Genomic DNA, 890,625 nt, shown 5'->3' with positions numbered 1-890,625 from the left:
GTACAACTATTACATATCCATAAAAATTAAAAGTAAAAAACTTTAAAGAAATTTTAAAAGAATAAAATACATAGGGATAAGGGTAACAAAAACATCTCACATTCATGGATCAAAAGATTTAATTATTAAGATTTATTATTAAGATGGGAATATTCCCCAAATTGGTCAACCATAAACCCACTGTAAGTTGAAAATATTGTAAGTCAAAAATGTGTTTAATATATCTAACCTATGAAACATCATATCTTAGACTGGCCAATCTTAAAAATGCTCAAAAATGCTCAGAACACTTACATTACCCTACAGCTGGAAAAAAATCACCTAACACAAAGCCTATTTTATAATAAAGGGTTGAATGTCTCATATAACTTATTGAATATTACACTGAAAGTGAAAAGCAGAATGGTTATATTAGCACTCAAAGTATGGTTTCTACTGAATGTGTATTACTTGTGCACCATCATGAAGATGAAAAATTGTAAGTCGAACCATCATAAGTTGGGGATCATCTGTATTTCAATTTCTACCAAATTTCTACAATAGAATAAAAACTTAAATTTTATTTACTTGCTGGTTAATTATAACCACATTCAGGAGACACAATTTGGCTTCAAACACAAAATGTGGACCAAAGACGAAAATAGCACTTAACAAAAAAGGGTGTTCAAATGGCCAATAAATGTATGAACAGATGAGTCATCAGGGAAATGCAAATTAAAAACATAATACAACACCACTATCCACCCACCAGAAAGGCTAAAATGAAAACAGAAAATGCTAAAGATTCACAAGAATGTAGAACAGCTGGAATTCTCATTACACTGTTAATGAGAATGAGAAATGGTAGAACCATTTTAGAAAACTGTTTCATAGTATCTACCAAAATTGAACATATGCATATCCTATACCCCAGCAATATTCCTGGATATCTACCCAACAGAATGCATGCATATATTCACCAGAAGAAATATGAAGTGTTTGTAGCAGCAAGCAGTAGCTATAAAGTGGAAACAGTCACACAATGGATAAGTAATCCAAAATCTACCACCAGCAGAATGGATACATAAATTGTGGTATATTTGCACAAAGAGAATGAACTATAAAACTACACTAAAAAATATTGAAGAATCTCACAAGTATGTTGAGAGAAAAAAGCGAGACACAAACAAAATTCAAAAACAATCAAAATTAATGTACAGTATTTACAGTCAGGTGAGTGAACTGGCAGGGAAGGGTCTAGTGACTGGAATGGGCTTCTAGGATGCTGTTTCTTAATATACAATTTTAAAAAAAAATCTGGTTACAGGTTAATGAGTATGTTCACTTTGTGAAAAATCCATTGAACTTTTGACTTATTGTGTACTTTTTTTTAGCTGTTTGCTATACTTCAATAAAAAGTTTTACAATAAAAAGAAATAAAGTATGTGACATCCTTGCCTAATCTCTTACATGCTTTATTAAGTAATGCTTATTTATATAAGAAACAATTCTTCAACCCCACTGGATCCAAGGCATTTTAGGAACATAGGTATGAGTAAAACAGATTTTCTTCAAGTTGCTTGCATCGGGGCCATGGGTAGAGAAACGTAAGCAATGGAAATGCTGTGTCTCTTGCGGCACAATTTTATCATACTCTCTGTGTTTGGAGATCAAAGAAATTAATTTAAAACTATCAAAAAATTATATACATACAACCCATAAAAATGTTTAGTCTACTATTTTCATAATTGTTCAGACAAGTCAGCTATTGAAAAGGTAGCCTTTGTTCAAGAGGGATTTTGTGTTTTTTTTTTTTAAGGGGGATCCATGTTAACACATTTGATAAATTTTTATCTTAATGCGCCTTTCTGGAATACCAGTCTGACCTCAATCTGAACAAAGCCTAAGTTGATGTTGTTTGCAGGAGGTAGCTTGGTCATTTTCTCAGCCTGTATGTTTATTATTGAATGTTAATCAGATTCATCATTAAAGATTTCATCTGCTACACAAATGCATAATTGGCTATGTCTGAGTGGTCACCTTTTGTCTTGAGCAGATTGCTAAAACTGCATTAAGCATCATTAGACCAAAATGATGACCTTATTAATTTGCTCTTTACTTGTTTTCCAACAGATTAGGCCTTATTATTATGCAAACACCCTATAAAGAATCGTCTTAGAAAAGGCTCACGAATTTCTTTAGTTCATAACAGGCTTTTACGCTGAAGGATGCATGAAATAATTGCCAATCATGTTTATTACACTATTTCCTTTTGTGACTATCATAGAGCACCATTCAGAAGCTGTAAGCTAAAAGTAGTGCAAAAGTGAGAATTCTGTAAATTAGGCATTGCTCTTCTACCTTGACCTATTTTATCATCCTTATTTATCGATGAAATAGTATGGAGGAAAAAAAGATTAAATATACTGCTTAAACTTACATGTTAGTTTTCTCTTAAAATGAATCAATGAGTTAGAGATAAGAAGATATCAAAGTATGATTTTAAACATATATTTATTAAATCCACCTTCTCACTGTAACATACTTTTCTTAAAATCACATTTGCTGAGTTTCTTCATATATGACCTACAGAATTTTATTTGTAAAATACTCAACTAAGGTTTAAATATCCCAAAAGAATGATATGTAATGACATCTTTCTTGTTCTACTTCATTGCTGTTATGATTAGGTGAATTTTATGGAAATGAAATGTATGAAATTGGCTGTCATTTGTGATCTGACAATTTCAGCATAATCAGTTTAAGCAGGATGTGCTTCATACTGATCTGCAGAGTATCTTTGGTAATCTGTCTGCTCCTGGAGTTGAGACTTGGCCACAGATGAAGTTATTGCAGCCTTAGAATGAAATCCTCACCCATAAAGGGTTCAGGTGAACTTAGCTCTATAATCTGGTTTAAGAGTTTTGAGTAGACAGATTTAGATGGTTATCTTTCATATTTCCTGACCACTGAGTTGTTGGGAAGGATGTTTATGATTTTATATTTTATCAAGGCACTGAATCCTCTCAAATTTATACATTACATCCTACACTAGGGATGAGTTATTATCAAGCATTTTATAAATAAATTACTTATTATAGGCTGTAAAACCTATTTCGATAGTATATATTTAAGAGTGAAAATATTTACTCTTTAATGGCAATATTTTCATAGTATATGAACCAAACTTTTCTACAGCACTATAAAACAGAACTGGCTTATAGAGTAGGTAGGTGAGTTTTAGTCTACATGGATTTAGTTACTGAAGTGCCAAAAGAATGTTATGAGTTGACAGATGGTACAATATTAAATTCAATAAAATCCCATTTATTTACAAAAGATGGCAAATATCGGTGGATATAGCTTAAATAAAACACTGCTCCAATAAAGCTGATCAATTGGCTGGTTTGTTTCAATGCCAGATTTTTTCCTTGACTCCAGAATACTCCTTTCCAGCCACCTTGACTGTCTTGCCTTTCCCGTTTAGGACTTATCTCCTTTGTGCCTTCCCTTAACCTTGTGGCTACATTCATTCCTTACTTTTCTGATTGTGCTTCCCTGGGCTAGAGTGCAGTGGCCTCACCATAGCTCACTGCAACCTCAGACTCCTGGGTTTAATCAATCCGCCTGCCTCAGCCTCACAGGTAGCTGGGTAGCTCAGGCATGTCACCATGCTTGGCTAAGTTTTCCATTTTCCTTTTTCTTTTCTTTTTTTTTTCCAAGAGACAAGGTCTCACTATGTTGGTTGCTCAGGCTGGTCTCGAACTCCTGGCCTCAAGTGATCTTCCTGCCTCCATCTCCCAGAGTGCTAGGCTGAGAGGCAAGAGTCACTTCACATTGCCATTTTCTCTGCTTTTTAAAATATTTTTTCCTAAGTAACTATCAGGTGTAAGTGGAAATGTATATGTACTGTGTATACAGTGTATTCGTATAATTTGAATTGGTCCTAACACTCAATAGTGTAATTTCGTCCAAAAGCAAAAACTCCCAATGTAATACTTAGCAGCCAATTGGTTGGTGTTAAAAGAGTCTGATCTTTTAAAATCTAATTTTCAGTGGGCCAGCACCCTTTTTTTCTGATGTCAAAGTGGAATTAATAAATTCTACTTCTACCTAACTCATAGAGATGGCATAATTAAATATCGTCAGTGTGCTCTGAACTCTAAGCATGTGTGACTGTACACTTTAAAGCAGATATAAAATATGTGTTCAAGTTATAGGTGACCCAGAGGTAGCTTACTTACCTACAGAAAAAGGAAATTTCTTTGCAAAGCACTTACTTCTCTGGCTTGCTAAAGGCACTCTGATGGCACTAAATTCACATTTGTTTTAGGCAGTAAGATTCACAAGAAGAACAGAACTAGTAAGAATACAAGAAAAGAGAAAGAACTTAATTATAGGCAGCATCTAACAAACCAAGTGACCACCAGGCATTTGAATATGAGTAACACTAGGCATCACCGAAGTAATCAGAACTTTTATCAGGATGTGGAAATAAGGCACAAGATGTGCCTATTGCTCAATAATAAGTTTACCTATGTGAAACTGCCAAAATTTGCCCTTTTTAACTATAAAAATAGCAACTTCATATAGTTCAGCCTAATAGTGTTAATGCATTAATTTCCATAGCGAGGTTCTTATTAAGAGCTGTTTTGCTGTTCCAGTGAGGCAGAGGAGCAGGTTAAATGACTTGCCCAGTAAGACAGTCAAGACTGTACTCACATTTTGTTTGTTTTTTACTAACAGCTTTACTATCAACCCATCATGTTATTTTCACGATCAGTGTATTGCTTTATATTTTATGTTATCTAAATCATCTCAGAACGCAGTGGATCTTAACTCATGGCCTGTACTTGTACTATTTAGTTAATATTCTTCTTGGGGATTAGCAAGAATACTGGATTAGGAATTTAAAAACCTGGGCACTAGTCTTAGCTTTACCACTGTAATTCCCTTAAAATCTAGATAAGAACAGCATGTGGAAGACTAATTCCTCTACCCAAGATTCCTGTGAATCCGGATGGTGGAATTGGTATGTTTTCTTCTTTACTGTGAAGTCCAAGCGTATGCCTCGGTTGAATTTATTCAGCTATGAATTATTTCTTCTTCTTTCAGATGCTGTCCCTGTCTCACATTGTGCTAACCCAGACACAGAATTGGACCCCATTCCTAAATATTAAAATAAAAAAAAAAAGAGGAAGAAAAAGGAGAAGAAAAGGAAGAAGAGAATAAAAAGAATGAAGAAAAAGAATCCTACTTAAGGAGTTTATGTATATAAATTATGTATATGTATATAAATACATAAATTACAGGGTTTGCTGCAGGTTTAGAAAGATTTACACTGAAATAATATATACATCAAATATTAAATATTTCATATTTCTACTCTTTAAAGGTATTTCAGTGACCCCAAAGATCGATAACAATTCTTTTCCTTCCTCTCTCTCTTCTATTTTTTCCTTCCATACTGTCCTTATTCCCAAATTCTTTTTATTTTTTTTTTTGAGACAGAATGTCGCTTTGTTGCCCGGGCTAGAGTGAGTGCCATGGTGTCAGCCTAGCTCACAGCAACCTCAAACTCCTGGGCTTAAGCGATCCTCCTGCCTCAGCCTCCCGAGTAGCTGGGACTACAGGCATGCGCCACCATGCCCGGCTAATTTTTTCTATATATATTTTTAGTTGGGCAGATCATCTTTCTATTTTTAGTAGAGACGGGGTCTCGCTCTTGCTCAGGCTGGTCTCGAACTCCTGAGCTTAAATGATCCACCCGCCTCGGCCTCCCAGAGGGCTAAGATTACAGGCGTGAGCCACCGTGCCCGGCCTATTCCCAAATTCTTGTTCCTTTCTAATGTGGAGCAGTTTAGCTATGTCTTGCTTGTCTCCAACTACCTATGTTCTCAGAATCTCATTTGTTTAGTCCCTAGTGTCCATCAAAACTTAAGTATTGCTTCTAAGCAAAAGTTGCCTCCCTAATGGAAAAGAAATTCTTCTCTTGACAACAAAAAATTGATTTTGTTACTCTGCTACAACAGGATAAATTTGGGCAAATTGCTGATACTCTCTAAACCTTAATTTCTTCATCTGTAAATTAGACGTGTTCTACCTATTTTGCTTGTGTCTCAAAGTAATAAGCATAAAATTACGTATATATGAAAATGTCATGTAAACTGTAAAGTTTTGTGCACATTCAGACTGTTCATGTGGGAGACAGCATGGTATTGATGTAACACTGGGTTTCAATGGAAAAGGATATATGCTTACTCTGCACTATTTAATTTCTTCCTCAAAACAATAGTGAACAGTCATTACTCAAAATTTACATATGAAGAAACTGAGACACAGAAATGCCCAGTACTGTGCCCAGTGTCAGTCAACAGGGCCAGGATTTAACTCTAATTGCCTACAAAGCCTGTGGATCTGTTTATGTGTTTGTTTTTCACTATGTCTCACTGCCAGATTTGAGTTACTAGGTGTACATTCTTTGACAAGCCATTTAATTTATTAGAATTCAGGTTTTTAAAAAAATTTGTAAATCAGAAATACTACCTGTGCTGCCGACCTCATAAGGATTTTCAAAAATTGAATGAAGCACTTTGAAAATACGAAGAACCATCTCAATTTAATTAGTATTACTTCACTGAGAAAAAAGTAGAGCAAACAAAGTAAAAACAGATACCTATGTTTAAGTGAAGAAAATGTAGCATTCAAATGAAGAAAATTGAGATTTTTTTTTTTTTGAGGGCAAAATAATTTATGAGCTAAGTAATTCAACCTTTCATTCAATAGACTGACTTTGCAGAATGGCTGTCAGATGTCCCTGCCCATGAGATTGTGCAACTGTACTTTCCGCACAACTCTCTTATGAGAAACAAATCATAAGAAATCAAAATTCCCAGATAGCATTGAATCAAGAGAGTCAGCACTAGCTTATGTTCTGGACAGCACAGATTCACCTCAATGCCCTAAATTATCTATATTAATGATCCCGAGTCATTAAGAAATACTAAGAGAGGTTGAGTATAGTCAACTTACTAAGTCAGGACAGTGTGATACATCATAAATATGTATATCAAAAACATTTAAAGCACAAATTTTGGAAGGTTTTAAATACCAACATTTATATACTCAAGAATCATTTTTTTTTTTTTTTTTTGAGATAGAGTCTCACTCTGTTGCCCTGAGTAGAGTGCCCTAGCGTCAGCCTCGCTCACAGCAACCTCAAACTCCGGGGCTTAAGCAATGCTTCTGCCTCAGCCTCCTGAGTAGCTGGGACTACAGGCATGTGCCACCATGCCCAGCTAATTTTTTCTATATATTTTCAGCTGTCCAGATAATTTCTTTCTATTTTTAGTAGAGATGGGGTCTTGCTCTTGCTCAGGCTGGTCTCGAACTCCTGACCTTGAGCGATCCTCCTGCCTTGGCCTCCCAGAGTGCTAGGATTACAGGCGTTAGCCACCACTCCCGGCCAAGAATTCTACTTTTGAGGGGCTAGAACCAATTAGGTAAGATTTCGCTACAGTTATTTTCTTTTTGAAATGGTATAATTTTTTTGCCTTTTAAGAAGCTTGGAGCTTTTCCAAATTTAGAGAAGTATGATAACAAACTAAATGGATTAAAGTCATTGATATAACAAATGCTTACAATCATTGATGATACACATTGTATATTCCAAACATGAATGGTATAATTTTAGTCAACATTCAAAATTCTAGCAAGGCCTTTTAACTTTAAATCCATTATGGTTAGATATTATCGATTTGTTTGGGATTTCTAGATAAGCAGATGAGTACTAAACAAATCTTTAAACCATAAATATATGTGCAATTTTTCCTGGATTATATTCTAACTGAAACACTTTATAGAAGAGTGTGCATATGCTTTTTATTAGCTAATGTATACACAGTTGTATTTTGGGGCTACCATTTGGCTTGGGATAAGAGGCATGGTAGATTTAATCTGAACAGTTTCTTTGAGGGGAATAGGTGATGAGCCTCTTAGCCAGAGTCCCCAGCTTACTCATTGAGAGGTGATATTTGACTCAGCCACCACAGTCTCTGCTCATTCGGTACAGGGTGGCACTGGTCCTGGAAGCTTTCAGTTCTAAACATATAGTCTGAGTGGGAACACACGTGGAGGTGGGGGGAATGAACCCAGTTGTTACAGCCTTTGCCCTGATGATTATCGAATGCATTCTATTTTAAATGAAAAGCACAATAGCATCTCTTTTAAGCCAAATTATTAATTATAGATTAGCATTCAGAAAAGTAAACAAATCCGGCCGGGCGCGGTGGCTCACGCCTGTAATCCTAGCTCTGGGAGGCCGAGGCGGGTGGATCGCTCGAGGTCAGGAGTTCGAGACCAGCCTGAGCAAGAGTGAGACCCCGTCTCTACCAAAAATAGAAAGAAATTATCTGGCCAACTAAAAATATATATACAAAAAAATTAGCCGGGCATGGTGGCTCATGCCTGTAGTCCCAGCTACTCGGGAGGCTGAGGCAGTAGGATCGCTTAAGCCCGGGAGTCTGAGGTTGCTGTGAGCTAGGCTGATGCCACGGCACTCACTCTAGCCCGGGCAACAAAGTGAGACTCTGTCTCAAAAAAAAAAAAAAAAAAAAAAAAAAGAAAAGTAAACAAATCCAAACCTTAAGTGTATGAATTGTTACTAAGTACCTCTGTGTAAATACCACCCGGGCCAAGACTTAGAATATTGCCAACATCCTAGAAGTCACATTAAGTCACTCCTGCCCTACCTTCTCCCCAAAGGTACCACTTTTCTAACTATAAAACATAGATTTGTCTTGCTTTTTAAAAACTTTTTGTAAATGGAATGATTCAGTATGTACTCTGCTGTGCCTGGCTTTTCCAAGATTATGTTTGTGAGGTTTATTCATGTTGCTGCATAAATCAGTATTTTATCCACTTTTTCTTTTAGTATTCTAATATGTGAATATACCACAATTACTTATCAGTTCTGCTTTTGATGGATACCTATATTGTTTACAGTTTTTGACTGTTAAAATTATCCAGTTACAACCATTCTTATATCTCTTGGTGTAAATATGTATTTCTATTAACTATTTAAATAGGTACAAATTGCTGGATTGTAGGATATATGTGTATATATGTTCAGCTTCAGTGGATACAGCCAATTTCCCAAAGTGATTGTATCTATTTACATTCCCATCAGTAGTGAATTAGAGCTCCAGCTGCTCCACATCCTCATCCATGCTTGGCATTGTCAATCTTTTAATTTTAGCCATTTCTGGTGGGGATGTAGTGGTATGAGACTTGTGGTTTTAACTTGTATTTCTATGATAAATAGTGAGGTTGAGCAGCTTTCCATGGTTTATTGGCCATTTGATATCCTCATTTGGGAAGTATTCATTCAAATCTCTATTCCTCCCACCCCACTGCCCTGTAAAATAAGGTTGTCTGTTTTATGGATTTGTAGGAGTTCTTTATATCATCTGGCTACTAGCTTTTTCACAGTTATTTGTGTTACGCATATATTTTCCCATTATATGGCTCAACTTTTCATTCTATTACTGGTGTCTTTTAATGAACAGTCTTAATTTTAACATAGTACAACTTATCAATTTCTTCCTCTATATTTAGTGCTTTTTTGGATTCCGTGTAAGAAATCTCTCTACCCAATGTCATAAAGATAGTCTCTTATATTATTTGATTTATTGTTTTACCACTTGCATTTAAATGTTAAGTCCACCTATAGTTGCTTTTGTGTATGGCTTGAGGTCCATAGAAAATCCAGTTGTCCCAGCACCATTTATTGAAAAGCCTGTCATTTTACCAATACTCTGTTATTTCCACCTTTGTCACAGATCAAGTATCCATGTATTAATTAATCTATTTCTAGACTCTCTATTATCTTCCATTAGTCCATTTTTCTCTCATGCCAATACTACATGGTCTTAATTATTGCTGCTTTATAATAGTTCTTGATTACTGGCAAAGGAAATCTTCCAACTTTGTTATTCCTCTTCAGGATTATCTTGGCTATATTTTAGCCCTTTGTACTTCCATACAAATTTAATAACTAGCTCTGAAATTTCCAGAGAAAGAAGGAAAGAGAGAGAGAAGGAAAGAAAAGAGGGAGGGATAAAGAGAGGGAGAGGTGTGAGATTTTTAACTGGGTTTGCATTGACATTATAAGTAACTACAGTACACATTTTAGTCTTCTAATCCATGAACATGTTATATTCCACCCCCCCACACTCCACCTTGTGTCTTGTTAACTTTTTCCCCATGTTCCATTTGGAGATATTGCAGATCTTTTGTTAAATTTATTGCTAGGTATATTTTAATACTATCGCAAATGGTATCATTTTTAATTTTTTAGTTTTGTTTGTTGCTGGTAAACAGAAATATAATTATTTTCTTATATTGACCTTGTATCCAGTGACTTTACTAAATTTATTTATTAAACCTAATAGTTTAGATATAGATGCCTTTGGATTTTCTACAGGTATAATTATGTTGTTTATGAATAATGACAGCTTTATTTCTTAATTTGTAATTCTTAGAGGGGTGTTTTAAAAATCTCCCACAGAGACTGTGGATTTGTTTTTTCTCCTTTTGGTTCTGTTACTTTTGCTTAACATATTTTATGGCCCAAGTGGGAATATATTGCTCTGCTGTGGGAGGAAAGAGTTTATTCACCAAAGAGATGCAGGACCCAGGTAATATGCACCAGCAGAAATCTGTGTAAGATGCCCTGAGAGTGACTCATAAGAACACTGGACTAGAGGGTAGGTGTAATATTAGGCTGAATGATAAGAATTTATTGATGAGAGGACATTTATCCTGAAAGCTTGGAAAAAAATATGGCCCTCATTGAAGTGGAGGTGCTAGAACTGCTTTGACAGAACAATGACAAAGGGATTAAAAGACTGAGTAGTGACATCCACTTCTGGCCATGATGAAGTAACAGGGCTGGATTTACCTCAGCTTAACCTACTACGAAACCAGACAAAATCTATGAAAAAAATGGTTTTCAGATAACAGACAAAAAGGCAGAACAGGATAGTGATTCCTGAGAGAAGAAAAACAAACAAGATGAGCCCTATGATTGCTCAAAGCAGAGTGTGGGCAGTAGCCCTCAAACAGGCCGTGACAGTCTCTCCGAGTTGGGGAGCCATAATTGAGCATTTGGAGATGCCGAGGCAGCTGGAATCAACAGAGCAGAGCTCTAGGGAGGAGACAGCAGCACGCAGAGAGGGCTCTGGAATCACGTGAGGGTTCCTCTTGCGCCTGCAGCTGAGTACTGATCAACACCTGTGAGTGATGGAATTAACTAAAGCTAGGGACAGAAAACTGGAAAGGATCAGGTGAAAAAATTCAAAGAACTCACACACATCTGAAAATAGTTCACATTCCCAATAGCTAGAGTTAAGAAGCATCATAATAGATGGGATACCAAGGACAATACCAAGAAGGGTATTGCCAAAGTAGAAGGGCCGATTTAGCCCTAGTACAAAGGCTTCTCTAGTCCCGTCTAACAAAGCAAGCCTCCAGGTGATCCAGTTGTTCCCTAGTAACTTACTTGCATGGCTCCCCACCCCTCAAAAAGACAGATGCACCCCCACACAATTTAAAGGACCACAAAATATCCAGCATGCAACAACATAAATTTCACAAAGAATAGCATCCAATAAAAAATTACTAGTTATGCAAACAGGAAGCAGGAGAAAAAAAATCAACCAATATAAACAGATGCAGAAATGACCAGGATGGAAAAGAAGTGGAAAAATATTTGAAGAAGTAATTGCCAGATTATATCCAATTTTTTTAACCATAAATTTCTGGTTTTGTGCTCTTATTTACTTGATGTTTTATTTATTCTAATTTACTGATGCTTATTTTTGTTTAGGCATGTCTACATTTTTACCTAATTAAAAATCTTAAAGTTAAACACCTGGGTATATTTGTTGATAATTCAGGAGATTTACCCATTATCATTAGACCAACAATATTAAATTTGCCTTTCTTATCAAAAATCATACAAACACAGATCATTTTGTCTTTGGCTGGGTTTATAGTTTTACAAACTTTGTGTCAAACTTTGACACCTTAAGAACATAAACATGTCCAATAAAACCCAGGCAAAAAAATGTATGCTGACAATTTGAAAACTTTTTTTTATTCTTACTTTACCAATAATACTTTTTAAAAAATAACTCAGCTTATTTACCAAAGATTACTAAATTCCCAGTAATCACAAATTAAATGTAAATGGTCTAAACATGTTAATTAGAAAGCAGAGATGGTAAAATTGAACTTAAAAAACAAAAGACCTAAATGTATATATCATCTCTAAGAATCTGACTTTAGAGATAAAGACACAAGTAGTTTAAAAGTAAAAAGTAGAGAGGAATGGTGTCATTCCAGTAGGAGCAACCTGGCGTTGCTCTGCCCCACAGAAAACCAGTAACAAATATCCAGTGCCAAGATTATCACCAGCAATATTTCAGAATTCAAATCTGAGGCTGAGACAATTCCCAGGGCCACAGAGAAGTGAAAACTCTGAGCAGATGGTATAAGAAACAAATGTCTCTACCTGTGACATCCCTTTTGCCAGGCACTGCACAGGGAAATTCACCTTGGACTCATGGTTTCTATACTAGAAAAAGTGAGATTGAAGTAGACAGCCAGCTTCCTCACCATCTTGGGTGTTTTTTCCCCCCTGGAAAACCATTCCTGCCTCAACCCATAGGAAGCATCATAATGGAGAAAAACCCCTGAGGGCAGCTAGAGACGGAGGAGGTGAAACTAGAAACCCTAGCCTGTGAAACTTGGCTGTCTCAGCAAAAGAAGACACCAAATCAGAGTGGGTGTTCAGCAGCACCATGCTGTAGGAGGTGCCCTATATGGTTCTTCTGGGCATGAACCCCTAGTGGGACTTCCCAGACAGCTGGGGTATCCCCTTTGGGACTTCCCAGCCATCCGGGATGGGCAGTGCTCCAAATGCTTGTGAAAGCCAAGACAACTGTGGACTTGAGGCACCATCTAGTGCTGAAAGGGAGGCAGCAATCAAAGATTAAGGAGATTGATTCAACAAGCAACTTCAAAGAAGTTCTAAGCACACATACCAATTGGACCAAGGTCCAATATTGCTGGGATAGTAACGTCAAACCTTGATGCTAATTCACATGTAGGTTGAGATGGATTCACTTCTACTACAGCTTTCCGATCATTATTCACATTGGTCTCAGGTTGCCCACGTGGTTCATTTTCAAGATTAGAATCACCAGAACAGAACTTCTCAAATCATCGATGTAATGTGTGTTCATTAGCCACATTCTTCACAAACACTTGATTGATATTTTGAGCTCGCTGTGCTGCATTGGTTCCACAACGAAACTCATATTAAAAAATAACTCGAAATTTTTGACTTATCCATGGTTTCACAGAAATTGCTTTAAAAAAATTTGAAAGATAATCACAAGCCAAAATATGCATTTGAAAGACTGAGGATGTACCTTCACAATAAAACAAAAAGTGTCAAAGTGGAATATCAGAGATACCAACTGTCAAACTTAGCACTTAAGGAAACTGGACATTTAATACTTAATAACCTATCAATGCAATGGAATATTACTCCGCAATAAAAAGAAATAAAGAACTGATAAATGCTACAACACAGATGTCCCTTGGAAACATTATGCTAAGTGGGAAAAGCCAGTCACAAAAGACCACATAGTGCATGAATCCATTGACATGAAATGTCAAGAATAGGTAAATCCCTAAAGACAGAGAGTGGTTATTGCCTAGGGCTAGGAGGACTTGTATGTCAAGACTACGAAATACTGATGAAAGAAATCAAAGACAATGTAAATAAACAGTGAGACATATGTTCATGAACAGAAAGACTCACCATAGTAAAGATGTCAATTCTCTCCAAATTGATATATAGGTTTAATGTGATTTCTATCAAAATTCCACCAAGAGTTTTTGTAGACATAGACAAGATTCTTCTAGAATAGGGTAAGGCAAAGAACTAGAATAGCTGTAACAATCCTGACAGAAGAATAAAGTGGGAGAATCACTGTCCCTTGTGTTAAGACTTACTACACAACTATAATAATCAAGGCCTTGTGATTTTGCTGGAGAGATAGACACAAAGATCCACGAAACAGAATGGTGAATTCAGAAATATACCCACAGAAATATATTCAGCTGATTTTTGACAAGATGCAATAGCAATTTGTTTTTTTCTTTAGCGACTAAAGTACACTTTTTAAAAAAAATTTCAGATTATGGAGGTACAAATGCTTTAGTCACACAAATTGGCTTTGCACCACCTGAATCAAAGCTACAAGCATGCCCATCCCCCAGACAGCAGTACCGCACCCATCAGGTGTAAATTTATCCATTCCCTCCTCCCCCCACACCTGCCCAATCCCCAATGAATGTTACTTCCATTTTTTTTTTTTGAGCTAGGGTCTCACTCTGTTGCCTGGGCTAGATAGAATGCAGGGGCATCGTCATAGCTCACTGCAACCTCAAACTCCTGGGCTCAAGCGATCCTCCTGCCTCAGCCTTCCTAGGAGCTAGGACAACAGGTGTGCACCACCATGTCCAGCTAATTTTTTTATTTAATTTTCATAGAGATGGGGTCTTGCTCTTGCTCAGGCTGGTCTCGAACTCCTGGCCTCAAGCAATGTGTCCCCCCTCAGCCTCCCAAAGTGCTAAGATTACAGGCGTGAGCCACCATGCCTGGCCTGCAATAGCAATTTGATGGAGGAAAGATACTCTCTTCAACAAATGATGTGTAGCAGTTGGACATTCATAGGCAAAAAATGAACCTTGAACTAAACCTCATACATATGGATCACGGACTTAAATGTAAAATATAAAGCTATAAAACTTTAAGGGAAAAACGTAGGAGAAAATTTAGGATCCAGAGCTAGACAGAGTTCTTTAACACCAAAAGCACGATTTATAAATTGATGAATTGTTTCTTGATTGAAATCAAAATAAAACTTTCGTTCTCTGAAAGCCCACATGAAGAGGATGAAATGATTAGCTACAGAAAAATATTGCAAACCACGTAACTTACAAAGGCCTGATATATAAAGAACTCTCAAAACGCAAGTTTTTAAAAATTGAACAATTCAATTAGAAAATGGGAAAAAGACATGAGGAGACATGTCACTAAAAAAGATATACCAATGGCAAATAAGTACATGAAAATATGTTCACTATCACCAGCCATCAGGGAAATGCAAATTAAAACCACAATGAAATATCACTACAAACCTATGAAAATGAATAAAATATAAAATAGTGATAATACCAAACGCTGGCAAGAATGCAAAGGAACTGAATCTATCATGCATTGAAGGAGAGAATGTAACATGGTACAGCCACTCTGGCAATTTCTTAAACACGTGCTTGCCAGGCAACCCAACAATTGCATTCTTGGGCTTTATCTCAGAGAAATGATAACGTATGCCCACTCGAAAATTATACACAATTGTTCACAACAGCTTTACTTGTAATAGCCTCAAACTGAAAACAACCAAAATATTCTATAATAGGTGAGAGTTTAAACGAGTGGCACGTCCATCCTATGGAATACTACTCAACAATAAAGAGGAATGAACTATTGATATGCACACAACTTGGATGGATCTCAATGGCATAAGCCAAGTGGAAAAAAGCCAATCTCAAAAGGTCATATACTTTGGTTGATTTTAAATGTCAGCTTGACCGAATTAAAGGATACTCAGCTGTGAAACATTATTTATTCTCGATGCTTCAGTAGGCGCTGAGCCTCCCTTTTGCCAGAAGGGAAACCCAGCTGGTTTGGCTTGTTGATTAGACTGATTGGGCTGCCCCACGTGCGTCAGTGAGGGTGTTCCCAGGGGAAATTGCACTGACCGTGGGTACGGATCTGCCTTTCCCTTACACAATGCTTTGCCAAAACTGCCATCTGTGAACTTACAGAATGCTGGATCCACCATCCTCTTGTTCCACACAGCATTGCTTCTGACCAAGGAACTCACTCCCCAAGGAAAGAAGTGTGGCCACGGGCTTCTGCTCAGGAATTCACTGGTCTTACCATGTTCCCCAGCATCCTGAAGCAGCTTGCTTGAAAAACCAATAGAATGGCCTCTGAAGACACACTTACAGTGCCAGCTAGGTGACAGTACCGTGCAGAGCTGGCGAAAGGTTCTCCAAAAGCCTGTGTGTTTTCTAAATGGTCCAATATAGGGTTCTGTTTCTCCCATTGGCAGGATTCACGGACCCAGCAATCATGGGGTGAAAATGGAAGTGGCACCACTCACTGTTACCCCTAGCGGTCCACTGGCAACATTTTTGCTTCTTGTTGCCAAGACTTCATGCTCTGCTGGCCTGGAGCTCTGAGTTCCAGAGGCAGGAACGCCTCCCTCGGGAGACACAGTAACTCCGTTGAACTGGAGGCTGCTCATGCCCCCGAGTCAGCAGGCCGAGCGGGGAGCGTCCGTGTTCATTCTGCACTGCTGGAAAGGAATACCTGAGGCGGGGAGAGTCATAAAGAAAGGACGTCTATTTGGCTCACGGTTCTGCAGGCTGTCCAAGCACGGTGCCCGCGTCTGCTCCTGGTGAGGGTCTCACGGAGATTCCGGTCAAGGCAGAAGGCGAAGGGGAACAGGTGTGTCACATAGTGAGAGGGGAAGCAAAGTGGGGGGGGGGGTCGCCACGTTCTTTAAACAACCAGCTCTCACGAGAACTGACAGAGTGAGAGCTTCCCCATTGCCCCGGGGCGGCACCAAGCCCTTTGCGAGGGATCCGCCCCCGCGACCCCAACACCCCACACGCAGCGCCACCCCCGGCGCGGGAGACTGGATTTCGGCCTCGTGGGGAGGGTGCTCCGTGGCCGGTGCGTGCTCGGCGCGGGCTTCGGAAATTGGAAGAAAAGGCGAGTGGCAGCAGGCGGGTGAGACTTGCTCCTTATCGTGGACGGGGAGGGGATACGGCGGCAGGGCAAAGAGTGGCCGAGAACATGGTGAGAGCTTGTAGGTGGCTCTGAACAGTCGTGCGACATGCATGGGAAAGCGCGACCACGCGGGTTCACGCAGGAGATAACTAACACCTCGGTTCCACGAGGGTGGTGACTCGTCCCTCCCCGGAAGGCCGGCTAGAGGGGGGCGCGTGGGCAGGAAAAACACTGCCACAGTCATGGCAGTTTGGCCTAAGAAACCTGTTGCCTACACAAATGCATTTTCCCTGACAAACACGAGATTTGGAGGGGTCAGACATCCGAACTGTATCAGGGAGTGATGGTGCTGGCTGGGGCGATTGACCAGGACTACTGAGGGGAAATCTGATTACTGCTCTGCCACGGAGGTAAGGAGGAGTCCGTCTGGAATACAGGCGATCCTTTAGAGTATCTCTTAGTATTACCATGCCCCGTGATTAAGGTCGGGGGAACTCACAAAAAACTCAATCCAGGCAGGAGTACAAACCGTTCAGACCCTTCAGGAATGAAGGTTTGAGTCACTCATCACATCAGGAGAAGGACCAGCAGCTGAGGTGCTTGCTGCAGGCAAAGGGAGTATTGAGCAGGTAGAAGAAGATAGTTATAACACCAGCTAAGGCCACGTGACCAGTTACAGCTACGAAAGCTGTGTTTACTCACTGTTAAGGATGTTTGTGCATATACGGATTAAGCACGTATCTTTGGTCTTTTTCCCCTCTCCCTTGCGTTGATGCATTGAGGTGTTTTGAGTTTATGTAAGTATTTATGGTTAATTTCATATCATAGTATTTAAGTTATGAGATATCAGGAGAGGAGTGAACATTGCTCTAGGGCTCTACCTTCTGGGGGAGGAATTAGCGTGCTCTTTGTTGTTCACAGGGTAGTTGCATCGTGCTAGGCAGAGCTATGACCTCGTTACCATCTTTATTTGGACATTAAACATAGTTTAAGGAGATACATGTAGGTGCCAAGTTGACAAGGGGTAGACTTGTGATGGTTGGTTTTGAGTGTCAGCTTGACTGGATTAAGGGATACCCCGAGAGCTGGCAAAGTATTATTCTCAATGCTTCACTAGGCACTGAGCCTACTCTGCCTCTTCTGCCAAAAGGGAAACCCAGGTGGTTTTGCTTTTAATTAGAATAATTGGGCTGCCCCAGGTGTGTCTGGGAGGGGAGCTCCAGAGGAGATTGACAGGTGAGTTGGTGAACTAAGTGAGAAAGATCCATCCTTAATGTGGGCAGGCACCATCCTATTGGCTGGGAGCCTGGATGGAACAAAAAGTTGGAGGACTACAGTGAATTCGCTCTTTCTTCTGGAGCCAAGACACCCTTAGACATCAGAACTCCAGCTTGTCTGGCCACTGGGCTCCTGGATTCACACCAGTGGCTCCCTGGGCTCTTGGGCCTTTCAACCTGGGAGTTGCACCATTAATTTCCTTGGTTCTGAGGCCTTCACACTTAGACTGAGCCATGCTACCAGCTCCCCAGTTCTCCAGCTTGCAGAAAGCCTGTTATGGGACTTCTCAACCTCATAATGAAGTGAGCCAATACCCCTAGTAAATCCCTTTCCATCTCCCTCTATATATCCTATCAGTTCTGTCTCTCTGGAGAACCTTGACTAAAATGCATACTATGTGATTCCGAGATACAACTAACACTCTTCAAATGGCAAAATTGTAGAGATAGAAAACAGCTGTGGTCTCCAGAGGATAGAAATGGTGTCGGGGAAGGGGCAGCACTAGGGAGATCTTCACAGCGAGGGAATAGTTCTGCATCTTTTTTGTGGTGGTGGTTACATGAATCTACACGTGTGATAAAATGACACACACTTTATATCAATGTGAGTTTTCTGGTTTTGGTATTGCACTATAATTACAGGAGGTGTAACTGACTGGGGAAACCAGAAAGGCAGGGACCTTTGTGTACTATGTTTGCAACTTTCTATGAATCTCTATCTTTTAAAAGGTTTAATAAATTCAATCAATGTAATCTATTTATAGACTTAAACAGAAACAATCATATCTCAACAGATGTAGAAAAAGCATTTGGAAAATCGACCATCCATTTACTCTTATTAACTGACAAATAATTGCACATATTCATGGGGTACACAGTGATATCTTGATTACATAATATGTACGGGGATCAGATCAGGGTGATTAGTATATCATCTCAAATATTTATTTCTTTGTGTTGGGAACATTCAATATCCTCCTTCTACCTATTTGAAACTATTATGTTGTTGTTAACTACAGTCATCTTACAGTGGTATAGAACTCCAGAACTTATTCCTCCTGTCTAGCTGTAATTTTGTATCCTTTATCGCTACAGTTACAAACCCTCAGGCTACAGCCTGCCAGGAACCAGGCGACACAGCAGGAGGTGAGCAAGCGAAGCCCCAGCTGTACCCACAGCTGCTCCCCATTGAGCTTGCATCACCGCCTGAGCCCTGCTCCTGTCAGATCAGCGGAGGCATCAGACCCTCATAGGAGCTCGAACCCCACTGCAAACTGTGCACATGAGGGATCCAGGTTGTGTGCTTCCATGAGAATCCAATGCCTGATGATCTGAGGTGCAGCCGAGGTGGCACCCCCCCATCCCCTCCCCCTCAGCCCCTGTCTTCCAAGAAACCAGTCCCAGTGTCAAAAAGGTTGGGGACTCCTTCAACAGATCTCTCTCTATCCTTCCCTTCCCTCTACCCTTCCCACCCTTTAGTATCCTCTGTTTTGTGTATTGCTTCTATGAGATCAACTTTTTTTAGCTTCCACATATGAGTGGGAACATGTGATGTTTAACTTTCTGTTCCTGGTTTGTTTCACTGAACATTATGTCCTCCAGTTCCATTCATGTTGCTGCAAATGACAGAATTTCATTCTTTTTAATGGCTGAATAGTATTCCACAGTGTATAGACACCACATTTTCTTTATCCATTCATCTGTTGTTGGACACCTGGGTTGATTCCATATCTTGGCTGTTGCAAATAGTGCTGCAATAAACACGGGGGTGCAGATGTCTCTTTGATATAATGGTTTCCTTTCCTTTGGATAAATTCCCAGTAGTGGGATTGCTGGATCATGTGGTAGTTCTATTTTTAGTTTTCCAAGGCACCTCTATACTGTTTCCCATGGTGACTATACTCATTTGTATTCCCATCAACAGTGCACGAGTTCCCTTTTCCCTGCATCCTTGCTAGCATTTGTTATTTTTTGTCTTTTTGATAATAGCCATCCTATCTAGGGTGAGATGAGAGCCCATTGTGGTTTTGATTTGAATTTCCCTGATGACTGGTGATATTCAGCATTTTTCTTTCACATACCTTTCTGCAGGAGCTGGGGTGCCTCAGGGCTGTCACTCAGGCCCTGGGTACAAGCACGTAGGTGCTCTGCTAGCCCAGGAGCATGTCAGCTGCTCAGAGGCTTAAGGGCTTCTTCTACTTGGCAAAGGGCGTGCAGTAGTTTGGCTGGCTCAAGGGTGGGTTTGCCTGGGAGGGACTGCCAGACCATTTGGCTGGAAGTGAGGGCAGCAGGAGCCGATTTCCCCGCTATGAAGGATTAGCATCACAGTTGGCTCCACACTGCCGGGGTTGTGGCATTTAGCCACGGGGTGTGGGCTGGGTAGAATGAAGATGGAGGAGCCTCAGTTCTGGAGAAGTGCAGTGGCTACTGGCCCCTGGAGGAGGCCACACTCCAGACGTGGCTCTGGTCTCAAGATGGCACCATGCTTGAGTCACCTGGCTTGCCGGGGGTAAGTGGGGGGTTGGGAGCCTATACCTTGTGCCCCTAACATGGGGCAAGGCAGTTGCATGAATTTCCAGCAGCTTTGCAAACTGGCAGACTGTGGGATTCTCCTGTTGTGAGGATTGTCGGTGTTTGCAATGTGGTCTGGTGGGGATCTTCTGTTCATCTAATGTCCCCCACTCCCTACAAGGGGGGATGGTTGGGCTGCAGAAGCCAGGTGCCTCACACTGCGCTCTTGAATGTCTGATCACCACAGGTGTGTCCACTCCCATGCTTCCCTCTAGCACTCTCCTTTGATCCTCCAGTCAAATTTTAGCCGTTTATTTGTTTCCTTCATCCTTTCTTGTGGGGGAAACAAATACCAGGCGTCTGGTCAGCCATCTTGCTCCCAAGCTAAGAGGTTCTTTACAACTAGGTCACTGCCTCCTTTTCAGCCCTAGGTGGTACCTTAAACCCAGGTTCACCTCAACTCTAGTAAACAGTCAGAACGCTGCCCCTCTTGGATGGCGGAGGTCCCAAAGGGGGTATCCCAGCAGTGTGGGAAGGCTGGCTAGGGGTTTGTGCCCAGGGGCCCTATGGGACAAACCTCCCGCAGCATCTGATTTGATGTCTGCTTTGGCTGAGTCACAGAACAGGATTTCTAGGGCTGGGGATGGTAGTCCTGTCTCCCTCTTTGTCTCTGCTTGTCCTCAGGGGTGTTTCTCCCTTTAGGTACCCTCAATGCTTCCTGTGGGTTAAGGCAGGAACAGGTCTCCTGTCAGGGAATCCAAGATGGTGGGGAAGCTTGTTGTCCACTTTGATCTCACTTTTCCAAATATAGAAACAATGAGTTGGGGGAAATTTTTCCATGTACTTGGTCCTGGGCAGAATGGACAGAGGGTGTTGCTGATGTGGAAGTCTTATTCTCTTACCATCTGCTTGGAGTTCTTTCACTTCTCGGTGGCCCTGGGAACTGTCTTATCTTCATATTGACTTCTGAAATATTTCTGATGATAATATTGGTCCTGTGTATTTGTTTTTTTGGTTTTCTGTGTGTGTGTGGGAGGTGAAGCCAGCTTGCTTCTATACTGCCATTTTGGAACCAGAAATTCCATCCATTGACTTTCAGCAAATAAGCTGAAAAAAGACCTCTATGAAAAACCTATAGCCACCAACATGCTTAATTATGGTGAAAGATTAAATACTTTCCCCTAATATCAGAAACAAGAATATCTTCTGTTGTCACTTCTATTTAACACTGTACTAGAAGCCCTAGCCAGTGCAATAAGGGAAGAAAAAAAAGTAAAGACATACAAATTGGAAAGTAATAAATAAAACTTATTCACAGATAACATCACGTATGTAGAAAATCCTAAAGAATCTACAAAAACTACTAGAAATAATCAGTGTGTTTATCAAGGTTTTGGGATAAAAGATTAACGTACAAAAATAAATTATATTTTTACATAGTATCTCTTTTAGTGTTGGTCTGCAGGTGATGAATTCTTTCAATGTTTAATTGTCTAAAAATATTCTTTCATATTCATTTTTGGAGGATATTTTCACTGACTGCAGAATTCTAGGTTGGAGTTATTTAACCACTTAGAAAATAAGAATCTATTGTCTTCTGACTTCCATTATTTTCAATGAAATATCACGTGTCCTTTCTTTCCTCTGGCTGCTTTTAAGATTTTTCTCTTTGTCTTTGGTTTTCAGCACTATGTTGTTCTTAGTGTACTTTTTTTGTGTTTATTGTTCCTGGGTTATTTAGCGTTTCTTGAATATGTGGCTTGATATTTTTTTGTGAGTTTTGGAAAATTCTCAGGCACTATCTCTTCAAATGTTGCTTCTGGCCTGTTCTTCCTCTCTTCCGCTCTCCTTCTAGGACTCCAAAATGAGTCTCAGAACCTTTGTACCCAACATATTGCATGTTCTCTGGAAGAAACTGACTCTCAAAGTACCCTTGTCTCTCTGTATTAATATTTTTAGACAATTATTCCATAAATGTGTTGCGTATCATGAAGAAAATAATTCCTTCCTTCCTTAAGGTGGGCACCAAAGTTTCTGAATACATTTCAAAGAATATGTATAGTATTTCTTTATTTGATTTTTGCCTGCTTGTGAATTAAATACTTTTGCTTTACCAGAAAAAAGCATCAGTCTCAAATACTGTTTTGGTACTTAAACTGTATTTTAAAAGCATTAACATCTATTCACCCACACTTATGGAAAAAGTCTGTATCCTTCATTTATTACTAACAGCCATGGATATATGGTTGTGGATGCATATTTCTGTTTCGGCTTTTGTTTGAGCAGCTTCCAAAACATCATCCTATAGGTTTTTGGAATCTGTGCCAAGTTCAGCTCAGATTAAATTTCTTTGTTAGAATTGCTTTTTGAAGCATCTGGATCAGAAATCATATACTTCTGCTGCATAGCAAGGAGACGTTTGGAAATCATCAGAGACATCATAGTAGAGGATGAATAGTATTGTGTGTTTTTTCTCAGGGTAGGTAAAGGCTACAACAAAAAATAATTAAGAATTTAGAAAATACTGGGTTGATTTTAAAACATTTTAAGCAGCTGATAGCTTACTTTCAAAATGATACCATTCTGCATACTGTTCCTAAAACTACCATGGAATATTTCTGAGTAAAAGTAGAGATTTTCTTCTACCTATTTTCAACACACATACACATACACACATGTACATTAACAAGGTATGGAAGATTAAAATTTTTTAGCTTAACATAATTTTACTTTTTTCCCCGAAATTTAAAGCAGAGACCTAAATGATCCTTTATATCATTTCAACAGATAACATCCATTTGAGTAAAGATAGGTTTGATTTGTATTTCATTGGACAACAATAAACTGTCTACTCTCCTAAAGAGAAAGACCCATATTTAAAAAAAAAATCCAGGGAAAAACCTTCAGTTTCTAATATAGTACATTGTGTCCTATTCTTAAGTGGGCCGGAATTTCAAAATGAATCTCAGAACTTTTGTACCTGTGAAATAAACCTAAACCTATGGTTTTTAGTCTCTCCAATGATTCCCAACATGATTGATGGGTTTTGGAGAGATCATTTGATTATCTCATATATAGCCATGAGAAGGTACATTTAGATTGTGGTCTGGTAATCCAAATGATTTAGTGGATAAGCTCCAGACTGTGGAACCAAAAGAAAAGAATTCTTTTTTCTGGTCGGAGAGTGACCTTTGTCATGCTCCCTTATGTGTTATTCTTAAGTTTAGAAATAACTTTCTCCTCTATGTTCACTTCAAAAGGATGGTGTGAGCCTATGAAATCATCATAGTACTTTACCACCTAAATGTACCTTCTCATGGCTGTATGTGAGATAATCAAATGACCTCTCCAAAACCCATCAATCATGAAATCATACATTGACCATTTCGGTGCTACTTAAAATGTCTGTAGTTCATATTTTTATGAATCAGATCCTTCATGTTGGTAGAACTGTTTTTCCAAAATCTCTAATACATGTTTATTTTTCCTCATCTCATTAGAAAGAAGATATGAGTGGAAAGGTGGACAGATTCTTCAAACAGTAAGAAAATGCACTTTTGCTTCTTTATGGCCTACCTTATCTCTGCGTGAAAGACACAGCTAAAATGTAATGTCTGAAATATACGTAGCAATGAAGTTTTTATTGATTGATATAAATATGTATGGCTTTGTTCGGCTGAATACTGCTGGTAGGAGTTACTGGCGTATGTAATACATTATCTTATTACACTGATTTTATGGAAGCTGATCCTGATGGGACAGTGGAAGGAGAGCTTACTCCAGCGTTCTGGAAAAGCAATTAATCCTACTGCTTATGTAGCAACCATGTCTTGGATTGCACTGGGGTGCTGGCACCGCTTCTCCTTTTATTAAAACAAAAATGCAGCTGCTGACCAGAAGTGCAGCTCTACAAGTGGGGCTTTCATCATGTTGGTAAGAGATTCATATCCAGGGTTGACATCATTTCAGTTATGGCCTTTTCATTATTAAAGTTTGGAATTTCAAGTTTGTTTATTAAAGATTTAAAGCTACAGGTTAAATCACCAAATTGAAATCCACTTATATCCCCATACTATGATAAGTGGATAACGTGTGCTGGAAAATGTATTTTTCAGATTTTACCACCAGATGAATTATTTTAATTGTGAAATGAATTGTATTAGAAAGAAACTGACATTTATTCTTTTTTTCCTGAATCTTCAGCATTTCTTCTTTATAAGTAACTCTCGCATCCCTTGGTTTCTAGTAAGTGCATTTAACAAACGTTTGAGAGCTGTTGACTATTAAGTGTTAGTAAAAAAAAATAGTGGCCAGGACTTTTACTTAGCCCTCGTGGCAACTTTACTGTGTGCTTCATCTGTTTCTCATCAGTCTTTAAAATTGATAATTCCTTGAGACACATGGCATTCACCAATGTTTACAGAGATTTTTAACTCTCAGCATAGACTTATGCTCAACGGCTCTCTTAATTTGTAAACCAGTCTTTTTCATGGTGTTGCATCGTGTATTACAAAAACAAAAATTAGAGTGATTTTTATTTAGGGTTTAACGTAAATTCTATTTAATAGAAGTAAATAGCAGAAGTAACATTGTATAGTTTACGAAGGTACTTTTATAAAGGCATTAATGAAACAAAATTCATATCTTAACATTTCTATTGTTTTGGGTTTTTGGCATTTTAACTCTTGCTTTCCCATTAAATTGTAGTCTATTTGGCTTTGCTTTTGATGTCTATAAAAATAACTGATAAAGACTGTCAAATATATATACAATGGCTTTTACTTTCACACCATGCATTCTGCACATGTATAAGTAGGTAATAATTGAGTTTTGTTATTTGTTTTGTTAAGATGAAAATAACATTTTGAAAAAACTGCAGTAATGGTTGTAACATCACTCTGACATCTTTTCTTTAAAGACTATTTAAATTGTTCGGTTACATAATGCAGGAGGTAGAGTGTAAGTAAATCCAAAAAGTTCACCGTTCTTAAAATGAAAATGTTTTTTTGCTGTATTCTGATACCCAACTGTCTGAAACCAGTGAAGTATCCTCCAATTCAATTCAGTTCAATTCTGACACCAACTACCCTGAGTTAGCGTCCAACTGCACAGGTTTAGGACAGAGTCCTTCACTGTCCCCACTTCAGCTACAAATCACAAGTTTTGTGTGTTACCTAGACACCTACACTTCTGCCCAGCCAACTACAAATGGGAGCTTCCCACAACCCCTTCATGTTTGATTGTTCACCAGAATGACTCACAGAACTGGGGAAAGACTGGACTTAAAATTACTGTTTATCATGAAGGATACAAATAAGTAGATGAAGAGATACTTAGAATAAGATCTGGAAGGGTCCCATGCACAGGAGTTTCTGACCCCGTGGAGTCAGGGTGTGACCCAGTACACTGATAAGTTCACCAGCCAGGAAGCTCCCCTGAGCCTTGGTGTCATTACATAGGCATGATCGATTAAATCATTGACCACCTGATTGAACTCTCTAGCTCCTCCCCTCTCTGAAGGTTAGGTGGGTCCAAAACTCCAGCCTTTCAATCATGCACTCATTTTTTCTGATGACCAACACTCATCCTAAAGCTATCTAGGAGCCCTGCCTTAGCTTAACAAAGACAATCCTATGGCTCAAGAAATTCCATGGGTTTTTGTCTATGACAGGAACCTGGGACAAAGGTCAGATATATATGTATTTTTATTACATCACAGTTGCTTATTGTAATGATTACAAATACTCATTGTCATGGGGAAAAATGAAGAGATATTTAGAGAGGTAATTCTGATGGAATTTCACATGGAGTGGTAATCAGTAAGTTAATGAGTCAAACTTGCATAAGTCTCTTGTGGGCATTGCAATTTTTTTCTTTCCACATTTAAAGTAAGCTTAAAGACCCATAATAACTAGTTACTTATTTGATAACAGAATCCTAAAAATAATGTTCTGATTCCATTTTGGATTTTTTTAAAAACTTAGACTTCACAAAGAAAATACCAAACACCGTTTAGGGTACTTGAAATATGCAGTTTCTACCCACTAAAAACTGTTGTTATTAGCCAACTTGTATTTATGGTATCTATGTCACTGCAATTTGCTAACACAAAGATCAATTTATTTTTTAAGCCACATGTTAGTGCCAGAAATTCAAATCTTCAGCATTAATGGAAAGTCAGCATGAATGCCTATTCTCAAACTGCCTATTTATAATATAGTTCAAATTATAGAATAAAATTTTCTCTAAAATATTTTGATGTTCAAATGATAGCATAATATGATTGCATGATATATATCACATAACCAGATTTGTTTACCTTTTGTTGATAGTGCTCCAATTGGCATAATAGATTTCCTTATGTATAATGAAGGAATGACATGGTTCAAATCTTACAGTTACAGAAATTGAGCAACCACGCTGTTTTTATTATTATGAGGGAGGGTAAGAATTGAATTTACTTTTCCTACTAAGTTCTAGGTCTGTATCAATAACTATACGAGATGTACTTCTCCCAAAATAATCAGAAGTCTCAAAGTTACATAATCTAAGAATGGCTGAGCATTGAGATTGGGGTAAAAATGCTAACACCACCATAATAAGAAATCAAGAATGATTTTTTAAAAATTCTCTTTTATTAACAACCACAGTCTTCCAACGGAATTGGCAAATGCGGCAAAATAAATTTTCAAGAAATTAATAAAATTAAATATTTCAACTGGAAAATGTGACATGTTGAAATTATTGCTGTGTTTTGGGATAATGTAGACCAACCATTAGAAGAAAGGATCAGTGATTTTAGCAGGGAAAAATCAATTTAAGATAAGCTAAAAAATCTTTAGTTTTCTAGATTTCTTTTAAAGCAGTAAGATAGGAACAAAATATACTTATTATTTATATATAAAACTCTCTAAATCATTAACTATATAAAATTATAATTTAATTTTACTTATACAATTCTTAAATAATTTTTGTAAGTATGTTATATATTGTGATTTTGTGTGCATATATATGTGCTTGGATATATATGTACTTGGGATGTGTGTGTTTATTTGCATGTGTGCATTAATAGCTGGTGTGTATTTTGCTATCTCTTGGGAGTGGGAAGAGAAAGAAAAAGTAAAGTTCAGGGGGTAACAAAATGAAAGAGAAATGAGACTCTCAATAAGTCGTAAGTCGAAAAGGCAGGCAAACTTATCTAATAAATTGGACTATGGGGGTAAAACATACAGCCAGATTTTTTTTTAATGTATTAACATTGCTGGAATTTCACAATCAGGTATTTATTGAGTATATACTATTTGCTTAGCACTACGCTAATAAGGCAATGTAAAATTCAACAGATGACCAAATCAACATACCTAAGAAACTAGGGATATAAATTATATGATACTGATATGGAATGAGTTAGCGCTTCAAAGGAGGTAGAATTTGCAAGTTTTAAACAAAAAGCATGTCAATTCCTTCCTAGAGATTCATACAATCATTCCTAAAATCAGGTCTTCCTTGTTTCTGTTCGGAAATTATAACTGCTTTGCTAAACAGCATGGTGTACCACAACTCTTTATAGAAAAGCAGGTTTTGATGCTATAAAATCACTGTTTTAAGGTTTTCTAGGATGTAGGTGGTAAAGATTTAAAGCCATATTTTTGCAAACCTTCCTGTTACTGTTCCAAGAGCCAGACAAAGTTGTCTTGATTCAAAGCCTGGTACTAGGTTAGGGGTTGTCCTTTCTCTTTTGTCCCTACCCTTTGTGCATTAGATAAAAGAAAAAATATTAACAGAAGGAATCTACAGAATTCCTTAAATTATCATTGAGGATAAATTTATAAGAAATAATTTTCTCATGTTATGTCAGTACTACTAAAATCATTTCAGAAAACATCAAAATTTGATATTGAAGACTTTAAAATTAACATCCATTTGTGAATGCCACTGTGACTAGCATTGCATACATCAAGATTGTTTTTACAATAGAGAAGTCATTTGTGGTCAGTGGGGTATAAAATGTGGCTTTAGATGCCAAAGTGTAATGAAATTAAATTTATGTCACTCGATTTTTGCTTTCTTTTCTATGAACTAATCATGAATCTACCATGTCACTTGAGTTTGCTTAACAGCTGGTGTTGATGAAAAGATACTGGTCCTAATATATAGTAAGGATGGTTATAATAAACTCAGTACAATATGCTGAAAATTTTTATGAGTCAATTCATAATGTACATGTGAACTTGTCAAAAAACATCAATACTTTAGTGAACAATAAAATTGGGGGATTCTGAGATCAGAGTTTTTAGATTATTCAGTTTTTTTTTTTTTTTAGTTTTAGAGCTCTGTTTTCTGAATTTTATCATTTGTTTTTAAGTTTTTTAAAAGTAGCTATTTAAAAATTATATGTGGATTACATTTGCATATTGTTAGGTAGCTATTTTGCCCCATTAGATTAGTAAACAAATCTGATAGCTTATAGATGTTAAGAAAAATTGGATATGATGATATTAATTGGCTGTTAACTAATGTCGTACAACGTTGCTAAATGACAGTCCATCTGTCAAATTAACATCATGACATCCTACTTGTTATTTTAATATGTTAGGAAGATGAAGTGTGTTTTTTAGATATGTTTTACATTTGTACTAAGCAATGGAAAGTACAATATATTATGTGCCTGTGCCCTGAGGACAGTTTTTAACAAAAATAATTGAAGGTAATAAATCTTACCCCCATTCCCTCTGCGTTGCCCCCTCCCCAGTGCACCTTCGATATTATTGTATCTCCTACACCATAGCTAGCCTTCTAGATAGTGCCAAAGGCTGAGGACTATTTGTGTGCATTATAGATCAAAGCTCACAATACCTGCCACAAGTTTGCTTTGCCCTGGAACATTGATTTAATAAACACTCTCTATGATCACTTTTAAGATTTGATTCCCTGCGCTCTTGAATGATGCTGCTATTGAACATAAGACGAGTTTTTCAAATAATTAGGAACATCTACAAGCTAATAAATCTCTCCTACAGTTTTAATTTGATTGTATACTAGGTAGGTGTTTTGCTTAAGAGAGTATGTGGGGGCGGGTGCATGATTTATAATGTGTTTGGGTTTTTTGTTTAAATTGTCATAGGCAGCCGTGGTAAAATTCGGTGCAGAGAAATGATGCAATTAACATTTGATATACAACTTATTATTATCTTTAATCATGCCTTGATCTTGCCAACATCCCCCAATGTGAATTTTTAACGTTTTGAAGATGATTCATTTTGAGACATATTAGTCTAACAACTATGTTCCTCATAGTGCTTTGTTCTCATGTCAAAATATACAGCCTAGTTGATTATTATACAATGTCTTTGTGAAAATGATTGTAGGGTTTCATAGCTTTTGTGTAACATTATCCAGAGTATTTTCAGTGTATGTTTAAATGTGACAATATATTATGAAAAGCAAATTTTTTAAACTATTTAAATGGAATACTTTTCAGCAAGAATAATGATGTGAATGTAAACTAATCCGATATATATGAGTGTAGCCCAGGCTTGCAATATTGGTTTATCCATTAATTTTCTTAGCCCAGGTGTTTGTTTAGTGGGAAGTCATCTCACGACGTGATGATAGATGTATTTCACTCAGAGCCGGTTGTATAAGCTCTTGCACTTGTCATGCTCAAAATTGTTTGGTTCGGAACCATTACCTATAAAGCTAAAAAAATCAATTTCAGGAAAAATTATTCCTGATCTTTCAGTAGAAGAAATGCTTTCTAAAAGCTTTCAATGAACAAATGAGATCATTTTTTAAAACCTAGGTAGAAATGAATTTTATTCATTATTTTATCATAACATTCCTATGGAATCATTTTAGGCCAGATTTTTGTTTCTAAAATGGGAATCTTTACTGACTTTTACACTTAAAAAATAATACATTTTTTTATAAAAATGAGGCAATATAAAAATCTCAGAAGTGGAAATTCTACCTATAATCTCACCTCTCAGAGAAAACCTTCTTAACACTCAGCTGTACATGCCTCCGGGATTATTTTTACAAAATACTTTTATAACTTAATTATACTTATATATAGTACTGTGCAAACTGCCTTTTTTCACTTAATAGATATCTTTTCATGTCAATATATAGATCTTGATAATTTTTAATAATGACATAGTTTTCTGGTTGTAGTTAAACCACATAGAAGTAAAGATGAATTTTTTTAATGAATTTCTCTATTGATGGGCATTTAGGTTATTTACAGTTTGGAACTATTTTAAACAACATTGCATTTGTTTGATTTCCTTGGAGTAAATTCCTAAAATTCAAATTATTGGATTTAAGTGTTGAGATATTTTTAAATTTCATGTGTCTTGCCAAATTGCTTTTTGAGAGAGTTGTGCCAATTGATATGCAAATTTACAGTGTATGAGAGTACGCCACATCCTCACTCCGCCGTGCATAATGTTTCTACTATTTGCGAGCTAGATAAAAGAAAAATTACAGTTTATTGGGTTTATTTTATTTTATTTTTTTTTTTGAGACAGAGTCTCACTCTGTTGCCTGTGCTAGTGCCATTATGTCAGCCTAGCTCACAGCAACCTCAAACTCCCGGGCTTAAGGGATCATCCCGCCTCAGCCTCCCAAGTAGCTGGATCTACAGGCACGCACCACCACACCTGGCTAATTTTATTTTTTTGTAGAGCCAGGTCTCCTTTCTTGCTCAGGCTGGTCTCAAATTCCTGACCTCAAGCTCTCCTCCTGCCTCATCATCCCAGAGTGCTAGGATTACAGGTACAAGCTACCATGCTCAGCCAGTTTCTAGCTTTAATGAATGCTAATAAAAGTCTTCTTCACTCAAGATTATGAAAATGATATATCTTATTTTCTTCTTTTGCTTTGATATTTCTATTTGGTTTTATTCATTTTTAATATATAATTAACATACAATAAATTGTGTATATTTAAAGCATATAATCTGACAAGTTTTGACATATTTATAACCCAAGAAACCGTCAACATAATCAAAATAATGAACACATCCATCACCTCAAAAAGTTGTCTCAGGCCTCTTTGTAGGCCCTCCCTCCACCTTTCGACCCCCCCAACCTTTCACCCCTGTCCCTAAATAGCCACTGATGAGATTTCTGTCATTGGAGATGAGTTTGCATTTTCTTGAATTTTATATGAATGGAATTATACAGTCATATAGTATGTATTCTTTTTTGTCTGGCTTTCATACAGCATAATTATTCTGAAATTTAATCCATGTTGTTGCACATAAGAGTAGTTCATTCCCTTTTATTGCTGGGTACTATTCCAATGTATTGATATGCCAAATTTTACTCACGTGTTAGTGGACATTTGGGTTATTTTCAGTTTTGGGTTATTACAAATAAAGTTACTATGAACATTCATGTACAAGTCTTTGTATGGACATATACTTTCATTTCTCTTGGCTAAATTTCTCTAGGTGTGAAATGGCTAGATCATGTAGTAGGTGTATATTTAACTTTTTGAGAAATTATCAAACTGTTTTTCAAAGTGATTGTACCATTTTACATTCCCACCAATCAGCAAGATACAAAATTTTAACTGCTCCCACATTTTTGTCAGTACTTGGGATGGTCAGTCTTTTTAGCCCTCTAGTGGGTATGTATTGACATTTTATAATGATTTTAATTTGCATTTCCCTAATGACTAATGATACTAAACATCGTTTCTTGTGTTTATATACCATCCATATGTCTTGTTTGGTGGAGCATCTGTTGAAATCTTGTGCCCATTTTTAAAATTGTTTGTTTTTTGTTATTGAGTTTTGAGTGTTCTTTATATATTCTGGATTCAAGTCCTTTATCAGATATATGCTTTGCAAATATTTTCTTCCAGTTTGTGACTAGTCTTTTTATTCTCTTAATAGTGACTTTCAAAGAACAGAGACTTTTGATTTTAATGATGTCAAATTTGTCAATTTTTATTTTATGGATCATGCTTTTGACATCATATCTAAAATCTTTGCCTAACCTTAGGTTACAGTGATTTTTCTCCTATATTTTCTTCTGGAAGCTTTATATTTTAAGGTACACTTTGGGATAATTTTTGTATATGGTATGAGGTATGGATCCAAGTTTATTTTTTTTTTTTTGTATCCAGTTATTCCAGACACACTTGCTAAAATTAGTATCTTCTGTCCACTGGATTGCCTTTGCACCTTTGTCAAGAATAAGTTGTCCGTATATGCGTAGGTCTATTTTTGGACTCCATATTAGATATTAAAGTTGGGATATTAAATTTAGTGGGTGAAGAAAGGGGTCGCAGGTGTCTTAGGTCAAGGGAACATCAAGGGAAAAGAAAGAGCTTAAAGTTAAAAGTAGAGACTAGTTGGGGAAGGAAGGTAGAAGATGGATGGAAACCACATCTTTTAGGGTATTGTATGAGGAATTTGGTCTTCCTCCTGCAGGTGATGAGAAGCTATCAAAGGGTGGTAAGTAAAGAAGTGACATGACCAGATGGGTGTTTTAGAGAGATCACTCTGGCTGTAGCGTGAAAGGTGAAGGAGGGACAAGACTGGGGACAGGAGGACCAGTATAAAAGCTATTGTAGAAGCCCAGGTAAGAAATGAGAAGAGCCTGAACTAAATCAGTAGCAGTGATAATAGAGATACATTTTAGAGATTAAATGAAAGACTTGCTGATTTCATAGTTGATTTAGTGTAAGAAAGACGGTGAGGGTAGAAGAGGAAATTGCGATGTGATGACTCCTATACATTCATTCAGCCATTTGATTCGAGACAATTCTTAAAGATCTTCTGTAAGTCAGGTGCCCTACTGGGTGTTACAGATCCAGTGGTGAGCAAAACAGACGTGATTCCTACCCTCATGAAGCTAACAGGCACTGGGACATTGCCTGTACCTTGTCACGTACATGAACAGACATTATGCAAATAATTTCATAAACATGGTATGTAAATATTGTGATGACTGCTATGAAGGGAAGGAACAGAGCTCTCTGAAAGAGGAGAGCAAGAACTAGTTTAGATTAGGAAATGAGGAAACGCCTGTCTTAGGGCCAGTTTAGGTGAGACCAGGATAGGAGGTGGCAAGGCAAATACGTGACAGGGAGAAATAGTCTAGGTAGAGGGAGCAGTGTGTTTGAAGTCCCTGAGATAATAAAGAGCTGAGTGTGTTCAAGAAATCAAAAGGAAGCCTGACTAGCCTGAGTAGCCTCCCAGCTACTCAGGAGGCTGAGGCAGGAGGATCCCTTGAGCCCAGGAGTTTGAGGCTGCAGTGAGCTGTGATGCCACCACAGCACTCTGGGGGCAACAGAGCGAGCCTGTCTTGAAACAAAAACAAAATCAAAAAAAGGAAGCCAGAGATGCGGGAGCTCACTGAGCAACTGGGGAGAATATAGTAAAACAAGGTTAGAGAGGTCACTGGGGACCAGATTATAGAAGGTATCACTGACCTTATTAAGGATTATAAATTTCCTTCTAAGAGCCATGGGAAGCAACTGAAGGGTTTTAGACTGAGAATATCAGGATTAGATTTGGATTTTGAAAGATTGATGTGGTTGCGATACGGAGAATGGATTAGATTTGTGGGTGATGACAGTGGAAACATGAAAAACTCCTGCAGTACTCTGGGTAAGGAACTATGGTGAAAAAAAAAAAAAAAGCTTGGATTAGGGGTGATGTCAGAGTAGCTGTATAAACGTGAATAGTGTCAGGTCTATTTTGCAAGTAGAATTAACATACCTGAGTGGTAAAGAAAATGTGGGGGGAAAGGGATATTGAATTGGAGTTCTTTGGTTGCAAGTTGTAAAGATCAACTCTGGATGACTTAAACAAAAGGAATTTTAAGAATAAGGATATTGAAGAACTCAAAAGGTTAGAGAACTAGGCTTAGAAAAGACAGGAGTCGTTTGGTAGTTTCATTGGGCTGCTACCACTGGAATAAAAAGTCCTACTGATTTTTTTCCCTGCCTCCCTCCACTTATGACTCAAGTGGGAGGGAGGGAGGACAATGTGAAGGAAGGAAAGAAGTTTAATATTGAGTTCGGTGGTGAGGAAAGTACTGTCTAGACTTAGAAGTCACTGGAAAGCTGAACTTAATAGTTTTGATAGTAAGAGAACTAAAGGAAAGTACCAGAAAAGGCTCTGCCAGCTAACTGAGCTTAAGCCATGTGGTTGGCTTTTGATATACCAAGACAATAAGAGTAGAAGATCATCTTATAGATGGAACATACTGCATCTGGGGGCCCCACCAGTTTTCATAGAGGGAGGAAAAGGTACCTTGAATTATTGTCCTCAAGACTGTACAAAATATAGTGGAGAAAATCCTTACCTCCTCGAAAAGTTAGGGTGCTGTTAGGAAGGGAGGTCGAATTTGGGGTAGCCAAGCAGATGTCAGATGACCACCAGAGAGATGGGGTCAAGGATGGCTCCCTTCCTCCAGCAATAGATTTCTCAGACTTTAAACCCACAAATGTTTGGTAAACCCTCTTCAAGAGTTAAAAGTCCACATGGCAGAAACATAAAAGACATCTTCGCTCAGGACACTGAGCTCTTTGCAGACTTTCTAGCTTAAAAAAATTAAATTGTCAGGGGGCACCCTTCTACAAATGACAAAGAAGCAAATTTGGGAAGAGAGAAACTGAAGTCCCCAGGGCATAATAATGGATTTGGGGCCAAGTACTTCTAACCATCTGCACTGATAGACGTTCTTAACCCAATTATAGACGGGAAAACATCTTTTAGTTCTATTATCAAAACTATTAATTTCAAATTCCCTGTGATCTCTAAGTCTAGACAGTATTTTCCTGTTCTCTGCCCTACTGAACTAGATATTAAATTTCTTTCCTTCCTACACAGTGTCCTTCCTTCCCTCCCTTTTCTTCCTTCTCTGATGTTAGTAAACAGTACTATGGAATTTGAGGTCTGAGCTATCTAGTATTTCTTAAAGGTATGTCATTAAAAGGGATAACTTTTAGACCTAGAGACCTGCCATCTGCAACCAAACATCTAGAGATCGTGCATCAGATATTCCACTTAGCATGAAGGGGGAATGGAAGTGGTACTCCAATCAAATGCCCAGCTGTTAGGAGTTCTAAAGAACACATTCAGTGTGGAAAATCCTTGAGTCTTTTTTTTTTTTTTTTTTTGTAGACAGAGTCTCACTCTGTTGCTCAGGCTAGAGTGCCATGGCGTCAGCCTAGCTCACAGCAACCTCAAACTCCTGGGCTCAGGTGATCCTTCCGCCTCAGCCTCCCGAGTAGCTGGGACTACAGGCATGTGCCACCATGCCCGGCTAATTTTTTCTATATATATTTTTAGTTGTCCATATAATTTCTATTTTTAGTAGAGATGGGGTCTCGCTCTTGTTCAGGCTGGTCTCAAACTCTTGACCTTGAGCGATCCATCTGCCTTGGCCTCCCAGAGTGCTAGGATTACAGGCGTGAGCCACCATGCCCGGCCCTTGGAGTCTTTAAAAAATTAAAATTGGTCTCTAAGTGATGGTTACATCTTCGATCCTCTTTGAAGACACAGCACTACTGTCTAGACACAGCTCTAGAAGGACTATTCATAAACATGAACCTGGGTAAATGGGAACTACTCTAATAAACTGAGGTCTTTTAGCAAATATCTTGGGGACAGAACTAATGTGGAAAGACTTACCTTTCCTAGTTAGGGGACTATGATTTTTTAATCTCCTATCCCATAGTCGCCTATCAACACTTGGAAGCCACTTCAGATGCCTCCTTAAGATTGCAGCTTCCCTTTCCTACCTACGGATGGGGTCTGAACCATGCTTCAGCTTGCCCTGTTCACGTACGAGTACTGATCCTTGCCCCTAACTGTGCCTCAGTCTGCCTGCTGCTGTAGCAAATTCTGATCTAAATTAATCCCATCGTTTGTGCATTTTTTGTCATTGTTGTTGTTTTACAATTACCTTTTTCTGACCCCGCCATTTGCTTCATCTTACTGCTACCCCAATTTGTTTACATCATAAAGAAACTAATCTGGTGTCTGTCAGTATTTGTAAGCAGGTCTAACAGTGAAGCCTACACTGCTTGATAATTTCCCATTGGTTTTGAAGATCATCATTGCAATTACATCAATGAACACTTTTTTAAGGACATAATGCCTGAAATGTAATATGATAGGCACTGGGGAGAAGAATGATACGAAGAAAAGTCATAATTCTTGCCCTCAAATAGCTTATTGTCTAGTGAGGGAGAGGAAAATACAAACAATTAGAAACAACGTAAATTTAAATAATAAAACAAGCCCAAGAAACACATAATTTTACAGAGAGAGAAGTGGCCAGATGAGGATAGGGAAGACTTCATGAAGGAGTTGGAATAAAAAATATTAGTAATGCTGCTTGTGGTTGGCTCACGCCTGTAATCCTAGCACTCTGGAAGGCCAAGGCGGGAGGATCACTTGAGGTCAGGAGTTCAAGAACAGCCTGAGCAAGGGTTAGACCCCCATCTCTACTAAAAATAGAAAAATTAGCTGGGCATGGTGGCACATGCCTGTAGTCCCAGCTACTCAGGAGGCTGAGGCAGGAGGATCGCTTGAGCCCTGGAGTTTGATATTGCAGTGAGCTATGGTGATGCCACTGCATTCTACCTGGGGTGACAGAGCGAGACTCTATCTCAAAAAAAAATAAAAAAATTAGTAAGAGCAAATGTTTATATAGTATCATGTATCAGGTACAGCTACTGTTCTAAGAGCTTTACATACATTCATTTTTTAAGGTAGTTATAGGATTTTAGTATATAACTATAGAGGGAAGATCATAAGTCAAAGCACAAAAGCCTAACTTTTCAATTCTTTCTCATCTCTAAAAAGAGAGGGTGGGACTAGTATTATCTCATTCTCATATTGACCAGAAAAGCCTCTAAATTAGACCAATTAGAGAAGCCAGAATGTGGCTGAATAGAGATACCCAGAAACAAGATCTTTTGCTGTGTTTATTCTCTGGGGCTACAAAAAGCTAGATCAGCTATTTTACCCACCTATAATTGCTGACCTATACTTACTTTTATGTCTTACATGTAAATCTCAACAAGTAGTAAGAGATTTTTCCGCATTCAAACAAGCTAAGTATTTTGAGGCTGTGTTGCCACAGACACAAGGTGGAAGTACAAGAGAAAGGAGGGGCTACTTTCCCAAGCCATGAACACAGAAAAAAGCCCTAAGCCCTTGGGTAGTGGCAACACGAAGCAATTTAGTATTTCACCACGGAGTGCAAGAACAGAATCTCCATTTGTACACGTAGAAAAGACAAGACATTTAGACAATTTGTCTAATGCTACCTAAAGCATTGGTATTAAACAATGGATTAAACCTAATTTGGCTAATCTATTTGATCAGATGCAGTTAGAATAACCTTTAAGGTAGCTAAATAAAAGCAGGAGGTAGAATGTATAGCTCTGTTAATTGTGGTTAATTTTGAACTACTATATCCTGCCGGTAACCAAGCAAGCTGTCATTTTAAGACCAGAGCCAGCCCTTCCATTTACAGTGCTGTGAATCCCTGAAGCACATAAATTAAAGCTGCCCACTTACGGAGACCTCTTTGGGACCACTTATATGAAAAGACTAACAGGGTTAAATTTTAAAAAATTAAATCCAAAAAGATTTCCCAGAAGTCATGTATAAACCTTCATTAGGTACATTTTCCATTTTGAATTCTTGTGGATGGGAGCCAATAGGTTGGTGAAGCCAGCATCACATACGGCAATACACTCAGTACTTAAATGCTTAGTATTTGACTCTTGCATATTTTTGGCTGGCTATAAAGCAGCATCTTTTAAGCCAAGTGAGAATAATGAAACAGAGAAAGCTTTTGTAGGTAAAGACACGGGTTTTTTGTTTTATTTTTTTGAGACAGGGTCTCACTCTGTCGCCCAGGCTGGAGTGCAGTAGCTTCATCATAGCTCACTGCGGCATCAAACTCCTGGGCTCAAGCAACCCTTCTGCCTCAGCCTCCCAAGTAGCTGGGACTATAAGGACACCAATTTTAATAACATACTAGAATCATGCGGTGCTTTGACACCTATCCTCAATTTTTTATTGCATGAGAAGAAAATGTATTTATTTTCAGTTTTGGAGGAAAATACACACACACACACACACACACACACACTGTGTCTGTGCATTCTTTTGTTTTTAAGTGTTCATACCTAAGCAGTTTTGCAAAGAGAGTACATACTTACGATAGCTAAAAAGACAGTGCAGAAAAATAGTAACGCAAATTGGAGTGAACAGAAGCCTCCTGTGGCTTCTTTCCATGTTGCTCTGAGAAAGTGGTACACATATCATGCCCTTGAAAGGGTGATGAATTGAGCAAATTGTCTTCTGATAAAATTCCGAATTTCAATGTAATCATGCTGGGGCAGAGGAAGCTTCACATCAGCAGTCACGTTGCAGACCCAGCAAGTAGGACAGAAACTTGGACATTTCCTTAGAGACCCAGGAGAGACGGCAAACAAGGGATAAAGACAAGGATGCGTGTCTGTGGTTTTGATGCTACCTGCCCCTGGTCAGCCCTTATCTGTGTTCCTCCTCACTGGTTACATTAAAAGGAAAAATTTGATACCATTGGAACACAAAATCCTCAAGACTTTCATAAATGCAGACTTTATAAATGGAGGTGGAGATTTCAGAGCAATGACAGGAGTTTTAATAAAGGAAAACAGAATACCAAACCAGAAATTTTAAAGTCGAGGAAGTGCTCAGCGTTGATGAAAGGTATGGGTGTGGAGATTTAAGGAACTGATTTCCCATGGAGAGGCTTAGAGCCTCTGGAAGCATTCTTTCCCTAGCATTCATGTTGAATACTATTCCATTTTTTTCCTTTCTTGAAATTCCCGGCACAATTTCTGATTTGGAGATTGGGACTAATTACATTCTCTTGTTCATTGCAATTAGAAAACTTTCTTTTAAACACAAAACTTATGTTTATCCAGAATAACTATATTCTTGCTATGAACCAACTTGCTGTCATTAGGTTTAAATCAAAATGTATCTATGAGTCATATAACTGTAGTTCAAATAGAAATTCTATGACTAAAATTTAATTTCTCAAAAGATGATGATGCCAATCAGTTCTCAGCTCCTAGAATTCAAGAAATAGAAAATTCACTAGATCTGGCTACAGCTCACTGGAAAACGCTTGTGGATTTTGATTGATTTTCTTTTCCTTACTTTTACGCTTGCCCAGGGCGAGGCAGGCAATGTGATGTAGAAAGAAGAGAAAATAAGTCAGAGAAATGTGGGTTCTCATCCCAAATTTGTCACTTTCTATCCAAGTGACACTATGCAAATTATTTAACCTTACTGAGCCTCAGTTTTGAAGTTCATATAATGGGGATAATATTAACTAATCTGCATTCCTCTTAGGCTAATCATGAGAATCAAAAAAAATAATGTTATTGAAAGTTCTGTGTAAAGAATAAGGAAATGTCCACCTGAAAAGGATTACTCTCATGTAGAAAGGTATGGGTGACTATTTAAATAGTTACTGCCAGAATTTTAAAACATAAATCTGATAGTGCTGTTTTCCTATTTGTTAATCTCCAATGACTGCTTGTCTACTCTCGGATAAGTTTGAAACACTTTATCAAGGCACAAAAAAAAAAAGAACCTTCAGCAAATGTTACAGTTTATCTTTCACCATTCCCTACACATTCATCAGCCACCTTGACCTTCTTAATGTTTTGCAAGCAAACCACACTCTTTCATGCTGCCCTTCTCTGCTCATGCCATTCCCGCTGCCTGTTAGATAAATTCTCTTTGCCCATCAAGACCTAAATGGACTAGAGAGTCGTGGCTCAGAGTGGTTGGAGTAAAGCAGAGGTGTGTTCAGATGACTGCTCTGTTTCTGGTTAGCTAATGGGGCACTGGGCAAATTGGTTTATTTCTCTGTATCTCAGTTTCTTTATCTGAAAAATGGGAAGTATATCTAGCCCATAGGATTGTTGTAAAAATTATATGAAATAAGTAAAGAGAATATTATGATGTCTGATAATAGGAAGTGGTCAATAAATGGTAACTAATTATTTTTCTTACTACATTTATATGTCTCCTTTTCTATGAAACCTTTTCTGATGCCCTCAGGCAGAGCTGTTCTTTTAGCTGCATAGCACTTTTTGCATGCTCTAATAGCACTGTGGGAACATGTCATACATAGCATTTGAAATGGCACACCTACTCTGTTATTGATTGATTGACAATCTTTTTATTACAAGTTATAATAACATCAGAAAAGTGTCTCATCATAAATGTACATTATAATGGATAATTATAAAATGAAACTCATGTGACCACCTGTGCTGGCTCATTTTATTTCAAATTGATTAACCTGGGAACTGTGTTTCCAGGATCCCCTTCTGGGTATAGCTCTGGTTTAGAGTTGGCCAAAAGAGTGGCTTGGGAGAGATTTGGGCTGCAGAGGTGAAGCCACAGCCACACTCTCTGAAGGTGGGTGTGGCAGGCGTGGAGACAGAGAGATGCTGAGATCCCACAGGTTCGGGCTTGTCCTTGCTTTTCTCTGCTCCCCATGCATCTCTGATTCCCAACAGCAGTCCCAGGCTTGTGACCAGATGTTTCCTGCAGACCCATGGAGCCAACAGCTTCCCGTCGACTTCTCCACTAGTTACTGCTTTGCAGTCCCCTTTGGGCAGCTGGACATGTCTGGTTTCTCAGCTCGATAAGTTGGAGAGTCTGCTGGTCCTCCAACTTCCTCTAGAAGAACCTCACTTCCCTAGCTCCTTCCATAATCATTTAAGGTCTCATTCCTACAATAAACCCCATATCCTGTAGCCCAAAGTCGTTCTGCTTCCCTGGTCGAGCTATACTAAACACACCATTACCCAGGTCAGGAAATAGAATATCACTGGTACCACAGAAGTCCTCATTTGTCACTTCCTGACCACACTGCTCCCCTTTCTCCCAGAAGAAACCGTGATCTGACTTTGATGGTAATCACTCTGTTGCTTTTCCCTATATTTTATCACGTCTATATGTATGCTTTCCTAAAAGATATTTATCTGGTTTTGAACTTGATATAAATGGAATTATAGTACATTTATCTTTTATACCATGCTTCTTTCACTCAACATTAAGGTTTTTTGGGGGAGGGGTTGACTGATAAAAGTTAATATCTTTAATTTATAAAGCCTTTATGTGTGTGTTTTCTTTTTAGCTCTATGGAGGTATAATTGACATACCAAGAGCACATAGTTAATGCACATATCTCGACGAGTTTGGACATATGCATACACCTGTGATATCAACATTGACTTTTTAAGATTCATTCACGTTGCTATGTGTACCCCTAGCTTTGCTGACTCTCATAGTACACCACAATTTATATGTTCTGTGCTTTTAAAATTGTTTATGTATCTCTCTTCTCCATTTGATTAACAGGAACCACGTCTTGTCTTTGCCTGCTCCTCCTGCTTTACCTGTTCAGCCCAGCAACCAACGCAGTGCTTACCCCTCTCAGCTAGGATCTCAACACTGAGTTACTGTCCTGCTGTGTTTCTGTAGTGATCCTTTCCTTCCTCCCATGCAACAACTATTTCAAGTCTTTTCCATCATCCGTAAACCTTCAGCTCTCTCACCTCCTCCTCACTCTCAGCAGATAGCTTCTCTAATCTCTCAGGAAAAAATAAATGTTACCAGATATGAATGCCTTTGGCTTATGTGCTACCAAACCTAAACACCTGCCAGCACCCAAATCTGTAGTTCTCTTGTTCTCTCTTATTAAAATGCAAAGATGCCTTTCCTAGTATCCAAGATTAATTGTTTTACATGTACAGTGGATTTCATTCCTGCCTACTTCTCAGAACCTTTATTGATCATCTTCCCTCTTTTCTTTATATTTAACTATTCCTTTTAGAATTTAAACTTGCTGAAGTCCCTTCTATGTTAAGAATATGTCCAACAGCTATAGCTATGTCTTCAGCTACCGCACTCTTTGTCTCTCGGTCAAACTTTGTGGAAGAGTGATCTAATTCAATCTTTCTCTTTCTACAACTTCTACTTCTTCTCGGCCCACTGCAATCTAAGTTCTTTCTGACCCATCCCCTATAACTAAAGTAAAAACTCTTGTAATTAACTTCTATTTAGCCAGCAAAACACAAGTTAACAGATACTCTCCGTTGACTCTATAAAACATACTGACCAGTGTCTGCAGCACACTGAACGCTTGTAGCTAATATGCTACTGCCTCATTCACACGTGGAGTTTGTTCTCACTAGATAGTTAAAGACTTACGAAGAGTCAGTTGTGTCTATTCAATCTGTTTATGCCGGGTATGCTTGTTACTATAATTGCAAAATCAATTATTTTGTAAATCATTATTATTACATAAAAGGTAAATAGGAAAAATGGTGTTTCTGTGAAAATTAAGTTGAATGCTTTGGAAAGATTCAAAAAAGGAAAATGGCTTTAAATTTTTCTATCGAATTGAGGTGAGCAAGAGAACATGGGGGAATCATAAGTTCCTAGGATTCTGCACTCAAATTGCTTCACGAACACCTTTAAATTCTTGATCTACCTTAAATAAACCAAAGCAGGGAATTATAGACAAAATAGTTATGGATATGATTTATGTGCGAAAACTGAGGCTGAATTTAACAAACAGATCAGACTCACAGATTTAGGCACTATATCAAAAGATTGGCAAATAAATGTATGATTATATTTAGGTTAAAATAAGACCTTAAAGAATGTAAATTTTAGGCAGGGCATGGTGGCTCACGCCTGTAATCCTAGCACTCTGGGAGGCTGAGGCGGGTAGATTGCTCGAGGTCAGGAGTTTGAGACCAGCCTGAGCAAGAGCGAGACCCCGTCTCTACTAAAAATAGAAAGAAATTATCGGGCCAACTAAAATATATATATAGAAAAAATTAGCCGGGCACGGTGGCGCATGCCTGTAGTCCCAGCTACTGGGGAGGCTCAGGCAGTAGTATCGCTTAAGCCCAGGAGTTTGAGGTTGCTGTGAGCTAGGCTGATGCCACAGCACTCACTCTAGCCTGGGCAACATAGCGAGACTGTCTCAAAAAAAAAAAAAAAAAAAGAATGTAAATTTTAAAAAATGATTCCCCAATTAAGTCACTTTTTCAATGATCTGACCCATTGATTAATTCCCAAGTACCACTCACAGCACATTAAATAAGAGGGTTCCCGTTGTACTCTTGCCTGGATCATCTGTAACTTATATTCTCTAAATTCTCTAAATACTTCTTAATTCTCTAAGTACTTTTTAATTCCAACATTACTTGACATCTTGGCAACATTTGGCGCTATGGGCAGATGTCTTTTGAAATGCTCTCTTCTTTGATCTCCGTGCCATCATACTCTCCTGATAATCTTCCCTCCTCTCTGGCTTACTCTTCAGTTTCTTTGTGGTCATCTTTTCTTCTCCCCAGCTCTTAAATATTAGTGTATATCAGGAGTCTGTCCCCAGCCTTGTGTTCTTTTCACTGTGCACACTCACCTTAAGTGATCTGATTCATTTCTCTTGCTGATGACTCAAGAACTGTTTCAAGTCCCATCCTTGTCCTGAGACACAGACTTGGATATCCAGTCACCTACTTAACATCTCTACTTGGGTACTCTGCCGGCGCCTCAACCATAGCATATCCTGAACTGTACTAACCTCCTCTCCCCCACTGGATGACGAGAGCTCCTTCTCCAGTGTCTCCAGCTCCATGAAAGGCACCATCACACCCCTCATTCCCAAACTAGCAACCTGATAATCATCCTTAACTCTTCCCTGTCCCTTATCTCTGACATCTAATACATCTTCAAGTCCTGTTGCTTCTACCTCCCAAACTTTTCTCAGATCCATATACTTCTCTCCATCTCTACTGCCATCACCCCCTCCTAGATTTTAAAAATTATTTATTCATTTATTTTTGAGATCTTTCTCTCTGTCACCTGGTCTAGACTGTGGTGGCATCACCATAGCTCACTGCAACCTAAAACTCCTGGGCTCAAGCAATCCTACTGCCTCAGCTTCTAGAGTAGCTGGGACTACAAGTGCGCACTACCATGCCTGGCTAATGTTTTATTTTTTGTAGAAATGAGGTCTCACTATGTTGTTCAGGCTGGTCTTGAACTCTTGGTCTCAAGCAATCCTCCCATCTTAGCCTCCCAACGTGCTGGGATTATAGACATGAGCCATTGTGCCTGGCCCTCTTCTAGATTTTTGCAATAACCTACTAAACAGTTTTCCTGCCTCCAGTCTCTTCTCTCCAAACCAATCTGCAGCCAGAGTTGCATATGCATTCTTTCCTGTATGTGTAACTGAAGTAGTCTGAACTCCTTGATGTGGCTTAGTAGCCCTTGAATGGTCTGGCCTCTGCCAGTCTTCTGCTGTTCTTCCATGCGCTCTAGCCATACTGAACTTCTTCCAGTTCGTGCGACATCATGCTCCCTTGCCCGCAAGCTTTTATACCTGATATTCCCTCTACCCGGAGTATTCCTATTTGACTTTTAAATCTCAGCTTTAAATCATTTCCTCAGGAAAGTTTACCCTAATCCATAGGCTAGCTTAATTCTCTCTGAAATACGTTCCCATTACACCTCCCTTTGCTGCAGTTACTTGTTCAGTGTAAGTCTCTTTAATGTTTGTCTTTCAAGCTGAATGAAGTGGTCATGTCTGTCCCATTCACTGCTGGGTCCCCAGCCCACTGCCTGTCAAGTAGGAGGGACTCACTAAATACTTGTCCAGCAAATGAATGAAAGAACAAATTGGCAATAGTTAGCACTCAATAGCTATTCATTGTGAATGATCAGTCTCAAAAACAAATAACACCACATCTTGCTGTCCAGAGGAGAGTTGCCCCCTACAAGCTCATTGCCATAGAGAATGTTATCTGAAATTCTGGAATTCTTTTTGGAATTGTCTTCAGAACATGTGATAGGTTCTCCTAAATACTCTAGATGTAGTGGCAAATACTCACACTTTGAGACTGGATTTTATTTTGGAAGCAGCAAAATCATTCGGAGCCAAAATGGGTGATAAAGCTGGGTAATAGTATCAGAGGTGAAAAATTATGTGTGACTATAAATTAATGAGTCTGACTTTCCTGTATGGCTCATGAACTAGATCATAAGGCAATTTCAATAGAGAAGTTCCAAGAAATGTTTTGATCTATGGCAGGATTGTTACAGTGTTTGTATAGCTTCCCAGGGGAACTCCTTTGCAGGGAGCACTGCTCATTTAGATGTAATACAGTCAGAAATTAAAAAAAAAAAACCCAAAACTCTTGTTTCCTTTAGACATACTTTCTATGTACATATGAGCTATTCTCAAAGCTTCAGGAAGAACATAAAAGAGTAGATAGAGCCCAGAAATTAGAAGCAAATGTTACTTATCATTATTTGCAAAGCACTTAAAAATTAATCATCACCATAATTTGGCCACATATCACCACAAAGCAAAGTTACTTTAGCCCACCTACTTCAAATACTTCTCCCAACAAAAATGGTATGAAATATGGAATACTCTTTTGCCAACTAAGATAGTCCTCCAGGGTACCAGCCACTGTGAGGTCAGGCTGGCTCAGTTTATTGAAGTTCATGAGAGAGTGCAAGTTTCAATGCACAGATGGTCCTTTGGACTCTGGCCACACATCTCAAAATATGTATTAATGGTTACAAGGGAAATCAAGGGCAAGAACAGAACTACAGAAATAAATCTATTAAGAGCAGCAATAGTTGATCTCATTTAGATCTCCCACTATGTGCTGGAAATTGCTAAGCTAAGCACTTAATATGTACGTGTTTATTTTTCATTTCAGAAACCAAAGGTAAGAGAAGTTCATTGATTTTCCCATTATCATACAGGTAGCAACTGGGCAAGCTAGACTGAGAACTCATGGTCTACGTGATTCCAAAGTCCCTGTTCTTTCCTCTTCACAGTATGTAATGATCTGGAACCAGGCCATCCTCATCTGCCAAGCTGGGACATTTTGGATCCCACCCCTATTACTGTAATTCTCTTTGTGTTCTCTCCTTTCACAAATATCTCAGTCTTCTTTCTGGCAGCTTTACCTCCTTCCAAATGAGCATAAGAGTTTTTTGTTGAATATGTTTTTCTCAGCTTTTTACTATTAGAATGTTGAGCGTCTTCTGGCTGTGTTCCCAACTTTGCTGGAAGAACTATGCCTACCTTCTAACTCCACTGTCCCAAAAGTTGTTACTGCCTGTCCTCCTCGGATGACCTGCTTTGTAGAACTTGCTATGATCTTTGCCTCTTGTAGACTAGCAGGGGACCAAGCCTTCCCTATGGGGAATTTTTTTCTGCCACTTGATAATCGAGTGTGATATGGGAAGGGGAGGGGGTTGATGGAGCATTTCTAGTTACTAAATGTGACATCTATATCTTGTCCAAGTAGACTCCAACTTGAGTCTGGACCTTGCTACCAGTCTCTGTTTTTCACCCAGGGAATGCACTGGATGGTATAACATTGTTGTCATGTCCCCATTTTGATTGTGCCATTATGCAGATGCAACCAAATTCAGTTACTGCTTTTAACTTGGTACCCTTGATGAGATTCTTGGAGAGAAGCAATATTTGTCTTGTGTACACAGATTGACATGTTACCTCTGACTTCAGGCTTGATACTAGCAAAAAGACTAGGATGCAAGAGCCTTTAGTGCCCAGTGATAGGCAAGCATGCAACTAAAAATTAGAGAAGAATTAGTAGAGCTTTGTTTTGTAAAACTCAGCAATACATTCAAATATACACAAAACTGTAAACCCCCTTTTTTCCTACCTATTTACAAGCTAGGACACTTGTCTTCTTGTGCATCTCTTATGTATATTCCTAATGGACTTCACAGAGTTTATTTTAAGGTCACTATAAATTTGTGTGTGTGTGTGTGTGTGTGTGTGTGTGTGTGTGTGTGTGTTGGAGACAGAGTCTTGCTATGTTGCCCAGGCTGGAGTGCAGTGACATCATAACTCACTGCAGCCTTGAACTCCTGGGCTCAAGTGATCTTCCTGCCTCAGCCTCCTGAGTAGCTGCGACTACAGGTGTGTGCCACCATGCCTGGCCAATTTTTCTATTTTTTGTTGAGACAGAGTCTTGCTATTTTGCCCAGGTTGGTCTTAAACCCCTGGCCTCAAGTGATCCTCCCTCCTCAACATCCCAAAGTGCTAGGATTGCACGTGTGAGCCACCACACCTGGCCTCACCATAAATTTTGACTCTTCATGTATCCCTCACCATTCATCACAATTTATTTATTTATTTATTATAAGCATCTCTTAAGTCACCTCTGTTCATAGAGCTCTTTTCTGGGCCCCAAAGTGATATAGATTCCTATAAACTATGTTCGCTATTTTCAAAGAGCCTCTTAGATTGTTATGGGAAGATTAAACACATGAAAAAAAATGTTGCCTAAGAGAAATACTTCCAAGGATATAAGCAACAATCAGAAAGAAAACAATCAAAGAGAAGAGTTAATAATAGAGACCTTCAATTGCTATTTTAGCAGATCTCTCCATCCATGTATTATTACCCAACATCTTGCTCAGAGTAGCCTACAGTGTTATTAGTCTGCTAACACTAATTTTCCATGGATCCTGGAAAGTAATTTAGCAGCAAAGATAATTATTCACCCCAAATAGACTAGGGAAATAAATCACGACAGGTATCATGACAATTATAGAAATGATATTTAGATGTCTGGACTCCTAGTTATTTATTAAAGTTGATTTCTAGGGAGGTTTAGCTACCTGTTTCTTTGTTACCTGTTAGTATACATATTTCTTCCATCTGTAAAGCTTTCAGTGTCGAAAATAAATTCCAGGATGTGATGATTCATGATCAAAGAGCTAAGGATTACCAAGAAAGAAACCAAAGAAGAGAAACATGCACAAAATGTTGAAGAAAGCTAGCAATGATTTTCACAATTGTTTTACTCTAGATATTGTTTTTCACACTTTTAGCCATAATTCACAGTAAGAAATACATTTTATCTCAAGACTCAAAGTAGTTACCTTCACTCTGCGTAATGTGCCTTTGCTGCTACATCTATTTTATTTTTAGAATTGGGTCAGGACCCAATAAATGGGTCAAAATCTGTAGTTTGAAAATCTCTGCTTTAAATTGTCTATGGCTAAAAAAAAAAAAATTACAAGTTAATAATGACATAGGCTAGTCCAAGCCAACTTTAGAAAGAAAGATATTTAACATGATCTTTTTTTTTCCTTACTGACAAATGGGTAATTTTTAAAAACAGAAACCTAGTGTGCCTGATTAATATTTTACTGTAAGACTCATCCGGAAATGTAGAACATTTTGTTTGCCATCTATGAATCATACAAGAAACATCTTTTCTGATTTTTATACCCATTTTTTAAATAAAGGAAATGATACAAATGGTATTCTAATTCCATTAAAAAAAACTTTTCGAAAGATGGAAGTGAAATGTGCTCAACATTGCATATTTTTAGGATGCTGAAGGGTTTTTACTTAGGTTGCCTGCTCTTACTTCAATGTAATAGTCCAAAAGCAAAGATGTATTTGTTGTTGTTGTTTTAAATCAACTAGTGTGAATTTTAACCAGCAGATTTCTGCGTTCTCAAATAAATCCCTTGTATCAAATTCATCTGTTCCCTTTTTTTTATGGTCTATCACAAGTGGGTTGCAGCTGGCTGCCTCACAAACTAGAATTTGGATCCTATTAACAGCTCCAGTGAAAGATTTCTCTCCAGTATCTGGGCTTCTTTGTTGCTATACACACTGAACATGGCTCTAGCACAATTACTTAAAGCATCCTCAATTAGAAATTGCAAGATAGCTGTCATCAAACGTATGTAATGTGGACCAGCCCAGGATCTGGCAGAATTCATATGTGCAACAGATTAAATACCTACATTGTTTTCTCATCTTGAAGCAAATATGTTGCTTTTATAGCTAATGGAAAAATCAGAAGCATTTCCATTATCTTCGTTTTAAAAACACACGTACTACAAAGCAAATCTCAAAGTAAAATGTATGTTTTTAAAATATCATATTTAGGAAGTGAATAAAATAGCTTTATTTTCATCAGAGTGAAACTTTAGCATCACTTTTAAGACATGAAATATAAAGATCATGAGGGATTGATAGCTTTTGAATAAGTAGCACAGTTGCTAAGCATAATGAATTTTACCGTCTGGAAAGCCCATTTAAAAGTCACTCTACTTCTACGCAGCATTGTGTCATATAGTAGAAAATGCACTAGGAGGTATAGAAGGCCCGGGCTTTGGTCTTTGCTCAACCATTAACTGATAGTGTAACTTCAGGTGATTCTATTAACCTTTGTAGGCCTGGATTTCCTAATTTTAAAAATGAAGGTGTTGAACCACATGGTTTCTAAATTCTATAGTATGTTGGGAATAGTTACACTTCAGATAGTTATTTAGCATATGAATGTTAACAATCATTATCCACTCTTTTCCTTCCACATTAATTACTGGGTTCCTAGCATCATACAGGTAGGAAGTAAAGCAGTATCTTTGTTTGGTTGCCAGAAACTTTAAAAATCATTAAAAAACACATCTGACCCCTCTTAGAAACTAATAGAAATGAGGTTTCTAAAAGTCTATTCTGGTTATTTAGGCAAAGCTTGTGATTACCAAAAGAATAAATCACATAGAAAAACACATTCATGAAGACTGAAGACAATATGATATCTTATGATACAACAGGTGTTCATCCAATTATATCAATGAAAAAAAGGCAATGTGTTTTTATACAATTGAATTGAGCAAAAATTATGAATATTAGGGTTATGAGAGAAGGAATGGTGACCATCTGGAGCTAAGAAGTTTCTTCTTCCTGTAATCACAGTGATGACATCATTTGTTAAGCGGCAGAACACAGTAAAGCATTTATCTTTCATTCCACAAGGTGGTGTGTTTTGTGTATAAACTAGTTGGGGTGGTATTTTTACTCTGAGTCTAATGATGTGCGTTTTAAATGGTTTTCTTATTTTTGCCTTGTTTGTACATCATTTAGACTCCTGCCTCTGGGTCTAACAAATTGCCTGATGTCAATGCAGATACATGTACTTGCTCCCAAATTGGTAACATGTGCCAAGATTTTCTGTGTTGCCCTCAATAAACACACTTCTGGGGATATTCTTCACCCTGATCCCAATGAGAAGTCCAAATGTGTTCCCTTTCAGCAATAAGATCAGCCTCCCCTGTGGTTTTTCCCTCTAGGACTATGGCTTAAAAAATTAAATACACTTTAGAGAAATAATGTGATCTCTTATCTGTAAATATTAATATTACATGCATAAATAAAGGACTTAATGACATTTGTGAAATAATGTTAGAAGTTATTTGAAACAAAATTTGAACTATTGGCAATAAAGATCACCAATTTTAACCTAAGGGTCTACCTAGAGCCTCCAAATACCCAAGTTCTGTCTTTTCCACTCTTCCATAATAACTTCAACTGAGCCCCATCTCAAATACTGACTCTTGAATAATTAGTTTCAAGGAATCCAGGTTAAAGGTGTTTGATTTCTGGTTCTTTGTTTGTCTCCTAGATCTTTGTTTCAGATACATCTGTAAGCTGTGCACTAGTACACTGGCCAATTCTCCATTCATTCATTCATTCTCTCACTTATTGTTAAATATGTATTGAGTGCTTTCATTGTTGCAGGCATTGTGTTAAGCAATGAGGAAGCAGAAATGGAATGAACTCTCCCTTAAGAGTAATGTTAATGACAGCATTAAACCCAATATTCCTCATAGTAAGTGAAACAATAACTTTTTATTTTAAAAAATCCCTTATTCCTAATGATTTTCTCTATTATTTTCTATTACCAATTAGAAGTTATTGTTTCCTTTGTTTTCTGCTGTCCTGTCTTTAATGTAGTTTAAGCTAAGAGTTATTTATGGTTTAAACACCACATCTTGCAAGAAAAAAAAAAAAAAGATCTCTAAATGCATTTAAACGTTTTGTGAGTTTTAGTGGCTCCTAATTGTTATTCCATTCTAATTTTTAGATTAAAATAAATTTATATTCTCATTGTATACTTGGGTTCTAGAATGTTGGAAAAATGGAGGGAAATGGTCTCTATCAGCAGGTCTTTGGGGAATGGAATTTGAATGTTATTTATTTGGAAAGGATTACAATTGGTATGAGCTCAGAGGTCAGCAGGCAGAACACACTACAAAAGCAAATATCATTATTAATAGGACACATAATGGAGGGTTTATCTGTGTTTAAACAGAAATGAGTAGTTGCTTTCCACTCCAGGAGGGGTTGGTTGTCTTGTTAAAGAGGATCCCAGCTCAAAAGCAAAGCAAAACCCGTGATCAAATGGTTTCTTGAACTAGAGGATTAGCTCAGGTGTTTACCTTTGACAGTCTTTCTACTCAGGGCATAAAAAATGGCATGTTAAACTGGAAAAACATTTTGTGTACTGAGAAAATGATAGTATTAAGTGGTAAGGTAATTCTTATTCAAACTGAAAATGTCTCTTTTTCTTTTACTCAAATTGAGTCATCAGAACTTTCAGTTAAGCCAAAAAAAGGAAGAAAGAATAAAATACTCGGAAGTAAAACATGCCCATACTTACACAATTTCAAGTTAGAAGTGGTTGGTTAATTATCTTTATTAAGTTGCTATCCACTGCAGTGCTTAGGATTTTAAATTTCTAAAGTGCTGAACAAATATTAATGAATTGATTCTTACAACACTCTTTAAAATGTGGTAGTGTTGTCACTGTGATTTCTAAGAGAGAAATTTCAAATCATTTCCGTGAGGGTACACTGGGCAGGAGTGTAGCAAGTTTAAGATACCCTTAAGTAAGTGAGTCCTGTTCTGGAGGTAAAGTATGCACATCTGCAACAATTAGGGAATAATTCAAGACTGGACATGATTACATGTCAAAATAGACAATAAGTGATCAGAGAAGAGAGGTAGAAAACTAGATCTGCAGACAATATTAGAGCAAAGGGCTATTTTGCTTCTTAAGGAATGGGAAGCATAATAGACTATGACTTTCTTACACCCTAACTGCCTCAGTACTATAGTTACTTTGAGACAAGGGAAGGTAATCATTCTTCCTTAGCAACCTCTGAACACATGTGTAACATACGATCCTTGCACTCAAAGACAGTAACTTTGGCATCTAAGATGGCTGCAATCCTGCTTGTCAACTTTTCCTAAAACAAGAGACAGTAAAAATCAGGCATTCCCTAGGATCTGATCTTAAAAATTAGAGAAATGTCTGGAAATTTGGAAAAAAATAAGAGTTGGGGCAAACATTGTGCAGTTTCCCACATGAGTTCCCCCTTCCCTGCATTTTTTTAAATAAATTAACTCATTCATGAGATTTCCAAATGCATTCTTTTGACATATGGTTAGAGTGTAAACATACTGGATTTTTTTCAGGGAAAGAAGTAACCTGATTGATTCAAACAGTACCTCAGAATTTATTCAGTCATGTCAAAAGTCACAACTTCTTTTTATCACTTTGGATTCACAAAATTGCATCCGAGGAAGATATATGCTCGAGTGTGATTGCTCCCAGACATGCATTTTTCTCCCATCAAGGCTCTGAAGCAATACCCAAAAGCCAGCTAGTACTTGTGTGGGTTGTGGTGGCACTGATCCAGGGTGATTTCCCATTGCATGTCGTGCCAAACCTGTGAAACCATCAGGATCTATCCTGACACCAGTCATTTTCTCTCTGGCATCTAAACTTTGGATTCTTCTGTTGATATCCCTGTTCTCCAAGTTTAACCAGCTGTCGTGCATTGCTTTTTTGAGGTGAGGGCAGGAGTGATGAGCAGGTGAGTATGGGAGTGAACATGTGAAAGATCAAAAGCATGTGAAAAATTGCTAAAGAATAGAAGAGTTCTAATACCAGAGACAATGCTATTCTTACATTTTGAAATGAGCAATGCAAAAGGCAAAGTACACTGGAATGAAGCTGAGGACTGCCAAGGATTATGTCCCCCCCACGCCCACATGTCACCACGCTACTCGGCAGCAGGAGACACTGTTGCACTGTGCTCTTTTCCCAAAGTGAGGATGAAATCAGAGATCATCTGTTTGTGAATGTGGGGAAACGAACCCATTTTTATTGCGAGGATTTAATGTGATGTTGATGGTAAGTGACATGATCACTGCAAACAGATGCCACATGCAGTCTCATTGATTGATGTGCAAATCTCTGACAGCAGAAGCCCAGGTGGTCAGTTTGCCTTCAAGGTTGTCTTACTGACGTCTAGTCAGGAAAGGATCTTCTTCGTTTCAAATGTTGGAACATGAATCACACTGACAGAGGAATAAAGGGTTCTTCTCTCGGGCTGTCCAATCCAAAGGATGAGCAAAAGGGGGAAGTTCACTACAGATGAAACCCAGGAACTCCAAAATGCCCCTTAACAAATACTCATCTTTAAATGGAGAAAATGTTCACCCAATCGTTCACTAGGGCCTGTTTTCTTGCTGAAAGCAACATTTTATTATCTTTTTAGACAGTTGCTCTTACCTTGAGAGTGTCTGCCATCCTTCTAGATCTATGTGGGACAATTTTGGTGAATTTGGGATTTAGTGGAATGAGGGATTATGACCCCTCATGCTTTTGTGTGAGTTTAGATGCTGTCATTGCACAACGAGAAAAAAGAAAAAATGACTTTACCATGTGTAGTAAAAGAGGGACTGACTTAAATTAGAAAACCTCTCAGGAAGCAGCCAGAAGAGACTTTCCAACTGAACTAAGTTGGGAGACATGTGCAGCTTGGTTTTAATTGGTACAGTCTGATTAAGCAAATCAATAGAATGAAGTATTTATAAACTCTAGAGTGAGTGGTATTCTTTAGACTCTCAAGGAAGTATATATTAAGTTAGACACTAATCATATGTGATTTTATAAGGAAAAGCACTTGGCAACAACGTGAGAAATGATGGCATTGGGTAACGTGATATAGTGAAAAGGAATCTGAACCCAAAGCCTATACATACTTCATTCCAATGGGAGATTCTAATTCTATTTTCTGGCCTGGTTTTTGATTGATTGGCTCATATGATGTTGGTTTTAATATTTGTTAGAGATTTTCTTCTACTATAAAAGCAATACATATTTTTCATTAAAAATTTGCATAAGAGGCCGGGCGCGGTGGCTCATGCCTGTAATCCTAGCACTCTGGGAGGCCAAGGCGGGTGGATCGCTCGAGGTCAGGAGTTCGAGACCAGCCTGAGCAAGAGTGAGACCCCGTCTCTACCAAAAATAGAAAGAAATGATTTGGACAGCTAAAAATATATATAGAAAAAATTAGCCGGGCATGGTGGCACATGCCTGTAGTCCCAGCTACTCGGGAGGCTGAGGCAGGAGGATCGCTTAAGCCCAGGAGTTTGAGGTTGCTGTGAGCTAGGCTGACGCCATGGCACTCACTCTAGCCCAGGCAACAAAGTGAGACTCTGTCTCAAAAAAAAAAAAAAAAAAAAAAACTTGGATAAGAAAAACCATATTTTTACTACCCAAAGACAACCATTATATTTCTCTATGTGCAGGTTTTTAATTTTTTAAAAAACATACCATATATGCAATTTATATTCTGTTTCTTAAACTTCACACTGTATCACATCAGCTATGTTTTGTGTTAAGGTCTTAATTTTCTTTTATTAGTACAGAGATAATTATCAAATGAATACACTGTGGTATTCTTAATTATTCCCTCATTGATACTTACCACTTTCTTGCCATAATAAGTACTGTTGCAATGAACATTTCTCTGCAAAGCTGTGTCACTAGATCTTGGTTTATATTTATGTAATTGGCTCCCAGGCATAGACGTATTCGGCTAAACTATAAAAACTTTTTCAAGGCTTCTGCGAGAAATCCTGGAATTGTTTTCCAGAATGGTTGTTTCAGTTTACACTCTCTCTAGCAGAGTGTGATAGTGTTCATTTCATGGCTCATTCAGATGGCTGATTTTTGAAACTCTCTTGAGATTTCCTGAGGCTCAGTGGAATCTGGAAGGAGGTGGTTGCTGTTTGACTCTTTCCTTAACCCCCCCTTAATCCTTTTGTGTCCCCTTTTCTTCATTATGCGATGAATTACAAAATACCTCACAAAAGTGTTATGTGGAAAAAAAACCGCAAAAATAAATGGAAAATCATTCATAATTTTAAAATACTTCTTAAGTACCTGCCATATATGGGATTATGTTATATACAAAGTTTTAAAAATTGGGAACACCTAATAAATTTTTACTTTCACCAGATGATAGTAGTCTAGGGCAGGGGTCCCCAACCTATGGTGAGTTGTATAATTATTTCATTATATATTACAAGGTAATAATAATAGAAATAAAGTGCACAATAAATGCAATGCACTTGAATCATCCCAAAACCACACCTCCCCTCCCCAATCCTTGGAAAAATTGTCTTCTATGAAAATGGTCTCTGGTGCCAAAAAGGCTGGGGACTGGCTGATCTAGGGGACGAGAGGATAAAAAACTTTGGTTAGGAATTAGGAGACCCATTCTCTATCTGGCTGTTTCACTAACTTGCTAGGTGACCTTGGGCAAATTACTTAAGGAGGGTGTTAGATTTAACCAGATCATCTCTAAAGTGCTTCTGATTCTAAGCATCCTTGATGGTATTGGAACTATATTTTCAGAAAGGAATGACTCTTCTAACTCCTCCTCCTTCCAAAATCCAAATGGATAACACCTGTAATATTTATTTCCCAAAACTTTCAGTGAGTTCAAATCTGTATAGCCATACTGGGGGAACTTTTTTGTTTCTATCCAGATTTACTTTAAAGAAATATCATGATGAGAGCATAACCTTTGCATGATCCTTTTGTCAGTTAAACAAAAACAGATGAAAGTTCTAACAAAGAATCCTTTAAAAATATAAATATACTGCAGAATATGCCAAATTATACCCTAAGCCTTGTAGTGTAATGGTCACTGGTTTCAGTGGGAATTTCACACAAATCTTTGAAATCAAAATGTAAGGCTTGTAATTACAGCACAAAAAATATCCTACTCTAAACAGATAGCATCACTTTATCTAGGCTGCAATTAACACTTTGTTTATTTCACTTTTGTGTATACTCTAAAATATGGTCTTAGGAGGAAAAAAAATCATATATTATTTCCTAGCAGGATTTTCTTACGAAATATTTAGTTAGATGTGTTTTTTAAAGTAACAGCTTTATTGAGATATAATTCACAAGCCATATAATTCACCCTTTTAAAGTGTATAATTCAGTGGCTTTTTAGCATATTCAGAGTTGTACAGCCATGACCATAGACGTGTGTTAAAATGAAAATGTCTGGACAATATACCTAGTGCTTGCTTCTGTTTATTGGATTTAGTGTTATATATAGATTTTTTTTTCATTCAAGACTTTGTAAGAATTTAAGCCATTCAGAGTTAATAAAATAAGTGGATATATTTTATGGGCCTATTTTCAGTTCAGCTTGAAATCTATCATCTACCAAATCTTACTTGGAAATATTTTCTTTACATAAAAAAAATTACAAGTGTGTGTTGATTTTATAATATGATGAAAGATGAGTAAGTTGCTTGCAAGAGTTCATATGTTTCTGAATTTATTTTAAATATTTGTTATTTAAAATTTTGGCTTTCCTCTCTTGACTTATAATTCCAATGGATGATTAAAAAAATACGTCATGCCCAGAGAAAAATACATGAAGGTGATAGAGAAATAGTAATTGTCTCTTTAAGCCATGAAAAAAAACAAAACTGCTTATGTCTTGAGAAAGCATAGGTATGATTCAAAGTGAAAAGTAATAATCATTGAGATATTTATATTTCATCCTAAGTATTTCAGAAGATCAGTTATGAAGGCGTTAACTAGATTTTTCTACTTAAGGCTTTGCTTCACAATAAGATCGCTAGTAATTTCTCTTAACTATTTTATAAACAAGCTTAAGCAACTTACTACTGTACTGAATGACTTTCTAGTAATATGTACTAATATAAAAGCATATTACCATTGCAAGTTTAAATAAAACCTTTTCTCCTTTACACTCAGTAAGCTTTCCAAGAAGCCATCTCAGTTGTCTTAGAAATTGAATGGGTTGTCATAAATTATTCTCCTATTATTCAACTTGAGAAATTAGAACTCATTTTACAGATGAAAAATTTGAAGTAAACCTCTTACTAGACAGGTTAAAAAAAAAGGGGGGGAAGGCTAGTAGTCTTGCTAGGATCTTAGAACAGACGTGAATGATAAGAACCTCTACTGGGTCTGTAAAAATTACTTGAGATGACCTTGAATCAGTCATTTAACCCTTACACCACCTCATTTATCTCATCTGCTAGATGAGAGCAAAGAGTGTTTTAGTTACATGGTTGCTTATGATAACCAAAAGTAGTTGTATAACATCAAGTAATTGTATTTAATATAATATTCTATCACTGGGAAAGACATCACCAAACTATCAAATAATATTTTTAATATAACCTATACATTTTCTGTGGTATCTTTATCTATATTTGGGAAGCTAGTTGGGCTGTGAATGTAAAATACACTGAAACACTATGAAGGTAAAAATAAGCTAATGGGGATTATATAGTTTTAGAGACATTATGCACGTTGATTTTTGTTACTTTGTTGTTCAGGGAACGTTGAGATACATGAGAAGCAAACTTAGCTTAAGGAAAGTAAAATGACTCATAATGAGACATCAGAAAAGTTCAGAAAAAAATATACGACAGTTAGCAGAGATCAAATACTTAGAGAAAACAAACATGGAAATAAGTTAGAGACTGACAATGGTAGGCATAACTTTCATTTTTGTAAAATTGGTTGGTTATTTCTGGAAATGTTCTGTGTTTTATAATGCAGTTTATATTTTAGTTGGGTGCTAATTACTGAGGCAGCATTGTCTTCTAGAAAAAGACTGATGCCCTCTGCTGTCATCTTGTTTCCTTCTGCTTGCTGTCAAAACAAGAGAGGGCAAAATCAGGCATGGTGGCTGAGTCCAGGCACATTGGGTGGCCAAGGAGGGAGGATTGCTTGAGGCCAGGAGTTCAAGATCAGCCTGGGTAACATAGTGAGACCATGTCTCTTCAAAAAATAAAAAAAGTAGATGGTCAGCTGGGCGTGGTGGTGAGTGCCTGTAGTCCCAGCTACTCAGGAGGCTGAGATGGGAGGATTGATTGAGCCCAGGAGTTTGAGGCTGCTGTGAGCTACGATCATGCCACTGCATTCCAGCCTGGGCAACAGAGTGAGACCCTGTCTCTTAAAAAAAAAAAAAAAAAAAAGGAAAAGAAAGAAAGAGCAAACCCCATGACATAGTAGCCAGGGAGTAATACTGTGAAATTCTGGCATCAGCACCCACATGGGCCAAGTCCTGTCTATGTGTGACTCTTTTACAACTTCACTCAATTTCCCTCTGAAGTGAGTTTGCATCATCATTCAAGTACACAAACATAATTCTTTTTAAAAAGATTCCTGTCGTAATACCATCTCATAGAAATGTGTGCGCCATTGAAATTTGGGTAAACTCGTATGAGGTGGAGGCATCTTCTACATGAGATTTCTCTTGAAGTGAAACAAAAATGTGTTCCTTTGGTGAGCAAGAGAAACCTCAGCCAACAAATTCTTTCGGAACTAGTGAGCACCTTCTTACTCAGTGAAGCAGCTTGAAAGATTATGTAAAATGTATGCTGACCAGACAGGCCTAGAATTGTTATTTTTTTTGTCATTTTATCAAAGCATATGGGAAATTCCGGCTGTAGATGGCAGTATCACACTAAGGCATCTTTTCAGCAGCCTCCCATGGCCAAGCTGTGAGATGCTAAAAGCTCTTTGGTGCCTGGAAGACTACAGTTCATTCACTAAAAAACAGCCACAGTTTTTCTTTGTTAGAGGTGAAAACATTTCTTGATTCTCCAAGCGTCCATTTCTAAAGTCACTATGATCAGACCTACCCTCAAAGCTCTGGGCATGTTCCTCTAGTCGTGGGGTTTGGGGAGACTATGTGTAGAGCTTCTGAAAATACCAATTGTGGGGCCTTTGAAAACAGAATTGTCAGCATTTCACATTAATAGACCTTTTATTTGTTTGCTTTTCTTCCTGATTTATAGACAGCACTCCATTATGGAGGCAGTATATCTTCATTTAAATAGCTTTCAGGTTATTTATGACTGGCAATGACTTTGAGGCTGGGGTGTTTTACTTTATTTTTATTAACAGGTTTATTCTGGTGCTAGTGATAACATTGGAGCTTAAAATAAACACAATTGAACAGAGTTCTCTGGATGATTGGAATAATCAGAGTTAATTGCATGACAGATCCAAATTTTTCTATTTTCATTTCCAGCTACATTCTAACTAAAATTTATAACAAAACAAAATAATAAGTACTCAATAAATGATGAAAACTCACTCTGTGACACACACTGTGTCAAGGCTCTTTTATGTCTTGTTTAACTCTTGCTACAACCCCGCAATTATTCTTATTTTGCACCTAAAGAAACAAGGACAGAGAGATTCAGTGACTTGCCCAAGACCTCACAGCTCATAGTGCTGGAGCCAGGCTGAGATGCAGGGTTTTTATGATAATAGCAGTTCCTTCAGAGCCATATCAGCCATTTCTCTGAGGGAAAAGAGACCTTAAAGACTGGATGTGACTTGCAAGCACTTGGAATGGATGGTGGGTGATTCTGAAAATTTCTGTTTCTTCATTCAGTATGCATTTACTAAGTTTTTAGCATGTACCAGGCCCAGGGTAGGAACTGATGGAACACTAACATAGTCTGTAGTGGGGAAACCAGCACACAAATAATTATACCCCAGTATATTCTGTCCCTGCATTTAGTACCTCGTATACCATGGTAACACAGGGGCCCAGAGAAGGCAAAGTTTACCTGGGGTGAAAGGGAAAGAGCCTTCCTGAAGGGCTGGAGGAAGAGCATTCCAAACAGAGAGGCAGTATTAACCAAGCACAGCACGGTATGCGCCTTCCATAGCCCAGTGCAAAATCTAGAAAATAATTTCACTGAGTTCAAAAAGAAGTGTCAGACTCATTATTTTCTTAAAATCTGGTAGTCTAAAGAGTATTGTTAACATAATAATGCTAAATCTCAAGGTCACTTACAGGGCAAACTTGACCATCAAATATATGGTGAGGAATCTGGGAGGGGAAAAAAAACATAAGAAAATTAACATTTATTGAATAGCCACTCATATTAACATTTCTCATTAATTCTGTGATATTAATATTAATGCATCTGTTCTCTGATAAGTCTTTAAAAATTAAGGAACTTAAGCAACTAGGAAAGGGCAGTGTCAGAGCTGGGACCTGGTGACTTATAGTATCTGCTCTTTCTTTCCTCATCGTACCCAAAAGTTGAGCACCTCAAAGTCTATGTGCTGGGACGTGCTTATGCACTTTACCCTTCAGAAAGTGCCTCACACTGTGACTCAGGTGGTTTACTTTTATAAATCACAAATCCATTCCCATTGCCAATGCCTCATCATCTTACACATTGATCAAAAATTAACCTCCTAATCCCCTCTAGCCTCAGTCTTAGCACTATCAATTCACTTCTTTTCCTAAAACAGAACTATAATCATATCATTTTTCCAAACAAAAATTTTCATGCCTTCTAGTTGCCTTCATAATAAAGCTCAAACTCTTTAGCCTTGTACTGTTCTGAAGACTAATTTCTTAGCCCTGTCTTCTCTCTCTCTCTCTCTCTCTCTCACACACACACACACACACACCCCTTTCTTTTATCATGACTGTAGTCACACTGGATTACTTACTGTTGCCTGAATATAGTATGTTCTCTTTCTCTAAAATGTATTTCACATCTTTTTCTGACAAGATCTGACAAAATCCAATTAATCTTTCAAGGCCTAGTTTAAATGTCACATCCTCTGTGAAACCTTGCCCTATCTGCTTGGGTTAAATTAATACTTCCTCATTTATATTCCTACAACACTATTCCTACCTTCATTAATGTGCTTATTTTGTGTTACAGTTGGTTGTGTCTATATATGCCTGTTAGATTGTGTTGTCATACTCACCTTAGAGTGTGAAAGCCACTAGCAATTCTTCATAAACCAAAGTAGTAGACACTCAAAGTGTTTATTGAATGGATAAAGCTCAGTTATCTGAATTCACATAGGCATTATAAATAATGAATTAGGAAGGGAAAAATGAGATTACGAATTATGACAGGCCTGCTGATTGTAGTGAAATGCAGCTCTCTCAGCAAGAGGAAGACAGAAAGCCATATGAAACCTAAATGACTAAAAATACCAGCTTGGGATTATTTACTATGAAGTCAAATGTTCTGCTTATTCCAGTGGACCTTGAGGTGACATTGTTGCTGTACAATATAGCCGATACCAACAGTAATGGTCCAATATCACTATAAGAGTGTTTACAATTTGTACAGAGTGTGTGCATTCTTATGCATGGTGGCATAAGGACAGATATATATTATAAATCAGTGGAATAGAATTGAGACTACAGAAATAAATCCATGTGTTTATAGTCAACTCATTTTTGATAAGGGTGCCAACACCATTAAGTGGGGAGAAAATAATTTTTTCAACTAATAGTGCTGGGACAACTGAATATCCACATGCAAGAGAATGAAGTGGGTCCCCACCTCACAACATGTATAGAAATTAACTCAAAATGTAACAAAGACCTAAATGAAGGGGGTAAAGCCATAAAACTCTTAGAAGGAAACTTAAGTGTCAATCTTTATGACCTTGGATCTGGCAATAAGTTCCTAGATATGATACCAAAAGCACAAGCCAAAAGAAAAAATAGATAAATTGGACTTCATCGAAGTTTACAACTTTGTACATCAAAGGACACTATCAAGAAAGTGAAAGGCAACCTGAAGAAAGGGAGATACTTGCAAATCACATATCTGATCAGGTCTAATATCCAGAATGTATTTTTAAAATATTACCATTCGATGATGACAACAAAAAACAATGCAATTAAACAATGGGCAAAGGACCTAAATATGCTAGTATGGCACCAATTCTTGAAAAGAAAAAAAAAAAGGACTTAAATAGGCAATGGCCAAGAAGCATATGAAGAACTATTCAACATTATTTGTCACTAGGGAAATGCAAAGCAAAACCACAGTGAAATACCACTTCACACTCACTCGGATGGCTGTAATAAAAAACATGGAAGACACAATTGGTGGTGAGGATGTGGAGAAACTGGAACTCTTATGCATTGCTGCTGGGAATGTTAAATGGCGCGGGTGCTGGGGAAAGCAATTTGGTAGTTCCCCAGAAAGTTATAGAATTACCATATGACCCAGCACTTCCATTCCTGAGTTCCTACCCAGAAGAACTGAAAACATGTATTCATATAAAAAATAGTACACAATATTCTAGCACCATTATTCATAATAGCCAAAAGGTAAAAACAACCCAAATGCCAATCAACTGATGAGTGGATTTAGCAAATATTAACATTTTGCTATATTGGCTTCAGTGAACTTAGTGTGTGTGAATCTGTCTTGTTTATTTTTATATTTGTTTTTACATATTTGAATCCATAAACAATATATAATATTTTATGTGGTTTTTAAATTTTATATCCATCCTACTGTATTTTGTTTTTTTACTCAATATTTTAAATATATTGTAAAATTTGTGATGTAATTTTAAGACATTAAAAGACTTTCACAAATGTCTGCTAACATGGTCTCCTTCCCCTTAGTGCCCTGCTATCTTCAGGGCTATCCTGTTTATTTCAGCAGCTGAAAATTCTAATAATCAAGGTAATATATAACATAAAAGATAGTTCAAAAATATACTCAAAGTACCTTCTAAGTATTTTTCTGTTGTCACTAGGGTTGCAGAATTTAAGCTCTAAGACACAAAGCATTTGAAGAAAATCATGATAAAAGTTACAGTAAGTACTCAAGAATCTTTGTTTAATTATATTTCAATTTCTGGAGAACATTGGCCATATACATAATTCAAGCATTTTATCAAAATTAACATTATTGAGCAATGCACATACATTCAAAATATTTAAACGGTTTGGGAGTAAAACTACGTCGATAGCCACATAAAGTCAAAAGTATAGGCTAGATTATAACCATGTTTAGTGTCTACACACAACCCCATATGTTTGTATCTTTAAACCAGAACTTGCAACAGTTGTATTCTCAGACCAGTCCTTAGCCTTCAACCATATTTGCTTGAGAAACTAGTTTTATTGGGGGTGAGCTTCAGTTTTTGATAGTTTTATACATCCTTCAAGTACCCCCACGTCCTGCCCCAGTCTAGCTAATTTTCATAACCTGTATACTTGACAACGGCCTCCTCTCCTTTGACTCAGGGTGGACATTTGTCTAGGCCTGGAGTGTCATGCATGTCCCTATCCTCTCCTTCCCTCTCCTCCTCTCTCCCTTCTTTGTGTTACTTTGTCAGTTACAAGGACTCAAAGATGGACTCACTAGATGTTTGGCTCCCAATGCTATCCTCTGGCACCTGAGCCATTAGGTTGGCAATTCATTTATCCATCTTTCTAGCTAAATGTTTCTCATGATCTCACTCGTAACATTATTTTCCTGGGTGGTATTTTTCATTGTTGATCTTTATGCTTAAATGTACATTCTTATTTTTCTCTGTGAATCACTATATCAACATAGGTGTGGTTGGTTAGATAGACACAGGAGATGCGTGAGCTAAATCTGAACCTGTAGAAACATTCTATTTTCAGTGCTTATAGTAATGATTTGTAGGTTTGTAGTATTTCTTTCTGGCTTCTTTTCATGATGGGTATGGGTCTGAAAGTAAAAAAACTGGACATAGATAGAAGTTGGTAGGGGAATGCTTAGATCAAGACATCTAAAGTAAAGGTTTGCTTTTGAATAACAAAAATGCACACGAAACACATAAAAGAAAACAAAGATTACTTCTCAAAGATGGTTCTCAGGTAGAATTAGTCACTATAACTTTGTAATACCTTCCAAAGTGTGCTTCCTCTTTGAACTTATAATTGAAATGAAACCTGGGTTAATTAGCATGTAGCTTCTTGCCTCAGAGATCAACCCCTTTCAAAACCCCATGGAGAAGTCAATTTCAATGTCAATCTTGGGTGTTGGAAACTTCTTTTGGCTTTAAAATGCTTTAAAGTATCCAACCTCCCAGATCTACAGAAAAATAGATGTTTGTTAAGCAACTTTTCTGCTTGTTTTCACTTCATTTTCATTTTTAGTTTTCATAGAGATAATAGTTCCTAGTAATAATTGTTTCCAGTGAAAAGAAGTTTAAGGCAAATTGAAAATATTTTTTGAATGAGCTCAAGCAATTACAATTTATATAGAATACAATACTGTTCGTTCTGTATTCCCTTACTCATAAGTGATATTGTTTGATCATTGTTAACATGTTAGGTACAAGATCAATGATTTCTGCTTGATAATACCTTATGCTTTAAAGTGTATTTAGTGTTTGTTTATCATCTGGTTTTAATGTGGTAGAGTCATAATACATAAAAGAGAATATTCACTAGGCCCATCTTTTGGGTTACGCCCATTAACACAAAAGTTGTAATGTTTTCTAAAATGCCTTCGTGTAATTACCAGTTACGCTGAACTTTTCACAAGTTGCATCAATAGCGAGTCACTTCAATAAAAATCCACCCGTATGTACAGTAGAACAAAAGAAGTGGGCAAAAGCAGTTTCAGCCTCTAGACAGATGTAGGATTTTCAAAAGGTACAAAGAAATAACCTTGTGTTAACTTCCCATCCTGTAGAAGAGCTGTAAGAAGAATACTAAATAATCTTGTCCCATGTAAACATTAATAGAAAACTAATGTTTCAGCAGGTGTGCATGTTGCTTTTTACATTGAATACAGTAATCTTTTGATCATGTCTCTGTAAAGGTTTGCTTTCCCAGATAAGCTATGGCTTCTCTTAAAGGCATAGCTTCTCTTTCTGGAAATTTCTTGACATCCTTACTAGTTTTTGTTTAAAAAAAAAATTCTATAAAAGTGATTTAGAAAGTAATTGTCGGCCATTGTGAGAATATTTGTTTTGCTTTTAGAATTTCTCCTATTTAAACTAACTAACATCTGTTAATAACTATGTCATAAGCTAATATGAAGCTTTATAATAGAATTATACTTGCAAGCTCATGCTATATTAGCTTCACTAATCAACAAGTATTTATAGTATGCCCACTGCATAGCCAAGACTGGGCTATGTATTGTGTTACATAAATATTGAGAAGAGGTAGTTCCTGCAAGGAGCTTATAGTCTTGCTGAGTGAAGGACATTAGCATCTATTATTAATATTAATAATATGCTAAGTGTAGAATTAAAGATGGGCATGACACCAAAGTAACAGGTAAATTGTCAACAATTGGAAAAGTCATTTTTAAAAAAACAATTAAAGTGATGGTATATTACTGTGTTTTGAAGGTATCATCGCTACCAAATGTTTTAACAGTTTCACCTTTTTCCAGGTTTTGTCAGTAATAGCCTAAGGACAAATTTTTCCATCCCTAATGCTAATGCTTTAATTCAAACATGCACCACAGTTTGCCTTCCAGCCAGGCTTCCTGCCTCTCTCTTGCCTTCTCTTACCTCTGTCATCCACACTGCATCCAGAACAATCTGCCTGATACTTTCTGCTAAAACTCTTCCGTGGCTCTTCATTATGAAACGAATAAAACCCAAGCTTTTTAATATGCACCTAAAACCTTTGGACCCCCATTGCCCAACCTTATTTTTGGCATCTCTGCATCTAGATTTTTATGCTTTAGTAATACTGGATTTAAAAAAAAAAAAACTGTTACACACAACATGCTGTTTCATACCTTTGATGTCTGTTTTCCTCGTTATGTTCCCTCTACTAGGGTAGCACTTCCTGTGAATCTTTGCATGGCTAATTCTTACTCATCTTTTAGGACCAGGAATCATTTTCCTCTGAGGTTTTAGGTTGAACTTAAAAAGTCCCTTTTGGTCAGGCACAGTGGCTCATGCCGGTAATCCCAGCACTTTGGGAGGCCAAGGTGGGAGGATGGCTTGAGGCTAGGAGTTCAAGACCAGCCTGGGCAACACAGTGAGACCCTGTCTCTACAAAAAAATTAAAAATTAGCAGGGTGTGGTGGCATGCACCTGTAGTCCTAGCTGTTCGGGAGGCCGAACCAGGATCCCTTGAGCCTGGGAGTTGAGGTTGCAGTGAGCTGTGATCGCACCACTGCACTCCAGTCTAGGTAACAGAACGAGACCCTGTCTCTCCCTCACACACACAAAGTCCTTTTCTCTGTGATCCCATAAAAATATCTGCAAATCTCTATTCAGTATATTATATTGAAATTATTTATGTAATAGAGAGGACAAGTCTTCATTTTTTTATCAGTGAACCTGAACAGAATACATATATATTTGTAGGTCTTTTGTAGTAAACACAATAGTTCAGTAGGTGTTGTTTTCCTGTTTATAGCTTTACTACTTTTTAGCTGAGTGACCTTGGGCAAGTCACCCCTTTGAAAGAATTTTTTTATCTTTAAAAAAAAAGGTAATAATATCTAACATTTATTAGGCATCTGCTGTGTCACAAGCATTCTTCTAAATACTTTGCACGTGCACAGAATACTTGAATGTTTATAGCAGCACCGTTTATAAGTGCCAAACACGGAAAGAAAGGATGATCTGAGAGACCAAAATAGATGCCCCTTTATCAACTAAGACTGACCTTAACATTAAGGAAACAGAGTTACCTGAGGGTTGAGGGTTCAGGGCCTGGCTAGCACAGCAAATTTCTAAATTCTCACAGCTGAAATCCCTGACAATAGAAGTATCGACTCTGATTTACTGCCCAGACCACTAAAACTCTGGACAGAGGACCGGCCTTAGCCTTACAAACATTCTTTTCTTTATTATTTTTTTATTTCAGCATATTGTGGGGGTACAAAAGTTTAGGTTATGTATATTTCCCTCCCCCCCCCAATCAGAGCTGCAGGCATGTCCATCCTCTAGACAGTGTGCATCACACTCGTTATGTATGTATACACCCATCCCCTCCTCACCCCTCACATCTGCCCGACACCCGATTAATGTTATTCCTAAATGTGCTCTTAGGTGATGATCAGTGAAACCAATTTGATGGTGAGTACATGTGGTGCTTATTTTTCCATTCTTGGGATACTTCACTTAGTAGAATGGGTTCCAGCTTTATCCAGGAAAATACAAGAGGTGCTATATCACCATTGTTTCTTATAGCTGAGTAGTACTCCATGGTATACATATACCACATTTTATTAATCCACTCATGTATTGATGGGCACTTGGGTTGTTTCCACATCTTTGCAATTATGAATTGTGCTGCTATAAACATTCAGGTGCAGGTGTCTTTTTTTTATAGAATGTCTTTTGTTCTTTTGGGTAGATGCCCAATAATGGGATTGCTGGATCAAATGGTAGGTCTGCTTGTATCTCTTTCAGGTATTTCCATATTGCTTTCCACAGAGGTTGCACTAGTTTGCAGTCCCACCAGCAGTGTGTGAGTGTTCCTATCTCTCCGCATCCACGCCAACATTTATTGTTTGGGGACTTTTTGATGAAGGCCATTCTCATTGGAGATAAGTGATATCTCATTGTGGTTTTGATTTGCATTTCCCTGATGATTAGAGATATTGAGCATTTTTTCATGTTTGTTGGCCATTCTTCTGTCTTCTTTTGAAAAATTTCTATTCATGTCCTTTGCCCACTTTTTGATAGGATTGTTTGATTTTTTTCTTGCTGATTTTCCTGAGTTCTAAATAGATTCTAGTTATCAGCCCTTTATCGGATGTGTAGCATGCAAAAATTTTTTCCCATTCTGTAGGTTGTCTTTTTGCTCTCGTGACAGTTTCTTTGGCTGTGTAGAAGCTTTTTAATTTAATCAGGTCCCATTTATTTATTTTTATTGTTGCTGTGATTGCCTTTGGGGTCAAATCACCTCTCACAAAAATCAAACCACGGTGGATAACAGACTTAAACTTAAGGTGTGAAACTATTAGAATTCTAGAAGAAAATGTGGAAAAAACTCTTATAGACATTGGCCTAGGCAAATAATTTATGAAGAAGACCACAAACATTCTTTTCTAATAAGCAACTGCAAAACCTTAAGCCAGTTTCAGCCAGTTTATAGAGGCTGCGCACAAACTGTCTTTATGTTGTGTAGTTCACCTTCTGATGTAAAAAGTCAAATTCTACCTCATTTTAATGTTAAAACCCCACCCCAAAGTGAACATGGGATTTATGTTCCATATATGTTTACCCATTGCACAGGTGCTCAGCTCCCCTCATAAATATGTATAACTTTCCCCCCAGATCTGCTGAATATGTATGATGGCCCTACAAGGTATAAAACCCAACCTGGTCCTTCCCCTCTTCAAAGAGAGAGCACCTTCGGCCCATGCCAGAGACTACGTCTTCCCAGTTTACAAACCAGTATTGCCAGTAAATCTGTCTTTTCTCCTATTTAGCCATCCTGATAATCTTTTGAATGACGCAAGTATGATGTCCTTCAATTGGTGAATGGATAAACTGTGCTATATCAACACAATGGGAAAAAAAAGAGCCAGTGGGTATTTGGAAAATCTCTGTACCTTCCACTTAATCTTGCTGTGAACCTAAAACTGCTCTGAAAAATCAACTGTTCAAAAAAAAAAAAGAGCTATCAAGCCACCGCAAGACTTGGAGGCATGTTAAGTATATATTGCTAAGTGAGGGAAGCCAGCTGAAAAGGTCGTATATACTGTATGATTGCCACTATAATCCATCAGGAAAGGCAAAACTGTGCGACAGTAAAAAGATCATTGGTTTCAGGGAGAGGAGGAAGGGATGAATAGGTGGGGCACAGGAATTTTGTTACAATACTGCACTGGTAAATGCATGGCATTATGCATTCGTCAAAACCCAGAGAACTGTACAGCACAGAGAAAAAACACTAATGCAAACTATGGACTTCGGGTAATAACTTATCAATATTGGTTCACCAGTGGTAACAAATGTGCCCCACTAATGCAAGAGGTTAATAACAGGAGAAACTTCGTGCATGTGAAGCCGGGGCGGTGGTAGCGGTGGTATATGGAATTCTGCACAATTTTTCTGTAAACCTAACCCTGATGCTGTGCTGCCTCTCAAATATTATTATAATAGTCTAATAGTCTCTGTGTCCTCCCTAGAGGTGAATTTTGTCACAAAAATCTTCCCATTTACATTGTATGTGTCTCAAACTACATATGCTTTAATCAAAATGGGTTTATTCTATTTGGAACCAAAAAAAAAAAAAGTGTTACAAAGCAAATACATACCTGTCATGCAAGTGAGGACTTTCAGGATTGGCACCTATAAATAACCTGCTTGCCTCCTTAAGATGCATGTGTGTAAGGATAGAAGCACGTGCACACTGAATGTACTTACACATTTGCTGCAATCGGTGTAAGAAACCAATGAAAAATGTGATTGTCATTTACAAGTTGGAGCATGCAGTTCATTATTGTCTAGTTCATTACTTCTTAAATAAGAAACACCAGAATTATATCTTCTTCTGAAGAACTATGGCATGTGTAATAGCCAGAGCCATTTTAAAAAATCCTAAATTGAGATCACCAGCTTAGTGGAAATAGGGAGATATGAGCTCCAAATGCTCTGACTTTGGTAGGGTTAGGTAAAAAAATAGAGATTTCATTTTAGTGCTGGTTTTTAACATTTAATTTCCTTTTATAAAAGTAGTTTGACCTTTGTGGAACACGGGAAATGTAAAGGGACTGAAAGAAAGACCGAGGGTTTCTCTCCCACCATTCCAGAACCTTCTTCACCATAGGTCCTTAGACCAGACCACCTGCTTTAATATTACTCAACTATATTCAGATGGATGGGCTTCTATCTTGTCACAGCAAACATGCTAAATGAATCTCCTGCACTTGAGACATACAGGATAATGTTGTCCTTAGCAGCTATATACTTGGCATAATACGGCCTGTTTACCTAACAGCTTGCTGTGTGCTTAGTATGTGAAGTTCCTTTTCATGGCTGTTTGTTTCTGTTGGACTGTATGTGTTAAAAATAATATAAGGTCAAATTCCATAGGAAAGCATGGTTGTGATTGAATTTCCAGTCCTAAAGTCTGGACCTACGCCAGTAGGATCTGGGAATGTGGCAAGGATAGTATGTCTTGCGCTGCAGCACTCAAAAGTGACTACTTAGGTTGATTAACTGGTGGTGAGGATTGGGTTGGAAAGGTATTTCAAGCAGACTAATTAGCAAGCAGTCAGATGTGACAGAAGAGCAGGTAAAATATGTACCATCTCTCTGGAAGGAGCTGAAAGAATGCACTGGGAAAAAAAATGGAAATAAGTAAGATATGTGCTAGAGCCATAGTACAAAAAGTTAGTTTCATGGCATGCCTTGCGCTGTTGAAAAATAGAAGAGTTCTTAAAATGATCGGAGTTAGATGCAAAAAGTCCAAACCCTAAATGTGAGTATTTAGCCACTTAATTGGAGGCAATTAATATAGGTAATGTTGACTTCAAGCTCATTTTATTTATTTTTTATTGATATATTCAAGTTTATTACTGCACAGTTTTCCTAAGTAGACTCATAAAGCATGAAATCTGTCTTTAAAAACAAAAGGTATTTGCTGTCCCCCAAAATACATCAGTCTAAATTTGATCAGTTTTCTGTCTTTCTAATTTCCTTTGTAAAATACCCAGCAAAACCCATGTATTCATGCTGATACTTTTGGAGTTAATGTTATTGTGCAATCTGGCCCAAGAATATCACCCTGAAAAAATGGATTGTGGTTTTGAATGTGATTATGATTGTGAAGATGGTGACTTCTCTTATGTGGTTCAAACAAGGACCGTTTTAACCATCCCCTCAATTTTTACCTGTGGGATTTTGGTTCTGACTTAGGGTTCTATTCCAGACCACTTTCTTTCAGTCTCCTTCCGGGAATGCCTCTCTTGCCTTTTAGTCTAATGAAATCCTATTCATCTTTCAAGGTATAGATTAAAAATGCTCTCCTACAGAAAATCTTCTCCATTCCCCATTCCCTACCCTCCAACCTTCCCCAAAAGAATCATTCCCCCACTCCATGGTTCCACAGGACCTGGTACTACTTCTATTAACAATACTTGTCACATTATATCACAGTTAGCATGTATTTATCCTTCTCTCAAATTACTTGCAAGTTGCTGGAGGGCAGGAACTATCTTCTTTAACCTAGAACACCCACTCTCCATGTTCAAGAAATTAGCACCAGGTCTTACACATGGTTGGCACTTAAATGTTTTTTTTGAAACCAAAGGATCTTCAACATAGAGATTATTTTTCCTATGGGGGAAGGGCGGCATATTTTCCAAAACATTCTCCTGCTTTGTTATTGAATGAGGCTTCCTGTTAGCCCACATTCTCCACAATGTGGATATGAGCTTTTCCCCTTTATATCTTCATACCTGTTAATCAATTTTTCTCATTATGAGATTGGACATGTTACTTTGAATCTATTTATTTATTCAGAAAGTATGTGCTGACCGTCTACTAACTATGGCCTTGTTGAAATTTTCATCAACATGAACCCTTTTTCCTAAAATGCTGGTAAACATTAATCTCCACTATTATCATCATTTGTGTAGCATTTTACAACTTTCAAAGCACTTTCACAACCACCGTGTCATCAGCTCTTTCCCAAATGTCGGAAGCAGATTTTATTACGTCAGTTTTTAACACATTTCTTAGATTCCCATCTCAGTTTACTGCAGAATGTTTAACCATGATGAATCATAAAATATAAGATCTCAAAGGGAGTTTAAAGATGATGGAGTCCTGCCCCTTCCTCTTGCAGATAATTAAACTGGGATGGTCTCATCTTACAGATGAATAAAATAAGATCTGGACAGAGGAGGTGACTTCTCTGTCACATATTCTTAATGGCAAAGTCTAAACTGGAATCTGTTTTCTGAGTCGTAGTTCAATGTTCTAGCCATATGGCCTTTAGGACAAAAATCATCCGCATTTTTGAGAAATTCTATTTATTTATTTTTTGGAAGAGTCAGTTCTGACACTGTTTTGCAAATCTCTTTGTTCTTGTTACAGACTTCTTCCTAATTTCTATCCTCTTTTTCTTTGTCTGCTTTCACCATCTGAAGTGGAACTTATGTACACCTAACACCATGCCTGACAACTTTTTCTATGCAATTTTTTCTCTCTGGTAGATTTTATCTATTTAGCTTGCTAACATTCATTTTTTTCAAATCTTTTATTTTTGAGATAGAGTCTCGCTCTGTCACCCAGGCTAGAATCCCATGGTGTCATCATAGCTCACTGCAACCTCAAACGCCTGGGCTCAAGTGATCCTCCTGCCTCAGCCTCCCAAGTAGCTGGGACTACAGGTGCACAGCATCATGTCTGTCTGATTTTTCTATTTTTTATAGAGTCACGGTCTCGCTCTTGCTTGGGCTGGTCTTGAACTCATGGCCTCAAGTAGTTCTCCCTCCTTGACCTCTCAAAATGCTAGGATTACAGGCATGAGCCATAGTGACCAGCCCCAATCTTCTAATTTCTTACCCATTAGCTCTTGTTTTCAATATTCAGACAGTTAGTTGGATAGTTTTACAGCATTTACCCAGAGGTCTGAGGAGAGACCCGGGTAACGTGATTATGTGGCCTCCATTGCCAGTAGTACTCCTTCCCTGAGAACTCAGAGAATTTTAAACTGCAATGAATTCTTAGAGATATTTGGTCTAACTCCATCGTTTCTCCAGTGAAAAGAAACTTCCTAAAGTTATATATCCTGGATCCAAATCCAGGATTCTAACCATAGTCTCTCTACCACATTGTACTGCTTATTGCCTGGAAATAAGAAAAGATTTCTGAACAAAAGCAAGGGCGCTGGCTGAGTACAGAGAAGGGAAACCAAAGAGTTTTTGCCAATGAGATCCTCAAACTTGATATGCCGAACTGGTCAAAAGTTTAAAAAATTTGAGAATTCTTTTTATAAAAATTGACCTTAATTTGCAACTAAACCTAGAGAAGTCTTCTGAAGAGCCCAGCAAACCTTATCGCACTCTTCCAATTTATCAAATTATTAAAAATATAATTTTTTTCTTAAGGTAAATGAGCTTTATGTGGCAATTTTCTCGTCCTTTATGCCATTTTATCTCTAAATACAAGCCCTATTATTCTTTTCATGGAACATTATAGGGAAATACTGATAGTGCCTGAGCTGAAACTTAACTGAACTTAAACATGGTACGTGAACCCTTTATAATTTATTAACAAGATTTGAGCATAGAGCCTGATTTTTTTGTAAAATTTGGTTCTGTGAGACATAGTCTTTTGCATTGATTTAGGATACCTAGATGCAGACTGAAACTTTCCAGACTTGAGAGTGTTCACAGTTTCGTAGCTTAGTTGTAAATCATCTTTCATTTAGAAGATTTAAAGACAGACTAAAGACCTAAATCTTTTCAGTCACCTTCCTAACTAGGAAAAGCCTCTAGATGAGCCTTATTATGGGTTTTTCCTAATGGATTAGAACAAACAGTTTGATAATGTTCAAATAGAACAAATACTATCACAAGGAAAACAACATTTTCCTCCCAGAGCTAAATGTAAAATTAGGTGTCATTATAGGGCATTTGGAAGATGTTTGAAAGCGTCTAGCCTGAGCAGGCCAAACCGCCCGACCGTAATGGGCAGCAAATCAAAACCAGAGTGGTAGGCTTGTTGTTCCCATATTTGTTTTGCTTCATTCTGCTTGATTATTTTGGCAAAGCCAAGCTGAAACAGCAATGCTCTGAAGTTCTGTAAATCTAAGCTTTTAATTAGGTAAAAGACTCTTTTTGCAGCCCGTGTCGAGTGCTCATTTTGTGCTTGGAATGCTTTATTCCGTACTTTGGTATGTTTTGGAAAGAGCTGTGGCACTCTGAGCCGAGTCCCTTCAGGAGTCACGAAAACCCACCATGGATCTGGCCCGAGTTTTATCTGTTTGGATGTTGCACTGTAGGTGCCCGATGCATTTGGACATCTCTGGAATTTTCTGCCTATTTGCATGTTAAACACTGAATTTTGCTTAAGGTGAACTCTGATTGAAACTCTTCTATTTAAAAATGACTTTTAAATTTAAACATATTTTTAAATTAATATTACCTATAAATGGTAGATTTTTCTCAGAAGAACTTTCTACTTTTCTGCTAGTATTTTCTCAAATGTCTCACTGCTTTGCACATGTTTTTATGTCTGTGGTTTTCAACTGAAAAATGGAACATAGGAGAAAAGCAGTTATCCAATGATGATACAAGACTGGCTTTTTTTTTTTTAAGTAAAAACAAGTTTTATGGTCTTTAAATTGATATTTTTCATTTGGATAAAGCAGTCTTGAAATAATATTCTCATATACTAGGACTTTAGAAAGGTCAGAGTCTGCCTTATAAAGAATTCATTTAAACAATGTAAGGTTTGAGAGGGAAATCTTGATTAGAATCAACTAGGACAAGTATATGTATGGAAACATAAGTCACTTTCAACATTTTTTGGTGCAGTTATAGGAAATCCCTAAACCAGTTTCCTTCTGAAATAGGAAATATATTGTTTATAAATTAGTAACCACAGTTAGAGGATATTTGCTTTCAATTAGAATTGAGTCTGCTTTTTGCCTGGAATATAACATTCATCTACATTATATAAAAAGTAGCTGCTCTTATGAAAATAAATCCAAGAGTATGTATGTCAATACTCAGATATTAAGAATGTCTTGCAGACAAAAATTACCACCCATAGATGATCTTATCACACTTATTCTTGTGAAACAGGTGTCTGAGCTGATTCGGGAGCTTTGGTTTTATTTTTGTCAGTGTTTAATTTCCTGCCATGCAGATGCACTTAGTGTTACGAGATTTATGTGATTAAGTGTGCAAAATGACAAACAAGGTTGTCTGGTGCCCATCTTCCCTATTTAGTCAACTAATCACCTTGGATCCTGGGCTCTGTCAATGAGCGAGTCCTTTACACCACACCGGTAAGCCGCATTTATCAATCTAAAGATTTGATCTGCACGTGACCGCATTAGTTAGAGGCGAGGTCTCAGATCAAAGTTACAGTCTGGATGTCATGGTATAATCCCAGGTTGGAAGTAGCTTCCTCGGTTAACTAAGCATCTTTCCTCCTGGTTATGTTGACACTGCAATCCTGCACATGTCCTTCAGCTTAGGTGGGAATCACAACAGTGTTGCCAAGGTTTGAAGCCTCCAGGGAGATACACTGGTCAACACTGTATCTTCTCATAGCAATGAGGTTGCTTGGAATCTAGAATCATTTTTTTCTTGGAAGCAGAGAGTATTCGTGGTGAAGGCGTGAAGCTTGTACAAAATCATCCTGACTCCAGGACTGTAGTTCGTGCATCTTTCACTTGTCCTTTACTTGACACACTTGAGGGATTTGAGGTGATTAATAGCTCTCTCTCCTCCAGGTGATGACTGCCTCCCCGAAGGTACTATCATCTTAGCGTATTAGTGGCAGTAATGACTGGGATTTACGCAACACTGTCTTAAGGAAGATTGCAAAGTATTTTATGCTTATCATCTCCTCCCTTGGAGGTACAGGTCAGAATTGTTATTTAGAGGATGCTGGTGGGGAAACTGAAGCTCTGCATTGAGGGGACTTGTCCTAGGTCTCGCAGGTACACAGTGGCCTGAGCAAGGCATAGGTCCCTGTCTCCTGATGGCTCAGCCACTATTTCTTTGATCAGATCGCTGTTTCCTCTTCATTTTTCACAGTGAGTAGGAACCATTGGCTTTCACGTTTTACCCCAAGCATCGCAACAACAAAATCTCCCAGCATTGTGAAAATACGTTTGTGTACTAGCTTGAATTTGTATTACAGCATATGAGTCTCTGCATATGGTGTGACATATCTTTTTAACAAACAGGTGTGTGACAGGATGACCTAAGTCTGAGTCCTCAAAGGTGAGGCGTAGGAGCTGTTGCGCTTTGTTTGTACAGTGTGCCCGGATACACAGGTTGCGTGTTGTGACTGTGACTAGGTAGTGCTAGAGATGGTGTGAGACTCCTTTTTATCTGGAGTTTCAGTTTCTCTTGTTTTCAATTTGCATAGCATCCTTTCCTTCACCAGCCCTCGTTCCAAACCTCACCATTCATATGTGACTGTGGGAATTGACTAAACTCTTTTGTAATTCTATAGAACTCCTTAAACAAAACAGATTATGCCTTTGGTGCTTTGCGTACACCATGCCCTCTAACACCCAATTCCTTTTAGCACCATCAGCCCTAGTTGGAGAGCCTTTCTTGTGGTAAAAACACAATCTGATGAAGACAAGAATTCAATTTGACTCACATTTGGCTTGAAAATACGTTGTTGAGGAAGGATACTTAAGCATATTTTAAAACATAGCTATTTCTCACTTTGAATTGATTATTTAACATGTTCTTTATAAAGAGAAGGGAAACTTAGACGCATTGAGCATTAATTTTGTACCAGTCAGTCTTACATGTTTTCATAAATCTGTCTTATCCAAACCTTATAAAAACTGCAAGATGAATGTTCTTCCCTCCCTAACCATTTGAAGAGAGGAGAAAATTGAGTCAGAGAGGCGAAGTAACTTGAACAAGTTCCTTAGTAATAAACTAATACATAGCAGAGCCTAACCTGGAGCCCTAGTGTGTCTCAGAGTTATTAGCCACACGACACCTAGAGAGGCCTTGGGTCACTTTAATCGCCATTAATGAGTATCATGGAAATACCAGAGCTTACTTAAGGGGGAAGCTTCACTGTATAGAGAGCCATGCCCATGCAGATATTAAATACAAACACAAAAGAAATCTTTCCCAGTCCTATAGCTTGTGACATTTGAGAAAACCTTCTCACAAAGACCCCACTTTCAAAGTAACTGTAGTGGCCGGGCACAGTGGCTCACACCTGTAATCCTAGCACTCTGGGAGGCTGAGGCAGGAGGATTGCTGGGAGCTAGGCTGATGCCACAGCACTCTACCCCAGGCAACAGAGTGAGACTCTGTCTTAAAAAAAAAAAAAAAAGTAAAATGAAATAAAAGTAACTATACTGTTTTAAAATCTGAGATAACAGTGAGGAAATCTGAAGAAAAATGTGTGTCCTAGGCTCACTGGCTTGGCAGAATCAAACACCTTTTGGATTCAAATTTTGTAGGGGAGTGAATTATAGGAGAATCTGGTGCTTTTAGTCAACATTTCAGCATTTGGGTAGAGTAAAAACAAATATTATCTGGAAAACGGAAAATTTCTATTGGCCATTTTGCTTTTTTTTTTTTTTTTTTTTTTGAGACAGAGTCTTACTCTGTCACCCCAGGTAGAGTGCAGTGTTGTCATAGCTCACTGCAACCTCAAACTCCTGGGCTCAAGGGATGCTGAGAAGCTGGGACTATAGGCGCACACCACCACGCCTAGGTAATTTTTCTTTTCTCTCTCTCTCTCTCTGTTTTTTTTTTTTTTTTTTTTTTTTTAGTAGAGACAGGGTCTCACTCTTGCTCAGGCTGGTCTCGAGCTCCTGACCTCAAGCAGTCCTCCCACCTCACCCTTCCAGAGTGCCAGGATTACAGGCTTGTGCCTGGTCCCATTTTGCATTTCTAAGCACTAACAATTTTAGACAGAACTCTTCTCTCTAGACGCTGTGGATGGATAAAAGAAACGTTCCCCTTTCTAACGGGATCTAAGCATGGACTGGGGGTGCTAGGGAATAGATTACTTCCAACTCTTAGCATCAGTGGATTTAAATTTTGTAAACATTAAATTACCTTGTAATTGTGCCTCAAAACAGCTTCAGAAAAACTGTAAGTCTGAAAAACTTGTAGCAATCAGGCCCAATACAGACTCAAACCAAAAAACAGCACTAGGACACTGGGTACCTGGAGGTGAAGAAGCGGTCCAGGAGGTGAGAGGAGACATAAGTTCTACCTCATAAGCATTTCTGCACAGGCTCCAGTGACACAACCATCCGTGTGACTCTGAAAATAACTTCTGAACTGTAGGCAGGCTGTAGATTGATTGCCTATGCCTGGCTGATGTTTTTCTGAATATTTAATCCTAACAGGGAAGCCATTCATATTCTCAACGGTAGAGGTCCTCAGTACCACAGTTCTCAGCTAAGATGCTGAAAAATGCTCCCACCCCTGGATTATTTGGCATTTATGGTTGCTTATGGAATTTAAGTCACTTTATGGGCCCGATTGTCTATTTTTATGTCATTAATAAACAAAAAAATTACAGTCCTCATTGTCTGAACTTGGCTTAAAATTTCACAATCTTTTTTAACAGCTGAAATAATGTGTCAAAAATGAGTTGACTCAACAATGGAATTATGTGAAAAAAATATAAAAACCATTCTCTTTAAATTTGGGAATAAAAAGACCATGGGAAAATGTTTAAAGATTTCTTGTGATGGAAGAAAACAATGATTTTTTTGTGGGGATGAGGGATCAGTTCTGGTTTTCTGAAAACTGCCAGTTTACTCATTGTCTATTGTATTTAGGAGGACAGAGCTACAAGATACTTCGGGCATTTCTTTTTTTTTTTTCTTTTTGTTTTTTGCTTTTGTTCCAGGGATTTTTATTTGAATTTTCTGCCTATAAACTCAATTCACTAAGAACTTCATCGATTCCCTCTTTTCACCAAAATTTGACATTGACCTTAACTCCTCCCAATTCTTTTTTTTTTTTTTTTGAGACAGAGTCTCACTTTGTTGCCTGGGCTAGAGTGAGTGCCGTGGCGTCAGCCTAGCTCACAGCAACCTCACACTCCTGGGCTCAAGCGATCCTTCTGCCTCAGCCTCCCGAGTAGCTGGGACTACAGGCATGCGCCACCATGCCCGGCTAATTTTTTCTATATATATTTTTAGTTGTCCAGATAATTTCTTTCTATATTTTTTTAGTAGAGACGGGGTTTCGCGCAGGCTGGTCTCGAACTCCTGACCTCGAGCGATCCACCCACCTCAGCCTCCCAGAGGGCTAGGATTACAGGCGCGAGCCACCTCGCCCAGCCAACTCCTCCCAATTCTTTACGCTCCTTATAGCAAGCATTGAATCATATCAATTCTACCTCCTATATATTGCTTGTTTGGGACATTGCCCATCCTTCTAGCCCCCACTACCCCAGCTTGGAACCTTAACTTGATCATTATAATTCTCTTCTAACCAGTCTTCCTATTTCCAGTTTAATGTTTCTCTAAGCCATTTGCAAAACCACCTTTCTATAATGCCGTCCCTCTCCTTGATGCTTTCAGTGGTTTGCCATCACCATGGAGTAAAGCACGCATTTCTTAGCGCAGCCTAACAGTTCCTTTGTAACCCTGCCCCTAACCACCTCTCCAGCTTATTGCTGCCTTATCCCTTTACCACAGCCCTCAAATCTATGTTCCAACCACACACTGAACTGAGCGACTGAGAGTTCCTCAAATGTGTCAAACTGTTCCAACCTTTCTGTCTTTGAGTTGCTGCTTGTTCTCTCTAATACCATCATTCTTTCTTCTCTCACTCCTGGTTTACCTGACAAACACTTAACTTTTCCTTTAAGATCCAGGCCAGGTATCTTCTGCCTTGCCAAACCTTTCCTGAACCCCAGGCAGGGCTAACCATTACCTTCTCTGTGCCAATATTCTACTGTATATATTATTCTACTATTGTACTCCCATATTATACTAGTTATTCCTTCTGCTAGACCAGTGGTTCTCAGTGGTGGCAGGAGGTGTGAAAAGAGGTACAATTTGCCTATCAGGACAATTGGCAACGTCTGGATCAATGTCTGGATACATTTTTGATTGTTAAATCAGTGGGGTGGTAGTGGTGCTACCTGCATCTATTGGGTAGAGGTCAGAGATGCTGCTAACCACCCTATAATGCCCAGGACAACCTCTTACAACAAAGAATTATCCAGTCAAAAATGTCAGTAGTACCAAGGTTGAGAAACTCTGTGCCAGACTCTGAATTTGTGGGTTTTGTTTTTTGTTTTTTTAAACTTTGGCTTCTTAGGACCTAGAGCAATGTCAAGCAAGAATTAGGCACTAAATAAATACTGCTTGAATGAGTGAAAAATGCCATAGGATTCTCTGAAGGAAATCCATTCAAGGATAGAAAAATAAGATTCTTGGGGAAATATCCAGAGCCCAAATTCAATCACATTCAAAAATGTAACTTGAAATTTATTTTAAAATATCCCTAGTAATGCATAGAGAGATTAGATTAAAATTGTAATCTAATTATATGCCTACTTCTCCTCCCCAAAAGTCATAAGATGTCAGAAAACATAACATTTAAAAACAAGGAAAAGTCCATCAGATTAGATATTTTGAAGAACCCCTGAAAGTATTTTGAAGAACCCCTGAAAGAAAACATAGGGAATGGAAGGAAGGAAACAATCAAAGAAATAATAGAAGACAAATTGCCAGATCTAAAGGAAGATAGACACCTTCAGATTAAAAGGACCCATATCACAAATTTACATCAGAATACCAAGGATAAAGAGAGGAAAAAACAATTTACAAACGAATATATATTACATTGGCATTTTATGTATCATTAGTAAGACTAGATACCAAAATTATATTGAGATGAAATAATATCTCAACATAATGAGAGAAAGTTATTTTAAAGCTAAAATCTTATTGCCAGGCAAATTAACAAATACTGGGGCAAAATTAAGACATTTTAGACATAGTAAGACTTGGAAGCCTAACCACAAACTTTGTCTTTAGAGAATTACCGAAAGATAAAACTTCCCAACCTCTTCTCTCCAAAAAAAAAAAGGAATTCAGAGGAATATAAGAAATATAAGAGACAAATAATGGGCAAAGAAACAAAACCTAAAATAAATCTAATGATGCTCATGCAAAACTAAAAATAATTTAAAACCTCGAACTAAAATACTAGATGATTTCAACATGGGAGAATAAAGATGAGAGTAGAAGTAAGTGAATGAATGCTTGCTAAGACTCTCTTGTGTTAGGGGCAGGAGGTCTGTGGATATATACACAAATGATTAAAAAGAGAAAAATAAAAATTTAAAAGTGAATGTTAAAAATGTAAGAGTAACCACTAGAAAAATGGAATATACAGTTTCCAAGACAATAAAGGGGAAAAGAAGAACTAAATCAATCCAACAAAATGAAATAAGAAAAAAACCAAGAAGTCATAGTAAATAGAAAACATATAAAATTAGGCAGTAAGATTAAGTCAAAATATACTAATAGTCAAAATAAATGTAAATAGCTTAAATTCTTCAATTAAAGGAGAGAAAATCCAATTGGACTTTTCAAAAATCTTATCGTATGTTATTGATATAATATACTGAGGAAAATTTTTAAGTGAAGAAATGGAAAAATATATCCCATATAAATGCTTAAAAAAGAAAGCAGATATAGCAATATTAATTTCAGATAATATATTTCAGTCTAAAAGCAAGAAAAGTAACAAAGATTTTTCATTCTAATAAAAAGTACAATCCAGCAAAAAGAAATAAGAATTTTGAACTTTTATGAACTAAAACATAGCTTTGAAATATATAATATTAAGTAAAAACTGAGAAATACAAGAAGAAATCAACAAATCCACAATTAGAGGGGGAGATTCTAACAGCCATCTCTCAAAAATCAGATGATTAAGTACACACAGAAAGAATTAGAGGATTTAAATTAACAGTCAAGCAAGCCTCATCTAAATAATGCACATATACCCACCAAAGACAGAGTACATTTATTTTCAAAAAGCCTTGGAAAAATCTCAAAGTTTAGTCATGTATTAAATTACAAGGGTATTTTTTTAAAATACCAGAAAAACATAAATCTTACATGACATGAATCTCTGATCACAATTCAATAAAATTAGTGATTAGTAATTAATAGTTAAAGGATAACCGCCCCCCCCAAATCTCTCTACAAGGAAAAAATAATTAAACATCCTTAATGTTATTGTATCAAATTACAAACTACTTATAAATGGAAACCAACTAAAGCACAATATATCAAAATTTAGTAAATGTAAACAAAGTGATATTTGAGAAAACTGTAGAGCATTATTATAAAATAAGATTTTAGAAAGATTAAAAATGACTTAATTAAGCATTTAAGAGAACAAGGAAAAAATAAAGTCCCAAAAGGAGGAATGAATTGATCAGGATGAAAATGTAAATAAATGGAAAAATAAAACTAGTAGAACCAATGAATAAAATCAAATACCAGGTTTTTTTTTAAAAAAAAGACCAATAAAATATGCAAGGTTCTTGCAAATCTGACCAAAACCAAAGCAAAAATAAATACATTTAAAGTTGTGTCTACATACCAATAAATTTGGAAATCCAAATGAAATGGAAGGCCTTCTAGAGAAACATAATGAAATATATTCCATTATTCCAATATATTCCATTCCAGTATAATATATAAAAAATAATAAAGGAAATTTAAGAGTGGAAAGAAGTCTTCCTCTAAGAAGGAATAAAGCCCAGTATTGTACAGAAGAATTCTACAAAACCTTAAGGAATAACTTTGTCTTTTGATAAATAAAATACTCTAAAACATAGAGAGTGAGCTAAAGCTTTCTAACTCAGCCTCATAGGCAGAAACCAAATCTAGACAGGAGTCTACACATAGACATAGGTCAATATCATTTATGAAAGATTCATAAATTTAAAATATTCACAAATCAAATCCAGTGATGTATTAAAAGATAAATTCATTATGTCCAGCTAGGTTATGTACCAGGAATGGAAAGATGATTTAATATTCTATAAATTAACCAATTAACAGGGAGAAAAAGATAACCTCAACAGACACACCTCTAAAAAAAATTTAATAAAACTCAGTACCGATTCCTCATTAAGTAAACAAAAACAACCATTTTTAGTAAATTAGGAATAGAAGTAAACTTCCTTAACTTGATAAAGTTTATCTATCAGAAATCTATAGCAAACATACAAGCATTTCCTCCAAAATATTGAACAAGATAGGATGCCCAGTATAACCACTCTTTAATGTTATACTGAAAGCCAATGTGATATGAAAAGGAAAAGAAATGAGAATAAATACTGGAAACAAAAATAGTGTCATTGTTTGTAGACCATGTGATAGTCTAATTAGAAAAATAAACAGCTCTAAGAACTAATAAGAGAATTTTGCAAAGTAACTAAAGATCAATGTAGAAAAAACAATAGAATTCTTATATCCCAGAAGTTACATGAGCTAAATTCCTAAGAAAAAACCTAACAAGAAATGTGTATGACCTATATGAAGTAAACGACTGAACTTCAGTGAAAGTCATAAAAGAATCAATAGAGATAAATGCCATGTTTTGGGGATTGGAAGAAGCATTGTAAAGATGTCAGTTTTCCTCAAATTACTCACAAATTTAATGCAGTCTCAATCAAAATCCCAGTATTTCCATGGAAATTGACAAACTGATTCTCAATTATTTATTGAAAAGAAACTGAATATAAGACCATAAGGGAACTACTTGATAAAGAACAATGAGGGGGAAATTGCCTTACCATATCTGAAACCTTTCTATAAAACTATGATAAATTAAAACATTGTTTAAAAGAATAGAAATCATACAATGTCATAAAATGGAATTAAACTAGAAAGCAGTAACAGAAAGATAGCTAGAAAATACCAAAACATTGGAGATTAAATAACATACTTTTAAATAACACATGGATCAAAGAAGAAACCTCAAGAGAAATTTTAAAATATTTTGAACTAAATGAAAATGAAAACACAACTTATCAAAATTTGTGGAATGTAGCAAAAGTAATGCTTAGAGGGAAATTTATAACATTGAATGCATATATTACAAAAGAAAAAAGATCTAAAATCAATCATGTAAGCTTCCACCTTAAGAAATTAGAAAAAGGAGAGCAAATTAAGAAGAAAAAAATAATAAAAACTAGAGCAGAAACCAATGAAATTGAAAACAGGAAATCCATAGAGAAAACCAATGAAACCAGAAGCTGGTTCTTTGAAAAGATCAATAAAACTGATAAGCCTCTGTCTGAGCTAACCAAGAAAAAGAAAGGACACAAATTACTAATATCAGAAATGAAAGAGGAGACATCACTACAGATCCTGTGGACTTTATAAGGATAATAAAATAATAGTATAAACAATTCTATGCCTACAAATTTGATAATGTAGATGAAATGGACCAATTCCTTCAAAGACACAATCTTCCAAAACTCACATAAGAAATAGACAATCTGAATAGGCCTATATCTGTTAAAGAAATTGAATCAATAACTAATGACCTTCCAGAACAGAAAGCACCAGGCCCAACTGGGTACAGGGGTGAATTTTACCAAATATTTATTTTCAGAAGATAAAAGCAGAGGTTACTTCCTAACTTATTCTAAGTAAGAAGACCATCATTACCTTAATACCAACACCATGCAAAGACTTTACAAGGAAAGAAAACTACAGACTAATATCATTTATAAACACAGAAGCACAAATCATCAACAAAATACTAGCAAATTGAATCCAGATATATATAAGAAGAATTATACACCATGACCAGTGGGATTTATCTCAGGTATGCAAAGCTGGTTCATCATCAAAAATCAATTAATATAATCCACCACATCAAAAGAAAGCTAAAGAAGAAAAATCACATAATCGTATAAACAGATGCAGAAAAAGCATTTGACAAAATATAACACCCATTAATGGTAAAAACTCCTAGTAAATTAGGAATAGAGGGAAACTTCTTTAACTTAATGAAGAATATCTGCAAAAACCTACAGATAACATCATATTTAATGGAGAGAAATTCAAAGCTTTCCCACGAAGATTGGGAACAAGCCAAGAGTGTCCTCCCACACCACTGCTTTTTAACATCAGACTGGAAGTCCTATTTAATGCAATAAGACAAGAAAAGGAAATAAAAGGTATACAGACTGGGAAGGAAGAAATAAACATGTCTTTGCAGATGGCATGGTCAGCTATGTAGAAAATCTGAAAGAATCACCAACAATACCTACCTGGCACTACCAAGGGATTATAGCAGGGTTGCAGGATATAAGGTTAATATACAAAAGTCAGTTGCTTTCCAATATACCAGCAATGAACAAGTGGAATTTGAGATGAAAAGCACAATACCATTCACATTAGCACCCCCCAAAATGGAATACTTAAGTATAAATTAACAAAATATTTACAAGAACTACAAAATGCTAATGAAAGAAATCAAAGAACTAAATAAATAGATATTCCGTGTTTATGGATAGGAAGATCAATATTGTTAAGATGTCAATTCTTTGCAACATGATTTATAGATTCAATGCAATCCTAATCAAAATCTCAGCAATTTGTTTTATGAATATCTACAAACTGATTATAAAGTTTGTATGGAGAGGCAAAAGACCCAGAAATAGCCAACACAGCATTGGAGAACAACAAAGTTGGAGAACTGACACTACCTGATTTCAAGACTTACTACAAAGCTATAGTAATCAAGACAGTGTGGTATTGGTGAAAGAACAGACAAATAGAGCAGTGGAACAGAATAGAGAACCCAGAAATAGACCCACATAAATATAGTCAACTGACCTTTGACAAAGAAGTCAAGGCAATACAATAGAAAAAAATATATTTTCAACAAATGGTGCTAGCATAGCTGGACGTCCACATGTGGAAAAATTAATCTAAATACAGACTTTACACCCTTCACAAAAATTAACTCAAGATTTATCATAGACCTAAATGATGTAAAACACAAAACGATAAAACTCCTGGAAGATAATATAGGAGAAAATCTAGATGACCTTGGGTTTGGCAATGACTGTTTTGTGGTTGTTGTTTTTGTTTTGTTTTTGCTAAAGATTTCACTGGTGGTGAAGCAATGAAATTTTAAATATGACACCCAAAGCATGATCTATGAAAGAAAGAACTGATAATCTGGACTCCGATAAAGTTAAACTTTTCTTCTCTGTGAAAGATTATCAAGAGAAAAAAGGCAAGCCACAGACTGGGAGAAAGTATTTGCACAAGACATACCTGATAAAGGACTATTATCCAAACTCTACAAAGAACTCCTGAAACTCAGGAATAAGAAAACAACCAGATTTTTTAAATCGGCCAAAGACCTTAATAGACACCTCACCAAAGAAGATATACAGGTGGCAAGTAAGCATATAAAAAATGCTCCACATAATGTGTCATCAGGGCTATGCAAGTTAAAACAATGAGATACCACTACACACTTATTAGAATGGCCAAAGTTTAGAACACTCATAATACCAAATGCTGGTGAAGTTGCAGAGCAATAGGAACTCTTACTCATTGCTGGTGAGGATGCAAAATTGTACAGCCACTTTGGAAGATGGTTTGGTAACTTCTTACAAATCTAAACAAACTCTTACTATGTGATCCAGCAATTGCTTGTTGGTATTTACCCAAATGACCTGAAAACTTATGTCCACACAAAAACCTACACACAGATATTTATAGCAGTTTTATTCAAATTCCTCAAAACTTGGAAGTGACCATGATGTCCTATAGTAGGTGAATAAATAAACTGTGGTGCATCCATACAATGAAATGCTCTTCAGTGCTGAAAGAAAAAGTGAGCTATCAAGCCACGAAAAGTTATGGAAGAAGCTGATCTGCATATTTACTAAGTGAAAGAAGCCAGTTTAAAAAGGCTATACACTACAAGTATACCGTGACGATATTGTGGGTGTGGTTCCAAACCACTGCAATAAAGCAAATGTTGCAATAAAGCAAGTCATGTGAATTTTCTGACTTCCCAGTGCATACACAAGTTATGTTTGCACTATACTGTAGCCTAGTAAGTGTGCAATAACATTATGTCTAAAAAATGGGCATACCTTTATTATACTTTATTGTGAAAAAATGCTAACAGTCCATCTGAACCTTGAGCAAGTCTTAATTTTTTTTGCTGGTGGAGGGTCTTGCCTCAATGTTGACAGCTGCTGACTGATCAGATTGGTAGGTGCTGAGCATTAGGTTGGCTGCAGCAATTATTTAAAGTAAGACAACAGTGAAGTTTGCCACATTGATTGACTTTCTTTCATGAAAGATTTCTCTGTACCATGTGATGCTGTTTGTGATAGCATTTTACCCACTGTACAGCTACTGTCAAAACTGGAGTCAGTCTTCTCAAATCCTGCTGCTGCTTTATCAACTAAGTTTGTGTAATACTCTAAATCCTGTGTTGCCATTTCAACAGCGTTCACAACATCTTCACCAAGAGTAGTTTCCATCTCAAGAAACCACTTTCTGTGCTCATCCTTATGAAGCAGCTTCTCATCTGTTCAAGTTTTATCATGAGATTGCAGCAATTCAGTCACATCTTCAGGCTCCACTTCTAGCTCTCTTGCTAGTTCCATCACCTCTGCAGTTACTTCCTCCACTTAGGTCTTGAACCCCTCAAAGTCATCTATGACATTTGGCATCAACTTCTTCCAAACTCCTATTAATGTTGATATTTTGACCTCCTCCCAGGAATCATGGATGTTCTAAAAAGCATCTAGAATGGTGAATCCTTTCCAGAAGGTTTTCAATTTACTTCATTCAGATCCATCAGAGGAATCACTATCTACAGCAACTATAGCCTTACAAAATGTATTTCTTAAATATTACGGCTTGAGAGTGAAAATTACTTCTTGATCCTTGGACTGCAGAATGGATATGGTTTTAGCAGACATGAAAATAATGTTAATCTCCTTGTATATCTCCATCAGAGCTCTTGGGTGACTGGGTGCATTGTCAATGAGCAGTAGTATTTTGAAAGAAATCTTTTTTTCTAAGCTGTAGGTCTCAATAGTGGGTTTAATATATTGAGTAAACCATTCTGTAAACAGATGTGCTGTCATCTAGGCTTTGTTGTTCCATTTCTAAAGTGTAGGCAGAGTAAATTTAGTATAATTCTTAAGGGCCTGAGGGTTTTCAACATGGTAAATGATCGTTGGTTTCAACTTAAAGTCATCAGCTGCATTAGCCTCTAACAAGAGTCAGCCTGTCCTTTGAAGCTTTGAAGCCAGGCCTTGACTTCTCTCTAGCCATGAAAGTCCTAAATGGCATCTTCCTCCAGTAGAAGGCCGTTTCGTCTACACTGAAAATGTATTACTTAGTGTAGCCACCTCCATCAGTTGTCTTAGCTAGATCTTCTGAATAACTTACTACAGCTTCTACATCAGCACTTGCTGCCTCACCTTGCACATTTATGTTATGAAGATGGCTTTTTTCTTTAAACCTCATGAACCAGCCTCTGGTAGCTTCAAACTTTTTTTCTGAAGCTTCCTCACCTCTCTCAGCCTTTATGGAATTGAAGAGAGAGACAGGACCTTGCTCTGGATCAGGCTTTGGCTTAAGGGAATGTTGTGGCTGGTTCCATCCTCTATGCAGACCACTAAAACTTTCTGCCTATCAGCAATAAGGCTGTTTGGCTTTCTTATTATTCATGTATTCACTGGAGTAGCACTTTTAATTTCCTTGAAGAACGTTTCCTTTGCATTCACAACTTGGCTGTTTGGTGGAAGGGGCCTAGATTTTGGCCTGTCTCGGCTTTTGACCTGCCTTCCTCACTAAGCTTAATCATTTCTAGCTTTTGATTTAAAATGAGAGACATGTAACTTTTTCTTCCACTTGAACACTTAAAGGCCATTGTAGGGTTATTAATTGGCCTAATGTCAATAATGTTGTGTGTCAAGGAATAGGGAGGCCTGAGGAGAGAGATGGGGGAATGGCCGGGCAGTGGAGCAGTTGGAACACTCGCAGTATTTATCCATTCCGTTTGCCGTCTTACATGGGTGTAGTTCATGGCACCCCAAAACAACTGCGATAGTAACATCAAAGATTGCTGATCACAGGTCACCACAACAGATATGATAATGAAAAAGTTTGAAGTATCGTGAGAATTACCAAGATGTAACACAGAGACATGCAGTGAGCACATGATGTTGGAAAAATGGTGGCGACAGACTCGCTCGATGCAGGATTGCCACAAACCTTAAATTTGTAAAAAGAACAGTATCTGCAGAGTGCAGTAAAGTGAAGTGCAATAAAACAAAGTATGCCTGTATATGATTTCAACTCTGTGACATTCTGGAAAAGGCAAAGTATGGAGAGAGTAAACAGATCAGTGGTTGCCAGGAGTTGAGGAGGAGGGAGGGAGGAAGGAATGGATGGAGCACAGGGGACTCTTAGGGCAGCAAAACTACTCTGCATGACACTATAATGGTGGATATATGTCCTTATAAATTTGTCCAAATGTACAACACCAAGAGTAAACACTAATGTAAACTATAGATTTGGGGTGATAATTGATAGGCTTATCAGTTGTAATGAATGTACCCCGCCAGTGGGGATGTTAAATAACCTTTTGAAAGGTATTTTAAATGCCCACTCTCATTGACCTATTACTTCCATTTCTTGGGTTTTATCCTAGATAAATACTTACACTTGTATATGTTGACATATCTATGAAGATGTTTAGTGCAGCATTGTTTATAATAGCAAAAAACAGAAGAGAAATAATGTTAATATTCATGGAGCTGACTAGACTATGATTCTATGGATTCATGGAGTACAATCCCATTTATGAACAAAATTTAAAAAGAAAAATATATATATCCATTTATATAATATATAAGAAAAATGGTCAGAAAGGATATACCAAACTAAGAGTAGTTTCATCTTAGGGAGTGGAATTGGGGATAGAGATAGGAAGGAAGTACTTCTAATTTTTATGCTGTCTACTTAGGCATTTTTTTAATACTTGAAGAATATATTTCTTATATAATTCAAAATTTGCATAGGTATTTGAAATTATACCCTTATTACGAAAGCAACATGTGTTTTTTAAAGAAAATTCAGAGAATGAAAATAGGAAAATAAAAAATTAGTCTGTAAGCCCAGAAACAGTGACTATTAACATTTTGATGCACAGATGGTCTCAACCAACTTACAATGCTTGGACTTAAAGGCTTTTCCATCTTTACGATGGTGCAAAAGAAATACCCGTTTAGTAGAAATTATACCTCAAAGTTTTAACTCTTCCCAGGCTGGTGAGAATGCGGTGCAATACTCTCTCAGGATACTGGCCAGCGGGTGAGCTGCAGTTCCCAGCCAGCCACGCGGTCACTTGGATAAACAGCCGGGTACAACCATTCTGTTTTCCGCTTTCAATATAGTATTCAGTAAATTACATGAGACATTCAATACTTCATTATAAAATAGGCTTTGTGTTAGATGATTTTGCCCAACTATAGGCTAAAGTAAGGTTCTGAGCACATTTAAGGTAGTCTAGGCTAAGTTATGATGTTCTGCAGGTTTGGTATATTAAATGCATTTTCAACTTACGATATTTTCAACTTATGATGGATTTATCAGGGCATAACCACATCGTGAGTCAAGGAGCATCTGTATAGCCTGCCAAATTTTTCTCATATGTATGCATTTTTTAAATAAACATGGTATTAAATATTGTGACTGTCTTCCCTAACATAAGAATATTTGTGTACAACATCCTTTTACAAAAGACATAGCTTCCTTCATTTGCTCAATATGTATTAGAGATACAATTGTGAGTAAAAGTCTAATGTGTTTAACCAATCCCCTGTTGATGTACTTTTAGGTTTTTCCCAACATTTCACTATTTAGAATCAGTGTTGAAATATCTCTGTACCTAGATTCTTAACTGTGATTATTTCTTGAGACTAGATTTCTAAGTTGCTAGGATTGTTATTACTGGATCAGAGGCAATAGAAAGCCCTTCTGAAAACTGCTATTTAATATCCACTAGCAGTGTACAAGAGTACCAGTTTCCTAGTACTCTGACCAACACTAGATATTAGAACTTTCTAAAATTTGAATTTGATAAATAAAATCTGGCATTTTGTTTATATTTATCATTCTTTGATTATGAATAAAGTTCAAATTAGGGACATTAACCCTTTGACAGCACGTTGCAAATACACACAAACTTTTTAGTCCCCAAACCATAAGTTGAGGTTACATTTGATTGTCTTTAGAGATCTCTGTAAGATTAGTTGCTTACAAATGCTATTAAGCATGTATTTTATATTTTGTGTGTGTGTATGAAATACATCACTATACATACCAAAAATAACATTCCCATTTTGGCTTGTGATTGAGTCACATATGTCCCTGTAGAAAGATAGATTTCAATAGTTTAATGATGTTTTAAAAATTAAAATGTTTTCTGGAAAACTCCATTCTTTGGGTGAACGCTTTTTTCTATGAGAGATTAAAAATCTGCTTTAGAGTTTTACATGGATTAAGTTTTAAATTAAGATAGAAGAATAACAATATGAATCAATTTGATCAAAGAAAAAGTGTCACTAATTATTTAAACAAGACACTTACAACAGGGATTTAAAGGCAAAGAAGCGGATTTCCCTTGCATGTGGATCAAATCAGAAGTATCCCATAATTGACTCTTTACAAGACCTTGCTTTAGTATAATGGACTAGATATTAAAGCTCTAAGTATTTAAAGCTAGTTTCCGTCTTTCTCTAAATGGAGGCCTGCCACTAAGAGCTCTTTTACAAGTCTGACACATTAGCTGCATCACGAGGAAATACACGAGCTCTGCTTCTATGGTCCGGAATTCCAAGTGCTTTCAATAGTTAAATGGTGTGAAATGGGTAACATTGAACCTATGAGAAGCAATGAGCGTCTTAAAAAATAAATTCCAGATGGGAAGGGATATAGATACTGTAATGGTTCTTTTCAATGAATTAATTCCAAAAAGAGCTCATATTTTTCCTGTATTTTAGCCAACTTATTTGTGCATAACTTTGGGGGGGAAAAAAAACTATAATTTTTCCTCCTTCTATTATTTAACCTTTTTGGGAAACAAAGGGGGTTTTGTAAACTGTTACTGTCAGATTAAGCACAGAAGTGGAATAAGAAGAGTTATATAAGGAGTATTTTATAACTTTCTTACAGCAGGAATGTCAAAAGGGTCCAGTTAAGACCACAGATCTTCCTTAAAGTGCTATATTAGGCAAAATAACCTCTTCATCCTTTAGTACTCCCACTGCAGAATGGAGTTTCTGGTACCTACCACTATGGGATATGATTCAGGGACAACATCATGTGTTTTAATGCAGCCAAATGTTTTGATGTCGCAGCATCTTTAGAAGCTCACATATGAAGTAACTCTGAAGAAGCATTATAGTGTAGTGAAAAGGGTTCTAATGTTTGACTAGATGTGGATTCAAACACCCAGTCTGCCACTTAGTAAATGTATCACTGGCTCAGGTTACTAAATCTCTCAAGGCCTCAGTTTATAAAGCAAGGATAATAGTCCTATTTTTAAGAATATTAAGAGGATGACACAATTCAACGTTTGGAAAAGCCGTAAGCAGGGTGGTTAACTTGTAGGCCACCCCTCCCCCCGCCAAAATCATAGCTGTTATTAGTTATAGTAAATGCTTGTTGAATTAAGTTTCTTGTAACTTTTCTTCCCAATAATCAAAATACAGTGTTAGATTAAGTGGTACCAAAAAAGAAGTCCTATTCTGACACCCAAACACTGGCTGCCTTTCTCCTGTACGAAATACAGAATACTGGGAAATACACATCTGCTTCTACCGTCCAGTGTAACAAATGAGCTGCAGCCAGAGCGCCGCCCTCCGAGTGGGCCTCCGAAGTTCTGGCTTCGTGTCTTACCAGCACAACCGCACCCACCAGCGGCTCCCAGGCCCCGCAGTGTCCCAGCAGAGCGAGAGTCCCATCGGCCAGTATGAAGGGGGACTCACTCTGCGACTGCCGCCACTGCTCCATTTGGCAGTAACTTCTCGTAAGTGAAAGGTGCTGGAAGAGACAGGATGGCAATCTGGCTCTGACTCTAGTTAAAATTCTCTATGTTTTCATTACCAACTCCATTTTTATGGTTTAGGTCTTGGCTATAGTAAACTCCAGATTGAATAGACGCCTCAAATATACATCTGAGACCAGCGTTTAGCCTTAAATAGCAGTCAAGTTGCCTGCAGATGCATTTTTTTTTTTTTTTGAAATGGAGCATAGAAAGGGTTTTTAAAAAAAAATGTCAGGCGTCAAGCAGCCTCACAAATCATTTTTATGTGGCTTCCTGGACCTTTGTTTTTAGCAAATCCCTTAACGGGGGATTGACTCATTTGTGTATTTCTTCAAAGGAAGGATTTTGCAGGTAGCTCTTCATGAGGCCTGCCGCCTTCTAGGATTTGGGAGAAAGAGTTTTAAAAGAGGAGATATGTTTATTTTTGAGAAGTCATTGTTTGGTACCTGCAGCCATTAGCCCAGTAACTGAACTGCGGGCAATCTCTGGAGGAAAAGTATCTGTCTGTGCACTCCTGTAACTCAGCCCTGAGCTCCCAGGACTGAGCTGGAGGCAGAACTGGGATGTTTCAGGATCTCATTAGCACTATTAATAAATGGACTTGGTTCCATTTAACCTAAGAACCGACTGTGTCTTGTTTTGTAAGTAAGAATTCTAGCGTACTGATGTCTACTTGGAAAACAAAGCCATTTAACATTATGAATTTTTTTTGTCCCTTTGTGCTGTGCTTTTGAAATAAAAACATATATGTAATTTAGATGGCGTGTGCCTCTAACTAAGTTAAAACATAAGCAAATCTACTTAGCCAAAAAACCAAATTTATTCTCATTTTATTAGGCAGGTGGTGTACATATTAGATGATTTCCCTCTCGGGTTTTACATTTATTTCATGTGTTTTTCTCCAAAGAACAGGAGTTATTCTGTCAAAAGTGGGGAGGTGAAACCTCGGTTAAGGGGATACTGCAAATTCTACCCTTTCAGCAGAAGTAATTTATAGTTTCATAATATTCCAGAGTTTCTCTTTGTCTTTTACATGACAATTTATGACCAAGGTATTTTCATGTTTCCCTTACTCCTTGCTACAAGCCTGAACAAATAAACTGTGTGCACACAGGGCGTGTTTCTCGTGCTATTTTCCAGGTATCGTTTTTTTTTTTTCCCCTTGACCTCACGTGACATAAGCTGAATTCTGCATTGCATTATTTTAATCCAGAAGGCACATAATGTGAAACTTAACTGGTGAGAATGAGTTTTTGTGTTATTTTGTCTGAAACTATGCCTTAAGGTAATCCAACTGATAAAAACCAATATTGGAAATATAGAAGAAAAGTTTTTGGCTGCCCAGAGAAAGATATATATCTTCGATATGTCTAAAGAATGACTTTTTTCAGACATTTGGCCTTGGGTTTAAAAAAAAAATGTATTATGACATGTACAAAACTGTGTAAAAATAATGTAGCACACACCTCTCTACCTACTGCTTAACTTAAGAAATTAAACATTAGCAATAAAATCAAAGCCCTGTGTGTGCCGCCCTCCCTGGTTCTATCCTCCTTTCAACCCCCTAGATGAGGGAATCTGGTGTTTATCATTTCCAGGTGTTTTTGTATATTTTGCCATATATATATGTGTCTTTAAACAATGTACAGTATTTATATCCATTTTTTAAAAACATTATGTAAATGTTATTATATGGGTGTATTCTTATGAATCTTGCTTTTTTTTCTCTCAACAGTTTGTGTGTGAGATCTATTCACATTGACGTATTATTATAGCTCTGACTTGTTAATTTTCACTGCTGTATGGTATTCCATTGCACAGTTATACCATCATCTATTTACAAACTTCCTGTGAATGGGCAGTTAGCCTATCTACTATCTGTAGCTTAACTTTGCCACTGCGAGCATTCTTGTGCATATCTTTTTGTGCACATATACAGGCATATCTGAACATATCCCAAAAATGGAACTGATGGGTCATAGCATAAATGCATAATCACTTTTTCTATTATCAATTTATTTTCCAAAATGGTTGAGCCACGTTCCACTCCCACCAGCAGGTTTGCTTCGTCTCACTAACACCGAGCATTATAAGACTTTTTAATTTTTGTTAATCTGATGGATGTCAAATATCTCATTTCCCCATTTACTTAGTTTGGTTCAGTATTTTTTTATTTATTAACCACTCTTGTTTCATCTTCTGTGAAATATTAATTGATATCTTTCATCCCTTTTGGGAGTATTATTTGTTTTTCATACAGATCTGTAGAAATTTTTTGTATATCCCGAGCACTTACCCTTTGTTGGTTCTATATATTTCAAACAGCTTCTTCTAGTCTGTCTTGTCTTTTCATTTTTTTTATGGCATGTCATTTGATAAACTGAAGTTGAAACTTTTAAAGTGGCCAAATGTATTAATCCTTTTCGTTTTAGTTTATGCTTTTTATGTATCAATAGCTTTATAGTACCAGGTATCAAAATATTTGACTTTTGGTGGAACAAATTTCCCCATCTGTTTTTTTTTTTCCTCAAAATTATGCCCTTGGATTTTGAAAGTATGCTTATTCCTGTCTTTTCTAATAGTATGACTTTGCTTTGAATATCAGTTTCTGCCTATATGATGATTTCCACAAATAGGCTGAATATAACTCTTCGGAGTTCATACTGTGACAGACCCCTCTGTCCTGTCTCTCTGGTTCCCTGTCCTCATCGCCAGGACAGCCTGTCTCCTGCCCTCTCTGATTTTCAGAGAAGTGTAAAAAAGTCTGGTCATCTCTATATAGATTGCTGAATAAATGGTCAGTAGCTCTATAAAGAGCCAAGAATCATAAGCTCTTAAAATTGTAATGCTAAAAGGAATCAAAGAGATCATTGACTGAAAGAAACTCCTTTATAAATGGTAGGAGGATAACGGAAATTTTAAATCAAATTTCACTAAGCAATAAAAAAAAAGTAACCCATGATCAAATACAAAGAGTATATGCTTTAGGTTCAGGCATTTCTTCTTACTAGCTACATTATTCAACCTCTCTAAACTTCAGTTTCCTCATCTATAAAATTATCTGACAAGGTGTTTGTGAGTATTAAATGTTAAATATCCAGCATGATGCCTGAAATGTAGTGGGTGCTTAATGTCATTCTCCCCTCATCCACCTCCTAACCCTTGCCCATAATGGTAACCACAATGCTATGGGAATATAGTCCTAGGAGATTTGAGAAAGCATCCCTGAGGGAGGTAATGTATCAGCTGAAACTTGCATAGCATTTAGGGGTAGGGAATGGCCAAGGAACAGTCTAGGTGCCAGGAACAACATGTGTTTGGAAGCAGTTCACAAAGTCTAGGTTACTGTATGTAGGCCAGGTATCTTTTGGTAATCAATAAAGAAAAGGATTCCAGAGGCTTCTCTGCAAGGTTGTATACTGTGGTCATGAGTTAGAACAAAGAGATTGTCCCTCTTAATAACTTTTGGACTCGAGTTTGTTGTTAAGCGTCTCAGTTGGTTGTGGGTGTTAGAGCAAAGATGGTATAGAGCAGTGGATCGCCAAGTGTGGTCCACGGACCTCTGGGAGTTCTTAAGATCCTTCAGGGGGTCCAAAGGGACAAAACTATTTTCTTAATAGTCCTAAGATGTTATTTGCCTTTTGCACTGGGTTGTCATTTGTGCTGATGGTTGAAAAGCAATGTTGCTAAAATTGAACTGTAGTAGTATTGTTGCATTCTTCACCACCCTGCACTCACAGTAAAAACAAAACAACAAATAAAAATAGCCAGTTTCATTTGAGACTATCCTAGATGAAGAAGTAACATTTATTTTTTTTTAAATCTCAACTCTTGGTGCAGGACTTTTTAATGGTCAGTGTGACAAAATGGGAAGCACACCCGGCACTTCCACTGCATATACTGAAAGACAGTGGCCATCTCAGGGAAATGGCTGTGGAATTGCTTGAGTTGCAAGCTGAATTAGCAGCTTTTTTCATGGCACTTTGTTTTTACTTGAAAAATGACGGACAAGTTTTGGTTACTCAGATTTGGCAGACATTTTCTTAGGAATAAAAAAAAGGGAGCCTGTCACTCTGACAGCTAATACAGCGTTGTTGCCAACGGTAAAATTCCAGCTTCCAGGCACAAGTAGAATTTTGGAAAAGTTTAAGACATTTTTGATCACTTCAATGGTGATATTAACAAACATCACAAATATTAACAAATGTAGTTTTTTAATATTTTATAATGAAATGTGTCGACATTTGGAAGATCTGCTTAACCAGTATTTTCTAAATTATCAATGATGTTACAAAATCATTCATGGGTAAATAATCCACTTAAAGTGCATGAGAGTCCAATGATTTTAATGTAAAGGAACAAAAAAGTTCATTAATAAGGTTTCAGAGTCTACATTGCAACTAATCTTTAAGGAACTACCGATATTTTTAAAGGAACTTGTCGATTTTTTTCACATAGCATCAAAAAATTAGCCACAATTATCTCCAAAGGCTACTTAAAACACTTCCTCTTTTTTCAACTACATGTGTGTATGTGCCTGATTTTTCTTCATATTCTTCAACCAAAGCAACATTTCACAACAAATTAAATGCAGAAAGAGACATAGGAATCCCCCTGTCTTCTACCAAGCCAGATGTTAAAGAGATTTGCAAAAATAATAGATAATACCCATCACTGCTTTTCTTGCTATTTTTGTTTTAGAAAATAGTTTTTAAAAATAAATATTATTTTGTTAACATGTAACAGGCTTACATTTTTTCAATGAATTAATAGGTATATGTTTAAATTTTTTCTCAATTTTAGTTTCTAATATGGTAAATACTGACAGATATAACTCTCATACATAAAGAACTTCAATAATTTTTAAGAATAAAGGGTCCTGAGACCAAAAAGTTTGATAACTGCTGGTATAAAGAGAAAAGAAAGTTTGTGGTCTAAAGGAGATGGTAAAAGAATTAGGAATAATGAAATCAGAATCAGACGTGAGTGGAAGATGGTAGGCTTCCATGCTGTGGATTCGTATGGTTGATGGACTGTGTTGAATCAGAGCAGGACTATGATGCATTAAAAGGTAGCACAGTGTAGTAAAAAAAAAAAAAATCACTGGAGTCCGAACTGAATTCTCCTTCTAATTCTACATTAAGCAATGGTTACTTCAAGTTGAGTAACTAGAAGTCATTTCCTTTTAGAGTTGCCAGACTTGGCAAATAAAAATACAGGATGCTCTGTTAAATTTGAATTTCAGATAAACAGCAGATTATTAGTTAGTACAAGTTTGTCCAGAATATTGCATGGGATTCAAATTTAACTGGGTGCCCTATATTTTATCTGGCAGTGCTATTTCCTTTCCCAGGTCTTAATTTTCACATAAGTATAATGAAGGTGTAGGCTAAATTCCTATATATCTACCCTTGTACTGATGCTGGTCTATGATGATAAAAAGGGAAAAATTACGAAAATATAGTTTTTGTATGTACATGTTAATATAAAGCTGCAATGGTCCTTTATTGAGAAGGACTATTATTTATTTTGAGGTCATTCTTCCTATCTCTTTGCATTATAATATCCCTTCTTTCATGAGATGAGAAGTGTTTTTCTAATGTCCTTTTTGGCAAAATTTATAATTAATCCTTAACATTATTTTGAGATTGCACTTGTGTGTAAAATCTAAAAGACTGGAAACCACTGCACGGGATGGTATTTAAGTCTTCCCCCAGCTTTCACATTCTGTGGATTTCGCCTTTGCAAGTCAGGGGACATGAGAGACACAGAACTCCTTCACTTGACATCCTGCGCGCTTCTAACATAATGTCTTTTCTAGAACACTTTTCCTCTATGTAATACAGAGAGAATAGCTTGCTCTTCTCTCCCACACTGTTAGTTACCAGGAGAGTAAATGAAGTCATGTCTGGAAAGTGCCCCAAGCTCTTCAGAGAAGGACGTAGAAGGGGAGGGAGGTGCCATTGCCCTGAATTTGGAGCAATAGTTGAGTTTTTAGGATGAACTGAAAAGCTGAGAGTATGTTTAAAGTATTGTTTTTGATTTGCACATCTTCAGTTTGATCCTTAACAACATGTTTGCTATGATTCCAGGAATTTTGTGATCTTAGTTCAGTGTTGACATTTTACATCCTTCCCAGGACTCTAAGTACTCTTTAAGGAATGTGTGGTTAATGTAGTAGAGAGAAAAATCCAAAGTCACACTGCATCTAAGAGCCAGAAAGTCCAGCCTTTTTATTGGCTTCCAATACTGGCCTTAAATAAACATGACTCGTTTTTCTGGAAACACCTGTCAACTTAAAACACGCAAAGACAAAGCCAGAATCTTCGAGGCTCACTGAATTGCTAAGTCAGACATCATTCTATTCTTCCAAAGGTTGTAATTGTTTGTTTCTTTTTCCACACAGTTTCTTAGACTAGCCTTTCACCAAAAATAAAAGCTAAATATGATGCATCATGAGGAGAGAATTCTTGATCCAAAGCCCCAGAGATTACCTGACTTGATTATTCCACATATTCTGTATTCTCAACCAAAATAGACTTCTTTTGAAAGAGAATCCAATTTCCAATGGGTTTAACCTAGAAAAACAGCAAAAAGCTAATAAAAGCTCGGAGGCTGGTCCAAGGAAAGCACTGTGGCTGCTACACGTTTGGAGTCCTGGTCTAGTGGAGAGGGTTGGAATAGCTGCCAACTCCTCTAGTGAATTTGCTGTTCTCTCGGTTGCGGGATGGGGCACCTGGTAGACTCCTAGTAAATTTTTGACCAGGAATAAATTATCATTGATTGCTCTCCTATATTGCCAAAACTTGGCCTAATTGAGATGGTGGAGTTGGTAACAGACTCAGTCTTTGAAAAGAAAGACAGTGTGGATGTGGAGACAACTTACTCTCCAGCTTCTACCCACTCACCCTTCACCACCCTAGTTAGGATTGTGTCCCTATTTTGTGGGATATCTGCGAGCAAAGTTTCTTCAGAGAAACATAGTTTAAATGCCTGGAGTAATGCCTACCCCTCTCGTATCCATTCTCTACCACAGTATCCTATACCAAGCGTTTTCAGGTATTTTACCCAAGAGGTAAAACAAACCTGCAGTCACTATTCAACCCGAGTTGATTCTTCTGGTATCAGTAGCTGGATAACCTCAGCAAACATCAGATGGCCTTTCCTTGTTTCCCCCATATTTATCAGATCTCTGAATCCGGTGCGCTGTTTAAGTTCTATTGTCAAGTTTAGCCCTCATATCTATATTATATGGTAGATTTTCTTTCTATATATATTGCGTAGTCCAGTCAGGAATTTCTTCTTTTGTTCCTGCTGGGTTTCAAAACCTACCTTGTTTTCCTCACTTAGGTAGAAGACAAGAAGCTCATACAAATGTGGGTGTCAAAACAATTTAAATGAGAGGGTTTAGGGGGCTGGATTTAGGGCTTAGAGTGTCCCAATACTTCCCCGAGTTCCAGGTTTCTTAGAAAAAATGATTACATATCCTCTAGGTGAGAAGTTCTATCTAGGAAAGAATTATAAAGCAAACAATTATGTAACACCATTATCTCCAAGGAGGGAAGTAGAAATTAAGTACAAAACAGTAAATGTTGCTATGTAACAAGTCTCATGGAGGCTCAGATTGAGGCCACCATGAAATGTCTCACTTCTAGCATACTATACACGTGGGACCCTAACATCAGCTAGTGGCTTTGGAGGGCAAATGCCAAACAGAGAAGTTTTTGTGTGAGATGAACTCAGCCTGTTGGGTTATGGTGGGCCTGAGCCACGGAGGAAGCCAGGTGATTCCAAACCAACTCCCAAATCAGCTTTGGAGAACTTGCCTCTCTGCTGCCAGGGTAAGTCTACGAGATCTCTCCCCTGGACCATAGAACATAGAGACCATCATGATCATTAAAAAAAAAAAACAAAACCCAAAACTCATTTACTGAGGGCCTACCATGTGCCAGTAATTTATGCACATGTTATCCTATTCTTAAAACAACTCTGCAAATTAAGGTATTATTATCCTCATTTTAGAGGTAAAGAAACTTTGCTTAAGAGAAATTAAGGGATTTATTCAAGTTTGTGAGAGAATTGGAATTTAAAACCAGTCCCTGTAGACTTAGAAGTCTTCTAGTCTAAACTGGTCCTCTTTATACAAAGAGGGCCATTGAATTCCAGAGAAGGGAAGTGGACTTTCCAAGACCATGTTGTTGGTAAGTAGAAAAGCTGGACTTAGAACCCAGCTGGATGATGCTTTTTTCTATCATGTTTGGATTCTCCATGATCTGAGGACACCAATTCCTGGACCATAAAGCAAGCTTCCGTAAATCTAAAAGGATAAAACTAATACAAAGTTTCTTCTCTTACCACAATGAAATGAAGTTAGAAATCAATAACACAAAGAAATTTGGGAAACTCACAAGTATGGGGAAATTCACACACTCCTAAATAACCAATGGCCAAAGAAGAAATCAAAAGGGAAATTAGAAAATACCTTGAGATGAATGAAAATGAAGACACAGCACACCAAAACTTATAGGATGCAGCTAGAGTAATGTTTAGTGGAAAATTTATAGCTGTACATGCCTATATTTTTAAAAACCCTCAAGTTCATAAGCTAACCTTCCACTTTAAGACATTGGAAAAAGAAGAGCAAACCTTACACAAATGGAAGGAAAGAAATAGATAAGAGCAAAATTCTTTAAATAAAAAAGAAAAATAACAGAAAATTAATGAAACGAAAAACTAGTTTTTTAAAAAGGTCAAAATTAGCAAAACTTTGGCTAGATTGACCAAGGGAAAAAGAGAAGATTCAAATTGTAAGAATCAGAAATGAAAGAAAGGATTATAAAGGAAACTATAAACAATTTTATGCCACTAAATTAGGTAACTTAAATGGAAAAATTCCTAGAAACACACAAATTGCCAAAACTGACTCAAGAAGAGGTAGACAATCTGAATAAACCTGTAATAAGTAGAGACTGGATTAGTAATCAAAAAACTACCCACAAAGAAAAGCCCAGAGCCAGATGCCTTCACTGGTGAATTCTACCAAACATATGAAGAAAAATTAATATCAAGTATTCCAAAAATAGAAGGTGAAAGAAAAATCTATCTCTATTTGCTGATGACATGATCTATGTAGAAAAATCGAAGAAATCCACTAAGAAATTATTAGAACTAATAAATGAGTTCAGCAAAGTTTCAGGACATGTGTAATCAAAATACAAAAATCAATTATATTTCTATATACTGGCAACAAACAACTTGAAAATAAAATTTAAAAAACAATTCTATCTACAGTAGCATCAAAAAGAATTCACACTGAAGGAATGAATTAACAAAAGAATTACAAAATTTATACTCTGAACACTACAAAAAGTTATTAAAGAAATTTTAAAAGATCTAAATAAATGGAAAAACATCTCATGTTCATGGGCCAGAAGACATATTGCTAAGATGACAATACTCCCCAAATTGATCTACAAATGTGACAAAATTCCTATCAGAATCCCAGCTGGCTTCTTGGTAGAAATTGACAAACTGATTCTAAAATTTATATGGAAAGTTAATGGACCCTGAAATAGCCAAAACAATCTTGAAAAAGTAGAACAAAGTTGAAGAACTCACACTTCCCAATTCTAAAACTTATTACAAAGCAACATTAACCAAGATAGTGTTGTATTGGCATAAGGATAGACATATACATCAATGGAATAGAATTGAAAGCCTACTACCCATGTCAACTAATTTTCAATAAGGTTGTCAGGACTGTGCAATGGGGAAATAATTGTGTTTTCAACAAATGGTGATGGGACAACTAAATAGCCACATGCAAAAGAATGAAGTTGGGCCCTCACCTCATTTTAATATAAAAAAAAATAAAATGGCTCAAAGACCTAAAGGTAAGAGCTAAAACTATAAAACTCTTAGAAGAAAGCCTAGGGGTAAGTCTTTATGACCTCAAATCTGGCAGTGGGTTCATAGATATGACACCAAAAGCACATGCCACCAAAGAAAAAATAGGTAAATTGGACATCATCGACATCATCAAAATTAAAAACCTTTATGCTTCAAAGGACACTATCAAGAAGGTGAAAAGATAACCCACAGAATGGGAAAATATACTTGAAATCATATTTCTGATTAGGGACTTATATCTAGAATATATAAAGAACTCTTACAACTTAATAAAAAGATAATTTTTAAATGTTGCCCATTGATCTGCATAGACATCTTTATAAAGAAGATATACAAATGGCCAATAAGCACATGAAAAGATGCTCCACATCATTACTCATCAGGGAAATGCAAATCAAAATCACAATGAGACAACTTTATACTCATTAGGATGGCTAGAATCAAAAAAGTCAGATAGGCCAGGTGGTATGGCTCATGCCTGTAACCCTAGCTCTCTGGGAGGCCGAGGTGGGAGGATCATTTGAGGTCAGGAGTTCAATATCAGCCTGAGCAAGAGTGAGACCCCGTCTGTACTGAAAATAGAAAAAATTAGCCAGGCATAGTGGTGTGTGCCTGTAGTCCCAGCTACTCGGGAGGCTGAGGCAGGAGAATCTCTTGAACCCAGGAGTTTGAGGTTGCTGTGAGCTACGCTGATGCCATGGCACTCTAGCTCAGGTGACAGAGCGAGACTCCATCTCAAAAAATAAATAAATAAATAAAAGTCAGATGATAACAAGTATTGGTTGTTGAAGATGTGGATAAATTGGAACCCTCATACACTGCTGGTGGGAATGTAAAATGGTGCAAACTGTCTGGAAGTTCCTCAAATGATTACCATAGTTAACATAGGGCCCAGCAATTTCATTCCTAGGTAAATACTCAAGAGAGATGAAAACATATGTCCACACAAAAACTTTGTACTTGAATATCTGTAACAATATTATTCATAATAGCCAAAAGGTAGAAACAACCCAAATGTCCATTAGCTGATTAACGTTTAAACAAAAGTAGTATGTGCATACAATGGAATATTATTTGGGCAGAAAAAGGATGAAGTAGTGTTACATAGTACTACATGGATGAACCAGGAAACATTATAATAAGTGAAAAAAGCCAGTCACAAAAGACTTCATGTTGTATGTTTGCATTTATATGTAATGTCCAAAACTGACAAATTTATAGAAACAGGAAGCAGATTAGTGGTTGCCTAGGGCTAGGAAGTGTGAGGGATAAGAGATCATAGCTAAAGGGTTTATTTTTGAAGTGATGAAAATGTTCTAAAATTTATTTTGATGGTGGTTGCACAACTCTGTTAAAAATCCCTGAGTTGTACCCTTTAAATGGGTAAATTGTATGGTATGTGAGTTATATCTCAATAAAGCTGCTTAAAAAACATCAGTGATAGGAAGTGTTATGATTAATTACTGCTGTTATTACAAAGCTAAACAAGGAAGCATCAAATAAAAGTTCTCCAAAGCTTTAAAAAAGAAGAGAGAGAGAGGGAGAGAGAGAAGGAAGCTTAAATCTAAGGGAAAAATTAAGTGGGGTACAAATCTGAAAGCTCAATCAAGATTGGCTGAAATCAAATCACCTACCATAGGTTCTCATCCCATGTGTTGGGGTCTTCCTGTATATCACAAGGACTTCCTTTGTCAGTTTCAAGTCTTGTGTTTCTTCACATGTCTAAAATTTTTGACCAAGAGTTGAAGAGTTTAATTAGCAATAACAATGAGAGAAGGAAAGAGAATGCCTTCTCTGTGTAGAGGTCGGGGGTAGACAGGGTGGTTAAAAGCCACAAAGGTTTACTGAGCGCCTACTATGTGTTTTTGTACTAGGCTTTGTAGGGAAGACAAAGATGATTGACATACGATATCCTTGCTCTTGAGGAGCTTGCAGACTCTTGGGGAAATTCAATGCAGTAAGTGAACAAGCTGATTCGGCTGGAGAGATGGAGGGAGAAGACAAGACTGTCTACCCTAAAGTTTCCTGGCAAGTTTACACGTTTTACAAGGTTAAAAAAAAAATTGAAAAATACTGGCCCAACTGGTTACACTCACTACACTGCGTAACAGATGACTCTTCTTCACTTCTCTGGTCAGGTCAGTCTGAACTTTTAGAGATTAGACTCTCCAGCAAGTGCAAAAATCTGTCTACACTATGTGGCTTCTCCTTACCCTCTCCCTTTTTTCTTCCCCTAGTGTTGAGCTCCCACATCTACGTGCAGAGCTCAGAGCAGAGATCCTCCCCACCTTGATGCTGTCCAGCCCTGTCTCCTAGGACAATCACAGTCTTCCCCTGGGAGCCCCAAATGGGCCACTTGTTACACATGAGGTTTCTGTTGCTTTTCTTTTTTTTTTAATAGAGGCAGTAATGTTCTGGATGACTCTGTGGCTAACTCTGGTCTGACCCTGCACTCCAGTGGTTTTATTAGCTGTGTGTTTGGCTCTGGGATCCTCTCCCTAGCTATTGTCGTTACTGAGACTATTTGTGTCTCCAGCGAATCTCTACTAAATCCCTGGCTGTTATCTGGCCTGGGTATGTGTGTCTACGGGGCGAGTGCATTCTTGTCTGAAGTATGTCCTGACTGTCTGTGATAGCAGCCATTGCCGCCCTAACTTTACTAGGTACTCAGATTGATATGATTAAGATTAATGAGGCCTCCTCTCAGTCGTGAACCTATTCAAGGATAAACTTGTAAATCCAGTGGGTTCTGAAGATGACTAGTTACTACTTACCTTTCAACCTTTCAAGGATTTAGTTTATAGCTACTTTTCCCTCTGACAATATCATTAGAAAGATGTCATGAAAGACATTGCTTCTGCAGCCCACAGATGATTATTCATAAGAAGTAGGCTTTTATGAATACTAATTCATAAATTATATTTATGTGTATGTGCAGATTCTATTCATGAATGGTGCTTCAATAAAGTCCTTGCCACGAAGGCAAGACAAGCACATACCCCAATTGAAAATTGTACCGTTCTCATGATTACTATGACAAAATTCTTCCTGAATTTTCTTGAAAATGATCACCTATTATAGATGACCACATGAGTTTGTCTGCAAGAAATAGACATGAAAATTACACTAATGTAAAGATAAAGTTGGGAAAGATGTAAGGATTCTGATTTTATAGTAGCTCCCCTATTACTACATATCTGGTCATTCCTGAGAGCTAAGTTTTCCAGGGAGCTGGGTGCTTTCCATTTAACTTAAACTTTTCCACCAGTTTAACCAATGTAATTTCCCTGGCTTCTTAAACAGTTCTAAGTTCATCTTTATTTAATGACTCAGAGCCATCCTATAAATGTGAAGGCAGCATGACAGTGGAAAGAACACAGACTCTGAAGTCAGCAGACCTGCGTTTGAATATTGGCTCCCCATTAATAGCTACAGGACCCTGGGCAACGTTCTTAAAGGTTTTGATCTCCAGTTTCTCATCTGTAAAATGGGAGCACTAGAATCAAACTTCACAGTCTTGATTTGAGGATCATGTGATATTAATAGAATGAACAAATTATAAACAAAAGCAGAAATGCTGAGTTTTTAAAATCATTGCATTTAGCACAGAGCCTGACACTTAAAGTAGGCACTGTTGAAATGTTAGCAGTAATTAGTATTAGCATCACTTAATAATGTGAAGGGTTTATTCGCTTTTATGCTTTTATTCTTATATCTGCTTTCTAATGTGGTTTTCTGTCTTACTCTCGAGCTGTCATCTGTCTCTTGTCACTGTCATCAGTGGCTTGCTCACAGAAGCCCTCCTCTCATCTTTCAGTGTGCTCTTTTCTAATCAGCTCTAGGCTTAGAAACCAGAAAACCATGACTTAGAATTCTGTGTAGAAGAAGAGCAGCCAAGTTCTCTGTGAGGGTTTTAGACTACCCGTGTGAGTACAAGGCATCATCGCATACTCGGGGCTCATACTTTGCAACATACGTCTTGGTTATTCAGAGATCTTTTTGGAAAACAGTGTGGTGCAGTAGAAAGAACAAAGAGTATCGGAGACAGACAGACCAGATCTAAATCTTAACTCCTCTACTCAGCCGTGTGGCCTTGGGCAAGTTAATTGATCTCTTTGAATCTCAGGTTAGGTAGAGAAAATAAGACCTATATCACAGAATTATATTTATTAAATGAAAAAAATATGTATAAAGTATATAGTGGAGTCTTAGACACATAGCAGGTGATACATAAAGCTTCATTCTCTCTCTTTACCCTGCATTTTTCCTTTCTTCCTGCGTTTTAGCAGTGTTTCTAGATAGATTGAGCTGCTGACTGGCTCAAGTGAGATATATGGGCTCATGGGATAAATTATGGAAGATGAATTAGGGAAGGAGTAGCGGTGAAACCGTAGAATATTGAGGCCATGAGAAGCTGAGCGAGGGAGTATGGCTGTAATTTCCCACCCACAAAAGAAAGAGAAAAGAAAAATTCCAAGATGAGAGAACAGTTTTGTGAAGGTCACAGCATAAAAAGTCATTAACACAAGCGTTGCCGCGATATATGCAGTTGCAAGTGTGCGTCATCCCTCATCAGGCACTTTTCTGGGCTGTTTGTCTCGTCTGCCAATTTTCAACATCAAAATCTTGACTATAGCTGTGAGCTGGAATCCACTTGGTTCGAGTGTCGTTAATAGTTAAAAGATTTTTGTCTGTTTGAACTTGAGACTTTATGAAGTCTTTTAAAAGAATCTGACTAATCCTTTTAAAGGATCAACTAAATGGATAATGACTAAATGTATATTATATGATGAAATGTGTATTGCAGAATAATTATATTTTATCAAATAGTTAATTTAAGCATAAATCTATGAACACAACTATAATCATCAATAATACGGTTCTGAGATTAAACACCAATCATTTTCCACTAAGGAACTGGTGGGCTGTCTCGCTCATGGTCCTGTTCTTAGTGCGTTGTCTACCGACCTTCTGGGTCCAGCGCTATCTTATATTCCTACTGGTCTACCTTGTCCAAATGCTTTTTAACTAGTTGCAGAAAATTCCCTGCTTCTCTGTCTGCAGTTGCTCAGAGTTTGGTCTTTAAAGGCAGTCCTTTTGAACTGTATTTCTATAACACTAGCAAAACTGTTCCCCATCTGCTCCTGAACGGAACCATTTAAAGCTGTAACATACAAAGGTTCACTTTCTTTCATTGTGTTCCCTGAACAATGCATGCCACAGCCACCCCTCTTGGTCTTGCACGGTTTTGATATCCTTGCTCTCGCTCACTTTTTTTAGGAAGAGAACAGTTTCTAGGTTGGAACAACCTGGAAAAGTCTTCTCTACTGTGCAGAATAGACGATAGTTCTTGGATCACGTCATACCTTCCTTTGTGACTATAGAAAACTGGAGTTTTATTGTTTAATTATTTCATGCCCAGATTTATGTGGGCATCAGCTCGGCAAATTTTACTGAGTTATAAAACAGTTTGGCTGCTTCCTTTTTTAAAATGCTGTTTTACTCTATTTTTCAAATTAAATTCTGATCGTAGACTGAAAGGTTTTATAAGAATCTCTGAAGAAAAGAAAATTACTAAAGCTAAAGTTAGAGAACATATAAAAGAAAGAGGAATTAAGTTAGAAAATTCAATTTAATTCCGTTTTAAAGCTCACATACTCATTTGAGCCTCACTTGTACTAATTCCAAGTTACTTTCTGGAGTTCTTAGTGATAAAGAAAAGGGATAAATTTTCTTGAGATAGTCATTTTTTAAAAGGTATAAAATCAGTGTTTGAGATTAAGAACCCATAAAGTATTAAGGACTCCGCCCTCACCACCATCCCTTCTAGTTCGATGAAATCTATGAAATATGAAAAGAACATCAAACTTAGTATCAGGACATGGTTCAAGCCTGGCTTTTCATTTACTACCTCCATGACCTTGGCCAAGTCTCTGAACCTCTCTGAGCCACAGTCTGTAAAATGAAGATAAACCTACCTTATAGGAATGCTCTGATTAAATTATGAAACAACTATAAAGCACTGTGCAAATACAATTTCATTTTGAAGTCATCAATTTCCATTCTTCTCTCCCGTGGGTTCACTCGTGTGCCTCCCAGAGCCTCTCAGTCCCTTCCCTGCCTGTCGCTGCGAGGCAGAAGAGCCCTGCCGTCACCCAGTCCTGGCGTGTGTCACCTCATTTAATCTTCGAAGCAGTCCTGGGAGGCAGGTACTTTGAGGACTTGAATCCAGGCCATCTAACTCAAAAGTCTGCATGCTTGAAGCCATGCTGATTTGAGGTGACTTTCAGGCAGCCATCAATACCTATCACTTTGCTGCCCTGAAGGAAAAGGCTTTTTACAGAGATTTTCCTTTGAGGAGGATGCAAGCTCACCACTGGCCAAAAGCCAAATCTAAGGGAGCCCCGGGGCCTCGGGAATGGTTCCCTTCTGCAGTCATGGGAGGATTCCCAGGAAGCTGGGGGCTGGCTCTAGAAGCAACATAGCTCCGTGCAGTGCCTCTCAGGGCCACTTGGAAGGTTTGAGGCTGGCGGGGCCTGGCCAGCAGTCCAGGGCAGTGACGGAGAGCTTGGAAACCAGTGAGGCTTCCACAGCCTGGGCTCTGCAGCCAGCTCAGCCCTGACCCTAGACATCTGCAGATGGGCCTGTATCTGGGCGGCCTTTTCTGGTCAGGCCGGAGGGAGGCTTGGGGACGTCTAGAAGGGAACCAGAGGTCCCAAAGTAAAGAAAGCCGGACAGGAAGTTTCCCAGCGCAGCAGGGGCCAGCAGCAAAGAGCAGAAAGCGCTGCCCCCACCAGCACTTGATGTTCTACGAAGTGCAAGATTGTGTCAGCATTTCCATTTTAAACCCCTAATTTCATAGGTTTACAGCTCAAGTCATAAAAATTCACTCTGGGCTGAAGTTTGGCATCCAGTCTCTTAGCTTTTTTTAAGCTATGTGCTCAAAAAATAGAGACATTTCTAGTTTCAGACATTTTGGGGGCTTCTATAAACACCCCGAAAGCGTCCTTTGGTAAAAATGGGTTTTTAAACTGTTAGTCTGTGATGCAGCAAAGGCCTGTCTCTGTGAATTTGCAGAAAATGTGTTTTGAGAAGTAATATCGTTCCACCAAAAGTATGGATTCCCTACACACTGAACTAGGGCAGTGAAAATGAGCAGAATCTAATGTTATTGTGTATTCAGAGCAACGTGTCATGTGACCCTCACCGCTACTCACCACTAGGGCCTGGAGCGGTTCTCGCCCTAAAAGACATTTGAATTTCCAACTGCTTTGTAGAGGGTTGGAGTCAGGAATTGATTCAGGTTTTTACAGGTTCTGTGACCTTGACTAATATGTATTTAAAGCTCCATTTCCTTTGCTTATAAAGTGGGGATAATTATACTTTCCTTGCAAGTGTGGTGTAAACAGAAAAGATCATAGATCTCAACACAACCTGACATGTAATGGATTGACCTTTATTGGTAGCAACTTAAAGGTAACTCGGAGAAGTGAAGGTAACCTCTAGTGGCCAGTAGTGGAAAGTCCCCGAACATTTTTACTCATTCCATACTTCTTCTGATACTTGTCATTGGCCACTGAGGCTGGAAAAGACATTCAAAGTATTAGCTGAGTTGAAAATTCTCAGGGGGAAGCTCCCAAGAGTGATGTTAAAAATCTCAATGTTGGAGAAATCAGACAAGTGACAATGAGCTAATGATTCTACAGGTACGGCAAGGGTCCCGAGAGCAGTGAGAGCTTGAATCAGATTCCTTAGGCCAGGTAATTGATACTCAGGCAACTTGACGGCTTACACCAGTCAGCCTGGTCTGTGGGAAGTTCAAAGAGCCTGGTCTTCTCCAGTGCTGGAGCTTTGACAACCTCTGGAAGAGAAGTGAGGACAGTAGCTTGGGCTGATGTCCCAGCCGAAGGAAGGGAGGAGCAGGAGCATGGCAGCCACCGTATGGGACCTCCCCATCCTTGAGCAAGAGGCTGGCCCTGGTTCCCAAACAGGGAGTGAAGGTTTATCTCAGGGGAGTGAGAAAATATCTGGCTGCAGTGCCTGGTTTGGGAGCAAGGAGAGAAATCCATGGCTCTGAGCCCAACCCCAAGCCACCAACATGATTCTCATCTCTGGAAACAAGGGTTCTGTAAACAAAGGGATTTTCAGAAACATCTTCATAAATAGAGGTATCACTGAAATGCCTGTGGAATATTTAGGGGTCAGTCAAGCCTGAGGTTTAACTTTCACTTTTTAAATGTCATCAGCAAGCGGCAGATCTCCCAACGGTTAACAATTTTACCTGCTGCTGTCCAAGCCTTTAATCCACTGAAAATTCCCTTCCAAAGGGAGTCAACAAGGCAAACTAAAAGCGTTTGATGAATCTCAGCTGATCAGAGAGAAGTTAGGTTCCTATTAAAGCCATTACGTTTCTAAACCCTTAGTACTACTTTGTTCTTCATGTTTTAAAATTATACATTCAAAGGAATACGCATAAAGCATATGCTAACTAGGCAAAAGGATAAGACAAACACTTAAGTACCCAAAGAAAAAAGCATCACCCACACCAATTCTCCTCCCTCTACCCTGGCGGTTACTCTACCCTGAATGGCGTCTTTATTACTCCTTTTCTTTAACATGTAGCTAACTTACGTAAGCACATGTCCCTCAACTATATTGTTCAGTCTTTTGAGCTTCATAAAAATGCCATCATACTGTGTGTATGCTGCAACTTCTTTCATTCACCATGTTTGCAGTATTCACTCATGTTGACGTGTATGGATATAATTCACTTATTTTCACTGCTATATAATATTCCATTGTTTGACTATACTAAAATTTATTTAACCATTGTCCCCTTGATAGACATTTGGATTGATTCCATTGTTTTGCTATTGCAGACAATACTGCTTTGAACATTACCTGAGGAGCATGGCACGAATTTCTCTAGGGATTTCTTTGTGCTGGATGATAGAGTTTGTACATCTTCAACTTCCCAGATAATGCCAAATTTTTTTCCAAATACTTGCCACATCCACCAGCAGTGTGTATTTGTTTCAGTTGCTCTATATCCTTTTGAATTCATTATTTTATTTGACATTTTAAGTTTTGGCAATCTAGTAAATGTGAAATGGTAACTCTTGGTGATTTTAGTTTGCATTTCCCTGATTTGTAGGGAAATTGGGCATTTTTTCATATGTTTATCAGTCATTCCTATTTGTTCTTTTGTGAAGTTATATATTCAAGTCTTTGGCCCAATTTTTTTTTTTTAAAAGGTGGAGTCTCACTGTGTTGCCCAGGCAGGAGTACAGTGGCTATTCACAGTCTCAGTCACAGTGCACTGCAGCCTCGAACTCTTGGGCTCAGATCCTCCTGCCTCAGTCTCCCAAGTAGCTGGGTCTACAGGCATGCACCACTGCATCCAGCTTTTGCCTAGTTTTCTATGGATTTGTGTTTTTCTTGTTAATTTGTAGAGATTCTTTATATATGCTATACCTTTTTCAGTTAATGTGTTACAAATATATTACTAACTTGTCTTTTCATTTATGCTGACGTTTGATAACGAGAAGTTTTAATATAGTTGGTTATTACTATCTTCATTCTTTTCTCACATAATTGTTTCTCACAGGAGGAAGAATGAGCTGGGATTTAGTTCACCCTCAGTGAGTGGCTCCCCTAGTCCCTCCTGGATATAGCGTTGGCTGGGAGGAATCTGGAGTTGATTCAGTTTATTTTACACATTTTTTTTTTCAAAGTAGGAGTCTGTCTCTAGAGGCTCCCAAAAAGTACAGGCTTTTGTTGATAACTTTCACCTGTTCTAGGGGAATTCTGCTTAGTGTCAAACAACCATCAGAGTCTCAAAAAGGTTTTTTATTCCAGAGAGTCAGTAAGAAATTGTAAAAAGAAATCCTTCCCCTTACGTAGGGTTCATGGTGGTGTGGTAATACGGAGCTGAACAAACCTAGTGTCTAAACCAAATTCAAATCCTTATCCACTATGTAAGTTCTCAGACCCTCAGTCTCTTTGTCTGTTAAATGAAGATAATTGTACCTGCCTTATGCCCTTGTGAGAATCAGTAAGATGGTACACCAAGTGCCTCCGTGGCACACGGCTCTCAGCAAACGTCTGTTCCCTTCGCCTTTGGAAGGGTGGTCCTTCAACAGCAGTCGGCCCACTCAGTCCGTCTGTGATCTCTGCCACGAACCTTCCTTCCACGCTCTCCCAACTTGCGTCTGCACATTTGGCCTCTGTGAAGGCTGCAGTAGAGAAACAGTTGTTGGCCAGGCCTTCTGATTCTTTTCTTTAAATACTCAGGAATATTAGCACCATCTGCTAAACCATTCCAACTCAACTCACCACATTCCATGTCAAATGCAAAGCCAGTATTTGTTTTTACAAGCACAAAATCTTAGGGAGGATAACTTAAGGACAAAGTACAATTAGACACTCTGATTTTCATTTTGTTAATTGCAAAGTTGCCCACACAAATGCCCCCTAGACTTTCATATTCTCTACCACCACCACCCGCCCCTGGTCACGCAGCACCCACACACACATCCTCCTGCACGGGCATTTCTTAGTTACCATAACCAGCTCAGTAGCAGCTATGATCAGAATGAAGTAGGAGACAGCTGCAGTGGTGTTTTGATTCAAAGCCTCCAGTTCTGGCTTTACTACTCTTTATTGCAGAATTTAAGAAATTTTTTAAGGCCTTTCCCCCTTGGTCAATTTTTCATCAAAAGGCCCTGGCTAGCACCGAGATACATGATCTTGGTAAAGTCATTAGACGCCATAGCATCTTTCTTTCTTTAGCCAAATTTATTTTCCAGTAAATATACCAATTCAGGATCTCAAATGTTCTTTGTAAGCTGTTCATGCCTTCATTTTACAATCTTTCCTACTTGGTCAGTTGTACGGCTTCATTCATCAGTTTCTCATTCTGAATTCCTTTAAACAAATTCTTCATTCATTCAATCAGCAAATGGTGAGAGTTTTACTTTCAAAAATGTGTGCTCTTAAATGTACTATTGCCGAAGCTATTGTTACAGTGTTCAGCAACTCATAGCCCATTGATCTGTGTTTGTGTCATTGGTGTGCATATTGCTTTTGTTGTATATACATATATTCAGATACTTCTATCTCATTCTCCTTTCATTAATATAAAAGCCCTCCCCGACATGGTGATGTTCCGTGTTTCTGTTTACCTATAATGAACTGCAACATTATCCCACTTGGCAGCACCTGACACCGCTTTGTAACACAGTTGTGATTTTACTTGTCTCTCTCCTTCTAGATTGTAAGTGCAAGCCACCTGTCCGCCTTTCAAAGACCGCTTTTTCTGGTGTCCTTGAGGAAAAGGAGTTTTGTTTCCAGGGCGCAGTCCCGAACTGTCTGCACCAGGGTCAGGAGGGGGCTACGCTGCTTTTATTTCCCCCCACCCTTAGTTGCCTTCAGCGCCGCTTACACGAGGCTGCTGTGGATGGTTTATTTTTATGGGAGTCGTAGAAGGACTAACGGCACGAAGGAGCAAACAACTCAGAAGCAAGCGTGAGATACAGCTGTCCTCAGTGCCCAGGGCCTCCCCATGACAGTTTTTCCTAGAAAGAAACAGTCATTCCCTTGGCTTTGGCTGACTGCTGCCTTCGTAGGCCCTCTCTCCTCCCCAGCCGTTCCTCGTGTGTCTGTGTCTATCTCTGTCTCGTGGGGTCAGCCCACCTCTTTTGGTGACTCTCTGCCGAAGCTCAAGTCCCTGCACTGGATTCCACAAAGAAACTCGGCTCTTTCTTTGTCTACCAGGCCGTGCCTTTCTCAGCCAAAAAATGTTTTCATAAACAATAATGTTACCTACCCTGAAAATCAGTTTTGCAACTTCCCTAGAGTAGGAGTGTTTGCCATCGGTTTTTGTTTGAAATACCTTTTTTTTTTCCTCACCACTACAAATGGAGGGACCATATCTTATTTCACATCATTCATAGTGACTTGCACATGAAAGGTTCTAATTTTGCTGTTCCACTCTCTTGGTCTTGTTTAACAAAAACACTTGCATTTCAGTCGTATGTGAAAAGGAGAGGGAGGAAAAGGAAGGAGACAGCATTGACTTGAGGTTCCCGGCTTACATGGTCAGGTGGTTGGTAAATCGTCAACCTTTGCTTAGGGCACACAGGAGAAGGAGCAATTTTTCTTTTGTGGGGAAGGAGTTCAATTTTGAGCATGTCAAGCTTGAGGTATCTACAGGACATCAGATAACAATATCCAGAAGGCAGTAGGAATACAGATGTTGGTATTCAAGGCAGAAGTGATTTCTTTCTTGACTTGGGTGTCACTAGTGTGTAGGGTACTGTACCGGTTAAGCTGTAAGAGAAATCACTCAGAATGCCAAGGAGAAGAAAAAAAAAAAAACAATGGTGCAAGATAAGATGATGGATTCAGAAGTCAGTGACTAAACGGTACTCCTGGAGATTATAGAACGAATGGGAACAGATACAATAATCAAATATATAATAAGAGAAAATATAATAAAATAGTAGAAGAATTTCAATAAAAGAGTCAAGACAAGGTCTACTATCATTATGCTTATTTGTCATGGTGTTAATATAAGTTCTATCAAATAAAAAGAAAGAAAGGAAGGAAGGAAGCAGGGAGGTTGAAATATCAATATATCCTTGCTTGGGTGAGGCAAAGTCATAAAATGTAACCAAAATGTGTGTACCCTCATAATATCCTGAAATAAAAATTTAAAAAAATTAAACTGACTTCCTTTTGTAAAAATAAATAAATAAATAAAGTGCCGTTATTTGTTAAAAAAAAAAAAAAAAGGAAATATTGATACAGTTGTGCACAGCATAATGAAATTTTGGTCAATAATAGACTGCATATATGACGACAGTGGTCCCATAAGATTATAATGGTGCCAAATAATTCCTATCACCTGGTGACATGGTAGCCGTCCTAATGTGGTATTGCAACACGTTATTGCTGTGTTTGTGGTGATGCTGGTGTACACAAACCTGCGATGCCAGTCGTATAAAAATGTACTTACTACATACAACTATGTGCAGTATATAATACTTGATAATAAATGGCTATACTACTGGTTTATATATTTCCTATACTTTTTATTATTTTAGAGTATACCCCTTATTAAAAAATTTTCTTATTAAAAAAAATTAACTGTATAACAGCCTTAGGCAGGAAGGAGATAACAACTCCTTGCATGTTATTGCCTCTGATGACCTTCCTGTGAGATGAGATGTACAGGTGGAGGCCGTGATATTGATGATCCTGACCTTGTGTAGGCCAAGGCTAATGTGTGTGTTTGTGTCTTTAACACAAACAGAAAAGTAAAAAAAAAAAAGTTTTAAATAGGAAAAATCTTATAAGGACATAAAGAAAATTTGTTTGTACAGCTGTACAATGTGTTTGTATTTTAAGCTGAGAGTTACTACAAAAGAGTCAAAAAGTTAAAAATTTTTTTAAAATTAAAACATTTATAAAGTAAAAATGTTACAGTAAACTAAGGGTAATTTATTATTGAAAAAAGAGGCTGGGCTCAGTGGCTCACACCTGTAATCCTAGCACTTTGGGAGACCAAGGCAGGAGGATCCCTTGAGCCCAGGAGTTCGAGGCTACAGTGAGCTATGATGATGCCACTGCACTCTAGCCCACGCAACAGAGCAAGATCCTGTCTCAAAAAAGAAAAAGAGGTTTTTTTTTTATAAATTTAGTGTAGCCTAAGTGTACAATGTTCATAAAATCTACAGTAGTGTAGAGGTAATGTCCTAGGCCTTGAAATTCACTCGCTGGCTCATCCAGAGCAATTTCCAGTCCTGCAAGATCCATTCATGGTATACAGATGTACCATTTTTAATCTTTTATGTTGTACTTTGTGCCCTTTCTATGTTTAGGTACAATAATACTTATCACTGTATTACATGCTGTACAGGTTTGTATCCTAGGAGCAATGGGCTATACCATATAGCCCAGGTGTGCCGTAGGCCATACCACCTAGGTCTGTGTAATTACACTCCATAATGTTCCCATGATACGTTTCTCAGAACATAGCCCATCATTAAAATGACACATGACTAGTTAACAAATACAATTACCTGACAAGAAAATATAGAAGAATTAAATAAAAACTACTAAACCCAAGAGAGTAATAGTAGTCATTTACAAACTAAAAGCTGTTTTCCTACCACATCTCAAGAACACTTAGAAAATATAATGGAGAAGTATTAAATAAATACCATGCACAGTAAAAGCAAATAAGGAGAGAGCTAAGTTTGGAGATGCAGGGGAAGGAAGTTCAGGGAATTCCTTTCATATGGTCCATGTTATGAGTGGTAATTACACCCCGCATTTTTGCTATTACTGCACATGTGCGACTTCTGAGTTCCCAGTTAAACAGCAAACTCCTAGACTATAGGATCATGTCCTCCCTTCTGTTGCTCATATGTAATCTACCAGAGAGCTATGCACAGAGGAAAAGAGTTGAAACTGTCTGATTTATCCTGTTTTTGTGCATTTTTCTCAATTGAACTAAAACTGTAAATGGAGACTTAACAAAAGGAAATAATTACTTTGTGAACTAATGAGAAAATATACCTATTTTGATATACAGAAAATATCCCTATTTTCTCTCCCCCAACCTGAGGACTCACAGTTCCACTAGACAAGATTCAGTGTTCACAACCCTGTTAAATTTCTTTGCATCAACTAAGCACATTTTATAAAAAGACTTTTCAGAAGTGAATCTGCTAGAACCAGCATTCTCAAACAGATTAGGGTCAAAGGAAAGAGAAAGCAAACTCTTTCAAACCAGAGTTTCTCCTCTCCTGTCCTTTTTCTCTCTTCATCGTTTGGCTGGCTGATTATCTGGCACAAGAAGACAGTATATCTGTAAATCAAGGATGATGTATAAAGAATCATTTGCTAACTTAAGACTATTCTAAACTACCGGTGTCTTTTTTCTCTTGGTTGTCTCAGCCTAGATCCCTGTTTCACTTAAAATAGAGCCACTTAAGAAGTAAAAGTGCTTATAGAAATTCAGACAGTATATTGGCATGCATTGTGGATGTATTTGCATTGCCCTGATAACTACTGAAGTTGAGCACCTTTTCATAGAAGACTTCTGATTTTGGCAATATTGTGACTTAGATAATCTGCAAATGCTGCTGCTCAAAAAACTCTGGAAAGATGATAGCAATTTTCACCTAAATACATAGCTAAGCTTGCAGGAAAGTGAGATAAGTCCTTAGTTGTGCCAAAAATGTATGAACTAAAAGTGTTGTAAATTTAAGCTGGTGCTAGGTCTACCTGGAGTTAGAGAACCTGTATCACTAATCAGGGGACTTAAATTTTTTCTGCTTAATTATTTAAGGATTGTCTTTATTAAATAAACTTTTTCTAGTAAACTGTTTTGAAGTGTAACATGCATTCAAAAATGTGTTCAAATCATAGTTGGACAGCCTGCTGTGAACACATTCATGTAACTTGTACCCATACCAAGAAACAGACTTTTGCCGGCATACCAGAGGCATTCCTTGTGACCTACCCAGTCACTACTCATCCCTCCAAGGGAAACCTCTATTGCAACTTCCAACAGCATCAAATTAATTTTGCCTGTTTGGCCTTTGAATAATGAAAACATGTGGTTTGTACTCACTTAATCCTGGCTTCTTTTGCTTACCATTATGTTTGCAAGATTTAGCTATGCTTTTGCATTTCATTGCAATCATCCATTGCTGTATAAAAGCCCAGTGTGTGAATATACCACACTTTATTTATCCTTTCTACTGCAGATGAACATTTGTGTTGTTCCCATATTTGGATTTTAATGAATAATGCACTGTTAGCATTATATACACACCTTTTTAAAAAGCACATATGTATGCATTTCTTTTAAATATATACCCAAAAGGGAAATTGCTTGGCCATAGGATATGTTCCCATGTTCCTACTACACATAGTTGTAGGATACTGATAAATGGTTTAGTAGATACTCCCAAACAATTTTCCAAAGTGGTGGTACCAATTTACATTCCCACTGGCTATGTATGAAAGTTCCACCAACTCTGGGTATTATCTTTCTCATTTTAGCTATTCTGGTGGTAGTAGAGTAGTATTGTATTGCAGTCATAATTTGCATTTTCCTGATGACTGCTGAAGTTGAACATCTTTTCATGTTTCTTGGCAAGTTGAGTATTCTCTTTTGCAAGTAGCCTATACAAGTGTTTTGCCTATTTTTCTATTGAGTTGTCCACCTTTTTCTTATTGATTTATAGAAGTTTTCTATGCATTCTGGATTTGAGTCCATATATGCATAAAAATATCTTCAATATGTTCTATTCTGTACTTGGCTTTTTATGGTCTTAGTGTTATCTTTTGATAAATGTAAGATTTTAATTCAATATAGACCAGTCTATCAGTTTCTACCATTATGGATAATGCTTTTTGGATCCTCTTTAAGAAATCTCTGCTTAGCCCGAGGTCATGAAGATATTCTTTCATGTTTTCTTTTAAACACTTTGTTTTATGGTTCATATTTAGGTCACAATCAATCTAGAATTTATTTTTTGTGTATGGTGTGAGTCAGGGATCAAACTTCATTTTGTTTCATGGATGTCCAATTGACCCAGCACCGTCCTTTCCACTGAAATGCCACCTTTTTCATAATGTAAGTATCATAAATGTGTGAGTCTGTTTCTGGACTCCCTATTCTGTTGAATGGCCCATTTGCCTACCTTTGCACCAGCCTTACCTGCTATAGCTTTATGATAGGTCTTCTTATAGTGTAAGTCCTCTAGTTTTATTCTTCTTCAAGATTACCAGGGGCTTGAGCTTTAGCTGACATATGAGGACAGGAGAGTAGAGGATTTGGTTGATCCTGAGACTTACAAATAGCTAAAAGCCCCCAAAACTCCCACTCGGAACAAGGCAAAGAAATTTTGTCCTCCATTGGGTTTAGGGTATAAATTTCTACTTTCTGCATAGTCTAACAATCCCCACGCTGGAAATCAACATAAAAGGGTAATCTTCAAAAGCAGACAAAACTGTTCTGAAAAGATCTGCCAGGAGATAAAACCTGGCTTAGGATGAGTTTTCACAAAATTGTTAAAACAATGGAAGAAAAAAAATCTGTTGTGAAATACCAGTAGACCCAATAAATAGCAGAATTAGATCAGTCACCTCCCCACCCCAGAACCTCAGATAATAGAATTATTATATAGAGCTTACTTTAAAATATGCTTAAGATAATTAAATACATAAAAATAAGAGATTGTGAACATCAGAAAAAGCAATATTCTTTTTAAAGACTAAGCTGACTTGAAAAGGAATCAAATAGAATTTCAAGGAATGAAAACCTTGAAGTTGAAAGTATTCGCCGATTCCATGAAAGTGGAAAGTCTTAGTTAAATAAATGACTGATTTTAACCATAGAAGCACAAACATGACCCCTGATTAATTGTCCTTTTCTGCTCTGGCCTCAAGCAACTTTCCATTTTTGGTTGTGACACATTTAATACCAGCAGACACGGAATCAGCAGGAAATGTTCTGAACGGGTTGGACATCCCTCTCAACCCATTCCCGAGGTATTTGTCTGTCTTAAATGTTAAATGTGGCCTTTTTAGTGAAATACCACCAAGAAGGTAATGCTCAAAAATGACCCAGCAAAATAGAAATACAGAGGGAGCTTCCAGTGGCTAAGCAGTTAGCATTGGAGGGATTTTTTTAATGCCACCTAAGCAAAATGAGCCCCATCTGGTCTTGTTCAGGCTTCGGCTGTGCTGCAGGCAGCTGACATAATTCTCCATATTCAATTTCAACACTTTCCCCAGTGTGCATAGTGGAACTAGCACAGGTTTTGGCGTCAAATCTGAATTTAAATTCTGGTTCCACCCCTTAATGCTGTAACTGGCCCAGAGTTGGTGCTCAGTCCCTAAGACCTTCCTTCCCCTCCCACTTCCAGAACCCTTAACAAAGGCTCAGGGCCCACAGTGGCTACGCTTCTACCCATCTGAGTCCTCAGGACCCTCATGAAACATTTAGTAGTAATAATAGCTACTGTTTACAATCGCTCATGCCAGTTATTGGACTGTGTGTTTTATATAGATTACTTCGTTTCAATTCTCACAATGACCCTGAGATATATACATATATAATGTTCCCCCTTTTTTTAAAATAAAGAAACTGAGACCTTTTTTTTTTTTTTTTTTTTTTTTTGCCCCAGATCACATGCTAAATGGTGCCAGAAATTTGAACCCGGGTCTGTTCTAGGTTCTTTCCGTAACACTAAGTTGCCTGACTTGTGGCTTAATATAGTACTTTCTAAATTCAACTTCCCTCTGAAAAGACAATTCATTTTCATTAAATCTGAAACACTGGCAAGTAAACAAAAGGGGCCTGGCTGACTTTCTCCTCGACGGCTCTGTGGTCTCCTGACAGCCACGTTTCTGTCGCAGGTCTGCCTGCGCCCTTGCTGCCCGCTCTTATGTAAACTCCTCATCCGGGGCAGGCTTTATTGGTGCCGCCTTCAAAGCCAAGGCGGCCATCCGAGAGGATAGAAGAAACCAGCAAAGCATGGGATTCGGGTGAGCCATCCCAGGTACAGCTGTGTTTTTCTGCACCAGCACATTTGTGGAGCAAATTTGGTCTTCTCATACCGGCAGTTAATGAGCACAAGCGCAGTTCAGTTCTTTGTGTAAACAGGGGCGAGAGAGCATGTGTCTGAATATAATTCCGACTGCATCAAGGTCATTTTAGAGCTGGTGGAGCTCTATTTGTCTTAGGAAATCTCGAAAACTTTTATAGGGAATTCGGAAAATATTTTCGGCCAGCAGGAAAGATAAAATCCCTGCACACAAAGTGCAGGCATGGGCCCAGAGACTGAACAGACAGACTGCTGTAAAACCCCTGTTTAATAAGGCATTAAAATGCCATCGACCTGGACACATTTAAAAAAAAAAAAAAAAAGGAGCTATGAAAACAAATACCATTCAAGTAATTAGGATCTTATGCCTGAGGCCAGCCTTGATGCCAAGCAGGGACTTCCCTGCAGGAATTGGAGCGAGCCTGATCCCCAAAAAGAGGAATCAGCCAGGACAAAGGCCCTGGTTTTCCCAGCCCCCTCCACCGCCTGCCTCTCGATGCTGAAGGCAGCACGTTTGAAATAGTTTCCCTCTCGACATCTTGGGTGACTTCCTGGTCCAGTAGCTCAAGTGGGGGTCCCGTGCCCCTGGGGGTGATTGACCTGCTTGCAGGAGGGTCCTTAAGGGTGGGCCCTTGTACCTTTCTGCTCCATGAAGGACAAGGAGGCAGTTGAAGGCCTACTCTATTGGGTAAATCTGTGCCAAATTGGAGTGAAGGCTGGCGAGGGAACATTTGTTTATGAATGTAGCCGTGAGGGGGAAAAAAGCTGTCTTTTCACTTGCTCCTGCAAACACGGAAGCTGCTGCAGAGCTATTTCCTGCCACCATGGCTTCTGAAGGGTTGACGGCCAGGTGCGCGGCAGCACATTTCATTACTGCCACCCTCCCTGCCCCAGCATCCCCCGGAGTAGTTTCTGAGGGCTCAGCCCCAGAAATTTGAAAAATAAAGAACTTGTCCCAATTTTATTATTTCGGGAATGATTATTTGTTTGTTTGGGGGTGGGGTACCAGTATTGTACAGGGTTGAAGATTAGCAGATCTAATTAGCTTTCACAAAATGGAATTTTCAATCAGATTGTGTCTCTGGTTGGTACAATTTGAGAGGACTTTTTATTTTGTGCCTTTTCATTCTCTTTTCTTAAAAAAATTCTCTTACGAATTTGTGTCAGTGATCAGTAACTTTTCTTAAGGAAACCTGTAGAGACATTTGTGACTATATCTGGACATGATTCTCACATTTTATTTCTTCTTCCTCTTGTACATTTCCTTTTCTTCCAAGAGATTGTAATCACCAGCAAAATGTGAAAACGAAGAGAGAGTAGAGAAAGGGAGAGAGAAATAGAAAGAGAGGTGGGGAAAAAAGAATGAAAGAAACATAATTAAAGCCCCTGCGTTTTTCTGGGGTTAATTTGAATCGAAGCAGTTGGTTTCGTTTTGCAATACAAAAGAAAAATTCAGGCCTTAGGGCCTACGACTTTCATTAAATTCAGCTTTGGTGAGTTCTAATAATACAGTGGTTTATTAAAGGCGTGAAAAATGTCATTGCGGAGGCCTTCCCTAAACAGCGCCTCACCTCTTGGGTATGACTCATGCTTCCTCCAGGGCCGCCTGAGCTGTAAAGTTGGGGGCAGGATATTTGAGGTCCAGTGAACCGGCTCCTTGAATCTCTCTTGCCGTTTGGCTGGGATCACGTCCCAATTAGCAACCTCGCCATGCAGAGCAGTAGCTGCACAGCAAAAGTACAGAGAGCGTCTGGGTGCTCAGGGCTGTTGTAAGTGATTAGTCCGAAGGAGTAGCGCAAAACTTAGAACCTCGTCCCCGGCAGGAGTCTGCTGGAGGAAATGAAAGGATCAACAACACAGAGGAGCACTGTGGCCGATTGTTCCCGGCCACAGCCACAGGCTTTTTTGTGTGTGCCGGAAATTGACCTCATCAAACACGGAGGATGCGGGCGGGCGAGGATGCTGGTAAGGCAGGTGATCATGCTCAGTCATCCACCTCTTACGGTGCAGGAGACTGGGCCGTACCTTGCCAGTCATCCCTCCTGCTCAGTCTATAAAAAGCAGTGGGTTTTTTTTTTTTCCATGAAAATGCAGAAATGAGCATGGACTGGTCCTAATTGGACCCACAGGAAGCTCACTAGTTGCAATCCTTTTCGTTTCTTACTGTTTTCATTCAGAAGCATCTCATTTGGCCTGCGAACCAAGCCTCAGAGGTTGGCAACACAGATATTACTCATCCCTTTTTATAACGGAGGAAATTGAGGCCAAGAAAGACGGAGGGACTTGCCCAAGGCCTCCAACGAGATAGTAACAAAGCTGGGACTTTTCTTTCAACAATAGATTTATTCCCTGCGTTACTTAGTTTGGCAGCTGACTCTGAATGAGGGAGCAGAGACCCAGGCTTGTTGCTTCCTGGAGGTGGGCAGATGGCTGCTCCACTGGAGGCACACCCTTTCTGAAATGTGCTTGAATGTCGTCCTGCCTCCTTGGACGAGCCCTAAACCCCTGGAAGTGTGAGGTGCTCAGAGGGCTGGAGGGACCAGGCAGGATTCTCCCCAGCTTCGCCCTCCTGCCACCACCCCTTGGCACTGACTCCGCACTGCACATAGGTCTAGGCTTTGGCATCTGGTAGACGAGGCTTAATTGGGAGACAGCAGAAGCAATACAGTCAATAGAATTTTCCAGAAAAAAAAAAATGTCTCTCGTCTTTTAAGCATCTGAAATGAAATGTGTGCAGACAAGCATCCCATGGTGGGGGAAGGGGAGCAACTGGAACTGAGCACACACTTTATCTGTATTATCTCATTTAATCTTTCCCATGACCTTGGTCGACAGGCAATATTTTATTATCCCTAATTAGCGTGTTGAGGAGATGGGCTCACAGAGACCAGGCACCCATCTAATAAGTGGTGGAGCTCCAAGTTCGTTCTCCTTCCCCTACCGGCCCTGGCCTCTCCACCCAAGGCTCTGGGATACCGTCTCCGGGAGGATCATGTAGAGCCCAGAGCATCGATGGTGTGGCAGAGGTCCCAGCCTGTGCGCAGTGTCACCTCATGGTGACTTCCTTATCACTCTGTAGCCTCCATGGTTTTTTGATCTCACCTCCATTCAGCAAAAAACTAGAAAGTACAAACTACCAATATATTATTTATAAACTGATTAGCAAATTATATTAAATACATACGTACTACCGTACTAATATAGACATTAGATATTTTAAAAGGACGAGATTAAAATGAATAGGAAAAGAAGTTCTGGCATCTCCTTCTCTTCCTTTATGGTGGAGAGTTCTGCCGTAGGTTCAGACAGAGCCCTGCCATAGCTACGAAATTCACCATTGCAGACGTTATTCATGGCATCACAATTCTTGAATGCTGCAAGGGAGAGGAGGAGCTGCGTGGAAGAAGGAAAGGGAGGTTCAAAAACAGGGCACGTGACACAGCCAGCATGTGACAGCTCTGGGACTTGGGCCACATCTCCTGACCCCCTAGTCCCAAGCTCCTTTACCTGCTCTACATTGATATAAAAAGAAACCAAAAGTTCAATTTCTTGGGCCAGAAGATTACATTTTAGCGTCCAGTGTGACGAGCTGAATGCCTGAGCCTCCCATGCTGTGTCTGGAGTAAGTTCATGTCCATCAGCTGCCCTGGGGAGACATCCATTGGCCTTCCAGTCTGGGCCACAGAGCGTGTGTGCCAGGCCACCGGCACATGTGGTCTGGGGAGAAGGAAAGCTGTGCTGCGCTGCATTTGATGCTATTAAAAGCAGCTTACATAGTTTCCATCATTCCTAACGGAGCCGCGTCATTTCACAGACCCAGCCCTTGCTACAGGCACCCTAGGTAGGAATTCTGGATGTTAAAGAAAAATGACTCCCAAACAAGTCTCTTCCAGATCATCCCAAGGAAGTGTATTGTGACCAGGGGTTGGAAAGGCAGGGAAGGAACAGCCTAGCTCTGCTACCCAAGCCAAGTGGCACTTGGGGCCATCCTCAAAACACTTTATTTTTTCTTCCCAAAACATTTTAAACAGTTGTTTTAGAGACAACTGAATGATTTACTAATTCTACTGGCGTGGACCAAGCTGACTCATCTACACGGAGATGGGGAGGCCTAATGCTAGGACAGCCCCCCATCTCTGTGCATTGGAGGGCAACAGGTAGCCCAAGCTCATGGCCCAGCTGTGGTGGGTGGAGGCGATTGTAAATTTTCATCCTCTAAAAGGGTAACCCTCTGCCATTTTGTATCCTTCAAGTCATAAAATTATTTTTAAACATGTTTGTTTGTTTTGTTAATGAATTCACAGTCACCTAAAATACAAATCTGTTGGGTTCAGAACCCACAGAGGAAAGGGAACAAGGAGAGACAGGTGACAGAATGCACAGGGATGATAATGGTGATAGTGGTGGCCTTAGCAGCATCTTAAAGGAAGAGCAAAGGGCTTGGGTTAGAGAGAGCTGGATTTGAAGCCGGTTCTGACCCTCAGCCCACAGCCTTGAGCAAGTCTCTTCATCTCGTTGAACCTCAGTTTCCTCCTCCGTGAGGCAGTGGTGGTCACACCTCTGCAACCAAGTTGTTGGGAGGATTAAATATATATTAGAGTACCGAGCCCAATGCCTGATGGCTGATTAGTAACAAACTAAATGTAAAATTTATTTTTCTTTTCTCATTTTGCACATGGGAAAACTGAAGTTCAGAGAGTTCAGATTCAACCTTCATTTTCTGAATCTGAACTCCAAGCGGCGCCACCCACCAAAGCAGGCAGGAAGGAGGGTGGGAACCAGCATTTGCTGAACGTCTGTTCAGTACTAGAACATCAGGGACCAAGGACGTGCCAGGCCCTTCCACATAGGTGTTTTAATCTTCACAATCCCAAGAAGCAGATGTCATGAAGCATTATTATCTGCATTTCACTGACTAGACACAGAAGTGATATCTTTGCTTAATGGCACAAACCAGAAGGTGTCGGGAACCCGGGATTTCCGGCTCAAGGTGCAGAGTTGGTGGCACTAACCTACAGGGGCCGGAATACTACTTCAGCGACTCAGCGTTCGCCCCGGGGGCGGGGGGCGGGAGAGCTCAGGAGTGTGCAATCCAGCACCTGTTCTTGGTATAAGGGTAGAAAAGAAGTGGCAGCAAGGCAGCTACTGTGACGGGAAGCGGCTCAGAGAACACCTGGCCGGTCTCCATCAGGCCTGAGCTGGAGGATCCTCTGCAGCACCGGCCAGCTCACCCGCCACGACCCTGTGGCGATGGGCCTCCTTGTTTTCGCTCAGCCCCAAATTTGCAGCCTGGGACTCGCATGCCCGGCCTGGGAAAGGGAGAGACACACAAAGCTGCCTTGCGCCCTCAGGATGAGCAGTCTCAGACAGCTCTTCCTAAAAGGACAAAGCAGGACTGCTGAGAAGTCTCTGAAAGGAGCCTCGCTTTGCCCCGTCGTAAAACAGGAGTGGTACTTTCCACCTTCCTGTTAGAGTGATGCTCTCTCAGTGCCACAGATTAGGCACCAAATTGTATCTGGAGAAGTCTCTCAGTCTCTTAGACCCAAAACCAGAGGCTTGAATCAGTGTATGCTGAGGAACCAGCCTAGCTCGATAGCGCCTCTGCAGGCAGGTTGGCAAGTGGCTCACCTGCTGCCCCACGGCCCAAATGGCACCTGCCAGGGTTGGGAGAGAGGTCGGCTGTGAAGGGGTGAAGGACCCAGCAGTGTCGTTTGCTGACTGTGTGTCCTATGCCAGGCCCTGCACGAGGTGTTTTGTATAGGGAGCCATGTTTGGGGGCTTCTTGGTCCTGGTTTGGTTTGGTTTGGTTTGGTGGTTGTCTTCTTAAGAGAGAGGTGGGCCAGTCCCATCTAAGAAGTCCTTTCATAGGAAGGTTTGAAGGAGGAGACAACTTGGAATCTTTGAAGGAGAAAGAGGGGTTGGCGCCTGGCGGTCCGACGCTGGGAACAGCCCTGACCGAGTGGTCCCGGGCCCACCTGCCGCGAGGCAGCAGCGGGATGACGACGAGAGCTGTCAGTGCGAGCATCGCACTTTGGGTACGGCCTTACCGGGGCAGGAGGGCGCTCAGGTAGCCTGCGACCCTGCAGACAAGCTGTAGAAGTGTCCCGCTTCCTCACTACGTGCATGGTGGCAGCCAGAGCAGAGGACAGGTCACACAGAGGTGACAGCGGGGTTACTAATGACGGCAGCACTCCCATCCTGAGCAGCCTCAGGTCTGCTGCCTGGGCGGTGGCCTGGGTCCACCTGTCTGAGCAACCCGCACCCCATGAGCGACTCTAGTGCCCGGGAGGGCCCCTCGTAGCAGCCCCAAACTCCACGGCCTCACCCAGCTCACACTAGGGAGTGGGCAGCCCAGACCCAAGGATCTGCCACCACGGCAGACACTGCCGGGCCTGACGGAGGAAAGGAAACGCGCAGACAGGACAGAGCTTCAGGAGGCAGAGTCCGCGTGATTCGGTGAGTGAGTGGGGTGGGCAGGTGGGCAATAGCAGGCATCGGCACCGAAGTCCGGGTTCCTAGATGCCAGTGGGTGGTGCCGTTTGCCAAACAGAGGATGTAAGGGAGGCCTGGAGGTGGGTTCTGTGCTCTGGTTTAAACAGGGTGAGCTGGAGGTCCCGACATCCCTAAGCAGAGATGTCCAGGAGACGGTGTCCAGACGGGGAAGTGCAGTTAGACTTGAGGTTCGTCAGCACGTGTTGGCGAGAGAAGCTGTGGGAACAGACGGCATGGCCTGGGGAGAGACCTAGTGAGCAGGGAGGATGCCGAAGTCCCAGACCTTGAACAACGGCAGCGTTAAAGGCCTGGGCAAAGGAAGGGTGTCAGGAAAGGACGGACAGCGAGTCGGGAGGACACAAACAGGGCAGGGTGGCCCAGGAGACGGTCTTTGTCCATTTGACCTGCCTTCGGCGCTAACCACTTCCTGCAGTTGCTGCCATTAGCACTGGGGCAGTTGCTTTGTAGCCTTTCTTATGCTTTTTATCTTTAGTCTTTTTCTTTCTTTTCACTTCTACAATCACATCTTATTTTTTTTTCTTTAATGAAATCTTTCAATTATAGAAGTAATACATTTTCATTGTAAAGAGTTAAAACAGAGACGTATGAAGGAACCAATATAAACAGTTTCTTCTCAATCATCTCTGTGCCGCTAACACACACACACACACACACACACACACACATACACACAGGTTTGTTTTTTGTTTTGTATTGCACACAAATGGGAGACCATATATCAGAAAAGTTTTTTCACATATTTCATGGAGATATATATTTCATTCTCTTGTTATTTAATGCTATTTAATCTGTAGTTTGGCTACATCAATCTTTTTTTTTTATCAAGTGTTCTTGAGATCATAGTCTGTATTGTGATCCTCTTTTTTCACTTAATTTTAAATGTATTCCCATGTCATTAAAGGCACTTTGTAAACATAATTTCAGTGACTGCATCGTATTCCAGAGTGTAATTTACCAATTTACTTTCTACCCATTTGGGGCTATTAAAAGTAATATCACAATGAACATTATAGAGCATGAAACTATGTCCACATTTCTGGTTATTTTCTTTAGGATATGAACACTTGGAATCTTTGTCCATGCTGCCAGATTGCTTTTTTCAGAAAAATTATAACAATCTGTACTCTCAGCAGCAATGACTCAGAGAGGCTCCCAACATCTTTTCTTGAACATTTACTAAACTGTTAGACAAAAGTGATGTGTTCTTACTTCAGTCGGCATTTTAGCTTATCCGTGGTGCTAGTTTTGTCCAGGTTAATAATTATCTGTTTGCAATTCCTCTTCTAAGAATTACCTGAACCTGCGTCCGCTGCTCTAGTTTTCTAAAGTTAGCCTTCCTCCCTCACCGCCAGTCCGGCCCAGCCCTGAGCCCTCCTGCTCCGGATGTTTATTCCCCACCCTTGTCTCCACAGTGGTCCTCTCCCTCCTGGTCCTGCTCACAAGCCTTTCCCATCCCCTCTGTCCCCTCCGCAGCGGGTCTGTCTCATGGCTCCTGCACCTTGCTCAGCGTTCCCCAAGTGCCCGCACTGCAGAACAGAACAGCCAAACATGAGCCCAGAATGTCCAAGAAGGCTGTCAGGGTCTGTCACGGGCTGGGGGTCCGTGCTGACAGGCCAGGAGACACAGCAGGGGCTCTTGCTGCCCTGACCCGGGCCCAGGGAAGGGTGAGGTGCCACTGTCGGGACCTAACCTACTGGGACTTTGCACGACCCTCTCCGCTACCCGATATCCCCCCTCTCCTCTTACCCTGACTCGGGCTTTAACTTTCACAAATGATACAATGTGCTGGTTTGGGGTTTCTGCAGGAGAATTTCGGTGCTCCTTGGGGCACGGGGGCCTGCTTGCCCTCGTTAGAGAAGAGGGGCCCTAGACACTCTGCAGACGCTGCCAGGCCACGGTAATACGCAGGGGCCGTTTGGGCTGTGGCACGTAAACCTGGCTCTTCTTAGTGAGACTTCACAGAAATCCCACTGGAGACTTCCCTGCCCCTGCCCTGTCTACTTTCCTTCATAATGATAAATGGCTGAAAAGAAAACTATCTAATCTCCAAACCGCTTGCTTTTTTTCTATTCTTTCTTCAAGGAGAGAAGGAAGAACACAGTCACATAAACCAGAGTCCTTCATCGCCTGCTTCTCAGGAGACAGTTCCTTCTCTTTTCATCCCAGGACTGTTTCTGATCTGTGATGGGTTCGCATTGAAAGCTCCAGCCCGGCCCTCTCTAATCAGCTGCGACAGCCGCTGCGGTCGCTTGGGTTGCCCATCGAAATTGAATTGATTACCTGGCCCCCTTGCCGTTTTGTTCGGCACACAATTGCTTAATAGCTGTCACCTTGGCTTTGAGTCCCGGCCGGCTTCAGGCTGACTGGTTCCCATTACTCAGGATGGCCAGTGCAAGTTCATCACCTCTACAGGATGTCCCTGATTGATTCCGTATGCCTTGGAGACCTGTAATATATTTGCATAGGGGGGAGAGAGGGGTGTCTGGGGGACGGAATAGAAATCCCTGGGCCGCGGGAGCTGCCAGGTTTCACTGCGGGGCTTGCCGTATTTGAATCATTACCAGGACTTCTTGTCAGGAGTCTGGCCTCTGCTGACATAGCTGCTAATGAATTTGTAAATTTTTAAAAAATACAAAACAACCCAGCCTGTTCTAACCTTTGCTGTCGCCACCTGCCACCTGGGTGGGGGAGGCAAGCAGCAAGGGCGCTGTTCCGGCCTGAGCTTGTGCTGGTCTTTGAAATGACAGTCCCTCCCCACCCCACCCCTGCCCCTGCCCGCTGAGCACTGAGCGGGAGAGCCAAGGCTGGGAGGGAGACATCTTTCAAGTGAAATCCCTTGCACTGGGAACTACTTCAATTAGACAGCAGGGGGAATGTTAACATGCCCTCCGGCCTTTTAAGTGGGTTTTAATTTTATGTTGTAAGATAAGACACTGCAAGGCCGGCTGCTGCTCCTCCAGCAGGCTCCATTAGTGGGGCCAGCCGAGGCCTCTTGACCCCCTGAGGCCCAGCCCAGGCTGGAAGTTGGTTTGGTTTTTTAACAATTTGTCAGTCTGACCCAGCTTCTCCTTTCCTCTCCCTTTTGTGATTCCAGGCTCTTCTATCGTTGAGGGCCATGGGGCGGCTGGTGGAGCTGCTGCTGAGAGGCCCAGCCCGGCTTCCCCACAGTGGCCGGGCCCTGCGCTGGGGAGCAGAGCCCCAGAGGCTGCCGGCCCATGGCCACGCAGCTGAACGTTAATCGGCTTTTGTCCCTTCTCAGGCAGGGCACAGCAGAAGCAGACCCTTTTCATGTGGCAGGTTTCTGGCCCGATGATGTATGACCTGTTGGCGCTACTGAATGGTGCCCTTTGTTCCAGGATATCCCATGTGCCCCCTTTTTATTGAGCTGTTGATTCAGAGGGGCAGGAAAGTTCCACAAATCCCACTACAGGCCTGGCTTTAGCCATGCCCCGATGGGGAAGCCAAGGGACCTCATGTTTCCCAGAAAGCGGGTAGGAAGCTGTGGGCTGCCTCAAGGCAAAATGCCCCTTAAGAAGCAGCTTGCTTTACCTCGGATTCAGCTGTGTGTCTGGAGAGAGCTGGGAACATACATCTAGCCCCAGCCCTCTGCCTGGGTTCTAGAAGGTGCGGAGTATCCCATAGGTGTAGTCTTTGCCCAGAAGGAAAAGAACAGAGCAGGTATGAGTTAGGAAGAGCCCCCCTTCCCTGTCCCCTGAGCCAAGCTCAGTTAAGTTTTTCTCTGTGACCAACAGGCCCGAGGTGGGAGCCAACAGCTAAGGGAGGAAGGAGCCGGCCTCCTGTTCTGCTGGAAGAAGGCCAGCCAGAGAGCAGACCTAGAGCCTAGAGCCACAGGGGGAACGGCTCTGGGGAAACGGGAGACAAGGTTGACTTTTTACCCAGCAGGAAATCTCATCTCAGCCCTGACAAGGACAAAGATTCAAGGGCACTTCACTTGCCTTCTCTTCTGCTGGTTTCCCAGACCAGCCTGCAGTGGAGATGGCACATGAGGGTGAGTGGCTTTGGGGAGGGAGCCACGAGGGGTGGGGGCAAGTTGCAAGGTGTCCTGAGGAGGGAGAGAACCAACGGCATCTTCCCAGACCTGCCCCTCGTCCAATCTCGTGGGGCGAACCTGGGCTGGATATCATCTCCTTTTTTTTCCTCTCACCTTCTGGCCAAGCTTCAAGGATCTGGCAAAGTAGTGGGCAAGTGGGGGCCTTGCCAGGCCTTGACTTACCCTCTGTGGGGTGACTGTGGTGAAGAGCTCACACGTCTGACCACTCCAGGAAGCCCCAGGCACTGACTTGAACCTGCCATTCAGCTCCTTTTCCGGAGCAGTTGCACAGATCCCCCCAGGAATTTCCTACTTACGAGACCATTTCCCCCAAATTGCTAGGTTGTGTGTTGACTGCTAAACGGTGACAGATTCTTGCTTACTGCCTGCTGCCCTTCTGGGATCTCTGCGGGCCCTGGAATCCAGACCCAGATCCTGGGAGTCGCATGAGATCGAAGGTACAGTTACTCCATCGGTCCTAAATTCCTTCACTCTGGGTTCAGAGGCTTCATGGTACAAATGCTCAGAGGCACTGAGGGCCTCACCTGGCACTTGAGAAAAAATGCCAGCAACAGGGAGGCAGACACCATCGCTGAGCCAAGAAAGGACAAGTCAGGAATAAAGAGCATCCACACGCTTCACAGTTGTAAAATGGCTTTATGTTCCGATATGTAAAATAAAATGTCCGTGCTATATAACAAAACACTTGACGTTCCATATCGCCTGTTAGCTAATGTGTTTTCTAAAAAAAGCTTTATCTGTAGTGTGTGTTTGTTCATATATATATATATGTTCCATCTAAACCATTTTTAGTCTTTAACATCAAACATGTAATAAAAATTTAAATAGATGTCTTTCCAAATACCTCCAACGTTCATTTTTATTAAGTTTATTCATTTGTAAAAAGCAAAGCTGAGTTTGACGTGTGGCCCGCATTTGTGAGATATATATATATATATTTATTTATTTATATAATATATAAATAGCTATTCGGCATGCAAAGAGTTTAGTGATTTCCCAAATTTGACTTAGAGTTCAACACACCAGTTACACCGAAGGTCTGGTGACATTCAACAATAAAGAGCAGGGCTGAGGACGTGTGAGGGCGCTTCCCTGGAGAATTATCTTTGCTCCTCTGAGCTCACTGGCTGAACTTACTGGAAGAAATGCATCTTTCAATTCTGTTTATTTCTGTTGGGCTTTCTTGCTGCAGACAGAGGTGTGGATTTTCTGGGAGCAGGCCCCGGAGATGCCCGCATCGGCTCCAACGTGGTCTCCTGGGGACTCATGTTTTATAATTGCCAGTCAGAGAAGACAGATGGTGCCTGAGAGGCTACATCTTGTGCACCAGAGTAAGAGACTGCATGTTGGGGACCTCGGGGGAAGGGCTTTGTACCTTATGACAAAACCTGAATGACAAAGATGCTATTGGTTACATTTTCCCTCCCCTTAAATGAAAAAAAAAAAAAAAAACTTTTAGCACATGATCCTTTCTGCACATCAGCCCTCAGCCCTCTGAGCTCCAGGAATCAATTTCTAGGCCGCTGAGCAGCCAGCTCTACTCTCGAAGCCCACTCTGGGGCTGAGCTGAGCCCGCCTCTCAGGTACTCTCACAGAATCCGTGGAAGCCAAAGGGGTGGGCCTCCTGCCACCAAAACAAGATTCTCAGCTCCCCTTGTAAACAGAAGGCCAGGGGCTCTAAGCTATGTGCAGAGCCCTCCCACCCTAGCAGTGAGACTCTCTCCTGTGGGAGGGACCTTACCACCTGGCCCCTGAGTAAATCCAATATTATAAAAAACCTCTAAATACCTCATATGAACTCTCCACTCCCATCCCCACCCATGGGCATCCCAAGAGATGTCAGATAACAATGAACCCAGGTCCTGCAGCCAAAAATCACTTCTCAGATCATTGTTTGTGGGTTTTTTTCCTTGTCGAGGCCTCAGTTGTACGTCAGAAGATAGATGCTCTCCAAATACACGCACACGTACACACACTCCCCCTCTGAAATACCTTCCTGTGTTTCTTGGTAGTGCAGGCCACCCACAGAGGTTAACACTGGAGCAACATGGTCCCGGGGCTGTCGAGGAGACGTGGAAGTCATCCATCAGTCCAGTTCTCTACCGTCCCCATTCCTGAATGATACTGTAAGGACGACTCTCGGGACAAGGAGAAGGTTTGAGAGTAGAGAAACTCATTGGCAGCATTCAGGTGTGGCGAGGGTGGCTTCCTCTCACACACTGGGGGGAGGCCACGCTCTCTTGGGAACGAGGTGGCCGGCCCCCGCTCTCGGACCTGAGATTGAGAGAGCTGATTGTAGACACTGAAGTGGGTGTTTCCTGGGGGCTGGGAGCTCTGAGCAGAGAGGGTGGGCAGCCGAGGCATCATGGTGGTGGCAGTGAAGTGAGTGGGAAAGGGCTGGTAAGGCACAGTCTCCATGGTCTGGACGCTGTAGCTGGTGTACGGTGCGACTGAAGTCCACATGTTACAGCTCAGGGGAGGCGGCGGCAAGTCATCCACCCCAGACACCCCGGCGATCTCAGGCCCTGAACCTGAGTACATGCAGGCTTCTCTTGGGGTCACCTCACTGCAATAGGAGGGGCTCAGCATCTGTTGGTCGTAGGGAGGGGGAGAACGGAAATAGTGATCCTCCCCCACTGAAGAGGGAGCTTCCAGATAGGATCGCTTGCAGGGTAAGTCCAGGTGGCGGGCACTGTCTGCTGAAAGACAAATATCAGGAAGAGCTATTTCCACCAGCCCAGAGCACCCTGCTGGATGCCAGGACAGCCTGCCCTTGTCACTCAGCACCCGCCCTTGCGTCAAGTTACCATGGTATTCCCAGAGCCATTTTAATCAGCTACAGCTTTTATAGGGTGGCAGCAGCCAAAAAGTGGTCAGATTATGGACCCTACTCAAGGGCTGTGGGGGACACCACGTCGCTGGACACTGAGTGCAGTGCTTAGCCAGGCAGTGCATGGCTTTGATCCTTTGCCAGCCTGACTCTTGGCATAGGAAGAGTGCAGTGGCATTCTCAGGCTAGGCTGGCCCTGGCCACGGGAAGTAGAGGCTGGTGCCAGGCCAATCCAGGCCCAAAGGCCACATCTGTCTGAATGAGCCAAAAAAGTAAGGCCATGAGGTTTCTGCCTCAATCCTCAGCTCCCCGGAAGGCCTCAGTAAGCCAAAGCTACTCATAGGCATGGTTCTGTTGTTCTTAGAAGAGGAAGCAACCCTACATGTGTTTTATTACACAGATTCCAACATAACTGTCTGCAAAATTACGACATGGAGCTGGTAGTAAGTGAAAAAGGTGACATACTTTTCAGGCTGAGCTGATATGCTGGGGAAAGATGACATCAGATGCCACAAATCATGTGTGTGTGTCTTTCAACATCCTCAACCCTGAGGGCTTAACTGTCTTGATTGACACAACCTCCCCTGGGGCCAGGACTGCTCTAGGCCTGAGGGCTCGGGGAGTGGCCCACTCGGCCAATTTAAGAACACTCACTCGAGGCTCATCTTGGCCTCCTGTTTTCTCTAGGGATCTACTCTGGTGGCTCTGTGTCCACACAGGGCTTGAGCAGAGGGTCTGGCTGAGTTTGGAGGCATGTGCCCTGCTGGGGGACCTGCCCCTCTCCATATTTTCTCCAAACCTCCCTGTACCAAGTTCTTGGTCTTGGCAAGTGACCAGTCACTCTGGGTCAGGAGGGAACAAACTTTTTCAGCCAAGGGTCAAATAGTAAATATTTAAGACTTTGTGAGCCACGCTACATACTTTTGTCCCATGAAAGCAGCCCTAGATAATATGTAAGTAAGTAAATGAGTATGGCTGTGTTCCAACTTTATGGAGGCAGACTAAGATTTGGATTTCATATAATGTTCACATTCACATATCATGAAATAATCTTCTTGATTTTTTCAACCGTTTTAAAATATCAAAACCATTTTGTACATGTGGCAGGTAGAATTTGGTCCAAGGGCCACAGTTTGTGGATCCCTGCTCTAGGCCATCGAGTTCTAGCAGCACTGGTGCAGGGGTCAGTTGGAGCTCTGCCTGGCTAGTCCCTGGGAACAAGACTGAGAGAACATTCTGGATTGCAAGCAAAAGTCCCTAGAGTCATTCCCAAGGGAATTCCAGTGGTCTGGTAAGGTTTTCTGGTGGAATAACACTAATCATCCCAATTCTATCCATGGAAAAAGCCAGACCTGGTACCAGAGCACAGATGTTACGTTTCCCAGTGCAGGGTTTTCCCTCACAAAGAAGCCCGGCACAGACAAAGTTCTGGGGCCTGTCTTCCCGGCCCCCTATCTGCATCCACAAGAGCTCAACACTTAAGCAGCCTTTGCAGACCCTGGTAGGATGAGGTAGAGAGCCCTGTACACAGGACTGTCTGTTCTGGAATGGCAGTTGCTTTGATAAATGACAGCCCCAATCCAAAAACCTCTGGATTGTGAAGCTTCAGTGTCCTCCTGTGCCGTTTTAAGTAGAACCCTGTCTGGGGACAACAAGGCCATAAGCTGTAAGGATGCCAAAGGCTGCACATCCCGGAACTGGAAAAGATGGCCCTGTGTCCAGCCATGGTCCCTAACCCTTCAGGCCCTCTTAAGCACCCAGATATAAGCGTGTGTGGCGGGAGGACCTCACCCCTCCTCTGACCCTCCAGGGCTCATAAACCAGGAAAGAGCTACCTCGTCTTTTCAGGCAGTGATAGAAGAGGCTTGAGTCCCTCTGGGTGGGGAAGGTGCTGAGGGGCAGGTCCTGCGGCTCAGCCAGCTGTGCGTGCGCCCCGTTCTCGTGCTGGTAGTGCTGGAGCGCCTGGTGAGCGCCGAGTAGGGGGCCGACGTCTGGGGTGGCTGAGAGCTGGGGGGAGACGAGTCTCTGCCTCATGATGCTTTTGGAAATCACAGGGTATTCCTTGCTGAAGGGGCAGGGAGGACAGGCAAAGAGACAAGATCCTTTGAGGGTTATGGAGTCCACATGCCTGAACCCAGTCTGCCTATCCCGCCCCCAGGCAGCCCCACCTCTGCAGCCGGGCGACGCGCAGGTCACTGTCATCACTGCCGCGAAATCCCTTGGCGAAAGGGTTATTCTCAATTTTCAGCTGTGTGATCTGTTAGAAGAGGACACATGGTAGAGTCACGGGCAAGAGAGCGGGCCACTGGCCCTCCTCCCCGACCTCAACATAGAGCCGTGGCAGAGTCTGGGACAGTGGCTTTGCCATTCCATCTGGCTTGGCCTGGGCTCTGATCCATTCCACTTGCTCTGCTCTGACCCTTTCTGCAGCTCTGCAGCCCACTGCCTGGCTTCAGTCCCGCATCAGTCTCTCTGGGGACCTGTAAGCGGTTAAGGGAGCTTCCTCTGCATGCTGCCCCTGTCTGTGCAACTGCCACTCTTCTGCCTAAAATCCCCCATAGCCCTGCCCCAGGGACCCCCGCCTACGTCACCAGTCCCAGTGCATCTAATATCAAAAGCAGCACATGGGCAAGGCAGGGGAGAGCAGCCATTGGTGATGAGGGGGCTGGGACCTCCCAGGGCACAGCAACAGTGTCTGGGCTCCTCTGCCCACTTCCTACCCCTCTGTCTGCAGGCCCAGAATCCTACCTTTGGATGCACCAGGAGAAAGAAGATTGTAGAACAAAAGGGCCTAACACTCAAACCCCAAGGCAGGCTCCATGCTCCCCATTTTCACAGCGTCAGAACAGTGACCACAATTATTTTGTACCAGAGATGTACATGTCTAGTGTCCTTTTCTGCTCATCATTCAATTTGCTCCCTGCTCTGAGGGACACTGCAGGTTCCTGAGGCCCCTGCACTGGGCCTGCCTCAGCCTTGCTGCGTCTTGGGCTTCACTTCCTGCCTCTCTGCAGCGGCAGCAGGAATGCCGCCTGGTGTTAGTGGAGGGGGCTATGGCCGTACCTTGTGATTCTGGTAGGAAGTCACAGAGATGAAGGAGGTCTCTGGGAACACGTGAGTACAGAAAGCTGTGTTTTTGGAGCCAAAAGCATTGTTCTCATCAGCCTTAACAATGTGTAGCCGTGGCTGGTACTTGTGCATGGAGTTGAGGATGATCTGGAAGAGAAAGGTCTCATTTAGGTCCCCACCCTCAAGCCCCAGGTCCTTGACCTTGTTCATTCTCCTAAAAAGCCCAGGATCCAGGGCCTGACTACCAGGACTTGAACCCAAAAAGATGCTAAAGCTCCCAAGTGAAGAACCAGGCCCTTGAGCCCCAAACTCAGCCCTCACTTAGCCTCCCTGCTCCGATACTAATGCCTGGCCCCAGGTGTTACGATATGTCCGATTGTTTCACTGTGGTAAGGGGGAACTCGGGTTAAGCCCTGAACAGCGTAAAAGCCCTACCACATGTACCCACTATTAAATTGGAAATACTCAATCAACACCCCTGTGCATATATAGTAAAACTCAGTAGAAAGTAAGTAGGGGGGAGGAGGGGACAGGTAAATTTCACACCTAATGGGTACAGTGTACACTAACTGGGTGATGGGCACACATGTAACTGACTCAAACTGCACAAAAGCAAATCATGTAACCAAAACATTTATACCTCCATAGAATTCTGAAATAAAAAATAAATAAAAGCCCTCAGTGAACTCAGCACAGTGCAGTAGGTGGAATTCTGAGTTGTCAGCAAAAGTCCAGGGTGTTGCCAATTCCCTGTGTGACCTCAGGCAAGTTACTCGACTTCTCTGAGCCTCAGTTTTCATATTTGTAAAATGAGATCCTGACACATAACATACCTCCTTCAGGGGACCTCTCCAGGATGACCTCTTCACACCCCCCTCACGTGTGACCTGCCTTCCCCAGACATGCCAGCTGTGAGCCCTCGGCTGCCTCACCTCAAATTTGCCCTCAACAAAAGCAGCTTCACAGCCCAGGGCTCTGCCGGATGGGGACGAGGGAGGAGAATGAGGAAACGCCCCACTCTATTATTCATTCTTGCGTTTCGGTGTTCACAGAGGGATGCTGGAGACAGCGAAATGCATGGCACCCTCAGGCCTGCCCAAGGCAAAGCTGCCAGGCTAGAAGGAGTCCACTGTGGGCTAGAGTTCAAGATGCCAAGACAGACAAGAGACCAGCAAAGTTCCTAAAACAATGCCATGGCTGGCGGAGGCAGGTCACCCCGGCTGGACAAAGCTTAGCAAGGAGCCCCCAGAGTCACTCACAGTAGTTGCTGCTCCAAACTTGCCTCATTTGGCTGCGCCCCACAGTAGCAGCTGCATCATGTGCCCTTAAAGTGTATTTTTTATCGTTGACATTTGCCAGACACCCTCCAATTGGAGGCAGGACCAGGAATTTGGGGCATTTTATCAGCGCTGTGACTTTTGTTAACCCTTTGGTTTCTGTCCTGGCTGGGCCTCAGGTCCCATTCCCCCTCAGAAGTGCCCCTTCCTTGGGCTGGCCCTCCTGGCTCCGCCCTTCCAGGTTCCCAGGGACCAGACCTGGCCCTGAAGCTTATAGTGAAAGGTTTAACCCTTTGGTGACCAAGAGAAAGGCCAGAGTCAGGCTCTTCCATGAGTCTTAGTTTAGGAAGACTCCGTTCTCATCATGCCCTGGGGGACAGGGAGCCCAGAGAGCAGGCTCAGCTGAGGAAGGGGGTGGGCTGGGAGCTGGCCTGTGGGCTCTGGCCTTCCCTGGGCTCTTTCATTTGGCCAGGTGGCTCCATCCAGCAAGAACCAGCCTTTCTGCCTCCTGCACTTGCCATTCCCTGTCACACCCCCTCCCTCCCTCCCTTAGCGACAAACCTTGGGACCTTCTTGGGGCAGGTATGGAACTTCCCAGACCCCAAACCACATCCTGTAGCTGGGGACCCATTGCCCAAATGGGGGTCTGCCCAATGAGAAACTCAAGAGAGACCGAAGGACACGAATCCTACCTTGGGATTCACAGTGTGTGTCCCTTTTCCAGGAGATCCAGGAGCCTGGGAACATTCCATGGTGAGAGGAGCTACTGGGTCTTGGAGAACACTCCACAGTCCCTTTATGTTACTCTGTCATCCTGCACTATTCACAGAGATGCAGGAGCCCACAAAAGACCGAAGTTGCCCAAAGATCCAGTGATTTAATACCTGGGAGGTAGCCTAGATGTCTCCAGAAATGCCTGGAGCTGTACCTATGCACTTTGCATATACTGTTCCCTCTACATCTTGATCTTCCTTTCCCGTTCTCTCTCACCTTCTAGGCCTATCATCTCTTCCCAGAAGACCCGATGCTTCCTGGAAGCCTTCCCAGATACTAGGGCCCGCTCTGAACTGCCTGTTCTGAAACTTCCTCCTCGTACATTATCTACTTGGCTTTTATGCTGCTTCCTAATGGATTCCAGTTTCTTCTTGTCCCTGATGGGGACTGAAGTTAAACTATAAACTCCTCAGGAGAAAGGGCCATATCTTTTATTCCTTTCATACCTCCAGGCTCCTTTGCCCCAAAACAGGATTTAGTAAGTACGGGGCTGGGTCACAGGAGTGGGAAGATTTGGGCTGTGACAACAAACGTTCTGTGGGAATGTAGGCAGGTCCCCTCCCCTCTTTGGTCTTTACCTTCTTACTAGAGACAAGAGAATCTCTAAGGCATTTTTCAGGTCATAAACTGTGATTGAGCATGTATGGGGACAGTCCTTCTGTGAGCTCCCACCATGCAGGACCAACCCCTGGTCCCTCAGGCTCTCCTAGGGTGGCAGCACAAAGGGGGAGGACAAGGACAGTAGACTGACAGAACCTGAGACACAGGCCATAGGCACCACTGCCGCAGGGAGGCTGTGCAGGACCCTGGGACAAAAGGCAGCATCCACCCTGCTCCTGTGACACCTGGGCAGTCACCACAGTCCTGGTCTGGTCACAGCCCTGGGCAGCATCGTCAACTCCCCTACTCACTGCCACCCACCTTCAGATCCACTCAGTGCCCAATCTTGTGACTATCTATGAAACAAAAGCCTCTCCGTTCCCTCCCCACACCCCTGGTTCAGGGCGCCTGCTGTCTGTGGCCGGGCTGCTGGGACAGCCTGCTCCCTGACTCCATCTTCTTCTCCTCCACCCTCACCTCCTACACATACTGCCCAGAACCTTCTGGGACATCCAAGAGGACTGTACATTACTTGAGAGCCAGGCCTCTTCTATTTCCTCTTCTTGCCCCCATCCCCCACCACTCCTTAATGCCCCCTCTGATTATTCCCTCTTACCCTTTGAAATAAAGGCCAAACTCCTTAGCCCATCAGACAAAGCCCCTGATGCCTGGGGTGGAGAGACGGGCCAACACACCTTCTAGGAGAGAGAACCAGACAGGCTGGCAGGGAGACCTAAGAGGAAGGAAACTGCCAGACCTACAAGGGGTGGGTAGGAGCCACTAGGGGAGTGCAAGCCCATCCACAGGGAGGTCAAAAAGGGTCCAGAAGCCTCTATGATCTCTGTTCACCAGCTGTAAGTCCTGAGCAAGCTCTTCTCCAGCCACCGGGGGTCCCATCTGTATGTCAAGTGGGGCCTTTGAGTACATGGTCCTGAATACCCCTCCCACCTCAGATAGTCCGGAACCTGGACAGGTGTGTGGGAGAAAGTCCCACCCCTTGAACCAATGCAAGTCAAGTATAAATTTGAGCCTCAGTCCCATCAGCCGAGAGAAACCAACTCAGTGACTCACACACCTGGCTTTGCTCGGAAGTTCCTCAGGCACCACATTAAACTGCTTTGCCAGAGTTTCACATTTATATTTGTTGCAGAGGATGTTGGGCCAAATGGGCCAGCCACGTCAACAACCCCGCTACATGACTGGTTCCATCATCATCATTGTTTTACAGAAATGGGATTCATTATGTTCTGGCCACAATTCAGAAGGCTGTTCTATTTTAACAACTGCAATAGCGCCAAACATCCATCTCCTCAAGAGATCACCATAGCGTGCTTGGCCAATGAGGCCCAGATTTATCTATGTTAGAATCGCAGAACATTAGGGCATGGAGAGGCAGAGCACTGAGATCATTCCGGTCCAACCTCCTAATTTTACAGATGAGGAACAGAAGGCTTATAGTGGGAACGTGACTTGCCCAAGGACACACAGCTGCTTGGAGACAGAGTCTTGAGCAGAATCCAGATGGCCTTTCAGAGAGCACACACTGCTTTCAACAATAAGCTCGGTAACTAATGAGAAGGTGTCACCCAAACACTGCAAGGGACGTGGATCACCAGGCCCTATTGTCCATCGCAGAACACACACAGCTGGATTGTAGCCATACAACATTGTGTCTAATGTCCATTTTGTCATATATTAAAATCACATTTACCCTGCATCATAACTTTACTAAGACTACTCCATCATCCTTCTTACCTGCCCCTACCCCCAAGACCTGCAAAGAGGTTAGAATAGAGATAGGATCTGTAGCTCAAAAACAAAAGAAGAGAAGAAAACTGAGACCTGCAGAGGTTGAGTAACTGGTCAAAGGAAAATTCAAACTGCAACTGAGTCAGGCAGCCCATCAGCCCTCTCAAGGGGCCTTAGCCAGATGGGTCTTAGGCCTCACTCCCAGGGCAGCAACCCTGGGGTGGTACCATAGGGTCCCAAGACCTTCTTGCCTTTTCTCACAGCAACAGAAATAATAGCTAATATTTTCTAAGCATATCCTACGTGCCAGGCCCTGTGCTAGGTATTTTGCATACATCATATATTTAATCTTTACAATATCCTTATAAAGTAGGCATTACTATTGTCCTCATTTTAATAGAGGGTCAGGGAGATGAAGGCATTTCCCCAACATAAGACAGCCAATTTGAGGCAGAGCCAGAATTGGTACTAATTTCCAAGCCTGAGCTCTTACCTTTACCTGGCTGGGGAGGGCGGGGCCTGTTCTGGAGTTCTGTGGAGCATCTGTATCTCCCAAGGCACCTGGCAAGGGCTTGGCACATTGTCAGGGCTCAGAAAATGTGAGAGGAAAAGTGGGAGATAAATAGCTCTGGGTCCCCACTGTCAAGTTAACAGCATAAGCTTGCAGGGGGACATCAGCCCCTGGCAGAGGAAGTATCTTTGCTGTCTAATTGTCACCCCCTAACTTTAGTGAGTTCACTCACTTACCATCCACCAGCACCCACTGGTTTGCCAGACATGGTGCTAGGCACTAGGATGCGTGTATGGTGCTTGAAAACCTCATGGTTTACTATCTAGTGAAGTCACACAGTCACCCCAAAATCAAGCAAAAACAAGTGGTAAGAAAACATAGTTGAAGAAAGATTGCATTTATAACAGTAACAAGCAAGGCAACAAACCTAACAAGAAACGTGAAGAGCCTCATGAAGGAAACTTCCATACACTTGGACAAAAAAAAAGACTTCAGCAAAGAGAAAAACATTCCTATCAATGTTCCCCAAGTAAATATATAATATAAAGCAATTCCAATCAGAATACAAATAAGTTTCTTTTTGAACACCACAAACTGATTCTAAAGTTCATGTGAAGAAATAGATAAGACTCGCCAAGAAAACTCTGAAAAAGAAGATCCAGGCAGACTCGCCCCTGGCAAACATTAAAACCTATTATTCAGTCTCAACATTAAGGGACTGGCACAGGAATAGGCACAAATTCATACAGGGATTTAGTGTACAGAAATAAGGCATCCCAAACTATGGGAAGAAAGAAGACTATTCAATTACTGGTGTTGGGACAACTGGATAGCTCTCCAAAAAAAAAAAAAAACACAGTTGGATTCACACCTTGTATCAAATGCCAGGATAAATTCCAAAAGGATCAATGGTTTAAATGTAAAAATAAATCCACAAAATACTAGAAAAATATAGAAGAAAATCCCTTTATAAGGAGTGGATTCAGGCTTTCAATACCCCCAAACCCAGAATACGTATAGAAAATGCTAATTCATTCAAAAGCATCCATGTGGGAATATCACAATAGGCAAAATCAAATGGCAGAGGACAAACTGGGAAAACATGTGCAAGTCATACTGCAGATAGGAGCTAAATCCTAATTTACAAAAGCTTCTAGTAATTGGTGAGATATCTAAAATCTAAGACAGAAATGAGCAAAAGATAACATCAGTGAGGAAACACAAAAAGATGCCTACCCTCACTCATAATAAAGGAAATGCAAATTAAAACTAAAACTGATATCTATTTTTCACCTATCAAATTGTTAAAAATCAGAAAGTTTGCTCTCCCACCCTTATTGGTAAGGCTGTAGCAACGGTGAGACTATATATTCAGCACGACTCCCAGGAAGGGCAACTTGGCAATATTTTCAAAATCCCCTCTGAACAGGCCATTTAGTGCACAGATATACTTGGCATAGTGTAAAATGTACTGAACAACAAAAAATAGGAAAACACCTAATTCCTTCAATAAGAGCTGGCTACGTAATTTATGTAACAATTACGTGATAAAATTCTATGCAGCTATGAAAAAAACAGGGATGGGGAAGCTCTCTATGAATGATCTCCAAGATATACTAAGTTTACAAAGCAAAGTGCAAACAACGTTCTTACAGTATGATACCTTTTGTGTATAAAAGAGGGGATGTGAGATTGTGTATTCTGCCTTATGTGCAAAAAGAAATGCTGAAATGAAATGAGTCACACTGGTTTCCTGTCGTGGGGGCTGAGAGAGAACCTGGGTGGATGAACAAGTAGAGGGAAATTTTGCATTATAGCCATTTTTATTTATTTGGTGATTTCTTTTTAAAACCACGTGAATGTATTTCAATATTCATAAATAAATTTTAAAAATGCAAATAAGTATAAAATCATAATTTTGGCAAGCATTAGGATGAAAAGGCACATAGTGCTCTGAGAGCATAGAATGGGGACCTTGAACTTTCTCCCTGAAGAAGCTGCATGTGAGCCTGGACTCCAAAGCTCAGGAGTCACTAACTAGGTGCAGAGGGTGGGAAGATCATCCCAGGCCTGGGGGATAGGTGAGATTCAGGTGCTGGCACCGTTTGTGAAACCCAGCACACTGAGGGGACTGTGCACATGCTGCTCTGTGGCTGAGGAGCTGCCATGCAAACCCCAAGTCTGGGGCTAGCTCACTCAGTCTCCCCAACAAGACTATGTCAGGAATCCTGAACTGGCCCTTCCTCCTCAGCAATCTGGGAGTCCTAGGATACAAAGGTGGTGAAAACAGCTACCCTCCTACTCTCTCTCTCACACACACACATGCACATGCACACATGACCCACTGCAGCCATCGCCTCCCTGCCTCCCAATCAAGAGAAAAGACAGACCCACGTGCCAGCCATCTCTGTCCTGCCACAGGATACGGGCCCTACCTGCCCCAGTGAGGCCCTCCTCGACTTCCTGAAGCCCAGGTATTGCTAGAAGCTTATTTGAAGAGGAGGATAGGAAGAAAGGGAGTGGGAAGCAGCCTCTCTTTCCATCACATGGTTGGGTGGCAAGCAGGAGGGGATGGTATGATGGGCAGGCAGCTTTGGTAGCCAGCAGAGCAGCAGAGTGGAGCTCAATGTGGGCTTCTGGAGGCAGCCCGGCCCGGCCTCAGCTCTCAGGATCCTTTCTGCCCCGCTGCCTGTTGTACCTCACTGGCCTTGGGCTCACTCCCAGACCCCAGTGGTCATACCCTGAACCTACCCTCCAAGGTCCAGACTGGAAAACTCCCTGTGGGTTTTTGCCACAAGACCAGGAAATCCCTCACAACAAAAACCCACAAGGAGTTTTCTAGTCAGACACAGTCCTATCTTTAGGAGGTTCTGACCATGTGGTCTGGGGGGTTCCTGTTACAGGGTCTCACCTACCACATGTAACACGCTTCCAGGCCCAAGCCCTCACCTGGACCCTTCTCCTGGGTCCTCAGACAATAGAGAAAAGCAGACTTCATGGAGGGAGGGAGTCTTGGACAATACAGAAACTAATAAAACACTGTTACCCCAAAACGCCTGCTCTATAGCCTCACAACCAGGGCTCTCTTCTCCTTGAGGCCTTTTTGCATGGGGAGACACACAGCCTCTCAAACACCCATTCACCTCCTGGGATGAGGAAATGGGGTGACTTGGACTCAAGGATCTCCAAGCTAGAAGGACACTGAGCCCACCTGGCAGACCTCAAGATGATACCACAACCACTCTAACTGGCTCCTAACTCACCACGCTGGCAGCAATCCCAGCTCACACCTGGGCCTGGCCCCTGTCCCAAGGAGAGAGCCCAGCCCCTTGGGCAGGGGCAGTGGGGGAAGGCTGCCAACGAGAGGCAGCTGCTAAAGCTGCTGGGCTACTGTGAGGATCCCCAGGAAAAGCCCTAAGTCCACTTGGCTGGAGAAAAGTTCCTTGAGGCCTGGAAGCTTTTAGGGAAAACTGAAAATTTAGAAGCGAGTTGTGCAGAAGGAAGGGCTTGTTTGGGGCAAGTTCACAGTGCAAAATGTCTGTTTCCCAGGCTCCTGCACTGAAAAGCCAAGAAGGGTGACCTCTTCACCCTTCAGTGGGAGCTCACCACTCCCGGTGGTGCAGGCCAAGGGGCAGAAAGTCAAGATCCAAATGAGCTCCTTCGCCCGGGTATGTTCCTCCACAGCCCTGGTCTGCTGGCCAAAGGCTGCTCCCTCTTCAGTGATGCTTCACCAGATAGGTGAAGACATGGCAGCTAGAGCCCTGGGTATAGAAAGGAAAGTGGAGAAGCCAAGAAAGTGCTGGACCAGGGAGAGAAGGCATGGGTCCAAGCACCTGCTCATACTCCCAGCCCAAGACAATCACCTGAGCCCTGCCGCCCCTACAGAGAGTGTTGTAGCCAATAAACTGCAAGTACTGGGTAGGGGTGAGAACGAACGGAAAAGAAGGAAGACTCTCTGCATCCCATTCCTCTCGGGAGAAAGCTGAGTTCATATGAGCAGTATCCCTATTGCCAAGGAGAGCTAAGACAGGCAAGGCAAGTGGAGCCAGGGCCACCCCCAGTGTCATGAGCCCATTAAATATCCTGACGGGTCCAGATTTAAGACTAGAGGCAATGTTATCACAGACCCCTCACAGACCCAGTTATAGCCACCAAAGCAGTAAGCCAGGCTGGGAAAACCTACCGCTGGCCTGTGGAGGCCCTCTCTCTCTCTCCTGCTTCCTAAGAAAGGTCAAGCTTTTCCTCCCTTCACTCCCTCCCCCTTCCACTTTCCGCAGGGGTCAGGGAGGTGGAAGAGTCCTCTGAGGTGTCCCTGCAGCTGGGAACCATGTAAGCTGGTGCATCCAGAATCCTCTGTACAGCTTTGATCCCTAAGTATTTCTGGCCACCCAAAGATGCAGCTCCTGCCAAGCTCCATACTCACCCCCCATGGGGTCTGCAAATGTGTACAATTGTGGACGGAGACCATGCCTGTGGGTTAGGTTCCTGCCCTCCCAACACAGAGGTCCTCCCTCTCCTTTTGAGGCTGGTGCCACAGCCTGGCCAAGCAGAGGTTGGGTAGGAGTTGACTGGGAGCAAAGTCTTGGCCAGGATGATCCAGAAGGCTCCTCTGCCTGTCCTGCTCTGACAGGTCGGGACTTGGCTAGCCCTTGCCACTGGGCATCTGCCTGCCCTGCATGGGAAATCCAGTATAGGGACTTGCAAGACAGATAAGTCAGGAGTTGGTTTATAGATCACCAATGACTTAGAAGAGCACCAAACAGACTCTGAGAAATTAAAATGAGGAGCTGCTTACCAGTCACAAACCAATCGATCACAAATGAAGCATTGCTGGCATTTTCCATAAGGAACTACACTTCAGAGAATCCTGATTTGCACACAGCTCCCCAGAAATAGAACTTGGGCATAAAAGAGGGATGTACCCACACGTGCCCACCCAGAGCATCCACACCTACTCTAGCAGCCCCTGCCCTGCACTTCCACAGTAACCACAGGCAGCCTAGAGGGGTGGGGCTTGTACCCTGGCAGATAGTCCCAGGTCCCCAGGCTTCTGTTTGCTACACACTTGAGCTAAAAGTTTCCACATAAAAATCTCCTATTTGTGGGCCTGCCAGGGCCAGATGGGGAAAGAATGAGCTTGGGCAGCCTGGATGGGACGTCAGCAGCAGCATCCCTGGGGCTTCAGAATCTCTTTGGAGAGCCAGATCCCAGGCCAGGCCGGAGCTAACACATGAGCCAGGGCAAAGCCCTCCTTTCCAGAGGGTGGGTGGCTGTCAGGCCAGACAGACAGTACTCACCAAAGAGGAGCTTCAGAATTCATCAGTTCTCAAAAAAGTTTACTTGTCTTGTGTCATGCTTCAGCAAGGTCAGATTTGGGAAAACTGAAGCTGAGAGATGTGGCCCATCGTCGTCATCGTATTTATTTAGAGCCTCCCATGTGCAAGGTGCTTCCTGTATATTCTCTCATTTAAGTCTCATAACCACAAAAGGTACATATATGGTCATCTTCGCTTTCTAGACAAGGCAACTACGCCTCAAAAAAACTAAGACCCTCGCCCAGCCAGTCAGTGGCGGGGGAAGGACGCACAGCTGTCTGCAGGAGGCCTGTGCTCCTTCTACACACCGGCCAGGCAAGTGCCAAAGCCGAGAGCTGGATCGCAAGGGTGCTCTCTCCCCATCCCCCTCCCCGCCCCCCAAGGCCAGGCAGTCCCCATTCTTACATGGCCAAAAGGGTCTAGGTGGTTGTTTGTCAGCTTCAGCTTCTGGAAAGAGACCAGCTGCCGCATCCAGTGTGCCCCTGTGGCAGGAGAATCTGGGTGGACATACAGCCTGCCTGGCATGGCCGGCTCAGCCTTCCCTGCCACCATCCTGCCAACAGAGCAGACAGAGCAGTTGAGCACCCTGGGGTCTGGTGAAACCATATTCCCTGTCCCCTGTGAGAGCAAACCCCCATTGACCAGATGGAAAAATAGCTGCAGGTCCCACCACACCGTCAATTTAGGACTTCCAGGGTAGGAGTGAGGGACAGAGGAGAGAGTGCTGAAGAGGAGAGAAAGCAATTCCGAACCTTTTTTATTTTACTGCAGTAGAAGGAGAAAGGGAGGTTTCAGGAAAATGTGATCATTTATTTCAAAGACTGGAGCTAATCACAGACACTGTGGGGAGATTTAGGCCTCTGTGTATGTGTTCTATTAATGATCTTTAAATGCTATAAATTATACTATTTGGAGGGAATGTCTCAGAGGACCTAGACAACTCTCAAATTGCTTGCCCCAAAAGCAATGGTAAGAAATTAATTGGTGGCTGTCCCCTTAGCCAGAGCTTGCTCTGAGTTCTAATCTAGCCCAGGGAGAGAGAATAGAAACATGGCACTTATCAGGACCTTGCCACCAAATCCTGCCCCCTCAGCCCAATCTCTGCCTACTCCACTGCCCACCTACCACAGAGTCCAGCGTCCTGGCCAGCTGCTCTCTCGAGTGCTGCTCTGATCTCTGGGGGCAGACGGGGTGCTAAGGAGTTGGCCTCATGACAGCATTTATTTACCTGGCCCTGGTTTGGTTTGTGCCTCAGCAGCCTCACTCAGGCTGGACGGTGGATACACAGCTTAAGAGGGAAGCATGCGGATAAACATGAGAAAGCCCACCACAGACCACGTGATAGTCCTAGCTATTAATGTCCCCCAAAACAACTATTCCCACACTCTTCCCCAGGGAGGCACTGACAGAGTCTGAATCTGCCTGGTGTCAGCAATTTGTCCATCACTTGGTGACAGCACATTCACCAAGTCCTGGTTGTCCAGACTATGGAGAGAGGATGCATGATTGAAATCCACCAAACACCCAAACACTACAGCTGGTTTCCAGCCCCAGCACCCCTGAGGCGGGTATGTAGACATTCACTGAGCCTCTTCAGCCTGTGAAGAGCAGTTGAGGGAAGGAGGGTGATGCCACAAGGGTCCCAGGCCTCTTACCATTTGTTGTCACAGAACTTGTAGCGATGGTCATCCGCAGGGACGATGTCAATCAGTAGGATGTACTTGGTCTTGGGGTTCATGCCTGTGACTTTCACCTTGTAGCTGGGGAACATCCTCCTGGGGGAGCCAGGGGGCGAGGAGGAGCAGGGACAGAGGACCGGGAGAGACGGCACAGTGAGCGAGGCGGCTAAGGCCTTTAACACGCACTGCCCTGTGAGTGAGCAACCTTGGCCCTGGCGTGGCTGTATGACTTGCATGACTCGTTCTCCCCTCTGCCCCTGCTGCACAGAGGGTTGCACTAGCTGCAGCCATCAGTCTGTGTCTAGGAAGAGAGTTTGTTTACATGGTTTGCCAAATTCACATCCCCTCTCCCCAACAATCCCCTAAGATTTGGGTCTACAGGCTGGGGGCAGCTGAAGCACAGAGACCCCGGGCAGGATTGTGGGAGCTGCAACCCCAACCTGGCTGCTTTAATTTCCCTCCTGTCCTTTGCCAGCCCAGACACTACTGAACTTATGGGGTGCAACTATAGGGGGCCAGAGCAGATGACCTGGAAACCCCTGGCAGCTGCTTCCATAAACGATGAGACGCCTCCCCTGGGTTGTGTCTCTGTGGAAACCCTCTGGCCTTAAAACAACTCACAGGAAAACAGGAGACTGCTATTGAAAACCTTGCTAGGTTTGGATCCTTTCGGTGTGTTTAGCAGGGATTTTTCTCCCTGTGAATGTCTCCCCTGGGCCTATGCACCCTAACTGGGTATCGGGGAAGGTCGGTCCAGGAGCCTCGTGGATGAGAGAGCGCATAGGTTCTGAAACCACCCTGCCATGCTCCGCAGCTTGTCCCCACAACTGACAAGCTGTGAGGACTTGGGCAACTTGCTGGAATCTCTCTGTGCCTTGGTTTCCTTATCTCTAAAACAGGGATAATATTACTACCTCATAGATTGCTGTGTGGATTAAATGAGTTAATTTACAACTATTACTACTGACTCCTGCTGCATTCCACCCTCCACAAATCAGACCTACTTCTGTGAAAATGGATTCACCAAAAAGCAGATGTTTTCCACTTCTTACAGCCTATGCTGAGGCTGTCCAGGACCCTGAGGCTCAGCGGACATTCTAGAGAAGGGCTTCCCCAGACCCCTCAGCACATACACACATAGAACAGCACGTACCCAGACCTGCTGGGGCACAGCTCCCTCCCCTGGTCACCGAGTCTCTGACACTGGGCTTCCCCAGGTTGAGGGGTGAACAGAACCTTCCTCACAATCCTCAATACCCCCTGCCCCCACTCGGCTGATCTTCCACAAAGGTGCTCCCCAAGAGAGGCAGGGCCAACCCTAACTGAAGACAGGGCGATGGGAACCTGGCCCCGAGCTGTAGCGCTGCCCAGCCAGTCCACTCTAGGAAAACCGTGAGGTGGTCCTCTGCCTCTCACTAACTCCAGACAGCATGCGACCCTCACAAGAAGCTGTCCTAGACAGCTCAAACAGACGATTAGAGTCCCTACTTTGTCAACAGGGGCACCAGCTTACCTGGACGAGGCAGGGCTTCCAGAAGGGATCAAGCCTTCACAAGCTGACAGACCCTACAGTAAAGCCCAGGCCAGGCCCCTGGGGCTGAGGGTGCAATTCCACACTGGCCCAGCCCCCAGCTCAGCCCAGCCTGTGCCCCTCTCTTGCTGGAGGCGGCCAAGGAGAGCACTGCAGGGCGGGACGTGGGGTGTTGCCTCCGGTGTTGCCTCCGGTGTGCCCAGGGGCACGCTGTGCGAGTGCGCATGTGTGGATGTGTGCGTGCCTGGAGGGAGGAGGGAAGTTCTAGCTGCAAGTCTAGGGACTTATAAACCGTGTGGAAGAATTTGTCTCAGATGTCAATTGAAAGCATTTTCAAATGTCCACCCTACCCCCTCTCCAGGAATGGGGGAAGTGAGGGGGCTCAGGAACCCAATCCTCCCTTCTGCTTACCAGCCCTCCTGTCGGGCCTGGGGGCACAGCTGGAGCCTGCACCACCCTTTCCTGGCCCTGCCTCTCTCCTGGTGGACCTATAGCTGAAGGGGGAGGGTGGCAGCTGCCTTACCCCCCCACTCTCTGGGGGAAGGCCAAGAATCCTGTCCCCTCCAGACCACCATTTTGTAACTGCCACAGAAACAGCCACAAAATGGGGCAGCCTTGGCCATGCTTGGGCTGGCCTGGCACCAGTGGCCTGCACTCAGCCTGTTTCTCCTGTAATCATTCCAGGTGGCAACAGCAGAGGGCACCCATGGCTCCTCTCCAGGACCAGCATCCACGCAGGGGGCGAGGAGCAAATGGCTCACTGCCACTTTGCCAGTCTTCATAGCCTAGGCAGAGAGGGGGCTGCAGGGCCTCTGACCCTCCCCTTCTATTCCCTACTAGCTTCATCGCAGCAGCTCAGGCGGCCAGGCTGACACTGACTAAGTGCTCTCTAGAAGGCCACTGAGGAGTCCTGTGCTCTGCCTCCCAAGGCACAGAACCGCTGTCCTGTGATCTGGCCCCTCACAGACGCTGACCACAGACCAGATTCCTGACTGACAGCAGCCTCCGCAGGCAGGGGAGCAGGGGAGTATCTCCTAGCCTGCCTCCCCTGCCCACCAGTTCCCCTCTTCCTAGGACAGCAGCCCTCAGCAGCCAGGAGGGTAGGCGAGATGTCACATCTGAATGGGGAGTGCTGAGTCCTCTGCTCTGGCTGAACTGGCCACTGGCCGGGCTCGGGAAGTTCCAGTGCCTTCATGGAAGCAGATGTCTAGGTCTCTGGCAGGGTCCAGTTCGGGGACTGCTTCTGGGCCATGCAAAGCAAACTCTGGCACTATCATTTCCCCACCCAGGTGGCTCCACAAGGATGAAGGGTCCACCCAGGGCAGGGCAGGGCTGAGTGGGAAGGTGAGGCGCACCTCTGCCCAGGCTGAGGGGAGAATTCAAGTCCCTATGCCCATCTGCCACCGGGTTCCTGAGGGGACTAACGTTCAAGCCTAGAGGCCCAGCTAGGGGATAATTAACCCGCTTGGCATGACTCGGGTGACAGAGGGCAGACTGGGTTTCGGGGCCATGGCTTCCTCTGGGCTCTACCTCTCCAATGAAACGTGAAATGATGGAGTGAGAGATGAATTGTTTCTGTGATTTATGACATAAAAATGTACCTGAAAACCAACACCCTATGGGGGAAAGCAATGCCTGGGAATGAGGGGGGAGCCAAGAAGGGGCTGCCTGTGTCCCACACAGGCCCTGCCACCAGCATGTGAAAGCCCCACTCCCCATCCCTGGCACCCTGGGTGCCCGCCTCCTACACGCTCTCTCCCTGCTCCCCCCCAGCCCTCTGGCCCCACCCTCCCCCTGCTCCTCTCCCTGAGCCCCTCTGCACCCTTTCCACAAGCCCCTCTCCCTGCTCCCGCAGTTCCCCACATACCCCTGGGGTTCCTATTCCCCCAGACAGATGGGGCACCCCCCCCAACTTGACTGAAAACGGCTCCGCCAAGGGAATAAACAAGCAGCCTGCTCCGACACACCGCAGAGAGGAGATGAAAGCCCCGGGGTTTCTCCTCTGATCATGAAACAGGCTCTGAAAGGGTGCGGGGCTGGAGCCTTTATCTACTTCATACTCGGAAATGGTTTTAGAATGAACTGCTAAGATAAGCTTCCTTAGACGGTTCTCCGTTTCAGAGGCTTGTGGGTGTGGGGCAAGGGTTTCAGGGCATTTTGATTTTGGCAATAAACCGATAAAAGTGAACTTACTGCTGAGACAGGGCAGGCAAGTTATAGCTGGGCTCAGAGAGCCGTGGAGCTCCCGGCCAAAGTGGTTGCCAAATTCAAGGCGCTGACTTACTCGGGGCACCACATCCCGGGGACAGGGACAGGATGGAGCAGAGAAGAGCAGCAGAGAAGAGATTCTGCCGCCAGAATCTCTCTGCCTGTCAGGGCCCCCGAACGCTAACCCGATGGCAGCCCCGAATTCCTTGTGGGTCCTGGGGACTCCAGGAGCAGCTATAAGTGCCTTCCCTTAAGTGCAAGAGAAAACCCAATTGAAGTGCTCAGAAGTCCAGAGAGTGGTTTCACAGGGGCAAGACGGTGGTGACTGGGAAGGTCACAAGAGGGATTCTGGGGGCTGATAATGTTCTGTTTCTTTTTCTGGATTTAGGCTACATGGGTCTGTTCATTTCGTGCAAGTCTATAGGCCTGACACTCATGATTTGTGCACTCTTCTGCAGGAATGTTCCACTTTAATAAAAATTTATGCCAAAAATTATGTATGTGTATACACATATACACACACCTTGGAGCCCCAAATCTGAAAAGAATGGGCCACAGGAAAGGGCAGGCAACCACTGAAAACCACACCCGTCTTTCTATCCCTAACGTGCAAGGGTCTTCAGGAAGAATCCCGGGTGTGCTGGCAAGAGGCCAGGGCCCAGCAAGGTTAGGGGTGGAGGGTGCTGGTGCTGCCTTTACTGAGACCAAACCAAATGATTTCTGAGAGCAATGACAAAGCCACTAAAGTGATTTCTACTTCTGACACACATACGCATGCACACAACGTTTTCTAATTCACCCAAAGCATTTTTAAGAAATATTTTCCCTGACGGGAGGGGCAGGGGTGAGGGTGTGTGGAATGGATGCTGCTTTGGAAGGCCAGTTGGTTCTCTTAGATTTTTTTTTTTAAGGCACTTCCTTCTGATAGACTTTTGCTTTCAGAAAATACTTTAAAAAGAGATCAAAGCACTCTCTCCCCAACCCACTTTCCCAGTGTCTTCAACCCTTACTTCTCTTATCATCCACGCCACTGGGCTCTGACGCTCTGTATACAGAGCGAGGGCAATTGGCTTTGAAGCCCCGGATTAAACTGGGCCAAATCCTTGCCTCAGAATAACAAACAATACAGGTTCAACAGGAGTTCTCATCGGTAGTTCATTTTTCAAACGCAAATTCACTGTCACTAACACAAGCAACATTGAACTCAACAGGCTATGAAGTCTGATAGTGGAGATTTATCTGGTGGCAAAACCATGACCTAGGAGTAGGGCAGTTAGACAGTTAGGAAATTTTCGTTTTTAGGAGGTTTATATTTAAATTTTTGTGGAGCTCACTTTTATCTATGTTTGGGAGAGAATGCAGTTTCTCACACGTACCAAGGGACTTGAGGAGGCCAAGAGAGGGGTCTGCTCTCTGCAGTTATCAGCATGAACCTTCTGGCTGCAGGGGCCTGAAGGGACAGAGACTGGCTGGGGAGGGGTTTGGCCCCCAATTTATACCCGACAGCAGGGATTCTTGAGTATTCAGAAATTGGAGCCTCACGCCGTGGTTGGCATGTTGCTCACCAGATCAAACTGTTTGCCAATTCAAAGTCACTATCCAATGAAGGGGATTCTTTTCTCCTTTACCTACAGACTTTCAAGGATGCAAAGAGCCAAAGCAGAAGACTTGTGATCCAAGTACTCAAACCTCAAACTGGACTGAGAACACACTGGCTAGCTACCCTTCTTCTCCAGGGCCCACTCCTGCCCAAACAGATGGCAGTTATCATGTCCCTAACCAGCCAGGACCACCAGGACAAAGCAACAACCCATACTGAACAGGGCCCTATTAAAAAAAAAGCAATCAAGGGAATTTCTTAAAGTTGGGGTTTTGTTTTGGGAGTAGGGTGCATCATCTGCTTGGCTTGTGTAGACCTGGCAGTTGCCTAACTTCCCTTCTCTGGGGTGTGGTGTATGTTCTCTCAGTTGTCCAGCTCTAGCAGTCTAGGAATCCACGATTCAACCAAGGTTCAAAAAAAAGGTCCAGACTGTTGAGAAATGGAAGTGTCCCAGGACGGGTTCCAGTAGAGACACACAGTTTGGGGAGCAGGGAGAGTCACAGGACAGGATGTTGAAGGGCCACAAGCTCAAGCAAAGTAAACTGCATCCAGAGGCCACCCTCGTGAGGGAAGTGATGAGGGAAGGGAGGGAGACACAGTGATCCGAGCAATAAAAGTGGTCTCTGAAAACGGTGGGCAGCTACTCAGGAGGAAATGGGGTGTGTGAGAACTGGGGGCTTACGGGTTTGGGGGAGATGAGGCAAGTGACTTTCTTAAGGACTAGATCTGGTGCAAGTACAACTTTCTGCCAGAGAAATGAAAGGCTATCATGAATCCATAATTGGCCAACATCATCACAGCCATTTTAAAATTATTATCATTCCCTAAGGCCCATTCCCTAAGCTTCTACTGGAATCAGGCACAAACACCTGCCTGAAGCTGGTCACCTCTTGAAGAGTGTGTGTATGTGTTGGGGAGGAGGAGGATGGAGGACCAACGCGGAGGCAGGAAACCCCACTAAGGATAACCACAAAATGCCTTTTGTTTAAAATGGCAGAGGCCAGGCATGCCCAGAGAACATACTGGCCATTTATTTTCCACAGACAAGGTTATTCTTGCTGCCTAAAAATGGAAGTTCTGGATCTTTTTCTTCTTTCCTTCTCTCCACCCCAGCAGGGACAAGAAATAAACCTCCCTTTCACACCTGTAATCCACTTGACAATTTACCAAGCCCCACCCAGTCACATGATGTCCTGGCTTGAGTCTCACAGTAACTGGGTAAGGAAGGCCAGCAGGCAGGTCTATAGTCACCATTTACCTGACACTACTGAGTTACAGGGAGGTTTACTGACCACTTGCCCAAGTGCCCTCAGCTAGGAAGAGGAAGAGCTTATGACACCTGGCCCCCATTGTCTTCAGTGACCACTCCCCTGCCCCATCCTCTGCCAACTCCCCAATGCATCCTCCTTCCCCGTCTCCATCCCTCAAATGCACAGAACTCAGGCTCTAAAATCAAACTGCTTCTTCCCCCGGATAAAGGCCCTAGGTACTGATGAGAGACCTGCCCAACTAAGACATGAGGGTGGCTAAATGCCCAGACCTCACCCTCAAAAAAATAACAGAAGGTTTACAAGGCCTGCCAGTGAGCAGACATGGGAAGGACCACAGTACCCCTACACTGCACATAGCAAACCCCCAGCTTTTTGTTTCCTTTGAATAGCCTGTCATTCCCTAAGCTGTTTGGTAAGTAGAGCTGAGTTCTCTAAAGAGTAGAGGAAAACGCTGAGTGGATGCTAGACGTTTCTGAAATTATTATTAATATTACCAGCTAGCATTTCTTATGTGCTTACATGTGCCAAGAGCTATGCTAGGTGCTTTACATACAACTGCACGAAGCAGATCTGTTCTTTTATACATGGAGCGAGGAGGGGGCAGAGACCCTTAAGTACCTGGTCTGACGGTTACACAGACAGAAGTAGCTGACTTAGAACTGGACCCTCCCCACCCCCCCCTCCCCAGTCTGACTCCAAATCCCTGGCCCTTGATGCTTCACCACCTTCTTCCTCTGAAATTCCAATTAGGGGCCACAGCCATGCAAAGGGACATTTTCAGACCTAACTTGTCCCTGGGGACCAAAATCAAGGGTGTGTATATGGAGGAGGCAGAGTAGGTGGGGAGGTGGTTCCTAAACCTGAACTTTCCAGTGTCTCTGTCTACAGCAATCCCTCTTCACCTGATAACTACTTTTTGCCATTCCTGCCCCACCCCAGACATGCTGCCCCAGCAAATCTCTCAGTCATCCCCCGGCTGCGTCTTCCTCCTCTCATCCTCTCCTCCCTGTTCTCTCCCACAGACACCAGCGCATTTTAAAGATGTTTCCACTTTATAAATCATCTCTCTCTGGCAGCCACCCCAGAGCTGCTCCCCGAACAAGACATACACACAGCCCAACGGTGGTGCCTTCCTGTGCCAAAGACCAGGCTGGAAACAGAGAAGCAGTACCCCTGGGGTGAGAGACTTGCGGTTTCAGCTACTCCTTAAAAGTTATGGAAATTGAATAGTATGGTCCCCTTCCCTTTCCCCATCTGCTGAGGGGCTTCTTTCGCTCAAATGAAGCAATCCGGAGAGAAACCCCACTGGTCCCCAATGGGAGGAAGACAAGCAGCCCCCAGGGGGTCAAAAGTGCTGGAGTTGGGACTTTGAGCAATGTGATCCTTCTTTGCGTTTCATTTGCATAGCACTGCCCCTCCCCCCAATCCTTCCCTGTCGGCGCCCTTGCTGGGGTAGCCCTAGGCAGAGGCAGGCTTCCCGTCCCAGTCCTAGGCAGCAGTGAGATGTGGCCCTGAGGCCCAAGTGGCAGAAGGGACTCCTACAGGCCCCCAGGCTGGGACCTAGGGGACTTCTAAGGGAGACCCCTGGAGATGCTCACTGCTCCCACCCGCCATCCCCAGAAGTAAATCTCCAGTGCTGACCTGCCCGCCTTGGTGATGATCATCTCGGTGCCCGCCTCATGGAACTTCTTCCAGAGCTCCTTCTCATGCAGCCCCACCTTGATATTCTCGATGGTCTGGGGATAGAAGGGAGGAGGACTCATGTGTGCCTGGCCCACGGCTCCCATGTGGAGCCCAAGGAAAGAACGCAGACCTGAAGAACTGCGCACACACAGCCAGCCTGGGAGCCCATGACTCAAGATTTTGTTTCACAAAATTATTGCAAACTATTGGTGAATTTTTAAAAAAATTAATCAGCGGCTAAAACTCCTTCGGGGCTGCACCTAAAGATGGGCCCGCAGAAGACACATATATTAACTGGCCCAGGGTAGACAACACTCCTGTACACACATAAACACGTCTGTAGCCAGCCATAGGCTTGCAGACAGACACACAGACACAGGGAGAGGCGCGCACGCACTCTCGGCCAGATGCGCACCGCAGACAGAGCACACAGATCGACACAGGCCAGATTCCGTTCATTGTGATCCTCTGGTTATCACGGTGAAGCCTGTCGGCGACGTCCCCATGGCGTTGGAGCCCCCGCAGCGGCTCCCCTGCGCACCCCAGCCGGGTTGGCTCTTCCCGCCTGGTCCCAGGCTTTCTCCATCCCACCCTGCACCCCCTTCTCGGAGTCGTGGGAGCTGTACACTTGGCCTGGGCTCACTGCGCTGCCCCAGGAGTCTCTCTCTCAGGCGAGCTGGTTCCAGAGTAGCCCTGAGGGCTCAAAGTGAAGAAGGGCCTGAACGGCAGAGTGAGCCCTGCCCAGCGGACAACAGGCAGACAGTCCCAGACGCTGCCAGGTCCCCCTGAAAGCTAGTCCTGCCCACAACTGGACAGAATGACGGACACCGGCGGCCCTGCAGACAGACCGACGCCCAACCTTTAGCCGACGGCTGGCGCAGCCCTACCTGCTCAGCTGCAGCGGCGACGTCGGCGCCCGGGCCCGAGGGGCTGCCGAGCGCGGCTCCGCTGAGGCCCGGAGCGGCCAGCGCGGGCTCGGGGGCGTTGGCTGCGCTGGCCTCGCTGAGCGCTGGGCCCGGGGCCCGGAAGGCCTCCTCGCTCTCCGACAGGCCCTTATCCTGCAGCATCTCCTGCGGGCACAACACACGCGGAGTCACTCGCCCAGGTCCAGTCTCGCCAAAGGCCCCAAGGCCCTCTCCAGCCCAGCCCGGGCTTCGTGCGGGGTGGCGGCCTCCCCAGTGCACGTGGACCCCGCCCCCTCCCGAGCTGGGGGAGGGAGCGTGCGAGGAGGGCAGGACCCTCGCCCCCACCCTCGGGGCACCGGACCTGGGAGGGTCTGCGTGCGTTCAGTGTCTGCCTGCCCCCGTGTGGGGCTGCGGGGATGAGTAGGTCTGGGGGAAGGACCGCCTCTCAGCGTTGCCCGCAGCTGCACCCCGAGTCCCTCCCTCCTGCTGGGTTCCAATGGAGCCTGAGGCCTGGGTCTTCTTGGCTGTCCCAGAATAACGGGTCCACTCTTGGCCCAGGGCACCCAAGACACTTCCTGGGCAGGCAAGAGAGCAGAGCCAGGCCAGGAGGGCAGGGCCCAGGCTCCTGAAACTCCACACCTGTTTGCAGTGAGGACCTAGCGCTAGGCGCCCGTGAGGCTGCTACTCACCCATTTGCCCTCACCCATCCGCTCAGACGGCACTCAGGTAGAGACTTTCTGAACCAAGGGCTTTCACTCTGACACAGTCCCACTCCACAGATACCCTCTTCCCACGCTGGCACAAATATCCTCACACCCAGACACAGCACCGAGCAGCCCGCTAGCGCCACTCCCATCCAGCCCCTGAACTTGGCCAGGAGCCTCCCTAGCCCTGCCCTCACATTCACACCCGCTGGCTCCTCCACTCACACGTTAGCTCCAAAGGGCTCTATTTTGGGCCAAAGGACCCAGACCCTTCCCAGCTGAAGACCAGGCCCGTAGGGTGGGTCCAGTTCAAAGGAAGAGCCTAGCCCTGCTTCAGGGCACAGCTATATTCCCCCAAGTGTCTGGGCCTATTCACTGGTCTACCCGTGTCTGCTCCCCGCCGGCACACAGCTGGTCCTGGGATAGCAGGATGAGAGCCCAGCCTGCAAGGAGCATCCCTCAGCCTGTCCAGCGTCCCTCAGGGGTACAGCCCAGCACTCTCTCTGCTTCCCCTTTCCACCTCCCCGCTCTTCCCCATTTTTCTGGATCTGGGCAAGTTCTGGTGGAGCTTTCTGTCTGTCTGATTGCCTCTCTGGTGGCCGAATGTTCCACCTTTCTCCTACTACCTTCTTGCTGTTCTCCCTGGATCTCCCTGAGCATCCCAAGGCTCAGGCCCCTCGCCCACCCCATTCAGTGGCCTCCTCACGCCGGTTTAGACTTTGGCTCCCAGGGTCTCACAAAGTAAACAAGCCAAGTGCAACCGAGGAGATAAAAAGGGGCCGGGGCCAGTCTGGGTTGGGAAAAACCCATAAAGATAAGGCTGAGCCTAGTGGTCTTGGGCCACAGCCTGCAGGGAGCAAGGCTCGCAGGGCATGGCCAGCGCCAGCACCCTCTTCAGGCCACGTGCAGTTCGGCCGAACCTCGGAAACCCAGGAGCCCCCAAACAAGGAACGCTGCCTAACTAGGGTAGTTGCTCGCTGGGGCCAAGCCTCTGGGGCCGACTGTCTCTGGGGCCCAACCGGGCTGAGTACCGGCGAGCGGCCGGTCCCAGGTGTGGGGCCAGAAGGAGGGGCCGTCTCGCGCGTTGCCCGCCTGACCACTGGGTCCTCTGCTGGGCACTCGTCACATCCACAGCGGTGCAACGGAACCCTCCGGCTCGCGCTCCTCGCTCGTAGTCCTGTCCCGTGCGGAGCTCGTCCGTGGCTCGTGTCCACTGACGCCGGTCCCGCAGCTCAGACTGGCGACCGGGCCTGCGCGGTGCTCTCCTTCCCTTCTTCGGGGTTTACCTCTTCCTTTTCTCTCGGCCACGCAGCCACATCCTGACCTCGCGACAGCTTACCCTCTCGGGAGCTCCTCGCCAATTTCCTTTTTTCCCGCCCGGCTGGCCCGAAGCGGCGGTTCCCGAGGTCCCCGGCTCACTCGGACGCCTGCAGGGCCGGGTCCCGCACTCTGCCGAGGCCCGCAGCCCGCGCTCCTCCGTCCTTCATTCACGTCGACTCCTCCGCGGGCGCCGCACGCCGCTCCTCGCCCGCTGCGTTGCGATTGGGTTCATAGCTTTCAGCTGCCTCGTTTTCCAAGGAGGACAGCACTTTTCTTTTCACTTTTAGGTTACTGGTGATATTTCTCTTGCATTGGGGGAATTGTTAATATTTCGTACTAGTTTTAATATTTTAATTATTTCTACTATCAGAATAGTATTCTGGTCAGTTCGGTAACATTAAGAATATTTATCCGATCACATGAATTATTACTACTTTTTACCTTTAATACTATATGGTTAAAGTACTGGCTTGATTCGTTACTTAATCATTATTAAATATGTTGTTGCTTTCCTGTCACTCCTCCATCAGTCCAGGGCCTCCTATTACCAATATCTAGGTAATTATATATAATGTTCCAATAGGTCCTGTTAATCTATCGTTATTTTTAATTTTTGCTCCGTATCTCTAAAACGTTTTTTGCTAGCCCTTCATTCTGTTTATACTTCGTCACACTGTGTTAATACCTTGTTGTTTACCATAACTTAATATAACTGTTCTCCAAATTCATGTTAATTTTTCACATTATACTTCTTGTTATCTTACCATAATTTGTTTTGTTAGAATTGTTTATAACACTTCAGGTATTATTCTTCATCACATCGCAACAATATCTTGTTACTTTGTCATTATTTGTAATGTTACAGATCTTAATTTGCTAGTTATTTTTCATCACTTCATTACTTCTTGTTAGTTTGTCATACTTTCTAATATTGCTGTAGCTCTTAATACTCTGATTATTTTTCATCACATTGGTACAATACTTCTTATTACTCAACCATTATTTATAATGTTGTGACTATTAATACCTTGGTCATAAATTGTCTTATTACTCCAGCAATTCTTGTTACTGTGTCCTTATTTATATTACTATTGCTCTTAAAATTTTAGTTAATATTTGTTTTAATAGTTCAGTATAGTATCAATAATACATTCTATGATAGTATTCTGTCACTACTACTAATAGTATTTTCCTTAATAATAATTTTCATTGTTTACTTTTTTCCTACAGTTTCCTACAGCTTAGTAATCTGTTACACTATTATATGTTAAACTATTGCTGTTGGTTTTAATACAATAGTTCTTACATTGTTCCTATATTTGCAGTCATTTTGTCTTCAATCCTTTTAAAATTATGATTCCTATTTTCACTTGATTCTGAAAGTGACATTTTAAGTCCAAGTGTTATATCAGTTATGCCGCTCAGCCCTGTTTCTTTGATAATTGCTTATGTTCTGATAATTTTTATCTTCGATAATTATTTACATATAACGTTCCTTCCTTTCATTTTAACAAGTCTGTTGCATCAAAGACTCTGAAGTCCGGTATTATGATCACTCACATTTCTACATCGATTTTCGCCACCAGTACCCAGGCCCTCTTCCTGGGCCTTTCACGTCCTACAAGCACCAATTTCAAGGCCACCGCTTTGCCTGTCACGACTTAACCTTGTTCCTTTGGTGCTGGTGCTGTCGTTTCTATGTTCTTGGTTTCCTGGACCCAATTCATCGCGTTACTCTGAGAGGAGAGCTCGAGCCCCAACCCCTGGGTGTCGGCCGAGACAGCCGCCGGACCTGCGGCACTTACACGCAGCAGAGCCACCTTCCTTGCAAGCTTGCCTGCCCCCGAGGTTCTTACCCCGGTTGCGTTATTCATCTCTTTCCAGCTCATCTTCCTCGACCCTGCAGCCTAATCATGGGCCCCCTTGGCCTCTGTCCCGCACATCGCCATCCCGCTGGAACCGACACTCACCCTAACTGCGCTGCCGCATGCGGAGGCGCCAACTGCCCAAGTTCCACCGCAGGCTCGGGTCTGAGGAGCACGGGCGTGGGACCGCCGGGGCTCCGACTCCAAGCCGCTGGGTCAGGGTCCCGCTGCCTGCCGTGCCCTCGGGGCCGGACACATCCCGGCTCTGGAGCGGTCCCTTGATCTCCAAGGCTGCACTTTGGGGCCTCAGCTCCCTCCTCCTCCCTCCCTCCCTCCTTCCAGGGCTCCCCCCCCCCACCACCCGCGCTGACGTCGCTGCTGTCAATCAGTCCGCGCCCGCTGCCCCCCAGGGAGGGAGGCTCCAAGGTCCCCAGGCTCCGCGGCCCCCAGGACGCTGAGCCCCGAGTGAGTCGCCTGCTCCTCCACCGCGTAGCCCAGTGTCCTCCCCGCGGCCCTCGGGACCCGCCGGCCGGGTAGGGGCTAGGAGCCCCGCATGGTTTAGATTAGAGAGGCGGGAAGAGAGGACGAGCGGCTGGGCCGCGCCGCACAGCTCTCAGTCCAGACTTGCCAACGAGGACGGTTTGCTCGGCCCCGCGGTGCCCGCAGCCTGCGGCGCTCCATGGCCGGGCCTGGCTCCCACCGGGGCCCACTTCCAGGCAGTGGCCTCCACTGACCCCCAGGCCGCTGGCTCCCCACCTGCACACACACACCCCTCTGAGACCCACTCCCAGCCGTGCACATATTTATTTGTGAGCCCATTTTCCGGGGTCGCAGGCACACATGCGTCTCACCGGCCCACACTCCGTTTAGCGACCATGCCCACCACACGTCCTCACACCTACAGGCTCCGGGACGGTCCGGGAGACCCGGACAGGGCCTTGTCTGGGCACGGACCCTCTGCTCACCCGCCCTTCCTCGTCCTGGTCCAAGGCGCAGCGTGAGCTGGCCACGGCCAGGCGCCCCTCGGACGGCTGCGGAGGTCACGGGTAAAGGCAGGCCCTGCACGGGCAGGGAGGAAGCCCAGTGGCTGGGCATGGAGTGGCGGCGGCGGCGGCGGGGAGGTGCTGGGCCTGGTCTCAGCTCAGGCCTTGATGGAGCCCAGGAAGAGCTCGAAGGTGCCAGGCTTGGCAGAGCCTCTTGCAGAAACTGCGGCCTAGGGCCAGGACTCTGCCGCCGGCAGTTCCTGGAGATCCTGAAGTGCTGAAGAGGAAGCCCAGTGTCTGCCCTAGTCTAGGAAGGGGAGACTGGGGAGCATCCCGCTCCTAGCCAGCCGGGCCTCAGCCTCCGCGCCTCGGAAAGGGAGGCTCTCTGCCGCCTAGACCTGCCTTCCTAGTCTCTGACTCCCTCTGTCTCCACTTACCTCTATGTCTCTATGTCTGTCTGCACCTCCCCACAGGACCCTGCAGCTCCACAGCATGTGGACCTCAGTCTGTGCCCCAGCCTGTCACACACCCAGAATCCTGGGGCAAAGATAGGTTTGCCCACCCATCCTCAAAGGTCCCAGAATCCTCTGTCAATAAGGACTCCCAGATTAGCCCCTCAGTTCTTAGCAAGGGCTGCATCCCTCCCTCCAATGGTGTCCCCAACCTCTCCAATCAGCCTTTGTTCCTTTCCAGATTCTGACCTCAAAATCAGATTGAAGACAACAGGACAGGAAAACTCCTTTCCTGGATGGTCTGTCCCTTTTCTAATGCTAGGGAATGGAAAGCCAGCATCAGTGCCTCCCTCACCACCGCCCGCTCCCAGCCCCCAACTCAAAGGAGAAAGCAAAACACCAACTTGGAAAAGCGAGTTGCTGCTGCTCTCAGGAGCCTGCAACCCAGCTCAAGAATCCCTATCACCCCCAGCAGCACCAGATCCCACAGCCCCATCTTCCCTTCATGACTCCTCTCATAGAGTCCCAAACCAGGGAGGGGAAGTAAGATCTAAGAGGGGTAGAGAAGCTTAATCCTCCCCCAATCCTGCCTTCTCCTGGAGTGGAGAAAGGGAAGTTTCACTGTTTCAGGAGATGCCTGGGGAGTCATGTTTCCTGTGTTAGGGAGACCTGGATGACATGCCTCAGCTTCTGCTCCCAAGCTCCCTCCCATGCCCTCTCCAGCAGCCTGTAGGGAAATCCCTTGCAAATAAATAGGATACAGACCAACCAACCAACTACCCGGTGGAATGGTGAGCAGGAAGGGCAGTGAATCACCAGGTACTATGGGAAGACTAGAGTTAGGTCAGACTCTGGAAAGATCTGTTGACAGTCATTAAAGGAAGTTCATAATGAGACTACATAGTGTAGCTCTTTTAAAAAACTAGACTGGAGACTTCCTATAAGTGCAAGCCTTTCTGGAGACTCATGGGAGACAGTCTAAATCAGCATCAACTGGCCCATGATGATGTGGAAAAGTGAGATACGGAAGGGACAGGTAAGGCTTTGACAATGAAAAGGAAGGGGCAAACCGGCCAGCAAGCGAGTAAGAGAGAAGTTATACACATGCATTCCCCATTACTACACTGGAATACCTCATGTCACTGATTCTAAGACACACATTTCTCACCTTTTGACATTTCTGAAATCAGGATGCATCTTATAGTCAATGGTTTAATTAGCAGTGTCATAGTTTAATTAGCACTGTTTTTTCTTCTTAGTGGTATATAAAATAAGAGTAGCCTATAACTGATGAAGTATAGTATTTGCTAAGAGCCTGTAGAGAAAAGAAAAAGATCAATTTTTTTCCCCTCCACAACTGCTTTGAGGAGTTCAAAGTACAAAAACCCTCCTCAACCAGCCAACTAAATAATTGACTGTAACCAAGTATCTATCACTCTGATTTGGGTTGACTTAGGGAAAAGTGCTCAGGTTTGGTGTCAGGCTCTGGTTTTGAAACCTGGCTCTGACTCTTGACTCACCATTTCGCAACTGTGTGACCTTGGGCAAGTCCCTTAACACTCACATAATATGGGATAATCACACCAATCTATTAGCTTATTGTAAGGATTACCTAAGTTAATGCATGTAAATGCCTGGCATGCGGTGGGTGGTTCATCAGGGTTAGTTCCCAAGTATTTTTAAAATTTATCTTACTCCCCTCACCTCGCTTTCCAGAATGGCTGTGGTGGTTTATAACCAAAATTAGCTAATAAAAATACAAATTAGGATCAAGGAAAAAGGAGAAAGCATATATGCTATCGCTAAGTGCTGACAAAGTTGTTAAAATCTGCAGCAGGGCAAAATAGTGGTTCTCCATTTCAAAAATGTAGACACAGTAACTCTGGTGAACAGTGGAAAAGCAAACTTTGTCCTGGCCCTAAATTTTAAAGTAGTTTCTCATGTAAATTTCTATGATTTTATCTGTACAGTGTTTTGCCATTTACAACGTGATGTCACAGCCTGTTTCATTTGATGCTACATTAACTCCATTTTGCCTCTATTTTATGGATTTATTCATCCAAAGAAATACGTATCAAGTGCTTACTATGTGCCGGACACATAAACAGGAGGAAAGTCCAATTAACCATGCTATTAGTTAGCCAACTGATTGCCTAACTAGCTACTAACTGCAAATTCATTAACGAATGACCTGCAAACTAACTAATTAATCACCTAAATAATCCATCCCACGGGGAGCAGGGGCCACAGGATAAGCTGAGGAAGCCAGTCAGCACAGTCAGGTGGTGTGCCCAGAGCCTAAGGTGGATCTGGTTGAGGATGACTACTTGAGCTGGCACCATAGTGTAGTAAAAAGCAATTACATTAAAAAAAAAACTAGGTTTTTGGAGCACTTGATAAATACCAATGCCAAGACCCAACCCAGATCAACTGAGTCAGAATCTCTGAGAGTAGAGCCAAAACTGGGCACGGTGGCCTGAGTACAGTCCCAGCTACTTGGGATGCTGTGGCTGGAGGATCGCTTGAGCCCAGGAGTTCCAGGCAAGGCTGGGAACCACTGCTCTATGCCAATCACAGAAATCCTGTTCCCTGCTCTCCTAGTCTCCCTTGTAGCTAGGGATGGTCATGTCATCCAGTGTTGGCCAATGATGAGACCTAAGCAGAAGACTAGAGGGGAGGAAGGTTGTGGCAAATATTTTGCTTTCTTGATAAAGGGAAAGACACAGTCTTCCTTTCCCCTGTGGATAAGATCCATGGGGTTCCTCTAGAGATCTTTAGGCAAGAAGGATGAAAGCCAGTATACTAAGGATATAAGAGCAAAAGACTAGAAAGAGCCTGGGTTCCTTATGCATCACTGACCAGGTAAACCAGCACCAGCCTGCTTCTTGTAATGCGAATGAAATAAACCCTGTTTCTTTTCATCATTGTTAGTCTGGATCTCTGTTACTTACAGACAAATATATTCCTGAGACATGTGTAAAGGTCCCAGCTCAGTGCTAAGTGACTACTGCATAAGGAAAGATACATATTGGAGTGTCTATTTGTCCTGGTGTATATATACATGCCTTCCCATCCAAATCCAGGAAGCAAAACCCCTCCCCACTTCCTTCCCAGCTATGTTATTCTGTGAATGCTATAGTCTTAGGCTTGGGATCCTGATTAAGCCTCCACAAGGGAAAGGATGGATGAGGCAGCAGGGAATTTACCTGTCCCCTGTAGCTTTCTTTTTGTCACCCAGTAGCCCCAAATCACAGTTCCAGATTCCTCAGCTCACATCCCATTGGGATTAGCGAGCTCAGGACAGCTGGGGTGAGGGCAGGAACTTGAGCTCATTCCAGGAGGTTGGAGGGTTGAGTACAGGGGATTGGGTAGAGGTGGCAGCTGCTGCTGCTGCAGGTGCTTCCCTCACACCACAGATGCAGGTCTGCTCACCTGACCTCTCACCCTGGCCTCCCAGGCCTTCTCCCACCTGGGAGGACTAGGGAACTTCCAGTTAGAAGGAATTGAGGACTGGGCTGCCCTGATCCCTGACCTGGGTGAGGCAGGCTGGTCTGAGCCCCTGTGGGACTAACGGCAGAGATGGTGATTCACCAATAGCACAGGTGGATCCCTCCTATAACCCTCACTGGAGACACTACAGAGGTAAAGAATGAATTTTCAAATCTGGGATTTGCATAGCCTGAGCAATCCAGACCTTCTGATCAAGAGCCCTCATTTGTAGGTGGGTTCTCTGAAGAAGGTCAGCTCCTCGCTCCACTCTATTATTACACTACATGCTCCTGAACTGCCACCTCCTTCCAGTTCCTCCAGTAAGACTTCTCTAAAATATACGCTTATTTTTTACTACCTGTCTGAGGAAGGTTTATCTGCTAGGGTTGTGTCAGATGAAAAAAAAATTCCTAAGTCAGAGAAATTATTTAATTATCCAATATCCTCCCTTTTTTCTTCCTCCCTTCCATTCTTCCTAAGCATGAATAATCCAAAATTGGCTTTAAATTTGACTCTTCAGGGATATTTTGGAAAGAGGGCTTAAACAAATTAGAACTCAAGAATGGGCTATCAGTAAGTGGGATATCAGAAAGCCCTTGGAATTTTACGTTGAAAAACCTGAATTCAGTTTGTCAGCAGACTGTTTATAGAGGGACCTAGAGCATGATCAGTTTTAAGGCTCTGTTTCCTCATCTATAAATGAATTTAATAACAGCCATCTCATAGGGTGGTAGAAAGGAAGAAGTGATGTCACATAGATAAAAGTGCTTTGAGGGCTCACAATAATAGCCAGCATTTATTGAGCACCTACAATGTGCCCAGCAGGATTCTAAGAACTTTATGTGCATTATCTCATTTCAGCCTTACCACCTTATCAGGTGGGTACTATCATAAACCCAGTTTTACAGATGAAGAAATGGGGGTCAGATAATTTGCCCCAGGTCACACAACCAGGAAATGAAATCAGGCTTTGAAGTCAATTAGTCTGCATCTTCAGTGCCTATGCTTTTAAAGATTTTATTTGTTAAACAGTGATAACAGAGAGAACATAATGCCTGACACATAGTAACACTCAAGTAATAGTATCATTATTATAAATAGAACTTGCCCAAGATCTCACAGAAAGAAAAGAGGTCATTGGACCTGTAGGACCCTAGAGCCCAAGATCACCTATTAGCTATTACTCTTGCTTATGTTATAAAAAATAAGATACCCAGCCAGAGACCAAAGATTTAATCATCTTTCTCTCCAGATTTCCAAAAGAACGACACCTCCAGCTTCCCTCATGGTCCCAAGAACACCCAAGAACACATGCTCTGTCTCCTGCTGACCCCCACCAAGCTAACCACTGGAAGAAAGTCAGCAGAACTCATGGGGGTGGGCTGTTCATTCACCAGGACATATGGTTGAAGGATGGAAAAGCATTGTACACACAGATGCTACTGTAAGCTTTTCATGTGCAAAGATGGTGTTGAGGCCCCTTTTCAGCTGAGAACATGGCATTGGCCAAAAAAGGCAAATTCTTCACTAAATCAAACAGAAATGAAGATAAGGAAAAATGTGCTTTCATCTGGAATAAAATTCTCTATAACAGGCCACTGCAGAAAAAGCCTTCTGCTCCCGCTGTACATCCCATATACTTGGGCACAAGTCCACCACCCCAGAAGTAATCCAGCTCTGGATGTGAAGGGAGACACTGTAAGGTTCGTATAGAAGACTCAGAACACTATTCTGTCTCCTTCCTGGAGTCTGATTTGTTATTATGTCGGCACCAAACACAAAGCCAAATGACTCATGGTAACAATGCTGAATGTTTGCCAAATGAAACTCCAACAACAGGCATGTCTTGGTGCCTTTCATTCCTTCTCCATATCACAGGGCCCTTCTCTCAGCTTGTACCAGCTCAAGCCTCTTTTCCACTCACAGTCCCAAGAAGCTGTGTCCTGGAGTTTCCCGGGTGCCCACCATCCCATCCCACCAATGCCCTCCTCTTACTGCTGCCCTCTTCCTCAAACATCCCTCAACAGCCTCGGGCCCACTCACCTACAGCTGCTTTCTGTGCTTCAGTCATGGATTTTTCAATCCCCAACTCTAAGGGGCAGGCACAGTAGAAAAGGAAATTGAAGGAGGCTTGATGTAGGCGTCAGTGGGAAAATCTGGAAGAAATTGGAGAAGGGATCTTACTGCTCAGTGATCAAAACCTTTCTCTAGCAGATTTCATGAAGAGAGATGCTGAGCGGAAGGCCTAGGAGAGATTATTTCTTGCCTCCAAGATCCATAAGCTCCCTCCTCCTAATGTTTGGGAAGTGCCTTCTAACATCTAGCTTCAAGCCCACTTGCTGCAGTTGGTTCTTTCTCTAAGGATCCACAGGCATGCTGGGGCTCTGTTAACAGGTCAGACCTCCACAGTAAGAGTTTCCATTCCCTCATTCGGTCCCCAAAGCTGGTGGGGTGGGGGGTGTGCAGCTGTCCAAAGAGAGCTGTGCCCTGGAGCTATGCCAACAGTGGCACCAAACAGGGTGCAGACCCGTCTGTCCGTTCCTAGGAGGCAGGCTCAGGGCTGTGGCTCCTTCAGGAGATTCAACAGACCCTAGAACGGGAGGACAGGAAGGAGTTCCTAGGCCCCACCCCCACACGTCCTTACATTTTCTGACGTTTCTCCTTTGAACATGTTCCTTTATTTATTGGGCCTCATTTAACCTCAGCCATGTCCTCCTGGGATCATTTATTTGGTAACTGTCACTCAGCCTGCTCTGGCATTAACCTCATAATCCTATTGATTTCCTCCAAGCTAGCTGGAGGTTTTCCCGTCTTCTTGCTGGGCCGGTTAAGGACTAAGTCTCGGTTCTGGTCATTACCGAGGAAGACGCCCCAGACTGGTAAAGTCTGCGCAAAGGGCTGTCTGGAGGTTCCTCATTCCCACTTTGGTCCTTTCCAGCCTGTGGGAGATACATACGTGAGGCCGCCTCAGTTGCTCAAGTGTGAGGTAAGGTGGCACCCGCCGCCACCACCAGGAGCTCCCTGGGTGGCTACTGAGGCTGTCCTTCAGCGCAAAGGGCCTCCGTTTCACCAATCACAGCGCCGATCAGCCTGGAACCCCGCCCCCTCCACCATCTTGGATCCTGGAGCGCCAAGGGGCCCAATCACTGAGGGGGAATCGGCTGAGGGTGGGGCCAAGGTCCAGGCTGGCGCCCACGTGGCCACCGGGCCTGCGCCTTCCCGCCACCTGCAGCCAGCAGCCTGGCCCCTGTCGAGTTGCAGCTGCAGTTCCCAGACACCAGCCCAGTCCGTCGCCAGGGGATTAGTGTCCGTCTGTTGGTTGGGACAGCCTCAGTGGGGGTTGTCCCAGCCCAGACAAGGGCCTCCACTTCGCCCTTTCCCAGGACCACCCCCCCCCCAGAGTCCAGCATGGGCAGAGGGGATTGTTTTGGGGGGTCTGACTGCCTGGGGTGCTGATCTCTCCCAGAGCTGAGGTGTGGGGTGACCGGAGTCCCCCTCCCTGCCAAGCCTGAGCCACATGTGCTGGGAAGTTCATTTCCCCTTGTTTTGCAGAACGGGCTCCGGGATTGACCCCGGGAGTGACCCCAGTGTCAGGAGGCATTAATGATCTCCATACGGGCAATAAACAGGCAGACCGGCTGGCTTGGTGTGGAGGTGCCCTGGAATGGGGCCGCCTTATTAGCCTCACATTCGCTCGTGGGTAGAGGCTTAATTAGGGAGGGCTCCCTCATCCATCTCCCCCTCCCCCAAGCATCCTTGAGCTCCATGGGAACTGAAGTCTTCTGACTGGTTCCTCTGTTCCTCATGGGCTTACTCAAGAAGCACCCTCTTCAGACGTCAGCTCAGCCTTTTGCCCACCTCTAACAGGACTTCTGACGCAGTTCTGATAAAGTCTATCTTGTTTTTAAAAGCCTCCAGAGGCCAAATATACAAGCATTCCGAGTCAGCTCACTTTTTTGTCTGCCAGGCCCAGGAAGAAGGTCTTCTTCTTCTTTAACTTAAATCCCTCCTAATCGTTTGAATTTGAGCCCGTTGGGCCTTATTTTTTCCCAAAGAGCAAAGGGAGATAGCTGGTTACAAACATTTGCCCCCAGTCTTTAGCAACTGCCTAGATGATGACAAAGTACAATCCAATTTCTGACAACTCCCTCCAAATCCATTTGCGTCAGGGAGGTTATTTGTACTAAATGTGGGCTTTAATCTCTTTGGGCATCAGTTTCCTTATCTGTACAGCTCATTTAACAGTCACCAAATGCTGCATGCTAGGCACAGGGCTAAGCACCAGGGGAAAACAGCTGAGGAAAACTCAGGTCCTACCTTAAGGGAGCTCCTAGTCTAGTGGAAGAGACAGGCTCACAAACAAATGCAGTAATGAAACATGTTCAGGGCTAGAATCTAAGTCTATACTGAGTGTGAAGGGAGTACAAAAGAGAGATTAAGAATCCAGGATAAGTTAGTTAATCTCTCTTTTGTACTCCCTTCACACTCAGTATAGACTTAGATTCTAGCCCTGAACATGTTTCATTACTGCATTCTGTTTGTGAGCCTGTCTCTTCCACTAGGACTAGGAGCTCCCTTAAGGTAGGACCTGAGTTTTCCTCAGCTGTTTTCCCTGGTGCTTAGCCCTGTGCCTAGCATGCAGCATTTGGTGACTGTTAAATGAGCTGTTACAGATAAGGAAACTGATGCCCAAAGAGATTAAAGCCCACATTTAGTACAAATAACCTCCCCTGACGCAAATGGATTTGGAGGGAGTTGTCAGAAAATTGGATTGTACTTTGTCATCATCTAGGCAGTTGCTAAAGACTGGGGGCAAATGTTTGTAACCAGCTATCTCCCTTTGCTCTTTGGGAAAAAATAAGGCCCAACGGGCTCAAATTCAAACGATTAGGAGGGATTTAAGTTAAAGAAGAAGAAGACCTTCTTCCTGGGCCCTGGCAGACAAAAAAGTGAGCTGACTCGGAATGCTTGTATATTTGGCCTCTGGAGGCTTTTAAAAAACAAGATAGATTTTATCAGGACTGAGTTACAGTTTAGTGGGACTGTAGTGAAAGGATTCTGCTCTCCCCTAGCCAAGACCATGCGACCCTAGTTAGCCCATTCAGATGTTCTCTTCCCAGAAGTCTAATCTTGAGCATAATGGCAGAAAGAATGAAGGGATAGAAGTTGCATCCTCCTCTTTGGGTCTTAGCTTCCTTACCTGTACAGTTCGTTCAAGATTCAACAAACACTCCATGGTAGGTAGCATTCTTCTACTACATTCTCCAGTCTTCATGCTACAAGGAAGCCATTCACTTGCACCCACTGCTTAGCTCTCCAGAGCTGCTCTGGCCTTCGTTATTTCTGAGCCTGGCTCTTCAGCCTTTCCTTCTAAAAAATCCCTTCTCTGGTGAAGCCAGCCAAGTTCATTTCCATAGCTTTGACAACAGAACCCTATCTGGTCATGATGACATTAAGTGAGAGAAGAGGCAGTGGTTGTAGGTGGAGATAAGTTTGATTTTAGTGATGATAAAACTAAATTTGGAAATACAGAGTCTGGAGATCACAATTTGGGACACATAAGTACACGGTGGGGGTTCATATTGGTAGTTGACAAGGCCACTGAGGGAGAATTCATAGAAAGAGAAAAGAAGAACAAGAATAGAATCTGGAGGGTGTGGAAAAGAAGAAAGGAAATAAGCAAAGAGACCCAAGAAGAATCAGTTAAAAGACTGGCCAAGAGACAGTGCAGTCCTGGCAGAAAAAGGAGAACTTTTTAGAAGCAAGGGAGAGGTCAGCAGTGTAAAACACTGGCAAGAGTGTCAAGGAGGATTAGGGGAGGAGGCAGTTAGAGTCACTGGGGACATTAGGAAGAGCTGGTTAAGGGGAGGGAAGATTATAATTCATCTCCTTCCCAGACTGTTGGAGGATCAAATGAGCTGGCTAGTGTGAATTGGGAGGAACCATCAAGTAGGAGAGGTTCACACTCTTCCATGAGCTTCTGGAAAAAGCCATAATGCTGGCCTACTGTCCCCATCTTTCCCTCTCATGGGCAGTGACTGAAACTTGCCATAAAGTCCCCACCCACCACTGGTGTCCTCACCTGCCCAGAGGGCCTGTCTTGGGGAGCTCTGTCTCAGACTCACTCAGGAGCCTGAGGGCCCAGGAGAGAGGCTGAAGACAACCCTGCCATCATCCTGGATTCCTGCAGTGGATGGCCCTCAATAGCCTGCCCTCCTTATTCTGTTGTCACTAACATCTCAACTCATCATCTGACATTAAAGCCCTCCAAGATTTAACACCAAACCTGTTTCCACTCCAGTGTCACGGCCCCTCCACAGGAACTAAAGTCTCCTTCACACAGCTCCCTCACAATGGCCTTCACAGTCCTTTTAATGCATCTTTATTCACACAGCACCCCTTTGATTTCTCTTCTTTGATTTCCTGTCTACATATACACTTCACAGTTTATGAAGCATTTTCACATACCTGAGCTCATAACAACAGATGTACATAGTATCATTATGTCCATTTTGCAAATAAAGAAACTAAGACTTAGGGAAGTTAAGGGACTTACCCAAAGCTGTTCCACTGGGAGGGGGCCTCTTCAGACTTCTGCAGTCCAATGGCTTCCAAATGCCAGGCCTAGAATCATGACGCTTAGTACAATTGTTTCCTCCTGTCAGCATGGGGCAGGCTGTTGACCACATATACTTTGGCCCAGAGGGATTTGGGGGCAGTATGATGCAGTGATTAAGAGCTTGGCCACTGGATCCATACATCTTGGGTATTACCTTGGGCATCCTAATTAGCTTCTCACGTCCTCAGTTTATCTGTAAAATGAGCAAACTAATACTCATTTGCTTCATGAGGTCATTAAATATTTGGAAAACATTTAGAACACTACATAGTAAATAAATTTACTTGAAAGCAAGTCACCAAACCTAGTGATTTAGGCAAAATGGACTTGATTAAAAAAGATTAGACCCAATCACTGATTGTGTATGGTATTATCACTTCTTCAGAGTAAAATGCTCTCATTGGAGAGAATCTGGCAATTACAACAAGGTGCAAAGGAAACAATAGAGTTAACCGCTGCCAACATTTTGCTAGAGTGATGCAGCAATATGGTGGAATAGGAAATAGATTCTAGCTTTCATACCCTCACAGATGGGTATGAAACAGGATGAACAGGAATACCGCTGTAGGAACCCAAGAGTCCCATGGAGAGACTCTAGCACTCTGTTCAAATAAAAAATCTGGGAATAGATGCATTGAAGAACATAAGAAGAATGGTTTCACTTTACCCACATCACCCCTCCCTCAAGGCAGCATAGCTCAGTGCCAAAGCCCACAGTTTCTTCCATAGGGAATAGTAAAAGTGGAATGAGTGTCCGGTACCCCCAGCCTCACAGGTCATTACCCAAGAGGCTCATATCTGCCTCCCCCACCCAGATCACTGAGGGGATCACATGACTAAATAGCCTAGGGGGATCTAGGAGCAACCATACAGATCTCAGAAACCAGCTGCAGATCCTAATAACTGGCTCAAGACTTCACCAAGAGGCTTGCCTGCAAATCCCATGGGATTTCTCACCTTTAGCACCCACCAGTTGGATGACTTGCACCCCTAGCACTCTGCATGCGCTCCTGAGATGGTGCATGTGAGACTCCTCAGATGGCATTGGTGCATTCCTAAGACAGTGCACATGAGCCTCCACAGAGAGTGAGTGCAAGCCACCACAAAGGGGCACATGCAGATTCCCACAGATAGCACATGGATATCAGCAGCTGGCTTGACTTGCAGGATGGGGAGAAGGTGCACAACCTTGAAGACTTCGAGGCACTTCCCTGAGGAAAATAAATGGAAGGCCCTTAGCACTCAACCTGACTTTACAAGATCAAGAAAAGGCACACAATCCTAAGATTTACCTCCCAAGAGAGAACAAGAGAAATGGAGCAGGGCATTCATAGAAAAGGCCTGAGAGACCTCCAAAATCTCTAGCTGGGTTGTGTCTTTCTCTTCCAAAGCCAATGAGTAAAGACTGCTGGAGGACACTGCTTCTTTAGTTAAGAAGACAGCAATGCAAGACTTCAAGGAGTATAAGGAATCAAGAAAACATGATACTACCAAAAGAACAAAATAAAGCTTCAGTGGATGACCCCCAAGAAATGGAGACCTATGAATCTCCTGACAAATAATTCAAAATAAGTACCTTAAAGAAGCTCACCAAGCTACAGGAGAACACAGATAGACTACTAAACAAAATCAGGAAAATAACACATGAACAAGATGAGAAGTTCAACAAAAATATAATAATCATAAAAAGAACCAAACAGAAATTCTGGAGAATTTCTGAAGAATACAATGACTGGCCTTAATAATTTAATGAAGAGCTTCAACAGCAGACTTGATCAAGGAGAAGAAAGAAGCAAACTCAAAGACAGATCATTTGAAATTATCCAGTCAGAGAAGCAAAAAGAAAAAATAATGAAAAAGTGAAGAAATCCTTTGTGACTTATATGACACCATGAAACAAAACAACGTATGCACTATGGAAGTCCTAGAAGGACCAGAGAAAAAGAAGGAGTCAGAAAACTTATTAAAAGTAATAATGACAGAAAACTATCCAAATATGGGGGAGGAAATGAACATCCAGGTCTGTGATAACTAAAGAACCCCAAATATGCTGAACACAAAGATATCATCATCTAGACACATTATAATCAAATTGTCAAACTTAAAGACAGAGAATTTTGAAAGCAGCAAAAGAAAGGTGACTTACCACATACAAGGGAACCCTCATAAGACTATCAATAGGTTTCTCAGCAGAAATCTTGCAACCCAGGAGAGAGTGAGATGATATATTCAAAGTGCTGAAAGAAAAAAAAAAAAACCCTGCCAACCAATAAAACTTTACCTGGCATAGTAAAGCATTTTACCAGGGGGAGGAGAAAAAGGGGAGATGTTAGTCAAGGAGTACAAAGTTTCAGTTCTGCAAGATGAATAAGGTCTGGAGATTTAATGTATAGCATGATGACTGTAGCTAACAATACTGTACTGTATATACTTGAAATTTGTTAAGAGGGTAGATCCTAAGTTTTCTCACTGCCCCCCCCACACAAAAGGTAGCTATGTGAGATGATGGATATATTAATTAGCTTTTTGCAATGATTATTTCATAATGTATAGGTATATCAAATCATCAATTTGTATACCTTAAATATGTACAATAAAAAAAATAAAATGATACTATAAAAATAAATACTTTTTAAAAGAACACATGGGTAGGAAAAAAGGCATACATTAATTCTATTGAGAAAACATGGCTTTTTTAATCATTTACATCATCAGAAATAATTGAAATTATTATGCTCTAAAAATATTTGCCAGATTCTCTTCTTCTCTTTACCTTTAAAAAATATTTTTTAAATTATGAAAACAGATCTAGAAAAGTCAGCCATTAAATTTTCAGATGAGAGTCTGAAGGGTTGATTAACCATTGAGCATTCTTTGTGTGTATTTAAGCATTGGTGTCCAGTTTTTATAATGTTTCGGGGTTTTCTTTTTTCTTTCTGATTAATGCTTAGTCCATTCCTTGCACTCTTGCCCCTTTGTAAGAGCAAAAGTTGAAACAACCTAAATGTCATGTAATTTATGGGGTACTTAAATCAATTATAGCCATTTGCCAAACTGAATGTATGGAGTGATCCAAGTTTTGTAGAAAATTAATTGTACCTCAGGAGGGATCCACTGCAAGGTGGGACTGGTAGTTCTACCAGTGTGGGATTGTGGGTATTCTATTTTGGCTTATATTTTTCTTTGGCTCATTTGTAAATTTTTCTATGAGTACATATTGCTATTTTAATAAGAAAAATAGAAACAGGAACAATAATGATAAACAATAGCTAACATTAAACACCATATAGTGTGCTAAATACTTGACATAAATTCCCCTGCTGAATGAAGCAACATAATGTAGACACTATTATCTACTTTGTAAAATAAACTTTTAATTTTAGAATAGATTTTTGGAAAAGTTGCAAAGATAGTACAAAGACTTGTCATATACCTCATACCCACTGTCTCACATTTTCTTAACATCTGACATTATTAATAACATGATGTATTTTTCACAACTGAAGTCCATACTTCTTTCAGACTGCTTAGGTTTTACCTAATGTTCTTTATCTGTTCCAGGATCCCACCCAGGAGACCACATTACATTTAGTTGCCATGCCTCCTTAGGCTCCTCTTGGCTGTGACAATTTCTCAGACTTTTCTTGTTTTTGATGACCTTGACAGTTTTTATTTTTTTAATTTCAGAACATTACAGGGATACAAGTGTTTTGGTTACATGAATTGCTTTTGTACAGTTTGAATCAAAGTTGTGTGTCCATCAGCCTTGACAGCTTTAAGGGGTGCTGATCAGGTATTTTGCGGAATGTCCCTCAGTTGAGTTTGTTTGACATTTTTCTCATGATTACACTGGGGTTATGTTAGGCAGGGACCAAATCTTCAGGGTGGTTCCTAGGCGCAGAGAAGCTGGGGGGGGGAGGAATTAGAGGAAGGGGCTGCATGAAAACACAGAACACCTGACAATCATGTATAGCAATCACCTGGTAACATCCCATGCCACCTGTAAGCCCTCCCACAAACCAGGCCAATAAAAGGAAACCACCAGGGAGTCCTTAATGTCTTTCTCCACTCGTGGAGGCTGACCCGTTCCTCTCTGGAACGTACTCTCACTTTGTATAGCTCCTTTCTTTCTGCAATAAAAGCTGTTTGTGTGGAATTGCTTCCTGTCTGTGGTTGTTCTGTCACACTGGCCCTGCTTGTGAATTTTCCAAGCAAGGGGCCAAAGAAGCAGGACAACAGTCTGCCAAGAGGCCACACCTGACAGGTTATAGGTTTTTGGGAGGAAGGCCATAGAAGTGAAGTGTCATTCTCATCATTTCAAAGGTACATGGTACGTGGTACGTGGTACGTGGTATGACTTATCACTAATGATGCTGACCTTGATCACCTGGCAGAGGTAGTGTTTGCCAGGTTCACACTGTGAAGTTGTTCCTCCCCACAACTTCCACACTGTGGTAATTGGAAGGAAATCACTCTGCACAGCCCACACTTCCTGAGTGGGGAGTCAAAATCTACCTCCTTGAGGACGTAGTATCTACGTAAATATTGGGAATCCTCACAGATTTGCCTATTCTCTCCTATTTATTTATTTACTCAATCATTTATTTATATCAGTATAACCACATGGATATTATTGTATACTTTGAGTTATAATCTAATACTGTGTTATTTATTTTATTGCTTAAATTGTTTCAGTTTTGGCCATTAGGATCTCTTTCAGCAGGCTCCTGTGTCCCTTTGTCATATCATCATTATTATGCACCTTTTACAGGTGAAAAAACTGAAGTGGAGAGAAGTTGAATAACAGCCCCAGGGCCACACTGCTAATAAATGAGGTCTGTTTCTAACTTCTGAGCAGCAAATGTGACCAGTACACTGCACTGCGTCCTCAAAAAAAAAAAAAAAAAAAAAATCACACACATACACCTATGTGTATATGTGTGTGGTTTTAGGACTTAGGAGTTTGAAACTTTTCTAATTTATCTTAATCTGTAACCTTGGGATGTGGTTTTCTTTTCCTGCCCCTGTGTGTGTACATCTAGTTTGTTCCCACAAATCCTTGTTGTTAGATATTTCACTCATTCCAATAAAAGTTTTATTTTTGGGCATTTCTGTTATTCCAAATGTTTGCTAATTTATACCACACAGAGATGATTAGCTACAAAAGAATTTGAAATTAAAAACTAGATTTTAGGCCGGGTGCAGTGGCTCACGCCTGTAATCTTAGCCCTCTGGGAGGCCAAGGCGGATGGATCGCTAGAGGTCAGGAGTTCGAGACCAGCCTGAGCGAGACCTCGTCTCTACTAAAAATAGAAATAAAAATTATCTGGACAACTAAAAATATATACAGAAAAAATTAGCCGGGCATGGTGGCGCATGCCTGTAGTCCCAGCTACTCGGGAGGCTGAGGCAGTAGGATCGTTTTAGCCCAGGAGTTTGAGGTGGCTCTGAGCTAGGCTGACGCCACGGCACTCACTCTAGCCCGGGCAACAGAGTGAGACTCTGTCTCAAAAAAAAAAAAAAAAAAAAAAACAGTAGATTTTAAACACCTTCAAAAGATGGACAGAAATGCTTAAAGACATCTAAAGGCTGCAAAACCACCTGACAAGGAACTGAAAATGTGCATACTTTCTAAACAGCAGCTGTGGGCATTAGTTTTCATCACTTCACAAGGCCAAGCTGCGCACCAGCCTGCTCTTGGCCAAGCACACGAGACACCTGCTCCAGCCGTCGTTCCCTGTGCGAAACTCCCCGGATACGGCCTGGGTGCTCTTCCAGACCCGTGTACACCTCCCGCTCCCTCCGTCGGAGAGCTCCGGAAGAAAGCAAGCAGCACCCTCAAATGTAAGGCGCCACCTGCCACCCAGCATCACTGTGCCGGCCACTCCGTTTCTGTGCCCCAGTGGCGGGTCACTGTACCTAGACAGTGAGGGCTCCCATGGCTACACACTCCATTCTCTGGACCCAGATCTACCCTCCCCCGACCCGCCAGCCCACCCAGGAAGCTCCCCCTCCTCTATCTGCCCTCACCCTCACAACCCTGTGAGGTGGGTGAGCAACCTGTGCCCGATGCACAGAGGAGGAAACTGAGGCACGGAGGTTAAAACGACCAAGTCAGAAGCAGAATCAGACAGAAGGAGAACCCAGGCTTCTCTCTCCAGTGCTCCTTCCCGCCTTCCTGCTGCGTCGGGTCTCTGCTCTGGTCTCCTCCATGGGCGATACCGACTCAAGACCTTGCCTGCCTCTCGCCAGACTTGGGGTGGTAGCTGGGCGCCTCTTCAGAGGCAGTTGTCTCCTTGCATTTGCCAACGAAAGAGGAAGCAGCAGAAAGCTGAGGCTTCCAAGCTTCTCCCTTCTGACAACAGCATCAGGCCAGGACCAAAGTAGGTACAAGGAAAAACCAAGGCCAGGGCTGACACCCTGGGGTCCACAGGTACAGAGAGCCGAGAGCAGGGTTTCTCAGACTTGACGCTACTGATGTTGGGGCCTGGTGATCCCGTGTGGAGGGGCTGTCCTGTGCATGGCAGGGTATTTAGCAGCACCCCTGGCCTCTACCCCAGGTTGTGAAAACCAAAAATGTCTCCAAACATCGCCAAATGTCCCTTGAGGGTTACAGTTGCATCTGTTTAGAATCATTAGCTTAGAATTTTCAGGACCGTGTCTGCCTTATTAGCATTCTTTTCCAGAAATACAATTTATTCAATATGTAACTATAACTTGTATAACTTTAAGGGACTTTTCACATCTACTGATTCACAAATTCTTTATCAGGCATGATGTCCTGATTGGGGATTTTAAAATATGATCCCAGAGCATGTGCACAAAGAGAGGACAGTTATCTGCTTCTGGGGGAAGGAGACCGGCTAAGGCCTGACTCTTGCCCTCTGCCCAAAGGCCTGGGGATGCGCCCAGCCCACCTGAGGAAGGGGTCTAGCTGCTGACCCTGAGGTGCCAGGTGACCTCTGAGACGCAGACCTTCTCTCAACCTTGTCTCCCCGCTGCCAGCCGCATCTTCCTGGTTCCTTCCTGCCCATGAAAACAAAATGGCTGCCTGCAAGAGGCGAGTGCCATGGTGGCCGCGTCTCCCCATGGCCTGAATGAGCAGAAGACAGAATTTCCCTCCACACACCCTCACACCCGCCATTCTCAGCATGGGGAACGTGTTCAACAGGGTCACTGCTAGGCCAGTTTGCCCAAGTTGCAGAACCGCTTAATAAACCTTTACCTTCTGAAAGACGGTGGTATTCCGGGAGGAGGGCTGTTTCCTGTTTTTCCCAGAATGGATTCAAAGTCAGGAGCTTCTCCTGAGGGGGAAAGATTTAACTGGCCTGGGCAACGGGTGCTGGCAGCTGGAGTGTGAGGCTCTAGGAACGGGGAGAATGGAGGAGTTGATGGACTCTTGCTGGCCAGAGGCAGGTGGAGAGACAAGTGACCGTCCTCACGCCCCTCTAGTTCAAAGTCTTCTGCTTAGCTTTGCACAGCGGTTCCCACCTAGAACTGAGGTGGAGATCCAGCCAAGCACTTTCTGACTCAGTAGGTCAAACAGACCTCTCTGCATGCAAGATGCATACCCTTTCATTCTTTAAGATCTTTTTTTTTTTTTTTTGAGCTGTTTTAGGCTGACAGCAACATTGAGAGGGAGGTACACAGATTTCCCAAATGCCCCCTCCCCCCACATGTTCGTTATCAACATCCCCCACCAGAGGGGTACACTTGTTATATTCATATCCCAATTTTATTGAAGCAGAGGCTAGAGTATTTAGGGTCAATGGTGTCACAAATTTTTTTTCTTTTTAATCAACTTTATAGCAGTATACTTTACATACAATAAATTGTATCCACTTAAAGTGTCAGTTGGATAAGTTCTGCCATGAGTTTAGCCGTGATCACCACAATCAAGATACAGAATGCTTCCGTGATTCCAAGAGTCCCCTCCTGTCCCTTTGCTGTCAATCCCCACTTGCCCCCTCCGCAGCCCCTGGCAACCTCTGGTCTTCTTCCCGTCCCTGTAATTTGCATGTTGTAGACGTACATGTAAACAGAATCATATAGTATGTATTCTTTTATGTTTTGCTTCTTTCATTCAGCATAACGATTTTGCAATTCATCCATACTGCTGGGTAGATCAGTCTTTCAATTGCTGAGTGGTATTCCAGTGTATGGATACACCACATTCACTTGTTGATGAGCATTTGGCTTGTTCCCAGGTTTGGGCTGTTATGCATAAAGCCTCTGTAAACATTCAGGTGCAAGTCTTTGTGTGGACGTATGTTTTCACTTCTCACAGAATTTTCTAGCACTGGGATACAGGTGCCCAGAAGTGGGGACTTCAGGAAAACTCCTCCCTCATCCAAGTAAGTCAATAAAAATTTATGATGACTGTGATGTGCCAGGCCTGTGCTACAGGCTCAGAAAGCCAGGACAAAGAGGGTGCTGGGCTGGGCATGGTGGCTCACACCTGTAATCCTAGCACTCTGGGAGGCTGAGGTGGGAGGATCGCTTGAGCTCAGGAGTTCAAGACCAGCCTGAGCAAGACTGAGACCCTCATCTCTACTAAAAATAGAAAAATTAGCTGGGCATCTTGGCTCGGCCTGTAGTCCCGGCTACTCCAGTGGTTGAGGCAGGAGGATCCCTTGAGCCCAGGAGTTTGAGGTTGCAGTGAGCTATGATGACGCCACTACACTCTAGCTGGGGTGACAGAGCCAGACTCTGTCTCAAAAAAAAAGAGTGCTCTCATGACGTTGCAGTGAGCACAGCAGAGGGGCCTTCTGTAGAGGGGCCGGCCCAGCCAAGGGACCAGGAGGGTGTCAAAATCTTCAGGCCACGCTCCACCAAGAAGGCCTCATTTTGAATGCAGTTGTGTGAGGGAAAGATTTTAATAGCTCAAAGAAGAAGACTTTTTAACTAAATTATCATATTTGTTTCCACTTAACACCAAGGTAAATTTCCCTGAGAGATGGGAGTTTCCACTGGGAAGAGAGAGAAACGTGAACCTGCGGATAGAACTTTCCACCTGCGGATAGAACTTTCCAGGGAGAGGGAGCCCAGGCAAGCCTCTGGTCAAATGGAGGGAAAGGTGCATTCGTTTCCTAAGGCTGCCAGAACAAATTGTCACAACCTTCATGGCTTAAAGCAACAGAAATTTCTTCTCTCATAGTTCTGCAGACCAGAGTTTGCAATCAAGGTGCCAGCAGAGCCACATTCCTGCAGGCTCCAGGGGAGAGTCCTTCCTTCCCTTCCAGCTTCTGGTGGCGCCTGGAGGTCTTCAGCTTGTGGCAGCATCACTCTCGTCTCTGCCCCAGTCGTCCCATGGCCTTCTCCCCTGTGTGTCTGCTTCTGTGTCCTTTCTCCTATAAGAACACGAGTCATTAAGTTTTGGCCCATCCTAAATCCAGGGTGATGTTATCCTGAGGTCCTTACCTAATTGCATCTGCAAAGACCCTATTTCCAAATAAGGTCACATTCACAGGTACCAAGGGTTAGGACTTGGACATATCTTTTAGGGAGGACACAGTTCAACCTACTACAGAAGATGAACTACCATGAGTATGAAAAAACTCTGGTCCAGAAGTTCATAGTAATAAAAGCCAATATTGTTAAGAGTTTCCTGTGTGCCAGGATCCACCCTGAACCCTAGACGTAGATCATCCCACTTAATGCTCTGAGCAGTTCAGAGGGAGTATGATCATTAGTTCCAATTTGACAAAGTAGGAAACTGTGGCACCAGGAGCTTCATTAACGTGTCCAAGTTTACGTAACTAATAAGCAGGCCAACTGCAGAACCACCATGTCATCTGACCTGCAGCAGGTGTTGAAGAGAAGTACATTCCAGTGCAGGCTTTACCCCAAATGTTCTTGGAAACCTTGGACATCTTTCTCCTTTCAGGGTCTGGAGTTGGGGGTCAGGGTGTAAGAGGTGGGAGGGAACTCTCAGAGCCCAGGCCTGGGGGCAGCCATTGAGGCAGAAGGACTGGAGTGCCGGGCAGGGCCCAAAATAGAATCTTGGGGGCAGAAGATGAGCAATACTTCAGTTCTGAAAGATGAGTCTCAAGAGTAGGGCAGGAACCCTGGAACTCAAGGAGCTGCAGGACTGAGGGTGCTTGGGGTGAGGCCAGCCTGCCACTGTATCTGTCTAGGGCAGAGGTTTGCCCTGCCTGGGAGCTAGGCTGGGCCAGGCCCCCACCTTCATGGCCTGGTATGAGAATGGGCCATAGAAAGTAAACATCTGACAGCACCACGAAGGAGCACCCCGGTCCAGTCGCTCCTCCCTCCTCCCACCTGGAGGATTTATTCTTTTCTCCCCGTTCTTTCTTAGTCAATCAATCTACTTCCTTCAAGTAAGTAATTCTGAAACCTACCCATTACCCAGATCAGCCCAAGAAAAGCCGAGGCCAGTGATTGAGCAACCCCTTCCCCAGTGTGTAGACGGATTATTCCACAATGGTGTGTGAGCAGTCTAGAAAAGCAGCCAGCACAGATTTATTAGTTCAATATTGGATCATATAAAAACCAATATTTATTGATCACTTTTGTACTAGGCACCAAGCTGAGTGGTTTTGTGCATTGTTGTTTTAATCCACAGCTACTCAGTGAGGTGGGATTATTATATCTATTTCAAAGAAATTAAGGCTAAAACAAGTTAAGGTCTATGTGACTACAAAGTGTCCACTCTTATATCCATACATCGATGGTTCTCAAAATATGGTCCCTGGACCAGAGGCCTCAGCATCACCTGAGAACTTACTAGAAATGCAAGTGCCCAGTCCTCACCCAGACCTACTGAATCTGAAACTCTCTGGGCAGTGTTCACCCTCTAGGTGGTTGTAATGCATGCTCAAGGTTGAAAACCACTGTCCTGCACTCTCCTACCCACTCAAAGAGCAAGGCAGGCCAAAGTTAACTTCACTTTCTTTTGTGTCCAGGCTGGCAGATGAAAGAAATACCATCTACCTGGAGTTCAGTAAAGGCTTTCACCAAGTTCTCATGAAATCTTTGTGGACAGCATAGAAAAATGTGGAGAAAACCAGTGAAAAGGGACACAGGAGACACCATGACAATTCCAGGGGCACAAATAGGACCCATGGCAGTTGGACAGTCAAACCCTGAGAGTGTCAATTAACAGGTCAATGAAAATCTTGCGGGAGGTCTCTACTGAGGAGCCACAGGGTTCTGCCCAGTTTGACCTTCTATGGTGTGGAAGATAGCATGGTATCAGCTCAGTAGGTGTAGAAGCAAATGTGCAGGATAACAGAATGGGGAACCAAAATGATGTGACTGATGGGAAACAGACGTAAATATGGCCACCACATATGGTAATGCTGGCTTTTCACTGCCCAGGTGCACCTGTCAGGGTTGAGGGACTAAGTGGGGCTAAAATCCAACCTGCACTCCACTCATTTCCACCCAGAAGAATGGGAGCCTTTTTTTAATGTTCACATTGGAGATATTTTATGGATTTGCAACAGTGCTGACCCACCACTTTTTAAAAATTATGGTAAAATATATGTAACATACAATTTTCCATTATATCCATTTTTAAGAGCCCAGTTCAGTGTTGTAAGTACATTCACATTGTGTATCCATCACCACTATCAATTCCAAAACCTTCTCATCACCCCAAACAGAAACTCTATACCTACTAAGCAGTAACTCCCCATTTCCCTCTCTTCCCAGCCCCTGGTAACCCCTCATCTACTTTCTGTTTCTATGAATTTGCCTATTGTGGACATAGCAGCTAAGTGGAATCATACAATGGTTGTCCCTTTGTGTCTAGCTTATTTTACTTAGCATAATATTTTCAAATTAAACCCATATTGTAGCATGCATTAAAACTTCATTCCTTTTTATGGCTAAATAGTATTTCACTGTTTGTATATACCACATTTTGTTTGTCCATTCATCTATTGATGGACACTTGGGTTATATCCACCTTTTATCTATTGTGAATAATGCTGCAATGAACATTGGTATACAAGTGTCTGGTTGAGTCCCCATTTTCAATTCTTTTGGGTATATGCCTAGGAGTAGAATTGCTGGATGATATGGTTAATTCTATGTTTACCTTTTTGAGGAACCACCAAACTGTTTTCTGCAGCAGCTGCACCATTTTTACATTCCCAACAAAATTTACAAAAGTTCCAATTTCTCTACATCCTTGCCAACACTTGTTTGGGGTTTGGGATTTTTGTTTTTTTGTTTTTTTTTTATTCTAGCCATCCAAGTGGGTGTGAACTGGTATTGCATTGTGGCTTTGATTTGCATCTCCCTGATGACTAATGATCTTGAGCATCTTTTCATGTTCTTACTGGTAACTTGTATATCTTCTTTTGAAAAATGTCTATTCAACATCCTTTGCCCATTTCGATATTGGGTTATTTGTCTTTTTGTTGCTGAGTTGTAAAAGTTATTTATATATTTTTTATATTAGACCCTTATCAGATAAATCATTTGGAAATATTTTTTTCCATTCTGTGGGTTGTCTTTTCACTTTCTTGATAATGTCTTTGATGCACAAAAGTATTTAATTTTGTGAAGTTCAACTTACCTATTTTTTCTTTTGTCACCTATACTTTTGGAGTCATATTTAAGAAACCATTGCCAAATTCAAAGTCATGATGATTTCCCCCTATAATTTCTTCTAAGAGTTTTATAGCTTTCGCTCCTAAGTTTAGGCCTTTGATCCATTTGGGGTTAATTTTTGTATACTGTATAAAGTAAGGGTTCAGTTTCATTCTTTTGCATGTGGCTATCCAGTTTTTCCAGCACGATTTGTTGAAAAGACTGTCCTTTCCCCATTGAATGATGTTGGCACACTTGCCAAAAATCAAACCTTGTTTGGATTATTGATTTAGTATGGCAGCTGGATTCAATGACCGTGGAAACCCTTTCAACCATGGAGAAGAACTGATAAAGGATCTTTGCCGAGAGTGTGGCCAGCTCTGCCTCCCGAGCCATCCTCTCTGTAACAGCTGCTGCAAGGGGTGCTGGGAATGATATGGCTGTCAACAGGAATCTACTTTTTCAAGTGATAATTTAACTCAGCACTTTAAAGGGAGGCTGGATGATGTTCTAGGAAGAGCTGACACACCTGGGTTTGAATCTCAGTTGTGTCTCTAACTCTACGGCCCCAGAAAATTACCTTATCTCTCCCAGCTGCAATTTACTAATCTGTACAATGGGAAAATTATGCCAACTATAGCTGGCCATATGCAATTTGTCTGCCCCTTCCCTGCTCTGGCAGCATTACTCCCCACAGCTCTGTCCCACCTCCTTGCTGCAGGGGTGTGCACATGACCTGGCCTTGCCAATTAGGGTTGCCTTTCTCCTGTCCCCTGAGTAGACAGAGAACCCTCATGGGAGCAAATCAGTCTCCTCAGTTAGTTTGCTGTATGCACAGAGAGTGGGCCTCTTTCTTCTCCTGGATTGAGGGCTCAAGGCCTAGGCTCCTTGGGCATCTTTCCTGCTGTGTTGGGAGAATGTGCCTAAGAGCTGAGCCAATGCAGAGGGAAGTCAGCTGGAGCTAACGAGAGACAGTCCAGACTTACTTGACTCCCTGGATCCAGCTATGCCTAAAGTCCACTCCTGCTTTTGTCAGTTACGTGGAACAATAAGTTCCCTTTTTGTCTTAAGCTAATTTCGGTTGGGCTTCTGTTAGGAGGAACTAAAAGGGCCCTGACCAGTATATCTTTCTGCAGGACAGCTGTGTGGATTGAAAGCGATCATATTGTGAAGTACCTGGCACTCAGTAGGCATTCTGAGAGAGACCAGCAAACCTGGTTTTCCAGTGTAACCATAACTGACAATAGTGGTGGATGGGAATGGGTTGTTTGCACGGGTGTATGAGGGATGTGGGCATATAATCCCAGGGGAGCAATCAGAGCATTTCCTGGGATTGTTCTAAAGAGAACAGCAAAGCCATTTCCTTTCCTCTGGAGCCACTAAGCTGGATTTGTTTTGTGTGTGTGTGCTGTTTTTTTTTTGTTTGTTTTGTGTGCCATGATTTGGATTCAAACCGAGGTTGCTGCAGGCACAAGGCAGAGTACTAACCACTCTATGATCATGGCCACTAAGCTGGATTTCTGTACAACCCACAGCTGGCTGCAGCCAAGCTCCCTGCCACATGAAGAATCCCATCTGCGGGTGGGAGAGAATGACACTAACACAGAGAGAAGAAATGAGAGAGGCAGAGAGTGAGGGAGCCTGGACTTGTGTCTCTGTCCACACCCACCCCTGCATTCTGAAGGCCAGCTGCCCTCTCCCCTGCACTTCCAGGTCCCATGTGAGCCAATGAACTGCCCTTTTTCTTCCCCTTGAACTGAGTCTCTGTCCTTGAGACTGGAGGATTCCTGATGAATGTGTCCAGAGGCCAGCTGAGGTGAAACCACAAAAGACCCACTGGGTCGGCTGGACAGCTGGGACGGTGTGTCCCTCATTCCTGGCATGAGGAAAGGCCAACATCCTTTCCTGACAAGCAGTTCTCACATCTGGGTGTCTGAAGCAGACTGAGACCTGGCAGGGGACAAACAGGGCTGATGCAGGGCACTGACACACTTGAACACCCCGTCCAATTGCTACCCTTCAGATCCTTTCACTAAGCTATTGCATTGCCAACAAACAGTATCCTATCCAGTAGGTAGACCTGTCGCAATGATCACACAGCTATCAAACTTGTTTGCCCCACCCCTTGCCTAGTTTAAGGGAAGAGGCCTGGTTCCCCTTCTCTGCTCATCTGGTGAGGATGAAAGTATGAGTGGTTTGGGCTGAGCCTGCACAGAAGACTTGACATGTGGGGAAACCCCCCAGGCAGGGGGCCTTGGTGACACTCAGTCTACTTCCCTGTGGCCTTGGTGACACTCGGTCCACCTCCATGTGGACTCACCACGTTCCACCCTATGTTCCCAGCACAGTGCCCTACATTTCTTCATTCATGTGTTATTCAACAAGGATTTATTGAGCACCTGGGAGGCATTGCTCTGGGAGCAATGATAAAACTGAACAAAACAAAGCTCACATCCTAGTGACAGGAAACAATAAACAAAATAAGTAAAATAGTCATAACATGGCAGATATTAACAACAAAAACAAAACAGAGGACAGGAGGAAGGGAATGGTGAGGGTGAAAATGGGTCCCTATGTTATATCAGAGAGCCAAGTACGGCCTCTCCAAGAAAGGAGCGGGGGACCAAGGAGCAGTGTGCTTGTCATGTTCAAGAAATGGCAAAGAAGTGCTAACGGGAAGGTAAAATGGTTCAGCCTCTTTGCGAAACAGTTTGGTGGTGCCTCAAAGACAGAGTTCCACTCCTAGGCATATATCCAAGAGAAATAAAAACATATGTTCACACAAAGACTTGTACATGAATGTTCACAGCAGCATTATTCATAATAGACAAAAAGTGGAAACAACTAATGATGGGTAAATAAAATGTGGTATATCCATATAATGGAATATTATTCGGGCATAACGGGGACTACAGTACTGATCCATGCAGCAACATGGATAAGCCTGGGAAACTTTAAGCTAAGTTTAAGAAGCTCGACACAAAAACACACATTGTGTGAGTCCATTGATACAAAGTGTCCAGAATAGGCAAATCCATAGAGATAGAAAGTAGATGGTTGTCAAGGGCTGGGGGCAGGGGCAGTGACTGCTAATGGCTCAGGGTTTCTTTTGCAGGTGACAAAAGCGTTCTGGAATTAGATAGTGATGATTGTTGCACAACCTTGTGAATATACTAAAAACCACTGAATTATACACTTTTAAAAAGTGAATTTTATGGTATGCAAATATGTCACTTTTTAAAGCGAAAGAAAAAACAGCAAGGTGTCCAGAGCCTCTGAGAAATCAAAGAGGTGAACCCAGCACATAATAGTATAGTCCTTGCTCAAGCAAACATGGTTAACCCCTTCGTGGCCTCCGCCTCTTGACCCTAAGGAAGACACCTCTGGCTCCCTAAGGAGTGAGAACCAGGAAGGGCAGCGCCCTCTGGGCATGGAGAGTTCTGGTGTCTGAACAGGTGGGGACTTTCACTCCAATCCCTCCTATTTCAGGAGAAAGACCAGTGAGCCGTGGGAGAAGGGGACACCTAAACCAAGGAAAAGACTGGTGACCTACTAGGAACAATCCCAAGCTTCCTGTTCCCCTTCCCTGGGCCAACCTTTCACTTTTCCCCCCACGTAGAATCTGCCCTGGGCCAGAGGAGGCAGTGCCTTTGTGAGAAGGGGGAAGGGACTCCTGAGCCTCCAAAACGGTGTCCCTAGGACCCGGGCCAGAGTTGGGTCCCCACCACCCTGATCGAAGCAGCAAGCATGGCACCTGGAAAGGGAACATGCTAATTAAGTCAGACGGGCCCCTTGCCCAGCAAGGCCCCAAGAGAGCCCTGGGACAGGCGAGTTTTCACCAGTGACAGGAGGGTGAGGAAGGTTTAGAACACATGACACTGTCTAGGGGACAGGTGCCTGGGGAGTCCTGGGAATTCAGGAGGTCAGTGTGCAGGGCTGGGGAGGGGTCAGTGTGCCTGGAGGAGGCTTCACACTGAGAAGGGAAGCCACTTACCCAAGGTGACCCAGCTGGAGTAGCTGAGCCAGTCTGACCCCACTATCTAAGCTTTTTCTATTTTGTCCCTTCTGGAAAACTGAGTCAGGGAAAGAACTGAAAACGCCCCGAGCAGGGAGCACAGATAGCCACTGAGTTCCCAGGCTCATCACAGCTTTTGACTCCACTGATTGTTAACCCGGTAGCGCTGGCTGAGGAAATGGCCACGGTTGGTAGGGAAGGCATGGGGTAGTGATAGGACCTCCAGAGAGGGCGTGACCAGGACCATGACCAGGCTCAGGAAAGGCTGGACTAGCCCTGGGCCGTGCCCCCACCAGTGTGGTCAGATAAGCTATGGGTTTTGGACTTGGGGCTCCAAGGAGGCCCTCTAAGGAGCAAGTTCCTTGCCTCCCCATCCCAGCCTGGGCCCTCAGTGTCTCCCAGCCACCTCTGCCCATCCTGGACCTGCCCTCAGGGCCTTCCTCACAGAGCTGCTAACCCTGAATAGAGATCACAACTTATCCTAAGCTGGGGATGGTGCCACCTGCCCCCACAACTCCAATATCTGCCCCTGGGCCCTTGGAATGCTCCCTCAGGGGCATTTCAGGTCACTTCTTCCAAGAAGTCTTCCTCATCTTCTTGCAACATTCTTGTATATGCACTGAGTATCCCCTCTATGCTAGGAGCCTGACCCCAGCCCATATCTCTGAGCCACTGGGCCAGTGCCAGCAGAGAGGAATATACGAGGACTTTGGGAGCCTAGGATTGGAGGGAGGAGGGGCTGGATGGGGCATGATGGAGAGGACATTTGGGCCTGAGCTTTGGAAACTAATGAGGAATTTAGGACGACAGGTGAGGAGGGGCATAGGGACATTCCAGGCAGAAGGACCATGGGGTGTGCTGCCCTGTTTGGGAGATGGACAGCTCAAAGCCCTTTATTCCCACCTCCCCAAGGACTTGCCATGTTCTAGCCCATAGTTTTTTTTTGTTTGTTTGTTTTTTGTTTTTTGGTTTTTTTTTTGAGAATGAGTCTTGCTCTGTTGCCTGGGTCTGGAGTGCAGTGGCGTCATCATAGCTCACTGCAACCTCAAACTCTTGGGTTCAAGCGATCCTCCTGCCTCAGCCTCTAGAGTAGCTGGGACTACAGGTGCACGCCACCATGCCTGGCTAATATTTTTCTTTTCTTTCTCTTCTCTCTTTTTTCTTCCTTCCTTCCGGACGGGGTCTTGCTGCTGTGTTGCTTATGCTGGTCTTTAGCGATCCTCCTGCCTTGGCCTCCCAAAGTGCTGGGATTGTGGAGGCGTGAGCCACCACACCCGGCCTCTAGCCAGCACTCTGCTATGGCGACCTGAGAGAGAGGACGAGATACGCTTCCTTGGGACCCCAAAGAGCCCTGGGAGTAGGGAGATCTGGGGGAGTGCTGGATGGAACAGATAGGAACCGTCCCAGGTTCCGCTCCTACTCCTGGGTCAGCTGCCCTATGTGAGGGATCAGAGGACACAGAACAACGCCCATCCCCCCACTCTGGGTGGCAATCAGGGCAGAATGGGTAGATGAGTCTATTTCAGAAATGAGGAAACTTGAGGTTCAAGGCGTCAAAGCTACAGAGCTAAAGGTGCAGCTGGTCTCCCTGGCTGCACAGTTCATGTTCTTACTCATTTCCCTCAGCGCTACTGCCTAGCAGCAGGACCTAGCCAGAAATGACAGTGGCGGGCCGCAGCCCCAGAGGTGGCAGCCCGCAGGCTGGGAACCCTGACCTGGAGCAGGAGGGCGAGGGGCTTCAGGCCTCAACCCAAGCCCCGACTCCAGGTCTGGACGACTCCAGATCCCCACCTAGTGGTAGGACGGAGCCACTGCTCGCACAGCCCGGGCAGCCCACGGGCGACCTTAATCCAGCCAGGTCACCAGCAACCCACCCTCCAGCAAGAACACCGCCTCCCGGGGCCCGGGCTCCCCGCGAGGGGGAGGCGGCGCATGAGCGCGCGTGCGCACCGAGGGCCGCCGGCCTCTGGTTTCTCCGCTGCAGCCTTGTCGCCGGGGGTCGCTGCTCAGCCTCACACCTCACACGCAGGGTCCTCGCATGACCCCCTAATCTAAACCCCCAGGTTTTGGCCAGAATCCTAGGGCTCAGGGACTTGGCAGCCTGTCAACCCAGAAAGCAGGGTCCCGTTGGCCTGCGCCTGGCCTAAGGGCAGGAGGGGTCACCCTTCTCTGGCGGGCTCAACCCTGCTGGGATTTGCCCCATTCCAGATGGCCCCCGGGCCCCCATCCTCAGGCTCCCTGAGGCTCCTCCAAAGGAGCAGGGCCTCCTCAGGAAGGGCAGGAAACCAGCATTCACTGTGCCAGTCTCTGCCAGGCCTGTTGTAAACAGCATGTCCTCTGATCCTCACACAAACCATGAGTGCATCTCCACTGTGAGGAAGTGATGGAGGAGGAGCAAAGTAACCTGCCCAAGGTGACTCGTTGACTGCTAACACAAAATGACATGCTGGGCACCTAACCCAAAAGGGGAGAAGGCCCAGGGGAAGCTCTCTGGAGAAGGAGCCAATGGGCCAAGTTTAGGAGGAAGGCAGGAAGAGCCAGGGACCAGGGGAGAGGGGATTGTGAGGAGGCCCTGAGACAAGGTCAGCAGGATTAACCTGGGGGTGGGCAGTGGGGGTGCATGCCGAGGTTGACCCCAAGAGCAAGGGAAGCCTTTGGGGGGCTTTGAGCAGGGCAATGACCTTATCTCAGCTGCATTTCAGGAAGGCCTCTGTGTGTGGGAAAGACTGGAGGGCAAACATGCTAGGAGGTTCCCCAAGGGTCCCAGATAGGCAGGCTTGCCCTGGCCTTTGGAGGCCGGAAGGCACCAGACTCCTGAGGGAACACAGAATCACCACGCACAGTGGGAGAGCAGGGTTTGAGGGCTGAGAGTGCCTGTCTGTGGATGGCCTGGAACCTTCTCCTCCGGAGGCAAGTCCTTAGGCAAGACACGTGCACTCCCTGGGCTTCAGTTCCTCAGGAGAGAGAGGAGGCCCCATTGTCTGGGACCCTCGGCCCTCAGGAGCTCTCTGCATTGGACTCCAAGTGGGCTTGGAGCAGGGGCTTTGGGGTCCAGGGCCTGGGCAGAGGTATCCTGGACGGGCCAGATATGGGCCCTGCTTCTGGAGGGTGCACTTCATTCATTCATTCATTCAGTAAATCCTTTTTACATTCCTGCCATGTGTTAAGTACTTTTAGGTCTGGGGACCTATGTGAGCAAAGCAAACACCAGTGCTCTGTCCCCCTTGAGGGAGCCAATGGTCCTGTAGGAGAGAGACATTAAACATATATATCTCCTCCCAAGAGAAAACATGGCAGTGCACAGGGGTGGGTGGGAAAGGGGTAAGCCCCAGCAAACTGGGGACAGAGCCCCAGAGCCTCAAAGAGGCTGGGGAGCTGGTTTTCACCATGGAAAACCACCCACACCAAGCATCTTCATGTGCACCTGGCTCCAAGTGTTTGTGTGTGTGTGTGTGTGTGTCTGTGTGGTAGGTGCATGTGTATATATCTATTTGTGTGTCTGCATTTCTCTGTATGTACATATGTCTCTGTGTGTCTGGGTGTACATGTCTGCGTGTGTTTGTGTGTGTGCCTGTCTGCTTGTATGCGGTTGTTAAGTGAGTATGCCTGGGGGGGGGCGTTCTGTCGATGTGTATATTTGTGTGTCTGTGTGGGTGTTGGCATGCCTGAGTACAGCTTCTATGTGCATGCAGGTGTATATGTTGGGGACATCTGTGTGTAGGTATCTGTGGGGGCGGCAGGGTGACCTACTGACCGGCTCAGAACTGAGGGGCTTCCCAGAACTCAGGCTATCAGTACTGAACCCAGAACTGTCGTGGGCGGTTGTGGGAGAGCCAAGCCTGGAAATGTGCCAGGCCCTCTGAGAAGGAAGTAAGACGCAAAGTTGGAGCAGGATGAAGGAACCGACCAGACAGTCCCGAGCTAAATAAAAACCGGTCCCAGGACAGCCCGCCACAGGGCTGGGCCCTGGCCAGGGGACTCTGAGGCCCAGAGGCTGTGGAGCAGGAACTCTCAGGGCTCAGGTGAAGAGCACAGGCTTGGGGCGGCCAGACCTTGGGGTGACCCTGTGGTCTGCTTCTTAGCAGCTCTATGACCTTGAGCGGGTCTAAGCCTTGGTTTTCTCCTCTGTTTAATGGAAATGATCGTACCAACTGCCCAGTGCTGAGAATGACATGAGAAACGTGCGTGTGTGTTTAGCACGCGGTAGGTGTTCCACAGGTCCTCTTGCCAGCCTCCGGTGGGAGCACCATGGGGTTCAAGGACATCCTGTTCTCTTTGGGAGGGAAATAAATAATGAGAGTGAACATGAGCTGCCCTGTCACTGTCTCTGGTAATCCTTTCAAGCCCCTGTTACTGTTTTACACGCGACAAGCCCCTGCCCCCACCAGGGGTCCCGGCAGGCCTGGCTGGGCTGATGTGCAGCCTCAAGGCCACCCTCTCCCTGGCCTCCTGGACCTGGGCCCTGAGGCAGGCTGCTTCTCCCACGGACACACCTCCTGGCCAGGACATCCGGACACTCCCCCAGCCCCTTTGCCCTCTCCCAGCTACAAGGCTGACTGTCACCCATCATCACTTCATCAGCTTATGTTTCCAAGGGCCAGGCCATGGGATTGCAAAAGAACTCTGTCGTTTATGTATTGGATGGCCTTGGGCACCTCACTTAATTTCTCTGAACCTCGATGTCATCATCTGTGAAATGGTGACTTGTAATCTCTACCCCACCAGTGAGGGTTCAGCAAAAGTGTTTGGAAGCCTTAAAGCCTTCCACACAGGTACCCCAGATCTGGGGGACACCCTTAAATATGGATGCCTGAATGTTCTCCATTGGTATCCCTTTCTCTCTTTGAGGAGAAGTCACAAGTAGTCAACAAACTGTGGTGCTAGGTGCCAAAGGCATCCCCCAACCCACCAGTCTGTGCTCTGCAAAAGCAGCCTGGTCTGCGGTGGAAGGCAAAGCGGTGAGAACCGCGTCCCACAGGGAGTGGAGGCAGCTGCAGCCTGCCATTCCCAGGAGGCTTTCAGGACCTAGAATGCAGTTTCCTAACTGGGAGTTCATCCAGGCCACCAGCCCTGCCCCACCCCAAGAATCTTAGCAACAACGGCCAAGGTCCCCAAGGTCTGTGAAGGACTCCGCCCATCTCTCAGGCTCAGGTGCCTCAAGCATTAAATGGGAACATAGTCCTTGGCTCTTGTCTGAAGCAGTTGAGGCTGGGGGTCACTGGAAACTGGGCCAAGGTCAACTGGTCATTCATAGATCAATTTGATTGTAGTCCAAACTACTTATTTTGTAGATGAGGATTCTGGGGCCCAGAGAATAAAGTCATATTGTCCAGTGTCTCACAGTTAGAGTCAGAGTTTGACCTTGTACCTATCTCCTGTCTAGTTTTCCTACCAAGTGGCTGCTTCAGCCCTAGATGGACATGGAGATAATTATTAAATTGCCAAGACTTTGGTCCTATCCTCTGTTATACTGTACTTTGAAGGGGGAAAGAGCTGAGCTGAGAGCCTAGTGCAGGAAAGACACCTGGCTGGGGCCACATAACAAGCTAGTGACTGTGTGGGAGTGGAAATGATCCTAGACTGGTGTTAACTGGGCTGCTTTCTAGAGGTGTGCTCTCAGACAAGGTGTGTAGGATTAATCTCCGAGGTTGCCAGAGCTCATCTGGGGACATTAAGGATTCAAAACCCACCCCTTACCCCTGCTCCAACTCTGGCATTCCCCGGCCACCCGACACACAGACAAACACACTCCCCCCATTCAATCAAACCTGACCCCAAACCTTGGTGGCTTTTAATCCAAGGGAGAGATTGTCAGGCTGACCCCCGATCCTCCCATTCCCCACCACCTCCCGCTGGGATAACACAGACCCAAAGCCTCTGGCACCCGGGCGTATGGAGTCAGGATCTTAGGTGAGCAGCTTCACAAGGCCCATCCTGCACGCCCCGCCCTTGACCCTGAAGACCCGGCGAGGGAGGTGAGGACCCGCAGGTAGCAGCGGAGGCGGACCTTTCGGTGGGAGGAGCACTGGATCCTGGCCGACTCCAGAGCGGTCTCAACTTTCCACCCCCACCGTCGAGGGGGCCCCCAGGCTCCCGCTGGCCAGAGCTGTTCATGGATCCCATCCCTGCCATAGCTCCGCTTCTGAGAGGCCCGGAAGACTGGAGGAAGGTGGCCTCCCTGCCCCGAGAGGGATCGCGAGGGCCCCAGCCCAGCCAGACACACAGAAGACGACGGGCCGGTGTTTGCAACTGGGCCTCTCAGGTCGGGGAGTTGACACTGCAGGGCAGCCCCAAGGAAAAGGGGAGGCGGCCCCATTCATGTGTTCGCAGCCCCGGTCCGGAACCCCTCGGTCCTCGGCTGCCTTGGCCGGTCTCTGGGCCTGGATCTACGTCAGCCCGTGGTTCCGTCTCTGTGCCCATCTCACCGGGGGTCCCTCTGTCCAGCTCCGGCTCTAGCCCAGGGTGCGCGGTCCGGCCACAGCCGGCCCCTGGCCTGGAGCGCCATCTCGTGGGCATTTGGGGAGTTGCCGCGGCCCGCGGACTGAGCGGGCTCCAGGTTCGCTCCCGGCGCCAAGAGGAGGGACAGGGAAAACAGGGGTGGCCTCCGGCTCTGGAAATCCGGTGCTTCCGGAGTGGGTTCAAGGTCCTGGGACCCATCAAATGAGGTGGAGCAGAAAAGGAACTCCAAGGGCAAAACAGTCTCAGGCGTGGTCGAACAGAGGCACCGAAACATTTTTAGTGAGGGGTGACCAGCCTCCACTCCTGAAGGCGCTCCCGGGAGAGTGCCCAGAGAGGACCCGGGGCTCCGACTCCCTCCCCTTTGCCCACGGGACTCCCCTCCGCCGCCGCCCAGTCCAGAGAGCACGGAGCGCTCCGACTTTTTCGGGACCCTGCTTGCCGGCTGGTGCCCCGAACTTTGGGGTCAAGGACGGCGCAGGAGGGAGAGGAAGCAGGATTGGAGTTTGAGTCCTTCCCAAAGCGGAGGAAGGCAGGCTCAGAGTTTAAATCAAGGTCTCCTTGAGGCTCTGTCCCTCTAGGGGCCGTCCCACAGCCAGGAAGTGGGGGGTCGGGGCCTCCAGCCCGGTAGTTCTGCGGAGGCGTCCTGGGGAGCGCAAGGCCGATCGCGCCCCTCCCGTCCCCGGGAATGCCCCGCGCCGGAGCTGGCGGTGCGCTGGTGAGGTGCCCCCGGGCTCCGCGCCCTTCGGCAGGGCAGGAGCGGCCGCTCCGGCTCGAGATCGCAGCAGCGGAGGAGTGGGGGCAGGAATGGCTTGAGGGCTCGGAAGACTCTGATTAACGGGGGAGGAAACGCGGTCCCTTAGCTCTCAGGATGCGTGCTGTTTAGCCGCCAGGGGTCTCACAGAGTCCCCGCACTCACACCCTCGCTTCGGAATCCTTCCGTGAATTACCTTCACAAGCCCACAGCGACACGCATGATTTCCTCTCAGACCTTACACTCCCAACACACGAGGTCCCACGGCAACATTCTAGGTCACCAACAGGCCTCAGCGACCCCTTAATCCCCATCTCGCCCACACACGCCCTCCTCACAGGCCCGAGTGCCGGCAGCCTTGCCGTCCAGGGCCCCTGGTGCCAGGCCCTGAAGGGTTAAGGAGGCCTTGGGGCACTGGAGCAGCGGGTACGCGGGGCGCCTGGGCTAATTGGCGACCCCGGGGACAATGAGGGCTGGGAGGCCAGAGAGGCGGGTGGCTTAATTGGGCCTGGGAGTGGCCTGGCCTTTGTCTGGGACAAGGCCCAGCCGCCGCCGCAGGTTCCCGAAGCCGCACTGAGGCTCCCAGCTGGGGCCCAGCGCAGCACCGGGTGGGCGACTCCGGGCGGGGACGTGTGCGGCAGGAGGCTGCGGCGGGGGCGCGGGGAATCGCTAGGCCCTGGGGTACCACCTCACCCCACCCGTGTTGTTGCAGCAACGACGCGCCCAGAATGCAGCTGCGACGAGGCCGCCCGGCCAGTCCTTCGCAGCCACCTTCCTCCGGTTCGCGTCTCTGCCCGCGGCCCCAGGTCGGTGCTGCCCCCTGGTGTCGGCAGCCCCGTCCGCAGGCGGCCGCGGGCCCGCAGCCAACTCCAACTCTCCCTCCTAGTAATGCTGAAAGTGAGAGGCCGAAAGAAGCGAACGCACCCCTGCTCTTCGAATTTCAGAGGCGTTTTAGCCCGAAGCGAATTGAATAAACACACTGCCCACGAGGGATTCTATTCGAGCTAGGAAAGGGGCTTACCTGTCCCGCCCGGTTCCTGGACTGCCCCTTCCTCGTCCCGCCCGCAGGTCTGAGGCAGAGAAGCCGGAACCCACCCTCCCGGGGTTGGAACGTGGTTTTCTGCGCCCTCCCGCTCACGCACGGGCCGATGCCCCCTACCCCCTCCAGCCGAATTCAGCGTCCTGCGGACAGCGCCCTCCTGGGAGAGGAGGACACAGTTCTCTTTCCTTATAAATGTGTCGGCCCACGAAGGCGTCCTGGGCGTTTGGAGGCCCAACTGTCAATTCCACTTCCACCTTCACTCCTCTACCTCACCATCCCTAGTGTCCCTGTTGAGTTGGAAGCCAGCACCCCCATTCCACCCTACCCCCCAGCCCCCACCCCGTGCAGTGCCCAAAATGGGCAGCCTGCCTGGCCAGGGCGTCAAGGATCCTTAAGGCTCAAAGAATAGAGACTTGGGACCGAAGTGGAGTGATCGGTAACTGACAGACCCATGGTTGAAGGGGTGACCGCCCGTATCCCACGCCTTCACCACTCCCATTGCTAAGATTTGGGGCTGAAGACACATGCTACCTGGGTGAGGAGAAGGAGAGAAGCTGGCGCCCTCAGGAGCTCACCGGATGGGGTGGGTGGCAGCTGTCCTTGCAGGAGTAGGTGGCAGGGAAAGGACCAGCTCAATGGAGTCTGACTCAGCGGGACCCCCAGAGAGACCCCGGCCATTATTATGCAGGGGAAACTGAGGCAGGAAAGGGAACAGCTCATTGAACTACACTCTCCACACTCCCAAGAAGGATTTAGGAAGAACTTTTAGGCCAGATTTTGCCACTCTAGTCAACAGTCCTGACACGGAGAAAATGTTTCTCTAGGAGGTTCAGGAGGCAGAGGGATGGGAAAGAATTCTAGGGTCAGAGGTATTTGGGGAAAGGGTACGGCCAAGTCCCTCCTCGGAAGGGAGAAGGGGCAGGGAGCACCCACCCAGAAGGGGATGCATTTCCACTACGGCGCCCCCAAAAGGGAGTCGGGAGTCCACGGCGCTCGGCCGCGCTTCTCCTGCTCCAGTATGCAGGCACGAGGCGTGGAGCGGCGGGAGCGGCAGACAGCGCCGAGTGGCCAGCAGAGGGAGCCCGGCCCCGGCTGGGGACGCGGGGGACGCGAGGGTCGCGGGGGACGCGGAGGGCGCGAGGCGGCGCGGCGCCTCCTGGCCCAGCCCGTGCCCCGCGCCGGCGCCGCCCGGCCTCGCGGCTCAGCCCGAGGCCCCAGCCGTGCTGTCGCCCCCGGGGTGCAGCTGCGGCTGAGCGAGGGGCGCCCGACCTTTTGTCCCCGCCGCTGGTCCCTCTTTGCGCGCTTGCAGCGCCCCAGCCCCGCGCGGCCCACAGAGCGCACAGCGCCGTTCACTTCGCATTGTAGCGTTTTATTGTTTTCTCGCGTTTTTGTCGTTTCGTTCTCGCTCCGAAGCGAAAAGTGAAAACCTGAGGTGGAGCCCGCGGGCCCGGCGAGCAAAGCCCGGGCGGAGGGGCCGAGGGGCCGGCGGGGCGGGTGGGGGCTGCTCCCTTCTCCCGCAGCCAAGAGCCCCCCAGCCCTGTACAATATAGATGCTCATGTAAAATGAAAAAAAATTAAATGCTATGAGTTAATCTCTAAATATATGTACACAGCAATGTACACCTTTGAATAAATTAATACCAATTTGCATATTCTGGGAACCTTAAAGCTTATTTACACAAATTACCATTTATTTCATAAATATCTTTTTTTCCCTGGGGACTCAAGGCAGAAGCGCCACTCCCTCCGCTAACCCGGGGGTGAGAGGGGTGCCCGTCTCTTGGGGGAAGAGGTGGGATGACTAAAAGGACAGGTGTCCCCCAGCTCAAGTCTACACTGACTTCAGACTTCACTGGCTCCTGCATCCTCCACCCCAGTTTCTCACGCGGTCCAGCCCCAAGGCCAAGGGCTCTAGGACACCCTTCGAAGCCCCCACCCCTGACCCCTGCACCTTCTGGCTTCTGAAGGGACCGCTGGGCCGGAGATAAGGCCTCTCCCACTGCGCTGGAAGACCGGAGAGACCCCCTCCGACGCCACACCTTCATGTTGGAGCAGATCTGGACCGAGTCCAGGGGCTCCAAAGCGACTGTGTTCCCGGCAGCCTGATTCTTGTTGAGACCCAGGGAAGTGTCCCAGGCCCGACCTTGCCAGATGAAGCTCTATTCTGGCTGCTGCAGCCCACTTTTGCTCCTTTATTTAAATAAATACCCATTCTGTGCTGTACACGTCCCAAGCAGCAGGGGCAGGCAGCCCGGGAGGCCTGCATGGCAGCGGAGCAGCTGGGCAGCCCCTCACTTGGGCGACTCCCGGCCGGGGGAGAGGGCTCGCTGGCTCTCCAGCCCACTCACCAGTCTCTGGATGCTCTGCAGTTCACTAGCCGCCTCCTTGACTGAGCCGCTGGGTGACAGGGCACCACGGGACGGGGCCCCCACTTTGCGGAGAGCCAGCTCGGGCAGGGGGCTGGGCTCCCGGCTGTTGCTCCCTGCAGCCTTGGAGCCCTCGGATGCCAGCCCGGTGGCGAGGAGGCTAGTGCTAGGCGGGATGGTGACCGGGATCTGGTAGGGGCTGAAGCGCAGGCGGGGCCGGGCACTGCCCAGGAAGGGGCTCCGGGATAGGGAGCCAGCCGCTGCAGCAGCCGCAGCCGCAGCACTGGTGGCCGGCAAAGCAGAGGCGGCTGCGGCCGCTGCTGCCATGTAGGTGTAGGGGTAGGGGAAGAGGCCTCCGAAAGTGGGCATTGGGATTCCCTGGAAGAAACAGAACGAGACAAGGGTTAGACGTCCTGCCTGAGATATTTCTGAGGGTGCTCTGCGTGCTGGGGGTGGTGCTATAACCAGTATTCCTGCCCTGCTGCTTTAGGGATATAAAACCAGAGCTCACGTAACTATGACTATAGGCAGCACAGGTAGGCATGAGCCATGGCCAAACCCAGTTAGAAGAAGGAGATTATTTCAGGCTATGATGCAGAGGCCTGGTGCCATCAAGCTCTGTGCTGGGTATTACAGTAGGGGTAAGGGGAAGGACATTCCAGGTGGCTGAACTAGCATAGGCAAAGGCCTGGGGGGAGGAAACCAGGCAGGCATAGGGCCAGGTGGCAGGCAGGCAGCTCTGGCTGTCTTGGGAGGTTCTGCTCATTTAGAGCAGTGCCCTCCCCATCCCTCCTGTCTGCAGGCTCCAAAGGGCTGAGGGAGCACAGACAGGGGGAGGAGCTTTGGAAAGTCCCCTTCTGCCTGCTCACCTGCCCAGGGGTCTGCTGCCTGGGCCAGGAGAAGGGCACAGGTGCCAACCAGTTCAGAAAACTAGCCTGAGTGTTCTACAGAGAACTCCTGGCGTGAGCACCTCAGTGGCAGCTGAAGAAGGAATGCAAAGTCTTTGCCTGTGGAGAGCACAGCAGCCAGGAACCCTGGACAGACACCGCCTGAGTTCATGAGGCCTGAGTTTGGGATTATCTGACCTTTGAGATAATGGCTCACTCCCCAGAGTGTGGGCATGGGGAGGAGGGCAGGGGGCTGACTGTTCTGGGCTCCCGGGAAGCCTCAGGCCTGGCTTAAGCAGGGAAAAGGAAAGAGGCAGCTGAGTCAGTGAGAAAATACCCTTCCTGAGAGGGTCGAGCCCTGCTGGACATTTCAGACCCAGCATCTCAGGTTGGGAGGAAGAAAGGAGGTGACAGATGTCTCAGGATTTGGCTTTACCTGAGGGCTGGGACAGGGCTGCACTGGTCTGGGAACTTAACCACCAGTACTTGTACCAACTGATGCCTCCTGAGTGCTGGGTACTCTCACTCTGGCTGTGCACCTGCTGACCAGGCTGTGCCTAGAAGCTCTGACTTCCCCATGACCTCTATGACACCCACCTTCATCAGCAGAGTTTGTGTGGGGAGGAGGCATTCACATACACACAGAAACAAGGGTGCAGATTAAACCTCCAAGGCCCTGAATGCCATTCTCCAGAGCCTTCCCCTGCAGAGAGCCCTAGATATGTGATGCTGGTACCTCAAACACGCCATACACAGACATTGAGCTCCGTGCAAAACTTATTTCAGAACCGCCCCCCCAACTTTAAAAATATTTGCTTCTGAACCAAAGTAGCTTTCTCAGACCTGAACTCCTATTTTCCTTCCCTTGAGATAAGATCTTAAGGGTTCAATTTGCCAGAAACCTCAGAGGGAAGAAAATGAAGAGATTCCAAATCTTTCCACAGGGAATATTCCACCCAAGCAACCAAAGAGACCGCTCTCCCCATCAGATCTCCTTAGTGTGCCGCCGGCCACATTTTCATAAACTCTCCCGTGGGAGCTCAGAATTTTAACCAGGGCCTGGGGAACTGAGCCCCCCCTTCCCTGAGATGTGGTTGGGGGAGTTGGGGAACTCAAGTGGGGGGAAAGACCAGTCTTGTCCTCTGCCAGGGCAGAGGACTTTGTACAGGGCCTGAACCGGCCCGAGACATCTGGGAGGTGGGTCATTTTGGTGGTCAGTTGTCCAGAAAACAATGCACAATTTCCTTCTCCCTTTATCCAGCCGCCCTAGCCTTTCAGGACTGACAGGGAACCAAGGGTCTTTTCTCCTAAAAAATTTTTCCTGAGGCCAGGAAAGCGGACTTCGCAAAAGCCAAGGGGAGGCCCTGGTCTGTCAGAGTCAGAAGAGCATTGATGGGTGCCTCACTCCTCGCTGGGGTTATGGAGAATGAAACAGGCCCAGAGAGGGTCAGGGACTTGCCCAAGGTCACACAGGCGTCAGAAGCAGTGCCCTGACCAGACCCTGGACCTTAGTTTCTCAGAGCCGAGGTGTCACCCAAGCGTCCATCAGGCCTCCCCTTTACGGAGTTCTTGCCTGCTGGAGACTCGGAGCACCTCTGGCCCCCTCAAGCCCTCTGCTGGCCTCAGCCGCCCAGCTCGCTGCTCTTCCTCCCTCTGTGCTGCCACCAGATCACTGGCCTTACCTGAGATGCCAGCATGTGCTGGGAGAGGTGGAATGGGAAGGGCGCGGCGGTGCTTGCTGCGCTGGCCGCGGGACCCAGCCCGCTAGCGTCCAGCCCCGCGGTGGTCCCAGGCCCTCCGCCTCCGCCATTGCCACCGCCGCCTGCCACCGAGGCCAGCAGGTGACCCATGCCCATAGCAGAGAAGGCGCCGGGACCCATGGCAAACTGTCCTGGGTGCAGGAAGAGCGGCTGGCCGGCTCCTAGTGGCCCAAAGAACTGCTGCCCGTGCAGGTGGCTGGAGAAGGCCAGGCTGGGCAGGTGTCCGGTGCCCAAGGGGGACGCACTGTCTGTCTGCACCACCAGCGGCGCCAGGCCAGGCTCCTTTCCCTCGCCCGCCTCTTTGCGCCCCTCGTCCTTCCGCCGGCCGTCGGAGCGCTCCTTCTCCAGGCTCCGCAGGCCGAACGGGCCATCCCCGCCGCTCTCAGCCGGCTCCTTGCCCCTTTCCGGACTGCGCCGCTCCCGGGAGCGCTCAGGTTCGGTCAAGCGAGGGGGGCTGGCGCTGTCCGGAGCCGGGCTGCGGCCCAGCGCCGGCCCGGAGCGCTCCTCGCTCAGTCGCTCCGGCTCCGGGTCGCTGTCCGCGGCGCACGACTTTTCCTCGGCTGCGGGGAGAGAAGGCGCGCGAGGTTACAGCGGCCCGGCGGAGACGGACGCGACGCCCTCTCGGGCCCGGGGAGACTTGAAAAGACTCCAGGGGAGGCGAGTCGGAGGAGCGTCTAGAGCAAGGGGCAGCCGCAGGTCACCTAATCCAAGACCCACAGTGGAAGGAATCGAGCCCTGGAGAGGAAACCTTACTATCACAGAGTCCCCAGCGCCCGAGGGGCCAAGCTCGGAGTCCAGAGGACCGTCTGGCTACCAGGGGCCACCCTCACAGGAAAGACCCGGGTTGGAAGCCCCATCCCAGACACATCATTGGCGCTTCCTCCTAGGCCTTTAAGATTAGCGGGACGCTGAGCAAAAGGCCAGTCCGGTGCCCTGAGGAGACATTCTCCTGCTCCCTCTCCCCACTCCCGTCCGACCCCCGACCCTCACCTCGGGCTCTGTGCAGGCGCAGGGGACTGGGCGCCGCGCCCGGGGAGGGCGGTGGTTCCCGCGCGGGGGGAGGGTCGCAAGATGAGGCGTCCGACTCGGCGCCGTCGCGCTCGGGCTTGCAGTGCTCCTCGTACAGGCGCAGAGACGGCAGCGTCAGCTGCTTCCTGGGGACGAGCGGAGGGAGCGAGTCAGCGAGGAACGCGCCCCTCCTGCTTCCTGCCCCCGCGGGCGCCCGCCTTGGGGCCGTCCTGCTCCCTCCTCACCTTTTCTCCCGCCGGCCGTTCCCGGTGTCCCGGAAGCCCTTGGCAAAGGGATTGTTGTCGATCTTCAGCTGCGTGATCTGCGGACACCGAGGGGGCGGTGCTAGGTCAGGCCGTGTCTCTTCCAGCCTGGCCGGGGGCATCCCGAGGTCAACGGCTGCCGGCCGCAGAGGGGAGACCCGCGGAGTGTCCTCTTGGTACCCGCCCGCCTGGGATAGGGCGCCCCGAGGTGAGGCCGGCGGGCGGGCCTCGAAGAAAGTGACAAGGTCTCTCGTCCTCCAAAGACTTCATTCCAGGAATAATCCCTCAACACACCGGCCCTAGACTGTGCTCGCAGAGTGGAAATCGGCCCAAGCATGCACACGGGCCAGCGCGGTGACGCAAGTTAAACGACTGCGCACCTGAGCAGGCGCGCACGGCGACAGCAGCGCACGCGTTAAATCCGCAGGTACACACAGATTCACCGGCCCGTGCACACGCAAGAATACACAGAACGAACAAGTGCCCACAGAACCAAACGAATTCACGCGCTTCCACAAGAATCCAAGTCTCCCCAAATGGAGCAGCAAAGCCAGGCGTATGCGTCGATTCACAAGACTGAACAACCGGCACCAACACTCGTGCCCTCTCATTCGCCCGACAGTGGTCACTGGGCACAGGCCTAGTGGCGGTGTTGCTCTGCCCCTCTAGAACGAGGGTGTAAAAAGGCAGCAAGCAGAAAACGCCCTTTAACTTGAGGGAACATTCTCTAAGCACCTTCCAAGGGGTCCAGGGCCTGGACTGACCCAGAACAGTAAGCAGCCAGGGCTGCTTGAGGAGCTGTGTCACCTGTCCCACCCTCTGGCTCCCCCCAGGAAAGTGAAAACTGGGCCCCCGGTTCCAAGCATCGCGAACGCTTGGGCAGATTGCCTCAGGCGCCCTCTCTTCATTTAAATTCCCATTCCTGAGCCAAGAAATAAACGAATAAAATGTAAAAATGTCAGCGCGGGCCTGGAGTCTCTGCTAATTGCTAAGCAAACATCTCCACCCGAACGAGCGCCCAGCTGTTCGCGCGCCCCCAGGGAGCTTGTGTGTACGTGTCCTGGGCTCGAAAGGGAGGCTGGAGGATGTCTGTGGGCGCTGCGAGTAACTCGGTGCCCGGGAGTGGCAGTGAGCGCGGGGAGCGGGTTGGGGGCTGCGGGGGCGGGGGTGAGTGGCGGGTTGGAGCGTGCACTGGTTGAGGGGCTTCGTGCAGGGGCTGGGCCCACCACCCACCCCACGCACCTTGTCATTCTGGTAGGCAGTGACAGCGATGAAGTCGGTCTCTGGGAACACGTAGGTGCGGAAGGTGCTGTACGGCAGCTTCAGGATGTCGTTGGCTCGCACGATGTGGAAGCGCGGCTGGTACTTGTGCATGGAGTTCAGGATGGTCTGCGGGAGGTCGGGGGTCAGCCAGAGCTTTTCTCCCTCTGGGGACCCGACCTCTTCCTCTCCATTTCTTTGTCTCTCTCTTGGTTCTGCCCCTTCCCCATTTTCCCGTTTCTTTGCTCTTTTCTCGCGTGTATTTCTTTTTCTTCAATATTTTTCTCCACAGCTTCTCTCCCTTTCTCTCTCCGCTTAAAATTTTTTTCCTCCAGTTGGACACAAATAAAACAAAGCAACGCAAAATAGAACAAAACCCTACAACTCCACTCTTACCCTCTCTTCCTGGTCCCATTGCTAAGCCCCCTACTAAGCTCACTGTAAGAAGATTCCAACCCTGGGGTGGGGAGGCGGGTCCACCGACTTCGCTACCTCAGAATGGGCAGTTCCTTTTGCCCCATGGACCCCCCATTCACTGCGGACTTGCTCAGGCAGGAATGGAGAGAACCCCCAAACCCTGTCCTAGTTGGGCATCTTCCTGTGGGAGGAGGGAAAGGACTCAGGGAGCCTGGGGCAGGGGTGCGGGTTGAACTTTTAAATCCCCTAGTCTTGGAGGAAGTCTGGGGACATGGGACTTGGGGAAGGGTGAGGGCCAAGCTGAGGTCGTGGACAGGTCTTCTAAGCTCAGTACCACAGGCTAAGAGCAGGGTGACCTCCCTGGGACAAGCACTACACACACAGTCCCAGCCTCACCTGCCTCCTGCTTGACCCCAGGAGGGGCCCTCAAAGGCCCGACTGGAACCGAGACTGTGAGCAGCCTGAAGCGTGCCACCCAGCCGCCATTCCCCAGGCTTGCAGGGCAGAGCCCTGGGGCCCAGGCCCAGGATGCACAGGCCACAGGGCAGTGAAGGGGCAGGGACACTCTGGGGGTTTGGCCAGCGCTCTCTGCTGGGGAATCCTCCCGTGGCTCTGCTCCCCAGCTGCGTGCTGGGTGCTGCGATCTCCATCCCCATCCACACCCCAGCCCACACTCACGAAGCCATGCTTGTCAGAGATGTTGTTGGTCAGCTTCAGCTTATGGAAGGCCACAGGCTTGGCCATCCACTGCTCCCCTGTGGCCGGGCTGTCTGGGTGGATGTACATGCGTTTGGGCATCTCCGGGTCGGCCTTGCCTGCCACCATCCAGCGAGAGTTGTGGAACTTATAGCGGCAATCATCAGCGGCCACAATGTCCATCAGCAGGATGTACTTGGCCTTCTTGTCCAGGCCGCTGACTCGCACCTTGAACGGGGGGAACATTCTCCTGGGAGGGAAGGAAGGGGGAGACACCATTGGGACTCGGCTCTTCTAGGTCCGCGGACCCCTCTTCTCCGTTCTATCTCCCCCCTCGCCACCGCTCACCACTGCCTGGAGTTCCGGTCGTTTCCTGTTGTTTCCCTGTTGTCGCCTGCTCTGCCCTCTTATCACTGCCCGGGAGACCCCACCTGTGGTTGCTGCTCCCGGGAGATCCCATTTCTGCCTGTCAGACCGTCTGGTGTACGGCTTCCCTTCCGTCCTGTGCTCAGAGCCGGACACCCTCTTTCTCCCTGATCTGAGATGAAAGCCGAAGCCCAGGAAAGAAATCTAGGCCCTCTAGAAATACACTCGTTTCTCCTGAATCTCCTCGAAATTCGTTCAGAGTATAACACCCACTTGGGACCCAAGCGCTCAGAAATAAATTTGGAGGGTGTTCGTTTTGGGAACTGGGTTACAGCGCCTAATCAGGGACCCTGATCCTGCACTTCGGGGGAAGAGGGTGAGCCTGAGGCCTGCATTCTCAGTGGCTGAGTCGTGGGGTGGCGGGGCTGGGGACTGTGGCTTTCTTCTGGCTTTAAGGCCTGGGGCGGCGGATGTGTCCAGAGCTCCGAGCTCTGCGGCCGGGGACACTATCCCCGGCTGGGTCAGGCGGCAGGCTGTCGGCTGACCAGGTGCTTGCTGTTGGGAACCGAGCAACCCGACAGCGGGTAGCGGGCCGCGGATCCCACTATGGGCTCCGGGGGCGGAGCACACCCCAGACTCTCCCAAGACGCTGCATTTCCCCGGAGTTCGGAGACGGACCCGGAGGCAGAAGAGCGAGACTGCCAGGGCCAAGCCGCGGGGCCTCCACGGCTTTGGGACTTGGATCGGTTGTGGCTATTCGTTAGGAGCATGTTTTCGTTTTATTTCATTCGGGGGATTTTGGTGTTTTCGTTTTAAAAGAAATTCGCTCCGGTGCCAAACGAGAAAAATCAACTTGGTTATCTGTGGGAGCAAAGCGTGGCGCCGGGGCCAGAGCCGGGAGCCGGGAGCTGGGAGCCGAGAGCTACGGGCTCGGCGCTGGTCGCTGCTGTCCGGTCCCCAGACGCCCTCCCGCCCGTGGCCCGCCAGCCGCCGGCCGCCCTACCTCCCGGACTTGGTGATGACCATCTCCGTGCCCAGTTTGTGGAACTGGTCCCACAGCTCCTTGGCCTCCAGCGTCACCTTGGGGTCGTCCTCCACCTCGTCCTCAGGCTCCAGGCTCTTAAGCGAGCGCAGATGCGCGGCGGGCGGGTGCGGGCCCAGTGCCGAGACGTGCAGCCCCGCCTCGGCCGCTGCCGCGGCCGCTGCTGCTGCGGCCGCCGCCCCGGCCAGACTCGGGTCGGGCAGCGGCTTGGCCAGGGCGCCCGGCGGCAGCGCGAGTGCCGGGAAGAACGAGGGCTGCGCCGCCGCCAGGAAGGCGGACATGGGGAAGTCGGCGGGCCGTGGCGCGTGGAACGGATGGTAAGCCATGGCGCTGGCCGCCAGCGCCGGCTCTCTCATCGGGACATCCGGCCCAGGCACCCGGGGGCCGGGGCCGGGGGCGCGCGGCTCGGACCCCCGGCCCGGGCGGCGGCGCGCGCGGAGGACGGACGACCGGCGCGGCGGGCGCGGCAGCTGCTCCTCCCGGCTCCCTGTCCCGCGCACCGCAAGGGGCGCGGGGCTGTGTGCGCGGGGGCGGCGGGGGCTCTGCGCGGGGCTGGGCTGGGCTGGGCTGGCCGGCTCCGGCGCCGGGGACCACGCGCGACTGGTTAGATCTTGTCGTGATCTCTGGAAAACTGTGACTATCTCACATGTCCTGCCCTGCTCGGATCCCCTGCGCTAACGAGCCAGGCCCCCCTTGATTGCTGATTTTACGCTTTTTGGACCAATTGTGGGTCTCCGGGGGCGGAGTTTTGACAGCTCAGGCCAAGCTCCGGCCGGGAGGGGGGGGCCGGGGAGAAGGTGTCGGAAGCCTCAGCAGTAAGAAAACATGTCAACAGAATAAAATATTAACCAATGACGGACCGGCGGGCCCCGAGACCCCTCCCCCTGCCCCGGCCCCCACCTCGCCGCCCGCGCCCGCGCCTCCCTGCTCCCGGACTGGAAAGCGCGGAGGGCCGACCTGACCCGCCGTCAGGGCCCGAGGCGAGGGGTACCCGGGTCCCAGGGCACTGGGGAAGGGCCCCCAGCCGCACGCCAGCCCCAAGTGCAAAGCATTGACACGGCCCGGAGAGGAGAGGGAGCACCCTCCTTCTCCCGCTCCTGGAGGCCCAGCAGCTCTGGCCCGCGCCCCAGCCTGGCCTCCGACCCGGCTCCCAGTCGCGGCGCCGCCTGGGGTCCCGGCGCTCCGGAAGAAGGCTGCAGGCTCCGTAAAGCGAGGCCAGTGGGCGGGCGAATCGGGAGGCTCGGGTGGCCGAGGTCCGGGAGCGGAACCCAGGTGGCGGGAGCTGGTGAGTGGAGCCATGGCAGAGCCCCGCTGGGCCTGGCACGGGCGGGAGCGGGACGCGGCGGCCTTGCGCTCAGGAAACGCGGGGAACCCCCAGGCCCGCGCCTCTTCTCGCAGGAAGACTCCGAAGGAACCTGGAATTCCCAGCAGGCCCTGGACTCAGCCCTGAGCTCGCTGGCGGCGGGGAGAGCGGGTCGTGGGGACTGGGAAGGTGAGCGCACCTTCTGCTGAGCACAGGCGGCACTGTGCGGGCGGATCCCGGACCCCGATTCTGCACCCGCGACTGAACGAATTTTCGCCGTATGCGGTACTGGAGACGCAAGTCTCCCTTTTCCTGAACATCGGCATCCTTTCTCTGCTCTCCTAGTCACTTTTCTAGAGTTTGTTTCCATCTCTTGGAAGCGCACGTCTCCCGAGTTCAGGAGTGCTGAGTAACACGTGCGGGAGTCGTGGTGTCTGCACGCACCTGTGGTTGACCCCTGCCTCCGTGATCATTCTTAGTCTTCAGTCTTCCAGCAGCCCCAGTATTTTTTCTCCATGGTGCGTGTTTGTGTGTGTGTGTGTTTCCTGCCCAGTATGGTGCCCTCTGTGTGCAGCAAGAGCTGTAACTCTAGGTATGCAAAGGGAGAGTGGAACGACCACGCACCTGTCTCAAATCTGGCTAGGCGCGGCCCCTCAGGCCCTGCTGGTCGTGTTCCAAGGACAAGACGGAGCATGCATGCACTAGCCACGGGTGACATTCCCACTCGTACAACAAATGCAAGTGTGGGTGAGTTTGGCCCGCACGGGCTCTATGCCCGCATAGTGGGCACATACATCCCACATCCAACAGTGACCTAGGCAGGTGCCCGCCCGCTGCGCACACCCAGTGGCAGGGCACCTCGCAGCTCAACGCTTAGAGGTGGTTAGTAGAGGCTGGATCGCTCCTGGCAGTGCGGGTTTGAGACCGGCAGAAGTATTTTGGCCTCCACGACCTTTTTTTCTACTTTGCAGAGCCAACCCCAAGGCTTCCAAAAACTCCTCATCGCGGCGCACATGTTGGCGCTACCCCCACAGGGTTTTCTCCACGACCTCGCTCTTGGCTAGGTCACTTCTCTCTTAGTACCTCTTCTCTGCCTAGAACGAATCTTTGGCTCCGCGTTGCGCAGTCTACTCAGCTGGGGCAGGGTCCATTGCAGTTTTGCACAGGCAAAGACTTGCCAGCTCCACCTTAGGCGAGATGTGGCCCCTTGGGGTGGGACCCGTGTGGACACGTTTGCGCTGTCGGTGAAATGACCAGGTAATAGCCAGGGGAGTTTTCCTTAGCCCAGAATCCAGGGCCTGGGAATCTGTGAATATATTTACGAAATCGTGTTATGTGTAGACACGTACTTTCGTACTTCTAAGAATGTGTGTACATCTAAGCGAGTGCATTTTAGACATTTTCGTGGGGAGAGTCCGTAGGTGGTCCAGGGGTCAAAGGCCTGGAGAGTTTGCAACACGCAGACCTGGGTTATTTGCCCAAGAAACCCAGCGGCGACGGTGCAACAGCTATATTTGGGGACCGCAATCCTACCTACAGAGCCACCGACATGCCCTCTGGCTTTCTCAGACTCTTTCCCAGTTGGGATCCCACCACCTGCCCCGCCCCTCCGTCCCGCAACACCCTGAAGTCTTGCTGTAGACGCTGTTGGATTCTGTGTCGCCCCCCGCCCCCTGCGCCCCCGCTTCCAGTCCCAGCCCAACTCTCCAGTTAGGAATATCCTTGGCTCAGGGAAAACTGGCGCTAGGGAGGCCTGGACGGCCCTGGAGCGGCGCCGTGCAGCCCACAGCTCCCGCTCGGCCCCTCCCCCTCCTGGGTTTACCCTCCTTCCCCTTCCCAGGAACAGGCGCCCCTGGGGGAGTCCCCCCGGCCGAGTGTGCGTGTTTCTTTAAGAGGCCCCGGGGGGCGCCTCCCAGGCCGCCCGGGGCTGGAGGGGGAGGGCAAGGGCGGGGGCGGCTGGCGCCAGGCGGCCGAGGCTCCACAACAAAGCTCCGGCCCCTGTCACTTCGCATCGGCCGGGCCCCGCAGACGGGCGGGGGACGCGCGCTCAGCCGCCCCTCCCTCTCCCAGGCGGGCCCGGGCCGGGGCGTCGGGCGGGCGCGGCCTCCGGACCTCAGGCCCTCGCGCGCGTCAGTGCGCTCCGCGCTTCCCGCAACAACGAAATCGGGCGGGGCAGCCTGGGCCGGGTGGGGCCGCGGTCCTGAGCCCCACTGGGCTACCCGTCCGTCCTCTGGCCCGTAACCTCTCTCAGGGTCAAGGGACACTGTTGGGACCTTCCCCGGGTTGAACTCAAAGGGGATCCCCGCCGTTGTCTTCGTCTGTGTGACTGGGAATGGATTTGCGTGGGCCCGCGCGGAGTGGATGGCAGGAACGCTCGGGCATGTGTGGCCATGTGGCAGAGGGGACGGACGTGCTTCCGAGTAACGGGGCGCTGGCATAAGACTGGCATTAAGCGCTCGGTAGCATATGAATGTGCCCAGGCTAAGCTCGGTGACGTGTGTGGCCCCTTGCGTATGACCAGCGGTGTGGGTGCCACTGGGCGCCTCCGTGCCCGTCTGGACGTGCAGTGCGTGTGCGTGAATGAAGACCCTCCCGCGGACGGCGTTGCTTCCCATCGCGGCTTCCCTGCCGGACCCGTACCTCCCGGAGCCTTGGCGCCAGCCAGCCCGGTTTAGCGGCCGGGCCAGGCTCCCCCGCGGTCCCAGGTCTGGCTGGGGTGGGGGCCGCGGCCTTGGTGACCCCAGCCCGCAGCGGCCGGGTCTGTCCCGGCCACTTAAACAAATTGCGGCTGACAGGCGCGCAGTCTCTCTGGAGCCGCTGCCCGCCCGTCGCCTCTCTCCAGTCCCAATTATCCCGCGCAGGGTCGGGCCAACGGGTTGGGATGGGGCGGGGGACGTGGGGAGAGCAGGCAGCCCAGCTTCTTCCTGGTCGCGGTGTGGCCCCGGCCTTATGCCAGGATAGGCGGCGGGGCCACTTCCTACAGTTAGGCCCGGGGAAGTGCCTCCGCAGCCACCGCCTGTGTGGCCCTGTCCCTCGTCTTCTAGGCTGATGCGAGGGCGAGGCCCAGCCTGGCTGCTATGGGCCTGGACAGATCCGGCCCTGCTTTGCACCTGAGGGCGAGATCACAAGGCCGAGAACCAAGGCCACGTCCCCGCCGGATTCTGGGTGACTTCCCCAGAGTTTGGGGGATCCCGTAACCCTGGGGGCTCCAGACTACTCACTGCTCTAGGGCCGCGGTCCCACGGATCGCGGCTGTGCGCTTGGAACACCGCGGTCGGCAGAAGTGACGTGCGCGTCTGTGAACTTGCATGTGCGGACGTGCGTGAGTGTGAAATCATGGGTGCGGGTGTTTGGGATCACGGGAGCGGGAACAGGGCACTCTGCCGAGTGGTTTGAGAGAGGGGGTAAAGCGCAGGAAGGACCCCTAGGACGGGCCCACCTGCGACAGAGGGGCGGGGCTGGCCCTCCGGCGCGCTCAGCTGGCTCTTGATTCGCTTTCAGAAGCTCTTATGCAAGGAGGTGAGGGGAGAGGGCAGGATTCCCTGGAGCAGTTTGGGGGTAGCGCTCTAGCTGCACCCCCTCCACCGCCTGATGCCCTGTTAAGGAGCTACCTGGCCTGTCCCGTTGGCCTCAGTGCCTCCAACCACCTTTTCGCCTTCTTGACCTGCACTTTCCCCTTTACCTGTTTGGGCTCTGTCGCTCCTCCAGGCAGGACATGCTCCTCTCTCCTCACCTCCCCACCCCCCTTTTCCAGATGAGGACTCTGAAGCCCAGAGGTGCAATTTACCCAAGAGCACACAGGTGTTGGTGACAGAGCTCAGATGGGACCCTGGGACTTTAAAACAGAGCATGCCCAAATCCACTCCTTAGAAGGTGGTGATGCCATGGCTGCCGAGCTACCTACTCCTGCTCATACAGCAAGGCAATACTGAGACTCCAGGGCCTCCACCCTTGTCTGGGCTCCTGCTTTGAATGAATGCAAGGCACACAGGATGCTGTCTCCCTTTGCCCTAGAGCTTCCAGTTCCAGGTCTGCAGGAGGAGGCTGCTCTCCCAGTTCCACAGGGATGAGGGAGCAGCTGCAGAGTTAGTCGGGCCCAGGCTGGAAGCCTGAGGGAGTGAGGCACAGGGGAGTGGGATCAGAGTCCTGGACTGTGTGGGGGCACAGAAGGTCAGCTCAGATTCAGGCCCCTCTAAGAGAACTGGCTGAGGCAGGAAGCAGCAAGGTGCAGACAGGGGTCAGCTGACTAGCTGTGTGACTTCATGACCTTGGGCAAGCCCTGTCCTTCTCTGGGGCTCAGGCTTGTCATCTGCAAAAAACGAGTATCTCCCAGTGCTCTTAGGTACCTTCTAGTTTAGAGAGTCTCTGATCTGTGAAAATAAAAAAATTACTACTGAGAAATCATCTCCAATTCCAGACTAGGGGCCGCCTGGCCTGAGCTGTGCCTGTTTACAGAGGAGCTGGCCCTGCTGTTGGTGCTTGTGTGCCTGAATGTGCCTTGGGACCACTGGGCCTTTTCTCCAATCAATCCTAGACAGTACCCTCGCTCCTCCAGTTGCCACCCCCACTCCTGCCAGCCTCTTTCCAGATCATTAAGATATTTTTCCTCCATCAAATTGATAGGGAGTCCATAGTAATTTGTCCATTGAATAGGTAGTGCTGAGGATCAAGGAGGTCACATGGCTCCTCAAGGTCACCTGGTCTGGCCACAATTAGATTCATGTTCTGATGACCTCCTAGGTGATGCCATCATGAGGTCTGCTGGGGCTGAGGGTGAGGCAGAGATCGCCCTGGATGTTATCTGTAGAGGACAGGATGCTGGCTGCTCTGGGGGCCAGTGGACAGTAAGGTCCCCCACCCTGGGGCCCAGCTCTCACTTCCAGCTGATTACAGACTATGGCAGGGTCTATAACCTCTCCAATTAGCCGGGGGCCAGGCCCAAGGCCTTTCTGATAACCTGTGCTCCAGTGGCAGCCGCCATGGGGCCAGCTTATCTGGCCTCTCTTATCCTCACCCTTCCCCCACATACTCAGAGTTGGCCTGACTGCTCGAGCAGATGAATAACCAGATTGTCCTGCAAGCTCAGCCGACAAGTCCAGCCCTACACCCACCACTTTCCCTGACTGGAGGAGGCCACAGCTGTTTTGCCCCCACTGGAGGGGAAGGGCTGGGCCACAGAGGACTCCTGACTCTAAGCTGCCAGCCAGTTCCCTGCATGGCTGACAGAGCTCCTGGCGGCAAGGTCTTTGCCCCATCCACGTGCCCTAGGGTGGGTTCAGAGGGGCTCGTGCGTCCTAGAGCTCCTAGAGCTTCTGGACCCATCCCCAGGGTGCCAGGCCATGGGCAGCAGGCACAGGCAGCCTGGTGGCACTCTCCTCCCTGTCCCCTTTTGACTGAAACACTGTTGTAGCTGGGGCGTGGGGGTGGTGCCAGCCCATCAATGTCTCCAATCTGCGAAATGGGGAAAAGTTGCAGCTTCCTCAGCAGCCCCCACTGGCCAAGCCCGGGCCTCCTTATGTGCCCAGCATGCCTCACTCGGATGTGACTTCTCACCGTGCAGGTGCCCAGGCAGGAGGGACTGTCTCCTGAGCTTACAGAGCCTAGTGTGATTCAGGCCCCCTTCTCCCAACATGCCCAACTGACCTGGTGGAGAGAACTGAAAATTAAGTCTCTTCTCAGTGCCAGGGGAGGGGTGTGTGTGAAGGGGGCAGGGGCCCCAGCTCCGGCCGATGGTTGATTGGAAATCCTGCTTGTCTGTGAACTCAACTCTTCTATGGCTGTTCCATTAAACTTCACCCCAAACCACACATGGCTCAGTGGGTTTTCTTCAATCGCCCAAGGCCTCCCTGGGGTCTCTGGAATGTGTGGGCCGGGGAAGAGGGTGACTAGCATTAGCATTAGTCTCCTGCCTGCTCAACACACCTTTTTGCTCCCCCTGCTCCTGTCTCCTTGTTGTTATTCACTTTAGGTCCAGAATTGGGAGGGGAGGAAAACAAAATCAGGAACTTGTCATCGGAGGTTCTAGCCAGGTTTCATGAATACCCACCTTCACCTGACTGCTGTCCCATCTTCTGAGTTTGAAAAGAGAGGCAACTACAAGGTGTCCCAAAGATGAGGCCAGAGGCTCTGCCAAGCACTCCTCCCCACAGCAACCCACCAGCAGCACGTGGCGAGGGCCTGACTGGCCTCGACTGCCACACCAGGAGGGTCTGAGCCTGAGGTGCCCCGACACACGCCTCTGGTAACGGGCAAGGAGCTTGGAGAATGGACTTAAATCAGGCCCCACCCAGATGCCAGAGCAGAAGTTCTTCCCATTCCTACCCTCCACAGATCTCCCCCCACTGCAAGTTGCACGAGGAGCAGTGCTGGGAGCCCAGCAATGAGGCCCACAGGACTCTGCTCAGCATTTGGAGAGGACCCTGACCCCAGCGACTCAAGGATAGACACCAACTGCAGCGTGATTTATTAGACAAGACGTGCACTTTCGACAGGGCCTCAGTAACCAATTTCCTTCACTGAACAGTACAGGACCGGGGTAAAAGGGCTTAAAGATAAGAAAAATTCTTCCCATGAGCCGATGGGGAAGGAAGGGAGGAAGGGGAGGTATCTCCTTCTCTTCTCCTTCCCTAATACTCTGGGCCTCAGTTCACCCCATGCTGGAGCAGGGCTGACCAAGGGAAGCTGGGGGCAGTGTGTGTCACAGCCAGAGGAGGCTGGGGCTGAGACCGTCCACGCAGGGTCAAATGCTCTGCTGGACCATCCACCCTCTCCCCACCCGAGATATGGTCACTGTTCCAGGCCCCTGTGGGTATGTTAAAAAATACAAAAGCGGATCCAATGCAGGATGTCATGTGCAAACAGAGAAGGGACTGAGCTTCTGCAGTCTCTCTTGGCCACAGCCCCCACTGACAGGCGCGGCAGGGGTCAGGTACACGAAGGTGCTTTGGAGAAGGGTCTCTTCTCAATCCAGGTAGGATGGGTGGCTGCTGTCACTAAGCTTAGGGAAGGTGGTTGATGAAAGAGGAAACTGAAGGGTAGGACCAGAGGGGGGCTTCTCCCCTCCTCCAGCAGGCGAGCGGGCTGGCCAGCCAGAAGCAGGTTGCTGGTACCTACGGGAAGCCAGTAGGGAAGAGGCTGAGGGGCTGACTCTCGTTGGTGGGAAGTGGAGATCGGTAGCCATCGAAGTTTCTTGGGATGCTGCCACTGGTGGAACCGGAGCTGTTACTCAGAGTCTCGATGCTTCCCTCTCGCTGAAGTTCTGCAAGACAGAGGAGCGGCCAGGCATGGTCAGAATGGGGCATGTGGGGGGGGGGGGTCGGGGCACACCCTGGGCCAGGCACCATTCTGGGTCCACTGACATCCTTCTGCAGGGAGATCCCCACCTGTTCCCCAGATGGGCAGGCGGCAGCTCAGGTCACAGGGAGGTTCAGCCAGAGGAGGGAGAAGCCCCCCTGGCTGGCAGATTCCAGTTTTAGACCATGGTCTTTGCCTCATTGTGGGGAAGCCCTTTAGGCTAGAAGTATGGCCACTCCGATGACCTGTGTGGACGGCACTGCTCTTCGCAGGGCACGAGCCCACACCGGCACACGCACTCATGCTCAGCCAGCATGCTCCCCAAGTCCACGGGTGAGGCGGAGGGCACAAGCCAGGACATAGGAAGGACCACAGCCTCCCAGCCTGACCTGTCCCCACCTCTGCTTTCCTGCCCCGCCTGGCCCTGGAGCTTCCACCCCGGCTGTGCGATCACTTGCTCACTCATCCACACCCACACCGTCCGCCTGCTGGCCAGGCCTCCGCTCATCTCTGGCACCTCCTGGAAAGTGTCCTGTTTCCCTGTAGGAGGGAATGCTTGGTTTGAGAGGGGCCTGCTCCAAGGGAGAAAGGGTCCCGGTTTGCCTGGTTTGCCCGGGGTGACTCCTTTCTCCCTTCCTCTCAGCCCCCAAGTGTCCCAGGTGTCCCTCAGATGTACATGCTCAGAGTCAACCTGTAAGACAGGCAGGGAGGCTCCCGCCCTCCCTCCTCCCCTCGCCTGGCCCCTGCACAGCCATGCTGCCAGCCTGGCTGTGGCAACTTGGCCCTCTCACTCAGCTGTGGGCACCTTAACTGCCCACCATCTCTTGACCCAAGACAGGTTCTGGGGTAGGTGGGGTGGGAATAGAACTCCCTGCTGTTGAATACAAAGAAGAAATTACTTCTTGACTTTTTGAAGGTGGCCAGTTCCTACTGCCTTTCAGTCCCTTGCAGTGTGTTCTGAAATGTGGCACACACATACTCAGGCAGTCTCTGGGGTCTGTCACAAGCCAAGATGTGGCAACCTATCCTTCTCCAAGGCACACCTGCCAGTGACTGGGGGCATTTGGCCTGTCCACCTCAGGAGTGCAGGACCTCAAGGCAGTCACTTGGAACAGCAAGGTGTGCTCAAATACTACACTTATCTGGTCTGGCTTGAGACCTTGCTCCCAGGCCCCCTGCCACAACACGCACAGCACAGCTGGCTTTGGTTAGGGAGGGAAGGGGTCATGGGCGTCACCAGCCAGCCAGGAAGTAACCACTGGCCCTCGCACCCTGCAGGCCACCCCAAAGCACTGAGGCTGCAGAATGGAGGGGGCAAAGGAAACCACCTGGGCCCGGGTGTGAGGGGCCCTCAGGACACTTCAGCCAAGTCTGGGGCCCAGGCCTGGGCTGGATGGGGACACTGGGACACCAGAACCTCTCAGCAGTTTGCGGGCTGTGGAAGGAGGCGGCTGTGGACATACGCTGAGGGCCTGGCTATGGTCCCTGATCTCCAAGAGACGCGGGCTGCCCTGCTGGGCCTCTACCGGGGAAAGAGTTATCTGGATATGGATAGAAAACAAGGCAGGTGGCTCCTGGGTGGAATCTCTTTTTTCCTGCTCATTCTTCGATCTCACCCTAATTTGGGGGTACAGACCATTATGCCACGAGAGGAAGAGGATGGGAAAGCAAAGAGCAGACCCTGGGAATTCTATATGGAAGCTTCAGACTCCAAGGGGGCTTCCTCCACTCCCCTCTTTCTCCATACGCAAGTCAAGGAGTGTGCGGGCGGGCAGTCGCTGAGGCCCCATCCGGTTGGGTTTGGAGGCCCTTGCCCTCATGCACGGCCGTCCCGGCACTAGGGGGCGCTGACAGCAGGACCAGGAGGGCAGGGAGCACCAGCAGAGCACCAGCAGTAGCAAGAGAAGCAGGGGCTTCCTGAGGATCTGCACACCAGGTCCAAGGAAGAAAGCCCCAGATGAAGGAGCAGGAAAGACCACCAGGATGGGGGAAGATCAGCCCCTTCTCAGAGCTGAGGGACAGCCCCAACAGCCTTGATGCAAAATGCCAACACGTCCACCTTTCCAGGGAAGCCGAGAAAACCAGAGCCTGGGACCAAGCACGGTACCCCCACTGCCCTGGGGGCAGGACCCCAGTAACACCCCCAGCAGCCTCAGTGACCCCGCCACCTAAGTCTGAGTGGACACACCCCATCCCAGCATGTGACAGTGCGGGGCTGGTTGCCCAGGGCCTTACTGGATGAGCTTGCTGCTCCTCGGGGCCAGGTGAGCCTGAGCTGCCTTGCTCCCACTTTCTCTTCACCGCTTAGGCCCAGGGAAGATGTAAGCGGGTAGGCTTCTCCCGCACCCCACATCCCAGGGTAACCCAGGCCCTGCGGGGTTTCTCTGTTGGCTGCCATTGCCCTGGCTAGGCCTGTACTGTGCACTTGGGTCCCCTGCCCTGCAAACCCACTCCAAAGCCCAAGTGGTCTATCTACAGCACAAACCTCATCTTGCTTTCCTTCTGCTTAAAAACCTCCCACGACTCCTAACAGTCCCAAAGATAGAGTGTGAACTCCCCAGCACTACAAAATGGCCTTCCGTGACCTGCCCCCCAGACCCCACCTCACTAGTGTCACCCACTATTATGTCTGAGGAACCAAAGTAACCAGCTGTGCGGTTCTGGACCCCCCTCCTCTCCAGGCTGCTTTAGGCCTCTGGGCCTGTGCTCACAGACCTTCCTCTGACTGAGAGCCCTTCCGGCTCTCTGGGCCCCAGAACACCTGCTCATCTTCCAAAGCTTAGCACAAATGGCCACTCCACAGCGGGCCTGTCCTGTTCCCTGGCAGAGCTGGCCGGGCCTCATCGTGCTCCGTGCTGACTCCTAGACTAGGCCCTCCAACCCGCCCATGTGTGTCTCCCCGTGCAGGTGGAGAGCCCCTCAGGGGCGGGTTCTGTGCCTTATATCTCTGTGTCCCCAGTGGCAATCACAGGGCCTGGAAAATTGCTAGTGCGCCAAACACATTTCTGAAATGAATGAATGACGTGGCAAGGGGAGGTGGGGGCCCATTCCTCAGCATGGACTAACAGTGAAAGAACCAGGGGCCTGGCTGGCCCTGGCACAGTCTCCTGGGCACTTTTCTACATGGTTCTCTCACACCCTTTCTCTTCTTCCCACTGCGGACAGACTGAGCGTGGGGGCGCAGAGTGGAGGAGCTGCACGCAGATTCCCCTCCAGTCATCCCGGCCGCCCAGCCCTAGGAGCAAGCGGCAAATGGAAACGTGTGGCCTTACCTTCCTCCATCCCGAATGCATGCTTTGTTACTGTTGGGTTGCTCACGGACGCTGGGCTGTTGGCATTGTTTTTTTTTTCCTTTTTTTTTCCCTTTTGAAAAGAAAAGCATTGAGGAATCTTTTTGGAAAAGATATGGACAACGATTGAGAAGTACACTGATCTCTGCAAGCAGGTGGAGAGGGTGTCGGGAGGCACAGGTATCACACTGGGCGGAGGGGAAGCTTGCAGTGGAGCTCTGCAGTCAACGAGGACAGTGACATGCGTGTGTAGGGGCTGGGGACTGGTCAGTCTTGGGGGTCCCAGAGATGGAACTGCTGTGACAGTGCCAGGACCCCCTTCAGCATGGGGGTGGGGGCAGAGGAGTCACACATTGAGCATGAAGAACAGCTCTGGGAAGGGAGAGACCAGGACCCAGGGCCCATGCGGTGCCAGACGGGGCCCCATGCGGGTGGGCTGCTGGACGAGGAAGAGGAGAGGGAGGCAGGCTGCACAGTTTCCAGGGCCACCTCTGGACCTTTTGACTCACTGGCCCAGCTTCTGGCTGCTGTCTCCTTCCCCCACCCCAAGACCCCAGGCCGAGGCAGCTCTCCAGCAGCTGAGGTGGGCTGTAAGGGAAAGCCCACCAGAGACCTGCCAGGGCCCAGGAGAGAGTGCTGGGGGCTCTGCGACAGGGAGCAAGGGAAGCATCCCCAGCAGCACCCGCCCCCCGGGTGTGGCAATTCTGGTTGATGGGGAAAGGTTACTCTAAAACAGCTGCTCCCCAGGCCCCCAAGTAGGGTAGGGGGCGAGAAGTGGCTCCCAGGTTATCAGCTGGACTCAAACATAAGACAATCTCATTGTGACCTCACACTCTCCAAGGACTTGGTACCCCTGGGTGGCAGGTGCTGTATCCCTGTCTTGCAGATGGGAAAACCAAGGGAGTATAAGAAGCCACCAGCCCTGGGTTATGCACCACCCAAGACAACTGGCACTGGTGCAGGCCACAGGATGTTGACAGCTCCAGGCGTCACTAACACTGGTCCCCACACCCAGCCCGGCTGTGTCCACCCATTCACCATGGGCTCTTTCTGGAAAAGGGGCCTGTTGCCGTCAGCTGCCCCTCTGTGCCATGGGCCAGGATGGGCAGGCTGCAGGGGGACAACAGACTGAGAAGCAACTAAAAGGGCAGCACCTCAGCTCTCATGAAATGAGTGAGGGATGAGAAAGCCCGATCCTCATGTTGCCCCCACTCCACATGGAGCTTGTCAAAATCCAAAGGTGTGAGAGCCGGTGAGGAAGGGCGGCTGGCCTTGTTAAGGACAAGCCAGCCAGTTACCTGAGGGTATGCTGAGGGAGACATGGGGAGGGGTGGCTCTCCATCTGAGAGGAGGACAGGCACAGCCACACCTTGCCCTGAGCTGGGGGGTGCAGAAGGAGCTGCCCCTCACCCCACAGTGGCATGCTCTGCTCCCTGGAGCTATGGGTAGAGCATTCCCAGGGAGGGGGTGAAAACTAAGTGAGATGAGGGGAGATCTGGGGAAGCCCAAGTGGGTGGGGGACCCCAGCAGAGGGTCAGAAATGGAGTCTTCCAGCTTGGTGTCTCTAGCTTGCTTCCAGGCTGGGTGGCAGGGGGTATGTGTGGCCAATCAGAAGCCCTGAGAGAAGCTCCTTTGGCTCTGGTAGGTGGGGCACTGTCGGGAGCCCAAGTCTCAGGGACACAGAGGCCTGTTTCTGGGACCTGAGAGGGTCAGTGAGGGCAGTGCTGTGTTTGTGGGAAGACGGTGCCTGGGGCCCCTGGCTCAGCCTCTGGGCAGCCCTGGCTCTTCCACTTCCACAAAGGAGCAGCGTCTACGGCTCAGTACCTGAGCATCACGACAGATGCTGCTCGCTGAAGGAACAGCCAGAGCACTGTGATCGGGCCCTGGCTGCAGCCACCCCGTCCCCAGCTAACAACCTAAGCTGCCTGCTGGGTACAGGATGAGACCTCAGGGCGCAGTCTGACCCCACACCACGGCTCTGCCCACCTGCGCAGTGAGAAGGGCGAATGTTTCCCCAGCTTCAGAGAAGGCAAAGGGGCGCCAGCCCAGGTTAGGGGAGGCAGTTTAGGGAAGTGGTTAGAGCACAGGCTCTGGCTACCTGCTACCTGAGAGACTATGGGCGTGTCACTCAAATCTCTTGCCTCACATTCCCAAACATGAGAATAACAGTGTGTGTTTCATAGCCGGGTTGTAAGAATGAAATTAAATAATGCATATAGAGTGCATCACAAACTGCTTGACGCTTCCAGTCAGCAAATGTGAGTTATGATTGTTGCAATCAGATTAGTCATTGTGATCATCCACAGGACGTCAGGGGCCCTGTCCAGCCTCCCTCCCCAGCAGGTGTCTCTGCCATCCAGGACCCCACTTGCTTGGCCTCCACTAGAGCTTGAGAAGGATTCTTTTCTTTTTTTTAATCAAGAAATGGCCCAGGGAGGAAGATGGCAGATGTGTGTTTACAGCTTTTCATTTCCCTTCTTGCCTCCTTGCAAATACTCTCTTCCAAGATGGAAAATAAATTTCCAACCCTGTTGACATGCATTGATTTTTCCCTCCTGCATCCCCCTCCCAGTTCTCCCACATTAGCAGGAACTGTGGTTAAGACCCCTGCCTGGGTTGGGCTTGGTGATAGCCCAGGGGAGCGGACGGCCACACAGCCCTATCTTGCCCAGTGTCTGGCTCAGAGGAGGTCTGCAACAAACAGAAACAGCTTCAGTTCCCTTCTGCTTGAGGACTCCTGGGTGGGGAGTGAGGGGTGTGTGTGTGTGTTGGGTGGGGGAGTCCTCTCCTTAAGAGTCAGGGATTTTCAGCATTTTCTCTTGAAGGGTTATATGGGAAGGAGACCAGGGACACAGGACTGCTATGAGTTCAACAAATTGACTCAAATGGGGTCTTCCCCAAGCAATCAACTTTGTCAGCAAGGGGCCTGCAGACCAGCTATGCAAAATGGGCCTCAGCGCTGGGAGGGTTTGGATGCATTTTGTGGGGCTAAGCACAGTTGGCAGCTTCCTGCAGCTGGCACCTGGAAAGATGGTTCAGATGCCAACTAGGAGGTGGCCCTGGCAGACGTGGCTAGGGGCTGCTTGTCTTACACCACTCCTGGGCCTGGAAACTATTGCTCTCTCTTCCAGAGTGAGGCTGAGGAGGTGGGGGAGCGGGGCTGCTCAGTGAGACATAGACTGAGTTGGCTGAGATTGCCTCTAAAACCCTGACAGCTCTGTTGGAGACCACACTCTGGGCAGGAGCCAGCCTCAGCCCCCAGGGCACTTTTTAGGAGGTGAAAAGTGCAGCAGTTAAAGGCGGCAGCTATGGGGAGGCCTCACTTCCCAGGCACTCAGCACACCCACCTCCCAGGCGCCGGCTCCCCTGCACCTTCCCTCTCCCTCCCCTCCAGCAAGTGTGGGGCTCCTCCCCCTTGGGCACCTCCCTCAGGCTTCAGACACCAGCAGAGCAGGGGGCCTCCTTGCCGACCAGCAGCCAGAGTGGGAGGAGGGGGGCTGGGCCTGGGGGAGCCAGAGAAGGGAGTCCCCTTTCTCCTCCAGCAGGGGTTCTGTTCCCTTCCCAAGCAGGAGGGAGGAGGGCAGCCGTCTGAGCTGAGGGGCTGAGGATGAAAAGGCTCTTCCTCCTCCTGATAATAGGCATCCTGGTTTGGGCTGCTGGGACCGGGGAGCAGATGAAAGCAGGGCTAACTCTGGCCTGCTGTTATCTCTGGGGCTTAACACCTAAGTTTGAGCAGACCCCTGGCCGGCTGCCGCCACATACCCTGGTGCCTCAGCACACGCGGCCTGCATTCCTGAGAGCTCTCGCCTTCAGCCTGAGTGCTGAGGCCTGGGGCAGCCACCGGCCTAGCTTGTGTTCATGACTCCTGCAGGTACTGAGACCCAGAATGTTGCTGCAGGAGGCGTCTGCGCTCAGCGCCAAACACTGGCGGCAAATCTCTGGTGCTCCTGGTGCAGGGTGCCCGGAGCTGCTGCCCTCGGCCACCGGGCCTATGCATGGGTGCCCAACAGCCTCAGCAGGGCTGGCAGGGAGACCTGAGACGCTCCTGAGCATCCACCGCCCCTAGAAGGCGAAGTCCTGACCAACACCCGGAAACGGCTGAGGAGACTGAGAGGACTCAGGAGGGAGGGCCTCTCGCGGAGTCCTGTCCCATGGTCACCATGCCTGTCTCTGGGCTAGAGCCGACTGTGCACACGTGTGGATGGTGCGCGCAGGCAGGGCACTGGAGTTTTAAGCAGAGCTTGTGGCCCAACCAGGCTCCTCTTCCCAGCCTGTGAACTGCTGGAGAGCAATGGCGTTACGTAGGGTTTGAGCCAGAGGGTGCGCTGGCCAGCCTGGGGGCTGGGGTCTTTCCCACCAGAGAGGCTGCCACACCTCACTCCCAGGAAACCCACGCTACCCAGTCCTCCCTTGATCTTGGCTTCAAAGCAGGATCACCCACCCAGGCCACCTTGGCTGGAACCCCACGTCTGGCGGCCCTCTCAGAGCCCACTACATTAGTGTAACTTTAAATCCTGACCAAGGCAGAGTACATCCTGTCACACATAATATGCACAGGGACAGAAAAGGCTGAGCTGACCCAGTTCATGTGTCCCTTGTTTGAGGTATTCGGTAACTCGGGCTGGAGCCATGCCTATGGCCAGCCAGGGGTGGGAGAAGCCAGAGGAGGACTGTGGTAGGAGGCAGAGACTGTGCTCTGGCCCCAGTTCTGTCACAGACGTGCCGAATAACCTAGGCAAGTGACTTCACTTCTCTTCCGCCTCAGCATCTGTCGAACAGGAGGGGAGGGTCTGCTCTGGTGACCTCGCTGGGTGTGTGAGGCTCTAATGAGAAACGGACGCGAAGGGGCTTCAAGACATAGAACCCGCATCAAACACGCATAAGAGACCTCTGGCATCTTCGGTAGGCAGAGGCCCCTGGAGAAGCACTCCTCACCCGGAGGGGCTGAAATGCCCTTTGTAGCTGCAGGTCCACAGCACCACGCAGGGGGCAGAGCCTTGGCAGATGCCATTTAAGGTTGACTCAGAGCTTTGCGGCACAGCGGACGTGCCTTGGGTGATGGAGAGCACCGGCCAGGTGCTGCCACACGACCTCTTTGTGTGGGGGTGCTTGGAGGGGCCGGGAGGAGTCTCGGGCACTGGCAAGCAGGCCTACCCTGCACAGCTATGAAGAGGAGACGGGCCTTGGAAACTCTCCTTGGCACCAGGTGCCTGGCAGCTGGCCTGGACCTGCCTGTCTCCTGAAGCCCAGCCAGGAGGCTTGGGAGACCCCACCCCAGCTCCCAGGCAGGAGTCTTCCCGAGCTACCCTCCAGATAGCACAGTGGCTTGCAGACCACAGGACAGTCGCTGTTCTTTGAATGCTGCTGGCCTGTCGGCTGGAGTCACATCTGGTTCTCATTCAAATGTCCAAACGTAATTAAATTCTCTACGACGCAGCGGAAGAGTTTGGAAAGATGTGGCTTTCCTCCTTTTCCATCAAGGTTAAGAAATCTCAGTCCCTCATTCCAGAGGCCTCCTGCCTGCTGCTAGTCTGTCCTATCTGCAAAGGCCAAGGCCTGTGCTCTTATCTGTTCTCGAGAGCTTATGGGGCTGGGGCCAACATGGGACATGAAGAGCCCCCAGCTGTTCCATGTGCCCACCTGAAGGATTAACAGCAGAGGCCAGAGCTGCGGCTGGCTGCTGAGTAAGTCCATACACTGGCGGCTGGCGGGGCGGGGAGGTGAGTGCCCCACTCCTCCGGAAACTGTCTCCCCCAGCTCTGAGGAGACAGCCACTGTGCCCAGGCTCACTTCAGTGACACAACAGTGTCCTTCCACTGATGAGATATAGGGATGTCTTTGTAACACCCTGCTGACGGAATCCCCTTGTTGCAACTTGTCATAACAGGAAGCACTTCAGAGTTATGATTCTGGAGTCTTTGGGGCAAGGAGCCCCTGTGCCCTGGCCTGGCCCTACAGCACCTCTTACCTCTCACCCTGGGGCCTCAGGTGCCCTCCCCCATACATGAAGGAGGAGAGGCATGAGAAACACTGGAGGGATCAGTCTAACAGACAAGGCCAAGAGTGGCATCTGAGCCCTCTTGAGGAATCCACAGACCTCCGAGTCTCACAGGATTGCTTGTCACTTCTGGCCTGTACGGGCTCTGAGCAGGTTAAGGGACAGCAGGGTCCAAGGTGCAGTCCTCTGTGAGAGGGAGGGTGTCCTGCTCCACTGAAAGGAGACCCCTAACCCCAGACCTCAGTGCCTCTCTTCCTGCCCAGGACTTCCCCATATCCAAGCAGAATGTTCCCTAGATGGGCTGCTTTTCCCACCTTCCCTCCCGCCTGAGTATCTTCAGTTTACGGCTTCTTTTTACTCAGGGATTTATGACTTCCATGGTAATGGGTTCCATTCTACTTTCTCTATGCCTATTTTTCTAATCATTGTGATACAGGGTTTTTGAGAGTTTCTTAATAAGTAGGGGTATTTTTCTTTTGAAACAAACTTTCCTGTAAGTTAGTGACTTATTAGGGGTGTGGATGCTCCCCAGGGACAAATGGGGGTCGAGGAGGGGATGACCAGGGCAGGGGTAGGAGAGAATCTTCTAGATTAAATAGTGCTGTGCTGAGGTCCCTTTAAGACTCTTGGCCAGCTCCTGTGTTAGAGTCCCACATGCTGCTCATAAACATTCCTACCAGAAAGCTAGAACCACATACAGGCACACAGGCGTTTGTGTGCCAAAGAATGCTCGCCCTGGGGACAGGCACATACACACACAACTTGGTGTGAACCAACCTACCCCAATATCATTGACCTGGCTCTAAAGAAGAATAGTTTTTTTGCATTTGTTTCCAAATGATAAACTTGACCTTAGTAATAGATTTAATTTCTTGGTGGCGTTTAGCGTCAGGTCCCCGTGTCTGGGAGCCTTTACATCAGTGATTAAGGATTTAAGGAGCCTACCCCAGTTGTCGGTCCAGTTGTCCTAGGCCAAGCCTAGCAGAAGGAATCGTGTTGCCCCCTTCAGGGTCCCAGCCTGTGCTCTCAGGCCCACGCTCCGTGGCTGGGACAGCCCCACAGTCTCAGTTAACTGCGGCGGTGCTGCTGCCTGTCCAGATGCAAAAGGCTGGGCTGATGCCGGGCTTGTCTTTGTGCTGTGTTCACAGACTGGCTGCTGGTGCCGGGGCTCTATTCATTATTCAATTCAGCCAGCTCAGACAAGCCTTTCCATTTGCTCCTCCAGGAGGAATAACAAATCTAGAAATGCAATTCCACTTTGGTATATTAAGATATTGATTTGCCTGTCGGGTGGAAGTGCATTTGTTCTGTCAGTCCTCCCCTGGGTAAGAAGGGGTTAACCAAATGTTTATCACAAGGCTGGCTTCAGAGTTGAAAGTAATGTGATCAGTAATGAATTTTGTGTTACATTAGGTTGTATAAATGGACAGACAAGCGCAGACAACAAGTGGCCAGGAGTCGGGGCTAATCTAATGATGTAAAAATAGAGACAGCACCAATTATACTAGGGGCCAGCTCCAGGCTCCTGCAGGGACTGCAAATGAATAGGTACAAATCAAATTACTCACTAATAGACGCACTACAAGAGGGGCAGTCAATGGTAAATGCATTAGAGCCTAGTGACCTCTCTGCTCTGCACAGCAGAGTCCGAAAATTTGACTTCCATCTTCAAAGTGGGGGGCAGGGAGTGGTGTTCTCAAAGAAACTCTTGATGGGTGAAGGATGGCGACTGCTCCCCGTCCCAAACCAGTCCCTTGCCAAAGGGACCTCCCGTCTGAGCTGACCTCTTGCCCTCACTCCAGTGCCTCCTGAGCCTGGGCACCCTCTTGAGGGATGAGGAGGGCAGTGGGACAAAGCCTTCCATGAGGGCAAGGACGGAAAGTTACATACCACAACACTTCACAGCCATGTGTCTCTCAGGGGTGAAGTTTTTTACTGCTACGTCAAGGGCTGTGTCTGTATTGAAAATAAAATATTTCTTTAAAGAGGATCACAAAATGGACCTTTAAGAGAGCAACAAGAACTGAGATCAAAGTGAATAGACATCAAAATCTGGTTTGACCACTGAGAGCTTTGCAGGGGGTGTTCATGGTCTGTTCCAAGGCACAGCACATCTAGGCATTTACAGATTTCTCACTGGCCCAAACTGATATCATCTTTCACTCTATGCCTCCTCCCCAGACCAGCCAACTGAGATCCTAAACTCCTGTCTGCTGCCCAGGGCTGGGGGTAGGGAAGGATGTGGACAGAAAGCCAGTATCTTGGGTAGCTCCTCAGGTTCCTTCCTCCTCTCAGCTTCCATGGATTTAGAAACCAGGCCTGAAGTTCAAAGCTTGCCTGGCGGTGTGGCTGGGCTGCTTAGAGAGGGATCATGGAGACGCTCTCAGATGCACTAACTGCATGCTCATATTCAGCTCTCAGTAGCTTGGGGATGAGTAAAGTATGAAAGCAAAGAAACTCAGGCCTTCCAAGGACCCAGCCCATGCCTGGATGGAGGTGTGGGCCTGGCAGGCTTAGCCCACACTACCCCAACCACCCCCAAGGCCAGCACCAAAGTGGAGGTGACATGCTGGTGCTGGCCAACTGGAGACAATGGGAACATTCCAGTAAAATGAACATGGGGGGCACAGAATAGAAAAGTCATCATGAACAAATGAAGCAACTGGATGGTGATTCTCCCCAAACTCAATTAAGCACACAGAAGGGCGGAGCTGCCAGCAGTCGAACTACACTAAATAAACACACGTGGGGGGAGCTAGGGGAGGGCTGTGAAGCCTGATGCTGGGGGATTCTGCCAGCAAATTAAAAAATATCTTATGCAGTGGGCCTGCAGGTCCCTGGGGGCGGGGGGCGGGGTAAGAGGAGTGGACAGGAAGAAAGAACCAAAAGTCAGAGGTCAGAAAGCTGCTTCTGGCATGGGTACTCCAAGATACCTCCTTCTCTTAAAATCAGTCAGATCGGTTTGGCTTGGCCTTCTTGGTACAGCGCTTTCTATTGCTTCTCAGAGCGGAGGCTCTGGCCTCCCAAAGGGTCAGAGGGTCATTTCCAACTTTCCTTTTCTGTTAGTGAATGTGTCTTTCTCTCTTACCAGCCCCCGTGCCTAGGGGGTAGTGTGCAGACCTCAGACCATCTTCTGAGAAGGCAGGGGGCAGAGGCAGGGGCAGAGGGGAAAGGTGGGCATTTAACCATCCATGACCATGCTCAACTTTGTTCAGATCTCATACCTCACAGAAAGGTCGATGGTTAAAGGTGAATACCCTGGCAGAGAGGAACAGAGAGAAATCCTCCCTTTTGTTAACCATTTACCTGCGTTAACGCGAGGGCCCTTGTGCTGGGGGTCCAGCAGCCCTCCCCCAGCCCATTTGTCCAAGACTGCACATTTTCCACAGTAACTCTTGCTTCCATGTTGGGGCAACACCTGGAAAGGGGACTCTGAAGGGTCACCAATGAGGTCACACTGGCACTTCCTCCTTGTTGATAGGAATCAGTGTGCCTTGGTGAAGGAGTTGAAAGTAGACTTTAGGCAACTAAAAAATGTGCAGAGGAACTTCTCAGCCCTAAACTCCCATCACAGCTCTGGCTGGGCCTCCCTCACCTTAGGGAAGAGGAAGGGGGCGTGCTGAGGACAGGGAGAGGGGAGGGGTGAGGGGGTGGGGGGAGAGGGAGAGAGAATGGGAGACAGGAAACAATCCACCTAGAATCAGATTTGAGATCTGGCCAGAAACTAACAAGTGTGTCTTTTAAGCACGATAATTATTCCCATTGCTTCAGCTGGCTTTCATTTACCTCTCAGAGGCCACAAAAACCCATCCAGTCATTCAACAAACATTAACTGAGGCTCAGCTTAGCTCTTGTCCCAGTGCTGGATGCTAGGCAGGGAGAGGGCTGGTAGTTAGAGGTAACAAAGATGAATCAGACTCGGTCCAAGGAACCGGAACTGGGTCAAGACACTCGTGGCAGCATGGGTGAGGGAGGGGCTGAAGCACCACCAGAGCTGGCCCTTCCCCTTGTGGGATACAGAAGGGAACTGGCCATTGCTAGTTTATGGAAAAGGCAACATACACTACTTGCTCAGCACCAATTGTCCAGTGAGTAGGTGGTGCAGAAACTGAGAGAGAGAGAGAGAGAGAGAGAGAGAGAGAGAGAGAGAGAGAGAGAGAGAGATAATGTGTATATTTGGCTGCATGGTCAGGGAAAGCGTCACAAAGGAGGGGAGATTTGAGCTTGGTCTAAAAAGACGACTGGGCAGAGAGGGAGGGCAGTGGTCACTTGAGGGCAGACCAACATGCTGGTAGAGCCAGGTGAACGGGGCATGTGCCGGGGAGGCTGGAATCATATGTTTGCCCAAAGGTGGTGACATTTGAACAGGGGGTTATTGTGGAAGGCGAGGGGGAGATCGCGCTGGGGAGGAAGGTGGGGAAGGCTGGTAAGAGACCTGCAACATCATGGCAACGAGCCTGGGTGGTCACGTGTGGGCCCTCGGCACTTTCTGAGCAGGGAAGTGAGACAACAGTCAAAGCAGGCCCTGAAAGTGAGAGCCCCCTCCCTCTACTGGGATCCCCTCTTATTTTGAATCAAGGGTGGGAATAATTGATACTACTCCCACCCTTCTGACCAGTGAGAGTGGCAGAATTGTAAGAACTGGAAACTCTTCTCAGTATCTTCTTTTAATCCCACGTCTTTTAGTTACGGTCTCGCCTCAAGTCTTTCATTTCCTCCTTTGTTAACGGGAGAGAGGACCGTCTGCCTGACAGCACTGTGACAATTAGAGGACATTACGTGTTGAGCAGAGTCGGAAGCCTATGAGCCCCTGGGAGGTGTGGCCATGGCTGTAGCTGAGAGGAGTCAATGAGGTGGTACACAGCGTAGCTCAGTGGCCAGGACATCACAGGTACAGCGGGCAAACGTTTACTACACTTACTGGTTTCCCTCTCCCACTGTGTTAGAGAGGAAGAAATTGAACCCTGAGAGACAAAGGCACTTGTCTAGGATCACAGGTTTCCCCATTTCTTGACAGGACTTCCAAATCCCAGCAGAAAGGAAAAACAAACATTCTTCCCAATGGCAGTAGCTTGGTGCTGGGAACTGAAAGGACTCTCACATTTGGCCTTTCTTCCCAGTGGAAAATAGCTAGGAATAGGCAATCTGACACTGAACTGAGACACAAATAGCAACACCAACAATGCCACCCCTGCCACAGCCACCCACTATCCCACAGTCTCACTGGTAGCAGCTGCTCCCTCCCACCCTGAGCAGGGAGGCTTGTGACCTGCCCGTGGGACAGGACTCTACAGGGTGGCCCTGTGCCTTTAGGGGCTTACTATCTTCTCCCACCCTCGGCAATTAGTTTTATCTTCATATCCTGGAAAGACCACACCCTGTGGGCAGGGGAGCTATCCTGACCTCTACTTGCTCCAGCCCTGTAGGAATCTGAGGATTGGAGCCAGAAGGGAACAGACCCACAGCTCCCTGATGTACTGTGGAAGAAACTGTTATAGCAGACGCCTGCAGAGAGCTTGCCTGCTGCAAACACAGAAAGAGCACGCTGGGCCACTGAGGAGATCACTGAGAGAAGACACTAAGAGCATTTTTTTTTTTTTTTTTTTTGAGACATGGTCTCATTCTGTCACCCAGACTGGAGTGCAGAGGTGTCATCATAGCTCACTGCAACCTCAAACTCCTGTCCTCAAGTGATGCTCTCGCCTCAGCCTCCCAAAGTGCTAGCATTACAGGCATGAACCACTGTACCTGGCCAAAGCACTTTTATAAATGCAGTAGAAGGAGGAAAAATCAAGGCCCAATTAGGGGAAGCAGAGCAAAGGACTTAGGTGCCTGGCTAAGTTGCTCGGATGACTGTTTGCTGAGGAAACTGGCATTGCAGGGAGAGGGGCAATTTTAGGAGCAGTAGGCAATGAGGGATGTTAACCAGAGAAGCCCAAAGTCTTAGACAAGAGAGCCAGACCAAGCCAGAGCTATGCCTTACAGAAGTAAGAAAGTGCAGTTAGATGAATCGCCCTCACCCGGCTTGAGAAGGGGGCATGGGACCCAGGAAGTTGGAGAGGTAAGACTTGGGAAAAAATAAGAGACTAAAGGCTGGGTCTCCTGGGCTGCCACATTGGGCATCCTGGAAAGGATATTCTCACTCTTAGAAGACCTAGGCCGTGAGGCATTTTTATTCACAGAAGCTGTAGGAAGAGTAGAGGAGACTCCAGGGAAAGAACAAAGCAGCTTGGTTGCTGTACGTGGCAGGGAATGTGACCCGTGGGGCTAAAAGCCTGTACACTGGGCTGTGAAAGCAGGATCTTCAGGCTGTAAGGCCTGGAGGTTTGCTTAGGAACCGGGTGGCTAACCCCGGACCCATGGACGAGGCTCACCTGGAGTCAGAAAATCTCAGGGTTGGGAAAGGGACTTGACAGGCCACACAATATACATGTGAGTGTCACTTCTCCAGCTTTCAGGGGTGACACTGCCAGTTCCTATTTCCAAGGCCTTGCAAGAAATTAGGTTCCCAGGATGCATCTGTCTACCCTTGGGGCTGGGCTGGGTAAAGTTCTCTTCTCTGAGTTGTAGGTTTTTCATCTGTCTGATGCAGAAAATTCTAACAACTGCCACATCTTCTGACATGTCGGCAAAGTCCAATGTGATCAACTAGTTTTTACAGTGAACTCTGCGAAGTCAATTATCTGCTTTGAAGATAGGGTTGACCAGAGAGTTTGGATGTCTAAAAGATAAGAGAATTAATCTAATGTGCTGGTGCCTGCAATTATTGTCACCTGATCACCTGGCACCCTGTGATGGGAGAGTGCTAATATGGCCCCTACTGGAAACGCAGCCTCAGTTCCCAGCCCTCAGTACTGGGACAAGCAGGTCTTTCAAGGTCCACTGGAAGAGCTAATTCTAGTGGTAGGATGGCGGTCCAACACAGAGTTATTTGGCATAGGGTATATGTCTGATCAATGCCCGTAATAATAATAGCTCACATGTATTAAGAGCTTAATTTCTACAGTCCTAAACTGAAAGATGTTATTAGCACACATACACACACATAAATAGTGCTTTTAGGTCATCTTTTGCAAAACACAGGGCAATCAACAGATATTTGTTAATTAACTTACTAAAACCTTCCTATGATCTTTTAAAAACTGTGTCTAATGTTCAAAGCGTACTTTTCTACTATGAAAGAAAAAGAAAGGCGCAGCCCTTTCGATAAGTAAAAGTAGCTTCTGACAGAAATCTCTGGAAGAGCTTTAGTTGAAAATAATCTTAAAGTCTTTTCTGCTGAGTAATTAATATATAAACAGGAAAACCCAGATGATTTAGCAGCATAAGCTAGAGGGCTGGTTTTTAAACTGTAGATTGCAATTCACCAATGTATTACGAAATCAGTTTAGTGGGCCACAACTGCATTTTAAAAAAATGAAATAAAACAAAGTACTAGAATGCACTGCCTATGATAGTGTTCTATGAAGGGTTGCATGTTTGGGTGAACTAGGTCAGGAATTAAAATATTTATATGAGGGAAGGTAAGAGGCAAAGATTGAGCCCACAGAGTGATCCCCACGAATAACTGCTTCAATACTAGAACAGAGACTGTTAAAGAGCCGGTAGACAGGCAAAGATGAAGCCTCATTCCTCCCAAACAGCTACTGTGTTTGAAAAGCAGACTCGAACGGTGAGCCCAGGGCTGCAGAAAGCCACAGCAATGGGGAAGAGACAGTCCCTGTGGACCTTAAGAGCTGACTTAGTGAGCTCTTAAGAGTCAAAAGCAGCGAAAGGAGGCTTCCCGAAACAAAGATGTGTGAGTAATACTTTAAACAGGGATCATGACCTATGCATAAGGCCTGGGCTTTTGATATCAGACAGGAAAGAGCACAAAAAGGAAAGACAAAGTTTAGCTAAATAGTGTCTGAAAGAGTTAAAGTCTAAAGAGAAAATGTACTTAATGTGTACCCAGGTGTTTATTAAAAAAACCTTTTTTTTTTGTATTAAGTTATATCTTTACCTAGACACAAAACAGTTGGAATAAGTCAATGTTTTGTTTATTTTAAAGACTCTATTTTTCTAGAAAAGGCAATATTGAAAGGAATGTCTGCTAAGCAGGAATTAGTCAAGTTATTTTGAGGGGGCAGCAGAGAGAGGAGGGGGCTTTGGAAGGCAGCATTCCAGGCACAAGGAGAAGTACGCGCGGAGCCTGGCGGGCAGAGGGACCCTCTGGGGAGTTCAGCTTGGCGGGAGCTCACCCTGGGCAGCAAGAGATGAGTCTGGGGAGAGGGCAGCGGCCGGTCACGAAGGGCTTTGTACACACTAGACGGGGTGAACCCAGGAGGAGGAAAGGGCTGAGGGAGAGAAGTTCAGTATTTGGACATGTGGATATGTCAGTAGGTAACTGGGTAGATGGTTCTGGAGATCAGGGCAGAAAGCCAGCTTGGAAGTCTTTCAGAAACCATCCATTTGTGGATGGTAACTGAAGCCACGGTAGCAGAGGCTGCCGTGTACAGAGGGAGAAGAGACGAGGGCTAAGGCAAGGCCTCGAGAAATGCACGGAAGGAGGCAGAAGAAAGCCCAGAGAAGGGCCTGAGGAGTGGCCAGAGGCGGAAGAAAAACCAGGAGTGTGGTGAAACAGGAGCACAAGGACAGCACTCCAGCCACGCAGGGAGTGGCTGCAGGGCCATTTGAGGTACCCAAATGTCCAGTCTGGGGAGGACAGTTGTGGCGGGGCAGGCTGGTGGCAGGGACTGCTCTCCTCTGTGACAGGAGGAGAGGGGAAAGTCGATGCAGGGATGCTCAGCATGTGGGTAGCAGGAAGTCGAGAGATTTCTTGAAGAATGCCCCAGATTTTCTCACTGAGAGTGACAGATGAGACGGTGGGGAAAGAGACATGAGGAGAACAGGGAAGTCTGGAACAGTACCCATGAAGAAGGAAAGGGACTGATTTCAAGATGACAGAGAGATCACAGGCACCGTACTAAATAAACAGCAACAACAGGACAAACACAAACTCCTAGAGGACCAGAGATCTAGAGAATGGAAACAGGCCAGAAGCCATAGCGGCAAGGAGGGGCTGCCTCAGAACTGCCGACACGCGGGCTGAACGCAGACGACTTTCTCTGATTACTGCGCACCTACTATGTGTCAGACACTGCTCTGGGTGCTGGTTTCTGCTGCCACAGATGAGTGTGAACTGAGAATGGGAGAAGGGGGCACCAGGGAAATAACAGAGCCTAGTTTGGTAGAGACAAGAGACCATAAATTTGCAGAGGCACAGTCTGAACAACTTGTGATTTCTCTCCGGCAACCCAGGTGTGTGAGAGCAGGGTTGGACTGACCTTGAATTGGAGTTTTGCTGAATGGACAATGGAAGGTTCACAGAGGCAAGGGGCATAAGGATATTGGCAGGAAAGCAATTTAGCCAGTTATTTTAGAGCTGGACTTGCAAATCACATAAGTGATCTAATTAGACTGGTGAGCGGCCAACACAGAAGACAGAGTTAACACCTGCCCTACAGGGTGACCATGACTCAAAGTAGACCTGTTAGACTTTCACACGCATAAGGATCTTGTGAAAACGCAGACCCCGCTTGAGTAGGGCTGGGTGGGGCCTGAGACTCTGCATTTCTAACAGCACCTAGGTAATGAAGCTGCTGCTGCTCTGAAGACCACTCTTTTTTAAAAATGACTTACTTTTTAATTGCTAAATAAAAATTGTATGTATTTATCATGTACCACATGTTTTGAAATATGTGTACATTGCGAGATGGCTAAATTGAGCTAATTAACATGTATTACCTCACATACTTACCCTTTTTTTGGTGTTAAGAACATTTAAAATCTACTCTTAGTGATTTTCAAGACTATAACACACTGTTATTAACTATAGTTCCCATGTTGTACGACAGATCTCTTGAACTTACTCCTCTTGTCTAACTGAAACTTTATATTCTTTGACCAATGGCTATCCTCCCACACCCGCAGACCACTCTGAATAGTAAGGTTTAAAAGGTTTGGTTTTATCCTGTGGGGAGCTGATTTGCCCCACAGTGCAGCTCCCCAGCCAGGTGCTGGAACTAGCAGACTGTTCCATCTGCAGGACTTCTGCTAACTGACGCCGTGGTGATAGGTTGAAATGGGCCATAATAGGAGTTTTTACATTACAGAAATCCACAAATCAGGGCTTTCCTTATTCCCTTTGGAGAGCTGGTTGCTAAACATCTACCAACACCACTAGCCAAACCTATGTATCAGTGAGGCGTGCTAGACAGTGGGCTTCGGTGTTAGGGGTAATGAGAGCAAGTTTTGAGTTGGCCTCTGAGCTTTGTTCATACTTTGATAAAGTGGCCATCAGTCCCGATTGTGCTATCGCATGAGGTGGCTGCTGGAAGGCACTAAAAGAATTGACTTATCTCTGGTGCATCGAGTACCTAACAGAGGCAAACACTCGATGTCACCTGTTTGTCCTAGGAGACGCCTAGAGAAGCAGGGTTGTAGGAAGAAAGAGAGGGACTGAGAGGTTGCCATAGGCAAAGGTGACTTGCTGGAAATTCTCACCCGCATTGCGCTGTATTTCCCCGGCTACCTCTGGGTAGCAGGCTGCCCTTGGCATGGGTGTACTCGGCTGCCCTTTCAAGGCCCTGGGCTACACAGGCTGATACTTTACCTCTAGCTGGAAAATGTGAAAACTGATTCTCAACAACAGAAAAGGAAATGGGTTAACTCCACTATATCTTCTCTACTTACTAGCCTTTAAAATGGAGGTAGAATTTTTTTTTTAAATTAAATATACATCTAATAAGCTCTAAGAAAACTAATTGAATCCCTTTTGGTGACAGTTTGGGGAAAATAAAATCTCTCCACTAAAAAAAGGGAGTCTCCTATTTTCTGACCTGTGGGTCATGCAGTTTTAATTTCCTCTTTCCTTCTTTTTTTATTCCTTTTAATTTCATGAACCTGCTTAAGGCCACAAAGACTTTCCTGAATCCCTCAGCTGTCTGGCAGATGAATCGCTGCCAGTTTTGCTCAGGTTACTGTCTGTGCCAGGCTGAAGTTCCATGACGCTGACTGATGCGCCTTCAACTCTGCTTGTCAGACGATGCTCCAAGGGGCTCTGGAGAAGGTGGCTGGAGAGGAGAGCTGACCCAGGGGCTCCTCTAGCCCTCAGAAGAGGGAAGCTCCCGGGGAGTGAGCCTAGTGACACCAGGCTCTGGTTTGTGTGAGCCGAGGCTGGCTGGGGCCCCGGAGATGCAGGGTTAAGGCTGTGCACGGGCAAGGTTCAGAAGAGGGAAGCTTCCCTCCCCAAGGCCAGCTTCCAAGGAAACGTGGGTCCAGCCCCAGTAAATGGCAGAGCTGCTCCTCATCTCTGGGTCCGGGTGGGAGAACACAGCATGAGGACATGTTATGCATGAGTCGGGGGGTTCATGCCGAGCGTGGCGTGGCGGTGTGATGTGTCTGTGTGTGTGTGTACACGCTGCTGTGGGGCATGGCCTGTAGCAGCTTCTCGTCTCCTCTCTTTCCGGGGAAGAAGGGGCTGTACAAGGGGCTGGTCCTCAGAGGCGCCTGTCTCCTGTGGCCTGATAAGGCACTCCTCTACCTCTAGCCACCCATCCATTCCATCCTGTTCGTGTGCAGTTATCACACAAGCACTACGGGCAGGCGGCACAGCTAGGGCTGTGGAGATGGATGTCGCTGTGCCCTGAGTGCGGGGACAGAGGCATTGGCAGGGGTTGGGGCAGCAGAGAGGGAAACGCCTGTCAATCCCAAACGTCAGAAGACCTGGAGGAGCCACTAAGCAGGAAGACTGATAATGTCAGGCCCTTCAAACTCTGCCCCAAATGCTCTGACTCTAAATCTTGCTGGTCCTGATTAGAACCTGCCCCAGGGTGTTAAGTTTCTCCTCACTGGGATCCTCTTCTCAGGTAGGCCGTGGAGCAGGGATGCAGCCGTCTACAGCCAAGAATAACAGTCTCGAGAGGGCTCAGGCAAGCGAGAGAGGGAAGGCCCCCGGCAAGGGTCTCCTCGAGCCAATAAAAAGTTCCTACTGCCCTCAGAAAGCTGGAAAGAGGCCTGCTGGGGCAGTCTGTGTCAGACACAAAAGCAGGGCTGGAGGAGTCAGCAACAGCACAGATATCTAGAATGAAGGAGTGCTGTGGGAGAAAGGAGAGGCAGGCCGTACTGAGTTGCATGGGCATGGAGGACTGTGGTCTTTGCCGGATGCGTGTTTGTGTGTGCGCGTGTGGACACACGCTTGCCTAGGGCCGGGCTCACTCATCATCTCAGGACGTCTCCTGACTGCTCGATGGATGCAGGAAGCCAGCCAGACCCCAGCTGCTGGGCTCACTCGGAGGCAAGAGTCAGGGAAAAGACGGCACGGGGAAAGCTGCCGGGCTGAAACCAGCCTGGCCTGCTCCGTGCTGGTTCCCGCCCAGGTTGGCTGGCAGCCCCCCTGGCACCTGCCAACCCATAACGCCTCAAGCGTGACTGAGGAAGGTGTGCCGCCTCAGGACTGAGTGCCTGAGCACTGCTGGAAACCCTGGGGACTCCCTTCCCCAAGGGAGTAGGGTGTCCCTCTGGGAGCCACTGACACACTGTTTATCACGGCATTTCTGTGTGTGTTATTCCTCTGGGAACTCCCTTTACACAGGGTTTCCCAACATCAGAGGCAACGGACAGCAATCAGAGTGCTAACTACAGAACGAATGGTAAAAACAAACACACACCGTCTTCCTGCCAAAAAAGCTCTACACCATCAGGTGCCCGGCGTAACCCAGTCAGGCTGCAAGTCTGAAGACATCTTTACCTGTTCCAGATCCCACGACGTCCCGGCTCGGGGACTCGGCCATGGCGTCAGCAAGCCGCTCCCGGAGGCCCTCCTCGGTGTGCTCCATGGATGACATGTGCCGCAGCCCGAAGCCCTCAGGCCAGCTCCCGCACACCTCCAGCAGGGTCACGCTGCGGTCAAAGGTACCTGCGGCACACATGGGACATCTGGCATTGAGCCTATGCCTTCAGAGAGCAGGTTGCTCTTTATGTCTATGCACCGCTAACTGCCTCCATGCTCAGGGTGCATTTTAGCCCTTCTACAGGGTGGACGGACACCATGAAACAGGATGTGTCGCACAGAACAAAACAGCTCATACCAGTGGATCAGAGTGTAGACCTCCAGAGAATGACTTCCATGACATTAAGGCTAGTGGTTTTAAAATTGTTTCTGAGGAGCTACAGGGTTCCTCTGGTCTTCAGGGACTGCTTCAAGAACTGGGACAAGGGAAAGGAACCCCCTTTCCAGATTCAACCAAAACATCTCTACTTTCCTCTGATACAATGGGATTCCACTCCAAATTTCATTTAAAGAAGGGGTTACACAGCCTAATTTTTTTTAAAAAAAGCTTTCTAAACCATTATATTCTATAACCTATACCCAACCTCCTTACTTTACAGTTGAAGCTCAGAGAAGTTATGGCCCAAGATTAAACGGCAAGTTTATGGCTGACTCGGTCCAAGAACTCAGATTTTCTGATGCCTCTGTCTAAAACCTGTTCTACCCCACCGCAGTCTCCCAGCTGCCCAAGGACATTTGCACAACTAGGACACTATTTTGGGGATACCAGCAATAGAGTTGGGTGATAGCATCTTCAGCAAGAATCTCTCCTTAAGCTAAAGCTACTCCCCAATTCCAAAAAGTACATGGTGTTCTGTTGAATGCCAAGATTAGATTTTACATGCAAGATCACTTCAAAGTCCAAATTTAAATTATTCTACTTTATTATACAGCAAGTCTTCTGTGAAAGCTTACTTCATCCACTCTCTCTTGGAAGGGGATTATAGTCATGCTCTGTTGCTTTAAGCACATACTATTTCCCCAGCGATTAGGTAACCAAATCCACTGCGTTTATTGGGCTTGGTTCCTGCCAGCACCAGGAAGATGGGGAAAAAATGCAAATGCCAACGCTTCCCAGAGTTAAAAGTACACGAAACACACACTCTTTATCAGGCCTTGCTTCTCTTCTTTGATCAGCCGTCAGAAACTATCTTCCCTAGGCAGTCGGGCCTGGGCAGTGTCAGCACACACTCCCTGCCAATGACAGGTGGTAATAGAGAGGGTGCGAGCCCCAGCCCCGGCAGGTGGCCCTGCCTCTGATAATGGCCAAAGCATCGAGGTGATAACCGTTAGTAAACACCCTGACAGCCGGTGACTCCATACATCAGCAAAGAGGGCCAGATAATCCTGAACTTTCCCGGCCAGACAAAGGCTCTTGGCCAGCCTGCTGAGATTTATATGTGTGGCAAGGGTCACTACTGGCTCCCAAATTTCATCAGCCAAGTTTGACTTTGATTTATCTCTTACCTAATTGTAGGGTGGATTCCTGGCACTGGGAGACCGGGCAGCATCTATAAATGCGTCTCTCTAAAAAGAAGCCTACCTTGGGAGGGGGTTGCTTGGGATCAGCTTGTCAGGAGTGGGGAGTTGCCCTGTAACACCTTCTCTCTCCATCATGTAGGCTCAGGATGTAGGTCTAGGGAGCCAGGTGCTGGGAACTGGGGGTGGGGTGCTGAGTGTCACCTGAGCCTCCCAGGGCCTGAACTGTGTTAGGGTCATGCACTAGCAGTGCCAAGCCCAGAGCCAACACTCAACCAACACTGGCAACAACTCCCAGTGCCCAGCTGGGGCTGCTGACATAAACTGAGCTTTTGATTCTACTGCCTACTCCCTGGGTTATGCTAGGCAAGTTCCTCTATCTCCTTTTTCCATCTCTGAAGTGGAACTAATAACTCTTTGCCTGTCTCACAGGAGTGAAGAGATTGAGCGAGGTGCCGCCAGGAGTCTGTGCTTCTCTCTAGTGCTTCCCAGTCTTACTTGACAAGATCAAGAGCTACAGCATCATTGTTTTTCTGAAGGGCCTGCCTGGGACACACATGCTTAATGATTTCAGAAGAGGGGATGACAAGAAAACGTGGGCCCTCCCTCTCCCCGTACATTCAGCTTTCTTATAGACAGAGACGTTTCAGAGCCTGGAAAACTGGAAAGGGAATGACCATTTGTTTTCTCACTTCACAAGAGCAGAGTGCCTGCCTCTAGACAGGAGCTCAGTTAGTGTTTGTCCACAGTGTGTTTAGAGGTCAGGGTGGGGGAGCTGACAGCAGTGCCAAGGGGAATAGTAGAAGCCATATCAGGAAGGAAACCAAAAAAATCCAAAAAATGTTCAGGTAAGAGGGTGGGCCCAGTCCATAACAGATGGTAAAGGCCATAGGACTTTTTTAAGGGGCAAAGTAACAGTATATAGGAGAAAAGAATCATGAGCTCATGTTACAGTGGAGAATGGAAATGGACCTGGACTTAAACGTGGACTCTAACACATATTAGCTGTATGACTCTGGGCATGAGTCTCTGATTCCTCATCCATAAAAATGCAAAACGACACAACCACACAGGGCTGTTGTGAGGATTGCATTAGATAAATGTAAAAGTGCCTGGCATATAATGAATATTCTGCACATAACAGGTGTGGTCATGTATATGTTAATAACAACAAATATGTATACCTTTCTACCACTTGAGACTTTTTTTTGAGACAGGGTCTCGCTCTGTCACTCAGGCTGGAGTGCAGTGGCACCATCATAGTTCACTGTAGCCTTGAACTTCTGGGCTCAAGGGATCCTTCCACCTCAGCCTCTCAAGTAGCTGGGATTACAGGTGCGAGCCGCCATGCCTGGCATACATTTTGACTATGACAATGATCCTGAGAGGTAGCACACAGGTACTACCCCAATTAATGGAGGAGGAACTAGAAGCTCAGAAAGGTTAAGTTTCACGTTCAAAGTCTCTGAGTGACAGATCTGGAAGAAGGGCTCCTAATTCTTAGCTCACACGCTGCTTCCCTTAGCAGCCTCTATGGTAGGATAACCATTATACGTAGAAATCACTCACTTTCTTAACTTGTTTTGAGAACTCCTGTCACCTTCAAACAATGCCTTTTAAAAATCTTTTCCACTCTCAACAAGCCCAAGTTCCTTGGGGTGTCATGGTAATGACGATGAGTCACCTTGTCTACTGGATAGCTCACAAGAAGAAAAAAATTGATAGGTCTGTTCTCTCCTAGTGTGGGCATGGGCAGGAAGTCATGGGTAGGAGGTGGGAGATACCAAAAGTGTTTAGCAAAGAAGCACATGATCATTTCCACTGTTTTGAAAATTCACAGAGAGGATACAATCAGTGGTCCTGCTTATCCTGCTAAGAGTCCCAGCAGAGCCGCTGCGATACCCGCTTTCTGTCCTCCCCTTCCGCTCCTGGCAGCCTCTTTGCTGAGAACAGCAAGGGAGCTCCTGGAGTCTCCTGGTCCTGGAGTGAGAGCAGGGCTGCAGGTGTGTGTTTCAGCAGGCACTGGGGTGAAGAGGACAAGCCCTTGGAGGGTGAGGTCACCTCTGGGCTCTTAGGAAACTGCACATCTTGTCAGTGCTGACGGCACCACTATCATTCATCTGGCCAGCCCAGAGACACTCCATCAGATGCGCTGGCCCTTCGAGTCCCATTACGGGGGAAAGGGTCAGTTTCCAGGAGGGAGAAGATGCTCACTTAGTGCAGGCTGTTTGCAAAGCACAAAATACACATGCTTAGCAACAAAGATCTTTTGCTAAAGCAGTGCTCTGCTATTTACAAAGCCCTCTCACATTTATCATTTCAGTTAACTCACACATTCATCAAATATTGATTAGAGCCCACCATGATATGAGTCAAGCACTGTAGTCAGGTACAGAGTGAACCCAAAATAAATAAATAAAAAGAGAGCTCATGGCCCTTTACAGAACTCTGGGAAGCAGCCATTATCACCATTTTACAGATTTATATCGTACTGAGTTGGAGAGACATGAGGCAACTGGCTCTAAATGTACTAGTCTTTCCATGATGCCTCCGGGGAACCCTTTTCTTCAGGGCTGCCTCCTACCCTGCTATTTGCTGAATACCGTTGTCCAAGAATGAGGACAAGTCTTACTGCTCAATGAAACCTTGAGCAACTACCCAGATATAATGAATGCCCTGACACAAACTCTGATGGTATAAACGGTTCTTTACCTTCCTGGGTGAAGTTGATGAAAGCTATGCACTTACCAAAAGAATGTGTGCTTGTGCACACAAAATTATGCAAGCCATTGCAGGGTGTTTATGGATGGCTCTGAAGGCTGACCATGGACCCCAGGTGAATTAGATCATTCCTACGGTCTTATTGTCATACTGCCTTATCTACATTGTTCCCGTGATCTGTTTTTCCATCTAGTTTAGAAGCTCCTGAGGGCACAAATTCCTTCGTAATGGAAATAAGCACAGGACTTTGCACATCGTGCTTGCTTAAAACAGGTTCTTGTATTGTAACCATTTGAGAAATTTGACAGTCACTTTGGAGTCAACGCCCTTTGGTTGGGGTACCAAAGTCTGAACATCTAGGCCCAGGGTAGGCAGAAAGTGGAGTTAAAATTTAAAAAGAGGAAGGAAGAGGATGATAAATAAGCATAAAACAATGTCACAATTTTACTCTACTGTCTTTAGTGTACTTATTTTATGTGGGGATTCTGGAAACTGGAAAACAAAACAATCTGGCTGGGATGGCACAGAGAGCTGGTCTCATACAGGCGAGCTTCCTGAATCCTGCTTCCTAGCTTGGCACCCGTGTTATACTCTCTCCTCAGAGGAGAAATGGGTCAGGTTCTTGGGTTTCACAAACCCAATAAAGGCATGCTGTGACAGCTGGTAAGCCGGCAGCTCCCAGAGAGGCTCGGGGACACGTGCCCTGCCTCTGTATCCCACTGTTCCAGGGGTAAGGACGCCCGGGGTGGAGGTGGAGTGGGGCAGGTAGGATGCTCCTCTCAGCTGATAGTGTCTAATCGCACCCTTGCTATTTAAGAGACCGTGGCACAGCCTCCGCTCTGCATCAGTTAGATTCAGAACAGGGTTTGGACTTTGCTGAGAGCCTGTTGATCAGATTTCTAGCCACCAGGGAGACCAGATATTGAAAGCAAAACCTGCATTAAACAATGCTTTTCAAGGCATAAGCCCTTCTGGATGAGAGCTCGGGATAATAATGATGTCTGAAATATCTAAGAAATGATCCCAGGCATGATGAAGGCAGCCATTGAAGAGCCTCCTTGCCTAGCTCACCAAAGTGCTCACCAAACTGAGTTTCAGACTGCTGCTGTGGGGCACACTCCTTTCTCCACACTATAGGTTGACTCATATAAGCACAGGCTGAGGACATTAGCTTTACTTGGTGTGATGGTCAATTTTACGTGTCAATTTGACTGGGCTAAGAGATGCCTAGCTAGCAGGTAAAACATTTCTGGGTGTGTCTGTGAGGGTGTTTCTGGAAGAGATTAGCACTGACATAGTAGACTGAGTAAAGAAGATCCACCCTTACCAATATGGGAGGGCATCGTTCCATTGAGAACCCAAACAGATAAAAAAGGCAGAGGAAGGGAAAATTCATTCTCTCTGAGCTGGGACATCCACCCTCTCCTTCCCCTGGACACGGGTGTCCTGGTTCTCAGGCCTTTGGCTTTCCCCAGGACTTACAGCATTAGCTCCCTTGGTGAGCAGGTCTTCAGACCCAGTCTGAACTATGCCACCAGCCTTCCCAGTTCTCCAGCTTGCAGCGGCAGGCAGTGGGACTTCTTGACCTTCAAAATCACGTGAGCCAATTCCCATAATAAACCTCATATCTATACACCTCCCTATCTCCTATTGGTTGTGTTTCTCTGGAGAACCCTGACCAATATCCTTGACTGCCAGCTGTGTCCACAGGTATATTTTATTATGTCAGTCTGCAACAAGTCATGACCAACAGGTTGGTTCTCTGTGGGAAGGCAGGTAGGGTGCGAGGATACGAGGACCCTCTGTGTCCCTCTCAATCATTTAGGTGGGTTCCCAAGGTAGCGGCAATCCCACATCCATAGATAGACGTGGTACAGAGCAAAGGGGTCTGGACTCCAGCAATCTTTTATGACACACTATCTAAGGCTCACCAAACTTGTGACACTCAGTGAACCATCTTTGTCCCATATGCATCCATTTGGCTGTGAGGTTTGGGTTTGGGGCATTTAGGCTATTTTGAAAAGATTTACTACTCATGTTTGGAAGTGAACTGAGCAAAGAGGAAAGCCACCAGCACAGCAAAGAAATGCCTCAGCTAATTTTGACAATGAGACCACTTTCCTAATTATAATATATGAACATAATGTGTACCTTAAAGGTTAGAATATAGATTACAAATCAAGACATCAAGGTTACAAGTGGAATTTACCCATTAACTTTCTGGTTACTCTGGGCAAGTCATCAATCCCCTCTGGGTCTTGATTTCCCCACTTACCACATGGAAAATAAATGAATGACTCCTGTTTAAGGGGTTCACATTGGCACTAATAGTTTCAATGTAATTAACAATAATACAGTAACAGAGTAATGGTAAATGATGTTTGAGGTATCATAGGATAAAAGCTACCAATTTCATTTTCTGTGAAGCTGATAACATAATCAGCAGTTATATCATAATTATTCTTACCTAATTAGAGGCACATGGTAAGCAGAAAACCTGGGTTCAACCATGCCAACTCCTGCTACCTTCTCACTGTATGACTTTGGGAAAGTCATTCCCCCTCTTTGGACCTTGGTTTTCTTACCTACTGCAGTGGGTTGAATGGTCATCCCCCCACCACCCCCGAAAGGAGATATGTCCAGCTGGAGCCTCAGAATGTGGTCTTAGTTGGAACTAGGGTCTTTACAGACGTAACTACGGATCTCAAACTGAGATCATACTAGATTTAGGATGGGTCCTAAATCCACTGACTAGTGTCCTTAAAATAGAAAAAAGAGGGAAGAAGGCCATGTGAAGACAGAGAGACGGGGCAAGGGACGCCAGGAGGCACCAGAAGCTGGAAGAGGCAGGGAAGGATAGCACGACCCTGTTGATGCCCTGATTTTGAATTGCTGGCCTCTAGCAATATGAGAGAATAAATTTGTTGTTTTAAGTCACCAAGTTCATGGTAACTTGTTACAGCAGCCCTAGGAGAATAATACACCTATAAAACAGGGAAAATGATATTTGTCATCCAGGGCTGTCGTGAGCATCAGATCAGATAGTCATGAAAGAGCATATTAAACAAAAGTTATGGGAGGCCATGGTTTTGAACTGACCTCCTGCACTGGCCCCGACAGATCAGAGCAAACCAAAATGGAGTCACTTATGCTAAATGCCACAGAATCAAACTGAAAGCTTAAGGAAGCAGACAAATCCCAAAACAGACCAGTTTTTTCCGAAAACCAGGAGATTCTGGTCTATCTGAGTCAGTGTAATAAGGAAGCCCTCTCAACCCTCACTTTAACCTTTACAACAAAAGTAACCTGAAGTAACCTGATGTTAACCAACTTTTTTCCCCCCTATTGTTCTATTTCCTCATTCTCATGTTATAAAACCCACTGTTCTGCAATTGCCCAGTGGGGGCTCTCATTCTGTTTTGTAGAATGGAGGCTGTCTGGATTCATGAATCACCAATAAAAACCAAACAGATCTATAACTAAATTTGTTATAATTTTGTTTTTTGACAAGTGCCTTGTAAAACTGCACAAGGCCATTCAAACATAGAAGATTACCCCAGGGCTCTGTGAGCAGCTCTTCTTAGGGGCAGTGGGATTCTATGAAAGGCGAAGAGAGTGACTGAGGAAACCTGGGTCAGAGGACAAGCAGCCAGAGGAGCACACTGGGGTGGGCAACGCCATCATTAAGGGTATTGGTTATGTGTCAATTACATAGGAAAGGGCCTTGGATGGGGGAATCAAAGCAGATAGGTGGGTAGGTGCACCCCACTTCTCTGAGGATGCCTGCAGGGGGCACAGGAGAGTAGGGGAAGTGCCCTCATACACCCCAATAATCTCCCCACATCCGAGTGTGGAGATAGGACTTTTTAGCTCCCTAAATTATTTAATAAACAAACAGAATCATACTCAACATGGGTAAGGATGGAACGAGGTAGACTGTTGCTGGTGGGAATATCATTGGTATGAGTTATCTGAAGGGCAATGTGGCAATATGTATTAAGAGTTAAAACATGCCCAACTCCTGACCTAAGGATGCCACTTCCAGAAATCTAGCCCAGGTAAATAATCTAGGAAGCAACACACCTTCATGCATACGATGCTCAGTGCCACATTAACACGGCCTTACAATAAGGCATTCGTTAAGTAAATTATACTTCATTCTTGCAATAGAATATTAGGCAGTCATGAAAAATGCCATTTATAATGGGAAATTCTTTAAGATACAATGTTAAATAAAAAAACAAGACAGAAGTATATAGTTAGTATTACAGAACAGTATAAAAGCAGCATGGAAAAACACTCTAAAAGATTCATGACACAATGTTGACCATGGTTGCCTCTTGGTAGTTGGGTTATAGGGGACTCCTATTTTATACCCTTCCATATGTTTCCCACAGTTTTGTAATCAGCAAAAAAATAAAACAAAACAAAACAAAACAAAATAAGAAAAAAAAGGAAAAGTTACAGGAGGAAAATATGCTTCCTGGAAGAAGCACTCTCTCGGGGACCTGGATGGCAGCCCCCAGGAAGCACGTGAGGGACGGCCTGACCTCACCGAGCAGCCTCCCTGTGCTCAGTCTTGACTCAGCTGGGGGCAGGCGGGCCTGCAGCTCCATGGCCCATGTTTGACACTTCGCCCAGTGGCCACGGCTGGCTGCATGCAATGTTGACTCATCCCTGTGTACATATGACATATTTCTTTTTAATTCATATCAGGAATGTGCACCAACTTGTGTGTGAAAAATGGCAGAAACAGTTCCACCTCTGTACAAATTTCATATATCAGATCGAAAGGGCTACAAGAACTCTGAAAGGAGTCAGTTTTAAAATCAAGTCCCTTCTATCTGTTACCTTTGTCCCCTCCTCCCCCGACTACCCTTTGGATAAACAGGACACAGTTTCCTAGGAAATATCTTTTCATGATTGTCAAGGAACGTCTGAGCCCGTCACACATCATGAGGTCACTGAGCAGGACTCCTGCCCTTTGCCTGTGAGCCCAAGAGATCAGTCATCACTGCAGGTCCCAGTGAGAAGAATTTCGACCAGCTCCATCCTCAGACGAGACCTGGAGGTACTTCAGGGAACAAGAGAGCTTTCCCAGTCAGGTTGACGCTGGCATTTCCTAGACTAGATTCCAGAGACCATTTACGCCTCTACTTTAAACCTGGAACAGTCATGAGTTCTACTCCTCCAAGTGGGAAGAGAAGAATCATCTTATAGCTAGACTGCAATGAAAATATTTCCTTCAGGATGCTTTGGCCTGCTTCTGTGGGTGGAGAGAAAATGTACACACAGCACTCTGTTATAGGATTTTTACGGCAAGGCTCAGAACACACTGCAAGACACACTGTATCCTCGGAAACCTAACAACTCCTTGGATGGAAAAACTTCATGGAACTGTATCTCTCAAGACAGCAAGCATACAAACTGGTTTTCTAAGACAGTCCTGACTCCAAACAATTAGGTCTGTGGTCAGATCAGATATCAGGTAAGAACTAACATCTGTGGAGTGTCCACTTTGCACCAGGCATAGCTAGCCACTTTATACACGCTACTTCATTTAAATCATCCCACCAACTCCATGACGTTGATGCTATTATCTCCATTTCACAGATTAAGAAACTGAAGCAGAGAGAAATAAAATTTTTGCTCAAGATGACAATATCAAGGGTAAAGTCAGGATTCTGATTCTAGGTTCATTTGGCTCCAAAGCCTGTACTTTCCCCACTAACACCCATGCTGAATTCTGATTTTGAAAATATGGCTGCAGTACCAGCAAGGGGGTTTTCAGCTCAGCCTTCTTATTCCAGAATTTTAAAGTGGTTCTTGCAGTTGGGCAGCGGGGGTTAGGGCAAGCAACCCAAGCAAAATCCTCTGATTTCTCTGCTCCACAAACAAGTCAAATGCGAGGCTCTCAACTGAGGAGAACTTTGTTGAAGTCTGAAACTTGAGGCCAAGAAGTCTTCTGTTTTTATTAATCAAAGAAGATGTTCCAAAAACCATCAGATTTATCACAACTGGATTTCAGATGTGAAACCCAGTATACACACAGACATGAATGGCTTGTCCTTTGGATTATTTTTGACCTTTTACTCTCCTCTCGGAGGATCTGCATTTCCTCAGAGTGAGACCTTTTTCTTCCCAGCTGGCTGGAGTGTCTGGAGGCCCCAGCTTGGCGGGCCCGGGCCCTGCCGGCCTCAGGGATTTCACAGGCCTGGGAGGGATCCCCCAAATTGGCTCCTATTTGGAGCCAGGGTGCTGTTTGCTCCTCTAAGCCCCTGAGGTAGTGACCTGGGGAGAGGAAGGGAAGAGTCTGCCTGCCCTGCAGGGGAGGGTTCTCACATGCCTGCTGGTATGGGAGGAGCCCAGTTTGAAGCCTGAACAGTTTTCGGCTTTGTTATTTTGGCAGTCGTCTAACTCTGTGGGCTTTAAAATGGTGCTACCAGCTTGGGCAACAGACACTTCTGTTTGTAGTATGTGGTCAGCCTTCCACCTCCCTCAGCCACCTAAACCCACCAGCTCTCACTGCAAGGGACAAACCCGCACCAGACCTTCAGCTGCAGGGGCCTTGGGGTGAAGAGCTGGGCTTGGCTGCCATTCTGACCTGGGGCACAGTACGTTACAGGGACCCGACCTTCCAGGCTCACACTGACGCTGTTCAGCAAAGACTCAGCCTAAGAAGAGCAAGATGAGAAGCAGCACTGTTTGCACAATGGAGGCCTCGCTCTGGCGCAGCTGGGGATGGTTTCCAACAGCCTTGAGGCAGGCAGAAGACATTCCGTGATGCAGGATGGCTGAGCACAAGTGGAAGGCATGGACGGTCCTCACCCAAGGGCAGTGAGTAGGGTCCACTGCAACAGGAGCTCTCTTCTGAATGCCTCACATACTTCCACATAGTTATTTCATGTTGGTGGTGGGATCACAGTAATTTTTACATAGGCAGGACAGAGGCTGTCAACTCCATTTTCTAGATGAGGACGATGAGGCTCAGGGTGGTTAAATGACTTGGCTCAGTCACTTTAGTTTCTCATCTTACAGGGTACTTGTGGAAGCATCTGTGAAGGTCTCAGGGAACAAAACAACACATGACAGAAGTATTGACAGAAGTATTGGGGCCGCCTGCGGTGGGCGCAGGAGTGGAACCATGGTGTGGACTGGTGACTGACCTGGCTGAAAACTTGACCTGTCCCTGACTTTCAGCCTCACTGCCCGGTCTTGCAGCCTGTGGGGGTGAGGTAGGGCTCAGCTTGATATCACTCGAATTGATCAAGAAAGGTATGTTCAGGGCTTGGTCCACACCTTAAACAGTAGGGTGCCTGGGAACTGTCATTCCCTGCCTTGACATGTCAGAGTATTTGCTCAACCTTGGCTGGTCACACTGACTCAGCAGCTCAGGCATGGAAACCAGGGAGGATGTAGGGAAAAGTTGAGAAGCCGCAGGAACACACAGGGTGAGCAGTGGGGCGTAGAAATCTCAACAATGACAATAATCCCTTACACTGCACACTGCTTTACCCTTTACAAGGTGCTTTCACAGGCGTTTGCTCCCTTAATCCTCACAGCACCCCTAGAGAGGAAGACAAGGCAACTGTCACTAGTTACGCATTTCATAGTGAGGACACAGTGCGGGGAAGTTCAGTGAGGGGCAGAGCTGGACCAGGGAAGCCCACCTTGTGCTACTCAAAGTGCGGTCTGCCCACCAGCCCCCACAGCACGTGGAAGCAGCATAGAAAGGCCTCCGCCAGAATCTGCATTTTATTACTGGGCCCTTGCCCCACAAGTCCCCAGGGGATTTATGTGACATTAATGTTGAGAATCACTGCTTACGGTGCACTCCCTCCCTCACCCTGTGCTGTCCCCCAAGGCATTTTTTAGCTGTTGGTCCCATAGAGTTTATCTGGGTCTATCTACTCTTAAACACAAGGAACTGGAGGCCCAGGCAGGGGATGTGACTTGGCCCGCCCCTGACAGAGCGGAGGGGACAGAACCTTGGTCTTGCATATCAGTCTAGGGTCCATTACACCTGGCTTGTTTACCCAGCTGACATTCAACCAGCATTTCCCTTTCCTTCCTCTCCCTCCCCACCCCATGAGTTCAGTCCTCAAACTGCCAGTCCCTTGGCCTCTCCCCTCAGTTCCCGCCTTGTGTTAAGTGCTAACACAAGTTCCAGGGACTGGGGTTAACACTTCATTAAGGCAAACGAGAGAAATTCCTGCCTCCAGCAAGCAGCCCAGGAGCCAAGCAGGCCTGCGGTGGCACTGGGCCTTCTCCGCACAGCTGCAGAGGGGCAGGGCAAGGCTTGGGGTCGTCTCTGCCCTTTCCCCTTGCAGGCCTCACTGCCTAGAGGACAGGGGTGGGGAATCTATGCCTGCCTGAAGAGAAGGCTCTGCTTAGGCCTCGTAAAACGCCCACTTCATTAGTAAGTGCGAAAAATGTCCAAATAACTGTGTTAATCTGGTTATAATTTCCCCCCAACCCACTGGTCTCATTGTGTGCCAAGTTTGGCACCAATGGGTAAAGAGATTCCTGGGCCATGGCTGGAGCTTGGGGCCAGGATCCCCCCTCCTTTCCCTCCACTTCTCCTCCACTGAGGCCAGCCAGGATGTTATTCATTTCCCTAGCAGAGAAGCAAGTTCAAAAGGGCCAGTGGGGCCTCCTCCTACCCCTTTCTTGTGTAAGAAATGCCAATTCCTCCCATGAGGAGGAAGCAACATATTTTGTTTCTGCTATACTCAGGAAAGGAGCAGATTTATAGAGTCAGCCCAGAGTGTGTGTGTGCACAGAAACCTATCTTGTCATCTTTGGACCTAAGGTACATAATGGATTAGAGGAAGATTGGATTCATCCATAAGAAGTCCATAAGGAGGGGGGAAAAGGCCAAGGAATCAAGGGGCTCCTAGGAGGGGCCTGGAGACCTCATGTTACTATGTCAGACAGACATGGACCTGTCATGTAACCTTGAGTTAGGGGCAAAAGCTGAACGAAGGAATTAATTTCTCACTGTGTTTCATTTTTTAGAGATGCCTTTAGGGTTGGAAAGCTACTCGAATAGCTTCCTCATATCCCTCAGACTGCAAAAAAAAAAAAACCTAAATAAGTAAAAGCAGTGATTGTTGTGGAATTACCAAATAACTCAATGACCTTGCAAATTCACCAGAACTTTCCTGGGCAAGGCATTAGTCCTTTCTAGGCCTCCCTAGAGGCCTCCAAAGAGGGTTATAATCCTCTGAGGTAAGAGGTGGCTTTCCTGTTCTCAAGATCCCAAAGGGGTGGTAGTGGACGAACCATCCCCTCTCCTCCCACAGCCACCCACACCCCATGCCCCTGCCCACCCTCAAGGCACAGCAGCTCCTTGGAGCCTTTGGCTCCAGCTCCAAGCTCTTCTCTTCATTTAGCACCTTATTTTCTTACTTTTAAAACCACTGTGTGATGGGAAGCGGGGCAGATCCCTTGCAGAGATGAGGCGGGTATAGGGCCGCTGAGGACCCTGTGGGTGGAAAGAGCACTGGGGAGAGTGGGGCACCGAGAGCTAACTCCAGCTCTGGGATGTCCTTGCCATGTGACCTTGTGCAAATCACTTAACCTCCCAGAACTTCCATTTTCTCCATTGTAAAAGAGCAATAATAATGCTAGTATGTATAAGTCTCAAAATCATGCTAAGATTCGAATGATAACATATGTGACAGGAGCTTCAAGGCTCTAATGTGGAATCTAAATGTAGAGTACTGATTTCCTCCCAGAAGCCAGCTGCCCTTAGGTTGGTGCTTTCACCACCTCACACCAGATACTTGGAGACGTAAGGATAATGCCCAAACTATTTGGCTTCTTGGAGAGGTGAAATGTCCACATAGTTCAGGACTCAGCTAAACTGGGAATGGGACGTCACCAACAATTCTTTTCTTTAGTTTTAATACTGCACAAGATACTCAACTGCTGTCTTCCAGGATCAAACCGAGCTCACCCTGATATTATTCTGATGTCCCAAAGATATCTAAGGAACAAGAAAGCCCCCAGCACAGATTTTGCCACATGGGTACCCAATAAATGTTTATTGAATGAATGGAAGAAAGAATACACCCTCACTATGTTTTGATCTGAAGTATGTCTCGTGGATCTCAAGGGGAGCTCATAAGACATTCCTCAGTCACCCTCCAACCTTCCAGCAGCACCGCCCATCCCTAAATCTTTCCTTCTAAAATAATTCCAAGTTGTGGCAAATGATAGGATCTCCTCCTTCTTAAAGACTGAATATTCCTGGGCTCAACTGATCTTCCTGCCTCAGCCTCCCAAATAGCTAAGACTACTGGCACATGCCACCACACCTGGCTAATTTTTAAATTTTTTGTTGGTCTCAGACTCCTGGGATCAAGTGATCCTCCTGCTTGGCCTCCCAAAGTGCTGGGATTATAGGCTTAAGCCACTGCACCCAGCCTGCAATATTTAAATAAGTACAATTTATGTTTCCATTTTCCCTGGAAAGACAATGTTCCAAGCCAATTATTTAGGAAAGATTATTTATCTTGACTATTCCTTAATAAGTGACAATGTTTGAATTCCACAAATTTGCAATTTCACACAGGGGCACAGGCCCTCTCAACCACTTCTATGCCTAATACCTTTGGTAGAGACAAAGGCCTTATTTATAAAATTACTCCTGAGAATAGATGTATTAGGCATACTTCATGAATTTCACTGCTGGGGACACTGAGCAGTGTTAGGTCTTAAATATATAAACAAGTAGAACCAGCTCTCTTCCATGGCAATAACCCAAAAATGTCTTCTTTGTCTACATATGGTACCTCTTCCACAATTCTTTAATAGTCAGCTTTTAAACATATGGTGGTTTTTTAGAAATGTTGGATTACATTCAGGTTCATTATTACACAAAATGGAGTGGGCAATCAGACTGTCTACACCAGGGGGCAGTGAGGGGTTCCAGTCCAAATGCTTTCAGAGAAGAAGAGTTGGACCAGTTATCTAAGTGCAGAACTTCCACTGGATTCCTGAATACTCAGCTGCTCAGAAACCCTCTTTAGGTCAGCGGGTTAGAATTTCCAACCCCACACATCTGAGGGATTCATGACACCGTCCCACCAGGAGCAGTGGCTCAAAACCGGGGATTCTGAAGAACCTTAGGTCAGAATGTTCTGGGTGTAGCGTGGGAGAGTGGGAGTGCGATTTGTGTAGTCAGAAAGAACCTCCAGGTCACTATAAACAACCTCTGGTCTGGAGCATCATTCCCAGACTTCCCTAATGAGAAGAATCACCTGGAATGCTCACTCAGCTAATAGATTCTCAGGTCCTTCTGGATATTCCAATGCAGTGGTTCTGGGATAAGGTTGGATTCTTATTCAGGGATTTTGGGAACCATTGCTCTAGAGCAGCAGGTCCTCAAATCCAGTCTTAAGAATCTCTGCCCAAGATTGAAAAAGCGCATGTCTGTCCTCCCATGATCATGGCAGCTTAGGTAAAACAACGTGGTCTCTTGTGGTAACCCAGATGCTATAAAGGAAAGCTGACTTCCATCAGGAAATTGCTGACTGCTCCTATCCTTAGTTTTTTTTCCTCTCTAACTATCACAAGACTCTCCCAAGATCTTGTTTTACTCCATCTGCAACTCAAATTTCGGTGCTCAGAAGCCCTCAGCCCTCTTCTCTTCTTTCTCTGTACATTTTCCTTGGGGGAGCTCATCCCTTCCAATTGTTACCAACACCATTTACATACTACTGACTACCAAAACCACACCTCTAATTCAGTTCTCTACTGGGCTCCAAATCCGTTTGTGTAAGACCAAACACCCTCACCTGCATCTCCAGCTCACCATCTCCAAAGCAAGCGCATTACCTTACTTCTCCAACACCTGCTCGTCCTTCGTCTATCCCTACCTAAGTGAACGGCAACACTGTCTTCTCAGCTACCCCAGCTAGACTCCTCCCTTTCCTTCCCCCTATATCCAGCTGATCAGTCAGGCTCGTGGATTTTACTTCCTAAGCCCCCTTGAATCTGCCCCTACTCTTTATAGACCCCAGGCTTAGGCTCTTATCAGTTCTCATTGGGATTATTCCAACAATCTTTACACTGGTCTTCCTGCCTATTTTTACAGTGCAAATCTGAGCATTTTACTCATCTGTCCTCAGGATTAAGCCCAATCTTCTTAGCACAACTGTCTATCATCTGGCCCCACCTGCTCTCCAGACTCTGCACACCATGCCCCACCTTGAGCCTTGGTCCCCCGTGCCTCTGCATCTGCTGCTCCCCCTGTCTCCAATGTTCTCCCCTGGTTAAGTTCTATTCATCCTGGGGACTGAGGTCAGCTGGAAGTCTACCACTCCCCTTCTGGGTCTGACTTAGGCCTTCCAACAGGCCTCTCAACACCTTAGGCTTACCTTCTCTTAGTACCATAGTGTGATCAATTAAACAACACACACAGTGGTGTCTACTATGCTCCAGCCACTATGCTGAGGGCTGGGAATTTTGGCAAAGGAGACAGATTACAAACAAGAGCAATAACATCTTTTCTGGCCTATCCTCTCCACTAGATAGACTATAAGTTCCTGAAGGCAAACATTTGCCTTTTTTGTTATTTGTTTGTTTGTTTGTTTTTTAGATCTCTGTGTCCCCAATGCATAGCATAGTGCCTCAGTTCCTGGCACCTAGCAGGAAGAAGGCAGGAAGAAATCAAGGTTGTTTAACCTGGGAAAAAGAGTAAGAAGCTGTAGTTTCACTGTTCCAGTATTTGAAGAGTGATTTTATGGAAAAGGGAATGGATTATTTTTTGTGGCCCCAAGGGACAAAACAGGACATGGAGGGAGAAGACAAGTGATCTGGCAAATTTCAGACCAACATGAGAAGAGGCACCAAGTGACACAAAAAGCTTCCTCTGCAGACTCAAGGCTCATCCTAAGCGTGAGTTCCTCTGAGAAGCCTTCCTGGGGTCACCTGGGCGGGGAATCGGTCCCACTACTGCCTCCCCACAGCACCTGTCAACCTTGTATGTGTGCATAGGGGATTGCGGTGAAGTGATTTGCTTTCATGTCTTCTCCTCAGCTTAGCACCGAGCATTTTATCGTATTTTCCTATTTGCAAAGCCTAACAGAAGCAACATAGGAAATGGTTAAGGGCTCAGGCTTCAGGGCCCCTGCTCTGTCATGCAGTAGTTGCATGACCGTGGGCAAATTATTTACCTCTCTTGGCTCAATTTATACATCTATAAAATGAGAATAATAAAATATACTAATGCTTAAATGAATGTGCTCAGCACACTGCCTGATACACAGCAAATGCTTAAATGCGCTACCCTCCCCCTGACCCTTGAAGACTTTGTTTCAGAAAGAAGCCGAGGCAGACAGAGGCTCTATATAGGACCCAGAGGCCAGGACTTTAGACATCTCATATAGTATTCCTTTCAGGCATTTAAAAAGTTTTCTCTCGATTTTTCAATCACACTAAAATGACCTGACAATAAAAGGAAGTACTTTCTTCTCCAAAGGAATACAAATGCTCTTTGTGAATGGCGTCACCTCCTCCACAGGAATGATCTTCCAGGCAGGAGCGAAGCTCTGAGCTCTCAGGGCTCCTCATTCTCACCACTGAACTCTGCAGACCTTCTGAATCAGTCCCTTGACTTCAACAAGGACTCTAGCACCTACACACCACTGTCACCTCAACCACTCCTGCCAAATGCATAACCCAAACCACACCCTTGGCCTTGAAATTCACCAACCTCCACACACCAATGACTTTCACCTTCACTCCAGCAAGTCACCTGCCTGGATCTTGACATTGTCTGCAATTGGCATTTCTACTATTTTAAGCTTAAAATCCCACATTTTCATCATGAAACTTCCTACTCCTGACTTCCTTATTCTTACTAGTAATGCTCCTTGACCTCATTGAGCCTCCAGCCCCCAGAGGCCTCACTATTATCCCAACCCCCTGGCTTCCTCCTGGTGACACTTCTTCACCACCCATCCCAGTGTTTAGGGCTCACGGGTCCGCTAACACCTCCCCGAGTCCTCCCCCCGCCCCCATCACTGCTCCTCCTGGTCTATTTCTCCCCTGCTTTGCCAGGCCCATCCAGGGGGATCCCTCCAACCACCTAATTCCTCTCTCCTGTTCTTAGGCTGCTGAGCTGTGCTGGAGAAAGTCCCATACTCGTGTCAACTGGCACCATGACAAATTTATCAGCCAGGCCCTCCCTGCCTCTCAACCTTTCGTTAGTTAGTTCTTTCTTTTTCCATTGGTTCCTGGTAGTTCCCTTCTGTATTTCCCCCTCTCCTCAGCTCCCTAAACCTGTCACAACTCTCCTCATTCTCAGCAGATGACCTGCCAACTAACTGCCTTTGGGATTTCCTTTCTAGTTCTTTCTTTTAAAGATTCAGAAGTCTACGCATCTTAAAAGTGACCCAGTGTAGGAATGACAAGCATAAAACACAGCCCCTGAAGAATCGCCCAGCCAGCCATTCAGGCATAGCAGAAGCAGAGTCTCCTCTGATGAGGGAGAGCGGGAGTGGGAGCATTGGTTGGAACAAGACAACAGCTCTTCCGTCTCTAGTTTCCCACTGAATACATTCTGGAGAGATTTTGATTTTGCCCTTGTCACTTCTATTCTTCATCAGCTAGCTGGTGCTGTGTGAGGCTGAGGGGCATCCTAAGGCGGAAGAAGATGATTACAGCAGGTAAGCCCCTGCCCCAGGCAGATGGTTTATAATCCAGGTTACCCTGTGTCTCCTCCAAAAGAGAAGGGACAGAGCAGCAATTTTTCCTGAGAGATCTGTCTCTGTGTGTGTCTTTCAGAGTCATCCAGTAACCAGAAAATATCCATCCATGGTGGCAAACAAGGGGCTAGATGGCATCTCAACTCTTTGCCATGGCTACCAAGCTCCTTGATGACCTGAGTTTTGCCCCCTGCTCCAGGGTCACCTCTCCCCACTCCCTTCCTGTGGGTGAGACCGAACAAGCCTCAGCTCCTCCAATATGCTGTGCTGCCTTTCACCTCTGGCCTGGGTATCTTTGCCTTTCTCATTTCTTGATTGTAGCTTAAATAGAACTTCTGGAAAGCGTTCCCTGATCCTCCCCTAGATTAGGTCAGGTGCTCCTGCAGCTACCCTATCGGCACATAACACACTCCAAGGTTATTGCTGGTCTGCCTGTTTCCTCTTCTAGAATACAAGCCCCACAAGAGGAGAGATGTCATCTGCCTTATTCTCTATGGTATCCTTAAAACTTAGGACCCACTTTCTTTAATGTCTCTGTATTGGTCCCAAAGAATCAAGGATCTTAGATTCTTAGATGTCAACAGGACACTAGAATCAGTGCACAGAGGGAAAAAACTCCCAATGAAGATGAAGCTGGGCCTGAGAGGGAATCAATCTTGACAAGGAGACCCAGAGTCAACTGCTGCAGGTTTCGTGATGCAATGGCTCAGCCCTCCCCGCAGGGTCTGGGATGAAGAGGCCCTGTCTCTGACAAAGGAGAACCAACTGGTAGGGGGTTGCCCCTTTAAGACCAAGGGGATTTAATATCAAAGAACAATTCAGGCAGGTGAACTCAGTTTCCTCTAAGCACAGAGGGCCCATACGTTCCACCTCCGTGAGGCCTCTCTCAGACTCAGCTGCAGCGCCGTCTTGGATTGCGGCTTTGTGCTCGTCCAGCTGCGGCCCCGGCCTGCTCTCCAGGCTCCTGGCCCTAGTCTTCCTGCTCTCTGATCTTACTGCTGACTCTTGTCCTAGCCCACCTAGGGCCTTCTTGCCAACCACATTTCATCAGGCCAACTATACCCAAGCCTATATCCAGCCAGGCCCCCATCCTGTTGGAACAACCTGACTTCACCAACCAGGCACCAAACAAAGCTCGGACCCTGTGGAAGGAGGCGAAAGGGAGGAGGCCGTCCACACAGAGTGTGTCCCCATGGTGGCTGCAGGGCTGAACCGAGCAAAGACGCTGACACAGATTCGCTTCTCTCTTTCCAGGCAAAATGCCCAACTGGCACTGTTTTTAGAGGAATTAAGCTGCTTTTGACTTAGACAGAGGATAATCACAAGTTCCTAGAGGATAATATTGAGAAGGGAATCTGTCAGGAGAGACATCTGATCACGCTCAGACGTGGTAGGGGAATGGCAGGGGCTGCCATCCTGCCATCTAGTTGTTTGGCACAAACCTGTGCATATACTTCCTCCACTGGTGCTGCTCTACCAGGGCTACACACCAATTAGTGAACTTTTCAAATACATGGGGGTGCAGGCCCATCTCCGACCATGATCAGAATTTCTAGGGCATAAGATCGGGGCCTGGGCATCTGTATCTTTAAAAAGCTCACCAGGTGATTCTGAGGCACTTCTTGCTGCTATAAACCGTGACCAGATCTCTGCTGCTGTCCAGGGCAGTGTGTCCACCTGGGGCCCTGCCACATAGCAGGACGCAGACCTACATACATCCCTCCATTCAGAGCCTAGGCCAACGTGCTTATGAAGGACCACGGCAGAGAGGACTGATAGAGCCATTTGGTGCCAACCCTCCATGAATTGACCCTCTTTGGTGGCCTGGTAGGCTGGGAAAATAGGTTAATGTAGCTAAGAAGTTACTTTCTCACTTCCCTTTCAGAGAAATCTCTTCATACAGTGCATGATGGAAACCTATAGCCTGTCACTGCGTTTATGTCTATAGTGTGGGGTTCATCTCTGGATATGCAGCACTGTAGGAGGTGACCAACACATGCCTGCTGAGTGAACGAGCCCCTGAGGCCACCTTCATGCTGGGGCTCTCTCTACCCACGCAAGTAGCCGGCCCAGTGAGGAAGGAGGGAAGAGGTGACTTGGCAGTCAGGAGAGTCCTCCACAGCCCTACTGCCCCACACCCTGAGAATCAAGGAGACAACATTCTTAAGGACCAAGCCCTAAACCACTGTCCTAAGTTCATGATTTCATCAAGGTCAATTGTCTATCTACATCTGATGATCACTTTTCTGTCAATTGCTGCTATAAAGCTGTGGCCTAGGAATGCTCTTAGACACCTATATTCCTTAAGACTAAAATGCCGTATCATTTCCATTCAAGAATTATTATCCAAATCATCCCTGAAAGAGAATGTGTCCTATTGTATCCTATTACTGGCTGCTTGGTTTAAGATATTTTTGCTATCACAGAGAATAGATCAAATGATCACTGCTTCCCTGAACCCATCTTTGGGAGCTGAATCTCACGCTATGCAGGCAGTGTGATAACCATAGTTGGGACTTGGGATTGAATGTGTTTTTCAGCTGCAACTTTGAATGAAGTGTGTTTTTATGGTTTTGGTTTTGTTTTTTTTTTTTTCCATGCTGGCCTCCTAAAGGAAGGAGTATGATCTGTGGAAGGAGCACTGGACTTGGAGTCAGAAGACCCGGATCCATCACCAACTAGCTGATGTCGCTACATGAAGACTTCACCTCTGTAAGCTTCCGTGTTCTTCTATGTATAATGGGGATAATGATATCTGCCTTCCGACTTTCAGGGTTGTTGAAATAAAATAGAAAGGGCACACACACTTGCTCTCTGTAAATTCTAAAGCGATGTTTTGGGGAATACTGCCTGCCCGGCAGTCCTCTCCTGTGGTGGCTGGTCTCTCGCCCTCATCCCCTAGACCCTGGGATGGAGCTGATGTCCTTCCTGCTCCTCACAGATGCAGATTTTTCCTCATTGCATGACTCTCGTGTCCTGAGATTATACCGCCCACTACCCCTTCTTGCTACAGCCCCATTCCTGTGCCCACCTCCAGCCCCTCAGCCTGATCACACTCCTTACTCCTTAGCAATTATAGCCCCTGGTTCACTGCCACTCCTTAAGTGTCACAGCACTAAACCTGTCATAAGTCACATGCATGATCCTCCCAACAACCTCACTGCTCTTGTTCTGGCCCTCCTCACTCCAGGTGTTCCTGTCCTTCACCTCTGCCACTCACTGCCATGGCCATTCCTCTCACAAAATTACCAATAACTGCAAACTTTGTCCCAGTCTCATTCTCAACTACCCCACTATGACCACCACCTCCTTCTTCTCTGGTCTTCAGCCTCCAGGACCCAACTCCAATCAGCCTTCAGCCTTGCCGGGGGCCACGATCCATCCATCCTGCCTGCTTTTCATGGCCCCTCCCCACACATTCAATTGTTACACTCAATCCCTTGCACATACTCACAACTTCTGCATCCCTCTTTCCCCCTGCCATCCTTTCCTGCTGAAACCACCTCCTCGTTAAATCCAACTCTCTGTCCACTCCCTGTCCCCATGCAACTACTCATAGCTGGAAAAAAAGATACACCATGCTAACTGGTCTCACCTTAAAGTCATGGTCAATAACTTCAAATGAACCTTCAATGCTGCCCTGTAACCATATTTTCTGAGTCCATTCACTCTTTTACTCTCCTAGATGATTACTTCATAGTTTCTCCTCAATCCTCAAACTTCCAATACCTTCTCCACCATTCTCACATTCAACTGAGGTCTTAGATTACTACTTCATCAAGAAAACAAACAATTAGAAGAGGATTTAAGGTCCCATCACTGTACCCACAAACCCATCTGCATCTGGGTACACACCATCTCCCTTCCTTCCACCAATCCCTCCATCTATGCACTAGACTCCACCCCTTGCCATAATTACGCTAGGGTTTCATTTTAAAAAAAAGAAAAGACTCTCTTGACCCTGTTTCCTCCTCTGGTTACAGCCCCATTTCTCCTCTTCCCTTAATCAAACTCCTTGAAAGAGATGTCTGGACTTGCTGTCTACAATTGCTTTCCTCCCTTTCTACCTTTGAACCCACTCCAGTCAGGTTCTGCCCCTGCCTCTCTACTGAAACTGCTCTTCCAAAGTTAATGACCTCCACATTATTAAATCCCACGGTCATGTCTCAGTTACCATCTGACCTCATCCATCAGCAGGTCAGGTGTGCATATGACACAGCTGATTCCTCTCTTTACTTGGCTTTTAAGACAACACACTCACCTGGTTTTCCTCCCATCTTTCTGGTTGCTACTTCTCAGTCTCTTTTACTGACTGCTCTTCTATTCCTCTCAGTCCTTAAATGGTGAGATTCCCAATTTACATGCAAAGTCTTAGTCTGGTCAAGAAAGGATTAGAATGCCAAGGGAAGTCCTAGTCTGAGCTCCACTGGGCCCTGCCCTCCCATTTCCCACCGTATCCTTACCCCCGGGATCCAAAGTGAGCCAGTGCCTGGGGCTCTCACTCACTGAAACAAAATCCTTTCTTCATTGGCTCTTCAGGTATGACTTGGGGATGAAGGACAGGTGGACGCTGGGGGGAGTAAAACAGACCAAGGGCAAGGGGCAACTGCCACGGTCAGAATCTGTGTTCAGGCTAAGAGCTGCGGAAGATGCCTGCCAACCACGAACTACCGCAACCTCCGCAGAACCACCTTCTCAGGAGGGCACATGTCACTGGTTGAGTGACAGAGTCCAACAGAACGTAAGAAAGTGGGAGAATCAGATGGGTTTTCACAATTTTTTTTCCTGAAACCAAGATGTTAAATTTTGGTTCACTGAGAAATGGGGTAGGAAGAGGGATGTGACTGCCACAGAGGAGAGAAACAAGGGTTCATTTTTATTTATTTTTCCTTTGGTAGGGGCACCAGACAGCCTTCCCATATGAGGACTGATAAGGATTTGCCTTGGGACGCCGAAAAAAATAACTCCCAGTGTCACAGGGGAAAATGTATTCTTCCTGGGAAATGGAAAAGGCATTAGTCAGGGTGAGGACAGAAGGAGCTACTATTCCCACACAGGCCTGGTTTGCCAGACCGATGGTGACGGGAGGCCTCCTATCCCTGGGATGGGCCTTCCCTTTCTGGGCTGGATTTAGCCTGACTCACAGCTCCAAAAGCCTCTACCTCCACTCAGCAAACAATGCCAGAAAAACATCTGCTACCCCTAACCTTCCACTTCCCAAAAGAAATGATTAAAAAGTTAAAGAAACACTTCCATATGGAAGAATCCAGTCCCAACAGGTCACCACAAAGATACTTCAAACACAATAAAACAGGAAGAGCTAAAAAAAGCAGAGAAGTTCACAGAACCCACACAATCTTTTATATAAGAGAAAAAAAAGCTACTCTGGGTAACTTTACACAGTTCAGAACACCATTTGGCAGTTAAGTATGTCCTTAATCTGCTCAATTTGCTTATTATAGTAAAGGTTTAGAAGAATTTGAGAGTGGTGGCCAAAAATACTGCAATAATCTCTACTCCTAAAGTAAACTTACAAAGTGAATTAACTTCTTCAAATGAAATATTTCAAAGTTGAAAGTGTTCATTCCCCTCCCCTCTTCCGCCCCTGAGAGAGACTGGCCACAGGGAAGACATGGTTATTTAAAATCAGAACCACTTGAGTGGATTTATGGTTATTCATGCAACAAACATTTATTGGGCACCTAAAATAGGCTGGGCCCTGTACTAGTCACTGAGATACAACATTAAGGGTGACATCCAACCTCCCTGTGAGGTGCTTACAGCACAGAAGGGATACTGCAGTTCCTAAGTCACAACTCAGACCTAACGATCAGGGAGAGGCAGCACAGACAGATCTGGCTGTTAAGTCTCTGTCCTCCCATAGCTGTGCAATAGCAGACAAGATACTTTGCCTCTCTGAGCCCTGGTTTCCTCAACTATAAAATGGACATAAAGCTATCTTCCTTGCAGGGTTGGTATAAGGGTTAATGGAAGTATTCATAGGCACACCACAAATTGCTGATACCAGGAAGACTTTCTCTGTCTTTAAAGCTTTGTGAAATGCTGGGAGGTTTCAACTAAGAAACTTGTGGACATTTTAAGGCCAGAGGAGAGGGAGTGGACAAAAAAATGACCTTTAAAGAGTGAGAGCAAAAAGAAAAAGGAAAAAATAACAACAATAAAAACAATCCAACCAATATTCAGTTCAGGTGTACTAGAAATAGCCATTTTCTTTGGAGAGTAACAGAAACAGAGGCAGTTCACCCAGAGTTTGGCCAAAGGCTGAGGGAAGCCCATCAGGAGGTTGGCACGGGGAGCACTTTGCTGCTCCAAGGGGAAGACCCAGGGCTGAGGGCTGCGGGCTGAGCTGAGCCCCCCATCCAGGAGGCTGCAAGCTGACTTCTTTGGCTACCTCCCTTGGGCCTTAAATTGCTTCCTGAGGTGAGGACCCCAGCTAATGGTTTATTTACAACAGGAAGAAGCAATTACCTTGGAGAACACTGAGTCACACACACCCCCATTAGCCAGGATGCCCAGCACTCTGCACCAATAACCCCCCAAAGACACAGGAACCTGCAACTGCCTCCATTTACAGACATCACTGGGGCTCCCAGCGCTATTCCACTCAGGTGAGGCAAGTCTAAATAAAGCATAAGAAGGGGAGCTGGGGCAGTAATGCCAGGGTCTGAGTTCACAAAGTATAAAGTTCTGCTGCTGCCTTGTTTCTGTAACCTTAGGCAAGACCCTTGTCCTCCCTGGGCAAAATGACATGATAAATTCATGCCCCCAAATCTAGCTTCCTCAAAGAATGTTGTCAGTAACATTAAAACAATCAAACAAAAAATGGATACAGAAAATCCTGGTAGATGAACGGAATGGCGCACTAGGACAAAATACAAAGGGCCGTGACTGTGGGGAAGCCAGGCTTGGAATGAACACAATGCATCTTCCAAGCTAGAAAGTCAGATTACCTGTTATGTAAAAGTTGGCAAGGCACTTCCAGCATTGCTGGGCTCAGGGCGAGCATAGGTGGGTAAGGTTTCTAGAAAGACCCATACAGAAATAGGAGGAAAGCTCAAAGCTCTCTATCGGAGGACGCTGACAAAGACAATGGGAAAGAAGCCTAAGAGAATGCAGGCTGTCTGTTCTGATATTTAATATCCAAGAACTAAAGGCAGGAGAGGTGCAAAAAGCTTAATAGTATTTGAAGTTCAAATTAAAGTGTTCAAAGCCCCGTTATAGAGCAGGGTAATGTATGCAATGACATCTGGGAGTGTAATCAGCAGAGCACTTTCAAGAGCTGCCAAAGCAAACAACCAAATAACAAATCCACTTTACAGATCATCAATCCGGTCCTGGACTTGCCAAGGTAAATAGTAAAAGGCTGAAGTTTGCTTTGCAAACCAGGGAGCTGAGAGTTTAGCAAGGCCTTGATCCAGAGCAGCGCCACTGGGGCAGGGCCTCGGGAGCTTCAGTGCGCAAGGAGAGCCAACAAGGCCTAGATCTGAAGGAGTCCGGAGAGAGGGCCAGCAGAGAGGGCTCCCTGGGGTGGGCCTCTGAAGACAGCCTTCAACCCGGCAGGCGGCCACAGCTGCCAGGCTGGGTGGTGCCCTCTCCGGTGCCCACTCTCCAGCTCAGACTCTGGTGCTTGGTGTTCCTGGCCACACTGGCAATTGTGCATTTCTGACAAGAAAATATAACCAAAAGCCGCTTTTTCTCTCTTTCTTCCAGTCTCTGTGAAAGGCAATTCATTCCCAAAGCTGGAAAGGCATTTGTCAGAGATGTCAGTCAGCATCCATGGGAGAAGGTGCAGTCCTGGGGAATGGACGCTCTCCAGCAAAACCAGACTCCCAGGGCCCCGGACTCCCTGCTGCTTCTGCGTCAGAGGCAGCCCTAGAGGAGCAACGGCCGAGGGGCACATCGGAGTCTTTGCTGAGAGCCTTATAACTGGAAAAAAGGGCCAGACCCAGCAGACAGAAAACAGCAGTTTCGGGTGAGAGGGGAAGAAGAGCCAGTCCTGAAAAATTAGGCGCCTTGACTAAGGACATATTGTAAATCAGCCCTGGAGAGCAGGACTCAGCACGTCAGGCCAGAGGGAAATGTCCTCCTTCCCCACCCCTGGGAAGCAATTGCTGCTTTGAATTTACAGAGCACACACAGGCCTTGGGACTTTAGTGGAAGCAGACTTGACTAGAATGAGGCTCCCTAAAGGGAAGTTTGCCCGTGTCAACTTGGTGAGAAAAAGAAATGGGCTGAAAATGATGCAAGGCTAAAAGTGGGGGCAGTGATGTGCCTGGGGAGGAACTCTCCAGCCTGCTCCAGGCGCCCCTGGGATAACAACAGTGCCAGGGCGGCTAGAGCTTTATTGGTGACTGAGGTCCTGGCTAGATAGAGGTCCAGGTTCTCTCCACCCAGAGAACAACTCAGTAGCAGTAGAGGTCTAAGCCTCAGGGTACAGGGCCAAGGCCCCAAAATGGGTCAGGTGTTTGCTGGGCAATAAGAATTGCTGTTATAATGAACTATCCCTGTGACATTTATTTTTGCCCCCAAAACTCAATATTTTTTGTGGCTTCTTTTTCTTCTTATGACCTGCTATGTGTAAGGCATTGGCTCAATGATTGATTACATTATTATTCTTACAATACAACTGTAACATAGGTTGTATCAGCCCATTTTATAGATAAGGAAATTGAGGCTTAGAGAAGTTATGTCACTAGTCCAAGGTCATCCAATTCACCTCTGTCTTTTTCCGTGACTTCTAAGGAATGAAACATTGGTCCCTACATCCTCCTTCTTTCAACAGCTTTTAAGGGTGATGGCTTTGACATGACCTGGAAAGCTCTTTGCTGATGCTCCTACTGTATCATGATCATCTGTTTACACATCTGTCTCCCTTGCTCGACTGTGAACACCTGGAGGGCTGGGATTGTGTCTGACTACCTTTCTGAATCTCTAGGGCCTCTACTGGGGGCTCACCGAATCGTATGTTGAATCAATATAAATGAATAAGTGAACTGGTGAACACACCCATGGATGCTGACTCATCTATCAATTAGGGAAACAAAGGACCAGAAAGGTTCAAGAATTGGATAAAGCTGTGGGCAAAACAGGGCTGCTTGGGCTCAGGATGGCAGCAAGGGCTGGCATACATCGTGCGGTATGCACGGGACTGGCAAGGGTTGGGGCACCAGAGTGTGGGCTCAGGGAAGGGGGTGCTATTGGTGACGATGAGGCAAAGGCCTGCCTGCCTCACAGAGTGTCTCATTTTGTCCTGGGCCTGGCTCGAGGTCATGAACAGCTATTTCCAGATAAAGACTGGCGCCCTCTGATGATGACAGGCAGAGATCAGCCGCTGGGCACAAACTCCTCCAAAGATGGAGCTTTTCCAAGACCAACAGCCATGGCAGAGGTGGCAGACAAGGTCTGCGGGGCCAGCTGCTCCCTGTGCGGCACTGCACTTGCTCCTCACACAGGCTTCCCCTGCGACCCATCTTCCAATGAAGGTTTACAAATGGGCTTGAGGTGGCTTCAGGGAGATAGGAGGGTCCCTGGAAAAGCACTTTGATGGGGTCTATGGCAAAGGGCTATGGAGCCACGAGGCTGCAGCAGTGTCGGTTTGGGGAGGGCAGTATTTTAGAAAGGGTGCTAAACCTGGAGTCAAGAAACCAGGATATAGTCCTGGCTCTGCCTCTGACTTGCAGCATGACTTCTCTGAGCCTTAGCTGCCCCCACTTTAAGATGGGGATAATAATTCCTACTTCACAGGATAGTGTGGGGATTAATAGAGGTAATGAATTTGAAAGAACTCTGTAAAAACTGTAAGTCTCTTCACATGAGATTTCTTTTTCTGCTGTCAGATTGAGCTATTTGACATAAATCTGACCAATGAACTATTTGCCCCTGACAAACATGGTGAGCAGGGGCTCCCAAGGGAAGGAAGATGAGCTCTAGGATGGTGAAGGGACAGGAGAGGGGATGATGTAGTGAGAGCAGGAAGTTCAAGGCCTAGAGGAGTCCTTAATTGAAAGCTGGATATACCTTAGGCCCACTGTCCTAGTGAGACTCTATTTTAGGAGGGTCACCAGGCAGTATCTGTTCTAAGAATGCCTTCTTCTCGAGCCCTAGGAAACACAAAAGAGAACCCATCTGGGTGCTCCTCCACAGAGCCTTTCCGGAGAGAGGAGGCCTGTGGCCCAGCTCCAGAGCCAGGCAGGCTGGGTGGCAACTCTCTGCACTTTGAGGCAGCCTCGCCCTGCTCACGGGAGGTCGGGACCCACATGCCAAACCAGACACACATATGGAGAAGATTAGCCCAAACATGCAAAAGAGGCAGACCAGCACAGGATGATACATGGAAAAGGCCAGCTTGGTACAAACCAAAAAGAGTACACCACCCAAACCCATCATGGGCTCAATTATGGGCAGATAAAGCTCTCGTCGGCCCCACTGATGGGCTCAGGACTCAGCAGGGTAGTCACTTTGGGCCGACAAGCACACCTGCCATTTGCTGAGTACACACTGACAAGTCCACACTGGACTGAAATGATATGAAAATGTGTTCTTTGTTCAAGGGTTCTCTTCACAAGAATTCTCCTTTCACTTTCCCTCACCTCTAGGAGTGGGATGTAAGAAGGGTTATATTATTTGGACCTTTTTCTTGAGGTTAAAGTTTCCTTAAACCAGTTTGGGCTTATACCAGGTGACCTCCTCCTCTGCCAAGGTAGGCAGCCAGGGGACTCTAGAATAAAGCGATAGGGGCACTTGGCTGTTTTCCAACACTTTCTCCACTCCCAAAGAAATTTCAGAAGCTCTGGTGTTCATACCCTGTCAGAAACTGATTGGGAAAATAGAATGTCTTGGAATGAAACAAGGCAACAGGGTTTGCCACATGCCTCTTAGAAGCACAAATTCTCTGACGATCAGCAGGGACCTTGGGAAATTAGTTAGCCAAAGAGCCTACCTCTCACTCCCAGCCCCCATCATCTCTATCTGCTGACTCTGCAAGTGAGAAAACTGAAGCCCAGGGAAAGTAATTTGTCCTAGGTCATGCCATGAGCAGAGCGACGGTGCTGCAATTAGAACTCGGGTCTCCTCCCTCCCAGGCCAGCCAGTGCTGCCTGAATCCTCTGTGCGTTTTAGGTGTCCCCTGTGTGCTCACTGGCATGTGTTGCTGAGGGACGACCAGATAGGCTGGCAGACTCCGGGGGGGCTGTGGCTGTGGAGGTGGGAGAAGCTATCAGGTCTATAGGGAGTGAGTGTGAATCTCAGCTTCATCATCAACTTAGCCAGCTGGCCACACACTCACATGTTGGCCTCTTCCCTAGAAACTTCCACTGAGAGGGACAGCTTGCTGCCCAGTGAATTAAGGCCTGCATTTGGGGGCCCAGGACAATTCAGGAGTTAATACTGGGGAAAGGAAGGAACTACTCCCAGCCCTCCTCCCAGCCTATGAAAAGAAACTAGAAGTTTTAAGGACGTTCTTCATTGAATTGAAGGCTTTTCAACTTGGAAGAGACCTCAGGGCATCTAGACTAAATTCTGTACTGCAATAATTTGTTTACTCGTCAATTTCTCCAACACAATAATAAATTCTATTAGGGCAGGGGCCGTGTCTTACTCACTTTTGTATTTCCAGTGCCTAACAGTGTCTGATAAAAGGAAATTCTCAATAATTGCTCATTAAACAAATACTCTGAACTTGATAATCTGGGATGGCTTCCTGGAAGAGTTAGCATTTGAGCTGGGTCTTGCATAAACATAAACAAGGGTAGCTAAGTCGTGCGGGTAAGCACAGAGGAAGAGGAGAGGATGAACGTAAGGCGCATGAAACCCTTTTGCTCCCCTGCCTCAGTATCACCCAGAAGACCTATTCCCACAGGCAGCTCCTACTCCTGTCCCCTCACTATTGTTCTCTTTCAAAGTTTTTTGTTATTTCTGATTAGAAAAGTAATGTATGGGCCAGTCATTGTGGCTCATCCTGTAACCACAGTGCTTTGAGAGGCTGAGGCGGGAAGATCACTCGAGTTTGAGGCTGCAGTGAGCTATGACTGCACCACTGCACCCCAGCCTGATTGTCTCTAAAAAAGAAAAAAAAAAAAAGAGAAAAAGAAAAGTAACATATGGACCAAATGTTTGTGTCATCCCAAAATTTATATGTTGAAACCCTAAGTCCTGGTATTTGGTATTTGAAGGTGGGGTCTTTGGGAGGTAATTAGGCCACCAGGGTGGAGTCCTCACTATGGGATTAGTGGCCTTATAAAAAGAGAGCTTGCTTCCTCACTCTTTGCCATGGACTGACGCACAGCAAGAAGATGGCCATCTGCAAACCAGGAAGTGGGCCCTCACCAGACACCAGATTTACTGGCACCTTGATCTTAGACTCCTAGCCTCCAACTGGCATCTTGATCTTGGACTTCTAGCCTCCAGGACTGTGAGAAATAAATTTCTGTTGTTTAAGCCACCCAGTCTATGGTATCATGTTATAGCAGCCTGAATTAACAAAGACAACGATAAGTATAAAATATTTTAACTATACAAAACCAGGCAAAAGAGTGAGAATTCCCTGTTTCTTCCTTTTGTAATTTACTTCCCCCACTATTAACTGAGTTTAATGCTTATACAAGCACGTAGGGTTTGTATAAGCATTAAACGCATAATGTGGGATCATATTATACTCATTGCTTTCCATCTGCTTTTTAATTTTTTAATTTTTATTTTTTCAGGCACTAACACTGGATACCTGCTTTCTTAAAACTTAAAAATGTTTCTAAATGTTCCAGCTACATGTTATTCTATGATATGTACATACCAACATTTAGTAGTATTCTGTGGATCAACAATTGGATAATTTCTTTATTTCCTTTGCTATTAAACAGTGCTTTTACCTATACCTTAATACTCTCACCTTTATTTTTGTAGGATAAATTCCTAGAAGATAAATTGCTGGGTCAAAAAGAAACTATTAATGTATAATAGTTACTACTAAATTGCCTTCCAAAAAGGGTACACCAATTTACAGCCCCATCCATCACTAGAGTGTGAACATCTACTGCAAACCTTAAATAAAGTCATACCTACTACCAACCTGCTATGAACTAAATGTTACCTTTGTAAGAGTTATTCAGTCATATCTGCTTCATGTTCTATTTGCTCCCTCATCCATATGTACCACATACCTGTCATCTCACTCTCAATACAGTCTCAACACACTTCCATAAAACCATGAACGCTTACATTTATTATATTAATTTGTAAATGTCTGCTTGACTCTGTAGTCCCATTGCCTCTACATACAGAGCTTGAGCTGCCTAAAGGGAGAGATGGTGCCAATCCATCATCTCACATTCTTTCTCCCCATCCTTTCCCAAGGAAACACCTAGTCCAGACATCCCTTCTGTGCTGAAGATCTATAGATCCAACTGTGGATTCGACATCTTGACATTCCTACTGGAGACCTAATGTGGCCCAGCCTCCTTCTCCATATGACTGGCAACTCTTAGTGAATAAGTAAAGTGAATAAAATAAGTCAGAAAACTGGGGACCATCCTTAACCTCTCATCCTCTTCCATCCACCTGTATCAATTCCATTGCAAAGTCCTACTGAATCTACTGCCTGAATAACATTCATAACTGTCTACTTCTATTTGCTACTGATGCCAGCCTAATCCATTCATTCATCTTCTACTCGACTTTTGTAATAGTCTCCTGTCTTCCACACTGTAGCCAGAATGATCTTTTAAAACTTAAATATGATCACGTCACCCTCTTCCGAAAACATGCTTCCCATTGCTTTTAGGATAAGACTAAAATCAATGTGAGCAGCAAGACCTCACAGCCTCACCCATACTAGTCTCCTCTCAGGGGCTCAGCTCCAGCCACACAGGCCCTCTTTCTTGATCATTTCTTTCACCTCCTCCATGCCTGCACCCTTGGCTGATTTAACATACCCATCAGAGCTTAACTGGAATGTGACATCCTTAGAGAAACTCTCCCTGAACACCCTTTTCAGATGCTCTCATACCACATAGAATTTTTCTTTCACAATACATCACACGATTTATAAGTATGTTTATTTGTGAGATTATCGTCTTTTCTCTTCCCTAGACCATTAACTTCACAAGCTCTATGGTGTCTAAGCAGAGTGCATTCAATAGTATACACAGTAGCATTTAGTAGATATGTGATGGTTGCTGAACAAATGAATGGCGAGTGCACAGTCATGTGTGACAGTATGATTTTTCATTCTTCTTTCTGCCAAGGCTTCCTTACTGTACATTTTAGCCAGGTTTAATCTGGACACAGATATTATGAGTTTTTAGTGAGAGGCATGCTGCTTGACGGGGTCCCAGGTGACAGTCCTTAGGGACCTGCCTATTCTGTTTATTCTGCACAAGGACCAGGAGAAATGGAGACACTCTTTTCAAAAACACCTCCTTAAAAGAGGCCTTGCTTTGTGGAGTTGGCCCATCTCTCTCCTGCTAGTCACAGTCAGGCTTGCTACTCCTGGAATCCAGCCAGCCATTCTTTGAAAAGGATCCCTTGTCACTTTAAGATTTTAGTCCCTTGCTTGGGCCATATATCAATGCTCCCTGATGCAGTGGCTATGCTGTCTGTCGTTCAAATTTGTCCAATTAGACACAGCCCCATGGGGTGGAATTCAGTGTGAAATGTGCCTGCCACGGACCAAGAATGAACTGGTGTGGAAAGCCCTCAGGGAGAGCCAACACCAGCCTTCTCGGGATGGGCTCGGCGCCCTCTGGGTGGTGCCCACCTCCCTGAGGCAGAGCGCCACCCTTCCAAACCTGTGAGCCCTAAGAACTGTCCGGGGCAGGGCAGGGCTGCCCCGAGTACGTGTGAGGCAGGGCGGAGGCTGAGAGTCAGCCCCCACAGATATGAAAAGGTCAGGATGCTGTTGTGTGGTTGGTAGCTACTTGTAATAATCTCCACCAGCCACACAAACAAGATTCTGCCACTCCCCAAACGCGACTGCAATAGAGCCTGTGGCTTGCGTGTGGTTCCCGGGGACACAGAGTCAAACATTGAAAAGCCTCCACTCAGTTGGTGGTGGGGGGAGCAGAGGGGAGCCACGGCAAGCTGTTCAGGATGGGACTGCAGTGGAAATGATTTTAAGATAATAATTTTTAGTATCTTTAACAAAAAAGTCTGCTTTGCAATAACTCTCTAACTTATTTTTTAAATGTTTTTTTTTCTCTTCAAGCAGTTCACACTTTTCTTCTAAAACTCTTGAAAATCTTAGATAAAATTGTATATAAAATATAGGTACGTATACTGGCACACATACTTGGGGCAGCTGCCTTGAACAGCTATCAGGCCTCACAGGGGTTGAACGGGTGACCCTCTGCCTCAGTTTAACCCCAGTTCTAGTATCCTCTTTGTGGCCAACTCCCCTATCAGCTGTGGGCTTCAGTTTCATCAACGTGTGCAAGGAAAGCAGTTGTGTCCCTTTCATCTCCAGTTCATTCACTGACCTAAACAATTATTGAGTGCTTAGCATGTGTCTGGCACTGGGGACACAGAGAAACAGAAAGGCAGAGTCTCTGCCTCCAGAGTCCTCAGCCTGACGGGAACAGAGTCCCGCAACGCCCTCCGTGCTTAGTGACCCAGCGGAGGCTTACAGGAGCACCCTGAGAGCACAGAGGAGGGTGGCCCAGCTGAAGACGAGTGAGGACCCCAGCTGGAAGCTGGGGTGACATGATGAAAAGACCCCAAACATCTCACAGACACTATCAGTTCTTGTCTTGTCTCCCACCCAACCTTTGACAACAAGCTATCATTTTCCTCCAGAAAGAATATACAAACAAGAAGGGAAGAGATGTCTGGGAAAGAGAAGAAACAAAGAACCAACGAACGCACACAGGGACCGGGGGCCACGGATAAGCGAGGGCTGCCTCTTCTGCGGGACAGCTTCCCAGCCACGGAGCACTGCGGACGCACGGTCTCTGAATCCCCGGAGGGAAGGGGTGCCTATTAAGGAAACAGGGACCCACCTTTTGACTGAGACGCCATATGGAGGAAGGAACTTGGTCACCAATTCCCTACCCAAATTCTCCTCCTCGACACACTCTCAGGTTTATAATTTTGAGAGCAACTAAAGTATTTCTCGAAGTACTTTTACATTATTGACGAATTTTCTCTTTCAAACTAATCCTCCCAGGTAGAAAGGGTTGGTATCATTGCTTCATTTTACAAATTAGAAAACTAAACCCTAAGGCAGTTCAGAGCCACTCCTGTGATTATACAACTGTCTCGGGAGGGTTAAAGCTGAGACTAGAACACAGGGCTAGACCCCCTTATGCCAATTTCTTGCTACACTACTTATTTCCATGTTGTAGCTGAGTGCTTGACATAAATTCATATTTAACTAGTGAGATTTAAGAGGAAAAGAATAATCAAAATGGGTTATAAATGAGTCCTTCCCCCTGGGGAAGTTTGGGCTCTAGACAAAAGTCTTCTCATCTTTGAAAGACTCCCCTTTGTGAAATGAACAATCTGGCCCGTGGTCATCAGCTAAGACTGCCGGTTACAGTGAATTTCCCCATGTGATGCTGAATCCATGTGACCATTCTACTTTTTCTTTCTTTTTTTTAAAAACCAACTGCTTAGCAGCTCAATCAAACTAATTGTGGTGCTTTCAAAAGGCATCAAAATAGCCACAAGTCTCCCTAGAAAAAGGGAAAGTGCCTTGTTTTCAGGAAAAAATGTAAAGTCCTCACCCTAGGGTACTCAAACAGATATTTATTCCATGACAAATCTCCCCTTTCTCCCAGAGTGCCCCCCTCCTTTTTTTTAAGAGAGGCTTAAAAATATCAACACCAATGAGACTGTACTTTCAGCTTATTTCTGGCCAAATTTTATTTTCAGCCTCGAGTAACTGGGAGTTCTTTATGGTCAAGGACAAAAAAAAAAAAAAAAAAAAAAAAAAAAACCCAAGAGGTTGGAAAAACTTCATTAAAAAACCAACTAACACAACTCACTTGTTTGAAACAAAATGGAGACAGGAGAAAGGGAGAAAAAAGGAAAGAAGAGCAGGAGGGAGAGGGAGGCCATGTTCTTGGCTGTGCCTCAGGCCTGAAGAAATGTCACAGCCGAACAGTGGCTGAGTTACAATCTCACTCCTTAGAGGACCATGGAAGGCTTGGGGGAATGGGTGTGACCCCAGTAGGCAACACTGATCTTCACCAAGAGTGATGAAAGACAAGAATTCTTTCTGTTCTTTTTCTTTCTTTTTTTTTTTCTTTTTTTTGAGACAGTCTTGCTCTGTCACCCGGGCTAGAGTGCTGTCATGATAGTTCACTGTAACCTCAAACTCCTAGGCTCAAGCAATCCTCCTGCCTCAGCCTCCTGAGTAGCTGGGACTACAGATGAGCACCACTACACAGGCTAAGTTTTTAAAAAAATATTTTGTAGAGATGGGGTCTCACTATTGCTTAGGCTGGTCTTGAACTCCTAGATTCAAGCGACCCTGCCAGCCTCCCAAAGTGCTAGGATTATAGGTGTGAGCCACCGTGCCCGGCCTCTGTTCTTAAAAACTGCTCAGGTTTGACAACGCCCCCAAAACAGTCTCCTAGAGACTAGCATCTTCCCTCTGAGTGAGTCCCTTGCATTTGAGTGAGCTTTGCAGTTAGCAACTTGCCTTTACACAGGAGCTCATTCTTGCCTCACAATAATAACCTGAAGAAATAGTAGGGTAGGTGTTATCATCCACATTTTGCTGATGAAGAAGAGAGATCAAACAACTTGCCCAAGATCATACAGACTGCAAGGACTAAAATCCAGCCCTCCACAGTTCTTTGCACTATTCTCTCTTGTCTCCCAGCCAAAGCAGGGGCCAGAATGGAGAGCACTGGGGCAGTCTGATTCTCAGAGTCTCCAGCAGCCACAAGGTCAATCTGCTGGTCAGTCCTCCTAGGGCTTGCTTCAGTGTGAGGAATTCCTGATGATAAGGACCAAATGCCAGCCTAAGTGCCAGTCAACAGAGCAAGGCTTCCTGAAGGTGAAGGAACAAGGGCTCAGGAGCCTAGTGGCCTGCAGGGCTGTCCAGATGGCCCACTGGAGGAAAGCCCTCCTGGATTACACCACCTCCTACCACCCTAGGCCAAACGCCTCTTCCCAGGCTCATCAGCCGCTCACCATCGCTGTTTTTGCTCATGCATTTCCTCGTGGCCCAGGACTACAACCAAGCTCTTTGAAAACAGAGGTCATGAACTTCCCTGAGAAACCAGAGGATGAACAGGAGACGGGAGGTGGGGTAGGAGGAGTCTGAGTCCATCTCTCAGTCAAATATAATAAGCATCTTTCTTCTTTTGCTACTGCTCTGTCCTTCCTTGGGTTAAAAAGGTGCAAGCATTTTATTTCATGCCACATCTATTCAGAGGATTGGATGTTAGAGGGAAACTGAGAGCCTACCTTAAACAAATGAAAAGGGAAGTTGGAGATCTATTTTTAGTTATGTTTGTAAAGTTCATTGGAAAAAAATGATAGGAGGCCAAACGACACTAGATTAAGGATTCAGAAGACATGAGTTCTAGTCTCAGCTGTATTATGTATTAACTGTATGATATGGATAATCTTGAATTCTCTAGGCCTCTTTTTAAAAAATCTATACAGTGACCTAATAGTAATAATCCCAGCCTATATCACACCATGCTTTAAGGATCATCTGAGATAATGTACATGAAAGCCCTTTGTAAAACATTACACATATGTGATATGTTATTATCATGACCAAAGAGCTGATTATACATGTTTCAGGCAGACTGAAGAAACCCTCTTTGCCACGTAAGAAAATATATGAAACATACGTCCAAAGCAAATATTAGAAAAAGTCTAATTGTACCCTCTGGGTCCTGTCATTAACGTAGGTAAATATTTTGTGACTTAAGCAGAAGAGAAATGGGCTGGAAAACTTTGTGGTTAAATATATTCTTTCACTGATATTTCCTAACTGAGAGTCCAAGGGACGAGTAAGGAACCCAAGTCTTTTGGTTCACAGCGCAGCTGTCTAGGAATACACCATCTGATGAAGAAGGAAAAACTGGGCTTTGGAGTAAAAGAGACCTGAGTTTCAATTCTGCTAAAAATGTTCTCATAATAAATGCATAAAAAAATACACTGCTCTCTGAAAAATTGTGCATTTATAAAGAAAAAGAAATTTAAAATCTGCCTTCAAAGATACAAACTACTTTTCATTCAAATGCCATTATAGTTATTTAGTCTGACTAAAGGATAAAAAAGATACAGTACTGAACGAAGGAGAAACAAGAAATTATTTTAGACAATGTCAAAATGACAAGCCATCAAAGAACTGTGGTCTATTTAGGAAAAAAAATCCCTTGAACAGACCTAGATAGCCTGGCAAACTTTCGAACTTAATCTTGTGATATACTGTAAAAACAAAAGCCCTCTATAGCATATCAAGCAAATTTATAAGAATATGATCAATATACTTGACATATTATTTAATTATAATCTTCAGTGACAGAGACAATATGAAAATCTAGCATCAACATTCTGACAGTGGAATAAATAAATAGATACAATTATTCCTCATACTAATCCCAGCAGAATTGTAAATTATCAAGCCAGACTGTACATCTGAGTTCTAAGATTTCCTTAATATGATAGAGTTTGATGTAGGGGGTGTCATATCGCCAATATTATGCCTTTTTATTAGAATAAAAAGCTCTCTGAGGATCTGAAGTTCAAGTGGTTAGAACGACCCTGGGTTCTCTATGCACTGCTAGCACTCCCTGACCCAGGCTGACTGCTAGGATGTGCACACGGAGAACCGTGGGGAGGGTGTGGGCCTGGGGCTGAGGAGAAGCAGGAGTTGAGAATAACCGGGGATTCTCCAAACCTTGGAATCAGAGACTGAGAGATGGAAGGGCTTTAGAAATCCTCACCTAACCCTTACCCAGCATTGGACGGGGCAGAGAAATGAGGATCAGAGAAGAGGATGGAGTTGCTCAAGGTCACATGGCTTCCTGGCAGAACCAGGTCAAAACCCAAGTTTCACGATGTGCAGTACAAAGCTCCTTCTATGTCACTACAGAGCAAAAGCAATTGCTGAGGTGGTCAGCTAGAACACAGCCAATATAACTGTGGCTATTATCATACCAAAAAGAAGGAATGCATTCTCCAGCAAGGGCCAAGAGAAATTATAGTTAACATTTAACATTATGGGACCAACTTCAAAGACACTCCAGCTGGACTCTAATAATGGGAGATGAAACTGCTAACACGAGCAGAAAGTTGCAGGTGGACAATGCTGGCTGGAAATAGCACGCACTGTCAGAGCAGAAGTGCTCTCAGAAACCCCACCATCAGGCTGCTGCCTCCCTGAAGGGTGGGGAGAAATATGGGAAATAACCTTTAGTCCATTTGCAGTTCAACATTATTAAGCTGTGCATCCCTTGTTAATGCGCCAGGACACTTAGAAATGTCCACATTTGCCAACTGGGGGCAGGGTGGAAGGGCTGCTGATGACAATGGGGGAGGGAGATGGTGTTGTCCAGGTGGGCTTCAACAAAGATTATATTTGGTTATAACAGGAAAGGAAGGGAGGAGAGGAGATGGCTGCTGCTTAGTTGTCACCAAGGAGTGCAGACAGGACACTGTAGGTTCTGGAGCCTGAGAAGAGAGGTTCCAATTCAGTTAATTCTGGAAGCTCTATTTCTGCCTAGGTAAAATTCGCCCTTAAAAACTCTGGCCACAGCCTATTTCTTACATGAAGGACTGACTCCAACGCACAGAGACAGTCCCGCATCCTTGTTCAGTGTGTTCCAGTCACTTTTAGCCAGGGCCCCAACGTCTGCTGCGATGGTGGAAGGAGAGGGGCAGAGGAGCAGAGGGTCAGGGACAGACCTTGAGCAGCAGAGGCAGCCTCTGGCCCTGCTTTCTGCATGTCCTGGAACACCTGGAGCACAAATACTGGCCTTGCTGTCCCTCTGTTCCTGGTTCAACACGTCAGGCCTGCCAGAACAGCGTCAGTCAGGGCATTCTGTCAAGCTCAGCCTTCACCAGGGTTCTCTGTCCAAGTCTGCCCTTAGGTGGGATGAGGGGAGGGGAGTCCACATCAGGCTCCCTGCGGCAGGACTCTCAGCTGGCTCTGACACTGTGTCTCTGCTCTAATAGACCAGGTAGGACTAGGCTTCTGTCCTATCCCTGAGGACCAGTCTCCCAAGCTGTGCACTAGATCCCTGCTTTCATCAGCTTCAGTTCTCTAGGAACAACTGTGTCTCACCTACCCTGCCTACTACTACTCTCCCACCCCACCCAAAGGAGTCTTGCTGGATGCTCAAAGTGCGATTGAGGCCCCACTGCCAGTTGCCCCTAATGCTGGCATTACCCCACTGGCCCAGATCTCTACTCAGGGCCCCTCCTAGAGGGACCATCACTCCACTATCAACAAAGGCCTCCATGTTGCCAGGAGCTGCCCTTCCCTGGTCCACGGCCTGAACACCAGGAACTGTCTGGTTCATGGGCCTCACTCTCAGCACAGGCCCACAGAGCTGGTGTTTGACAAAGGCTTTTTGCAGACAGGAGCAATAACAACACTATCAGTAGATGAAAGAATAAAAGCACATGACCTCTCGTTTAGGAAATGTTGCCTTTACATTGCTTTAGTCTATGATACCATACATTGTTGCTCTGGGTGGGGTCTGGAGAAGAGTCCCCTCTCTCACCAGCTCTACTGCTCTGTCCTGGGCTAGTGACGATGGCAGGAAGATGTGGAGCAGAGGCCTTTTAAAAGCCTGGCAATGAAATGCACAAATCAATCAAATACCTGGGGGAAAACAGCTAAATACAGTATAATGGCTATAATATATAAATATATTAAATTTAGAGAGACAACATTACTCTTTTTTTGTTTTTGGATTAAGCCAAAAAGCATGAACACTACTCTTTAGAACCATAAAATTTTTAAGAAAACAAAGCAGTGAATGTGTATGCTACACCTATCTCAGAAGTGTATGAGTCTCCCAAACTCTGATGGTGTCATCAGGGTGTGAAATGAAAGGAACTCTGGATCACACAGCAGCAGTTTCTCAAAAGGACTGGCGGTGGGTGGCTGGAGTTAGCTTCTTGCACAAATCAATCAAATACATGAGGGATTCCTTAGAGGGAAAACAGCCAAACATAATTTAAGTTGAAACTGTTAATTTAATAAACCTAAATGGCAGGAATCGTTGTCCATTGCCCTGAGGAATCCAGCACAGCACACATAGTCGCGCACATCAGCCTGCGTAGATGCAGGACTGAGAAGGGGACACACCACACAGAGGGCGTGGGTTTCCTTGGTGAAGAACACGCCTCTTCATTCTATTGATTTTCTCCTTCCCCTCTCCTCTCTCCCTCCTTTCTTCCTTTCATCAGACACAAATTATGCGATATATACAAATTATAAAATCACATCTTCTGTTGCTCTTAGAATGACATCTTAGGCTTTCCTTCAAAAATATATCTCCCATTAGGCACATGTTTACTAAGCACCTGCTATATATTAGACACTGTTCTGGGCACTGGAGAATTACAAATGGAAAGGCAAAGTTCTTGCCCTCAAGAAGTTCAGTGCAACAGAGAGGCAGATAGGTAGACAATGGGACACCAGCCATGGGCCCCTCTGGGCTTAGCAAGGAGAGAAGGAGAAAGCTGTGCAAAGGTGTGGCTCCTTGAGGCAAACCTTGGAGGAGAAGCAGGTGGCGTGTGGAAGCAGATGGAAGGGAAGAGCAGATGAGGTGAGGGGGATGGAAGGGGACATCTTAGGGACGAGTAGGAGCAAAGGCATGGGGGCATGAGACAGGGGTCATTTGGCCCAGTCAGAATCCAGGACCCACATGGGGGAGCATTGAGGGGTGAGGCTGCAGAGTCCTCAAAGCCAGGGAGGACACAGCACGACACCATGGAGTTCACTGGTTCTGCCACTAACGAGTGACGTTGTTCTGCTTCTTCCTCGGGCTTCTTTGCCCTCTGGGAAGCAGAGGGGAGAGCAACAGCACCAAGGCTGAGGGGTAGGTCTGAGGCTGTTCCACAGGCCCTCCTGCGCCTCAGAACAGGAACCGCACGCCGCGGGAATGCTTGGGGAGAGGAGTCAAGGCGTTTTCCAGGCAAACTCTTCCTGAGATGGGCGAAGAGGAGTCCCAGCATCAGACAAATGCAGTTACTGCTAATGGCATTCAAATCTGGAATTCCCTCTGGTGGCTGAAATCAACATTTCTCACAAAGGAGACCTGGACAAGTATGATCTGTAAAGAGCATTATCCACTCCCTGTGCACAATTTATTGGGCCAGAACATCAAGTTAGCAAGCCGAAATAATTAAACATTAGGCCAGCTGTTTTAGGCAATTAGGTAACATTTTTCATTTAGGAGACCACACAACAGAGAGGAGAGAATCTGGAGATAAGACCTGTGTTTTGATTTACTAAGTCTCTGGTGCAGATAAAGCTCAGCTCTTTGGAACCCTTCAGGCAATTACTATTTCAGGCTTGGCAAGAACTTGAGTCTGAAAGTAACTCTTGGGCTTGTCTTGGCAAGACTCAAAGTCACTGTAGTTGTAAGGTTGTCCCAGGGAGAAGGGAAAGTCAGTGGCAAGAGGAAGCCAGGAGCCGTAGAGCCATTAGGAGGGCTGTTGTTGCAGGCTCGGAGCTCAAAAGGTGCCAAATTCAGTCCTCCCACAACATGTTCTTAGAGAGGGAATGTGGTCAGACGGTGAAGGCCCAGGCCTGCTAGTCGGGATTCTGTGGTTCCCTTGCTGGCATCTGTTCTTGTCAGTTCTGTGGGCACTGCTTACACTCCCTGCCTTAGTATCTTTTCCTGTAACAGAAGATGACTGCGAGCTCTTATGTTTGGGGGAGCAAAGGAAAGAGGTGTGACTGGCAGGTTGCTAAATGGTGCTGGCTTCGTACAAAAGGGGGAGAAGGGGATATGGACATCAGAAGACCAGAACTTTAATCTTCCTGCCATGAACTGACAAAGTGACTCCGCAAGTCAATTCCCCTGTGTGGGCCTCGTGTTCCATAGCATTAAACGGGGGAGTTGGACTAGGCTAGATGATCTCTAAGGCCCCTTCTAGTTCTGACATTCTACTATTCTAAGATGCCAAAGACGATAAATTGTTAGGCTGCAGGCAAGTAAGATTTTCTTTGAATGGAAAAGAGAAACAGCCTGTGTGCTGCCAGCTGACTTCCCCCACAAGGCTCTGGAGCCAGCACTAAGTATGGGGCCGGGAGAGCGGGGCCGTCCGAGGAGACAGCGGGCCCGCGTGTGGTCACTGGCTCTGCTGTATTGAAACATCTCTTGCTTGAGCTCTTCCACTTAATTGGGAGCTTGCCTTTCCAGTTGTGTATTTTTATCCTGTGCCCTGGAACCCAAACCATTAGGTTTGTAGCCAAAGGCTGCTTCTTGTTTAATCGTTAACTGCCTCAGCACTGCGGAGCTCCACCACAGCCGGAAAGTCCTCATCCAGATGCTGCACCTCTTCAGCAAGCAGGACTCGAGGGAGGATGCTGAGCTGGACTGGAGTCCAAGTTCTGTCCTCCAACTTTGGAAATAAATCCCCTACATTGTCTGGCCCACACAAATCCCAGTTCAGCCAGGCCTCTCCTGTGGGGTTATTCTGGTAACAAAATGCTTGAGATCAGCAATTCTTTTCTACTCTTACCCACTCTCAGAGAGGAGCCAACTGGGCTATTCCTTAGGCTCCACTTTCTGTGTCTGAAATGTGGTTGAAAACTAATATTCCAGATGTTTCCTCATATTTTAAGTGGAACCACAGATTAAGCTTCCTATAGGAAGGCAGTATGGCACAGTGGAAGGAGGACGGTCTTTGGAGTCCGACAGGCGTTTAAATTGTGGCTCCACCCTTTATAGCTTGAAAAAGTATTGATTCTTTGAACCTTGGCTTCCTTTCCTAGTGAAATAACAGCATATGCTTTTTCTACCTGGCAGTAACCTCTAAGAATCCAAAGCCTGTCTGTTTTGCTCATCACTATGTAATCTAAACCTAACAAAGAGTAGGTTTCTCAATTAATGCTACTGAGTTGGTGACTTGAAACCTCACAGGATTTTGAGATCAATCAGATTAAAGATGGGAAGTGTCTAACCTTGTATTTGGCACTTGGAAAGTGTTTATTCACTAATCTGTAGTGCTTCAAGACACATTTCTACCTGAGTGAAGTGGATGCTCAAAGAGGAATCCAAGTCCTTGGTTATGCCCATTTAAGTTATGATGAGGCCGTCTTATGGGGGAAAGGACAGGCATTTAGAAAGATCTTTGATTTGGGGGTATTTTCCAACAGAATCAGTACTGACCCTGAAGCTAATGCTGAAGCTGACTCTCTGGCAATAGAAAAAGAAGCCAATCAGATACAAAGCCACTGATGTCACCGATGGTGGTAGGAGGTCCCTCAGTAATACCAATGGCTTCCTGGCCTTAGGGTCTTCCAAGGAGATTCACAAAACTAGACCCAGGCATGGAAATCAGATTCTCGAGGGCCCCTGGTACACTAGACTATTGTTCCAGGACAGAAGCAACTCAGATCAAAATGGTGAGTGGGATTTTCCTTGCATTGGCCACAATACATATGTTTGTTCAAGAAAAAAAAGTTGGAGCAAGATGACATGAACGTCTGTTGCTAAAGAAAAGCCTGTTTGTGCCAGCCACAGTGGCAAGATTGTTCAGGGAGTTCATCCTGAAAGTCCAATTACTCCAACAGCATGGCCAAGGTCAGTGTCAATTTGCGGTGTGCCAACCACTCCAGCCACCTCAGTACCAGATGGGAATTACACAGGGTATCTGCCTTTTGGGAGAACTGGCATCCTCTAGACCTGTTAGCCCATCCAGGCTGACAGCACCTTTCTCCTCGCTCCCTTCCACTTCCTTGGCAGACCTGTCTAATAGATGCCTCTACAGATAGCAAATAACCACAACATGCAGAATCCTCTCTTTATTGAGAGTTGGATCCACTGTTACCTAGGGGGTGAATCAGAGAGAATGCTGTGACTTGGCAAAGGGCTAGCACCTCTTAATGAAGACCTAGGGCCCACACTTTAGGAGCAAGAGATCAAAAGTTTCTCTCCTCCTGCTTTGCCTCTAACAGCTCACCCAGAACACACAAGAATCTACAGAAGTACAGGCCTGATGAGGCTGGGATGGGGAAGTCACCTAGTTACCTTACACTTGACTTAAAAATGTATCTTTTCAACACAGGAAGCCAAGTTTCCTTCTGCCCTATATTTTAGGGTGATTTAAGAGCAACAAATTATCTCATAAGTTTTCCAAGCAGCCTAGAAATTAGTCCACACTAATTTCTCCAAATAGTGAATAACATCTCCTAATATGGATTTAGAAAACAAATATCCAAATTTTTCATAAACCGAACAGCCTGAATAGAGATCTCAACTTTGGAGTGTGCTGTGACGGCTGTAACTCCATCAACTGCAGCAAGATCCAAGCTTGGAGCGGTGCCACCACATGGAATCTCTCGTCTCTGATGAGGTTAGTTACAAAATTTTCCAAAAGAAAGTTGATTTTTAAATCAGTATCTTAAGGTAAATCTATATGTGCTGATATGGAAAGCAAGTTAGGCTCTCTGTATATTATGATCTCAAATAAGAAAAAAAGGAGCGATACACATATATCATATTTATATATACTTGCACAGTATATGTGAACATAATAATAAAAAAAATAGCGCTTACATAGCATTTACTCCCAAGCAGTATTTTTTATGGGGTGGGTGGCAGTATTTTAAGTGTCCTGCACATATTAACTCATAGAATTCTCCCAAGAACCCTAGGATGAAGGTATACTATTTTATGCATGAAGAAACTGAGGCACAGAGAGATGAAATAACTTGCCCAAGGTGACACAGTTATTAAGAAACAGAGCTGGGATCTGAAGTTGAAGTGGACTGCTCCAGGGTCTAAGTCCTTACCTCCTGAGCTAAACTGCCACTAATGTCGTAGAAGAGCCTCACAAGCTTATTTTATTTTATTTTATTTATTTATTTTTAAGTAACAGGGTCTCACTTTGTTGCCTGGGCTAGAGTACAGTGATGTGATCACAGTTTACTGCAGCCTCGAACTCCTGCGCTCAAGCAATTCTCTTGCCTCAGCCTCCCAAGTAGCTGGGACTACAGATGTGTACCACCATGCCCAGCTAATTTTTTAATTTTTTTTTAGAACTGGGGTCTTGCTATGTTGTCCAGGCTGGTATTGAACTCCTGGGCTCAAGGTGTCCTCCTGTCTCAGCCTCCCAAAGCACATTTAAGCCATTTAGAACATAATCTGCCCTCTTCTGCATCCTACCTGCCTTCCAGTTCCCTCCTCCTACATACACAGGCAAACAGGATTCATAGTCCTTTTTCTACTACAGTTTTTACCACTCTAATGATTATACATCAGTCTCTAGAACTAGACTGGGGGCTCTTGGGGGCAGGGCCCAGAGGCCTGTTCCTCCTCTAATTTTTGGTTCACAGCTTGGCTCAATATCTGGGCTCCGGGGGAAATATTAGTTTCCGAGAGATGATTCATATGCAGGCTAGAGACTTGAGAGTTCTTTAGATGGTCTCATTTCAGATTATGCAAAAGATTCTTCACAATAGGGGTTAGTGGGCCAAAGAGATGGAAGCCCATATGCATAAAAGAATAGCAGGGAGAAAGGGTTGGAAAGATGGAAGCTAGAGGAAGGAAGAGATATGACCTCCTTGATCCATTCACCCAGAAAACTCAGGGCAATTGCCACTGATTCATTAACCTCTAAATTCTTACATGTATTATTAAATATTATTAACCATATGGAAGACAATGACTAATTCCTGCCACATGGCTGGATATGGCTTCCTTATTAAGGAAACATAAGGTGGTAGCCCAAATGCTATAGTTCTTTTTTTATCTTATTTGTTTTCTTTCTTGCACAATGCTGTAATTTTTAAAAGGAAAACTGATTTAAGCATAAGCCTTTCCCTTAATTTTACACATTCATCTTTAACCACATTTGCTAGCCTTTGTGGCTTCTTTAAACAAATCGCTGCTTGACTTCATGGGCTTCCTCTCACAAAGGTGTGCTATTCATGGGAGGCTCCTGGCCTCCCTCTTGTTGTGCTGTCCTTCCCCCTCAAGCCAAAACCCATGAACAGGCCACTACCTTTCCACAGTGGCTATTCCACAGTCCCAGTGCACCTGGGGTCATCTCTCCAGCTCTAGACTTGGCTGAGAGCGCTTTACGTATGTGTGTGTTTTCCTTGGGAAGGAGAATGTACTTCAGGAAAGGAGGCAACAGCTGAGATGGAATCTGTTCTTTTTCAGGGAAAACAAACAAATGAAAATATTCTTTCATGCTATGATGAAGCTGGAAAGCAGGAGGCACGCGAGGCAGGGAAGTCTCAGGGTCACACCGCCATGCCCAAACCTCTCTGAGGTCCACTTCGGGTCCATAGTTATGCCCCTTTAAGTGGTTCCCTGCTTCCTGTTCTGCAAAAGGCGATTTGGGGAGCAATGCAATACCGTTTAGAGCTCAAGCGTGCCCACATCAGTTCCCTCAACAAATTGACACTACCTCTCCACTCGTTATCCTGGAAGCAATGCGGAGGGGAAAAGGAGACTCTGGGTATCTCTTCCATCTTGAAAATTTTGAGAGATGTTTGCACATCAGTAGAGAATTATCTAATTCCTTTATAAGCATCCTCACACAGGCTAAGGTTCTTTTTTTCCTATCACTAGACCAAAGGAGCATTACTCATTACTCCTTGTGGGGGAAAAAAAAATTAACCCTTGTTTGGGTCAAGAGTCATGGACTCCAGAAGGAAAGAGGATTCCATGCTGAAAACGCTCCAGGGATGGGACAGACAGGTCCTCAGAGTCTCTGCTGGGGCAGACCACATGGCTGCACAGAGGAGACACATATAATCTTCTCCCAACCTACTTACACTTCGGTACGTAAACTTTATAAGTATAATGTTGGCAGATTCCAGTGCATAAAAAAGTAGCTCAAAAAACTCAAACCATAAATAATGCCAAGTAATAAAGAAGGTGAATGTTTCTGTTATTAGATTCTTTCATTGTATAAATCTGTTTAATAAGCTGGCTAGGAATCACTGATAGAAAACAGACTTAGTATGGTGTTACAGACCAATCCCTTCTAAAAGGCCAGTATGGGAACTCATGCCAAGTTATATTTTTCTGTTCTTAACCAATGCAACTTAAAATGTAATTGTTGTTTCCTTGCTCAAAAATGGAAAATGTCTTATGAGGCTGTGTTTGGCAGGGGAAGGCATGCTTGGTGTCACAGGGCGCTCCCTCCCGCCTTCCCTTAACCACCTCTCCCTTCCCCTTGCTCTCTGCAGACTCATCCTTTCAAGGCACTTTACATATTTATAGAGCACGCTGCCTTTTGTCTTACTCACTGAGAGGGGCAGGGGTCTGTGTATGACTCCCGCTTTTTTTAGAGTGCTATTTCTCAACATTTACACGCATGTGTTTAGAAAAATCCCTCCAAATATCCTCCTTTGACTCGAGATCCATGTCAACCACTTTGGCTAGAGAAATCCAGTGAACACTAGAGGGGGCGGTGAGGGGGATGTGATGGGATGGAGGCGGAACGGAATGGAGGTCTCTGGGGTCACATTCATCCTCCAACACTAGGGTTTCTAAGGCTTGTTGATGTTTTTCTGGGGTTGGTTACTATCATCATGATGGGCTGTAAAATGAAATGCTATAAACTAGCTGAAGGCTTGAGTAGAAATATTTGCCAAATGGCATAAACAACAACACCGGGAGTCTCCACACACTCAGCCACGCTCACAGGGCTTGGCCAGTTGTGCCCACACTGCTGTTTACAGCACTGTGATGCATAAACTCCATCGCCTGGCTACTCTAGTTTCTGACCCGAATTCCCAGGTCCCTTTTTAGGAAGCCCACACACATCTCTCTCACAAGAGTTTGCTAAATAGATAAAACAAATGGTAATTGGATGAAACAGATTATCTATCTGCTCAATTTAATTAGTGCTTGGAAAACTTGAGTCTCGATATTATTTAGAGTTCCTCATATAACATCGTGCTACATCTGCAACCACGTATCAGATGTTTTGCTATGCATTTTACATAGGTCAGATGGAAGTGTCTAATTGAAGATATTATAAAAAATTAAAAGTTTGAACTAAATGCTTTTATTCTGATTATTTTCTTGAGTTGGCCATAAAGTCCTTACTCAGGAATGTGACCCCTTCTAGAACACTTGGGAAAAAGTAATTCAATATAGAGCACTGGGACATGAAATTAGTTAGAGGCCTCTCTACAGTTTCTCAGATTTATGTAGTTCCCTTTATTTCTGAATATTAATTTATTTTGGCAAAATCCCATCGAGGAAGATCAGGATCATTCCTATTTTACACAGATAGATACCAAACATAGGTGGTGACATTTAAAAGGGACCGCTTACATGTTGGCTAGAGGCTAATGAATATTATTCAACACTCACAGCTGTGGTAAATGCAGTGGGAGAAAGAAAGGCTGGGTTAGGCTCTTTCCCAATACTGCGCTGAAAGAACTCGAGTAAAACTCTAGTGAACTCTAGTATAAGTAGTGGAGGGAATGGGAAAAACTACAAGTGGTATTCTTTGTCCCCCAAAAAGTAAAGTAAAACCTGGCAGAAAAGTTTCCTTCTGGGGAGCAGTCCCAGAGGAGGCCTGCAGCTGGGGTGGGCTGCGGTGCACTCCTGGTCACAGTGGGCGTGGAAACCCACGCTCTGCAAGTGCCAGCTCAAGCCTAGCACTGTCCCTCCATTTCTCATTCTGTGGCCTGTGGAGAAGGAAGTAAAAGAAAACCACAAGGACTCAGTGGGAATGACTCTGATCAACACTGATAGACCTTTGACAGAATCACGGAAGCTGGGGAAACTGGCCCAGAGGCTCTAATGCCAAAGTGGCCAAGAGACCCCGAGCTGCTCCTAGGAAGATGTGATGCCGGGAAAATCAACAGTTAGAAATAATCATTTCACTTAAGCCTGGGGAAAACTCCAAAGTTCCATTAAGGAATGACTAATAATAGGGATTAAAAGGTAATAGTATCTATGGACTTACTTTCAAAGAAATGTTTTAACAAAAAGAGCTTAATGAATTATATTTAAAAATTAATATTTGGTGATAGTATCTTTGTTCCACTTCTTAAGGTGAATTTTGTTTTCATTTAAAGACAAAGTCTGCTATTCTCTAATTAGTACATTTAAGCCTGAAGTCTGGGTAACAAGTAGTTACAACCAAACCACCAGTATAGTGCCAAAGTACTTTAATTGTAAGCAAAGTGTCCATAAGGAAATAAAAACAGCACATCCAACAATAGAAAGTTCCACGTATACGTTAACTTCATGTGATCTTTACAAGTCAGCTGCAGAGATTCTGAGGGCCGTACCAAGATCACACAGCTGCTAAGAAGTGACACCAGGACCAGGACTCAGGTGTACCACATTTTTTATACACCACTGCTTTTCCACATACAGGATTTGGGGCTTTGTTTGAAAACTGGGTATTTGGGGCTCCCTATATGAGAAGTCACCCAGAACTCTGGTTTAGGGCATTAAGGTAGACTCGGGGGATAAGCCTCAGGGCCAAATTCAGTGAAACAAGGAGGAAGCACAGATGATGCCAAGGATTACCTCTTGTTTCTGTTGCACAATGACCTTCCACCAGAGGATCAAGACAGGGAAAATAACAACAAACACAGCCATCATTCTCAATCACCTTCTACGAGCTAGCAACTCTTCTAAGCACACGTTACCTCATTTGATCCTTACCACAATTCAGTGTGTAAGGTATTATGGATGTTTAACAGATGAGGAGAGGGTTTAAGGAACTTGCTCAAGTTTACACAGTAAAGTGGCAAACAATGGATTTGAACCCAGGTTTGTCAATCTTTCGAAGACTGTGCTCTTTCTAGAACATCAGCCTTTTCTTCCAACTGGGCTCGGCGCCGCTTTTGGCTCACTGCCTCACTTGGCAGGGTGAGTGGTGCTCTGCTGCATTCGCATTCCTCACACTATTCTGAGTAGAAAGGAAACTGTGAACCCAACTGAGCAGCTGAATCACAGGTTCAATTGAGTATTGATTATCCACTGGGGTCATCTGGCAACCCAACAGATGTTTCTCCATTCATTGACTAAGGCCAGTATTCCATCTTCAGGGGAATGGGGCCCTACAAAAATGGTAATCCTCCTAAGAAAGGTCACATCTACCTGCTACTTTTATCCCAATATGAATAAAAACTTTAAAAAAAGATCGGGAAGGAAAATAGAATTCAAGGGTATGAGGCAACTGGAAGAGACATGTTGGAAGTTCAATATGCTATGGAAGTGACCACCTGTGTCAGGTAAATTGAGGCATGTACAGAGTTCTATGAAAGTCCAGAGGAGATGGAACTAACCCTCCCCCCCCACCACCACCACTGTCTTCCTTTTCTTCCTTTCGGGGGGAAATATAGTCAGATAAGGCTTCCTAGACAGGGTGACGTGTCAAGTCTTACAGTGTGAGTGGGAATGGAAAAAATGAGAGTGAGAAGGGCATTCTAGGCATCAAATAGTACGACTAACATGGGTAACTACAAGAGATCTGGTGACACGGAAACAAAATTCAGGGCAGCAAGTTGTCAGAGCTGTGGATATAGAGGCAGGCAGATGCCGGGCCAAGAAAAGGCTTTGTAGACCATGCTAAGAAGCTTGCTTTTCTACTGCAGGCAAATGGAGCCTCTGAAAGATTTTAGTCAGGGAAGTGACATGGCCAAAGCACCAGTGTCACGGGACAGATAAGTGGAAGCTGAAGTGAAGGCAGAAGACCAGATAATTATGACAGTGAGGCCTTGAGTTAGGTAGTGGTAATAGGAATGAAAAGGAGAAAGGACAGATTTGAGAACTACTTAGAGGGAAAAAAATCAGTAGGAATTGGTGATTTCTTTGTGTGGAAAGCGAGAGAGAAGGAGGCAGCCGTGAGGATGACTCCCACGTGTCTAGTTTTGTCGACAGGGTGGATGGAGGCATTGCCAGTTCAGATAGGGATTCAGAAAAGAACACACTGGGATTGCTGGGGGTGGAGGAAGGTTAGAATGGGTTAGATGCCTACTCTCCATCCATCCATCCAACAAATACTACTGAACACCTACTAGGCGTCAGGCTCAGAAATTGGTGGAGTCACAGAGATGACTTTTCAGCCTCTGCTTTCCAGGAGCTTACAATCCAGGAGGAGGTCAGAAATGTTAGCAGAAAACTACAGCACAGTGTGAAAAGTGCCCAATACAGACGGAACGAAAGGGGATGGGGAGACACCAATTCTGCCTCAAGCCATGCAGAGCCAGAAATAGGCATTGGAGGAGAGGGTGCACACTGACATGTACCTGTGTCCTCTTCCTGTGGGCTGGTCGCTCCCCACTGTTCCCACTCCCCTAAAAAGAAGTCAAGGGCAGTAATGAGAAATGACAGCAGGAGGAGAAAGCGCCAAAGTACAATTAACAACAGGTGGTAAGTCTGTCAGTTCAGATCACCATCCTGGAAGTTGAGCAGAGAAGGAGTGGAATCTAGACCGGTGCTCAAACTCTATTAAACCTACAGCACTAATTGCTCAGTGAAGCCGACGTGTTCCTGCTCACTCACTGGATGTTTCTCTGACAGTTCAGAAGTTCCAGGCTGCTGCTGTGTCTCCAAACGTAAGTGCTTCTTTACATTTTTTCCCCACTCTCACAGATGAGGGACTAATTTTTCTCGTTTTAGGCAGCTCAGAAGATGCCCACAGACTGGGCCTTCTGCAGCAGTATGTAGCTCTGGCTCCCCATAAATCCTCTTCATTTTGTCTCAGTAAGATGGCATTCAAATATTATCTGAAAAATCAATACTATCCCCAGCTGTGCTGTATCAGCAGAGCCACTCAGTGCCCAGGACGATGGCTGCAGTGTTCGATGATCCATCTCGGAGGTCCCACCACCTGGCAAGGCCTTGCCCTCGAGGGCCAGTCTGAAAGGTGGGGTAGAGAGCTCATCACAAGTTGGGCTGCCTCAACTATCCTTTGCTTTGAATATCCTAGAACCACAGATGGCACTGGAAGGGGCCTTACAGATGGTCTTCTCTCTTGAAGCCCTAATTTTATGAAAAAGAAACTTAAGTGATCTAGACTCTAGATCCCCTATGGCCAGAACTGTTCCATGTCACTGCCTTTGTCTACAAAGTTTGAACTACTACAGGATTCTCTTAGATAAAAACACATGCAGGAGCCGTAGCTGATGCTATAAATGAAGGACCAGATAAAGTAAGGTTGTCTTTTCTCTCAAAGCTGAAATAAATACATGAATTCTAGAATCCTGTCACTTACCAATGTAACAAACTCCTTACGTCTTAGTTTTCTTAGCAATAAAGTGAGAGTGATAATGATACGGACCTTTCGAGTCTGTTTTGAGGATTAAATAAGATACCCTAGCGCTCTAGGTAAGGAGACTATCTAATATTAGTATAAGAAAACTCTGTACCTTAATTTCCAGTTTTTAATTCATAACAAAGAAGAAGTCCATTCCTCAAGAATCTAAAAATGACCATAGTAAGAAAGCAGAAAAATTTGCATTTCATTATTGGAATGGTGTGGTTAGCGTGTTGAAGATTCTATTAGATGGTACCAATTTTCACATTAAGTGGACATGAGTTATTGCTGAATACTTGAAGCTCTCTCTGGAGAATAAGACATCATAGCCACATAAATGGCATAGTCAGATCCCATGGTGTATTCTGATGTGACATTAAGAGACAAGATGGGAAAAGTCAAGTAATACACCAGAGAGAACAAGAGAAGCCTGGGAGTGGGGGAGGGGAAATTCTGGCTCTTTCTTCTGGCAGGGCGAGAGTGGGATGAGGAAGTGGTAATGTGCTGGCTATATGTGCAGAGAATCCCAAGTTTTCCTGACACCGGCTGACAGAACTAGCCTCTCCCCAGCCAGACACTGGGTCCTGGCTGATGGGAATAAGAGCCTAAAGAGGCCTATTCATTTAATTCCAGAGATGATCTGACTTCTTTTTCATCTATATGAAAATATGCATAGATTTGTGAGGGGGGTGGAAAGGGTACAGATTTTTCACACTGTAAAGAAATTATTTCTTTCTGCTGAAAGGTGAAGTTGTAATCCCATTCAGAGGTTACCAAACTTGGGACCACAGGCCTTCAAGAGATCCATGAATAGAATTCAGGTGGTCTGTGAACTTGGATGGGGGAAAAAAAAAATCACACCTGTATTTTTGCTAACTTCTAGCTCAAATTTAGCACTTACATCAATTATGAATGTAGCCAAAAAACAGTTGTTGGCAGTACCTGTGACTGTTGCCAATAGAAACCAGTATTTTCATTGCACATTACTATTGTTGCAATTTACACCAGGGATTGGGAAACTTTTTCTGAAAGGGGCCAGATGGCAAATTTTTAGCCTTTGAGGGCATATGATCTCTACCCAATTTTGCTGTTGCAGCATGAAAGCAGACATGCACAATACGTAAATGATTGAGTATGGCTGTGTTCGAATAAAACTTTATTTACAAAAACAGTCTGTGGATTGTAGTTTGCTGACCCCCGGTGTACACACATTATGACTTCGAAATTATAGTAGTGATTAGTTCTATTATTTAATATGCTAAAAACAGGTACATATATTACTATAGCATAAATGTGTGGGCATTTAAAATATTTTAATAATTATGTTCCTACACATTTTATTTTATTCATTTGAAAATATTCCAAGAAAGGGTCCATAGGCTTTACCAGATTGCCAAGAGCCAGTGGCACAAAGATTAAGGTGTCTTGTCATAGATAACATCATAGATAACATCATAGAAAATGTGCTTGTTTACAAATGACTCCTGGGCAGAGGCTATAAGATAGAGGGAAGAGGAAAGCTGAAGAAACAAAATCAGAGTGGTAGAAAACATTGTCAACTAAAGCTAAATCAGATATGAAATAAAAACCTCTCTGGACTTTCCATGGCAGTTGACAGGAGGAAAGGAATTCTTTTCCCTATTTTCAGCAACTGTACAGAGTTCTGCATTTTGTACATTTTTTCTCTTGTAGCTTAAGAGCACTCACTCTTCTCAGCTTGCCTTCTGTGTCATTACTTCTTGCTGCCACGCAGTTTTCCAGAGTTTACAATGAAACCTTTTACTTAAGCACAATAGGTTTAAGTAGCCCAAATTAAAACTTGCCTCATTGGCTGGACACAGTGGCTCATTCCTGTAATCCCAGCACTCTGAGAGGCTGAGGCTCGAGGATTGCTTGAGCTCAGGAGTTAGAGACCAGCCTGACCAAGGGTGAGATCCATCTGTCTCTACTAAAAATAGAAAAAAAACGAGCTGGGTGAGGTGGTGCGTGTCTGTTGTCCCAGCTATTCAGAAGGCTGAGGCAGGAGGATCACTTGAGCCCAGGAGTTTGAGGTTGCAGTGAGCTATGATGATGCCATTGCACTCTACCTGGGGTGACAGAGGGAGACTCTGTCTCAAAGAAAACAACAACAACAACAAAAACAAACAAGCAAAAAAACCAAACCAAAAACAAAAACAAAACTTGCCTTACTGATGCTTTCCGTCCCCAAATGTCACCTGAATAATGCCTTCTTTGGGAGCAAGTTTTCTCTTTAGAAACCTGAAGTTGAAGGGGTCAGGGGAGTTACAGGGGAGGAGGGTGGGCAGGGGACACAGGCTTCTCTGTGCCTGATCAAGGTCAAAGCTCTACAAAAATATCCTTAGGGTCTTGGGACAGTAAAACCAACTGGGACTACATGTGACAAGTGACATCTTTCTCATAGAAGACTGGCTGTTTTGTCCTTTACATATAAGCTGTGTTTACTTCTAATAATGTAACAGCAAAATATAATGTGAGTAGAAAGCACCTTCTGCTTAGTATTGTACTAAACAGCTCTGGGTTACATTTACAATTTTAATAAACTGATTTGTCAAAACTGTCAGAATCAAGGGAGATCATCTGGATACCAGATGAACAAAAATATCTGTAATTATAAGTTGTCCGTTTTTCTCTTTCATCTTCTATATATGTATCTGTGAGCAGCCACATATTTTCATGCACATACATACACATAAATTTTAAATCATTTTTAAAAACCTGTCATAATAGAATTCAGGAAAATAGAAAATACAGTTCTCCTGGGATAGCAGTGGGACTAGAAAGTTTAGCTGCACTCCCCATCTCAGGACCAACATCCTTTTGTTGAACTATGCTGTCAGAGCCAAAACATTTCAGTTGCATTACCACCTGCATTTTTCCTAATCCCTGCTGATCAGTCACTTGCTGTGTAACCACAGGCAAGTAACTAAACCTCTCTGGCTCTGTGATAGCTGTGTGTGAAACAAACATTTTGATACATGTTAATTGCCCCACAGAAATAGCACAAGTATTAATGAGATTCTTTTGATAAAGAACCCCAAGCCGTCTAAAGAATGCTATGAAATTGCCATGTGTTGTCATGAATTAATGCAAATATCTTACCCCAAGTTTACTCAGAATCCTATCTTTGCAATGTAAGTTTCAAATTATGACATGTGACTACTTTCAACTAGAAGGCCACCCTCCTTCGTTTGAGGGCACTGAACTGTGTTGCCAGAGAAGGGTGAGAGGCGTGAGTGGAAAGATGGAAGATGCAGCCTGAGCCACAGAAACTGAAGCAGCGTGGGTGCCCCCTTATAGGACTGGGGACATCCCCTCTGGGGCCTGCATTTTGGCTCCATTTTGGAAGTAGCTTGGAAAGGCAGTGGGCCTTTTCAATGATTTTTTTCATCATTATTCTCAGGATAGAGAATTTGAGCTAGAGAATCCACTCACATGGAGAATGGGGATGCTGAACAGAGCCCATGTTCACACGGACACAAAGATCAGGGCATGTGGGAGAGTTTCATTTTATTTCACTTTTATTTTAAGATTGATAAGGACTTCAGTCTCTAGATGAGGCTAGCTGGGGATGAGGCTTTGGTGGGGAGGTATAGGGAGATAGTTGATTTTTAAGCCTGACATTCTAAATGACCCCTGATGGGTTAAGGGCTGCAGCGAGTGTCTCTGTGGCAATTTTCCAGCCCTGCTACACACCAGGCATAAAGTGTGCTGGGAAGTACAATTTACTGGAGTATTTTGCTGATGTCCAGGGCTGTGTCTTTGGTGAGTGAGAAGAATCTGTCAATCTAAGTAAGACTTGTGTCCTTTTCAAAGCAGAAATGGATACAGATATAGAATGATGATGGTGAAAATGACCTTAGAAACCTGCTAGGATAGGCTCCTTAACTTTCTGGGGAAGAAAGCTAAGGTCCGGAGATGGCTAGTGACTTACTGAAGGCTCCACAGTGAGCTACTGATGAAACTGAAAGGGGGACCCAAGTTAGTCACTTGACTGCTAGCCCATTTTGCTGTGACAAAATGCTGACCAATGGCCCTTTGATACTATTCTCTCTGTACAATTTAGAAAGCATTTTTTAAGGGATGAAATCCCTTAATAGAAGAAAAACATTTCACTTCAGAGAAAAGTAGAATGTGCTACTAACAATGGATAAAATCAAAAACATTTTGGAGAGCCTGGCCATTGGGCAGAAGTTATTCTCAGAGTGAACACAAACATCTGTACTTTTTCTAGATTCCCTAATTCCACCCTCTTTGCCAGAGTCAGCTCGCCTTATTGTAACTCTGCCTGTCAACCACTGGGGACCCACATCACACCGACCTCCTTTCTAGCAAGGACACCTGGGCTTGGCTTTCTCTGTAGCCACTCTCCTTTGCTTATTCCCACAGGGGTCTAGGTCCCTGCCGACTGCTGCTTTAATCATTTGTTAATTTGCTTAAACATCTGGTCAAATTTTGGAAATAATCTGAACAGGAAGGTTTATGCTAACTTCTCTGGGATGTTGAGAGTTTCCACATGCCCTTCTCTGCGCCCCCCATACACACCCCACCCGCTAGACCTCTAGACAGTCCAAGCCAATAAAGTCAAGGAATATGACTTTGGCTCCTATCTCTCTCAGTTGTTCTTTAGGTTCCTTAAACTTAGTATGTTCCAGAGTAAACATATCTTCTCTCCTCCACCCCCACCCTCTTTCTCTATGAACGGTGCTGCTTTCTACTCAGCTGTGAAGCCAGAACTTGAGTGTCATTGTAGACTGCCACCTCTTCATTACATTCCGGATCCCATACACCATCGACCCTCACATTCCGGACCACCTCCCCATTCCCACTACCACTGCCTTACTCCAGGCATCCTTCACTGCTCACTTAGACTAATTCAGTTAGTACCTGATGATTTTCCTGGATCCAGCCTCACCCCACTTCAATCCATTTTCCAGACTGTAGTCAAAGTGGTGTTTCTGAAACACATCTGATCATATTACCTTGATTAAAATTCCAGGGGGCTCCCCAAAGCCTTCAGGCTCTCTACCATGGTACCCAATATCTCATCTCCTACAACTCCAAGCATAAGATGCCCTATATCCTTGACCTCCTGGAATAAATGAAGTTCCCTGTCTGTGCTCTGTCCTCTCTTATCTATGGACTTTGTACATGTAGTTCCTTCTTCACTGCTGCCTGGCTAATTCCAACTTGTTCTTCAAGCCTTGGTTTAGTCAATGTCTCCAGGAAGCCACCTCTGGCACATGGTTGGTGCTTAAAAAATTTCTATTGAATAAATGAATACACCAAATAAAATGGTAGAAACATGTTCTAGTAAATACGTTTTTCCCTACAGAAATAGTAATAACTGCAGAAGAAAGAATACAGGCTAGGGACTGAGAACTTTGGCTGGAGATGATGTCAATATCATGTCTTGGGCAGAAGTGGCCTATTTCAGGTAACTTTGTCAGAAGCATCTTTTTCAAAAGGGAAATAGAATCCTAAAGAATAGTCTCTCCACAGAGGACCTGAAGTTTGGAACAATAATATTACTGCCTGCCTTGGAACCACCGGGTTCCATTAAACCCATTTGATGAGTCTTGGAACCATCAAATCGTAGTGATCATGTTATTTGCTTTCACTGATTTTACCAGCAACTGTCTCATCAAATTTTCATTAGGCTAACTCAAGGTAACCACTAGGAACTTGGAGAACACAAATGACCTCTGGGTAGAGGCTGTTTAACCTAATTGGCAGAATGAGGGAGTAGGGAGGCAGACATTTGTCTCACATGGTGAGGATATACATTTAGATTCTATGACCCTAAGAAGAAAATTTGGGAATATTTTTCTAAATATCACTGACAAAACAAAACTCAATTTCACAGAAGAAAAAGACACTTTTCATGCCCCTTTTGGGCTGATTCAGGAGCTGTCTGTGCAACTGTTACATTGGAAATTGTGATGATCTACAGAAATTTCAAATGGCAACAACAGACATCTCAACAAGACTAGTCTTTTGACTTGAGTGGTATCAGAAATAGGCTTCGCCATAACGAGGTAAAGAATTGAATACAAGAACCTTCATCTGGAAGGCACTGCCTTGGTTCTTGGTGGCAGCAATTTCACAGCAAAGGAGCTTCCTCCACAGAGACAGAGAGACAGCTACTCATCTGATAAAACCCTCTCAGCCTGTCCTTTGCCTTGGAGATAATGCTGGACATTGTTAGTCTCAGAGATAGGGGTTCTCTGCCCATTCTTCCCCCATCTCAGGAGCCAGACTGCTCTTTGGCAGAAGGCTCCAACGCCAACACCTCCTTGTGCCATCACCTGCTCCTTATAGACCATTTCACTAGAGAATGAAGTTTTAGGAAGGAAGAGACGCGTTGCTGAGTAGGCTACCTAGTAATCCAGTACAATCATTCAAGATGTTGTAACCCACTTAAAGGGAGTTCCCTGTCTAGACTGCCATTCCCAGGCAGCTTATTAGGGAGCATATACCCGAGCGTTCAGAGACAAGCCTTTGGGAAGCACATTCCCCTATCAAGACTTCATCACCCAGCAGGGGCTATTTAGAAGGTGATTCTCAGGTTGTTTCCTTCATAAAGTGACACCAAAATGTTCCTGGCAGCCATGGTGTTAAGTAGTGATGTCATCAAAGCCTTTGGTCTTCTGGGTGGAGGCAGTCTTTGTTTTCTGAATTACTAAGGTGCTGCATGTTTAACTGACCTGTCATACTGACAGCACCACAGGAGCAGACGGTACTGATCTAGGGGCAAAGACTTCGAAAGTAAGCAATGAACCAGAAGTCTCAAGAGAATCTAATCTGCCTTATGATGTTCAGAAAAGACTGATCTCATTCCAAAGACCAGCATCAAATACAGGCTAAATTCCAGCAACTGGGATTGGATGGAGCCTGCCTTATTGTGTTTAAGTGACAATACTGTTTTGAGAATCCTGACAAAGGGACAGGAGAATGGAACAGAAGAGTACCCAATGGGCTAAGGCACTTCTGCCACCCAGACTGGGCCTGAGAGTCAACTATGTTAACAACTCAAGGCCTTTCAAAGCCAGTTTGCCCAGCAACACCTGAAGCAGTGTATTAAAATAGCACTAGACAAAAGCTCTATTTCTTATTCCTCCTCAGGCTTCCTGAACTCATACAACCAGTGTGGAATTTTTTAATAACAAAAGGAATTCCAAATACCATGCTGTGGCTAGCATAACTCTGCTTGTTCCTTGTATGGCTTAATCAAATGTTTAAAGATACTTAGGATGGGTGATTCTTCCCAGGCTGGTGGGAAGTTCCTTGACCCTCAAATAAAGACGTAAAGGACCTGTGAGTGGGGGACATCACAGTACTACTACCTACCTGCCTGTGGGCCCAGAATAAAAACATAAGATACTACATTTCAAGTCTCTTTTCAAATATGCTAAATAACTTCACTATGAGTTTAACTGTAGTAGTACTTGCGATCTCTTCTAGACATTTATTGTCTTTTAAAATAACAACTTATTTTGGAGACTGGAAGATACACCAATGAAATGCTCTAATGTATTACTGAACTATATTTAACTACAGATCAACAACCTACTTTGCAGCAAAACGAGTTGCTACTCCCAGTAGATCTCTTGAATCTGCATGTAATGGAATTTAAGCATATGACCATATGCAGTTTCTCTATCACCCACCCCAGTCTTCTCTCATTCATATTTGACCACTGTTGATCCCTGGTCACATGGCAACTGCATGAGGGTTGTGACTTACATCTTAGAAATGCCTAGGTCCATACAGCTATCCCTCCTAAGTGACAGAATAAGACCTTTCTCTGCCTTCCTCTACAGGAATTCTCTGGGCCCTAGTAATCTCATCTCAGAAATGAACCAGGTTAAATGAGCAGTTCTTAATTTTTTCTCCATCTCAACATATCTGAGAGATATGTGGCTCTCCCATTAGTAAGAGTGGGAATGATTTTTAAATTGGGATGAGGAATGTTAAGAAAGAAGTTATCAGAATTTCTTGGATTAGAGGGGCAGGAGGGTTTTCCTCACCTATAAGTGAGATTTCCAACCTACAAGATTTCTAGTCTCCCTTCTAAATATGAAACTATGACTATCTCCACACCCATCCCCTAATTTTCCCTCCGTTTGTTCCCCAGTGAGGTTGGGGCCACATCTCTTTCAAAATTACATCAGTACAGTAACAATTTTTGCTAAGATATTGGTGGTCTCTCAGCCTGCTCACAGAATGTGGGTTCATATAAACTCTTCTGGTTGCCAAATTTCAGCAATAATTAGCATTTATACTTAGAGAAATCTTTATCAAAAATTTTATATATACCAAATAATGTATTTGCAAGAATAACCACCCCTCCCCCCTAAATAACCTTTTTCTGGCTTATATGAACATTGGTTGTTGCTTAAGTGTATATGATTTAAATGGAGATTTTTAAAGTTGAAGGGTTTAATTTTGCAAATATTCTGTATGTATTGATGAAAAACAAACATCCCAGGTAGATTTTTAAAAATGAAATTCACATACGTTGTTACTTGGATGACTCTCTGTAAGTGATAGTTTGCAAGGGTCTGGTAACTTGTTCTTCAAGTACAAATACTGGGTGCAAGAATAGGGGGGCCTCTGTATTCTCCCAACCTGGCCTTACCTACCTGATCCCTAAGCATACGGGACCTATCATTTCTTTTAAAATCAAACTAGGGGACTGTCTTTTCTCTTAATTCTCTGCAAAAATACCTGGGGGGGAAAAAAAGAAAGAAAAATACAAGAACTTCTGTGAGAACATTCAGTGGGAAGGGAGAAAAGTGGGGGTGGGGTGGGCTTGGAACTCATCTAAAGAAAACATTGGGGTGATCCTAGAATCCTATCCCCTGTAGGGGTGGGTGGGTGCCAAATTCTGCATTTCTCCTAAATGATCCCAGCAGCTGCAGCACGTTATATGTGGCAACTCTTCTAGGATCTCAAAGGGTTTTCAAAGTCATGCTGGCAGCTGCCTCCTGTCGCCCCACTCTATAATGATTGAACCTCTTGTTCCTTTTATAGAGTTGTTCTCTCCTAATAAAACACTAAATGCTGGTCTGAGCAACTGTTCCAGGATCACTAGATGCAATCCTCCCTCCTCGTTCCTCCTCACCGTACATGCCTTATATTTTCTATCACAACAGACCCCTGTGTAGACTGTTCTGTCACTGACTTCCGGCAGCAGAGGTATGCACACAGGCTTGAAAGTGTGCACATACAAACATCACGCAAGCACTATCAACCCCATTTCAACTGAACCTGAGCTCGACATCCATTTCTAGCTATTTTAAGAGCTGCTACTTTAAAACTGGGCAACCATCCTAAACACATGAAAGCATACGCGAAGCACAAACTGTCATAAATGAAGAACCGCAATTCATTGTGTCAGGAGTCTACAGAGGTGATACCTTCAAGCTGTTTGTCAGAATAAAAAGCTGTGACTTGTCAGCTTTTGGATGGGAAGCACTGCAAAACAAGGCATTCCCTCCCTCTGCCTGGAAAATATGAACCACATTTTAAAGGTGTGAACTCTTTCCAAACTTGAAAATGCAAATGGAAGCAACACCATACCAATCCAGGAATCAGCTACAAAAGGGTTCCGAGCTCATCTCAAATCCCACTATCCTCCCCAGTCGTAATCTGAGAGCTACAGAAAGAAGGCTCAATTCCCTTCCCCACATCAAGTACAGTAACATTTAAAAGCGGCCTTTATTTTTAAGGTTTCATGCCTACTTTATGTATAATTTATTTTTTTTATATTTCCATTTAAGACTGTGAGCTTCTCAAGAGTGGGAGCCTGGGTTATTCAGCCTTTTTTTTTTTTTTTTAAATCACCAAGAGCTAGCCAAGTGCTTGGTAGGTTGTAGTTCTTCATCAAATGCTCACTGAATAAACAAGTGAAACTTTAAAAACAAAATAGACTTGGCTTGTGGGTGCTTGGCTAAAATAGGCAAACTGTAAAAGTACCTTGACTACATTTATTCCCAAGATTTTGAAGGCTTTTTGCTGGTCCTTTAATGAGGAATTCCTATGTTCCTGAAATAATTCCATTTAAGTAATGGCCATTTGACTATGAAGGAAAAAACAGAAAGAAGCTTTAGGCTCTAATGGGTAGTAAGCAAATTAGAGGCACCAAAATTCTCTGTGCAGCTTTTCTTTATCTTAAGATCTCTCTAAGAGTATAAATTAAAATGCTGTAATTGGTGATCTAATATTTTAGCTCACATTAGTTTATTTTTTTTACTAAGTGCTAAGCACTTTATTTAAACTGATTTATTTTTCTATTGTGAACATTTAAAAATATATATAACCAGAGAGGAGCCCCATATACCCAGCACTAGCTTTAACAATTATCAATTAATTCATGGCCACACTTACTTCATCCATATACATTTGTTTTTAACTTAACGTTTTGTGACAATCAGACTTTTGCCTAGTGCTCCCCAATTAGATTATAATTACTACCAACTTCTTAGTTTTGAGAAACCTCCCACCCAGAAGGTGGAAGTTTTGAGCCAAAATAAGACATCTGATGTGGGTGCAGCTGCTTAAAATATGTCTTCATTAAAGTCAGATGAAGGAGATAAGCTCAGACTCGACCTCCAAAGGAACACAGTCAAAGTTTGCATTTTTTCTTTTAAGTATAAAAGTAGAACTCTTTCCACTACCACACTCCCTCCTGTGCTCCCTTCACTAACCGGAGTAAACATCCTAGTTTCTGAACAATTTAGTGAAGAGAGTGTCCCTAGACCTTTTGGTCATTAGCACTCACTTCAGTTTCCCAGTTTTTTTGCTCACCCTTTGAAGGAACCTGAAGGCAAGGACAGAGGGCAAAATAAACACTCAAACAAATTGATTCTAAGGAACAGACTTTTATACCTCTTTTCGTTTTTATGTCTTACGATGGTGCAAAAATGTTACTTACTCCCTAAACAGTTATTAGTCTCTGTAATGTAACATAGCAGATACCGTCTAAATCCTTTTAGCCTTCTCCCCCTTACTGGAAAGATCATCATTTTTTTTTTTATTTCAAAGTGGATTTAATAAAGAAAAGGAGTGCTGTTAAAGCAATACGTGAGGCTTTGACATTAAGCAGTGCAACCCTGCGGAGTCGGCAAGAACAGGGTCTCTAATCTCCAGTGATTTATAGAGGCTCTTCCTTCATCTCTGTACTTGGGGAGGGCCAAAAAGTTTAGAGACAGCCTGGCGTCCCTCTTACTCCACACCACTAACTCCTGCTGGCCAGTCTGCCTGCTAAAACTTTTAACTCTTTAGCTGCTGCTTGACAGCACAACCATTAAAGCCAGTTTATTTGCTTTTAGATGACAGAGTGGTTTCATATTGCAGTAATGTACGTGGAGGTAAACATCTATGTCTGATGTTGAGAAATTATAAGCAAAGAGCAAAAAGGAAGCTAAAAATCAAATCGAGGTCATTTGGAGACGTTTGGGAATGGTCAGAATAGAAGTCCCTTTCCATGGGTGAGTGAGAATCTACTGGGTCAGCACCCCCACCCCACCCCCACCACTTCGGGTGAGCCAGCTGAGTCATGGTGGCACATTCTCTCCCAAGTAATGCTTCGGACTTGGAAATATAACTCAAGGTCAAAGTCAAAGTTCCAGAATATGATTAGTAGGATCATACAACAATAAAAGTCTGAAACAAGTTGTTCTAATAAGTGAACTAAGGGGTGGGAAGGAAGGTGAGCTTGTACTGGGCCCTGCCCAGGAGGAAATGTGCATAGGTAGGGCTTGTGTGGTCCTTCCAGAATGGGACTGGCAATTTTAAACATTTTATTGGTTGATAGATAAATACTATGAGCATGTTTTTCATCCTACCCCCATATCCTCCAAAACCCAAATTTCTGTTCCAAGGCTCCCTTTAATACCAAGGTACCTACAAAACACCAGACCCCATCTGAGCCTAACCAGGATTTGGTGGTTCTCAGTACAGCACTTTCCCCCAGGGCTGGATACAATGCCTGTTGAGAGTATTGGCACGTGGGTGGTAGCTCCCTTCTAGGCATTTCTGCATTAAAAACTGTCAGGAAAAAACTTGGGTCCTCTGGTTGGTCATATTTTGTGGTTTCTGCAGATTTGGCTCCAGTCTCTATCAGTCAGACAAGGAAGCACTCCTCCTAAGCCACAGGGAATGAAGGAGAACTTAACCTTAGTCACGATCTTGGGCTGAACTTCATCTTTTAAAAGATCAGAGCACCACATTTGCTAACAAGGACTGATGGGATCTAAAGGAGAAAGTGCATGCTGATCTAAAGCTGGGGCAGTCTACAGCAGAGATGGCCCCGGGACAAAGCCCTTGTACTTGATAACCTTGGGACCTTGCTGCCTGGTCCACTCCTGACAGAGAAAGATACAGAGCCCTGCTTTAAGAGGCCTTCTGGAATCAAGCACACAGGTCAAGGAGTAAGACTGACAAAGATCAATACTGCATACTTCAGGGCTGGCAGATGGCAAGTCAAGGTCACAAAAATCACAACTGATAATAGCAACAGCAAGCAGTGAAAGACCTTATACTTTCCCTTTCCACAGCCCATGTAATGTCTTTGATTCAGAAGCTGGTTAAGAGCCTCATATGATGGAGGGGTTAGGGAAGGAACTGAGGTAGAGACGGGAAGGAACTGAGGTAGGGACAGGAAGAGACTTGCTCAAGAGCACACAGCCAGCTGGTGAGAAAGTTAGCATGAGGGCCCAGAGCTTCTGGCTCAGTGCATTACAGCTTGATGAAGAATAATAGTGGTTACAAGCTAGAGCTGTAGAGATATCAGACCCAAGTTCGAGTCCTGGTTCTTCCACATCTGTGGGCTCCTTGACAAGTTATTTAATCTCTTCAAGTTTCAGTTTACTGTTCTTAAAATAGGACTAATAATTGTACCTATCTAATGCTATGAAGATTACATGAGAGAATGAACAAAAAAAGCACTTAGAACAGTACCTGCCACATAGCTTGTACTGAACAAATGTTAATATTCTATTGCTGTTGTTATCACTGTTTTTTCTTCAGAAAATCAGGTGCTGGTCCCACTCAAGGGAAAGGAATAACAAGTGCACTCTTTTGGAGCAGCATGTGGCCCGCAAGCTGACTCCAGGCTGCTCTGAACCAATGCAGGATGGCAGACAGTTTTCCCCATCACAGCCCCCTGCCATATGCTTCCTTATTTCTGCTGCAGCATATACCACGGTTAGCTGTAATTTATCTCTAGACAGAGCTCTTTAGGAGTAAAGAGCGTGGCATTCTCCTAGTGGCCTATAAACATTTACTGAATGAGTAAGTGAATGAATGTATTTAAAGGGCCTAGAAAGCATTCTCTTTCTTCACTCTGGCCAGGATTTCTGCTGTTAGTGTCATTTGTCTAAATATGCTGCCTTCTCACTCTGGTAAGCCCAGGGCAGAGTTTAGAGACCAAACATATTTACAGTCCAACCTTCTCTGAAGGTGACACTCTCAAGGAGTCCCTGGGTTGCCCTGGTAGATGCCTTCACAAGGGTGTGAAGTGAGTATTTAACTGGCCCCTCCTAACAGCATTCCCACAGACCCTGGCACTCTGTTAGCACTCTCTGTTCGTGTGAAAATCCCTTTCTGTCATGTTACTTTTTGGTCCTGCACCAAGCAGCAACATGCTAACGTGAGAAAATCTGGAGAAACCCCTTCTAGGTCCAGTTGTCGGTGGCCTCCAGGGTCATAAACACCATGTGACATTCCTATCCTGCTGCCCGTTTACCGGGATCCCACTACCTGGAGCCCTTTCCACATGCCGGATTTGACCAGCACACGAGTGGGAAGCGACGTAACACAAATCCAGCAACTGCTGCTTTATCTGGTCATGATAACTTTCAAATGCAGATTCAGAGAATTTAGAAGCAAGGGGAAATGTATCACACTCCCCAGTAGTCAGGCTTACCAAGGGCCAGTTGCAAGGACCTACCCTTTGAACACTGCAAAGCAATCCCAGAGGAAGGTGTGTGTAGTTAAGCTACTTGTAGCAGTCTGTTGACTCACACCCACACACTGGGAACTCTTTGCAGAAAACTTCCTGCCCGTTGTTTCCTTTATAAAATGTTTCTGGTCAATGAGTAAAAAAGGTGTCACGATATTGACAGCCAAAGCCTGGTGCTGAGTTTAGGTCTGAGGTTTCACAAGGCAAACGCCAATATTCACTTAATTTTTTCTTTAAAGACAAGCTTCCCAAGTCTTGAAAATCAAAAAGCAATTGGTAGAGCTCTAGAATTTAGAGGACCAAAGATGATTCACCTAAAATAGGAACCAGAAATGGGAAGGAAGACGTAAAAAACAGGAGTCTCTGCTGTAGGCTCTTTACTTTTGGGAAACTGCAGATCCCCAGCTCCTAGCTCCTGGTCTCTTGTCTCCTGGATAAACATGCCTTATCGGCCACCCACAGTACTTCAGTTAGTAAAAGAGCTTAGGAATGTAAATCACACTGGAGTGAAGTGTGATCCTAATTTGCACTTAATCAAAGCCAATTAGAGGTACATTATTTACACAAAGCCCATGCATCTCAATTATGCCTAGTACAGCCCAAGACAGTTTTGAGTCCAGACCTTAATTCTGCTTAATTAGAGAAGTAAACATTTTCACTGAGTCAATCCTCTAGTCTAGTCTAGAGCCCACGGGTAACCCAAACCAAGCATGCAGAGCTTTTCACTTTAGGGCCAAGAAAGTGTAACTGACACCTGTTGAAAATCTGCAGAAAACAAAAGTATTCAGACCTGGGGGCTACTCTAGGTTGGAGAAGTAGCACTCAGTTCTCTTTCGTACACATATATTAGCACCTACTCTGCCCCGCACTAAATATTATATTTGTTTTCTCTTCCTTTTCTGCATTTTAACAAGAAAGAAAACACATCCTAGGAGGATGAGCAAATTTTCATTTCTCTGGTTCATGTCTCTGGTCTACCAAGGTGGAGGCAGTTTCAGGGCAGCTGATTTGAATCACTAGGGGGCAGGAGAGGCCCCGAGGTCAGCTGCAGTCCGTAGGCCAAGAGACAGCAGCACAGTCCGAAAAGAGACTGAGGACAGGAATTTGGGGCCACAAAGCTTTCAGAAGCGTATAGACTAATAGGTAAGAAAGGGCCTTGATGACAACTGCCTGAGAATTTCACTCACCCATCCATTCAACAAATAGGTGATAGGTGCTAGGGAAGCTTCTGTGCCCTTTTGAGGTGGCCTCAGGTCTGTGCATGCCCTGCCATGCCTGGGCAAATCTCTCCACTTCCTGGTGAGTGGGGCTCTTCCAGCAGACACTGACAGCTCTGCTGAGGATTCTTTCTCTTTACCTTTGCAACACTTGGTGTGGCTTTAGGGGAACAAATGAATGCCCATGTAGGTTAAAAAGCCAGTTAGAGTAAAGCCTGAACAGCAGGAGAAAGAGCCAAAAAAAAAAAAAAAAAAAAAGAGCAGAGAAAAGAAATGCAGCCATGGACTGCATGCTAATTGCAAGGAGCCCAGAAGCAGCAGCAGAGGTCAACAAGTCTTTAGGTCATAATACCAAAGGTATAATTAAAGCTGCCCAAGTGAGTGAGTTCAAGTTCTAACTGCTTAAAAATCAATTTACCTCTTCAACCTCATTTTGCTACAAATCTCCTCTAAATTCACTTGGCCATCCCTTTGTCACATCTGCCTCCTCCCAAGGAGAGGCGGGGAGAATGAAACAAATCTAAAGTGCCTGGCACCGAGTGGGTGCTTGGTAAATGTCTGGTGGATTAAGTGTAGGAAACCAAGACTCACTGAATTCATTGGTACTTTTCCAGCACAAATGGTCACAATTGTATTAAAACATAAATAAAATGGTAAGATCTCTGGAGGAACTAGGCAGCACCACTGAATGTCCTGGGTGCCCAGTTGTTTTCGATACCTAAAAGAGCAACGTGGAGCAAAATAACCATCACAACTTCTACTGTTACAACATTACAACATCATAGTATTATTTAAATATACGATGCCATAGGCTGCTTGGTTTTTCATTTTAAAGAGGGAAAATCACAGTAAAAAATGTATGTATAGATTTCCATTTGTTAAAGCTCATTTAATTACACATTTGAGATCTGTGCATTTCACTGGATGAAAATTACATCAATTAAAACATGTTTAAAATCCACATTTTAGATAAAAGGATGACATAATTTGACCAACTCATTAAACTAGGGTAGAAATGAAAATAGTGTCCAAGTCTCTCAAAATGAGGTATAGAGACTTTTGGAAGGTTGGTCCACAATACCCTGTGTTTTGGGGCTTTTTTCTTTTTCATTCAGCCCAGCTCCTCTATTTTTTTAAGGACCAACCCAAACATAACTTTCTATAACTTGGCCATTCAACATGTCCTTGGAGCCTCCCTCGCTGGCACAGGAAGTCACATATGTCTAAGAGTAAACCAGCTAAACAACTTTACTTCCCAGAATATTTTGCCTTTGAACTTTTCAGCACAATAAAAATGAACTGGGTTCTCTGTCCTTGAATATTATCCAAATGTCCTGCCCACTTGTTCCAACCATCCAACTCTTAAAAGTTACCAGTCTAGACACTTGGGGAGAACCTCTCACCAGAGGCCCAATTCTCCCCACCTCATTCGGCTCCCAACCCAGGCTCAGGAAAGCCTTCTCATTGGTAAGGTATTCCCAAAGAAGCAATAAGGAAATTTCACATTTATGAGGTTTGCTTTTTCTTAGACACAAATTTTATTTCAAACCTGAGACCAATTAGGGAGAAAAATAACAAATGCATGTATGAATGTGTTCACTGAAAAACTGTCCCAAATAATTCCTATGTTCTTTAAAAGGACTTTCTCACATATTAATTCACTTGATCTCATTAGATATTCACAAAAATTCAAGAGGCAGGTACAGAGTTGCTAACTGGTTTGAATGTGTTGTAGTTATCAATGAGGTCTTCTGAATCCAAATTCAATGTTCTTTTCATTAAATGGAACAGCCTAAATTGAAATAGCTGTTTAGGAAAAAAGTTCTTGAACATCTATTATGTGTACAACATTCTTATAAAAAAGGAAGTAACAGAGAAGAAAGTGAAAACAAAGAATTTATTATGAAAACAAATAATTTTTTAAACAATAGAGAAATGGAGAAAGCTATTCTAAGTATGATGCAAACCTCAGAAACTATTAAAATTTCTGATAAATTTAAACATATAAAATTTTAAAATTTATCTCAAAAATTATCACAAATATGTTAAAAGATATTGAGAAACTTAGAAAACTATGTATCACATATGAGATAAATATTAATAGAAAGCTAATTTGCTTAATATATAGAAAGCTTCAAATCAATGAGAATAAATAAGATAAAAAAACCAATATAAAAATAGGCAAAGAACATGAACAGAGAAAGAAAGAAATATGGTACTTAAATATGTGAAAAGATGCTCAATGCTAGTCTAAGAGAAATGCAAATTGAAACTACAATGAAATAACACATTAATCTACCTGATTGGCAAAGATCAAAAAATCTGATTTACTGTATTGGCAAGATGTAGAGAAAGAAGTGTTCTCAGATATTGCTGGTGGGAGTGTAAGTCAGTATAGCGACTATGATAGAAAAATTGACATTAAATAATAAAATTACAAAAGATTCCCAGGTAACCTACCCTTTGACCTGGGAATTCTACTTCTAGGAATTAATTGTAAAGATAAAATTACATAAATGCCCAAAGATGTAAGATATTTACTTTAGCACTGTTTATACTGATATTGTGTATAATGCACTGTTTTACAGTGACAAAAGATTGAAAACCATCCATATGTCCAACAACAGGGGTTGCTATGTAAATTATGGAAAATTATGTTATTTCTGAAAATAATAGGGAAATTTTAGAAGTTCTAAAAAAGGAAAATTCTCCAAGATACATTGACATATGAAAAGAATGTGCACAGTAGGGAGTCCTTTTGATGTAAAGAAAAAAAGAGGGAAAAAAAAAAGGACAACAAAACAAAAAGCCAGGCCTGGTGGTATACACCTGTAGTCCCAGCTACTAAAGAGCCTGAGGCAGGAGGATCTCTTGGGCCCAGGAATTCCAGATCAGCCTGGGTTACACAGTGAGGCCCTACCTCAAAAAAGAAGAGAAAAAGAAAAAAATTAAAAAAGGAAAAAGGATGCACAGATATCTTTGGAATGATACACAGGAAACTGGTAACAGTGATTACCACAGACTGGAGGATAGGAGTAGGTGTCTTTTCACTATATACCATTTTGTGTCTAGTTTTCTTTTTTTTAACCACATGGTATGCAGCGTCTATTTAAAAAGCTGAGATACCATAAGAATACAGCAGGCCAATTAGTTGGGAGTTGCTGGGGAATGCTTTCAAACTGTTGAGGGTCCATATATGTCCACATGGGATCATTTGTGCTGCCCAAATGAGCAGGCATGTGTGACAAGAACCAGCAGAACCCTTAGCTCTGGCTAACTGTTTAAGCACTAATAAGGATATACTTGGGGGGGCCACTTCTTGCTGGGCACGCACACATACACACACACACCAGTACCAACTTTTCATGTGAATACACCCTTTGTTTCAAGTTAAAAGAAGTTTTTACATCCCTTATTTAATCAAATATGTTCAACCACATTCCCAGATAGGTACTGTTATTTCTTCCTTGTATACAGATCGGTACACTGAAACTCAGAAAACTTAAACTACTTACCCGAGATGCAAAATGTTTAAGTGGCAGAGTTGTGTGACTCAAACCTGGATCCTGATGCCAGATTAGATATTCTTTCTACCAGGTCAACTACCTCACATTCCTTTCCAAAGACAAATCTTATGACTCCTCCCCAAGGCTGGATTCAGTGGCTCCAACAAGCCTCTTGGACTTTAAGAAATTATAACTGCCTTCGAGGTGGCCTATTGTTGATCCTATGTATGTATCTATAACAAAGACAATTGCAAGTGGTTGGAACTTGCTCAGAATCCTGCTTCTTTCTGCAATGTGTATCTTTCTTCAAAAGTAAAAAGAGCACTGAACCAGGAGTAGGGAGATAAAGTTACCAGTCCCAGCCCTACCCTAACGTGCTAGGTACCTCTGGCATACTTCCTCTCTCTGGGGATCAGGGTCCCAAGTATAAAGGGGGCTTGGACTACACTAGAGGATTTCTTGAGTTGTGCTGACAGTAGGGAGAGAATTACTCAAGAGACTAACATTTAACTAAAGGAATGTACTCATTGCTCAGGAGCCAAGCTAAACAAAGAGTTAACCTAGAGAGGGACATGGAGAGGGAGAGTGAGCTGAAGGAGGCTTCGCAAAACTTGAACTGCCACAGTCATCCTGGAGCAGCCAAGCCCAGTTTGGCCTGTGGTTATCTGCCTGGTTTTTTGTTTTGTTTTTTTTTTAAAACTCAAGCAGAAGGACCAGTGCCACCTCACCATGGAGGCCCGATGGCTTGGCCCACTATTTTAAACATGGTTTGTGGCCTACACCAGGATGGACAGAACAACTCCGTGTCCTCCAGGGATTAAGACTGAATATAACATATGCTTATCCCAATGGCAGTGATGGGGACTAATGAATAGACATTGGGCCACATCACAATTAGGCCCATAGTTTTTCTAACAATGTCCTCTGCTAAGGCCCCAGGGGAAAGTTTGCAAAATGCATACAGTGGCTTGTGAATCTCCTAGCCACCACAGGCTAGGCAGAATAGAATAACCATTCAAGAATAATCCAAATAATAAGGAATGGGATGGAACTCCCTGTCTGCTCACACACCTGTCCAAAAAGGGAATCACTGACTTGAGGAAGAGAAAAGAAATAAGAAGAAATAAGCAAGAGCTTTTATTCTATTAGGTATTTCAGTCCTAAGTAGCTTTAAAAAAACAACAACAGATTTATTGAGATATAATTCACCTATCATACAATTCACCCATTTAAAGCATACAATTCAATGGCTTTTTGTGTATTCACAGAATTGTGTGTGAATACACAATCTATTTTAGAAGATTTTGATTACTCTGAAAAGAAACCACCCTGTACCCCTTTGCCATCACCTCTCAAACTCCCTATACCCCCAGCCATAGGCAACCACTAATCTACTGTCTCTACAGATTTGCCTATTCTGGACATTTCATATAAATGGAATCATACTGGCTGGTTCTTCCAATCCCAAATGTTCTCAAGGTTCATCTATGCTTTAGCATGTATAAGAACTTCATTCCTTTTTATGAAAAAATATTCCATTGTATGCACATACCACATTGTGTTTATCCATTAATATGTTGATGAACATTAGATCGTTTCCATCTTTTGGCTACTGTGAATAATACTACAATGAAGACTGGCATATAAGCATTTGTTCTTGTTCCTGCTTTCAATTCTTTTGTGTATATTCATTCATCAGTTGACAGACATTTGTTTGCACTTTTTGACTATTATGAGTAATGCTGCTATGCAAATTCATGTACAAGTTTTTGCGTGGACATGTTCACATTGTTTTTGGGTATATACCTATGTGTGGAATTGCTGGATAATATGGTAATTAAGTTTTACCACTCGAGAAATTACCAGATAGTTTGCCAAAGGAGCTGCACCATTTTACATTCCTGCCAGTAGTATACGAGGGTTACAACTTCTCCACATCATTATCAACACTCGTTATTATCTATGTTTTTGATTACAGCCATCCTATTGAGTGCTGAGTACTATCTCACTGTGGTTTTGAGTTGGACATCCCTAATGGTTAATGATGTTGAGAATATTTTCATGTGATTATTGGCCATTTGTATATCTTCTTTGGAGAACTGTCTATTCAGATCTTTTGCCCATTTTTAATTGGGTTATTTGTCCTTATAATATTGAATTGCAGTGGCTTTTTCATATATTTTAGATACAAGTCCTTTATCAGATATGTGATTTGCAAAATTTTTCTCCCATCCTGTGGGTTGTCTTTACTTTCCAGATGTCATCCTTAGAAGCCCAAAGTTTTCCATTTTAATTATGTCCAGTAGTTTATCTATTTTTCTTTTGTTGTTTGTGCTTTTGGTGTCAATATCTAAGAAACCATTGTCTAATGAATCTTCACAAAGATTTACACCTATGTTTTCTTCTAAGAGTTCTGTAGATTTACCTCTTACATTTAGGTCTTTGATCCGTTTTGAGTCAATTTTTGTGTATGGTATGAGGTAGGATAGAACATCATTCTTTTGCATATGGATATTCAGTTGCCTCATCACCATTTGTTGAAAAGACTATCCTTTCCCCATAGAATTGTCTTAGCACCCACGTTGAAAAATCAATTAACTGTGAGGGTTTATTTTCAGAATCTCAATTTTACTTCATTGTGCTGTATGTTTATTCTTATAACAGTACCACACTATCTTGATTATTGTGGCTTAGCAGTAAATTTTGAAATTGAGAAGTTGAGGCCTCCAACTTTGTTCAAGACTTTTGGCTTTTCTGTATCACTTGAATTTATATATAAATTTTAGGATCAGCTTGTCAATTTCGGTAAAGAAGTCAGCTGGGATTTTGATAGGGATTATGTTGAATCTACAGATCAGCTTGGGAAGCACTGCCATCTTAACAATTTTGTCTTCTGGTCTATGAGTATGGGATACCTTTCCATTTATTTAGGTCTTCTGTAATTTCTCCCAATGTTTTGTAGTTTTTGGAGTATAAACTTTGCACTTCTTTTATTATACTTATTACTATTTTATTCTTTTTGATGCTATTTTAAATGGAATTGTTTTCTAATTTCATTTTTGGCTTGCTCATTGTTATTGTACAGAAATATTAATACAACTGATTTTTGTATACTGATATTATATCCTGCAACCTTGCAGAATGCCTTTTAAAAGGTTTTGTATCTAGGGCTATCAAAAAACAATTAAATAGTATAGTGGCATTGCACTGTATCAATTTAGCTAATCTGGAACTATGATTCTGAGAATACTCATCCCTGTATAATTATTAGTTCGGCTGACTATAAGAAAAATTTCTGTGAGATTTGGAAGGTGGAAGTGCAACAGCAATCATTATGCTCTGAAGGTTAAAAGTAGAGCACGTGGTGCTGTTGTAGCTTGTGCATACTGTTGCTGATGTGCTTGCCAACCTGCCAGGCCTATACAACCCCCAGCTTTCACAAGATATTCTCCCTCATATTCTCCGAATTCTAGGCCAGGTGCATGTGCACCTCTGTAGCGAAGAGTGCCAGCTCCTTCTGGAGCTCAGTCAACCATTTTATCAGGGCTAAAGGCACTAAGAAACACACATGGGCTCCAGTTTGTTCTTTCTCTCTGCTGCTTCACATCGAGCTTTCTTCCCGGCCTCAGCCCTGCTCTACATTCAGGAGAGTGAAAGGCAAAAGACTATTTCAACACCTCCCACAACACATAAGGTCATGTATAGGTCAATCCTTTATTCTATACACTTCCACTCAAGACCTATGTTATTTATGTTATTATAAATGGCATTATTTTATAAATTTCAATTTAAGATTATCTGTTGATAGCATATAGACATCCAATTGTTTTTGTTTTGTTTTGTTTTTTGAGACAGGGTCTCAGACTGTTGCCCAGGCTAGAGTGCAGTGGTGCAATCATAGCTCACTGTAACCTCAAACTCCTGGGCTCAAGCAATCCTCCTGCCTCAGCCTCCCAGAGTGCCAGGATTACAGGAGTGAGCCATTGTGCCGTCTGAAAACAGAATTTCAAAGAGATGTTTGCACACCCATGTTCACTGCAGCATTATTCACAATAGTCAAAGAGATGGAGGCAACCTAAATGTCCACTGATGGATGGATGGATGGATTAAAACAATGTGGTGTGTAAGGGTGTGTGTGTGTAGCGGAATATTATTCAGCCTTAAAAAAGAAGGAAATTCTGCCATATGCTACAGCATGGATGAACCTTGAGGATACTATGCTAAGTGAAATCAGTCAGTCACAAAAAGATAAATATGACATGATTCCACTTATATACAGTAGTTAAAGTAGTCAAACTCATAGAAACACAAAGTAGAATGTGATTACCAGGGGCGGGGTGGAAGGAGGGAATTGGAAGTTGTTTAATGGGTAAAGAGTTCCAATTTTGTATGATGAAAACGTTCTAGGGATGTGTTGTATAATAATATACAGATGCACTACTATACTGTATACTTAAGAATGGTTAAGATGGTAAACTTTGTTATGTGTTTTTATACCACAATAAAAAAAATAATTTCAATCTGATAAAGGGAAAGCAAAAGAAAATTTAAAAATGTGGTAGTGATGGGGGTTGGTGGTGTTGATACAAAAAGAGAAGTGACTATATATTAATAATTCTGCCTTCCCAACTGGATCAAGGAATATACGTTAAAGATAGATACTATGTCTTATTCTTTTTCAAGTCTGAGTAGTAAAGAGAATTCTTAGTTATTAGAAAATACCAGATGAATAAATGAATGAATAACAAATGAAAACAGGCAAGGGTGGAAGAAGCAGAGGAACAAGCAGTCCCTGAGATCAAATATGACTAAGGATACTGAACCTTCAATGAATGACAGTACATCTGTGGCCTGAATGACATCTACGAGTGAGTAACAGTTTCTCTCCAGGCATAAAATGTAGGACGTGATATAAAATATTCAAGGGATACATGACCCACTTTTTTTTTTTTTTGGAAGGGGTATGGGTTTTCAGCGTGCTTTGAGCACACGAAGACCTATATAGGACAGGTTCTTGGACATGGAGGAGAATAAAACAAAGGACAGTGGAGTCTTTTATCCTATGGTCATGTTTCAGGTCAAACAGTCCTTTCTTACATAGCCCTTCTTGGCTTTGCTCTGGAAAATTCCATGTTTCATCTCCTTGTCACCTCCCTCCTTGAGTTCTGAATCAGACGGTAAGCCTAAGGCATCTCTTGCTTCTTGCCAAGGATCACACCTTTTGCAAACACCTTTTATTCACTCAGTCACTCACTCACCTACCAACTATAGCAAAGTGTTAGAAATTCAAAGCTGGATAAGACATGGTCCAACAATGCAGCTGTTGGTAAGGAGCCTGATTATTTCTACGGGACCAGTGCATTACTTATTTCCAAAGAAATATAAGCCTTGACATCACTACTTAACATCTTTTAAGTTACCAACCACTGGGGCAATTTAAAAATTAACTTTCCTATCCTAATAGAAAGAGGACAAGAAGAAAAAAAACCTTGCTTTTGGAGTTCTGGCTCTATAAAGAAAACATGGAGGGTCCCCTTTTGAAAGTATTTCTCGCCAGAGATAGTTCATCTTCGGCAACACATGAGTGTGCGTGTATGAGGCCACTGTTTATTCTGGACTTTCTGCAATTTACAAATTGAAACAAATAATGGTGGAGACATTTGCAACTATGGAAAAAGGGTGTTTACAAAGTGGGAGAAAACAGACTAAATAGGCTTAGATTATATAAAATTTCTAACACGCCATGGGATGGACTCTACACCAACAGAAGGCGCAAAGGGCTATGAGTCATACTTATTGTGGCAATTAGATACTTTTAAAGATTTCCTAAATATGTCCATTTTAGAAGACAGTATCTACATGTAAGGTCATCTTGGTAAGCCCTAAAGACACTAGACAGGAAAATTTTCCTAGGCCTCTTGTTTCATCTCTCCACTCTTAGATACTGCTTCTCAGATACCACGTCTTAGTTTAGTGTTAAATCATTCAAGCCCAAGGTGCTTCTCACACTTTCCTTTGGAAACTAATTTCCCTTTCCCAAACCTTTCCTCAAATGCAATTGTTCAGGCTGAATTTTCTTGTGAGGAGCATGTAAGAAAGATCATCCTTTTAACAGCTATACATCAGCTATTTTCTTTGTCCACTAATGGCTCTGTGTGTGTGTGTGTGTGTGTGTGTGTGTGTGTGTGTGTTTATCTGTCTGTCTCATGTTAAAAAATTTGTTCTGTCATTGGTGTCTAATATTTTTTTTTTAAGTTTTTTGTCTTCTTCACCTATTGCACAGTTTCTTTTTAGCACTGAATGTTTTAATCTAGTACTTGGGAAGTACCTAACTCCTCAATACTAGAGCACAAATTAGGTCAAATTCTAAGCCACAAGCTTATATTTGCTAATTTGATTGTTACAGAAGTGTTCACGGGAAAATCATAAAATTACTTGTTAATGATCAAAAGAAGTGTGCCTAGGCTGGGCTTGAAGGCTCACACCTGTAATCCCAGCACTTTGGGAGGCTGAAGTGGAAGGATCATTTGCAGCCAGGAGTTTGAGACCAGCTTGGGCAACACAGCAAGAAACCATCTCTACAAAAAATATTTTTAAAAAATCAGCCAGGTGTGGTGTAGTAGCCCTAGCTACTTGGGGGGGCTGAGATGGGATCCCTGGAGGCCAAGAGTTCAAGGTTACAGTGAGCTATGATCACACCACTGCACTCCAGCCTGGGCGACAGAGTGAGACACTGTCTCTGGGGCGGGGGGGAAAGCGTGCCTAGAATAGGTATCATTTTAATGAAAGTAAGGTCGAGTTTCCCCCATGTAAACTAACCCTAACAAAGACATTTGTCTTTTATATGGGAGCAGAAGAGAGAATAACCATTCCCCAGTTCACTTCACAAGAGAAGGTGTAAGTTCACAGGTGCTTATTACAAAAATGGAGAGTTAAAGATTTTTTAGGATAAAGGTAAAGACAATGGTCATCTCATCTTTCTTACAGACAGCTCAGGACAGCACCACACACCCAAACACTGGCAAATATACTACCTGATGGAAAACAAGAATGATGATTTTATACAGTAAGATCCTCAAGTTCATTTCTTTATCAAGTGAGCTTGCTTCACTAAGTCTGGGCATGAATTGACAACCCTTATCCAAAGCCAACAAGATTGTGGACACCAGCCCCACAGAACCAGGAATTTGGTCTAGAGTATTTTCCAAGGGAAATGTTGATTAATTTTTTTCATGTTTGTACAAGAAGGAAAAGAATAGAAAAATTATTGAATATCTATTTTGTATCAGGTACTATGCACTGCCTCATTTAATCCTCAAACTATACCAGTGAGGTAACTAATGTTATGTAACCCATACAAGGCTACACAGCTAATAATAATGATAAAAAAAAAAAAAACAGTGGGATTAAATTCAGGATTGTCTGCCTCCAAAGATCATATTCTTCTTTCTACAAGGCAGTTTCTTTCTATCATACTTCTAATGTCCCTTTCATATTCTTAAAATCTGAACCATAATATACTGCTTAGCTCTCTTTTTGGTTCAGATTTTTAAAACTATTTTAAAATGAAATATTACAGATACAGCTGAAATCTGTGCACCCTTTCCCAGTCCCATTTCTCCTGCATTCGCAATATTAGACTATTCTTATTCTTCTGTAATCTATTTTTTTTCTCTCAACATATTTTTAAGATTTACCTGTGTCACTATATAAAGGTTTATTTCATTCATGTTTACTGCTATACAATGAATATATCATAATTTTTTAACTCATTCTTTTGTTCATCAATAATAAACAGTATTGAACGAGTCTTCTTCTATACACAAGTCAGAATTTTCTCTGGATTACATACCTAGAGGTGGAACCACAGGATCCTAGAAGTAACAATGATGACTAAGCACTTTATATATACATTAACTCATCTAATCTTCACAATAACCTTATGAGAATTCACTCATTATACCCATTTTACAGATGGGGAATAACCTGGCTCTAGAATTTATGCAACTTTACTAGACATTGAAAATTATACTCCAATTATAGCAATTTCACTTCTACCAACAGTGTATGAGTATCCACATCCTTGCGAACACTTATGGTCAGAGTTTTAAATTTCTGCTATTGTAATATGACGTACTAAATCCTCCCATGTGGACAACCATTTGCCCCAGCAAAATTTATTGAACATCTTTAGCACTGATTTGTCCTATATCAACTTTCCACATATATGTGGATTATGTTCCACTGTCTTTCTCTGTAACAATGGTATTGTTAATTTCTGTCATAATTATTACAGCTTTATAATACATTTTAATATCTGGTAGGACAGAAATTAAATGGGATTCAAATGAAATTCACAGTTGGTCTGTTTTCTTAAAAATTGTTCTTTGCTGGCTTTGACGCTTTGATCTTCCACATGAAGTTCAACATCACCTTGAAAAATTCTATGGAGAGAAAACATGTCATGGGTATTCTCTGATCAATCCTTCAGATCCACTTTCCACTCTTCACTTTGCTCTATATCAGCTAATGAGAGCCAGTGGCAGGAGAACAAAGGGCAAAAGGAGAAACAGGTCAAAGTATTTTTCCCCTTGGCTCCCTCACCCTTGTGTCCAGGTTAGTAGTAGCTGTTCCTCTTCTGAAGGCCTTTTGGGTGGGTAAAGCTACAACACAGTCTAGGTTCTGATAACTGCTTTACCCCATTGCAGCTTCAGGCCCAAGGGCTCTAAAGTTGTTTTGCTTTTGCTAGCTTAGCGTGCTCCACCTTCCCCTGCCAGTTTCTTGGTTTCCCTAAGCTTTGTCCAAACCTTTGTGAACAGGTTCTTTATTAACTCTCTTCAATAAACACTTTTGTGTGTGCCATTGGTTTCCTGCCAGGACTCCGAATAATTCAAAACTTATTATAGTTTTCACTGGAATTTCATTTAATTTCCAGATTAATTTGGGGATAATTGAAAACTTTAAAATACTAAGTCTTCCTATCTATGAACATGTTATATCCATTTATGTGGATCTTCTTTCATTCCTTCAACTTTGCTTTATCCATTTCTTATAAAGATTTTATATGTGCTTTCTAAGGATTATTTCTACTTTCTTCATGCTTTTGATTATTATTGCAAATAGGATCTTTTTTTCTAATTGGTTATTGGTGACATGTAGGAACACCATCAATTTCTATATCCAGCAACCTTGAATGATTTTATTAATTCTAATAGTTTGTTGATTCTCTTGGATTTTCTATGTAGCAAATAATATTGCCTACAAATAAGGTCAGCTGTCTCTTTCTTTCCAATTCTTATACTTCTTATCCGTTGTTCTTATTTCATTGCATTGGCTAGTACTTCCTGTATAATGTTGCATAGAAATGGTTTTCATGGACATCTTGTCTCATTTCTCTTAGCTTTCTCTTCACTAAGTAACACAACCCTAAATCCTAAAGTTCTGCCTCCCAGCTTCCATTTTTCTTTAAATAATTATATGCAAATCAAAATGCTCAGGAGTCACGCTGGCCAAAAAATTCACATTACTACTATGAGCCCTGGAGAGAATGACATAACATTCTGATACAGAAATGAGAAGTCTTGATAATCTCCATCTTCAGTGAAACAGCCTTATGTGAGTTGTGAGCTTTGGCTTGGGTATAGCTAATTTAAGCAATAAGGCTCAACCAATTCCCGTATATGCAATCATCAATTTGTATACAAGAAATCGTGGAGATGGTCACATCAAACACCACATGATTTACCATTTTAGCTTTTGAAACTGGGGGAAAAACTTGCAGAAAAGAAATAAACAGCTCTTTTTTTTTAAATGAATGTAATAACAGAAGAGTAATGAGGTTGGAAAACAGATGTGGACAAAAGGAAAGCTCATGCTACAGTGTGGCCCACACAATCTGGAAAGGAATGATAAAAAAAACTTTACAAGCTGTTTTGAGCCTTGAATTAAAAGGAGTAATCAAGCAAGTCTGACTTATAAAGGGTCAGGGGGTAGCATCCTGCAGCAGAGAATAAACAGAACTCCTTTTACTTAACTGTCCCCTGCCCAGCTAAGTCTGGGAAGGAGGATTTCCCTGGGTAGCAGGCTCTCTGGACATATTCTTGATTCAGTGTTTAATAATTGCCATCTAACCTCCTTTCCCTGCCCACCCACTCCCCAGGGAGGTACTTCCCTAATGGGTTGGCCCTTTTTAGTCTGGTTTTAGTCTCTGGCTCTTTAGATTGTGACGGGGGCACCTCAGTCTATTTCTATGACTTCCGGGCAAAATGTGTCAAATTAGATAAATGTGTTTGATGCTGGTTTGGGAGGGCACTCAGTCTCTAAATAATTTCTTCCCATACCCTTTTCACCATGTCTGCCTCCTAGAGTCAATCAGAATGTGTATAATAAAACAATTCCAACGAACCCTTCCCTACAGAGTTGTTACTGTTTTTCAACAGTAACAGTACACATATAGTGCACTGCACCATCAAGAGGTAAATACAGCACATTGGTAGAAGGAACATAAACCCTGATCCTGTTTCCAAGGAGATTAACCACACAAAGATCATTTTCTTCTGCTCCTATGGGCATTGTTATTAATGGTGTTTTATGGCAGAATTGTCAGACATTCATCAGTTTACTAAACTACGTTAGTCTATACAAAGTGTCTCTCAAAGTGGTGCTGTGAGAAAGCAGTCTGCTGCAGTTGTCTGACTCGGCCTCTGAAAGCTTTCAAACTCAACTACTGAAGTCCAGCCAGCATCTAATTTTACCCGTGAGTTCCAGGAGAGAGTAAAGCTGGTGGGAAGATTACAGAGTTCCCTGAAGCTCTGACCTACAACAGGAAGAGAGTTGTCAACCTTCATGTCTCTCACCCTAAATCCCAAGGAAAACAACAGTGGCAGGGCGTTTTATAACACGTTCTCATTGTAAAATTGCATATTTCAGAAACATCATGCCAGCTCCCTCATTTTCCGTAGACCTCGTGTCAGTATAAACAGATGACCTTAAAATGAATATTTTTATTTAAGCTTTTCAATTCCAATTTGTCTAATGTATTTGGGTTTCTCTGGGTTTTCGTGTAAAACTGTGGAAATCTGTTTTCAAATTGGCTAATGCCTCTACACATTGAACTCAGATCACTGAATTAATGTCCTGGGAATTTCTGGTAATGTTAGTGTGAAATACCACAGTGATTTCAGAGTTTCGGGGGCATTTTGAGCTTTCTGTAAACAGTGTAGAAATAGAGCTTTGAAGTTAAGTCTTGGCTCTGGTATTTAGTAACTGTTTAAACCTTGGGCAAGTTACTTAACTTCCCCAATATTTATCTGTAAATTGGGTGTAATAATATTCACCTTAATACCTGTCTTAAAGGGCTGTTGTGAGGATTAATGACAATCTACCTTAGGCAACCTGTCCAGTGCTTACCTCACACAGCAGTTCAATAAATAGTGGCTATTATCATTATTACCAAGTCAGTCCAAAGTGATAGAAAGCACATCCGTGGTCCTATTTGTAAAATGCCACAAAGTGACATGACTTAGGGCAAAAGATGACCTCAAGTGCCCTAAAAGCATTAGAGGATCTGCCAACAGGAGAGCAGAAATGATAACAAGTGTCTGATGTCTAGGGAGATCAACAATATGATTGCCCTGAGCCAGTAATGAACAACTGCCCACTCTAAGGCTGGTGCCCTAGAACCAGAACATGAGCCTCTTCTTGGAAGTACCTTGGTAGAACGGGGAAAAAAACACAAGAGAACCAGCTCCCATGGCTGGAAAACTTAAATGGCTTCATTAAAATTCTTACGCTGACAAGTTGCTTTCTGGAGTAGCAGTTCATATGGTAGCCAGTGATCTAAGAATGGACCACAAGCTAGACAACTTCAGCTTCTCTTGCGTTAAATAGATCATCTGATGATGTTCTCAACCCCTATGGATAGGAACTGGCAATTACTGTGCTATTAAAGTCAGAGCTGGACTCTAATAAGAAAGAACAAAGCACAAACCATACTGGAACACTGGCCATAACTCTGGGTCATTATCTGGCTGAATTTCAGTGTTCTCAAATTCTCTGTGCCCTCAAGAAGAAAAAAGATCAACACAGATTAGTTTTGTGAGCTCTGCTTACTCTCCTCAGGCTCTTTCAAAATAAAAAAAAAAAAGTAAATAGAAGTAAAGATCATACTAACTACTATTTACCAAGCATCTACAAAGTACCAGATACTATTGCTAAACTATTCCCATATCGCTCTTCTGCCTACTAGAAGGAAACATTTTAGAAGGGGCTTAGATACTGAAAAGCTTCTTTAGTGTCCAATAGAAAATAACAAGTTTACTTCTGGCATGCAAACAAGCTGTTTAGGAGAGAAGGGCAGTGATACTTAGACCCTCGGGTTTAAGAAAGAAACTCACTCATCTTTTAATCAGAAACAAAACAAGAATCCCCAAGAGCTCAAGGCTCACTGCAACATCTGTCCGTTTAGAATGGATTAATAAAATTAAGAGGGACAGTAAAATCTTATCTTGGGGGAATTACAAATACAAATCCATATGCTAGAATAGGATGGAATAGTTAATTGTCAATATTTAGCTTGTGTTCTGTGGTTCTTCCACTGAGTGAACCTGGCTTCCCAAATAAACTACAGAAGTATATACCAGTCCCAGTTATATCAGATGAGTCTGCTAAAATTTATTATCAATAATTCCATTCTTTAGAAAATCATGGAATAAGTAATGAACATCATCTACTTAATCCATTTTGTACTATGATCAAGGGAACAAATCTAACATTTATTAAGCACCTATTTTGTCCCACGCACTCTACATGTTATTTCATTTAATTCACACAATGACCCCATGAAGTAAGTATGATTATTCACATTTTACAGAGGCTCAGAGAGTGAAGTAACTTGTCTCAGGTCAACAGGTAGTAAGGAAGTGGCAGACCCACAATTCAAACCCAGAGAAGCCTGCCTCTAAAATCTGTGCTCTTTTGACCACACCATGCAGCCTCCTTGGAACTATGCTACACATTGTGGTGGATATCTGGAGGCAAGAAGTTACAACTCCTTTCACCAATGAGTTTAAGGTCTGAGAGGAAAGATAATAAAGATATATAAATAAAGACAACAAGGCAACCTAAGTGCCACATGAGGGCAGTGATTATTAAAGGCAAAGACATTCAGAGAAAAAGAAAATTTCTGATTGAAATGATCAGAAAAGGCTGCAAGAAAGAGTGGTATTTGGTCTAAACCTTGAAAGGTTAAGTAGGAATTCTACAGGTGGTGAACCAGGAGTGTATGAAGGAACACTGACAAAAGGGGGGCTCTTCAGAGGAAGGCGACAGTGTGCACAAAAATGTGAAGGTGGGAAGGAAAACGGCATGTTCAAGAGATGATGCATAATTACATTTGGCATGAACAGAGAGTTCATCTAAGAAACAAGTGGGAGATAAGAAAGAAAAGACTAGCTTGAACAAAAGTCAAAATGGGAAAAGAAACTTCTCTTTATTGGATATGAGGCATTGTGCTTGTGTCATCTCATTAATACTTGCAAGACCCGTTTGAGGTGGTTTGTCATTTACATGTGTATAGATGAAGAAAGGGGCTAAAATGCAGGCCACACACTTATTGCAGAGAAGAATCATATTCTCAATTATTTGACTAATCCCAAATTCCATATTCCTCCCACTACACAATGTTACTGTAAATAAGACAATAATGAATTTGGATTTCTACTATATTATTTAAAGGCGTAACCCATCGATAAAGTATTTGAGGAGAAAAAGATTTTAACATGATCAAAGTATTTGCTTTTTTGGGATAAAGACTAACCTCTCTTGGGGCCACTGAAGTATTCTATTCAAAGGAAGGTGACTTGGTAGAAAGTGTTCTTGCAGAAATGACTGAAGACATGGTTTGAATGCCAGAGTTTTGTACTTTATATTAGCCATGTGATTTTAGAGTTTCTTTCCCTAAGCCTTATCAGTAAGATGGGTATGACAATGTCTATCTCACAGGTTTAGATTTAGAAGGAAATAATGTAGGTGGAAATGCTTTTAAGTATAAAATATAATGTATTTTTTAAAATCTAAAAATCTTGATTTTGGTAGAGAAATACCTCAAGGCGAACCTGAGTTCAGCCTCCAGAATTGCTCAGAGACATACTTATGTGCAGTACTAAGGTCCTCCCTTTACTTGTAGGTTGCTCATACAACATCTGCAGGGGCCGGGGTTGAGGCCTGTGGAGATCACTTAGGGTTCTTGTGCTGTGATATACAAAGACCCTCAAGTTCCTTTTGAGATGGTTATTTTTGTGTGGCTCTGTCTCCAGTTTACCTCTATCCCACTTCCTCTCTGGTGCCACGACTCCACGGTTTCAAAGGTAAGAAGTAGCAATCAACCTTGGGCACACAGCACTCCATGGACAAGGGCATCTAAACAAAAACCAAACAAACTAAAAAGCAACTACCTCTTGACTTGAAGGTGGAAGGCTTGATGACACCATGTAGTGTGGTCCAGGTCAGGGTCGTTTTGAAGGTAAACACAGCACTTTTGTGTTAAAAAGGAAGCTCCAGTTACATGAAGCTATTGGCTCATTTATGTTATGACTACCAGTAGAGGCTGACGGGGGTGGGAAACATACACTAACTGTGAAAGGTAAAAAAACAAAGTTGGAAAATAAAATTATGACTTGGAGTTTCAGAAAATAACTTCTCGGTTTGACCAGACTCGATTTTCAGGGGAAAAGGGATAGTGCAGGATCTCCCATCTCTAAAGTCCAGGAGCAAATCTGCGTACAGTAGCTTGGCAAGAAAACCATCAGCTCCACACTCCTTAAAGTCAAACCCTTTCCACTTATTATTTTATTAGGTATCACTGAATTTCTAAACAAATTGCCAGGACTTTACCACAAACAGCTTAGAGAAAAGCAAGCTGTGGTGAGGTTTCTTCCCATCTACATCAGGAACCCGTTAGTCCCCAAACTCTACACACAGTGTGGTCAAATGAAAAAGAGTACATAAAAGGCTTCCAAAGAATGAGAATTCTGATGAAAAAGCTTCACTCCCCATAGACACAGCATTAGGCCAACTGCCTGGAGAGAGGTACAGAGCCGAGTCTACTACGATTTCAGGGCTCCCACTGACTGCACAAGGTGTGAGGATGTGCCTACTGCGGTTCCAGAGAAGGATGGAAAGACTTATGGGTACAGATGCTTTTCAAAAGTCCCTGTCTCATTGATAGTTACCACAGTTTCCTGGGATACTTTTCAGACACTGTCAAATTAAGAAGAAATGTAGGAAAGTATAATGTGGGAACTATAGAAGGTGTATTCTGGAGGTTATAAGGGAAAGAAACTTGAGCAAACTAAGCACTCTTCTTACCTTGTGGGGCGACTTCTTGAACTTTAGTTCTGCTCTTTGGAAAATTAGGAACAGGATTAGCGGGGAATGACATTTTTGACAAGCACCAAAGGAAAAACTTTGATATTTTCATCCAACTCTGGGGTAGAGATGTTGGTGGAGAATCTGTTCCAATCTCTGGTAGCTCCAAAAAGAGCAACATGTGAAACTTCAATAAGTCATTGTGCTTTTTCTGTGACAATTACAGCTCTTTGAAAATCTGCCTTAGTGCCTTCAGAGCAAATTGAGATTAATGAAACCAAAGTCCCAAAGAGGAAAGTACCAGAAAAAAGAAAGTAGGATGACACAATAGGGCTGTTTCAATGTAACCAGGCAATATCAGAATTAAAAATTTTAAGAGGGAAAAGCTAAAATGTTCTCACTGAAGTTGGGATGAATTTATAGTTGATTTTTCTAGGTAAATAATGGTTTTATTGTTGTTGTATTGTTGTTGGTAAGTAAGAAAGCCCTTCCCAGCAATGATATACTATACTTATTGGCCATTTAAAGCAGTATAAATTTTCTAATCTTAAACTTGATAAAATATTTTAGGAAAACAGGAAAACCGACTTAACGCTAGGGCAAAGAGAGATAAGAGCTCAAAGGAAAAGACAACTGAAGCACCAACTAAAAATTACTTTTTACTTTCTAAATCAGTGAGCCTTGTATTAAGCAAAGCAATGTGCTTGTCATGGTTGTTTAAGCACCCTGGAAGTAAGTCGTCTTTACATCACAAGCATTCTGTGAGGCCTAAAGGGACACTGCTGTGGGTGAGGCAGTAGCAGCCCAGCAGGGTTAAATCTCTTCAAGCTTTTAAATAAAAAACAAACATCCACTTAACTTTTATAGGGGATTGTTCTCTAATAATACCTAAGGAAGGAGGCTGGCTCTCTTGAATTTTTTCCTCAGGGTTGTCTCCACGCTGACTAAGGCACAAGGTCCAAACCAGAGTTTTAAATAGGGTCCCAGTGGGCCTAATGTAGAAGAAAGGCTGAAGGATTTAGGTCTTAGGGGTATAATCCTAAGGCTCTTTCTCCTCCAGTTTTCCTTTTATATGTAAATTAGCCTATTCAGTTAGCAAGTTAGGCTAGCAAGATATAAGGGGAATCACTTTATCTTCCTGAGTCTCCGTTTTCCCACATGTAAATGGTGGAGACTGAACTATATAATAAATGCTTAATCATCTCTAACATTTCTTTCAACTAACATTATAAAACAACGATGAAAAAGCAAAACAAAACTAAAACAAACAAACAACACACCTCTGAGCCTCTGCTCTTCACCTGGAATCTGAGGCCAGGACTCCGTGCAGCAGTAGCTGGGAGGTACAATCCTGGGTCTGACAGTCTACTATGACACAGCTGAGATACCATATGCCCTAGGGGCGCATTCCGGGGGTGACTGCTCATGCAGCAACTATAGAGATAACAGTAGTAGTAATAATAACAACACAAATGACAGTACCATGCTAATAATACTATTATTAATTATTACAGATAACATTATTGAGCCCTCATCACAGGCCAGGCACTGTCATTGTTAAATATATTTATTCAATCAATCCTCATAACAACTCTATGAAGTAAACACTGGTTGTCTCCATTTTGCAAATGAAGAAACTGAAACTGAGACACAGGGCAGTTAGGCAGGTAGCAGGAGCAAATGGCACCACAACAGATCAGTGTTTAGCCTTCTAGAGCAAAAATCTAAGGGAGAGAGGGCCCCCAAACAATGCAGCTGGCCCCTAAGGACAGGATAGAGCTTCTCAGACAGAGGCTTAGCCTGGTGAGGTGGAAGCCAGCAGGTTTAGCAGACTGACAACTGAGAGACATGGAGTCCATGATTGGTTCCACCACCACAGCTGAAGGCAGGTCAATTTCCTCGTCTATAAGATGAGGGCAGGGGATGAGATAACCTTTAAATCCCTTTTCTCCTCTGATACTCTACATGAGGAACCATGTTCCATAAGGACTCAGCAACTGTTTAATTCCCAGGCTTTTTTTTTTTTTTTTAAGTTCTTCATTTCTATTTTAAAAAATTGCATGTTCCCGTGGCCCTGGAATGCCTGCCTCCGGCCCCTCTGGAGCCCTGGGTTATGTGAAAACAGCCGTGCCAAGCTGGCCGATGGGCGGGGCTGAGTCTTCCTGGCTGGCTTGTGACATGTTCCTGACGTACTGTGTGGTCAAGGAGCTGGAACTCGGGGGGCTGAACAAGGGCCAAGCCTTGCACTTCAGCTTCCTGACCTGGCAGCCATTCAGAGAGACCCTGCTAAGTGCTATTTCCTAAATACACTCTCTTTTCATAACAATCTTACCACATTGCTTTCCTTTACAAGCGCTCTTAAAAAAGGGAACTGGACTCCTTCTGGTTAATCTACACAGACTACATTTGGAAACCATCAGAAACTGAATTCTAAACAAAACGTTATTAATGTGTTGTAATCTGCCCTCTATGTTGCAGATGAAAAGAAAATGTTTTATAGTTTCAGAGCATACGTTTTAATTGCCTTTTAAGAGTGCATATACTTTTAGTACTTTGTGTTATAAAACTGTAGTATCTGTTTCTTGATAACTGTTGAGTGATCTCAGCTATTTTTATTAGTTTTTTTCTTTATCCTTTTCTCCCTTTTTCTTCTAAACTGCCACCCATGTAAAGTTCCTTTAGATCAAGCTTGATATAAAGCTCACATATTTGGGATCTTCATTATAAATAGCTTCTTTACAACCTCCACCTCACTATAAAACACTTGTTCCTGAAAATGAGTTCTGTAAACAAAGATGGAGTGGGTGGCTTTGTCTAATAATCCACTATAGCTGGGAACCTAGCAGTCTAGCCTTTTCCCAGTTGCTATTGCTTTTTTATGAGGGCCAGATGACCTGCAGAGAGCTGATGCTCTTGCTACTTTTCTCAACTGTACAGCCCTGTCCCAAGAGACTAACATATCAGTCATCAACCCAGAGGTTTCAAGGGAAGAGTCTCAGATGGACCAGGATCCAGTCTTTTTTTTCAGTAAGGAATCCCAAATTCATTAGAATCAGGCCTAGAGTTAACTGACTCTCCACCAGCTTGTCACCAGGTTGACAAATCCCGGAAGGCCAAAACACTAGGCTGAGGCCCCCAATGTCTCATCTTCCAATTGGGCAAGCAGTGCTCAACTCTTATACCAGTGATACAAGACTGACTCATAGGAAATGAAATGACCTTTCTGAGTTAAGGGTTTTGAGGCAGGGCCAGGGGGATGAGGGTGTTGGGCCATCTGAATTCTTGGCTAGGAGTAAGTAGTAGAATTGGACATTGGTCTTCTGAGTGGTCCTTAGTATTAAGTACCCCCACTGATATGAAGTATCAAAATGGCAGCCACAAATCTTAAAACCTTTCTGAGATTATGCAATGTAGGATAATGTTCAAAAGCCAGATTCATAGGCTCCTTGGACCAGAAGGACCCCATAGAAATTATCTGGTTTATCAGTTTCAGGTAAGGAAACTGACGCCAAGATTGCCAGTAACTTGCCCAAAGTCTCATAGTCATAAGTATCCAGAGCTCAGCTTAGAAGCCTAGTCTCTAGTTCGCAATACTGGCTCTTACCACACTAACATACAGCATGTACATCACTTAGTAAAGGAGGCATCACTTAAACGAATGTGTTTTAGTTGTCCGAAAATGGGAGACTGTGCCCTTTAATTTCGGTTTCTTTCTAGAGATAATCATCTTCCTTATCTCAAACATTAACTCAAATGCTTCTTATGATGTCTCCAGTGCTTCCCTAATGCCTTCATGACTCACTGGATATTATGGCTTGATACAGTACAGAGCAGTGATCAGTTACAACCTTAGCTTCTAAAGCAATTTTTTTAAAAATGAAAAACAAGCCTTTGTCTTAGTCCTTTTTCCATCTCACACAATATATTGAGAATTTTTCTAACAGCTTAGGCTCTATTTTCACAATATGTCAGAATTTACATTGTATGAAGGAGCGGTTGTTAAAAAATCTCCTTCTTACATTTAAAATGACCAGAATTTGTATCTTAAATTAGCTTTTCTTCCCAATCCCTCCCTTTAATAATCTTTCACCTCATATATGTGCTGAGGAGGATGAATGAACTAGGAACACTGAGGCCTTATGTTTATCAAACTGCATACAGACAATTATTAAGGCCCTACTGGGCCTAGGGGATGAACTTTCATCAAACGAACCCAAGGAAAAGGGCCTGGTTTTTTACACTTTCCTTATAGAAAAGCAGAGTCATTTCATAACCTTCGCTATTTTCTACAATGGCTGCTATTATTCAGTACCTTGTTTTTTGATCCTCTTCAAGACTGCCTCATTCAATTACTGATTTATAACCTTTGGGGCAGGTGATATTTTAGTACCCTAAGAAATCATCTCAAAAGAAAGTTTTAAAAGCATTAAATGTGATTGGGTCACCACAGTTTTGTATTCCATGGATCTGCTAACTAGATACAGAAAGTCTTTCTCAGCCTGAGCACCATAGCGAGCCCACATCTCTACAAAAAATACAAAACTTAGCCGGGCGTGGTGGTGCATGCCTGTAGTCCCAGCTACTTGGGAGGCTGAGGCAGGAGGATCAGCTTGAGCCCAGGAGTTTAAGGTTGCTATGAGCTATGATCATGCCACTGCACTCAAAAAAACCCCCCCAAAACCCCCCAAAAAACAACAAAAAGGAAAAGAAAAGAAAAAGAAAAAAAAGAAAGAAAAGAAGATAAAAAAGAAAAGAAAGGAAAAAGAAGAAAGTCTTTCTACCTTTTTGACAGATAACAGATTAAGGGGTAGTAATTATAAAAATACTGGGCATAGAGCAGCTACCTAAACATGCTTGGAAATAACTCCTGCTACCGTTTTATAAACACTTCTAATGAACTCTCTTCTAAGATTCTTGAAACGACATGAAAAAAAAGTGTTTTCCCTTAGTCCAGTTAAGAGAAAACTCTGCCATTCCATATTTTGTATTAAGTGGTGCTCCTAAAACAAACTGGTTCTTCAGCCAGAGACACATTCTATTTGGGATACCCAGAGTCCATCTCTGCTGCTGAGATTTCTCTCCTGAAGATTTCAGCAATATATAAAAATATATATAGAAAAAATTAGCTGGGCATGGTGGCACATGCTTGTAGTCCCAGCTACTCAGGAGGCTGAGGCAGGAGGATCGCTTGAGCCCAGGAGTTTGAGGTTGCTGTGAGCCAGGCTAACGCCACGGCACTCTAGCCCAGGCAACAGAGTGAGACTGTCTCAAAAAAAAAAAATGATTTCAGCAATATAGTTTTTGGGTGTATTTCATGACCTTTTGTGCTAGCAAATAAACCTTTGGAGGATTAAAATTAACTTTTCTCATCCTAGTTTAAGGAGTGCTCTGTTCTGGGAACATCAGAAAAAGGCATGGGCCTAAGCCAAATACCCAGTCTAGGAGTGCTGATATTGCTTTCAAATGTCTTATTTTAAAAACAAATTTTTGCAGGAGTAGTAGTAGAAGTAGGGAAAGAATATATACTAATCTAAAAAAAGGTCTTCTCTTTAAGATTAAAGAAGAAAGAAGTTTTATGTTACAAGTATTTGAGAGTATACTATTTCTTTAAGCTACTCCAAGTGATTTGAAATGTAAAAGGTGAAGAAGTGCTTCAAATTTCTTGACCTTTAGATCTAAAGCAGTCACTCATCTTGTCCTATGTATCCTAATATGGACTAAATAGAATATTCAATGAAGTTCTGGTATCACATGTGTTGGGAGCCTTAAATTCAGGCTATCAGGATTGGTCATCTGCCATGAAGTAGGCTAGATAAATTCCCACAATGACAGACTCCCAGAATGACCATTCAGGACTGAGGTCACTGCTACTTCCTCCCTGCTGAGGAGGCACAAACCAGGCAAATTCTCACCACGCGGCCTTTGCCCTCTGATCTTATATCTTACCCCTCCTCCCGAGGTCCTAGGGTCTCTGGGAATTCATGCCAGGCTGGGGCTTAGACCCTCAACTGCCAGTATCTTTATGAGTTGTTTTCTTTGAAAGGTCCTGGGAAATAGGCTGCAATCATTGTAGGAATGGTCATTTAGATGTCCCCTTTTTTTTTTTAAAGTAGTATCAGCCACAACTCACAAATCTATTCCTTTACCCAGAGACAAGGAACATAGAAAGAAATTATGTTAAAACATCCAATCCAATTCAGAAGCAAATCAAACCTTTAAGTGCTTCAGTCTTCAGAAGGACTCAAATAGGGTACTGTCTATAAAGAAGATGGGATCAGAAGAAGTTCCCTTGGCAGCTTTTATGGGGAAAAGATTCCAGAAGTGCTCAGAAAGGCAGAAGGCTATCCAAAAGAAGCTAATTCAAAAGAGATTTCCAAGTCAACATCCAAACCAAAGAGATGTGGAAAAATTCAGAGAAGCATCCTAACAAAACATCCCAACAAAGTACCCTAACTCCTTTTTGTAAACCCACAACTGGTAGAAGCAAAGTTCCAATGTGACAGCCCTTTAAAGTAGCAAGTTGCAACCACAAGTGTGGTTGCTCTTCCAACATTATTTTCTTTGGGAAAATTACATGGGTGGGTAGGGAAGCAAACCCAAGAGGGCTGCAATTTACAAGTTCTGAGGCCTGGATGGTAAGATGTATGGAACATAGAAGGCGGGACTGATAGTAGGTAGGAGAAATCTAACCTGAGTGCACAAAGGGGCGAGGAGCTCCAGCCACTCATCAGGTAGAGTATGCTGCTCCATATTTGTAAAACTGCTCAATAAAATTTTACTGCCAAGGAAAAAGGAGAAACATCTGCTCCAGTCAAGAGCAGCTGTGGTAAGCAATAAAGCAGTTGGCACATGGTCAATGCTGCTCTTGCTGGTAGGTGGTATTGTGGTCACCAGTAATTACTTTGGAGAATTTCATGGAGTCAAGGATAACTAAATGGACAAAGAACATTTTATTTTACTTTCTATCTTTAGCTCAGGAGCAAAAATTGTGACATGTTGTACAGAATTCAGAAGCCCAATGAATCCATATTTTTCATGACAGAACTTTTTACCTCAAAGACCAGAAATACTTAAATGTAACTATTTCAAACAATATGTGCTTGACAAGTGACTTCTCCACTCATTATTTCTGATTGAATAGTTCCTGTAGATTGGATTAGTTTTTATGTGTTTTCCTTTTGAAAGATGTATTATAAAATACTATAAAGAAAATGTGAAAATTATATTTAGCAAATCAATAAATGATTCAGGGTTTTAAAAACCTCATCTTCATCAAATTCATATGATATCTGCAAAGTTAAATAACTCTACATTGAGTGAGATTTGGAGTATAAATAAAAATCTGTTCAATGTATTCAGTTGTGATAATTTTTCATGGAATGATGAATGTCAGAAAGTAACAGTGAAATTAATATATACTATACTTAAAAAATTAAACACTTGGGAAATAACCTTTTGAGCCACTGGAAAATGACAAAGTCCAAGACATTTCAATCAAGTTAATTTCAGTACCAACGCAATGCATTTTTCCCACCAGAAACTATATGAAAAAACAAATTAAACAAAATGGGTCTCGAAATGATGGGATAACATCAGGCTAAAGAAAACTTCATGATTGCTTGTCAATTACATTATTCCACACACAAACACTCAAAGGCAAAACTAGCCACATTCATTTTAAATCATGTCAAGGCTGAATGGTTGATATTGTATTAAAACAAATGCATGACTTGCATCTTAAAAAAGGAAAGAAAAATCTCTTGACAACCAAGAGAGCTAACCTGCAGCAACTGGTATAATTCAGGTACACAGGCTCCAATGAGACCATGCCTGGTAAGCCATGTCCAAAATGTTATTGGATATGCTATCCCTAGCCTACTTCCTGAACACTGGGGCTTCTAAAACACTTTTGGATAGTTTTGGAAGCAGAAGGAGAGACCTGGGGGAATAATTTCACCCTACTTTAAAGCTATTCTTGACTTGACCATCTTCTGAATGCCACCTTAGACAGATCAGTTCTAGGGTCATGATGTTTACAGGGCTCTCCCAGGACAGAAAGAAAAGAATTCTTGTCAGTATGTGAGGCAGGCCAAATCTGGATGTTGGCCAGAATTCTAAGAGTCAGCCCTCTCAATCACTGTGGAACCTTGGGTGTATCACTTGAACCCTCAGAGTTTTAGTTTTCTCACGTCAGAGGAGGGGGCCTTCCAGTTTTAACCTTACACTCAGTATACGAAAAATTAAGCCTGGTATGGTGGCACATACCTGTAGTCCCAGCGACTCAAGAGGCTGAGGCAGAAGGATTGCTTGAGCCCATGAGTTTGAGGCCAACCTGGGCAACATAGCAAGATCCTATCTCTAAAAAATAAAAATAAAAAAAAAATGCCTCCTAAAATTATAGTCTATTACACCACATTTAGAAAGACAAATAGTGAAATCACAAACCACTATGCAACTATAGCTAAATGTTTTTCAAAAAGGTGCTCCTTCCCTGTAAAACCCATTTTTTAAATAATAAAATGTAGACTAAATGAAGTATGTGAGATTTAGGCAATTTTAAAACTAAAGTAAAACAATCCTCTGAATTTTACCTACAGTTATTCTTTTATCACACATATTTTTGTTAACTTCTAGTCACCCTGTTTCCAAACTCCTATCTTTGCTCATGTTATTTCCTTAGATCAAATGGACTTCCCTTATTTTTTCTAATCTATTGAAAACCTACTTCTTTGTCTTGTAAAGACACTATCTTCTAAAGAATTGGCAAAATAAATCCTGATATGTCTAATGATGGAATAGTATGCATCCATTAACAACGACATTGTAAACTTGTATTTATTGACATACTAAGATGTTCACAATATAGTGCTATGTAAAAAGCAAAAGAAAACACTCATGACAGCAGAAGCAAGACTTATTACTTAATGGTAAGTAAGCTCAATGTGATTTCATTTTACAAAAAAATAGTGTGTGCGTATGTAAATGCATAAAAGAATCTTATAAATACTATAATGTTAGTTGTGGTTAACTCTAGGTAATGAAATTATGGGTGACTTTAATTTCCTTCTTTGTGTCCCTATTTTTTTCTTAGTTTTCTTGTAATAAATATATATTACTTGAGAAAAAAACAGAGGCTTAAAATGGTTTTAAATTGGCATACTATTTTTTAAAGCTCAATTAGCATGTTAAAACTCATCCCTCAGCTACATAAAATAGTTAGAAGTTATTATGTTTCCTGAAGTCTCTAGGAGTCACTTCCTTCATAATAGATGTTTCAGGCAGCAAACTGTACTATATGAAAGCACTTAGGTGAGTGAAAGTCCCGAAGGCATGATAATAGTGCTCACTCTAGATTCAGTCAAACAGCACTCTCTTCTAAGTCTTCCTAAATTGTCTCTATATCTTCTTGAGATTCACTCGTGAGGTTCCTCAAAAAAATTAAAAATAAAACTACTATTAATATATGATCCAGCAATCCCACTTCTGGGTATATAACCAAAGGAATTAAAATCTGGATCTTGAAGAGGTATCTGCACTCCCATGTTCACTGTAGCATTATTCACAGCAGTCAAGACATGGCAGCAACCTAAATGTCCACCAGTGGATGAATGCATACAGAAAATGTGGTATGTGTATATATCATATTAATAGAATATTATTCAGCCTTAAATAAGAAAGCAAGCTTGCCAGGGTAGAAGGAAATTTTTGGAGGTGATGGATATATTTATGGAATAGACTGTGGTGTATACTTACCTCCAAACTCGTAAGTTATATACAATAAATGTGTACAGCTTTTTATATATTAATCATACCACAATAAAATGTTTTATTTAAGGATTCTATTTGGAAGGAATTGGTATAAACTCATGAAGGCAGTAAAGAAAGCAATAATCTTTAGAGAACTGTGCTCAACTATGATCACTATCCCTTCAACTCAACACTGGCTCAGAAAAAGTAGAATAAATCTATCTAGGCAAAGAGAGGCTCTGAACTTGAATTCCCCTTAGCTTCCTAAATTCCAAGCTCTTTGCATCTCATGAGATTTTACCTATAGGTTATGCTACAGCTTTTTGCAAATTTGCAATGAGTGATTTCCTTTTAATTGGAGAAAGGATCTAGGCATCACAGGCTGGTTAGTAAGGAATCTCTTGTCATGTCTAAAGCATCTAATATGAACAGAGAGGGCTAGAGCCGGGGCCTACCAACATTAACCAAATATGAATTTGGTCTAAAATACACTTGCTAGTTCCTCAAAAACCACTATAAATATCTTTATGTGTTTTAAGGTAAAGTAATTTGTCAAAGGGCTAACCAACACGTATCTAAAGGTCTCTTTTGCATCAGTTTCTGATATTGATACTATCTTCCTCATGTTCTTGGATTCTTTACCTTGAATAACAAGAGCCATTTCTGGTCCTGGATATGCTTAACACTATTCCCTTTAATAAACAACAAACAAACTAACTGAATCTTAGTCCACTACTGTGAAAGCTCTTAGGTTTCTCAGAAAAATTAAACATTTATTCAACAAACTTTTTTCTATTTGTTAAATACTGTTAGTAGGGGAAAAAGTACAATTTTTTAAGTGGTTTTACCTCTGAACTATTATTTTACTAGGCTTATTTACTTTGACTTCTCTTCCATCATCAGCACAAGCAGTTGGCTAAGTTGTTGTGTATGTTTTAAATCATAGGATGAACAAGTGGAAGACAACAGAACCAAAGGGAGATGAAGGTAATGGGTGGTCAAACAGGCCTACTCACCAGCTTTGCCACTTGCTAGGCTACATACCAATCTATAAATTAGTAGTAATAAAAAATTCCTCATTGACTTCTGCAATCACACTCAAATATTCAAGCCTCTAATATTAAATCAACTGATTTGGTGTGCCTACCGTACTGAGAGCCCCCAAAGAAAGTCTAATTGAATTATAACTGCTGGTTGGATTCTTATGAAGGGTAAGTGATGGGGAGTGAGAATTGAGGGGGAGTAAGCAGAAGGTTTCGCAGGGCAAGAATCATTTCATGCCCAAACAAAGGAAAATTCCCAAGTAAGGGCGGCATATTGAAATCTAATCAAATGCCTAAACTATTTTTGCCTTTGACTTCATCAAAATCATTTTAAGAATAACAACCCTTGGTACCTTTTAAGAATGCTTCTTTCAGTGGGGAAGGTTTTAGTTAAGATATATTTCAGTGTGTTGGAGTTTAATTTTTTTTTTAATGGGCCCTTTAGTCACAGGGCTCAAAGATATAGGTAAATGGATATGTTCTAGTGAATAAGATAAAATCTGTTTGAAACTTTTTGGAGTACGATATGCTAAACCTGTTAAGTCTTAAATAAGCATCAGCTACAACTTGTTCCTTTTTAATATCATCATCTAGTGAAAAGAATATGGACTTTGGAGTCAGAGGAACCTGGATTCAAAGCCTCTCCATACCACTTATCTTTTCTTAGGCTCAGTTTTCTTATCTGTGAAATAAAAATACTATTCTCCCTGGCAGGATAGTTGTAAGGATACAAAATTATGTACATAAAGTGCTTATCAGAGTAGGCATTTAATAAACCAGTAGCTCCTGCTGTGATCATTGTTGCTGTTGCTTTGAGGTGGCACGGCAGATCTGAAAGATCCACAGATGCTTTTTACCTTTTCCAAAATACCTGTTACCAGGAGAAAGTAACTGCCCAAACAGAAAACCCCAATCAAAATATTTTTATCACACACATATTTAACATTCAAGTATAAGACTTTTAGGGCTGTGAACTTCCAACACAACAGTTATGCCTTCACATACCTGAGTGTTCTTTTTAAAAAAAATATATTCACATTTAAAAGGTCAAGTTGTAAAGCCATTTGATTAAAATAGTAATAAAAGAGTAAACATTAACTCAGAATTTCTCCTTTGGTCTTTACTATTCCAAGTGGTATCACCTCCAGAATAAGTTGCACCTTAAGATATTTTAGGATTATCTTGATTAAAATCTTTAAGTTCTTAATTTTAAGTAGGAAAAAGCTAATCTCTGAAAGCCAAGTTTAATACTTTTAGTATGATCTAGATCTTAACAGTTGTGTGTTATCCTCTGCTACTCCTAAAACATTAACACATTGAAACATGATCACCCAGAGTAAATGAAGTCCCCTTTTTATATTCATTTTAGAGCCACTGATGCAATGCAAATATTTAACATCAGAAAGGAAGAATTACTTATCATTAGACAACCAAATTTCCAAAAGCATCTTAAGTTATAGGAAGCTTTCCCAAAGATTTCAGAGCTATCTGCTAGAAGCTTAGCAAACTGAATACAAAACACCAAAATCAAAAACACCAAAAGTCTGAAAATCTGTAAAGCTATAGTCATTATTTTAAACCTAGGTTTTCCTCTTGGATATATAACTATCTTTGATGATACTGCCATTGAATCTAAGATCTCCTCTTCAAATTCAACATGCACAGAATTTGTTTTAACCCAAGCTAAATAAAAATGTTGTTGTCAATTAACTCCCACTATCTACACTATGGTAACCTGCATTTTATTCTCGTTGTTTTTGCACTTCAGAAATGAGCTCACTAGATCAGCACCTGTTCTTCCTTTAAGCACTGTAAATCCCAACCTACCTGGCACACCTAAGAAAAACCGGCACAAAGATATGCTATATTGCTTTATTGCTAAAACTACCCACTAATAAATTTAAAAGTCTTAGGTATTCAAGTATTGAGACTTCTATTTGCTTGTCTGGACTATCTGTAATATCCATTTCGATTTTTGCTATTTCTAGCCACGAAGCCATCACAGGAGGTTGGCCTTAGGGCCCTGAGAGGAAATCTGGCTTCTACCTCTGGGACACACATTTCAGTGCTTATGTCTGACTGACCCTGCCAATTGCCTCTCCCAGAAGCCATAAGCCCGGCTTACAATAACAGAGTATATCAAAGAGGACAGGAAGGAAAACAAGACAGTGACAGGGTCAGCGGAGGATAAGAATATGGTGAAGATACCCTGTGGAAACTGGGAAACGGAGAGCCATATAGTAATGGTAGCAAATGTGTTTCTCAGAAAAGGCAACGTCATAAAGGCATAAGACCTGCCAAAGCCAGCTCTGTACTACCATAAAATCACTGTTAGAAGTCACTGAGAGCTGATTGTCTCATTATGGAATTGATCAAGAAGAAATACTCTTGTTCACATGAATTTATTGTAACTCATATGTTTAAACCAACCTAGGATGATAATCATCCTTAACTTTATCTTCTCCAATATAAAAATTATCCATGTAAAGTAATTCTCTTCACCATAACCATCCAATTCAGGAATAGTGGTTATCCATTAGATTTAAGCTTCCCACCTCCATGAAAAAATATGCCTAATCCATTCTGCATTATGATCATAAAGTTGGCAAATTTAAAAGGAATATAGAGTAGTACAGAAAAGTAGTTAAGAGCTGGGGGTCTATAGTCAGTATGGGTTTGAATCTTGACTCTCACACTTACAGGCTGTGAGGTTTTTGGGGAAGTTACCTAGTTTCTCCGAGTCTCTATTTTCTTAGAGAATTATATTGAGGATTCAATGTCCTGAAATGTGGTAAAATTTCAATATATGTTAACCTATTATTACTTAAGACAGTTATGTAAAAAAGAAGAACTTTTTAATAGCTTTTTCTTACTTTGCCAAATAAAATCCATTCTCTTAGGCCTGACATCCTAAGCCCCCTACACACAGGCTCAATCTACTTTTTCAGCCCTTTCTTTTGTTACTTCTCTTCATATCTATTATACTATCCAACTTTCCTGCCTCAAATTTTCCCCTTGTTTGTGCTATTCCCTCGGCATAAAATCACCTTTAGAGCCACCTTTAAAGATTCAATCCTACCTTTCCTCAAAGTCAGCTAAATCATAACTTCTCCAAAAAGCCTTTCTTTACCTTCTCCATCACCCCTCCACTAAATTACTCAAAATATTTTGTAACCTTTTGACAACTGACTACTTTAGACCATCTCTTATAGCCGTTTGTATATAGAGTATCTAGCACAGGGCTTTGTCCATATTAGCACTTAATAAATATTGTTAAAGCAATAAATAAATAACAATTATTATCTCTCTCCAACATAAGATCTAGAAAAGTAGCAACTTGCCTTTGCCCTCCCACTTCCCTATGGAACACCACGTAAATGCCACTGTCTCCTTAACTTTACAGGACGGGAGAGAGAAGTTACCAGGAATCCCAACTATGATAGTTGGCAATATTCTTTTTGCACCCAAGGAGTTAAACTGAGTCCTGGGGAGATAAAAATCTCTGGTTTTATTGTTTAGTGAGGCTGCCTGACAAACGAAGATCCAGCTGCAATTGTAACATTCCAAGCTCATAAGGCGCCAAGTTTTACTAACTATAATTTAACTGGTCCAACTGCTGCAGTCCAAATTCTTGTGTGGATAATCAGCCTTTGTTTGAGTATGTTCAAAAACAGCGCAGGCTAGTATTAGCCTCTGGGTATGTCATGTGAGCTGATTACCCTGTGGCTCCCAGTAGCAGAAACTCAGAGACAAGAGGAGGATTATTTTCCTGGTATTACTGATAGGCTAACATATAATCAGTCTGTTTCCCCAAGTCTCCACATCTCTTTCATAGCCTCCCCTAGCCTTTTTTATCCTTGTCTTTCTTTCTCCTTCTCCTCCTCCTCCTTCTTCTTCTTCTCTTTTCTTTTTTTTAACAATTCAGAAGTCTTCTCTCCAAGTTCAAACAAAGTTTAAAGGTGAAAAGGTCAAGAAAGCTTCATGGCTGTGGCTGTTCAGAAAGAGGTAGGAATAACTGGGGTCTCTAGCTCAGCATCTACTAAAGGCTCAAGAATCTCATATTTCACTGTACTTCTATAGTACACAGTTGCCTTGACACAATCTGTCTGGAATGAAATTAAGCCCTGGTTAATAAATTTTAACATAATAGAATAATAACTGCACCTGCCAAACAATCACATTCATACATAAGCAACTCGAGTGGCTCATGCATTTGTCAAAAAATCCAAATTCTCAAAATTGTATGTTTTAATAGAAGGCTATTCATTTGAGGTCTTCCCAGCCTCAAGATATTGGCTATAACTAGACAAGGATTCTGGAAACTCTGCTCATACTCTGTCCTTCAGCCTTTACCTGGCCATTCTCAACCAGCCAAATGGGTCAACACATTTAAAGTGCTTAGGACACAGCCTGGTTGAGAGAAAATGCTCCACAGTATTTGCTATTATTTCTTTTTTGTTTTTGGAGAAATCCTGAGTCAGAGGTATAGGTCTAACAGTCAGTGGGAAATGCTGGCTGGGAAAGGCCAGAGCTCAGGAAAGGCTGGAAAGATTAGCTATTGGTACCTGGGTTGGTGAAATGCTGCAAACTAGGGAACTGAAGTGAGAGCTCTAAACTGGTCTGGTACTTGAGGTGTTAATCTGCTCCCAGTAGCTCTTGCATTGCTAGAGGGAAGCCCACCAAAGGAGAAGGAAAATCCTCTCTCTGGGAGGGAGATCTGTTGATTTTGCAATTAACAACAGCAAAGGAACACATTGTGAAATTTTTCCTGGAAGGCTCAGAATTAATCCTATGTAACAGTTTAGTATTGAATCTGCAAGGTCTTAGCTGACATGACAGGTGGGAATCAGAGCACTTCAGACCTGGCTCCAGTCAGAGAGAGGGACAGGGGGGACCAAGAAAAGCTGTTCTAGGCCAAAATTCCAAATTGCTGAGCAGTGGTGCAGTAATCTAGGATTTGAGAGAGGAGAGGAAGAAACAAAGAGGGAACTGTATGCTAGTACTGAATGGGAAATGTTTATTAATACAAAGTAAGCTGTTATGGTTGCAGGTTTTTTACCCCCTCTGCACTCTTGCTCCATGTATTATGGGACAGAGGAAGAAGGTTTCTATTGTGAATTTCTAAAACTTTTAATAGTCAAGTGTTTAGACTAGTACTAGTCTTCGATACCAATGAATTATGCCTTCTACTAGCTTAAATTATGCTGCAATTTAGAACTATTTTTTTCATCCTTGATGTGGGTACTAAGTGATAAAAAAACCTAATAGCAATAATATCAATCCACATTCATTAGAATTATGGAATGCCACAGTTGGAGGTACTCTTACAGAAAGCTCAAATAGGTGTCTCATGCCTATAGTCCCAGCTATTTAGGAAGCTGAAGCAGGAGTATTGCTTGAGCCCAGGAGCTGGAGGTTGCAGTGAGCTATGACAACATCACTGTACTCTCGCCAGGGCAATAGAGCAAGACCCTGCCTCACCAAAAAAAAAAAAAGGCTCAAATAAACTAGACCAGAAAAATGCCTCAGAGGCCAGAACTGAATTCAGACAGGGATTGTCCCTGTATCCCTCATTAACCAAAGCATCTCCACTTATATCTGTTTTACATATTGGTGTTCGGCACAAAATTATGTTAGAAAAAAGATTCACTACTAGGGAAGAGGATTTAGAAGAAAGGTTTGAAAGCCAAACAGCTAGCCCCATCCTTTTATTTTCAAGTAAAAGAAACATGGGGCAAGAAGGTTGTGACTTATCCAAGGTCCCTCAGTGAGTCAGAACCAGGATTAAGCCAAGAATCCCTTGCCAGCCTTCTGGTTCAGTGTACACTTCATCTCCAAACCAAGTCTGCATGCTCCATCCTTTAGGGAAGCCCTCTATTTACAGTGCTTTGATCCGAAGACTGCGACTTAAAAAGAAGCACTTTTCAGAAATATTTAACTAGCACAATAAGTCAAATTAACAATCATTTTTAGATCTGGATAATGAAGCAAGACAAGCTTGGTCGATGGCCATCTTTAGTTGTAAAATCACTCCTGCAAAAGCCATTAACCACAAAGTGTTCTGGGCAGCTCAGATTTTACTACAAAACCTGTAAAAGCCTGGGGTCAAAACTCTTCCCTGGGGCTCAAAGGTGTGAAGCTTCCGAAATGAAACTTCTACATTCATAACCTTCCCCATCAGCTCTAATCTTTACCACCTCCTTTTCCATTATCCCTCAAAGAGTGTTGCTAGATAATATGGAGAGGGGAAAAAAAAGAAGTATTTTTAGCCCCTTCTTAAGTGGTAACAAAGTTTATCACACTCCTACTCAAATTAGTCACACAGGTTAGTCCCAAGGGAGAGCAGTCTAGCTACAGATCATTGAAAAGGAATGACTTCTTGGAGGCCTAAAACAAACACTTAGGTACATGGTTCCATCTGGAAATACAGTCAAAGAGAAGCAAATTCCATTAAATTCCCAACTGACACAGGCAACATAATTTTGTATCTTACAATACTAGCTCAAGACTAGCTACAGTGGTCTGCTAAATAGATACATGACTCTAAAATAACAGTAGTTATTTTAATACTGGTGATAGTAATAATTATTATCTCTAATACACATAGTCACAAGGGCTGAAGAGGCCAACAAAGCAGCCATGGAGAAGAGAGATTAATGGAGACTAAAATAGGACTTACAAAGAATTTTCCACCATTTGATTCTTTTTCCTCTTAAGAAAGAAGACATTGGTTCTGGATCCTCAGGAGAAAACTCAGAGACTTAGGGTCTTTTAGGATTTTCTTTATTCACAAGAGGGTTTTCAGGGTAGGACTAGAACATGGACCATGAAAAAGGTTATATTTGAAGGGTCTGCCGAACTGCCATGAATAAAACAAAGATTCCTATCTGAGACTGTTTCTCTGTACATGAAAGAAAACAACCTTCCAAACTGCCAGATAATGATTTTGAGGAAGATTATTCCCCACCTTTTTTTTGTTTTTGCCAAAATGTATCTAATTATAAAACATTCTAGTCAGTATCTATAGTTATAATATTAATACATACAAAACACATGCCTACCCAAAATTAATTGCTTCTAAACTATCTCAGAAACAAAGCACACTATACACAAATAACACATAGCCACTAGCTTTGTGGAATGTTTTTAAACCTGCTTTCTCATTTTTTTGAAGGTAGGATTCCTTAATGCCCGGCATGGTTTTTCTATCATGGAATTAGAACTCAAGAAAGGCATGGGTTAGAAACAGCATTGCCACTTCATGAGTTGTATGACCTTGAGCAAATACGTGAAATTTATAAAACCTGCTTCTTACTTGTAAAGTGGGGATAAAAAAAATATAACCTCTATCAGCGTTTTTGCTTATTAATTGCAGTGTTTCTGGTGGGTATGTAACGGTGGGTCAGGGAGAGCCGTTCTACTTGAAATTTTTAGGGAACAGTTAGGTAACTTGATAGATAGTTTCTATATTAACACAAATTATATATATAATACATAATATATAAAGATAATATAATATATAAACATATATTAGCATATAATACATAAGCATAATATAATATCAATACTTATTTTGATAAAACCCTAGCTTCAAGAAAATTTTAAGCTGGTAACAGACAAGGTTGTGGCAAAAGTGATAAAGGCATAAACATCTCTCTATTGTTAGAGCTACTTAAATGCAGAAGCACAAGAATGTGGTTCACCAGTATGGACTGGGGTTGCCTAGAAGAAAAATTATCATATTTAGACAAAGAAAATTGGTCTTTGTTATGGTTTGAAAACTCCTTTCAAAACATGTTGAAATTTAATTGCCACTGTGTGTCAGCCTGTCCTCTGAAGCTTTGAAGCTAGACAATGACTTCTCTCTAGCTATGAAAGTCCTAGATAGCATTTTCTTCCAGTAGAAGGCTGTTTTCATCTACATTGAAAATCCGTTGTTTAGTGTAGTCACCTTCATCAATTACCTTAGCCAGATCTTCTGGATAACTTGCTGTAGCTTCTACATCAGCACCTGCTGCTTCACCTTACACTTTTATGTTATGGAGATGGCTTCTTTTCTTAAACCTCATGGACCAACCAACCTCTGCTAGCTTCCAACTTTTCTTCTGCAGCTTCCTCACCTCTCTCAGCCTTCACAGAATTAAAGAGAATTGGAACCTTGCTCTGAATTAGGCTTTGCCTTAAGGGAATGTTGTGGCTGGTTTGATCTTCTCTCCCGACCACTAAAACTTTCCCTGTATCAGCAATAAGGCTGTTTTGCTTTCTTATCATTTATGTGCTCACTGGAGTTGCACTTTGAATTCCCTTCAAGAACTTTTCCTTTACATTCGCAACTTGGCTATTTGGTGCAAGCAGCTTAGTTTTCTGCCTGTCATGGCTTTCAACATGCCTTCCTCACTAAGCTTACTCATTTCTAGCTTTTGATTTAAAGGGAGAGACTCTTTCTTCCACTTGAACACTTAAAGGCCATTGTAGGGTTATTAATTGGCCCAATTTCAATATTGTTGCATCTCAGGGAATGGGGAGGCCTCAGGAGAGGAAGAAAGATGGGAGAACTGCCGGACAATGGAGCAGTCAGGATATATAGGATTAAATTTGCTGTTTTTGATGGACATGGCTCATGAGGCCCTGAAACAATTACAACAGTAACATCAAAGATCACTGATCACCATAACAGATATAATAATAATGAAAACGTTTGAAATATTGCCAGAATTACCAAAATGTGATCCAGAGACACTAAGTGAGAACATGCTGTCAGAAAAATGGCGCTGAAAGACTTGCTCAATTTGGGGTTGCCAAAAACTTTCAATTTGTAAAAAATGTGGTATCTGTGAAGCACAATAAAGCAAAGCGCAACAAAATGAGGTGTGTCTGTACTTTAGTGCTTTTAAATCCTTTTAAAATACACTATATCCATGTGTCCTTTGTACCTTAAACACTACTATAAATTATGGTTTCCTGTTAAGGCAGCTTTTCTGATTATAGATTTCAATGTGTCTATAGGCTCCTTCATAATTTCTCAATACAACTGGGCTTAAAATAATTTTAAAGCAAAATAATAAAGGATGTTTCTATCACTGAACTGTTCAAGGCTTCACTTAAGGGCCAGGTACTGCTGGCTTCTACTGGGCCTTGTGGGTGAAGAACATGCAGGCATGTGTGTACAGGAAGAGGCATCTGAGTAAAACAAGAGGCAAAGCCCTTCAGGGTTGGAGATCTGAAAGGAGAGTCTCCAGGTGGGAAGGGACTCTATGGCTACACTTGTGGCTAGGCTGGTGCACTTTATTTCCCTGGGGATTCACTCTCAAGTAATAGGAAAAGTGCTGTTAACATCACTACATCACTGAGTCTTCCCTTTAGCGAGGCTCACGTAATTGCAAATCTCCCTTTCTATGTTTGGCCTTATTGCAAATTTTACATAAAACCAAGGAGAGAACAAAAGAAAACTGTTACAGAAAATGCAAATACCACAAAAAGTTATGTTGCCCAAGTATAGGTGTCTGATTCTAAAAATTGCTCTTCAGAATAGCAAGAACTTTCCTGAGTTCAGGCTAGAGTATTCTAAATTGATAGACTGGTGTAACTCGACTGAAGAAATGCCCAATTTCTTCTTTCTTGGCTTCCCGCCTGACTCTCAGCCATGTGGCCTTGGGACACATAAGGTCTCCACAGGACACAGGAATGGCTCTACTGTCTGCTTGCTCATCTCACTTTATTCTGGGCAAACATGAATTCCTCCCCAAAGCCAAAGAAAGCCCTTTTCTGTTTCAAATCTCCTACAGTCCCTAGGGTTCCTTTGTCCTTAATTGTAATTTCTGGTCTTAGGGACATGTTTAGTTTATAATAGCATTAGTGATTAATGTCCACCCACAGAGGCCAAACGAATTATCTTAATCTGGGGTTCAGGGATGGATTTTAGAGGGGTCCTGAAATCCCTGAAAACATGTGTGTGTATAAGTGTCTGCACATTTTTTTCTGAAGAGGACTCATAAATTTCATTAGCTTCTCACCCTCTAGAAAAGTCTGTGAGAACTCCTTCAGATCAGTCCATTCCTAGACAAGAAAACGGTATCAACTCATTCTGGCTAAGAGTGTAACATTAGCCTACTTGTGGAGTAACCACAACCCACAGGAAAGGGGCATTTGCACCCAGATAAAACACCTCATGCACCCCCTACCTGGTACCCCTCTCCCAGTTTTCATCAGCCCTTCCCCTGAGGGTCCCATCAGGAAAACCTACCAGAGCATATTTTATTGTATGAGTATTCTAGTTACCTGGATTTCTGGTCCTCAGGACTAGAAGCAACACATTAAAAAGGAAAGGGCTATTATAGGATATAGGCAGGGGCACTGAGAGCAGTAAGAAGAAAAGTGATCTCTCTAAACCTCAGTTCCCTCATATGTAAGTGTGATACAATAACAGCTATCTCATAGGGTTGCTGAGGATTAAAAGAGATATCCCATGTAGAGTTATGTGTATCTGGCACATATTAGGTAAACAATAGAAGGTTTCTCTCTGTCTAAGAGATAAGGTTGTCAGCCTTGATGGCCAAAATTTTTTTAAAAATACACGAAATACATGAGTAATAGAGCTATTTTGCATCTGAGCAAAGAATATGACATTAAAAAAAACCCAACCTTTAAAATCTAAGACCTAGTAAATACTGGATGTGTATAACAACGAATCATTCAGTACAATTCAACAGTAAGAACTGAATGCCTATTATGGGCTAGGCTGTGTCCTAGACCAAAATGTATTTAATACATATTGTTTTAAGAAGTAAGCAAGCATGAAATCCACTTGAGAAAATCTCTGTTAAAACATTTTACAAAATTATCTGAACACTTTCTTCTCTAACTATGCAAAAAAGAAAAACTATTAATATAATTTAAATGCTTCACATATTGCCAATCTTTTTTGACAAGTTGAAGGTACCTGAAAAGTATGTATCACAGAACAAATATTTCCTGGATTCTCTGTAGAGGATTTTGGACATAACAACAAGAATATGATAGACAAGACTATTGTGATCAGCAGGCATTTTAGGAATCATGTTATATTTCCGAATATACAGCAATATCAAATCAGAATAGCATGTGATGAGGAGAAAAGTAAACCTTAATTTATAAAAGCATAATCACACACTGTATTCTGTAGCTGAGAATAATATGAATTGTCTCTATAGTACTATACATAAAGAAAATAGGTCTTTCGCATAATCACAAATAATTAAGCCTTCCCTATCTTGGTCATACCTGTTTAAAATAGGAATAAATATCCTCTTCATCACTATACTAGATCACTAAGGTTTTATGTAGAAAAAAAAGCTGGGAGAGTAAACTTACTACACAGGCATCAAATACATGCACAACCAAGAGTTTCTGCATTGCAGGGATAATATGCTCTGGGCTTACTACTGCTTCTTCATCCAGAGAGATTTAAGGATCTGGTTTCGATTAGATGCTTTAAGCTGGTAAAACTACATCCATAAAGACACAGTTATAGAAGAACTTAAAACTAAGATAATTAAGATGCTAAGGAAACTGATGAATGCCGTTCCTTTTCCTTCTCCTCTTTTGACCCCCATTTGCTATCCATTTGAAAGAAGAAAAAAGCCTTATGATCTTGTGAATTAAGCAATGACAGCACAATTAAATAACTAATCTACAGGAATCTTGACAAACTGGGCACTGATACTGTGAATCTTTGGAGAGGAAGTGTATAAGTTCATGACCTTTGACACAGTACCCACTGGCTAAAACCAACACAAGCGTAAAAGGTAAATTTCAGGAGTAATTGGAATTAGATCAGAGCTGGGAATTCAGAAGGCCACTTATTAAGTAGAAAAGGGTAACCATTATATTTAGCACATAATCTGTGTTCTTCCAAGGTTGTTAGGAATACAAAAGCAGGCAAGGTCAGGAAAGAATAAAAGAGAGATTAGTCTTATTTCTGTAAAAAAAAAAAATGTCAGAGCAAAATTTGCATGTCCACAAGGGTAGACTTGCTACTAGTGATTGGTTTCATGCTATATAATTGCTGACAGATCTCTTGTGGCCATTTGAGACCAAAATTTATTTGGACTAACTTCTGGCATCTCAACAAACATCTGTAAGTGGTAGCTACGGATATCAGCATGGAATGACTTGAGTTCAATTCTAATGTTTCTCTCTCTGTGCATTTATAAAACCAAAGGCAAGATAATAGAAGAATGGGTTCCAAATATTCTAGATTTGCATTGTTCAATAGGGTAGCCACCAGCAACATGCGGCTATTAAGCACTTGAAATATGGCTAGTCTGAATTGAACTGTCCTCTAAATATAAAATATACAGCTGATTTTAAAGACTTGGCATGAAAAAATGTAACATTCCATTAATAACTTTTATATTAAATATTGAAATAATATTTTAGATATATAATGTTAAATGAAACATATTCTTAGAATTAATTTCACATGTTAGTTTTTATAGACCAAGAAACTGAAGTACAGAGATGATTAGGAATATGCCCAAGGTCACAGTGATAAGCAGCAGTAGAAGCTAAGATTCAAATCCCAACTGACCAACTGACTCCAGAGATATATGAAACACTGCAAAGTATTCAAAACCCTATACTTTGTAGTCTAACTTACTTTTTCAAACCATATCTCCTTCTGCTGTCCTTGTCACACTCTGTCCTACAGGCAAACCAAACCACCTGATCGTCCCCATATATGTACACCCTGTTATCTGAGAGCACTGTTCTCCCTACCTAGAATGACTTTCCTCTCTTTTTTCCATGTAATAAAACTCAGCTCTTGACCGGGCACGGTGGCTCAGGCCTGTAATCCTAGCACTCTGGGAGGCCAAGGCAGGGAGGATCGTTTGAGCTCAGGAGTTCGAGACCAGCCAGAGCAAGAGCGAGACCCCATCTCTACTAAAAAAAATAGAAAGAAATTATAAGGACAACTAAAAATATATACAGAAAAAAAAAAACATTAGCCAGGCATGGTGGCACATGCCTGTAGTCCCAGCTACTCAGGAGGCTGAGGCAGAAGGATTGCTTGAGCACAGGAGTTTGAGGTTGCTGCACGCTAGGCTGACGCCACAGCACTCTAGCCTGGGCAACAGAGTGAGACTCTGTCTCAAAAAAAAAAAACAAAAAACAAAAACTCGGCTCTTCGATGAAGGCTTTCCTGACGTTCAAGAGAAAATTGATTTACCTCTCCTCTGAATGCCCCCACTACTTCACCTGTACATTGATATTACCTTATAGTCATACATGTACTTAATCTGTTTTCCTGCTAACAAGAACTTTGCTTTGTACATCTTTACATCATCTATGGTACCAAGCACAGAGGTGTACATAAGAGGTATTCAAAATTTCTTTTATAAATGAAGGAGGAAATAAAGAAATAGGATAAAAATTAAAACTTTTCTATTATCAAGCACAGGAGGAAAGATGGATTATCAAATTAATATAAAGCAAATGGTTTTCTAGTCTCAATTACAGGTAGTTGAAAGGAATTGAAGAATGACAATTTCACTCTCACTCATCCCCTCTATTCAAACCGAAGCTCATGAAACTTAGCAGACATCCTTCAGACATGATCACATCACAGTTAGGTTCTAGTTATGTTGCCTGGTTGACATCTGCAGGCACAACTATCCACACCACAGGGAACCCACGTTTAGGAAATCAGCTGTTTTGAAAACACTTGAGCTGAGTCTTTCATTACATGGCCAACTTATCAAAAGCCCTCAAAGATGCCATCATAAATTGTTCCATATGGTGTTCTAAGAAATCATGATATTCTTCCTTTCAAGTGTATCCTAATTGCTAGTTTTAAATTTTTCAAAACTTTGCCTCATGAAAAGATACCTTGCAGTCCTTTATAATGACTCATGGTTAAGGACATCTTTTAGCTAGATATTGGCAGGTGGTATGTAAAAATGCATGACCATGAGGAGAGACAGTATCCAAGGGCAGACAAGAGAATGACTAGGTCAGACAGTTTGCAAGCCCTCTAGACCTGATTAGAGGTGCCCCAACTATTTAAATGTTTTGAATATTTACAAAAAATAGCTCTGCATCCTGTCACATATTGAAAGTAAAATTAATACTTGTAGGAAATGCATTCCACAATTACCAACTGCAGTTGTAGTTAAAGAAAGGGAGGTACTGCATTGGTGTTCTTCAAATTTGGAGAATTAAACTAGTGAATCTGGAAACAACCAAACTGGGAAAGTTCGCCTAGTGTGGGTGGATACTGTAATATCTGTGAAGGGAACCTAACAGGCTAACTGCTACACAGCTAGCAAACTACAATCCCCATCTTTCAGAAAGAGAGCACACATGAAAGCAAAGGAAATCCCAAGCACAGAGCCACAGCAGATGATTTTATTCAAGGCAGCTGACCGAGGCAAAAGGGAACTTCAAAGCCCAACAGGCAGAGGAATTAACCTGGAGTTGCAGAGTGGCCATGGCCCACCTTGACCAAGACCACTGGTGACTGAACGACAATAAAAACATTCCCACTCACCACATGACATAAATCACCAAATCATCAACAAAACAGAACAAATTAACCATGTTAACTTACTAGGAAGCTATAGAGACATGAGGCAGGAGTCTGAAATTTCACAGAAAGATGTATCAGGGGAAATCCAGGAAACATCTGTACCTCAGGCAAAGTACAGCTGAACAATTGTGAAAAGAGCAATGCTACTGCTCTTTTTCTTTTTAAATTGACTTACAGAATTTCAGACTAGAAGGTAGCCTGGAAACCATCTATCTCAACTCTCCCATTTTACAGAGAAAACTGAGGCCTAGAGAAAGGAAGGACCATGCCAAGACCGTATTAGTTAGTCAAGCCTAGATTTCTTGATTTTAGAGTGTAAAAGAAAACATTGAAATTGAAATTTGTGATGTGACAAGCCTAGGGATGCCCCTTCTTTCAAATGTTCATGCTAAGGCCTTATTTTTATAATTTCGTTATAGCTCTCCACCATTCTTCCATATCTTGGTTTATTGATTTTATTCTACCACTATATGTTATCTATACTTGTATCTATATCAGCATGACTAACAAATTGCCTAAAATCAAGCACTGTGAACATTTAGTGTTCAAAGAGAGAGATTGTATATACACTTAGCAGCAGGCATTTGCATTCTTAATAGTAATGGTATAACATCAGCCCCTGATGTTACCAAGCACTTAACTATGAGCCAGGCACTGTGCTACAATGTATTATCTTATTTAACTCCCAACAAATTTATGAGGCAAATTATAATTTTCATTTTATAAATGAGGAAACTGAGGCAGAGGGAGGTAAATCCACTTGCCAGTGATATAGTTAGCTTTCTCTGTAACTCCAGGGTTTATACTTTTCACCATTATACTTTCCTGTAGCCCATATTCTTGTGGTTTTTCCTTTACATCATATAGTTTCCTGTAGTTTTCTTTATTCAGTGCCTTGCAGAGGACCCTAAATACAGGCATGTTTAAGCCTTTTTTATGATCTTGGCTGGGGTAACATCCCAACAGCAGTGCAGCAGCAGCAGCTTTAGGAAAGGTGCCCAGCTCTAAGAAAGTCGAAGGTAAACAGGCTTGGGCCTTCCCAAGAATCCATGTCAGAGTGTGTTCCAGAGGTGTACTGACTTTTTTTTTTTTCCAACCTTGATAATCAGATTTATCCCTTAATAGCTAAAATCATGCCTCTGCTGGTGACAAGAAGTTAAGAATCTTAAATCTCTAAAGGACAGATGATAACCCAGTACTATCAACTGGGTTTGGAAAGAGGAGGCTGTGAAAATGGCCTTAAGTGTCTGATAGGAGATTTTTCTCAGGCAGCTTGAAAACACTCTGGAGGGTGATAATGATAAAAGCCAATTCTCAGTAGGTAGAGCTTAAAGGGAAGGAAGCCTCTCTCTAACATTAGGAGGAAGTATTCTTAGATCTCCTTTAAAAAGAGCCAGGCAAACTACTGTTTCAATGCCCTGAGAAGGGAAAGTGACATAGATACTTCCAAACACTGGGATTTTTCTATGATCTACACTTTGTAGATGCAATATGGACATTTTTTTCACAGGAGGTCTCTCTTGGTTAGACTGAGTTCTTGAATCACACCAAGACTTGGATAATTTGGCCACCATATTTTTTCTTCCATTCTTACCAGTAGCTTCCTTTTGGGTATTCTGTTGTCACTGGGCACAGGTATTAAGAACTGTCTTTGGCACCATAGGAGAGAGGTCAATGTAGTGCCATTTAATTACTTCATTTCAATTTCACTACCCTGTTCTTTTAGTAAAGAGAATTCCATGTAGGATGGATATCCATCTCCTTTAATTCTAAAATTTGAAGTTTTAAGTTACTAGTTAGGAATTCAGTTACCTTGTTGAATCTCAAGATGAAATAATGGAACCAAAGCAGAAAACATAGCATTAATTCTGTGCTTTAACTCTTGAAATGTATTTTATAATAGTAGAGAAAATCCCAGGATATCATGAAATAGTCAAAAAATTGTATTCATGTGTAGAAAGGTATTTGCCTCTTTTGTATACCTATTAGCCATTAAATAAAACTCTAAAGTGTGGCTAAGGTAGAAAACAGGAGCTTTGCATATGACATTCTCCAAATAGATTCTGAGGACTCCATCAAATGAGAAAACTGTAGTTTTAAGGATGCACCAGGATTTTTCTCTAAAATGTTCTCAGAACAGCAGACTTATTCCTGGTTAGACCCTCTTTCTTGAGCTACCCATCTCCCCCCCCCCCCCCCATAACTTGTTTTGTTTTTCCTGCCCCCAACAGGATGGGAAGAAAACGTCCTTAAAAGACCTTTCCTTTTTTATATTACACAATCTCATCTCTGGAATTCAAGTCTTAGTACTGCTCAGCCCAAATAAGAAGTGCTTGTCACCAGGAAAGCGGCCATCTAAACAAGCAGCAGCTGGATGAGAAAAGAGGGCATGTCAGCCCAGAGTAGCAGAGAGGGTTTCTCACGGCAGCTATTTGCAAACCTCCAAGGAGCTACAGAGGCTGCCCATTAAAACCCTGTTAAAACACTTCTGATGTTGTCAGCAGCAGAAAGCTGAAATAGCACAGTGATCACTGAGATGCTATCTGCCTCAAGCAATTCAGTGGTACTGTCAATACTATGAGCAAGAAGGTACAAGATAAGCAACAATCTAATTTCTACATCAAAATTTCATAAACTCCCTGAGCTGGCAGCACCAGTAATGTGGGCACACACAGACAAGTCAATGGGTCACCTCGGAGACAGAAAGACCTTTATGTTGAGATCTGCCCCCAAAGTCCTAAACCTGAACACTGCATGACTCCCCAAACTCCCTAGGAAATATGCCCAGAAAGAAACTACTGGGATGTTCCTCTCCAGGGCTTCGCTGGGCACCACTTGAGGCACTGGATTTCTGGATAGAGGATAGAGTTCTTTCTCAGAGGTTGTATGTTCGGAAGACAACCTGCTCCACCATCATCTACCCACCTTCCTCCCCCATGAGAAGAGTCAACTCTTATTGACAAGACTACAGAACCTGCTTGCTTTGGCACTTCACTACTCTGTTTCAGATTTCCTATAGAAATCTTAGTGACAGAGCTCAGAATCCTAATTCTAGAGAGCCATCCATTATCAGCAAATAGAAAATGAGGAAGATCCAACTTTTTTGGATTCAAGTGACACTCCTTATGTTGAAAACAACAGGAAACACAGGTTAATTCTAATATTTTACTTAGAAGCACAGATCCTGGTATCATCCCATTTGGTAGCTCTAACATAGGGGAATAAGTAGGATGACTATTATCCAAACTGGTACACTTTTGAGGGTAAAATAAGCATCAAAGATAATTAAACTGGCACAAGAAGTGAAACTGGAACCTAGGCAAATTTGGATCTATGGTAACCCTAGCTAAGTCTCTGTCCTCATAGCAGATTGAGACTTCAGAAGTAACATGACAATACGAAATGAGTAAGTGGTTATTTTATCACAAAACTAAACAGCAGGATGGAATGGAGATGTTAAGCACATCACCTGGATGTCTTGCTTGCCTAAAGAACAAATATCAGCTATTTGAATCATTGTGTTCAGTCAGACAACTGCACAAACCTGGCCTTGATTCTCCTTAGTAAGAGGAAGGAAGTTATTACCAAAATAATTATAATGCAGTTAGAACTACCCATTGCATCTTTACACACAGGATTGTAGGACAGCTAAGAACACATTTCCATGAAATTTAACTTATACCAAGAGCATGCATGTCTCAGCGTCCTTTTCTCTGGCTCTAAGAACAGAGAGACACTGGAGTTTGGAGATATATATATATATATATATATATTTTTTTTTTTTTTTTTGAGACAGGCTCTTGCTCTGTTGCCTGGGCTAGAGGGCAGTGGCATCACCATAGCTCACTGTAACCTCAAACTCCTGGGCTCCAGTGATCCTCCTATCTCAGCCTCCCATCTCAGCCTCCTGAGTAGCTGGGACTACAGGCATGCATCACCATGGCTGGCTAATTTTTCTATTGTTTGTAGAGATGGGGTCTCTCTCTTGCTCAGGCTGGTCTTAAACTCCTGGCCTCAAGCGGTTCTCCCACCTTGGCCTCCCAAAGTGTTAGGATTAAAGGTGTGAGCCACAGTGCCTGGCCCCTATTTTCCATTTTAATAGAAGAATTTAAGGTAATCCCAACAATTTAAGGAGAATTCAGACTTCAATCTTTCAGCTGGAGAAAGGAACATTACCTAACCTTCTGGATGCTACTAATCACTGTGATAATGAACTCACAGCAGACCAGGAATGGGGCAGTAAGGAGGGAACATCAGGCTGAGAAAGTCAGTGAAGCCAGTCCCGTGAGGAGCATGTAATGAGGTGTCCAATTTAATTTCTCATGACCCAACATTTAGCATTTCTTCCTTTAACCACATCAGTTCTCCTTGTTCTGGTTGGATACTATAATTAAATTGTAAACACAGCAATATTAAATGGAAATCTACTTGGAAAAGACTGGATAATCCCAAGAATTCTGGTGGTAACTAATCCACTAAATTATCAGTGACCAATTACAGCAGTACTCATTCAGATGCATGAAGACCTCTCAGAGGAACAATAAAGTCTGCCACCAAGACTGTTTTAGAGAAGTCCGATACTTTTCTTGCATAGTTTATGTTGTGCTGGGCACTAGGAATTTTTTTTTAAATCACTTTCAGGGAGGAAAAAAGGAAGGCTTGGAGGAGTAGAGGCAAAACAGTGTAGGATGCTACATGGTCAAGAATAATATTTCTCAAACAAATCAAGTGAGAGGAATCTGCCTAATGATATCAGGTCTGGAAACCCTAACGGGATAAAAATGTAGACTTCTGGAGTGTGTCTAGGTCCTGGGAATATGCCCTTCATTTATTTGCCCACTCCTTTAATAGCTCCAAAAAACCAAGGCAGGGGGTGGGGAGTGAGGGAACATTTCTGTTCTTAGTTCCTGTTTATCTTTTTCAAGAAAGGTTTCCTATAATTTACATTGCTGGGGCAAGCCAAATGAAGCCACAATGATTTTTGGACTGCAACATGCCTACCAAATACTTCCAAACCATTGTAAGGACTGGAAATCATCCAGGTGGGAAAAGAATCTATTCTTTTCAGGAATCTAGATTTTCACTACCATAAAAAGTGACAGACACTATAAAACTAGTGCTAACCTAGTGAACTATGATGATGCCACTATAGTCTACCCCAGCTCACAGAGAGAGACCTTGTCTCAAGCAAACAAAAACCAAAAACTAGTGGTAACATTAAACTACATATGGTAGGCAAATGACTTTTCCAGATTGATGACCTGAAGTTTAGATAATCTACATGAAAGTATTCAGATTCATGCAAATGCACATTTAAATTCTATATCTTCATGGAACAGTATATTTGAAAATCGTCTCACTTCATATTAATAAAATCAGCAAATACTTATTGAATTGCCATACGATGATACATACTATAATCCTACATGTGTTTTAATTTGGTATGTCTTTTTTGAGCTGTTAAGTGTTTTTACTTTAAACTTTTGTTTTTGGTAGAGTCAACTGCTGAAGAAAAAAGCTTCCCCTTCAATACCTTGTATACTTGAGTTAAGGAAAATCTGACGAAATGGTGATATAAATCCCAATAGGAACATCTGTGTTATAAAGAAACTCATATCAACACCACCCTAAACCCACTCATCTGTCTCAGGCCATGCTGAACTTCTGGACATCCCATGATACACTAAGGAATATCCCTGCTAGCCTAGGGTTTAATCATAGGAAATGGGAATAGAAAATTCACGTTGTACTGCCTAATCAGTGCTATACCTCCAAAGGAAGGGATATGGCTATCAGAGGAATTATTATGGAATAAAGTATACAGTCAGTAAAATATTCAGCCAAGGGTTCTGAAATATCAGAGATTTACTACAGGGGAAACCAACCTATATATATATTTTAATATGCCAAAAAAGTGGACTTACATATTATACTCTGAAAAGCACAGAGAGCCCACTAAGACAAAGGTTTACAAATCTGGCTGCACACTGGAATCATCTGGAGTGTTTGAAAAATACTGACGCCTGTATTCAACCTCAACTGCTCTGAGTATGGCCTGGGAATAGGAATTTTTTAAAGGTCTCTAAGGAATTCTAATGTGTAGTCAAGGTTGAGAACTACTGCACCAAGAGATGTGCACTTTTAATGGAGCCTGGATATCATGAATGGAGGCATTAGCAAATTACGGAGGCAAATGTGGAAAAGATGGAAATTGGGAGAGGTTAATGTTAACCTTCCACATTTCTTTTAATTCTAATAATTTTAGTTTGAGCTCAAATAGCTTAAAGAACACGTAAAAATATGTTCCTCTGTATTTTAGAGTCAGTGCATAATGGATGTTGTAGTTTCCCACTCTGTGGAGATGTTTGCATGCAGGTGTTTGAAAATTTATATTTAAATGCTGCCTGTATTTCTCAAGTAATAATATCAACAGAATTAATATAGATCTAGAGGGAGTTCAGGAATCATCTAGTTGTATGCTTCACAAAATGTGAAACTGAAGAACAGAGAGGTGAAGTGTCAAAAGGACAGAGAGCTAGTTAGTAACAGAGACAAATAAAAACTCAACCAGATCCTTCATCCAGAACAAGAAGAATCAGCTAAGCAAGTTCTTTTCTTTTGTACTATGACGCCAGTCACTACTGAAATATTTTCTCTAACGAATGAGTTTCAAAAGAGATTTGTTTCTCAAAAGAGTTAAAACATAAGACACAGGTGAAATGTAATCTTGTCCTCCATTCTCAGGAAGCGAGCTCCCAGAATTGAAAGGAATTAGATTAAGCCAAGGAGTAGATTAGGGAAAAGTATAATAATAGACAGTATGTGAAATTAATACTGGCTAGTTATATTTCCTGCTTATCTGCTCGAGTTATCAAAAGAGATCCCGATTAGTTCTATCTAGTGGGTGTAAGAGTGTGCAGGCTATATTTCTTTTTCTTGAAGGTAAACCAAAGCATTAAATATATGAAAGTGGTAAATCTTCTGAGATGAAATCAACAACAAGCTTGTTATTACCAGGTACTGGTTAGCACTTGTGTAGTACACTCTTAGCTAGTCCATGCTCTTTTGAATAGTTAGCTTTCAGTATTTTCCAGAAAGGCCACTGGCTTGTGGACCTGTTATTTCCAAAGAGCAGTCCATCAAAATATTCAGTGACCTTTGAAACTAGCCATGGAAGGAATCTTGGGAGGTCAGGTACAGTCTCTAGCCCACTGTGAAATCAAGCAATCACATGTAGCCACCATTTGTGCCTTTCACTTTAGGAGACATTCAGTTGCCGTAATTCCTCATTCGTCTCCCCTTTGCACTGCATTACTAAAGACCTTTCTCTGCTACCTTGGGACAATTATATAAAGGCAGAAGGCAGGGTTTAATATCTCACTCAATTCTTCCCTGCCTGCCTCCCTTATAAGCACATGCTGGGAGCTGTGACTTGGTATTCATGATGTACTAAACCACATTCAGAAAATTCAAAATACATGAGTTCTAATCTAGTCTCTGCCATTAAATGTGTATCTGTCCATATGTACATTCATCATTCAATGTCTTTCACCACTTTCAAAAACAACTGTAATTTTTTGTCAAAAATATGCAAATATAAGACAAAGACAGTTAAAGGTCAGGAAGAGAGAAGAGCTACAATGAAAGGAATGGGAAAAGGAGATATTAAATAGCAACTTGAGATAGGATGATTATAGCACTACTTTTGCTTTAAATTTCCTGTCAATTAAACAAATAATAACATTCTCTTCAAGTTTTACTTTTCTCATGTGGAAAATACACCGATACCAATTTAACAAGGAAAGGAAACTAACACTTATGCGCTAAATAGAGTGCTAAGTTCTGAGGAATACAGAAAAAGTATGACATGAGTCCTGCCTCAAAGAAGTTAACTATCTGGTTGAGATTCAATAGTAAAACATAAAGGCATTTGTATATAATATAATAAAAGAGATATTAACCAAATAAGGGAAAGGCTTTTGAAAGGAAGGACTTGAATATTACATAGATATAGGCAAATTTTCCGAAGGGAGCCCATACAAACAAAGCTAAGCAAATGCTACTGCCTAAGAATGGGACATCCACAAAGGCCAGTTCATTTTCTGGTGTGATTTCTAAGAGATGCTCAGAAATGGAAATTGGAAAGTAGCACCACTGAGTGTAATAATTGCCTTGGTTAGAGTTAAGGCTGGCATAATCTCATGGCCTAAAGGCAAAAATGAAGACACCTTAGGGTAACTCTACTATCTTAAATACACAAACATTTTATCTATATATTTTATATGTATATATTTTTATTTATACACATTTTACTATATTATTTATATATTCAAATATGTATATACAAAACTTTATTCTTTACCTTTTCTTTTGCTAATACAGCAGAATTTAGGTAGCTCTTTAAAGATATAGACATATCATTTTCTATAGTCAAGGAATTTATGGTTTATTACATATATCATCTTATTTTAAAACTATCTGAGCTTCAAAAGAGAATATCCTTCCAGTGGAACAGATATTTTCACAGGTATGCTTTTTGTATAATCTTTAAGGAGCAAAAAGTTGAGGATATAAATCTGTGAAGTCTAGAATATTCCTACTGAGTTTTACAAATGACAGAAAACAATAGTGTACCAGTTCTTTCTAACATTAGTTGCTTTGTTCCTCCTCATGGCCTCATAGAAAAGATTATTTGCAACTCTTCACATCCTTATAAAATATTCAGACTCTTCAATGAAACGAGTTTCCCACATTGTGGAAACACCCACACAGCAAACTGCAACAGTGAATGAAACGGATTATAGTCAGATCTTTGACAATATTAACTTTATGCTAAGGTCCTGCTCTGCTGGGCAGCTTTCTCTCCTAATCTATGCCTGAAAACTTTTACCCAGTCAACATACTCTGGACCTTCGATAAGCTGTTGAGTGGTTATTTGACTTATAACATTTCATGTGTGGGAACAGACTGGTGTAAGTACAATGATGGTTCCCTGGCTGAAATGTCAGAGGCATTTCTTGATGGAGAAATGACCTGGATGCAAAACTAAAATCCTCAATGTAATGATGCATATTTCCTACCAGACCAATGCACATCTGTAAAACCACCCTCAGGAGAGCTTGTCTGCCTTTCTCAGTCACCTCTGTTGTTGTGGATAGTGCTCTTTTCAGCCAATAGCTCTTACATGGAACAACACTCACTTTAAATCAGCTTTCAAACAGCTACTCATCCAAGGGAGGCCAACTCAAAAGGGCTCCAACTGGCAGCTAGAGACATGATGAAAGAAGGAAAAAGGGATACAGTGGGAGAATGGCTCTCAAAGAGGCAGGAAAGTCTCTGGATGTCCATGTTTGAAAAGTCCTGTGGGTCGCAAGTACGGTCAGTAAAGAAGCACAATCCTTTGGTAGCCAACTGGATTATGATCTGAACTAACCAGACGATGATTACTGATTATGGAGTGGGGGAAAGGCAAGAGGGGCTGGTCCCAGCACTTCTTTTGGATAACTTTAATGTCATTCCATTTCTTCTGAACAAATGAGAATGCCTTCAAATGCTACTCTCTACAACTGATTTCTCTCGCCTTTTCTCCTGTTCTCCACCCAGAGCTGGGATCCTAGCTCAGGGAGGCTCCAGCTCATCTCATCATCTCTGTGGGTATGGGTTAAGTTTGTCTTGATCGAATTGGAGATAGAATCATTTGTTTTGCTGAATGAGGTTTACACATTATTTCATTTCCCCATGACAACCTATACCTACCTACAAAAAAAGAAAATGCTTGTCAAAAGAGTTCTGTATTTTTTGTTTTCATTTTTTTTTTTTTTTGCAGCACTCCTGGCCATGAGATGGGATGAGAGTGTGCTAGTAGCTGAAAAAGTTCCTTTGCTCTCTTCCCTCATTCAAGTATGTTATCATCAGGGTTATGGAAATTCTTTGTGATTCTATTTAGTAGCTACCCCTGAAATTACCTCTGCCAAGAAGTTCGCTATTATTGCCACCGCACAGGCTGTGCTTAGCACCTGATCACAAAGCAATTTCAGCGACAGGTCCTGGATGAGAACTTAGTGAATCTGAGGCTTTTACTGATAATATGTTACACTTAAGCACCAGGTATGAATTGGGGAAGAAAATCAGAATCCATACTTCTTAATTCTGGGTCTATCTTTCAAGCCTTGACTCTAATATTCACTCCTTTAAGAATTCTAGATATCATTTGATAAATTATAAAGGTAAATTTCTAAATGGTTCCAAAAGAAGTCTGCATTCAGAGTTAATAAGTTAATAATAATTTTCTATATCAGAAAAACTACAGGTTTCCTTATTCTACAACAGGATCAAATCCACCAGGTTACTTCACTTCCCAGGAGGTAAGTTACTCCTCTCCATGACAGGATGACATTAACTTCCACCACAGTGATGAGGTGAACACCTATCAGGTCAGTGGGTTCCAACAATTGTGATGAGATACAGATAATTTTTCACCTTCCTCCTTTTCTATACTTCTGTAAAATCTGACACAGTCCCTCTGTAACTGATGGAATCAACTCCAAAATCTGGTGAATTTCATGTCTAATTAAAGCACTCTCCAAAACTTTCCTGCATGGGTTGAAGGCGGACCACATCGAACTAGATTTCTGTTCAGCCTCTTTAAGAAGTAGTGGCAGCAGCTCTCTTACAAAATGGTCCAGGGAAGCCACCTAAAAGGGTGGGTGATCTTCATAAATGGACAGGAAACAGAAAAGACGAATATTGGGCGGATGACGGATCCCTTAACTGGCCTTCAAGATACAAGCTGTTCTATTAAACATAGGGCCATTATGCTGGCTGGCCATCCACTTTAAACCCCAGAGTGATTAAAATGCTGGCAGGAAATGAAAGCTCTCTATTGAAGGTCCTTCCCTGAGGTCCTAATTTCAAACCAAATTTTACAGCACCGCACAGGAACAAAGGAAGCCCAGTCTTCCAAGTCTTCTTTTTGTCACTTTGGACAAAGACACCCCCTCATACTCCTCAAAGAACAATGGCCTCTGTAGAGCCACAGCCACGCCAAGAATGGGCACAAACCATACAGAAACACATTTTAAAAATACATTTTACACTGCCCTTGACATTTCGGATAAATAGAAACCACTGCACTGAAATTCCAAATATTTCATCTTTTCCCTCCTCCCCTTGCCTTTATAATGAGAATTTTCCTATTCTCCCAATCTACTTGATCTTTGACATTTTGGCCTCTGTGAATGGAGGACACAGTAGAGTAGTCAAATAAATTAATTATTCAGATAATTGCATTTTATTAAAATAATCACTGTAACCGAGATAATCACATGATTCTCACCAACAGAAGACAGCAAGGATGCCTACAAATCTTTTTTAATTGAAACAACTGTGGAGTCATTCCTACTCCACAGTCCACTCTAAGCAAGCCAGGGAAAATACATTATCAGAACGAGATTTTTTTTTTTTCTTCACTAGCTGTTGTTTCGGGGTGGCCTTTTTTTTCTTCTTTTTCAGCAAAAACAGCTTTTATGTTTTTACTGAACCACTTCAGATTCACTCTTCCACACAGTGGATGTTTACTTGGATTTGGCAGGCTGAGAACAGCTGGTTGTTTCCTAACAAATGGAACATGAGACCATATGTTTCAACATTTAAGCAATTTTGAACTAGAGGTATAATTCTGAGTGTCCTTTGTTGAAACTGTACATTAAATACCCAAAGGATCTGGGCTATACAAGAGATACAGCCTTTTTTTTAAGCACTTTTCCCTTAGCAACAAAACCACTCCACACCACTTATATCATAGACTTATATGGCAAGTTTGCAGAGAGCACTGTGAGCTGACGACGGCCCTGCTTCAGGGGCAGCTGTATTTTAAACAGGAAAAGACAGCTAAGCAGACCTTTTCCTTGTAATTCTGTTTGGGAACAAAATGTGTCTGAGGCTTTCTTTGGGGAGTATCAACAACATGGATACCTGCTTTGCTCATAGAAGGATGGATCTAGTAGATTTACAAAAGGGAGTTTCCCATATTAGCATTTAAGATGACCATGTGCTTTGTTTCCCCCTCTTTCTTTTTAGAGCATCATCAAATTCAGCTGGGCTAATGAGAGTCAAGTCAGTCAAGTTGAGGGTAAGCAATATCCAAAACAGAAGAAAAACCCTCAGTTCTTTAATGAAACAACTATCACATTTCTTTCATTTGGTGCTTCAATATTATTCATTAATAATGTTAGAAAATGAAACTATGGATTTGAAGTCAGCCTGAGTCAGAGCATTTGCAAGCCTCTAGTAGAACACCAAGAAGAAAATTCTCGTCCCTGAAGAGTCCAGCTTTTGAAAAATGCAATACAGTGAAAAGTCAAATACATGTAAATAGGTAATATAATAACTAAAATACCAAACACAGGGAAGTAGAATAGGAAGCCACTGGCCTCTAGGAAGTTCCCACCCCAAATGTAGATTTGAAATAGTAAGTAGAATTTAATAAATTTTATATGCCACTTTCTAAAAGATTAAATGAGAGTCATTTATTAAGACATAATAAGTGAAAGGTATATGATCAATATTACCTCCTAAGTTTTTTATTTTCTCCAGGTTCTTACATGGAAGTAAGACTAACAGTAATTTTTCTCCTCTAATTCCATTTAAGTGCAAGGATCTTACTGAGAATTTGTTGCAAAGCCAATGCCTTTGGCCATGTTACTAACAAGATTTCAGCAAAAACAAAAAATATATTCCCCCCACCGCTTCTCACCAAGCAAGACACAAATACCTATGTACACCATTCCTTAGTTCAAATCTCACAACTCTAAGAAAACTTTTAAAAATGGACCTTCTGCCCGCATAATTTCCTGGGGCCATGTGAGAGGGCAGATTTTCTCCTCCTCTGGATTCTGGTGCAACATATGGACTGCTTGGGGTGGGTGTGAAGGGGCAGTTATATTCATACTTTTAACATGCTGACCACTGTACACGGAAATATGTATAAAAACGTTCACTGCAGTTTTGTTTGTAAAAGCAAGAAGTTTTAAACAACATCTGCAGGGAAGCCATTAAAGAGATTATTATGCCTCCACACGACAGAATACCACGAGAAGGGGCTGGGCGATTAGGAGCCAGAGCACCTTGGTTTGAGTCTTGTTGTGGCATTTACTGTCTTTGTAAACTTGGACATATTTGTGACCTTTCTTTAACTTAGTTTTTCCATCTGTCAAAGAAGAATAACAGTACCAATATCTTAATGTTATGATGAAGAGTAAATGAATTAATACATGCCTACCTCTAGAAATGTTAGGCATTATTAACAGGCAGACAGTAAGGAGGATAAAGTAGATCTATAAGTACAACAAGTACTGACAGGGAAACAATGTATACTGGTGAGAAAAAAACATAGGCTAAAGAACATTTGATATAGCAGTATGAGGAACAGGGAAGAAAATCTGGAATTTCTGTTCTTTATGCATGCAGCCAATAAAAGTTTAAGGAACATCTCTGCTATCCTTGAAACACTACAAGAGTTTATATGCAGAGAACTTCAAAAAGGTGCTAAGAACAAATAATACTGTGTTTTCAAATAAATGGGTACTCAAAAAATATACTCCTTTTGTAGCTTACATGTCACTTGTTGCCCTAATGCCTCTAAGGCAAAATTATTTTGGATCAATACAGAAATCTTTAAAAAAAATCCAACCTGATAGTATCAAAGTAAAAACTGGTACATTAATAAGGGAACCCCCCAATTTTCAATTTACTAATATAAAAATACAGTTTTAGTTAATGTTATAGTTACTCACAGTGCCACAAAGGAACTGTTGTAATATATATATATGTATCTATATACACAAAACAAGTTAAATACGTTCTTACGTATTATAAAACACAAAGAAAGTTATTCCCAGAACTACAGAATCATCTAGACAGCTCTGATTGAGAATATGGGGAACACGGCAGACAGGAACAAAGAATGCCTCAGGCTGCCCTGCGCATATCAGCTGTTCATGTGTCTGGTCATACTCCAGTTTATGTGTCATGGTGTACACCACCAGTGTTAATGTGTCAATGACTAAAACTCAGTTTAAGATCCTATTTCAAAGGCAATGATTCCATTGTGTTTACTCAAGCTTTTGCCAAGATCATGACTTACACATCTAAATTTGTGTGGGATTCACTCATTCATTCATTTATCCAACAAACGTTTATTAATAATAAATGTCTATAGCTAGAGTGCTAAAAAAAGAGGGGCCTACACAAACTTTTACTGACTAAAACTTGTGTTCTCCAGATAAATGAAAAAAAAATAAAGAAGTAAAAGAAAACTAGAATTTAGGAATATGTTAACTGCTCATCTCAGTTGACTCTTTAGGTGGAAAAAAAGTTCAAATTCTACTGGTCTGATGGGTACAGATCCCTAAAAGAGCTCAGGGAAAATGAATTATCTTCCTAATTAAACAGAAAGGCTACCTTTTTTATTGCATTTGCCTTACCTTCTGCTCCTGAAACAGTTCACACCCTAAGAATACAAAGACTATTCAGGTATTCAGTACCTAGGTACACTCCACACCTCCTACAAAGCTTAGGAAACTTTAAATTAGCCATTTTAAGACTAAACAGAGTGGGAAAAGCATGCTGGTCAAGGGTCTTAAGAACATAAAAGAAGCACATTCTCTGATGAGTAGCCCTTTCTCCTGCCCCGCTTCACTCTAGACCAATGGCAGGGTTAGGAGGCACTACAGCATGTGGTAACAATCACAAAGACCAATTTGTTCTGAGTATGTCAAGGTCAATGACATTATGGCTGAGGAGACTGTCTTGAGTCCTGGAAGTCTGCAATAGTTCCTGAATGTCACACAGGATCACCTATGGTGTTTGTTTGCCATTTCCTTCACAGTAGCTCTCTCAACAGCTATCTTTCTGGTAGAATTAGAAGTATGCAGAAATGAAAATACCTCATTCTGGTGGTCTTCTGTTGGTCAACAAATAAATGCTACTGATGTTGACAATGTGGGAGGCCCACCAGGAAGTCCAGCTGGATATGTTGAAATATAACAATTTTTCCTAAAACATATTTTATCAGGAAACTGGTCTCTGGCTGTATCCAACTTAGGATATACTCTGTCTGTTCTGGCTCTAGAAGACAGAAAAAGAGGAAAGAAATAATACCTGTTTTTCTGTTTCATTTTTTTTGTTGTTGTTTTTTCCTTTCAGTTTTAACCTTTTATTGACAGGTAGAAAAGAGAAAAATAATACTTCTTGCATTTCCTAGACAAATAGGTTCCAAAGAAAGTCACTTTTTAATAAGAGAAAGAATCTTGCAAATTTGCCTCTATTTTAACAGTAGGCTTGGAAGATAAACAAAATGGGGTAATCCACTGCATACTTATTAGTACTTGCTACTTAATTTCTTCTCATTGTGGACCAATAGTTACCCTTTGATTTCAGGTGGAATCATCCTTCCTTAATTTTTATCCTAGTACTCTTTAATTTTTCATCAAATTTTTCTAAATGTTTAATAAGTTCCAAAGCATTTTTTCATTCTCAGCCAAGGTAAACACTGAGAAATTAATGGAAATGAGACTTAAAGAAAAATACCCTGGTGCTGTGTTTTTAACAGCAATTATATTCTAGAAATATTTAATGAAAGGGCTATAAATTCTGTTTTTAAGAAAGTTACAACGATGAAGCAACAACAAATTTTGTTATTTTTAACATGGGTATTTCAGTTTAAAAAGATTCCACTCAATGTTTCCCAAATTCAATTTTTCACATAATGCTCAGTCTAATATGAATGTGGGAAAAAAAGACAAATCCAAACATAGAATATTATTTTCAAAAAATAGTGAACTAAATGTAAAGGTCCCGTAAAATGTGATATCTAGATTTTTCTGAACTCGTTCACATGACCTTCATTCTATTTATAGAAATGCAGCAATTCCCATTTGAATATAGAGCAATACCTTGTAGGAGAATTTGGTTTAGCATAAATAAACTTGAGAAAAGTGTTGACTTAAAAATAAAACACTGGAAGAGGAGGGAGGGCTTTCCCCCCTCTGTGAAAATTTCCGGAAAAGTTGTAAACAAAGGCAGGTTTGGCTCAGAGACTGAGTGACTCTAGTGAGCTGAGGAGGATGAAGAGTATATCAAACCTCCCAGAGTGAGGAAATGTTTGTAAAACAGTTAGTAAATCACAGGCAGCTAGGGTCACCATGCTGAACAACCCGGGGACACGCTGCCAAAATCCCAGCTGTGTAAGAAGGGGGCCGGGCACTGCTTCACAGCTTGAACCCCATTTTGAAGGATCTCTTGGTTCCATTCTCTGCCCTTTCCCTCTGTCACTTCAGAGCTCTGATGGCTACACGATTAATTAGCTCTGGGCCACAGGGCAGTGCTGACTATTCCTATTGAGTGCCAAGGTGAGGGTACTAGCACAACTGAAAACATTCTCTGCTGAGTGATACTGATTGAGCCTTTGGTCCTAGGGACAAGGCTGAAAGTTCCAGCTGGGAAGAAAGAATCACACTCAACCTGAAATTAAAAAAAAAAGTTACAAAGACGAACAGAAGGCAAAATATGTAACTGTAAGTTTCCACAACTTTTGAAATATCTTTTCAAGTGTTTTTTGATCACTATTCTCCTTCCTAACTCTTCTATGGTACATCTGTTATTCTTTTTCTGATTTTACGGCAATGGAAATGTGGAAACTGTTAAGATCTTCATAAACTGTCTTCTTTTGTGTCCCTCTTATCCCCCAGAAGTCAGGAAGATAAAAACAAAATAAAATAAAAATAGTAATGAAGAACCGCTCAGGGAGAGATAAGGGAGGATGCACTTTGGAAGACTCCTCCTGTCAACTACTCTAGGCAGAAAGTTCTTCCAGACTAGACTTAGACTTAGTTCTATTAATTATTCTTCTTTAGTCTCCAAAAATAAATTTTTAAAAACTGCATATTCTTTCTCTACAACAAACTCTGCCCATACAGAGAATGTTAGTATGCCCTTAAACCAGGGTATAGAAGAGGGATAATTAATGGCTTAAAAAGTTTTTTAAAATGAGAAGTATGGTAATAGACGAAAATGTATATTTTTAAAAATATTAAATGAAAAGAAGGTAGAATAGACCAAAGCATGTACCCACTAACTACAACCAGCACAGACCAAAGATAGACACAGTAAGGCACTTACATTAAAAAAAAAAGAAGAAGAAAAGAAAAAGAAGTCTTGAAATTGTGAGGGAAAAAATTCTTCCCATTCAGATCTAGGAGCTACTGAAAATATAAAATTTTAAAAAAAGATTTTTTTGAATACAGAGTAAGAAAACTTCTCCAGCAACCATATAAAATGTAATATTAGTCCTAATGCACAACTGAGGAAGATCACTTTAGTCACAATGCCGATACTGTAAATATACACCTGTTTAGAGAAAATTCTGCACCTTGATTACCTAAATTGAAATAGGACAGATACGTGAAGGGATTCTTTACTGTTGAAAAGCTATTGACTTAATCTATGAGCTATTCAGGCTATTTATTTCTACCACTGATTCATTACTTTTTTTCTTTTGAAAACTCAGACCATCTGAGAGTAACAAAACCCGTGCTTTTGAGTTACTTTTCTGGGTTGGTGTTGAGTCAGACACACTCTCAGCTCATCTCTCATATTCTTATGATAATGGAAGGCTAATGGTGATGCCATATAATTCTCAGTTTTTCTTTTTAAAAATTAACTTGGCCTATCCAGAGATTGAACAAGATTTTGGGCTTGATGGTATGATATTCCAACCAATGGAGTAATTAGCCCAGAAGAAAAACAAGGAAAATCAGAAGGAAAGTAAACTAAACAATTAAAAAATCAAATAAATAATTTTTAAAAAAGAGCAAATGAAGAGGGGGAGGAGAAGGAAAGTAAACTCTTTGTCGGGAGCTTTAATAAATGCTTTGAGTAATGCTTCAAGGCAGTTGAGAAAAGCATGGACTTTGGAACCAGATCCAGGATCAAAATCCTGACCCCAACCTATTAGCTGTGTTAGATTGTGCAAAACATTTCAGATATCATCAGTTTCCTCATCTGCAAAATGGGGATAAAAATCACTACCTACTAGGAGTGTTGACAGAACAAAATGTGATACTTCTGAAAGTACCTGGAATAATGTCTGGTACTAAAAATTGTTAGCTTCCTTTCCCCCTCATTGGAAAGTATACAAAGCCTTTTTCTTTAAAAGTCCATAGATTTTTCAGATGGAAGAAGGAATGTACTCCATGAAGTGAGCCACACTACTCTCTCTCACCATTAACCATAACCTGAGCAAACTCTCTGGGGCTTCAAGTCTCTCACCTCCTCTAGCACCACATTTGTTACAGGCTAAGTCAACAGGACTCCTTTGAGCCTCAAAGAAGAGAGTATATCCCTCAAAATAAGTGGACATGACTCAAACTTTGGATATTTAGCTATTTAAACATGTTGCTCACAGCTCATGTTCCCAGCTTGAGGAATTCCTCTTGGATCCTTTCTCTCGTGGCAATGGATGGTTTCCACATTACATTCTTTGCCCCCTTATTCAGCTGGCAAGCCAGATAAAATCAAAACAAATTCGGAACAAACACACACAAATACATACACTTCAGCGTCCTTGTGAGTCAGACAAGTGGATGATTAATATGGAATGGGAGTACGATTAGCACTGGTAGCCCTCCTCACTCTGACTTTGCAGCTAGTAGATACCTGGAGATGTCAGGTAGTCTGCATTTGAAAAGAAATTGCTGTCACTGTTTGATTTTAGATTTGGGTTAAAATTTATTTATTTAAACACTAAGCTCTTAATGTTTTCTAAAAGCAAGATCTCATAATTTTTATCAAACTAAAAGACAACTGAATAAGAACATAATTTTTCTTACTATTTGTCCTCTTTTGTTCTGTCTGGTGAATAGGTAAACAGTACTTTCCGAGTAAGAATTAAAGACAAACACCCATCCTGGTAAAAATGACTTAGAGCTGCTAACTTGGCTTTAAAAGCCTATATAAGGATTTTTAAAATTTCTAACGGACATTCTTGGGCTGAGGCAGGAAAGGGGAAAGGTACCCCATCAAAAAAGGGCATTTTCTAATTCTATTTGGAATTTCAGTATAGTAGAAGACTCAGACAGGTAAATTGTACCTGGCCCTATTGGTGTGACAAAGAAATAAAACCCAAATATTGGCTGAAACAGAAGACAGATAACAGTAAAAAGATATTAACGTAATAAGTGAGCCAGCCAGCCACACAACTGAGGATATCTTACCACCACCGTCACTGACAATTGAAAGCAATACGCTCCAGTCCTAAAGTCACCCAAATAGGCATATCTGGGAGGTTGCAAAGCATTAGGATCCAGGAGGCTAATATTCCATACCAGCTCTGCCATTTATTTATTAATACTATATGGCCTTGGGAAAGTTGAGGATATTTTCTGAAGCTCAAGTCCCTCCATTATGAAATGAAGATGACAATTTCTCTTTCAGGAAGTTGCTATGGCTATAAAATAATAAATGTCATGATGCTTTGTCAATAATAAGTGCCACATTGATGTTAGTTGTTACTATTATCAAACAACATACTCACCAATAAGGTGAGAATAATAGGCTAAGCAACTAATTTTATTGATCTAATTCTCATTCACTTAGATCACTTTGACTGCCTCAGATATCTTAAGCCAGCTGCCTTGGGACTTAAATAAAAATTTTTATCACTAAGTCAACAGTAAGTTCTAAGTTGGTTTTTTGCTTTTGTGTTTTTTTGTTTATTTGTTTTAAAGAGAGGTTAAGAAATGGAGGAGTGTAACTTCAAACTGGCTTAAACAGGATGCTGTAGTTAGCTTTGTTCAATTTTTCCCAAGCATGTTTCTATTTAAAATTATCTTTTTGCATTATTCTGGAAGAGAGGGTAACTTATCTCATCCAAAATTGGTGTTTTCAATTTCCTTATATAACAAGGCTTGAATGTTGTGGAGGAAGTAGGCAAAAAGGAAAGAACCAAGAAAGATCAAAAAGCAAGAGACCTATAACCTGTAAGGTTAAGAGGTTATGACCCTAGGGCCCTGAAGTAAGGTGGATGTCTAGAAAGATATTTTCAGGTAGTTTTAAGAAAACTAACTTTCGGGGCTTTTTGAAAAAAGATAGAGATAGGATCTAATGCTGAATACACTTACAAAGATCATAGGGATCCTATCAAAATTAAGCTGTCACTGCTGTTTGAGAAGGGAACTATAGTATTAGTAATTCATTATCCTTTGAGTTCACTGTTTAAAATTAACACTTGTCCTCCCTGAAAGTATTTACTGAATAACTTATTCATCACAGCTATTATCCCAGTCCTAAACCTTTCACAAGGTGCAGTCAGGCCACAAATTAGAAGGAAAAAAATAAATGATTAGATAATCACAATGAATCACACATACCTAAACAATGATGTCAATCACATTCTCAATTTGGTTGTGATAGGTACTATTTGCCTTTAAATTAGGGAGGGAAGTTGCTGTCAGTATGATGTCAAGTTGTCATTAATATAACACCACACACTGGGTTCCTACCTCTGTTTTCTAATGTTTGACAGGGAAATAGTTGTAGCTGTGGCAGTGTGAAGAGGAAAGAGTAAGGCTGGCTGGTGGCCATATACATTCTATACAAGAGAACAGATAAAAATATGCATTTTGTGGTTATACATGGTATACAGACAGCTAAAAAGGAGAGGATATGGAAGGAAAAAATATCTTCCTGGTATATCCCATCAAGAACACGAATGTATTATGGATTGGGAAAGGTTAAAAAATGTAAAAATAAGATACAAGAACTGCTTTATCTAAGTTCAGGAAGGACAGACTCTACTGGATACTTTTTTCCAAGAAAGAGAAAATGTTTGTTTCAGTTATACACTTCTAGTAATCAGAGTATGGTAAGACATATTAAAAGTTTTGGAGCTTGTAAACATATATTAAAGGCATTAGTCATCAGAGAACAATCAGTGATTTCTAAAGATCATTATCTTAAAAGCTTTAGAAACATGTACCTCTCAAACTTCCAGTTACGTTAAACCAATCTGCATCAATCTAAGGAAACATTTAAACTCTCAGCGTCAGGAAATCACACCACTAGTTCTTAAGTTCTAAGCATACCTCTAAGCCTCCGTCTTATTTTTACACTTAAAGTTGGTAGATAAATGCTAGGAAAGTGTTTGAGACAAATTGAACACTGTATTCAAATTAAATAGATTAACTAAAGTAAATGCACAGAAACTAAAAAAGAGGTAACATAATAGAAGATGGTAGGAACAGCAATGACAACTTGTCAGAACCATCTTTGCCTACACTCACTCTCCTGCAAAACATAATCTATTATGTAAATTAAGGTCACAAAAAGGGCCCTCGTCCCAAAATTTTTTTAGCATAAAATGGTTGCAGCTATTATAGAAGAAAATACTTAAATGAATGAATGATTCAAAAAAATCAGCATTTCCTGTACTTTAATGGCACATGAGCAAACATCCACTGGGTACTCACATGCGCCAGACTCAGTGGCTGTGAACATAAATAAGGTCCAGTTTTTTTGCCCTCCAAAAGCTTAAAATCTAGTATACTGTACTACGTAGATAAACGGGATAGACTACCAGAGCCAACACCTTACACGCTCATCTTATTACTAATCCATAGAAATATTTGACCAAAACAAAATCTAGAAATCATTAGAATTTCTATTAAAGTGTTCATGCTTGAGCAACACTTGTTTTCATACCATAGAGCCACAGAACAAAGTAAAGTGGGTAGTAAATACAAGTATGGAGCAAATGAGAGTATATCAGGGATCAGCAGATAGGTCTGATAATTCAGATCTCCTGCAGGTCTTTATCCAGTGTGGCCTGGTGCTATTCTTTCTCAGTGTCGGGTCCTCTGTAAGTATGCAGTTGGAAGATGCATACCTGATTGAGGGGTCCACAGCATCCTCCAGCTGCACATTCTACCTTTCTGATCTCCACAACTCTGGCAAGAAGATGAAAGCAAGTATCTGAGATGATCATTACAATTCCTTCTAGTTTTGACATTCTGTGAGTAAAGCTAAAATGTTTGTTTCAGGCAGATCATTACAAAAAGGAAAATGCAGCACCTAGATTCGATGTTAAACAAGCACATTCTCTAAGACAATGTTGCAATTTTGGCAAAAGAGCCTAATTTATGTCTCCTTATGGATTCCAATATCATGAGCTCATCCTACACCTATAAATGTATTCATTACGTAAGCTTTCCTTTAAGCGAGCATAAAGCTAGAGAGAAGGAAAGTGCTGCATGCCATTCAATTTGGCTTCAGCAGAACTCTTCATTACTAGGAAGAGGCTGCCCATTTCTAGAAAATGAGAACAAATTTCTTATCATCACTGTGGTGTCTTTTATTTTACTATGTCACTCCTGGAAGAGTTTGAAAGTCATACACTCTCCACCTTTGCCTCTTGAAGTATCAACAGGTTGCAAAAATAATACTTTGCCTCATGGTATGCAACCTTAAGATGAACCCAGGGAAATGGTATTCGTTATTTTGTTGGATATATTAGATGTGCAATAATGATGTATTATAAAGCAAATCAAATTAAAAATGAACCCTATCCCTTGCATAAAATTCTGGGAGTGAGCCAACACCACAATTATTATCTTCTCTAGCATTGAATGTTCTACATAAGTGTTTGGAAGATATAAGTAAACAGGACATAAATCTGAGATTGGTTCTTCAATCTGTCTACAAATAACCATGACATTCTATATAAACTATACTTTAGAGCATATATGCTTTCTGTTTAAGCAGTTAAGAAGTGTATTAGACACTATGATAAACAGAAAAAACAGAGCGTGAATACCGATAAATGCAAGCCTTCCGTCTCGGAAAGTCTTCACTTATTTGATTAAGTTAGGTGAAAAACAGAGCAGTCATGCTTGTAGCCTTTCTTCCTTTTTCCTTTCCTCTCCTCTTTTCATTTCTAATGCAAATCGGAAGTCTATGTGGAGCAGTCTGGCTAGCCCCAGTCTAACCTCCCCATCTGGAAGGGGACTAACCAGCCTTGGGGCTACTTCCAACCCTTCCCAGCTGTTGGGTTGGGGTTTTTTGTTTTTGTGGGCTTGAGAAAGCATATTTATATAAATGATTGCCATATCCTTTGCCAGCTGTTGACCCTGTTCTTGTCCCAGTTGGGGCATGGTTTTCATTTTTAGCGGCCACAGACTGGAACTGACCCTGATAGAGTTAGCACGCTATGCAAACAGCTTTACGCGCTATTGCTGTGACAGTTCAGACAATGGATGCACAGTGTAATCCAAGGGACCGGTGTTTCCCTTTGGGCAAATGTCACAGAATCCAGAGTTGGAAGTATCAGTTGAAAAAATAAATTCTGAGATTCACTGTGTGATGGAATAGCTTCTATTCAGTAGTTCAGACTATACTGATTTCAGCTAGGGTCAGAGCAAGAATTTATCAGCAACAACAAATGAGACCTGTATGAACATGAAAAGTTCTCTAGACAGATCTGCAGAGGCAACTGTTGTCTCTATAGTTAGACGAGAGGTAAAAAGAAGCCTATATATATTTGATGTCAATGTCCATAAATTTTTAAAATTTAGATCCTTATACCTTAGCAGAAAAAAAGATAAAAATCAGTTTGGGCTTTTGATCATTCTTGTAAGCCTACAATCATTCCTAAAGATAGCCAATCAGATTGTTCCTTCTGCACATTGCCAACCAGAATAACTCTATGTTTAATCTGTGGTTAGTAGTCACAATGAACTAGAAAGTTTAGAAATAAGTCCCAGCTACTCAAGAGGCTGAGTCGGGAGGATCGCTTTGAGACCAGGATTTCAAGTCCAGCCTGGGCAACATGGCAAGAACCCATCTGAAAAAAGAAACAGACTTAGGGAGAGTATAGTTGTGAGGAGGGAGACCCATAGTGATTGAAGGGAAGGGTATAAGTATACAATTAAGGATGACTTATCCAGGACAACTAATATTTCATCTGCAGTTAAATGGGAATAAAAGAATAAACAGCAAATCTTTAAAACTTTCATATATTTTATCAAGTCCTTCTGGCTATAAGCACAAATGGCATATGTGAAGAATAAAGAAATTTAATTAAATATTAATCGATTGTTAATGCTTAAAGTGATAAATTTACCTAAACTGAAGATTTATAACATTTGATAATTTACAGAACCAGTAAGTCACTGCAACATATTATTAGAGAGACTGATTGTAAAAGGGAAAGTAGCATGAGAGTTTGTCAAAAAGAAGGCCTCTATTAGGCTCTCTCCCAGCCTGCAGGCTGGCTGGCTATGGCAGATGGAGACTGCCATACATAACTGTAATTAAAATGTGAACCCCATCTTAGAGGTCAGAATAGAACAGTTGACAAATAGGGGAGCTGGGAGATGGAAAGTGAAGATATTTCCTGACATAGGCATTTTCAGTCTTTGAAAAATAATCCAAAAGGAAATTTAGTCTATGAATCTAAGAGTTACATACTTATTATATCTTTAAAACCCCTCAGAAGCTTGAGGTCTGGAATTGCTTTAAAGGCAGCTCAGAATTTCAGTCAGCTTGCACTTGAAATGAAAATATCAAGTGCTGGGGGGAATTAACTGATGGGATCTTTGAAGCCTCTGTGAACTCTGGTTAACAAATGACAAAATCTGTGAAATTACAAGGCAATGTTTTCTTTCTCTGACTCGTGTTTGCAACAGTGAGGAAAAGATGATGAAGCCATTTCTTGCTCACGGCCGAACCTGACTTAAAATTTGACATCATTAATGCAAACTAACAGCACGATCTGCAGATAGGCTTTTCTGGTAATCAAAATAAAACTAGATTTTTAAAAATTCATTATTATATCCCCTGTCATTAAGTTTGATAATTGACATGTTGGGGTTTATTTCTCCCATCTTATTTTGTATGACCTATTCTTTCCTGTCTTTTATGTACTGATAGTTTTCTATTATAAATTTTTTCTCTACATGTTTGGAAACTATAGATTATATTTATATTACTGGTTTACCCTTAATTTTTTTTTTTTTTTTTTTTTTGAGACAGTCTCACTTTGTTGCCCAGGCTGGAGTGCCGTGGCGTCAGCCTAGCTCACAGCAACCTCAAACTCCTGGGCTCAAGCGATCCTCCTGCCTCAGCCTCCCGAGTAGCTGGCACTACAGGCATGTGCCACCATGCCTGGCTAATTTTTTCTGTATATATTTTTAGTTGCCCAGATAATTTATTTCTATTTTTAGTAGAGATGGAGTCTCACTCAGGCTGGTCTCGAACTCCTGACCTCGAGCGATCCACCCACCTCGGCCTCCCAGAGGGCTAGGATTACAGGCGTGAGCCACCCGCGCCCGGCCTTACCCTTAAATTTTTATATCATACTTTAACTATAAACTTCCCTAGGTTACTCAATATCTCAATATTTGTCCTATATATGCTTTAATTGCCACTGAACATCCCCATATCTTCCTTGTCATTATTTTCTGCGGTTTTAGTTCCATATAAGTAAATTATAATATGAAAGGTATTTCTATTCTATTATTATTATAACATCCAAAGTTAATTACCAAGATAATTCTGTATCTTGCATACCACTCCTACACTCTACATTTACATTTTCTTAGTGAAGCACATCTTGAACACATTGACTGCCGTGCAAGTTGTATTTAACTCACGCTAGTTTTGAGCCCGGGGCCTCATGAAGCATATGTAACTCACATGTCAGAACTATCAGAACTGTCCCCACTATCTTCACTAGGATGGTACTCCTCTGAGTCATCACTAAATAGATCAACATCTTTATCATTCATGTCCAAAACTTCGTTCACTATTTCCTCCAACAATTCTTTACACTCATTTTCTCTAGGCATTTTCTCTTGAGAATGAAAAATGCAAAATAAACTTATGTGATGATCACAGCTCTGGTCATAGAAGCTATACTAAAGTGGAACTGGTGGCTAGGTGGGAAGGTCCATAGCATGCCTGAGTGCTGTGAAACCTCTGCTCATTGTTTTCTCTGTCCAATGGGCATGTCTCCCCCACCTCTTGTTGCCCTGCTCCTGCCGACTGGCCCAAGCACGCTACACATGCTGGACTGTATTCTCCGATTACCATAACTTCCCACTGCATATTTCCCCTTGAATGTTTGCCTGGCAGCTCTTTGAACGAAATCCATATGATAGCATGCAGGGATGTGACACTGTTGCACATACTTAGGGGGTATGATTTGGAGGTAGTCATGCAGAACCACCCAAGGTCCACGCCAGACACAACTAAGTACCCGCAGAATGACAAAAAACTCAATTTTCAGAAACAAATTCATTAAGTATATCAAGAGTCACATACAACTCACATGTGCAGTATAAAAATTGATTGCAAGACACAAACACAATAAGAATAACAAATTTTTCATTAAATTAGAAAGGATCGTTTTGTTTTAGAAGTTTTTATTCTATTTTCATAATAAAACACTGTGGCCCCAAGGAAAAACTTTCTTTTCTAGAGTGGCAGTCAAGATTTTCTTTTTGAAGGAGAGCATGACAGTGGTAAACTCTTGGTACTGTGTAAGTATTGAATTTTAGCTGGGTATAGAATTGTAAGTTAAGAATTATTTTTGCTTAGCACTTTGGTGTATTACTCCATTGCCTTCTGGGATCTGTTGTCACCAATGAGAAGTCTATCATCAACCTAATTTTCATACTTATGTAGGTACTACGTCTTTTCTCTCTGTTAGCTTTTTAAAAATCAATGGTCTCCAACCCTGCTACAAATTATATAGATGCAAATTTATTTTTATCTATTCTGCTCAACACTTAAGGTATACTTTCAATTTTAGGACTAAATCTCCTTAATTCTGGAAAAGTCCAAGTAATTATTATGTGAACATCACTTCTGATTATTTTGGAACTCTTATTAGATATATTTTGACATTTCTAAGCTCTATGTTTTTTAACTATTCTTTTACATTTTTATACCTCTGCAATTCTTCCTGAGTAAACTATTATCCAAATATACACTCTAAAATTATTAAGTTTTAAATGTCAATGTCTTCATTATTTTATTGCTAATATTTTTAAGTGATTCTTTCTCATGTTCACTTGTTCTTATCTTGTTTCATGTCTACTGGCTTTTGTTTTATAAAGCCATTCCTTTGTCCTTTTGAGGATCTTAAATATAAAGTTTTTTTTTTTTTTCAAATTGCTTTATTGTTTCCTTTCATCTGAGTGAATTCATTTCCTACTTGTTTTCTAGTCTGTCTTTCTTGGTATTAAAGTATAACTTTATTTTATGGATTTTGACATCAGACTTGTAGGCTCATCTTAAGTGGGAATGACACTGAACTTACTTCACTGTCGCTACGAGTGTACCACTTCCTGTCTTGGAGTTTAATGGTTGCCTCCATAGAAGCCCTAGAACTCCAGTCCAGAATTTGGTCTTATATTGGGCAGTTAAGGAATACCGGGGAAAGTCCAAACCAGAAAATGAGTCAGTGAATACCTTAGCTCAGCTCCTAAAGCCATCTTTTTCTTTGCATCTCTACAGGTATGCGGTTTCACCCAGGCCACAGCTCTCAGCAGCAGTCAGCCACAGCAGCTTTCTTTTGTGTCCTTTTGAAGATACTACTTGGCCCCAGATGGGGCATTTATAGTCCTTAAAACCCTGTAGAAGCCAACTCTCAGCCACTTGAACTATCTTTCAGACACTATGTCCCATGGTCTGCACCTCTCAGCCCCTTGCATTTCTGTTGTAGTTTTGGTCCATGGAGATATTTATCTTATTTTTGAGCTTTGCTATGTCTTTTAAATTTTTTATTTTTTCAATAGTTTATCACTGGTATGTATTTGGCAAGGTATGAACATCATCTTTACTGAAAGAGTTCCCTGCAACAAAACTCTCTTTAAGTCATTCATCTTTTGATTTTCCACTAAGCCAAAAAGGTCTTATTATGGCTACCCCAAATATATATAGGAGCCATGCTGAGTGTTTTTTTCTTTTTTTTTTTTTGAGACAGAGTCTCACTTTGTTGCCTTGGCCAGAGTGAGTGCTGTGGCGTCAGCCTAGCTCACAGCAACCTCAAACTCCTGGGCTTAAGCGATCCTACTGCCTCAGCCTCCCGAGTAGCTGGGACTATAGGCATGTGCCACCATGCCCGGCTCATTTTTTCTATATGTATTTTAGTTGGCCAGATTATTTCTTTCTATTTTTAGTAGAGACGGGGGTCTCACTCTTGCTTAGGCTGGTCTCGAACTCCTGACCTCGAGCGATCCACCTGCCTCGGCCTCCCAGAGTGCTAGGATTACAGGCGTGAGCCACTGCGCCTGGGCTGAGTGTTTTTAATACTAATTTCTTATAATTTAAAATTATAATTTATTTCTTACAATTATTTAAGTAGTGGGTGAAAAAACACTCAAAATATATTTTCTCAAATGATCAAAACATGTGAAAAATATTCAACATCAAAGAAATGTAAATTTAAAGCAAAAGTTCTCCCTTTTGCATACTGAGTTGGCAAACAAAGAATGACGATATTCATATTGGAGAGAATATGGGGAAATCATTTTCTTACATTGTAAACAGGAGTATAATTCTGATAACGATTTTGGAAACTAATTTGGCAACAGATAACAAAACCCTAATAAAAAGCATACCTATTGGTCTAGCAACTCTACTTCTAAAAATTTATCGTGAGGAAATAATAAAATATTTGTGCCAAAATGTACAAAAAATTAAATGTTTATAAAAGCAAAAAGAACACAACAAAACCAACAACAGCAAAACAAACAAAGCAAAGAAACAAACAAAACATTCATTAAAAAGAGACCAGTCATTTAATTGGTGCTAATTGATTAACACTTATGTGCACATATGGAAGTAACTTTCATCAGGTGTCAGGCAGGTGGCGGGGGGAGGGGCTGGGTAAATTCACACCTAACAGATGCAGTGTACGCTGTCTGGGGGATGGGCACGTTTGTAGCTCTGACTCAGGCGGTGCAAAGGCAACATATGTAACGAAAGCTTTTCTACCCCCATAATATTCTGAAATTAAAAAAAAAAAAAAAAGAGACCAGTTAAATAAATCACAAAATAGTACACAGTCACTTACAAATACACACCTATACACATAAGAGCAGTGAAAGGTGATACTAAAATGTTATTTTTAGAAGTATGTTAATGGATGACCTACATTTTCTTTTTTTGGTATAGTTATATTTTAAAAATTTTTATTGCTGCAGGCCAATGAATATATCTTTGTGAACAGTAGAAATTAAGCAAGGATGAGGGGAATAATTCTCTTAAATTCACAGAAGGCAAAAGAAGGGAGATAATATGAGCTTCAACCAATCCCTCTACTGACTGTCAATAAATGCAAATATGTCCTCATCCACCTTTGGCTATTTCTTCCTATTACCTAAACCTAAGTTCTCTTTACTTCTTCTCAAGGCCTCCTACCCAAGCTCCTCTAGCATGCTCAGGATCTTCCTCCATCAGGCATCCATTCTCTCCCCTATTTCTAATTCACCCTTCAGTTATGCATTCTGCCCTTCAGATGATAAATATGCTCAAGTATTTTAAATAACAACAAAAAATCCTTTCTTGAAAATGACACCAAGGAAGAGACATCCCATGGCTCTATTTTCACACCTCCAGTCATTTGCATTCACTCCATAATTTGTGGTAACATGGCTTTCTTCTTTACTGCTATATTAAAACTGCTCTTGCTAAGGCCTGTAATGACTTGCTAATTGCTAAATCCAATGGATACTTCTGTCCTTACCTTCCAGGATCACTGTACTATTCTACATTCAATAACATTGCTGATTGAAACTCACTCCCCTAAGACTTCTGGTGGCACCGCCCTTTTTGGGTTCTCTTCTTGCTTCTCTGGCAGCTCCTTCTGAACAAATTATCCTTTGCAGGTTTGTGGTGATTTTTCAGGGCGCTACCTTTGACCCACAATTTTTCTCATGCTACACACTTTCCCTTTCAGCTTTTATGCTTGTATGTTGATAATTCCCAAATTTTTACGTAGGGCCAGGTGATCCACCCTTAGTCATCTTATGGGTACTTCAAAGGCAACATTCCTAAAACTAAAAGTACTGAGTTCTCCATTAAACTGCTTCTCTTACATTCTCTGTTCCATTTAATTAGCACAGACAGAAACCTAGGATTCATATCAAATTCCTCCCTGAAAAAATCAAACAACCCTATCAAAAAGTGGGCAAAGGACATGAACAGAAACTTTTCAAAAGAAGATAGATTAACGGCCAATAAACATATGAAAACATGCTCAGCATCTCTAATCATCAGGGAAATGCAAATCAAAACCACAATGAGATATCACTTAACTCCAGTGAGAATGCCCTTTATCAAAAAGTCCCAAAACAATAAATGTTGGCATAGATGCGGAGAGATAGGAACACTCATACACTGTTGGTGGGACTGCAAACTAGTGCAACCTCTGTGGAAAGCAATATGGAGATACCTTAAAGGGCTATAAGTAGAACTACCATTTAATCCAGCAATCCCATTACTGGGCATCTACCCAAAGGAAAAAAAGACATTCTATAAAAAAGACATCTGCATGCAAATGTTTACAGCAGCAGAATTCACAATTGCAAAGATGTGGAAACAACCCAAGTGCCCATCAACACATGAATGGATTAATAAAATGTGGTATATGTATACCATGGAGTTCTATTCAGCCACAAAAAACAGTGGTGATCTAGCACCTCTTGTATTGTCCTGGATAGAGCTGGAGCCCATTCTACTAAGTGAAGTACCCCAAGAATGGAAAAACAAGCACCACATGTACTCACCATCAAATTGGTATTAACTGATCAACACATATGTGCACATACAGTAGTAACATTCATTGGGTGTCGGGCAGGTGGGAGGGGCGGAGGAGGGGATGGGTATGTTAACACCTAACGGGTGCAGAATGCACCGTCTGGGGGATGGACATGCCTGAAGCTCTGACTCGGGTGAGGCAAAGGCCATTTATGTAACCTAAACATTTGTACTCCTGTAATATGCTGAAATTAAAAAAAAAAAATTCTTCCCCTTTCTCCTCATGCCTGATATCCAATCATCATGCCTGATGATTTTTACTTGTATTAATAGATATTTCTCAACTTTCTATTCCTCTCCTTTCTTCTCCTTTCAATTCCATTTACCCCTGCCCTAGGTCAGGTCAACACTTTAAGGTCTCCCTGACTCCAGTCTTAACATTTCTTCAAATCTGCTCTCTACAGCTACCAAATTGCATTTAAAATTCAAGCCTATGTTGCCTCTCTTCTGCTTAAAACCCTTTTCCATTCCTTACAGGATAAAGCCCAAGCTCCTCAACTAACATATATACTTTTCCAGATTCATCTCTTACGACTTCCTGCTAGGACTTTATCTTATGGCAAAGTCAACTCCCTTATGAGCTCTTTAATATACCATGCCTCTTCTTTCCTCTATATCTTCACTTATGCTTATATTCTCTACTCAGATTGCTGCTGATCTTCTCCTGGTGTTACTTCTCTAGAAAGCTTTCCTTAAATATTCTGGACCTTCTTCAACTCCAAGAATGTAAAAAGGCTTAGCAACAAAGACCACACCCTTTGAAATGTGCTGCTGTTTATAGTATAATATGATTTGAAATCCAGTTGATTTTTAATCTATATCTTGTCATAAGTTTAATATATTTAAAATTTTTAAGTATACACTTTACTTTCCTCTCCTTCTTTTTATCCATTAAGCTCAACACTGCTCTCTGAGAAGTCTGCAGTGAGGACTTTTCCTTGCTTGTTGTACCTTGCCCCATGGCGTACTCATAACATGCTTATGCACAAGCTAAGAACTACCAAGGCTATAAGAGAGAAAGAAAGCAAATCACCAATAACAATAAAGTTTTTTGAAGGTAAGTAAAATCTCCTTCTAGTAATCTATTATCAAATGAGCCAAGATTTAAGGGAAACAAGTTTGGTACAAAAGACCTAAAATCCACTTAGCTCCTAGGCTTGTGGTCTATACCAGAATATAAAATAGGAATTGAGTGGAAACTTTCTTGTGTGGAAATTCCACAGAGAACATTCGTTACAAGCAGTCTCTATCATTAAATGGCTTTCAAAGATAACTGATGAAACTACATCATAATAGGTGATACTTTTTGCTGAAGGGTAGAGAGAAATACGTTTCAGATGTCAGGGTACCAACTAAATAGGTCCTTAAAGTTAAACAACAACAACAACAACAACAACAACAACAACAAAATTTGCTAATTTAAAAGTTGCAGACTGTTCAATAGCAAGAATAGCAAGGAAAGAGACTATCTCAGGGAGAACACATCCCTGAAATACTAACATTCTGCCATGTGTTGGTTATTTGGTATATAAATATGCAGGAAGATCCCTCAAACATTCAAAAGTACAGAAAATATTAGCTGCATGTGTACATTGGAAGATGGATGTTAAAGACAGGATTTTTAAAAAAAATTTTAGAGTAAGTTAACATTGCTTTGTGGACTAGGATAGGAGCTAGAAAAAGATCTGGATAGAAAAAAATATCTTAATGACAAATTTAAATAAATAAAATTCAGATCAGGAAGGAGAAATTCTTCTAAAATTGGGCAAGATTAATTTGGCATGTTATACAAATAGGAGGAAATTTGTTAAAAAAGAAAAAAGAAAGAAGAAAAAAAAACCCTTAGCTGCTAATCTTAGGTTAATAGCAAATGACCCCATCCACTCTTAACCTCAAAGACTGACCTCTTGACCCACATGCAGTGGCCCTGTTCAGAAACATGTTGCCACCAGAGTAAATAAAAAGAGAACATAACGTGCTGAAATTGTTACTGCTAATGACAAGTGACACACACTTTATACTGCCAATGAGCAAAGTCATCAATAAATAACCCTGAACATGTTTGCCAATATTTTTCTGGAATGTAGTTTCCTGTCCTGTGTTTTTATTTTATTTATTTGTTTGTTTATGTATTTATTTATTTTTCTTATTTTTTACCCAATAATTGCTCTGCTGTCCTGTGTTTTTAAATTCCATTTATTTATTATGGGGGAAAGAGATTAAAATTATTATTATCAGCTCTGGAAAATTTTTAAAGTGTAAATTTTTAAAGTGTAAAGTGTAAAGGGAAAAGCAACATGAGTAGCTGTGTTGGTTATCAGTGCTACTCAGTCCATATCCATGCTCTCTTTTAATGGCTTGGTCCATAACTAAAAGACAAATGATAAGAGAGGAGTTTCACAGACATACCAGAAGTCTAGCTGAGAACACATGTCAGAGACATAAAGTCCAAAGATAGGAAACTCTAAAAGGCTGATATTCAGAGTATTTTGAGCGAGTTCTTAAGATCTCTTAGTGAAGGGTCTATCTTGATGGCCCTGATAATACTTAAAATCTTGGTTTGTGCTGGTCTGTGCTGGCAAGCTGACTCTGCAAAAATCAATGTATAGAAACTGATAGCACTTCAATACTCTTGAAATTTTGATTAAGTAAGACTTGTTTCATTTTTTTCCCCACCCAAATGTATATTGCGTAAAACATTTCTAGAAGGATAAAGAAACCGATAATATTGTTGGCCTCTAGAGAGGGGAACTGGGTGGCTGGGGGCAGGGATAGAAGAAGGTTTTTTCCTTTTGTATCCTTTATGTTTTGGATTTTGAATTGATTAAAAGCTTAAAATATATTAAAAATAAAACAAAAATTCAAATGAACAAATAAAACAAATTATGAGCATATCTATGTCAAAATTTAAAAAACAGGAAAAAATATATTCAAGTATGAAAAGATATGAGTTATAAATAAGAAGCAGGGTCTGAGCTAAGCAGTATAAATTTGCATATGTAAACTAGCAAAAATAAATATACGGCAGATAAATAATTTTAATAAAATAAACCTTAACACACAAGTTAAAAATGATTTTATAGAAGGCGTATGAATCCTTAAATAAGCTATTGTACATTAAATAGTAATGTAATGCACTGGAAGGGGAAGGGACACTGTATTTTTCAAAGACACTGGCTATGAGGTAGAAAAAAAAATATTTCACCCTCCATCCTGATTCCATACCCCTCCCTAAAGAATACTATTTAGTAAATGTATAGATAAAACTAAATCGTGTGTATACTAAATTGTGTGTATTTGTGTATTTTCTTATATCTTATGCTTTCTAATTCAGTGCTTCCAACTTAAACATGAGGTGAAAAAATGAGGGCATTTTTAGTGCAAAGTTACAATTTGTAGCCAAACAAGAGGATATAAAGTAAAATAATCCACAATTCTCAGAGATAACATTAAATTATGTTTAACTATAAAAAGTAACCAATTTCTAACTCAAAGTTTTATTTTTACAAAACGTTTTCTGCATTAAAGTTGTTCAAGAGAAAAAGATGCTTTGACATGCTTTTAATTGATTCGTTTTACACTCAGAGGGAGGATAACAGTGATTTGTGAAAGGATTTTTTTTCTGTCTTGCACACATCTCTCATTTGTCCATCTTAATTCAATTAAAGGAAATAAGGACAGTTTGACCGATGAATGAACCATATTTTAACCGAGGACACTTCTATTTAAACTGGAGTGTATCAACCACTGTAATTGTCAGTTAGTTACTTCCGATCTCTAACTTTTGTTTTGAGAGGTCACAGCATGGTCATGGAAGAGAAGAACATAGTAGAATATGGATAAGTATTTAAATCATTAGCCCAGTAACCATTCAAAGAAAGAAAAATTTTAATTATTACTGCCTTATATGGAGATAGCTCAACCCCACTAGTAGCTCTTGCTGAGCTAAAGGCTTATAAATTCAAATAAAATAAAATTTTTATTATTTTTAAGTGTGCAACAATGCTTTCTATTATTCTTTTTTTAAAATCAATTGTCTTCTCATAAATCCACAAATTTAGCCATTTTTCATTTTCTATAGTTCCATCAAGCACTACAGATATTACCCTAGCATATCCCAAGCAGCCTTCTATAAACTGAGAAATTTCCTCTTCCTTTTTCTGGACATATCATATTGTTGATTTGTTAACATTGAACTCTTAGCAAACGGCACTATAACATTTGCTAAATAAAGCTTATATAACACATGTATTTTCCTCACAAGGCACATCATAGCCTTCTTGTGCTTAGGGACACTAGCAGCACTTCAGCATTACGACTGGGGCCATTTTAAACATCTTAGCAAACCTCATGTAGAAAAATATAACACACATATGTTTATTTCTCCTTTGTATAATATTTAGCTGGAAGCATCATATACATTAAAACATTTTACTTTAAATACATATTTAAATTAAATATAATTAAATAAAAATATATTTATTTTAAACAACAAAGACAAGAGACTATTTCTTACTAATTTGAAACAAGGAGTTGAAAAAACATTTGTCTAAAAACCATACTTAAGACTAGGTTTAGGCCTTTGTTCTTATATGCTCTTGACAATGAATTTTCCTATGTTGGACAATTTGGCAATTGATATAAAAATAGCAAATTTTAGTACACGTGCTGCCAAAGCAAGCACTAAAATAGCAAATTTTAAAGCAGTGTTTACTTTTCTAAAAGCAAGAAACTATAAATTTTTAAATGAAGGGGAAGTTCTTCATGGAAAAGTATAATGGCAAATTTTTAAAAACCATACTCAATACTTGGGAATAAGAGCAAGAAGATCTTTTTTTTTTTTTTGAGACAGAGTCTCACTCTGTTGCCCGGGCTAGAGTGCAGTGGCGTCACCCTAGATCACAGCAACCTCAAACTCCTGGGCTCAAGTGATCCTTCTGCCTCAGCCTCCCAAGTAGCTGGGACTACAAGCATGTGCCACCATGCGCGGCTAATTTTTCTATGTATATATTTTAGCTGTCCATATAATTTCTTTCTATTTTTAGTAGAGACTGGGTCTCGCTCTTGCTCAGGCTGGTCTCGAACTCCTGAGCTCAAACAATCCACCTCCCAGAGCGCTAGGATTACGGGCGTGAGCCACCGCGCCTGGGCAAGAGTAAGAAGATCTTGAAAGAAGTTTCTTCTATTAAGGAAATATTTCCTTAAACAACTTAACAACTAATATGAACACACAGGAAATATCAGTTGATTAATATAAAGACAACAACAACCTCCTTTCTCTCCAAAATGACACTGAAAGTAACAGGAAAGTTATTCAGCATATATACCACAAATTCAAGCCAAGATAAAGGCCGAGAAAGCTGAGTGAAAAGGGGTCCACAGCTACAGAAGAACAAAGTATGGACACATTCTCCAACATTCTACAACATGGAGGAATCTCAAACACATTATGTAACAAGATTCCATTTATATGAAATGCCCAGAATGACAAATATATAGAAACAGAAATCAGATCAATGACAGCCTAGGATGGGAGGGTCTGAGCAGGGATCCACTGTTAAGGGGCATATGGGAACATGGGGCAATAGAAATGTTCTAAAACTCTATTGTGGTGTTGGTTGCACAACTCTATAAATTTAGTAAAAAATCATTAAATCATACACTTACAATGGGTGAATTTTATTGTAAATGTAAATTATATTTATGTAAATTATAATTAAACCTAAATAAAGCCATTAAAATGAAAATAACCAGCAAGGAGTAGGGCTGGATAGATAGATAAGGATGAAATAAGCTTAGCAATATGTTGATAATTATTGAAGATGGGTGATGGGTAATGGGGGTTTATTACGCTATTCTTTCTCCTTTTGTATATGTTTAAAATTTGTCAAATGGCCGGGCGCGGTGGCTCACGCCTGTAATCCTAGCTCTGGGAGGCCGAGGCGGGTGGATCGCTCGAGGTCAGGAGTTCGAGACCAGCCTGAGCAAGAGTGAGACCCCGTCTCTACTAAAAATAGAAAGAAATTATCTGGCCAACTAAAAAATATATATACAAAAAAATTAGCCGGGCATGGTGGCTCATGCCTGTAGTCCCAGCTACTAGGGAGGCTGAGGCAGTAGGATCGCTTAAGCCCAGGAGTTTGAGGTTGCTGTGAGCTAGGCTGATGCCACGGCACTCACTCTAGCCCGGGCAACAAAGTGACACTCTGTCTCAAAAAAAAAAAAATAAAAAAAAATAAAATAAAATTTGTCAAAATATAAAGTTAAAAAAAGAAAAAGAAAAGCTATCACAGACTGGTAACCCACACACTTTCATCCCCTAACAATTAGCTAAAAATACTAGCTACAAACTGCTTAGATGCTTCTTTGAAATGTTGAGACACTTTCATAAATGAGAGAGCACTTCTAATCTCAAGAATAGAGCAAGATTATAGACTCTGGTGTTAGAAAAAAATACTAAGCAACTAAAAAGTTTCTGACCTATCATATGCATTTCAACTCGAGAATAAAGGAAAACTTACTCTATAGCAGACAACAGAGAAAAATCATGTTGGAACTTCTATTTTATTAAATAATTTTAGAGTTGACTTTTATCACCCAATATATCTGTCTATGTAGCTGATCAAAGTAACAGAAGCAGAATAATATCTTCACCATATCAATTGCCAGAAAATACTTCCTAAAATCTACTCAAACTCAAGCTATGAATTTACAGAAGACAATAATATGACAAGAAAAAAGAAGAGAAAACTATACCATTCTTTGAGTCAACACTGCCGCATACAAAAAGAGAATGGAAATTATTTATCTGCCTCTGATATATGCGACAGGTATAGAAGGGAAGAGCAAATTGTTTAAAGGAAGAAAGGTATTTTTCCTTCATCCATAATAACTTGAGGTTTTACTCTCTGTTCATTTTAAGCAAAGCAGTTGAAAGCCATGGTCAATCCTCAGACGTAGGACCATCTATCATTTCTGAAGTCATGATTCTTCAGGTTTAATAAAGTTGGGAGATAGGATAAAAACAAAATAGGGGTGAATTTCAACATACTCAAGGCAGGGAGGCTTTCTGGAACAGAAACAATAAAAGCACTAATAAAGTTTAAAATATCTAGTATAAAAAGGAACACGACATTGGGCCCTTTGTGAAGGACCAAATGGGGAAAATTTTTGCAACATATATGATAAACAAAATGTTCATATTCTTAGTCCTTATAAATCTCACAAGAAATATACTGCTCAATTAAAAATGGGCAACAAATGTGAATAGGAAATTCACAAAAGAAGAGGTACAAATAACAATAAAAAACCTTTGACTAATATTGTCAAATGTGAAAAAAAATTGACACCACCAGATTCTGGAGATGATATACAAGAAATGGCAAAGTTGCTGTTCAAGGGAATGTAGTCAAGTTTGTTTCTGAAAGTTCACTGCAGCCTTGAACTCCTGGGCTCAAGTGATCCTCCTGCCTTAGCCTCCCGAGTAGCTAGGCCTACAGGTGCATGCCACCACACCCGGCTAATTTTTTTTTTTAATTTTTTAATTTTGAAAGAGACAAGGTCTCACCATGTGGCCCAGGCTGGTCTCAAACTCCGGGGTTCAAGCGACCCTCCTGCCTCAGCCTCCAAAAGTCCCAAAGTGCTGGGATTACAGGGGTGAGCCACTGTGCCTAGCATAAAACATCTATATTCTTAGAGTCAGCAATTGTACCTCTAGGAATCTATCCTATTGCCAATAACCATGTTATGGACACATGTATAAGCAAAGATTTCACAGCAGTGTTATTAGTAATAACATTTATATATAACAACACAATATACAGAAATATGCACAGAGAGATCTGGAAACTGTACAACAAAATGTTACATTGGAGCTATCCCTGTGACATGGGGATGTGGCATAATTGCGACATTCTTCATTATTTTCTCATGCTGAATTTTCAATAATGAGTATAGTATGTTATATCAGTATAAACAGAAAAGACAGTTAAAGCTATTTATATTTTTAGGAAAAAAAGAAAATGGAAAATTTTATGTTTGTTTCCTCTCTTAAGGCATCTTCTCAAGTCTGTGGATATGTATTCTACTACCTCAATGCATCCCCTCTCACTGAGCAAATAACATAACTGAAGCACAGCTGGTACCTCAGACCAGCAATAAGAAGACAATCTTCTCTGAATTCAGACTGTGACCACCTACTTTATCATCATTTGGCAACTCAGAAGAAACCCCAATCTGCAGATTTTTTTTCAAAAGACAAAAGAAATGATTTCAGACCATCAAGAGGAAATGATTGGAATAGTCAGGGTCGTTGGCTGTATTAGTGCACAAAAGATTGTTTCTGGGTGTATTGCTCCATAAATAGTCTACCAAAGGTACAAAGATAACATTACCCAAAGCAACGAGTAGCTTCTCAGTTCTCTGGCTATCAGAATTATCTCATGGCAACTCCATACTTTGCTCTGATCTGCTTAGAATCCTCCATTTGACTACTACCAGCAGGCCTGCAGAGAGTCAGGCCTGACTGTATGAGCATGGGCTCAAGCAAGGAACTAATCATCTCTTCCCTCACCCACTCATACAAATTAATTATTTAAAATTTTTATCAAATTGCTATTACCTGCCAGGGACTATTCCAACTGCTAGGGATGCAATGACAGAAGATAATACCCTGTCCTCATGAAGCTTCTATTCTATCCTCAGGCTCCTCACAGTCCTCTTATTCCCCCCTCATTTCAAGTGCTGCACTGCCAGGATAACTTTGTTCTATGCCTAAAGCACAAAGCCTACTGTAGGTAATGCCATATGCCATCTGTTCAAGGAAATGTAGTCAAGTTTGTTTCTGCCTGCTGCTTTCTGTTCCACTGACACACAGCACAGGGCCAAAGCTCTCTGACAAAGGTAGCAAGCTTCAGCCCTCAAGCCTTCACATGCTATCAAGGCCCCCACTTGCTATCAGGACCTTGGAGTTGTTTCCTCATATTCATAGGGCAGAACTATTCTTCAGGTGACCTGACAATCAACTCTGGAATACCCTGGGAGCAAATGAGAACTTTCATTGTTCCTCTTCCATCCTCTGGCAACACTAGGTCAAAATTTTAGCCACATTATTTCTACCCAGTGGCTCCCAGCTTAACAGTATATTGGCTCAGAATTCATTTATTACAGCTTGTTGGCTGAATAGTTTAATCTCTTATCTGTGGCCATAATAATTTTCCTGTCTTGGTTTATCTTCCAAGATTTTTTTAAATGAAATAATACATCATCTTCTCAGACTTCTCACTAGAATGAGAAAGGAGAATATTAGAAAGCTCTTGGGATTAATATAAAAATGTACAATGGCTTCTCTGAGCTTTTAATCGGTCCTTCACAAGTCTCTTACACTAATGACTTAATGATGCTTGGCAAAATAGGGTGCACTCAATCTGGTCTCAGACTCCAGAATATCTCAGTATCAAGAATTAGTTACAAAGCAACTCACTGTGAGTGTCTAAAAGAATCCCAGATAGCTACAGCTTGTAGATATATTTTTATGAAATAAGACAGCAAATAAAAAGGGCTCGCCATCGTATACAACTGAATATCCTGCTAAAAGTGTCTAAAGGGAGTCCCCTTCTAGATGATGCCACGAGGCCTGGAACAAGTTAGCCTGGGGGGAAAAAAAAGAGAGACAGTGACATTTTACCTGCAGTATTCTAGTAAGGACAGACATCCCCTCCTGCCCTCTGGAGCACATAAGGTTATTCTTGTGTTAATGACCACACACAGCAGACAGATCCAGTCTTTCTGCTTTTCTTTCTTGTAGAATGATTTTCCTAAAACCAATGTTGGGCAAAATGCCACTAATACCACCGTAAAGCCCTTGCAGTGCTTCAAGGGAGAGGCAAGAGATAGAGGGTTAGGAGGTAATCAAGCTTACAGATTAAGCCCTCTAAAGCTACAAGATGAGCACAGCTCTTGGTGTTTATTAACTCTTCTAGTACTGAACGTTCCTCCCCCACCTCATGGCAAAAAACACAAAGGTCTTTTCATCAATGGACCTCAAAAGCTGGCCTGTTTTAACTAAGCTTCCAAGAACAGCAGCTCTACTGGGGCTTTCTTTGTGTCTACCACAGTCAGGGAACAGTTCCTGCTTTCCACATAACATTAAAATTATTCACACCTGCAGACAATGAAAATTTTTCTATCCATGCACTGACATCTGTGAGGCCTGAGTATTGTAGGCACTATATTCTAGACTTTTTCCCCCCAAACACCTTTTTCTGTGACAACAGCAGTCTGGATAGGAAAAAGTTAACAACAACAACAAACAGAAAAACTCAATATTAAGGGCAAAGAAAAACAGCTATTGATTAAAATTCAATAGTTGTTCCTAGGAGGACCTTCTCTACTAACCTAACAGGATAGAGGTTTCCTAAGGATTGAGGTGTTTTAAAAAATACAACATGCTAACATTGGCTGACTGGCCCAATTTACCTAGTGATGACATAGCAGTCACGTGGTACATTGAACCAAACCCAGTAACTCTTTCTCACCTCTTGAATTCCCCAGTTCAAGCCCAATTAAAACAGTCATACAATTTTTCAGAGTGCAACAACTATAAGACTTCTGTAACAAGCTGATGTTCATTCCTTGGCAAGATTCTAGCTTTCTCATAGGGTATTTGTTTGTTCTTTCCACATTTTGATATCTTAAAGGGCTATACCCAGAGTGTTAAATTTGGGGGTACTAATTCCTTAGGAATATTTATTTGATTTTAAGCCATGAAAAATTTCCCACCTCTGTTTGATAAATTATATTCCTTTATCCTCACAACTAACTTAAAACTTATATAGATTACCCAGATGAACAAAAACAATTTTATATTATAAATTTGTATTATAACAAATTTGTGTTGTAACATTGCTAAACGAATTAGATAACAATGACTACAGCTTCCTAATCATAATTTGAGACAGATAAATCTGTACTTTATTGATAGCAGAAGCAGATAGCCCTAATCACTAAACGCTAGCACAATCTGGTTTCTGTAGGATAATGACCCATCTCTATATTCATAGCAACAATCTCATTCATCATAATTCACATTAAAAAAAGAAGAACTCTAGTCAAGCTAATGGAGGAAATGTGTGAAAAGTGATTGGATGGGTAAAACTCTGTATGCAGCTGGAGGGTCCTAATTGATTATATTGTGCTGCAGCTAAGCCTTCTGCCTGTACATCAGATCTTTATCTAACTACATTTCAATTGATTTTCACTGATAGTCTTTTTTATGTCTAAGGCTTAAAGTACTAACCTAATAAAAGGATAAAAGACTTTGCAATACAGATTTCAAAATATAATGTCCACACAGGACTTCCATGGAATAAGATGGCAGATTGGGTAGATACAGCTCACCAAACCAGAACCTGTGAATTTGGGAAGGTAATTGAAAATAAAAAAAGATTGGGATTTATGTCCGTATTTAAAAAGTCCAAAGCAAAACACCAATCCCAACATTCAAAGATGTAAGTACCTAATGTTTATTTTATGATGCAACGCAGAGATGTAGGACAAAAGGTTACCTATTTATGAGCTGTACTACATGTTCATGGCAATATACCTATTGGATTGGTTTATTCCAAAATCAAAATGCCATAAATTCAGTTCTCTCATTAAATAGTGATGGGTTTGGAAACAAGTCAGGTACAATGGCTAGAAACTATTTAAATTCCAGTTAAAAGACCTACTGGAATAATCAGTATAATAAAAAAAAAAAATCTCAAAATAGCATTGCTGAAGAGAATTCAGAATGAGGGTATAAACCAGGGGTGGGAAACCTACAGCCTTAAGGCCATATGTGGCCTTCTAGGTCCTTAAGTGTGGCCTTTTGACTGAATATAAATTTTACAGAATGAATCCTTTTATTTTTATTAATACATTTTTATCTGTCTTTTATATTTTTATTTTTTAAAATGAACATATTTAAAATACCAAAGAATAAAATAAGTTTCAATGAAATAATGCTCCCAGATTGATCGGCACAATTAGAATTAGTAAACCATAAGGGCTAAATTGACAGCTGCTATGCTCATGATTTAGTTCTCACTTCCCCTGACTGACTGGCACCACACCACACAAAGCTGGTTGGCAAGAGTTTATGGGGGTCGAGTACGCTAGTCTATTATCACCTTTTGACAGTGATGTACTATGTTTCTGTTTAAAGTAGAATTTGTGAATAGTTGCACAGCTCGACTGTATTTTTTTTTTTTTTTTTTTTTTGAGACAGAGTCTCACTTTGTTGCCCGGGCTAGAGTGAGTGCCGTGGCATCAGCCTAGCTCACAGCAACCTCAGACTCCTGGGCTTAAGCGATCCTACTGCCTCAGCCTCCCGAGTAGCTGGGACTACAGGCATGAGCCACCATGCCCGGCTAATTTTTTTTTGTATATATATTTTTAGTTGGCCAGATAATTTCGTTCTATTTTTAGTAGAGACGGGGTCTCACTCTTGCTCAGGCTGGTCTCGAACTCCTGACCTCGAGCGATCCACCCGCCTCGGCCTCCCAGAGCTAGGATTACAGGCGTGAGCCACCGTGCCCGGCCTCGACTGTATTTTTTAATTTTGTCTGCTTAACAGCCCATCACATCAAAGAAGAACCAAGAGAATGCTGAAAGAAGAAAACAGATTTTTTAATGAGGATTGGGAATTGCAATATTATCTTATTTTTGCTAAAGATAAGATGATTTGCTTGCTTTGTGATACTGCAATATCAACATTAAAGAAATTCAGTGCTCATCAGCATGGTAACACTCATAAGGACCATAAATATTTTTAATTAGAGGGAGAGGTGTGATAGGCTGTATCACAGAAATTAAAAGATGAAAAGCAAAAGCAAGCACAACTCTTTCAAGCAGCAATAAGACCTGGAAATAATGCCGCTGAAGCAACTTACAAAGTAGCTTATATACTCGGGAAAAAGGGGAAGCCATTCAGTGATGTAGAAATCGTGAAAGAATGCATTGTCAAAGTTGTAGGATGCTTAGACCCTGATAAAGTTTCAAAGTAGAGACAACTGCCTCTTTCAAGGAAAACTCTAACTGATCTGCAGCATGAATTAGCCTTCAACTTAACAGAACAACCTCATGCAATATTTCAAAAGGAAAATATATATTATTCAATCGCTTTGGAAGAATCAACTTATACTACTGACTCGGTGCAGGTTTTATACTTCATTTGAGTCATAACAGAGGATTTTCTATGCTACGAAGAGTTATTTACTTAGGGCACTCTTGCGAACAAAACATAGAGAATAGATATCTTCAACAACTTTCAAGATAAATGTAGTAAAGTTGGATTGAATTTGGTAAATTTAGTGAGCATATATACAGATGGTTTACCTTCTATGACAGGAAAACATGAAGGATTTATTGCACAGATAAAAAAAAAGTATTAACAGATCCAGATGCTCTCATTTCTTTCCATTGTATCTTGCATCAGCAAAATCTCTGTGCTAAAACTACTATTTTAAGTGATACTTTGCAACAAGTTGTAAGTATTGGTAACTATATTCATGCAAATGCAACATGGCATGGTCAGTTTCATAACAGGCTAAAGTTGAAAGATGAGGTATTCTGTGTGGATTTGCCGTTATCATTCTAAAGTGCATTGGCTATCCTGGGGACAGGTGTGTTAGCCAAAATCTTTTCTCTGAAAGAACAGATAGTTAAAATCTATGAAGAACAGAATTAGCAATGTGAATTGTTAAAAACAAGATTTCTATAGGAATACAGCATATCTGTGTGATATCATGTCAAACCAAATGACTTGAACATTTCTTTGCAAGGTAAAACTAAGTCTATATATGACATATGGCAAAAAAAATCCAAGCATTTCGAAAAAAGCTATCTTTTTTCAAAACACTTCTTTAAAAGGAAATTTCTGATGAACATTTCCCTAGTTAGCAAAGGTCACTGATAAGCAAGATGATATATGCGAATCACTGGAAGAATACACAGCTGTTATAGACTTATTAATTGGAGAATACAATGAAAGTTTCACTGACTTTTAAAGTCATGATATCACCCTCAAATCAGCATTTCAGCCTCACCTACTTGATATCAAAAAGCCACCTAAAGAACTACAGAGGGAACTGATTGAGCTCTCTCAGTAGATGACATTTTAAAGTCATTGATGCTAAGAAAGATCCAGCTGAAAAATGGAAAAATGCAGTGGAATACCCACATCTTTGGCAACATGCCTGAAAACTGCTTTCTTGCTTTTCAACCACTTATTGCTGCAAATCTACATTCTCCCACCTAACCCAAATCACGACACCCTTAAGGTCACAAATGACTAATACCCATCTAGAGGATCAACTGAAACTGTGGACCTCCATGCTGCAACCAAATATTCAAATGCTTTCCAACAAAAAGCAGAGAAAACAAAGTCATTAAAAGGTTAGTTAACTTTATTTATTTATTTTATTTATTTATTTATTTTTGAGGCAGAGTCTCACTGTGTTGCCCGGGCTGGAGTGCCGTGGCGTCAACCTAGCTCACAGCAACCTCAAATTCCTGAGCTTGAGCAATCTTTCTGCCTCAGCCTCCCAAGTAGCTGGGACTACAGGCATGCACTACCATGTCCGGCTAATTTTTTCTATATATATTTTTAGTTGTCCAGCTAATTTCTTTCTATTTTTAGTAGAGACGGGGGTCTTGCTCTTGCTCAGGCTGGTCTTGAACTCCTGACCTCAAGCAATCTACCCGCCTCAGCCTCCCAAAGTGCTAGGATTATAGGCGTGAGCCACCGCACCTGGCCTAGTTTACTTTAAAATTAACAAACAGTTTTCATTTTTTGAAATTATCAAGTACATAGCAGTTAGATTTTTATAAAACAATGCAAGTTTTAAGTGTAACTAATTGAAGTTTCTTGAATGCTGCCTTATTTGATTATAGCTAGATTAGTGCAGCCTTCCCACATGAAAAGGTTCCCCACCTCTGGCATAAACCATCACCCTTGAGAATTTAGCAGTTTAATTGACAAACAATAAACTGTACATATTTAAAGTATACAATTTGCAAGTTTTGACATATATTATCCATGAAACTATCACCACAATCAAGATAAGGAATATAGCCATCACTGCCAAAGGTTTCCTCATACCTCTTTGTTGTTCATTTCTCCTTTTGCACCATTTCTATATCCAGAAAACCACTAATTTGCTTTCTATTACCATAGATTAGTTGGCATCTTCTAGCATTTTATATAAATGAAACCATACGGTATGTATCATTTGATCTGGCTCCTTTTACTTAATTATTTCAGATTTACCCATGTTATTGCATTTATCAAAAATTCATTCCTTTTTATTGCTGAGTAGTATTCCATTTTATGGATAAACACCAATTTGTTTATCCATTTACATGTTGATGTACATTTGGGTCCTTTCCAGTCTTCGGATACTATAAATACAGCTGATACTGCTTTCATTTCTCTTGGTTAAATATTTAAGAGTGGAATGGCAAGGTCATATGATATGTTTATGTTTAATGTTTTAAGAAACTGCCAAGCAGTTTTCCAAAATGCTTGCATGATTTTATATTTCCAACAGCAGTGCTCCATTGGCTTTATGTCCTTGCCAAGACTAGGTGTGGTCAGTTTTTTTAATTTCAGAAAATCTAATAAGTATGTAGTGGTATCTCATTGTGGTTTTAATTTACAGTTTCCTAAGGACTAACGGTATTGAGCATTTTTGCACATGCTTTTCTTTTATGCCATCTATATTTCTTATTTGGTGAAATCTATTCAAATCATTTGCCCATTTTTAAAAAGACTGACAGTGTCATGAAGTTTATTACACAATTGTCAATCTAGAAAGAAAAACAAATCACTGGCCACAGAGGGACAGGGCTTTGGCCTTTGGAGGGCTGAGTTTTCTTCATTTCTTTTGCTATCAGGAAATAAAACTAAAAATTGTGTCTGTGAGTTAAAAGAAAACAAAAATGGGGAGAAAAAAATTCTCCAGGTAAACGGCTCTTCTGGTTACACCTCCCCTGCCCCCACATATATATCTTTTTCTCCTTAAACTGTTTCTCTACATTTTAAACTTGCCTAATTTTTTATTCAGTGTTTGCTTTCTTATTATTGAGTTTTGAGTTTTTATATCTTTATATATTCTGGATACAAGTCCTTTATCAGACAAGTGATCTGAAAATATTTTCTCCCTATGTGTGGCTTCCATTAATACACTCTCCCAGTGAACCATGGTATATTGTTGGTGGGAATGTAAATTAGTATAGCTATTATGTAAAACAGCATTGAGGCTGCTAAAATAATTAAAAATATGACTATCATATAATCCAGCTGTTCTGTAGCTTTGAAATGATTCCAAACACTCACATAACTTGCTACGTCAGTGACATATGTTTTGCTATGATAAGAACATGAAGTATTGTGCCCTTCTTCCCCAGAATGTACATCACACCTTATCAGACCACATATGTGAGTACTGGCCTCAACCACTGGACTCCAAAACACATATAAACCCAAGATTTTGACAAGACACACAGTGAGCTCAGGTTGCAGCAGGGATGCTCTCTGTCAGCCTTCGAGCTATTCTCCAGTCTCACCTACCAACACCCACACCACTCACTAGTGTTCAAAGACCCTGGTGTGTCATTGGGGGATCTACACTGTGTTGGTCAAAACCGTCTCTCCTGATGCGATCTCATAGAAAGGTACACCTCAAACTTCAATTAGATTTAACATCCACAGTGGCCTGATTCTACCCTAATTGAGCAACTAGACTTTATTAATTGGACTCTAAACAAAATGGAACTCACTCACTGTGTCCATTGAGTATTTTCCCTGTAAGATTTGTTCTTGTTATTTTCCCTCTCTTGAGCATCATGGGGAAAAATAGAGAGAGAGAATCTCTTTGTATAGCCATTAAGACTGTGTGACTAAAGAAATCATACTTCGGTCATCTCCTTATTGAACCATACAAAACACAAGCAATCCTACTACTGGGTAAATGAAATTGGCATGTTGAAGAGATACCTACACTCTCATGTTCATTGCAGCGTTATGCATGGTTGCCAAGTTATGGAATCAACCTAAGTGTCTATGAACAGACAAATGGATTAAAAGAATGCAGTATATATACACAGTGGAATACTATTCAGCTTTAAAAAAGAAGGAAATTCTGTCATTTGTGACAACATAGATGAACATGGAGGACATCATGCCAAGAGAAACAAGCCAGGTACAGAAGGACAAATAAAACATGATCTCAATTATATGCGGACTCTACAATAATCAGGCTCACAGAAGCAGAGAGTAGAATTGTGGTTACCAGAGGCTGGAGGGTGGGGGAACGGGGAAATGTTGGTCAAAGTGTACAAAGTTTCAGTTAGAAGAATAAGTTTTCTGAGATCTATTCCAAAGCATGGTGACTACAGTTAAAAATAATCATGTATTGCATATTTCAAAATTGCTCAGAGCAAATTTCAAATGCTCTCACCAGAGACAAAAACAATCATATTGTAGACCATAAGTATACACAATTTTTGTCAATTTTTAAAAATAAATTTTAAAGACTAAACTTTCAGGGATCATTTCTATAGTGTGTTATTAGAGAAGTTTCTCTGAATGTGCACAGCAAAAATAAATAAATAAATACATACATACATACATACATTTTAAAAAATTCTCCCAGTGTGTGAAATCCATTAACATATCATTAGAAGAACTGATGTTCTTGATTTTGATGGAGTCCAATTTACCTCTTTTTTTAAGTAGATCACATAATTGGTGTTGAAACTAAGCAACTAAGTTTTCGTTGATTTTCTCTATTTTTTTTTATTTAAATGATTTCCACTTTGATCCTTATTATAGTTTTTTAAGATGTGAGCTGAGGTCATTGATTTAGACGTTCTTATTCCAATTTAGGTATTTAGGGCCATAAATTTCCCTCCAAATACTGTTTTAGTGCATTCCACAAATTGTGAAATGTTTTGTCTTAATCTTCATTCAGTTCAAAATAATTTCTAATTTCCCTTTTTATTTCTTCTTAAATCTATGAGTTATTTAGAAGTGTTAGGTTCCAAATATTTGGTGACTTTTTCCAATTATCTTGTGGTTACTGATTTCTAATTTAATTCTATTGCAGTCAGAAAACACCGCATGATTTAAATCCTTTAAATTTATTGAGGCTTGCCTTATGACTCAGAACATGGATTACTGCAGTAGTTTGTGTGCACTTGAAAAGAAGGTAGTTCTACTGTTGGTAGTGTTTCTATTCATAAATGTTAATTAGATTAAGTTGATTATTAGTGCTACCCAAATATTCTATCTTCTTGCTGATTCTTTGTCTATCAATTATTATGAGAGGGATATTGAAGTCTCCAACTATAATTGTGTATTTACCTAATTCTACATGTAGTTCTATCAGTTTTTTTCTGTTGTTGTTGTTGTTGTTTTTGTGACAGAGTCTCGCTCTGTTGCCCGGGCTAGAGTGAGTGCCCTGGTGTCAGCCTAGCTCACAGCAACCTCAAACTCCTGGGCTTAAGTGATCCTACTGCCTCAGCCTCCTGAGTAGCTGGGACTACAGGCATGCGCCACCATGCCCGGCTAATTTTTTCTATATACATTTTTAGTTGTCCAGATCATTTCTTTCTATTTTTAGTAGAGACGGGGTCTCGCTCTTGCTCAGGCTGGTTTCGAACTCCTGACCTCGAGCGATCCACCTGCCTCGGCCTCCCAGAGTGCTAGGATTACAGGCGTGAGCCACTGTGCCCAGCCTATCAGTTTTGTTTTACATATTTTGAAGCTCTGTGATCAGGTATATAAACATTTAGAATTGACACGTTCTTTTCATGAACTGACCTCTTTGTGTTATGAAATGGTCCCTTATTCTGTGATAATATTCTTTGTCCTGAAGTTTACTTTGTCTATTAACATAGTCATTCTTGCTTTTTTAAAAATTAGTATTAGCATAGTGTATCATTATAGTATATTATTATTTCCTTCGTTTTACTTTTTTTTTTTTTTTTTGAGACAGGGTCTTACAATGTTGCCTAGGCTGGTCTTGAACTCCTGGGCTCAAGAATCCTCCAATTTCAGTCTTCTGAGTAGCTGGGATTACAGGTACATGCCACTGCACCCTCTATCTTTTTATTTTTATCCTATTTATGTCTACATATTTAAGTGCATTTCTTATGGGCAGCATGTAGTTGAATCTTGCCTTTTTTATCCAGTCTGACATTATCTGTTGTTTAATTGGGTATTTGGACTATTTACATTTAATATGATTTTTGTTATGGCTGGGTTTAAATCTACCATCTTGTTATATATATGTTTTCTATTTGTCCATATGTTCATTGTTTCATTTTTTCTTTTCTGTTCCCATGAATATTTTTAGGATTCCATTTTATCTCAGTTGTTAACACGTTACATGTATTTTTGTTATTCTACTGGTTGCTTTAGGATTTATAGCATATATTGGTAACTTACCAAAGTCTACCTGTAGAGAGTATTATCCTAATTCATGTACAGTGTAAGAACCTTACATTTTTCTTTTTATCACTGATTATACACATTTTAGTTATGATGTGCCTTGGGCTTGCTTTTAAGCAAGGTAGGACTAGAGGAGTTTAGCCTAGGAGAAATTTTGCCCCGCTGTCGAGACAAAAATCTTCTACTTGCTTACCTGTAAATTATGAGATTTTCATATTTGGCAGATGGGAATAGAAATTATTCCCAGCCCTGTGTAAACTCCTGTGAATGTTCCCTCTAATCTTTTTAAATGGTTCTTTCCTGGGTCTTGGGTCGTTTCCCATGTGCTCAACTCAAGGCTCGCAGGATCTCCTCTGAAGGTCTCTAGAGCATGAGCTTTCTTTCTGCAGCTCTTTTCTCTGAGGCACTCTGCCGTGTGACCTCTAGCCACCGGGACCTCCCCAGATTCCCACCTTCATCTCTCTCACTCAGGGAGACTGCTGTATTCCACTTGGATTTCCTCTCCCTACAATATGTATCGGCTATGAGCTGGGACAACTGTAGGGCACACTTTATTTGTTTCCCATCTTTCTGGGATCACTATCCTTAAATGCTTGATATATAGGACCTTGAAAACCATTATATCATATAATTTTCCAGTTTGTTTCAGGTGGAAGGGTATGTCTGGTTGCCTGCATTTATTGAAGCCCTTGTAAAAGTCTATGTTTGGAGTTTCCAATTAATGATTAGAAAGTGAATGTTATTTCAGCTTTAGAAAAATCAACTTATAGAAATTGGAAGGAGCAAAATCTATTTTAAATGAGGTAAGTAAAAATGGTCCACTAACCACAAATAGTCTTAGCTTTAAAAAACCTCTAATACATTATCTTATCACCAAGACCACTGTCTGCTACTCAAATGGTCTTTAACATATATTTAACAAATGAAAACGTATAGCGATTTTTCTGATGTTGTGTTTATTTATGAAGGTGTGGAGAGCTTCTAAAGTACACTGACGAATCCTTAAACAAAAGAATCCTATCTTATAGCACGGTTAGGTCATCCATGTACAAAACCCCAAATTGAGTTATTATACTTCTGTGTAAAGGACTGGACATATAATCTAAAATCTTCATTCTAGATTTCTTAAAAACCTGTTAAGTTAAAATGATTTGCCATTTTGTTTCAAGTGAAAAACATTAAACATCATTTAAAAGTAAGCTAATTAGCAATTTATGGTCAAAACAATTTGTGGTACTATCTGAACAAAAGAATGAAACAAGTATTAGAACTGGTGAGAAAACATATGTCTTGATTGTGAGGTCTTAGTAATTAGCATGAAATACATCCCAATGTTAAATGATGTGTTAGCTGAAAGCACAACAGAAATCCCTGTATGTTGCTCCTCAAAATGATAATTTTAGATGATCAGGTTACATTAAGGCCCCTGTCTAATCTAAGCATGGGTGAGAGCATTTATCCACCCTTACACCTTGAGAGGTGAAATTTTTTTCATTTGTGGGCATTACAAAACTAGGCAAAATGGCCAGAAATCAGTTTATTCTACTCTAGAACTTTCAGCATCTTATATTACTCTAGGACATGATTGAAATGAATATAAATCATTCCAAAACTATATTATAATATAATGATAATATAAGGTATGACCAGTTATATTTACAATGAGTATAAGCCCTCAGAAGTAAATGAACTGAAACTGACCTTGATCACTGACTCAGATCCTGCAGCACAGGGCAGTACCTGCTCCCTCTCCCACATTTGCCAACCTTTGCAACAGCAGTAATCAATTTGCTGTCTTGATCTCTCAAGCATGTCATACATTTTTTGATCTATCATTAAGACTCAAACTTGTGGCCTAATTAAATTACGAGGAAAAACACTCTGGAATTCTAAACTTTACCAGGAGGAAAAATCAGAGATAAATATTTGAAAAGGTGAGAAAATTATGACCTAAACTCTAGGCATTCAAAGTCACTATTAAAAATAAACAAACTTTCATTCGATTGCATTTTTTTCACACAAAATGATGCCAACCCAGTTTGCAGCATGGTAATTAAATGCCAAATACAAAATGTAGAAGAATGGAGAAACAAAAAAGACTCAAGGAACAAGACAGGTCCTCAAGATAGGTGTAAACAGATATAGAGTTAGTGTCAAAGAGCCACCAACAAGACCTTCCAGAGTATGGGAGTTATAGAGGAGAAACCATGGAAGGGTAGGAAAAAGCATAGAGACAGAGACATGAAAAACAGAAAGACAGAGGGAGACAATATGGGAAAAAAGAAAGTCCAGCTTGATCCACCAAATGAAATAAGCTAATGTTGAATTATGTCAGTGGGCATAAATTTCATTTGTTTCCAATGAGTGATAAAAGCCAATGGAGAAATAAAATTATGCCCACCATGAGGCAAGCAATGCCATATCATACCAAAGGGGAGGGAAAGTAAATCTACAGTTACAGCAATATCAATAAGTAGGTTTTAGCAGCAAGGCAAGTGTACAAGTGTCTAAGATTGTGAAAAGTAGGCATGGAGCAAAAAGATGAGACTAGAAAGAGGAAAATAGGTACTAGTCATAAAAACACTAACAAACATAAAGTAAATCACAGCACTTCCCTTTGCATAGAACGGCCTTCCCAACATTGCCACCTGTTCAAATGTCTCCGGTACAAGAAGCCCTAGGGCTCATAAACAGGATTCCTCCTCCGACCTCTGGGCTTCCACAGCATATTTATGTAAAGCTATTCTGTGACATCTACTTGTTTACCTTCTAGTCCAGTTTTATATATGTCCACCCCATTAGACTGTAAACCATTTGAGTCAGGGGACCCTCTTTTGTAGTACCTAGTAACTAACGCTCAGGTCACAGCAGGAGCTTCCACAGATACCTGCTAAATCATGTCAGAAGCTTAAAAATAATGATGGTGAGATTTCTTTCACTCTCAAAAATCTAAGTATTTATAGGTCAGGGAAAGAATGTAGTGCAGTGAGAGACTGGTAGTCAGAAGATCTGAATTTGAATTCTAGATCTGGCAATATCTTGGTGTGTAACTTTAAGCCCTAACACCATTGCACTGGAGATTAAGTTTCCAACACATGAATGTTGGGGGACATAGTCAAACAACAGCACATGCTTAATACAAAAATTATACTGAACATAATTAAATATTTCTTTACTGATTTAAAAGGTAGTTCAATATCTTGCCACTGTTTCAGAATCACTATACACATGATTCCATAGTACTTTTATTGCCTTCTATTAAGGGTTTTATAAATTTCCCAATATTGGTGCCTCAAAAAAAAAAAGTCACATCTTTACCATTGATTTCAGTGCCCCAAAATATGATCACTTTAATTAAATCTTTGCTTTGAGAATTTTTTTGTTTGTTTGTCAGTTGTATGTCTGACTCCTGAGTAAAATAGAATATTACCACTTCTTCACCTATATTCCAGAAAGGACTCTGGAATAAAACCTTTAAACTAAATAAAGACTTCGGACAGCTCTGCATGGGAAAAATGTACTGGAATTATACTTTCAAACCTAAAATATCTTGGTCATTCAGGTATTAAGAGAATAGAAACTATCCCATCTCCTGATAGTTTGTTGAGAAGAATTTATCTGCCAAATTTTAGTGTAGAAAAAAGATTTCATTGAGTAATATTCATCATGTGTGCTGCAGTGCTTCACTCATATAATGAGAATAACAACATCAACTCTGATAAATCCATTCTAGGTACTCAGTATCATGTCATAGAATAGGTGCTCAACAAAAATTTGTTGAATGAATGTGAATAGAATGTTGCCTTGATCTTTTCCCAAAGTATGACTAAATTTACAGAATTACGTATAAAACTTGAACAAGATATGCATGTATGTATGTATGCACATAATTCATTAAAGAAAAAATTCTTAACACCTTATTGGGCCTCCTGAGTGTGCCAAATAATAATAAAAGGCAGAAACATTAAGAATGTAAATAATACCCTCTTTCTCATATTCCACCAGGAATAGTTCCTCAGGTTGCAGTCTTGGCTAGAGATGTTGCTCCTCCCCAAGTAGGGCACTATGACATGGAATCACTTTCAGAAAGAGAAATATATCCCAGAACTGGTTTACTTATTATTTTTGTTTTCAACAACAAAAAGCTGAAAACTGCAAAATGCTATTAGAGAAGGCTGCTAAAATAAATGCAGAGTCTAAAAAAATCAGTGAACCATACCAATAAGGTTTATTACTGGAGTCATCTTGGTCTTGCTGCTGCACAACAGACTGTAGCATGAAAACAGACAGGGAGAAATTCTGTCAGGACATCTCCAATAAAATATAGTACGTGTATCTGTCCTTTCTCTGTATCTACGATATGAGTAAATTCTCCTGCTTGAGGCAAATGCATGTGAAACATTTATTTGTTGGGAATAAAAAGAAACCCAGCTAGCAGGAACACTCCTGCAATTCCATTTGTGAGCCTCTCTTTCTCCTGAGAAATGACTCCCTACCACCCCCATCTCACAGTGAATCAGAATCTTGGTGGTGGTGCTCCCACTTCCTGTGTGAGCCACACACCATACACACTCCTCTAAGAACTATGGCTCCATACACTTTGAAATCACTGTCTGTTTACTTATCCAGGATATTTTCCAATAAAAGAGCTTCAACTTTTACTTAAGAAAAAATGGTACAGGATCATACATACATTTCATTTGGGGTAGTAAAACCATCCACATACAGATCAAACTTTATATTCTATCAACCAAATCTACAACCAGCCTGTAAATATAAATCAGCTCTACATTTAGCTGGCTATTAAACACAAATTCAGGATTTCTTAGTAGAAGGAATCCAATTTAGTTATAGCATTAAATGTGTGTTTTTTTCCCTCTGAGAGAGTAATATAATTGAATTCTGTCCATCATAGCAGATCAGTGCTGCTCATCTTTGTCCAGCAATCATGTTTATAATGGCCAGAGAAGGCAGTACTAATACTTTTCCAGCACAAGCTGAGTTAAATATCAGCTGAGGAGAATGAGTTCAACCAACCAGACAGCAACTCAGGCACCATGAAACTGGATTTGGGGAGGCTGGCGTGTGCTGGAGGGAGAGGCGGCTGACTACCCTCACCCAGTGACTGCCCTTGCCCTCAGCTGACATCACCTTTCCAGATGGCCTCTTCAACCACTACGAGATCATTTAAAATGAAGACATCATCTATCTTTCAGAAATGTGTACACTGAGGAAAAGTAAAAGAAAAAAAAAGACACTGATATAATCACATGATAACATGATCAATCAAATATTGCTTAAACCCATAGGCACATTTGTGCCACTCTCTTCTTTTAAAGAATTAAAAAAAAATTACTATGCTTTGTGGTAATGAAATAGGGACAACTGCCTTAAATGAAATGCAACAAGTGGACCTTGCAATGTGATCAAAATCCATCCCAGGCCTTTTCTAAATTCCAACTGCAACCAGAATTCCCCTTTAACAATATTCAATAAGAAATATTTAACACTTTTCATGTATTTCCTGTTATTATACATTTATAACAAAACGTGGATTTACTTGGCAGCCAAACCAAAATGTTTCATATTACTCTTAGATTGCAACCCTTGATGCTGAAATACAGTATACTAAAAATGAAATAACTTTTCCATTTTAATGTGGTTATAAGCTTCCTGCTAGGCAGCAACCTAATTGAGACTTTTGATGTTAGCCTTTTTAAGACATGCTATCCTTCATCATCTGCAGAGTATTTTAACTATAGATCTCTTGTAGTCGTCCCAAAGTTGACAGAGGAAAGGGGGATGGGGTGGGAAGAGGAAGGCTACTTTATCAAAGTCAATGGGAATACAAGGTATTAATTATGTTAAATGAAGAAATATGGGCATTTGGTTACATTTGTGGGTCAGAAATATTTTAATCTATCGCTGCCAGCCAGCTGCTTTTCCCTGACCACCTCCTCTCTGCATTTATATCAGCTGTGGAAACACACCAAAGCTCTAAAATGTGAAGAAAGCCACCACCAGTAGGGCCTTCCCCACCCAAACTGCCCCCTCCCCACTTCAAGGTCACAATTTTAACTAGAGCGACCATAGTGTTATCCACTACAATCACTAATAAGTCCATGAACTTTTCTATATTTTGGAGGCATAGATGTCAGAAAAATTGGTAAACCATCAGCCCTAGGCAATTAAAAATAGCCCCAGTAAATGGAAAAAAAAACTTTTGTGATATCTAGAAAAGAAAACAAATGGTGTACTCAATTGCTCCCAGTCAAAGCAAAGTTGGATCACACAGATGCAGCTGACTTTTAAGCTTTGCTAAGTCTGCCAAACGCACTGTGCAGGGGCACAGTTACAGGAGAGAAACAGTTGTCTGCCATGATGCCTGAATAAGTTTTATTAAAGCAATGCTTGGAAACTCTGTAACAGTCAAGAAATGCAATAGTAATTACTTAAATGTGAAATATTCACTATATGACTAGTGTAGGGACTTTTACAAGGTCACCTAGTACATTTTAAAAAAATCAACTCGGACTATTTTTATAAAGTTTTTCTGATCAAGGAATCAGATAATGTGTTAAGAAGTCAGGCCACTATAACGTGCAAGAATTCTGCAAAAAAATAACCACCCTGCTTTAGATAATAAAAAGTAACTTTTTAGTGAAAGTACTTCCCTGCACTTAATTTATGTCTTTAAATCTGGTAGCACATAAAGATTTTGGACAGATGTATTTATAAATGATTTTATTTTCAATATTTATTTTTATTAAATCAAAGATAACTACCATATTTTTTTCTCCTACTTCACTGCAGAAAATTCTTAAAGGAATTAATTTAACTTGTGGGTATGAATTTAAAGAAACTAATCTTTTGTATATAACACACAGGCAAACAGAATTGATCTGTTCTAATATTGAGTTTTGAGAGTTCTTATGGTTGATTTTTTTTCCCATAGGAATTAATGAGAATGAGGTACAAATAATCCAGATTTCTCTTGAATAGTACCTTACAGAGAGAGGAACGTCTTTTAAGCAAAAATAAAACAAACACAAAACAAAGAATACATAACTGAAAAGATAAAGGGCCTCCCTCTCCAGGCCTCTGAAAAGATGAAGCCAAGGACCTTTTCACTGTTAAACCATTTCAACCTAATCAAACCTTTACACTTCAATATAATTCTCCCACTTCCTCAAGGATGTTAAAAATGCACAAGATTTTTATATGAAGACATACATAGCTGCCTACGGTTTTTGTAATCTCAACAATTCAATAAAAATCCATATATCATGGGTTAGGCTTACCAACTGGTTTTGAGTCAGGAATCAAAGGATTTAAAAACATGTTCACCAGTAATCACCTGACAATTTTCTTCCTCATTTCACATACCACTTCTTAGGGGAAAAATAGGAAATTGTACTTTCATTGATAGTTAATTGTTGTTAGAGGTAACATCTACCCGCACAAGGATTTTTAAACTAAACCAAACAAACTCTCTCAAAGCTGATACTAGGTATACCTTTGCTGATATCAAATCATAGCAATGTTCAATTTTGAAAATAAGCAGAGGTAAACATATTGATTTTCTGCTCCTATGTGAATGTCTTATAGAGTAATCAAAGGCAAAAAAAAATTCTAGCTATAACTCTAACTCTACTCTTATACTTTAAAAGAGAGAATTTATGAATATATATGGATTCATAAGTTTGTGCTTGAAATGAGAAAAATTATAGTTACTACATTTTGATTTGTTGATGTTAAATTGTATCAAGAAAATATGCAAGCTGATATAAAAATAATTTCCCTTTACATACACACAAGAAAAGATATATTTATGACAGTAAAACTTATGAACTTTATATCGAATTTCTAACCCGTTAGCACTTTTGTTATTTGCTAATTTTTGTATTTCAGTTAGTATTTTTTAAACATACAAGCCCTTCATTTTAAACAAATGTAGTCAGTCTAGTCTGGCTTTTCCAAAGATATCAAAAATCAAATTCCTTTATTGGAGCTGCCTCACTGTGTCTCATGTGCTATTTCTCTCTCCCGTTAAACAAGTTATCAGTAAACCAGCTATTTGTGCAACTAGAATTGTATTGTTAAGACATAGGTGTTGAAATTATTTAAAAGTCTGGATGAAGATAGCCTGATATTTGATGCAATATTAATGCAATCTGTCTAATAGCAGTTAAAGATTCACTATCAAAATCCCCAAGAATTATGATAGCTACAAGAATTCAGTTAAATACTTTTGAAAAAGGTACCAACCAAGTAAGTCTAACTTTATTTTAAAAATGACTCAGAGGTTTAGTTTAACTACATTAAAGCAGCTGATGTTGGGTTAAAGCAAAAAACAAATACTAATCACAAGGCATGCACATATTCTATCACTCTTTCTAAAAAACAACTGAAACATGTAAGAAAAACATGACATAAAAGTACAAGTACTAACATTATATGACATTTGATGGGTAATGTAAAGAATAAGAAATCATCTTCCAGATTTTGAAAGACAACAAATCTTTCCATGAATGTACAAAAATATCAGAGTATGAACAAAATATCCATGATTAAATAAAACTTTAGGTGATTGAAACTGACTAGCATTTTACAATATTAATGCTAATGGCTCATTATAGTCTTGTTTGCATATTTAACAGCTCCCATTTAAAAAAAAAGATTTGTATGCAGGAAGGAGACATGAACGGGAAACCAAAGTCATACATGGTAAGAAATAGGGAGAGGAGAGATACCAAATCAGTCAGAAATATACAACAGCAGTTTCCAATGCTGGGTCAGGAAATAAGGTAGTTAGAGAAAAGTTGCAATCTAAAGAGAAAACACTTTTAGGAAATGGCAAAATTAAAACAGAAGTAGATATGTAAAATAGATGAATGAAGACAAGGTCTTCCTGCACCAAGGGAGTTGTTTAGGAGAAACAGTGTCCGTTTGTGGCCAGCGATAATACTTTCCATTCAATAGAGTTTGCAGCTTGCTGATTCATATGATTGCAGGCTGGCGCCCTGCTGGCGAGCCTCTCCACTGAAATTAAATCCACTCTCTTCAGTTATAAATTATAATGCTCTATAAACAACACTCCCATTGGGAATGGGGGGGAGCGAGAGAGAAAGAGAAGGAGAGAGAAGAGTGAAAAAAGGAGGGAGGGGAGAGAAAAAAAGCTGGAGAAGGAGAGCATTTCTGCATAGTCCACTCACTGTTTAATGTTCTGCTCTTCTGCAACAAACAAGGGGAGTAAGGCTTCCAAAGATAGCACTCCTGCTGTAATTCATACACAGTTTGATGTAGAGCCCAGAAAGGAAAGTGGGATAGTAAGTAATGTGAGTCTAAGAGGAAAAGCACTTAGAAATCAATGAGTATGCAAGAAGAGGAAAAGATAAAATAGATTTTATACCTGGGTTTTTCAAATATATTATTGAATCTATCCTTGGAGTCTCAAGGGAAAGCCAAAATGAAATAAAATTCTTGAATTCTATTTAGATAAATTAGATCTACACATTGTGCATCTTTTGATATCCAAATCAATCATATTCCCGCAAGATGCACCGGGAAAGCAAAGAAACAGAAAAGCAAAGTTAAAAATAATCATTCCCAAACAGCCTCAGACAAGGAGTCCAGAGCAAAGAGAAAGTTCAGTGGCTTGATCACCCACAGCACCCAGAGATTAACCACATTTGTTGTTTTTTAAAATAAATACCTATTTTAGAATTCTATGCTAAATTTACAGGAGAGTAATGTCTCCATTGTTTAAATGTTGCAGAAGTTGTTTTTTAAAATAAGGTGGTTTCAAAACAAAAAATGCAAATATTCAGTCTTGTCAATTAGCTAAATAATTTGTGAAAGAATCCATCATTGAGTTGGTTTGTATGTACCCATTTAAGGGTATTAACTTATATCCACATTCCAGATTTCTTGTCTACCTGTGAATTTTTTAAGGAGTTATTTATGCCCCAAAGCAGGGTAGAAACAATTATTGTTATATGCCACTTAGTATTCCAAGGATTCACATCCACAGTTACTTAACTAACTACAAAAAGACAGTTTCATATTTTAAAATGCCTTTGAAATTTCTTACCAAATAATGAAACTGGACATAAAAATAAAACGGGAGACAGGAGTCAGAGTGGGCAGAAGGTAGGAGAAAGATGTAAGCCTGTTCAAATCTAGGTTTGAATATGGTTTAGGAAAAGCAGCAAACCTACAAAACCAAAGATGCCATTTCAGGTGAGTAAATGCAAGGAAAACAGAAGCCTCCACAAAGCACACAATTCCATTTTTCTATCTCATTTTGGCAGACCAAGTATCACGCTAAGTTTCTCCACAAAGAAATAAGACAAAACAAAACTCCACCTTTCTCCTGAGGTCACAGACTGAAGAGGGAAAGGAAAGGTGACTTGAGATTTCAGTTTTAGACCTAAGTGATTTTACCAGGCTCAATTCCAAACCCTGAAAAGGCTTTAAAATTAATTCATTTACCCAAATGTTAACCAGAGAACTAGGCTTAGTAACAACTCAGATTTTACTTTTTTTTTTTTAATGTATCTGGCTGACTGTCTTTTTTTGTCTCTCTGCTTTTGGTTGTGGTGCATACCAAGTAAATTATTTGCTGATAGGTGAATCTCAGCAAATGCTTTTCTTCTTTTGAATGCCTGGTGAGCTTGTTGGGAAAAGTCATTTAAGTCACTTAAAACAATCCCATGAAAAGTAAAACTCAATTCTGAAATAAGAGTATAACTTAGAGCTTAAAAATAAATTAAATAAAGGAAACATTAAAAGATAAATGGAGCAGGATGCTCTGTGGCTGAGGTAATCTGAGTGGAGAGGGAAGAAGGAGGGTTACGTTAATAAATGATTAAAAGGCCTTAACAAGGGCCTATCAGGTTGACCAGGAAGGCATTCTTCTTCTCTGCTCCTCCCCGAGACCACCTTTTTTACATTTGTTCCCAATGCTGATCAATATGGTTTTCATTTGCTGATTTCCATAATGCCATATGTGATCTGCCAGCCTGACATAATGAAGCTAGAAAGAGCTGAAGTCATTTTAACATTCTTGCTTGCATGACTGTCGCCAGTTCACCAAATGCCTGTTATCTGAGAGCCAATATCTTTCTCGTGCTTACTGACAAATACCAGAGAGGTTTGCTCCTAGACAGACATAAAAATTCAGCCTTGGGTGGCAAATTTAAGTTAAGATTCAAACTCAATATTATGCTTTCTCTGTAGCCATTTTTTTTTTTGCCACCACTCTAACCTGTAATTTAAGCTTGATTAAATAAAGCAAAACAAGATTTAACTGTGAATTATCCATTTCTGAACACAAATGCTCACTTCTGTTGATAAAGCAATAAATCACAAAGAATAAAGCACAAATACTTTATGATGCCACCAAAGCCTCAGGACAAATTTATTGCCCAATTCGAGTTTTCCTATAAATTATCATTTTAGTTAGCCCTCTATTTATTTGTCTTTGATAATCTTCACCAAAATTCATCTCAAACAGTATGTTAATTTTTCACTCTTTGCTAAAGTTTCTTTAATCCATGCTCTGGCACAGAAAAACTGTTTTATTAATCACATGTAACCTTCCTACACTTTTTTCATTGTATAGTAAAATGAGTTTGTAGAGGTCATCTCATGAGTGACCCATGCAAAAGCCTTCCATGACACCTGAAATATCTCATTAAAAGTTCTGTTTTGTTTGTTGATCACTTTTCCACACTCAAAGGAAAATTTCAAGGACAAGCGCAGATAGGAACACATTTCTGAAATGATTTCTTTGGTCTTTTGCGAGCTAAAACAACAAAAAAAGTTGCATTTGATCAAAAGGATACTTCAACTTTGCAATTTAAAAACAAAAATATATTTAGTGCTACTACCTTCGTTTACAATGATATATTTTATTGCTTTTTACATTATTCACATTAAGTAATAAATGTTCTGGTGATTAACTGAGGTCATGTTTTAGCTCTCAAGACTGTAAATGTCTGTGGTGGCAGTTTTGTCCTGGAATTATGACAACTAAATCACAGAATTTTGCCCAAAAATCTCCCTGAGTTGTCCCAAAAAGGTAAATGTGGCTTGGCTGGGTCAGCACCCAAAATTTTATAAATAGTTGTATCTCCAAAAACTGCATTTGTTCCAACTCTCAGTTCACAAACTCTGCTATATTACGTGAGTTTTCCTTTCCCCACCTTTTTCTTCTCTTCCTTCCTTCCTTCCTTCCCCTGTTCCTTCCTTCCTTCCTCACCAAAGGGCAAAACAAAACAAAGGGGGGAAACATACAACTGAAAGAAGGCAGTGTGACAAATATATAAAAGAAAGGTCCTTCAGAAAACAAAGTGGTACTGGGAATGAACATCATGTTTACTCAACACAAGCTTCCCTTCACTAAACCAATGGATGCTGTCTTTCTCTTAATTCCTTTATCAACAGTGAAAGGATACTAAAACAGTGAGATCTTTAAACTGGCGAGTTTTAGAACATGGATTACTCAGTTTTTGTTATTGTTGGTTGTTTGTTAATTCCTTTGGAAAACAGTAGCAGATTCTACCCCTAAATGTTCTTGAGTTCTGATATAAAAGTTGATAATGAGGTAAACAGTAAAATTTAGCAAAACAAACAAACATAAAAAAAAAAGAAACCTGATATAAGGATTCTAAAGGCATACAGTGATAGAGGGTGTGCATTTTAAGGACTTTGCTCTGGGGTTCTGAGATTTTTGGATTATGGTAAAGCAGAAGATAAAGAACCTGGAATCCATTTAAAAGTAACATGCTACCTTCTGTTATGAATTCCAAACCAAGTAAAGAGGAGATGTTACATTGGAGGTTTGGTGAGGTTGGAGAGATAATGTGGACAGCACCTTTTAAGCACATAGAGTCATCTCTTTACCTGTTTATAGGAATCCATTATTATAATAGTCACCAGAAAACAGAGAAAAAAAGAAATCTTGCCTAGATATGAAGCAGGAAGAAAGGCAGGAGTGATACTCTCAAAGTCTAGTGGAACTGGTGGCAGACTTAGCTGCTAACATTTTACTTTACTTGAGCCGTAATCACCACACTGAAAGACAAGTCAGATTAACACTGTCCTACCTCATTACATTAAGGTAACAGTAGGTTAGTCAGAATAGGTGAAAAGACTCTCATACAAGGTGAGATTACAATCAGAATAGACTTCTAAAGTGAGGTAATAGGGACAGGCAGGAAAAGGCCACTTCTCTTATTTGCAAAAGAGAAAGGGAGATCCAAGTACAGCTGACAGGGGAGAAAATTATGAAGGTTCTTTTGAGCTGTGGTAAGCTCAGGAGGACAAGAAAAATGCTGAGTTAGTACGGGATGATAGAAAATGTCCATTGAAAAAAGGATGTAGGAGGGAGGAAAGAAGAGAGAGAGAAAGAAATAAGGAAAAAAGAAGAAAAAGAAAGGGAGGGAGGGAGGGAGGGAGGAAGGAAGGAAGGAAGGAAGGAAGGAAGGAAGGAAGGAAGGAAGGAAAGAAATGAAAAAAGAAAGAAAGAAAAAAGAGAGAAAGAAAGAAAAGAAAAGAAAGGCAGGCAAGTAGGAAAAGCATTATCTCCTCTGAAGTCCAGACAGAACCAAAGATAGCACAATAAGTGATTCCCTTACAGAAAAAAAAATCATCAACACCACCACTACCACCACCACCTCTAGGAGGCTGTTTTAGATCCTTTGCCCCAGTTGGGATAAGCATACATTCCCCACTGTTTTGTAGAGAGAGGTGTACCCACCAACTTAGAGGGTCCCTTGAGGAAGGAAAATGACCAGGAATCTGCAGTATTGAAGTATTATATTTTTTTCTGGATAATAACTTCAAGATTTTACTACTTTCATAATAAAAAAAAACCAAACATGAAGCTTAGAACTGGATCATTTGGCCCTTTCTCTTCTTACCTCCTCCCCATTCAAGATGCTCGTGTAGCATAATGGCCAGCATTCTCCTAGATCTGTGCTTGGGCTTAATGCATTCAAGCCTCAGCTCTATTTTCTTCCTAGTTTTAGCCCTTTTCTGGAAAATCAACTTAGTCTGCCTACCATAGCCACTCTACTTCCTATCATAACGCTGTTTTCCCTGGACACACAGAGAATCCTTTACCCTATTTGTACTGTGTCACTTTGTGGAGTTGGGGCTTGTGCCACACTGCATACAGAAAGCGGTGGATTTTAGGAACATTCATCACATTTGCAGGAACACTAATGGCATGGAAAGCCTGTGGTCTATTTCATCACCACTGTATCCACAGCATTTGCAAGAGCACCTGGCATACAGTAACCATTCAGAACACAGATGCTAAATGATGAAGATCTTTAGAAGCAACAAGAGGATTTGCAGAAGTCCACATATATATACACACACACACACACACATACATATTTTTTTTTTTAATGGGGAAAAACAGAAGAGGAAGAAGTAGTGGTAAAGGTTGAGCATCCCTTATCTAAAATGCTTGGGACCAGAAGTGTTTCAGATTTTGGATTTTTTCAGATTTTGGAATATTTACATTATATACTTATTGGATGAACAGCTCTAATCCGAAATCTGAAATCCTCCAATGCACATTTTCTTTGAGTATCATGTTGGTGCTCAGAAAGTCTGAATTTTGGAGCATTTTGGATTTGGGGGTTTGGGATGGTCAACTGTAATACCAGTAGCCGTAGCAGTAGTCGTGGTCATCTTAGATTGAAATGACAAGTTGGAAGTGTAGGTGAAATCCAGTTGCCAGATGTGACTACACAGAAATCTGTGGCTCAAGGGCCTTATCGGCATTAGAGATGTACTTCCATTCAATAGGGCTCCGAGGGAACTGTGAACTACAAAAGAAGGTTCAAACATGGGTGGAAAACCAAGACCTCGAGTAACAGGAGAATTTATAGTCATGTTTAGCAAGTGAGAAATGAAATGATGAGGTAAGTACCTTATTAGTAATGCTAAGGTCAAGACCAGGTCAGGGTGGGTTAAGACAGAAGAGTCCCATCATAAGCTCCAGAAGCAGTCCAATTGCTGACACCTGTAAGCCTAGCACTTTGGGGGGCCAAGGTGGGAAGATCACTTCAGGTTAGGAGTTCGAGACCAGCCTGAGCAAGAGTGAGAAAATGTCTCTACTAAAAATAGAAAAAATTAGCCCGCCAACTAAAAATAGAAAAAAAATTAGCCAGGCATGGTGGCAGGCACCTGTAGTCCCAGATACTCAGGAGGCTGAGGCAGGAGGATCGCTTGAGCCCAGGAGTTTGAGGTTGCTATGCGCTAGGCTGACGACATGGCACTCTAGCCTGGGCAACAGAGAGAGACTCTGTCTCAAAAACAAAACAAAAAACCTATATTAAACTTGGTCTCAGTTTCCTAACTGTAACATATCAGCAACCAAATCTAATTATTAAAAGTTATACAAAAGCAAATCTAAGTGTAGTCAATTAGTAGGAATTAATGAAGAGAGTTGAGAAACATGTTTGTTGAGGACAGATAAAGAAAGGACCAAACTCTACGCTGGTAGCAGAATTTCTATTTCTAGAACAAGTAGGGTTCTGTCACACATCTTGTATGATTGTTCCCACTCTTCAGTCCACGTGGGTGGTGGTTATTATTTTTAATGTATTCCTACTTCAGTAAGTCATAAATAAGCTTACCTATTCAAATGACCACAATAAATGATGAGAAATAGCACACTGACCCATAAGCAGAAAAGACCCAGAAGGCAACACTTAAAACATAAACTGCCAACAGCAACCTGATCAGGTTTCATAAATCAGTGCAGCAATGGCCCTAAAGAGTGGGAATGAGAGCTCCAGTAATTGCAGCCTTCTGTCTGGGAGCATACTGTAAAAATAGCCACAGTAAGCAATCTTCCTGACCAATCAATAGACTCCTATTAACCTCCTGGCCAATTACAGGATGATTGGCTAAGCAAACAAAGAATTATTGGCTGTTTAGTTGGGACTTTATTCAGGCCTCTCTCTTCCCCTGTTTCTCATTCTGTTCCGCCTCTCCTCCCCACCCCCTTTCCTGTTAGGAAAAAACATCTGCAAACACCTGATATTCATCTAAGTCTCCGCAGTTGTACAGTCTTGTTAAATTGTTACCACCTTTTCCACAAGCAGTTTTGGCAATTAACCTCATGGCCAGAGACTTCAAAGAAAACAACTGTTGAGTTTAACCTCTCTGAGCTACCATAGATTCTTTTATGATTTTTCCTGAAACACTTTCATCCAGAGAGAAAAAATGCCGACTGATAAAATTAATGTTTATTTTAATATTTGGTTAATTTATTAAGAAGACAAACGCCTCAGACATTTGCCATAACAGGGTGCACTCACTTTTCAAAGCCTTCACAAAGTGGGGTTTTATTTTAATTTACATTCCCAACACATGTGTGCCTCTCTGCTCTTCCACAAATCCTACATTTGCTGGAATCCAAGGATTTGATACATTTGACCCTTTCTTGCCCCTGTTCACAAATCTCTCATATGTTTCTCAAAACTGTTTAAAAGTTCAGAATGAAAAATGCATGTAAAATTAATGCTAAGAACCAAGTTGCCATTAAAAATCTATTTTCATTTTATATTTTTGCCCTCACAGATATACTTTTTACATTAAAAGCAAGGCTAATCCCCAACTCTCAGGAGAAAAAACTACCAGCAATAAAGATCAAAATATATAACTGAACAAGCAATACAATTCTTCTCAAGTAATCTTCTGGCCTAAGTATTTCAGTGCAATTTATGCTATGTAACCAGCTTTTTACAGCTGTATATAATAATAGTAATGGGCCTGATCTTACCAGCTGAAAGCAGTTGTGGAAGTGCGTTAACTCCTTCAGGCCACAAAGTTCATTTAGAATTTTAACAAACGTGATTAAATATTTAGTAGATCCTGAGAACTACTGATTTCTCTCTCCTCTCTATCTCTGACAAGGTCAGGCTTATGTAAAATTGCCACTAATACTTTTGCCACTCTTTGTGAAGGCCAAAGAACTGCAAACGATTTAGAGTGTGTGTGTACCTTTTCTAGAAAGTACAATTGGGTTGAAATAATAAATCTGTAGCAAAGGCAAAGGAGCTTTTGTTTGACAATTAATTCCACAAAAGCCATAAATTACTCTTCTGGAAAATGGCACTCTACGGTACAGTACCACATGATCTGATAATTTTGTTAAGGGCCTGGCTTTAACCAAACAGCACATTTCTGCCAACAGCATCACCCCCATAAGATTAGGGGCAGAGAGGAGGAACCACAGTCAAAACATGGTTTTTGGGGTGAGACAGACCTAGAGTAGATCTGTATTAGCTGTGTAGAGAATGGGGCAAATACAAATAATTGTACCTATCATGTAGGGATGTTATGAGGATAAAATGGAGTTGAGTGTATAATGCAAAAGTCACAAACTGTTTTAGTTAACCTGTACTGTTTTAAAAATCAGGAAATATCCATAAAAGTGTGAATTTCCTGTCTCTTTTGACTAAATGGAAGATCTGGCAAGGGTAAGCCCACATTCCTGCAGTGGCAACCTTAAATGCAGGTAATTTGCTGTAACTCCCACCACGTAGACCTGGCCAATGTAGCATCTGAACTACTGAACCCTCCATGAAATGGTTTAACACAGTATTTGGAACAGTGTCTGGCACGTGATGTTTGGTACATAGTAAGTACTCAATAAAAGGTAACTATTGTAAGAACTACACCAAATAAAATCAGTTGACTCCAAATTTGAGGGAGGTTTCATAGATACATCATCTCAAAAACTTATAGGCAGAGAATATATCAAGCTCTGAAAATAATACAAAAACTTCTTTGTGAGATAGACACACACACACACAGTTTTCTAAACCTTCCGAGTGCCTTTACTTATCTAAAATTCCTATAGCACTTACTTTTTATAATGCTTCTTATGGAATTTAGCACATACTATATCTTGTATTGGTATTTGCATTTCCAGCCAATTTAAAAACTTCTCAAGTCTGTATTTACCAAAACCTTGTTGAGATTATAGAAATACCTCTAATTAAGGCCATTAGGGAAAAGGCCACTCTGAAACAAGGAAGCAGGTGAGTTATACTTAAAAAGAATACTTTTTGGGAAGTAGAAATCTATTAGCTCTATTTGATATAGGAAACACCTGTAATTACAATAAACTAGGTTTTAAATATTTTCATTTTCTTCAGTAAGTGAATGTTCCCCTCTGAAATATTATCTGAACTACCAATTTGCATAACACACTTTACTCACACAGCGTTCAAAGATCAACCTCAACTCAGCACAATAATACATTCTGAATTGTGTTATCACCTATAATCCCATCCTTTCACTATAATTATCAGCGATACAAGGAAAGAAATTGAAGAACATCGTGAGTGGAGGAGGAAAGCCTAGAATTCAAATTTGCCACTCTAGCTCAGGATTCTATCATTTTTGCCTTAATTTTAGTTCCATTGTCAAAGCAACCTACCAATTTGATTAGGTTGGTTTAGACATCTGGTGGTGGTAGTGGTAGGGAGATGGGTAGAAGCCCTCCTAAATTATCATTTTATATTATTTATTTATGTTTTTTGAGACACAGTCTCACTCTGTCACCCCAGCTAGAGTGCAATGGGGTCATCATAGCTCACTGCAACCTCAAACTCCTGGGCTCAGGTGATCCTCCTGCCTCAGCCTCCTGAACAGTTGGGACTGCAGGCATGCACCACCACACCTGGCTAATTTTTCTATTATTTGTAGAGATAGGCTCTTGCTCTTGCTCAGGCTGGTATTGAACTCCTGGCCTCAAGCAATCCTCCCACCTTGGCCTCTCAGAGTGCTAGGATTATAGGTGTGAGCCACCAGATCCAGCCCTAAATTACATTTTAAATAACACATATTTGAAAGCAATTTTCAGAGTGACTCAAAATGGTACACAAGTGACCCTTTGCTAAGAAACAGTCCTGTGCCAGCTATCTAGGATAGATATAGGGAGGATGAATCCTCCCCAGAGAAGATGAAGGACAAAATATGCTCCACCAAGAAGATAAAAGGTAATCTCAGACTCTAGGAGTATGTTGGAAGCAGCTAGGGAAGGTTTGTCCATCTCTGTAAACAAGTGGCCTGGGCTGAAATTTGTGAGGAAAGAAAAAAATGAAATATGTCATGTACATGAAGTTTAAATCAAACCTAAAACTTCCTCTGTCTACTCTTGTTAAGAGGACTTTCATATTAAACAGAACTCTCCAGAGAGGAAAACAATTTCTGGTCATTCTCATTGCAAGATTTACATTTTTTATTTCATTTTAATTTTTATTTCTTTGTCAATTTAAGTAAAATAGGGAGGGATATTTGTGCTGAACATTTCAGAACAGTTTTTAAAAGTAACATTAAATGACACAATGGTCTGGTGCTATGCTGTACAGTTCAATGAACTCCTGCACAGATCAGCAAGATGGTTGGAAATGCCTCTCTCCGTCTGTTTTTCATCTCCAAAGTCTGTGTACTCAGCAGAGTGTGAAGAGAGCTTCTCTTCTCCTCAGAACATTCTCCCAATGGTCCTCCCCCACCCCTCACTCCCTCTCCATTGCCCCTGCAGCAGAGAACAGGAACTAGAGCAAATGCTTTTGTGAATTAAGAGATCTTGTGAGCGTAAATTTGGTCAGGCTGCTCCTTTCTGCAGGCCAGACCCCGCTGCTGCCCCAGGATGTGAACTGTCAGTTTGCATAGCTGGTGATGAGTTGCAGAACCATCAGCAAAGGTGAAGACGGCAGAAACAAGAAAGATTCAAGACTGGTGGAAATCATTTCACAAGGAAAATTTCAGCCATCAGTGGGAGGAAGCTTTGAAAAATGCTGCCATTTCCGAGTCAGAATGAAGGAAAAATTAAATTACTGCCGGTGAGGCGAGCCAAAGTTGCATCTCCCTCCAGGGAGAGTTTTGATAATGGTAAACATTTGACAGCTGGCCTGGAGTTGTTATCTTGTTCTAACAGTTGTTATGGTCTAAATGAATATTTCTGATAAGGAAACAGAAAGAAAATTTTAAACACTTTTATATTTTTGTGTTTTAAACCGTATGGTGATGAGCCAAACAGGTTTAGGGCAATTTGTCACTGAGGGCCTACTCAAAATGCCGTAATGATCCTGGTCTGGGAATCTTACCAGTATCATTATTTCAGTTAATCTATATGAAGTAATTCTTTGATGTAAATCAACTTACTAAGAAAATATCTTTAACCTTTAGCTTCCTCCACAACCCATAAAAACATTTCCAATAGCTGACTTGAAGAAGTCAAGAAAGTAAAGGGGTAATTAAAGCAAATGTATATTATAATCCCAAAACATGCAGAGAAATAGTGTTGTTAAATGACTAGCTATTTTTAGCTATTGATGATCAAACACTTATAAAATTTGAAACCTTCACAGATTTTATTATTTTATAAGAAATGTTAGATCAAGCATTTCAGAAAGGTAACAGATAAAGTAGCCAACATTTTAAACCTAAAAAGGACTGCTTACTGGATGTCAGGGTTTTGCATTACCAAAAGATAGAGAATGCTTGGAGGGACATTTCATTATAAAACCCTTGCTCCATTCCTATATATAGCATATGAAAACAAGTCTGTGTTATTGTCTGAAATGTTCCAGGTCTTCACAGGCAATGGATCTGTCATAGTATCTAGACATACATGTAGAAGGCTCAGAAGAGACAGGAGGGAGTCCCTTCCTTATATGGATCTGCTGATAGCTGTGTCTTCAGGGAAAGCAGCGAAGTCCTCAGAATACTATAACCCTCTCCATCTACCTAAAAAAGAATATCTACACTCCTAAATTTACTCTGCCTCTGACATTCCACTAGTTTACTGGTGGCAAAAAAAATAGGGACAACTGTAAAAAGGAAAGAGAAGAAAGGAGTCAACTGTCCTCCTTGGGAATGAACAAAACCTTAGAAATTATTTTCAGAAAAATTTTATATAATTTGAGCATTACTTGCCTAAAATATAATTGACATAAAGTTACAGGAATTTAGCACTTACTATTCAGAAAAAACAATTCATTGAGCACCTCCTCGGTGCTACACATTGAGAATTCAGTCTCCATCCTAAAGCACTACTAGGACACATAGGCCAGGGGAATCCACACACCTAATTTGTAGGCATCCTATCCTTCTATAACTTATACTTTAGAATGCACTTGCAAGCATTATGTCCTGACCAAAGGAAAACTTTATCTAAACTTTCCCCCCCGTTCTTCTCTAAAAGACAAAAATCAGAAAATCTACCTTTATTCTGTATTTGTGAGACGTAAGAGTTTCATTTCCCCCCCCTCCCCCACGGACCTTGCCCTGCCTTAATATGAAAGTATATAAATCGATAAAGTACGGTATTTTGAGAACGTTTGAAAGTAAGGTCAAACTGGTGTTAAAAACCCTACTAGTAAAGGCTAAAATAACAGTCTGGCTGACCGGTCTTAAGTGCAGCTGACTCCAATTACTAAGTACATCCTAGTGATGTTTTTTACTAACAAGAACAATGCAAGCAAGTCTTTGATTTCAAAAATAAAGTAAAAGAGAACTTACTCATAACAAAAAATAGATAAATTATCCCAATACTGCAGCTATATAGGTAGCTGACAGTTAACTTTACCTTCAACACTGGAAAAAAATGAGTTCTTTCTTTAATAAATAATCAGGAAGAGAGATGAGGGAGAGTCTAAAAGGGAACAAATGCTAGAAGAAAAAGCTTCTTTTGACAAAACAGCCAAGAGAATTTTGGATAAGAAAACATATACACAATAACCACTACAAAATCATAGAACCAACACTTTCAAATACATTTTAAAAAATATTTTATTATGGAGAATTTTGAACATACATCAAAATAGAAAAATATGATAAAACCCATGCATCTATCACATAAGCCCAAGAACCATCAAATCAGGCCAGTCCTGCCCCATCCACATCCCAATCCACTTCCCTTCTCCTGCAGTATTTTGAAGCAAATCCAAGACGTCATTAAGTCCATTTTTGTCAGATGCATACATGAAAAAGCAGAGGTCTTCCAAGCACATTATTCCATACTGACTGCCTCTTCCTGCGTTTACCTCTACCCCCAAATCAATTTTTTCTGATGATATGTCCTTCCCTCCCCCAGAGTGTTGTTACTAGTATGAACTAGTACTCCCAGGACACTATCCAAATCTAGTTAGAGAGTATTTACAGATACACAGGATTTTTGTTTTACCTGAGGGCTGATGACCTCCATGTATCCTTGTGTTCTTAAAATTCTCTTATTCCTCTATGCAAACATCCACTTTGGGCCAGTGTTCCTCCATTACCAAAACTGGGGGCACATCATCTAGCACCAAGGAAGGCAGTATACTGTACTAGTTGAGACATCAACTTCAGTTGTACAGATCTGAGTTTAAATTTGGCTCTGCCAATTACTAACTTTGTGTCCTCAGGCAAATTAGTTAACTTTTCTGAGTCATCGCTAAAACTGCAATAATAATACCTACCTAACAAGATTGACAACAAGATCAAATGAGATAATGTATATATAGTGCTTAGCCAAGAACCTTAATAATAAATGTAGCTCTTTTTTTTTAATTAAGCAAGAGCATCTTGAATGTGATAAATACCAGTAATGTAAAAGTATACGTACATGGGGAAAAGGAGAAAATGAGAGCAGAAATGGGGATAAAAATACTCCATTGTAATAATTTTTTTTAAATAGCTTCTGAAGGTCAAAGTTTCTAGACATTTTAATAAATCTTATCCTTAACAAACTTCTTTTAAGATCTTGAGTATCTTTATAATTGTTTAGCTTTAGATAAGCTCATAATCTTAAACATGGGTGATTCAATCTCTTCGTAACTGTTCAAATATTTAAGCAACCAAATGTCCAACCTATACAGAAATGTAAAGGACGTTGGTTGAGAAATGTAATATTTATACACTGGTGTAAGTACTCAGGATAATAGAGGATGAATACTATTTTGATGAATACTCACTAAATGAACCAGCCTAGTCCCATTGTACTGGTGACCCAGGATAAAGAGAAGTGATAGGACTGACAATGAAAAGTAGCAGTGGCAGCAATGAATCTCTCATGGGCTTCATGTCTGATGTCTGCCTCATTCAGTATCATACATACATACATACACATACACACACGCACACACACTTTTTCTCTCTCTCTCTCTTTTTTTTTTTTTTGAGACAGAGTCTCACTCTGTTGCCCTGGGAGAGCGCAGTGGTGTAATCATAGCTCACTGCAAACTCAAACTCCAGCGCTCAAGCAATCCTCCTGCCTCAGCCCACCCCACTCCCCACCCTCCCCAAGTAGCTGGGACTACAGGCATGCGCCACAATGCCTGCCTAATTTTCCTATTTTTAGTAGAGATGGGGTCTCGCTCTTGCTCAGGCTGGTCTCAAACTCCTGAGTTCAAGCAATCCTCCCACCTCAGCCTCCCAGAGTGCTCGGATGACAGGCCTGAGTCACCGTGCCTGGCCACCAGTATTATATTGAAAAAAAAAAAAAATCAATCAAGTGAACAAAGGGCATGGGGGAAGCATGGTTTTTTGCTTACTTGATTACTTAACATTTGTCGGGACACTTGCAGGTTAGGATAAAATATATCTTAAATCACGTACTATCAAACGACATTACAATCTGTAATGTGCCCCATGTCATACGGTCATTTCATAAGGAAAAGAACATAAGTTTTATGTAAGAATTATCTACCTATTTATTAATTTAAAATTCACAGACTAGAAGCTTTTCATTGACTTTACAATAAAAGTATTCTTTTCTCTTTCCTTTTGCATTCCAAAGTTATATAAAAACTATACTAAGATGGCCAAATGCCAGAGAGCAGTTTCTCCAGAAAAATATAAATTGAGGAGATTAGCAACTTTTATGGGGCTTTATAAATTGAACCTCAGTTGTTGTGATTACTTAGTAAGTGTTTGATTGTGATAACCACTTAACAAGGCTACTGTTCTTTAGTCTTTCCCACATCTATTCAATCGTGCTGCTAGAAAAATTTTCCCCACATCGAAACCTTCCATTTCCATTCCTTGTCCCCTGCTCCAAACCTTCCACCAGCACTTTTCTTTCACAGTCTGGTCCCAACCTCCCTTGGCAGTTATATCTTCCACAACTTCCCCTCACAGATCCTTTACTGTATATTCAAAGCAGACTCCTGTTCTCCCCCAATTGGTCCAATATGTGTATGCTTTAGGACCTTTGTTTCTTGACAATAGGTGTCCCCTTCTTCAATCTTCACCTATCAAAATTCTACCTATTCCTCAAATTCTAGCCCAAATGGCATTTTTTCCACAATACTTTGTGTGGTCACTCATTAAAACGAATCTTTCCCTTCTTTGTGCCTTGAGAGAACTACAACTGCCTTGTTCTACAGTCACTAGGGTTTTATTTTTATCAACTACATTCCAAGTTTCTGGGGGCCAGGGAAACTTCTACTCCCTTTAGCATAAAGCATGGTAACTTTTAATCACACTGAACTACACCGCCTATATGAGATCTAGGAAACCGTCAATAATAACATTTACACCTTTTCTGATAAGCAATCCATGCAAGGAATCCTTCAAAGGAAATTCCTTAATTAGCTCATCCACTCCTGAACATTATGGCTTCTGCTATAGACAAAGCCTAAAGCCCGTATGACATGTGCCCAGAATACAAAGGGGGCAGCCAATTCTCTCTTGACAGAGGCAGAAACCGAAGAAAGAAAGCACAGATGTAAGAGGAAACACCAAAACCACAAATATAAAAACAGTATTTCTAAACCTCGTTCAGCCACATCATAGACATCTTTAACCTCCTCACACTTCCTTAAAGTAGCAAATCAGGAAATGGGGAAGGAAAAAAATATCTTTACACTTTTTTTTAAGTCCTCTAAATCTTTAGATTAGATCATCTATAACTCTAAGGGAAAAAATGTACAATCTTTAAACAGAAGAATATAACCATAATTCAGAATTTCAATCACTAGCAATACAAGGTAAGTATGGGGGAAAATATAAATAAAAAGATAATTCTGGAAAATCTGTGAATAAAAAAGTCACCTCTGTCTCCATTATAACTGAGTTGCTTTTTTTCTAGATCTAATAGATTTAATAAACAAATATAAGCAAAAGCATAAAAGGAGTCTAACTATAATTTGTGAAAGATTATAGCTAATTTAGGATGACATTTGAAATAAAATATTTTTCTCCTTTTTAAGAATGTATTGCTCATAAAAACATCAACTTATTGTAATGTTATTATCTTCATAATTAAAATCTTACATGTATGAAAGGAATATTTCAATACATGAAATCCTCTGAATTTCTGAGTAAACTCAGAAAAATGCCCAAAGAAGAAAAACTATTACTTTTCTGCTGAATTCCTAAATGCATCTGTCATTTGGACCAGGAGCCAAAAAACAAATGTTCTAGTAAAAATTTCTAGGATTTCAATAAAGCAAAAGTCTCTTATTCCAAAATTATATCTTAAACACCTAAAACAGGTAAGTACAGCACATTATTTATTTATTCCTCAATGTCTCAACATTGCCTCCGAAATAATTTATTTTGTAATTACTATAACAATCAAGTCAACAGAAAAATGCAAAATGGCTTACTAAAACACGTTCAGAAATGTTGAAGCATCACTGGAATGTGAGATTATACCCAACAGAGTAATTTTGTTTGTGTATGCGTCACATAGCCAAGATACAACATCAATCTCTTAATTTGTACTGTATGAGTAGAATTCCTACACTTTCCATATATATTCAACACTGGTAATTTATTCAATCTGAAATTGGAGTCTCTGGCCCCTGAGACGTTTGCTGGGCTTAGGTTTGTGGTTTTGTCAAAGCAAAGATTTCTAAAGCTATGCAATATAATAGCCACTAGCCAAATATGGCTATTTAAATTTAAATTAATTAAAGTTAAATAAAATTTAAAAAATTTAGTCCCTCAGTTATAACAGCCATATTTCTAGTGCTAAATAGCCACATGTGGCTATTATATTGGACAGCACAGATATAGCACATTTTCATCACTACAGAAAGTTCTATTGTTCTTCGCTATTCCAAAGATTACCAGTCTTACAAGTTTTATCTGTTTTAGTGCCACTGTGCCAAGTTTTTATCTGAAAGATACTGATAATTCAACCTATGAATTTTGTTTTTTTCAGAGTGAAAACTAGATCTTTACAATGACTTAGAGTAGACTGTGCATTCCCCACCACCGCAAGTATCTAAAGACAGAAAAGAAAACAGTAGCCCCTCAGTGGACTCAAAGAAAACCAACCAGCCAACCAACCAAAACAAGAAGCCCACCATTGTTAACAGAGTACATGGACTGTTCTACTGAAAAGAAACTCAGTATTTAGCATTCTGAATAACAATAATGCTCCTATTATGTAGAAACTGCTCATATATGCTATATACACATATTGTTCATTGGTAGGTTCATGCATTTTCATCTAACCATTATGTATATTATTTGGCTAATATATGGCTTGTGGAAGCAACATAGTCAAGTAGAATGAACACAGCCCTGAAACGACACAAGAGCTAACTAAGTTCTGTATCCCTTCATACAGGCTTGCTAGTTATGTGGCTTTTGAGCAATTTATGGAATCTTTTTGTGTCTGCATTTCCCAAAAAGTAAAAGGTGGTAATCAGGTCAACTTCCTAGGCTTGAAGTCAGTATTAAATAAGATGATATCTATTTGGTATCACCTAGTACCATATATGACACAACCAGTTGCACGGGTGACCATTATGGAAAACAAAAAACCCCACCATAATAATGCCAGTAATAACAGCTAAGAGTAAACTAAGTCTTTTTTAAAAAAACAGCTTTATTGAGATATAATTCCCAATTCATACATTTGAAGTATACAATTCAATGTGAATCAAGTATCTTAGTAACTCAATTTAACATCTCTCAGCACCCACCATAGGCTGGCTACTGCTGGTTTCTAGGGCAGTGGTTCTCAAATGGGGACACTTTTGCCCACCAGAGGACAGACATTTGGCAATATTTGGAGAAATCTGAAGGAAGGGGACATGATACTAGTATCTAATGGGTAGAGGCCAGGGATGCTGCTAAATATCCTACAATGCACAGGACAGCTCCACAATGAAGAATTATCCAGTCCAAAATACCAATAGTGCTTAAGATGAGAAACCATGTTTGAGAGATAAAAAAGTTTACTGTCTAGTGAGGGAATGAAAGGTGGAAATAAATTTATGTCCAGGATGCTAGGGTTACAGAGAAGAGGGGATGCTTGAGTCAAAATATTAGAAGACAAATGGGACTTTGCCAGGGGTACCCAGGATGGGAAGGAATTATGTCATGTAGAGAGAATAGCATGGGAAAACATTTAGATACGTAGAAATCACATTGGAGTCTAAGAAGCACTGGTAGTTCAGAACGGTTACAGCTGAGGCTGCTTATGCGGGGAGGAGGAGAAGGGGGAGTAGCAGCTGTGGCAGCAGTGGAAGGGGAAGAGGAAAAGGAAGAGGAAGTAGCAGTAGAAGCAGCAGCAGCAGGAGAGGTCCACAGGAGCCAGATCACAAAGGCCTTGCATGCCGAGCTGGGAAAGAGTTTGGACTAGATCTTCTGGTCGGAAAACATTTTCTGTAATAAGCCAGATAGCAAGTACCCTCAGGCCATACCATCTCTGTTACAACTACTCAACTCTGCCATCCTAGTGAGACAGCAGCCATAGACAATACATAAATGAGCAAATGGCTGTGTCCCATTAAAGCGTTATTTATGAGCACTGACATTAGACTTTTATATGACTTTTAGGTTTCATAAAATATTATTCTTCTTTTGATTTTTTCATACCATTTAAAAATGTAAAAACTGTTCCTAGCCTGTGGGCTGCACATAAGCAGGTGGTGCCGGTAGTCTGCTAAGCCCTGCTATGATATATATATACATGGGACCTCAAGGTGACAAGTTGAATGATCAGATAAAAAATGAAGCAGGGCATTTCCCTTCAGATCTCTGGAAGTACTGACCATCTTGTAGCTATTTCCTGCTAAATAACAAATACACGTGGACCTAAATTTTGTCACTAGCTTGTCTGTAATACCTACAATGAGATGGTATGCTAACTCAAAGGAATAAAAAGCTTATTTCAGGCCACTGTGGTGAAATGACATTTACCTAATGCAGACATAAATTTTGTGTTAATTAGTGGGCACTTGATGCTGATGTAATTTGATTAGTGTGGCAAAGTCAGCCTTAAACTTGCTCCCCAGTACTAACAGAGTATGTCCTTGAATTAAGAGATTTAGGGCTAAGTGACAAAAAGTACCAGATAATAAGAAACCAACTCTGTATTATTTATAAACATCTGTTATAATGAAGATTAACACTAATTACCTCATAGTGTCATTATGAGAAGTATAAAACAGGACATGGACGCATAGAAGGTTAGGTGCTCTCACTATCTCAGATGTCCCTGATTTGGTCTCAATCAGATTCTGGAGACTTCAAACTACTGGAAACCTCATACATTTAATTTTTAACTATTTTCAAGAGAAAAGTCTAATAACATGAATTCAAATTGTGAAGAAAATATTTATATAATTTTTACTAAGTTTTAAAAATGCTCTACTAAAAAAAAACTAAGAGAAAAGTAGAGTACTGATATAGTTTGGATATTTGCCTCCTCCAAATCTCATGTTAAAATTTGATCGCCAATAAGGGGTGGCGCCTAGTGGGAGGTGTTTGGGTCATGGGGGCGGATTCCTCATGAATGTCTTGGTACCCTCCCAGCAGCAATGAGTGAGTCCTTGCTGTTAGTTCATGCTAGAGCTGGTTGTTTAAAGAGCGAGACACCTGCCCCCTTGCTCTCACCATGTGATACTTCTGCTTCCCCTTTGCCTTCCACCTTGACTGGAAGCTCCCTGAAGTCCTCACCAAAAGCAGATGCTGGTACCATGCTTCTTGTACAGCCTGCAGAACCGTGAGCCAAATAAACCTCTTTTCTTTATAAATTACCCAGCCTCAGGTATTTCCTTTACAGCAATGTAAATGGACTAAGACAAGTCCTAGTCTGGAGAAAGAACTGTTTTAAAAACTTGCTTCTTCATGATTCCAATTTCTTATTACTTTGTAAGAGCCACGTATGGTGTCCTATTATCACTAAAGCCATTTGAAATCTAAAAAACTGTCTTTTGGATCTCTGATATGGCTCACTACTCATGATTCACTCTAATTCTGTTACCTTGGGGATGTTACTTAACCTTTCTTAGAGACTATAAACTGATGTCAAAAGGATTGTTTTCAGGACTCCATGAGCTGTTTGTAAATTTAATTACATAATTATATAGTACATGCTCAATCAATGTTAGCTAGCATTAATTCGAAGTGTTATTATAATCACTATTTCAGTTTGTTTCTAAATGTCCCAACATTACAGAGTTCTCCCAACTTCATGATTTATTTTTCTATAATTCTAGAACCAAAGGATCTGAAATTTCTCAGGAATACTTTCATTTTATAAATGGATTAACTGACCAAAGTTACACAGGAAGGTAGTATAGCTTGGCGTAAAAATCAAGGACTTGCTCCACCAGCCTATGAACTAGGTTAATTCAGGCATATGACTTAATTTCTCAAAACCTCAATTTCTTAATTTATAAAATGGATGAAAATGAGATAATGCTCATAAAGTACTGAGCACAGTGCCTAACACATACTTTTTAAACATCAACAAAGTTTGCTATTATTATTGATTTTAATCTTCCTACCATGAAATTATATTTCTTCCATTCCTTTATGTGTATAAATTGCTCCAGGGTTTACTCTGAACGTGATTCTTATCTAACCATATTGGCCAGACTGAAGTAGACTATTTTGAAATACTTATTTTCCAAATCATGCAAACTCTACCTCCTTTCCCTTTCTGCATGTGACTCCTTCATTAGTACTATATCCCTCAATTTCAAATTAATTTGCAGTCTTCAAATGCTTCCATCTCTCCAGCTCTGCTCTGTGGATCCTCCAAATACATATGTGAAAATCATATGTTAAGTATATCTGCAAAATACTTTGTGAAAAGATTACATAGTAAGGAACTAAAGCTGGTATTTTTGGAGGTTCCAGGCAGTTGCAGGCCAATGAATGTCACAGAAAGCACCCTTCCAATTCATTTGCTTCAAAAGGCTAAGGAAATAACCTATTTCCTTTTCCCTCTTTTCTATCTGTTTTTTCTGATCCTCAAAGAAAGATTCAGATATCCATGAAATCTGAGTATGCCTGTTTGAAGCCAGGAAAAATAAAGAACAGTATGCCAGTATTTCAGACTGGAAAGAGTGCATCTGTACTTGAGGGGAAATTTGGTTCAGTCTTAAATATTACTAAGTCTTTTTTCTTCCCCACTTAAGAGGGAAGTAATGTCAAATGACTCAAATTTGCATGGAATTCTACTAGCCTGGAGCATACTCCTGAAGTAATTCTACATTTTTGGCAATTAGTGTAGCAGCCCGAATCTTCATCCCTTGGCAGATAAGCTGCAACAATTTTTAGCTTTTCCTACAGACCTTGTACTTGACATCATTTAGCCTAGACTCAGAAGACCCTGACCTTGCCTTTGTACTTAGGGAAGAATTTAATCTTTAAGAGGGACCCAACCTCAATACAAAAAAACGTAAGTGTGAAAGGTCTTACCCAACCCTTCTCTCAATGTGTGCTATTTAATCTTGAATGCTGATCTTTAATCTCAGATGTTCATCAGAATGGGGTAACTTCAAATACTCCCTTCTATCTAAGAAACATTAAACTCATAATTGTTGTTGTTGTTGTTCTGGGTTTTTTATTTGTTTTTGTGTTGCTTGAGACAGAGATAAAAATTCCAGAAAGGCCATAGGGATAGCATTCACACTAATGAGTCTATCTTTTTACCAGTTTGTTCATCTGATTGGATTAGATTTAAATTTTTTTCCTTTAGCCTTGGATATTTAACAAGGTTCTCTAAGTACAGTGACACTTTCTCCACAAAAAGGAATCCACTCGATTGGATCAGAAACCACTACCTGCCTCTGGAAATCAAAACTTTCAGTAGGTCAGGTCGTGATGGCACTTTATGAACTTCGCTTGGATTCTTTGATATTTATGTATTAAGCCACATCAATCTGGGTTAAGCAGCTTCTCAGTGATGGAGGTAGGAGGGTGGATGCTATTTATCTTGTCTTTCCTCCTCTCCACCTTGCCTTCTCAGCATTTAACAAAGTTCACAGCACATTAACCAGGTGCATGTGTAGTGGTTTGCTCTTGCTCACTAGAATACTTCATAGTTTCCAGGGTCCTTCATCTTTTTCCCTAAGTATTATGAATATGGCATTTAGACCATTCAATGTAGGTTAAGACTCATTGTGTAACCCTGTCACAAACAATCTATATATCCTTAGCATTTATCCCAACGTTAGGGAATCTTCTGAAAGAAACAGAATTTTGTTCAAGTTTGACCAGGGCAATACATTGTACCTCATGTGGCCACAGATGGTTGGACTACTGATTTGGCAGATGCCCAAGGCCCCAGACAAAGCAATGATACTTATCTGCCAAGTTCCCACCTATACTCAAGTAATCTTGGAATGGTGTCTTTAGTTATGAACGTAACATTAGATTTGAAACTTTTGACCTAGTTGTGATTAAAATTACCGAGTGAACAGGAATTTGTTTTTCTATTGGCATTCTGTCTTATAAAAACAAGAAGAAGGGAAGGTGATTATAGGCACCTAACATCAACTTTCCAGTGAAAAAATCACTGGAAAAAACCAGAAGTGTGATTTAATGGTCTGAGAAATTAGGCAAAAGTGTCAAGTCTGAAGAATGTAAAAATGGTTATAGGTCAAAGCATTAAAAACTTCTTTGGGGATGGAGTGGCTATAAGGGGAACATGGTGAGGTATCCGCCAGGGGTTAATTGCAGCCCTGCATGAAAAGCAGTTAACAAGTGAGAATTAGAACACCCAGGAGGAAAAGAAAAATGTTTCCAGTGCCATGAGAAATAAACAACAAAGAAGAAATATTTCCTTTGGCTACCACTACCTCCTTTTCAAAAGCTCAGAGGAGCTACAGGGAATGGCAAGGACTGGTTTTCTCTCAACTCCCTCTGAAACATTTGTCTTCATTACCACTCTTTTTAATCAGGGCTCCTTCATGAGTGTTTCTGCTCAGCCCCTAAGGGGCAGCTCTGGTCTGCGATAAATCAGAATCCACACCGCAAGTCACTAATCAGCACTCTCAGGGAAAGAAAAACAGAGAAGTGCAGACCACTACAGGCTGAAAAGGCCTGGAGGCTCACAGGCCTCAAGGAAGAAAGGCCTTTTCCATAGAAATAAGTTGGTGAAGGAGGAATGGGACTACAATGTTTAAGCTTTATTTTAAAGTTTCAAATGCAGATCGTTCACACTTAATTGTAAGAGTTTGGAATATAATTTCATTTTAATAGTATAAAATAGATTATGAACTTATTTAGTGAATTGTAATTTGTAACTTCAGCCTACTGATTTTTCATACCTAATGCAAAACTTAATAGGCCTAGGTCAGAGTTACAGGAAATAAATTAAAATAATTATAACAATCAAAGCCAGGAACTCTCTGTCACACCTGCTGTTTGAATGATGTCATTAATAAATAAAACATTCCAGATAAGAACTCTCTAATATCTATGGTATGACTTCTACTTTACTTAAATGGAATTAGAATCATAAAATTAAACAGTATTTTTTTCCTTGGAAAGTATCTTAGAAATAGCCTAAGAAAAAGCTAAACAGACTTGTTAAAGGTCAACCTAACTGGTTAATAGCAAGGCTTACTCTAGAACCTAGGACTCCAAACATCTTTAACAACTATGGATCATAAGCAGGAGTCAAATACTGAAATAATACCAATTACAGACAGGTAGCAAAATTAACAGAAGAGCCGAATATGAGTCAGGAAACGTGGCTTCCAGTCCTATGTCTATCACTAGTTTACCTAGGTTAAATCACTTAATTGTTTGAGTCTCAATTTCTTTATTTGTAAAATAGGGTTTATATCTTTCTTGTGTATAGTATAGGGTTGCTGTAATTCCTCTTAAGTTCAAAGTGTTATTTAATTATTATAAACAGTTGTTCTGAGAATATTAATAGGCTCAAGAGCTACAGGATTCATGTACAATAGAGAAAATTAACTTTTCATAGGAAGATATATCTATATGATAGCAAGATCTTCCAGGACTCTTAGATACGAACTCTGATAGGAAATCACCCCAGAGATATAAAACTAGATCATAGCCTGTCATGCAAATGAGCAAGCTAAGTGTTGAGTTCATGGCTTCCAAAATTGATGCCAACTTCTCTAATGCTTCCTTTTATATCTGCCTGTGACACAGTGTGTATGGCATGGACTCCAGAAAGAAATCATGGGTAACCCTTAGCCAAATACATGGTGTTATATGATAGTAACAGCATCACACCCTGCCTAGGAGCCAAGAACCACTGCTGTTCCAACTTCACTGGGATTTTATTACCTTTTTTTGTCTGTGAAAGTTGATGGCAAGATAATGGCATTTTACCACATAGCCTGAGAGAAACAGACTTTGTCCTCTACACAGAGAAGCCCTCTCTAAGGCAGAGTCACATCTAGTTGACGAAGAGAAGTATTCTCCCCATGTCAATATTATTAAAATATAACTATGAAATATAACTAAGGAACTAGCATGCATCGAGGTGATGAACACTTCTTAAATCTAGCTAGATAAAGCCATCAGCCTTCTGCTTTTCCCTGTTTCAATCAGAACTCTTGTCTGCCACTGACTTTGGGATTAAAAAAACTCTCATATGACCTCAGGATAAACATTTCCTGATGCTGACTTTAGCAGCTAAGATCCAAACTGCTTGGAGTGCAACTGAACTAAAAAGAAGGCCAACTTGATCAGAGTGGGGGTGCTTATATAGGGACGTGCAAGAAGCATCGATAGACTTTTTAAATCTCCATTTAAAACATTTGAACTTCATGTTGTAAAATGGGATACAAACAAAGGTTCTTGAGAACAGGGGTGACAGGATAAAAAGTACTTGAGGAAGAAGATTTTATCAGTATCATGCAAAATAAACTGGGGAAGTGGCAGAGTTAGAGACTTATGTTTATAGGACCAATTTGGATATTTCTGCAGTGCCCTAGGCAAGAGGTAATTATGAATCAATTTTGCGGTTATTCTGATGAATGGGGGTCCTTGGGTTGTATTGATTGTTCTTTTGGATATAAGAACTTAATGATAATAAGAAAATTGTACAGCTTAGTTTCTCATAATTAATTGGGAAGATATTTTGTCAGCTTTTAAGGAGCTCTGGGATTTAGAATTGAGAGAAATATTTGTGGAATTATTATTATTAATGAGCATTTGAATGAGGTTTATATAAAAAAGTATTTATAGTAAATTTAACATCAGTCACATAAACTCAGTTAAGGTGAATGTGGATCTTTCAGCTGTCTACCAAATATGTGATTACAACAACTGGACAGATGCCATTAAAGCATCATCCATATGCTCTACCTTGGACCTGCCAGCTGTCTGAGGCACAGAAGCAGAGTGTAGGTGATGATGCTGTGGAATACAACATTGCCTTTACAAATGAAAAACAACAAAACAAGAATCATTACTGATCTATAGAAACATGTTGGCAGTCTTTGTTAAGTATAGATAAGGATTTTATTTTTCTTTGAAATTCCACAATTAAGCCATAAATAATTTAATGATCTGTTGTGATAAATGATTAAGTCTGTTCTCTAAACAAAAATGGCTTCTGTAGACCTTGAAGAGTGGCTCAACAGAAGAAATAAATCAAATTGTAGGTTATAAGATATGGACAAAGAAGGACAAAGTCCACAGGAGAACTGAAGGTGTCAAAGAAAGGCTCTAAACTGAGGATCTATGCCTCCCTAAACAGGGCACTGAAGTCTCCTCTTTTTCAACATTACATCCAAGAGCAGCAAATCCCTTCTTCTATGTTTCCAGAGCCGAAAGGATTCTAATAGCCCTGGAAGCTGAAAATCAAGTCTGGGTGGTATAAAGCAGCACATCTCAGACAGATACCCACACACCAGCAGGACTGGGAGACACATGGAAACTAGAGCCAGTTGTCAAAACTTATCATTATAAAACGTCCATCTTCCAAAAGTACAACTTTTGCTCAATGCAATGTTTTCCTTGGAAGATAGCTCTTCTGAGAGCTATAAAAAGGTGGTTAGAATTGATGAGGTTAGCTCTTGTAGTCTAAGCCAACAATCATGTTAAAAATGTAAAGGTGAATAATGGTGGTGGAATGTTTTACAAACAACAAGCAACAATAACAAGGGAATTCATCAATTATGTTCCTCTACTTCAAAGAAATTCCTAATTTTTAGCACTCCTCTTTTGAGAAAAGAAAACTGCACAAAAGTTCTCTGGCCCTCCTCCTTTAATTTCCTTTTTTATTCTATACCCTCAGGTGGCTAGTCTAGTGCTACATATAAAGTTCACAGCTCTTTGCCTGATCTCATGATCCTCTATCAAAACAGCACTTTCAAAAGTGTTTCCTGTCTAGCTCTGCCCTTGCGTGAGTGTTTCCTTGGCTGGATCAGCTGCCAAACTAAATCCGTTTGGTAGAAAACTGCAGAGAACTCAACATCGCCCTGTCCCCCTCTCCACCTTAGGCCTAACATCCGGAAGTGACTTAGGAAGTACTCTAATAGTTACCAAATTTTTGGGAACCGATTTAACTTTTCTATGCTAACCATGTGTTTAGGGGAGACTGCATCACTAATCATCACTTGACCTTGTGACAGACCAAAAGTTGCCGATTTTTTTTCCTGAGAAAAAAAAAATTCTACCAGCTAGCACAATGATGTAAATGCAAAATCATGTAGTAAGACAACTACAGATATACTGGTTTCCAGATGTTTGACAAGACAGTGCAGAAACAACACAAAAGAAAGCTAATAGTTTCTGTCACAAACTCTGCTGGGTGACTTGCTTTCTCTCTCTCTCTCTCTCCACACAATTTTTATAAGTGCTAGGGATTTTATATAGCTGTCAAACAATTTAGGATAGAGAAGAACTGAAGGTTTGTCCATCACTTGTCAAATTCTGTCTTTAAAAACACAGAAAAATTTCCAAATCTATTATTATTACTGTGTTCAGCAATAACTACAGTGTGATTTGATTGAATGAATATTTATTAGTGCCGCACCTTTCCCCTAAATAAGCTTATATACCAAACAAATAAGCTAGGAACCTGAATGGAGCCCTGCACATTTCACTAAATATCTCTGCTGTGTATAAGCCATAGATAAAATCTGATTTAAGACAAAACATAATATTGCTCAGGCTGTCCTTGCTGCATGGGCTTCATTTTTATATACTCATCCTTGACTTACACTATTCCTGGTGGAAGGCTTCCAAAAATAAAACCAGATTTAGTTGTCAGATTTACAGTATCAAGGAATCTCTAAAATGAATGAGTTCTTTAAAAGAAAAGCCAAACTTCGGGTAATTACATTCAAATTCCTTAATCACATTTTCTGAGCTCAATGGGAATTGTGGTGTTTCTTTGCTGAATATCTTCTCCAAAGCCACACAAATTCAGTACAGATTTTTTCTTCAAAGCGATATCTAACATAATGACTCCCCCTTGGCAGAATGTTATTTTCAAGTGTATATTCCTTTTCACCCAGCTAGCAGCAGTGTATATGCATTTGTGTGTATATATGTATTTTTTATTTTTTATTTTTTTTGAGACAGAGTCTCACTCTGTTGCCCGGGCTAGAGGGCTGTGGCGTTAGCCTAGCTCACAGCAACCTCAAACTCCTGGGCTCAAGCAATCCTACTGCCTCAGCCTCCTGAGTAGCTGGGATTACAGGCATAAGGCACGATGCCCAGCTCATTTTTTCTATATATTTTAGTTGTCTGGCTAATTTCTTTCTATTTTTTTTAGTAGAGACAGGGTCTTGCTCTTGCTCAGGCTGGTCTCGAACTCCTGACCTGGAGTGATCCACCCACCTCGGCCTCCCAGAGTGCTAGGATTATAGGCGTGAGCCACCGCGCCCACTCTATTTTTTTTTATCACCTTATTCTGTGGCCCCCTCAGATTTTTTTTTCAAAAATGAACACAGAGCATCTGAGGAATAATTTGCACACATACAGTTTACCAATTATAATGGCAGACATTATTGCAGTTCAGTAATATCTGCTTCTTCTCCACCTCTGGGCATACAAGAGAACTGTACTTCCTCATCCCTTTAAAGTTCTAGACCAGTAGATTCCAACAGAACTTTCTACTATAATGGAAATATTCTGTGCCTCGTGCTATCCAATATGATAATGTGCCTAGCACAACTGAGGAAATGAATTACAAGTTGTATTTAATTTAAATTTAAATACGAAAACATAGCAAGTGGCTACTGAATTAGACAGCACAATTCCGCTCCATGAGTTGTAAGTAGAAGTAACCACTAAGAATCCTCCAGTATCCCCTTTCCCCTGCCATGGTCACCTAAAATAATTCAGTAGTGAAGCCCTCACTAATCTATGTCCTTGAGTAGAGAGATCATGGAACAGAGACCCCCTCGACCTGTGATGGACAATATTTAGCAATAATGTAGCCAGAAAAGTCACTAAGTATACAAGAAAGAAAATATAGCAAGTACTGATCTTTGTGATGAACAAACATCACCCATGAAAACATCAAGAAGCTCCTACTTCATGTGTGCAGGTGGTGGTAGAATAAGAGGGGGAAATGTAGCTGCTCAACATGTATCATGATATAAATATAATATAAAGCTTAAGTGCCTGTGATAAAGGGTGGATAACTTTGGGTGTTTTACTATCTGCTTGGAAAAATAACCCAGGAATAAATCTTAACCCATTTTATATTCTTGTTACCATGTAAGATATTCCTATATCCAAAATAGTCAACAGTAATGATATGTTGGTTAGTAATATTTTTCTCACAAAGAAAAAAAATCCCCTAGTCATGAAAGAGTTAAGAGAGACCAAAATTAGACACAGTTCATGTTAAAGGTTAGAAGAATAATCAGTCATTTGAAAAACACTACATAAACATTTTTCCGGATGCAATTTTCAGTCCAAGGATACATTTCCCAGTAGAAATCAGCAGCTAAAAAGGAAATCATTTCGTCTCCATAAGTGCCAAATTGTATCCTGATTTTTCCTGGTCTGGCTCAACTTTCAAAACTAGTGGTTCAACTTCTGCAATCTTTCACCCAATGACTATATAAACACATCTTTACAAGACAGACATAATCCTTGGGTGGCCCAATTTATGTTGGATTATGAAAATACTTAAAATACAAAATCGTATAATTACTATTGTCCTTCAATTTTTCACTAAAAGGAAAGAAAAACCCATTTAACATAGGCAGTGGTTCATGTGAAGATAACATAACACATACACATTACTTTTTTTTCCTCCAGTATCTTTGAAAATAAATATTACTGACAATTCAGTAAAGGATTGCCTCATATTTTGGCAAGGTGGTATGTAAATTAAGAATTTGCAAATATACTTCTGATATACTCACATGCTGCAATGCACTACACAATTGGAATAAATTAAACTGCTCACAACAGGCAAGGAAAAATTCTCACCCTTGGAAGTATTTTCAATCTTCTGTATTTGGTCAGAGGTTATAGAAACATTAGTTTTAAGGATAAAGTAATCTTAAGTAAAAAGCAAAAGATTCATTCAGAATTTATTACTGCCTCTGATTCACATATATCTCACATTATTCAGAATTCTCAATAACATGATTCAAGCAGAATCTCAACCCTATAAGCTAGGAGAAATCATAAATTTTAAATCTTCATGGAAAAGTAAATTCTGTTTTTTCACTTCTTCCTTGAAATTCTAGAACTTTTATACTCAACTACAAAAGGCATCATGAAAACCCTATCTTCAACATTTAACATGTGGAGGGGAAGAATTTTAACTTTTTCTCCAATGGATAAAGTTATGTAAAGAAGACATTTTGAGAGTCTTTGGAGAGTGTAGAATAAATCATAGCTGTATGATCTGGAAAAGTTTGGTTGAACATTAGATTTTCACATCTGTGTCTATACATTCCCACCTTGGGAATAATGTATCTCTAAAATCATTCACAGAAAAATGTTGTAAAGTACTCCATCCTTCTGTAAGCAAAACTTAAAGAGTTGCAGTCACAAACATTTCATTTTCATCATAGATTATTGAGAATTACATGTGAAATATCCATAAAATTATACTAGTAAAAATGATTTTTGCCAATATTGCTAAAAGCTATAATAAAAAAAGAATTTAAAATAGCTTATTTCTTTAAACTTTTTACAACTTATAGTTTAACTCCTTGAATAATTTTCTATGCCTAGATTCATCCATCTTTGCTTCTGAGAAAACAAATAAATATGTCATTGAAACAGTATGAACAGACAATAGGAATGGACACTAAATAATGTACATTTTTCTTTCATGTGCTAAGAGAGGTTGATGAATACCATACTTCTCTAATTCACAAAATTTTATCTGAGTACAATAACAATAACATATTAGGGAAAGCATTTTCCTGTTCAAGTGAGTAGCTCTGCCCAAGCCAGCATGAAGTATTTACTTAAATATTTAACTCTAATAGAAACACTAAAGTTTTAAGTTGTTTCCCCAAATTAGAAAATTTTTAGTTCTTCTGAAATAGTATACATATACATATACAGACATTCAAAACTAAAAATTAAAGGTTGATTATTTAAATCTACCTTTTTAGTTCAAATATTTTGCATTCCTTTCTGATTTAAAACACTCTCCTATGAAAGCAACCATTATTTATAAGTGAAGAAAGAAAAGGGAATTTGTCTTACTTCTCCCCACTCCTCACTTTGCCATTGTCACCTATATCTATTTCCAGGAAGCCAATATTCATTAGGGTTAATCTGCCTACTAAATGAATAAACAAAGGATTTCTCTGTCACTAAGAGGCCAGGTGAGCCGATAGCATCTTCTAACCCAGAAAATCATCTGTACCATACAGCTCAGGAAATTACCTGCTGCAATCCCACACTTGGGATCATTTGGCAGGCAGATCCATAATGTTAAGTAATGTATGGAAAATGGACTATAACCATTTTTTCAAAGTACTGAAAATACCCCATATTTTAGAACTGCAGAACATTTTTATATAATTAACTACATAACTCACCAGGGAAAATTAATGCGAAAAAAATAAAAAAGAAAAATAAATCCCCATTTTTCCCCCTAAAAAACAGGGGATATAAAAAATGGTGTCAAAATACTTGACATGAAGAACTGATACAAAAATACCAAGATATTAAAAATAAAAACAGTTCTACGATAGAGTGTAGTTAACAAACGAAATAAGAGAGATGTAGTGTTACATTCTAATTCCTACTTTTATAGACTGACAAATTCAGACCAAGTAAAGCTACATGACCTCGGTGGTTCAAGATGCCAATAAAAGAATCCAAGATCAATTATTTGTTAATATATTAAATTGATAACATTACTACCTTATGTTTCATTTTGTGAAGCAGAATTCCAGGTCTTATTTCTCTGTAGAAAAAATTTTTCCAGCTAAATAATCTAATAGGAAACTACTGGTATTGAAAAAACAAACACAAAGTAAAAGAAATGAGGTTAAAGATATCTGACCTCTCTCTCTCAATGTAAAATAAAAAAAAATAGATCCTAGATACAAGTTTTAAATAACATTTGATAGCCTGAAAACTATGTGGTATAAGCACATAAAAGAACTGGAGGACCTATTTGATTAGGCACGTGAGACTGCAGCAAAAAAACTCATTCACAACACCTGAAAACAAATAGTGATTAGAGATTATTCCCTTCTCAAAAGGGAATAATGTTCAGTTCCTTGGTGTGACAAAGAATGAAATAAAACTAATTCTGTCGGCCTATATGCCAATGAGAACCAACCTATATGCTATCCTTGACACATGGCTGTTAAGTTGCTGACACAGATCTTATTTTTTTATTCAATTTTTCATAATATGCTTTCAGAAAAAAAGAGCCAAACTACTGGACAGATTACACATCATTCTCTACAGGGACCAGAAACTGGATAATAAAAAGGTTTAGGAAAAAGGTTAGTCAACATTTAATGCGTGCCCACTGTATGTCAAAGCCCATATGAAACAGGATTGGGCTTGCGCACAGCTGATAAAGAACAGATACAGTCTTTGTATATGTTATCATTAATATTTTTGAAAGCAGAATTTCTCAGCTTCACAAGGGTTCCCTGGTTGTTTCTATACTGAATAAGTCAGATCTATATCAGATACTGCGAAACTGTTGAGAGGTGTGTCCATTGGGGGAACAGCACTATCAAGAGGGAAGCAGTAGGGATGTGTGGCACCCGGTAACATACGCACTGCACCTAAGGAAATGCAGAGTAGAGAGAATAAAAAGGACTTACCCCAAATATGGGGTCTTTCCTAGTCTCTGTGTGTTGGGCCAGGTATTCTGAGATAAGCCATTCAAACATAAATCAAAATAAATGCAAACTGTATGTGAAGTGAATTCCAATATCCATCAGCTCACATTGCTGTATTGACAACAGATGCTAAATATATGAATGTCATATATACATATTCCTAAATTTTTTTTTGCTGAGAGGGTTTCTTGGTATATGTGGGAAAATTCAGCATGTGATTTTAAGGAAATGTATATGATTTCCCTTTTAAGATCCTACAAAAACATATGGGAGCAAGATAATGTTTGTCCTGACTTGCCAAAATCCTGTGGAGATCATCTCGAATCCACATCACATTCCTCAGCACTAATGCTCACACGGGGCTTTTGCATTAGCAGATGTGTGAAAATGCATGTACTCAGAGAACTCCCTCATGGCTTCCCATCTAAAGAAGCTCCTCTACAACAGCTCTCGCAGCCAAAAGCTGAAATGACATTTCCAAGTTAAGTATACCTTCATTTAAGCCAGCGTCTGGATGGAAAAAATTTAACTGAATGGTTTGTAACCTGGCTCAAAACCAAGAGGAGCCTGAGTGAACATTAAGACAGATTTTCAGGAGGCCTTCTATATTTTAATACTCAAGTCATATCAGACTTTGGTAAAGTTTTCCTTACTTGTGTAAAAATTTCTTTTTTTTTTTTTTTTTTTTTTTATTTTTTTTTTTTTATATATTTTTTTTATTTCAGCTCATCATGGGGGTACATAAGTTTAGGTTATATACATTTTCCATGTCCCACCCATCCCCCCGAGTCAGAGTCCCAAGCGCGTCCGTTCTCATTCTCCCGACAGTGCACCTGGCACTCATCATGTAGTCATACCTCCATCCCCTCCCCCCCCCCACCTCCCCGGGTCTGCACCTTCAAGCATGACCATTCCCCAGAGGGTGTGCAACGCACTCATCATGTAGGCATACACCCATCCCCTCCCCCCACCCCCCATCCCAGTCTGATATCCAATTGGTATCCTTCCCTGATGTACATTTAGGTGATGATCAGGGAAACCAGTTTTCTGGTGAGTACATGTGATGCTTGTTTTTCCATTCTTTGGATACTTCACTTAGTATAATGGGTTCCAGCTCTCTCCAGGAGAACCAAAGAGATGTCGTATCATTGTTATTTCTTATAGCTGAGTAGTACTCCATGGTATACATATACCACAGTTTACTAATCCATTCGTGGATTGATGGGCACTTGGGTTGTTTCCACATCCTTGCGATTGTAAATTGTGCTGCTATAAACATTCGGGTACAGGTGTTTTTGTTAAAGAATGACTTTTGTTCTTCTGGGTATATGCCCAATAATGGGATTGCTGGATCAAATGGTAGGTCTACTTGAATCTGTTTAAGGTATCTCCATATTGCTTTCCATAGGGGTTGCACTAGTTTGCATTCCCACCAGCAGTGTATGAGTGTTCCTGTCTCTCCGCATCCACGCCAACATGTGTTGTTTTGGGATTTTTTGATAAAGGCCATTCTCACCGGAGTTAAGTGGTATCTCATTGTGGTTTTGATTTGCATTTCCCTGATGATTAGGGATGTTGAGCATTTTTTGATATGTTTTTTGGCCATTCTTATGTCTTCTTTTGAAAAATTTCTATTCATGTCCTTTGCCCATTTTTTGATAGGATTGTTTGATTTTTTCCTGCTGATTTTCCTGAGTTCTAAATAGATTCTTGTTATCAGTCTTTTATCTGATGTGTAGTATGCGAAAATTTTTTCCCATTCTGTAGGCTGTCTGTTTATTTTCATGACTATTTCTTTGGCTGTGCAGAAGCTTTTTAATTTAATCAGGTCCCAGTCGTTTATTTTTGTTGTTGCTGCGATTGCCTTAGGGGTTTTCTTCATAAATTCTTTGCCTAGACCAATGTCTGTAAGAGTCTTTCCTACATTTTCTTCTAGAATTCTAATTGTTTCCCATTTAAGGTTTAAATCTGTTATCCACCGTGATTTAATTTTTGTGAGAGGTGAAATCTGTGGGTCCTGTTTCAGTCTTCTACATGTGGCTATCCAGTTTTCCCAGCACCATTTATTGAATAGGGACTCTTGTCCCCAGAGTATGTTTTTGTCTATTTTGTCAAAGATTAGATAGTTATATGAGGATGATTTTATATTTGGGTTTTCTGTTCTGTTCCACTGGTCTGTGTCCCTGCCCTTGTGCCAATACCAAGCAGTTTTAAGAACCACAGCTTTGTAGTATAGTTTGAAGTCTGGCAAATCAATACCTCCCATTTTGTTTTTATTGCTTAAGATTGCTTTTGCTATACGGGGTCTTCTCTGATTCCATACAAAGTGTATAATTATTTTTTCTAAATCTGTGAAAAATGATGTTGGTATTTTAATAGGAATTGCATTGAATCTATAGATTACTTTGGGTAGTATAGACATTTTAACGATGTTAATTCTTCCAATCCATGAGCATGGTATGGATTTCCACTTATTTACGTGTTCTGCAATTTCCTTCCTTAGCGTTTCATAGTTCTCTTTATAGAGGTCCTTTACCTCTTTAGTTAAATATATTCCTAGATATTTTATTTTCTTTGTTGCTATTTTGAAAGGTATTGAGTCCTTAATTTGGTTCTCCGATTGAATGGTATTGGCATATATGAATGCCTCTGATTTGTGTGTATTGACTTTGTAACCTGAGACATTACTGAATTCGTTAATTAATTCCAGGAGTCTCTTGGTTGAGTCCTTGGGGTTTTCCAGATACAACATCATGTCATCAGCAAAGAGTGAGAGTTTGATCTCTTCTGTCCCTATTTGGACACCTTTGATTCTGCTCTCTTGTCTGATAGCTCTCGCAAGGACTTCCAATACTATGTTGAAAAGTAATGGGGACAGTGGGCAGCCTTGTCTGGTTCCAGTTCTGAGTGGGAATGCTTTCAGTTTTTCCCCATTCAGTATGATGTTGGCTGTGGGTTTGTCATATATGGCTTGTATTATTTTTAGGTAGGTCCCATTTATGCCTATGTTGTTAAGTGTTTTTATCATAAAAGGGTGTTGAATTTTGTCAAATGCTTTTTCTGCATCTATTGAGAGGATCATATGGTCTTTATTTTTGCTTCTATTTACGTGGTTAATTACATTTATAGATTTTCGTATGTTAAACCACCCCTGCATCTCTGGGATGAAGCCTACTTGGTCATGATGAATTATTTTTTTAATCAGCACTTGGATACGATTTGCTAGGATTTTATTGAGGATTTTTGCGTCTACGTTCATGAGAGAAATTGGTCTGTAGTTTTCTTTTTTTGTTGCATCCTTTCCTGGTTTTGGTATTAATGTAATATTGGCGTGGTAGAATGTGTTGGGGAGAATTCCATCCTTCTCAATATTGAAGAATAGTTTATGTAGGATGGGCACCAGTTCATCTTTGTATGTATGGTAAAATTCAGGTGTGAACCCATCTGGACCAGGGCTTTTCTTTTTGGGAAGGTTTTTTATTGCTGTTTCAATTTCAGTTGTTGATATTGGTCTATTCAGGAATTCTATTTCTTCCTGATTGAGCTTGGGAAGGCTGTGTGATTCTAAAAATTTGTCCATTTCCTCCTCATTCTCCAATTTGTGTGCATAAAGATTTTTGTAATATTCATAGATAATGTCACGTATCTCTGTGGCTTCGGTTGTGATTTCTCCTTTCATGTTCCTGATGGAAGTTATTAAAGATTTTTCTTTTCTGCTCTTGGTTAGTCTAGCCAGTGGTGTGTCTATTTTATTTATCTTTTCAAAGAACCAACTTTTTGTTTTATTAATTTCCCTTATAGTATTTTTGTTGTCTTTTTCATTTAATTCTGATTTGATCTTAATAATTTCTCGCCTTCTGCTGGGTTTGGGGTCAGTCTGTTCTTCTTTCTCCAGCTCTTTGAGTCTATTCATTAAGTTGTCTAGTTGTAAATTGTCTGTCTTTTTGAAATAGGCATTTATGGAAATGAATTTTCCTCTCAGGACTGCTTTAGCTGCATCCCATAGATTTTGATAAGTTGTGTCACCTTTGTCATTTAATTCAAAGAATGTTTTGATTTCTGACTTAATTTCTTCCTTTACAAAATTGTTATTCAGGAGAAGGTTGTTTAGCTTCCATGACTTTGCGTAGGAATGAGAGTTCCTGTTAAGGTTCATTATTATTTTTATTCCATTGTGATCTGAGAAGATGCAGGGTATGATTTCTATTTTTTTAATTTTTTTAAGACTTGCTTTATGACCTAGGATATGGTCAATCTTAGAGAATGTCCCGTGAGCTGATGAGAAGAATGTATATTCAGTGGTTTTCGGGTAGAATGTCCTGTAGATGTCAGTCAGGCCCATTTGTTCTAGCATTCTGTTTAAGTCTACTATGTCTTTACTTATTTTCTGCTTGGAGGATCTGTCCTGTGCTGTCAGTGGGGTATTAAAATCTCCAACTATTAATAAAATTTTCCCATTTCAAATGTATCACTGGAAGACACATGTGTATGATTTTAGTTGTGATTAAAACTGGGAGAAAGAGGACTGTTCAATACGTCCCCAGTTCATTATTCAGCTGTGGCAAAAAAATACACTGAAAGTAAAGAAACACAATGACCTTTGCATACTTACTTTTAAAATTTCTTTTGTAAAAATAATATGTTTTTGAACTTTATAAAAGTAACACAAGCTCACTATAGAGAACTTTGTAAAAACTTTAAAGAAGAAAACTAAAACTGCTTATAATCCCGTAACTCAGAGGTTAAATACTACTTACATTTTGATTGGTTTCCTTCTAGTCTCTCATCCATGAATACATACATATATATAAATAACATATAAAGTTGTATATATCCATAACTACATCATTTATATCTATATATAAATACTATATAAAGGTGACTATATCTGTAACGACATCATTTGTGAATGCCTATATAAAAATACTATATAAAGTTGTATATATCCATAACTACATCATTTTTCATAAAACTTTTTATACAGTTTCATACCCTTTTATTATAATGGAAAGCAATGGTTATAATCTTAAATAGACAAACCATTAAATTAAAGAAGAGAATAAAGGACACCTAGAAATGTTAAAAGGTATATTTTATTCTACAATGATACTCTAAGAATTATGAATATCTAAAAATCAAATAACATAACATTGACACCATATTGCAAAACTACAGAAATACAATGAGAAATAGAGTAAAATATTAGTAGCATGAGATTTTACTTCACCTTTTAAAAATCCATGACAGGTTATATATTTACATATCTATATCTATGTCTATATATCTCAGAAAACATATAAAACATAATTAAAGAGGTAAATCTAACTGACAAAAATGTAACTCTATGTGCCAAAAAAAGAGAATATACCCTTTTTTCCAACAAGAAACACTCACGAAAATAATGAAATAGTTTTGCCAAAATATAAAATTTGATCTAACCAATCTTCCAGATCTAATTAACAATTGACAGAAAATTTTGGGGACAAAAGAATACCGCAGGATCAACAAAATTCAGTCTGTGAGACATGCTACAGGAAAAACGGTCCAATTTCCTCAACAAATAAACTGCAAAGAGGAGAAAAAAGAAGATGGAGGATAAACTTATATGTTAAAAGAATCTTATGAGATCTATCAACCAATTGCAATGTATGGGTCTTATTTGAAACATGATTTTTTAAAATGAGATAATCAGAGAGACTGAGCATGGATCAGAAATTTGATATTATATAGCTATTGTTAATTTTGTCAGACATGATAATTCTTTGCTTTTAAAAAGAGAGTCCTTATTTTTTTAGAGATATGTACTGCAATATTTACAAATGAAATAATATGATGCCTGGATTTGCTTCTAAATAATTTGGTGAGGTAGTGGGGTAAGATATAAAACTAGCCATGAGGTGCTAAGTGTTGAAACTATCTGATTTTTAGGGGTACATGAGGCTATTCTTTCCATGTTTGCATATATGTGAATTTTTCATAATAAGCAGTTAGAAGAGAAAGTATGAATGTGTATATGCACACACAAAGAGACTGGCGATAGCAAATATAGGTAATTCTTTTGAGGAGGTATGCTTTAAGGAAAGGGGAAAAATGGGTCTGTAGCTGATAGACTTTTAAAACAGAACTCATGGTCTGTTTATTTTTATTTCAATTTCTATTTTGTGTAGGGAAATATCAGAAAATGTTAGCAACTGTTGAATCTAGTGAGAATGTTTAGATATTCACTGTATTATATTTAAAATTTTTCTGTAAGTTTGAAATTTTTCATAATAAACAGTTGTGAAGTGAAACTCCTACTCATTGTCAAGCTATAAAGTTCTCTTGGCAATTCTTGCCTGTTCAGACTTTCAAATGCACTGAAGAATAATTTTCTCAAGATTCTAAATCCAGTGGTATTTTGACTGGAATTGCATAAAAGATCTGAATTAATTTTGAACCTGCAATTTAAAAAATACCCAGTCTCCTTATTCAGGACATGACATATTGTTAATTTATATAAATAATCTCTTTCTGTTACTCTGTAGAATTTCATAGTTTTCTTAAAGCCTCTTACACATTTCTTCTTAGAGTTATTCCTAAGTGTTTTACATTTTCTGGTACTATTATGGATGAAATAGTCTAAAGAATTCAATCATCTAAATAGATTTTACTTGTTTACAGAAATAGCATGGATGTTTTGCCTATTTACCAAGTATCTGATTAGTTAAGTTCTTTAAACGTTGATGCTCTTGAATTTTCTAGGTCAAAAAAATTATATTGTCTGTAAATGGTGATTTCATAGTTACATCTCTTCTTTGTGTTTTATGTATTACTACATTGTCTGGAACATCCAGAGTAATTGTATAATAATGGTCTTAGTATGATTGCCTTTTTCATGATTTTAGGAGGAATGCCAACAGTATTTCACATAAATATGATGCTAATTTTTGGTTTAAGATAGTTATTTTTTATGATTTAAAAAATATATCTTTCTACTCCTAGTTATTGCAGAATAAATCTCAGAAATAAATGCTGAATTTTATCAAATGCCCTTTCAGCATCTAATGAGATTATCATGTTTTCTTATTGGACCAAATAATACTATATATTACAACAATAAATTTTATAATATGAGATAAATCATATTTGGTCATGGTAATCACAGATGATTCTTTTATTGTAATATTCAATTTGGTTTGTTGGTTTTTCTGAATCTAAATTCATACGTAAGATTGATGCACAGATCTCTTTTTTGTATATTTGTTAGGTTTTAGTCATTCATTTTTAAAAGCTTCTTTTACAGGGGATTAGAAAGACCCTGCCTTCATAGGTGTTGAAAAGTTCCTCAATGCTAATGCTATTTATTATGAAATAGGAAAAGGCAAGAGGCCATTCATTGCCTGCAAACACAAAGGTGAGATAATGGCTTCCACATCACTTAACTGTCAGCCTTACTTAGCATGAAGTGTTGTGTCTAGAGACTCACAACCAAGCATCCATTTAAAAATATATAGAATATTAAAGTAATTGGCAAATATAGGGACTGTCAACTTTTTGGAAGATAATTTAAAAAACTGCAATGCATTTTTTGGTAGTATTAATATGGAATAAGACACAAGAAAACCAGGTTAGGAAAAAACCAAAAATATATATTTCAAATAGTAGCACAAGAAAGCTGAAAAGTTAGTCCCTATAGTGGTAAAGGTTACTGAACATTTCTACACCTCAAGGATTGCCTGTGCTTTTATTGGTCCCCCAAAAAAGCCTGCTCTCTCTAGCCAAAGGAACAGGAAAGGGCAGCCTAGCAACACAAAAACTTTTAGACAATGACCGTTTTACTCCAGCGACATACCACAGAAAAACTTGTAGCACCTCTACCACCCACACCAGGAAAGGCTGAATAGGAAACCTAGATGTCCCCCCTTGAGAGCCTATAACAAGGTGCCCAATACCCCCACTGGGGTGGTATTAAAGAAGGCTAAGTAGAGAGTCAGGATTTTCATACCTGCCTGCTGTTAACAAGAACCACCTCCCAACATACACATGCAGTGTCAGTACAGAACAAATAGGGTGCCTGGACTTCCACCCCACTTGGCAATAAGGAGGTACCCCTCCTTCTCCTCACTGGGGAGCTTGTCAAAAGAGACCGAGAGGAGAGTCCTTTTTGGGACCTGGACCATCTCATGCAAGACTAATGAGGCCACTACTACTGTAGCGTCAGTGGATACCGCGCAGGGAGCCAGAACTTCTGTCTCTGCCCTGTAGTAACCTGACATTGGCTGGCAACAGTAGTGAGGTAAGGAACCTAGACTTCTACCTCTGTCTGGCAGAAATGAGGCAGAATATCCCACTTTCCCTGTCACAGTGGTATCAGAGAAGGCCAGTTAAAACAGAATTTTTAAATAAGATTTAAACTATAGCAAAATGTCCAGGTTTCAATTGAAAATGACTTGACATATCTCAAACCAGGAAGATAGCAAACCTAATGAAAAATAGACAATCAACAAATACAACCACCAAGATAACAGAGATGTGAAAATTATCTGACAAAGATTTTTAAAGCAGCCACAATAAAAATGTTTCAATGAAGAATTATGAACATGCTAGGAAACATAAAAAATGAAAATGAAAAAATTTAAACTGTGGACATTGGGTGACAATAATGTATCAATTATCAATATAAGTTCATCAGTTGCAACAAATGTACTACTGTGGTGGGGGATGTTGATAATGGAGGAGGCTATGCATTCGTGGGGGCAGGGGTGTATGGAAATCTCTGTATTTTCTGCTTAATTTTTCTGTGAACCTAAAACTGCTCTAAAAAAATGAAAAGCCTCAGTAAAGAAATAGAAAGTCATAACAAATAAGTAGAAGATATAAAGAAGAATCAAATGAAAATTTTAGAATTTAAAAGTACAATAACCAAAATAAAAAAGCTAAGTAGATGTGTTCAATAGCAGAATGAGGAGGGACAGTGGAAAGAATCAGTAAACTGTAACAGAGAATAGAAATTACCCAATCTGAACAACAGAAAGAAAATTGACTGCAAAAATTTACAGAATCTCAGGGATCTTTTCTGTCACTATAGGCCTGGAGAGAGAAGAGAAAGGGTGTGGGTTGAAAAAGCATTTGAAAAATAACGGTCAAAAACTATCCAAATTTTGGTAGAGACATAAATTTACACATTAAAGAAGCTGAGTGCATCTCAAACAGGATACTTCCAAAGAAACTCATTAAAAGACACATCATAATTAAACCTCTAAAAACTAAAGACAAAGAAAAAAATCTTGAAGGTAGTAAGAAAAAAATGACACTGTACCAATAGGGGAAAAAACACTTCGAATGACATCACATTTCTCATCAGAAAACACAGAGGCTAAAAGGAAGTGATGTAATAGTATTTTCAGTACCGAATGAAAAGAACTGTCAACTTTGAATCCTATACCATGACATAGTATCATTGAGGAATGAAGGCGAAATCAAGACATTTTCAGATGAAGAAAACTAAGAGAATTTGTTCCCAGTGGATTTACTCTAAAAGAATAACTAAAGGAAGTTCTCTTAACAAAAAGAAAACAAATGAAGAAATAACCTTGGAATGTTAGGAAGATAAAACATAATAAGCAAAAATATGGGTAAATACTATAGGCTTTCGTTCGCTTCTTGAATTGTCTAAATTGTGTTTGAGAGCTGAGCCAAAAATAACACTCTCTGTTGTGGTTCTAAATGTATGTAAGGGAATTTTTAAGATAATTATAAATAGGGATGGTAAAGAGATGTAAAGGGGAAAAAAGGCTTCCCTCAAGTTAGTAAAATAACTGTAACAGTAGACTGTGATAGGTTATATCTAACAAAGATATATAAAGAAAAATAATTTTAAAACACTATATATAAAAACACTACAGATAAATCAAAATGGAATCCTATGAAACATTCAACAACTCACAGTAAGACAGGGAAAAGAAAATACAGCATCAAAAAATACAGAGAACAAATAGAAAATAAAAAATAAAACGGCAGACTTAAGCTCTAATATATAAATAATTACATTTATTCCCTTCAATGTAAATGGTCTACAAACACCAATTAAAAGGCAGCTATTGGCAGAATGTACAAAAAAACATGACTCAACTATATGCTGTCTACAGGAAATTAATTTCACACAAATTATATGGATGGATTGAAAGTAAAATGGTGGAACAAGATATTATCTTGAGGAAAGGAAATAACACAAAGAAAAGCAGGAGTGCCTATCAATATAGAAGATAAAGTAGATTTTTCAGAAAATAAAATTACCAGATAAGAGAAGGACACTATGTAATGATAAAAGGGTACACCAAGAAAACAAAGCAACCCTAAATGTGGACTAAACAACAGATGTGCAAAAACTGACAGAACTAAAGGAAACAGACATGTCCAATCATTATATTTGGAGACTTCAACAAGCCTCTCTCAACAGCTGGATATCTCATATATTGCTGTAGGAATATAAAAATGATACAGCCAATATGGAAAACAGTTTGGCAGTTTCTTGAAAAATTAAACATATAATGTGACCCAGCAATTGCACTTGTGGGCCCTTATCACAGAGAAATGAAAGCTTTTACTCGCACGAAAAACTTTACATGATTGTTCAGGGCAGCTTTACTTAAAATAGTCACAAACTGAAAACAATCCAATTGTCTTACAATAGGTGAACAGTTAAATAAACTGTGGTACAGCTATACCACGGAATACTACTCAGAAATTATGAGGACTAAACTACTGATATATGCAACAACTTGGATGGAAAGCAAGGGCATTATAATCAGTAAAAAAAAATGGTAACATCAAAAAGTCACAAAACATATGCTTCTATTTATTAAAATTCTCGAAATGACAAAATAATAGAGATGTCTTCATAAATAAGTGGTTGTCGGGGAAGTGAGTGCAGCTATAAAGGAGAGCAGGAGGAACCTCTTTGTGGTAATGAGGCAGTTCATATCTTGATTATGGCAGTGGTTACATGAATCTACACATGTAATAAAATGACACAAAAATTATATTCTGCCTACTCCGTTAAGGTAAGATGGTTCAACATAAAACAATAAGCTCAATGATTTCTTCATCTATAGGAGTAAAAATATCAGTTTGTAAGTACAAACAGCCACCTTCTAAGAAGCCAGTATGGTATCACTGAAAGAGCTTGAGCTTGATGCTGAAGGAACTAGGATTTTTTAAGAAAATTCATAAACATTTTTTTCAATTTTCTATATTCACCATTTAAAAATTTTTTATACTTTTTTTTTCAAATTTAAAATGATTTAGGGGGTACAAGTGGTTTTTGTTACATGTACTGCATAGAAAAGAAGTCTAGGCTTTTAATAAACCCATTACCTGAATAGTGCACATTATACCCCAATAGGTAATTTTTCATTCTACACCTGCCTCTCTCCCACCCAGCCCCTTCTGAATCTCCAGTGTCCATTACATCACTCTGCATGACCATGCACATCCACTGATTAGCTCCCACTTGTAAATGAGAACATGTGGAACCACAAATTTGAATCCCAGCTTTCCACATAAGACCTTGTGGAAGAGAGGAGGACACAGGGAAGGGGAATGCATCTAGTTAGGTCTTGGCTTTCTGTGTCTAAGAGTATCTTGGTCAGAGGGGAAACACCTCACTCTCTGGGTCCTTCCAAACCAAGCTTTAGACATCACCTCTTCCGGCAAGCCCTCTATGATTCCGCTGAAGGCTGGTTAAGTGCTCCCATTGTACCACTGTCTCCTTTACTAACTAAACATTAAACAGAGGGCTGATTAATTAGGGCTAATTATATAATTTATGGAACATATATATACAGTGGAAGACAATATAGTAATTAAAAACTGACATGGAAGGATATTCATGATATATGCAGAGTAAAAAAATTTGGAAGTATATATACCAAAGGTTCATCTTTAGATGACTTGGAATTTCCTTCCTTCCTTCCCTCCTTCCTTCTTTCCTTCCCTCCCTGTAGGCTATGTTCCTATTTTCATTTTTTCAAGAAATTTTTAAATTCTCTTTTTAATTTCTTCATTGACCCCCTGGTCATTCAAGAAGCATATTGTTTAATTTCCATATGTTTGTATAGTTTCCAAAGTTCCTCCAGTTTTTGATTTCTAGTTTTATTCCATTGTGGTCAGAGAAAATACTTGATATGATTTCAGGTTTTTTGAATTTTTTTAAGACTCATTTCATGGCCTAACATGTCGCCTATCCTTGAGAATGTTCCACGTGCTATGGAGAAGCATGTGTATTCTGCAGCTGTTGGATGAAATGTTTGGTAAATATCTATCAGGTCCATTTGATCTATAGTACAGATTAAGTTTGCTGTATCTTTGTTATAAAAGACATACATGACCAGCCTACATATGGCTAGTATCATAATGAACGGGGGAAAATTTAAACCCTTTCCTTTAAGATCTTGAACAAGACAAGGATGCCTACTTTCACCACTGTTATTAAGCATTATATTGAAAGGAGAGTAATCAGACAAGAGAAAGGAATAAAAGGCATTCAAATTGGAGAGGAAGAAGTCAAATTATCTTTGTTTGCAGACAATATGATGTTTTTTTAGACTACTAAGTAGTAAGAAGGGGGGAAAGAGTAGAATAAGGAGTTCAATCTGTAACTGACTGAGAACAATCAAGTGAGATAACTCACTACCTTCAGACCAGCAATATGATCTTATATTTAAAGGAACCTAAAGACTCCACCAATAAACTCTAAGAGCTGATAAACAAATTCTGTAAAGTTGCAGGATACAAAATCAACACAGAAAAATCAGTAGCATTTCTATATGCCAACAATGAGCAATCTGAAAAAGAAACCAAGGAAGTAATCCCATTTACAATAGCTACAAATAAAATAAAATACTTAGGAATAAACTTAACCAAAGAAGTAAAAGATCTCTGCAACGAAAGCTATAAAACACTGATGAAAGAAGTTGAAGAGGACACACAAAAAAGGGAAAGATATTTCATGTCCGTGGATTGGAAGAATCAATATTGCTAAAATGTCCGTATTACCCAAAGTGATCTACAGATTCAGTGTAATCCCCATCAAAATACTAATGACATTCTTCACAGAAATAGAAAAAAATAATCCTAGAATTTGTATGGAACCACAAAAGACCCAGAGGAGCCAAAGCGATTCTGAGCAAAAAGAACAAAACTGGAGGAATCACATTACCTGACTTCAGAGTATACTACAGAGGTATAGTAACCAAAATAGCATGGTACTGGCATAAAAACAGATACATAGACCAATGGAACAGAATAGAGAACCCAGAAATAAATCCACACATCTATGATGAACTCATTCTCAACAAAGGTGGCAAGAACATACAGTGCGGAAATGACAGTCTCTTCAATAAATGGTGCTGGGAAAACTGGATATCCATATGCCAAAGAATGAAACTAGACCCCTATCACTTGCCATATACAAAAATCAAATAAAAATGGATTAAAGACTTAAATCTAAGACCTGCAAATATGAAAGTACTAGAAGAAAACACTGGGGAAACACCCCAAGACATTGTTCTGGGCAAAGATTTCTTGAGTAAGACCTCAAAAGCACAGGCAAACAAAGCAAAAACGGACAAATGGGATCACATCAAGCTAAAAAGCTTCTGTACAGCAAAGCAAACAATCAACAAAATGAAGAGACAATCCACAGAATGGGAGAATATACTTGTGAACTACTCATCTGACAAGGGATTAATAACTAACATATATAAGGAGCTCAAACAACTCAATAGGAAAAGATCAAATAATCCAGTTTAAAAATAGGCAAAAGATCTGAATAGACATTTCTCAGAAGAAGACATACAAATTGCCAACAGGTATATGAAAAAATGCTCAATATCATTAGTCATCAAAGAAAAGCAAATCAAAACTACAATGAGATATCATCTCATCCCAGTTAAAATGGCTTTTATCCAGAAGATAGGTAATAATGAATGCTGTCAAGGATGTGGAGAAAAGGGAAGCCTCACATACTGCCGGTGGGAATGTAAATGTAAATGTATAGCCACTATAAAGAACAGTATGGAGGTTCCTCAAAACACTAAATATAGAACTACCATATAACCCAGCAATCCCACTGCTAGGTATATAACCAAAAGAAAGAAATCAGTATATAGAAAAGATACCTGCACTCCCATGTTTATTGCAGCACTATTCACAATAGCCAAGATTTGAAATCATCATAAGTGTCCATCAACAGATGAATAGATAAAGAAAATTTGGTACACATATATCATGGAATATTATTCAGCCATAGAAAAGAATGAAATTCTGTCATTTGCAATAACATGGATGGAACTGGAGAAGAACATTATGTTATGTCAAATAAGCTAAGTACAGAAAGACAGACTTTGCATGTTTTCACTCATATGTGGGAGCTAAAAATTAAAATGATTGATCTCATGGAGATAGAGAGCAGAACGATGATTACCAGAGGTTGAGAAGGATAGCAGGGAGGGAGGGAATAAAGTGGAGATGGTTAATAGGTGAAAATATATAGTTAGATAAAATGAACAAAATCTAATATTGGATACCACAACAGGGTGACTAATAGTCAACAATAAGTTATTATATATCTTAAAATAACTAAAAGAGTGGAATTGGAATGTTCCCAACACAAAGAAATGATAAATGCTTGCGGTGATGGATATTCCAATTATCTTGACTTGATTAGGACACATTGTATGACTGTATCAAAACATCACACATTCCCCATAAATATATACAAGTATTATATAGACATAATAAATAAAAATTAAAATTTTTTTTCTCAAAAAAAAAAAAAAAGGAAAAAAAAAAGCATAAGCTCCTGGCTCTTCCTCTTCTTGTAAGGACTCTAGTCCCATCATGGAGGCCCAACCTCATGACCTCATCTAAACCCAATTTTCTCCCAAAGGCCCTACCTCTAAATACCATTACATTGAGGGTCAGGGCTTTAGTATATGATTTTGGGGGGACAAAAACAGATGGAAGTGTTTAAATCTTGACTATATCAATGTCAATATCCTGTCTGTAATATTGTACTATAATTCTGCAAGATGTTATCATTGGTACCTAGGATCTTTCAATGTTATTTTTCACAACTCTTATCTACAATTATCTCAAAATAAAAATTTAATTAAAAATTTAAAAAACCCCAGTCAGGTGCGGTGGCTCACACCTATAATCCTAGCACTCTGGGAGACTGAGGCAAGAGGATCATTTGAGCTCACGAGTTCAAGACCAGCCTGAGTAAGAGCGAGATGCTGTCTCTACCAAAAATAGAAAGAAATTGGCTGGACAGCTAATATGTAGAAAAAATTAGCTGGGCATGGTGGTACATGCCTGTAGTCCCAGCTACTTGGGAGGCTGAGGCAGGAGGATTCCTTGAGCCCAGGAATTTGAGGTTGCTGTGAGCTAGGCTGATGCAATGGCCTTCTAGCCCGGGCAACAGAGTGAGACTCTGCCTCCAAAAAAAAAAAATTTTAAAAACCTATAGATTTACCTGTAATGTTCAGGTTTAAAAATGAGACTGTATTAATATATTATTATCAAGTGTGTTTATATAGAGAGATGTTCATTTAGATACATATTAACATGATCAATGCCACAGGGAGGAACACATAAAAGGATAGAGCATTTTGAATGAGTAAAATGGTTCCTTCTCAGAGGAGTTATGCTACATTTTATATAGGAGAACTCATACCTTATTTTTTTTTTTTTTTTTTTTTTGAGACAGAGTCTCGCTCTGTTGCCCAGGCTAGAGTAAGTGCCGTGGCATCAGCCTAGCTCATAGCAACCTCAAACTCCTGGGCTCAAGCAATCCTACTGCCTCTGCCTCCCCAGTAGCTGAGACTACAGGCATGCGCCACCATGCCCAGCTAATTTTTTCTATATATATATTTTAGTTAGCCAGATAATTTCTTTCTATTTTTTTTTAGTAGAGACGGGGTCTTGCTCTTGCTCAGGCTGGTCTCGAACTCCTGACCTTGAGCAATCCACCCGCCTCAGCCTCCCAGAGTGCTAAGATTACAGGCGTGAGCCACCTTGCCAGGCCTTCATACCTCATTAATTATAAAAAATTCACAGGTAGACACAAAGTAGAAGAGGGAAATATATAATTAACTATAAAGATGTTTTTGGAAGGAGGGAGGGATGAATAGGTGGAACACAGGGAATTGTTAAGACCATAAAACTATTCTTTATGAACTGTACTGGTAAATACATAATGTTATGTATTTTACAAAACCCTTAGAACTATACAACATGGTGAATCTTAACATAGCCTAAGGGCTTTTGTTAGTAATAATGTATCAATACTGGTTCATGAATTTTAACAAATGTACTACACTAATGCCAGATAATAATAAGGTATACTGTAAGTGGGGTGGGGGTAGGGAGTATATGAGAACCCTCTGTACTTTTTGTTTGATTTTTCTGTAAACCTAAAACTGCTCTAAGTAAAGCCTATTTTAATTTAACAACAACAACAAAAAACTATGTTTTTCAGTATGGAGATTTCTCATAGAACTAAAAATAGAACTACCATTTGATCCAGCAATCTCACTACTGGATATTCACCCAAAGGAAAAGTAATCATTCTATCAAAGATACCTGCACTCATATATTTATTGCAGCACTATTAACAATAGCAAAGATATGGAATCAATCTACATGTCCATCAACCAATGATTGGGTAAAGAAAATGTGGTATGTACATACACGCATATATACATGCACACGTGTGTGTGTGTGTGTGTACCATGGATTACTACTCAGCCATAAAAAAGAATGAAATCATGTCTTTTGCAGAAACATGGATAGAACTAGAAGCCATTATCTTAAGTTAAATAACTCAGAAACAGAAAGTTAAATATTGTTATGTTCTTACTCATAAGCAGGAGCTAAATAATGAGCACACATGAACACAGAAAGTGGAATAATAGACACTGCAGACTTGGAAGGGCGGGAGACGGGTGTGGGATGAGAAATTAACAAATGGGTGCTACGTATACTGAGTGGGTGACGGTTACACAAAAAGCCAAGACTTCACCACTATGCAATATATCCATGTAATAAATCTGCACATGTACCCCTAAATCTACAGAAATAAAAAAGTAAAATAAGACAAATTTTCAAAAATATGTAATAACTTGAAGGAAATCTTCTGCTAATAAATGAAGCAAGTTTCAAAATATCATTTAGTATACAGTAGTCACCCCTTATCCATGGGAGATACATTCCAAGACCCCCAGTGGATGCCTGAAACCATGGATAGATAGTACCAAACCCTACACAACCATGCATTACTTAACAATTGGACACATTCTGAGAAATGCGTCATTAGGCAATTTCATTGTTGTGTGAGTATCATAGAATGCATTTACACAAATCTAGTTGGTATTGCCTACTACATACCTAGACTATATAGCCTATTGTTCCTAGGCTACAAACCTTTACAGCATGTTACTATACTCAGTACTATATACTGTAGGCAACTGAAACACAATGGTAATTATTTGTGACCCTCAACATATCTAAACATTAAAAAGGTACAGTAAAAATATGGTATTATTATTATTTTATGGGACCACATTGTACGAGTACATACATTCTGTTGTTGACCAAAAAGTTGGCAAGTGGTATATGAATGACTATATATACTACGTATTTTCTTATACATACCTAGGGTAAAGTTTAATTTATAAATTAGGCACAGTCAGAGATTAACAACAATAACTGACAATAAAATAGAATAATTATAACAATATGCCAGCATCATTACTCTTGTACTCTGGGGCCATTAAGTAAAATAAAGGTTACTTAAACACAAGCGCTGAGACACCAAGACACTGTGACTGAGATGGCTACTAAGTTCCTACCAAGGCAGGTAGCGTAGACAGCATGGATGCGCTAGACAAAGGATGATTCAAATGTTAGGCAGGATGGGGCAGGATGAGACAATGTATATAACCTGAGCTTTTGTACCCCCATGAAGAGCTGAAATTAAAAAAAAAAAAAAAGATTTCAGAAAGGTATGCAATTTAAAACGTATGAATTATTTCTGGACAATCTTTTTTAATAAAACACCAACGTATGACAAATGTATTCAACCAAACATCCCTAGCTCCCTTTCTTTCCCAAAGTGTACAGTACTAAAGCTCTTCCACCCTTCTGTTTTTTCTTTTTTCCCTCCACACTGAAAGCAAGAGGTATAAGAATTTCTGTAGGTTTTTCCTCTAGTGTCAGCATAGTCATGGTTTTTCATGGGTCTGGTTTCCTAGCCACATTCCACTTAAGTTTTATTGAAAACCTCACAAATGAAACTAGGCTCCTCCTAAGTTCTTCTGTGATCATTCAGTTTAAAGAAATTAAAAGTCTGAGGAAAGCAAAGTCCAGGTTTTGGGGTAAACCACCTGGGTGGAAAACTGGGTTGGTGCAGGGCAGTTTTCCAAAGTGCTGTGCCCTGCAGCAGGGTAGTTTTTAACAAGTGTAAGTAGAGAATATTTAAATAGCACCCAATTTACTTTTTATTCTCATAAAAAGGGAGGGATGAAAGAGATGGAAGTGCAGATATGGTTCCATTAAAAGCCACAGTTGAGCCAACAGCAGTGAGGAAACCCATGGAGGTTACCTAAAGTATGTATTATATACAGCTTACGATGATAAAAAGCTTCACAACTTTTCCTACCCTCAGCTATTCCTAGCTTTATGACACAACCTGGTACCCTAGCAAAAGACAGACTATTTGTTTTAGCCAGGAAATCTTATGCTTTCTGCAGTGGTTACTTGTTGACCCATCAGAAGCTTAGGTCTATTGGGCTTACTTTAAGAATGCTCTGCTCCAGGGCTGTGCAAAGTTACTCTGTTAAGTGAATTATAAGATAAAAGTTTTAAGCATTTTTGTATGGAAAGAACAAATATTTTTCATTTCTTTAAAGCCTTGAGATAATCATATAAAGTCATTTAATGAAGGAGAATAGATAGGGGTAATGCAGAGAATCTCTCACAAGGTGACATGTAATACCTGATTTGGAGTTTAAGGCGTTGACATGGATCCTAAGTAAATGAGACTATTTGATCCAATAACTGATGAAGTATGAGATTAAGTGCAGACCTGAAAGGCATATATCTCAGTCCCTGAAGGCTGCCTCAAATAGTAATTACTGATGTCCCAAAGCATTTGTCTTATGTTCTACAATGAAACAAACACTCTAAAGCAATCCGGTGCTATTTCCTTACTTTCATTTCAATTGAAAAAGTTTCCATATTCAGTCATGCAAGATGGAAAAGGTTGAGAGATCTGCTTTTTTTTTTTTTTTACAAGTTTCCTTAAAATAAGAGAAGAAAGAAAAAAAATGTGTCTTAGTTACTCCTTGGTCAATGTCTTATCTCCTAACAGCCTGGAATAAAGCTCTCAGCATCTCTGCTGACGTTGAGTGTGTAGCTGGGGAGGTGGAGTGGGAGAGGAGACATCAAGCCCACCCAACTCCTGGAATTTTTACAGAAAAGATAAAACTTTCCAAGTGAAATAGTCGTTTTGGTAAATGAAACTATCTGTAACTTTGGAGAAGTTTTTTCTTTTATTCTAACGTATCATAAGATAAATCCACACTATGCTTCTAATAGGCTATAAAGCTTTGGGTAAAGATGGGTCAACAAGAGCTAAAACCACTAATGTGCTGCTTGAAGAAACAAGAATGGAGGGCAGTGATGTCCCAACACTTCCAGGATCCCAATGAGAAGTCTCACCCAGGCAAAAAACTATCTGCCAAGTTTATGCCAAGAACGCATTTTTATAGCCAAGTTATTAATAAAATCTTCAGTGTTTATAGAGAGTGTTATAAAAATAGTGACATATTCTGCATCCTTCGGAGAGTCTTTCCCTGACAGAGATGAAACAGGATTATCAAAACAGGAAGATAGACACTGGGAGGGAAAGGTAGAAACAAGACAAACTGAAACAGAGAGAAAAAATAGAGTGAGAAAGAACAAGAGAGAGTAAAAAGAAACATAACCGAACCTGACAAGCTCAGGAGAGTGATCTGCTCGTCTGGCAAACCAAATGGCTGCATTGCTTTTTACCTTTTTAGGCTGAGCAAAGTTTATTTACATGTAAAAACAAATATGACTAAAGTCAAATCCATTTGGGCAGAAGTATTTTGCAATTCTTTTTTTTTAAGAAGAGGAGGTTGGAGTTAATTTGTTTCTTAGTTCCCACCAAAACCCCCATAAACTGATTAATTTCAGGTCGGTACGGGTTCCTGAAGTTAAAGAGTAAAAAAGTCAACATATTCCTTATTAAGCCACAGTGATCAATACTTTTCCCTTAAAGGATCCTTAGATCTGCCTCAGATTACTGCACATGTATCCAAATGACATGTGATCACAGATTTTAGAACCAGAAGGTGTTTGAACATCTAATACAACAAACTTATTACAAGAGTCAACTGCATATCAGAAAATACGTTGTCATACTGGCATCATTTAGTAACAGAAAAACAGGACAATAACTTCTGGGATTTAGATTCTCACCTGAAATATCAGAATCTAACCTGATGTTGAAACATATCTTCATATAACATTGTAGTTAAGAACACAGGCTGTCACCATCAAATTGGTTTCACTGATCATCACCTAAGAGCACATTTAGGAATAGCATTGATCGGGTGTCGGGCAGATGTGGGCAGGGGGAGGGGATGGGTGTATACATACGTAATGAGTGCGATGTGCACTGTCTAGGGGATGGACATGCTTGAAGCTCTGACTCGGGGGGTGGGGGGATGGGGGGGCAAGGGCAATATACGTAACCTAAACTTTCATACCCCCACAATATGCTGAAATAAGAATAAAAAAAAATGGAAAAAAAAAGAACACAGGCTCTGGAATCTAACTGCCTAGGATCCAATCTAGGATCTCTAAGTCTGTTTTCTCAATTATAAAATGGGGACAATAGTATAATATATCTCCTTAAGATGCTAGTGAGAAATAAACATAATACATATAATACACACAAAGAGCAAAACAAAAACGTTGGGACGCAGTAAAAGTAATTATTTTTATGGAAAGAGGGTAAGGAGGTGAAAACTAACATTTAATGAGTCCTTATTACGTATGTGAACTGTGGCCAGAAGCTTTAAATATGTTATATCTATTAATTGTTATAACATCGGAAACAGGTGTTCTTATACTCGTCTTAAGGACAAAGAAAGTCAAGGTCATATACCTGTTCAGCTAAGGAAATGGGAATCAAACCTACATCTGACCACAAAGTTCATGTACTTACAATACATATCTGTCCATTCAAAAACTGTATTTATCAAAAATATATTTTAATAAGGAGCTATGTAAAACATGTCCATGACAAAGAAACTCAGATGACACTGCAAAAGTGGGAGGTATCTTTCTGAAAAGTGGAAATTATAACAACAGTTTTATTTCATAGGATTTTGTGAAGAATAGAGAAGAAAATACATGTGAAATGCTTAGTGCACAGTATTAGGCAATCAAATGTTATCTAAAACCACTATTAGTTCATCATATATAATTTAGTATGCAGCAGCACAGAAACTATATGAGCTGCATATAACTCCAGGTTTAAATACAGATGTTAAATATCCTATTTAATTTTTAATTCTATAACTGTCCAAGAATAAACTATTCCAAATAGGCTTCCTTCGTGAGAAAGGATGCACATAATTCAAAATATCAGTTTACATTAATTTTCATGATCACAACCTCAAAATCCTTTTGTCTCAGTCAAGGATATCTATGAATCTGCACACAGCTATTTTGTGAATGGTATGTATTCAGGAGGTTCATATATATTAAAGCAAAGCATATTGACAATTACACCATCCATAGCAGGTATCAATGATGGTATTATCCCCGAACCTTTCAATTTATTAGTATTTTGATCATATCAGCCAAATAGAAAGCAAAACCTAGTTCCCATTTTGCAGATGAATAGAGGCATAAAATGGGCCAGTTAAAGCACTGTAGTCCCCAAGAATGAGTATACTTTCATATCTGAGCTCTTCCTTAAATTTATTGAAAAGTCAAATATTATTATTCTGAAATTGAGGTGGAGAGGTATTTCTGAAAACACCACACAAAACAAACCAGAATTTTAAAATGGTAAAACACAAGTCAAGAAGATGGGATTTGAACTGCTCTCATAACTTTGAAAGTGTCTAAGAGCTCTTAGATCTTTATAGTAATAAATATTGTAGTGTACAGTGGTCCATTGGGAATCCCCACTCATATGTTATTCCATGATTGAAAATCAAGGTGTCAGGTCCATTTAGAATCAGTGCATTTTTGGCTTGTTTTAAGCTTTAATCCATATTTTGAAAAAGCAATTAACAATATTTCTAAGGGAAATAATAATCATTTTGCCTCCCTCACTCCCCACCCTCCTACCAATACAGAATGAATTGTGAGTTTCAAACACTGGTATTCCTTTAGTTTGTGTTTTCCCACAAGTAGATGGAAAAGCAATGTGACCTTGGCCAATCACCATTCTTTACTGGAAAGCCTTTTTCAGCTCAAGAAACCATTACCTGATTGATAGTGGCTTTCCTAGCTGAAAACAAGTATTTACTACTTAAAGGGTACGAGTCTGTCCGTGAGGTGCAGGTATACCCAGGTGAGCCATGAATATAACAGTTTTCAATCATCAAATCCTCAAAGAGGTTTTCCCAATGATCTCTTAAAATAGAGGTGCCACTAAAGAGTAGAGGTGATGTATTTTGTGATTTCTATTGTGCACACAGTATATGATATAAAGAATAAATATAGATAGTTCCTAGGTCACATAAACACCCTGATGATTATATGAATGAAATCAAGGCTATCTTGGCTGAGATTCTGTTCAAAGTCTTGCAAAAAGTGAAGCTTTCACAGATTCACACCTTTGCTCTATCACCTACCAGCTATGTGACAGTTGACAAGTTATTTAACATAACTTAACCTCAGCTTTTTCATTTGTAAAAAAAAGAAAGTCTGAAAAATGTTTGCTGCTAAAAACAGAGTTTTTAATTTATGTTTTGCATGCATAATGCACCGACATATTCTGCAACACTACAGAGAAAAGACAGTCTCTTGTCACTGCTGTTCCCTAGCCACTCAGTTTCCCTCCAAGGAGGTAACTACTCTTTGTAGCCAAGTGGAAAAAACTTGGTTTCAATGTTCCATGATAAAATGTTGAATTCATTAACATTTATTGAGTGCCTATTATGTGTCAGAATCATTCAGGGAGCTATGGGAAGAACTAAGATGAGCTCACAGTCTAGAATGGAAAATAGTACCCAACTAATATTAATATTAGTAATAAACATAATAGTAAAAGATTAAGAACATAAGAGAAAGTAATTAATTTATTCAAGGGAGTGGGTTAGAATAAAGAATAAGATTAAGAACAGGTTTTAAGACAAATGAAATTTCCATAGTAAGTTCTCTTTGGCTTAGGCCCTTCAATTCAGGAATTACGTCCCTGACATGTCTACAAAAACTCTAATTAGAGGTATTAACTCATGGCTAAGAATTTATGACATAGCAAAAGAAAAAGGCAGCTGTATAGAATGTTAAAAGGATTCACTCTGTCCTCTAGGTAGAGAGAAACAGAAGGGTGAAAGAGTTCAGTTCCCAATCTTGCAAACATTCATTTGAGAATGACAATATATATATTATATATGATGAATATATAATATAAAATATATTATATATAAATATTATGTATTGTATATGTTATAAACTCATCTAAAGAAGGGATTACTAACTGGGGAGTTCGACTAAAGTTTCAAGTACAACTTTTAGTATCCTTTATAATCTTAACACTGAGAATTTACAGAGTAACTGTTGCCTTTCCACATTTTGTAGAACACCAAAGTAAAACAGGTTTAAGATTCAAGATGCTATTACATACCAAAGAAACCAATACTACTGTGTCTCTTGGAGCTTCCCAGAGTATAAGTACAAATACCTAAGCTGTAATGACAATACTAAAATACTGGTAATTCTACAACAAAACTTTGGCTTAATGGAACTTAGGTCAGATCTCTATATGCCAGTATCCTGTGCCCAAGATGGACTAGCTTAAACGGCAGCCCAAAATATCCCTAAAATGGTATGCCTGAAAGTTAGGCTAGTATGAACAGAAGGCAAAAACATGTCCATTCCTTTCAGCAAATGTTTGCTAGTCTTGACAATAGATCCCAAAATACAGAAATTTGCTATAGAATATGCTTTACAAAGATAACTTTAAAACAAAAATTTCCATGCTAGGTCTAATAGACCAAAGCACAGTGGAATTGAGGGTTATAATTCCACTCTTTTTATATTCGGCCTTAAGTAAAAGCTATCAACAATGAGAAACATTCTGCTTAAACATAATGCTGCTTTAAAAGAATGACATAAAAAATAATTTGAAAAGCTTTGCAAAATATTTCAATATACCACATAATTTACCATAGGCCCTAACAAAGGAACAGTGATCATAACAGAAGGAAAACCTAATAAAGGACTTTAGGTCAAGAATGAGATTTTCAGGTTTGAGACAGGTAATGAAGATAAACTATCAACTTTTTTTTTTTTTTTGGAGACAGAGTCTCACTCTGTTGACCAGGCTAGAATGCGGTGGCATCAGCCTAGCTCACAGCAACCTCAAACTCCTGGGCTCCAGTGATCCTCCTGCCTCAGCCTCCCAAGTAGCTGGGACTACAGGCATGCGCCACCATGCCTGGCTGACTTTTTCTATATATTTTTAGTTGTCCAGCTAATTTCTTTCTATTTTTAGTAGAGATGGGGTCTTGCTCTTGCTCAGGCTGGCCTCGAACTCCTGAGCTCAAACAATCCGCCCGCCTCAGCCTCCCAGAGTGCTAGGATTACAAGCGTGAGCCACCGCGCCCGGCCTAAACTATCAACTTTTAATCACTTTATGGTATATTTAAAGCCTTATGTTTTATCAGAAATCAACAAGGAAACAAATATTGATTATCTGTTCAGTGGCAGGCACCAATACCAGGCAAAGGGAGATACGAAGACAGCCCTTGTTCTCAAAGAGCTCTTTATTATAAGGCATTACTTTTTATTCTAAGGCATCCTACAAATAGGGTAATCCAGTGATAATGTCATCCAGAGGTATCTTAAGCCAAGAGGTGACAGAGCAATCAGATCCACACCTACTATTAAGGTATTTCATGCTTCCATTTTTACTATTTTCACTTGGCAAAGTAATCCTGATCACAATAAACCTAAATACATTTAAAGACTACCAGTGTCATCTCCTACTCCTACCCATGGATCACGGATACCATAAAATCTGATAACCCAATTCCTTTTTGCAGCATATCACTTAACTGCAGGAAAAACTCAAACTCAAATGTCTTATTATTTAAAGCCTCACTTCAAATACACGTATTTGGATTTTGAGGAAAAAAAAAACAACTAAAATTTTTACTTTGGTATTAGAAATATCATGAACACAAGCTAAGGAACATTAAAGTCACAGTTTTTGCAAGATATCAGGATCACTTTGGAGGTGAGATATAAACTTCAGCACCCTAAATCAATGATACAATGTTCTAATCCTATAATACCACTCTGTTCCGTGACTATTATGAAAGCCTCTTAAAACACTGTGAAGAATGGAAGGAGGGACAAAGCCTCTATTTTTCTCTTCTCTGTGTACAACTTAGTCCCAATGTTCTGAATATAAGCATTTTCTGTAACAACAAGCTATCTTTATAATTACAATTAATTATAGGTTCAGGTCAAGAACTCCAAACCATATAGATTACATCTCTATGCAAGAAGGACCCTCCAGCGCTGTTTGTATCCACTATAACAGGGACAGCTTTTAAGTATCTGTGACACTGAGAATTTTCAGTCTTATCAATGCCAGAAATGGAAAGCGAATGACCAGTCAGGCCTGTCAGTTGTTGCCTGAAGCAGTAAGGACAAGCTGGGAATTCATCATACTGGAACTTCATCTGCCAGCTGCATTCACACATTTTCACCACCTGAATAGTTGATTCTCTTCTACTCCCATGCGGCTCATTTCAGCATACAGTGTTTTGAAATGAATATTTGATTAGGCAGGGTAAAAAGAGGTTTGGAGTTATCTGAGGTGTCACCATAATGCACTTTAAGTAATTTTAAGTATCAGGAGCTGGGTGTCCTAGGTCCTATTCTTCAAAGATTTCTGAAATGGACCTGTGATCCTAAATAAATAAGATTAAATGAGATAAGACATGTGAAAACATCTAGCACAGTGCTGGGCACCTAGCTGTTTATAAATTAATACTGGTTTTCTATCTCTTTTACTTGTCTATTGACAAATATCCTGAACATTTCTCATAGACCTCTTTATTATTCAGAGACAGGGATCTTAAACCACCCATGAAGCTTAAAAATCAATCTGCCACTTTTCCAATTTCTAGTTTTATCAGAACTCCAAACCATCACCAGAATACAAACCTAAGAAAAAAAGAAGCAGAGTAGGCTTATTAAAATTGCTTCTTTATGTTGGATTTCAACAGTTTGACTATATTATGCCTAAGTATGGTTTTCTTTATGTATCCTCCTTGGGGTACACTGTGTTTCTTGAAACTTTTGAGTTAATGCCTTCCATTAACTTTGGAAAAATCTAAACCCTTCATATATTTATTTTACTGTATTCTCTTGTTCTTCCATATATGTGTGACAATTATGCAAATGTTAAACAGTTTCATATTGCCCCACATACCTCTCACACTGAGTTCTGTTTTATTTCACTATTGTTTTTCTCTCTCTGCTGCAACTTTTGCAAATTTTTACTTATCAAACTATACTTAACAGTGAAATAATAAAACCTTCCTCCTATGGCTGAGAAGACAGTAAGAATGTTCAATATTGTCATTTCCATTCAACACTGAAGTGAAGGTGTAAGGAATTATAATAAGGGAGAAAAACAAATAAGAAATATAAAGATTACAAAAAAATAAAACCATCTTTACTTGCAGATGACATGATTACATAGTAGAAAATCCAAGGGACTATACTAGAATTCATGAATAAATTTAGAAAAGTTTCTGGATACAAGTTCATTACACAAAAAGTATTTTATTCTATATGCAATAAAGAAAAAACTGAAAATTGAAATAAAATATATATATCAGCATCAAAACATGAAATAATAGAAATAAATTTTACAAAAGACGTGTACTGCTACATTGAAACTTACCATGGAAAAATTAAAGAAGGCATTAATAAATGGATAGTTATAAAAGTTTATGTATTGAAAAATTTAATATTTTTAAGATACCAATACTCCCAAAGTTGATATATAGATTTAATGAAATTCCAATCAAATATCATCTGAATTTCTATAGAAATAAACAAGCTGATTACTCAATACATGTATGTGTGAGCATATATATGCCAGCGGATTTCAAATATTTTTTGACCCAGGACCCCTGTGTGCTCAAAAAATGTCATAACTCCAACAAGCTTTGATTTATGTGCATTATACCTATCAACATTTAAAACAATTATGTATTATGGTTGGAGTTGGTGTTTGGAAAAAAAAAAACCAACCAACCCCAATTATGTATTAACTAACTTTAAAATAATAATAAATAATTTATATATTAACTTAGATGGCATTTTTTCATAAAAAATATTTTCTAAACAAAAAAAATTAAGAAAAGTGACATTTTAACCTTTTTTGGAAAGCTCTATAATAGACAACAGCTGGATTCTCATATGCTTACTCATTCAATCTGCTGTGATACATTGTTTTGGTTGAGGTATATAAAGAAAAGTTGGCTATATTTAATTAGGTATTTGGAAAAGGACAGAGTATATTAAGAGCATTTTCAGATTCTGTGCATATTCTTAATTTATTTGACACTTAACAAGTTAGTTGCAATGTGGAATCTAAAACCATATCAATTAACTTTTGTATTCTGTTACATTAAAATTGTTTTTCCTATCTTGCACTTGGAATGAGTCCTTTTTATTCACGCATAATTTTGTAACATGATAAAATTGGCCATTTGGGAAATGTTGCAGATATTTATAATGTTTATATATTTTATTATATGAATGAAAAAAATCACATTAGTTAATATCACCACTTATTCAACAATGTATTTATTTTTTCTTTACTTATTCATTTATTTATTTATTTTTTAGAGAGAGGATCTCGCTGTGTTGCCCAGGCTGGTCTCAAACTCCTAGCCTCAAGTGATCCTCCCACTTCAGTCTCCCAAAGTACTGGGATTACAAGCATGAGCCCCTACGCCCAGCCATTAATGTCTTTAAATACTGGGAACCTGTTAAGCAGATAGTGGTGGATACAAGGCTTCCAAATTTCTAATTTTCAATTCAAAGCTAGAATTTTATCATTGGTAATAAATATTATCACTTATTTTCCTCAAAGTGATAGCAAATTTCTAATTTTCAATTCAAAGCTAGAATTTTATCATTGGTAATAAATATTATCACTTATTTTCCTCAAAGTGACAGGCTTACTTTATTTTTGAGAAAATTTCTGCCAAGTACCCATGTCTGAGTAAACACAGTCTGTCAGTTTTTTCAGCTAAAATGGCATTCTATGAAAACAGTCACGAGTTTAGTTCACAACTCCAATAATTACATAATATTTACTTACGACAACTATCATGCATTCATTCCCATCTGATATATAAAATATTAAAAAGAAGTACACAGGATCAAAATGTAACAAAATTAAAATTAGTGATTTTTACTGCTTCAAACTTATTCTTACATGAACACAGCTTTAAAAAAAAAAAACAACTCTGAGTGGGTAGCAGTGGCTACTAGCGTAGTTTGGTGCCATTGCCTTTACTATGCTAAGATGCCACCAATTTTATCCACAACTGCTTCTGCACCATCGATACTAAATGTCAACAGAGTACAAAAAAGAAAGGCAAATAATGACTGAATACTATCATAAAAATAGTTTCAACTTCATAGACCACTTGAAATTGTTGGAAACTCCCACAGTTCTGCGGACCACACTTTGAAGAACCACTAGTATGTTTGTACAAATGCATGTGTATGGAAATGCAAAGGACCTAGAATAGCCAAGATAACCATAAAGAAGAACAAAGGTGGAGGCATTAAACTATGAGGCTTTAAAACTTACTAAAAAGCTATAGTAATTAAGATAGTAAGGTATTGTGTTATACAAAGACAGCTATATAAATCAATGGAACAGAATAAAGAATCTAGGAAAAAATACAATTTTTTTAAAAAGCATCAATGCAGTTCATTGGGAGAAAGGCATATCTTTTTGATAAATAGTGTAGAAGCAACTAGGTATCTGTGTAAAAGAAACTGAACATCTTGATTCCTCTCTTACTCATAATAAAAATTAACTCAAAAAGGATCACAATCCTAAATGTGAAGGACAAACTACACAATTTGTAGAGAAAAACATCTCTTCAAGACTGGAGGAAAGGGAAAAATTTTTGTGTGAAAACATAAAACATAAAAGGAAAAATAATGGAAAACAGACTTCTGTTTGTCTAAGGACACCATTAAGAAAGTGAAAGGCAACTAATTGAAAGAAAATCTTTGCAACACATACATCTAACAAAAGAACTATATCCAGAATATTTTTTAAAACTCTGATATTTAATAAGACAACAGACCAATAAAAATTGGTGAAAGGCTTAAAAAGTACATTACAAAAGAAGATATCCAAATGGCAAATAAGTATACCAAAGGTGCTCAATGTCATTATTCATCAGAGAAAAGCAAATGAAAACCATATTTCAAATTCAGTAGAAGGGCTAAAATAAAGACCAATAATACCAAGTGTTGATAAGAATGTGGAGCAATTGGAATGCTCAGACATTGCTGGTAAGAATGTCAAATGGGGTAGTCATTTTGGAATACTTTTTGGCAGTTCCTAATAAAGTCAAACATATGCCACTTTGTGACGCAGCAATTCCAGTCCTAGGGATATGCTCAAAGGAAATATGTGCATATGTCCAAAAAAACAAAAAGACTGTACAGGAATGTTCATAGTAGTTTTATTCATAATAGCCAAAAGCTAAAACAACAGGATAATGGATATATAAACTGTGGTACATTCGCATAATGGAAATACACTGCAATGTTAAAAATGAACTAGTAATATAATACATGTGACACCTGGATCAATATCAAAAACATTAAGTTTAGCAAAAGAAGCCAGATTACAAAAGTGTATGTACAAAATTATCCCAATTATATGAAGTTCAATATAGGCAAAGCTAATTTATGGTAACAAAAGTGATTACCTCTAGGTCAGAAGTAGTGGAAAGGGCATAAAGGAATTTTCTGGGTTGATGGAAATACTCTATATTTTGATCTCAGTGGTGGTTACATGGGTATAAAAATTCATTGAGCTGTATGATTAACATATGTGCATTTTTGCTATATATGTTACACCCTAATTTTGAAAACATCTTCAAAAGTGTTTGAAAATAGAGATTCATCAATTTTTCAAGCTGAAGGTTACTTTGGAAATAACCTAGTTCAATTCCCTCATTTGATGGAAGAAAGCATTTGGTTTTGAAGCAATATGCCAAACATGTAGTTACAGACAGAGCTGAGACTAGAACCAAAGATTCATAAGTTAGTGGTCATTATTCTTTCTACTACACCAAGCTTCCAGAATAAGACTTTTCTCTGGAACAACTATTTTCACTTTGATTATTTACTTTAGCTTTTCTGTGACGGTTCTCAACAATATCCAGGGGAATATCAGGAGCTCTGGTTATGACTAGTTGACAGGGTGAGGTCCTAGGCTGCTCTTTAATTGCCCAATGGACTCACTATTCAATGGAGAGGGGCTCTTTGTTTGTTTCTAAGTTTATGGATGACACCTATAAGCATAAGCCTCTCAGGCTCTTGCACACAATTTAAAATAGTGTTGCACTAACAGTTTGACACTCATGTCACTAAGACAAATGGAATTCCCTGTTCAGACTTAAACAAATTCTAATACTGCCCCCAGCATTGTGCTCCTGCCACCATAGTCTCAGGCAAGAGACTACATAAACAGTCCAGCCTTTTATTAGAGATGTAGGCATAAAGGTACAAAAAAAGAAAAAAGAAAGAAAGAAAAAAAAGTTGGGTCCAAAAGTCCCACGTAAATATGTGGTACCCTGGTATATCAACAGTGGGGAGAATCCCATCAATTCCTTCTCAAAATGCTTAGCAAAGACTTAAAGTTATGCTAAGGACCTGGCGCTTGCAATGGAGAAAGCATAGGCAAGGTTTTAGTGGACACAAAGACTTATTCATAAAAGCAATGTGTCATCAGAAGAAACTTTCGCAACAGCTTCTTCTACTTTTGTTTACTGTTTCTTTATCTTCAAATGGGGCAATCATTGTCTCTTAATTGTGCTAAATTTTTCCTCATTGTTACCTTGACTTTGATCTTCTAACATCCTATAAATATTAGAAACAAGAATGAAAGGAACATTTAAATTAGAAGAAGAGAAGTGTGGTTGGGTACTTTCCTTAGAGGCAAATAAGGTCTTTTCCCTATGATCTTAATCTCTAAAACTTACTTTTGATTTTATGCAGAATATAGGTGTTCAAAAGATGAGAGCTGATTTAATGTATACACTTCCTCATTTCTAATAAAAAGGCCAATCTTCATATCTGGGTTTGAATACTTTTCCCCTCTGAGGGATTGTTCACAGGCCAGGGCTGAGCCTTCCTTTAATTTCACCCTTATCCTTAATCCTCTTACTGATCCCACACAGGCCTTGAATACCCAAGGTACCTGCCTGGAGTTTTCATCACTTCATAATCACCAAGAATATCTGGAACTCTGTTAATTGAAAGCCATATCACTTATTCAAAGAAATATCTTAACATGTCTAAAGAACTTGATATTCTTCATATCTGGGAAATACTTTAGGAAATAATTTGAACACACCCCTTTCAAAATAGGTGAAACAAATTTATGCATAGGGAACTTAATTTCCTTTTACAGACACATAAAAGAATGGCTAGGTAGGAGAAAGGACTTGCTGAAGATTTCAGCAAAAGTTAAAAACCATGGTTATAAAGTCCTGCCTTCTGTCACTCAGTTACAGTTTTAAGACCATGGAGCTACACAGCCTCACTATGGTAGACTGAACAGTGTCTCACACAAATCTCTTTACTTCTTACCATCAGCATTTCTGTGTCTCTGATGGCTTTAAGATATAATGACTAAGTCTGTCTGCCTCAGACTGTAATGGCAACTGTAGATATAATCCTTAGGAACGCTATTCCCCAAATACGTCAGAAAAATCTCTGTAAGATAAAAGCATACCTCTATAAGATTGCCCTTCCAGCATAAATTTGACTGCAAAATAAAATGGAAACTGCTCAAATAAATCTTTGTGTCACCTACCCAATTGTACTTTTCTAATAAGTATTATTTGGTTTTTTGAAGGTAATATGCCAAATGCCAAATAGAAATTAGGCACAAATGATCAATCAAATTAAACTAGTTTGGGATTTTAAGTGTATAATTTTATTCTGTAAATGAATTATTTTGAGATTGGGAAAATTAGGTGCTCAAAAATTATCTCCTAAGTTAATTATTTACATTACTTCAATTGTACAACAAAAGTAGTATTTCTTTTTATTCAAGAACAACAACACCAACTCTGTAACTTTGTCTCTATTTATTGAAATGCTTGATGTAAAACTAATAACTTATGCATCAAAGTCTGCTCTGAAGTATAAGAAGTCATTTTACTTATCTGTCCCAATTGTCCTCCTCCCTGTATAAGCTTCCTCAGGAATATACACAAATGCTGTTTCTACTACACCTCATAACTTTATCTTTATAAAATTTTTACTTTATTAAAGTATGATAAAGATGTCTGCTCTTCATACAAGTCAGGCATAACTCTGTCTTTCAATCTCAGTTGCTTTGAGGTCTTTGTTAGTAATTATCAATCTCCATAGTAAAACTACAAACCAGGACAAACAAACTCAGGGTAAACCAGATCTCTGCAGGCTCTTTGATTTGATGACTGAAAAGCAGGTAAAGGTGCTTTAAGTTCTCTTACAGGTCCATCCTAAAAGTCTTGGAACAAGAACATCAGTCACCAATCTGGGAAAATAAAGTTCAAACAAGACGCTGACAACTATCTTTCTGCTTTCTCTTTAGAGGTCCTACACCTTTATCAAAAGAAGGGGACATGTTATAAGGTACAAACAATGGGAAGAAATTCTTAGATATCTCACCAAAAAGAATGTACAGAAAAAAAAAAAATCCCAAAGAAACCAATGCAGTGCTTTGACTAGAAATACTGTCTATAATTCATAGACATTGTTGTTAATTAGTTGGATGTCGGAAAAAATGAGCAGTTGCCTCAAAGCCCATTTGTTCTGGGTACCCTGTGTCTTAGGTTAAAATCCTATAAAGTGCCCAATTTCAGAATGGTCTTGTCTTTAGCCAAGAAGGAAACATCTCACAATTATTTAACTCCCAAATATTAACTAGGATAGTGTTTTCTGAATCACCAAAGACAAGATGAAACTGATGTTATGGGATAAGATCTACTCATCAAACAGTTATAGGTCTGCTGAAGATCTATATATTCATATAGAGACAGTGAGCGGCTGGGCCATAGGTATCTACAGGCATAGAATTTACCCTCTTCCTAAATCACTGAAATTAATAAGTAAACAATATGTATTTTAAGCTGAGCATGGTTGCATGCCCCTATATTCCCAGCTACTCAGGAGACTGAGACTGGAGGATCACTTGAGCCCAGGAGTTCAAGACCAGCCTGGGCAAAATAGTAAGACTCTGCTTCCAAAAAAAAAAAAAATTACTTTAGGCAATATTTCCATGTGAAAGAGTAAACCAGAGATTACTAGATGATCAAGGAATTGTGAAAAAAAATATTACTTGGCATAAGTGGCACAATGCTCTGCTCAACTCTTTTAGTTTCAATGGAATAACACTGTTAGATTAATCCACAGATATCTAAAAAATAAACTGCAGACCCAGGTTTTAAACAATATATTTTCACTTTGAAAACTGTTATAACTGTCAAAAGATTTAATTATAATCACATTAAATTCTACACCTATGAAAAGTAACCATATGAAAAATAATTATACCACCACAAGGTTAGACAGATGGAACAAAAGCTATCACTTAAATAAAAGAACAAGTATAACATGTGCCATAGGAATAAGTAAACAAACAATACATGAAGTCACAGAAAATGCTTGAAGGTAATACAAAGCAATGAAGCCCGATAGAGGAGGTGCCACACTGGTCATATCTCTAAGCAATAGGCACTCAAACCTCCAGATGAGCATCTTCCTAATACATAGATGACTTCAATACATAGGTCATAATCGGAGAAGCATTTCCTGGTTCAGGAGGAATTTTATAAATTTATTAGACTCTTTTTAGAAGAAGAATCTAAAACAGAATTTCCCCATGAACTTCTTTCCATAAAGAACCCAAATAGGCCAGGCATACTGGCTCATGCCTATGATCCCAGCACTTTGGGAGGCCAAGGCAGGAGGATCACAAGGCCAGGAGTTGGAGACCAGCCTGGGCAACATAGTGAGACCACATCAAAAGAAAGAAAAGAAAAGAAAGAGAGAGAGAGAAAGCTAAAATCATTTAGCCTTGATCTTGTTAGACATCAGTAGAAAAGTACTTCTGTTAACAACAGTGGTCCTATCAGACAAAGTAGATGGAGGTTCCACAACAAAACATGATTCACTCAAAAAATGTATTGAACAACATATACTCCTCATTTAAAAGGGAACCAAACCATGTGAGAGGCAGCTGAAGAGACAGTTATTCATAAAAGTCCAATTCCTCATCTATGGGGCTTCTTTAGCTTAAAACTAAGGAAAGCAGCATACACGCTTCATTGTTCTGGCTGTCTTTCAGAAAGGAACCATGGCTTTCTGGAATGAAAATAGGCCTAGAAAAATATTAATAAAGCTTAGTCACCAAGAAGTCCTTTCCCTACTCAAAAGATTGGTACTTTCAGGCAGAGGCTAAAAGCCACACAGCAGTATACTAGAACTTCCTACAATGTATTTCTGATGGAGATGTAATTTAAGATTACTGACATGTAAGACCTAATTCCTTATTCAAAAATCAACTTAACCCTTCTTGCAACAGAGATCAACAACAGTTCATTGAAGTTCCTCCTTGTTGCCGACATGACTTTACATATAATTTAAATTGCTATGTGATAAATATGGAGTATTACTACAGACAATAATATTGAATATGTCAGCTTTTAATAACACATGGTAACTGTTTTGGTGACATATGTTGCTGGTAGCTAGTCACTTGAGAATAAAACATTAACAATAAGGTAGTTAAAAAGCCCAACCAGGCCTACTCTTGTAATCTTGAATAAAATACATAACATTTCCAGGATTCGCAAATGTGAATGATAATTCTAGACGAGCATGATCTTTTAACATTCTCAGATTGAGACTACTGAGATTTATTATTTAAGTTACCTATCTGAATATCTCATTCAATGCAGGCAAGCAAGGATAGAGACTCTACACATCTTTGTGCTTGTTTCTAGGGGACAACTATGGTTATCAAGTTAAAGAGAGGAATGAGTCCTATAAAGTAATAGTCTATATTGAAAACAAAGGCATAGCCCTTGATGGGGAAGCCCAATAAGATGCAAGGTGCAATCCACTGCACAAACCTTCAGAAAGTTTAAAAAAATGCATAAAACCCATTAGCTTCAAAACTTAAAAATGTACCCAGAGACAGACTCAGAAACAGAAGCTTTGGTATTTTAAAAGTGACCTTCACAAATCAGTTTTATGTTTGTTTCCATTTTCTTTCACAGTTTAAGCCTTAATCAAATCAACAGTTTCTAGGGATTTTGAAATCACTATAGATTAAAATTCTCTCTGACTTGACTGTTTGACTAATGGTGAGTATTTGATAATTCTACTTGAGAGAGAATTTTTGGACAAAATCCTGCTGTTTGCTATCTTCAGATGTTCCCCAGCTGCCCTGTAATGCAAGGCATCACTGTCCTTATTTTCTTGATCACTCAACTTAGGGATAAGAAAATATATTATTACAAACAATTCTATTATTTAGCAGGCCTGGCTGAAAACAGTTTTATAATACCAACGTAGCAACTGTCACCTATAAAGGCAAAGATCTCCTTCCAGGTATTAATGATACATATTCATAGCTAGTTTCCAAGGATAGGAAATCAGTAACTATGATAGATAGACCAGAGTTAAGTTAATGAATTTCTAAACTTTATGCTTTCGATAGTAAAACCATTCAAGCTATAGCATTTGGACTCTCTCTACTTCCACAGATTAGGCACCCTGATACTCAACAGGTTGAGTAAATTGAATCCATATATTGTATTTACGTTCTCTGTCAAGGTTGCTTCGCCACATTTCAGTGATCAAAGGCAAAACAGTCTTCAACCCTGTAGCCTTTAATACTATGTTCATTACATTTAATCAAGTGCCAACTCTACTGCATCATTCACCAACCTTAAGAATGTTTAAAAGCATGGCATTGTTTAGCAACATATATGGGCACAGTACTATATTAAAAGACATGCACACAAACCACAAAAAAAAAAAAAACCAAAGAGGAAGGCAGATAAATACTATCATCTACATTGTGCAAGAAAATAAATTGAAAATGAACAGAACTGCTCAGTAAACATTTTAGAGGTGGTTTCCTACCTGAGGCAGCATCAATCACTGTGGAAACTCCCCTTCGATCAGAGACTGGACGGGATGACCCTGGCATGCTGACTGGGTCAGAGCGCACTGGCTGGATCCTGCAATGCAATTTAATTCACATATGTTACTGGCATCAAAACTGTCGCTTGCTACAGAAGACCTTAAATCAGGAATGTTGGAGTAGCCCAATCCATTAAAGAACCATCCATTCTAAAACCAAACAGGGGAGCTGCAGTCCCTAATTCTTGCATGAGGATAAAGCACTACAAACACTCTCTCCACTCCAGGCTCCTTCTAAAAACTTATCTTTGTTTATCATTCAATAGATTCTTAAGCAAGGGACTAAAAAATTGACATTCATTTAAAGGGATACAATAAGTAAAATGGTAGAGGAAACAAAACACTGACATAAGTTTATACTGAAATCTTGGAAATTTGCAAGGGACACGTGAAGAGTTTTGAGAATGTTCAAATTCATGAATAGTACCATAGCTAGTAATGCATTATGTAAAAGGCAGCAGTATGTGATTCAAAATTGAGATACTACCTTATAATCCTTAATGAAACTTACTTTATGTATGACAATAAGCATAGGATAACAAAGCTGTGTTGTGGCTGCATGAGGTTTAGCTAGGATCACTACTAACTAAGCTACCTTCATAAAATTACCAACTAGTATATAAGGATCAATTAGAACCTCAACAAAAGTGCTTAAGAATGATAAACATAGCAATGCCAAGTGTCTCTTTCCAGCTGTATTAGAATAAATACTATTAACATAAAAGTATCTGGATGACTAAAATATCTGAAACTCCCAGGCAACTTACAGAAACAAACACTTTAATAACAACATATGCATGTATTTCTGGTAATTCATTTGTACAATAACTATTTACTGAATGTTAATTGTACATCAGCATTATTCTAGGAAAAAACAGGAACAAAACATGAAATACAAGGTCTATATGTAGATATATTACATAGCACATGAATATTCATGACTTGATGCAAATAAAACTAAAGTGTAAATGTGAAAGATACAACAGAAGCTCAGAATGAGGAGATGGTGGAATATATGCATGATCCACATAAGACAGAGAAGATCTTGCAAAGCTGGAACAAGAATTAGGTCTGTATATATTAATATTATCAGGATATGGATATAGGGAAAGGAGCAAGAAGTATCCTTTAAGTACAGGACTACAACAGACAGAGCCTGGGATTTGTGACTGTGTATGATAAATGCAGGGCATCTTGAGGTGCATGATTTGCCTGAAGGATAGAGTTCATAAAGGATAGTGGTGGAAGATAAAAAGTTGGTAAGAAACATGAGACATAGAAGCCAGAAATGCCAAGTATGAATTGTAGACAATTATTGCAGAATTGCAGACTAGTTATTGAATGTACAGTTTGAATGTATGTGTTTGAGGGATGTGTGGAATGATCTAGTATGGGAAGATAAAATTATTGATACCCAAATGTTGACCATTGGGATGTAGTACTACCTAATTTCATTCCATCCTAGCTTAATTTTCGAATCCAATCATGGTAATGCCATCATATTAATATCTTGGCAGTATGTAGTTACTTCTGAGATGGGCAAGCCTAAGAAAATTTGAGCTAGTAAGAAAAGAGGAGTAGTTTATTTGAAGTTTCTAGAAAAGAAGTTTTCTGATTCTTGAGAGAAACATGAAGCTAGCCTGTTATGCTGATGCAAAAGTAACTGTGGTTTTAGTATTGTTGAAATTTGCCATTTGATATTGGAATATATTCTTAAATAAATGTGGTTATGTTATACATCATTTTAATGCACATTTCTCACTTTATGTTTTTTTGCTAATGACATTACTTGCTGTTTATTTTATATTTATTTTACACTATGAAAATGGCATTAGACAAAAAGCAAATTTGAGAAATTTTCTTATTCAAGTTCAAAATGGGTTGTAAAGCAGCGGAGACAACTCGCAACATCAACAACGCATTTGGCTTAGGAACTGCTAATGAACGTACAGTGCAGTGGTGGTGCAAGAAGTTTTTCAAAGGAGACAAGAGCCTTCAAGACGAGGAGCCCAGTGGCCAGCCATTGGAAGTTAACAGTGACCAGTTGAGAGCAATCACTAAAGGTGATCCTCTTACAACTGCACAACAAATTGCCGAAGAACTCAAGGTCCATTCTATGGGCCGTTCAGCATTTGAAGCAAATTGGAAAGGAGAAAAATCTTGATAAGTGGGTGCCTCATGCGTGGCCCAAAAATCAAAAAAATCATTATTTTGAAGTGTCGTCTTCTCTTCTTGTATGCAACAACGAACCATTTCTCGATCAGATTGTGACATGCGACGAAAAGTGGATTTTATACAACAACCAGCAATGACCAGTTCAGTCGTTGGACCAAGAAGAAGCTCCAAAGCACTTCCTAAAGCCAAACTTGCACCAAAAAAAGGTCATGGTCACTATTTGGTGGTCTGCTGCCAGTCTGATCCACTTCAGCTTTCTGAATCCTGGTGAAACCACTACATCTGAGAAGTATGCTCAACAAATCCATGAGATGAACCAAAAACTGCAACGCCTGCAGCCGGCATTGGTCAACAGAAAGGGCCCAATTCTTCTCCAAGACAACGCTCAAACACACATCGCACAACCAATGCTTCAAAAGTTAAACAAATCAGGCTATGAAGTTTTGCCTCATCCACCACATTCACCTGACCTCTCGCCAATCAACTACCACTCCCTTCAAGCACCGTGACAATTTTTTCCAGGGAAAACGCATCTACAACCAGCAGGATGCAGAAAATGCTTTCCAAGAGGTCACTGAATCCTGAAGCAAGGATTTTTATGCTATAGGAATAAACAACCTTATTTCTCGTTGGCAAAAATGTGTTGACTGTAATGGTTCCTATTTTGATTAATTAAGATGTGTTTGAGCCTAGTTGTAATGATTTAAAGTCCACAGTCCAAAACTACAATTACTTTTTTTACCAACTTAAATAGATATGGTGGGATTATCCAAAGTAAAGCCCCCTTCTAGTCTAAAAAATTTCTGATGTGGGCTAATAAATTTCCTATTTTTAATTCAATTGGTATCGGAGTTTCTGAATAATCTAGCATTGGAGGTGGGGTATCAATGTGGCTATAGATAAAATAAGACTGGCCATGAATTGATGTGTTGAAGCTGGGCAACAGATATATGGGGGTTTATTCTATTATTCTCTTTATATGTGTTTGAGCTTTTTCCATAAAAAAAGACAAAAATAAAAATAAACTGGTTGGGATGATGAAAATGTTCTGGAATTAGATACCGGGGCCAGATACACAACATAGTGAATATACTAAAAACCAGTAAAATGTACACTGGTAAATTTTATGTTATGTGAATTATATATCAACTAAGAAGAAATGAAATAAATGGTAGCCAATTTCTGAGGAGCTAATCTTGAGTGGAAAGTGAGGTTTTCTACACTCAGCTTCCCTTACATTATATGATTCTCAGGTCTATTAGCAAATATTCCATTGACTTTTTTGGGGGGGGAGAGGGACAGTCTTGCTTTGTCACCCAGGCTGGAGGGCAGTGGCACAATCATTGCTCACTGCAGTCTCAAACTCCTGGGCTTAAGCAATCCTCCTTCCTCAGCCTCCTGAGTAGCTAGGACTACAGGTACACACAACCATGCTCAGCTAATTTTTTTATATATATGGTAGAGATGGGGTCTTGCTATGTTGCCCAGGCTGGTCTCAAACTGCTGGTCTCAAGCAATCCTCCTACCTTGACTCCCCAAAGTACTGGGATTACAGGCATGAGCCATCCTGCCTGGCCCTTTTTCACATTTTAAATCGCTACCCTGGGTAAGGAGCTGCCACGAGATTAAGCCATACGTGATTCCCTCATGGATGAGAGTTAACACCATACCTGCTGTTTCCCATTTTGGTTAGGATGCAGGGAGGCAGACTATCACTGTACTACATATTTTTACTGACATCTTTAGGACAGTGTGTTAGGTGTTAAGGGTCAACTAAGCTCCAAAAATCTAAACAAGGACTTCACATTTTAAAAGAGAAACTACAAACAATGGCCTCATAGTGCCATTGTGCATAGGCCTGAAGAAATGTAGATGAACCACAGGTGAGGAGCTGGGCTACAGTAATAGCAAACAAGAACAAGGAAAATATAAGTAGCTGGGTTTCTAGCTGGATGTTGGGTGGGAAATGGTACTAAAAAGGATACTTAAAATTGATGTGAGTCAGATCTGAATTTCCCATTAAAACTGGACTGTACGGTCCTTAACCAAGGTTCTAACCAAGCTTATCTGTTCAAATTTTAAAATACAAATTACAAATGCAATTAAAAAAATTTATAAGCATCCTGCTCAGTATAAAGGTTTGCAAAGGCTATGAGACTCTAGTAAACAAGATAATATTCTAATCAAACATAACAATTTAAAGTCATTTAAAAAAAAACTGGAGCTATTTAGTATTAAAAAAGGAGGCCAGGCACAGTGGCTCACACATGTAATCTCAGCACTTTGGGAGACTGAGGCAGGAGGATCACTTGAGGCCAGGAGTTCAAGACCAGCCTGAGCATGAGTGAGACCTCTTCTCTACAAAAAATAAAAAATTAGCCAGGCACAGTGGTGCAGGCCTGTAGTTCCAACTATTCGGGAGGCTGAGGTAGAGGACAGCTTGAGTCGAGGAGTTTGAGGTTACAGTGAGACATGATTGTGTCACTGCATTCTAGCCTCGGTAATAGAGCCAGATCCTATCTCTCTTTAAAAAATAAAAAAACGAAAGTCCCTGAGGAAAATTCTGAAGGATTTATCCACTATTAAAAGAAGCAAGTTAGGAAGATCTTAGAGGACTATATCTGAGGTAAAGAGCAACTAAGAAAGCTGGCAAAGGCCACGAAACAAAGGGACAGAGTTGAATACACAGGGAATGAAGACGCCTTCCTATGAAAAAGGCCAGGGCCTTATGATGGCAGCTGGTCACAGTCACTAGAAAAAAAAGAGAAAGAAACAAAACACAAAGCAAAATAAACAACAAAACAAACACTAAACAAGGTATTAAAAGGAGACGTGTTCCTCTTTATGAATCATTCATTCATTAAGAAGATACATCAGTGGGGCAAAGCAAAAATGTAAAAAGAGACGCCAGTTAGGAGCCTACTAACAGGAGATGTGGTTGCTAGAGTGCTGGCAGGGGGAAAGGAGAAGAATGGAAGGTTTCTAGATATATTTAGGAATAGAAATGACATAAGGTGATGAAGAACTAGATGTCGCAGGTGAGAAAGGAGGGATGTCAAGAATAATCTCTAGATTCTACCTTGAATAGGTGGCTTGATAAGTCATTTAAAGGGATGTAGAAGAGCAGGATTAAGGATGAAATGAAGGGGGTGATTCAGACCTGTTAAGTGTTCAATGCTTCAGAGACAACCAAGAGGAGGGGGCAGCTGGCTGTACACTAGGTTTATATACTGGCACCTAGTCGGTGCTCATAAGTTGTTTTTCGTTTTTTTTTGTTGTTTTTAAGAGACAAGGTCTCACTCTGTTGCCCAAGCTGGAGTACAGAGACATGATTATAGCTCCTGTAACCTCAAACTACTGAACTCAAGTGATGCTCCCATAGCTGAGATTAGAAGCTTGCACCACTGCACCCAGCTAATTTTTTAACTTTTTGTAGAGATGGGGTCTTGCCATGCTGCCCAGGCTGGTCTCAAATTCCTGGCCTCAAGTGATCCTCCCTGCCTCAGCCTACCAAAGTGCTGGGATTACAGGCAGGAGCCACTGTGCCTGGCCTAAATATGTATTATATTTTTTTTTAAAATACATATATCAGACATAATCCAACTTGGCAATAACTTGTTTTGTTATAAAAATTTTTTATAGCTATTGACAATGACTCACACAAAAACATATTTCCAACATGTGACTGGAACATATTTTTCCCCAAAAAACCATATTTTTTAAAAGGTGTAGGCCGGGCGCGGTGGCTTACGTCTGTAATCCTAGCACCCTGGGAGGCCAAGGCGGGTGGATTGCTCGAGGTCAGGAGTTCGAGACCAGCCTCAGCAAGAGCGAGACCCTGTCTCTACTAAAAAAATAGAAAGAAATTATCTGGCCAACTAAAATATATATATAGAAAAACTTAGCCGGGCATGGTGGCGCATGCCTGTAGTCCCAGCTACTGGGGAGGCTGAGGCAGTTAGGATCGCTTAAGCCCAGGAGTTTGAGGTTGCTGTGAGCTAGGCTGATGCCACAGCACTCACTCTAGCCCGGGCAACAGAGCGAGACTGTCTCAAAAAAAAATAAAAAATAAAAAAAATAAATAAAAGGTGTGCAAGAAAACAGAGGGCTGCTTTATACTTAAATCAAGATATATTACAGAATTTTTTAAAGAGAAGATAAGGAAATGAAGATTATATTACATTAAATCGAGCCCTTTATTGTCTGTTACACCCTGATGTGTCATGCCTTGGTATAACAAACTAAGCAAATTTGAGACAGCAAAAGCCAAAAATGTCTCTGACTTGCATTAAAACAAAACACTAATAATAAAAAGCATACTTTGTACACCTTGTACTATGATTCTTATAAGTAAGGATGAGAGAATATATATTGTGAAAATGATAAACTATAAGTGAATATATACCGAAACTTTTCCATCCAAACACTTTTTATAATCCAAAAAGATACTGGATTAGATAAAAATCACAGATGAAATTTAATTAGAAGGATCAGGAAAAGAGGATAGAATCAGACTTCAAGAGTTAGAAATATGAGCAAAGCATCATAAATTGGAATGGCTTGAAAAGCATACTGAATATTAGATTTAGGGAAAATACAACATGAAAAACAAATATTTATTGAATGTAATGTGATCCCACGTAAGATCCCAAGTAATGACAGTGAAGTACACATAATAGTGCATGTAGTCTACAACAGGATACTGTGTCAAAAGGAGAAATGTCAATATTACATGCAATGCTCATTTCAAATAAACATACTGGTTCTGTCATTCAAACTACTCCCTAGTTCTTATTTCTTACCTGAGACTGTTGAGGTCAAGATCATCTGTATCAAAATCCAAAAGGGGCTGTGGTGTGTCACTCGGACCATGAGACTGCAATACAGATGAACTGGATGATATGACTGTGGTTTGGCCTGAGGGATGGATGGTTTTGAACTGGAACTGTGGACCCATCCACAGACGTCTGTGGGGCCCAGTGTGCGTTACAATTTCCACCTGGAACAAAGTAGGAATCATGATTTAAATGCATTATGACTTCACTTGAGATCCTTTCACGATCCCCCATTCCTTCTCTCAACACCTATATTCTCCAAGAAGCCCATCCTAACGAAGCAGGAGAGGGGAGGGGCACTCACAATCAAAAGGCAATAATAATCACAGACTATGTAGACATTCACAAAATCCCTTCTACTGGTTTTCATCAACATAAACCAAAAAATACATTTTTTATATATATACATACACACATACACACAAACAACACATACACACACAGACATACACACACACACAATACAAAAATCATATGAAAGTAAAAGGACCAGTTGCCTGCCTCATATAACTATTTTCAGCTCCCTAGGGACTACCCTTTTCATTCATTCTAGACAGTACTTACCATGTTGTGGGCATGCACTGAATACTACACCTATTAATCCACAGATTAAAAGTAATTCCTTCACTGAGGATCAAGCTCATGACAAACTTGAAGTTGTTCTTGAACTATCCAAGGAAAAGAAAAGGTCTGAAATAATTTTTAATACCCCAATCCAGTTTCTTTCCACAATTAAATATTATACTATTTACTATACTGCCCTCAAAATCCCCCAAAATGTACTTTTAAATTAAGAAATTATTATATATTTTCTGTCAAACTAGGTTTTTCTCTTCGAAATACGATTACTTAAGAGTGTTTTCTCAATTGCCATAAACAGTGACACAGCCATTTTATGGGCTGCAAAACGGTAATACCAAAATGCTTTATGAATTTCATGCTCTATGGACAGAATAAAGAATATTGCCAATGTTACACTGTAAAGACAAAGCAGAGAGTAGAAGACACTGGACAAAACCTGAAAATATTCATATTACATTATTTTGCAAATAACTCAAGTAAGAGACTAGATAACGCAAACTTTCAGGGAAGACTATTCCTTAATGTCTTGTCATTGCTACATCCATGTCTGTACACTTTATAGAATTGACTTTCCACATGCCTTATTTTTGCCCTGAGTTCTTTTATATTTAATCACATTTCTCTGATTGTGGTGATTAATTCTTAACAAAACATAATTGAAAAGGTTCACAGAAGAGTAGCTCTGTATCTGTGGGTCCAAAAGGACAAAAGCATCATGGTCTTTGAACAATATTCACATTCCCGCTAATCACAGGGAGAAAAATACTCAGATTGAGGACAGTGATTTCTGATTCAAGTAGTTGTACTTGGCAATGTAAATTAGGCCACAGATAAAGCATTCTGTGTATTTTAAGCTCAAAACCATCAGTGTCACAGAGCCGAGAGGTAAACAGATGCCTGTGCAATTTCACTGAGGCGATGGCCAGATGTTCCTACTCACTCTCATGTTGTGTGCAGGACAAACATATTGTATACACTTTCACACTGACAGCACACATTACCCCTTTTTCTAATTGAAAAGTTGAAGTGAAGGACAGTGGTTTCTTTGCCAGCATTCTTGAACAACATTTTGATTTTGGAAAAGCACAAGCATTTTGGGTTTACTTTATCTTGGTATTATCAAGAAAGGATGGATTTCCATACACCAGGAATTTAGGCATCAACCCTCCTTGAAGGAGCTTCCTGTGAATATTTTTAGTATGATAAAATAAAAATATGTTACCTAAACACTGTTTGATTCTTCATTTTCCAGATTTACTTTAATTTTTCAGGTCACCCTCACTGAGAAAGCCATGCAACTATAATACAAATGGCCTCCACTTTTTCTGAGGCACCTGTCTGATGAAAAGCCACCAGATTGGTAATCTGAGACAGTCATTAACTTCAGAAGATGATGTCAGACTTGAGGCAGACATAACAGCACTTTTAATGAAGTCTTCTGTAATCTCATTATTTTGAAATCTGCCCAAGTATCTTTTATTTCAAAGCCCTTGAGATGAAGATAGCTTCACCTGGCAAAGGGAGGAACCATTAAAGTTGCTACAGGACTAATCTAGAGACCACTAGAAACAGCATTACATGGGCTTAGGAAAGGAAGTTGTGTACCATCAGAAATTCTGCAGAGGAGAATGCAGAATTTCCACAATGAAAGTATGAACCCAATCTTCAGAAAATGTTGGCTCCACAAAACAAATCCCAGAGATTGTTGAATGGCTTCACTGTTTTAACAAGGTCAACTTTTGTTTAAACCAGATGAAAATATGTTCAAAGAGTCTACTTAAATTTCAAGGTCCTAAAGGGCTTTAAATGGATTGTGTGAAAGATATGCATATTTTATGCCCTCTGCATGAAACCTAACATATATACACATGTGTATGTATAATGTACATATATGTATACTACAGCAATATTTATGAGAAATTTGCAATATGGAAAGGCAATTGATTAATTCTTGATGATTCAACAGAGTTACCAATTCTCCCCACTTTCCTCTAAGGAAAAGAATAAAAATAGACAGTGAATTTCTGTTTTTGTTTAATACCCCAAATATTTCAGAATGTTACCTGAGATAACCATTCTTCATCCTCCTGTCCACTATGGTCAGAAGCTAAACTGTCATAAGACCCGTGTCGAGTAATAGGCCCAGGACTTCCAGGGGGAACCACTATAGCAGAAAGAAAATGGATTTAAACCACTTTATTCCATGCACTGGAAAAATGGATGTGGGCACAATTACATTGGATACTGTGGTAATTTATAAGGTAAAATATGATATTTAAAGCACAGAGGCAATTCAAACAATTAACTAACAAGACTTACATTCTTAGGAATAAGATAGATCTCCAATTAAGAGCACACTTAAAAAAAAAACTACAGAAATTAGTAATGATATCTGACCACAATAAAAGAAATAAACGACGGATGGCATGTTAAAGGCAAAGGAACACTGAGGAGCAGTGACAAATCTATTCATTGGGAGATTATTAACATATGGAGATTCTTTAAAAGAGCTTATTTAATAGTTTCACATAAATTCTAGGCATAACATGCATATTGAATTGAAAAATACTTTCGGTTCCTGAAAAATTCATTTATCCATATAAATATGTCATTTTATTTGATATTTGAGTAGTTTCCCTGATTAAATGGTAGGATATAGCCAAACTATAAACCACCTACTTTTTCATATGAAGAGGAACTTTTGCTTAGTGAAAGCAATAAAATGATTCAACAAACATTTATTGAGTTCGTACTATGAACTAAATATTAACCCTCCAAATTTTAGTCTCTTTCTTGGAAGCTACCAGTGACTCATTCTATCTGTCTACCTATCTCTAAAGAGACTCTTTTTTAAGAGCAGTTATTAAGAGCAGTTATAGGTTCACAGCAATAAAGAACTGAAGGTACAGAGATTTCCCATCTACTCCCTATCTCCATATACCATTTTAATACTCAGAGAAATCAAGCAATGCAGTACTGAGTGGAATATAGAAAAAAAGTGGGCAAAAGTAAGAAGAAAAGTAGGAGATGATCATTAAGAAATGTGGAAGAAATAGAAAGGAATGTGAAACAGAAAACAACCTCATAATTTTCACCACACAGAGATATTTGTAATACATCAACATGTAAAATTTTCCTTGGGCTAGATTCCTAAAAATGAAATAAAAGGATGTGAACATTTTAAAATGTCTTAATACATATTTCCAGAAAGAGTATACACTTTTTGAAGCAGTAATGGAGAATGGCAATCTCACTACACTCTTGCTAGAATAAGGTAGTATTTTGAAAACCTAAATTTTAGTGAAACAGATACAAATAAAGTAGACAAAGCATAACCTAGGACAAGATTTTAAAAGACACAGACTTGGCCAGGCACAGTGGCTCATGCCTATAATCCTAGCACTCTGGGAAGCCAAGGTAGGAGGATTGCTTGAGCTCAAGAGTTCGAGATCAGCCTGAGCAAGAGTAAGACCCCGTCTCTAGTAAAAATAGAAAAAATTAGCCAAGCATGGGGTGCGTGCCTGTAGTCCCAGCTACTTCCAAGGCTGAGGCAAGAGAATAGCTTGAGCCGGGAGTTTGTGAGCTGAGCTGACGCTACAGCACTCTAACCCAGGCAACAGAGTGAAACTCTGTCTCAAAAAAAAATTAAATTAAAAAAAAAGGTACAGACTCACAAAAATCTTATCTTGCTGCAAGAGGAGAAGTGGTACCTAATTAGGTGAATTACTCATCAGAGGCACATATACTACTAAAGTATAAGATTTGCAGTGGTTAAAACTTTTAGCTGCTAGATCTTCAAATCTGCAGTTGTATAGATGAGAGGCACGCTGGCATTTGCCACAAAACACAAGTGATCACAAAAGCATACACTTAAATTCTTATGATAGTGAACAATATAATGAAGAAAAGAACATCATAATAATTAATCAATTATTACTTAAAAATTCTTTTGGAAATAACTGGTATATATTGCAAAACTGATAAGTAAATTTGTGTTTTCAAAAGGCTGAACTGTCCCCATACCATTTGTCACCTTTATAATAAATATATTTTATATTATATTCTTAATACAGAACAGAACAAGAGGATCCTTGAAATCTCTACCCCTTAAATACTAGTGAAAAACATGAATACAGACAAATACCTAGAGGATAGAACATGCTTTGGAAAGCAGATGAGGACAGAGAAGATTTTAAAGAGGTGAGGGAAGAGGTTATGCAGATATCTGAGGAAAAAGTCTTACAAAGGGAGTATCAAGTACAAGATTTTGAGGTGGGAACTTAAAGGAGATATTTCAGTAACAGAGGGGAGGCCACTGTGGTTGAGTGGGGTGAGCCAGGTAGTGAGAAGATGAGTCATTCAGGCAAAAGGAGGCAAGACAAGCAGATTACCAAGGGCTTTTTTTTTTTTTTTTTTTTTTTTGGGTAATAAAGCTAAAGTAATATGATGGGAAGGCATTGGAAAGTTTTAAGCAGAAGTAAGAAACCATGCCCTTGCATAACTAACTAGTACCTAATGTGAATTTCTCCAAGAGTTCATGTTGCCTTCTATATATGCGAGCCTATACTAGTACCTGTCACAGAGTAAGTACTCAACAATTGTTTACTCGGTGGTTGGAGTTTTGAATTCTGTACTAAGTAATGGCACCAGAATGATTGGACACTTATTTATTCGACATCAAAATGGGGATAATATAATATGCTATCTGCCACTGGCTTCAAAATAACTGAGTGGCAGGGATGGAGGTAGGTAGGAGGAATATAGATGAAAACAGATTGGTCATTAGTTGATCATTTTGGAAGCTGGCCAATAGGTATATGGAGATTCATTATATTATTGTTTTCTAGTTTTGTGTATGTTTGGAATTTCCCACAGTGAAAAGGGAGGAGGAGAAGAACCCTCTGTGCCCTCATCAGCTTTCCAAAGGAAGTAGTAAAGATTCCAAATATACTTCTAGGAATAGTAGCATAAATCTGAATTCCAAAATCCTAGAGATTGTAAGAAGAATTTCTACAGTTATTTTCACTGCAAATGGTTTTCTAATTAAGAATGCTTTGAAGACATCAGAAGATGGGCAAAATAAAAAATAAGTCAGGGGGATAATATTTTTCAACATCAGATAAATATCCTTCCCTTTCTCCCACATTTTTTTTCTTTGAGACAAAGTCTTGCCATGTCTCCCCAGCTACAATGCAGTGGTGTCATCATAGTTCACCGCAACCTCAAAATCCTGAGCTCAAGCAATCCTCCTGCTTCAGCCTCCCAAGCAGCTGGAACTACAGGCACGTGCCACCATGCCTGGCTAATTTTTCTATTTTTTGTAGAGATAGGGTCTCGCTCTTGCTCAGGCTGGTATTAAACTCCTGACCATAAGCAATCCCCCTGCCTTGGCCCCTGAGAGTGCTAGGATTGCAGGTGTGAGCCACTATGCCTGGCCATATTTATTTATATTTAAAAATTTCCCCCAATTCAGGTAGGAAGAACATTCTGTGTTCACTGACTTGAGAAGGAATGACATACCAGGTCACAGGGAAAAAATAATTAAAAACCTTAACCATAGAATAAGAAGAAAAGATTAAATCAAAATATGGTAAAAGCAAAGCTTCCATCCTCTATAACCACCCAATTATTAGGAATGATACCCTGAGATTGGAACAATAGTGGCAGAGACATAAAGGGGTAAAAAGGGTGTCTGCAAGGATAGATAGGGAATGGTGTAATTCCAGAAAAACTTTTAGGGACCAACAGCTATGAAAAATTGTATCTTCATTCTTAGATAGAGTTAAGGGAAGTGGCTCAAGATCTCATATGGTACAAGAGTAGAAGAGGTATGCACACAGTGTGTCTGTAGGGCCAGGTCTGAGACAACCTTACAATGTTCTCTACGGCTTAGGTGAGAACAGTGTCTCCTATGTGTACAAGAGTACACAGACATATTCCAGAGAACAGACAGGATTTGAATTTGAAACAAGGATGGATGCTGCAGAGACCTATATGAACCAAAGACCAAAGATCTGATGGGGACCTGGGGCATCTCAGTTGTGGCAATGCAGATAAAATGTCCTCAAATGCCTTACCTCATACTCATATACTCTGTAAGCCTAAGAAGCAATTAGAAGCCTAAGAAATTGAGAAGCAACTTTGGAGGGGTTATAATTGACTGAGATTAGGTTTTCCACATTTCTTAGAATGGAGGTACAAAAGAGAACTTAAGAGAGGGTATTTAAGTAAGAGTAAAATTCTGTATCTTGCAGACACAAGATGGACGGACCAAGATATATACCAACTACCTAAAGAAAAATTGTTAGTATCTTTTACATTTACCAGTCGTCTCAGATAATTAGTAAACTTGGTACAAGAAAAGGGTATGGAATTTTGAGATATAAATATTACCATGTTTTATTCCCCACCTTTAGTACAGTAATTTAAAACATACCTTTATCCAGCTAACTAAAAAGGATATAATATTCATCTACTTTACAGAATACAACTTCAAAAGTACTGCTTCTACACATATGAATTTGATAAGTAAAGATCAACAAGCAAGGGCAGGATGAGGAGATTATTATGAGGTAATTGTGAGCTGGACTGTTTATAGTGTTTATAAGCAGATCATGCTTACACTGAGTAAATAAGAACTAAAAAAAAAATCAGTGTATTTTTCTGTCTTACAGTGATACATGGGTGTGTGCATATATATATGTGTGTGTGTGTGTTTCTATGTATATACTTATATATTTTTATATGTGCTTATGTGTAAAGCAAACAAAAAAATCTGCTTTTAGGGCTGGCATTTGAAAATTAGTTCTGTTAATCTAAACTAAAAATATTTCCAAATCAGTAGAACAACATAAATAAAATTATGAACAGAAAGATTAAATGGTCTCCTAATATGTCCCTAAGTCTGAATGCCACATAACAAAATTCACAATATTCCAAAAAGTCAATTCATAATATAACTTTACAAATGTATAAAAAGTTTGAAAGAATTCTAGTTTTAAATTTTTAGATGTTTTCTGAATCATAATAAAAGGTTCAACTTATATAGAATTTTTTAAAATTACCCATAGAAAATATGGTATTTATGAATGAAAGAAAGGTAGAAGTATGGCTTTACATGCTGTTAAACTACAGGTATAACCCATTAAGTTATGCTAATAACAATTACTAAATTACAGTTGTAAACATTATGTTAGCAGACATCTTAAATGACATCCTTAAGTTTCTTCAAATATTCATATCTTTAACACTGGTTAATATAGGTTAGGATGGGTGGGTTTGAACCAAGGTTTCAAGAAGGCATTATTCCCAGTCTGGAGAAATTTAAACCTCTTAACATTTCAGGTTTTTTTTTTCCCACAAAAGAATGAAAACATAATCTCATTGTCATGGAATCAAATTCTTTCTAAAATATCCCAAAAGAAACAGCTTGATCTCAATAACCAAAGTTCATCTGCAATAAATCTAGTCTTCTACTTAGAAGATGAAAGATGAGTTTTCATCATTAAAATATTGAGCATACTACATATTAGGACAGGTAATTAATTACTCTTCTTAGTGTATTCAGCATGGTTTTAGATACTCAGAAAAAATTAGACCTCTTAAAAAAATGAATTTTATAGGATTTTGATAAACCTTTACAATAAAAAAATGAAAAAAAGAAAAAACATTTGTATCTAGCACTGTTTTATTTAAAGCAATGAAAAAGAACTGCCAGTGAGGCTGGGCGCAGTGGCTCACGCCTGTAATTCTAGCCCTCTGGGAGGCCAAGGCTCAGGAGTTCGAGACCAGCCTGAGCAAGAGGGAGACCCCATCTCTACTAAAGACAGAAGAATTAGCCAGGCGTCGTGGTGTGTGTGCATGTAGTCCCAGCTACTCAGGAGGCTGAGGCAGGAAGATCGCTTGAGCCCAGGAGTTTGAGGTTGCTGTGAGCTAGGCTGACGCCACGGCACTCTACTCAGGGCAACAGATTAAGAACCTATCTCAAACAAACAACAACAAAAAAATTTCCAATGCATGTAAAAGTTAAAAGATTAACCACATACAGGTTATAAGTACTCTCTTTACAGAAACTAACATAAAACATAAAATGTTGAACACTGAACAGTGCTTATTTATGAAACTAATGAAGGAAAAATCTATTTATTTTCTGTTCTTGTTCCATCTTTCCATACATTTCTTAAACTTCCAGTAACAACTTCTCTTAGCTGTAGCTCTGAGAGCCTTAGAGGACATAGCAAATCAATTATAGTTACCACTGCTAGTAAACTTCGACCTCCCAACTCTAGCAGATGTTAATAAGCTGTTGTACTCCCCGAAATTAATAGCAATGCTATTGCTATGAGGAAATTCTGTTTCTCAACTAAGAGTTAAAATGCTGACCCAAATGGTCCTGGTTTTATACGTGAGATAGTCCTATAGCTATCTACTTTAAGGTTCTGTTGAAAACCTAAAGTGTGTTCATAGGCTGAATATATAGATCTAGAAAGAAACTTAGTGTTTCAATTAACAAATTCACACTGATTTATAAATGAACATGAAACTTATTGATGACCAGAACTATAAATTTAAAATTCACACTCTAATTTATAAATGAAGAATCAAAGACGGAACCAAAGGCTCTTATTTGGAGAAGGGAGTAGAAGCTGGGTCATAATGGCAACTGATTTTATGTGAGCACTGGAATTCTTTAGATTCAGGACCAGACACCGTTATTGTTTTCTCCTACTCTCTACCATATCCTCACCCTTCCTCCACAAACAATAAAACACTTACCATGCTAAAGTCTTTAGTGGAGACCTGAGAGGTGAATAATGTTGTGCCAGCATTTTTCAGTCCTTTAGGTTATTTAGGGGAACAACATTCCTTTTTCTAGCAACAGAGAATTTTGCAGTTAAATGACATCATGCTGCCTTGAATGAAACAGCTCAGGCTCAAAGTTCACCCAAAGGCCAACACTGATAAACTCTCATCCAAGGACAAACTTCAATATATTTTTGGTACTTATTAAAAACAGCATTTATATAGCTGCCATACAATAAGCAAGGGCTCTTTATCAAACTCTGTTTCTGATCAGAAAGCACTCAGGACGCGAAGATGAAATTCTGCTTGGTAATGTATTCTCTTAGTACAGAAACTAAAATTTGCCTTTTAAAAAGAAAAGAATCCAAAGACAAATAATGGACAATGGACAAAGACAGTTCCCAATGAGCAAGCACTGAAGAGGACATACAGTATTCAACAAGGATATGTAAATAGTAGTAATCAGAGATTTACAAATTTAAATAAGTTATCATTGCATATCTACCAAAGCAGTAAAAATTAAAGTATGACTTTTTTTAATGACTAAAAAATAGAGAGAAGGCTCTCAGGTTAAAAATACACAGATAACTACCTCAAAAAATGGGTAGCATTTATCAGTTTATGCTGATAAAGAAATGTGACAATTTAAATGTAAAGGAATTCAATGAATTTAATAGAATAGTAAAGCAATAGCACTACATATGACCAGTTACTCTGTTTAATAGCAGCATCCCTACACCAGTGCAACAACTGACGTGTTACAATACATAAAGGGGAGCAAGCTTTACTTATGTTATATATTAAACGGATCAATGATCTTCCTTGCACCCTGACCCTGTAGTACCATAGATGTTCTCTAATTAATTATTAAAGTTTTCTAACAGTCAGTGTTGTACATCTCTGGTTTCACTTTCCTTTTATTCCACATTCCCAGAACAACAGTCACAGGCAGTATATAATTAGAAAAATTATACATCCTATCTGTCTATGAGATAATAGATTTCACTGAATGACAACTCTGGGTGCATCTTTTCACCCCATCTCCTTTTCCATACTCCAAAGTATCATAATATTACTACAGAAGCTATAAACTAAGGAGCTCTCATTTGTTATTCCTGCTACCCTAAAGGTCATTTGACATTTAACATCTGGACAAGTGACAGCTGGAGGTTGTTTGGTGGGGCTCACAATTTAGTTTTATTTCTTAGCATGACCCTAAATATCTCATAAAATGGAGAGAAAGAACAAAGCATAATGGGTTTATGCTATCAGCCAGATCAGCTACTCTACTAAGTGAAAATTTCAAATGGTCCCAATATACTTTTTTTTTTAAGAGACGGTGTATCACTATATTGCCCAACTGGCTATTCATAAGAGTGATCATCATAGCACACTATATCCTTGAACTCCTGGCCTCAAAGTGATCCTCTGTCTCAGCCTCTCTAGTAGCTGGAATGACAGGCGTGCACCACTGTGCCCAGCCTCCAATATGCTTCAGAACTGAATAGACTATAACAATCTATTCCAAACATTTTCAAGCTCAAACCTTTTTTTGTTTTGATACAGGGTCTCACTTTCTTGCCCAGGCTAGAGTGCAGTGGCATTATCATAGCTCACTGCAACCTCAAATTCCTGAGCTCTAGAGATCCTCCTATCTCAGCCTTCTGAGTAGCTGGGACTCCAGGTACACACAACCACACCTAGCTAATTTTTCCATTTTTTGTAGATACGGTGTCTCACTTATGTTGCCCAGGCTGGTCTCGAACTTCTAGCCTCAAACAATCCTCCTCCCTCAGCCTCCCAAAGTGCTAGGATTACAGGCTTGAGCCACCACACCTGGCCTAAAAACATTTGAAGGTCAAGGTGGAATTTATTTACCTATAAAGATATATACAATGTCTATTTTAGGTGTACTACTGTAACTAATTTGATAGTAAAAGTACAATATATACACATATTAGCTACATATGTATATATGAATGATGCATATTAGCTATCAGATAGCTAGAAAAGTTAAGTCCATATTTACTGTTTTTAAGGATCCTATCATTACTGTATATTACCTTGCTTGTAGCTAGTGGATAACAACTTTGTCTTACCATGGATAATATAATCTTCTCAGACTTATAAGTATAAATAACAATAAAAGCATTCCTAATAAAGCTCAGCTTTACAGTAGAGTAGACCATAAGACATTACTAATAGCAGTCATCTCCTAGGGTGGAAGGAGGGTGGCTGGGGGGCAGGAAGGACTTATTTTCCATTGGATAATTTTTTAGAAACCTTTAAATTGTGTATACCATGTAGCTATATAAAAATTTATATTTAATAAACGTTATAGAATAATAACACTATAATTGATATGGATAGTGCAGTCTATCCATAGTCAATAAATGAAAACAAACAAATCAAACACATATCAATGGATGGTAAAAACTAATGCATGAAATAAAAGTTGACCTTATTGCATACTGGGTCATATGTTTCTACCCCCACGCCCATGTATTTTCTTAGGTTCAGTGATTTTAAAAGGGGAGTTCTATTTCTTATTTGCTTATGCACAGTCTTTCCATGTAAGTTCATTTATCATTATCTCTATTTATACACACAAATATCAAATATAACATCAGCTTTATCAACTGCTCAAATACATGGTAGTGTGTGTTTTTGTTGAGGGGAATCACTATTTGCTGGAAGCTAGAGGTATCCTAACCTGAAATATATGTAGAATTGTGACTTGTAATACTTCAGTAATGACAGGTGTATTCTCAAAGCCAAACCTGAATGTCAGATACATTTCTTTTAGAAATAATCAAGTCTCCATTTTAAATTCAAGTAACACTCTAAAATATAACATGCTCTATAAGAAACTAAGATGAGTACAGAGTATTATAGAGCCTACTGTGAATTGATGTTGTAAGGTATAGAAACACTGTTTTTGGTCATTAGATTGTGTTCACTCATCAATGTACTAATTTGTACATGTAGACAATAGGTCAATTATTGCAAACTTACGGTTCCTGACTCCACCTACAATGGCATAGTGGAACAGCAAAGAGTCTAATGTACAGTACTCAAGCTAGTTTCTACAATAAACCCTGACAAACAAAAAGAAAGGGGGCGTGTTGTGTGTAAATGTAAAAATGGCAAGAATCACTTTTTGCAGAGTTAATGCAGCTTCTTCCAGGTTTCATTTATTTATTATCTAGTTACATACAACAGAAGTCCAGATCATTATACAGCAGGAAGAATTAAATACAGATTTTCTCTTGCCTAAGCAAAAGAGGCAAAGTTGCCTTGGCATGGACAGATAAAAGCTTTTAGACCTGGAAGACATCAACATTTTCAACCTATACTTAGGAACATAATTTAAAATCTTTCCAAACAATCATTAAGGATCCATGATGTTTTCCCTATTTTTACCTCTAAATTAATCAGGAAATTCACAAAACCAAGAGGACGGGGAAAGAAAGAGACAGAGAATACAAGCCCACAACCACTGCAGGGTTTTCTCTAACTTTCCAAAAGCAAGAGAGCATTTTCCAAGATCTTCCTCTACTGCTCCACAATATCAAACTACTACTAGAAAGAACTATCTCGACAAATCATTGCCACTGCCTCACCAATGTATAATGTAATGGTATGGTAGTTACGTGTTCTTTAAAACTAGTACAACCCCTATGACAAGTAGTATGGAGATACCTCAAAGAACTCAAAGTAGAACTACCATTTGATACAGCAATTCCACTAATGGGTATTTACCCACAGGAAAAAAAGACATTCTATAAAACAAAACAAAACAAAACAAAAAAACCATCTGCGCTCAAATGTTTACAGCAGCACAATTCACAATTGCAAAGATGTGGAAAGAACCCAAGTGCCCATCAATACATGCGTGGATTAATAAATTGTGGTATATGTATGCCATGGAGTATTACTCAGCCATAAAAAATTGTGAACTAAAACCTCTTGTATTATCCTGGATGGAGCTGGAGCCCATTCTTCTAAGTGAAGTATCACAAGAATGGAAAAACAAACACCACATGTACTCACCATTAAATCAGTACTAATGGGCTCGCTCTCTCTCTCAAAAAAAAAAAAAAATGGTACTAATGGATCAACACTCATGCACATATGGAAGTAACATTCACTGGGGACTGGGCAGGTGGGAGAGGGGAAGAGTGGATGGGTAAAGTCACACCTAACCGGTGCAGTTCACAATGTCTGGGGGATGGGCACACTTCTAGCTTAGACTCAGGCAGTGCAAAGGCAACTTATGTGACCAAAGCATTTGCAGCCCCATAATATTCTGAAATTTTTTTAAAAAGTCCTTATTATTAGATGCATACTGAAGTATTCATGGGTAAAAATACCCAAAAGTGGGTGGCTTTCTGATAATACTTTGTTCTCACACAGACACAAAAATATTTTCAGGGAATAGAAGCAGTAAGAGCGGCAGAATGTTGTTAATTGTTAAAGCTTAATAATACGTAGGTGTGTTATTCAATTCACTGTATTCTGTGTATATCTGAACATTTCCATAATGAAAGTTTTTTAAAAAACTGTTTTATGAATGTTTGAAAAAAACCGAGCAAATGTTTCTTGATCTATAAACTGACACATAGTCATCTTGACTATTTTCTTAGCTAGGGTATGAGATATTCAGGATCATTCAGTAAGCAATAATTAAAATAAAAATAAATGATACCAGTATTTTTCTAAAACATGTTTTTTCCACATAACACTATTATGTCAACCATGTGAATACCTTTAGCTCTGGTTTACTTAGACTGTTGTACCACAATTGGTTTCTATAAATTGAAGTACTCCTTGCTTTCTCTAATCTTGCTTTCCCTTCCTTTCTCCCTCCCTTCTCTTCTTCCTCTTTCTTTCATTTTTACTCTCTCATTTACTCATTTCTTCCTTCCTTCCTAAAAATATTTTGGAAAATGAACTTTATATATTAATTATAAACTTCAAAAAATATGGAGTAAAAAATAAAAGTCCCTTTCATCCTCCTCAATCATTGCAATAGTGAACCATGATTCCAAAGATAATCTCAGAAAATCAAATATTCTTCCTGCATTTCAGAAGCTTTAATGTTAACAGTCTTACCGTTTTAGGGGAAATGTTTCAGAGTCTTAAGACAACTGTCAAAAAGAACTTCCATCTCACATACAGGATTTCAAAAAAAGAGATGAAAAGAAAAAGAACTTCCAGAGTTCAGTCTTTTGATACACTAGACACTAAGAAAAATCTCACTCCCTATAAAATACTAAGGGAATGAAGATGCTGAAAGCAAATAGGTCTAAGAGAAATTCCAATTTTCATTAATAAATTAGAATTGCTTAAGTAAAATTACTTTGTACAGCTTTGTGAATGCACACAATAGGTTAAGAGCCATAATAATCCAGATGAACACTTAAGATCATAAGAGATATAACACAAATTCTTTCTCTTCACTGTTTATTCTCAACAAAGCATCTTTACCTATACCACCTGGTAATATCTGTCATAAGTATTTGGAATTGAGAGAGGCAAGAAAGACCTCACAGGGGAACAAGCGTAAGAGTTCTATCACAACCACTTAGAACCAATGACTATCTTTAATGAGTTTTTCTTTCTATCTAAGCTATTGGGTGAAGATTTTTGGATGAATTATCTCCTTTAATCTAACAATGATCCTATAAGGTGGGCATTACTAGTTTCCATTTTAAAGACACAAAAGTCCAGGGAGGTTATCTGCCCAAAATCACGTCGATGGTAAGTAGCATAAATGTAGTTCAAATTCAGGACTGCAGACTCTAAAGACCATGTTCTTAACCTTAAGTAAAATTTCCTCTATTCATCACTTCCTCCACTACTAAGTTCATTATTTTTTTATTTCAGCATATTGTGGGGGTACAAATGTTTAGGTTACATATATTGCCCCTGCCCCCCGACCCCCCGTCAGAGCTTCAAGCGCGTCCATCCCCCAGACGGTACGCATCACACTCATTATAAGTTCATTATTTTTAATTAAGTATATCATATAACACATGTAAGAAATTCTTATCCCCAAATATCAATTGTAATTGATTTAGAGTTTTTGTTGTTTCTATACTGAATGTCTCCTTAAGTTAATATGATCTTTTCAATCATCTTAATAAACATCTATGTATCCTGATCAGAGATGCCATATAATGCAATCAAACAATGGAGAAAACTTACTTTAACCAGAGGTCACAACACGAGGAGGTTATAGACATTTAAGGAAGCTTCACATGTAGTGACAGAAACAATCAAAGTACTTTGTCCTAGTACTTTACATACTCTGTTATACCCCTGAGAAATTAAAGTATTTCATTTTAGAAAATACTGGCTTGTTGATTTCATATTTAAAGGTGTATAGGACATAACCATGGATAGCCCTCTAGCACCTGAAGGCAGAAGAGTGCTCAAGAAAAGAGAAAACTACTACTCCCAAAAAATGCCTTATAAAATCTCAGCTCCAACCCCAGATTTCATATCATAATGGGCAGTTAACACCCATGTAGTCATAAAAGACAAAGAAGCATAGCAGAAAGAAACTGATGGTATAAAGGCAATGAAGGAAATAAACTGTTTCTCACCTCTCTACCAAGTTCCACAAAATCACATGGACAAAAGTCTCCTGTCATATAACAATAAGGAAAACAGATCGAAATTACCATAGAGAGACAATCTATGGCATTCACCCACCTCCCTTATGCCTCAGTCACTGGGTTCATTATCTTCAGTAAGAAAGATGATGAGAGAAACATTTTTCAAAAAAATGAGAAACTCAGTAATGATGAAAGCTTATGCACTATCAAAGCAAAATTAAACCTTTTAAGAAATGGAAAAAATAGAATTCTAGAAACAAAAACAATAAATATGTTTGCTAAAAAAGGTTGCAACATAAAAAAAGTAGCTATGCTAAAGATACAGGACTGGTATTTAAAAATCCCAAGTATTGAAAAATATAGGAAAAACTAATATCATGTATACCTCAATTTGAAGGAAGAAGAGATTTCTGGTATTTGCAAAAATAAAGAATAATCCAAAAGGTTGCCTAAAAATCTTTATGAAACATACATTTGCTACAAAGAATAGCAAAGCTTTCTTTGTTTGCACTATTTTACACTCAGGGATTATTAGCAAAAATTAGAAAATTCTATCACTACGTAATACGCAAAAGAAAGAGAGTAACAAGGGGGACGGGCGGGACATGGACAATGTATATGATCTAAACTTATGTATCCCCATGATGAGCTGAAATAAAAAAAAAAATAAAAAATAAAAAAAAAAGAGAGTAACAAGATAAAGACCTTGACTTTGGGTGTCTTAGCTGGTTGTTTCCTTCTCTTTTAACATGCCTTGGTTCTGAATTTTCATGAGTTTCAGGACAATTTTTGAGATTCTAGAGCAGAGATCCCCCAAAATCCAAAAGTTGAAAAGGATTTTTAGGTCCCTTAATTAGAAAAATGAGGAAAATTGAGGTGTAGAAAGTAATGACTCATTCAAGGTAACAATGTTAAGAAGTCAGAACCTTTCATGTTTAGATTTCCTGTTTCCTAAGTGAAAACTCTGCCATAGATAAACTTACACTGGCATAGTCACAAATTTGTAAGGGTTATCTGGTAAATAATATGAATATACAATCACAAGATGGACAAACAGGGGTAAAATTGAAAACTGAGCAGAAAGGCTGAGCTACAGGGTTTCCTGGAATATTTAAAACATTATTACACAGTTAATAAAGTCAAAAACACATCTTTTAACACAACAGCAGTTATTATTTTATCATTATTTAAAGGACAGTGGCTAAGCACAGGCCTTCTATGAATGGCAAAGACGTGTAGATACACACATAACCAACACTACCATAAAGTAGAGATTTCTGTTTTAGCAAAATCCATATTTATATGATTACATTTCCTATGATTGAGAGCAGCTATAATTAATGGATTTCCCTCCTTCTCCTAATGCAGCCATTTGTCAATTCAAGTACAGAATGTCCAATCAATTTTGATGTATTTTGTAAGCAATTTGTCAAGCGATGCTATAATCCAGCTAATATATTAATCTTATCATGGAGAAAGTTCTAACAACCCTAAGGTTTTCTGTAATTGGTTGGAGGAAAAAAAAAACTATGCTTGGACACAATGGTCATTCCTGTGGAGGTAACACCTCTGTGTCCCAATATCTGAGAGTATGCAGTAGTACATCACTTAATAGGAAAACTACTTTGTTAAAATAAAACCCCTGGGTCTACTGGACAGGGTGGCTACTAACTCACTGTAATAAACTGGGTCTCTTCAAATCCCTGTGTGTCTCATATATTTTTAATAAAAAAAGCCAGTATATATAATCATAAATATAAAATAAGTAAGCTTCCAGGAGAGGAACACGGCTTTATTAATACAAAGTCTGCATCTTAAATTTGAAAAATAATTTATAAAAGAATTTTTATATTTTATAAATATATTTTAAATACTTTAAAACAAAAATAAAATATATTTAAAATGTTAAGTTAAATATATTTAATATTAAAGTAAAATTTTATAGTTTCTTCATGTCTTGCAAAAGAAGTGGTTCTCAATCTTTTATTTTTGCTCTCCTAACATATTTCAGGTAAATTACTAACTTCTATCATTATATAACATAGGCACTGTATTAAGGCCACACAGTTAGTTACTGGTGGTCAAGTTTCTAACTCTTGGAAGGCTGCCCTTCAGCTGACATCATGTAAAGCTCTAGAAAGGACAGTTTCCTTACTTCCTGTCTGTATTTCAGTCAATAATCACCATTCTACCTCCATCTTTTCCCAAATCTACCTACATACTGGGAGCTGGAAACAGACCACTAGATATGCAGAGCTTTCTGGTAGGTGATCCAAATTTATATCACAAAAGAAATCTGGACTATAGTAACCAAAGAAGGGTCAAATACTTTTCCTGCTTGGTAACTACCAGTTTGGGCAGAACAGAAAACTAAAGTCAGGTTTTTAACATGTCATAGATAACCTCCAGAGCCATCCTGAGCAGATTTGGCAAACACTTTCCAAAGATGATGGCTCTCTCTATGTACTACATCCAAGACTTTCTATAGTTCTCTACCAGGAAATGCAAAATCAGATATGAAGACACACCATTTCTAGAATACAAAACTGAAAATCATGGCAAATTTTTTTAAATTAGAAGAATAAGACAGAAAAGAGAAAAAGAATACATTTTCCCCCTAGACATTAGGCTCATCTTGGCTCATTTATGAACCATGCAAGACCAAAGAAAAAAAAATTGCCAGAGTCATTTGGCACAAGGCTATGTATTTATTTAAAAACCTCCGATGTATACTAGTTCTCCAGACTGCCAGAAGTCCCATTTTTTCATATGTCTGTTGAGAAAGGTGCCCTATGTGTCAGAAAAGCACACTGAATATTTTTCAATGACCCAGGGGGCAGAGGTCACTTATTATAAATGGATAATGAGACCTAATGCAGTGCTCAGAGTATGGACAAAGAAAGGGTCTATCCATAGCCCCTGGTGGATTGGTCATTCAGGCTTTTATTTCCTCTGCACACTTAATGGAGTCAAACAATTGACAGAAATTCTATAGAGAAGGCTGAAACTGAGAGAAACAACTGTATTCTAACTCTGATAGACAAATACAAACAGTGACCCTGAAATGGCGCCAGAACTCCTGTTACTACTAACATAGCAGACAGCTGTAGCATTCTCCCTAAATTTCCATTTAGTCATTTATTAGCAATTAACCTTACTGATGGAAGTGATGCCAACAAACCACAAGCTCCTGCCGACATGAACCCATTATGTTACCATAGGTAAGCAGAGACAAACCATTCTATTTTAGCTCCTTGTTTTTAGAAAAAAGGGCAAACAGATATCCCTGTACCCTCAATCCCCTATCCCCACTGACCAATTATCAAACTGCACATTCAGGGATATTAGTATCTTTAAGAACCTTAAACTTAGGTGGGATAGAGGAAATGACAGTAGGAGCAGAGGTATTAACGGCTACAGGATTTTTAACCAATAGATTATCTTTTTTTAATCTATTAGAATCAATGTCCTGTCCCAGTCAAATCTACCAATTCAATGCAATAAATATTATTAGCATAAATGAAAAAAAAGCTTACTCTCAACTGCACCTGAAAAATAGCAGGTCATACAACAATCTGAAGAATATCAAGATATTAATATCACATAGAATTTTGTAAAATAAGGCTGGGTGTGGTGGCTTACACCTGTAATCCTAGCATTCTTGGGAGGCCGAGGCAGAAGGACTACTTGAGCCCAGGAGTTTGAGACCAGCCTCAGCAATTGGGAGACCAAATAGAAAAATTAGCTGGGTGTTGTGGCATGTGGCTGTAGTCCCAGCTACTTGAGAGGCTGAGGCAAGAGGATTGCTTGAGCCCAGGAGTTTGAGGCTACAGTGAGCTATGATGATGCCACTACACTCTATCCAGGGCAACAGAGGGAGACTCTGTCTCCAAAAAAAAAAAAGAAAAAGAAAAAAATTTTTAAAAATTGTGTCAAAGAAAGATATTTAAAAGTAAAAAGCAGCGCTTTAGACACTTTCATTTTGTTTCACTTCAATTTTAAGAGCAATTATGACAGGAAGGTGCTGTGACATGTAAAAAAAATTTTTTTCCAACATGTAAATTCTAAAGCAAATGGCAGAAAATGCCAAGATTCACTTCAGAATGAGTATAGATTGTTAGGTCGTAAAAAAAAAAAAAAAGGCTTTTAAAGGAGAAAGATCTCAAGATCAGCAATGATAGAAAAACTCAATGAACTATTCCATAGGTCTTCAGCTCTATGTAAAGATGTGGAAATAAATAAGATGTATTCCATAAGCACAAAGGGAAAGGGGTAATCTAATACAAACTTTTAAATTGATCATTTATAAAGCTTGCAGATTGTTGATGATACTTTCAGTTAACTATCTGACATCTTTTCATTGAAAAGAAACTTTAATTTCACAATGTTCCCCAAGTTATAAAACACACATGTGGCTAAATTCAGGGTCTATATGTCTCAAATATTTAGTTTCTTGAAGACAAAACACCATTCATTTTACTGAAATTATTTTTCTATGGAAGGACATATGTCATTCTATAAGTTTAAGTATAAATTTGTGAAATTACCAATATAATTCAACCTTAAGTGTTTTCTTAACTGCTTCAGATTTTCAAACCTGGATAGAGCAAGCAGTATGACACACCCTATGGCCAACAATGGACTATAAACACTCTTTAAATAAGTTCTACATTACAAGTTTCCTCTACAGAGAAAAACATTTCTTTCTTCCCCTTCCACCCCTACCCACTCTTGGGCAAATATTTATTATGGACAATGCAAGGAAATATTGCTGAGTACCTCCATCATATTTGGTACATACCACAATAGCAATGCAATCCAGGATGTTAGGTTAAATCTAATGTGACATTTGAAAGGGAGTAGCTCAAAAGAACATTGCTGCATATTTAATAGCTTTTCCAGGGCACTGACAATACCCATGGTAGAAAAGACCAAAATTAAAAAAAAAAAAAAAAAACACCAACATTTTGTATCATTGTCCTTTTTGTAGGCAGGGGAGGAAGAGAGTTGGTAATAGCAATATGCACAAAATAAATCATCAATGGATTGCAAAACCAATGAAACAATAAGACAGTAAAATATTTTAAAATGACTTCATTCTAAATCCAAACGTGACTTTATATTAGAATGAAAAATATTGGTTCTTTCTGGTCTCATGGTTGTGCTTGGTAGGTCACCAGTACAAAATTTAGTTGGGAATCAAGATCCCCAGAAGTTAACCTTAATCATGTTGCTAACTTATAATTTTGGTACTTCTATGTGTAAGACAAAGCTCAATAACAGGTTAATTCCTATGTACTTCACTGTATGTAAAGACCAAAATAAAAATGCTAGTGAAGTCCAAGCAAATAGTGAAGCAATCACATTTTTTAAAGCAGATAAATCTGGAGACAGCCCAGCTACTCAAAAGAAACCCACAAAAGACTTAGTTGTCTTTAGTATAATAAAAACTATGATTTTGTCAAAGTAACACTACTACTTCAAAGTCAGGCTAGACATTTTAGAATGATTAATTCAATTCATGATCCTCTTTTCTAATTTCCAAATCATTGTCCCATGACTTCCATCATACCATGCTCTGTAGTAGTTCCTCCTAAATCACTTGCTTTTACTTCTCATCTGCTGCCTTCTAACATGCCATGCTGTTTAAGGTTCCATGATATTCCACATGTAGATAATGAAAAAGGAAATAAAAAAATACAAAAAAGATCCAAATAAAACTTATGGAGCTGAAAAATGGTATCTGAAGTAATAAACACTGAATGACATGAACAGCAAAGAAGAAGAATTAATATACTTTCAGATATAGAAATAAAAACTATACAAAATCAACACAGAAAGGAAAATAAGACTGAGAAAAACTGAACAAAGATTCAGTGAGCTGGGAAAGTATTAAGTGGTTACCATAAATGTAACTGGAGTCCAAAAGGCAGAAGGATGGTGACAGAAAAAATATTTGAAGATATAATTGCATAAAAATTTCCCAGTGTAATAGAAATGATAAACCCACAGATCCAAGAATTCCATAAACCCCAAGTAGAAGACAGGCACATCATGGTTTCATAGATTTTTCTCTACTGTTTTTATGTTTTGTGTTTTACTGATTTACACTCTGATCTTTACTATTTCATTTTTCCCTATTTTCTTTGTTCTGCTTTAATTTACTCTACTTTTTCTAGTTTCTCAATGTGGAAACTGAGGTCACTGATTTCAGACCTTTCCCCTTTATAAAATAGTCATTTAGCCCTATAAATTTCCCCTTGAGTACTAATTTAGTTCCATCCCACAATTTCTTCTGTTTTTCTTTAAAGTTTTTATCTTGAAATGATTAAAGATTCACAAGAAGTTACAAAACAATACGGCGATGTTCTGTGTAACCTTCACCAGGCTGCAAAACCTGAAAATTGCCATTGGTAGGTACAATCCAGACACCTTATCCAGATGTTGTAAGATTTACATACACAGTTTTACACTCATTTTATGTGTGTGTGTGGGGTCTATCCAATTTTATCACATGTTGTAACCTCCACTACAATCAACTTTACAGAATTGATCCATCACAAGGATCTACTTGTGCTAATCCTCTCTAGGGACGTTCAATCCCCTCTCTCCCACCCTGTCCCTAAGCCCTGGTCACCCCTAATCTGTTAACCAGCCCTATAATTTTGTCATCTTAACAATGTTATGTAAATGAAATAACGCAGTATGCAAACTTCTGAGATTGGCTTTTTTTAGTTGGAATAATTTCCTTGAGAGTAATCAAACTTGTTGCATGACCTGGCTCAATCCACATTTATTATCTTTTTTTTTACTGAGTGGTATTCAAAGATATGGATATATTCTCATTTCAATTTCATTCCATTTAATTTCTAATTTCCCTTTTGATATCTTCTGTGAACCATGAGTTATTTGAAAGTGTGTTAATTTCCAAATATTTGTGGATTTTTCTAGAGATCTTTCTGTTATTCATTTCTTCGACTCCTTTGTGATCAGAGAATATATTTTGTATAACTTGAAATGTTTTGAATTTGAGATATGTTTTATGGCCCAGGTCTATCATGGTCAGTGTTCCCCGTGCACTTGTAAAGAATGTGTATTCTGTTGTTGGGTGAAGTGTTCTACTTAGTCTGATATTAATGTAGCAACTCCAAGTTGTAACGTGTTTCTTGTAAGTAGCTTATTAATCAGGACTTACCTTTAAATCCAGTTTGACAATCCAACTTTTTACTAGGATGTTTAGATCATTTACAACCAATGCGAGTATCTGATATGGTTAGAATTATATCATCTTGTTTCCATTTTATTTCCTTTGCTGGTTTATTAGATACACCCCTTTGTTTTTGTTATTTTAGTAGTTGCTTTTGTGTTCATTATTTTTAACTTATCACAGTTTACATTTAGGTAATATTATACCACTTACATACACTATAAAAACCTTACCATAGATAGGATAGTCCTATTTCCCACCTTCCTGGCTTTTATGCTTCTGTTGTCATACATTTTATTTTAATTTATACATATATACATTTTTAAGGACTACAATACACCCATGTTACCCTTCTGTTAACAGTAAATTATATTTTAAAACAATTATTAATACATTTTAAATTTTTACAAATTAGAAAAGGATCTCATCTATTTACCTATGCTTTCACCATTGCTGGTGCTCTTAATCCCTTTCCCTTTGATGTAATTTTTCTTCTGCTTGAAGGGCTCCTTTTGACATTTCATATGGAGCATGTCCATAGCTCATAAATTCTTTAAGCTTTCATATATCTAAAAATTTTTTTATTTTGCCTTCATTTTAAAAGATTTTTGGAGGAGGTACAGAATTCTCTGTTGACAGTTGTTTTCTTTCAATAAGCAAAAGAAATCTGCTTCTTTGTTCATTGATATGTAGCATTTTTTTTCTCTTGCTGCTTTTAAGATTTTTCTCTTTATCAACGATTTTGAGCAAATTCATTTTGATGTGCTTTGGTGTATGGCTTTCTTCAGGATTCTTCAAATTTATTGACCTTGTTCTATCTGTGGTTTTATAGTTTATATCAAATCTGGAAATTTTTTTGCCTATTATTTCTTCTGCCCCACCAACCCTCTTCAGGAACTCTGATTACTAGTATATGTTGTCCCAGAGTTTGTTGATACTTTTTTAAAATTCTGTTTTTCTTTCTGTTTCATTTTAGATAATTTCTCTTGCTCTATCTTTAAATTCACTAATATTTTCTTCTGCAACTCATAATCTATCTCCAATTTTATGCAATGGGGCTTTCTCCTCAGACATTGCGTTTTTCATAACTAGAAGTTTTTTATATTTAGGTCTAAGTATCTATTTACTATATTTAGATATAAGTTTTTATATCTACATTTCTAGTTAACTTTTTGAAAATATGGAATACAGTTATAATAACTATTATAGTGTCATGATCCTGATCCTGTGTGACCACAAGTGCCCTCTGACACTCTCTAACAGCTGTTTCCTAGGCTTCATGTAGTTTCCTCACACCCATCAGAATTGTTTAATACTAGTGGAAGACTCTCCGCAGATCTTCAGAGTTTTCTGTCTGTGTAGATCGCCCCTGTCTGACATCCTCCCCCCCAAAATTCTAGGTCAGGGTTTGAAAACAGTAAATATTTTTGGTTTCATGGGTCATATGGTCTCAGTCACTATTACTCAACTCTGTGTTATAGCTTTAAAATGGTCATAGACAACAGATAGTTGAAATGAGGTGGCTGTGTTCCAATGAAACTTTATTTACAATAAGAGTGAAAGGTAGTTTGCTGGCACCTGCTCTTCTTTGGTCTTCCTGGACTCACAGTTCTGTCTCCTAAACTCAGGGAGTCCTCTGAGTTCCATACGGCTTCCACCTCACTGTGAAACAGCCTAGAAACTCTCAAGGGATCACTTGTTTACCATCTCTCAGGGATCACTGTCCTTCATTCCCTGATGCCAAGAGACATGAAAACAGTTGTTTCATATATTATTTCTATTTCTGTTTGTCATTGGTTCAGGTAGGAAAGTAAATCCATTATTCCATTTCAGTGGGGAGCTACTACTCAACTAGAAACTCAAGAAATATTTAATGAAATTAAAGAACACTATTTTCCCCAAAAATTTTGAGATCAAATTGAAATGTCTAAAAGGTTCTACCTTTCCTATATTGCCTTTAAAGGTAGAAGAAAAAATTATACTCCCAATAAAACAGAGGAAGTTCCATGGATCCAAGTCACCTTTCTATTGCATATCAAAGGTATACGTCTAGAATGAATGTATATTTCTATTTCTGTTACAAATAAAACTCAGTAAGTTTAGGGAGGAACTTCTCACATACCCAGAGACTGTTTACTTAGAAGGAAGTCCAGTCTGATACCCACTCCCCCACAAAGCTAGTTAATGTTAGCAACGTAAAAATACTGCTACTGCCAAATTACCTGAAAGAAAAGGAGGAAACATTATTTTTCCTCAATATAAAGCTTCCCCAAGTCAACTCAGTAAACCCTGCTTTTAATTTGCAAATTGGAAGCTCTAAAGCAGACTAAAGGAAAAATTATTGTCTATTTGGGATCGTATTCAAAGCTGGTTGATATTTATTGATTTATTCTACGGTTTATCTTTGTCTTTGGCAAAGGAATACACTGAAACAAAATGCCTATGTTAGAAAAAGGAGTAAATACAGTGCTAACAGAAAAATTACTAATGTCTTCTGATGTGATCTTTTTATAAACTAGTCCCCAAATTTTTATGACCAAAGCAAAACACCTTTTGGATTATAGATTCTTCAGTTTTACCTTTACTGAGCTAAACAGCAAGACTAGACTACCATCGATACATCCAGTTTGCATATATAAATTAATCTATAAAATTGCTTATATTAGACTTTTTTACTTATTAAAAATGGCAACTTCTTATGGTTTGACCCAATAATAAAAAAATCATCTCTGCTTCTATAGTGACCTCTGTATGAAGCATTCTAGTATGATCCAATTTATGATACACCTAAATTCCTCAATTTGGTGTATCAATTTATAATATAGCAAAATTCTTCAATAAATATCAAAATTCCTCAAGTTTGGTTATTCCATCCCACTAATATAAGTAGGAAATGTTACTATAGTTAAGAATACAGTTGGCTGGGTGCGGTGGCTCACGCCTGTAATCTTAGCACTCTGGGAAGCCGAGGCGGGTGGATTGCTCAAGGTCAGGAGTTCGAGACCAGCCTGAGCAAGAGCGAGACCCCGTCTCTACTAAAAAAAAAATAGAAAGAAATTATCTGGCCAATTAAAATATATATATAGAAAAAAAAAATTAGCCGGGCATGGTGGCACATGTCTGTAGTCCCAGCTACTCGGGAGACTGAGGCAGTAGGATTGGTTAAGCCCAGGAGTTTGAGGTTGCTGTGAGCTAGGTTGACGCCACGGCACTCACTCTAGCCCGGGCAACAGAGCGAGACTATGTCTCAAAAAAAAAAAAAAAGAATACAGAATTTTACTTCCTTTACATTAAGGTTAGGTTAAGTAAGAAGTCTTTAGCATGTCACAACAAGCCACCCTTTTGCCACATATGCAGAACTTTGTTTATCAACTAGCAGTGTATTTATTATGGTTACAAAACTGGAAAGGGAGTGGAGATTCCTTGCTAAACATCCTGCTCTCCTACTCTTTTCTCACAGAGACAAAGTCTCTTTCCCATTTCCATCATTCTTTGTCTACTATTATTATAATTTCCGGAGTTTGTAAAAGTCTGCTTCACTTGATGCACAGATCCAAATACAACAAAAGAAAATACTCACAATGTTCGTGAAGTTTGCATTAGAGTTCTACTAAAAAGTTAAACAGTCAATCTTCTGTATTCATGGGTTCCACGTCTATGGATTCAACCAAGCGCAGACTGAAAATTTTCAGGAAAAAAACGATGGTCGTGCTTGTACTTAACATGTATAGACTCTTTTTTCTTGTTATCATTCCTAAACAATTCAGTATAACAACTATTTACATAGCACTTACATTGTATTAGGTATTATAAGTAATACAGAGATGACAAAATATATAGGAGGATGTACTTAGTCATATGCAAATAATATACCATAAGGGACTTGAGCATCCATGGATTTTGGTATTCAGTGCGAGTCCTGGAGCCAATCCCCCACACATACCAACAGATGACTGTATTTGAAAATACTTTCAGAAAGATATTTCTAAAGTCTTCATTTATTCGAAGTCTTTAATTTGGAAAATAAGAGGTGATTTTCAATATGGTTAAGTAAAACAAAAAACGTCCTGGCACGAGGTATGGTATACTTGTGTTTTAAGAGGTACAATATCTTTTCAAAGGCTTCAGTGAGGGAAATTGGGGAGAAAGAGAGTAATAAACTCTTTGTAACAAGGCTCTAACTTGCAGAAATGGTGCAACAGATGGGCAGGTAAACACAATCTTTTGAAACTGGCACCATTATTGCTTTTACAAATTATATCTCAAGCTTTTACTGCACTGACCTGAATGTCCATGTTTTGCATATTTAATTGCCTCAGTCATGTAACATACTGGCACATCCAGAATGCTCAATCAAATAGCTTATCTCTATATGTAGAAAACATGACTTTAAAATCTAGGCTATATGTATTTCTACTCTGGACATAAAGAAGCAGTATAATAACTATTACAGAATTACCTGTCTCTTAGATTTTAACATATTAAATCATATCTACAGTTACATTTCACAACATAAAACATATTAATTATGTCTGTTACTTAGATAACAGATATTTACAACATGATCAGAATCACATAGTCAGAATAGGTATTCCATATTAATGCCAAATACTAAAAGGTCTTATAAATTTTATTAACATCCCAGAAGTCCATTATTTGAAAATATGCACTTTTGAGATAAGAAACAAAGGCATATAATGATGCTTAAATGTACACATGGTCTTATAGTTTTTAAAAGGACTCTAGCAGCACTTCATTGATCATCATAGGACCTCTTAAAAGAGCAAGTATTATAATTGATATTTTACATTTATCAAGTTGAGAGGTGGTTTAGAACTGAAACTGAGGCCTTTCATCGTTATCCCAATGCTAGTCTATCTAGAATTCAATAGGCTTACAATGAAATGCATTATACAATAAGTTATTGGAAACTGTGATGAAGCAAAATGACATATAATGAAACCAACTGTACCACAGGCTAACTGATATAAACAAAATTTAAGTTCCTATGGTGTATTTCTGGTCACAAAAACATCTCCAAACTTCTAAATGAAAACTCAAAACACTTCTAATAGTAAACACTGAATTAATTCTAAGCTATACATACATTTTTAAATGATTAATAAAAGTAATATAATTATTTACCCAATTTTGGTTGAATCAGTGAGTGGTGGTCATGGTGGTAGTGAGTTAAATCAAGGAATAAATGTTTGCAAACTAAAAATTGTAAGGAGTACCTCCTACCATGATAAATTTCAAAAACAGTAACAAATATGTTGGGCTTGCTGAGCACTTTAATACAGCATCATTTATTCTAATAAATGATGACAATGTATGATTATCATATATTTGCATGATTTATCACGTATTTTATGAATCTTTATTTTACAATAGTTTGAATTCATTCATGCAGAGTCCCATGTGGCCAGAGCCTATCCCAGCAGTTCACGGTGCAAAGTGGGATCCAACTCTGGACAGGATGCCATCCCATTACAAGGTGCACTCACACACACATCCACACTCACTCAGACTGGGACACAATTTAGACATGTCAATTAATCTAACATGCACATCTTTGGTATGTGGGAGAAAACCAGAGCTAACCCAAGCAGACATGAGGAGAACATGCAAACCCCACAAAGGCAGTGGTCCTGGGCAGGAAGCGATTTTTTTCCTATCAATGTTATAACAAAACAACGTTGAATGAAATGATGTAATTTGAGGACCTGCCATATTCTGTATTTTAATTAGAAATCATAGAATCATGAGTGACTACTTTTTTTCAAGTTGTCTCTAATTCTATTCCATTCCAACTCTTCAACATCTCACAGGTTTGTCCTGTTTTTCTCTGTAATACAGCCCTTAACTAAAGGTCTCATTTTATTCCAGGATCACCTAATCTCCACTACCTTCCTCTGAACCTCCTGCTGCAATGCTACCACAACGATCTTTCTAAAACACAATTCTCATGGGGTCATTCTATGACTGAAAACATTTGATGGCTTACTACTGCCAACAGTGGTGATTCTTAAACTACATACCTGGAGATTTTCATTGTTCTGTGAACTGGATGAAGGTATTTAGGGTCGCTAAAATCAACTACCATGTAATGTCAATCAGCTTAATCATTGGAACAAGAAAAAGTAAGGGAGACAGTTGTACCTTTTAGCCCATATCTTTTTGTTAAATATTTCAGATTTGTTACTATTTGTCTACTAAACAGACCTAATATATATGAAAATAACAAAACAAAAACCAATATTAACTCTGAGTGAACTATGCTTAATTCAACAATTAGTTATTTTTGCCCCTGTGAGAGGTAGTAGAAAACATATTCATGATTTTTACTTCATATCATATACCTGTCATGTTTTTTCCAGTTCATGAGATAGTTAAATTATGCTTAAAAATGTAGAAACTAACAACTTCTACATTCTCTGCTTCTTGAACCAATCTGAAACCACTTATGTATTACACTTCTGTGTTTGCCTTTGGCAACTTAAGTCACTGCTTTCATAGTTCAATGCATAACCCTCCACTGAGATACCTATCCCATTTTATTTTTTATTAAACATCTCTCTTCCAAATTAGTGAATTCATTGAGGACAGAAGCAATATACTATTTACCTTTAAATCACAAGGGCCTGACACATAGTAGGCACTCAATAAAAATGCACTAGAAGAAGGAGTAAGTTCAACTAAATGAGAGAGCAAGACTGCCAACTATTTATTACAGTTGTGGAGTTTCGTAACTTTAGAGAAAAGTCTATAAAATTTCCAGTATAATATATAACACATTATAAAAATAAAATAAAATAGTTCTACAACAATTTTAATTCATGCTTTATAATATACCAGGCAAGATAATAAGTTGAATACAACAAACTCTACTAAAAACATGTCAATGTTGATTTTTAGAAATTTTCTTAAAAACATGCAGTACTCAGAGGCATCAAGTTAAATTAAGGATTCAGTCTATCCTACAAAATTGAATTATAATTATAAAGAATTTTTAATTCTATGAACACAAACTAGATAATAAGTTGTCTTTTCATGCCCCCCATATTAAAGGCTGTATTTAGCTGCACGAACCCAGGTCAGTCTCTACTGCTGTTAGGGGCTTAGATGTGAAAGTAAACAAACAAACAAAAAAACAAATGTAGCTGAAATCATTACTTCATTATTGCAAGTAAAATTCTATGAAAAGAAAAATCTGCTGGCATGGCATTCACAATGAAAAGTGCAACTGTGAAAACTATGCCAGCAGGTTTTTCTTCAAGTGCAAACGTTTTTCCTATGTTAGAAACAGATGCCAAGCTTTATGAAACTGTTTATTATATAATAGCATTCTCATGCTGTTTGGTTTTTTAAAATTTTTGAGCCCACCCGATATTCTCCATCAACTTAACTATTATCATCACAGGGATATGTTCCTGGGTACAGAATATAAGCAGCCAGAGACATACTTAATGTGTGCTAAGACTTATGGTTTAAATTTCTATTAAATATCTTACTTGCCTCAGATTGATTGTTTAAGGCCTATGGCCTATGGACCAGTGATAATGGCTGCTTTAAAAGCCAGCATTTTAAGATGAAATCTGAATAGACCATACGAAAGGAAAAAAACAATCTGAACTACTTACGGCCAGCAAGCAGGAACTGATAATACTGTACTGCATCTGCAGCGAGGAGCAGAGGGTGGTTTGCATTAAATGGTGGTTGCAATTCATTCCATTGAGGGGTTCTAAGGAAACAGCAGAAGAATATTAATATTTAAGCTTAATAGATGGGATATAAATCACCATGACAGTCATCACTGATGAACACTGATTTAAATTCACACTATTTTTGTGATCATTAAAATAAACTTGTAATCATTAAAATGAATGTGCTGAAACCTGAAACACAAAGCTATCTGCTTAAGAAGAAAAAAAAGGTAGCAAGCAGTGTTTCATGCAAATAAGGTGAAGTCAACAGTAGCTTAACAGCAGAAGACCCTCCAATAGGATAGACATTCAGGACATTCAGAAGATTAAACAGAGAGGAAGTATAGAATTCAAATGTTACAACTAAGTAGTCCTAATTTTATGTAATTTCTAACCTCTTTATTCTTAAAGTATGTGTATTTTTAAAATAAAATAAGACAAGTAATAACAGTTCAAAAAACAGTTGTGTAAATGGATGACTTATTATGGATCAAATTAGCATCTGCGTTTCAAAATAAGTCACTATTTCAACAATGATAGTGCAGTAATTTTAATCAGATCTGCCCACTCCTAAATAAGCTTGATAAATCAGATATTGATCAGATCAATCCAGCACAATAAAGCAGTAGTAAAGAATGCTGGAGCCTCCAAAAATCAATATAAGAATATTTTAAAATGTCAAAAGGACAGGGATCATTTTCATATCCATTTTTGTCTGTTTCCTTCCATATATGTCAGGAGCAATTTTTTTTATCTCCTAGACAATGAACTATTTATTAAGCAGGTTTTATTCCAGGTTTCATCTTTGTGCTAGTTTATAAAGAGTCTAATCACTATGCACTTTTAAGATGGACTTTGATTCTTAATAAACATTTCTACAATGCTTAACCATTGTATCTTGGAGAATCACTTTAAAGGAAACCTTCAAACCATTTATATTAGTTACTATTTCCCCTCCTTCCTTAATGGCTGTCTCAATGCTACTCTCTATTTTCAGTGAGCATCAGACTGCAAATAGGGGAAGCACATGTCCAAGAAAAGGTACACAAAGGTACAAGGAGAAAGGAATTCAAATGGAGATATTCTCCAAGGAATATACCCAAGACAATTGAAAACATATGTCCACACAAAAACTGTATAAGAATGTTAATAGTAACATTACTAATGTTAGCTACAAAGTGGGAGCATCCATCAACTAATAAATTGACAAAGAATATGCGGTATAACCATATAATGGAGTACTACATGGCCATAAAAGGGAAGGAAGTTCTGATATATGCTACAACATGGATAGACCTTGAAAACAGGCTAAGTGAAAGATGCCAGACACAAAAGGTCATGTACTGTATGTTTCTACTTATATGAAATAATCACAGTAGGCAAATCCACAGAGACAGAAAGTAAATTCGTGGTTGCCTAGGGCTGAAGGGTTTGGAGAAAATGGGGAGTGACTACTAATGGGTATGAGGTTTTTTTCTGGGATGAGGAACTGATGGGTACACAGCTTTTGAAAAGTCACTTACAATGAGTTAATTTTATTATATGTAAAATATGTTAAATGAAAAAGTAATAAACTATCGTTCTGCTAGATGAAAGAAGCCAGATCCCAAAAAAGTATATATTATATGATTCCACTTATATAGAATCCTAGAAACTATAAACTAATCCATAGAAACAAAGAGGGACAAAAGGAGGAGAGATTACAAAGGGGAACGAAGAAACATTTGGGAGTGATGGATATGTTTATTATGTTAATTGTGGTAATTATTTCACAGCTGTACACATATGTCAAAACTTATCAAATGGTACACTTTTAATCTGTCACACCTCAATAAAGCTCTTAAAAAGAGGAAAAAAAAAGGAGATACTACCTAACCAGAGTCCAGCTGGCTCGAGGTGATGTCATCATTTCCAGTGGAGTGTCATCACTAATCTTGGGGGCAGTGCTGAGGGGCCGTGGCTCTATCATGTGCTCCACTAAGGTTCCATAGCAACTGATAATGTACAGGGACTCAACTACAACTTGTTTGGATTGGTCTACAAACAGAGAAACAGAATCTGGATGTGTGATAATGTCATAAAAGGCATACAGCATAATTTTTTTACAAGTATTTGCTCATTAATCTGCTACTGAGGCTGATCAGAGAAAATGAAAAGACAGGAATTTTTTCATACAGTACTTGCTCCTTGCCTAAACGTTGCCTCTTATAAGTAGATGCTAATGAATCTGAAAATCTCTATGCTATTAAATATTTTCAAATCTCAAGCAATTTATTTCAAAAATGACATACCTATGGTCAAAATTTTAATACAGTAAAAAAGTCTTTTGTATTTGTCTACCATGAAATTTCTCCTACATTATGAAAAACTAACAGTATCAGGTAGGACAGGGAAAGACTGACTGAAAAGGAATAATGTATTAGTTACACTGGGTGTACCAACTGAACTGCATGAAAGGCTAGTCGTATGCCTAAATCAGCCTAATGTCTAATCAACTTTCAGAAACTTAAATTTAAAACTTAAATTTCTGGATCAAAATTAAAAAAAACACATGATGTGTCAATGTAGGTTCATCATTTGAAACAAATATACCACTCTGGTGAGGGGAGTTGATAAATGGAGGAGGCTTTGCATGTCTGGGGACAGGAGGTACATGGGAAATCTCTGTACCTTCTGCTCAATTTAGCTGTGAATCTAAAACTGCTCTAAAAAAATAAAAGTCTATTTTACACACACACACACACACACACACCCTCCCCTAAATCCTCTTACTTCTTTTCTTTCAATAGGATCACTGGCCCTCTGTGGTAAGTGAAGATCAACCATACTTTGAGAAGTCAGGTGCTGAATATGGATCTAATCAACTGACTTTATAAGGAATACACATGTACTCACTACCAAAACAGGTTTAGTCCTCTATCTTGGGTTTTACAGTAAACCTAGGAGCATATAAAATCACTCATGAATGCTGGGTGGGTCATCTTATCTCTATGTCAGACGAATCAATTACAGCTGATTTGAGAAAATGGCTAATGACCAGCCAGTGGGACATAAAGGAGTACCAAGTTAAAAGGGTAATTAGAACAGAAGGGAGAAGCATTTGAAATCGAGCTTCACAGAAGGTTTTAACTAGTAACAAAAAGTCCTTTCGATAGCATCATTAAACCTAAGGAGGTAACAAAAAAAAATAAAGATGGGATAAGGAAATGGAAGCCTTGCATACTTTACAGTATCCTCTCCCACTTAGGTAAGGAACCTGCTGTGCCTGAGATCCTATTACCAAGGAGAGGGTCACTGAAAGGCGATAACAAGGGAAAGGGCTGATGTCTGACTGCCAGTATTAAGCATAAAGGAGAGCCATTTTGCCAAGAACAATACAGCCTGTGGAACTCACCAGAGAAGTGCCCCAGTAACAACCCAGCTTGTGACCTACTTTAATACTACTAAGATAATGAGAAAATTGTAACTTAACATTCTAAATTACACACTTGGTTTATTAATGTAGGCATTCTCTTCTATACAGAGACAATAAGGAATCACATACTGGAACATCAATCACAGAAACATTTTAGATATTGATCCTGGTGATCAAAGCAATGATTTAAAAAATAACTACAGTAATCCCCCCTTATGTGCAGTTCAGTTTCAGTTACCTGTGGTCAACCTCGGTCTGAAAATATTAAATATAAAATTCTACAAAAACTCAAAAGCTTCAAATTGTACACTGAGTAGCATGATGAAATCTCACGCTGTCTTGCCTGGGGCATGAATCATCCATTTGTCCGGTGTATCAACACTGTGTATGCTATCAGTCCGTTAGTCACTTAGTAACTGTCTCAGTTATCTGATCAAAAAAATATAGTACTGTATAGGGTTCAGTACTATCCAAGGTTTCAGGCATCTACTGGGGGTGTTGGAACGTATGCCCCAAGGATAAGGAGGGACTACCGTATATCAATTCAAAGGAGCAATGGTAACCACAAAGCTGACTTTATTTCTCAGCGGCATGCTGTTTTTCATCATGTTTTAAAAACATGGCACAGTTGTTGGTTATTTTTAAGTCAAGATTTAATGTTAGAAAATCTGGTTTCAAACTCTGATTCGGATCACATACTAACCAGTGCTTTCAGCTAAAATATTTAAATTTGCTGATCCCAAGTTCATCTTTAAAACAGGGATAACAAGGCTTTCCCTCTCCCTACTTCATAGACAATGTGAAATTAGCTTGTAAAAATATAAAAGTGATAAAACGGGTATGGAATTGACAGCATTGAGATCACCTGTAGACTGTTACCCTAAAAAACAAAACAAAACCACTCAATGGACAATTCATTTCACATCTATAGTGAGAGGATAGTTTTCTTCTGGACTAGGCGTGAGTAACAGAGGAGAGACATGCTAAGTAAATGGGAAAATTGGTTTCTGAACTATAAGGTACAAGATTATTCTACAAGAATTGCTATCAATTTTTCTTAAGAATCAAAAATTACACATGGAAAGTTTGAGCGTCAGTAAAAATACATACCTTTTTCTCTTTTCAGACCTGCATTATTTGCAAACCATGACCTGGATGTCCCAAAAATAGCAGCCACGCAAAACTCTCCGCCCACTGATTTGCTGGGTGAAATTTGTGGAGGAGGTTTAACTTTGCTTAAAAAATAAAATGACAGGAAAAAAAATTATCACAATGAAATGACACTCCTCTAATGACAGATTCCCCTTTAAATTCCACCCCAAAGCAAATCCTCCAATATGAACATGCATTTTGCCTTAAGTAACAACTGATAATGTGAAACTATGCTTTGGAGTAAAAGTAAAATTAGTTCAAAGTTCCAGAGTCTTGTCAAGATAGCAGCTTATAAGACCAATAAAAACTAAATCCTTTTTGAAGTATGTGCTGGCAAAACCCAAGTCACCTCTTTTCAGATGGATAATATTTTCCTGATTGATTTAAAAGTGGAGCAATACTACCAGCATAAACATCTCACAATAGTAAAATGGATCATCATTTCATTTTAATATATAAAGAGTGAGATTAACAATATACATGAAGATAGCATTTGTGAAAATCAGATGATATAAAATGAAACCTTGAAACTGCTCTCAGCCTTAAAGCTATGGAGAATTAGACAATGTATGGGGAGAATATCTAATGATATTCCCCTCTGCTAGTCAATCTCCAATGTCAAACAACATTATTTCTACCTTCTTTTCCCCACACTTTCCTTTATCACTTTATTTCTCAATAAAGTATGGTGAGATGGAAAAAGAGAGTTTTGAAATCAGAAAGAAACATGAATTTGAATCCCAATGCTGTCACCTATTAGCTATTAGACTTTTGGTTAAGTTATTTAACCTCTCAGAGTTCAGACTACTAATATATAAAATATAAATACAGTAGTTTCTATGTCATTGGGTTATTTTAAGGATTATGTTTGTTCTCAAAATGTAGTCCTTAACTAGTAGTACCACCTGGGCAATTTGTAGAAATTCAAGCAAATACTAATTAGGTACCATCCCAGACCTACTAAATCAGAAACTCTGGGAGTGGAGCCCAGCAATCTGTGTTTTTTAACAAACTCTTTAGGAGGTTCTGATGTATGCTCAACTTTGAGAACCACTGTATCAGACAAAGCAAGTAAAGCTCCCACGGCAGTCCTTTATCATATTATAATACTCAACAAATGTTAACTCTTCTATAAAGCCCACAGCCCTCACTTAATTTCCAAAAAAATTAGACTTTGCTTTGGTAATTTCAGTTTCCCAGTTCCTTTGACACTGAGATATCTTACGTCCTGAGGCTTCTGTTTTAACATCTTCCATCTAAGGAAAGCTAAAAGTCTGCATTAGAGGCTACTGGGATTGTTTCCTTTGGTCTACCCCTTGGAACAAAATCCATGGGAATGCACATTGCTATATAAGAAAAAAACCCTCTTCTTTCCATCATTAACACTTCTTAAACACTTCACTTTGTTCCCAAAACAAATAACATCCATGCCTAAAATATCAGTACCAGTCACAGTCAGACTTGCAGTGACAAGGAATAAAGACATAGTTTTTTTTTTAAAACAAAGTTTCTATGACGAAATGAATCTGGTTCTACAGTTTCACTGTAGCTGTATCTGCCACAACTGCAACAACCTACCTCCAGAAAAGAAGACTCTCCTCTGCCCTACACCTGAACAAACATGCACCTTCTCTTAATATCTGGGTCCTTGGCATCAGAATTGTTCTTTCTGGTTATGATGCTCTCTGTTGTGTTACCTTAGAAAGCCATCATTTCCATCACTGAACTACTATCACTGAACTGACAAGTTCCTACAAGCGGTATCTTTGAAGTACTATCGGTAATTTTTAACTCTTCAGGGATTTTTGAGAGGCTGATAGTGAGGAGGAGGAGATAAAAACCAATTCTAGAATTTTTTAAAAGCAGTTTGCAATTGTGTGACTACGTGCTTTTACTAGAATCACCATCAGGAAACAATGATACTACAATATACCCATAAACCCCACAGGGACAAACTCAAAGCTCCTTGTAAATTATTGGTGTGATTTTTGTTGTTTTTGTTTTTAAATCATGCGGTAACAAGTGAGTATGCCACTTCCTAAGAGAAAATATGGTTCCTCTAAAGTATGCACCCTAAACAAACTTAAAAATAGTTGCTTCTAGGCCAGATGACTATCTTTCTAACATAATAATAAAGAGTATAAAAATGATAGGACATCAGTTTAGTCTTTGAACATACAAAAATATGTTGTTTATTAGCTTACAGTCTAATCAGCCCATGTCAAAAACTAAAATCTCTTGCACACCTATAAGTTACACACAATTCAGTTTTGAACACACAAGTAAAAAGCATCCACAGTGTCATTTTACATAAGTTCATTATCTCCTATAGACAATATGTATTTGATGGTAAAAGTATGCTTAATTTATGTAAAGACTTATCATTTCATTATTATAGTTCATCATTTCTTCTTTCTCCTCTGATAGGACCTTAATAAATGCTATTAGTAAACGTTTCTGTTTAATAAGGAATCAAAAGAGTTTTCATCCTGAAAATAACTTACTACTTGCTTGCTACATGACATAGTATTGGGTATAGAGCATATTGGGTAAACACATGCATATAAACTTAATCCTATCATCAATCTACATCTGGAGTGACTGTGGTATTTAAACAAAACAGAAAAATAAAAATGTGTATGTGTGTATAAGATTTGCAGAGGAATAAAAAGGATAAATACTCTAATGAAAAGAATGTTATTAATAAAATGTTTTCTAAGTGACATACCCAAAGTTAGAAATTTTAACTTTGGCTCAATTTGCCCTTCATTCTAAATTACAAAAAGACCAGGCCAGGCACAGTGGCTCACGCCTGTAATCCTAGCACTCTGGGAGGCCGAGGCAGGAGGATAGCTTGAGCTCAGGAGTTTGAGACCAGCCTGAACAAGAGCGAGACCCCGTCTCTACTAAAAATTGAAAGAAATGATCTGGACAGCTAAAAATATATATAGAAAAAAATTAGCTGGGCATGGTGGCACATGCCTGTAAGTCCCAGCTACTTGGGAGGCTGAGGCAGGAGGACTGCTTGAGCCCAGAAGTTTGAGGTTGCTGTGAGCTTGACGCCATGGCACTCTAGCACAGGCAACAGAGCGAGATTTTGTCTCAAAAAAAAAAAAGAAAAGAAAAAAGGCCAAATCTAGGAAATCTTGGTAGAAGCAAAATGGCTTTTTCTTCTAATGTGTGTTCAGCAACATACCATGCATGAACTTTTCCACAATGATACAAAATATTTATATCACAAAATAACCTTTTGATGACAGAAAGATAAAACATTGGAAAATGATACATATGTGAATGGAATAAAAAAGCGCTAGCCTTGTAAATCAAGTAAATTTACAGATTGGTGACCCAATCCTTATAAGAACATTCCAATACTAACCATTTTTTCTTTTCTTATTCTAAATTATCTCTCGTTTTCCTCTGAAAGGGGTCTTTAAAAATCTCATTACAGAACATCTGCAAGTATAAAAAGAATTCCTCTGTAGCACAACACAGTGACTACAATCAACAATAAGTTATGGTATACTTTAAAATAACTAAAAGAGTGGATGGAATTGGAATGTTCCTAACACAAAGAAATGATAAATGCTTGAGGTGATGGATATCACAATTACCCTGATTTGACTAGTACACATCGTTTATCTGTATCAAAACATCACATGTTCCCTATAAACATATACAACTGTTACATAGTAATAATCATTAAAAATAAAAAAAGAATTCCTCTGGTTGTTTGGATGCCTTCTCTCATTTATTCATTTATTAAGTTTACAATGATATAAAAATAGTACTTCAATTTATATTGGTGTCCAGAAGTTTAATTGCATTATGTGGGCTTATTCAGTTTTTTAGTATATGAGAATAAACCATACTGAGAGTTCTAATGCACTCCTTTCAACTGATAACCCTTGCTCCTTTACTCCCCCCTTAGCTTTTCATAAATAACTCCATGTTCAAAAAAAATTTTTTTTAAATTTGGCTTACCTTATGAGCAAAACATAACAGAAAAATGAAATAAATGGAACTTTTACCATATCAGGTAAAATAATGATCACAGAACTCATATTTACTAAGCTTGATACAAATGAACATAACTTATTAAAAAACGAAATATACAAGCAAATAAAAAACGAAAACAAACAAAAAAGGTGCTAAATTTAAAAATCAAGAGTTTACATTCTTTGTCATTTCTTCTGAGGAAATGTTTAACCATCCAACCATAGAATGAGAATCATTTTCATTGCCATCAGAAGTTGTAGGAATAATAACATTATAAGACCCTTAAAAATATTTACAAAGTCTATTCAAATTCCCCATTTTTCTTCCATTGGCCTTTATTATGATATGTAATCCAGTCAGATCAACATATTGAATTTCTTTTGCCTGTTTTTTCTCCACACTCAATTGCAAACAAAAAAAAAGAAATACAAAACTCTAACAGTATCTGCTAAAAATTCACAGGGCAATGATCACCATCTGGATAATTGTACTATGTATCATAGAAGGGGGATATAATAATATATGATGTATCTGTGGATGGCATGATAAGCAGCAATGTGGTCTAGTGCCTTGTTTAGAAGGACACAAGCATGGAAGAAGCTAACATGAGATAGAAGCACCATTTCTTTCCTTTTCTAAAACATAAGAGAACAGTCAATATTTGAGTTTAAATGCAAGAGACAATATTGACTGAAGAATTTACAAGTGGTATAATGGCTTTCTGTTAAAGAGTTAAAAAAATATTTTTTAGAAGTTTTCTCTCCTTCTCCACTTTATTTTCTAAAATAAAACTCAAGAGGGGAAACTAAAAGTATTTTATTTTAAATAACTAAAGATATTAATAATCTAAAATTATTCTATTGTCACAAATTATTCTCAAAGGTCTAATAGATTTATCTAAACATGACACATAAGAAAATTTCTCCTCTGCATATAAATCTTATCTTTTAAAAAATGAAATTATAAAATTTAAAAATATTTGAGAATAAAATTAGTTTACATGAAGTATTTATGTATTGATCAAATATTCATAGAGTGCCAATTAAAACTTTAAATGTAATTTGATATGTAAATTTTAATTCTTCTTTAAATTTAACCTTATATAATAAAAAGACATTTTTACAAGTAAGGGATGTATTTATATGGACTATGTATTTTCCATCAATTATGCATATTTTTTGATAAGCACTTCAAGAATAGCAGTAGCTTAAATACAATACTACATGCACATTAGGACCGAAATAAATTCTTCTTACTTATGTATAATAGTGAAAGCAAAATATAATTTTAAAAACTCACATTGGAATTATTTCTCTTAAATTCCTATGTTTAAAAGTGTATGTTACATGTGTAATGCTTCTATATAATGCTGTAATTATTTTATATAGTCATTCAAACTAAAATATGCTAGGTAAGCTAACCCAGAGGATATATACTATACTACTAGGGAAGTCTAAGATGACTAAAATGTCAAAGATGGTTTACTTAGTTTACTTTTCACCAAGCTTATTTTGTTATCTAAGGGAAGGGCCCTATTGTAAAACTGACTCATCTGAAAGTGCATGAATTTAAAGAACTAAACCAGTTTAATGAAGGATAAAGAATTAGTAGAAATTGTGATATACCAAAAGCAAACTCTTAATTAAGGTAAGTGTTGCAACTTGAAACTAATAAAAAATTTGTAAGAAATTTACATTTCTTTTTAAGAGGAATTATAAAAATTTTATTTTCATCTCAAATACATATATTACCCTACAACTGGAAATACTATAAACACATTTATTTAGCATAATGTTTTATTTTAGAATAGTAAATAAAAATGTTCTCAAGTTGAATGTTAAATATCTTGGAAACATAGCAAAAACTATTTAAAACAAAGAAGCTCTTAGAAACAACATGGAAGAAGTTGTCAAATTTATATTAATTTTGCTGCCTTAATTTGAGGTTTCATTAAGATCTTAATGGAAAAAACATGCACCACTGGTAAAGGAACATTTTAAAGGAGGACCTTTTAGTCTAGTATAAGTGACTAAAAACGAGTTTCTTGTGAGCTAACGATGGCATCAAACAAACCACAAAGCAGTCTTCTAAAAGACAGGCAATGATTTAAAAGTCTACTATATTTCATATATCCCTTTCTTTAATCTGGCTCTTTTAATCTTGTTTCAACCTCAAATCATTTCTGGTTGACAAGTGCTTTTGCTTAAATGTGAGGAGCACATAAGCTGTTGGAGGAATGAACTTTTCTTATTTAACACACAACGGTTGTTACTCCATCTTTAGGTCTATGTAAAAACTTCAATCTTTATTAACATACTAAAACACTTTTCTTTGTATACTGAGAGTAAAGAATTTATCTGAAAATGGAATTTAATTCTAAAGTTAGTCTACAAAGGAATTTTGTCATATGTTGAATATGTCATAAAAATTCACTACTCAATGTAAGCTCCTAAGTTTAAGAGGCACATATCTCATTTGTTTTTAAAAGAAATCCGGTTAACAAAATGAATAAAGATTGACTTTCATGAGATTTATACTCACATATACCCTGAATTTCCTTAGAATAGCTTTGCAAACTGTGTCCTAATTATAATACTGCATTTCAAGGAGGAAAATTTTATGCTGATTTGTTTTATGTCACCTATTCTTATACGATAATGAAATATTCAGATGTTCCTGTGGCATGTGAACACTGAATTAGTTTGTGTCAAATAAAAATCAGTCTTAAAGAACTATTTAAGCTTCTTTTTGTCTGAGAAAAAAAGTTGGGAGGTTCTTTCTAGTATAATAGAACACTGTGAATAATTCCCAATAGTTGTTATGAGAACTACATATATATGTATGGAAGCAGAACTCTTTTAGGTATTCTGACTAAATCAACAAAATTGACATACCTTACATTTCTCAAAACTTCCCTTTGGCTAACATACTCTTAAAAGCAGAAAACATGGTCTGATTTAAAGAAGCTTCTTTTCAAACATAGTATTTTCCCCTGAAACTGGAAAATAAACAGTAGCAGTAGCTAACATTTACTAATCATTTACTATGTGCCAGGCACTGATATATACTAATATATACTAATATAGATATATCTGTATCAATTCATTTAACCCTCACAATGAACTCACGAGGTAGGTATCTTTAATAGATAAGAAAAATAAGAAACAGGTTTTAGAAAATTTTCCCAAGATCATATCACTAGTAAATGTGTGAGCTGGAATTTAAGATACAGGCAGTATGATTCCGGAGCCCCAACTCTTAATCATTAAACATTTTATACCAGATTCTTAATACATTCTATTTCCCATCTTTATAACAAAGTATTAAGTATACTCTATTTCTTTTCTATGCTCATCATGCCTAAGACTGACAATGCTGTATTCTATGTACTGTTATAAAAAGAATGTACTAAATAATTAAGTTACAGTGAGTAATGCTAAAAATTCAAAATAATAAATTATTCAGGAGTTTTATGTGAAACGTCATCATCATGTAGCTCCTTATATACTTAAACTATTCAAAACAGAGGTCACTATTGTCCCTTTAGGACTAAATAAAATGCAGTAAAACTTTATAGGGCATTTTTGTTATACTTTAAATATATTTATATTTCAAAATAAATTATATCTTCAAACATTATGCATGATATATAGGGAACTTCTATCACTGTAATACTCAGAGCTTTAAATCTTGGGTGTTAGCCTTGTCTTGTAATATCCACAAGGTATTGAGAGAATTCTTCTATTTTATTTTTTTTAAACATTCTTTTTTCTTTTTCACTTTTCAAGGAATGAAGTAAAACCACAAAACTGCTTTTTTAAAGCTTAAATATCAACATTCATTTTCCATCTACAAATTATTCAGTAATTTGGTGCATCTATCTGTGATCAGGCCATGCAACTGAAAACAAAAACTACAAAACAAAGTTACTTTTTTAGAGTACAGCAAATGAATTAGGCATGCGGGACTGAACTGGAACTCACCATGGAGCTTTTATGGAAAAACACCCCGCTCCAAAGAGATAAGGCCTTCATGGAAAAGGGGGGAAAATGCACAAAAAATTAGAGAAAAACTCATTTAACATTAACAAATACATGTATATCATACTGTTATAGAGTATGGATAAAAATAACTAAAAAATCAGTAATCATTTGCAATTCTGTTGTACATACTGTCTCATATAACCGATACACAGAATAATGTGTAATAACAAGGCCCTTAATTTTCATAGAGTTAGGGATTACAAATTTTCTATTTCTCCCCCTTTTCTGGAGCACCCCTATGGTATTTCTAAGTTAAAATAAAATAAAATTCACTGCTGAGGCCCTTTAAAAAAAGTACAAGTTAAATGGAATAATCAAATGGAGAAGAATGAGATTAATAGCAACCAATATGTGGTTGTGTGACCAGAAATGTTTGAAATTAGCTAAGGAAGGCTAAATGAAAAATTTGATACATTGTTTGCTGTTCCCTGGTTGTAGTCTCAGAGCCATAGAAAGAAGGCACGTATTTTTCAAGCTGTTTATTTGTAGTAAGTTGAACTGCATATTGTTGATCAAAGAAATAAATACAAAGTATAAGTAGTATTATAATTTTTCTTTATTTTTGGTCATATTCCAGGAAATCAGCATGTTTCTTAATAGCAGTACAAGAGGTTAGCTGCAGCTTCCTCTACCTGGCCTGTACCAGGCTAGGTTGGTACACAGCAAATTAAAGCAACAATTGCTTGTTTTATTTTTTTGTTTTATTTTTTTTATTTTTTTGAGACAGAGTCTCGCTTTGTTGCCTGGGCTAGAGTGAGTGCCGTGGCGTCAGCCTAGCTCACAGCAACCTCAAACTCCTGGGCTTAAGCGATCCTACTGCCTCAGCCTCCCGAGTAGCTGGGACTACAGGCATGTGCCATCATGCCCGGCTAATTTTTTTATATATATATATTTTAGTTGGCCAGATAATTTTTCTATTTTTAGTAGAGACAGGGTCTCGCTCTTGCTCAGGCTGGTCTCGAACCCCTGAGCTCAAGCAATCCACCTGCCTCGGCTTCCTGGAGTGCTAGGATTACAGGCGTGAGCCACTGTGCCCGGCCAATTGCTTGTTTTAAATACAACTGGAGACATAAAGTGGGACTTCAATGTTAAACATACTTCGCCTTAAAATTCATTTAAGATATGCTATGCATATTTGCATACAAAGACAAATTGTTTGATTTAATTATATCTAAAACAAAATGGTGCTGTGGCATCTGGCATTTGGAAGACATACAAAATGGAGGAGGGGCAGCAGGCGTGGCAGGCCACACCTGTAATCCCAGCACTTTGGAAGGCTAGAGCAGAAGGATGGCTCTGAGGCCAGGAATGTGAGACCAGACCTTGTTGCTACATTAAAAAAAAAAAAAAAAAATTGCCCGGCATGGTGGTGTACACCTGTAGTCCCTGCTATTCGGAGGGCTCTGGTGGGAGAATCCCTTGAATCCAGGAGTTCGACGTTATAGTGAGCTATGATCAAGCCACTGGACTCCAGCTTGGGGAACAGAGTGAGACCCTGTCTTCATCTCTTAAAAAAAAAAAAAATAGGGGAGGAAAGTACATGGGTAAAACATGTAAAACGTAGGTATTTCTTTCTTGAAATTTGGTTCTAGGCACATTGAAAAAAAAATCCTGCTGATTAGCGTTAATTTCCCAGTAAACTGTGTATATCTGACCACAAATTAAAACTTAAGGAAAATGTTTTCATAACAGTTGAGTACAATTTTGATGCTTGAAACACATAATATACGAAGAAGGGAAGTGAGACATATAAAAAAGATAATAACTGGAAGAAAGTGAGGTAAAAGGAAAAGTGAGATACAGGGGGGAAAAAAACTTTAGAGACAATGTCAATGCCAAGCAAGGATAATTCTCTCATAGTCAATGATAAGAACACAACCAAGGATATGATGTCATCATCCCCATTTAAAACAGTGGATTTTAAAGATTTTGACTATGACTGATAGGAGTACATTTTAGGGTGCAAGCTGGTATGTATATGAAGACACACAAACAAGACTGAAACAACAATTTAATGAATGTGGTTTTTATTTGTAATAAACTTTACTGTTTTCCATTTCGGTGTTTTATAAACATTAATGTTGAGATTATGTTACAATGCAGTTACATGCATATTCTAACACAGTAGGTCTGGCTGGGATCTGAGATTTTGTATTTCCAACAAGCTCCTAGGTAATGTCAATGCTGCTGGTTCTGAAGAACCACTAGCAAAATCTCATTTTATTTTATTCTATTTCATTTAAAAAAAATGTTGGTCACAATTCCCTTATCTGATTTCATGACTACCTAATTACCTCAGAAACAAAATGGTACTAGAGCTCACTCTACACTTTGAAAAACACAGATTTAAATAACTGAGACTACCTGAAGAGTCCAATCTCTGAATGGCATAATGATCCCACTCCGAAATGATGAGAAAACAAAAGGTTCAAGCCATTTCTATATGTCCACAAATACCTCTAAAACAAACATGTTTTTATTGCCATACAATATCCAACTTCTCTTAATTTTACTTCATTAGACAGGACACCTGAAATTACCAAATAGTCCAAATGATTCTGACAGAAGTGCTTGCAATCTGGAACTCCAGGCTTAAATTACTCTTTAGTGTATACTGTACTTACTCTGGACAGTCTCCCATCTCATCCCAGGTATCAGAATAAAATTGATTTATTATAAAGAATTTAGAAGCTTTTATTTAGTCTTTTATCACTTCATCAACGCCAAAAACCAACCGAACAAAAGTGAAACAAAACCTTCAAGTTTCTAAAAATTCAAAAGACCATCTGATGTTCCCCACCTATCGAGCCAGCAAATACCTTTCCCCAGGCTTAGGTTTCCTTATGTATAAAAAAGAAACTTACATTAGCCAAACAAATGATACAGGAACTTCAAAATCTCCTAGATTTTCCTTTCCAGGCAGTAACATGTTGCCAAAAAGATTTCTCCAGCCACTTCCTTGCCCCATGATCCCAAAATGAACTATAAAACTCCAGACACTGTAGTTAACAGGCTTGTACTAAATAAATAACATCATTGTCAAGTTTAAAGACAATAAGTCTCACTATTCACAATGTAACCCACCTGTGTTAATTAAAAGTTATCTTACTTCATTCAAATAAGGATCCACTGGCTAATACAGCTCAATGAGAAAGAAGAGGGTTGAAGAGACAAGGTGAGATCCTGGTTTAGTATGTACACTGGGCATGTATCCAGTGAGTACTCACCCACTTCTTGCCTAGTCCTATAAGCTGGACCTCTGCCATATACATGTGAAAGAAGATCCACAAACTCCAAAGAATTGTAGCGACTGATGTAATTACTTTGTATGGGTAGTGTCAGCTGTTCTTTTGAAATGTGCCTGCTTCATCTTTTCTTAGTAGCAAAAAAATGAAAATATAAAGTCACCAAGTACAAATCCATGATCCAGCTGTCTTCATCTATGACTTTCCTCTCCCCTTCCAAAACTCCACAGCTGTAGTTTTGTATTGAAGTGGTATGGGGGTGTGAAGAAGAGGGAAGAGATATGTGAGTGGGAGTATATGCTGAATTGAATATTGTCTGTAGTAACATATGCAACTCAAATTACTATATTCAGACCTGAAGAATTGTTTTCCAATAACTATTAAGTTTCAGTAGGCTTAACAATCCTGCCACATAAAACCTGTTCAATTTGTCACAATTTTGAGCTGAATTCTGATTGAAAAACCTCAAGAAAAATTGGTCAAGAGACTAAAATCCGGAAATGTTATAGATTTATTTATAGACCACCATGAAATGACCTGGCCATTAGTTTTCAAAGGGTTTCTTCTGGAGACACTCAGAAGATAAGAAGGAATTATGTTTTGTAACATACCATAATGCTATGTAAGTCATTAAACTCTGATCCATTTTGTTGAATGTCACATAGTACCACAGAATCTTTGGTCTTACTAGCTGAAAACAAGGCAAATGTGAAGATTGTTTTTAATGTAAGGAAAAAGTAAAACTAGATTTGATTTGAAACCCTCAAATCCTCTATAATCTGACTCTAGTGGTAAAATGTATTATGATTCTATTCAATCATCTTCAGAGTTAAAGAAGTATATGGAGTCTAGGAGAGAAATTTAATATACATACTCTATAAATCCTGTTTTTCAATTAATCACATCCTATGACAATTCAGGCAATACGACATGACAGACATCAGAATGAGCCCATATAAACATTAAATGTACTGAATAAGATATAAAGTAGAGAAAAAGCTATACAATGTTATGTGTAAAATATTGAAGTAAAGCTGTATTTTTCTAAAAGTAAATTCTAGGGACTCTAATGACTTCTAAATTCTGTGTGCTCTCTGTTAAAGGAACAACTGAAGTGAACTCACATTACTTACATGCATATGAGCAAATTATTCCTAATGTAATTTTCAAGTTCTTTGAATTTTTCATTAATTTAATTTTAATTGCTCCCTACCAAAGAGACCTGTGGTACTGTTGGTGCTCAAACTATTGATCTATAGGGCAGACTGAAGCTGCAACAGACAATAGGCTAATTTTAGAGATATATGACATGCAAATTCATATTACAAACTCAAGATTTAAAAGATTTTCATTATAAAAACATAGATAATGTTCAAATTCTGCCATATGTGGCAGCAAAGAGACTAGCATATCAAAACTAATGTCAAACATCTATAGAAAGTTATGCCTGCTGACATAGAGTAGACATCATCCAGAAAAAAAATTCCCAGATTTATGGCAAAATGCAATAAACTATGGTGTAGTTTAAGTACTCCATTTATTCAGCATAAAAATTGGAAACTCAAATTATGGTAAATATATTGCATATGTAGTCATATCCATATATATTCTAATGAAAATACAATCTCCATTATTTTACATGTGGAATCAAACATCCATAGCTTAGCTTTGAAGAACTACTAGTTACCTAAGACAGAGATGAGAGGTGGAGAATTACCATGTGCTATTATGTTTGGTGGTTCTTTCTCCATATCTTTCCTATTTTATTCTCAGAACTTTGCCTATAAGCTTTAGGGCTTCAGGCCAAACTATCTAAATGAGACAAGGCAGACCTAATTGAATTAAAAAAAGGGACAGACCTTCTTTAAGGCCTACTATATGTCAGTGTCATTTACTCACATAGCAAGGTCTGATGGTAGATTTGGTCTACAAACAGAAACTAAAGATGTTCAAGTAAATGCTATTAAATGCTTCAATTTAGTATTATTTAAAATGATCTATGTTTTCTAAATGAGGCTTCTGCTCACCAGCACTGGTCTAGGGCTGCCCAAACAGTGAGGTTTAGAAATGAGGTAATGCGATCAAAGAACCAGCAGGAACTCATACATAAGAAGGCTAAAAGATTATAATCCATATATATATAAATTTTTCTTTTTCAGATGAAGAAACTTACTGAGGACACACTGGTAAATAGGAGGCAGACCTAGATGAGAAGTCAGGGCCTCAGACTTCTAATTCAATATTTTTCCATTATGTTACCTAACCTGCTACAGAGTGGGGCTCAAGGTTCCTAATGCCTCCCTCTAACTCCTCAAAAAGAAATGAATAACGCTGGGAAAAGGGGAAAAGCAGGGAAAGCTACTTCCATTTAACAAAAAGGAAACCTATGAAAGAGCAAATCCTTTCATGTTTACTTCACAAAAAATGGTCACCTAGGTAAGAGCAAAGCAGTAACTTCATTCTCAATTTTTGTATTTTTTGTTACCATGAAACTACTGTGACTTCAGAAAAAACTTAATGTTCTTTGCTCACACCCACAAAATAATGAACATATATAAGTAAATTCAGATTTAAAGCAGATAAAATTAAGCACACTGGTGAAAATTTTTGTTTTGTAAATTCTTACATAGAAAGCATTTTTAAAAACTTGATCAATCCCTTGAGTCATAAATTCAATAATTAAATCTATGAAATGCTGCTAATAAATCCCTACTATAAAAACCTAACATCCAAGACACGGAGCAATCCCTAAGCACCCAGTTTCACTTTTCATGGATGAGGAGAGGTATTCTTATTTATATATGATGAAAACATGATCGATATAGTACACTGGGCTTTCTAATCCTCCAGTCTTAGACTGGAAGAAAATGGATTCTGTTTGAATGCGTGATTGTTGAAGCCAAATAATTTCTACCACTTCTCTTACTTTCACCAATGTATACCATCACAGAGTTAATTAAGCAGCAGCTGTTGCCAAAACAGGCTTTATTTCCTCCAAGTGCTGCTTCAAGGTACTGAACAAGAAGGTGTAAATACATCTGTCTTTTGCCATTTGTAAGTCTACTGGCCTCATGTATGTCTTGGAGTGAGACAGATGGTCCCTGACACTGCACAGGCTTTCAGGGATATGTATTTGAAAAAATAAGAGGGCAGATGTTAAATATGGTAAACACACGTTTTGTCCCCTGAAGGTTTAAGTTGATGCTTCTATCTCAATTTGGAGATTTAAATATTGGATCTTAGGACATTCTTAGAAATCCCCACTCTAGAAATTTAACTTTTTATGGTTATTTTATGCCTATATACAAAATACCTAGGACACAGCACAAATGAAAACTGATTTTACCTATGTATACAATTTTACTAACTATATTATCAGGTATATTGAAAATAGTCATAGAAATTACATGTCTATAAATGGGGTCAGCTCTGTTCCTTCTACATAATCCATGTCAAATACTTATTAATTTCATTTTAAAAACACTAGGAAAGGAGATTCATAAAAGCAAAGTTTGCGTAAATGAGAATTTCCAGAATGAAGACAGACATGGAAAATGAAAACCCACTTGTTCATCACCCTGGTGACCTTAACATAGCAATCAAATTTCTTAGTAAATACAATAAAATTTCATGAAAATAATTAATGCAAATTAGCTAACTGTAGTCTTGAGAACTGGCCACAGTAAAACAAAACTTAATGAAATAAATAAACATAGCCTTTAAAATCTAATAGGATGAAATCTAATGAGATGACTTATTATCTGGGATTTGCTTCAAAACTCAGCATTTGGCAAAAATGGAAATTCAGAGAACATATTTTGTTCTCATAAATCAAATATTACTTTTGACAAGGCAAAATACATGTATTTTAATAAAATTTTAAGTTTTAAGATAATAAAACCACAATTATATTCTGAAAACTCTATGAGCAAATGTTTAGGGTGACCTGCAGGAAAAGAATGATAACAAAACTGACAATAGCAGTTTCTGAGCATAACCAACAAACTCTTCAGAGAATGGCTTAAGGGTATTAAGTCTTACAATCCAGCTATGGTCAAGTTATGACCACTATCATCAACGTCTTTATCAGTCACCTACTCTATATTAACCAGAAGGGATAAAAAGAATAGTACAAGAGGAGGTACAAAAGAATAGTAGGTTGGGTAATTTGTAGTGCACTAAAGCTCTGCCACAAGTTGAAAATTCATTATATGCAACAATTATGTGGCATAAAAAAGCAACTAATAAAATATATTGTAACATCTCTTGATAATCATACTGTGTTTATGTAAGAGAATGTCCTTGCCTTTACCAATTACACACTGAAGTATGTAGGGATAAGGAGATATTAAGTCTGCAACTTATTCTGAAATATTTAGGAAAAACATAATGCATTATTGTATATGCAGACAGAGTGAAAGACGGTGAATACTACAGCAAATAAGTTAAACTATTAACATTTGGGAAATTTGGGTATACAGGAATTCTTTTTGCTAGTCTTGCAACGTTTTTTTAAGTCTGAAATTACATCACAAAAAATTAAAACCAAGCACTCATTGTGAGACAAGTATGAATTATTCTGTCTAAAAACTTCGATACAGGGCATGCTAAAAAGAATTTAAAAACATGGCAGAAATAAAATGGTTTCAAAATGGAGATGCAAAGCCTGGTCAACAATACAAGTAGCTTACACTAACATCAGTTTCAAAGCACATAAAATAACTCAGATTCATAACACTTGATTAACAATTATTTTGTCCACAGTGAAACAGTATACATGCCCCCAAAATCTGAGAATTGTGAGAAAATTTATGAAAAGAAAAGGGAACATAAAGAATTTATCTAAGTTCATAAAGTATGGTAGCACAGGAGGACACCTGATGATTAACAGTTCCTATTCATTCTAGTGTAGAGAGAAGGAGGGTAGCAAGAGACTGTGAGAGAGATTTTTTCTTTTTATGGAAAATTTCAAATGCTATATACGAAAGTAAACTCACTTCCCACCCCTCCCCACAAATAATTTGAATTAAATTCTAACATTATATCATTTTATGCATAAAAATTCAGTCACTATCACAGAGATATATTTGGAGAAGCTTATTAGAAAAATAGAGCTAATCATTCCATTATAAAACATTGTAGCTCTTAAATTAAAAAATAAATACACACACATTAGAAACAAAGCACCAGAATATGCTTTCATGTCTCCAGGAACCTTTTAAACTTTCTTCTTATACTCCCCTCACTCTGAATATAAAATTAAATTACAGAAAAACAATTTTGAGGATGGTTTGACTTAGAGTCAGGAAAGACAGGCAAAGATTTGTAAGTACTTTGTAGTATTGTACAATGCTGAGGTGAACTAAAAAAATACAATTATGTACTGACTGACCAGTAAGTGAAAAACAAACTTTGAAATTATGATTCAAGATTTAGTCTCATTTTTATTTGATTCTACATGCCAGAAATGTAACATAATAAAGGCCAAACGATCACTACCTTAAAATGTCTGATTTGGGATATAGGTTTGCTGTATTTTTCCTTTTTTCCCCTTATAATGCCACAAACTCAATTTTATTTCTTTATATAGCAATAGAATCACATTATACACAAACACCACTTGTGTGGGTAGAGAGCCAATTTCTATGTTATGATAATAACACAGAACATAAAGGCCTTGTCCCTGAGAACAGAGTATTTTTTTCTGACAAAAGTGACTTCTATAAACACATTAACACTGAGCACAACAATATTAAAATATATTGACACAGCAGCAAAATAATTTAATCTATACATTTTGTTGGAAAGGCCCTGAAGACTATTTGAGGTCAAGAGAGAGTTTTCTCCTGACTACTTTAATATAGAATTTTAAGACAGTTGTTCTGTTTCAAATTAGCTTAAACATCAGGATTGCTCATTGAGAAAAACAAATGATTTGCCTATAGATATATATTTTTTCTGACACAAAATGGATTTTCAGTGTTATTATATAACTGAATATCTTAATGATATCACAAACAGCAGTTTACTTTCAGGAGCCCAATTAGGTGACAATTTTATATTCCTAACAGGTAGAAAAAATTTTAAATAGCTAAAATAAACACAAACAAATCAAGTGAGTCATTAAAAGTCTTTAAGCATGTTAATGATCAATTTTGAATAAAGCCCAAATCTTAGTACTCTGGTTTTTGAAAACCACCTACAACATTGCATTGACCTGACACTAATGACAGCTCATTATATGTAAATTATACCTAAATATAGATGATTTTTTTTTAAGCATCAGAAACATGGTTGCCATCTAAAGTTCTCTCCTTAGTATTTTGTGTCTGTCAAAATTTAGGAGTCATTTTAAATCCTCATCATGTTTGCAAGAGTCAAGAAAATGAAACTACTTTCAGGCAAAGCCACGAGGCAGCAAGTATAAGACTGAATAGATGAATCTGTTTTTTATTAGCCAATACTAGTTTCACAACTTGTCACTGCTTTGTTTTTTCTATGGACGTGTGTGTACATGGTTGTGTGTGAGTATGTTTGTGCAAGTTCTATACTTTGTACTTAATCTGATGCCATTAAGTCTCATATGGGCTGGAAATGAAGAACATAATCAAAACCACACAAAGAAAAAGTATGTTTTATTTTTACTCATTCAACGCTCTAAACCAGCTGTTAAAAAGCATCAAGCCTTAGGCCTTACCCTGTTCGTTTGGTGATGGTCCCCAATGTCATTGGCTGCTTGATTTGTGCAAGAGGCGTCACTACCATCAAGCTGGGGAGAGGAGAAAGTCGAGGGTTGCCAGGGTTGTTGTTGGTAAAATTGTTGTAGGAATCTTGGCTGTTCAGTTTCCCTACAAAGAGAAAAATCAAGAAAGGCATCACTGAAGGAAGCCTCCTATCTCTGATAGAGTTTTCACTGAAGGAAGGCAGAATCAATGCCAAGAGAATTATAGTTATATGCATGAGAAGAAATCAAAGTATTCTGGTAACACCAACTGTGACTTGATTATAAACAGATTTCAGTCTTTGGGAACATGGGGTGAATTCTTTACCTTTCTAAAGACAGTTAACATAGTTTGCTGCCCTTCTTAGGTCATTCATTACATCCAACAAAATTTGCTGCTTTCACCTACAACTTGTCAATTTCTGGAAAAAAATGGAGCAGGGCTTTTGACTGGCATTATGTTGAATCTGGAGGTCAATTTAGGGAGCACTGTCATCATAACAATATTAAGTCTTCCAATCCAAGAACTTGGGATGCCCTTCCATTTACTTAGGTATTCTGTAATTTCTTTCAATGTTGTTTTGTAGTTTTCAGGGTATAAGTTTTATACTTCTTAGGTTAATTTATTTACTAACTGTTTTATTCTTTTTCATGCAACTTTCTTAACTTTTCAGATTGTTCATTGTTAATGTATAGAAATACAGATAATTTTGTACATTGATCTTGTATCCTACAACTTTGCTGAACACATTTCTTAGCTCTAATAATTTTTTGTGGGCCCCTTAGGATTTTCTACATACATGTCACCCTCAAGAAAGGGAGAGTTTTTTACTTCTTCTTTCCAAACTGATGCCTTCTATTTCCTCTTCCTTCCTTCCTTCCTTCCTTCCATCCTTCCTTCCTTCCTTCTCTTTCTTCCCTTTCTTTCTTTCTCTCTCTCTCCCCCATCCCTTCCTCCTTCCTTTCTTCCTTTCTCTCTTTCTCTCTCTCTCTCCCATCCCTTCCTCCTTCCTTTCTCTCTTTCTCTCTCTCTCTCCTTCCTTCCTTTCTCCCTTCCTCCCTCCCTCCAAGCCTCCCTCCCTCCTTTCCTTCCTTCCTTTCTTCTGTTTCCTAATTGCTCCGGCTAGAACCCTCAGCACTATATTGCATAGATGGGGCAAAAGCAAACTGTGATTTATGTTTAGTTAATTTTTGTATTTGCAGTGAGGTTTGAGGTTCATTGTTTTAAGTATAAATGTGTAATTGTTCTATCACCATTTGTTAAAAAGATTATCCTTTCTCCGTTAATTGCCTTTCTACCTTTGTAAAATATTAATTGACCATATATGCATGGGTCTATTTCTGAATGGATCTATGAGTTCCATTGATCTATGTGTCTATCCTTTCACCAATACCACGTTTTCTTGATTATTGTAGTTTTCCAGTGAGTCTTAGTAATTCATAGATTTGTAGAGAAACTTACACACACAGACGAATTTTTTTTTTTTTTTACTAATCTGAATTAAGGCAACAACTTTATATGGACAGCAAAAGAATACCCCCCAAAAGTCTTAATATCTTATTTCTAAAAAACATCTACTTTTTAAAATAGCATGGATTCAAGATAGAGGGAGAACTACCAAACAGTATCAAACGGTAGTTTCAGAGGCAGTAAAAAGTCAAAGTCCCTTTTTTAAAAAATCCTAACAAGATGACAGTGCCCTCAGAATTAGGATAATAGCTTAACCAAATGCTACTTCTACCTTGGACACAAATCTATCTTTTTACATTACTCTATACAATTATCAAGTTAAACTTTGACAAATGTTTCTTTTGCAAAATAAGGAGAAAGATAAGAAATTCATGCAAACAAAATAAATATTTATCGTTCTATCCCTCCAATTTTTCCAATTCAGAATACACCTTAAAGTTAATAGAAGCAATCTACACCTGACATAGGCATCACAAAAGACAGCATTTATAATATGTACAAGATGCTTTAGGCTGTTCAATACATTAGACAATAATATTACACTCATACAACATAGAACTTTGTAGAAAATATGAAGAGGGAAATCCTATTACAATATTATATTTGTGGAAGAATAACAGAAAAACTGGTTTATAGTTAAGTTATTCAAAGTAATTTATTATCATACTCTTGAGGCCAATATAGATGTAAATAAACAGTTGTAAGATTTACCACCAGACAACTACACTAATATTAATTTGAATGTAAAATCAGATTGCAACATTAAGTATGTCACAAGCTAGTAAAATTCAAAAATTGTATACACCATACATATTTCACAGCTAGTAAAGAAATAATTGTGGAGTGCCTTAGCCTAAGATAACACAATATGAAGTTTACAGTCCAACATGCACAAAACAGGAATAATTTAGTGCTAATTGTCTAGAACTAAAGATAAGTAGATGTGGAAACAATTTTATTTGGAAAAGGGCTCATGGAAGAAATGAGATATGACCTAGGCTTTGAAAGTTGAATAGGGATAAGAGTAGAAGCCAAGGAATATTCCAGGCATGAAGGACAACATGAACAGAGAGAGGTATAAAGGGATGCCATTGTGTGAGCTGTAGTGAAGAATCTCTATCATGGAGGATGGATAATGGAAAGCACTGGGAAGATAAAATTATTTCAGCTTTAGAAGAACCTTTTAATCGAGCCAGAGGAATAGGAACTTAAGTTGTTCAGCAAGGGGACAGTACAGATGTTGAGGTCAGTCACTGAACTTCATAGATAATAGGAGTGGTCTAGGAGAATGAAGTGATTCACTGAGAAGTTCCAAATGTGTGGTTAAACTAGTCATGGCTTAAAATGTTTCACTGTCTCACCAGCATAAAGGACAACATCAGAACAGCATACAAAGTACTTCAGACCTATCCTTCTCAGCCTGCTGTTGTGTTAAGGATGTAATGTTCATCTGAAACCCAGCACATCTGAGAGAGTAAAGTAAGTTGTGTAGATTTTATATTCATAAGGGAAGTACATATATTGTATATTATTGGATATGGCTAGCAATTTATAAACATAGCTTTAATGAAAGAATGAAAGTATATTAATGAAATGGTCAATAAGGCCAAGGTTCAGGAAGGTAAATTCAGAGAAAAAGCTATGAACTCTGATAGTTTTGGTAGCAAGGTGGAAAAGTAAGATTGTAAGGATAATAAGCAAAGGACCTGCTGATAGGATATATCAAGGTAATGGATAAAGAAAAAAGATTTAAGGCCTAGGACTGAAAAGAAGACATTAACAAGATGATAAACTGTATCACCCAAAGGTTTTATTCAAAATTCATTCTTTCACTTCGGACTTTTAGAGACTTATTAGTATCAGGCCCTGCTGTAAGTTCTGTATGAATAAGCTCAAGGGACTCTCAAAGACATCCTTAATATAATGATGCAGAAATACATATTGACAAAAAATGAAAAATGGGAGAAAAACATGCTAATAAAGATATCTGAAAAGTGTCTGAAGAACAAAGAGGAAGGAGTCACATTCATTGTTTTAAAGGACAATTTAAACAAAGAGAAAATGTATACAAATTTTGAGCATAAAGTAATTTCTTCTTATTTTGCTTTTCTAATAGAAAATAAAGGATGAAAGACGACATCAAGAGTTAGTAAAATGAGGGAGCTAGCTTAAACAAGAAATCTCAATAGCTGACACATAATGATTTACATGTAAATAATACACATTAAAAAACCACAAATCAAAAACACAGAATAGTTTAATGATCAAAGGATCATTCTATACAAAATAGAGTGTCTTCCATATTCTTCTGTTAAAATATTTGGTTATGAATGATTTTTCACTATTTCTTCTGCCATAGATTTTCTTTGAAAATTCAGCTAGAATCTAACAAACCTCCATATTTATCCCCCACAATATTGGAGACTCTCCAGAATGCCTAGACACCTGCAAGCAATGTCTTATTAATCATTAAGAGTTCAATAAATGCTGAATGAAGGAAGGAAATACATTTTTTTCTTACATACAGGACGTAGAGAAAAATATAGCCCTATGATCTACAGAAAAAATTCTGAGGGGACTCACAATACTTCAGAAGATAACCAGATGACTGGAGTTCATGGCTTTCACTATTCTGCTTAGTCTCATGTCGATTAGGCTAGGAGGTTGGACTTGATGACTTAAGAGATCTCTACACATTTCCTTATGGTTATATCAAGCCTAAATTTCTGAGCCAGAATTCTTCATTAAACCTTAAGCCTCTTAGTATAATGAAGCTCAGCAGGAGGAAACCTGTAGTATCTGTCTTTTACCTGGATTCAGTCTCTCCTTATTCTTTTTCTTTGCTCCACCTCTTGGGAATATATATAAGAGAAATAATAAAACAAAAAATTACTGAGATCTATAAAGAGAGTCACTAGGTGTCACTTTCATTAACCCTTCTCTACTATACTTTTTTGTTTTGTCTTTACTGTATGAGTACAATGAAAAGAGCAGAGGTTATTTAACGGCAATTTCAATAGTGGACTTTATGAAGCCTTAAGATACATAAAATACTTCACACACAATTATACTTTCAAATTCCAGCTGGGACAAGACCTGTAAGTGACAAATGCCATGAGAATGGATATTCTCACAGTATTTCTGGCACAACCAGACAGAGGAAGTCCCAAAAATCTCATGAGAAAATAAGCTCTTCTAAGACTCTCATCCCAGTTTTTTGGGCTTACTCTATATAGATAAACTTGCATAAGCCTTTCAGGCTTTTGGGTCTTTATCCAAATCCACTAGAGCTTTGATCCTTTAGAGGTTTACCAGTCCCCACGATAGACGTAGTTCACTTGCGGAAAAAAAATCCTAACTTCCAATAAAATTATTTCTCAATAAGTTAACACAGGAATTCTATTTGGGAATAAAAATTTAAACATCAGAATTTAAAAAACATCCTTGATGTTTAAAGCTATGATGTTTTGTTTTTCTTTTGTTTTCAGTTGTTTGTTTACTGTTATTATTGTTTTTAATGTTATAATACAAAGCAATAAACCACAACAGTTCACTTTACGGTTCAAACACTGACTTTCTGTGTTTATCTTCAACAAGTTTGAAGTTTTAAAAAGGAACTGTGAAAACAACTTCATGTGCTTTTTTTTTTCCTGCTACCTTTTGGATAAAGAATATCTACAGGTACCTCGTACTTTGGGAGACACAAACTTTCAATCTCGATACTAACACATAGTATCACTGTCTGCATATGTGAGAATGACATATGATATGATCTGTTTACTAAAAGTTTTGCTAACTTCAAAATGCCACCTTACTTATGCTTTGTCCTAAATTATGTTTTCTCAGACATTTTATGCTATAAAAACACAGAGGAAAAATGGATTAAACTGAGGATAAACGTGAACAGAGAAAATAACAATGGGCTTTGTTGCTGCTCTGGAGGAACAGCTTGTCAGGTCAGCTTTGCAGAGAGGCATATTCCCAAACCAGTCATCATTAACGGACTCACTTCCACAAGCAAAGAAAAAAAAAAAAGACAGAGTCTGAAAACTCCGGACAAAAGAAATCCCTGCAGACAAAGTAAAAACAAATTAAAAGACCCATTATAAAACACAGATGCTACAAGGAAAATAAACTTTCCAAGATTTACTGGGCTTTGACAAACTTGGACATTTGTGGAAAAGACATCAGCAGCAACTCCCAGGTAATGTGGCTGCAAAGCTAGACTCCTTTCTGTTTTATCTTTACCCTCTGTGCAGAAGCTGCCAGGTTGGTATTCTTAGCTTCTGAATGCAGTGATGTGAGAACATGTGAATGTGGCAAACTGCCAACTGGCAAAAAACTTCTGAAGCCAGCAAGACCCTAAAACTGTTGAACATTTCAGATTATGTTAAATATTAAAGTTAATATTGCTATACCTGTGTGTACATATATATGACTGTAATTCTTAAATGCAAACAAGAGGAGGAAAAATAAGAATAATAATATATGCCTCCCTCAACCTTTAAAAACTTTTTGTATTTTACCATATTGTGAACCAAGGGGAATAAAATCAGTTAAAATAACATTACATATTAATTAAAGTTGACAATAATAGATGAGAAAGTACCTTAAAAGAGTGTCATATCAGTGAGATGGAAAAAACTTTTTTGTTACAGGTTTCTAGTAGCACAAGCTACAGGTTGTTGTTAATGGGGGACAAAGAAGATTCTTCAAGAACCGAAGGTGTGAGAATCTAAGAACTACAATGGAATAAAGTGGACTAAATGGACCATTTGGAAGATAAAGTACCACTGTCCTTTTGTTATCATTAGGGATATGGCATGAATAGGTATAGAAATGGCAAAGATTTATCTGCAAAAAGAGCAAAAGGACACCCACTAGGCAGTGTAAATGGTGTCCTATGAGAAAGTAGTGTTATTAGGAGGTCTGCATGTCATCTCACTTCTTCATTCCTATCATGCACACAGACCTTATTCACTTTAGGCATTCCACTGTTTGCAATAGAAACCAGTATGTAATAGAAACCAACTATAACTCAATATACTAGACTCCTACAGTTGTATCAAATTCTGCTCTCATCACCTCTCCACGCACTTATCCACGAGATCCCCTCTTATTCTAGGATATAAGCCTCCTCCCCCTTGGTTTATTTTGAACTCTTGCATTTTGAAATTGGGTTAATGAGGCACACAGAAGCTCAATGTCAATGTGACTCAATGACACTCCTCAGAAGACAATTCAACATAAACAACCCTATTCCCAAATATTTCCATTATTTTTGTCCTTCTTCCAACACTTTCCCTCCTTTACGATGTCATATAGATGTTGTATTCCCTACATCATATCTTTCCCAAGTAAAAACTGTATGTGAAGTTCTATGGGGCTTTTTTTGTACATTTCTGCTTTCCACAGATGCCCAATGTTTTGCTTTGCTTTTAATATTCTGCTGTGAGAGTGCCAGGGATAAAAATTCAAAGGAGCCTAGCATGGTAGCTCACGCCTGTAGTCCCAGGGAGGCTGAGGCAGCAGGATCCAGCAAGCCTAGGAGTTTGAGGTTGCAGTGAGCTATGATCATGCCATTGCACTCAAGGTCTTGCAAAAGACAGAGACTCTGTCTCAAAAAACAAAACAAAACAAAACAAAACAAAACTCCCAAGGAGTTTAAGTTAATTCTGTATTTGAAAAGCTCCAACTTTTTGACTCTGTCAAAGAGTACAATTGTAGCTTGTTTTGAAAGTCACTGGAAATCTGGGCTCTGAAAAGTTAAAAACACTGCTTAGCTTTCACTTGGCATCTAATTTAATATTAAAGCTTTTTCAACCAAACTTTCAATAATTATTTAATAAAAAGTATGCTGTGCAAACGGGAAATCCTGCAGGTGGGTTGTTTTGGGTTGGGGATGAGAGTTTTTCTCTTTTTCTCTCTATCCCTCGCAGGACAGGACGCGTTCAGCGCTACCAAGACCTGTCTGTATGGTATGACTTCCTGACCAGGCCCCGGGGCTATGCGGAGGCGACAAACAACCCAACCGACATCCGACATCCCAGGCCAGGCCACCCAGCGCCTGAGCATCCTGTTGTGCGACAACGCTGATGGCAGCGAAAAGCTGCCCCCACTGGTGGCCGGCAAGTCAGCGAAGCCCTGTGCAGGCCAAGCCCGCCTGCCCTGTGGCTACACCGCCAACTCTAAGGGTGGTGTCACCACCCAGGCCCTGGCCAAGTACTCGAAGGCCCTGGACACCGGAATCCTGCAGAGTCTCAACACGTCTCTCTCTCTCTCCCCCTCCCCGCCTTCTCTCCCACTCACTCTCTTTTCCTTCCTCTCCTGCCACTCCTCCCCCTCCCCTTCTCTCTTCTCCCCTTTCGTAGATGAGAATGTCAAGCTTCCCAGCTGCAGTTCCAGGACTTTCACCCTTCTTTTTGACCTTTTCTCAGGCATGTTCCAGTATAATCTGTAATCTACTCAAGTAGGAAAAGGAAACAGCAGCGCCCTGGTGAGAAACAGTGCCTTCTGACCCACATACTAAACTAGGCGGAAGCAATGCTTGTTCACAGGAGCCAAGGAGAGTAGAACACACAACTAAAAGAAAATGAATTATATGCGAGCGCGCGACACACACACACACACACACACACACACACACACACACACTTCAGAAGACTGTTAACACAGCAAATAGTTTAGGTGACATAATTAAAGGCAGAAAATAAAAGACATAATTAAAGAACAATTCTGACTGGGCATTGATTTGGTTTTGCCTATAACTTTTTTTTGGAGGCAATAGATGGTGAAGTAAAAATACACCAAATTTTTATGCATTTCAAGCAAAAACACTTGTTGCTTTTTCCAAGTAAAGTTCTTGTCAACATAGACATTACTATGGTTACTTTGGGAAACGGAGGGAAGGAAGGAAGATTAAAAAAAACCTCCCACAAAATGAACTTGATAACAAGAATCCAATCTTTTTTTAAAAAATAGGGATTGAGATTATTAATGATATTATCATTATTTCTCCGCACTACATACAAAGTAGCCTGCATGGAGCTTTGCACAAGTGCTTATTAAATGTCAGTAGAATTAAAACCACACATTAAGGAGAATTGAAAGTATACATATTTATATATAAATATTTTGCTAGGTAGTTTTCCTTTTTATTCTGAATACATTCTAACCTGTACATTATTACGTTAATGCCCTGGCTACTATAATATATAAATTTGAGTATTTTTCCTTTCATGAAGCTAAAATAAACTCAATAAATTTAGAAATTTAATATATAAAAGTTAAAAATCACTGTTACTAAAATAATAAGCAATTATAGTCTACACTACTCCAACGATGTACTAAAGCAGGTCTAAAACAAAGAGGCAAAAATAAGCCTAGACAATGAGATGAGATTAAGAATTAGAAATAATGTTAACAAAATGCAAGAATACAAAAGGGAAAAATAATAGAAGTAGCAATGAAGAATTCTACTGAAATATAAAAAAAATCTGTCTGAAAAGTTTCACACAATTAGGTCTCAATCGCACAGTTAATCCAGTTATAAACTGAATAAACAAAATGCCCTCCCTAAAAATGAGAAATTCATTACTTTCGTTTATTAGGCTTAGAGCACTCCGAGATTCTGAAATAAAGGAAATTTATTAAGAAGTAGCGCTCTTAATATTTAAGAAGTTTTAGCAATTTTTAATTCAACTTAAATTTTAGGATTGTAGTTTGATACTTTTTCAACAATGAAAAATCAAACAAAACAGTAAATAGACTAAATTTAACACTAAAGGGAACAAGGTAAATTCTTCATACATATAAAAAAGAGAAAAAGATCTTGATCTTTTACCTTAAGATTCAAACTCCTAATTCTATCATATCAAAGCACACTCAAAATTTCCCACTCTTCTGAATCAAGCTCAAATAGATTAGTGGAGCTAAGTGCTCAGAAGTGAGGAGGCGTTTTAACCTAGTGAAAAATCCTCACAATTGAAATCTCATAATCTAGCACCCCTTAGATCAAATTTGAGGTGAAATGATCTTCCCAAAGTATAACTCTTCATTGAATTATTTCTTAAAAATACTCTATACTCAACTCTCCCATCCATATTTTACAATGAACTTTATATCATATCAACAGAGGAAACAGAAGTACTTTACTGTTCAAGGAAAAAATATGGAATGCTATCTGATTCAACAAATATAACTTTATCTTACAAAACAACTGCTTATAAAAAAATTTTATCACTTAAACTGGTGAAATAGATGTATAAGTATTGGGAATTGGCTGGGAGATAAAAATAAACACGCTGTAACAAGATGAAATATTGAATTAATTGCAACATTTAACTCAAAAAGATTTAACATTTGCAGAACTCGTCTTTTTATACTTTTGTCTTTGTATATTTATACATTAAACATTGTATGCTTAAGGAACAATTCAATATTAAAATCAAAGTATTTTCTCTGGAATAACAAGTATAGCGATAAAATATAAGCAACTTTCCTAACAATCAAATTGATGTAAACTGAAATAGCAGACTTTTCTCCCCACCAATCCCCTATTATCCCTCCCTCTCACACTCTGCTACCCCCCACGGAAGCCTTCCTTCTTTTTACCCATGACTGTTAAGGATATTTTCTGGCTCTATTTCAGCATCATGACTCAGGTCATGAGAAGTGTCAAAGATGCATTTCCTTCAGATGGGAAAGAGCAACAGATTTTAACAACCATACAGAGATGGGAGTACAGTGCAAAAGGGCCAAATCAGCATTTTTGACAACACGGAAGATAAAGCCTATTATATTCACATATATTTTATTTCCAGCTTTAAAACATTGAAATATCTTTCTATCAAAACATGCTTACATATTTTATTCAAGAAGAAAACAGGAAACCAATACTCAATTTAGCGGCCTAAATTATCAACAACTTGTTAAAAGAGAACTGTTTATCAAAAAAAGAAAGAAAAAAATCAAACTTAGCACACCGTATCAATATTAATAAATAGTTCAAGCCTTTGTTTTCTAAATTTAATTTTCCAAAAGCTTATCTATGAATACACCCACATACATAAAGACTCCTTTTATAGAAAATCCTTACAAGAACCACAAAGAAGAGTGATACCATGACCATCCTGGGCACACTGCACCTGACAAATAATTACTCTTCTTTCCCTATAATTCTCTGCTGTAGCACAGTTTTTCTTAATCAGCTAGATCACTGCCAGAAAACTACATTGATTAGTCAGTACTGTCATGTTATATTTTCCCTCATCTATTATCAAATGTGGACACATTTCAATCCACTCCAAAACTAGACTAGAATGAAATATTATTGAACATTAATTAAGCATTCCCTAGTAGGGATGGTTCTTAACACTGAAAATGGAATGCCCCATCTCTTCTGAATCTGCCAACAACAATGCCCACGTTAATTCCACTTGGTCTATTCTGAAATAGTAATTTCCCTCCTGTACCTCATTCTACCTTCAATATTCTCACCTGCAAAAACACATCATGCAATGTTAATAACTCTTTCATTGAACCTTAAATCCTTTTCCTTTTCTCATCCTCCTCCAAATGCAAAATACCATTTACCCTATTATGGTAAGAACCATTGTAATTTCTCTTTCTCAGTGTGCATAACCCTGGCACAGTCCTGACCCTAAACTCCTCACCATTCTGTAGTTTACAGCTATCAACCACCAGATTTCTAGTTTCTGCTCTCAGATTTTAACCTCGGCACAGTTCATGTCTGCTACTCTTAAATCTGATAATTTCTAAATCTGTCCATTTGGGTCAATCATTCAGACACTGGTTATTCCCCCTAAGAAGCCTACCCATTCTTTTCTCCCTCTCCAATTTTTGTCAAAACCAAATTTTGAAAAAATATTTCCGGTCTTCCTTTTGATAAGTATGTATTTAACTTTTTCTTTTTTTGAGGCAGAGTCTCACTCTGTGGCCCTGGCTAGAGTGCTGTGGCATCATCATAGCTCACAGCAACCTCAAACTCCTGGGCTCAAACAATCCTCCTGCCTCAGCCATCCGAGTAGCTGGGACTACAGGCACGGCCACCATGCCCGGCTAATTTTTTCTATATATATTTTTAGTTGGCCAGATAATTTCTTTTTATTTTTAGTAGAGACGGGGTCTCACTCTTGTTCAGGCTGGTCTCAAACTCCTAACCTCGAGCAATCCACCTGCCTCGGCCTCCCAGAGTGCTAGGATTGCAGGCGTGAGCCACCAAGCCCGGCCTTGATAACTATATAAATAAATGAACATTCAGTCCTTTTTCAGAAATTAGTTATTCCACCCATTTAACACTTCTTCATCTAGAAAGGTCATTTTTACATTTATTCACTTTAGCAACTAAAAATTCCATCTCCTGATTTCCATATAAATATTTCTATTTCAATGGAACCAGATCAGAATCTCTTATTTAACTGCTCTCTTCACTAGAAAAGGCAATGGTTACATGCAAATAGATTCTCCAAATCCTCTTTTTATAATTCTAGACTAAAAAACGTAACTCCTTCAACTCCCTAAAAACTAACCTCTAAGGTTATTGTCTGAAAGTCTTCATTACCCCAACCTCAACCTGAAGAGAGGATAGAAGGATTCCTTTATGAGAAAACTGAAAACTGTAAGTGAAAAGACCTATGAATAGTGACTATTGGAGGCCTTAATAAAATGGCCATTCCTACCTGATGGCCCATTGGGCCCTATAAGCTGATATGCCCTTGCCACCTTCAAAAAGCTTCCAATCAGTCCTTTAGTATTGATTTGATGAATAAAAATGAAATAAGGAAATTAAAATGCATTAATAATAAAATTAGAAAACGATCAGCCAACAATCAACACCTGGATTCCCAGACATTGAGGTCAGTATTTTGGTTTAATCAATCTGATGGGGTCTAGGCATCAGTATTTCTCAAAACTATCCAGCTAAGTATAAGGTATAGTCAGGGTTGAAAACTGCTGCTCTAACATGAAAGATAAAGATGAAAACAAAAAAATTTAAAAAGGAACTCAGAAAAAATAGAGCTAATAAAAGGAGGAAAAAAAGCTTCAAAAATTATAACACTCAAAGAGATAAATATTACATGCATAAAATAACAAGAGGATGTGATAAAAGAAACATCCAAAGAAAAGCATATTGAAAACATGTTGCAGAAATAAGCATGCAAGAAGACTAGAAGACAAAGTTTGGGATATTCTCATAAGGTAAAAAAAAAAAAAAAGAAGAAGAAGAAGAAGAGAGAGAAATGGACAAGAAAGTTAGAGACTCAACATAGGAGATACCTTATTCAACTAACAGGATTTCCAGAAAGGGGCAAAAAGAAAACAGAAGAAACTGAAGAGTTGAAAAAAGAGGCCTTGAGGGAATGACATCTGAGAGTGGGGAGGATGGGGCAACAGAGTATCTTTTTTGATTATAAAATTATGGTATTTATGACCATATACTTCTTCAATAAAAATTAAAAAGGTAAACAAAAAATGTTCAAATGCCATTAATAAAAAGAAAAGAAGAGATTAGCTCCAATAATGCCTGAATACTGGAGTTTAATTACTCTGGTGTCAAAAAGTACACAAATAACAAGTTCTTGAATAGAAATACACAGAGAATCAAAGAAGAAATTTTTTGAACATACTGATCTGACTTATTCAAATGATATAACTGAAAAATTTGAGTCTATTCAACTATTATTAGAATTCATTCATAGGAAGTGTATATCTGGATGTAGTATTCAAAAAGGATATTAATTAATGGTAATATATTTCCAAAGTCCAATTCTCTAAGACAACCTTGAGGAATAAATCATAGAAAACATAATAAAAAGGAAAAGATGTTATTATAAGAACTGATAAGACATTAATATCCATAGTACCCCAGGTTCATGCCAGGGTTGCCTTGATTAAAATTATAGAAAAGTTGAGAAAATATTGCCCTCTAGAGGCGTATCTCATTAACCATTTAAAAATAAAATTACTTTGAAACCTGGCATTTATGATTTGCCAATGTAAAAAATACATAGAAAAGTAAAAATATTTCATGAACAGTAAAAAAAAAAAAAAATTCTTGGTTAGTTTCAAGGGCTAACTACCTTATCTGGCATTTATTTAAAGGCAAACTTATGAAGAAAAAATGTGGCATATCCAAAACAAAATACACAAAAAAATCTGAATAGAGTTTAATTACGTTTAAGAAAATGTTTAAGCTAGTTTTTATAACACTAAATTTTAAAGTATAATTCAGAGGAAATATAATATCTGGGTTTCTTAAGATACCCCACAGGCATTTTCCTCAAAAACTATGCTATCTATACCTTCCTCTTAATTTTTCTGGGAACCTAAAACTGTTCTAAAAATAAAATCTATTGAAAAACAACTACTATACTATCTTCATTTAATAGATAATTTCTTCCATTAATGATTCTTAAATGAAAGCATCTTGTTTTCAGGATGGTATTAGGAGGTCACTCTTTTCTATCCACTATCCCTAACAAACTCATCTGCTCTGAGAAAGCAGTATATGTCAAAATTAGCACATTATAGCAACATTTTTAAAGGATAATAAGAATTTAGAGAAAAGCAAATTTACTAGGAAAACTTTAGATTTGAAAACAACAAATTAGAAACAAAACCACATCTGAACTAAAACAATAAAATACATTAAATCAGCAAAAACCCAGGTACTAAACTAGGATATCCCATAGGATGATTTTTCTCAATTTAACATGTATATACCCTTTATATACTCTATGTCACATGAGGCATAAAATTTAAAGCAGACTACAGTGCACAGGATTGATTTTTCTTGGCAAAAATTAAAACATACACACGCAAACTCCAATCCACAAGTAAATAGTGAAGCAGAAAGAGATGTCAAGAAACATCACATTATTATTGATTCTCCTAAGTAGGTGAAACTATGTAAGACTGAAATGTGTGATTGCTTTGTATTTACAACTGTGATGTGGTCTGTATCAAGAAAACTACTGATCAACAAAAGTAAAAAATTACAATAAACCATCAAATGAAGGCTATAAACAGAGTCTCTGAGTGGTAAAATGAATGCCTCACACAGATGCTAAAAAGAAAAGTGATACCACCAGTTTTTGAAAAGCATTTTACTGAAACATAAAGGGTACAAGTCCAAGAAATCAGAGGCCTCCTCTAAAGGGCTCAGAGTTTCACCAGCTACTTGCATTTGGAAAAGGCAGAATCTGGAATTCAGATGCCAAAACCTGTGACTCAAAGATGACTCCTCTTCTAAGGATGAATGAGTTAATGGGAAAGGAGACACTTCCAGGAACTCTGGAGAACTGCAAATGTGAATCCAAGATCCCTTTGTTAACTCAATGGAAATAGCAGGAACAAAACAAATTCCTTACAAGTCCTGTAACATGGTGAACTCTATATTCTTGAACCTAAAACGGAAAACTAATTTGCAAAATAAAGAAATAGCAAAGGCTCAAAAATAGGTATGTTAATTTATCAAACTATATTTCCTGATATATAGAATTACAATGAGCAAAAGCACATTAAAATGATGAAATACTAATACCATCACTTTTGGTTTTGTATTGGTGACTCCCCTCATTTCAGAAACAATGTCACAAGTCAACTTACCAATACTGAGCCCAATAATGCTATAAAAGCCTGTGCACACACTAATAGCCCTGACTTAAGCATTCATTATAAAAGGTATCTGTGCAACAAAAACATTTGAACCCCCTTAATATTCTGAAATTTTAAAAAGCCTGAACAGAATAACTTCTCAATTATTATATATCACTTACTGGGTATTCAGTGAATTATTCATGTACTGTGTTTTCTGGATAAGAAGCACTGCACCAAAAATATGAAAAATGAATAAATCTTATATACTCCCACATTAACAGCAGTATCAATAATACTAATGACAGCAGCTACAGTAATCTTCTATTGAATATTTGTTATGTGCCTAACAGTGTTAAAGAGATTTGATCATCAGTTAATCTATAAAGTTGGTTATATTATGATCCCCATTTCACAGACAGAAAATTGAGGAACAGATGGAATAAATAATGTGTCTAAGATTACAGAGTTAGAAGTCATAGAAGATAAATTCTACTCCAAAGGAGTCTGACTCCAGGTCCTCCAAATTGCCTCACCAAGCAAGCTGCAACTTAGTAATACAAATCATCAGAAATAATGGGTAGAAACTGATAAGTAATCAGTAGAGATAAAGGGTATATAGAAGGAGTAAATACATGAAGTTCAACACTTTTTTAGAGGCAGAAAGCACATCATAAGCTAGGCTTGAAAGATGGGGTTTAATGTGTACCTGAGAAATAAGGAGAAAGTAATTCAGCTGTAGGAACATGGTGTTGAAGCTGGAAAGCAAAGGCATGTAATTAAATATACTTGGGGCATAAATAATAGTGAAAGAGATGAATTATTTGTTCAACAAAAATTTAATAACTGGTGAAAGAAAGGCCTAGTCTCCTAGAGGCCTATTTCCCACATTTGCCTTTCTCCTTAAAGCTCCAATCGCTGTATCCATCCACACTACTCATTTCTCTGAGAAAAGAGAAGCAATCTCCTCTTTCCCCTCTAACTTTTCCCCATTTTCCTGCTCCCCTTACATCAATACTCCCTGCAAGACTTGTCAACACTGTTCTCTCTTCTCATTTTTACTAAAATCAACTTGGACTGAGCCCCTACCATTCCATGGAAAGTGACCATATCAAAGTCACACATCTTCTACGTTACTAAATTTAATGATGTTCTTTCTTCTGAGCTCTTATCTTCATTGATCTACAAGTAGAATTAAACACATTAATTATTCCCTTTTCTCTTTAAAAATTTTTCTTCACTTGGTCTCTAGGACTTCTCATGTACAGTTTTCTTTCTTAAGTCACTGCTACTCAATGTTGGAGGGCTCCAGGGCTCAGTCATAGGACATCTCTTTTTTATACTCATTCACTCACCGGATGATCTCATTTCACTTTGGTTTCAACTATCATGGATGCCTTCCAAATATTTATCCCCATATAAATGAATGTTTTCCACTGGACTTCACACTCATATAACCAGCTATCTATTTAGCATCACTAGGAGGTCAAAGAGACATCTTAAACGTAACATGTCCAAAACTTCTGATCCTGTCTCCACCCCAAAACCTGCTTTATCCACAGAGTTCTTCATTTCAGTTGACAGTAATTCATCCTTCCAGCTGTTCAGGGCAAAAACCTTACTAGTCACCCTGATTCATCTCTTCGTTCATACTTGATATAAAATATACCAGAAATCCCGATGACTGTACCAGTGCGGCTGAGGCATACTGTGCAAGGCACTGGCCTCCTTGTTCCTTGAAACTTTCAGGCACATCCCACCTCAGGATTTTACACTGGCTGTTACATAGGACTTTTTCCCTTACTTCCATTAAGTCTTTGCTTAAATGTCATCATCTCAGTAAGGCCTAAAGGAAGCACACTAAGTTCAAATTGCAATCTTCTCTAGGCATTCCCTATTATCCTTCTTTCCCTATATTTTTTCTCCATAGCTCCATGAGAACAGGGACATCTTTCTCTCTTTTTCACTGTTTTATTCCTAGAGCTCAGAGCAATGATTAATAGTTGTTGATCAAATGAATGTGTCTTACAGACGTTCAAGTTTTTAAAAAAGATATTACCATGAATAAAAAGTTCTTCATTCTGGCAAGTAATGATTTAAATCTAAATGGTTTTTCTTAGAACAACTTCTAAAGGTGATTTAAAACTCTGGTTTGGCCAAGCACAATGGCTCACACCTGTAATCTCAGCACTTTGGGAGGCTGAGGCAGGAGAATCCCTTGAGGCCAGGAGTTCAAGGCCAGCCTGGGCAAAATAATGAGACCTTGTCTCTACAAAAAATAAAATTAAAAAGAAAAAATTAGCCAGGCATGGTGTTACATGCCTGTAGTACCAGCTACTTAAGAGGCGGAGGCAGGAAGATTACCTGAGCAAAGGAGTTTCGTGTTGCAGTGAGCTACCATCAAACCACTGCACTCTAGCCTGTGTGACAGAGGGAGACCCTGTCTTAAATTAATAAAAAAACAAAACTCTGGTTTAAAGCCTTATAATGTACATTTTACCAACTACTATGCAAAGTGCCAAGATACAAATACAAACAAGAAAGACTTTGTCTTCATGGAGGTCAGTCTAACAGAAGACACAGACGTGTACAATGCCCGTATTATATTACGATAAAAGTATGTATAGGATACCAATACCAACGTTGACACAGATGATACATCGAAAGAAGGCTTAAGAAGTGAAAATTTAGCTAGTATAGTAGGCATTCAAAGGGGTAACACTATTGTCAAGTAGAGAAAAGTATGTAAATAGAAAAGTTGCCAAAAATTGTGGCATATTCCAGAAAGGGTACAGAAATCTAGGTGTGGTAGGATAAGAAGCTAGAAGTAAGATGGGACATCCACTAACATTCTAGGAGTATGGTTAAACACAAAGATTTTAAGCAGAAAATTGGCAGATAATATTTATGGTTAACAAAGAACAGTGTGATAGTAAAAAAAGGTTAGGTTAATGAAACAGAAGAAGAAACAATGATCAGGGACTCTTAATTATTTTTGCATCATAGATTATTTGGACAGTCTGGGGAAGCCTGTGGACTCTTCTCAGAACAATACTTATAAAGGCATGGAATAAAATACATGTAATTACAAAGGAAATAAATTATATTTAAATAGTTATCAATATATTAAAAATATAATAAATGTAGTAATTCATATTAAAACAAGTATCATATAGTCATATATAAAGTAGTGATGAACAAAAAGAATATTTTGAAGTCTATTCAAGATTTTAAGATTCTTCAATATAAATGTTTCATATATAATGTGATTTCAAAAGATCTGCATTTCTATTGGTAACAGCATCACAAGCACAGCTACTCTTATTGTCATGTGTTTTCTACATTCAATAGTTTTGGTTTGAGAATAGTGAATATAAAGATGTAATGTTTCCTATCTTGTTCGTGCATTATAATAACTCTTCATCTAGACTAAGTGGATGTTCGGGCAACAAGATAGGAAATGAAAGAGATATTTATAAAGAATATATTTCAAATTAATAAACATCCTTTGGAAAGTTTTAAAAAATGGCAAATAGATAATATAATCCTAAACTAAATTGGATTGGCTCCAAAGAGTAAAAAGGAAATACCCCTATATCAACTGTTATTTAACAGTTTCCTTTAGTTTGCTAAAAAGAGCACAGACAAACAACGGTAATACCACCAAAACATGATTCATTTTCAAGATGAATCCCTCCCTGTCCAATGGTTTACATTGTTTATGACCAGCATCATACTGTTTACCCACACAAAGTGTAAATACATCATTTTTAGAACTAACCAACAACAATGCCCATTTTGTTATGACATGTAAGGTACAAAAAGAACATGAAGAAAAATGACCATCACTCTAATGTCTATGCTTCAAAAATGAAGAAAACTACACAGAGCAATAGGGTGAAATTCTGAGAATAAAATTTTAATATGTGTTATCAGGAGGAAAATGCCTCCTGAAATTCCTGAATCTTAAGAACAGCAGTATCATCAAACAGTGTTGATTCTCCTCTCTGGGGGTTCTGCAAAATTATGAAAGCAATAAAGCTGAGAGAAAACAGTATATTTTCACTCAGAAATCTAGTATTACTGTTTAACCACTGTTCTTTTACAAATGACAAAATCCTTCATTGATTGGTATTTTGTAACTTTCAACAAAAATATACTGCAAGATATTTATCCATGTTCATTTAATATCTATCTTTTCTCTTGGAGTAGAAGATGCATGATGGCAAGGATGACCTTAATTTTTTCTATACATGATTCCAAAGCCTACTACAGAAACTGTTATGAGATTTGCTTAATAATGAAGGAAGACTAGGAAGGACAAAGAAGCTCAAAAGAATATCCTGTGAAAATGTATAAATGTAGGGATTACAAAATCTTTTTACTTTATCTACTAATACATCCGTGGTTCCTTTTATTGACATAGCTGTCCCATGTGCACACTGAATCTCTCTGCAAAAAGATTTTGGTGAAATTTATGTTAAGAAAAATATTCAATACAAAAAGAAAAGTTCTCAAAGAATCTATACTACATACCTAAATATAGAAAAAAATTTTCACACCAAAAAATATAACTAATTAGGTCTGAAATGTCTTGCAAATGAAACTCTTTTTTAAAAAACCTAAACATTTTTTTAAATGACTGTTTTCATCTAGGACTGATTCTAAAAACTTTCAACCTTAAATATCACTGGTCACTAGTTAAGACGAATAACTATTCCTATAAAAAATAATAGATCCCCTTTAAAAATATAAGATGAGAAAAAAAAATAATAGAGCCAAAGCATAAAGTATGATCTCAGGAAAAAATAGAGGTCCTACTTTTTTGAGTTACAGAAGTTTTCCCCAGGATACCATTTACCTATATATTTTGTTAGTCTACCTTAAAGCTTCCTGCAGAACATATATATCTGGAATTGGTCAGATATTACAAAAGAATGTATAATATGGTCAGTATAGAAGCTAAAACAAATAAGGATAGGTACATACCCAAAATAATTATAAATAAGTATTCAAATAAATACCTATACACACATATTCATAACAGCACTATTCACAACAGCCAAAAGGTAGAAACAACTCAAATGTACATAAATGGATGAATTGTGTTACACAATGAAATTCAGCCATAAAAAGGAATGAAGTACTGACATATAATACTACAATATAGGTGAAACTCAAAAACATTATACTAAGTGAAAGAAGCCAGAAACAAAAGGTTACATATAATATCACTGTATTTATATAAAATAAATAGAACAGATAAATCCACAGAGATAAAAAACACAGCAGTAGTTACTAGGGGATTGGGGGAAACAAGATAGGGGAACACCTGCTTAAAGAATATGTGATTTACTTTTTGGAGTGAGGAAAATGTTTTGGAACTAGAGACAGTGGTTGCACAACATAGTGAATCTACTAAATGCCATATTTAAATGGTAAATTTTATGTTATGGGAACCTCAGATCAATTAAAAAACTAAAGATTACTTTCTGTAGTTACCATAATCTCTCTATATAAAATTCTCCAATCTGGAAAACCTAAAATGGTCATCCATCAAAGGGAATCTACAATGCTCCAGAAAAAAGAGTAATCTAATGTCAACAAAAAGGAGTAACCTAATGTCAACATTTTCTGTCATTCTTGTGGGAATGAAATGGTATGACCACTCTGGTGTTATCTATCAAGATTAAGATTCACATACATTATGATCCAGAATTTCCCCTCAAAATTAATATACATATTAATCCCAAACCAAAAACCACAAAAATGTACATCACCAGTCGAAGAAAGGATAAATAAATAGAAGTACAAAGGACTAAGTCAGAGCAATGTAAATAAATGAACCAAACCTACCTGTAACAACATGAATAAATCTCACATGTTAAAGCAGCCAAATACACTGAAATACACGTACTCTATATACTCTATAATTCCATTTATATAAAATAGAAACAACAGTGTTTAAGGATACTTCCTTAGGAGTACAACTATTTTTAAAAAGTAACAAAGTGATTACCATAAAAGTCAGAATTGTGGTTTAATGTTATGGAGAAGGTGAACAAAAGGGGGATTCTGATATGCTCCATTTATTAATTGGGATAGTGATTGGGATTGATGGGTATTGCTCTAAGATAAACTATTGAGATACACCTTTGCTTTCCCTGTAACATACTGATAGAAATCCCACAGAGATGTATTTTAAAATGAAATGCAAATGCTGCTCTATCTAAAATACACATGACTCATGACTATTCCTTTCCATGAATAAATATTTCTTAATAAACTATAGTACTGGCCCATTAAAGACAATGTTTTAGAAGAGATATATAGAAAGGAGGTTCAGTTCTCTGAAGTTATAAATACAGTCTCAAACTTTATATTCTATAAATACAGTATCAAAAATCCTTTATATATTGAAAAAGTTATGGAGTTAAAATAGCATAGTAAAGACCACCAATACTATACTGGCTACAAATTATTAAATGATTTAATAGATAACAATATCTCATATGAGCCTAAGATCTTATCTTTACATATACAGATTATAAAAATTTTTACTATCCCAGGTCTGCAAAATTAGGAACAAAGGGGAATGGGATTGAAAGGAGCAGTGGAGAGAGAGAAAATTGGTTTTACCGTGCAAAGGTGAGCCAGAAGGGCTGCTTGATAGACCTGGAACAGGGCTACAGCGACCTCCTTGCTTAGATGTCAGTTCTTGTTCAATCTCTTCCAGTCCGGCACTTTTCTGGAAACGGCTCATGCGATTCACTACTCGTGGTGACATATGTGTACGAACACAAGGCTGGCCACCATAAGGGTTGATGGGGAAAACGTGGGAAGTACCCCGCAGAGTACTGACCACAACCCAGCGACAGTCATGGCTGAAGCAGATGTCTTGTACCTAGAATTGAGATAAGGGAAGATAAAAAATGGCTGAAACTATTTGGATTTATCTAAAAGTATCACATATCACCAAATATAAATAGAAATGGCTACCTCATTACCAAATGTATGTAAGAGCAGGTTAGAAACAAAAAAATTTATTCTACAGATGATGTTCACAATGAATGTGGATCAAACTCCATTAGGTAAAAAGTTACTTGAATGGTCAGGGAATATAGAACCCTGAAGAGAGGTGGGATACGGAGAAAAGAAGGTCTTAAACACTTGACGCCCCCACTCCCACAAAACCAATAAATAATGACAACTCCTATATCTGTAGTAGTTGGCAAAGTTTTTCCATATGGGACCATATGGCTTTGCAGGATGTATAAGCTCTATTGTCTATTGCAACTACTCAAATACCCTTGTACTGTCAAAGCAGCCATAGAAAATATGTAAATGAATGAGTGTAGCTATGTTCAAAAAACTTTATTTACAAAAACAAGTGGCAGGTCACAGAACTGACCTAGAGAAAATTAGTCATTAATTTGTATGACACTTACCATATACTGAATAAAGAATTTCTACCATTTTTGAATAAGCAAATTGAATTTACTGCTTTTATCTTGGTATCAGTCTAATGGTGAGAACCTGAGCAAAAATACCTCAATTTACTTTCTTCAAAAAACTTTAAAAAGAAAGTCAAATAAAATTTGATATTGTTCTAAACATTTTTAAGCATAGCTTCTAAAAGGAAGGCAGGTTACAAATATTCAATTAAGGTTTTCTACATTGAATAAATTAATTTTTCACCACATAAAACAATTATCAAACAGTGCTTTAAAAAAATTGAGATAAGATAAAAGCATAGTAAAATAAGAATATTTTTGAGTGGTATTTAACATGAAAAAAATATAGCACATGTACATATACATGAGGCATATTAGCTTTTATTATAATAACACAAATGAAGTAAAATTCCTCAAGCAGAGAAGCACTTGCCAATATATTATATCTTCAAATAAGCCTAAATATTTCAGAAATGCATCACAAACAAAAGCTATATGTAGCCATCAAAATACAAGTTTCTAAAGGAGCCTGAAACCTTCTAAATAAAAAAGAAATGTTAGTTTTACGTATCAAGACAAGATATTCATTGCTAGACTACTGCTGGACAAACATTATCAATACATGAACAAACCCAGAATTCAACCACATGCCTGTCAATCTCCATTACTGTGACATATTCAAATGATACACTGATGTTTATAATTAAAGACTATCCTGAAAACTGACAAATTTAACTCCCAACAATTCCAGTATTTCAGATAAAAAGTTGTTCTACAGTGTTTAACTTCTGTACTTTGCCTACAATAAAGTTCAGCTTAACTGACTTTTCTAATAGATTAGGGATCCTATTAAAAGAAAGAGTAGAAATAGTAGAAAAGCAAGAGGAAAGGAAGGACAGCACAAATAAAAGTGTAAATAGCAGAAGCAAGAAAGAGAAATATAGTACCAAAAGAATTTAGTATCATAATATCAAATGCATTTTCGTGTGCCAGAATCAAATATATAAAGAAAAATATCTTTAGGCTTATCGTTGAGTAATTTATGTTCCATCCACAGCGGAACTGAACTATGTTATCTAAAACCTTTTTCCAAAACACTTACAATCAAGACCACTTTCTGGTCTGTCAATGAAAAAGAGTTTCCTTCTTTCATTTTAAGAATACTTGTGATATGAGGTGGTGTTAACAATCAGTATCAAGGGAAGAAGACAGAATTCCACCTAATGCTTACTTAGAAAACTGCAATTAGAGAAGTGATTATGCTCTATGACCTTCAAGACACATCAGCATACATAAATGAGCAGAGAAGGATTGCTACAGATATTAGCTGTCAAGAGAATTAGACAAAGTTTAATCTTTTAAATAACACTACAGAGGATAACAAGTTGCCTACTCATGAAATATAAAATGATATGACTGTTGGTATTATTGAACTAGCTGGATAGTTTTTTATACACTATTAAAAACAAAAAATATATATAAAAATGGCAAACTAGTAATATAAAAATGGTAAAGTGATAAAATCATTCACATGATTTTTGGACTTCAATTATAGAATGTTATTTCTAGTTAACATTTTCTCATCATAATTAAGGAGAGCTAGATGGGAGTTATATAACTGACTTAGTTCTATAGCATTAAATATCATGGCAAATAATATTTACCATGCACAGATTAGGCATTTATGATAACAGAAATTAAATCACCCAAACTCCTGCTCTCAAATTTAGAAAATAAACATATTTAGATAATTATTTTTAAAAAAAACACTCACTATTCAATACTTTGAACTCAAGAACTAAACAGAGCCGAATAGCAATATATATACTGTATATGCTCCTGGTGGGCCACATTTGAAAATGCTTATAAATTGAAGTAGGGAGTGACTGTACACATGAGACAAGTGCAAGTTTCTTTTAAAACTGAGCTCAACAAACTTTTCCCGTAAATGACCAGATAGTAAATTTTGGGTCTTGCAGGCAATAAAGCAAAATCAAGGATATTATGTAGGTACTTACAATAACAAGAGAGAAAATAAATTTCAACAAAAATTTTATTGATAAAATTCAACATATAATAATAATTCAGTATAATATTTTTGTTATAGAGGTCTACTAATGAGAAGAATGGCATTCTTTTCTACAGAGATAATAATCTGCTTAGTTGAGGTTCAAAGACAGTGTTATTAGATTACAATACTAATTGATAAAAACCATTCTTAGCTGGTGGTACATATTACAAAAGCAGTCAAAGGGCCAAATTTGGCCCATGGACCATAGTTTGCTGACTCATGTCATGCCATCATGATAATGGTCAATGTACACTTGTCAGAGTGTCAAACCCCTAAATATAGAAAAAGCCTTGGAAATCTAATGTCAAAGTCAAAAACAGGGTAAGATACTCTTAGGTCAGCAAGCAGTATTGCTATAGTTTAGAAGAATCTCCACAGTACAGAGAGGAAAAACTACACAGAAGACCTTCGCATAAGAAGAATCTATAGAGGACATGAGTTAAGAACATAAGACCAATGAGATTAAGGTACTTTTAAAAATTCAATAGCAAGCAGACACTTTGTTTTGTTTTGTATGTAAGGTGAATATAACTATATGTATATTATATACAATATAATAATAGCATATGATTACAAAAACCACTTCAGTTTTTTAAAAAAATCACATAAACATAAATCCCACAACCCAGAGACAAGTATTTCTCATAATCTTGGAACACATCCTTCCAGGCATCTCTTTATACATAAATGGACATACAATACATCTAGCCATTTATATATATCACATAAATACATATGTGTACACACAATTTTACATCAGATTAGATTAAAAATACCAATTTGAAATTTGAAATAGTCTATAAAGGTTATTATTAAATACTGTGAAAACACACAGAAATACTACTATAAATATAAGGCCTTACATATTATCATAGGCTCTACCTAGAGGTAGTATATCATAGTAAATACATCTACTATTTACTAGCTATATGGCCATGGGAAAGTTAGTTAACAATCCTGTGCCTTGAGGTTCTTCATTTGCAAAATAGGAAAAATAATGCAAATCTTAATCAGATTGTTAGGTTTAATGAATTATCACATAAAGCACTCAGAACAGTGCCTAGCACTCACTAAGTACTATACAAAGATGTGTGCTATTATTGTCATTATTATCATAAGAGAATATTCCAACTCTGTACAAATGTCTCAGCTTTCACTGCTACCAATGTAGACTAAACTATTATCATCTCTCTACTAGGTTACTACATTAGCCTCTCACCTGGACTTTTTAATTGAGACCACTTATATAAGCAACACAAGACAAAGTAGGTAAGTTATACTTCTTCCACATTAAAAACCTTTGCATATCAAAGAATACTATCAAGAAAGTAAGGCCAGAAGTGGTGGCTCACACCTGTAATCCTAGTACTCTGGGAGGCTGAGACGGAAGGATTGTTTGAGGTTAGGAGTTCAAGACCAGCCTGAGTAAGAGCAAGACCCTGTCTCAACAAAAAACAGAACAGTTAGCCAGGCATGGTGGTGCATTCCTGTAGCCCCAGCTACTCAAGAGGCTGAGGCAGGAGGATCACTTGAGCCCAGGAGTTTGAGATTGCAATCAACTACGATGACACCATTGAACTCTACCAAGGGCAACAGAACAAGACTCTGTCTCAGAAAAAAAAAAAAAGTAGGCCGAGTACAGTGGCTCATGCCTGTAATCCTAATACTCTGGGAGGCCCAGGTGTAAGGATAGCTCGAGGTCAGGAGTTCAAGACCAGCCTGGGCAAGAGTAAGACCCTATCTCTACTAAAAACAGAAAGAAATTAGCTGGACAACTAAAAATATATAGAAAAAATTAGCCAGGCATGGTGGCGCATGCCTGTAGTCCCAGCTACTTGGGAGGCTGAGGCAGGAAGATTGCTCGAGCCCAGGAGTTTGAGGTTGCTGTGAGCTAGGCTAATGCCACCGCACTCTAGCCCAGGCAACAGAGTGAGACTGTCTCAAAAAAATAAAAAATATAAAATAAAGAAAGAAAGAAAAGAAAAAGACAAACCAAAAAATGGCAGAAAATATTTGCAAACAATATATCTGATGAAGGTCTAGTATCTAGAATATATAAATAACTTACAACTTAGCAACACAAAGACAAAGAAGGAGTGGCTACTAATTCTTCAGTCTTGCATTCACAGTGCCCAAGGATGGCATTACTGTGCACCATAGCCATTTGCCCCAATTTAAGTTTAGAAATGACTAGTTTCAGTCATAGCTGAAACTGTTCAAAATGTTAATAAAGGTTTTGTTGCATGGTAAAATAAAATAAATTAAAATGAAATATATTAAATTAAAATAAGCAAAGGATTGGAATAAAATATTTCCCCAAAGAAGATACACAAATGGCCAATAAATGCTCAACATCATTAGTGATTAGGAAATGAAAATCAAAACAATGAGATACCCACTTCATATGCAAAAGAATGGCTCAAATAAAAAAAGACAGACAATAACAAGTGTTGAGGACGTTTAAAAGTTGAAACCCTCATACTAATACTTCTATGGCGGAAATGTAAATGGTGCAGCCACTCAAAAAGTGCTTCAAAAAGTTAAACATAGAGTTATCATGTGAACCAGCAATTTTCATTCCTAGATACCCAAGAGAATTGAAAACATATGTTCACACAGAAACCTGTACACAAATGCTCACCACCAGGATACCAAAGAGCCCAAAAAAGTATAAACAACTCAAATGTCCATCAACTGATGAATAAACAAAATGTTATATATCCATATGACAGAATATTACTCAACCATGAAAAGGAATTAAATTCTGACGTATGCTTAAAAATGAACTTTGAAACAATATGCAAAGTGAAAGAAATCAGACACAAAGGCCATATGTTGTATGATTCCATTTATGTGAAATGTATAGAATAAGCAAATCCACAGATACAGAAAACAGATTAGTAATTGCCAAGGGTGAGGGAGAGGAGAATGGAGAGTGACTTCTAATAGGTGCCAGGTTTATTTTGGGGTCATGAAACTGTTCAGGAATTAGATAATGGTGATCAATGTATAATTCTGTGAATATATTAAAAACCACTGAATTGGACTCTATAAAATGGTGAACTTTATGTATGTGAATTATACCTCAATAAATCTGTTATTTAAAAAATGAAAGGAACAACTAACTAGCTACTTTGCTGAAAGGAAAGTTCTATAGCCTCTTTTTATAGTTTGTGGTTTCATTTAATAGCCTCTTAGTTCTTGCAGATACCTTTGCCTTCCTATGCTCAATGGAAGATAAGCAGCTGCAGGGAAGCCTAAACTAGCCTTTTATCTGTGCCTATCCTGGCTCATGTTTTATCTGGGGTTACGTTAAACAAGTGACTTGAATATAATATGGGCAAAAGGTATAACCAGATGTTCTTGTTAAGTTTCCCTCCATTCAGCATAAAAGTGTTGCCTAAGAAGAAAACTCAAGCATACAGTATCTAATTTAGTCTAGAAATCCTCATAAAGATGCTCATTATTATCAATTCAGAGCTTTTAAACATGAGTTATTAACTAATAACATACAAATAAAATACTACAGATTAAAATGTTTTATAAATTTATGTTTCGTTATGTAATTTACTAGTCATTAAATGTTTCTTATATTATTTAGCATATTTACAACATTCACACTTATTTCTCTTTGTAATGATATAAAATTGGCTATCAGAAACTTCTTAGGCCTCTAGAAGGCTAATATATTTGCTCCTTAAAACATATTGTAACATCCAGTAATCCTGATCTATACAAATATTTTTTGGGCAATCTGAGTTATTTACTTTAAAATATTTCATTGATTTGGGAATTCAAAACTGCAGTATTTGGGGCAACTAAAATCTAATACAGCAGACATATACTCACATGGAACATAAAATTCCTAAACAGTGTTTTTGATTATGTCCAACATTTTATCAAAACTTAAAAAAAACCCACATATATTTAATTCATAAAATGGGTTGAATTCAAAGTACATATGAAACAAGAGAATTTGGGCAGTAGAATTAAATGTCACTACATTTTAGCATCTAAGAGATAGACATCAGCACCTTATGAGGGTGCAAATTCAACCCAAAACCTCAACTAACAACCTCAATTAATAGCAGTAGTAAAATTTTAGGGTTATCTTAACATCCTAAAATCTGAAGCTGAGATTCTCAAACTTTAGCGTGCTAAGAAGCACCTAGATTATGTGTAAGAAAAGCAGATCCTGTGGTCCCACCTTCAGAATTATGATTTAATTGGTATTGGGGGAGGAGGGCAGCCATGACCAAGAAATCTGCATTTTTAGAACACTTGAGTAATGACTATGGTACCAATCTAAAGTCAGCAATACTGGGTGAGAAAATAAAGTGACCAGCAATGGCAGTCCCCTCAACTGCATACCAAAACTTAGAAATTATGGAAAAGATATTTTATTTTAAAAAATAAGGTAATAGCAACAATTGCCTAGGGCAGGAACAGGGCAGAACACTGACTAAAAGAGGCAAGAGGAAAGTTTCTGAGATAAGATGTTCTATATCTTGATTGCTGTGATGATTACATAGATGTAACTACTGAGTGGCAAATCTAACACCCATCTCCAACATTGACTCCCTCACTTGACAACACTACAAATGCTTAATATGTGATTGGCCTCTCTTACAACAAGTGCTGACATAGCTATGATCACTCAGACCAAAGTAGGTGGCTATTGGAGGATTCTGGGAAGGATCTGCTTTCCTGATAAAAGGAATTAACATCACTGATACTGCCGTTTCTCCCCAACTTATTGCTTTGAATTCTGAAATGATGTCAAGGGAAGTGACATTTATAAAGCAATCATGAGGGAAAGAGCAAAAAAGTCACAAGGACATCATTGAATGATTGTATCAAGACCAGCACCAGACTTCTTATAACATGATAAAAATAACCCCTGATTTTTAAAAACATTGTTAAATGTGGTTTTGTTTCCGTAGCCAAAAATATGCCTAATGATTCAAATAACAATTCCCTTTCCCACCCTATTAGAAAAGAAGGAAAACCCAAAAGCACAGAGTAGTTGGATAAAAAGTCTCAAAACCATGAGTACTAAATCTTTAGATGTCTATGAAAATGGCAATGAAAACATAAAGATAGCTGATAACCTTAAAATTACGTTTTCATTTTTTGAAATTATTAAGTACATAGTAGTTAGATTTTTACCAAATAATGTACACTTTTAAGTATATCTTTGAAGTTTCTTGAATGTGGCCTTACTTGATTACAGCTAAATTAATGCATCCTTCCAACATGGAAAGGTTCCCCATCCCTGGACTAGTATCATAAAAGGGCTAGTATCAATAAAGAAAAAAACTGATAAATCTGGTTTCATGAAAATAAAAAATTTTTCCCTCCGTGTAAGTTCTTATAAAACTAAGCATGCAATTACATTCTTGGGCATCTGTGGTAGAGAAATAAAAGCTATGTTCACATACTTATAATAGACAAACATTGCATATAGTTCAGCTGTAATGTCCAAACAAAGTACGGGAGGTAGGTCTGGTGAAAAAAGGGTAACATGAGGGAACTGTTCAGTATTTTGAAGGTGGTGGTGAATATACAAACTTACTCATGTGATAAAACTGTATAACTAAATACATATACACACAAAGAAATGAGTGAAAGTAAACTTGGTGAAAACTAAAAAAGATGCGTGGATTGTGTGAATGTCAATATCCTGGTTGTGATATACTATAGTTCTGTAAAATGTTACCATTGGGGAAAACTGTAAAGTGTACGTGGACAATCATTTCAATAAAAAATAACAGTGAATATGAGGCCTTGCTAACACCACAAGGACAGCAGTGCTCATGGGCCTGGTTCCTCCTGCAGACTGAACAAGACAGGAAATGAGGTATGGCCCCAAATGCCAATGACTACAGGGTGAAACATGGTGGGATGGGGCAAAAAGAATGTCATGCTGTCCCTGGACATTCACTGGATGCTGGGAAGTGGCACCACAGCACATGGTGGGTAAAGTGGCACTAACACTTGGGCACCAATCTTGGATCTAAGGGCCAAGACAGATAAAAGGTCAACGTTCCAGGCTATCCCCCCATCACATCTACAAGCTAGCCTCTGTTAGACAGGGGATAATGTTATTGCATGGCAGCTGTCATTGGAACAACATGCACATTAAACACATCAGTCTATATTTTCATAGAGAGAAAATATGCTGCAATGCGGTATAAAAGGGTGGGGCCCTTTAGTCCAATCCAATGTACTGTCATTGTAACTTACGTTGATGAATGCGTAACTGGTATTAACAGCTTACATGACTGTACTTAAACGCTTGGGTCAGAGCGTATCCTTGGACATGTATACTGAAGTGATAATGGGACAAGTGCACAACAGATCACACTACTAGGCTTCCAGTTCCTTCTCAGGTTATACAACAGAAATAACAGAACACCAGGACTAGGTGAAGACTTAATGGCTGCTGAAGTACTCAGAGGTAACATCGCCACCTGCCTGATGCAGCAACCTAGCACACTCCCTTTTTAGGAAGGCAGTTATTGACCGGCTAAGTTCTAATTGTAACTGATCCATGGAGGCCTTGTGATTTTCTAGACTCACTTGGGGAAGGGTGGACTTGAAGATGAACAAGGTGGGAATTGTCCAGCAGGGACTTCTATTCACATAGAAATGGTATACTCCAAAGTACAGCCAGCAGCACCTTGGGATTTACAGTCACTTTACCTCCTACTCCACTGCCTGAAGCAATGCCACTAGCTCAAAAGGTCCTTGATTGATAGATCTTCCTTCAAATGCCTGGGCCTTTTTCACTGATGGCTCAGCTAAGATGAAACCTGAGGTGCCCGCTGGGCCTTGGCAGCTGTATAACACCAACAACTATGGAAGGCTGATTGAAGTAAGGAACAATCCAGCAAAGGAGAATAATGGAAGGCAATCACCCCAACTTTAACTCAGGGAAAGGCAAACTATGATTGTGGGCCAACCATGCCCATTCATTTACATATTGTCTATGGATGCTTTTGTGTGACAACAGCAGAGCTGAATATAGAGACCATACCGAATGCAGAGTCAAAGATATTTATTATCTGGTCCTTTAAAGAAAAAGCTTGCTGACTCCTACTTTAGACAACCCTCTGGAAATGTTTTATTTTTACTGACATTTCGTCAGTTGGCAATGGCCTGGCCAGTGGTCTCATCTGCCACCAGGAAGACTACATACAGGCAGATTATAGATGCCTCTCTTTAAGGCCATGAATTGTGCAAACAAATCACAGCTGCTAATGGAACAATCTGGGTCACTCAGGCTCAAGGTTACTAAGGTTTCATTCACTGATGGGAATGAATGGAATCAAACCACTAACAAAGCCTACAGTGCCCTGTACCATACTGTGATTGCCATATAAATCCACCAATAATACATATTTTGCCTGTGTCATGAGTCCCATCTACTGTCCCTTGTTTCATATCCATTCAAAGTATATATGAGATCATAATTGAAAAGAATATGTATTCTGTAGTTGTTGGGGTCAGCTATTTATGTACTAGGACAACGTGGTTGGTAGTGTTTTTCTGTTAATTTATGTCTTTTTTCTCTATTCTACCCAATGTTGAGAAAGTGGTGTTAAAATCACCAATGTGAATTGCAGAATTAATTATTCATCATTTTAATTCTTTTGGTGCTTTTTTGATGTACTTTGAAACTCAGTTTAGGTACATACACATTTAAATTTTCCTGACAACTTGACTCTTGAACATTATGAAATATCTCTGGTAATAAACTTTGTCTTAAAATAGATTTTTACTTAATAATTTCCAATTTCTTATGTTTGTTGTTTGCATGATATATCTTTTAACATGCAATTACTATCATCATATTAATGTCTCTATATTGAAAGTGAATCTCTTATAGGTAATTTCCTTTTTACTGGAGTACATTAATATTTAATGTAATTTTATATGGTTGAATTTGATGTACCATTTAGTATTTGTTTCTTGTTTATCCCTCTTTTTCTTGTGCCTCTGCCATTCCTTTTCTGCCTTCTTTTGAATTAACTGAACAATTTTTGGTATGCCATTTTCATTGGAAATACTGGCTTTTTATGTATAGCAATGTTGAACCTTGCAATAGTACAGCTCCATATACCTACCCTAATACCCTTCGCCCTTTGTGCTATAGTTATCATATGCATTACATGTATACACAATATAATCCCTACAAAATAATGCTATAATTTCTTACATATAAAAATTATGAAATTATAATTTTATCATTCCTATATATTTTACACAAATTTCAAAAAGAAAAATATCATCCTTTACGTTCAACAAGAAATTTACAATATTCCTCATCACTTCCTAAAAATGCAAGTTTGCTTCTGGTATCACATGTTACTTTAGCCTGATTTCTAGTATGACTGTGCTGGCTTTATTGCTCCTTCATCCCTGAGGAATATTTTTGCTTGATGGAGAACTTTGGGTGGCCAATATTTGATTTTTTCAGTCCTTTAAACATGTTATTCCACTGTGACTTCCATGGTTTCCAATGAGAAGTCAACAATTTGTTAAAATGTATTTTCTCTGTATGTCATGTATTGTTTTCTTCTGCCTGGTTTTAAGATTTGCTCCTTACTTTGGTTCTCTCGTAAAAAGGCAACTATGATGTCCTGAGAAATGGCTTTTCTTGTATTTGATCATATGAGAGGTTTGTCTTTTTAAGGTTGTAAATTTTTGTCTTTCAACAAAAGTGAGTTTTCCATCTTTGTATATTTGTTTCTCCTTCACTCTCTTCTTACCCACAATTAACTACATGTACGTTAGATTTGGTATTATTCCGCATATTGCTATGGCTCTATTTATTTTCTATTTTATCTCTCATTAAGTTTGGAAATTTCTAGTGATCTATCTTCAAATTCTTTTGCTCTTTATCAATTCTGCTGTTAACACATCCAGTTCATTTTTATTTTTGATACTGTATTTTTAAGTTCTATACTTTATATTTGGTTACTTGCTATATTTCATATTTCTCTACTGAGATTTCCTAACTTGCCATCTAACAAGCATATTTTCCTTCATGTCATTAAGCATAATAATAATAGTTGATTTAAAATACTTTCTACTGTTTACTATATCTGGATCATCTTGGGGTTCATTATGCTAATGTGCTGTGATCCTATGGATTGAAGCAATAGCTCCTTCCTGAGAGTTTCCAATCTGACATTCCTTATGGCTAGCCCTATTGATTTCAGACTTGCCTAGCCAGCCCCGACATTCATGTAAACCAATAAATCCCTTTAATGTCCTAATGATTCTGTTTCTCTGGTAGAGTGCTGACTGATAGAGACACTTAGTCCAGTTTCTATTATTCCATTATGGCTGAATGACAAAAGTTATGAAATGATTTTAAGTTTTCCAGAATGTTTCTCTGAACCCAAATATCTCCCTTACTGCCTTTAAGAGTGCTTCTGAAATAATCTTTTGGATCTTCTAGTATTTGAATATCCCATAAGGAGAAAGATGCTAATATCAGGATGTTCACAGGAAAGTGTGATCTGAAGACAAGGCCAAGGGTATGGCTAGATAACATTTTGCTGAAGACACCAGGCATGTGACTCATGAATCCACTCAACCAGCAGAAGCCAGGAATAGAGATGGGGAAATTTAAGAAAGATCTGTGGAGTATCCTCTTGTCTAGTGGCACAGATCCCCATCACATGGACAGAAGATACACAAGGTTTTTGAGAATGCTGTATCACAAGAAGCATTGATGGCATGGACTAAAAGGCACAGGGACAGGATAAAGAGAAAGAGGGCTACTGGATCTTGCAAAATTCTACAAATGGGAAACAGTTTGACAGAGCTACTCAGCTACAAACCTGTGCCGTCCTTCAATAAAATGGATGAATGACTCTGAGCACAAGCTGTGTGTACAAAGGCAGCGGTAGGCAGATCTGCAGGCCCAGAAGACAGACCTGCAGTCCAGGATGGCAAAGCCTCAAGCCAAATAGGAAACTCAGGGCTTGAAACTTAATGGAATTTGCCCTGCTGAATTTTAAACTTGTTTGGGACCAGCGACTCTTTTATTCTTTCTCATTTCTTCCTTTTGGAATGCACATCCAGTGCATGTCTTACTATTATATTTTGACAGGAGATAACGTTTATTGTTTCATGGGTCCACAGGTGGACAGGAATTTTGCCCCAGATGGGTCCCAGAGTCTCAACCACACCTGATTTGGATGATTTAGATATTGGGGCCTTTGAGTTGATGCTATTTTAAAGTTTTGTACTTACACTGTCATTACAGGTTGAGATTTTTGGGAATGTTGGTATGCGGAAAAGATACTTAGCATATGGCATGAATATGAATTCTGGGAGGCAGAGGATGGAATATAGTGAAATGAGTGGTAGCCCCCAAAAAGAGATGCTCATATCCCCCATAAGATCAAAAAATAACTCTGGCAAAATAAGTGATTAAGTTATAGAAACTTAGAGAAATCGCTTATCCTGGATTATCCAGGTTGGTAATGAAAGTCACATTTACCTTTATAAGAAATGCAGAACAGGCCGGGCGCGGTGGCTCACGCCCTATAATCCTAGCCCTCTGGGAGGCTGAGACAGGTGGATGGCTCGAGGTCAGGAGTTCGAGACCAGCCTGAGCGAGACCCCATCTCTACTAAAAATAGAAAGAAATTATCTGGACAACTAAAAATATATATAGAAAAAATTAGCCAGGCATGGTGGCACATGCCTGTAGTCCCAGCTACTCGGGAGGCTGAGGCAGTAGGATTGCTTGAACCCAGGAGTTTAAGGTTGCTGTGAGCAAGCTGACGCCACGGCACTCACTCTAGCCCGGGCAACAAAGTGAGACTCTGTCTCAAAAAAAAAAAAAAAAAGAAATGCAGAACACAGCAGACATAGAGTTGGGGAGGATACAATGCAATCAGAGAGACAGAGATTGAGTGATGTGGCTATAAATAAAGGAACTCTAAAAACCACCATAAGTTGGAAAAGGCAAAGAGTACATTCTTCCTTAGAATCTCCAGAGAGGGACAGCCTCGCTTACACCTTAATTTTGGACTTTTGGCCTCCAAAACTGTAAAAGAAGAAATTTTTGAAGTTTGAAGGCCCCAAGTTCATGGCAATTTGTTATGGCAACTACAGGAAGGAAATACTGAGTAATTTTAGACATCATCCTGCTAACAACGTAAACTCCATACTGTGGACAATCTGCCCAGGACTGAGATTTCTGGGTTCTATGGTAAGTGTATATTAAGATTTTTATAATAAGAAAATGCCAAACTATTTCCCAGAGTGGCTGTACCATTTTACATGCCCAACAGCAATGTACGAAATATGAGAAATCCAGTTCCTCCAACTCACTGACTTTTGAGAGTTTTTAAAGGTATTGTGGGTACAAAACAACTGCGGCTTTTCATTTTCTTAATGGTTTTTGTTCAAAGAGCAGATGTGTTCCATTTTGATGAACTTCAATTTATCAATATATTTTTAATGGATTTTGCTATTAGTGTCATATCTTAAACAAATCTGTGTCTAACCTAAGTCACAGAGGCTTCTTCTGGGTTTCTTTAAAAAAGCTTTATAGTTATAGGTTTTACATTTCAGTGTATGATCCAATTTGAGTTAATCTGTTGAAAAGACTAACCTTTCGCCACTTTGCATCTTTGCTGAAAATCAAGTGGCCATGTTTACGAATGTTCCTAGACTCCCTATTGATTACTGTATCTTTAATAAATAAGTCTTGCTATCAGGTAGTGACATCACTCCAAATTTGTTTTTCTTTTTCAAAGTTATTTTGCTCATTGTAAGTCCTATGCATTTCCATTTGAATTTACAATTATCTTGTTAATTTCTACAAATAAAAAAGTCCTGCTGGGATTCTGATGCAGATTACACTGAACCTACAGATCCATTTGGAGAGAACCCACATTGTAATGACATAAAGTATTACAACACAAGAAAATGGTTTAGCTCTCCATTTATTATATTTAGGTCTTTATTTACTCTCAGCAATGTTTTCTAGTTTTCAGAATACAGGTCTTGTATATTGTATGGCAATATCTTATATTTTTAGATGTTTTATTAAAATTATCAATTGTTGTTAGTATACAGAAGTCCAATTGATTTTTGTATATTGATCTAATATCCCATAATCTTAACATCATTTATTAGTTTTTTTTTTTTAATAGAATCCTTTAGATTTTCTACATAGATAATCATATCATCTTCAAATAAAAGACAGCTTTACTTTTTCCTTTGTGGTCTGATGGTGGTTCTCTCCATGTTTTCATATCTTCTCTGCAAATTTCCAGGATTCTCTCTCTTTGGAGCTCTCATATCTCTGGTACTTTGTTCTGGGAATCTATGACCTTGGTCTCCCCAGACTCTTAGAAATGTCTCATAAACCAGGCTACATCTGGTTTCCCCTTTCAAGATGGGACAATCATAGGAATTTTCTCATTAGTTTCCTATCTCTCAGGGATTGTCTTCATTCAATGACTAATGTACAGTAACTAGAAAAACACTATCATTTAGTTGTTTCAGGTAAGAGGGTAAATCTAGCCTCTATTAACTCTATATTAGCCAAAAGTAGAGGTCCAAATATTGACTCTTTATCTGGCACTTACTATGCCAAGCGCTTTGCTAAGTATTTAAATACAGTATTTCTGATATTTTCTCAATAAACCCTATGAAATAGTTATCAGCTTCATTTTACAGAAGAGTAATTTAAAGCTTAGATAAAGTTGTTAGCTTATCCTTAGCCATACAATTACTAATCAGTATCCAAGTACATAGGGGAGCTAGGGAAATAGGAATGAAGAGTGACTGCTAATGGGTAAGGAGTTTAAGTGTTAGAAAAATGTTCTGAAATTAGATACTGGTGATGGCTTGCATAACTCTGAAAAAAACATAATAAAAACTAGTGAATTCTGTATTTAAAAAGAATGAATTCTGTAGTATGTGCATTACTTCTCAATTAACAAGTTGTTTTGGGGGGGAGGTAATTGAAAAAAGTCACATGACCATATAGTCATAAACAGTGTTGCCAGGTTTACCAAATAAAAATACAGAAAGTCCACTTAAATTTGAATATCAGTATAAGTATAACTAGGCAGTCTTTTGGGACATATTCACATTTAAAAAATTTGCTTTTATCTAAAATGACCATCAATAGTATCAATTAATAATATGAAATAGCTAGATTCTTTTCCCCTCAACAATTAAAGATATTAACCATACTATTTTGTAATATTGTTCTAATATGGTAAAATTAACACTTATCTGATTTACAGATGTTTCAAAACCAAGTTTGCTATTTACCAAAATTAGCATGCTAAGTACAAAAATGACTTGAGTACGCTTGAGTAAGACATTACGGAAGTATATTAACAAAATACTTGTAAGGTTTATACTTACTGTTGAAAACAAGGACTGTTTTTCTAACTGCATATGTGCTTTATAAAGAAAATTACTGTCAGATGCAGAGGATATCCCAAGTCATAGACCACAAAACAACTTAATTCAGTATAATTAGATCCATACACTTGATTTTTTTTCTTCACCTGATAAAAGTATCCTCAGAATTGTTGGAAAAATCCAGAATAACAATTTTGTAGTACTCAAAGGTAGCTAGATAGATCATGTGCCATACAAAATTCATGAGTGGTATTAAATTTTAAGTATCAGTTCAAGATAATTTTCAGTAGAACCTTATAATAATTAATTTTATGGCCACTAATTGAGATCCTTAGAGCTTACTGTATGGTGCTTAGAAATTCCAAATCTCTCAAATTATAGAGTATGCTTTATTGCACAATCGTTTTAATAATATCTATTTAATTTTCCTACTTCTTAAATACGAATATCATTGGCAGCAGCAAACATTTGTACTACGATATGCAAGGCACTGTTCTAAGGAAGAGAGATACCAAGAACCTTAAGCAAAATTTCTACTTCCATACTAGATTTATAGATAAACTAAATGGCAAATAATGCTAGTATAAAAGAGGTATCAAAAATAGGTGTTCAGTACTTAAAACATTTGAATTCTAAAAAGGGCTTTTATCAGTGACTAGAACAGATAGAGTTTAAAAAAGAGTTACAATATAAAATGTGCCCAGCAACATATTGAAATATTAAATCTTTACCTAAAATGCTCATCTAATTTGAAATTTCCACACAAAAGAAACAAAACAAATGATAAATAAGAGTAAGCAAGCTAGTTGTGCCAGAAAGTAAGGACATGCTCAAAGAATGATGGAGATATGTCAAAGGGACAAAGACACGGAGTCAATGGGCTCCCACTGGCCAAATGTGGGACATTTTGAGCACTACAATAATTACTTAATAAATATAACCCATTGAATAAAATAGGAATCTAGGCAACCAAAATGGTGTAAGTAAATAAAAGAATTGAAAGTTTCATGAGGAATGGGCTATTTACATAGTTTAAAATTACCTCCCCACAAAAACTTGTAATTTTTTAAGTATAAAGGAGTAACTTTACAGTGAAGAACACCGGCAAACACCATCTCAGTCATGTGATTAAACTGATCATCATCAGAAATAGTAAATATCAAAATTACATACCACCTGATAGGATGTAAAGAGAAGAACTAGCATCAACTCTGTGACATTCCTGCCCAAAACCAGTAAATCTAATCATGAAGAAACATCAAAGAATTGACGTACATTCTAGAAAATAAATGGCCCATAAAATGTAAATGTGCTGGGATGGCTAAGCATCGTGGCTCACTACCATAATCATAGCACTTTCGGAGGACAAGATGGTAGGATTGCTGATGCCAGCAGTTCATGACCAGCCTGAGCAATGTAGACAGACCCCCATCTCTAGAAATTTTTTTAAAAAAACTAGGCAGGCATGGCGGAGAGTGCCTGTAGTCCCAGCTACTCAGGAGGCTGAGGCAGAAAGATTGCTTGAGCCCTGAAATTCAAGGTTACAGTAGGCTATGATCGTGCCACTGCACTCCAGCCTGGGCAACAGAGGGATACCCTGTTTATCAATAAATAAATAAGTAAATAAATAAATAAATGTGCTAGGATCATACGTGGCAAATAAATAATGATCATATATTCCAGAATAAAGGAGACAGAAGAAATAGAGCAATGAAGTTTTCCTGAACTAAATCCTTTTGCTAGTTACCAGGACAACTAGCACAACTAAAATGGAGTTTAAAAATTAGATGGTGGAAATTTATTGATTAGGTTTTTAGATGGTTATTTCATGGTTACATAGAAGAGTGTCCCCATTTATAGGATGTACACATTCAAACATTGAGGATAACAGAGCATTGTGTTATGTTAGCAACCTACTTCCAAATGGTGCAAGAAAAAAATGTATCTCGCTCTGTGGAAAGCCCTGAGCATGTAAGAGTCAATAAGGTAAAATTTAGTTTATAAAAGAAATCCCAATATTAGTGGAGACAGATAGGTAGACATCCAGTACTATAACAGAGTATAAAATGAGAGACACAAGGAAGAGAAGGCTTAATCCTAATTAATTCTACCTAAATAAGGAGGAGATAAGGGAATTCTTAACATGAATACTGACTATTTCTTATTTATTTATTTTTTCCTGTGGACCTCATCTGACTAGATATTGAATATTTACAAATTAAACATGTAAGTCATGATCCAACTAATATACTTCTAAAGTGAAATCTTAATAGAAGAATCAATTTCATTAACCTCAAAAGGAACTTAAATACTTACTGTAGGCATTTTTTGTGTGAAGAAAAAAGGAGATATAACAAATACCCTCATGAAGGTAAAAATATTTTAAATATTTCTTCTAGAAGGAAGAAATTGGACATTGTATGTATGAGGAGTTGCATATTCCCATACTTAATCATCATGCAGTATGTATTATGTGCAAACAAATTAAAATTTGCACATAAATGATAATTTGCCTGATGGGAACATTAGAAGAAATGAAAAGATACCACTTTAGTTACTAAAATTCCATTTTCTAGTTTCTTTCTAATTGAGGAACAGCTAGTATGGATAAATGTTCAATGGCGATAGCTTAGAGAATTTGTTGAGTTCCAAAAGGTAAGATCACTCGGATGGTGGTGACGGTTGCACAAAAATGTGGATTGATACTATTAAAATGGTACATTGTATGTTACATGTATTTTACCACAATTTCTTGAAAAGCCAAGAATCAGCTGGGATGGCTGGGCATGGTGGCTCACCCCTGTAATTCCAGCACTTTTGGAGGATCACTAGAGCCCAGGAATTTGAGGTTACCATGAGCTATGACAGTGCCATTACACTCACTCCAGCCTGGGCAACAGAGCGAGACCCTGTCTCTAAAAAAAAAAAAATTTTTTTTGTTGGAATAAATCAATGAATAAATAAATAAAAAGCTAGGATTTCCCAATTTATCTTGAGAATAAAATAACTGAGATTTAAAAAAATGCACAAACAGATTTCGTGTCTCTAATCTTTTCTGAAGTAAGACAATGGGAATACAAAGAGGACAAATATATGCTGAAGGATAAGGATTCAAGATTTAAATATTTTAATTAAAGCTGATGAATGAATTCAAATAGAGTTTGGATTGTGAAAATGCTAAGATCTTACCAAGCAGTAATTTGGTTTTCCCTTAGATATTAATTAGAAATATTAATGAAAGTGCGTATCTATTAAGAAGTACCAAAAAGGTTAAGTAAAATCATGGTTTTTTTAAATCTTCAGATCTCCAGTGCTAGGGTGATAATTAAAAAATATGTAACACTACTGCAGTATTAAGAACAAATTAATCTATGTGGGGTATTTTTAACAAGGCACAACAGATTGCAACGTTACACCAAGCAAGGCAGCTCTGTGCAGAGAGGTTAATGGGTAACTTTGATGTTTTGCTCCATGTACTTCAAGATTGTATAAAGTTTACTTACAAGATGTTTTTATGTATTATTTGCAAAATGAAAAAAAAAGACACTAAAAATAGAGGAAAACAATAAAGTCAAAGAAAATAAGACATTTGAAAATAAGACTACTACAGCTGTATAATATTTTAGATTTCCTAGCCCATATGATAAGATAGAAAAATAAAACTCCAAAAAGTCAAAAAGTGTGATTATCAGAAAATATATTCTATTTAGAAAATCCAAGAAAATTTACTGGAAAACTATTCGATCTTACAAGAGAAGCAGGCAACGCAGAAAGATGCAAATTCAATACAAAACAATCAATAGTTTTGCCATACCACAGCAATGACTAATTTTGAAATGTAATAATTCCTAGATGCAAAACTTCTATAGTGTAAAAATGTCACTTCTAACTGTATTAAAATGTCATATCAATGTAATCCAAATAAAAATCTCCACAGGATTCATTACATAATTCAGTAGAGTCACTCTAAAACACAATAGCCAGGAAAGTTTTTGAAAACAAACAATAAATCATGTTATAAAGCTAAAGTAAGTAAAACAGCATAATGCTGGTGAAGGGTGTTGTTTTATTTTTACTTTCTATGAGAAATTTCCAAACCTACACAAAAGTACAGAGAATGCCATCATGAACCACCTACAGGGATATCGCCCAGCTTCAATAATTAACACTGTGCAAATCTGGTTGACTCTATTTCATTGTTTGTTTTGACAGAATATTTTAAAGCACATTAGAGATATCATATCCTTTTACCTGTAAAAACTTCAAGATATATGCCTAGCAGATAAAGATTTTTAAAAAATAATTACACACTCGGCAAATTAATAACACATGATAAATATCATATAATATCCAGTTCATTATCAATTTTCTCCAACTGTCTCAAAATGTCTCTTTATACTTTGATTAAATCAAAGTCCAAAGTTCTCATTTACTTGATGTGTATCTTAAGTCTCTTGTAATCAATAACCATTCCTCTATTTTCTTTTGTCATTTATTTGTTCTATTATCTAAATCAATTCTCCCCTACTGCTAGATTATTTGTAGTGTTTGCCAATTTTCATGATTAAATACTCCCACCATGGATGATTTCACATTACCTACGTTAAGTCCTAAAAACAGTGTTGGGGAGAGATGTGCATAATTGGCTCTCACTAGCCATTAAGAACTGCCTCTAGAATATCCATATACTGAAATATAGTATGAAACTGAATTATTTTATGTATACATGAATACCTGTGTGCTTATATGTATATGTGTATATGTATGTATGTACATATTTATGTATATGGAATCAAAATGCCTAGTAAAAGTACGGAGGGACAGATATCAAATGCACGACAGGGGTCTTCTCTGGGGCAAGAAATGGCATTAGGTTCGGTGTAGCGGAATAAACAAAACTACTTTTTTATCAAAATTCATTCAATTTTTTTACAATAAGGTGTTCATCTAGTGCTTATGTATTTATTGGGTCAGAATGGGCTTTTTTTCTTAATTATCTAACCTACTCTATCACAAAGAGCAGTATTTTCTCACTAACATTAACATTAAGCAATATAAATGAACAACTACAGCAGATGTCATATTACACAAAGAAATGGCCTTCTGAAAAAATACACAGCTTACTTTGGCTTCAGTTTCTCCTCTGTGAAGAGTGTACAGATGGTGGACAGCACTTTGTGATGAGGACCAAGGATGAGTCAGAATTTGGAAGACATGAAAATCATGGCCAAGGGTGTCTGTTGTAACCAGAAGCATTCCTGGAAGACAAAAAACAAAGGGTAAAAATGAAAATGATTATGTATGTGATGAAATATTTTCAAAAGCTATTCAACATATTTTAAAATATTATCAAAGGAAAAAAATTGCCAAGGTTATAAGAAACTTTCCAAACAAAACAAAATATTTTCTTGCAAATAACAAACTTAATATCACATCAATATGCCAGTAAAGTATAAATACTAGAAGTACAGGTATTATTATAATACATTCCCATATGACTGAGAGAAGTTTTATATGCCTGAATTTATAGAACTGGCAATCATTTTTATTATTTAAAAAAAGATTGGGAAAATGGCATACCTCTATGAAACTAAAACATATTCTCTCTTTTTGCAACTTCTTCAAAATTGAATTCTAAGTTCCAATTTATCTACTGATCAAACTACTAAATCCCCCCCTTAATTCACCAGTTTACAACTTGTTTCTATCCAGGCAGGATATTTATTGAAACTGCCTATAGTGCCTTTCACAGAGCAAGTTCTTAATTTTGGTGAGATGTCATATCTAAGAATTCTTTGACTATCTGAAGGTGATAAGGATTTTCTGTTTTCTTGTAAAAGTTTCATAGTTTTATGTTTACACTTAAGACTATCATCCATTTTGAATTTATTTTTGTATAAAATACACAGACCTTATACAAAAGATTGTGAGGATCTTATACAAAAGGTACACAAGGTTAACTTTTTTGCATAAGATGTTCAATTGTTCCAGCAAGATTTCTTTAAAAGACTGTTCCTTCTTCATTGAATTAACATTGTGAACTTCCCAAAGATCAATTAATTGGTCATTATTTCTGTAGGCCTATTTTTGGATGCTCTATTCTATTCCATCAATTTCTGTGTATATACATTCACAAATATCACACTCTTGACTACTGTAACTTTATAGAAAATCTTGAAATCAGGTAAAGTGAGTCTACCTCTTCTGGGCTTTGTAACATTATTTCAGCTATTTATTTTCATTCAGGAATTTCGGGGAATTGTGTAAAGTGTATAAATCAATTTGGGGATAATTGATATCTTAATATTGAGGCTTCTAATCCATGAATGTAGCATATTTCTTAATTTAGATTTATTTTGACTTCTTTTTCTTATTTTTGAGCACAAAGATTCTATTTTCTTAGATCTATTATAAATGGTAATGCTTTTAAAATTTCAGTTATCAATTTTCCTTGCTAGTATATAGAGATAAGATTTGTATATTTTTCCCTTAATTTTATGTGTTTCCTGCAAATTCTAGGAGTTTTTTGACAGAGTACATGAATTTTCTTTGATGACAATCATGTAGTATAGGAATAGACCCAATATGACTTCTTCCTTTCCAATCTACATGCCTTTCTTCCTTTTTCTTTACTTAATGCATTTGCTGAGGCAAACAGGAATGGTGAGAAGAGATAGCCATGCCTTTTTCCATGTCTTAGGATGAAAGCATTAAATCTTTAAGTATGACATTATTTGTAGCTTTTTGGTAAAAACCCTTTAGGAAATATGCTGAGAGTTTTTATAATGAAAGAATGTTGGATTTTTCAAGTGCTTTTTCTGCATATATTGATTGAAATGATTCTGTGGTTTATCTTCTTTAATCTATTAGTATTGTAAATTTTAACAATGATTGATTATCAAATGTTGAACAAAACTTGCATTCCTAAAACCCCATTTGGTCAAAATCCTGTATATGCTGCTGGATTCAATTTGTTAATATTTTGAAGATTTTCATGTCCATGTTCCTGGGAAATATTGGTTTGTAGATTTCTAATAATGTGTTTGCCTGGTTTTGGTATCAGAGTAATGGAGTTATCAAAGAATGAACGGCAAAATGCTCCTTATCCTGTTATTTCCTAGAAAAAATTTTGTGAAATTATTTATCTCTCTTAAATGTTTGGTAGAATTCATCAGTAAAAATATTTGGGTTTTTTGTTTGTTTGTTTGAGACAGAGTATGGCTCTGCTGCCCCGCTAGAGAGCAGTGGTGTCATCATAATTCACTGCTCAAGTAATCCTCCTATCTTATCCTTCCAAGTAGCTGGGACTAGAGGCGTGCACCACCACAAATATTTTCTCCCATTTTGTAGGTTGTCTATTCGCTCTAATGATAGTTTCCTTGGCTGTGCAGAAGCTTTTTAATTTGATCAGGTCCCATTTGTTTATTTCTGTTGCTGCTGTGATTGCTTTGGGGGTCTTCCTCATAAATTTTTTGCCTAGGCCAATGTCTAAAAGAGTCTTCCCAACATTTTCTTTCAGAATTCTAAAGGTTTCACGCCTTAAGTTTCAGTATGTTATCCATTTTGAGTTGATTTCTGTGAGAGATGAGAGGTGAGAGGTGGGGATCCACTTTCAACCTTCTGCATGCATACCACATTTTCTTAATCCACTCATGAATTGATGGGCACTTGGGTTGATTCCACATCTTTGCAATTGTGAATTGTGCTGCAATAAACATTTGAGTGCAGGTGTCTTTTTGATAAATTGACTTCTTTTCCTTTAGGTAGATACACAGTAGGGGGATTGCTCAGTCAAATGGTAAGTATCCATTTATTTATTTGAGGAATCTCCATACTGTTTTCCATAGAGGCTGTACTAATTTGCAGTAACACTAACAGTGTATAGGTGTTCTTTCACTCTGCATCCATGCTAGCACCCATTGTTTTTTTGGCTTTTTAATAAAACCATTCTGATAAGGGTAAGGTGATATCTCATTGAGGTTTTAATCTGCATTTCCTTGATTAGTCATATTGAGCATTTCTCCATATTTGTTGACCATTTGTCCATCTTCTTTTGAAAAACTTCTGTCCGTGTCTTTTGCCCACTTTTTAATAGGATTGTTTTTCCTTGTTTATTTGTTTGAGTTCTTTGTAAATTAATGGATATTAGCCCTTTATCAGATATATACTTGGTGAATATTTTCTCCCATTCTATAGGTTGTCTATTAACTCTGTTGATTATTTTCTTTGCTGTGCAGAAGGTTTCTTATTTCATCAAGGCCCATTTTGTTGCTGCTGTATTTGCCTTTGGGGTGTAAGTCACAAATTATTTCCTTAGGCCAATGCCTAGAGTTTTTCCTTTATTTTCTTCCAGAATTTTTATGGTTTCATGCCTTACATTTAAGCTTTTTATCAACCTTGAAATAAATTTTGTAAATTTTCGTAATTACTCTTTCCCCAGTGTATGTCATTGTCCGCTTTGTAGAAGAACAGTTCGTTGCAGGTAGATGGTTTTATATCTGGGTACTCTATTCTGTTCCATTGGTCTATGTCTCTTCTTTTACACCAGTAACATGCTGTTTTAGTTACTATAGCTTTGTAGTATAATTTGAAATCTAGTAATGTGATGCCTCCAAATTTGTTCTTTTTCCTTAAGGTTGCTTTGGTTCTTTTTCATTCCAAATGAAACATAGAATTATTTTCTGTAGATCTGTGAAATATGACATAGTTATTTTGATGGGGATTGCACTGAATCTGTATGTCACTTCAGGCAGTGTGGACATTTTAACAATGTTGATTCTACTGATCCATGAGGATGAGATATATTTCCATTTGTTTGTATCATCTGAGATTTCATTCATCAGTGTTTTGTAGTTCTAGTAGAGATCTTTCACCTTCTTGGTTAAGTAAATTCTTAGGTAATTTATTTTCTTTGTAACTATTGTCAATGGTATTGAGTTTTTGATTTGACCCTCAGCTTGACTGTTATTAGAGTATAGAAATGGTACTGATTTGTGTCATACCAATTTTGTAACCTGACACTTTGCTGAATTTATTTATCAATTCTAGTATTCTTTTGGTGGAGTTCTCGGGATTATCTAGCTAGAAGATCGTATTGTCAGCAAAAGGCAATTTCCTCTTTCCCAATGTGGATACCCTTTATTTCTTGCTCTTGCCAGCTTGCTCTGGCTAGAATTTCCAGTACTATGTTGAATACAAGTGGTGACACTGGGCATCCTTTTCTTGTTCCAGTTCTTAGGGGGAATGCTTTCAACTTTTCCCCATTCAGTATGATGTTGGCTGTGGGTTTGCCATATATGCCTTTTATAATTTTGAGGTATATTCCTTCTATACCTAGTTTGTTGGCAGTTTTTATCATGAAAGGATGATGGATTTTATCAAATGCATTTTCTGCATCTATTCAGATGATCTATATGTTTTTTCTTTTTGCTTCTGTTTATGTGAAATCATGTTTATTGATTTGCATTTGTTGAACCACCCTGGCAACCCAGGGATGAAACACACTTGATCATGGTGAATTATTTTTTGGGGGTGCAGCTGAATTCAGTTTGCTGTAATTTTATTGAGAATTTTTGCATCTATATTCATAAAGGATATTGGCCTGTAGTTTTCTTTTTTTTGGTACGTCCTTTCCTGGATTGGTATCAAGGTGATAATGGCTTCATAGAATGAGTTAGGGAGGATTCCCTCCTTGTCAATGTTATGGAATAATTTCTGGAGGCTAGGTACCAGTTCTTCATTGTGGGTTTGGTAGAATTTGGCTATGAATCCATCTGACCCGGAGCTTTATTTCTTGGGAGAGTTTTTATTACTGCTTCAGTCTCACTGCTTGTTATTGATCTGTTCAGGATTTCTATTTCTTACTGATTGAGCCTTGGGAGGTTGTGTGTTTCCAGGAAATCTATCCAATTCCTCTACATTTTCTAGTTTATGTACATAGAGATTTTTGTACTATTCACAGATGATATTTTATATTTCTGTGGTATCAGTTCTAATGTCTCCTTTTTCATTTCTGATTGAGCTTATCTGAGTCCTTTTTCTTCTATTTCTGGTTAATCTAGCTAGAGGTCTATCGAATGTGTTTATCTTTTCAAAGAACCAACTTTTTGTTTCAGTGATCCTTGGTATTATTTTTTTGGTTTCCATTTTATTTACACCTGCTCTAAGTTTTGTTATTTCCTTTCTTCTGCTGACTTTGGGTTTAGTTTGCTCTTCCTTTTCTAGTTCATTGAAATGTGACATTAGGTTGTTAATTTGTGATCTTTCTGTCTTTTTGATGTAGAGATTTAAAGCTATGAATTTTCCCCATGCAAGTGCTTTTTCTGTATTCCCTAGATTTTGACAGCTTGTGTCCCCTTTGTTGTTCCATTTGTGGTATTGCTGGATTTCCACCTTACTTCCATCATTGACCAAAGAATCATTCAGCAGCGGTTGTTTAATTTCCAATACTCTGCGTAAATTTGAGTGTTTCCCTTGGAATTGATTTCTAGTTTTATTCCACTGTGGTCTGACAAAACAAATGGTATGATTTTGATCTTTTTTAATTTGCACAGACACGTTTTGTGGCCTAAGATATGATCAATCTTGGAGAATGTCCCATGTGCCGATGAGAAGAATGTATATTCAGCAGTTTTTCTGTAGAATGATCCATACATGTGTGTTAGGTCCGTTTTTTCTACAGTCTACTTTATGCCCAGTGTTTCTTAACTGAGTTTCTGCTTTGATGATCTACCTAGCTCTGTCAGTGGGGTGTTGAAGACCATGGCAATTATGACGTTACTGTTTATTTCTTTACTTAGATCTAGTAGGATTTGCCTTAAGAATATAAGAGCTCTGGTGTTGTGTCTTCTTATTGAATTACTCCCTTTGCCATTATATAATGACCATCTTTGTCTTTTGTTTAATCATTGTTGATTTAAAGTCTATTTTCTCTGATATGAGAATGGCTATACCTGCTCTCTTTTGGTTTCCTTTTGGAGTACTTTTTTTCATCCCCTTTACCTTGAGTCTGTGTGAGTCTTTATGGATTAGATGTGTTTCCTGGAGACAGCAGATACTTGGGTTGTGTTTTTTTCATCCATTCAGCCAGTCTATATCTTTTATGTGGGGCATCCTGATGAGTTTGCCTTTGTAGATTAGTTGTTCCTTTCCTCTTGCTGCTTATAGAATTTTCTCCTTCATTTTGCTGTGGCCAAGTGGATGACTATGTGTCTTGGAGATGTCCTATTTGCTCTGAATCTTCCTGGTGTTCAATGACCATCTTGTATCTGGATATCTGAATCTCTGGCAATACCAGGGAAGTTTTCCTCAACAACTCCATCGAATAGATTTTCCATGCTTTTTGCTTTTTCTTCTTCTCCCGCAGGGTTAGGTATATTAGTTCACTTCACATAGTCCCATATTTCTCTGAGTGATTGTTCATCCTTTCTTATTGCCCTTTCTGCATCTCTGACTGACTGGGGTTAGTTTGAGAGTCCTATCTTCAAGCTCTGAGATTCTTTTTTCTTCTTGGTTTAGCCTGTCGTTGAAGTTTTCTGCTGTATTTTGAAATTTCCTAAATGATTCTTTCACTTCTAAAGTTCTATTATGTCCCTCTGGCATTATCTAGCTCATTAGCAACTCTTTCATTCTTTTCTTTGATGTCCTGAAAAAAAATTTTTTTGTCGGTTTCCAACTTTCTCTTCAATGCCATTCATCTCATTTGCTATCAATAGTTCGAATTCCATTTCTGATACTTTGACAATTTCCTTTTGGTTGTGATCCCTTCTAAGTATCAAATTGTTTTGCTTTTCATGTTGTCAGAGTTGTTTTGCCAGTTTCTTCTCATCTGAATCCTCTTCTCTCAACTCTGGGTTGACAGGTTTGCAGCGCATCTGTTCTCCCTTACTGGGAACTCTCCTACTTAGTGAGAAGAAGGAAGGGTCCCTACATGGTCCTTTTGTGGATGATTGATCCAACAGGGTAGGGGAAGACACACTGGGAGCCTGTAATACAGTTGTTCTGTTTAGTCCCATTCACCTGTGCTTGTCACAGTTCAAGCAAAGGCTGGATGATCTTCATGCAGAGTGGTGGGTTATTCCCCAGGTCACTGCTGGAAGTTCAGGTGGGAGGCTGGGCTAGACCTTCTCCATGGAGTCTGGCTTTGCAGCGATTGCAATGCCTGGGTGTCCCCACAGAGGTGATGGTGGCAGCTGGGTAAGGCTACCTATGCAGTGGTTGTGGGCATCCGGGCTGCGGGCATTTGCTTGAACAAGGTCTGGTGCAATGGCGGCTTGAGGCTGGTGTGTCCTTGTGGGAGTGTTGGATGCAGGGACAGTTCCTGCCAGGCAGCCAATGGAAGACTTGAAGTCGGGAGCTGGTGGCAGGCCTGGAGCCTGAGGAGTGGAGCTGTGAGGCCCTGAAACAGTGGAGGATCTTTGGGGGAGGAGCCACGGGGCCTCTGGGGATGGAGCTGCTGGCCTAGCAAGAGCGGTGACAGCTCAGAGACAGAGTCTCAGGGCCCAATGGGAGTGCTGGAGGCAAACCTCAAGGCCTAGGGGCAGCAGGAACAGGAGACGTGGTCTGGAGGCAGGGCAGGAGCTGCATAGGCAGGGCCATGGGACGGACAGCAGCGAAGGAACCATGGAAGTGGAGCTGCCTGGCCTGGTGGCAGCATGTGGATTGCGGGGATACGACTGTGGGGCTGGAGCCACCAGGCAGCCAAGGCTCTCCCCCTGCTCAGGTCCTGCAGAGGCAGTTGCCACAAAGCTTCCAGGTGGCATCTGTGGTGCCCTCTGCTCAAATCCCTTGTTCGGGGGGAGGGGTGCTCGGCTCCCAGTCACAGGTCACGGCATAGGAGAGCAACCACTCTGCCACTCCTTCCGCAGCCCAGCAGGGGGGCAACGCATAGATGGCTGCAGTAAGGCTAAGCCCTGTGTGCCTTAGACCTGAGAACTCAGGATGGAGTCAGTTGCAGTAACCCAGAATGGAAGCCACTAGGTCCCTGCTGCATCCACTCGCCAGTGCAATGCAGACTCCAAACAGCTCACTAACCAGACCAGTGGTCTGAGGTGGTGAGGGGGACCCCCTCACAGCATGGGCAGCAGTGCTTGCTGTGGGGGGAGCAAGGAGACCCAGGGATTTCTCCTTCTATCCTTCCGCATGTGTGGATACTTCCCCCAGGTGCCTTCCAATCGCGCAGAATGGATCATCCTGTCACCTTCTCCTTCACTCTCAATGTGCCCCACTTCTCCAGTGATTCACAATGCTCTTTCCAAGAAGGCCCATCCATAGGTGGGCATCCACCTGCAATTTTCGATCCTCTCCTTAAGAGTGGCATGCACGGGCTGCTTCTACTCCCCCATCTTGCCTGTCCACCCTAGAAACTTTTAAATCAATATTTTCTTGAAGGAAAAGGCATAAAAGAATATTAAGCATCCATGGGAAGATAAGGTAGTCATTTAAATGAAAAGAGTAGGAATATTTGAGTTTGCTATTTCTTTGGTTAATCTACGGTACAGCTCCAGTCACTACATTAGAGTAAAATATCATACTAGATCCCTACTGTCTTAGCTATTCCCAAGAGAATACATTTTTGATGATGAAAAGTGTCATTTATTATAAATAACGTAGTAACTTTTTATTAAACCTAACACAGTACATATAACCTTACCTCCCATTATACACCTACCTGTGGTCATGAGGTCACTGACACAATTTATATTTTTTGATTATTATTTTCATTCAAACAATAAATCTCTAAGGTTAGGCATGAATGCTTTGGTGACCTTTTGTGGACATTATTTATTTACTTCTCCCACTTTTTTGCAGAGTTATAGAAAGTTTGTTGTTTGTTTTTTCTTTTTTTTTGAGACAGAGTGTCACTTTGTTGCCCTGGCTAGAGTGAGTGCCGTGGCATCGGCCTAGCTCACAGCAACCTCAAACTCCTGGGCTTAAGCGATCCTACTGCCTCAGCCTCCCAAGTAGCTGGGACTACAGGCATGCGCCACCATGCCTGGCTAATTTTTTGTATATATATTTTTAGTTCGCCAGATAATTTCTTTCTATTTTTAGTAGAGACGGGGTCTCACTCTTGCTCAGGCTGGTCTCGAACTCCTGACCTCGAGCGATCCACCTGCCTCGGCCTCCCAGAGTGCTAGGATTACAGGCGTGAGCCACCACGCCCAGCCAGAAAGTTTGAATTATTACAACTCCACTACTATCTTTTGATTCCACTTTCCCTTAACAAAATGATTTTCTGGGCCGGGCGCGGTGGCTCACGCCTGTAATCCCAGCACTTTGGGAGGCCGAGGCGGGCGGATTGTTTGAGCTCAGGAGTTCAAGACCAGCCTGAGCAAGAGCAAGACCCTGTCTCTACTAAAAATAGAAAGAAATTATCCGGCCAACTAAAATATATATAGAAAAAATTAGCCGGGCATGGTGGTGCATGCCTGTAGTCCCAGCTACCTGGGAGGCTGAGGCAGTAGGATCGTTTAAGCCCAGGAGTTTGAGGTTGCTGTGAGCTAGGCTGACGCCACGGCACTCACTCTAGCCTGAGCAACAGAGCGAGACTCTGTCTCAAAAAAAAAAAAAAAACAAAAAACAAAATGATTTTCTGCATTTGACCAACAATTCAATAGAAATACCATTCTGACAGGAAATAGGATAAACTTACACCTATGTATTCCTCACATACTATAGATAAACTTACTACATTTTGTATCATATCAATCTTTTACATAGAATGAATATCCAAATAAAAGTCCTCATTTGCCAAATAAAGACTATTATTGTTCCATATATGAACGATAATCACAGATGAACAGTTCTGAATATGCTACTAGCTTTTCAAACTGCCATTAATCTGTTTAGTTACTATGTAAAACCATTTCAAACTTGTAAGGAAATGTCCACTGAAAAATTATACCTGTTATCTTCTGTGTATTCTAATTCAAACATTTTCTTTTCCCATTCCTCCATGCAAATGTGGCTTCCATAATCCACCAATGAGTTTACTTTTTTCACAAAACTTCCAAAATAACATAAAAAATTAAGAGTGGAGAGGAAAGGAAGAAATATCTAGCATAGGACTACATAATCATGTGCTTTCTTTTAATTTATAATTTCCTCTTTTGCACATTTTCTGTTGGGGAAATAACAAGTTTTTTTTTTTCTAGAAAACAAGTTAAAAAGCACATATACATAAAAGGAAAAACTTGTACAGAGCAGACTGCGGCTTGAGAACTATTTATGCAGCATCAGAAGACTAAACCAGACTCTGGCCAGGCCCTAAACTAAACCCACACCCCAAATGAGGTGCCAAGCCACAAAAAGCATTTGCGTCATCTGGGAATACAAGGAAAATGAAGGACTTCTAATTATAGGTCCTGGAAGCGGAAGCCTAGAGTGATTAGCTGTTTAGGCACTGCTGTATGTTTATCTGGAAGCTTCCTTTCCCTCACTCTTAGCCTCAACTTTGATAGATGAGCATTAGCGTTAGAGGGTGGGGACTGAAGATGCTGATGGTACACAGCGTTCTCCAAAATCCGAGGTAGCTGAAGACTGAACATTAAGGCTTTTGTGGCCTCATAAGAACATAAGTCTTTTCAACTGGGCGTCAGCTGGTTAGCCCAAAAAGCAAAATTAAAGAGTAGCAAACCTCCACTGGGCATACGCTATAAAATCTTGGAAACACGAGTAGGTTTGTCTTCTTTGTCATATCCTATTTATAACACCTATCTAATTGTATGGTTCTTTATCACGTGCACACATACGAATCGGAAGACAAATTACCAGCTATTCACACACTCTTCCAAAAAGAGACATAAACACTGATATGCTGGATGAAACTGAAATCATTACAGGAATTCAGATGATATCCCTCATAAAAGAATTTTATACTTTGACATTAACTCTTGTGAATGTGATGTTTTCCAATCAATGCCCGTACAGAACCAAATGGGAGTGGTGTGCATAGTTTGGGATGGGCATGCTTGTAGCTCTGACTTGGACAGTGCAAATGCAATATATGTAACCTAAATGTTTGTACTCCCATAAAAATTTTGAAATTAAAAATGATAAATTAACCATAAAAAACCTGTATAGACATTTACAATTATGTAAAAGAGTTAATAGCCAAATTTGCACACAAAAGAAACAGAATCTTAGTACTGAACAAAAGCTTTAACCTCCTCAGATGACATAAAACCATAATAATATCATAACCTATTAAAGTCTGATTAATAAAACTTTCAAGGTGACTATGAGTACTGGAAAACAATGGTCTCAAAGCCCCCCCGGGGCAGCATCAACTTCTTAAGCAGCTTATAGTAGCACATTTCTTAAACTGCTTAAAGATAATGATAATCAAACTTATGAAGGTATCTTCCATGTTAGTAGCCCAGAATATAGTTAATCTTTATCAAACGTACCACATAAAACCCTGTTAGAAGTATTGAAGAAAACACTACCAAAGGAGATGATTTGATACCTGACTGAAGTTGCATATATCCATAACCAACATAAACTAGAACAAAACCTATGATATTGCTCTTATTTGTTCCATGTGCAAAACTCTATTATAAAGTGAACTGATTTTCTAGCTCACTTTATTTTCCTAACTTGTCTATCCTATGTTTTTAGCTGTTAGAAAGGTCTTAACATCATTATGTAAATATTTATTTTTTCTTTGAATCATGAAATTTTCACGCTTGTGAAGACATCTTTGGCCATATTCAAAAGGTTTTCTTATTAAGCATTCATTATTCATTATTTTCAATAGATTCATTTATCAAATTTCATTATTCATTATTTTCAATAGATTTATTTATCAAATATTTAAGGAAAGTGGCCTTTGTCTGTGTATATTATTATTTTTCCAAGCAACTAAGTTTATTTGTCAGATGCCAGAATACTTTTTAAAACTTTCCTTTTTTTTTTTTTTGAGACGGAGTCTTACTCTGTTACCCTGAGTGGAGTGCATTGGCATCAGCCTAGCTCACAGCAACCACCAATTCCTGGGCTCCAGCGATGCCCCTGCCTCAGCCACCCAAGTAGCTGGGACTATAGGCGCACACCACAACGCCTGGCTAATTTTCTATTTGTACTAGAGACGGGGTCTCACTCTTGCTCAGGCTGGTCTCGAACTCCTGAGCTCAACCAATCTTCCTGCCTTGGCCTCCCAGAGTGCTAGTAAATCTTTAACCTTTATTAATGTATAATTTACACACAATAAATGTATTCATTTTAAGTATACAGTTTGATGAGTCTGACAAATACATACATCCATGTAACTACCATAAGCAAGATAGAGAACATCCAAAAAAGTTCCCTTGCATTAATTTGCAGGCCATTCCCTCCCCATCCACCTGGCCTCAACCAACCACTGATCGATTTTCTGCCATTATGAATTAACATTGCCTGTTTTAGAATGTAAATGGAATCACACAATATTTTTTGAGCCCACTTGCTGCAAGTAACAGTTAGCTCATTCATTTATTTACATTACTAACTAGTGTTCCATTTTAAGTACATACCATAATTTATGTACCCATTCTTCAGTTGTTTTAGTTTTTTAATATTGTGACTCAAACTGCTAAGAAAGAAAAAACTGCTATGAGCATTCAAGCACTACGCCCTGTTTGAATATATGTTTTTAGTTGTCTTGGGTGAATATTTAGGAGTGGAATTGCAAGGTCATATATTTCATGTTTAACTTTATAAGAAAGTGTGAAACTATTTTCCAAGTGACTATATCATTTTACACTCATATAAGCTCTATAACCTCATCAGCACTTGATATTGTCTTTTTAATCATTTCAATGGGTATTTCTCAGAGTTTTAATTTCCCATATTCTTTGATGGTCAGTGAAGTTGATCAGTTTTTAATGTGTTTATTAGCTATTTGAATATTTTCCTTAGTGGCATGATTTTTCAATTTTTTTTTCTCATTTTAAATTGTATTGTCTTTTTATCTATCTATCAGAGATTTTCTCCCAGTCTGTGGAACACCTTTTCATTTTTTTAACAATATCTTCCCAAGAGGTTTTCCATTTTAATGAAAATTTTGTGTTCTGATATCCTATCTAAGAAATCTTTTTATATCCCCAGGTCAAAAGGATATTACTCTAAATGTTTTAATTCTTTCATTCTTTATTTTCTATTTTTTTGGAGACAGAGTATTGTTTTGTTGCCGAGGCATGAAGGCAGCAGCATGATCATAGTTCACTATAACCTCAAACTCTGAGTAGCTGGGACTACAGGCGCACACCACCACGCCTGGTTAATTTTTGTATTTTTTGTAGAGACAGGTTCTTGCTATGTTGCTCAGGCTGGTTTCAAACTCCTGATGTCAAGTGATCCTCCCACGTAGGCCTCCCAAAGTACCAGCATTACTGAAGTGAGCCACAGCGCCTGGCCTATATTTTCTTCTTGAAGTTTCATAGTTTTAGTTTTCATATTAAGCCTAGTATCCATTTAGAGGTACCTTTATATTACATTGTAAAGGAAATATTCATTTTTTTCCCTCAAAGGATACCCCAGTTGTCCCAGCACCATTTATTGATAAAACTGTATTTAGCCTATAGAAATACTTGATATTTTTTTCAAAAATCAAATGACTGTAAGAGTTTGGACTTTATTCTAAACTCTTAAGAGTGTCTGGACATTATTCCATTCTACTCATCTATGTCCATATTTACCCCCCCAAAACTTTCTTGGTGAACTTTAGATTAAGTCAAAAGTTTAGGTGGTTTACGTTATTAAAATTTACTCATCTTTTTCAAGACTGATTTAGCTATCTCGGGTCTTTTCAAGTTCCATATAAATTTAGAATAAGCTAAAGAGGCGATTACTTTCGGTTTAAACATTCACTTTAGTAAAGTTAACCATTAGTGAACAATAATAACACATAAAAACAGTACTAGCACATCAAGGCTAGTGACAAAACATTTTCATGAAAATATGTTTTGCTCTCGTAATTGAATTGTTTTTCTTATTAATACTATGGAAGGTCACTGGGATAATAAAAATGTTAAATTACATAAAGTAAGAGAATTAAGAAGATAAGGATGGTTTGGGAAGATTAATTGGACTTCACTCAGGAAAATGGTAAATGGTACAATTTCATAATTTTATATCTCAGAAGGGCCTTAGAAGTAATATGCTTGATTTCAATTAACAGATGTGATAACCGAAACCCAATGACAGTGAGAAATATGACTACATGGTGAGTGCCAGGCGCACTGTCTGGGGAATGGACACACTTGAGGCTCTGACTCAGGGGGATGGACGGGACACAGGCAATATATATAACCTGAGCTTTTGTACCCCCATAATAAGCTGAAATTTAAAAAAAAAAGAATTCTGAAATTATGCACATACTGGTCAATAAAAGAAAATATAAATAAAAGTCTAAAAATAAAAGCGTGTTAGCTTGTATTATCTATTATTATGTGCCAACACAATGTTAGGAACCCAAGATCTATAGGTAGTGACATAGTAGTATTATATACGATAACTGACCTCAAGGAAAAATTACATACAGAGAAACAGATACACACACACAACTAAGCTAAATTAAAGTCATGAACAATAATTGCAAAAAGGTCATAATCAAGTACACCTTGAATGGAGGTTAACAGGAATATGGCAGAGAGAAGGAACAATAAAATGAAATATTATGAAAAGCATAAGACAGGAATCAGAAATAAAAGAAGGAGAGATGATGGAAACCAATCTGTATCAAGCATATTCTTAATATGTTAGGACTACAAAATATAATTCAAAAGGTAAATTTGGAAATTTAGGAATTTCTAAAGGAATGCCATTTGATGCATTTCACAGATGTGTGAAACAGATTTTTTAAACTTTCTGGATGTTGCTTATAGCGATATGTGTATATATATATAAAAATTCACCAAGCTATATACTTAAAATTTATATGGTTGACATTATATAAGCTACAGTTCAATAAAAATGAAGATAGATGAAAAATAAAGGTGAGGGACAAGATAAACTTGCTGGTTTTACATAGAGTGAGTGGACAAAGGAAAAAGACAAGGTGTTAAATAGACCAGTTAGTTAAAACACTTTAGTAGCCACCCGATCCCTATAGGAAAACAAAAAAATAACTTAAAACACAGCAGTCAGAGAGGGATACATAAAAGATACAAAAACATGATGTAGGGTCAAAAAAGAGGTCAATGACTCTCAGCTTGGCCAAATGGGTGCTCAAAGCACTATGAATTATGTATTCCATAGTACCTACATGAAAATATAACAAACATGAATCAGGGTTCTAGCAGAGGAGTTCAGAAACTATGTAATTGATAATAATTGGAATGAAAGATAAACTTTCAAAAATACCTATCAAGTACTCTATTGCACATTGTGTGTCAGTTAACACAATTTCAGCATATGAGCAAATGTAGCAGACATTATCAAATTCCCAGGTAATTCTGGAAATTAAGTTTGATTACCTACCTGAGCACTATCAAAACATGACTCTGTCACTATGTTTCAGAAAGAGTATATATAATGACAAAGTCTAATATAGAAAAAAGATCACTGGGTAGGCAGGCATTCTGTGCACAAATTATATATTTATTTATTTAATGACTTCTTACAATCAAAGAAACAAAGGGAAAATCACAAAATCAATTCACTTTTAATTATTTCTCACTAATTATTTATTATTAGTTAGAATTAGAATAATTAGTATTATTTTAGTTAGAATTAGAATAATTAGTATTATTTTATAATGTTGGTACTTTAAAAATTTTGTTAATATTACATTTATTAATTCTGAATACTAATTGATAGGATTTGCCTTCCCTTCTTAGCATTCTAGATATTATCCTTTTTTGACTTCAGATAATATGTAAGAACTAATTATACTTTCATTTCGTCTATGTTAAACAGTTCATATAACAATCTTCCCTTAGTGTTTTCACATTTTCCCTTTGATATTCCATTCCTGTACACTCTCCTATCCCTCACTGCTCCCCACCAAAGGTACCTACCTTATTGTATGTAATAAATTTCTCTGAAATGTATGTATCCTTGAAAAATATTTCGACTATTTTCAGAATATTCAAAATATTTTATATATGGCAAAATATATCAATCTGAATGAGAATAATGAAACAAGCCCCACAATGAGGGCATTCCAGGAAAGAGGCAAGGGGAAGGGACAAGAAGTATTCAAGTACTTCAGTGTTTAACAACCAGTAAGGTTGTACCAATAAAAGTTGAAATAAACATTAGCTACTTTGCATGTATGTACTCAGGTACATTTATTATTCTTTACCTTTTTCAAAAGTACATGTGTTTATGTTGTATCTCTATTATATCTGTTGTAGACAGCTAAACTGTCACAGGTATATGTCTTTACTTTTACATATTATTCCAACATATGCACTCACATCTTCCATTAGTTCATTTACTATTAACTGAGAACCTTTGCTCAATTAACTGGGAGAGCTGCAGCAGCAGTGCTGTTGGAGAAGGGGCAGACTTCCTTACCTACTGATGGAACTCAGGGCTACATCAGGACTCTAATGGGATCTAGGCATTTTTGTCTTCATGGGCCTCCTCCTCCATGAAAAAACATTTAAATTCGTATTTTATGCCTGCTTTATATTTTATGACCTTCATTCTATTAACTTAAATATATATATTAAAATAAATTAAAAGATTATGGTAGGATCCTAAAATATCATGGTTCCTAGGCACTGTACCCTATGGTACGTCACCCCTGCAAAGTTCCCTTTAACTCTTATACAACTGTAATGCCACAATGAACAGAGAGCAAAGTGAACTAATTTTTTAAGGAGCAGTCTATTACATGAGTGAAAGACAACACTTTATAATATGATGAAACAAGAAAAAATACAAAATTATTATGGAAATGCCTTCTTCTGATGACAAAAAAGGAAATAGAGTCTTCAGGCTGTCTTTTCATTGTTAGTGATGTAGTATAGGTGTCTGGTAGTGATAAAGTAGAAGCTGTCAGCTGAAAAATCTCAAACTATACTATTCTGTAAATCTGTGAGGCATTATAGATGTTTAGAAAATCAAGAGAAGGTATTTTTCTGACCACTTACTGGAATCAATGGGAACAACTTTTATGCAAAAAAAAAAAAAACCAAACTAATTTAAACTTTTTTAACAATTAACCCAAGACCACAATCACCTTCTAATATACAGCATTTAAGTAACCAGAAGAATTTCAAGTCTGTTAAAGATGCAGTCAAGTATCCAAAGGGATACATGTTTAATCTCTTTTACTAGAGACTCAACATTCATTTTCCTCTTATTAATGGATGGAAAAGCAATTTCCCTGCCAAGGAGAGGTAATTATTTAAAATGTAGATGTGTTGCACTTCACAGTTCTCAGCTGCTCAGCTGGCAGAATTAACGCCTTTGGAAAGCAGATCAATTATTTACTGCATTAAAGACAGTAAGTCTGTTTTAGAAATGTCAGGCATACTGTAGAGAGTTGAGGATTTCTTCCTTATGTGTCTAATTGTCAATTTGATAAATAAAAAATACTTATCTTTTTTATTGTCCAAGGCAATAAGATAATATTAATAATACATACCAATCTATTGTTCTTGTTACACAAAAATTTAATTTCCACAGAATATTTTTAATTATTTTCTACTACATATTCCAACCATAATTATCTGTGATATATATCTCAATTTAATATAATTTGCCATCATGGGTCACTCCCACAGTAGAGAGACAATCTATTCAAACCACAATTTAGAAATAAGTTGGTTTTTTCAACAAATAATTATACTGAATAAATGTTTTATCTTTGCCCTGCTATAGCTTTTCCATGATTCTAATTATGAAAAAGCCAACGGAAATAATTATAATTATTCAATGTACATTTACTCTGTATCAACTATATGAAAGTTACTGGGCTAACACTTGGAGACAAAATAAAAGCTTACTTCTAACAACACATTGAAAGGATATTCTGATGGGTGTAAATAATTTAAATACTAGAATGAAGGAGGCTAACAATAATAAAAACAGCAAAAAAATGTCTATTGAAGTTATACTACATGTTAGTAATTATTTTAGATACAATCATTAGCTCCCATTTTATTGATGAGGAAACTGAGGCATTGAGAGTGGCCCAATCAGATTAACTTGCCCAATTAAGTTTCAAAGTGAGGGGGAAAGGGGACAAGACATTTTATGTAGTGTCAGCGAAGACTTCTTGAATGATATTTAAGATAGGGCTCAAGTGATAAGAGTTAGCCAGGCAAAAGAGGATTCCAGGCAGAGGACAAATGATGTAACATGTTTAATGAGCTGAAAGAGACCTAGCACAGCTAGCTATTAAATGGAAAATGTGGCAGATAAAGTTGAAGCAGTAAAATAGTGCCAGGGCGAAACATTTTTCAACAATGTATTAAGGGTGACAAGGATGCTGTTGAAGATGGAAGTACATTAAAATTTAGTATTTCTTATAAAAATTTTAATATCGTAAAGTGGAAATAAACATATGGAGTAGGTATGATAAAACAGGTGTGGTAGCTCAGGCCTGTAATCCTACCATGTTGGGAGGTCAAAGCAGGAGGATCATTTGAAACCAGGAGTTCAAGATCAACCTGGGCACTATAGTGAGACACCATTTCTACAAAAATTTTTAAAAATTAGCCAGGCATGATGGAATGCACCTACAGTCTCAACTACTCAGCAGACTGAGGCAGAAGGGTAACCTGAGCCCAGGAATTCAAGGTTACAATGAGCTATTATCATCCCACTGAACTCCAGCCTGGTTGACAAAGCAAGACTCTATCTCTAAAACAAAATAAAATACAATAATAAAAAGAGAAATTATGGCTGAAAAGTCCCAGATCTGATGAAAACCATTTAGGGCAGTGAATGATTCTGTATGATACTACAATGGTAGATACACATCATTATACATTTGTTAAAACCTATAGAATGTACAACAAAACGAGGGAACCCTAATGTAAACTGTGGATGTTGGGTGATAACGATGTGTCGATGTATGTTCGTCCACTGTTTCTAACAAATGTAGAATTGTGGTGTGGGATGTCAATAAGGAAATTGTACATGAGTGGGGAAAGTGGGTAACCCGAAAGTCTCTGTACTTTTCCCTCTATTTTACTGTGAACCTAAAACTGCTCTAAAAAATAAAGTTTACTGATTTATAAAAAAGTTTCCTAAAAAATGTTACTCATTTTGTCTCTAAATAATTGAAAGCAACAAATTTACACCAACCATATTGAATCTGCCCAGATCTAAGCATAGGGACCAATCTGGCACTTCTAAACAAATCATAAATGCTGCCACTAAAATATTTGTTTTAATTCCAGACTCGGAGTCATAGCTAATAAACAAGAATAGGAATGATAAATTGAAAAACAAACTAAATGCAGCTGCTGAACTAGAAGTTTCACAACTCTATTTAATGGCATCATTTCGCGTCTTTTCTGAATAGGTCTCACACAAGCCAGAACTGCATGTCACCCAGTCAACCAAACTACATTTTCTCCTTAATTCATTTTGCAGTGTTATTCCATCATGTACACATTCAAGTATTTTTAAACATTTCCCAAGAAGTGGCTACAGCTCTGGCTTGTTCTTGGATTCTCTTGTCCAGAATATTTTTATAATACTCTCATCTAAAAAGATGTCTCCCTTAAAAAAAGGCTAAAAGAAATTTATTTGTTTTCTTGAGTATAATAGTGACACACATAGGTAAACTGGTTTGAAAAAGATTAGCTTTAAAATCAACTTTTTTTGTATGTTTTCTTTGTTTCCTTTAAATGACCTTCCCTAAACTTATAAAAGGCATTCTAACAACCACTATTTTTTTATTAGCTACATTACATATTCCATGAAAATGCCTAGAGGGTTAAAACTTGGTATAAATAAATTTAGAAACAAATATGGGTAAAGAAACACTAGATTATGTTATTGGAAGATCAGTAAGTTATATTTCAAAAAAGACAATTTAAATAAAAAATTGTAAGGTCCACTTAAACTACACACCTTTGTACAAAATACCAATTAATTAATAAAATAAGCCTAACAAATATAATTCAGCCAGTGTACAAAGAACTACCTTATTTTGTAAGTCACATTAGTAAGTGTCTTATTTACTAATGGAGAGGGCTTAAATGAAGATTGATAGAAAATACATCATTTTATTTCACAAAACATTTTTTAAAACTGTATGACAAATAATTTAAGGGAAAAACCACAACTACTGAGGTGCCCATGCATTTACAAATGGCAGTGCCAGTTCCTCACTAACACATGTCCCATATGTATGTATCTCAATCCAAGAGGGTTAGAACAATAAATATGAACCAGAAACAAAAAAAGCAAAATAAAATGTCACCTAATGTTAGCAGCTGATTAATAATAAAAAACCATGGCTAAATTATCCAATGACTTTTTGTAATAAGCTGGGTAGCTACTGACTAGAACTTGCTAAGAAGAAAAAAAACAAAACAAAAAAGGACTTCCAAATCATTGAGAATATTTTCTGTACCCTTGCTCGTATGTAATAACAGTCAATATTCAACAGCTAAAATATTCAAAGCTTAACAGTAAATGACAGCGATGAATTATAAGCAACTGCATAAAATCTCTGCATTCCAGCTACTATAAAACATTGTGCAAACAAATTGTGTGACTGATTGCTGAGATATAAACCCTCCACTTAATACAAAAATTTAAACAGGTATAAAGCACTTATAAAAGTTACAGAAATGATGACACATTAAAAACCCTATCTGTTGCAAAACAAATTGATGAGTCCACTATATAAACTCTATTTCACAATCTACTTCAAATGTGCCATATTTTTCTTGCCTCAGTCATTCAACTAGTATTTATTTATATACCAGGCAATGAATCATTATTTTCTAGCTCATCATCTTTTAGGTCCAGCTTAGAAATGATTTCCTTTAGAACTATACCCAATACCTCAAAACCAGGCTAATATTTATTTCCCAGCATGCGGTCCTTACTCCACATAAGCTTTTCCTTCCTTGTTTTAAGTTCCTATTTACTTATTTGTATCCACCCAACAGAATTTACATATAAGGAAGGGACTCTCTCTCTCTCTCTCTCTTTTATTTTTTAGAGACAGAGTCTTGCTCTGTTGCCCAGGTTAGAGTGCAGTGGTGTCATCACAGCAGCTCACTGCAACCTCTAACTCCTGGGCTCAAGCCATTCTCCTCCTGTTTTAGCCTCCACCGCCACCCACCCCCAGCAGCTGAGGCATGCTACTACACACACCACCATGCCCTGCTAATTTTTTATTTTTTGTAGAGACTAGTATAGTACCATATATCTACAGTGGGTAATGAGTTAAAAATAATTCATTTAATAAGTTTCCTAATACTCTGTTTCAGACACCATGCTAGGCACTAGAAATACAAAGATAAACGGCATCTGATCCCTATGTGGGAGGAACAGAGATGTTAGCAAAGGAAACAAACACTGAACCAAATCATTGCCACAAAATAATTACATCACAGAGTTACAAAACTGGTCCTCCAGAAACACAGAAAAATAGGTATAAATATTGTTTTTTAAAATTTTATCATATAAACACAAATGTGAGAAGTCAAACAAACCAAATGGCAAATGTATATCAAAATTATGAAACCATTTTTTGATAGAAAACTAATTGTGGACAATGATAGAGATGACTACAACATTGTATAAATTATTTAATATATTCTTATAATGCAAAGTCATAGACAGGAAAATATATAGCTGCCAATGTCAGAAGCACTCTAGGGTTATATGAAACATAAACTAATACAAAGGAGATTTGACATAACAGATGGAATATCAAAATGAGTCATACTGGTTATTCCAAGCATAGTGCTGTAAGTGACTTAATTCCAGACTGTTTCTTCAAATTTAACTTAATTGCCACAACATTCAGAGAATTTCAATAAATCTTTGTCTTTATTAATTAAATCAATCATTCTGATCACCAATGCCTATAAAAATCTTACTCCCTTCATCAAAAATGACTAATACATTAGAAAATAGATTATTCAAAGTGCTCTATATCTCTATATAGTAATAATCTCTTATTTGAAATGATAAAAAAATGGGAAAAAGATAGGCCTCTCCTATCAATTTTAAGTGATATAATCATTTCTAAAGAATAAAATAAAAATGGCAGGTTCCTCAGATACATCAACCAAACAGATAAGATCTGAAAAGATTAGAAATTTATGAAGACTATACTATCTCTGAAAACAAAAGAGCACTTTTATTTCATTTACAAGTAACATGTTTTAAAAATATAGGTTGAGCATCCCAAAATCAGAAATCTGAAATCCCCCCCAAAATTTATCTATGATTTCTTACAAGCAAAATGCTCCAAAATTATTTGAGCGTTGACCTAATGCCACAAATGGAAATTCCACACTTGACCTCATGTGACAGGCTGCAGTCAAAACTTAATGTCATGCACAAAATTATTTAAAAATATTGTATAAAATTACCTTGAGGTTATGTGTATAAGGTATATATGAAACATAAATTTCACGTTTACATGTCAGTCCCATTCTCAAGATAACTCACTATATATATATATATATATATATATATATATACACACACACACACACACACACACACACACACACATATTCCAAAATCCAAAAAAATCTGAAATCTGAAACACTTCTGGTTCCAAGTATTTCAGATATGGGATACTCAATCTACAACTCATTTCCCACCACTGGAAATATTAAACAACTCCTTACACCATGAAAGAGGTCATTAAAAAAACAAAAGCATTAGGCATTTGTCCTGTCTTTGGGATACCAGGAGAAACGTGGTCTATTTCTGGTTAATGAGAGAAAACTTTTTCTGTAGAAGAATAGCAGTCAATAAATACAGAGAACACGACAGATTTAAGAAAAATACCCCTATCATTCTACAGCTTTCAATGTAACAAAATTATTAATTAAAAATTGTTTCAGAAATGATGTCAAAATAACACTCCACAGAATACTTACTAATCTCCACAAGAAAAACATATTTCCAAAATGTAGACATCTGACGCTCTCTACCCTACCCATGTAATCAAACATAATATCACAGAGAGGGGGACAACCTGACAAAATTTGTTTCTTACTAGGATGAAACAGTATAGGCAGCAATACTTACGAAGTCTGAAAACAAACAAACAAAAAAACCCTTAGCCTGAATGGATTTACCCCTCTAGACCTAACTTCCAGTTAATGGAAATCCAGGGAACAGAGATTAGACCTTGTTTTGAAGCAGTTACAGAACATATTTTTGGGACAATAGGGAAATTTTAAAATATGGGTTGGATGATAGTCAATATAAAATATTTTTCTGAGCTACAATATAATATTTGGTTATGTTGGAGAAGGTCCTTATTCTTAGGAAATGCATGGGTAATTTCTGAAGAAATTTCCACCTAATGTTGCAACATATGTAACGTAATCAAATGTTTCAGCAAAACTAGGTAGTGCTACATGGATAACTACTGTACTACTTTTTGAGTTAATTTTTATATTTAGAACTCTTTATAGTAAAAAGTTTGAGATAAAAGTGAAAAGTAACAGGGCATTCCAAATTGCTATCACATCTCTCCTTATCAAATGCCTTAAGAACACACAGAAAAACAAAGAGCACCATCAAAACCCAGGGAAAATTAAAATAAACTAGCTCACAAAAAATGTCTAAAGTTACCCAAAAAATTCACGTTACAAGGAAAACACTGTTCATATATGTTAATACCCAGTTTGGAATACTGAAGTTCTTGACATAATTATAAACAGAAATTAATGTAACTCAACAGCACTGATTATCTACAGCTGCTATTTAATCACCACTTTATTGAGAGAGAAACTAATTTTAGATGGATTTTAGAGGGTTCTAAATTTTTATTATGAACTCATTTATTCAATAATCACTAACTTTTCTGATATACACTGATGCATGAAGAAAAGTCAGATTCTATGTCTTCTAAAAATTTAAGTCAGATTTCCAAAATATTGGCTGGAAAACTCATGACATAAATAACAACAGTAACAACTTACCACTTGTATTAAATGCCATGCAGCACACTGGCTTCTCATGGGCAGGGAAATGGGCCACGATACCATCACTGTCAGAATCCTCACTCAAAAGCACCTTCACAGAAGGAATAGAGACAAATGGAGGTTAGTATTTTCTCACCAATAACTGAGCTTGAATTGAAGATAATACACAGGTACATCACAATACCCTTGACCATATAACATTCTTACGCTATACCAAAAGATTGTTCCTGTCAATATTAAGGTTAGAATTCTACTTTAGGAATGAATAAAAAATATAAAATGCCCATATCAGTTAAACTCTATAAGCAGAGGACAGAAACAATTATTTCTTCAAGTATACGCCCAGGAAACAAAAGCATAAAATCAAGTGTTTTCAAATCTTCACAAAATATAAGCACATAGAGCCTTCTGCAAAGACAGGAAATTGAGTTCTTAGTGTGTTATGGGCTCTGCTGGAAAATCACAAATTTCTGTCCATTATTGAAACAGTACATGAGAACAGGAAAAAATAACAAATTAACTTAAACACAAACAAACAGCCTTTTAATAGGGCAATAACCCAATAAAATTTTTTATTAAAGTACAAAAGTTTTAGTCTTGAACTTATAGTTTATAGACAGATACATAGCCTCTTTGAAACTACTACCACATCACAGAAGCAAAGTACATTAGAAAAGGTAGTTTTGTATCTCAAATTGAATTTCTTTTATTTATTCTCCTTGATTTTTTATAGGTATATTGAAATATAATTTACATTCCATACAGTTTTCACATTTTAAGTGTACTGTTCAACAATTTTTAAGAAATGTTTTACTTAATTTATTACCCCAATACAGGATCATGCTATCTAAACACAGAGAAATTTAATTTTAAGTAACTTAGGAAGTAGTCCAACACTAGCAAGTGTTAATTTTTTCCTTCCATAAAAGCCCTACGATGTGTAAAACACTATGCTAGGTGCTCAGAATATAAACCAAATGTTATATCTTCCCTGAAAGATACAGAGTAAATAACTAGAGGTATTTTATCAGTTATGACACATTTACAAATAGTACCCAAAAAGCAACATACTTAAGCACTGAGATAGTACTTTTATGTGTGAAAGCTTTACAGAGATATAATTTAGATAGAATAAAAGTCATCCATTTGAAGGTTACAGTTCAATGATTCTATACAATACTTATAACCATCACAACACATGATATCTGAAATGTCATCTTTTCCAAACTTTATGCTTTAATTTTCTTGCCTTATTGCCCTGGCTAGAATCTCTAGTCTAGCTACAAATATTAATTATTTTGATTTTTTTCAAAGAACCAATTTTGGATTTTCTCCAAATATTTCAGCAAATATTTCAATGTTTGCTGTTTCATCAATTTCTGTTCAGGTATTTATTATATGCTTCATTTGTCTTGCATTGGTTATAATTTGCTCTTTTTACATTCTCTTAAGAGAAAAGCTTAGATTATTAATTTTATAACATTCCCCTTTCAAAATATAAGCATTTAAAGCTGTAGATTTTCCTGCATGCAATACTATAGCTACATTGTATAAATTTTGATAAGTTCTATTTTCATGTTCATTCAAAATATTTTCTAATGTTCCTATACTTCTTTCTTTGACCCATGAGTTATTTACAAGTGTGCTGTTTTATTTCCAAATATATGAGATTCCCCAAATTTAATTCTATTGATGATTTCCATTGTGCTTAGAGAACATACTTTGAAGAATTTTAAAGTTATTGAGATTTGTTCTATGGCCAAGCATATGCTCTATCATGTAGAAAGAACATCCCAGATACTTTTTGTGTACTCTATAGGTTTTGGGTGCAGTGTTACATCAATTTGGTTAATAGTGTTAATTGAGTCTTCTAAATCTTTTCTCATCTCTGTCTAGTTGCTCTACTAATTAGTTTTTAATAGAAAAATAGGCATACAAATTTATTCGTGAGCATGTGGAAAATCACAGAGTGATAACCCCTACTACCAATTATTCAGAGTAGAGTATTGAAATCTCGAGCTATAATCATGAGCTAAAATTTCTCTTTTCAGTTCTTTCAGAATTTGACTAATATTTGCAGGGGCTCTGTTATTAGGTATTTGTATACTAATAATTGTTTTATTATTTTACACACAATAATAGCTTCATCTGTATCACATATTAACAATTATTTTATTATATTGATCTTTTATCATTAATGACATGTCCTTCTTTTACTCTGGTAATATTCCTTGAATTAAGTCTTTTGTCTAACATTAATATAAGCCACTCCAATTCTATTACAGTTATTGTTTGCGTGATACATTTTTTGCTATCCTTTTATTTTCAAACAAATTATCTTTGAATCCAAAATGAGTTTGATCTGACACTGCCTTTTAACTTGATTCCATTTACCATTAATATTATCATGAAATTAGTTGGATTTAAGTCTGCCATTTTGCTATGCATTTTTATGTATGTTATATGTTTCTTGTTCCTCCAATCCTCTTCTTTGTGTTAAAAAAAATACTTTTAGTGTTACTATTTTATGTCCTTGGTTAACGTTTTTGAGAAATTTCTTACTGGTAGCTAGAAAGATTATATGCATGTTATTTTATTATCTATTTCAGGTTAATATTGATTGAATTCCAGTAAAATATAGCTCCTTGCTTGAATATACCTGCATTTACTACCCACTCCTTTGAACTATCATCCTTATATGAATTATCAATTTAAAAATTTGTAATTATTTCCTTAAATAACCTTTTAACTTTTAAAGAAATTAAGTCAAGAGAAATATAAATATTTACACTTTTATTTATTTAAATATTTTTCTGCCCCCTTCTCATATCTCTTTCTGAGATTCCAAATATATTATGTTGGTATGCATGCTGTTGTCCCAAAGGTCTCTGAGATTCTGTTCACATTTAACCAATATTTTTCCTTTCTGTTCTTCAGATTGGCACAGTCTGAACCACAACCTCAGACTACCAGTGCTGCACACTATCCCCATCCATTACCTACCAACTTTGCTATTTTTACTGAAAATAGTCTTGTGCTGGGGTTTTCACCTTCTACTCCAAATCAAGCGAACCCCTCTTTTATAGCAGCTGTTAATTCTAAGCCAGATGAAAACATCCTTTAAGAATGTTGATGTTATAAGCTTTGGTTGTGGTTAAAAGAGAAAAAAACAAAGAAAATAGAAAACAATTCTTAAAGAACAAAAAAATTTTTAAAGAAAAGAATGTCGATGAAATAATGACATCAAAAATAAAAACCAGAAAGAATTCACCAACAGCAGATCTACAGAAAAAGAAATGGAAGAAAAGGGTATCCTTAACAAACAAAAACTACACTCAGATGAGAACCTGGTAATGCAAGGAAAAATGAAGAGCAAAATAAAGTACAAATATGAGCAAAATTCAAATGAATATTGATAACTTTTTTTTTTTTTAGAGATCGTCTCACTCTGTCGCCCCAGATAGAGTGTAGTGGCATCATCATAGCTCACCAACCTTAAACTCCTGGGCTCAAGCGATTCTCCTGCCTCAGGCTCTCAAGTAGCTGGGACTATAGGCATATGCCACAACACCCAGCTAATTTTTCTATTTTTGGTAGAGACAGGGTCTCACTCTTGCTCAGGCTGCTCACAAACTCCTGAGCTCAAGCGATCCTCCCGTCTCAGCCTCCCAGAGGGCTAGGATTACAAGCATGAGCCACTGTGCCCAGCCAAATATTGATAATATTAAACAATGTAAGTAATGTACACTTAAGTTTAAATATAGATGTAGAAATAGAAGATTAAAATATTATTTACAAAAGAAAGGGAATAAATGGAGGTGCAGTGTTTTTAGGCTTTGCACTATCTGGTAAAAGGTAAAAGCACCAAATACATCACCCTTTAATAGATCAAGGATAGGGCAGGATTGATAAACAGAATTTTCGGCAATGACGAAAATGTTCTATGAATGCACTATTCCAGTGGTCCCCAACCTTTTAGGCACCAGGGACTGGTTTCATGGAAGACAATTTTTCCATGACGGCAGAGTGAGAGGGATGGTTTCAGGATGATTCAAGCACATTACATTTATTGTACAGTCAAACATTCTGCTAATGATAATCATATTTGCAGCCACTCCCCAGGGCTAGCATCACCACCTCAGATCATCAGGCATTAGAGTCTCATAACAAGCATGCAACCTAGATCCCTCGCATGTGCAGTTTACAGTAAAGGTTCCACTCCTATGAGAATCTAATGCTGCTGCTGATCTGACAGGAGGTGGAGCTTATGCATTGACACAGGTGATGGGGTGTAGCTTTACTCACTAGCCCACCCGCTCACCTCCTGCTGTGCAGGTCGTGTTCTTAACAGGCCATGGACCAGTAGCAGTCCAGAGCCCAGGGCCTGGGGACTGCAGCACTATCCAACAGAGAAAAAACTAGTGGCATATGGTAACTGAACACAAAAATTGTGGCTAGTTTTACTAAGGAACAAAATTTATAGCTTTATTCACTTTTGTTTTCACTGAATAGTAAAAAAAAAAAATGCTAACTTGCAAGTTTATAGGGAGGGAAAACAAAAATTAAAAGTACACTATCATATCAACCTAAAATAATGCCATACAGAAATCTTTAATGTGTACTAAAAAGCCCTAAAAGACATCCAATCCCTGTCTAGTTTTCTCTTGGAATTTACATAGACAATAATACTGATGTATAATACTTCTTATTAAGATGCATTCTGTCTAAAATTCACATGTAGTCTGAAGGGATCCCAAATAGCTAAAACAATCTTGAAAAGAAGAAAGTTAGAGACAAATACTTCCTGATTTCAAAATATACTACAAAGCACAGTAATCAAATACGTATAGTACCAGCATAAGGATAGAGACCTAGGTAATAAAATAGAAAGCCCAGAAATAAACTCTGCTATATTCGTATATGAGCAATTGATTTTAATAAGAATGTTAAGACCATCCAATGGGGAAATAGAAGTTTTCTTCAACAAATGGTGCTAGGTAAACTGGATATCCTGATAAATGCTCATGGTGATGGATATCTTAAATACCGTGGCTTGATCATTATACATTCCATGCATGTAACAAAATATCACATGTACCACATAAATATATATGAATATCAGGCATCAATTTTTTAAAACAAGATAACCAAATGGCCAATAATCAAATAAATACTACCAGTCATTAGAGAACTGCAAATTAAAACCACAATGAGATTCTACTTCACACCCATTAGGATAACCATTATTTTAAAAATGTAAAATAATAAATGTTGGCAAAGATGTAGAGAAATTGGGACCCTCATCCATCACTGGTGGGAATGTAAAATGGGCCAACCACTGTAAAAAAATAATATATAGTTTGGCAATCCCTTAAAAAGTTAAACATAGAATTACCATAGGATCCAGCAATTTGACTTTTAGGTATATACCCCAAAAAATTAAAAGTAGAGACTTGAATAGAAACTTGTACACCAATGTTCATAACAACATTATCCAAACTTGACAAATAGCAGAAACAATCCAAATGTCCACCAATGCATATAAACAAAATGTGGTATATACATTCAATGGAATATTATTCAGCCTTTAAAAAAGTATGAAATTCTGTCACATGCTACAACATGAATGAACCTTGAAAACATTCTGCTAATTGAAATAAGCCAGAAACAAAAGAACAAATATTGTAGGATTCCACTATATGAGGTACCTAGAATAGACAAATTCAGAAAAAGTATTAATAGAATGGTGGTTACTAGAGGCTGCGAGGAAAGGGACAGAAGGAGTTATTGTTTAATGGGTGCAGACTTTCAGTTTGAGATGGTAAAAAAGTTCTGGAAATGGATAGTACCTGAAGTGATAATTGTACTGTATTGTGAATGTACTTAATGCCACTGAATTATACATTTTATGTTGCTATATAATAGACCACATTTTATTTATCCATCTGTTCACAAGTTGATAGACATTTAGGTTGTTTCCACTTTTTCACCTTTATGAACAATGCTGCTGTGAACATTCACAGGCAAGTTTTATGGTGGATACATAGTTTTTTCATTTCTCTTGGGTATATACCTCAGAAATGAGCTGCTGAGTCAGCATGATAACTCTGTTTAACATTGTGCAAAGAACTTCCAAACTCTTTTCCAAAGTGGATACACAATTTTACATTATGACCAGCAGGGTAAAAGGGCTCTAATTTCTTTTACTGGCCACTAGTATATCTTCTGTGGAGAAATTTCTATTCAAATCCTTTACTCACTGAAAATTAGGTTGTCTTTTTATTTTTGAATTGTAAAAGTTCTTATATATTGTGGATATCAGCCCCTTATCAGAAATATGCTTTACAAATATTTTCTCTTCTGTGGGTTGTCTTTTCATTTTCTTGATGCTGTCCTCTGTAGCACAAATATTTTTAATTTTCATGAGGTTCATTTTAAAAAATGTAAAAAATGTAAAAATAAAAAAGTATTTCTTATAAATGCATTGCTCGTTACATCATATGATGTTATAATTCTTGCCACAATCATCAAATATAATTTTACAAACTCAGAAGAAGGAAAATATCTTATATATACCTCCATTCTACCCGTTCCATTGTTAAATTCCAAGCCTTTTTTTGTTATCCTTTCCTTGGAAAACTTCCTTTTGCCATTCTTTAAGAGTAGATCTGCCTAGTTGGCAGATTCTCTCAGTTTTCCTTTTTCTAAGAATGTCTTTATTTCCCCTTCATTCCTAAAGGATATTTTCACTAGAAATGGAATTTGGGGTTAACAGTCCATTTATTCTGGTACTTGAAAGATATACACCACTTCCGTCATCTTCCATGGACTCAGTTGCGAAATTTGTTGCCTATCATACATACAATGCTGGTAGGAATATAAAACAGTATAGCCACTCTGGAAAATGTGCACTTACACAACTCAACAATCACACTATTGGGCATTTAATACAGAGAAATGAAAACATGTATTCACATAAAAAGCCTTTACACAAATGTTCACTGCAATTTCATTCATAATAGCAAAATGCCAGAAACAACACATATGTCCTTCAGTCGGTGAATGGTTGAACAAACTGATAATCCATACAATGGAATACAACAGAGTGATTATAAAGTCTGAACTACACGCAGCAACCTGAATGGACTTCAAGGGCATTTTATTAAAATTTAGTGAAAAATGGCAATCTTAAAATATTATATATGATCTGATTTACATAACATTCTCAAAAATCAAAAAACTGTAGAGATTGGAGAACAGATTAGTAGTTGTCAGGAGAAAGGGATGGGGGTGAGGTGAGAAATGGGCATGAATACAAAGAGGTATGTGTTGATGAAACAGTTTCAAACAGTTGTGTATCTTAACCATGGTGGTCGTTACATGAATCTATACATGGGACAATATTTCATAAAACTATGCACATACACACACAAATGAATGAGATTAATCACACGGGGAAGATTGAATATGGTCTATAGCCTAGTTAACAAAAATGTGCCACTGGTTTTGATACTACACTACAGTTATATAAGATGTAACAAGGTGGGCACAATGGCGTGCACATGTAATCCCAGGTACTTGGGAGGCTGAGGTGAGAGGATCACCTGAGTCCATGAGTTCAAAATCAGCCTGGGTAACACAGTGAGACACCATCTCAAAAAATAAAAATAAAAAATAATTTTAAGAAGATGTTGCCATTCAGGTAAAGGTAGAGTAAGCCAGGTAAAAAGCATATGGATATGTATGCAACTTATTGTGTGAGTCTATAATTATTTCAAAATGAAAGTTAAACAATATAATACGTTTGAGTTGCTTTTGAGTTACTCAGATTCTGAAAAGTGAAAATGGTATCTCAGTGTAGTTTTAATTTGCAGCTCTCTTATAAGAAGTAAAGTCATGAGTATATTTCATATCATTCATATGAAATGAATAAACAGTTGACCCTCAAACATGGGTTAGGAGTGCCTCTGCGTAGTCGAAAACCCACATATAACTTTTGACTCCCCCAAAACTTAACTACTAATAGCCCACTATTGACCAGAAGCCCTTACTAATAACATAAGCAGTCAATTAACACATATTTTGTATATGTATTATATATTACATTCTTACAATAAACTAAGCAAAACAAAAGAAAATATTAAGAGAATCATAAGACTGAGAAAATTTATTTACTATTAAGTAGAAGTGGACCAATCATAAATGTTTTTCATCTTTGTCATCTTCACAGCTGAGGAGGTAGAGAAGGAGTAGGAGGAGAGGTTGGTCTTGCTGTCTCAGGGGTGGCAGCAGCAGAAGAAAATCGACATACAAGTAGACCTGTGTGGTTCAAACCCGTGTTGTTCATGGGTCAACTGTATTTCCTTCATTCTGTGAAATATTTATTTTTGTCCATTGCCCATTTTTCTATTTTAAATTTGATCTACAAGATTCCCATTCCTTTTACATAATATAAGCCTATAACCTATATGTCTCTTTCCAACACAATTAGCATTGAGTACTCAATTTGATGACAAAAATGCAGAAGCCATTCAGCAAAAAGGCACACTAATCTTGATTCATAGCAAAACCTCGATAAGATTCTTTGAATCTTCTCTTTATGGACTTCACAAATATAAACCACCAGATGCTTTTGAAAGAATCCTCTTTACTGCAACATCACCATGCCTAAAACACCAAACCATTAATCAAATCATAAATACCAAAGCTATCCCAATACAATTTTCCTAAGACATGTAATCTTTACTCACCACTTACCTAAGCAGAATGAACGCTTAAGTATATATTAACAACTTGGCTATATTATACAAAGTAAAGCACATTAATTGATCAAGGTAGATAACCCTTCAACATATAAAAAAACACCTCGGGAGCCATTAAATTATTATGAATAAAACTTGTTCTCAGGGCAACAAAAAGCTCAGGTTTATGTCATCATTCTGAGGCATTTTATTTTGATTATGGATTTTGCCACATTGCTAACTTCAATTATATAACTGTGTAAAAGGCAAATTATACCATCTAACTTACCCTAGTCAAGAAATGCTTTTAAATAAAACATGAAAGTAACACAGATAAAAATGGACACAAAGTCAAACAAATCCATTCCGCCTTAATGCAGTTATCACACAATTATCCCATCACCATAAAATCAAACTAATCAATACAGCATTGGAAAGATGGTGAATCAGATTTTATATACTACCACTGTAAACATGAAAATATTAAAGACTCCATGGATTTAAACAGCAAAAGTCAATGCAATGTCAACTTGCCACATACATCCTGAGCTGTCTATGGAAAAGGAAAAACATTACAGTTAAGGTTAAACATCAGTGGAAAGGCCTAAAAGTGATAAATCTATGACATTAACCCCTACAGTCTTTTTAATACAATCCAGCATAACCTAAAAACAGCGTGTACTCCAACTGAACTATTTACCAGAGACAAAAATGTCTCATTGACAAAAAACAGATTCACATTAATTAAAAGAAAGATAGACAGTACTATACTGTGGGAACCTTGTTGCTTTAAAAAAATACAATTCTTTTAAAATGTACATATCCATTTACCTTTTATTGAAAAGCAATTTCTTCCCTGTCCTCTAATGGAATTTTTTAATCAAGATAAAATTTCAGAATATGTCCAAATGTGGGAGATTATGGGTACCAATCAATAATAGAAAAGGTAAAACTTTTCATGTTGAACAATATTTAAGATTTTTAACTTTTTAAAGCTAACATTTTATGACTCTTCCTAACCAATATCTTTATTAGTTTCAAGTGTTAATGCATTTATCACAGACAAATGAACTTCTACAACTCTACAATCTATAGTCTATTTCCATACTGCAAAACTGAGACTTCCTTTTTTAAAGTCATAAAAAGTTAATGAACTTGAAGAAAAAATTAAACCACATCAAAAAAAAGACCTAAGGTTATGCTTTTTACATTAATATAATTATTTTGTATGTCTCTACACTTCAACATAAAATAAATTCATATACAAGTTACACCTCTATTTTATCAAAAATATTGAGATAAAATTTTCTACTTTGAAATGATCACAAATCTGTCTGTCAACAAATGCTAAATTTTTAACAGATGTATGGTCCTACACAATGTTGAGCGTTGTGACTACCCGATAAATGTGAGTGGTCATGTACGTGAATTAAGAATAAAAAGTCAAAGAACAAAAGGAAATTTTTTTACTCTAACGCTCGTAACACTAAAGGTTTATTATGTATTTAATTCCAATTTAAAAAGAAAACATTTGTATGTGTCTATCCAGATAAGCTAATTAACACACACAGACACAAAATCATCATAGTCAACTAAAAACTCTGCTAGCATTTCATTAAAAAAAAAATACAAGCCTGTAACATATTTGGTTAACCACAAAGATAGGAGAGTCAGAGAGTTATTATTTAAATTTCAAATAAAATATTATAGCCAAATTGAATAACTCAGAATTTCAAAGATTTTTTTGTTTTAATTGCAGTAAGGTCCACATTTGCTTCAAGTACGCTTGATCTTACCACAGGAACTAACACATGAGTAGCTGCCAAATGTAATCTTTCATCAAGATGTCAACCTATATACACTGGAAGCAGATTTTCTCAGAAGAACATGCAATATTTAAGGTTAATACTTGAAAGGCTCACATAGTTTCCAGGCATTGTGTTCTGAATATAGAATTAAATATATATTCTATATAAAAACCCAAAAAAAAAATTCACATCACAAATACTGCCCTAATCCTATCTCATTCTAGGAATTGGTTTCAAATTTTATATTTATAGCAAGGATTACAAACTACTACAATAAACCTTCCTTTAAGAAATGCATTTTTAGAATGAAGGCTATGATACAAAAGAAAAAGTTCATTGAGTGCATGGAGGAAAAACACAATCCAATTGATATCTCGCCAGCAATATTTAGATGCAAGCATAACATATATTTCCATGTTCATAATTACCCATCCTAAATGTTTCTAAACCTAGATTTTTTTTTCTCTAAGCTATTTATATGTCAGAAAAAAAAAAAACTTGGATTTTTAAAATTTCAAAGAATTGTTTTACCTGAATATACAGGGTTTTATAATACACTGTTGCAGGGTCTGTATTCTGATATGTTACTTTAAGATTTCACATATTATTTTTATATTGATAAGGAAATATATTATAAATTTTGATATTATTCACTCAATTATGTTACTAGCTACCATCATTTATTTTTTTCAAGTTCCCCCAAATAAATAAGGTCATCCCTTTAAAAAGAAATGTATTAATCTTATGATTTGTTATGACAAATGTCATTACACATGAAAAAGACACATTATGAACAGAACAGTATAAAGATCTATATAATTATTTATTTATGAAACAAATGTCCTCACAAAGATATAAGAGAACCTCTTAGAACCGCCACTTTACCTTTAGGATTGATACATTCATAATGTTTGAAATAATAGGCACTAACACATTACTCATCACTTGCTGAAGAAAAATCTGACCTGGAATAATCTCAATTTCTAAAATTCCAAATTAATAATTTCCTAGGCCAAATACTTTTTTGCTGATCTTGATCTTAGCCCAACCTCTGCAGGTAACACACATTGCATGTACCAAAAGTTCCTACCTGGCCCTCTCCAACTGTTTCAGTGTCAATAACTGTGATGATGCCTGGGACTAAAGGACTCCGTCGTGAATTACTGTGGATGGAAACATCATCTTCTGTCACACCTGAAGGCAGTGTGCCTGTCAGCTGAGTCACTACTTTCCCAACCATCGTCAGGCCACTTTTCAATGTCTGTACAAAGAAAAGTAAAATGTTATGATTTCACATCAGTATTCAGATTCTAAATAGAAATATGCAGTTTATTAAGTCTCTTACTCATTGTGTTAAATTCTTTATTCTCTTAAATCTTTTATATTGCAGCAAACTGTCACAGAAATTCAGACTGACTTTTAACATGATCTTGACTTTGAGTTAGAACATCCATATTAGCTTAAGGGGAATGGCATCAGTAAAATCCCTACAGCCAGCATGGTGGGAATAAAGCCATAGTCAAATAAATAATTAAGGCCGGGCACAGTGGCTCACACCTGTAATCCTAGCACTCTGGGAGGCCGAGGCGGGTGGATTGCTTGAGGTCAGGAGTTCGAGACCAGCCTCAGCAAGAGCGAGACCCTCATCTCTACTAAAAATAGAAAGAAATTATCTGGCCAACTAAAATATATATATAGAAAAAATTAGCCGGGCATGGTGGCGCATGCCTGTAGTCCCAGTTACTGGGGAGGCTGAGGCAGTAGGATCGCTTAAGCCCAGGAGTTTGAGGTTGCTGTGAGCTAGGTTGATGCCACGGCACTCACTCTAGCCCGGGCAACAGAGCGAGACTCTGTCTCAAAAAAAAATAATAATAATAATTAAACATTAAAGGTCCAAATGTGACTTAAGCAACAATTAGATTAAAATTAAAAGGGAAAAGTATTTTCCAAGGAAATTTTCTATTAAAATACCATGTAACTAACACCAGTAATATATGCATTACTCTACTGTAGCTATGTTCCGTGATTCCTTTCTTATTAGTCAAGGCTCATAACATAAACTGTCTATAGATTTCCTCAAACACTTCAATTTTATAGAATAGAAAATTAAGGCAAGGAAAGTTAAGCAAAACTGCAGCTCAAACAAGTACCCAATGACAGAGTCAGAATTCAAAACTAAGACGGTCTCCAGAGTCTGATTTTTAACCACTATCCTGTACCACCTTGCAATCAAATATTTATGTTGCTACTTGTGATCTCACAGTTAATGAACATAAAGCATAGATGTCTGATGAGGGGTAAAAGGAAGAAAAATTAAGACCCAAAATAATATACACTAACAAATACTTAAATAAAATGACCAGCAAAGCCCTCTGCTGAATTCAATCAAAAAGATGTAACTTACAGTAGACTAAAACCAAGAAAAAGCCACAAATCAATTGTAAATGTTTTGTTTAGTACTAAAAACTCAAACTGCAATGATTATAAAACACATTAGCGTTCCTCAATTAGCAGCCAAACGTTTCTTTCAATAATTCAAAAGAAATGACTTACATAAAGTCTGTTAGAGTGTTTGTCAAGTAAGCCTCTGACGGACCAACAGAATCAGGCACCACAGTGTATTGATGTCAAAAGCAGGCCAGGAAGCCTTATTAACCTCTGAGATGCCTCAGCTGATGTACTTACTCCATTAATGCTAATGGAGATGCTCCCACTTAGATGTAGTTATCCCTTTATCAGAGGAATGCCTTTTAGTTTTAAAGTCTTTGGTTGTATATTGTCCCCATTTGCCCCTGAGCCTATTATTTCATGCTCTTATAGCAATGAACAGGAATAAAACTAAAAGAACTGGAGCACATGAAAAGTGGAAAGTAATGTTCCAAGGCAAACCACAAGACAATGGTGAAAGTTAACATAAGATAACCAGGGAAATGATCTATAAAGAGGGAAAAAACATTAGTACATTTCATAGTCAGAGGCTCATATTACATGAAGAGTTCTTGATATTTCTTAGAATAAAAACTTATGACTGTGGTGGAGTCATCTTATTAGTGGACAAAAATCTAAACTTAAAATTTAATCATTATCAAATCTGCAATTTGCATAGTAAGTTACAAGATAGTACTATTTATCATAGCTCATTAGCTATGCAGGGGGACAGGGGTGGGAGAGGAGTGCTGGAAGTTTTCTACATTAGTAAAGACCTTTGCTTTTAGGGTAAATTTGTTTCCACATCAGAATCAAGCACATCTGTAAGCACTAGTATCCAGAAGTAATGAATAATGTTATTTAACAATTCTGACACACCATATTTAGAAATCTAAGTCACCTGACAGTAATTTGTCTTTCTACCTGATTTTAATAGATAGGGCATATACATATCTGATAATTTCCTCAAATACATACAAAAATTATAAAGGCTAAGCAAAAATTAGGAATACAGAAATCTAAATTGGCCAAATGGAGATGATAAATTACACTGAGTTGTCCTCACAATTTGAGGTATCTAAATTTAAAAGTTCATTAAATCCCGAATTAATCTTTACAAGAGTACTCACAGAACTAAACTGTAGCTATAAGACAGCTGGACATCAGACTATAACAAAAGTGTGAGAAAATCCGTTATGACCTATAATTCAAATAAGCATGGTACTTATTCTGTTCTGTTGCAAGCAGATTTGCCAAAGGGTCACTAGTCATCTTTAACCTTTCCCATGCTGTATCAGTTGTCCTCCCTATCCATTAGTGCTAATGGTGCTGCTCTCACAAAAGCTGTTAGCTGTCATTTAGAAGTTATCAGATAACAAGAGAAAAACAGAGGCATTTTTATTAAATCAATTGACCACACTGGGGTTAAAATACATTAAATAAGACAGTTACGAGGGAACTAGAAAATATCAAATAATATTTTACAAATGTGTCAATAATCTCTTGAATAATTTCAATATTAATTTTTTCCTTTATCACTACCATAAAAATTCATCACTTTTATATTCTTTATAAGGAAATCCAAATCAACTGTTACAAAAATCAAAAGAATAAAGCCAATAGTATAAATATTATACAGGTGCTATTTGGAAATACAGAAAGTATGAAAAAGATTATTTCCTCTAAAGAGCTCCAAGTGAATATGCAATGAATACATTTATCCTCACAATTGCACAATGAGGCAAAAAAAAATTAAAAAAAAAATTAGTAATTAATCTCTCTATATGCCAAAGTGGTTAAATAACCTCTATGAAGCCACATAGGAAACTGAGTCATCTAAAAGAGCAAGAGTTATAATTACTCTTTCAGAGAAAGTGATTTAACCATGAAATTATCTGTATAATTATTTTAAGATAAGTATTTTTCTCAAGAAGCACATACTACATGGCTTTTTACATACTTTTTATTTCTCAAAAAATACTATATTACCTAGAAAGGATAAAATGGTAAGAAATAATGAGAAAATTTATTTTCTATTTTCAATAATGACAGGCTAGGTAAATCAGATCAATCCTACCAATGAGAACAACTAGGAAAACTGGAGAGAATATTTTTGTAAAATGCTGCTTGAAGGTACTGAATATTTAACAAGATAGTGAAGAGTTACCAGGTCAAAATCCAAAAGAACAGGGAAATCCAGACATTTCAGCTGGCCATTTAGACCCAGACTCTTAATCTGTTGATTCTAGAAGGATCTGCTAAGAGACTAACTGGTATTTTTGATAGACTTATGGAACTAGGAGGTCATATATTAGAGTCAAAGGCCTGCCAAGCGGATCTACACCTGGTGAGATCCCCTCCAAGCTTTGGCTTGGAACATAAAGATATATAACAGATGAGTGAATCTATAGCAATAAGGTGAGCACAGCTTTCAGGTAAGCTTCATTCAAATAATTTTAATAATCTCAATCTCTGAAATTGGACTATGATGATCCAAGACTGAGACTGTCCCAGAACTCCATTATCATCTCAAATTCAGAATTGTTTCTTAAAATTTTTGAAATAAATTCTGGCAAACAAGGAGTCAAGACATCATAAATGAAAACCAGCAGAAACAACGAACATCAGAACCAGATCCAAAAGGGAGCCAGACGTAGGAGTTATCAGAAACAGACTTTTAATATAACCAGGTTTATTGTGTTTAAAGAAGTTTGAAAATTTAAGGATGGAAGTTCAGAGAACCAGAAACTACCTCTATTTACTGAAAGATTTTATCAATGAATATATGTTCGATTTTATGAAATACTTTTTGTTCATCTATTGAGATAGTTACATAATTTTCTACTGTTAAATGTGCAAATTACTCCAAATGAATCATGGCATATTATATATCCTATATATTGCTTTATTTTTTTCTGTGAATATTTGTTTAGGATTTTTAACATCTATGTTCATGACTTAGGACTGTAGTTTTTCTCTTTTGTAATGCTCTTGCAAAGTTTTGGTATTAAGGTGATCTGGCATCATAAAACAATAATCTGACATTTCTTATAATGGCATAATCTGACTTTTCTTATTCTCTGGAAGAGTCTGCAATATTGCCATTGTTTATTCTTAAATGTTAGATAGAATTCTCTGGGGAAAGTTTCTAGGTCTGAACACATCTTTATGAGTTTTTTTTTTCCCGCCAAATAAACTTTATAATCCCTCAAACAGAAAAGCACAGGAATTATAAGTGTAATGAACTTCCGTAAGTCAACACACTAATAGGAGTTTAACCCATAATGTAATAGTAACAAGGACAGAGAATATATTTAGAATTATGTAAATTACAGCAGTCATTTTGATGTAGTTACCAGATAAAATTAGAACTGTTTTAAACATCAGAAGGCTAATTTAACCACAGGTAATATTCGATACCTTACTCAGAGAGATAACCATTAAGGGAATGCAAGCATTCCAACTTTCCTTCTTTTCTATGTAAAACACCCACACCTTGAAAGTAAAATGAAAGATCCCTCTTTGGTAAAAGTTTTAGCTAAAAAATGTAACAATATGTGAATACAATAAAATGTTTTCAAAAATATTTAACGGCATTTGAGTTAGGTATAAGTTATAAAGGTCAGAGTATGGAAAGTGTTTTAAAAATTAAATGTGTAAATGTGTATGTATACATACATAGACACACAAGGCTATCAAAAAATGGGTGACTTTAATGTTCATGACTGAATCTCTTCCCTCATTTTGTAAATTTACAACTATAAATGTGAATAAGCATTAAAATCAGGCAAAAAACAACTAAACTAAAATTAAACAGTACCCACTTTATTCAAAAGCTAATGGCTGAATTTTTTTATATTGCCATAGCTAATAATAAATTCAAATCAACCTATTGGTGATCAATGGCCTACTGGAAACTGATGACATTAAGGTTTATATTAAACAATTTCTTTGGGCCTTTAACATGGAAAACACAAGTATATGCCTCATAGTTCCCAATACTGAGGTGTGGGAAAGTAGGGAGTCTGCACTTGTTATTTTCAAAACATATTAAGTGTAGCCTTATTACAGCGTGTTCACAGCAAAACACTTACTGAATGAAGGCCACTCTCCTTTTATGTGAGCACATAAATACATAATAACAAACAAGAGCTGAAATGTTATCATCCATTCCATAACAGAAAATTACTCAAAATGATAATAAGATCAGCTACTCTGATCCAAGTGTGTGAGAAAGATAAGTCTAAAAGGAATATAACTCTTGAGAAACAGATCTCGTTGTATTTTGTGAATAAACTAATAGACTGACACTGAAGATGTTTCCTAATTACTGTCTTAGATTGCTCTTCTTTGAAATAACCATCATAATTTAAAGATTTCTGAAGTCTAAAAAATATAGTGCTATAAGCATAAAGACATTCATTAATTCTTTTGGGTGAAAAATTTGTAATCTTTCTCTCATCAAACCAAGGAACACATTCATTGCACATCATATAAGCATTTGTGATCAATCTTGAAATATTTTTGTGTTTATTTTACATAAAACTGTGTGACCTTCAATTCCTTCCCTGTGGTTTACTTTAAAAACTGTTGTTCTTTTCTAAATAGTTGTGCTTTCTATTACACGCTGTCATTGTGATTCACTCTGTCATCCCTATTATTAGAATTGTTTTGTTGTATATTTCACAATTCAAAAGGATAGTGGTTATAAGAATACCTTATAATCAACAAAAAGCTTACCAGCCATCATAAAAATTAACTCTCACACACACAAAAAGAACTCACTTGACAAACATGAAGGGGCAGCCCCTTGATAGAAAGAATCTTTGCAAGTGTCAAGCGATTGACTCAAGTTTTCATGAGGAATAATACCCTTCATGTGAGGGCGACTCAGAAACATTCAAAGATGCAAAGGGATGTCATTGTAGGTAGGATGAAGAATCCAGAAGTCACTTTAAAACATGTAAATCTTCTTTCAAAAGTGGTATTAATTAGATAAGACTTTAAGCTAGCTAACAGGCTTAAATATTTAAAATTGGATGAGTACAAACCCTACAATCATTACAATAGAAAATAAAATACCAAATCATGTAGTCACCAATATTCATTAGTGACAAAAAAAAACTGTGATTTACTTATGTTTAGTCCACATTTGAGAATAAAAATGGAAGGGACAATCTCAATACAATTCAAGAGAGGAAACCTGATAATTATTCCACATAATCACAGCTCCCAGAAACTTCTGAGGTACTCACTTTAGCAGCACTAATGACTGTGGCAGTATAAGACTGAATGTTGTCTCCACAGGCTCCACCACGGGACTGATGACATCGAATCAACTGAGAAAAACAGAGAGACAAAGAGAGAGAACACCAAAAAGTCATTTCCATTACATTGTTTAACTCTACAGGCTATTAGGATAGAGCTTATTTACCATGCATAATGATAGTGATGCATGAGAATGTTTGCATGAGTGTGTTTCAGACAAACAGCTAAAAGCCCTGCTGAGACATTTTTACCCGTTTTTATAATCTACTGGTGCCATTCAGGCAGTTTAATGCTCAACTATAGTTTTAATTACACGATGAATAGTCTTTAAGAATTCATAAACTCTGAAATGGTGGGGTTTGGGGTCTGTCACTCTTTCTACAAATACATTTTAAAAACATAATCAAAGGACTTACACACGACTTCCTAACATTAAATATTTAACATGCTAACAAACTGGATGTTTTGTCCTCTTAATTCCTCCATAAAGATTGTAAAAAGGAAACAAAAATTAGACAAAAGATTTTGCCATATTTGCATTTTCAATTATGTCAGTGGAAAAGTGGCACAAATTATGCATAAATCAACTATGACACATATACGAGCTGTCCACTTCAGAGGACTTATTGCTTTTACCATTAGGAATGAAAAAGACATGCCCTTATTCGTTCCTGACATAAATAAATCAACCTGCCAATTTTCAAAGTGAATCACTCTTTGATATGCATGATTCTCTCACATGCTAAGCAATAAACCAGGATTAAATTTTCCACTGGTCCTATACTTCCTATATTTAGAGGAAAAAAAATCATTAGCCAGATTCGTATGTTTGAAATTTTGAAAATAAAATGTTAAGAGTATTAAAACAGCACCACATTGCAATACGAGTTTTTAAAAGCCTCTGAAATTCACAAAGAATCTACATCTCTCAAAACATAAAAATTTTAAACGTTTTACATAGTTTAAAACCAGGTCCTTTGATGAAGATTAACACGTAATCCTTTTATTCTTAACTCAAATTTTTCTTTATTGCTGACAATGTTTTTAAAAAAAATCCTTGAACGCAGTATTAATAGAACAGAATGGAACACCTTTAAAAGTCTGATATGTGACGTCAAGCTATTTTTTAGGCAATCTCTTACACCACATTGAATGACTGCTTAAGATTTCCAAGAGAGTGGTAAGGAATTTTCCAAATGATAGGCAGGCGATCAACAAATGTGGTTTCACATAGAGTAAAATAAAGAATTTGAAAAGTGATCATTTTAGCTAATATAAAGAATCCCTCTCTCTCTCTCTCTCATTCACTCATTCATTCATCCACAAATACTCATTCAAAGAATTATCAAAATTATCCCTCTGCTGCCTCCTGCTGCATGAGCAAGGAAAGACAGTATTTTGGAAAGTCTTCATTTATTTTCCACTTCAGGTAGTTAAAATATTCAAGGACAAACATGTAAAAATAAACAACTCTATTACCTTTCAAATTCAACCACAATTGACTAAACATGTCTACATAAAAAAAACTAAGCCATAAGTTTTGGTCTAAAACTTAGACTCCTCAGAAAACTACATTTGTATCTTGGTTGAACAAAATTAAAGATGAGCCAGAATTCTCAACAGTGCAAATCTCTATCCTATGGAATAATTTCCAGGATATACTATTAAGCAAAGAAAAAAAAAAAAAAGCAATTTGCCAAACAGCATATATACTATGTTACCGTTTCTAAAAGAAAGGGAAATACAAATAAATAAATATAATATATATAAAAATATATAAACATAAAAATAAATATAAATACAAAAGGAAAATAATTACATATCAAATAAAACCATAGCAAAATGAAGGAAGGAAGAGAGGAAGGCATGAAGAACAAATTAATAAAAATAAGCTATGAATATACTATTTTACTGCATACCTTCACTATTAGGCAGCAACAGGAGTGGGTGTAATTGTTAAAAAATATTGTGAACTCTATTTGGTTTGATTTCTTTTTACTGGTATGGGCAGGCAATTTGCAATTTTTTTTTTTCTATTATAGGATCGAACAAATGAGGAGATGGCTGAGGTCAGGATCTACTATGCAAAATAAGGGACATAGAAATATGAAATTTGATAGGCAAGAAAGAACCCTATCAAAGTATCAAGGTGAACTCATGATTTCTAAAATGTATGTGTATATATGGATACTTAATTGTGTATAAGTACTCCATTCTTACCAGCTTCTTAAGATTTTACAGGCAAAGAGCATTTTCACTGAAAGAGACTGTTACTCCAAAATTTAATTCAATTTTACAATTCCACACTCAGCTCTAAAGCCAAAACAATCAAAAAATAATAAATACTAGATTTTATGGAAATACTATGTAAGGACATTTATCTAGAAATATTTCTAGATGATGGCACAACTTTTTGCTTAGCAAACTCCTTAAGAATGCCACTACATTGATTGGTCTCCATATATGATGGCACCAGATATTATTAACATGTATCTCTGTAATGGCAAAATAACTGGCACATGTCCAGGCTATGCATCTATGAAAAAAGTTCTTTCCCTTCAAAAACGATAAGTAACAATTTACATAATACCTCTGATTCCGAATTGACACTTTCCCACATGTGAGAATACATCTACAAAAGCCAAGAGACAATTTATATGTAGATCTTCTTCTTGGATGTCTCCAGCACTCAAGGGAAATGTATTACAGATATAAACATTAGAAGATACCATTATGTCATCACACTTAATTAATTGTATGCCTCTTGTCTTATTTGAAAAGATAATTTGAAAAGAGCTATTTTCATGAGATATACTGGAAAATCAAGAGAAAGAACAGGACGGAACATAAATATAGCATTTGGTTAAGAAGCAAAATATCTAATAGCTGCAGACAGACTTTTGGATGAGGTATCAAGGAATTCATCTAGAAAAATAATTTTCTTCAGTAGTTTCTTGATTTTTTCATTCCAGAGGCTAGAGATTTATTAGCATGTGCCTTGACCAAATAATTACATTACTTACCACATCCTAATTTTGTCAAGAATTACTTCATATAATTTCATACTATTTCCAAAATACAGTAACTACGCAACCACCAAATATGATATCAAAAATACTAATATTTGAAGTGTGTATTATGTTTCAGATTTCATTCTATATTCACATTTAGGGTAGTAAATGACATAAAAATGATTTTACTTTTTGAAAATTCAAATTCACCTTTTGCCTTGAAGCAGACATAAATAAAACTCTTAGCGTATAAATACAATATCTTCATTTACTATGATGACCTTAATAAATAAATTAATAAATAACTGGAAAATTCAACAAAATGAAAGTGTGTATGATTTAATTTTTAAAACAAATGACTAAGCCCTTATTTAGATCTAGTTTTTTCATATGGTTGAAGTCAATTAAATTATTCTACACCCCAGGTTTCCAATCTACCATTGAAGACAGAAGTCACGCCTGCCTCTTGATTTCTGGTTTTTTTTCTTCTTTTTTGAGACAGAGTCTTGCTCTGTCACCCAAGCTAGAGTGCAGCGGTGTCATCATAGCTCACTGCAACCTCAAGCTCCTGGACTCAAGCTATCTTCCTGCCTACACCTCCTGAGTAGCTGGGACTTCAGGCAAGCACCATCACACCTGGCTAATTTTTCTATTTTTAGTAGAGACAGGATCTTGCCCTCGCTCAGGCTAGACTCGAACTCCTGGCCTCTAACAATCCTCTCCCCTTAACCCCCAGAGTGCTAGGATTACAAGCATGAGCCACCATGCAAGGCCATGCCTCTTGATTTCTAAAAAGTCAGAAACTGCTGACTTTAATACCAGTCAATGCTATCCTTTAATATTAATGAGTTAGAGTTCTCTATATAAAACTAAACCTAAAAAATTAAGGTTCTACAGAGTCTGATTTAAGGACCACTGTCAAACATTTATGAATCCTTCAAAGAGTCCAATTATTAGTAGCACTATTAAAATCAAAGCAAAGAAACTAGTAAGTTAAACATTCATTACTGGTAATCACCTATGTAGCACAGGAGTATGGAAAATCCTTCAACACTTGCTCCATTACAAATAACCCAAATATGAGCCATGTCTTACCTTGTTTTCTGCATAAGCAAGCCAGCGGCTTCCAAGAGCAACAGGATTCATGTTTGGCCCTGGACATGGATAGCAGCCTGAAAAATTAGAAATGGCACTATTAAGAAATTTCTTAATAACTTATCTGTTGAAGCATCAAACATTTATGCCTGAAAAACAGAAAAATCAACTGCTCATATTTTCTCAAGTATCACATAAAATTCCCATAAGAGTAGTCATTATTTTTATAGCTAATTAATTTTCATTTTTTTCTCCTCTACTTAGTTTCCTTTTGGTTTTGAATTTGTTCCAGTAAGAAACAAATCTGGGAAGAACTAGTAATCATTTTTAGCAAACACTGGGCATTTTATACAGTTATTCCTGAACAAAACAATGAAGTGAGGAAGGACCATTTAAAGTTCATAAGTTGAAAGTTCATAAATCAAGGATGAATTTTGGGAGAAGAAAGAGAAAGGATACAATCAGTTCAGGAATTTAAGGGTCAAAGATAAATGAGACTATCAGACATGACACTATGGTAGGGAAAAAAGAACAAGTACTTAGGTATCAGGCCAATGAGGACAAGCAACCCCCAGAGGATGCCTCAGTAGAAAAGTGTTGGGGAACTACACAATCCTATGTATTTACATTAATCACTCAATTTCATTCTTCTTGCTTCCACAGGCCCAGTCAGTAACAACAGTAAATTTTTCTGTAATATGTATTTGCTTTTTTTTCTTTTCTTTTCTTTTTTTTCCTTGAGATAGGGTCTCCCTCTGTTGCCCAGGCTAAAGTGTAGTGGCACTACCATAACTCACTGTCACCTAGAACTCCTCAGCTCAAGTGATCCTCCTGTCTCAGCCTCCCGAGCAGTTGAGCGTATAGACGAGCACCACCACAGCTGGCTAATTTTTCTGTGTTTTGTAGAGTTGGGGTCTCACTTTGCTGCCCAGGTTGGTCTTGAACTCCTGGCCTCAAGTGATCCTCATGCTTCAGCCTTCCAAAGTGCTAAGATCACAAGCATGAGCCAACAGCACCTGGCTGTTCATTTATTTTCTATCTTCCTCCAACTTGATCAGAGGGATATGTAAAGTCAAGAATTTCTGTCTGTTCTGTTCACTGCTGAATCTCCACTGCACTTCACTATACTGCCATTCTAACTATGATATTACTGCTGTGCTCAAAAGCACTAAAGAAGCACACATTACTATTGCTTCCAGTCTAGAGCAGTTTGCAGCTCAGCTCCTTAAACTATCGTTTATTTTGAATTTTCATTTTGTAAAGAAGAAAATGAACTTAAGAGAGTGACTCTAAAAGAAAGTCACATACCATATAAAATAAAACCTTTCTCATTTTATTGCTCTTTGTTTATGCTACTGTTTGAAGGAATGTGTTTGAGATGCTTTGGGTTTCTAGAAAACTGACCTCAGGTTAGCGGTGATATTACTACACCTACTGAATGCACATTATGGAAACATACATCAGATAAAGACACATGAAAAATTGGAAAAGACAACATACTCTAATATATATTGTGTAGTATTTACATAATAGATTAGACTCCTGTTAAGAAAATTAATCTTATTCATACAAAAATGTACTTAAAGTATGTATATGCTTTGTATCCACTGAAATTTTCAGAGCTGGATAAATGAGTATAAATATGGTATATAAGAAAGTTTTTCCCCTGTTAGAATCTGTCATGAAAAAAAGAACAAAATTCCCATGAATTTTGGTGTCCCATTAGAGGTAGCTAATCTCCTGAATTAGTTTTAAAACTCAATATAATCTAGCTCTCAATCAATTCTGGTAACCACTTCAACTTCACAAATACTAAAACAAAAACACAGTTTACAATTCTTTTTTTTTTTTTTTTTTTTTTTTTTGAGACAGAGTCTCACTTTGTTGCCCGGGCTAGAATGAGTGCTGTGGCGTCAGCCTAGCTCACAGCAACCTCAAACTCCTGGGCTTAAGTGATCCTACTGCCTCAGCCTCCCCAGTAACTGGGACTACAGGCATGCACCACCATGCCCGGCTAATTTTTTCTATATATACTTTTAGTTGTCCAGATAATTTATTTCTATTTTTAGTAGAGACGGGGTCTCGCTCAGGCTGGTCTCGAACTCCTGACCTCAAGCGATCCACCCGCCTCGGCCTCCCAGAGGGCTAGGATTACAGGCGTGAGTCACCGCGCCCGGCCTACAATTCTTAATTTTACATTTTAAGCCCATGTTTTTAGAACTCAGCAGACCTCAAGAATTACAGCATACCGTAAATTGTTTTTCTGCTTGCCAAAAGAATATTTTATAACTGGAATCAGCAGAACATCAGCCACACAGCACTATCCCCACCTTATAAGCATGACTCCTTTAAAGATTAACCTTTGCCTCTAGCTAAACTTTGAAAACAAGTGAAGGAGTGGGGAGGACAGGAATCTCTTTAACACTAGGACTAATTCTAACTTGTTTACAGTGTCTTTGAACAAATTAAGAGAGAACTAGATGTTAAAAGAACTCAGGTTTCCCAATTTAAATGAAGTTAAAATCCAAGAAAAGCACACTAAATGAAGATTCTTCTATTATTAAAAAAGTAATCAAGCAGGAACATGAAAATGATGCATTAGACGGCATCCTCCCAGAAAGTTGGTCCTAATGAAGAAGTCACCTAAATTCATTTTGAAAACCAAAAAAACACAGGCTGCACATGGTGGCTCATGCCTATAATACTAATACTTTGGGAAGCCAAAAAAGGAGGATTGCTTGAGGCCAGGAGTTCAAGACCAGCCTGGGCAACACAGCGAGACTCCATCTCTAAAAAAAAAAAAAAAAAAAAAATTAGCTGGGCATGGTGGCATGTGCCTGTAGTCCCAGCTACCTGGCCACTTGGGAAGCTAAGGCAAGTGGATCATGTGAGCCCAGGAGTCTGAGGTTACAGTGAGCTATGAGACTCTTTCTCTAAAAAAAAAAGAAAAAAGAAAAAAGAAAAAAAATTCCTGGCAAGGACAAATCAAAAGTTTCAGAAGTTTTATGAAAAAAACAAGTATCTGCATTTACGGGCAATTGATTTTTCAACAAGGATACCAAAACAAGTTAATGGTAAATGCATAGTCTTTCAACAAATGGTGCTGGAACAACTGGATATTTATATGCAAAAGAAGGGAACTGGACCCTTACTTCATGCCACATACAAAAATGGATGAAAGACTTAAATGTAAAAGCTAAAACAATTACACTCTTAGAATAAAATATTGTAAACTTTCATGACCTTGGATTAGGGAATGGTTTCTTATATACAATACGAAAAGTCTAAATGACAAAAGAAAAAATGGAAAAATTGGACTTCATCAAAAATAAAATTTATGTGTTTCAAAGGATACCATCAAAAAAGTGAAAAGACAACCTAAAGACTGGGGAAACTTTTTGGCAAAACATATATCTGATAAGTGACTTGTATCTAGACTATACCTATTGCTGCTCAAATTTGAAAAGACAAATAACCCAATTTTAAAATGGGCAAAGAAGATATATAAATGGTGAATAAGCACATGAAAATGTTCAGTGTCATTAACCATCAGGGACATTGAAATCAAAATTACAAAAACTTTTAACAAAAGGTTCACACCAAGAGAACTGAAAACATATGTCCACATAAAATCTTGTGCAGTAGTGTTTATACAAGCATCATCTATAATAGCCCAAAAGTAGAAACAAACCAAATGTCTATCAACTGATGAATAAATAAAATGTGGTACATCCATACAAGGGAATACACGAAAAGAAATGAAGATCTGAGAAACACTGCAAAATGGAGAACACTGATTATACCTATGGTTAGTGAAAAATACTAGTCACAAAGGACCACATATTTATGATGTCCAAAAAGACTATGAACACCATTCCCAGAAAATGATGCAAAACATAGTATTAAATACCATTTCAGAGATATAGTTAACCATCATACAGATGATTAATGACCCTGTTACAGTACTCTAAGCTTTGTGTTTAAAGCTTCTATTTTATTTTTGGATTATTTTTTCATGTATATGAAACATACCATGAATTTCAGGATACTGCCATTCTAAGGATCAATGGGCAGAAATTGTGCACAAAGAATGGAAAAATCACAAGTTAGTTCATTGCATATGAGTGTCCACTACATATCTATCAGTCACCTGCCCAAGCCCCAAAAACACCATGGTGGCCTTGTTCACCTTATACAAAACCCAGAAAAATAGGGATAGGTTTAACTTTTAACTTAAACTGGGCTTACAACTCACATTAAGCTACCAATGAATTCTCATAAATGCTTAAAAAATTGTTTCTTTTCTTTTCTTTTTTTTGAGACAGAGTCTTGCTCTGTTACCCCAGGTAGAGTGCAGTGGCATCATTGTAGCTCATTGCAACCTCAAATTCCTGGGCTCAAGCAATCCTCCTGCCTCAGCCTCCCCTGTAGCTCTGACTAGAGGTGCATGCCTCAACATCTGGCTAATTTTTTCTATTTTTCGTAGAAACAGGGCCTCACTCTTGCTCAGGCTGGTCTCAATCTCCTGAGCTCAAGCAATCCTTCTTCCACCTCAGCCTCCCAGAGTGCTAGGATTACAGGGATGAGCCATGGCACCTGGCCACAAACTTATTTCTTAACATAAAAAGCAAAGCTCCTTTTCCCAAAATTAAAAATAATTTTATATTTTAAAGCAAAATATCCATTTCCATTTGTTCAATTTATTATTTATCTTTAATATAAACAAAGAACATAAATACTAACATTAAGAAATAACATTAGGATTTTAAGGAATAACTTTTCCTCCTCAAAGTAAAAATAGAGGCCAATGGAAAGAGATTGTTTACTGCACACTCCTTTGGTCTCTCTGGAGACTTCATATCTACCTTTCAATTTAAGGACACTGAAAATTACTGCTAATGACATCTATCACTCTTTGTCTTTTGTTTTTGTAATCATGTCTGGGTTTTGGATTTCCACATCAGACAGCTGCTCAAGGCCACTTTTTCTTTACATCCAAATACAAAGGTGTCTCCTTTCTCATCACAGTGGATATGTTCTGTTAACAGTTCTCTATCAACTCTCTTTACTTGTTCCCTCCACCCTTTGGCACAAATTCCCATGATGCTTGCTCTGATGGACACAGCTGTCTCTACTTATTTTACAGTCCCTTCATTGTATTCACAATAATCAAAGCATTCAACTAAGAAGGTATTATACAAGAGCTTTTCATGCTATTTTAGAAGTTAACTACTTTCCTAACCAACACAACATCTTTATTAAGTGGAGAACTTGTCATTCTACATGGGCTATGGTCCTACTTCTTTAAGAACTAGGTATCAATCAACAGAGAAAAACTATGTTGCACTGGCAAATGAGCTACTACAAATGCTATGTCAGTATACCCTGTTCCATCAGCTGTCTATATCCCAATATCCTGTCCTCCAATCCATATACCCTATATCTTTCAGCCTAACAAGCAACATTGGCTTATAGGCTTGGGATAACATAAACTCAAATTCAGAGAAATGCATATAATCTATACTAGGCCTCCTTCTACCTGCCAAAAGTTTCAGTCTGTATAAAGGAATGAGGGAAGATGTAGAAATTGGAGAAAAATAAGCTTCTTCCAAGTTATTAAGTGGAAACAAAGTGAAACTCTTTGTTTCTTGATATTAAAAATCTGGTCATGGTGATTATTGTTCTAAATACTGACATAAATCACTTTTGAAACTGTAATTTCAAAGCAAAGCAGCTAAATTCCTTCATTCAAATATTTGCCAAATATCAATCTCACCAACTTAAAATCACATGCATGAATTTTATCCCTAGAGTTTTCAAGTTAAGTAAAATAATTTGTAACTAAGAATGATACACTTCCTAATGGAAGTATGAAATGAGATATATTACTACCACTAGTAAAGGTATTTGTAGACGAACAGGTTAGGGAGACCTATAGTGAAATGCTACAATAAATATTATCAAGGATATAAAGACAGAAATCACAAACTTATGCTGCTGTTGCTTTGTGAACGCTTTTTCATGGAAAGTAATCATTGAAATATAATAGGGGGTGGGGAGCTGTAGAAAAAATAAAAATAAAAAATAAAAGAAATATAATATACATGCAGAAGTACCCAAATCGACAAAGTGAACACATACACATATATAAATAGCAACCAGAACAACAACAAAAATCACAGATTTCCACAGTCCCCCTCTAATATTCTCTTCCAGTCACTATTTTTCCAAGGGTATGCACTATCCTGCCTACTGACAAGTATACTAAAAATGAAAACAACTGTCCTCAAAAGACATTACTGGGCTTAAATACACACTTTATTATACTTATACCCAGCAGTTATCTCCAGAAATGATGGTTGTACTTTTATTTACTACTCCATTTTTTCAACATTTTGACCATTAAGTAACACACATTTTGGATTTTATGAAATCCACACTAAATAGATTTTAAGGTATCCCCAATCCATGAGAGCCATTATACAAACATTACTCTGAGAGAATAAATGATAATCCTCGTGGATCAGGAACTACTAAAAATTCATTACTCAGGACCTCAAGCCACTTCACCAGGACTTATAATTAAGCTGCATGCCACTTACAAAGTACCTGACTACATTACCAGAAACAGTGTTGACCTCTCCACAGATTTCTTCTTTGTATTGTATTATGAAGAATTCACAGAATACGAGAGACTAATACTTTAATAAAATCTGTTTCATCTATTCAGTGGGTCCAGCAATGCAGGGGGAAGTACATAAGAACACATGGCAAAGGTGTCCCAAAAAGACAGTAAGGACAAAGGAAAGCACGGAAGGCATTAAGATAGAGTGCTAACAACTCAGTTTCCCATTCAGTCTTACCAGATTTGACTAATATTTTGTGCTTGCTAAAGGCTTGCAAAACAGAAGGTCCTATTCCCAGGAGAGAAAGCAAGACATACTCCAGAGTTGGTGTCTACAAAGGCACAATTTTCTAACAAACTCATACTTCAAAATTTCTAATTTCTGGATTTATTCCAATGTGATTTGTAAGAGAAATTTCATTCACACATGAATATATGTGTATTTTTTTCACTCCTTTAAAATATTGACAGGTGTTAATTTTCAGCTCAGACCTATAGATATCTGCACTGATCCCATGTGAATAATTTTATTCATCATCTGATAAATTTTGACAGAGCAGCACTGCATTTTCAGACATACTCTGATCACAAACATTTTGGTTAACTAAACATTTTGAAAAAGAACCACTCATGCTTTGAAAGCAGAGTGATAAATGTGATAAATAATTGGGATTTTTCATTTTTAGTGAATTGGGTTTTCTCATTAAAAGAACATAGCAAAAAATAAACATCATCAATAATTTTTAAGTTGGCAAGAACACAATGGACATACTATGCCTTCCATGAACCTTACTTCCTCAATCCAAAACAAGCTTAATAACTTTTCTCTCAAGGAGACTACTGTCTAGTGGCAAGTAGACAGAAAATGCAAACAAAATAGAAAGTAAGTACTTTAAGAGAGGCAGAGATTACATGTTACAAAGGCATTCCCAAAGTGTGTTGGGTAACAAAGGAGGTCTATAATCAAATAAAAATGTATTAAGTAAGTTTAAATAGATGAAATACTAATCATCATTGCCACTCTAAACAGAAGGCAGCATTTCCTAAACATATTTGACCCTGGCATCCTGATTTATACAGCATGTTGACAGTCTAATGTTCTGCAAACAGACAGTGGGAAATGTTATCTTTGGGGGATTTAGGAAAATGACGAGTTACTTACTGTAAGCTAAGAGGGTCAGGAAAGATTTCATATAAGAATGACTATCTACATTGGGCCCAGAAAGATGTACAAGATTAAGACATTGTGGGGAGAGCAGGTGCTAGTGAAAGGCCATTCCAGTTAAGAGAACAAAGGAAAAAGACAACTGCAAAAAGCTGAAAATGAGTGGTTCAAACTAAATGTGGTATAAGAAGGATGAAATTGAGTTTTAGAAAAGATTTTGCAAGAAGACTAGACTTTCATAAAGAAGGTTTTCGTATACTAAAAAGCTTGGGAGTTTGGCTGGTAGGAAATAGACAGGATGACCATATGTCTATGTTGGCTCAGGACTTTCCTAGTTTACACGTGTTGACCAGAGTTAAATCTAGTAAGGTGATAGTTCAAATCAAAAGACTGCAGTTTAGATGATAAATTACGTATTACCTGGTAATATTTTAAAGTTCTTATCTTGTAGACATAGGCAATAAATATGTATAAATTAAATTCTATAATGCCTGCAATATACTTCAAAATAATTAGGGAAGTATTCTAGAAAAAGAGTGTCCATCACTTGATAGCTGTTGAAACTAGGTAAGTATATGGGTGTCCATTATACTACTTTCTCTAATTATATACACGTATGTACTTCTGAAAATAAAAAGTTTTTTTAAATGACCTTCACAGGAGATGAAATGGTGTATCTGTGGCATTAGAAATTTAATCAAAATACAATATTTTTGCCACAGTGCTAAAACATTACATCTTTACCTAATAAGCCAAATTATTGAAAATGGAAGACATTTATATATTTAAGGTACATTTAACCAATTTAAGGTAACTAAAAATATACTTTATTTCTGCAAGAACTTCATAATTTCAAACAGCAATGAAAACTAAGAAGAATACATACTCTATTCTTTCTTCCACTTAAAGGTATTTTTACTCTTATTTCTATCATATATTGTTTAACTAAGGAATTATAGTAAAATTAGTAGTATGAAAATTTTTTAATTGCTTTCTTTAAAACTGTGCCAGCTTCTACACTGATTCTGCCAATATATTTTTCCAGGGCTTTACATATTTACCTTTTTCCTGTCATACAGAAAATCTGTTAAGTTGACTCAAGTAAGGTCTTTCCACAAACAAATTCTTCTATTAAGAAATCTCAAACTGCCAAATACTTCCCCAGAAAAGCTGCAAATACTATCAATTAAAAAAAATAAAACTTTTAAAGTAAATTGTACTTAAAGCCATACAGTACAGAAGTTTATTTAACAATATTTAAGGAGTTTTTTAAGAATTCTTTTAAAATATAAATCCTTATTTGAAAAATATGTGTTTTTATCACCTTTTGGTTAAAGGACAGGCACTAATATCAGTAGAAACAAATTTCATTCATATTTAGAGTTATAACATAAGATAAAAGCCATATCTACAACATTTCATCCTAAATTTTATTATGCCAATCTAAGCCTAAAACATACTATTATGTATAATTTTATCCATTTTCCCCCATGAAATAGAGTATTATGAAATGTCTATTTCATACAAATATATCAAAATCATTACAAACTTTTGTGTTCTTCAAATATAGCTATAAGGCTATCATACAAATCTAATTATTTTAAATTACTCCTTTACAGTGATGTTGACTTTTCCTTTTAAAATTTTATACTGGATATTGGCCGGGCGCGGTGGCTCACGCCTGTAATCCTAGCCCTCCAGGAGGCCGAGGTGGGTGGATTGTTTGAGCTCAGGAGTTCGAGACCAGCCTGAGCAAGAGCGAGACCCCGTCTCTACTAAAAATAGAAAGAAATTATATGGACATCTAAAAACATATATGTAGAAAAAATTAGCCAGGCATGGTGGGACATGCCTGTAGTCCCAGCTACTCAGGAGGCTGAGGCAGGAGGATCGCTCAAGCCCAGGAATTTGAGGTTGCTGTGAGCTAGGCTGATACCACAGCACTCTAGCCTGGGCAACAGAGTGAGACTCTGTCTAAAAAAAAAAAAAAAAAAAAAACAAAGAACAGCAAAAGACCATTGATAAGATAGAAAGACAAATGCTCAAGAAAACTTGGCAACTTAATCTGGCTGAAATGTTCCTACTCTGTTCTGATTCACTTCTCTATACTCCATATAATAGGAAGAAATGGATACATTCATACGTGCTTCCTTAGATAGGTTCTATTTCCTTAATTATTGTAATTATCAGAATTACAAATATGATATATTAATGCATAATAGCTGTATATCTCTGAGAGAAAGAGATTACAAGCACTGAGGGGATGAGTTTGTCTTATTCTTCACAGTCTACAAAACGATAAACAATGTATTATATAACAAATTATATTATGTTATATATCATATAAGACACAGTATATGATGTATATAATTACATATAGTATATACTATATTAATTGTATCAAGAACATGAGCTCCACTACCCAGTGCTTGACACACACTAGATGTTCAGTAAACATCTGTGTAAATAGATGTGATATTTCAGAAGATACAAGAAACATACTTGGGATTACCTGGTCATACTAAAACTGAGATCTATTAAACTATCTCTGCACCATACACGTACCAGACTCTCTGGAAAAACTCAGCTAGGCCAAGTGTGGTGGCTCATGCCTGTAAACCTAGTGCTCTGGGAGGCTGCAGTGGGAGGATCGCTAGAGGCCAGGAGTTTGAGACCAGCCTGAGCGAGACCCTGTCTCTATAAAAAACAGAAATATTAACAGGGCATGGTGGCATGTGCCTGTAGTCCCAGGTACTTGGGAGGCTGAGGCAGGAGGGTCACTTGAGTCCAGGAGTTTGAAGTTACGATGAGCTATGAGATGCCACTGCACTCTAGCCCCGGTGAGAGAGCAAAACTGTCTCAAAGAGGTGAGTGGAGGGAAGAAAAAAGAAAAACTCAGCTACAGCTGTTTTACTGAACTACAGTGAGGAAAAATTCTGCCTCCACACAACTTTGGGCTCAAAACTGCAACATTGACTCCTGCCAGAAATTCCACCCTTGCCAGCCTGCTCTGCAAATATCAGACTTGCCAGCCTCTATAACTGCACAAGCTAATTTTTTAAAATCAGTCTCTCTCCTTCCCTCTCTATGTAAAATGTGTTAATTCTCTGTATGTGAGCACACAGTTTAGATCCAGATTCTACGCTTATTTCTGCCCGTTTGGATAATAGAAGTAAAAGGGTGAGGGAAAGAAGGTGGGAAAGAAAGAGAGACTGACATATTTCTCTGAGTTTCAAATCCTTCATATAGGATAATCTAGGGACCTCCTCAAATAAGGTATGTTAATTAAGTAGTTTAACAACAACTTTGAAAGTATAAAATAGCTACATGAAACTAAATTAATCACAACTACTCAGGAAGAGTATATAAGCAGTAACTGCGGCAACATAGAACAAAGCTTGCTCAGTAATACGAAAAAATGTGTTGGAAACTTGATAATACATATTATACAATTAAATAACTGAAGGAGGACATTATCATAATTGAAAACCCATGAAATACTGTTGATATGATTACAATTAATTTTCTGACTATATCAAGTAAGTATTATAAACTCAAATGCATATGATAAGAAATAAAACAATTTGGTACATACTTGTAACAAAGAATTTTTTTGTGAAAGTACAGCTATCAAAGGCAGCAATTTTCTCCTGCAAGACTACCACGAGGATCCTAAAATTAGAGGAAAAAAACAAAAACAGAAAAAAGAAGTGAATATGAAATTCTATAAATGAAATCATAAATAAGTTAAAGCACCTAGTTGAAAACAAGTATCTACTAATGCAATTTAAAAATTAAACATTTCTTATAATTTTTAGGCATGAAACATTTGTCTCTTAAAGAAAATGTAATCCACAAAATCCTGTATATAAGCAAGATAGAGATAACTAGAAGAAAAGTGAGTGAAGTACAAACTACCACATCAAAAAATGTTTTCTCTTACTAAGGTTTTGTTTTCATTCATTTTGAATCAGATAAATTTACATTAAGAATGATAAGATCAAGCCAGGTGCAGTGACACATGCCTGTAATCCCAGCTAATCGGGAGGCTAAGGCAAGAGGATAACTTGGACCCAGGAGTTCAAGACCAGTATGGGCAACACAGCAAGATCCCATCTCAAACAATTAAAAATAGGCAAAGGTTAATAAATTGGCTACTTACTAAAAATGTTTTTCCAGTGATGTTTCAGTTATGACATTAAACATAAAATGGATTTATGTAATCTATTATTTTAAATGACTGCTGAATTTCCCCAACACACATGCACACAAAAATCTAGGACAACTGTTATTCAGTGTAAATATATCATTTCTGATTGATTCAATATATTAAAATATAAACAATATTTTTCTTAATGTCCAAGATTTATAATTATGAAAATAATTTATTTATAAGCATTTTTAATGTGAAATTCCTAAAATACATCCGGAAATACTACTTAATATTATACTACTCCTTGCAGGATATTACTATAAATATTCAAGTTTAATACTTACTTCAAAAAATCAAAGATTAGGATTGTTACTAAATATTTAACACACTAATAGATTATTTTTCAAAATTGGAGGCACGTAACTCTGAGCAACAGATACTAATAATGGGTGAGAAAAAAAGAAAAATGTATTTAATATGCATGCTTAATTTTGTTCATTTGTTAGAACAATTTCATTTGCTGATACAGAATAATTCTAACAAGTGATTACTGTTGCATCCTTGTGATTTTTTTCAGCTAGGCATGTTAAAATTGTTTCTCCTTTTTTACTGGGTTGTTTGTTATTATTAAGTAATATTTACTATTCAGGTATATGCGTACATTGTATATATAAAAATATAGAGATAATGACCTTATAAGGAAGATAATATGAAATTTCAGAACGACTCAGTAGGAAACTAGGAAATTCCATTTCTGTTCTATTACTACAATGGATCCCCAAACCACCTCATCTACAGACCAGATCAACTCAACACTCTCTTAACAGCCTGACAGAAGAAAGGCATTTCCGTATGTATTAATAAATATAGATTACCATGGTCTATACTGTTCCTTTACACACAGTGTTTGACATAAAATATCAAGTAAAGAAACACACAAAAAAGAAAATATGCACCACTGTTAAGAGTCAATGGAACCAAACAGGTAGTATATATGGTATGTGTGTATGTGTATGTATACATGCACATATACACACACAATATTGTCTTTTCTGCTCATAATTTCTTTTATAAACATTTAAAAATAGGAGACAGATTAGATACTGATGCAAGTATGTTATGCCTAGACCAACAAATTAAAAGACATAACTACCTTAAAACTGAAAAATAGAAAAATACATAACATGCAAATAGTAACCAAAAGCACAGAAGTGGATATATTATCATCAGATAAAACAAATATTAAGAAAAAGAGTATCAATAGTGATGAAGGTTGGTTTATAAAGGGTCACACGGCAAGAAAACATAATAATCATAAATGTACATGCACCTAATAACAGAAGCTCAAAAGATACAAGGAAGTGGCCTATAATCCTAGCACTCTGGGAAGCCAAGGCAGGAGGATTGCTCAAGGTCAGGAGTTCAAGACCAGCCTGAGCAAGAGCGAGACCCCGTCTCTACTAAAAAATAGAAAGAAATTATCTGGATAACTAAAAATATATAGAAAGATTAGCCGGGCATGGTGGTGCATGCCTATAGTCCCAGCTACTTGGGCAGCTGAGGCAGGAGGATTGCTTGAGCCCAGGAGTTTGAGGTTGCTGTGAGCTAGGCTGACACCATGGCACTCTAGCCCGGGGAACAGAGAGAGACTGTCTCAAAAAAAAAAAGATACAAGGAAGGAAGATATAACAATCCTATGTAAATGAGTATAGAAAGTACCAAGGAAGGAACCCTTTCCTAGTGTTTTATGAAACAAAAACCAGACAAAGCGTAACAAAAAGAAGAAAATTACAGATGAACCTCCCTCATGAACATATACACAAAAATCAAATCCAGGAACAGACAAAAAGGATTGTAAATAATCACTCCTGGGGTTTATCCCATGATGCAAGAAAGGTTTAACACTGGGAAACCACCCAATACAATTTACTTTTGTATCAGATTGAAAAGGAAATACACAGTCATCGTCATATTGACTTTACTAAATTCAATGACCATTAAAAAAAAAAATCTGTCAGCAAACTAGAAAAGAAACTTGCTAAACTTGACAATCAGCATGTTTCTCAACCCATTCCTAAAAAAATAATCCTACAGCTAGAAGCAAAACTAGATCTCTAAGTAGACTGATCAAGAAAAAAAGAGAGAATTCCTATATCACTATTCTATAGTTATTAAATTTATAATATTACAAATAATTCCAATAAATTAGACAACGTAATGAACAAATGTCTAGAAGATGCAACTTATCAAACCTACTACGAGAAGAAATTTTAAAACCTAAATACCCTTACATAAACAAAATTAATTGAATTTTTCTTTTCATAAGAGACAATGTCTTGCTCTGTCCCCCAGGCTGGAGCACAGTAATGTCATCATAGCTCACAGCAATCTCACATTCTTGGGCTCAAGCAATCTTTCTGCCTCAGCCTCCCAAGTAACTGGAACTACAGGCATGTGCCACCATGCCCAGCTAATTTTAGATTTTTTTTGTAGAGACGGGGTCTTCCTGCATTGCTCAGGCTGGTCTTGAACTTCTGGCCTCAAGTGATCCTACCACCTCAGCCTCCCAGAGTGCTAGGATTACAGGCATGAGACACTGAGCCCAGCCTACTTATATTTATTAACATGATTAATATATTTGGTCTCAACTCCCCTTCATGATATAGATTGTTTTTTTGCTTTTACGTGGGGGAAGATTTCTTTCCCTTTTAGGTTGTTACTATTGGCTTGATCATCTATCATTATTTGACTCCCATCTATAGCATGTTCCCATTTTCTTTACTCCTCACATTTTTAATTCAAATTATGCCACTATGCCAGACTATATGATATCTACAACTGATTCTTCTGATATTATATCCACTTTCTTAATATCTACAACTTAATCCAAATAATAAAGCAAAGAGAAAGATTTCTTGCTCTTTATGACCTAGTCTCTCAAGTTGCTCAGCACTTCCACTTTATTCTAGTCATTACAAGTTTAAATCATTAAGTCCGACTCATACTCAAGGTTGAAGAAATTAAATTCGGCTGTTTGAAGGGAAAAGTGTCAAAGAATCTAAGAACATTTTAAATCCTCCACAGTTGCTTTGTTTAAATTTTACTTGAATTATTAAAATATTGACATTCCTCCAAAATAAAAAAAAAATACATACTCTCTCTCAAAATCCCCAAAACCTCATCCCTTTATAACAACATCATGGAATCTCATCATCTCATCATCTAAATCAGGTCCAGGTGCAGATTAAGAGCCATGGGTACAATTCGTTAAATACAGCTCCTCAAGTTCCTCTCGATCTGAAGACTGTTAGTTAAAAAGCCAAGTTATCTGACCCCCTCCCCACCAGCAAAAATACAGTTGATCTTTGAATAACGCAGGTTTTCTTTATTGTGCAGGTCCACTTATACGTGGATTTCTTCCACTCTGCCATCTCTAAACAGCAAGACCAACTCATTTTCTTCCTCCTCCTCCTCAATGTGAAGACGAGGATGAAGACCTTTATGATGATCCACTTCTGCTTAATGAATAGAAAGTATATTTTCTCTTCTTTATGACTTTCTTAATAACATTTTCTTTCCTCTAATTTACTTAATTGTAAGAATAGAGTATATAATACATATAACATAAAAATGTGTGCTGATCAACTATTTTATATTATCAGTAAGGCTCCAATAAAGTTGTATGTGGATTTTTGATTGCACAGGGGGTAGCACCCTAACCCTCACATTGTTTAAAGGTCTACTGCACAATGATGGGGCAGGCACACAATAACTGCTAATGGTAGACATGGTGCCTTTTAGGGGGTTAAGGTAAGGGAGGGGTAAATCTCCTGAATTAGTGTTGCTGCATTGTTTGAGTAAGGCTCACTTCATACCTTCTCTTTATTACATTATTTGGAGACACATTCCCCTTTAAAATGCCTGCCACATCACCAGAAGGAATTTTCAAGGCTATGTCTGTTCCTGCAAATGTGTCCAAGCCCTGTTGACTCATTAGTACTTTCAATTACCGAGGTCTCTAATGATTCTCTGACCTTATGCTTCTGGGACTAAACCACAGTTTACCTACGTCCCTTCTCCATCAATGAATTCTCACCATATTCTCCTTTCTTCCACACTCTCTGCCATGTCACCTTTTGCAAGGTCTGCTGGCCTCAAATTTGAATTTCAAGTTGCAATATTCACTCCTGCGTAGTTATGAATTAAGTATGGGCTACAGGTGATATTGTATGTTCCAGTTATTGATCTCAGGCTTTTTAGAAAATGAGAAGCAATTCAGATAGAGGTGACTGTATTTATCTGTGGGGAACCATAAATATTTTTATGAAGTACCTAAAGCTACTATATTTTGCTATTAATTTTTGGATGATATACAATTATAGTTTTGATTTCTTAATTAAAAACTGAACAGTTTAAACAAATAAGAGGAAGAGTTTTTTGTTGTTCTTCTGATTGCTAGTACATTTACGTTTTTTCTTTCTTTCTTTCTTTCTTTTTCAGACAGGGTCTTACTCTCTTGCCTGGGCTAGAATGCAGTGGTGTTGTCATAGTTCACTGTAACCTCAAACTCTTGGGCTCAAGCAATCCTCCTGACTCAGCCTAACAATTAATTTAATTCAATTCATTTAAATTTGTTGAAATTAGATAAAATATTTCATTTTCTGGTCCAGGTGTCTGCATTTTGATGACATGGAAGATTTATACTTTGTATCTAAGAGCTAATAATCAAGATAATTTACCAACCTAGGAATTCGGTTTGCTTAAATATAAAAGGAAAGTGCTAAATAGTAGAAGATTCCTATGGTTCCTTTCTCCTACAATGTTCTGTAGTTACTTTGTCATAATTTGAGGTCAGGTAGATGTTCAACCTTGATCTGAATATTTTTCCAGCAATTAAACAAAATAAATTTTAAAGGATAAAAATCATTCTAGGCCGGACGCAGTGGCTCACACCTGTAATCCTAGCACTCTGGGAGGCCCAGGCAGGTGGATCATTTGAGCTCAGGAGTTCAAGACCAGCCTAAGCAAGAGCGAGACCCTGTCTCTACTAAAAAAAAAATAGAAAGAAATTATCTGGACAACTAAAAATATATATAGAAAAAATTAGTCGGGCATGGTGGCGCATGCCTGTAGTCCCAGCTACTCAGGAGGCTGAGGCAGAAGGATCACTTCAGCCCAGGAGGTTGCTGTGAGCTACGCTGATGCCACGGCACTCTAGCCTGGGCAACAAAGTGAGACTCTGTCTCAAAAAAAAAAAAAAAATCAAAAAAAAAAAAATTAATTTTGGTCCCTATTTTAGCTCCATTGTGAAGGAATAAAAAATATTTTAAAGCATTTTTTAGCAGTTCAGAAACATGCTTTTCAAAAGTTTTGGTGAGTACTCATAGCAAAATAATATTTCACATCATAAACCAGTAAACACATATAAAGCATACACATTATACATATTAAAAAAGCTATGTTATATATATCCAAGGCTTTCTCAAAACAATACTTAATCTTTCTATGTTTGCTCAGATACTTTCTATTCTTTTCCATTTTGTTTTACAAATGCTGGTTATGTTCCAGTATACTAAATTTACAATTTCCTAATGGGTCAAGACTGGAAGTTTGAATATATTAAGAAATCTTAGAGCTATTTCACTAGAAAGAATTTAGAAGGTGTTTTCTTGAATTTTTTTTTTTAATAAAGCTAAGTTAGTCAATGATATTGGAAGAACTCTCCATGCCCAGGAGAGCACGTCTCTTGTTACCTTATTACACCAGAAGTATGAAAAAATGCTTACCGTTTGTTGCAGTGGAGATCATAAATAGATGTCTTAAACTGAATGGACTTGACCATCTCCCCAGTACGAAGTGAATATAAATCCACACAACAGTAAGGTGGGCTTGTGCTAAAAGAAAGAAAAAAGAAAAACATTATTTTTTAAAAGGGGAAAAGCCATTAACCTTTACACTTCCTTTTTTTTTTTTTTTTTTTTTTGAGACAGAGTCTTACTTTGTTGCCTGGGCTACAGTGCCGTGGCGCCAGCCTAGCTCACAGCAACCTCAAACTCCTGGGCTGAAGTGATACTCCTGCCTCAGCCTCCCGAGTAGCTGGGACTACAGGCATGCATCACCATGCCCGGCTAATTTTTTCTATATATTATATACATTTTTAGATGTCCATATAATTTCTTTCCATTTTTAGTAGAGACGGGGTCTTGCTCTTGCTCAGGCTGGTCTCGAAATCCTGAGCTCAAACAATCCACCCACCTCGGCCTCCCAGAGTGCTAGGATTCAGGCGTGAGCTACCGCGCTCAGCCTACATTTTCTTATTAACATAATATTCAAACTCCGTATTAATATGACATTAGTAAATTGATTCAAACTTTACCAAAAAAGATCATCACAATACATCCCTTATTTTATATCAATTTATTTTAGGAATGCAAAATTCAGGGGGAAAAAAGACAAATGATTTCCAGCACCAGAAGACCAAAAAAAAGAAAGAAAAATGATATCATGTCAACAGATGTAGAAAAACATTTGATAAATTTTAAACCCATTCATCATAACATTTCCCTAATCAGACAAAGGGTACCAACCTGAAAACTAACAAATAAAAACTAGCAAACATTTGTAAAATATGGAAAGGTCCAACTCAAAAATCAGGAACTAGACAAGAATATTTATTGTCAATACTTCTATTCAATAGAATATGGAAGAACCTGTGAATAAGTCAAGAAAAGTAATTACTACAAGGAAGAAATAAAGCTGTCATTATTTGCTGAAAACCTGATGGTATTAGGTATAAAATTCAATGATACAAATCTATAAGTGTGTATATATATATACACACACACATACAAATAAACCCACAATAAAGACAATTAGAATTTATATGTGGATTTAACAAGGTCACTAGATACAAGGTTAATATGCAAACATCACCTATGTTTTTGTAAATTAAAAACAAATAATTAGAAAGTGAAATTTTAAAATAATATCATATAAAGTAGCATTAAAAATCAAAAACACTGAGTATCTTGGAATAAATTTAAGGAAAGATTTGTAATATATTCACACAAGAAAGAATAAAATAGTTTTTTTAATTAAAAAACTAAATATACAACAGGAAGGAATGCACTGAAAACAAAAAAAAAACTAAATAAATGAAAGTAAATACTATTGCCTAAAAGACTCTCTACACTGACAGTTAAAAACATCATAAAAAATCTACCAGAGGCCAAGCAGGGTGGCTCATGCCTATAATCCTAGCACTATATCAAAAAAAAAAATCTACGGATACAATAAACGCTTTCCTCGTAAGTCACTTTCCGTCTGCTTTTACCACTCCTATTCAACATTATATTAGCTAGTGCAGTAAGGACAGATAAAGAAATTTAAAGGATACAGAGGTAAAGGCAGAAATAAAACCATCACAGATAACATTATCTATTCATGGATAAAACTTATTAATATCATTATCTATATAGAAAATCCCAAAGAATCTCTTAAAAAACTACTAGAACTAAGTGAATTTACCAAGGTTACAGAATTCAAAGTCTATACATACAATCATATTATTGCATAGAAACAAACAACTTGAAAGAATTATTTACAATTGCATGAAAATATTACATATTTTTATGTCAGTCTGTCAAAATACATGCAATATTTGTATGCTAAAAACCTTAAAATGCAGATGAAAAAAATCAAAGAGCTAAATAAATAATAAATACCATGTTCTTGGATTGGGTTCTTCTCAAGTCTCCCCATACAGATCAACATGTTTAATAATCACAATCAAAATCCTAGTAGGCATTTTTGAAGATAATGACGACAAGCTAATATTAAAATCTTTATAAAAATTTACATAACATGATTCTTACATACAAGCATATCTCATTTCTTGTACTTTGCATTACTGTGCTTAGCACATATTATAATTTTTACAAATTGAAGGTTTCTGGCAACCTGCGATCATCAAGTCTGTTGGCACATCCTTTTTTTCAACAGCATGTGCTTAGTGTTTGTCACATTTTGGTAATTCTTGCAATATTTCAAACTTTTTCACTATTATTATATCTGTTATAGTGGTCTATGATTACTGCTCTTTGATGTTACTATTGTAATTGTTTTGGGGTGCCACAAACCATCCCTGTATGAGACAGCAAACTTATTCGGCAAATGTTGTATGTGTTCTGACTGCTCAACTGACCAGCCATTCCTCCCACTATATCTCTCTCTCCCTCCCCTCAGGCGTCCCTATTCCCTGAGACACAACAATATTGAAATTAGACCAATTAATAACCCTACAATGGCTTCTAAGTGTTTAAGTGAAAGGAAGAATTGCCCATTCTCTCACTTTAAATCAAACACTAGAAATAATTAAGCCTAATGAGGAAGGCACATCAAAAGCAGAGAATGGCTAAAAGCTAGGCCTCTTTAGCCAAACAGCCAAGTTGTGAATGTAAAAGAAACATTCTTTTTTTTTTTTTTGAGACAGAGTCTCACTCTGTTGCCCGGGCTAGAGCGAGTGCCATGGCATCAGCCTAGCTCACAGCAACCTCAAACTCCTGGACTCAAGCAATCCTTCTGCCTCAGCCTCCCGAGTAGCTGGGACTACAGGCATGTGCCACCATGCCCGGCTAATTTTTTTCTATATATATGTTTAACTGTCCATATAATTTCTTTCTATTTTTAGTAGAGACGAGGTCTCACTCTTGCTCAGGCTGGTCTCAAACTCCTGAGCTCAAACAATCCGCCCGCCTCAGCCTCCCAGAGTGCTAAGATTACAGGCGTGAGCCACCGCGCCCAGCCAAAAGAAACATTCTTGAAAGGAATTAAAAGTGAACACACAGAAGAGAAGAAAGCATAACAGTTTTATTGGTGATGAGGAGAAAGTTTTAGTGGAGTCGATAGAAGACCAAACCAGCAACAACATTCTCTTAAGCCAATGCCTATTCCAGGGCAAGGACCTAACTCTCTCTAATTCTGTGAAGGCTAAGAGAGGTGAGGAAGGCACAAAAGAAAAGCTGGAAGCTAGCAGAGATTAGTTCATGAGGTTTAAGGAAAGAAGCTGTCTCTATAACATAAAAGTGCAAAGTGAAGCAGCAAGTGCTGATGTAGAAGTTGGAACGAGTTATCCAGAAGATGTAGCTAAGATAATTAATGAAAGTAGCTCCACCAAACAACAGATTTTCAATGTAGATGAAAACAGCCTTTTATTAGAAGAAGTTGCCATCTAGGACTTTCATGGCTAGAGAAGAGAAGTCAATACCTGGCTTCAAAGGACAGGCTGACAGTCTTGTTAGGGGCTAATGTAGCTAGTAACTTTTAGTTGAAGTCAATGCCCATTCACCATTCCAAAAATCCTAGAGCCCTTAAGGAATATGCTAAATCTACTCTCCCTTGCTCTATAAATGGAACAAGAAAGGCTGGATGACAGTACATCTCTTTACACATGGTTTACTGAATATTTTAAGCTCAGTGTTGAGACCTACTGCTCAGAAAAAAAAGATTCCTTTCAAAATGTTACTGCCCACTTACAATGTATATAGTCACACAAGAGCTCAGATGGAGATGTACAAGGAGCTTAATGCTGTTTCCATGACTGCTAAAACAATAACCTATTCAGAAGTCTATGGATTAACGAGTAATTTCAACCTTCAATTCTCATTATTTAAGAAATACATTTTGTAATCCTATACCTGCCATAAACAGTGATTCCCCTGATGAATCTGGGCAAAGTAAATTGAAAACCTATGTCCATATCTATGGGAGGAGGAATAAAAACAAAAACAAAAAAAAAATGAAAACCTATGGAGAGGATTTACCATTATAGATGTCATTAAGAACATTCATGTATCGTGGGAATAGGTCAAAATATCAACATTAACAGCATTTGACAGCAAGAAGCTGAACTCTCATGGATGACTTTGAGGAATTCAAGACTTCAATGAAGGAAATAACTTCAGATGTGGTGGAAACAGCAAGAAAACTAGAAATGGAGTCTGAAGATGTGACTGAATTCCTACAATGTCATGATAAAACTTGAAGAGATGAGGAGGTGCTTCTTAAAGATGAGCAAAGAAAGTGGCTTCCTGAGATGGAATCTACTCATGGTGAAGATGCTGTGAACATTGTTGAAATGACAACAAGGGATTTAGAATATTCCATAAACTTAATTGATAAAGCAGTAGCAGAGTTAGAGAGGAATTGACTCCAATTTTGAAAGACATTCTACTGTCAATAAAATGCTATCAAACAGCATTGAATGCTACAAAGAAATCTTTCATGAAAGGAAGAATCATCTAATGCAGCAAACTTCATTACTGTCTTATTTTAAGAAACTGCCACAGCTATGCAAGCCTTCAGCAACCACCACCCCAATCAGTCAGCACCCATAAACATCAAGAAAAAATTGTCAACCAACATAAAGATTATGACTCATGGAAGGCTTAGATGATCATTAGCAATTTTTAGCAATAAAGTATTTTTGATTAAGGTATGTGTATTTTTTAGACATAATGCTATTGCATACTTAACAGACTACAGTATAGTAAACAATACCTCTTATAGACACTAAGAGAAACCAAAAACTGCACGTGACTTAGTTTATTACAATATTTGCATTATTGGAGTGGTCTAGAACTGAACCTGTAATATCTCCAAGGTATGCTAGTACATACATAGAGACTTATAAAGCTACAATAATCAGGACAGTATGGTACTGGTGTAAGCACAGAAACATGTATCCAGGAAACAGAATAGAGAGTCCAGAAATAAACTCACATTGGTACAGCCAATTGATTTTCATCACAGGTATACTATTAATATAATTAAATGATAAAGACAGTGCTAAAAGAAAACCAGATATGTGTATGAGAAAAATTAAATGGCCTCCAACTTATATACAAAAATTAACTGAAAACAGATAATAGGTCTCAAAATACAATAGCCAAAACTATACAATATCTAGAACGAAATATAGGAGGAAAATCTTTGCAACCTATTTCTTAAAGAGGAAAAAGAATGCATGAAAGTAGGTATAACTGACAAAATATAATTCATCAATATTTACAACTTTTACTTTTTAACAGACAGAAATAATAAAATGTAAAACCAAGCACCATATTGTGAGGAAATATTTGCAAAACACATATCTGACAAAAGGTTTGTGTCCAAAATAAAAATAATAATTAGTTATAACTCAATAATAACAACGCATGTAGCACATAAAAAGTGGCTATAAGCCGGGCACAGTGGCTCACACCTATAATCCTAGCACTCTGGGAGGCCAAGGCGGATGGATTGTTTGAGCTCACAAGTTCGAGACCAGCCTGAGTAAGAGCGAGACCCTGTCTCTACTAAAAATAGAAAGAAATTATATGGACAACTAAAATACATATATAGGAAAAACTAGCTGGGCATGGTGGCGCACGCCTATAGTCCTAGCTACTTGGGAGGCTAAGGCAGAAGAATCAGTTGAGCCCAGGAGTTTGAGGTTGCTCTGAGCTAGGCTGATGCCATGGCACTCTAGCCTGGGCAACAGAGTGAGACTCTGTCTCAAAAAAAAAACAAAGGAAAGAAAAGGAAGAAAGAAAAGAAAAGGATAGAAAGAAAGGAAGGAAAGGAAGGAAAGGAAGGAAAGGAAGGAAAGGAAGGAAAGGAAGGAAGGAAGGAAGGAAGGAAGGAAGGAAGGAAGGAAGGAAGGAAGGAAAAGCTAAAAAAAAATGGCAGAAGTGTAATAGTAGGAAGAAGATTAGTAGTGGCCAGGGGAAAGGGACAGAGGGAAAGTACAGAATGCCAAGAGGCATGAAAAACTTTCAGAGTGATGGAAATGTATCATTATTATGGTGGTATTCACCCAACTATATACAACAGAACAGCTGGAGGTGGAGGAGAATCTTACAAAATCCTGAACTTCGATCTCTAAAATTGACACAAGGCAAAAATTCTTAATGTTCCCTACAAATTAATCTAGTCCTCTGCTGAGAAGGAATGATTTAATAATGAATGAAATCTAACATTTTGCCCAACCAACTAGGAGGGCAAAAACAGCTTGTCACCTTCAATCAGGACCTCATTATGGCTATAAGACACTAGATACTGGAATTCTGATCACTTCACTGGCACATCCATACAATGTCACAACTGAGAGTCTTCCTGCAAAAAGCCATCATTAGAAACAGACAAAACAAATACTATGAAGGCTCAGTTTATAATTAACTGAACATGATTTGTCAGAACTAAAAACTGTATTTATATATGGGAAAAAACCTCCCATTCAATGACTAATAGGGAAACATAATTCTTTAAAATAACTCTTCACAAATTCACACATTCACAAAGGAGTCACCATGCTTCCTGCCAATAACACAGTTGTGTGCATGCCCAACATATCCTTTTGTTCTCTGTTTTCTCTTTCGAAAAGCCTTGACTATTTCCAGAGAACACCTCAAAACAACCTTAATTTTCCTCATGGACAGGCTGATGAGAAATCCCTCCATAAAATAATCAGTATGCATGCCCCATAAGGTGTTATACTAAAATATATAGACATGAAACAAGTTTTTCCTTTCTACTCTATTATACGAGACACAAATGGTGTATAACTCCACAAAAAAAGTTGTCTATGGAATACAATTTTCATCTGATTTCTACAGAACTCTAATGAACTAATAATTTTAAAGGTATGTGTCTAACATTTAAACACAGAGCTATGACTTCACGTTACAGATAAATCTAACAGCTTAAGGGGGAAAAGTACCTAGAGGAAATTTTAAGAGACAAGTTTAGAATGTAATGAATCTATTACAAGCAAAGGACATAGGAAAAACAGGAATGATGCAATTTTTATTACTAAATGGTTGTTTAAAAACTTCTAATTTGTGCCTAGGCACAATTCCGTACATATATATTAAAATGAATAGTAAAGGTATTTTGTACTTTTCATGATAAATATAAAATAGAAATGAATGTAAATTCTCCTTAACAGACCTTCTCTTTATCTAAGTAACTTGTTTTATATTAAGTTAGTAAGCATGTGTGTTGAAAATTTTTATCAGAACAATCTGTTACCTGCTATAAATCTGACCAAAACCCACAAAGGAAGTTATTAAGATTTTATTAGGGAGGGAAAGGTCCTCATTTTGATATCTTACAACAGCCAAAGCTATGGAATTTACACAGTCAATTCATTTCAGTGAAGAAAGTTGACTATTTAAAGAACAAATTTCAAAAAAAGCTTCATTTATTAAAAATGAAAAGTATAAATTAAGCAACCATGAACTATAAAACAAAATATTTTAACTAGATTTCTTAAAAGGAAAATATTAAAAATATTATAAATATAGAAGACAAACATCAGCAAGAATCACTAAACATTTTTATCTAAATGGATCTATAGTTTTAGAACACACTGGACAAACTAAAATAATTACATTTACCTAAAATGTTTTTAAATTCCCATATCATGTATGTCTCAAATTCAGGTCTTAATTCCAAAATTCAGGTTAAATTCTGAAAACCTATAAACCTATTCTCCAAACAATCTCTTACCCTTTCTCCCATTAATAAATAACTAGGAGATTAATGGCCGGACGAGGTGCCTCACGCCTGCAATCCTAGCATTCTGGGAGGCCAAGGCAGGAAGATCACTTGAGCTCAGGAGTTCAAGACCAGCCTAAGAAAGAATGAGGCCCCACTTCTACTAAGAATAGAAAAAATTAGCTGGGCATGGTGGCATGCACCTGTAATGCCAGCTATTCAGGAGGCTGAGGCAGGAGGATCACTTGAGCCCAGGAGATTGAGGTTGCAGTGAGCTACGATGACACCACTGTACTGAGAGAATGTTTCAAAAATAAATAAATAAATGAAAAATAACTAGGAGATTGCATCTTCATTATAATCTATATAATCAAATACTGTCACACTGACCTCAGACATTGCCTTCTCTTAACAAAGTAAATAAGCACAGATTATTTCATGAAAGGGATTATACAGACTCATGATTAGCCATAAAAGATACACAAAACCACTAAGAGAAATTACTATACACCTATGAAAATTGATAAAAATTTAAAAATAGTGACAACAAATGCTGGTAAAGATGAAGAGAAATAGAATCACTCTCACACTGCTGGTGGGAATATAAAATGGAACAGTCACCTGGACAACAGTTTAGCAGTATAAAGCTACACATGCGACTAGCACACAAACCAACAGAATGAGAAGGTAACATGAAGATAATAAAAAGTCTCACTGAAAATAAACCATATTGGGAAGACAGAATTGTAAGTGATGGTAGTGTACCCTAACACCTCATATATCACAAGAAGAATTCACTACAATGGTTAAATAAACAGCGATGAAATTACATCAAGCAATATGGATGTAAACAGTGAATTTTTAAAAGTTAAAATTGGGTCTTATTCTCAGAATGGTAGAAGGGAACTATTGCCTTTTATGCTTTCATTAATTTATTCATTAATTCCAGCTTATTCTGGAGATAATAAAAAAATTATTCAATTAATTTATATTAGTTGTATACTCTATTCCAGGCACTATGAACAAAACAGGCCAAAATCCTTCTGCTGGTTGAACATATTCCAGTAGGTAAAGACACCTATTAAACACAAAATACAAACACATAAATGAGTAAAATAAATCAATAGTTAGAGACTCATAAGCAATATGCATAAAGCAAAACACAGTAAGGAAAAAGGATAAGTACAGGGGATAAAAGGGTATACAACACCGTTCATAGAGCCACATTAAAATTAGAAGGTAAGGATTAGAAATTACCTGGAAGTACTGATTTCTTCTGATGACTGATATAAAGCTGTAAGGGGTCACAATCTGTTATGTTGTTTCACAAGATAGATAAAGGCAGAGTAACTATGAGTGTAAGGAGAAGAACAAGAAGGTATATCTGGCCAAGAATATAGAGATGGAATGTATTCTTTCTTTATTAATTTATTTTTGTGAGACATGGTCTCACTCTGTCACCCAAGGTGGAGTGCAGTGGCATGATCACAGCTCACTACAACAACCAACTCCCAGGCTCCAGTGATCCTCCTGGCTTAGCTGTCTAAGTAGTTAGGACTACAGATACATGCCACCACACACAATTTTTTTTTTTTTTTTCAGAGACAGGGTCCCGCTGGGTTGCCCAGGCTGGTCTAGAACTCCTGGCCTCAAGCAATCCTACCACCTTGGCTTATCAAAATGCTGGGTTTACAGGCATGAGCCACCGCACCCAGGCAGAATGTATTCTTAACTTCAACTAATAGTGACATAAACACTAGAAAAAGGGCAGTTATATAATTTAAGCCAATTTTTACAAAATATATACCAATACTATGTAAAACAAGACAACAACCAAAAATAGTACGTTAAAAAAAAAGTTCAGAGGATGCAAGAGCCAAACGAACGAAGTTATTATTGGGAAATAATTGTCTTTTGAAAGAAGGCCAGATTGTAAATACAGAGGAATTTGTTTTTAATACACTGTAGAATCCAAGGATATAGAAGAAAAAGCTTAGAAACTGAACATCAGGTTGGAGATAAGACAGACAGTGCACTCCGGAGCAAGCAAATGTGAGCACCACTTAGATGAGAACACAGAAATGGAAGGAGGAATTGCATCCCACAATGTGGAGTTACAGAGGATCGCATCCCACAGAGTATGTAAAATACTGGGAAACAGAGGAAAAGGATGGAACCAGCTATAGTCAGGGTTCTAAATAGAAAACTGGGGGGAAAATTGTTTTAGGGTACTTTGTATCTTCTATCACCATATAGGCAGGTGGTATCTTGGTGCTAGAAGTTAATCCAAGTATAAGGGGCTCATGCCACTATACATTATAGATTATAAAGTAGTATCCTGATATTATTAATGATTATAAGTTTGCTAATCAGTATACCAAATGCAGTATGGTTGTCCACTACCAAAAAAATGACGCTGAAATTCCATTGCAATCACAGATCTCTTATTTTATTTTTTTTAATTACAGCATATCACAGGGATACAAATGTTTAGGTTACATATATTGCCTTTGCCCCATCCGAGTCAAAGCTTCAAGCATGTCCATCCTCAGACGGTGTGCACCTCACTCATTAGGTGTGAATATACCCATCCCCTCCTCACACCTCCCACCTGCCCGACACCCAGTGAATGTTACTACTATATGTCCACATATGTGTTCATCAGTTAATACTAATTTGATGGTGAGTAGATGTGGTGCTTGTTTTTCCATTCTTCTGATACTTCACTTAGTAGAATGGGCTCCAGCTCTAGCCAGGATAATACAAGAGGTGCTAGGTCACCACTGATTTTTGTGGCTGAGTAGAACTCCATGGCATACATATACCACATTTTATTAATCCATTCATGGATTGATGGGCACTTGGGTTGCTTCCACATCTTTGCAATTGTGAATTCTGCTGCTGTAAACATTCTAGTGCAGGTGTCTTTTTTAAGAGAATGTCTTTTTTTCCTTTGGGTAGATGCCCAGTAATGGGATTGCTGGATCAAATGGTAGTTCTACTTGTAGCTCTTTGAGATATCTCCATATTACTTTCCACAGAGGTTGTACTAGTTTGCAGTCCCACCAGCAGTGTATGAGTGTTCTTATCTCTCCGCATCTATGCCAACATTTTTTGTTTTGGGAATTTTTGATAGAGGCCATTCTCACTGGAGTTAAGTGATATCTCATTGTGGTTTTGATTTGCATTTCCCTGATGATTAAAGATGCTGAGCATTTTTTCATGTTTGTTGGCCATTAGTCTATCTTCTTTCAAAAAGTTTCTGTTCATGTCCTTTCCCCACTTTTTGATAGGGTTGTTTGAGTTTTTCTTGCTGATTTTCCTGAGTTCTATACAATTCTAGTTACCAGCCCTTTATCAGATGTGTAGCATAAAAATATTTTCTCCCATTCTACAGGCTGTTTGCTCTTGTGATAGTTTCCTTGGCTGTGCAACAGATTTCAGATCCCATTTATTTATTTTTCTTGTTGCTGTGATTGCCTTTGGGGTTTTCTTCATAAATTCTTTGCCTAGGCCAATGTCTGTAAGAGTTTTTCCAACATTTTCTTCTAGAATTCTTATACTTTCATGCCTTAGGTTTAAGTCTGTTATCCACCATGACTTGACTTTTATGAGAGGCGAAAGATGAGGATCCTGTTTCAGTATTAAAGGTCTCTTATTTTAAAAAGTATTATCCAACGATCTGTGGTTAAAGCAGTGGCAAGATATACCTATCACTCACTTTTGTTAATAAGTCATATTGATTAAAGAATTAGTTCCCTGTAGGGCATGGTGGCTCACACCTGTAGTCCTAGTACTCTGGGAGGCCGAGGCAAGGATCCCTTGAGGTCAGCAGTTTCAGACCTGAGCAAGAGTGAGACCCCTGTCTCTACAGAAAAATGGAAAAATTAGCCAGGCATGGTGGTGTGCACCTGTAGTCCCAGCTACTCAGGACCCTGAGGCAGCAGGATCGTTTGAGCCCAGGAGTCTGAGGTTGCAGTGAGCTATGATAATGCCACTGCACTCTAGCTGGGACAACAAAGCAAGATTCTGTCTCCAAAAAAGAAAAGAATTAGTTCCAAAATAGAAAATTATACATACTTGGGTGGGGCAAGGGCAATATACATATCCTAAACTTTTGTGCCCCCATAATATGTTGAAATTAAAAAAAAATGTTAAAAAGAAAATTATACATCAAAAAATCTAAAAGTCGTTGACAGTTGTTTATTAAAGTATGCTTTATAATTACATTTAACTAAAGATATGTGAAAGTATAACATACCTAACAATGAGTGTACAAATCTAAAGTGTACACCTTGTTAACTTCTTATAAAGTCAATATGCCCTTATGACTCCACATGGATAGAAAAATACATTTCCTGCACCTTGGAAGCCTTTCTCATGCCATCTTCCATTTGCTAGTCCCCATCTTCTTCAAAGGCCATCACTAGGAGATTGTCTTTGGTAGCCTGATTATGTAAACAGTCATGTGGGGAAGCCTCACACCAAGGAACTACAGCCAGCCTGTAGAAATTGCCTCTAGGAAGTTGAGAAGTAGATTCTCCCCCAGGTGAGCCTCTAAATAAAACCCAACCCTGCTGCCACCTTGACTGCAGCTTGAGAAACCCTAAGCTAATGATTCGTTAAATTGTGCCTAACATCCTGACCCACAGAAACTATAAGAAAATAAATGTCTGTTGTTTTAATATGCAAAATCTATCCCAATCCGTTACACAATAGCTAACACATCTTCTCCCTCTCTTGCACACAATGATCTTTAGATCCAGTGTAATCCCAAAGGCCCAGAAAAGTTTTTTAATAGATACATATTAAAGTTTAAGTCCTTCTGTCATTATACTGCTTCAAAAATGACATCAGGTTGTTTTTTTCAACCTAAAAATCTATCTTAAAGAAAGGATTAAATTTCAGCAGTGTAACTAAGTTTATGGTTTCATTTATTTATGCTGTATTAATCTATCAAATTAATTTCCTTACTTAAAGTAATATATAGAAAATAATCAAGTAAAAACAAATTTTATTTACATATTTTTACATTTGAGCAATATAATCTATTCTAAAACAAATCTAACTAAATGAGCATCCACTGTTCAAAATCTGCAACACACTAACACACTAACATTTTCGGTAACCCTAACTCAATTTTATTGAGACAATAAAGACAGTTTCCAAAATGATAAAACAGGGAAGCTACTGAGCATTAAGCAATTTTAATCAAAAGTTACTTTACTTTTTTCTTTTTTTTTTTTTGAGACAGAGTCTCGCTTTGTTGCCCGGGCTAGAGTTGAGTGCCGTGGCGTCAGCCTAGCTCACAGCAACCTCATACTCCTGGGCTTAAGTGATCCTACTGCCTCAGCCTCCCGAGTAGCTGGGACTACAGGCATGCGCCACCATGCCCGGCTAATTTTTTTTTTTTTTCTATATAGATTTTTAGCTGTCCAAATCATTTCTTTCTATTTTTGGTAGAGACGGGGTCTCACTCTTGCTCAGACTGGTCTCGAACTCCTGACCGCGAGCGATCCACCCGCCTCGGCCTCCCAGAGTGCTAGGATTACAGGCGTGAGCCACCGTGCCCGGCCCAAAAGTTACTTTAATTAAGGAAAGTTCTATCAGTAATTTGTTCCTAATGAATTGAGGTTAACCAGTTAAAAGATTTGTCCAAATGTACACAACCACATCATATGGTTCAGTGATCATGAGAATTCTCAACCCATAACTTTGGAATCTTTTTACAGATTAATACTACTATACATGTTGTAAACATGGGGAAACCTTCCTACAGTCTGTTTCAGATCTAACAACTACTACTTAAAGAAAAAGGCAAGAATGCACTGAGGCCTAGTCAAATAAACCAATAGAAGGAGCCAAAACACAAATAGGTTAAAAAAAAAAAAAAAAAAAACAGGAATTAAATAAGATTTTTAGGTATACACACTTATGCATTCTCATGTAACTAATTATATCTTTATACGGCAGGATCAACAATCTGGGTTTTTTTGGTCACAAACTGGGTTTTTAAGCATCTACAGGATGAACAGTGAGCTAGGTACTCCGGGCTTTTTGAGAAGACTAAGTAAGTATGATGCTGAATACGTGAGCTTTTTTTTTTTTTTTAAATTACAGCATATGAGGGAAAGAAGATGGTAACTTCACAGTGTACCTTTGAAATTTAAATACCTCCTAAAAATGATGTATTAGATGGACACAAAAGGATCTTGTATGCCTGATGGAAAACAAGAATCACAAATAACACAATATTAACTACCATTCTAAAACTCAACTTTTATAAATCCCGAACAAAAATATTTAAATTTTGTCTCTCATATCTATTTTTTACACATTTGTGTATTTTATTAGAATCATAGCCATTCTTAACCTGGAAAATGTTTTCAAAATAAGGGATTTTTTTAAAAAATATAGAACAATGAACATCACTTTAAAGCAATGTGAAATATGGCTTTTATGGTTTCAAAGTTCTAAACATTAATACCATTTTCATTACAAAGACTTTTATTATTTTCATTCATGATATTTAACAGATCGAAACAAAATTAGGAAAAGCGGAACAAAGTATTTGAGAAAGTGACATTTTCCAAGAATGTGCATGTATAAGTGAAACACAAAATAGCAAAGACTTTTAAAATCTACCACAAATTGCAAGAAGCATGGAAACACTTATTTTTAAATGGGAAAAAGCTGCACAACTTTCAACATGTGTTACTGAATCCAATGCTTTAAATTTAAGAGGAAAATTTTTGATAGTATTACATTATTTGTATTCTTATTCAGCTCCTAAGGAACAAAAGCCAGTTGGTCTTGTTTTTTATGAAGTAATTAAAAAGAAAAAGCAAAGAAAATGGAAACTTAACCATATTAAAGGCTAAATTTGTGATTAGCCTAGTTAATAATAACTCTTTACTCTGCATTTTTCTTTTGCAGAGTTCAGAATAAATACTGAGTAATAAAACCTTCCAACATTCCCACAACTTGAAAAAGTGGCATTATTGATGCTTCCATAGGGATAGGTAACCAGGCCAGAAGGGGTAAGCAACATCTCCACACAGAAATAGGAGGAAATGTTAGAATGGGGGTTGGAATCAGACTTTCTTCTTCGATAGGGATCTAATATACTACATAAGAGATAGCCAAAGACATAATACACTATTTGAGGGGAAAAAAATGTAGCATTCTATTATTTGCAATTAAATGCAAAAATGAGTTAGACACACTCTCTACCTGCAAGGAGCTTTCAAAATAATTAGTTGATTTTTGCATTAAAGGATAGAAAATTACATTAAAATATGAGGAAATACATTTCATATTCTACAATGATAAACAAATGCAACAGAAATGCAAATTATGGAAGAGATGTTACAGGGAACAGAAATGGTCTGTCAGTTTATTTATATATATACATATATGTGTAATACAAATATATACATTATTTATGTGATAATATTTTCTATGCCTACACAATCATCTTCCACTATAAACCGTGCATAAATACATCTATCATTATTTTTTTAATTTTACCTAGAAAAATTTTTCAAGCATGTCTTGTATAGAAGTTAGTAGACTCTGCGATAAACTCAGCCCCACTGCTAATTTTGTAAATAAAATTTTATTCAAACACAGCCACAGCCATTCATTTCTTTACTGTCTATGGTTGAATAGTTGCCACAGAGACCATATGGTCCACTAAACCTAAAATATTTCCAATCTTGCAAGAAAAAAGCTTTCTGACCTCTGACCTATAGCTTTTTATTTCAAGTGAATTTGGGCTGCTTTTCACTATCTTTCTCGGGGTTCTTATAATATTTGCTGTAGTTATTGGGTGAATATGAGATCAGCCTGATTTTCTCCCTGTTATTAAAGTACCTGAAATTCAGAAACTTTACAATGACTTATCTTGGAATTGACCATTCTGGGTCAACTTGTGCTACTTCATTACAGCAACTGAAGTCTTTTTAATTCCATAAAGTTTTCTTAACCTACAGCTTAAATATTTCCTCCATCTTATTACTTCATTGTTCTTTTTGGGGTAACTACGCACATATTGTGGTTTTCTTCCCATTTTGTTCAAATTCTCATTTTATTCTATTTTCTATCAACTCTCCCCTCCATGCCTTCCAGTTTCATCATCAATTCTGTGATATATTTGTGGGATTTTTTTTTTCTTCTACTTCTTCTTGTAGGTCACATCTATCCTATTATCTCACCATGTCTTCCCTGAGTTCTTGTATTTCTGTTTTGTGGCCTTCTTTCATAAAAAAAATAACCTTTAACATTTTTGCATTTAAATTTTAGAATTTAATTTAAAACTAAATTTTTAAAAAGTATGGTAAAATATTTGTTTATAATTGCCTACTGCTCCCTAGCAACATTATTCTACTGATTGTTCTTCACTTGTCAATAACTTCACTGAGTTAGGTTTTCCATTTCATGTAAATTATCAAATTTATTGGCATAAAGTTGTATATAATATTACCTTATTATCTTTTATTGATCAAAGATCTGTAGTGATGTCCCTTCTTTCATTCCTGATATCAGTAATTTGTGTCTTCTGTTTCTCTTAATCAGTCTCATTAAAGAGTTAGCAATTTTACTGATATCCACAAAGAACTAGTTTCTGGCTTAATTGAAAGAATCAGAAGAATTTCCAAATAAATTGGATTAAATTCCTAGTGAAGTAGGAGGCATGGTAATCTGCTCAGAATGAAAGGGCTTAAACATAAGATTGTGAATGTTTGGAACAGCTAGTTTGCCATCTTTTGTTACATCCATTTATTGAATACACCTCCACTAATATGAGTTTTACCATTCAAATCCAAATAGTTCAACTATTCGGATGTCTCCCAGGAAAAGTAAAATTTCCACCAGATGTAAGGTACAGTGCTGTCATTTGACAATACTGCAAAACATTCCAAGTCTCCAAGAAATTATCAAGTCCCATTTCCCAATAACAAAAAGTACAGTATGGTCAGCCTTTTAAGTATCATCTCTCCAAATTGAAATCCAGGATCTGCCTTTACTAAACAGATAAATCAACAGGTGTCAAAAAGAATTAGCACATTTTAAAACCTCTCAACTGGTTTTAATTATTCTATTGAGGAGCAAGTGATACATATTCTTATTACTTTTCTATATAACCCAATCTAATATGCAGTAGTACATTAATTACCATGTTTAGGTTATTAAAACTAAAACTCTAACACATAGGAAAATTTTAATTTTCCTGTTCACCTCAAAGTACATGACTCCATCTAAAAATACTATATGACAACTCATGATTTAATATACATGTGAGATATCTCTAAATAACATTGATGAACAATATTGATGAAAAATTCCAGCATTTCCAAAGGCAAGACAATAGAGTTCAAACCAAACAATAAGTTTGTTTTAACAAACTTTTTGCTAATCCTCCAAGGATGTTTTCCATATTTTTAAAATTATTCAGAGATATTAAAACATCATTAATCAAGGAATACAAACAAACCAAAAAAAATATAGTTAATGCAATCTGTACATTTCTAAGACATACAAGCCCTGTCACTAAAAAAGAACTACTGTATAAGCTTCCAGAGCACAGAGACTAAGTCTTGTTCACTGTTTTATGTTGAACATAGTAGTACTTATTAAAAGAATTAAGAATTGAGGAAAAAAATTAAAAGAATTAATGTTTACTACTTGTTAAAAGATTTAACTACTCCATATCATACTATTATGCTGGTCACATATCATTATTCATTTGTCCAAATCCATAGAATGTACAACACCATGAGTGAGCCTCAACATGAACTATGGACTTTTTGGGTGATAGTGATTTGTCAGCATAGGGTCATCAACCGTAACAAATGAACCACTCTAGCGGGGGATGTTGGTAATGGCAGAGCCTATGAATGTAGGGGGGCAGGAAGTTTATGGGAAATCTCTGTACCTTTCACTCAGTTTTTCTGTGAACCTAAAACTGCTCTAAAAAATGTATTTTTAGGCTGGGCGTGGTGGCTCAGGACTGTAATCCTAGCACTCTGGGAGGCCGAGACGGATGGATTGTTTGAGCTCAGGAGTTCGAGACCAGCCTGAGCAAGAGAGAGACCCCATCTCTACTAAAAAAAATAGAAAGAAATTAGCTAGACAACTGAAAATACATAGAAAAAATTAGCCGGGCATAGTGGCGCATGCCTGTAGTCCCAGCTACTCGGGAGGCTGAGGCAGTAGGATTGCTTAAGGCCAGGAGTCTGAGGTTGCTGGGAGCTGGGTTGATGCCACGGCACTCTAGCCTGGGCAACAGAGTAAGACTCTGTCTCAAAAATAAATAAATAAATAAATAATGTATTTTTAAACATCTATTTTAAAATCTATTAAGAAGATTAATGACTAAAAGTACAAGTGAATTCAAAAGAGATACTTGACAAAATTCCATTTCTGAAACTAGCATCCTAAAGTGGTTGTCATTCTACCTTTTGAAAATCTTACTTTTCTAATAAGTCCTATGTCTGTTGCTATTGTATAATCTCTGTAATTTCAACAAGAGAATCTGAATATTGTGCCTGTGATAAATACCAGCCATTGTTAGAAAGGCTTTACATGTATTGTTTCATTTAACCCTTCTAATAACCCTACAATGTTTGTGGGTAAAATTTTATAGAAGAAAGCTTTTCTTTAAATATTTGATTCACTCTTCAAAACAGAAAAGGAACACTGTCACTTTTAATATTCAGCAATAAAATATCAAGGGAAATATTTCTAACAACAGCAAGGATTTTAGTTGCTGCATATGTAATATTTAAGGCTGATATTCATTTACTGGTTGATTAGGAAATCCATTTATGACCACAGAAGAGAACTAAAAGAAGATTGAAGCTGCACCCTTGACTTCATTAGCATCAGGTTTCCAAACAACCGAAGAGAAACTAAGAAATATGCCTCTGATATTCATGCAGTAGATATTATAATCAGTCAAAATTACAGTATAATTGTTAAAATGTAATGTTCGAAAGTAGTAACTCAGGATACTAAAAATCTCACTATGTAAATCCTTATGTAAAGGAAAATTGAGCTTATATTGATAATAGCAGAAATATTAAATAACTATTTTTTAATCTTGGACAATATATGAACTTAGTGAGCAAAGTTCTATTGTACATTTCTATTTTATCACTTCCTTCTGATAGACAACAAAATAAGGGAAACTGCCAGCAGAGGGATACAAAAAACTAGAGGCAAAACAGACCAGTTAAAAATTAAACATTAAGGGCCGGGCACAGTGGTTCACACCTGTGGTTCTAGCACTTTGGGAGACCAAGGCAGGAGGATCACTTGTGGCCAGGAGTTAGAGACCAGCCTGGACGACACAGTGAGACCCCATCCCTACAAAAAATAAAAACATAAAAAATTAGCTGGGCATGGTGGTACATGCCTGTAGTCCCAGCTATAATACTTGGGTGGCTGAGGCGAGAGGATCACTTGAGCCCAGGAATTGGATGGAGCCTGCAGTGAGCTATGATCACCACCATTACACTCCAGCGTGGATGACAGAGTGAGACCATGTCTCAAAAAAAAACCTAAACATTAAAATTGCACTTAGTGATTAAGAAATACATCATAAAGTAAGCTCTCTAAGTTCCATAAAATATCATGTGCAGTTAATTTTGAGTTATGGTATTATAAAGAACTTTTAAAAACTAAAAGAATATACTAAGGAAAAATTATGAGTTGGTTATGGTATTAATAGAAACAATAATGTCAACAAAACAAAGCAAAATGTTGCTTGGATTTATTTCCCTAAAAGTAAGATAATTTAAAACTGCTTATTAGTTATGATAAAGAAAATACAGAACCTTTTCATATATCGTGTGTGTGTACATATATATACACACACACACATATATATATAAAATCATAGTTAACTAAAAAAACATTGGGTACTTGTAATGAGGATACTGAAGTCTGGCTCAACTCAAAAAAGATGTTAATTACACCAACTTCTGCCAAGCAAGCACTGTGAATTCCACAGAATACTATGGAAGAACATGCCTGCTCTTATTACTCTAGCATCACCTTAAAACTTTACAATCTACCAATGTGTATGAAGTTTAAGCATGCATATGAAATCAACAGAAACCACTTCATTAAACATTTCAAAGAAACCAAAAGTTTCATGACAGCATTTCAGAAACATTGAGAAATGAATTAAAGCTAACATTAATAGATTATACTTAAAATCTATTTTTCAAAATCAATGAATAACCTGTTAGAATAGAATAAGAAATATTTTAGAGAAGGATATGCATAAAAATCTAATACTTGTCAATTATTTCCCTTATCAATACTTAAGATGATAACAGAAAATCTAAGGTTTCGTGTATTTTTAATGTACAATTTAATATCCTGTTTTAAATCTATATTTCTAATTTGACATATTATTAAAATACAGCAAAATCATTACTCTTACAACATAAAATATGTTTGTTTGAAAACTGGGAAGAATATTTACATTCATTTTACCTAAATGTTTTCACATTGCATAATTCTGTGATAAAACCACAATAGTATAACTTCTCTTTCCTGTGGTATCAGAATCAGAAAAATGGCAGATGAGACATTAAATACTTCTCATGATAATATGTAAAGTTATTTTACAGTGAAGTATAAATTAAATTATACCAAATGCCTAAAGATGTAAGTATGGCTGAAAAAAATAAGGAGTTTTCACGTTTTAACAGCATTATTACCATAAAATATTACTTTTCATAGTAAACAGAGAAGGAAAATGTTTTCTTATTTGGCTTCTCTTGTAAAGGCTGGTGGAATTGAGGGGAAAGTAAAAGAGAGTCAAATGACAAAGCCAAATGTTCTGAAAGAAATACATTACATGTAATGTGAAAAATTACAATTTTGAAATAACACATGAAAATACATGAAATGAAAATATATAATTGTCTTATCACAGATTAAAAGTTTTTAAAAGCATGTAGTAAAAAAATTAAAATAATTTGTAACATAATTTTGTCACTTGGTAATTCAAAGAAATAGCCATCTTTCACAGTTCACAAAACTACTATATGAATGGTCACATATGCAATGTAAAGGTACACAAAATGCAAAATGCTGAGGTTATATTGGAGCGATTTATAACCACAGTAAGATGTGAATTTCTGACACAACCTCAAAAGAAATTTAAGATTTCATTATGAGGAATAAAAATTCTCTTTATTGCCCAGGATCAAGAAAACTGATAGCATTCTACCTTTAGAAATTAACATTATTTCTATTGGACACCTAAATAAAAGACTGCCAAAATGAATTTCCACTCACATGAAATCATGATATTATTTGTACTACAAAACAACAGTGTTTTTCAAGGCTTATCTAAAAAGTATTTCAAGAGTATTAGTTAAGGAATGGAGCTGGAGATACAAGCTAGCACAGGTATACATGGCATAAGGGCAGACTATTTAAAATTTGGTTTTTCATAGAATATATAAAATGGTGGTCATGGTGCTTATCCTGTACATAGTATAGAAACACTGCTTTTAAAAGCAGAGGTTGAAAAGCAGGTGGTTTTTACAGAACTAATACTTTTTATTTAAAAAACTTGTACAGAGTCCAGAAATTTTATGACACATAAATGGAATGATGTAAAGTTTCAGAGAGATTAAAGGGAGGTATTTCTTAGGTTCTAATCCCAGTTGGATGGAGAGCTAAAAATGGAAATTGTAAATTCCCACATCTACTTCCAGGATTAAGCAATTTAATATTTATTCAGTTCATACTACAAAAGTTGTTAGAATTCATTTTAAAAAGCACCCTTCAAGATCCAAATTCTCCTTAAAAATGTGAATGTTTCTTCTCAATTATGAAAAGTAACTTCTTTACATTTGTAACCTAAATTTTAAATTAAAGGAGAAACTTTAAAAAACAAAAAAATCCTTCCTCAGGCAAGCCTCAGTTCACTGGATCTATGTCACATTGATTTATAACGGTTATTTCTTAGGGGGGAAAAAAGCACACACAGATGCAAACAATTACTCCATTTTTGTAGGCAACAAGTGAGGTGGGTGGTAACTGAGAAATTTTTTTTAAATCCTGTCACAATATTCTGCTTTTTCTTAAGAAACCCTCCTCACACAACAAACGTTTGCCACATCAGAGAATTTCCAGGGCCTGAAGCACCACTTTGATTCCAGACCGCTGCAGGCATTAGCAGGAGGTAATTAGGGTAAAAAGTTCAGCCACAGTCCCATGTCTAGAGTCCTGCCAGAAATAAATTTCCTCTCTATTCACTGGTTTCTACTGTACCCTTCCTAACAATCATATTGAAAACACATTTATCTTTGTAGAGTTTGTTCCTCTTCTAATTAACTTTAAGGCATTTACAGTGTTTAATAATTTAAAATGGCACCAATCACAGCAGTTTTATCCTTAATAGTGGAGTGGTGTATTATCATTTTTCCACTATTGCTGATCCGTTTGACAAGTGACTCCCAGAAGTATGCACTACAGCTGTTTTCATCATGCTCTCTGGTCATCATAAACGTACATTTTATTTCCTTGTTTGAGAAAGGTACACAGACAAAATTGACAAACAGATGCATTTAGAACATGTTCTTTCAAATTTTTCAAGAAAGTGAACAAGATTAACCAGAAAATAAAGTTTCAAATATAATAGGAAATGATGTTACTTTACAATACACAAATTTATTATTGTGTTTCATATTTTTCACAGAAAGAAATATGAGGTACTACATCTAAATAAATGATAAAAATCTAATCATACCACACGTTTGAGTGTTTATAAGTTTATAAAAACTCCAAAGGGGCACTCAAAATACTGTCCCTAGTTCTACATCACTATCTCCACAGGCACATTCACCAATACCCACACAGGGAGGCTCTAATTACTATGCCAGTTATCTCACAGTAAACTGTTTTAACCTTTGTATGTTGTGTTTGAAAAACAAGATGTAAATAAAATTCTGTCAATGCAAAGAAAAACCTCTTGTTACATTGTTTTCTAACAAGAGATAGAATCAGTTAAAATAAAAAATAGCATATAACTCAATCAAAAGACTTTTTAAAAAAAGAAAAAATTAAATCTTGCCTCCAGGCTAATATTAATGTATTAGTTGTGACGACTACTTTATTGAGGCCAGAAAATTTATTTTTAAAATAAATTTTTATTTTGAAACATATTTTATGAGCATAAAACATAATTCAAATGGTTTATATTTTTCTCAAGGTTTTCAGCAAAGTACACATCCAAAGCGAATTTTTCTACATCTTTTCAAATTCTCTTCAAATATTTGATCCTCGATATCCTAAGGTATGACTAAAAAACCATTACACATAGAAACTAAGAAAAACATGACCCCCTCCCCTGTACCATCCTACACAAAATACACAAACCGGGATCTTACAGCATTAAAAAAAAATTTTTTTTCTCCACCCTTTCACTTAGCATGACCTTTCCTACAAAGCAACTATTCACAACTTCCTATTTGTCCCTTTTTTCCCCACTCATGATCTAGATGACATTAGGGATTTCTGCCATCTTTCAGGGAAATTTTCCAACTAGACTTGTGTATCATCATCATGTTTTATATGATTACAGTTGGATTTATACTTTTTTTTTTTGAGACAGAGTGTCGCTTTGTTTCCCTGGTTAGAGTGAGTGCCGTGGCGTCAGCCTAGCTCACAGCAACCTCAAACTCCTGGGTTTAAGCGATCCTACTGCCTCAGCCTCCCGAGTAGCTGGGACTACAGGCATGCACCACCAGGCCCGGCTAATTTTTTCTGTATATATTTTAGTTGTCCAGATAATTTCTTTCTATTTTCAGTAGAGACGGGGTCTCGCTCTTGCTCAGGCTGGTCTCGAACTCCTGACCTCAAGCGATCCACCTGCCTCGGCCTCCCAGAGTGCTAGGATTACAGGCGTGAGCCACCGCACCCAGCCTATACTTTTTTTTTAAACATTAAGAAATACTATTTAAAAGTGCTCAATGGGAGGCCAAGGTGGAATGATTGATCACTTGAGGCCAGGAGTTGGGAACCAGCCTAGGCAACATAGCAAGATCCCATATCTACAAAAAATTTAAAATATTAGCTGGACATGGTGGCATGCACCTGTCGTCCCAGCTACTCAGGAGTCTGAGGCAGGAGGATCACTTAAACCCAGAAGTTCAAGGCTGCAGTGAGCTATGATCTCACCACTGCTCTCTAGCCTGGCAGACAAAGTGAGATTCTCAGTCTGTCTTTCTCTCTCTCTCTCTCTTTCTCTCTTTCTTTCTTTCTCTCTCTCTCTCAGATATAGCTATAGATACAGGCATAGATATAGATAGAACTCAATAACTGGAATACTAAGAAGAAAAATTAAGAAACAAATCTATATTTAAAATGACCACAAATGAAAAAAAAGCACACCTAGGACTTCAAATCACAATTTATTAGTCAACCTCATAGGACTTACGAGTATATGACTCATGGTATCATCAACATAGGAAATAATGCACATTTCTAAATTGTTTTAATTATATGATAATTCCATATACTGACAATAAACAAAGGTTCATGGAATAAAAAAAAATGCTGGGAAATATATAACAAAGTATAACCTATGGCACAGCAAGTTCACTCCTACTTATATATACCAAACAGAAACATACACCCAAAAATGTATACAAATGTTCATATCAGCACTATTCACAAAAACACCAAAATGGCTAACTATCCAAATGTCTATCAACAACAAATACCACTGTCCTGTCCGGCATTATCTAACCACTTTCTCTACTATTTTTTAAATATTGTTTATCACTATACTATATATTTTACTCATTTCTCTATTGTTTCTTTCCTTGCTAACATGTCAGTTCTACCGATACACAGATTTTTATCTTCTTAGATCAGGGTTTCTCAACCTTGACCTTATCGACATTATGAGCTAGATAATTCTCTGCCGCCAAGGGCTGATCCACATTATAGGATGTTTAGCAGGTTGCTTAACTCTACTCACTACATATCAATAGCACCTTCACCCTATGACAACCAAAAATGTCTCCAGACACTACCAAGTGTTCCCTGGGGATCAAAATCATCCCTCCTCTTCTTCCCCTCAGTTAAAAACAAAGCCTTGGATTTTTACTACAAGGGTAGCTGACAGATAACAGGTACCCATAAACGTGTCTTGAAAGAATATAAAGAAGTCCTTTCTTAGAATAAGTATGAAAAATTCAAATAAAACAGTTGAGATTCCTATCTAAATGGCAGGAGAGGTGACCTATAGAAAACATTTTAAAGCAGATAAGGATTCCTTACATCTCACTGAGGCTGTACTGTAATTTAGAGAGTAAATTATATTAATATAGTCTTTGATTATAACAGATTTAAACCTTAAAGAAAATTACCTTTCTCAAATCCCAATACTTTGATACAAGAAAATCATCAAGTAATACAATTAGTGAGATTTAGCAAGGTTTTATTCTGGCTAAATACCATATAGCTACATCAACAAAAAATTTTCCAAAAAAAAATTTGCTGAAAAATACTCAATATATAAACTGTCATGGGTCTCCATAATGAATTGCTTAATTGTCTACCTCAATTTTGTCTTTAACATAATCATAACACAATGGTAATCTTTTTTCAGGTCTATTCACTGTACATATGCCCTGTTCCACCAGAAGGAGAGTAAGCGTGCCTGTATGGAATTCCACAAAGTCAGAATCTATGCAGATGTTCTTTCCCCTTTGGTTTTCCTTTAATTTCCAAATCTTGTAATCTAACCCTGAAGTTGACTGAACCAACATTTAAACCAGTTTAGCAATATCAGCCAAAAACTCAATCTGTTTTCTATTTATACGTCAAGACTGCATCCTTTTTGGTGGCTGAAAAAACTGTTGTTCTGAAATGATTACAGAGAAACTGCAATCCCTTTAGTTGTTTTATGAACTGGTTCTAGATGGAAAGCTTCAAGGCCTTTAGTTTAAGTGGCAGAGCAGAAGGAAAAAACAACTTTGAGCTCAAGACTCATACCTTTATATTTTTAACTGTATGCTAAAGTCACCTTAAGCTATTACAGCAAAGTATCTCCCCAAAAAACCTTATTACAAAGTGAAGAAGGCACTGCTATTCAAGGCCACTTATTACATAGAAACATGCTGCTTCTACTGAGGGAGGGGCAAGAAGGATATATTACAAAGGGGCATGACAAAACTATTGTGGGTGATGGATATGCTTATTATCTTGATTGGAATGATGGTTTCATGGGTATACACATATGTCAAAATTTATCAAACTGTACACTTTAAATATGTTCAGTTTATCATGTTTCAATTATACCTCATAAAGATATACACACATGCACTCTCATATAGCTTTATACATATGACCTTCTTTGGGGAATATAAACAAATTACCATTTTCCAGTGAAAGTAAAGACCCCTAGATATAATACTGGGTTAGGCCATTAAGACAGACAAACCTGTAGCACAAGCACCGCATGTGGTGGGTACAGTCACATTTCTCAGTCATAGAGGCAAAGATCCCCCCACACACACAAAAAAAAGTTATATAAATACATATGGAAAGAAATTCCTGGTAAAGAATACTATCTTACTACTCTTCATATCTTTCTGACCCAAATAATATGACGTGTACTTAATATGTACCAGGCTGTAATAAACACTTGAAAACACTGCCTCACTTAATAATTCTCACAAGAACCATGCACAGTAGTTATATATTAGCCCCACTTTAGAAATAAGGAAACTGAGCCTAAAAACTATTGAATAATTTAGTTCATACAGCTAGTAATTCATATCTAGGTCTGCGTGACCAAAACTGCTGTCCCTTCCATTATTCTATACTTCCGTTAATGGATTCAGGAATATCAATAAATACTATGGAATACCAACCCTAGGTTAAACCTATCTGTGAAGAAAATTAAAGAACACAAAATCAAAACATGATACATTAAACAAAAATACCATTACAGGTACAGTTTCTGTTCAACTAACACTACAAAAGCTGCCACTGAAGACCCAACATCATCATGCCAAGATTTGTTTTATAGGTTCCTTCTTCAAATATACATTATAGACTATTATCCTGTGGTGATCTTTCTTTATGTCACACTTCTAGGAACTCCTGTTAAATTTCCAGGCCAATAGGTCAGGAGAGATGAGAGAAGAGAAAAGCATTAGATATAGCTATTGGAAAATATACCTCTTTGCAACATTGCTACATGAAATATACTGGTAAAATGGCCAGAGAGATGATCCCATTCTAATAAATTTTTGGTCAATTTTTGTTCTTAACAAGTCTAGAATCAGACTGTACAGAAGCAAACCTTTCACAAACGCTTTCTTCTTTTTTGCCTTACCAGCTGCTATGGTCTAAATGTGTCCCCCAAAATTCAGATGCTGAAACTTAATCACCAATGTGATAACATTAAGTGGTAGGAGACTTTAGAAGTGATTAGGTCACAAGGGTGGAGCTTTCCCAATCTCAAGAATGAAATTAGCAACCTTACAGAAGAAGCAGAGACTGGGCCCTCACCAGACATTAAACCTGCCGCTGCCTTGATCATAAATGAGAATTTTCTTTTCCTCAACACTATGATACTAAAATTAAAACAAACAAAAAAAACCTGATATAGCCATAAAAGAAGAATCTCTGAGAAAAAAAGCACAAGATGAAAGACTAATTGCCTTCTCATAGTTTGATAATATTAATCCACCGTTGGTTTTCACTGCGTACATTTTACATTTCCCAAACACTATGATTACTTCTTGAGACAATACAATTTCCTAGGACACACAACCAATTCGGAAGAGTGAGCTAACTATAAAGAAAATACATTTCTCTTCTTCTACATTCATTTTCAATCCTCTTTACAAGACCATCTTTTGCTAAATGATTAAAGTTTTCTCGCTTTGTTTCTCTTGTAACTCTCTGTTCCATTACCCTCACCAATTTTTCAACCTTTCTGGGACTCCTGACACCCTTGCCCTCAAACCACACAATAGCTTAAGACAAAATAAAAGCTAAAATCAAGAGTGCTCTAAAACACATGGAAACATTGACTGCGAACAACAGATTAAGGAGCTGTGACAGTACTACCACATCAACCCTCTAAACCAGGCATATATAAGCAAAACTCTTTGTTCTAATACAAATATGGTTAATATGGTTCCTGTATCAATTGTTATATGATGAACCACTAGAAATCATACTGGCTTAGATCAATAACTAATTTATTTCTCACATTTTGAGAAGTGGATGAGTGGTTCCTCTGATGTTCTCTCCTGGGCTCATTCATGCAGCTATATTCTACCTCTGAGTTGGCTGAGGCTTGGCTCAGTTCAGAAAGCGAGGGCAGTTGGATCTCTTCTCCCATATGGTCTTTCACCATCACATGATAATGACAATGGTAGTTTCACATAGCAAACCCCAATATGAAAACATTTACCAAGTTGCATTTCTGGTATGTCTACTGACATATTACTGGTTAAAGCAAGTCTCACAAAGAAGCTCAGATTCAAGTGAGGGGGAACTCCACAAGAACCTTGACTGGTGTGACTGGGAAGTGTGATTCCTTGAAAGGCATTCCTATAATACTAATAAATGAAAACAGTGTACATATCAAAGTTGTTTGATATGATATTCTCTAACTAGAAACTGTTGTTTTGATTAAATTGGCAATAGTGTCTTTGCTCAAAATCTTACATAGAAATATTACTTATATTTATTTAAAACTGTGTTATGTGCAAAAACCATTATGCTAAAAAAGGGGGGTTATGTAAAGTAGTATAGTATTGATTTTCAAGAGCTATTATGTAAAGTAAATCTGTAACTAAATAAACAATTGCAGGTACGAAACAATGTCATGAATCAGAAATTCATAAACTTAGAATAGTCAAATAACAGGACAATATGAATGCTGAGTTAACTGAACTGAGGAAAAACTGTAAAAATGCAAATTAAAGCCAAAATCAGACAACACTACATATTAGTTAGAATGGTTGAAACTAAAAAGACTGACAATGCCAGGTGTTTCTGAGGATATAGAGGAACTGGAAATTTCATACACTACTGCTAGAAATGTAAAATTGCACAACCACTTAGCAAAACGTACATCTAAAATGTGATTCGGAGGCGGGGGGTTTGAAAAAGGAAAATAAAATGTGATTCAACCATTCTATTTGTAGGTATCTGCCCAAGAGAAAACAAAGCATGTCTCTACAAAGACTTGAATATAATGTTCATATCAGCACTATTGTAAAGTCCAAAACCCGAAAACAGCCCAAATATCCATCAAGAGGTAAAAGGATAATAAAACTGTTATATGATACTAGTTAGCAATAAAAATGAACTATTGATACATGTAACATGGTTGAATCTTAAAATAAATATGCTGAGCAACCAGAAGGTAGACCAAAAAAAGAGTACACATTGTATGATTCCATCCATATCAAACTTTGGACAATGCCAACTAACCTATACTAACACAAAGTAGACCAGTGGTTATCTAGGAGAAAAGGGCTAGTCAGGAGAGAAGAATTACAAAGAGACATGAGGACAGTTTTGAGAAAAATAGATATACTCATAACCTTGTTTGTGGTAATGGTTTCCTAGGTGAATACATGTGAAACATATAAAACTGCACACATTAAATATTTATAGTTTATTGCTTGTCAATTATACCTCAATAAAGCTGTTAAAAGTGTGTATGCACACATACATTATAATCTTTGCTGCTACAATTTATGATTCTCAGTGAGGAATGATGTCAGTATATCAGAGAAGTTGCATTAATAAATAAAATTTACAGACTTTTACTCTTTTGTGCTATAATTTAACAGCAATTGAATACAAAGTACACTAGATCAATTGAATACAGAAAACCAGGAAAAAACATGGTCTTCATGGCTCAGTTTGACCATGTGCTCAGGCTTTAAAGTGCTTAACACATTGACTGCCATGTGAGTTGTATTTAATTCACGCTAGTTTTGAGCCTGGGGCCTCATGAAACATAGTAATTCATACATCTCTTCACCTTGGGAGCCATAAGAACTATTTTTCAGGTTGAATACAACTCACACAGAGAAAACAATAAAAACTAACATTTTTTAATTAAATTAGAAAGGATCATTTTGTTTTTGAAGTTTTTATTCTATTTTCATAATAAAACACTGTAACCCCAAGGAAAAAAAATTTCTTCTAGGGTGGCAGGCAATGTGTTAAAGTGTGTTATTCCCTGGTGTTTGTCCATTTTGTTCTTTTCTCCATAACTTAACACTCCCACCTCTTCTTTACACCCCCATTCCATCAAGGTATCTTTGCCTTTTTTACATAAAATCCTTTACTTACTAGTATTTGTTTTATTAGTATTAAAACTTCTTTTTAAATGTCCTAATTTTGTATTACAATTATTGCTCTGATTACAATGTTGCATAAATTTTCACCAAACATACTTCTATCAGTTTTCACGTAACATTTTGCAGAATGTAAGTATGCTGCCCCTCCAAATACATACTGCATTCTCAACATCTTGTTCCTTGCCTTGGGAGACTGATCCATATCATATGGCTCACATTGGTGGGCTCTCTGAATCTTCAGAGCCCAGCCCCTGACTTCTGGCTGGGTTCACCCCATGCAAGGCATCTGGAGAAATGAGATGCCTTGCTGTCAGGTTACTGCAGGTAGGCAGAATCTCTTTCCCACAGGCCATATTTTCTGTAGGTAACGTTCTTCATATGGTTTTCTCTGCAGGTTCTGCTAAGAGTTCTCTCTCCTTGCTTAGAAATGAAAACAGGCCTGTAATCCTAGCACTCTGGGAGGCTGAGGCGGGCGGTTCGTTTGAGCTCAGGAGTTCGAAACCAGCCTGAGCAAGAGTGAGACCCCGTTTCTACTAAAATAGAAAGAAATTACATGGACAACTAAAAATACATATAGAAAAAATGAGCCAGGCATGGTGGTGGCACATGCCTGTAGTCCCAGCTACTCAGGAGGCTGAGGCAGGAGGATTGCTTGAGCCCAGGAGTTTGAGGTTGCTGTGAGCTAGGCTGATGCCATGGCACTCGAGCCTAGGCAACAGAGTGAGACTCTGTCCCAAAAAAAAAAAAAAAGAAAACAGGTCTCAGCTCCCGTACATCTTACTTTATGTAAACTCTCTTCAAGTTACCCATATTTGAGTATGTTATCTGTTTCCAGTCAGAACCCTAAGAGCACATATTTTTAGAAATACATGTATCATATTATAGCAAGCAAGGCAGTTCTTTTTTTTTTTTTTTTTTGAGACAAAGTTTTGCTCTGTTGCCCAGGCTAAAGTGCCGTGGAATCAGCCTAGCTCACAGCAACCTCAAACTCCTGGGCTTACACCATCCTCCTGCCTCAGCTTCCCAAGTAGCTAAGACTACAGGCATGTACTACCACACCAGCTAAGTTTTTCTATTTTTAGTTGCCCAGCTAATTTCTTTCTATTTTTAGTAGAGATGGGGTCTTGCTCTTGCTCAGGTTAGTCTTGAACTCCTGACCTCAAGTGATCCTCCTGCCTTACCCTCCCAGAGTGCTAGGATTACAGGCATGAGGCACCACACCTGGCCAGCAAGGCAGTTCAAAAAATTAAGCCAATGTTTCTTTAGATTGGTCACCTGCACATAACAATTTTGGTAGGCCTTTTGAGATGTGTACCAATTTCAGTAATAAGAAAATATATAATGTCGGCCAAATATGATCTCACACACCACCCAAATGTGTCCGTAGTTCAAACACTACATTTTAAAATAAATAAATACCTATGCAACTTTCCCATAGTTATAATTTTACATACTGTATATCACTTTAAACTAACAGATCACTCTAACCTCCCACTGAGATATGTCCCGCCTATGATTTAAAACTGTATTAAGTGTGAGTCAGGTGTGTAGTGTCCTGGCTCTTTGCCTTATCACCACAGGAAAGCTAAAAATTGGCTTTAAATGAATAAGTGAACTGGGGTTATGATAAATGTGCATAATTAACATTTATGCTAGGGTCTCTTGTTTACTAAAGGCAGTGTTAACATTTCAAGATATATAAAAAATATCCCTAAGCCACAGGACAAAAAATAATTAAATAGAAGTAATAGTAATGTCATTTTATTGCCTTAAGATTTCCCTACATCCATAATTAGATAGACAGAAATCATATCTAGTAGGTACTGGAGCCTTAGTGGTTCTAAGTTAATACTAAAGCCCAGAGGCCCATGAGTCATCCATGTTATTGGATCCCCTAGTATGCTAACCCATCTCATTAAAAATTTCTATGCCAGTGCAGCAGCTCTCAGCATAACAGTATACCAAAGATGTAAAAGCCTTTCTTTGAGCAATAAAGACAGCCACAGAGCCATGGCAGAGAATTACAAGAAAAGCCAGAATACCCACACAAGACATGAAAAATGCCAGAGAGACAGGTAAGTAAAAGACTTGGTGCATGAATCTGTTGCCAAGGAACTGCTGGAAGAGTCCATGTCTATGAGCAGCAAAGACTGGAAAACTGAGTGCCCACAGAAGTACTATCAGTCTAAACTGAGATTCCATCAGACCTCACAAACACAACAAATAAAAATCAGGCAAAACTGAAAACACTAAGTGTTATATGTCAGGATTCTGGGACATTTCATGGCAAAAAGAAAAGTCACATACCTATTATCCCAAGCAATTTCCTTCTGCTTCTAATTAACATAACTCATTTACTTTAGACAAAGACTGAAATAAAGTCATTTCAGTACCACTTCAAGACCATGACACTGTGCTTAACTTGCATCTAAACAACTACAGCTTTAGGGGACTGGCTCCAAATACCACTCCATGGACTTCTGCCAATCCAAGATGACATTTTTGGCAGCTCGTAACAAAATGAGAAAAATATTAATATTGTGAACTAACTGTATTCTATTTTTTAATTCTTTTATTTCAATAGATTTAGGGGAACAAGTAGTTTTTGGTTACATGGATGAATTGTATAGTTGCGATGTCTGGGTTTTTAGTACACCCATGACTGAATAGTGCACACTGTACTACCTATCGGGTGCAATGTATTCTATTTAATAAATAGGCCTTAATTTTGAAATTAAGTCATTGCTTCTATTTAGCTATTAAAATTATTTTGCTTTCCTCAATGTAAATTTAAAGTAAGAACTGATAATCTTATAATTTTTAATGTCTTTGCTTGGCAAAAAAATTTTTTTAGTTTTTCTGATTCTTGAGATCCAATTTTGGAAACGGCCACAGGGTGTTTATTTAGCAAGGGATAAGGAATTCCTAACCAACTGAGATAAATTTTCTATCATTCTTAGAAGAATTTCTCCCCACCATATTGATATGGTGGGAGTCTCTGGACAAGACTTTTAACCTCTTTCTTCATTTGTAACATGTTAAATCACATGATCTTTAAGGTCCTTTCCACTTCCAATATTCTATGATTCTCTCTACGTAAAGATCACATTTCCACATGATGTGTATAACGTGATCATAGTATATTGGATTATATATTCTTCAGGGTCTGCAATCAGCTGTTGAATAATGTTACTCTTTTACTATTATTCATAGCCAGCAAGAACCTAACCATAAACAGCTACATTCTAGAAAGTGTTTAGCATATAATACACAATGAACTTTGTTTCCTCCCTCCCTCAAATTATTACATAAGGTACTGCCTTAGTTCTTGGATCAGTAACACAATAAACCTTATCCCTTTCCAAGAGCTTAAATGACTTATCTGGAATGATTATGGTGTGGTCTCTTTCATACACAAAAAATATATAAGACAAAACAATACAATACCTAAATAAATAGCATTTTAATGACTGTCATCAATGTAGTAAGAGGCAGTACTTTAAATTTTGAGCTAAATGTAATGTGTTTATTTATAAAGGATAAAATAAGAAAAACTGGGGTTCTTTTGTTAAGAGCTGATTATATGAACTGGGTCATTCTTGCTATACCCAACTAAAACCAAGTTAAGGGGCAAAGGGAAAAAAAAACACTTGGGGCACATAGCACCTGCTCCAAGAATTCTCTGCAAGTCTGCTGAAACGGCCTGGCATAACCCTAAGATTAGTTTTACCTATTAGCTGCTGAAATGAACTACCATGACTACTGCTGTCACTCACCATTCAGAGCATGCCAGCTCCCGAAAACTTCAATAGTGCCAATGAGTTTTCTTCCAAAACAATATGTAGCATTTCTCTCCCACCTTATTTTTTTTGTTCTTCAGATTTACCAAAAGCCACTCCAATCTGTGCATATGCCCTGAATTGCAATTCTGTTTAATATGCATTCCCAAATACAACATCTTGCATAGAAATTCATCTCTATATTTTTATTTATTTTGACTTTAACACTTTCCATAGCAACTCCCATCTTCTTTGAAAAGGCAATATAAATTTCTAAATGAAAAATTATACATCAAAAGAAAATCTTTTTAAGTTTTCCAAAGAATAATTTAACAGGCAGTATTAGATGTGAATATAAACAACTGACAAAGTCTAAAGTACCTGGTGCTCAATAAAGCATTTGCCAGGGAGATGGACAGCAACCAGCACATCCCATAACTCTCCAAAAGGGGAAGGATGTCATGAGATTTTATGCCCCACTGGCTTTGAGGATGTCAACACCCAGGTTCAGTACATATGATTTCTCAGATTAAGAGATTTTCTCAGCCGGGCGAGGTGGCTCATGCCTGTAATCCTAGCATTCTGGGAGGCTGAGGCAGGAGGATCGCTTGAGCTCAGGAGTTCAAGACCAGCCTGAGCAAGAGCGAGATCCCGTCCCTACTAAAAATAGACAAAATTAGCTGGGCGTGGTGGTGCGTACCTGTACTCCCCAGATACTCGGGAGGCTGAGGCAGAAGGATCCCTTGAGCCCAGGAGTTTGAGGTTGCTGTGAGCTAGGCTGATGCCACGGCACTCTAGCCCAGACGACAGAGTGAGACTCTGTCTCAAACAATAAATAATTAATTAATTAAACTAAAACAACAGCAACAAAAGTATATTTCACTATGCAGAACTATTTCAGCAAAATATATGCCTAACAAAAATCCTCTTAAGAAGCTACTGCTTAGGGGTGGACGGCTTCACAGCCCGCCCCTTTAAAAAAAAATTAAAAAAAAAAAAAAAGAAGGTACTGCTTAAATACAGCTATATTAGTACAATTTACATTATGTGGGTATTTTTAAAGATAAATAATGGGACTCTTAAATGCTATGTGTTTTGATTACAAAGGCAACAGTTTTAAAAAATAAAAAACCTGATAAATATCTACACACCAGAATCTTTCAACTGAAAGAGATTTAGAGATATCTAATCCAAGCCTGTCTTTTTATAAGAAAGCAACTAAACACCAGAGCAGGGATAAACAAACTGCTTAATTACTCCTAACTTAACCTCCTACCTTTTTTTTTTTTTTTAAGAAATGTTTATTACCTCTGAAAATCACTGAACAACTGGTCAGAAAACAGAAAAGTAAGTGTAAATACATAAACCTGAAGGTTGGGGCACCCTTAACGATGCAGGCATGTCCCATCTACAAACTAGCAAGGTCTGTATGTACGGAGGAATGCCCTCTATAATGACAAGCAGTATAGTCAGTGGAAAGAGGCAGGCAGAGGCCTAATTCCTTGATTAACTGTGTGACTAAACTTCTGTTAGCTTCAGTTTCTTCATGTATAAAATGAGAATAACACAGTCTCCTTTACAAGTTCCTCGTCAAATTAAACGAGGTTACATAACAGAAAAAAATTTTACAAATCTAATTGATAGCAGGCATTCATCAAAACTTACTTTTCCTTCCATCCCTTGGTGCTATTTTAGCATAGTCAACAAACACGTGCCTCATAAAAAATTAGGATTATAACTTATTTTTTTAATCCCAGGACCTGGGAAACAGATGGTAAAAGAATTCATTTACAGCTAGATTTCTCTGTTATTATATTCAATTTGAGTGAAGGTATCTAGAATAAACCACTATGGCAAAAAAAAAATTTATTTTGAGCTGATGGCACTGAGTTCCTAATATCCTTGATCTACCTAAAAGGAGGGCCTTCCAAAAGAAATCAATTGTCATAAATTCCCTCTTCCAGGACCACACCCAAGCAGACATTGTCAAAAAACTATCATATCTTCCATCTATTCTCCTAAGGACCCAATTATCTTTCCAAAATGTCATTTGTAACATTAAAAAAAAGAGATTTGTTTTTCTGTAAGTGCCCTTTCTCCCACTCCCCTTCTAAGATGTCATGTTTTCCCAAATGTGTCCCCCTGCCCATCTGCGTCCCCATCTCATACTGAGATGGTATATAATCCACCTTAAGTCACAATTCTTTGCAAACTTCTATGTGTACATATATAATTAAATCTGACTTTTTTGGCCTCTTGCTAATCTGTCTTTTGTCAGTTTAATTTGCAGGGTCCCCCCCACCAAAGAATTTAAGAGAGCAAAGAAAAAGTTTTTCTTCCCCAACAGTAGTTACTAGAGAGTCTACTCTATTCAACATTCAACATTGCTCACCTACTACAAACATTTAGAGAAAAACTTAAAATATATACACATACACACAAATCACTCTGATTAGAAAAAAAAATTCTATTTACCAACAATTATAATGTAACACTCACAAGAAACAATCTCATATAAAAATGTCTTCGTAGGCCGGGCACGGTGGCTCACACCTATAATCCTAGCCCTCTGGGAGGCCAAGGTGGGTGGATCGCTCGAGGTCAGGAGTTTGGGACCAGCCTGAGCCAGACCCTGTCTCTACTAAAAATAGAAATAAATTATCTGGACAACTAAAAACACATATAGAAAAAATTAGCCGGGCATGGTGGCGCATGCCTGTAGTCCCAGCTACTCGGGAGGCTGAGGCAGGAGGATCGCTTAAGCCCAGGAGTTTGAGAGCTAGGCTGACGCCATGGCACTCACTCTAGCCCCGGCAACAAAGTGAGACTCTGTCTTCTTGAGAGTAAACATTTTAACAAAGATACAACACACAACAGTTTAGTTTATTGGAATCAGATCAGCAATTAAATAAGTGAAAAGGAAATGCTTATTTTCAGCTGGCCTCTTGCATTAATTAGAAAGGTAGAAAACAAGAGGTGAGCACACAGGCAAGAAGAGAGCTTGGAATAAAGATACAGTAGGTCTACAGTTCATGAAATGACTTACAGACTTAATTCAAAAGTTTCTTTACATTTATTTACCAATAACCATTCTTAAAACAACTTAGCAAATGACACAGACATATAGAAGTCTCTTCCTAGAATAATTTCCCTACCATGAAATAAATTAATTTTAAAGAGTAAAGACAGAAGGAGGGAGGAAAAAAGAAGCTATTGTACATTATTTTAAATAAGCACTTGCTATTAAGTCAGCATTATCTTCATTATACCTGTGATGATTAATTTTATGTGTCAGCTAGAAAAAAGTATCCCTATATTTATTTAAACATTATTCTGTAAAGGTATATTTTTTTAGGTAGGATTAAAATTTAAATTAGTAGACTTTGAGTAAAGCAGATTCTCCTTTATAAGGTGAATGTGCCTCATCCAAACAGTTGAAAGCCTTAATAGGAAAAAGACTGACCTCTTTAGAGGAAAAGGAAATTCTCCCTTCAGACTGGAATTTGCAACTCTTTGCCAGGTTTCCAGCCTGCCAGGCTACCAGGCAGATTTTGAACTTACATTACATACACACCCACACTGGTTCTACTTCTCGGGAAGACTCTAACTAATACAATGCCCTAACCATCAAATTCATCACTCAGTAAATGATTTCATCCCCAAGTATAATCACATGACCACCATAAAATTCATCCCTCAGTCAATGATTTCATCACCAGGTATAATCACACTACCACCATAAAATTTATCCCTCAGTAAATGATTTCATCACCAAGTATAATCAGACTACCCTTTCCTTTTTGACACTACTTAATAAATAAATCCTATAAAAACAAATCTCCTTAATCATACAGCTAGCAGGGTTGAAAAGGAAAGGAGAATCTTAAAATTGCAAAGCAAGATAAGCTATGCAGGTAGCTGAGTTCCACAAACACACCTTTTTGTGGGGCTTTCACATGTCTGCATACACCTGAAAAACTGAAAAGTAAACAAACTTTCACTTCTTGAATATGGTGTTGAGTTCCTCTAATGAATTTATTATTTCACGTTTTAGATCTTTTTAAGTACAGAATTTCCATTTGGTTTTTATATAATTTCTAACTCCTTGTAGAGATTCTCTATTTGTTGAGTTATTGTTGTCTTTAAACATAGTTCATTGAGTTCTTAGAACATATTCATAATGGCTGTTATAAAATTCTTGTCTGTAACATTTAATACCTGGAGATAATCAGATATGATTTCTATTGTCTGCCTTTTGTTCAGTATGCCACACTTTGCTATTTCTTGGCATGTCTCATGATTTTATATTTGGAAATAGACACTTTATTGTATATGGCATAACAACTCTGGATCCTATGAAATCTGTCTTCTTCCATAATATTAGTTACTGATGTCCATGCTTAATTTTATTATTTATTTTATTCTTGCTTTATTTTAGAGCCTGATTTCTGGGGAATTGCCCCTGTGTCTATGCATCTTAGCGGTCAGCGAATGATTCAACAAAGTTGAATACTGTAAGTCAACAAAGTTGTCCTTTGCCAAAGGATCTGCACATCTTCCCAGATTTTTCTTTCCCCTGGACCCTTCTGTCACTCCTCTGCATACGCATGAAGGCTCAGTTAACCATTACCTTAGGCTGAAGGAGCCACTGGCCATTGAAATTCACATGCCACTTATATAGTAACTTTCACAGATAATGCTGCTAGGCATCCACAACACCAAGCACAGCAGGCAGGGTACTATTATTCCTCACAACCTTCCTCACCCTGGAAGACCCTCTACACCAACAAAGCCTGGAAGCGGGAAAGGGTAGAGTGGGATGGAAGCAACTACAGGCATGAATGCCACAGATTCCCACTGTTGTTGTGCCAAGTTTAACAGTTTCTCAAGTGTAAACACTTTTCAGATTGCTGCATGCCTTTGGTTGAGTTCCAGAACACTACAATAGTTGTTTTCACCTGTTTTGCAGGTGGACTTAGTGCTAAGTCACAAACTCCCATCATTTTTTTTTTTTTTGAGACAGTGCCTTGCTCTGTTAGCCAGACTGGAGTGCAGTGGCATGATGGTAGCTTACTGCTGCCTCAAACTCCTGAGTTCAAGCAATCTGGCCACCTCAGCCTCTTAAGTAGCTATGATTACAGACATGTGCCATCACACATGGCTAATTTTTTTTATTTTTTTGTAGAAGTAGGGTCTCACTATGTTGCCCAGGCTTGTCTTGAACTCCTGGCGTCAACAGGCATAAGCCACCATGCCTGGCCAACTTCATAATTCTTAAGTATTTATTCCAGTTTCTCTTCCACTACTATAGCTTTATAATCTATGTTGCAAGTCCTACTTACCCTTCTACATCTACTGCAGTATTTCTCATTCCTTAAGACCTAACTTATGCTGCTCCTTCTCCATTAGGCTTTCTCTCATTAAACTTCGCACACTGATCTCTCCCTTCTCTGAATTCCTGTCAAACATCAATATTAATTAATTATTTCATATGTGTTGTGCTTTCTTTTCAGCGAAGTCTTTGGGGAAAGAAAATGGGTTTCCATGATTTTATATCCTTATCCTATACTTGGCAAAGCGTTGAATACACGGTAAATTCTCAAACACTTTATGTCTATTTCTATCCAAAAATTTACTCTTAAAGAAATTTGCCTTGTAGCCCATGAAGTCAAATCATACCCCTAAGAAGCAATAATCAAGACTCTATGTCGGTATCAATCTCTGGTGTTCAAAAAAAAAGACTCTATGATTTAACCATATTATATCATTAACACATTCTTTCCTTCTCCAGTGCCCCAGTGCCCCATGACCTAAAGTGCATACTGTGAGCTGAAAGCCTATGGCAGAAGCTGCTAGTGGCCAACTTAATATCCATTTGATCATCTTCCTTTACAAACAAAACCACAGTCACTTCCCAGCTTTCCTTGCAGCTAGGAGTTCAATTTGAGGAGATACACAAACTGAAAAGAGTAGCCATCTTGAGAAAGAAAAAGGCGTCAAATTATAAGGATGTCAAAGCTAGAACACACCTAGGTCACGGATGACATCACCAAAACTTTCTATTAGCCCTGGACTTCCTATCCATAGGCTTCTAATTACATGATTTGTGTAGGCCATGGTAACTTTACAAGCACTTGAACATAATTCCCAATTGGAATTAGGTAATGAAAAGGTCACTATAAAACTGATAATTCATCATAAACCACTGAGAAGAGTATTATTTCCATTTAATATATGGATAAAGTAGAGAAAACATCTAACTTTATGATTAATAACAATTCCCCACCTTAGTCCACAGCCCTCTCATTGTCAAAAATGCAACCAGCATGGAAATAAGAGCATGCCTGCTTGAGTTTGAATCACTAGCTCCACTGTGTGAAGCAGTGCCTCAGTATTTCTAGACTGCAAAATAGGAATAAGAATGGTGTTTTTTCATAGTATTACTGTAAGGAATAAAAGAGAAAACTTATGCAACACCTATAAAGCAGTGTCAGGCACATGCTACAGCATCAACAAATGTCAGTTACTGTTAATAATAATAATTTTTATTACATAACAAAAATAAGTTATTATTATTCCCATCTAATAGTAACTTCTAATCTGCTGTAAAAAGATCATATAAAAGTGACTATATTAGAAACACATGAACTAAAAAACATTTTCTCAATGATGAGACTATATTCTAATCTAATATTTCTTTTCTTTTGGCTCCAGCTATCACCCTGCTTACGAAAAAATAGAGAACAGAGAAACAGTAAGTTTAGTGACTGTGTCACTAACTATGAAAACCCTAAATATGTTTTACTTCCTTTTTCTTCTCTCTTATGAAAGCTTAGTCTTACGATTACAAAGATTTTATAACATCAAAGTTTTCCCTCTGGAATAATACAAATCTGTAATGGGTGATTCAAAGAAATTTTTAAATTTCCTTACCCAGATGATCCAATGCTCTTACAAACACCAAGGAGGGGTCTTTTTTCAGCAAAGTTATCAGATTTTTGAGCACCTGATAGGGAGCATAAAACAAACTGTAAACTTTGAGAAATATTCTTGTATACTTCTTGTTATTTTCACAATTTCAAAATACAACTGAAGACAGAAAAGTATTCATTATAAATTGACAAACTTTATACACTGACTGACCAAAAAATAGAAAAGCTAAATAAACCAACATCATTTAAAAAATTGAACGAGGCCGGGCATGGTGGCTCACGCCTGTAATCCTAGCTCTCTGGGAAACCGAGGCGAGCAGATCGTTTGAGCTCAGGAGTTCGAGACCAGCCTGAGCAAGAGTGAGACCCTATCTCTACTAAAGACAGAAAAATTAGCCAGGCGTCGTGGTGTGTGCCTGTAGTCCCAGCTACTCGGGAGGCTGAGGCAGTAGGATTGCTTAAGCCCAGGAGTTTGAGTTTGCTGTGAGCTAGGCTGACTCCACGGCATTCTAGCCTGGGCAACAGGGTGAGAGTTTGTTTCAAAAAAAAACATTTAAAAATTGAACCAGCATTTTTAAGAATTTTTGTAAATTGGCACCACTGTCAATCTTACACACATTCTCCATGAGATCAGAAAACCATCCCACACTCCACCAACTAATTATATGAAACTAGTATGATCCTTATATCAAAACTAAGTAAAGGTGGCTCAGGACGGGACAATTATAAAATTTTACACCATTCTCATTGATATACATAAATGCAAAAATCCCAAATAAAATATTAATAAACTAAATAGCAATGTATTAGAAAAATATAAAATCTCATAACCAAGTTAGATTTACCCAAGTAATAGTAATAGTTTAACATTATAAAATCTATTAATGTGATTCATCATATTAACATTTCAGCACACAGAAAAAGGATTCAGTTAGATTCTGTACCTAATCACAGGAGCAAAAAAAAAACACAAAAATATGTTTTTTAACCCAAAAATGATCATCTACAAAAGACCTACAGCAAATATTACAGGTAATGGGTTAGAGTATTCTCATGAAAATCAGTAATAAAAAAAGGGTACCCAGTGTCGCTGCTTCCATTCTCCCCTATGGTGTAAGTCCTAGTCAACATAATAATAATAAATGAACTCAACAATATTACAGGATATAGAACTAATATAACATCAGCAAACAAGCAGAAAAAATAAAGTCAGGAAGTATTTGTACAGAATGGCTCTGAACCACATGAAAAGATGGTCAACCTCATACATGATAGAAATTCCTTAAAACTGTATTGAGAATGGTGTTATTGGAGTTTAGGACAAGCCACCCCCAAAACATGCATCTTTGGTCTATTGATTATTTTGAGCTGAAGGCACCTGAAAAACAGTAGATTCAAGAAGGGCACTGTGACCTGCCCTTTGATTCCAATAAGCAGGAAAGACAAACACCATGAGAAAGATGACCTTCTATATCAGGAGGAAAGAAACATTCTAAGCTGAAATTAAAAATAAATAATAAATAAATAAATAAATAAAATACTTCTCAACAACAACAAAAAAAAAAAAAAAAAGAAAGAAAGAAAGAAAGAAACATTCTAATCATCAGGGATGGAAAGTCAAGGATGAGGCCGGGAGCAGTGGCTCACGCCTGTAATCCTAGCACTCTAGGAAGCTGAGGCGGGCGGATCGTTTGAGCTCAGGAGTTGAGACCAGCCTGAGCAAGAGAGAGACCTCGTCTCTAATAAAATAGAAAGAAATTATATGGACAGCTAAAAAATATATATAGAAAAAATTAGCCAGGCATGGTGGCACATGCCTGTAGTCCCAGCTACTCAGGAGGCTGAGGCAGTAGGATCGCTTAAGCCCAGGAGTTTGAGGTTGCTGTGAGCTAGGCTGATGCCACGGCACTCACTCTAGCCCACGCAACAGAGCGAGACTCTTTCTCAAAAAAAAAAAAAAAAGCACAATAAGTTATCACTACACACCTATTAGAAGAGCTCAGACAAAAAAAATCAGGACAATGGCAAATGCTGGCAAGGATGCGTAGAATCTAGATTTCTCACACACTGCTGGAAGAAATGTAAGATAGTATAGCCTCTCTGGAAAAGAGTTTGGCAGTTTCTTAAAAAACAAAAACAAAAAAATATACATCCCAGCAATCACAGTCCCTGGGCATTTATCCCAGAGAAATAAAAACTTATGTCTACACAAAAGCTTATACACAAATGTTCATAGCAGGTTTATTCATAATAGCCAAAAATCTTAAATCACCCCCATTTGTCCCTCAACGGATGAATGGTACATCCATACCATAAAATACTAATCAATGCTAAAAAGGAACTAACTACTGATAGACTAAACAACTTGGATATACCTCAACAGTATTGTGCTAGTGAAAAAGCTAATCTCAAAAATCTTCACATATTATATAATTTCACTATATAACAATACTGAAATGACAAAAGCATAGGGATGGAAAACAGATTAATGGTTCTTAAGGGTTAGGGCTGCAGGGAGAGGTAGCATGAGGGAGATCTCTGTGGTGATGGAATAGTTCTGTATCTAAACTGTGGTGGTAGTTAACATGTGATATAAAATGGCATAGAACTATGTACACGCATTCTACCAATACCAGTTTGCTGGTTTTTACATTGTTCTATACTTATGTAAGATGGAATCATTGGGGAAACCAGAGTGAAGGAAACACCAGACCTCTCTGTAGTATTTTTGCAAATTCCTGTAAATCTGTAATTATTTCACAATACAGCTTTTTAAAAATGGAAAATGGAATAAAGAGGAAACTCCTTGCTAGGATTGCTTTAAAAATGGTTGTCTATAATACTAAATAACTTAGCTTTTGCTGTTTAAAAAGGTGCATATGTCAAAAGAATGAGAAGACAAGCCACAGACAAGGAGAAAATATTTGCAAAAGACATGCCTAATAAAAAGACTGTTGGCCAAAATATACAAAGTCTTAAATCGCAACCATAAAAAACAAAATGGGCAAAAGACCTGAATAGTCACCCTCACACCAAGGAAGATACATACATGGCAACAAGCATATGAAAAGATGCTCCACATCACATGTCATTACAGAATTGCAAATTAAAACAATGAGATAACATTGTACATCTATTAGAATGACCAAATTCCAGAACACTGACAACACCAAATGCTGGAGAAGATGTCAGCCACAGCTCTCATATTGCTGGTGGGAATACAAAATGGTACAGTCACACTGGAACACAGTTTGGCACTTTCTTACAAAACTAAACGTACTCTTACCATACAATGCTGAAATCACACTCCTTGGTATTTACCCAAATGAGCTGAAGACTTTTGTCCACACAGACACCTGTATATGGACGTTTATTTATAACTGTTTTATTTACAATTGCCAAAACTTGGATACAATCAAGATGTTCTTCAGCAAGTGAATGTATAAATGAACTGTGATACATCCAAAGGACATAATATTATTCAGCACTAAAAGGAAACGAGCTATCAAGCCATTAAAAAGAAATGAAGGCAAGTTAAATGCATGGTGTGAAAGAAGCCAATATGAAAAGGCTACATACTCTATGTTTCTAACTATATGACATTCTGGGAAAGACAAAACTATGGAGACAGTTAAAAGATCAATGGTTGCCAGAGATTGGCGGGGGAAGAAGACATGAATAGGCAAGAGCGTGAGAATTTTTAAGGATTTTTAAGTTTTAAGTGAAACTATTCTGTATGATATTAAAATGGTGGATACATTTCATTATACATTTACAAAAACTCACGGAATGTACACCAAGAGTGAATCATAATGTAAAGTATGGAATCTGGGTAATCGTGGTGTATCAGTGTAGGATCACCAATATTAACAAATGTGCCACCGTGATGCAAGAAGTAGATAGTGGAGATAGGGGGTATGTATGAATTCTATTTTGTGCTTAATTTTGCTGTGAATCAAAAACTGCTCCAAAAAATAAGTTTATTCATTAAAAATAAATGTAGTAACCTCTTACACACGTATGTTCACTGCAGCATTATTCACAATAGTCAACAGGTGTGGAAGCAACCCAAAAGTCCACTGATGGATGGATAAAGAAAATGTACTACATACACAGTATGGAATATTATTCAGTCTTAAAAAAGAAGGCAATCCTGTCACATGCTACAGTGTGAATGAACCTTGAGAAAATTATAAATGAAATAAGCCAATCACAAAAAGACAAATACTGCATAATTTCACGTATATAAATTAACTCATTGTCTTAGTCCATTTAGCGTTTCTAGAACAGAATACCTGAGACTGAATGGTTTATAAAGAAAAGAGGTTTATTTGGCTTATGCTTCTGGTGGCTGGAAAGTTCAAGATTGGGCATCTCCCTCTGATGAGAGTCTCAGGCTTATTCAACTCAACAGAAATCAGAAAGGCAGCCAGTGTGTGCAAAGAGATCACCTGGTAGGAGGAGGAGGGGACATACCCTTTTAACAGCCAGCTCTTGTGGGAACTAAGAAAGCAAACACTCACTCACCCCCAAGAGAATGCTTTAATTTATTCATAAGGGATGTGCCTCTATCACCCAAACACCTTCCAGCAGGCTCCACCTCCCAACACTGCTATGCTGGGGATCAAATTTCAACATGAGTTTTGGAAGGGGCAAACATCTAAACCATAGCACTCATTTAAACAGAAAGTAGAATAGTAGCTGCCAGGGGCTAGGGAGAAGGAGGAAATGGAGAGTTGTTTAATGGGTATAGAGTTTCGGTTGTACAAGATAAAAAAAGTTCTAAAGATCTATTGCAAAACAATGTGAATAACAATACTGAACTGTACACTTCAAAATGATGAAGATAGTAAAGTATTTTATGTGATTTCTACCATAATTTTAAAAAAAATTTAAAGGCACGTGTGTATGTATATAGATAAGATAGATGGGTAGATAGATATTTATTGTACATTAAGTACTAAATGCATAAATACGTAAAAAAGATAAACACTAATCTCAGGATAGGGATTTATCTCTTACGGGTTTAAGAAGGAGAAAACATTTGGGAGGTGTAGACAGGGGACTTCAAAACTCTTTTTCTTTCATTTCTTAGGCTGGGTGGTAAAAAGCATTTGTAACATTAACAATTCTTTTTAATGGAGTCTCCAAAAATAATGAGATTTAATCTATAAGAAGACAGGTTAATGGCTACACATTTAGACTATGACTTGACACATATGATACTTTCTAGGTGTGATTATAATAATTAAGACTGAAAATCAAGACAAGTTCTATCATTTTATACACCAAACTATATTACCAATACCAGACGCTTGAGCCCAGGTGCACTATGATCACACCTGTGATTAGCCACTATATTCCAGCATGTGCAACATAGTGAGACCCTGTCTCTTAAAAAAGGATTAAAATTTAAAAAAATAAAACTAAAAACACAACCAATGTCTATGAATAAAATTCTCTATATTTAAATATTTTAGAATTATATAACAATAAGTGCCTACATCTTTTAAACAAATCTGTGACAATGTGTTGAGAATGCATCCAGAATATGTTTATTCAAACATAACTTACTATAGATTGCACTAAACAAATAAATCAGATTTCACAATTAACAACATGACTTTTGATCCAAGGACAAGTTAAAAATTAACTGGTTCCAAGCCCACAGTATTTATGTTCCAAATTAATTATAACTGAACTTCATCTACACAGTGTCAATTCTTCACGCCTACATATTTCACCTTCACCTTTAACAATGCCCATTTTCCTTCTACATCCTGATCTATACAACTTTACAGTTTGTGCCCTGTTATACATACCAATTTGATATTTTGATGAATGAAACATCAAGTTTTAAAATGCAAATAATACTGGCAAGAATGGTGTGATTGTTTGCTTTTCTCAAACTTCCATTGAAGAACTCCATTAGTTTTCACTGACCTACTGAGGTAGATCCATCCAGCAGACATTCCTCTGTAAGTCAGCCATGTGACACTTACTAAAATTTTAAACTACAAAATAAAAGCCCTATACTGAGAACAGCATAAACTGCAATGCACCTACTAGAAAATCCATGCAAATAGAAAAGACCAGAGTCTATAGTAAACAATTATTAACAAAACATCCAAATTTAACTGGGGTATGCCCTAGAATAAACAATATTCTAGTTTCAGAGTTAGAAAACAATGTAACAAAATCTTAATTCTCCTTTAAATAATTTTATTGTGGATAGCTTGAATAAATACAATTCTAACATGTTAGTATAAAAATTCTACAATCTCATGAACACTGTAGCTAGTAACTTGTTTTTTCATGCAGTATAAACAGCATGTACTCTTCATGATGCCTAATGGAGTCATCACCCTCCCATAATGTAATCCTCCAAATTGCAGCGGATTAACTTTTTATATATAAAATTCTGTGTTTATTTGCATGCACAATAGAGAGAGTGACGTTACACACACCTGTTCTACAGCATTTAACAGAATGTACCATGATGATTGAAATGAAAAGCGGCTAGCCAAATCCATCAAATATAAAAACTATTGCAATCCTGTTGCAAAGTCCTTTTGTTAAACTCCTTTTATTCTAAATCCTTTTAATTCTGTCCTATAACACTAAAACATTTATAAAAAGCTTAAAATCCTAATAAATCGCACAATTAAAGTAATGAAAATGGGCTTGCCCACCAAGTCACTAACTCCTCTCCCACTCAACAAAATTCAAAACAGTTTGCCTGTCAGAAAATGTTAAATAATATCCCCACCATACACACCATTGTAAACTCATTTAAACCAAAGAGTTTAAGCTCATCAATCAGCCTCAAAGATTTCAAGACATCAAATAGGAACACCTTCTGCCTGGGTCCAAAAGCAGATCCAGAGGCAAATAAAAATCCAACTGATAATGAAATATCCCAACTCTACTCCTTTGACGTTAAGGATGATATCTTGAATATAAAGATTTTATACAAAAGTATGCTAATACTAATGAATTTTCACTGATAAAATATTTCCAGAAGGATTCCATTGAACAACTAAATTCATTTTTCTCAGTTAATCCATTTTCAAATCATGTTCCATTTTGCTGAAATTAATTTTTGTAAGATAGGTTTAATTTAATCAGTTTGTCTGTGTCAAGTTGTTCTTATACTCAATGTGAGCTTTCTAATGTAGGCAGATTCTACAGATCTAACTTTTAGCCATACAACCTGATTCTACTGTCAATAAATTTTGTGTGTAAATTTTTAGATTTTTTAGGGTTCTTGTGTGCTAAAGTTCTATTTTTTTACCAAATTTCTATAAACAGTCTCCATTATGAATTGAATAATCCTCTGATTTATTTCTTATCTAAACAGGAAAATGTTTTTTGAGACAGAGAAGAGAGATATGAAGTAGAAGATGAGAAGAGAAGAAGAAATAGGAAAACAGATGGAGAAACTCTAAGCACCATCAACCAATAAGAAAGAGAAACAGGACATAAATCTTATCACCTTGAACTATTTTACCTAAATGTAATCACCAAATACATCTTTCCTATTTGCCTCAAATATCTAAAATATTGTGTACATATTTTAGCCCCCACATTAACCTCAAAAAGTTTATTAAAGTATATTAAACACATTATTTTTTTCAACATTAAGTGTATGAAGTATCCCTTAACGTTTAGTGGCACATTCTATTTCACTTTGATGATCAGGCCCCTGTACTCTTTCACGGATTAGACTTGTCCTACCTTAAAAAGCACCAAATACTAACATTTTACAAAGGAGTAACTGATCTTAAGAGAGGTTAAATAAATTGTCCATACTGTTGTGGTACTACATGCCGTGTCTGAACCTAAAGGCTGATCCAGAATTCTTTCCTCTGTTAGTTACCGTTACTCACTGAAAAGAAGCTACTGTCAAGGGGTAAAAAAAAAAAAAGTCAACTCCTCTGCTGAAAGTTACAAACAAAATTATTGATAAAGGCTAATTTACTTAATACCTTAGCATTTTAATCCTCTCATCTTTAAAACGGGGATAAGTACCAACAGGGCACATAGGACTGTTGTATCGAAAAAGAAAATATATGCAAAGGACTAATCATGGTGCTGCAAAATTTAAGAATTCAAACTTCATGCAATTATTGTTTGTGGCAACTCTACTATGGTGAAACCACTCATCTACTTTTCTGGTTAGGAAAAAAAAAGACACTATTGACATCCTTGACTCCTGCCTTGCTCTTCTTACCATGGTGGCAGTATCTCCTTGACATTTTTCCACATTACTCACTCTGTACCCACATTAGAGAATGCCAAGCATAATCCTGTCTTAGTAATGCTGTACTTTCTACACTCTGGTTAGAAATATCCATTTGCCTACTAGAGATCTGCATAGTTCTCTTGCATACTTTTTTAGGTCTTTGCCAAAATACCTTCTAATCAGAAAAGCCTTTCTAGAGATCATCTTCCATCATGCTCTATCTCCTTACCCTGATTTATTTCTTCATAGCACTTAACAGAATCTCATATTGTTCAAGTTATATATTGTTGATTTACTTATTTCCTCAGCATACTCAAAAGGTAACTCCATGGTACAAAAAGATTTGGATGAGAATATTCATAATAGCCTTACTTGTAATAGATCAAAACAATGTTTATCCCAAATTCTGCAACACTCCCCCCCTCCACAGCCAAAACCCCTAAGCTAATCTGAACCACCTGCCCTGCCAAACAGTGTCCTGCTGCAGGGGAGTTGGGGAGTTGGCACCCCAGGCCACTGGGCCAGGCAGTGGCAGCCCAGGGTCCCAAGTATACTTTCAGAGACCCCGGGGGCTGCAGGTGAGGGCCCTGGCACCACTCTCAGTGAGGCACCAAGGGAAGGTGACCATCAACTGTGACTGCAAGGAGCTACGGAAGAGCCTCAACCTGGAGGAGTGGATTCTGGAGCTGCTCATGCACCTCTATGACCACCAGAAAGAGGAGATCCCAGAGCTGGAGACTGATACAGATTGAGCTCCTGGACATGGAGAGTGACGATAGTTGGGCTTCCAGGGTCAAAGAGCTGCTGGTTGACTGTTACAAACCCACTGAGGCCTTCATCTCTGGCTTGCTGGACAAGATCTGGGGCATGCAGAAGCTGAGCACACCCCAGAAAAAGTAAGAGTCCACGACCCAGGTGAACAGAGGCTCCCACAGGACATTCACAGCCTCCCAACCTCATAGCAACAGGAATACCGAGGACCCTGCGGCCAGGCCTGGTGCCTTGAGCAGGGCTCCTTATGCCCCTGGCCTCAGTTTTTCATTTTGGGGGTTTTTCAGTGTTATTAAACTAATGGGACTTTTTGTGTTTATATAATGACTCTGCAGCACAGGCCCTTTAATAAAGCTAGGATATGCCTTTGGTGCCAACAAAAACAACAATAACAGTAAAAGCCAGGAAAACTACTCTCTGAGGTGAAAGAAATCAGAATAGTACTGAAGCCTCCGTGAGAGATGAGGGTGACTGGGAAATGGTATGTAGGAACTTTCACGGGTGATGAAAATGCTACCTTTGTAGAAAGAGGTATAGATTATAATAACAGTGTATACATTTGTCAGAACTCAGTCTGTAACACATGAATCTATGCATTTACCAACTATAAATCAAGCCTGCATTTAAAAATTTAAGCAAGTAAGAAATATGTTCAGTGTCAAAGGATATAAACTGCATAACATTAACAGTGGCTGATTAGAGTGGTAAGACAAGAGGTGGGCTTTTACTTTTTTTGTCCAAAATGTGACAAAATATTAATAATTAGTCTAGGTGACAGATATACAGGTGTTCATTATTATATACTTTTTACCTTTATAGAGGTTTAATGCCTTTCAAAAAATAAAGTTGAAAAACATACAAATTAGGATAAAAAGTAATCCAATTCACTGCAAATAATTGCTTCAACATTAAAAGTGATTGCCAATATAAAACATAAAGCTTTAACAAGTTGTAGCCTGACCTTCCTAGACAAATGTTAACTGAAAAACAAAATAACCTTAGACTAAGCACTTGGAATAACTAGTCTCTGTTTCATTTTAATTGCTGAACTGCAAACATGAGCACAGTTTGACATGACCAAAGTCAATTAATGTTCATTAGTCTCACCAATGAGCAAACTAAAATGTTTACATATTTACAGTAAGAAACATGTAGTTTCCTTGACACATACTATATATATTTTAACATTCTGCCAATATGTCCAAGTAAGCATTTACTAATACCCTGAAATTGCTTCTATAACTTTATGTACAGTCATTCAACCATGAACAAAAACATGCACAGTTGTCCCTTGGTATTGGTGAGTGATTGGTTCCAGGACCTCCCTCAGATACCAAAATCTGTGGGTGCTCAAGTTCTTGATGTAAAATGGCATAGTATTTGCATATAACCTATATGCATCCTTCCATGTGCTTTAAATCATCTCTAGATTACTTTATACTACCTAATCCAATGTAAATGCTATTAAATAGCTGTCATAATGTATTGCTTAGGGAATAATGATAAGGGGGGAAAAGTCTGTATATATTCAGTACAGACAAAATTTTTTTCCCTGAATGTTTCTGATACAACATTGGTTGAATCCATCAATGTGCAATCCACAGATATGGGAGCTGACTGTATGCTGTTAAATATAGAAGAGATTTTTTTTTTTTTAATTTCAGCTCATCATAGGGGTACATAAGTTCAGGTCATATACATTGTCCATGTCCCGCCCATTCCCCCGAGTCAGAGTCACAAGCACGTCCATTCTCATTCTCCAGACAGTGCACCTGGCACTCATCATGTAGTCATACCTCCATCTCCTCCCCCCCCCCACCTCCCCGGGTCTGCACCTTCAAGCATGACCATTCCCCAGAGGGTGTACATCGCACTCATCATGTAGGCATACACCCATCCCCTCCCCCCACCCCCCATCCCAGTCTGATATCCAATTGGTATCCTTCCCTGATGTGCATTTAGGTGATGATCAGGGAAACCAGTTTTCTGGTGAGTACATGTGATGCTTGTTTTTCCATTCTTTGGATACTTCACTTAATATAATGGGTTCCAGCTCTCTCCAGGAGAACCAAAGAGATGTCGTATCATCGTTATTTCTTATAGCTGAGTAGTACTCCATGGTATACATATACCACAGTTTACTAATCCATTCGTGGATTGATGGGCACTTGGGTTGTTTCCACATCTTTGCAATTGTGAATTGTGCTGCTATAAACACTCAAGTGCAGATGTCTTTTTTATGGAATGTTTTTTGTTCTTTTGGGTAGATGCCCAATAATAGGATTGCTGGATCGAATGTTAGGTCTACTTGAATCTGTTTAAGGTATCTCCATATTGCTTTCCATAGGGGTTGCACTAGTTTGCATTCCCACCAGCAGTGTATGAGTGTTCCTGTCTCTCCGCATCCACGCCAACATGTGTTGTTTTGGGATTTTTTGATAAAGGCCATTCTCACCGGAGTTAAGTGGTATCTCATTGTGGTTTTGATTTGCATTTCCCTGATGATTAGGGATGTTGAGCATTTTTTCATACGTTTTTTAGCCATTCTTATGTCGAGAAGAGATTTTTTTTACATACTTGTTTTACAAAATGGGATCACAGCATATGTATTGCTGTGCATCTTTTTTCCTCACTCAATACTTCATGTAAATCCCTCCAGGTCAACAAATACACATCTAACTCAGTGTTTAATAGTTTCATAATATATGGGTATAACAATTTATTTAACTATTCCTACTGATGTACATTCAGACTCTCTGACTATAAAGATTATTATAAATATACTAATACTTTTGTTCCAATGAAATAGACTTTCAAAAATGAAATTACTAACATAAAGGGCATGTGTGGAATTGCTAGATATATTTTATTTAGCAAATATCGCTTGCTGAGTTACTTTCCAAAAATGCTTTTAAAATTCACATTTCTCCCCAAATTTTTAACAATACATCCCATCAACACTAAGTATTTTCACTAATTTTTAAAAAGTTGGTTATTTTATATTGAGACCTTTTCTTTACTCCATATTCTCAAATTTTAAAGGCTATAGTTCTTTAGATGACTAACATCTTCAATGAAAGCGCTTTTAAACTTAGGCATACTACATGCCTGACTGCATTATTTAATATAGAATTGTGACCATGTTCCAGATGTAAACATACTTTCCTGGCATTCTACAGCAGAGTACTGCTTTACATTACACTTCATTTCTATGTTCACCCAGCCATATCTCATCCACGCCCCCATATTTAAGCAAACTTTGTGTGGCCAACTCTCACTGTACACTACAGATGCCCATAAAGAACTCTAGAGAATTCAAAGAGAATGCTATAAAATGAGAAATAAACTAAAAAAGTAGAATTAGTCTCAAACCATACACACGGTATTATCTCATAATTTGCATTAATATAGAAACATATATTTATATATATACATACACACACACACACACACACACACACACCCATATACTGAGGATGTGGGGGGATACATTTAGTTTAGACCAAAGATGCCCAGGAAACATAAACAGGAAGTTAATGATGAGAAATCTATTATCTAGATATTATGATAATAGAACTGTAGTACCAAAAATCATAAGATGCTTAGGAAAGATCTTTTTATTTAAGATATTATTTTATTTCGGTACAAAGTAAAATTGAGAAGAAAGTACTGATATCTCCCAAATATCCCCTTGTCCCTACACAGACTCAGTCTACCCCATTACCAACATTTGTTGACTGAACAATTGATGAACCTACACTGAAACATCATTATCACCCAAAGTCCATAGTTTACACTGTGGATTACTTTTGGTGTTGTACACATTCTAATCTGTGTGTCTGAATAAATATATATAACATATCCACCTTACAATTTCATATCTAGTATTTTCACTGCCCTAAAAACCCTGTGTGCTCTATTTATCCTTTCCTCCCCCTGGAAATATCTATTTTTATGTACACAAGTATGTAAATATACATATGCATGCATTTCAGGCCCCAAGTTTAATTATCGTATGTTAAGCCTTAATGTAGAATTTTGAAAGACTAACTAAGATATTTTCTAGTCACAACACTTGATCTGAACAGCAAGCAGTAATATAGAAAATAGAAAGTGTAGAATTTTAAGTCAGATAGGCATGGATTTCAAACCTAGCTTTCACAATTAATTGGTTTATAACCTTAATTCTGATCTTCAACTGCCACATCTGTAAAGTGGAGATAATACCTACCCTGAGCATACCAAGTACTCAAGAAATGGTAGTTATTATCATGAACAAAGATAAAATGGAGGAATTCTAGAACTGTCATGTTTAAAAGTTGGTAAAATAACAAAATTTATATAACGATTATGTAAATACAGCAGCTAATTTTAATAATTAATGCAACAATTATTAGGTCTCACAATGTGCTACTAGCTATTTGAAAGAATGCAACAGATAAAACTTTCAAGTCAACCCTCCTTAGCAGGAAACTTCTGGACTCCTCATATGCTGGTCACCCTTAATTTTTAGTCTTTTTTTTTTTTTTTGAGATGGAGTCTCGTTCTGTCACCTGGGCTAGAGTGCCATGGCATCCCCCTAGCTCACAGCAACCTCAAGCTCCTGGGCTCAAGTGATTTTCCTGCCTCAGCCTCCTGAGTAGCTAGGATTACAGGTGCACATCACCATGGCAGACTAATGTTTTTTCTATTTTTAGTAGACATGGGGTCTCACCCTTGCTCAGGCTGGTCTCGAACCTGACCTCAAGTGATCCTCCTGCCTCGGCCTCCCGGAGTGCTAGAATTACAAGCATGAGCCACCGTGCCCAGCAGAAACTTTTTTTTTTTTTTTTTGAGACAGACTCTCACTCTGTTGCCAGGGTTAGAGTGCCGTGGCATCAGCCTAGCTCACAGCAACCTCAAACTCCTGGGCTCAAGCAATCCTCCTGCCTCAGCCTCCCAAGTTGCTGGGACTACAGGCATGTGCCACCATGCCCGGCTAATTTTTTATATATATATATATTTTTTTTTTTTAGCTGTCTATATAATTTCTTTCTATTTTTAGTAGAGACGGGGTCTTGCTCTTGCTCAGGCCGGTCTCGAACTCCTGAGCTCAAACGATCTGCCCACCTCGGCCTTCCAGAGTGCTAGGATTATAGGCGTGAGCCACCGTGCCCGGCCCAGCAGAAACTTTTTAAATGTATTTTACTTCATCTGTTCTCATGATATTCCCAAAAGGTAGGTTAAAGAAGGCCATTGTTTACATTTTAAAAGCTATAAATACTAACGTATAAAGTTTAAATGACTAACATGAGATCATTTCATTACAGTGGCATTTTCAAAAATATGAATAAAAATATCAAGCAGATATTATTATAGGTCTACATATGCAGTCATATTGATTAGAGAGGAAAAGAAATACACACAGACGCACCCACACGAGTACTTCAAAAGTGCAAAACTGAGTTAATACTGTTAAATTTAAAATATTAGCAAATTAAGGAACCCAACTTTATACAAAGAAAAATTCTCAAGGCAAAACACATACAGAGAGAAATAAGTCTCTCTTTCAATTCTTCACTCTAAACTTTGTTTCAATCTCTAATTCACATTTCTAATTCTTTATTTCCAACCCAATAAAGATTGCCATATTCCATGTCTCTTGTTTGCATCTTTCTCCTCTCCACCTTGGGCACTGAGTACAAAGAATTAGACCATTAATAAACCTTGGTTCATTTCCCTTCAATGGTGAACGCACGGACCTCTTCTTTATATTTTAATAATAAACACCTATCAACCTCATGAAAAGTTTAAAAATTGCCAGTACTGTTCACTTACTTATACAAATTCATATATATTAAATCCTGTCACCCGCTATCAGGTAGTCACTACCCTAAACCTTGTGTTTATCATTCCTTTGCACACACACACAGTTTTTGTTTTCCATATTTTAAAATTAGGAGGTATTTTTTATTAGTTCATGTGTCTGGTTCTTGCTGCTAACTAATAAAGCTCTATAAATTCATATGGCTTCAAATTAGATTATTTCCATGTTCTACAAATGAAAAAAATAGAAATTCCAAAATATTCCCAAGTAAACCCATATATACATAGAAACTGCAAAGTACAGTAACATCAACAAAAGGAACAAATTCAATGAAAACTAGGTTAAACAGTAAGTGCCAAGAAGATAGTTCAAATGATAACAACAAAGGCCTACACTTCTTATTTTTAAGACTAAAAGCATCATGGGGAAAGAGGAAAAAAAGGATGCCAGTCTCTGAAAGGCAAGAATCATAGTAGTCCCTTGATGATAGTTAAGAGAAGGAAAGTTTAAGACTCCTTTACCTATTCACGAGATCAAAAGAAATAAAAGAATCCCTTGGTGTTTTTATCATTTTCTTTTGCTAGTACATCTAGCACCAGAAAGAACACACTTAATGCTATGATACCTCCAAAAGTTTCTCTGTAATGCTTGTATCTTTCAAAGCATTTGAGATTTAACTTCTCCAAAAATACATTACATTTTTTAAACTGTCTTACAAATAAAATTCAATTTCAAATTTATTTCTTTTATTTACAAAAAGCTTTTATTGTATGCCAAAGTAGTATCCTAAGTAATCTTAAGAAAAATTATCCAAAATATAGAATCAAAGAAAAATACTGAACTTCTGTATCTAGCCATAATGGAGTAACAGGTATCAGATTTACCCCCTGCCAGAAAAACTTAAGAAACATAAAATGTATGAAAAAACGGTTTTCAGACATTCAACAACAGGCAGCCCAAGACAAGAGAAACAATTAACATAAGCCCTATGAATGCCCCAACTCACTACCCATTCATTTAAGCATTATCAATGGCTGTTTTCACTCAACAATGACAGAAATGAATAGTGGAATAGTTGGGACAGACACTACATGGCCCACAAGCCTAAAATACCTACTATAATATTTAACCCTTTTAAGAAAATGTCTGCAGACCCCTGCTCTAGACTAATGGCTAAAGTACTAAAAGAATCAAATTATTGCCAAGTAATTTAACTATGCACCAGCACAAAGCCCAAAAATATTTAAACAAATACAAAACAGCTTGAGGAACATAAAATCTACAGTGTGGCATACAAACGAAAGTTTCAAGGCATGCAAAAAAAAAGGAAAATATAACCCATAATGAGAAAAATCAATTAATAGAATCAGATAGATATAAAAATTGCTGTGATAAACATACTCTATCCAAGAAAGTAGAAGAAAGTGAGCATGTTAAAAAGACATGGAAGATCTGTCTCTGTCTCCACACATACATGTCTACACTACAAATAAAAAATGCAGTGTCTGAGATGAAAGTTATACTGGATAGGTTAACAACATTAGATAATGCCGAAGACAGAAAATAGGAAACATGAAGAGGCATCAATGGAAACTACTGGAAACAGAGGAGGGGAAAAAAGACTAAAAAAATGAACACAGAGCATCAGTGAGTTGAGAAACAGTATCAAGTAAGCTAAAATCCATGTAGAGGAGAGAAAGAAAAAATATTTGAATATGCTTTGCAAAAGACACTGCATTAGCTAGGTATGGTAGTGCACACCTATAGTCCTAGCTACTTAGGAGGCTGAGGCAGGATTGCTTAAGCTCGGGAGTGTGAGGTTGCAGTGAGCTGTAACGACACCACTGCACTGCAACCTGGGCAACAGAGCAAGAGGCTGTCTCGAGGAGAGGAGAGGAGAGGAGAGGAGAGGAGAGGAGAGGAGAGGAGAGGAGAGGAGAGGAGAGGAGAGGAGAGGAGAGGAGAGGAGAGGAGAGGAGAGGAGAGGAGAGGAGAGGAGAGGAGAGGAGAGGAGAGGAGAGGAGAGGAGAGGAGAGGAGAGGAGAGGAGAGGAGAGGAGAGGAGAGGAGAGGAGAGGAGAGGAGAGGAGAGGAGAGGAGAGGAGAGGAGAGGAGAGGAGAGGAGAGGAGAGGAGAGGAGAGGAGAGGAGAGGAGGAAGGAAGGGAGACACAACAAAGAAAATAATCATATATCATTAGGGAATTGGAAGTTTAATAAGATACAATTGCACAGCTATAAGATGGTCAAATTCCAGCACACTGACACCACCAAATGCTTGTGAGGATGCGTGCTACAGAGCTTTCATTCATTGCTGGTGGAAATGCAAAATGGTGAAGCCAGTTTGGAAAACACTTTTGCAGTTTCTTACAAAACTAAACATGCGCTTACCATACAATGCTCAAATCATGCTCCTTGGTATTTACCCAAATGAACAGAAGACTCATTTCATCTTTGGGCCAGAATCATTAAGCTCACACAGAATTTACCTGCTTCATGTTACACCCTTTCAAAAAACCTGATTTGAGATATCAGTCACCAACCCTTTTGATGTACTTTTAATAATTTATTCCAAGTCATGTTAAAGGGAACCAACATTTCTTTTAAAGGCATGATTTGATTTAAGGTGTAAGAAATTTAAATAGGCCATTGCTGTCTTTGTGACATACTTATCCCAACATGTTGGGAGCGGTCTCTGATTACAGGTGAGCACATAGCCAATAGAATCATTGCTGGGAGCCTTGTCAGGGCCCTCTACCAATCACTTCCTGCCACGACTACCTGCAATGGTATATAAGCCCACTGTCCTTCCTGTTCGGGGTCTCTCGCCATGTAACTAGACTAGATGCCTCATTAAACTGCTGTTGGAAGAACTCCAGTTTGTTGCGTCGTCCTTGCAGGCGAGTGCGGCGCGACAAGTGGTGCCGAAACCCGGGAACTTCTCGCACCTGCGGAGACGACCTCTTTGGAGGTGAGTTCAGAACCACAGCAGCTGGGGCGGCTTTATTTTGGACCCCTGCCCTCTTCTGACGCCGGCACCGGGTGCTTGTGACCTACCCCATGGGGAACTCTCCTAGTTGTCACCTGTTGCGGGCCCTGCGGGGTCTTCTGGCCGCCCGGGAGCTTCGTATCCCTGACCGTGTCCTGCGCCATTTTGTGCAGGACGTGGACCGGGTGGCCCCATGGTTTCTCCACTCGGGGTCTTTAACGATTCCGAGTTGGGATAAGCTAGAGCAGGACCTTCGCCGTGCCCGAGAGTCTGGTCCCCTTTGGGAGTGTGTTCTCCCTGTGTGGGCACTGGTGCGCTCCTGTTTAGAGGACGACCGTTGCAGCGGTCCGGTCCGGGAAGGTCAGCAAGTACTCAGTGATTATCAAGATAGTATGTCTGAGAGAGGCAAAGTGGGTCCGGCTCGGCCGGGGCGGCCGAGGAAAAGGCCGGAAAGGAAACGTAAGTCCGCGGGTAAACAGGAACGGCGGGGACACCCGCCGCCTGAAAGGGACATGGAGGAGGTGGCTCTCAAAATGGCCTCCCTCCACATGTCGGCTTCCTCTTCTTCCTCTTCTTCCTCTTGTCCTTCTTCTTCCTGTTCTTCTTCATCGTCTCGCTCTTCTTCCCGTTCGCGTTCTCGCGAGGCGGAGGAGGGGCTGTCTCCGCAGGAGAAGGCGGAGCTGGAGGAGGCGGCGGCTAGATATGAGGCGGAGCGTAATCGCCCGCCCCCGTACGCTACTGCCCCTCCTTTTCCCGTTGCGGGATCCGCCCCTCTAAATATGGAGGGCGGAACCTCGTTTATGTTGTTCAGGCTGTCCGTCACTTGGAAACAGCCCATTCTCTTAACTCTCGCAGCACGGTGTTCTCCTTATTCTGTGCTATCCGTGCTGCCATCCATTCGCGCCGGTCCCCATTTTTTATAACGCACATTCGGGCCCATTCCCTTTTGCCGGGCTCCATGGCGCGGCAATGCCCTGGCGGATCATGCCACTCACGCTTATTGGGTTGGCTCTCCGTTGGAGGCAGCTCGCCAGTTTCATTCTCTATACCATACTCCTTCACTGACGTTACGTCTCAAATTTGGCCTCTCGCGGGCAGCCGCATGCGCCACTTGTGGCAAATGGACGTCACTCATTACTCCTCCTTTGGCACTCTTTCTTATGTCCATGTTTCTGTTGATACCTGCTCTGGCATAATTCATGCCACTCCCTTGACAGGTGAAAAGGTAAGTCATGTCATCACCCACTGCTTAGAGGCTTGGGCTGCCTGGGGTAAACCTCAGGTTATCAAAACTGACAATGGCCCTGCCTATACCTCACAAGCTTTTCGTCAATTCTGCACACGCCTAGGCGTGGAGCACCGCACGGGCCTTCCCTACAACCCCCAGGCCCAGGGTATCATAGAGCGTGCCCATGGCACCTTGAAGGCCTATCTCAAAAAACAAAAGGGGGAGACGGGGACAAGCCCTTTGGGCTTACGTACCCCTAAGCCTGTGCTCTCTCTCACCTTGTTCACTTTAAATTTTCTTTTGCTGGATGATCAGGGGCGCTCTGCTGCGGACCGCCACGCCAACCCCGGTTCCCCTTTATCAGAGCAGGTCTTGTGGAAGGATGTCCTGCTTAACAAATGGAAAGGCCCGGATCCGGTTGTGAGCCGGTCCAGGGGAGCTGTCTGTGTTTTCCCACAGGACACTCCTGATCCAGTGTGGGTCCCGGCACGCTTAACGCGGCGAGTGCAGCGGTTGGCGGATGTGGAGGATGCAGATGATGGGGCGTCCGCTGCCGGGGATGCTGCTGCTCCTGACCTTTCTGCTGCTGGCCGCATCGGTGACGACGGACCGGCGCTGGGCCATCCTGTCGGTGTTCCCGAGACCGATGCCGGTGACCCATGATGCCCAGATCTTCCCCCGGCTGTTCGCTACTAATGCCTCTTTGGGCCTTGCCAATCTTACATGGAACTCCTCCTCAACATTTGAGACGTCGGTCCACGCTATTCAGCAGCGTAATCTGTCTTTCCCCTCCACACCTGTTTGCCTCTGGCCCCCTTTTATCTAGATCACTGCTACTCCCTCTGGTCCTGGTGTTCTCAATTGCTCCACGGCAAACTGCTCCTATGCCCGTTGCTGGAATGCCTCCAGCCAGTCCATGGCAATTGTTGCCCGTTATGCCTCGGCATATTCCTTGGCCGGTGGAGGCTCCTAGCTTCTTGACCCTTTTCCGACAGCGAAGAGATTTTGGCGTTACTGCAGCTGTAATTTCCACATTGGCAGTGACTGCCGCACTGGCAGCCGCTACGGCTGCAGCGGTAGGCTCTGTTCAGACAGCACAGACGCTGAACCTAACGGCATCTGTGGCTACAGCTCTGGACACACAATCCGCCGTCAACGCGCATCTGAAGGGTGGTATCATGATACTGAACCAACGTGTGGACTTGGTCCAGGAGCAAATAGATGCCTTATGGCAGCTGGCACAGCTGGGCTGCGAATGGCGTTTCACAGGACTATGCATTACCGCGGTACCGCCGCGGCCAACAAGTCTCGTCAATTATCTGCTATGTTGACAGGACACTGGTCTAGTCAATTTACCGCCTTGACCCGGCAGTTGCAATTGGAGATCACCCACATTAACTCCACACGCCTGGACTTGACAGTGACCAATGGTCTCTTTCCTACATTTCAGTCAATAGTCCGAGGACTTCGGGACTGGGCTGGCCTGGGGTCCCTAGGGTTCATGGGGATCCTGGGAGCAGGTTTCGTGATCTGGGGGTTCCTGCGCGTTCGTGCACAGCGCCGCAGGGACCGAGTGGTGGTTACCCAAGCCCTAGCCACCCTCGAGTGTGGTCAATCCCCTGGCATCTGGCTACAAATGTTACGCTCCGAAGGTCAAGACCGCCTCCCCTCTCGCACAGCGTGACATGGCCCATGCACTCTGAGGGGTTTCCCCATTGCACCAGATTGTGGCGTGTCACCCCCTTACCAGCCGTTGCACCTCCCAGAGTCTCTGCTCATTGCACGGGAGACGGTGGCCTTTGCACCTGCTTCAGGGACTCCACCCCCTGGATCCGGACCTTGAGGTTGGAGTCCCCAAAGCTTGTGTTGCAAAACAAAAGGGGGAGCTGTTGGGAGCGGTCTCTGATTACAGGTGAGCACATAGCCAATAGAATCATTGCTGGGAGCCTTGTCAGGGCCCTCTACCAATCACTTCCCGCCACGACTACCTGCAATGGTATATAAGCCCACTGTCCTTCCTGTTCGGGGTCTCTCGCCATGTAACTAGACTAGATGCCTCATTAAACTGCTGTTGGAAGAACTCCAGTTTGTTGCGTCGTCCTTGCAGGCGAGTGCGGCGCGACACCAACAGTTTAAAATTTACATGTAGTAATGTAGGCCAAGGGCTTCTCTATATATTGGTCCCCATATTGACTATTTTCATTGTACGTCATCCTTAGACTAAACAACCAAGGGCTCCAAATTAATGAAGACACTGAGATAATTGAAGGTATTTTCGACCTTCAAAATGGAAAAACAGAAACATAATTACTTTTTACATATTTCAATGAATATACAAATGTGTGATTTCTGCAGTGAGCGAGGTAGCCTAGAAACACCTGGATTTGGTAAAAGTGTTTCCCTGTAGTAATGGAAAAATCATATACTAGGAGACTGTGAGGCCTAAGTGAGATGAGCTTTAAAGTACAAATTTCAATTTCACTCCTTATCAACTTTATGACTTTATGCCAGTCACTTAATCACTCTGAAATTTAAGTCTCCTCACCTGTAAATTAGAATAATAGTACTTACCTTGTAGAATAGTGGTAAAGTGGTGATAATATATAATTATAATGATAATGTCAACCTAAAATGACATCTGAAAAATATCAAGCAATATATAATTCACTTAATTTATAAATTCATTCCCTCTTTTCTGTTCAAAATCCTCTCTGTAGCTCTCACAGGAAAAGGCCCTAATGACAGGATTCAGATAGTTATAAACTGAGAACACTTTTAGAATAATTTCTCAATTCCAATACCATGCATGACATCACCAAAACTAAAAAAGCAGCACTGCTAAAGCAGACATTCTCCCTTAGAAACACTGTTCTCTTACCAAAAACATCAAAGAAATTTAATATGAACCAAACATATGTTCCCAAGTTACAATTTACCTAAATCACAGACTTAGCAAAATATTTTAAAAACCTAAATGATCACAGGCAGTAAGACCTCAATGGTAAAGACTAGGTGTTATGAAAAAAATACACAATACACAAGGCAAACTGAAAAGTAATTAGAGCAGAAAACATTAGAGAAGCCCTAAATCTCATAGTTTAGCCATTTAAAATGTCAATAAGCCTGTTTCCTCTTCTTTGCAACATACTGATGATGACTGTAAGCAACTGTCAGTTGGCCTACTTTTGGAGGTTTGCTAGTGTTTTGACTGAACAAACTGTGTGTGTGTGTGCGCGCACGTGTGTATTATATGATTTACTTGTTTGAGCAGAGGTAAAATTTTACACCAAAAAAAAAAAAAATACAGCAACACCTTCTGGAGAAACTAATCATAAATTCTGGCTTTATATAACTGGAAAAAATCAAATTGTTATTTTTTGAACATGATAAAAACTACATTTAACTTGTCTAAAAAAATAAAATAGGTAGTTTTACCTTAAGAAAAATACTATAGTTCTCAAAGGACTGCAGGAAAAAAGAAAAAAAAGAAAAGAAAAATACTAAACATGTAGTGTTAACATTTTAAGATGTGCAATTGTGACTTCTTTGGATAGCAGAACTAAAAATAATAGCACCTTTCAAGTAAGTACTATTATTCTAATTTACAGGTGAGGAGGCTGAAATAATCTAGAAGAAATAAACCAAGTTGCTGCTCAGGATTTTGAGATGAGTGCCATAAATGTGGCCCATAGATACTTCAGGGAACTGTACCTTCAAAGAGTCCTTCTATCCTCAGAATAACCACACTGAGTTATAAGAATTTGTTCTAAAACATCCATATTTGGAGAACGTTCAGGTGTTCAGGACACTGAACTCCTAATGATAAAGAATAAAGTTGAACATGCATTTCTAAGAAATAGTCCAAGGTCAAAACGATGTCTTTATCTGTGAGCAATAAGGAAACAACACTAATGTAATTCCTAAGAATTATAAGCTCTAGTAGTATTAAAAAACAGCATCCTTTGGTCACTGATAATAGATAAACAACACGTTACAAGAAGTAGAGTTCTATATTATCTCCTATGAAATACTGAATAAATTCATTTCGGGGTACCCCTCATATGGCACATGTTACACAAAGGAATGCAAACATGAGAAATCACAGTTCCTGTTATTTCAAAGAGCTAACATTAGAGTAGGGGAAAGTCCACACTGAAAGAGAAATGTCCTCCAAAATATATGAAAATCAGAGACTAGCAAGGAAAGAACTACTTCTTTATGATAAACAATACAGAAAATGTAAAAGAAAAAAAGATAACAAAATAAAAAAATTTTTAAACTTTCAAGGAAAGTCATAATTAAAATTAGACATGAGGAAATACGGAAGGACTTTCTCACCATGAAACTTAATAAAGAGCTCAAACCAATAAGGAGTAAAGTATACAAACAAACATGGTATCAAGGAATAGCAAAAATATGAGGATTTTCTACTCTCCCTAGTAATCAAGGACCAAAAAATTATGTATGAGTAGGATTTTCTGCCATCCAGATAGGAAAAGATTGAAAATATTCATAATAGCCAGTATAGGATAGAATAAGGAGAAAAGAAATTCTCATATATAGTTGTCGATATATCCTCTCTGTGAGGCAATTTTACAACAGGTATCCAAATTTTAAGTATATAGATCCTTTGTGAAATTCCCCATCTGGGAGTTATCCTAAAACAATTTCCTTGTATATTTTTTGAAATGTCATACATGGAAGTGTATGACAACATAACTTATTAATAGTAATAGGGAAAAAGTTGAAAACAATATAAATGCCCACACAATGCAATGTTACATAATTTTTAGCAATAATGAAAGAAATTCGTAAGTTTTGAAATGAAACAATGTTCACAGTATAAACTGTTATGGAAAAACACACACACACACACACACCCTCCCACACATTGGTGAAAACGTGTAATACATGTAAAGAACTTGAATCAGGCCTGAGACATACTAATATGAGCAAGTTGTATGCAAATGTGAATAGTTACGGAGGAAAAAATCTGGAAATATGTACCATATATTTTTTTAAATTTGTGGGGGTCTTCCAGTGAGAAATGGAAAACCAGTTAGATAAATTCTAAAAGAGCTCTAACACTACACTGGAAATATATACCATAAACTATTAATATAGACCATACAGTACATGCTCAATATCTGAGGAAGTATAAAAAGAAAAGAAAGAGGTAGTCAGGTTTATCTCTGCTAAAACAGGACCACGAGAATTTTCACTTCCCATATTTCAGTATTACTTGAATTTTTATAACAAATATTTTCAGTGGTTAGAATTACATGGGTCCTTCCCTGTTGTTTTTGTTTTTTTTTTTTTTTTTTTGAGACAGAGTCTTGCTCTGTCACCCCAGCTAGAGTACAGTGGCACCATCATAGCTCACTGCGACCTCAAACTCCTGGGCTCAAGTGATCCTCCTGCCTCAGCCTCCCTACATGGCCCTTACTTTAAGAAAATAAAAAACATTGCCATCAATGCTATCCCTGAAAAAAAAATAAAGAAAAGAAAAACATATTGAAGTAAAAGTCTCCTCTGATTCTCTTCCTCAGAAATAACATTGATGAGCATAAAGTCTATAACCATATAAAATTTTACTTGTATATTAAAATATACATATTGATATATTTTATTACACAAGTGAGGTGCTAAAAACCAAAACGGCTACTTAGAGTAATGAATAAGAGAATTTATTTTAGTTGGAATTAAGTTCCAACTAGAAGGGCAGATTTGAAAGATGGTTAGTAACAGTTTCTATCTGATATACTAATACCAATTATTATAGCTTTCTGGAATATGTATTGAAAAAAATTCTAAAGCAGATCTATACTAATTAAGAAAGTAATGAAACTTTTTCTTTCTTTCTTTTCTTTTCTTTCTTTCTTTCTTTTTTTCTTTTTAAGATATACAGTCTTACTATGTTCCCCAGGCTGGACTCAAACTCCTGGCCTCAAGCAATCCTCCCACCTCAGCCTCCCAAGTAGCTGGGAAAACAGGCATGTGCCACCACACCAGACATGAAAGTGATCAATTATTGATTGTGGTCATAAAGAGGCAGGGAATATATGATTCAAGACACAAGGCTGCAAAGTTTCAGAACATGGGGAGCAAAGCCAAATTCTGAGTTCCCAGAAAAAAAAACAAGCCACATACAAAGAAAAAGGTGATAAAATGGCCTCAGAGTCTCCAACATAACAGTAAACCAATGCCTTCAAAATTCTGAGTAACATTATTGCAAACAAGTATTTGTTACCCAGCCAAATTATCAATCAAGAGTTAAGGAAGAATAAAGAAATCTTCAGACAGACAAGATTTCCCACATATCCTTTTTCAGGAAGCTGCTACTTCTATCATAATGAAGGAATAAAGCAAAATGGGTAAAAGAGAGCTGTGGGGTATTGCTGTTTTCCATTATGTTCTATGTGATCAGCGGCATGTATAACATTAAAAAAAAAATCTAAAAGGCTGGTCCAAAGGCAGTGAGTTATAGCAATTGGTCGTTCACAGTCAGTTACAGATCCAACTCCTCGTTCTACTCTTTTCCCCCCTTATCACTACTACACTTGACTAGTCTTTAAAAAGAAAATCTAAAAAATTAATCAAATACAGTAAAAGCTACATACAAGAGATTTGTTCAAGTCATACAGAACAATTACCCACGTAAAACAATATTTTAAATCTAATATATTTTTAAATAAGCTTATTATAGAGGAGGAAGAAATCTTTTTTAAATAGGAAAGTAAACTAAACTTACTTCTAAAAAAATTATACTAATATTAGATACTTTTATGAAGTATTTCTGCGTTAAAAGTTGAGAAAAGTTGAACATCAGTAAGTATAAACAAAAGCACTTCATAAATAAAACGAGAAAGAAAAGTCTGCCTCTGTGAATTACATACAAAAGAAACAAAGACATATCAGAAGTTCTTTAGTAATAAAGTTCTTGATTCCAGCCATTCAAAAAGAAAAAGCTGGCCATTCTAAAAACTCTCCAGAAAAGAATGGTCTAGAATCTTCTTCACCAAAATAAAAATGAAACAAAAAACAGAAAGAGAGTGTGTGTGATCACATGAAGGAGAAACAGACAGCTACAGGGCTGAAATCTGTATATGACATATAGTTGAATAGCAAGGGAAAAAATCTCCACATAACTCAAGATATTGTAGCCTTGTTTCCTCCACCCTCCCCATTTCATTTAAGCAAATTTAATGATTAAATTACTTATGCACAATCACACTGTCATAAGTTTTAGTATACATCATTTTCACAAATTTAGAAAAGTAACTGCTAAAAGAAGTCTTATAAGTAACATTTTTCCACTTCAGGATTACCTTTAAAAATACAATATAATTAAAATATTTTAATATCTTCTCGCCAGGCACGGTGGCTCACGTCTGTAATCCTAGCACTCTGGGAGGCAGAGGCGGGTGGATTGTTTGAGCTCAGGAGTTCAAGACCAGCCTGAGCAAGAGCGAGACCCCGTCTCTACTAAAAATAGAAAGACATTAGCTGGACAACTAAAAATATATATAGAAAAAATTAGCTGGGCATGATGGCACATGCCTGTAGTCCCAGCTACTCTGGAGGCTGAGGCAGAAGGATTGATTGAGCCCAGGAGTTTGAGGTTGCTGTGAGCTAGGCTGATGCCCCGGCACTCACTCTAACCAGGGCAACAAAGCGACACTCTGTCTCAAAAAAAAAAGGAAAAAAACAAAAACAAAGTATTTTCTTCTTAAAAAGATTTTAAAATATCCAAACATGATTAATATGATTGTGTTTTTAGTGCACATGCAAACATTCTTGAGTGAACACAGAAAAGTTAATGAAAAAATATAACCTTTAGAAAGCTCGAAGTATTAAAGAACCCAAAATTTAGCCATCTAAACAACATATTAATACAAAAACATATTTGAATTTTTAAAATAAATATAAAACATATATACTATTTAAACACATTAAGAAGTATTCTCTATTAAAGTGGAGATGAAAGGTTAAAAGCCAAAAATTCCACTTTTGACATGGCTGGAGATGCAAAGAACAGTCATCTACAACAGAGATAATAGTGAAAACCAAGCTTTCCAAGGCAGTAAAGTATAACTGAGAAGGGCAAAGGCATGAGAACAGAGACTTGAGGAATACCCACAGAAGAAAGCTAAGCCAGAAACATAACAAAGACAGCACAGTCAGCAAGGAAGGGATCTGGGAAGAAAGATGCCATGAAAACCAAGAGAGAAAAGGGCTTCAAGAAAGAGCCAGCAGAGGCAGAGGCTAAATTGAGATCAAAGAGGATGAAGATAAATCAAAACCACAGCAGAAAGTGAATGACCATATTGAATTGGTTAAGATTACCTATTTCCATCTCAACTGACAGAGTTAAGAGTTTATCTTGTGGGGAGGAGGGGCAGGGGAATGGACACTTGGAGGAAAACAGACTTTAGTTATCATTCTTGCTGTCTGTAGTCCAAGACCAACAAAGGAGAAACTCTTTCTGAATGATTTGTTTTTGCTTAAGGGCTACACTCACCAAAATGTGGAGCAGGCAAGATTCTAGCTGCTCGAATTGGGCCATGTCGTACAGAGAAGAGCTCCTGTGCTTCCCCACTGATCTGCGTAAGGGAAGACAGAAAAAAATTCAGTAAATGAAAATGCAGGTCACATCATTATTATATGAAAATAAGGTCTCCTAAATTTTATAATTTTTTGTCTAAAACATATACATATATACACACACACACAGATATACCCACACACATTTATGGTTGGTCATACACATTAAATATACTCATATCTTTAATTACCATAAGCAATTTTAGAAAATTATAAGAGTACACAATTAATACAAACAAAAAAAGGTCTGTTCTAGAAGTCTATAATTTTTATCTTATTAAACTATTAGAAATCTGCGCAGTTTCTGCACAACTGCCTTCCATGTCATAGCAAAGCAACCACGATGCTATTCCAAAAGCTCTACTTAAATATTGTAGCAACTTTAACAAATATGTTGTAAATGAAAAAGCAATATATGTTGCAAAGAAAACATAAGTGAAATGTGAATAACTTAGGTACCAGTTATAGTTCTGCAACTCATTATCTGTTAACCTTGAATAAATCATTTAACCTCAATAAGCCTATATACTTTGGTAATTATAAAATGAGAAGGAAAAGCTGCTAAAAAGACCTCCAGAATACTTTTAATTTCAATCCTGTGTGTACAAAAAAGTTATATGTAAGCAACGTTAAAAGTTATTTTTATTATACATAGATCAAACACTGCATGAAAGTACATTCACTTTGAGTTATATCAGACTTACTCCTCAGATATAAAGAGTACAGTATACTACTAATCCAAAGGGTAAAAGAGGTATGCTAATATGCGTCAAGTGTGAAAATGACCACTTTTCAAGTGTTAATTGAAGTGCTGAATAGGTTAAACTAGAATTAGTTAAGGATGGCTTCCCAGGCCTACTATATGTGGTACTGTAGTTCTCAATACATTTTCATAACTGCCTGGTGTGTGATGGAATATATGTCAGAGAAAACGGCAAACATTATAAAACTAGTTCTAAATACCCAAGAACATACAACAGATGTAATAAAGATAAAAATTCAATAGAGGAAACATACTGAAGGTATTTTGTTAAATAGTAGTGCCAAACAAGCAGTTTAAAATATCAAAAATGTATATATTATAAAATAAAAGGCTTATAAATATTACAATATTAAACTATAAATGTACAGAGCTGCCTTTTAGAGAAAATACCTTTTTAGGTTTTCAGCTTCTCTTCTATCTGAACTTAAGAACTGAAAACTATAAATATTTTTGTTTCTTATAAATGTTAAATTATGGCAATGCCCAAACAGCCATCACATTCATTTTGCTTAAGATAATTACCACAACTTATTTAACGGCTGCAGTGACAAATCCTTCTGTAACACTTGGGATGCAGAAGATGTGAGGAATGCTAGAACTAACTGTGCAACAATAGCACCACCTACCACCAATGATACACACAAAAGCTATAAATTCAATATAGCACACTGTACGAACTTATATGCTCTGCAAATTCCTTTGTAACCTTTAATTTTCAAAATGAACACCATGGCCATTATAGTCTACATTTGATGACAACAGAACTGAATTTAAAATTTAGAAAAAGCCATAAAAGGTTATTTTGTTCAAACTCCCACCCAATGCAGTAATCATACATTCTCTAAAATCTAAAAATTACAATCTCTTTGATTTTAGGCACACATACACTAAAAGATGTAACACTAATGTAATCTAATTATATTACAGGTGGTTTATTGGCTATTTCACCTACCTAACACTTGAAATTTTAACAATAGCCAAAAGAATAAAAACACTGCCAAGTCATTTACATTTTGACAATAAATTATTGGGCAACAGATAAATAACACTCTTTTCCAATATACTTGCTATTTCTATTGCTACGAAAATTAAAAACAAGTTTTAAAATAATACTATAGAACTTACATTGAAATTATTCAGAGGAATGAAAAATACTTCTCACCTATAAGGTCTACACTTATAACAAATTATAGTGTTCTGATACAAAATCTACTGCTCTGTATTATTATTTCTACATGCCAGAGGTCTAGCATTTAGCTTTTGGTTCTCTCAAACAAAGGCTTAATGTTAAAAAAGTATAATCACATTTAACTGAGCTGTTGTACACAATTATACTAAAAAATAAAAAATATAACAAATCTGTCTTGGCATACTCACTATATGATAAAGATTTACCACTGTATTTAATACGCAAGAACTTACTTTGACATAGAAAAACATTTTGAAATCCGAACACACCATGCTTTTTAGCAAAACAATTTTCAAAACAAACCTAAATGCCTATTATCCTAAGCTTCTATTCTAAATCCCTCTTTATATGTAAAGTAACAGGTGAGAAAAAACATTAGGACTGATTATAAAATGCACCCACATTCATTGCCCATTCTTCATTACCTCGAAGTTAAGGTTCTAGAATCTTTGTTTAATTATAACAGGGAAGAGGGGGAAAAGTATTATGTTTCATTTACAGATATTTGTGAATATATTAAAATCATGACTGTGCAACCTACTGAAATTAGAAGCATAATTCTAAACTACCAGCTCTTTCCCTCAATCTCAGCTCCCGACCAGAGCCCACCCCATAAAATAAAATTTAAAAAAAAAATTCTCAACTATCCTTTGTGAGCCACAGATGTCAAACTTCCTAGAGGAGAGAACTCTCTAAATGGGATGTGCAAACTCTACATGAGAATACCATTTCAGAACAGAAACACTGCTATCAAAGTGTACACAGACAGGATGTGTACATTTTAGAAAGGACACACAGAGGATGGACATGTCCTTACACACTGCTTTAGTTATCATTCTGAATTGCCTCTAATAATTTTATAAAGTATGTTCACTGATAATTTTGCTTTAACATAAATGAGTGCCAAAACTGATTTTTTTTAAAGTCAACACATTTTCTCAAAAGTGAATCTTAGGTTTCTCAAAAAGAGTTCATTGAATGAAAATGGCAAAGAATCTCAAAGATGAGGATTTTATAAGATCCTGAAAAGAATTATATGAAGCTGTAAGTTCAGTTTTAAACCAACAATAACAATATATACAAGAGCAGAACTACAAGGAAGGAGTGTACCAAGCAGTGTTCCAACTTCCTGGCAACTGTGGTAACTTGGGAAGAGGAGCAAACTGGGAGGAAACCTCTCCAAGAGCTCCTCATGATCTCTGCCTTTGTTCTTACTGGCATTTTAATTTCTGATGACAGACTTTTGTTGTTCGGGGCATAAACCGGACGTACCAGTTTGGAGGCACAATAAGGAGAACAAAGAATGATTTGTTCACACTGTAGGGAAAAAAATCTTTTCCAACCATAGAAAATAGCTTTCGCATGGTGAAAATATGCAAATGACATACCAAACCAAAAAACAGGGTGAGGGGGAGTACAATTTTAGAATCTCACAACTCAATCTAAGGAAAAAGGAAATTACAACAGCCTAGACAATAATAAACACACAGAAAAGGCTATAAAACTTCTGGAAGGGCTTTTAGAATTCTCTAAAAGCAACTGAAGTTCATCTAGTCCTCAGAGCCAAACTTGTTTCTGAAATCCTGATAACTTTTCATAGACTATCTTACTACAATATAGAAAATTCAACCAAATACCAAGGACAATAAAAATAATGCTCTACAATGCCACAGAATTAGGATAAGATTACATATTCAGATCTCCCTACCTTCCCCTACAGACACTAGCTAAATGGATGTTTGTGGTCTGCAAATGATTTTTTAAGTAAACTTTACTGAAAGATAACAAACACAGAAAAAATACATAACTCATAAGTATCTGTATAGCTTAATGAGTTTTAAATGTTAATATACCTCTGTACTGACAGGCATCAAGAAACAATATAATGGATACTCACAAGGTCCTGCCATGTCCTTCCCAGGCATAACCCCAAGTCAAGAGTGACCATGACCACAATCCTGATTTGTAAAACCTTATATAATAAGCTCTACTTGTTCATCTTAATGTAAATGGGTTCACACAGTACGTACTCTTGTGAATGGCTTTTTTCACACACTACTATGCTTATGAAATTAATTCATGTTGCTGCATGGGATTGTAGCTTTTTAATTCCTGTTGCTATAGATTTCCACTGTATGAAAATACTACAATTTTATCCATTCGATTATTCATGGGCCTCTGGGGTATTTTGAGTTTTTGGCTTCTAGTTTTTGGCTCTTAATCAGATATCAAGGAAAATTGCGAAAGATTTTGAAATGGGAAAAAGATTACTGTGTGGTTTTTCACTGGATTACCAACAGTTAGTGGTAGTGGACCCTCTGGTGTTATCTGATTCTAGAGATCCACACCTTTGTCTTTGGGGTATTTTACAATCCTCCAACAGCAAACCGATAGTAATGCAATAGATTCTTGTGCACAGAAATGCAAATAAATTTTGTCTGGTAGAGATACAATCAAATTCCACTTTGTAGAAAAGATGATACCAAACAGTACATTGTAATGCCAACAGGATATTAATGAGGTTTGCATCTATTAGCAACTTCATTTCAGTATTCCTAATTGCCTATATATGATCTGCACCTTCTACTTTAAGCCAGCTGCAGTAACTTCCCAAATCCCTCATTAATAAATGAGTTAAATAAACTCTAGAACATCTGTCCATTATATAGTTGTATGAGAATCATTATTTTACTATGTTGAAAATAACATCATAAAGAATATTACTACGCCTATTTTCACAAATGTCTTTGTGTAAACATGTATGCATATTTCTGCATTTCTTTTGGGTATATATCTAGTAGAATAACTGCTTCTACATAAAGGTATTAGGGTAGGCATATATACACCTTTTATAAATTTTAATAAAACTGTTTTACAATGTGATTGTAGCAATTTACACTTCTACCAGCAATGTATGAAGGTTCTATCTATTCCACATCCTAGCCAACAACTAGTGGCAGCCATTCTGGTGGGTGTACAGAATAAATTATGGATTTAAATCAATTGATGTATGCTGTATGAAATGCATAAATCAGCCTCCTATGGATATGTAATGCTGTCTAAAAGTAATTATATAAACAGATGGTCTTTATTTACAATGGCTTTCGATGAGGGCAGATGACATAAGACTCTTGTCCTGAAGGACCCTTCATTTCCATAGATAAGTATGATATTTTATGGAATATGAATGAGATTCAAGGACTCATTTCAGCAGCTTTGGAAAAAGGTAGAGATTTTTTTGTACCTAATCAAATTCATATCTTAAGTCAAACACAATAATGACCAACCCTTCCCTCAACTAAGGTACAATGGTTGGGTTATAAAAACACAATGTTGCTTTAAGTAGAAAAATACTGATTTGTAAAAAGTTAGCTTTTCAGTTTCCAGTCTGGCATGTAAGGAGCTTAGAAGTCTTCACTTCGTCCTAACCACAAGTAAAAAGCTGTGAACAAACTAAAAAATCAACAACTCTTCTTATATCCATTGGAGAAATGAGGTCACAGGGCAAACCACAGCCTCAAAAATTAGAGAGACTTCTGAAGCTGAGATGGCCTCATAAAATAATTTTAAAAATTGGAGAGACAGATAGGCGAATACATAGAATCACAATTTACAGTAGCAGAAATCCACAAGCAGAATCCTCTACATGAACCAGTATCAGGGTAGAAACACCTAAATTATGATTCACAAAATACTAGAGGCTCAATGTGGACAAGCCAGAGAGATAAAAACTCTAGGGCAAACCAGTCCTAGGGAAAGCCCTCACATTTATGTGTTTTATCTCCAGAAGCTCTACCTAAGTCCTAACAGTAAATACTGAAGAAAATGAAAAATCCCGTCGAACCTCTCTGGCAATGGGTGTGAAAAATGGAACTATTTTAAAATATGTCAGAGCATTCTGACAAGGCTTGTCCCCAGGAGAAACTATTTTACCACAGCCTAGCCTGCTAGGGTTATATTAGAGCCTAACCTACCTAAGGAAAGAGAAATACCCAACTCTAGTCCCCTCTAGCCTTCCTGTCTTACCTAAGAAGGTTAAAAATATAATAAAAAACTGTGAAGCACTTGAAAAGACTGAGACTTAATCATAGGATTATACAATGCTTCCACACCCCACACACTACCACTACATTACTAAAGGCCCATTTACCATATTTCCCTCCTTTTAATAATATATTAGAAAGCATACTAAAAGACAAAAAAAAAACACAGTTTGAAGAGACTTACACAAGTATCAGAACCACAGTCAGATAGGATAAGCTCAGAGAAGAACAGGCAGGATAAATGCCCAAAAGAAAACCTACACCAAGGCATATCATTTACAAACTTGAAAAAAATCAAAAATAAGGAAAAAAATCTTGAGGGTGAGCATAGTGACTTACAACTGTAATCCTAGCAATTTCGGAGGCCAAGGTGGGAGGATCATTTGAGGCCAGGAGTTTGAGACAGCCCAGCAACATAGCAAGACCCATCTCTACAAAAAATTTAAAAATTAGCCAGCTATGGTGGCTCATGCCTGTATTCCCAGCTACGTGGGAGGCTGAGGCAGGAGGGTTTCTTGAAGCCAGGAATTCGAGGTTACAGTGAGGTATGATAAGGCCACTGCAAAGGAAAGAAAGAAAGGAAAGGCAGGAAAGCAGGAAGGAAAGGAAAGAAGAAGCCAGAGGAAAAAAACACCTACTTATAGAGGAGCAAGGATAAGAATTACATTGCCTTTTCCTCAAAAACGATGCAAGCAAGGAGAGTGAAATATTTAAAGTATTGTGGGGGGGGGGGAGCGGGGAACCAACCTATAATTCCTAATCTTGCAAAATTAGCCTTCAAAAATAATTTTGAAGGACAAATAAAGAGTTTCTCAAACAGAAATTGAGGGAATTTATTGCCAGTAGAGCTGCCTTACAAGAAATGTTAAAAGATGTTCTGCAGAGAAAGAAAACAATAAAGGTTAGAAACTGAGATCTACATTAAGGAATGAAAACATCGGAGAAGGAATAAGTGAATGTAAAATAAAACTTTTATTTTTGTTAATTGTTTTAACAGGTAATAGTTTGTTCAAGATAATAGCAACAATGTACTCAATTATGTATGCTTATGTATAGGCATATATGTGTATATGTATATGTGCTTATGTATGCTTATATATAAGTGAAATAAATAACAGTAATGATATAAGAAAGAAGAGTGAGGAATTAGCAATATTTTGTTAATATTATGTACTGCATTACTCATGAAGCAATACAGCATTCTTTGAAAGTGGACTTGGATTAGTTATAAATGTACCTTGCAAACTCCAGGGCAACCACTAAAAGAAGTTTTAAAAGTAGTATAATTGATATGCTAAGAAAAGAAAGCAATACATAAAATGCTCAGTTAAACTACAAAAGGCAGGAAAAGTGTAGAAGATAAAAGCAGGAATAAAAAAATATGGGCAACAAACATAAAAGAGTAACAAATATGATAGGTATTAATTCATCTATACCAATAATATTGCACCACAAACATCAATGGTCTAAATATACCAATTAAAAAACAGAGATTGCAAATGTGAATTAAAATATAAAATCCAACTATATGTTGTCTACAAGAAACCCACTTTAAAGATAAAGACACATAGAGATTAAAAAGTAAAGGGAAGGTATCTCATGCTAACAAGAATCAAAACAAAGCAATAGGAGATATATTAACTTCAGACAGAGCAGATTTCAGGGCAAAGAAAGATACCACAGATAAAAAATAGATATAACAATAAAGGGGTCAATACTCCAAGAAGCCATAACTGTCTTTAATGTGTATGTATCTAACAACAAAGCATCAAAATGCATGAGGCAAAAACTGCCAGAATTTTAAGAAGAAACGGATGAATCCACTATTAGAGCTGGAGACTTTAACACCCCTCCATCAGAAATACACAGATCCAGCAGCCAGAAAATCACAGAAGGACATAGATGAACTCAATAGCACCATCAATCATCTGGACATAATTGACATCTATAGACTATTTCCAATAAAAGCAAAATACACATTCTTCAAGATCACATGATACACTAAGATAGGTCACCTTCTGGACCATAAAACATACCTTAACAATTTAAAAGAACAGAAATCATATGGTGTCTGCTCTCAGACCTCAATGGAATTAAACTAAAAATGAATAATAGCAAGATAGGCAGAAAATAACAAAATACTTAGAGATTAAACAACATAATTCTAAATAACACAAGGGTCAAAAGAGAAAGCTCCACAGAAATTTAAAAATATTTTGAATATTTTTAAAAATATATTTAAAAATAAATGAAAATGAAAGTACATCTTAGTGTGCAGCGGCTCACACCTGTAATCATAGCACTCTAGGAGGCCAAGATGGGAAGATCACTTGAGGTCAGGAGTTTGAGACCACCCTAAGCAAGAGCGATACCCCATCTCTACAAAAAATAGAAAATATTAGCTGGGTGTGGTGGCACCCACCTATGGTCCCAGCTACTCAGGAGGCTGAGGCAGGAGGATTGCTTGAGCCCAGGAGTTTGAGGTTGCAGTAAGCTATGATCATGCCACTGCACTCTCTAGCCAGGGAGACAGGGAGACTCTGTCTCAAAAAAAAAAAAAAAACAAAAAGAAACACTAATCAAAATTCATGGGATGCAGTGAAAGTACATAGAGGGAAATCTATAGCATAGACTGAATTAGAGCAGAAATCAATGAAATTGAAAAGAGGAAATCAATAAAACCAAAGCTGGTTTTTTGAAAAGATCAATAAAAAAAATCATTAGGACTCCAGCCAAGCTAACTAAAAGAGAGAAGACACAAATTAATATCAGAAATGAAAGAAGGGAGATCACTACAGATCCGTGGGCATTAAAAAGATAATAAAGGAACATTATAAACAACTCTATGCCCACAAATTTGATAACCTCAATAAAATGGACCAATTCCTTGAAAGGCACAATGTGCCAAAACTCACTGCAAGGAAAATATATATTATTCAATTGCTTTGGATGAATCAACTGATACTAGTTCATTCAGGTCATAACAGAAGATTTTCTTTGCTACAAAAAGTTATTCGCTTTGGGCACTCTTGCAAACAGAACATGGGGAATAGGCATCTTCAGCTACTTTCAAGATAGATATTTGAAGTTGGACTGAATTTGGTAAATTTAGGAGGATGGAGGAGTGGAGAAAAAAAATGAATTTGGTAAATTTAATGAGTGTATGTACAGACAGTGCACCTTCCATGACAGGAAAACATGAAGGGTTTATTGCACAGATAAAGTATTAACAGATCCAGATGCTCTCATTTCTTTTCATTGTATCTTACATCAGCAAAACCTCTGTACTAAAGCTACTACCTTAAGTGACACTGCAACAAGTTATAAGTATTGTTAACTATATTTGTGCAAATGCAACATAGCATTGACAGTTTCCTAACATGCTAATGTTGAACCTTGAGATATTCAGTGTGGATTTGCCATATAATTCTCAAGTGTGTTGGCTATTGCACGGACAGGTGTTAGCCAAAAGTTTCTCTCTGCGAGAACAGATAAATTTTATGAAGAACAGAATCAGGAATATGAATTATTGAGAAAAGATTTCTATAGCAATGCCTCATTTCTGTGTGATATCAGGTCAAATCAAAACAACTTGAATACTTTTGTCCAAAGTAAAACTAAGTCTATATATGATATGTGGCAAAAACATTCAAGCATTTTGGAAAAAAGCTATCTTTTTTCAAAACACTACTTCAAAAGGAAATTTCAGATAAACATTTTCCCCAGTTAGCAAAGGTCATTGATGAGCAGGATGATATATGTGAATGTTTGGGAGAATACACAGCTGTTACAGACCTACTAATTAGAGAATACAATGAAAGGTTCACTGACTTTGGGAATCATGACATCACACTCAAATTTGCATTTCAGCCTCACTTAGTTGATATCACCAAAGCACTCCAAGAGCTACAGATGGAATTGATTAAGCTGTCAGTAGATGACATTTTAAAGTCATTGTTTGATGCTAAGAAAGACTCAATTAAAATATGGAAAAATGCAGTAGAATACACACACACCTTCGGCAACATGCCCCTAAAATGCTTTCTTGCTTTTCAACCACTTATTGCTGGGAATCTACATTCTTCTACCTAACCCAAATCAAGACATCCTTAAGGTCACAAATGACTGATACTCATCTAGAGGATCAACTGAAACTGCAGACCTCCAACCGAATACTCAAATGCTTTCCAACAAAGAGTAGACACAATAAAGTCATTAAAGGTTAGTTAACCTTAAAATTACCAAGTGATTTTCATTTGTTGAAATTACTAAGTACACAGTAGTTAAATTTTTTACAAAATAATGTACATTTTTAAGTATATCTAACTGAAGTTTCTTGAATGCAGCCTTATTTGGTTACAACTACATTAATGTGGCCTTCCAACATGAAAAGGTTCCCCATCTCTAGTATATAGATTGGGAAAGAAAGAAATAAAACTCTCTCTGTTCACAAAGGATATGATCATCTATGTATAAAATCCCAAAGAATCAAGAAAAAAAACTCCTGGTACTAATAAACAATTATAGCAAGGTTGCAGGACAAAAAATTAATATGCAAAAGTCAATCACTTTCCTATATACCATCATTGAACAAATGGAATTTGAAATTAAAAATACATTACCATGTATCTTAGCAACCCAAAAATGAAATACTTAGGAATGAATCTAACAAATATGTACCTCTATATGAAGAAAGCTACAAAACTGATGAAAGATATCAAAAAAGAACTAAATAAATTGGGAGACATTCCACATTTGTGGATAGGAAGACTCAATATTCTCAAGATGTTGGTTCTTCCCAACTTGATCTATAGATTCAATCCATTCTCAAAATCATAGCAAGTTATTTTGCTGATATTGACAGATTCTATAAGTTTCTATGGAGAGGCAAAAGATTCAGAATATCCCACTCAATATTGAAGGAGCAAAGTCAGAAAACTGATGCTACCCCTTAAACTTATAATAAAGCTACACTAATCATGACTGTAGTATTGCTGAAAGAATAGACAATTAGATTAACGGAATAGGGAACCCACAAATAAACCCACATAAATATAGTCAACTGATCTTCACCAAAAGAGCATGGGCAATACAACAAAGCAAAGATAGTCTTCTCAACAAATGGTGCTGGAACAACTGGACATCCACATGCAATAAAATGAATGTAGACACAGACCTTACACCCTTCACAAAAATTAATTCAAAATGGATTGTAGATCTAAATGTAAAACACAAAACCATAAAACTCTTAAAAAGTAACAAAGGAGAAAACATAGTTGATGCTGGGTATGGTGACGACTTTTTGGATAAACCAAAGGCACCATTCACGTGAGAAAAAAAGTGATGTTAGACTTGCCTAAAAACTCCTGTACCACAAAAGACAACGTCAAAAGAATAAGACAACTCACAGACTGAGAGAAAATGTTTGCAAGACATCTGAAAAAATACCATTGTCAAAATATACAAAGTACTTTTAAAACTCAACTATAAGGAAACAATCTGACTTTTTAAAAAAAATTTTTAGAGACAGGGTCTTGCTATATTGTCCAGGCTGGTCTCAAACTCCTGGGCTCAAGTGATCCTGCTGCCTTGGACTCCAGAGTAGCTGGGGCTACAGGCATGCACCATTGTGCCCAGCCATAAACTGATTTTGAAAATGGTCCACCACATATAGAAGACAACAGGAAAAGAATTCCTTACGTTTATCTGAAGCACATTTTGCCTTTCAGTCAAAAATATCAAAAATACCTTTCATAGAGTCTTCAGAGTAAGTAATGGCTCTAATTCCAACTGGTAAGTCAGAGCAAAAGCAGCCAATAGCTGAGACTCTGGAAGTTTTATTCTTATTCCAAAAATCATACCCTGTCCCGACAATGCAAAGTACATAAATTATACAAGATCATCAGTTACAAATATCAATGATTCTAACTGTATTTTAGCAGAAACAAAACTGGACAATATTTATTAGCTATATAAATTTGCAAAATTTGAGCCTGGCTTTAATATAAGGGTAATAACTTACCTAACGAGGCAACTGTTATGATTACATATTTGAAAGTAAGTAACACATAATTGGCACTTAATAAATCATAGGTCAACCAAGGAGATGCTTGTTGAAGAAATGAATTGATGAGGCCGGGGGTGAGCTGGCTCACATTTGTAATCCTATTAGTCTGGGAGGTCGAGGCCAGATGACTGCCTGAGCTCAGGAGTTTGGGACCAGCCTCAGCAAGAGCGAGACCCCATCTCTACTAAAAATAAAAAATTAGCTGGACATGGTGGCATGCGCCTGTAGTCCCAGCTACTTGGGATGCTGAGGCAGCAGGATCGCTTGAGCCCAGGAGTTTGAGGCTGCAATGAGTGTTTTTATCACACTAGTCTTTATACTCCCATAGAAACAATCAAGCCAGTCTCCACTGTCTCTAGCTTTTGTGTTTATATAATGTTTTTACTTGGAACCTGTTTTTTTACTACTAGTGATCAAAAAATAACCCATTTATATATACAAATGTATTGTTATTAATCTTTTCCAGTTGTTTCATATGTAATAACCATATGGACACAACTAAACTTCCTTAAAAAGAAAATCATTTCATTAGTTTTAAAAGTTAAAAAGTAACACCAATAAAATTTTTTATTAGGGAAAAAAGTAATCTAAGGACTTCAGTTGTTAATAAGCTGTCAAAATTGGCTCATCAATTGTGTAACAAATGTACCACACTAACCCAAAATGTTAACAATAAGGGAAAATGAAGAGGAGGTGCTGGGGAGATACATGCGAGGTCTCTGTACTTGCCCCTCAGTTTTTCTGTAAACCTAAAACTACTTCAAAAAAAATAAGGTCTGGTAATTTAAATATATATAGAAAATATAGAAAAATGTAAATATCCCACAAATAAATGTTAATCTTCCCCATAGCAAAAATAAAAACAAAAAATTTGAGGATAAAGGGTAAAAATATAGAAAGATCAGAGAAGAAAGTCTTATACTAAGAAATTCACGTCCTAAAGCAACAAAAGGACCTCTCTTAATCCATTTAACACACTGAATGCCATGTGAGTTGTATTTATTTAACTCGGGCTAGTTTTGAGCCTGGGGCCTCCTGAAGCATAGTAACCCACGTTATTTCTTCACCTTGGGAGCCTGAAAAACTATTTTTAAAATTGCATGCCTTTAGCACAAGGATATAGTTATCAAGATGCTAATTGTTTCACACGTACTAATTATACAGACTGAATATAATGACGTTCCTTAAAAAGAAGATTGCTTCGTTAGTTTTAACTTAAAAAGTAAAAATTTATTTTTAATTGGGGAGAAATGGCAAAATTATAAAGAGGAATGGAAGGAGGCATGGCAGGTATCGCCTTATGTTGAGAATTCAGTTAAGCGACAAAAAGACTTCACCTAGCTACATGAGTGGCCATTATAACTATAAAGCAAGTTCTATGAACAGCAGACAGGCTGGACACTGTGGCTCACACCAATAATCCCATCTCTTTGGGATGTGAGACCAGGCAGCAGGATCGCCTGAGGCCAGGACTTTCAGACCACCCTAGGCAACACAGCAACCCCCTCTCCACAAATAAAAAAAAAAAAAAAATACCCGGGCGTGGTGGCTCCCACACAGGCCTAGCTACTCCAGGAGGCTGAGGTGGGAGGATCGCTTGAGCCCAGGAGTTCAAGGATGCAGAGAGCTATGATTGTGCCTCTGTGCTCTAGCCTGGGCAACACAGCAAGACTCTGCCTGATAGTCTCTCCCTAGAGTCACCCTGTAAGCCAATTTGATGATATATTTTCATTCTATAGATACAGAAACAAAGGAAGAGACTGCCAAAAATGACCAGCCCAAAGAGGCATCCAAATCTATTATTAATAATATACTATTTAAAACAGTGTATTAATGAGAGATTCTTAAAACGCCTTAAACTTAGGCCTTTTTTTAATCTAACAAGTCACTGCCAGTGTGTTATTTTATGTGTTACAGTCCCGCCTTAACAATTTCAAAAACTTAAGATAGCATACTTTAAGGAAAGTTTTCCTAATAGTAAAGACCAGTCCTTCTGAAAGATCCTAAAATTAAGGGGAAGTGGGTAACAAGTTTTTTGTTTTATTTTTGTCTGCCTAACCACAAATGATTCAGTTAATGTCAGAGTGTCAGTATCTCTGTAACCTGCTGTGTATATCATCAAGAAAAAAAAAGCAAACCACAAAACCACCTAAAATGCATATTTGTGAGGACTAACAACTTATAGAACAGAGATTTGCTGACCACATAAAGGATATAGCAACCAGTCTGTATTTTGGTCTTGACACTAAATTCAAAATACAAAACTTGAGGCAGGAAAGAAGTGAGTTTCAAGAACAATATGAAAACCACAGAACACAAATAATGAATGGAACTTGTAATCATATTTTCATACTTCCAGATTTTTGCACACATAGAAAGGACTATTTTAAGACAACTTTAACCTTTCCCCTTCAGCCTGATTTTCTAAAGGAAGATCAAAGAAAAGCAGTTTGAACTCACAGGTTCCTTCAGTTATGCAACACTGATTTAGACATTACACTTCAAAACCCCAGCCATTACTTCAGCACCCACCAATCCAAATATCATTCCAGTCCTTTGAAGCTGCCTAATGGTATCTTCCATTTGCAACTAACACTTCTGTAGTCAAAAGATCTTTCTCAGGGTAGATGTTAATGTAAAGCCACTCAGACTACACTGACACACATGCCTGGAGGCAGACTAGGAGGTGTTCAGAAGTCAATGTAACACCATTATAGAGAGTGTCAGCCAGGGAGCTGTCATAAACACTTCATAATCACTCTGACATACAAACTAGATTCCTTTCAATTCATTATTTTATTACATGCTGAATAGGTCCCCAATTGAAAACTGAAGAGAGAAAACAGTGCAACAGATAAGTCAATTTTGGCTTATAGCCTCTTTCCACTTTAAAAAGACTGAGCTTGTTATATTTTATTGGTTCCGTAAGCCTATCTTGATAGGCTGAAGTAGACAGATTTGCAATACTATACCTATTGACTGCAGTAGACAGATTTGCAATACTATACCTAACCAAGGAGAAACTGATTATATTAAACAGAAGCCTAAAATTATTTTCTGTAAAATAGATATAATAATTTGTAAGGCTGATAAGATAACTTTTAAAAATGACTGACAACACCAATGGTAGCAGTAAGTGAAACAACTATAACTCTCAGATATTACATATGGAAATGTATGATCGTACAACATCTTTGGAAAACCCTTAGGTAATTTCTAATAAAGTTAAATATATGCCACCTACCCTTAGATCCAACAATGCCACTCCTAGGTACATACTTTTTTAAGACCATATATCTATAAGAATGTTCACAGAAGCTTTATTCACAATAGTCAAAAGCCAGAAACACAAAGCCCATCAAAAAGAAAATAACTGGCCAGGCACTGTGGCTCATGCCTACAATCCTAGAAATTGGGAGGCCTAGGCAGGAGGGTTGCTTGAGGCCAGGAGTTTGAGACCAGCCTGAGCAAGAGCAAGATGCCATCTCTAAAAAAAAAAGAAACAGAAAAATTATGTGAAGGCGGCATTGCTATGAAAAAAAAGAAAAGAAAAAGAAAAATTAGCCAGGCATGGTGGTGCATGCCTGTAGTCTCACCTACTTAGAAGGCTGAGACAGGAGGATTGCCTGAGCCCAGGAGCTTAAGGTTGCAGTGAGCTAAGATGACACCACTGCAACCTAGCCTGGGAAACAGAGCAAGACTCCGTCTCAAAAAAAGGGAAAGGGAAAACAAGAGAAAAAGGGGGAAAGGGGGGGAGGGAAAAAGGGGAAGGGAAGGGGAGGGAAAGAAAGAAGGAAGAAAATAACTAAACAAAGTATGATATATTTAAACAGAGAAATAAAACACAATAATAAAAACAAACTACTGCAACACACAACCACACAAATCTAAAAAATACATTAAGCAAAAGAAAACAAATAAAAAAGTACACATACTGTGTGCCTCTGTCTAAATGAAGTTTAATACATGCAAAACTAATATGTGGCCATAATATTGATAACCTTAACCTGAAGAGAGGAGGAATAATACTGACAAGGAACTTTATGAGTAAGAAAGATATTCCACATTTTCTTCCCAATGGTGGTTTCATTTATTTGTGTGTATATAAACAACTACATCCATACATACTTACATGAACACACACATATATACATATGGCACAAGTAAAAAAGTCATCAAACCAGACTTAAGATTTGTGCATTTGATATAGTATGTATTTTTAAAAAGATTATTTATCATTAACTGTGGTATTCCATACAGCAGAATATTATTCAGCACTATGAAGAAATAAGCTATCAAGTCACAAAAAGACATGAGGGAACCTTAAATGCATACTACTAGGTGGAAAAACTCAATCTGGAATGGCTACCTACCGTGTGATTCCGACATTTTGCAAAAGGCAAAATAGTGGACATGGTAAAAGATCAGTGGTGGCCAGGGTTTAGGGGGAAGGGAGTGATGAATAGCTAGAAAATAGAGGATTTTTAGGGCAATAAGACTATTCTGTATGATATATTATAACAATGGTGGATATATGTCATTATACTATTTATCAAAACCCATAGAAAGTATAATACCAAAAATGAATCCTAATGTAAATTTGGGCTTTGGCAGACAGTAATGTATCAATATAAGTTCAAACTGATTATAACAATTTTACCAATCTGATGCAGCATGTTGACAGTAGGGGAGGTTGTGCGTATTATGGGGCAGGAGGTATATGGGAACTCCCTATACTTTCCACTCAATTTTGCTGTGAACCTAAAATTGATCTAAGAAATAAAGCCTATTTTTAAAAAGGAATTTATTAAAGAACATGACCTATCTAAATAAGAGCCTTAATTTTTCAACTGTAAAGAGAGACTAACACTAACTAGTAAAATTGAAAGCATAATAAATAATATATGCAATGTACCTAAAATAATGTGTGGTACATTCTGAATATTCAAACTATATTATCATTTACATTAATTCTACGCAATTTTACTAGGCAGCTCAAGTGTTAAAACTCCCCCAGGCATCCTGTCACTCCTCAGTATTCTAAAGCACTTTATTCATACCTGTCACCTAACACTGATCACATAGACCAGGCTTTCTCAACCTCACCACTATTAATATTTGAGACTGGACAATGTTTTGTACTGGGAAGCTGTCTTATAAACTGCACGATGCTTAGCAGCATCTCTGGCTTCTACCCATTAGATGCCAAGAGCAACTCCAAATCAGGACGGTAAAAAAATGGCCAAATAGCCCTTTGAAGAACAAAATCACTCCTAACTGGGAACCACTAACACAGACTCCAAGTATTAGAGAGATCTTCTCCAAGTAGAATATGATCTCCAAAAGGCAGTGCTCAGGTCTTAGTTTACATTTGTCTCCTAATACTTAACATAGACCCTAACATTTCAGTGTGGCTGAATGGAAAAATTATGGTGCTATTAATTAATAAAAATATAGATGTTAGGAGAAAGGGCTAGAGTGCAAATACAATGGATTGAGAGCAAAGAGCAAGAAATTATGAAGTTTATCTTGAGTCTCAAATTGAGTTTCTAGATGAAAATAGAGCAAAAGGTCAAAACCTTGAATTAAAAAAATATACTGTCTCAAAAAAAAAAAAAGGAAAAAAAAGATTGTCAATACCAAGTGCTGATGAGAATGTAGACCAAATGGAACTTTCATACATTGCTGGTGGGAGTACAAAGTTGGTAAAACCACTTTGGAAAACTTTGGCAGTGCTTACTAAAGTTAAACATAAACCTACCCTATGACACAGTAAATCTACTCCTAGGTCAACACCCATGAGAGATGATGAGCGTGTATGTCCACCAAAAACCAGAGCAGCTTTTTGGTTTTTTTGCTTTTTAAGAGACTGGATCTCACTTTGTTGCCCAGGCTGGAGTACAGTGGCATTATCACAGCTCACTGCAACCTCAAACTCCTAGGCTCAAGCGATTCTCCTGTCTCAGCCTCCCAAAGTGCTGGGACTATAGGCACACACCACCACACCTGGCTGTGATTATTTTCATGAAGTTCAAGAATAGAAAAATTAATCTATGGCAATAAGTCAGAATAGGGGTTGTTTGAGGATAGGAGGATGATAATATTGACATGGAAATGGCATAAGAGATTCTTTTGAGGTGCTAGACATGTTCTATATCTTAATCTAAGTGGTGGTTAGAAGGTTATGTATATATGTAAATTCAAACTGTACATTTAAGATTTATACATTTTACTATACAAATATTCAATAAAAATTACAACAAAAAATTACCTTCCACAGACTCATAAATAAGCATGTCCAAAGAATATATTGTTTTAGAATAGAAAAACATCAAGAAGATCATAAATAAGAAAGATACCAATCTACTATAATAAATTTCAAACTCATGTAACATCTACTGCCCATGTGAAATCAACAGAAGTCATGCCACTATTAGAACACAACGAAAAATAAATTTCAGATGCAAGACTTTCTCAAGTGACACCTTAAGAAACATACTACAGGAAAAAATATTTTCATCTACTCATAGGGGTAAATTCTAGAAGTTATAATGGTATCATTCTTCATTCCTGCTTTTATTGACTCCATGACACCCAATGTCCTTCCACTGCTGATGACAAAAGTGCCATTTGTTACTTCTCTTTTCAGTAAGAAGAGAACGGACCAAACAAAATAAGGTGCTATTCTCAAAAAAGGCAATTTTTTGACCAGACTCCATATTCAAATTTTCTCTGCTTGCCAGTATTTCCAAATCACTAACTTTATATTACTCCCAAATGGAACTCATAAAAATTGTTTCCTGGCTAACAAACTTAACATGGCAAGGTCTATTGGCACCCAACTTCTAATAAATAATAGACTAATTGGTATTTACCTCAAGTATGTCCTTGCATGTTTGCTCTAAAGTTTTTAGTGTGTGAAAGCTACACAAAAAGCTTTAGGGCAAATATTTCCTTTCAAGGAACAGCTGCAATTTTCTTTGCTCAATGTGGTAGTGACACCTAGTGTCGTATCTTTGAAGTACTGTATATACAAAGCTCTGAGAAAACACTACAAATGTTAACTTTTGAAGCTAAAACACAGTCATCTTTCTATATCCACCAAGGGATTGGTTCCAGGTCCCCCCTCTGCCCACCATGGATATGAAATCCCCAATGCTCAAGTCCCTTATATAAAATGGCATAGTACTTGCATGTAATCTATGCATACCTCGTATATACTTTAAATTATCTCTAAGTTACTTATAATACTGAATACAATATAATTGCTATGTAAGTAATTGTTTTACTGTATTTTTATTTGCATTTTTATAATATTTTGGATTCACGATTGGTTGAATCCGCAGATACAGAACCTACAGATACCCAGAGTCAATGGTATACTGTCTCATACAATACAACTGCCATCTTCTAGGTGCTGTAATAAGTATATTTTCAAATTTTTTTAAAAGATTATCATTTCAAGGAAGATGAGAAAACTTAGGAACCACTTAACAGCAAAAAGTATGGGAAAATATCAGAAAACTTTTACCTTTGAAACTTTAAACGAGAACCCTTTATGACTTATAAGAGAATATACTAATACTATACAATGCAATTCTTAGTTTACATAGTTTTTAACATAATGTAAGTTTCATATTCAAATTCTATTTCTTCTAAAATGTGGCTATCTTACACACTAGGTAGCACCAGTCCCCAGGTCAAGACCTTGGAAACATCTTTGACTTTTTCTTCTCTTCTAAACGTCTTATCACTTACCAAGGTTTTTTGGTAATCCTCTAAAACAACAAACTTAGCTCAGGTTCTCAACATCTAACATTTAGACAGTGTTGAAACTAACTCCTAACTGGCCTCATAACCTTTTATTTGATCCTTATCTTCTATTCATCCCACTGCCAACTCCTCCTCCAACTGGATGCCCTGTTGATTGTCCTTTTCAAACCACTTGTCATAAAGGACAAATTACTTTTTTAAATTTCTTTTTAAATTTCCAATCTGGGACAGGTGAGGCGGCTCATGCCTGTAATCCTAGCACTCTGGGAGGCCGAGGTGGGAAGATAGCTTGAGCTCAGGAGTTTGAGACCAGCCTGAGCAAAAACGAGACCCAGTCTCTACTAAAAATAGAAAAAATTAGCCAGGCATGGTGGTGCATGCCTGTAGTCCCATCTACTCAGGAGGCTGAGGCAGGATTGCTTGAGCCCAGGAGTTTGAGGTTGCTGTGAGCTAGGCTGACGTCACAACACTCGAGCCCAGGCGACAGAGCGAGACTGTTTCAAAAAAATAAAATAAAATAAAATTTAAAAAATAAAAAAAATAAATTTCCAATCTGGGCCAGGGACATTGGCTTACTTCTGTAATCCCAGCACTTTGGGAGGGCAAGACAGGAAGATCACTTGAGGCCAGGAGTTTGAGAACAGCCTGGGCAACATAGCAAGACTCTCCATCTCTAAACAAATAAAAAAATTAACTGGGTGTGCTAGTGCAGACCTTAGTCCCAGCTACTTGGGAGGCAGAGGCCAAAGGATCTCTTGAGCCCAGGAGTTCAAGGAGGCTGACGTGAGCTATGATCATGCCACTGCATTCCAGCCTGGGTGATGACAGAGCGAGATTCTGTCTCTTTAAAAAAAAAAAAAAAAATTTCAATCTGGCACAAACAGATACTTTTATAAACTACAAACACACATTTGGATGATATGCACTGGCAAATAACTATAGGTTTGTAAAAGCTTATTCTCATGTTCTGTACTTAACCTTGTTACAGCCAGTAGCAGTTCACTATCACCAGTTCATGGACCAGTAACAGTCCATGGTCCACACGTTTAAAACCAAACTCAGTATCTTTCCACCAAATTTACTCCTCACATACTTTTCTTATTTTCATTTTTTATTTTTTGAGACAGGGTCTCATTCTGTCACCCACGCTAGAGTGCAGTGGCATCATCATAGCTGCAACCTCAAACTCCTGGCCTCAAGCAGTCCTCCCACCTCAGCCTCCCAAACTGCTAGGAGTACAGGAGTCAGCCATCACAGCTGGCCTATATTTGTTTATTATCTATCTTTCCCATCCTCCCACCCACCTACCTAGTATGGAAATTCCACAAGGAGAATGACTTTGTTTTGCTCAGTGTGGTCCCAGCACCTTCAACACAGTCTGGCATGTATTATAATAAGGAATCAATAAATCTTTGCTGAGTAAGTGAATAAATGAATGGGATAAGTATAAATGACATGGCTTTATAAGAATGTAATTTGGCAAATCTATCAAGAGTCTTACTGTTATTGATCTCTTCAAATTACATGACCATAAAGATATTTATCTCAATGTTTTTTAAACAGAAAAAAATTTAAGCAATCGAAATCAATTTCTAACCACAGAGAAAAGACTTCCACCTCAGAACCTGACTAGTGTTTGTTGTTCCAACCTTACCCTGACTAAATCTTATTCTGTAGCTTTTATGCCACTTCCTTATCATAACATCATATGCTTTTCTTCATATTACAACTTAAGTTGCATGTTTACTTATTTGTATTTAAATCTCTCTCTCTCCTACTAGCTCCATAATAGCAAAGACCACATATACTGTGCTCACCACTGTATATCCCAGACCTGTACTGAATGATTGAAGACCATTTTTGGGGGGAGGGAGAGATCTTCCGGTGAGGACCAGAAAACCTGCTAGACAAATTCTAAAAGAGCTGTAACACGTGAAGAACACTTAAATCTTCATAGTTCATGTCACCAAATGAATCAATGTCTAAGACTGGGAGAAAAAAAAAATCAAGAAGTATGGTATTTTAAAATAAGTGAAATAAATACTAAAATAACAATACCTAATAGAATTGAAGGAATTAGGAAAGGAGGCATATGGAACTGTTTCATACAAATCTGTTTGGCGTTTAAAATATATACACATATAACTGTAATTTTTTTAATTAAGAATTTTTAACAGGTTTAAGGAGCACAAGTTGAATTCTGTTACATGGATATATTCTATAGTGGTAGAGTCTGGGCTTTTGGTGTACCCATCACCTGAGTAATGTACACTGTACCCCACAGGTAATTTTTTATCACTCATTCCCTCCCATCCTTCCCTCTTTTGAGTCTCCAATGACCATTACACCACACTTTGTGCCCCGTATAGTCATAGTTTAGCTCTCGCTTGTAAGTGAGAACATGCAGCATTTATTTTTCTGTTCCTGGGTCACCTCACTTAGGATAATGGCCTCCAGTTCCATCCAAATTGCTGCAAAAGTCATTATTTCATTGTTTTTTATCCCTGGGTATCCACTCCAAGGTGTATGTATACCAAATTTTTTTAATTCACCATCAGTTGATGGACACTTAGGTTGATTCCATACCTTTGTGATTGCAAATTGTGTTGCAATAAACATATGAGTACAGGTATCTTTTTGATGTAATGATTTCTTTTCCTCTGGGCAGGCACCCAGTAATGGGATTGCAGAATTGAATGGTAGATCTACTATCAGTTCTTTGAGAAATCTTCATGCTGATCCCCACAGAAATTGTACAAATTTACATTCCCACCAACAGCGTATAAGTGTTACCTTTTCACTGCATCTGCGCCAACATCTATTGTTTTGTGACTTTTTAATAATGGCCACTATAATTAGAGTAAGATGCTATCTCACTGTGGTTTGGTTTTTTGTTTGTTTTGAGGTTTTTTGCAACTGAGTCTCACTCTGTTGCCCAGCTAGAGTGCACTAGCGTCATCACGGCTACAACCTCAAACTGCTGGGATCAAGCGATCTCCCCATCCCAGCCTCCCAAGTAGCTGGGACTATGGGCGTGCGCCACCATGCCCAGGTAGTATTTTCTATTTTCTGTAAATACAGGGTCTAGCTCTTGCTCAGGCTGGTTTTGAACTCCTGGCCTCAAGCAATCCTCCCACCTTAGCCTCCCCTAAAGTGACATAATCACAGGCATGAGCCATTGCGCCTGGCCTCATTGTGGTTTTAATTTGCATTTCCCTGATAATTAGCGAGGCTGAGTATTTTTTCATGTTTGTTGGCCATATGTATACCTTCTTTTGAAAAATGCCTGTTCCTGTTATTTGCCCACATTTTAAGGAGGTTGTATGTTTTTTTCTTGCTGAGTTGTTTGAATTCGTTGTAAATTGTGGGTATTCCCTTTGTCAGACACACAGGTTGTGAATATAAAATTCAGAATTTTAGGCCTGGCATGGTGGCTTACACCTGTAATCCTAGCACTCTGGAAGGCCGGGGCAGGAGGATCGCTTGAGCCCAGGAGTTTGAGGTTGCTGTGAGATAGGCTAACGCCATGGCACTCTACTCAGGGCAACAGAGTGACACTCTGCCTCAAAAACAAGAAATTGAAAAAAAAAAAAAAGAATTTTAAGCAAGAGAGCCTATATTTAGTATACAGAAAAAAAGAGGCAGTAACATTGTTAGGCATGGGTGGGAAAAAGGCCTATTTATCTAGAACACTGAATATCTTCTGTTACATCAGATATGTTTAAAGAAGGGGCCTAATAGCTTAGGAAAGCTGGTGTTTTCCTACAGCCATCTTAAATACAAAGTGGTAAAAATTGGGCAACAGAGAATCTACTTCTGTACATTTCTGCTTTTGAGTTGACTCTAATTAACTATATTCCTAGACACCATCTAAGCTCTGTTCATGTTTCAGCACTTCATACACAATTTTTAAAATGTTCAACCAGAATATACTAATTTTCTTTATCGGAGAGTCAGGTGGGCCAGTTATATAAAATCACCACAAGGGAGCCCTGTGCACATACTAGAAGCAAAAATTGAGCCAAGGTTTGGACAAGGGTTGACTTTCTACCCACCCACGCTCACTCAAAAGCAAATACTGTATTTGTAGGGGATTGGTTCCAATACCACCACCACCCACCCACCTCAATACCTCACACCCCCCAAGCCCCCACAATGTGGATACCACAATACATGATGCTCAAGTCCTTTGTATTTCCACACAATCTATGTACATCCTCCTTCATAGTTTTTTTTTTTTTTGAGGCAGAGTCCCGCTCTGTCACCCTGGTTAGAGTGCCATGGCATCAGTCTAGCTCACAGCAACCTCAAACTCCTGGGCTCAAGCAATCCTTCTGCCTCAGCCTCCCAAGTAGCTGGGACTACAGGCATGTGCCACCATGCCCAGCTAATTTTTTCTATATATTTTTAGTTGTCCAGCTAATTTCTTTTTATTTTTTAGTAGAGACAGGGTCTTGCTCTTGCTCAGGCTGGTCTCGAACTCCTGAGCTCAAACAATCCACCCGCCTCGGCCTCCCAGAGTGCTAGGATTATAGGCGTGAGCCACCGCACCCAGCCCTCCTTCATACTTTAAAGCATCTCTAGATTACTTATAACACCTGGTACAACATAAATGCTATATAAACGGTTGTTATACTGTATTGTTTAAGGAATAATGACGGGAAGAAGAAAAGTCTGTACATGCTCAATACAGACAAAACCAACCTTCCCCCCAACCCCTGCCAAATATTGTCAATCCCTGGTTGGTTGAATCTGCAGATACAGAAGCCACAGATACGAAGAGCCGACAGTATGACTTAAGTCTGCAAAGATCCATAACAGCCGTTTTTTTCCAAAGGTTGGCTAACATATGCTCCCCACTGTCTTCCATATGCATATTGAATTAATGACTAGCGATAAGTTTCAGAAGGGTTTAGATATGTAATGGCTAACAGTCACAGTAGTCTGTGAAAGATAATTGAGTATTTGAAGGTACATCCTACTCTTTTACAAATGAAAATGCTGGGGCTCAGAAAACAAAATCCCAAAGTATGGCATTTTGGCATGCTGAGCATTTTGAACTAAAGGAAATCAAAAGGTCTTAGAACCTGCCTCAGAACCTAGACTTTCTGACCTTCCCCTACCCCAGACACAGGGTACAACTCTCTCTCTCTCTCTCTCTCTCTCTCTCTCTCTCTCTCTCTCTGACGTTCCCTTTTCTGAAGATCCTCTAGCAGGAACAAAATCACCTTCCATCCTCTCCCCGAAATCTCAATAACCAGGAAACATTCAACGTATTTGGAAGGAAAGAAGACTGAAGAATTACACCACACCTAGACAGACTTTGTCACAAGCTACTATATCAAGTCCCACTTCCAAAGAGAATCATTTACAAACCATTGTCTGCTTTTTGGGGGCCCATAAAACTCTCCTAAAAATAGCCCTCTAAATTGACTACCTGTCCCCATCTATCTACTTCTCCCCTATGAAGGGGGTGCTTCAGCCATCTGGCCTTTCCTTGAGTCTGATATTTTGTGTGGCTCCCATGCCAATTTGAACATTTTTTCTCCTGTTACTCTATTGTCAGTTTATTTCACAGAGAGAAGGGGAAATTCCCTTCACTCCTACAAAAACTAAAACAGAACTACCAAACCATTTACACGCCATATATTCTGCTATAACATTTGGGAAGTGATGAAGTATAGCTCTTAGGTCATGGGCTTTGAATTTGAATTCAGACAGAATTGGTTTTGAATTCTAGCTCCACCTCCTACAAGCATTGTGACCTTACCACCTGTAAAATAAATAAACTTCTACATTAGATGGGATAATGTTTGTATAAACCTCTGACTACATTGAGAGCTCAATGAATAGAACATAGAAGCTTGTTTTCCCACGGTGCCTCCAATTCTTGAAACAGTACTCAAAGGGATACTACAATAGTATACAACTAAATCAAAGAAAAATCTATCCAAAAAAATTTATTTAAGCCTCTCAAAATATAATCTGGGCATAAGGAGGAATAAAGACCTTTAAATTATTCAGAGATAAACACAACTTTAAAACTATTAAACGTAGTAACCTCTAATTATACCAAAACAAGTAGGCAGTTAAAGAACCTGAGTACCACCGAAGGAATGTGCTCAATCCAGTCAACATCCCTAATTCCAAAGGCTCAACCTTGTTAAAGATACAGCTTCCTCTTTGCCTTCAATTGTCAACAAACAATATAATGAAGCAAAATATAGTCTCTATTAATAAGAAAAGGCTACATTTACAAAATCCTTTTCTCTGATCACAACCTAGAAATGTTTTTCTTAGTAGGGAAAAAAACACTGCCAGATTTTAAGTCCTTTCTCCCTGCCTCTGGCAGGATACTGAAATTACAAAAAACACTGCAGGGCATTGAAAAATATCAACTACACATCTCAAAAGTCAAAGGAGAAAGAATATTTCTAATTTCATGACATACCAGCAGGATTCTTCTGCCTCTGCAAAATAAAGCCAGGTTTTTAAAAATAAGAAAAATATTAATAAAACTGCAAATCCTAGATACCTAATAATACAATTATATGATTAAAATGGAAAACCAAAGTTCATCATAAGGGACTTATCAAAGTTTAAATAATTTTTTTTTTTTTTTTGAGACAGCGTCTGACTGTGTTGCCCAGGCTAGAGTGCCATGGCATCAGCCTAGCTCACGGCAACTTCAAACTCCTGGTAAATGCATTTACCAAACTTAACTGAAGCCCCTTGAGTGTATATGTTTGTGTTTCAGCCAGAATGTTCTTCTTTTTTTTCTTTTTGTTCTTTTGGGTAATATTGTTGCTTCTTAAAAGATTTGTAAGGAAACATGTATTACCTCACATTTAATGGAAGTCAGGATGTCTCAAGTACAGAATTTGGCCTCAATAGTGTAAGTGGTACTATGGAACAAACACATTAACTTTGTAATTCTTTTTTTTTTTTTTTTTTTTTTTTTTTTGAGACAGAGTGTCACTTTGTTGCCCGGGCTAGAGTGAGTGCCGTGGCATCAGCCTAGCTCACAGCAACCTCAGACTCCTGGGCTTAAGCGATCCTACTGCCTCAGCCTCCCTAGTAGCTGGGACTACAGGCATGAGCCACCATGCCCGGCTAATTTTTTTTGTATATATATTTTTAGTTGGCCAGATAATTTCTTTCTATTTTTTTTTAGTAGAGACGGGGTCTCACTCTTGCTCAGGCTGGTCTCGAACTCCTGACCTCGAGCGATCCACCCGCCTCGGCCTCCCAGAGCTAGGATTACAGGCGTGAGCCACCGCGCCCGGCCTAACTTTGTAATTCTTTATCATTTTAAGTTAAAAATTATTTAATCTTTGGGCTGGGCACGGTGGCTCACGCCTGTAATCCTAGCACCCTGGAAGGCCAAGGCAGGAGGATGGTTTGAGCTCAGGAGTTTGAGACCAGCCTGAGCAAGAGCGAGACCCCATCTCTACTAAAAATAGAAAGAAAGTAGCTGCACAACTAAAAATATGTAGAAAAAATTAGCTGGGCATGGTGGCGTGTGCCTGTAGTCCCAGCTACTCGGGAGACTGAGGCAGGAGGATCGCTTGAGCCAAGGAGTTTGAGGTTGCTTTGAGCCAGGCTGATGCCATGGCACTCTAGCCCAGGCAACAGAGTGAGTCTCCAAAAACAAAAAAAAAAGTGAATGAAGAAGCTTTCTGATTACAGACATTATGAAGTAAAAAGTAGCAAGGTTCAAAGTAAGGGAGGGAGAAGTATATCTATCTATACATGTTTTTATTTATATAAAATATAGCTGTAAGAATACATAAGAAACTAGAATTCCTGGTTGCCTCAAGGTAGAGGATATGAGGAACAAGGGTGGCAGGGAGTTTTTGTTTTTTGTTTTTAAGAAATGGTGTCTCACTATGTGTTTCCCAGGCTGGTCTCAAACTCCTGGGCCCAAGTGATACTCCCACCTCAGCCTTTCAAGTAGCTGGGGCTATAGGCACATGCCACCACACCCAGCCTCAGGAAGGATGTTTTTTTACCCTTTTTTGTATCTCTTGAATTTTGTACCATATTAATGTCTTAACTATTGATATATTGTCAATGGTTGCTAGTTTTGTTTTGTTTTGTTTTTTTGAGACAGAGTCTTGCTCTGTTGTCTGGACTACAGTGAGTGCTGTGGCATCAGCCTTGCTTACAGCAACCTCAAACTCCTGGGCTTAAGCGATCCTCCTGCCTCAGCCTCCCGAGTAGCTGGGACTACAGGTATGTGCCACCACGCCCGGCTAATTTTTTCTATATATATTTTTAGTTGGCCAGATAACTTGTTTCTATTTTTTAGTAGAGATGGGGGTCTCGCTCTTGCTCAGGCTGGTCTCGAACTCCTGACCTCGAGCGATCCACCTGCCTCGGCCTCCCAGAGTGCTAGGATTACAGGTGTGAGCCACCACACCCGGCCGGTTGCTAGTTTTTTTTTTAAAAAAACTTCCACAAGCCTACATTTACTCTTCTGTTAAAACAGAAAAATAAAAATACCTATTTGAGTTACCTTGAAGAAAAATGAGATCTTTCATAGAAAGTGATTTGCACAATTTCTGACCCACTTTACTCGTCATTTAGAGCATCTTCAATTCACCACTTGTCCCTCATTTCCAGTGCCTCATATGATGCTATACACATAGCAGTCTCTCAGCCACTGCTTGTAAAATAAATAGATGAGACCTTAATAAAACTATGAAAGTATCTCTGAATTTCACATAAGCTAACATGTTGGGAAGTACTATGTTTTAGGGATTTAACCACCTTCATACTTACAGGGATGCTCCAGACCTGCATTCCATCACTGTACCCAATCATAATCAGCAAAGGCGGTTCATTCCCAGTGCTATGTATTTCATGAAATTCCAGATTTCTTGATGTATCTGCATTAGAATTAAGTAACAAAGAAGCCAATTTAAAAGACACATTGTCAATCAAGAAACAACTATACTTCTTTAATGCCTGATTCAATCTTTATGCCTCTCTAGTGACTACCTTCCTTCTCTTCACAGCCAAAGTCTCAAAGGTATCTGTCCTATCTATTTCCCTAATACCTTCATTCCTGAACCCATTTCAACATAGCTTCCAGCCATACCACTTAAGTAATATCAAACATTTAAAGAAAAAATTAACATCAGTTCTACACAAACTTGTCTAAAAAACAGAAGAGAAGGGAACATGTACCAACTTGTTCTGAGGCCACCAAAACCAGACTAAGATACCAGAAGAATAAATAATAAATCAATACCCTTCAAGAATGGAGACATAAAAATCCATTTAAGAGAATGGCAAACTGAATTCCACAATATATAGAAAGGCTAATCAATCACTAAGAAATGGGGTTTAAGAAATGTAAGTCAAGGTTTAACACTGGAAAAATCAATCAATTATAATTTACCACAGTGACAAAATAAAGGAGAAAAATCATATGATTGCCTCATTAGATGCAAAAAAAAATCACTTGCTAAAATTCAAAAACTATTTCATAATAAAAACTCTAAGCAAACCAGGAATTAAGGACATCTATGAAAATACTATAACTAACATCACATGTTATGGTACAAGACTGAATGCTTTTCCCCCAAGAGGGGAGAAGGCAAAGATGCCCAAACTTAAAACTTACATTCAGCATTGTACTAGAGGTCCTATGTAGTGTAATTAGGAAAAATAAATACAAGGATAAAGGTTGGAAAGGGAGAAGTACAGCTAACCCCTGAACAATGCAGGGGTTAGAAGCACCAACCCTGTGCGGTTGAAAATCCATGTATTACTTTTGATTCCTGCAAAAACTTAACTACCAATAGCCTACTCTTGACATAAACAGTCAATTAACACATATTTTGTATGTTATATGTATTGCATACTGTATTCTTACAATAAAGTAGCCTAGAGAAAAGAAAATATTAAGAAAATCATAAGGGAGAGAAGATATATTTACTATTTATTAAATGGAAGTGGATCATCATAAAGGTCTTCATTCTTAGCATCTTCACATTGAGTAGGCTAAGGAGGAGGAGGAAGAGGAGGAGTCGTTCTTGCTGTTGCAGGGGTGGTACAGGCAGAAGAGATGGAGGTAGAAGGGGAGGCAGGACAGGCAGGAACACTTGGTGTAACTTTAACAAAATACGTTATAATTTGTCTGACTTTTTTACTTTTTCATTTCTCTAAAAATGTTTCTATATGGTGCAATCCTTCTTCCACCATTTGCTTTAGTTTCAGTGCCATATCATAGAAAGATCCATGTTGTAAAAGAAGTCAAAAGCAGTCCTGAATAACCAGAACCCACCTGCCATACTGACTAATGTCAATTTGTTTTCTGGCACTTCTTCTACATCTTCTTCCTCATTATTTGGTACTAGTTCATAAGCACTGATCTCCATCCGGTTGTATTCTGTTAATTTCTATGGTATGGTATTTATTAGCTCCTGAATTTCTCCAAGATCCATATCTTGAAACCCTTCACCTCCCACTTTTTTTGCCATATCCACAATCTCTTTCACGACTTACTTGATTGGCTCTGTCATAAATTCTGTGAAGTCATGCACAACATCTGGACACAGTTTTCTCCTGCAAGGATTTATTGTTTTGGGGTGGATGACTTTCATTGGTTATTTCTACAACATTGATGGTATCTTCAATGGTGTAATCCTTCCAGACTTTCATGATGTTCTACCAGAGTTCTCTTCCAAAGCATTGACAATCCTTTCCATAGAGTATCATGTGTAATGAGCCTTAAAGCTCCTTATGACCCCCTGATCTAGAGGTTGAATTAGAGATGTTGCGTTTGGACACCTTCAGTGTTGAAATCATGGGGTTCTCAGTGGCCAAAGCACTGTGCAATATCAAAAGAATTTATTACCTTACTGACAAGGTACTTTCTGACTTGAGGAACAAAGCATTTATGGAACCAATCCATAAATAGGGTTATCATTGCCTAGACTTTCTTGTTGTACAACCAAAAGATTGGCAGCTGGTGTTTATCTTTCCCTTCACAGAAAGGGTTTAGCAGCATTATAGATAAGGGTGGTCTTGATCATAAACCTGACTGCATTTGCACAAAGCAATAGTGTTAGCCTATCCCTTCCTGCCTTGAATCCTGGTGCTCGCCTCTTCTTTACTAATAAATGTCCTTTGTGGCATTTTTTTTTTTCTAGAATAGGGCGCTTTTATCTGCATTAAAAACCTGTTCTCCTCAATGATTTTCTTAATGGCATCTGGAAACTTGTCTGCTGCCTCTTGGTTGGTAGAAGCTACTTCTCCTGTTATCATGACATTTTTTAAGCCAAACCTTTTTTTAGAATTATCAAACCATCCTTTTCTGGCATTAAGTTCTCCAGCTTTAGATCCTTTACCTTTCTTTTGCTTTAACTTGTCATATAATGACTTTGCTTTTTCTCAAATCATATTAGAATCCATAGGTATGCTTTTCTCATAGCAATTCTGCACCCACATAAAGGCTGCATTTTCAAAAAAGTGCAAGGTTTTCATGCCTGCTGGTGTAGCTGCAGCAACAGCTTCAAGAATTTTTTTCTTTTTTAACAATGGTCCTTATGCTGGATTCATCTACAATACATACCAAGCAATTCAACTTTTTCTCATGTCATGACTTCTCTCTGTTTCTTGGGAGTACTTCCAGCATCACTAGTGGCACTTTGTATGGGTCCCATGATGTTACTCGAGGTTCATGGGATTGCACTAAACACAATAAAAAATACTCGAGGACCTCAAGAGATCACTTTTTACTGTGATATGCAATCTACTGGAAAGACAAACTGCTCACACGGATATGAATAGCATCACATAACATTTTAAGTGTATACCTGCAACACGAGCTCACTGAAATAGCAACAGGAAGTGGATATGAAATTACTATAATAGTGTAATATGTACTATAGATAATTTTATGCAGCTATAATTTAATACCACATCTTTACATTCCTTTATATTTCTCTAGACTGCAAATGGTGCCACAAACAATCTTTGTTTATATGCATGCTTTGATATTTTAACTGTTTAGATTAGGTCTGTATATATTTTATAGCAGTAAGTGATAAAACAGACTAGTATCTACACATATTTTATCACGTATTCATGACATACCTAACTTTTTCTTAATTTTTTGGTATTTGTAGGCTGTGTGGTTCATCGCAACGTTTTCCAAAGTGGCACAAATCTCCAGAACAGTTTTCAATATATTTATTCAAAAAAATCCATGGCTGGGGGCTGGGCATGGTGGCTCATGCCTGTAACCCCAGCACATTGGGAGGACAAAGCAGGAGGATCGCTTGAGCTCAGGAATTGGAGACCAACCTGGGCAACGTAGTGAGACCCTATCTCAACAAAAACTTAAAAAAAAAAATTAGCCAGGTATGGTGGTGCACACCTGTAGTCCCAGCTACCCAGGAGACTGAGGTGGGAGGATCACTTGAGCCCAGGAATTCGAGGCTGCAGTGAGCTATAATTGCACCACTGCACTCCAGCCTGGGTAAACAAGCGAGACTATCTTTAAAAAAAAAAATGCATGTATAAAAGAACTCACACAGTTCAAATCCATGTTGTTCAAATGTCAACTGTATTCTATTTTTTAGGTGCTGGTAACATAGGCATTGGGTTTGTAAAAAATCCATTCTATACTTTCATGTTATTTACCAAATTTTTGTATAGTAAATACTTTAAAAAATTATAAATTAAAGCAATCACTATCCCTCTCCCTTTACTAGACTTCATCACTATCCTCTCTTTCTAGAAGCTAAATTTCTTAATTCAGCTATTTACAACTGTCATCTCTATTTTTCATGTCACATTCACCCCAAACCCATTTCATAATGTCCCTAACACTCCTCCCGAGTGACTTTTGCTATGGCCACCAATATTCTCCAAATTGTTAAATCCAACAGATATTTTTCAAGCACATCTTATTAGACTACTCAGCAACTATAACCAATGATCACCATTTCTTCCTTAAAATACTTTCCCTTGGTTCTTCAGGGATAATCTAATTTTCCCTACTCTCTCTAGTCACACCTTCACCATTTTCTCTGCTGGCTCATCCTTTTCCACCTAGTCTGTAAATACTGGAGTTACCGAAAACCAATTTCTAAACTTCCTTTTCTTCTTACCTACCCTAGGTGACCTCATTCCACCCACTGCTTCAATTTGTGCCAGTGACTTCCTCAATGCAAGGTCTGGATGTTGCAACAGTAGTGTAAATTTCACTCAAAGATTATGATTTCCTTTTTTTTAATTATTTTTTTAATTCAGGATATTATGGGGGTACATACATTTTGGTTACATGTAATGCGTTTGCCTCGCCCAAGCCAGGGCTACACCATGTCCTTCCCCCCATTACAGTGTGCTTGGCTTCCATTATTTGTCGGTTTAACACCCCTGACCAGCACCCAGTGAACATTACTACCAAGTGAACACCTTAGTGTTGATCAGTTAGTACCAATTTGATGGCGAGTGCATGTGGTGCATGTTTTTCCATCCTTGTGACATCTCACTTGGAAGGATGGACTCAATCTCTACCCAGGATAATATAGGAGGCACTAGTTCACCATTGGGTTTTATAGTTGAGTAGTTCTTCCATGGTACACATGATTTCCTCCCCAAACCTAATCTTCCTCCAGGGTTTCTTATTTTGGTGAACACAATCACTATCTGTCCCATTGGCAAAGCAAGAACCACTTTCTTCCTCCTCTCTAACAGTAAATCTATCACTAATCCGTGTTTTCCTAAACAGCTCTCTTTACTCCTTTTATACCACTACCACCCTGTCCCAGCTACAATATCTACTTCAAAAGCATAAATGGCTTCTTGCATCCACTACTGGTCACCACACTCAAGATTAGAGTCAAATGCTCTTTTTAAAACACAAATAATGACATACTTCCTCACCTCTATCCCCTGCATTAGTACCTTCCCATTGTTTGAAGATAGAGATCAAAATCATTACATGGCTTATGTATTAGTAACTTTTTAATGCTCATTTTCTTTTGATAGGAATTCATTGGCACAAAGTAAATAGCACATGATTCTATACCCAGCAAAATTCAAAATTATAAACTTATTCACCTAGGGTATAACTATCTATATCTGACATTTAAACAGTTTTATAATTCTCTGTGCTTTTGTGTACATAATCAATTAGACACATTAATTCATTTTTATATACAGAGGAGGGGTCAACTTCATTTCATAATTGGCAAAAACAACTTAGGTATAATTTATTCATAGCAAATGAGAAATCTCAGGGCTCTTGATACTCTCAGTCCAGTCACCTTTCTACCACAAGTACCACCCTTGATCAGTTTGTTACTTCTGCAAGGGCTCAAATGCTACATATAAAACCCCTGAGATCATTATATGAATACAATCTCTGTTCTCTTATTTTAGATTCTGCTTAGTCACTTGCTCTGGGTAGTGGTGGTATTGCAGACTTCATTATTTTTGAATGAAAAACTTAACGTTGTAAAATTTTTATTTTAGTTTTCAAAATTATTATAAATTTAAGTCTTTATTCCTTGACTTTTCTTTAACTTTATATCCTGTATCACACCATCAGTGTTTATTCTACCCGTAACAGCTCTTTATCTTCCTTACTGGTTTCTTTTTTTTTATCCACCCCTTAATATGAACTTTACAGTCTTTCCGATGGAGACATCTAGCATTTTTGTGTGGTCTTAGCCAACTACAATGCGAACTCCTCATTTGATTCATCCATCCTTTGAAAACTTGTACAGTCTTATCTGTGACTCCTCTCCTATTACTGCACTCAGTACATTCTTTCCTTAGAAAACTGTTTGAAATTGTTTGAAACTCTAGAGGACAACAGGAATATTGGGGTTTCTGCTCATACCTCAAAAGTTGAGGTACAAAGTGAAATTGAATTTTTTCCTCTGAAAACTTCTTCTGTATTCCATATTCATATTAAGAGTGGCAACAAACTGTTAATACACAGTTCAGAAACTGTGGAGCCATTTTTAGTACATGCTAATAAATACATGAGGATAAAGATAATTATACAGGGGTTTCTAAAAAAAAAAAAAAAAAAAAAAAACAAAAAATTAGCATAAAGGTAGAAAAGAACAATTCAGCCAGAGGGCCCCCTGTGCAAAGATCCTGAGGCATGAAAAGTTCTATGCCTTTAATGACCTGAAAGGTGAGCAGGGTTGGAGCACAGGTGATAAGAAGAAATAGTTAGATGGAAAAAGAAATCTGAGTTTGAGGCACCTGTGGGACATCTAAGTGAAGATGTCTAAGAAACAACTGAAATGGGGACCAAAGCTTCTAGAGCAATAAAGGCTTGGAGCAGCTATTATCTTTGTGTACCTGATACATTTCACACTCTGTACCTCCACCTTTTCTGGTAACTAATCTTATCCTCCATCAAACAGAGAGGCACATGACTAGCTTAGCCAATTCTAGTACTACATCCTTAGCCATAGCAACTATTCCAACAAAGGGAATGTGACCCAGACTGAGCCATCTAGATCTCCTAATGAATATTTTTCCTTTCTGGTCATATTGTGTAATCATAAAGGTATGAACAGAGAGCTTTGAGCAACCACTGCTCCAATCTTATTAGAGAACTCAAACGAGAGAAGCAAATATTCAGAGAGAAGTAGTGATAAGTAGAGAAAGACTAAAAGTATCGAGCACCTATCCTTCCCAGATATGACTAGATTAAAAAGAAATTCCCCTACGGAAAACAATATAATGGCTCCTCAAAAAATTAAGAATTACCATATGATCCAACAATTCCACTTCCAGGTATATACCCAAAAGAAATGAAAGCAGAGATTTGAAGAGATTTTTGTAAACCCATGCTCATTACAGTATTGTTCACAAAGCCAATAGGTAGAAGCAATCCAAGTATCCTTTGACATGAACTCACAGGTACAGCAGATATAAGAAACTTAATTTAAAAAAGAAGAAAAAGAATATTAAATTAAAAAATATTATTATAAGTAATAAATAAAATAAATAAAATTATTTTAAAATATTAAAAATTATTATTAAAAAGAATAAATTAAAAAAAGAAAAAGAAATATCCTTTGACAAATGAATGGACAAATAAAATGTAGTGTATACATACAATGAATTATTATTCAACCTTAAAAAGAAAGAAAATTCTTTTTTTTTTTTTTTTAAGACAGGGTCTTGGTCTGTCACCAGACTGGAGTACAGTGGCATCATCATAGCTCACTGCAGCCTCCAACTCCTAGGCTCAAGTGATCCTCATACCTCAGCCTCCCAAGTGGCTGGGACCACAGGTACATGCCACCATGCCCTGCTAATGTTTTTTATTTTTTGTAGAGATAGGGGTCTTGCTACTGCCCAGGCTGGTCTTGAACTCCTGGCCTCAAGTGATCCTCCCACCTCCGCTTCCCAAAGTGCTAGGATTACAGGTGTGAGCCACCATAGCTGGCCAAAAGAAAAAAAATTCTGACTTATGCTACAACATGAATGAACCTTGAAGATGTTATGTTAAGTGAAATAAGGCTGTCACAAAAAGGCAAATACCATAATGATTCTTTTTTTTTTTTTTTTTTTTTTGAGACAGAGTCTTGCTCTGTTTCCCGGGCTAGAGTGCCATGGTGTCAGCCTAGCTCACAGCAACCTCAAACTCCTGGGCTCAAGCAATCCTCCTGCCTCAGCCTCCCAAGTAGCTGGGACTACAGGCATGTGCCACCATGCCTGGCTAATTTTTTTTCTATGTATATTTTTAGTTATCCAAATAATTTCTTTCTATTTTTAGTAGAGATGGGGGTCTCGCTCTTGCTCAGGCTGGTCTCGAACTCCTGACTTCGAGCGATCCTCCCGCCTCAGCCTCCCAGAGTGCTAGGATTACAGGCATGAGCCACCTTGCCCAGCACCATAATGATTCTATTTATATAAGGTAGCTGAGTAGTCAAAATAATAGAGACAGAAAGTAGAAGGGTGGTTCAGAGGCTGCGAGGAAGGGAAGAATGTGGAGTTGTTGTATAATTGGTATAGCATTTCAGTTTTGCAAGATGAAGAGTTCTGGAGATTAGCTGCACAAAAATATGAGTGTACTTAACCATACTGAACTATATACATAAAAATGGTTAAGATGGTTAAATTCTATGCTATGTGTATTTTTCCAAAATTAAAAAATTTTCAATTCCCTTTTTTACTTAAACCAATCACTTAACAACTGGGAAAAAAAAAGAGGCCTGTTGAATATGAAAACTGACAGCTCAGTATAGTACCAGACCTTGATATTAGAATTGACCAAGTTTGGGCTGGTGAGGTGGCTCACGCCTGTAATCCTAGCACTCTGGGAGGCCGAGGCGGGAGGATAGCTTGAGCTCAGGAGTTTGAGACCAGCCTGAGCAAGAATGAGACGTGTCTCTACTAAAAATAGAAAAAAATAGCCAGGAAACTAAAAATAGAAACACAAAAATAGCCAGGCATGGTGGCGAGCGCCTGTAGTTCCAGCTACTCAGGAGGCAGAGGCAGGAGCATCTCGAGACCAGGAGTTTGAGGCTGCTGTGAGCTAGGCTGATGCCATGGCACTCATCCAGGCAACAGAGTGATACTCTATCTCAAAAAAAAAAAAAAAAAAATTGACCAAGTTCAGAGTAAGTGAGTGTAAGAATTTCCTCACAGGCTAGCAATCTGGCAGTTCCTGTTATACTGTAGTAAACCAGTTGTTTAACCTGATATATTCTGGGACCCAAACTACATGCTTATCTTTAGGGAAATTGAGAGAAAAATGTCAGGATATTAAACTGCTTTGGCTACCTCTTACACCTTTTTCAATGTCGTATCACAAGAACAAAAAGCTTGGATATAAAGGAGACTGCCTGAAAGCAGAAAGAGCATAGCGATAGGACAGAGACCCAGGATCTAAGGGGTTGGTTAATCACACTCTGTAATGAACTCCCAGAGCAGAATATCTATCCAACACCAAGCCAAAGTTATTACACTGATTAGGAAGAGAAACCTAGGAGGATCCAGGACAATTGAATCCCAATAACCCAGGTCCCTTAGAAGTATTTCCTATCAGTTCATTCTGTACTCCACCCTCAACCATGATAAGCCATAATCAAGTGGGCTGCAACCTGGAGGCAAGGTGTCAGTTGGCACCACTTTATAATTCCAGGCAGAAATGCAGAGCTCTCAGGCCTGCTGGAAGAAACAGAAAGCAATCAGCAGAGCAGGGTTCAATTCAAACACTTCAACTTTTAAACTGATTAATAGCTAATATAATTTTCCTAAATATTATATAGTAACTTAAATCTATAGATAGCTAATGGGCTTCTAAATTATTTTGCCAGAAAACCTTCAAGTATGGCAAAGACAAGCCTCTATACCTAATGCAATCTGCATGTATCCTTAACTGCTCCACCATGAAGCAGGCTGCTAACGCAGTGCAGTGGTGATCAAAAGAATCCTCTCCATTATTTCCCTTAGGGTAGGTACAACGAGAAACAAAGGCCAACGGACAAAGAATAGTATCCAAGCTGCAGCAGGCACAACCAGAGAAGGACATATCAAGAAACTCTAATTAGAGAAAAATTAGCCCTACTTAGGGTTTCTCAAAGCGATGCTGGACTTCATGCCAGTGAACCTTACTCTTTCCCACAGCCAAATTTCACTCAATTATGAATATCTCATGGTTTGCCACACAAAACATCTAAACTAAGACGTTTCTGAAAAACAAACAGAAGAGCCAAATTCTAGAAATGCTGTAAGAGATTGGAGACATAAGAGTGAGCAAATGTCTTGGAAATGTTAAATAAAAATCATAGGAGGCCATTGTTTTGGGCTAAGCTCCTGTACTAGCCTCCAAAAGACTAGACTAAAAATCAAAACGGAGTCACCTGTGCTAAAGTTCTACGTTACCAAACTGAAAGTTGTTATCTGACCTTAAGAGAAATCAGGAGAGATATTTCCCAAACAGGCCAGTTTCAATCTTCAATCAGCATGATAATGAAGTTTCCTTTGTTTTAATCCTTACAACAAAAGGTAACCTGAAGTAACCTGATGTTAACCAATCAGTTATCTTTCTATTGTTCCCTTTCCCTGTCCCTGCCTGACAGCCAAGTAACTTTGAAAGGACCAATCTGCTTTCTCTTCTTTGATTCTCCATTCTAAGGTCCCTCTCTGTCTATAAAACCAACCTCTTCTGCTCAGCTCATTGGAACACTTACTCGATTTTATGGAATGAAGTGTTATAGAATCACAAATAAAGCCAATTAAGATCTTTAAGATAAATTGCTGTGACTGCACCACTGCAATCCAGCCTGGGCAGCAGAGCAAGACCCTGTCTTTAAAAAAAAAAAAATTTTTAATAGAATTACCATATGAGCTAGCAATTCTACTTGTGGGCATATGCCCAAAAAGATTTGAAAGCAGGCCAGACACAGTGGTTCATGCCTGTAATCCTAGCACTCTGAGAGGCTGAAGCAGAAAGATTGCTTGAGGCCAGGCGTTCAAAACCAGCCTGAGCAAGAGTGATAATCCTGTCTCCACAAAACAAAAAAATAAAAAAATGAGCCACGCATGGTGCCTACAGTCCCCGCCATTCAGGAGGCTGAGGCAGAAGAATCTCTTAAGCCTAGGAGCTGGAGATTGCAGTGAGCTATGATGACACCACTGTACTCTAGCCCAGTCAACAGAGCAAGAGATCCTGTCTCAAAAAAAAAAAAAAAAAAATTGAAAGCAGAGTCTCAAAGAGATTATTTGTAAACCCATGTTCCCAGTAGTATTATTCACAATACCTAAAACAGGAAAGCAACCCCAAGAGCCCATAGATGAATGAATGGATAAACAAAATGCGGTATGTACATACAATGAAATATTATTCAGCCTTAAAAAGGAAGCAAATTCTGACATTTGCTAAAAGATAGATGAACCTTGAAGACATTATAAGTGAAATAAGTTAGTCACCAAAAAGGCAAATACCATCTGATTCCACTTATGTAACATTGATTTAGAGTATTCAAAAATCATAGAGACAAAATGTAGAATAGTGGTTGCCAGAGGCTGGAGGGAGGGGGAATGTAGAATTATCATTTAATGGGTATTGTTTGTTTTACAAGATGAAAATAGTTATGAAGACGGATGGTGGTGATGGCTGCACAACATGAATGTATTTGTTACCTCATAATTGTATACTTATGGACAGTTAAGATGGTATATTTCATGCTATGTCCATTTTACCACAATAAAAATTAGGAACAAACAAGTCTCAGACAAATATAGACTCAAGAGTATATTAGTCAATATCCAACTAGGAATTGAAAGCAACTCAGTGTATTTAAAACAGGGAATTTAATGAAGACAACTGGTTGCACAGGTGATGGAAGAGCTGAGATGCCAAGTAAGGAACTGTGAGGCAACCTACCCATTAGTAACAGCAGGAAGGCATTACCACCCCTAGGCTAGGGAGACAAAGAGAAGAGTACAGGGTGGAGGTCACCTGACAGAAACTGGAATGCCAATGGGGTTGCCCAGGGGAAGCTAGAACCATGGAGAAAATGCAGCTGCTGACAGAAAGGGAGGGAATAATATGCTTCCCTTTCTCCCACTCAGTATCAGTGACTTCCAAACTCAGCCAGAAAACAACAGACATGGTAGGTAGCCAGGAAAACAAGGGGCAGCCGCCTTGTGAGAGAGAGCAAGAAAAGAGCAATCAATTATACCTGAGAACAAACAGACCTTGGACTAACATAAATACTGTTTAGAAAAAAAATAACTTTCAAGCCTAGAAAGTTCAACACTAATGATTATTCTGCAGTTACAAATCCTATACAAATGACAAACTTGAATTAATAATCTAAGAAAATTTTAACCCACTTTAGCTTAAGTTTAAGGCTACACATTGTTATAGTTACTGTAAGACTTGTTGTACAATCTAATATTAGCTCTAAAGATGGTTTCTGCAGTGTGGTTATGTTACCTTTTAAAATAAAATGAATTTTGAAAACTATTATACAAAGTTACTATAAGAGACAGTAATCTGACTAAAGTAATGGCTCTCTTTTTAGAATCAGGTCAACCCCAAACAAACATTTAATTCACATGTCCCAAAAAAGTTAAAACCATACCATTTAAATCTGCATTTTCAAATCTGACCCAGACTATTTTCTCCTTTTCTTCTGTTAGAGGTGTTCCACTGTAAGCCTGCATAGTAAACAGAAATGTTTGAATAAAAATATTTCACAGCTCTAACAGTACTGATGCTTCAAAACAGAGTGTCTTAAATAATGCCAACACTATACCCCTCCAACTTCACCAACCCTATATCTTGGTTAACTAGCACATTTTGGAACATTGTTACACCTGTTGAATTATCTAGGAATCTGATGACCTTGGTCAAAAAGGAATTTTTAACCTCTTAAAAAATTAAACAAACCTAAAATACAATGATCACAGTCTATTATGAAGCATCACTCTAATTCAAAGGAACACAAAAAACCAAACCAACCCTCTATATTGGTCAACAAATAAGGCAGCCTAAAAAATAAACAAAACCACCACCCTTATCTATTAAGTTCCCAGGTGTTTCACTACAGGCCGTTACACTCCACCTACACTTTTCAAAGAGTATGACTGCACTTTCTCAGTTTCTTATCTGGCTTCCCGACCAAACCTATCAGCTAATTCCTGGAAGCCTGCAAGGGTCACAAAGATAAGCATTAATGTTCATGACTTGTCAACAGTATTCAAAAGGAGGCATCTCTCCATAAGGGACGTTTTTATTTAAAATTTTTAAAAGATTGTATATACTTAGAAGTATTTAGACTATCAACAAAGCAGCTGCAACTTTTTCTGGAATTATAAAGCTGTATTCAGTTTGCAGAACCATTATTTAATATAAGCTGTATCAAAATCATACAAAATCAATCATCTCATATATACTTTGTTATACACAACCTCCTATAAATTTCCATGTCAATTTACAGCACCCATACTGTGTCACACAAAGTTAATGGCTACTGAAAATACCACTAAGACGAGGTTATCTTAATACTAGGTTTACTATCAAAAAAAAAAAAATCACCTTACATATGATTTAAATTATCTTTTTTAAAAAAACAAGTAAGATGCATATGGGGCAATTAATTTCTTTGGAGAAGAGGAAAACCTGCACGGCACTGGAACAAACTAATTTCTCAACTTCATCTTTGGACACTTCATCCTTATCTTCTTCTTTAGTCTTTCTCTTTTCATCCTTGAAAAATCCATTTTTTTCTATTTTTATTTTTTATTTTTTGTAGAGATGGGGGTCTATGTTGCCCAAGACAGTCTTGAACTCCTGCCTCAAAAGATCCTTCTGCCCTGGCCTCCCAAAGCACCAGAATTACAGGTATGAACCACCACACCTGGCTCCCCTAAAACTCCCTTTATTAAAAATAAACTCTTAGGCCGGGCACGGTGGCTCACACCTATAATCCTAGCACTCTGGGAGGCCGAACCGGGACGATCACTAAAGCTCAGGAGTTCAAGACCAGCCTGAGCAAGAGTGAGACCCTGTCTTTACTAAAAGTAAAAAGAAATTAGGCACACAACTAAAAATATATATGGAAAAAATTAGCCAGGCATGGTGGCACATGCCTGTAGTCCCAGCTACTCCGGAGCCTGAGGCAGAAGGATTGCTTAAACCCAGGAGTTTGAGGTTGCTGTGAGCTAGGCTGACATCACAGAACTCTAGCTTGGGCAACAGAACAAGACTCTGTCTCAAAAAAAAAAAAAAAAAAGAAAACAACTTTTGTTTTGGAATAATTTTAGAGTATTTAACATAGTACAGAAAGTTCTCATTATATTCCTCACCCAGTTTCCTCTAATGTTAATTATCTAATCTAACCAAATTTTGTATTATTATGGTACATTTGTCAAAACTACAAAACTAACATGCCTTACTATTAACTAAACCCCAGATTTATGTGGATTTCGCAAGTTTTTCTACTAATGTCCTTTCTCTGCTCTAGGATCCAATCTAGGATACCATACTGCATTTAAAAACAACTCCTTTTTTTCTGTATCAGGCTTACTGGTAAAGCAGTAACATTTTCAAATTTTTCTTCAGCTTAGCAGACTTATTGTAAGACTACTTACCATCTGTAACATTATTCAACATTCTGCCAACTACTCTGCAACACCTTCAATATGCTCTCCTTTGATTTCTGGGTGATATACAGAACAAAAGATGGCCAAAAGAGACCTTTCAGTGTATGGGGATTCCTGAACCTCTTTTTGTTTTCCTTATGAGGGGGAAATAAGTCTTGCATAAGGAGGCGTGTATGCTTTCACTATGTCTTCAAGTTTTCCTCTCTCCTTAGCAGATGTGGTGTTCTTTTTTATTAAGCATTTTTGAAAAAATTCTGTGAAGCTGACTAAAGTACCTAAGTACTGCTTTTCATACTTCCTGCCGGTTTGCACAAATAAGGCATTTCACATTATTCTGCCTCTCAGCTTATGATCTCCTTTGTCCAAGCTTAGACATTTTATTCTTAGTGAGACACAAACTCACCCAGTGCCCATCCCAGCTTTCATTTGATGTCCTTATGGAAGTCAGAGTACTACCACACAAAATTTTCCCCAGGACTGATTTTTTTTTTTGAGACAGAATCTCACTCTGTGTCTCCTGGTCTAGAGTGCCATGACATCAGTCTAGCTCACAGCAACTTCAAACTCCTGGGCTCAAGTGATTCTCCTGCCTCAGCCTCCCAAGTACCTGGGATTACAGGCGCTTGCCACCACGGCCAGCTAATTCTTCTATATTTAGTAGAGATGGGGTCTTGCTCTTGCTCAGGCTGGTCTCAAACTCCTGAGCTCAAGTGACGCTCCCACTTTAGCCTCCCAGAGTGCTAGGATTACAGGCATGAGCCACCGCACCCAGCTGGTTTACAGTGTTTTGCTTCAAACAAGAGCAACTGTTTTAGTTCTTTTATTTCCAGTCAAAACATTCATCCCATACTGACAAGATTTATTTACTTCTCCTTTTATACCTTATCTGGTTTGGGGTTTTGTTTGTTTGTTTTTTTTGAGATAAGGTCTCACTCTGTCACCCAGGCTGGAGGGCAGTGGTGCATTGGCGAGATCACAACAGCTTACTGTAACCTTGAACTCCTGGGCTCAAGAGACCCTTCTGCCTCAACCTCCCAAACTGCTGGGATTAAAAGCATGAGCCACCACACCTGGCCTGGTTTCTAACAAACATACAAACACACACACCAAGCACAAAGTTATTTTTGAATTTTACAAAACGTAGCTATAATCACTGTAGGTATCGTTCTGTACGTTGCCGGATATTTTCACTATAGAGAACATAATGTCTGCAGTGTGCTATTGTCAAAAGTGTAATTTTTAATTACTGTAAATTATTCTATAGCAACCATGATAAATCACCATTTGCTTAACTGTTAATTGACATTTGAGCTGTCTACAACGTTTTATACTGAAAATGTAAAAATTTCACACACACTGAAAAGTTCTGAGCTTTAACTTTTTCCTTTGTTGAATTATTTTTTTAAAATAAGTTTTCATAAGTGGAATTATTAGATCAAAGAACATACCTAAGGGCTACTACCAGTCATCGATGCTATCACAACTAGAATTAACTCAATGGATGTTAACTAAAGAAGCTGCTATCCAGTCTAACAAAACATTTTCTCTCTTTAGCACACCTGCAGACGCAGAGAATAATTTCTAGGCTCCATGAATTTGATGATTCCCAATCAACAGAAAATATCATTTTCCAATGTCTGACCACAAAGTACCAATGTGGGATTCTGAATTAAATGTCAGGAAAAAGAGATCAGAAAGCACTGTTCTCAGCCAATCGTGGAGGCTCATGCATGCAATCGTAGCACTTTGGGAAGCCAAAGCGGGAGGTAGAGCTTGAGGCCAGGAGTTCAGGAGACAAGCCTGAGCAAGAGCAAGACCCCATTCTCAACTAAAAACAGAAAAATTAGCTGGGTGTCATGGTGTGCGCCTGTAGTCCCAGCTACTCGGGAGGCTGAGGCAGGAGGATTGCTTGAGCCCAGGTGTTTGAGGTTGCAGTGAGCTTTGATGATGTCACTGCACTCTAGCTTGGGGCAACAGAGCAAGACACCATCTCAAAAGGAAAAAAAAAAAAACAGAAAGCACAGTTCTCATGTCACTCAAACAGTAAAGAAAATGTCTAACACAACAAAAAGTTACTCCTATTATTGCTTTCTAAGCAATATATGGTGAGTAGCTCCTAAAGTGACTCTGTCACTGAGAACTTGTAATGTCTTCAGCTTATCTGATCATTTAGACTACTGATTGTACATCATAAATCTACATCTCTGCCCTGAATCTCTAGGCTTCTCAGGCTGCCTCCAACAAAGACTACTTACTATCTCCTTTGCTTTATTTTATGCTTTATATACATGACATTCTTTTAGCCTCAAAACAAACCCATTTTATGCACAGAAACACTGATGTTCAAAAAGTTGAGTAACTTGTCCAGAGCTAGTAAGATGTACTTACTACCTCCTTTGCTTTATTTTATGCTTCATATACATGACATTCTTTAGCCTCAAAACAAACCTATGATGAATACAATGATTAACCCCATTTTATGCATAGAAACACTGATGTTCAAAAAGTTCAGTAACTTGTCCAGAGCTAGTAAGATGTAGAGCTGAAATATATAGCCAGATCTAATATCAAAGTCTGTGCTCTCAATCACTAAGCTGCTCTAAGCCCAATGTACAAAATATTAAGTTATAACTTCTCTGCCTAATAAAGCAAACACCTACTATGATCCCCATTGTCCTCATCACATACCCACTCAATTTATCAATGTTAGATTTTATTCTACTCTATGTCTCAATTCAAATGGCATCTCATTCATTAAACCTTCTTTGATGTCCCCCAACTAGGTTTAATTTACCTTCACTATGTTATCATGGCACTTTGTCTTCTAGGCCCCTCTTATAAAGCTGGGACACTGATTCTATGAATGTCTTTTTTGAACAGTACAGTTACAGATACCACAGCAGTCAAGGAAGACTGACATAACCATAAGGAGAAAGTCCGGAAAACTTTTTCTTGAGTAGTTTCACTAGAACAGTGTTTCCCAAAGCTACCGTTTCATAAGAATTATCTAAGATTCTTTTTTTTTTTTCTTTACCCTGGCGCAGCAACTGAGATTCTTATGATAGACAAAAGTTACTGGACACAACCTCAAATCCAATGTGTCAGACTCTATTCTCTGAGAGAGGAAATTATTACCACTTTTAACAAGTGTGCCAAGTGATAATTAGGTTTAAGTTTGAATGATAGTATACTAGATGATCCCAGTAAGGCTGTTCTCATTCTTTAGGCTCACATTTATATAAAGGGAACAGTAAGGGGCTTAATTTCTTTTAAGTTAGAGCACCAAGAATACACTAGTTGGCAAAAAAATACTGACAACATAAAAGAGATGTAGATTTATGCTCAGGTGTAATATTTAGTCAATATCTAGTAAATAAAGTACAGAGTGTACATTGCTTTTCTCACTTTAGACAGGCAACAATTAAGTAGGACAAGATAAAAATTTCAGAAATAGAATCCAATTAGAAAGTACCAAATCTAAACTCTCTAATAACATCTCACCTTGATTCCTCTCAGGAGAGCAAGTCCCTATCGAGTAATAGTTATGCCATTGTCATCACAACCCTGAGGCACATCTACATAGTAAGAAGTATAGTTCCACCCTACCAATGCTCAGGAGGCTAAAACATCAGAAGCCTTTCTGAAGTTGCTGATGCTAGTGTCGAGTTTAGAAAACAGAACATTTCAGAGCTTCCCTGGACAAAGGTAAAACCTACTATTCCAAAATCACACATAGACACTTACCTGTGGCACAACATCCTGTAGAAAAGTCACAACACTTTCCATGTAAGACTGCTCTCTGGAAAAGGGTGAAATGGATAAAATTTATCATGAGACCTTAATACAGACTATGAAAAAACTCTATTTACAAGCCTTAACAAAGTCACTCATAATATTAAAACTAGAAAATAAAAAGGTCAGGTGGCTAGGAGGGAGGGGGAAAAAAGGCCAACTCTTATCACTTGATAATTCTGCTAAACAATTTTCTGGTTTCATGAGTCTTTGTATATGTTATCAAATGTAACTGAGCTTTTAACATTTTTAAACATTATCTCATTTTTTTGTTTGTTGTTAGTTTGTGCTTGTTTTTTTGCTTTCTTTTTGAGACAAGGTCTCATTCTACTGTCCAGGCTAGATAGCAGTGGTGTCATCATAGCTCACTGCAATCTCAAACTACTGGGCTCAAAAGATACTCCCACCCTAGCCTCCCAAAGTGCTGGGATTACAGGCATGAGCCACTGTGCGCTGCGCCTAGCCTTTTTTCTTTTCTTTTCTTTTCTTTTTTTTGAGACAGTGTCTCACTCTGTTGCTGGGCTAGAGTGCCGTGGCATCAGCCTAGCTCACAGCAACCTCAAACTCCTGGGCTCAAGCAATCCTTCTGCCTCAGTCTCCTGAGTACCTGGGACTACAGGCACATGCCACCATGCCCAGCTAGTTTTTCTACATATTTTTTAGTTGTCCAGCTAATTTCTTTCTATTTTTAGTAGAGACAGGGTCTCGCTCTTGCTCAGGCTGGTCTCGAACTCCTGAGCTCAAACAATCCACCCACCTCGGCCTCCCAGAGTGCTAGGATTACAGGCGTGAGCCACCACGTCCGGCCTGCTCAGCCTTTTAAACATTATCTCTTTTTAAAAGTCATGCTTACTGTGGTATCAGTTTATAAGAAAATGAAAAAAAAGTTAAGCTCTCCTAATTTGACAGATAATTTCTAACTTGTATTTGAAGGAGTGACAACAAGATGGAAGACCTGGCTAAGGCAGGACCTTCCTCTTGAGTCAGAGAACGCCCTAGTTAGGGCAAGAAAAACAGTTGCTGATGATTCAGTATTTAGTGAGCTAGTGTTTAAATTGGTTATGAACCTAGTCCCTTATATCTATGTAGCAAACAAATCTGCATTTTGCTGCAGGTGCACGCATTAGAACTCACATAACTTTTGGCACAGAAAAGACATGGGAAAATATTAAAATGCATAAAAGTGAGGGAAAAAATAACATTGTTAAGGACACTATATATATATACACATATATATGTATATATACATACACACACATACATACATATATATATATATATATATATATTTTTTTTTTAAGACAGAGTCTCCCTCTGTCATCCCAGGTAGAGTGCAGTAGCTCACTGCAACCTCAAACTGCTGGGCTCAAGCCATCCTCTTGCCTCAGCCTCCCGAGTAGCTGGGACTACAGGAGCACACCACCATACCCAGCTAATTTTTCTATTTTTTGTAGAGATGGGGCCTTGCTCTTGCTCAGGCTGGTCTCAAACTCCTGGTCTCCAGTGATCCTCCCAACTCAGCCTCCCAAAGTACTAGGATTACAGGCGTGAGCCACCATGCCTAACCAAGAAAAACAATTTTTTCAACATACTAAGTCAAATTCATTTCAGGAGATGTGAAAAATTACAGAAGAGATATTATGAATTTTTATGAATCCTATAAAAAAATATGCCTTAGAGACCTATGATAATTGATAAAGCCTAAAAAAAAGATTAGGCCTACCTCTCTAGTATCATTTTTTTTTTTTTTTTTTGCCACTCTTCTAACTTACTCTGCTTCAGCCGTATGCAACTTCAATTCCTGGAATACACCAAGCTCTTCTTTGAGTCAACACCTTTACACCACATTTCTTTCTGCCTATATTCCTTCTCATATATACTCTTCCCTTCCTTTCAGATCTCCAGCTTAATTGTTGCCTCCTTGGAGAGACATTCCAACACCACTGTGTAGATTGCCCCTTGTCATTCTCTATCATAGCACACTGTGCAAGGTCACAGCCTATAATTATTTTGCTTGTTTACTTATTTAATATTTTCCCCACTAGAGTGTAAGCTCCATTACACAAAAGAATCCATCTCTCTTATTTACCTCTTATTTACCTTGTATCTCCAGAATCTATAAGCCATAAAGCCAACCCTTAGGCTTGGAGTAGATGCTGAAGCATTATTTGTTAAAAGAACACTGAAAGAATGAATGATTTTTTAAAACCACTAAAATTATGTATCACATAACAAAATGCAATACATTTTGAATACCCTATGGTGAAACAGCATAGAATACTATATAAGTGCACAGACAAACTGCCTGGGTTTGATCTTGGCTCCCCTTCTTTGCTGTTACCAAGGATATCTTAATCTCTCTGATTTGGTTTCCTCACCAGTAAAATGGAGATTAAAACATTACCTAACTCAAAGCTATTAACATGCTTAATTTGTTGCCAGGGTCCATAGTTATCAAAGAAATGTAGCTCTGAGAAATGTAGCAGGGAAAAAGGACATATTATGGTAAAATATCATATTCATATTATACATGAACTTTTGTTAGTCTGAGAAGGCGATCTTTTTGAAACACGCTAAACTGCCCAAAGGAAATAATCCAAAATTTCCCTAAGAGACTTTTTAAAATCTATTTACCTATTATTTTTAGAGACTGGATCTCTGTCACCCAGACTGCAGTGCAGTGGTGCAATCATAGCTCACTGCAGCCTTGAACTGCTGGGCTCATGCAATCCTTCCACCTCAGCCACCCAAGTAGCTGGGAATACAGGCATGAGCCACTGTGCCCAACCCCCACAAGAGTATTTTAAAAGGCAGAAAACAAGTTTTTAACTCCTTAGCCAGGTGTAGAGGGTCTTAATTGCCCATCCCAATCTACTGTAAATAGGTCAACTTCCCTATATCAGGACCACATTTCATTTATAAAAATAGCTGGCCTTTCCCACATCTGGGAAAGGGATTCTATTCCCTTTGCCTAAAATGTATCCTTGACTCTAAGTGCCCAAATTCTATTGAGGCTTTAAAGAAACACTATAAATATTACCTTCTTATGGAAACATTTTCTGATCACTCCACTAAAATACTCCCTCTAAATCCTCATGCTGGTTTTCTGGCATCTTTTATCTTTTACTGATTATACTGATTTCAAGTACATATATCTTTAAGTCATGTTGGATTACAAACTCCTAGTAAGTATAGACATTCTTTGTCAAAGAATGCCTAAAATATAGAAAAGTACTCTCTATGACTTACTTTGAAACTTTCTGACTAAAACCTGGAGTAAGAGATACATTTTACATCACGATCTAGTAAATATATACATATATATGTATATATCTACAAGCATGTCACAAAACGATACTAGCTCCCAGCTATATTTTCTATTCTATTTCATTTTTCTAAATATTGTCCTGACCCACTAAATTGATTTAATGGGCCGGGCATGGTGGCTCACGCCTGTAATCCTAGCACTCTAGAAGGCCAAGGTGGGAGGATCACTTGAGCTCAGGAGTTTGAGACTAGCCTGAGCAACAGCAAGACCCCATCTCTACTAAAAATGGAAAAATTAGCTGTGTGTGGTGGCATGCACCTGTAGTCCCAGCTATTTGGGAGGCTGAAGCAGGAGAATTGCTTGAGCCCAGGACTTTGAGGTTGCTGTAAGCTAGACAGATGCCACGGCCCTCTAGCCCAGGTGACAGACCAAGACTCTGTCTCAAAAAAAAATAAATAAATAATAAATTGATTTAATGGTCCACTAATTTGTTAAACCTGGAGTTTGAAAACCACTGCTCTTTAAGATTTAGCATAGCGCTCTTCATGTACTATAAATATGCTGAATACCTCAACTTAACCTTCCAATTCTTCCTTTTAGTTGGCTTTGGCAATGATATTTACTTATCCTTTAAAGCCAAAATTTAAAAGATTTTTTAAAAATTTATTTATTTATTTTTAGAGACGGGGTCTCGCTCTTGCTCAGGCTGGTCTCGAACTCCTGAGCTCAAATGATCTACCTGCCTTGGCCTCCCAGAGTGCTGGGATTACAGGTGTGAGCCACCACACCAGCCCAAAATTTAAGAGATTTTTGCAAAGTAATCACTGTTCAAAAAGAAAACCTGAATGTTAGTTATTATTCTGAGCAATGTTTTCTTCAGCTATTGGGCTTATCTGAAATGTCCTTACGTGACAGCCTGGGGGCGAACCACAACTCCACCAGTACAACGACTGGGTCTTCTAGGGGAATCTGTAGCCATAGCTTCATTCATAAAACCTGTTTCCAGAAGAAAAAGATAGAAAAATGGATCATTATTGTTGGGGGTAGGGAAGAAGGCTTATGGTTGCTCACTAGAGATCCCTTGTCAAGAATACCGAAAATGTAGGAAAACTTCCCAGCAGGTCCTTTTAACCAGAAAGGGAAAAGAAGAGGATGAACTAGATATTTTAAATTTTCAAATTATGAAGTATTTTTATTTTGCATTTTAAAAATATTTTTATTGTGCTAATCTCTGTATCATTCCAATTTTACTATATATGCATACTGCCAAAGTGAGCACTGGTTTCTGGTTTTTGTTTTGTTTTGTTTTATATATAGGACCAGGCCTCAGAACCACAAGACCAGTGAAGGCTCTTGCTAGACTTTTAGTCTGTTGTTAACATAAACAGATCATGGAATAGGAAATTAGTGGAATTTTACGTTGAGATAGTGTAAATACACATGGTACAATATTTCAATACCCAATGAAACAGTGACTTGATACCACTCTACCTTCCAACTAAACCTTCCGGGAATCTATGAGTCAGATTGCATAGCCAGAATTTAAATATTTTTAACCCCCCCTGCTATTGTAACCTAATTATAAGTAACAAATAAGTCAAATAAGTACCAATAGTCAAATAAGTAACATAAACTTATATGATGTTAGAAGCCCCTTATACTTTCCTGTCACATCAATAAATCCGGATCCTAGAACGTGTAATGAGCCTCTGAATCACTGAGGAGGTTTTAAGAGCATGGAGGCTACTTGCTTAAGATGAAAAGAGGACTGACAACACTATTAAAGATCTCTGACACGAAAGCCCACACCTGGACCTAATCTTGAAAGCAACTAAAACAATCACTTCTAAGTAGGGAGCACTCTATCACCTTATTTGAAAACTCCCAACCTGGTGAGCCCCACCTCCTCCAACCAAAATACTCTTTGCCCCAACTAGCCCCGCTACCCCTTCCTCAGGGGGTACCTTCACCTCCAGTCCCTCAGCCCTCTCATTTCCATCCCACCCTTTCGTTCTCAAACCACAGTCTCCCAAGCCCTGTCCTTTAAGGGCCTTGTCTCTTGAGGACCACCCTCACCGGCACCTCAGGCCCCACTCTCCTGAAAGACACCCGGCACAGCGCTACCCACTTAACCTCCAACAGGAGCCACCGCTGCCCCCGGCCGCCCTCTGGCCCCTTGCCCTTCTCCCCTCCCCCTCCAGTATCGACACCTCTCCCCCGTCGAACTCCTGCCAGCCCAACCGGGTCCCCTCACGCTGCCTGGCCCTCGTCCCTTCCAAGCCTCCCCAAAGCCAAAGCCCCACCAGCCCTCTCACCGGCCGCCCCGCCGGTAAACGCTGTTCTCCAGCTCAAGGCTCACTGTTTGGAGTCTCCCCGCGTGATTGACGGCTGCCACTTCCTACCACGCCTCAGCGGAACCAGCCCTCTAGCCAATCCCAGAAGCAAACTGGCTACGGCCGGGCACCGCCCTTGCAGGTCAGCTTCGCCAACCAGCAAGTAGAAAAGAGGCGGACCCGCCTCCTGAATTTGTCCAATCCGCTGGGCCTGGAGGGAAAACACAACAGTATGTAAGTTCGGGTGAAGCCGACCTCAGGTTCGGTTGCGAACGCAGGCAGGTGGGTAGGAGTTAACGAGCATGTATATTTTCTTTGCAGACAGCACCTTCGTGGCTTTGACAACAAAAAGCAACATACCCCAGATTCCTGTCCACCTCATCTGAGCATCTCAGGTCGGGAGCCGGACAGGGAGTCTGGTCTGTTTACATCGAATTCTCGCGACACCTGGTTCGAAACTCAAAGCACGTGGACATGGCAGCTGCCAATCACTTTCAGCTGGCCACTCATCCATCCCCAACCCGCCTTCTGCCCCGCCCTTTGCAATGTGTTTACCTTCCGGGAGCCTAGGCTGGCTCGCGCCTGTGGTCAGCCAAGGTGTTAATCTGAGTAAGGAACGCGACCGCTAGTCTTGTCTTTTTGAGCTAGGTTTGTAGACCAAGCCTGTCTCCTTCCTTAGCTCAGTTTCCATCTCCCGTATCTCTGAGGCTGGAGATCTCGCTGTTGTCATTTCATCAGTTAACATTTCTTATATAAGAAGAATATTTATTGATTTGTTGAACGTTCAGCACAATCCCTCATATATCTCATATACAATACTTAATATGTATCATCAAATTTAATGTTAATGACAGTCCCATGAGAGTATAGCTTAATTGGCATGGTGTTTGTAACGAATTGGCTGATACAGCAATAAAAATAAAAAATGTCTTAGCACAAAGGGGGAGGGGGAAATTTAGTAGAAAAACTACTTCCCGGGAAATAACACAGTTAATCAGGGGTTGGAGGTAAATATAAATATAGATGTAAATATAAACAGAGATAGTAGATAGAGATATGGAAATAGCTGTAGCCAAGAAACCACCCATTTGCTCTAGATGCTCAGTCACTGCCAGTAAATAGAATTCGAAAAGTGTTCCATTTATCAGCCTCATGTTTGAACTCTGGTTAATAAAGGATTATGAATGTTCATCTATTTCCTCCCCACAAATTCCCAGCATGAAGGAGCTTTTAGGATTTGCTCACTACATTTGTCAAAAGGCGAACTTCATGATCATGCCAATTGAAGATTGAAACTATCCTGTTTGGGAATTTGGTGATCTCTCTCTCTCTCTCTCTGTCCTGTTTTTGGAAGACCAGATAACAACTCAGTTTGGATTTGGTGAGCGTAGGTGACTATAATTTGATTATTAGTCTGGTTTATTGGGGACTAGTGCAGGAGTTTAGTTCAAAACAATAGCCTCCTATAATTTTTGTTTAACACATTAAGCTCTCTAAAGAAGGAATTCTTTCTGCTCTTATTGCTATCACTGGCTTACTTCTTTGTTGTCTTTGAAAAGTTTTTTGATTGTTTCTCTTGTGCTTATCTCATTTTTCCCCAACTAGAAAGTTAAATTCCTCTAGGTATTAATAGACTAAGGCTTTTACATTATTGAATCTCCCACAACACATAACAGCCCTGAACACAACAGATATTTAAAAGTTCAGACTTATTTGAATTAAATAATTAATATTCTTATGCTTTCCAGGATCCAGAGCACTAATAAAGAGGAAGTTCAGAGATGACCAATAGGTAATAATCTATAGAAATGGGATAACCAGCATTTGCATGACGTTTTTCAGTTTAAATAGCTGTTTTATATGCATTGTTAAGTTCCACAACTCTTTGACTATTCCTCTACAAAGTTATGGAAAAAACAAGCAAACAAAAACCAAAAAGGATACACTTGTTCACAAGTTCATTCATTCATTTGGCAAATGTTTGGATACCTATTAAGTGTTAGACATATCTTGTACTCTGGGGATACAGTAATGAACAAATCAACAAATCAATATACTTGTCCTCAACCAGAGTATTTACATCCTGGTGGGAAGACAGAAATAAACACAAAACCAGAGAAAATCAAGTAGTGTAAAATGCTAGGAAGAAAAAAAAACATAAATAGAGGTAGGAAATGGCTTACTCTAGGTAGTGTGGTCAGGGAAGACCCTCAGGAGATGACATTTGAACAAAAACCTCAATGAAATGAGGAAGCTACTCTGAGGGAAAAAATCAGTCCAGACAAAAGGAACAGCCAGATGCATTGGTGCACACAAGTAATCCTGGCTACCCTAGAGGTTTAGGCAGGGGGTCACCTGAGCCCAGAAGTTCCAGACCAGCCTGGACAACATAGATGCCCCGTTCTCAAAAACAAAAACAAACAAAAGCAAGAAGTATAAAGGCCCTAAGAAGGGTATGAGTTTTGGCCAGGCACAGTTGTTCGTGCCTGTAATCCTAGCACTTTGGGAGTTTAGGCAGGAGTATCTCTTGAGGCTAGGAATTCCAGACCTTCCTGAGCAATATGGCAAGACCGTATCTCTACAAAAAATTTAAGAATTAGCTGGTATGGTGGTGGTGCACACCTATAGTCTCAGCTGAGGCAAGAGGATCACTGGAGTGCAGGAGTTGAAAGTTGCAGTGTGCTATGGTTGTGCTACTACTCTCCAGCCTGGGCAACAGAGTGAGACTTTGTCTAAAAAAAAGACGGGAAATGAATTTTGAGGAAAAACAAGAAAACCAATATGGTTTCAGCAAAGTGAACTAAATAGAAAATGTTTGCAAACTAGTTAGGAGAGGTAAGCAGTGGCCAGATGGAATATGGCTTTGTATAGAATTACAGGGAGTTTCAACTTTACTCTAGGGTGAGAATCTATTGGAGGAATTTCAGCTAGAAGGTGCCATGAACATATTTACATTTTTTAAAGATCATTCTACTGTATAGAGAATAAACTGTTGTGAGGAAGGGACCAGAGTAGTAGCTATAGGTCAAGGAGGGAGACTATTTCCATAGAGAAGGTGGGAGATAAGCTCTACAACTTGACCTAGAATTGAAGCCATAAAGATGATGAAAATTAGTCTATTTCAGAATATGCCTGGAAGAGAGAATTGAAAGAACGTGATAATATGGGATGATGGGAAAGAATCAAGGATGGTTCCTGTGTTCTGGGATTCATCAACTGAATGGTGCCCTTTACAAATAGGATGAACACTACTAGCAGAGTTATAAATTTCTTGGGTTAAATTTCTGTGCCTTCATTTCATTCTTTGTAAATTGTAGAAAGAATTATGAGCCTCATAGGCTTTTTATAAGGAGTAAATACGTTTAAACTTCTTAAATCCTGTTAGAAATTTCTCCAAATGTTTTGGGCACAATGGCTCATGTGTGTAATCCCAGTACTTTGAGAGGCTGAAGCAGGAGTATTGCTCGAGGCCAGGAGTTTAAGACCAGCCTGGGCAACATCATGAGACCGTATCTCTATTTAAAAAAAATTAAAATTAGCAGGATCTGGTGGCATGTGCCTATAATCACAGCTACTCAAGAAGCTGAGGCAGGAGGTTCTCTTGAGCCCAGAAATTGAAGGTTCCAGTGAGCTATGATTGTGCCACTGCACTCCAGCCTGGGTGACAGAGCAAGACTGTCTCTAAAAAATTTTTTTTTTAATTTTAGGCTAGGCGGAGTGGCTCACACCTGTAATCCTAGCACTCTGGGAGGCCAAGGCGGGAGGAATGCTTGAGGCTAGGAGTTTAAGACCAGCCTGAGGAAGGGCAAGACCCCGTCTCTAAAAAGAAAAAAATAGAAAAATTAGCCAGGAGTGGTGGTGCATGCCTGTAGTAGGGAGGCTGAGACAGGAGAATTGCTTGAGCCTAGGAGTTTGAGGTTGCAGTGAGCTATGATGACACTACTGCACTCTAGCCCAGGACAGAGTTAGACTCTGCCTTAAGAAAAAAAAAATGCTCCAAATGAATTACCAACCAGTTCTAAGTACTCCATTTTCTTTACCATAAAGATGGTGTGATAGTTTCTTATGAGTCCTCAAATAGAGATAAAATAAAACTTGTGGTGATGTTTTTGAATGGAAGTAACTTCTGGGTGCTTAGTACATATTACCAGCTCATGAGTCACTTCAAAACATTGAAACGTGATGAAACTCTTCAATGAACTCTTTGTTTTTGACACTGTGAAATTCCAGCTAGGAAACTCATTTTTAGTAGAAAAGAACAACTTCAAGCTAGGGTTCTTTGTTCTTCCAATTGGTACCGTGGCTCATTATAATAAATTACTAATGACTAAGACTGCCTCTCCTATGGCCCTGCAGAACAAAAAACAAAAGTCCCCAGAGAACAATCAGGGAGCTATCCAAATGCAAATCAAATTTCTAGGTCAGTGTGTACTTCGTTGTTTTTATTTTGGCATGATTATTTTAGCTTTGAACAAGCCATTGCCTTGCTTACCCAGCCCACTGGGTAATACACTTAGATAATAATCAGGTGATTTCAGCAGTGGGGAAATATGCTTTCACATACAACTATGGTGAACATTAAGATTTTAATTTTCAGTGAAGTAAAAAGAAAAACAGGTTAAAAGAAACCCCTTTCACATTTCTCTAAAATCCTCCAATTGTGAGGTAAAAATACATTACTCACTATATAGACTTTCTTTGATGCATTCATTAGGTTGAGATTTTTGAACATTACCTTTTTAGTAATCTTCTAAAAAGTAGAATTCAACACTTTGTATAATAGCAAAACCAACATAATCCAAGGTCATATCACCTCACATCTATTTAATTACAATTAGTGCCTGCCTTTTGTTCAACCTGAATATTCGTAGATAACTGTGATCTCTAAAACAGCATTTTCCTGGCCCCTCCATGGTGGTATGTGCCTGTAGTCCCAGTTACTCAGAGGCTGAGGCAGGAGGATCACTTTGAGCCCAGGAGTTTGAGGCTGCAGTGAACTATGATTAAACAGCTACACTCCAGCCTGGGTGGCAGAGCAAGACCCTGTCTCTAAAAAAGAAAATTTTAAAAAATAAATAAAACAGCATTTTCCCATCATTTCTATTCAAAATTCTAAGTCTGTGTAGTTGTTTATTATGTTGGGTCCCTCTGCTCATTCCCAAGTCCACCAAACATCTTGAAGACATGTGATTATTTTCCTTTAGTTTTTCATTCTCTTGAAACTAATAGATGGCCATATAATTTATTGTCTTTACCAGGTATGGAAATAGGCTATACTAATATTATACCTGTAAGGCTGGTGGCAGGCACCCCACCCCTCCCTAATGAAAAAAAGAAGAAGCCGATGAGACCTGCCGAAAACAATGCCTGTAGGGCCCAGCTAAGTTAAAGAATAGCCACACCTGGATGGTTACCCTGATAGGGTCTCAGTTCCTGGAATCCATACATACCCTCCTAGTTCTCAAAACCTACCCTAAAACCGTAAAGGAACTGAAAAACCCCCACCCCCCAGCTCTAAAACATATATAAGCCCACACAAAACTTCTGGGCAGCTCGACTTCTTGGACCCATGAAGCTCGCCCAGGCCCCACTCTTGGGACCCGTTATCCTCGCCCGGGAGCGCTCAAATAAAGCCTCGTTGCTTACCCCTTTCTACTCTGCTCGTCTTTCTTTCTCTGGCGCCAACCATCCAAAAACCTTACAATACCAAAAAAAAAACAGGTAAACCAGGACTGTTCCCTCCTCCCCCTTCTCACCTGCCCAACACTAGTGAATGTTACTACTATATGTGCACGTAACTGTTAATCAGTTAATACCAATTTGATGGTGAGTAAATGTGGTGCTTGTTTTTCCATTCTTTCACTTAGTAGAATGGGCTCCAGCTCTATCCAGGATAATACGAGAGTTGCTAGATCACCATTGTTTTTTGTGGCTGAGTAGAACTCCATGGTATACATATACCACATTTTATTAATCCACTCACGTATTTATGGGCACTTGGGTAGTTTACACAATATTCTTTCTTGATAGGCAACTGCAGACCTCAAGCCAGTTTCAGCCAGCTTATAGAAACTGTGCACAAACTGTCTTTGTGTTCTGTGGTTCAGCTTTTTATATAAGGAGCCAAATTCCACCTCATTTTAATGTTCAAACTCCACCCCAAAGTGAACATGGGAAGTATGTTCCATATATGTTTACCCATTGCACATGTGCTCAACCCCCTCATAAATATGTATAGCTTTTCCCCCAAACCTGCGGAACATGTGTGTCTCTATTGTGTAATACAGAACCCAGGTGGCATAAAAACCAACCTGCCCTTTCCCTCTTTGAAGAGAAACCACCTTCAGCCCATGCCAGAAACCGTATCTTCCTGGTTTGCAAAGTGTTATGGCCAATAAAGCTCTTCTTTCTAGTAGTCAGCTGTCCTGGTGGTCTTTTGGACAACAATCTTAAAATCTGGGAAAACTGATCTGTAGTAACAGTTTTGATAAGCTAAGCATTTAATAAAAATAATATTAGGTAATATTCACTGAGCTCTATATACCAGTCATTATAGTGTTACTTGCATTTTACAGATGAGGACCGAGACACAAAGATATTATATTAAGCTGTTTAACTGAAGGCCGGCACAGTGGTGGAACTAGGAGGTATTTAAAGGCCCAGCTTTCTGCTCGGAGAACTTAAATGGAGTCCCAGGGAAGGGAAAGTACTGTGGAGACTGTAGAGTGAAGAGCTGGGGTGGGAGGGATGACCCCATAGAGTGCATTAAGCAAGGATCTGATCCTAATCAGCATCCCAAAGACACTGAGAACTGAACTAGCAAGAGAGATCACTGCCCACGTCCCATACCATCCACAGAGTGATGCACACAAAGGACAGATTACAAATTACACAATGGCAGAGGCTTTGGAAACTGAACTGACATTAAAACCACAGCCCACAGAGGGTTGGAACATGTGGCATGAACCTAACCAGATTAATTGCCTATTAAAAATAACAGTGTTCTCTGTATGAGTTAAACAAGACGCAAAATGTCATAATATAATCGTCAAATGTCTAGGCTATAATCCAAAATTACACTGTATGCAAAGAACCAGGAAAATCTGGATTCACATGGAAAAAATAACCAACAGATGCCAATACCCAAATGACAGACAGCAAAGATAAAAGGAGGAACAAAATGAAAATTAAAAAAAAAAGTTCTAGCAAAAGGAAAAACAAAGAGTTAAAAGGAAACAAGAAAAAGAATGTGCTGAAAAAAAATTTAAGACATAAGAGCTTACAAACCTCCTAAGTCTGGTAAAAGACATAAACCTACAGATTTAAGCTCAGCAAACCCCAAAACAGAAAACCCCAAAGAAATCCACATTCAGACATATCATAACCTAATTGCTAAAAACTAAAGAAAAAAAAATCTTGAAAGCAGCCAGAGAAAAAATAATGCATAATGTAATGACCTTCACAGGAATAATTTAAATGACTACAGATTTCACTTCAGAAACCATGGAGGCCAGAGGGAAGTGGCTTTTTCTTTGGAGTCTCCCTTGGTCCCCAGGCTAGAGTGCTCAAGTGATCCTCCCACCTCAGCCTCCCAGAGTGCTAGGATTACCTTGCCTGGCCAATGGCATATTTTTTAAAGTGTTAAAAAATATCATAAGGAGGCCAGGCGCGGTGGCCCACGCCTGTAATCCTAGCACTCTGGGAGGCCAAGGCGGGTGGATCACTCAAGGTCAGTTCGAGACCAGCCTGAGCAAGAGTGAGACCCCGTCTGTACTAAAAAAATAGAAAGAAATTAACCAGACAATTAAAAATATATAGGAAAAATTAGTCGGGCATGGTGGCACATGCCTGTAGTCTCAGCTACCCGGGAGACTGAGGCAATAGGATTGCTTAAGCCCAGGAGTTTGAGGTTGCTGTGAGCTAGGCTGACGCCACGGCACTCACTCTAGCCCGGGCAACAAAGCGAGACTCTCTATCAAAAAGAAAAATATCATAAGGAAACTTAGAATATCAAGAACTTAGAATATCAAGAATGAAGAAGGGGCCTCCCACATTGTATTAGATTTGGTCCGTGTGACTTATAAAATACAGAATTGATGATATGACACTTTTGAGGCTAGGTTACAAAAAATACCTGTGGCTTCTGCCTTGCTCTCTCTGGTACTGCTTGCTCTGGGAGGAAGTTAACTGCCATATTGTGAGAAGCCCCGTGGAGGGGCACATGTGGCATCAAACTGAGGTCCCTGCCAACAGTTGTGTAAGTGAGCCTTGTGGGAAGGTCTAATTTAGGCCTTCACATGACTATAGTCCTGGGTGGTAGCTTGACTACAACCACGTAAGACTATAACCCAGCTAAATTACTCCCAGATTTCTGAGGCTCAGAAACTGAGATGTTTGTTTAAAGCTGCTAAATTTTGAGGTATTATAATATGTAGGAATACATAACTGATACATATTTTAATCTTTGAGGCATAAGATACATAGATCAAGAATTATCTTCTCCAAAGTACTAAAAAGAACCAGAGTGTATGGACATGGTTAAATAATGGCATGAACAACTTGTATCCATAGAATGAAATACTAAAGAAGCTCTATGATGTGCTGATATAGAAAAAGCTTTAAGACATAAGCTTAAGAGATACACACATGGGGCTGGGCGCGGTGGCTCACTCCTGTAATCCTAACACTCTGGGAGGCTGAGGCAGGTGGATCACTCAAGGTCAGGAGTTCGAGACCAGCCTGAGCAAGACTGAGACCCCGTCTCTACTAAAATTAGAAAGAAATTAGCAGGCCAACTAAAAATATATAGAAAAAATAAGCCGGGCATGGTGGCGCATACCTGTAGTCCCAGCTACTTGGGAGGCTGAGGCAGAAGGATTGCTTAAGCCCAGGAGTTTGAGGTTGCTGTGAGCTCAGCTGATGCCATGGCACTCTAGGCCAGGCAACAGAGTGAGACTGTCTCAAAAAAAAAAAAAAAAAAGAGATACACACATGTATCATTACATGTCTGCATGGATTACACAAACAAAAAATTGGGGAGGAAAGGCTGGCTACTTTGGGGATCGAGGTGGGAGGCTTTTTGTTAGGCATGATTTTATACATCATCAATTTCCCATTATGTATTATACTACTAATTTGTGTTACATAGACATCTTCAACTCCCATAAAAAGTAGATATAGGCCAGGCATGGTGGCTCACACCTGTAATCCCAGCACTTTCGGAGGCTGAGGGAGGATCATTTGAGGCCAGGAGTTCAAGACCAGCCTGGGCAACATAGTGAGACCCAGTCTCTACAAAAAATAATGTTAGTTGGGCATGGTGGTGTGTGCCTGTAGTCCCAGCTACTCAGGAGACCTAGGTGGGAGGATTGCTTGAGCCCAGCAGTTTGAGGCAGCAATGAGCTATGATCACACCACTGCACTCCAGCCTAGTGCAACAAAGTGAAACCCAGTCTCCAAAAAAAAAATTACAGTTAAGGTGTCTCAAACTAAAACCATTTCCAATATTAGATAGGTACTAATATGTATAGAATTAGACTCTATTGCACTAGGAAATAATGTGATATAGGAAAGAATTAATGCTAAGACACTTTTACATTAAAAATTGATTTGAAAAATAAAGATTACAAAATCTGTTACTCTAATCAAATGGAAATTTTAATTTCATGTGTAGGGTTAGATTATTTTATTTATAACCATGGTGAAAAGTAGTTAAATGGATTTTAATATACATTCAGATTTGCTGAATTTTTACTTGGTACAACTAGGATGGTATCACAGGTCTAAAAAATGGAAAAGCCCTTCACAATAAATTGACTCCAGAAGTGTCTGCTAGTTGCTATGTGTCTATCTTGGAAATATCTGAAAAACAAACTCTTCAGTATCCAAAAATCTTCTTTAAAACCAACCACAAATCACATTTCATCTAGATTACTGGTTCTCAATTAATCCTGCAATGGAAAATTAGTATGCTTCCAACTGCAGTTTCTAGTACATTATAGGTGCACAATATTGAATACATGAATTAACTCTTTACTCTCTCAATGAGAGGTCTTGTTCCAAATTTTAACATTTTTTAAATATCTCACTGTAAAACATAATTCACCACATCAAAATTGTATACTCTTCATGTTTTAGTACTAATTTCTTGTAGGTTTTTTCCTGTATTACCAAAGTATACAGTGTTTTATTGATTTTTAATTGTTATATAATATTTTATCAAGTGCTTATAAGCTATAACTGACTTAACCACATTCTTATTGTTAGATAATTAGTTTACTTCAACATATGCTATATTAAAATTAAAAAATTGAGTGTAAAAATTAAGATTATATGTATTTTAAGTTGTCACTCAAAAGCACAATCATAGCACAACAGAATGTAGGTTGAGCATCCCTAATCCAAAAATCCAAAATCCAAATCTTTTTGAGATCTGACATTATGCTCCAAGGAAATGTTCACTGGAGCATTTTGAATTTCTGATTAGGAATTCTCAACCAGTAAGTATAATACAAACGTTCCAAAATCTGAAAAGATCCCAAATCCAAAACAATTCTGGTCCCAAGCATTTTGGATAAGGGCTACTCAATCTGTACATACCATTAAAACAAACCAACAACAAAAATCCAGCAACATGAGGAATAGTTCACTGATTTATTAGATGAACATACAGCCATATAATCAATGAAAACTGTATGATATAAAATAATTTAAGAAATGTTGAGAATTAGCAGCACCATCCATTATTGAAATAGCAAGAAAAACTTCACATATTTTAAGCAAACACTAGAAGGGGGTAAACTACGTTAAGACCTAATAATGCCATTGGTCTGGGATGAGTAAAAAAGGCATTGTTTTAGGTAAACATACCTCCTTCTACGCCAAAGATTCTGTGAGTACACCTGATGATTAATGTTTTAGAAAAATGCTACTGAAAAAATACTGCATAGTATTTTAATTGGGACAAGACTAACATCCAGCTACGTTAGCATGGCTCAACACGTCTATGAAAAATTTAGTTCTGAGTTATGAAATTAGAAATAAAAAATAATTTTTAAAAGACACTTGTAATCTCTAAGAAACATTAAATGGAGCACAGGTCACTATGAAAATACATCACTTTTCCAGTCTGCTTAATAATAATTTACTTTAAAAAGTTGCGCAGTTTTCATCACAAGTGGCTTATACAAAGTTTTTAATAAGCATTTTTAAAAGTTTAAATGTTTCTCTAAAATCTAATAGAATCTTTTGATTTTTTAAAACATTTAGCCCTGTTGTCACAATTACTGTGTATCAGAGTAAGAGACTGAGTTTGTGTGAAGCATACAAATTTACACAAATATTACAGCAACTTATACCCTAACACCTACAAAATTCACATTTATAATACAAGCAAATACAAGGCCAGGATAAAACTGCTGAATTCCAAAAAGTCAAACTGTATACTCTTTTAATTTTGTCCCCTTAAAAAAAGTTCAACCTCGGCACCAAATTTAAACAGCCCTCTTATGACCTAAGTTTGGAAAACCCCACTTCCTAGATACATTTCAGCAAACACAAACAGTTTTCCTGTGCTGGTGTAGTAAGGGATTTCCAATTTTCTTCTGGCCTCTAAGTCTGCGTCGCATGGTAAGTTTCACAGAGTTCTTTCGCTGAGAAGTGGTGGGGAGGCTTGCAGGCTGAGCACCATTACTTCGACTTAAGCCATTTCGTCTATGCTTTTTCATAAGGGGGCCAGAGTTGGATTCCTCTAATGTCCTTTTAAAGTTTGCTGGAGGGGTTCTTTCAATTTCTTGGGCTTTCATTTGACCAGGAGTTGACATCTTTAAATTTTTTTGGTCCATGATAGTGTTGGTTGAATTGGTAGGAACAAGGCCAACTGACAGGCTATTATTCAAAGAATCATGTATCCTTAGAGTCAGGGCTTTAGCGCAATTTTCTTCAAGTGGCTGTGCATCTTTTGAGGGTAGGACTACAGCTTGGACACTCCCTCGAGCTATCTCAGCTGGCACCTCTAAAAAATTCTCTGAGAAGGCATTACTACGAACCAGGGCAGGTATATGGTCCTTAGAGTTCAGCCTTGGCCACGGATCCTCCTCAAGTGACTGAAAGATAAGAAGGTAAAACAAGTAAGAAATAATTTATTGAAGAACTCAACAAATTCATGACATGTGGTATTATGAAACATTAAGATGGCAAAAACATAGTCTGCATTCACTCATTCATTCACTGTATTTATTGAACTATGTGCAAGGTTTTATGGGGGGATTCTGGGTGAGAAGGCAGCAATATAAAGGTAACAGTGACAATGAACTCTGCCTTCAGGGTAATAGATGAAATAATCTATTCTAGTGGGTTAACATTCATGTCATCTTAAGTATTTTCTGTCCACTGGCAGATAACAAAAAATGAGATACTTTAAAGGACTCATATTTACTCTGCCACTATCCTAATCTATACTCAAACAAGAAGAAGATCAAAAGTATCACACTCTCTGTTTACATTTTAATTTTACATTTGACAATAAAGCATTTGACATTTAATTTTACATTTGACAACATAAAGCTGATGAAATAGCTCCAATTATTTTTCACAAAAGCCTTATATTTTCTGTAGGTACCATCAAAAAGTTGTTTTAATAAGCCATTAACAACATCCTAATATTCTGGTAATTAAAACATAGTTAGCTTAACCATTGGGGGGGATGGAGATTTCACTAGGATAAGTGACAAATTTGTAGGTTTTAGGCTTATTTCCTACTTCCAAAATTCCAATTTCTGAAGATTTAGTAGTATGTAAAATGTGAAGTACAACATTGAAGCAACTATGTCAAAATGGAAACTCAAGATGAATGTTGTTTTGCACCCATCCCACAAACACTAGATACTGTTCTGTGATTTGAGAAAAGTATTTAATAGGAAAAGGCGGAAATACTGAACCCTACTCAGAATGGTTAGGGAAACTCTCAGTTAATGAAATGAGAATCACCTGAGGAACTTTATTGTTTTTAAAAAGCTTCATGGTGATCCAGATATGTACCACTACTTTGAGTGTAGTGCTCTAGATCTATAAATACTCAGAATATACTCCTAGCTCCAGACAGATAAGAACATTCTTCCTATTAAACCTAAATCTTCCAAAGTAGTTATATTTTATAAAATCATTGTCTTAACAATTTCCCAAGGTCATAGTTAAAGCATAAATACTACCTCTTCCTCCAAGTGTGTAACATTTCCCTCAAGTGGACACTCAATCAAATTCATCAAAATATTAATATATTCTGAAAAGCCCAGGCAAACCCTTTTGTAGAATAGTAAATGAAGACATCTTCCTCTGATATAAAATCCCCTATGAATAAACCCCTTTATAAACAGTGCTATATAGGCCGAGTGTAGTGGCTCACATCTATGATCCCAGCACTCTGGGAGGCTGAGCTGGGAGGATTGCTGGAGGCCAGGGGTTTGAGACCAGCCTGGGCAACATGGCAAGACCCCATCTCTTAAAAAAAAAAAAAAAAAGGTTAAAAAAGTAGCTGGTGGCACGTATTAGTCCCAGCTACTCAGAAGACTGAGGCAGGAGGATCATCTTGGCCCAGGAGTTCGAGGCTACAGTGAGCTATGATCATGCCACATCATGCCACTGCACTCCAGCCTGGGCAGCAGAGATCTTGTCTCTAAAAAAATAAAAATAAAAATAAATAAAAAGTGTTGCATAAAAATATATTTATACTAAGAATGTTTACTTTAATGTGTCTAGAATTAAAAGAGAAATTAAAGGTATCCAGAGTCTTGTTTTTAAAAGTATTTCAATCTAACCATAGACACAAACATGCTTTATCAAAAAAAAAATATATTGACTTTAGGTCCTATTAAAGCTGGAGATGCAAAAAGGACACAGAATTCCTAAGTTGGTACTGCCTCTAATACATTGCTTCCCTTTTTTATTAAAAATATACTCTTTGTTTTTGGAGCCACTAGCCCATTTATTATACACTACATGGTTTAGTGAAAGGCTGATTGTGCTTGCCTGTTTTAACACTGACTAGATATTGGGCAGCAACTTTACTTTAAATTAAGGCACTAGTGTTGAGATAAGGATAGCAGAACAGTCTCTGTTCTAGAATATTTACATATAGCTTTTAATAATACCAACAATGATAGCTGTATGTGAGTTTATGCCCCTGCATTAGGTTGATTTAAATGTTTAACTGGGTCACAAGCATGTTCTGGCTGATCACAGAAAAATAATATGAGTAGTAAGTAATCACTAACCAAGAACTCATGCTGCTTTAATATAGAAAAAAGATGTGCAACAAGACCAGGCAACAAATAAGGTCTGTAGCACAAGGTTTCCTACTGCCAGATAATCACATGTTACTATTTTAAGCACAAAAAAAAAGGTACTAATCAAGCTATTTATTGGAATAGAACATAATGCTCTAGCATGGATAACAAGGTTAGATGTTTGGTGGAATTCCTTTATAAAAGAACAATGGGACAATTTCAGAGTTAAAACAATTTATTAAAATTTCTGTTTTGCTGCGTCTTTTTAAATTTATAGATTATTATTCTGACACTACAGGTGCGCTGGCTTCTCTTCCCCCACTTCCTCCTTGAACTTTTCCTTTTCCTTCTCTTTTTATTGGCATTCTGTGGGAATACACTGCATCTGTTAGCACAGGCAACTGCTCAGACTTAAGACTCACCCCAGATTAACTTGTATTGCTAAACCTTGCATGTTCACAAAACATTTATGTGATATTGAGAGATTATCTCCTAAAAATACATACTTTAAAAAAGTTCACTGCTTCAGAGATCAACTTTCTCCTTCCATCTATCCTGTAATCCAATATTAAACAACTAATTACAAATTGTGCCTATAATACAACTGAAACTAAGTTTTAATTTTCTGAAACTATTTCTTCTCTACCCCTGTTCCTACTTCTTATAGCTCTTCCCTTGTGAAACATAGCTAGATTTAGTTTTGCCTTAAAGAAAGAATGGAGAAAGAAATGTGGGCCATAATAATCCATCACTTAAACAAAGGTATTTCCACTGTCCCCACCCCAAAACAAAGACTAATTTACTTCAGAATGCAAACAGAAGTAGACATATTTACAGAAAGATAAATCTAGTCTCAAATGCATAGTTACTAAACATGGATAACAATAACAATGAAATAAATCAAGGTTACTCCTGAGTTTTCACCATTAAGTAAATTAAGGTAAACAAAACAAAACCAATTTCTTGGGCAGAAATTTGCCTTTGTTACTTGTTAGATCAGAACAATACTAATTATTTAGAATTGATCTAAATATTCTCTCATATTTGGGTAGGGCCAATTGGTTAACAAATAACCATGCCTGCGTATCAGTGCACGCATAAGTCTCCTTATCTTTACTTTGGGATTATTATTAGGTCAATTATTTTTAGAATTTGAATAACAATTTTAAAAACATATTTTGTATATGGTTTTACTAATGCCAATCAGCAGACTGCAATAATTTTTATTTGAGGTCAATATTAAGAATATTTGGGGCCAGGCACGGTGGCTCATGCCTGCAATCCTAGCACTCTGGGAGGCCGAGACGGGCGGATTGTTGGAGCTCAGGAGTTCGAGACCAGCCTGAGCAAGAGGGAGACCCCATCTCTGCTAAAAATAGAAAGAAATGGTCTGGACAGCTAAAAATATATATAGAAAAAAATTAGCCGGGCATGGTGGCACATGCCTGTAGTCCCAGCTACTCGGCAGGCTGAGGCAGGAGGATCGCTTGAGCCCAGGAGTTTGAGGTTGCTGTGAGCTAGGCTGATGCCACAGCACTCTAGCCCGGGCAACACAGTGAGACTCTGTCTCAAAAAAAAAAACAAAAGAAAGCTTTGGCAAGAAATTCCTTTACGAAAATTAGTATAATAATGTGTTGGCTGGTCCAATGGTAGTGAGTTATCAGAACTTACTAACATTAGTGTCACTAAAATTGGTATACAACTCCCAACTGCTAAATTTGGCTTAAAAAAATAATTTGTCAATTTCTAAATGAAAAGATTCCTTCTCATTTTACCATATGTACTTTTTTTGCCATAAATATGTAAAGTGAAAGAAAACAAAGCAGTAACAATAAATTTTTAAGTATTAACTACAGGATCACAATACCCCAAATTAAAGGTCTTTGACACTTTAAAAAACTGCCTGAGGCTGGGCGTGGTAGCTCATGCCTGTAATCCTAGAATTTTGGGAGGCCAAGGCGGGAGGATCACTTGAGCCCAGGAATTCCAGTGAGACCCTGTCTCTACCAAAAATAGAAAAAATTATCAGGGCATGGTGGTGGGCACCTATTGTCTCAGCTACTTGGGAGGCTGAGGCAGGAGGATCACTTGAGCCCAGGAGTTTGAGGCTGCAGTAAGCTATGATGATACCACTGTACTCTAGCCAGGGGACAGAGTGAGACCCTATCTCAAAAAAAAAAAAAAATTTAATTTAAATTAAATTAAATTAAAAAAAATAAAAAACTACCTGAATAGATGGCATAAGATTCCACTGTATTTCCCATTTTAATGGTCTACTGAAAACACAATCTCAGAAAGCCATGCTTTATATCAAAGCAATTATCAATATTACTAATTTTTGGTACAAAAAAAATTACATGAAAACACAACTAAGTATTAGAGTTCTTAGTAAATCAGAAAAAGGGAAATATGTAATCCATTTAAAATTTGCTTATCTTAAACTGATTCAATATTAACATGGATAAGAAATAGAAATGATGTTTCTTACTCATGTTAAGAGACAACCAGTTCTAAGGTCTGATATCCTCAGGTCCAGATCATCTTGAGTCTCTATGACCTTGTTCAGACTGTTTAATTTCTCTCAGGCTTATTACTGATAAAATGAAATAACAACATTAACACTATCTCTGGGTTATGAGGTACAAATGAAATATGTATAAGTGCTTCACAAACTTCTAAATGCTTTATAAATGTTCATAGTATTAGATGGGGACCGCTAAATTCCAAACATTAATATTCTTCTGGGGCCACAATCACCTTTCTGCTATACACATGGTTGGCATTCAGATTAGTACTGATGTGAAGATGGCTCTCTCACAATAAGTTACATAATAAAGATCCATCACTTTCTTGAACCTAGCTCAAATCCAAAATCCTATTATACAGAAATCTAAAAACTGTTTCAGTTCACACTAACCAAAGAAATTTCAACTATTAAAACATAACTTAAAAACTATAAAAGTATATACCTTGATTGGTGGTGTAGAACATGGGGAAGGAGTCATCACACAGGTTTCTTGACTGTTATAGGAAGGGCTATCAGTCAGGTTCAGATAGAACTCATCTTCGTTGGTGAAGTTTCCCTGATTGTCCAGTTCTGGAGAGATGCAGATTACTATGGCACTTGTGTTATCTGCTCGGAGCATACGCTGCCTCCAGCGGGCTAGGGCTCTATTCACAAGCATTTTGGCGCAAGATTGTCCATGCTCACCCTGTATTTAAAAGAAGAACAAGAAGAAGGAAGGTAAAAACTCAGTTTTAGCTGCCACTACCTCTGTATCAAATTAAAAATTGGGTGTTCAATGTGGCCAACATAAATAAAGCTCCTGAATTTTCAAACATTCTCCAGTCCCCGTAACTATTAATATGTTAAAACAGTACTTTTCGGCCGGGCACGGTGGCTCACGCCTGTAATCCTAGCACTTTGGGAGGCCGAGGTGGGTGGATCGCTCAAGGTCAGGAGTTCGAGACCAGCCTGAGCAAGAGAGAGACCCTGTCTCTACTAAAAAAATAGAAATAAATTATCTGGCCAACTAAAATATATATAGAAAAAATTAGCCAGGCATGGTGGCACATGCCTGTAATCCCAGCTACCCGGGAGGCTGAGGCAGTAGGATCACTAAAGCCCAGGAGTTTGAGGTTGCTGTGAACTAGGCTGAAGCCACGGCACTCACTCTAGCCTGGGCAACAAAGCGAGACTCTGTCTCAAAGAAAAAAAAAAAAAAAAAAACAGTACTTTTCTAAATAATAAAACAAGGCTTTATCCTGTGGTTAAATTCCACTCATATTTCCATCTTTTTATCAAGAAAACTTAGTCTTCACTGTAGCTTTAATTAGGAAAAATTACATAGAAGTTACTTAAAAAGGGGAGTAAACATCAAGTTATTATAGATAAACATAACTCACAAATAAGATACTCTGATATTCTTTTTGTAACTATCTGACTAGATTAATTAGATTGTTTCTTTATGTGGATGGAGTACCATGGACCTTCACTTATGAAAGCATCACTTTATGTGGCACAAAAGAAAGAAAAAACATTGTCAATTGAATTTTTTTTTTTGAGACAGAGTCTCGCTCTGTCACCTGGGCTAGAGTGCCATGGCGTCAGCCTAGCTCACAGCAACCTCAAACTCCTGGGCTCAAGTGATTCTCCTGCCTCAGCCTCCCGAGTAGTTGGGATTACAGGTGCGCGCCACCATACCCAGCTAATTTTTCTATTTTTAGTAGAGACAGGGTCTCGTTCTTGCTCAGGCTGGTCTCTAAATCCTGACCTCAAGTGATCCTCCTACCTCAGCCTACCAGACTGATGAATTACAGGTGTGAGCCACTGTGCCTAGCCTCAGCAGAACTATGATACACCATTTAGAAAAAGCATTACAATTTCAGGGATGTTAAAAGGTGAAAAAATGTGCATCTCATAATTCATTAAAGGTAGCATTAATTTCTAATTCATGAATCTATCACATTCCCCAGGGCACACGATCTATCACTCTCCAAATACTGAGGACTCCCTGAAGGACTCTTTTACCTTTCACCTTTTCAGTTACCTGTTTCCCTTCCCAACAAAGCTCCATGAAAAAAGAAATCTAATTAAGACATTTCCACTACCTTACCTGCATTTTTTCCTAGGCTCACTAGAATTTTGCTGACTTGGGTTTCTCTATCATTATATCCTCTCTTACCATACAGTCTCTCCCTAAGTGATCTCATATATTGCCACAGATTTACCTAACTCTTGTTAACATTCAAATTAGCATTTCCAGGCTTCTCTCTCAAGTGTGCAAAAGATGGGTCTCACTATGTTGCCCAGGCTGGAGTGGAGTGGCAATTCACAGGTGCAGCCTCGAACTCCTGGGCTCAAGTGATCCTCCCGCCTTAGCCTCCCAAGTAGCAGGAACTACTAGGCACGCACCACTACACCTGGCTCTCTCAAATATTTATAACTGCTTACTGAAGATACCTATCTAGATGAATTACAGGTACCTCCAACTCAATATGCCTAAATCTGAACTAATTCTTCCCATCTCCCTCAAAACAATGCGTTTCATCTTGATAATCGCTCTGCCAGAGTCAGAAATTCAGGTGTCATCATATTCTTCTTTCTTATAAACCTAAGTGCCGTCAATTCTACTACCCATGTATTTCTTCTGTGTGTGTGTGTGTGTGTGTGTGTGTGTGTGTGTGTGTGTGTGTGTGTAAACCATCACTGCCTTAGATCGAGCGTTGCAAGCAAAATTTCTAATTTGGAATATAACATCAACATGTAAGAAGGAAGTCTAATAGATCCATTAATAAAAAATCAAACCAGTTACACTATAAAAAAGTTGATAAGAATCAACATATGAAGAGAGGTCGAGATGAGCCATATGATTCCACTCACCAAAATTCATCTTCTCTTGGGGATCCTTCACTAATCACTGCTGCCATCCATTCTCTTTCATTGCCAATCTTGTATCTGTTTAATTTTGCTAAAGGGCTAGATGGTTTTCCTACACCTCCTACTAGATAGCCTCATATCCATTGTCATCTACTTTCTATTTTATCTCCCATCCTGCAATGAGTAAGCTTCCTAAAATCTAGCTGCCTATCAATCAAAATCTTTTTGCCTCATCTCCCTTCACTTCTAGGGCATCCTATCCTCCTGTCACACCAAGCTGGTGTAAAATCTGAATATGTCATAGTCATCTCTCCGTCTTGATGCTACATATTCTAGTTCCTTAGCCTGGAAAGCTTCTCTCTCCTCCTTTGATCTATTACTTAGTAAATTCAACCCTACCTTTAAGACTTGCTCAAATATCACTCTCTTCTAAGAAACCTCCTATGCAGCCTTCCTAACTTTTCTATCTTCTTGCCTTCCCAGTTCTCATAAGATTTGTTTTCATTTTTGTCATATGGATACTTCCTTCAATACTCATTTTAAAACTCTTTGGTGTTCATAATAGGTTCTCCCAATCCACTACAAACAGGCTTTTGTCCTCATCACAGTAGTGAAATGATCTCTCTCAGATCATTAAAGAACTCTAAATCCTTTACACAAAACAGGCTTTATATTATTTAATCTTTGACATCTGATAATCACTGACAAAATGCAACGCATCAGGCCCTGAGATTGTAAAAATGAATTGAGATGACTCTCACCTTTAAAGAACTCACAATCTATTGAACTCAATCCTCTGCTGAAAGAAAAAATAATAATAATAAAAAGAAAAAAAAAGAACTCACAATCCAATGGGATTGATAGTTATTTATATATTCTATTTGTAATAATATGGTTAAGTGCTGAGCAAGGATCATATCCCATTTACCTTTGTATCCTATGTACCTAGTACCTACAAGGGTGGGAAACCTGTGGCCCAAGGCCACATGTGGCCCTCCAGAGCCCTAAATGTGGCCCCTTGACCAAATCCAAACTTCATAGAACAAATCTCTTCATTAAAAGCATTTGTTCTGTAAAATCTAGATTCAGTCAAAGGTCACATGTACTAAGTACCTACCATGTTAGCTGAGTGAATGGAAGCAATTTAACACAGGTTCAATTAATTTGCCTCCTTTTTACCTCAAAATATGTATAGCGTTACCACTCCTCCCATCTCAGAGAAAGATCATCCCTTCCAAAGATAACCCATCCCATGTGCCTTTGATTCCAGATACTTCCTTATGTGGATGGGGGAAGATGATGAAATGTTTTGGAATTAGATAGTGGTGATGGTTGTACAACTTTGTGAACTACAGTAAGAATCACTGAATTTTTTAAAAATGGTAGGCAAATTTGATCTTTTTTGTTTTTTTTTTTTTTTTTTTGGAAACAGAGTCTCATTCTGTTGCCTGGGCTACAGTGCCATGCCGTCAGCCCAGCTCACAGCAACCTCAAACTCCTGGGCTCAAGCAATCCTACTGCCTCAGCCTCCTGAGTAGCTGAGATTACAGGCATGTGCCACCATGCCCAGATCATTTTTTTCGATATATATTTTTAGCTGTCCTGTTAATTTCTTTCTATTTTTTTTTTAGTAGAGACGGGGTCTCGCTCTTGCTCAGGCTGGTCTCGAACTCCTGAGCTCAAACAATCCACCTGTCTCAGCCTCCCAGATTGCTAGGATTACAGGTGTGAGCCATCGCGCCCGGCCTGATGTCATTTTTTTTTTTTTTTTTTGAAGAAAAGGATTGGCGAGGTTTCACAGGTCAGTTAAGTCAAGGGCCATTCATACTGGAGTAAGCAGTTGTGTGTTTTGTTATCTAGTTTCGCTTATTTATTTTCTGTCTCATTCTTCTAATAATTGGGAGCTGCAAAGGCTATGTTTTAACTATTAGTAAATCCAGGCAAGTGTAAAAGTCTACCCAAGGTAAACATCCTTCCTTAGTTCATGTTCAAGACCCCTGACTTGCCGGGCGCGGTGGCTCACGCCTGTAATCCTAGCTCTGGGAGGCCGAGGCGGGTGGATCGCTCGAGGTCAGGAGTTCGAGACCAGCCTGAGCAAGAGTGAGACCCCGTCTCTACCAAAAATAGAAAGAAATTATCTGGCCAACTAAAAATATATATACAAAAAAATTAGCCGGGCATGGTGGCTCATGCCTGTAGTCCCAGCTACTCGGGAGGCTGAGGCAGTAGGATCACTTAAGCCCAGGAGTCTGAGGTTGCTGTGAGCTAGGCTGATGCCACGGCACTCACTCTAGCCCGGGCAACAAAGTGAGACTCTGTCTCAAAAAAAAAAAAAAAAAAAAAGACCCCTGACAAAAGTACCAAAACGATGGTTAGAAAACATTATCAAATTATTGAATCTCTTCTCACCATCAGGTATTTTTTCTCCTCTTGGTCCTGACACATTGAGATGGCATCTTGAGGTGGAATCATATTCCAAAGTCCATCACTCCCCAAGATAATATACTTGTGCTTATGGGGGTCAAGAGTGTGGACACTTGTGTCTGGTTCAGGTGACACCACAAACTCACCACTGAAAAAATCATAGCTCCACAAATCACCTGGAGGAAGACAGCAGAAGAAGGAAGAAGTATTATTTGGAAGCTAATAGTGTATCATCACAGCAACAGAATAAAGGAGAAAATCTACACAATTCATCTCAATAGATGCAGAAAAGCAATTGGTAACAATCAAAATCCATTCGTGATAAAAATTTTTATTCCTAGAAAACTCAGGGAAAAAAGACTCCCTTAATTAATCTGATAAAGAATATCCATCAGTAATCTATAACAAACATCTTACTTAAAGGTAAAATGTTAAAAGTATTCCTTTTAAAATGAAGGAGTAAGAAAACTATGCTTTGTATCATCACTTCTCTTTCAGTATTATACTGGGTCCTTCTCAGAACAGTAAGATAATAAAAATAAATAAGATAGATGAACTGGAAAAGAGAAAATATAACAGGAAACTTTAGTGAGGTTGTAAAATACAAACCCAACATATAAAAGGCAACTGTATTTCTATACAGTAGCAATAGAAAATACAAATTTTTAAACAATCCCATTTACAATAGGAATAAATTTAATAAAAGGTAAATAAGCCTTTTATAGAGAAGATTATAGATTAGATTCTAAAACATTAAAAGATTATCTAAATGGAGAAATCAACCAGATTCATAGATAACATAATATTAGACTTCATATTATAAAGACATTAATTCCTCCCAAAAGAATCTACAAAGTCAATGTAATTCCAACCAAAATCCCAAAAGGAATTTTGTAGAATTTGACAAACTGATTCTAAAATGTATAGGGAAAAGCAAAGGGCTAGGATTAACCAAGATAATTTTGAAGACAAAGGACAAGATGAGGAAAACTCCTACAAATAGGAATACCAATGGCTATCTGAAAATCTGTTAACCTCTAGGTCAGGGAAGTACCTTCATGAAAACTTACAGAATTAAGTGCCAGTCACTTGGAAGAAAATTCCAGAGATAATGAGCACTTTTCTGTTTTTAACCTACCACAAGACCAGTCTTTGGAGAGCAATAGTTCTCCCCCCTTTCAGTAAGCCAGAAAGAGAAGGTACTTACATATCCCTCCTCATCGATTCAGGTGCACATAAAACAATGCCTAAACTTCTGCCTTTTAAACCTATTAGATATAAACCTCAGAATGTTCAACAGAAAAAAACTTTTAGTTGACTCAGGCCATCCAAAAGATCAATAAAACTGAAACAGAAGAAAAAAACAATATATAGAAACCATCTACTCTTCTGTAATACATAAGACAATGTAAGTGAAACCTTTTTTTGCTCCCAAAATGTGAGGAAGAGACAAAAAGAAGAAAACATTAATTTCTGCCTCTTTTGTTTGTTGTGGGGTACTCAGGTGACAGGCCTAAATTAAAACCGAAAGGTTTTCAGACAAGAGGGTAAACAGCTTTTGCTCCCTTTCTGTAGGTCAGACCTTTTGTTAAACAACAGAGAAAGCTCTTTCTCCTCCTTATTTACTTCCACGTTAGCTCCCATCAGAAATACTGGCCAATTCAAACATGCTCAGAGTCCAAGGAAAGAACAATTCAAATCAATTACTCCACTCTAAAATAGCAAAATCATTGCTAACCAGCCTCTTCAAAGAGGCAATTCAACCTTCAGAGTAGCAAAAAGGAACACATGAGACCACTAAAAGCTTATTATAATCCAGGTCAGCTCACAAAGACACATTTACCTCTTTATACCAGCAAAACAAAGTTCCCTGGTTGATGAAATAATAAAAATGAACACGAAGACAGTAAGATAAATATTAATATTAAGGCAGCACTTATAGAGTTCATAAGTGATGCCCAAAACGTTCAAAGTTTGCCCTATTATTTGGGCTTTTTGAGTACATAATATATTGACATGGTATAAAAATCAAAAGATACAAAAGGATATACAGTGAAAATTCTCCCTTCCCATTCCCATCCTTCCGAGTTGCCCACTTAGGAAACAACTATTATTCTTATGTTCTCATCCTTCTGGAGATGTCTATATGTATACAAGCATATATGCACACTGCTTTGATGAAGCTATCCTTTCAAGTTTCCAACTCTGTTATCGACAACTCCCAAATCACTAGTCACCAGTATTTTAGCTAACCTCTTCCTTTCTTACTAAATCTCAATGTGTTTCCAGAAGAAAGGCTCATTTCTTCTAAATTTCTGAAACTCTGCATTTTGATTTTGATTAAGATTGCACTGAACCTAAAGATCAGTTTGGGGAGAAATGCCATCTTAATATTTTAACTCCCAATCCATGAATATAGTATATCTCTATTTAGGTTTTCTTTGATTTCTTTCATCAGCATTTTGTAGTTTCCCACATACAAATCTTGAGCATATTTTGTTATAATTATACCTAAATATTTCACGTTTTTTGGCGCAATTATAAATGATACTATTTATTTATTTATTTATTTATTTTTATTTTGTGTTTTTTGAGACACAGTCTCACTCTGTTGCCCGGGCTAGAGTGAGTGCTGTGGCATTAGCCTTGCTCACAGCAACCTCAAACTCCTGGGCTCAAGCGATCCTCCTGCCTCAGCCTCCCGAGTAGCTGGGACTACAGGCATGAGCCACCATGCCTGGCTAATTTTTTCTATATATATTTTTTTGCTGTCCAAATCATTTCTTTCTATTTTTAGTAGAGATGGGGTCTCACTCTTGCTCAGGCTGGTCTCGAACTCCTGAGCTCAAACGATCTGCCCGCCTTGGCCTCCCATAGTGCTGGGATTACAGGCATGAGCCACCGCACCCGGCCTAAATGATACTATTTAAATTTCATTTCTAGTACATAAATGTATGAGAGGTTGGTCCAAGCGCAGTAGTGTTTGCAACTAACTGATCACAGCCAGTTACAGATTCCTTTGTTCCTTCTCCACTGCCACTGCTTCACTTGAGTAGCCTTAAAAAAATAAATAAATAAACATACGATAGACTGTGTATGTTGAATTTGGATCTTGTGACCTTGCTGAATTCACGTATTAATTCTAGTAGCTTTTTTGGAGATCCTCTAGGATTTTTTATGCAGACAATGTTGTCATCCGTGTATAGAGATGGTTTTAGTTACTTGCTGAACCATTTGAGACTAGGTTACAGATTCAAGAAAAACATTTCACCTCAATATTAATACTTCAGCATTCATCTCTTAAGCATGAGGATGACCTACATAACCACACTCAGGACATTTCACGTTGCCACACTACTTACTGTATAATATAAAGTACATGTTCAATCTCCCCAATTCTACCAATAATGCGTTTTTAAGATCCAGGTCCATTCAATGGTCATTCATTGCATATAGTTGTGGTTTTTAGTTGTTTCTAACCCTAAACAGTTCCCTATGGTTTTTTTTTTTTTTTTTTTGCTTTTATCATTCATGGTATTGACAATTGTGAATAGTCCAAGCCAGTTGTTTTGCAGAATGACCATTAACTTGGATTTGTCTGGTTGTTTCCTCATATTCTCATGCTATATATAAGGGTTTGTGTTCAGTTTAAACTGTTTGTTTTCTGTTTTGTGAGACAGGGTCTTGCACTGTTGCCTGGGCTAGAGTGCAGTGGCATTATTATAGCTCACTGCAACCTCAAACTCCTGGACTCACGTGATAGGTCAAACTTTTTTTTGGCCATAATGTTAATACTACATTGCAGGAGTTGGGTTCTTCTCAGAATATCTCATGAGGTGAGACCGTGCATCAGTCTGTCTTATCATTGGCAATGCCAAGTTTGGTCGCTTTGTGTAAATGCTGTTTACTGGCACTGTAAAGTTGCCTTTGTCTGTTTGTAACTGATGAGGCATCTGTAGGGTGACACTTAAAGGATGTATTCTACATGCCATATTTTATTTGATGATTCTTGTATGCATCAATTATTAAACTGATGACAGAATTAGAATATTCTAATTACATTTATTAGTTGATAGTATTTTTAAAGAAGAGCTTTGCATTCCTCTATCTACCTCTTTACAATTTTTTAGCATCAGTACAGACTTATGGATTTTTTTCACTCAATATGTTTTTAGCTTATTCCTGTTATAATTTGTTTTGATGGTCAAGTTGCTTCAAATTTGCTAGTATATGTCCCTAGGATCTGAACTTTTAACAAACTCACCAGATGATTCATATTCATAACCAGTTCCCTTATTTTATTTATTTATTTTTGAGACAGAGTCTCACTCTATGCCCAGACTAGAGTGCCGTGGTGTTAGCCTAGCTCACAGCAACCTCAAACTCCTGAGTTCAAGCCATCCTCCTGCCTCAGCCTCCTGAGTAGCTGGAACTACAGGCATGCGCCACCATGCCCGGCTAAGTTTTTCTATTTTTAGTAGAGACAGGGTCTTGCTCTTGCTCAGGCTGGTCTTCAACTCCTGAGCTCAAGCTATCCTCCTGCCTTGGCCTCCCAGAGCGTTAGCTAGAATTACAGGTGTGAGCCACTGTGCCTGGCCCAGTTCCCTTATTTTACCAGTTCAAAAAGTTTACATGGCTTTACCCAAGATCAAATAACTAGTAAGGATCAGAATTGGGCCTTTAACTAAGAATTTTTACTATTGGTCTAGCGTTTGTACACCAAAACAGGATCACAGAATGTCATATCTATAGGTTCTGAAGGGAGGTATCTTGGACATTGGCAGAAAGAGCCTGCTTAATGTCCATTTCCCCTTTTTACTCAACAGAGGGAACTTGAAAGGACTCCAGGAGAAAACAGACCTTTCTTCTGGTTCCAGTAAACTCTTCTCTGCTTGCTCCAGTGGCACATGGCAGCCAGCAGTACACAGGACATAGAGTGGTCCTTATCCACAGGAAATTTCAGCAACCGTCCCCATCCCCTGCAATCTCTGAGTGGCTTCCCATGAAGAGTTTCCCAACATTAACCCCCTCTAACACATTCTCAAAACTGCAACTAAAATCATTTCCTTAAAACACAAATATAGGAGCAAGTGCTGTGGCTCACACCCATAATCCTAGCACTCTGGGAGGCTGAGGCAGGGGGATTGCTTGAGCTTAGAAGTTAAGACCAGCCTGAGCAAGAAAGACTCCATCTCTACTAAAAATAATGACATCAGGGCAGCAGAGCAAAAGCAAAAACCAAAAAAACCCCACAAAACCACAAATATAGGATGGATGATGGTGATGGCTGTACTATGGTATAAATGTATAACACTTTTTTTTTTTTTTTTTGAGATAGAGTCTCACTCTGTTGCCCAGGCTAGAGTGCCTTGTGGAGTCAGCCTAGCTCACAGCAACCTCAAACTCCTGGGCTCAAGCAATCCGCCTGCTTCAGCCTCCCAAGTAGCTGGGACTACACCCACGTGCCACCATACCCAGCTAATTTTTTTCTATTTTTAGTTGTTTGGCTAATTTCTTTGTATTTATAGTAGAGATGGGGTCTCGCCCTTGCTCAGGCTGGTCTCAAACTCCTGAGCTCTAGCTATCCTCCTGCCTCAGCCTCCCGGAGTGCTAGGATTACAGGCAATGAGCCACCGCGCCCTGCTAAAATGTGTAATACTTAATACCAGTGAACCATACACCTAAAATGGTAAGATGGTAGGTTATTGTGTATGTTATATATATTTTATCACAATTTTTAAAAACATAAATCTAATTATGTTTCCCACTCCAACTCTATAATAGTTTACTGTTGTTAAGATGAAGATACAATTCTTTTTTTTTTTTTTTTGAGACAGAGTCTCACTCTGTTGCCCGGGCTAGAGTGAGTGCCGTGGCATCAGCCTAGCTCAGAGCCACCTCAAACTCCTGGGCCCAAGCAATCCTCCTGTCTCAGCCTCCCGAGTAGCTGGGACTACAGGCATGCGCCACCATGCCCGGCTAATTTTTTTCTATATATATTTTTAGCTGTCCAGACCATTTCTTTCTATTTTTAGCAGAGATGGGGTCTCCCTCTTGCTCAGGCTGGTCTCGAACTCCTGACCTCGAGCAATCCTCCCGCCTCGGCCTCCCAGAGTGCTAGGATTACAGGCGTGAGCCACTGCTCCTGGCCAAAGATACAATTCTTTACCACAGCCTGTAAGATGTAGTATATCTCATTTTATCCAGGTCTCTTATTCCCACATCTCTATTCCAGCTACACTGGCCTTCAGAGTCCCTTACATAACCATGCATCTTCCTATCATGGAGCTTTTCAAAAATGCCGTTTTCTATGCCTAGTACACCCTCTTCCTTCCTCTCTTCTAGTAATTCTTCAGATCTCAGTTCAAATATCCCTTCTCTGGCCTCTCTGGCTTGGTAAAATATCCCTACGTTTACATTCTTATTAGTACATATATAAATAGTTAAAAATCGGAATTTTTCAGTTCCTTTTGTGATCATGTGATAAATACTGTTCCTCTTCCCTAGACTATAAGCTCCACAAGGGCAAAAATTATGTACTTGGACATACAGTAGAGTGCTTCATACATACTGCACTCAAAAGTATCTGTTCAATGAATAAATGACTTGCAAGATTCAAATGCAATTACATCAGGCAGCCACTAGAAGGCACCTTTGCTACATTTGTGCTGATCATCAGCGCCTATAAGGGTACCAATTGTGATAAGGAGACTTTTCTCAAAAACTAAGAAAAATAGCCATAAAACTATTAGTATGGTGCTACATACTGGTATTTAATTTCCTTTAGGCCAATAAGTATTACCATACAACAAAGTAAACTCCAAAAACAGTAATTCACTTCTTTATATGTCAAAATCTCAAAGGTATTATTAGACAGGGGGCGGTGGTACACCTTGCAGTTTGTCTACTTGGAAGACTGAAGCAAGAGGATTGCTTGAGACCAGGAGTTTGAGTCAGCCTGGGCAACACAGTGAGACACTGTTTCTAAAAAAATTAAAGTAAAAGGTATTTGAAGAGAAAATATTTATGTGATAGAAAAGAAAAATCAAGGCCGAGCAGTGACTCACACCTTTAATCCTAGCACTTTGGGAGGATGAGGCAAGATGACTGCTAGAGGCCAGGAGATCGAGACCAGCCTGGGCAACACAGCAAGACCCTGTCTCTGCAAAAAATAAGAAAAAATGAAGTGTGGTGGTACGTGGCTGTAGTCTCAGCTACTCGGGAGGCTGAGACATGAGGATTGCTTGAACCCAGGAGTTGGAGGCTGCAATGAGCTATGATGACACCACTGCACTCTAGCCTGGGCAACAAAGCGAGATCTTGTCTCAAAAGAAAACCCCAAAAAACAAACAAACAAATGGACACCACAACTTTAATGTCTACTAAGTGCCTCAAAGGTAATTTGTCCAAAACTAAACTCCTAACCTCCCCTTATCACTGTTCCAAGTCTTTCCTCTATCAGTCAATAGCAACTCCACCCTTCCAGCTGGCTTAGTGAAAAATCATGAGTAATAAGGATCCTTGCATTTGTTACTTCTGCTTAAATTCTCTCCCTCCAGACATTCAATGGTCTCCATGCCTCATCTCTTTACTCATCAAATATCATCTTCTCAGTGAGACCTCCTCTGACCATTTCATTTAAAATTACAACCGTACTCCCTCAACATTTCCTGCATTATTTTTCTTGGTAGCATTTCTCAGTATCTAACACAATATATATTCTACTTATTTATGTTAGTTTATCATATTTTCCCCCAATTTAGAAAATAAGCTCTATGGATACAGGAATTTTTGACTGTTTTGTTCACTGTTGAATCTCCCCAGCACCTAGAACAGTACATGGCACATAGCACATATTTAATAAGTATTTGGCGAAATGGGAACTATGTGTTTTTAAAGTATGCCTACAAATTCTTTGATATACTTGAGAATGGGCTGGATTTAGTGATCCAGTGCAAACATTTAAAATATGGAGCTGGCTTTTACAACAAGTGATTCAAAGCTTTCTTTGAAGTCTTGCTGTAATGCCCAGTCTGGTCTCAAACTTCTGGCTTCAAGCCATCCCCCAACCTGGGCCTCCCAAACTGCTGGGATTACAGGCATAAGCCACCACACCTGGCCTTGTAAATTATCTTAGAAGTAGATGCTCCAACTCCAAGCCTTCAGATGATTATTGACATCTTGACTGCAACCACATTAGAGACCCAAAGCCAGAACACTATCCAGTTAAGTTCCTGAATCAGAGAAACTGTGTGAGACAAAAAATGTTTTAAACTGGTTAAATTTGAAGATACTCTGTGACATAGCAATAGATAACTAATACAGTGGGACTGTAATAACCTGGCATAGTCACTTTGGGAAAAAATTTAGCAATACTGAATAAAGCTAAAGATGTAGATAGCTATGAACTGAGCTTCTCCAACTTGCCTGCCTCGGATGGGTTATGAGTGTGGTCTTGGGGCAGCAGGGTGGGTCCTGGATAGCTAGAACCTCCAGCTCAGTCACCTTCAGCCTCACATAGCCTCCTTTGATTTACTGTAGAAATATTTCATCTTGTATGAGTGTCATGATGCAAAAAAAAAGTTGGTAAGTAACATACTATGACTCAGCAATTCCACTTCTAGTTATGTACTTTAAAGAACTCTCATGTGTGTATAAATAAGGACATATTTATTGCAGCATTTTTCATAATAGCAAATGCTTGGGTGTAACATAAACGTCCACCAATCAGGGTGCAGAAGAAGAAATTAGTTTTATATTGAAAATAAACCATATATAGTAGTTGATAATTAAACCAGAACTACATTTATAAACATGAACAGACCTTAAAATGCCCAGTGAGAAAGTAAAGTTGAAATGTTGTCTTAATTATGATGGAAAGCTGATCCAAAGATCAACAATTTTAACAATACTTCTACGGACACAGAGCTATAAGAGACCATCAAAGTCTTATATTCTCTAGTTTTCTAGACAATGTAGAAATCCCTACTAACCACATAGGTAAACATTTAGCCACTTGAACACTCTTAATGAAGGGAAGGCACACCAAAGTTCACAAAGTAATTGTTTTTGTCAGCTGAAAAAATTTTTGTTTTACCAAGCTAAAATCTGCTTCTTTTTTTATAGCTCTTCACTGCAATTTTCTTTTTAAGAAACCATACTACTTCCTCTTCTAGATGACAGATCTTCACAAATATTAAGGCAGCCATAAGTGTCTTCAATATTTCTATTCCAAGCTAAACCTTTCCAAGTTATCCTGTGTCAGGTAAGCAGAATGGCAACATGATATAGTGGAAAAGAGTTTATATTCTTAAATTGGACAAAATTGTACTCAAATGCCAACAGTGTAGACTTGGTCAATTTACTAGATCTGCTAAGGAAGTTTATTAACTGATACACTGGAAATAATTCCTACCTTCCCATGATTTTATAAAGTATAAAAATGAAATAACATTTAAAACACTTCTATAGTAGCTGGCACACCAAAAAAATCCCACTCAATTTGTTTTCTTTCTCCTACAAAATGATTTTAGGATCATCTTCAATTTGGTCACCCTCCTCTGGATGGATGTATTTTTAAGTACAGAGTATAGTGGCACAACCACTTCTTTATTCTGAATATTATACTATTACTGCATTCTAAAACTGCATTACCTTTTGTGGCCAAGTTACATTTAACACTGTTGGATTATATTATGCTCATGACTAACCAACTATAAAAACATTCCTAGTTCTTTTTCATACGAAATGCTGCTATGAAAGCAGATATCTTCCAAATATTGTTAATGTTCTGTACTTAAGCCTTGTACCGTTATTTTTTAAAATTTCAGAATATTATGGGGGTACAAACGTTTTGGTTACATGAATTGCTTTTGCAGTTTGAGTCAAAGTTGTGTGTCCATCACCCAGATAGGGTGTATTGTACCCGTTGGATGTGAATTTACCCATTCCTCCTCCCCCTCTCAAGCCTAGTACCTTATGTTAATTCCTATTAAATTTCATATTACTGTCAAGCCTATCTACCCTTTAAAACACTTTATTTGAAATAATTTCAAATGTATAAGAAGTTACAAAAATTAAAAGACAACACCCACATACGCCTTACCTAGATTCAATTATTATTGACATTTTACACCATTTGCTTTATCATTTTCTGTCTACATATACAGGTTGATCATCCCTAATCTGAAAATCTAAAATTCAAAATGCTCAAAAATTTAAAACTTTTTCAGCACTGACATGACACCAAAGTGGAAAATTCCATACCTAACCTCATGTGATAGATGCATGCTATTTAAAACATTGTATAAAATCACCTTCAGGCTCTATGTATAAGGTATATATAAAATATGTATGAATTCTGTGTGTTTAGACTTGGGCCCCATCCCCAACATATCTTATTTTGTATATGCAAATATTCCAAAATCCAAAAAATATCAGAATTTCAAAACACTTCTAGTCCCAATCATTTTGGATAAGGGATACTCAACCTATATATAAACATTCAGTGTGTATACATAATCATAATTATATATATTATATATAATATTTTTAATCATAACCCACTACTGCTAAATACTTCACTATATACTTTCCAAGAATAAGGATATTCTCTTATATAACTGCAGCATATCTAACAGCTTTATATATCTTCATCGATACATTAAACTAACCTACTGTCTAACATCCATATTGCAAATTATCAGATGGCCTAATAATGTCCTTTCTTGGATCCAGTCTAGGTGCAGGAATACTATTTACTTGTAACACTTTTTTAGTCTCCTTTAATCGAGATTGAGGTTATACATTCTTGCCCAGACTACTACACAAGGGATATAGTGTCCTTCTCAATGTATCACACATCTGGAGGCACACAATGTCCAACTATCCCTCATTAGTGAGTTTCATTATGATCATCCAAAGTGTTGCCTGACTCCTCTACTGCCTATTTACTATTTTTTCTTTCTTCCAACAAAAAATAGTCTGTGAAGAGACACTTCAAGACAATGTTAATATCCTGCTGCCTAAGAACTTTTGAATATTTGTATAATATACAAAATCAAGAACACACTATTTCTTTCTCCAGGTAGTTAACAAATGTGGAAAAAAGCTATGGACGAAACACAGGATCACATATATCAAGATTTCTGGCCAGGCACGGTGGCTCACGCCTGTAATCCTAGCACTCTGGGAGGCCGAGGTGGGTAGATGGTTTGAGGTCAGAAGTTCGAGACCAGCCTGAGCAAGAGTGAGACCCCCCGTCTCTACATACAGAAAAAATTAGCTGGGCATGGTGGCACATGCCTGTAGTCCCAGCTACTCGGGAGGCTGAGGCAGTAAGATCGCTTAAGCCCAGGAGTTTGAGGTTGCTGTGAGCTAGGCTGATGCCACGGCACTCTAGCCTGGGCAAGAGAGTGAGACTCTGTCTCAAAAAAAAAGAAAGAAAAAAAAGGATTCCAGGACTCTATTAGTAGAAATAAAACTAAATATTTCCACTGTACTTCAAACTGGTCAGACCACATCTTGCAGAGTGTCCTCAATTCTGGAACCACATTTATTGAAGGAAATATCTAGAGGGACATGACGAGTATAATGAAGGATCTGAAATTAGCAGAGGAGAGACTAGAGATAGGTCAACCAATTTTGAACAGATAAATGATTATCATTATGCAACAGGCAAAATAAGTACACTGCCCTGTTTTTGTTTCAGCACACAAAACTAAGGCCAAATATCAGAAAGATTCATAGAGACAGATTTTTAACGCACAATAAACAATTAGAGTTGTTCAATAAAGTAAAGAGTTTGTACTTTGAAACATTTAGATTACTGAAAACATTCAAGCAGGAATTGAATTACTTGTCTGAATTACTCTAGAGAGTATCACTGGACTGAGTTGAAATGTCTGTGCCAGGAAAACCAGCTGATTTTCCTGCTGCCTCTCTACCACTTCTTCTCCTTTTCTTTCTCTGCACAGTCACTTAAGGGTTTCAAGGTTTATTTGAAATGCTTGGCGCACACACTGATATATACAAAATAACCCAATATTTCCTTTTCTAAATTGAAGGTCTGCCTTACTTTTAAACCTAGAGTAAAATCCTGCCCTCAGTCCAATAAATTCTTCATAAAAAGCCCTTTATTTTTTAGTAACTCCTTGCCTCTTGCACTCCCTTTCAAAGCTCAATAATGCTATAAATGGCAGCAGTCAATCCAAAATTTTACCATCTATCTGAAATGTAAGCAATAGCTTATCACTTTCCCTCCTCTTTTTCCTTGCTAACAACTGAAAGATCAATTGTATCACATGCTTATACTATGAATGAATGACCTGGGTCAGTTGGACAGCCTTCTATTTCTACAATCTATTAAAACATAAAGTACCTAGAATATTGCAACAGGCCTCTAAGTGATATCCTTGCCTCCAATTTTATTTCCCTACAAACTTTAGCTATGTAGCAGCCAAAATGATCCTTTAAAAACAAATGGGATCTTGTCATTGCCCTACTTCAATAAATATCAATAACAATAGCTAACATTTATAGAGCCCTTACTAGGTGCCAGGCATTATTCTAAGGATTTTACATGTATTAGGTCATCCAATACTCACAGCAGTATGAGGTAGGTACCTGCCATAGTTTGAATGTTTGTCCCCTCCAAAACCTCTGCTGAAATCTAATTGACATTGCAGCACCATCAGGAAGTGGGACCTTTACGAGGTGATTAAGCCATGAGGGATGCACCCTCATGGGTGGGATTGGTGCCATTATAAAAGGGCCAGTCCAGCCCCATCTTGCTCTGTCACCCTCTTACCTTCAGCCATGTGATGACACAGCAAGAAGGCCTTTGCCAGATGCGGGCACCCTGATATTGGACATCCCAGCCTTCAAAAACCTGTGAGCCTATAAATTTTTCCTCATTATAAAGTACCCAGTCTCAGGTAGTCTGCTATAGCAAAAAAAAAACAGACTAAGACAGTAGCATTATCAGGCCCTATTTTATAGATGAAAAATTGTGTCACAAAATATTAAGTAATATGTCCAAGTTTAGATAATAACAAACAGCATGGGGAATGGAACCTAGGCATTTTGGATTCAAAATCCATCTCTTACCTACTATGGTATACTCTCTCTCCTACTTTTCAATCTCTTCTCAAAAATATTTAAAATAAAAACCAAATCTATTACCATGGTCTAGAAAGACCTGTAGGATTTAGTTCCTGCCCAGCCATAATGTCTTCAGCAAACTCTTTACTTTGGCCTGCATAATCCTTCCTAATCTGTTAAGTGTCCTCATGTTCACCCTCATTTTATATCTTTACCTCTCCCCTCTCACACTGGCTTCACTCCTGTTCTTCAAAGACACCACATTCTCTTCTTCCTGTATGAGGATACTTTGCTTGCAGACAACTTCCAGCTCAGGTTAACTTAGGCCAAAAGGCAACTTAGAAGAAAATCAAGTAGCTCACTGAATAGACAAGAAGCTGGAGAACCAGGTATGGAAACAGGAGAGTTCCAAGCAACCAAGAAAGAAAACCCAATTTTATCAATGGGGCAGCTGCTGAAGGAAGCCAATCTCACTAGGATGAATTCATTACAATCATTTATTTTATTTATTTATTTTTTTTGAGACAGAGTCTCACTCTGTTGCCAGGGCTAGAGTGCCATGGTGTCAAGCTCACAGCAACCTCAAACTCCTGGGCTCAAGCAATCCTCCTGCCTCAGCCTCCCAAGTAGCTAGGACTACAGGCATGTACCACCATGCCCAGCTAATTTTTTTCTATATATATTTTTAGCTATCCATATAATTTCTTTCTATTTTTAGTAGAGATGGGGTCTCGCTCTTGCTCAGGCTGGTCTCAAACTCCTGACCTCAAATGATCCTCCCGCCTTGGCTTCCCAGAGGGCTAGGATTACACGCGTGAGCCACTGTGCCCGGCCCATTACAATCATTTTTTAAAACATTTTTTGTCCTTACTAGATTTAAATTTAAAATCCTAGAATAAAGAATCTGATTGGCCTAGCTGGGGTCATATGCCTGACCTTTTATATGTTTTATAAAAGGACTGTAAATAGGAATGCTCAAACTAGGACTATTTAGTAAGAAAGAGATAATTTCCCAAAAGGAAATGAAGGTGTTAGTTAATAAGAAGAGAGAATATATGTTGGATACCACTCCTCCCCACGAAAAATCAAATGTCCACTAACTGCCTAAGGACCTTTGCTATGGCTCTGCTGTGACTGCTATTTTCCTTGACTCCTTTCTCCTCCTTCAGGTCTTACCCAAATACCACCTCTTTAAAGAATGCTCCTTGATCATCCTCTCTAAAGTAGGCCTCCTCTGCCACCCACTATCCCTCCACAAATTACTGGTATATCACCTTGTTTAATTCTTTTATGACACTTTAAAAAATGATTTTCTCATTTGTTTCTTATCTATTCCCTCCATAAGATTATAGACTCCTCGAAAATTAGGACTATGTATATTTCATCAAAGATCAATAAGAGACAGTACATAATAGGCAGAATAATTTTTTTTAAGAGACAGGGTCTCTTCTCAGCATCCATGGAATGAAAAAAAAAAAACTAAAAAAAATTTTAATAATAATAATAATAAAAAAAGAGACAGGGTCTCACTCTGTCACCCAGACTGAAATATAGTGACATGACCATAGCTCCCTGCAGCCTCACACTCCTGGGCTCAAATGATCATCTCACCTCAGTCTCCTGAGCAGCTGGGACTATAAGCATGAGCCACTGTGTCTCCAGAATGATCTTTTAAAAACGTGAATCAGATGTTACTCCTTAGCTTAATATCTTTCAATGCTTCCCATTCCCACTGCAATTAGATGAGAATGCAAATATCTGCCAAGAATAAGACCCATTTCCACCTCACCAGTTCCTAGAACATGCCAAGTTCTTTCCCACTTCGGGATCCATGCCTGAAATATTCTTCCACAGATTCTTCATAAGACTAGCTCCTTTTCAGCTTTCAAATCTCAGCTAAAATAACACTTCCTGTGTCAGACACAGTGGTGTGTGCCTGCAGTCCAGCAGGAGGACTGTTTGAGCCCAGGCATTCAAGGATATAGTGTGCCAACATTACACCTGTGAACAGTCATTAAACTCCAGCCTGGGCAACATAGCAAGACCTCACCTCTTTAAAAAAAAATAATTCTTGTTGTTCAACAAGTCTATAAGAAAAAAAGCAAACAAAATAAAAGTTCCCAAAAACTCAAAAATACTTCCTAAAAGGGGCATTTCTATGAAATACAATACTAAGACACTAAAACAGGTTTTTCCTTCTAAATTATTTATCACAGCACCATTTCTTTCTTCCTTTCTTTCTTTTTTTAAAAAGCAGAGAAAGAGTTTGATATTGCAGGCACCATGTGAGGAGATGGGAGGAATTTCTCAGATCCATCTCCCTGAAAACTTGGGAGAAAGTTTTTAAAGATAATTTGGCAGCAAAAGACTAGGCAATTGGTTCTGCTAACTGGCTGGGTTTGGGACAGAACCTTAGGGGCATAGAAATTGTCTTCTTTGCTGAGTCGGTTCTTGGGTGGGGTTCGCAATACCAGTTGAGTCAGTTCCTTAGTATGGGCCACTAGTCTGTGGGTCAGCAGTTCCACCCGAATGCAGGGGCTGGAAGATAGCTCAAAAACTGGTAGTTCCAGTGCCTCACCCAACACCTGGGGCATTCCAGGGACTAGAGCTAATCACAGGACCCAAAAACAACATTGCAGCTTTTTGCTTTTGGCGAGCACCACCTACTGGCAGGGAGGTCGATTTGCCTGCCCTTTAGAGCATTTACTGACTCAATCTTACAGGATGTGTGAGGGACCAAGGAGTGGCTACTTAGGGGAGCACCTACCCCTCCCCACCACACACACACACAGAAAAACTGTGCTACTGGATAAGGAAGGAAAGATCCTAGCCTGGGCCCACAGCATACAAGCATTTAGGCCCCTCTCCCATGAACTCTTTATTTCTTTTATGTATTTCCTACTTTCTGATTATTTCATTTATAAACTTACTTCTTTCTTTATTGCCTGTATCCCCAACCACATGGTTTTACTCCATAAGGGCAAAAGTATATCATTATTATATCTCCAAAGTGTATTATAATGCCTGGCACCAAGTCAGTACTTAAACAGCTATCATAAGAAAGAAGGTATAAATTTGTGTTTATTCAGAGAAATCTTCTTTAGTAAAACTACCCCATCTAGCATAGCCAATGTAAGATATCTCAATAGCTATTATTCTCTAGGCCTTCCTTCCAAAACCAGGTAGATTAGAAAGATAACTATTTTTATTTCATCATAGACAACTGACTTTGCTAACTAAAGGAAAATGAGCTTTGAAGGCTCCTAAGGGAATGTTAAGGGCTAAACATATTTTAAAATAGTTTTAAGACATGCATATACTTACCTAAGTACAGATGGAAATTAGCAAAACACTGAATATGACTCATGGTCAAAGGACAATTGACACTGAAATACATACCTTAACCTTCCCTTCAATTAGGCTTCCCCCTCTTTCTTTCAGCAAATAATATTCATTCATTCATTCATTTTTGAGATGTGATCTCACTATGTTGCCCAAGCTGATTTCAAACTCCTGGGCTCAAGCAATCCTCCCACCTATGCCTCCCAAATAGCTGGGATTACAGGCACATGCCACCATGCCCAACTCAATTAGGTTTTAAAGCATTTAATATAATATCATCATATCTCTACTCTTACCACATGCCAGGTAAGGGCTTAGTTCTCAGTCTTGTCTCATTTTACCACCACATATTGTAAAAAATCCAGTATGATTTCACCAAATATAAGTCCCACTTACCAAGTGCTCTTGCTACTGCCAGAAAAGGAATCTGGTCAATAACCGTGCTCCTTCTAACAGGTCCATTGTGAGTGAGCCGAGGTCGTTTCCAAACTACACGATTCACTCCAGACTTGTTCATCACACTAAAAAATAAATAGAGCTCACATAAATACTCCAAATGATTAAAATGGAAGAACTAAGGTAGCTCAATGCATTAAGTAACTAAAAAAATGAAATTATATTATCACAAAATAATGACTTATCTGTTTCAGATATAAAGATACATAAGCCAAAGTTTCTGTTCAGAGAGGAAAGATAAAATAGAGTAGATTAGGAGAACGTGGAGATTACTGAAGTAGGTCAGACAGAACTGAATGGAAGTAATGTGAAGAAAACTGAATATAGATACCATGTAAAAAAAAAAAAAAGATGACTTAATGACTAAAAAAATTAGGAGGGAGGAAGTAGAACTTATATAAATGGAGACGGAGGCCAGGCACAGTGGCTCATGCCTTTAATCCCAGCATTTTGGGAGGCTGAGGCAGGAGGATGGCTTGAGGCCAGGAGTTCAAAGCTGCAGTAAGCTAAGATCATGCCACTGCACTCCAGCCTGGTCAACAGAGTAAGATCCTGTCTCTAAAAAATAAAAATAAGTAAACAAAAGTAAATAAATAAATAAATGGAGAGTGATTAAACAGTGATTAGAGAAATTGAAAAGGAAAGGTTATACAGTTATGAGAGTTTCAGCTGGGCATGGGGGAACACAATAGTACTTCAGTTTCATTATTTTAGTTATTTGTTTATTTTTAATTTTATTTATTTATTTATTTGGAGGCAGGGTCTCACTCTCTCACCCTGGCTAGAGTGCAGTGGTGTCACCACAGCTCACTACAACCTCAAACTCCTGACCTCTAGATATCCTCCTGCCTCAGCCTCCCAGAGTGCTATGATTACACGTATGAGCCACCACGCCCAGCCCAGTTTTAATTTTTTTTTTTTTTTTGAGACAGAGTCTCACTCTCCCACCCTGGCTAGAGTGTCGTGGCGTCAGCCTAGCTCACAGCAACCTCAAACTCCTAGGCTCAAGCGATCCTCCCGCCTCAGCCTTCCAAGTAGCTGGGACTACAGGCATGAGCCACTATGCCTGGCTAATTTTTTCTATATCTATTTTTAGTTGTCCAGCTAATTTCTATTTTTCAGTAGAGACGGGGTCTCGCTCTTGCTCAGGCTGGTCTCGAACTCCTGAGTCAAACGATCCGCCCGCCTTGGCCTCCCAGAGTGCTAAGATTACAGGCGTGAGCCACCACGCCCAGCCCAGTTTTAATATTTTTGATCTGAGAAATATACAGGAAATACCTCAGCAGAAATATCTACGTATTTAGATAGTTCCATAATTTGAAGTGTGAAACTAGACTCTGGTAAACAGATCAACTGTACAGATACACATTTGAGAGTTGCAGAGTAAGAAAACCCTCCTGGCTGGGTGTGATGGTGTATGCTTGTAATCCTAGCACTTTGAGAGGCCAAGGTGAGAGAATCATTAGAGGCCAAGAGCTTGAGACCAGCCTGAACAACATAGAGACGTAATCTCTACAAAAAAATAAAAATTAGCCAGATACGGTGGAAAGTGCCTATAGTCCCAGCTACTAGGGAGGCTGAGGCAGGAGGATCACTTGAGCCCAGGAGTCTGAGGTTACAGTGAGCTATGATGACCCCACTGTACTCTACCCAGGGTGACAGAATGAGACTCTGTCTCAAAAACAAAAAACTTATAATCAAAACATAATAGATATGGTCTGTCAATCTGTGCCTGGCATGACTGAAATAGAATCTGATGTAAAAGAAAACTCATCTTTAACTCAATTTAATTGTAATTTCTCCAGATTAAAAAAAATGTTAACGGAAAGGAAATATTCCTCTGGGAGGCTAGAAAAGGTGGTGGGGATGTAAGAGTAGCAAAGGAGCATTTCTAAGAAACAATTATTAGCCTATCTGATATTGGGATTCCCAAGACTTTCTAAGATAGAAGACACTAAAATAATCTAGGCCAGGTGAGGTAGCTCACGCTTGTAATCCTAGCACTCAGGGAGGCTGAGGCGGGCGGATTGCTTGAGCTCAGGAGTTTGAGACCAGCCTGAGCAAGAGCAAGACCCCGTCTCTACTATAAATAGAAAGAAATTAGCCAGACAACTAAAAATAGAAAAAAAATAGCTGGGCATGGTGGCACATGCCTATAGTCCCAGCTACCCGGGAGGCTGAGGCAGGAAGATCACTTGAGCCCAGGAGATTGAGGCTGCTGTGAGCTAGGCTGACGCCACGGCACTCACTCTAGCCTGGGCAACAGAGTGAGACTCTGTCTCAAAAAAAAAAAAAAAAGATAATCCAATTAGATCCCCTCACATTCAGGTCCCATGTATACACAGAAACACTCTGATTATACGTATAGTCAGCCCTCTGTAACCATGGGTTCCACATCTGTGGACAACCACTGTGGGTTGAAAATATTTGAGAAAAAAAAAGTCCACAAAGTTCTAAAAAGCAAAACTTAAATTTGCTGTGAACCAAGTACTACATTGAACCGATGTGAATGAAGTGATGTATAGGCATTGCATTAAGTATCATAAGTAACCTAGAGATGATATAAAGTATATGGGAGGATGTGCATAGGATATATGCAAATACTATGCCATGTATCTACAGGGGGGTGGCGGTGGATGAGGAGTGGGTCGTGGAACCAGTCCCTCGTGGATATTGACAGACAATTGTAATCTAAATAATCTACAGGGGGAAGTTATGCAGAGCAGCTGGCAATAATATGTGATCTTATCAGTTATTTTTCTCATTATTAATGGTACTATGACATCCTGGTGTATATATATATTACGTGAGTCTCTTATTATTCTTATTAGTTTACTATGCTGACTTTAAGCAGCATGACTTTATCTCTCTAAAACTGATGAACACTGAATATATCTGCACTAAAACTAAAATGACTTCAAGATATGGAAAGCTGAAGACAGAATAGATCATGGTGACCACCTCCAAAGGAATGTCATTATGAAATGCCCTATACCTAAGGAGCAGCCACAGCCAATTCTCCTCCATCTTTGGCCTTTTCATCTCTGCTCTAACTTTACAGGAATAAAGACACTAGAGAGAGGTGAGAACAAATGGAATAAAAGTCCTGAGAGAAGCAAAATAAAGGTGTAAAATGCATAAATGAAAAAAGATCACTCTTCCTCTAAGCCAGGGAAAACATGAATATTGAAGGAGAACAGCCTCAATCTTCTTTCTAAAGTAGAAGACAAGTTCATCTGAAGAGGGAGGGCAGGCCAGGAGATTTGAATAGTGCTGTTTCATGAAACTTCCTGCAATGATAGAAATGTTCATTCTGCACTGCCCAATATAGTAGCCACCAGCCACATGTGGCTATTGAGCCCTGTAAATGTGGCTAAGACAAATGAGAAATTGATTTTTAAATTTTATTTAATTTTTAAAAATTTTAACAGCCATATGCAGCTAGTGGTGACTATATTGGACAGTGCAGTGGAGGAATGAAACAAGTACAAAATGAACAGAAAATATTATAAATGTTAATTAACATAGAACAGAAATTCCAGATAGTTGCTCATTTACCATCTCTTTTGAGAACTAGTTTAATTCTAAGCTCTGAAATCACCATGTAGATCATAACAAGAGCTAAAATATCAGAGGCAATCATTTTGTTATATTACGCTTTCTTCAATGCCGATCTTCAAAAAGCAAACAGCAGAGTAAGGACTAAATCTGCCATTCACAAGAATCTCTGAAACACCAGGAGTTACGATAAGAAGAGATGTCAACATTTTGCCGTCATAACATCTTAAAACCCTGTTCTTTCCTAAAACTGCTCCCTAGAAGTTAAGGCTTAATACTTAAGTAATTACAATAGCGGCTTCCAATATAACTATACTAGGAGCTCTCTTGACATTTAAGGATTTTATGGTCTCTGTGTTTCTGCGGAACAAAATACAAATTTAATGGTACTGATTAAAACACAGGAGTTTTAAATCTAGTATAAAAAAAAAAACAAAGCAATGTTATAAAAGAAGCTGCTTTTACTGCACTCCCTGTTGTCCCGTATGATTAAAAGGCATATGAAAAGGAACAGCCTGACATGCAGAGAGCTGACTGAGCAGCAACAGAAGGCTAGAAAAACAGAACACTGGCCAGTTGCCTAGGTTGGGACAGAGGGAAGTGAGGAAATAACTTATAATAAAATAGCTCAATTTTTGCAAAAAGATACCTGCTCCCAAATGGCAAAGAGTCTCTGTCCAACTGTCCAGATGGTATGTTAGGTGATTTCTTAAAAAAAAGATCAAAAAACCCCAAAAACCTTTCTTAAAAAATTATTAAAATTTTAAAAAAGTATAATTTTAAAATTCAAGTCAAAAAATAAAGAATAGTTAAGAAAATTGTTTTTTTAAAAGGAAGATTAATGAGAAGGAAATCATGCCTACCAATACTAAGAACTATAATGAAATCTGAATTTTAAAAATTATAGTACTAAAAAGAATTACCAAGATACAGTTCCATTCAAGGGTCATTCTACAATAAGCAATGCTACCTTATAACAGAGCTGACATTCCACGTTTATCTTAATCAGAGAAACAGCGCAAGAAGAGGGTAAATTCAAGGTTATCTCCCACTGGAGAAGGGTTTTAAGCCTGCTACTCAGTAAGGAAAAGATATATAATTGTTCAAGTGGCTACTAGTAGTCATCTAGAAAAAAATATTAACTTGTATCTCTACTACACAGCTTAGGTAGTGTAAAATTTCAGAAGGACTGAATATTAAAATATAAAGGATGAAACCATACAAGTATTAGGTAAGTGGTTCTCAACGTGTGGTTCCGGGCTCCTGGGGTGTTGTCAGAACTTTTTTCAGGGAGTCTGCAAGATCAAATTGTTTTTGTAATAACACTAAAACCATGTGTATACAGTGGAATTTTGAGAGACTGCATGATTGGATGATACTGTCGATTAAAATGTTTCAATATTTGCAAAATCTGCATAACTCAGTGAACCAATATATTCCAAAACAAAAATGTATATATTACAAAATCATGCATGAGGGCTACATACTATGATTCCAACTATATGACATCCTGGAAAAGGCAAAACTATGGAGACAGTAAAAATATCAGCGGTTGCCAGGAGTAAGCGGGGAGGGATGAAAAGGCAGAGCACAGAGGATTTTCAAGGTAGTGAAACTATTTTGCATGGTACTATAATGGTGGATACATGTTATTATGTATTTGTCAAAACCCATAGAATGTACAACACCCAGAATGAACCCTAATGCAAACTATGGACATTGGGTAACAATAATATGTCAATATAGGTTCATCGATTGCAACAAGTATACCACTCTGGTGCGTAATGTTGATAGTGAGGAAGACTGGTGAAGGGAGGGAGGTGCAGCAGGGAGTATATGGGTATTTTGTCCTTCCCACTAAATTTTGCTGTCAATCCAAAAATGCTCTAAAAAATAAAGGCTATTAATTTTCAAAAGTATGCATGGATTAAAAAAAAACATTCAATCAATGGCTCTTAATTGATAGACCAATGGCTGTGAATGTAAGACTACACAAAGTTCATCAATACATTTCACATACCACACTATAATCTTTAAGAAGCTATCATCTTTTGGCCAGTCCCAGTGGCTTATACCAACACTTTGAGAGGTCAAGGCAGGAGCATCCCTTGAAGCCAAAAGTTTGAGACCATCCTGGGCAATATAACAACACCCTGTCTCCACAAAAAAATTAAAAACTAGCCAGGTATGGTGGCACATGCCTATAGTCCCAGCTACTCAGGAGGCTGAGGCAGGAGAATTTCTTGAGCCCAGGAGTTAGAGATTACAGTGAGCTATCATCATGCCACTGCACTCTAGCCTGGGCAACAAAGACCCTGTCTCAAAAAAAAAAAAAAAAAAAGAAGACAAATAAAGGGCCAGGCACGGTGGCTCACACCTATAATCCTAGCACTCTGGGAGGCTGACGTGGGAGGATCGCTTGAGGTCAGGAGTTCGAGACCAGCCTGAGCAAGAGCGAGATCCCGTTTCTACTAAAAATAGAAAGAAATGATCTGGACAGCTAAAATTATATATAGGAAAAAAAATTAGCCGGGCATGGTGGCACATGCCTATAGTCCCAGCTACTTGGGAGGCTGAGGCAGAAGGATTGCTTGAGCCCAGGAGTTTGAGGTTGCTGTGAGCTAGGCTGACGCCACGGCACTCTAGCTGGGGCAAGAGAGTGAGACTTTGTCTCAAAAAAAAAAAAAAAAATGAAGGAAGGGAGGGAGGGAAAGAAGAAAAAGAAACTATCACTTCTTGAGTTTCAAAATAGTATCAAAGAAAAATATTTATACAGAGGCTATTTAAATACTCTTCCCTTTTCCAACTACATATCTATCTAAGACCAGATTTACTTCATCTACTACAACTAAAGTAACATTCACAAAAGACTGAATGTAGAAGATGATATGAGACTCTAAATGTCACTTTTTAAGCTAGACATTAAAGAAACCTGCAAACATGTAAAACAATACCACTTTTCTCACTAAATAGCTATTTTGTTTAAATTTTTTTTTTAAAGACAGAGTCTCGCTCTGTCATCAAGCCTGGAGTGAGGTGGCATGATCATAGCTCACTACAACCTTGAACTTCTGGACACAATTGAACCTCCCACTTCAGCCTCCTGAGTAGCTAGGACTACAGGTATGTGCCACCATGCCTGAGCAGCTTTTCTATTGGTATTTTTTGTAGAGACGGGGTCTCACTATGTTGCCAAGGCTGGTCTCGACTCATTACAGGCATGAGTCACCACACCAAGCCTAAAATGTTCGTCATGTAATACACAATGGGTTTATAATCGCTCTTTTTAAATGAATTAGCAAATAGGGTTCCCTCAGACCAAAAATGTTCGTGTTGTACTAGTAGAAAATATAGAAAACGTTATTAAAAAGCCTCACTGTGTGCATGGCACAAAATCCAAAAATTGTAAGAGAGACACTGATAAATTTAACCGTATTAAAAGAAACTTTTATGTGGAAAAAAGTTTCAGAAGTATCATCAAAAGACAAACTGAAAACAATACCCAAAATTCACATCACATACATTAGACTAATTTCTTTAATGTATAGGTAGCTCCTACACATTAATGTGTAAAAAAAGGCTAACAATATTCTCCAAATATGAACAAAGAATATTAAAAAAAAGGAAATATAAATGGCTCTTCTACCTAAAAAGATATTCAACCGTTTTCATAAGATAAGTTCAAATTAAAACATCACTGAAATGTCGTTTTTTAACCTGAAATTGGATATGATCAAAAAGTTCTATAACTATGTTGTCAAACGCATTCATATGAATTGATGGTAGAAGTGTAAATTGGTACAACCCCCATAAAGATAAACACTTATCAAAATCAAAACACATTCCTCTTTGAGCCCCAGCAATTTCACTTCTAAGGAATGATACTACAAATATATTTGTAGGTGTACAAAAACATGCATGTGCAGGATCTTTCCTTTTATAGCAGTATTTGCAGTAACAAAAAAAATTTGAAATAAATACCCTTCAACAGGAGACTAATTAAATACATGATGGTATATCTGTACATGGTACACCTTCATCTTATATTTTACTGTATATAAATCTCTCTATTGAGTGATGTACAGTAATACGGTTAGCCCGTAAGTGAAGGAACACCAGATGGCCTCTGCAACAGTAGTAGCTGAGAGACATTTCATCGGATATCCTGTGTTTCTTTGGTTTTGGTTTTTGTTTTTTAAAGAGATGGAGTTTCACTATGCTGGACTTGAAATCCCAGGCTCAAGTGATCCTCCCATGCCAGTCTCCTAGGTGCCTGGGACTATAGGTGCAATATATCCTCTTTTTTTTTTGAGACAGAGTCTCACTCTGTTGCCCAGGCTAGAGTGCCGTGGCATCAGCCTAGCTCACAGCAACCTCAGACTCCTGGCCTCAAGCAATCCTTCTGCCTCAGTCTCCTGAGTAGCTGGGACTACAGGCATGTGCCACCATGCCTGGCTAATTTTTTCTATATATTTTTAGTTTGCCTGCTAATTTCTTTCCATTTTTTTAGTAGAGACAGGGTCTTGCTCACGCTGGTCTCGAACTCTTGACCTCAAGTGATCCACCCGCCTCGGCCTCCCAGAGTTCTAGGATTACAGGCGTGAGCCACCACGCCCAGCCTATACCCTCTTTTTACGCTATATGAATTTTAACCAAATGAATGTCACCATTTAAAAAAATAAACATATATATAATCTCTTCACTCCAAATATTGTAAACATTTGGAATATTTCCATTTTATTCCCATGTCTCTGCATAGCTAACACTACAAACATAATTTGACAACCTGCTTTTTGTGACCCAATAAGCATTTCCCTATATCATTAAAAAATCACCATATATGTGGGAATTCATTACAGCACTCATCATTATTGAGGTTTGAAAATTTTAAAAACATCAAGATTTTAATAAATTTATCTATAAACATTATTTTCAATGGCTATATCATAGTCAGTGTTATGAATATGTACTAAATATACTTAACCATTTTCCAGCTGTTGGGCCTGCAAGTTACTTCCAGCCTTTAACAGTCATTAAACAATGCTGCAATCAATAACTCTATTCAAATATTTTTGTCCACATTTCAGATTTCTTCGAGTAGATTCCTGAAATTACTGAGTCAATAAACATTTAAAGCTATTGGTAGGTGTTCCCATTTCCACAAAATATTGAGGGGAATCTTTTTGGTTTTTAAGTCTTTGCTAACCCAACAGCAGGAAATGGAGTTTCATTTTAATAATGTTTAACATTTTTTTCAAATATTTACTACTCTTTTGCATTATTTTTGCTGTTCAAACTTCCTTATCTATTCAGGGGTGACAGTGCTTTAGTACTTTATTGATTTGATGAACTTATAGTTTAAGGATGTTAATTATTTTCCCCAGTTTGTCACTTCTCTGAAAAAGACCAATTTTGATTTATTATTATTATATTTTGGGGGTAGAGGCGGGGTCTCACTATGTTGCCCAAACTGGTCTCAAACTCCTGCCTCAAGCAGTCCTCTCACCTTGGCCGCCAAAAGTGCTGGGATTACAGGCATTGGCCACTGCACCCAGCCTCCAATTTTGATTTAATGAAAGCAAAAAAGAGAAGGCAAGTAGTAAAATCACGGGAAGGCTTTTGTTAAAAATGATTATTTAGAAAATACTGGATTCTACTTAACCTATCTGAGACCCTCAACTTTAAAAAATCAGAATTGGGATAATTTTTAAATTTTCTCATGTTATTCACTCCCTTGATTTTTAGAATACTCTTTTGTTTAAGTTGAATCATAAAAATATAACACTAAAGTCAATTTCAGTTCCTAGTTGACAAACTACCTACACATTGAGACACTACTTTGAAACAAAGAACAGAAAATATTGATTTGAAAGGTTTTCAGTAAATCTGAAATCAAAGAAAAAAGCTTAAGGTTAATTCTAACTTAACTCTTTCCCCAAACCAGATACAAGTGGAATCTGGAACTCTAAGAGCTGCTTAGTTCAGATTCTGAAGGTCATGCAAATCCATATTTATGTGAAAGGTTTTCAGTAAAAACCTTGTATGTATTGTTCCTTAAGGCCCACTGAAATATTACTTCCCTTTAGAGCCATTATCAGAAGTAAAAGTCAATTCATAAAAATGAGATAAATATGAATGCACATGGGTACAATATTCACCAAAGTAAAAAACCGATAATACTAAGAAAGTAACTTCAGTAAAAGGGAAAAGTAGGTCAATTTAGTTAGTAAACCATAAAAGGACTAAACAAAACGAAGAAAGACAAAATAGCAGAATGATTACCTCCCACCAAGTCCTTCGATTCGTTCTCTTTCCTTGGGAAGTTCTGGCTTATGGTCCTGTGTCACCTCCACAGCTCTGACAAAATCATCTTTCGGGTCATCTTGAATTCCAAGAACCACTCCTGAGTCACCTACATGAGCTACATACATCTTCATGCCCCGTATGATGACCACACTGGCAGTTGTCCCTGATGTGCTAGGAAGACCTGTCATAGTCTTCGGCCACTCTGCTGTAATAAGAAATAAAATATTTTACTTTTCCAGGTATAAACATTAATACAGCGTCAGACAACAAATGGCAACATATCCAGAATATGTTAATATTTGAATTAGCATAGGAAAAAATTTAAATACTGTGAAAACTACTCAGAAAGGATCTATGTTAATCTATCAATCAATACAGTAAAATTGTTACAAATAATGTAATTATAATACACCTATCAAACCAATCCTAAGAGAAATATATTATAGGATAGATTTACTACTTCCACATAACTTAGTCCTAACTACATTTAGAGGCATTTTATATCACTTAGCCAAACACTTAGCATCTGTTCATTAATCTCTTTTCAAAAAGATTTATTGAAAAAGTTATTTGTTTTTGAAATAATTATTTTGAATATTCATAACTTAACATGTATTGAGCAATCCCTGCATACCAGGTTCTGTACTAAGAATACATGTACTGTTTCAAGTAGCACTTGTAAGAAACCTATGAGACATAAGATTATCCCCAATATTTTCATCTTACAGATGAGAAAATCAATACTTTGGTTAAGAAACTTGGCACAACTCAAATATTAAGAAGCAGAACCTCCATATATTTAATTACAACTCCTATATTATTTAGTTAAATCCACTGTCATTTAACAATTCTGAAGTATTCTGTAACATTAAACAATTAGGTCATTAAATATGAAATGTTTGATTTCGAATCTAAAGTGTTGTTTATTATATCCGAAACAAGCAGCAGTATAATCAATCAAAGCATGCACCTAAACTATCGACACAGTTTTGCCATCTTAACAGTAGCTTGTTTATGCCAGCCGTGAAGAAGCCTGGAGAAGTGGCGATGACATCGCAAAAGGCATTTTTCACAGCTTCTTGAGAATTGAGTATTTTTCTTTGCAAGAAGTGGCCTAAAGCCTGAAAGAAGTGGTAGTCAGTTGGTGCAAGGTCTGGTGAACACGGTGGATGAGAGAGATTTTCCAAGTCCAACTTCTGTAGCTTGAGCAGCATTGTTTGTGCAATATCTGGTCGAGGAATCCATTCTTCATCACACATGACAATACAGTATAGAAATGGCTTGCCTTTATGTCATGACAGCAAAGAAAGGCAAGCTTCAAGACTATTTCTCTTCTGATGCTTGTTTAATTCATGCAGAACCCATCTTTACCATGCTGATTTGTCTCAAATGATCCAGTATTGTTGGAATAGTAACATCAAACCTTGCTGCTAATTCACACATAGGTTGAGACGGATTCCCTTCCACTACAGCTTTCAGCTCGTCATTATCCACTTTGGTCTCAGGTCACCCACATGGTTCATTTTCAAGATTAAAATCACCAGAATGGAAATTCTCAAACCATCGGCGTACTGTGGCATTCATTAGCCACATCCTTACCAAACACTTTGTTGATACTTCGAGCTGTCTGCACTGCATTGGTTCCACGATGGAACCCATATTTGAAAATAACACATATTTTTGACTTATCCGTGATTTCACAAAAATTGCTCTAAAAAAAATTAGAAAGATATTCACAAGCCAAAACATGCATTTGAAAGACTGAGGATGTACCTCTACAATAAAAATAAAACAAGAAGTGTCAATGTAAAATTGTCAGAGATATCAACTGTCAAACTCAGTACTTAAAGAAATTGGACATTTCATACTTAATAATCTAATACAACTTATAGTTCCTAATGGCAAAATGAATCCAAACACTGATATATTGTCCCCACTAAAATCTCACTGAAAGGACAGAATATAAATATCAGAAAAAGTCCACAGCAGTTATGAAACACATGAAACAGTCATAAGTAAATATGAGTTGTTCCCAGAAGTTTAAACAAATAGACTTTCTCAGCCACAAAGAAGAACTCTCTATTATATTCAGGCTAACTAGTTCTTTTCTTTAAAATGCTATATACTCTGAAAACACATCCTCTGAACCCTAAGGTAACATGCATCTCTCCATTCCATTCCACAGATGAAACTCACCCTACAGAATGCCCTGTCACTCACAGCAGAGGGCTACATGGAGTACATGAAATAATGGCCTTCATAATCGCTGAGAGAAACCAGAATAGGGACCAATATTGATCAAGCTAGAAATTCATTCATACACGTATATACATATATATACATATTATGCATGCATGTGTATGTATAAACAACCAAGAATTATCAGCTATTTGATAAAGGAATAAATAAGTTAATGCATGCAAAGCCACATGCAATAACACCAGACATGTAATAAATGATCAATAAATGTTAGTTCTTGTCATGACCATTATTTAAGAAATGCAAACAGATCATACTCCATGATCAAGTGGAATTTATCCCTCAGATGCAAGGATGGTTCAAAAAATGCAAGAAATAAACATGATAAACCACATTAACAGAATGAAGGATTGAAAAATTATATTATCACCTCAATAGATTCAGAAAAAGCAATTGACAAAATTAAACATTCTTTCATGATAAAAACTCTTAAAAAATTAGGTACAGAATGAATGTACCTCAACATAACAAAAGCCACATATGACAAACTCATAGCTAGTATATTCAAAGATGAACAGCTAAAAAGCTTTCCCTCTAAGATCAAGCATAAAGACAAGGACGCTCACTCTCACCACTTCTATTCAACATAGTACTGGAAGTCCTAGCCAAAGCAATTAGGCAAGAAAAAGAAATAAAAGGCATCCATATGGGAAACTGTCTCTGTTTGCAGATGACATGATTATTATCCTTAAGACTCAACCAAAGAATTGTTAAATTAATAAATTCAGTAAGGTTATAGAATACAAAAATCAACATACTAAAGTCAGTTGCATTTCTATACACTAACAAACTATCTGAAATAGAAATTTAGAAAACAACATCATTTACAACACTATAAAAAAGAATATTTAGGAATAAATTTAATCAATGAAATGAAAGATCTGTAACTGAAACTATAAGACATTGAAAAAAACTGAAGACATCACAAATAAATGGAAAGATAATCCCTGTCCAAAGATTGAAAAAATATTACTAAAATGTCCATACTGCCTTAAGGAGATCTTCAGATTTAATTCAGCCCCTATCAAAATTCTATGGCATTTTCCACAAATACAGAAAAAAAATCCTAAATTTTATATACAACTAGAAAAGACCCTAAGTAGCCAAAGCAATTTTCAGAAAGAAGAATAAAGCTGGGAGGCATCACACTTCCTGATTTCAATACCTACATTACAAAGGTATAGTAATCAAAAAAGTACAGGGGCAGGTGGAGGTAAAACAACAACAATATATGATACCGGCATAACAATACACCAGTGGAACAGAATAGAGATACCAGAAATAAACCCATGTATATACAGTCAACTAATCTGTGACAAGGACTCCAAGAATATACAATGAGGAAAGGATAGTCTCTTCAATAAATGGTGTTGGAAAAACTGGATATCCAAATGCAAAAGAATGAAACTGCAGCCTTATCTTATACCATACATAAACTAACTGGAAATGGATTAAAGATTGAAATGTAAGACTTGAAACTATAAAACTCCTAGGGAAAAAAAACAGAAAAAAGCTCCTTGACATTGGTCTTGAAATGATTTTTTTGGATATGACACCAAAAGCATAGGCAACAACAACAAAAATAAAGTGGGTTACATCAAACTAAAAGGCTGCTGTACAGAAAAGGAAACAATCAATAAAATAAAAAGGCAACCTATGGAATGGGAAAAAATGTTTGCAAACCTCATACTACCTGATAAAGGGCTAATACCCAAGATATATAAGGAACTCATACAATGCAATTGCAAAAAAAAAAAAAAAAAAATCAGAAAACAGGCAAAGGACCTAAATAGACATTTTGCCCAAGACAAATGACCAACAAGTATATGAACAGATGCTCAACATTACTAATCATAAGGGAAATTCAAATCAAAGCTACAATGAGATACGGCCTCACACCTGTCAGAATGGCTATTATCAAAAAGACAAGAGATACCAAGTGCTGGCAAGGGTGTCAAGAAACAGCAACACTGTACACTGTTGATGGGAATGTAAATTGGTACAGCCATTATGGAAAACAATACAGAGGTCAATTACAAATAAAAATTAAATTAAAAATAGAACTACCACAACTCAGTAATCACACCTCTGAGTGTATATCCAAAGAAAATGAAATCAGCATCTCAAAGAGATAATCTGTACCTCCATGCTCATTGTAGCATTATTCACAATACCCAAGATATGGAAACAACCTAAGTAGACAGATTAATGCATAAAGTAAACGTGGCAGGCCGGGTGCAGTGGCTCACACCTCTAATCCTAGGACTCTGGGAGGCCGAATAGGGAGGATTGCTTGAGCTCAGGAGTTTGAGACCAGCAAGAACAAGAGCAAGAGCCCATCTCTACCAAAAATAGAAAAAATCAGATGGGCGTAGTGGTGCACCCCTGTAGCCCCAGCTACTAGGGAGGCTGAGGCAGGAGGATTGCTTAAGTCCAGGAGTTTGAGGTTGTAGTGAGCTATGATCACATCACTGCACTCTACCCAGAGCAACAGAAAGAAACTGTCTCAGAAAAAAAAAAAAAAGAGTTCTCAAGTACATTCAGCAAATAAAATTCACCTACGATAATTCAGCCATTTATAAAAATCACCTAAAATAAATGGTAAAGACAAAATAAGCCAGAAATAAAGGAATAGTCTAAGACTCAATACTATTTAAATCACATTTTTGGTCAAAAGGACTAACATGTACAAAGAGATATTTTGCAATGGCCTAAAAATAACAAATAATCCATGCTTTCCCTATTCATTTGAAATGTCACCTTGATAACATGCTACATTTTACCACAGATCTATTTCTGAACTCATCCTACTAATCTATTTATAGTACTTTTTAATAAGCAGGAGCTTAAGTATCCCTCAATTATTCTTGCTGTTAAAAATTCTCTTAAGAAGCTGGGTGCGATAGTGTGTGCCTATAGTCCTAGCTACTTGGGAGGCTAAGACAGGAGATCACTTGAGCCCAAGAGTTTGATGCCACAGTCGCTGTGATTGTGCCTGTAAATAGCCACTACACTCCAGCCTAGGCAACATAGCAAGACTCTGTCTCTTTAAAAAAAAAAAAAAAAAGAAAAGAAAAAAAATTCTAAGTATTTTTTCAAATGAACTTTAGAAGCAACTTGCAAAATTAAAAAACAAAAACCTTGAAATTTTGATTGAAAGTGACTAAATTTATATACCAAGGAATTGATCATTATAATATTGTCTTAATTACAGTATTCCTTGTATTCTACTTTATATTTTAATCTTTATTTTTTTTAAATGATGTAAAATTATAAGCACATTAAAAGTATCAGATAGCATATGAACTCTGACTTAAGGGAAGTATTCATTTTTTAAATTATTATTTCAAAATATTGCAGGGGTACAAATGTTTGGGTTACGTGTATCAATTATGTAATGCTTGAGTCAGGGTTATAAGTGTGCTCATCACCCAGATAGTGTTCATTGTATAGCGTTGACTGTACCCATTAGGTAGGTTTTCGCCCATCCCTTCCTCACCTCTCTCCCCTGCTTGATTTCCACTGAGTCTTACTTCCCTCTGTGCACAGGTATGCTCATAGGTTAGTTCCAACAGCGAGTATATGTGGTGTTTGTTTTCCCATTCTTTAGATACTTCACTTAGGATAATGGTCTCCAGTTCCATCCAAATTGTTGCAAAAGGCCTTAAAATTCATCCTTCTTCATGGTGGAGTAGTATTTCATAGTATACACATACCACATTTTGTTAATCCACTCATGAATTGATGGGCACTTGGGTTGATTCCACATCTTTGCAATTGTGAATTGTGTTGCAATGAACAGTCGAGTGCAGGTGTCTTTTTGATAAAATGACTTCTTCTCCTTTGGGTAGATACACAGTAGTTGGATTTCTGGATCAAATGGTAAGTCTACTTTTAGTTCTTTAAGGAATCTCCATCCTCTTTTCCATAGATGTTATACTAATTTGCAGTACCACCAATAGCATATAAGCATTCCTTTCTCTCTGCAGCCACGCCAGCATCTATTGTTTTTGGACTTTTTAATAAAAGCCATTCTAACTGGGGTAAGGTGATAGCTCATTGTGGTTTTAATTTGCATTTCCCTGATGACTAGTGATGCTGAGCATTTTTCCATGTTTATTGGCCATTTGTCTATCTTCTTTTGAAAAGCTTCTGTTCATGTCTTTTGCCCATTTTTTAACGGAGTTGTTTTGTTTTTTCTTGCTGATTTGAGTTCTTTGTAGATTCTGAATATTAGCCCTTTATCAGATACACAATTTGTGAATATTTTATCCCATTCTGTGGGTTATCTATTTGCTCTATTGATTATTTCCTCAGCTGTACAGAAGCTTTTTAATTTAATCAAGTCCCATTTATTTTTGTTGTTGCTGTGATTGCCATTGGGGTCTTCCTCATAAATTCTTTGCCTAGGCTGGTATCTAGAAGAATTTTTCCAACATTTTCTTCTAAAATTCTTGTGATTTCATGCCTTAAAGTCTTTTATCCATCTTGAATTCATTTTTGTGAGTGGTGAGAGATATGGACCCTGTTTCATTCTTCTTCTTTTTTTTTTTTTGAGACAGAGTCTCACTTTGTTGCCTGGGCTAGAGTGAGTGCCGTGGCGTCAGCCTAGCTCACAGCAACCTCAAACTCCTGGGCTTAAGCGATCCTACTGCCTCAGCCTCCCGAGTAGCTGGGATTACAGGCATGCACCACCACGCCCGGCTAATTTTTTCTATATATATTTTTAGTTGTCCAGATAATTTCTTTCTATTTTTAGTAGAGACGGGGTCTCGCTCAGGCTGGTCTCGAACTCCTGACCTCGAGCGATCCACCCACCTCGGCCTCCCAGAGGGCTAGGATTACAGGCGTGAGCCACCACGCCCGGCCTACCTGTTTCATTCTTCTGCGTGTGGCTATCCAAGTTTCCTACCACCATTTGTTGAATAGGGATTCTTTTCCCCAGTGTATAGTATTGTCTGCTTTGTCAAAGATCAGTTGGCTGTATGTGGATAGTTTTACATCTGGGTTCTCTGTTCCGTTCCATTGGTCTATGCCTCTATTTTTGTGCCAATACCATGCTATTTTGGTTACTATAGCCTTGTTGTATAGTTTGAAGTCTGGTAATGTGAGGCCTCCAGATTTGTTCTTTTTGCTTAAGATGTTTTGGCTATTCGGGCTCTTTTCTGGTTCCAAACAAAGCGTAGAATTATTTTTTCTAGATCTATGAAATGTGACATTTGTATTTTAATGGGGATTGCACTGAATCTGTAAATCACTTTGGGTAGCATGGACATTTTTACAATGTTGATTCTACTGATCCATGAGCATGTTTTTCCATTTGTTTGTGTCACTTGCAGTTTCTTTCCTCAGTGTTTTGTAGGTCTCTTTGTAGAGATCTTTCACCTCCTTGGTTAAGTATACTCCCAGGTATTTTATTTTCTTTGTAGCTATTGTGAATGGTATTGAGTCTTTTTTTTTTTTTCCTGGAGACAGAGTCTTACCCTGTCGTCCTAGGTAGAGTGCAGTGGTGTCACCATAGCTCACTGCAACCTCAAACTCCTGGGCTCAAGCCATCATCCTGCCTCAGCCTCCCAAGTAGCTGGGACTACAGGCACACACCATGACACACGGCTAATTTTTCTAATTTTTCTTTAATAGAGGGGTCTCATTCTTGCTTAGGCTGGTCTCAAACTCCTGAGCTCAGGCAATCCTCCTACCTCATCCTCTGAGTGCTAGGATTACAAGCACGAGCCACCACGCCCAGCCTCTTTCTTGCAATAATAATTCTAAGAATTTCTTTTTCTTAAACTAATAGTGAATAAACCACCAAATCTCATCACTCCCAAATATTTATAGTATCTAATTCCTACAAACAAGGGATTCTTCTAAATAAATACAATCAAAAATCAGAAAGTGAACACTGACACCATACTACCATCTAACCCATAGAGCCCATTCAAATTTCATCATTTACCCTAATATGCTTTACAAATATGTAATAAAAGATAAAATCCACGATCTCTTGTTATATTTACTTATCATGTCTCTTTCTTCCAAACGGAATAATTCTTCAGTGTTTCCTTGATACCTTTGAGGAATACTACAGCAGTCATTTCAATAGTTTCTCAATTTGTGTTTGTTTCATGTTTTCTCTTGTTTGTATTTAGGTTACACATTTTTGGCAGGAATATAACAGAAGTGTTAACTATGATCTCACTACAGGCATTGTACAATTTCAATATCTTCCATTAAAAGTGCTACCTTTGATTACTTGATTATGATGGTGTTTCCAGGTTTCTCTACTGAAAGTTAATCTTTTTCCTTTAGTAATTAATAAGTATTTTGTAGGGAGGTGATCTGAGACAATGTAAATATCCTTTTAGTCAGTTGGATGGTACTTCCACCCACATATAAAAAGATATGTCTACCCAGAAACTATGAGTGTGACCTTATTTGGAAAAAGGGTCTTTGCAGATATAAGTAGATTAAGAATCTTAAAAAGAGATCATCCTGAATTAGAGTGGGCACTAAATCCAAAGACCATATCCTTAAAAAAGAAGAGAAGGTTAGCTGGGTGTGGTGGCACCTGCATGTAGTTCCAGCTATTTGGGAGGCTGCGGCAGGAGGATCACTTAAGCCAATGAGTTTGAGGTTGCAGTGAGTTATGACCACACCATTGCACTCTAGCCTGGGCAATAGAGTGAGACCCTGTCTAAAAAAGAAAAAAGAAAAAGAAGAAGAAGAAAAGCAGAGAAGACACAGAGGAGAGGATGACATAAATATGAAGGTAGAGATTTAGTGATGTCTCCACAAGCCACGAAATGCTGCCAAGGATTGCTGGCAGCCACTGGAAGCTAGGAGACAGGCATGAAACAGATTCTCCCTCAGAGCCTCCAAAAAGGAACCAACACTGCTGACACCTTGATTTCAGACTTTTGGCCTCCAGAACAGTGAAAAGAATAAATTCCTGTTTTTTCAAGCCACCTAGTTTGTAGGTATTAATAATCTGTTACAGCACACATCGGAAACGAATATAATTCCGTTCCTCAAATTTTCACTCACTAGTTTTAGCATTCATTTGATGTTTCTTGGCTGAATTATTATAATAGTTACCAAATGTGACTTTGTAATTTTGTCATTCCTTCTACATTTATTAGTGGTCATTCTACTGCAAATAAAAGCTTTACATCAGCTTTATTTATAATAGCCAAAAACTGCAGACAACCCAGAAGTCCATCACCAGGTGAATGGATAAAGAAACTGTATTAATAGTATTCAGCAATAAAAAGGAATGAACTATTGATACATGAGACACTATGGATGCATCTCAATATAATTATGCTGAGTGAAAGAAGGAAAACAAAAGAGTATATACTGTAAGATTCCATTTATAGTCACACACTGCATAATGATGTTTCAGTCAACGATGGACCACATATACATTGGTGGTCCCATAAGATTATAATGAAGCTGAAAAATTACTATTGCCTAGTGACATCTTAGCCACTGTAATATCATAGGGCAATGTATTACCTTTTCTATGTTTAGATACACAAATACCATTGTGTTACAATTGTCTACACGATTCAGGACAGTAATACGCTATACATGTTCGTAGCCTAGAAAAAATAGGCTATACTATATAGCCTAGGTGTGTAGTAGGCTATACCATCTAGGTTTGTGTAAGTACATTCTGTGATGTACAACGAAATCACCTAACGATGCATCTCTCAGAACATGTCTGTCATTAAGTGATGCATGACTGTACATAAAATTCTAGAAAAGCAAACTAATCTATAAGACAGCAGCTCAGTGGTTGCCTGGGAATGGGGGTTAGGGAAGGTGAAGGAGAGTAATTACAAATGGGCACAAGGAAACTGGGGAGTGATAGATGTTTATTTACCTTGACCGTTATGATGGCCTGACAGGCACACACATGCATACACACAAATCAAAACTTACCAAACAGTACACTTTAAATATATACCATTCACTGTATATCAATTATGCCTTAATAAAACTTTTAAAAAATTAAATAGCCACATGTAACCAATGACTACATATGTACTACAGTCAGTTTGACAGCATATATGCATATAAAGGACAAAAAGATGATAGAAGGACCTAATTGTGAAAAGTAAAACTATACGTTACCTTTTAGAAGAGAATACAACAGCATCTTTATAACTTTACAGTACAGAAAGATTTCATTAAGACTCAAAAAGCATGAACTATAAAGAAAATGATTAACAAAATTATATTAAATTTAAGATCTTTGTTCAAAAGTGAATAGACAAACTAAAAACCACCTCTATAACAAAGTATTAGTATCCAAAATACATAAGGAACTTATACAAATCAACAACAAAACAATCCAATATTAACATAGGCAAAAAAATCAAAGTGTTTCCTAAAGAGAAAACACAAAAATGTTCTACATAAACATAGTATGTTCAATCTTACTAGTAATCAAGGAAATGAAAATTAAAACCACAATGAGACACAATTTCATACCCACCTAACTAAAATACAATGTGACAACTTCAATTATTGGCAAGACAGTGGAGAAATTATACTCTCCTACACTTCTTGGGGAGAGAATAAATGGGCACAAACACTTTGGAAAACAATTTGGCAACATCTAGTAAAGTCCACAATGTACATATCCCATGACCTAGCAATTGTTCCCTTACTACACTAGAACAAGGTCAGCAAATCTTTTCTATAAAGGACCAGAGAAATATTTTTTGCTTTGTAAAACATATGGTCTCTGTCACAACTATTCCACTCTGCTGTTGAAGCATGAAAGTAGTTACAGACAATATACAAAGGAATGATCATGACTGTGTTTCAATACAATTTCATTTACAAAAACTGGTGGTGGCCCAATTTGGCCTACAGGCTTTAGTTCGCCAAGGCTTGACTTAGAGAAACCCTTACACACGTGCACAACAAAAAAAGACATGTATGAGAATATTCCCAACATCACTGTTTTTAATTATAAATAGTTTGAAAACTAAATAGCCATCAAGGATACAATGGATATATTGGTATATTTATACTACCCATAAATGAAAATGAACAAACTAATACAGCTACATGGATCAACATGAAAGAATCAAACACAATATTGAGTCAAAAAAGAAAAACCCAGAAGACTACAGCAGTTTCCCCTTATCTGAGGGGGACGTATTCCAAGACCCCCAGTGGATGCGTAAAACTCTGGATAATATGAACCATATAGTCACTATGTTTTTTCCTATAGATACATACCTATGTGACATTTAATTTCTAAATTAGGCACAGTAAGAGGTCAACAAAAATAGCTAACAATAAAATAGAACAATTATAACAATATGCCAGCATCACTACTCTTGCTGTTTGGGGCCATTATTAAGTAAAATACAAGTCATGTGAACACAAGCACTGCAACACCGCAACAAATAACCAATAACCAAGATGGCTACTAAGTGCGAGTAGCATGTACAACACACTTACACTGCACAAAGGAATGATTAAATCCCTGGACTGACAGTGTGGGATGGTACGAGATTTCATCATGCTTCACAGAACAGGGCACAATTTAAAACTTATTGTTTATTTCTAGAATTCTTCATTTACTATTTCTAGATTAAATAAGGGGAACAAACCATAGAAAGCAAAACCTCAGGCAAGGGGAGGACTATTGTACATATAGTAAGATGTCATTTATAAGTTATAAAAAACATGCAAAATGTACCATATGTTGTTTAGAAATGGACAGTAACATAATAAAATTACAAAGAAATGAGCCGGGATGATAAACACTGAATTTAGAAGCATTTGCCCGTCATGGGGAGGGAAAAGGGTAATACACTAGTTAGAGTATGGTAATGTTTTATTTCTTAAGTTGGGTTATGAGTGGGTGTTTATTAATATTATGTAATTCTTTTTTTATTTTATTTATTTATTTATTTATTTATTTATTTATTTATTTATTTATTTATTTATTTTTGAGACAGAGTTTCACTCTGTTGCCCAGGCTAGAGTGCCGTGGCGTCAGCCTAGCTCACAGCAACCTCAAACTCCTGGGCTCAAGCAATCCTCCTGACTTAGCCTCCCGAGTAGCTGGGACTATAGGCATGTGCCACCAAGCCCGGCTAATTTTTCTATATATATTTTTAGTTTTCCATATAATTTCTTTCTATTTTTAGTAGAGACGGGGTCTCACTCTTGCTCAGGCTGGTCTCGAACTCCTGAGCTCAAACAATCCACCCGCCTCGGCCTCCCAGAGTGCTAGGATTACAGGCAATATTATGTAATTCTTTATACCTTTTTTGCACTTCTGATATATTTCATAACATAGCTTAAGGATTCAAAGAAATCTAGTTTTGTTTGCATAAGGTAGAAGCTAATTAGAATTTATTAATTTGCTTCTCCTTTCACTAAATTATGTCAATTCTGGAGATTACCTAATACTAATCAAAACCAATGTCTGATTAACAAAAACAGAAAATAAATTTGAACTCGATAAATAGTATGACGTACAAGTCTTTCAGAACATGTGTGGGAAGGTGAAGTTCCCTGATGGTTTAAAATTCTATAATTTAAAAAATTTCTTCTAATTCAGTTCTCTCTCCCCTCCCACCTTCCCTCCTATCCCCCTCCTTCCTCTTCCCCTCTTCTCTCTCTCTTCAGCTTCTTTCCATTTTAATTTAATGAAAACTATCTGCCAAACCTAGAATCAACAATTTAACTTAATACTAACTTCTTCATAATTTCTTTGGTCATACTTTTTTTAAATGAATGCTCTAATCTTCAGTCCAGTTAACAACACTAAACTTTCGTATTTCATCTTCCTTTACAAATACTGTGGCTAATTCCCTGTAATCACACCAGAGATCATGCTTCACTTATTTCAACAGTATGTTGTTATCTTTCTATTTGGTATCTTGATAAGATTGATATGTAGATAAAAGTTGTACTTTATTCACCATCTTCCTTAACTATCACAATAACGGGGTAATAAAAACATTATTTCAACTGAGTAAATCTAAAACAGCCTATACAAACTTTAAGACATTATTTCTTAGAAGGCAAGCATAATAAAAGGGCAGGAAACCCATATATGTGAATATACATAAATTAAACACATACTAAAATTTATGACTAAGTAATAAAAGAAAAATCATGGCTTTTTGTTTTTTTTTGAGACAAGGTCTCACTCTGTTGTCAAGGCTGCTATGCAGGGGTGTGATTACACCTCACTGCAGCCTCAAACTCCTAGGCTCAAGGGATCCTCCTGCCTCAGCCCAGCTAATTTTTTTAAATATTTTTTAGAGACAGGGTCTCACTACATTGCCCAGGCCAGTCTCCGAACTCCTGGCCTCAAGCAATCCCCTCCCCTCAACCTCCCAAAGCGCTGGGATTACCAGCCTGAGCCACCCCACCTAGCCCAATGATGACTTTTTACACAAAGGATATATTCATATACTCTCATTTTAAAATTTTTAGATAAATTGATTTCCTTTGTAAATTTGGGAGGGGTACATAAGCACTAGAAAGACATTAGGGAGGTCAAGCTTAATATTAATCAAACACTTTAAGGAGGGCTTAGTAAGACAGAAAAGGAGTCATTTTAAAATGTAAGAAAGTCCTTCATATTCATTAGGGTGGTTATTATTTTTTTTAATGGAAAATAACAAGTGTTGTTGAGGATATGGAGAAATTGGAACCTTCCTACATTGCTGATGGGAATGTAAAATGGTGCAGCTGCCGTGGAAATTTTGGCAATTCCTCAAAAAGTTAAACATAGAATTATCATATGATCCAGCAATTACACTTCTAGGTTTATACTCAAAAGAACTAAAAACCTGGATGCAAACAGATACTTGTACACCAATGTTCATAGCAGCATTACTCACAAGAGCCAAAAGTTGGAAACAACCCAAATCACCATCAACAGAAAAATGGATAAACAAAATGCGGTAGATACAATGGAATACTATTCAGCCTTAAAAACGAAAGAAATTCTGACTCATACTACAACATGGATGACACTTGAAGACATTATGCTAAATTAAATAAGCCAGACACAAAAGGACAAATACTGTGTGATTCCACTTAAATGAGGTACCTAGAATAGTAAAATTCATAGCAATAGAAAGAGGGAGAAATGAGGAGCTACTGTTTATTAGGCACAGAATTTCTATTTGGGATGATGAACAAGTTCTGGAAACTGACATTGGTGATAGCTGTACAACATTGTAAATGTACTTAATGTTATGAAATTGTATATCTAAAAATGGTTAAAACTGTAATTTTATGTTATGTGTATTTTACCACAATTTTTAAAGGGAGAGATTTTTAAATTAAAAAAATACAAGAAAGCCAATTTATTTCATCTTTATACTCAACAGAAATTCAACTAAACTCAACTGCTTGTTGAGCAACTACTCTGGGCAAGGTATTATTAATATGTTGTCTGCCCTAAGAGGATTAACTATAAAATAAGGAAGGTAATATCTTTGCTTCCAAGAACCTTAATATTTAGCTGAGAGTCAGATAATATAGTATACTAGTATCTCACCATAGTCTGTATAATCCTTTTAGGGATTCTGGAAGGCCAAAACTATTTTCATAATAATTCTAAGAGTTTATTTGTCCTCTTCACTGTGCTGACATTTGCACTGATGGCACAAAAGTGACGGTAAAACTGCTGGTGCCATAGCAGGAGTCAAAGCAGTGGCACCAAACTGAGCTTTTAGTCACTGTATTCTTACAGTTTCCCACTTACAGTTTATTAAAAAAAAATTTTTAAGCAAGCTAGTTTCACTTAAGAATGTCCTTGGCCAAGTGTTATGGCTCACACATGTAATCCCAGCACTTTGGGAGGCTGATGTGAGAGGATCACCTGAGGCCAGGAGTTCAAGACCAGCATGGGCAACATAGCGAGACTGCATCTCTACAAAAATAAAAAATAATTAGCCAGACATGATGGCATATGCCTATAGTTCCAGCTACTTGGGAGGCTGGGGCAAAGAGGTTCACTTGAGCCCAGGGGTGCAAGGTTGCTATAAGCTGTGATCTTGCCACAGTACTCCAGCTGTCTCTTTAAAAAAAAAAAAAAGTTCCTGATGACACAAAATTAATTTTTATTAAACCTCCAACCATGCATACATCTTTTTAATATTATATATGACAAAAACACATAAACTGGTTTTTGTTTCATGAAATGAACTAGCCACATTTTTCATGGACCCTCATTTTTCTTCAGAGACTGATAAAGTGTTAATAAGACTTTGGCATTTGGCATATATTTTCTTCAAAATGAACAGATTGAGCTTTTCACTTCAAGAAAAACTGACAGTTATTTGTCACCAATGATAAATTTCTAATTGTTGCTTAAAAAATTTCATTTTGGAAAATGTATACCCACCAATGAACTCAACAGCTTTCCAATACTTAGACTTTTCTGATGAATTCAGTGATATTAACAAATGTCATTTTCTTTGACATTATATAATGAAATGCATCAATATTTTTAAGATGTTCTTAACTCAGTGAACCATTATTTTCGAAGTGATTAATGTTCCATGTTACAAAATCACACATGGATAAAAGATTCATTCAAAGTTTAAGACAGACCAATGGATCTTAATGTTAAGAGTGGGAAAAGTTCATTAGTAAGGTTTCAGATTCCAATTCAACTAACTTAAGAAATGTTAATATTACCACTTTTGGTAATTGCAGAATATTTGCAATTATCTTAAAAAAAACTAATAAAATGTTTCTCCTTCTTCCTACTACATATGTGTGGGATGCTGCTACTTCTTCTTTATACAATTCAACCAAACAGCACAACAGCCTGCTGAAGCAGATATGAGAATTCAGCTGTTTTCTATTAAGCTAGACATTAAAAGAGATTTGCAAAAATGTAAAACAATGCTACTCTTCCCACCAATGTTTTTTATTTTGGAAAAAAGGTTTTCACAAAATTAACATAAATGTACAGTTTTTAAATAAATATTTTTTTAATTTCTCAGTTTAAATTTCTCATATGGTAAATATTGGTAGATGTGGCCCACATAAATGAAAGCTCTTTGGTACAAAGGGTTCTGACAGCAACAAGTTTTGAGAGCTACTACTATAACCCAACGTGCACTTCAAAATTAGAAACAATGCTCAATTCCAAAAGAAACAGAAGTCTTCACAGAAGAAAATACTGACTTGGAGTCTGTACGATGAATGTATTTTTGTTTGTTTGAGTTATCCTTTTTAGAGGGACAGGAAAGGCAGAATCCAAGAAAGTGGAATATTTCAATGTGCCCTGAAAAAAGGTGAATAGTCTGATGTGACAGAAACTTGAGTAACAAATATAATTGTATAAGGAGGTTGAACTTGGACAGTAAAGGGGTCGGCCTGTAGATTACAAGTTACAGAGTTTATTTCATAGAAAACAAGGAGCCACCTGTGATTTGGGGACTGAAAAAAATTTTTAAACCTGCATTTCCTGTGTGAGGACTCCCATATGTCAGCATACTCTTTTTATTCAAGTTGTGAGGATGGAGTCTGAAGTTTAGCTGTCACACAAGGCAAACTTTAACATTTTTCTGGAGTATAAGGCGCTAAACTAACATAGGAGTGAAAGCTTGACTCAAAAAGCATGTGTATGTAAAAAAAAAATACACATTCAGATTTAACAGCATGGCCCTACTTTATTCAAAAAAAAGCTCATGAAATAAGAGTTTATACCTTAAAGTTTTTAATCCTTAAAGTTCAAACATACGGCATATTTATGTTGCTCCAATCGTACTGAAAAACAAACAGGACTCTAAAGAGTTCTTCGTGTCTAATCTTCCTCTCTCTTGTCCCGACGTACACTTCTAGTTGCCTTGCAGTCAATTATATGACATATTTCTAGAATATACTACAATGCTTTCAGCTCTATCCTGCCTACACAAAAACAAAATAAATCCTTAACAGGGGCCTCCGGGATTGGCTAGGCAACGCCTCCAACAAACCTTAGTGGTTGGTCTTTGAGTCAATCAAATAATTAATGGCAGAAAGCCAAGCAAATGGAAAACAGACTTTGAAACCAGCTAATCTACAACTCTATGACAATACCTTTCTAAAAATGTTCTGTATTTGACAAATCTTTAACACTTTTTTCTGTCTCTGTTCCTCTGCTGAAAATAAAACTTCCTGATGCTTACAATTAACAAGAGGGTTTCCCCACTCCACGTCCTGAGAATAGTATTACCTTCTACTCTCTAACAAAGATGCATGGCATTTATTCATAGCAATAGATAACTAATTATAATCCTGTATGATAACACCGAATATGTTGCGTAAAGAAATACTGGCTGCTTTACAAAACATGTAAAACTTAGATGAAACTACAACTACGAACTGCAACTACACCGAATTTTCAGACATTAAGGTCTCTATTTGCTTTTTGCATACAGTAATTCCTTACCTATCGCTATTCTGATGGGCATTTACAATTCATAAATACTCTTACCTAGGAACTGTTGGGAATGATTTGAAAACAACTAGGTAAGGCAGTTACAAAAAAAAAAAAAAACTCCAAAAGACAAAAAAACCCTGGCAGAATTTAACACACACCCCTAACATAGGGTCCGTTTAAGAGGTAACACGTTCTGCACTTTTATTTTTCACAAGCAGTACAAGCTATGATCCTAAAATCCTCTCATGATCACAACAGAATTCCTTCCAAGAGTTTAAGTTGCTGGATGATAATATTTCAGCCCTTCTAAATTAGCTTACACTTTACTCCAACAACCAGCCATCCAGGGTCAATTTGGAGAACGGACACCACCAGTAGGAGGCAACCGTGAGGGACAAGACCTTCAAGAGCAAAATTATGACAGATTCTAAGGGAAACATTCCAATTTTTGTCATCTCCTGCTTCCTTCGCCTGGCCCAGATAACAACGTGACTTCAATTTATCTTCTGGCCAAAATCTGGCGCCAGGTTTCAAACACTTTTCCGCTGGCTGCCACCAAAGTGGAGCAGCGAAGGGAGAGGACTGCTTCCCATTGATCCTCGGAGGGTGGAAATAAAGCGAGGAGCGGTTGCAGGGAGACAGCAATCCTAGCTCTCCCAAGGCCACTTTGTTTGCCCGGCCCTCCACCCAGCAAAGCGCCGTCCCACTGAAGAGTCTTCACTTCTATCAATTCACACTTTTGACAGCGCTCTGGGTGGCGGGGGCCCACGCGGTGCTGGTGCCATCAAAGCCATTAACTGCCTGAAAAAGAGGTGGGCGCCAACAAGCCAGAGAACTTACCCAGTTTCTTCCACATAGCGAGGTGACAAGCGAGGAAGCCTTTGCGGATGGCAGCGCAAACCTTCGCCGGCTCGGACGAGGTGAAACCCTTCTGCTTCTTGATGAAACCCCACAAATGCTCCCGGGCAAACTGTGCCGCCTCCCGCCCGCCGTGCCCGTCGCACACCGCGAAAAAGGCCACAGAGGAACGGCGGCGGCAGCATCGGCTGGGAGCCGGCGAGGCCCCGGCGTCCGGGGGAGGGTCGCGAGCGTCTCGGGCAGCCGCCGCTGGGCCTTTCCCCGAGACTTCGCTGCCAGGAAGAGCGGGCGGTGACGGCTGCGGAGGTGACGGCTGAGACAGCGACCGCCGCGGCGAGGGCTTTTCTTCGGTCGTCGGCTCGGGCTCCACAACGATTTGGGTAACGTCCTCCATGTACTTCCTCCCGCCCTGGTCGGAGAAAACGCTCACTCCCAGCGAGTACAGCCCCGCCATGGCCGGCCGGCCGGGATCCCGCCGGTCCCACGCAGCCCGCCGAACGCGGCGGCGGGAGACACACTCGGCGCTCGCCGGCCAACTATTGTTTATCTTCGACGACGTCGAGCGGTGGGAGGGGGCGGTCCCGGAGGGGGGGGGGGCGCGTTGTCTGGACTTGTCCGCGAGAGCTGGGCCGGAGCGCAGAGGAGAGACGAGCCCCGCAGCTGCGCCTGCGCACTGCGCCGCCCCCGCCCGCCCGCGCCCACCACACAAATCGGGCGTTCTCCCCGGCTGTCGTCACCCGGCTCTCCGCGCCGGACCAATGCGGAGTCGAGTGGAGCGAACCCGCCCTCCGCCCTCCGCCCTCCGCCCCGCGCCTTCGCTCCCGCCTCCAACGGCCGTGCTCCCTCCTCCCGCCGCAGGCTCTGGGCCCGCGCTCGGACCTGGTCGCTTCCCCCACGCCGCGGGCTTTTGCGCCCTCCCCGTGTTTCGCGGTTGTTCAGCATTTACGGAACGACGTGGTCTGCCTCCTTTTGCCCTCGTCCGGGCTTCGTAATGCGGCCTACTGCCCTTGGCGTCCCGCCGCTCGCTCTGCGGGGAAAGCGGTGCAGTCTCTGGCCTCCCGCGACTGTGGATGGAGAACATAGGGGAAACGATTTCCCCTTCCACAACTTGAAGTGAAAGGGCGGGAAACCTCTCCTCAAAATGTTTGTGAACAGGCTGGGGAAAGTGTGGCACCCTTGAACTGGATTTGGGTTGGACATATCCGACTGGGAATTGTGGAGGGAGACGATCCAATTTTGTTGTTAAAAAAAAAAAAATACTTGGGAAATTTCCACCATCAACTGCACAGTCTCACATAACTAGGTATATCAGAGACTTAAATGGGCTATATTTTAACTAATTCTTAACAAATCTTTTCGGCTTTTATTAAATGTACTTTTGCCGACTAGCACCAGATACAACATTTAATTCCTGCGGTATCACTCCAAGTTAGCACTTAAAAATAGCTTACAAAAACTTCTGGCAAGAGCTCCAGTGCTCTCACAAATTGGTTATCGTCCCCTGTCGTTCCCTGTCTTCACCCATTAGGTCACAATCCAAGAGCTAAAACTTTTGCACGGATTTCCACGGAATTAAAATAGGCCGTTCTGAAATAAGCAGCAGAGACATGGGGCCGGGCACGGTGGCTCACGCCTGTAATCCTAGCACTCTGGGAGGCCGAGGCGAGCCCGGATCGTTTCAGCTCAGGAGTTCGAGACCAGACTGAGCAAGAGCCAGACCCCCCCCCCCCCCCACTAAAAATAGAAGGAAATTATCTGGACAGCTAAAAATAGATATATAAAAAAAAATTAGCCGAGCATGGTGGCATATGCCTGTAGTCCCAGCTACTTGGGAGGCTGAGGCAGGAGGATCGCTTGAGCCCAAGAGTTTGAGGTTGCTGTGAGCTAGGCTGACGCTACAGCACTGTAGCCAGGGCAACAGAGCGAGGCTCTGTCTCAAAAAAAAAAGTGAAATAAGCCTCAGTGGGTAAATTAGTATGTCCTCAGTAGCAAACATTTTTGTAGTGAATCAGTTTAAAATTCACTTTCCCATTTTTGGCAACGTTATCATCAATTCTTTATTATGCCCTTTCCTGTACAACTTTTGAGATGTTCAAGTGGAATACTACTAGTACAGAAATGGGAATGGGGAAAATGCACATACAAACAGCACAAGAAATGCAAATGGAAAAAATACACCAATAAAAATGTAAATAAGCATAATCAGCTCAAGAACATACAGAAAGTCTGAATAGATAAATAAAAATGAAAGCATAGTCAAAAATATCCCCTACCTCAAAAAGCACTAGACTAGAGGGTTCTAGGGCATACAAATGCTTGAAAAAAAAATCCCAGCTTATTTTGAGAGCTGACCATAACCTTGTTAACAAAATCTAACAATTATAACACTAAAAGGAAACCTTTAAACTGTATTTCATAACTATGAATACAAAAATCCTGGATGAAATATTAGCAGTTTTAATCCAGTAGCCTCCAAACCACAAGGCCTGCAAATAAAAAGTTTATGTAGCTCTGTATTATGCAGCTTAAACAGTTCACCCACGTTTGACCCAAGAGATTACCAAAAGATAATTCCATTATGCTTTATAATCCTTTTCACCTCAATCACAACAAGCGGCGTCTGGGTCATCCATCATTACCCTGACTAGTATCTCCATGCTACTCTCTACTTCAATTAATCTGATTCCATATCCCACTCCACTAACCATGGTAACCATTTCACTCCACACTTCAAATTTCAACGTCTGTTATCAGCCATTTCCATTTTACTCTTAGCTGCTTCTCTAAATATTCCCAAAATCTTCCCCTTCCAACTGAAACCTAGTTTATCACCTGGCAAAATACCTCTCTTGCAAGTTTTCAAGTACAAGAGGTTAATTTTCCTCTTACAGGTATTCTTATCTTATGGCCTGCACCTCATGTTACCTCCAAAGCACTTCCCTTCCTTCCACCTTCAAAAACCCAAGTTTTTGTTAATGCAAACTGTCACTACTCCACGATGTTGTCACCTACTGATCCCTAGTAACCCTCCCCTCATTGGTTCAGGCCCACTGTCTTCCTTTCTTCCACTATTACTTCACTTCTCAGCCACTTTATTTTTCAAAATATCATCCACGTCTTCTATACAACACCTTGGCTTCACGGTTCCTCATCCTTCTGTTTGTGGTGAAATGGCCTTGCTATTATCAAAGGCAACCCCTCCATTTGTGTTCTAGATCTTTTCTCCTCTCTTCATTTCAAGAGCTTTGCTCCAACAATTGTCCTTTCTTGCTCCTGCCTCATCAATTTCTCCTTTTCTACTGTGGGTCATTTTCCATTTGTGTACAAACATTATGATTTTTATCTTAAATTTAAAAACCACCTTGATTCTTTATATTGCCTTATTCCTTTGCTCTCCTTCATAGGAAAAAATTTTTGAAAGACTTCTATCTAGATGCTATTCCCAATTCCTACCTCATAGTTTCTCCTAAACCTATTTCAAGTAGGCAGCCATCCCCATCATGCCACTAAGGCTACTTTTACAGATAACCAGATCCCTCTGTTTCCAAAGCTAATGAAAACTCAGTTCTTTTAATTGACTTCTGTTCAACCATGGTTTGCTTCCTTCTTTGAACTTAGTAGGAAGTGAAACCATTGTTCCCATCTCGAAACTTTCTTCTCTTGGCTTCTAAGAGACCATACTTAGTTTTCTTCCTACTTTATTGACCTCAGATTCTTGGGAGTTGGGAGTACCCCCAGGACTTTGTCCTGGATTCTTTTCTCTTGTGGGCATTAGGGCATTCTCCCATCAGACAAATCTGAGGTTCCCCCCACTCACCCACCCTAGCGTGTGCTTTAACAGAGAAATCTATTTCATTTTCTAGCTGTTTAACTTGGAACAAGTTACTTAGTACCTACCTCCTAAATTGTAAAAAAACAGATTGTGCACCAGAAATGTCTAGCACAATGCCTGCATATGATAAGCATCTAATAAATGTTAACTATCATTGTTATTATTTATCTCAGTTAAGCTTCTCGATTCAATTTTCTCAGTTTTATTTTTCATCTTACTCTCCTATAATCTGGCCTTCATTCTCTTAACTTTCTTGAACTAGCCATTTCTTACCTCCTAATTACCAAATTCAATTCCAATTCTCTTGTTCATTGACCTCTCTGCTTCATTTGTCAGCTTTCACCAGATGTATAACTTAAACATATGTACCTTAAACATGTGTACCTTAAATGTTTTATTTTAACTTACAATAACACACATTCATTTGCCAGTTTTTTTGATGTAGGGCCAAGGTAGCACTATATAAAACCATGGCTCTAAAAACCATCTGCTTCAAAGCAAAACAAGTTACCAGTAAAATTAAAAAAAATAAAAATAAAAACTATCTGTTAATGACTCTCAAATTTATACCTCCAGGCCTAAACTTTACCCTTAATCCCAGACTATATGTAAGTGCAACTTTGACAGTTCCACATTATGTCTGATGGGCATTTCATCTTAACATGGCCAAAAGAAACTCAATTTCTTCCCCATGTCTCCTCCTCCCTCAGTCTTACCCATATCAGTAAATGGCATCATCATCCACCACACTATTCAAGCCAAAAAATATAGGAGTTAGTGTTTATTTCTCTCTTCTCTATTCTCCTCCCTCTCACCTCATGACCTTCCATCCTTCTAATTCATCAGCAAATCCTGTTTGACTAAATCATCAAAATCAATACTGAACACACTGTTTCACTAGCACTACTACCCCACTGAAAACCACTATTACCTCTTGCCTGGACCACTACACCAGCCTCCCCACAAATCTCCTCTCTTTCACTCTTGGCCCTTTGCAGTCCTTTTTCTACTAGCTGCTATAGTGATCTTTCAAAAACCGTAAATCAGATCAAGTCATTCCCTTACTAAGCATACTCGATGGCTTCCCATCGCATTTTAAGTAATATGCAAACTCCTTATGAAGGCCTACATCATCTATGTGGCCCCTAAATGTTTGTCTAACATATTTTCATAACACTTTTCCCTTCCCCACTACCCTCTATCCTCACTGGGCTTCTTTCTTTCTTTTTTCTTTTTATTGAGGCAAAGTCTCACACTGTTACCCTACGCTGGAGTGCAGTGGTGTGATCACAGCTCACTACAGCCTTGAACATCTGGGCTCAAGAGATCATCCTGCGTCAGCCTCTGAGTAGCTAGGACTATGGACACATGTCATCACATCTGGCTAATTTTTTTTTTTTTTTTTTTTAGTGGAAATGTGGTCTGTTTCCCAGGCTGGTCTTGAACTCCTGGCCTCAAGCAATTCTCCCACCTCAGCCTCCTGTTTCTTGAACAGAAAATACCAAGTTACCAGGAGCCTTAGGGATTTCTGCACCAGCTGTTGCCTCTCCTTGGAATGCTCTCCCCACCCTACCAGCTTTTCAAGGCTAGATTCTTCTTGGTACTGGGATCTCAGTTTAAATATTGAGAGACTTTCCTAACCATCCATTCTAAAGTAGCCACCCAATGTCTCTCTATCATATAATCCTACTTTAATTCTCTGCAGAGGACTTCTTAACTAGCTGATCTTTTTTGGTTTGTCTATTTATTTATTGTTTGTTTCTCTATTAGAATATATGCTCCATGAGAACAGGAAATTTGTCTTGTTCATCCCTGTATACTCTGAGCTTAGGACAAAGAGTTGTTAAGTGAATTGATTAATTAATTCAGTTAGCAAGAAATGTGCAAAATTTATGTAAGGAAAACTATGAAACTTCACTAAAGAAAAAAAAAGAAGCCCGAATAAATGGAAAAACATACTATGTTTTTAGATGAGACAATTCAATTTGCCCCAGATTTATTATAATTTTAATCTACAGATTTATTATAATTTTAATCAAAATCCCAACTGGATTTTCTTTTTTTATTCGACAACTTTATTCTAACATTTATCTCGAAGAGAAAATGCATAAGAATAGCAAAGACGGTATTGAAAAAGAAGGTGGTTAGTTGCCCTACAGATATCAGAATATCCTATAAAGTTAGCACTAATAGAGAAATAACCAAACAGATCAATAGAATAGGATGGAGTCCAGAAATGGATCAATGTGTATGTGTGAAGGAGTATGTAGTAGATGTGGCATTTCAAATAATTGGGGAAGTGATTGATTATTCACTAACTGGTATTAGGACAATTGGCTATTCTTTTGTTGGGAAAACTATCCTTGAGGTGGGGGAAAAAAAGGTCAAGTCCTTAATTCATACCACATTTGAAGTAATATGACAGGAGGATTAAATAGCTAAAATTAAAATGTGAAAGTGCAAGAAGAAACAAATTTTTTTTTTACCTATTAGATTGGCAAAAAAACTTTTTAAGCTTGATAATATGTGGAGCTAGGAAAAGTGTGAGAGACAAGCTCTTTCGTAAACTATTAGTGGGATTAGGAAGGCATAGAGGCCTGCACCTGTAGTCTCAGCTACTGAAGAGGCCGAGGCGGGAGGATCCCTTAAGCCCAGGAGTTCGAGGCTGCAGTGAGCTACAGTTGTGCCACTGCACTCCAGTCTGGGTGACAGAGCAAGACCCTGTCTCTAAAACAACAAAAACTATTAGTAGGAATATAATTTGATATTTCTTTTTCAATTTATATCCATTGAAATTTAAACTACGTATATCCTTTGACCCAGAAGTTCCACTGCTGGGAATTTACCACATAGGCATCTTTGCAAAAGTTACAAGGACTTTCACAGCAGCATTGGTTTTGGGGGTTTTGTTGTTGTTGTTTTTCTGAAACATGTTTCACAGAAAAGCAGCATTGTTTATAATGGTAAATAAATATTTTTTAAAACACTAGAAGAAAAATACGTGATAAAATATCCTAAAAAACATTTTGAACTTTTCTATTATATTACCAGTAGTTTTATGTTTAAAATGTTCTTTTCACTTCTGAAATCAGTTAAACACAACTAAAATGTTATTTTCGTCTAGTATTTTCATGATTAAAATGTGTTTTTACATTCACGTTTATCTGGAATTATTTTGGCATAAAGTAAATTTGAATTTCTTTCAAATAGGTGTGTTTCCCAATGTATTTTGTAAAATGACCCATTTTTATCCATTGGTTACTGATACTCTCTTTATTAAATAGTAAGTTTTTATACACCTGTGGATCTATTTCAGTGTTAACTATTCCCATCCACTGATGTGTTGTTTTAGTAGTCATATCCTGCTTTTAATTATTGAGTTCAAAATCTTCAAACATACACTCTAAGAATTAATTTTAGAAGCAAAATAAGAATCTAATTAATTTGCTATTATTTCTTCCTATAGCTAGAAAATATCAGTGACATCTACCAAGTAGTAGTCCATTGTCCATCTGTTAGAGCCACTGTGTATTTACAGCTGTGAGATAATGTGTCTCAAGAGGTTAAATTATGTAAAACTGCCTTTACCCTGACCTTGTTTTTTCTGCAACTCAATATTTAACAAAATAATCAGTCTACTCTGACTACCACTGTCACATTCATTATACAAGAATGTGAATTGGTGGGAGACGCAAAATTAGAATCACGGCTGCCAGAGTCCCAAAGGTGTCAAACCTGTATGTGTTCTTAATTAGCCATGGAAATTCAGTCTGTCATGTTTTCTGCAGATAACTGGTTTCTGAGTCATTAGTGTGGAAAGAAATATTCATACCTTTTTCTCTTCAGACAGCCCTACTTCTACACTTAGCCTTTTTTCTAAAGAGATGTGGCCTACTCTTTATTTATTGCTTTCCTGTGATTAAAAGTTCTCTTTCTCTCACTTTCTGAAAAGCTATTTGTTTAAATAATTTGGGAAAAGGATGGGTTTTTTTCTTGACTTAATTAGTTCATAGTTTAGTTTTACTCAGCAGTACTATTTAATATGTTTCTGTTGAAGAAGGTTTTATGCCCCAAATAGTGTACTGTTCAGAATTTGAGACAAAATCAAAGAAGACCACCTTTAAGATAGAAACTAATCAAATTCAAACATTGCATTTGTTTTTAGGTGCTAACAAGTTTGGTTTCTGAGCTAGTATAGGAGCAGATTATCTTAGAATACTCAGTGCTCCTCTGTGCTAAACTGTAAAGCACGTTTTTCCTTCACATTTTCTACCTCTAATCAGTACTCTACGGGACTTGAGTGAATTTAGAAGGGACTTCAGGACACCCCCCCCCCTTTTTTTTTTTTTTGCCTGAGACAACGTCTCACTCTGTTGACTGTGTTAGAGTGCAATGACCTCATCATAGCTCACTGCAACCTCAAACTCCCAGGCTCAAGCAATGCTCTTGCCTCAGCCTCCTGAGTACCTGGCATTACAGGCGAGAGCCACCATGCCCAGTTAATTTTCTTATTTTTTGTAGAGATGGGGTCCACAATTGCCCAGGGTGGTCTTGAACTCCTGGCCTCAAGCAATCCTCCCAACTCCGCCTCCCAAAGTGCTAGAATTACAGGCATGAGCCACCACACCCAGCCCAGAACTGACTTTTAAAGGTGAACTATTAAATCACCTATTTGAAGAGGGGAAGCTTGTATTTTTTTTTTTTTTTTTTTTTGAGACAGAGTCTCACTTTGGTGCCGTGGCGTCAGCCTTGCTCACAGCAACCTCAAACTCCTGGGCTCAAGCAATCCTCCTGCCTCAGCCTCCCAAGTAGCTGGGACTACAGGCATGCGCCACCATGCCCAGCTCATTTTTTCTATATATATTTTTAGTTGGCCAGATAATTTCTTTCTATTTTTAGTAGAGACGGGGTCTTGCTCTTGCTCAGGCTGTTCTCCAACTCCTGAGCTCAAACAATCCGCCCACCTTGGCCTCCCAGAGTGCTAGGATTACAGGCGTGGGCCACCGCGCCCGGCCGGAAGCTTGTATTTTTAAATGGATATTGGCCAACTAGCAAGAATAGTTAGTAATTTATAGTTTGCTTTTGATATAATCCTTATATTCTTTCCCTATGTCATTCTCTCATCTGACAAATCCTGAGGTTCGCCACCACCACCCCAGCATGTGCTTTAACAGAAAAATCTATTTCATTTTCTAGCTGTTTAACTTGGAACAAGTTACTTAGTACCTACCTCCTAAATTGTAAAAAAAAAAAAAAAAAAACAGATTATGCACCAAAAATGTCTAGGACAATGCCTGCATACAATAAGCATTCAATACATGTTAACTATTATTGTTATTATTTATCTCAAGCTTCTTGATTCAATTTTCTCAATAGTTTTATTTTTCATCTTACTCTCCTATAATCTGGCCTTCATCCTCTTAACCTTCCTGAACTAGCCATTTCTTACCTCCTAATTACCAAATTCAATTCCAATTCTCTTGTTCATTGACCTCTCTGCTTCATTTGCAAGCTTTCACCACATATGTGTACTTTAAACATATGTATTCTAAATGTGTACCTTAAACGTTTTATTTTAACTTATAATAACACACTTTCATTTGCCAATTTTTTTGATGTAGGGCCAAGAACTTTACTTTGAATGAGTCGACTGTTTGGAGTTCAGAATTCCTCTTTGTTCCATAAACCACATCAATACTGCATTACCTATGACTTTCAGTTTTGACTTCTTTAAAGTGGAACAAGAACTTAAAAACAAAATGCTCTCAATACAGAATCCTTCTGGTTTCTATGACTTCCCACCCCCCCATCAATCTTTTACAGTAGTCTCACCCATACCTAATTGACAGTAATTTTTGAAAATTGATTTGCTTTTCCTTGAGTCTTTCCAAAATATTCAATTTAATTTTCATAGAGAGAAATTATTTTTCCTCCACTCTTATTTCATGTTATGTAACATTTAATTAAATACATAATTAAAACAAGAACTACTAGAACAAACTGGTTAGTGAACAGGCATTGACTCAACATGTGGGAGCAGTAGTGTGTGGATGTATCAAAGGGTTGAAGTTTATTCCCAGGGATCAGCATGCACTGGGTTTCAGTATCTTAGAGGAAATGGAGAGCATTGATTAATCGGGTTTATCATTTAAGTGGTGATTGGTCGAAAGACGTTCTATTATGTAGTTATTCTTAGATGGGCTTTGATGAAAAATGAGCTGAAGAAGTGAAAGGATTCATAGATAATGACCGAGACTGTCTTTGTAATGAGGGTAATATAGCTTACTCTGCCTGCCTACATACAATTAACTCAAAATCACAAAAAGTGTGATCTGATACTCTAGTGGACACTTTGTTCTTTCCTGTCTAACATCCATTCACCCTTCTTTCGGTAAAATAGCACAATAATTTTCTTCTGGGTAATCACTCCCTTCCCTACTCTCAAGCTATGTGATAGGGTAGAACTGATCCCAGCTCCAGCTCTAGGAGAGAGTTCAGACCAGGGTTAGGCAAGTCAACACATTCCATCTTCATGTCCTTAGTGATGGGTTTATTAATGAACTCATAAGTTAATCAGAAGCCAATGAGATATGAGGACATTCGCAGGAGCTTCTGGGAAAGAAATACTTCTTAATAACAGAGCTACTGGAAGAGAAACTAACTCTTCTTCAGGACTTGGTGTTCTGTAAATGTGAAGTTGGGACTGCTGTAGCCATTCTGCTACCAGGAACGGAACTGGTCCAAAGATGAAGCTAACACTCAGGAAGATCTGGGGGAGGGGGTCCTGGTAAAATTATTTGAACTTTGGAATAAAGTCATGACCATCCTTGGGCTTACCAACCGTCTTTTCAGTTTCCTATTATTTATTATTAATTTTTAAAAAAATTTTTTTAGAGACAGGGTCTCTCTCTGTTGCCCAGGCTGGAGGGCAGTGGCCCCAGTCATAGCTCCCTGCAGGCTGATACTCCTGGGCCCAAACAATCATCCTGCCTCAGCCTCCCAGGAAATTATTTTTATATGTTTACTGGTTTTCCACCCCCAGAAATTCCTATTGCCTCATGACCCATCCCTCACTGAAGGACATTTTGGTTTGTGGCTCAGGAAAGTGATGTTAGAGGAAAAAAATTTTAAATATTCAGCCTTTTTTGTTACAAAAACCTAGTTCCTGGTATATATTTTTTCTTTCTTTTTTTTTTTTTTTTTTTTTGAGACAGAGTCTCGCTCTGTTTCCCAGGCTAAAGTGAGTGCTGTGGCGTCAGCCTAGCTCACAGCAACCTCAAACTCCTGGGCTTAAGCAATCCTACTGCCTCAGCCTCCCGAGTAACTGGGACTACAGGCATGCGCCACCATGCCCAGCTCATTTTTTCTATATATATTTTTAGTTGGCCAGATAATTTCTTTCTATTTTTAGTAGAGATGGGGTCTCGCTCTTGCTCAGGCTGGTCTCGAACCCCTGAGCTCCAGCGATCCGCCTGCCTTGGCCTCCCAGAGTGCTAGGATTACAGGCGTGAGCCACTGTGCCCGGCCTCTTTTCTCTTCTTTTTTTTTTTTTTTTTTTTTACCCCAGTTAATGACTAAGCATAGTTCCTGGTATATGAAAATATACAGTTTAGCAGAGCCAGTTTGTTGTGCAATAAATGTGATAAGGATTTTACAAACTCATAAGAAGACACATGCAAGGTTGTTCGTTGCACCATTGTTTGAAATAGCAAAAATTGGAAATGTCCATCAATAGCAAAATACATAATGTGGTACATTCATATAACTACAGTGGTAGTTAGAAGGAATGGTTTTTTAGGAATAGTGTATCACCATTGGTTGGCTGACCCATCAACCATTCCTAACTCCTGTCTCCATTTCCCACCTTCTATATGGGGCTGAAAAGGCTAACTACTCCCTTTCCTAGCCCTAACCCTCACCCTACACAATGGGAGAACAATGATCAATGAGATTGTCAAGGGATTCTAGAGACAAATTCAGCTGGCACTGCCTTCTTCTCCTGCATACAACCATGAAGGAAATACCAGGAGAAGTACAGAGATTCTAGCCCCAACATTACTGAGTAAAAATCCCAACAGCTATTCACATCCAGAGTATTTGTTATGTGAGAGAAGAAAATCCCTGTTTAAGTCATTCCTACTTGGATTTTATATTAATATGAATACTATTCTTAGCCAGAAGCATTCCTAACTGGTAGGCTGTGTCAACAGGGAAACATCTTGAAAATAATGTTACAAGATATTAAATGAATTATTTATTTATCTATCTGAGACAACATCTCACTCTGTCACCCAGGCTGGAGTGAAGTAGCATCATCATAACTCACTGCAACCTCAAACTCCTGGGCTCAAGTGATTCTCCTGTCTCAGCCTCCCAAGCTGGGACTGTAGGTTTTCACCACCATGCCTGGCTAATTTTTCTATTTTTTTTTTTTTTTTGAAGAGACAGGATCTCACTATATTGCCCAGGCTGGTCTTGAACTCCTGTCCTCAAGTGATCTTTCCAATTCAACCTCCCAAAATGCTAAGATTACAGGCATGAGCCACTGTGCCTGTCCTAAATGAATAACTTTATTTTTTATTTTTTATTTTTTTGAGACAGAGTCTTGCTCTGTTGCCCTGGCCAGAGTGCCGTGGCATCAGCCTAGCTCACAGAAACCTCAAACTCCTGGGCTTAAGCAATCCTTCTGCCTCAGCCTCCCGAGTAGCTGGGACTACAGGCATGCGCTACCATGCCCGGCTAGTTTTTTCTATATATATTTTTACTTGTCCAGCTAATTTCTTTCTATTTTTAGTAGAGATGGGGTCTCGCTCATGCTCAGGCTGCTAAATGAATAATTTTAAATGAAAACACAAGGAGACATGGCATAGCATATTATGTATATATTAATACATTTCATACACAAAGTATTGCTGTATATTGCTAAGTAAAAATTTGTGTTATATATACATAATACAAAGTAATTTAATGTATGTAAAATCTAAAAATTGTACTGGAAAAATACAAACTATATGATAGTCATTGCCTTTGGGGAGAGGGCACAGGTAGTGGGACTATGAGATGGAAAGCAAGACATAATGGGATGTAAAATTTACCTATAATATTTTATTTCTTTTATTTAAAACAGGGCAGCCAGTCCAAGTGCAGTGGTGTTTACCACTAATTGATCACAACCCGTTACAAATTTCTTTGTTCCTTGTCCACTTCCACTGCTTCACTTGACTATCCAAAAATAACAACAAAAAAATAATAAAATAAAATAAGACAAAGAAGTATGATAAAAATGTTAATAATCTTCAATCCTTGGTAGTGAGGACATGTGTCTATTCTCTGTATTTGTATTCTCTATATTTTTCTGTATTCAAAAAAAAAAAGTTGTCAAAGAGAAAAAACCCAAATGATTCTACAGGCTATAGGGGGAGGAGAACTAGAGGAAAAACTAAAGAGCTTAGATAGTGGTCTGTCCAAAAGTAGGTTATCTGGTGCCTGGCCCACCCCACAAGATAGGGCCTGGGAAGAGTCAACTGAATGGTTTGGGGCTCAGGTGCAACAGGGGTGAGCCTCATTGTCTTGAGCCAACCTGGGAACGCAGCCACCAACCTTAAAGCCTTTCCCCACTTTGCCCAACATGGCAAGGCGTCGGGAGAATAGAAACGATGCTTCTGGGATTTGGGAGATGCACCCAAGGAACGCCACAGGGGCCAGAATGTCACAAGAAGCAGCAGAAAAAACCAATCTCAGCATATGCCAGAGCAGAGGAATGATAACTTATTAACATTTGCCCCTTTCACCACTCAAGTAAAGCTCCACATACGGGAGTCCCTGAATGGGATCAGCCCATCTGAATTATTTAAAAGCATATTCAATTTATTAAAATTAATTTTTCATTAACTTGGTGAAATGGGGGCATTAAATATAAACTTAAAATAAGTTTACATTTCTTGCAGACCTCAGTTGGTGTACTCAATACATATAAATGTCCTTAATTCTATCCAGGGCATTTTTGTAAAATATTACATAAAGCTGTGTCATGTGCTCTATACGTTCTCCCTTTTCTTTTTCTCTCCTTTTCTCTCTTTCTTTCTTTCTTTGCCATATTAAGCATTCTTGGCTCTGGTTTTGGTATTTCTTTAAAAAGATAAGAGTCTTTCTTTTGATTTTGATACAATTGGAAAGGAATTTGTAAAACCCTGTTTGTGAATAACTATCTGAAAGCAGAAGGCAAACAAATTGTCTATCACTTGGATAAACCCACTGTAGTGGTCTTTTTGCTTTGAGGGAACAGGATGCACACACGCAGAGAGAGAATCTAAGCACTATCTCCTACTCAAATGTCCTTTCCTGTACCCTGTCTTGCTGGGGAGTCTTGAAGGTGGTTGTTCTGGGTGGTCTATAGTTTATCCAGGCTCTGAGTATGACTTCTAGAGAGGATTTAAGTGATCCTGGCAGTGAAGAGAAATAGCAGGATTGAAAACCATAATTCCTATGAAACGATATTGTTCCTAGAAGAGTGTAGTAATTTGCTAAACATGAATTCTATAATGGCAATATAGGTGGATCTATCATACTCTCAGCAAGAGGTAGAGATACATGGGTATTCTTTGAGTATCCATTTTAAATTCTAGGCACGGTCTGTATCCTTGACACCTTGGGGCAAAATTAATTAATTAATTAAATTATAGGCAGGGTCATCCATCTCTGTGATGGGTGGGCAGTGGACTTAGAGGTCCTTGAAGAGTACCCTCCTCTCAGGCATATAGGTTGTAAGAAACACCACTACAGATACAAGATGCGGGCACAACACAAATCCTACCGGGGAAAGTTAATAGGAGAAGAATCAGAAGAGCACACACAGTTCCCCAAACTCTCATTATCCTATGGAGAGGCAAGCGTGGGCCAAGCATAGCTGGACTTTCTGTGGGCAGCGCTCCTGGAAAGAAACCTGCCCCCAGGCTGCTCTGTGTATTTATAGGGAAATTGGAAGGAGAAGGGAACATTAATCAACCTGAGTTTTCTGTTTGGAGGAATAGCCATGAATGCAGGAGGGACAGTCTATGGGACAATTGTCTAAAGCAGTTCAAATACCGGAGCTGGCGTGACGTTGTAGGCCTTCCTGCTGAGCCGGCTCTTTGCTGAGCTACTCAGGGGTAGAAGGAGTTTCCTTAGCAATCCAGTAGACAAAGCATTTGTCTCTTCTCACTCCTAAATGTAGGATTTAAATTGAAGGCAATGGTTGGAAAGAAATGAACCATTCATGGAGGCAGATACCATGGAAAATTGATTGGCAATGATTGATATGGTGAGGATTGGATCAGGAAATGTGCTACTGCAAGGACAATGTCAAATCTATAGAAAAGATCATCTCTGAGGCAAAATTCAGGGTGTTCTAGGAAAGCTTGGTTACCAATGTCTCCATTTTGGGGGGAACCAGGGCTTTCCAAGTTAGTCCTTGAGCCAGATGCAGGTATCTTAAGTGTGGCCCAAGGTGTGTATCATATGGAACTACCCCAGGACACTTCTGCTTATTTTCCGTTGGCCACATCTTAGTCACATGGCCACACCTGACTTATAGAAGGCTGAGAAATGTATTCTTTTTTTCTGGGTGTGCCATGTGCCCAGATAAAAACTCTATTACTATAGAAGAAGACTGGCAGTTTATGCCAAACCTCTCAAGACAGGGTAAGCAAAAAACAATCTGTTGCACAGATCCAGGATTGTCTCATAGAAGCAGAGGGCAGGAAGCCTAGCCAGGCCCGAGGAGGACCTTGAACAGGGATTTGCCGGGAATCAAGACATTTGTCCCCTTTATCTTTCTAGGAGCATAAAGGATCTTAACTATGCCTTTCTCAGCAGACCAGCCTTTTGCTTGCTCATCAGCGCACATTCACTCGGCAAATATTAACTGAGCACTTACCATGGACCAGGGCCATTCCAGGCACTGGGAATAGAGAAGGGAATGCAACTGACAAAAACACATATCTGAGCCCCTCAAGTCTACATGTACTATCAATTCCAAGGACTCATCCTTTTTGGATTTCCTATTTCTCTTTCTTGATTCTAATTCTTCAACAGGAGAAAGCAGACGTCCTAAAACCCTGCTTCAGGTTTCAAGTTGGAGCTCTTTAGCCTCCTGACCTCAGCAGAGGGTGCAATTGAGCCCCAGGTGTAGTGTGATGTTTCTGGATCCCAGCCAGATCTCTCTTCTCTGACTTCCATGTTCCAGGTGTCCCTCAGCTGTGCAGAGAGAGCTGTTTCTTAGATTCTAGGTTCAGGCCTCGGAGCTGGGAGTCATTGTAACAGTGTTGAGATGCTAGCCTCCAAGTAAAGTGTGGAGAAAGAGAAAGGAAAAGATAGTATCCACTGGGAAAAATGAAGTAGAAAACCAAATAGTGCAAATGAAATGTGAATCTGAAGGGAACAGGCTGACAGGAAAAGAAAACAAACCAGGTAGAAGGAAGTGAGACAACAGGAGACAAGATGAGTGAGTTTGAAAGGTGTATTAGGACTAAATCCAGAGGAAAGGCAGACATCAGGATTGGTGGATTCAGTGATGTCATCAGAAACCATCTCTTTCTTCATCCAGAGTTATAGGACGACCAGCTGTGGCATCCAATACTATATGCATCCCCCACGTGATGGGGAGAGAAGGAATAGCTTCCCATAGCTCCTTCTTGAGTGAAGAACTTTCCTAAAAGTGTTCAGCAAATCTCTCTTAATGTTTACCAGAACAGGGTCACACCAGATTACTTTTAGACCAGTTGTTCTCAACCATGGGCAACTTCCCCCAACTCCTGAAAGGGACATTTGGTAATATCGGGAGACATTTTTGATTGTCACAACTGGGGGAGAGGGGATGCTCCTGGCGTCTAGTGGGTAGAGGCCAGGGATGTTAGTTAGCATCCTACAATGCACAGAAAAGCCCCCACAACAAAGAGCCAAGAGTGCTGAGACTGGAAAACTGTTTGAGAACAAGTAAGCCCACTACCCTGAAGCACCCAGGCTAGGTGTGGGAGAGGTGGATACAGAGAAAGAGGATAATGAGTGGTCAGAGAAGTGGAAGAAGGAAAGAATGTCCTGTTCAAAAGTCAAAGGAGGGCCGGGCGCGGTGGCTCACACTTGTAATCCTAGCACTCTGGGAGGCTGAGGCAGGCGGATTGTTTGAGCTCAGGAGTTCGAGACCAGCCTGAGTAAGAGCAAGACTTTGTTTCTACTAAAACAATAGAAAGAAATTAGCTGGACTACTAAAAATATATAGAAAAAATTAGCCGAGCATGGTGGCGCATGCCTGTAGTCCCAGCTACTCAGGAGGCTGAGGCAGGAGGATTGCTTGAGCCCAGGAATTTGAGGTTGCTGTGAGCTAGGCTGATGCCACGGCACTCTAGCCCGGGCAACAGAGTGAGACTCTGTCTCAAAAAAAAAAAAAACAAAAAAACAGACCAGCCTGACCAAGAGTGAGACCCCATCTCTACCAAAGAAAAGCAAAAGAGAAAAAAAGAAAAACACAAAACCCTTCCAGGCGTTGCAGAGTGCATCTCTCATCCCAGCTATCCCAGAGGCTGAGGCAGAAGGATTGCTTAGAGCCCAGGAGTTGGAGCTTGCAGTGAGCTACAGTGAAATATCTGCACTCTACCCAGGGCAATGGAGTGAGACTCTGTTCCAACAACAACAAAAAAGTAAAAGGAGGCTGGGTGTGATGGCTCACGCCTGTAATCCCAGCACTTTAGGAGGCTGAGGCGAGAGGATTGCTTGAGGCCAGGAGTTTGAGACCAGCCTGGGCAACATAGCAAGGCCTCATTTCTACAAAAAAACTTTTTTAATTAGCCAGGGATGATGGCATGGACCTGTAGTCCCAGCTACTCAGGAGGCTGAGGCAGGAGGATTGCTTGAGCCCAGGAATTCAAGGCTGCAGTGAGCTATGATCATACTACTACACTCTAGCCTGGGTGACAGAGCAAAATGTCATCTCAAAAAAAAAAAGAGGCCAGGCGCGGTGGCTCACGCCTGTAATCCTAGCCCTCTGGGAGGCCGAGGCCGGTGGATCACTCGAGGTCAGGAGGTCGAGACCAGCCTGAGCGAGACCCCATCTCTACTAAAAATAGAAATAAAAATTATCTGAACTAAAAATATATATAGAAAAATTAGCCTGGCATGGTGGCGCATGCCTGTAGTCCCAGCTACTCGGGAAGCTGAGGCAGTAGGATAGATTAAGCCCAGAAGTTTGAGGTTGCTGTGAGCTAGGCTGACGCCACAGCACTCACTCTAGCCTGGGCAACAAAGTGAGACTCTGTCTCAAAAAAAAAAAAAAAAAGAAAAGAAAAGAAAAAGTCCAAGGAGGCAAACATGATCAATACTATCAAATGCTATAGAGAGGTCAAGTAAATTTATGACTAAAAATTGTCCATTAGATTTATCCACAAATGGATTACTTATTATTAATACTTTTGACCAAGACATTCCAGTAGGGTGGTGAGGACAAGTTAGGCTGATAGGGATTGAGAAGTGAGTGAGGTGAGATGACAAAGAGACTATCAGCAAGTCATCCAAGAAGCTTGCCTGGGAATTAAAGACAAAGAAGTAACTAAAAATTGAACAGAATAATGTTTTTTAATATTGAAGAGATATAGTCATTATTAAAATGCTGACAGAGAAGATCTAAAAAAGTAGGAAAAGTAAAAGATGAAAAAATGGACACCCCTGAGAAGAGGTTGCTATCTAGAGCAGTGCTTCTCCAACTTGACCACGCACAACGATCACCAGGGGGATCCTATTAAATGCAGATTCTGATCCTTGAGTTCTGGGATGGGGGTCAAGAGTCTACATTTCTAACGAGCCCCCAGGCTCCCAGGTGATGCCAATGCTGCCAGGCCATGGGCCCCTCTTTGAATAACAAGGATTTAGAACAGTGGTTCTCAAACTTCAGCATGCATCAGAATCACTTGGTGGGTTTGTGAAACCAGACATTGCTGGGCCCCACTTTCAGAGTTTCTGATTCAGTAAATCTGGGATGGGCATGAGAATTTACATTTCTAACAATCTTCAGGTGATGCTAAGGTCCAGGGATTACACCATGAGAACCACTGATTTAGAGTATATGTGGAGAAAATCACCGTAGAAAAGAAAGAGTACCATCACTGAGAAGATACAGAAAAAACAAGAACAGAGAAGGTCGCAGATAAGTTTGTAGGTTGCGGGAAGGTAGGACGCTGAAAAATTTACTGCCCAATGGCCTGTATCTTCTCTGTGAAGTAGGAGAGAAACCATCAGCTGAGAGCAAGGGGGAGAAGGATGGGATGGGGAACTATAAGCACTAGGGGAAGGCCTGTTGCTCTCCAGTGAGCTAGTCTCATAACACCACACAGAAAGTCAATTTGTTTTGTTATTTATTAAAGGAACAATTTGCAATTAATTCATCCAGACAAGTTGACTAGGAAGTTAATGCGGTGCATTGAAAGAATTAGGATTTTTCTTTGGCTGGTAATGAGAAACACCTGTTTGGAAATTTCCAAGCCCATATCTTGTTTTGTTTTGGTTTTTCTTTCTTTCTTTCTTTCTTTCTTTTTTTTTAAGATGGGGTCTTGCCATGTTGCCCAGGCAGGCCTAGAACTCCTGGGCTCAAGCAATCCTCCTACATCAGCCTCCTGAGTAGCTGGGACTACAGACATGAGCCACTGTGCCCTGTGTGTTGATGTAGAAATTTAGGAATTCAATTGATTTTAGGCAGACTGGCAGAATGACTTTAAAGCTCTCGCTTCTAATTCTACCTCATCACCTACCCCTGTGAAACTTTGAGCAAATGAGTTAACTTCTCTGAGCTTCAGTTTCTCACATATAAAATGGACTGGTGAGACCATAATGGTACCTAACTCACAGACTTACTGGGAGGATTAAACTTGATAGTGTAGTAAGTGCTTAGCACGGTGCCTGTCATAGTCAGTGCTTTGCCAAGAAGTCATTTTTCTCTCTCTCTCTTTTTTTTTTTATGAGACATAGTCTCCCTCTGTTGCCCGGGCTAGAGTGCCATAGCGTCAGCCTAGCTCACACCAACCTCAAATTCCTGGGCTCAAGCAATCCTCCTGCCTCAGCATCCCGAGTAGCTGGGACTAAAGGCATGTGCCACCATGCCTGGCTAATTTTTTCTATATATTTTTAGTTGTCCAGATCATTTCTTTCTATTTTTAGTAGAGACGGGATCTCAATCTTGCTCAGGCTGGTCTTGAACTCCTGACCTTGAGCAATCCTTCCGCCTCGGCCTCAGAGTGCTAGGATTACAGGCATGAGCCACCACGCCGGGCCCATTTTTCTCTTTGAGTCTCAGTTTCACAGAAGTCTTGTGAGGGAATTGGATTAAATCAACGCTAAAGCCATATCCATCTCCATCCATAATTCAAAGTGACCAGTTCTGTGAAGTTACAAAAAAAATAATATTGTTATTACTGTAGTAGAGCTAATATTTATTGAGCCACTTCTGTGTACACAGCATTATTTGAAGCACTTTACATGTATAAATTCAGTTCATTTTCACAACACCTCCATGAGGTGGATGCTGTTATTATTCCCATTTTGTAGATGAGAAAACTGGCACTTGAAGAAAATAACTTGCTCAAGGTCACACAATATAAATTGTATAGTTTGAACTGAGACAGTGTACCCCAGGGCTATATTCACAACCACCTCACAGTATACCCTCTTCAGAACTCTGTTTAGTGAATTAACTTCAGATTATGTATCAAATAAATGGATCTTATGAGGTTACCGTCATTTGTCATAAATGAATTTTAGGATTCCAGATTCTAGGATTTGGTTTCAGGAATAAGCTTTCTGTTCTTGCTCAGATTCCAAGAAGATGACCTTGTGGTGGTCACTTGAGCTGGGCACCACTTAATTAGAGCATATTACTTCTGGCATACTCTCAATAGTCTTCTTTTTGGCTGGCCAAATAATTATTCACCTAGACTACTAATATTATGAGACTTAAATATTTAATAGTATGGTATTTGTGGTTTTAAAATTATAATAATGTTTTTTTTTTTTTTGAGACAGTCTCACTCTGTCACCCTGGATAGAGTGCAGTGGCATCGTCGTAGCTCACTGCCGCAACCTCCAAATCCTGGGCTCAAGCAATCCTCCTGCCTCAGCCTCCACCTCCCTAGTAGCTGGGACTACAGGCACACACCACAATGCCTGGTTAATTTTTCTATTTTTTTAGTGGAGACAGGGTCTCACTCTTGCTCAGGCTGGTCTCAAACTGCTGAACTCAAGCAATCCTCCTGCCTTGGCCTCCCAGAGTGCTAGGATTACAGGCATGAGCCACCACACCCGGCCCCATAATGGTTACTATTAATATCTGTTGAATGACTATTATGTGCTAGATTTCTTATACACAGTTGCCTTAATACAATAGCTCTGCTAGGGTAAATACTCATACTTCCATTTAACAGATAAGAATCTGACAGTTAAAAATTTTCTGGAAAGGCTGGGTGTGGTGGCTCCCGCCTGTATTCCCAGGATTTGGGGAGGCCTGGGTGGGAGGATCACTTGAGGCCAGGAGTTTGAGACCAGCCTGGGCAAAATAACAAGACCCAGTCTCTACAAAAATTAAAAAATAAATAAAGAAAAATAAATAAAAATTTGGTAGAGGTTGTTAGGTTGGAAAGGCTTAGTAGGTGCTCACAGCTCAGGTGGAGAAAGATTTCTCAAGCAGAAATTAAGATATAAAAGTAAAAAAATTTATCCTGTAGAAGACAGAATGAGAGAGAGAGAGAAAGTTGTGTGGGGGTAGGGGGAGGAAGTGAGCAGAGAGATGGAGTGGTATCCCAAAGAAAGAGAAGGGAGATGCCAGCAGCGAGGCCAAGTGGCTCCCTGATTTTAAGGAGGACGAAGAGAGAAAAAAATAGTGATGGCTGTCCGTTGATAACAAAAACTGCAAGCATGTCAAAGTCCAAGACTTGGTTTCCTGCCTTTCCTTGAAGAAGGGATTATCACAGGAGATGTGACTCAGTCCTCAAGATATGGTTGAGACTATAGCTCATTTCTTCTGCTGTTTACTCAGGAACTCTGTAAAAGCAGATTCTCAAAAAAAAAAATTTTTTTTTTCGAAAGAGATTTACATCTCTTTTCCGTTTTTTCAGAAGTTGTGCAAAACAGAACTCCTGCAGGGTGCCTGTTAGTGAGAGAACTCATAGGATTGATCTTTAACCATTACTGAGGAAATTGTAGGATTAGGTATTTTCCTAGGCGGGATTAGGTATTTTCCTGTTACTTTTTCAAGGCTGCCCCTTTCAGAGGTCAAGAAAGTTTTCCTAGCTCCCAAACTTTAGAATGACAATTATTATTTCAAAATAAAGAAAGACACTTTTCTCTACCTAATCTGGCAATGGATTGATTTCCCTACATTCACATCAGAGGCTTGAATCTCATAGATTTTTCAGTGAGTGACTCTTTTGGACATGTTTCATTGGATGAAGTACAACGAATTCTTCCTCCCTTCTCAAGCTCTTCCACATTCCTACCCAACATTAAGTTCATCTGGTCAATACTCCTGTCTCTGGGCAGAATAGTCGCTCAGTCGCTGCAGTTCTCTGAGAGAGCAGACTCCCAATCCCACATAGTTCTCCAGTCCTATGACTGTTGAAATGGGAAAGGAAGTAAGAGTAGTTGAGGATGTTCTAGACTTTTCATCACCTTGGAGACTTCATTTATTCTCTTTGGTTATACTCTGTCCTTTCATTGGACAAATAATGAATATACATTGCACACCCACCGTGTATAATGGCTTGGAAGTTATTGAATGATAGAACCAACCTAGACCTGCTCCAACATGGCCACCCCAGCTCCCCAGCCTGGATATCATTAATACAGAATCCACTGAGACTTTATTTGAATGTAGCCATCCCAAGAGATCACCTGAATAGGACCCCCAAGTTCTGTCTAGAGGCCAGCTGAACTCACTTGTTATTCTTAGATTTTATTCAAAATGTGGGCATTTCGTCCTTTAGCCTCTATGTATTCCACTGTTGTCTTTTTCTCTCCTCTACTTTCAGCCCATGTTGCGCCCCCTTTTGGTCCATGTCGTCCTCAGTTATTTGAGCTAATAATCCTTTTACTTCAGCGAGTTTAAGTTCGATTTCTGTCATGACCAAAAGTGCCTTCACTAATACCTCTGTGTCTTGGGTATTCTGTTTATATTTTTCTTTCATGTTTCACAAAAGAGTTACAGATCCAGTTTTTTTTCTCATTATTCATATTTGAGTGAGGCTTGGTCTAGATCAGGGGTCAGCAAACTACTTCCCATGGGCCATGTTTGGCCAGCCGCCTGGATTTTTTTTTTTTTTTTTTTACAGCCCTCAAGCTAAGAATGGTTTTTATATTTTTAAATTATTATATTTTAAATAGTTATATAAGTATCTACATAATAGCCTCGGTTATGTCTCTTGACTCACAAAGCCTAAAATGTTTACCTATCTAACCCTTTAAGAAAAACTTTATCATCTCCTGATTTAGATAGCCATAATTGACTAAAAATGTTCTGGATTTATTTTCCTTGGGTCCCTCACTATTTACCTGGATGCTGTTGGAATCTTTCATTATGTGGGTTTAAATAACCAGTTCAACAGTTTAGCATCCGGCACAAGGGTGAGAAGCCAGTATCATGGGTCATCAGATCCAGAAATTTGTCTTTGTGGGCCTTTTTCCGTTGTTCAAATTGCTGCCCCAGGTGACAGGTTTTGATGTCTGGTTTCGTTTGGCCTGGCCTCTGCTTTGGATACAAGGCACAGCTGTGTATGGCTTCCTTCCTGGCTGTTTTATAAGCTAAGCTGAGGGAAGCTGCCTCATGGGGTCAGTTTCCCCTAAGAGTAAGGAAACTTCTCCCAGTATTGAGATGAACTACCCACTCTAATGAGATGTACAGTTTGGGAAGGGCCTCACCACAGATTTTTCTGTTTTCATGGCCTCATTTTCTCTCCTAACTCTGTGTGATTGCCTTCAGGTACTATTTGTTAACCTGCAGCATCAAAAGAAATTCAATTTAAAAGGCTGAGGCAGGAGGATTGCTTGAGGCCAGGACTGTGAGACCAGTCTCTACAGAAAATTTAGAAATTAGCCAGGCATGGTAGCACATGCCTGTAGTCCTAGCTACTTGGTTAACATCAGTGATGAAAATATATATAACTGATGAAACAATGGAAAGGAGACATAGATATGCCACAGTCATAGAAAACTTTCTGCCAGATAACGGTCACCTAGGACTGAATGCTAAGGTAAAACCCATATATAGCCATTTCCAAGAGAATACTGCAGTATCATGAGAATTAAGTACAGGAAATCCTGGCAGTTTTCCACTAATAACTACTAATAAGAAAAGTAAGTTCTCCTAGAAAAAGCTGTCTTTTGAAGGGATGGGGGCCTTTTTTTTTTTTTTTTTTTTTGAGACAGGGTCTCTCTCCACTGCCTAGGCTGAGGTGCAGTGGCATCATAATAGTTCACTGCAACCTCAAACTCCTTGGCTTAAGTAGTCCTCCTGCCTCAGCTTCCCAAAAGTGCTGGGATTACAGGCATGTGCCACTGCATCTGGCCTCCTTTGATCATTTTAATCAGTTGCATGAAGATAGACAAGTAGGTGTGTATTTCTTCATACACACTCAATCATTGGAGGATAACAAAAACTCATTAAAGACAGAAGATGTATCTTCTGTCAGATCACCATCTGGGACCCCAAAAAGGCACATTCATGTCCTAGCAGTAAAGTCATGAGTGACCTGGAGACAGTGTGAACTGAATCTTAGGAGGAACTGAGAAGTCTGTAAAAATAGCACTATTGATTGGCTCCACTAATGTCAGGTGAAAGGTCTAGAGCTTAGTAGGAAGGATTTGCACCTCATCTCAAATAGCCCACAATGCTCTTCCTTTCTGCACAGGTAGCAATGACGGATCAAGAACACATCCTAGATGACAAGATGGATAAAAAACAGAACCAAATTTGAGTTTAGCCTGGGGAACATGGCAAGACCCCTCATCTCTAGAAAGAAAAAAAATTCTTTAAATAGAACCAGAAGAATCTACTGGGATTTGTTCCACCCAAGGCACTAGTACAGAGAACTTGAACAGATGACAACTTATCATCTTCTGTCTAAGATGCTACTATCAGTAAGCAGTATTCTATCACACAGCAGGCTAGTGGGATGCTCTTTATAAAATACATTCCATTGACCTCTGGGAGTTCCATTTAAGAAAACCATACACCTTAAGGATAACTGGGACATTCCACATCAGAATAAGCTTAAATCACACTGTAATGAAGATTTATAGTCTGACCTTGAGTGTGATGGAAGCAGGACAAACTTTAAGTAAAGACTTTCTCTGCATAGATGCAGAAGACCTGAGAAGAACCATGTTTGGAATGAGCTTGCCTGGAGATCAACCTCTGTGAACCTGTTCTCCCACAATGCAAATGCTGACAAAACCACTAAAACTAACCATTGTAGAACTTTGGAAATTAACCAAAGCCAAAGAACAATCAGAATTGTCTATCCAAGAGAAACTACTGAACTTTGGTAAGACAGTGGAGTCTTTGGGGTTTTGTTTTTGTTTTTTGAGACAGAGTCTCATTCTGTTGCCCAGGTTAGAGTGCCATGGCATCAGCCTAGCTCACAAGCTCATAGGAATCTCAAACTCCTGGGCTCAAGGGATACTCCTGCCTCAGCCTCCCAACTAGCTGGGACTACAGGCATGTGCTACCATGCCCAGCTAATTTTTTCTCTCTTTAGTAGAGACAGTGAATCGCTCTTGCTCAGGCTGGTCTTGAACTCCTGACTTCAGGCAATCCTCCCACCTCGGCCTCCCAGAGTGCTAGGATTACAGGCCTGAGCCACCACATCCACCCCATGCTGGGTCTTTGGTATTTTTAACTCCTGGATGAAATTCTATTCCCATCTTCCCTCTCTTCCCATCTCAGTAGAGGTAGCCACAAAAAGCCAGCAGTCTCACAGCCAATGGCAAGGACTGACCTCTTGTGGGGAGTTCAGTTAAAACATCCCCTAACCACAGTTAATATTTTTTTCAAACTTGAAGCTCTCTATTCTTAGGGAGTTGTGATTATTTGATTTGACTCAGAACTCAGCTTAGCAGAAAAAATTCCCTACCCCAGCACATTATCAAAAAAATAGCCATCTGCTGGCAATGTTGAAGCTGCTTGAGACTGTGCTTTCAGCTGGGGTAAGCCGGAGACAGACTAGGAATTTAAAAGTACATCCTGGAGTTGCGTGCAGTGGCACTCGCTGAAGCTGGAGGATTGCTTGAGCCCAGGAATACTGGGCTGTTGTGCACTATGCCTATTGGGTGTCCACACCAAATTTGGCATCAGTATTGTGATATCCCAGGAGCGAGGGACTACCAGGTTGCCGAAGGAGGGGTAAACCAGCTCAGATCAGAAACGGAGGGAGCAAGTCAAAACTCCCATGCTGATCAGTAGTGGGATCATAGCCACTGCACTCTAGCCTTGGCAACATAGTGAGACGCCATCTCCAAAAAAATAAATAAATAAATAAAAAGTACATCTTGGAGAACTGACAACCACAGGGAACTTTGAAAAGCTCCTGCATATTCCCAGGGATCTAAAAGGCCATGTGAATACACAAGGCTGTGCACCTACCCAGGAATGCTACGGGAATGGAGAAGTTCCCAGTCACTCATCTCTGGATGACCTTAAGGCTCTTTGCAAGCAGAAGGTGAAAGTGAAGGCTGTCTTGTATACTGCCTTAAGTATGAAGGCATGCCTTCTCACACAGATTCCCTTGGCAAAGAATAAAAGACATAAAGACAAATCATTGAAGGAAATCTGATTGATCATTGGCTGATCACTAAATTATATTGGCCCAGGGATTTAACCCTAGCAATTCAGGCTTAAAAATAAAAACAAAAATTTTTTGAAAAGCTAACAGACAATTCAGTTGCCATACACTATAAAGATTATAGATTCTATGGAATTAGTCCAAGAGCGTCACCAAACAAATAAGCAGCAATTAAAAAAAAAAAGCAATAACAAACCCTGGAAAGTATGCCACATACACAAGGCAAAGAGAAGCCAATAGAAAATGTCCTTGAAGGGGCCTAGATTTTGGACTTAGTAAACAAAGACTTTAAATCAGCTATAATAATAATGTTCAAAGAACTAAAGGAAAGTATGACAACAGTATCTGGCTGCATAGAGAATATCAGTAAAGGACAGAAATCAGTTCACACTAGAAATACTGGAGTTGAAATGTACAAGAACTAAAATGAAAAATTCACTAGAGGTGCTCAACAGCAGATTTGATCTGAAAGAAGAAATGATCAGCAAACCTGAAGACCAGTCAATTGAGATCCAGTCTGGAGAACAGAAAAAAAATAAGAATAAAGGCTCAGAGAATTGTGGGAGGCTGGGTAAATGGCTCATACCTATAATCCCAGCACTTTGGGAGGCTGAGGCAAGAGGATTGCTTGAAGCCAGGAGTTTGAGACCAGCCCAGGCAACATAGTGAGACCCTCATCTCCACAAAATAAAAAAAATAAAACTTAGCCAACATGGTGGTACAAACTTGTAGTCCTAGCCATTCAGGAGGCTGAGGCAGGAGGATCACTTAAGCCTAGGAGTACAAGGTTACAGTGAGCTATAATTGGCTCACTGCACTCCAGCCTGGGTGACAGAGTGAGACCTTGTCTCAAAAAAAGAAGAAGAAGAAAAAAAAAAGAACTGTGGGACACAGTCAAGTGTACCAAAATACACATAATAGAAGTCCCAGAAGAAGAGAAGAAAGAAAACGGCAGAAAGAATATTTGAAGGAATAATGGCTGAAAACTTCTCATATTTGGTTTTTAAAATTATTATTATGTTTATAGATGGGGTCTTGCTCTGTCACCCAGGCTGAAGTGCAGTGGTGTGATCATAGCTGAGTGGCTGCAACTACAGGCGTGCACCACAAACCCTGGCTAATTTTTCTATTTTTAGTAGAGATGGGGTCTCATTCTCACTCGATCTGATCTTGAACTCCTGAGCTCAAGTGATCCTCCCGCCTTGGCCTCCCAGAGTGCTAGGATTACAGGCACAAGCCACCGCACCAGGCCACCCCATAATGTCTGATGGGTGTTTATTTGTGTCACTTCCACTAGCTGAAACTCAAATGTGAAATTCCTGGTTGGCAGAAAGGAAAACCTAGGATAGGGCAAGACAAGGGAAGAAACAGAAAAGGGCTGTCATGAGCTGACTCGTGACTCAATAAAGGTGGAGTCACAGATAATTTGAAGTTTCAAGTACTTGCATAAGTTTCAGGTAATTTTTCTGTCTAAACTCTGAAATTGAATTTTAGTTTTGCCCTGACATTGCTCAAAAGAAGATTTCAAGGATATCATCTGTAAGTGCTCTAAGTTTGAGCCCAAGGAATGCTTCTTACTTTTGTTTAAAAGATTTCCAGAGTTTTAAATTGCTACTTTTAGGGGTGGGGAGAAGCAGTCATGATTTATATATATTTTTTGAATAATAAAACACCTATTGAATTCTCATATGACATTTGGGATTTTGTTTTAGCGATTTTCCTTTTCGGTATAAAGGATTCTATGCTGCTGGAGAGTGGACCATACAACTACTTACTCCTCGTCATTGTTTAGCACATGAAACTTTGTTTCATATACTTTCCTAAAATATTTTGTCACTACAGTAGCTAATAACTTGAACAGCATTATAACATGAATCGGAACAACCAACATTTTCCTCTAAATGATTATATCGTGGTTAATTTGGAAGGAAACAAAAAACACAGGAGAAAAGTCATCACAGGCCATTTTGGCTGGTTTGTGTAATGGAGTGGACCCAACTGGAGGGTCTGTTAAACCCCTGGGATCATTCTAGTGATTATCCCACGATTGTTGTGACTGGTTGTTATAATGGCATTTGGGGGGACACAATTCAACCTTAACAGTCCCTGAAAGTAGAGAAAAAGTATATAGGCAGTTTGGTGCTAGCATTTTAAAAAATCAAGTTCATTAAGATATAATTTATATACTATAAAATGTACCCATTTTGAGTGTTCAATGTATTTTAACAAGTGTGCACACTCATGTCACCACTACCACAATCAACCTGAAAAAGTTCCCTCATGCTCCTGTGCAGTCAGTCTTCCTACCCCAATCCCCAGGCACTCATTGATCCCTTTTCTTTTTCCTATTTTTTTTTTGAGACAGGGTCTTGCTCTGTTGTCCAGGTTAGAGTGTGCAGTGGCATCATCACAGCTCACTGGAACCTCAAACACCTGGACTTGAACTGATCCTCCTGCCTCAGCCTCCCAAGTAGCTAGGACTAAAGGCGTCAGCCACCACACCTGGCTAATTTTTTTTATTTTTTGTAGAGATAGGCTGGTCTCAAACTCCTGGCCTGAAGTGATCCTCCCACCTTGGCCTCCCAATGTGCTAGGATTACAGGCATGAAGCACCACACCTGGCAAGATCCCTTTTCCCTTCTCTTTCTATAAATGCAAGCACACAATATATAGCTTTTTGTGTCTGGCTTTTTAAACTTGTAAAAATTTCGAGATTCAACCATGTTGTTGCATGCATTAATATCAATACTTTGTTGGATTTAATTTCTGAATAGCATTTAATTGTATGAATACATTACAATTTGTTTATTCATTTGCACATTTGGGTTATTTCCGGGTTTGGCTATTTAGAATAAAGCTGCTATGAATACTTGAGTACAAGTATGGATATATGCTTTCATTTGTTTTGAGTAAATATTTAGAAGTAGATGGCTGGGTTTATGGTAAGTGTAGGTTTATCTTCAAAGAAACAGCCAAACTGTTTTCCAAAGTGACTGCACCATTTTGCATTCCACCAATAACACATGTGAGTTCCAGTTGTTCCATGTCCTTGCTAACACTGGTATTATTAATCTTTTTAACTTTAGCCATTTCATTGGGTGTGTAGTGGTATCTCATTGTAGTTTAATTTGTGTTTGTTAATTTGATAACTAACAATGTTGAACATGTTTTCATGTGCTTATTGGCCATTTGTGTAACTTTTTTGTGAAGTGTCTGTTCAAATCTTTTACCTATTTTTAAAATTAGGTTGTTTGGATTCTTCTTATTGAGTAACAAGAGATCTTTATATATTCTGGATACCATATATACATGTATATATATACATATATATCTCTGAAAAAGGACTCACACTATAGGTAAATATAATGTGAATATTTTCTCCCAGTCTATCTCTTGCCTTTTCATGTTCTTTTTGCTGTTGTTGTTGTTTTTCTTTTCCTCCAGCTTTTTTTTAAATTTCAGAGTATTATGGGGGTGCAAACGTTTTGGTTACATAAATTGCTTTTGTACAGTTGGAGTCAAAGTTATAAGTGTGCCTATCAACCAGATAGTGTGCATTGTACCCATAAGGTGTGAATTTACCCATCCTCTCCTCCCCCCTCCCACCTGCTTGATTTCCAATGAGCTTTATTTCTATATGTGCACAAAAGTGTTGTTTGATTAGTTCCAATTTAATGGTGAATACGTGTGGTGTTTTTTTTTCCATTCCTTGATACTTCCTTTAGAAGAATGGTCCCCAGTTCCATCCAGGTTAATACAAGAGGTATTAGTTCACCATTTTTTATGGCTGAGTATACATGTTATACATATACCACATTTTATTAGTCCACTCATGTATTGATGGGCACTTGGGTTGTTTCTACATCTTTACAACTGTGAATTGTGCTGCTATAAACATTCGGGTGCAGGTGTCTTTTTTGTAAAATGTCCTTTTTTCCTTTGGGTAAATACCCAGTAGGGGGATTGCTGGAACCTTTTCATTTTCTTGATGGTGTCTTTTAAAGAGCAGAAGTTTCTAATTTGGAAAAGTTCTATTTATCATTTACTCTTTTATGGTTCATCTTTTTGTGTCCTCTCTAAGACCTCTGCTTACTGCCTGGTCATGAAGATTTCTTCCATGTTTTCTTTTAAAGGTTGTGCTACCTTTTTAAACATGAATAGGTGGAGGAGAAATTTTTCCGCCAGTCCAGGAATACAAACAATGGGAGAAGCTCACCAAGGAAAACAGGAAATACAACCCTAAGGGACTATGGAGCAAGAAGCAGCAGCAGCAACAGCCACTGTGGCATGCATAGCAGCTAAGGGCTGCAGAAGCAGTGGAGATAAAACTGTGGGGAATACAAAACTCTAAACTTTGCTCAGACAGATGCCTATTATAAATGTGTGGCATTACAGCCCTAAAAAAAAGTGGAGGCCACATCCCAAGACTCTCTTCACCATTGGGGTGCCAGGAATACAGAAACCAAAGATGAAATGGAAATTCAGAGTTTTTTTCAGAATTGACATTAGACTAAGTTAAAAAACAACACCAGAGGCTTTAAATATATGGGATGAACACTAAACGAAAGAAGGAAGATGTAGTGAACCATTTGTCACTGTTTTGGCTGTCCAGCATCAATCCTCTCTCTTTGAGGATAACTTTCACTTTGTATATTTTTGGTGAAAAGATATTTGGGCTCATAAATCAACACAATACTGGGGAATCAGGCCCAGGAAATGAACAGAAGGCAAGACAATGCAGGCCCAAGAAGCAGGAACCACCACAGCTGTCTTTTATTAGGAGGTGTTTACCGTTCCTGCTGTGCCAAGATGCTGACACTGCAGTCCTCTTATGAATGAATTCAGAACATCACTTCATCTTTTCCTCACTTACACAATATTTAAATTCCTCAATAGGAGCATTTGTTTAGCTTTATATTCTGGCTACTAGGAAGAAGAGATGAGGAGGGAGGATTTGCCCTTTTGGTTTCTGTAGTGGAAGGTGAAAGAAGTTGGATGATGGATAGCAAAAAAAAAAAAAGAAACCTACTAGTATGGTCTTAGGAATAACCATTGCCCATTTTCTTTTTTTTTCTTTTATCTTTTTGTGCAAATAGACAAAAGTAATCCAGATTCTCCTGTCTAGGAGAAGTGGAAGTTTATATTTTTCTTTTCAGGCCACAGAAACTTAGTGTCATACTTTTTTTTCCTACTTCTCATTGCAGACCTTCTTCTAATTGACTTGTCATTTCACAGGTGACGTGGTCTGAATATGAATATTTGGAATGGACTGATAAGACTGATGGCAAAGCTATTAGGTCATTAAATATGAAATGTCTGATTTCAAATCAAAAGTGTAGCTTATTATATCTCAAACAAGAAGCAGTACAATTAATCAAAGTATGCGACTAAACTATCGACACAGTATTACCATCTTAATGGTAGCTTGCTTATGCCAGCAGTGAAGAAGCCTGGAGAGGAAGTGGTGATGACATCACAAAAGGCATTTTCCACAGCTTGTTGAGCATTGAATGTTTTTCTTTGCAAGAAGTGGTCCAAAGGCTAGAAGAAGTGGTAGGCAGTTGGTACAAGGTCTGGTGAATACAGTGGATGACAGAGAGTTTCCAAGTTCAGCTGCTATAGTTTGAGCAGCATTGTTTGTGTGGCATGTGGTCAAGTGTTGTCTTGCAAGAGGATGGGCCTGTCTCTAGTGACCAATCTCAGCTGTTTAATTGCAAGCATCCTCATCATTTCATCCAATTGGATGCAGTAGACATCCGCTGTAAGCAACTGACCAGGTTTCATGAAGCTATAGTGGATAAATCAGCGCTGGACCACCAAACAGACATCATTAGCTTTTTCTGGTGAACATTCAGTTTTGGACTTTGTTTCAGCACTTCATCTTTATGCAACCATTGTGCTAAATGCTTCCGATTGTCAAAAGAATCCATTTTTCATCACACGTAATAATACAGTGTAGAAATGGTTAGCCTTTATGTAGTGACAGCAAAGTCAAGGTTCCAGATGATTTCTCTTCTGATGCTCATTTAATTCATGTGGAACCCATCTATCCAGCTTCTTTACCTTGCTGATTTGTTTCAAATGATCCAATATTTTGGAATAGTAACGTCAAACCTTGCTGCTCATTCACGCATAGACAGAGACAGAATCACTTCCACTACAGCTTTCAGCTCATCATCATCTACCTTGGTCTCAGGTTGCCCACATGGCTCATTTTCAAGATTAAAATCACCAGAATAGAACTTCTGAAACCATCAACATACCATTCATTAGCCACATCCTCCCCAAACTCTTCAATGATATATCGAGCTGTCTGCACTGCATCGGTTCCACGGCAGAACTCACATTTGAAAATAACACCAATTTTTGACTTATCCATGGTTTCCCAAAATTGCTCTAAAAAAAAATTTGAAAGATAATCAGAAGCCAAACCATGTGTTTGAAAGAATGAGGATGTGCCTTCACAATACAAATAAAACAAGTGTCAAAGTGAAATGTCATAGATATCAACTGTCAAACTTAGTACTTAAGGAAATGGGACATTTCATATTTAATAACCTAATAAAACAAGGAAGCCCTTTATGTCTACCCTCTTGCCCCAACAATACCATTTCTGCTATGGTCAATGATTAGCACCTAGACTGTGGATTTACATTGCTATTACATAATGGAAAATCACTATTGCTTGGGAAATTAAGTTTTGTGGACAAGGAGATTATGCTGGCACATTTTCATGGCTCCTTCTAGAACTCAGGAAAAGTACAGATTTGGGTTGGAATATCTGAGGAGGAGTTGGAAGAACAACAATGGGTCTAGCGGAAGATGGATAGAGCTACGGTGTCAAAGAAGGAACTCTGACATTAAGCTGGCACCTGAATGAGACCTCTCCAGCTAGAAAGGGGAAATTTGGGGATTCTAATGCTTCTTTGAGAATAAATGAGGGGAGATTCATTTTGGGAACATCCTTTTCTCTTAAAACATAAAAGAATGTGATCAGACTGTTAAATTTCAAGTGTTAGGACTTAAAAAATAACTGGCACAGTATTATTTGGGTGGTGTCTTCTAATAAACTAGATTTGAAAATGTAACTGAGTAGTAAATAAGCTGTGACTTCTTGTGTAGTACATAAAGTGCTGTTGGATAAGAGGGAAATGTTCTGCCTTGACCCGTTTCAAAGGCTTCAAAGGTTAGTATCAAAGAGGCATTCATAAAAGCTTTGAGCAGCTAGACCGCTTGTCTTATTTGCCCAGACCAGTATGTGGGAGGCTGGCCCAGGATGTGTGGACAGGACTTGTCTGATATTACCTTGATCTCCTTCTTTGGAACATCCAAAGGGTACAGGGTGTTCCAAGAAAAACTGACAGAAAGTGGTCAGCATAAGACAAATTCTGAAAAATTTGCCTACTAAATTCCAAGTCTGATAAGATACTAGAAAACATTAAAAACATAAAACAGAACACATAAAAATTTAAACTACTTTTTCTCAGACTAAAAATCACCACAAATGGAGACAAATTTCAAATGACAACCCAGAAAAAAATATTTTGCACCACTTCATAAAAGATTAATATTCTTAATAAATATTAGCAGCAAACAATTCCTTAGGGGGGAAAAAAGAGAAAAACATAAAGGAGAAACTCATAAAAAACAACAAACAGCTAATAACATGACAAGTTTTTCAACTTCACCAAAATTTAAAAATATGAATGAATACTGTAGTGAGAAAATGCTTTTACCTACTAGACGCAGCAATGTAAAACACCAACACTACTCAGTGAATTTCCAGGTTATGGAAATTAGGTATCATGTCCTGTTGGTGAAAATGCAAATTGGTATAGCTTTTTTGTAGGGTTCTAAGACAATGTCCATCAACATTTACAATGTGTATTTCTTTTAAAGCATCAGTTCCTCTAATAGAAATGCATCTTATAGATATATTCATACAAATGGAAGAAGATATACAGTGTGTTCTCTACAGCATTGTAATAGGAATAAAAACCTAAAGATCTAAGTTCAATGTAATGTCTAATCAATAGGGAAATGGCTAAATAAGTTAGTAAACATCCATCCAATGAAAGACTCTGGATCCATTAAAAATAATGAGATCAATATCTTTTTACTGCATCAGTCAGCTCAATAATTTATCACAAAGCAATTACACCCATTGATAACCCAAAAGCCCCTTCATGAATCCTCCTAGTGACAACCATCTCCCCAGAGGTAGCCACTTCCTGACTTTTATCACTATAAATTAGTTTTTTCCTGTTTCGAACTTTATAAAAAAATAATAATGTGGTATATTTTCTTTTGTATCTAGCTTCTCTGGCCATTATTGCTTGTGAGATATATTCATGTTGAATATAGTACAATTTATTTATCCAGTCTGTAACTGGTTTGTTTCTAGTTTTGGGCTATTATGAAATGCTTCTATGAACATTTCTTTTATATATTTTTTAGTTTACATGTCTCTGTTTCTGCTGGCTATATACCTAGGAGTGAAACTATTGTGTGTCTATGTGTATATTCAGTTTTAGTAGATGCTGCCAGTTTTCCAAAATTCTGTGCCAATTTATATTCCCACCAGCAATGTATGAGAGTTTCAAATGCTCACATAAAAAAGTCTGGTACCTGGCACGGTGGCTCATGCTTATAATTCCAGCACTTTGGGAGGCCAAGGCAAGAATACTGCTTGAGGCCAAGAGTTCAAGATCAGCCTGGGCAATATAGTGACACCTCCATCTCTACAAAATAAATTTTATAAAAATTAGCCAGGAGTGATGGTATGCATCTATAGTCTCAGCTACGTGGGAAGCTGAGATAGGAGGATTGCTTGAGCCCAGAAGTTAGAGGCTGCAGTGAACTATGACTGTACCACTACATTCCAGCCTGGGGGACAGAGTGAGATCCTGTCTCAAAAAAAAAAAAATCTGGGAGTACATATTAATATATTAAGCTAAACAGTAGCTACTTTTGGGCAGTAGGTTAGGGAAGAATGGGTAACTGCATAGTTTATATACTTAAGTGCTTTTTTTTTAAACAACAGCATGTATTTCTTTTTAAAAAAAACTAATATTTTTCTTCTTTTCTATATACCACTGATTTTATAATTTTAAAAATAGTCTAATTGGCCAGGCGAGGTGGCTCATGCCTGTAATCCTAGCACTCTGGGAGGCCGAGGCGGGTGGATAGTTTGAGCTCAGGAGTTCGAGACCAGCCTGAGCAAGAGCGAGACCCCATCTCTACTAAAAATAGAAAGAAAGTACATGGACAGCTAAAAATATATATAAAAAAAAATTAGCCGGGCATGGTGGTGCATGCCTGTAGTCCCAGCTACTCGGGAGGCTGAGGCAGGAGGATTGCTTGAACCCAGGAGTTTGATGTTGCTGTGAGCTAGGCTGACGCCATGGCACTCTAGCCTTGGCAACAGAGTGAGACTCTGTCTCAAAAAAAAAAAAAAGTAGTAAGGACAGAGATATAGCCCAAAGAAATGGAAAAGATATTAGGCTAGTGAGAGTTAGCAATAAGAGTTCAATGAGTAGGCATCAAATATTAATATAACTTTGAAAGCCGGGTGCCAAGGCATGCACCTGTAGTCCCAGCTACTTGGGAGGCTGAGGTAGGAGGATTGTTTGAACCCAAGTTCCAGGATGTAGAATGTGCAATGATCATGCCTGTGAATAGCCACTACACTCCAGGCTGGGCAACAGAGATCTTGTCTCTTAAAAAACAACAACAAAAAAAACCCCAATTAACTCTGAGCTGCCTGACAGCCCAGGCAAGATATATTCTGAGTAAATCAGGATAAACAGGTATTCCCAATATTGATAAGATATGTCCTAAGCCTGGGGAGTGTAATTCATCTTGTTACATACTTAAGCAGTGGCCAGTTTTTTTTGTCATAGTTGAAGACTAAATTTCAAGAAATAGGGCAGTGAAGTCAGAGGTAGAGTGGGAATAAGGAAAGAGTCTGAAATGTAGCTTTGGATTAGATTGTGAAGGGCTGTAAAAGCTATATTAGGAAATGTAGACTTTATGATTTGGACAATGATGGATCATCAGAGGTCTTTAATCAGGGAAGTAAAACGGTACATTTCTACTTTAGGAATATATTTTGGCATAAGTAACAGTAAGTTAACACCCCATCTTTCTAGCTACATGCTTCAAGGAATATGGTTTAATATAACCATTGCCAACAGGGTCCTGACTTCCTTGTCCGCCTAGTGGACCAGCACATCAATGGTGAAGCAGAGATGAACCCTTCCAGTCTCCAATCAATTCCTTTTCAAACCGGGTCTGAGAAAGATCCCAGTTGTCTTCCTGGAGTCTTGTTCATATTAATGGCATTGTGCTTCAATTCCCATTTGACCAATTTTTTTTGGTGCATGTTCTCCGTTAACCAGAATTGGGGTGCAGATGGGGAAAGGAGTATCCAAAATCTCCAACAAGACTGTACATTGGTATGACTTTTTTGCAGGGAAATTTGGCAATATTTATCAAATTTTTGAATGTACATACTCTCTCAGCAATTTCATCTCTAGGAATTTATCTTAAAGATAACACATAGGTGTGCAAAGATGTAAGGAATATTTGTGGTAATATTAATAATATTAAAAATGAAATAATTTAAGAGTCCATTAAGAGACATATTGAATTACGGCACATCCATTTTATATTGTTAAAATTCTTCTGATTATAAGCTGTGTACAGCGGTACGCTTCTGTAATCCCAGCTACTCCGGATACTGAGGTGGGAGAATTGGTTCTTGAATCCAGGAGTTGTTTTTTTTTTCTTTTTTTTTTTTTTTTTGAGACAGGGTCTTGCTCTGTTGCCCCAGCTAGAGTGCAGTGTCGTCATCATAGCTTACTGCAATCTCAAATTCATGGGCATGAGCAATCCTCCCACCTCAGCCTCCCAAGTAGCTGGGACTATAGGCACATACCACCGTATCTGGCTAATTTTTCTGTTTTTGTAGAGACAGGGTCTCACTCTTGCTTGGGCTGGTTTTGAATTCTTGGCCTCAGGCAATCCTCCCACCTGGGCCTCCCAAAGTGCTAGGGTTGCAGCCATGAGCCCAGGCCAAACCCAGGAGTTTGAAGCCAGCCTGGGCAATGTAGGGAGACTCTGTCTCTTAAAAAAAAAAAAAAAAAAAAAAGATCCTTTTGATTATAAGCTAAAGAAAGAGACTCTGAGTGGATTTGGGGAAAATGAAAGTATACAGAAAATATACTATACTTCATGAAAAGAAAGAAAAAGTTAAAAAATTAGTATTCAGGAATGGATGGAAGCAGGGCAGTTTCAGAGGAGAGAGTTGTCCTATTTACTTCATATAATTCTGTGTTCTATACATGTATGTGTGTTTAACAAGGACACGTTTATAATTTTTTATGCTTTAATGAAGAATTTTTTATTTTTGTTTTTATAAAAGCTAGCATGAATAGCATAATCTTAGGGAAGCAGTTTAGATTCATTAGGCTCAGTTTTACTATTTGTTCAGACCTCTGAGTAACTCTTTCAAAATTCTCCTACACATAGTGTTATTAATAATTATCTATTATTGCATAGCCAGTTACCCCCAAACTTCATAGCTTAAAACAACATTCTTATTCCAGAATATCTGTGAGTCAGGAACTTACTTTTATTTATTTATTTTTTAGAGACAGGGTCTCACTCTGTTGCCCAGGCTGGCCTCAAACTCCTGAACTCAAGCAATCCTCTTGCCTAGGCCTTCCAAAGTCCTGGGATTACAGGCATGAGCCATCATCCCAGCCCTATGAGTCAGGAATTTAGAAGGGACTCAGCAGGGTGGTTCTGATTTAAGGTCTGTCATGAGGTTGCAATTCAGATGTCAACTGGGGCTCCAGTCATCTGAAGCTTGACAGGGGCTGGAATCCTCACTCATGCTTAGCAGGAGGCCTCAGTTTCTTGCTGGCTCTTGGCTGAGGGCCTCAGTTCCTCAGGATGAGTACCTCTGCATAGGGCTGCTTGAATGTCTTCATAACATAGCACTCCCCCATCCCCCAGGGAACTGATCAAAGAGACAGCAAGGCAAAAGCCACAAAGTCTTTTTATACACTAGACTCTGAAGGGACATATCATTACTACTGCAGAATTCTACTGTCACACAGACCAACTCTGGTACAATGTGAGAGGGGACTGTACCAGGGAGTAAGTACCAGGAGGCAGAGATGGCTGGAGGCCTTCTTGGATGTTGCCTACCATTGCAGCATTTTGATTGCCTCTGGGGAGGGAAAATGGGTGGCTTGGGCCAGCCAGGTAAGGAAGATTTTCACTGCATATGCTTTTGTACTTTTTGAATTTTGAACCCTGTTGAATGTATTACTTATTTAACAGAGGAAAGGAAAAAAATTCTCTTACCTAGTTCCCTGTGATTTAGACTGCTGGTTTGTCAAATTTAGCATGTATCAGAATCCTCTGAAAGGCTTGTTAAAACACAGATTGCTGAGCCCTACCATCAGAGTTTCTGATTCAGTAGGTCTAGGGTGGGGCCCGAGAATTTGTATTTCTAACAAATTTTAGGATGATGTTGATAATATCAACAACATCCTAGTATGGTCTAGGGATCATACTTTGGGAACCACTAACTTAGACTGGATTTATCCAATATGGTAGCTACTAGCCACAGGTGTGCTATTAAGCACTTTGAATGTGTCTGGTTCAAACTGAGATGTGCTATAAGTGTAATATACACACTGGGGTGGGGCTCGGTGGCTCACGCCTGTAATCCTAGCACTTTGGGAGGCTGAGGCAGGAGAACCACCTGAGACCTGGAGTTCGAGACCAGCCTGGGTAATGTAGGAAGACCCTGTCTAAAAATACTTTTTTTTTTCATTTAGTATACCTATTTTTAGTATAGAACCCCTACTACTAACTTGGTATCTCCCAGAACAGAGATCCTATATTTACCCCTCTCTAAAGAATAAACTTCCAAGTGCCAGGATGGGGAAAGCAGATTTGCCTGGCAGGATATGGGCAGGTGGGCACCAGAGAGCCTAACATTTCCTAATCATACTTTTAGTCAATCCTTCTGTTTTTACCACCCCCCCACCCATTTCTGCCAATTCCAGAGGTATCTGGTGTCACTAATTCTGGAGTCTTTCATGAGTTCTGTAATATAAATCAGATTGATTCTCTATGTTTTCCATTGCTGGCTTAAGTTTGTGTGCACCTAGGTCTACTAAGTTAGTTAATACCCATCCATCTACATTCCAGTTTCCAATTTTGTTGCTATTGTCTTCATTCTTGTTTTCTTTATTCCTTTTTTTCATAACCCTCAGAACCTGTGGACTTGTTTTCTTTGTTCTTGTTCATTTATGCCTTTTTAAAAAATACGTTTACTGTTGTCATAAGGGAGTTTCAGCAAAGAGGGAAGTTTTTGGCAGAAAAACTCCGTTGTTCAAACCACCATTTTAAACTAGAAGTCAAGAACATTTTAAATACTATTTTGTAAAAAAAATGCAAAACAGATGTTGAATTGGACAAATGTGGTTAACAAATCACATACATGCTACTTCCTATCCCTCCAACTTTCTGATGAAATGATTCAAGAATTGTAAAAAGAAAATTTATGTCTTGCTACTGGAAACAAAGGGGAACCCCTTTCACACATTAGTCTTCAAGTAATTTCCATCAAGCTGCGTCAGATGAAATGCTTGGAGGAGAGAACAAATTATATAGACAATTTCCTACAGTTTGGAATTATCTCACTGTGGGATGAAAAGGGGAGCTTGTGCACTAAGAATTTTCCACAGATGATCTCTTCTTGGGAAAAAAAATATGAACTGTCTACATTTTAGGTTTATGGCTAACCTAAACAATATCAGTAAACCTGATATTTAGATGTCAGGGCTTATCTAAGTATATACCATTCATTCAATTCAAGAAATATTTATTGAGCACCTGCTATGTGCTGGGTAATTTCTAGGCACTGAAGCTAGAACAGAGAACAAAACTGACAAAAATCCTTTCCGTTGTGGAACTTACATTCCAGCAGGAGGAGAGGCAATAACAATGAACACAATAATTAAGAGTTTGTGTGGTGCGTTAGAAGATGATAAGTACTGGAAAAAATGAAGCAGAGAAAAGGGAGGATCGGGAATAAGTGGGTTCGAGGGCTGGTTACGATGTTATTTAGGGTGATCAGGGAAGGCCTATTGAAAAGGTATCATTGGAGTGAGGACTTGAAGGAGGTGAGAAAGTCAATATTAATAGTTAAGGTAACTGTGGAAAGAGTGCTCCAAGCAGAGGGAACAGAAGAGGAAGGTGACCACTGTGGCTGGAATGGAGTGGAGAAGAGCAGTAGGAAACCAGGTCAGAGAGGTAAGAAGGGGTAGGGGAAACTTCAGATTGTGCGGAGTCTTCTTGATCACCGTAAGGACTTTTGTTTTTACTTTGAGTGAAACGGAGAAGCGATTGCTGGGTTTTAAGCAAAGGAGAGACAGGGGGAGTGCAGCAAGACCATTTTAGGAGGCTCAGTCATCCAGATGAAAGATGATGGCATGGAAGAGGGTGGCAGCAATAGCTGTGATGAGAAGTAATCAGATGCTACATGTATTTCCAAAGTAGAACAAACAAGATTTTCTGGTGCTTGGAATGTGTGGTGTGAGAAAGAGAGGAATTGAAGATGCTTCCAAGTGAATCCTGGTGACTTTTCCATCTTCCAAAGATAAAAAGAAACTCATAATTTTCCAAGTTTCATATAGTGCAAAAGGACAACAGAGCAGTGTTTACTGTTTTAAGGGAAAAGGATCATGATTCTACACTATTATACCTGGCTCTCTCTGAAGCAGTTATTTACCTAGGCAGGAAGAGAGATTAGCTGGCTGAGATCCAACTAATTTTAGACAACCACAACAAACAAGCAGAGAGAGAAAGAATTTAAAAAGAAGAAGAAGCAGAAGAGGAGGAAGAGGAAGAGGAAGAAAAAGAAGGAGGAGGAGGAGGAGGAGGAGGAGGAGGAGGAGGAGGAGGAGGAGGAGGAGGAGGAGGAGGAGGAGAAAAAGGATCAGCACAACAGTTAACTCACATCAGTGAAATCCCTTAAGCCTCCAACACTTTCCTTGCTTTGTTGCTCCAGCAGGGTCTTAGCTTGTCAGCCAGTCCCACGCCCACTCATCACACGCAGGGAAAAGCCCGCCAGCAGAATGCTGCAGCCCTGGGGTGGGGAGCCTCGCTCATGGGAAACTGAACAGCTCAGTCAATGACTGACACAAGTTTTAAGAGAGTGCAAACCATCTATCAACAGAAAAAAATTTTTTTCCCTTAAGGTAGTACTGAAGCACAATGAAAAACGAATTCCAATTAAAAAAAGCTCAAAAAAGGGGAGGTATGATATATAAGAAACAGTGATGAGCAAAGAAACTGGCGAAGTTGTATAGAATAAATAGTTGTTGACAGCAATTTTGAAATTTAATGCAATGCTTCAGAAAAGATTCTTAGAAGAGACTTAATAAGAAAAATTAATAACAATCTTGAACTAAATCACAACAAAAGTGGAAGTGAGGTATAAAGCAGGGGAGGAAATTAAATTATAGATGCTGTTTTTTTTTTTTTCTTTTTTTGAGACAGTCTCATTGTGTTGCTCCGGGTAGAGCACAGTGGTGTCATGGTAGCTCACTGCAACCTCAAACTCCTGGGCTCAAGTGATCCTCCTGCCCCAGCCTCCCAAGCAGCTGGGACTACAGGTGCACACCACCTTGCCCAGCTAATTTTTTTCTATTTTTGGTAGAGACAAAAATAGCCTTGCTCTTGCTCAGGCTGGTCTCGAACTCCTGACTTCAAGTGATCCTCCTGCCTTGACCTCCCAGAATGTTAGGATTGCAGGCATGAGCCACCCCACCCAGCCGATAGTGTTTCTTGATGGTCATGAAACACATTGGTTCATAATTGTTAACAATTTACAGGTAACCACTAGTATAAAAGAAAAGGACAGATTAGTAACATGCCTATTCCTGAAGCAATGTGGGGAATGCCACATGTTAATTGGCTTAGGTCTGGATTCCTAAACCAATCTTGTATTAGTTATCATTGCCACATAACAAGTTGTCCCCTAAAACTTAGTGGCTTAATACAACAACAAACATTTATTATCTCTCAAGGTTTCTGTGGGGCAGGAGCAGCTTAGCGGAGCAGATCTGCCTCAGGATTGCTCATGAAGATGCAATCAATATGTCAGCTGGCATGTAGTCATCTGAAGGCTTGACCGAGACTGGAGAATCCACTTTCAAACTGACTCCCTCACATGACTGATGCCTCAGGTTTTTTTCACAGGGCCCTTTCCACAAGGCTGCTTGAGTACCTTCTCAGCATGGTGGCTGGCTTCCCCCAGAGTGAATGATTCAAGGAGAGCTACAAGTGGGAGCTATGTCTTTGGAAGTCACATAGCATCACTTCCACCATATTCTGTGTGTTAGATGTCAGTCACAGTAGAGAAAGAGAGCTTTGCTTTCCCGATACTTTCAATCAAAGTTCCAGAATTGATTCCCATTAGCCTTGCTGGGTTAATTAGCCTTTGGCCAACCCTGAGTCTTATGCTAATCTCTGGAGCTGAGGGGTGAGTTCAGTCCCATCTGAAACACAGGGACTGAAAGTAGGAGAGAGATAGTTCCCCAAAGGGAAATCAGGGTATGATTACCAGAAAAAAGAGAGTAAAGACTAGATGAGCAAAAATAAAAGAGGTCCACACATTATTAGAAATCTTTACAGAAATTGTGCATTACTTCTATAAAAAATTTAATTTAAAAATACAGAAAGTTTAAAGGTACTCTGCACGGTACCTTCCCCCCCCCCCCCCGCAGTTTCTATTTATTCCAAATTTCTGTACATGGTATGTATTACTTTTATAATCAGAAAATAACAACTACTATTTTATAAAAGGTAAAATTCACCACCATAATAATGGGAATAGGATACAATACTTCTAAACAACAGGTTTTTCTTTTTTAATCTATCTAGCTAAAGTCAGGGAATTTTCTTTCCAGGGAAAAGAAAGGAAACAAGAATATACAATGAGTGGAAAATGTAAACCATGATGGCTGAAGGGAAATCAGATTTATCAGTTATTAATATTTGAAAGGGATTAATTATTTCATTAAAAAGCAAAGATGGTCAGATTTAGCATGTATTAAAGAAGGGAGGTTGGGCATGGTGGCTCATCCCTGTAATCCCAGAGCTTTGGGAGGCCAACGTGGGAGGATCGCTGGAACCCAGGAGTTTGAGGTTACAGTGAGCTCTGATCACACCACTGCACTCCAGCCTGGGCGACAGAGCAAATCTCTGTCTCTAAAAAACAACAACAACAACAAAAAAAGAAATAAAGAAAAGAAAAGACAATGGACAATGAATGACTGTTAAAAAAAAATCCAAAATACCTGTAAGGAGGAGCTTACAATAAATGTAGAAGGAAAAAATATTGCCAACAATCATACCAAGTATAGGAAGGCAGGTATATAGGTATATTTTATTTGGAAATTTTTTATATTATTGTAAAATTATTTCATTGTGAAGCAAGAAGTGTCAGGTAAGTAGGAGAAAAGCTTTTATAGAAAGTGGGAAAGGTTGTGGGAAGGAAGGGATGGGTATATACACACTTAATGGGTACAGTGTGCACCATGTGGGGTGTGGACACACTTGAAGCTCTGACTCAGGTGGGGCAAGGGCAATAAACATAACCTAAACATTTGTACCCCCATAATATGCTGAAATAAAAAAAAGTGGGAAAGGTTAGGTGTGAAATGTTAATTGTAAAGAGACAATATGGACTCTAAATAGACTCTGGTAATTTAAGGACATATATTATTGGCCTTAGAGCAGCCACTGACAAAATAATAAAAAGAAGTACAGCTAAGAAGCTAATAGGAAATTAAATGCAATATTAAAAATATTAGATTATTATTCCATTTATATGAAATTCTACAACAGGCAAAACGAATCAGTTGTATTAGAAATCACATCAAGGGCATTTGGGGAGACTGACTGCAAAGGGGCACAAGGGAACTTCTGGGGAGATGGGAACGTACACCTTGATTGGAGTGATGGTTACATATGTGTGTAACATTTGTCAAAAGTCATCAACTTGTCCACTTAATATATATGATGTTTATTGTATATAAGTTATGCCTTTGTTGTGTCTTTGACCTGTAAGTCCATTGGGTGAATTCAGCTCGGGTAGACATTTATAGTTTTGGCTTGTCAGATATCTCTGACTCCATCTTTTGGTAACATCACCTGATTTTTTTTCTTAGGTTATTATTCTTTTTCTAGTTGACGTAGTCTTGGTGAACAGTTACTTACTGGCCAGAAGTGGACATGTGATCCAAGATAGCCCATCAGACTCTTCCTAGAATTTGAACCTTCAGTCATGTGACCCAAGGGCCAAAAGTAATTGGAGCTTTTTCATCTTGCAAGATGGTTAATGTCCTATTTAGCCCTTGGCCATGATCCATGCCCATCACTGCTGTGCTTTCCTCCTTTTGGATCACAGAGCTTCTTGAGAGACAGATTTCTCTCACCTCTCTCAAGGGCATTCTCTGGTACATTGGAATTGTTAGCCCCTGTGACAGGCTGCCTGTGGCCAGTTCTGGGAGACTATCTAAAGTTCTTCGATGCACAGAAATCTGTTGTTCTGAGCAACTCTGTAGTTGCCCAAAGCACTTCATAGATGCTGGTTACCCCCAGGTAATTCAAGAGTCATTCTACTGCTCCCATATCTTGCTGGTGGAGGGCTCTGTGATGTTGTCTAAGGTGCATCTTGCCTGAGCATAACAGACAGCCATTCCCACTTTGGGTTCTTACTGTTTTTATGGCCTCTTGCTGTCAAAGTAGACCCTATGTACTCAGTTGCTCCAAATCTTTTTATTTTTTTTCATCCCTATTCTAGGATCCATGCAGGGACAGAGGTGGTAATGGTGGTGGAGAGGGCAGAGAGTACAGGGCCCTTCCTCTGTGATCAGGTTCCTATTCTTTCTACTCTGGGCTTTCCCTCCTTTTCCTTTCTCCTCTCTGGGGAAACTGGCAGCTCTAAGGGATGGAGAAGCTCTATTCATCGAGTTGCTCCCAAATCTATTGTGTTGTCTATGCATATGAGCTCTTTCTATTTCCCTGCAGGGGATAGACATTTGAAACACGAATACAAAAGGCTCCTGTTTCTCTCTTCTGTGCCCTCTCACTTAAAACAAACGAGCATAGAACCACACTGGTTGCTGCCTCAATGTGGGGGAGGGTTGCAGAGTAACATCAGTTCATATTTTAAAACTGATATCTTACTATGTAAACAAGCTATATAAATATATCTATTTGAACATGTGAGGAAGCATCTATAAATCAAGTTGGAATTTGCACATTTTTTAAGACTCTTGATATGTTTGCTTAAACATTTTTCCAACATAACTTTAGTGTCTTCAACTCTGTTTTGTTTTTTTCTTGACACAGGGTCTCGCTCTGTTGCCCAGGCTAGAGTGCAGTGGCATTGTCATAGCTCACTGTAACCTCCAACTCCTGAGCTAAAGTGATCCGCCTGCCTCAGCCTGCCGAGTAGCTGGGACTACAGGTGTGTGCCACCATGCCCAGCTAATTTTTCTATAATTTTTTTTTGTAGAGATAGGCATCTCGCTATGTTGCCCAGGCTAGTCTTGAACTTCTGGGCTCAAACAATCCTCTCCTCAGCCTCCCAAGGTTCTCGGATTACTGGTGTGAGCCACCACACCTGCACCCTATTTTCTATCTCGTTGAAAAAGTCATAACTTTTCACTGTTACAAATAAAGAACTATGATTCACAAATTTCCATGTATTTTATACATTCTGATAATTAGAAAATATGCAAGAAAATTTTACCAGGTGTGATGTCGAGGTGAAAACGAACCCACTTATAAGTGCTCAAGTAAATCTGTTCCAATGCTATTTTCCTATGAATTTCATTGCAGCCAAAAATACTTTTGAGAATTGACCTGTTATTGGAACTGTTATAGCATTATTACATCCAAAACCAAGTCATTATCTCCTCCTTGGTACCCCTGTAATATCCTGTGGAAACCCTATCACAGATTTCTCACAATTCATTGTTATTATTGGTTAAGTGTCTGTCTTTCCAAGAATGACTCTTACTGCTATTTTTTTTTGGAAACAGAGTCTCCTTCTGTCACCCCTGGTAGAATGCAGTGGTGTCATCATATCTCACTGCAACCTCAAACTCCTGGGCTCAAGCAATCGTCCTGCCTCAGCCTCCTGAGTAGCTGGGACTACAGGTATATGCCACCATGTCCAGCTATTAATAATTTTTCTATTTTTTGTAGAGATGAGGGTCTCACTCTTGCTCAGGCTGGTCTCAAACTCCTCAGCTCAAGCCATCCTCCTGCCTCGCCCTCCCAGAGTGCTAGGATTATAGGTGTGAGCCGCCACACTCGGCCCCCCTTATGCCTTCATTCCATACACTAAACCAGCCATAGTATCTACTTCAAAAGTATCTACTTCAGATTGTCAGATCAAGTAGGCAGAATGTGTGCAGGGCAGGCTGCAGGTGGGCATCCTCAAAATAAGGACTGGCTAATGATAGGTTATACTTAGTATTGCTTTTTAGGGCCAAATGGGGATGGTGTATATGTTAATGAAGACAGTAGAAATCAAAAACATGTGGAACAGCATAGCAGGTAGTACTCTGGATTACTTGTGATCATAGAATGCCATATATAGCAAGCAGGGTGAATTTAAAGGGCCCAAGGCAAGATGAACAGTAACTATGAACATGTCCAGAAAACTCAGGTTTTCTGCAGATATGGGTGATGAGGCATGATGAGAATTAGGCTGGTTTCCCCAGCCCCGACCAGAACTTGTTGATAAAGACTTGCTTTGATCTCTGGTGGTTGCAAGTTATGTGGGTCATTACAAGCGACTCAGTCATTTTGCTTAAATAATGTGTGGTGCTATAGGCGTGCCATGAAGACCTTATTTATGAGATCCATGTGGCTGTTAGTCTATGGTTCATGGGTGTTAATACATGCATTTAGACTTGGAGGGCTTTGAAAAGGACTTCAAATTTAGGACAAAAATCATTATCTCCATTTTGACATTCTGTGGCTAAGGCAGTTCATTCAAAATGTAGCAGAGCCATAGTCTGAAAGTTAAGAAAGTTGTCCAGTATAGGCTTTGAATTGTATAATTTTTATAAATGAATTCACATATTTAGTAATGGGAATTCCTGAGGAGGAACAGATTCATGATGGAGTCTAAGGGGACAGATTGCTGGGAACTTCCGGGACTTGGAATAGAGTGTTCCAGTTATCTAATTGTGGCATAACAAACCACTCCAACCTTAGTGATATAAATGAACTACCATTTACTACGCTCTTGTGCTCAGGAATTCAGACAGAGCACAGCAGGAATGCTTGTTTCAGCTCCTAGCCCTCATCTAAGAAGACTGAGGTATAGGGTCCCCCAGTTTCCCCTGCTTTCTTTCTGTGTCCTAACTGAAAATCGCAGAATGCCTTAACCACACTGTGATCCCACCAGCTGTGCGTTTTTCCCGACAGGCTTGAACCCAGACTGGGGCCTTGAACATTCCAGGCACTGATAAAGATATCTAGGTTTGCTAGAAAGAACTAGCTCTGGCCTTCAGCCAAATTCCTTAAATCTTCGTATAAACTCTCTACTCTAACCCCTTTGCTGCAGACATACCTAGATAGAACATTCCTTTTCTCTCCCTGTTCGTCGTTAAGTATAGATACAGCACTCTCATTGTAAGTTCCCCCTTATATGCTTTGGACTGAGTGCTCTAGCATTTAGTGCTTCTTTCTTTGGAATTCCAACTAGCCCTACCCGAGGATGGTTTGGAGCACTCCCTTGTGGGAACTTCCCTGCCTCCACTTTTGGGGTGACTTCAGCTGCAGTTTCAGTGGGACAAAACAGACATGACTCAAATGTCTTAGAGTTGGAATTATCTAGAAGTTCTTCCCTCAAATATCTGGTACCTGGGCTGGGATGATTCAAAGTCTGCACTCAGGGACTGTTGACCAGAGAGCTTACATGTAGCTTTTCAAGTGGTTTGGGCTTTCTCAGAGTGCGTGCATATAAGTAGAAAAACAAACTCACTTTCTCCTACTATATTCTCACAACATGCTTCTGACAGCAGATATGTGAGTCCCCCCCCCCCCACATCAAGCTATCAATCAGTTCTGCAGGGGACACCAACTGGGTGTCCTCCAATTCAATTCTGACACCATCTACCTGGAGAAAGTGCCAGATCTCACAGGCTGAGGGCTCACTTCTACAGTACTGCCTTCCACTTCTGATGCTAATTGATGCCAATTGCAAGCCCCAGGTTGTTTTACCTGTGCTTCTGACCAACTGGCTATATAAACTGGGGTCCCTATGATTCCCTCCTTGCGTTTGATTAATTTGCTAGAGTGGCTCATAAAACTCAGTGAAACACATTTACTGGTTTATTATAAAGGGTATTTTAAAGGTTATAAACTGTAAAAGAAAATAAAATTTCAGGACCCTCTAAATTTATTATGCCAAGGACAAAGTTAAGCCCTGGAGACTGAGTCACATAGCATGTTTGCAACTTCTGCTTCTTAGATTATATTAATAAATTAATTTATTTCTCATTGTTCTTGTTTTGTAAGCAGACCTCCACCCCTTCCAATTACTGATCTTTGTTATGGATTAACTGCCTCCTTTATTGTCCTGTACCCAACTCAGACCAGATGGCACAAAAGACCCCAGAACTGTTACATCTTCAGTATGGAACGTTAAATATACCTTTTCCTAAAGAAAAAGATCACCTTGACTAATCAAATCATTGTAACAACGCATTAAGCCTCATATAGAAAGATGCTGAAGTTCTGTTAAGTTTTCCTAAATTTTGTCTGTATAAATGATCCCAAACTTCTACAGTTTGGAACACTGACTTCCATTCTTTGGAATCTGTGTTTCTTGAGTGGCCATCCTCAAACTTTGTACTTGAATAAACTCTCTTTAAAGTAGATTCTGACCCTTTTGATTATTTTAGGTTGACGAAATGAACAGCCAGATGAAGAGATACACAGGGAGAGGTATGGAAGGGTTCCAAGTCCAAGAATTTACCCCCTCATCAAGTTGGGGTGTGCCACTCTCCAGGCATGTAGATGTATTCTTGTTCACCTTCCTGGAAGCCTCCTGCACTCAGTCCTTTGGGCTTTTATGGAGGCTTCATTACATAGGCATGATTGATTAAATAATTGGCAATTGGTGATCAACTCAACCTTCAGTTCCTCTCTCCTCCTGGGAAAGTGATGGGTGGGGCTGTGAGGTCCAACTCTCTGAGCACTGGGTTGGTTTCCCTGGCAACCATCCCCCATCCAGTGGTTGTCGAGGGACTTTCCAAAAATCACCTCATTAACAAAAGCTCAGGAGTGGTTGAAAGGGGCTTGTTATAAATAACACAAGACTATCTTTCATCTTTAATCCCTGGAGCTGTTCCTGAGCTGTTTCAGGAACTAAGGACAAAAGGCCAAATATTTTCATAAAAGATGCTCTAGTTACTTAGGAAATTACAAGGGTTATAGGAGCTGTGAGTCAGGAACCATGGATGAAAACAAAGTGGACTCTGAATGACTTTTTCTGATTTAGCATCAGAAGTCATGCAGCATCACTTCTGCCGTGCTTCATTGGTTGATACAGTCACAATCCACCCAGATTTAAGGGGAAGGTATTTAGATCCCATCTCTCAGTGAAGGGAGCCTCAAAGAAATTGCAACTTAAAAGTTGTCACAATGAGTTATCAAAGCCTCTTAGGATTCTCAGGAATCTTTTTGAACCAGTTCACGTCTCAGATATCTCTGTATGGTGCAAGGCCTCCTGCCAAATTTGCAGCTAGGAGAAGTCAAGGTTTAAAAGGGGATTTCGTGGACTGTAGGGGTAATTTTGTGAGACAAAATTTCCCTGGTGCACCAAAATGTATAGCAGGCCTTTTCTGTATTCTACCCTTCTGGAGCTGGCAGTGCATGATTCTAGATCTTCTGGCTCTCTCTGCTAGTCATAGATTATTGCCATCTTCCTTCTGATATACAAATCTGATCCTTTTACTTCCAAGCTTATAATCCTTCAAGGATTCCCTATCATCTCAGAGAGAAAGTCCAAGGCCATTAGCAGCACATACAAGCCCTTTTATGATCTGGTCCTGACCACTGGGAACTGAGATTTTATGCTACAGTCCAAAATATGAAAAACAGCATAGTATAATTATTGAGTTAAAATCTTAGCTCTGGTAGCCCTTATTAATTTCCTAGGGTGCAAGGGAAAACCTTTCTTCCCTCAGCTGAGGAGAGTCCACAACAAAAATGGCCTAGTTTCCACTGGTTTCTCTAGTTAGCCAGTTCTTGAAGGCCCAAGCCTGCAGATGGATGCTAATTCTGGAGCCACTGCTCCCCTTTGACCCTTGACCCTTCATATAGATGCCAGCCCAATGGTCCTGACTCTTCTAACCCTCATGCTGAATTGTTTTTCAGAGGCCTTATCTTTTCAGGCAGTCTGTTTGCTCTTGGTCAGGGCTTCCCAATCCAGCCCAATCCAGCACACGCTTTTTTTTCTTTCTTTCTTTTTTTTTTTTTTGAGACAGAGTCTCACTCTGTTGCCCAGGCTACAGTGCCCTGGCATCAGCCTAGCTCACAGCAACCTCAAACTCTTAGGCTCAAGTGATCTTCCGGCCTCAGCCTCTCGAGTAGCTGGGACTACAGGCATGTGCCACCATGCCCGGCTAATTTTTTCTGTATATATTTTTAGTTGTCCATATAATTTCTTTCTATTAAAGTAGAGACAAGGTCTCACTCTTGCTCAGGTTGGTCTTGAACTCCTGAGCTCAAACGATCCACCTGCCTTGGCCTCCCAGAGTGCTAGGATTACAGGCGTGAGCCACCGTGTCCAGCCAATCACACACATTTTAATAACTTTCAATCTCAAAGCAGTGAAGAGATTAAGAGGCCCTTTCATCCAGAGTCATTTTTGTGTCTATATACATTTCTAAATGTCTAACTCAGTATCTGAGGTCCATATAGCAATCAATATGGGTGTCTGACACAACTGCCATCTGTTTATAGGACCTGAGTCCAGGTCCTGATTTAACCAAACTGTCCTAACGTTTGCATTCAACTTCAGGGGAATCATCGATCCCTTGAGGTAGGGTTGCTGGATAAAATAAGGAGCCCTGTTAAATCTGAATTTCAGATAAACAACAGATAGAGTTTTACTGTAAGTATGTCTCCTGCAATATTTGCATGGATAATGGGTAATTATGGATTTTTGTGGGGAAGGGATCCTGAGTTTCAAAAGGGTTTGTGTCTAAGAACTGATGCAGGATTTTTTTTTCCTCTTCATAAATTAAGGTGAAATATGAGGCAGGATTTGCTGAATGAACTGGTGCACTTATAAGTGTATGAGTGACTTGGAAGGAGTGGGTGCATGGACCACTAGAATGGGAGTTCTATTGCATAGAACATACTTGTATTTAAAAAAAAACTTTTTTTATCTAAAATTTAAAATGTAACTGGATATTTGTATTTTTTTACTTGTTAAATCTGACAAATCTAACTTGGGGCCAACCACAGCTTTCCTAGGTTCATGGATTATAGAATAAGAATTAATATAGACTGAAGAAGACTAAGTGTGTTTCTTTTTTGCCAAATTATTTAACCACTTACCACGAATACCAGAGTGCAAGGCTAACTAAAAGAACTCCTTCCAATTCCTTTAATTCTAAATATCAGGGCATTATTATTGTCTTCAGGATTTACACTGTCATAGAGTGACTATGAGATTGATGGTGTCACCAACAATGACAGCCAGTAATTTCCTTGTTA

General features: G+C 39.4%; 6 protein-coding genes, 1 long non-coding RNA gene, 2 other non-coding genes and 2 pseudogenes across 23 annotated transcripts; 3 read left to right on the top strand and 8 right to left on the bottom strand.

Moving 5' to 3' along the window:
* Positions 1-133,287: 133,287 nt before the first annotated feature.
* On the bottom strand, positions 133,288-163,844 carry TBX4 (T-box transcription factor 4). Of its 2 annotated transcripts, none has more exons than XM_045525597.1 (9): positions 163,668-163,844; positions 159,656-159,838; positions 158,727-158,821; positions 150,452-150,571; positions 149,202-149,349; positions 138,565-138,717; positions 137,670-137,758; positions 137,337-137,566; positions 133,288-135,370 (listed from the first exon to the last, which is right to left on the bottom strand). In XM_045525597.1, exons 2-9 carry the CDS (start codon positions 159,833-159,835, stop codon positions 134,751-134,753), a joined length of 1,635 nt encoding a protein of 544 aa, XP_045381553.1. In that variant the 5' UTR covers positions 159,836-159,838; positions 163,668-163,844; the 3' UTR covers positions 133,288-134,750. The 2 variants fall into 2 exon arrangements, with proteins under 2 accessions (XP_045381553.1, XP_045381554.1); XM_045525598.1 differs by having other exon boundaries at positions 133,288-135,367.
* Positions 163,845-197,440: 33,596 nt separating this feature from the next.
* On the bottom strand, positions 197,441-200,245 carry LOC123621162 (striated muscle-specific serine/threonine-protein kinase-like). Its single transcript, XM_045527000.1, is given in 7 exon segments — positions 197,441-198,316; positions 198,429-198,689; positions 198,692-198,992; positions 199,208-199,332; positions 199,587-199,779; positions 199,984-200,087; positions 200,204-200,245. Coding segments are annotated over 7 exon segments (1,212 nt in total). The 3' UTR covers positions 197,441-198,130.
* Positions 200,246-201,600: 1,355 nt separating this feature from the next.
* Positions 201,601-210,777, bottom strand: TBX2 (T-box transcription factor 2). The gene is made up of 7 exons (XM_045525596.1): positions 209,957-210,777; positions 208,570-208,837; positions 207,457-207,603; positions 206,197-206,273; positions 205,934-206,097; positions 204,866-205,503; positions 201,601-202,674 (listed from the first exon to the last, which is right to left on the bottom strand). Exons 1-7 carry the CDS (start codon positions 210,349-210,351, stop codon positions 202,222-202,224), a joined length of 2,142 nt encoding a protein of 713 aa, XP_045381552.1. The 5' UTR covers positions 210,352-210,777; the 3' UTR covers positions 201,601-202,221.
* Positions 210,778-210,823: 46 nt separating this feature from the next.
* Positions 210,824-212,312, bottom strand: LOC123621161 (translation initiation factor IF-2-like). The gene is made up of 2 exons (XM_045526999.1): positions 211,498-212,312; positions 210,824-211,410 (listed from the first exon to the last, which is right to left on the bottom strand). The coding sequence occupies exons 1-2, from the start codon at positions 211,622-211,624 to the stop codon at positions 210,824-210,826; spliced, it is 714 nt and encodes a 237-aa protein (XP_045382955.1). The 5' UTR covers positions 211,625-212,312.
* A 5,426-nt stretch (positions 212,313-217,738) lies between these two features.
* On the bottom strand, positions 217,739-770,786 carry BCAS3 (BCAS3 microtubule associated cell migration factor). 14 transcript variants are annotated; one of them, XM_045525584.1, is made up of 28 exons: positions 770,688-770,786; positions 769,281-769,368; positions 765,057-765,111; positions 759,290-759,365; positions 746,985-747,091; positions 718,283-718,364; positions 690,727-690,799; positions 649,886-649,993; positions 643,542-643,618; positions 632,157-632,233; positions 628,038-628,121; positions 621,446-621,616; positions 609,804-609,897; positions 585,850-585,983; positions 564,427-564,691; positions 542,676-542,826; positions 532,674-532,718; positions 524,650-524,774; positions 521,996-522,161; positions 520,062-520,162; positions 491,850-491,950; positions 489,172-489,368; positions 482,135-482,232; positions 293,068-293,115; positions 240,670-240,837; positions 229,770-229,835; positions 221,864-221,954; positions 217,739-218,556 (listed from the first exon to the last, which is right to left on the bottom strand). In XM_045525584.1, the coding sequence occupies exons 2-28, from the start codon at positions 769,361-769,363 to the stop codon at positions 218,520-218,522; spliced, it is 2,880 nt and encodes a 959-aa protein (XP_045381540.1). In that variant the 5' UTR covers positions 769,364-769,368; positions 770,688-770,786; the 3' UTR covers positions 217,739-218,519. The 14 variants fall into 14 exon arrangements, 11 of the variants coding, with proteins under 11 accessions (XP_045381540.1, XP_045381544.1, XP_045381543.1 ...); XM_045525588.1 differs by lacking the exon at positions 229,770-229,835; XM_045525587.1 differs by lacking the exon at positions 293,068-293,115.
* On the top strand, positions 401,959-402,035 carry LOC123621297 (annotated as a pseudogene).
* Positions 548,089-550,259, top strand: LOC123620393. Its single transcript, XR_006728833.1, has 3 exons — positions 548,089-548,374; positions 548,829-548,957; positions 550,110-550,259. It is a non-coding gene; the product is annotated as an uncharacterized LOC123620393 (long non-coding RNA).
* On the top strand, positions 691,721-699,870 carry LOC123620165 (annotated as a pseudogene).
* Positions 714,790-714,851, bottom strand: LOC123621377. Its single transcript, XR_006729107.1, has one exon. It is a non-coding gene; the product is annotated as a U7 small nuclear RNA (small nuclear RNA).
* Positions 740,073-740,134, bottom strand: LOC123621371. The gene has a single exon (XR_006729102.1). It is a non-coding gene; the product is annotated as a U7 small nuclear RNA (small nuclear RNA).
* A 10,545-nt stretch (positions 770,787-781,331) lies between the features above and the next one.
* On the bottom strand, positions 781,332-838,788 carry PPM1D (protein phosphatase, Mg2+/Mn2+ dependent 1D). The gene is made up of 6 exons (XM_045525583.1): positions 838,084-838,788; positions 819,531-819,759; positions 809,631-809,755; positions 792,777-792,967; positions 787,957-788,199; positions 781,332-782,809 (listed from the first exon to the last, which is right to left on the bottom strand). The coding sequence occupies exons 1-6, from the start codon at positions 838,553-838,555 to the stop codon at positions 782,252-782,254; spliced, it is 1,818 nt and encodes a 605-aa protein (XP_045381539.1). The 5' UTR covers positions 838,556-838,788; the 3' UTR covers positions 781,332-782,251.
* Positions 838,789-890,625: the final 51,837 nt, after the last annotated feature.

The sequence above is a fragment of the Lemur catta genome, chromosome 15 (genome assembly GCF_020740605.2).
Source record: "Lemur catta isolate mLemCat1 chromosome 15, mLemCat1.pri, whole genome shotgun sequence".
NCBI classification, from domain to species: Eukaryota; Metazoa; Chordata; class Mammalia; order Primates; family Lemuridae; genus Lemur; species Lemur catta.
The sequence above is the reverse complement of the archived record's forward strand: the minus strand, read 5'-3'. Positions and strand labels throughout refer to the sequence as shown.

Coding starts and splice junctions, on each gene's coding strand:
- LOC123621161 (XM_045526999.1), bottom strand. CDS start 211,624: ATGCCGATGTTCAGGAAAAGGGAGACTTGCGTCTCCAGTACCGCATAC. Junction 211,411..211,497: donor CCGCCTGTGCTCAGCAGAAG/GTGCGCTCACCT, acceptor TGGGAATTCCAG/GTTCCTTCGGAGTCTTCCTG.
- BCAS3 (XM_045525584.1), bottom strand. CDS start 769,363: ATGAATGAAGCTATGGCTACAGATTCCCCTAGAAGACCCAGTCGTTGT. Junction 632,234..643,541: donor AAAAAAATTCTTTGTTACAA/GTATGTACCAAA, acceptor CTAATTTTTCAG/GCTGCTATCCATGTCCAGGG. Junction 491,951..520,061: donor TCAGTTCCTGCTTGCTGGCC/GTAAGTAGTTCA, acceptor TTTCTGCTATAG/TGGTTCCCCCTGGAAGTCCT.
- TBX4 (XM_045525597.1), bottom strand. CDS start 159,835: ATGCTGCAGGATAAGGGCCTGTCGGAGAGCGAGGAGGCCTTCCGGGCC. Junction 149,350..150,451: donor AAGTTCTGTGACAACAAATG/GTAAGAGGCCTG, acceptor CTCTGTTGGCAG/GATGGTGGCAGGGAAGGCTG. Junction 138,718..149,201: donor ACCTAGACCCTTTTGGCCAT/GTAAGAATGGGG, acceptor TTTCTCTTCCAG/ATCATCCTCAACTCCATGCA.
- PPM1D (XM_045525583.1), bottom strand. CDS start 838,555: ATGGCGGGGCTGTACTCGCTGGGAGTGAGCGTTTTCTCCGACCAGGGC. Junction 819,760..838,083: donor CGCTATGTGGAAGAAACTGG/GTAAGTTCTCTG, acceptor TTCTTATTACAG/CAGAGTGGCCGAAGACTATG. Junction 809,756..819,530: donor ATCGAAGGACTTGGTGGGAG/GTAATCATTCTG, acceptor TTTATTTTTTAG/TGTGATGAACAAGTCTGGAG.
- TBX2 (XM_045525596.1), bottom strand. CDS start 210,351: ATGAGAGAGCCGGCGCTGGCGGCCAGCGCCATGGCTTACCATCCGTTC. Junction 206,098..206,196: donor AACGGCCGGCGGGAGAAAAG/GTGAGGAGGGAG, acceptor GCTCGTCCCCAG/GAAGCAGCTGACGCTGCCGT. Junction 202,675..204,865: donor AGCACATGCTGGCATCTCAG/GTAAGGCCAGTG, acceptor TGTTTCTTCCAG/GGAATCCCAATGCCCACTTT.